The sequence below is a fragment of the Gorilla gorilla genome, chromosome 2 (genome assembly GCF_029281585.2).
Source record: "Gorilla gorilla gorilla isolate KB3781 chromosome 2, NHGRI_mGorGor1-v2.1_pri, whole genome shotgun sequence".
Lineage (NCBI taxonomy): Eukaryota > Metazoa > Chordata > Mammalia > Primates > Hominidae > Gorilla > Gorilla gorilla.
Genome location: NC_086017.1, coordinates 44,353,731 through 45,507,163, shown reverse-complemented (window position 1 = coordinate 45,507,163; position 1,153,433 = coordinate 44,353,731). Strand labels below are relative to the sequence as shown.

The 1,153,433-nt window shown below is 36.4% G+C and overlaps 3 long non-coding RNA genes, 1 other non-coding gene and 2 pseudogenes across 5 annotated transcripts; 4 read left to right on the top strand and 2 right to left on the bottom strand.

The window, feature by feature from the left end:
- Positions 1–219,387: 219,387 nt before the first annotated feature.
- Positions 219,388–738,589, top strand: LOC109026193 (uncharacterized). The gene is made up of 4 exons (XR_002005155.2): positions 219,388–219,539; positions 309,336–309,389; positions 734,913–734,966; positions 737,806–738,589. It is a non-coding gene; the product is annotated as an uncharacterized lncRNA (long non-coding RNA).
- On the top strand, positions 359,201–359,307 carry LOC115934135 (U6 spliceosomal RNA). The gene has a single exon (XR_004069979.3). It is a non-coding gene; the product is annotated as a U6 spliceosomal RNA (small nuclear RNA).
- LOC101130714 (keratin, type II cytoskeletal 8-like) lies at positions 397,620–399,086 on the top strand (annotated as a pseudogene).
- Positions 738,590–739,927: 1,338 nt separating the features above from the next.
- LOC101129972 (ferrochelatase, mitochondrial-like) lies at positions 739,928–741,651 on the bottom strand (annotated as a pseudogene).
- A 263,033-nt stretch (positions 741,652–1,004,684) lies between these two features.
- Positions 1,004,685–1,020,470, top strand: LOC134757994 (uncharacterized). Of its 2 annotated transcripts, XR_010132685.1 has the most exons (5): positions 1,004,713–1,004,748; positions 1,009,531–1,009,632; positions 1,015,845–1,016,119; positions 1,019,197–1,019,261; positions 1,020,386–1,020,470. It is a non-coding gene; the product is annotated as an uncharacterized lncRNA (long non-coding RNA). The 2 variants fall into 2 exon arrangements; XR_010132686.1 differs by lacking the exon at positions 1,009,531–1,009,632 and having other exon boundaries at positions 1,004,685–1,004,748; positions 1,020,386–1,020,469.
- A 43,306-nt stretch (positions 1,020,471–1,063,776) lies between these two features.
- On the bottom strand, positions 1,063,777–1,071,575 carry LOC129532501 (uncharacterized). Its single transcript, XR_008678280.2, has 3 exons — positions 1,071,495–1,071,575; positions 1,070,689–1,070,797; positions 1,063,777–1,063,914 (listed from the first exon to the last, which is right to left on the bottom strand). It is a non-coding gene; the product is annotated as an uncharacterized lncRNA (long non-coding RNA).
- Positions 1,071,576–1,153,433: the final 81,858 nt, after the last annotated feature.

The following is a 1,153,433-nucleotide window of genomic DNA, read 5'->3' as shown; positions in this document are numbered from 1 at the left end:
AGCAGCATGATTTATAATCCTTTGGGTATATACCCAGTAATGGGATGGCTCGGTCAAATGGTATTTCTAGTTCTAGATCCTTGAGGAATCGCCATACTGACTTCCACAATGGTTGAACTAGTTTACAGTCCCACCAATGGTGTAAAAGTGTTCCTATTTCTCCACATCCTCTCCAGCACCTGTTGTTTCCTGACTTTTTAATGATCACCATTCTAACTAGTGTGAAATGGTATTTCATTGTGGTTTTGATTTGCATTTCTCTGATAGCCAGTGATGATGAGCATTTTTTCATGTGTCTGTTGGCTGCATAAATGTCTTCTTTTGAGAAGTGTCTGTTCATATCCTTTGCCCACTTTTTGATGGGGTTGTTTGTTTTTTTCTTGTAAATTTGTTTGAGTTCATTGTAGATTCTGGATATTAGCCCTTTGTCAGATGAGTAGGTTGCAAAAATTTTCTCCCATTCTGCAGGTTGCCTGTTCACTCTGATGGTAGTTTCTTTTGCTGTGCAGAAGCTCCTTAGTTGAATTAGATCCCATTTGTCAGTTTTGGCTTTTGTTGCCATTGCTTTTGGTGTTTTAGACATGAAGTCCTTGCCCATGCCTATGTCCTGAATGATATTGCCTAGCTTTTCTTCTAGGGCTTTTATGGTTTTAGGTCCAACATTTAAGTCTTTACTCCATCCTGAATTAATTTTTGTATAAGGTGTAAGGAAGGGATCCAGTTTCAGCTTTCTACATATGGCTAGTCAGTTTTCACAGCACCATTTATTAAATAGGGAATCCTTTCCCCATTGCTTGTTCTTGTCAGGTTTGTCAAAGATCAGATATTTGTAGATATGTGGCATTATTTCTGAGGGCTCTTTTCTGTTCCATTGGTCTATATCTCTGTTTTGGTACCAGTACCATGCTGTTTTGGTTACTGTAGCCTTGTAGTATAGTTTGAAGTCAGGTAGTGTGATGCCTCCAGTTTTGTTCTTTTGGCTTAGGATTGACTTGGCAATGCGGGCTCTTTTTTAGTTCCATATGAACTTTAAAGTAGTTTTTTCCAATTCTGTGAAGAAAGTCATTGGTAGCTTGATGGGGATGGCGTTGAATCTATAAATTACCTTGGGCAGTATGGCCATTTTCGCGATATTGATTCTTCCTACCCATGAGCATGGAATGTTCTTCCATTTGTTTGTATCCTCTTTTATTTCATTGAGCAGTGGTTTGTAGTTCTCCTTGAAGAGGTCCTTCACATCCCTTGTAAGTTGGATTCCTAGGTATTTTATTCTCTTTGAAGCAATTGTGAATGGGAGTTCACTCATGATTTGGCTCTCTGTTTGTCTGTTACTGGTGTATAGGAAGGCTTATGATTTTTGCACATTGATTTTGTATCCTGAGACTTTGCTGAAGTTGCTTATCAGCTTAAGGAGATTTTGGGGTGAGATAATGGGGTTTTCTAGATATACAATCATGTCATCTGCAAACAGAGACAATTTGACTTCCTCTTTTCCTAATTGAATGTCCTTTATTTCCTTCTCCTGCCTGATTGCCCTGGCCAGAACTTCCAACACTATGTTGAATAGGAGTGGTGAGAGAGGGCATCCCTGTCTTGTGCCAGTTTTCAAAGGGAATGCTTCCGGTTTTTGCCCATTCAGTATGACATTGGCTGTGGGTTTGTCATAGATACGTCTTATTATTTTGAGATACGTCCCATCAATACCTAATTTATTGAGAGTTTTTAGCATGAAGGTTGTTGAATTTTGTCAAAGGCCTTTTCTGCATCTATTGAGATAATCATGTGGGTTTTTTCATTGGCTCTGTTTATATGCTGGATTACGTTTATTGATTTGCATATGTTGAACCAGCCTTGCATCCCAGGGATGAAGCCCACTTGATCATGGTGGATAAGCTTTTTGATGTGCTGCTGGATTTGGTTTGCCAGTATTTTATTGAGGATTTTTGCATCGATGTTCCTCAGGGATATTGGTCTAAAATTCTCTTTTTTTTGTTGTGTCTCTGCCAGGCTTTGGTATCAGGATGATGCTGGTCTCATAAAATGAGTTAGCGAGGATTCCCTCTTTTTCTGTTGATTGGAATAGTTTCAGAAGGAATGGTACCAGCTCCTCCTTGTACCTCTGGTGGAATTTGGCTGTGAATCCATCTGCTCCTGGACTCTTTTTGGTTGGTAGGCTATTAATTATTGCCTCAATTTCAGACCCTGTTATTGGTCTATTCAGAGATTCAACTTCTTCCTGGTTTAGTCTTGGGAGGGTGTATGTGTTGAGGAATTTATCCATTTCTTCTAGATTTTCTAGTTTATTTGTGTAGAGGTGCTTATAGTATTCTTTGATGGTAGTTTGTATTTCTGTGGGATCGGTGGTGATATCCCCTTTATCATTTTTTATTGCATCTATTTGATTCTTCTCTCTTTTCTTCTTTATTAGTCTTGCTAGCGGTCTATCAATTTTGTTGATCTGTTCAAAAAACCAGCTCCTGGATTCATTGATTTTTTGAAGGATTTTTTGTGTCTCTATTTCCTTCAGTTCTGCTCTGATCTTAGTTATTTCTTGCCTTCTTCTGGCTTTTGAATGTGTTTGCTCTTGCTTCTCTAGTTCTTTTAATTGTGATGTTAGAGTGTCAATTTTAAATCTTTCCTGCTTTCTCTTCTGGGCAGTTAGTGCTATAAATTTCCCTCTACACACTGCTTTGAATGCGTACCAGAGATTCTGGTATGTTGTGTCTTTGTTCTCATTGGTTTCAAAGAACATCTTTATTTCTGCCTTCATTTTGTTATGTACCCAGTAGTCATTCAGGAGCAGGTTGTTCAGTTTCCATGTAGTTGAGCGGTTTTGAGTGAGATTCTTAATCCTGAGTTCTAGTTTGATTGCACTGTGGTCTGAGAGACAGTTTGTTATAATTTCTGTTCTTTTACATTTGCTGAGGAGTGCTTTACTTCCAACTATGTGGTCAATTTTGGAATAGGTGTGATGTGGTGCTGAAAAGAATGTATATTCTGTTGATTTGTGGTGGAGAGTTCTGTAGATGTCTATTAGGTCTGCTTGTCTATTAGAGCTGAGTTCAATTCCTGGATATCCTTGTTAACTTCCTGTCTTATTGATCTGTCTAATGTTGACAGTGGGGTGTTAAAGTCTCCCATTATTATTGTGTGGGAGTCTAAGTCTCTTTGTAGGTCTCTAAGGACTTGCTTTATGAATCTGGGTGCTCCTGTATTGGGTGCATATATATTTAGGATAGTTAGCTCTTCTTGTTGAATTGATCCCTTTACCATTATGTAATGGCCTTCTTTGTCTCTTTTGATCTTTGTTGGTTTAAAGTCTGTTTTATCAGAGACTAGGATTGCAACCCCTGCCTTTTTTTGTTTTCCATTTGCTTGGTAGATCTTCCTCCATCCCTTTATTTTGAGCCTATGTGTGTCTCTGCACATGAGATGGGTTTCCTGAATACAGCACACTGATGAGTCTTGACTCTTTATCTAATTTGCTAGTCTGTGTCTTTTAATTGGAGCATTTAGCCCATTTACATTTAAGGTTAATATTGTTATGTGTGAATTTGATCCTGTCATTATGATGTTGGCTGGTTATTTTGCTCGTTATTTGATGCAGTTTCTTCCTAGGCTCGATGGTCTCTACTATTTGGCATGTTTTTGCAGTGAGAAGTTAAAAACCTTGAAAAAAGATTAGACGAATGACTAACTAGAATAACCAGTGCAGAGAAGTCCTTAAAGGACCTGATGGCACTGAAAACCATGGCACGAGAACTACGTGACGAATGCACAAGCCTCAGTAGCTGATTCGGTCAACTGGAAGAAAGGGAATCCGTGATGGAAGATCAAATAAATGAAATGAAGCGAGAAGAGAAGTTTAGAGAAAAAAGAATAAAAAGAAACAAACAAAGCCTCCAAGAAATATGGGACTATGTGAAAAGACCAAATCTACGTCTGATTGGTGTACCTGAAAATGACGGGGAGAATGGAACCAAGTTGGAAAACACTCTGCAGGATATTATCCAGGAGAACTTCCCCAATCTAGCAATGCAGGCAAACATTCAGATTCAGGAAATACAGAGAACGCCACAGAGATACTCTTCAAGAAGAGCAATTCCAAGACACATAATTGTCAGATTCACTAAAGTTGAAATGAAGGAAAAAATGTTAAGGACAGCCAGAGAGAAAGGTCGGGTTACCCACAAAGGGAAGCCCATCAGACTAATGGCAGATCTCTTGGCAGAAACTCTACAAGCCAGAAGACAGTGGGGGCCAATATTCAACATTCTTAAAGAAAAGAATTTTCAACCCAGAATTTCATATCCAGCCAAACTAAGCTTCATAATTGAAGGAGAAATAAAATACTTTACAGATAAGCAAATGCTGAGAGATTTTGTCACCACCAGGCCTGCCCTAAAAGAGCTCCTGAAGGAAGCGCTAAACATGGAAAGGAGATTCCTCTTTTTTCATTATCTGCCTAGTTTATCTGAGCCGGTTGTGTAGCTTTCTTACTCTGCTTCCTGCCTGCAGAACTTTGAGAGCCAAAGAGTCATTTTGAATCTTGAGCTCTTGATTTCTTTCTTTTTTTCTCTTTTAATTAATAGTAGCTATCTTTCAAAACTTACTAGGCTTCTTTTCAGCAAATGTCATGTGCCAATAACTACACTCACAGTGGTTTTCTTAATTGTTTTTTTTTTTTTTTTCCAGTCCCCTCCTTTCCCACCATCCCACCGTCTTCTCCCATAGTTCTCTCTTTAGGCTGCTTCCAAGAGGATATCTGCAACAACAGGTATGAAGGTCATACCCTTTCTAATCTTTTCCCTGATTACATTTATCCACTGAAAAACTTTAACAAAAAGTATTTAGGCTGCACTCTTATTTAGATGTTTACATGCATCATTTTAATCACATGTTTAGGTTTATTGGATATGTTTCCATTCAAAACCTCTTTATAAGGCATCTTAACCAGGGTTAGAAGCATTCTGCTTTTCTAACACGTTTTCCACATTTCTATTTACACACCAGCCAATTCTATCTGGAGTTTAGCTCTATCTTTTAACACTTTGCCAAAGGTATCACATAATATTCTACAAATAAACATACAACTGACATATTTGTCTCCAGCTTTTTGTACAGCCTCACATTTGTAAGGCATGTGATTTGCTTTCTAGATTACTGCAGGTAAAAATTTTACCAAACATTTTTTCATCTTCTCAACCTGCGATATCAGTTTTCTTACCACTTCCTGTCTGATTGCTAAACCAATGCCTCCGAGTTTGGATTTTAGTTACACAGGTCTTCCTTCTGTTATAAATTTCATAATTATTATTTATAATTTTATTATATTATTATGGTGTTACTATGATAACACCAGGCTGTTTCAGATTCCTATGCACAAAACATATTGAGTAATATTATTTAACCCCACTTCCTATATGATGAAGACAATGAAAACCAAAGAGTTTATGTCACTTCACAAATTCACATTCTTTACAATAGTTTAGTGTTGAAATCAGGATTATAATCTAATTTCTCTGTTTGCTAACTAGTGTTCTTTGATCTTTTTTATGTAACTGCCTAAGAAATGGTTGTTCTATTTCATGGCTGTGTCAGGCAGTTGTGAAGTTGTATTTTGCATCCCATTCAAGGTGTTATTTTGAAAAATGGAATGTCAAATTCTTAAAAATGCCAAATATATTATAAATTAGATGTCGTTAATGTGTACACTAGACCTCTTTATGGAAACTTTTCTTAATTGCCTGAGCCATTTATTGTTTCCACCTTCCAGGTCTCCACAGGACTTTATACAGAGCTTGTTACCCTTCACAATAAACCACACTGATTTAACTATCCATATTTTACTTTGAGCTGTAAGCACCCTGAGGGAAGATTCTCTTCTTTCTGTCAATGCTTAATACAGTGCTTTGAACATAGTAAGCGTATAACAAATACAGAAATAATGAAGGATAATTATGCTAAGAATTTGTACAAAGTATCAGGTGGGCAACAAAATGTTAGGATTTGGGAATTTGGTTACCATATTTTCATCCTTTTCCTCCCCATTATCTAGTATTTCCAAAATACCTTATGCTTGTTAAATTAATCCCTAGCTAGGAGCTGGTTGGTCATTTTGAAATAAATAATGATAAATAATTTATTGTTTTAAAGTTGTTCATACCCTTTATAAAAAATTCAAGAAATAAACAATCTTTCTAGTGTGTGTGTTCTCCTAAAAATATAGAAAAATCAGTAGTTACATAAAGAAATTGTTTTTAAAAAGATTTATGATATGTGCTACTTTTAATAACAAATTACTTGAATATAGAGGGAGAAGAAATGGAAATAAAATAAAAGAATTTGTTGAACACTAGATACAATAAAACATTGAAATGTTGAGACTAAAACATTTTTAATAACTACATGTGTTAATTCTGAGCAGTATTACTGGGCTCCATGCTAAGAAACAAGAAGAAATAGACATTTTTGCACTTCTTCCTAATCAACTCCCAAGTTGTGCTACTCAGCAAAAATAAATAGTTGTTTGTCAAATCTGAGTCACACAATGATCATACCCAATCTCAAGCTTGATGAATAATTTTAATATACAAGAATTGAGAGGCCTAAGCAAAGCAAACAGAGGTCGCGGAGACCCTGCATAGCTCCTTGGGTTCTTCCTTCTTTTATGGGACAAAAGGTCCTCATACCAGAGTAATACATGAGGCCTCTAATGAAAATTTGCCAGAGTCTTACAGAGTGAGTAATGTCATGAAACATTTTTATTTGAAACTTCAGATAGTTATATAGCTTCTATGATATTCTTTGAGAATTATGCTTCATAAATCAATTTATACTAATCTTATCCATCATAAGCAACCTAACCTAGGAACATTTAGTTAGCAGTATTTCATAGATAACAGCCTATACTCCTAGAAATTATCATTAGACCATTTACCAAGAGGTTCATTTATCAATATGTTTACAAGAAGATTAGGGTGAGTCAACAGCCTTTTTCCTGTCTCAATAACATTCTTTCACTAATTACTAGATATATGGATTATGGGTCAGCGGTTTTATCTTCTTTCTCCCCAGGAACATATTTCATTTCTATTATAGCAGTACAAATTATTTACATGCTGTCCTGTAACTTCCTGTAACTATAATTGGTTAATCATATTTTGATGGATTCCACTTATCATAGCTTCTCTAATGCAAGGTTATTTAATTTTGATTCACTTCTTTGTTATCTAGATTTTGTCAAGTAGTTATTTCAAGAAGGTCCCATAGAAACTTTGTACCTTGAGATTGCCTATGCTTAACAGTGTTGGCCTATTTCCTTGAATAATAGCTTGACTGAGAAAATATTAATTTGATGTTTTTCTCTGAACCTGGTAGACACTGCTCAATTGTATTTTTTTTTATCTTGACTTGACAATGTTTTAAGGAGGAAGAGAAAATAGGTTTTATTGACTGAAGGGCAAACTGTTATCAGTTGGTAGCAACTGACTTGAATGATATGTTCCAAAGTAGCATCTGGACTCTGCAGGAAGGAAGACCTTGATCAATTAGCCAAAGCTGACAAAAACCCAGGAGGGCAGAAGCATGGTAGAAGTACCTTGTGTTTGCCAGTGTAGCTGGAAGTATCACCTTTTCCAAGACTGATGGCATTCCAATAGATATTTTTTGATAATGAGATCTATTTAGATACAAAGAAATTTGTTTCTAATGATGGAATTTTGAAAATGCAAAGACATTTTGTAATAGCTACAAGTATGTATAAAGCTGAAATAGGAGAACTCATAGAAGGAACTGACAAATTTACAAAAATGGAAAAATAGTAAAAAATTAGAGTTACATGACACAATTAACAAGTATGATCCTGAGGCTTTCTATAGTACGTTATACCCTCCAAAGAAAAATATGCATTATTTTCAAACACATGAAACATTTTAAATACATATCATATAAGCCACAAGAAATCATCACTGATTTAAAAAAAAGAAATGTATTTTCTAACCTTATGAAATAAAATTAGAAATCCACAATAGTTTGATGGTGAATGTCCCTCAAAACATGTTGGGAGATTAAGTTGCACACTCTTAAAATAATAAATTGTTTAAAAATGTAATCATGAAAAAAAACTGTTTAAAAGAGAAGACCTTTGTATGTCAGTGGGAAGGAGCTAAAGCTGTGCTCAGAGGGGATTTCGTAGCCCTATAAATGATAGATGGATAAGTAGATAGACAGAAGATAGACAGGTAGATAGAATAATTGAAAAGTGATTATTTAAATATTCAACTGAAAAAGAAAAGTACAGACTTAAACCAAAAATTAAAAGAATAAAAAAGATAGACTCATTATAATTTTAACAAAGATTTTTTTCCAAAATAGTTTATACTTTGCAAACCAGACAATTTTCTAAGAAAAAAGAAAGAAGATACAAATAAGCCTTTGGGAAGTAGAGGAGGAATATTGCTACAAATGTGATGTTCTTTTTTTTAAAAAAATTAAAAATATAAACAAATTTCTACAAATAATCCTAAGTGTTTGAAGGAATAAATATTTTTTAAAAGTACACATTAAAACACATAGACAAAAAACAGAATTAAAAATTCTAAAAACAAATAAGTAAAAACATTATCCATTAATACAAAAGAAGCTCTAGCCCAGCAATCTTCCCTACTTAAGGGAAACTTCTAGGCTGAGCAGGATGGGTTGAAGATTATTAGATTTTTAAAGGGCTAATGTATTTGCTTCTTTTTAATTATGAGATTATATTCAGATACTACTTGTGAAATTTAAAATATATAAAAATGTAATTTAAAAACAAGTAAGCAAAACTAAGCCAAGTTCTAGCTTCTGCATGTTCTTCCTCAGCCCCTTTTACATAAGTCCAGGTTTTGGTCTCTTTTATTTAGAGTTGCAAATGAGGTTTCCTAAATCAAGATGTACTGAAGGTTGTTCTCTACATAGCCTTCTCAGCCCAAATGTTGCCCTTTTATGACTCCCTTTTCCTTCCTCCTGATGTTGTTGCTGTTCATTTTAAACATAATTTTTTTCTACATCAAAACACATACACGGGGATTGGGTGCTGTGGCTCACGCCTGTAATCCCAGCACTTTGGGAGGCCGAGGCAGGTGGATCACTTGAGGTCAGGAGTTTGAGACCAGCCTAGCTAACAAGGTGAAACCCTGTCTCTACCAAAAATACAAAAAATTAGGCGGGAGTGGTGGCGCATGCCTGTAATCCCAGCTACTCGGGAGGCTGAGATAGGAGAACTGCTTGAACATGGGACCTGGAGGTTGCAGTGAGCCGAGATGGCGCCCCTGCACTCCAGCCTGGGTGACAGAGTGAAACTCTGTCTCAAAAAATAAAATAATAATCATAATAAGAAAAGCACACACCGGGGGAAGTTCCGCACAGTACAGAGGTGCACAAATAATGTCCTTTGGTTTCTGGCATGCTCCTTAGGCATGATCCTGAATGTGGGACGGCATCTTGTCAGGGTGGGATGGAAATATTGACTAAACTTCTTCAGCCCCCTGAATGATCCTGCTCAGTGTGGATATTATGAAATCACTTAGGTTATTATCATACCACTTCCCTTAGCAGATTCAATTCTCTTACCACTTGGGGGTCCCTGGGAATCAGATTCTGAGCCAGTTTAGAGTGTATAATGTTTATTTAAAAGAGCTCTTGGGGTGCACTCCTGTGAAGGGAGAGAAAGGACTGTGGGATTGGATGTAGAAGTTGAGTCACGATGCAGGTCCAGTGACAGCTGTAGCCAATGCCCCTTTCTCCCAAATACACCAATGAGGAGCTCTAATGGCCCTTTAGAATTTTTCATACTGAGTTGGGATGTCTAGGCCTTTATATGCCCATAGCCTTCAGTCATCAGATATGGACTGTATCAAGGATAGCCATGACCTTGTATGAAGTGATTCTTGACAAACAAAGCAATCCTGAAGGGAAAACAACAGAAGACTCTCTGCTAAGTCTTCCCAGGAGCCCAGACTAGTCTTTCCTTGAAACGAACGTGCCATACATGTGCACTACAAATACCATATTTCTGAAGGACTATTGCAGAGATTTCCACCCAATTTTCTGGCTGCAGTCTTCAAAGTCCTACTATTTATTTAATTTCAATAGCTCTAGGGGTACAAGTGTTTTTTTTTTTGTTACATAGGTGAGTTATATAGTAGTGATTTCTGAGGTTTTAGTACATTGTGCTTAATGTGTCTTTTTAAAAAAATCTCTGCCGCCCTCTCACCCTCCCCCTTCTGAGTCTCTAAAGCCCATGATATCACTCTGTATGCCCTTGCATAGGAATACAAAAAGCCTTGCTCTTATATCCCAAGCCTTCACTATAGAATGTCCGTTTGTGAGCTGTAGATTGTTCCTGGTGAGTCAAGTAAGAGTCAGCTTGGTGTCATTGAAATAAAAAAGAAAGGGATTGAAATTTGGATTCTTCCAGTAGTTACTGGTGTGACTTTGAGCATGACAATCATGAGAGCTAATGTTCATTGAGCATTTATTATGTGCTGGTGACTGTTATACTGCTTTACATGCATTGAACTATCCAATCCTTTGTCTCCTCAACTGTAGTCAATAACACCTAATGAGCAGCTTTGCAATAGATTATACGAGCTAACATATTAGCTAAATCTCTTTGCATGTAGTAGGCTTGACACAGATGTCAGTTTATCCTTCCATCTTTCCCATCACGCATAAGTAATTTTAGATTCCCAAATATATGGATTGCTCCACCAGGCCTGATGTACAATAACAATAACACTTACAATAATAGTTATTATAGCTCCCATTTATTCAGGACTTACCATTTGTCAGTCAGTGTACTAAGCCTTTAATGTATATAGACCTACTGAGTCCTCATGATACGCTTGTGTGTCAGGAATATGATCCTGTTGAGTCTGCACTACCCTGAAAAGAAATCCCAGAGAGGAACATTTTTCTTCCCAAACCATCACCAGCATTTATCACTCCCTTACTTTGAACACACACACACACACACACACTTTTCTTCATCTTAATTTTTTTTTACAACTGCCTCCTTTTTGTTTCTCTATGCTTCCACTCTACATATATTTAATTTTTTCTTTTGTTTTATACTCTGAATTATTTCCTGCTCAAAAATTACAGTCTTGGAGAGAAAGCAAAAAAAAAAAAAAAATCTTCCCCTTTGCAAAGCTCAGCACGAGTGGGAATCCTGCCATTGAACAGCCTGTCCATGTTCAATTTTAGCATCATATAATTTCCTGCATAATTGTTTAAATGTCCTCATTCTCATCCCTGTCGCTCCCCCCACACTTTGCTATTTTTTAAAGAAAGCATCCAAACTCCAAACTGGTTCAACAGGGAATTTCACAGAGGAAAAATGCCAGACCGCATCATATGCCTTGAGTTATCGCAACAACCAAGGAAAAAAAGTCGTGCCTCTGAGATGGAAGTCCTCCAGTCTGCCACTGCGTTCAGTGACCTCTCTTCTCTGCCAGCCTCTTCAAGGCCAGGCATGTGAAAATTCCTCATGTGTTTGTGTCATTTGATTCCCAAATATCACATAACCAAAAATATTAAAATAAAACTGCTCATAACATTTTCCTGAAAGCCATCTGGGCCCCACTGGAAGCTGACACTATCTGTCAAACCCAAGATAACCACATTTTCCCCGTCCTTTGTATGTGTTAATGTTTGTCATAATGGATTTCACTTTAATGTCCCAAGTACATTTATGACATTCTTTCAACCAAGTGGCACTAATGACTTTCATTATTATTTATACTCCTCCTTAATTATAAGACTCTCACCTCACTCATTACACACACTCCTTCATAACCCCCTCACTTGCATACATGCTCTCTGGTATGAGGCTAATGTGCCTTGGCTTCCAATTTCAGAAAACACAATGATTAATTACTCCTGTTAAATCACCCTACCCTAGGGTAATCAGATTGGCAAAATGATAAGAAGGGCCAGATTGCTGCTCCAGAAGGATTTCCCAGGACACCTGTCAGAAAGAAATAAAAGGAGAAGCCCCCAACTCCCAAATAAATAAATGCATGGCATGCATGCTTGTCTTAGCCCTGGGATGAATCACAAGGAGATGCAATTTTAAATTAAAATAATAGAGCATTTGGTACAAATGCTCTGCACTGTGGATGATAATAGTCAGATTCAATGAAGTGACTAGGAGCCAAGCATTCTGCAATGTAGTACCATGCTTCTTCCATCAATTAAAATACTGTTTAGAAAGACCTTACCTGCTTTTTCTTGCATTTCAAAAATTGCACCAATCTTTTTAGCTTCTCCATCAAGAGATGGAATTTCTTGTGTAACCCATAAATCTGGGCTGGGTTTATGATTGGATTTATCCAAAACAAACTCACAGAAGAGACACTGCATTTGTTCCAAGCCTGGACTTCAAGAGGTCTTACAGATCCCACTCTGCTTTCTTACAGTTTCCACTCTGATCTGCTTTCTTGGTGCCTCCACTATTTTCATGGGAACAAGCCCCAGATCTCCACACGAAGTGAGGCCCCCTGTGTCTCAGACAGCCCTTATTCACTTACTAGCTGAATGAAGAGGCATGAGAAACGTCAGCCAAGATTAGCCAAATCCGTAACACACCATAAAGTCCAGTTGAAATTGCCAATCTACAGAACCATGAGCTCAGGAAATGTTTGTTGTTTCAAATCTTTTGGGCTGGTTCATTATACAATACAAGGTAACTGATATACCTGTCAAAGGAAAGACATTTGGGCATGGAGGCTATGGTGAAGATAGAAGAGACCAATTATTATGAAAAACTTACTTTGCTTCAGGTATGAAAATAAATAAACTCAGCAAATATGAGACAGAGCTAGTATTCTCATCTTTATCCTTTTGAAAATGAGAAAACTGAGGCCCAGAGATGGCACAAAATCAGACTGAAGAAATAATTTGTGCAAGATCTTGGGGAGAAAGCAAAGTTCAAAGCTATTGCACTATTTGGTTGTGAAGACAATGTGTGTCCAAGTACCACACTTGCTGCCTTGGCGCACAGACTGAGACCACCTCACCATCCAAAGCAGCATTTCTGGTATCCCCTATTCCTTTCCCACTGCTCCAGCCAGGGCTGGCAAAAAGAGATAGCTGCGAGTGGGAAGGCAGTGAGGACAGCACAGTCTCCTTGATTTGCTTCTGATCAGGAAGTAGAACTGCCCCTTTCGCATGCCTTTCACAGGAACTGTTTAAGCCATAGCCAAAGTCACATCCAACACTGCATTTCAGTGTACAAAATTCATGTATTAAGTGGGAGTTGAACAATGAGAACATATGGACAAAGGGAGGGGAACATCACACACTAGAGCCTGTCGGGGGGTGGGGTGCAAGGGGAGGGAGAGCATTAGGACAAATATCTAATGCATGCAGGGCTTAAAACCTTGATGACAAATACCTAATGCATGCGGGGCTTAAAACCTTGATAGGTGCAGCAAACCACCATGGCACAGGTATACCTATGTAATAAACCTGAACCTTCTGCATATGTGTCCCAGAAGTTAAGGTAAAATTAAAAAACAAACAAAAAAATAAGTAAAAGGGTGTGCATATCTGCTTAAAAGGCTGAGTATTTTTGTTATTGCTGTTGTTTTTTTTTGAAAGCTGTTAGAATCTTTTTCATTATTATGCTGGCCTTTTGCTTGTCTTTTGTAGAAAATTTTTCATCTAAAATCACAGCATCTTAAGAATTGAGTGCGGCCTTGCTTCTTCTTTTCCCCTTTGCTGAGGAACTAAAGAGGATGAATTGCTTCCTTTTATACTACTGTGTATCCAAATTTTATTTAAAATCAATGCAAGTTGAAAAACAATAGTGATTATTTCCAAAGTTTCCAGGTAATCTGTTTGCTAATTCGAATTTAATTTCCTATTTATCCCATTTGGTTTTTACTTATTCTGACCTTATTCAAATTTCATGTATACATCATTCTGGGGGAACTTTATTTTGTATCCCGTTTAGCAATTCATTCAAAATATTTACTCTCCCAGCCTTTGATTCAAATCTTAACCCTGCTACTAATGAGGTGTCTAGGTATGGACCTCGGACCTGATCCTTCTCTGTAAAAATATTGGGATAAACTGTTGATCTCTAAGATCTCTTCAATTTCTGTAAAACTAATTATTTTACAAAGAAAAGCATCCCTGCTTTACCTTCTATGGATGAATTTGAATTTTCCGATGTAAACATCATGAAGTTAGAATACATATATTGAGCTTTCCCAAGAGACCTTTGGCAGTCTTAATTTTGGAGGCCAAAATCCTACTCTAGCAGATTCTCACTGTCAGATGCTTACATATAGAGGGACTACTGAAGGAAGTTATTAGTATAACTTCCATAGCCCTTCCCATTGGATTTTGTGATTATGTGATAATGTACAAGCAATGAGTTTTAAGCAGAAATATGTAAAATGAGACAAGTGGGAAGATAACCGCTTGTCCAAACTACAGATGTTAATAAACTCAATATGTAATTTTTCCCCAGCTGAGATCATCCTGTCTTTGTTAAATACCATTCATATATTCTTCTGCACTAGTTCTAAATTCCAAAGTTGTATAAGTCACAATGTCCCTAGAATAATCATCCTAGTGACAAAAGCTGAGCCCAGTTCCTGGTGGACCGCCTCAGAATCACCTGAAAAATCTTATGCAATTTCTGATCTCTCCTTCTGACCTGGGAAATTTTAGTTCATTAATTCTGGAGTCAGGTGAGGGAACTCACATTGTTAGTATTGTGTTGTTAACAAGCTCTTGAGGTTTTGAGAGTAATTGTTCGGCAAGTTGTTTCATGTGAGGAGATGGCATAAAATGAGCTTCATTCTAAGTGGCCAAACTATTATTCTTAACTATGTGCCCAATCCATGATATTTATTTCTAAAGGGACATAGGATATTAACTATGGTAGAGTAGAAGGTGACATGAATCTTGGGTAGCAATGACAACTCTTTTCTGTGTGACCTCAAGTAATCAGTTAACTTTTCTGGGTATCAGTTTCCTTGCCTGTAAAAACAGGTTTTACATAAGACTGATTTTCACTGTCTTTGAAAACGCGACAAGATGCCCTTGGGGTTCTTTTGGGGTCACTACAACTATGAATCTGGGCAGTGGTTGAACAGATCAGGCCACACAAGGCTCCTCAAGTAGAGCACTCCTCTTTGATTTGTTTACAATGTTAAATAGGATTATGTCTGGAGAAAGATCTCTGATGATAGAATTCTGCACAAGATGTCTCCCAGGGCCACTCTGGCTCTGCTGTTCTTTGGCTCTGTACAAATAGCTATTAAAAGGAGAATTACACCAGAACAGGATCACTTGAAAAGTAAGGTTGATAACAGTCAGACCCGCAGTTAAGGAGCAATTAGTAGCATCACTGTGTGAAAGACTTACAGCAAAGCATGGTATCTCATAGATTTCTGTAGCTATTAAAATTAACTCCCAAAGCTAAGGAAATAGCCCTGGAAATCACAATTAGAGTTCCATAATTGTTACCCTTTACTTGTCATGCTGTGCCTCTGTTGTTACACAAGGCAGAGCACAAGCCATGGTTGCTAAACAATCACATCTCACAGCACACAACTCCTTCAGTATTCAGAGATAGGCAGCACAGAATATGTGGCATAGTTCTACTCGCTCTTTAAGACCTTGCTCAAATATCACCTCATCAGTAAAACCACTTCCGATACTGCACATCTCCACTCAGGAAATTGCAAATCTGAGCATTCTCAACATCTAATAATAATCATAAATAAAAATGGCAATAACGAATATAGTTTATTCACAGGTCTAGGTTTTCCTTCCTATCTTGGGAAATCACTTAAGTTTTGCCCAAATAATAACTTGGAACACGATCATTTTCACTTTAATCTGTCTATCTCTGCCATCAGACTAAGTGCTGTTCCAACCTTAGCAATCTTTTTGGTTGATGAATACATAAATACATTTTTTTATCCCTTCCATGTTTTCCCCATTCTTTCAATTCCCATAAACTCTCTTGGCTCCATTTCAAGTCTGCTACTCCTGATTCAGTTAACCAGCTAGGCTGTGATCTAATTAAAACAAAAGACACTGAAGTAGGCATGACTATTCGACCAACTCATTGGATATTTTCCTCCTCAAAGAGAAGCTTCCCTAATCTTTAACTAATGCAAGTATAGATGAAATGTTTTGAAGCTGGACTTTCTTTCTAGATCCACTGTAGGATTCCTTTTCCTCTAAAATCCAAGGCACGAAGCTCGAGTTTCACATTTGTTTTTATTCTATATTTCCCAGCTATTTCAGTGCTCAATGAGTTTAGGCCACAAAGGCTGTCAACTCTGTGATGACATGGACTTTACACTCTTGCTCCGCAGAGCACCTTGCAAAGTAAGCTTAATCATCATTGCTAGAAAATATGAGTTGTTTCTGGAAGATTTTGAACTGTGAATGGGGAGAGGAAATTGGAAATGTATAGAGATGCTTTCTTATTGAAGTGGTGACCATTATCAAGAGATTTTGTGTTTACAACTTAAAAACAATTTACGCTTGTAAGAAGTGTTTCAGTCCCTGTTCCTTATAATGTCTAAGACTCAGTTTTCTTTTCTGTAAATTATGAGTAATAATAGCATTTATCTCCTAGTATTTTTGTTACTATTTAAGTAAGTTAATGGATACAACACTCACCATTGTACCAGATATTGTTGTGAGGATGACAAAAGTAAATGTTCTAAGTACACAAAATTACCCTTCATCTGTCAATGCACTAAACTATAAAAATAGATTTTAAATGTTAAGGCATCTTTTTATTTCTGGGCTAAATCCTGATATTCAAAATAGATTTATAATTTGTCTTGGATTTGACATGTAATGATGAAGGACCCTAAAAGAAATACAAAAATGTATAGTTAAAAGGATAACATAGATCATTTACAAAAATAGTTGCAATTATTTGATTCCTTGTATCAAAGATGCCTTTTAATATGACTTTTCTCTTCTTCCCATCAAGAGGTAGAGTTCTTGAATACAGTTTAGGGGTATTGGACATTAGAATGTAGCAGACGTGAGTAAGTGTGGGTTTCAAGCTTAGTCCTCAAAGAGGCTTTCCATGCTTATGTTCGCTCTCTCAGAAGCCTGCCTAGCCATTTTGAGACTCACTGTGGCTTGGCTGCTAAGGATAAGAGACACATTGTCCTACTGCTTCCACATCACCCCAGCTAATAGCTGGCCTACTCCCAGAAGCAGAATTATTCTGTGGAAGTGCAGCTACTAACAGATTAAAGAAGAAGTCCAGCTGAGAACAAAAGAACCGTTTAGCTGACTTAGGCTAAATTGTCAACCCAAAGAACTGTGAGCTGAATGATGATTTTTGTTTTAAGCTACTGAGTTAGGGGTGATTTGTTATGCAGCAGTAGCTAACTAATACAAAAGGCATGGGTTTTGAAATCTGCCATTGAAGATTTCACAGAAACCCCATGAAGTAGGGGTTTCTGCTCTGCATGAATGTAACTGATGGAATATTGTTGGACACTTTCATATGTATATTGAACCAGATTTTTCTGTTGTGAGATAATCACATATTATCTCTGACTCAGAAAGGACTGATAATTAAGTATAGGAGTCAGATAGATTTGGCTTGATTACATAGCTCAAATTGTGTTCCTATTTAAAAACTAAACCTCCAGATTACTCTAAAGGATGGGGAGATCCTCACAATTATCACGCATATGCACACACATGCACACACACACAATTGCACATATGCAAAAACACTTTCATTTCTTATTCTTTCATAAAATCCTCGAGTCCTCCCTAGATATATCTATAGAGTTGCAAAGTGAGGGTTTTTAATTATAATATGTAGTAGCAAAATAAAAGCTGGAGGGTAAGGAAAATATGATTTAAGCCTTGCTGTCATTCTGTGAATCACAATTCTATCATATCACAAACTTTCTTATTGTCTTCAGCTTGTTGTATGTTTCCATGTTTAATAAGATATTGCCTACAAAAACCAGTTTCTTCCCCAGAAAAAGGTTCTCTTTTTAGATGTTTTATACAAGAAGTGTTACATGTTTTTCAACCCCCATTGTCCTCTCTCTCCCTTCCTCCCTTCTTCTCATCCTGCCTCCTTTCCTTAATTTTTCTTTTATTTTTCTTTTTAATGCAAATTGTCCATTGTGATTATAAAGGAACAGCTTTGCTGATTGCCTATGTTCTTCTGTTTTGAATAAGGTTGCACTTTTGATGAAGCCTGATTTTTTAAAATTAGTCCTTAATCAGAAAGAAAGAACAAGAAAGTCATGGGCAATACCTTCCAGTCAGCAATTCCACATATAATCAAAGAAACACTGAGTAGAAGGCAGGTCATGAAGAAAAAAAAAAAGACCAAAAGATTTAGAGGGAAAGATAAAAATCAAGTCCACTTTCTGGCCCAATCTAGGAAATAATAAACATTCCAAAGGGTATAAGATTTATATGAAAGATAATCTTAGAAATATAAATGAGAAGAATATCATAACATAGAAAGCTTAATAACTATAAAACACACTTTATTTTTACTAGTGAAGAAAACTATTTGCAAAGTTTCTCTGCTATTTTTGCTTTTAAAATTACTGTAAAAATAAAGTACTGCAAATATTTTGTAATTCAATGTGTACTGATAAAATTAAACAAGATTTAAAAACTTGCCTCCCTTCTCTCCCAATCTATTTTTACTCCCTAAGAGTAAACAATCATTTCATGTGATCAATGCCATAACTGAATGTGGAATTTCTTTTCATTGTCCTTCTTGGTTGATCTGTTGGATCTCTGAGTTGGATCCTTCATATTATCTACTCTCTTTTCTTCATCTTCATTTTTCTTTCTTTTGTTTCACTGTAGCTTACTTATTTTTTTTCCAAGAAAGCTAATTAAAATTAAACTTATGAGCCCCTATCTGAGTAAGTTTTTATTTTGTTATTACACATTTTTATTTTTAGTTTGGCTGCATATAGAAATCTTAGCTAACAATATTTATCCCCTAAGGAGTTCAAAGATATTGCTGCATTTTTGTCTAGCTCAAGCAGTCTTACTATTGGTGTATCTAATATAAGATCACTTAATTTGAATTTCTGAAATTTCATGAGGATATATTTAGGCATGAATCACTTTCATTTTTGTTCACTGCTTTGTGTGTCTTCTGTAATCTAAGGCCTCCTGTCTTTCTTAGCCTTTGGGAAATTTTCTTATATTATTATTTGATTATTTTCTCTCTTCTGTTTTCTGGGATTTTTTTTGGAGGTCCTATATTGAATCTTAATTTCCATTAATTTTCCTCACATATTTTTCACTCCTTGTTCTCTATGTTCAATAATTTTCTTAATTTTTTCTGCTACTGGTTATCTGTTATTTAAGTTTGTTATTTAAGTGATCCTATTTTTAATTTTCCTTTTTTATATATTTTTATTATACTTTAAGTTCTAGGGTACATGTGCACAACATGCAGGTTTGTTACATATGTATACATGTGCCATGTTGGTGTGCTGCACCCATTAACTCGTCATTTAACATTAGGTATATCTCCTAATGCTATCCCTCCCCGCTCCTCCTACCCCACAACAGGCCCGGTATGTGATGTTCCCCTTCCTGTGTCCATGTGTTCTCATTGTTCAATTCCCACCTATGAGTGAGAACATGTGGTGTCTGGTTTTTTGTCCTTGCGATAGTTTGCTGAGAATAATGGTTTCCAGCTTCATCCATGTCCCTACAAAGGACATGAACTCATCCTTTTTATGGCTGCATAGTATTCCATGGTGTATATGTACCACATTTTCTTAATCCAGTCTATCATTGTTGGACATTTGGGTTTGTTCCAAGTCTTTGCTATTGTGAATAGTGCCACAATAAACATACGTATGCATGTGTCTTTATAGCAGCATGATTTATAATCCTTTGGGTGTATACCCAGTAATGGGATGGCTGGGTCAAATGGTATTTCTAGTTCTAGATCCCTGAGGAATCACCACACTGTCTTCCACAATGGTTGAACTAGTTTCCAGTCCCACCAACAGTGTAAAAGTGTTCTTATTTCTCCACATCCTCTCCAGCACCTGCTGTTTCCTGACTTTTTAATGATCGCCATTCTAACTGGTGTGAGATGGTATCTCAATGTGGTTTTGATTTGCATTTCTCTGATGCCCAGTGATGATGAGCATTTTTCATGTGTCTGTTGACTGCATAAATGTCTTCTTTTGAGAAGTGTCTGTTCATATCCTTCTCTCAATAAATTAGGTATTGATGGGACATATTTTAATTTTCAATAGCTATTTCTTCTGTGATTCTTCCATTTTAATGGCAATCTGATCTTGTTTTATTGATATAATACTTTCCTTGATAATTTCGGTCTACTAATTAGAATGTAGTTTTTAAAAACCTTTGATTTCAAAAGTCGCTGCTGGTAGGTTGTACCAACAGTCTATCTTTGTTTTTCTCTCTGTTCTTTGTTTTCTTTAACTATTTCATGCAACAAGAGCATATGATGGGGACATATTTAGTATCCCCACATGACCCTTTCACTGGAATGCAAGAACTGGTTACAAGTTCTATGCATACTAGTTCACTATTGGGGATTGGAGGAAGAAACAGGCAGGCTACCTGTTTCCAAAAGTAAGCAAAGTGTGTCTTCTTCTAAGTTGTTGTAAAAGTCTATTGCTTTGACTCATGGGATGCCAGTAAACTTGAAGTGAGCAAGACTTGTTCACGCCTTGAAATCAGGGTTTGTGCATGAGAAATGATCTCCCTGAGAAGCCAGATGTGAAAGATTTTGGAATAAACTACTGAATGATGGCAGACACTAAAGAGAGAGAGGAAAAGAGAGAGAGAGAGAGACCACATGGAGGAACACTAAAGCCTTACAGCTCAGACCAACTGCCAGCTGAATGCAGCTGAGTGAGCCATCTCAGCTGGTGTCATGTGTAGGAGAACCACACGGCTGAGCCCTGCTCTAATTCCTGACGTACAGACTCAAGAGAAATAATAACAAATAAATCACTGTTTTCAGTCATTGCAATATGAGGGAATTTGTTCCAGGGACAATTTTCTGTCATCATTCTGGCAGCTTTAATTTCCCACAGGAAGATTATCTTATTTGTTTGTAGAGAGCTCCCTCGATTTCATTCTGGGGGTGAAATGAGCTGTATCAGTCACTCTTCATACACAAGAGTAGGAAGAGAAAGGGATATGGTGACACATATTTGTTCTATAAATGGTTCTAAAATTAACCTAAAGTTCTATTTCTGTCCCTCACGTTTCCACTCTCTCAATCTCAGTTCTTCAAATTTGAACTTCTTTGCTCAGAGAAAAAACATTTCTCATCTTTAGCCATTTCCCAAGGACACTATTGCCTGTTTCTCTCTGCTTCAGTTTGTCCATTAATCCATTTCTATCCACTTGTTATCTTTAGAAATATGTCTAAATTCTCAGTGCTGACGAGGACATAAACCTTTTCTCTCTTCTCAGTGTGGTTTTCATTCTATCAGCTTAAATAGAAGACATTCTTTGACTACAAATATATGATCATTGTTATTTACCATATCTTTAACATTGAAATTACATTAGATGATAGATATATCAAAAAAGTGCCTGATCATAGCACATTTTATTGTTCTAACAAACAGTTACATCTAGAATAACAAATATATAGCTGTGGTATCTTCTCATGCCATGCACTATGATTTGTTCCTTTGTTTATTGCATGAATGCATGAGCATGCTAAGAATTTTAAAAAGTCTACCAGAGATATCTTTTTTCATTACCCACCATAAAATTTTAAACATGCTTTAAGTTGATTCAGGATCCAATGCTTTTCTTCTTCTTCTTCTTCTTCTTATTTTACACAGTAATAGAAGTTTTTCTTTCTTTTTGCTTCTGGGAGATTACCTCCAGGTCTTTTCTCCAGTTGCCTGAAATAATTGGATTAGGAGCCCTCTGGATGACAAGGCTAGTGATAAATTTTATTTAGGTTTTAGATTAGAGAAGTTGTTAGATTTTGGGTTAGGAAAAGTGATAATACTAGTAACGCCTATTCAATCTTTGTGGGGCCTCACCTTTAACTTTCCTCACCAACCTCATTTTCAGCTCTCCTTCTCATGTATTCCATTTACCAAACTGGACTATGCTTCATCTTTAAAAGATATATAATGCCTTCATGCCCTCATGTCTTTACTCAGGAGATCTTTCCCATCTGAAAAGCACTTTCTATCCTATCCTTCCCTGTAAAAACCCTCCTTGACCACCTCAAATGCTGCTGTATTTAGTAAGCCTATACCACTGTCAATTGGATTTTATTTATTTCTCTTCTGAATAATCAGTTATAACAGAGTGTTGATCACCTTTTATGGTTTATTGCTTAGAGATATTTTTGGTTTGTATTTTTTTCACTAAAATATGTGTGATAATTTCCATTTCTAATGTCTTTTCTGGTCTGTTTCCATCACCTTTTATGATAGTAGCTTCTTCCTTTCTTTGCTTTGATGCCTTCATGGTGTGATGCTTATTATATTTTGTAGAATTATATTTATAAATAATATCAGGTGATGGATGAATAGGTACTCCTCTGCAGATGATTTATACTTGATTTTCTCACATACCTAGAGCCATTATTTGTCTTAAGTCACCTTAAACAAAATTCAAATAATGCGATTCCTTAGACTACTCAGTCCACATGAAACTAGGCAACAAAAATACCTAAGACAATCTGATCCAACCTTATCTCGAAGATGTAGAGCTTTAGGAAACTAGACAATGGGGGGTTATGTTTCCTACATCGTGTAAGTCTTGCTCTTTAACTTCTTTTCTGTTACCCATGAGAGAATACAAAAAGGAACTTCCAAATTTTCAGGATGAGTTAATATCTTGAAGGAAAAACTAACTTGTTCATCCCTGAGTTTCCATTTTCCCTTCAGGTTTTGTAGAAATAATATTGTATTAGCTTGTCAGGTTTTGGATGCTGTCAATTTTTTTTAAGAATAATATGCTATCTAGAATTTTTTGGTTTTCTTCAGTTGGTTTGAAAAAATTATGGAAAATCAGAAGTTCTCAAAATACAATATCCATATGTCTTTGATTCTCTATTATATTCTCCATCTTATGAGTCAATTACTCCACTAGATTACATGCTGTTTGCAACCAAGGAAATATTTTCTTTGCTTTTGTATCCTTCCTGACTCTTGTATTCCAATAGATCTTCAAAAAGTCAGGTTTTAAATTTCTGTGTTTGTCACTTTTTGTGGCCTTTTTAGATAAGTTGCCCATTTTATATAAAAATTTTATGTATTATTAACATAAAGTTGTCCAGAATAACCTATTACTATTTTTGTGAACATAGGATCTGTAGTGAAGACCCCACTTTCCTTATTTATATTGGTAATAAAATATTTTTTATTGCTCTTTGATTATTCTTGCCAAAATGTGTCAATTTGGAACACTTTTCAAAAAGTGTTCTTCTTGATTTTATTGATACTCTCTATTGTGTGTTTTAAAGGTTTCATTATATCCTAAGCTTATATTTATTATTCTTTCTCTATATTCCTTTAATCTAATTATTTTATTTCTCTACTTTCTTTTAAATTTATTCTTTTTGCAATTTCCAATTTCTCAGAATAAATGACTTATACCTATAACCTCTCAGCTTATTGATTTATATTTGAGCATTCTTCTTTTCTAATGTATACATCAAAGACTATAAAGTAATGACATCTAATTTCCATTATATCATCTTTGTCCTATGTGTTACTTAGGAGTGTATTTTAAACTTTCCGTATAGGAAAAAAAAACAGATTTCCATTAGCACTAGAATGGATAGATTATGGAATATGCACAGAATGAAATGCTACTGACAATTACAATGAAGGAACATTTTTTTCCATACAGTGGCATGCATTAATATATATATTGTTAATCAGAAGAAAAAATAATAAACACTCTTATCTGTGTATGTATATTATACATAGATACACACGGTTAAAACACAGACAAAACTAAACTACTGTAGGTTGTTAGATGTCAGGATAGTGATTATCAGTGTGGGAGGTGGGAGCATTGATTGGCAGAGTTGAAGAGGAGGTTTCTGGAGTGCTGGTGATATGCTAGTAATATCTATTATTTTACCTTAGTGGTGGTTTATGTGGGTTTGTTCATTTACATCTCATTATCATCTTGTACACCTAAAATTTTACGACTAAATATTTGTACGTTATACTTCCATATAAGGCTTGAAAGGGTGTGGAAGTTGTTCAATACATGTTTTTGGGTAATTAATATCAACAAGTTACAACACTGGACATCAATGGGTATTAAGTGGTAAATAAGATATGGATTTTACCTTTACAGCATTATAATTTAAGATACAGAAAAATAAGTGACACAACTTTTTATGACATATTGGAATAGGTATTAAAATTATATAAGAATAATTATACTGCACAACTATTTATTTGACATCTATTGAAACACGGGACTAATAAACACATGGGAGAGGCAGAGAAAATATGTCTATTAAGACTTTAAGGTTTGGTGATGGAAATAACAGTAGAATTGGGTGTCCAGGGCTGGGAAGATTAAAAAATAGACATAATCATAACAAGGGCCCTTTACTGAACATGTGCAATTACGAGGCATTAACTCATTTAACTGTTACAACAATTGTATACAAGTACTACTATCTTGATTTTACACATAAGAAAACCAGGGCTCTCATAAATGAAATAAGCTGCACACAAGCAGCATTTAAGAGCAGAGGAATCAAACCTAAGTTTGTTTGACTGTAGAGTCTAGGTTTATAGATCCTAGTCTGTACTGTCTCTTATGAGGAGAAGGGCATGACAATAACGAGAAGTAAAGGAGAAAGAGTAAGTACAGAGTTGCACGGCACAGTAAGTATAGGGCATAGTTGGGGAAAACGATATTTCAGCTTATTATTTTGTACTTACAAAGAAAAAGCTCCTCTTTCTCTGCCCATTCTGTTCCATGCAGTGACGGTTAAGGAAAAGCCGCTCTGGAGGCTTGTGGTGGAGGAAATAGCAAGAGCCATCTCTATGTCTTTGAATCTCAATGTTTGAATTCTTAAGTTTAGAGGGCGGAAGTCCACCAATGAAGTGAATACTTCAGGCTTTTTTTTTTATTCCTAGGACACATCTGCACCTGGAAGGTATGAGAACAAAGGACAAAAAGATAGGGCAAGCTTTGTGAGCACTGTCAACCATTTATTGTTTTCATAGTTGATGCATGTGTTAATCGGAAATTATCCACTTATTTCTCAGAAGAAAAAAAAATAATAAGACTGATTGTCCGGGTTTGACTTTTGACAAAGTTCATGGACTTCATCCCCTCTTTGTGTGGTTGCTAATTGGCAAACCGTGCTGAAGTTTTCTTTGGCCAGTAGATGCTCTTAAATTTAGAAAATAACAAAACAGGCCCCAGTGTGTGATGTTTCCCTCCCTGTGTCCATGTATTCTCATTGTTCAACTCCCACTTATGAGCGAGAACATGAGAGTTTGGTTTTCTGTTCCCGTGTTAGTTTGCTGAGGATGATGGTTTCTAACTTCATCCATGTCCCTGCAAAGGACATGAACTCATTCTTTTTTATGGCTGCATAGTATTCCATGGTGTATATGTGCCATATTTTCTTTATCCAGTCTATTATTGATGGGCATTTGGCTTGGTTCCAAGTCTTTGCTATTGTGAATAGTGTTGCAATAAACATATGTATGTGTGTATCATTATAGTAGAATGATTTATAATCTTTTGGGTATACACCCAGTAATGAGATGGCTGGGTCAAATGGTATTTCTGGTTCTATATTCTTGAGGAATCGCCACACTGTCTTTCACAATGGTTGAACTAATTTACACTCCCACCAACAGTGTAAAAGTGTTCTATTTCTCTGCATCCTCACCAGCATCTGTTGTTTCCAGACTTTTTAATGATCACCATTCTAATTGGCATGAGATGGTATCTCATTGTGGTTTTGATTTGCATTTCTTTAATGACCAGTGATGATGAGCTTTTTTTCATATGTTTGTTGGCCGCATAAATGTCTTCTTTTGGGAAGTGTCTGTTCATATCCTTCATCCACTTTTTGATGGAGTTCTTTTTCTTCTTGTAAATTTGTTTAAGTTCCTTGAAGGTTCTGGATATTAGACCTTTGTCAGATGGATACATTGCAAAAATTTTCTCGCATTCTGTAGGTTGCCTGTTCACTCTAATGATAGTTTCTTTTGCTGAGCAGAAGCTTTTTGGTTTAATTAGATCCAATTTGTCAATTTTGGCTTTTGTTGCAATTGCTTTTGGTGTTTTAGTCATGAAGTCTTTGCCCATGCCTATGTCCTGAATGGTATTGCACAGGTTTTCTTCTAGGGTTTTTATGATTTTATGTTTCATTAAGTCTTTAATATATCTTGAGTGGGGGGAAAGGGGAGGGAGAGCATTAGGACAAATACCTAATGCATGCGAGCTTAAATCCTAGATGACGGTTTGATAGGTGCAGCAAACCACCATGGCACATGTATACCTATGTAACAAATGAGGAAGTTCAGCACATGTATTCCAGAAGTTATAGTTAAATTTAAAAAGAAAAAGAAAGAAAATAACAAGACAAAGAACATTAAAATAAAACATTTATAAGGAATAAGCATGAGGTTGTCTGTTTTCCATAAGGCCCATCACTCCTGATTGTTTTTCACTCAATTTGTGTCACTCGCTCACAACATCTCCTGGCTAAAGTGGGCATTTGAGGTTCCCATTTCTAACTGTAAGGTGGCATTAAAGTACCTCAACTTCAGAATCAGAGTGCATGAAATTAAATCCTGGCTATCTGTGGCCTTAGGTAAGTTATATGTGTTAATTAATCAGTTTTCCCTCTGTAGAATGGAATAACATGTTTCCTTTGAGTTACTGTATATAAAATTCTTAGCACAGTATCTAGCAGAAACTCCTAATAAAGGTTACTATATATCTCTTGGCTTACTGCCATAATTATGGATAGGGAGTCAGGGCCTGGTATATCAAAACCTACCCTTCCATGATGTCACAATGCCTGGAAGCTTTCCACCCTGCTTGCTTCTGCCTACTTATACTTGGCTGAAATAGTCCATCAAAGCTAACTACCTCTCACGTTTGAGGTCTGGCCCATGACAATTTTCAGTGTGACAATTTTGCTACTCTAATAAACTCACCCTTGCTAACTGGGGAAAGGTAGAAGTTATGTCGAGTCCACCCATTCCCATTTTACCTAGTAATCTCATAATACTGCTAAAAACAAAAAACAAAACAAGACAAAACAAAAAAACAGCTTACTCAAAACAATGGCTCATGTTTCAAAGTCCCAAATTTAGCAAAATTAATCCTTCAGTTAAAATATTACTACACGATTCCCAGATTACCAGAATATTGCCTAGTTTTCATTTTGGCTATTTAGATAATGTAAATCAATTCTGATTTTTTTAATGAGAGTTTCAGAGAGCCATACAATTCAAAGGTATTTTCTCTATTAAAATGCAGTAATGAGCTCTCAGGTCTTTGAAATTATAGGGTTTCAAGTGAAAAAATCTTCTTGGTAAAAAACGGGAATGGAGATCTTGAGGTCTTTCAGCTCTTTTATAAATATCTTAAAGTTTAATCCCTTATTACAAACATATTAATAAGCCTTGTCATCAGGTAACTAGGTGTATCGTATTTAATATTGCCTTTGTAATGATGATTTTCAAAGGAATTTTGGATTTGTCATACTGTGCATAAAATTAAATCTTATGCACAGAAAATCTTTCATTTACTCAAAAAGGGGGTAAAACATAGCGAATTAACTTGCTGTTCCATGTTTGCCAAGTTATGCTAGATTGCTTGATAAATAAGATAAATGTAATTAAACTTTATCTAGGAATGCCAGAATAACTCATAATTTTGCCAAATCATTACAATGCTAAGTACTCAGAATATGATGAACAGTGATTCTGAACATGACTTAAAGTGATTTCTTGAATCAGAGTTGATAATAACATTTATTTCACTTTTCTTCATACAAAAAAAATTACAAGCAGAGTATTCCAGAATTATAGGTTGAAGTTTCACTCCTGAGTCACTATTCAAGGCGTATCTTGGGATCTATTGTTCAGCTGTGTGGTAGGCCTCCCTCCATTCATCAACTACATCTCACCTGTACTCGTCTTTGTTACACAGGGGCTGAAGAAAAGTATCTACTTGCACAGTGGTTTTATTTCACGTTTATTACCTTAAAATTCAAGTAACTTTTATAAACATATGGTAGCATAGTGACTTGATTGCCTATGTAGAAAATTTTAAAAAATCAAAAAATAACCCAAATAAACTCCTGGAACTAATAGGCAATGGTAGCAAGGTTGCAGGATACAATGTTAATATACAAAAATCCCTTGATTTTCTATATATCAGCAAGGAACAAGTGAAATTTGAAATTAAATTTAATACCATTTATATTAGGACCTTTTGGTGCTAATAAAATACTTTGGTACACATCGAGTAAAATGTGTATATTTCCTCATATATGTATAAGACATATATGAGGAAAACTGTGAAACTCTGATGAAGGAAATCAGATAACTAAACAAATAAAGATATATTCAATTTTCATTGGATAGGAAGATTCATTATCATAAAGGTGTCAGCTCTTTCCCACTTGGTCTATAGTTCCAATGCTATACCAATAAAAATCTCAGTAAGATATTTTGTGGTTTATTTGGAGATGTAAAAGACTCAGAATAGCCAACAATATTGAAGGAGAATAACTAAGTCAAAGGACAGGAATTATCCTACCTCAAGACTTCCCATGGATCTACAGTAATCAAGATAGTATGGCGAAAGAATAGATACATTCCAGAACAGAATAAAAAGCCTAGGAACAGAGTCACCTAAATATAGTTAACTGATCTTTGATAAATGAGCAGAGGAAATAGAATGGAGAAAAAAATAGCCTTTTCAACAAATGGTGCTGGAACAACTGAACATTCATATGCAAAAGAATGAATCTAGTTAGACCTTCACTAAAATTAACTAAAAATGAATCACAGACATAAATATAAAACACAAAACCATGAAAGTCATAGAAGATAACATAGGAGAAAACCTAGATGACCTCAGGAGAGGCAATAACTTTTTAGATACAGCACCAAAGGCATAATCTATGAAAGAAATAATCATTAAGCTGGATTTCATTAATAAATGAAAACAAACAAACAAAAAACACTCTGCTCTGCAAAAGGCAACAGGAAAATGAAAATCCAAAAAAAAAAAAAATGAAGAGGTGATATCACCAAGATGGTATCACCATCAGCAGATGGTGAAATAGGAGGTCTCAGGCTTTATTCTTTCTACACAAAGAAAATTTTAAAAGCAACTATCTGTAACCTAGAAGAACTTTCTGAAAACGCCAATACTTGAGAACAAGCCTGAGACACTTGTGTGGTCTGCCCAACTTAATGAAAACAGAATTAGAAGGGTAAAAAGATGGTCTCAGGATGACATAACACCCCTCACTCCTGCAAGTAGACACAGTGCCAGAAAAAGGGGATGTCTCTGGGCCTACAGTTTCTAAAGGATGAGAAAAGCACTGGAGGCATTTGTATATCTTCCCTAGAATTCTGAGATGCTTCCCAGGAAGCCTATTCCTTCACAGGGAACACTAGCAGTAAAGGCCCACCTAGCCTGCCCAGGTCTGGTAGAAACAGAGAAGGCAAAGGGCATATTTGCCGGCTTGTAGATCTTGGTGGTACCTCTGTGTTCTTGCAAACTATGGCACAAGATCAGAGGTAACAGCTAACTTCATAATTCACCTGCAAAGATGAGCTGATTGCTTTCATAAGCAAGGTGAGAAATTAAAACTAACTGTAATTTCTTTTTTTATTTAATTTTTAATTTTTGTGAGTACATTGTTGGCATATGTATTCACTGGGTACATGAGATGTTTTGATATGCATGCAATGTGTAATAATCACATCATGGAGAATAGGATATACATCCCCTTGAACATTTATCTTCTGTATTACAATCTAATTATACTCTTTTAGTTATTTTAAAATGTACAATTAAATTATTATTGACTATAGTCACCCTGTTGTGCTATCAAATAGTAGATCTTATTCATTCTTTCTAGATATTTTTTTCTACCCATTAACCATCCCCACCTCCCCCAACTCCCCTAGCACCCTTCCCAGCCACTGGTAAATATCCTTCTACTCTCTATTTCCGTGAGTTCAATTGTTTTGATTTTTAGCTTCCACAAATAAGTGAGAACATGCAATGTTTGTCTTTCTGTGACTGACTTATTTCATTTAACATAATGATCTCCAGTTCACCCATGTTCTTGCAAATGACAGGATCTCATTCTTTTTTATGGCTGAATGGTACTCCGTTGTTTATATGCACCACATTTTCTTTATCCATTTATCTGCTGATAGACACTTCAGTTGTTTCCAAATCCTGGCTATTGTGAACAGTGCTGCAACATGGGAGTGCAGATATATCTTCAATATACTAACCTGTTTTATTTTGGGAATATATCCAGCAGTGGGATTGCTGGACCATACAGTAGCTCTGTTTTAGTTTTCTGAGTAACCTCCAAAGTGTTCTCCATAATGGTCATACTAATTTACATTCCCACCAACAATGTATGAGGGTTCCCTTCTTTCCACATCCTAGCCAGGATTTGTTATTGTCTGTCTTTTGGATATAAGCCATTTTAACTAGGATGAGATGATATCTCAAAGCAGTTATCAATTGCATTTCTCTGAGAATCAGTGATGTTGAGAACCTTTTCATATACCTGTTTTTTAGTTGTATTTCTTCTTTTGAGAAACACCTATTCAAATCTTTTGCCCATTTTTTGATCAGATTATTATATTTTTTCCTATAGAGTTGTTTGAGCCCCTTATATATTCCAGTTATTAATCCCTTGTCAGATGGGCAGTTTGCAAATGTTTCTTTTCATTCTGTGGGTTTTCTATTCACTTTCTTGATTGTTTCCTTTGCTGTGAAGAAGGTTTTTAACTTGATGTGATGCCATTTGTCCATTTTTGCTTTGGTTGCCTGTGTTTATGGAGCATTGCTCAAGAAATTTTTGCCCAGAACAATGTCCTGCAGAGTTTTTCCAATGTTTTCTTGTAGTAATTTCACAGTATGACATCTTAGATTTAAGTCATTGGCAAGAGATTGTATGTTTGCTTTGGCTATTCTGGATCTTCTGTGGTTCCATATACATTTTAGGATTGTTTTTTCTATCTCCGTCAAGAATAGCATTGGTATGTTCATAGGGTTTCCATTGAATCTGCAGACTGCTTTGGGTAGCATGGACATTTTAACAATATTGATCCTTCCAGTCTCTAAACATGGAATATTTTTCCATTTTTTTGGTGTCTTCTTCAATTTCTTTTATCAGTTTTTTACAGCTTTCATTATAGAGATTTCACTTCTTTGGTTAAGTTAATTTCTAGGTATTTAATTTTATTTGTGGCTATTGTAAATGAAATTACATTTTTATTTCTTTTTCAGATTGTTCGCTGTCAGCATATAGAAATGCTACTGATTTTAATATATTGATTTTGTATCCTGCAACTTTACTAAATTTGCTTATCAGTTCTAATAGCTTTTGGTAGACTCTCTAGATTTTTCCAAATATAAAACATGTCATCTGCAAAAAGGGATAATTCGACTTCTTCATTTCCAATTTGCATGCCCTTTATTTCTTTCTTTTGTCTGATTGCTTTAGCCAGTATGATATATTCCAGTATTTCCAGTACTATGTTGAATTACAGTGGTGAAAGTGGACATCTTTGTCATGTGAGAGGTCTTAGAAGACAGGCTTTCAGTTTTTCCCCATTCAGTATGATACTAGCTGTGGGTCTGTCGTGTATGGCTTTTATTGTGTGGAGGGATGTTGCTTCTATGCACAGTTTTCTTTAGGGTTTTTATCATGAGGGGATGTTAATTTTATCAAATGTCTTTTAAGCATCAATTGAAATGATTACATGGTTTTTGTCCTTCATTCTGTTGTTATGATGTATCATATTGATTGATTTGCATATGTTGAAAGATTCTTGCATCCCAGAAATAAATCCCGCTTGGTTATGAGGAATTATCTTTCTAATATAATGTTGAACTCAGTTTGCTAGTAATATGTTAAGGATTTTTGCATCAATATTCATTAGAGATATTGGCCTGTAGTTTTCTTTTTCTGATGTACCTTTGTCTGGTTTTGATATTGGGGTCATACTGGACATATAGAATGAGTTTGGAAGTAGTCCCTCCTCTATTTTTTGGGGTAGTTTCAGTAAGATTGGTATTAGATTCTCTTTAAATGTTAGGTAGAATTCAGCAGTGAAGCCATTGGGTACTGGGCTTTTCTTCACTGTGAGACTTTATTATGACTTTGATCTTGTTATTTGTTATTGATCTGTTCAAGTTTTTAATTTCTTCATGGTTTAAGTTTGGTAGGTTGTATGTGTCTAGGAATATGTCCTTTTCTTCTAGATTTTCCAATTTATTGGCATATAATTGCTCATAGTAGCCACTAATGATCCTGTGCATTTATGCATTATCAGTTGCAATGTATCCTTTTTCATTTCTGATTTTATTTATTTGGGTCTTCTCTCTTTTTTTCTTAGTATGGCTACAGGTCTGTCAATTTTATTTAAATTTTCAAAAAACCAACGTTTGTTTCAGTAAGCTTTTGTATTTTCTTCATTTCAAGTTCATTTATTTCTCCTCTGATCTTTATTATTTCTCTTCTTCTCCTAATTGTGGGTTTGGTTTTGTTTTGTTTTTCTAGTTCTTTAAGATTCTTCATTAGATTGTTCATTTGAATTTTTTCCTCTTTTTTGATGTAGGCACTTACAGCCATAAATTTCCCTCGTGGTACTACTGCTTTTGCTGTATCCATAGGTTTTGGTATGTTGTGTTTCCATTATCATTTGTTTCAAGAAGTTTTTCAATTTTCTTCTTAACTTCTTCATTGACCCACTGGTCATTCAGGAACATATTTTAAAATTTCCATGTATCTGCAAAGTTTCCAAAATGACTATTGTTATTGATTTCTAGTTTTATTCCACTGTGGTCAGAGAAGATGCTTGATATTACTTCAACTTTCTTGAACATTTTAAGACTTGTTTTGTGACTTAACATATGGTCTATCTTTGAGAATGATTTAGGTACTGAGGAAAAGAATATGTATTCTGCAGCAATTGAATAAAAAATATATATCTATTAGGTTAATTTGATCTATAGTACAGATGAAGTCTCTCTTCCTCCAGGATTGGTCCCTGGTGACTTATTTAGTTAATTTGGTGAGTTCATGGTTTCCTGGATGTTCTTGATGTTTGTAGATGTCGATTAGTGACTGGGCATTGAAGAGTTAGGTATTTATTATAGTCTTCACAGTCTGGGCTTCTTTACACCCATCCTTCTTTGGAAAGTTTTCCAGATATTTGAAAAGATTTGGGTGTTGTATTCTAAGCTGTGTCTACTTTTAGGGGCACCTCAAGCCCAGTATCATCATGGTTCTTGCAGAATTGTAGAGATATTGTCTTTATAATCTTGGACAAGATGTGGGAGTATTCTCTGGATTACCTTTACTTTCACTCAAACCAACAGAGTCTCTCTGTTCTGAGCCACCTAAAATTGGGCATGGGTTAACACAACAACTCCTGTGGCCACTGCCACTATGACTGTGTGGGTAATATCCGACACCAGCACAGCACTGGGCCTCACTTAAGGCCTACTGTAATCATTCCCTTGTTATTGCCTATGTTTGCTCAAGGATTGGGGGCTCTACAATCAGCAGATGGCAAAGCCAACCAGGTCTGTGTCCTTACCTTCATAGTGGTTAGTTTCTACAGGCCCTGGGTGAGTCTAGAGGTGCTGTCTGGGAGCCAGGGACTACAGTCAAAATTCTTAGAAATCTACCTGTTGTTCCATTGTACTGTGGCTGAGCTACACTCAAACCGTAAGATCCAGTTCTTCCCAGGGCAGAGGAGTCTTCCCTTTCCAAAGGCAGAGGAGCCTCACCCAGGGGCCATTACCACCACAGGCCCACAGTGAGTACTACAAGACTACTGCTAATGTTCTCTTAAGGCCAAGGGGCTCTTCAATTAGCTGTGGTGAATGCTGCCTGACTGAGGCTCACTTCAGAGCAGTGGGCTTCCCTCTGGACCAGAAATGCTGTTCAAGAGCCAAGTTCTAGAATTAAGGATCCCAAGCACCCACTTTGTGCTCTATTCCCCTGTGGCTAAGCTGGTATCTAAGGTGCAAGACAAAGTCCCCTTTAATTTTCCCTCTGCTTTTCTCAAGCAGAAAGAGTTTCATGTAGTCACCTCAGCTTGGAGGGTACTGAGTCTCTCCTGAAGCCAGCAAGTCTCAGAGGCTCACCCAAGGCCCTCAACATAGCACCTGGGTATCACTGCTGGTTATTTGGGGCCTACGGGCTCTTCACTTAGCAGACCATGAATGCTGACAGGACTGGGTTCTTCCTTCCAAGGCAGTGGGTTCCCTTCTAGCCCAGGGTGTGTCTAGAAATGTCATCTGTGACCTAGGGACTCAAAACCCTGACCCATGCCCTATCATACTGTGGCTAAGCTGGTATACAAGATGTGAGACAAAGTTCTCTGCACTCTCCCCTCTCCTTTCCTCAAGTGGAAGGAAAGGATCTTTTTTGCAGTTGCAAGCTGTGAAGCCTGGGTTTAGGGAAGGGGTAATGCAAGCACTCCCTTAGCCACCCTGGCTGGTGTCTCAGTAGGTTATGTGGCCCCACAGTCCACTGTCTCTGGGCCAAGTTCAGCACTACTACTCTCCTAGGAGTTGCAGGTCTTGTAGCCTAGACTGCCTGTCAAGTTCATTTAGGGCCCAAAGCATTTTAGAGGCTCTTTTGCCTCCTCAAATGTACCATTAACTATACAAGGACCCAGTGAGTATAAGGAATCAAGGAATCATGATACCTCTTAAAGAAAATAGTAAGGCTCTGATAATGGACCCTAAAAATGGAGATCTTTAAAATGGCTATAAAGAATTGAGAATAATGGTCTTAAAGAAATTCAGTGAATGATAAGAATATATAAAAATAAAATTAAATGGAATTCGGAAAATAATACTTGAACGAAGTGAGAAGTTTTATAAATAGAAACAATAAAAAAGAACCAAAAACTTCTGGAGATGAAGGATACAGTGACTGAACTGAAAAAATCAGCAGAATAACAACAAATTTGTTCAAGCAGAAGAAAGAATAAGTGAGCTGGAAGACAGAATGTGTGAAATTATCCAAAATTGCCATAAGACAAAAAATGAGAAAAAATAAATAAATCTTATAGATATTGTTGGAAACCATCAGAGACCAAACAGTCATATAATGGAGTTGCAGAAGAAAAGAAAAAGAAAAGAAAAAGACGGTATTTTTTAAAAAATATAATGGTTGAAAACTTTCCTAATCTGGGATTAGATGCTAATACCCAGGCACTAGAGGTGTAGAAATCTCCAATTAAATGCAACCCAAAGATAGTTCACCAAAACACATAATAGTCAAACTGTAAAAGATCAAAGACAAAATCCAAGAGTAGCAGGCAATGTGACACACATCACATACAAAAGAGTACAAATACAATTATCAGCCGATTTCTCAGCAGAATTCTTGCAGGCTTGGAGAGAGTGGGATGATATATTTAAACTGCTAAGGGAAAAAGAAAACTCTGCCAATAAAGAATGCTTTACCAAGTAAAGCTGTGTTTTAGAAATGAGGGGAGGAACAAAATACTTCCCAGACAACAAAAATAAAGGGAATTTATCATCACTCAAGAATTGCTAAAAGGCTTTCATTGAGCTGAAACAAAAGACTCCTAATTAATAATATGAAACTCATAAAAGCTCAAAACTCAATGGCATACATGAAACAGCTATATTCAGAATATTCTAGGACCATGGTTATGTTCTGCAAAGCAATTTTATTCTAGTATGAGTGTTAAAAAACAAAACTATTAATTAAAAGCATAGGTCATATAAATTGTCAAGGTGTACACATTACAAAATAATGTAAATTCTGACATCAAAAATAAAAAATGTGGAGGAAGAATTAAAAGTGTAAAGTTGTTTATACAAAGTTAAGTAGCCATCAGCTTGAAATAGGCTGTTATATGTATAAGATGTTCTATGAAAGCCTCAAGATAATCACAAAACAAAAGCCTTTAGTAGAATCACAAAACAAAAATACAATGGATTCAAAGCATACCATCATAGAAAACCATAGAACCACAAAGGAAAGCAATGACAGAGGAAGAGAGAGACAAAATATTTGCAAAATAACAAGGAAACAGTTAACACAATGGAAGTAGTAAGTCCTTACCTATCAATAATTACCTGTAATTTAAATAGACTAAATTCTCCCATAAAAAGACAGAGTGTCTGAGTTTATTAGAAAAAAAAAAAGACTTAATTATATGCTGCCTACAGGAGAGTCACCTCATTTTTTTTTTTTTTTTTGGAGATGGAGTTTCACCTCACCCAGCTGGAGTGCAGTGGCACAATCTCGGCTCACTGCAACCTCCGCCTCCCGGGTTCAAGCCATTCTCCTGCCTCAGCCTCCTGAGTAGCTGGGATTATATGCATGCACCACCAGGCCCAGCTAATTTTTGTATTTTTAGTACAGATGGGGTTTGACCATGTTGGTAAGGCTGGTCTCAAACTCCTGACCTCATGATCTGCCTGCCTCAGCCTCCCAAAGTGCTGGGATTACAGGCATGAGCCACTGCACCTGGCCAGTCACCTCACTTTTAAAACTAAAAGTAAAGAAATGGAAACTGGTCAGGCACGGTGGCTCATGCCTGTAATCCCAGCACTTTGGGAGGCCAAGGTGGGCATATCATTTGAGGTCAGTAGTTCAAGACCAGCCTGGCCAACATGGTGAAACCTTGTCTCTACTTAAAACACACACGAATGCAAAATGAGCCAGGTGTGGTGGCACACTCTTGTAATCCCAGCTACTCAGGAGGCTGAGGCTCAAGAATCACTTGAACCCCAGAGGCAGAGGTTGCAGTGAGCTGAGATCCTGCCACTGCACTCCAGCCTGGGTGACAGAGTGAGACCCTGTATCAAAAAAAAAAAAAAATCCCTCAGCAGGAAATCACAATTGTAAATATATATGCACTCAATATTGGAGCACTTAAACATATAAAATAAATATTGAGAAATCTAAAGGGAAAGATATAGCACAATAACAGTAGCGGAATTCAGTATACCACTTTCAACAATGAATAGATACTTCCAAACTGGGGCCAGCATTACTCTGATACCAAAGCCAGACAATAATATTACAAGAAAAGAAAAACACAGGCCAATCATCTTCATGAACATAGATGCAAAAAATCCTCAACAACATATTAGCAAACTAAATTCAGTAATACATTCTAAAGGATCATCCACCACAATTAAGTGGGATTTATTCCACTTAATGGAATTCAAGGATGATTCAATATATGCAAATAAGTAAATATAATACCTCATATTAACAGAATTAAGGAAAAAATTATATAATCATCTTATTAGATACAGAAAAGGCCTTTGACATTATCCAACCTACCTTCATGATAAAAACTCTCACCAAATTAGGTATAGAAGGAAAGTACATCAATACCATGATGGCCATACATGAGAAGTCCCAAGCTAACGTTATACTCAATGGTGAAACATTAAAAGCTTTTAATCTAAGATCTGGAACAAGACAGGGATGGCCACTCTCACTAGTTCTGTTCAACATAATATTAGAAGCTCTTACCAGAGCAGTTATGAAAGAGATAGAAATAAATGGCATCCAAATATAAAAGGAGAAGTGAAGTTGTCACTATTTGCTGATGACATGATCTTATATAAAGAGAATTCTAAGAATTCCACTGAAAATCTGTTAGAACTAATAAACAAATACAGTAATATTGCAGGATACAAAATTAACACATAAAAGTCAGTAGTATTTCTATACACTAACAAGAAACCATCCAAGAAAGAAGTCAATAAAACAATCCCAATTATAGTAGCTGCAAAAGATTAAAATGTTAAGATACCAATTTAACCAACAGTATGAAAGACTTGTACACTGAAAATTATAAAACATTGATAAAAGAAATTGAAGAAGAAACAAATAAGTAGAAAAATATTTCATGAACATATATTGAAAGAAACAGTATGTTTTCCAAAGCACTATTTTACATTCCTATCAGCAATCCATAAGGGTTGATATGATATATTGCATTAATTAATTAATTTCAGATGTTAAACCCACCTTTCACTGGTGGAATTAATCACAATTGGTCATAGTGTATAACTGTTTTATATGTTGCTATATTTGGTTTGTTGGTATTTTTGAGGAGTTTTACATCTATATTTATAAGAAATATTAGTCTGTAAGTTCCTTTCTTTGTATGATGTCTTTATTTAGTTTTGGTATCAAGGTAATACTGGCTTCATAGCTCATAGCATGAGCTGGGAAGTGTTTTCTCTTGCTTTTAATTTTTGAGTTTGTAAAGGCTTGGTATTAATTCTTCAAAGTTTGTGTCTTTCTAGGAATTTGTGTATTTTGTCCAAGCTATCTCATTTTTTGGCATAGAGTTACATTTCTTTACTTATGATCTTTCTCTTTCTGTAAGATCAATATTGATCTTCCTTCTTTACTTCCTAATTCTCCTCTTTTTTTCTCAGCAGTCTAGCTAAATGTTTTCTTATGTTAACATTTCCAAAGAAACAATTTTTTTTCTATTGCTTTTTAAAATGTTTATTTTATTAATATCACTCTAATCTTTAGTGGTTCTTTTTTTCTTTTTGCTCTAGAAGTACCTTAATTTTCTTTATTCCTATGTATTAAGGTAGAAGGTTAGGTTATTTGTGATCTTTTAACTTCTTTAATACAGGCGTTTAGAACTATACTCTAAGCAGTGCTTTAGCTACATCTCATACATTTTGTTTTGGTGTTTCTTTACTTTCATTCATCCCAGTGTATTTTCTAATCTCTGTTGTGATATCTCTCTTACATAATCTGTGACTTAGAAAGTAATATTTTATTTCCACTGGTGAATTTTCCCAATTTTTCCTGTTGTTGATTTTTATTTCATTCCATCATAGTCAGAGAAGATATTTTTCATATTTTAAATATTTTAAAATTTATTGAGGCTTGTTTTGTGGCCTAGCACATGCTGTATTCTGGAGAAAGTTAAATGTGAACTCAAGACAACTGTGTATTCTGCTGTTGTTGGGTGGAGTGCTCTATAAGATGTCTGTCAGGTCCCGTTGGTTTATACTGTTTTTGAAGTCTAATATTATCCGTTAATTTTCTGTCTTGTTGCTCTATCCACTACTGAAAGTGGCTGTTTAAGTGTCCAATCATTTCGGTTGAATTGTCTATTTTTCTGTCAATTATGTCCATTTTTGCTTCATGTATTTTGGGGCTCTCTGCGTACAAGCATACCTTTGTGATGTTGTGGATTTGGTTCCAGACCACTGCAATAAAGCAAATATTGCAATAAAGCCAGTCACACAAACTTTTCTGTTTCACAACAATTAAAGTATAAAAGTCATGTTTACACTATACTGTAGTCTATTAAGTGTGCAATAGTAGTATGCCTAAAAAACAATGTTCATATCATAATTTAAAAATACTTTATTGCTAAACAATGCTAACAATCATCTGAGCCTCCAGCAAACCAAACTCTTTTTGTTAGCAGGATGTCTTGCCTCAGTCTTGATGGCTGCTGATTAAACAGGGTGATACTTACTGAAAGTTGGGGTGGCTGTGGTAATTTCTTAAAATAAGATGACACAATGAAGTTTGCCAATTTTTTTGACTTTTCTTTTCATGAAAGATTTATCTGAAGCATGTGATGCTATTTAAAAGCATTTTAACTTCTTTCAAAATTGGAGTCAATCTTATAAAACTCAGCCACTGCTTTATCAACTAGGTTTATGTAATATTCTCAATTCTTTGTTGTCATTTCAACAATATTCATAGCAACTTCATTAGGAGTGGATTCCATTTCATGAAGCTCCCTTTTTCCTCCTTCATAAAAAGCAACTGCTTATTCAGTAAAATTTTATTATAAGGTTTCAGCAAATCAGTCACATCTTGGGGCTCTACTTCTAATTCTAATTCTCTTGCTACTTCCACCAAATGTTTAGTTACTGTCTTCACTGAAGTCTTGAACCCCTCAAAGTTATTCATGAAAGTTGGAATCAACTTCTTCCAAACTCCGGTTAATGTTGATATTTCGACCTCCCTTCATGAATTAGGAATGTTCTTAAGTGTATCTAGAATGGTGAATTCTTTCAAAGGTTTTCAATTTACTTACCCAAATACATCAGAGAAATAAGTATCTATGGCAGCTACAGCCGTATTTCTTAAATAAGACTTGAAAGTTAAAATTTCTTGATCCATGGGCTGCAGAATAGATGTGTTAGCAGACCTGAAAACAGTGTTAACCTCCTCGCACATCTCCATCAGACCTCTTGGGTGAGCAAGTGCATTGTCAATGAGCATTGCCAACGAAAGGAATCTTTTTTTCTGAGCAATAGGTCTCAATAGTGGGCTTAAAATATCCAATAAACCATGCTGTAAATAGATGTACTGTCATCTAGGCTTTGTTGTTCCATTTATAAATAACAACCAGAGTAGACTTAGCATAATTCTTAAGGGTCCTAGGATTTTCAGAATGGTAAATGAGCATTGGCTTCAACTTATAATCACCAACTGCATTAACCCCTAACAAGAGAGTCAGCCTGTCCTTTGAAGCTTTAAAGCCAAGCATTCTTCTATTGAGCTATGAATGATCTAGATGGCATCTTCTTCCAATAGAAGGCTTTACATTGGAAAATCTGTTGTTCAGAATAGCCACCCTCATCAATTATCTCAGCTAGGTCTTCTGGATAACATGCTGTAGCTTCTACATCAGCACTTGGCTGTTTCACCTTGCACTTTTATGTTATGAAGACAACTTCTTTCCTTAAACCTCATGAACCAACGTCTGTTAAGTTTCAAACTTTTCTTCTGCTGCTTCCTCACCTCTCTCAGCCCGTATAGAATTTAATAGAGTGCCTCTACATTATTAGGCTTTTGGCTTAAGGAAATGTTGTGGCTGGTTGATCACCTATCCAGACCACTAAAACTTTCTCCATATTAGCAATTAAGCTGTTTGCTTTCATATTATTCATGTGTTCACTGGAATAGTACTTTTAATTTTCTTCAGTAATTTTTCCTTTGCATTTACAACTTAGCAAACTCTCTGACACAAGAGGCCTAGCTTTTGGCCTACCTTGGTTTTTGACTATCTTTTTCACTAAGCTAAACCATTTCTAACTTTTGATTCAAATTGATAGATGTCAAGTTTTCCTTTCACTTGAACACTTAGAAGCCTCGTACGATTATATATTGGCCTGATTTCAATATTATGTCTCAATAAATAGGGATGCCTGAGGAGAGGAAGAGAGACAGAGAATGGCTGGCTGGTGTAGCAGTCAGAATACGATTTATCAATTACTTTCAAATTCTTATATGAGCACTGTTTGTGGAGCCCCTAGACAATTGCAATAGTAACAATGATCACTGATCATAAATCACCATAACAGATATAATAATAAAGAAAAGACTTGAAATATTGTGAGAATTACCAAAATATGATAGAGATAAAAAATGAGCACATACTGTTGGGAAAATGGTACTGATAGACCTGTTCTTTGCAGGGTTGCCACAGATCTTCAATTTGTATAAAAAAAAAAAAGAAAAGAAAAAAGCAATATCTGCAAAATTTAATCAATTGAAATATGTCTGTGTATATTTAAAATTGTTATAGCTGCCTAATGGATTGACTATTTTATCATTATAAAATGTTCCTTTTTATCTCTAGCAATAATTGTTTAAAAATTTAAAGTCTATCTTGTCTGACATTAGCATAGCCTCTCCTGCTTTTTTGTGGCTTCTATTTGCATTATATATCTTTTCCATTTTTTTACTGTCAATCTATTTGTATCTATTAATCTTAAGTGTATTTACTTTAGACATCACGTATTTGGATGTTTTTTAATCCAGTCTGACAATCCTTGACTTTTGGGTTATTCAGTCCAACCACATTCAATACTATTATTGATGTAATTTTATTTATGTCTGTCATTTAACTTTTTTGAAAAAAAAAGTATCCTTTTTGTTCCTCTATGTCTCCTTCATTGCTTTTTTTGTACTAAGTGAATTAGTTCTAGTGTAACATTTTAATTCCTTTAATAATTTTGTTACTATAATTTTATATTATTTTGGGCTTATTCTGATAACTTCTTGATAAACTTTTCAGCTCTTGTTCTGTGATTCCTTAACTGCATCTCTGTGCTAACACTTGCTTTTCTTGCAATGATGCTGATATTGAGAGGTAGTGGAATTTGGGTGCCTATAAAGCAGCACTGTGCATGTTTATACATCCATGTGTCCAGTTCCTCATAAGTAAACATATTAACACGGTAAAACCTGGTGAAAAGGTCTGTGCTCAGGAGCCTTTTCATTTGTTCTCATTTACCATGACTACTTGACATGACCCAGTATGAACCTGCTGTGATCTCTACTCATGTACAGTTAATTCCCCAATAGCCAGTGCAACTTACCGGGTATAACAAGCAATCTGTGAAAAGCAAAGTACTATAGATCTTTGATTTGCCTTGTTCTCCCTGCAAAGCATGAAGAAATTAATGGAAAGCTTTATCTTTATCATAAAACAATAATCTCTGTAGCTCCGAAAATGCAGGCAGTAACAAAACAGAAATATGCTGCAAAGATTAGTGCAACAGAAAAGAAATGAATAATGTAACAAGATCTTAAACGGGATTATCACACCAAGCTAGCTTGTCAGAGCACTGGGTAGCTTATTCGACAATCCATCTTCCTCAGCAGTCACAGAGTACGTGTTGGTTAGCCTCATTAGAACACCTCAGTGCAGCTCCTGTCCAGCATTCTTATATATTAAGTTCATGCCAACAGACAAATGGTAATTGGCCAACGTTTGAAGCCACAAATAACATAGTATGCTGTACCCATATCCAAATTAGCCAAAAGATACTGGCTTGGAGGTCATAAAAATCAAAAACTCTTCCATTATAATCGTTTATTTCACCCAGAGATAGCATCTTAAGTACTCATAGAAATTCCACTGAATACTCAAATAGCAGCGAACTGTTTTGAAGTAATTAAGACATTATCTTTTTAGGCCCATGCCAAAGTAGTAAAAACAAATAAAACTATGTAGTTACACTAGCCCATTACATTAGCTGGGTCTAAAACTTAGGGTATGCAGTATCATAGCATACAAATGCTTTCTGAAATATTTATATACTCAGTGATATTTTCAGATTAAACACCACCTAGTTATCCCAAAGCCCTCTGCTAGACATGCTAAGTCCTTTGCAGGAAAAGGAGTGGAGAGTAATAAAATTTACATAGAAAAGCAGGATCTAAATAGAATACATCTCAAAGTCAAGAGGCCCTAATGGTATTTATTTGACTCCATTTAAACCAGAATTTATAAGTCTGATTCACAAAGCAAAATATCATCCTCCTTGAACATGACTAGGTTATCCAGTTCTATCTTGCTGAGCTCTGTGTGATTACTGGAGTAGACATAGGTGCCCAGATGACAGAGCCTCAGGACAGTGGTTTATCCAAGATGTGCCACAGTCCTTCTACGACCTATGCTTGGGGGCCAATAGTATAGATTTTTTGTTAGTTTGTTTAAAACAAATTAACTTAGTCAAAAAAAGAAAAATAAAGGGCATTTGTGTTTACTACATCTAGGCCTATACTTACTGCCCAGAGTGAATTACAGGGCAGATTTGGCATAACCCATCTAAGACATTGCAGAGATATGAACATCTCTCACCAATCAAGTATCTGATTTCTCTTCTCTAGGCAGTGACTGCCTGATGTGGGTTTTATAGAATCTAGAACACTCATCATCCTGAATTTGTTAATGGCATTCATGATAATATTACCAACAAATTAATTTAACTTAAAGAAACTACTGCAGAAGTTATGTGTTTATAACTGTCAGCCTTTGCTAACAAATTTATTGTAATGAACACTGTTGAGATGAATTAATGTGAATTTTACCTCATAACATTTGGAAAATTAGAGATGTCTCAATTTGCTAAATTTCCTTGCAAAACTTGACCTCAACTGTTCAGGATTGGAATCTTTGATTAATATCCTTCTTACATAGACTAACAAGGAAGATTTGATCAAAGAAGCAGAACTACTAGGATCTATGTCTACATCTATGTCTATGTTTACATCTAGGTCTATATCTTTGTCTGTACCATCCATAAAATCTCAGGAATAGGGGATTTGTTATAGGGATTTGACCTTACACAACTGGCTTCTGCCCTGGTGCTGGGCAGGGCAGGCAATACCAATTAATAAATACTCAGAAATGTGTTAAACTATGAGTAGCTAGATACCATAACTCCACTGGGAAGATGGATAGGATGCGAGTGAGAGGACGAACAAACTGGAAGCCTGCAAAGATGTGCTAAAATCCACGTGGACAATCTGGAGTTCACATCAGGCTTTCACTTCCTAAAAGTGTACAAATTCAATGATTCAGGTTACATACACCATGGTGTTAAACACATACCTGGGGCAGGAGTGAAGAAACTGAAGGAGAAAAATTGTTGGTAACTGGAGGAAACATGGATCTGGCTGCTATCTCAGTTAGCCAAAAAGTCGAGCAAGCAAATCTATGACAAATGCAGCAACAGCAACAGTGTCTGAACCTACACTGACTTTCCTAGTGTAAACTGCCAGTCAGAAGCTATGTATATATGGTTAAGAGAGGGAGGATCAACTTTGAGATTCCCCAAATAATGAGACATTTTTCTATGTCCTTAGCTGTGGAGGTATAAGCCTACCTGCCTCATTTCAAGCAGCCACAATTTGTAGTTCAGCCCCCTTTTGCCTTCTTCAGACTCCCTCTTTAAGAAGCTGTGTTGGGCCTGCTTATATGGGATTTGAAGGGGAGCTAGGGATTGGACATTCTTCCATGCAAGCTTTAAAACAGTTCTCCAGGTAGAGAATTTCACCAACTACTAATTCATCAATACTCATTGGACCATTTTGTGTCTTAAAACAGTTAGCTGCTATCTCTCGTCCACTGTCTGCTCTCAGTATGTCTTGTAATCACTTTGGTAAAAAAAGGATAAATATGTGTGTTTAATCTGTAAATTTTACCTACTAGTGCCCTGATGGGGCTTTTTCACCACCACATATTGCAGGGGAAATGTCTAGGAAAAACATGGTTACTAACTTCAATCAAATGCTTTATGCTTTTGGGAATCAAGGTACAGGAGAATCAGATGATACTTTCTCGTCTTTCTTCCTTTATCACATACGGCAAGGTTGAAATTATTATTTCATTCTCATCAATATATAATATATACTATCTGGGACAATTAAATTTTACTGTGACATGCAGCCTTCACAAATAAGAGAGTTAGATAATTTTTCAAAAATCTTAAAGCTAGTGAGTGAGACAGACAAGAAAATTCAGTAAACTAGGACTAAGTTTACTATGGTTAGAATGATGTTTGAAAGAAGTAGAGGCCATGGAATCACAGTGAGGTGCCATCTAGCCCACACTGGGGCAATCCTCAGAGCCACATAAACAATGCTGTATTAGTTATCTATTAATGCATAACAAATCACAAATCTTAGTACTTAAAAAAGAAAAGGTACTCTTTCACCATTTTGGTGGGTTAGGAATTTAGGAATGGTGTGGCCGGACACTGTTAGCTCTGGGTTTAATGTGAGATGCCGCTAGATGCTGACTAGGGCTACAATCATCTGAAGGCTGGACTATGGCTGGAGGTTTGGCTTTCAGGGTGGATCGCTCACATGGCTGCCAAGTTGGCAATGGCTCAGATCTTCTTCATGTGGTTCTCTTGAGTTTTCTTGCAACATGGTATCTGTTGCACAGATACCCACAGCAAGCAATACAAGAGAACAAAACAGAAGCTGCAGTGGTCTGTGACTTTTCTTGGAAGTCATACATTGTCAGTCATGACCATTCTTGATCAAGTCTGAAAGAAGACTAATAAAGGTACAAATACCAAGAGACATGAATCTGGGGAAGGCATCTTGGAGGCTGGTTATTACAGAAGTGAACCCCATCTCTGGATGTAGAAAAGCCATACAGAACTAGTGAGAGAAATGGAGGGGGCTAGACGTTGCTGATAGATACTATTAAGTAAGGAAAGGGGAACAATGTGTATAAAGACTTAGGAGTAAGAAGATGGTAAAAAGTGGGAAAACATCAGAAAGTGTTTGCACTTTTCTATATGTTATTTCGATTTTTGCTATCTTTTAAGTTGATGAGCATTCTGAAGTTATAGGATTTTGAAGAATTATTAAATAATACAAGAATCACTTAAACCTTAGGAAATAAATCTATAGGAATGTCATGATGCTATTTAACAGGTGTGAACTCATTTTATTAACTGTATAATATGATATCTCTAATCCTCTGGCAGAGTCAGATTTATTTTTTACTTGTTAGTCATCTCAGGTACTGTTCTGCAAAATGAAAGAACGATCTGACTTGGAATAGAGAGTGGAATGAAAAGTTCTAAAGCCCACAGGATCAGCTTTTAATACCCTAATGAGGTTTAGAATGATGAGAATATCCACACAGAGGGATTTTGTTTGTTTGTTTTTTGCCTTGGCAAATCAAATGTTTGTGCCACAGACTTTCTCAAATCTCTTTCTCTCTTGGTCTCTTTTCTCAGTCTGTCTCTCTGTTTCTCTCTATTTATCTCTCTATAATTGTCTGTCTGTATATCTGTCTTTTTTAAATTTTGAGACAGAGTCTCACTCTCGCACAGGCTGGAGTGCTGTGGCACGATCTAGGCTCACTGCAACCTCTGCCTCCTGGGTTCAAGCGATTCTCCTGCCTCAGCCTCCCAAGTAGCTAGGATTACAGGCGTGCACCACCATGCCTGGCTAATTTTTGTATTTTTAGTAGAGATGGGGTTTCACCATGTTGGCCAGGCTGGTATCAAACTCCTGACCTCAGGTGATCCACCCACCTTGGCCTCCCAAAGTGCTGGGAATACAGGCGTGACCACCATGCCTGGCATCTCTCTCTCACAAGACATCTTGTAAAACTCACCTTACAAGATATTTTCCAAGCTGAAGGATGTGAGGTTAAATAGAAAGTGAGTTAAGAAATGCCCTGGTACATTCTAGTCAGTTCTGTGACCTAGGCAGAAGAATCTTTGCTACTTCCAGAGCTTTCAGTCCTCACATACATTAGTATTCTCACTCATTCCTATCAGATCTTAATTTTTGTAAATTGAGTGGAGTAGTAAGAAAAAGCCATTAAGAGTTTTAACTCACCCCTGCCACTGTCTAATGACTAATGTCATATAACCTCCCTATTATTGTTTGTTCATCTTTAAAATCCTTTTTAGTTGCTGTGCAATCTGTGTTTCTGTAATTTGAGCACCTTCTCAGGCATATGGGAATGGAGTAGTGATATTTTCCTGTATAAGAAAATATATCTATAAAGGCATAACATAATCATGAAATCATGTAACATAGATGGTCATTGTCTATTTGCAGATGATTCAATTATCTGACAGAAACTTTTAAGAATAAATGACTAAATTATGCAGTTAGCATAGTTTATCTTGTGAAGTGGCAGTTTGTAGTAAACGAAAGGGCTTCTGTTTTCAACTCAGATCTTGTGCCTCTAAGTTTTATAGAGTTATAGATAGAAAAAGACCTTCCCCTCCTATTTTGGAGGAGCATTGAGATTCAATACGAGACCATCCTTTCTTAAAAATATAACCCACATTTGTCTTTTGGTCATTTTTTTCCCTTTGTTTATGGGAATTTCCATTACTAGACTAAAGCTTTGAGTAAGCATGCTGTCTATATTAAAACAGCCATTGAAGTTTTTATGTATTCAGAAGAAAAAATATATTGAAATAGCTGCTTTCTTTTTAATAACAGCCTGAATTGGTTCATCTACTTAGCTCTCCAGCACCATGGAATGGAGAAAAGATGGTTCCTCAGAATTTATAGAACAGGGAATTTTGTCAGTAGCTGGAGGAAGTATTATATGATACAGCTTTTGAGATATTGTCTAAGGAGTAAAGCTGAAAGGTGGTTGCCTGATTAGGGGAATCCTGAGGCTCTCAAGACAAAAGGATGCTATTGGGTGAAAGAGTGGAGGACCACTAACGATCACATTTGATTCCTTTACTACTTTGCCTTGAACAGACTAATAATTTGAATGAGTAAGGATGGCTGAAGCAAGTAAATGACAGCCCAACTACTTTTTCTGACCCTGCCTGAGATTACTTCATAGCTATGCTTTCAAGACACAAAATTTTCTAGCATATGTTACATTTGGAGATGCTGTTTATGATGAGACTAATGAAGTTAATAAAACAACAAGAAAATTTAAATAAACTAATAATGTTTTGAAAAAATCATGCCCAGAATATAGATTATTTTAAATTTAATTAAAGAGGTAGTCAATCATTCCATAAAGAGGATTTTCAAATTTATGGCAGTCTATTTATACCCTTTGAGTTAACCAAAGAATCTACCTAAGGCTTCAAAAAGAAGACTCTAGAGAGCCAGTCCCAATAGAATATTAACTGGACAAGTCAGGAATGCACAACTGAATGTTAAAAATAAAGATCTCTTTGTTATTGCATGAACCAAAAGACATAGTCATCTGGAATGATTTATAGCAGAATCACAAATAAAATCTCTGTAAGAAGAGGTAGCTTTCTGGAAATCTAGCCAAAGTTGATTTTAATAGATTTTTTTCCTCTAGTTATGTCAGACATTAATATACATTGCTTAAAAACGTAGAAAGTACAAGTATTATAGAGAAGAAAATAAAAATCACTCGCTACTACTGTCAATTGTATTATGTTGTCTTTTTCCTATGAAATAATACATTTAATTATGATAGATACTGGGGTTTAATCCATTTGCATTTTCTAATTTTTTAATATCTTTTTCATAATCACATACTCCTCTTTGGATTATAGCAGTTAAAACTGTGGCTGACTATGATATCTGTAATTCTTCTGTAACCTTTTTCCATGAACATTAGTAGGAAATTCTTGTTTGAAATATTTAAAATACCTCAGATCCTATCACTAGGACCTCTAACACATGGCACAATTAGTATAACCTAAAATATTTATGCTACTTGTGATTTATTTCTGAGAAAATAATTATATAAACATAAATATAAACAAATTTATATACATATATTTATATTAAATATATATAATATATTTATATTATTTATATTTTCTATTGCAATAGCTGAATACCTGAGGCTGTATAATTTATAAATAAAATGGCTTTATTTATTATCATTCTAGAGGCTGAGAAGTCCAAGTTTGGGTGGCTGCACCTGGTTGGCTTCTGCGAGGGCCTCATGCTTTGTCATAACTTGGTGAAAGGCATCACAAGGCAAGAGGGTTGAATGTCTCTGCTCAGGTCTCTTTTTCTTGTAAAGCCACCAATTCCATTCTTGTGGTAACCAATTAATCCATTAACCCATTAATTCATGAATTAGTTATTTCATTCATGTGGTCAGAGCTGTCATGACCCAATCACTTCTTAAAGGCCCCATCTTTCAATACTGTCACTTTGGGGATTAAGTTTCAAGATGAGTTTTAGAGAAGACACACATTTAAAACATTGAATCCCACCCCGGCCTCTCAAAACTCACATCCTTCTTATATAAAAATATATTTATTTCATCTCTCTAGGCCCAAAGCCTTAACTTATTCCAGCACCAACTTAAAAGTCCAAAATCCAGATCTCATCGGGGAGTCTGTAAAATCAAAACAAATTATCTGCTTCCAAGATAGAATTGGTGCAGCAGGCACAGGTTATACATTCCTATTCCGAAATTGAGAAAAAGGACAGAAGAGAGGAGTAACCAGCCCCAAGCAAGTTTAAAACCCACAAGGACGACATTGAATCGTAAAGCTGGAGAATAATCTCTTTTGACTCTATGTGCCTCCTCTGGGATACACTGGGGCAATGGATGGGCCCTCAAGGCCTCATTTTTTCCTCTCACAGCTCAATGTAAGCAGTTAAAAGGATGCAGCACTTGAATTCTTTGCTGCTTAGATATTTCTTCTGCCAAATGTTCTAATTTGCTGTTTTTGAGCTCTATATTATATAAAGCCCTTGAGCATGAACACAATCCAAACAAGTTTTTTGCCAGTTGATAACATGGATAGCCTTTACTCCAATTTCTAATGCCTTGTTTCTTAGCGTTCTATCTGAAACTTCGTCAGAATATCCTTTATTCTCCATATTTCTATTACCATTCTGGTCATGACAATTTATTAAACTCTAAGGAGTTCTAACCTTTCCCTAATCTTCTAAGATCTCACCAGAATAAACTCTTGCAACCTCTGCCCATCACCCAATTCCAAAGCTATTTTCACTTTTACAAGTATCTTTATAGTGACACCACCACTCCTGTTATGAATTTTCTATTTTAGTCTGTTTTCTTTTGCTATAACTGAATACCTGAGGTGGAGTAATTTATTTTTTAAAAAGAATTTATTTCTTACAGTTCTGGAGTCTGAGATATACAAGACTGGGTGGCTACACCCGGTCACCTCTGGTGAGGGCCTTATGTTGTGTCATAACATGATGGAAGGCATCACAGGGCAAGGCAGCTGAGTGGGGTTAGCTCAAGTCTCTCTCTTTTTAAAAAGTCACTAGTCTCATTCCCATGATAACCTATTAATCCATTAACCCATTAATACATGAAAGGATTACTCCATTCAAGAAAGCAGAGCCCTCATGACCTAATCACCTCTTAAAGGTCCCACCACTCTGTACTGCCGTATCGGGGATTAGGTTTCAACATGAGATTTAGAGGGATCAAACACCCAAACCATAACAGCTGGGAAGTTTGGTAGTAATGCGATGACTTGTATTTAAGCCTATTTAGTTCCCCAATGTCAGTGATTTTCTCAGCTTTCCTGTCAAGTCAAAAAACAAGCAACTCTAGAATCCTAGCAAAACATGAACTCAAATGCAACTTGGAAATATAAACACAGAATTTTAAGTATTGAATTGCCTCCTTTCTAGCCATGGTCCATTCTTAGAATCTAATCTATCAACTTCGAATTTCAGAGATTTTGGCCTAGATTGCTTTGTGTTGTATGGACATTTAAGTAAATATTAATTATTTTGATTAATAAACATGAAATATCATTTTATTTATTTCTGTCTTTTTCAGTGTTTTTCACCACTGTTTTATGATTTTTCAGTATATAGTTCTTTTACCTCCTCAGCTAAATTTATTCCTCAGGGTTTACTGATGCTATTTTAAGTTGGATTGTTTTCTTAATTTCTTTGTTGTGTAGTTTGTTGTTAGTGTAAAGAAGCACAACTGATGGCTAGTGTACCCTGCAATTTTACTGATCTTATTAGAGCTAATGATTTTTAGTGGAATCTTAAGGATTATACATATATAAAACATTATCTGCAAATAGACAGTTTTACTTTTCTTTGCAAGTCAGATATCTTTTATTTCTTTTCCTTTTTCTTTTCTTTTTTTTTTTTTTTTTTTTTGCCTAATTGCTCTCTGTAGGACTATAAATACTGAATTGAATAGAAATGATCAGGATGGGCATCCTGATTTCAGATAAAAAGCTTTCAGCTTTTTACTGTTGTATATGAAGTTACCTGTGGGCTTCTCATATATGGCCTTTTTATGTTGAGATACAATTCCTCTATTCTAATTTGTTGAGAGTTTTAATTATGAATGGATATTGAATTTTGTCAAATGCTCTTTGTTCATCTATTGAGGTGGTCATATTATTTTTAGCCTTCATTCTGTTAATGTGGTTTATCACATTCATTTATTTGTGTATGTTGAAACATCATCCTTGCATCCCATAGATAAATCCCACATGATCTTGGTTTATGATCTTTTTAATTTGCTGTTAAATTTTATTGCTAGAATTTTATTGAGGGTTTCTGCATCTGTATTCAACAGGCATATTGGCCTACATAATTTTCTTTTCTTGTGATGTCATTGTCTATAACTGGTATCAGGGTAATTCTAACTTCATAAAATTAGTTTGGAACTGTTTCCTCCTCATCAAAGTTTTGGTAGCGTGTGAGAAGGTTTTGTGTGGATTCTTCTTTAAATGTCTTGTATAATTCACCTGTAAAGTCATCAGGTTTTGAGATTTCTTTTGTTGGAAGGTTTTTGATTACTGATGCAATTTTCTTACTGGTGATTGGTCTGTTCACATTTTCTATTTCCTCTGATTCAGTCTTCATAGGTTGTGGGTTTGTAGGAATTCATACATGTGTTCTAGATTATACAATTTGTTAGCATATAAATGTTTGTAGTAGTCTCTTAAACACATTTATATTTCTGCGGTATCAGTTGTAATGTCTCTTCTTCCATTTATAATTTTATATTATTTGAGCATTATTTTCTTTTTCTCTTAGTCTACCTAAAGATCTTTCAGTATTGTTTTAAAAATGTTGTTTTCAAAACATTTTTTAAATGTTTGACATTTTCAAAATTGTTGATATTTTCAATTGCTTTTCTAATCAGTGTTTCCTTTATTTCTGCTGTGATTTTTATTTCATTCCTTCTGCTGATTTTGAATTTCTTTTATTACTTTTACTACTTCCTTGAGGTATTTAGTTAGGTTGTTTACTTGAGATCTTTATTTTTTTCTTAGTATATAAATTTATTGCTATAAACTGTCCTCTTAGAACTGTGTTTGCTACAACACATAAGTTTTTCTATGTTGTGATTCCCTTTTTATTTATTTCAAGATACTTTTTATTTCTCTTTTGCCTTTTTTCAACTCATTTGTTGCTCAAAAATGTGTTGTTTAATTTTCACATATATGTAAAATTTGCATTATTTAGTTATTATTTCTGGTTTCATACCATGGTTGTTGGAAAAAATACTTGAAATGATTTCAATCTTTTTACATTTGTTAGGGTTTGTTTTGTGGTCTCACACATTATTTATCCTGTAGAATGTTTCATGTGCACCTGAGAAGAATATGTGTTCTTCTGTTGTGTATTTACTATGTACATATCTGTTAGGTCCATTTATTCTACAGTGTTGTTCAAGTCCACTCTTGTTTTTTAAAATAAGTTTTCTGTCTGGATATTTATTGTTGAAAGTGAAGTATGGAAGTCCTGTACATTATTGTATTGCCATCAATTTCTCCCTCCAGTTCTATTAATATTTGTTTTATATATTTAGGTGCTTTGATGTTGGGTGTGTATATATTTATGATTCTTAAACCCTGTTGATGAACTGACCCCTTTATAATTACATAATAAATTTGTTTCTTATTAAAATTTTTGATGATTAAAAGACTACTCTGTCTTATGTAAGTATAGCCATCTCCAATCTGTTTGGTTTTTATTTGCATGGTTTATCTTTTTCTATCCCATCACTTTTAGCTTATCTGTGTTCTTAAAGGTAAAGTGAGGATTTCATAGGCAGCATATAGTTCTTATAGTTGGGTCTCTTTCTTCTTCTTTTTTTTTGTGGTCTGTCAATTACTCTATGTCTTTTGATTGGGTAATTTATTCCATTTACCTTTAAAGTAGTACTTTATAGTTAAGAACTTAATATTTCCATTTTATTAATTGCTTTCTGATTTTTTTGGAGTTTCTTCCTTCTTTCTCTCTTGCTGTCTTCCTTTGGGATTAGATAATATTTGGTTGTGGTAGGTTTTGATTTCTTTTGTGTATGTGTAAAGGTCTTTTAGCACAAGGCTTACACAAAGCTACTTATAGTTATAACTGTCTACTTGAGGCTGCTAACAGCTTAACTTTGACAGCATACAAAAATTCTATCATTTAACTTCTCCCTACATATTTTATGTTTTTGATGTCACATTGTGTATCCATTAACAAATTATTGTAGCTACAGTAATTTTTAATATTTTTATCTTTGAAATTTAATGCTAGAGTTAAAAGTGATTTATACATCACAATTGTAGTATTAGATTATTTTGAATTTAACTACATACTTACTTTTACAATGAGTTTTATACTTTCATATGTTTTCATGTTTTAAGTTAGAGTCCTTTTATTTTCACTTGAAGAACTAGCTTTAGCACATTTTGTAAACGTTGCCTACTGGTGGTGAGCAGCTTTGGCTTTTGTTTGTTTTGAAAAGTCTTTTTAATTTCTCCATTTCTGAAGGACATATTTGCTGGGCATATTATTTTTGGTTGGTAGTTGCTTTCTTTCAGACTTTGAATATATTATCTCACTCTCTCCTGGCATACAATGTTTTTGTTGAGAAACCTACTGATAGTCTTGGGGAGCTCCCTTGTATTTGATGAATAACTTTTCTCTTGCTTCTTACACAATTCTGTTTGCCTTTGACATTTGAAAGTTTGATTATAATGTGTCTCAGTGAAGATCTCTTTATTTTTAACCTATTTGGGGTCCTTTTGGCAACATGAATCTAGATGTTCATTTTCTTCTCCATATTTGAAGTTTTCTATTATTGTTTTTTTAAACAACCAGATTATTTCTTATTTCTGCTCCTTTTAGAGCTTCTATAATGCTTATATAGGTCCATTTGATGGCACCCTATAAGTCCTATAGGCTTTCTTCATTTATTTTTGTTCTTTTTTGTATGTTTGTTTGTTTGCCTGGTTGATTTCAAATGACTTGTCTTTGAGTTTGCTAATTCTTATTATTGATTGCATCTGCTGGTGAAGCTGTCTGTTAAATATTTTAATTCAGTAATTGTGTCCTCCTTCAGAACTTGTGTTTGGTTCTTTCTTATGGTTGCTATACCTTCGTTGAACTTTACACTTATTTCTTGTATTGTTTTTGTGATTTCCTTTTGTTATATATCTGTAGTCTCTTGTAATACATTGAGCTTCTTAAAAAAGATTATTTTGGAGTCTTTGTCAGGTAGTTAATAGTTCTCCATTTCCTTATACAGGTGCTTTTATATTTTTCCTTTGGTGGTGTCAGGTATCTCTGATTATTCCTGACCCTCCTGGTTGTCCTGAATCGGTGCCTTGTGTGTTCGAAGAAATAAGCACCTCTTTAAGTCTTTACAGATTAGCTTTGGCAGGAAAGCACTTCTTCAGCAATCTTATCTAGAGATTCTGGGTGGGCTGGCTAGTGGGGCCTAAATGTATACTTGCTGCCTAAATTCTTCAAGCATGGCCTAGTGCCTGCATCAGTGGGCAGATGGGTCTGGTGCCTAGCTACACATGGGCCAGTCTAGTACCTTGTCTGTAGGGACAGACCCAGAGCCTGGGTCCATTGGTGCAGGCCTGAAGCTTGGATTTGTTGTGCAGTTCTAGAGCCTAGGTCTGAGGGAGCTTGCCTGTAATCTGGGTCCATGAGGGTCAGCATGGCACTAGAGTCCTCTGTGATGGGCCTGGTGACTGGAGTCATTGGGGAGTACCTGGAACTTAGGTACATGGGAGCTGAACTGAAGCCTGGGTCCATGAGAGCTGACCTGGTACTGGGCCAGGCCTTGAACTTAGGTTCACAGAGGCACAACCATCACTGAAGCAGGCCTAGTACCTGTGTCCATGAGGATCTGCATGGTTCTGAGTCCACAGTGCTGACTTAGTGCTAGCGTCCCCTTGTGTAAGCCTTGTGTCTGGATCCAAGAAGATGGTTCTAGAGCATGGATCCACACAAGCAGGTCTTTAGCCTGGGGCCATAGGCACCTGCCTGGGGCCAAGGCCACAGGAGTCAGCCTGAAACTAGGTTGGATCTAGAGCTCGGCTCCATGGATGCTGGTTTGGAGCCTGGGGTCATGGGAGTTAACCTGGTACTGAGGTGGTCCTGGAGCATGGAGATGCAAGGCCTGGTCTTACTCTGAGGTTTACTTGGAGTGTGTCTGGGGGCTAGGGAGTAGGATGGTCTGTTTCTTGGTTTCACTGGAATGGGCCTGTTGCTGAGGTCAAAGACAAATTCAGGTGCCCACTTCACTTTCTTCCTCCACATGTAGAGTATTTCTCTTTGAGCCATACTGCAAGGGGTCATGGGAAGGGGGTAGTGTGAAATTGTCCTTCCTGGTCTCTTCAAAGTGATTTTTCTCACATTTGTGCTGCATCCAGATACTATAATCTTTTATTTAGATTCCTTAGTTCTTGTGAAGGTATCTTCATTCATTAATGGTTGTTCAAATATATGTTTCTGTGATGGAATAAGTTCTGGAAACTCCTATTCTGCTGATGTCACTCCAGAAGGATACCTCCCTTGAGTTTTATAGGTATTTGTCTGTCCTTCATGCAAATGATTGGATCATGTGTTCAGAAAGGAGTCATACTTTTCACAGTAATTAAGTGGCACAAATATGTCCATTGAACCAAACATACCTTGTTTTTATTTTCTCCTCAGTGCAAAGTTCTCCATCTGCTAGGCTCTGGCAACCCAAAGATAAGGCATTATCCTCATCATGCAGATATTTTGTGAGGAGACTTTCCCACATAAAGAATGGTATTAAGCTGTGGTAATAGAAGAAAAAAAAACAGAGAAAAAGTATTTAACTCAGAAGAGTCACTATGAAAAAAATTAACCTAGAGAATCATCTAAACTTCTAAACTTTTCTGGCTATATAGCTGGGGATCTTTGTCTTAAAGATGGCTGTAATATAATAGTTTTTGCTGTTGTTGTTGTTTATTTTGTTTTGTTTTTCTCTAGTGAGCCATGTAGAAAACAGTGCTGGTTAGTGTCATATAAGACAACTGCTTCTAAAAACGTGGTTGATTAAAATAACAGAATAATATGTCCAAGTAGTTTTCAGTTTGCTTTTCTGTGACTTGATTTTGGTGAAATTATAAACAAGGCAGTTTGGCGAAATATCAGATCTTTTACCTAGAAACCTCTTACATTACAAGTAGAAAAGTCAAATAGTAAATGTACTCCTACTGAACCACTGCATGAAAAGAAAATTTAGTCTTATCTGTTTTGTTTTTCTCATACCACACTATCTTATTGCATTACTAGCTCTGGCACATGACTTCAGAGCTTGGGGATTACGTCTGGCATGTTCAGTGACATTCTATAGGCCCTTGTGGCTTCTAATAAATAATAAAACAGAAAAAGTTCCTGGATACCCAATGAAACATTTATTTCAGTGTGAACTAAGCTATGTCGTTGCAACTTTTGTGTTAGCAAATGGAAAGCTTACAAAACAACACTTAACTGATGTTCCCCAGCAGGCAGCAACTCCACCTGACATGTCAAATAATTAATGTGAAACTGTATATATGCTAGATTCAAGGAAATATTGAGAACGACCTATCTATCTTTATGCCATATTATGTTACAGCTTTTATAACATATTGCTAAAAAACATCATACTTGATGAAGTCATTCAAAATTGCTGCCATCTCCATCAGCTGCCTTGGATTCCACACATATATTTTAATATTGTGTCCTCTATCTTCTCAAAGCAGCAAAATTCTTATGCAAAGGGGATAGTGAAGGTAAGGGGATTCAAATATTCATAGATAATACAGACCAGAGAAAGCAGAGGAAATTTATTAGTATTCTGCTTTCATTTTAAAAAAATCCACCATTAATAGAGAGCAAACATAAATCTCAAATTGGTTCTCCAGGTAAATATAAAACCAAGGGTTGCTGTTGTGTGTATCTGTGCTCAATATGGCACTAAATATTTGGAATCCTACCATGACTATAATGGATAAAGAAGAGAATCACTCTGACCCCAAATCACCTTGTGCTTTATAGCAAATTACATATTTTTTTAGCCCTGCATTTTTAAAAAGTTATTAACCTAATAACTAACTTAAAGATAGAAGCTGCTTTTACCTGCTCAACAGCATGACCATACCAACAGTGTCTAGCTCTCAATTCCAGGCACCATTATTAGGGTTTCCTTTCTTTGAGGATGTGACATGATGGGGGACATATTCATAAGCATGTCTGCCTGGTCCCTGAAATGGAGTCTATGGATCTCTTGCACTGAAGGCAAGGTATAACTGAAAGAGGTATTTGGAAATACCAATGAATGATGGCCATGAATACTAGCCTAGCTATAAACCTATTAACATACTCAATTCTTTATGTTTATAGACTACTAGGATGACTTAATATTAGTCCAGTGTTTCATATTTTATTTAACTTTTACGTTTATTTAACTTTTATATCCAAACCACACAGCATTTCCACAAAGGAGGTAAGTTAAATATTATCTTTTTAATGACAAGAACAGTGAATTTAAGGAATTAATGACTTGTTCAGGTTCTACAAGAAGACTAGAATCTAGATTTCTCATTTCCTAGTTTAGGCCCCTTTCCAGCTAGCAAGAATAGCTTGAGGAAGTTGTTCTCATAACAAATTAATAGATGAATAACACACCTGCCGTTACACACTGAATATAATATGTCAGTCCTGGCTGGGCATGGCGGCTTGTGCCTGTACTCCCAGCACTTTGGGATGCTGAGGCAGGGAGATTACTTGAGGTCAGGAGTTCAAGACCAGCCTGGCCAACATGTTGAAACCCCGTCTCTACTAAAAATATAAAAATTAGTTGGGTGTGGTGGCAGTTGCCTGTAACCCCAGCTACTCAGGAGGCTGAGGTGGGAGAATCACTTGAACCAGGGAAGCGGAGGTTGCAGTCAGCCAAGATCACACCACTGCACTCTCCAGCCAGGATGACAGAGTAAGACTCTGTCTCAGGAAAAAAAACAAAACAAACAAACAAAAAAAACAGTCCTTGATCCTAACATAATCCTGTAGGATTCCACCAGTTCTTGAAAATAGATACAGAAATGTACATTTATTAAGAATGTTATATGTGCTAAGCATTTTTCAAGGTACTTTATAAATGACTTCCTTGGATATGTCTAGGGCCCATTGTTTATGTCATTACAGTAAAGAGTTTAGATCAGGACATCTGATGAAGACACTTAAAAAGGTCCAGCTTTAAGATTTTAATTCAATGATTTGAAATGCCGACTGGAAACTTAAGAACAAGCCAAAAATTCACCTATTTTCTAATCAAATATTTAAATCAACCATATTGTCCCCACTTTCCTCCCAGCTGTGCTCAACTGTGCTCAGGCCACCTTCCCCTGTCGCAGTCAAACCTTCTCTAATTGGGTAAAGCTGGTACTCATACTGGATTAAGTGTCACCACAGAATAGCAATTTTATCCCTGGGCTGGTGATTTACTACCTGTTTCTTCTTTCCTTGAAGCCATCAGGCCATAATTAATGCCTAATATCTTCAATTACTTGTCACCCGCTAGAACATATGTGTTAAGAGAGTACAAATCTTGCCTATATTGTCTATTACTGAACCACCAGCAGCTGAAATAGTAGCTGGAAATCAGCACAGCTCAATAATTGTTGGCTAAATGAAGGAATAAATTAATAATGTTTATTAAGTAATTATTCTAAATCAGAGGTGATAAGGCCAAACAAGGCACTGTAATTTTCTTTAATCAGTTTCTATTTTCAAGTTGATCTGGGTTGAAGAACTTAATAAAGGTAAGAATTTTATGTTGCAACTAACATTGACCACTTACAAAACATTTATGAGACTCCCTGAGTCTCAAGATGTTTAAATTTAGGTGTAGCTCAGTTATCCTGTGGATTGCACATCCCACGGTAGGTGTAGGTATGCCAGGCCTGCAGCCTTCACTTGCATTATTTAAGGCTTTAACTCTCACAGTGCCAGTCCCCAATAAAGCAATGGCAGAGAGATAATAAAAATGGTGCCTTCTTTTTCTTTTCTTTTTTTCCTTTATAATGCAGTTTCCTCACCTTGAAAATTATGCTTAATGATTAGTCCTGGCTAATTTATGAGGTACTCTGTTAGTAAGAATCAAATTAGATAATTAATGAGATGTCCTCTGAAAAGTAAACTGTGAGATATTTAATCCTTTGTGTTTCTCTAAGTATGCAGTGTCTTTTATTCAAATCAAATATGATTTTAAGCATTTTCTAATCACTGGGAAGAGCACCGAAATGTTTTCTAGAAATAAATTGTAACCTTTCTCCCTACTATCCCCCAAAATGTCCAGTCTAATCACCCGGTACCTTCGCTATTGTCCACACCTTACAGACAAGAATTTTCACCAGTGATCCTTCTTTAAGGTTAAATGCTGTCATCTTGAAGACACACAATTTTCTTCTATAGTCAGCAATGAGCATTGCTATAATCAACAGTGATAGGTAATGCCGACTAATGACTAATAAGGACTGGGAAGAAAGAATCTGACAGGAAACACTTCACAGAGGTGGAGGAAGAGGGTGTGCCTGAATGGTTCAGGATTGAAAGGATTTATTATAAGGAGTTGAAGACAAAGGTGGAGAGTTAGTTCTGAGCAGTAGTAACACAATGGCAAGGTCTCAGGGATCTGAGTGGATAGAAATACAAGAAGCTCCAGGCTTAATTTTATTAAATTCTAACTTGGGCAAGCCAAATCCCCGCTTGGATTAAACTTTTAGTATGATCCATGTGCCGTTCAGCATGTGGAAAATCTGAAGGTATTTCTTACTCAGTTTCACTGGGATAGCAATTTAGAAAACCCATTTTACAGAGAGAGAAAAGGAGGCATTATATACATGATAAACTCATTGGATGCCCTGCATTGATTGAACTGATCTTAGAACCTTAGTCATGATTTAAATGCTATCATATGCCCATAATTTCACTTAGAACAATAAAGCCTAGCATGGTCAAGGCTGAAGGCAAAACCTATTATTTAACAATCTGATGAGGCCTCTGCTGCTTTCTCACTCTGTTTAACATATGCTTCCATTTCCCTCCTTTTTATTTCAGCCAATACATCTGATATGGTTTGGATCTATGTCTCCACCCAGATCTCATGTTGAAATGTAATCCCCAATGCTGGAGGTGGGACCTGGTGGGAGGTGATTGGGTCTATTAGTTTAGCACCATCCCACTAGTGCTGTTCTCGTGATAGAGTTCTCACAATATCTGGTTATTTAAAAGTATGTAATACACCACCCTCCCTTCTTCCTGCTCTGGCCATGTAAGATGTGCCTGCTTCCCCTTCACCTTCCACCATGATTGAAGGTTTCCTAAGGTCTCCCTAGAAGCCATCATACTTCCTGTATAGCCTGTGGAACCATGAGCCAATTAAACCTCTTTTCTTTAATAAATTACCCAGTCTCAGGTATTTCTGTATAGCAGTGCAAGAACTAGCTAATACAATATCCAACGTTGAAGACAAAGAAATGAACTCATAATGAAGCCAATGAACCCCAATGAGCACCAGCTGTCTTTAGAAAGTATTTGACAGAAAACTATGCAAGCTTTAAATTGTTACTCAGAATTTAATTGTTAAAAAGCACTTGAAAATCTTGGTTTGAGGATGCTGTATACTCATCAATGCATTTTCATGACTTCACACAAAATCTATTCTAAGAACTGGGCAAAAAAATTAACATGGGCCTACATAGTGAATTTTTGTGATGTTCTATTTAACTAGCATGTATAAAAAACTCAATAGGTCCAGGAACTGGGGGTTAGATGTATAAAGGTAGATAAAATTTTTCATATCCTCAAGAATTTTACAGTTAAAGACAAACACAAAATAATTATAACACAATGGCATATATATTATATTGCTATATTGGTTATTTAATAGAGCACGTTATTCTGAAAAAAAAAATCCAAGTGGTGTTAGCATTTCTTTTCTATATCCACCTACAAGAAAGAAGTCATCATTGTGGATCTAAAGTCTGATGGAACGGGATTGTATTAGATTTGGGTTGTCTGGGGCAGAGAGAGGGAATGTAGCAAAGTTTTTGAGCAGGAGAGGTTGAAATGTCTGAACATAAAATGTGAGCTTCTTAAAAGTGCTGAGCCCGGAGATGGGAACTGTAGTGAGGTATGCTCCTGATACCTGGTGCTCTAGATGGTGGGATGACAGAAGGATAGATGTGATATGGTGTCTGTGGTCAGTTTTGTGGACCAATTAATGGTGCTAAAGGGACAGATGGTTGAGACTACACCAGTCCAGGATCACGGCTTTTCTTTTCTCGTCTGCTAATATGTAAGTTCCAGTTTCTCATATATTTCAATGTAGAAGGAGCGAGGCCTTCATAATAACTAAGACTGAATAGCCAGTCATTCAGAAGAGAGGGGGCTCTGTAAAGAGTAAATATAATTAGAAGAAATAAAAAGAGACATTTCTTACACTTAAAATTTGGAGCTATATCTATTATGTTTATATATAACTTGTAGGAACAGAGAACAAGGAATAATTAGCAAGGAATGTGGGAATGGAGAGGAGGCTATAGAGAGATCAGCATTTCCATTTGTGATTTCTGTATCATATCCTAAAATGGCCAGTTGTTGTCTTGACTCCCAGGGTATTAGCACTAGCACTCTTCCAAATCCGGAATCACAGTTCACAAGATTGGCTAGTTACTTTTAGCTACTATGTTTATTTGAGAAAAATATATACTTTCTTATGGAGAAAAATAATGAGTTCCTTGTGGTAGCTTGGGAAGTCTATTTCAATTTCTTTCTCAAGAGATGAGATTGGAACAGATGACCCCATGAGGTCCTATTGAGCTTAAGAGCAGGGGACGATTTTCTGAGATGTATATTGCATAATTATGAGCAATTTTTCCAGTAACTTTTATGGCATTGCATGGAATCAGCCATCAAAAGTTGCATTCACAGCCTTCACAGTTATGGGAACTTCCTAGTAGTATGAGACTCAGATAAAAGAAGTTTAGCCATTCTTTTATTCATCAGCAACCTACCTGAGCCACCTCACAGACATACTTGGCAACTTGTTATGTGATATCTTACTGTCATCCCAATGTATTCATCCTCAATACCCTTTCAGTCTCAAGAATATGTGTTGACATTCACCTTCTAACTTTCTCATTTAACTTTTTGATGGCATTTGTCCACTGAACCAGTCCAGGATCCTTGGTTCCCAGTAATAGAAACTTACCTTTAATGAATTTAAACTAAATGAAATCTCCCATAAGGATATTAGGGGCTCATTGAATTGACAAAATGTTAAAGAAGCAGTGCAGAAAGTCCCAATGGGTCAGGACACAATCACAGAAACAGAGTGGACCCCAGATATTTCAGTCTTTTTGTTCCTCTAAGTTTCAAATCCCAGGGGAAAAAACTTCATCTGACATAATTTGTTCACATGCTCGCCCCCCCCTTTTTTTTTTTAGAACAAAGCCCCGCAAATTGTTGACTTTCAGACTGATTCCAATGCATTAGGGTCATTTATTCAAAAGGGAAGTCAGGGTGTAGATTGACAAGAAAAATTGATAGTAGCCAAATAAAAGAGAATAACTATGCAGCTTGTATCTTTATGGCCTGGGCTCATGGCCAGCTGCCAGTCTTCCTGCACTGCATTCATCCCCAGGCCTGCTGCCTGCCATACCCTGCTCAGCTCACTGCTCTTGTGATTCTTCAGACTTGCCACAATCCTTAAGTTTCAGATTCTTCCCATAATGTTCTACATTCTACATCATAGGATTGTTATAATAATAACAAGAAAATGCAAGCCAAAGACATAAAACAGTGTGCCTTGAACTCTGAAATAACAATAAATATTATACGCTATCTGAAATCTATTAACTAAAACATAATATTTTCTTGGGGCCTTCTAGGTTATAAATTGTGCTAGAAAGACCCATCTGGGCTCCAGTAGAAGCAATCTACTGAATCGGGGAACCCTTCCTTCTCTAAATAAAGGTCCCATGGTTACTTCCACCTCTCAGGCCCTGTCTTACCAGAGACCAGTCATGTGAGTCTCTCCTTGGGTCAAGAGTGCTTGTCTCTGAGTTTGGTCAAAAGAGAAAGTGGTTCTGGGATCTGCGAGGCTATGTCAAAGCCAGATTATTTAGGAATCACAAAAATTTTAGAAAAAAATTTAAGGCATGAGACAGGCTTTGGAAGCATTGGTTAATAGTTTGAGCTCGGCACCACTTAGCTGTCTTCACAGTCAATTTCCCTTCAGGGTTAGCACAAATATTGCTCTTAGCTGCAGCCTTGGTTCATGTCCTTCTGCTATACTGCCCTAGGTAGAATGAACAACGTCCCTTCTTTATCAACCCAATTTCTATGTCATAGAAATTGAGTTGAGATTCTCCCAACTCAATTTGCCTAAATGCTATCCTTAGTCTCTGGATCCAAATAAAGAGCAACCCAGGGCTACCAAGTGAGGTTCTATAAGCCATAATGGACTAGAGGGCTCCATGAGTTGCAAGTAAGTTAGCATTATGAGAAGGCTAGGAATGGTCCAGAGAGCACCATTACTAGTTAGTTTTAGTAAAAACAACAACTGTATTTTGTAGAACTGAATACTCTAACCTCCTTAAAGTGATCCCCTACCTTTTTTGCCATTCTTCTTCACTCACCTTAATAAACTCCTTGTTCTTTCCGACTTTAAATTCTGGTGTCCTGGGTTTGATGGTAGATCCTCTTCTCTTTACTTTATTTTTTTTCATACATTTTCAAGGCTTTAAAATGTCATGTATATGTGGACCACAACAAGAAGGATATTTTTACCTCAAATCTGCCTCTGTGTGCCAGATTTTCTTATTGAACTATTTGATTTTTTTATTTGGAAGTAACCCCTGCATCTCAAATTAAGTGGTCCTAAAAAGAAACTTTAATTTTCCTATTTTCTTCTTCATGCTTATTCTTTTTCTAGTCTTTCCCATGTAGTTAAATGTCATCTACAAGCATTCTGTTGCCTAAGTCAGAAACTTAGAAACACCCCGGTTTCTCCTTTATCCTGCACTCCTAATCCACTACATCTTTTTTTCCTTCACTCCCACTCTACTGAGTCCTGTCAATTTCACTTACAAAGCTATTGTATTTACACCCATTTTTCTTTATTGCTACTGCCAATACTTTAAGGCACTCTCATCTCTTGCCTGATACATTTTGTGAAAAGTAATATTCTTCAAGACACGTGGAAATTACTTTTCCATTCATTAGTCATGGGGAAAAATTGAGGAGTTGTCTTCTGATTCACTCAAGCCCTGATCCTTTCCTTTCTTTTGCTACCTTCTTTCAATAAGCAATTTTTTTTCCTCCCAATTCCTAGAGCCTCTGGCTTTCTCATTGGTCTCCAACAACTATGACTTGCCACTGTGGTTCCCCCCAAAGCCCAGTGGTGCCCCATACCTTATTCATAGTCTGCCTCTCATGTCGAGTTGATAAAGGACCTTCCCATTCTTCTGAAACAACCTTTTATTTTTTATGAACGAGCAACCTAAGACTCACAAAGGCAAAGGTATTTCCATAAAGACAGATGACTTGGATAAAAATCCTCTTTTCACATTTATGGTCCTTTGTAGAATTCTGTCAAAAGGATGGAAAAACAATATTAACTGTCTTTTTATATAAGATATTTTAATAAAATGCATATGAAACTTGATAATGAATATATTTAAATAGAATCAGATATTCAAAATTTTATAGAATAGAAATAACATATTGGGATCTTCTGGTTCAAAGTGTATGCTTTATAGATGAAGCAATTTAGCCTCAAAATCTACTGGGCTCAGCATCCCACAGTAAGTCAATGGCATTTGTGGGACTTGACTTTTGATCTCCTGAGGCTACTGCTCTTTCCAAAATGCCTCACTGTCTCCATCGCAATGCAATGTTCTAAAACTATTTGCAGTGCAATAGATACCGAAAATAAATATTTAATAATAATATTTAATGTTTACTTCAACAATTATGGCATGTTCTAAACACATTATGTATGTAAATTATTTTTCTCTGTAGGCTTTTGTTTGTAATTGTTTAACAAAATTGTCTATGTTTATTATATACAATATGTTTTGAAATATATATATATATAATGGAATGGCTAAATCAAGCTAATTAACATATACATTACTTCATTATGTTAACTTATTTAATCCTTGCAAAAAATATAAGTTAAATTAGTATCCATATGTCATTGGTAAGGAAACTGAGACCCTGGTTGTTTAGTACATTGCCCAAAGGCAACATATGGTATTGACATTGTGAGTATTCTTAACTTATGGCAATATAGGAGTTTGCATCAGTGCAATAAGAATCCATTTTCTTTTGCAACAGGACACAATTCAAGAAACACTTGTTTTACCAAGGTTTTGATTGGAAGGGTATGCTTCCCTTTAAGGAGTCAAGCGCAACTTGCAGAGCCAATAAAAGCCCCTGATGGGGGGATACCTGGCCTCATAACTTTGTCTACATGGTCCTTATTCAAGGTTCTTGACCTGCGGCTAGTAAAGAATGTCACTTTCTAACAGGCCCAGGAACTCCAAGTTCATTTTGGGCCCTTAAGAGGAGACGATCACCCATCTCACAGGTGTTTGAAGATACAAACCCGACTCATGGCTGGGCTCAGCTTAAAAAGGTCTTATCTGAGATTCCTTGTGGAACAGATTTCCATCAAAGCCAATCTAAAAGGCTTATGTAGAAATAGTTATTCTTGCTGCATTTTATGCAAATAATCGGGCCAAGTATAAGACTAAAGTCTATTTTGCAAACAACTCAGTCCTATCATGATTTTTTAACAAAATACTTTTTTTTTTTAACAAAAATGAGGACTGGAGAGAGAGAAATTATGTTTCAAAACTTATCATACATTTGTCATTAAATTCTAAACTCATTCGTTGTTTTTAAATTTTTGCCTAAATTTATACTAACCCTCCTGGTTCCTGTTAAGCAACCAGCAATCTCCGGCTGCAGCTCAGAAAGAGCAAAAGGGATGAATAATGTGGAAATACGGATCAGTATTCTGGTTCTGAGCAATTATCCTGCAAATCTTGCCAGGTGATGAGAATAAATAGGGTGTCCATCACCCAGAGGTTTCTTTTTTGTGAAAGTAAGACCAAGGGTGCTAACCATGCAAGCACCATGCACCCAAAGCCTAGAAAGCATAACTATAGCCACCAGTTATCTTGATATGTCACAAGACATCCTTTTCTCTCCCTTGTTGGGGGAGGACTCAATTCCACAGTCTCACCATTCAGCTTATGATAAGGAGTCTATGCAACCCCAACCCACCCCTGCCCGAGACACATTTTAGTCCCAAACTCAATTCCAAGCTTTGAGTCAAAGCCCTAGGAAAGAAAACTGGATCTAAGGGATCCAGAGGCAGACAATAACAAAGTTTAAAAGGCCCAGTGCAGGTAAGCATGGCTAATTCCTGACGATTAAGCCAAGCCTCACATTTCATGGATAAAGTTCACGCTAGTATCTATGGCATAAATGAGGTCTAGGGAGCTCTGAGACTACTGAGAGTAGTGGGGGTAGAGGCATAGGGGAGAGTGGATAATTCCTATTTTCTAGGCCCTCCCTGCTTCATGGGTGCAAGTCACTTTGGCACCCATGGGTGGTACCCTGTCCCGGTTGCCAGGACTCGGGGATACAAGGACAGAGGAAAGTAACAGGAACACCTCACTTTCCCTCCCTCACGTATCCCAGGTATCTGCTAGGAAGAGAAGGGAATTAGGGATGCTTGCTGTCTTCCTTCTAGAGAGTAGCCATCCATCTTCAGTCTGTTTGCCTTTCAAATGCATCCTGAAACCCTGGGACTTCTTTGAAAAAAACACCTTCTTTTTTCTTTTCTTCTCCTCTGTCCTCTCTTTGCTGATAGGTAATTGTGTCTCCATACTATTGGACACTCCCCTTGGATGCATCCTCCAAACTGGAAAAAGTTAATTTCCCAAACCTTAAACCAGTTGGCTTAGGATTGAGCTCAGGGGAAGGGAACCCAGAAGGCTGACATGCCAGAAAAAGTGTAAAAGTTTTTTTTTTTTTTTTTTTTTTTTTTACCATTTTGGCTTTTGGCCTCCCTCTTTTACCAGTGTAAACTGGTAAAAGGCCTCAGGATTTGTTAGCTATCCTTATACCCACACCCCTTGTTTTGTTTTGATACTTGTTTTCTAATAACTCAGTTTGTCTCTTCTTGCCTCAGGCCATCAAACTCCAAATAGTCATGCAACTGGGCCTTGGATGATGGCCCCTTCTGTTGAGGACCCTTAGCTAGGCCTCTGAGGGAGCTCTGACTGCCTTTTCCCCAAAACAGCGTCTCCTGTCAGCAGAAAGTAGTTAAGATTGGTCTTCAGCCTTAGCCTTAACCTTATCCTTATCCTTAGCCTCAGCCTTAGCCTTAGCCTTAGCCTTAGCCTTATCCTTATCTTTATCCTTATCTTTCTAAAGGCAGTTAGATGTACTTCTTTAGAGGGGGGAATGAGACAGCCAAGTAAAAAGGGCTCACTGGAGAACCTCCAACCAGCTTCCCCCTTGCTCTGCTAAAAGTTTTTCTCTTTTTCCTTTTTTACCCAATAAATTCAATTTTTCTCATCCTTCTATGTTTCCGTCCTCCTGGTCATGTGACAAGAACCCAGTTTTTAGCTGAACTGAGGAGAAAGTCCTGCAACAACATTACTGGCCAAACTATGATTATGAAGCCAATCAATGAGGCTGCATTTTCAAGCACTACTCTGTAGGTCATTCGGAACTAATATTCGTTGAGGACTTGTTCTGTTCCTGGCATTGTGGACCACTCTTTACCTGCATTACATTAACAACCCAGATGCAGCCCAGTTGCTACCTGGTGGATCTCCAACACTGGTGAGAAACTTTTGAATGCCTATAGTAGGAAGCCCAAAATTTATCTGGAGTTTCTCGTAGATTTTTACACGTTGTTTACTATTTATCCCTCCAAAGACACCTTCCCAAGCATTCATTCACCAGAGTCCCATGAATTGAAGGCTTTATCTGGAATAATTCTTGACTGAAATTTCTGGATTCTGGGCATGAGGATGTCATATTGTAGTACAACCAGTGAACAGATTAAGACTGATTATTATTAGCAGCTGTTTTCTGAATAAGGCCTTAAGATATTTTTCCCTGACTGAAAGCCTACAGAGGCCCCACTTTACTCATCCTACTAGGTTTCTTCTTTCCATTCCTGGAAACTTGAAAATTATAATTTATTGTGTAGGACAATTTAATCCTCTATTTCATAGATTCTCTTTTTAATCATGCCTTGAGAACTATATTGTCAGAGCCAAATGTCCCTCATTGTGTTTTGCTATTCAGAAGGTTATTTTCTCCAGAGAGAAATGACACCACTCCCTAAGGAAGTAGAAGCTGCTGTAGTCATGGTTTTAAATAACAACCTTTTGCACTGCCTGTCTCTCTCCTTCCTTTTATTCTTATAATAATTTTATCAGGTAGAAATGTTAGCTACATTTTAGCAGAGGATATGGAAGTTTAGAGAGTTTAGTGACTTTTCCTGGATCAGTCCTTTAGAAAATGAAGGAGCAGGGATTCCATGTCAGGATTCTCCTTCTTCCTAATCCTACGCTTTTAAAACTAGCTTTTGCCTCTCTGCTATTCTTCATTAGCAATTTTAGATCAAAATTTCTGCATGAACTGTATTAAACCCATACTTGTTCCCACACTTTTTCCATGTTCTATTCATGTTCCATGTAAATGTATATATAAACTTTCCCAAGTTATTTTTGTAGCAAAATGATTCAACAGTAAATTTGTAAACTTAAAATGGTTAGATTGTATTCATGTCTCCAGAATCACTGATTTTTTAAATAAGGTAGCAGTTAAAAAGCAATCTTTCTAATTTTTATGTAAACAACTCTCCAACTGTTTGATTCAGCTTTATAATTTTTATAATTCAGATTTGAGATGTGAAATTATCGTTGCAAAAATAAAAATAGAAACAACTAATACAAGAGTAGTTCATCCACACCCACAGTCAAGCCCACCCAGTACCCCAGTATTAACTCTCTTGTCTGTTGGGCATGTTGCCTTCCATGTCTCTCCCGAGAGCTTTTAAAATAGGCATTTACACACACACATTCACGCACATATACAGTTTATATTATGTGGTTGAAAGTACTAATTTTGCTATATTTACATAACTAGGATCACAGTGAGAAATGTTTTTCTTTTTTAAAAAATCAACACTATGCCATGGAGACTTTTTATCATTTTAGACATAATTTTCTTCCAGCATCGTCTTTCTTCAATCTTACAGCAAGGACTCTCCTATTACTCCTCCTAGCTGCCAATATGATCTTTAAAAACATACATATGATGGGCCGGGTGGGGTGGCTCACGCCTGTAATCGTGAGCACTTTGGGAGGCCGAGGCAGGCAGATCATGAGGTCAGGAGATCGAGACCATCCTGGCTAACACGGCAAAACTCCATCCCTACTAAAAATACAAAAAAATTAGCCAGGCGTAGTGGCGGGTGGCTGTAGTCCCAGCTACTCGGAGGCTGAGGCAGGAGAATGGCGTGAACCTGGGAGGCGGAGCTTGCAGTGAGCTGAGATCGCGCCACTGCACTCCAACCTGGGTGACAGAGCGAGACTGTGTCTCAAAAAAAAAAAAAAAAATGATGGTTACTTTCTTGCTCAAAACTTTTCGGTGATTTCCCAATGAAACGGAAATAAGACTCCTTTACTGTCTGTGGCTTCCAAGGCCCTTACATGATCTGCACTTTCCTTCTCATGACTTTCTCTCTCACTATTCTACCACTCTGGCCTCCTTGCTCTTACTCCATTATTTCTTTTAGCTTGCTGTTCATTCTGATTGGAATTGTATTCCCCAACCTCACTCCACTCGGCTCAAATGCTCATGGCTCTGAAAGCCTTTCCTTGGACAACACATTTATATCTTCTCCATCTCCTCGTCTTGCTTTAATTTGCTTGAAGTTATTGCCCAATAACTGCAATTGTACTATTTTAATTACTTTTGTTTGCCTGTTTCTTGTCTGCCTCTCTCATTTCCATGTCAGCTCTAAAAGGGCATGAATCTGTTTTATGTTTTGTTGTTGTTCATCACCATACCCCCAGAGGCCAGGACTGTGTGTGTACATTTATGAATGAAGGATTGCCTGAATGATTCAGTCTCAATCTTTAGTAATGTTCTGTAACATTCCACTGAATATCTATGCCTTATTACCAATTTCCCCCTTTTACCTTATTTATTTATTATGCAATTACAGGCAATACTGCATTGAACCTTGAGAGGGTGGTTACATCTGGAGATAGGAAGGGACTAGGTGATTGCAAGGGGGCACTATATGAAAGAATTCTGTGGTAGCTTACGAGTTCTATTCTTTTAGCTGGGTGGTGGTTATAAGAGTGTTTGCTTCATAAGAAGTCACTTCATTTGTTATGGTGGCTTTCTGTATGAGTTTTATTTTATAATAAGGCATGTGTGCGAGAGAGAGAGAGAGAGAGAAGAGAGAAGAGAGAGGAAGAAAGAGCGATGGTTTCTAAGTCACATAGTTGATTCCAGCCCAAACCTCAGACCCATGGGGTATAGAAGAGAAGGTCAGCCCAGGGAACACTGGTCCTTAATTTTCCTGTCCACTGGTGTTAAGTTGCTGCCATCATCTGTTTATTTCTCTTTAAAAGGACCATTTACCAAGTGGAGCATTCATCTGGGATTCTCTCTACTTGATGAGTGAACCTGTAAGTAAAAGAACCTGGGAATTCTGGGTCTGATTTGCTTATAATAGCTGAGAAAATCAGTTCCTGAGATAAAGCGGATTATGAAAAGAGAGGATCAGCAACATGTTAATACCAGATTTAAAAATTAAATAAAATAAAAAACAAGTCCTGGCAGCCACCGCAGGGTATTCTCCATTGTATCTGCTCTACTCAGATTTTTAATAATTTAAACAAAGTTTCCATCAGTCACTGATGTAATTCTAACTATATTTATTTATTACAACTCATTCCACTTAATCTGCTGATGAACTCTTTCTTCCTCCTGGGTTGTTATGATTTGGGTGTCAGGATTTATACTAATATGAAAACCTACATCCAGGGAAATAAATAGTCTTCTAGCAAAGTCTCCTTGGGTCCTACCTCTCAAAACTCCAGTTTAAAAATCCAGAAACTAAGTGAAATAACAGGAAAGAAAGAAGAAAACATATTGATGAACTGTAAGTACAAATCCAATAAATATCATTTGAATATTTAGAAAAATTATTTTATACCTATAATTAAACATTATGACAGAACCTTGTTTCATAAAAGTAAATCTCATTACCTTTTTAATCAAACCAATCAGAAGAAAGAATCCAACAATTCTAGATTAAGGAAACAAAATATCTTTGCCCTAGAGGGAAATGCATTAACTACAAAAAAGACAACATTGATTGACCTTGGGCCGAATTTGGTCAAATTCTTAGCAGAATATTTTGTACTTAGGTCAAAGTCATAATAGGATAATACCAAAAGGTAGCTATATTGATTTGGGTAACTCATTTTTTCCTCACTTGAAATGAGTCACTTCTAATATTCTAACTATTGTATGTATTAGACCGCTAATATTCTAACTATTCATACAATTCTTGAATAAATATCTACTTGGCGGAGCTATGTGGGACATTATTTTTAAAAGGTAAATGTTTCTTAATTTGAGAAAGTTTAGAAAACAAATCCTTGACATAGTCTTATTTTTCAATTTATTTTTGTTGGAATATTTCTAGCCCAGTGAAAGGATATTAACCCAGATCAGACTTATGTCCTAGTTCCAGAAGCAAAGATTTAGTCTGTTATTACTTTTAAAGGAAGAAAGCTGTTGGCACCATCCACTTCTTTCCAATGTTTTTAAGTGGACAGAAAATGTAATTGCACCTCTTGATGTTATTGTTATTTATTGATTTATATCTCATTCTTCACAAGATTAAAAGAACTGTAGAATTTCAAGCAACTCTTTTTCCTCCTAAGACTTTCTTATTATTTCTCCAGCAGTAGCTGGTTACAAAGGTTAAGTATGTACAGCTTTGTGTTCCTTTTGATGTGAGAATCAATCCACTATCATCCACAGAACTGGGCTTAGGGGAAGCTGAAATTCAAAATCCAGGCATACACTCCAAAGTGAAATACTTCCCCAAGTTGTCATTTATGTGATGGGTATTCTGCTGAGGATTTAAATTAAGGCAGGACTTTACTGCTAGTGAAAGTGACTCTTGTAATAGAAAAATAATTTTCCTCTTGAAGCAAATCCACTATAGGTGTACATTACAGACCTGTTATCTTTTCTTCGACTGTGAGCTCCTCAAGGGCAAGGCCTATGACTTATTCATGTCTGGGTTCTCAAAGAGTTTTGTCCCTGACATGCATGTGTGCATCGTAAATGCTTTTTGAACTGATTGCTCATGATTTCTTTCTTGATATGGAATCATGTTGATATACAATAAGCAAATGACCTGGTGAATCTGCACATTCAATTTCTTTCATTCATTCAACATGTTTATATTCTTCATATGTGTAAGATACTGTCCTAAGTTTTATATATATATAAAACTTATATATATATAAATATATATAATATATAAATATACATATTTATATATATAAAACTTACATATATTATTAACATATATATATGTTAATGTGTTTGTATGTGTATAAATACACACACACAAACATATATAATAGGTTGTATCTTATTTCTGTGTGTGTGATATGTATACACATGCAGAAATAAGATACAATGTAGTATTAAGGATAAAGTCTATGACAGATAATTAGAAAAAAATAAGAAAAAATATATAAGAAAGAACGAACATTGCAATAACAATTTTGAGGAAATGTTACTGGAAAAAAAGTAAAATTTTTAATAGCAATGGTGGACTTCAACAATACAGGTTGTAAATTTCTATATTTGATATCCACACAGACAGGCTTCTAGATGAAACACTGGAGAGAGGTGAGGGCTGCAGACAGCTTGGGAAGATAGGAATTCTTTCTTGGAGATGCCACCTGAAGTCATAATATTGCTAAGCGAGAACGTAACAAGAGGAAGAGTGGAAGTCCTTGGGAAACACCCAGAGGGAAAGAAGAAGATTCAGTCAGGAAGCTCAAAGAAAAATGGGAAGAGCACAGTACAAGTGAAGTCAAAAGAGAAAAAATTCTCAAGTAAGGAGTCAGTGGTGTGAAATACTGAAGGCTTGTGAACAGAGATTATTGGATCTGGTGATTTGTGGTAATGATGACTTTAAGATCAGTGTTCGTCAATTTCTGGGGACGGAAATACAGCTTACCTAGCATTATAATGAATGTCAGTACAACCCTTCTTTGATGATCAACAAGGTATTGTGTCAGAATTCTTGAGTAGTTTTGTAGATATCAGCTATAAGTAACTAGCATAGAAGGTAAAGGGAATTGTGAGGAATTTGTATTTGTCCTTGAATTTATTAGGCCAAATTTTATATTACAGTGTCTAGGACAGGTATAATTTAATATTTATTCTTATAATTAGTGTTTATCTCCTTCACTAAAACGCAAGATTCATGAGAGCAGGACCTATGTTTATTTGCTCACCATTGTATTCCTGATGTAGCAGTGTCTGCCAGGTATATTGTGGCATTTAATAATAAAATGTACTGAATGACCAGAACATTCTGTTTTCTTCTTTTCAATCTGCTTGATGAATAAGTTTCTAAAACATACCTACTACAGGCCGGGTGCGGTGTCTTACGCCTGTAATCCCAGCACTTTGGGAGGCCGAGGCAGGCGGATCACGAGGTCAGGAGATCAAGGCCATCCTGGCTAACACGGTGAAACCCCGTCTCTACTAAAAACACAAAAAATTAGCCAGGCGTAGTGGCGGGCACCTGTAGTCCCAGCTACTCGGGAGGCTGAGGCAGAAGAATGGCGTGAACCCGGGAGGCGGAGCTTGCAGTGAGCCGAGATTGCGCCACTGCACTCCAGCCTGGGCGACAGAGCCAGACTCTGCCTCAAAAAAAAAAAAAAAAAAAAAAAGCTACTACAGGTTCCCTATTCTTGATATTCTTGAATTCAAAAAAAATTTTTTTTTTTTGAGACAGTGTCTCACTCTGTTGCCCAGGCTGGAGTGCCGTGGCACAATATTGGCTCACTGCAAACTCCACCTCCTGGGTTCAAACTATTCGCGTGCCTCAGCCTCCCGAGCAGCTAGGATTACAGGCATGTGCCACCACACTCTGCTAATCTCCCGAGTAGCTAGGATTACAGGCATGTGCCACCACACTCTGCTAATTTTTGTATTTTTAGTGGAGGCAGGGTTTTCACCATGTTGGCCAGGCTAGTCTCGAAATCCTGGTGATCCGCCTGCCTTGGCCTCCCAAAGTGCTGGGATTATAGGCATTCGCCACCGCGCCTGGCCAAATTCTATTTATTCTATTTCATAGGAGAAAAGGTTATGACATCAGGAAAATTTTCAAAGAATAATATACAGATGCCATATTTTCTAAATACTTGTACATCTGAGAATGTCTTTTTGTTGCCTTCCCTATTGTTGGAGCTTTGCAATGAAACCATTTCCTCTCAAAACCCAGTAGGTATTATATCATTAGAAGTGCTTTCACTTATAAAGGAAGTTGATGCAGAAGTACAATTTCACTTTAAAATTAACATATGCTCTTTTATTATATGAAATAAGAAAGTAAACTAAATAAATTCCTTACATCTCTGGTGAAGTTCTTGAGAACCAGCACTTGAGATCTTTATGCAAGCAATGTATTAAGGAGTGCTACCATGAACATTAGAGAGTTAGGGAGAAGTACAGGGAAGCACAGTAAGGCAATCAATGGTGGAATCTCAGTCAGAATTCCATGAGGAATAGCTGCAGCCCTATCCCATAGGAGAACTGAGAAGTGTAGGGTGTGCATCAGTTACACTGACACAATGCAAGAGAATTGTGCTTTCATACACCTGCATCAGCAGTCATTGGCTAGGGGCCAGCTCAGGGGAATGAAATCCCTAGGCACTTCTCAATCTCTACCCATTTAGGCAAAACAGGCTATAACAGCCTGATGGCAGTCCACTGACAACGAGTCATAGGTGCTGGCTTTTGGGAGGGAAAGCACAACCAACCTGGAGGATGCACTAAAGTGATCAAAACCTGGCTCAAAGGGAACTGGGTGCAGAACTGGCAGTCTGCTACACACCCCAAATCATAACCCTATGTATTACCATCCTATAGAACATACCTCTTATATATTCCCAAGCCAGCTATCCATCTATTTTTTTAAAAAAATATAGAACCACGCAGTTCAAACTGTTAAAAGAAGGCTACTTCAAAGTAGGTGGTATTCTGATTGGCAAGTCCAATGGCACCTTGCTTTAAATAGCAAGATTAAATCTCAAGAATTTCTCTGAAGCTGGTGTGAATCCATGGACTGTCAGAGAAGCCTAGCTTACCTAGTGAGTATGCAGAGATGTCCTCTTTGCAAGGAGCTGGCCATTAGTGTGGTAGGGTGGAAGAGAAGCTGTGTGTGGTAAGAAGCAACACCGCTCTTAATCCTGGGGCAAAGGAGAGACATAAGCCTAAAGGATGCCACAAAATTCACTTTCAGCTCTCCTCCCTCATGCCAATTTTGTAATTATTATTCAAATAACATCACCTCAATTCAAAAAGCATATAGGCTGAAACTGAAGTGTCCACCAAGGGGAAGATGAAGGAAGCAGAATCTTCCTGCAGAACTAGAGAAAGATTTATCGTTTCACACACTAGGTCTATCGGGAGGCAGGGCTGAGGCACACAAATTGAACATGAGGGAATTCACCCGGATTCCTTACACAAAATGGTTTGGTCCATTCATATTGGTCCATTATATTTTAAAGCTAGGTATTTCTTCTCCATCCACAAGGTCCTGGAGGTTTTCTCTCTACAGACATGGAGCTATAGAAAATCTGGACTCATGGAGAATGGGTTTTTAATGGAGCTCTAACAGAATGCAAGTTGTGTTGAAAGCAGAAAAAAAATTGCACTGCTGTGGAAAACAGAGGTATGGGAGACAGACTTTCAGAAATTTAGCAAAATGATATGGAAAATAATACTATCTGAAGGTCTCTCACAGATAAACATGTTTAAGCATTCATATACTGTTTACAGTGTTTCCTAATATATTCACCAATTCACATCAGTGGCTATTTAGTTTTAAGAGTGCAAGATTACAAGCATGATCATTGTAGCCAGAAAGTATGTAAAAACCCTTCATTATTTACAATAGTATCCAGCTCTTATCATTTTCTTAGGATATATTCTGGGAGTAGAATGACCATGTTAAAAATATATACACATTATTAAGAGAATGTTTTAAATCCTAAATATTGTTTTTCAGTAATGTTATTCAATATAGACTCTATCCTTCAGAGTAACCCACTGTGTAAAATAGACTCCTTTTAAAAAAAAACTTTGTAATAGATAACAATGGTATAGAATGTTCTTAACTTACTGTTAAAATTGAACATTTGTATGTTTTCATTTCTTTTCTTTCACAAACTTTTTGGGTCTTTTCTCCATTTTCTTATTGTGATTTTTATTTCTCAACAAATACAATGTACTAATGACCTTAAACACCTGCTTGTTGTATGTGCTGGACATTTTTATTGGTTTGCAATATGTTTTTCAATTTTATCAAACTTTTGTTTTATGACAAGAAAATTATATTTTATCAAATTATTATAAGATCATAACTTAAAAAAGTAAAAAAGAATCGCAAGGCTTAGAATTTAGAAAATAGTATCTTACCTTACTCTTTCCTTCCACCCTTACATTTTCCTCTAAAATTTTAGTTATTTATTCCGGTATTTTTTCCATATTTCTAAACAGATTCTTATGGTACTATTTCATGATTTTTAGTGTTTTATAAGATGTAGTGATTTCCTATTTTGGATATTGATAATTCTTTTTTTAATGTTTTTCTCAAATCTCTGCTACACTTTCTCTCCTTTCATCCTTTCAACACAGTTATATCAAAACAGTTCTGTTAACTCATTAATCAGCATTTACAATATTTTGACTTTACATATTTTTCACAGGTAAGCCGCAGCAAATCTATAATGAGATTTCCTTTCTTATCTCATGTTTTGATACAATTAACAGTTGCTTCTTTTTTTTTTTTTTTGAGATGGGAGTCTCACTCTGTGGCCCAGGCTGGAGTGCAGTGGTGCAGTCTCGGCTCACTGCAACCTCTACCTCCCGGATTTAAGCAATTCTCCTGCGTCAGCCTCGCAAGTAGCTCGGACTACAGGCATGCACCACCACTCCAGCTAATTTTTTTTTTTTTTTTTTAGTAGAGACGGGGTTTCAACATGTTGACCAAGATGGTGTCGATGTCCTGACCTTGTGATCCGCCCACCTCAGCCTCCCAAAGTGCTGGGATAACAGGTGTGAGCCCCCGTGCCCGGCAAAATTGCTTCATTTTTTACTGGCTTCTTACATGACTTGACATGTCACTAACTTGCTCCAAATTCTTTTCCAGGTGGTCTATATATCTGTTGATCACTCAATTCCCTTTTCTGTTCTCCTCAGTTCCACCCTAGCTATCTCTCTGGTATTCTCATCCTCTTGCTTCAGTCCAAACAAGTTACTCTCTGGGCCTGTTACTTTACTGTCCTTCTGGGCCAATTTTATTCTGGAAATGTTCTATCTCATTATTGTTGCTGTTATTTTAATCCCTTTGGCTTAATCACTTGCTATGGTGGAGCACATCTTCTCAAGAGTGGACTCCTGTACATTTTCTTCCCTTTGTCAATTGATTTCCTAGGTTTTATATTAATTTTCACTGCCTTATTTTATTTACTAGTTTTTAAAATTATTTTTTGAATTGCATTTTGAAAACTTAAACATTTTGCTTATGATTTTTTTTGAGAAAATATATCTTCTGCTTTTAATAGTTTAGCCTTATGGGTACACAATTCTACATTAACATCTTTTTCTCAGATTTGGTAAACATTGTAAAATTGTTTTCAGGCACCCAATGTTTATCATAAGTATGGTGTATCATGATTTTCTTCCTCTTGTATGTAGCCTGTTATTTTTCTTTCTTGGAACTTTAAAACTTTGTATTTAGTTCAAATGTTCTGAAGTTTTTCAATGACATGTCTTGCCACTAGTTGTTTCTATTTATAGTGCATATAACCGTATGGGGGTTTTCAATCCGAAAATGCTGCTATATTAAAATTACAGTAAATTTATCCTATCTTTTTCCTCTTTCTTAATTAGGATTTTTTTCATTTTTTTAGCTTTTTAAGTTTTTTTTTATTAGGAATAATTTACTTGGGCATTATACTTTCTAGATACAGTTTCCACTTTTTTCTTTTTTGTTATGGAGATAGATCTTACTTGTTGAAGTTACCTCAAATTTACCATGCTGTCATTTTATTAAATATTTTGGAATTATTCTTTACTTTGTAGAGATATTTTATGCACTTTGATTATTTTTTGTAACATCCTCTTCTTTCATAAAGGTGCAACATTCCATCATTCAGAGGGTTTTTAATATGACATTCTTAATTTTTTCCCTGCATTGTCTTGGCTTCCTCTCAATCTCCTCATTGTTGTTTGTTTTTTTTGTTTGTTTTTGTTTTTGTTTTTTGTAACAGTTTATAGATTTTCCTAGGTCTGGTAATTCCTGTTTATACATAAAATTAAATAACTAAAGAGTTAATTGGAAGCAAAGTGTATTTATAGGATAGGTCAATGGATCAACCTTCCTGACTTTTTAACTGGGATCTTTTCTACTGAGTTTGTCACTATCCTTTATATGGTAAATTGTATCATTCTTAGAATAAAATTTTTAAATATATTCACTTGTGGTTTCTGCATTTTTAAATAGACTGTATTTTTAAAAGGGTTTTAGGTTCACTACAAAATTTAGCACAAGGTACAGAGATTTTCCACATACCCCTTTACATCCGTACATGCATAGACTGTTACATTGTCAACAACTGCACTTCAGTGGTATATCTGTTACAATTGATAAACCTAAGCCTCTGTTGACACATCATTATCACCCAAAGTTTGTAGTTTTTATCAGGGTTCACTCTTGGTATTATACATTACACGGGTTTGGGCAAATGCATAATAACATGTATCCACCATTATAGCATCATACAGAGTATTTTCACTGCTCTAATAATTCTCTGTGCTCCACCTATTCATCTGTTGCTACTCCCTAATTCATTGCAACTACTGATATTTTTATTGTCTCCATATTTTTTCCTTTTCCAGAATGTCATACAGTTGGAGTCACATAGGGTCTAGTTTTTTTAGATCAGCCTCTCTTACTTAGTAATATGTGTTTAAGTATTCTTCATGTCTTTTCATGGCTTGATAGTTTATTTTTATCACTGAATACTATTTTATTGTCTGTATGTACAACAGTTTATTTATTCATTTGCCTCCTAAAGGACAAGTGATTGCTTTCACAGTTTGGCAATTATGAACAAAGCTACAATGGCCATCTATGTGCAGGTTTTTGTGTGAACATGTTATCTACTCCTTTGGGTAAATATCAAAGTGTGTGCTTACTAAAACATATATTAAGAGTATGTTTCATTTTGTAAGAAACAGCCAAACTGTCTTCGAAAGTGACTGTACCACTTTGCATTCCCAGCAGCAATGAATGAGTGTTTCTGTTGTTCCATATCCTCACCAGCATTTGTTGTTGTCAATGTTCTGAATTGTGGCCATTCCAGTAGACATGTAGAAGTATCTCTGTTGTTTTAATTTGCATTTCATATGCTGTGGAGCATCTTTTCACATGCATTTTTGCCATCTGTAGATCTTATTGGGTGGGGTGCTGTTAAGGCCTTTGGCCTATTTTTTAATCAGGTCATTTTTGTTATTGTTGAGTTTTAAGACTGCTTTTTATACTTTGAATACAAATCTTTTATTAGATATGGCATTTTCAAATATTTTCTACTAGTCTGTGGATTCTCTTTTTATTCTCTCATAGTATCTTTCACAGAACATTTTTAATTTTAGTGACTTCCAGCTTATAAATTATTTATTTTATAGATTATGCCTTTGGTGTTGTATCTAAAATGTAATCAACAAACCATAGACCACCTAGATTTTCTTTTATGTTATTTTCTGGAAGTTTTATAATTTTGTGTTTTACATTTAGAACTGTGATCTATTTGAGCTAGTATTTGTAAAGGATGCAAAGCTTGTGATTATTTCTTTTTCACATGTAAATATTCAGTTGTTCCTGTAAAGATGGTAAACTGTGTTTTCTTCATTATATTGCCTTTGTTCTTTTGTCACAGATCAGTTGACTATATTTATGTGGGTCTCTTTCTGGGCTCTCTATTCTGTTCATTGATTGGTATTTTTATTCTTTTGCCAGTACCACATTGTCTTGATTAATGTAGCTGTATAGTAAGACTTGAAGTTAGGTAGTACAGTACTACAAGTTTGTTATTCTGGAATATCTTGTTAGCTATTCTAGGTCTTTGGCTTCTTATTTAAAATAAAAAATAAAATATAAAAACTTTAGAATCAATATTTTTAAATCCACAAAATAACTTGCTGCAATTTTGATTGGGATTACACTGAATCTACAGATCATTTTGGGAAAAACTGATGTCATCACAATATTGAAAATCTTTCTATCAATGAAAATGTAGTATATCTCCATTTATGTAGCTTTATAACTTATTTTATCAGAGTTTTGTAGTGTGTTTTGTATTCATCTTGCGCATACTTTATTTGATTTACACCTCAGGATTTCATTTTGAGGGTGTGATAATATAATGGTATGGTTTTAAATTTCAAATTTCACTTATTAATAGCTGGTATTTAGAAAAGAGATGATACATGTATATTAATATTGTATGCTGCTACCTTGCTATAAATGCTTATTAGTTCCAGAGGTTTATTTGTCAATTTCTTCAGGTTTTCTACATAAGCAAGAATGTCCTCTGTGAACAAAGACAGTTTTATTTCCTTGTTTCCAACCTGTATACTTTTGATCCCTTTCTCATTGTGTAATGCCTCTTTCATTCATGATAAGTTTCCTTGCTGTGAAGTTGGCTCTGTACAAAATTAATATAGCTACTTCTACTTTCTTTTGTTTAGTCTTAGAATTTTATACCTTTCTCCACCCATTTAGTTTTAATCTCACTATATTTTTATATTTAAAGTGGGTTCTTCTCGAGAACATATTGCTGGGTCTTATTTTTTTTAATCAATTCTGACTTGTAATTTGTATATTTTTTAATCCATTCTGACTTGTAATTTGTTAAATCTGTCTTGTAATTTGTATATTTAGACCATTGATGCTTAAGGTTATTATTGATATAGCTGGATTAATATCTTCCATATTTGTACTATTTTCCATTTGATTTCCTTGTTCTTTGCTTCTATTTTATCTTCCATACTTTTTCTGCTTTATGTGGTTTGAACTGAGCATTTTATGTGATTCAATGTTCTCTCCTTTCTTGGCATATATCAATAGTTTTTACCTTTTTTGGGTGCTTGCCCTACAACTCGCAATATACATTTACAACTAATTCAAATCTGTTTTTAAACAACACTACACAGCTTCATGGGTAATTCTAGTGACTTATAATAATAAAATCTTCCCAATTCCTCTCTTCTTGTGCTTATATCATTGCTGTCATTCATTTCATTTATACTTAAGCATACCTACATATATACATATATAGGTATTATCTCCCAATATGTTGTTGCTATTATTTTGAACTTATGTCTTAGATCAATTAAGAATAAGACAAATAAGTTTTGTAACCTTCACTTATTCCTCCCCCAGTTTTCTTCCTTTCTTTATGTAGATCCAAGTATCTGCTTTATGTCATTGTTATACTCTTTAAATAACTTCTTTTAATTATTCTTCAAAGGCTGTTCTGCTAACGATAAATCTCTCAATTTTTGTTTGAGAAAGTATTTTACTTTTACTTTTGAAAAATTCTTGCAGGTTATAAAATTCTAGGTTGGTGGGTTTTTCTCTCAACATTTTAAATATTTTATTACATTCTCTTTTTTACTTGCATGGTTCCTGAGAAGAAGTTGGATGTAATTCTTATCTTTGTTGCTTCTCTATAAGGAAGCTTCCAGCCCCCACCACCCTCCACCCTCACCACTGAGCCCCTCCTGGCTTTTCAAGATTATTTTTTTTCTTATGTTTGAACATGTTATATCTAGATGTAGTCTATGTCTGACATTTTTTTCTGCTTGGTGTTTTTCAAACATGCTTGATTTGTAGTTTGGTGTCTGACATTAATTTGCTGAAAATCCTCACTCATTTATGTTTCATATATTTATCTTCTTCCTTTTCTCTTCTCTTTCTGAAATTTTATTTTGTGTATGTTGTACCTTTTGTAGTTGTTCTATAGTTCTTCAGTATTTTGTTCTGCTTTTTTTGCAGGTTTTTTGTCCTCTTTGCTTTTCAGTCTTAGAAGTTTTTTATTGTAATATTCTCAAGCTGACATTATTTTCTCAGCTTTGTCCAGTCTACAAATTAGTCCAATAAGGACATTCTTCCCTTTGTTACAATGCTTTTGGTCCCAGCACTCCTTTTTGATTACATCGCTTCACTTACATTTTCCATCTGTTCTTGCACGTCTCATGTGTTTTCCACTAAAAGACCTTAACAGCTTAAGCTTAGTTTTTCAAAATTTCTGGTTTGATAATTCCAACACTTCTGTCACAGTCACATTATTCTGATTCTGACGCTTCTTCGGTCTCTTCAAACTCCGTTTTTTGCCTTTTGGTATGCCTTGTAATTGTTTGTTGAAAGCCAGACTTGATGTACTAGATAAAGGAAACTTGTAAATAGGCTTTTAGTAATGTGGTGGTAAGGTGTGAAGGAAGGTATTCTGTACTTCCACAGCTAGGTCTCCCTCTTTCGGTGACCACGATTAGGTCTCTATCTTTGGGTGACCTTGTGCTTTGGAAAGATGATCTTCACCTGTGCCTCCCCCCTTTTTTTTTCCACCCCTTCAGGTGTGACCAGATGCCTGGAGGGTGTGGAGATGGGTATTTCCCTTTCCTCAGGTAGATTAGGCTCCGGTAAAACTTCAGAGGTGAGGTTCTGCCTGAATAATTTCTCCTAAGGACAGATCTTGTTAACAAGAACGGAATGCTCTGGTATATTTCAAGATGGTTCTTCTCTCCTCCTACCCCATGTCCCCTTTGACTAGAAGCAAGATGGGTTTTTTAACTCTGATATTCACTGTGAGATAAAGCTCCTGGAGGTGAAACTTACAAAAAAAGTGGGGTCAGTGTGACTGGGTCCACCGGAAGATTTTAACTCTCAAGAATTGCCTACACTGAGCTTCAAGCAATTTGTCAATTACATTTCAGGTTTTCCTACCCAGCACTGGTTCCGGAGGAGGTTGCAAGTTGTGAGTTTCTGCTCTAGTAAGTTTTAGTTCTTTGTATCAACCTTTCTCTTTAATTTTTGTGGCAGTGGTTTGCCCTGTGACCTCGCGTCTTTGCTGAATCTACAAAACATTGTTGACTTTTCAGTTTGTTTCACTTTTTACTTGTACTCTTCTTACATGCCAGACCAGAAACAGAAAGTCCATTCCTTTTCTTTTAATTTACATGTGCCAATAATTAAAGTGGGTTTTTTTGTAGCCAACATATATTGATATAGTTGGATTAATATGTACCAATTTTGTTACTGTTTTCCATTTGTTGCCCTTGTTGTTTGTTCTCATTTTGTCTTCCACAATTTTTCTATCTGTGGTTTTAATTAAGCATTATATTATTACATTTTCTGTTTTCTAGTATATTAATTATGCTTCTTTTACATTTTTTAGCGGCTGTCGTAGAGTTTTCAATATATATTTATAACTAATCCAAGTATATTTTCAAATAATTTTACATTGCTTGAGAGGAACTATAAGTACCTTATAATAATAAAATAATCTGAATTCCTTTCTCTCCTCCCTATATCATTTCTGTCATTCATATCACTTGTATATAAGCATATATATATATTTAAATACATGGTTGCTACTATTATTTTGGACAAACTCTTATCTGTTATATCAATTAAGAATAAGAAAAATAAAAATATCTAGCAGAGGTTGTTGGTTCATGAGGTTTAAAGAAATTATAAAAGATATTATTTATCTTCACTTATTCCTTCTCTAATGCCTTTTTTCTTTATGTAGATCTGAGTTCCTGACCTCTATCAATTTTCCTGTCTCATAAGAGATTCTTTTTATCATTTCTTACTAGTAAGGTCTCCCGGCAACAATATTTTTAATGATATTTGTCTGAAAAAGTCTTTATTTCTTCAGTTTTGAAGAATATTTTCCCAGGGTGCAGAATTACACATTGGTAAGCTTTTCACTTACAATACTTTAAATAAAAATATTTCACTTTATTCTTCCTTGAACGATTTCTAAGAACAAAGATAGAACTTTTTAAAAATAATCCTTTTATTTAAATAATTAAATAAATCAGATTATATTCATAAAATCTGTTGCAGTTTTAAAAATCAGAAGGGTAGACCTGAATATATTGGCATTAAATATTAAAATTAAAGATACAGACATATCTCATTTAATTGAACTTTGCTTTATTGCACTTAGCAGATACTGTGTTTTATACAAATTGAAGGTTTGTGGCAAACCTGCATTGAGCATCTATTGGCACCATTTTTCAAACATCATGTGCTCACTTTGTATCTCTGTGTCATATTTTGGTAATTCTTGGAATATTTTAAACATTTTCATTATTATTTTATCTATCATGGTGATCTGTGACCAGTGGTCTTTTATATTACTGATGTTACTGTAATTATTATTTTGGGGGCAACACCAATCCCACCTATACAAGATGGTAAACTTAATAAATATTGTGCATATTCTGACAGCTCCACCGACTGGCTATTCCCCTATCTCTCTCCCTCCATCCCACATCCCTATTCCCTGAGACATAACAATATTAAAATTACACCAATTAATAACCCTACAATAGTCTCTAAGTGTTCAAATGAAAGAAAGACTTTCAGGTCTGTCAACTAAATAAAAAGCTAGACATGATTAAACTTAATGAGGAAGGCATATTGAAAGCTGAGAGAGGCTTGAAGCTAGGCCTCTTGCAACAAAAAGTTAGCTAAGTTTTGAATGCAAAGGAAAAGTTCTTGAAGAAGATTAAAAGAGCTACTTAAATGAATACATGAATGTTAAGAAAGCCAAACAGCCTTACTGCTGATATGGGGAATGTTTAATGGTCTGGATAGAAGATCAAACCAGCCATAACATTCTCTTAAGCCAAAGCCAGAACAAGATTCTCTCTTCAAATCTGTGAAAGCTGAAAGAGGCAAAGAAGTGGCAGAAGTAAAGTTTGAAGTTGTTAGAGGCTGGTTCATGAGAAACAGAAAGAAAGAAGCCAGCTCCATGACGTAAAAGTGCAAGGTACACAGCATGTGCTGATGTAGAAACTACAGCAAGTAATTCAGAAGATCTGCCTAAAGTCATTGCTGAAGGTGGCTATACCAAATAACAGATCTTCAATGTAGATGAAACAGCTTTATAGTAGAAAATGCCCTCTAAGATTTTCCTAGCTAGAGAGGAGAAGTCAATGCCTGGCTTCAAAGGATAGGCTGACTATCTTATCAGGTGTTAATACATTTGATGACTTTGAGTTGAAGCCAATGCTCATTTATCATTCTGAAAATCCTGGTGTCCTTAAGAATTATGCTAAATCTACTCTAGCTGTGCTCTATAAATGGAACAACAAAGCCTGAATGACAGCACATCTGTTTATAGCATAGTTTACCAAATATTTTGAGCTCACTGTTGAGAACTACTGCTCAGTAAAAAAAGATACCTTTTAAAATATTATTGCTCATTGATAAGGCGTACATTCAAAGATGAATGTTATCTTCATGCCTGCTAACACATCATTTATTCTGCAGCCCATAGATTAAACAGTTTTGACTTTCAAGTCTTATTATTTAAGAAATAAATTTTGTAAGGCCATAGCTGGGATAGATATCCTTAAATAATAAGACTTGAAAGTTAAAACTACTCCTTGATCTATTGGCTACAGACTGTTGTCAAAATGTCAACACTAATAGAAATTTGGAAGAAGTTGATTCCAGCCCTCATGGATAACTTAGAGGGATTCAAGACTTCACTGAAGGAAGTGACTTCAGATTTGGTAGAAATAGTAAGAAAACTAGAATTCCAAGTGGATCCTGAAGATGTGACTGAATTGCTGCAACCTTATGATATAACTCGAATAGATGAAGATTTGCTTCTTATGGATGAACAGAGAAAGTGGTTTCTTGAAATGGAAGCTATTCCTGGTGAAGATGCTGTGAACGTTGTTGAAGTGACAACACAGGTTTTAGAGTATTACATAAACTAGTTGATAAAGCAGTGGTAGAGTTTGAGAGGATTGATTCTAATTTTGAAAGAAGTTGTACAGTAGGCAAAATGCTATTAAACAGCATCACATGTTACAGAGAAATCTTTTGTAAAAGAGTTAACTGATGCAGCAAATCTCATTATTGTGTCATTTTAAGAAATTGACACAGCCATTGCAAAATTTACCAACCATCACCCTGATCAGTCAGTAGCCATCAACACTGACAAAAGACCCTCCACCAGCCAAAATATTACAAATTACTGAAGTCTCAGATGATCACTAGCATTTTTAGGTATAAAATATTTTTAAATTAGGGTATTTACATTATTTTTATACACTTAGTAGACTACAGTACAGTGTAAACATAACTTTTGTATGAACTGAGAAACCAAAAACGTCATGCAACTCACTTTATTCTGTATTAACTTTATTGCAGTGGTCTTGGAACCACACCCATAATATCTCTGAGGTATGCCTGTATTTAGAGTGAAATGAAGATATTTTTAGAAGAATATGCTATATATGTTTTTATATGATAAACATTGAAATGTAGTAATATGAATATAAATTATATATGTGTGTGTCCTTTATATACCCATGTATACACATACACATATATACAGAGACACAAACATATACACACTTAAAATGGCTGGAAGTATACACATTGAACTGTTAACAGTAGCTAATTTTGAAGAATTGAACATATAGGATGATGCAGCTGGGGAGACACAGTTTTCCTTTTTGCTTAATACAGTGCTGTATTTTAACAATTTAAAGAGTATACATTAATGTGATGATGATTTAAAACAGTTACAATTTTGAGAACATAAATAGAATTCTGAAGTTGGAATTCCTAAATGGACACCTCATTCTCAAAATAAGTGCCACAGAAGAGCAGTAGTTAATGATTACACCAGGAGGGCAACTCTTAGGTTAATAGAAGTACACCATAGACAACTGGAATCTCATTTAAAATACAGAACTCCCAGGAAAAGAAAACACAGCTGACCCTGCTAGGCACAGAGAGCAGAGTGACTATAGCACAGAGGGAGTATATCACAGAGTTATCTCTATGGTCTATTCAGGGGAAGAGTCCTATGAGCCAACCACACAGCAGGAGGCCATGGTGCAGACTCCATGACAGACCGATGAAACAGTCATGTGAAATTAGGTTTCTAAAGGCTTGAGGTGACATTTGATTATGGCTTTTGGAGATAAACTATAGTAATCTGTGGAATTACATATACCCAGAATTTTACCTGTATTAACTAATAGTATTTTCTGATTTTCTCTTAAAATTAATTAAAGTAGAAACAATATCAAAGAACATTCAATGAAAAAAATTCTAGCACTTCTAGAATATATTCCCAGCAAGTTCACCAGATCCAGTCTTCTGGTAAAGAGCTATATAAAATAACTGGAACTTTTGGTGCCAAAGCTGTTTCTTACACAAGGAGAAAAATAGGTACAGACAGTGTCAGATTTTTTATCCTAATTCATTTTCCAGGCTTGTGTACAGTTTCTTACCCCCACTATATTTTTCAGTTCAGTGAATTCTTCAAAGAATTTTTGTATTGTGGAAATGAACATGTATGGTGTTTATTTGTGCTACAAATAAGTATTTTCTTTCAAGTAGGAAAAGAGTGGGAACCCATTTACTTGTTCAAAAGCAATTCAATTTCCTTGTTGACTGTCAAACAAGCCAGGGATGAAATTGATCAATTTCAGAAAAGTAATGAAAAGAATTGGCTAGGGATTCAAAAGGATCTATTTTAGGGGAAAATCAGTATGTAGATATACTTCAGGCTAATAAAATTATGGCCAAACTGAGTAACTACAATTTTTTGATATCAACATTGTTATCAGAAAAATATTTATTGGGTTTTATTACTGTGTAAAGAATAGATTTGAGTGAACATTCTTTGTTGTTCTTCACATTCCAAGGTCCTTACGTAATGTAATGTTTCACTCTTCCAATTATTTCAGCTGGCTGCTGCACCGCCAATGAGACTATTGCTGGGTAAAAGCAAACTGTGAATCTATGTGTATAGATGTTTGTTTGTCTTTTTTTATTTAACTAGACAATTTTAGAAGATTTATAGATATTTGTGTTGTGAGGTAGGATAAACTACCGGAACGAGGTAGAGAGGCAGTTACTGACAATGAGGTAGAGAAAACAGATTAAGGGTTTTGTTAGGTAGAGATTATGATGCCATATTTTAATGTATGACAAAACTGAAATAGCTGGTGGATATTTTTTATGCTGGATCATAGTAGAAAATACATGTTCCCAACTGGTAGTTTGAGGTCATGAAAGGGATTAAAATGTAGTTTGAGGAATACATTTTTTTCTTGCAAATGTTTATGTTGTTGAATTTTTAAAGCTGGAGATTGAGATTATGATAACAATGCATTTGGAAGATTTATCTAGTACTGAGAACAGGGCTGACTGTATAGTAATCAGTGAGAGACAAAGAAACCAGTTTAAAAAGGGATTATCATAATGGTTGTGTGAGAAGAAAAGCAATTGAACTGAGGTGCTAGAAAGAATAAAAGTATCAAGCAACGGTTTGAAATAATCGTAAAAATGATTTGCTAGAACAAGAAAAAAGGAAAGATAATTTGACTCTTGGTATTAGAGGGTTTTTGATCCTGAATATCAGGGTTCCTGGAACTCAGAAAATCTGGTTTCTCATTCCAGCATGTGGCATTCACTAGCTGTGTGAGAAAGTATTATTTACATATCTTAGACTCTGCAAGTGTGGAAAAGAAGGTGGGGCACTGAACCAGTCTGTCCCATTTCCAGTACAAGAGACCTCAGTCCGGTGTCCCACCACTGAACCAGACATCATAATGGATCATAAAGCTCTTTTCCATTGGGTACAAATGAAGCCTCATGATCCTTTCAATTAAGGTCTCTAGACGAGGGGTCCCCAAACCCGGGGCCACAACCACTTCGTGGCCTGTTAAGAACCAGGCCACACAGCAGGTGGTGAGTAGCGGGCCACAGAACATTATGGCCTGAGCTCCACCTCAGGCCATAATCAGCAGCCGCATTAGATTCTCATAGGAGCACAAATCCTAGCATGAACCACACATGTGAGAGATCTAGGTTGCGCGCTCCCTAAGAGAGTCTAATGCCTGACAATCTGAGGTGGAATAGTTTCATCCTGAAACCATTCCCTCAGCCTTCCCCTACCCCAACATGCTCTGGACATCTGATACCAACTGAAGGAATTTTGTATTCACAACAAAATCAGATTCTAATTTAGGAACTAGGTTTCAGTGTCTCATCTTGTTGCTGTGTTATCTCCTGATTTTACTGTTTTCAATTCATGCAAATAGAGAAGCAGGAAAAGGAGAACTGAGAAAGAGAATGAGGCAGAGGAGGCAGGAGACGGGGTGTGTGAGGAAAGCCTGTATTAGTGGGTATTTGTGTTGGTTGGTCAAACTTGAATAGACTTGGTTACTACAGCTACAATCTTTCAGTCAGGATAAGGATGTTTAACAGAATGAAGACTAGGTAAAGATCAAAGAAATACAAGTCAGCACACTGAGAAACTAATAGGAAATTAACATCAAAATAAATCGATGCCAGAATGAAAGTGTTTTTCTCTTGTGAGGGTTTGGAGGTGAACATTAGCTTCCTTCCCACTCAGAAGGGCAGTTGGGGATGAGGTCCCCTGATTCTGTTGGGGGATCAGGCACGAGAACAAGTGGCCAAAAGCAGGAGCAATTAGATACAGAAACCTGGACACCACAAAAAAATTCACAGAGATAAGGGATTTCCTTTCACCACTTGATGTCTGGTTATGATACTTCTTGTCTGAGTTAATGCTTGATTAATACACATATTTGAATACTTGATTAGAAGTCACTGTTGGTGCCCCTCCCAGAGGGGCTGCTGCAATGGCTTTGGCTAATGGACACACACACACACACACACACACACACACTCACAGTTCTATTTTTAATGGCCTGCTTTTTTTCCAGTGAAGAAAACCCAAGTCAATACAATTCTAATTTTGTAGCCTGCAGACTAATGGCTATGATATAGTATATAATTATTGCAATAAGCTATTTCCATAGAGGGCTTTACAGCCTGTCTTTAGTGTAAATGAAGGTGATATACAAGTGGAATTAACTGAAGTTTTCTGATTTTAGGGAGACTTTGGGTTTGTGTAAGCAAATCCCATCTCATTTTGCCTTCATTAATAAATTCTTTCCCTATTTTCATTTTTAATGAAGAAAGAACTTTAATAAAAAAGTTTTATTAAATTCTATATTAAATGTTAATTGAACAGACTAATAATCCAGATATTACAGGTTTATTTAAAATATATCACATCTCTCAATTATAAGAAAAGTAACTATATAACAATATGACTATTAAGCTAGTTACTATGTCAAATGGTCTTAACTCTTAAATTGCAGTATCTCAATTTATTTCTTCAGCTACATAGAATATGTTTGCCTCTTCTCATACAGTTGTATCCTCTAATTAGGTCTTCATTATTTTGTGAAATTCTTATTATGTCTTCTCAATCTTCTTCGGTCTTACAATAAAGCTGATGGTTTTCAGTATTGTTTAGAAACAGGTATGTGATTCCCAGGCAATAGCTTTTTCTTTCATCTTACCCTCTCTCTCTTCTACTTTGGTACATTCCAGCATTCCTAACTAATGATGCCGGATCAGAATCTACCCTTGTTTCACGAAAACAATCTATTAACCTTGGAACTTCATGCAATTACTCAACTTACTCAGACTCATTACCTATTTTTACCTTGTCTGTTTCTTCATATTTCTATAAATTGATTGATTATCATCAGAATCAGGGACCTCATCTACTAGTCCTCCTAACAGTGAATACATTCCTCATGCTGACCCTCATTCCATATATGTAGATATATATTTTTCCCTACTTTGTATATATTAGGGATGCTATTGAATTTGGCTTTCTTCCTTATTATATCAACCCCATTTAAAAAAAATTTCATTTTTAAATCAAATCCATGCATTTATGTGACATATTCTTCCAACTGATCCTAAGAATATCATTTCTTTAATCATCTTGTCCTCTGAGACACTCTCTTTAATTGTATGTTTTGAGATCCTCAGGCTGAAAGAATGAGAGACAATTAGAGAGACAATAGAAAAAGTAAAAAGCACTTGAAGACCTAGGACAAACACATAGACAGATTAAAAATATAAGTGTGGCGACAGAGGTGCCTATGTGGTATTATAAGGTACTTGGAAGGGACTTTTCAGTGGTCTATGAGGTAGGAAAAGAAAAAGAGTGATGATAATCGATGGGAAAACTAGTATTTCCATGCCTAATAGTGAAAAGTATAGATCAATACAAGTTGTCTGAAAGGCAATTTGTCAATTTATATTCACAATCTTAAAGTGGTTTTTACCCTTTGAAAGACTTCTAGGAAAAATTGGCCCTAAGACTGTAATGTGATAATTTTCACAGATACTTGGATAAACGTTGTCTCAGCAAACCACTTACTTTCTACTTTTAAAACATGCTGACATTTTTTTTTTAAGCCTGGTTTCACATTCACCCTGTCCATGATGCCTGTTTTTCAAGCCTTAACTGCTACTTCCTTGTTTCTTATTTACTCTGTCCATACTAGCCAAACTAATATTCCTGATACTTTATTCCTAAATTGCTAAACTTTCTTTCCCTGCTTAAGAACCTGTTGTGCATGTCCATTAGCTAAAGCATCTACTTCCAAATGTATCTGGCTATTTTCCATGCTCTCTTTGACTCCTCTCACTCAGGGATATGTCTCATTACTTTTCAGAATGATTCCTCTAAATCTTGTTCACTTATTTTATTGCCTATTTAGACCAGATATCTTCTGTTTGCCCTTCCATAAAGACTTCCCACCCATGTCCATGTTGCTCTTCACCATCAAAGGCTAATCTGCTTGGGTAAGTCACAGGCTCCTATGTCTACTGGCCTTCTGTAGGGTTTGGCTAAAGGGGATATCTGATAGGAGGTTAGAGGTTAGTGAGGTTAAGGGTATATATTTCCTCCTGATTAGGCTGCTTTTTCCCCCTTGAGGAAGAACTCTGTTTTTTTGCAAGATGGGCTGCTTAATGTAAGATGTTTTTGTGTGTCGGTGGAGGGGGATGGTTCGTATAACCTCTGCCACTCCTCATGCCTTCACACCCAGCATGGTAACAGCACTGCTACAACTAGCTTTGTGCTATTGCGCTATCCTTTGCCTCAGCTTACACGGCTTTGTAATTAGATCATCTGTAAACAAGCATTCTTCAAATTATTCTAATTTGAATGTGTCCTCTTTCAGGGGGGATATGATTAATATATCACCCTTCTCCGGGAATGGTTTTTGTTTTTCTGTTTCTTAAGCTCCTGGGGTAGATTCTAATATGCAATGTTGATGAACTTGTAGAACATAATAAGGATTTTGGGCTGTATCCTAAGAGCAATAGGTAATGGGAAACCAATAAAAGGTTTAAAGAGGAGCAAGATGCTATTTAAGATTTGTTTTGAAAGTATCACTTTGGTTAGTATAAACTTGATTGATAGAGAGGCACAAGGAGTTAGGGAGATATTAGTAACTTTGATATTGTCAAGCTAACTGTGTTCTGCTTGATTGGATAGGAGTCTAACCGTTGGATAGAAGGGATGTAAAAACTAAAGAATTTTTGTATTCCTTTACATTTATCCAAAGGAGCTGAAAGCTTATGCACACACAAAATCTTTCACATGGATGTTCATAGTTGTCAAAACTTAGAAGCAACCAAGACGTCTGCCAGTAGGTGAGTGGATAAATAAATTAGGGTACATCCAAATAATGGAATATTATTCAGCACTAAAAAGAAATGAGCTATCAAGCCATGAAAAGACATGGAGGAAACTTAAGTGTACATTGCTAAGTAAAAGGAGTCAGTCTAAAAATGCTAACTACTATATGATTACAACTACGTAACATTCTGGAAAAGGTAAAACCATGGAGACAATAAAAGAATTCATGGTTGTCAGGGTATAGAGGGGAGGGAAGGATGAAAAGGCAGAACACAGAGGATTTTTGGAGGCAGTGAAAATACTCTGTATGACGTTATAATAGTGGATAATGCAATTATACATTTGTCCGTACCGTAGAATGCACAAATCCAAGAGTGAACCCTATGAAAGCCAAGAGCTTTGGGTGATAATGATGTCAGTGTAGGATTATCAGTTGTAATAAATGTACCACTCTGGTGGGGGATGTTGATAATGTAAGAATCTATGCTTGTGTGGGGCAGGGGCATATGGGTTATCTCTGCTCCTTCTGCTCAGTTTTGCTGTGAATCTAAAACTGCTCTAAAAAAATAAAGCCTTTAAAATAAATTAACAAACAATAACAACAAACACATATAAAAACAAAGAAAATCTAAATGATTGAATAAGAGATTGTATATCACAATAAGGGTAACTAGGCATTCCTGATAGTGTATTGGCCCCCTAAGGGTCCTTATGCCCTAATCTCCAGACTCTGTGACCACATGACAAGAGGGAGTTAAGGTTGTAGATAGAATTAAGGTTTCTAATCAGCTGCCCTTAAAATGAAATTGTCCTAGGTTATCAGTGTGAGTTTAATGTAATCACAAGGGTTTAAATGTAGAGAAGGAAGGCAGAAGAGTCAGTGTAAGAGAGCGATTTGAGGATACTGCACAGCTGGTTTTGAAGATGGAAAGGCTATGAGCCAAGGAACCTAAGCAGCCTCTAGAAGCTGAAAAAGGAAATGAATTCTCCTTCACAGCCCCCAGAAGGAATGCAGCCCTGTCAATACTTTGACATTAGCTCAGTGAAACTTATTTCAGATTTCTGACTGCCAGAACTGTAACATAATAAATCTGTGTTTTTTTAAGCCACCAAATTTGTGGGAATTTGTTACAGCAGCAATAGGAAACTAATGCACTAGGTTTCTCACTTGTGCACCACCTGGAGAGTAGTATTTATTGGCATAAGGGGCATTGAAAGAGAAAGAGGTTTGAAGGTAAGAAGAAAAATTAAATTTGAATATCCCCAAAGATGTGTTTAGAGATCTCAAGTAGGCACATAACTATATGAAAATAAGGTATAGAGGTATATGTTTTGGAATAATATTAGCTTTCACTGATTGGACACCCCAGACACTTTCGTAAGCTCTCTCTCTCTCCCTCAGTATATGCAAAATCTTAACAACATGTTAATGTTGACCTGTTAACAAATGAGAAAATAGAAGGCCTATAGGGGCTCACAATCCTATAGCTGGTGGAATGTGTACACTGATGACCCTTCACCTTTAAACAAGATGGTCTACGCCAATGCTTGTAACCACTAGATAAGTTGAGACTTTCTGTGTATAGATGTAATTGAAGTGTGGGAAAGAAGGAAACTGAGCTTCTCTAGAGATATTAGAGGGAGAGAGAAGGAAAGTTCAGAGCTGAGCCTTGAGAAACTACTGCAGTTAATGACCAATAAGAAAGAATGACCCCTCTACAGAGGGGAGGAGACCCAGAAGGAATATTTAAAGAGGTAAGGAGGAACTCCAGAACAGAGTGCTATCCCAGGAGCTGAGGAAAGCAGAGATTTATGAAGAAACGACCGGCCAGCAGTATTAAAGACTGCTAAGATGTCAACCAGGAGGAGGATTAAGAAAGGGAAACCCAAAAGCAATGGCAACAAAAGCCAAAATTGACAACTGGGATCTAATTAAACTAAAGAGCTTCTGCACAGCAAAACAAACTACCATCAGAGTGAACAGGCAACCTACAGAATGGGAGAAAATTTTTGCAATCTACTTATCTGATAAAGGGCTAATATCCAGAATCTACAGAGAACTCAAACAAATTTACAAGAAAAAAACAAACAACCCCATCAAAAAGTGGGCGAAGGATATGAACAGACACTTCTCAAAAGAAGACGTTTATGCAGCCAACAGACACATGAAAAAATGCTCATCATCACTGGCCATCAGAGAAATGCAAATCAAAACCACAATGAGATACCATCTCATACCAGTTAGAATGGCAATCATTAAAAAATCAGGAAACAACTGGTGCTGGAGAGGATGTGGAGAAATAGGAACACTTTTACACTGTTGGTGGGTCTGTAAACTAGTTCAACCATTGTGGAAGTCAGTGTGGCGATTCCTCAGGGATCTAGAACTAGAAATACCATTTGACCCAGCCATCCCATTACTGGGTATATACCCAAAGGATTATAAATCATGCTGCTATAAAGACACATGCACACGTATGTTTATTGCGGCACTATTCACAATAGCAAAGACTTGGAACCAACTCAAATGTCCAACAATGATAGACTGAATTAAGAAAATGTGGCACATGTACACCATGGAATACTATGCAGCCATAAAAAATGATGAGTTCATGTCCTTTGTAGGGACATGGATGAAGCTGGAAACCATCATTCTCAGCAAACTATCGCAAGGACAAAAAAACCAAACACCGCATGTTCTCACTCATAGGTGGGAATTGAACAATGAGAACACATGGACACAGGAAGGGGAACATCACACATTAGGGCCTGTTGTGGGGTGGGGAGAAGGGGGAGGGATAGCATTAGGAGATATACCTAATGTAAATGACGAGTTAATGGGTGCAGCACACCAACATGGCACATGTATACATATGTAACAAACCTGCACGATGTGCACATGTACCCTAAAACTTAAAGTATAATAAAAAAAAAAAAAGAAAGGGAAACCGAATTTTAGCTTGGCTAATATGTATAAAAGACTGCTGACATCTTCACATATTGACTTCCATTTTATATTAGCAATTTATCGTATTTAACTGTCTATAATGAAAATTTTCAAAGGCACATAAGTGGAGAAAATGGCATAATGAATCTCCATATATACATCACTAGACATAACACAAATATTTTGCCATTTTTTCTGAAATATTTATTAAAAATTCTGATATCGTGCCATGTCATCCCTCAATATTTCAGTTTGTGTTTACATCATATAAGGATACTTCTTTATACAACCACAGTGTCATTGTCAACCCCAGCCAAATTAATAATACATTATTACAATCTTATATCAAGTCTATATTTTTTTCCTGTTGTCTCAAAAATATTGTTTTTCAATTGGCCTATTTAAATTTTAATAAATTTTAATAATCATAGATATATCTAACTATGAAAGGTGTATTTAATTAGTTTATTTGCATTTAGTTATTTATAAAATGTATTTTTTTATGTTCATTTGTTATTTGTGCTTCCTTTTTCAGTGTACTGACTTCTCATGTTGTCTATATTTTCTTTACAGGGTGCCTGTTTCTTGCTACCTGTAAAAGCTCTCTGTCTGAATATATTTTTATCTTTAATTATAAATTAATTATAAAAATATAAATACAAAATATATATTTTATATTTATATTATAACTTTAGTTTCTCACCTGTCTTTTTACTAAATCTGTTTTTAGTATAAACATATTTGATTTTACATCAAAGTTTTTTCTAGAATTGATGTTAGAAATGTCTTCCTGTCTCAAAGAAAACACAAATATGTCACACATGCTTTCTTTGAATTCTTTGAAACATTTTATTATATCGCACACTTTATAGCAACTATTTTAGTTGAAAGAGTGAGAAGGTTTCATGGTTTTTTCTTCTTCTACAAACATAGACACTTACATCACTTGTTTAAAATAACACCTTTATCAATACTTATTCCAATATTTATTTGAGATTATATTTGAAATCTTAGTTATTTCATTAGTGTTTATGTTTCTTCCAGTACTAGAATCAAATAATTAAGCTTTAAATGTTCTATATCTGGTTGATATCTTCCCTCTGTGTCACATTTATTTTTAATTTTTTACCTGCTATTCTCATATTTTCCTATCAGTTTTACTATATTATTTTCTAGTCTATTTCTCTCCTCATTCTTCACCCCTATATTTTACTGTCTCTGTTTTCATGTCTCTCTTCTCTCTGCCATTTTCTCACACAGAAACACACATGCACACACACCCACACATGCATGCTGTCACCTTCAAACTCATGTATACAATAATAAATGAATATGCTTCTTATAAATGTACTTGAAGTGAAAAGGTAAGAATTGTGGCAGGAAGTACTGATGTCTTGGTAATGTTGTCCTCTTATCCAAGACCACTTAAGTGATCTTTTTTATTCAAACTTTCTTTGATATTCTTAAGTAGTGTTTTAAAAATACTTCTTTATATGTTACTAACTTCATTCTTAGGCATATTACCTTTTGTGTTGCCAACATTAAAGAAATATCTTCTCTCATTATGTTTTATCATTTTAATTGTTTGCAGAAGTAAAATATTTTGATTTTCTATATCAATTTTATGAACCAGATAATCTCTTGGTTTTCTATTTTTTCTTATTTTTCCTAGTGTTTTCTAGGCATCTATTCATAATATCTTCAAATAATTTTTCTCTTTCAACCCAATATTTATATATCTTATTTTATACTCTTAACTAACATCTTAACTAGTATATTCCCAATATAGTAGTTGCTAAGTTATAGTGTAGGAATTTTTTAATGTTTCCCAGAATTATGTATATATGTGTGAAAGAGAGGAAGAATAAGAGAGATCATATCAAGATTGTCCATTTTTTTATATTTTATTACTGTTGAATATTTAAAAAGTCATTTTAGTAACCTTTAGAGTTAAATTGATTTTTATTTTCCTAAAAAATACACCAAGACTTTACAACTTTGTATATGATTTACACTATATATTTTTATTTCTGTAGATGGGATTATTTACCTTTTCTTTTTCACTGACTTTCACTATTTTTTCTTTTTAAATCTGCTTCAGAAAGCCAGATGTCATTAGATTTAAAAATCATCAGTGCCTGAATTTATATATCAAGGTTACTTTTCAATTGATCTCAAAGAAGTAGAGAATAGAATAGTGGTTACCAGAGACTGGGGAGGGTAGGAGGATAGAGTGGATGGGAAAATGTTGAGCAATGAATACGAATATATAATAAGAAAGAAAAAATAAATTATTGTGTTCTATCACACATTAGGGTGACTATAGCTAACAATAAAGTATTATACATAGAAAAATTACTAGAAGGAAGGATTTTGAATGTCCCACCTCAAGGAAATAATAAATGTTTAAAATGGTGGGTATGTTAACGACCTTGATTTGATTACTACATAACAAATACATATATTGAAATATCACATTGTAGTCCATAATTATGTACAATTATTATGTGTCAATTTAAAAATGTAAAAAAGTCTACTTTTCATTACTTTACTATGTTTTAATTCATTAATTTTCATGGTTTTTTATTCCTGGTTTCCTTCTGTTTTCCTTATTGTGTTCTTTTTCATTATAATTTTGAAATAAAATTGTTTATTTTCCTCTTTCTTGTTTAATAATGCAAGTGTTTAAAACTCTACAATGTTTTTTCATGCAGAGTCTTAAATACTTGGTTTTATATTCAGAAACTAATGTTGCTATTTGTTGGTGTAAGGTTGAGATTTTGATTTTTTCTTTGATGTAAAAATTGTTTAAGAGATAATTTTAAAATATTTCCGAATAAATAAGCATCTAAAACTTTCTGTGTTATGATTCATTGTTTTATTATATTGCAGTCTATAGCATTTCTATTTAGAACAAAACAAAACACGTGTATTTCTCTAACTACATTATCTGTATGTTCAAATATATTTTGGGTAGCTTATCCTTGACTAATTTTATACCCTCTCTATGCTGTGTGTGTCTCTTGCTAAGAACGGCATAGCAGTGGTAAAAGAGAAGGTAGCCAATGTTTTAGGGTTTTGATTATAGAACGCTTAATCATCATTGGAAAAGAAGCTGTCAAAAATCATTTTCCACGTGTTTTTATTAATGATTAGTTTAGGGGGAACTTTCTCTGTGCTAGTGAGCATTTCTCCCAGCCAGGGCAAAAAAAAAAAAAAAAAAAATTTCTTCTCCTTTGAGTCATTAATTATCCATAGTGGCAGGTACGTTTTTTAATTTTTTCTAAAGAACCTTTCAGCTTTTTTACATCTGAGCCATAATTTCAATTTCCTCCATTTAGATAATTTCTTTCTGCTTTATTTTTTCCTTAAGGATTCAGATAGCAAAATTGTATTATGTGAGGTCTTACACTGTTGGTACATTTTAAATTCATATTTGGTGTGTTGTGTTAGGTTTCGAAATACCTAGTGTAAACCTGCTTTTATGCCATTATTTTCTTCCACATTGAATTCTCCCTTTTTTGTTATCTTGTTCTTGGTCATTAAGCAATAAGAAAGACTAATCAGGAAAGCTATAATTTTCATCATGGTAACTAAAGACCTTATGGTCCTTAAGCCCATTTAAATGATTCCTGTATATCCCAAGAAACCCTTTGTCACAGTACAGATACTAAGCGCCATTTTGTCAAATTATTGTTCTCCCCTGTTATAACAGAGTAACTATCCACATGAAATGGTGACAGTTGGAGAGAACATTATGGTAAAGACTTATAAATTAGTTCGGTAAGAAACATTTATTGAATCCTTACTATGGGATATGACTTAGGAAATGATGAACAAAATAGACATAGCCCTGATGCAGTTTACATCTAGTGAAATAGACTGGTGTTAACCATATATTAAGACAAAGAACAGAAAATTCCAATCACGTTAATTGTTAGCAAAAAGAGGGACACGTTGCTTTGAAATGCTTTAATGTTGGGATTAGATCTCATCTGGAAAATCAAGGAAGGCTATTTTGAACAAGTAAAAATTGAGCTAAGGGCTAATGAAATAGAGTTAACCTAGGAAAGAAAGTGAGTTTGTGTGTTAGGGGAGAGTGTTTTTAGTATTTTAGGTAAATGGAAGAATATGTGCATAGGCATTGTGGTGGAAAAGAGCATGTTGCATTGAGGAACTGTGAAAAATGCCAGACCAGCGAAAATAAAAGACCTCAGGTGTGGGTGGTGGACATGATATAAATTAAAGCAGAAGCAGGTGTAAGCAGAATTGTTCAAGATTCTATAGAACATTTTACAACGTTTGTACTTTATCCTAAAGTGATGGAAAATAATAAGAAAGAAATGGAAAGGAGAAAGATTTTTGAAAATACAGTTAAGCTGCTGGGTGAATAAAGGATTGGAAGAATGAAGGATACGTTATATTCTGTAGTAAACTACTCATCACCCTGCTAAACTCCATCTATTTTTTTTTCCAGATGTGGCATCTTATTTTCTTCAGCATCCACCTGTCTATCTTGATTTGTCCAGGCTTTCCTAATGCATTAGTGCTTCAGTCCGTTCTCCAGGTTGAGATAGCAATCCCTCATATCACTTTGGAATAAGTCGGTAAGTGTTCTAAGACAAAACGCTTTGAGACTATCACAGGGTGCTTCTGTTTAATAGAGAGCAGATTCAAGAGCTGTATAATTGCTTAACATAAGTTACTAGGGAGTAGAAACATTGCCTAAATTTCCAGGTTCCTGATTCTTAAGTAGGTCACCCAGACTTCCCCCAACTTTTGACTGAAGCCATCCTAATTATTATGAGATGAACCTAAGACAATTTGAAGCCTATAAGCTAATTTTTCAGAGAATAACATGGTTTGGAGTGAAATAATAAAAATCCCTTATTTAATTTAACATTAGCAAAATGGTAAAGCAATTCTTCATTTAGTACCAATAAGCCCAACACAATTAATAGTGGAGAAAGAAACTAAGTTAATATGGAAAGTATACATTGTGAAAGTAGGTATTGTTGATTCCAAAACTAAATAACGCTTTGTTAGCATAGCTTGATTTACCATATATAATTATGCATAGTGATGGCACTCTTATTTAATATAGAAACTTCATTAATTGTAACATCATATGCTCCATAATCTAAATTGTAGTGGGTTTTGTAGAGTAAGAACCTATGTGATCTTTTTGAATGAATGCAGTTATTTCTGAATATTTTGGCTGAACTTTCAAGAAGTAGTCTAAATTAATGAGCCCTGGTTGTTTGAAGAAATTAGGCTTGTCCAAGGCACAATGGAATAGAAATAAATGATCATTCTCCCTGAAAAATTCATTCTGCAGATACATAATAATGAAATCTCAGACTAAGGCCCAAGTAAAGAATTTTATTGCCAGTCTAGTAGGCCCCAACTTGAGTTAGTTGTATTCAACAGGATGTATAAATTCATTATTTCAATACTGTATTTTATTAGTTAAAGCTACAAAATATTTGGACATATCTTCAGAGCCTCAGGTTTTCAATTCAGTTGGCTGTTTTTTTCTATAAGCATATCACCGTTTCTTTAAATTATTTAATATTAGAAAACACCATTCACTCCAAGGATTCTAGTGGCATTACTTAGTTAAAATAATAACACACAAGTCATAACAGATGTCATGATGTGGACAGTTGGCTATGATCAGCACTCATCTTGGATACCAGCTACCCCAACTGAAGAAATTCATAGCAAAAGCGCTATAGCAGGACAAATGCAAGTTAAGAGAGAAAAGAAGAGAGAAAGCAAAGAAAAGGAAGAAAAAGAAGAAAAATTAATTTTATTGTCACCTTGCTGTAACTATAAAATATATTAAATATATACATATATTTGTGGTAGACATACTCTAAGGTGGTACCCAAGATCTCTAGCTCCTGGGATTTATGCCCTATAAATTTTCTGCCTTTTTAATGTAGATGGAACCTGTGACTTGCTTCTGATCAATAGAGCATGGCAAAAATAATGGATGTCACTGTCATGTGAATGTTTCATAAAACCAAAACCCATATTGCTAGGGGACACTCTCTCTGGCAGTCTTTGAGGAAGCAAGTTGTTATCTTTCTAGGAAGGCCCTCATGACAAGAAACTGATGAAGGCTTCCAGTTGACAGCCAGCAAGATACAGAGGTCCTCAGACCAGTAGCCCATAAGGGACTAATGGCCATCAACAACCACATGACCTTGAAAGCGAATATTTCCTCAACTGAGCTTCAGATGAGGCTGCAGGTCCTGCCAGTACTTCAACTGCAGCCTTGTGAGATCCTGAAGCAGAGATTCGAGCTGAGCTTTTCCAACATCCACCCAAATAGTGAGACAATACACGTGTTTTTTTTCTTTTTTTCAGTCACTATTATAGAGCAATATACAAGAAAACATTCAATATAGAAAACATTCAATATATTTATATAAATGTATATTTTAAGTATAAAATATGTCAGACATCATAATAGGTTGTTTAATTACTACAATATTTAATCTGAAAAATGACCAAAAGTATATAACTCAAAGGAGGGGGATTTACGTTATTCAACACAAATTTGAGTGTGTTCTTATATTACACTCTTCTTGTATTTCTGGGAGAAGCCAAACTTGGTCATGTAACTTTAAATTTAGAAGAATAAATGTTTTTGGTACAATGGTAGCCTTGATTTTTAATATAGTGTTCAATAATTTTATAGTTATGTAGCTAAGTTGATTTTATTCGAATGAGAAAAGCCAGAGAATGACACAAGAAAAAGGAGAACACAGATGCACTCTGTCACTTTTGATTTATTTGAAAATATCTTCATTTGGTATTTATTCTTTAATAATGTTGGACATAAAATTCCAGATGATTTTTTTCCTCATAATTTTAGAGAAACTTTTTGACTCTTTTTTATTTTTGCTTTGGAGATATCTTCTGTATCATTTCTGTAATCTAGTTTACTTTCTCCCTTTAAATATTTATTATTTATTTATTTATTTTAATATTCTACACTTTTCCTTAGGAGTAAATTCATTTTTATTTACTATGCTCGAGATTCATTATGCTTTGTAAATCTAAGAATTTATGCTTTTTATTCAATTCTAGAATAGTGTATGACTTTTTCTATAAATATTTGAATACTGTTTTGCTTCCATTAACTGCATTCTCTTGTCATGCAACACTCATTAGACACATGTTAAGTTTTATTACTATGTCCTCCTCTCCACTTCTCTCAAATTTTCTCATGTATTTAATATTTAAAAATTCATATCTCTAAATAATTGCCTTAAATATATATTTTACATCATCGATGACTTTACATATTTTATATGTAAATGTTTAAATGTATGTTTGCGTACATATGTCTATATACATATGTATTTAATTATAGAATTTTTTTTCTCCTCTCGTTGATATTTTCTCATAGTGTTTGATTCATTTCTTAATATTTTTAGCTTTAACCTTTTTATCCTATTTTAACAGATTGGTTAATAATCAAAATCACCTGAATAACAATAACATTGTTATATTTTATAAATATATATATATATATAGAGAGAGAGACTTTATTCATTTATCTTCTTATTGTGATTTGGATCTTGACCCATGTTTGGAGGGGATTTATCTATGAGGATCTTGTAGATCCTAGGCTAAGGAGTTACCTTTCCAAAACGATGTATGCTTGCCTCCAGCAAGTGCCCAGGCGTATGGCCATTTTTATGTTAGTTTCTTTGCTAAGAGTTTCCAGACCACACAGTTTGTTTACATTGGAATCTCAAACTCAGGAAAGGTGACTGTGACATTTAAGACTCTAAGGACATTTTGTTTTTGTCTACACGGAACCCATTCAGATTGGAACACTATCATCCTTTCCCTGTGCCAGCTAAAAGATGTTTTGCCCTTTTTTAAGAAAAAAAAAAGTATTTTTTTATTTTGAGACTTATTTTTTCTTTTTACTTTAAGTTCCGGGATACATGTGCAGAACATTCAGGTTTGTTGCATAAGTACACATGTACCATGGTGGTTTGCTGCACATATTAACCCGTCATCCAGGTTTCCTCCCCTCATCTGCCACCTCCCAACAGGCCCCAACATGTGTTGTTTCCCTCCCTGTGTCCATGTGTTCTCATCGTTCAACTCCCACTTATAAGTGAGAACATGTGGTGTTTGGTTTTCTGTTCCTGTGTTAGTTTGCTGAGATGATGGCTTCCAGCTTCATCCATGTCCCTGCAAAGGACATGATCTCATTCTTTTTTACAGCTGCATAGTATTCCATGGTGTATATGTACCACATTTTCTCTATCCAGCCTATCATTGATGGGCATTTGGGTTAGTTCCATGTCTTTGCTATTGTAAATAGTGCTGCAATAAACATACGTGTGCATGTGTCTTTATAGGAGAATGATTTATATTTCTTTGGGTATATATCCAGCAATGGAATTGCTGGGTCAAATGGTATTTCTGGTTCTGGATACTTGAGGAATCGCCACACTGTCTTCCACAATGGTTGAACTAATTTATATTTGCACCAACAGTGTAAAAGCATTCCTATTTCTCCATAGCCTCACCAGCATCTATTGTTTCTTGACTTTTTAATAATCACCATTTTTGACTGGAATGAGATCTTATCTCATTGCGGTTTTGATTTGCATTTCTCTAATGATCAGTGATGTTTAGCTTTTTTTTATATGTTTGTTGGCTGCATAAATGTCTTGTTTTGAGAAGTGTCTGTTCATATCCTTTGCCCAGTTTTTGATGGAGTGGGTTTTTTTTTTTGTAAATTTGTTGAAGTTCCTTGTAGCTTCTGGATATTAGACCTTTGTCAGATGGGTAGATTGCAAAAATTTTCTCCCATCTCCCATTCTGTAGGTTGCCTGTTCACTCTGATGATAGTTTCTTTTGCTGTGCAGAAGCTCTTTAGTTTAATTAGATTCCATTTGTCAATTTTGGCTTTTGTTGCAATTGCTTTTGGTGTTTTCATCATGAAGTCTTTGCCTATGCTTATGTCCTGAAATGTTATTGCCTAGGTTTACTTATAGGGCTTTTATGGTTTTGGGTTTTACATTTAAGTCTATATTCTATCTTGAGTTAAGGTTAGTATTTTTATGTGTGAATTTGACCGTGCCATCATGATGCTATCTGGTTATTTTGCACACCAGTTGATGCAGTTTCTTCATAGTGTCATCGGTCTTTATATATTGGTATGTTTTTGCAGTGGCTGGTACGAGTTTTTTGTTTCCATATTTAGTGCTTCCTTCACGAGTTCTTGCAAGGCATGTCTGGTGGTAATGAAATTGTTCAACAGTTGCTTGTCTGGAAAGAATTTTATTTTTCCTTCGCTTATGCAGCTTAGTTTGGCTGGATATGAAATTCTGGGTTGAAAATTCTTTTAAGAATGTTTAATACTTGTCCCCACTCTCTTCTGGCTTGTAGGGTTTCTGCTGAGAGATCTGCTGTTAGTCTGATGGGCTTCCCTTTGTAGGTGACCTGGCCTTTCTCTCTGGCTACCCTTAACATTTTTTTCCATCCTCTTGACCTTGGTGAATCTGAAGATTATGTGTCTTGGGGTTGGTCTTCTCGTGGAGTCTCTTAGTGGTGTTCTCTGGATTTCCTGAATTTGAATGTTGACCTGTCTTGCTAGGTTGGGGAAGTTCTCGTGGATAATATCCTGAAGTGTGTTTTCCAGCTTGGTTCCATTCTCCCTGTCTCCTTCAGGTACTCCAATCAATCGTAGGTTCAGTCTTTTTACATGTCCCATATTTCTCAGAGGCTTTGTTTGCTGTTCCTTTTCATTCTGTTTTCTCTAATCGTGTCTGCATGCCTTATTTAAGCAAGGTAGTCTTCAAACTCTGATAACCTTTCTTCCACTTGGTCAGTTCGGCTATTGATACATGTGTATGCTTCACAATGTTCTTGTGCTGTGTTTTTCAGCTCCATCAGATCATTTATGTTCCTCTCTAAACTGGTTATTCTAGTTAGCAGCTCCTCTAAGCTTCTTTCAAGGTTCTTAGCTTCTTTGCATTGGGTTAGAATATGCTCCTTTAGCTCAGCAGTTTGTAATTACCCATCTTTTGAAGCCTACTGCTGTCAATTCATCCATCTCATTCTGTGTCCAGTTGTTTGCCCTTGCTGGAGAGGCATTGTGATCATTTGGAGGAGAAGAGGCACTCTGGCCTTTTGGGTTTTCAGCTTTTTTTCAGTGATTCTTTTTCATCTTCATGAGTTTGTCTAGGTTTGATCTTTGAGGCTGCTGACTCTTGGATGGGGTTTTTGTGGGGATTTTTTGTTGTTGATGATGCTGTTGTTGCTGCTTTCTGTTTGTTTTTCTTTCAGTGGTCAGGTTCCTCTTCTGTAGGGTTACCGCGGTTTGCTGGGGGTTCACTTCAGGCCCTATTCATTTGGTTAGTCGCTGGGCCAGGAGATGTCACTCAAGGAAGCTGGAGAACAGCAAAGATGGGTAGCTGCTCTTCCTCTGGCTATCTTTGACCTCAATGGGCACCAACCTGATGCCAGCAGGATCAGTCCTGTATGGGGTGTCTGACAACCCCTGGTGGAGGGTCTCACCCAGTTGAGTGGCACAGGGAATAGGACCTGTTTAATGAAGCACTTTAACTGTCTCTGGTGGAGGGGGTGTACTTCATTGTGGGGAATCCCACTTGTCTGGGCTGCCGGATTCCTCAGCTAGCAGGGGGAAAGGCTAAGTCTGCTGGTCCTCAGAGACTGCAGCTACCCCTCCCTCTAGGGGCTCAGGCCCAGGGAGATCAGAGTTCTGTCCCTGGGCCACTGGTTAGAGTTGTTAGAGTTGTTGGAGTTGTTGGAGTTCCTGCAGGGAGGCCTTGCCCGGTGAGGAGGGATGGGTCAGGGTCTGGCCTGAAGAGGCACTCTGGCTGCAGTCTGCCACAGCCCCTGTGTTGGGATATGGGGGACACCTGTTGGAATCAAGTCGTCCAGCCTCCCTGGTTCCAGCAGGGGAAAAGCGTGGCCTGGAGCTATAGAGATTGCTGCCGCCCTCCCCCACACCAGGGAGCTTAGCATATTAGGTAGCTATCAGTCCTAGTGCTGGCTGCTGCTCCTCCCACAAGGAGCTCAAACAGCTTAGACAGCAGGCAGTCACAGCTGTGGTACTTGTCGTCCCTCCCCCTGGGAACTCAGCAGGCTTAAGCAGATTCCAGCTGAAAGGCTGCTGAGAATCTGAGTGGCTCCAGTATTGGGACCCTAGGCCCCAGTGGCGTGGGATTACAGGCGTGAGCCACCGCGCCCGGCCATTTTTAGGTTTTTAAAAATTTCTTCCTGGTCCTTGGCAATTTTATTTGGAGCCTTGTGAGGTCATCTTTGCTTTTACAAGGCTGTTTTATATATTTTATCTAACATTTCTAGTTATCCATATGGTGAGTTTGTTCAGAGTATCTGGTTTTTAAGAAAGTCTTTTTGAGGTACAGGTGCCAATTTAGACCTGTTTTAAAGAGGCATTGCACTGACATTAGTAGAGGTTTGCGTAGGATCTAATATAACCCTCTCTCCATAATAATTTCTTTTGTAAAGTAGAATAAGTTTTCTCTTTCTAAGATATTGGGCTCTCAATCAACTTACTGTGAATAATCAGTTGCCAGCACAGACACAAATAATAAGCCCACACTGATAGAAATATCTTCAAGTTCATCTATGATTCCATTTTTATGTAGTTTAAGAACATATAGAGCAAATCAATGATAATAGAAGACAAAACGGTGGTTATCTATGAGTTATTGACTGGGAGAGGGCTTAAGGGAAACTTCTGGAGTGCTGCAAGAGTTTTACATCTTGATCAAGGTGATAGTCACCACAATTGTTTTCTTATGCAGAACTTCATAAAGCTATATACTTAAAATTAATATACTTAATATACTTTATGCTATATTTACTGTAGCTCAATTTTAAAAATGACTTCCAACATGTCCTAGATAAGCTATAGTCACATTTCAGAGCCACTAGATTGAGTCCTAACCCAGTTATTTTTAAATTTTTTAATTTAAAAATGTTAATAATTTCTTCAAAATCTAAGTCCTAATGTTGTAAGAAAGAATAACTTCTTCTAGATGTGGAAGTGCAAACCCAGAATCATTCTGAACAAGACTAATCTGGCAGATGATATTAATCAATTAGGGTTGGAAAGTGAGAATAGCTGTATTTGAAATGTCTTGACTGGGTGATCTCCAAAGGGCAGACTGGTCTTATGTTTTATGTCACTTATGAGTGGCTCATTTTTCCTGTCTATTGGCAGATTACAGACAAGCTTCACGAGAAAGTGAATAATCACTGTTGACCTTTTGCTTTTCAAAATAAGCCTTGATGTTCAGACATGTATGGTGATTTGTTAATTGTCTCTCTTTGTATGGCTTTGCTCTTAATATCCAGCATACTACTGGTTTCCCTTCAAATTCAGTCATTACCAGGATGTTGATTATATTGATTTGATAAATTCTAGTGACATACATAAGGTTAAGGGAAAAAAGACTAACAAAAAATGCCACTGGTTTACAATTTAGATTAATCTTAGGACACTATGATTCAATCCAAGATTTACACCAATTACATCAGCATGAGTTGCCTCCCTTTAAATTGTTGTTCTCACCATAAGCTCTGTGCATCTAGATGAAGCATCACAGGTCTTATTATCTACTTAGGAGGGGCAATAGAGGTCTTAAGAAAAGTGGCGGAAGCCAGCAGCATAAAGGGAATGTCTGGTCTCTTTTGCTTTGTTTAGTTTGTGATAGCGAATAACCTAAAAGCTTTGAAGCTTTGTTAACTATTACTTTGAGACCAGTTATTTGCTCAGATTCCTTTTAGGTAAGAATAAGAGTCAAATTTTGCAATCTATTAAATTTGTGTCTTGTTCCTTTTGATGAAATCCATGATTTTTAATTCAAATTTATTAATCCTTAAATAAATGGCTACTAGTATTTATATATCCTTATATTGCTTATGCCTTCATGCACACCATCTTTTGAAAAAAAAGTACACTAGGAAGCTGCATTTTTTTTTTTTTAGTAATACATATTTTGCCAATTTTCTACACCACGAAATGTTTTAATCGGTGGCTCCCTGTAGAGTCTGAGAAAAGGACTTGAGTACTGGAGGTTAATTTGGGAAGTGACCTCAAGAACCAGGAATGAGTAAATAGAACAAGGAAGTAAAAGAAAAGTCAGATAAAAAGTTGTCATCAATGTGCTTCCTGTGAATAATAGGGACTTCATTCCATTCCTGAGGCTTCCTGAGGAGCAGGTAGAAGAGCTTCCAGAACTGCCCACCTGCAGATGGATAGCCAGCCTTGGCATTTATCCACTGGCTTCATTGCCTATTGGATGAGGATTATCCCTTGGGTATTACCTCCCTTGTACTTTCAGAAAGAGCATACAATCATGGGTCCAGTGAGCACTGGAATATAACAGAAGGCCCTTGCCAGAATTCAGGAGGACTTAGTACTTGTTGGTGCAGGCTGGCAGTGCAAGGTGAGTCTGAACTTTCAAAGAACTGCCCTCTGCAACTGTGGGTGAAATACATGGGAGTGTGTCACAAAGCACTAGAGGCATTTGGCACACATGCATGATGACAGTATGAACTTCTCAATAACAGGAGAGAAAGTGGGATTCCTACTTAGTAATAGCCTAGATGAAAAGAAATGGAATTAGTAAGTTTAGAGAAACTTACAGTCCTTATTCAGTTTCCTCAATTATTATTTTCTATAGCAGTTTTCACTAATTCATTACCTTCCAAGGATCTTAAAACTTTGCAGTAGGGTTTAAGTATATATGCTTTGTAAAAGCTTCCCTGATGTTTCTGATGGTTACTGTTAGATAAGAATCAGTAATATCCGATCATTGGGTTAGCCACTGTTGATTTATACTTTTGCTCTTTGAGTTCAGTCACCCTATATTTCAAGGGTTTTCTATATATTCTCACTCAGTATGTGGTAACTGGATGCTCAATGAACACGCTTGACTGAAGAATAAGAAAACTGAAAATATACATTGTCTAAGTTTCATAAGTGACCTATCTAGTCTCCCAGTTTTCTGTTTTGCTGAATGAAATGTGTAAAATTCTGTAATTCATGGCATTTTGACTGTATGTGTCAGCTATATATTACCTGCAGCCAGACACTTGTGTATACACACAGCTACGAAGACGCAGACATATCCTTATATGCCATAACAAGCAAGGGTCTTTTCAATCAATTCTCCTCAAACTGTCCCTCATTCAGCAACATCAGTATCACTTAAATACTTGTTAGATGAGCAAACTCTCAGGCCCAATTTTAAAGTTACTAAATCAGGGATTCAGGGCATAGGGTCCAATGATCTGTGTTTTAACATGCCATCCAGGTGAATTTTATACCCACTACAATTTCAAATCACTGTAATAGATGATTAAAGCCTTACATCCCAGTTAACTTAGAGGACTAGAGACCTTGCTTGCAATATCAGAAGCAGCCTGATGTCATAGACTTTTTAAAAATCCTTGTAAGAAAAGTCTTGTGAAGGAATTTAGGAAGAGGTTATGATATGAACAATGAGATAACTGGAAATAAGGAAAACATGGAGACTTTGGCAGTGTAAAAGAGTGGTGTTGTCTTTCTTTTTAATGGAAACTCCAGTCCAACTTTGTTGTTGGTTATTGTTAGAGACATGGGTCTCACTATGTTACCTAGGCTGGGCTCAAACTCCTGGGTTAAAGTAATCCTCCAGCCTCAGCCTCCTGAGTAACTGAGACTACAGATGTATGCCACATAGCCACACACTGCACAAGAAGTGCTCTCCAACATTACCACAATGTCCCCTGCGAACGCCAGCAAGTCTCTGGTTTAGAACTAATAAACTGTACACTCCTGGTGGGTAGAAGACCCATGAGTTATTCTTTACTCTATATGTTCCATGTGGAAAACCAAGGTGTCCATCTAAAGCATGAGCAACCACTTGGCAGTCCTGGAAGATACTCCAGGCAACTAGCTAGAGTTTGATTTCAAACTCATTCCCACAAAACTCATTGCCAGAATTTGGGCACTGTTTCAGTTCTTCCTTACCATGTTTTGGCTGGAATTTCCTTATTAACCTCACTCTGATTGGACTCCACCAGCTTTGCTCTTCATCTCATCAGCTTCACTAGCGTCCTTTATGCTCCCCAGCATCAGCTTACACCAGCTGAAGCTTGCAAAACAGACTTTCCATGCCTGGCCTAAGACTGAATGGCTGAGGCTACGTTTGGACTCAGTCTCTGATTGTGCAGAAAACTCTTGCCTGCTTTCACGCCCAGAATCTCTCAAAGTCACTTTCTTGAGAGAGAAATGTTTTACCTTTTTGTGGGTATTTCCTGAACAGAGAAAATGATGAGAAATCAGTGCTTGGTAAAATAGTTTGTCTTTTAGATTTTTTTTTAACTCATTTTTTTTTTACCACTCCCTCTTAGAAAAGCAAGTATTTATTTGGTAACTCATTAATAGAGTGAGTAGTTGTAGAGTAACAACACTAAGAAAGTGTCCTCCAGCTGTTGTCTGGTTACATGGCAATCTCATACCACAGCCAGGACTGGACTTTCATGAAGAGCTACAAACTGCAACCTTCTCTTTCCATGCTCAACCCTTCCTCTTACCCGAAGAGTATCAGCTGTTCACATTAGGAACAATAAATTCAGCTAAATATTAAAAACAAACAACCAAACTAAATCACACTAAGGAGAACATTTATCTTAAACTTCCTTGGGATAGTTACTTTTTAAAAGAGGTATTAGTTAACCAATATAAATTGCTAAGTGACAGCAAGAAATAGTGAAGTGGAACTATACTGGTAATATAAACTTGAGTATGTTTGTCCTTTATGGGGAATACGGGTGTTTTATATCAGTATATGTTTCATTTTATTCACTGTACTTTCAATGAACACTAATGTGTGAACATGTAAGTGCTTTTGTAAATTTTAAATTATCTTTGGATAGTAAGTGATTTTTCAAATTTTACTTGGTCTTTAATACAGATTAAAGTATTATGCACATGGATGGTGTTTATGTCATTCCATAAAATTCCAATTTCCTTTAAAATGTGTTAATTGCATATGGTGATTACTTGGAAATTTTTTTGAAAAGAATATGCTATCTCTCTATTTTTTTTACATGGGCTCATTAATAATATATATAAACATCATGAAATTATCATTTCAAATATGCTAAACTGAAACTGGAATAATCTGAGTAATAAGGTTTTTTTTCAACTGTTGCAATAAAGATAAAATTTAGACTATTATTATTTGATAACCATGTATTGAATTTAGACCTGACTGATGCTTTTGCTTATGAAATAAATAGCACATAGCACTTCTAGTTTTTTCTATTTTGATATACTTTGCAAAAATAGTGTTCATAAGCTTTTTTCTTAAGATATTAATCCCTCATTGAATTATTGAGAAACAGTTAATGTGAAGATCCTTTCAAAGATGCAGACAGTGCTCAGAAATGCTCCCTATACTATCGTTTATAACAGGAAAACTTAATGTTTAATTGGGGATTAAGTCAACATAGTATGGTCACCTACCTGATAAAATATTCTGCTTTCATTGAAATTGTTTTGAAAAATATATTACATTATAAATTATGACTATATATAAACAAATCAATATGAAGGTATAATCTTTACTTTGTAAAATACAGACATAAATAAGCAATTAACACTGGTTAGAATATACATCCATATATTAATTAAATATTGGTTTTTTAATTTCATCTTATTGCTTTTCTATATTTTCTGATAGTCATACAAATAGTAATTATTTTAAAAGAAGAGCCAGCTGAGCATATCTACATAAATTTAAATTTAGATTTTAAACCTGAATTCACTTGACCAAAATAATCTATTCCTCCAGTATCTAGGAGATATCGAGGATCCAGAGGGGGAAAGGGCATTCGGTTTCTGGTTCTGGTAGATTCTTGGTAGTTGCCACTCCATCCTACAACAAGTAAATGTGAAAAAACTAAAAAAATAAAGAATTCTTCCTAGAGCTATGTGAGAAGTAAGGTCCCAGGGCAAACTGCTACCCACCAAATTGGAGAAACCCAATGGTAAATATAGAGAATCACAATTTTCTGAAGTAGAAACCCATGAGCATCAACTTCTGTAGGAGACAGTGCTGGAGTAGGAAAACCTGAGCTGTACTTAACAATTGCTTGAAGCTTAGTGTAGACAACACAATTGCTTGAGGCTTAGTGTAGACAACTTAGCTTTAAAAACTCCAGGGGAACGCAGTTTTGTGAGTTTCTGTGAGTTTTACCTCCAGGAGCTCTACCAGATCCTCACAGTGATTATCAAAGAAAAATCTTGTCTTGCTTCTGGCAGGAGGAGGGGAAAATAACCATCTTGAAATACACCAGAACATTCTATTCTTCTTAACAAAATCTGCCCTCAGGAGAAACTATTTAAGCAGGGTCTAACCTGCTGGGGTTTTCTCAGAGCTTAATTTACCTGGAGAAAGGGAAATCTCTCACTCCAGCTGCTCTAGTCTTCTATGGGGAGTAAGGAAAATACTGAGCTCCAGCCCACCCTAGCCATCTTGTCCCACTGGGGCAGGAAGGATATTGAGAAACACTTGTGAAATTCATAATCCAATGTACAGGTTTACTAAAAGACTAAGGCCTGATCAAAGGAATATAGAACACTTTCCCTCCCCCACGCCTCACTGTCACATACTAAAGACTTATTTCTGGCAGTTCCTTTTACCCAATACATCATGTATGGCTATGAAGAAAAAAATTACAAGACATACTACAAACAAAATACTTAGTTTGAAAGACAGAACAAGCACTGAAACCAGACTCAGATATGGTAAGAATGTTAAAAATATCAAATTGGGTACTAAAACAACCATAATTAATATGCTAAGGCTCTACTGGATAAAGTAGACAGCATGAATGAACACATGAACAATGTAAGGAGAGAGAGAGAAATTCTAAGCAAAAAAGAAGACAAAAAATCCTGGATATCAGAAACACTGTAACAGAAATAAAGAATGTCTTTGATGGGCATAGATTATCATTAGCAGATTGAACATATCTTAGTAAAGAATCTTTAAGCTTTAGGATAACTCAATAGAAACCTCCAAAACTGAAAAGCAAAGAGTAAAAAGACAAACAAACAAACAATAACAACACAAAACAAGAACAATATCCAAGGGGACTGCGAGACAATTACAAAATGTATGACATATCTATAATGGGATTACCAGAAGAAAAAGAGAAAGAGAAAGGAACCAAAAAATATTTGAAACAATAAGAAATTAGAATTTTCCCCAATAATGCCAGATGCCAAACCATTGATCCAAGAAGCTCAGAAATCACCAAGTAGAATAAATGCCACAAAACTACACCTGTGCATGTCATTTTCAAGCTACAGAAAATCAAAGAGAGAAAATCCTAAAAGAAGCCAGAAGATAAAATTCCTTACACTTAGAGGAGCAAAAATAAGAATTAAATCTTATTAAACTATGCAAACAAGAAGAGAGTAAAATAAAATATTTACAGTGTTGAGAGAAAAAAAATTACCAACCTAGAAATTTGTATTCTGTGAAATTATCTTTCAAAAGTGAAGAAGAAATAAAGACTTTCTCAGACATAAAAATCTGGAGAATTTGTTGCTGGTATATTAGTCTTGAAAGAAAGATTAGAAGTTTATTAGAGAAAAGGAAAATGACATTGGGCAGAAACTCAGGTCTACATACAGAAACAGTATTGGAGAACAAATAAGTCAAAATGAAATTTAAAAAAACTTTTTTTTATTTTTTTTATTTTTTGAGATGGGGTCTCACTCTGTCACCCAGGCTAGAGTGCAGTGGTGTGATCTCAGCTCACTGCAACCTCTGCCTCCTGGGTTCAAGCGATTCTCCTGCCTCAGCCCCCTGAGTAGCTGGGATTACAGGTGTGTGCCACTATGCCCGGCTAATTTTTTTTGTATTCTTATTAGAGATGGGGTTTCGCCATGTTGGCCAAGCTGGCCTCGAACTCCTGACCTAAGGTGATCTGCTTGCTTCGGACTCCCAAGGTGCTGGGATTACAGGTGTAAGCCACCACAACTGGCCTATTTTTCTTATTCTTAATTAATCTTATAGCAGCTTTTTCAGAACACAAAACTGTAAAACTTCTAGAAGACAACGTATGATAAATCTACATGACATAGGATTGGCTATACTTTTTTAGATACATCACCAATGATGTGAGCCATAAAAGAAAGAATTGATAAGCTGAACTTCATTAAAATTAAATTTTTCTGATCTGTGAATGATGGTACAAAAAGAATAAAAAGTGAAGAGAAGCTACAGTATAGAAAACAAATTGAAAAAGACATGTTTAATAAAAGTCTGTTGTCCAAAATATATTAGGTTTGTACAAAAGTAATGGCAAAAACTACAATTACCTTTATGCCAACCTAATACAAAGAACTCTTAAAACTCAACAATAAGAAACAAAATACTATTAAAAATGAGTCAAATACCTTAAAAAATAACTCACCAAATAATATATACAGATGGCAACCAAGCATATAAAAAGATGCTCCACATTGTATGACATTATGGAAATGCAAAGCGAAACAAAGATGAGATCCACTGTACGCCTATTACAGTGGGCTAAATCCAGAACACAAACACCAAATGCTGACAAGGATATGGAGCAACAAGAGCTCCCATTCATTGCTGGTGGAAATGCAAAGTGGGGTAGCCACCTTGGAAAACAGATTAGCTATTTCTTACAAAACTTGACGTTCTCTTACCATATGATTCAACAATCACACTTCTTGGTATTTGTCTAAAGGAACTGAAAACACATCTCCACAAAAAAACATGCACATAGATGTTCATTTCAACTTTATCCACAATGTCAAGCTTAGAAGCAACCAAGTGTCTTTCAGTAAGTGAATAAATACATAAAATCTGGTACATGAAATGAAATGTTATTCACTGAAATAATGTAGTGATCTATCAAGAAATGAAAGACATGGATGAAACTTAGATTCATATTACTAAAGAAGCCAGTCTGAAAAGGCTGCATACTATACGATTCCAACTATTAATACGTGACATTTTGGAAAAAGTAAAACTGTGGCGACAGTAAAAGGATCAGTGAATGTCAAGGGTTGGGTGAAGAGATCAATGAATAGGCGAAACACAGGATATTTAAGGCAGTGAAAATATTCTGTATGATACTGTAAGGTGGACACATGTTGTTTTACAGTTTTCCAGACGCATAAAATGTACAACACAAAAAAGGAACCTAATATAAAGAATTAACTTTGGGTGGTGATGTGTCAACCTGGGCTCATCAGTTGTATTATAATAGATGAAGCACTGATCGGGGGATGTTGATCACAGAAGAGGCTATTCATGTGTAGGGGCAAGGGCTATATGGAAAAGCTATGTACTTCCTGTTCAATTTTCTGTGACCTTAAAACTGGTCTAAAAATAAAGTCTGTATTTTTAGAAAGGATTAAAATTTTCAAAGATTTCCCAGTTTTAAGGAACTGGGCATTACCTGCAAATTGAAAAGTATGAATAATAAAAGCTTAGCTTTTCATACTACACTGGATCTCCCATCACAGGCAATCCCTATAGATTGTGTCTCTATCAGCCCCTCTTGTCCTTTCTGATATCTTAAAATATTAAAATTGGTCATGTTAAACCAAGTGAGTTTCTTCCTTCTGTTCATAGGAGAGTTTGTTAGCTAATTTCTGATTTCTAAATTAACTTTTCCACAATATATTTAGAATATTTTATCCAATTACTGAAAAGAACACCAGGTAAAATACATTTGCACTCTCTAGGAGGCTCTACGCTCATCTTGCAATTAATGTCTCACCATATCACTGATGAATGCAGAAAACCGAGTATTTTGTTTTTTAAGGGAAAATCCATGCCAACTGAAATCATTTTAGAACATAGTGAGATGCATAATTGCATAGTGGATAAGAGCAGGAATTTCTGCTCCAGTCTTTATTTGCTACATCATCATCACCATGGGAAAGTACACCCATCCATTCATTTCTTCGTTTTTTGTTTTGTTTTGTTTTGTTTTTGTTTTGAAAAGGTCTTGCTCTTTTGCCCAGGCTGGAGGGCAGTGGTACAATCATGGCTCACTGCAGCCTCACACTCCTGGGCTCAAGCAATCCTCTTGCCTTAGGCACTGGAGTAGCAAGGAAGACAGGCATGAGCCACAACATGCAGCTAATTATTTTTTATACTTTTTTTTTTTTTTTTTTATAGAGGGAGTGTTGCTGTTGCACAGACTGGTCTTGAACTCCTAGCCTCAAGTGATCATCCTGCCTTGACCTCCCAAAGTACTGGAATTACAGGCATGAACCACTGAGCCTGGCCTTACATTTATCCTTTTTTTAAAAAAATATTTTCTGAACACTTAATAGTCACTATAGCACAGTGATTAAGAGTATGGACTCTGAACTGGACTTTTGGGCCCAAGTCTGTTCTGCATCACTTATTACTGTGTGAGTCTGAGCAAGTGACTTATTATCTACTTACCTCCATTTTGTCATGTGAGGATAAAAAAATTCTTTTCTTATAGGGTTGTTGTGAAGAATACATAGATACTATATATACATATATGACATATATGCATAGATAGGTAGAGGCAAAGATAAATAGATAGTAAAATGATAGCATACGGTAAGTGCAATATAAGTGGCTGCCATGAGTGACCACTATGCACTTTTTGGTTTTTATTTTCCTTATAAAATGGGAGTACTAATATTACCTATCACGGAATGTTGTTGTTTGTCACGTTTTAGAATAGTACGATGCTTGCCAAATAGCAAGAGCCCAATGCATTTATACATCATCAATGTTATCGTAATGTTATATTTTATGTAAAAGCAATGGAAATAAGGAATTTCTAAATATGCTTAAAATGCTAAGGTTTCTCAGGTCCTGCCTGTAGCCTAGCTTATGAATAAAGTATGGCTTATTGCTGACAGTTGATGAAGAGAGCTTAGGCATTTTAGCCACAGAATTTACTTTGCAAGGATGAAGGAGATTCAGCATCTTAATGTGTGTTTGGATGTAAGGGGTCTACTGTGGGATATTCTTTTTAGAATGTTCCTCAAGTCTGAAAGTCACATATTGTCAAAAGATTTATCAAACTCTCTTCATTTGAAAATAAAAATAAACCGGAAAAGCATGGAATTCTCTTTGCAGAATCAAATATTTCTCACTCGTTCTCATGAGAATGGCTTCAAATGACCACTAATGCTCCTCCCTCTTGGGATCCATTTCAGCTTCCCAAAGGGAGGGAATAGGAGGTGGTCAGGAAGGTGGTGAGCACCTCACATTGAGGACCTTATATCAAAGGGCAGACTGAATGCTCCCAGATCCGGAGCCTAACCTTCACTGTGGTGGGTGTCTCTGAGCTGAGATACCTGCCTCAGAGGAGACCTGGAACCTTACAGGTTCCTTTAAACTTCCTTTATGTATATATGTGTGCTCACTCATAGAGATAGTGGGAACTAGCCTGTAAAGGTAACTTGCTACATACCAGATATAATTCTAGACATCTTTCACATTGTTCTTGTTGCTGTTGCTTCGTTGTTGTCAGATATAAGTTATGGCATTTGATTCCCATAGCAAACCATGTGCAGACAAGGAGACTGAGTTTTAGACAGAAAACTAATGATAAAGTCAGAATTCAAACTCAGGGGTGTGTAAAAGACCAGGTGTTTCAGAGTTGCTCTAACAATTGGATGCTAATTCTGCATCAGCTATGTACTCTGTAACTTTGAGCAAATCACTCAACATCTGGGAACCTAAGTAACCTCTAGGGTCACTAAACAATGCTTGCTTTATTAGATATGGTTATTATGAATACCACGATCATAAATGAGTCTATTGGATACTCTAATGGGACAACCACCTTTCACAAGTGTGGGTTGCAATTGTCCTGAATCAGGGTCTAAAGTTCCTGCTGCTCCATCAGTCACTGAAATTTGTCAAAAGTCTGTTACATGCTTCTGGGTCTTCTGCAACAGGATACAAAGCTTAAAAAACAAGGGAAAATAGGCTTTGTTCCATCATAATTTTCTTGTGTTTTACACCAGAAAACTGATGATTACCCATGTATGAATAAGGAGGTCAGTTTAACAAAGGACCAAGGGAGGAAACCCCTTACGACTGATGCCTATATCACCAGCTCAGCTTCCCTGAAAATATATAACTATTGCCAGAGATCCACTATTTTGGTGTCCCACTGTCGCTTAAGACCCCACAGCCCCTGATCATTTGTTTCAGATTTCCCTTTAACAACAGGTGCATGCAAAACTGAGAGATGGTTTTATTGCATCTTGATGACGTGACTGCAGCTGCTGGTATATAAATAAACTGGAGGCCACTTAGGGCATTTTTTGTCTAAGACCTACATAGGGGAAATGTCAGTTATTTTTTAGCTTTTTAAAAAGACTAGGAGACTGTGAGAACATCCTCTACTAGTGATTTCAGCATCTTGACAAACACTGAAAAACAGTAATTTCTTTGTAAATGTAAAGTGACCATTAGAGGAGAAACAAACCAAATATAGGACATACTAGTGTGGGTTTAATCATGGTAGTCAGTTTTTTTTGCAGGTGTGTGGATTTCACTCCAATAATGTGTTTCTTGATTTCCTTCCTTTTTACCTGCTAACTTTTGCATCATGTAACACCAAGAGGTAACAATTAAGAGGTTGGTCCATTTGTAGGCAGAGGAAATCTTAAAACTTTCTAGTACAATAAACAAAATATTTATTATTTGCATTAAATGAGGTGAGAGAAGAAAAGACTTCATCTACAGAAAATTATTGTGTGTGTGCATTACCAAAGCTGTTTTCCTTTTTCTCAATAATGTGAATGTGTGTATTTCTCTCCCTTCCCTATTGCTGAAATTGTGAGGTTTAATTTGGTGGTGCAATCTCTACTCTGTAACTAATAGGAACATTAGCTATGACTCTGAGGAGCTATTAAAGACTGGATATAACAATAGCGTATTACACTCTGCCACTATCCAGTCTTTGAGAATGGAAGGAAATGAATTTTAAGTAACTCTTTCAATATCTCCTTTTCAATACATGTTTAATAGTACATGTCTTTTAATGAAAGAACACAGATGGTACAATGAAGTCTTAATTAGATTTCATATTAGGTGCAATTAGTTACTGTTGCAAATGTAAAATCTACAATAGAGCATTAAGAAATAACTTTAAGTCTATCAAGTCACTTCAATTTGTTAGGTCACTAGCCTTTGTGGATTGTAGTGTGCACATAACAGCTCAAGATGACAGTGAAGTGAATTCATATTTAAAACACGTTATTGGTTAAAATTGTGTCTGATTTGCAGGTTCTGAAGCAGTTTTCCTCAAATTTTATATATATGAAAATATGAATACAGATAACAGTATTACCAACACTGATAGAAAACCTAATTCCAGATTTTAGAGAGAACGTATTCTAATAAAGAGGCCAGTTTAGCTGGATTAAAAATAAAAACACAGCTGCAGACATATCTGAAATACTTCTGATGAATAACTAGACTATACTTCATAAAAAATAGTTTTGGAGGTGGGTGGGTGGTGTTGCAAGAGTTAGAAAGAAAATTGGCATATCTCCCTCTATTTTGCCTTGACCAAATAATTTTAAATAATGAAAAATAACATGCCAAGCTATACCTCTCCTGCACATGTGCTGTTTTTCAAGATGTCTGAGCATTGTTTATTCTGTTTACCTCAATAGTGCCTCCCATTTCCACACCTTGTCCTTACTTTTTATTTATTTTTTATTCATTGAAAGCAAGAATCAAAGAAAAAATAAGCTTAAGAGATACGGTAAAGGTGGTCAGATAGGCATTGAATATTGATAGAATTTAGCTCCTACAATTAAAGCAGGAGAAAATGTCAAGAAGGACCTATTACGGCATGCTGGGTACAGTGAAGGTCCATGTACTATATCACCTCAGGGTAATAGAAAAATGGGAGCTAGAAACAGATGATTTCACATGAGGAGATCGGAAACAATGGAATAAAAACATGAAATACATTTCCAATGACACATCAAGTCTAGCTGATGGTAGCAAGTGGAGCAGGATGTGCTTGCTGTGTTTTAAAAAGCTCTGCCCTTTCTTAGTAGGAAGAGCTGTGTGATAAAATACCAGGTAATATAATGGGAGAAGGGGAGTGATTTACTGTAAATTTCCATGTATTTAAAAATTACCTAAATATTCACTCATCTAATTTGATTTAATAAATAAAGGAATATACATTCTTATAACTGATAATTGATTTTATTTTCAGCTTGACTGGGCCATGGGATGTCAAGATAGTTGGTCAAACATTATTCCTGGTATTTCTGTGAGAGTGTTTTTGGTTGAGATTAACATTAAAACTGGTGGATCTGAATAGAGCAGAATGCCCTTCATAACGTGAGTGGGCCTCATCCAACGAGTTGAAGGCTTGAATAGAATTTTATTTTATTTTTTTTTTTTTGAGACGGAGTCGTGCTGTGTCGCCCAGGCTGGAGTGCAGTGGCGCGATCTGGGCTCACTGCAAGCTCCGCCTCTCGGGTTCACACCATTCTCCTGCCTCAGCCTCCCAAGTAGCTGGGACTACAGGCGCCCGCCACCGCGCCCGGCTAATTTTTTTTTTTTTTTTGTATTTTTAGTAGAGACGGGGTTTCACCGTGGTCTCGACCTCCTGACCTCGTGATCCGCCCGCCTCGGCTTCCCAAAGTGCTGGGATTAGAGGCGTGAGCCACCGCGCCCGGCCTTGAATAGAATTACTGATCCTCCCTGAAGTAAGAGAGGATTCTCCAACTGACTGTCTTCGGACTTCATATATAACATGGGCTCTTTTCGCTTAAGGGACTTCAAGCTGGAACACTGGCACTGCCTGCGTCTCCCAAACCACTGGCCCACTCTGCAGATTTTGAACTTAGCAGACTCCATAATTAACTGAGGCAATTCCATAATATAAAGCTATATCTGTATCTATAAACACATGCTATTGGTTCTGCTTCTCTGGAGAACCCTGACCAATATGCACATTAATGAGAAACCCTATTATACTTAAAATCACATTGTGAAGAGTATTTAAGCTCAGAAAAGATTAATGTAAAGTTAAAAAAGATGAAACTGATACTCTATATACAGCATTACTACATTATATAATATGTGTACCTACATTTAAAGAATTGAAAATAATATAGAAAATATTAATAGTGGTCATCTGTGGGTGTTGGGATTAATTTCATTTTTTTCTTTTTAATTGTCCAGCTTTGTAAATTCTTTATAGTGAATATACCTTCCTTCTTAATTGGTAGGAAATATGTCATTATTTAACAAAAATATAATCAGTTTAAAAGACAGTTACCATAGTTAACATTTTGCTGCTTGCAATGGAGAATAAAGAGTAATTCAGTTCCCATAAGAACAAAACCAAAGCATATGTCAAAGAACTGAAGCAACAATTTATTTCAGCAGGTATGCTACCTGAACAGATGGTGTTTAGGAAAGAAATCACTGTACCTTAATGTAAGGCAGAGATACAATTTTTCCAAAAGCTGACATTGAAAATAGATGACATTTGAGGGCATCCCATTCTTTCCCCAAGAACAGTGTACTCTCTACATATTTGTAGATGTTCTTTTTAAAGAGACTTATTTCCAGGGGACCAGACATCCTCCATCTCCAGTTCTTGCTACCATATAAAACATAAGACACTAAAAAAATCAGAGAAAAAAATGTCGTATTTCTTATTGTGGCCTTATTTACTGCTTTCATTAAAGATTACTGAAACATAGTTTGGTGTGGAATAGACATTTCTCCCTGAGCCTGTTTTTCTTTTACTTTTTGTTTCCTATTTAATTAACATAATTTATGAAAATCTTTTTTTTTTTTTTTTTTTTTTTTTGAGACAGAGTCTAGCTCTGTCACCCAGGCTGGAGTGCAGCGGCACCATCTCAGCTCACTGCAACCTCTGCCTCCCAGGTTCAAGTGATTCTCCTGCCTCAGCCTCCTAAGTAGCTGGGATTACAGGCACCCACCACCACACCCAGCTAATTTTTGTATTTTTAATAGAGACAGGGTTTCATTGTGTTGGCCAGGCCGATCTTGAACTCCTGACCTTGTGATCCACCCGCCTTGGCCTCCCAAAGTGCTGGGATTACAAGCGTGAGCCATCACGCCCAGCCAATTTATGAAAATCTTAATGTTTGTATGTGTATGTGCGTATATATACACATGTGTACACATTCACAAATACATGTATGTGCATATATACACACAGGCATATATACATGTTTCTGTGTACATATGTGTATACATGTATATGTCTTCTTTCACCATCTGCCCTTTCTTACCCATGGACTGTATGATTATGATTTTGTCCCCCTTACTTCTTAATCTCTGAATTAAGAAACTGAATGCTGGCGTTTGCTTTCAGAGATCCAGTGCAGACTTATAGATTGCTGAGTATTTTGTCTGCTTCTTCATGATTTGAAAAATAATGAACTAATGACCATTTTTCCCTCCTCCTCTTTTTCTTCCTCCTCCTTTTTCTTTTCACTTTTATACTTTGGATATCTGGTTTCTAGTAGCTGAATTCCTTGATGAATAACATAAATTCCCAGCTATAAATTTGGGACAGCAATTAAAGCCTCACAAGGATTTTGTGCAGTTACACAACTAGTAAAGTAAATCATTAGAAGAGTTTTTGGGATTGGAGCACCATTCAAGATATATATGTCCTCTTCTATTTTCTTCCATTCTTAATTGACTTTTTGTCTTTTTGTCTGTACCTTGTTTTTTTTTTTTTTTTGACGTTTTCTTTTTCACCTCCTTCATACATTCCACCTTCTTTCATTTTCTGTACTTTGCATGCAGATTAGACAAAGGGTACAAAATGATCTGATCACTAACATGAACCAAAGTTGGCCTCCAGTTCATCATCCTGCATGAGCCACAGAAATGTCTCCTGTATAACAATAGCAATTGAAGGCTGAGATCCTTTAGTGAGCGAAGAAAAGCCTAGTTGGAGGAAGGTTAAAGGAGTGCAGGACTTTGGCCATCTAGGGTAAATACTGATGTTACTAACATTTCATATATGACCTTGGGTAAGTCTCCTAACATTTCTGTACCTCAGTTTCTTTATCTGTAAACTGGGAATAATAATAGTCAGTTTCTTATAGAATAAATAGGAATTTTAAATGAGTGAACGTAAGTGACTAAATAAAATGAAATTGCTGTTTCTGTGGGCCAAAACCTGACAAGCATTAGCAATTTCATAAGTTTTAGTTTAATATAAAACTCTCTTACAAGAGTACATAATGCCAATCCCTCAATAAATGTTAGCTATTCTTTTTATTATTACCATTATGTAAGAAAAAACAACAGCAGAGTAAAATGTCTTGTCTAGGATGTCAATGGTGTCCGAATGGATCTGGGGGGCATTTTATTGGACTAAGAGGGTGCAGTGGCTGAATAGTGCCTTCCTAAACAATATATTCATATACTAATCCCTGGAAGCTGTGAAAATTACCTTATTTGCAAAAAGAATCTTTGAAGATGTAACTAAATTAAGGATCTTGAGAATGGGAGATTATCCTGCATTATCTGAGTGAGCCCCAAGTTCAATGATTAGTGTTCTTATTAGAGAAGCAGGGGGAGATTTGACAGACAGAAGAGGAAGCAGAAATGTGACCTTGGAGGAAGAGATGGGAGTGAAGTGCTACAAATCATGGAATGCCAGGAGCCATTAGAGTTTAAAAACAGACAAGAAACAGATTCCCTTCTAGAGTTCCAGAGGGAGTCTGGCCCTGTAGACACCTTGATTTAGGCCAAGTGATGCTGATTTTGAACTTCTGGCCTCTGGAACTGTGAGCAAATAAATTTATGTTGTTTGAGGCTATCAAGTTGGTGGTAGTTTGTTACAGAAGCCCTGGGAAAGTAATACAGAATGCAACTAAATTCTGTGGCCAGAGTTAGGCAATTCATAGAGGACAGGTTTCTACTCTGATGTTCTAATCCCTTGGAACCCATCGGATCTCATTTTCAATTTTATGGATCTAACTGGCTGCTGTGCTGGACTTTCAGGGAAGTCTGTGAGGTTGAAAATTGGTATTCTCCTAAATGCCTGCAAGTGTAATGATATATGGATATCTCTCCCTGCCTGCCAGAAGAAGTCAGCACCTGCATGCCTTGTGTGTTGAACAACTCAGAGGCATAAATAAATAAATAAATAAATAAGACTAAATCCAAAGACAGCCTTACAAATATCCCCTCATCCTCGCTGTATCTCCTGAAAATGTTTTCATCCAAGCCGTCCAATCCAATTGTTCCTACATTACAGACCAATTCTTACAGAATGAGTTCATATAAAAAAGGGAGTTCTGATAATAGGTCAGGTTTCACACTGATCCAACTGCATTCTTTTAGTTTTTGTTTGTCACACCTGAAAACTCTCCTTTTTTGGTCACCTAAAGATCTAAAAACATATATTAGGAATTTAAACCAATGTCAGGACTGACATTTTAACCAGTCCTTCCCTCCAGTTCGTTCTTGTTTTTTGTAAACTTAAAATAAAGCATGAGTGAACATTTACCCTGATGTTTAAGAAATGTGTGCAATTAAAACAAATTATACTGGCTTTCTATTTAAAAAATCCCCCAAACTAGTTTTGAAGTAAATGGCCATTTTGATAATTAAAGGACACAGACTTGTGGGAAAATTGTTTCTCTGTCATGTAAGCAATCATGAGTAGCCATTCACCATTCCTATATTGTGCTAATAGGCTGTGTATATGCATGGGTATTTGCGGAAATTCCCTTTGTCACATTGACCTCTACCGGATGAAATGTCACATCAACCCAACTCAGCTTAAAAACTTCCTCCTATTGGTTAGGGCTCCAGTATAAAACCCCAGGCAGAAAGCAGAGGGAAAGGAAAAGGGCAGAGGAAAACACAGTAAAGAAGGGAGGCAAGTAAGGACAACAAATGGAGGTAGTGAAGCACACAGAAGTTTATAGAAAAGCAAAGAAAAGAGGGAAAATGTAAGTGGGGAAAAGTTTGAAGTGCCAAGGAAGAACATTCATGACCTCATTAACCTTTAGCAATCTTTTCCTGGTCCAAAGACATAAACAATTTGGCAGCAGTCTAGTTGATCTGATCATTTAATTAATTGTTGATCTTCTTTATTTGTTATTTTTATTTTTCTAATTATCCAAGTTGAATGTCTCCACTGGTCAAATATATGGACACATATAAGTCTTCATTTGGCAAGCCTCTATGTCAGTTTGAGCTAAGCAGGCTGAGACTAGGAGAGAATCGGCAACATAAAGCCAAGTATTTCAGCAAAGTGAGATGTATACCACTCCCATGGGATTAATGACCTAAATCAGGTATTTGATGATGCATCTGAGAACTGGACTATGCAAAACCCAACTATATCATCCAAAAGTGGACGGGGAAATGCTGTGGAATGTAAGATTTTCCTTTCTTCATCACAGTCAGTTTCCTTTTCAGTGGCTAAAGTAAACTATTTCAACTTTATTGTCATGCCACTTACAATGTTGTGAGGTTTGTGGTGTGCAGGAATCAGCCCTCGGAATAAGGTAAGCATCAATTCTGCTGGCAATCCAAGTTTCCCTGTCCTGTTTGCCACATAAAGTAGTAGGGCCCTCCATCTGCACTTTCTTTGCCATCAAAAGAACCTGCCCAAGGAGACATCTTTTCACGCTTGTTTTAAAAATATACAACAACAACAAAAAATAATAAAAGCAGCATCCGTCACTTATTTTTGTCTTTCTTTCCTTCCACTTTCCACAGTTCTTTTTTTAACCTCAGCATTCTACCTTTGAGAAAGGTATGCTCCATAATGCAGCTTGACTTAAATTATGACCTGCTGCACTATTTCTTTGAGCTGCTACTTTCCCTGCCTGTTCCAGCTGCTGAGCACAATTGCTACAGCTCAATTATTAAAGAGATACTAAAAATAGCCCAGTGCAAGGCTGTTGACAAAGAAAAATCATTCAAACACAGCAAGAGACACAACTTCGGCAGCAAGCTTTCACTGTTATTAGATCCTTAATTCTCCCACCCCCTTTTCTCTTTATGCCTTGCTTTTTTTTTTCTTTCAGCAATAATAAAGTAATAAGCAGCTTAAAGAGCTCTTTTTTGTACCACAGGAATTTACATAAGCTGATGACTGCTTTGCTAGTGCAATGACTCCTTAGCTAGTGCAATGACTCCTTACTGAAAAAGCATAAGTTTGACTTAGAAGCCAAGTTGCAAAGCTGCATGCAGAGGAATTTACAATTGATTCTTTTCCTTGTGAGTGGTGTGTGAGACCTATTCACTGAGACCTGCCATTCTCCAAAGTGCCCCTCCTGAGATGTATCAGAGTTGAAATTAGAGTTTTCCTCCAAAATCTTCTAAAGAGATTTTCTTTAGAAAATTTTTTTAATATTAGAAATTAGAAAAATTAGAACTATTAGACAAAAATGGCCCCATGTTTAAAGATTTATAACCTCAGTATTTTCCCTTTCCACATACTATGTGACACTGCTTGACACAAATTATTGAACTCTCTGAGTTTTACTTTTCCTATCTATGTATCTATCTATAAAATATTAACTGAATGTATTCATTTTCTCATAGAATAGAGAAGGGCATTGTAATATAATCAGTCTTGAAAAGCTATGAAATCCTCTGTGCTTTAGCTCACAAGTCTGGGTCATTATGTGTATATAATGAAAAAGTATGTGAAAAAGATAGAAGAAAATATTTAAAAATAATACTGAGCATTTCTGAGAATAGAATATAGAATATGTTTAACAGAAATTACTGAAATTCAGGCAAATGAAAGAAAATAAACCAAAACATGGTAACATTTTGAAAAGTTCAAATGGTTTTTCTCCAAGCACTTATGTAGGAATACACACACACACACACAAACACACAATATTAATTATTGCCCAGCTATCTCTAATAAAAATAAAAATTATCATCAACAGAATTTATGCAATAATAAGTATTGGCTAAAATGGAAAATTTCTATGATTTCTGAGGGAAAAATTCTATGTGCAAGTTGTTGTTTTTATGCCAACGAGAAAAAAAGTCATCCTTAGATATCCAGGAATTCAGAAAATTTACCATCCTTGTTCCTTTCCTGAAAGTGTTACCTGAAGAAATATAGTGATTGATAGGACTAAATGAAAACCAAAATATTATGAATGAGGAGGACACACCATTGGGGGAAAAAGGATTATGGAAAATAAAACCTATAAACATAGAATCTATGCCTTATTTGCTGATAATTTACGAGACATAGAAATACCAAAATAATTTCTGACAGAGACCAAATGTGAGTCAAAACAGAAGAGCAACTTCTGTGAAATCCCACATTTTTATAATAAAAAGGGAAAATTGACACAAAGCAGTATAATACGAAAAATTGATATTAAATGATCAATTATTCTTTATCCTTTTGTAAATACATATGTATATGACTATTTTATATCAAAAGTAATGGAAACTAAAATAAAAACAAGACTAATAATTTATAAATCAATGAGGCAGAGTATATATAATATAAACAATACAAAAAATAAAATTTTAAAAAGCAAAGAGATACGAAAAAGAATGTGAAAACCAAAGCAAAGACAAAAATGCAAAAATTAACAAGTGGGACTTCATTAAACTAAAAAGCTTCTGCACAGCAAAAGACACAGCACAGTAAAAGGCAGCCTGTGGATTGAGAGAAAATAGTTGTGAACTATATATCTGATAAGAGGTTAATATCCAAATTGTATAAAGAACTACTTACACAACTCGATAGCAAAAAAACCCACAAATAACCCAATAAAAAGTAAGCAAAGGGCCTGAATAGACATTTCTCTAAAGAAGACATAAAAAATGGCCAATAGGTTTATGAAAAAGTGCTCAATACTACTAATCATCAGGCAAATGCAAATCAAAACCACAATGAGATATCATCTCATTTCTGTGAGGATGGTTTTTATAAAAAAAGAGAAGAGATAACAAGTGCTGGCATGAGTATTGTATTAGTTCGTTTTCATACTGCTATAAAGAACTGCCTGGGGTGGTTCCAAGATGGCCGAATAGGAACAGCTCCAGTCTACAGCTCCCAGCATGAGAGATGCAGAAGACGGGTGATTTCTGCATTTCCAGCTGAGGTATCAGGTTCATCTCACAGGGGCTTGTTGGACAGTGGGTGCAGGACAGTGGGTGCAGCCCACCAAGCATGAGTTGAAGCAGGGCAAGGCATTGCCTCTCCTGGGAAGCACAAGGAGTCAGGGAATTCCCTTTCCTAGCCAAGGGAAGCTGTGACAGATGACACCTGGAAAATTGGGTCACTCCCACCCTAATACTCTGCTTTTCCAATGGTCTTAGCAAATGGCACATGAGGAGATTATATCCTGTGCCTGGCTGGGAGGGTCCCATGCCCACAGAGCCTCACTCATTGCTAGCACAGCAGTTGGAGATCAAACTGCAAGGCGGGAGCCAGGCTGGGGGAAGGGTGTCTGCCATTGCTGAGGCTTGAGTAGGTAAACAAAGCAGCAGGAAGCTCAAACTGGGTGGAGCCCACAGCAGCTCAAGGAGGCCTCCCTGCCTTTGTAGACTCCACCTCTAGGGGCTGGGCATAGCTGAACAAAAGGCAGCAGAAACCTCTGCAGACTTAAATGTCCCTGTCTGACAGTTTTGTAGAGAGTAGTGGTTCTCCCAGCACAGAGTTTGAGATCTCAGAACGGACAGACTGCCTCCTCAAGTGGGTCCTTGACCACCGAGTAGTCTAACTGGGAGGCATCCCCTAGCACGGGCCAACTGACACTTCACACAGCCGGGTACCCCTCTGAGACGAAGCTTCCAGAGGAACAATCAGGCAGCAACATTTGCTGTTCCACAATATTCGCTGTTCTGCAGCCTCTGCTGCTGAGACCCAGGCAAACGGGTCTGGAGTGGACCTCCAGCAAACTCCACTTGACCTGCAGCTGAGGGTCCTGACTGTTAGAAAGAAAACTAACAAAAAGAAAGGACATCCACACCAAAACCACATATGTATGTCACCATCATCAAAGATCAAAGGTAGATAAAACCACAAAGATGGGGAAAAAACAGAGCAGAAAAGCTGACCTGATGGAGCTGAAAAACAGCATGAGAAATATGTGACGAATGCACAAGCTTCAGTAGCCGATTTGATCAACTGGAAGAAAGGGTATCAGTGATGGAAGATGAAATGAATGAAATGAAGTGAGAAGTTTAGAGAAAAAAGAGTAAAAAGAAACGAAGAAAGCCTCCAAGAAATATGGGACTATGTGAAAAGACCAAATCTACGTCTGATTGGTGTACCTGAAAGTGACGGGGAGAATGGAACCAAGTTAGAAAACACTGTGCAGGATATTATCCAGGAGAACTTCCCCAACCTAGCAAGGCAGGCCAACATTCAAATTCAGGAAATACAGAGAATGCCACGAAGATACTCCTCGAGAAGAGCAACTCCAAGACACATAATTGTTAGATTCACCAAAGTTGAAATGAAGGAAAAAATGTTAAGGGCAGCCAGAGAGAAAGGTCAGCTTATCCACAAAGGGAAGCCCATCAGAGTAACAGCTGATCTCTCAGCAGAAACTCTACAAGCCAGAAGACAGTGGGGGCCAATATTCAACATTCTTAAAGAAAAGAATTTTCAACCCAGAATTTCATATCCAGCCAAATGAAGCTTCATAAGTGAAGGAGAGATAAAATCCTTTACAGACAAGCAAATGCTGAGAGATTTTGTCACCACCAGGCCTGCCCTAAAAGAGCTCCTGAAGGAAGCACTAAACATGAAAAGGAACAACTGGTACCAGCCACTGCAAAAACATGCCAAATTGTAAAGACCATCGAGCCTGGGAAGAAACTGCATCAACTAATGAGCAAAATAACCAGCTAACATCATAATGACAGGATCAAATTCACACATAACAATATTAACCTTAAATGTAAATGGGCTAAATGCTCCAATTAAAAGACACAGACTGGCAAATTGGATAAACAGTCAAGACCCATCAGAGTGCTGTATTCAGGAAACCCATCTCATGTGCAGAGACACACATAGGCTCAAAATAAAGGGATGGAGGAAGATCTACCAAGCAAATGGAAAACAAAAAAAGGCAGGAGTTGCAATCCTAGTCTCTGATAAAACAGACTTTAAACCAACACAGATCAAAAGAGACAAAGAAGGCCATTACATAATGGTAAAGGGATCAATTCAACAAGAAGAGCTAACTATCCTAAATATATATGCACCCAATACAGGAGCACCCAGATTCATAAAGCAAGTCCTTAGAGACCTACAAAGAGACTTAGACACCCACACAATAATAATGGGAGACTTTAATACCCCACTGTCAACATTAGACAGATCAACGAGACAGAAAGTTAACAAGGATATCCAGGAATTGAACTCAGCTCTGCACCAAGTGGACCTAATAGACATCTACAGAACTCTCCAACCCAAATCAACAGCATATACATTCTTCTCAGCACCACATCACACTTATTCCAAAATTGACCACAGTGTTGGAAGTAAAGTACTCCTCAGCAAATGAAAAAGAACAGAAATTATAACAAACTGTCTCTCAGACCACAGTGCAATCAAACTAGAATTTAGGATTAAGAAACTCACTCAAAACCACTCTATTACATGGAAACTTAACAACCTGCTCCTGAATGACTACTGGGTTCATAACGAAGTGAAGGCAGAAACAAAGATGTTCTTTGAAACCAATGAGAAAAAATACACAACATACCAGAATCTCTGGGACACATTTAAAGCAGTGTGTAGAGGGAAATGTATAGCACTAAATGCCCACAAGAAAAAGCAGGAAAGATCTAAAATTGACACCCTAACATCACAATTAAAGAACTAGAGAAGCAAGAGCAAACACATTCAAAAGCTAGCAGAAGGCAAGAAATAACTAAGAACAGAGCAGAACTGAAGGAGATAGAGACATAAAAAACCCTTCAAAAAATTAATGAATCCAGGAGCTGGTTTTTTGAAAGGATCAAAAAATTGATAGACGACTAGCAAGACTAATAAAGAAGAAAAGAGAGAAGAATCAAATAGACGCAATAAAAAATGATAAAGGGGATATCACCACCGATCCCACAGAAACACAAACTACCATCAGAGAATACTATAAACACCTCTACGCAAATAAACTAGAAAATCTAGAAGAAATGGATAAACTCCTCCACACATACACCCTCCCAAGACTAAACTAGAAAGAAGTTGAATCCCTGAATAGACCAATGAAAGGCTCTGAAATTGAGGCAATAATTAATAGCCTGCCAACCAAAAAAAGTCCTGGATCAGACGGATTCACAGCCGAATTCTACCAGAGGTACAAAGAGGAGCTGGTACCATTCGTTCTGAAATTATTCCAATCAATAGAAAAAGAGGGAATCCTCTCTAACTCATTTTATGAGGCCAGCATCATCCTGATACCAAAGCCTGGCAGAGACACAACAACAAAAGAGAATTTTAGACCAATATCCCTGATGAACATTAACGCAAAGATCCTCAATAAAATACTGGCAAAGAGAATCCAGCAGCACATCAAAAGGCTTATCCAGCATGATCAAGTGGGCTTCATCCCTGGGATGCAAGGCTGGTTCAGCATATGCAAATCAATTAACGTAATCCATCATATAAACAGAACCAAAGACAAAAACCACATGATTATCTCAATAAAAGCAGAAAAGGCCTTTGACAAAATTCAACAGCCCTTCATGCTAAAAACTCCCAATAAATTAGGTATTGATGGGACGTATCTCAAAATAATAAGAGCTATTTATGACAAACCCACAGCCAATATCATACTGAATGGGCAAAAACTGGAAGCATTCCCTTTGAAAACTGGCTCAAGACAGGGATGCCCTTTCTCACCACTCCTATTCAAAATAGTGTTGGAAGTTCTGGCCAGGGCAATCAGGCAAGAGAAAGAAATAAAGGGTATTCAATTAGGAAAAGATGAAGTCAAATTGTCCCTGTTTGCAGATGACATGATTTTATACTTAGAAACCCCATCATCTCAGCCCAAAATCTCCTACAGCTGACAAGCAACTTCAGCAAAGTCTCAAGATACAAAATCAATGTGCAAAAATCACAAGCATTCTTATACACCAATAACAGACAAACAGAGAGTCAAATCATGAATGAACTCCCATTCACAAATGCTTCAAAGAGAATAAAATATCTGGGAATCCAACTTACAAGGGATATGAAGGACCTCTTCAAGGAGAACTACAAACCACTGCTCAATGAAATGAAAGAGGACACAAAGAAATGGAAGAACATTCCATGCTCATGGATAGGCAGAATCAATATCATGAAAATGGCCATACTGCCCAAGGTAATTTATAGATTCAATGCCATCCCCATCAAGCTACCAATTACTTTCTTCACAGAATTGGAAAAAACTACTTTAAAGCTCATATGGAACCAAAAAAGAGTCCGCATTGCCAAGTCAATCCTAAGCCAAAAGACTTAATTGATATACATAAAACCATAAAAAACCTAGAAGAAAACTTAGGCAATACCATTCAGGACATAGGCATGGGCAAGGACTTCAAGTCTAAAACACCAAAAGCAATGGCAACAAAAGCCAAAATTGACAAATGGGATCTAATTAAACTAAAGAGCTGCTGCACAGCAAAAGAAACTACCAGCAGAGTGAACAGGCAACCTACAGAATGGGAGAAAATTTTTGCAATCTACTCATCTGACAAAGGGCTAATATCCAGAATCTACAGAGAACTCAAATAAATTTACAAGAAAAAAACAAACAACCCCATCAAAAAGTGGGTGAAGGATATGAACAGACACTTCTCAAAAGAAGACATTTATGCAGCCAACAGACACATGAAAAAATGCTCATCATCACTGGCCATCAGAGAAATGCAAATCAAAACCACAATGAGATACCATCTCACACTGTTTAGAATGGTGATCATTAATAAGTCAGGAAACAACAGGTGCTGGAGAGGATGTGGAGAAATAGGAACACTTTTACACTGTTGGTGGGACTGAAAACTAGTTCAACCATTTTGGAGGACAGTGTGGCGATTCCTCAAGGATCTAGAACTAGAAATACCATTTGACCCAGCCATCCCATTACTGAGTATATACCTAAAGGATTATAAATCATGCTGCTATAAAGACACATGCATACATATGTTTATTGCGGCACTATTCAACAATAGCAAAGACTTCGAACCAACCCAAATGTCCATCAATGATAGACTGGATTAAGAAAATGTGGCACATATACACCATGGAATACTATGCAGCCATAAAAAATGATGAGTTCATGTCCTTTGTAGGGACATGGATGAAGCTGGAAACCATCATTCTCAGCAATCTATCGCAGGGACAAAAAAACCGAACACTGCATGTTCTCACTCATAGGTGGGAATTGAGCAATGAGAATACTTGGACAAAGGAGGGGAACATTACACACCAGGGCCTGTCGTGGGGTAGGAGGAGGGGGGAGCGATAGCATTAGGAGATATACCTAAAGTAAATGACGAGTTAATGGGTGCCGCACACCAACATGGCACATGTATACATATGTAACAAAGCTGCACGTTGTGCACACGTACCCTAGATCTTAAAGTATAATCATCATCATAATAATAAAAAGAACTGCCTGAGACTGGGTAATTTATAAAAGAAAGAGGTTTAATTGATTCACAGTTCAGCATGGCTTGGGAGGCCTCAGGAAACTTATAATGATGGTGGAAGGTGAAGAGGCAGCAGGAAGGAGAAGTGCTGAGTGAAGGTGGAAGAGCCCATCCAAGACTCACTCACTATAAGGAGAACAGCATGGGGGAAACCACCCCCATGATTCAATTACGGTTGCCTGGTCTCTCCCTTGACATGTGGGGATTATGAGAATTAAAATTCAAGATGAGATTTGGGTGGGAACACAAAGTCTAACCATATCAGGTAAGGTGAAAAAAGAATCCATGCACACTATTAATAGCAACATAGACTGGAGCTGCTACAGTGAAAAACAGTGTGCGGCTTCCTAAAGAAATTAAAAATAGAACTACCATATGACCTAGCACTCCTCTTTTGAGTATATAACCAAAGGAAACAAAATAATCACCTCATAAAGATATCTTCACTCTCATGTTCATTGCAGCATTATTCACAATATCCAAGATATAGAAACAACCAAAATGTCCATCAATGGTTGAATGCATAAACTGTGAGATATATATCTCATGTATGTATATATCATATATATCTCATATATATATGTGCATGTGTGTTTGTATACATATATAATGGCATATTATTCAGCATTAAAAGGGGGCAAACCTGACATTCAAACAACGTGAACAAAATTAGAGATTATTATGCTAAGTGAAATAAGACAGACACAAAGAAAAAATGTTACATGATCTCACTCACATGTGAAATATTTAAAATATGAATACCTAGAAACAGTAAAACAGGAGCAGGGTAGAAGGGAGATTGTAGGGATGTGGGAAGATGCAGGTCAAAGGTATAAAGTTTCAGTTATAATTGTATTCATAATAAAGGAGTCAATTATCCAAGAAGATATAACAGTTTCTAATGTTTATGAATTTAACAACAGAATGTCAAAATAACTGAGGCAAAAACTGATAGAAGGGCAAGGAGAAATAGATAACCCACTATTATAGTTGAAGACTCCAGTAGACTTCTTTAGTAATTTATAGATCAAGCAGACAGAAATTTAAAAAGATATAATACATACGAAGAGCACTATCAAACAATTTGATCTAATTGATATTTATAGGATAATTCATTCCACAGTGGCAAAATACGTTCGTATGAAACTTAAATGAAACACTCACCAAAAAAATTCTTAACAGTTTTAAAGTAATAGAAATTGTACAAAATATGTCCTCAGACCACAATAAAATTAAATTAGAAATCAATAACAGGAAGATGGCTGAAAAATCCCAAATACTTGGAAATTAAACCACACACTTCCAAATAACACATGGGTTAAATAAACTGTTTCAAGAGAAATTTAATTTAAATTCAAATGAAAACAATAATACAACCTATCAAAATTTTGGGATGCAGTAAATGCAGTACTTAGAGGAATATTAATAACTTTAAGTGCATATATTAAAATGGAAAAATGACCTGCAATCAGTAACCTAAGATTTCACATTATAAAAATTTTAAAAAGACAATTTCAGGTTAAAGAAAGCAGAAAAAAGTAAATAATGAAAAATACCACAAGAATCAGTAAAATTGAAAACAAGAAAACAATAAAAAATATCCATGAAACCAAAAGCTGATTCTCTGAAAAGAAAAGATCAAGGACACCAATAAATCTTTAGGTAGGCTAAGAAGAAAAGAGAAGAAGCCAATTACCAATATCAGAAGTGATACTAATTCTCTGAATATTAAAAGGACAATGAAGCAATACTACAAATAACTTTATGGCCTCATATTTGATAATTCAGAAAAAATGAACTATTGAGAAACACAAATTACCAAACTTCACTCGAAGTAATATATAATCTGAATATGTTCATATCTATCAAATAAATTGAATAAAAAATAACAACAACAAAAAATCCCAGCATGCCCCCATGGTGGAGTCACTGGTAGATTCTACCAAGTATACAGGAAAGAAAAGATATCTATTTTCCACAATTTCTTCCAAAATATAGAAGTAGATACTACAATTACTAATAATTCTACGAGACCAGCATTATTCTAATCCCAATCCCAGATACAGTAGAGGAGAAATTTATGTAACACCATAAAGAAACTTCAGTAGTCTCACCTTAATCATGGTTTTGCTTTCTGCAGTTTCAATTACCACATTAACATAATTTTATTCCAGTATATTAATTGTTCTATTTCATTATTAGTTATTGTTAATCTCTTATGGCACTCAATTTGTAAATTAAACATTATCATAGGTATATAAGTATACAAAAAGCATAGTACAAATAGGGTTCATTAATATCCATGATTTCAGACACCCATTAAGGGTCTTAGAATGTATCCCCCATGGATAAGGGGGGTCTACTACAATGCACCGAAAACCTACAGGCAACATGTTTACTCATGAGAAACAGGACGCTGTCCCCCAAAGGTTTAGAACAAAGCAAGGATAAACTATTTTACCATCCTATTTCATATCTTACTAGAAGCCCTAGATAGTCCTAGATAAAAAATGCAATAAAATGTATATAGACTGGGAAGAAAGAAATAAAACTGTCTTTATTTGCAGGTAATATGATTGTGTATAAAATTCCCCCAAAAGGAGAGAAACTCCTAGAGCAAATAAATGAATATAGTAATGTCACAGGAGACAATATAATACACAAAATAAAATTGTTTACTGTGTATCAGCAATGAACAATTGGAATCTGAAATTAAAAATCAATATCAGTTACAGTAGCACTACCCCCAAAATTAAATGCTTAGATATAAACCTAATAAAACATGAACATATCCTACATGTTAATAATTATATAACTCACGAAACAAATCAAAGAAGATCTAAATAAATGGAGATTGGAAGACAGTATTGTCTCTTCTCTCAGTGTGATATATAGATTGTGTAATTGACAGTAGTGTCAATTCTCTCAGTGTGATATATAGATTCTAATAATCCCTGTCAAAATACCAGCAAGTTATTTTTAGATAATGGCAAGTTGATTCTATAGCTTATGTTGAAAGGCAAAATACCTAGAATAGCAAACACAATACTGAATTAGAAGAATGAATTACAAAGAATGATTTCAAGACTTACTATAACATTACTTCAAGACAGCATGGTACTGGTTAAAGAATGAACACACAGATCAATAAAGAGAGCCCAGAAATAGGCTCACACAAATATAGCCAACTGATCTTTGACAAAGGAACAAAGGTAATTCGCTGGAGAAAGCCCAGTCTTTTCAATAAATGGTGCTGGAAAAATTGGATGCTCATTTAAAAAAAAAACCATCTAGACACAGATCTAATACCTTTTACAAAGTTAACTCTAAGTGGATCATAGACCTACATATAAAATGCAAAACTATAAAACTTCTAGAAGAAAATCTAGGTAGTCTTAGGTTTGATGGTAACTTTTTAGTTACAGCAAAAAGAATGATGTATGAAATTTTAAAGTAAACTTTAAAAAATGAATACTTTGCTCTGTGATAGACAGTGTTAAAAGAAAGAAAAGACAAGCCATAGAAAAAATATCTGCAAAACACAAAAATTTAATTTCTAAACACAATAGTAAAACTGAAAACTAAACTCAGAAGTTTATTAAGAAAAACTAATAGAATTATCCAGGAACAAAAAACCCACAATGTTACCAATTAGAAAGGTAATATAACCACAGGTGTAAATAGATATTGAACATATATGAATTTATTACCAAATTTGACTCAATCAACTGTATGTACCTGAACAGGGAAATAATATATGAATTCAAAACATCCAAAAATAGTAGTATAATGGCCTAAATTATTCTATCCAGATGATTTTATGAATTATGTCAAATAATTTTTTTGCTATTTATGTGCTCTGAAAGAAAATGATATAATGCTTTCCAATTAATTCTGATGAAGGTAAAATTTCTTGGTAACCAATCTCATTGGAGAAATAATTGTGTTTTTATTTTTTAGTGTAATCCAGGTACCCAACAACTTCATGTATATTTATTAAAGGAATAAGTTATAAAACGAGAAAACTCTCTACCCAAGAAATTAGTAAGATATTAAAATACTGTATAATTTTAAGGTAAAAAATTATTTTTAAAAAGTCTTGATATAACCTAATTATACAGATATATTAATATAAGATATAATAGGACTGTAGTATATTGATACATTACAACAAAAAATGTAATCCCTAAAGAGATGCTATAAATCCTGGAAACACATTTGATTATATTTAATATCTATATATTCTAAAAATTCTTGGTATAAAAATAGCATATTATGTATTATCTCTCAAAGAAATAGTTGACGTTTAGCTTAATAGTAAAGTGATGCATTCCCAATAAAGTTAAAAATAAAAATAGTGAACAAACATTGTGGCTTGACATTGATCTAGCTCTTGTTGTCTAGAACATTGTGCTCAGATTATAGATGTAATAAGTGGTATAAATTATCACATCTTTTTATTGAATGTGTGCCAAATGTTTAATGTAGAGTTTGACATATATGCATAATAGTTACTATTAACAATGATATTTATTTATAAATTAAACTATAATACAATTAAAACCAATTAAGATAACTCAACGGGAGTATAATTTTTAAAATGATGCACAGAGATGAAGAGCTTGTAAGAAAATTAGATAGAAATAGAATGGGGAAATACCCCAGTCATTATAGCAAGAAAAATTAAAATGGCTAACAATAATTCTACAGGATGTCCTTGGAAATGACTATATAACCACAGCTCATTACTTGATCAATGGAAAAATTTTACATAAAAACAGATGCTTATTATATTCTTGGATGTTGATATGGTTTGGCTGTGTCCCCACCCAGATCTCATCTTGAATTGTAGTTCCTATAATTCCCACATGTCTTGGGAGGGACCTGGTGGGAGGTAATTGAATCATGGGGGCAGTTTCTTCCATGCTATTCTTATGATAGTCAGTAAGTTCTCACGAGATCTGATGGTATCATAAGGGGCTTTCCTCTTCGCTCTGTTATCATTCTTCTCTCTCCTTCTACCATGTGAAGAAGGACATGTTTGCTTCCTCTTCTGCCATGTTTGTAAGTTTCCTGAGGCCTCCCCACCCATTCTGCACTGTGAGTTAATTAAACCTCTTTCCTTTGTAAATGACCTAGTCTCATGTATGTCTTTATTAGCAGCATAAGAATGGACTAATACAGATGCACAAATTCAATACAGTGTAGATGCTGATTCTATCCAAGTTGACTCTACTTAACATTCCATTGGGATTATATGAGAAACTACAGAAAATTATTCTTTAGTTTATCTGCAAAAAAATAAAAATAAAAATAAAAGAGCAAGCTGAAAATTTTGTAAACAAAAAAGAAGAATGAGGGCAAAATTTGGTGCAGGAAAAGACAAACAGAGCAGTGAAAGTGCCTATGTACTTGAGAAATAGACTCAAAAGCTTTTATTTTTTGTCTTTTTTTTTCAACTGTTATTTTGAATTCAAACATGTGCAGGTTTGTTACATGGGTACAATGGATAAGGCATGATGCTCAGGTTTGGGGTATAGATGATCCCATCACTCAGGTACTTAGCATAGTACCAGATAGATAGTTTTTCAGCCCACAGTCCTCCCTCATCCACCCTCTTGTAATCCCCAGTATCTCTTGTTTTCATCTTTATGCCTATATGCACTCAATGTTTAGCTCCCACTAATAAGTGAGAACACGCAGTATTTGGTTTTCTGTTCCTATGCTAGTTCACTTAGGATAACAACCTCCAGCTGTGTCCATGTTGCTGCAAAGGACATGATTTCATTCTTTTTCATGGCTGCACAGTATTCCATGGTGCATATATACCACATTTCCTTTATCCAATCCATCACTGATGGGCACCTAGGTTGATTCCAGTCTTTGCTATTGTGAATAGTGCTGCAATGAACGTATGAGTGCATGCATTTTTTTGGTAGAATGATCAAGAACTTATTATAATCACTTATTATAAAATACAATGGAATTTCAAGCAATGAATAAAATAATAAATTCAATAAATTGTGTTTGGGCCAGTTGGTAAGATATGTTAGAATCCTAACATCCAATTAAGTATAAATGTATTAATATTCAAATGTAATAAAATAAATTCATAAAAATACCAAGGCAGATCTATCATTTTGGGTTGCTGAAAGTAGTTCATATTATGACAGTAGATTCAGAAATAATAATATAAAATACTGATAGATTTATTACATAAAAAGTAACATAATTCTTTTAATATAAAATCTCTGTGGGCAAATTAAAAAGCAAGCGATAAACTGAAAGATATATTTAATAAGGTAGGGTCAATTTCAAAGGGTGATATATGATACACACACACAATCATGTATGGATTTTAAAAAAACAGATTCTGCTAGAAAATATGGTGAAAGGATTTACATAGGTAATTAACTGAAAATAACTATCAACCACTATTAATTTTATCATGGTAATTTCTCATTTACAGTAATTTACAAAATACAACATTAAAGAACAAAGCTATCTCATGTTTAGTTTTTAACTAGGCAAAGATATAACTATTGATTAATAGCTACTGCCAGAGATGGTGTAGGGTGATGGACAGCCTCACATAAGTTAGAATTACAGATCAGTGCAAATTTTGTAGAAGGCAATTTGATGAAATGTAATAGAAGTCTTAAAAATTTATATGTTCTTTAGCCTAAAATTTCCACTTCTAAGTTTACTTCATTAAGTGATGAAGCAAAATATTTCAAAGATTTATAAAATAATAATTAAGGAGAACAATTCTAAAGTAAATGTAAGTGATAGATAAGAGAAATACATTAAAGAATATAAGAGACTACTAGGAATTTTAAAACATGATGGTGTAAAAGGCTTCTTTTGGTATAAAAATAAAGGTATTACTCTACATATAGTTATTTGAGAAAAGAAAATTAACAATAGTTATATTATGATCTCATTATATGTATATGCATAAAATTATGAAGAAATACATATGTATATATACAAAATTAATGTAGGGAAGAATGGTGATGGGATTAGGCTGAACATATCTTTGCTTTTTATTTTGTTTTTGCTTATGTATATTTTAAATGTTTTCTCCAAAACTTAATTATAAAATAAAGTTAGTGGAAGCAAAGTTTACAATAGCAAATAACCACTTCAGGAAGATTGAGAACTATTATCTAAACAAACCCTCTACACTAAGAACTGTGCTATTACGTCTCATATTTATTCAATGCAAACACCCATAAGCTGTAGTCTTCTCACAGTGACATGCCGAGACCTGATTTAACCGGATAAGATGGATAAGAAGCACCATTAAATTTATCTGTGTTCAAAATCCTGATGTTCATCAACATTTAATAGCCTGAGAATTTTATTACATGTGCTGAGTGCCACAGAAACAAGCATGGGAACTGAACTCCACGTATAAAGTCATTGTGATAGTCAGCATCCACACTGATCCAGGAAGATACATTTTTACTAGTTCTGATGACAGCATCCATACATTTCATGCTAGTATCTGGTGAGGAGATTTTCGAAACTTCCCTTCACTATCTTACACTTGTGGTCTTCAGCATGAATCTGAGTCCCATTCTACCTTTATGATACATTGTGAAATCAATATAAATCAAACAGAACATCATTCTCAGGAAACAAAAGTATCAGTCAGAGCTCAAAATTTGAAGTTCTTTGACATTTCTGCCTCTGTAGTTTCTGATTAAAAATTCCCTCTGCTATAGTTTTTCTTTATTCTCTCAGTCTGTGATTAATCCTACTGGCCACCAAGGACAGGATGAATGTCAGAGTAGAGAATGGCAGGTAATTGGAGCAGAAAGACAAAGAAACTAAAGGCACATCATTTTATTTGTAATTCAAGGTCCTGGTTGTGGGACACTGACTGGAAGTTTTCCAGGTAAAGGATGGAATGAGTAAAGAAAATCACCAGATCACAACAGTTTTCAGTAACTGGTAGTGAGGAGTGAAGCCAGCTGGACTTCCTGGGTTGAGTGGGGACTTGGAGAACTTTTCTGTCTAGCTAGAGGATTGTAAATGCACCAATCAGCACTCTATAAAAACGTACAAATCAGCCCTTTGTGTCTAGCTAAAGGTTTGTAAACGGACCAATCAGCACTCTGCAAAAATGCACCAATCAGCACTGTGTCTAGCTAAAGGTTTGTAAATGCACCAATCAGCACTCTGTAAAAACACACCAATCAGCACTTTGTGTCTAGCTAAAGGTTTGTAAATGCACCAATCAGCACTCTGTGTCTAGCTAAAGGTTTGTAAATGCACCAATCAGCACTCTGTAAGAATGGACCAATTAGCATTCTGTAAAATGGACCAATCAGCACTTTGTAAAATGGACCAATCAGCAGGATATGGGCAGGGCCAAATAAGCGAATAAAAGCTGGCCACCGGAGCAAGCCGCGGCAAACCACTGGGGTCCCCTTTGTTCTTTCCCTCTTTGTAGTAAATCTTGCTGCTGCTCACTCTTTGGGTCAGCACTACCTTTATGAGCTCCTCACTGTGAAGGGCCTTGGCTTCGCTCCTGAAGTCAGCGAGACTACGAACATACCAGGAGGAACAAACAACTCCGGAATTAGGAGCTGTGACACTCACTGTGAAGGTCTGCGGCTTCACTCCTGAATCAGTGAGAGAGACTGCAAACTCACCGGGAGGAACAAACAACTCCAGATGTGCCACCTTTAAGAGCTGTAACACTTACTGCGAAGGTCTAAGGCTTCACTCCCGAAGTCAGCAAGACCACGAACCCACCAGAAGGAAGAAACTCCAGACACGTCTGAACAACTGAAGGAACAAACTCCAGACACACTATCTTTAAGAACTGTTAACACTCAACGCAATGGTCCGCAGCTTCATTCCTGAAGTCAGTGAGACCAAGAACCCACTGGAAGGAACAAATTCTGGACACAGTGGGGCTTCCTCACGAGCCTCACACACCATGCTAGCAGCAAAAATCCAGAAGAAACCCAGAGAAAATGTGTCTTCAGAATAGAGGGCACATACAATCCTATAAGAAAGTATAGGGGCGACACACTGAACTGTGAGTTGGAGGCTATCCCCACTAATTCCTCTCCTACATTTCCCCACAGTATTTTCCAGCATATAGTCAAATACCGCATTTCAAGTACTTATAATTAGCAGAATGGTACCAGTATAAAACCTGTGCATAGACACTGACATTTTAAAAATTAGAAAGAGAAATATAAGAACAAAATTAAAAGGGAAGTGTACATCAGGAGAATAATTATTCCAGGACACAAAAGAATTCAATCAGTTCTCCATAGTGCTAGGAAAAAACAGTGAAAACAAATTTTCTAGGAAAGGGAGATGACATAAAAAAATACGAAGAAAGATGAAAAATGAGCATATGTGATGCAAGTATTATATTATTCCTAAAAATGAAATTAAGTAAATAGAAAAACAGGAACAGAGATATCTGAATTGTGACAGCACCTATATGATAATAATTAGCATCCGGAGATCACAGAGGAACATGGTTTTATAGTAATAGCTAATATCAAAAAATAAAATATGACATAAGAATTTTGTATCCAACCAAAATATGCTTCAGTTGTAAAGATGATCTAGCAAGGTAAAACACGAAGGATTTAGGAAATATGCCTTAAGTTTGTCTTTTTTGAATTAAAACAAAAACAATAACAAAACGATGAGATGAAATCAAAACAACCCAAAACATGAATACAAATAAGGAACTCAGAAATACCAAAGTCATAATAAAAGGACTAGCAGTACACAGTAACGAATTTACATATTAAGTTAAAACTAACCTATTCCTCAAATATGGGTAGAAAACCAAACATAAAGTCTATAAATCCTGATTGTTAAAGTAATGATATCACCAACCAAACACTGGTAGAGGAGAGAAGAATGTCAGGGATAGTTTAAAAGTATTTAATTCTTTATTATAACTAAGACAGGGTCAGTAAATCTGTTAGCATTAAGATAGAAAAAACAATTGAACGATCTTAAATTCCATATTTTACTTAAAGCTTTTCATTTTTAATTTAAAAAATAAATTTAGGAACAAATGTTCTTGTAGAAAACCATATATTTGAGTTTCAGCTATCCCTTCAGCTTCATTTTAACTCTTTATTTTTTGAAATTTGATTTTTATATAAAATGCACGTGCATAATATTTAAAATTTTCTCCACAAGGTTGACAATAAAAAACAGATAGCATTTCCCTGTCCCAGCTAGCTCTGCTGCTTCCCCGCACACCCTAGAATTTACTACTTTCAACGTTTGTTTTTAGCCAGTTTTAATTTTCATAGTTTCTATAACACATTCGTTTTTCAGGTCACATGTTGTCTTTTGTTCATGTAATATAAATAACGAGAACGTAACTTTCTCTACTCCCCCCTCCACAAATGAATTCTTAACCTCTAACTTCTCAACATACCACACTGTAGTTATTGTCAATTTTTCATTTAGTCATTGTACAAACTGAACTTATTAGAAATATTATGCAAATCTGAACCAAGTATTCATGTCCTCACATATTCCTTCGTTTGCATACTTCCTTGTGAACTAAACACTGATAAATCTCAGATTCACTTGTTTTTTAGACCTGCTCTACAACAGTCTCAGATTTCCCTTTTATGAAAATCCTGGAAATTCCCTCTCCAGCCTTACATTCTGAAAGCCATACTTCTAAGTTACATATCTTCCCACTTCTTGATTCTTTCTTTTGGGTAAAATAATTCTTCATTAACTTTTTCTGGTTAATGGGTGCATGGAAAGAAAATTTAAGACATTTCACATATTACTATTGAGTGATTGTTCCGGTGAGTACATGATTCTAGGAGACAAATCATTTCACTTTCAATCTATTGCTTCAAAAATTTCTAAATTTTAGTGCTGCTATTGAGAATTATTATGCTATTTTCATAACTGATCTTTTAGCTTCACCATTTTGAAATTTGTAATGAGAGCCTTTGCATGTTTCCGTGTTTCTGCGTGTGTGTGTGTGTGTATATACATATATATATATGTATATATATAATTCTATTTCTTACATGTATCCTAGGCACTTTTTTTGCAAGAGACTCAGCTTTAAGATTTATAAATGCTTAAAATTTAATCCCTCTAACATCTGCTTTCTAAACTCCAAAATTTGTTGATATCTTTCATCTCCTGTTGTTTTGCCTCCTTTCTTTCTGCTTCCAAGTTTATGACCATTTTTGTGCCATGTACTGTTCTTTTAATAATCTTTTAAGAGTCAACAGAGTTTAAAATGTTTAATCTGCTGTATTTGGTAGCCATTTGTATATTCTTGAATTTTTAATTAAGTTTAATGAACGTTTATAGAAATCTCATGTCTATGATTTTATTTTTAAATTCCTTATTTCGCTCCTTCCGTTCTTTCTCTTTTCTTTGTCTTTATATGTAAACAGCAGTGCCTCCAATAATGTTCTTCAAATGTTGGAAATGGATATTTCTGTAGGATAAAATCTTGTGCGGTTTGCTTTCTGACTTATATACTTTGTGTTGCTTCCGATTTTTAATATATACAATTCATTTTTCCAATAAGAGTAGCATTTAAAAATTTCCTCCATATTAAAAAAAACATAAATTGGTGAGTTTTGAACAACTCAAACAAATAGTCCAGTTAACAAGAGAAAGATAATTTGCTCACATTGTTTTCTTCTATTTGGTATCCAAGTTGTCTTAACTTCAACAAAAAAACTCACTTTTAGGGGCTTTAAGAAAAAAAAAGTCTAAATTTAAAATGTAGGACTTTAGTGGCTGTTAATAGGCTTCAGATAAAATAAATTGTATTATAAACTTTAAGCATTAAAACAAATTATCTACTTACCTATGTGCCTGAAGTGAGGAGAAAAGCAATATGCCTTTTATACCTTTTTTATCATGGAAGTTGAGAAGTACTAGAGTGGGGAGGAATTCCCTTCCACAACATGGGATAGGATTTCCTTCCTCCAGCTGGGATAAGAATTTTCTTCTACCAGCTGGGATAAGGTTTGAATCTTGTGCTTTGTGAAATTCTTCCCTGGAGAGTAACACTTCATTGTGAGGGAGGCTCTGGGTATAATTGCACAACAGCTTATTCTTCTGCACCCTTGGCAGGGCCATGAGAGGATTTTTCTTTACTATTATGGAGAACCTGATAGAGTTCCTGGAGGGAAAATCCACAAATGTGTAGAGCTTCTCTGAAGACTGCAGCCCCTAGAAGTTTCTCAGTCTCATTCTCTTCCACACTCAGCCTTTAGCAATTCATCCAAATTACTATTTAAGAGTTCTTACCATTTTATGGCTTAAGCAGCTTCAGCTGGAACACCTTCTGCTCCAGCTAAGTGGATCTTTCTGCTGTATCTTTCTGGGTGCTTCCATCTTTCCAGATATGGGGGTGACAGTTTGCCTCCTGACCTCAGTTCTATGATGAGTACAAGAAAAAACCTTAAGAGGGGAGCAGTAAATACCAAGAACTCATGTCATCCTTGCAGTAGCCCATTATATACCAAAATAATATGAATACTAATGTTTCATTTTAATCTACTTTTTGAAGGTCAATGTTGAAATTGTCTGTTTTTATGTTTTTTTGTGTTTAATCTTTAATAGAGCCATATTCCAAAAATTGACGGGAAAAAACTAAAAACACCTGTATCCTGTCATGTCTAGTAGATATAGCTAGGCCTGTTGTTTTGGTCTTTTGATCAAGTGTATTGGGTTGAAATGATTCAGAAAGAAATTTCTTAGTAGCAGGGAAGATTTGAATTAAGATATTTACATATATTTGCCCATATAAAGCAAACCAAAACATTCCTGTCATATCCACTTAGCCAGTTCATGGTAGAATATTTAAACTCATGGATCCATAAGTTTGTGACACAGACAAGTGTTAACTCAGCACTTTTTACACTGCATAAAGTCTAGGTTCAAGCAAAGCCAAACTTGACTACCTGCATGTTCGTTATGGATAAATCTATCTTTCTTCATGTTTTAATTAAATCTGCATTTCATCTTAACAGTTTTTGTGTTTGTCCACTTTTACTTATTTATATCATTCTTCTCATCTGAATAACTGTATGCCTGTCCACTTTTACTTATTTATATCATTCTTCTTACCTGAATAACTGTATGCCTTCAGTCTTTATGCCAATAGTCTACTATAAATAGGAACGTACGGATATTGGTGGGCTCTCGGTCCCCATCCAAATCTCGTCTCTAATTGTAAGCCCCATGTATTGAGGGAGGAAGGTGATTGGATGATAGGGGCGGTTTCCCCCATTCTGTTCTCGTGAGAGTGAGTGAATTCTCATGAGATCTGATGGTTTTTAAAGTGGTAGTTTTTTTTTTCGTCCTGTGCTCTCACTTCTGCCTTTGAAGATAATTGCTTCCCGTTCACTTTCCACCATGATTGTACGTTTCCTGAGGCCTCTTCAGCCATGTGAAACTGTGAGTCACTTAAATCTCTTTCCTTTATAAATTACCCAGTCTTGGGTATTTCTTTACTGCCGTGTGAAAACGGACTAATACAAGTACTAACCCATCTAAGTAGCCTATAGATTAAATAGAAAATTACGTGGGAAATTAAGTAATAGGAAATTAATGGAAAATCCAATTTTCAGCTTTCATGAAGCTAAATTATAAGTTTAATCAGAATTTTCAATATAGGTCATATTAAAATAATTTATATTCAATGGGTCTGTCTTAAAAATCAGTCAAAGGAATTTAATTCAATCATTCTATTTTTTCAACAAAAAATAGTATTTAATATTTGCAAAACAGTATTTTAGGTATTTTGGGGAGTTATAAAAAGATTAGACAAAGATCTTGCTGAAGGGCTTGCATGCAAATAACTAAATATAATGCAGAGTAAAAATAACATTGGTAGTAGGATAACATGAAAAGTTAAAAAATATGTGAGAGAACAAAAAATGAAAGTTTAATTCCTACTATTGTAATTAGGAGATGCTTTAAGAAAGAGGGAGCATTAGTGTTGAGAACTGAATAATGACTCAACTTTCAAAAGCGCAGAATGGGTAATAGATGAGAAATGGGAATTTTGATTTAAGGAAAGGTTAATAGCTATAAAGCAAGAAAGGTACTATATGGTTAGAACATAGAGGTCTCGAATTCAAAACAAAGAAGCATTTAATTCATTCTTTTGATAGTAGACGTAATTGAAATTTTTGAAGTAAATATCAGGTTCACAAGTTATCTTATATAAGGTTCAGCAATCTGGAGAATGGCCGTTTCTAGTGGCAGAGATAAGGTGGAAAAGACAAAGATCAGAGGATTAGTTAGATCATTAGTGAGAACCAAAGCAAGGAAATTATTGACCAAGAAGCTGAATTTAGGAGGGTTTTGAGGACAGATACTGGAGGTAAACTTAATCAAATTGACAAGCAGCATAAACGTGAAAGATGAACATTTGGATATGACATTGAGGAAGTGTTTGGAAAACATAATACATTTCATTTGGATAGTGGTGGTCACCAAAACAGAATGAGAGCTAATAAGAGAATTTGGGAAAACAAAAAGCAGTTGGACATGAAAGGAGAGAAAAACAAGCTCTCTAAAAAGAGCAATTGGAAACTATATAAAAAGGCAATTTGGAAGAGAAAAAAATTAGAAGTGTTTACATTAACTAAGCTTAAGGGTCCTAAAATCAGAATTTTATCTAAATTAAGGTATTTTATATTCTTTATTTACTAGCCCCCACCCATTATTACATAGATCAATTATGATTTCCAATAAATCTGAATACAAAATATGCTATATAATTATGAAACAAAAATGCTAATGACTAGGATGTTGAAAACAATCAAGAATTGTTTCTTCCTCCTGACTACTTTCACACATTGATCGATTAACTGTCTGTTATAACCGGTTAAGAAGGAGAGCCAGGGCAAATAGAATTGGGAGGTGAAAAGAGGACACCTGTACTGTTTGTTTGCACCTCATTAAAAAAGATGAATAGTATTAAAGGTTGAATCTACTAAAATGGAACATCAAATCATTAGTTGACATCATTCATTACTGTGCTACCTGACTTGAAGATTAAATAATTTAATCAAGACTCCACAGAAGTACCAGAGTATAGACATAAACATAGTCTATCACAAACTCAGTAGGAATAAATTTTTTAGTCACAGCTGGTTGCTATATGACATTTTACATTTAGTTAAGGAACAAAGTATTTCTACATGAAATATAATAATTTATTGATGGCTGTATAGTCAAAAGATAAGTACTATAGGAATTGGAGAAAGAAGTTTTATTCATGACTCAGAAATCTTTGGAGGTAAGAGAAAGTCTTATAGGGAAAATACAACTTGATATTGGACCTAAACATTGATAAGGAGTCATTAATTCAGTCAATCAGTCATTCAATCAGTTGTTCAGCCAATAGTTGAGCACCTGCTCTTCCAGTTCCTGTGCTGGGTGCTGGGGACAAAGAGGTTATAACAAAAAGTAGAATATGCCAAGTACGGTGAAGCAGACAGAGTAGTGCTGGGCCCTGATACTCAGTGTGTTTCATTATCATCAGCATCACCTGAGGGGTTGTTAGGTATGTAGAATTAAGGCCCCATCCCAGACCTTCTGAATTTGAATCTGCATTGTAATGAGATACCCAGGTGATCCCTGTGCACATTAAATTTGAAAAGGCCTGGGATAGTTGGCATTTTGTTTTTTTTTAAAGATGTAACTCATAAGGCCTGTCATTTGGACACTTCTTTTTTTGGGAGAAATACTAAAATAAGTCAGAAGTAGCAAGGTGGTTCCTATCCATACCCCTTTGCATCTAGGCCAGGGCACAAAACCAAAACCCAACTACCTGCATGCTCCGCTCGTGAATATGAATCTTCAAAGGGTAACCCAAAGTTGCAGGTCAATTAGAGATTATGGCCATGGTATAAATGAAAGCACAATGGTGAGTGTTACGGGGCCACAATCAGGCAGCATGCTGGTTAGCATCCAGTGGTGGCAGCATCAGAATCCTGGCTGTGACTTCACTTCGTGAGTTTCTTCCTGAACCACTTCTCTGCGAACCAATCAGGTGCCATAAGGTAAATCTTCCCTCTTTATAACCTAAACAAAATCCATTTTTTGCTTCTTTGGATCATTTTCTAGTGTATTCAAAGAATGGACACTCATGTCAGTCTACAGAGCCTGCTGGAAGGGAGGAATTGTGCCATTTGCATTGAATCTTTTCTCTTAGTATTATTTTTAACAAAAGTTAAAAACATTTAGAATTATAAAAAAATTACAAGACCCCACACAATCCATATAGCTAATGTAACACAAACATACAATCTTGACATGTGTGCTTTCACTTTAAAAAATAGTATTCTTCTATATTCAGTTAAAAAAAGTTAGTATACTATTTATGAAGAATTTAAGCAATACATAAATTGGCAAATATAAAGGTTAAAAAAATCAGTCCAGATTCAATCACTCAGAAATAACCTGTATTAACATTTGATGAATGTGATTTCAGTCATATTTTAAAGTATATATAAAAAGATAAATTGAGAACTGGAAATGTTTTATTAAAATTGGATCATATTACCAAAATCATTTAAATGATAAGCGCAAACTTAATTTTCTGGTTTTTATTAGACAAAAAGAAAATGACGAAATTGCTCAACTTTAAATATGTGTCTTCATCTCAAGTGATATAGTTCCCTAAACGATCTCTCTTAGGTTAGGGAAGGAAGAAAAAAATCAAGAAGTTGGGGTCTCTTTTATGAAACTACATGTTCAATTTTAGCAGCATCAATCAATACTATAAATGAAAGATGAATATATTTCACTCTCACATGTTCTCACTTCTCCTCCCCCTCAGATTCTGATTGTACTAGTCACTTGGTGTTTTAACATGGTATAGGTTTTTATTCAAAATTGGTTTTGTGGCCATATTTCACATGGTTGAATAGAATTAATTTTTAATTATATGAATTTGATGTTTATGTTTTATACAGCTACAGGGACTCGTCTACTCCTGAAACCATAATTGAATTAATTTATTGTTAAGTTTTTAAAAAAAATATTGATAGGTGTTATATACCTCTCTATAAATGTCTGCCTATTATGGTTTTATTCCTGCATTACATATCTGTCATTTTTGGAAACACTTTTTGGGAGTTTATTTTAGAAAGATTCCTAGAAAGTTTTAACTTTCTTCTGCCATTGAATATTGTTTGGATAAGCATAACAACAAACTCATTTTTTCTCTTGAAAATAATTTAATTTCTTTTTCCTTAAACAAATATAAATGAGCTATCATTTTGGAATACATTATGTTTAAAACAGAAAAAGGACACAAATTACAATTATTAGTGCAAGGAATTATCACAGAGTGAAACACTAGCTCAAGATATAAATTATCAACTATCCCAGATTTCTCTCTCTCTCCTACACAAAGATCATCAATAGTATAACTTACTTATTTTTAATTTCTATTATTGATATTTAATATTATATATATATTTGGGGGCTACATGTGATAAATTGTTACATTAAATAATATTTAAAGACCAAATCAATGTAATTGGGATATTCATCATCTTAAATATTTGTCTTTTATTTATGCTAGAAACATTTTAATATCTTCTAGTTATTTTGAAATATACAATAGATTATACTCATGCTATTAATCTGTCAAACACTAGCTCTAATTTCTTCTACCAAACTGTATATTTGTACCCATTAATCAACCTCTCTTTATTTCCACCTCCTCCCTACCTTTTCACTTTTCTGGCCTGTGATAATTACCAATTATTTTTTTCCGTAACCAATTTACTCCCTATATTCATGAGACCCACTTATTATTTGGCTCCCACATATGACTGAGATCATGTGGCATTTGACTTTCTGTGCTTGGCTTATCTCACTTTAATGGCCTCTAGTTTCATACATGTTTCTGCAAATGATATGGTTTCATTATCTTCTTGGCTGAATAGTAATCCATTATTTGTGTGTGTGTGTGTGTGTGTGTGTGTGTGTGTACATATATAAAAATATATAAATATATAAATATCACATTTTCTTTATTCACTCATGTACTGATGGACACTTAGCTTGATTCCGTATTTTGGCTATTGTGAATAGTGTGCTGTAATAAATATGGGATTGCAGATTATGTCTTTGAAATATTGATTTTCTTGATTTTCTTTCTTTTAGGTATATACCCAGTGGTGGAATTGCTGGATAATATAGCAGTTCTATTTTTAGTTTTCTAGGGAACCTCCATACTATTCTCTATAGTGGCTGTACTAATTTACATTTCCATCAGCAGTGTACCAGGGCTCCCTTCATCCATCCTCACCAGAATCTATTATTCCCTGTCCTTTTGAGTGTGCTTTTTGGATTTTTTTCTTCATTAGTCTAGCTTAATTATCTTACTAATTTTTTTTTAAAGGACCAACTCCTGGATTTGTTCATCTTTTGTATAACTTTTTGTGTCTCAATTTCCTCCAGTTTAGCTCTGATTTTGGTTATTTCTTGCCTTCTGCTAGCTTTGGGGTTGGTTTGCTCTTGTTTTTCTAGTTCCTCTAATTGTGATGTTAGGTTGTTGTTTTAAGCTCTTTCTAACTTTTTGATGTGGATATTTAGTGGTACAAGCTTCCCTGTTATCACTACCTTAGGTGTGTCCTGGAGATCCTGGTATGTTATATCTTTGTTCTCATTAGTTTAAAATAATTTCTTGGTATCTTCCTTCATTTCATTATTTACCCAAAAGTCATTTAGGAACATGTCGTTTAATTTCCATGTAATCATATGGCTTTGAGCGATTTTCTTAATATTTATTCCTATTTTTATTTTGCTATGGTCTAAGATAGTGGGTGGTATAATCTTGGTTTTTTAAAATTTGCTGAGGAATTGTTTTATGTCTTATTGTGTGGTTGATTTTAGAGTATGTGTCATGTACAGATGAGATGGATATTCTGTCGGTTTTGGATAAAGACTTCTATATAGATGCCTATTAGGACCATTTGCTCAAGTGTTGAGTTCAGGTCCTGAATATCTTTGTTAATTTTCTGCTTCAATGATCTAATATTGTCAGTGGAGTGTTAAAGTCTCCCACTGTTATTGTGTAGTTACCTAAGTTTGTGTGTAGCTCTCTAAGAAATTGCTTTATGAATCTGAGTGCTCCTGGATTGGGTGCATATATATTTAAGACAGTTAAGTGTTCTTCTTGAATTGAGCCTTTTACCTTTATGTAATACCATTATTTGTCTTTCTTCACCATTGTTGGTTTAAAGTCTGTTTTGTCTGAAATTAAAACCTCCAACCATAAAAACCCTAGAAGAAAACCTAAGCAATACCATTCAGGACATAGACATGGGCAAAGACTTCATGACAAAAACACCAAAAGCAATTGAAACAAAAGCGAGAATTGACAAATGGGATCTAATTAAGCTAAAGAGCTTCTGCACAGCAAAATAAACTATCATCAGAGTGAACAGGCACCCTACAGAATGGGAGAAAATTTTTGCAATCTATGCATCTGACAAAGGTCTAATATCCAGAATCTACAAGGAACTTAAACATATTTATAAGAAAAAAACCAGCAACCCCATCAAAAAGTGGGTGAAGGATATGAACAGACACTTCTCCAAAAAAGACATTTATGCAACCAACAGACATGTGAAAAAAAGCTCATGATTACATTTATTGATTTGTGTATATTGAACCAGCCTTGAATCCCAGGGATGAAGCACACTTGATCATGGTGGATAAGCTTTTTGATGTGCTGCTGGATTCGGTTTGCCAATATTTTAATGAGGATTTTTGCATCAATGTTCATCGAGGATATTGGTCTAAAATTCTCTTTTTTGGTTGTGTCTCTGCCCGGCTTTGGTATCAGGATGATGCTGGCCTCATAAAATGAGTTAGGGAGGATTCCCTCTTTTTCTATTGATTGGAATAATTTCAGAATGAATGGTACCAGCTCCTCTTTGTACCTCTGGTAGAATTCGGCTGTGAATCCGTCTGGTCCTGGACTTTTTTGGTTGGTAGGCTATTAATTATTGCCTCAATTTCAGAGCCTTTTATTGGTCTATTCAGAGATTCAACTTCTTCCTGGTTTAGTCTTGGGTGGGTGTATGTGTCGAGGAATTTATCCATTTCTTCTAGATTTTCTAGTTTATTTGTGTAGAGGTGTTTGTAGTATTCTGTGATGGTAGTTTGTATTTCTGTGGGATTGGTGGTGATATCCCCTTTATCATTTTTTATTGCATCTATTTGATTCTTCTGTCTTTTCTTCTTTATTAGTCTTGCTAGCGGTCTATCAAATTTGTTGATCCTTTCAAAAAACTAGCTCCTGGATTCATTAATTTTTTGAAGGGTTTTTTGTGTCTCTATTTCCTTCAGTTCTGCTCTGATTTTAGTTATTTCTTGTCTTCTGCTAGCTTTTGAATGTGTTTGCTCTTGCTTTTCTAGTTCTTTTAATTGTGATGTTAGGGTGTCAATTTTGGATCTTTCCTGCTTTCTCTTATGGGCATTTAGTGCTATAAATTTCCCTCTACACACTGCTTTGAATGTGTCACAGAGATTCTAGTATGTTCTGTCTTTGTTCTCGTTGGTTTCAAAGAACATCTTTATTTCTGCCTTCATTTTGTTATGTACCCAGTAGTCATTCAGGAGCAGGTTGTTAAGTTTCCATGTAGTAGAGTGGTTTTGAGTGAGTTTCTTAACCCTGAGTTCTAGTTTGATTGCACTGTGGTCTGAGAGACAGTTTGTTATAATTTCTGTTCTTTTACATTTGCTGAGGAGAGCTTTACTTCCAAGTATGTGGTCAATTTTGGAATAGGTGTGGTGTGGTGCTGAAAAAAATGTATATTCTGTTGATTTGGGGTGGAGAGTTCTGTAGATGTCTATTAGGTCCTCTTGGTGCAGAGCTGAGTTCAATTCCTGGGTATCCTTGTTAACTTTCTGTCTCGTTGATCTGTCTAATGTTGACAGTGGGGTGTTAAAGTCTCCCATTATTATTGTGTGGGTGTCTAAGTCTCTTTGTAGGTCACTCAGGACTTGCTTCATGAATCTGGGTGCTCCTGTATTGGGTGCATATATATTTAGGATAGTTAGCTCTTGTTGTTGAATTGATCCCTTTACCATTATGTAATGGCCTTCTTTGTCTCTTTTGATCTTTGTTTGTTTAAAGTCTGTTTTATCAGAGACTAGGATTGCAACCCCTGCCTTTTTTTGTTTTCCATTTGCTTGGTAGATCTTCCTCCATCCTTTTATTTTGAGCCTATGTGTGTCTCTGCACATGAGATGGGTTTCCTGAATACAGCACACTGATGGGTCTTGACTCTTTATCCAATTTGCCAATCTGTATCTTTTAATTGGAGGGTTTAGTCTATTTACATTTAAAGTTAATATTGTTATGTGTGAATTTGATCCTGTCATTTTGATGTTAGCTGGTTATTTTGCTCATTACTTGATGCGGTTTCTTCCTAGCCTCGATGGTCTTTACAATTTGACATAGTTTTATAGTGGCTGGTACCAGTTGTTCCTTTCCATGTTTAGTGCTTCCTTCAGGAGCTCTTTTAGGGGAGGCCTGGTGGTGACAAAATCTCTCAGCATTTGCTTGTCTGTAAAGGATTTTATTTCTCCTTCACTTGTGAAGCTTCATTTGGCTGGATATGAAATTCTGGGTTGAAAACTCTTTTCTTTAAGAATGTTGAATATTGGCCCCCACTCTCTTCTGGCTTGTAGAGTTTCTGCCCAAAGATCTGCTGTTAGTCTGATGGCCTTCCCTTTGTGGGTAAGCCAACCTTTCTCTCTGGCTGCCCTTAACATTTTTTCCTTCATTTCAACTTTGGTGAATCTGACAATTATGTGTCTTGGAGTTGCTCTTCTCAAGGAGTATCTTTGTGGCGTTCTCTGTATTTCTTGAATCTGAATGTTGGCCTGCCTTGCTAGGTTGGGGAAGTTCTCCTGGATAATATCCTGCAGTGTTTTTTAACTTGGTTCCATTCTCCCCGTCACTTTCAGGTACACCAATCAGACGTAGATTTGTTCTTATTTCTTCTTATTCTTTTTTCTCTAAACTTCCCTTCTCGCTTCATTTCATTCATTTCATCTTCCATCACTGATACCCTTTCTTCCAGTTGATTGCATCAGCTCCTGAGGCTTCTGCATTCTTCACGTAGTTCTCGAGCCTTGGCTGTCAGTTCCATCAGCTCCTTTAAGCACTTCTCTGTATTGGTTATTCTAGTTATACATTTGTCTAAATTTTTTTCAAAGTTTTTATCTTCTTTGCCTTCGGTTTGAATTTCCTCCTGTAGCTCGGAGTAGTTTGATCATCTGAAGCCTTCTTCTCTCGACTCGTCAAAGTCATTCTCCATCCAGCTTTGTTCCATTGCTGGTGAGGAACTGTGTTCCTTTGAAGAGGAGAGGCGCTCTGCTTTTTAGAGTTTCCAGTCTTTCTGCTCTGTTTTTTCCCCATCTTTGTGTTTTTATCTACTTTTGGTCTTTGATAATGGTGATGTACAGATGGGTTTTTGGTGTAGATGTCGTTTCTGTTTGTTCGTTTTCCTTCTAACAGACAGGATCCTCAGCTGCAGGTCTGTTGGAGTTTGCTAGAGGTCCACTCCAGACCCTGTTTGCCTGGGTATCAGCAGTGGTGGCTGCAGAACAGCAGATTTTCATGAACCGTGAATGCTGCTGTCTGATCGTTCCTCTGGAAGTTTTGTCTCAGAGGAGTACCCGGCCGTGTGAGGTGTCAGTCTGCCCCTACTGAGGGGTGCCTCCCAGTTAGGCTGCTCGGGGGTCAGGGGTCAGGGACCCACTTGAGGAGGCAGTCTGCCTGTTCTCAGATCTCTAGCTGCGTGCTGGGAGAACCACTGCTCTCTTCAAAGCTGTCAGACAGGGACATTTAAGTCTGCAGAGGTTACTGCTGTCTTTTTGTTTGTCTGTGCCCTGCTCCCAGAGTTGGAGCCTACAGAGGCAGGCAGGCCTCCTTGAGCTGTGGTGGGCTCCACCCAGTTGGAGCTTCCCGGTTGCTTTGTTTACCTAAGCAAGCCTGGGCAATGGCGGGCGCCTCTCCCCCAGCCTCTCTGCTGACTTGCAGTTTGATCTCAGACTGCTGTGCTAGCAATCAGCGAGACTCCGTGGGCATAGGACCCTTCGAACCAGGTGCGGGATATAACCTCCTGGTGTGCCGTTTTTTAAGCCTGTCGGAAAAGCACAGTATTAGGGTGGGAGTGACCCGATTTTCCAGGTGCCATCTGTCACCCCTTTCTTTGACTAGGAAAGGGAACTCCCTGACCCCTTGCGCTTCCTGAGTGAGGCAATGCCTCTCCCTGCTTCGGCTCATGCACGGTGCACTGCACCCACTGTCCTGCGCCCACTGTCTGGCACTCCCTAGTGAGATGAACCCGGTACCTCAGATGGAAATGCAGAAATCACCCGTCTTCTGCGTCACTCACGCTGGGAGCTGTAGACCAGAGCTGTTCCTATACGGCCATCTTGGCTGCCAGCACCCACCTACCTAGGCCTCCAGTCTCTTCTAGCTTGTTGAGTTTTGGCTGACAGGTCTGCTGTTAGTTTAATGAAGTTCCCTTTGTAGGTGAGCTGCCTCTTCTTTCTTGCTGCCTTTAACATTTTGTGTTTCATTTCAGCCTTAGAGAATCTGATGACTATGTATCTTGGGAATGGTTTTCTTGTATAATATTTTGCAAGGCTTCTCTGCATTTCCTGAATTTTAATGTTGGCCTCTCTAGCAAGGTTGGGGAAATTTTCATGAATGATATCCTGAAATGTGTTTTCCAAGTTGCTTGCTTTCTCTGTTTCAGGGGTGCCAATGCATTGCAAATTTGGTCTTGTTACATAATTCCATATTTGTCAGTGTTTTTTTTTTCAATCTTCTTTATTGTTTTTTCTTTATTTTTGTCTGATAGTTATTTCAGAGAACAGATCTTTGAGCTTTGAGATTCTTTCCTCAGTGGTCAATTCTGCCCTTAATGCTTGTTATTGTATTCTGAAATTCTGGAAGTGAGTTTTCCAGCTCTATCAGCTCAGTTTGTTGTGTTTTTTTTTTAATGGCCGTTTCACCTTTCATCTCCTACATTGTTTTATCATATTCCTTAGAATTCTCAGATTGAGTTTCATCTATCTCCTGAATATGATCTTTATTACTATTCATTTACTGTATTCTATTTCTGTCATTTCCGTCTAGTTAAGAACCATTGCTGGGGAACTATTGTGATCCACTGGTCCTTTCTCATCTGTGTGAGCTAATATTCCTTCAGTGTTGGATGTTGCTATCCTTTAGATGTGTTTGTTCATTCATTTTTATCTTCTTCAATGCTGTTGATTGTTTGGTTACGGTATAAGGTGGGTTCTGTTGACTTGTTTTGATTATAGTGCACTCCTGGATCATGAAGGAGGCCCCTCTGATTACTATCTCCTTGCCTACATTTCTTTTGTTGGGTGTTCTGGTTCGTGGAGCTCCCTGAGGCAGGACCCACAGTGGACAGACAAGCTATATCCTTGCTGTGCCAGCCCTAATCTGCTGTCCGTGTGCTTCCTGGGGAAACACGGGGTTGTGCCTGCCCACAGAGCTCAGGCAGAAGCAGGCCCCCTGGGCTGGAAGCTCCAGCAGGTATAGCCCATCTGGCTTTGAAAGGTAGGGGTGAGTGGAGTTGCCTGCTCTGCTGTCTGCATGTTTCCAGGGCAATAGTAGGGTGTACCCTTCAGCAAATTTAGGCAGAAGTGGGACTACTGGGTTGAAAGCTCTAGGAGGCGTGGCTCACCTGGCTTCCAGTGGTAGAGTTGAATCTGGACACCCACTCTGCCATCCAGGTGCTCTCTGAGACAACAGGAGGCTTTGCCCACTAACTAAGTTCCTATAGAAACAGTACCAGCAAGCCGGAAGTTCTTGCAGGCATTGCCAGCCTGGCTATCAGCAGCAGGGGTGGATGGAGTCGCTTGCCCTGCTGTCCAGGTGCGTCCAGGTGCTTCCAGGGACAACAGGAGGCTGCGCTTTAGCTAAGTTCCCACAGAAATGGACCACTTGGCCAGAAACTCTAGCAGGCATTGCCCACCTGGCTTCTACTGGTGGGGGTGGCTGGAGTTACCTGCCCTGCAGTCCAGGCATGTCCCACAACAGCAAGAGGCTGTGCCCTATGACTGAGTCCACACAGAAGTGTGACTACTGGGCCAGAAGTTCTAGCAGGCATTGTCTGCTTGACCACCACTGGCAGGGGTGGGTAAAGTGTCCAGGTGACTTCAGGCCAAAGTGGGACCACTGGGTAGAAAGCTGTCAGCTCCATCTGGTGAGGAGCTAGAGGTGGAGCAATCTTACTGCTCTCAGGCACCACAACTGCAGTCTCTACTGGGCTATGGCACCAGTGCTGGTCTACTCCAAGGCACGAGGCTTATAAATGTCCTGTTGGACTCAAGAGTTGCCCACGCAAAATGTCCTGTGGCTCTCTGCCTCAGTCTAGAAGCATGCCGGGAGGGTATGGGGTGTGGAGCAGCGGATTCTCCCATTTCCAGTCTTACACAGGTCTCTGTGGAGCGCATGAATCTTCCTGGGGTCTCTTACTCACCCTTTCCCATGTTGGAGAGGTTCTCCTGGCTCCATGCTGAGCCCAATCTGGTGTCAAGCTTCATTCCTCTCTGCTTTCTGTGTCTCACTCCTGCTTTGATGGATCCCAACGTGGTTTCTCAGATAATTGCCTGCAGGGTCAGTGTTCACTAGCCCTTTTGTTTCTTCTCCGTGAAGTCGACACACATGAGCTTCTTCTTGTTTGTCATCTTGGTCCCCTCGTCCTTGGCCATTTAAAAAATCAGATTATTTGATTTCTTGCTATTGAGTTATTTGAGCTCTTAATATATTCTGGTTATTAATCTTTGCCGTGCAGAAGCTTTTTAGCTTTGTAATCTAACTTTGAATACCATAGATCAATTATGCACATTTAAAACTTACTATAAGGAGAATAATTTAGTATATTTTCATTTGTGTCTTCTTATATTGAGCATTTTGTTTACATTTATCTTTGTGTGTATCGCTTTGGTTTTCTTATTGTCATTGTGTAGTATTTCAATTGTGTGACTATACTACAACATATGTGTCCATTGAATTATTGATGAACATTTTAGTCTGATTTTAACAATTATTTCATAGATATGTACACCAAAACATTTGCAAGAATATGTGCATATGATTGTTGTATATATATAGGAGTGAAATTGCTTAGTCATTGGGCATAAGTATGTTTAAATTTAGCAGACACAGACAAAACGTTTTTCCAAAGTAGTTGTAGAGAATTTATACTTCCACTAATAGTCTGTGAGATTTCTACTTGTGTCACATGATCTCTAACATTAATATTGAAAGTTTTAAAAATTATTATCAATCTGTAATCATATTTCACTGTTATTTCATGTATCATTTCCCTGATGTCTGAAGTTGAGCTCCTTTTCAAGAGTTTATTTTTCATTTGGATGTATTCTTTTGAGATGTTTCTGTTCAGGCTTCTTGCTTATTCTTTTTCTATTGGTTATTTTGCTTTTTCTTATTGGTTTATAAGAGTTCCTCTGTATTCCGAATATGAGCCACTTGTTGTTTATTGTTGACTGTTAGATGAGTAGTTTTATCATTCTTGTTGTTTTTGTTAGCTATTTCCTTGATTAGCAGTTATTGAAAAGACTGCTCTGACATGTGACCTTCCTTGTAGCTCAAGCAGTCATATACATGTGGGTTTGGTTCCGGATTATTGTGTTGTATTTCCTTGGTTTATTTCCCTATTCTTACACCAATTTTATCTTGCCTTACCTATGTTTTTCTATAAAATGTCTTCATTTCATGTATAATAAATCCTCTTGCCTTGTTTCTTACAAGAGAGTCTTGAATTTTCTTGCCATTTGCATTTGTATATAAAGTATGAAATCAAATTGTCAAATTTTACAAAAGTAAATCTACTGACAATGCTTTAATTTTTTTTAAACAAAATTTGCATTGAAGTATAACCTTCAAGTAGAAAAATACACAATTCATAGATATAGAGTTTGATACTTTACAAAAAAAGATGTATGGTGTAACTACTATACAGATGAAGACAAAAAAAAAGAGGAACATTGCCACTACCAAGAAAATATCTCTTGATCCTTTTGTCACTATCCCCTCACCCAAAGACAACCACTATCTTGAATTAGTTTAGCCAATTTTTGAATTTTATACAAAGGAAACCATATAATATATACACTGTTTGGCTCAACATGGCATATGTAAAATTCACCTGTGTTGTTTCAAGTAAAAGAAGTTCATACATTATCACTGTCACATAGTTCTCATCGTGTGTCATCATATGTTTGTATTTTAATCTTGATAATCTTGGATTGTTTTCTGTCTGTGATGTACTATAAATAATGCTGTAATGAACATTCTTTTTTCATGTCTTGGTAAAAATTCATACTTTTTTCTTTAGTATATACCTAGGAGTAAAATTCTAGGGTCATAGGATATACCTGTGTTCAACTTACCTAGATAATGTGAAAGTCACATTGTTCTCCCAACAGGTTCAACTAATTTTATTCCTACTAAAGTGGTCAAAAAATTTTTATTTCCACCAGTAAAAGTTATTCCACCAAAATAATTCCACCAATAACATTTTCTACCAATAATAACAAAAACACTCTAATAGTTGATGAGAATTCTAGTTGCTTGACTACTTATTAATGTCAATATTTTTATTTTTGTCATTCTAGTGGGTATATAGTAGTATCTCATTTTGGTTTTAATTTGCATTTCCTTGATGACTAAAAATCTTGAGCACCTTATGCATTTGTCAACCATTTGGATATTCCTTTTGGTTTTGAAATATTTGCTCTGTTATCTTTTTTCTTACTGTTTGTTTAATTTAGAAATATTTTGTGGATAAAAGTTTGTGTGTGTGTGTGTGTATGTGCTCTATATTTTCCCAGTTTGTGTTTTGCCTTTTTACTTGATGACATCTTTTGATAGATAAAAATGTAAAATTTTGATATAGTATTACTTATCATTTCATCCTTTATAATTAGTGCTTTATGTGTCCTGATTAAGGAATTCTTACCTACCTCAAGTTTATGAAGAATTTTTCCTGTATTATTTTATAGAAGCTTTGTTGTTTTACTTTCCACATTTTGATCTACAGTCCAGATGGTGTTTTCTGCGTGGTGTGAGTTGTGGATCAAGATTGAAAATTATTCATATTGATATCCAAGACCTAGAAATTTTATTGAAAAGACTTAACTTGACTTTTAAATTTCAGTGTCATCTTTATTATCAATCAAGTGACATATATGTAGGGATCTGTTGCTCAACTCTGAATGCTGTTTCATATATGTATGATTTTATTTCTCCATTCTGTGTTCTGTCTCATTGGCCTATGTTTTGTCTTAATAAAGTACTGTTGATTTAATATTATGTTAATTTTTGGTAATACCTCAAGCTTGCCCCCCCCTTTTTTTTTTCTCAAGATTCTCTTGCTCTTTTGGCCCTTTTCATTTCCATGTAAATTTTAGAATAAGCCAACCACTTATGCCAGGAAGAAAAAAACTAGTATTTTAATTGTAATTGTAATAAATGCATAAATGCTATTTGGGAGAAGATTCATCTTGAAGATCCTGATATTCTAATCTATTTTCCTAATATATCTTTCCACATGCTTAGATGTTTTTCTCGTAATAATGTTATTTCTAAACTGAATTGTGGTATCCATTTTATGTATCTCTAGATTAAATTTTCTATTTTTAAGGTTTTATTTTATGTATATATACATTTTTATATCTCTGCTTATGAGAAATATCGACTTGCAATTTTCCTGTCATGTAATTACCTATTGCGTATTGTTTATTGACCATAAAACAAATTGGTCAATATTTCTCTTTTTTCTCTTCACTAGAAGAGTTTGTATAACACTGCTTATTTAAATATTTGATAAAACTCATCAGTGAAATTTTGAGTCTGAACTTGGCATTTGGGTTTTTATGTCAGATGTCTCGAGAAACATTTCTAGGACCTTAAATGTAGTACAACTCTATATAATGTTTCATTTTTGCAGATTCATTTTTGTCTCACTTAGGCTGATAATCTCTGTGAAACAACATCCAACAGAGAATTAGGGAAACTTTCCAAAACAGTCATGTTTACCATCTAATAGATAAAGCATGAAAAAACCTGCTGCCAAATGTCTCCCAATGTGACACCCTCTGTAACCTTGCTATCTACTTCAAAACTTCAGGATTTAACTTGTTTAAAAAATACTTTCATACACTCCATACATGCCCTGCCCCCACAACACACACATTGTATTCTGAGATTCAATATAAGCAGTGGTTAAAAAAGCAACTGAGAGAAAAATAAGGACCTACAGAAAGGAGAAAAAGTGTTTTATTTTTCCTCTGATTCAAGTATATTTTGGGATAAAGGAAATATCAGGAGGAGAAATTCTGTATCTCAACCCAATTTTATTTGTGTCCCTCTATTCTGGTGGAAATACTAAAAAGGTCTCCCACACATACCAAAAGGTGGGGAATGCCAAGAAAGCATCATTTTTTTCTGACATTTTCACATTACTCCCTTCCTCATTCTTCTCACCAGGCTGACTTTATATATAAACCCACTGTCTTTTCTTTCAGACTCATCCCTTTTAAGCAAAGTGGCACACATAGAAAGAGGTTAAAGAGTATTGATAAGGTGAAAATTTTCAGCGTTGGCATGAGTCCCAGTCAAAGTTGGTGACAGACTGCATTTGCTGATCAGAGTTCTAGAATGCAGGGAGATAAAGATTTTTTTTTTTTTAAATGGAGGTGGCAATTTCAAAGTTCATAGTATTTGAAGTGTCTGGTTGCTCTTTCCAATTTTTGTTATTCAAAAGATTTTTGCAAAGAGAAAATCTAAATTAGTTCTCAAAGCATTATGAGGTACTTAAATGTCAGCATTTTAATTCCTGTGTATAATTTCTATGGAAAAAGAATAGCAAGTTGACTCAAATCTCTCTCTTACTCTTTTAAAGAATTGAAGACAGTCTGGAATCAATTGCCATGTCTAAAATCCAGACCCAGATTGTACTGGGGTGTTTAATACTATGACATAAACTGTCAAAGAGTTAGATAAAGATTGATGATAGAAAGACTTAAGAGTCCTGCAGGTGTTGATTTATATAAATGTGTTTGCCTTGTGGCCTGAAGCATTTCCTTGCATGCAGGATATAACCAAGATGTACAAAGTTGTCTGTCTTTATGACATGGAACCTCTGTGTGTAGACTAGTCCATCAATCAGTTGATTAACAGGTTGTTGTTGAGGGCCTACTAGGGGCTAAAAAGCTACTATGTTCACCACTATTTCATAAGTGTCACACTTATTCTTTGAAATGGTAAATACTGTTTACACAGGAGATACTTTGTTTTGCTTTAGAATGCTTTTTTTTAATAAATTTAAATACAGCTTAAATTCCGTTTGCCTATTAAAATATAATCTAACATCTGTATAATATCATCCAACATCAGTAAAATAATAAAAATAAGTCCTATTAACCTTTTAAAATAATATATGTATATTTTTAATATAACTAAATAAATCAGACTAATAAAGCAGATGCAGCAAAACTATTTTCTCCTTTCACTGACTTTCAAAGAGAAATTTAAAAAATAGATTTATGAAAGATTTTTGGAGGGTTAGAGATTAAATTTATATGCAGATTTATCTCAATATGCAGTATATGTATCCTCAAATGCTTTTCAATGTAAATCAATGGGAGCATCTCCTTGTGCTGAGGGATGATATTTTTGTTTTATGTATGACATTGGCCTCTATTTGACAGGATGTTGCAGTTGTCTACTGCTGTTGAACAACCACCCCCAGCTCCACCTGAAACATATAATCTCTCATAGTTTCATGGGTTGCAGGGCTCCTCTGGAGTTGTTGCCTGGGATTCCTTATGCAATTGTCATCAGATGGCGGCTGGGACTGGCATCATGCATTGACACTATTGGGCTGGGTAGTTTTACCACAAAGGCAGCAGTTGATCCTTGCTATCATCTTGCAGTTCAGCTAGTCTGTCTTCTGAAGCTCCTATGTGTGCCTTTACTGTGCAGTTTGGGTTTCTCACAGGAGAATGGCTGAGATCCCAGAGGGAACAAGTCAAAAATTACATATTCTGTGAAATAGGAGTAGGAGATTATAGCTCTGGATCAGAAAATTATCACAGGGTCACTTCTGTATCCTATTGGTCAAAGCAGTCACGGAACTTGCCCACATTTATGGGAATGGGAAATAAACTCCACATTTTGATGGAAATAGTGTCACATGATTTGTGGTCATCTTTAATCCAATATACAGCTCATCTGAGTACCAGTGTGAATCAGGCATTTTCTAAACTGCTACATTTGCAGACTGCAGTGATAAAAACATCCCTAATAAAAAGGTTAACTAAACACTAAGACCCCAAACAGAGAGGCCACAGTTGCAATGATCATTGATCTTTCTCATGATTTATCTAGTTTTTAATTCATGCTACTGTGTCTTTTTGCAAGTCAATTTAAACCAATTTTCTGGGTTATATTTCACGACACATTTTAACAGGCATTTTACTGAAGTCAAAATGCAGAACATCTACTGTGTTCCTTCTTCTGTACCTGATAAGAAAAGCTTTTAAGGAAACAACAGTAATTTGTTTTTAACATAGACAATTAAATATAGTTATTCAAGGCTTTCTATTGTTGCTTCTGCATGCAAGATAATATTTTTCATCCTCCTTCACTAGCCATTCACAACTGTTTGTTTTATTTATTTTTTTCTGCAGTGAATCTTCCATTGTGTTTTTTCTTAAAAAATAGAGGTTTTAAGTCAGTTTGGCAGATTCAGAAAAAATTACTCCATTTGTGAATTCTATGAAGTAGAATCACTTTTACTTCAAATGAAGTAGAAGTATTTACCAGAGGGTATCAGCAGCCTAAGGAATTTCGTTTTCAATTCAACTAAAAGTATACTTCCTATGTAAAATGAAAATTTATCGTGGTTATAAAAAATATTGCTCTTTATTTTTTATTTTCTCTTAAGTATTGTAGACCTTTCCTCCATGGAGAGACATGGGATCGTGGAGCTGTGCAAAAGATTTGGGTGTCCATTTTTCTTTCAGCTCAGAATAAATGATGCGAAGAGCCATAAACTTTGCAAGGGGCATTGTTAACCATTAGCATATCTGTAAGGGAAGTTTAAAGTAGTACTATCGTTCCCCCTAACCTGCAGACTCCTCTTGGATGCCTGAAACTGCTTATAGTACCAAGCCCTCTATGTTTTATATTTTCTATGCACAGGTACCTGTGATAACATTTAATTTAGGAATTAGGCACAGTAAGAGATTAAGAACAGTATCTCATAATAAAATGGAATGATTATAACAATATACTGTAATAAAAAGTTATATGAATGTGGTCTCTCTCACACAATATCTCACTGTACTATACTGCAGATAACTGAAACCATGGAAAATGTAAACTGTGGATAAGGAGGGACTACTGTAGAAGGTCTAGACGACTTAAAATTACAGGGTATAGAAGAATCGTTGAGAGGTGGCCAGGCGCAGTGGGCTCATGACTATAATCCTAGCACTTTTGGAGACCAAGCGGGGTGGATCACCTGAGGTCAGGAGTGCGAGACCAGCCTGGCCAACAGAACAAAACCCTGTCTCTACTAAAACTACAAAAATTAGCTGAGCGTGATGGCACATGCCTGTAATCCCAGCTACTTGAGAGGCTGAGGCTGAGGCAGAAGAATCTCTTGAATCCAGTAGACGGAGTTTGCAGTGAGCAGAGATCATGCCACTGCACTCCAGCCTGGGCGACAGAGCAAGACTCTGTGTCAAAAAAAAAAAAAACAAAAACAAACAAACAAACAAAAGGTGAGAGGGTCTAATGCAGAACAGAGAAGCTGTACATCAGAAGTACTGTTTTTGTATGTTCTAAAGTCTCTTATGTGGACTTCCTGTGTAATTTGTTAAGACTGAATAATGACCAACCAAGAAATATTTCAGGAAATCAAATTTTTACTCAATTTTAAAAAAATCTAACTGCTAATGTAATTTCAGAGTATAATCTTTTGAGAATTAAAGAGTTGCTTCTTATTTAAAGTTTCCAGAAAGAAAATTTAGAAGGGAGATTATGAAACAATGTATACAAAATATGTAAATCAGATTAGGGGTCTTGTAATACCTTTTACAATTATGAGAGGGTCACATGCTAATGGTTCCCAACTAATATTACCAGCTCCAACCTACCTCCAGAGCTGCAGAAATACACAGTGGGCTATTGACTTAATTTTCCATCTAAATATTTCCACTCAAATTTTACCTATCTAAACCAGAACTTTGTCTTCCCAACCCCTAGTTCCAATCTACTCCATCCTTCATGTTCTCCATCTTCGTAAATTGAACAGTTTTTGAACAGTTTCTCAGGTTAAAAATTTGGAGTAAGTCATTTTTATTTGTTCATGTCTTCTCAGACTGTACATCAAATCCACCCAGAACTGTACCATGTATGACAGTCTCCGCCATTACCACCCTCCTCTAAGCAATCATTATCTCTAATCTGAATTACAACAAAACTCCCAAATGGATATTCTCTAACTCTACAGTTTGTTATTTGCCCAGTAGCCTGAATGATCCCCTGATCTTCACCCTCCAAAGCCTTCGTGGCGCATTTCAGTTTCAATCCTGAAGCCATCTCTTGTCCTGAAGGGTCCCTTCATGCTGGATTCTCTCTTCTGACTGACATTTTCTTCCACTCTCTTTACTGCTCACCAGGTCTTATTGCTGTTCCTAGTGCACTTCCTAGCACACTGCTACCTTAAGACCTTTGCACTTATCCCCTATCTTCAAATGCATTTGCCTGTCTCACTGCATCAGGTCTCTTTATAAAGTTTCAATCCCAATCCCCACCCCACCAGTATAACTCTATTTTTTCATAGCTTTTTACCACTGTCTGACATAATATCTGTGTGCTGATTTATTTTCTTTTTCTCCTATTTAGCTCTAAGCTCCATAAATGAAGACTTTTAAAATTCATTGCAATATCCTCTATATCTAGAGCACTACCAAGCCCAGAGACTTGGTGGTTTATACACATATATTGAATTACTTTTAAAATGAAACAAAGGCTGAGAGATATTAAATGACTGCCTAAGATGGCACAGCTTCTCAGTGACCACTGGGACCTGGTACTTCCTTGCAATAATGCTTATGAATACATCTCTCCTGAAAAATACTAAGCTGCATAGAATTGGTTTAAAGCAGGTTTGGGGAATATTGCTAACTAAAACTAAAAGCCTTCAAATATCCACTTCTTGTAAGACTTTGGAGGACGCTTGCTATTCCTCTTTTCTTAGATTTAAATCTTTGTTATTAAATCCTATTTTCCCTTACCTCACAATATTACCAATTTCAACATATTTACTTTTATTCTATCTTTCTATCTTCACTTTTTTTGTGTTGATCTCATGGATTTAAATAGTCTGAAACTCTGCTTTCAAAATTATTTTTTCTACATCGTCAATCTGATTGTTAGTTTCTTTCCTGAATCTCCCACTATTTCAACATCCTACCCAGTTCATTTTGCACAGACCTATCACTCTACTTGATTCTCTAAACTAACAACTTATGCTAACAAAGTTTGTTAAACTTACACTAACAAACTTTAACAAAGTTTGACCACCTGCATTTTTTTTTTTTTTTTTTGAGATGTAGTCATGCTCTGTTGCCCAGGCTGGAGTGCAGTGGTGCAATCTTGGCTCACTGCAAGCTCTGCCTCCTGGGTTCATGCCATTCTTCTTCTTCAGCCTCCTGAGTAGCTGGGACTACAGGCATCCGCCACCATGCCTGGCTAATTTTTTGTATTTTTAGTAGAGACGAGGTTTCACTGTGTTAGCTAGGATGCTCTCGATCTCCTGACCTCCTGATCCACCCACCTTGGCCTCCCAAAGTTCTGGGATTACAGGTGTGAGCCACCGTGTCCGGCCAACCACCTGCAATTTTCAAGACACATAGAGATGAAAAATATGCAACAGGCCTTTTGGCTGGCCAAGCTGTTAATAAGGCAATATTCAAGTGAACAATGCACAATTCCTTATTGGGGTTTCCAGGTTTAGTAAATAAAAATACAAGACACCAGAAAAATTTAAATTCTCAAAACATTATGAATAATTTTTAGTATATGTATGTAACAAATGTTGCATAGAACATTATTATTCTGATAATATGTTTTCATTATTTATCTGAAATCATTTAAGTAGTAACAGAGTGTTTTATATTTTATCTGGCAACTTCACTTCTCATACTTCTTACTGCCTTCTATCTTTTGAGATGCATGAAGAGTTTTCTTTTGTAAATGGGAAATGGTTTGGTAGCAGGGGCTACAGAAGAGAGGCTGAAAAATGAGTTTGAATGGATATGCACCTGCCTTCTGCCTTGGGTAGTCTTTAAGCTTCTGTAGTGGGACTAGAAGAGGTTGGGAGCGAATAGAGCTCCTTTCTTGAAAGTCTCTGTGGGACTGGGCAGGGGCTTGGTTGCTTCAGGACACAGGTGGCAACAAGCAGCCCTGCTTCTGCCTGGAACTCAACATTGACCTATTTCTTCAAGATCTGGTGGGTTGAGCAGCTTCAGGACCTGGGTATTATTTCTCTTAACAAGGACAATAGACCTCCTATGATGGGTTCAGTTAGTGATGGCAGCACTGATACTGTCAATAGAGGTGTTAAGGAGACCCGATGTTGACACGTGGTAGCTAGGGTAGAGGGGAAAATATGAAGATATTGCATGGAATATCAGTTGCCAAATTGTAGATGGACTCTTGAGGGAAGCTTAGCTTCCTGATTCATAAGAAATATGTTTATGTTAATTTGATTATGAAAGTAAACCTGATCCAAGTATACATAAGTTGTAAAGTAGGTTTCTTTTGAGTCGCTTACAATGAATGACCAACACTCTCTGCCCCATAATATTTCTTCAAATTTCAGGATGGACTTAATGCAACATCTTTTATTTAAGCCTTCTCTGATATTCCTTCCAAAACAACCTCTTCCATTCTATTTATATGGCTTACACATATTTACCTAATGTAATTTATCACTTTAGTTATAATTTTATGTAATCATTTATACATTAATATATTTAAATATATTTACTGACCACTTTCAATGGGCACTGTTTCAGACATGGAAGACAAAGCAGTATACAAAACAAATGGAAATTCCTCATGGTTCATTCTAGTGAAAGTAGACACACGGGAAACAGAACAAATTAGCAAAACATATTGTATAATTTCTGGGATGAATAGTGAATGGGCCTCAATTTTGGACCCCTCTTTATACTCGCTGCATTTGCTATTAACTTTGCAGTATCTCCCACTTAAAAGGGTGGTGCTCATTTCTCTGTTCCTTGACCTTGTGTTTGACTAAGTGAGTTGCTTTGCGCAGTAATGTGAAGCGGACATGATAGTGCGCCAGTTTCAATTTTATCCTTTTGAGAGTCCTCACATTTGTCTACTTGCTCTCCTGCATTTCTGCTACAGTCATGAGAACAATAAGCCGGGGTTAGCCCAGTGTTTCTAGAAAGAGGACCAGTGCCCCAGGAGGCAGAACAGAGTCTACTCAGTGTACCCAGCCTAGCTCAGCAGTCACCCAGCAATGCTCAGCATAAATCAGATCCTTCAACTGACCCACATGCTTGTTAATTAAATAAATGTATATGTTTTTATGCTGCTAGAATTTTGTGCTGAGATATGCTGCAGATTTTGAAATATCTGGATGGCCATTCCATTGATTTTTTTTTTTTTTTGTCAGAGTAAGATATGAACTGTTTGTTTTTAAATTTTAAATTTTTTTTTAAGGAGGAGTTACCATTTTATTATCTTTAACAGGGTCATTTAGGGCAAAAGCAAGGAAGCTACTGCAATAATCTAAGTGAGACATGATGGTGACCAAGATTGCCTAACATATTCCACAGTTTTATTTGACTTTAGAGTTCCTGGCTCTAGGCACCTGACCTACTTTCTTTAGAACCTTTACTTTAGACAACATGTAATTGTACATACTTTTTCTATCCCTTTGAGATATAAATATTTTTCAAAAGACATTGGCCAATATTACAATCAATACTATCTTTCTCAAGTACCTGAGAGCCATCCCTTTGAAATGTAATCACCAAGGATAATTACATCAAGGAAGACAGTGCCTCTATTCCCCAGTCTCTCTGGTAGGGTAAGGGCCTAATGTTCATGGGTGCTCCTTAGTGCACTTAGCAAGCACAGGTGGCTGAACCACAGAAAGAAACTTTTAGCAAACTTCAGGACAAAACTCAATGTACTAGACACATTCCATTGATCAACATCTTCTCTAAGGTCCACCAGTATTTTTCCTTTTACTTGTACTGTGATTTATTCAGTGTTCACTGCACAGGCAATGTAAGGGCATAGGTAAACACCTGGGCTTCCCAAGGCCACAAGTTTTTTTTCTTTAACTTGCACTTAAAAATCCTCCTGCAGGCTTAGCCTTGTGGGAGGAGGGCAACACCTCCAGGAGCCCTAACAGGTTTTCACATGAAAGATCTCAGAAAATGTCCTTCATGCTTCCAGTAGGGAGAAAGGAAAGTAACCATTTTTAAATACACCCAGATTTTCCATTTTTTTTTGATAAGGTCTGCCTTCAAGAGAAAGTATTTTACCAGAGCTTAACCTATTGTAGTTTTACCAGATAACTAACCTGGTGAAGCAGCCTCATTGTCTGGGGTGCCACCCGAAGTTCTTTGTCTCACAGTTGAGGAAATCAGGAATGTGGACACTCAAAGGGTGAGTTTAGAGCAGAAGTTTAATAAGAGAAAGAAAGAGAGAAAGCTATCTGTCATAGAAAGGGGTTCCAAAAAAGGGTTGCCATTTTAACAGTTCAACACAAAGAGTTTTATAAGAAACTGATGAGGGCTGGGCATCTCATTTGCGTAAGGTGCTAATTTCTGGTAGCTCCACCCCATCGTCCAAATGCGCATGTGGGCCCTTAGCTTGAGTTACTCCATATTGCTTTGCTCCCCTTACTGTGCATGTGTTAAGGGATGGAATTTTCCATTGCAGGTGTGTCTGGGCAAGTCACCTGTGTAGCCTTTCTTATCTATGCAGCTGTGAGCATGTCTTAGGCAAGCCCATCTGTACAAGTTCCCTTATCTGTACCTGCAGCTTGATTTTTTTAGGCTTTTCTTTTGTTTGAGAGAATTTAACCAAGGATCCACCCTAACTGACTGCCTGACTGGTTTCTTCCTTTCTCCTCTCTCACTAGGGAAGGGAAATACTCAACTCCAGGCCGATGCAGCCTTCAAGGCAGCAGCAGGGAAGTACTCAATTTTAGCACCCTCTAGCTTTTTTCTTTCTCTTAAGGTCTAGGGGTTAGGATACTGTAAGGCAAAAATAAGACCTTAAGCCCCCTACTGACTGAGTGAACCCCCTCTTGGCCAAGGGGAGCCCAGAGAAACCTGAAAAACTGGATCCCTGGCCATGGCAGGAAGGAAGGAAGGTCAAACACATCTTGTTACACTCCCTCCCTTTTGGAGTTTAGACACAATTCACCCACATTAAAATTAAAATAGAGATCATAAGACTGGCAAAATGGACATTTGCAGCATTAATATACTAAATTATAAACAAGACTTAAGCCCATTCAAGTAAAGGTTAAGTCACACTCTACAGCCCATAACATCTTCTTAAACAAGTTTTTTTGTTGTTGTTAACCTGGTATAATGTGGCTTCTTTTCAACCTAACTCTGTTATAACATCACATGACAGCAGGCCCTAAAAGCAATCAAAATATTTTACCCCAAAATATATTTCTTTGACATATTTTGAAATGACTGCCACAGTGCCAGCAGACTGAAATGGCCTTGCAAAGCTATTTTTGGTGGGAGAAATTTGAGGCTGTGGAGATCTCCATAAATGCAGCCAGGCCTTCCCTGTTTAGGCCTTTCCTGGATCTAGGAGAGATTAACTGAGAATCTGACACCTTTAAAAATTTGAAAAGAGACATTTGACATCTATTCTCTTTGAGGGCTGTGACCTATGAGTCTTCATCTGCGTAAGGAGGGCCTTGGCCCCCACAACTCCTTTATCTTAACTTAGGCATTTTTTTTTAACTGTCTTCAAGTCTTTAGTTAATAGCTTAATTATCTCAATGGATTGTCAACTAAAGAATTCCTAAAACTCACCTAATGACTAGTAAGACTCTGCATTGGGATGTCCTGCCTTTTTGGGTTGAATCAATGTATACCTTCCCTGTATCGATTTATGTCATTTTCTGTAGCTCCTGTCTCCCTAAAATGTATAAAACTAAACTGTAATCCAACCACTTTGGGGCTGCTTATTAAAGGCTTCTTTGGTTTGTGTTTTTTCTGGGCTACAGTCACTCATACTGGCTCAGAATAAACCTCTTTAAAATATTTTACAGAGTATGTTGTTTTTCATTAAAAGTCCAAAACAATACTATAAGCCATTGTGAAGGCCATAGCTAAGGGATACAGGCTCAGTAAAAGACAGAGACTTGAGCTGGGCTTGGTGGCTCACACCTTGTAAGAGTCTGAACCTCCCCAAATCGCTCCTGGTAATAACATCATTGTTGTAAAACCTATGATCAGTGCTTCAGATATTATGCAGACCCTGCATTCCAGTGTACCAGCTGACACCACCCAGACCAGTAATCTGGCTCAACCAGTTCTGTGATCCCACCTGGGGTTTGCAATTTGGGGAGATTCAGACTCTTGCAAGGTGTGAGCCACCAAGACCAGCTCAAGTCTCTGTCTTTTACTGAGCCTGTATCCCTTAGCTAGGGCCTTCACAATGGCTTATAGTTTTGTTTTGGACTTTTAATGAAAAAAAGATACTCTGTAAAATATTTTAAAGAGGTTTATTCTGAGCCAGTATGAGCCCAAATCTCAGCAATTTGTAAGGCCAAGGTAGCAGGATAGCTTGAGCCCAGAAGTTTAAGACCAGCCTGGGCAACATAGTGAGACCCCATCCCACATACAAAAAGATTAAGACAGAGAGCTAATCAGTACTATAGAATGCTTTTCTCCCCCTCCCCCAAACCTTGCCACCACATCAATAAGGCTCCTGTATAATCGTAACCACCCAACAGGTTCAACTTGTCTTCTGCCTACGCAGAGCCTATTTGCCAAGACAACAGAACCGTAATAGAGAAAGAATCATTTACTATGCGGGAGACTGGAGATATATTATTACTCAAATCAGTTGCCCCAAAAACTTGGGAATAGGAGTTTTTAAAGATAATTTGGTGGATAGGGGCTGGGGAAGTGGAAACTGCTGACAGTCAGGTTGGAGATGGAATCACAGGGGGTCCAAGTGAGTTTTTCTTGCTGTCTTCTGTTCCCAGAGGGGATCACGGAACTGGTTGAGTCAGATCTGGGTGGTGTTAGCTGTGCATTGGAATGCAGGGTCTGCAAAATATCTGAAGTACTGATCTTAGATTTTACAACAATGATGTTATTACCAGGAGCAATTTGGGGAGATTCAGACTCTTGCAACCAGACATTGTGTAGCTCCTAAATTGTAAATTCTAATCTTTAGCTAATTTGTTAGTCCTACAAAGGCAGACTGGTCCCCGGGCAAGAAGGGGGTTTGTTTTGGGAAAGAGCTGTTGTCATCCTTATTTTAAACTATAAACTATGTTCCTCCCAAAGTTAGTGCAGACTATGCACAGGAATGAACAAGGACAGCTTGGAAGTTAGAAGCAAGATGTTTTTGGTTAGGTCAGATTCCTTTCACTGTCTCAGTTATAACTTTGTGATGGCAGTTTTGTAATGATAGAGGGATACAATTAAAAGAACAATATTTTCAGACAATAATTAAGAAGTCACTAGGGAAACTGAAAGACAACAGAGAAGACAAAAATAAGAACGCCAGAGGAAAGTTTGACCTCTGATACCTACAGCTATGGCCAACAGTAAACACAGCCCAACCCCTAGCCAGATAAATCTAAAACCTCACAATATAGGCTGATTTCCTCAGTTCTTTTTACACAGTACAAGCAGCCTGACTTGCCACAAAAATTACAAGGCATACTAAAAAGAAAAAAACAACACACACAAAAACCCCACAGTTTGAAGAGTTAGCACAAGCATCAGTACCAGACTCATATAGTAGATTTGGGGATTATCAGACAGTGAATTTCAAACTACTGTAATTCATATGCTATGGGCTATAATGAAAGAAGTAGACAGCATACAAGAACAGATGGATAATGTAAGCAAAGAGATGGAAACATTAAGAAGGAATAAAAAGGAAATGCTAGAATTTTTTTTAAAAAAACACCATAATAAAAATGAGGAATGCCTTTGATGGTTCTACCAGTAATGACTGAGAAAAGAATTAGTGAACTTGATGCCAATAGAAACTTCTAAAACTAAAATCTCAAAAGAAAGGTAAAAGAATAAAAAGGATAGAAAAAATATCCAAAATCTGTGGGACAATTATAAAATGTACAACATAATAAAATTAATCAGAACAAGGAGAGAAAAGAAAGGAACAAAAGAAAAATTTGAAACAATAATGACAGAGAATTTCCCCAAACTAATGATAAACACCAAATTATACACACAGGAAGTTCAGAGGACACCAAGTAGAATAATATCAAGTAATCTATGCTAGGCGTATTACAATAAAAATTCATAACCAAAAATGAAAGACAAAAACATTTCAAAAGAAGACAGAGGAAATAAAATGCCATACCTATTAATGATCAAGGTTAAGGACTGTGTGAACTGCTCTTAAAAACTATAAAAGCAAGGAAAGAATAGAGTGAATTAGTCAATGTGTTAACAGAAAGAAAAGTATTGCCAGCCTAGAATTATGTACCCAGTGAAATTATCCTTTTACAGAGGAGGCAAAATAAAGATTTTTTAAAAGGAAAAACAAAACTTAAGGGACTATGTTGCCAGTACACCTGCTTTGGAAGAAATGTTAAAAGAAGTTTGTCAGAAAGAAGAAAAATTATATGGGTCAGGAACTTGTACTAACATAAAGAAAGGAAGAACATTAAAAAATGAATAAATGAAAAAATCCTCATTTTTATTTTTTATTAATCTATCAGATGACCACTTGTTCAAAATAATAATAGCAAAAATGTATTTAGTAATTATCGCTAATGAATACGTGAAATAAATGACAAGAATTCGGAGAAAAAATAAGCTATACAAAATAATTAAATTCGAGAATGCAGAAAAAAGTAGAAGACCAAAATAGAACAAGGGCAATGAATAGAAAACAGTTACAAATATGGTACATATCAGTCCTAATTTATAAAAATGGTGTAAATACACCAATTACAGAGACTTTCAAGAGTTGTTTAAAAAATAAGACTTAACTATATGCTGTTCACAAGAAACTTATGTTATATATATAAATATCTCTGAAGTAAATAAAGATATACCATGCTAACACTAATCAAAAGAATGCTGGAGTAGATTTATACTATTAGACAAAGCAGATGTATTAGTTTGGGTTCTCCAGAGAAACAGAACCAATAGGACATACATAGATGATAAATGGATAGACAGATACATAGGGAGATAGGTTTATTATAACAAATTGGCCAACATGATTATGGGGTCTGACGGTTTCCAAGAACTGCAGTTGGCAAGCTGGAAAATAGAAGAGCTAATGCTGTAGTTCAGTCTGAGTCCCAAGGCCTAAGAAGCAGGAGAGTCAAAGGTGTGCTTTCAGTCCAATTGCTGGCAGGGTTGAAACCTAGGAAAAGCTGATGTTTAGTTTAATGCAAATGCAGGAGAAAAACAAAAAACAACAAAACAATGTCCTAGCTCAAAGCCAGCCAAGTAGAAGGAATTCCCTTTTACTTATACTTTTTATTCTATTTAGTCCTTCAACTATTTGTATTAACTCCATCTTCATTAAGAAGGGCAATCTGCTTCTCTTGGTCTATCAATTCACATGTTCATTTCACCCTTCACAGATACATCCAGACACTCCTAGAATAATGCTTGACCAAATATCTAGGCATTCTGTGGCCCAGTCAAACTGACACATAAAGTTGACCATGATAACTGACTTCAGAGTAATAGAAATCATCAGGGAGAAAGAGGGGCATTACATAAAGACAAAATAATCAAATCTCCAAAAAAAAAAAAAAACCCCACAAAAATCCCAATGTATATGTACCTATCAGCAGAGAATATCTAAATATTTGGGACAAAACCTGATTAAACTGCAAGGAGAAGTAAATAAATCTGTTATTGTAGTTAGAGACTTCAAAACCCTCTATCAGTAATTGAAAGATCCAGAAGGTAGAAAATCAGTGAGGACATGGTTGAACTGAACAGCAGCATCAATTAACTGGATTGAATTTACATTTACACAATATACTTCATCCAACATCAGCAGAATACACCTTCTTCTAAAGCTCATATGGCCACATTCTGGGCCATAAAACACACTTTAACAAATATAAAAGAATATAAATCATACAAAAATCTTTTTGGACCACAGTGTGATTAAACTAGAAATCAATATAGAAAGATAGCTAGAAAATCCCAAAATACTTAGAGATAAAAAACACACTTATAAATAGCACATGAGTCAAAGAAGAAGTCTCACGATAAATTAAAAAGTATTTTGAATTAAAAAGAATAAAAATAGAATGTTACAATTTGTAAGATGCAATGAAAGCAGTGCATAGCAAGAAGTTTATATCACTGGATGTTAGACAAGAAGACTAATTAAAAATCAATAATTTAAGCTTTAACTTAGGAAACTAGAAAAAGAAGAAAAAAACCCAAAGTAAGATATATAACAGAGCAGAAATTAATACAATTAAAACAGAAAATTATTGAGAAAAACGACAAAATAAAAAAACTGGTTTTTTAAAAACATCAAAAAATTGATTAAGCTATAGCCTGGCCAACTAAGAAGGAAACAGGGAACACACAAATTACTAATATCAGAAACCAAGAAGAGGCCATCACTACTGATCTCCTGTATTAGTCCATTTTCACGCTGCTGACAGAGACATACCAAGACTGGGCAATTTACAAAAGAAAGGTTTAATGGACTTACAGTTTCACATGGCTGGGGAAGCCACACAATTAATGGAAGGCAAGGAGGAGCAAGTCTCCTCTTACATGGCCGGCAGCAAGCAAAGAGAGCTTGTTCAGAGAAACTCCCATGTTTAACACCATCAGATTTCGTGAGACTCATTCACTATCACAAGAACAGTGTGAGAAAGACCCGCCCCCATAATTTAATCACCTCCCGCTGGGTTCGTCCCATGACACGTGGGAACTGTGGGAATTATAATTCAGGATGAGTTTTGAGTGGGGACACAGCCAAACCATATCATCTCCTTAAAGAAGTTGAATTAATAATTAATAACCTTTTAAAACAGAGCGCACCAAGCCCAGATAGACTGATTGGTAAATTCTACCAAAGAAGTAAGGAAGAAATTATACCAATTATCTACAATCTTTTCCAGGAAACAGAATAAATACTCACTTTTTGATGCCAGTACCATCTTAATACCAAAACTGGACAAAGACATTACAGAAAAGTAAACTGCAGACCAAACTGCTCATAAAATAGATGCAAAAAACTTAACAATATAACATAACAATGCATGAAAAGAATTATATGACTAACTGGGATTTATTTCAGGTATGCAATGCATAATATTGCATGAAAAGAGTTATATGACTAACTGGGATTTATTTCAGGTATGCAAGGCTGATTTGAAAAATCAGTGATTGTAATCTATCACATCAACAGGTTAAAGAAGAAAACCTATCATATCAACTGATGAAAAGAAAGCATTTGATAAAATCCGATAGCCATTCATGACAAAACTTCTCAGCAAGGTAGGAAGAGAGGAGAATTTCCTCTATTAACAAAAGACATTTACAAAAAAACTTATAAGTAACATTATACTTAATTGTGAGAAACTAGATACTTTCCCACCAAGATCAGGAACAAGGCAAGAATGTCCACTTTCACCATTCCTATTTAACATTATATTGGAAGTTCTAGCTAATGTCATAAGAAAGAAAAACATTTTTAAAAAAGATATACAGATTAGGCAAATTGTCATCATTCACAGATGACATAATTGTCTATATAGGAAATCCGGAAGAATTAACCACCACAAAAAAATCGTGAAACAAAAAGGCACCTATAATAAGTTTGCATAATGTAAAGTTAATATATGTAAGTACATCTCTTTCTTATAAATAAACAATGAACAATAAAATTTTGAAATTAAAAATACAATACCATATATAATACAAAATGAAATAGTTATTAACCTAACAAACATGTACTAGATTTATGTAAGGAACCTGTAAAATTCTGATGAAATAAACTGAAGAAGCATAAATAAGTGGGGAGATATTGAATGTTTATGAATAGGAAGACTCAATCAGTATTTATCAAGATAACAGTCCTCACAAGTTGCTCTGTATATTCCATGCAATTCCATTCACAATCCTGATTTTATTTTGTGGATATTCACAAACTGATTCTAGAGTTTATATGGAAAGGCAATGTCTCAGAATAGCGAATACAATATTGAATGAGAATAACAAAATCAGAGAACTGACAGTACCCAAATTAAAGATTTTAAAGCTACAATAATCAAGATAGCATGTATTGGCAAATAAATGGGCAGATAGGCCAATGGAAAGAAAATAAAAGATCCAGAAATAGACCCATATAGATATATTCAACTGGTATTTGACAAAGTAGTAAAGACATTTTAATAGACAAAAGATAGTATTTTCTACAAATGGTGCTGAAATATCTCGAGATTGACATGCAAAAAATGAATCTAGATGCAGACCTCAGACCTTTCACATAAACTAATTAGTAATAGATTATAGACCTACCTGTAAAATGTAAAAACTCTTTTTACAGTTAAATCCCCTAGTAGACAGTAACATAGGAGAAAATCTAGGTGACCTTGGATTTAGTTATGATGTCTTAGATTCAACATCAAAAATATGATCTACTAAAAGAAAAAATGATAAGTTGGACTTCACTAAAATTAAAAATTTCTGCTGCACCAAAAACACAGTTAAGAGAATGAAAAGATAAGGCATAGACTGGGAGAATATTTTTATAAAACACATACAGATAAAATGTTTGTATCCAAATATACAAAGAACTCTTGAAGCTCACCAATAAGCAAACAGCATAATTAGAAAACTGGCAAAAGATCTGAACAGACATCTCAATAAAGAAGATAAACAGATGGCAAAGAAGCATATGAAAAGATATTCAACATTATATGTCATTAGGGAAATGCAGATTAAAACATGATACCACCATACACCTATTAGAATGGTCAAAATCTAGAACACTAACAACACCAAATGCTGGCCAGGATATGGAGCAACAGGAACTCTCATCCATTGTTGATGGGAATGCAAAATGATACAGCCACTTCAAAAGACAGTTTGGTAGTTCCTCACAAAATAAGCATACTCTTACCATATGATCCAGCATTATGCTCCTTGGTATTTCCCCAAATGAGTTAAAAAATTACATCTACACAAAAAACCTGCATGTACATTATATAGCACCTATATTCATAACTGCCAAACGTGGAAGCAACTAAAGACATTGGATTCACTAAAGATGTCCTTCAGCTGGTGAATGGTAATCAAAATGTGGTACATCTATACAGTGGAATATTATTCAGTGACAAAAAGAAATGAGCTATCAAGCCACTAAAAGACCTTAAAGATTCTTAAATTTATATTAATAAGTGAAATAAGGCAATCTGAAAAGTCTGTATACTCTGATTCCAATTATAAGAGCTATGGCATGCAAAACTTTGGAGATCATTGTTTGGCAGAAGCTTGGAGGGATGAAAAAGGGGATGAGTAGGTGAATCATGGGATTTTTAGAAGTAATAGAGAAGCTATTATTCTGCATGATATTGTAACGGTGGGTATATGCTATATATTTGTCAAAACTTACAGCATCTATAACACAAAGAGTGAACCCTAAACTATGGACTTTGGTTTAATATAATAATAAAGTATCAATATTGACTTATTGTTTGTAACAAATGTAACACACTAATATAAAATGTTAAAAATAGGGAAAATTGATGGGAGATGAGGGGTATTTGGGAATTGTTTGTACTTTTCCCTCATTTTTTTCCTAAATGTAAACGTGTTCCAAAAAGTAAAATTTATTAATTTTTAAAATGTACATTCATATCAAAAGGCCTATCAAAATATAACATTTATTGCTAAAATTAAAAGACATTTTAAGAATAATTCTGACTATATGCAAATGTGGGTTTATGGGATACTCTTTTGAAGGTAGCTCGCCTATGATGATTCACACTTTTGAAATATTTGATATATCCTAATTTGCACTTTAATAAAATTCCCATGTGTATTATTGGATTGAAAGATAAAAGAACACTTCAATACTTTGTTTTGGTGAAATTGAATTCAGACTGATTTCTCTTTCTTTATTGCAATAGTCTTTCTGCCCTGTTTAATTTTTGTCTGGTGCGATTTTTGCTTTGAAAATGGTGACTTGGATTATGGCGACTTGGAAATAATGGGGTTGGTGACAGGAGGCAGATTCTGGATACAACTTGAAGGAGAATCTGACAAGGTTTGCTGAGGGATTGGATGTGAAAAGTGAGAGAAAGACTTGAGTTAAACTTTATTTCAAGGCATATTGATCCGAGCAATTGAAAACATGAAGTTGCCAATAACTGAGATTGGGAAGACAGCAAGGGAAAGTGCATTGGAAGGGGAAGAAGATGAAGGAATTGGTTTTAGAGAAACTAAGTGTGAAAACCCAATTAGATATTCAAGTGGATTTTCTGAATAAACAAGACGCAAGATACATAAGGCTGGAATTTGAGGGAGAGAGGTCTCTATTAGAAATATACATGTCAAGCAATATTTAAAGCCATGAATAGATAGATATTACCAAGGAGGTGTATATATTTATTTAACAACATAAATCCAGGTATGAAGTTATGTGGCATTCAGAACCAAGCAACATTCGGAAGGAGAAGCCAATAAGTTAGGAGGAAGACAGTAGGTGGAATGATGCAGGGCAACAATGTCTTTCAAAGAGGAGAGAGTGCTCAACTCTATCCAGTCCTACTGATAGGTAGGGTACTCATTTAGTGTCCAAATTTGAAAACTTTTAAGCATGAGTACTGGTACTATTAATACCTGTAATAGGACAATGGTTATAATCAGTGATTGTCACAGCCTAACCAGGGCACATGGTTACTTACTGTATTGTACTATGGAAACAGAATTGATCATGGGATTTACCAGTGTGGAAGTCAGAGATAAGCCTGAAAAGAGCAGTTTCTTAGGGGTGGCAGGGGCAAAAGACTGATTTGAGAAGATGTAGGAAATGATAGGAGAGTTATTAGAGACAGTGAGTATAAAAGACATGAGGCATTTTGTCATAAAATATTTCAGGGAAATAGGCAGTAGCTGGAGTCATAAATAGCGAAGGAAATACTTTTTTTTTTAAAGAGATAGAAAAAAACAGCATGTCTGTATGCTGATTGGAATAAGACAGTAGAAGGGAAAGTTGGATGACGTGAAACTTTGCATTAGAAAGTGGAGGAGTGCCAGTGTGATGCTCCTGAGATAGTGATGCTCCTTTCCAATTTCACATTTGGGAGGAAATGTGTTCTTGTGCAAAGATAGAGGTAGCCTTAACAAAAGGCACCATGAACTTATCCACAGTAACAGCAGGGAAAGCCAATTTATGGGCATGGATGTTAGTAGGCAGGTATGGGTGGGGTCTTAAAAAAGTTTCTTCTGATTGCATTTTGTCAGTGAAGTAGCAAGGTCGTCATCAGAGAAGAAGAAAACAGATTAGATTCTGGGTACAGTGGCTCATGCCTATAATTCTAGCACTTTGAGAGGCCATGGCAGGAGAACCACTTGAGAATAGGAGTTCAAGATAAGTCTAGGAAATGGCGAGATCCCTATCTCTGGAAAAAAAAAAAATCTACTCAGGAGGCTGAGGTGGGAGGATCACCTGAGCCCAGGAATTCAAGACTGCAGTGAGCTATGATCACTGCACTCCAGCATGCCAGCCTGGGTGACAGACTGAAACCCTGTCTCAAAAGAAGAAGAAAAAGGAGGAGGAGGAGAAAGATTAAAGGGATAGATTATGGCTTGGCTATTATAGGTCTACTTGAGATTGGTGGTTATGACTTTAAAGTGAGAACAGTCAGCATAAGTGTGTTTTTCTCCTCCCATACATAGCTATGGGGGTTTATGTATAAGTAGATGAAAATTTATATCTCACCAGGGTTATTGGTTTTCCAATTGAGTAAATAAAATAAGAAGAGAAAGGAAACATATATTCAAGATACAAAATTGACTGTGGAATCTGTTTTATGCAAGGAAGCATTTGAAAGCATGAAAAGGTTAAGGTCAGAGGTAAAAAGATGGTATGATCAGAAATGAATGATTCAGAAGTCCTTGTGGGGTTGAATACCCTTTATTGTTGGGTAAGAAATTAAGTCAACTTGAAAGAGAGTAGGTTAAGCTCAAGATTGTGAAGAATTGGCCAGCCAGGCGCAGTGGCTCACACCTATAATCCCAGCACTTTGGGAGGGTGGACCACGAGGTCAAGAGATCAAGACCATCCTGGCCAATATGTCGAAACCCCATCTATACTAAAAATACAAAAAATTAGCCGGGTGTGGTGGTGGGTGCCTGTATTCCCAGCTACTCGGGAGGCTGAGGCAGGAGAATCGCTTGAACCTGGGAGGCAGAGGATGCAGTGAGCCGAGATTGTGCCACTGTACTCCAGCCTGGTGACAGAGCAAGACTCCTTCTCAAAACAAAAAAGGATTGTGAAGAATTTTAATCACTGCCAATGGGAAGGTTTAGGTATGACCATGGCTTAGGTAGGGTGAAGGACAAGCTCATTTGAGAAGAGGAAGTCAAGGAACTGAGAAATCAGTGTATCAGAAGATTAGGTGAATAATGATGTTATCAAAGATTACGACCAGCAGAATATAATGGAAAGTGCCTGTGCTAGGAGCCAAAATCTTCAAGGAAGAGAAAATGTCCTCTATTTGTTGTTGACTGACTAATAACAAAGGCAGTGGACAGTATGTGAAAATATGAAACTTAAATTTGGCTTTTGATGGTAGAGGGAAATGAAGTGGTCAATAAAAGACATGAAGACCAAAAAGCACTTATCCTAGCCATTTTATATTATTGAATTATTTTTCTAAGAAATTACAATGGCCACTGATATTTCCCAGAGGAAAAGTGCTGAATATTCTAGCAATATTTTATTTTATTTTTAATTTTTTTATTTCAACAAATTTAGGGGTACAAATGGTTTTAGTTACATGGATGAATTATATAGAGGTAAAGCCTAGGAATTTAGTGCACTAATTATCCACGTAGTATACATCGTACTCAACACGTGGTTTTTCATCCCTCATCTTCCTCCCATCTTTGCCCCTTCTGAATCTCCAAGGTCCATTATGCCATTCTATATGCCTTTGCATACCCATAGCTTAGATCCCACTTATAAATGAGAACATGCAGTGTCTGGTTTTCAATTCCTCAGTTTCTTCACTTAGAATAATGGCCTCCAGTTCCATCCAAGCTGCTGCAAAATACATTATTTCATTCTTTTTTTATGGCTGAGTAGTATTCTATAGTGTATGTATACCGCATTTTATCCACTTATCCTTTGATGGGCACTTATGTTGATTTCATGTTTTTCAATTGTGAATTGTATCATATTAAACATATGCATGTAGGTGTGTTTTTGATGTAATAACTTCTCTTCCTTTGGGTAGATACCTGGTAGTGGGATTCCTGGATCAAATTGTAGATCTACTTTTAATTCTTTGAGAAATCTCCATACTGTTTTCCATAGAGTTTGTACACATTTACATTTCCGACAGCAATGTCTAAGCATTCTCAAGCAATATTTTTTTAAAAAAACTAACCACTTCTCCTTTGGATATTATAATATAGGGAAAAATAAAAAAAGAAACAAAACCAACAACAATGCCCCCTTTCTCAATCTATTTCCCTTCTTCCATTTTTGTCCCAACAAACCTAGAAGATTGCCCCTCTTAGAGCCTGATATTCCTAACAGGCTGGGCTCATTAGCTCTCATCATTTCTCCATATTCTAGTTCCCTTTGCAATCAGTATGTGCAGCTTCAGATTTTACGGTAATGTTCTGAGTCACAATTTAGTGGTTAGCCTTTCACATTCAGAACGCATTTGGTGGTGAAGCTCATTATAAATAATATCCTTTTATCAGTAGAATTGAAATTCCCATTACTTGTTAGAGGGGCTTAAATAGCTACAGTTTAATTAACTAATGATGCCTTTCTGAGGACAGTCAAATGGCATCTTCTAAATTGTGTTTTCACAGGCAGTACACAGGTCGTTACCAGGGCGGCACTGGGAACAAGAGGGTGAAGCTATGGCACACTCAGCCTCCTGGTCACAAACTGCTTTCTAGCTCAGCAGGGAAAGATGTGCTGTGTACTGAGAGAGCTCTCAGGGTTCACGTCTTACCTGCAAATTTTGAATATCAACCTCATTTAATCAAATTGTCATTTTGTATCATTTGTCCATTTCATTTTGACTCAAGATTTTATATTCTCTTCTGTGATGAGGAAATTATCAGTTAGTGCTAGAATTCTTTTTTTTTTTTTTTTTTTTTTTTTTTTGAGACGGAGTCTCACTCTATTGCCCAGGCTGGAGTGCGATCTTGGCTCACTGCAAGCTCCACCTCCCAGGTTCACACCATTCTCCTGCCTCAGCCTCCCGAGTAGCTGGGACCACAGGCACCTGCCACCATGCCCGGCTAATTTTTTGTATTTTTAGTAGATATGGGGTTTCACTGTGTTAGCCAGGATGGTCTCGATCTCTGGACCTCGTGATCCGCCCGCCTCAGCCTCCCAAAGTGCTGGGATTACAGGCTAGAAGATGCTCTTATGAAAGATGATTCCTGAATTGAAATGTTGGGAGTTACTAATCTATTTGAAAACATATTCAGTATTATCTGGAAGATGCTGAATCTCACCTAAAGATGCCAATATTCTCCAAAAAGATCTTCAAAAATAAATATTAAGTGCTGCTTTAAAAATATTATCTTGGTAAAAGTCCTCATTTTAATGATGGGGAAGGGGGTGCTGAATTATAAGGGAAGAGAGAAAATCCACTGCAGTGCATAAATCTACATAAAATATCTTTATTTGACCTAGTCTAAAAAGTCATAATCTAAACTGTACTACTCACTAAACAATACTTCCTACACAACTGCTAACCAGAGCAGCCCTTGTCTTGATTATGTTATCCAGGAAACTCCAGGGCCATGGGAAAGGTGCGTGATGACTAGGAGGAAATATGTAAATTAATATTAATGTACATACATATTTACATTCCTGCATATTAGTGCATAAGTTAATGGCTACTTATCTGTGTGTGATTTTTGCATACATCATTCACTAGTGGTTCACTTAAACAATTCTGTGAGATAAAACCAGAGACTCTTAGACCAGAGTCCCGTTGTTTTTGGATAGGGATCTACTTACTATTCAACAGTACTTTTGCCTCAGCTTTTGAATGACATCTCAGTATGACAGTTTTTACCTTTATTTCTTCCTTGTGCTTTTTCCCAGTCTTGTAGTTATACTTTCTCAACAGCTACTTGCATTAAGAGGCAAGGCCTCAAGTATCTCTGGGCTTTAAAGCGTCCATATCTAGATGCTTTGACCACAGCATTAGTGGTATACCATAGATTATATTTCCAGTCATTTAAATCCCACACCTATAAGCTCTCCATGGTCTCAGAAACCTCTTGAGCTGCATAGATTGTGTTTGGCATTGACCATTTCATCACTTTGAACTCATGGCCAGGGCTGGTATACACTGACAGCCACACCTCTGTAGTCTCTCTATCTTCCAAGAATTCTGTTTCCTGTTTCCCCTTATATACTGGTAAAATTTTTTCTGCATCTCTGCTTCCTCAGTGCAGCCCCTGGGAAGGGTACGTGTATCTATATTTTTGGAATAGCCGGGGCTTCAGCAGAAGTGCCATTTTCATGACTATTTCCCCAAGAGAAGCCAGAAAATTTCAGTATCATCTCAGAGTTCTCCCTCTCTTTCTCCACATCCAATCAGTCACTGATTCCTGCTAATTTTACCTCCTGTATTCCTCTAAAATCAATTTCTTTTTCCTTTCCCAATTGCTGCTGCTTTTGCTGTAGTTCAGGTGTCATCAGTCTTGCTTGGACTATTAAATAAGACTTCTTCCCTGCCTCCCTTTCTGCAGCGCCACACCAACCCATCCATCTATCACAGAATAGATGCCGGAATGATCTTACAAATACCCATGATATACATGAAAACACTGAATAGTAATATTTGAAGTCTAACATGAAATTCGTTTTGGCATTGTCTATTTCTAAGCAACTTTTAAGTTATGCCATCATTCAACACCTTGATAACTATGTTATAGATACTATTGTAAGTAATGAGGAATATAGAGAATGGTCAGGGAAGGTTCCTTCCTATACTCAGTTCACAATAAGTATTCTCTTGTAAACTACATTTCAGTAAAGAATTGCCAACCTCATTCTGAGTTAATACATGCTGTTCCATCAACACAGAGGGCTCATCTCTCATCCTCTATCAAAGCTCTTATTATCTTTAAAGAACCATGTCAAATGCCATCTTTCTTTGAAGCTGTCCTAGAACCTACAAGTTGGAATTACTGATTATCATTCAAGCATGAGGGCAAAGAAACGACATTTAAAAACACCTAAGACATCTTAAAGGACAGATTTTTCTTGAGCCTTTTTTGAAGAATCTACTGGAAGAGTAATTTTAGCCTATGAGAATAGACAAAAAATACAATATATAGCTATAAAACAAGCAGACAAAATTTAGATACATATAGTTAAAAATAGGAAAAGTGTTAAATAAAGCAAGATAAAAATGTAAGAACTAGGTCTTGGTATTGCAGTATTTTTTTTTAAAATTTATTCAATAATCTAAAGAGTGTCCTTAGATTGGATTAATGATCTGATTATGTGTGATTTATACAATACATTTAAAGTAAAAGAACTAGACATCTAATTTGAAAATGTGGCAAAAATCAGCATTTGCCCCTTTTTCTTTTGAGAAATGCTCTCAAAATATCAAGGGGAATCAGAAATAAAAATGTAAATGTGTATTCAGTGAAACATGAAGAAAGCTGAAAATATGAACTACAAGATAAGAGAAATGACTGCCCAAAGTACTTGAAACGGAACAGAGGCATAAGAGAAGAAACTTTTGAATGCACACATGCAGTGGCAGAGCTCAGAAGGAGCCAGCCAATTACACTGCTAAAGGTGGGGAGCATAACCTGGAGGGCCAAACAGAAAATCTCTCCTTTTCAAGAGTGAAAATGAGGTGCTTACAGTCGAGGGAACATCTTTTCTAGACCTAGTTTAGTGCTTTAAACCAGAGGCGGAGGGCTGAATAAGGTTTCCCGCAAGTAAGTCAAATTTGGAAGAAGCAGTCTGTCTATTTGTGGGGAGAAACAAAGTGGTTTTGCCTAGAAAACAACCTCACAGCAGTCCATCTCCCTTGGCTGGGAAAAATAAAAGACTGAAATGACTCACATGCATAAATATGTGTAAAAAAATAAAATGTCTGCTAGGTTTGGATACTGCCTCACTGTAGTTCCCTACATCTCACCTGCCAAAAAATTGTTTATAGAAAATTCCACTTTCTAAAAATAACAGAGCTTAAAGGTTCTAGAGTAGAAAACCCTTCCATCACCCACCCCCAAATTACTACCTTAACACAAGCAAAGCAAAACAAAACAAAACAAAACAAAACAAACGCCACCACCAGAACAAGAGAGAAAGGCTGGCCGGGGGTCTTGGACTTACTTCAGTAACTGCATCTGGGCTGCTTTAACTTCCTCTGCTATGAGGCTATAGAATAACTAATGACTCAATAACTTCCTTATTCAGGATGTTATCTTTTGAAATGCCCTGGAATAGTCTTTCAAGTCGGAAAGTGATCTCATTTAGCAATCTTTAAGGCATTTCAAAATTTGGTACAGCTTTCTTAACTTTTCTGAAATATTGAAAATATTTTGTTTTGCACAACTGAAAGCAAGAGATTGCCCTATGGAGTTGTAGATGATTTCTTTTATTTTTCAGCAATATGAATGTAGTGAGGTCCAATGACACAACCTGCCCTAATTTTATTGTGGAATAAAGTGCATTTATAATATATATCTGTGTGTCTTCTGTAGCACTAGGCATGCAGGACACGATGGAGGAAAAATTCTAGTCTAATAATGTATCTTTTCCAAAAACGTTTGGATGTAGGCCCTTGGATGCTGAATTTAAGAAGATACCACTTTTGTCACTCCTATAAAGTAGCAAAGGTGCCCAGTGGTCTATCAGAGAGCATTTGCCATATCAAGAGTCATTGAAAAGTATTCATTCTTTTGTGTAGGAACCCAACTTCTGAGATTTTCTCCCAGAAAGAAATCCAAAAGGAAATATGCTCTTTAAAGAGAAATTTTTATTTCATGATTTAATATAGAAGTGAGAATTAGAAAACATCTAAAGTCTGGTGGTAATGCAGGCATCTGCCATATGGGGTGTCTGTGTATGGAAATAGAACCTAAACAGAGGACTGGACATATGAAACAGCAACTAGAGTTTGGGGATACTAGGGCAGATGGTATTTGGGGGGCAAGCTACTACAGAAAATAGAAACAGAGCGAAGGAGTCATGAAAATCTGTGTCAAAATATGCTGTTCATGGTCAGGGTGATGTGGGAGGCCCAGCTGAGTACAGTTGCTGGGAAGCTGAAAGCTGAATAGTAATTTCAGAGATCACACAAGGCTGAGGAGACTCAACTAGATGGAATACTCATCATGGATATCTTTCTAAAGTGTTTACTTTTATGAAATTCTTACAGTGCTACAAATCATAAGGATTTGATGTGTAAGTTACATTTGTAATTTTCAGAAATTTCATATTATGACCTTAGACATTTAATCTTTGGGTACCTGGACAATTTCTAAATTTAAAAAAAACCCATAAAACAGTATTCATTAATCTAACATTAATTTACTGTTATCTTTTAAATAACTAGAAATTATAAAATATTTAAATGTTTTTTACATATTATTTATGATTATTATTGCAACTCAAAATCGTTAAAATTACAAAAAGTAGTCATTTTTTATAATAGCCAGTTATTGAATTTCTGTTCTCTAGTTTTCTCCTGTGCTTGGAGAGAACAGTTTAATTAAATATAGTAAGTATTAAATATGATAAGTATAAATAGTATAAGGAGTTAACTATTCTATTTCAATAATTCAATATTTAATATGTATAAAAATATCATATTTGTTTCTAAAGTTATTGTAGTTTATGAATAAGATTGATTCCATAGGATATGTATTATTTAACATTCTGACAATTATATTTTAAAATGTAGTCAAAACTTTAAATTTATTACCTATTTAAATATTTATGTGTATATTCATGCCAAAAAAGACGTATTAATAAATTGTATGCTGAAAATTATTACATGAGTAATATACAAAAGGAATAAAATCAAAATATATTTTTTCTGTAAAATGAGTATTTTGTGCCCAGATTTGTAAAGTTTCCTCCTTAGACCAAAAATATTCTTTTAATCTCTGTATCCTTTTATATTCTTTAATAATTAAATATCATTTTTTTTTACTTTAAAAAAGTTAAGTTCCTGATAATCACTTTTGTTTATTGTATAGTTTTGGCAATGCTACTTTAAAATATTTCTTGTCTCTAGATATTTATGATTAAATCTCGTCTACTTTGACAATATCTTTATGTGCCTTTTCCAAATTTAGACCCTGAATTCAGAATAATAAAGCTACTACTATACCTTTTATGCTTAAACAGAGTTTTGATTTTCTAAAAGAGCTAGTAAATGACCCAAAATTTTGCTTCTTCACTCGGTAAAATAAAGAAGAATATGAATATGTTGTTTTATCTAGCATTCTCCAAATTTTAATTAATTCAAGACTGTATAAGAACTCGTTTATTTACCAAATTTGGGGGGAAACTGGTGAATCTGAAAGAGATTTTTATCCTTCTAGGTTAATCCTGCATAAATAAAATATGTTGACATTCTTTAATGATTATATGCTTTTCAAGTTAAAAGAAATATATTCATATTTAAGCACAGAGACTGGTAGAATAACTTTTTACATCAGTAATTTTTTCCAGGATTTTAGATTAACAAACTCTTTTATAAAAAGAGGGCTTACGAAAGATCTGGACAGGGACTAAGGCTGTTAACCCAATTACACTGATATCATCAGAGGCTTATTGCTTACTTCAGTCTTTTTTTTACTTAACTCCAGTAGTCAAAAAATATCCACCCATCTAAGTGCTATAGCAGTAATGGCAGATGCATTAAAGTTCCAGTTTAGTTTTAAGGTCTCCACTAAATGGTTTACTGACCCTTCTGTGGGCAAAAAAACCCCTAAACTTCTGGCCTAGTTGCCTGAACTTCTGTAAAGTATTGTATTTGCACACCACTATGAATGGCTGTAACACTCTTATCAGCCACCATCTTTCCCCTACCCAAATACAGACAACCCATAATTTTTACCTCAGTTAAGAAACTATCCATACCCTGCATAGAGCTTCTAGGGATTTTCTGGGATAATACCGAGGTATTTGTGTATGTTGAGGGTTCATTATATAAAAATAAAAAATAAAGATCGTCAAGCAGAGTATTATGTTAGATCTAATTTTACACTTGAAATAATAAGCCTCTCCCCAAAATTCAATAGGTTCCAATAGCAGAGTTAATTGTCTTTGCCTGTATCTACCAGCTAGCAAAAGACAAAATGGCAGATATTTATATTAATAGTGGGTATTATTTCAGGTTTGCCTACTACTTTGTAGTGTTTCAGAAAAATAGAGAGTGACTGACTGCTATAGAAACCCCTATAAAATCAGAATCGAATGGGAGATTATTTAGAAGCTTTGCAACTGTAATAGTCATCTTTCTGTTGTTGGGAGCAGCTTAGCTAGCTGTTTCTGGCTCAAGGTCTCCCATGAAGTTGCAGTCAAGCTGTCAGCTGGAACTGCAGTCATTTGAAGACTTCCAAACTCATGTGGTTATTGGCAGGCCTCAGTTTCTCCCTGGCTGTAGGCTGGAGTCCTCACCACATGGGACTCTCCATAGGCCATCCGAGTGTCCCGAAGACACTGGCTGGCTTCCCCAGAGTGAGTGATCCAAGAGACAGAGAAACCAAAGATGACAGCTGAAGTCTTTGATAACCTAATATCAGAAGTGACATGCCATCACTTCTTTTATATGTAGAATAACTTACCATATAATGGTAAGTTAGTATTTCTACCAGATGGATACAATGTGTTCAGGAGTGTAGATAATAGTAAAATGTAGTTTTTTAAAAAAAGAATAGAGAGTGAAAAATTTTGAGCATTAAATATCTTTTTTTTTACCATACTTTAGTTATGTTTATACAATATAAGTTGTAATAATGGATATATTTAACAATGGCTCACAAAATTGCTGACAATTAACAGCTCTCTCAAGAGAGAACTGTCACAGCACACCACTGGTTCTACTCCAACTTTGTTTTAAATATTCTTAATGGTGTCTTTTGTGTGCTTTTTTGAATGTCTCATTTCTTGAAACTTATTGAGAGTCAATAGGAGATTCCTGGAAGAGGTCAGGTTTTGGTCTCAGGAAACACATGTAGGTCCAACGTGCTATGAGTGTCAAAATTGCCAGAGGGAAATCTATTTTTGCAGCCTACCAGCCTTGTGGCATTAAACAGTTTACTCCATTTCTCTGAACTCGAATCCTCTTGTGAGTTTAGGGTTAAACACATACACACACACACATACACACACACACACAACCTGTTCTCCACCCACTGAGATTGTAAGGATAAACTGAGATAATTCAGGTGAGTTACCTTTTTAGGTAGCAAGTCTTTTACATCTTTAAAAATGTATTGTAATCCTGACAACAGCTCTGTTTGAAAGTCATTAATAACTCTGCTTTATACGAAAAGTCAGAGGGGTTAAGTAACGTGCCCAAGGTCACAGAACCAATAAAGCTTCTCCATAAATGTGAAGTAGCAATGATAATGTTGGCTCAAAAACAATAACCTTCCCTGTGAACTGAAATCAATGGACAAACTTTAATTATATCAGGAAAAAGTTATTGTGGGACTTCAATACCAACAAAGTTATTTCAGCACCCTCCCTTTATCAGTGAGGTCTCTTGGGCAGATATAAACTCAGATTTAATTAAATGAAAAATCCTACACCAGCAAATCCTAGACACACTGCTCCTCATTTAACCACGACAATGAATAATGTGATTTCTTCAGTGTTCACTGCACAGGCAATGCAAGGGTATAGGCCAAATACTTGCATTTCCCAAGGCCGTGACCTCCTCAATTACATGACAGATATGTTCCCATGGATGTCATATCAGGGGCAAGGTCTGCAAATGGAGGGGAGTAGACTCAAGTGGAGGAAAGGGTGTTTCCTAGCAAAAAACATGGACCATCCATGCAGCAGCCAACTGAGCAAAAGGAGAGGCACCTCAGGTATCTGTTAAGTGGTTTCTAGTTGTAAGTAATTATCCACACATCAATGACAAATCTGGGAACGTGTCAAAGTGTGAGTGTTTAGGCACATGCTAAAGGTACCTTTTAAGTGCAATGCAATTTTTACCTGGACATGATTCTAGAATCTATGGAAACAGAGGACAAGATACAGGGCCAAAAGAAACAGAGCTGGAGTATCAAGATAGCCAGGATAAAACTCAGCCAATGAGAAGACACCTGAGGCAGCCTTTCTTGAACCTTCCATACCCAAATGTTCCTGAGGCATTTAAAGGGGTTACATTGAGACTAATAGTGACATTTGTCATCCAAATATTCCTAATGAAAGTGTATTCTGGTAGATTGCAGGTCTGGAATTATTCTTCTCTTCCACAGTCACATAGACACTTAGGAACTCTGTTTCAGGGTAATAATCTGCATGCAAATTAGCATGTATTTCACAGGTATACAGGCAGCTTATAAAGCACTTCTATAAGCATTAATTTATTTGGCCAACACAATAATCATGCGAGGAAGACAATGGTGATATCACTAACCAAATTTTGAAGATAAATTCTCAGAAGCTGAGGCTTAGAGAATTTAAGAATATTATCCAAGGACCCACATTTTAAAAGAGAAGCTGCAGTTTAAACTCAGAGTCAAAATGTACATGGTAATAATATGATTAAAGCCATGGGTTCCATTCTTGTGGAAAAACGGGTACTTTTCCTTTTCAAGACTACTTACTGAATTTCTGACTGATTTAGTTTGGGAATTCTGACTAGAGATGAACTGTAGACAGATAAGGTAAAGTCTAATCCTGAAATTAGGTCGATTGGAACCCAATATAAAAAAATAGATGGCAAATAAATGAAGAAAGTAAACAAAACACAACCAACCACATAAGCAAAATAGTCTCTAAAACGAAAATAATCTGGAAGAGGACTTTGCCATTTTTACACAGGGATTTAGTAAGCTCCTGACATTGGAAGCTGCCACATTTCACATGCCAATCAGAGTGTGTCTGCTTCCTGGAAGGGCACTTATCCATTAGAGAGATGCCTGAACTAACTGACATTAAAACAGGTTACAACTCTGAGATTCCAGGAGCCAAAAAAATTTCCACTCTGTAGACAAATGTTACAGGAGTATTATCATAGCAGAGAAGGGACAACAAAACATGGTCAAAGTTTGACCACCTGCACTGCATAACCCCCACAATCCACAGCTAACATATTAAATGAATACAGAAGTAATAAATAAACCAGCAAATAGGTAAGCAAACTATGAAATTGGATATGGCAACAAAATAAATGCTAGAAGTAAGGTACAAATAGCATTGACTATTAGGTTAGAACTTGAGTGCTTTGAAAGAAAATGGTGTCTTAAAAATAATAAAGAATTAAATGATGTGTATGTATGAGTCCAGTTGTTTCACAGCATTTAATCCTGCTGGCAGTGATGGATCTTTTTTGTTGTTTGTTTGATACCCTCCCACAGAACCCAGCAATGTTATCAATAAGGGCTTGCTGAACAAATCGGTACACACTTTGCCAATATAGCTAAACTCAACATTAAATAAGCCACAACCAGTTTGCCAAGAATTAAGAAGTCTTTTTCTCACTTAGCCTTTGTACTTGATCATCTGTTTATCTGTTCCCGGAGTCCCACTCCAGTGAAGACTCTGCTTTCCTGGGTCTTGCTGCACTGTCTGATAGGGGTAGTGCTGACTCATTATAGGAAATCCAAAACAGCCAGCTGTGCTAATTAATCAGCCAGGATTTGATATGACAAACACATATTCCTCCACTGAAGCACTAACAATGCTTGAAGAACCCACTCAGATTTTTTAGGAATCTTGAGGATTTAATCTGGCACTGGCATATTGATCTCTGTTATCTCTACTGCACATATTAGGGCTTGAATTTGCATATTGTGTTCATTAGTGATTTACATTCCTTTAACATTCATTTTCTGAGGGCCAACAATATGGCAAATACAGGAGTTATGATAGTCTTATTCTACTGGGAAATGAGTGAACTATGTTCACTTTTAACTTTAACACAGGCAAAAAAAGGCCCTTAGAGAAAATCGGATCAGAAACAATGCTCTGTGGATTCAGAGGAAGAAAGAATTGCATCTGTCAGAAGATAACCAGGTTAACTACGTACAGTAAGTGAGGTTTTAGTTGAGCTTTAAAAATAAGTAGACTCTAGGCATGCAGAGTTTGTAGTGAGAGCAGAGTGGAGGGAAGGGAATTTAGGGAGGAAGGTAATGCATGCAACAGGGCCAAGGTCATGAGTGTACACATGCGTGTGCGTCCATGAATCTTTGAGCATCCATGAAGTGATCTTTGACCTATCTACTTGAAGAGGTACAGTAGGTGTCTGTTGTGATTCAGAGTACTCACAGCCTCAACTACTTTGGCTGCAATGTCAGAGAAAAATTCCAGTCTATTTTAGTGGCATGTTTCTAGCCTCATGAAACCCTGATTCAGCCCTTCATCAAAACTTTGGATTACAAATTTTAGAAGATTCTCTTTCCCTAGACATTTCTAACAGATATTTACCCTACTGCATGTGCACAGCATGGACAGGGCTGAGGTTTCCATAGTCACTGAGAAGGAAAGCATGAGTCAGGTACACTCAATTCAAATATTTTTGCTCACCTGGTACCAAAACACTTGAAGCATACTGTCCCCAATCTTGAAGCCCTTTTCCTATAATCTGTTACTTGTGGGCAACCAGTATTTAGGACTTTGCCATCCTTTTTGATTGCTGGTGATGAAAAACCAAGGAAAGTATTGTCTTTCAAAAGATTCCTGGACAGATGTTGTGTCAGCCAGATGGATGAAAGCCATGACTGATACAGCTGAACATGAGAATGATCCATGTTTTCCCTGCAATTATCAGCTAAACACAAAGTGGGATCTACTAGCAAAAGCTGGTGGGAACACCCAAGTGTATTAAATGCATGAGCCAAAGTATTCTACTAAGAGAGCTCTGTGGTGTGGTCCATCAGTGTGTGACAGTTAAGACTACAAAGAAATGCCCGGGCATGGCTGGAACCAACTTAGGTCCCATTTACTTGAATATGATCTTAGACAGCAGTTATCCCAAGAGGAAAGTGGAAAGATTGAAAATAGTAATAATGATGATAATCATCAGGCCATTGTCTACCACATTCCAGACAGGCAACATTTAAGTGGAGTAAACAACAGCTAGAAGTTTGTGATAATCTAAATAAGTCTATTGTATTGTTTTTCTTTATAAGGACAAATGCAGCTAGTATTGGTGATGATGATATGCTACAGAAAAGATGTCTCTTTATAATTTCTCTTGCTCGTGTTACCTTTTGCCAGTGTGAAACACCAAAGATATATTATTATTATTATTATTATTGTTATTATTGGTTTGGATTTATTGATTTCTCCCCATGCAGTTTGAGGATTAGCATCCCTGCTTTAGCTTAACAGCATGAACTCACATTTCTCCCTCAATTCATGTTGTTGACTGCCTCCCACTCCCTTTCTCTCTCTGTGAGTCAGGGCAGGGCTCAGAGACTGGCATGGAATATTTGTTTACTTTAATCAATTGCAAAGCCAGCAGAAAGATTCATTAGGGATAAAAGGTGTTAAAGATATCCGTAAAAACTGAGGAGAGGTGATTTTGCATAAGTAGAGAGATTTTTAAATGATTTCAGTCTGTATCCAATGGCATTGTAATTATTTTTAGACATATCCAACAATAATCTTACAAATCTAGAAAATAGTATCATTCGTATCTGATATGGTTTGGATCTGTGTCCCCACCAAATCTCATGTCAGATTGTAATCCCCCGTGTTGGAAGTATGACTTGGTGGGAGATGATTGGATCATGGGGGCAGATTTCACATGAATGGTTTAGCGCCATCGCCTTGATGCTGTCCTTGTGATAGTTTGTGTGTTCTAACGAGTCCTGGTAGTTTAAAAGTGTGTAGCACCTTCCCTCTCTCTCTTTTTCCTGACCTGGCCAAGTGATGAGCCTCCGCTTTCACTTTCCACCATGATTTTAAGTTTCCTGAGACCTCCCTAGAAGTTGAGCAGATGCCAGCACCATGCTCCCTGTACAGCCTGCAGAACCAAGAGCCAATTAAACTTTTTTTCTTTTTAAATTACCCATTCTCAGATATTTCTTTATAGCAATGTGAGAATGGGCTAACACAATATCATAATGCATTTTGATAAGTTAACAATGCTAGACTGGCTAATCGTTGTTCAGAGTGAAATATAATCCTTATCTAGTAATTTGCTTATTAATGACTCAGCACTTTTTCATTATTACATGTTGTTATAGCACAAACATCTTCAAATGTGTTAAATATCCTAACACTCAGGACATCCCCCCTATTTTCCTTGACCAGCTTCCAAATAGCTATAAGTGATGAACAACCATATTGAAAGATGATTATAGGAAATCAATAGTTGCTACCAATTTGTGGGAGGTTGAATCTCCCTTTCATGTAAATTGTGTTTTCTCTCTACAACAAACTAAGACCCTTATAAGGAAGATGCTAGTAACCATTTTACAGACAGAGAATTCAAGGCTGAGAGATGTTTAAGTAAACAAGGTAAGACAAGGTGGAATGAGGACTTGAATCTAGATCAATCAGATGCTACAGCCCCGGCTTTATATGCCAAACCATGTTCCCAATATGCATGTATTTTTCCCATATACATGTTGTATATCTCCATCCATCAATTCAATTATACACTAAATGTTGACACAGCTCATCTTTCAGAATACAAATGTGAAAACATCATGGTCTCTGCTTCTATGGACAGTATAACTTGGCAGAAATAAGTGTACCAAAGGCAGATAAAAGTGTCTTGAGAGGACACTAGACAAAATGTTACATGGACTTCTAAAGGAAATCTCTCACATCTGGTTTTAGAATCCAGAAGTTCTTTCAAGAGAAGGAAATGCAATTATATTCTTTCCTATTAATCTGGGTATTGTTAAAAACGAAGTTTTGACTACATAACTGGATCTATAGATTCTATATATGTAGACTGAGGGATAAAAACATGTATTTTCAGTTTGAAGGATTCATTTTGAAGGATTTTGTACACACCAGCAAGGTCCTTTTTATTTTTAAATAAGGACAAAGTTGAGGGCTTTATTTTCTCATGTGAAGTTTCTTTGTGTTATTGTCAGAATATTGTTCCAAGTTAGTCTGAGTGTAATGTTAAAACGTGAGCTGTGGAATTAGAAACCTGTCCACTCCTTCTTGTCTCAACTTAATTGCATCTTCTTCATAGAGGTCACTCAATCTCAATAGTTTCCATGTTTTCTCTTCTCAGAGTGTCTTGAGCTCCTTCTTCAGAACATTTATTATGACGAATAAGAGTATAATAGTTCATGATTTTTTTTTGTGTGCATCTCTTTCACGGCTTTGTACGTTTCATGAAGAGAGAAGCTCTGCTTGTCTCATTTATTGCTGCATCTTCCTTGCAGGTACAGTGCCTAACACAAAGTAAACTTTCATGATATAATTATTGGAATGAATAAAGAATTAGATTAGAGTCCTGACTTTATCTCTTATGAGCTGAAGGGGCTGTGGAATATTTTATTAATCTTATGAGTTTCAGTTTTCTTACCTGTAAAAGGAGCAAAAAATAATTTATGACACAATGGGTTATGAGGATCTCTTGGAGAACATAATAATGAAAGCACTTTGCCAATGTTCAAGTGCTAAGCCAATATTTATTATTGACTATTGTCATGCTGTTATAATTTGTAATGAGCATAAGACCAGGAGCATATGTTAAAACCAAAGTTAGTGCAGAGTGTAAAATGCGCTGCCCAGCTTCTGAAGTGACATTGCAGACCCTTATGAGAAAATCTGTGCTAGAAAGCACTGTGCTGCTAAGTTGTCAATGAAAACTTTTAATAACCCTGTATTTACGTGCTATCCTGGCTTTCCCCAAACTTATCATCTGGGACCATGACTAGTCCTAGTCTAAGAATTTGGTAATTGCTTTTGCCCAATCTGAGCACAATCTGTTCCGCTACTTTTGAGCTATGCAAGGGTGAAATAAATACAGAACAAGCTTGCAAGCTACATTAAAGAAACTCAAAATGTGCTTTGCACACGGATAAAAGTTAAAAAAAAAAATGCCTGAACTTTCAAAGTCAAAACCTCTACAAGCAGCAGTATCACGAGTAAAACTTGAAAAACCTAGTGGAATCACCCTGTAGTGCTTTGAAATGTAATGGGTGATATTATATCCTCTAAATTGACTTCCTGAGATGAAGCTAGCCCCATCCCCATATCACAAAAGATTGAAATTAGGATAGCTTTAAATAGTCTTCCCTAAAAAAGATCTGCTTCTCAGGTATATATATGTATATGCACACAAACACACACAACTATATATATGTGTGTATATATATATGTTTCTATATATATTTCTTTATATATATACATTTCTATATATACATATATATTTTTCCCCTATCAAGGCCAATGTAACTAAAATTAACCACATTTTTTTTCTTTTTGCTCAAAGCAAAATGAGCATCCCAGTTTTAGGAATTTGCAGAAAAAGCCTCACCCTACTCATCTACCTAAAAATGTCTTATATTTTTAGGTTATTTAGGTTATTTATATTTGTCAGCATATATTACATTATATTTTAAAATATATAATTTTAGTTTCAATTTTATTCCATTGTGACCATCTTTGAAATGATTCATGGAATATGGAGTATTTTAAGTACATATAAAAATAATTTCAACCACAGAATGTTAAGCAAGTCAAACTCAGGTAAAATCAGAATTAAAATGACCTACCCTCAGGAAGAGTCATGAAATTTATGACTGAGAATATATAACAGAGCCGGGATCAGTTAAGATGCCCAGGGCAAATCTCTGGAAGGTAAAATTTATCAATATATTTGAAGTTGTAACTAAAAAAAGCTATAATTTAAACAATTATAATACATGGATAAAATTGACATAGTCATAATCAATTCTAATCATTTTCCTGAGTTATCCTTTATCAATGATAATTTTAACAATACCAAGAGCCATTAACAACAGGAACAACTGGTTTTATTTATCTTAAAATACATAGGTCTACCATCACCTCATACACAACATTACATATTAATACCTTTAATTTATGTCTATATTTAAATTGTAAAGACAACAGTTCTGTTCTCAAATTCGAATACACTGAGTACATGATTAAATTCTTATGAGAGTAACACTATAGTTATCTGTGACTAGATACCGGAGATAAATTAATCTCAGTGACTTCTACTAAATTGCATCACTATAGATGATGTTTCACATGTGAACACTTTGTCTCAGAATAGACAAAATATCAGACAGAGTTATTTGAGTAAAAATCTGCCATCATAGGAACATTTAACGATTATTTGCTGTTATTAGCTGTGTCTTTAGAAGCTAGCATTACATCATAGTTGTAATATAGTTTTCTCTTATTTTGTTTTTCCATGTTGATTATAATTTATTGACTATTCACATCTGGCATTCCTCTTTGATCAGTACCACATTGTTTTCTTATTACTTTTGTTTGCAATTATTCTTTCCTTTTTTAGAATTGTCTTATCCTTATTATGATTATAGAGGTGTTTTTTTGTTTTGTTTTTGAGAGTTATGGTCTATTTTAGTTCTCCTAATTTTACTAAGAACTAAAATTTTTCTAGAGTTTCTTATATTTTTTACACATTTTTGTAACTCCTAAAATTTAGAAGTACTTCATGAAATAAAAACATGCTCAGTCAGCATTTCATATGATGCTATTTCACATTTTGATTTCTATTAATTTCAAAATAGTTGACATGTTTTAAAAATTAAAGAAATAACACTTAAATGCATACAATTCTTATAGTCACTTCCTACCTTTCACCTGTTAGTATCAGCACATGATCACTGGAAGCTTGCACGTTTATTGAGGTGAATGGCTATATGGAAACAATGCCCAGCTGAAACTAGGGACAAAATACTAGCAAGAGAAAGGAGTCAGAAAGAGAATGAATAAGATCTATGAAGAAACAGCATCTATATTTTATTGAATGTCTCCTATGTGTGAAGTATAGGACTAGATGCATTATCTCCTTTAACCTCACAATATACCTGAAAGCTAGGTATTGTTTTTCACCTATAGCACTGAAGACTAAAAAAAAAAAAAAAAATCAAGTAATTTAACTTGTTCAAGGTCACTCAACCCATAAATAGATGCTGGCCTGAGTCCCAAACTTTCTAACAATGCATTTTATTTTATAAGTTGATGTGCTTATAAAAGAAAGTAGTTTGAATGGTGTTCAGAGAAAGATGAACGAAAACAAACAAACAAACAAAAGAAGTACCCAGTGTCCTTGGAAGACTATCTAAGGAAGAACCACTGAACAAAGCAATGAAAATTACGGATCTTGGAAATAAACTGTAATGTGGGGCAAGAATATTTTAACTGGTGTTTCCAGGGATTGTCCGACTTATGCCTAAAACCTTTCTACTCTCTGCTCCCTGAAGCCTTACCAGATCCCTTCTAGTTTAATATGACTTCTGATTACCCTAGAAAAGTGCCTACATTGGTGGACATAAAAGAAATTAGTAAATTCAAAGTCAAAGAAATTAAATTAGTTTCCTGATTGTTAATAATTCATTTGAGAGTTTGGTTAATAAAGTCACCTCTTCTGAGTTAGTTTTTAGTACCTTGAAGACATCATATTTCCTAACTAGCAAAGCTGAGTTCTAGACTCAATGACTGCGGTGACCAAATGAGGAATTGCCTTTGAAATTGTCTTCACATTTAAAATATATCTCTGGACAACATCTCCTTCACACTCTCTTTCTCTTTTAAACACAACACTAAAGCCTAACCATGAGGACAAGAAAGGAAAGATTTCTAACCACAAGTACTTTTGTTTGAGACTTTGTGTCTCACTTCTTATAAGCATTTCTATGACCCTGGAAGCTTCTAATAATGATCTGTGGAGAGAAATGACATTTTAGGGGAACTTTTCTCTAAATGTTTAAATCTGCAAGTTTGTGTTAGTATTTCATTCAATTAAGAATATGTCTACTAATATAATTCCAGATATCTGACAATTTTCTAACTATAATGCCCCAAATATTGTTTTTGCTCTCTAAATTTTAAAGCTGATTTTTAAAGGACTATTTCTTTTTTGTTTTTGTTTTTGTTTTTGTTTTAAGATGAAGTCTTGTTCTGTCACTAGGCTGGAGTGCAGTGGCACAATCTTGGCTCACTGCAACCTCTGACTCCCTGGTTCAAGCGATTCTCCTGCCTCAGCCTCCTGAGTAGATGCGATTACAGACATGCGCCACCACGCCCAGCTAATTCTTGTATTTTTAGTAGAGACGGGGTTTCACCATGTTGGCCAGGATGGTCTTGATCTCCTGTCCTTGTGATCTGCCCGCCTCGGCCTCCCAAATTGCTGGAGTTACAGGTGTGATCAACCATGCCCGGCTGGTAGGAGTACTTCTTTAATAATTTAATAATTTTTTTTTCTGTTCTGAAAGCATCCTCTACAGATTATCTCTCTACCTCTTTGATATTCCTCCTTTGACTCTTGGTGGCATCCTCTTCTGATATCTGGTCCTTAAATTTTGCAGTTTTCTAGTGGACTGTCATATAGCTCTCTTCATTTTGCAATTTTTGTGGGAATTTTCACAACTTTCATAAATTTAGTTGTAATAAATATGCTAATAATTCCCAACTCTAGTACAGTTCTTCCCTCATTCCATATTCAGAGTCATTTTGAGTTATTCACTAGAAATAATTGCAGAGATGCTAATATCTCAAGCTTAATATGCTCCAAAGCCAATTCAATACTATCATTTTAATCCTGTATTTCTTGAGTATTCCACGTCAACTGGCATTTTTACTTAACCCTATCTTAGAAATTTGGCCTCATCTCTGTCTCAATGTTCTTCTTGACACAAAACAGATAAATTACTATAAAATTCTGATAACTTTACTATCTAATTGTATTTAGAGTTTATTCTTTTTTTGTCAACATTTAATACTCTTCAATCCCTCATAAACTATTACCTACAGTATTACAATAATCTTATAAAAGGTCTCTGTTCCAGTCTTGTTCTTCTGAAATCTATCCTTCACACAGACACAAGACTAATGGTTCTGTAATACAAACTTTTTATTACAACCCTCTGAATAAAACACTTCAGTGTATCCTTATTATGTATAATATAAAATGCAATATTTTCAGAGTGATAGGGTTATTCCTTAGGACTTATTAGAATGCAAATTATGATTATAATCATCATAAACATTATAATTTTAACCATCTTTAAGGCAAAAGCAAAATCTACTGGACAGAATTATGGATCCTTTCCTTTTCTTGAAACAGACTCTTGTCTGGCCTTCTGTGGCATAATATTCTCTTATTTTTCCTTTTTCCTCTTGAACATTCCTTGTCTACCTTATTTACATTATTTTTTTCATGGTTAAATGTTGGAATTTCTAAACATTGAAACCCATGGTCAGTAAAATGTTTAATCTGACTTCCTCCGTATATAGGTAACTCCATTTTTTATACCTCCTTCTAGACATCTCCTTCAAATTCCAGCCTCACATAGTCAAATGAGCATCTCACATATTCTCTGGGGCATTTTAGAGACCCTCAAACTCAATATGCCCATATCCTCTCCCAGCTCCCCCCTCAGAGGATATGCCAGAGCCTCTTCTAATTCTCCCTATTGCAATGAATATTATCACCATCCATGTACTTTGATAAGCCCGAAACATATTGATGCTTCCCTCTCAGTAACCATTGCCATTCGATGCAATCCCATGTTCTTTCGATTTTTACTCCTAATTATCTCTCTAATCTCCCTGCTTTTCCCCTTTTCCACCCAGGTACTCTTTGACGTATCTACCAGCATCAGAGCACCACAATACTTTCATATTCTTCCTCATATCCTTTTCCCATTCTAAGTTCTTTGCCACACTAAAAGTAGAGAGATATTTTCAAAATGCTATATGATTAACTATCTGCATCTACCAACAATTAAAATAATTGCAGTTTCTTTTAAGATAAAGTTAAAATCATTTACAGACATCGAAGTCCATGTGTGCCTTTTTGTGAGTGTCATCTCACAGGACATCCTCCACTTATTTTGTCTTCCGACTCTGCTGTTCATGCAGTGCTTTTTCCTATCCGCAGAACTCAATATATGTTGTGCTTTTTATTTGCAGGTCCTCCCTCTCTCTGTCTCTCTATCTGATAACTTCACTTCTAACAGAACTTTATAACTCACTTTGACCATTATATTCTTAGAAAACCTTCCTTCATTAAGTCAGATTCCCACAACATCCTAGTTTCAATTTTACATTTATTTATTTGTTTAATGTTTGATCCATCGTTGTCTCACCCAGTAGACCATGTGCTGTATCAGGGCCTCAATGCATCTGTTCTTCTTCATGTTTTGAATTCTTAGAAGCTACCTCCAAATTGGGCTCTTTAAATGCATTAGAGACCCTCAAATTCAATATGTCAATATGTGGCACTTTGTAATTGCACAATGCCTTGATGTCATACATTGTGTTACAAAGCAATTCTGTGAGTTAAGTCAGTGTGATTTGCACTTTATAGATGGAGAGATTGGGATGTGACAAATGTCCAAAAGCCCAGTAATAAGATATTAATGCCACCTTTCTAAATATACTTCAAGACACATAAATATTAAGATACAACAACAAACTAATTTACCTCAATTTTAATTACTTTATTTAGATATGAGCATAAAAGAGCCTGGAGAGGCTTGGAATCAAGTCCAAAAAGAAGATTTATTCATGTATTTAAGATAATAATAATAATCATTATCATCATCATCATCTTATACTATATAATTATCTTAGTGCTTTGGAACCCTTAGGAATAAAAGCCAATAATTCCATCATAGAAATGAAAAAGAACATTTTAAATTCTGTTTACTGTTAATTTGGTAATGACTTTGTTCACTAAACTTGGTGCATATATGTAATAAGTGCTAAATAAAATATGAAATTAACAAAAGACTCAAATTAATTTTTTCTAAAGAAAATGTTAAGCAAATTTTACCATAGGAATTTTGTGTTGAAAATATTTTTCTAAGCAGCCGTCTGACACTCTGATAATCAAACAACGCTTATAAGCCTACCAAGTGGTCATGTTGTCCCATTTAGGACTGTAGCTGCAGGCAAGAACGTGAGAGAAAAGCTGCCATTGAGGTCTGGCTCTGTCAGGGACTTGATGCATGACCTTTGGAAAGGCATTTTACTTTCTGAGATTTATTTATAAATGGGGACAACAACAAACTGATTGCTTGAGTTTTCTGTGAAGAATAAAAAGCAGCATATCTGATAGCACTCTCTATCCATAGATTGTTGTAATGATGTGATATATATGTGGCTTTATTGAAAGGGATCTCCTCAACTACAGTCAAGCCCATCAAGCTCACTGAGAGCAAGAGAGAGCAAGGAGAAATGTAGAGGTTATTTTCCTTTTCATCTCAGGTAGAAAACTCAGGACTACCCAAGAGTTCTTTAGAATCCTGGTTACATAAGCTATCAAAAATGTTCACCTAAACAGTGAAAAGCTAAACCTCTGCTACCTGTTTTGTCTATGAAATGCATGGCACTAAGGTATTTGGTGACATTTTAAATCTAAATGTGTTATATTTTAGACACACAGCTGAATCAAATCCCTAGCCCCTTATTTCCTGCAAGTGTCATAATCAGTTTATTTACATTTCCTCTGTAGGCCTTAATTTATTAGTTCTATTTTATGACTCTCATTTAACAGATCAGTAATCAGATTCAGGGAGTTTAAGTGGCTTACAAACGTCATTCCTCTATAAATGCATTGCTGAATCTTCACAAAATTATATTAACATTTGTTTATTTGCTGTTCTTTGACTTAGTGAAAGTGTCAGTGGTATGAAAGAAGCAAGAGTTCTAACTTTCAGAATGTGTGCCCTGCATATTTTCTTACCTATAAGCCAGGCTGCTCCCTCATAATCACCCTGATTTTTGATGATGAGTCCTTATCCTTCACAAGAACTTTTGCCTTTGCAACTTAAATTTCCTCTTTAAATCAACTGTCTCATTCTCCCCGTGCCAGCTGTCGATTGCCTTCAGGCACCCTTTCCAGGACAATAAGAACATTTGTTTAAATCTCATTTCTAGATCTAGGGAATCGAGTGATACAAGAACCCTCTGTGAAACTGTTAATCCAGCTTCCTTCACCCCTATGTGCTCCTTCATTTTTACAAACACACATTGGCATTTTCCCTCTAGTGGGAAACAACTGCTAGCAATTTCAGCAGCATATAATTTATGCCATTGGAGAAGTGGACTCCATAAATTCCAAGTCTCTGAGAGGACTTTGGTTGGCACAGTCAGGTGTGGATATCTACCTATGGCCCTAGCAACCATAGCTGGTGTTGGGGGGGCCTCACAGAGCTCAGGTGGCTGGTGGGAAAGTAGTTTTCAGGAGGTGGAGGCAGTATGGAAGACAATTGTGTCAATGTCCATGATAGCTCCTGCTCCTTGAGGACAGGCCATGCTCCCACCTGAAAATATTCTCTATTCTACCCTTTCCTCTATGTTACCATTAGGGCTCCCTTCAATTATTTGGAGAATAGACTGTTTAAATAAATGACTCTCAACATGTGGTCTGAGCACCAGTGAGGATTCCTGAGGCCCTGTCATGAGGTCCTTGCTTTTCTGATAATATAACTCTGTAAGTCTGGTGTTTCTACATATACTTAAACCAAAACAAAATATCACGAGAAATTGACTACGGAAATAGACATGATTATCTAGTTGTTGTCTGTGGTCAGACTTCAAATATATTTGTGGAAAGTATAAAGCAATGCCACTCTTCTCAATACCTTTTTTTTTTTTGAGAAAATAGATGTTTTTTTAACATAAAAATATGGTACTATTTTATGTTAAACATGGTATTTAACATAAAATATGAATCAACATATAATGAGTATATTATAGATTTTTAAAATTTACTTATAACTTTGGGGTTTTAATTTCTGATATGATAAATGTTGATATGATGCACATAAACAGAAGGTCTTTGGCATCCTCTATGATTTGTAAAACTGAAAATAAATACTGAAACCAAAATGTTTGAGAACCACTAGTTTAGATTACCTTTACTTACTTAGAAGTCAATAGAATTAATGGACTTTTAAATAAATATAGAAGGAAACATTACCCAGGTTTTTGAAATTATTGCTGGGGAGGTAAATATATACCACCTTTGGTCAACTTGTAGTGGCTTTCTGGAGGTCTGTTCAAAACAATCTGGAAAAAAATGCTAAAATCAATTAATTGTGTTCATCATACAGTCAGGAGAGTAGAGTCACCTTTGCCCTCTGTGGATCATGTAAACATGTGATTCATAGATATAACAATAGATTTCTTCAAGACAAAGATGCTTGTGGGTCTCAATGGAATTCACAAGGCCTTAATGTAAAAGCTATCTAAAAATTTATGGATTAATCATTGTATATGTAAATTAAGAGTCAGGCCTAAAAACTGTAATAATAAAAATAATGACAATAGTATGGCAATAGCTAAAATATATTTTCTTACTATGCACCAAGCACTTACATGTGGGATGAAGCCACAGAAAACAAGGAACTGGTACAAAAGTAATAAGTTTGGAGATGTGATTTGACCCTGATATTCTGACTCCAAACTCAAACATCAGAGCCACATTACACTACCTCCATTTTCTGTAGTACATTATGAAAATGGTTGCAAACTTTTCACCTGACATCAAGAGGTAGAGCCTATGTATTCTTTCTCCTTCTAATCTTTGACTTGAATTATTCAATAAAATGCAGCTAAATGCCATTTTTGTGAATTTTGAGGCTGAACCTTTCCTGTCACCCTTTGAATATCTTGCCCTGGCCACTGGGGTTAACCTATTGAAGAATGAGAGAGTACATAAAACAGACCATTCCATCTAGGCCATCTTTGAACAGCATGCCCTCAACCAGTCTGGAAGCTGACTCCTGACAAATGAATGCACCCAGTTGAGACCAACCAACCCTGGCACAGATCAGCAGAACTGTCCAACTGAGCCCAGTGCAAATTGGCAATGATAGAATTGTTAGATTAATACATGTAAGTCATTCAGTTTTAGCATGACCTGTTATGCAGCCTGACTGATAAATGTCTCAAGAAGAAATAAAAAATAGATGCTATATTATCTGATAAAAATTTAAAAGAAGAATACCCATATCCTTGAACAGTAGGAAAAAAGAAAAATGACACTGTAGGATAAGAAATGTAGCAAAAAGCTACAGGGCTTCCTTTGTATTTTCATGTGAGCTACCTACCCTTACTCATTCTTTGATATAGTTTAATATTTGAAGGACCTGAAAGAAGCATAATTCAAAGAAGTCAAGATATTTTAAATTTGGGAAAAGAAAGAATTGAAGGACGGAAGGAAGAGTAAAAGTAGAAAAATAGGAGGAGAAGTAAAAAAGATTTAAATATGAAAGGAAGCAAATATCAACTTCTCTATGGTATTTTCAGCATCTCCAGCTCTTTCAGGTTAGCAAGAGGAAAAAAAAAGTTTCTGCCTTGGGAAGAAAAATAGAAAAGAAAAATTTAGAGAAAAATATGCTGATATTAGGTGTGCTTGGTTATGAAAGAGCAGGAGCCAGATTTGAAAATATGGCAAAGGCTAACTGCAGCTTTATGTCCTATATATAAATCCCCAGAGTGGAATTTTACTTGGGGATGACAGTACTTGTGGAAATGGCATCTTGGAATACAAAGAAAAATGCTGGTATACGCAGAGCAGACTCTCTTTTAGCTGGGGACAAATAATCCTAGAGGGGCCTCCAATCTTACCTAGTCAGTAACCCTCAATCTAGAATTCATAGTCACTTATGACAAATAGAACACCAACTTGCTTATTTTCCACTCTTTGTTGCCTTTTTTAGTCCAATTAAAACACTCAGGGGTTTATGTTTGCCTTAAATATGCATGTGAGACAGGAATTTTATGTTCTTCTTATGTTCTGCCTTTCATGTGGGCTCTGTAGTTACAGTTGTTCTGTAGTAAAGTATGAATGACAAAAATGAGTATACAGAAGTGCAGTGTTATAAATTGGGGAAACATCTCATGATGATAGAGCATGGTCCTTCGAAAATCCTCTGACTTCTCCCTCAGCAGTTCAGTACAGGCTCAAATGTTAAGCTAAATGAATTAAAAGAAGAAAATGGGAAGGATTTTCAGAGGCTAATTCGCTTTCTCTTATATAATATTGAACGTGCTATTGCTCTTTTACTAAAACAGAGTTGCCAATTTTATAATCAAAGCCTTGGTTAGAGATTAGCTCTTGTTGGATGGAGTTGCTGTGCTTTAAATGCAGGAGACCATGTTCTTTCTCTCTTTTAAGTTTCATACTTGAGATTTTGGCAGAATATGCCCTCTTTAAGAAAGGTGACTATCTTGTCTTTCTTTAGCATTTCTGTCTAAAAAATCATCCTAAGATCTTATCAAATTAAATCTTTAAAATTAAAATATAAGCTATCTCTTACTATATATACCATACTGGAGGCCAGCCTAGATGAAAGGTGAGCTTTGGACAAACATATTCTTATTTAGTGGTTTATGATCCAGTTTTAGGATGGTTTTCAGCCTGAATGAGCCTAGAATGTTCAATTGGTTTTAGGTAGATCCTGAGGCCTTGGAAATTTTATCTTGGCCTAGAGAATCAAGAACAGAAGGTCTCCTCCAAGACAGTGGGGTTACAAGATGACCTATGTAAATAACTTAAAATTGTCTTAGTCCTAGCAATGTGTTCTTAGATGAGTTCGAAGAACTCAGAATCCATTCCTCAGAATCATGCATCTTCCATAACTAGCAGATTTGAAGAATGAAAATCACTCCAAATCTATTATGATATAAACTAACTGGGAAGATTGTATGATATTTTCATGCTTTAAAGATTAAAAAATAGCTGCTCCATTTTGTTTTCCCTCATGGTGTCCGATATAATAGTAAGCATCCTAGAGATTCTATAGATATGAATCAAGATTTTCTTCAGAAAGTATCCCTGTCTCCAAAACAGACTATTATATAGTTCACATAAATATTTACAATTATATTCTTGGACAAAGCTAATTATTACAGAATCAATATAGATCAATTTTTAAATGTAATCTCAAATTCCATCTTTGAGTAGAGGAAACTTTCCTTAATTCATCTTATAAAATCATAAGTGTACAAAGTAGTACTTTGACTGAAAAACATGAACTCCCACTTTAGAGGCAAATATTGGCATACTAAGACAAATTCTACCCCTACAAATATCCAAACTGAGGATTTGTGTAGAGTAAAAAAATGGAAAATTTGGGGCAATATCAGACCTGAGAGCAGCAGCCACCATATAGTCCATGAGCAGTGAAGTCTTAAGCAAAAATGAGCACCATATTTAAATATTTCTGAGTCAATTACATGGATAAAAATTAGAGAAAAATTGATTTTATAATGTGAAATTTTCATTGCAATTAACTGCACTCTCAGAGCTAGCTTAACAGTTTCATCAGAGTAAATTGATGAAGAAGAATTTTATCCTGTAAGTTCTCTCCTTCCATATGCTGCAAATCAGGCTCAGTAACATGTTAAATATCTGTATGCTTCATTTTCCTCATCCTTCCTCCCACAAAGCTCAGAGCTAAACTGATAGTTGCTGTAACTATCTTTAGCTCAGGTTTTTCTTGTACCATTATGCTCATTCCCTCCCTTTATAGATCACCTGCTTCTTTAACTTTGGAAAATGCACAATTCAATCAACTGTTCACAAATTATTATGTTGACTGAATCCCACATTTTAACTTTAAGAGTTGGTTATTGAATTTTTGTATCAAAAAAGTAAAAAGTGGTTGGGCATATACATATCCTTAGAGAATGTTTAGTCTGCTTTTTATCTCAGGTTCAAGTGTTACAAGCTACACATGGTCATTTGGATAGTGGAGATTTTAAAATAGCTCCTTACTACTTAACACATAAATCTGGTTTTGCTCACTCCATGAGAAAAGAACCTTCATTCTAGCTTATGAAATTGCATCCTATGGCCAACTGCTTCTGTCAGCAGAGATTCCACACTTCCTCCAATGATTCACTCCATTGCCCTATCTTCTTCCCTAAAACTTTAAAGCCCAACTATTTTGGTATAAGTTCTTTGAGATACAGAAAATATTATGCCATCATGTCCAGTTCTCATCCAATTGAGGTGGCTTTTATAAATAACTTCAACTTTTATTTTAGATTCAGGGGATATATGTGCAGATTTGTTATGTGAGTATATTGTGTGATGCTGAGGTTTGGGATACAAATGATCCTGTCACTCAGATAGTGAGCATAGAATCCAATACTTACTTTTTCAAACTTTGCCCCCTGTCTCCCTGCGAGTAGTTCCCAGTGTCTATTGTTTCCATCTTTATGTTCATGAGTACAGTGTTTAGCCCCCACTTATAAGTGAGAACATGTAGTATTTGGTTTTCTGTTTCTTCATTAATTGACTTAGGATAATGACCTCCAACTGCATCCATGTTGCTGCAAAGAACATGATTTAGTTTTTTTGTGGCTGCATAGTATTCCATGGTGTACATGTACCACATTTTCTTTATCTAGCCCACCATAGATGGGTACCTAAGTTGATTTTATGTTTTTGCTATTGTGAATAGCACAGTGATGAACATATGTGTGCATGTGTCTTTTCGGTAGAATGTTTTATTTTCTTTTGAATATGTACCTAGTCATAGGATTGTTGGGTTGAATGGTAGTTCTAAGTTCTTTGAGACATCTTCAAACTGTTTTCTACAATGGCTGAACTAATTTACATTCCCAGCAACAGTGTGTAAGTATTTCTTTCTCTCCGTAGCCTTGCCAGTAACTGTTGTTGTTTTATTTTTCATTATAGACGTTCTTCTTTTTTTTTTTTTTTTTTTTTTTTTTGAGGTGGAGTTTCACTCTTATTGCCCAGGCCGGAGTGCAATGGTGTGATCTCTGCTCACCACAACCTCTGCCTCCTGGTTCAGACGATTCTCCTGCCTTAGCCTCCCGAGTAGCTGGGATTACAGGCATGTGCCACCATGCTCGGCTAATTTTGTATTTTTAGTAGAAACAGGTTTCCTCCATGTTGGTTAGGCTGGTCTCAAACTCTGGACCTCAAGTGATTCACCCACCTTGGCCTCCCAAGTGCTGGAATTACAGGTGTGAGCCACCATGCCCAGCCTTTTTTTTTTTGACAGTGTCTCACTCTTATTGCCCAAGTTGGAGTGCAGTGGCACAATCTCAGTTCACTGCAGCCTCAAATTCCTGGGCTCAAGTGATCCTCCACCTCAGCCTTCCAAGTAGTGGGGACTACAGGCATGCACCACCACACCCAGGTATTCTTTTTTTGTGTGTGTATTTTTAGTAGAGATGGGGTTTTGCCATGTTGCCCAGGATTAATAATAGACATTCTCAGTTGTGTGAGATTGTATCTCATTGTGATTTTTGATTTGTATTTCTCTAATGCATAGCAATACTGAGGATTTTTTTAAATATGTTTATTGGATGCTTATATGTCTTCTTTTGAGAACTGTCTGTTCGTGTCTTTTGCTCACTTTTCAATGGGTTGTTTCTTGATTGTAGAATTCTTTACCTTGCTTATTAATTCTGGACATTAGATCTTTGTCAGATGCATAGTTTATGAATGCTTTCTCCCATTCTGTATGTTACCTGTTTACTGTGTTTATATTTATTATGCTGTGCAGAGGCTCTTTAGTTTAATTAAGTTGGAGATGGGAGTTTTGAGATCTGACAGTGGAGGAATACAAGAACAGAAGCCTTCAGAGAGGTCTGAAATCATATAGGAGTAGCAAAATATAACAAAAGATTTTGCATCATGAAGATAAACTTTTTCTGCTATAACTTCTGTATCTTACCATGCCAGAAAGAGTGTAGATTCTTCCCAGAATTGAGACATGTCAAAAATCCATCCCATTATTTTCTTAGCCTCAGTGAGTCCCAGGAAAACAGAGAGGTAGGTGGGAGTTGGAGAATCCACTGCAAGTGAAAAGAAAATATTGGGAGGCTGGAGTAGAAGGTACACTTGAGAGTCAAGAAAAGAAAGAGTCAATGTAGACCTAGCAAAGAGTTCCCTCTTTAAAAAGTTTCTGCTTTCAAAGAAAGGGATCTGATGTTTGGTCACATTCTTAGTGTCTGGTACTATGCATGATACATCTTAGACACTCAGCAAATAACTTTGAATTAACTATTTAGGTAAAAATAACAAAATAGATGTAGACTACATTTCCATTCAGTACAGACATGGACACTGAGCTCACATCCATTTTTTTTTTCTACCTCCGTATCCTTAATTTACCATGGCACAGGTCATTTGGAGAATCTGGGGGAAAAAAAGGTATAAAATTCTTCCCCCAAAACGCAGCTACAAAATTTTACCCTCATTTTTGGGCTCATGAATCCTCCAAAGCTCATCCAAAAAATTGATAATCCACTGTGGGGAAGGATTGGGAGAACAGTAATCTCTTCGTACGTTTAAGATGCTAGAGACTTTCCACTATACAATTTTATTCAAATAAAATATCAGTCTTTAAGTTCCTCATAGAAATTGTCATTCTTCCTCATTTTTCTCATGTTCCACTGTACCAAATTGCTTTAAAATGGCTCATAAAACCCCGTCTCTACTAAAAATACAAAAAATTAGCAGGGCGTAGTGGCGGGTGCCTGTAGTCCCAGCTACTCAGGAGGCTGAGGCAGGAGAATGGCGTGAACCTGGGAGGCGGAGCTTGAAGTGAGCCGAGATCGCGCCACTGCACTCCAGCCTGGGCGACAGAGCGAGACTCCATATAAAAAAAAAAATAAAAATAAAAAATGGCTCATAAGCATGCACAGAAGTTAGATCCATGTAGCTGTGATAAAACATTGACATTTCTAAGTATGTATCGGAAAACCACCTAGTCACCCAAACCCACAATAATTTGTGGCTACATTGAATGGTTCTAGATTGGTGTAACAATTTTCATACTCTTAAGATGTCTACTAGGATTGCAGCTAATGCTGAAGCTCTCTCTAAAAAAGCCTCTGGTGGGAAGGAGGCAAATACAGCGATGGACCACATAAGCCCAGCTCAGCAGCAGGTAATGGATCTGAATGCAGCAGCACATCACATTGGGATCCAATTTTTGGAAATAGTACCTGGCAACTCAAGAAGCAGAATGTACTTGCACTCAGGAGATATTCATTGATATAACTACATAATGATTGTACGAGTCAAAGTTGAAAGAAAATAGAGACTTCAGAAAGCCAAATAATTTTAGACCAAACAATTTTGACATGTTGGACTTAGTCATAAACTCCTAGGAGTGTTGTAACACGGAATTTTTAATAAAACAAGGGGAAAATACCTTATAGTCTCCCCTGTTTGAATTAAGTCAGAAGTCAGGAAGGAATCTCTTGAAGCTGAATGCTACAAAACCAGGGAATGGGTTCACAGAAGGAAAGGTTCTCATTCGTGAAGTCTGTTACAAACACCCGAGGAGTTAGAACCCACGTATACCTGCAGTTTCCCTCTTCCCTTTCCATAACCTCGGGTGAGGTTGGGAGGTAAGTGCTAGACAAACTAAGGAGAAAAACAACATTTACTAGGTTTTATTGTATACCTGTTATGTATTTCACCTTTATCATATTCATATTGCATAAGAAATATTTTCCCTGGGAGAAAGCATAGCTTGCTGGTCAAATAGACAGAAACCCAGTGGCCTAGGTTTATGTTCTGGTGCTTTCCCTTAGAAACTATGTGACTTGGATGAGTTCTTTATCCTTTACATACTTCAACTCCTCCTCTTTAAAATTGAGATAGTTTTCATCTGAGTTTTTTGGGTAATGATGGGGATTAAAATGGAAGAATTTAGATAAAATATGTGGAACAGTATTTGGCACACAGTGACCACTGAGCAAGTGCTGGCAATCACTCTTAGGAAATTTTATAAGAAAGAAAATGGAAGGTTTAGAAGATGAAGTGGCAGTTAGCTCAAGGTCATGCAGTGATGGAGATTTTAAAATGAGTCTAGCACACTTTTATGCTGGCGCTTATACAATTTAACTTTGAGGTGGCAGGATGGATTCACTATCTTTTCAAGAGCATGAGAGACATCTGATTCTGTCATTTACTTAGCAAAAGAGAGCAGAACTCCACCTTCATTTTCAAATGCATTCCTTCTTGTGAATATGAAAATAAACAGCAAAAAATAATGTGGCAATTATTTATGTGAAAATCATCTTATTTAATATTAATAGTGTTTTTCTTGGCTTCTCTGCTTCAGTTTTATGACTGCATACAAAAGAAATCTAAACATTTTACAATGTTTTTGCTATGTACATTGAAAGAGTCAGGGATTTTCACGATCAGGGCACAAAACCATGTCTTGCTTTTATTTCATCTTCCCTAATAGTTCCCTTGGCCACTGCTCCTGTAGTTCAGGAAATATTGGTCACCATGATGGTCTACAACTGGTGTTGCATAGTCTGTATCTGAGGGTTTCCTTGTTATCAATTCCTGACCAAAGTGTCTAGATATCACAGTTGTTCTACCCTAATATCCACACCTACCCCCAGCAACATTATCCCTGGGTACCGGGCTTCTGGGATTTTCCCCATCCTCTAAGTTCCAAATTACTTTCTCAGCCAGATATATTTCCTGTCTGAAACTGTGCTTCTGATCTTAGCTTAACTTTGCTTCTGATCTTGCCTTGAAGATTGAGACTTCCCCTTGCTTTCTACCAGCTCTTACCCAGGACAGACATAAATCTCATTTCCTCCTTGCTTTATGAGCCACACTGCAAGCTAAGGCTGTCTCTTCTATATCCAAGATCAGTCTTAAATAACCTATTCTTGGACATAGGTGAGCACTCACAAAATCTATTTGATTCAATTTGATCCAATTCAATTTAATTCAATACAATTCAAGTACTCTGGGCATTTGCTTTAGGATTAGTCCCACATTCAGCACTATTTGTCCATTGACCAAACAGGATAAAAATGCATAATAAGGATAAAATATCACATATCAATATAAATATTCTGTCTTTCTGTTCCTCTCAACTTTAAATAAACTCCACTTATCTATTTTATTTCCCTTCCCCTGGAACAAGCTATCAGGCTTTTTAAGAGTCCTTGTCACATAAATGCAAGTATCTGGTTTGAGGTATCACCAGAGATCTGACAACTGCTTTGGAAACAGAGTAATAGCACGTTTTTCCCATGGGAGCCATGGGCAATTTGATTCATTTCACATATTTGTGAGAGAGTGTGTATGGATGGGGTGTTTGCCTCTAAAATGCAGCTGACAATGAGTATTTGCAAAAATTAAACTGTCTCTATCAGTGCACACCAAATGTCATGTCAAATTTCACCTCTTAAACCTTGCTCCTGCTTTGTGGGCAGTGGATGTAAGAAGTGGCATATGCACACATCCATACCCATCTGCCCACACTCCCACGCTCACACATTTGGAATTTGCTCACAGGTTGCACGCTGGTAAATACAAGGCACATCTGCCAAATGTCTGCACCAGTGACATCTGATATTCTTGTGCCAGTCACTTCCCCAGAGATGAGATTTACATAGCAACAGACCCAGCAGGTCCATTAAATTTCTCCTTACCCTTTCCTAGGTGCAGTGAGTGTCTGTTAAGAAACCCCAATGGCTCTATTTGCTTTTCTGAGTCATCACTTGCTCTTTCAGCTGGCTGCCTCACCAGTACTCCCTCATGCTTGGTCTCTCTCTCTCCCTCGGGACTGGTATGCATGGCCACGCATTGTTAAACATTCCACACTCACAATGAGGTTGGTGTGACAGCTGGGGACCAGGCGGAGATCTGTACTGTGGTGGCACTCATGCACCTGTTGTTGGTAGTGAACTTCTGGCTGCCATTCAGTCAGCAGCTGTTAACTACTAAGGTGCCAGGACAAAATGAAATGCAACCAAGAAGTCATGCCCCATCACAAAGGTATGGTCCTAGTCAAATACCTTATACTTAAACTGATATGATTTGGTGTGTCCCCACCCAAATCTCATCTTGAATCGTAGTTCCCATAATCCCCATGTATTGTGGGATTGACCCAGTGGGAGGTAATTAAATCATGGGGGCAGTTACCCCCATGCTGCTGTTCTCATGATAGTGAGTGAGTTCTCATGAGATCTAATGATTTTATAAGGGGCTTTTCCCTCTTTGATTGGTACTTCTCTCTCCTGCTGCCATGTGAAGAAGGACATGTTTGCTTCCCCTTCTTCCATGATTGCAAGTTTTCTGAGGCCTCCCCAGCCATGGAGAACTATGAGTTAATTAAATCTATTTCCTTTATAAATTGCCCACTCTTAGGCAGTTCTTTATTCCAGCATGAAAATGGGCTAATACAGTAAATTGGCACCACAGAAAGTGGAGTGCTGCTACAAGGATACCCGAAAATGTGGAAGCAACTTTGTAACTGGGTCACAGGCAGAGGTTGGAATGGTTTGGAGGGCTCAGAAAAAGGCAGGAAAATGTGGGAAAGTTTGGAAGTGATGCAGGATTTTTTGCTTCTTAGTTCAACTAAATCTGGTTTCTTGTCTCACAACCAGGAAAAATTAGGCATGAGAACACGTTGCAGGGTGAGAAGGGTGAAATTCATTAAGTGAAAGGGGAGCTCTTAGCAAAGAGAGGGTTCCTGCCAGCCAACTCCCACCTCACAGATTGAATACCAGGCTACCACAATGAGCTGAGCTGAGGAGGCCAAGCTGAGGAGCTGAGGAGGCCAAGCTCTTCTCCTGCATAAGACATGGATTCCTGGTGGCCCCACCCCATTCCCACAGCGCATGTGGGCCTCCAGTTAATTTTTGGGATGCCCAGGCAAGCCCCCTGTGCAGGTTCCTTTAGCTGCACAAAATCATCTGGTATAAACACTTGTGGGACAGGTCAGAGATTCTCTGGGGACCCTTCCTTGTCTGCCCCCTGCCTCTACCAGAACCTCCTAGAGACTTGTTTTATGGCTTTGACCAAAATGCTGATAGTGTTATGGACAATGAAGTCCAGGCTGAGATGGGCTCAGATGGAGATGAGGAACTCATTGGGAACTAATGTAAAGGTCACTCTTGCTATGCTTTAGCAAAAAGACTGGCAGCTTTTTGCCCCTGCCCTAGAGATCTGTGAAACTTTGAACTTGAGAGATGATTTAGTATCTGGCAAAAGAAATTTCTAAGAAGCAAAGCATTTAAGAAGTGACACAGCATAAAAGTTTTGAAAATTTGCAGCCTGACAATGCAGTAGAAAATAAAATCCCATTTTCTGGAGAGGAATTCAAACATGCTGCAGAAATTTGCATAAGTAACAAGGAGCCAAATGCTAATCAACAAGACAATGGGGAAAATATCTCCAGGACATCTCAGAGAACTTAATGGCAGCCCCTCCTATCACAGGCCCGGAGGCCTAGGAGGGAAAAATGGTTTCCAGGACCAGGTCCAGGGGCTCCCTGCTGTGTGCAGCCTAGGGACTTAGTGCTTTGTGCTTAGCAACTCCAGCCATGGCTAAAAGGGGCCAAAGTACAGCTCAGGCTGTGGCTTCAAAAGGTGTAAGCCTCAAGCCTTGGCAACTTCCACATGGTGTTGAGCCTGCAGGTGCACAAAAGTCAAGAATTGAGGTTTGGGAGCCTCTGCCTAGATTTCAGAGGATGTATGGAAACTCCTGGATGTCCAGGCAGAGGTGTGCTACAGATGCACAGCCCTCATGGAGAACCTCTGATGGGGGAGTGGAGAAGGGAAATCTGAGGTTGGAGCCCTTACACAGAGTCTGCACTGGGGCATGGCCTAGTGGAGTTGTGAAAAAAGGGTTGCCATCTTTCAGATCCCAGAATGGTAGATCCATTGGCAGCTTGCACCACATGCCTGGAAAAGCTGATAACACTCAATGCCAGCCTGTGAAAGCAGCCAGGAAGAGGGCTGTACCCTGCAAAACAACAGGACTGGAGCTGCCCCAGGCCTTGGGAGCCCACTTCTTGCATCAGTGTACTAGGATGTGAGATATGGAGTCGAAGGAGATCATTTTGGAACTTTAAGGTTTAATAACTGCCCTATTGGATTTCAAACTTGCATGGGGCCTGTAGCCCCATTTTTGGACAATTTATCCCATTTGTAATGGGTTTATTTACCCAATTCCTCTACCCCCATTGTATCTAGGCAGTAATTAACTTGGTTTTGATTTTACAGGCTCATAGGCAGAAGGGACTTGCCCTGTCTCAGATGAGGCTTTGAACTTGGAGTTTTGAGTTAGTGTTGGAATGAGTTAAGAATTTGGGGGACCGTTGGAAAGGCATGATTGTGTTTTGAAAAGTGAGTACATGAGATATGGGAGGGGTCAGGGACAGAACGATATGGTTTGACTGTGTTACCACCCAAATCTCATCTGGAATTGTAGTTCCCATAATCCTCACCTGTCATGGGAGGGACCTAGTGGGAGGTAATTAAATCATGGGTGCAGTTACCCCCATGCTGCTGTTCTCATGATAATGAGTGAGTCCTCACAAGATCTGGTGGTTTTATAAGGGACTTTTCCCCTCTTTGCTGCCGTGTGAAGAAGGATGTGTTTACTTCCTTTTCCACCATGATCGTAAATTTCCTGAGGCCTCCCAAGCCATGCAGAACTGTGAGTCAATTAAACTTCTTTCTTTTATAAATTACCCAGGATCAGGCACTTCTTAATAGCAACATGAAAATGGACTAATATTTAAACCCTACCATTAAAACTCTTCCCTTGGAGAGTCACTGTTCACCTTAGCCTATTCATGACACTGATAATGTTTGCAATAAAAATCTGTTTAACTTTTTTTGACATGTGTCCTCCAAACATCTTGACCTTGGAACTCCTTACCTTCCACAGATAGCTCCCTAAGTATATGCACATACATAAACACACATACATGTAGCACCCATTAACCAGAATTCTGGGCAAATAATTCTTACTTGCATTTTCCTAAAGCTAGTTTTTCTTGATTACTTGAGAAGCATATATTATAGTAGCTAGAGCTCATGGCCTATCAGAGTGACCTTCAGCAAGTTTTAAAATAGTGACTATCTTAAAAAGTTGTTGCAAAAGTTCAATATAACAAAAGAGCTAGAAACAACGTCAGGTTCCTTGTAAGCAGGTAATGAAAATTAATTATTGTTAATTCCTATGTAGACTATATTTTTGGAAGTCCTAAATTATTCTTGTTAGTCACATTGTTTATTTTTTTCCTACATAGTCAATTTTAAATATTTCTCTTTTTAAAGCTTCTGCCAAAATGATGTTTCTTATCAGTGTTAAGTCTAGGATTTATTTTTTGTCAGCAAGGTAACCAATGCAGTGACCTTCTGCAAACCAGCCATAGATACATCTTGCTCTGACTCCAGCTGAGCTAAGCTGGGCCTAGAGCAGTAGGACCCAGCTCCTGCAGTGGCACCTAAGTTCCTCTTTACTAAACTTGCATGTTTTTGGGAAAATAAAGGAGGGGATATCTAAAGCTCTGGACAACCTTGAGAAGCTCAATTTTTGCTGCCCTAAAGAAAGTGTAAGGATAGATATTTAATGGAGCTGCTGCTGCTGGGTCTGTTGCTCTTGTAAGTCCTTCCTCTGGGGAAGTGAAGGGTACAACAATATCGGATGTCAGATTTTAAAGGAAGGGAGTATCTTCATCTTCTCTCCTGAACCACTAATTGAGATTATCCATTGCTTGCTGCCAAAAGAAAGACATAAATAGAAACAAAACTGAAAGTAAACAATAAAGCAAACAAAAATCTGCAAACAATGAAACTAAATCAAATCCTCCAAGTGTAAACTCTGGGCTTAACATGCCTCCTGTTGTGTTTTGATATTTTTGGTGTCATAAAAAAGTAAACAGGCTATTTTATTTCCAGGGCCTTATAAAGCCAGATGGTAGGGGCCTTATCTAGTCTTTGGATACTTCTGGTATCCTCCATTGGCTTAAGCCAGATTTAGACTCACCTCATACTAGGTAAAAAAAAAAAAAAGCGTTCTAAACATATGAAAATAGAAGCAGAATGGCAAGGCCTGGACTGAGATGAAGCAAGTGGCGCATTTGCATTGTCTGAAAAAGTTTAAAGGGTGCCAAAAAACTTAGTAATTGAGGTAAACAATATTTTAAAGCAGTATTTTTAAAAAATGAATGCAAAAAATTGATGATGAACAAAATATCAAAATTTTAAATAAAGGCAAGATCAGCATTACTGAATATTTCTTTTACCTTAGACTCTAAGACAGTTAGGCAAAGCACTGTGGGATGGAATTCGAATGTAGGAGTGATAGGAAAAAATTAGGTCAACAGTAAAAATTAATTGACAATTTCCATTAGACTAATGTTTTTCAAGCTGAGAAAATTCTAAGAAGCTATATCTGACAGCAAAAATAGTTACTGAGAAAAATGTATAAAGTAACATCTTCCTAATTGTCTTAGCAAGCAAGATCAACATACATACTTTTTGCAAAGCAAAAGGAGACAGTGGGGTAGTGGAAAGGAAGATTTATTAGATACCTGTTGTTACTTTTCATATGATCCTTTAAACTTCAAGATGTCTAGAACTATTTTTATTATCATTTGATTGCTAAGCAAATGGAACTTGGAGGGTAATGCTCAAATTAAAAACTTATATGGCAATAGAGCTAGAATTTAGCTTTAGAATTTGCTCTAAAATCTTTGGTTTTTTTCCTCCACTCTATTTTGTGTGTGCCTTGGCTTTTTTATTTGTAAAGTAGTAATGGCACTAATTCTTACCATTCGTCTTTAGTGCATAATGGTAGTAAATGCACTTTAAGCTACAAATACACAACAGAAATATAAAGTTTGTTTATTTTTTAATTAACTATTTTTTGAGCATCAGGAAGTCAACTATTTTTTGTCTGAAATATTGTGGGGTTGGGGAATAAGGAACCGGCCATTTTGATTTTAAGTTTCACAGATTTGCAAGTCTTAAACATTTGAATTGAGTAGTCTCAATTTTCCTTCTATTTCATGTTGGAAACAAAAATGTAGCTGCTTTATTTCTAGGATACACTGCCTTGAATTGATTACGGAGGCAGATAAGACATCATCTAGGCAACTTTCCAAATTTTTGCTGCTTCTTTGCTGTTAAGAGATTTGGTCCATAGGTAAAGATAAATCATCATATCTTAAAAGTTTCCCCCACCATTTTTCCTTTTTGTTCTTCACTTTACCAATACAACAGAATTTCTGCAGTAGGGTGACTGTCAATATTCCCTGGAGTGTCTCTTGAGTGAGTAGACAGACCTTACTTTAGACTTCATGACAGCTGGAAATGGATTCTGTGTTTCAGATGATGATCACTGGCTTTTCTGAGTTGGTGATAAGTTCATATACACAGCAGGATTCTGAGAAATGCTGCTTCAGTTGGATAATTTGCTTATATTTAAAGAACTTGTGACAGCATATTTGAAGTACAGTCTTTTATAATGAATGTCTCTGGTAGGTAGTTTATTATTTATGAATCTAATGACTTAAAATTTCATGATAAAAGATTTAGTGCAAGAGAATGTCTAGCATTGCCCAAATTATTACTAATTGGTTGCTAATAGCTGTTACACTGGTTATGTGTATAATTATGTAAAATTATACTGATGGCCTCAGGTGAGCCACTCTTTGGGAATGGAGATATATTTGAGCAAGCAGAAACAAACTCAGAATGCTCAGACAGGTTCTTTTAAATATGTTATCTCCCTTGACCCAAACTCTTTAAGTTGAAAAGGAGAGTTCCTATGAAGGTCTAATTTTTGATGTTGTTTTGGAAATATATCTTAATAGGAAGAAGTATAGCAAACTTGGTAAATGGTTAAAAGTGTGGGCATCAACATCAGATACCCTGGCTGTACATTTTCGCTTCTTTACTTTCAAGAACATCTACTGTAACTTTGGACAAGCAATTTTACCTCGGTGATACTTGCTGACCTCACATAAAAAATACAGTTGGCTGAGTGTGGTGGCTCACGCCTGTAATCCCAGCACTTTGGGAGCTGAGGCAGGCTGATCACAAGGTCAGGAGATCGAGACCATCCTGGCTAACACGGTGAAACCCCGTCTCTACTAAAAATACAAAAAATTAGCCAGGCGTGGTGGTGGGTGCCTGTAGTCCCAGCTACTTGGGAGGCTGAGGCAGGAGAATGGCGTGAACCTGGGAGGCGGGGTTTTCAGTGAGCCAAGATTGCACCTCTGCGCTCCAGCCTGGGCGACAGGGTGAGACTCCATCTCAAAAAAAAAAAAGAAAAAAGAAAAAAATACAGTTATGATATGTAATTAATAGTGTTGTTGAGAGAACAAATGAGATCATATATATGTGGTGGAAAAAATATTAATAAAGAAATGCTCAGAGATGTTGTCTCCCCACCCCAGTCTACCAGAGAGAATGCTTTCATTGCTAACCCAGCTTTCAAGTCTTAGATTCCTTCTGTATAATCTGTCTCTGCCAGAGAAACCTTTTGTGATGCAGTATAATCCAAAAGAGATTGAGCCTAAGACTCAGGAGGAACATGGGGAGGACTTAGCAAAGAAATGAAGTCAACAGATATAAAAGAAAAAAGAAGTAGGCAAGGAAGGAGAGTGTAGAATGAGAGTCTGCAGAACGTAGGGATGCCAAGAGCTAAGAAAGTAATAAAAGTAGCTACCAGAAGCTTGTATTTGTTTTCTTTGAGGGATTGGAAAAAAGAATTGGGCTTCTTATTTTATTTTATTTCATTTTGGACTGTTCTACTTTGAAACTTTGCATATGACCTTACTAAGGAACCTATTTAGATGTCCTAAATTACATATGATTAGACATGTAAAGTGATTATTATTGAACATGGCTCATAGAAAATCCCAAATAAACAAGAACTTTTATAATAATATAATGATGATGGTTGTATCTGGAGTAAAATTCCAGCAAAAACTTCACTGAATAGGCATGTCTTATGAACATATCATTAGAGAGACTTGTATAATTGGAGCACTTAGAAAAAAATGGATATTTTGTCATCCCTTCCTTATGTGGATCACCTCAGAAAATATATTTCATTAGAAAAAATATTGGAGGAGCTTTCCATTCCTAATGAGATAAAAAATTAACATGAGCTACTGGCCTCTCCCTCAAAATGAACCCTGGAGAAATTAGAAAAGTAAAGGAATGAGAGACATTTTGGGAAATGTGAGGCAATTATCATGCCTTGGTTTATGTGTGTGTGTGTAGACGTGTGTGAGTGTGTGTATGCGTGTGTGTGTGTGTGTGCATGTGTGGTGTGATGGAATGGTCTGCGGACTTAAGGCAGTTGAGGAGCTAGACATTTAAGAGTCTATTTCTTGACCACTTCTCACAGAAATTGCAATGGCCATGCTGTTGGTATTGAGTGGTCAATATGAAAGCAGCACAAAAAGACTACTAGGATGAGGGTTGATGAAAACAATTCTTTAGTATTTACTACTTGAGTCCCTTTCCTCCAAATCTCATGGGTGGTGGATTAGAACTATGAAAAATACTTCTTTATGATATTCTTTATTTTTCTCTAAAAGTTTAAAGGTGATCTCCTGACTGACAGGGTTGCCTTTGAGAGTGGCAGAGAGAGGAACACACAAAGTCATTCTGTGGAGTCTTGTACCTATTTCTTGCCCTCAGTTAGGATGCGGACCAAGGCCAGATCTTTGACCTATTACATTGTACATTACCATAGAACTGGCACCCCAGACCAATATGACTAGACACCTGAAGCTTATAAATACTTTACAAAAAAAGAAAACTTTAAATGTATGGCTATTTAAAATAAATACAAAAAATATAATTTTAAAAGGGGAGATATTGGCAATATGAAGTTAGGAAGTTTTAAATTAATACAACTAGAAGTATTTTGGTATCAAATACTTAGTATATAAAATAAAATGTTCAATAGATGATATAATTTCCAGAAAGAACACCACTGAAACATGGATTGGTAAGGTGAAAGATGTGATGAAAGAATTATTTTAGAAGATAGCAGGACATGATAAAAATCAAACATAAGATAAAAGGTAGGAATTGTTGCAGTAGAAGTGCCAACAACTGATGACTAAGTTCCAGAGGAGTCAAAAATGGAGGATTGGTGTCAGTGATTTGTTACAACCAGTAAAACATGGCAGAAGTAGCACTTCTTGTATCTTCTGATGCTAAGTCAACAGAAGTCTTGCAGGTTCTATCTTGATCTCTTTGAATGCCTGTGCTCTAGATGTTCCCTCTCAAAAACCAGTCACCATCTGAGAGAGATATTCAAACCTCATTTAAGAGCTCTGGTCAATTGTTCCAGTTGATCTCAACCTTTCAGCAATCTTCTTGTGGTAGCAGATCTCTCAGCCACAAATCTGTCAGCCTCCAGCTGTTGGTCACTGTCAGCTGATCTCATCAACCCAGTTAAGTCTCCAGACATTATGAAGTGGAGAAGAACCATCTTCATTGTACCCCTCTTGAATTTCTAATATGTAGAATCTATGAGCATAAAATTTTGAATTGGTTGTCTTTGTTTTTGCCACTATGTTTTAAGACTATTTATTATGCTATAGGTAACTGGAACATTTAATGTGTTCTTTATCAAGAGGTACTTTTTGCTATAATATAAAGAAACTCAAGTAGGCCCAATTTATGTCTTTCATATATTCATTCATTCACTTGTTCTTCAAATATTTGTTAATCATCCATCATTTATCAAGTGCTATTCAAAGTAATGAGGATACAATAGCTAGTAAGACAGTCACAATAGCTGAACTCATGAAAATTACAGCTTTCTTCTGAATTCTTGGAGGAACAGAACTTGTATTCAAGTTAAAGCCATACATCCAGGCACAAAGAAACAAGTATTTATAGTTAATACAACATTTCATGCCATATAGTCATAGATCAAGTAAATTCAATCATGAATGAAGGAATAAAATATATGAATATTGAAATGCCTGTATACTAAAGCTTCTGTGAATATATACACACACAAATATATAGCCTTCTTTAATATGTATATCATATACAATGAGTTAAATGTTTTATTTGAATTATGACAAAGCCTTTGATCAAGAGCAAATGATTCTATCTAGAATAGTACTAATGAAGATGATTTTTGTTTCTCAAACAGCATGATCAAGATCAGCCATGAACTCTGGAAGAAAATTCTGTAAAACTACTGAGATTCAAAGCGTTCTGGAGCTGACATTAACCTTTGAGCTTGCTGACTCCAACCCCCTTATTTTACAGCTGGAGCAACTGAGCTCCAGCAGGCAGTGAACCAGATGGGTCATGGTATCAGCAGTGGTGCAGAGCAAGCTAAACTCTGTGAGGTCGGCTGAGGTCCTTTGTAACCCAGAGGGATCCCGGCATGAATTTTAAATCCTCTCCTCAATTCTGGCATCAGTTCTAGTATCCATATGTCTGTGCATACATAGAAGCTGAGGCAGAGAAACTCATGAGAATTGCCAAGGCCCTAGAATCCTGAAAACAGTTGCTAATATCCTGTTGCCATGACAACCCACTCAGGAAAGAGCCTAGGTGCCAGACTTAGATTTTTTTTTTTCTGGGTCCCAGAGGAGTACCAGAATGAGTTGATAACTCTTTTATTGCTACCTGGAGAGAAGCCTTTCCTGCCCTGTGTCTCTTCCAATGGCAGATCAACACTCCAGGGATGGTAACTGATGCAACTGTGGTTGGTTTCGTTTCTTTTAGAGACAAAGGACTCCGATGATTATTGTGCCATGAAAAATAAGGGACTTGTACAAGCTAACATGTCTATGAAAACATGTGATTTCTTTAGTCCCAACTACCTCCGCATTTGTGAGGCTCCTTGCTTTATTTTCCCCTACTTGTTTTTCACCAATGCATCTGCTCCTTCCTGCAGAGGAAATGTTTGTACCGTTCAAATGGTTGGACTATGAGTCACAGATTAAACAGGAGGGACTTTTCTGAATGATGCTGAGCAAGGCCTTAATTAAAAGGAAGGAAGAAATTCTGGTGAGTGGGAGCAAGGTTGTGTTGTTTAGAGCCATGCAAAGTGCCAGCCTCTCCCTAGGTAACCACTCGCCTTCTGGCATGAAATCATCCAAATTTAGGATACATAAAATGCATAGGATCTGGAAATTCTCAGAACTGCATCATGATGCCTCCAGAACCTGTGTACCTGAATGTTGGAGCAAGATAATGATTACTAACTCTCACTTGCTTCCTATATGTCAGACATTATTCTAAGCATTTTTATATTCTAACTCACTAAATCATCACAATAATTTAATAAAGTTGGTACTAGAGAAGTAAAGTGTCCTTCTCATGGACACCCAGCTAAATCAGTGGCAGTGCCAGCACGTGAATTCAGGAAGCCTACGCTCTGACCCATCATGCCAACCCACCTCTACTGATGTATGACAGTCTGGCTGGCTGGTGCTATATGGCATCATATGCCTTCATCATGACTTGTTGAATAGGCCACTACTTTCACATTCTTCTGCTCTATCCAAAATGCATTTGGCCATTATCTCCTTCTTTTCATATTCTACACTGCTGCCTTAGTTAAGATACTAATTCCTATTTATTTATTTATTTATTTATTTATTTATTTTTCTTGAGACAGAGTCTTGCTTTGTCACCCAGGCTAGAGTACAGTGGCACAATCTCAGCTCATTGCAGCCCCTGCCTCCCGGTTCAAGTGATTCTCCTGCCTCAGCCTACCAAGTAGCTAGGATTACAGGGGCATGCCACCAGGCCTGGCTAATTTTTGTATTTTTAGTAGAGACAGGATTTCACCATGCTGGCAAGGCTGTTGTTGAACTCCTGACCTCAAGTGATCCTCACTCATTGGCCTCCCAAAATGGTGGGATTACAGGTGTGAGCTACTGCACCTGGCCCTAATTCTTTCTTGACTGGGAAATTCAGCATCCACATATTGTATCTCCTTGCTTCCCATGTTGGTTTTGTTCAATCCATTCTCCACACTGCAACCAAGTGATTCTTCTAAAATGTATCTAAGACCTTTTTCGCTCTTTTTTTTTTTTTTTTTTTTTTTTGAGACGGAGTCTTGCTCTGTCGCCCAGGCTGGAGTGCAGTGGCGCAATCTCGGCTCACTGCAAGCTCCGCCTCCCGGGTTCACGCCATTCTCCTTCCTCAGCCTCCCGAGTAGCTGGGACTACAGGCGCCTGCCACCATGCCTGGCTAATTTTTTTGTATTTTTAGTAGAGACGGGGTTTCACCATGTTGGCCAGGATGGTCTCGATCTCCTGACCTTGTGATCGGCCCGCCTCGACCTCCCAAAGTGCTGGGATTACAGGCTTGAGCCACCGCGCCCGGCCCTTTTTCACTCTTATTTTAAAATCCTGCAACGATTTTTTTGTCTTCCTGCTGGTTCTCAAATATTTAGCAGGCTATCCCTGTGTCTTAAGCACACTGCTGCCACAGTTAGGTTTTTCTCTATTGTAATTGTCTATTTGGTCTAGCTTAATTGTGCCCTAATCCAAGACAGAGCTTATGATTTTATCATTTTCTCCACTCCCTAAAACACCTTTTTGCATATGGTAAATGTGAAATAAGGCAAAGAAAGTTGAGTTAATAGTTATTGAACTAAGATGAATAGTTAGGCCTTGGTCTCCATATTAAGAAGCTGCCATGATATACTTCTGTTGCAGCTTACCCTATATGTGAAATTACCATTATAAAGCATGTATTCATCTCACAGAAAAATTAAAGAATATGAATCTGACAGACACAGTTAGTATATACTACTCTGGAGAAAAAATTTTCTGAATCACAAAACAAATTGCTTTCAGTCTCAATCCAGAAATCATCGTCAGAAGTATGTTTTTGTTTTTGAAAATTAGTATCTACCTTTTCTTTAAGTACCCAAAGCCATGCTAATTCTACTGGGTGAGCATTGGTCTCATCGCTTTTAATGCACATGATCCATTAATGTCACGTGTCATAATACACCTTGTTAGGGAACATTGTTTTATAGTCTCAGTCATAATCAGCCATATTTGTCGATCATACACAGTGTTGAGAACAATGTATTAGAAAGTTTAGTGCAGAATGCACAGGAAATGCCCCAGTGTCCTGAGGAGAATTTCCTCAGTTCAGTTGATGGTACTTTCTTTCATCTAGCCATGTAATCTATCAACCTTGGGTCTGTCTTCCTCTCCCTAGAATCCATCCCCTCATCTCTACTGCTACTACTTCTGCCCTAGGCTTTGTCATCTCCTAGTAGAAACTGGAGTATCTTCCTCATTAGTTTCCCTGTCTCCTGTCTTACTTCTTCAAAATGCCTTCATAGTATTTTATCAAGAAAGCAAAACTTATCATGTCATTTCCTTATTTAAAACTCTGGACACTCTTCATAATCCAAGTTCTGCAGCCTAGAATTTAAAATCTCATATTATTTGGCTAACAGTTAAATTTACTGGGTGACAGGCACTGTTCTAAGTGCTTTAGTTCTCTTGTTGGCTTCTAAGGGTCTCCGTGTCTCCCCAGGAGACACTCCTAAGAGGGAAGTGCTATTTTATCACTGCCTTACTTTCAACTTCAAAAACTTTGTATTCTCACTACATGTTGTACATATGTGAGGTACCTTATACTTCAAGAGATTTTGTGCATGTTATTTTCTCTGCTTGATATGACTTCCATTTCCTTCCCATCTCATTGTCTTAACTGGTTGCTCATCCTTTAAAACTAGTTACAGGCATATCAAAAATTACAGGCTCCAAAAAAAGCCTGTTTTAACCTCATCCATGTAGCCAGGCAAGGAGCCCATGTTCTATGTTTCCATGAAACCTTATATAAAATCTGAACATGATGTCTGTCATGATGAAATCCTCTTGTCTTTTTATGGACATATAATTGATCTAAGTCCCCAAGGACAGAGGCTATGTTTGATTCTGTACCGATCTTTGAATCCTTCTTACTTCCAGTGGATGTTCAATAAGTACCTATTGAATAGAATAAGTACTTCCCTGTATATTCATGTAAAATAATATTTATATATTCTTTTATGACCAAACTTTAGTTTATGAGTGACCATTAGGGATGATAAAATGGGCTTTACTCTCGCAGTTTCATATTTCTAATAAAGTTATGATGTCAGATATAGATATACTGTGGAAACAACAAGGGAAGAAAGAATAAGAAACCAGGAAAAAAATCAGAGAAAATTAGATATAATCTGAGCACAGGTGATAGCTGAAAACATGAGCAGTGAGCTAATTGAGGGACAGAATTTTAAGAAAGAAACTAAAGAGCCCTAAATAATACCTGGTTAGTGAGCCTGCTAGAAAGGGGATCAGCAAAGGAAAAGTGTTTATTTGTTGGCAAAAGCTCCAGGGACAAGTCAGCTCTTTATTGAGTTTGAACATAAGGAGAAGTACCCAAGAATGTAAGGCTTTCATCACATTTGTTTCATCTGTCACTTTATTTACTTTCTCTTGAGAATTTAAATGGAGAGAGATCTGAGCGAATTTGAAATTTGTTATTTTATAATGTTAAGTCCAAAGCTTCTAAATAGTTTTGAGAAATCATAAGGTCTGTTAGAGATTTATTTAGCACATTTTAAAATGTGCCTGTTTCTTACAGTTAAAGTCCCCCTTCTGTTTTCTACACATTACCAGCTACATTTGACCTTCAAATAGAAAAAGAAAATTATGACTGATACTTACAGTAGTTAAGAGATTTCTATACGACAAGAAATAATGTTGGACATTTTATATAGATGACCTTATCTAGTCCCCCAACTTTATCAGTGAGGACTTATTTAATCAGCAAACTATGTATTGAGCACCTATTATGTGCAGACACTCTCTAGCTGCTGAGAATACACAATAAGCAAAATAGATTCCAATTTTTGACCACATGGAGCTTATATTCTCATGGGGGAAAATAGACCATAAACAAAATAAATTAGTATAATATAACATATAGTATATTAGAATATTGGCAAAAATAATGAGGGGAAGTGGGATTGAAATTTCTTGGGGCAATGTTTCATTTCAAGTAGAATGATCAGACAAGGCCTTGTTGACAAGATGACTTTATTAGAGGCTTTGATGGTGAGGATGTATGTGGGAAGAAAATTCACAGCAGATGGAACAGCAAGAACAAAAGCTCTTCTAATTTAGGCTTTGAAAAGCAGTATGGAAGCCAGTGTGTCTGCAGTGTGATCTATACTCTCTAGAGGGTGGAGAGTATGAAGAAATAAAGTTGTAGACAAAAAAGGGAGAGAAGGTGAGCCAGGGAGGTGAGAAGGATCGTGGGGAGACTTAGAGGGCCTTAGAAGAAATTGTTCCTTTTCCCTGAGTGAGACAGGAAGGCTTTGACAGGTTCTGAGCAGAGATATGACCGGATTTGAGTGACATTATAGCAGGATCAGCATAGGAAACAAATGGTACCCAGGGAAGAAGCAGGCAGGAGTTTGAAGAAGTGATATTTTTTTCTGGAACAAAATGTATCAGTTGTGATGTGAATATGAACTTCCTGCTAATGGATATGTAATTTTGAGGCCAGTATGCTTGTGATATCCTACGCCCCGGCACCACTGATTACAATGGACTCCACTTGTTGCAAATAGACCATCACACACTAAATTCTCTTTTATTCCTTTTACATTAGACAACTGCAATAAAATTACTTCTATTGCCTCTGTTACTTTTTTTTATGATGTCAAACCAATGTCTTACATTATTAAAGAACTTAAAATACAAAAGTTTCATTCTGTGGACAGATCTTCAATTGCTATTTATTACTGCAAAGAAAGTACATCATTATTACTGGTAATGTAATACAGTCTAAGCCTGAGGCGACTTTGGTCAAGTTGACATTAAAATATGCCCTACTAATGTCAGTCATATTTGCTTACTGATACGTTAATAGTTAAATATTGTTACTGTGAATATTCACTTGGCATCAAAATAATCACAAATGCCAATCAAACACAGTCATTGAAGTTATGAGATAATCTCTGCTAATTGGTTGATCAAACAGATGATCCAGTATATGCCTTTATATCTTTGTAAATTAAATTCCATCTATAATACAAAATTAAATAATAATCTCAGTTAATAATATAATAAATATCTTAGTGGTCCTTTTAATAATAAAAAAATGGTCATCGCTTTTTACCTCTCAAGAAGAGGTTGATATATTAGTCATCTATTACTACAATGATGCTATGTAACGAACTACCTTCCAACTCAAGAACTTAAAGTATAATAAAAAAAAAAAAAAGAAGGAAAAGATATAGCCCCCCTTCATTCCTGGAGCTGTTGCAGCTGTGAGTCTACTGATGAAGACAAGACTTAGCAAGCTTGGCTCTTCTTTGAGCAGGCCTTTGAGTTAGCTGGGGGATAAAGACACTGTTCCATGTGTCTTTATCTTCCTTGAACCAGTGGGATAGCCAGGGCACATTCTTCTCAGAGCAATGGCAGAGGTGCAGAAGAGCCTGGACAACCTCAAAAGTATATTTCCAGCAGGCATGTGCCACAGCTGGCTATATTTACTTGTAAGACCTGATTGTTAAATGTTCAGCATTTTCTGAGGTGGTTATTAAACACAGCCATTATTAAAATTTAAATTACATAAAGGTATAGATACACACATTATATTAAAAAAGAAAATAATAAACATTAAAAACTCACCACTTCCTAATTATTTTCTACATTATTTTAATCTGGGATCTTGAGGTCATTTACATCTAGTATGTCTATACAGTAGAGATATTATAACATGATATGTTACTGTGCATCTCTTTCCATCTCCACATTTACTAATGTCTCATTGTTAACATGAAGTTGGCTGTGGTGAAAGTATTTATACCATGAATATCATCAAATGTGAGAAATCAGGAACTTCTTCATCTTGTTTAACTGATTCTCAAACCAAGCTCTTTAATAACTGGAGAGCCAGTTGTTACACATTTTTAAGCACACCATTCATTTTGAGCCTTTGCTCACATCAGTTCTCCAAATATCCTATTGATCAAAATCAAACAATGGTGAAATACACTCTACCTTTAGTGAAAGACACTGCAATATTACAAGACAAGGTGAATCTACAGGGAGGGCTGAAGAATTGAAGCTAATAATTCAATCTACCATAGTTGGGAAAAGATACAAAAGGCATATATAAATAGGGAAATCAGTGTTTTATGTATGTGAATGAATTAGTATATATTACTTTGATTTTTCTCAAAAGCAACATTTTTTTCTTCATTATTTCAAACATTTCTCAAAGGAAAACAAATAATTTAAAGTGACAATTTGAATTACAAAATAGATTATCTGTTTGTATTTATAAAGTGTTCATTAATTATGATGGTAGACAATTCAAACAGGCTAGAATGAGTTTCTTAGTCATGATTCCTAAGTTCTAACAAGCACAATTCATAGTAAAAAATTATTCCATTTTGAATGTATCATATTATCCCCAATCCATGATTTTTTCAAAGTACTAAAAAGCTGACATGGGCTATATGAGAGAACATTAAAATTTAACATTAAGAATGTTGGTTAATAGTCTTACTTTCCTTGTGTGCAGATTTGTCTGTTCACTCCCAGCTGCATTGAAAATGTTTTCTGAACAAAGGGAGGAGGAGGACACCTTAAAGATTGCAGTGGAAGTCAAGGAAAACCATAATTTACATTTCAGAATATAAATGCCCCACGGAGGCCTTCTTCCCCTGCTGCCTGGAACTTTGATTGGCATTTCAATAGAATTCTACCAAATTGGAGGTTGGTCCCAGGAAACTCATCCTCATGGTTACCAATGACTGTAATTCCAGGCATCTGATTTGGGCAAATAATATTTATGAGAACAGGACATTTAAAAAGTCGAGACAACTATGAAAGCCAATGAGAGTCAGAAAACCAACATAAGAAGGAGAATAAGGACGTGGGTAGTAAGGATTTGTGGGTGCTTCCTTCTGGAAAACAGATGTATTTCTAGTTAAAGTTAATTCTGCTTTTCTAATTGTTGATAAACTGGCAAACAGCAATTATTTGTGTATTTGTGTGGGCGTGTGTGTGTGTGTGTGTGTATCATATGTTTTTTCTCTCTCACTCAAAAACCCATCTTCTCCAGAAAGGATTATCTTCTATAATCTTATAAATTTAAAGCACTATAAAAATTGGATTATTTTGGATATAAAATTTCTAGAATTCTTGAGTATAAAATTTTATTTTGGATGTTAAATTGTAAAACCTGGACTCCTCTCTTAAAATCAGGGAAAAAAAGGAAAAAGAAATTGAGGTACCTCAAATTAATTATCAACTTCTCCCTCTCTAAATATAATAAAATTCTAAATCACCTTTTTTCTCTTTTCTCCAATTTTCAAAGCTTGTAGCAGGAGAATGAAAATTATACTTTATCTATTCTATTAGCTTATAACCTTACCATCCAATCAAACTTCCATTCTGGTCCAGAACCGTCCTTTCTTCCTTCTTACCGTTCTTTTCCCTCCCTCCCTCCGGCCCTCCTTCTTTCCCTCCTTCCTTCCTTCCTTCCTTCCTTCCTTCCTTCCTTCCTTCCTTCCTTCCTTCCTTCCTTCCTCCCTCCCTCCCTCCCTCCCTCCCTTCCTTCCTTCCTCATTCCCTGCTTCTTCTTATTTTTTCCTTCCTCCTTTCCTTCTGTTTGGCTCTTAATCATTTTTATGAAGATAAAGTAATGTGTGGTTTTATAAATATGAATATATAAAGGAAGATATAAGAAATTACAAGGATATAGCTGCTATGAGAAGTCCAGTGTACATGGTGAGAAAAAGAAATCTAACATTTCCCCTCAAGAGACTAGCCAATTGTATTAATAGACAAGTGTATTTGAATCTGTTCTGATCTCAATAATTTAAAGTGTGAAATTTAGCACATAGACCATTTCCAGTTATTTACGAGTTTTTCTCTATTGGGCTTCTAACATTTACTCATTTTTTCTCATGCCAGTATTACATAGGACTAATTATTATAGCTTTAGTATAATTCTTTTTTTCCTTGCAGGTACAAATATTCTATCATTATAATATTCTGAACATTTTCTTGAGTTTTTCCTTTACTTTTTTGGCAGATAAATGTTATAATATCCATACCAAAAATCTTTAAACATTATTTTAAGATTTAAATCATAATTAATTTGGCAGAATTGATATGTTTATAATTTTGCATTTTACCAGCTCATAATGTATATGTAAAATTTCATTTCAATCTTATTTTATGCCTCTTCAGTAAAGTTTCACAGTTGTTTTCTCTTGTGGCTTTCATTAAAATATGGAATTTCCTATTCTCACAGTAAAAACTAACTTTCCAAATGATGATTTTTAAAAACCACCAATTATATTCTCATCAGATCTCAGATGATCATATCCCCACTTTTTCTAAAAACGCTTTATTTTATTATTGTAGGAAATTACATTAGGGCTGTGATTCTTACTTGGAATTTCTGCTAGAGCTGTTAGAAAAGAGAAATTGTCATTCTGCTAGAGTTGCTAAACTAATAGGATAGTGATCTAGAAATGTTAGCTACCATTTGCCAACATATCCAAGACAATATTTGAGGGAAAAGACCACACAATATAAACGATAATTTAAAGCTGAAGAGACAAAGATTGAGGACATAATTTGTAGAACTTGAACTAATTCATGCCTAGACTTAATCTACCTAGTGGAATTCTCAATATGATGAATCAAAAATCTTTTATTTTTTTAAGTGATTGCCAAGTGCCACTGAAAGAGACATGCATATAGTGTTTTGTGTTCAATTTTTAGATATTTAAAAATAATCATTATAAAGATAAACCAGGAGCAGATAATTTCCATTTTGCAAGAGCATAGACACAAAACTCATAGGGATGATTTACATTAAAACTATTGCAGTTTGCCTGGTATTTTCTTTCTGGTTACTTCTGCTACATTTTATGTCACTGGGGATGGTCTTTTAAACTTTCAATGAATAGGTACTTGAGAATTCTACTTTTCATGTCTGTTTATTATTTTTTTGCATCATGGTCAGTGGCATGACCACTGTGATTACTGCTGTTTGTTTGTGAAGTTTTATTCTGCATCTTTACATGATATCGTATCACATGCCTTTAATTTCTTAAGCACGTTGGTAACAATTAACAGGCCATATTTATTGGATTCACAAATTCTTTCCTTTCTTTATCCCTTCTTTGTTCCTTCCACACTTACTATAAAATAAGACTTCAAAAAGTTCAAGTTTTCTCCACCTTTGCTTGATATTTTCTTTTCTTACCTACCAACTTCTGAGAGAAGAATGTGAAATGTCTCTATTATTATTATTACAGTTTTTGCTTTTTCAATATAAAATATATGTTGCTAGGAACTTGAATATTAAGATGAAATATTTCTCATTGTATCCTTTATCCTACTTACCTCAAATCAATTTTTTCTAATGTTAACATTGCCTCAGTCTTTTCTGTTTATCGTTTCCTTGGTATAGTGTGTGCGTGTGTGTGTGTGCGCGCTGTGTTATAAAATCATGCCTGAGTACAAAATCCTTTAAAATGCCAAAGAGACAAATTAGTTTTAATGAAACAGTATGAAAAGTTCACTAATATAATTTCACATTCTTTATTGCAGCTAACGTTTAAGAAATGACCACTTTTTCTTTTTTTTTTTTTTCTTCTTTTTGTTTTTTAAAGGATCTCGCTTTGTTGCGTAGGATAGAGGGTAGTAGCCTAATCGTAAGTCACTGCAAACTCAAACTCCTGGGTGAAGCAACCCTCCTGCCTCAGCCTCCTGAATAAAGCTGTGACTACAGTTGTACATCATCACACCTAGCTACAAAATAACCACTTTTGAAAATGTGTTAGAGTATCAAAAAAGAATACTCATATTTACCTAAAAAGGCTGAAAATCCTCCACCTTTTTCCAACCACATATATGTGTGCAGTGAGCTAAATGGTATGTGCCCCCAAACTTATACATTTAAATCTTAACCCCCAATGTGATGGTATCAGGAATTGAGGGCATTGGGGAGGTGATTAGATCATGAGAATGAAGCCATAACAAATGGTATTAGTGCCGTATAAAAGAGACCCCAGCCAGGCGCGGTGGCTTACGTGTGTAATCCCAGCACTTTAGGAGGCTGAGGCGGGCGGATCACAAGGTCAGGAGTTCGAGATCAGCTTGGCCAATATGGTGAAATCTCGTCTCTACTAAAAATACGAAAATTAGCCAGGCGTAGTGGTGCGCGCCTGTAGTCCCAGCTACTCGGGAGGCTGAGGCAGGAGAATCGCTTGAACCCAGGAGGTGGAGGTTGCGATGAGCCAAGATCTCGCCACTGCACTCCAGCCTGGGTGACAGAGCGAGACTCTGTCTCAAAAAAAATAATAATAATACAATAAATAAATAGGTAAATAAAAGAGACCCCACAGAGCTCCCTCGCCCCTGCCACCATGTGAGTTAATTGTGAGAAGATGGCTACCTGTATGAGGAAGTAGAAACTTACCAGACAACTAGCTAGCTGATGCCTTGATCTTGGATTTTCCAGTTTCCAGTATAATGAAAATAAATTTCTATTATTTACAAGCCACTCAGTGTACAGAATTTCATCATAGCAGTCCGAACAAACTAAGACAATGTGTGAGGCTAATTTTTTTCAGCTTACTTCAACCAAAATTGCGTCGTAACAGATTGAATGCAAAAGCAGATAATGAAAAACCAGTTATCTTTTATTAAACCAGAAATTAGGGAATTTACCAAAGGCAAAACTAAACTCTCTTCTCACTAAATTCATTTCGGTTTGGAGAAATACAGTTTTTATAGTTTTTAATGTGTAATTTCTGTTAAAATGTAATGGATTTGTTAAAGCTATTTTAACTTAATTGTTAAATAAATACTTTCAAAATTGTTCAGTTTTAATTTTGAATTCATGAAATATTAATAGATATAACCCATATGAGCAAAAGACCTTTGGGGTTCTCAGTAATTTTTAAAAGTATAAAAGGATTCTGAGAACAAAAATGTGAAAACCTTTGTTTTGGTAAAGTTTCCCTTATTTTTTATATTTATTGTGAATATTTTCTTCCAGTTTATGATACGTGTTTTCATTTCCCAAATGCTATTAATAAACCAATTTTTAAAAATTAATAAAGCCTAAGAAACATGTATATTTTTTGTAAGTACTTTGTTTATCTTCTCCTATAAATGTTGCCTATCCCTCAGGGCCAAGGGAGTCATGATCTGTCTGAAATTCAGTGTTGTACATTATGTGAAGGTTGAAGTTCATTTTAACTACATGGTTATCCAGTACACAGTTGTTCTAGCACCATTTGTTAAAAGACTGTTGAATCCATTAAATTTCCTTGGTGCCTATGTAAAAAAAAATCAGGTGAATATTGATTTTATAATATTGTAAATATTTACAGTAGTATAAATATTGAAATACTGTAGTTTTATTGTAAATATTGAAATGTTGATTGATATCTATCAAAAATCATATTGAAATTAAATTTGGGGTTGCTGTGAATCTATAAATCAGTTTGGCAGCTTAATGATATTGAGTCTTCATGAAGATGAACAGTAATTCAGGCTTTCATTTTTTGCTGTGATGTTCCATAGTTTTTGTTGTAAAGGTCTTCAGTATTTTTGTTACCTATATTGCATTTCAAAAAATATTTTTATTTGTTCATGATTTCTCTTACTTCTTTCAGCAGTGTTGTGTAATTCTCATTGTAGAGATTTTTCCCCTCCTTGGTTAGCTGTAATCCTAGGTATTTTATTCATTTCTGTGGCTGTTTTGAATGGGATTGCATTCTTCATTTGGCTCTCAGTTTGCATGCCATCGGTGTATAGAAATGCTACTGATTTTTGTACATTGATTTTGTATCCTGAAACCTTACTGAAGTAGTTTATCGGTTCTAGGATCCTTTTGGTGGAGCCTATGGGAAAATCTACATGTAGAACCATGTCATCTGCAAAGAGAGATAGTTTAACTTCCTCTTTTCTTATTTGGATGCCCTTATTTCTTTCTCTTGCTGATGCTCTGGCTAGGACTTTTAGTACTATCTTGAATAAGATTGGTAAGAGTGTGCATCTTTGTCTTGTTCTAGTTCTCAAGTGGAATGCTCCAGCTTTTGCCCATTTGATGTGTTCGTGTTGGCTATAGGTTTGTCTTAGATGGCTGTTATTATTTTGAGGTATGTTCCTTTGATGACTAATTTGTTTAGAGTTTTTAACATAGAGAGATGTTGAATTTTATTGAAAGCCTTTTATGCATCTGTTGAGATAATCATATGGTTTTTGTTTTTAATTCTGTTTATGTGGTGAATTACATTTATTGATTTGCATATATTGAAACAACCTTGCATCCCAGGAATAAAGCCTATTTGATAATGACAAATTAAGTTTTTGATGCACTGCTAAATTTGATTTGTTAGTATTTTGTTGAGAAATTTTGTGTCTATATTCATCAGGGATATTGGCTTGATGTTTTCTTTTTTTGTTGTGTCTCTGCTACATTTTATTGTCAGAATGATGCTGATTTGTATAACAAATTAGGGAGGAGTGCCTACTCCTCAATTCTTTGGAATAATTTCAGTAAGATTGGTACTAGCTCTTTGTACATTTGATGAAATTTGGCTGTGCATTCATCTGGTTCTGGGCTCTTTTTGGTTGGTAGGCTTTTTGCTACTGATTCAATTTTGGAATTGTTATTGATCCATTCAGTATTTCAATTTCTTCCTTGTTCAATTTTGGGAAGCTGTCTGTTCCCAGAAATTTGTCCATTTTTTCTAGGTTTTCTACTTTGTATACATAGACGTGTGCACAGTAATCTCTGAGGATTTTTTGTATTTTTATGGGCAAAATTTTATGGGTAATTTTATGGGCAAAATTACCATTGTAATTTTGCCTTAGTCATTTCTGATTGTGTTTATTTGGATTTTCTTTTTTCTTTATTAATCTAGCTAGCAGTCTACCAATCTTGTTCATTCTTCCAATTAACCAATTTTGGATTTATTGATTTTTTAATAGATTTTCATGTCTCAATTTCATTCAGTTCAGCTCTGATTTTGGTTATTATTTTTCTCCTGTTAGCTTTGGGTTTAGTTGGCTCTTATTTTGTTAGTTCTTCTAGGTGTGACATTAGATTGTTAATTTGAGATCTTTCCAACTTTTTGATACAGTCACTTATTGCTTTAAACTTTCCTCTTAACACTGCTTTAGCTCTGTTCCAAATATCCTGGTATATTGTGTCTGTTTTTCTTAGTTTCAAATAATTTTTTGATTCCTACCTTTATTTCACTCTTATCCGGAAGTCATTCAGAAGCAGGTTGTTTAACTTGCATATAATTGTATGGTTTTGAGAGATCTTCTTGGTATTGATTTCTATTTTTATTATGCTAATGCCCAAGAGCGTGGTTGGTATGATTTGGATTTTTTTGAATTTGTTGAGACTTGATTTATAGCTGAGCATATAGCCAATTTTAGAGTATTTGCCATTTGCAGATGAGAATAATGTATGTTCTGTTTTTATTGGGTGGAGTGTTCTCCTAAATGTCTGTTAGGTCCAATTGGTCAAGTGTTGCATTTAAGTGCAGAATATCTTTGTTAGCTTTCTGCCTCAATGATCTGTCTAACATTGTCAGTTGGTTGTTGAAGTCTCCCACTGTTATTGTGTGGTTATCTAAATATCTTCATATATCTCTAATAGTTTTTGTTATGAATCTGGGTGCTCCAACATTGGATGCATATATATTTAAAATAGTTAAGTCTTCTTGTTGAATTGACCCCTTCCTCATTATGTAATGTCCTCCTTTTTTATCATTGTTGGTTAAAGTCTGTTTTATCTTGTAAAAGAATAGCAACCCCTTCTCCTTTTTATATTTCATTTGCCTGATAGATCTTTCTTCATCCCTTTGTTTTGAGCCTATGGTTGTCATTACATGTGATATGGATCGCCTGAAGATAGCAGTTGGATCTTGCTTTTTTATCCAACTTGCCACTCTATGCCTATTAAGTGGATCATTTAGCCCATTTACATTCAAGGTGATTATTGATATGTGAGTATTTAATCCTGTGATCATATTATTAGCTGATTGCTATGTAGATTTCATTGTACGGTTGCTTTATATTGTCATTGGCTAAGTATTTAAGGGTGTTTTGTGGTGGTGGTTATTGTTCTTTTGTTTCCATGTTTATTACTCCCTTTAAGACCTCTCCTAAAGCAAGTCTAGTTGTAATGAATTCCCTTAGTATTTGCTTGTCTAAAAAGAATTTTATTGGGCCAGGCATGATGGCTCACACTTGTAATCCCAACACTTCGGGAGGTCGAGGAGAGCGGATCACCTGAGGTCAGGAGTTCAAGGCCAGCCTGGCCAACATGGTGAAACCCCATCTCTACTAAAAAAGAAAAAAAAATTCAAAAATTAGCCAGGCATGGTGGCCGTTGCCTGATCCCAGCTACTTGGAAGGCTGAGGTAGGAGAATCACTTGAACCTGGGAGGTGGAGGTTGCAGTGAGCCAAGACCACACCACTGCACTCAAGCCTGGACAACAAGAACAAACAAAACTCTTGTCTAAAAAAAAAAAAAAAAAAAAGAACATTATTTCTCTTTTGCTTATGGGGTTTAATTTGGTGGGATATGAAATTCTTGGTTAAAATTTCTTTTCTTTAAGGATGTTGAAAATATGCCTCCAATCTTTTCTGGCTTCTAATGAAAGTTCCTCTGTTAACCTGATATAGTTTTCTTTGTACAGAAAGTCCTGTTCTTTCTTCCTAGCTGCCTTTAAGATTTTTTATTTTGAGGAATTTGTTAACTATGTGTCTTGGAGATGGCTGTCTTGTATAGTATCTCACAGGAATTCTCTGAATTTCTTGAATTTGCGTGACAAACTCATTAGCTAGTTGGAGAAAATATTCATGGACTATATGCTTAAATACATTTTCCAAGTTGCTTGCTCTCTCTCCTTCTCTTTCAGGAATGCAGAGTCATAGGTTATGTCACTTTACAGAGGTTTCTCAGAGGTTTTATTCTTTTTTTTGTTTTTCTACCTAAGTTGCTTCAAAGGAGCAGTCTTCAAACTCTGATATTCTTTTCCTAACTTGGTCTATTCTCTTGTTAATGCTTCAGATAGTATTATGAAACTCCTGTAGCGAGTTTTTTATTTCCAGAATTTCATTTTGGCTCTTTCTTAAAATGGCTATCTCATCTTTGAACTCTTGGATCATTTTACTGTCTTCCTTGAGTTGGGCTCAGCATTCTCTTATATCTCTGTGAGATTCCTTACCTCCAGATTCTGAATTCTATTTCTGACATTTCAGCCATTTATATCTGATTAAGAACCATTGCTGGTGAGCTAGTGTGATTATTTGGACATAAGAAGACATTCGGGATTTTAGAGTTGCCAGATTTCTTGCACTGGTTTTTTCTCATCTGTGGGGGCTGATGTTCCGTTTTCCCTTGAAGTTGCTTTCCCTTGTAGGAGACTTTTGATTTTTATGTTCTTTATTGCCCTTGAGAGTTCGACTATGGTGCAAGCTGGGTATAGTCAAATGGCTTTATTTCTGGATGGTTTCAAAGGGCCAAGGCTCACTCAACACTCCTAGACTGCATGCTCTAACAGTGGGGGTCTATGATCAGGCCCATGGCTTTGTCCTCTGGCCCCTTGAGGTCAAGCACAGACTGTTCTTGGGGAGCTGAGGTGCTCCCAGACCACTGGCAACAATATTCCATTGGGAGCTGCAAGTGAGAGCACTTTGGTGAGAAGGCCAAGGGTAAAACCACTCTGGTGGGTTTGTTTGGGGACATGGAAAAAAGCATCCTTGCAGGTGGCAGGCGGCTGTGGGTGAAAGCAGTCCAGAGGAGCAATCTCAGGGTCATGGGTGAAAGTGCTCTGGTGAGGCATCCAGGAGCCTGCAGGTGAAAGCAGTTTGAAGGGCGGTAGTAGTGTTGTGAGTGAACATGTTCTGGTGGGGCAGCAGGTATGTCACAGGCGAATGTGCTATGGCAGGGGGCCATCAATAAAAGTGCTCTGGCAGGGCCACTGAGGCTGCACTGCAAGCCATTGTACCCAGGCAGGAGCTCTGGGAGGGGTCAGCAGACAGGAAGTCATGCACTTTAGACTCACCCTGATCCCATAGGATCTTAAGGGGGATCCTATGGGATCAGGGTGAGTCTAAAATGCATGACTTCCTGCTATCCAGGAAGCCCTCTTCCTGCACTACTCTCTCCAGTTCTGTCAGATAAAGATGATTAAAGCTACCTACAAAAGCATGGAGAACATTTAGGAATGGGCATCTATGGCTGTGTTCCACTGCAGCTGTTTCCATGCTAAACTGCTTGGGCTCCACAGATTCAAGCTCTGCCACTGCCTACTTCTTGGGCAGTTCCCCCTGTGAACTCAAATCTCAATGGGGGTTGTGTGCATTCCTGCAGTTAGGACCCTAGTGACCCATGTTGAGAGTGGGCTGCTGTGCATTTATTTCACACACCCCTTCCTTAGGAGTCATTCAGGGACGGGAACAAGTCCTGGTGCTCAGCAAACCCATGTGGGGTTTCCGGCTGCCTTCCCCTTCGGCCTCAATGCCTGTGTTGTCTGTCTATCTGCTCAGTAAATTCTCTCTGAAGATCTATCCAGAGTATGACAGTCTACTCAATATTCTGGTCTCTCTTGGTGGGAGAAGTTCTTCATGCCTGCTTGACAATTTCTTTGACAGATATGGGCTATGATAATTTTTTCTTATTTGTGTCCATTTCCATAAGAATTGTTTTTATAGAAATATGATCATTTGGGCTGTGTTGTTAGATAAATAGGCACATAATTTTTCATGATAGTACATTGTTATAATTTTATTTTCTATAGGATTTATAGGATTCACCCTTTCAGTTCTGATATAGGTAATTGATATTTTCTCTATTATAAAAATAATAAAACCTTATGAAAATAAAGTTGGTAGGGAGAATATCTTTTTTTCTGAATCTATTATAAGAGTCAGTGTTGGCTTTATTAATTTATTCCATTGTCAGTCTGTGTTCTATTTCATTAATTTCTGCTCTTTATTGGTTTTTCTTCTCTGTATTTTGGGATTAATTTGTTTTTATTTTTCTAGCTTCTTAAGGTGAAAACTTAGATCTTTGGTTTTAAACTTCCCATCTTTATTAACATGCTCTTGTAATGCAAAAAAGTGTTTAATTCACTATTTAATTGTACCCAATATGTTTTTGATATGTTGTATCTTGATTATAACTCAGTTGGAAATGCTTTCTACTTCACTTGTAATTACTTTTATCTATGGATTATTTATGTGTTGTTTTTAATTTCCAAATATGTGGGGCTTTTATTGTTTCTTATTGTGACTTTTATGTAATTTTCTTATCATTAGAAAATATACTCTGTAAAATTTATATCTTTTGATATTCATTGATACATATTTTATAGCCAGCGCATGATCTATGCTATGGTTTGAATGTTTGTCCCTTCTGAAACTTATATTGAAAATCCCAAATGTCACAGTATTGAAAGCTGAGGGCTTTCAGAGGTGTTTGGGTCATAATAGCTCTGCCCTCACGAATGGGTTAATTCATTCATGGATTAATACATTAATGGGTTATCATGGAAGCTGGTTAGTTATCAGGAGAGTAGGTCTATTTTAAAAGCCAGTTTGGCATGCTCTTGGCCCTCTTGCCATGTGATGAAATCTGCCGTGTTATGATGTTGTAAGCATGCCCCCATCAGATGTGGCCCCTTGACCTCAGACTTCCCAGCCTCCAGAACAGTAGGAAATAAATTTATTTTCTTTATAAATTTCCAAGTCTCAGGTATTCAGTTACAGAAACAGAAAATAGACTCAAACAATTAATTTTAATGAATATTCTATGTGGACTTCTAAAAAAATGTGTATTCTGTTATGTTGAGTGTAGTATTTGTAAAATACACATTAGTAAACTTGATTCATATTGTCATTACAATAATTTATATTCTTACTGAGTTTTCATTTGTTTTACTAATTTTTAAGATGAGAGTGTTAAAATTTTCTATTTTGATAGGGAATTTGTATCTTTCATTTAGTTCTGCAGGTTAATTTCTTTTTCTATTTCTTATATGGTATATTCAGTGCGTATACATTTAGAATTCCTATGTTTTCCTGATGAGTCTTTATCATTATATATTACCCTTCTTATTGCTTTTAATACTCTTACCTTTAAGTCTACTTCACTATTAATATAGCCATGCCCTTTATATATTTACTATTTGCATAGTATATCTTTTACTATGATTTTATATCAACCTCTCTGATAATTTATATTTAAAATGTCTTTTGTAGATAGTGTATAATTAAGTCTTCCTTTCCTAATGTCTCCACTAATCTTTTTTTTTAATTTTAGTGGTTTGTCAATTTACATTTAATGGATATAATATTTATTGGTATGTTAGGGTTATTTCTATTATCTTGCTTTTTTTTAGACATCTTTCTATTTTGGATCTTTTCTTTCTCTATTTCTGCCTTATATTTGGTTATTCAAGTTTAAAAATATCTTCCATTTTAATTCCTCTATTGGCTTTTAATCTAGTCTAAATATTAATTCATTCATTATTTATTTTAGTTTTTCTGTAGCAATTACAGCATACATTCTTAAATCATCACAATCTTCTTAGTGCTGTACCACTTTATGATTTATATCCTCTCCGTCTAATAATTACAGGTCATATTTTCCTGCTTTCTCTCATGTTTAGTAATTTTTTATTCAATGCTGGGAATTATTTATGACACACTATTAGGAGTTTGGAATATGTTTCCTTCCTTTAAATAGTGCTGGATTTTATTTTTATAGGTAATTAGATTACTTGTGCTATTTGTTGTTACCCCTGTCAGACTTGGTTTTGTTCCTTATTAAGGAGGATCTATTTTAGTATTCAATTTAGTTCTAGGTTAGTGCCCTTTGCTTACTCTATGGCATATTACTTACTTGAAACATGTGGCCTTTCCAGAATCTCAAGTGAATGTCTGCATTTCTCAGAAAGGTCTGTCCATTCCGGCGGGTCTATAACATTAATATCTCCCAGTATTTCTTGACTCCTCTACAGTCAATGTCCCATTTTTACCCTCGCAGCAAGTTATATCTGCTAAGCATTACAGAGAACCCCTTGACCAAAAGCCCGTATGAATTCTCAGACTTCTGTGGCATTTCCTCTCTTCTAAGGCATAGCTCCCTCTCACCTAGTATTCTGCTCTGCAAACTCAAGCTGGTTCAGCAATGCAGAACTCCTATCCTTGTCTCCTCACCTCAACAAGACTAGCATGCCCTATTTGAGCTCCACTGCTCCACAACAGCAGGTGTATACCCTTAGGCAGAAAGAGGCGGGTAATTACGGATATATTCTCATGTATTTAATTTTTTCAAGGGTCACTGTACTGTACTGCTTGTTACATTCTGTAGGACCTTTTATTATTAATACTTGTTTCTCTTCAATGCTGAAAAAATTTCTGTCATGTCTTTGGGAATCCTTTCCCTTCTAATCCCCTTATTGCTTTTATTTCTTTGCACTCTTATTTAACTATTAAATAAATATGTATAATTCAGGATCTATTCTCTGTATATTAAATTATTTTCTTTTCTAATTTCTCATTATTTTGAAAAGCATTCTGGGATTATGCTCAAATTTGTCTTTCCGGTTTTGATGATTCAATTTTATTTTTCTCAAGTTGTATGTGTTTTTCTGTTTTACAGCAGCTTATTGTTTAAAGAGCCATTTCCATTTTTTATGCCTTTAAGTTTATGAATTTCACCTTTTATTTCCTTCTTACCTTTGGTTTTTTTCTGCCATATATTCTAGCATGTTGAGTTTGTTTCTTTTTTTATTGTGTTAGTTGTGTGCTCATCTTTGTCTCTGAGATTCTTTTGCCTACCTGTGTATGCGGTTTGGCCTATCTTAAGAAATTTTGCAAGAGGGATAGGATATGCTTCTTATGGGTACATACATGTAGCTTACTTCTAGGCCTGAGTGTTCTTTTTTCCTTCTTTGTTATCTATACAGGGCACTGTCCTGCCACTGGCCTTAGTGCTCCGACTCACTGCCCTGGTTGATTGAAACCAGCATGGAGCACGGAGCTGTGCGCTATCTGCTGAACTACTTACAAGTTATTCATATCCTATTCCTGGTCTCTGCCATCTCAAGACTTGAAGTACCAATGGAGCTACTCCTTCCTCTCACTCCATTTTTCATAGCAGTCCTGTTCTGTTTGTTACAGGCCATTTTCTCAATCAACTGTGTCTCATCAATTCCACCTCTTAGAGAGTCTTAAGCATTTATACTTCAAATTTGGCATGCTTTAAATGATAGAGGGTGAGGAGGCAGAAGGATATGTGTTAAGCTCTACATCTTGATCCTAGAACCTATATTGCAAAATGTATGAACATAGGATAGATTAGTGATAGATAATGATGAAGAGAATGCCTTTTAATCACAGTGGATATTCAGCCGATATACACCAGGACACCCACATTATCTGTGTATGATCAGTATCTATTTTGATTGGTTTGTGTCCCTGTCATGTTTGCTGCTAAATAATATAAATGTCATATTTACCTGTAATAATTGCAGAGTATGGACAAAGTATTCTGATAGTCTTGAAAAGCTGGCTAGGAAATAATAGTTTGGAAGCCCTTGCTATTTTTATATTGGTTGAGAGTTGCTGGTATCTCTTTTTATCTGCCTGTTTGCTATAGGAAGAATCTTTTGAGGAATCAGAGGAGGATGCCTCTGTCCATTTGATAGGAAGCAAGATGTAGGACAGGCATGCAAGACCAAAATATGTCTTTTTCTGACCTGTTGCAGAACTTTAATTTCTATCTGGTGGAATCACAAAAATTGACTCATGATTTTTTTCCTCCTAGAAACATATATTGATGTAGCTGAATGTCTATATAGCCTCAAACTCAAAGCAAACAATGCTTACATAAACCTGCCATATTTACCCACTGGGTTGAGATGCAAATATCAGCCAGGATTCCAAGTCTTATCCAGGATATCACTTTCTTGTTTCAGGCTTCACCCTTTTACTTTATCCTTGATGTCACATGATTGCTATTTCTTTGGAAGATGGTCAGGGTTTACTGACCACCCTCATGTCGATCAGTAGCAGACCACGTGGAGCTAGCACTGAGTAAAGCTTTAATGGAGTTAGATACATACACACAAACACACACACACACATGCACACACACACAATGAGTTTCATGTGTTGGTGTATTGAAGTTCTAGGCAACCAAAGGAAAAGGCTGAAACATCATTTTGTCTGTAAGGATGAAAGCTTGAAGTCTTTGGGACACAGCAGGTGGTTAAAAGGGCCTTCAAATTGCAGGCTTAGAGATTTCCTCAAAATGCCTCCTCCACAGCTGTCCTCCTAATGCACCTTTCAGAGGCTCAGCTGTGTTCTGTAATGGTTTTTAAAAGGTTATATTCCCATGTAAAGATTTTACCCCTTTCTCTTTAAGCAAAGATTGCTGAAAGCAAAACAAAATAGGACTTTGAAGTGGGAAAAAAATCAAACATCTAAGACATAAAAAGAAAGATTTCAAACATGGAAAATTAATACCAACTTTAGGACTGCATTTTTAGGGACCAGCAGTAAATTCTGAAGGCAATTTGATGGCACCTGGAGCTGGACACTGAAGACAGGAAACTTGCAGATGAGATAGTATCAATATGCTAATCTTGGATCTCTATGGTTGCTTCTGATTACAGTTTCACTAATCTCTTTAAGCAGTGGTTCTCAAAGTGTGATCCCTGGACTAGCAGCATCAGCATTACCTGGGAACTTATTTGAAATGTTCATTCTCAGGCTGTACTTTATATGTATCTACTGAATAAGAAACTCTGGGGGTGGGTCCCCTCCATCAGTTTTAATGAGCACCCCCCACCCCCAGGATACTGATGCATACTACAGGTTAAGAACCATTATCTTGGAGAAGTCTCTAGAAAGAATGGCATTAAATTTCATAGCCACCCCTACTCTCCTTTTAGATTGTCTCCATTTCTCCTATGTATATTTCTCTTGGTGATTAAACAATGCGCACATAGAGCTCTAAAGAACTGGCAGAAATCTTTTTTTTTTTTTTTTTTCAGACAGAGTCTCTCTCTGTTGCCCAGGCTAGAGTGCAGTGGCGTGATCTCAGATCACTGCCAGCTCCACCTCCCGGGTTCACGCCATTCTCCTGCCTCAGGGACTACAGTAGCTGGGACTACAGGCGCCGGCCACCACGCCTGGCTAATTTTTTGTATTTTTAGTAAAGACGGGGTTTCACCATGTTAGCCAGGATGGTCTCGATCTCCTGACCTCGTGATCTGCCCGCCTCGGCCTCCCGAAGTGCTGGGATTACAGGCGTGAGCCACCGCGCCCGGCCAGAAATCTTTAAACTACCAAGAATGGGAGTGAAAGCAACGCTTGCTTTTCTAACCGTCCCATCGTAGGCCTTTGATCTCCTTACAGGTGAGAGATACGGACTTTGTTCCTACTGATTTGTTCCTACTGGCGTTGTTCCTACTGATTTTCCTACCTGCTTCTGGCCTCATTCTCATTTAGTGACCAGCCTAAATTCCCATCTTTCATGGTTTTCCCATCTACATTGGTCTCTTGGTTTGTTCTCAATTCTGCTTGCCTCCTTCATTTTGCCATCACTTCAGCTCTCACAACAGAAGCTTTCATTGGTTGCTTCTGTTGTGAGAGATGGAGTGATGGCAAATGTCCAAGAGAGCACTTCACAGGAAGGAGAATTAACACTGCACTGTCTGCTTGCAATCCATTTTTATTTATAATTAGAATCCACCCTCTGATGTACCTAATGAAACTACCGTTTCAAAAATGTAGAGATTGAGACTGAGAGAAGATAAAAACTTTCCCAAAGTGGCACAATTCTCAAATGCTTGATATAGGAACCAAATCCATTTTTGCCTGCCTGAAAATGTATGGTTATTCATTCCTCGCCACACTGTCCTATATGTGTTAGCCTCTTGTTTTGTCTGTACTATATTTCTGGTTTGTAGTGACAGATATTCAGGGCTTGAACATTATAGGTGTCTCTGAGTTTGCTTAGTCATATTTTTAAATAAAACAAGGCCAACTACTATTTTTTCAGATGTAGCTAATGGGGAAAAAAGGTAGAACAGTTTTTATTCACTTAGCATTTCTTTCCCCTTTTCTCATACTCCTCCTGTTTCACTTTCTTATCTGTATTTTAAAAACATCCTTGGGAAATGCCATTCATGACGAGGAAGGACAGAAAGATGGGGTTTATGCTGGCATATGCTTTGCAGTTCAAATGTAAAACAAAGGAGGAAAATGGAGCATATAAAAAGGAATAGTACATTTTTATGCTTTAATCGAAATATGCAAAAGAACAAAAATAATTAATCTTTTTAACTTTAGAATAGATTGCAAAGGAAAGAATATGGTCTGATACCTATTTCTCCGGAGACAGCACCCTTGGGAAATGGTCATAAAGTTGCCACAGGAAAGATTTGAGTACAATAAAGTTAGGAAGGAGGGCCTGGTTTGCTAGTTATGTTTCTCCTGGTTAAGTTGCTATGACTTAAAGAATGATCTTTCCTGCTTACTTAGTTGAGGATCTTTAATTCTTAAACTTCCTGAAGACCTCTCCTGGATACAGACCTTTTCCAGATGACTCTTGTAATTTCTTGCAGAGTAAAAGCCTCATGGAGTTGTGAATCATCAACCTCTATTTAAATCTTGGACCTATCAATTTTAAGCAAATAAGCCCATATCTGAGACCCTGTTGTTTTATTTGCAATATTAGTGACTTAATTTCTTGATATAACCAAGTTACCTCAACAAATTTAGTGACGTAATTTGTGGATCCCTGAGCTAAATAAAACTCTAGGACCCCTTGTTCAAACATTATTGAGAATTTCAAGATGGCAGAAGAAGAGCATTAGACAGGTCCCTTCTTCGTGCAGAGTGCTGTAGGGCTGCGCAAGTCATATGTCCATGAAGTCAGTCCTGTGCTTCATTGTCTGCAAGATGATTCATCTCTGAGAACCTAGGGGATAATATGGTCCAAGGAGACCCAGATTAGAGCAAACACAAGTTGATATGTGATTTTGTGCCACTGGTCTGGTGAACTTCATACTGCTTTGTTCAGACTTGCTGTGAACAGGTTAAGCAATTATTTGAAACACACACTCTATTTGGATGTATTTAAATGAATCTAAAAACTTTCAGTTTCATTCTTTTCAATTTTTACAAGTTTATTGTAAAAATTAAATGAGATCACACATGTAGAATACATGGCCCATTGTAAAGGCAAATTAATATTTTCCCCAGATATATTTCTGAAATTCCCTACATGAGAATCACATGATTATTGATTACAAAGCAGACTCTCAGTTCCCATCTCAGACCTAATGAATCAAAAGCTCTGTGACTGGAACATGGGAACTTGAATTTTTACCAAATATATCAAGAGGTTCTTATGCCACCAAAACTTTAAAATAACTATAGTAAAAACAAGTTATCCATCAGGCCCCTCCCAGTTCCAAAGATAATCTTGATATGTAATTTGTACTGGACTAAAGCCTGGCCATCACCAAAAATGTGTAAATTTTAACAATGACAAAATTCTTTTTTTTTCTTTCTGTTACAATAACTTACGGCAACAGCAACTATAACAACACAGCTGTGGTTCATTAAGCATGTTTTATATGCCAAGTGCTTAATATGCATTATATTTAATCCCCAAATAACTTGTGAAGTAGGACTTGTGGTCCCATTTTATAAGAGAAATGACTGATACTCAGAGATGTTAAAGGATTTGCAGTTAGCAAGTGGCAGCTTTGTGTTAGATGTCTGGCCTTCTGTGGGCCAAAAGTCCGTGGTGTTCCAGTACATGGTATTATCTTTCTGAGTGGGAAAGTAGATGAAGAATGTGGGTAAATTGTCCCTATAAATTTACTTGCTTTTTTTCAGAATCCGGATGTATTGGCCTTCTTAGCACTAAACTTGGTGTTTGGAGCAAAAATCCTCTCAAGGACCCAAGTAATGGAGAGGATCCCTTGCTTAGTGAAACGTACTCCAGGAATAGATATATTGAGTTGCAATGTTTTCTTATGTCTGAAGCTAACTAAGCCCTGCCTCTCTAAACCCAGTCTCATTAGTGAGCAATTTGTTACTGCCTTTTTTGTTGTTGTCACCAATATGTCTGGCTAAATGCAAATGCAAGGGACAAACCAAGAGATGCGTGAAATAATTTTGAATGGAGGTATGAGCTATAAAGCTACAGGAGGCAGCTAAGAAGTAAGACATCAAAGGAAGTTTTTTGTTTATTTGTTTGTTTGTTTTGTATTGCACCAATTTATCTTTTACTGAATGAGAAATACAGCATAGTGAATGAGCTAATTTTTAATCTTTCCTTTTCATATATGTGGAAAACAAAGAAAAAAGAGACTGTTAACAGCTTAGTCGTCTTTTCATTTTAGTTTTCATTTCTATTCTTCATTGTGTGCCAAGAGGGGAGACAGAAATATGGAAATCCAACACAAATGAAATGGGTCAAATTCTTGGAGTCTACATTTATTGCTGCTTAGTAGATTAACATCAGTAAGAGTTGTTCAGCCTGTCTATTCTTATGCCTTATATAAATATGTCTCACAAAACTTGTTAGACATTAACAGTTATAATAAATAGCAAGATATAAAATATAAGTACCTAAGATTAACGTAAATACCTGGTTATTCTATTTAATACAAATTCGGAGTTATATCACTGGCCTAAGTAAAATTTTCTTTGAATTTTTAATTATAGAAAATTGTGAGTGTTGTTTTCTCCATTGAGTTTTCAGTTTGGAATTTTCTTCTGCAACAATACTGTATAATCAGTGATGTGCTAGTTGGTATTTAACAACTAGCTCTCCATGGGCAGAAAAAAAACAAAAAAAAATTATCTGTTACATTTGCTGATTTCCATGCTGTAGAAACTCCTACGTGGCCAATTTTTGTTGAGAGAATAAAAATAGTAACACATGTAAAATAGTTAGACCAATGCCTGGTACAAAGTAAACTTTGTAGAAATATTATCTATTTTTAGCAAAAGTGTAGGAACACCAAATATTCATCAATAGGGGAATGATAAACAAATTAAAAATGTTCCAATGTTTCCTATTGAGAAAGTTAAAAGCAGTTAAAGAAAGTAAACTAAATCTATGGAAAATTACATGGACTCTTTCAACATTCAAAAAATGTCAATTCATTGGTTGGTTTTCATGGTTTCTGATGAGAAGTCAGTTGTTGTTATTATACCACTGTATTTATGCTGTTTATTTTTAAATCTGGTTATTTTTCAGAATTTTATTTTATTTTTGGCTTTTGGTAGCTTGATTATGATGTTCTAGGTTGGACTGTCTACTAATTTATTTTCGCTGGGATCTGTTAAGCTTCTTTTATATGTTGATCAATGTTCTTCACCAATTTTGGAAAATCTCAGTCATTACTTCCTTAAATATTTCTTCTGTTTCATTCTCTCTAATCTTCTCACAATTCAGTTAATCATGTATTTGGCCATTTGAAATAAATCTCTATTATTTTCTTTTTATTTCATTAACTTCCCCATCAGTAAATAATGTACTAGAGTACTTGAAGCAATTCTGTTATACTGTTTTCTTCTTCACTAATTTTTCTATCAGTCTTTAGTTTAAATAGTTAATAATAAACTTATTTATTTATTTATTTCTAATATAATTAGACTTACATTTTATTTATTTATTTATTTATTTATTTTTTATTATACTTTAAGTTTTAGGGTACGTGTGCACATTGTCCAGGTTAGTTACATATGTATACATGTGCCATGCTGGTGCGCTGCACCCACTAACTCATCATCTAGCATTAGGAATACCTCCCAATGCTATCCCTCCCCCCTCCCCCCACCCCACAACAGTCCCCAGAGTGTGATATTCCCCTTCCTGTGTCCATGTGATCTCATTGTTCAATTCCCACCTATGAGTGAGAATATGCGGTGTTTGGTTTTCTGTTCTTGCGATAGTTTACTGAGAATGATGGTTTCCAATTTCATCCATGTCCCTACAAAGGACATGAGCTCATCATTTTTTATGGCTGCATAGTATTCCATGGTGTATATGTGCCACATTTTCTTAATCCAGTCTATCATTGTTGGACATTTGGGTTGGTTCCAAGTCTTTGCTATTGTGAATAATGCCGCAATAAACATACGTGTGCATGTGTCTTTATAGCAGCATGATTTATAGTCCTTTGGGTATCTACCCAGTAATGGGATGGCTGGGTCAAATGGTATTTCTAGTTCTAGATCCCTGAGGAATCGCCACACTGACTTCCACAATGGTTGAACTAGTTTACAGTCCCACCAACAGTGTAAAAGTGTTCCTATTTCTCCACATCCTCTCCAGCACCTGTTGTTTCCTGACTTTTTAATGATTGCCATTCTAACTGGTGTGAGATGATATCTCATAGTGGTTTTGATTTGCATTTCTCTGATGGCCAGTGATGATGAGCATTTTTTCATGTGTTTTTTGGCTGCATAAGTGTCTTCTTTTGAGAAGTGTCTGTTCATATCCTTTGCCCACTTTTTGATGGGGTTGTTTGTTTTTTTCTTGTAAATTTGTTTGAGTTCTTTGTAGATTCTGGATATTAACCCTTTGTCAGATGAGTAGATTGCAAAAATTTTCTCCCATTCTGTAGGTTACTTGTTCACTCTGATGGTAGTTTCTTTTGCTGTGCAGAAGCTCTTTAGTTTAATTAGATCCCATTTGTCAATTTTGTCTTTTGTTGCCATTGCTTTTGGTGTTTTGGACATGAATTCTACCAGAGGTACAAGGAGGAACTGGTACCATTGCTTCTGAAACTATTCCAATCAATAGAAAAAGAGGGAATCCTCCCTAACTCATTTTATGAGGCCAGCATCATTCTGATACCAAAGCCGGGCAGAGACACAACCAAAAAAGAGAATTTTAGACCAATATCCTTGATGAACATTGATGCAAAAATCCTCAATAAAATACTGGCAAACCGAATCCAGCAGCACATCAAAAAGCTTATCCACCATGATCAAGTGGGCTTCATCCCTGGGATGCAAGGCTGGTTCAATATACGCAAATCAATAAATGTAATCCAGCATATAAACAGAGCCAAAGACAAAAACCACGTGATTATCTCAATAGATGCAGAAAAAGCCTTTGACAAAATTCAACAACCCTTCATGCTAAAAACTCTCAATAAATTAGGTATTGATGGGACGTATTTCAAAATAATAAGAGCTATCTATGACAAACCTACAGCCAATATCATACTGAATGGGCAAAAACTGGAAGCATTCCCTTTGAAAACTGGCACAAGACAGGGATGCCCTCTCTCACCGCTCCTATTCAACATAGTGTTGGAAGTTCTGGCCAGGGCAATCAGGCAGGAGAAGGAAATAAAGGGTATTCAATTAGGAAAAGAGGAAGTCAAATTGTCCCTGTTTGCAGACGACATGATTGTTTATCTAGAAAACCCCATTGTCTCAGCCCAAAATCTCCTTTAGCTGATAAGCAACTTCAGCAAAGTCTCAGGATACAAGATCAATGTACAAAAATCACAAGCATTCTTATACACCAACAACAGACAAACAGAGAGCCAAATCATGAGTGAACTCCCATTCACAATTGCTTCAAAGAGAATAAAATACCTAGGAATCCAACTTACAAGGGTTGTGAAGGACCTCTTCAAGGAGAACTACAAACCACTGCTCAGTGAAATAAAAGAGGCTACAAACAAATGGAAGAACATTCCATGCTCATGGGTAGGAAGAATCAATATCGTGAAAATGGCCATACTGCCCAAGGTCATTTACAGATTCAATGCCATCCCCATCAAGCTACCAATGACTTTCTTCACAAAATTGGAAAAAACTACTTTAAAGTTCATATGGAACCAAAAAAGAGCCCGCATTGCCAAGTCAATCCTAAGCCAAAATAACAAAGCTGGAGGCATCACACTACCTGACTTCAAACTATACTACAAGGCTACAGTAACAAAAACAGCATGGTACTGGTACCAAAACAGAGATATAGATCAATGGAACAGAACAGAGCCCTCAGAAATAACGCCGCATACCTACAACTATCTGATCTTTGACAAACCTGAGAAAAACAAGCAATGGGGAAAGGATTCCCTATTTAATAAATGGTGCTGGGAAAACTGGCTAGCCATATGTAGAAAGCTGAAACTGGATCCCTTCCTTACACCTTATACAAAAATCAATTCAAGATGGATTAAAGATTTAAACGTTAGACCTAAAACCATAAAAACCCTAGAAGAAAACCTAGGCATTACCATTCAGGACATAGGCGTGGGCAAGGACTTCATGTCCAAAACACCAATAATAAACTTTTTTGAGCTCATCAATTATTTTTTATTTTTTCCTTCTGTCGATTCTACACTTTGAACAAATCCTTACCATCAGATGTTGCATTTTTCAGCTCTAGAATTTCTATGCACTGATTACTTTTTTAAATAATAGACTTTACTTTAGATATAAGTTTTAGATTTACAGAAAAATTAAGCAAAGCAAGTTGAGTTTTTATATAATTTATTAATTCCCTTCTCAGTTTTCCTATTAATAATATTTTGCATTGTTGTGGTAATCTGTTAACAATTAATGATCCAATATTAACACATTACTAACATGAGTCCGGTAGTTTACATTAGGGTTCACTGTTGGTATTATACAATCTATGGGTTTGACAAATGTAAAGTGACATATATCCACAATTACAGTAACATTCACAATATTGTCACTGGCCTAAAATCCTCTGTGTTTTACCTGTTCATTCCTTCCTTCCTTCCTTCCCCAGAAACCCTGGTAACCACAAATTTTTTTATTATCTCTCTAGTTTTGCCTTTTCCAAAATTTTGTGTAGCTGGAATTATGTAGTATTTAGCATTTCAAATTGGCTTCTGATATGGTTTGGCTTTGTGTCCCCACCCAAATCTCATATTGAATTGTAATCCCTATAATCCTCATGTGTCAAGGGAGAGACAGGTGGAGGTAGTTGAATCATGGGGGTGGTTCCTCCAATGCTTTTCTTGTGATAGTGAGATCTCACAAATCTAATGGTTTTATAAAGGGCTCTTCCCCCTTTGCTCAGCATCTTTCCTGTCACCTTGTGAAGAAGGTACCTTGCTTTCCCTTTGCTTTCTGCCATTATTGTAAGTTTCCTGAGGCCTCCCTAGCCATGCTGAACTGTGAGTCAATTAAAACTCTTTCCTTTGTACATTACCCAGTCTCGGGCAGTTCTTTTTAGCAGTATGAAAATGGACTAATACAGCTTTCTTCACTTAGCCATATGCATTTAAGATTTCTCCATGTCTTTTTGTGAATTGATAGCTCATTTCATTTATTGCTGAAAAAAATTCCATTGTCTAGATGTACCATGGTTTATTTATCTATTTACCTATTACATTGAAGACCATCATAATTGCTTCCAAGATTCAGCAATTATGAATAAAGTTGCTATAAACATCCATGTACAAGTTTTATATGGCTGTAGGTTTTTAACTCATTTGGGTAAATACCAGGGAGCATGATGGCTGGATCCTATGGTAAGAGAATATCTAGTTTTTGTTATGCCAAATGGCCTTCCAAAGTAGCTATACCATTTTGCATTCCAACCAACAATGATTGAGCATTGCTGTTATTCTACATGCTCACCAGTATTCGATGTTGTCAATGTTTTGGATTTTGGCCATAGTAATAGGTAAGAAGTGGTGGCTTTTTGTGGTGACATGTCTGCTCAGGTTTTTTGCCCATTTTTCGGTTAGGTTGTTTGCTTTCTTATTGTTGAGTTTTAAGAGTTTCTATATGTTGAATATCAATCCTTTATCATATATATAATGGAAATATTTTCTTGCAGTATGTGGTTTGTCTTTTCATTTTCTTAGTAGTGTTTTTTGCAGAGCAGAAGTTTTTACTTTTAATGAACTACAACTTACCAATTTCTTTTGTCATAAATTGTACTTTTAGTGTTGTACCTAAGATGTCATCACTAAACCTAAGGTTATATAGATTTTCTTCTATGTTACCTTTTAGAAGTTTTATGATTTTGTATTTTATATTTAGGTCTATGATCCATTTTTAATTAATTTTTGTGAAAAGTATAAAGTCTGTGTCTAGATTCTTTTTTTCCCATGTTCCTACCCAGTTCTTCCAGCATCATTTGTTGAAAATATTATCTGTTCTTCATTGAGTTTCCTGTGCTCTTTTTTCAAAGGTCAGTTAACTATCTTTATGTGGGTGAACTTATAGGCTATTTTGATTTATTTCTCTATTTATTCATCAATACCTCACTCCCTTTGTAATTTTATTGTCTGTCTTGAAGTTGGATAGTGTCAGTCATCTGACTTTGTTTATCTCCTTTACAGTTGTGTTGGCTATTCTGGGTCTTTTACCATTCCATGTAAGCATTAAAACCAGGTTGTCCATATCCACAGGGGAACTTGCTGAAATTTTGATTGGAATTGCACTGAATCTATAGATCAGTTTGGTAGTAGGCAACATCTTAACAATATCAAGACTTCCTATTCAGGTTCATGAACTATCTCTCTATTAATTTAGACCTTTGATTTAGTTCATCAGAATTGTGTAGTTTCCCTTATATGTTTATATATGATGTATATTATACATATACTGTCTCATATATGTTATATATATATTAGATTGGTGCAAAAGTAATTGTGGTTCTTGCCATTAAAAGTAATGGTAAAAACCGCAATTATTTTTGCACCAACATAAATTTTTATATATGTATTTTATATCTTCTCTGCTAAATTTCTTCATCATTTTATTCATTTTTGTCCATTTTTCTATAATTTTGACCAAATTTAAATACTTATTTTTAATACATTGCTTTTTCATTTTAATATCAGAATCTCTGGCTCTGCTTATATTACATATTTTTTCCTTTGCCTACCTATGTGTCATATTTTCAGACTTTTTATTGTATTCTGAGAATTAGATTTAAAGAGAAATCATAATAGAGACTAAAGTTAATATTATTTTTCATCAAATGGGGCATTCCCATTCCACTGTCAGGAAACCAGGAGAGAGGTTGGTTCCTTTTATTCCTTTAGATATAGAGCTGAGTTTGAGCTGTGTGTAACTTGAGTTAGTTTCAATTCACATTCAGTTTTTAAAATCTTCATTTTGAGATCTGCCTTATTTTCATTTAGCCTCTTCGTCTTTAAGGCTTTGGGGATACAAATACCACAGGACTAGGAGAGATGCCATTCTGCTTTTAGCACCTGTTGCCACCTCCACCTACCACCTTTCCTGCAATGGTATACAGTAGAACAGAATAGGCATGTTTTGAGAATTAAATGTATATTTGTGGAACTTCTAGATTTCAATCTCTCTTGTCATCTAAAAAAAAAACCATTACAACTCTTAACACTTTCTCATTACCTTAGCCAAGCCCTGGGAAATATAATCCATTATGACAGTGTTTTAAGTACTTACATATATTAACTTATTTATTATTTCCAACACTGTGGGTAATGTACTATTACAATTTCCATTTGGAAATGGGAAAACTGGAACAAAAAAGTGTTTAAAAGAAAAATTGCCCAAAGGCACATAGCTAGTAAGTTGCTCACATGAAATTAATGCTCTGTATTCAGTGTGTCAAGTTGACTTTCAGAAGGACTACCCCAGGAAAGTTATTTCATCTGCCTTGGGGACTGGAATTATTCATAAATGATATATAAAAAAGATCTTAACATCTCTTTGCTCTTTCAGAACCTATGTATGGCTATTTCTTTTCCAAACAATTTTTGAATAACAGAGTCTATGTCTGCCCCATCCTGTGCCTTTTCAGATAGTACCATGTATCATACCACCATTCCTTGGCATCAATAAAATTGATGGTCTTACACTCTCTCCACTGATCATCCTCTCCCTTTGATATCTGTCTGATTTCCTAGCTTCAGCTGATTTAGAACCCTCCTGTCTTAGCCCTGTGCTTGGACAAAAAGAAAGATTTGGCTTTCCTTTATCCCATACCTATCTCACTAAGCTTTATCTCTTCCTGCTCCTGGTTAGTGGAATGCCCTTTTCCTGGCCATGGGATCTTTTGTCTTTTCCAGGCTTTTTTGTTGATAAGGACTGTGGATGACAACAGGGATGTAGCAATAATAGCTTAGACATATTATTTATTAGGCATTTGGATGCAAATCAAATGAGGATAAATATTGAGTGAAGACTATATTATGTTATTAAATATAATACATACAATATAATATTTTATGTTCCTATACAAACTATTCAGCTATAAATGAAGCTGAGGTCAGGTTAAAAAACACAGAACAAGTAAATTAAACAATGTTGATTCTCAATAGTATTTTATGTCATAGGCTTTGAGTAAGACTCAAGTCAAATTCTAGTTAAGGCTGAAATAATTCAAAGTGACACCTCATACCAAGCAAAGAGCTACCTGGTTCACATAAGTGGATCCTCTATCAATATCCACATTTATAAAAGTAAAATGCCATTATTGGCATTTAGATAATCAATATTCACATTTGGAGCTCTCATTTTCATGAAAAAGCTTAGAAAAAGAATGGAATATGTCACACTACTGGTTCCTTTTTGTGAGTACAAGAAGGTGTCTCTAATATCTTGTGTCTGTATTAGCATGTATTCTTTAAGATGAAAAATGACAACTCAGTGTAATTGTTTTCTCACCTAAGCTGAGAACAATGTCCATAGCAAGGCATATTGATTTTTAAGCCAGTGATCATTTTTGTGCTTAAAAAGTCCAAGTACCATGGGCCACTATTTTAGTTGTGGATAAAATATATTCAGAAATGAAGTAACCATCTCAGCCAATGACAACTGCAGCCCACCCTCATCCTGGAATTCAGTGAAGGCTTGTCATGCTGTCTTTTCTTTTGAAGTTCCATGAACAGTCACATTAAGGGGGTGAATGCTTCCATTTTAGGTTCCATTTAGGCCACCCTATTAACTTTCTGTTAAAAGCTTTTTCTACTTTATTTTTTACCCATTTGAACATTTTCTTGTAAAATCTCTGGCTAGAAGAAAATTTCCTTTAAGAAACTTTGACTGAAACATAGACACCGTTTTTAAGTTATAAGCCTTTGAAGAGAAGTACAGGTTTTCTAACTCTGTAAAAAAATATTCAATTCTGTCTTTTATTTCACAGTCGTACTCAAATAGGGTTTGATATAAAACTCTAAATCTGCCTTTATTTTATTGATCCTACTTGAGAAGAAGTGGGTCAAACTTTAGTTGAAATTTAACATATTACTTTTTAAAATTCAAATTACTGAACACTAAAACTATGGGATGATGCTATTCACTGCTTTATCCTATACTTCGTAGGAATAAAAATAGAATTGTTATCTTGGATCAACTTTTTAGTTTTCCTCTGGGAAACATTTGTAGAGAAATCTTTTGGCATCTTATAGAGGCCTAATAATGGCTTAAATTATGATTAGCCAGAATGAGTATAAAGGGAAAGTTTGAGGGTACCCCCATTACAAACTTCTGCTTCCAAATACCAAGTGTACTATTTTGTGTTATTATAGCTTAAGTCCTTGAGGACCTGACAGGGAGTTTTGCAATGGTTTGTAAATGGAAAGGCCACTGGAAAGTATTCAATATTAAGAACTAACAGCACATTAAGAAGAATCTTGCAAGACTGATAAGTTATTCCTTTTTTAAGATGGAGTAACATAACTGAGGTTATATTCATTTACGTCTTGATGATAAAAGATCATCAGTCAAAAAAGGTAGTAAAGAATGCTCTTGAAGAGGGAGTAGTTACCCAAATGACTCCCAAGAACTCTATTCATGGGAAAAGGGCAATATTTGGATAAGTTGAACTGGTTAGTTGGAGAGTTGTAGGCATGAATTTGGAAGTGAGGTGAAGAAACATAAAGCCAGTTAAGAAACATATAAGCAGTTAAGAAACTACTAAAGGAAACATTAGTAGTCCTTTAAGAAGTGATAAAAGTGTTTATAGAGGAAAATGGTGACATATATGAATTTTGGAAAGTAAATTCCACCCAGTAAACATCAGGGAAAATAGATCCAAAAAGAAATCCTGGGAGAACGAGAAATCCTTCAAAAATCTGTAATCTGGAGGAGAGATAATGGAGAAGTTAGAGTGGCATCTGAGAGGAATGAACAAAGTTTATGTACTTTGGAAATGAGGAATATGCTATGAACAACAATTATTTGAAGATTATATTTGCATAGAAAGAGAAATTGAAGCATAATTATATTTTTTGAGAAGTATTAAAAATACTCTAGAATCTGTACTTAACTTTTACATAAAATTGATTCATTCTTCAAGTTGTTAGAAACTAAACACTTTATTTTTTACTATGGTTATCTGGAAACTTGTTAGATATGTTTCATGAATTTAAATCTTTATATGTCTACTAAACTAGACTTTCTGGAAAAGATGACATTCTTTGTACCTAACACATGTAAGATAAAGGATAGGTTTTCAGAAATTGTAATTGAACAAATTGACCAGAAAATCGTAATAATAACAATAATCATGGTAATACTTATAAAGGCAGTATTTTTATTATTCAAAACAAAATTTACATGTATTATCTCCTGTGATTCTCTGGGATCTAGATAACTTTATAATTATGAAAACTTCAAAATAGTTAAATAACTTTCCCAAGATCACAGAGTCTAAACATTTTTCTGCTTTTCAATATACCAATTATCTCAAAAACAAATGTTGAGCTGATGCTGGGGCTTCAGTGATCTTTCCAGAATATTCCAGCATCAGCTGGACAGAGACAGTGTAGCACTATTTAGGGTAATTGTCATTTAATATCTTTACACAGCATTTCTTGTTAATGGCCCGTGTTTTATGCTTCTTCTCCACAAAACCTCTTTTCTGTCCTTTTGTAGTTATAACAGCAACAGTCAATTTTCCTTTTTTTCTTTTTCATTAATCTAACTTAGGTGAACTTATTTATTATTAGTGAATTTTGCAAAGCTATTTCCACTGTCCCTATGGATTCCCAGATAATATGGTCCTAAACCTACAAATACTGACATTTCTTTATTAGAAATTATAATATCAATGAATACTGTAAAAATGATGCTATTGTTAAAAACAATACTAACAAAGGCTGCATTTATTTGCAAGAACGTTGAGATGAGTAACAATGGTCAGTGACAATATTTTCACCTAAATAATTATAAGCAGTAAACTACTAATGAACACTACCATGAAACTTCAAAGAGGAAGAGATTAAGAATTAATAGGTTAATTGGAAGGTGAAATCAGATTTTATAAAAGAACTAAGTTTTTCAAGTGGTTTAAAAGGTAAGGGCTTTCATTGAAGCAAACCAGGTGATTGTGAAAAGGCACATTAAACATGACATTGTTTGGAAATTGTGGGAACTGATTATAGCTAATTATAGCTGAAGTAGATAGTAAAAATTGAGACAAAAATGGAAGTTGAGATCCCTCTGTCCAATATGGTAGACACTGGCACTATGTCATTGTTTAAACAAAATAAAAATTCAGTTTCACGTTGACACTAGCCTGATTTCCAGTGCTCAGTATTTATGTTTGGCTAGTGGCTACTATAATGGATACCACAGAAGTGAAGTAATTCTTTCATTTCAGGAGCTTCTTTGAAAGATCACCACAGACAGACAAGGGCCAAGTGATAATTGTATAGGCTTATATATAGCAAAATGAAGAGCAACTAAATGAAAAGTAAAATGAGAAATGTGAACCATATTATCAGTCCTGTCTTCAGCATATTAATCTTTTTCATATTTATCCTGATTTATTTAAAGCTGCTAAGCATATTTCTATAGCAGCATAAATGCACTGGAGTTTTCAATTTTAGCATAGATATAGATGTATTGGGTTGGTGCAAAATTATTTTTTTGCAAAAGCTGCAATTACTTTTGTGCCAACCTAATAGAATCATAGAAAACACACACACAGACACACACACACACACAGACAACCCATAGAGAACATAGCTTTTTGCCAGAACCCTTTATTATAAACACAAAGGCACAAGTTTCTAGTGGTACAAAATTAGTTTCTTAATATTACACAATTAATAAGATATTCAAATTAAGCCCTTGCCTTGTTTCTCACAATTAGGAACTTGTCCCAAAAGACCATAAAATATCCCTGGATCTGGATTTTGAAATTTAAAGATGATAGTAAATGTACTGGGATTTATTCTGTCCTTATTTTCAGGATATTGTGGGCTCTAAAAGTGGTAATATAGTAGAACCTCAACAGCTATTCACCTCCAATAATTAGACTGTGTGAATCCTGACAATTCTGGTGTTTGGTTCCGCAATGGGGATCATAAGACAGAATTTTATTTACAGGCATATTATGGAGCCTTTGCTGTGAGCTCTGGGAAAGTTTTATTTTCTCTCCTGTAAAAGAGGCACAAGAGAAACATGACATATTTTCTTCTGCTAGATATGCCTGGATGGACCTGGGAGTCGTATACCCTGAGAATGCAGCCAATGCAATAGCATGGCAGAATAGCAGACCTAGAGCCCTTCCTTCCATATCTGCAGCCCCCTTCCTAGTCATTTCTTATTTAGTTATATAATAAAGATCATTTTTGTGGTTTATAAACAAGAATTAATTTTTACATAAATAAGGTAAGATGAAATACAGTAATTTTTATTTATATATTTTTTCCTGGAGTGACATACATTTTATATACATTTTTAGTGCACATAACAGATAACCCAAAGGAAGAGAAAACATTATAGTTTGAAAAATCAGTATGTGCAAAAGTATAAAGTCAGAGAGCCTGACATTTTTAAAGAATAGTCAAGGTCTATTAGTTTTCAGGAAGGAATAATTATGAAAGCTTTAGTAGGTGGCAATAGGCAGGCAAATGTCAAATTAGAAACATATTATGAAATATTTTGCTTGGCATACCAAAATTATATAAATTTTATCCCAGAAGTAAAACCTTGAACTCTATCAGGAGTCCCCAAAGATGATTCTATTAATCCTATTTGAAAAACACTCATGGATTTTTTTTTTTGCTAGAGCAAGTTTAAAGATTAATTCCCTTATTTAATAATAAACTTTCAGTCACAATATGTTGTTTATTATCTGTGCATATTATTTTAAACATTGATATTAGGATTTTCTACTACAATGTTAAGGAATAGTGGTGGTGGTTCGGAAGATACATGTGAGAGGGACTGTTAAACCTCAAGCAGCTCGTGCAAAGACCATTTTGCCAAAAGTGTGTCTATGCAATTCTCAAAAGAAGGTTAGATGTTCAAACACTCCTATACCTTCACAGATAATGGTAAAATAAATGTCTAGATGGACCCATTATTTTTGATAGAGAACATATGATTAACTAAATTAACTCAGTCCTCTAATTCACACCTTTCATCTTTTGAAAGGACACCACCAAAATCATGGGCAGACATATCACTAAAGTGTAGGTATCGAGACATGAGTATAAATAAATCTGATTAATTTTTAAAAATCATTACTGCACGCATGTGGATACAGTTCTAAATTTTAAACACATTTTCCCAGCATGAGAAAAACTCTGGTGTTCATACGCACTTTAAACAGAAAATGATCCTGGCTCTTGCATTCATGCTGTTACTTAGTTGTTACTAATAGTAACTAGGGTATGTATCTTGAAATATGCTTTTAGCCTTGCTGTGCTAATAGTTCATTCTTGTTTGTGAACAATAGGGTTGAATTTTTCAGAGAGTATATTTAAGGCTTAATAAATGTAGTCCTTGGCTATGAAGTCAAGGATTTCTTAGGAAGGCTCTGGCTTATTAAGTTCTACCTGTTTACACTTGTGACATGTTCAACATCATGTCAGATGCTATGAGGGAATACAAAAGTAGAAAGAAAGTGGGTTGGATAGTGCCCCCTTCACATCAAAGTCATGTCCATCAGGAATCCCAATGCACCCTTATTTGGAAATAAAATCTTTGCAGATATAATTAGTTAAATTAAAATGAGGTCATACTTGATTAAGGTAGGCCCTGAAATCAATGATGGGTATATTTATAAGAGAATTGGGAGAAAGCTTAGACACAAAGGGTACACACAGGTACCCAAGGGAGAATGTCATGTGACACAGAGTCAGAGATCGGAGTGAGTCAGCTACAATCCAAAAAATGCCAAGGTTTGCTGGCAACTAGAAGCTAGGAGAGAGGCATGGAAAAAATTCCCCCTCAGAACTTCCTGAAGGAACCAAACCTGCTGACACCTTAATTTCAGACTTCCAGCCACCCAAACTGTATCAGAATAAGACTTCTGTGGTTTTAAGCCACCCAGTTTATGGTAATTTGTCACAGGGGCTCTATGGAAGGAATACACAAAAGAAACAAGGATTTGTGGAATCCATGCTATGGGGCCGATTCTGCGCTAGACTTTCAATTGTTCATTGAATCCTTATAGGGATTCTATCCCTGTCACAGAGAAACCCAGAAACTCAGAGATAAAAAACAAGGAAACTAACTAAAGCTCAAGGTGGTTAATAACTTCACTCTCTTAGCAAATAATCATCAGGAGTTGAGTTCCTGTTTCTTCTGTTAAGTTCATCACCCTGAACTCCCTGGGCATGGATTTATTCCTCTTACAATGATGTGCTGCTGATTTTGGGATGTTCAGAAAAGAGGAGCTCAAGGGGTACTGGGGCATGAAAGGATATCTTCCATGAGGGAATGGAGCTGAAGCTGGCTTTTGAAATTTCAATAGGATTTGCATAGACATAGAGGCCTAAGCATGCTTTTAAAGGGGAGAGAGACTGGGATCCTAACTCAGTTTTATGGTTTAAGCAGTCAAATGCTGATACACATGCTGAATTGTACATTTTCTATGTAAGATTCCTGCATCTATTGTATCTCAATGGTATATACTCTGCCAGAATTCATGCATATGACACATCTCCAATCCTTACAGACACCCTGCAGTATAGGTATGCTCATCCTCATAGTATGAATAAGAAAATGAGTTTCTGAAAGGTTAAATGCTTTTGTTCAAGGTCACATGATTAGAAATTGAGGACAGGGAATTCAATAAACAATGTTTCTGACTCCAAGCTCTATATACTCAAACTGTATATAATGGTAGAATAATTCTCTCTCTTCCCTTGCACTCTCTCTTTATCCATTTCTTTCTTTAAATTTATGTAGTATTTTTATAGAATAGAAACAGCACTCGGTGGGATACAACTTATACAAGACACAAATCTCAATGAGAATGCAACATATTCATATCTTTCTGAACATAATGCATTTTAAGGCCTAAGTATCTGTATGTATTTGGTAGGGGAAAAAGGCATATTAATTATGACTAGGAGAGCACGGTTACTTAGCAGGAAACTTGCTCATCAACTCTGGGCCATGCAAAGTCAATGATAATTGCTCATTTTTTGTCTTTCTTGCTAAGCTAGGGGAAGGTATCTGAAGGGATGGGCTGTGTCATCACTATCATTACACACCTGCCTTCTGGCTCTATGCCTGGCATTAAGCATTTGATCAGTAAATGTCTTCCTGAATGAGTGGATACATGAATGAATTATTATATGAGATGATAGCTACTCTATGTTTCTTTGGTCATCATTGATGGTTGTTACTCAAGCAGCTGAAAACATATATAAAGTATCTGAGCTAAGACTCACATGTAAAGTGAAGTGCTTATCACTAACTTTCACTAAAAATAATGAAATTATGTTTAATATTTATATGTTTTGTAAAAATATACTTTTCTTAAAAACAAATAACGTACTCTACCTTTTTCTACCTTAAAGTAATTCTTCTAAATACCAGGCTTCTTTTGCTATACTCTCTTCTCTGACAGTGCATTAGTAGTCTAGACATAACACACGGTTAGCAGAGCAAGATCGGGGATACATGTGTAAAAGGAATAAAAGAAAACCAATTTAAGAACCCATACAACCTCTCTGATAAATCCTTAATTCTTGTTTTAATGATTAATTAATACAAATCAGAATATAATGATAAATCCTTAATTCTTGTTTTAATGATTAATTTATATAAGCCAGAATATAAACACATTTTGAAAGTTTTCTGATAATTTAAGCAAGACCTCATCAGGGTAATTGTATTCACACCATCTATTTAGGAATCAGTCTTTCCAAACAGTATCATATTAAGATAATGAGACAATATGCATATGCAAATTGCTGAAATCAAAAATCATGTTAATGAAAACATTAAACAGAAAATATTAGATAGAATGATAATTTGACATATGAAATACCTTCAAGTATATGGAAAATTCATGCAAATAGCTTAACCATCACAACCTGATGTGCTTTTTAATCTACTAGAAAATTGCAAGGGGAGATGGACCACAGTGGCAGTGACTTTATTTTAAATTACGAGAAATGTAAAGGAGTATTCTTTTTGCAATTTCAATATGGATAAGTCCCAAGCTTTTTCTTCTGCCAGTTTCAACCTTGATGAAAGTCACTTGTGCCCTGATCCCACATGAAAAACTGCCAAGATTCCTGCAGTAGAGTCAGACAGATCCACAAGTCAGTTTCCCCTTCTCTCTCTTGCCCCTCCCATGCAATGTTCTGCATTATTTCTCTGGGTCTTTTTTGTTACATGTTGATTCTCAGGAAACATTTATTTGTATTTCTCTGCTATTTATTTGAACAGCAATATGGTCCCCTTGCGTTTGTTTGGTCTTGTAGGATGACCTTTAATAAGGTGTGGGTTTCCCCTGGAGCACCAGAAGTTGTTTCCCGGGAGTATAACAATTCCCAGTCTCCCCTCTTCTACCCAGATGCATTGCATATGCTTAGGGAAAAGTCAGTTTCCAGTTAAGGGCTATTTTTCTAGAATACAGGGAAGATGTGTCAGAAAGATGTCCTCCCAGTAGCTGAAAAGAAAGGAAAGTTTTTTTTTTGTCAAAGCTATTTTGTTCCAGACATTGTTCAAGGACATCCACAAAACTCTGAGAAGTAGGTATTATTATCTCTGTTTCTCAGATGAGCTAGTAGTAGTTAAGTGGTAGGTGTAGAATTTAAACTTAAATTCATCTGCTCCCAAAACTCTTTCCACCGTACCCATTGACCCAGAAATATGCTTGCAATCAGCATAAAGCAAGCAGCACAATTTAAAGTATCCTTATATAAGCTGCTTGGAACCATAGAACCATAGTACAGTACTGATGGGAAGCTTAACAACCATTTAATCCAATCACCCTACTTAAAGATAAAAGCTGTGGCTTTAAGAGGTGCAGTGTTTTCCTCAAGGTCACATATTATAACTATAAGCCAACTCTTCTAATTCCAATACTCATTCATAACAATATTCTACCTCTCACTTAACAATTTGGCTTGCTTTAATACAGCTTCTTTTTTTCTTTTTTATATTTTCATCTTTATCCTCTATTGATTGATTGTCCTAACTGATGAAACAGAAGAATTTGCATTCACCAACTTTCTTCTCTCTCGTTGTGAACAAATTTAAAGAATTTCCTAGAAAAAGGTCACTTGAGATCCACCATGAATAAGAATGGATTGGAACAAATTGCAAAACTATTTGGAGTTTAATTCACAGATTGTTGAAAGATTTTCTTTTCTGTCTACTTTCAATCTGTTTTGAACTGAACTGATGTTAAAATGCAATTAATATCCTTACCAACTTGCCAGTCTGCAGAATTCTGTGCTTCTGCTCAAACTGAAAAAAAAAGAAACAGACAAAAAGCAAGCAAAAACATACAATAAAGCAAAAATGCGTAGCTACTTCACACAGAGACAACTTCAATGTTTTTCCAGAGTCAGTGCTGCCTGAGGATGCATAACATTTGTCCTTGATAGTCAATTTTCTGCCATCTTGAGAACAGCTAGCAATCCATCCATCACTATGCTTGGGGTACATAAAAAGAACAGCACCTTGTAAAGGTCTTTAAAAAAATTACTCCCAAAAGATAAGAGAGACCAAATGCTTGTTGTTTTTTAATAGAATTTGAATGAGAGATATTAAAAAGAAACAAACTAAAACATATATTCAATACATCTTACTGGCAATTGTCAAACTCTCTCTCTCTTTTTGGACACATCTTTTGAAAATGGCTTTTGTTTTGACATTTTACCTGAATGCGTTTATCCCTAATGCTGGGGTCCCATTTTGGGAAACTAAGAACATGGAAAGCCCACTCCATAGACAGAAGTGCTGCAAACACTTTGCACATGTATTAGTCCCCAGATTAAAAAACAAACTCCAGATCAGGAGTTTTTGTAGTTTGTTACCACACCAAGTGGTTAAAATGTCAGTAGATACTAAGAAGTTACCTCTGCTGGCTCCACAAGTTTCTACAGAATATTCATTTTTCAAATCAGTTGGGATATGGAGAGATAGGTAGACTTTGAGGGTAAAAGAGACAGGAGGCATGGTAAGGAGGAGGTAATATCAAGAAGAAACCTGATTCATTATTAAATGAGAAATGCTACATTTTATTAAGCATTTGCTTAGGTCAATTTCCTCAGAAGCAAAGTCTGAGATAAGGATTCCTGTACAAGTGATGTATTTGGGGAGAAATGGGTGAGAAAAGAAGGATAAGACAGGGATAGGAGCCAAGCAATGATGTGGTCTCAGCTGGAAATCAGCTTCAGCCTGATCTTGTAAGACGTTCTAGAGCTGCACTGTCCAATATATTAAGTAGTCATTGGCCGCAGGTGGCAATTAAGCACTTGAAACATGATTAGCCTGAACTGAAATGTCCCCCAAGTGTAAAATACATATCAGATCAAAGATACAGCGCAGAAATGTAAAATATCTCATGAATAGTGTTTTTTTACTGATTACATATTGAAGTAATATATTGGGTTCACTAAAATATATTATTAAAATATTTCACCCACCCACTTTTTTTTTTACTTTTTAAATGTGACTACTAGAAAAATTTCAATTACATATGTGGTTTGCATTGTATTTCTACTGAGCTACACTGCTTTGGAATGATCGTCTGAATTTACTTTAATCAGGAAAATAATACAGTCATGTAATGTCCCTCTCTCCCTCCCTCCCTCCCTCACTCTCTTCCTTCCTTCCTTCTTTCCTCCCTTCCTTCCTTCTTTCCATCCTTCCTTTCCTCCATCTTTCCTTCTTTCCATCCTTCCTTTCCTCCATCCTTCCTTCTCCCCCCCCTTCTTCCTTTTTTCCTTTCTTCCTTTTTTGTTTGCTTCTTTCTCCTTAAAAAACAAACCTAACCATTAATGTGTATTTAACACTGACCAAGGCAGGACTGTCTTCTAGATCTCATACTGAAGTTGCACAGAGGCCTGCGATCTCATCATCCAAACACCCAGGCAGACATGTCCACAACTGTACTATCCTAAGCACAGCTACAGAATGCTCCTGATAGCTTGGTGGTGGGAAGAGATATTGGCAGCAGCTCTTCAAAATAAGCAGCTTATTCAAGGTTCAAAATCACATCATCAACTGGCTTCCAGGTACTGCCATCTTTTTATTTGTAGGCCCATGTTGTTGATGGCAGGTGAAAGCTATTGTGACAGGATACCAAAACAAAAGAACCCTACCTCATTCCATTTCTGAAGTAGTGCTACTTGCAGGCACCTGAAGGACATTTAAAAATTTGGGAGCAGCTGCAAAGAGTTAAATTATGTACCCTAAAATTAATATTTAAGTTATAATTCATTACATAAATTGTACTGCAACTTATACCATTTCTACACCAGATTTTTTTCTTTGGTAACTTGCTAAATTCTTTGGTGCATGCTCAGTTTCTAGAAACACTTGGTAGCTAGACTGATCCCTTGCAGAAAGCCCTTTTCATAACATAAGCTGACCTTCATAGTCATCATTATCATCATCATCATCATCATCACTGTGTCACCAATGATACTATTTTTTAACTTTTGTCCATGGCATATTGATTAGTATCAGGCACAATAAATGATTTATAATGTGTTGGGCATTTGGGATGTTAAGGCAAAAATTATGATGAATAAAATCAATAGTGTTGGCAGTGTGTTATCTCTTCTTTGACAATTTGTAGGTCAAAAGAATTTGAGTACAGGCAGCAATTCTAGAATATAACTCAACTGCATAGCATGTTACTAGGCAGAGGTCAATTTTATGTTATCTTTTTCTGTGCTTTCAGTTTTCTTGCATTTTGAAAAAGAAACTAAACAGCCAATCCAGCAGAGTGGCATAAGGAATGCACAGCTTACCAAACTCCATTGTCAGTGATAGTAAATACGACAGTGGCTAAAGTGGCAGAGCAGAGAGGAAAAGCAAACAGTGTCATGAATTTCCAGATATATTAAGCATCGGAAAAGTAATTAATATCTAGCAGACTAATATTTGAACTAGAAAGTATTAATAGGGCCTTGATTTTAACATTTGGATCTAGCACTAATTTATCTAATCTTTTACAGTTAGATTATAATAATTTTTTTCTACAAAGGATGGAAGCTACATCATAGCCAAATAATAATATGCTATCTGTATATGCAAAACAGCTCAATTATTTGAGGCAATTAAACTAATATCTCAAGAGTGACTTGAAAGGAGGTTATCTTTGTAGGAAAGATTTCAATGAGAATTAGAAAAATAAAGCTTTTTTTGCTGTAATTCTGTGAAAAAAAGTACAAAATGGACCAAAGAAATTAGTCTTCAATGTTTAATGTTTATCATTACCAAAACCCAACTCTCTGATGACTTTTTTAATTATCTAGATGAAACTTTCTTGTTTTGCAAAAGTGATAATTTCTAAGGGAGGTTACTCTTGCTAGAGCTGGCTTTTTACTGCTGCCTATACAAAAGCAAGAATAAAAATGGAAATAAAAATATGCTGCACTAATATTGTTTTCTAGATGTTTGCTCTTTGAAGCTTTCTTGGTATTATTTGCTGGTAATTTCTTAAATTAGAACCTTTCCCTTGTCTCTCTGATTTAAGTAAACAATAGCGTTTCACATACTAAAGCTTTTATTTTAAAAAATCTCAAAAATCTTACTAATAACCACATTACCCCTTGCAGAAATTCCTGGCTAAAAATGGTTCAGATATGGGAAAGACATATGTAAATGGCAAGCCTCAGGATCAGAAAAGCCAGTGACTTAACCACAGTCCTGGATAGACGGTTATGAAATTCTGATTTTCATACCCCAGCATGATATTCTACTTCACTGTGACAAAATTGCTCCCATGAAGTTTAGTAAATCAATTACCAGACCTTACTAACTTAAGCTCAGGGAGAAAATAATAATATAAACATTGGAGTAGGTTCAGCTTGGCCAATTTGTGGAAGAACTCAAAGCTACTTCTAATTAGTAAGACAAAACGTCTTCTGATATGTTAAAGGATATAGGTCCTGCCAGTTGATTCAGTCCTTCAGGTTGTGTACTGACTCTCAAACATGTCACCATTTTTTGTGCTAGTTTCTTGGATACTGACTACATAGTCTAAGACAGAGGCACAACTAATACACTCTTATTTTAAGTTATATTTGTTTCAGCTGTTCTATCTTAGAATGCAGTGAGTTCTATTATTTCCAGTTAAATGATGTTATATCACTGCATTAAAATGTCTAGTGTAAGAGGGAAGCAGTGGTTTTACATATGATTTTAATAGATTACTTTTACTGTCCAGTGGATAAGAGTAATCAGCCAAGAGAGTAATGGTGAGTGCTTTTCAAGGCGTATGCATGTCTTCCATTATTGTGAGATGCAAAGTGAGGGATCAATACTTTGGGAAGCTTAGGAATGTACACCCATAATGATCTGCAGATGTGGACAGAGTTCTCATGTGGATGGTTAAAAAACACATCAAATACACCAGTGATTGAAATGTTTCATTTATAGAGAATATCACAGCTATACTGAAATGATTTCCAGATAGTTCTACTCACAGATCTAAAATTAGGATTCCATAACTTATAGGCCATTAAAGCAAGTTAAAACAACAAACACACAAAAATTAGAATACAGTGGAGAACGTGACATCCAAATTTCACTTGATGTTTAACATTAGTGTGCATTTTGAGTGCTCTCTATAAATCCACTTCCATTCTTCTTGATCAGCTCCTCCCCATCTAAAACCTGTTTTTTAAATTTATTGCCATACTTATCTTACTAAAAGACAAATCTAATTATTGCTCTGCCCTCGAAACTCTTGCTTAGGTACCTGTTGCCTAAAGATGACACTTAAAAGCCAAATTTTTCTCACAGACTATTCCCAACTACCAATTTCATTGGTCAATACTATCATTTTTATATTTCCATAAAATCATACTACTTTTCAAAATGCCATTTGTTTCAGAATGGCTACTCTTAGTTTTTCTGGCAGAGAAATGTATGTTAATGCATTTCCTGGTTGGTCTCATGTTTCCCACTTTACACTATGGGCATAAATCCTTGCTTCTTCTCTACCTGCACATTCCGTACTTAAATTATTATTTCAATTTAAATTAGTATTTCAATTATTATTCTTTGCTTTAATTAATTTATTTAGAAATTGGTAGCCACTATTAACATTACCGCATCTCTAATGCTTGGACTCAGCATACTTTAGATGCTTTTCAATATGTGTCCATTTGAATTGACCATATTTAACTTCATTATCTTTTTCCCTCATAAGTCACAGATCAAAGAATATTCCCTTTTAAGCAGATATTAACAGGGGAAATAGACACCATTGTTTCAGAAAGTAATTATGCAGATTGATTCTCCTACTAGGAAATTAGAAAATTCACTCAGCACCACAGCTGTGGGACTTAATTTATAGAATCAGCTATATTTTGAAAACTTTGAAAATCTGCCAAAAGAGAAAATTATAAGATTGATTCTGTAAATGATGGTGTTCAGAGTGAAACTACTTCTCTGATGGATTTGTTAGAGAGGATTTTTCCCCAGCCATATTTTTTTATTTTCTTACTTTTGATCAATGGATAACTTCTGTTTCATCCTATAGCAAATAATTCTACCTGCATAAAATGTAAACCTATAATCATTTGTGAAAAGTAAAGGCAGTACTTCATCTATTTAGATGAGATAAATGAATCATGAACATAATGTCCTTTACTTCAAATACTACACTCTCATTCCACACCCCCTGTTCTGTTGAGCATTGTCACTAAAATAACAAACTCGATGGGTGGCAGGGGCAGTGGAGGAAACTAAATATTTTTTTAGCCATACACTGCTGGAATGAGGCATTATCACATGAGCCAGCCTTCCAATTTAGAACACACTCATTCCTTAATTTAGTTTGATGTGAATGCACATACAGATAAGTGCATATAGCCTCAGTGTACAGTTTGATTCATTTTACAAATGGAACTCACCCATACACCAACATGTAGAAGCCCTTCATACTCCCTTCTAATCGTGATCTTGCTTCCACCCCAGGGAAGCCATTAGCCAAACTTTTAACATCATGGATGCTAATTTTTGTACTCTATGCAAATTGCATATTAAATAGTTACTTTTTTCATTCTGGCTTGTTTCCCTCAATACTATGTTTGTGAGTAGCTACATTTTGTTCATTCTCATTGCATTGAAAGTATTGCATTGTATGACTACACCAAAATTTATTTATCCATTCAACTGTTAATAGGCCTTTGAGTAGTTTTGAGGTTGGCTTTATGAATACTGTTGCTATGAATATTCATGTGCACATCTTTTGGAGAACATATGTATGCATTTTTCCAAATGTTAAACCCATCTTATATTCCTAGAATAAACCACACTTTTCGTGATATATTATCCTATTTATATGTTGCTGGATTTGATTTTCTAGGATTGGATTTAGGATTGTTGCATTTATGTGACTAAAAGAAATTAGTCTGTAATTTTCCTTTCCTTTAATGTTTTGTGAAATTTTCTTATTGGGTTTTCCTGGGTCTTATAAAATATGAGTTGGAAAGTGTTATCTCTTTTTTTTCCTACTCTGAATTAGTTTGTTTACTAGTGGTATTATTCCCTTAAATATTTGGAAGAGCTCACTGATAAGGTTATATGGATCTGAAGTTTTCTTTCTGGGAATGTTTCTAATGATAGATTAAGTTCTTTCATAGATATAAGATTATTAAGATTTTCAATTTCTTCTATCAATTTAGGCTATAGATTTTTCCGCAAACATATCCTTTTCATACAATTTTCTAAAGTAATTGGCATTAGGTTGTTAATAATATTAATTTCTTTGATGCTTGAATGATATTAGTGATGATTTATTTTGTATTCCTAATACTGACAACTGTTTTTTCTTTCTTTTTTTATTGATCAGTTTGTAGGTACTTATGAATTAAATTAATATTTTTATGGGTTGTATATGTTTGAGATTTGAGTTAGTTTTTCTGTAATTTCTTGAGATGGATGTGTAAATATTGATTTTCAGCCTCCTTTCTAACAGATTTTTTAAAAACCATATTTAATTGATCTTTTCCCAATAAACATTTTTCTTCTGGCTTTTTATACATAAAATATTTTTCCACTGGATATAGAATTCTAAGTTATATTGTTTTAGCACTTTTCAAAAGGCCATGTCCTCATTTTCTAGCTTTTATTATTTTTATGTTTAGTTTCAGTATCCCTGCTTCTTTGAATGTAATTTGTCTTTTTTGCTTGGCTGGTATTAAGATTTTCTCTTTGGATTCCTACACTGTAACTTGGATATATATTGCATGGAGTTTGTTGAACTTCTTGAGTCTGGATTAATGTCATCCATCAATTATGGAAAATTTTCAGTCATTACATCTTCACTATTTCTGTTGCCAAATTCGCTCTCTTTTCTCCCTGTGAGAATAGATTTATGCAACTACCAGACTTATTGAGTTTGTCCCACGTGTCTTTCACCAATTTTCCCTGAATTTTTCTCTCTGAACATCAGTTTTGCATTTTTTAATTTATCTGTTTTTTAATTCACTAAATCTTCTCTGGCTAACATGCTATTGAATTAATCCACTGAAGTTCTTAATTTCAGATATTTTATTTAGTTTAAAATGTCCACTTAATTTGTTTTTATATGTCCCAATTTTTAATTGAAAATTTTTTCATTATTTTATGTCTTTATCCCATTTTTAATCTATTTCATTAATATAGTTATCATAATCATCTTAAAGTCCAGTTCTGTTCATGCGGACATCCATGTTCTTGTTCTAATATCAATTCCTTAAAAATTATTATTGGTCATATAGTCTTGATATTTTGCAAGTATTGTGTTTGGATTGTGTAAAAGTAACCATAGATACTCCAGATTGTGTAAACCTCAACCAGACAGGGTTAATTCTTATCTCTGTTAGGCAGAGAATGTGAGGGCTGTTGACCTCAATCCAAATTAGATTATGATTTCAGTAAAGTCATCTTACCTCTGGTTTGCTCTGCTTTCTAGATCATGAAGCTTTCTGCCAGAGCCAAACCTGAGTTTCACCCACTAGCTGGCCTATTCCCCATGAAAAAACTTTTTTTTAAATAACCACCAGTACACTCTTACAAAATTTACTCTGACATTCAAAGTTTGCAGCCTTACAACAAAGTAATTTTTAAGTGCGTACAGAGCAATATAGGGGCTCTCCCCACTCTTGCTCTTTCTCATTCTAGCTTTGCATAACTTGCGAAAGATCTGCTGGTTACTCTTTCTCTAGGAAGATTCCTCTTCCTAGAATGAGTCACAGTTCTCAGGCTCTAACCTACACTAAAAATTAGGACGTACTACCAGAATAAAAACTGCTGGGATCCTCAATTCACCCCAGAATGATTCTCTCCTCTCTGGAATTTTATTCCATTAGTCGTGATTTTTACAGCTTTCTTATGATTTTAGTATGTGAGCATTGTAATAAATTCATATATTGTAGTTTCTTTTAGTAGCTGAATGAACATTCAACAATCTACATAACTTACGTGAAAGTGAAGTGCTCCAGAACTGAATTTACTTTTTTACCCTAACAACATGATTTGAACACTTAAAAGTTTAATACAGAATATATTTCTATTTTCTCTCAATAAATTTATGAGAGAAATTTAAAATAAAAATTAATTAAACTATATTGAAATTGATAATTAAAATTTACCAATTCATTAGGAGATCATCTCTTCATAATTATTTCTCAATAATTACAGGCATATCTCATCTTGTTGCACTTTACAATTACAAATTGAAGGTTTGTGGCAATCCTGCATTGAGCAAGTCTATCAGTACCATTTTTCCAAAAGCATGTGCTCACTTCTTGTCTCTGTGTCGCATGATGACAATTCTCACAATATTTCAAACTCTTCTTCATTATTATATCTTTTATGGTGCTCTGTGATCAGTGATCTTTGACATTATTATTGTAATTGTTTCGGGGCCCCATGAACCAATATAAAATGACAAACTGAATTGATAAATGTTGTTTGTATTCTGACTGGTCCACCAAATGGCCAATCCTCATGTCTCTTCCTCTTTTCAAGGATGCCTATTCCTTGAGACAAAACAATATTGAAATTAGACCAATTAATAACCTCACAAATTTCAGCTTTAAAAACATATATAGACTGAAAGTGAAGTGATATAAACAGATACTCCATGCAAATGAAAACTAAAGGAGAGCAGGGGTACCTATAGTTATATCAGAGAAAATACACTTTAAATCAAAAACTGTGACAAGGGACAAAGAATAAGGTCATTACATAATGATAAAAGAGTCAATTCATCAAGATGATAGAAAAATTTAAATGTATATATGCATCCAACATCAGAGCACCTATATATGTATACCAGATATTATCTAATTTGATGGGAGAAATAGACAACAATATAATATTGGTAGGAAACTTCAATACCCTGCTTTCGACAAATGATAGATCGGACATAAATCAATCAGACAACATTGGAATTGAACTACATGTTAGACCAAATGGATCTAAAAGACATGTCTATAACATTTTATCCAATAGTAGCAGAATATACATTCTCCTCTAGCACACATGAAACATTATCCAGGAGAGATCATAGGTTAGGACACAAAACAATCCTTAACAAATTTAGGAAGATCGAAGTTATTTCCAGCATCATTTCCAACCACACAATTGTATGACTCCAGAAATCTATTACTGAAAAATAAATAAATACTAGAAAATTCACATATGAACAGAAACTAAATAACATGCTCCTAAACAAACAATGGATCAAAATAAAATCAAATGGGACTTTAAAAAATCTTCAGACAAATGAAAATGGAAAAACAACATACTGAAACTTACGGGAGGCTAGAAAAGAAGTTCTAAAAGGAAAGTGTAAAGTGATAAATGCCTACAAAAAGGAAAAAAAATCTAAAATATACAACCTAACTTTATACTACAAGCAACTTGAAAAAGAACAAACAAAACACAAAGTTAGTACAAGAAAGTAAATGAAAAGATTAGAGCAGAAATAAAGAAATAAAAAGTAGAAAATCAATTGAAAAGATCAACAAAAGAACTGTTTTTTAAAAATGATAAATTTGACAAACCTTTAATTAGAATGACAAAGAAAAAATGAGAGAAGCCTGAATAGACAAAATTAGAAATGGAGGAGACATTACAACTTATTCTACAGGAATACAAAGGATCATAAGAGACCACTATGAAGAATAATGCACCAACAAATTGGATAACCTAGAATAAATGGATAAATTCCTGGATATATACAACCTACCAAGACTAAATTGTGAAGAAATATCAATTCTTAATTGATGGATAGTAAAAAATTGTATCAGTAATAATAATACAAAAACCTCCCAACATAGAAAATCTTAGTATCTGATGGCTTCACTGGTGAATACAATTGAACATTAAAGAAAAATTAATACAAATCTTTCTCAAATGTTTCAAAAACAAGGAAGAGGAAAGAACACTTTCAAAATTATTTTATAAGGCCAGCATTATCTTAATACCAAAGTCATACAAGGACCATATAAGAAAATGTATGCAAAACTTTCAACAAAATACAGCCGACCCTTAAGCAATGAAAGAGTTAGGAGTGCTGATATCCTTCACAGTAGAAAATTTATGTATAACTTTGGACTCCCCTAAAAGTTAGCTATTAATAGCCAACTCTTGATCAGAAGTCTTACCAATAACAGGTCAATTAACACATATTTTGTATATTATATTTATATTAAATACTGTATTCTTATAATAAAGTAAGCTAGAGAAAAGCATTAAGAAAATCATAAGAAAGGGAAAACATTTACTATTAAGTGAAAGTAAATCATCACAAAAATCTTCATCTTCATTGTCTTAACATTGATTAGACAAAAGACGAAGAGAAAGAGGTAGGATTTGTGGTACATATATATACACAATGGAATGTGGTATATATATTCATATATATGTATATATATACACACACACACACAACGGAATATTATACAGCCTTTAAAAATAGGTGTCTTTCTGTCTCAGTGAGGACAGAGGGAGAAGAAAATCTATGTATAAGTAGATCCACACAGTTCAAACTCATGTTGTTTGATGGTTAACTGGACAAGCAAATGAAATTCAACAGCACATTAAAAGAATCACTCACCATGAGCAAGTGGCATTTGTTCCTGGGATAATACGGTTCAAAATATGCAAATTAATAAATATGGCATATTACATTAGTAGAATGAAGTATGAAAATCATATGATCATCTCAATAGATGCAGAAAAAGCATTTGACAAAATTCGACATCTTTCATAATAAAATATCTCAACAAATTAGGAATAGAAAAAATGAACTTCAACACAATACAGGTAATATATGACAACCTCACAGGAAATGTCATATTCAATGGTAAAAATCTGAAATCTGAAAGCTTTTTCTCTAAGATGAAGAGCAAGGCAAGGATATCCACTCTCACTATTTCTATTTAACACATCACTGGAAGTTCTAGACAGAACTGTGAAGCAAGAAACATAAATAAACACATCCAAATTGGAAAGGAAGAAGTACAATTATCTCTATTTGCAGATGACATGATTTTATATGTATAGAACCTAAAAGACTTCCCCAAAAAATTGTTACAATCAATAAACAGATTCACTAAAGTTGCAGGACACAATATTAACATGCAAAAATTAGCAGTGTTTCTTTACATTAATAACAAATGATCTGAAAAATAATTAGAAGAACAATTACAATGGGATCAAAAAGGTAAAATAGCATAAATCTAACCAAGGGGGTTAAAGAGGTGAAACTCTTCAAAGAGAACCTGAAACCATAAAACTCCTAAAAGAAAGCATAGGGGAAAATCTCCTTGACATTAGTCTTGACAATGAATTTTTTTTTTATATATGACACAGAAAGCACAGACAGCAAAAGCAAAAGTAAACAAGTGGGACACTACATTAAGCAAAAATGTTTCTGCATATCAGAGTAAACAATCAATGAAGTAAAAGGAAACCTACAGAATGAAATAAAATATTTAAAAACTATATGTCTGATAGGTTTCAATCTACGATATATTAGGAATTTACGTAATTCAATAGCATAAAAAACAAGTAATCATTAAAATATGATCAAAGACCTGAATAGACATTTTTCCATAAAAGACATATACAAAGCCCACTGGAATACATGAAGGTGCTTTAAGCCACTAATTATCAGGAAAATGCAAATTATAACCACAATTAGATTATCTCCTCACACCCGTTAGAATGGCTTTTATCAGAAAGTTCAAAGATGACAAGTTTTGACCAGGAGAAAAGGTAACCCTTAAATGCTTGTGGTGGGAATGTAAATTTGTACAGTCATTGTGGAAAATGTTATGGAGGTTCCTCTAAAAATTAAAAAGAACTATTGACCAGGCACAGTGGCTCACACCACTCTTGTGTTCATTACAGCATTATTCACAATAGCTAACGTATGGAAATAACCTAAGTATCTGCAGATAGACAAATGGCTAAAGAAAGGTTGTATATATATACACAGTGGAATATTACATAGCCTTTAAAAGTAGGAAATCCTGTCATTTATGACAACATGAATAAACCTGGAGGACATTATTCTAACTGAAGTAAACCAGACACAGAGAGACTTATATCACATTATCTCACTTATATATAGAAACTAAAAACATGGACTTTATAGAAATAGAATGGTAGTTACTAGGTGTCAAAAGACTGGGGCAAAAGAAGAGATAGTCAAAGCCTACAAACTTTTGGTTATAAGTCGAGTAAGTTCTGGAAACCTAATGTACAGCATAGTGACTATAGTTAATAATTTATTGGATATTTGAAATTTGTTGAGAGAGATCTTAAGTATCACTTAAGGTAAGATATTAAGTATTCTCATCACACACACATAAAAGGTAATTATGTGTGGTGAAGGGAAATGTTAATTTGCTTTATTGTTACAATCACCTCACAGTGTATACGTATATTAAACATCATATTGTACACTTTAATATATAAAATTTTTATTTGTCAATTGTACTTAAATAAAGCTTGAAAATGCCAATAAAAATGAAATTATGGATTAATATGTTCAATTTATTAAAAGCTCATAAAAATAAGACAGCCCACAGATAATTAGACAAATATCAACAGGTAATTAATAAAAAGGAAAATAGATATTTCAAATAAAAATATAAAATACCTAAAATCACTAACATCCAGAGAAACATAAATTAATAATGAATTATCAGTTCTCATTCATTAAGCTGGAAAAAATTGTAAGCGCTGAGAATCTCTGTGTTGATAAGAATGCAAGAAAACTGATATTCTAATTTACTTACAATACATATTAACTTTTAAAATATTTAAAAGGGATACTAATTGGTACTAGTAAAATAAATTTAATATTTAATGAATTAATATTTTTAAGAATTTATTTCTTTTAGCCAAAAACATGTGTCTAGAAATATATCACATACACAAGTTCATATGTGCATAAAGGGCATGTGTAATGTTTGTTATTGCAAGTTTATTTGTAAGAGGAATACTCAGGACATCTTAAATATCTATCACTATGCAATTATTTTCTAAATATGTTGACATATTAGATACTATGCAATCTCAAAAAAGAAGGTACATACTGGAAAAGAAAGCAATCCAACACTTTAAGTGGCACTAAAAAGCCAATTTCAGAACAATACGTAAAAGGATTCATTTGGGTATTGTATAAATGTGATACATACATACATGCACATGAATGTGTAGAAAAAGAAGCTGAGATGTACATGTCTAAATATGAATCATGATTGTCCTTGAAAGAGGGGTTGGGAGTAAGGAAGCAAAAGAGAGGCTTTGATGTATCAGCGTGTGTAAATCTTTTTGTTTGAATCTGTTTGAAATGAGAATGTGTTTATACAATTTTTTCCAGAATAATTTATTGGACCAGTTGACCAATAAATGTTATGTTGCCAACAAGGGCTGTGAAGAAATCAAGGTTTACCTCATATGATTTGCTAACCCTGGACACTTTCGATTGAAGGCCATTTCTTGGTCTTTGGGGATTAAATTAAGCTGTACAAGTCATCTAACTTTGAAACAATCTTCAAGTATCATTTTTAATGCTTTCATTAGAAACATTTTATGCTGTATTTTATGCTGGTTTTCAATGATGCAGGATTAAATAATGTACAGTGCCATCCTTAAGATGTTTTATAATCAAGATATTGATTCATACATAAAACCTTTCAATGCAATGTGGTAATCACTCCTAAAAAAGGATAAAGTAGGGGAAATAGAGCTTTGTCCAAAGTATTATACTATGGAACAACAGAATATGAAGGAACCCCATTCTCTGCCAGAGTATTTTAGAGAAAGTGAATTTGTTATCAATATTCAAAAATTAGTATGAGTTTTAAGTTAAAATCTATATTTCTAGCTTCTTTAAAACTTTCAATAGATCAGGAAACATCATTTTCCCACAAGGCAGAAAATATCTGAAGTTCAATGATTAATGCATTCTTTTAGCCATATAGTTTCCACTTCTAGGTAATTTCCCTCTCTATCTCTTACACATACACACACACCATATTAGCATTTATCCCTCCTTGGCACACTTCTCATATAAAGAAAGCTCTTGCCTCTCCAACAGCCACTTTCCTTACTAACATGACCTTATTGACTCCTACAGATGTTTTGTATGTTGCCACTTATTCCAGATGGCAGAGCGGAAAAAAATGGCCTACAAAGTTTTGGTGTGGTGGCAGGTTGAAAAGAGATTTCTCCATTTTAATCACTTCTAACAAAGGAAAAAAAAAACCATGCACTAGCTGCAGTTAGAATCACATTGCAGAAATATCCCCGTGTTTCACATATTAATTGTAACCTTTGTAAAAAAAAATAAAAGTTATTATGAAATAAATTCATAGCAGAATTCATTTCTTCAAGGTAATGCTGTATGTTTTCTACAATGGCACTTGCATTTCAGATGTTCACATGGTGATGTGGCTTGACTGTGTCCCCACCCAAATCTCATCTTGAATTGTAGGTCCCATAATTCCCATGTGGCATGGGAGGGACCCAGTGGGAGGTAATTGAATCATGGGGATGGGTCTTTCCCAAGCTGTTCTCATGATAGTGAGTAAGCCTCACAAGATCTGATGGTTTTATAAAGGGCAGTTCCCTTGCACATGCTGCCTTGCCTGCCACCATGTAAGACGTGACTTTGCTCTTTATTCACCTTCCATCATGATTGTGAGGTCTCCCCAGCCATGTGGAACTGTGAGTCAATTAAACCTCTTCCCTTTATAAATTACCCTGTCTTGGGTTTGTCTTTATTAGCGGTGTGAGAACAGACTAATACACATGGGCTTTTGCTTTGCAGCTTCATCTTATGTGTCTTTCCTTGAACCATTTTTCTACTTTATACAAAGAAAAACTGACAGCTTTTCTGCTTAAAGAGCCCTAGGATCACTTGAGATCTTTTGCACTATGCACAAGGGTACACAGAATAAAATTAAATTCCTGATTAAAAGAAAGGACTGCATGAAAAACAACCACCAGCCACTAGCTCAAATCAATAGCAGTTTAAACATGCGGCTTAGAATTCCATTCTAGAGGTTACTTGGGGTTTTACTTCTTTAAGTCTATGGAGATATCTTGTAGCCCTTGGTTACTTGCTTAGCTTATGCTCTCCAATCTAGTGGCTTCTTTACAGGATTTTAGTCAAGTGAAGAATGTGGCAGATTTCATTTACTGAATATGGCCTTAATACTGTCTTCCATTCCTTATGCTCTTCAATGCAATTTTGACCCTCCTCTTATTGAGAAGTATGTCTGTGTTCTCTCATCTGGAATCTAGGCAGGCTTGTGATCAGAGCAGACATAAAACTTTGACTTTTAAGAGTAGGTCACAGAAAGGTAATTCATCCTCTTCCTACTTTCTTTGGAGTGTTCGCTTGAGGAATACAGCCATCATACTACGAGGCACCTCAGGTCTACATAGGAAGGCAATGGGTGGATGTCATAGCTGATATCTCTAGCTGAACTCCTATCAGATTGCCAGCATCATTCATCAAACTTGTAATGCAGACAATTCCAAAAGGGTTTGATATAGTTTAGATATTTTTCTCCATCCAGATCTCAGGTTAAAATGCAATCCTCAATGTTGGAAGTGGGGCCTGGTGAGAGGTATTTGGATAATCCTTCATGAATGGCTTGGGCCATCAACTTGGTAATAAGTGAGCTCTCACTCTAAGTTCACAAAATATCTGGCCATTTAGAAGTGTGCACTTCCCCTCTGACTCTCACTTGCTCCTGTTTTCACCATGTGACATAAATGTTCCTCCTTCACCTTCTGCCATGACTAAAAGCTCCCAGAGGCTTCGCCAGAATCCAAGCAGATGCCAGCACCATACTTCCTGTAAAGCCTGCAAAACCATGACCAAATTAAACCTCTTTTCTTTATAAATTACCTGGTCTCCAGTATTTCTTTATAGTGACACAAGAATGGCCTAACAAACGGTTTTAGCCCTTAGCCATTAAGTCATACCCCAGCCTTTGAGTCTTCCCATCCCTGAGATCCCAGATATTATGAAGCAGATAATACCCATCCCCACTGTGTCTTGTCCAAATTTTTGTCACAAAGAGTCTGCTATCATAGCAATATAGATGCTTTATCCCACTATGTTTTGGAGTAATTTGTTTTATAAATATAATCGAGTATTGAGTGGTCCCCTTGAATACAAGTAATTGTTTTCATACCTCTTGTATTTTCCACTCCACCAACTCCAGTCTTGACATAAAAGGAGATAGTGGAAAATAGAGAAATGAGAATGCTTTAATGTTAGACAGACCTAAGGTTAAATCTTATTTCTGCCCCTTATGCATTCTAAGGTGTTAGGCAGGTTACTTTGAAACCACCTTTGCGTGGTTGTGATAGTGAGAGAAATCTATGTCCTCAAAATTTAGGCATTTCATTGGAATTAGGCATGTTGTATATTGTCTTTGCTAGACGATTTAAGGATGAAAAAATTCTTCTGTGACCTTTTTGATAATGGTTTGACTTGCCTGTTTTATAGCCATTAGATTCTAAGTAAGACCTGTGGACATATGGTGTCAGCCGAGCACCTTACTATGCTGGGAAAAGTCAGACATTGTCTACAGTTCTGTCCTTGTCTTGGGATCTGCAATCTAATATATGGTTAAAATTGGTTATTTACTAGGTTCATCACAAAAAATAAAAGTTGCGAAGAGTTAACATTGTAACATATGTAATTGAGACTGGTAGGGACATAGTTTTACATGTGAGGAGTATAAGGAAAATGGAATGTGTTTTGGTAAAAGATTATAAGAAGGCATGGGGATATAGTTTTTGTTAAAGGGAAAGTAATTCGGTCTCATTTAGAGATTTTTAAGGATTGTCCTAAGTTAAAAGAATGGTAGAATAAAACCAAAGAAAAAGTAGATTTGTGAAAAATTGGTATTTTAAAGGAAGTTTTGTGGGCATGAGCAAGTTGGCCAAAACCTAAAGGGAGTTAGTTTTTCTATAAATTATACATTAAGATAGAAAGCACACTGATACAGGACCAGAATCTGGGCCCATATGTCAGAATAACATGGTTTCCTTGGAGCATTGATCTGCTCTTTAATAGAAAATTGTAAAAAGTTACAAAAGTTTTATAAAAATCTTACCTTACAGTCAAAATGATTAAGAATGGATAGATTTGTTTATAAGGTTTCATTAGAAATTGTGTTTAACATTAATAGTACACTAATGCAAAGGTGGAATTTGCATTTCTCTTTTGAACAAGATTGTTGTGTAATATTGAGAGATAAAGAAATATTTTTGTTTGCCTTTCTAGTAAATTGTAGGAAAACAAGGAAAAAACAAGAAAAGAGCGAATAGACAGGTTTACTTGGCCACATGTTGTCTTATTTGGTCTTGTTTGGAAAGCTGAGCCTCCTCTATTGAAGACAAAAGGTTCTTGCCTTTTGAAATTTTTGAGTTATCACTTCAAATAGATGAATGATCTGTGATATTACTTTGTGATATCAAGTGTTTTAAACTTTTAATATTTGATAAACCTTCCCAAATCAAAATTTAAAGTTATAAATGCAGCCCTTGTTGACATCATTAACATTTAGATACTAGCTTCCCTGAAGTCCAGAAGAGACATTTGGCTTTTTTGTTATGTGAAAATCATGGAGGAAGCATTGTCAACTATGAAATGGTTCTTGTTTTTTTTGGGCTGTATTTGTATAAATATGTTATTAGTGTGCATTCCAGAATTGTGTGAGACTCCTATAATTCTGTTTTTGGTTTTTTGTTTGTTTGTTTGTGTTTTCTTTTTCTTTTTAGAGACAGTGTCTTGCTGTCACCAGATGAGTACAGTGGCATGATTATGGCTCAGTGCAGCCTCAAACTCCTAGCCTCAAGTAATCTTCCTGCCTCAGCCACCTGAGTAGTTGGGACTACAGAGGTGTGCCACCACACCTGGCTCTGGCTCCCATAATTCTGATGTGACTTAGTGTATGTTATCAGTAATAATTATGATTGTTATGTTAAATTATTATATGCCATAAAAATATCAAAATTTCCATGTCAATTGCATCATTAATAATGGCTGTTCTGAGACTTTCATCATCCACAATTGTTTTACTTTGATCCTTTTCAAAGGGTGGTTTTATAATCAGCTGTAGGACTTTAACAGGTACTTTTGAATACAGGTTTCTGATAACTTCAGTAACTGTGCCAGTGGAATAGTGAAAACAAACTTCCCAGACTCTCATGGAGAGCTGATGCGTTCATAAATATCAAGAACACAGAACAGGAGTTAGTTGCACAGATTGAACTAATAGAAAACTGAAATAATCATTTTATGATTTTTTGCTTGAAACATTACTGATAGTTTTTGTTTTGTTTTTAGACTCAAAAAGCTTCTTTACTTTTGAGATATTTATAGCTTTTAAGCTATTGAGTAAATTTCACTCTTGTGGGCAAAATGTAAAATATATTTCTTTCTGTCTACTTAATTTCTCCAGAACTTGGAAACTATTTGTAAGTATTCTTTATTTATGGCAATACAGTTATTTGTATAAGCTCAATAAGCATCTAGTTTCCTTTGTAATAGTATATAATTAGATTGTTTTTTTGTCGTTGTTGTTTGTTTTTTATTTACCAAGGCTTTGACTAGAATGATATATATTCAGACTACTTTGAGGAATTGAGGTTGACTTATAAAGCCAATAACATTCCCTTGGGGAAACTGGCCTAATACTTTGTCCTGTACAGGGTTCTGACCTGTGGTGATTAAAAAGTGTCATTTTCTGACAGACCCAGGAACCTTAAGTTATGTTGGAACCTTAAGAAAGGAGGAATTCATCCAATTCATACAGGTATCTGCAGGCACAGATAAATCCTTGGGAGGCTTTTAAAAGGTTTAATCTGAGATTCCTTATGAAAAAGTTCCAGCAAAGCCTATTTAAACAAGCCTGTATGGCAAATGATTATTCTGGTTGCATTGTCTGTGAATAATTAGACCAAGAAAAATAAGACTAAAACTGATTTTGCAAAGAAACTTGTCCTACTATGATTTGTCTTTGGTAAAAATGGAAAACTGAAGAGAGAAAAATTATGTTTCAGAAAAATACTGTAATACACATATTAATTTTATTTTAACTTTTCATAAGTGATTTTATTATTTATTTTTCATAAAGACTTTTAAAAATTCTTATTTTAGATTTGAGGGTACATGTGAAGGTGTGTTACTTACGTAAACACATGTCCCAGGGGTTTGTTGTACATATTATTTTATCACCCAGATATTAAGCCCAGTACCCAATAGTTATCTTTTCTGCTCCTCTCCCTCCTCCCACCCTCCCCACTCAAGTAAACCCCAGTGTCTGTTGTTTCCTTCTTTGTGTTCATAAGTTCCTGTCATTTAGCTCCTACTTATAAGTGAGAACGTGCAATATTTTATTTTCTGTTTCTGTGTTAATTTGCTAAGGATAATAGCATCCAGCTCTATCCATGTTCCCACAAAAGACATGATCTGTTCATTTTTATGGCTGCATAGTATTCCATGGTGTCTATGTACCACATTTTCTTTATTCAATCTGTCATTGATGGGCATTTAGGTTGAATCCATGTATTTGCTATTGTGAATAGTGTTGCAGTAAACATTCATGGGCGTGTGTTTTTATGGTAGAATGGTTTATATTCACATGGGTATATACCCAGTAATAGGATTGCTGGGGAGAATGGTAGCTCTGCTTTTAACTCTTTGAGGAATTGCCATACTGCTTTCCACAATGGTTGAACTAATTTACACCCCCACCAACAATGTATCAGGATTCCTTTTTTTCTGCAACCTCACCAGCATCTGTTATTTTTTGACTTTTTAATAATAGACATTCTGACTGGTGTGAGATGGTATCTCACCTACAGCCATCTGATCTTTGACAAAGATGACAAAAACAAGCAATGGGGAAAAGACTCCCTATTCAATAAATGGTGCTGGGATAACTGGATAGCCATATGCAGAAGATTGAAGTTGGTCCTTTTTCTCACACCATATACAAAAATCAACTCAAGATGAATTAAAGACTTAAATGTAAAACCCAACACTATAATGACCCTGGAAGACAACATAGCTAATACCATCTTGGACATAAGAATGGGCAAAGCTTTCATGACAGACAACAAAAGCAATCACAACAAAATCAAAAATTGACAAATGGGACCTAATTAAACTTAAGAGCTTCTGCACAGAAAAAGAAAAAACTGTCAACAGAGTAAACAGAAAACCTACAGAATGGGGGAAAAGTTTTGCAAACTGTGCATCCAACAAAAGTTTATTATCCAGCATCTATAAGAAACTTAAATGAATTTACAAGAGAAAAACAAACAACCCCATTAAAAAGTGGGCAAAGGACATGAGCAAACAGTTCTGAAAAGAAGACATATATGTGGCTAACAAGCATATGAAAAAAAGTTGAATATCACTGATCATTAGAGAAATGCAAATTAAAATTATACCTATTATTAGATTCCAGCCTTGTCCGTTGTCTTTGACTCTCTGCTTATGACTGCATATCTGATTAGTTCTTGAGGATACTCACCTGGATGCCTCAAGACTTCAGGTAAGTTCTACATGGACTCCCGAAGCTAAGAATCTCACTCCTTATTTGAGGGCTCATTATTTGTCTTACGGTCCACTGTTCACTTAAGTGCTGTACCAAAGCTGTGCATAACAATATTAATATTTATCATACAAACCTTAGGACCCCAACCAGGCACGCTGAATACATGCAGACAACTGCAAAGTGATTTCATTTTTCTCACCCCAGACCCAGTCTCAACCACAGCTATACTCTCTGTCAGCAGAAAGAAGTTAGAGCATCATCAGACTTTTCCCATCTCTGTAGCTCCCACCTCAGGATTGAGGTGTGCTGAAACCCAAGAAGGGAATTGAAAATGCCTTTGCAAAGATTATGATGGTGAGAGAAATCTAGCATGGCTGACTCCATCTTACTTCTATCCTCACAGGCTGGTTGTCTTTGCTCATTCCTGGGTATAGGCCAAGATAACCATGGGAGCAATTTAGTTTACAGTTTAACTTTTAAGCAAGGATGATAATAGTCCTTCCCTAAAACTGATTCTCTCCTTGTCCTAAAATTGCCTTTGTATGATTAATAAAATACCACAAGATTATAATTATGGGAGGGGCCTGAATTCTGTCAAGATGTAGGCATAGTGTTTATAATTCCTTACTACTCGGGAGTCACGTGACCAGAGGTCACAAGATTTGTGACTTCTCCAATTGTTCCTGTAGATGTCATCACTATTAAGAACCGGAGATTAGTGTTTTAATGTTTTTCAGACTGACCACAGCCAGACTTATGACTCATGACCCAACCAGTCCTGTGGCCCCCATCCATAGGGAGACTCAGTGCACAAGGACTGTTTTCCACATCTCTATGATTGCATCCTTAACCAATCAGCAGCCTCCATTTCCTAGTTTGCTCCCCAAACTATCCTTTAAAAACCCTGATCTCTGAGCCTTTGGGGAGTTTGAGTTCAGTGATAACTCCTTCTCTTGCATGGCTGGCCTTGTGTTAATTAAACTCTGTTTACTGCAATACCATGGTCTCAGTGAATTGGTTTTGTTTGTGCAGCAAGCAGGAAGAACCCGTTTGGCAATTACAATATGACATCTCTAAATACCTTTATCTTTAAAATAGTGACTCTTAATACTTGCTTCATAGAATTATTATAAAGAGAAAGTGAGACAGAATATTTAAAAAATACTTGTTTTATATTTAGCTCACGGTAAGCACTCAATAACGCATGGATGTTTTACATACTAAATGCTTTTGAATGAATTAATAGATTAGTTAATCAGTGAATTCACAGTTACTACAGTTAAAGTTCTTATCTTATTTCTGGAACTGTGAGCTAAGTTGCTAGTTCTTTTGGTTCTCACTTGAAGGAGAACTTCCTAGGATATGGCGGAATACTCTTCCCCTGGTGATGCATATAGAACTGGCCTGGTATTTGTTCTTCGATACACATTCCAGAACCATTGGATGAGTTGATTTCAAAGGTAACTCATCAATATGCTAAGTTGCTAAGCACATTCAGTTTGTCATTTTGTTCTTGTCATTGCTGACAACTTCAAGGGGCACATGAGAAAGTTTGAGATTATTTACCTGCTAACCTACTATTCCATAAGGCTGTGATCATGTCTGTTGCTTCTAGGGTCTTCCTGAAGTAGCCTTCATTTGAGTGCCATTGAATTTTAGTGTCAAACATGGTGCTCTTCCTAAGAGTTTGCTTTATATTATGCCTCAGCTAGAATGCTGTAAGAAACTCCTTTTCAATGGCCTAATGTCAGTGAGATGTGACAAAGGATTTGACACCTAACTGCTTCTGAAAGACAGGAACATGTGTCCTATACAGCTGCTAAGCTAAGAAAGAAAAGAAAAAGGGGGGTTGGGGGAAGCTGAATCTGAAACATAGCAATGCCCCAAATTGAAACATTCCATGCCAACATAATGCCTCCCTTCTGTGCATGTATGAATGTCAAATGCATACAAAGTACCTGTTTATCTGCTCACAGTCAGTCCATTTTTACAGCCAAGCAGGAACACATTTGCTGACCCAGGGAACAAAAATGACATCATTACCTAATGAACTGTTGCAGAATTCATTTGAATGTGGCCATCCTTTTGAAAAGTATGAATCTTTTCAGTGATTAAAGTGATTTAGACAGGAGTAGTTCAGGGTAGACAATATTAATTTAGGAATGAGTCATTATGTTCAGCACCAGTCTGGAACCTAATGAGCTGATTCAAATTCATTTAAATCACTCAGAAAATATATACAGAGGCTGCACAATATACATAATTTGGAACTAAAAGACATTTCCTCTAAAACCCAATATATTTCAATCAGTAGAAATAAAATAAATCCACAGATTTTTTTTTCCAAATTAGTTGGCTTCTTCAGTTCTGTGGTTTTGAAATTAACTGAGATTGTGGAATCACCTGAATTGAAAGCTTCATTTGCAAAAGAGTGAATAAAAAAGCTAATTAGTAATGTTTTATTATTTACTTATATAAGAGATTTACCAACCAGGATGTACTATCATTTCAACTGTTAGAGTTACTTTGGGGATTATGCTAGCAATCTTAGTCCTACTGGCAGAAAATTAAGAATGATAAATAATTTAATAGTTATGAAATTTTATAAGATATATTTATAAGACTTAATGTGCCAAAATAAAAAAGAAAATGCATCAATTTTAGTAATTTTACACAAGGAATTATATGAGAAATAAATAGAAAAAATAAAACATTAAAAAATATCTTGAGGAGTCATTATTTGCTCTTCTGCATTGAAAAAAAATGTGATGCAATGAGAGATTTTCAGATACTAGTTGCTCAGGCTTGGCCATATGTGTTTTGTGGGCTTCTCTTCAATCCCATACATTATATTGATTAAAGTGAACTACCTGTGGGAATTCCAGAATCTTGACCAGAGATTATTTTGCTATCCCAGAGATTATTTTGATAGGGGCATGAAACACCACCCTGGTCAATGGGATATAAATGGAAGTGTTGTGAGGACGTCTGGGAAATTGTCTTTATTCTTAAGAAAAAACACATATCTAAAATCCCCCCCACCCACTCTATTTTCTTAGCATATGATGTTTATTAGCTAGCAGTCATTTTAAAACCTTGAGGGAAGTTCACAGAGAAGCTGACTGGAAGCTCTAATATCATCAAACCAATCTGTTAACTTGTCCTGAACCTAGTCTCCACCTCTGTTTCTTCTTACATAAGTCTGTAAGTTCCTGTTTCTGAAGCCAGTGTCTGAAGGGTTTAAAGATTCAGTAGCTGTACATATCCTAAATGGTACCCAGACTTTCATAAATAAGAATTATCCGATCTTCTTCACAGAAATAGTCTACTGCATTGAGCAAATCTTGTACTCAGGAAGATTTTCTTCTGTCTAGCTTTGGTATAAAGAACCTCTAAGCTTCTTTCTTTATACTGCAAGATGATTAAAAGTATACTTTTAGAAATCGAAATTTAACTTCTGCTGACTTCTAGCTTGTGGTGTTAAGTTATATAAATTTAAAGAAAGCAGTTTTTCTCAGGGTGAAACTAATTGCATTGACCTAGAGATTAACATAAGGTGATACTGAGTTTTCTCCAGGCTCAGAAGGAGAGATCAGCTATTGCTGGAATGCTAATACCCTTCACTCCCTTCATACACAAAATGGGCTACTATGTTATCATCTCTCTTCTACTGTGGGGTCTAAAATTTATCTTCCACTCATGAAAAGATAATTCCCTTATTTTAAATATGCAGATAAGATTATTTACCCTGATGTGTGATGGAAAGATTAGAAGGGATGTGTATGTAATGTCTAGGACAATTTCTGCCTTCTAGCTATTTAGTAGAGAATGGCTTTTACCACTATAAGTGAGTTTGCTAAAGTCTTTGGAGGTGAGAAAATGCCAAATTAACTTCACTCCTCTACCCGACTAAGCTCAACACTCTCTTAGGAATATATCCTTTGTATAGGAGCCTTGGTTTGGTTAAGGAACAAGACCAAGTGTTTCAATATTATTGTACTAAAATATAGAATTACATTAGAGTAGCTTAAATTGAGAGAGTTCTTTCTCTTAAATAACATTCAGCCTTTGACACAGGACATGTGATCTAAGGAAGATTCCTATAAGCCAAATATAAGTCAAAGAGAATGTGTAGTTTAAATTGCAATAGACAATGCCAAATTTCCAAGCAAAATTTATACCCTTACCATATTGGATGGCTGAGTTTTTCCACATGTCTACCAGCACTTGTATAACCAACATTTTGTCAGTCTGTTTGGTTAAAAGTTCTGTCTCATTGTTATTTAATACATATTTTAAAGTTGTGAATGCATTAAAATGTTTAAATATTTATTATATGTTATAAAGATATCTTTTATTTTTCTTATTTTCTATAAAATTTCTTCTGAAATTCTTTCCCCCCCTTTTTTTCCTAAATGGGATTTGTTTCTTTTCTTATAATGTCAAGGAGTATGTTTGATTATACATATAAAACTGGAATTAATCCTGTGTAAGGTATGTGTGCTAAAAACTACAATTTTCCCTGTTTATCATTGGTCTTTTGACGTTATGTTTGTAACCTTTTAAAATGAATGTAGTCATCTTCACTTTCTCATTTTGTTATGGCTCTGAGTTCTCACACATTTTCTTCTGTTTTCAGCCTTTCATATATCATCGTTTATAACATTTTATTTTGGAAGTATGGTAAATTGACTTTAATTATTCTCCATTTTTATGCCTCAGTTTGTTAATTCGTCCATTTTCTTTCATTGATTTAAGGTACAAATTTCATTTTATGCTATATCTTTATTTGAATCTATTTCTGTACTTTCTGTTTTACTAAATGTATTCCTGAAATATTAACAAACTCTTTTAACTGAAATATTTTATACTTGACAGGATGTATCCTTGCTCCTGGTTATTCTTACTTATTCCAGTTTTTATATTTAATATACATTCAGTCTTAATAGTTAAAGATCAAATTTATTGGTTAACTTAGTTTTAATTGCTACTGTAAAAATATTAATTCCATCTAGCTTCAAATTAAGTATGTTATGCTGTCTATTCAAATATTCTTCATTTGCCTTAAGAGTCTTAAAATCATCTTCATATAAATTCTAGAAGTTTTTTGTGAATTATTTATGTCTTTGTAACCAGCCAACATATTGAATTCCCCTCTTAGATCTAATTGCTTATTAGTTGCATCTCTGGAGTATTTAAATAAATGATCATAGTAATTTTCAAATATAGATGATTTTGCCTTTTTTGTCTTCATTTATTACTTTGAAAATTAAGTCAGTAAATATGTATTGAATTAGAGACAAATCATGACCCTAATGGAACTTAAATTCTAGCAGAGCTTGCTTTTTTTTTTTTCTTGTATAATTGCATTGGAGCACACTCCTGGAAGCTCTTCAAAGCTCTTCACTGTTAACGGTGATAAAATGTTTACTTGTCATGTTCCATTTTTAACAGGAATGCTCCCATTACATAATGACAAGCATGTTGCCAACTTTTATTTTAGAATATATATATCTTGGTTTGACATATATACTTACCATGTTAAAATAGCAACTGTTACTTTTTTTAAAAAGAGTTTTCATCAAGAACTGATATCAAATTTAATCAAATAACTTCCTACATCTATGGAGATAATTGCTTTTTTCCTCTTTAAAACACTTTTAATTGGTGTCATAGCTTAATAGACATCTTAAAATTGAATAGTTGGTAGTCTCTTGAAAAGAAAGTACAATCTCTGCTTACAGATATTATACATATATATAGTTTAACCAGCCATCTGTTGTTTAAATCCTTTGCGTCTTAAATTGACTGAATTAGCTGAGTTTGGTTAATCTTGCTAGCAATTTGTAGAAGAAACTCAAATAATCCACAGTACAAAGCTCTGCATATTCTAGGTCCTTATTATTTATTTATTTATTTATTTATTTATTTATTTATTTATTTATTTTTGAGATGGAGTCTTGCTCTGTTGCCCAGGCTGGAGTGCAGCGGTGCAATGTTGGCTCACTGCAACCTCCACCTCCTGCGTTCAAGTGATTCTCCTGGCTCAGCCTCTCAAGTAGCTGGGATTACAGGTGTGTGCCACCACACCCAGCTACCTTTTGTTTTTTTTTTTTTAGTAGAGATGGGGTTTCACCATGTTGGTCAAGCTGGTCTCAAACTCCTGACCTCATGATCTGCCTGCCTTGGCATCTCAAAGTGCTGGGATTACAGGCGTGAGCCACCACACCTGGCCTGGTCCTTATCTTGAAATACAGTGTTAGCTGGCACCTAATTCATTCCTACCCCCAATAACAATGTAAATATGACTTCTCCTCACATTTTTATGTATATCTATTTTCAAGTTTTCTTTTTTTAAAGCAAAGTTGGTTTGTTGTTGTTGTTGTTAAAAATTGGGATTCTCAGTCTACCACTCACTCGTGACCTGGTTTGTTAAATGTCATATGTTTATTTTTCACTGCATAGCTAATTGGGGTATTCGGGCTAAGAATAATACAGAAACTTTTGATTGAAAGATGTAAGGTTTGCACTATTGGATTACTTCCTGTTCCTCTGATGGGTTGGTTTCTTAGCAACCTAATTTTGGATTTCCTTTGTGATTTCCTTAACATTTTTCTTTTTCCTGGGGCTTTATCTCACTACCCCACCAAAAACTGAACTAAAACAAAACAAAACCCCAACGATGATTCTGAAATATATTTTAGTCTATGTATGATATCATCTATCTCAAGTGTGTATTTATATAAGCATATTTCACTGTATAGTATTATATTTATTTTGTTTTTAACTCAGATGTATTTTATCATATTTCTTTTGTTTTTAACTCAAATTTATTTAGTTATCAGAAGCTTGTAAATGTCAGTTCTGCAAATAGTGTCCAAAATAATATAATCTTATCTTTGTATTAATTGTCTAATGAATTAGGTAGTGCAATCTATATTCTTAACACAACTTGGCACAAAGAATCAATTTCAGGGCTTTACACAGTTCCATAGCAGTGTTTACTTCAGGTCTATCAGCATTTCTTTCTAAAACAAATTAATTTCCTGTATCTTTATTATGAGGATAAAACAAATTCATTCTTCTCAGAATCTCCTTTTCAGTGTGTCAAGCCTTAGCGTAGTAATGTTTCTCATTCTCTGAACTGCACACTGTGAGGGACTTTAGAGATCATTTGAATTCTTCTGTTTTGGGTATGGGATTTGTAATGTTTTGATAGTAAAACTTGGATTGGATTGTCTGGAAGATGTCTACATAGGTCTTCTATTCTCTCACTAAGTATCTTGGGGGAAGAATCAGGAAATAAGACAAGAGTTACTCTTATCTAGGATAACAATGTAACTAGCAATTGCGTTGTAATCTACCATCTCTTGACCTCGGTTTTGTTATTTGTATAACAAGGCAGTTGAATAATAATTTTTTTTTCCTCTGGGGGCCATGACCACAGATTGGAGCCTTAGACTGCTTGGAATTGGTTGGTCCAGATTTGAATAACACTCCCTGTTCACGCAGTTATGGTCCATGCTAGACCTCCTCTAGGCTCCAGGGCTGCTAGAGGATTCCTAAAAGTCTTCAACATTTTAATAATCTTCACTTTTTACCAAGCATACCACTCACATTGCTTTTCAACAAATGAGTATATTGATATAAGGTTAAAAACAGTTTCATCATTCAATTTGTACTTTTTAAAATGTCAAGCATTTGAAAAGACCTGCTTTTCAGAATGACAGCTTTTGAAGAATGGCATTTTGTAATCATTTACAAAACGTGCATGTGTATGCCTGTGTGTGTGGCAATTTCTGCAATGCCAAAGAAGGTTATCATTCATCAAATATATCATGTTCAACTTGTCTTTGTCAACCTAAAAGGAAGAAGCTGAGCCAAAATTAAAACAAAGTATATGAGAGTTCATGTGGGCCAAGCATGAGGGGTGCAACCTGGGAGCATACGTTCAAGTTGCTCTGAATATATAGTCTCATTAGCAGCAATTGTAAATGAATTTTTAAAGAGAAAGAAGAGGCAATTCCCTAAGTTATTTACTAAAAATTTCCATTAAAATGACATAAACTGTTGATTGGTTATACATTGTTTGTTTCACAAATTCCAGGAATGTGAAGATAATGGGTCAGGCCACTAGTCAGTAACAAATGACTCTAAACAATTGCTACCCGTCGTGAGTGGGTGGAGTGAGGACATGACTAAAATCCCATACTTCTGTCATAGCATATGAAGTTTGATTTCACAGGATTTCCTCAGCTCTGAAATAGAGGTCACTAACTCTGTGATCAACTTTTATTTTCATATAACTTTAAAACTCTTTTTTTGCTGGGCTGAGATGATTAATGACACAAAAGTGGATTTTGAAGAAATAGCTACTTCTGTGTGTAAGTTTATGAGCATTTTATAATAATGGAAGGGGATCACTTCATAGCAAAATGGAGACTTGGTCCCACATTTACCTTCCTTGTCTTCCAATGCTATCTGAAATGACCCAACAAATAGGGCACAACAAATAAGCAAGAAGTTTTTTGGTATTTCTGGGAGGTATTGTGCAGTTGTGATAGGATGGACAGAGTTTGGAGCAGCAGCAATTTCACACCTGCAGAAGTAAAGCCCATCTGGGAAGCAGTGATAAGATGATAAGCAGAGCTACAGACCTGGGCAAACTCAAGTCAAGAGAGAAAGAGAACAAATCTGGGCTGTCAAAGGATATCATCATATTTTCCTATGCTATTCACCAATCCTTTCTTGACTTGATGATGGCCAAGGAAAAAGTAACTTCTTTTTTTTGTTGTTTTTTTCTCTTGAGATAGAGTCTCACTCTGTTGCCAAGGCTGGAGTGCAATGGCTTGGCCTTGGCTCATTGCAACCTCTGCCTCCCAGGTTCAAGCAATTCTCCTGCCTCAGCCCCTGAGTAGCTGGGACTGCAGGCGCATGCCACCACACCCGGCTAATTTTTGTATTTTTAGTAGAGACAGGGTTTCACCATGTTGGTCAGGCTAGTCTTGACCTCCTGACCTCGTGATCCACCTGCCTCGGCATCCCAATGTGCTGGGATTACAGACATGAACCACCATGCCTGCCTGGCAAAAATAACTTCTAATGATGTCATGGGTGCATCACTAACTCTTTGATGCCAGAAAAACTGAATACAAGTGAAAGAGGTACAGAGAGCAAGAAAGTTACAGCCAATGTGTGGCTTACAGTTAGGACGGAGAAGGGGGCAGGTTCAGATCCACTTGATGTGGGTAGATTTTAACCCAACTTGTACTAGCAATAGCTGAGGAGCTGTTAGCTTTAGTAAACACATCCAGCTTCACTAACATGGGAGCCTGCTAGATAAAGCAAAAATATTCACATAGCTATTACAGAGAGAGGAAAGGCTGACCAGTTGGGGGAAAGACATGGCTGTTCACTTGATGTTTGGTGAGAACAAGGAATGAAGTTGTTTCCTAAGAAATTATTTTGGCAATGGCTTCCTGCCTCTCGCAAGCCACTAAATTTCTTAATATGCAAAATATAGCTATGAAGAAAAAAACGTGAGAAAATGTCTAACATGGACAAAACAGAACTGCAATTTCCAATACTGTACAGCCAAATGATACTTTCTATAAGTTGCAAACAAAAATGAAAATACATGGCCAGATATAGGAAAATAGCTCTAAAGAAAAGAAAAAGTGGAAGAATCAGAGCATAGAATAAAAAGATATACTCTAATGAATTTTTAAAAGACAGTTTAATTCTTAGATTGACCATATTTAAAATAATATTGAACCATTTAACAAGTATAAATTCGGATCAGGACAAAATTAAATTTAAAAAGAGTATAGGTAAGTAATAAAAATGTTTCTGAATTGAAGAAAGAATAAAATTTTAAGATATAAAAGGCATATCACATTCTAGCAACATTTGTGCACAATCAATACATAAACAAATGTTTAACAACTGAATTTTTAAAACAATGAAAAAGTTATTTGGGAAAAAGGAAGTCAAATGCAATTTGTAGTGGGATTGCGACTGGGGGAGCAGCCTGTGCAAATTTGGGCCGGCCTCAAATCCAATGTTAGGTGTAGCCGAGTGAGGCTTACCATATCCTAAGACACTGGTTTGATAACTAGTTGAACATTGAACCACCTGAGGAGTTATTGACAAAACAAACACAAACAAAAATCAATTAGTGTGTGTTCCTCAGTTCCACAGATTCTGGTTTAGTTGTTCTGGGGTATAACCTGGGCTTTTAAAAGCTCCCTTGTTGATTCTAACATGTAGCTCAGTTTGAGAAACAGTTTCAAGGTGAACCATGTGAAAAGCATATTATACATAGTTAAGTTGTAATTCACATATAAAATTGTCAGGTAATTTTCTTCAAATTGAAACAGCTCAAAACCACAGCAACAAGGTAAATTATGATACACACACACCCACACACACGCACACATACACATGCACAAATTAGCGTGGATGTCCACTCATCAAGAGTTGAGAGAAAAACACTTGGTAAACATGGCTGAGAATCACTGCAATACAATGTATAACTAGTAAGAAATCAATTCTGCAATATGTTATTTAATATATCACAAATTATTATCTTTACAATATAAATTTGAACAGTAATATAAAAACAACAACAAAAATTCTCAAAGTGGACAGGAGAAAGGAAAAAAAAGGCAATTGAGCTGGTTTTCATATCTTCCTTACCCAAAAGTTAATAGATAATATTTACACTGAATAAAAGAAAGAAACAGAGGTTTAGGTATATTATATAAACTAATAAGAGGAACCTACAGAAAACAGTAATAACAATAACAAAAAACTGAAGGTAAGACGATAACCACATAAGACCAATAAATTAAAAAAGGGAAAAGAGAGATTGATGTGGTTGTGCTAATTTTCTCAGCTCTCCTAATGAAGACTATGTACACTGTCTACTAAATCAGAGACTAGATGGTTAAAAACATTCCCATTAAAACAGCAACCATTACAAGTTCTAAAAGGAATCTGTATGTTACAAATTAGCAGGAAGAAAAATGTTTATTCAAACAAAAGCATACCACAAAACAACTGGAGAAAAAATTATATGGTAAAATGGCAGAGAGCAATGTAAGCGTAAAAGTGATTTTAAAAGAAGAAATAAAGGCAGAATTAATTCAAAATATAAATATTATATTAATATAAATGGAAAATTTGTACTCATTAAAATAACAAAATTCTAATAGATCAAAATTTTAAACTAACCCCATATATTGAATAAATATATCTTAGAAATTTCAAGATTAAAAGAATAATTTTAATTTTTAAAAATTAATTTTAAAAAATACTTGCTTGACATATTAAACAAGATAGTTGGTATATGATAAATAGTCAATTAAGTTTGTTTGGGGCATAAAATATCAAATAAAATAAAAATCGAGGCCAGGTGCAGTGGCTAATGCCTATAATTCCGAGCACTTTGGGAGGCCAAGGCAGGTGGATCACCTGAGGTCAGAAGTTGGAGACCAGCCTGGTCAACATGGTGAAACCCCCTTCTCTACTAAAAATACAAAAATTTGCTGGGCATGGTGGCCTGCACCTGTAATCCCAGCTGCTCAGGAGGCTGAGACAGGAGAATTATTTGAACCTGGGAGCTGGAGGTTGCAGTGAGCCGAGATTATACCACAGCACTCCAGCCTGAGCAACAAGAGTGAAACTCTGTCTCAAAAACAAACAAACAAACAAAAAAGCCAAACACACCAAAGAAGAAACAAAATAAAAATAGATAATGTAAAATGATAAAGGATAAAGGTAATATATACAACTTGGACCCATCTATCATCATCACAGTGTGTATTGATTTAAATAAATAACTCAGATATCTCAGATATTGCAAGGATAAATTGACAGAAATACAATGGAAGCATCCACTCATAGCATATTATATGTATCATGAAAATAAGATGTAGATTGTCTGAATACAATGACTAATAAGGTTGATTCATGGATATATTTGAAAATGTTACACTTTAATAAAAGCTTTTTTTTTTAGCTACTCACAAGGAATTTAAAAACTTATTCCTATAGAAAGCCTTAAAACAAACCTTAGTAATCCAGCCTAATGAAATGCAGTAAGAAAATAAATTGGCAACCCAAAAAGGACCAGCTATAAAACCATAAATATCTGTGAAGGTACAAATGAAAACAAAAAATAAGTATGTTAACCTTAAATAATAAGATTCAGAAAATATGATTAAGTTTAGAGTTTATTGAAGGGCAAAGCTTGAGGGTGATCACCCGTGAAGCACCAACCTCAAATTGGGTCAGTGTTCCAAAATAAAGAAGTTAAGGTTTCACTTACATAGGCAGAGACAGATAAATTTTAGCAGGATTACAACATTTCCCACACAAAACCAGTGCATGTTACAGTAATTCTATTGGTTACACGTTGCTACATTCCAAGAAAGATAACTTTATTACTCTGTGAGGACAGTAGTGATCAGAAGGGGTATCATCTCTGGTACCATTTGGTCTTCCTAATTATTTGCAGCAACAAAAGGCAGAAGTTGCAGCTGCATGCCACCTGACTCAGGCCACATAGCCACATTTCTCACAAGGCTTCGAATAATTTAAAGTTTCAACAGCTTTACATCTGAAATATTTAATTTCAGAAGTGTATATCTTTTGCCAAAGATAAAAACAGAAACCACAGAAAGATATAATCATAACATGTTTGCTGTGTATATTCTCAGAAATGTGAATATTACAATCTTTTGACATATATGTATGTATGTATTTTTTATAAACAAGTTTTTAGTATTAGCCTAGAAAAGAAAGCTGATCTTGGTTCCTGAGACTGAGATTTATAGCAACCAGTGATATTTAGGCAAAGCACTTCCAGTATCCCTTCCAGGGCTTCACTAAGTCTTTTCCGCACTTCTCAAAACTCCAAGTGTCACTGATTTTCAAATTCCTCCCCTTTGGACACTAGTTTTCTGGTGTTTTTCACACTCTGCTTTAATGTCACAGTGGTTTGCCTCACTTTTTTTCAAGTTCTGTTTTACCTTTTAAGGCACCGAGCTAAGAGTTTCTCTTCACCGCATACTAAAAAAATGGATAGTTTAGAATAATAGACAATTTCCATAAGTACCATTTAACCTTATAGCACTTATAGTTACACAGTGTCGTATGGTTAAAAATAGGCATTATTAATAAATATTCCCTGGTCACATAAATTTACAAATTGAGCACGTCTTCCTGAGAAACCTGACAGAATCTGCAAATTGCATATAATTCCTGAGGACTACTTTATGTTGGGATAATATATGTGGTATTTTATTTTTATTTAACAGGTATACAATTAATGTTTTCACATATTAAAAATACTAACCATTGAGAGGGAAATAAAATTTTACTAAAGTCTTTCCTTTAACCCCATTCATTAGATAACAAAATACCGAAAATATTTCTGGATTTAGTTTTTCTTTGTTTAACATTTTAAGATTATGTTTAACATTTAAGATTAAGAAATGTTTAACATTTTAAGATTATATTATATATATATATGAGATATATATATATATATCTTCATTCCTGATTATTGTTTTCTAGACAAGCTTTACAGTCTCCCTGCTTTAGAAAACACTCATGTGTTACTACCCACCTTCCCATTTTCTCCCTTTTAACTTCTAATCCCAATATTGTTGGATATATTACTATTATTTTCAGAGATTGACACTTCTAGTATTAAATTCTAAATTTAATATTTATTTCTTGATTTATCAAGCTTTGAAAATACCTACTAATTTTGTGCTATAAAAGAGAATGGAGTAAGGACTTTATTTCTTTCATCTCTCTTCCCCCTTCCTATTACTATAAATATTGTATTTTACATTTACAAGGTTTATAGAATATACATTCTATTTCATTAAATAGCATTGAATTATTTGTGGCTTGTCGGTACTTTGATTTTCAAAAGAGAAAGCAATAATAGTATTCATAATATTATGATTATGTACATGTACATCACATTCATACAATAATGAAATTGTGTAGTTGAAACCATGTAAAAGAAAATGCAGTCTCACATCTTACAAAATTTCGAATTGTATATGTATTTCAGTGTGTTAGAGTGTATGAATTGTATATGTATTTCAGTGTGTTAGATTACACTTTATTTTTTGCTAGCATTCCCATTCTGCATTATGCTCAATTGTCATTGTTTATTTTAGCTCATGTTACCCCTGAGTTAAATTACTTTTAATTTCATTGAAATTACATCCTGATGAATATGTTTTTAAAATGTACTTGGCCAGGCATGGTGGCTCATGCTTATAATCCTAACAGTTTGGGAGGCCCACGTGGGCAGATCATGAGGTCAGGAGATCGAGACCATCCTGGCTAACATGGTAAAACCCATCTCTACTAAAAATACAAAAATTAGCCAGGCGTGGTGGCATGGGCCTATAATTCCAGCTACTTGGGAGTCTGAGGCAGGAGAATTGCTTGAACCCGGGAAGTGGAGGTTGCAGTGAGCCAAGATCACACCACTGCACTCCAGCCTGGGCAACAGAGCGAGACTCCTTCTCAAAACAAACCAAAACAAAAAAATGTACTTAGAGAATAATGAATGTTGTAACCTTTTTCATAAATAAAACATCTTTATTTTGCCCTCATATTGGATTGGGGATGAAACTCTAGGTTTAAAGGTGATTTTTTCCCCCTCAGAATTGAGGACTTTTAAAATTATTTTCTGTATTCAGTGTTGTTAAGACAGTGTATGGCTGTTTCTATAACGTTTTCTGTGTAAATAACTTTCTGTTCTTATTTAAAAGCTTTTAGAATTTTCTTTTTATCTTTGAGGAAATGGAAATTCAATATGTGTACATATGGATAATACTTCATTAGTCCTGCTTTCCATTCAACATGCCACCTCAATTAAATAACTGTTTCTTCATTTCCAAACACTTATTTTCTATTTTTTAATTATTTCTTCTCCTCATTTATTTTTCCTCCTCTCCATTTAGAATTTCCATTAGATGGATGATGGATTACTTAGATATTTCCCTTCGTACCTCTAAATTTCTGTTGCAGGTGATCTAGTTAGAAAGTGTCAGATAAAACCCATATAGTTACAAAACCATTTTATTTTCCATTGGAATACAGTAAAGCATAATTTCCCAGCACCCGTTTCATGTAGTTAAGATCCATATGGCCAGTTCTGGCCAAAAGTAAGCTAACTGGGGTCATGTGTGTCCCTTTCAGTACAAGTTGGTGTAAGTAGGTAGTGGTCTATCTCATTTGTCTTTTCCTTTCATATTTGAAGGCTGACAGATGCCGGTGCACCTTGGAAGCCAAAAGATGTTGAATGAAAGATGAAAAACGATTTGATTTCTGATTCAGTGCTTAAAGAAGAGCTTTCGAGAAGTGCTCACTGACTTTTGGCAAGGGATGAATTTTAGGCAAAGTGGTTTTATATAGCAGCTAGTTTAAATTACCTTAGCAAGTACTTCTTGCCTTGGTAATCTGGATTCTGGGAATATGACTGAATTTATATTCCAGATAAATAATTCAGATGTCCACTCTAAAAATGTATTTATGCAACCCACGTGTTAATTATCTTAAATGATTTTGGCAACTATAATACTAGTTTTAAAAATGTTTTCCTTATTTTCTGTTTGCTATTTTTCATTTCACTATTCCTACTTTTTATGTCTGCAATATCTCCTAGCATCTATCAAGTTAAGATTTTGTTCCTTGAATTATTTTATTGTTTTATTTAGCATTTATGATTCTGTTTATTCATCCTGGTCCCTCTCTCTTATTTATGTTCTTCTCTATGATTTCGATTTTTAAGTATAAAAATACCCCATTCCTGAGACATATTGAAATACAGATTAACTTAGATTAGATTAAAATGATTGAGGAAAAATACCCAATTTTTTGGCATGAACTCTTCTCTGTCAGATTTCCCTTACTCTTTACATTTGTTAACATCAACTTTTTTCTTTTTTTTTGCATTTGATCATTCGATATTTGTTGAATATTTTTGTCTTTGTATTTGTTGATTCAGCTCTGAACATTTGTGGACTCAGCTCGTACATATTACGTCTGGGCTGAAATTCAATGTGATTTTCCTTTAAATTTAATCTTGTCGACTATTTACCTTTTAACTATTTGAAAACTTGAATTGCACTCCTTTCTGTTTATAATTGTTTTTGTTTCATACTTAAAATAACTTTTTGCCATTACAGTGCAATTTGAGGAAAACAAGAAGGCAGATGTTTTTCCATTGAGCCAGAATTAAGGTAAGAAATGTGAGGCAGCATTTTGCGTGATTAGAGTTGGACCCTATATTTATTTTAAAATATGATATTTTGTACAATATGAATTTTGCATTATTTTTGATAATTTAAAATATTGCAATAAGGAATTGTATTAAGATATTAATCAGCTTGATTAATAAGATTGTACTACTTCCTTAAATTCTATGCATGATATACATACCTCATTTGCTTGAGCCTGGTTCTGGTCCTGATGTGCTATCATGAATCATACGGTAGGAGAATATTCAATAAAAAACAAAATACTGCAGAGTGTATATTTCAGTGAGTGGGAGGTAGATTGTAGAGATTCTGTTTTGCAATTGTTAATAAAAACCCTATATTTGCTACCAGAATGTGTGGCCTAGAGAACAGAGATTACCTTTGCATTTCTGCAAATAAAATTCCCATAAGTAAGAATAAGCAAGTTGGTCAGAATTTACTATTATAGCTACGATGTGAAAGATAGATTAAAATATTAAAGGGTTTAAACTCAATGACATTGCATGTGAAGATAAGCTTAATATTCTCAAGTCGATCTAATATTCCTCAATGTTTATTAAGAGCACACACATGTTTAATTAGTGCCTCAAAGATTCAGAGAACTAGAATGTCCAAGGGCCTCAGAAAATCCTCAAGTTTAAGTTAGAATTATGTAGAAGCAGAGACAAGTTATTCAGGGCACCTGGATACGAGTTTATGCACAATTTATCCAACTGTCTTTAAAACTTTTCACTTAATGAGGCATATTATAGGGAGAAAAATGACCAGGAAATGTATGATATATTTGGAGAAGGTAGCAATCCAATTTATAAATTCCCATCTTCCAACCATCTGGAGGTGCCAGATTGGCAGGGTTTCTCGTCAGCATTCTGTATATTATGCATGCTTCACAAAGCAAGAAAGGGAATCACTCAGCATTCTCAAATTCTCAAAGGATTCTTTTAAAAGGTTGATAACCAGTCTGCAATATATTTTTTAAAATAGCTATTTGCTATTATGCTTTGTTTAAGAGAAGAACTGGGGATTCACATTATAAATTGCGTTCCCTATAGATAATACCAAAGATTCAAGGATGAGGGATAACCCATTGGGTGTGAGGGTGAATTTTCTTTATCTCTACTAACTCTTTGTCACCTGGGGCTGAGGTTAATTATAGTGATAATATGACAGTCTAGCAAAATCCACAGATTTGGGAAACGCACATAAATTGGTAAGTTTACTATTTCTGGGTTAAAGCATGAGCAACACAATGAAACCTGTACTTGAGGCAGAGTGGGGAAGAAATGAAATAATGATCAGTTTTAAGCATCTATTTTACTTTTCTAGTAGTTTTCTTGAAATATACATGGGAAGATTTCTTTTCCATTAATTATGTATGCCTTTGATGGATCTAGATTCTCCTTAACCCAATGGAAGCTACAATCTTCTGTGAAATTATTCTTCTATTTACATTATAGATCAAAATATGTCTGAAACAAAAACTTATAATAAAAGTCATAAAAAACATTGGATGATGGATTCTACTTATTCCCAATTAAATAAAAAATGGGAATGCAACATATGAATTAAAGAGTATTTTTTTAGAGTGAAATACCACCTTAGGGCTTTCTAAGCCAAGAAGGAACAAGATACAGTTAAATATTTGCTGATAACAATATTCAACTCTGAGATTTTCCATAGAAGCCCAATTTTGGATTTTTAACAATGGCAAAAAACAAACTATTTATTAGTCTAATGGGAGTGAATCTGAAATGAAAAGTAAGAAGCTCAAAGCCGAAGATGTAATAATTCTTTTTTTTAGGTTTTTATTTTATTTCATTTTATTTTATTATTATTATACTTTAAGTTTTAGGGTACATGTGCACAATATGCAGGTTAGTTACATATGTATGCATGTGCCATGCTGGTGTGCTGCACCCATTAACTCATCATTTAGCATTAGGTATATCTGCTAATGCTATCCCTCCCCCCTCCCCCCACCCCACTACAGTCCCCAGAGTGTGATGTTCCCCTTCCTGTGTCCATGTGTTCTCATTGTTCAATTCCCACCTATGAGTGAGAACATGCAGTGTTTGGTTTTTTGTCCTTGCGATAGTTTACTGAGAATGATGATTTCCACTTTCATCCATGTCCCTACAAAGGACATGAACTCATCATTTTTTATGGCTGCATAGTATTCCATAGTGTATATGTGCCACATTTGTTTAATCCAGTCTATCATTGTTGGACATTTGGGTTGGTTCCAAGTCTTTGCTATTGTGAATAGTGCCACAATAAACATACATGTGCATGTGTCTTTATAGCAGCATGATTTACAGTCCTTTGGGTATATACCCAGTAATGGGATGGCTGGGTCAAATGGTATTTCTAGTTGTAGATCCCTGAGGAATCGCCACACTGACTTCCACAATGGTTGAACTAGTTGACAGTCCCACCAACAGTGTAAAGGTGTTCCTATTTCTCCACATCCTCTCCAGCACCTGTTGTTTCCTGACTTTTTAGTGATTGCCATTCTAACTGGTGTGAGATGGTGATGTAATAATTCTTAAGAAAGTCAGATCCATTAAGAATTCCCATGTCATGGAAAATAAACTCTCCTAATACTTTTAGGATTTATCAGGACAATTAAGCTGAATGAAAGGACTATGACTTTAAATGTCGAAAGAAGAAACTTGAGATCTGCTTTAGAAAGGAAAAAATAACAAAAAATAATAAGGCTCTGATTCTGAGTAACAAGCTGTGTATAACTTCAAAATACTAAACTGATAACCAAGAAAACCAAGAACAGTAGAAAGATGGTTTCTGCCTTTAACATTCAAAGTTAGTTCTGTTTTGTTTTAGTGTTGAAAGACTCAATTTACGTTGAATAGAAATTTCAGTTGAGAACTGTTTTTGAATATTCTGTGTATAATAAAGAAATGACTCAGGCTAGTTTTAATATTTCCAAAGCTTGAATCAGAAGACTTACTCTGAATCCTGCAAGTAAAGCTGGGAAACCTGTCTTTACAGGTGCTCTGCTGTATGATCCCAGAAGAGATGGAGGAGTGGATTATTAGGGAAATGAGCTAAATTAAAGCTTGGCATCATTCCTAAATTCACCCAAGTCCAAATACTATTTAGGATGAAAGCATGGGTTAATTGAAGCAACAGAGAAATTTAACATGAACTAAATAAGTCTAAAGCAGGATGTAAAGTATAGATTTATGTATATTTTGTCAGAAGTGTACAGATATTATTATTCTTTTTTAAATGCTCTCATAATACCTGGTCGAGGAAATGCAGTTACCTATACAAAGGAAGGTATATGAAATTTTGTGTCAAAAAAGGAGAGTGCCTTCCCTTCTCCACTCTCCAAAGCATAGTATCTAGTCCGTCACTCTTCTTTTTTGTAAACATTTCATGCCTAATGACTTTCACTTCCCTTCATTGGAGTCATGATATTTTCAGGACACATCCACCTGGAGCTAAGAATCATATATTTCTCCTAACATGCATTGTGCATGGAATCAGGAGTCAGAGATTGCATGATTGATGTTAGAGTACAGGAGCTCTCCTTTTACGGAAGACCGTCTTTCAGAAAGTTTGTATCAGCCTGCTCTGTGTGTGTGTGTGTGTGTGTGTGTGTGTGTGTGTGTGTGTGTGATTTATGCTTCTCTGGTTCCCCTGTGGTAATAAGACCCAGGAGAACAAATGTATATACTATTTATCTTTTTTATCACCAGCATCACCAACCAAAGTACTTTTCATATGATGGCCATTTATAAATGTTTATTGGACTAAAAAAATGATGAGTACTTACTAACTAATAAGATAAAAGAAGAAAAGAAAGGTTTTAAGAATCTAATTATTTAACAAATCAAGTGGATATACAGTAAGTATAAGACAGGAAAGAGTCCACATTTATCATTAAAAATTTAAGTTTATATTTTGGGTGATAAAGTCTGCTGAGCTAGACAGTCTAATCAAAGTCTGTAATATTTCCATTCTTCATTATATTTAAGTAGAAAGGGACACTTGACAAAATAAAGCCAAATAACTTCACTACTCAGATATAGAAGCATGGGAAGGGAAGAAGAAAACTTACAAGTAAAATCAGGCTAAAGGAGAATAAGTTGCAAGTGTTTCTATACCTCATGAAAGGAGAGATAGCAGTTGTCTTCAACAGTTAATAACATGAGGAGATATTTTTATTCATGTGTTTATTGAAGAAGTTTTCTGTGTTGAATGCCTATAATGTGACATGTTAATTTTCAGGGATTTTCCTTGCAGAGCTCACAGTCAGGTCAAGGCATGAAAATAATAAACAGCTAATCTAGTGTCATGTGACAAGTACCATAAAGGGGGATACGGTGAAGTAAACCTGGAGCAGAACAGCTGACTTGTTGGAGAGAGAGTCTTAAGTGAGATGTGAAGAGAGTATATCTTACCACATGAAGAGGGCAGGGGCCAAGGATAATAGCAAGAGTAGAGATAGTGCCTTGTGGTAGACATTGTTTAATTAATTCATTGCTTGATTGTGGTCATATGATCACATTTTCCAAAATAATTTGTTTCCATAGACTGGCAGTAATATCTAGGGTCTCTGAGGAAGGAGTCTGATGTGAAGTAACCTTATAAACTGCTTGGTTTTGGTTTATCAGCAATTTGCTATAATGCAGATTGTTTCCTATCCCTCTGAGCCTTTGCACACGGGTTTTATTCTCTATTTTGTAAATGTACTATAATATTGAAGGCAAGTGCGTTTTCATAACAACCACTTTAGAATAGCGTTGTTAAGAGTACAGGCTTTGAATACAGAGAGACTTCAGACAGATTTCTGCCACCAATATGCAGAATTTGGTAGTGATCTAGAGTTAAATTTCCTAATCAGAAAAGATGCACAATATGTGATTTATAGAGCTGCTGTGAAGGTTAATTATTATGTGAACATTGTTATTAGGTTTATTCAAATCATAAGAATGTTTCTACTTGATAGAGAATATTAAACCATAGCATAACTGGCAAATATTTTCTAAAGATACTGGACATAAAATGTTAGACGAGGAAAATTACTAAAAAAGTGTCTATTTTCAAAAAAAATTAACACCTTTAGCTTGGTGATAAATTATTACCAACTAGAAGGCCAAGTTAACTGTTATGCAGTTAGGGTGATATTCTTCTTCACTCAAGGATTTAAAACCCTTAGTTATAACCCTTCCGGATAAGGGAAAGATGCTCATCTTACAAAACTGATTTGGGACTTCTTTGACAGGGTACATGATGATATATTTAAGTTGTGAATAATGAAAGCAGATATCATTACATTACCCTTATGGGTAAATTAGGGAGTCAAAAATAAGTTTAAGAAGGATGTGGAGGAACTGGGAAAAACAAAATCCAAATAGTAAGCGAAGTAGAAGTGGAGAAGTTGGGAGCAATATGGCCAAGATAGGAAGCCTCTAGGAATGAGCGTCTACTGAATTCAAGACTATGCTATATAGAGCCTCAATAAGGGAAGGAGAGGTGAAATAAATCAGGAGTGTGAAATTAAGAGATGATGACAAGCAGGACAATTTTACTTGGCTACATATTAGAAACAACCAACAGTGGGGTGGGGCTCCTAGAATGGAGGCATGAGGAACTCGGCAGGCCCTTGCCCTAGTATAACAGTGATTTAATTGGTGGAAATCATAAAAAAAAATCATTTAAAATTTCTGAACATTGTCCTAGAAGCACACAGTAAACAGAGAAACAATTACCCAAGAAAATTGACTAAATGTCAGTAAGAACTCTAGAAATCTGTAGTATTTGGGCCACAACACACTCCGTTCCCCTGACTCCCATCTTTCTCCTGCTCTTCTGTGGGCTCCCTCAAAGTACATTGAAACCTTATGTATTTTTTCTCTCTCCATTTCTTGTTTTCCTTCAATGCCTAATGCAGTGTTAAGCCCTTGTTATACATAACTAAATTTGTTGAACAAAAAGTAAGTATAAGAATCACTACTTGGTTGGGGAGCCGCCTGACATTTCCATGGGTTACTTTAACACAGACCTTAAGTTTTTTGATAAGCACATGGAACAGTAACCTCAAATAATATTGCTCAAAAGTGAAGAAAATAGAATTCCCAATGCCATTTTTTACTTAACTTCTGCTTCACTGACAGTTATTTAATAGAAAAATATGTAAATTGGGCTTCACAGATATTGAAAACTTTTGTGTATCAAAGTACGCTATTAAGAAAGTATGAAGTCACATAAGTTTATAGCACACAATTGACAATTGCAAAGATGTGGAACCAACCTAAGCGCCCATTGACTAATGAGTGGGCGAAGAAAATGTGATATATGTACACCATGGAATACTACTCAGCCATTAAAATGAACAAAATAATGTATTTTTCATCAACTTGGATGGAGCTGGAGGCCATTATTCTAGGCGAAGTAACACAGGAGTGGAAAACCAAAAACTGTATGTCCTCACTTACAAGTCAGAGCTAAGCTATGAGTAAGCAAAGGCATACAGAGTGATATAATGGACTTTAGAAACTCAGAAACGGGAGGGTGGTGGGGGGCTAGGGATAAAAACCTACACATTACGTACAATGTACACTAGTCGGTACACTAAAGCCTCAGAATGCATCACTGTATAATTCATCCATGTAAGAAAAAACAATTTGTATCCCAAAAGCTGTTGAAATAATTTTTTAAAAAAAGAATATGTCAAAAGACTACCTACAGAAGGGGAGAAAATATTTGAAAATCGTATATGTGACAAGGGGTTAGTATCAAAAACACAGAAGGAACTCCCGCAAGTCAACAACAAATCTACAGCCTGATTTTAAAATGGTGAAATAACTTAAATAGACATTTTTCCAGAGTATATGCAAATGAACAATAAGCACAGAAGAAAATGCTTAGCATTACCAATTGTCAGAGAAATGCAAATTAAAACCACGATATACTTTTTTCAAATCTATAAGTATAATCTAAAAAAATAATAATAGCAAGAAATGTTGGCAAGGATATGGAGAAATTGGAACCTTCACAAATTGCTGGTGGAAAAGTCAAATGATGCAACCACCATGGAAGTTATTGTGGCAGTTCCTCAAAAAACTAAACATGCAATTGCCATATGAACCAGCAATTCCATTCCTGGGTATATAACCAAAGACATAGAAAGCAGGGATTTCAACAGATATTTAGACATCAATATTCATTGCAGCATTATTACAGTAGCTAAAGGTGGAAACAACTCAAATGACCATTAACAGATGAATGGATAAACAAAATGTACAATATGCATATGATGGAATATGACTCTGCCTTAAAAAGATAAGAAACTCTGATATATGCTGCAACATGGAAGGACCTTGAAAACATTCTGCTACAAAAAATAAGCCAGACACAAAAGAAAAACATTATATGATTCCACTTATATGAAATAGTTAATAGGTAAATTGATACAGAAAGTAGATTAGAGTCTACCAGGGTAACCTGGGGGGAGAGAGAATGCAGAATTTTTTCATAATGGTTACAGAGTTTCTACATGATGTGATGAAAAGTTTTAGAAATAGAAATGGCCAGGTGTGGTGGTTCACACCTGTAATCCCAGCACTTTGACAGGCCAAGGTGGGCAGATCACTTGAGATCAGGAGTTCGAGATCAGCCTGGCCAACATGGCGAAACCCCATCTCTACTAAAAATACAAAAATTAGCCAACTGCAGTGGTGCGTGCCTGTAGTCTCAACTACTGGGAGGTTGAGGCATGAGAATCGCTTGAACCTGGGAGGCAGAGGTTGCAGTGAGCCAAGATTGCGCCACTGTACTCCAGACTGAGCACAGGGTGAGCCTCTGTCTCAAAAAAAAAAAAAAAAAAAAAAAGTTAGAAGTGATGATTGCACAACATTGTGAATATAATTAATACCTTTGAATTGCACACTTAAAAATGGTTAGAATTGCAAGTTTTGTTACATATATTTTGGCACCATGTAAAATTATAATGGTGTAATATGCCAAAAAGCATTTCATTCTACACTCTAAATGTATGAATTATATGATAGGTGTATTATATTTCAATAATCTTTTTTTCAAAAAGTGATTTAAAAGCAGCCATGGGACAGTACACAAAGAATTTCTCATTGTGAAAGCCCTTTCACAAGGATGAAAAAACATTAATTGATGGGATTTTAAGAATAGAGTCATTCTATGATCTTTGAAAAAAATGAATCCTATTTAAGGGTGTCTTCTTCATGATAACCATTTCTAGTTACCTGGATCATTTAATTTATATGAATGTGGCCTGGTTGCAGACATACATTGCTCAATTTTTCACTATATTTCCTCCTGTGTTTTTTCCCTTTTCGTCCTTGGATTATGCATTACTTGGTAGTTCTTTGCACACAGGATTGAGGAATTGAGAAAAGACATAAATGGCCAGATTCCGACTTCTGCTTCATATAGTTCAGACTGAGAATCCTGTCTTGTGCTCAGTAATGACAAGATGTCCTCCTTGGACTGGGCTGTGTCCCAGTGAAAATGATGTAAAAGTCTAGTCCCAGTTAGTCTTGTTTTGAGCAGGTTCCATAAAACAAACAGGCTATTAATCAATTCTGAAGTTATTAAAACCAGTAATTGTGCTAAGAGGCACAAGTGTGCTTACTGGTCACGACATTTTTTCTCATTAATATTTACCACTGGAAGCAGAAGTGTTAGAGGAATGAAGGCATTAGGAGTGAAAGTATTATTTCACGTCAGAGATTGCACAAATTACCAAATTTCTAAGTGGCAGAAATCTCTTTTGCCTGTAATACCTCATGGCCTGATTGTCATTTTGAATAAATATATGCAGATCAAGTTTCCAGAGACTATTTTTATAACACAAATTATAAATTTGTATCCCCCCCCCAGCAATACAAATTAAACAGTCCCTCTAACAATGTCCTACAAAGGAAATTATTTTTAAAGTCCAAAAGGTTAGCATTATTGACAAAATAGAAACAAAAACTTCTGTTGTATTTTTAACATGCATCAACACCCTTCTAATCAATATGTGGTTATTACTTAAAAATATAAAATAAATGGTTGTAAATAATTTTTGGCTGGGCATGGTGGCTCACTCACGCCTATAATCCAAGCAATTTTGGAGGCTGAGGCAGGCAGATCACTTGAGGTCAGGAGTTCAAGACCAGCCTGGCCAACATGGTGAAACCCGTCTCTACTGAAAATACAAAAATTAGCTGGGCGTGGTGGCACATGCCTGTAATCCCAGCTACTCAGCAGGCTGAGGCAGGAGAATCGCTTGAACCCAGGAAGTGGAGGTTGCAGTGAGCTGAGACTGTGCCACTGCACTCTAGCCTTGGCAACAGAGTGAGTGAGACTCCAACTAAAAAAATAATTATTATTATTTTTTACAATTTTGACATCAAATAACTTGCCTTGAATTATACTATCAAAAATTGTATAAATACAAAACATAAATTTTCAAATACTAATTTCATTGCATCAGAATGCATAAAATTGATTATTATTTCTACAGCTTCTTTAACTAGCCCAGTGCAGAGACGTGCACATTGAGAGAAGACAACATTGTAGTTGCTTTCAGACAAGCCCACATGAAGAAACAGTTCTTCGTTGATATGGCTCCCCCCAGCAGTCACCAGTTCTCACAATAGGGTCAGCCACAAAAAAGAAAGTGTGAACCTCTTTCTCTTGTGGGAGCAGGGTGGGATGAAAGTGGCTGTGCAAACAGGATTTTAGAAAGGAGAGAACAACCAGATGTCGCAAAGACTGAGACTGAAACAGGCCTGCTTGCAACAACAGAAAAAGTGATGTAACTGAACGTAGCAGCACCAGCTGTGGTAGATTGCATGGGTCAGAGGCACACTGTCAGGAGAGCCTTGATCAGACCACATCTGGAGGTGCAGAACCAGCATTTAAACAGGGCAGAAAGAGAAGAAAAAGAACATGCAATTTTGTGGGAATGGTAAGGGAGACAGTGGAATTCTACTGAATATGAGATTTATAGTTTAGGATAGTCTATGCTTAAAATTCTTTTTAGACAACTGCATGGCACCTATCTTAGTATTTTGTAAAAATAAACAATCTTCTTGATATGGGTCTAGAATGATGGTTCACCACTGTGGGTGATTTTGCCCCTACCCAGGGAATATTCAGCAATGTCTAGAGATATCTTTGATGGTCATAACTAGGAAGGGGTCTTGTTTACTACTGGTATCTTGTATAGAGGTCAGAGGTGCTGCTAAATATTCTATTACACACAGGACAGCTCCTCACAACAATGAGTTCTTTTGCTCAAAATGTCAGTAGTGCTGGGGTTGAGAAAGACTGATTTAGGGTCACGTGATCAAAGGTTCGAGATCATCTTGTCTGATTAAACAGATGAGGACATAGAATCAAAGAGGGTGGGTGACTGATGCAAGGACTCACAGCTTGGCAAAGTGGTAATTAAATATGATATTCCTAGACAGTTCCAAGATGACAAGAGTCACAGAATAACTAATTTTGATGGCAATGAAGATGCCAGGATCAAAAGAACCTGAGCATAAGAACTTTTTGGTAATAGGGAAAGTGGGAAAAAAAGGAAACTCTGCCTTAGTTATCTAAATTCCTAGGATAGTGGAGAAATCGAATGCAAACGGGACTACTCTAAGCTGCAAAGCATGGCCCTATCATCATTTATTATTATCAGCAATACCTGCCCAGTGAGATCAGGCCTCAGGGGAATGCCAGTAAGAGACTCCCAGAAATGTGAGAAAAGAAGTATAGGGCTAAAGACCAACTAATGTATGTTCAAAGCCATTCTAAAGACAAACTTCCTCAAATACCACATTTTTGCTTATGGGTTATTCTTTGAAAAAGAACAATTAAGCTATAGTCTCATTTTAGTAAAATACCAATTTCTTATTGAGTCTGAAGTAAACAGAATCTTGCTGTTTTCAGAAAGGAAATAATATACTCTTTTCTTCCTCCTTTGAATCAAATATCTTTGCCAGAAAAATTACTAATAACTGCTTCTCTGGATTAAAAAAATTATCATATTATGTTGACTCACTTCTATCTTCTTTCAAGTTAAATATGAACAGAAACCTGCCTTTGCAGAATTTACAGTGCATTTGTAGTAGTTTAGTTTTCGGAATCTCCCTTGGTCTTGTCTCATTTCCCCTGATACTACTGTGACTGAAGTTATCTCTCCCTTCAGTTAGTTTAAATTCTATTAAATCTGATCTTTTTCAATTAGTTCCACTTGTACACTCACAGAAGCATTCCTCAAGGAAATTGTGAAATAGGAAGTTTATGGTGGGTAAGAAGAAAAAAAAAGCAAGTGGTAAAAAAATTGGCATTTTGGAAAAAACAGTATATTTTGTGATTATTTTTCTCCCATGATAGTTTGAATTAAAAAGATAATAATTCAGGATGAGTTTCTATCTAATGTGGGAGGAAAAGTATGTCATCAAAAAGTATATGTTTGTCTTTGGAGACCACCTCAATGATAAAATAAAGATAAAAAATCTAGGTTGTTTTATGGTCGCTTGAAAGATTCCAAATAAGATAATTTTGATCATTTTTGGTGCCCAGATCTTTTTTAATTTCATTCTCAATGTTCTCACTTATTTATTTTGGTATCAACTGAAATTATTCTCCATCTTTGCATTTACCTCTTTGAAATATATGTTTACAGTCCTGACCCTCCATTAGGCATTGCCTAACAGAATGATGAAGTACATGTTCTCATTTAATCTTGCCCTGTAGATCAGGCCCTTCAGCCTTTGAATTATTTTCTTAATCTTCTGAGCACTCAGTTGAAAAAGCTTCATTTCTGTAGTAGTTCACTCCAGGTGCTTTGGAAAATACAAACATCAGGCATAGTGCCTAATCTAGAGGGACTTACATTATCCATAATACTTTAAATATATATGATACCATACAATTAATATTTCCTTATTTACTTATCTGATACTATCATCAACCCAGTAAGACAAGTAGACTGAGAATTTTATCAATACCAAAGCACACAGCTACTACGCTACTAAAACCATGTATTTTGACTCAAAGTTTAGCCGCTCCTTTCTTCTTAAGTATAGGATCTTAAATCTATCTCCTCCCCATACACATTTTTTTTTTTTTGTAATTGCCTTCCAGTTGGTAGATGTGTTCAACATGATAGTAAAGGAATATTTCCTCTTTGGCACATTTCCAAGTGCAAGGCTTCGATATTTTTTCATAATACTGCTCCACGTCTCAATAGGGTTAGCACATGCATGAACATATGTGCATCCAAGACTAGAAATTGTCTTCCTCAGATAGAAACAAATTGCCATATATGTTAATATATGAATTCTACCTTACCTCATAGTCTTCTAATTTCTATTTTCACTTTTCTGTTTCTTATATCAGCTTGTGTAACCTGAGACAACTCCTCTAAGGATTTTATTATGACAGTCTTTCAGTCTCTTTCTGTCTCTCTTTTTTTTCTCTCTCTTACTACACACACAAACACACACACACACACACACACACACATATATATATACATTTTTTTTTTTTTTTTGAGATGGAGACTTGCTCTGTCGCCCAGGCTGGAGTGCAGTGGCGCAATCTTGGCTCACTGCAACCTCTGCCTCCCGGGTTCAAGCGATTCTCCTGCCTCAGCCTCCCGAGTAGCTGGGACTACAGGCTCCTGACACCATGCCCGGCTAATTTTTGTATTTTTAGTAGAGACGGGGTTTCATCATGTTGTCTAGGAGGTCTTGAAGTCTTGACCTAGTGATCTGCCTGCCTCAGCCTCCCAAAGTGCTGGGATTACAGGCGTGAGCCACCATGCCTGGCTTTGAGTCTATATTTTTAAAATATGGCTCTGAAATGTAAACATAGAATAGTTAAAAATTAGTATTCTTATGATCAACAATATAGATTCAATGACTTTATGCTAGGATTAGGTTACTGGAGTCCTAAACTATCATGATATGAAATGGATAAATCGTAAGCCTCTTGATGTTTCCTACTTTGTCTGTAACTAGTTTTACCTTTAACTAGTCGGGCAAAACTTTTCTTCAACCTTAGAGAGCACTTTAATTCTAAATACATTTACCTTGACCACACTTATTTCAACTGTTTATTCATCTATATACCCATTGATTAGATATCGTGATTCCTTTTTATGGGATTGAAGTCTGTGTAAGGTGCTAGGTGTATGGAAATTAATAAAACACAAGAAGATGAGGACAAAAAAACCTTGAGGCCACATTGAATATTAGGTCAGGATTGGAAAGGATCTCTCTTTATAGCAGCCCGAAGTGACCAATCCTCAGAAAGTAGAGCCAAAGAAGGTGTGTCTAGGTAGTTCGCTTTAAGAAGAAACTCGGGGGAACAGGAGTGGAAAAAGGACAACAATGGAAAAGGAAAAAAGAAAACAAATACAAGGGTACATTGTCAAGCTTGCCACTGCTCTGGCAACAGGGGCAAAATTCTACTTGATTCTATGATGCAGTCAAGTCTAACTTAATTCAGAATTTTCTGCTCAAGGAATGATTCTAGCTCCCATGCCACGATGATCAGAGTTGCCACATGAAGGATTAAATCCCTCATCCTCCCATATTTGTGTATGAGTGATTGCCAGGGTGTTCTTTCAGATCTCTGGTTGTGGTCTTCAAGAACTCCTATAGAAGAAATGTATACACTGAACAGCTGAGCAATGTGGTTAGGTTACTCCTGAACCCAGCTGCCTGCTGGGCAATGAATAGGGTACAGGAGGATTGAGAGAATGTGAGGCGTAACACAGGAGGTAAAGGATATGGTGTCAAATAATAGGGAAGCTCAAAGTAGAGAAACTTAGCTGGATCAGCTTAGTGGGGACCTTATGGAGGAAACTCAAGTATTAAATGGGCAGTTGAACTATATGGCTTACATGATCCTTTAAACACTTGAGTTTATAAATACCAATACATATCACTATCTAATCCTAAATTCCAAACTCATACTGTTTCATAATGCCAGGTTGTTTCTTTTTCACTGTTACAGATAGCTCCTGCCTCTTCAGTGTCCGCTTTCATCCTGTGACTTTTCCATGACCAGCATTCTCAATTAAGCCCTTTAGAAGCATTTTGCAGATCAGCATTATAGAAGGTGCCCAGATCTAAGACAAACAGTTTTTTACTGTTAATTGAAATTCGACCATGAATAAAATATGTAACCTCCCTGAGCCCTGGGTTCCATATATGAAAATGCACACTTATATTGCAATGTTTTAAATGGGTAAAACAGCCTAACATGCAGTAGACACTCTAAATAGCAGTTTTATTATCTCTTTACCTGAGGTTGTCAATTCCAAGGACAAGTTTTGGCAGCATTCCTGCAACACAAAAATGTTATCACTAGGAGTCACTGGCATGTCATAGATCTGGGTTTCCTCCAAGGTAAGCAGTGAGTTGTGGAACTGAAGGGGATGTGCAGATTCCATAGTTGTCTCTACCACCCTCTTACTACCTTATCTCTTCTCTGCCATCATTAAGATGAAAATATGATTGGGCCAAAGCCTAATCTTTATCATTTGCTAATGATCTTCATTAATATGCTGTTATTTCTGCCTTTTCTGATCGTTTTCATTTAAAAAATATGTTGGTGGTAGCAAGGCAATCTGGACCAACCGTGTAATTGACATTTTGAGTCATTGGGTAAAATATTTTACCAGTGTGCTGTGCTAGGCTCTAAGTCTGTGTTGAGGCCATGCTAAAATATCTGACCAAAACAGTAAACTAGGTGAACAATGTAGATAAATGACATCATGGGGACAATATTTCCAGATAATCTACTGAATCACTGAGTGACATGATTGACGTTTTGGTTTTCTATAGACACGGAGTCTTGTTTTGTATCTTCACTGTTGCAGTAACAGAGGAGAAATCCATTTCTTTTTTGGAAGACTGTTATTACTTCAGTGGAAAAAAAATCAATCATTCACAGTCAGAAAACCTGGAGTCTTCACCTACAAAATTCTAACCACAGTCCAATCACTACAACTCTCTAAGACTCAGTTTTCTCGTTTGTTTCAACAAGATAGGAATAATACATTTTTTACTAAATTGCTGTCTCCTAGCATTGGTGTAAGGATCAAGTGGAGTAAAGTAATAAAAAGTATTGTGTAAACAGGCAAATTTCTTTAACAAGTCATTTTGTTTTCTCGTACATAATTGTTTTGTCTTTATTCTTTATTGGACTTTTGAGGATTTGGATGATGTCCTATTTATCTTTGAAATCCAGTTGCCTAAGTATAATGGTTGTCACATAGAATATACTTATTTTCAATTAAAAACATGCTTCTAAGTGAATGAGTTTGCTTTCTTAGTTTTATATACATTTTAAGTTTTCAATGACCCACAGGAACATGGCAAGTGCCCTGGGTTGTACTTCTTTCACACCCATGGAAAAAAGAGCCCATTAAGGATAAATGCATCATCTATGATCATAATTGAAAGTGGTACAGCAACTACTGCAGCCTGGATTCTCCACCTGTGCTGTGCCTACTTTTTATGCGTAACATTTAACTTTTCTTATTCACAAAAATGGCATAGTTGGATATCTTTATTGCATACTTTTTGAAAAAATTTTTGATGTTAATTAAGAATTTCTCTCAGATCACAATACATACCATCAGAACTGCATATTTTTATTATGCCCTAAATATTTCCTCCTCACCCCTAGACACCGATAGGAATATGTGCTTTTTCCCGGTACTTCAAATGCAATGTGCTGTGTTAAAATTAAACTAAAAATAAATTTTGGCTTTTTTGTGCTGATTTTGTCTCTTAGATCTGACCTGTTTATGTCTCTTCCTTTTATCATACACTTGGCAGCCATGACTGTTCTGGTACCTTAAGCTTGCCCACAAAAGCAAATCTCTTTTCTACTGCTACAGGGAGCCTGCTCCTTTGCCCGGTCAGTTCTCATCATGTGGCCTAGAAACCTCACTATTGTATTTTGTTTCTTTTTAATCATCACCAATTTTACCAAATGAATGTTGTTAGTAGGCCAAATGTGGCCACTCATGCCTGTAATGCCAGCACTTTGGGAGGCCAAGGTGGGTAGATCACCTGAGGAGTTCGACACCAGTCTGGCCAACATGATGAAACCCCATCTCTACCAAAAATACAAAAAATTAGCTGAGCAGGTGGTGGGCACCTGTAATCCCAGCTACTCGGGAGGCTGCAATTGAAACTGGGAGGTGGAGGTTGCAGTGAGCTGAGACCGTGATATTGCACTCCAGCCTGGGCAATGAGTGAAACTCCATCTCATAAAAAAAAAAAAAGAAAGAAAGAAAGAAAGAAAGTTGTTAGTGTAGTTTTACTATTTGCTGATATCTTTACTCCAGTCTGTGATTTCTTGAAACGTAGGCACCATTTTGTTTGTTTTGTTTTTGTTTATATTTCATTTTCCTCTCTTTGTCATACCATCTTCCTGAGAACAGGTTTGCAGTAGGAGATATTTGATTTTGATTGAATGAATACATCAATTCATCAAACTGCTAATGTCTCTTAAACAGGTCATTTTTTCTTTCTTCTTGCTCTCATTTTGGCATTCATTTTGCAACTGTCAGTCTTCTCAGTGGTCTCTTTTTCTAGGATACTCTCTTCTTCAACCTTGTTGGCAAGTGACTGTCAGTTTAACATTTTCTGAGCCATGCCTAAGACCTTGGAGGAGCAATTTCAAATTTCTCAGAATGATAGACTTCATCACTCTTGGAGAATAATACTTTAATGTGACTTCTTCCCTTTCCCCACTCCAATAATTCAGTTAGTTTCATTAAAAAAGAGTTAACTATACTCCTGAGCCTGCCACAGATACCTAAGCAAAAAACCTCTCCTTGGTCCTTCTATAGAAATAGGCTTCCAGGTAGTACGTACTGCAGCTCTATCAATACCAGCACTGAGAATAGGATTACATTTATTAAATGAGCTTGATACTCTGTAGGTCATCTCTACTCCCTAACATCAGAGCTGCCATTTATGTGGTTTTAGGAGTGGATGCTGCTCATTGAGATAAACAGCAGCAAAATGTGATGAGAATATATATATATATATATATATATATATATATATTTGTTGTTGTTGTTGTTGTTGTTGTTGTTGTTGTTGTTTTTACAGTTCAGTTTGTGGTCATTTGGGGATCAGCACAAATGCTCCACCAACATTAATTCCTGCCTAATGCCACAAACATTAGTTCACTGGAGTTATAAATATGAGATTTACTTTATATTTACTCCATGATTTCTTCTTAGGGTCTACCTTTAGATATCCAGTTTCCAAGAAAAACAGACCATTGCTTATTTGTAGAATGTGGGGAATGCCATTTCAGCTCTCTACAGTTTACCAGCAGTGGACAACCACAAACATTTATTGAGTACCTACTATGTGTAATTGACAGGGTTAGATACTTTAACACACAGTATTTTATTATTCCAAAACATATATTCGTTTCCATATAAAACTGGGTCAAAATTATGTTCTCTAATCTACTTTATATTTTTTTAAACAAAGCATTTCTTTGTCTCCTCTGTCTCTTTCTGTTTTGTATAGTGTATATTAAATGTTGTAATGTTTATTAAGTCTGGCAAATAAGCCAGAGCTAATAATTACTGAAAATCTGCAAGCTGAATGCTTAAGAACACTTAGAGCTTGCAGGCCCTTGAGGATTACAAATTGGCTTTCAGGTACATGGGCACAGCACTATAGCAACAGATCAAAGCACCTGTTTTGGGCAAGAACTGGGTGATACATTGTCAAGAGTATGGTAGGCTTGTATTTGGAAGGTATGGATTTAAGATTCAGCATTAATATTTATCAGAACAGTGAACTCAGACAAGTTCTTAATCTTGATGAGTCTCAGTTTCCACTCTTTAAGATGGGTGCAGTATTGTGCCAAGGAAATATAATGTATTTGAAAGTATGTGGTGACATGGATTGCTTATCTCTTCTTGAGTTTCTACAGGGACCATAAATCCATGTCTCCCTGTGTCTCTGTCCCTTATCCCCAGAAGTAGGTAAATGGAGCAGGTTTATTCAATTAAGCTGTCCCCATTTTTTCCACCCTCAGTGATGTGTCCAGGAAGAGAAACTCACTGGGGCATTTCTTCTAGAACTACCTGTCAAAATGTTCTATTTCTGCACTGTCTAATATAGCAGCTACTAGCCACATGTGTCCATTAGGCAATTATGTGACCAGTGCAACCAGATGTGGTGACTCATCTGTAATCCCAGCACTTTGGGATGCCGAGGCGGGAGGATCACCTGAGGTCAGGAGTTCGAGACCAGCCTGGCCAACATGGTGAAACCCTGTCTGTACTAAAAATACAAAAATTAGCTGGGGGTGGTGGCAGGCGCCTGTAATCCCAGCTACTCGGGAGGCTGAGGCAGGAGAATCGCTTGAACCTGGGGGCTGGAGGTTGCAGTGAGCCAAGATCATGCCGCTGAACTCCAGCCTCAGCGACAGAGCGAGATTAAAAAAAAAAAAAAGAGAGAGAGGAAAAAAAAGTGACCAGTGCAACTGTGAAATCGAATCTTAAATTTAAATTTAAATTTAAATAGCCACTTTGTACTAGCAAGTACTGTATTAGACAATACAAGTCTAAATTTTCGATTAACTATTTTGCATACTTTGTTACTTGTTCTTTGTTGGATTCTTAGAAATATTTTTTAAAGCTTGCTTTCTCTATCTCTTGTTTGGATAGCACTTAAAATACCTGTTATTTGAGGATTTTAAAGAATTGAACTGTGAAAACATCTTTGGTACTATTTTTTAACCTTCTTGATATATTGTGTAATCATTGATAAAAATATTAATATTTTATTTTCACTTCAAATCCTTCATTATTTCTGAGTAAATATTTTGTCATTGATATTTCTTGAGAAATCATCTATTTTACATAGATTCTTAAATTTATCTGTATAACTTTGAAGAGTACTTCCTGATACTTCTATATTCTTGTGTTTGTGATAATTGCTGCATTCTCAGTTATCATTTTATCAACTGTGTTTCATTGTTACTTTATCTAGAGACCTATTTTATTGCTTTGTTTTAAGAATCAATTGTGTTTTAAAATATTTTTCCTGTAATTATCTTTACAAAGAAATCTTTTGTTTTTACATTTATGAATTTCTTCCTCTTGATTTTTTAAAATTTATTTTGCATTTTAAACAGATTAATTTTACCGTTTTACAAACTTTATATCTTTTTCAGTAACATAAATGTTTGAGATAAATAATTGTCCTTTTAGATTGACTTTAGATATACTCCGTAAGTTTGGATATATATCATATATTTTAAAAAGTAAATTGTAAAATTTCAACTTTTCTTTCACTGAAGTGTTTTTCAAAATAGTTTCTTAAATTATGTAATATTGGTTTAGTTAATTTGTTACTACCTTTTACTATTAATTTTCAAAAAGATTATATCATGCAAAATTTTGGAATATATTGTATTTTTGTGGCTTACTAGATATTTTTGAATTATTTTAGGTATGCTGTAAAAGACTGTATGTTTATCCATAGACTTATTAATCAAAGCCTCTATTTTCTTGCCTATTTCAATATTTTTCTCAAAAAGCATTGGTTGAAGGAATTATTGCACTTTTAGTTCTCCTTTAATTTCATTCAGTTTTGGATCTCTCTCTCTTACATATTTCTGTTTTTTATTTTTATAGAAAAATTATATTGACTATATAGAAAATGTATATTGCTTTCCTAGTTCCTGAGGTGCATCCTAGAATTTTATTTGAAATCTTTCTCTTTTTTTGATGTAGGCATTTATTATTAAAATTTCCTCATAGTACTGATTTATCTGTATCCCATAGGTTTGGGTATGTTTAGGCTTTTGTTTCAAGAAATTTAAAAAATTTCTTTCTTAATTTCTTTCTTGACCCAATGGCCATTCAGGAGCATGTTGTTTAATATCAGTGTGTTTGTACAGTTTCTAAAGTTTCTCTTATTGTTGATTTTATATTTTATCCATTGTAGTCTAAAAATATACCTGACACTATTTTAAATTTTAAAAATTTGTTGAGATTTGGCTTGACATGGTGGCTCATGCCTGTAATCCCAGAACTTTGGGAGGCTGTGGTAGGTGGATCGCTTGAGGCCAGGAGATTGAGACCAGCTTGGCCAACATGGTGAAATCCCGACTCTACTAAAAATACAAAACTTAGCCAGGCACGGTGGTGCATGCCAGTAGTCTCAGTTACTCAGGAGACTGAAGCATAAAAATCACTTGAACCTGGGAGATAGAGGCTGCAGTGAGCTGAGATCACACCACTGCACTTTAGCCTGGGTGATAGAGTGAGACTTTGTCTCAAAAAAAAAAAATAAAAATAAAAAAATAAAACCTGTTGAGATTTGTTTTGTCTCCTAACATATGGTCTCTTTAGAGAATGTTCCCTGCACTGAATATACAAGAAGAATGTGTATTGTGTATCTGTTGAATAAAATGTTCTGTAAATATCCATTAGGTTCATGTGGTCTAATGTGCAATTTATTTGAATTTCTGTTTTTCTTTTTTTGAGGCAGAGTCTTACTCTGCGACCCACTCTGGAGTGCAGTGGCACAATCTCAGTTCATTGCAACCTCCACCTCCTAGGCCCAAGTGATGCTCCCTTCTCAGCCTCTCAGGTAGCTGGAACTACAGGCACATGCCACCAGACGTGGCCAATTTTTGCTATTTTTTTTTTTTTTTTTTTTTTTGGTAGAGAAGGGTTTTTGCCATGTTGCCCAGGATGGTCGTGAACTCCTGGGCTCAAGTGATCCACCTGCCTTGGTATCCCGAAGTGCTGGGTTTACAGATGGGAACCACTGTGCCTGTCCCTAATGTGCAATTTAAACTCAACATTTCTTCGTTAATTTTCTGTCTAAATTATCTGTTTAATGCTAAGCATTGGATGCTGAAGTCCTCCACTATTAATGTGTTGGGGTCTATCTCTAATAATATTTGTATTATATGTCTAGATCCTCTGGTATTGGGTGCATATATGTTTATAATTGTTATATCTTCTTGCTGAATTAATTTCTTTTATCATTATATAATGAACTTTGTCTCTTTTTACTGTTATGTCTTAAAGCCTGTATTATCTGATATAACTATAGCTTCTTCTGTTCTCTTTTGGTTTCCATTTGCATGGGTATGTTTTTCCATATTTCACTTTATATGTATTTATAGGCAGGATAAATTTCTTGTGGGCAGCATATAGTTGGCTCATTTTTTAAATCCATTTGGCCATTCTATATCAAGTGGAAAGTTTAATCCACTTACATTTAAGTTCATTATTAATAAGTAAGGGCTTATTTATGTCATTTTATTAATTGATTTCTTGTTGTTTTGTATATTCTTTGTTCTTTCCTTTGTTTAATATTGTTTATCATTGTGATTTGGTGGTTTTCTGCAGTGGTAGTATTTAAGTCTTTTCTGTTTGTATGTTTGTTCTACAAGTAGGTTTTATATTTTCATGTGTTTTCATGATGGTAGATATCGTTCTTTTGCTTCTGAGTATAGGACTCCCTTAAGCACTTCTTATAGGACCATTCTACTTAGTGGTGATGACTTCCATCAGCTTTTGCTTGTTTCAGGAAGACTTTATTTTCCTTTCATTTATGAAGATTAACTTCGTTGGGTATAGTATCTCGTGCTGCCAGGTTTTTGCTTTCAGCACTTGAATATATCATCATATTCTCCCTTGGCCTGTAAGGTTTCTGCTGAGAAATCTACTGTTATTCTGATGGTGGTTCCTTTATAAGGGACTAGACTTTTTTATCCTGTTGTTTTTAGAATTATCTCTTTGTTTTCTGGCAGTTTGAATGTAATATGCATTAGAGATGACCTTTTTGAACTGTGTCTATTTTGGGATCTCTGAGCTTCCTCAATCTTGGTAGTCAAATCTCTTGCTACACTTGGGAAGTTTTCATTTATTATTTAATTAAATAGGTTTGCTTAGACTTTTGTTTTCTCCTTGTCCTCTGGAGCACTGAAACTCAAATATTTGATTGCTTTATGATGTCCTATATATCACATAAGCTTTGCTCATGCTTTCTTGTTTCTTCAATTCTTATTTTAAGTTCAGCGGTACATATGCCAGATATCAAGGTTTGTTACATAGGTAAACATGTGTCATAGTGGTTTGCTGCAAATATCATTCCATCACCCAGGTTTTAAGCCCAGCTTCCATTAGCTATTCTTTCTGATGCTCTCTCTCCCCTCACACCCCCCGATAGGCCTTACTGTGTGTTGTTCCCTGCCATGTGTCTATGTGTTTTTATCAATCAGCCCCCACTTTTAAGTGAGAACATGTGGTGTTTGATTTTCTGTTCCTGAATTAGTTTGCTGAAGATAATGACTTCCAACTCCATCCATGTCCCTGAAAATAACATAATCTCATTTCTTTTTGTGTCTGCATAGTAGTCCATGGTATATATGTACCACATTTTCTTTATCCAATCTATCATTGATAGGCATTTAGGTGGTTTCCATGTGTTTGCCATTGTGAATAATGCTGCAATGAACATACATGTGCATGTAACTTTATAATGGAGTAATTTATATTCCTTTGGGTATAAACCCAGTAATGGGATTGCCGGGTCAAATGGTATTGTTGCCTATAGGTCTTTGAGGAATCACCACACTATCTCACAATGGCTGAACTAATTTACACTCCCAACAGCAGTGTAAAAGTGGTCATTTTTCTCCACAACCTCACCAGTACCTGTTGTTTTCTGACTTTTTACTAATAGCCATTCTGACTGGTGTGAGATGGTATACCATTGTGGTTTTGATTTGCATTTCTCTAATGATTAGTGATGTTGAGCTTTTTTCATGTTTGTTGGTTGCATGTATGTCTTCTTTTGAGAATTGTTTATTCATGTCCTTTGCCCAATTTTTAGTGGGGTTGTTTGTATTTTTTTTTTGTAAATTTGTTTAAGTTCCTTGTAGTCTCTGGATATTAGACCTTTGTCAGATGGATAGATTGCAAAAATTTTCTCCCATTCTGTAGGCTGTCTGTTCACTTTGATGATAGTTTCCTTTGCTGTGCAGAAGCTCTTTAGTTTAATTAGATTGTATTTGTCAATTTTTGCTTTTGTTGCAATTACTTTTGGCATTTTCATCATAAAATCTTTGCCTGTGCCTATGTCCGGAATGGTATTGCCTAGATTTTTTTTTCTAGGGTTTTTATTGTTTTGGGTTTTACATTTAAGTCTCTAATTCATCTTGAATTAACTTTTGTATAAGGTGTAAGGAAGGGGTCCAGTTTCAATTTTCTGCATATGGCTAGCCAGTTCTCCCAGCACCATTTATTAAATAGAATCTTTTCCCCATTGCTTGTTTTTGTCAAGTTTGTCGAAGATAAGATAGTTTTAGGTGGGTGGTCTTATTTCTGAGTTCTCTATTTGGTTCCATCGGTCTCTGTGTCTCTTCTTGTACCAGTACCATGCTGTTTTGGTTACTTTAGCATTGTATTATAGTTTGAAGTTGGGTAGCATGATGCTTCCAGCTTTGTTCTTTTTGTTTAGGATTGTCTTGGCTATTTGGGCTCTTTTTTGTTTTCGTATTAATTTTAAAATAGTTGTTTTCTAATTCTGTGAAGAATGTAAATGGTCGTTTAATGGGAATGGCATTAAATCTATACTTAACTTTAGGCAGTATGGCCATTTTCACTATATTGATTCTTCCTATACATGAGCATGGAATGTTTTTCCATTTGTTTGTGTCCTATCTGACTTCTTTGAGCAGTGGCTCGTAGTTCTTTTTGAGGAGGTTATTCACTTCCCTTGTTAGCTGTATTTCTACATATTTTATTCTTTTTGTAGCAATTGTGAATGAGAATTCAATCATGATTTGGCTTTCTGCTTGTCTGCTTTGGTGAATAGAAATGCTAGCAATTTTTGCACATTGACTTTTTATCCTGATTTTACTGAAGTTGCTTATTAGCTTAAGAAGCCTTCGGGCTGAGACGATGAGGTTTTTCAGATATAGGATCATGCCATCTGCAAACAAGATAATTTGACTTCTTCGCTTCCTATTTGAATACACTTTATTTATTTCTCTTGCCTGATTGCCCTGGCCAAAACTTCCAATGCTATGTTGAATAGGAATGGTGAGAGAGGACATCCTTGTCTTGTGCCAGTTTCCAAGGGGAATGCTTCCAGCTTTTACCTGTTCAGTATGACATTGGCTGTGTGTTTGCCATATATGGCTCTTATAATTATTATTTTATTATTTTTTTTTGAGATGGAATCTCACTCTGTTGCCCAAACTGGAGGTCAGTGGTGTGATCTCAGATCACTGCAACCTCTGCCTCCCAGGTTCAAGTGATTCTCCTGTCTCAGCCTCCTGAGTAATTGGGATCATAGGCGTGCTCCACCACGCCTGACTGATTTTTGTATTTTTAGTGGAGAAGGGGTTTTACCATGTTGGCCAGACTGGTCTCAAACTCCTGACCTCAGGTGATCCACCCTCGTTGGCCTCCCAAAGTGCTGGGATTACAGGCATGAGCTACTGTACTTGGCCAATGGCTCTTATTATTTTTAGGTATGTTCCTTCAATAGCTACTTATTGAGAAGTTTTAAAATGGAGCGATGTTGAATTTCATCAAAGGCATTTTCTGCATCTATTGAGAAAATCGTGTGGTTTTTGTCTTTAGTTCTGTTTATGTAGCGAATCACATTTCCTGATTTGTGTTTGTTGAACCTACCTTACATCCCAGGGATAAAGCCAACTTGACTGAGGTGGATACACTTTTTGATGTGCTGCAGGATTCAGTTTGCGTGTATTTTGTTGAGGATTTTTGCTTCGATATTCTTCAAGGATATTGGCCTGAAGTTTTCTTTTTTTGTTGTATCTCTGCCAGGTTTTGTTATCAAGGTGATGCTGACCTCATAGAATGAGTTAGGGAAGAGTCCCTTCTTTCAATTTTTTGGAATAGTTTCAGTAGAAATGGCACCAGCTCTTCTTTGTAGCTCTAGTAAAATTCATCTGCGAATCTGTCTGGTCCAGGCTTTGTTGTTGTTGTTGTTGTTTGGTAGGCTATTTATTACTGCCTCAATTTCAGAACTCATTATTTGTCTATTCAGGAACTCAATTTCTTCCTGTTTCAGTCTTGTGAGGGTATATATATCCAGGAATTTATTGGTTTCTTCTAGATTTTCTCATTTATGTGCAGAAAGGTGTTTATAGTATTTTGCAGTGGTTACTTGTGTTTCTGTGGGGTCAATGGTGATATCCTCCTTGTCATTTCTGATTTTGTTATTTAGGTTGTTACTTTGTTTTATTAGGGTAGCTAGTGTTCTATTTATTTTATTATTTTTTTTTCAGAAAAACTAGCTCCTGGACTTGATCTTTTGAAGGGTTATTGTGTCTCTATCTTCTTCATATCAGCTCTGATCTTGGTTATTTCTTGTCTTCTGGAGCTTTAGGATTTTTTGCTCTTTGTTCTCTAGTTATTTTAGTTGAGATGCTAGGTTGCTAACTTGAGATTTTTCTAGTTTGTTCATGTGGGCATTTAATGCTGTAAATTTCCCGCTTAACACTGCTTTAGCTGCATCCCAGAGATTCTGGTACGTTGTCTCTCTGTTCTCATTAGTTTTAAATAACTTCTTGATTTCTGCCTTAACTTCATGATTTACCCAAGAGTCATTCAGGAGCAGGTTGTTTAATTTCCATGTAGTTGTGATTTTGAGTGAATTTCTTTATCTTGAGTTCTAATTTGACTGCACTGTGGTCTGAGAGACTGTTTGTTGTGATTTCACTTCTTTTGCATTTGCTGAGGAATATTTTACTTCTGATTATGTGATCAATTTTAGAGTAAGTGTCATATGGTGATGAGAAGAACGTATATTCTATTGTTCTTGGGTGAAAAGTTCTGTAGATATCTATCAGGTCCACTTGATCCAGAGCTGTGTTCATGTCCTGAGTGTCTTTGTTAATTTTCTGTCTTGATTATCTGTCTAATATTCATAGTGGGGTTTTAAGAACTTGCTTTATAAATCTGAGTGCTGCTGTATTGGATGCATATATATTTAGAATAGTTAGCTCTTTTTGTTGAATTGAACCCTTTCCCATTATGTAATGTCCTTCTTTGTCTTTTTTGATCTTTGTTGGTTTGAAATCTCTTTGACAGAAACTAGGATTGCATGCCTGCTTTTTTCTGTTTTCCATTTGCTTGGTAAATTTTCCTCCATCCTTTTATTTTGAGTCTATGTGCATCTTTGCACACGTCTCTTGAATACAGCATATGCCTGGGGCTAGGCTCTTTATTCAGCTTGACTGTGTCTTTTAATTGGGGCATTTAGCCCATTTACATGTAATGTTATTATTGATATGTGTGAATTTGATCCTGTTATTATGATGGTAGCTGGTTATTTTGCAGAGTTATTTATGTGGTTGCTTCATAGTGTCACTACTATGTGTAGTTTAGTGTGTTTCTATAGTGGCTGGTAACAGTTTTTTATTTTTCATATTTAGTGCTTTCTTCAGGAACTCTTGCAAGCAGGCCTGGTGGTGATGAATTCCCTCAGCATCTGCTTGTCTGTAATGGATTTCATTTCTCCTTTGTTTATAAAGCTTAATTTGGCCAGATATGAAATTCTGGGTTGGATACTCCTTTCTTTAAGAATGTTAAAAATTGGCCCCAAATCTCTTCTGGCTTTTAGGGCTTCCACTGAAAGATCCACTGTTAGTCTTTTGGGCTTCTTTTTGTAGTTGGCCTGGCCTTTCTCTGCAGCTGCCATTAACATTTTTTTCTTTCATTTTGACCTTGGAGAATCTTATAATTATGTGTCTTGGGGTTGATCTTTTCGTGGTATATCTTACTGGAGTTCTCTGCATTTCCTGAATTTGTATGTTTGCCTGTCTTGCTATATTGGGGAAGTCCTCCTGATAATATCCTGAAATATGTTTTCCAACTTTGTTCTCTTATCCCTGTCTCTTTCAGGTACCCCAATCAGTCATAGGTTTGGTGTCTTTACATAATGCCATATTTTTCTGAGATTTTGTTCATTCCTTTCATTCTTTTTTCTCCATTATTATCTGCTTATCTTATTTCAGAAAAATTATCTTCAAGTTCTGAGATTCTTCCCTCCACTTGGTCTATTCTGCTATTGATACTTGAGATTTCATTGTGAAGATCTTGTGTTTTCTTTTTCAGCCCCATCAGGCTGGTTATGTTCCTCTCCAAACTGGCTATTCTGGCCATTAGCTCCTATATTGTTTTATCATAATTCTTAGCTTCTTTGCATTGGGTTACAACATGGTCCTTTAGCTCAGCAAAATTCGCTATTACCCACCTTCTGAAGCGTACTCTGTCAATTCAACTTTCTCACTTCCAGCTCAGTTTTGTGCCCTTGCCAGAGAGGTTTCGTGGTCATTTCAAGAAGAAGAGCCACTCTGGCTTTTTGAGTTTTCAGCATTTTTGTATTGATTATTTCTCATCTTTATGGGCCTATCTATCTTCAATCTTTGAGGTTGCTGACTTTCGAATGGGATTTTGTGGGGTCGTTTTGTTGTTGTTGTTTTCTGTTTGTTTGTTTTTCTTTTAACAGTCAGGCCACTCTTACATAGGGCTGCTGCAGTTTGCCTAGAGCCCCCTCCAGACCCTAGTTGCCTCGGTTTTTTTTCCATACCTGGAGGTATCACAGCAAAGATGGCAGCCTGCTCTTTCCTCTGGAAGCTCCGTTCCAGGGCGGGCACTGACCTGTTGCTGGTCTAGCTGGTCTAAATGCATTTATAGGATGTGGCTGGAGACCCCTGCTGGGAGGTCTCACTTAGGAGAAATGGGATCAGGGACCTGCCCAAAGAAGCAGTCTGGCTTCCCTTTGGTAGAGCAGGTGCACTCCACTGAGGTGAAACTCTTAATCGTCTGTACCATTTGTATTCTCCAAAGCCCGCAAGCTGAAATGAGTGAGTCTACCAAACCACACAGATGGCGGCCACCCCTCCCCCTGGGAACTTGGTCCTGACTCAGGCCAACTCCATCTGCTGCCACTGGCTGGCTGGAAATCCAAGCCAGTGAGTCTCAACCCATGAGGTGCTGTGGAAGTGGGGCCTGCAGAACAATGCCGCTTGGCTCCCTGGACTCAGCCTCCATCCTAGGGCCATGCACAGATGAATCTCTTATGTTGTAGTGGAGTCTGGGGCCAGAGTATGCAAAACTCCTGGGTTTTTGTGTGTGCCTAACTGTTCACTCTGCCAAGACTCCACACAGCTCCATGTATTGGACCCTAGGCCCTGGTGGTGTTGGCTCACAAGTGGATCTGCTGATATGCAGGTTGCAAAGATCTGTGAGAGAAGCATGGTTTCCAAGAGTGGGTTGCAAAATCACTCACTGCTTCCCTTGGCTCAGGGTAGGATTCCCATGGCTCCATGTTACTTCTGGGTGGGCAATCACCCAAGCCTGCTTCTCTTTGCTCTCCCTGGGTTGAGCTGTTTTCCTAGTCAGTCCCAACGCAAGAACCTGGATATGGCAGTTGAAAGTGCCGAATTCACTCCCTCCTTTCATTCCGCTCCATGAGCACTGCAGACTGCAGCTGCTTCCAATCATCCATCTTGGCCCCTCTCCTCTTTTTTCTTTATTTTTATATGAATGGATAATTTAAAAAGATCTCTCTTCACATTCTGAGATTCTTCTCTTCTTCTTTGATCTAGTCTATTACTGACACTTTTGAGTATATTTTCTACTACATTAAATGAATTCTTCAGTTCCAGGGCTTCTATTTTGTTCGTTTTTATGATTTCTCTTTGACAAATTTCTCATTTGTATCCTGAATTGTTTTCCTGAGTTATTTGTACTGTTTTCAGTATTCTCTCATGTCTCATTGGGCTTCTTTTATGAAAATATTTTGAATTTTTCTCTGGGATTTTGTAAATGTCTTTTGATTGAAATCAGTCGCTGGAGAATTATTTTGTTTTTTGGGAGGTGTCATATTTCCTTACTTTTTCATGTTTCTTGTGTCCTTACTTTGATATCTGCACACCGAGTGTAACAGCTGTTTCTTCCAATTTTTTGAATTTGCTTTTATAGGGGATGAATTCTCCTGAAGATGTATCTATGGTATTGGTTGAATAGAGCACTGCACTTTAGCTTTGATTCTGGGTTTGCTGTAGTGTAGTCTCAATATGATTTCTTTGGCTGTAAACAGAGTCAGTGGTGTCTCTGACTTTCTTAGTGGCTTAGAGTGCATATTTACTGTTAGTGGCTGTGATGATGTTTTACTGGAGACTAGGATACCAGGTTGGTGGGCCATTTGGCCTCAGTGATGCAACACTGCGCCAAGCATCCCAGTCGCTATTTCCCAGGATGGCATGTGCTGACACCAATATTAGTAGGCCCAGGTAGGCCGATTTTGGGCCTCTGGATACCTTGCTCAGGTGCCAAGAATGACAGCAGTGGACTGGGCAGATGGGTGGATTCTCAAGTCCTTAGGCAGTAGGCATTGTCTTGGTGGTGGCAGTAGCAGTGGTAGGACAACCTCTGTGTCCCAAGCAGTGTGTATTGGTGTTGGCAGTGGTTGTGATGGGCTAAGTGGCCCAGTTCCCAGGCCCATAGATGGCACATGTAGTAGGTGTCAGCTGTGGTGGTTACAGCAGATTGAGGTTGTAGCCTATTCTCAGTATTCTGGGAGGAGTGTTTAGGTGCTAGTGGTTATGGATTTGACTGGGTGATCCCCAGGCCCCAGATGGCATGTTTGGGTACTAGGAGGCAGACTCGGGCTTGGAAGACCTGTTGCCAGGCCCCTTGGAAGTGTGTGCAGGTGTTAGCTGTGGTAGACAGAGGTGGGATGATCTCCAGGCTACCAGCAGAAGGTTCAGGTGGGGACAGCAGCAGCTGTACTGTTTCCCTGCTACTGCATTGTACAGGATTTATTTCTGTGGAAATAGCCATAGACAGGCAGCTGGAGGTGTATGCTTCTTTTGCACTTTGTGCCTGATAGTGGCAGCCCAGAGTAGCAGTTGCATTTGTCCTCAGAGCATTTACAAACATATGATTGTCCTGCTGGAGGGATGGGGTGGTTTATGCTTTGGCCTGGTGGCAGCAGCAGTCAGCAGCAGCAGTGGCTGTGGATAGGGTAGACTCTCATTAATGCTGCCCCTCTGTTGTGGGGGTTTCATTGCTGCCAGTGGCTCCCACTTTGGCCCTGGTGGCAGCTGCTGGCAGCAAAGGTGGGTGTGGGCAAGGAATGTCTATGGGGATCTGGAGCTGTGGAGATGCAGGGGCTGTTTTACCCCAGACCAGAATGCAGTCTGGTAGGGGCTGGATGCTCAAAATGGTGCAATGCCATAGCTGCCTGAAACTTGGCAGTCTGTGGGACTCAATGGAAACTGCTTCTCTGGAGCAATGCCATTCCATGATCTCCCAGAGGCTTCTTATGTTAGGCTCAGGACTGTCCCATGACTAGGACTGTAGGAGTTTTCAGTGAGAATGTGAACCCCTGGTGGTCATTCACTTACCCTTTCCCCAGACTGGGGAGCTATTCCAGGTTTCCAGTCTATCCTAGCCAAGCAGGCTGCCTTGCTTGTCTCTTGTTCCTTACTTTACGTGTTTTCTGTCACTTCTGTGCTGAGTTCCACTATTCTCTCTTAAAAGATCTCTTTGAAGTGTGTTTATCTACTTGCTATTTTGATTCCTTTTTGTGAAAGTGGCAGGTACCAGATGTACCTAGTTAGCTGTCTTGCAGCCCCTCTGTTTCTAGATTAATTTGTTTAATTTCTTTGTATCAATATTTGCCATATTTGTTATATTTCTATATTATTTATGCTTGCTTTCTTTTATCCCTCTTCGAGTTATTTTAAATGTGTAGAGTCTGAATTTTAGTTTATTACTGGTTGCCTTTCTATTTTGTAATAACAGGCTGAAATTTGTATTTTGTAGATTATCAACTTTTAATCTCCTGCTATGGAAGGTGAAGGAATTAGCACATTTATATTTCTTTAAATTCTTAATTTTTTTCTGTTCATGTGGTTGTAGTCTGTATTCTCTTACACACACATTTAAAATTTTTTTCATTATGCAGCTTTTTAAATATTTATGTTATATTATGTCTCTTCATTAGAGTCTGACCAATTTTATTCTATTTTTTAATGAGCTTATAACTGTTGATTCAGGCATCTATTCATTCAAGACATATTTATTGTGTACATCCTCTCTTTTAAACACTGGTCGAAAAATTGGGGAACAACAGTTAGGAAGGCAGAAAATACTGCTCTCAGGAGCTTACATTTGAGCAGGGGAGTGACTAGCAATGATTAAATAAATAACAAAAATATCTAACTCTAATGCATTCTATGCAGAATGTAAACATGGGAAAATATTAGTCAATTATGGCTCCTATAAATGATTTCTTAAGGAAGTTTGTTTAGGATGAGACAATATGCTAAGAAAACATAATTGATTAAAGAGTGTTTTAGTCAGCCATGCAAAATATGAGAAATGAGCTTCAGACAGGAAAAACTGGTGCAGTATTTTATTGGTTCTATCAATTATTGAGTTAGGATTTTTACATTTTTCTCAAAATTGCACATAGGCCTATTTTTTTCTGTTTTTAATTATGTCACTTTTTCCTGTATCGGTGATAAAATCAACAGTCAGGAGTCACTGATACTGTGGCTTTGAGATGTAAATATGGTTATTAAAAATAAGGTGACCTTATGTACCAGTTTGCTTGGTTTGCTGAGCTCTCACTTGTCCAAGCATAATTATTACTAGTCCCCTTTTCACTCTCAAACGTGTATTATGGACAATGGATTACTTGATCATTCTCATTATAGTGGACCTTAATATTCAATAAGAACTCAGCTGAAAACACTGATACACCTCCAAGTACTTTAATTCAAATGTGTCCCTCTGTGAAATTTACACCATATAGTCAAGATAAGCAGAGAAAAACGAAGTTCCATAGAGTTTTCCACTTACTAGAAAAGGGACCGTATTCCTGCTTACACTTTCAGTTGGTGTCTTAGTCCATCATTGTTGCTATAACAAAATGTCCCAGACTAGGTAATTTATAAATAATAGAATTTTATTTTCTCACTGTTCTGAAGGCTAGAACTTCCATGATCAAGGAGCCAGTAGGTTCAGTGTCTGGTGAAGACCTAGTCTCTGCTTCCAAGATGGTACCTTGCTGCCTCATCGAGGGGAGGATCTGAACACTATGTCTTTATGGGGTGAAGGAATGGAAGAGAAAAAAGGAATGAAAGGGTATAAAGGGCCTAGCTAGTTCCTTTCAGCCCTTTCATAAGGTGGCTAATTCCATTCATGAGTGCTCTGACCTCATGACTCAATTATCTCCTAAAGGTCCTATCTTTTAATGCTATCACATTGGGGTTTAAGTTCCAGCACATGAATTTTGGAGGTATACATATATTCAAAGGTAAGCAGTTGGATCGTCAGAAGTCATTACTGAGCACATTTTATTCTAAGCCTTTCTTTTGACAAATAATGAAAAATTCAGGCGTTATACCAATCTCCCGCTCATCTATGCATGAACGGATCATCAATTTTTGGCCAATGAGATGTAAGATAAGTTCTTCTGGGATTTTTTTCTGGTAATAGAAGGGGAAATCATGTGATGATTTGCTTTCATTGTCCTGGTTTCTGTCCTGTTTCTAGCCTATGGAAGCCATCCTAAAACTATAAAGGACTATAGACAAAGGAAATAAAAACTGATATCCTGAGGATGGTAGAGAACTTAAGCAAAGTGTTCCTTAGAGCTATTTGTTAGCTACTTTTCCAAATGTGTAACTCTCTAATTCTAGACTACATTTTACATAAAATGTAAACTATTTTTTTTGTTAAGCCACTTGTAGTTGGGTGGCCTGTTACTTATCATACAAATAAAATAATTTAAAATGCTTTGTGAGAATGAATAGGCTAGAATATATCAGAAGTCTATGGTACTGTTAAGGTTTAAATAGATGTTAACAGGCCGGGCGTGGTGGCTCACGCCTGTAATCCCAGCACTTTAGGAGGCCGAGGCAGGTAGATCACGAGGTCAAGAGATCGAGACCATTCTGGCTAACACGGTGAAACCCCGTCTCTACTAAAAATACAAAAAATTAGCCGGGTGTGGTGGCGGGCGCCTGGAGTCCCAGCTACTCAGGAGGCTGAGGCAGGAGAATGGCGTGAACCCGAGAGGCGGAGCTTGCAGTGAGCCGAGATCGTGTCACTACACTCCAGCCTGGGTGACAGAGCGAGACTCCGTCTCAAAAAAAAAAAAAAAACAAAAAACAACAACGATGTTAACAACCTCACTTAAATAGGTAGAAACCCCAAAATAATTATGATTCTTTCTATATCTACTTTATGTCCTGCATTCTAGGATAAAGCTACCGCTCTTTGTCTCTCTACTTCTTGTCTTCTTAATTCAGCCCTTAACTATCCAGAGCACAGGCACTCTGACAGCAAGCCACACCTAAGCTATACACTATCAATTTTAGAAATGGATAGAGTGGGAAGAGAAAGTTAATTGGCCAAACTGAGACCCATAAGTAATCAGTAGAGAGTGAAGCGAGGAATACCTGGCTAAAGAAACAAATGTATTATAATTAGTCCAATTATCCTAGATGTAGTTCATCAGCTTGTAGTGATAAAGGCTGTTAATGAGCTTTGTCACTGACAGCATTACTTTCTAATCTTAATCCGTTTTAGGGTTATTAGCTTTAATGATAGTTGCACAGAGATAATTTATACTAAAATTAAATTGAAAAATAACAAGTAATGATTGTTGTATTTGAGCATTAACTTATAAACTTTCTCTCTTGCTGACAAAACTTACTGAGGGCAGTGAACTATTTCCAAGACTTTTTGAGCAGGTGGAGGAAATTCAGAACAAGACATAGTCACTCCTTAAAGGAAACATTTGTAAATATCCTTGAGGATCTTTTAGTAAAGTGGTTGATGGCTGTTTTATTACCTTTTAGGTGTCAGCACATGGTGTTCTGTCTTGTCAACAAGAAAATTCTTCAAAAAAAACCAACTTTTCAAGAAAATTCACAAAACATACGAATTACTCGTAGACATACAGTACTTAGAAATCTGCACAAATGTTCATTAGAATCTTGAGTCCTTGCTTCTATTAGCCTTACTCACCCAGAATTCTTAATCTAAGCCTTGGTACACAGAAAATGATGGCAGAACAGCTAGGTTCTTCCAAGGATGGTACAGAATCCGTGCCAGTCAACATGCATGGGAGATAAGTTTATTCTTTACACATAGTTGATGACTTAGGGTATTCAGGCACACTTTTCTCAAGAACTGCGAGAAAGTCTGCTAGAGATCGGAAGTATTCTTCTAAACACATTTGTCTTACCCTCTACCTATGAATTTATTTACTTATCCATCAATATTTATTAAGTTACTAATTTTTATATTGCTAACCGTATCTAGGTTTAATAATACTGTGTTTGATATATGTAGCAATATCAGGTGAACTTAACTCATTCCATTGGGAATGGTCTTGAATATTTTGCCACTAAATAGTGGTATGTGTGTGTGTGTGTGTCTGTGTGTACATCCTATTTTCTAAAATAGATTAAGAAATTTTATGTAAAGTTCTAATATATATTATTATCTAATAACATTATTTTACAAATAATTATTAAAATTAATCAAAATTTTTTTGTATCTATTAAGATGATCATCTGGCTCTTCTCCTTTATTAGGTGGTAAAATACAGTGGCTCATTTTAACACCTTTATGGAGATGTAGTTTATATACAACACATTTAACGTATTTAAAGTATATTGTATGATAATATTTAATATATGTATACACCATATGACAATTACGATCACAATGATGAACATATCTAACACCACCAAAAGTTATATTGCAGTTCTTGGACATTCCTTCTTCCCACCATAGCGATTGAAGACATATTGGATGATATCAACACACATCTCTTAATAACTCATCGAATAAATGCAAAAAAAAAAAGAGTCGTATGCTAGATATGTGCAACATAATTAAATGTAATTGAAATATAAATGACTACTCCTTAAAACTGAAGAATACATATTTTGTAAGTGCACATAAGATATTTACAAAAATTAACAATATACTGGACCGTAAAGCAAATTTCAATAAACTTCACTTGATTGAAATTATACTAAAATGTTCTCTCATGAAATCGAATTAAACAGAGATTGATAACCATTAGGGAAACATAAACACTAAAAAATAATAAGAAATTTAGCAATACTGGTTGTAAATAATGAGTGGATAAAAGATTAACAATTGCTATTAAACAATATTCTAAACATTAAATTCAGTGACAGAAAAATACTGTATATGAGAAAAGTTGGAAAATAAAGATGTGGTTAGAAAGGCATATAGAGCCTTAAATGTATATATTATAAGAAGAGAAAGGTTAAAAATTAATCATCTACAAAAGTTAGAATTAGCATAGGAAATTAAACTTAAATGGAGGGAAGAAAATAATATATAAGTATTCATTAATATAATATAGAACAATACTAGAAAAGACCACTAAAATCAAATGGATATGCTTTAAAAGATTACTAAGTCATAAACATTTTCCAAGACATTTTTTTAAAAAGTGACTGATATCAGGAAGAAAAATTGAGGCAAAATTATGGATTATTCTGACATTAAAAAGACATATTATGAAACAAACACAACTGAAAATTTACAAAAAGTAAATTTTAAAAACAGATACAAGAAGAAACAAAATATCAACTTATTCTGTAGTTACTTGGTTCTACAATTAAGTCATTTTAACACAGACAATTCTGTGCTTAAATGTCTTTAATGGTAAATTCTTCCAGATACATAAAGTCTTCTTGGCTGATTCTATGAGGACAGCAGAACTCTGACACTCAAAACCCGACAATAATACAGAAAAGAGGAGACATATAGACATGGACATGGATGCAAAATAATATAATTATTTTGTATGTACAAAATGAGCATTTGATACAATTTATCAGCAATTTAGCTTACAAATTAAATTTTATAAACCCAGAAATTAAAAAGAGTACTTCCTTAATCTGATATGGAGTGTCTATGAACAATTGACAAAAACATCATTTCAATGGTTGGTTCTTCATTGGGCTAGAAATCTATGCCAGGACCATAAAGCAAAAAGAATATTTAAAAGATAAACGGATTGAAAACAAATAAAGAAGATTGTCATTAACTGCAAAGATTATTTTTACATAGACAGTAAAAAATTATTAAATATATTGTTTTTATATATATATTTATTATACTTTAAGTTCTAGGGTACATGTGCACAACGTGCAGGTTAGTTACATATGTATACATGTGCCAGTTGGTGTGCTGCACCCATTAACTCGTCATTTACATTAGGTATATCTCCTAATGCTATCCCTCTCACCTCCCCCCACCCCACAACAGGCCCCAGTGTGTGATGTTCCCCTTCCTGTGTCCAAGTGTTCTCATTGTTCAATTCCCACCTATGAGTGAGAACATGTGGTGTTTGGTTTTTTGCCCTTGCGATAGTTTGCTGAGAATGATGGTTTCCAGCTTCATCCATGTCCCTACAAAGGACATGAACTCCTCATTTTTTATGGCTGCATAGTATTCCATTGTGTATATGTGCCACATTTTCTTAATCCAGTCTATCATTTTTGGACATTTGGGTTGGTTCCAAGTCTTTGCTATTGTGAATAGTGCCGCAATAAACATGTGTGTGCATGTGTCTTTATACCAGCATGATTTATATTCCTTTTGGTATATACCCAGCATACTGAATAACTGAATTTAACAATTTTATGGAGTACAATGTCAATACACAATTACTATGTATATTATATGGGTATAATACAAAAATATATTGAAATGATAATGGAATGTAAAAGACATAATTTGACATAGCATAAAAATTATTAAATATATAGAAGTAAATCTAAAAGGATATATGTAAGATCCCTACACATATACACACACATACATAGGTACACAATCATTTTATTGAGAGAAGTTAAAGATTTGAATTAATAGTACACTAAGAGTAATTATGTTTATGATATAGAGGATTCAATATTATGAAGATGCCAGTTATTATATTGGTCACATATTGCCAAAATAATCCCGTGAAAAGAAGTGCTTCCAAAATATAGTGATATAAAATAACAATCACCTGTAAAGCTCATTTTGCTATGGATTGGCCTGTGGGTCTAGCTGAATGCTGTTTATCTCAGCTAGGCTTCATCATGCTTCTACAGTTAGGCAGCTCTGCTTCTGGAGGTTGACTGACTGCTGGCTAGAGCAATGTGGCTCTGCTCTTATATCCCTGCTATAGACTAGCCTGGAAATGCTTTTATGATAATAAATCGCTCATGAGACAGTGTGGAACCACACAATATCTCTTGAGGCCTAGGCTTGGACTGGCACAGCATCACTTGGGTGACTGACAGTATTAACTCACTACATCTTGGGCCATGTAAGTAATGAAGACAACTCAGATTTTAGAGGAATGGAAACAAACTATATTTTTTTTGAAGAGATGAACTGTAGAGTAACATTGCATAGATTTAGAGATATGACCAAATAGGACCAAAATAGTCAATCTATCACGAAACACATACAAAATCTCCACAGGTATTGTGTGTGTGTGTGTGTGTATGTGTGTGTGTGTGTGTGTAAGTTGACAAGCTTATTGTAGTAGTTATATCATTGTATATGTAGGTAAATATTAATAGAGCTCTGTGCTTACTGTCATGTGCATTTTACTGAATAAATATTACCTTAATACATACAGAAACAAAAATAGGCTGGACTAAGAAAGCTATTGAAGCATCTAAAGAGGCTATCTTGATGAATTAAGTTGGAAGACTTATTATACTTTATATGAATACATAATAAATTTAAAGTTAATTAAGACAGCATAATGTTTGCCGAAGAATAGACAAACTGCCAAATGAGACACAATAGAGTTTGGTAATAGACTCACACATGAATATGAACATTTGATTTATTATACAGTTGGCAAGTAGAAGAGTAGGAAAAGGCAGCCTTTTCACCAAATTGCATTGGATCCTTTGGATATGTACATAGAATAATAATGTAGCATACCTTGGTCATTATACCATATGAAATCATTTCTGGTGAGTTTTTTATCTAAATGAGGATAATCAATAAACATTCAAAGAGGTAGCAATGAAGAATATATTCATGATCATGAGATAGGAAAAGTTATATTAAACTAGACTCACATATCACTATGAAGAAAACTGTTTGCAAGTTGAACTAAATTATAATTATAATTTTCTGTTTACCAAATAAGGAAGTAAAAAGTCAAGCTTTAGGTCAGGAGAAGATATTTGCAAGATATATAAACATCAACCAAATCATATTTAGTGTACTTTTAAAAGCTTGTAAATCAATAAGAAAATATATCTATATACATACATACATACATACATACATACATACATACATACATACATATATGAAAAGCTCAGCAATACAAATAAGATATCCAAACGGTCAGTAAATATATGAAAATGTGCTTCAATATTCTTCGTGTTAAGAGGCTCGCAAGAATTCTGGGTTGGATGTAGAAGCTCATGGCAGAACAACACGTTTACAACTAGGAAGTTGAATTATAAATTTAATTATTTAAAGGCATCATAGAACTATGTAAGCAATCAGAATTAGAAATTAAAATTTCAGAAAAGAGAGAATTTCTCTGAGGCAAAATGAACATCTCCAACTTAAAAATTTCCTGGGGTAATCTCCTGTTTTTAGATTCGAATTACGTATCCACCTTATTCAGGCAGAAAACCTCTGCTAGGGGTAAAAGAAACAAGCAAATGATTGTACAGTTATTAGTGTTAGCATGACGAATTAGAAATTTGAGGCAACAGAAATCATGGTCAGTTTTTCCCATGGCATATTGGCTGGGGTTTGCTGCTGCTTGTGAAGCTAGGGATTTAAGCTGAAAGTTTCTAAAAGTCAGAGAATAATCTCGTCTGGTCTGTGAGGTTTGGGAAGCAAAGACCTGTGAGTCTTACAAGGCAGAAGTCATCAAACACAATTCTTGTTTTAACCCAAGACATTCCTATATCTTAAACTACGTGGATTAGGAGACAAGGAACCTGCACTGGAAACTCTGAATGGCAGAACATTGTCTCCTGCTGTTTGAATTTTGAATTCCCCACAAGGCTGAGGATCCACAAGACTCTGTATCAAAATCCCAGGTGGGCTAATCTGAAAATTGGGCAAAGAGAAAATTGAACATAACTGATGTTTGAAAGAAAGGGCTGACAATATACACAGGCCAGAGATAATCCAGATATTGGAAGTAGCAGATAATGAATTTTAAAAATACATGATTATTATGTTTAAGGAAATAGAGGAAAAGGTAGATAACATGGATGAATTTAAACAAAGAATTGGAGCTGTATTAAATAATCAAACTGGTATTCCAAAAATGAAAAATACAATATCCAAATTAAGAATTGTATTTTAAAAATATTAGTCACAGCAGAAGGCATGATTAGGAAAATGGGACGGACTAGTTCAATAAGAAAATGTGCAAATTCAGGCAGGAAAAAGACAATAATGCCGAAGAAAATTTAAGAGACACATGAGCAATTCTAAAGTTCCAATGAAGAGCTTAGAATATTTTAATTCACAATTGAACACCTTCCTTATTTACACGTTTTAGATTGTGCACATTTAAAATGTATCTTATAAATTTTAACACCAAAAGACACTATTTATAAACATTTTCTTATATTTTATCCACATATTTACTATTTCTCTTGCTTTACAGTGCTTCTTTAATCTCAAATGTACATTTTTAGATGCTCTATCAATGAGTCTTTAAAGAGCAATGTTCAGTTTTTAAAAATGTTATCATTATACCGCCAATGTAAAGTTAAATATATTTCCAGTATTTCAATTATTTTCTTTCAGTATTTTGACAATATTGTTAAACCTATTTGTGTTTTGTTTTGTTTTGTTTTGTTTTTGTCTTTGCTTTTGTTTTTTTTTTTGCGATGGAATCTCGCTCTGTTGCCAGGCTGGAGTTCAGTGGTGCGATGTCGGCTCACTGCAACCTCCACCTCCTGGGTTCAAGCGATTCTCAGTCTCTCCAGAAGCTGGGACTACAGGCGTGCACCACCGCGCCCGGCTAACTTTGCATTTTTAGTAGAGATAGGGTTTCTCCATCTTTGTAAGGCTGGTCTGGAACTCCCTATCTCAGATGGTCCACCCGTCTCAGCCTCCCAAGGTGCTGGGATTAAAGGCATGAGCCACTACGCCCAGCCCGATTTCTGTCTTTTTATACTCTTGAGAAGTTAGCTCTGTTTATATGTTGTTTATTTTCTTATAATGTATTTTTCTTTCTGGCTACTTGTAAGATATTTTCTGTTACTTTGGGGTTTTATACTTAAATTATGAAATATTGCTGTAGATTTATTTTGTTGTCTTATTTTAGTTGATTTTCTTTTCAACTTTTGGATTTATAAGGTTCTTCAGTCATTGTGAATCTGATGATTTATTTGTTTTATAAATTTTGGAAAATTCTCAGTAATCATTTTTCTAAATATTAACTCTTCCTATTTGAGGATTTCTCCTCAGAACTTCATGTGTCTCTATTTTTGACCCTCTCACCCATAAGTGTCACTTAATATGTTTTATATATTTTTTCATCTGTTTATATCTGCAGTTTTTCTGCATTATCAAATATATCACTTGTTATTTCTCTTTTTTGCTGTGTCTAACACCATACTGAAATTGTTCATTGATTGTTCAATTACATATATATTGTTCATATATGTATATTATATATATAAAATTAAAATTACATATATACACATAATTTTTACAAGATCTATTCAACTCTTTTACAAATATATCTGTTAATTTGATGGTTACTTATTCCTTCTTTATATAAATATTACATAATCTTTAAATATGCTAATACATTTAGTTTCTCTCTGATGAATTCAGAATACACCACCTGTATGTATTTAATTTCATGGTTTTTTCTTCATTAGCTTTCATCCCAGTAATTTTTTTCTTGTATATTGGATATTTTTTATTTATTCTTTTGTCATTGCTACTATTGTGAAATCACCTTTACTTAAACCTTATCTGTGAAAGATCTTTCAATCCTGGTGTTAAATTATGTTTTCCTTCTGCCCTTAAACTAAATTATCAGCTTTGAGAAGGTTTTAACACAGAGATATTTAAACATGTCCCTAACTTACATAAAATCATGATTTTGTTTAGAAATTCACAAAGTACTTGTGTACATGTTTGTGTGCATGTGTGCATGCATGTATACATGTATACACACACATATACACACAGTTCTATATAAACATTTTTATCTTACCTTACCCTCTACTCAAAGCTAAAGATGAGATACTCAGCTGTCTTGTCCATCTCCCTCTGTGTTATTTATCCTTCAATTTAGTTATGGTGTTGGCTTTCATAAATGCAGACCTAATATTAGGGTCTTATATTAAACCCACTTGCATTGCATGGATCTCAGCTTCATGTCCCGTTTACCACAAAAACAACTATTTCAAAAATCAGCTTTAGAGCATCAGAGAAAATCAGATGCTCCAGAAAATATAACATAATCAGTCCTCAGTACTGTTGTAAATTTGCTTTTTCTTTCCATCTTTATCCTCTAAAGATTATCTTATTTCATACTAGACCTACATTTTATGCAGGACTTTTTATGTATCCTGTATCAAGAGGGTTTCTCTGGTCCTTTATCCACCATATTACTAGAATTGAAAATCCAGTTTTGTTACTTTAAAAGTCATAGCTGTCATAACTAGAATCTAACATATAATTTAAAAATACAGAAGAAAAACACAACAAATTCTATTTTTGAGTTCCACACTCTCCCTTCACACAAACATATACTTTAAATGAGTACTTAATTATACACTGGTGAAGCTGCTAGAGAACTTGGCAGACATTCTACTTTTAGAAGCACTCCACTTAGATTTATATATCACATTTTACATAATGAAGACTTCTTTCCCACCTCTTACTGAAGCACAATAATAATAATGATAATAATAAGCTTCTTAAAAGAAGGATGGGGATATATCAGGAAGGTTTGGTGAATTGAGACAAATAGCAAGTTAAGGATGTTGCAAGCTAAAAGATGGGGATGACTACACTTCTGATACAAGTTAAAAGACTTAAAATTTTGCAGCCCAAATTAAATCCTGAGTATATTGTTTGAAAGTCCCATATTCTCTGCATTGTTGAGGGAAAGGCACTAAATCTCACCATATGGCTGAATTGAACAGTCTTTTCCCTGGATTGTACTTGTGGAGTTTCATGTATGGCTATGATCAACTTCTCAATCTTGAAATTAAGACACAATTTTAGACTGCTATTTGAGAAATTGTCTAGCACATGGGCAATGTTTCTTATTTTTCCTATGGTTTGAAATTAAATTATCGGAAAAGCAAAACTTCATACTCGTAGACTGTTTTTTATTTTTTTGTTTGTTTGTTTCTGAGAAGGCTGACATGTTCAAGAAAACCTCATTAGTCCTTTCATCAGCATGTGTGAATCTTATTAATTCTGCCTAAATGCTTAGGTATGAAGCAAGATGCCTCTTCTACAAAATTCTCTCTTATGTAAGGCATAGGCAACATGAAGAATATCTCCTTTCCACTGATTACTGCAAAGTGACTCCATGCCAACTCTGGATCTAGCTTTTAAGAGGACTGACAACTTTTGTCTTGGTTTCTGTTTCTTGGAGACTTGAGTTACCTGAGTCAGGTCTTGGAGATCTGACTCACCTGAGTCAACATGAAAAATGTCCCTTTACCCTGCTGCAGAGATACCATGGAAAATCCCTAAAATTCCATTGAAACGGAGGAAACCACCTGAAGTGAGCCTTGGAGATGACAGCCTTATGGTTGTAGCCATCGTGTACCCTCCAGGCAACCCCAGTGGCTAAAGAGTACTGTGTGACCCCAGTGGGGTTTGCATGGAGCAGAAGAATTGCTCACAGAGGCCCTGCCCGAAGTCCTGACCCATAAAACCATGTGACCTAATAAAGTTGTTGTTAGGTGGAATGTTTGTTTAATAGCAATAAATAAATGAAACATCTGTTAAGCTGAACTTATTTCCTTTGCCAATGGTTTAAAAATATAATTATCTTGGATATGGAACTTCTTCGGCAACTCGTTTTCAGAAATGAACTAGGAATTGGAGCTAGATGATTACATTTGGACAAAATCAGCTCTTGAGATGAGCAGAATTGAAGACAAACAGCAGAAGATGCTCCCTTGAATGAAATGATGATGATTAGTCACAGGTATGTGGTTTTCAAGCCAATAATCGTCACTGGGGAAATCAACCAGCAAAATCGGTGCCCCTAAAATGCAACCCATTTCTGGTGGTTGCAGATAGTGGCGGGTAAAATATATGCTGGCAAAATTAATAACGCAAGGGCTTCCTTTTAATGTAACTATGGTTCTAATAATGTTACCAAGTACAGATTTGCAGTCAAGGAGCATCATTTGAGAAACCATTAATTTGTAAATTGCAATGCACTGTGTAATAATGTTAGTGGGTATTATTAGTTCTTAGTTACCAGAACTGGGGCAAGATGTGGGGACACCTTTTCAAATGATAGGTCAGAAAAAGTTTACCACTTATTAAGCTATTTTCACGCAACTCAAAATCCACCCATTTTCTGTAGTTATCTCTGTGATGCTGGAACTGGGAGTCTACAGACATTTGTCCTTTTAAACTGACTTGCTGCTATTTGTGCCCTTAGGGACACTAGGTAATGGAAAAAATGATTAGCTTCTTCTTTGTTGGCTTCTGGCTCCTGTAAGCAACAAATGAGCAAATAGTTCTTCAACCTGGCAACAGTAATTGGTTCAAATAGCAGTTGGATGCAGTTTCAGCTTCTTTCAGCCCTCCAAAATTTGTCTTGTCACAAATACCAGTACAAGTCAGAGCTATCTGCTATCTTTCTTTCTCTCCTATCACAGTGTATTCTTCATTTCCTGTGAGTCCTTTGTACATATTTAACTTTCTGTTTCCCAGACTGTTCTGTTGCATGAAATATCTCTGTAGCTAGTTGTATTCGTTCATTTTCACACTACTATAGAGAACTCCCTGAGACTGGGTAATTTATGAAGAAAAGAGGTTTAATTGGCTCACAGTTCTGCGGGCTTGACAGGAAGCATGACTGGATGGTCTTAGGAAACTTACAATCATGGCAGAAGGTGAAGGGAAGCAAGGCGCATCTTATAGGGTGTCAGGAGAGAAGAGTGAGCGAGGGGGAACTGCCACAAACTTTTAAACCATCAGATCTCATGAGAACTCACTCATGATCAGGAGAACCATATTGGGGAACTTCCCCCATGAACCAGTCACCTCCCAACAGATCCTTCTCCAGACAGGTGAGTATTACAGTTTGACATGAGATTTGGGTGAGGACACAAAGCCAAACCATAGCACTAGTTCCTACCAATATAAGAGCAGAAATGTGTAGTTAAGATTTTCTTTACCTTCTTCCTATTTTTCTCCTATCTGATAAATTAGTTATGAAGTCACATTTTGAATGTAATAAAACCACACCATGAAAAAGAGGCTGCTCCCAAAATTTCTCTGTAGAGCAGAGTTCCTCACCTTCCTCTGTTGCCCAATGTTGAATCTTGGTATGTGAAAACATACACACACACACGCCCTAATCTTAATTGTTTATAGCTACTGAGCTTCTGTATTGTTTGTTTTAGCAGCTAGTATGGCTCATTCTTATTAATACTTAAATTAATACATAAATAATGTTAATATATTAATTAATTAATGTTTATTGATTCTAATTATATGTTCTTTATAACTATATTACAATCAATTATGAAAATATTAATTAATTAGTGTTAATACATAAATTGATGCTAAAATTGGAGAGCCATTACTAACATTTTTAAAAATATGAAACATTGGCCCAGTGGTTCAATGGAGGAAGGCAACACATATAAAGTGATAGTTAGCTCTTGATCTTTGTCATTTGCATGCAAAATAATAATACATCTTTTGCTTGCAATAACTTGGAAGACAAATCAAATGGTTACTGAGCCGGGGAAAGGAAGTTGAAAAAGTTCACTTTCATATGTCTTCGTTGCCACTGGATCTGTTTGGCAATATAGGAGAAGGAAACAAGAATGCTTAGAAGCAGAAATGCAAGGATAAAGGGAAAGCATATATTTGGGACTTACAGGATTTTAAAAACAATGGCAGCTTCTAGACCCTAAATAACAGAAGACAACATTTTAAATATTGTTTTATTGGCAAAGACAAGATGTAATGTAGTTTGTACTTTTTTCCATCATTTATTTCAATAAAGTGATTAGATTTGAAACATACCCTATTCAGGCCTCATCTCCTCAAGGTAGCTTAAGGGAGCCAGGAAGAGAGGAAATAAAGACTAAGAATTATTTCAAAAATAACTTTTAGTGTTGTTACTCATACATGAAACTGACTAGAAGTAAATAAATGAGAAACCTAATGAGGTTTTGAGAATAAGTCACCAAAGAACACTAACCTCATCTGAAAATTCTGTCATTTTTTAAAAAATTTTATTATTATTATACTTTAAGTTTTGGGGTACATGTGCACAATGTACAGGTTTATTACATATGTATACATGTGCCATGTTGGTGGGCTGCACCCATTAACTCATCATTTAGCATTAGGTATATCTCCTAATGCTATCCCTCTCACCTCCCCCCACCCCACAACAGTCCCCGGTGTGTGATGTTCCCCTTCCTGTGTCCATGTGTTCTCATTGTTCAATTCCCACCTATAAGTGAGAACATGTGGTGTTTGGTTTTTTGTCCTTGTGATAGTTTGCTGAGAATGATGGTTTCCAGCTTCATCCATGTCCCTACAAAGGACATGAACTCATCATTTTTTATGGCTACATAGTATTCCATTGACCCAGCCATCCCATTACTGGGTATATACCCAAAGGATTATAAATCATGCTGCTCTAAAGACACATGCACACATATGTTTATTGTGGCACTATTCACAATAGCAAAGACTTGGAACCAACCCAAATGTCCAATAATGATAGACTGGATTAAGAAAATGTAGCACAGATACACCACGGAATTCTATCATTTTTTGATAAGTTTTTTTTTTTTTTGGAGATGGAGTCTTACTCTGTTGCCCAGGCTGGAGTGCGATGGCATGATCTCAGCTCACTGCAACTTCCACCTCCCGGGTTCAAGCGATTCTCCTGCCTTAACCTCCCTAGTAGCTGGGACTACAGGCATGCAGTGCCACGCCCAGCAAATATTTTGCAATTTTTAGTAGAGACGGAGTTTCACTGTGTTGCCCAGGCTGGTTTCGAACTCTTGAGCTCAGGCAATCCGCTCACCTCAGCCTCCCAAAGTACTGAATCACACCTGAATTCAGGTGTGAGCCACCTTGCCTGGCCTTTTTGGAAAGCCTTAAAATAGACCTCAGTAGGAAGTGAGCTACAAAAAGCACATAGATCCAAAGAGGACACACACCCCAATGCCAAATTCTCATATATCTGGGAAGATAGTAAACGTGGAAGAACCTCTTGAAGCTTTGCTGCTTTTCATGTGAAAATATGCAGCTTTTGCTTTTAAGGAAGAACTTATGTCAATGTCAATTAGTTCAAGTTAACTGTATTGTTCAGGTACATTATCTACTTGCTGAATTGTTTGCCCAACTATTCTACTAATTACTGAACAAAAATAATTAATATGTTTAGTTGTGGATTTTTGTATTTCTCCCTTTGATTCTGATAGTTTTAGTTTTATTAAGGCTCTCTTAGATAATGTAATTATTTAAGATTATTATATTTTTCCAGTAAACTGCCATATTTATTACTATATAATTTCCCACTTAATTTTTGATAATTTTTGTGCTAAACTCTACTTTTTCTAAAACATTTTTGTATTATAGTGTGCATGTCATATCTTTTTCTATCCCTTTTTTCTTCTTATATATAGACAGTATAGAATTTAGTCTCAATTTCTATTTTCTAATGTACTATGAAGCTCTCTCTTTCAGTTGTAAGGATTGGACCATTTATACTTGATTAAATTACTGAAACTTTTAACTTTATGTCTTCCATCTTGATGTTTGGTATCTGTTAGCTCCATGCATTCATTTGTTTGTTTATTTTTCCTTTCCTATCTTTTCTCTTTTCTTTTCCAAAGGAAGTGCTCGACTTAACTGTGTTTCAAAAATTATTCTGGTAAGGTTTAAGATTTAACCTTACACTTAATTTTGTTAAGGATATTTTCTCATCCAACATATTTCATCCAGCTTTATCTGAAAAGCATTAATGTACTTATCCTCCATATTTATTGATGGGATGCATCTGAAGGAAGAGACCACAGGTACACTATTAGGCATCCTCCTGTACGTTCACAAAACCCTGTATTAACCCTGTGCACTGTCAAAGTGAGTGGCTCATTTTATCCACTATACTACCAGGAACTACAGTGTTAAACTCCACATCTAATCAAGTGTTGTTACATAAACTACTAAATTTTCTTGATCGTCCAGTCTAGTACTTCAGTTAAGAAAATTCAGTTTTCTAAGAGTTCAATTTTTAGGCTGTCATAGTTTAGAATTCCTGAGAATTTATTCTCCTTTTGTTTTATACATTCCCCAAGGATTATCTTTTTTTTTCATTATTTCAGTGACCACATATATGCTGATTGCTATTGAAAGTATATATCTTGGTCACAAATTTTGCTCCTGAGCTTCATTCACATTTTCAAAGGCCCTCTAGACAATCCCACTGGATAGATACAGGCACCACAAACACAGCATATTAAAAGAAAATCTTATGATCTTTCCTTTGAACCTGCTGCTCAAATACCTTATTTCAATTAATGAATTTATTATTCACCTAGTTTTGTCAGATAACATCATATGGTTCCTACTTTTCCTTATCTGTATACCCAATTGATACTTAATTACTATTGATGCCACAATTCTGGATAGTTCCCTCTCCTTCATGTACTGCTTACCATTTCCACAAACCATGCCACAGGCAGGCCTTTATTTCTTACCTATGTCACCTCAATTACATCTTAATATGCATCTCAGCTGGTAGAGTCTCCTCTTTACTTTTTAACTTCTACCCACCAGAATTAGAATCATCTGGAACTGGATCCTCAGGTGTATCACAAACTTACTGGATCAGTATTCTGTGGGTGTAATCAAGTAATCATTGGTGATTCTGATGCACAGTGTGGGAACTACTGCTCTACATTAAAGATTATATCAAACATGGCCTTCCACCAATACACATTATCATTAAGGCTAATATTCCTCTCCTCAGTGAAGCTTCAAAGTGAATAAGAGTCATAATACTATAAAGAAAATCTGGCACTTGCTCTGAATTTTTATCTTGTTTCTATATCTTAGAAGTAAATTAAACTTTATCTTTGGTTCTTTATTATTTTTAACAGACATTTTGGTAAACACTTGCAGCTGAATCAACATCCAAGAGTGCTTTGATACCAAAGTTGAGAACACATGACCTACACTAGCAGTCAGCAAAAACTATGGCCCAGGGCACTGTTTCATGCGCTGAGAATATAGAGGTCAACAAATGAAACAAACCTCTTCAGTCATGGGGCATACATTTGAATGAGGGCAGGGGGTGGCTGACAATAAACAAGCATACAAGTAAATAATGAGATCATTTCAAAAAGTGATTCATACTGAGCAGATAAAGTGATACAAAGTGACCACGAGGAGCAACACCCTTGGGTTAGGTGTAGGAAAAGCCTTTCTGAGGTGATGGCACTGAGCTGAGACCTGAGTGATGAAAAAGAACAAGATGTGCGAAGTTCTTGGAGGAAGAAAGGACCTTGACTTGTCCTAAAACCATAAAGAAGACTTGTGTGGTTGGAGCAAAGTAAGTACTGTAAAGAGATGAGGCCCAGGCTAAATGTTTGTGAGACTTCTGATCAATGATAAACTGTATTCTTTCATTTCCACAGTGTCTCATAGAAGAAAATGATAATGATTCAGTGTTGCTTACTATTTTTTGGAGTGTTAATGATTTATGTTGGTTGCAGTGCAAGCATGAATGATTTTTACATCAATGCTGAGAAAATTAAGAACTTAATGATTAAAATGAAAAAAAAAGAATCATTTAGATACCAGGTTGAAATATTGCTCCTAACTCTTATTCACCTGTATCAAGCCATCTAAGGTGGCAGAATTAAGCCAGATCTTAAAATCCCCTAAACCGGCCGGGCGCGGTGGCTCACGCCTGTAATCCCAGCACTTTGGGAGGCCGAGGTGGGCGGATCACGAGGTCAGGAGACCGAGACCACGGTGAAACCCCATCTCTACTAAAAATACAAAAAATTAGCCGGGCGCAGTGGCGGGCGCCTGTAGTCCCAGCTACTCGGGAGGCTGAGGCAGGAGAATGGCGTGAACCCGGGAGGCGGAGCTTGCAGTGAGCCGAGATTGCACCACTGCACTCCAGCCTGGGCGACAGAGCGAGACTCCGTCTCAAAAAAAAAAAAAAAAAAATCCCCTAAACCTAGTGACATGAACAAGCATAAGGCAAAACAAAACCAAAAACTCAAAGACTAAATGATCAAGCAATGAACAGGGCTGATAAATTGAACATGGGCAAAAATAAATTTTATGATATAAACACATTTCCTTCTATATTTTTAGTAAGGAAAATTATTGAGTGTAGGTGGATAGTGGGGGGTTGTTAAGAAGAGAAAGATTCAGCACTGAAAAGGCTCATTAAGAATCAACAACTTGGGGGCTTACTTTGATAGCACATACGCTAAAATTGGATACACAGAGAGAAGATTAGCACAGTTCGTGTGCAAAGGTGCCACACAAATTCATGAAGCATTCTATATTTTTTAAATGAGAAAAAAACTTGAATAGCCATTTCTCCAAAGAGGAAATACAAATGGCCTACAGGCATATGAAGAGATGTTCAACATTACTAATCATTATGAAAATGCAAATCAAAGCCACAATGAGGCTAACATCTCACCCATTAGAATGGCTACAAGAAAAACAAAACATAAACGAAAAGAATACACAGAAAATAACAGTTGTTGGTGAGCTTGTGGAGAAATTGTAACACTTGTACCCTTTTGGTGGAAATAAAAAATGGTGCACCCATTCTGGAAAACAGTATGGAGGTTACTCCAAAAATTAATGATAGGTATTATAAGATCCAGCAATTCTACTTTTGGATGGACAGGCAAAAGCATTGAAAGCAGGATTTTAAAGAGGTATCTGAATACCATGTTCAAAGCAGCACTAAAATAGCCAAGGAGTGAAAGCAAACCAAGCGTTTGTTATGGATAAATAAATAAATAAAATGTGGCATATGTGCGCAATGGAATATCATTCAGGAAAAGGAAAAAAGAAATAAATTTTGACACATGCTACAATATGGATGAACCTTGAGGACATTATGCTAAGTGAAATGGCCCAGTCATAAAAAGGCAAATGCTGTAGGATTCCAGTTATATGAGGTATCTAGAATAGTCAAATTCATAGATACAGAAAGTGAAATGATGGTTGCCAGGGGCTGGAAGGAGGGGAAAATGGCGAGTTGTTGTTAAATGAGTATAAAACTTAAGTTTTGTAACATGAAAAAATTGGAACATTTTGCAATAAATGCGAATATTTTTAACAACACTGCTGAACACTGTACACTTATAAATGGTTAAGATGGTAAATTTTATGTTATGTATTTTTCCACAATCAAAAATAAAGCACTTGTAGAGAGGAAGGAGACAGTGTCAACAGAACAGAACAGAGGCTATGACATGGAAGATCAGATTGAAAAGCTAGGGATTTTTGACTTGTTAAGACCTCATAAAAATGTCATGCAGATTTAAAGGATTTCTTGCTCCTCAGGTGAGGTGAAAAGATGAAGAACATAGAAAATCTTGCCCTCTGCAACTAGTTGGATTGAAAGACTAATTTAAAAATGTTTTCTCTGACTTTTAAGAAAGGACAAATGCTAAATACTCTTACACAGATTCTTTTCTTCCCCTTTCAATTTTATTGAGGGATAGCAACTTGAAATTAGCAAAAGGTAACAATACAGCAACTTACGATTTGACTCTGCTTTATGGTAGATGAGCAAGTTCACTTACGTTGTTTGATACAGTGTTATCAGTCCCACTTGAAAGATAAGCCTTGAGGGTCCAGAGATTGAAGAAAGATAAGTGGTAGGAATTAATAGTGGAGGAATTAAGTAATTGTCTATTCCTGTCAGGGTCTAAAATTTGAGTACTTGATATGACAGCACCCTATTTTTTTCTATAACTTTCATTAGAACCAATCTTCTCTATGCATCTACTCATTCTCTGGAAATGCAGAGAATAAAAGATGCCAATTCATGAGAAGCAGCTATCTATAAACTCAGTTAAACCATCTCCTTTCTAAACTGCCCACTTAGAGTTCATTCTTTACTGCTTTCCTCGACATTGCTATCATCAAAGACTTCATAAATGGCTGTGCTGCAGCAGACAGAGGGCTGCCCTGGATTTACGAGAAGACCTAGATTCATTACCTGGCTAGGCACTTGCCAAGAACATTAGCGTGGACAAGACACAATCACTGCAATTGAGATTCCTCATCTGTAAAACGACTCCATGTACCTCCTCAGCTTGTTGCAACACTTAAATGAAGTAACATATGTGCTTGCACTCAAGCAGTAAAACACTAGACTAATGTAGGTTATAATTGTTGTACTAGGTTCCTGTAAATCTGAGAGGAAGCATCTTAACTAAGAGTCAGGGATTTCAAAGTACACTGTGTTTAAAAATCCTAAAAATAGAGTTTCTCAATGCAGCATTTCTTGAAATAAAACATTCCAATATTAAAATATGAAGATATTCCTTTAGCAAATAGTAGGAAATGTGACAGCTCTTCTGCTCCAGATATTCAGTGTCCTGGGTGTTAAATTCTTTTTTTTTGTTCATCAACTTTTATTTTAAGTTCTGGGGTACATGTGCAGGATGTGCAGGTTTGTTAAATAGGTAAACGTGTACCTGAGTGTTTGCTGCACAGTTCAAACCATTACCTAGGTATTAAGCCTAGTGTCCATTAGCTGTTCTTCCTGATGTTCTTCCTCTCACTACGCCTCCAACAGGCCCCAGTGTGTGTTGCTCCCCACATGTGTCCATGTGTTCTCATTGTTCAGCTTCCACTTATAAGTGAGAACATGCGGTGTTTGGTTTTCTGTTCCTGTGTTAGTTTGCTGAGGATAACAGCTTTCAGCTCCATCCATGTCTCTGCAAAGGACATGATCTTGTTCCTTTTTATGGCTGCATAGTATTCCATAGTGAATATGTACCACATTTTCTTTATCCAGTCTATCATTGATGAACATTTGGGTTGATACCATGTCTTTGCTATTGTGAATAGTGCTGCAATGAACATATGCATTCATGTATCTTTATAATAGCATGGTTTATATTCCTCTGGGTAGATAGTAAAGGAATTACCAGGTCAAATGGTATTTCTACTTCTAAACTTTTGAGAAATCACCACACTGTCTACCACAGTGGTTGAACTAACTTACATTCCCACCAACAGTGTAAAAATGTTTCTATTTTTCTGCAGCCTCACCAGTACCTCTTGTTTCTTGACTTTTTAATAATAACCATTCTGACTGGTGTGAGATGGTATCTCATTGTAGTTTTGACTTTCATTTCTCTAATGATCAGTGGTGCTGAGCTTTTTTCCATATGCTTGTTGGTTGCATGTATGTCTTCTTTTGAGAAGTGCCAGTTCATGTCCTCTGCCTGCTTTTTAATTCTTATACATTAGTTAAGTTCGTTATAGACTCTGGGTATTAGACCTTTGTCAGATGGATAGATTGCAAAAATCTTCTCCCATCCTGTAGGTTGTCCGTTCACTCTGATGGCAGTTTCTTTTCCTGTGCAGAAGCTTTTTAGTTTAATTAGATCCCATTTGTCAATTTTGGCTTTTGTTGCAATTGCTCTTGGCATTTTCATCGTGAAATCTTTCCCCTGCCTATGTCTTGAATGGTATTGCTTAAATTTTCTTCTAGGGTTTTTATAGTTGGGGTTTTACATTTAAGTCTCTAATTCGTCTTGAGTTAATTTTTGTGTAAGGTGTAAGGAAGTGGTCCAGTTTCAGTTTTCTGCATAGGACTAGCCAGTTCCCCCAAGCACCATTTATTAAATAGAATCTTTTCCTCATTGCTTGTTTTAGTCATGTTTTTCAAAGATCAGATGGTTCTGAGTGTGTGGTCTTATTTCTGAGCTCTTTATTCTGTTCCATTTGTCTATGTTTCTGTTTTTGTACCAGTAGCCTGCTGTTTTTTTTACTGTACCCCTGTAGTATAGTTTGAAGTTGGAGAACATGATGCCTCCAGCTTTGTTCTTTTTGCTTAGGATTGTCTTGGCTATACAGGCTCTTTTTTTGGTTCCAAATGAATTTTAAAATAGTTTTTTTCTAATTCTATGAAGAATGTCAATGAGAGTTTAATGGGAATAGCATTGAATCCATAAATTACCTTGGACAGGATGGCCATTTTCACAATATTCATTCTTCCTATCCATGAGAATGGAATGTTTTTCCATTTGTCTGTGTCCTCTCCGATTTTCTTGAGCAGAGATTTGTAGTTCTCCTTTAAAGGATCCTTTACTTCCCTTGTTAGCTGTATTCCTAGGTATTTGATTTTCTTTGTAGAAATTGTGAACGGGAGTTCATTCATGATTTGGCTCTCTGCATGCCTGTTGTTGGTGTATAGGAATGCTAGCAATTTTTGCACATTGATTCTTTATCCTGAGACTTTGCTGGAGTTGCTCATCAGCTTAAGAAGCTTTTAGGCTGAGATGATGGGGTTTTCTAGAAACAGGATCATGTCATCTGCAAACAAACGTAATTTAACTTCCTCTCTTCCTATTTGATTACCCTTTATTTCTTTTGCCGGATTGCCCTGGCCAGAACTTCCAATATTTTGTTGAATAGGAGTGGTGAGAATGGCCATCCTTGTCTTGTGCTTGTTTTCAAGGGGAACGCTTTCCAGCTTTTGCCCACTGGGTATGATTTTGACTGTGGGTTTGTCATTTATGGCTCTTATTATTTTGAGGTGTGTTCCTTCAATCTAGATGTTAAATTCTTATAGAGAAATGTTTTTCTCCTTTTTTAATCACAAGAAATTATAAGCTAAAGTTATAGAATTTCACGGTTGGGTCTATACATATTTAATTGCCTATAACAATTAAATAATAAAAATCCTGAGGTTGAGAGATTTGGTATTACTTAATGCTAGAAGATCAGAGGCCAATTTGGATTCCAATTATTTCTGTAGGTGATTTTGATCAAGCTCTTAAATGTTTAAACTTCATTTTTTTAATCTGTTGAAGTATGGAAGATTTGTTCCTGTTTCAGTTTGAATTCTGCAAAAACAGTGGATGCAATGGACATGAATTTGGATGCAGTTAGTTCAAGAAAGAGATAATCACAGCAAGTAAAGAGAAGAATATAATGAAACAGTGCAGGGAGAAAAGGCAATAGAAGATGCATCCCTGAGCTAGTTTCTGTGGTAGACATCTGAAGCTTAATCCCTCTGAGGATTGTCCAAGAACCCACATAGAATGCATCTTAAAATGATCCTTCCAAAGAAAGGAAAGCTGAAGTATCTATCTACAGATTCCTGTCTCCCATTGGTTGAGAATTGCTCCCAATCTGCATCTGTACGCAGGCTGAGTGACTTTCCAAGGCTTCGGAGACAATCTGAAAGGCAGGAAAACAGAGAGATACCACAGCACGTTTGTCTCAGGAGGGGCTGGCGACATGCACTGAAAACAGATGTACCTATTCAATGTGGTGCAGGCACAAAAAAATGTTGGTTGCCATGAAGATTAAGTAAATTAATATATGGATGTATTTAGAATGGTGGTGCTTGGCTCATTACATAAAAACCATAACAACTTGGGCTATTATTAGACTAAGATCTTTGTTGATGGGCATTACTAGCTTTTAGGAACTTTGCTCTGACTACGTGATACTCTTTTATTTTTTATGACTTCTGTATTCTATTGCTGAGTATATCTTTCTATGCTTTGCATATATATGCCTGTGTGTGAGCATGATCACTCTTCCCATTAGCATATTTTATTATCTATGTTGTCTTATTTAAATGGCATCTTGTTTGAAACAGATTAAATGCTTCATTCAATTTTGCATAATTGTATAGACCTAAAATGATCTTACGTATAGAAAGATGCTTCGTAAATATTACACATTTTAACATATTTTTAATGTGAATGTCTTTCAGTTGCCCTCACCACAAAGTTTTACCAGTATTTAAAACACATGGCCTCATTACTTCAATGAAAATTCAAATTCACAGCTCCCATTAGCATTGCAGAGAATTTCTGGCCTAGTTTCCCTGGATATTAATGGAAATTCAGATCTCTTTTAATGAGCTTAATAGGGAAGAATTTTGGTATTCAAATAAACTACTTCCCCTCTCTTAGCCTAGGGCCAAAGAGAAAACAGTTACCATTATAAACTGGTCAGATAACTTCAAAGAGACTTAACTGCCAGAAAAGCCATTAAAGACTATATAAACAACAAATGCACAGTCATTTCTGGTGCAATCTGCAACATGAAATTTAACTTTTGGACATACTTGTCTCGGTTTCCTCCTACCTTACTGATAATCTATCGAATGCACTTTTTTATGTCCTCGTTATCCCATTGGTTTTTAAATTTTGGACATCAAGACTCAGCCTTCTCTCCTCGACTTCAGGTGCATGTAACTAAATATGTTCCTAATATCTCCACTTTGATGGTGTAGTAGATTGTAAAAAAAAACAAAATAGTTAAAAAATGTACTAAATCCTTCTGCTTTTGCATCCCCCTTTGCTATGCAGCATTTATTTGATGATCCCACCAAGAGAATTAATCTTCTTTGTGACTTGATTTTACCAGTTGCTTGCAGTGGAAGGGACATTATGGGAGTTGTAAGCCAAAAGCTCAAAAGACCTTGCAGTTTCTACTCTTTATCTCTCTTGCTGCTCTGAGACTTCCATGTGAAAAAAGCCTGGGCTATCTTGTAAGTGGGCAAAATCATGAAGAGGAGATGTGATCAATCCATAAGGGGTCTCCTAGGTCAACCAGTCCCCAATTAATCCATCAGTCTATTCCACCCATGTGAGTGACCCTAGGTGAGGCCAGGTGAGCTACTTAGCTGAGTTCAGCTCAAATTGCTGATACAGAGATTCATGATCAAATAAGCCATTAAGTGGTGTTGTGGTTTGTTATATAGTAATAGATCTTTGATACCAATGTTGAATAAACATCACTAATTTAGCAAATACAACAAGGAACCCTTGTTTAACCCCCTGAATGTAGTGCTTCACAGTTTCCCCTTTATCAGTAGTTGGATATTTGAATCATTTAATTTCTCAAGCCAGTAACCTTTCAGTCATCTTTTCAAACTTTCTTTTTTTCTCTCATGACCAAACCATCAATAAATCTTGCCAACTATTTTTTTTTTTTTTTTTTGAGACAGAGTCTTGCTGTGTCACCCAGCCTGGAGTGCAGTGGCATGATCTCGGCTCACTGCAACCTTTGCCTCCCAGGTTGAAGCAATTCTCCTGCCTCAGCCTCCTGAGTAGCTGGGATTACAGGTGCATGCCACCACACTCAGCTAATTTTTTTGTATTTTTAGTAGAGATGGGATTTCACCATGTTAGCCAGGATGGTCTTGATCTCCTGACCTCGTAATCTGCCTGCCTTGGCCTCCCAAAGTGCTAGGATTACAGGTGTGAGCCACTGTGCCCTGCCCAACTCTTTTTTTAATGTAAAAAGCTGAACCACTTCTCACTCTTCTCCATTGCTTATATCCTGGTTTGAGGCATTATCATCTTTCACTTGGATTATTGCAATTAAATCCCGTGTTGTTTTCCTGCTTCTGCCTTGATCCTTTGCAGTCTATTTTCCTCATAGCAATAAGAATGACCTTTTAAATAATAAATTATGCCATGTTATTTCTCTGATAAAAAATCATTCAGTGAAACAGTTTTGTGGTTCCTCTTAAAGTTAAACATACAATTACTTTACGACCCAGCAACTTCACTTCTACATATATATCCAAAGTAATTGAAAATAGATGTTCCAACAAAAACTATGGATGAATGTTCATGGTAGAAATATTCGCAATAATTATTTCTCAAGACATAAGTCAAAAGCAAGAAAAGGTATAATATCTGCAGTCTAAGCAAGAGAAGGAGGGCTGTTACTTAGATATATACCTGGAAAAATGCGGAAAATTGCTTCTGGTTGGAATGAAGAATCCCATCTAATGTATAAGCAGTTATAATCCAAACCTACCTCAGGTTGTAGACTTGTATTAATCATTTCACATGCAACCTTCTTCTATGTTTTTCTTCCTCTATCTTTTGCCTGCTATGCTGATAAAGACACTATATAAATTCCCCAAGATATTTATATGTTTCTTTGGACAAAATCTGCTTCTTCCATGCTTTGGTATGTATGTCAAAGGTAAGTCAGTAAGTCATTTGTAGACAGGTAATCACCTAGCTCCAAGCTCAGGGAGAATGATGCTGCAGGTACCAACAAGGCATGGGATTTATTAGAAATGGACTCTAGTATTTTCAGGAATCCTCCTTCTATCTAGAAACTTCCCTCTACCTTTAAGACAATTTAATTTGTTTGACTAAATATCTAGAATTTCAAGCTCTAATTTAAAATAACTAGTGTCATTTACACGTGCCCAGCTTCTCCTTGAATTTTTAAAATCTCTATATTAAACAAAATGTTTCAACTCTTGAAGTAGCTCTTGTGTATGGTGGAGCTTATATAACATTCTATATATCAACAGAGCTTTGCTTCAATCCCAGGCCTGAAGCTGATCTGAATGCTGATCAACACACCACCTATGAGCATTTCATACAGAAAGAAGAGCAGCTAATGTACCTATTGATTTGCAACCACTTATTTTATATATGCATGTGCAGGTCAATTCTACATTGAAAAGTACACACTGCCTTAATTTGACAATTTTTCTCTTGCTTTTAAATTACTTCAAAAGAAAGAGAAAAGAAATCTTTATCAAGCTCTTAAACATCTGTGCTGTATGTACAACAGGCAGACTTTTTATGGATTTAGCTAATTATTGGCTCCTAGAATATACAAAAAGCAACAAATAAATTGTTGGAACAAAGGAGCAAAGATACTTTGTCACATAACAATAAGCATCCCATAAATATTTAAATAAATAAAAAATGTAAAGCTGACATTTGCCATAACAACTAGGCATTCAAAAAACATTGGATGAATGAATAGATGCAAGAATTAATGGAGTATTAAGTTAGTATATTTCTTTTGATCTGAGATCGTTCTCCTGACTTCCTTATTTTCATACATAATAACTATCTCTGTGGTAAAACTTACACTCAGAAGCCAGTAGCAAGTATCTTCATATCCATCAATTCACTAATTTAGCCATTCATTTATTCAATTATATGTTTGTTCAACTAATTTAATTGTTGAAAAATGATGTACTGAGCACTGGTGGTCCCAAACACTATTTTGAATGCTGGAAATCAAGGAGCATGAAACTTAACACTGGTGGTGCAGCATGTCAGCTAATTAAATGAGGGAAAGTATAAACTGTATGAAATCTCACAGCAGGGACATCTAATCCTCACTTGGGGAATCAGGTCAGCCTGTCAGCATCAAGTAACATTTTTAACTTCCATTTGCAAAGTGAGTAGGAGTTAGACAGGTGAGTAAAAGTGTTGGATGAGAAAGGATGTTTCAGACAGAAGAATAGAAAGAATATCACATATTTTGTCACATTGGGTTATTAAAAGGAATTCACTATGGATATAGCACAAAACTCCATGAAGTCTCAATGTTTAAACTGGACCTCTTTGGGAGCAAACCAGGGGCTTTACAAACCTTATTAAACCTGGTCTTTATACAGAAGTGTTGGCATTCTGGAAAGAAGAGCATCAATGACTCGCAGTTAGGATTTAAGTCTGTTTGTTATTATTGCTTTTATGGAATATCTGATTTCTTAAGTGCTAGGCCCTCTCTGCCTGCATAAGACATCCTAAACAGGTTGGTCCCCATTAGTTTCCCTGATCTTCTATGTGGGCTAAATGTAACCCGCCTGAAAATCCATAATCCTCCCGTATCTATCTGGAAACCTAATTCATTACAAAATATTCAGGCTTCTCTGAGATGAGTAAGGTGTGCAGCTTGCAGAGGTTTCAAAAGAAAGTGTACGAGGTAAGAGTCATGTTTTAGTCAATATACTCTCAAGGGAAGGGGTCAAGTATCTATGAGAATTTTCTAGTTAAAAGGTAGAATCTTCAAGGGCATAGAAAAGGATCTGAGAATTGGAGGTAGCATTAATGGCTTTGGGTGGGGCAGGACATTTAGAGTGGTTTGAGTTGATTGTGCGGTGGGGGATGAAATGCTTGGGAGTTTATACCTTGGGCAGCGAATGATGGACAGAGGGATAGACATTTTGTGGTCGATGAGACTCAAATATCCCTTGAAGGAGGGCAATTCACAGTCTGAGACTCCACTCACTCATACTGTAAGAGCTGACTGGAAAAACCCAAAAGCTTCTTCACCCAGAAGAACTAGTTTATAATTGCATCTTGAAAAGAAGCCATATGAAAAAGGTGATATCTTCTCCTTTTTTACGGTGATATGTGGGCTTGCCGATGACTACATTGTGTAGTCCAAAATTTCCTTAGCATGGTTTTAAAATGTCTTCAGAAACCCTTCCCAACTTAGCTCATTTCAGTTTTTATCTACAAACTATGGTCCATTAAGACAAAACCATTGCATATATTCACAGCAGCGATCAATTTCCCTGCCCTAGACTATTGCACTGGTGGGCTCATCGTTCTGATTTGTTTTTTGTAGACTACTTTAAACTCTACCTTCTGTAGGAAACTTTCCCAGTCTACTCTGTGCTTCCACAGAACTTTTGTGTGACATATTGCTTATGGTTGCCTTGTCATTCATATACCTGTTTCTTTCCGACAACCAGTGGTCTCAATTTTAGTTTTAGTTTTCCTGTTTTATCCACAAAGTCCACTTATACAACATAGTCCCAACACAGTCCCAGTAATATTCAATGTTATAAGCTATTTCTTACCCTATCTCAATAACTCAATTGTTTCCACATGCAGGAAACTATATTAGAAACCATGGTAGTAAAACTTACATTATTGAAAGAAAAACCTTGAATTTACTTCACTTTATATAATAGGAAAATTATTAGTAAGCTTTAGTGTTTTGACAAATATCAAGAAAGTCTTGTGATCTGTCTCATAATGTAGTAGGTTCACTGGTTAGAGGCTAAGGATTCCCAGAGTCAGTGCCTTTTTGCTTTGTGTTTGCATGGCTGGAAGCAGTGCCTGACACATTGTAGGAGCTTAGGACATGCTTGCAGAGTGATTCTCTGAATAATGCATGAATTGGCTACTTGGTTAATTAACTTAATATTTGTATTTAGCAGTATGCTCAGCAAAGCATTGAACTTCTAGGGAACCTAGTGACATCTAAGTCTCCATCAACAAATGTTCTGAATAATAAGACATGTGGTCTAAATCCCCAAAAACTTGAATTAGGAATCTAAAATCCCTCAGGAGGCTGAGGCAGGAAGGTTGCTTGATGCCAGCAGTTCGAGACGAGCCTGGGTAACAGTGAGACCCCATCTCTAAAAATTTTTTTCAAAATTAACCAGGCCTGATGGTCCCTGCCTGTAGTCTCTGTTACTTGGCAGGATGAAGCAGGAGGATCACTTGAGCCCAAGAGTTTGATGCTACAATGGACCATGATTGCACCACTGCACTCCAGCCTGGGCAGCAGAGTGAGACCCATCCATCTCAAACATACATACGTACATAAATCTGAAATCACAGGTTGCTGAGATGACATGCATGTGTAATATAATGTGTATATAAATCTGCCATGCAGGTATACAAAGCAGAAGCTCCTCTATTTCTTTTGCTACATTTCATTCAGAAAACCATAGTTGTTTAGCACACAACTGCAACTGTCCTGCCCTGGGAGTTCCAGGCAGCATCTGTTTGTATGGAACTGCTACAAATATGTTTGTATGGAAATGCTGCAATAGTATGGTCAAGGGCCATCCTGAGAACTGTGACTACTAGACCACTATGACAAAGGTATTTCAAGAGAAGAATATGTCTTCATTAATAGCAATCCCTTTGGGCTGTTCCAATTAGATCACAGACTCTGACAAAACCCCATTTCACTTCCTTTTAAGTGAGGACATTGTCAGAGAGTGAAAGGAGCTCCTTAAGTCTTTATTGTGATCCTTAAGTTGGTCTTGGTATTAAGCAGTGGGTGGGGCAAGAACAAGGGTTTGGGAGCCTATTACCTGAGTTTGTTGTTCAGCCTCACCACCTCCATGCTGGGTGACACTGGAAATGCTACTTAGAGTTTATGTCATTCTTCTTATTTGTGATGCCTAGATAACAATTCCTGCCCCGGAGGGGTGATGTGAATGGCTGTGATAATGGGCGTGGTGTATCTGCCATGGCAAGTGTTTGATGCAATAGAGCTCTCATTAGCACAGAGGAAGTGTTTTGGTTAAATATAATAGAAAAAATATATAATACATCCCCTTTAAAAAGTTGTGACTTTTCCTCAACAACAGAGACTTAAAACACTTGAACTGGAGAGTAAATAATGGTAGCATATGCACCCATCTCACAAGTGAAATAGAAGAGGTTTCAAAAGGCTCACCAGGTCACTCTCTCAGGGTTAGTGCAGTCACATCTTAGCTTTCCCATATAGCAGCAAGTTTCATCGTATACACGAGTTATTCCTTTGAAATATTAAATCATTACTGCTTGTTCTAATCTTTTGCTCCATTTCAAATGTTATGATTCTCATTTTTATGTTAATCAGCATTTATTTGCAGCGATCCAACCAAAAGTTTTCACCTGTTGCTCCTTTTCCTAGTCTTGCTACTTTATAATTTGGGTATTTCCTCTAAATTTCCTGAAAAAGCCTAGAGCCCAGAGGTAAACTAAAATGCTCATGGTTGTGTAACTTGTGAATGCCACTTTCTTACTCATTTTTAGAATTTCTTATGTATAATTCTGCTTTTTCTTTCTCACAGCGTAGCTATGACTCTGTAGTTCTTAGGATACAATGTTTCTCATGCTGCTTATTGATTAGATGAAGAAAAACATCAACTAGTCTTTCTAGCACTGAGAGAATTTAATATAAGAGCAAGGAAAAAAATAGTATATCCTTTCATTATTGCTGCTGTCACACTGTTGTTTTATATAATTTCAACTTTTATTTTAGATTCCGGGTTACATGTGCAGGTTTGCTACATGGGTATATTGTGTGATGCGAAGTTTGGGGTATGATTGATCCCATCACCCGGGTGGTGAGCAAACTTGTCAATAGCTAATTTATCAGTCCTTGTCCCCATCCCTCCCTCTCCCCTCTTGCAGTCCCCAGTGTCTAATATTGCCATCTTTGTATACATGAGTAGCTAGTGTTCATCTCCCACTTATAAGTGAGAACATGTATTTGGTTTTCTGTTTCTGCATTAATTCACTTGTAATAATGGCTTCCAGCTGCATCTATGTTGCTGCAAAGGACATAATTTCTTTCTTTTTTATGGTTTTGTAGTATTCCATGGTGTATATATATCACATTTTCTTCATACAGCCCACCAATGATGGGCAGCTAGGTTAATTACATGTCTTTGCTATTTTTAATAGTGCTGTGATGAACATATGAGTGCATGTGTCTTTTGGTAGAACAATTTATTTTCTCTTGGATGTATACCCAGTAACGAGATCAATGGGTCAAATGGTAGTTCTGTTTTAAGTTCTTTGAGAAATCTCCAAACTGCTTTCCACAGTGGCTGAATTAATTTACATTCCCACCAATAGCATACAAGAATTCCCGTTTTGCTGCAGCCTCGCTGACAATTTTGTTGTTGTTATTGTTTGTTTGTTTGTTTTACTTTTTTAGTAGTAGCCATTCTGACTGGTGTGAGATAGTATTTCATTGTGGTTTTGATTTGCATTTCTCTAATACTTAGTAATCTTGAGCATTTTTTCATAGGTTTGTTGTTGATTTGTCTGTCTTCTTTTGAAAGTGTTTGTTTATATTGTTTTCCCACTTCTTAATGGGGTTATTTGGCTTTCACTTGTTGAATCGCGTAAGTTCCTCATAGATTCTGGGTATTAGACTTTTTTTGGATGCATAGTTTGTGAATATTTTCTCCCATTCTGTAGGTTGCCTGTTTACTCTCTTGTTAGTTTATTTTGCTGTACCAAAGCTCCTTAGTTTAATTACATCCTACTTGTCAAGTGTTCATTTCATTGCAATTGCTTTTGAGGACTTAGTCATACATTTTTTTCCCAAAGACAGTGTCCAGGATAGTGTTTCCTAGGTTTTCTTCTAGGATTTTTATAGTTTGAGATCTTACATTTACATTTTTAATTCATCTTGAGTTAATTTTTGTATATGGTGAAATGTAAGGTTATAGTTTCATTCTTCTGCATATGTCTAGCCAGCTATTGAGTAGGGAGTGCTTTCCCTATTGCTTATTTTTGTTGATTTTGTCAAAGATCAAATAGCTCTAGGTGTGCGGACTTATTTCTGAGTTCTCTATTCTGTTTCATTGGCTTTTTTTGAAATGGAGTCTTGCTGTGTCACCCAGGTTGGAGTGCAGTGACATGATATTGGCTCACTGCAATCTCCTCCTCCTGGGTTCAAGTGATTGTCCTGCTTCAGCCTCCCGAGTAGCTGGGACTACAGGTGTGGGCCACCATGCCCAGCTGGTCTTGAGCTCTGACCTCAAGTGATCCACCCGCCTCAGCCTCCCAAAGTGCTGGGATTACAGGCGTGAGCCACTGCACCTGGCTGGCCTGTTTTTATACCAGAACTATGCTGTTTTGGTTACTGCAGACTTATAGTATAGTTTGAAAACTGGCAGTGTGATGCCTCTAGCTTTGTTTTTTTCGCTTAGAATTTCCTTGGCTATTTGGACTCTTTTTTGTTCCATATGAGTTTAGAATAGTTTCTTCTAATTCTGTGAAATATGACATTGGTAATTTGACAGGAATACCATTAAATTTATAGATGGCTTTGGGCAGTAAGGCTATTTAAACGATATTGATTCTTATAATCCGTAAGTGTGGAATGTTTTTCCACTTGTTTGTGCCATTTAATATTTTTTTCAGCAGTGTTTTGTAGTTCTCCCTGTAGAGACCTTTCAACTCATTGGTTAGATGTATTCCTAGGCATTTTGTGTGTGTGTCCCTATTGTAAATGAGATTGTTTTCATTATTTGGCTCTCAGCTTGAATGCTATTGGTGTATATAAATGCTACTGATCTTTTACATTGATTTTGTATTCTGAAATTTGGTGAAGTTGTTTGTCAGTTCTAGGAACTTTTTGGCAGCACCTTTAGGGTTTTCTAGGTATAGAATCATATTATTAGGGAAGAGGTTGTTTGACATTGTTGAACTTCTATCTCATTTAAGCTGCAAGATGCCGCATAAGTTCTCCACCTGTAAGAATGACTCTTGAATTCTTGAGAACTCTTATTCTCCTTCTTTTTATAAATATAATTCTCTACTTAGATACTTATAGTTTTGCTTTTATTATTTTTGTCTCTTTGTTGCTTTTGTAAGTTTTCCTGGCTTTAAGTGAATAATAACCACTTAAAAATATTTCAAACAATTCATTAAATGTTTTACTAGTCACAAACAATAAAGCCTTTACACAAAACAGAATTAGTACTGGCCCATACTGAGCCCATTAATCATTTATATAATTTGCTTTATTTTTATCACTCATGATGATCTTTAACCTGATTCCAAGACCATGATTAAACCCCCCTTTTTAAATTCACTCTGATGAATTTTGTATGCACAATTGGGTGACTCACCAAATCAGAAATTATCCTGATGTCCAAGTGTTTGACTTAGATATTTTCTTTTCAATATCTTTCATGGATTTGTGATGAAGAAAACTGTACATTCATTGAGCCTGTTTTATTCTCGTTGAAAGCACTCTGCCTATTTCTCACGCTTAATATTTTCCAGGAGGATCAAATGCTACACTTTGCTGATGCTCACCTTCTTGAGCAGAAGTTTCCAATACTTTTCAAGAGCCTGTTGTTTCCATATTTCTCAATATGCTAACATTCTTTCGTTTTCTAAGAATAAATATGCGTGGATCAGTAAACATGCTGCCTAATCCCCTAAATAACTCAGGGTGATGTGAGTCTTGTAATGACTACCAAGTAAGGAATTCCCTTATCTTCACATTGGCTAGAGCAATATTTGCAACATCTTCATTACTCCCTAATTGTCTATATTTCTTTGCTTCATTTCTCTTGTTAAAGGCAGATTTTAAAAATGAGTTCAATAACTCAAGCGTTTTAGAGTCATCATTAATTTCATGCCCTTCCTCATTCATTAGTGGACCTATTTTCTTGTGGCTTTCTTTTCCCTCTGGGTCTGTCTGTTTTTTTTTCTTTAATCTTCTCATTTACTTTAACCCTTTAATCATGCTCTAGCAGGACCGTTGTCATGTCTCCCATGGTAACAAGAATAAAATCTCAACTGATACTGTATTTGTTTTCTCATTATTCTTAGAATAAATGTTCTTACATTTTTCTTCTAAAAAATTATTTCAGAACAGTCTGCATTATTACAAGCTGAATTTTAAGTTTTCTTATTCACAGGAAATGTATAGCTAACTTTTTAAAAGAATTGTAAAAATGCTCTAAATGTCTTCTATGGGAAAGCAGCATTAATATCTTTTTTTATTTTATTATTATACTTCAAGTTTTAGGGTACATGAGCACAACGTGCGGGTTTGTTACATATGTATACATGTGCCATGTTGGTGTGCTGCAGCCACTAACTCGTCATTTAGCATTAGGTGTATCTCCTAATGCTATCCCTCCCTCCTTCTCCCACCCCACAACAGTCCCTGGTGTGTGATGTTCCCCTTCCTGTGTCCATGTGTTCTCACAGTTCAATTCCCACCTATGTGTGAGAACATGCAGTGTTTGGTTTTTTGTCCTTGCGATAGTTTGCTGAGAATGATGGTTTCCAGCTCCATCCATGTCCCTACAAAGGACATGAACTCCTCATTTTTTATGGCTGCATAGTATTCCATGGTGTATATGTGCCACATTTTCTTAATCCAGTCTATCGTTGTTGGACATTTGGGTTGGTTCCAAGTCTTTGCTATTGTGAATAGTGCCTTTAATATCTTTAAACTAAAATTTTAAAAGGACTGCCCAGATGCTTAAAAACAACTACTATTTGGGTAGTTGTTTTACTACATCAAACATTAAATTTCTGCAGCTAAGTCCACTGCCCCTGCTGCTGCCCCAGTTCAGACGTAGCCTCATATTATCAGTACATGTTTCTTCAGAATTCAATAAATGCCATGACACCATTTCTTACTCCTCTGTTATATGTGTTGTTTCCTAAACAATAGTTTCTATAATCAATGAGTAGTTTTTATAAATATAATTAAATAGTTTTTATAATATATGTCGAATACTGTTTCACTGACTTTCTTTTTTAAAAATTAAAATAATCCACTGACAGGATAAGCTAACTGTTTAGAGTTAAGCAGACGAAAAGACAATTTTTGTTTTACCCCACTTTATGGTTAGCTTTGTGAACTACACAATAGTATAATACCTCCAGCACACACCCTTGTACACCCACCGGCAGGCACAGTTCTTTGAAGATGTTCATGACTTTCCAAATGTCATCTATGGACAAACTTGTTCAACTTAATTCAGTTTAATATTTTCAAAGTTTTTTAGTTATGGCAATCTCTCTATGTGTAACTTCTTGCAGAAATATTGTTTCCTAAAACAAACTATTGAAAAAGATGTTTTAGATTATAGATATAGAATATGTGTGACTGGCTCATACAATTATCCATAAAATTATTAAAGTCTCACTGAAATAGATTTCTATAATAATGAGTTGAAAAATGCAAAGCTGACATAGAAATCCCTCTCCTATTTCAGCTCCCCAATTGTTCCTTCTGGAATTGAATAGGAAGTTAGAGATGACAGGCTGGGTGAGTTTGGAGGTTTGAGAAATTTTTCCTCATCTAGAGAATGGGGAATGTGTACAAAATTATTTGTAAGATCTTTTGGAGCTTTAAATGTGGTGTTTCAGTGACCTAACTCTGTGACTGACAGATTAATGAGAAAGGAAAACCACATTTTCTATATACTTTGTCTTTTAATTATTATTTCAGTGTTCAACTACCTAAAAAAACACTATAAGTTAAAGGAGACAGGCTAAGCAAAATGAAATAGCAACCATAACAAGAGAAGAAACAGTAATATTTATTGAATGCCTGCTAGGTACAACACATTCTTCTAAATACAGCACATTATTATATCAGTTAAGCTTTACCACACATCCTTCATTTTGGCTGGATGCTAATAATTCCCATATTACAGGTTAACCTCAATCACAAAAAGCCTATGTAAACTGTTCAATATCTTACACACAGAAATGGGGCAATTGGACACAAACCTAGGTCTGGCTAATTTCAGTTCCCTTTCTTTTTCATTTTATTTTTCTCGTATTAGCATAGAAACAACTAATTTCAACATGAAGGGAAGAAAATGAAAGGAAAATGATTTTTTTAAAATAAAAGATACTAAAGATAATCCACATGTAGGCATCCACTAGTGACCCCTCGAGTTAGACAATGTGGAATATTAAAAACCTTTAATTTAGGATATATTAGCAGAAACTCAAAATTACCAGTAGAAATATTGAGCTGAACACCTGACATATTCAAACAATCAGAATATAAGGGCATATTTTAATTTCTTACTTCTTATTTTATAAACAAAAATAAATAGATGTTCTAAAATAGGTTTTTAGACTTTTATACTAGACATTTGGTATCATGAAGGAACTGTTGCTGCTATCTTACAATAATGTGACCACATTGAACTATTTAAAACCCATCTCCAAAACAAATGTGAAGGTAAAGCTTTCACCTTTAATTGTTTGACATTTATGGAATAAGACAACAAAGTTGTAATGAACCACCCTGACCGTATCATATAATGCAGGGAGGCATGATTAGTTTATTATAACAAGGAATGGGTAGTCAGGCTTTTCCTGAACTGATAAGGTGAAGTCTAATTAGTCATATACCTGTTTTATTTTCCTCAGTAATGAGCATATGCCAAGGAGCTTATTGCAAAAAGGTAGATATTTTAGAAACAAAATAATAATAATAATAATACATCAAATGCAAAATACAGTTGTTTCAAAATTTCTTCTCTAGGCAACACATTGATTTTCACACCACAGAGCATAATTAGAAGAGTCCTTAATTCTATAGCTTTTCTAATTTTTGAGGTCTAAAAAACTCTCAACCTATATTGCCTTGTATGTGCCTATTTCTTTTCAGTCATGATTATTCATTAATGTAATATGAGCTGCTATTAATTTCTGCTAATATCCAGCAAATGCTATGTATGCAATAGGAACTTAGTAAATATCCAATAATTGGATTTCTCATGAGTTGGTAGGTGGGAAAGTAGGTAGTTGGTACTGCTAGGTTTCAAATTGTCTACATTCTTATAAGTGTCTAATATTCTGCCTCTACAAATAAGGAGATACATTATTAAATTCTTCTTTGCCAGCTCTTTTCTTAGGATGAGTCTAATTCCTTCACCTCTTTCTGACAGGATCTAATTTCTATTCTTTTCAACAGTTCCGCTGACCTCTGTACACTCTCTCCCTGTGCTGCAGAGTTTCACTTCACTGCTGGTCTCCCAATCTCCATACATTAAAGATGCATTTATACTTTTTTTTACAGTGCTCTGAACATAATTACAAAAGCTTTGAATCAAGAATCAAAAAGGAGCGGTTTGATCACATAAAAGCTAATTTCTGAAAACCACCACACACAGAGATTCAAAGTCAAAGGGAGGACAAATTTAAAACTCTTCAGGTAGTCAGGAAAAAAAAGATTTTCTAAGCAGACCCAAAGAAAAGTTTACCATGAGCTGCAATTCAAACTCTAGCCTCATCTACCTCTTGTTTTCTAAGCCCATTGAAGTCCTATTATTTGGTCTGCTGAGTTTTTTATTACAAGTAACTAATGTGCCACTTCTATTCAATAACCATCTCCTTTGGTTTATTTTTGCAATTCAAGTATATGATCAAACATTTAATAGTGAAAAAATTAAAAAAGTAATATAGGACAATGTTGGGGGAAATTAAAAAAAAAAACAAAAGGTATTTAGCATCAAAAAGGAAACAGAAAGTGCCTTTATTGTTATTCACAAGAATTTTTAATGTAATTCCTATGATAATCTTGCCTTTGGAGTACAGATTCAATAATAACAGCAGGGCAGGTAACAGTATTCTGTGTTTGCTTCCTTATGTATAGCTTGATATCCTTTTGAACTCCAAACAACAAACTTTTGTACTTTTATTACAGAGAAAATAAACTTTCTGTATGAAACTGTCTCTCACTCCTTCACCTGAAGACTCATATCAGTCCTTCAATGCTAATTCTGCTATCACTTCTCATAGAAACCCCTCCCTTGCCTTTTGCTAAGGTCAGAGGCACTGCTTCTGTGTCCAACATAGTCCCATTACCAAAACAAGCCAAATAACATTAGCTTCAATTCTTTCCTTGTCTGTTTCCCCACAGTACTCTGTGACTCTCAAGTACATATACCACATCTCTGGTCCCATCCCCTTAACTCCAGTCTTGCACATAGTAGAAACCAAATACCTAATTTTTGAGAGAAGGTTATGTCCCCAAATCATACATTGAAAAATATGACACTGAGAACGGTTTGTTGTACATCTATTCCAATGCAATTGTAAAAATTAAAAAGAATAATAATAATAAAGGATAGTATGCAGGAGCCACTTTGAAGAAATACATGTCTAGATCCAAAAATTAAATAAAAAGTACTGTCACTGTTATTCTTAAGCTCAAGCACTGGAAGGATGCCACAGAGGGATATCTAAATTACAGTTGGATAAGGCAAGCTTCTCCCTCCTTGAATTCCTCTACCCATGTTTGCAGGTGAGTGGAAGCCTCCTAAAGGCCACCTGAACTAGCTGCGATGTCTTCCAGCCTTTCCTTTGAGCAACAAATACATATCAAATGCACAAGTATTAGGAACTGTGCTTAATGCTATAGTCATACACCAGTGCATCCCTAGAGTTTTCAGTTTAATGGGAGAGGTAGAATGTGGTGCAAACAATTTTAGTGATAATTCAGGACAAAAGTTTGTAGAACATACAGAAAAGGTATAAAGAAAGATTCAATTTCAATAAGGCCAAAGAGGGAAATTAAGAAGTTACTCATAGAGGGAAAAATAGTTGAGTTGAATTCTGAAACAGGGTCAGTAACAGAAATATCGAAAACCAAATTCTTAAGAATATGGCAGAGGTGTGAGCATTCTTAAAACCACTTTGTTGTATACAGAAATTTGAAACAGAAAGTCTAAAACGATTCTGTCCTCCCAAAAGACCAGATGAGCACAGAATTGACAGTGAGGTTCTTCCCCATTCTCTGTTTCGTCTTACATTGTGGTGAAGAACTTAGTGCCAATGTTTATCTAAATATGGACATAACATTGAATTGTGTGGTGGGTAGAATTTTTTAAGTAGCTCCCCCCAAAATATTTCTAACTAATCCACAAAAACTATAGATATGATACAATATCATTCCTGTGAGTATATTGTAATTATATGATACTCGATAGCAAAGTTAAACTTCAGATAAGATTATCTGAGTAGGATTGATTTAATTATATCAATCATTAAAGTGCAGAGCTTTCTCTGGCTGAAGGTAGAAAATGTCACAGAGATTTAACATGTGAGAAGGACTTTACACTTTGTTGCTGGTCTGAAGATAGAGGGGTCATGTGAGAAAGAATATGGCTTGCCTAAGGAGTGGAGTGACTCCTGCAGCTGTTAGCTAGCAAGAAAACAAGGACATCAGTCCTACAACCACAATAAATTGAATTCAGCCAAGAATCTGGATGTTTATGGAAGTAAAGTCTTTACTAGAGCATTCATATAAAAGCCCAGACTAGTTGAAATCTTGGTATCGGCCCTGTGAAACCCTATGCAGAAAGCCCAGCCCACTCTGCCTGGATTCTGACCCACAGAATTGTTGGCTACTAAATGGGTATTGTTTTTAATCCACTAAGTGTTTGGTAATTTGTTATGAAGTAACAGAAAACTAATACTATTTCTGGCTATCTTAATTTTGTTCTAATGAGAATTTGAGAACATACTAAGTGTTCAAAAATGTTGTTGATATTAATGAGAGAGTTGAAGGAATGTAGATACTACTAGTTGCCAATCCAACATCCAATTCTTCTTTCTTAGAAAAATAATTGTGCATTTGTTTAGCTTGGCAGTGTAGCCATCCAAAAGACTTTACCCTGTCCCTCTTACAGCTGAATGACAATGTGACCAAGTTTTCGCCAATTATATTGAAACAAAGTGTTATGTGAATTCTGAGAGTCTTCCTAAAAGTGAAATAGATGCACTTTTTTTGTCCTTTTCTCCTTCCTGCTGCATGACTGCATAGCTTTCTGTAATGTGATATGATGGCTAAAGCTCTGGGAGCCATTCTGAACTGTAAAGCAATATTGTTGTCTATTGATACATTATAAAACACCCCCAAATTTAGTAGTTTAAAAAAGGAAAATTTAATTACACCTCCTAATTATGTAGATTAGATGATTCTTCTGTTCCATAGAACATCATTTGAAGTGACTCATTAAAATTTAGTGGACAATAAGGCTGATCTTCAAGAACTGTGACAGCTTATTTTCCTGTCTGGCACTTAGTTGGGAGTGGCTAAAAGCCTGAGCCCAGCAGAGCCTTTCTCTTTCTCTATGTAGCCTCAGAGCCTGCCCAGCTTCTCTCTTCAACAGGCTCATTGGATTTCTTACATGACAGCTGAGAGCTCTGAAAGAAACTGTTTCAAGAAGGAGAAAGAAGAATTTGACAGTACCTTGAGACATGTGCCTAGAAATTGGCACACTGTCGTTTCTACCATATTTTAGAGAAGAGTACAGAGACCTCATCCCTTGATTTTTTTTTTTTTTTTTTTGAGACAGAGTCTCCCTCTGTTGCCCAGGCTGGAGTACAGTGGCATGATCTTGGCTCACTGCAACCTCCACCTCTGAGGTTCAAGTGATTCTCCTGCCTCAGCCTCCCAAGTAGCTGTGATTACAGGTGCATGCCACCACACCCGGCTAAATTTTGTATTTTTTGTAGAGGCAGGGTTTGGCCATGTTGGCCAGTCTGGTCTCGGACTCATGACCTCAGGAGATCCGCCCACCTCGGCCTCCCAAAGTGCTAGAATTATAGGCGTGAGCCACTGCACCCAGCCAGACCTCATCTCTTAAAGAGAGAAATGCAATGAATTTGTACCATCTTTAATATTCTATAGTTGACCTGAAGATGGCAAAGAAAAGAACTGGAAGGAGCCTGGGTACCTGATGACATGCAGCTTGCAAAACAGCCCTAAGTTTCTTACATCCAAATATATTTTGTTAAAGAAAAATAAATCTTCAAATGTCTGCCTGCTTTAAGAATATATAGTTGGATTTATGGTATATGGAGCAGAAGCTACTTCTGAGAACTTCGGTTAGAATTTTATAGGGATGGAGAGACCTGAATCATGGTGATTTACTTAGTATATGCAAACTTTGTATATCAGGGCTTCCCACAGCCTTCTCTCATAACATATCTAGAGAAAACAAATACTCTATTTTATCTTGGAATCGTTCCCCTGCAACTTCCTTCTGGTGGACATGAAAATTTATTTAATTTTGGAATTTACATGCTCTATTCATGTTAGATACCCTTAGTGAGAAGGCATCAAGACTTTTCATATTATTCTAAGAACAAGTTTTCATGGATAACAAAATAAATGAAAGGAAAAGCAAAGATCTTGAAAGAAGAAAAGAAAGTGGAAATTCTAAAATATATATATTCAAATTGTAGAAGTGTTTGCATTGGCAACTGGTACTTCCTATATTTCCTTATAATGTCATGGCTGTTTGTTATATATTTTAAGTTCTCATGATGATGGGCAGAGAAGCTGAAATCAATGCACCAGTAGGAAGGTTTCACTCATTTTTTTTGCTTTGTTTTACTTATCACTGTTGTACTTGATCACAATGCATTTCAAAGTAACATTCTGTCACATTCAGTGTCTTTTCTACATACATTCATACCCTTACTAATTCATATTCTTATATATCCCCACTCTCATACACATCAAGACATGTTATGAAATTCTCCCAATCACATCTTCAGACTATTATAAAATATTTTGAATGCATGCACATGAACTCTCATTCTCTTACATAATATCATATCTCTGATTTCTTGTGTTTATTCAATCCTTTTCAAACTTGGCTGATAAAATCATACTCTTGCCTAATGATACCTTCATTTATATTCTCATCTGTTGCAGACACACTTTTTGACAAGTTGAGTAAGTTTACTTAAGTTTCTCTATGCCCAATCAATCTCTGTCCTCTCTACACCAGATTAAAATGTCATGTCACATGAGAAGGGAAGAATCAGAGGCAAATGATCTCTGATGACAGTAAAGAACTTATGCTTCGGCCGGGCATGGTGTCTCACACCTGTAATCTCAGCACTTTGGGAGACCGAGGCAGGTGGGTCACCTGCGGTCAGGAATTTGAGACCAGCCTGGCCAACGTGGTGAAATCCCATCTCTACTAAAAATATAAAAATTAGCCAGGCCTGGTGGTACGTGCTTGTAATCCCAGCTACTCAGGAAGCTGAGGCAGGAGCATCGCTTGAACCTAGGAGACGGAGGTTGCAGTGAGCTGAGATCGTGCCATTGCACACCAGCCTGGCCAACTTGGTGAAATCCCATCTCTACTAAAAATATAAAAATTAGCCAGGCCTGGTGGTACGTGCTTGTAATCCCAGCTACTCAGGAAGCTGAGGCAGGAGCATCGCTTGAACCTAGGAGACGGAGGTTGCAGTGAGCTGAGATCGTGCCATTGCACTCCAGCCTGGGCGACAAGAGCGAAACTTCATTTGAAAAAAAAAAAAAAAAAAAAAAAAGGAACTTATGCTTCAAGACCCTGGCCTGCATGAATCTCATTTAAGAATCCAAAATAATAAAACTATAAATATTTTTACATAGAGAAGCAAATGTGAACCTACAATGGTTAGATCACATAAAAGTAGTAGTTCATTAAGAAAAAGGATCCCTCTCAAATATAAGTTATGTGGAGATCTTTGAATTGCTTAATGATCCCCTTTGATGAAAAGATTTGAAACATGGGAACACACTGAAAAAATAATAGTTTCTTGCTGATTTGATACAAATACTAACATGAGTGCAGATAACATCAAAAAGTATATGTCACTAAATAAGGACATTGAAAACACATTGGTTATGAGTGTGGTCATTTCTAAGCATATTTATTACATTGCATGAGAAAATGTGAAATGACTTGCAATGTTACAATTTATGTATTAAATAGATTTGATAAAGTCTTTTTGACTATATTTCTAAAAACATGACATTATCCAAAATGGGTCCTAAAGTGGAAGAAAAATTTTCTAAATTTTTATGTCTACTACCACTGTTACTTCCACAACAAATAATAACAACAGATTTTTAAGGAACTGTGGTAGAGAGAAAGTACTGAATTACTTTTCCATTCTTTCTATAGAACAAAGCACAAAACAATTTCTATATGAAAAGACTAACAAATAATCAAAGAATATAGAGTCAAAATATATGGAAAAGCATCATAGAGGTATAGCAGGCAGTTACTCAGTAATGACAGTATTTTGTGCTCACAAAGTTTATGGTACTTATAACTTTTTTAAAAATTTTATTATTATTATACTTTAAGTTTTAGGGTACATGTGCACAACGTGGAGGTTTGTTACATATGTTGGTGTGCTGAACCCATTAACTCGTCATTTAGCATTAGGTGTATCTCCTAATGCTATCCTTCCCACCTGTCCCCCACCCCACAACAGTCCCCGGTGTGTGATGTTCCCCTTCCTGTGTCCATATGTTCTCATTGTTCAATTCCACCTATGAGTGAGAACATGCAGTGTTTGGTTTTTTGTCCTTGTGATAGTTTGCTGAGAATGATGGTTTCCAGCTTCATCCATGTCCCTACAAAGGACCTGAACTCATCCTTTTTGATGGCTGCATAGTATTCCATGGTGTATATGTGCCACATTTTCTTAATCCAGCCTATCATTGTTGGACATTTGGCTTGGTTTGAAGTCTTTGCTATTGTGAATAGTGCCACAATAAACATACATGTGCATGTGTCTTTATAGCAGCATGATTTATAATCCTTTGGGTATATACCCAGTAATGGGATGGCTGGGTCAAATGGTATTTCTAGTTCTAGATCCCTGAGGAATCGCCACACTGACTTCCACAATGGTTGAACTAGTTTACAGTCCCACCAACAGTGTAAAAGTGTTGCTGTTTCTCCACATTCTCTCCACCACCTGTTGTTTCCTGACTTTTTAATGATTACCATTCTAACTGGTGTGAGATGGTATCTCACTGTGGTTTTGATTTGCATTTCTCTGATGGCCAGTGATGATGAGCATTTTTTCATGTGTTTTTTGACTGCACAAATCTCTTCTTTTGAGAAGTGTCTGTTCATATCCTTTGCCCACTTTTTGATGGGGTTGTTTTTTTCTTGTAAATTTGTTTGAATTCATTGTAGATTCTGCATATTAGCCCTTTGTCAGATGAGTACGTTGCAAAATTTTTCTCCCACTCTCTAGGTTCCCTGTTCACTCTGATGGTAGTTTCTTTTGCTGTGCAGAAGCTCTTTAGTTTAATTAGATCCCATTTCTCAATTTTGGCTTCTGTTGCCATTGCTCTTGGTGTTTTAGACATGAAGTCCTTGCCCATGCCTATGTCCCGAATGGTATTGCCTAGGTTTTCTTCTAGGGTTTTTATGGTTTTAGGTCTAACATTTAAGTCTTTAATCCATCTTGAATTAATTTTTGTGTAAGATGTAAGGAAGGGATCCAGTTTCAGCTTTCCACATAAGTCTAGCCAGTTTTCCCAGCACCATTTATTAAATAGGGAATCCTTTCCCCATGGCTTGTTTCTGTCAGGTTTGTCAAATATCAGATGGTTGCAGATATGCGGCATTATTTCTGAGGGCTCTGGTCTGTTCCATTGATCTATATCTCTGTTTTGGTACCAGTACCATGCTGTTTTGGTTACTGTAGCCTTGTAGTATAGTTTGAAGTCAGGTAGCGTGATGCCTCCGGCTTTGTTCTTTTGGCTTAGGATTGACTTGGAAATGTGGGCTCTTTTTTGGTTCCGTATGAACTTGAAAGTAGTTTTTTCCAGTTCTGTGAAGAAAGTCATTGGTAGCTTGATGGGGATGGCATTGAATCTATAAATTACCTTGGGCAGTATGGCCATTTTCACGATGTTGATTCTTTCTACCCGTGAGCATGGAATGTTCTTCCATTTGTTTGTATCCTCTTTTATTTCATTGAGCAGTGGTTTGTAGTTCTCCTTGAAGAGGTCCTTCACATCCCTTGTAAGTTGGATTCCTAGGTATTTTATTCTCTTTGAAGCAATTGTGAATGGGAGTTCACTCATGATTTGGCTGTTTGTCTGTTATTGGTGTATAAAAATGCTTGTGATTTTTGCACATTGATTTTTTATCCTGAGACTTTGCTGAAGTTGCTTATCAGCTTAAGGAGATTTTGGGCTGAGACAATGGGGTTTTCTAGATATACAATCATGTCATCTGCAAACAGGGATAATTTGACTTCCTCTTTTCCTGATTGAATGCCCTTTATTTCCTTCTCCTGCCTGATTTACCTGGCCAGAACTTCCAACACTATGTTGAATAGGAGTGGTGAGAGAGGGCATCCCTGTCTTGTGCCAGTTTTCAAAGGGAATGCTTCCAGTTTTTGTCCATTCAGTATGATATTGGCTGTGGGTTTGTCATAGATAGCTCTTAATATTTTGAGGTACGTCCCATCGATACCTAATTTATTGGGAGTTTTTAGCATGAAGGGTTGTTGAATTTTGTCAAAGGCCTTTTCTGCATCTATTGAGATAATCATGTAGTTTTTGTCTTTGGTTCTGTTTATATGCTGGATTACATTTATTGATTTGCGTATATTGAACCAGCCTTACATCCCAGGGATGAAGCCCACTTGATCATGGTGGATAAGCTTTTTGATGTGCTGCTGGGTTTGGTTTGCCAGTATTTTATTGAGGATTTTTGCATCAGTGTTCATCAAGGATATTGGTCTAAAATTCTCTTTTTTGGTTGTGTCTCTGCCATGCTTTGGTATCAGGATGATGCTGGCCTCATAAAATGAGTTGGGGAGGATTCCCTCTTTTTCTATTGATTGGAATAGTTTCAGAAGGAATGGTCCCAGCTCCTCCTTGTACCTCTGGTAGAATTCGGCTGTGAATCCATCTGGTCCTGGACTTTTTTTGGTTGGTAAGCTATTAATTATTGCCTCAATTTCAGAGCCTGTTATTGGTCTATTCAGAGATTCAACTTCTTGCTGGTTTAGTCTTGGGTGGGTGTATGTGTCGAGGAATTTATCCATTTCTTCTAGATTTTCTAGTTTATTTGCATAGAAGTGTTTATAGTATTCTTTGATGGTAGTTTGTATTTCTGTGGGATCGGTGGTGATATCCCCTTTGTCATTTTTTATTGTGTCTATTTGATTCTTCTCTCTTTTCTTCTTTATTAGTCTGGCTAGCGGTCTATCAATTTTGTTGATCTTTTAAAAAAAACAGCTCCTGGATTCATTGATTTTTTGAAGGGTTTTTTGTGTCTCTATTTCCTTCAGTTCTGCTCTGATCTTAGTTATTTCTTGCCTTCTGCTAGCTTTTGAATGTGTTTGCTCTTGCTTCTCTAGTTCTTTTAATTGTGATGTTAGGCTGTCAATTTTAGATCTTTCCTGCTTTCTCTTGTGGGCATTTAGTGCTATAAATTTCCCTCTACACACTGCTTTGAATGTGTCCCAGAGATTCTGGTATGTTGTGTCTTTGTTCTCACCGGTTTCAAAGAACATCTTTATTTCTGCCTTCATTTCTTTATGTACCCAGTAGTCATTCAGGAGCAGGTTGTTCAGTTTCCATGTAGTTGAGCAGTTTTGAGTGAGTTTCTTAATCCTGAGTTCTAGTTTGATTGCACTGTGGTCTGAGAGACAGTTTGCTATAATTTCTGTTCTTTCACATTTGCTGAGGAGTGCTTTACTTCCAACTATGTGGTCAGTTTTGGAATAGGTGTGGTGTGGTACTAAAAAGAATGTACACTCTGTTGATTTGAGGTGGAGAGTTCTGTAGATGTCTATTAGGTCCGCTTGGTGCAGAGCTGAGTTCAATTCCTGGATATCCTTGTTAACTTTCTGTCTCGCTGATCTGTCTAATGTTGACAGTGGGGTATTAAAGTCTCCCATTATTATTGTGTGGGAGTCTAAGTCTCTTTGTAGGTCACTCAGGACTTGCTTTATGAATCTGGGTGCTCCTGTATTGGGTGCACATATGTTTAGGATAGTTAGCTCTTCTTGTTGAATTGATCCCTTTACTATTATGTAATGGCCTTCTTTGTCTCCTTTGATCTTTGTTGGTTTAAAGTCTGTTTTATCAGAGACTAGGATTGCAACCCCTGCTTTTTTTTGTTTTCCATTTGCTTGGTAGATCTTCCTCCATCTTTTTATTTTGAGCCTATGTGTGCCTCTGCATGTGAGATGGGTCTCCTGAATATAGCACACTGATGGGTCTTGACTTTTTATCCAATTTGCCAGTTTGTGTCTTTTAATTGGAGCATTTAGCCCATTTACATTTAAGGTTAATATTGTTATGTGTGAATTTGATCCTGTCATTATGATGTTAGCTGGTTATTTTGCTCATTAGTTGATGCAGTTTCTTCCTAGCCTAGTTGATGGTCTTTACAATTTGGCATGTTTTTGCAGTGGCTGGTACAGGTTGTTCCTTTCCATGTTTAGTGCTTCCTTCAGGAGCTCTTTTAGGGCAGGCCTGGTGGTGACAGAATCTCTCAGCATTTGCTTGTCTGTAAAGGATTTTATTTCTCCTTCACTTATGAAGCTTAGTTTGGCTGGATATGAAATTCTGGGTTGAAAATTCTTTTCTTTAAGAATGCTGAATATTGGCCCCCACTTTCTTCTGGCTTGTAGAGTTTCTGCCGAGAGATCAGCTGTTAGTCTGATGGGCTTCCCTTTTTGGGTAACCTGACCTTTCTCTCTGGCTTCCCTTAACATTTTTTCCTTCATTTCAACTTTGGTGAATCTGACAATTATGTGTCTTGGAGTTGCTCTTCTCGAGGAGTATCTTTGTGATGTTCTCTGTATTTCCTGAATTTGAATGTTGGCCTGCCTTGCTAGACTGGGGAATTCTCCTGGATAATATCCTGCAGAGTGTTTTCCAACTTGGTTCCATTCTCCCTGTCACTTTCAGGTGCACCAGTCAGATGTAGATTTGGTCTTTTCACATAGTCCCATATTTCTTGGAGGCTTTGTTCATTTCTTTTTGTTCTTTTTTCTCTAAACTTCTCTTCTCGCTTCATTTCATTCATTTCATCTTCCATCACTGATACCCTTTCTTCCCATTGATCTCATCGGCTACTGAGGCTTGTGCATGCATCACGTAGTTCTCATGCCATGGTTTTCAGCTCCATCAGATCCTTTAAGGACTTTTCTGCATTGGTTATTCTAGGTAGCCATTCGTGTAATTTTTTTTCAAGGTTTTTAACTTCTTTGCCATTGGTTTGAACTTCCTCCTTTAGCTCAGAGTAGTTCGATCTTCTGAAGGCTTCTTCTCTCAACTCGTCAAAGTCATTCTCCGTCCAGCTTTGTTCCATTGCTGGTGAGGAGCGGCATTCCTTTGGAGGAGGAGAGGTGCTCTGATTTTTAGAGTTTCTGGTTTTTCTGCTCTATTTTTTCCCCATCTTTGTGGTTTTATCTACTTTTGGTCTTTGATGATGGTGACGTACAGATGGGTTTTTGGTGTGGATGTCCTTTCTGTTTGTTAGTTTTCCTTCTAACAGTCAGGACCCTCAGCTGCAGGTCTGTTTGAGTTTGCTGGAGGTCTGCTCCAGATGCTGTTTGCCTGGGTATCAGCAGCGGTAGCTGCAGAACAGTGGATTTTGGTGAACCGTAAATCCTGCCACCTGATCGTTCCTCTGGAAGTTTTGTCTCAGAGGAGTACCCGGCCGTGTGAGGTGTCAGTCCACCCCAACTGGGGGGTGCCTCCCAGTTAGGCTACTCGGGGGTCAGGGACCCACTTGAGGAGGCAGTCTGCCTGTTCTCAGATCTCAAGCTGGGTGCTCGGAGAACCACTACTCTCTTCAAAGCTATCAGACAGGGACATTTAAGTCTGCAGAGGTTACTGCTGCCTTTTGTTTGTCTGTGCCCTGCCCCCAGAGGTGGAGCCTACAATGGCAGGCAGGACTCCTTGAGCTGTGGTGGGCTCCACCCAGTTCAAGCTTCCAGGCTGCTTTGTTTACATAATCAAGCCTGGGCAATGGCAGGCACCCCTCCCCCAGCCTGGCTGCCACCTTGCAGTTTGATCTCAGACTGCTGTGCTAGCAATGAGTGAGGCTCTGTGGGTGTAGGACACTCCGAGCCAGGTGCAGGATATAATTTCCTGGTGTGTCGTTTTTTAAGCCCATTGGAAAAGCACAGTATTAGGGTGGGAGTGACCCGATTTTCCAGGTGCCGTCTGTCACCCCTTTCTTTGTCTAGGAAAGGGAATTCCCTGACCCCTTGCACTTCCCAGGTGAGGCAATGCCTTGCCCTGCTTTGGCTCACGCACGGTGCGCTGCACCCACTGTCCTGCACCCACTGTCCAGCACTCCCCAGTGAGATGCACCCAGTACCTCAGTTGGAAATGCAGAAATCACCCATCTTCTGCATCGCTCGTGCTGGGAGCTGTAGACTGGAGCTATTCCTATTCGGCCATCTTGGCTCCACCTTTTTTTTTTTTTGAGTTGGAGTCTCGCTCTGTCGCCCAGGCTGGAGTGCAATGGCACAATCTCAGGTCACTGCACCACCACCTCCCAGGTTCAAGCAATTCTCCTGCCTCAGCCTCCCAAGTAGCTGGGATTACAGGCGCCTGCCACAATGCCTGGCTAATTTTTTGTATTTTTAGTAGAGACAGGGTTTCACCATGTTGGCCAGGCTGACCTTGAACTCCTGACTTCTGGTGATTCACCCACCTCAGCCTCCAGAAGTGCTGGGATTACAGGCATGAGCCACCGCGCCCGGCCAAACTTTTAAAACATATATTTGGCATGACTTATTTTCTCATTCTAAGTAAAGGCTAATTTATACCAATATTTTATTCATAATTTTGTGTTCTATTTTCTAAGGAAGCATCCCTGAAATGGGACCAACTAGCACCATCAAAGCTGAATGTACCTCAGAGAGAGGCTGGTATCAGTCACAATGAGAACAAATGGATTGGAACAAATCTGGAGACTAAGCTTTAGGGCAATCACAAGTCTATAAAAAATGAAAGGTCATATATCAAATGAAAGATGAGGCAGGCCATGGGTGCAGAGTAAGAAAATAAACAAATATTGGAAAAAATGTCTCTGAAGAAGGATGATTTTAAATCAGGCCTTGGAAGAGGTAAATGAAAGCAAGAGGTGGATAATGTTTCCTAAAGTGAATGGCATGTACCAACCTCTGAAGTTAAATACTGTAAGAATGCAGTCTCAGATGAGGAGCATGAGAAAGGAATTCAGACCAGTTGGAATTGCATGCTTTGGTATTATGTGGAGGAGAGGAAAGGAGATAATATTAATGATAGAATGATGAAGTTGAGTTCTTAAACATTAAGAAATTTTTAATTTTTTTCCAATATTTCTTCAAATTTTATCATTCATATAGATCACAAAACTGAGTGATCATGAGAGAAACCAAACACTGCCTATCTTCACTTTTAGACACTTGGAAAGAAACTGCAGCATTTTTCCTGAAGGTCAGCAGATTTCCAGTGACGTCACCTTAATTATTCCCCACTGTACGTATATGAAAACAACACAAGAGCTGTTTGCTACTTAAGCAAATTAAGTTCCACATCACTAGCTTATTAAGTCACTTGGCCCACTTTAAATTCTTTATTTAGAATAAAAATATCCTACACATTTCTGGTCATCCAAAGTGTTTAAGAATAATCCATTAGCCATCCAGCCACTAGACTACAAGTTATTGCATTGATTTTCAAATAAGAAAATAAAAAAATAAACAGGTTAATAGAAGCCCAAAATTTTATTATTTCAATACATCTGGAAATTTTCCAAGGAGGGCTGACAAAAATAATTTAGTTCTTTCAAAAATATCGTATTCAAGGGCACTCAGGCTACTCAGCTACACAAATTCTCTTCATTCTCAATTGTCTCAGTGCCCCCCAGCCCCAATTTGATCATGATACCTATAGGAAAATCCAAAATAGTATTGTTGGAAAGATTGCATATACTTATAATAGTATCTTTCATAATAGCTTTCACATCGTGCCCCATTAAAGTTTCCTTTTACGCTAGTCTGGCATGACAGTGTAATTCCTTGTTAAATGCTATATTAGCAAGGATGAGTAATAATTCAACAGGATGCTAACATAACACAAGTTTAAATTGCTAATTCAATGAAGCCTTCCTTTCACTGTACATTGCTCAAATCATTGTGATTTTTGCAATGGAACACTAGAACCTTTTAAAAATAAAAATAAAACATGGGAATAGTTTCTACCTGTTTCCTACTCTTGGCAGAATATATGTCTTGAGAAAAAAAGCAGTACTCTGGCTTTACTATTATCATCATTTATCAAAGAGGTTGTTCAGAAGAACTTCTGAAAACTTCTGAAAAACTTCTAAGAATTTTGGCAAAAACATCCAGCTGTATAATCTTCCCTCAAAGAGCTAGTTAGTCCCCTTTTCTTTTATTATTAATTTGATACATTTTTTCCCACAATGCTTTAAAGCTCATATTCTATGTTCCACATAGATTAGGATCTATTATTAGACTCTCTAGTCCAGTTCATTCGTCTACTTTGGTTGTGTTTAATACTGTTAACTTTTTGATATTTCCTAAAACTAGACTTCTCCCATTACTCATATTTTATAGGGCTTTATATTCTTTTGGATAATCTTTAGTAGTATTTTTCAATTTCCTCCCTCAATATTCCCTCTTCTCCTGTGGGTGTCCTAATTATATATACGTGTTTGTAAGTGATTTTATTTTAGGAAGAACTGGCATGTTTAAAATATTTTTGTCCAAAACTATGTTTTAACTTACCGATTTTTCTCTTTTAGGAAGTAAATTAAAGCTTCTTTTAGTATGTGTCCTATATATTTCCTTTTAATATTTTTTTCTGGATCATTTATATTTTCGATATTAGGTCAAATGAACTTTATCTGATCATATGTCTAAACTAAGCCATATACAGGAAAGTTTATGTTTTAAACATTAATATGATTAAACTTTGCTACATTAGCATTATTATTTCAAGTAATTTTTCATTTGATATCTATATGCAGTATCATTGTATTCAATTATGTTTTCTGCAAATAATAATTATTCTCAAATGTGATGATATTTACAGCTGGCATTGTATCATTTGTATTATTAAGATTTTCCAATATGAAAACAAATATTCTAAACTTATTTTCCCAATTCTGTGTGTTTTGCAGTTATTTATGACATTTTTGATGTTGAAATATTCAATTTTACATTGTCAAATATATCATTTTTTTCCTGTTTGTTTTATGATTAAAGAACCCTGCCTCTTAAACTTGATCTAAAAATTGTTCCCAATTGTTCAAACTGTTACATGATTGCCTTAACACAATTTATTGAATAATTCACTCTTAACTTTCTGATTTTCGAAGTCATACATATATTATCAATACGTCATATATTGATTTCAAATTATTTGACCAAACACATGTTAAATTTTACTATTATTTTCCAAAAGCTATTAAAATAAATAAGTTTATTACTATTTGCTGGAATACAAAATATATAGACTTCTTTATGCTTCCGAAATTGTGCACAATTCCTAAAAGAGGAAAAAAGATAGGATTATATTGACCAGTGCATACACAAGTTTATTTTCTTCTTAAGGATGTAGGTTCATGGAGTAGAAGGCAGGGACACAGAGGTCATTTACAGGATTTCTAATGTGGGTTTCCTTAAAAATATGTTTGCAGGAAAATCAGGAATTCACCTTAAAAACTCACCAAACACATGAAATTAGGTATCATGAACAAAATCAGAAATAACATAGAAAGAATCATATACTAAAATTATGAGAGCACAACAAAGTACATATGTTTACTACTACTGAATGTATACTTAAAATGGTTAAAATGGTAAATGTTATGGTATATATATTTTACCACAAAAATATGAGAGAGATTATAAAACAGTCTATAATGACCAAGTTTAAATAAACTAGAAGCAAACTCGAAAATAAGTGTAGGGATTAGGGACTATAAAAAATTACCTAAACATCTGAAAATGAGCTAGAGATATTCTAGAAATAAACCACACAGCAATTGATATTTACACATTTAGAGTATTGTGGATATTTAAAGCTTGGATTATATAAATGAAAGACATATAGGGAAAAAAGAGAATCTACTTATGGCATATCAGTGTGAAGAGCTCTATAGACTATTACTCAGTGAAACAATCATAAGTGATGAAAATAATTTCTAAAGCAACTATTTAAAGTCCCCAGAAATTGTCATAATGGCATACAGCATGTGAAGAATATTTATTCAAGAAAATCTAGTACATCTTAGTAAGAAGAGCAAAAGTTTGAAGAGCAAAACTGTTTGAAGAGCGAAAGTAAGAAGAGCAAAACTGCTGCTCTCTCCAACCCTAGCTCAGTGTGACAGAAACTTTGCTCCAAATGGGCATGGCCAAGAAGATCATTCTCACTCTAATCACCTATCTCTGTAATGCAGAGATTAAATTTCAGATGAGGCAGTTTAGAGTAGGGGCTCTCTTCCTATATTTACTCCCCACTTACAAAGTTCCATCTCTATTTCAGAAGTGGCAGGCCAGATTATTAAGTCCTCAGTCACCTTCTCCTTAGCCCACTTGATGGGGAGATTCCATGCCCAAAGGGACAAGCTAAGTAAAGTCATACTCACAGGTCAGGAGTAATGGGATGGAGATTTTCTTCAGGATGAGGCAGGTCATAAGAACAGACATCTCTGAAGTTCTCCCTAAAAGAACTAACTGAAATTATTTAGAACACACTATGGAAGAATTCAAGACTAAGGGTACTCTTGAAAACAGTGATTTTTGGTGTTAATTAAGTGGAGGCTTGTAACTCCACAAAAGCACCAAGCTAAACTATAGCTCAGTTATTTTACCAGAGAGAATCAGGGGGAAAGGCAGCTTAGATGAGCTCTCTGGGTGTTAGAAGAAACACCAAAGACTGGCCCCAAAAACTACCCCTACAGGGGGACCTGAATTTAATTGGCTATAATCGTGGAGCAATTTATGTTCCAGAGCATCGTTGAAAAAAATATAGCAATTTACTGGCTCTTTCTGGAGTCTAACAGCTGTGTGTGATACCAACAGAGGCAGACAGCTAAATAGAGATATCAAGGAAAAAGATAGCTAAAGACAGTTCTGTTAAAACAACAGTCATCCCAGGGTAACCTTGTACAAGCCCAAAGCTTGAGTGATATTAGAAGCTTCACACTGCAGGGAAAACAGCCTTCACTAAAATAGTCCAGCCAGGTCACTAAACAAATAAACAAGCAAACAATAATAACATCAAGCTCTAGCGGAGTGCAGTCGCTCTCTAGAGTTGCCATAATATATTACCTAAAATCCCCCAATTTTTAACAACAACAAAATAAGGCATACAAAGAAACAGGGATATATGACCCATGCATGAAAAAAAAAAAAAAAGTAGAAAACACAAACTGACTGTGAAGAGGCCCAGGTGTGCAATTCAACAGAAGAAACTTCAAAGCAGCTATCTATCATAAATATATTCAAAGAACTAAAGAAAACTATGTTTAAGAATTAAGAAAAGCCATGATTACAGTGTTTCATTGAATAGGAAACATTAGTGAAGTAACTGAAATTGTTTAAAAATATATAAAGTTTAGAGTTAAAAAGTAATACAAGTAAAATTTAAAAATTTGCTAGAGGAGCTAAAGTAGATTTGAAATGGCAAAAAAGGAATCAGTGGATTTAAAGAGAGATCATTAGGCATTATACTGTTAGAAATACATAACTAAAATAAAACTAAAAATAAATTAACAGAGCTCAGAGAAATTCAGGATTCCATGTAGTTTACCAAGAATAAGAGTAGCAGGAAAGGAGAGAGACAAAAAAGCAGAAAAAATATTCGAGAAATAATGGCTGAGAGCTTCCCAAACTAGATGAAGAAAACAACCAACCAATAAAAGAACTGAGAGGAATGCCAGGTAGGTTAGCAACAAAGTGATCTGTATCAGAGCCATCATGGCATCAATGACACAGACAAAGAGAAAATCTTGAAAGCAGTAAGAGCAAATGACTACTCATAAAAGGAATCCCAATGAGAATAACAGCTGACTTCTCATAAGAAACAATATTCAAACTACTAAAAGAAAAGAAAAGCAACTGTCAATCAAAAATCTTATATCCAATAAAACTACCTTTCAAAAATGAAGAAAAACATGCATTATTCCAGTCTACTCATGAGTAAAGCATCAGAAAAACTCCAATAGTGGCATGCTGTGGCAAACCTAATCAGTATACCTGAAAACTGTCAAGGTCATTAAAAACAAGGAAGTTCTAAGATACTGTCACTGTTAGGGGAAAAGGTAAGGAAACATAAAAATTATGTAATATGATAGCTTAGGTGGAACCCTGGCAAAGAAAAAGAATGTTAGGTAAAAACAAAGGAAATCTGAATAAACTATGGACTTTAGTTAATAAGACTATATTATTACTGATTACTTAATTGTGACAAACATACCATACTAATATAAGATATTAACAAAAAGTTGAAAAATATAAAGGTAAAATGAAGCTATTCCCAGGTAAACAGAACTGATAGAATTCATTGCTAACTGACTCATCTTTTAAAAAATGTTAAAGGAAGTACTTCTGGATGATGTCAAGTAATCTTAGAAAGTAATTCAATTCTACATTGAAACACATGTATATGCATACACAAAGGAGATGCAGCTAAAGCAGTGCTTAGAGGGAAAAGAAAAGCTCTAAATGCCTGTGTTAAAAAAGAAGACAAAACTTCAATCAATAATCTAACTTTCCACCATAAGCTATTGGGGAAAAAAGAGCAAACCAAACCTAAAGCAAGCAGAAAAAGCAAATAATAAAGATCTCAGTAAAAATTAATGAAATAGAGAATCTTTTTATTTTTTTATTTGTTTAACTTTTATAAAGAGTAAATAAATCATCAAAATTGAAAGTTGATTCTTTGAAAATAGAAATGAAAATGGACCAACTTTTAGCTATTTAGCTAGACTGTCCAAGAAAAAGAATAACTCAAATTACAAAAATCTGAAAAAGAAGGAACATTAATACAGAGCTTATAGAAATAAAAATAATTATAAGAAAATACCATGAAAAAATATGCCATAAAATTAGAAAAATCAGCTTAAAAATAACAAAGTTTTAGAAAGATACTAATGATCAAAACTGATTCAAGATGTAATAAAAATATTAACAGACCTATACAAGGAAAGAGATGAATAATAGTTTTAAAAACTTTTCACAAAGTTTCCAAGCCAAGATACTTTTACTGGTGAATTCTTCCAAACATTTCAAGAAGAGTTGATAACAATATTTCACCTATTCTTGCAAAAAACAAAACACTCAAATGAGAAACAAAATTTTCTCATCCAACTCGTTGGATGAGAAAATTATTATCTTAATATCAAACAAGACAAATTATAAGAAAACTGGAGAACAAAGTTTTAATAAATAAAGAGAAAAAAGTCCTCAACAAATTACTAGAAAACCAAACCCAGACCAAGAAGCAGCTTCTCTGCTCCTTCTGGAGTTTCTGCCTGGTTCAGCCCGCCTGCCTCCACTCCTGCCTCCACCATGTCCAACGGGGTGACCCAGAAGTCCTGCAAGGTATCCACCTCTGGTCCCCGAGCCTTCAGCAGCCACTCCTACACGAGAGGGCCCGGTGCCCACATCAGCTCCTGGAGCTTCTCCCCAGTGGGCAGCAGAAGCTCCCAGGGTGGCCTGGGCAGAAGCTATGCTGGGGCCAGCAGCATGGGAGGCATCACCACCATCACGGTCAGCCAGAGCCTGCTGAACCCCCTTAACCTGGAGGTGGACCCTAACATCCATGTTGTGCACACCCAGGAGAAGGAGCAGATCAAGACCCTCAACAAGTTTGCCTCCTTCATCGACAAGGTACGATTCCTGGAGCAGAAGAACAAGATGCTGGAGACCAAGTGGAGCCTCCTGCGGCAGCTGAAGACGGCTCAGAGCAACATGGACAACATGTTTGAGAGCTACATCAACAACCTTAGGCGGCAGCTGGAGACTCTGGTCTAGGAGAAGCTGAAGGTGGAGGCGGAGCTTGGCAACATGCAGGGGCCGGTGGAGGACTTCAAGAACAAGTATGAGGATGAGATCAATAAGCGTACAGGATGGAGAATGAATTTTTCCTCATCAAGAAGGATGTGGATGAAACTTACATGAACAAGGTAGAGCTGGGGTCTCGCCTGGAAGGGCTGACTGAGGAGATCAACTTCCTCAGGCAGCTGTGTGAAGAGGAGATCTCGCAGTTGCAGTCCCAGATCTCGGACACGTCTGTGGTGCTGTCCATGGACAACTGCCGCTCCCTAGACACGGACAGTGTCATCGCTGAGATCAAGGCGCAGTAGGAGGAGATCGCCAACCGCATCCGGGCCGAGGCTTAGAGCATGCACCGGATCAGGTATGAGGAGCTGCAAACGCTGGCTGGGAAGCACCAGGATGATCTGCAGCGTACAAAGACTGAGATCTTCAAGATGAACCGGAACATCAGCCAGCTCCAGGCTGAGATTGAGGGCCTCAAAGGCCAGAGGGCTTCCCTGGAGGCCTCCATCACAGATGCCGAGCAGCCTGGGGAGCTGGCAGTTAAGTATGCCAACGCGAAGCTGTCCGAGCTGGAAGCCGCCCTGCAGCGGGCCAAGCAGGACATGGGGCAGCAAGCAGCTGCATGAGTACCAGGAGATGATGAACGTCAAGCTGGCCCTGGGCATCAAGATCACTACCTGCAAGAAGCTGCTGGAGGGTGAGGAGAGCCGGCTGGAGTCTGGGATGCAGAACATGAGTATCCATACTAAGACCACCAGCTGCTATGTAGGTGGCCTGAGCTCGGCCTGTGGGGTCTTCACAAGCCCCAGCCTCGGCTATGGGCCAGGCTGCAGCTTTGGCTCTGGTGCGGGCTCCAGCTCCTTCAGCCGCACCAGCTCCACCAGGGCCGTGCTTGTGAAGAAGGTTGAGACCTGCGATGGGAAGCTGGTGTCCGAGTCCCCCGACGTTTTGCCCAGGTGAACAGCTGCAGCAGTCCCTCCCAGCCTGCCCTTCCTGCAGCTGCCCCAGAGTGCAGGGGAGCACAGGGAACAGGAGACCCACCTAAGGCTCAGCCCTAGCTCTCAGCCCACCCTTGGGGGTAGTTTACTGCCTGGGGACCCCTTTGCCCATGCCTCCAACTACAAAACAATTCAATTTGTTTTTTTGGTTTTTTTTTTTTTTTTTTTTTTTTTGGTGCAAAATAAAACCTCAGCTGGCTCTGCAAAAAAAAAAAAGGAAAAAAAAAGAAAACCAAATCCAGCAACATAAAAGGATTATACATGACCAACTGGGATTTATCCCAGGTATGCAATTTTTGAATACCCTAAAATCAATTAATGTATTAATCAATTAATTTGTATCAACTGGTACACTATTTCAGTAGAATAAAATACAAAAACTTCCCAATACGTTCAGGAAATGAATTTTATAAAATTCAACCCTCATTTATAAAATGCTTGAAGGGCAAGCATCTGTGAAAAATCTACATGGTCAACACACTTAGGAATTAATTTAATAAAAGACATGCAAAAATTATTCTGAAAACTATAAAGCATTGTTAAGGAAATTAAAGAAGACCTAAATAAGTGAAAAGTCATGCCATTTTTATAGATCAGAAGATTTAATATTGTTAGGATGGTGATACTTCCCAAGTTTATCTATAGATTCAACAAAATTCCTATCAAAATCTAAGCTTTTTTTTTTTTTTGGTGCACATTGCAAATTGATCCTAAAATTCATATTGATATTGTTTGTCTCTCCCCACTCAAATCTCATCTGGAATTGTAATCTCCAGGCCTTGAGGGAGGGAGCTGGTGGGAGGTGATTTGATGATGGGGCAGTTTCCCCCATGCTGTTCTTGTGATAGTGAGTGAGTTCTCATGAGATCTGATTGTTTGATAAGTGTCTGGCACTTCCCCATCTCTCTCTTTCTCCTGCCACCATGTAAGATGTGCCTTGCTTCCCCTTCATCTTCCACCATGATTGTAAGTTTCCTGAGGCTTCCCTAGCCATGTAGAACGGTGAGTTAATTAAAACTCTTCCCTTTACAAATTACCCAGTCTCAGGTATTCCTTATAGCAGTGTGAAAATGAACTAATACAATATGGAACTGCAAGGGACCTAGAATCACTAAAATATACTCAAAAAAAAAAAAAAAGACAACATTTGGATCACACTCCGTATTTCAGAATTACTACAAAGCTACAGTAGTAAAGACTGTTTGATACTAGCAGAAGGATAGACATAAAGAGCAATGGAATAGAGTCCAGAAATAAATTTTCATATAACTATTAATTTTCAAAAAGCCAGAGACAGTTCAGTGAGGGAAAGAATAGTCTTTCCAACAAACTGTGATGAGAGAACTAGATATCCATATGCAAAACTAGGAATATATACTCTTTCCTCACATTATACACAAAAAATAACCCCCAATGAATCATAGACTTAAAAGTAAGTGCTAAAAACATAAAAATTGTAGAAGAAAACATAGAAGTAAGTCTTCATAATCTTGAGTTATGTGGTCTTCTTCAATATGACACTTCATATTTGCTAAGACATTTATACCAAAAAAAAAAAAAAGCGAGAGAGAGAGGGGGAAAAAAAAAGGATGTGGAGAACTTGGAATCCTCTTATTCTACTGATGGCAATTTAAACTGTGCAGGCATGTTAGAAAATAGTCTGACCATTGCTCAAAAGCTCAAGCATACTGTTAGCATATGACCAAGAATTTCACTCGTATGTATATACTTAAGGGAAATGAAACATACCTCCACACAAAAACTTGTTTGTGAATAATGTATTTGTCTAGAGCTGCCGTAACAAATACCACAAAGTAGCCTAAACAATAGAAATTTATTTTCTCACATTTCAGGAGGCTGGGAGCCAGAAATCAAGGTGTCAGACAGGTTGTTTGTTCTGAAGTCTCTCTCCTTGGCTTGTAGATAGTGTTCTTTTTCTGGTGTCTTCACATGGTATTATTAATCTTTCTATGTGATCTGTGTCCTAACATCCTCTTATAAGGATGCCAGCCATATTTGATTAGGACCCACCCTGAGCACTCCATTTTAACTTGTCTCTTTAATGGTCGTATCTACAAACAGAAAAACATTCTAAGGAACATGAGTTAGGGCTTCAACATATGAGCATTGGAGGGACACAAATAACATCGTGGGACAGTCCATAACAAATATTCATAGTGTCCAACACAAATAACATTGGAGGGACAGTCCATAACAAATATTCATAGTGGCATTATTTATGATAGTCAAAAACGTGGAAACAATCCAAAGCCCCGTCAGCTGATGAATGGATAAATAAATGTGTTCTACTCGTATAATAAATATTATTTGGCAATAAAAAGTAACGAAGTACTGACATGATACAATATGAATAGACCTTGAAAACATGCTAACTGAAAACAGTAATCACAAAGGGTCTTGTATTATATGATTCCATTTTTATTACATGTCAAAATATGAAAATCTATAGAGACAGATAGTAGGTTAGTAATAATCTATGGCTGGGGGTCAATTTATAGGAAATGAGGTGTGACTACTAATGGTTATGAGGTTTCTTTTTGGGGCAATGAAAATATTCAAAAATTGTGGTTGAAAAACTTTGTGAATATACTAAAAACCACTGATTTATATACCTTAAATTGATAAGTAATATGATATATAAATTATGTTTCAATAAGGCTATTATATATTGAAAGAAAAAAATAGTACATATAATGACATACAGGCGAACAAAAAATATGAATAAAAAACAGTGATGACAGAGACATAGCCAATGGTACCTCCAAATGGATTTCTAGCAGAAAAAAAGAAATAAATGTGATCAAAGGGATATTTTAAAAGCAATGGCAAAGAATTTTTTAAAACATATGAAAACAATGAAGGCAAGATTTTATAAAGCCATTCAATTCAAAATAAAACCCAACAGGAAGAAAACCACAAAAAGACCCATCATAATGAAACTTCAGCTACCAAAGACAAAGATAAAATTTTGAAAGAAGTAAAATGAAAAATCACAGATTATTTTGAAGCCTTGACTGATAGTTTTTAATTATTGAGAAAACCTAGACTAAAAGAGCAAGAATAACTTTCCCAGCATCTCAGTCATTAAATTTTTCAAGCAGGATACAGAATTACATATTTTTATCCAATTATCTTTTCACCATAATATATTGCCTAAACAGTTGTTTTTGAAGAAGAAAATGTGAAATGAAACTCAAAATCCATGACTGATTTATTCACAGCCTGAGAGTGTTGAGGAGGCCTGATTACAATGGTAGTAAATTTTTCTATTTTTGCCACGTGAAATGGGGTATCTTTAAAGTATGGGCTCAGTTGTACTTTTCTAAAACTTCCAGGAAAACATGGAAAGTTTATGGTGGCATCAGGGATTTTCTGGAAAAAAGAACATTTATCTGGCTTATCTCTAATTCAATTTCTTCTGACTGTAGCAAGGAGGGAAAATTCATCGGCATATCTTTTTCATGGAGCATGGTAGAAATTAACTATGAGGCCCAAATAGTTATAATTATTATTTAGAAAACTCTCATCTACTTACCGTATTCTGCTTGTGTGAGGTTCCTTCAACATAGTCCAAATCTAAGAAATATTGATCACAATCATACATTAAGACCCAGTGTCAAAGGCAGATCAATTTTTCTTTTATATAATTTCTGATGAATTTTTGAATGTGGAATAGAAAGTTGTCTAATAGAAGTGCTTTTTTCAGACTAATATACATGAATGCTTCTGGTCTAATGCTCCCCAATTTATCAAATTTTCATCTCTATTCTTTCACAATCATCACAGAAACCATAATTAAAGGAACAACAGATGGTTAATAGAAGCTGCTGTTTCTATGAGGATACTAAGCTATGGGCCTTATTTGAGAATTATTATAAAAGCAGATATAAAAGGCTAGTCTAGATAATTTCCCAAGTTGAAAAAGAAACCAAAAAGAAATGAAAGAATGTACAAATTACCTCTCATAAAATTCTCTAGAATTTTCACCTGGTATTTATTCTACTTGGCTTGACTCCCACTGTGAGAAAACTGTGTCTTCTCTATGCTTTCAAATTATTTGGAACATGGATGGCTGATAATAATAGCAGGGATGGCTATTATGTATGTGTTAAGGTTGATTAGGGTCTCACTAGTTATTTCTCTTAATGATAAAGCCTTTTAAAATGTCGTTTAAAAAAAGAATAGATTTTGACAATATCAAGAATGTGAAAAAATCAATTTATTTTAAATCCATTGATAACTAATTTTAAATCATATACAATTCAGTCACAATAAATCTCTATACATATATATTTTAGTCTTCTACAATTTGATATGAGCAGTTTGTTAACTATATTTCTACCTCAGAAAACTAAAAAGTGTTCGAATTCATTTGATTTAAAATTGCCAAATGAGAAAAATGAACCTCACAACATATGAAAGAATGTGTAGGCTGCAGCTAAGGGCAGTAATGGTCAGTGATTATCTTCTGAAGACAAAAATACAATTAGAATAAGAAAGACATTTCAACCATTTTTACATCAAAGTCACCTCAATATTTATTTAAGTTCCCCCAATTTTGTGGAATAATAAGACTTCTTTTTTAACGGAGAGAAATATTTCTTTAGATAATCAAGGGGATACATGTTAATGTTTTGCACTGGTGCTGCTTCCTGATGAACTACTTAATTTCCTGGGGGGATGAGCACCTTCTCATTTCTTATATAGAGGAAAAATGGAGGATTAAGGTGAGAGAGAGAAATTAAACTCCCAATTTAGTTCTGTTAGTTTATTTCAGTTCCTCAAGCTCCTGCCTACTTTTCACTAAAGTTGTTTCTTCTTGCTAGAATGCTCTTTTCTTTGGCTTATACCTGGCTAAGTTCTCAGACCAGATTCTATTTTAAATATCATTTCATAGACGCCTATTCTAAATCTGGCCATAATCCTCACTCCAACTCTAGCCATATTATACTTATCATTTATCTCCCTTAATGCCATTTATAACATTTTATGAGTTTACATTAGCATATGTGATTATTGTTTTGATGTGTGCCTTCTGACACTTAAATGCCTGCTTTATTCGCTGGTGTGATCCCAGAATGTAACACAGTGCTTTGCTAGGCAATAATATAAATAAACACTTATTATTTCTTTTCTCCAATATTTTTGGACCCCTACTATGAGGAAAGCCTGTGGCTGTGTTGTGCTGTGAAGGCTATAGAGGTGTATAATGCCACACTTCTGCCTTTAAGAACTGTATAATTAAAAATGTGAAATTATATAAGTTATCATAACCGAAAGCAAAAATTGAAGTCACAGGAGAAAGAGATCAAAAATTTCAACTGAAACAAAGGTCACAGCTATCGAAATAACTTTCCTTGAGGGAATTTAAGGACACTAATTAGCCAACTGCTCTGTGTTCTTAGGATGAGGAGGTAGCTCCTTTCGTAAAAAGGCAAATAGTGAGTCAGGAGACACAGCTCTGTATCTGAACAACTACCTTCCCTCCCACAGGCTTCCTACATATCCAAACTTTTTTTTTTTCTTATCTTCTTACACTAGTCCCCCAACACCACTCCTTTTTGCAGAGCTAAAGTTCAAGACTGTTTAGCAGAGAATGTAGAAGTGTCACAGAGAAAGCTATAAGGCAATTTGGAGATTCCAATCACAATGAATTCCAGCCTTCACAATGACACAGGAGTTGGACGACAGTGTTAGCATCTACTGTCAAAATCGGTTTCCTTCGTGATTAGAAGGTGTTTAACTACCAAACTAAATTCTACATTCCAAACTTCTAAATACCTGCCTGTCACTATTTATTTCAACTTCTTTGTCTCTTTGCAAAACACTTGTAACATTTAAACAATAAGAATGATGAATACTGCCACACAAAGATGTTTAAATGGCTTCTGCTAAGGAATGGTAATCGGTGAAGGACAGACATATGGACAACTAAATACAATTTATGTCTAATAATATAGTGCTAATTTTCAAAATCCAAGTCCTTTATATATTTTTGTAGATTTACACCTAAATATTTCATTATTTGAGCTATTGTAAATGGTTATTTCAGTTTCCATGCATTCATTGCAAGCATATAGAAATACCACTGATTTTGAACATTGTTCTTATGTAGTGCAAACTTGCTGAGTTCAATTATTAGTTTTAGAAGGGTTGTTTGAGATTATTTGAGATTTTCTATGAAGACTTTCATATCATCTGCAAATATAACTTTTTTTTTTCCTTTCTGGTCTATATTCCTTTTTTCCTTTTCTTGTTTTATTGCTCCATCTAGGACGTCCAGTATGATGTCGAACAGCAGTGATGAAAGTGGACATTCTTTCTTTGTTCCTAATCTTTGGAGGGAAATATTCAGTCTTTCACCCTTAGAATATTAGCTATAGGTCATCAGTACATGTTCTTTATTGAGTTGAGAAAGCTCCTGTCTGTTCCTACTATTCGGAGACATTTATTAAGTCTCACTTGGTCATGGTGTATAATTCTTTCGTATATATTGCTAAAACATATTTCTTAACATTTTCTTAAGAATTTTTGTATTTATGAGAAAGATTGTATTTTGTTGTTTTGTTTTGTTTGTATTTTCTCTGTCTGGTTTTGGTGTCAGTACAATAAATTAATAATAAATCATAAAATGATTTGGGAAGTCTTTCCTTCTCTTCTGTTTCCCAGAAGAGATTGTGTAGTGCTGACATTAATTTTTTAAATACTTGATAGAAGTCTCCAGTGAAACAATCCAGACTTAGAGATTTCTTTTTTATGAGAGTTTACATTGCAAATTCAATTTTCTTAATATTTTAGGGCTATTCAACTTACCTATTTTAAATAAGTGGTGGTAGTATGTGCTTTTGAAGATTAGGTCCAATTTATCTAAGTTGTCAAACTTGTGTGTATAGAATTAGTTGTAATAGTGCCTTATAACCCTTATCATGACTGCAGTGTCTGTAATGGTATCTTCCAGATCACTCCTGATTTTAGTAATTTGTGTCTCTTCTCTTTCTCTCTTTTCTTTTGGTCAGTTTCAATTTTTTTTGGTCTTTTTAATAGAACCAGTTGTTTGTTTCATTGATTTCTGATCTTACATTTTTAATTTACTTATTTCAGCATTCTTTGGTTTTATTTTGCTCCTCTTTTAGTTTACTGAGGTGGGAGCTTAAATTATTGATTTGAGATATTGATTCACTTCTAATGTGAGAATTTAGTGCTATAAATTTCCTTGTGAGCTGTGGTCCACATATTTTAATAAGTTTGTAGTTTTATTCACTTCAATGTACTATGTGATTTTTCCCTGAAACTTTCTCTTTGATTCATGGATTACTTAATTATGTTGTTTATTATTAAGTGTGTAATTTGGTTTCCAAGCATTTGGAGATTTCCCTCATATACTTCTGTTACTGAGTTCCAGATTCCATTGTTCTCAGAGATTTTAATTCTTTTAAATACGTTGAGGATTTTTTTTTTTTACAGCCCAGCATATGGTGTGCCATGCTACATGTACACTGTATGCACTAATGAAAAGTGTACTATGCTGATTTGAAATGAAATGTTCTATATATGTCAATCAGATCTTATTGATTAATGATGTTGTTGAGTTCTTCTACATTCTTGCTAAACTCATGTCTAGTTTTTCTATTAATTGTTGAGACATGGATGTTGAAGTCTCCTATGTTTGTTTATTTGCCTTTTTGTTTTTTAATTCTATCATTTTTATGCAAATAATTGTGGCCCTTTTTTGGTATATATTCATTTAGGATTTCTGTGACATATTTGGGGATTGATGTTTCTTATATAATACTCGCTCTGCCTTTATTAATATTGTTTGTGTTGATTTTGCTTTATCTGATAATATGATGGTCACTGTTACTTTCTCTGGCTTAATGTTTGAATGGTGCACCTTTGTACATTATTTTACTTTAAACTTACCTATATTGTTTTATTTTAAGTGAGTTTCTTGTAGTCATTTTGTTAGATCATGTTTATCATGATTTTTAAATACATCCTTCCAATCTCCTTCTGATTAGTATGTTAGATCATTTAATGTAATTGGAAGAGAGAACACAGCCTAATTCACTCTTTGAAGCCAGCACCATCCTTGTACCAAAACTATACTGAGACATTACAAGAAAGGAAACTAGGACCTGGCGCGGTGGCTCACGCCTGTAATCCCAGCGCTTTGGGAGGCCGAGGCAGGCGTATCACAGGGTCAGGAGATAGAGACCATCCTGGCTAACACAGTGAAACCCCATCTCTACTGAAAATACAAAAAATTAGCCGGGCGTGGTGGCAGGCGCCTGTAGTCCCAGCTACTCAGGAGGCTGAGGCAGGACAATGGCGTGAACCCGGGAGGCGGAGCTTGCAGTGAGCTGAGATCATGCCACTGCACTCCAGCCTGGGTGACAGAGAGAGACTCCGCCTAAAAAAAAGAAAGAAAGAAAGAAAGGAAACTATAGACCAGTATCTTTCATGAACATAAATGCAAAATTCCTCACCAAAACATGAGTAATTAAAATCCAACAGTGTGTTAAAAAGAATTATACATTATGCCTGGTAGATTTAGTCTAGGTATGCTAGTCTAGTTCAACATTTAAAAATCAATGTAATCCACCATTAACAGGCTGAAGAATAAAAATTATATGATTGTGAAAAAGCATTTCACAAAATCCAATACCAGGATAAAAACTCTCAGTAGTGCAGGAATATGGAAAAACTCCCACAACTTGGTAAAGAATATCTACAAAAAAATTATAGCTGTTATCATACTAAATAGTGGAAGATTTGGTTCTTTCCTCCTGGATTAAGAACAAGCAGATATCCACTCTCATCTACCTATTAGGGTTGGAAGGTCTGGGTCCCCACATGAGAGCAGGAGGTGACACTATGGGGTGGATATCCCAGTTACCACATAATGGCTGAGAAAGTCCTAACTCTCCACTAGGACTCCTTTGGCATTACCACTGGGGAAAGGAAAGGAGAATTCAATACTTGTCACCACCCAGTGGAGACAGACATCTCCTCTGACATGGCAGTGCTGTGGGAGGAAAAATGAAGAGGGTGGGAGAGTCAGGGGCATATTTACTATTGCTCACCAAGAATGAACGTTTTAGCTCCCTACTCATTCCTACTTTGACATCGCCCTGGTAGGAATGGGAGTGGGTGGTGAGGTGCCTTTTTATATAGCCTGATAATGCAGAATTCTAGGATCCCCATGAGGAATTTTCAGGACCCTTTTGGACTGAGATACAGAAGAATAAAAATATGTTGTATCTGAAATCCAATGAAAATGACCATGTTATATTTGATTCGGATTTTAAATCTTTCAAGGTTTGTTGATGGAAAGAATAGGCTTTCCTCCCTTCTGAAACAAAATTAAAGGAGACTCAAAGTAGCTAGAGGTTGTTTCAAGATGGGGAGAGGGTTAGCTTTCTACTGCTTAGTTGGACACTTGCTTGGGCAAGAGACACATAAATCTACTGCTGGGTCTATCGGAGGGGATAAGAAGAGAATTAGAGTAAACTGACACAAACAGTGGGCAGTTTGGGAAGTATATGAGAGTCTGCCATGGGTCAAATGGTAGTGAAGCTTGAGGCACCTGGCCACATTTAGGTCTCCAAATATAGGACCAGGGAAAGATGGAGTAGGGGAACCACAGAATATAGTAACTTAAGCACACATCCCATGAGAGAAGCAGGCCTTACAGGTCTGCCATTTGGAGGACAACAAAGGTCAGTCAGTGTTGCAAAAGCAACAGAGATGGCCTACAAAAACATTAAAACCTTACCTAGTAAAGTAAGGAGAAATTTCGCTTATACCTCCCCTCTACCCAGGTGCAGCTCTCCAGAAGAGCTGGATTGCAAAAGGCGGATGGGTTTCCAAGCCTCTGTCACTCCACAGTAAGCCTCTCATCTCAGGTTTGCATTGGTGGCAGTGTCGGTGGAAGTGGGCATGGGGGATGGGGAAGCAATGTAGAGTATGCTGAGGAAATGAGTTTTGAATTGAGTTTGATTTGAAGCTTTCAAGTTTACCAAATTTTAATAATTGCTAGTGAGCAATTTAGATTTTTAAGCTTTAACATGGTCCAAATTTTAATAACTGTGAGTAAATGGAAAGCTGTGGAAATCACATGATTTATTAATGGACAGCAACATATATTCTACAAAGCAGTGACTGAAAAAAAAAAGCCATTTCATTTTTAAACCCCACCACGTTGAGCCTCCTTGACAAACTGGTTACTGAACAAAAGGTACTTAAGACATCGACAGTTTTTCTTATTCATCATTGAGTTTGTGGCTGCATTACTGTGCTGGCTGTGATAAAAGGGATGTATGAATATATCTAATGTCATTTATTAATAAAGCAGAAGTTATTTTTCATGTTTAAGTGAGGGCCACTGAACATAATGCTTCTACTTTCTATCCATCTCCCTGTTTACAAAGCAGACTAGAATATGATTCACAGCCTTGACTGCCATTTTCCTTGACATTTCACTTACCTGCTTTCCTCACCCATTAGCCTGCCTTTGAGAGAGTGTGGACACTGTGTAGTAGATAATCTTAATAGCTAGGACATCTGGTGTAGCCTAACAGACAGATTGTCTGCCTACTTAGACCCTCCGCACGAGTAAAAAACGCATAAGAACTTGACCTTTGCAAAGTGGAGCTGACCTGATAAAAACCTTTCCACAGAAGGCAACGTCATCTCCTTCCCAGGAACAAAACAGCAACTGTGTAATGTCAGAGAGGAAAAATGAAGAAATTAAAATGGATATAACTTGGTTGTCATTTGATTTTGTTAAAAGAGCAAAACATATTTAATGATAATTTTTACATTTTGAAATAATCTTGGCTATACATTCTGCAAAAATGAAAATAGTATAAAGAACACCTGCCTTCCTTTTGCTCATATTTACCTATTGTTAATATTTTACCCCATATCCTGTATATGTGTTTACTTCATTATTTTTCTGAAACATTTGAAATAGTTGAACAAAATATACATTGTATATATAATGACTCTTTACCCCCAATATTTCAATGAGTATTTCCTAAGAATAGGAATGTTTTCTTACATACCATCAGTACAATTGACACATTCATAAATTTACATTGATACAGTATGTTTGTCTAATAATGATTTACATTCTCATTTTGTAGTTTGTCTATTCATGTCTTTTATAGGGTTTTCCAAAGAACAAAATCCTTTGATGTTTAAGCTTCAGTGAGGAGTAGACCATTAGAACAAGCATATATAAGAAATTCTACAGATTTAACTTTTTCTTAATGAACCAGTGCACCAAAAGAAGTTGGCAGTAACAAAGATGCCCTGTCATTTACTACTTATGCCTTTCCATGAAACTGGTAGTTATTTAGGAAGAAATAAAATACCAGAACAAAATACCAGAGAAATATGACTTTAGGAAACTTTTCTTGGTCTAATCTACCTTCTAAGAGATCTCTACATTAAAAGAGTAATTATGAAAATTTCTGGGTGTAATCATTCACACAACAAAGAGTCCAACTGGAATCTAAATTTCAGTTCTTTACCTGGCACCAAGCTGTATTTCTGGTCTGTGAATTCAAGAGCCTCAAAAGTCAATTCAACCAGATTTGTTTTTTCATCAGTTGATCTAATAATGTATTTTATGACATTTTTGAAAGAACATACACCAGAGAAACATACCTAAACCTTATATTAGGATATGCTACCCGTGGATCATAGGATAGGGGCTACATGTTAAAGGTGCAGAGGTGGACAGCAACAAAAAGAGTCACATGTTCTCCTCCTATGTGTCCCTGCCCCTTTTCAATATGGCTTACAGCTCTTCCTATTAAGGGGTGAAAACTATATTGTTCATTCTTTGACTTGGTTGACCATGAGACTTTCTTTGGGCTATGGAAAATCAGGAAACATGCCTCAAACAAAAACTTGATGAGTTCTTTTACCTTGGGCTTGTTCTCATTTTCTTTTCTTTGAAACCTTGAAAACACCATGTATTAGCTTCCTGGGGCTGCCATAACTAAGTGCCGTGAACTGAGTTGATGAAAACAACTCACACTTTTTTATCCTTTCACACTTCTGGGGGCTGGACATCTGAAATCACAGTATCAGCAGTTAGTTCCTTCTGAGGTGTTATGAAGGGAAATCTGTTTTGTGCTTTGTCCTAGCTTCTGGTGGCTCCCAGCAGTTCTTGGTTTTCTTTGCCTTGTAGCTGCATCACTCCAATCTCCACCTCCACCTTCTCATTCTCTTCTTCTTTCCATTTGTCTCTGTCTGTCCTCTCCTTTTCTTTTAAGGATGTTGGTCATTGATGTTAGGGCCTGTCCTAATGCAGTATGACCTTATTTTAACTAATTGTATTTGCAATGTACTGAGTTTCTGGGTGGACAAGAATTTGGGTGGGGGATATTATTCAACCCAATATATATGAAGTAGAAAAGCTTGAGCTAGGCTGCTTGAAGATTGCAGACCTTGTGGAAGAGAGAGAAGCAATCCATGCTAAGGCCCACATAAATAAACCAGAATTCTAACTATTAGACTTGCAAATAAGGCTGTTCTAGATAGAACATCCAGCCACAAGCCAACCTACCAAATGACCACAAATATATGAGAAGGGTAACTCAGCCAACCCTCAAAGCTGAGCTAAAGAAAATGGTGGTTGTTTTAAGCTACTATGTGGTGTTTTGTCTCCTCATAGCAAAAGCTGACATATCTGTTTTCAGTATCCTAGGGGCAGGTCTGATATCAAATCCCCTTAAACAATAGACAGAATACAACTTTAGTTTTGTTACCTGTACAAATATGTGAACATCCTTCTTGAAGAGCTCAGATGGAGAAACAAACATAATAAAAGCAGTTCCGAAGATACTTTAGTATTGATAACTAATCCACCAGGATAACTACACACAAGAGCAAAAGATACATAAAGGCAATGTCTGAGATCATTACACATTTTTTTCTTCCCTTTTTTTTTTGATGGAGTCTTGCTCTGTTGCCCAGGCTGGAGTACAGTGGTTTGATCTCAGCTCACTGCAATTTCCACCTCCTGGGTTCAAGCAATTCTCCCTGCCTCAGGCTCCCGAGTAGCTGGAATTACAGGCGCCCACCACCACACCTGGCTAATTTTTGTATTTTTTAGTAGAGACAAGGTTTCACCATGTTGGTCATGCTGGTCTTGGACTCCTGACCTCAGGTGATCCGCCTGCTCCCAAAGTGTTGGCCGCCCAAAGTGTTGGGATTACAGGCATGAGCCACCATGCCCGGCCCACTACACATATTTGGACATGTATCCAGATTGACATCTATAATATATAATCCTTTGAATTTAGTTCCACAGAAGCTCCTGACCACATAGCATTACTGGACAGGTAATTATTACGTGTTCTCTGCCTCAAAACACCGCAAAATCAGAATCATGGCCCTACATGTTGACCCAATGGTTGCCACTTGCATCTGCTCAGTTTTTAACTCATAAAAATATGGACTCCTAGAAAAAATAAGAAAATGGATATAGAGCTAGTTTGCAATGGTCATTCATTTTATGGGACAAGGTTAAGAGAAGTTTTCCCCAAAATATTTCTAAAAACAGAACCTCTTTCACTGATCCTGCAATTTTCTTCAAAAGAATGTTACTTACTGCACTAGATAACAAAACAAAACAAACAAAAATGATTACCTTTATTTTGAACAACAATTTACTTTTATTTCTTTAAAATGTTTAAAGGGAATGTTTAAAATGTCATAAACATGTAGCGAACTAAAAAGAAAAACATAATAATAAGTGTTGTTGTTCAAAATGTAATTTACGGCCAGTAGTAGAAATGAGGCATCATTCTTAACATGTCTTTTTTCCCCCTTTTTCTACTCTCTGGAGTGTTTCCAGAATCCTATCATTATCCATCTTGTAGTACTTAAGCTCACCTCTTCAAAATGTAAATGGATATTTGAAGATATATAACTTTTCCAAAAACAAGTTCTAGATTTAATGAAGTATGTTTTAGACAAAGTGTATTATCTTTAAGGAATTGGAGAAATCCTGAATGTGTGTGTGCGTTTGTGTGCGTAATTCTTCTAGGCAATTACAGACCAGAAGGCACGGGAAAAGGAATAATGAAAGAAAGAAAGGAAAAGAAAAAGAAAAAAAAAAACTAAACCCTAAATGAGGGAGCAAAAACATTAGGAAGCTATCCATCTGTCTGTATGGTTTTGAAGCATCCCTGACAGGTGGCAGATACATGGAAAAATGACCTCTGGAGGGCCCCTTCCAGAACTGTGAATAAATGAAACCAAGTAAAAGCAAAGTTAATCAAGTAATTAATTCCTCCTCTGATTGTGTCTCCTTAGTTTTTCTCCCTAGATATTTAAAATAATTATATTAAAAGGCAGAGCAAGGAGTTTTTAGAATAATTATATCTGGATTTTGATTGGCTGTTCTTCAATACCAGAAGAAAAAAGACCCTTGTTCTTGAAAGAATGTGATTATGAGAGATGTTATTAGAGTAATTAATTCATTGCTGTGATTGTTTCTTGTTCGTTAGCACAAATGTGGGAAGAAAGTTCAAAAATTGACTTCACTGAATTTGTTTCTGAAATACATTTTACTAAGAGACCTTTGAAAGTTGACTGTCAAAGGGAAAAGCCCAGGAATTTCTTCAGTTTGATTTTTATTATAAAATGGAAAGAAAAAGACCATGCTTACAGAATATTCTGTGTCTCCAGGTGAATATTCATATCTGATGTTTCCCAATTCCTTATATTAAGGCCAATAAAATGTCCTCTGAAGTTGAGTCTAATCTTTCCACACACAATGAGAGAGGGACAAGATCTTGCTTTAGAAACATAAGCATTGCTAACAACAAAAATTATTTAAGCTGTGACTAAATTGAATGAAAATATAACACCCTCATCTTTACATCCAGAGATTCTATCAGGTCATTAATCAAGAGCAGATCTCCCAAATGCATGACAAGTTGTGTACACTGTGTTTGTAATCAACTGTAGAAAGAGATGAGATTTTAAGATTCTTACTAGTACCATAATAAAAATGATGATCTCAGAAAAAGTCGAATTAGTTTAGCAGAGTCTAATTTGACTTATTAAACAAGAAGCCCATATATACATAGGAAATATATGTATATTTCATATTTTAAAAGCCACATCTTCCCCCCTCCCACCTTCCTTTGTCTTCCTCTTTCTTTCTCTTCCTTCCTCTATTTGGGCATGAGTAAAACAGCTCCTAAGGCTGTCTTTGTGTCTAAAGATATGAGTTGAAAAGCTCTTGCTAGATTCATCCAAGGCCATTTAGAGGAGAGTTTGGCTCCATTGTAATATGAGGTCTCTCAGTAATGCTGAGGCTAAAGATAAGTTCTTACAGTTCAGCATCTGGTATTGTAACTCTGAGCAACCTAGATGCCACTGTTCTGACTCTTGTTGTTTGTTATAAATGACTCAATTTTCAAGATTTGAGCAGGCATCAAGGGGAAATTTTGGCATATGTAAGCAAGATATGTGAAATTTAAAAAAGAGGTTAATGTGAAATTTTAAAAAGAAGTTATTAAGTGTTCTAAATAGTGGCATACATTGGAGGCTACATTGTGTTAACCGCTTCCCTAGGCCCATATATGGCACAGAGACCAAGAATGTGGAACCTGGGGTGGACAAACACAAAAGACCATATTTTCTGAGAAAAATCAAGCTTCTTAGCCTGAGCCTTTTCATCCTGGATGTGGGGATGAAACTGTTTATCCCATGGTCTTGCTGAGAGAATTAAATTAGGTAAAGAATTAAAAACGATCTATAACTTAGGAAGTTCAATAAAAATATTGTTTATTGTGATGTGTCTATTTTGATTAAAGTTTGTTCCCAGTGAAAGAAACTAAAAAAAAAATACCTCCACGGTCCAAAGTCAAACTATTTTGGGAAGGCTTATAGCTTACTTCTGCATAAACAAATACTAAGATGATTCTAAAAAAGATCTTACATAGGCTAAAAAATAATATAACTAGACAAGGAAAATCTACCTGGTGATTAAAGTATAAAATATTTCACTGGGTAAATTTACAAAGTAGTCTTAGTATCTATCACTTGCATCGTCGAAAAACATGAAACTTAAGATTTAGGGATGTAGATGATAAAAAGCAAGGCTGAAATGGTAAAGGGTAAAGAACTCAAACCAGACCAGGAGTCTTCTATGTCTTTCTCCAGTAAAAATACCCCCACTTCAGGAATATGTGGGCATACCAACTTCCACATACACACACTCCCGTGGAAGTACAAAAAAAATTCTGAAAATGGCAGAATTTTTTCTGTATTTATTTTGGGCTGCTTGGGGTTAAAGACCTGATTGTGTAGCATTGATGCTTCTCTCCTGGTAATGAAGACTCTCTGAGCTCCTACAGCATACAGTCTCCTAAAAAGAAACTAGGCAGAGTATTGTTTTTGGTAATATTCTCAAGTCCTAAAGCAACAGCAGTGGGATCAATGTAGGAAGGTGCCATTATAAACAAGTCTGTGTTCCAAATTCTGGAAAGATGTATCTGGTCTCAGAGGCCTGATTGCCTACAACATCCAGGACGAGAGGCACCGGTGTGAAACACAGAAACCTGGGGGAGGTGTAAGCATATGCTTGAAAAGGAACTGTGTCTGGATAAACCATGCTAAGAGGGAATGGGATTGAAGAGAGTCCTTTCTGCTTTTCGGGTCAAAGTCCTTGGCTCCACCCCTGCCATAGGCCAAGCTGTGAGCTTTTTTCTAAATATTAGTTTAAAACACCAAATACAGAGCATAACTAGGATAACTAGATTTTTGACCTTGAACTAAATAAAGTGATCAATTTATAGGTGAAGATGTTAACCTTAAGAGATTAGTTCAAGAACTATGTAATGGCAACATTGACAAATAATGCATCACATATCTTTTGTTTGCTTCTGTAGACTGACCCCCTTCACATCCCACCCAGCTTCTTGTCATAGAGGTTACCTTGTACCCATTACAGCAGCAGCTCTAGGATATTTCATTCTGTGGTTCCTTGTTGTGTTAGGCCAATAGAGGGTCTCAGTAGGGCATGGAAAGAGGAGGAGAGTAGGTAGTTGTATATTTCTCTACCTCCCACCCTTGAGACATTACTTTGGGCTAGTTGTGTCCCATGAGCAAAAGTCACTTTCTCTCCAGGTGGACTCCTCTGCATAGCTCTCCAATTCTGGATTCCAATAACTTAATCCATTTACTTAGGCCTTCGAGTGGACTTGGAGGGTTAAGAGTGGCAAATTTTCTTAAGATAACTACGCTCTTTTTGCTTTTACAATCCACCAATAAGTAAACTTTTATAAAATTATTCTAACTTGAGAACACCTTTGGTTTTCTATTTAAAGCCTGAATGAAACAGGGAAAGGTATATATCGAAAAGCCTGTTCTTCACTTTTGGATAAATTACTCAGGACTTCACAGATGACAATCATTGACTACACTATATATGTGCGGAGACACACACACACACACACACATATATTCTCCCATTAGTGCTAGAAATGGGTTCTATGAAAATAAAGAAATGGTTGGTAGTTATTTATGCTCTTAGAGATTTTTTTTAATATCACCTCCAGCCCACTGTGTCAGTTTGTAACTGTGCTCTGTCCTTTCCTGTGAGATTAAAAAAACAACTCCGCAGCAGAGTCATCCATTATTGTAAAAAAGCTTGATGCATAGGGAAAAGAACAACAACAGCACAGAAAAATCTGTATTCTGACTATGGCTGAACAATAGAACAGAAGGTGTTTTTCTGAACTCTGAACAATGGGCATGTAAGGATAATTTCAGCTGCAGAGCTAAGCAGTTTGGATTGACAACAACATAAATCAGCTTTGACAATGCATCCCCTCAGCCAAGTTCACTCATTCATCCAAATTAGAAAACAGAAGCTTAGAAGCATGGTACTAGCTGTTGAAGGACAGAAAACATGTTTGGGGAAATTACTTCTGGGTAACACGCTAGACAGGCTATAAAATGATGCAGGACTCAGCTGAGCAATTAGCACAGTCACCAGTACTCTTTATCAGACATATGATTCAGCTGCTTCTCTTTTTTGTTAATACATGTGTTTGTTTTATGCTATGAAGCTCTGTAGAAACTTTTAAAAGCCTGGGTTGATAGTGATGATATTAGGGTTGAGAAGGTTGGTATGTTTGACAGCAAAAAAGAAGGTTACAGAATAGTTAATCTAGCACAGATGTCAAGAATGGATATTTAATAATAAATGTTGCAGTAGAAATAATAGCTATAGGTCCTTATCACCCAGCCAGCAGTCTGCCAGTAGAATAAGAAGAGATTCACAATGTTCAATGTGGTATTGAACCATCATCTTTGTATCCCAAATTTCCCTCCCACAAATGGGAATTAAAGAGGAAACACATTCACATCACCGCTATACCACTATAGAGTTGCATAGAAAACTAGACCTGTGGGGGATAGATTATTGCAGTAAAGTTTTCCAGGTCCCATACATAGGACATGTTAGCAATTTGGAAATTTTCTTCATTATGTGAGTATCCAACTTCTTTCGTTCTTTTCCAGTGATATTTCTCAGACCTTGCCTAGAAAATTACCACCACTTTCTTACTGATATTCTCACTCTCATCATATTTTTCCCACTATTTATGGAATTATCTTTCTAAATCCTGAGCCAGATCACGCCACTCCTTTGGCTTGTGACTACCAACAGTAATGACTATTTAATGTATAACTCAAGGTGTTTTATGATCAAACTCCATCACAGTTTTTAGCAGCAACTCTAGCCCGGAAGTCAGAATAGTCAGAACAATTCATAGTAGCTAGTAATAAGCAATGTGTTCTCAGACAAATCATGTTTCCTTCCAGAATCAGCTTACTCGTATGTTAAGAAGTAATCCAAAGGAAAGAACAAAAGAAGAAACAGAGGAAAGGAGGGAGATGGGAAAAAACAGCTCCAACTCTTTTTCCAATTAACACTATGATCTGGCATGTAACTTTTTCTGTTTACATTTTTTAATTTACAACTACATGTCTTCTCTATCATTCTTTTGTCATCTTACAGGTTTCTGTCAACCTCAGTACCTATGAAACCTTCTGTACCTGTGTACATAGTTGGAAGCTCAACTCTTAGGCCACCTTCCTAACAAAGTTTTAAGTTCCCAAAATAAATACAATTTTCTTCCATCTCTGCTTTAATACCACTTAATAGCAATTGTTCTATAATTCATATTATAGTTAATGATTCTCAGTCAACTTTCCCTGGCAATCTGTGAATATATAATTTCACCTAGAATATCTTGTTACAAATGGTTGTAGAACAAACAAAATGGTGTCTGAATTGGGAAACATGGTGAGGGGTGGCTAATACCTGATATGACATTTTTAGTAATGTTACTTATGGTACACGTCACAGACATGCAGTGTTCTTTCATGCTTCCAGATGAATCAATTCAAAACAATGCTGGATAACAAGCTATATCAGTTAATCTGCAGCTCATTCCATTCCTTCATTATTGCAAAGGATTTCAGACTCTCTCCAAGCACATAAGATTTACATTTAAATTCAGAATCCTAGAAAAAAAATGTTTCCAGGTAAGGAACTTGGAGCTGTCTTTATTTAGCAGAAGTAAAAATTGTGGCCAAGAGAAATGAAGTCATATTCCTGTTTTTGGCAGTGCAGGGTCTCATACCCAGTTCTTAGTCCTTTCTAAAATCCTTCTCCTCCTACTCTTATAACACTAAACCAGCTTCTATTTTTCAAGAGCCACCTCCCTCTACCATATCTTGGGAATGATGGAACTTGTCTCAATTCTTGAACTGCCTACCTAGTGGCTGTCTACCCTTTGCAAGCTCCCTGTAATAATTTCTTCCTGTGAGCCACCTCATCCTTCACCATGAGGCATTCTTGGAGTTACTGTTCACAGTTCTGTTGACAGCAGTTAATTCATCCCAGTGTCAGCAGGAGAGGAGAAGACTTGTAATGGACCAGAGTTTTTTTGTGTTTTTTTTTTGTTTGTTTTTTGCTTCATCATTTTATTCTCCACATCATCATATTAGGCTCTAGAAGTATTGAATACACATACTCATGTAATAATAGATGGCATATCAGTAAAGAAAATAACTAAATGGATAAAAATTTAAATAGTAAACTTATTCTGACACTCCTCATGATTCAAGAGGAAAAAATTGCTCCAAAACTAAGTCCATCTTAAATGAATGCCCTTGTAGATATGTTTCAGTTCTTAGTCTTGATACCCTGCCAAAATTCCTAGTTTACACCTGCATTTTGGGAATAGTCACACTGTTCTTTAGGGGAACAATCTCCCTTACCTAGAGTGATCCTTACCTTTCTCTCACAACTCAATGTATAGTCAGAGCCTTACCTACCATTTATATTTTTCCAAAGTCTTAATTGTTCTACTCAGAACATATCAGCATTGCAGTTTCATAGGAAGATGAGAGACCTAAATGTTTTTTAGAGAAGATGACTTTGAAGTTGCTGTAGACATCTGTGCCAAAAACTCCTACCTGTCTACTAAAAACTATTTTCCATTTTCCTTTTTGCTACCACAACTCCAGTGTTATTTAGTAGTGCAAAATGCTCATCTTAAAAAAAAAATTTCAGCCAACAAATAAAGTATAGGCATTGCTGTGTGACATGAGCAGGAGCTGATTGACCAGGGCATGCAAGAAGGCTATTGCTCTGATGATTAATATGGCAGGTTCAGTTGGCATGCCTTTGCTTCCCCCATCATCCCTTCTTCCAGCTTATTATGCAAACACTTTCCTGGAGGTTCCACAGCTGTTGTTTGACTAAAGGCTAAGGATGGCATAGCAGAAAGAAAAAACAAATATTGTTAGAGCCACTTCACAAATCCTGGACCTTCTACCTTCAGATTCCTTGGAAGTTCGGATAAAATAAATCAAGGCTGTACATGACTGAGTCACATGTTTTGGGTTTCTTTTACATATGGCTGAGAACTAAAGTTCCACATACAAGAAAAGGTTAATCCTTCATATAGTATTAAGATGCTCAAATATTAAGTCTCTGTTAGTGGGATATTAACAGAAGCTGAGTATGGTTAAACTCTGTGTAAAGGACAGGGCTAACAGGAAGATTTCACTTCAAATAGACTTAAAAATACAAAATGGGATGCTTTGTAGTAATTTTAAATTGCATAATGCACAGGGTAATTAATATAAATTTCTTTTCTAATCTTCCCAACAGTAATAAAGACACATTTTTTTACTTCCATTTTGCATACATGGTAATGGAGCATTAGGGCACATAAATGTCTTAAATTTACCCAGCTATAAGTTATAGATTCAAAGCGAGGTCTGTTAGCTCAAAAATCTGCCTTTTGGTATACTCCTAAAGTGATTTAAGAAGATTATAAAAGATGCAAGAAATAAAATGTGCCCCACCCAGTGAGAACATGTTTAAGATTCTTGTTTTTGCTACCAAAGATACAGAGACAAAACTGTAGAAATAGGTATGGAAAACCAACTGATTTTTTTTTGAGAAAAAGTTATTAAACACAGTCTCCCTCCTTTTTCCTTGGCCAGCATATTAGACAGTACTGAGAGAATAGAATGGGAAGCTATTTTTGGTTTCCTGTAGAAAGAAGATTCCCCGAATAAATACTGGTGGTTTAATGTTATATAATGTGATGTGACTTAATAATACATTTAGAAAATGAGGGTAGTAATACACAGCCACAGGAAGAGCAGTGCCTAAGAGTAGATGCTAATTTCATACAGTAGGCATGGGATAAATAGGACATGGATCACTTAGCAGCATACCAGTGGAATTTAGACAAGCAAATAAAATCTATACTGGTTATACATGCATTAGCCCATTCTCACATTACTGTAATGGAATACTCAAGACTGGGTAATTTATAAAGAAAAGAGATTTAACTGACTCACAGTTCCACATGGCTGGGGAGGCACAGGAAACTTACAATCATGGCAGAAGACACCTCTTCACAGGGCTGCAGGAAACAGAAGTGCCAAGCAAAGGGGTAAAAGCCCCTAGTAAAATCATGAGACCTAGTGAGAACTCACTCACTATCATGAGAACAGCATGGTGTTTGCCACCCTTGTGATTCAATTGCCTCCACCTGGTCCTGCCCTTGATACATGAGGATCATGGGGATTACAATTCAAGGTGAGATTTGGGTGGGGACACAGAGCCAAACCGTATCATAGATTCTTGTTTTTGACACAGTTGAATAAAACTGAGTAAATACTTGAAAATTGTTTTCAGTAGTTGGAAATTCATAACAGAACTTAATGTATGTTTTAATTATATGCAATTATGCTTAAGTAATCTGTCTAGTAAGTTTTGTATAATTTTTGTTGTGAGTGATGTTAGTAATATTAGCTTATCTTTGTATTATTTTATTAAACTCCCTAGGTGTTATATCCTTTCAGGCGTTGATGTCATGAAATATAGATTGAGAGCACTCTATTTAAAATATATATTAATATTTAGGTGCTCACTGAGAAAAAGGCATAGGAGCAAAATCTTTTTTAAAACTTGGGCTTTTTACACAGTAGGTATGGTGTATGTAGTCTTCACATATTAACATGTAAAATATATAACAGAGATAGGAATCTACTCTCTTGATATTTACTACAATCTTCGAGTAAATACAAAATAGAGCTTAGCCTTCTTCAAATATCCAGCACAAAATATACTCATGAGCCCACACCATTCTTCCCTAATCATTTCCTCTTCACATTCCCTTTAAAAAGTCTGACCAGTCCTATTTCTCAGAGATTTTGCTCGTGTCCTCTTTCAAGGTATATGGTGGCACACAGGATGCCACTTGCTACCCTGTGAGTTCCAGTTAACTGAACTAGGAATAGATACCTGAAAGAAGACACAATCAGATTCTCTCTCTGGAGTCAGTCTCAGTTGACATTTGAAGTCTGCAGATACACAGAGAGCGTGGTTAGTACCAGAGTTCCTCAAAAATGAGTTTGCAGGTTTTATCCTGTGTAAGGATGTCTAGCCTACAATCCTCATCCTGTGCTTTACTTGCCAAGCCATTTGCCAGAGAAAAGACTACCTTTTCCTAATTCCCCTAGAGGCACTATATGATTTCATATGCCTCAGTATGGAATAGATATAGTTGGCATCTACACAAAGAGAGGCAGAGAAAGCCAGACCACAGAAGGATAGGAGTAAAACAGGCATTGAGACCACACAAGATTAAGGACTGAATTGTGCAGAGATAGAGAAAGCAAAAAAGTGAATCTGAAAACAAGGGAATCTAAGGGTGAAGGCAGCTCTCCTCTTCCTCATTGAAACTCCAAATTAGGCGCCACGACTCTTAAAGCCCTTAGTTTCTGTGTGTGTTCCTTTGCAAGAACAGTGACACATTCCTCCCTTTCTGTTCCTTGACTTACTTTGGCCAATAGCATGGGGAGGACATTGTGACAGCTTGAAGTCCAGTCCTCAACAGGCCTTGTGTACTTCTATACTTCTGCTTAGAACTCTGTCAGCCACCACACAAACAAGTCTGGGTTACATATTGGATGATCAGAGACATGTAGCTAAGTTGTTCCCTTCACCCCAGCCAACAGCCACTAAACCCCAGAAACTGAGCCAGTTAACAAATAGGCAGCTGACCACAGATGTGTGATGGAGCCTATCCAAAACAAAAAAGAAACAGAAGTGGACAAAAGACATGAACAGAAATATCTCAAAAGAAGACATACAAGTGGCCAACAAACCATTCTGAAAAAAAAAATGCTCAACAACACTAATCATCAAGCAGTTTCAAGATTTCTCAAACAATTTAAAATAGAACTACAATTTGACCCAACAATCCAATTAATGGGTATATATCCAAAAGAAAATAAACTGTTCTACCAAAAAGACACATGCACTTGTGTGTTTATAGCAGCACTATTAACAATAGCAAAGACATGGAATTAACTTAGGTGCTCATCAATGATGGACTGGATAAAGAAACATGGTACATATTCACCATGAAATACTACACAGCCATAAAATAGAATAAGATCATGTTTGTTGTAGCAACATGGATGCAGCTAGAAGTCATTATCCTAAGCAAATTAATGCAGAATCAGAAAACCAAATACTACATATTCTCACTTATAAGTGGAAGCTAAACAGTGGCTAGTCATGGACATACAGATGGCAATATTAGACACTGAGGACTAGTAGAGAGAGGAGGGAGGGAAAAAGCCAAAGGTTGAAACTCTAACTGCTGGGTACCATGCCACTATGTGGGTTGCAGAATCATTTGAATCCCAAACCTCAGCATCACACAATATACCCATGTAACAAACATGCACGCATACCCCCCTGAATCTAAAATATAAGTTGAAATAAAATGAAAAGCTGAAACCAGCTGAACTAATAAAAAACACCCTGCAGAGCCCAGGGCAAATTTTTGACCGATAAAAGCCTTGTCTAAATCCAAGTTAGGCAATTTTTTTTTTTTTGTAAAGGACCAGAAAATAAATAATGTAGGCTTTATAACCCTTAAAAAATGTGAAAAACAAAATCCTGTGTCTATGGCTGTACCGAAATTAGCTATAGGCCAGATTTGGCCCACGGGCCATAACTGGCTGACTCCTGGTCTATAAAAATGTTTATTTTTTTGACACTAAGTTTTGGGGAGGTTTGCTCTGCAGTAGAAGCCAGCTGATATGAGAGGAGATATTTCTATCAGTTTAAACAAATAGACCTTTTTCTGAAAACCCTCTTTTTGCAACCCCAATTGCCTTGACTTTTATTGCAACTTTCAAACTACACAGTTCACAATGCAAGAAGCCAGTATCACACTGAAACAATCTGAAACAGCAAGATTGGGATTCCTCAAGAATTTCTGGTCTTTGTTTAGGAAGATTTCACATATCCCATAAACAAAGGCCCTTTCGTTGAACCTTGAGAATGTGGCATACTCAGAAAGCAAACCATTCTTTGCATGATTTCTTGGCACTTAATTTAGCTTACTTTTTGTTCTAAATGTGATTCCTTACAACATATGCTTGTTCTGATGGAAGAAATTAGCAAAGGATTATTGCTTTCCCTAAGTCGATTAGGCTGAAAAGAAATAAGTTGTTTTTCTTTTTGCTGTCACACCAGCTTTACGGATTCTTTCAATGAAAAGATTACTGCAAAAATTTCCCACCCTAGGTGTTACTCATACCTTGTTTCAGTCTTACTGGAATTAAATTCTGAATGTGTATTCTGATTTAAATATTACCAGGAAAACTTAAACAAAAGAAACACTTGTGAAATGAGGTAAAGGGGTGTGTGTGAGAGAGAGAGAGACAGAGACACAGGCAGAGAGAATGATAGATAGAGAGACAGAGACATAAAAATGGAAAATTTGTTGCTTGCTTTCAAAGCATAAAATATAACATTTAAAGGAAAGGCAACTAGGAAATCTAAATCTCTTTACAAGGCACATGCATTCTAGGGAGAAACCTAGCTCTTCATAGATACAGCTTTAAAAAGATGCTGATATTATAACACAATTCCTTATCGCCTACAAGTGTTTTTGGTTCATTAACCAGGAGCATGATCAAAAAACCAAAAAGACAATCTTTTGTTTTCCAGAGTATCCAAGTGAGTATTATGAATTGTTTTGCTGAGCAAGCATGGTTGCTTGTGCACCAACAATACTTTAGAAATCAATGGAAGTAATTTGCCTAGAAGATGTTGGAAAAACCTGAAACAGACAAAAGGTAGAATTAAAGAGCTAAGAGTTTTCAGTTAACTTGAGTTGGGCAATACACTGTTGACAGGGCTTAGTTTAATCATAAGTCATTATAGATATCAGACTTAAATAGATTATAATAAGTAAAAGTCTTATTTTTTAAAATTTCAACATTTACCTATACCAGTTAGAATCATGAATATAGAATATACAAATCCTCCCTATAAATCAAACTGAAGGAATTTAATATGAGAACTTGGTGCTGGAAGGTATGGAGCACAAAAGTGATTATGGGGACTGAAGAAAAAAGAGAAAAAAGGATGATTTCTGAAGATCAGAAGCACTGATGCCTCTGGGTTAGGACTGAAAATTCTGAACTTGTTGCCATCCAATTAATTTTTTTTTAAGTTCCATCAGAAAAGTTCTGCCTCTTATTGGGCTACTAGATTCCAGAATCACTCCTTCTTCATGTTGTCCCTAGAGTTGCTGGCAATTGCTGCTTTCCTATTGATACCAGAAGCAGAAAGTTATTGTTTTCTTGTTCTTAATTTTACTTCCTGTGTTTTAATTGCTAATGAAACTCTCCTATTGGAAGGAGCCTATATTAAGTCAGCAGGCAAGGCAATCAGGAAAATATAGCTTAAGAACTTATTTTCCCAGCAAAAAAAGCAGGGTATAGAAAGTAATAAAGAAGTAAATCAACACAGAATTATGTAAATAGTATGACTCTTTGCTTTACAAATTGTCTTCCCCATCTTCTTCTTGGGAATTCATTTGTATAATCTTTTTCTCAACTTTTACTTTCTGGGTTTGGCTGCAGATATCTATTGCTAAACTTTCTTAGTTTTGAATTCAAGTAAACATGGAATTCCACGCAGTTGATATGTCTATGAGTGAAGCGTATGAGAGATTGAATTTGTAAACTGATAATGAACAGACGACACATAAAACTAGAATTCTTCCCCACAATCTGCAGCAATCCCAGGAAGCCAACGTATTGTCTGTGGTAATCAATCTTAGAAGTCAAACTACTATCTGCATCAATCAGTCCAAAAACTAAAAAAAAAAAAAAAAAAAAAACAGAAAAAAACAACTCATGTAGTAAACAGCTCCAAATGGTCAGAAATTGATTAATAATAGCAGCCCCTCCAATTTTTCTCCTTGCTTCCATCCTAGAGCAAACTGCAGAAAACCAATATACATCCTTAACCAATCAGGGATTAAGAATGCAGGGCAGAGGGGCAGAGGGCTAATCAGGGCAGGGGGGTCCTGCCTTCAGCTCCCTATGCAAGGGAATACCTGAAGCCTCTTTTTTTTCTGCTATGAAGCTTTTCCACTCTTCTGTCTTGCCTTTGATTCTTGGACATAAGTAAGTGTTGGGGACTGACTCGCTTGCTCTGAATACATAGCCTTTGCTTTATTTCATTTGAGTGGTTTTAATTTGTTTCCACAAGTGAGAAAAGGAAATCATGAAATCCATCTTCAAAAGATAGGTAATCTTTAAGACTGCTTCTATAAAGACATTGGGAATGATGATATTAATTATTCAGATTTCTCTAGACCGCCTAGACCACTGAGGTGGCCTAGAGGAATCTGAATATTTAATATCATCAAAATTTCTAAGGTAGAGTTTATCTCTCAACTTAGGAATATTGACATTTTGGACTGAATAAGTATCTTTTGGTGAGGAGCTTTCCTGTTTATTGCAGAGTATCTAGCAGCATCCCTGGTCTCTATTCACCAGATGCTAATAGCATACTACCTCCCAAGTTGACAGTGAGATATATCTCCAGACATTGCGAAATACTGCCCAGGAGGAGCAAAACCACACTCCATTTGAGAATGACTGTCCTAGGGGAATTTTGAACTTATTTCCCTTTAAGGTGCATTAATCCTATAAGAGTGTTAGTAGGCTCTAAGCTAATATGACTGCAGGTCCCCAGTTCTCTCATAGTGTATCAACTTTGTGTAATTTGGTTCTTTAGAATAAGGGTGATTTGGCATGAATATTTTATATTTTTCATATAATTTAAAAATATTTTTATATGCATAAATTCAATAAGGAAAAAGAAAGATGTTTTGCTCTTATGTCTCAAATGTACTCAGGAATCATGCTTTTTATACTATATGCAAATATAGCACAATGTATGCAGGAAGGATCACTGGATAACTTCACAATCTTTCCCAGGTTTTTACTGAGACCAAGATTCCAAACTGCCTATGGCAAACTGACTTTCCATATGAGACACCATTTACCTGCTCCATAGTTTTGAGCTCCTAGAGATTTCTGTGACTCTTCATTCTTATTTTACAAAGTACTTTGAGTAGTCATTTAGAGACTATCTTTGTTATATATGAAAAGAAAATACTGTAAAAAGTACAAGCAGATAGTATATGGCAACAAACTAGAACATAATTTTAAGTGTTAATGTTAAAACTACTCCCATATAAACTAAACAAACCCAAACATTTGCACTTATTATACTTAATATATCTAATTTTTTCTCACCACCTAGTACCCATCACCTTTTCTTCTTTCTTATGACACCTCATTTTTTGATCATGTACTGACAGCATGCTATGCACCAGCCTCTATGAACTAGTATCTAGGAATACAAAGATGATTATATAGGGTTTTGTTCTTGTGTATGTCAGAATTTTCCAGAGAAACAGAACCAACAAGATATGTGTGTGTGTGTGTGTGTGTGTGTGTGTTTGTGCGATTGTATGAGGCCCATCCTGGAATAATTTTTGACCAAATATCTGAATACCATGACCTAGCCAAGTTGACACATGAAATTAACCATCACGATTCTCAAGTAACTCTGAATCCAAGATGGGGATGATAATATACTTGGAATTACACTTGGAATGAAAGCCCATAGGATATGCTATTTGAGTACTGAAGAGAAATCCTTAAATTCTCATGGGATAGTTAAGGAAGATATCAAAGAGGAGGAAGAATTTGAGCTAAGACTTAGAGGTTGAATTGGAGCAGGTTATAATAAAAAGAGATTTTAGAGTCAGAAAGAAGCTTCTCCCGGTTAAATTTTGACCTTGGATAAACCACTTAATGTCTCTAAGTTTCAGTTTACTCATTTATAAAATGAAGATAATAATTATCCTACAAGCTTGGCATTTAAAAAATGGGTGCTGCTCAGTAAAGGCACTAAGCAAATGGTAGCTATAATGTGATTGCTATGACTGGACTAATGGAGTGAGAAACAGGACAATTTTCTTGATGAGAAAAGGGAGAAATTTGAAGAAAGGACACAAAACAATTTCCACTGAATGACTGATTATTGACATGAATGAGGTAAAGTAGTTATGCCAAATTTAATAAAGTCCTGTCTAATCTACTTTAGTTTGATTTACAGATTGTAGAGAACACAAACTAGAAGAGTCAGTCCATAGACATATTGTGCTATTCATTGTGAACTCTGTCAGTTCTTGCGCCTGCCCCAAACACTTTAGTTTCTTCTATCTCAGTCTACTGAATCCCTAAGGAACAAGATTCTGAGAGAATTAGGTTTCAAATATCAATCCCTCATCTACACTTGACTTAATCTCTCACCTACTGTGCTCATTTGTTAAATGTAGATAATAATTCCCAACTTACAATCTGTTGTGATGATTAATTAGAAGGATATTTGTAAATAAAATAGTGTTGTGACTAGAATAGGGTGACTTTCAATATATATCAGTTTCCCCCTCTAATTGACATTGGTCACATATAGAGAATTGATTTAGATATTTAATCCTGAGCTGTATGCAACTAAACTTTTACCACCCTGCAATAAAAATTTCTTTGAATTAAATAATCAACTGTCTTTAGTTTTTCCATTCCTGTTATAATAATCCTAATCCTTTCTGAGGCCATGGATAATTCTGGCTAAATTCAGGGAGACTACATACAAGAAAGTGCCAAAAGGAAAGGCATACTATTTTATTTCAAAAATATAACTGTTAATTATCTAATACACTGAATATATTTTAGATATACAGCTAAATATTGTGTGTGAGGTATTTGTTTAACAAAATAAATATGGTTAAGGTACTATTATTATTTCCATTCTATAGATGAGAAAACACTTTTATCATAGCTTTGCCCAAGACTTTATTGATTCACCAATTATTTACTGAATCCCCACCTCCCCCCACTTTTTTTTTTTTTTTTTTTTGAGACGGAGTCTTGCTCTGTTGCCACCCAGGCTGGAGTGCAGTGGCGAGATCTTGGCTCACTGCAACCTCCACCTCCCTGATGCAAGTGATTCTCCTGTCTCAGCCTCCCGAGTAGCTGGGATTACAGGCACCTGCCAGCATGCCTGGCTAATTTTTTTTTTTTTTTTTTGGATTTTTAGTAGAGACAGGGCTTCACCGTGTTAGCCAGGATGGTCTCGATCTCCTGACCTCGTGATCCGCCCACCTTGGCCTCCCAAAGTGCTGAGATTACAGGCGTGAGCCACTGCACCCAGCACTGAGCCCCTTTTTATTGGCCGGGTAATATGCTAGGCATTACGAATATAGAGATGGATGCAGAAATGGCTCTGGGTTTAGACGGTAGGCCTGTTAGTGGATTAAACAGAAAATAAATTGATAGTGTGCAGTGCTATCACAGGGATACAAAGTTTATTATGCGTGTAGAGTAGATGTATATACATTCTGTGGGGGAGAAGAGAAAGCAAGAATATTACATGGAACCACAAATACAGTACACAGGCTACAGTTGACTGTCTGGTAGTGGCTAGAACACAGGAAAACTGAATCATAATTTTTAAAAATTATTCTCTAGGTTATTTGAAGTCTATTCCTCAATTTCTGCTACATATTATTTGATTTTTTAAAAGGCTTCATACTCAGTAGCACATTTTGCAATCAGTTCTTTGTACTGTGCAGCTTACGCAATGTTGAATTCTGATGTCAGGAAACTTATGACACTGCTTGGCTTTATTTCAAACCCTATCATTCCAGGCAAAAAGAATGTATGGTCACTGCTGGTCAACTCAGTCACCAAGCACTATGTCAAGTGGATCTAGAACTTATTAAAAATATCTCCAAATTAGTAGTATTATGTTAAATGCACCTGCAAAAAACAAAAGCGCTTATTTAAAAAGCTTCAAGACAAGCCAAACCAACAGTGCCTCCGGACTATCCAGAACAACAAAAAAATATCAATTAAAACTGATAGGCATCTCCACCTAGCAGATGTCTCTTGCATTTTTCATGTAGTGTCTGTGCTAATTAGGAAACAAACAATGTAGGACTATTGGCTTTGGAAAGAGATCTATGTACTGTATAAGCAAGATTTTAACACGTATCAGCAATAAACGCGTATTGGGTTTCAATTAAAAGAAGAATCTTTGAAGCTAAAAATGTTAAGAAAAGTATGCAGTCATGCTGATGAAGCACATACTTGTGGTGAGGGCTTAACTTTCTTAATATAGCTTTAAGTGATGGATGGTTTTGCCTTTTTTCCACACCATCATCCCAATAATCTCTACTTAACAAGCTTCTTAACCTAAACTTGATGGTGTAATTACCTATTTTTGAAAAGAGATAGATGAATGATGATGGGTTGATCATTAATTTTACCTAGTACAAACTTGAAATATCCTAGAGATGTTTTATTTCCTGCAGTAAGATCAATTTAGCTAATGAATGCTTCTCCTGGATGCCCATGGCAGTCACTAGTTTTTCTCTTCCTTTGAGCTACTATTCTCTCCAGCCAGCTTCCCAGAGAGGTTATAATATGTCAAGGCAATTTTCTCCCATATTAGTTATCCATAGTCACTTTCCACTTAACCAAACCATCAAAATAATAGCTTCCTTATTGGTGATTCATATATTCATGCAGTAAATACTCATTGAACACATGACAAGTACCAAGATGAAATTGTCACGGATAGGGGTGAATAAAAAAGGAATACACTTCAATATTACATGAGAATCAGTAAAGTCATATATGTCTATATGTAAAGAGCAGATGCAGGGTGATCTGTGGGATAAGTAGGGTCACTGTACATTTTATCATCCAAAATCAGAACACATTTGAGAGCAAAACAGATGTCATTAATAATTTACCTGGATAACAATTTAAATCCTGGACTCTATCATGCTACCTCACATATATGGTCACCCCAGCGATAAGGGATGGGAAAGACATTGTATGAGGCCTAATATTTGAACTTCAAATCCATGTAAATCTGATGTTAAGACAAGACCTGTTAAGATTCACAGTTATAGTTCCAGTAAAAGGTCAGGAACCTGTGTGCATGCCAACTTACAAACCTACACACTACCCTTTATCCTTGGTGACAGATGAGGGTCATTTAAGATACAGAATGTGAGAATGCTTTGAGGGAGATGCTGAATTCTTAATGACGCTGTGATGAATACTTAACCTTGCAAATTATAGACACTCAACACATATTTATCTAGTGGTATTCCCTGAGAAAGTACGTGGGAATACTTCTTACTCTAAATTTCAGAAACCCTACAGAATAGAAGTAAAGAAAATCAGAACTCCTCTCTAACCGAGAGAGGGGATGAGAAGGAGATCTGTGTTTATCTTGACTCAGAGTTATTGGTACATCCTTTCCTGTCCTCATATGCTCTATAAGCACTCCCCTCTTCCCGTGTCCAGGATAAACCTCTGGAAACTTCTTCCTTCTGTTTCCTCTTTATTGCCTGCTCTTAGCTTGGAACCTGGTTCCTGTTGTCCCATGTCCCATTTGTATTTTATCTCTACTCTGTTTCTTACTTTCTGGCTCCTCCTAATTCACCTTTACTTGGTTCCATTAGATTCCATATTCCTAGGTCACAGACTGACCATTCCAAGTCTACAACCACATCAACCTGTTTTGGACCACAGAGCTCCTTCCTGCCTTCATGGAGTAGGGATAAAGTGTAGGGATACATTATTGTTTTAAATAATTTGGTGAGATAAAGTTTACACATAGCAAAATACACAATATTAAGTCTGTATAGATTGTCTTTTTCATAGAATGCCATTTATATGAATGCCATGTGATATGGTTTGGCTGTGTCCCCACACAAAACTTATTTTGAATTGTAGTTCCCATAATCCCCACATGTCATGGGAGGTACCGAGTGGGAGGTAATTTAATCATGGGGGCTGTTACCCCCATGCCGTTTTCATAACATTGAGTAAGTTCTCACTAGATCTGATAGTTTCATGTGTCTGGCATTTCCCCTGCTGGCACTCATTCTTTCTCCTGTCGCACTGTGAAGAGGTGCCTTCTGCCATGATTAGAAGTTTCCTGAGGCCTCCCTATCTGTGCAGAACTGTGAGTCAATTAAACCTCTTTCCTTTATAAATTACTCAATCTTAGGTATTTCTTCATAGCAGCATGAGAATGGACAAATACAGTAAATTGGTACTAGGAGTGGGGTGCTGCTATAAGGATACCCAGAAATGTGGAAATGACTTTGGAAACGAGTAACAGGCAGTGGCTGGAATAGTTTAGAGGGCTCAGAAGAAGATAGGAAAATGTGGGAAAGTTAGGAACTTCCTAGAGACTTGGAGGGCTCAGAAGACAGGAAGATGTGGGAAAATTTGGAACTTCCTAGAGACTTGTTAAATGACTTTGAACAAAATGCTGTTAGTGATATGGACAATGAAGACTAGGCTGAGGTGGTCTCAAATGGAGATGAGGAACTTGTTGGGAACTGGAGTAATGGTCACTACTGCTATGCTTTAGCAAACAGACTGGCAACATTTTGCCTCTGCCCTAGAGATCTGTGGAACTTTGACTTTGAGAGAGATGATTTAGGGCATCTGGTGGAAGAAATTTCTAAGTGGAAAAAGCATACAAGAGGAAGCAAAGCATAAAAGTTTGGAAAATTTGCAGCCTGACTGTGTGACAGAAACAAAACACAAAACAAAACAACAACAACAAAAAGAAACGTATTTTCTGGGGAGAAATTCAAGCCTGCTGCAGAAATTTACTATAATAAGAAGACAGATGTTAATCACCAAGAAAATCAGAAAAATGTCTCCAGGGCATGTCAGAGACCTTCATAGCAGCCCCTCCCATCACAGGCCTGGAGGCCTAGGAGGAAAAAAAATGGTTTCATGGGCCGGGCCCAGAACACCCTGCTCTATGTAGCCTCAGGACATGGTGCCCTGAGTCCCAGCTGCTTCAGCTCCAGCCATGCTTGAAGGAGCTAAAAGGTACAGCTTAGGCCATTGCTTCAAAGGGCAGAAGCCTCAAGCCTTGGAAGTTTCCATGTGGTGTTGAGCCTTTGGGTTCTCAGTTCTTGAAGTCAAGAACTGAGGTTTGGGAACCTCCGCCTAGATTTCAGAGGATGTATGGAAATGCCTGGATATCCAGTAAGAAGTTTGCTGCAGGGGTGGAGCCCTCATGGAGAACCTCTGATAGGGCAGTACAGAAGGGAAATGTGAGGTTGGAGCTCCCACACAGAGTTCCCACTGGGGCACTGCCTAGTGGAGCTGTGAGAAGAGGGCCACTGTCTTCCAGACCCCAGAATGTTAGATCCACTGACAGCTTGCATCATGCACCTGGAAAATCCACAAGCACTCAATGCTAGCCTATGAAAGCAGTCAGGATTGGGGGCGGGGGTGGTGGTGCTGTGCCCTGCAAAGCCACAGGGGTGGAGCTGCCCAAGGCTGTGGAAGCCCACTTCTTGCCTCAGTGTGACCTGGATGTGAGACATGGAGTCAAAGGAGATCATATTGGAATTTTAAGGTTTAATGACTGCTCCAATTGGATTTCAGACTTTCATGGCACCTGTAGCCCTTTGCTTGGCCAATTTCTACCATTCAGAGTGGGTGTATTTACCCAATACCTGTACCCCTATTGTATCTAGGAAGTAACTAACTTGCTTTCAATTTTACAGGCTCATAGGAGGACAGGACTCACCTCATCTCAAATGAGACTTTGGACTTAGAGTTTTGGGTTAATGCTGTAATGAGCTAAGACTTCGGGGGACTGTTGGAAAGCCATGATTGTGTTTTGAAATGTGAGGACATGAGATTTGGGAGGGGCTGGGGGAATAATATGGTTTGGCTGTGTCACCATCCAAATCTCATCTTGAATTGTAGTTCCCATTATCCTACTTATCATGGGAGGGACCCGGTAGGAGGTAATTGAATCATGGGGGCAGTTACACCCATCCTGTTCTCATGAGAGTGAGTTCCTACAAGATCTGATGGTTTTATAAGGGACTTTCCCCCTTTGCTCAGCTCTCATTTTCTCTCCTGCCACCCTGTGAAGAGGTGCCTTCTGCCCTGATTGTAAGTTCCCTGATACCTCCCAGCCATGTGAAATTGGGAGTCAATTAAACCTCTTTCCTTTATAAATTACCCAGTCTCAAGTATTTCTTTATAAGAGTGTGAGAATGGACTAATACACCATCCAACTCAATATATATATAATTTCCAGTATCCACAAATGCTTCACTGCATCTCCTTACTATAAGGATAATAATTGTGATTCTGAATTTTATCACTGGAGATTATTTTTGCCTATTGTTGAACTTGATATAAATAGAATCACATAAAATACATGATTATATATTGAGTTATTTCACTTAATGTGGTGTCTGTGAAAATAATTCAAGCTACAGAGTGTAAGAGGGTTCATTCTTTCTCATTGCTCTGTAGTATTCTATTATATCAGTATGTTACTATTTATTTACACATTCTACTGCTGATGGGAATGAGAGTATTTTCCTGCCTTTGCTTACTATGATTGAAGCGTCTATTATATCTACTAATATTCTTGTACTTTTTTGTCGTATGTAGCATTCAATTTCTCTTGGTTGCATGCCCAAGAGTAGAATTCTTGGGTCAAATAATTCTTATATATTTAGCTTCAGTAGAAATGGCCAAACATTTTTTTCAGAATATTTTTACATATTTACGCTCCCACTAGCAATATATAAACATTCTCTAATTTACATATTCACCAAATGTAGTATTTTTAGTCATTTTAATTATAGCCTTTTTTATAACTTTAGGGTAGATATCTCTTGAAGTCCAAATGTGAGATTCAGTGTTGTATCTGATGAATCCCTGGAATTGGTAATTAAATATAGCACACATAATAGACTTCTGAGTACCTCTGTTCCCACCTAGCTTGTACGTCTGTTGTATGGAGTGGGCTGAGTTGATCATGAATAATTCTTAGGATGGTTCTTTTAATCATCATCAGTATTTAATATTCAATTTTGGGTGCACGCACAAAGACACTCAAAGCTGCCCTGTTGGATTCCTTTGATATTATTTTGCCTTATGTGAGCTAATAGTATATAATGAACATTTCTATCTACTCAGTGCTCTTTTGAAAATAGATCATTTAAACATTCCAAGAGATATTAGGCAACACTTTGGATGACAGTTACAAGATCCAAGTAGGGCTTTTAGAGATTTGTCATCTAGAAATAACTTTAGGAATATTTATCCACATAAAATTCTAATTATACCCTGCTGTTTTCAGACCTGGCATTAGAAAACTATTCACTGCCCTGAAGACTCCATCTACAAATAAACTGAAAAACTTAATAACACTTTATATGTGTTATTGCAAATCTTACAGAAGCACATTACATTTCAAAACAAAGTAGAAAGAAATTTTTGCAAGTCCAAAAGTGAAGTTTGTTAACCCAGTGCATTCACAGAGAAAGCACACAAACCAAGAAAGCAAGCAAAAAAGAGAGGCCCACCCAGCCCACTGCTGCCACTGCTGCTGGCACCCATGTGCATTATCTGGGAGCCGAGGACTGGTCCACACTGCCTACTACCACTAGTGCACATGCCCACCATCTAAAGGCCTAATGATGGGACCAAACCCCAGCTGCCAGGGCCTACACATGCCTCACAGATGCTTAGGGACTGGCCTACCTCACATGCTGTTGCCAATGCCAATGTTTACCTGTGCACATCACAAGGAAACCAGGGACTAGACAGCTCAGCTAGCTGCCTTGACTGCTGATATCTGGAAGTACCAACAAGGGTTGATCTGCTACTACTACTGCCACTGACAATGTCATGAGTCCTGCTCAGAGGCCCAAGGACCTGCCTGCTTCTGTCACTGTAGGTACCAGAGCATGCTTCCTAGAGGATTAATGACTGGCCTGCCAGGACCTGCCACTACCAATGCCTGCATACATCACTCAGGTTCCAAACAACTGACATGCCTAGCCTGTCATAGCCACCACTCATGCGCAAGGGACAGTTAGATGAGCAAAGCCTTATCCCAACCTCCACTATCACAGCCTAAGCTACTGAGGCACTCATGGACATCACTGACACTGATTACAGCTGAGGAAGTTACATAGAGATTACACTACTACATCCACCCAGAATCAGAGTCAAAGTATCTAACTCAAACAGCATAATAGATACATCTACTGAAAAAGTTGTTTCCTACAAAAGCCAATCCATAAAATTGGAAGAAGTGACTATTAACACCAAATGTGCACATATCAATGTGACATAAAAACGTGAAAATGCAAGCGAACACAACACCTCAAAAAAACCCCACAATAATTCTTCGACAATAAGTAACAAAGAAAGGAAATCTATGAAAAGCCTTAACAAGAACTCAAAGTAATGATATTAAAGAAACTCATTCAGATGCAAAAGAACACAGAAAAACAACACAAATATTAAGAAGAGAATTCATGATCCTGATGAGAAATTAAACAAAGAGATTTTATTTTAAAGCCAAAAATCCTGAAACTAAACAATGTAGCAAATGAAATAGAAAATAAAATTGAGAGCTTAAACAATAGAGTAGATCAAGCAGAATAAATAATTTTTGAACATCAATACAGGTCTTTTGAAATAACCAAGACAGACCAAAAAAATGAATAAATATACACTTTTTTAAATGAAGAAGACATATGTAACATATGGGACATCATTAGGCAAGCTAATATTCAAATTTTGAAAGTACCAGAAGGAAAAGAGATGATTGGGCAAAGGCATAGAAAATCTACATAATGAAATAATAGCTTAAAACTTCTGAAAGGTTGAAAAAATATAGACATCTAGGTACAGGAACCCCAAAGATTCCCAAATAGATTCCACCCAAAAGGGTCTTCTCCAAGACATATTATAGTCAAACGGTCAAAAATCATAGACAAAGAGAGAATTCTAACAACAGCAACAGGAAAATATCAGCTCACATATAAGGGAATCTCCATCAAACTTAAAGCAGATTATTCAGCAGAAACCTTAGGTACCAGGAGAGAATGTGATAATACATTCGAAGTGCTGAGAGAGAAAAAAACTATCATTCAATAATACCATACTCAGAAAATATATCTTTTAAAATGAAAAAGAAATACAGTGTTTTCCATAAAAGCAAAACTGAGGGAATTCATCACTACTGGATCAGACTTACAAGAAATGCTTAAGAAGCCATAAACATGGAAGTAAAAGGACGATATCTATTATCAAAAAACATGAAATCCACTGACAGAGCAGATACACAAATGAGAAAGAGAAAGGAGTCAAATGTTAGCACTATGAAAAGAAAATTACCATATAATAAACGGAAATAATAAAAGTGGAAGAAATGAACAAAGGATATGCAATACAATCAGAAAACAATTAACAAACGACAAGTGTAAGTCTTCACTTATCATTAACAACTTTAATGTAGGTGGTTTAAATTCTCTAATTAAAAGATAAAGACTGGCTGAATAGATTTTTTTTAGATAACCCAACTATAAGCTGCCTAAAAGAAACTCAACTCACTTGTCAAGGCACAGATAGACTGAAGTTAAAAGATTAAAAAATATTCCACACAAATGGAAAAAAAAGCATGCATGAGTAGCTATATATACATATATATATGAGATGAAATAGACTTTATATAAAAAGAGACAAAGATTATTATATAATGATAAAGAGATCAATTATGCAAGACAATATAAGTATTGTAAATATATATGCCTTTAACACCTGAACACCTCAATATTTAAAGCAAATATTACTAGAGCTAAAAACAGAGAGAGAGAGACCCCTTCAATACAATAATAGTTGGAAACTTCAACGTCCCACTTTCAGCAATGGACAGATGATATAAACAAAAAAAATCAACAAAGAAACATTGGACTTAATATGCATTATAGACTAAATGGATCCTATAGATATTGACAGAACATTTTATTGAATGGCTACAGATTATATACTCTTATCTTTAGCAATGGAAAATTACCCAGCATAGAACATATGTTAGGTCACAACACAAGTCTCAAAAAGTTTTAAAAACTGAAATCACATTAATTATTGTCTCATATCACATGGAGTAAAACTAGCAATCACTAAGAAGGGGGACTCTGGAAACTATAAAAATATATGAAAATTAAACAACATACTCCTGAATGATTAGTTGGTCAGTGAAGAAATTAAGAAGAAAATAAAATAAAAAATTCTGTGAAAAATGAAAATGGAAATGTAACATCAAAATATAACATGTTATACATATATTAAAAGCAGTGCTTAGAGAAAAGTTTATAGCAATAACCATCTACCTCAAAAAGAAGAAAAATATGAATAACTTAATGATGCAACTCAAAAAATTAGAAAAGCAAGAACAAACCAAACCCCAAATTAGTAAAAGAAAAGAAATAATAAAGATCAAACCAAAAATAAATGTAATAGAGACTTAAAAAACAATGACAAATGTCTGAACAAAGCATGAACAAAATAAAAAGTTGATTTTTTGAGAAGATAAACAAACTCAATACACCAGTAGCTATACTAACCATGAAAAAAAGAGAGAAAACCCAGATAAAATCATAAATAAAAGGCAGACATTATAATTAATACAAGAGTCATTAGAGATACTATTATGAACTATAACTATTTGGAAAACCAAGGAGAAATGGATACAATTCCGAGTACTCCAACCACAAGATTGAATCAAGACGAAATAGAAAATCTGGACCAACCAGTAATGAATAATGAGATTGAGTCAGTAGTCAAGTTTCCCAACAAAGAAAAGCCCAGGAACAGATGCTTCACTGTTGAATTATACCAAACATATAAGGAAGAAGAACTGAGAGCAATTTTTTTCTCAGACTATTCTAAAAAACTGAAGATGATGGAATTCTTTCTAACTCATTCTATGAGGTCAACATTGACCTGATATCAAAATCAGCAAAGGACATAAAAGTAAAAAAGAAAACTATAGGCCAATATCCCTGGTAAATATAAATGCAAAAATTCTCAGCAAACTACTAGCAAACCATATTCAATAACACCTAAAACAGTGTAATCCCACTATGATAAATTAGGATTTACCCAGGGGTGAAAGAATGGTTCAACTTAAACAAACCAATAAATCTGATACAGCACATCAACAGAATGAATGACAAAAACCATATTATTATTTCAATAGGCACAGAGAAAACATCTGATAAAACATCGTGATAAAAACTCTCAACAAACTCAACATAGAGGTAACATACCTCAAAATAATACAGACCATATATGACAAACCCACAACTAACATCATACTAAATGGAGAAAAGTTGAAAGCCTTTCCTCTAAAAATTGGAACAAGAACATGATGCCCACTTTCATCATTCTTATGGTACTGAAAGTCTTAGCCATGAAAATCAGGAAAGAGAATGAAATAAAAGGCATCCATATAACAAAATGTGTCAAAAGGTCCCTCTTTGCAGACAACAGGATCTTTTATACAGAAAAACCTATAAGCACCACCACAAATCTCTTACAATGAATAAATGAACTTAATAAAGCTACAGAATACAAAATTAACATTAAAAATAAGTAGTATTTTTGTAAATGAATAATGAACTAGCTGAAAAATAAATCAAGAAAGCAATCCCATTTGCCATAACTCCAAAAAATGCAAAAATAAATCTAACCAAAAATGTGAAAAATTATACAATGAAAATCACAAAACACTGATGAAGCAAGTTTAAGAGAACATACAAAAAACGGAAAAAACATATAACATCTTATGCTCATGGATCAAATAATTAATATTGTTAAAATGACCATGCTACTCAATCTAAACATTTAGTGCAATCCTGGTCAATATACCAATGACCTTCTTCACAAATATAGGGGAAAATGTCATAAAATTTGTTTTCAACCACAAAAGACCCCAAATAGGCAAAACCATCCTAAGAAAAGAGAACAAAGTTAGAGGCATCACACTACCTAACTTCAAAATACACTGCAAAGCTATAGTAACCAAAAAGGATGGTATTGGTGTAACAACAGATACATAAATTAGTGGAACAGAAATGGGAACCCAGAAATAAAGCCACAGATTTTCAGTGAACTGATCTTGACAAAAACATATGGTGGGGAAAGAATACCCTCTTCAATAAGTGATGTGTAAACCAGGTATCTATATGTAAAAGAATGAAACTAGACACTCTATCTCTCACCATATATAAAGGTAAACTAAAACTGGATTAAAGACTTAAGCATAACAACCACAACAATAAGAAAATCAAAAATAAACATAGGGGAAATGCTTTAGGACATTGATCCAGAGAAGGATCTTATGGCTAAAGTTTCAAAAGCACAGATAACAAAAAATAAAAATAAAAAAAAAATAGACAATCAAAAAGAATCTTGAGAGGCCAAGGTGGCCAAATAGAAACAGCTCCAGTCTGTAGTTCCCAGCAAAACCAACACAGAAGGCAGGTGATTTCTGCATTGCCAATTGAGGTACCCAGTTCATTTCACTGGGACTGGTTAGGCAGTGCATGCAACACACAAAGAGTGAGCAGAAGCAGGGTGGGGCATTGCTTCCCCCAGGAAGTGCACAGAGCCGGGGACCTCCTTCCCCCAGACAAGGGAAGCCATGAGGGACTGTGCTACCCACCCTGGGTACTATGCTTTTCCCAGAGATTTTTGCAATCCATGGATCAGAATATTAATTTGTGAGCCTATTGCGGGATCTGGCCAGCAGCCTGCAATGCAATGGGGCTCCTTCTTTGTTCCCTGATGGATCAGCAGGTTGAGAGATAATAGACACACACAAGATAGTGAAAGCTGGGTCCAGGGGGCTCACCACCTTCTGGTCCTGCAATGCCGTCAATGCACTGGATATACTAGCATTTGTTATTAAGTTTAGTGAGGACGGGGGTAGGTTAGTGAGGGATTTAGGGTTGTTTGATTATGAGGTGAGATGGTCACATGGGGATGAAGTAATTCTTTAACATAATATCTGTATGCAGAAGTCCAGTATACAGAGATAAGGATTTACAATATAGTGTGTGCATCAGTAATTTCTAACAGCCTTAAAACAGAAACAGTCTTTCCATAACCTATGATTAGCAAGATATTAATCAGCAGTAACAGTTGCAGCAAAAGCTGGTTACAAACAATCAATAGAAATAGGACGTGAAGCTAGACAACCAGTTAGACCAGAAATTCTCAGAAGGGAGTATGCCTTAACCCTATAGAGGCCTAGAAGAGCTGTGGCAAGATGAGGGCGTTTATAGCCCTATCTTATCCATATGAACAGACACCCCTCATGCGTCCATTTATAGGCTCTCCACCAGGGTCGCTTGAACTATTCCCAGAGCTATGAACATCTCCTTTTCTGGGATAGGAATCTTGGTGATGTGAAACCTCCCTGACTGCACATCCATTCATAGGCTCTCTGCAGGGGGAAGGACATCACACGCTGTTGGCTCATTCTGGCAATCCAACCTGGCGTTGTCTTTACACAATCCTGCCTGCAATTTTGTATCTACAATAATCAGGAGCATTTCATCTTTTATTCCGTAGCAATAGTTTCAGGGGGTCTCCCTACATGAGCCTACACTACCAAGGTCCTGGGTTTCAAGTACAAAACTGGGTGACTGTTTGGGCAGCCACTGAGCTGCAGAAGCTTTTTCATACTCCAGCAGCACCTTGAACTCCAGTGAGACGGTAGAACCATTCACTCCTCTGGAAAGGGGGCTGAAGCCAGGGAGCCAAGTGGTCTCACTCAGTGGGTCCCACTCCCATGGAGCCCAGCAAGCTAAGAAATACTGGCTTGAAATTATTGCTGTCAGCACAGCAGTCTGGAGTCAACCTGGGAGGATGGATTTTGGTGGGGGAAGGGGCAACCACAATTACTGAGGCTTTAGTAGGCAGTTTTCCCCTGACAGTGCTAAGAAGACTAGGAGGTTTGGACTTTGCAATGCAGCAAAGCAGCTGTGGCCAGACTGTTTCTCTAGATTCTTCCTTACTGGGAAGAGCATCTCTGTAGGAAATCCATCAGCTCCATTCAGGTGCTTACAGACAAAACTCTCATTTCCCTGGATAGAGCACCCTGTGGGAGGGGTGGCTGCAGTTGCAGCTTCAGTAGTCTTAATCTTTCCTGCCTGCCTGCTCTGAAGAGAGAGGCTGGTCTTGACAAGGGGGAATTCTCCCAGCACAGCACACCAGCTCTGCTAAGGGACAGACTGCCTCCTCAAGTGGGTCCCTGACCCCCATGCCTCCTGACAGGGAGAGGCCTCCTGACAGGGAGAGACCTCCCAACAGGGGTCGACAGACACCCCATACAGGAGAAATCCAGCTGGCATCAGGTCAGCACCCCTTTGGGATGAAGCTTCCAGGGGAAAGAGCAGGCAAGAATATTTGCTGTTCTGCAGCCTCCACTGGTGATACCCAGGTGAACAGGGTCTGCAGTGAACCTCCAGCAAACTGCAGCCGACCTACAGAAGACAGGCCTGATTGGTAGAAGAAAAACTAACAAACAGAAAGTAACAGTAATAACATCAACAAAAAAGACTCCCCACAAAAACCCCAGCCAAAGGTCATCAGCCTCAAAGATCAAAGGTAGATAAAACCACAAAGATGAAGAAACACCAGTGCAAAAATGCAAAAAGCCAGAATGCCTCTTCTCCTCCAAATGATCACAACACCTCTCCAGCATGGGCAGAAAACTGAACAGAGAATGAGATTGATGAATGGACAGAAGTAGGCTTCAGAAGGTTGGTAATAACAAACTCTTCTGAGCTAAAGGAGCATATTCTAACTCATTGCAAAGAAGATAAGAACCGTGATAAAAGGTTACAGGAACTGCTAAACAAGAATAGCCAGTTTAGAGAGGAACATGAATGACCTGATGGAGCTGAAAAACACAGCACGAGAACTTTGTGAAGCATACACAAGTATGGATCAATCAAGCAGAAGAAAGGATATCAGAGTTTGAAGACCACCTTGCTGAAATAAGGCATGCAGACAAGATTAGAGAAAAATGAATGAAAAGGAACGAATGAACCCTCCAAGAAATATGGGACTGTCTGAAAAGACCAAACCTATAATTGATTGGAGTACCTGAAAGAAATGGGGAGAATGGAACCAAGTTTGAAAACACACTTCAGGATATCATCCAGGAAAACTTCCCCAACCTAGCAAGACAAACCAACATTCAAATTCAGGAAATGCAGAGAACACCACTAATATACTCCATGAGAAGATCAACCCCAAGACACATAATCATCAGATTCTCCAATGTCGAAATGAAGCAAAAAATGTTAAGGACAGCCATAGAGAAAGGAGAGGTTGCCTACAAAGGGAAGCCCATCAGACTAACAGTGGATCTCTAAGCATAAAGACTACAAGCCATGAAAGAGTGGGGGCCAATATTCAACATTCTTAAAGAATTTTGAAGTCAGAATTTTATATCCAGCCTAACTGAGCTTCATAAGCAAAGGAGAAACAAAATCCTTTCCAGACAAGCAAATGCTAAGGGATTTTGTCACCACCAGGACTGCCTTGCAAGAGCTCCTGAAGGAAGTACTAAATATGGAAAGGAAAAACCAGTACCAGCCACTGGAAAAGCACACCAAAATATAAAGAACATTGACACTGTGAAGAGACCGCATCAACTAATCTGCAAAATAACCAGCTAGCATTATGATGATAGGATCAAATTCACATATTACAATATTAACTTTAAATGTAAATGGGCTAAATGCCCCAAGTAAAAAATGCAGACTGGCAAACAGAATTAAGAGACAAGACCCATCAGTGTGCTGTATTCAGGAGACCCATGTCACATGCAAAGACAAAAACAGGCTCAAAATAAAGGAATGGAGGGATATTTACCAAGCAAATGGAAAGCAAGAAAAAGCAGGGGTTGCAATCCTAGTCTCTGACAAAAACAGACTTTAAACCAAAAAAGACAAAAAAGACAAAGAAAGGCATTACATAATGCTAAAGGGATCAATGCAACAAGAACAGATAACTGTCCTAAATATATATGCACCCAATACAGGATCACCTAGATTCATAAAACAAGTTCTTGGAGACCTACAAAGAGACTTAGACTTCCACAAAATAATAGTGGGAGACATTAACACCCGACTGTCAATATTAGACAGATCAACAAGACAGAAAATTAACAAGGATGTTCAGGACTTGAACTCAGCTCTGGATCAAGTATCCATTGGATGTAATAGGTATCTACAGAACTCTCCACCCCAAATCAACAGAATATACATTCTTCTCAGTGCCACATAGCACTTATTCTAAAATCAACTACACAATTGGAAGTAAAACACTCCTCAGCAAATGAAAAAGAACTGAAATCATAACATACAGTCTCTCAGACCACAGTGCAATCAAATTAGAAATCAGGATTAAGAAGCTCACTCAAAACCACAAAACTACATGGAAATTGAACAACCTGCTCCTTAATGACTTCTGGGTAAATAACAAAATTAAGGCAGAAATAAAGAAGTTCTTTGAAACCAATGAGAACAAAGACAGAATGTACCAGAATCTCTGGAACACAGCTAAAGCAGTGTTAAGAGGGAAATTTATAACACTAAATGCCGACATCACAAAGCTGGAAATATGTCAAATCAACATCCTAACATCACAATTAAAAGAACTAGAGAAGCAAGAGCAAACAAATTCAAAAGCTAGCAGAAGACAAGAAATAACTATCAGAGCAGAACTGAAGGAGACATGAAAACTCTTCGGAAAAATCAATGAATTTTGGAAATGGTTTTTTTGAAAAATTAACAATATAGATAGACCACTAGCTAAATTAATAATTTAGAAAAGAAAGAAGATCAAATAGACACAATAAAAATGATAAAGGGAATGTCACCACTGACCCCACAGAAATACAAAGTACCATCAGAGAATACTATAAACACCTGTGCAAATAAACTAGAAAATTTAGAAGAAATGGATAAATTCCTGGAAACTTCCACTCTCCCAAGGCTAAACCAGGAAGAATTCAAATTCCTGAATAGATCAATAGAAAGTTCTGTGATTGAGGCAGTAATTAATAGCCAACCAACCAAAAAAAAAAAAAAAAAAAAAACCCAGACCAGATGGATTCACAGCTGAATTCTACCAGAGGTAAAAAGAGGAGCTGGTATCATTCCTTCTGAAACTATTCCAAACAATTGATAAGGAGGGACTCCTCCCTAACTCATTTTATGAGGCCAGCATCATCCAACACCTGGCAGAGACACAACAAAAAAAGAAAGCATCAGGCCAATATTCCTGATGAACATTGATGGGAAAATCTTCAATAAAATACTGGCAAGCCAAATCCAGTAGCACATCAAAAAGCTTATCCACCACAATCAAGTGGGCTTCATCCCTGGGATGCAAGGCTGATTCAACATACACAAATCAATAAACGTAATCCATCACATAAACAGAAAAAACATATGATTATCTCAGTAGATGCAGAAAAGGCCTCCAAAAAAATTCAACATCCTTTCATGTTAAAAAAGATATTGATGGACTATATCTCAAAATAATAAGAGCTATTTATGACAAACCCATAGGCAATATACTGGATGGGCAAAAGCTGGAAGCCTTCCCTTTGAAAACTGGCAAAAATCAAGGATGCCCTCTCTGACCACTCCTGTTCAACATGGTATTGGAAGTTCTGGCCAGGGCAATCAGGCAAGAGAAACAAATAAAGGGTATTCAAATAGGAGGAGAGGAAGTATAATTGTCTCTGTTTGCAGATGATATGATTATATATTTAGAAAACCCCATCGTCTCAGCTGCAAATCTCCTTAAGCTGATAAGCAACTTCAGCAAAGTCTCAGGCTACGAAATCAATGTGCAAAAATCACAAGCATTCCTATACACCAACAATAGATAAGCAGAGAGCCAAATCATGAATGAACTCCCATTCACAATTGCTACAAAGAGACTGTAATACCTAGGAATACAGCTTACAAGGGATGTGAAGGACCTCTTTAAGGAGAACTACAAACCACTGCTCAAGGAAGTAAGAGAGAACACAAACAAATGGAAAAACATTCCATGCTCATGGATAAGAAGAATCAATATCATGAAAATGGCTATCCTGCCCAAAGTAATTTATAGATTCAATGCTATTCTCGTTAAACTACAATTGACATTCTTCAGAGAATTAGAAAAAAATACTTTAAATTTCATATGGAAGCAAAAAAGAGCCTGTATAGCCAATACAATCCTAAGCAAAAAGAACAAAGCTGGAGACAGCACACTACCTGACTTCAAATTATGCTGCAAGGCTACAGTAACCAAAACAGCATGGTACTAGTACCAAAACAGACATATAGATCAAAGGAACAGAACAGATACCTCAGAAATAACACCACACATCTACAGCCATCTGATCTTCAACAAACCTGACGAAAACAAGCAACGAGGAAAGGGTTTCCTATTTATTAAATGATGCTGGAAAAACTGGCTAGCCATATGCAGAAAACAGAAACTGGACCCCTTCCTCACACTTTATACAAAAATTAACTGCAGATTGATTAAAGACTTAAATGTAAAGCCTAAAACCATAAAAAACTCTAGAAGAAAACCTAGGCAATACCATTCAGGACATAGATATGGGCAAAACCTTCATGATAAAAACACCAAAAGCAATTGCAACAAAAGCCAAAATTGACAAATGGGATCTAATTAAAGTAAAGAGCTTCTGCACAGCAAAAGAAACTATCAACAGAGTGAACTGGCAATCTACGGAATGGGCGAAAATTTTTGCAATCTACCCTTCTGAGAAAGTTCTAATATCCAGAATCTACAAGGAACTTAAACAAATTTACAAACACAGCTAAGGAGGCTATGGAGACATAGGAATGCTTTTACACTGTTGATGGGAGTGTAAATTAGTTCAACTATTGTGGAAGACAGTGTGGTGATTCCTCAAGGATCTAGAACCAGAAATATCATTTGACCCAGCAATTCCATTACTGAGTATATACCGAAAAGAATATAAATCAATTTTACTATAAAGACACATGCACACATATGTTTATTGCCTCACTGTTTACAATAGCAAAGACATGGAATCAACCCAAATGTCCATCAATGATAGACTGGACAAAGAAAATGTGGTACACATACACCTTGGAATACTATGCTGCCATAAAAAAGAATGAGATCATATCCTTTGTAGGGACATGGATGAAGCTGGAAGCCATTATCCTCAGCAAAGTAACACAGGAACAGAAAACCAAACACTGAACGTTCCTACTTATAAATGGGAGTTGAACAATGAGAACACATGGATACAGGAAGGGGAACAACACACACTGGGGCCTGTTGTGGGGTGGGGAGCAAGTGGAGGGAGAGCATTAGGCCGAATACCTAATGCATGCGGGGCTCAAAACCTAGATGATGGGTTGATAGTGTAGGAAACCACCATGGCACATGTATTTCTATATAGTAAACCTGCACCTTCTGCACATATATCCTGGAACTTAAAGTAAAATAAAAATTAAAAAAAAAAATCTTAAGGGTGTTTCCTTACAGCACCCTGACAGACAGTAAGAAAGAAAGAAAAAAAATACATATGTATTTCTTATATAAATTTACATTATATATATATACACACACGCACAGCAGGAATCGAGTTAATAAATTAATATTTTATCACCATCAAAAAATATATATACACAGTATATATGTTTATATATATATAAATATATTCACATATATTTTTATTTGTACATTGCATTTAGCTGGTTATTTACATCAAAGGTGTTTTTTTGCCCAGACAATGTATTTGTCTGTTAAAAGTAGGTAATACTTCTATGAGCAATCATGTCCTGGCATAAACTATATCTGTACATACATGTTTATATCTGGACATGATTAATTCTAAGGTTACATTGTGCATTTAATTTCACCTTTGCCAAAGATACTAAGTAATGGAAAAAAGTGAAGGCATGAAATATATTTAACTAATGGAAACCTTTCTTGCTGTAATTGTTAGAAAACCATTTCTCAGTAATAGCCAACAAGACTTATAACTATACCTGAAAGTGCTAAAATAAGAAAAATTAATATCCATCATAAGAAAGTTTTACATGAAACATGTTAATTTATTAACAAAATATTAGAGTAACAGAGCTACTTTATTTTTCTCTTTACACCATTTTTTGAGGATCTTATCTTAGCAAATTAAAAGCCCAAGTACTCCAAATAAAAAATAGTGTTGGCAATTAGAAAGTGTAAGTATTCAGTAAAACACAAGACAGATTTTGAACACATAAGAAATGTTGCTATCATATTAGTAGCTAATCAACTGCCTATTCTTTCTCAAGTGGAATTTTTTACTTTGAGATAAATGTATTGAAGAGTGAAATTATTCATACTAAGAACAATTTGCTTTCCTTGTATGTCTGAAGATGTTAGAGTTCTCCTTTGTGCGTATTTTCTTTTTCTAATTATAGGGAAGTAAATGCAAAGTAATTTTTATCACGATACTGTTCCCACTTTTGGAGTAGAAATCTTCATTATAAAGCAAGTTTATTGTGATTTTTGTTGTTAAAATCATCATAGCAATTATCATTTTAAGGCCAAATGAATTTTTGTTTATTCACAAATACTTGTGCAAAGGCTTGCACTGGATACAGGGAAATCACCATAAATAAGACAAAGCCCTTACACTCAATAACCTGATAGGTAAGTAAACCAGCATTTAATATACAGCATGATTAAAGTGATAAAAGGGTTAGGTACAGTGCATTATGGTAGCATACTGAGATGTGCCTAATCAATTCTAGGGACAAAGGAAAATCTAGAGGAGACTATGTGTATATTTAAGCTCTTAAAGAAGAATAGTATATGGATTAAAGTGAGAAAGATCAGAAAAAGCTTATAAGCAATGGAATTTCTTTGTGAAAATTATTAGTGTAGTAAGAACATGCACAATATGAAGAATAGTAATAATTGAATAATTGAATAATATTAGAGCATAGAGTGCTTGAGGGAAGCAAGAAGAAATGAGACTTCTTTATTAAGATGGAGCTAGCTTCCAAAGTGAGATGGAACCTGCATTTTTATCCTTTTAATCAAAAGCATTTATACTGAGGTAATATATGCATATTAGTAAGGACTCCATGACACTAAAAAAATCTTCTCTGATTTTACACTTATTGAATTGTATTATCTTCCCCTTCACTCACTCTCCATAGCCACAGTATTCTCCCTGTTATTCAGAAAACTCTACACACAAGTTCATGCCTTTTATTTTAAAGAGATATCTGCACTCTCATGCTTATTGCAACATTATTCACAATAGCCAAGATATAAAAACAGTCCAAGTGTCCATCAATAAATGACTGGATAAAGAAAACATGATACACACACACACACACACACACACACACACAGAGAGAGAGAGAGAGAGAGAGAGAGAGAGAGAGAGAGAGAATATTATTCAGGCATTTAAATGAAGGAAAAACTTCCATATACAACAACATGCACCAAGCTGGAGGACACTAGGCCAAGTAAAGTAAGCCAGTTTGAGGACAATCACTGCATGATTCTGTTTACATGAGGTATCTTAAATAGTCAAACTCATAGAAGCAGATAATGCAATAGCTGTTACCAGGTAACAGCTGAGGTAAGGGAACTGGGAAGTTGTTCAGTGGGCATAAAGTTTCTGTTATGCTAGGTGAATAAATTCTAGCGATCTGCTGTACAACATAGGGTCTATAGTCAATAAGACAGTATTGTGCTCTTCAAAATTTGTTAGGAGTGTACATCTCATGTTAAGTGTTCTTACCACAAAATAAACAAAAATAATGATGAAGAGACCCAGGAAACTGGAAAGTATTGGCTATATCTATTACCTTGATTCTGGTTATGGTATCATGGATAAACAGGGGTTCCTATAGGCCCCAAATCATCCAACTGTATATGTTAAATATTTGCAATTTTTTAATATGTACAATTATTTATATGTCAATTATATTTCAGGAAAGCTGTTTAAATCAAAGAAAGAATACTGTCGTTGTACTTACCATTCCTTCTGCTTAAAATATCCACCCTCCTGATAGGCCTGTGGCTTTCTCCCCTCACCTCCATTGGGTCTTTACTTAAGCTGTTCGGTGATGAATTATCCTGACCAACTAATGTAAAATCACAGCCATCTATGACCCCCTGCTCTGTCCTGTTTCCTTACTTAATCTTTCTCCATAATAGTGATCACTTAGGATAATATGCATATTTTACTAGTTAACTTTGATTATTTACTTTTTCTCCACACTAGAATATTAGTGCTAGAAAAACATAGACTCTTACCTAGTTTACTCTCTGCTGCTTCACCAGCATCTAGAACAGGAGATAGCCAACAATAGATACTTAATGTTTCTGGAATAACTAAATAAAATAATAAATGTTTGCTATCAGATTTTCTCTTGTCTCAATATTTTACTTTGAATATCCAGACTCACTACATGGCCTTTTTCACACCCCTGTTATTCACAGGACATTTTCATCCCATAGAAAAAAAATTAGACATGTTAATTTTTGCTTTTGGTTATGATAACTGTTTGTATTAAACTACAATGTGTTATGTAGCTCTGTCTATTATTAGAAAGTTATATTATTCATTTGCTTTATAAATTTCATTACTATCCCTAGCAAAAGGAAAAAAAAATGCATATGAAACTAAATTAAAAGTTGAACTGGCATAGCAGAAATCTTGTCAGAAATTTCAGTTATCATTTTCTATTTTACATTTCTTTCCCCTGGAAATCACTACGGGTACATAGTACAGTAGAAGTAAAACATTTTCACAAATAAGTTAATTTGAGTTTTTATCAAATAGTATGCTTAATAAGTCAATCAAAACAAACCAAATGCAAATATAACATTAAACCCCATTGACATGTCCTACAAAGGAGTAAGTTCTTTGTATTCTGAGCACGTCTGACTGGATCTATCTCCAAGACAGCACTTAACAAGTAGTTTTACAGTGATCTGTTCCTCCATCTACCTCCACTAGTAAATATTGAACAATTCTAGGAGAAAATGTCTTTTGCTTTGTGAAGGAGGATATCAAAGTTATATCAGAATAGTTCTGACCTATAGAAACCCTTATTTGTATTCCAATACATATGTGAAGTTAGTAGAGCTTTCTGGCTTTCTGACATAAACATTTGAATCATGTAAAGAGTTGTTCTGAAATAAACAAGCATATCTGTTGACCTGGGATTTTGTGTGTGTGTGGAGTTGGGGGAAGAAGAGCACAAATGTCCAATCACAATGAGTTTTCCACAGGCCCTGAAAATGAGGTACAAAGAACCAAATTCAGCAGAGTTGAAATTTCAAAGGACAGTCCTGGACCGTGCATAGTAGATGTTATGTGAAAGCTTCATGGCCTAGGGATTTTCAATAAGTTACCTGTGTGTTTCCTGGACACACAAAAACAGTCTCTTTGTGAAATTGAAAATATAATTTATTAAATGTTAAAACATCATGAGGCCCCAAACACCACATTATGATTTTCATATAATAGGCAACGTATCGGGAAGGAGAAAGTGTTTTTATATCAACTTAGTTACAGCATCCATGATAATGTAAATTTGAAAAAAAATATTTATTGCCAAAGAGGACAGCGTATAACTGATTTGAGGTTTGGCATTATTAAACGGAGTTGTCGGAGCCTCTGTATCTGCAGTGATGGTAGTGGTCATGGCAGAAGGTGCTGATGCTGGATGTCATTGATCATGGAGACAATACTAGAAACTCTGGCTCAGCATAGGAGAGTCAGCACAGGGATAAAAGTAGGGAAGCACAGGTCAAACCAATGCACCACATGTGATAACTTACGTGGCTCCCAAACAATACGCAGAGATAATCAAGAAAGATGATAAACCCTTTAAACACAAGAATTAGTATTCATAGCACTTGAATTATAAACGCAATCTGAAAGACACTTTCAGATAATCTGTAGATAAAGAAAGGTAATCGAAAGCAATAATAGGAGGGCATAAGCATATCCTAAGCAGCACTAAAAAAAAAAAAAACCCTTTAGAGATAAAAAGTATAGTCTTTCAACTTAAAAACACAGACAAATGAGCTCAAAAGATGGGAGAAGATATTAAGAATTATCAGAGGTAAACAAACCCAAAGTTTTCTATCAAAGAAAGATCATGAATCAATACATGTATTTAGCAATAATAAAAATCTAACAAAATATTGTTTTCAAAGCATTTAGAGAAAGTAAGTGTAAACCTAGAATTCAACACATGACTAAACTGTCATTTAAGCATGATGGTGAAATTAAAAAAAAAGTTCAAATTTACAAAAACTGAAAGTGCTTACCAATCATAGACTAACTTAAAAAACATTAAACTGTTGTCCTCAGCACAAAATAAGTTTGCCCAAGAAGAGAGTAGGATGTAAATAATAATGATAGGCAAAAATATAGGCACCATATTGCAGAATCCAAACAAATTGTTATTGTAAATTAATGGTTACTACTTTGGGGAATTTAAATTCAAAACTAGGGCAAAATATTAGCAAAGGGTGGCATAGAATTTGGATGTGGGAAACCCAAATCAAGTATATATATATATAGAGACCTTAATCTTTAATTTTACAGCTATGCATAGATCAAATTAAAGATTCAGGTCTACAACCTTTAATTTGATATTCTGAAGTATGAAAAAAAAACCTACAAAAGTGATTTTTCAAAATATTTTCCCTCACATTAAAGTAAAATTAATTTGGCAGCAAAATGTGATCTGAACAAACATATGTGGATATGCAAAGTCTTTATTTCTCCTACTTAGTATCATTAACCACATGATTCAGAATAGGCATATTAATGTGTTCCAGATTCTGCTTCTGGGGTTTTGTTATATAATACGTGCTTTTGCGGATTTACCTTTTTCTTAAATGAGATGGGTCTTGCTATGTTGCCCAGGCTGGTCTCAAACTTCTAGGCTCCAGCAATCCTCTTGCCTCAGCCTTCTGAGTAGCTGGGAGGTGCATGCCACTGTGCCCAACCTGCATTATCTTTTTAAAATATGAAAAAATGCCGAATTGGGAAGACATCTGGCACCAAGGGATCTACATAAGCAGTTATGGACCTGTAATATTAATTTTTATTTTTAGAATTACATTCAATATGATAAATACATACAAATAATTATACTAACTATTGGAAGCACCACTAAAAATAGAAAATGGGAAGAAATAATGAAAATTAGGTGAATTCAGGAAAGCTATAAATGGAAAATAAAAGAAGCGGAAAAACAAAGTGATCAATTGAAAATTTAGAAGGCCAGGCATGGTAGTTCATGCCCGCAATCCCGATGCTTTGGAAGGCAGAGGCAGGAGGATCACTTGAGGCCAGGAGTTCAAGGCAGCAGTGAGCTGTAACAGTACCACTGCACTCCCACCTGGGCAACAAAGGAAGACCTTGTCTCTGAGAAAAATAAAAAAATAAAAATAATAGAGAAAAAGAAAGTAAACTTAACCTGATAAATGTCACGAAATAACTATTTGTATTAAAACCCACCCATCAAGTTACATAATAATTCTAAGAAGCAGTTATAAAATTTGATAAGTGAACTCTTACTAGAATGGCCCTCTGACAGACAACAAAGATATAAAAATTGTATTTTCAGTTTTATTTAGTTCAATATAGTATTAAATTTCTTTTCAGAATTCTTCTTTTGTCCATAGTTTATTCACAAATCTGTCGTTTAATTTTCAAATATTTGGAGGATGTCTATTTTTGGTATTTTTTCTAATTTAATTCCATTGTGGTGTGAGAATACACTTTGAATGAATTCAATTATTTTAATTTTGTTAAGGTGTGTTTTATGCCACAGAATGTACTCTATCATGATGAAAGTTCCATGTGAGCTTGAGAAGAATGTGCATTTTGCTGTTTTGAGATGGAGGATCCTATAAATGTCAGTTAGGTCAAGGTGATTGATAGTGATACTCAGGTCGTCAAATTAATCAATTTGCAGTTATTTTTTATTGCAAAACCTGCAATTACTTTTTCACCAACCTAATACAGATGTTTTGCTTACTTGATCTATCAATTATTGAAAGAGGGGTGTTGAAGTCTCCTACTATTATAGCGAATGTTTTAATTCCTTCTTTTGATCCTACCAATTTTTGCCTCATGCATTTTCATGTTTTGTTAAGGATTTTTATGTCTTCTTAGATAATTGCCCCATTCATCATATTTCTTTTAAAAAATATTTAGTGGTTGCCCTAGAGTTTACAAAATACATCTTTAAAAATGGTCTAAATTCTATTAAGATATCGCTATACTACTCCACCTGTAGTGCAGGTACTTTATGACAAAGTCAATATTTCCAATCCATTTTTCCTATCACTTGTGACATTACGGTCTTCATTTCACTAATCCTTATCCCATAATTACTCAATACATTGTTATTATTGCTTTAAATATACCATTATTTTAATATAAATTAAAATAGAAACCATACATTATATTTGTATTTATTTATTTGTCAGCATTTTGCCTTTTTAAATTAAGATCTCAGTTTCTGATCTATATTATTTTATATTTGCCTGAAGAATTTATTTTGACATTTATTTTAGGACAGGGCTACTGACAATAAATTTCTCATTTTGGGTTTTTGAGGCAGCCTTTTTCTCTTCAATTTTGAAGGATAATTTCACTGGATATAGGATTCTGGGTTTGGTGGGATCTTACTTTCAAAACATTAAACGTTTTCCATCACTTTCTATTTCCTTGCATGATTTCTGATAAGAAGCCCACTGCAATTTGCATGCTTGTTGCTCTTAAGGTAAGAATTTTTTTGTTGTTGTTGTTTAGCTTTCTTCATTTATTCTCTTCAGTTTTCCACAGTTTGAATATGATATACCTAGGTAGGTTTTCAGCTGGTGGTGGTGCTGGGGTTTTGTGTTTGTTTGTTTTGATTTATTTCAGTTTGGTGTTCTTGTGTTCCTAGATATTTAGTTTGCTTTTTATAGTCTATTTTGGAGAGTTCTTAGACACAAATTCTTTAGATATTTCTTCTGTTCTATTTTCTCTTTCTTCTTCTTTGGTATTCAAATTATATGTATTTTATACATTTTGAAACTGTCTCCCGGTTATTGCATGATCTGTACTGTTTCTTCTCTAATGCTTTTTTTCTTTTTGCATGTTAGTGTGAGAAGTTTCTATTGACCTATCTTCAAGTTTGCTAATTCTTTTTTGAGTCTTCTGATGAGCACATCAAAGGCATTCTTTATTTCTGTTACTGTCGGGACTTTTTTCCTAGCATTTCTTTTTGATTCTTTCTTAGAGTGTATGTCTCTCCGATTGCTTTATTTCTTTGTTCTTGCATGTTTTCCAGTTTTTCTATTAGATTCCTTAGCATAATCATAGCCATTTTAAATTCTCTGTCTGAAGATTTTTACATATGTATTGTATCTAAGTCTGGTTCTAGTATTTTCTGTCTTTTTAGATAATATTTTTCCTTACCTTTTTGTACATATTGTCATTTTTGGCAGATAGTCAGACATCCTGTATTGACTAATGTGAACTAAAGTAAATAAGACTTTACTGTGATGATTTATTTTAATCATGCTAGGAGTTGGGCTATGTTTAATGTTCCATGTAGCTATAGTTATTAGGGGTTTAAAATTCATCTAGTATTCTTATTTTTACATCCTCTCTTGGCTTGGTGAAATTCTCAAGTTACTGCCCCTTGGAGGGAGTCTGACTGGAAGATCTTTCAGTTGCAATCCACCCTCATTATAGCAGCAACTTGTGGGGATTTGGTAGTAGGATGTGGCTAAGGGGGATTGTTCTATAATTTTCTGATTAATCTTAGCTTTTTTGTCTTCTGTTGTGTTCCATGGCTGTGGCCTTCACAAATATTTTTGTTTATCCTCACCTGGTATAGCTTATTTTTCCCTTTCCTTCCACTTCTTTACCTGACCAATACCTTCCCAATCTATTTCCTTGAAGTCCCATCTCCTGTTGATATAATTTTTCCTTGGGTGGGAACAAAGCATAGAAGGGATTGGACAGATGGAGGCATTTTAGAAGATTATTTCCTAAGGGGATCTTTCTCAAATTTTCACTGTGAGACCATAGTGGGGTTCTGGATGGAAAGCCTAAGATAGTATAAAGATAATCCCACAAGAATGCAGCTCCCAAGAGTTCTTCACTCCCCTGCTAGTCTACAGTCAGCCAACAAATATTCATCAAAATTATAATTTAAGTATTCCCACCAGTTCATGGCTCTAGCAGCTTCTCCTCTTCATAAGTAATTTTGCTTCCTGTTTCTCTTTAAATATGCCCATGTCTCCAGCTTTGGGATACTTACTGCATCTTTACTTCTCTACTGGGTCCAGGAAAATGTGTTGATTTTTAGTTTTTCCAGCTTTTTCTTATTGACAGGTTTAAAAAATAACTTTCAAGCTCTTTACATGTTCAAAATAAACCAGACATTCAAAGTCCATAAAAATATTCTTAAAACTACTAGAAAGTTCTGGAAAGTGTAAAAAGAAAGTAAATATTGTAGAAAGGTGACACTTGAATAAAGGGAGTGGCACAAAGTGATTTTCCAGTTTGGATAGGTTTTACTTGAAGAATAGGAGGCACTTAGTAGTGCAAAAAGTTGCTGGGGCATTAATGAGCATCATGCTGTCTCTCTCACCTGAAAAACAAGAAGAAATATCAAAAAGCAATCACAAATATTGGAAAACGATATGTTATTTCAGGGGGAAGAACCAAAGAAGGGGATCCCTAAATTATGTGCATAAAATATGTCCAAATACCTGAATGTTGACTGAATGATGCATGTGCAAGGCAGGCTCAAAGCATCCTTTAAAGACTAAATGATCAGAACTGAGAATTTAATTGTGACTCAGGAGACAGAGCTTGAAGCTGGAATGAAAACAAATCAATTACCCACAAAAACAACAATCTAAAATAAATCAACTTTGTTTAATAGAGTATAACAGAATTTGGATTCTCCACAGCAGAACATTCATAATATCCTAGAAAAACACAAAAAATTACTCAACATACAAAGAATAAGGGAAATGTATGTGACCCATTCTCAATAGAAAAGACAGAGGAGTGCAACCACAAAATAATCTAAATGCTGGAATTGTTAGTCAATGAATCAAAAGCAGTGCTCGGTGAAATAAAGATAAATGCACTCAAAATGAATAAAAACATAAGAAATCTCAGCAAAGAAACATAAAACATGAAAATGTGTGAAATGTAAGTTTTAAAATGAAAAAATAAAATATATTTAATAAAATATCCACTGGGCTTAACAGTAGAATGTAGACAAGAAAAGATAATCCATGAAAATTACCCAATCTGCAAAAAAGATAAAGTAGAAAATATTGAAAATGAATAAATGGAGCTGCTGACTACTGAAGGCAACATTAATGGTTTAACGTATGTGTAATTTTTCTACCAGAAACAGAAAAGAGAAAGAGAGCAGAACAAACATATTTGAAGAAATATTGGTCAAAAACTCTCCAATTTTTTTGAGACATTAATTTTCAAACTCATGAATTTCAGTAAAAATCCAAAGAGAATAAATAAATATAGCTTTTAAAAGCCTACATTTATGGTAAACTTTTAAAAACCAAGAAATAAAAAAATTCTTAAATGCAAGTCAAAAAAATTACATATTATATCCAAGAAAGCACCATTTCTAATGACCCCCTATGTCTCATGGCAAATTATGGTGGCAAGAAGACAGTGGAACACAAACTTTAAAGTGTTGAAAGAAAAAAGAAAAAACTGGTAAGTCAGAAATTTATGTCCAGTAAAAATATATTTCAGAAATAAAGGTCAGTTAAAGACATTTTCAGATAAAAATAAATTTAAAAATTTTAGCCAGAGGATTTATATTTTGAGAAGAAATAAATGCTAAAAGTAATTCTTTGGGCAGAAGAGAAATTGTACCAAACAGAAATATGGATTTTTAGGAAAAAATGATGACAAATTAAGAACATCAGAACCTATGTGTGTCATTGTATGTGAGATGGGTGTTTTGAAGATAGCATACCATTAGATCTTGCCACTCTTTGCCTTTTAAATGGGGCATTTAGCCCAGTTACATTCAAGAGTAGTATTGATAAGTGTGGATTTGATCCTGTCATTGTGTTGTTAGCTGGTTATTATGCTGGCTTTTTTGTGTGTTGTTGCTTTATAGCACTGATTTGTGTACTTAAGCTGGTTATTATGCTGGCTATTTTGTGTGGTTGCTTTATAGCACTGATTTGTGTACTCAAGTGTGTTTTTGAATTTGCTGGTAATGGTTTTCCTTTCTACATTTAGTGCTTCTTTCAAGATTTCTTTTAAGGTAGGTCTCGTGGTAACAAACTCCCTCAGCATTTGGTTATCTGAAAAGGATCTTATTTTTCCTTTACTTAGAAAGCTTAGTTTGGCTCGATATGAAATTCTTGATTGAAAATTTTTTTCTTTATGAATGTTGAATGTAGGTCCCCAGTGTCTTCTAGCTTGTGGAGTTTCTGCTGAGATACCCAGTGTTAGCCTCATGGGGTTCTTTTTGTGTGTAACCTGTCCTTCTTCTCTAGCTACTATTAACATTCCTTATTTTGACCTTGGAAAATCTGACGATTATGTGTCTTGAGGATGAACTTCTTGTGTAGAATCTTTTAGGGATTCTCTGTATTTTCTGAATTTGACTGTTGGCCTCTCTAGCAAGGTTGAGGAAATTTTCATGGATGATATCCTAAAACATGTTTTCAAAGTTGTTTGCTTTGTCTTTGTCTCCTATAGGGATGCCAATGATTCATAGATTTCACCTCTTTATATAACCCCATATTTGTCAAAGGTTTTATTCATTCCTTTTTATTCTTTTTCTTTATTTTTGTCTGGATGTCTTATTTCAGAGAGCCAGTTTTCAAGTTCTGAGATTCTTTTCCCAGCTTGGCCTATTCCACTGTTAATACTTGTGATTGCATTGTGAAATTTTTAAATGTGTTTTTCAGCTCTGTCACATTCGTTATCCTCTTTTTTACACTAGCTATTTCATCCTTCAGCTCTTGTATTGTTTTATTGTGATTCTTAGTTTCCTTAGATTGGGTTTTGCCATTCTCCTTAGTCTCAAAGATCTTCATTCCTATCCATATTCTGAATCCTTTCTCTGCAATTTCAGTCAACTCAGCCTGGTTAAGAACTTTTGTTGGATAACTAGTGCATTTGTTTGGAGAACGTAAGACTCTCTGGCCATTTGAGTATCTGGAGTTCTTGTGTTTGTTCTTTCTCATCTCTGTGTGTAAGTGTTCCTTTAACTGCAGTATAGACTGAATAGTCAGTAGACTTCTCTTTTGGATGTTTTCACAGAGCTGAGGCTGTGTGCAGGGTCTTTATTTGTAGCTGGTTTCTTGTCTTTGGTTTCACAGGGGTGTATGTTAGTGAGATATTTTTGATGTTGAAACTTTGGGGTATTATCTATCCAGGAAGCGCTGCTTAGCCATAGTGGTCAGTAGGTGGCCTCTTGCTCAGTTGCGTGGCTCCCCTATATTTCCTCACAGTTTCAGCTCTCATTGCTCTGAAAGTATGGGCCCCTCTCCCCCCTGAGTTCTGGCTGTAGATCATGGCTTAGTACTCCTAGGAGGCCCATGATGGCTCTGGGGTGATCTCAGGGTTTACATTTCCTCCCCAACCTGGAGGCAGCAGAGGAAGGGACTTTGGTAGTGGTTATGGCTAAGGGTCTTCTGCCTGTCTCCTGGGGGCTCCACTCCAAAGAGATGAAGGTCAGCAATTGTTCAGTGTGATCAGCCCAAGGTGGGTGGTCTGTGCTGTGGGCATAATCCAGGGGTTTCCCTGCCTGGTGATGAGCAGAGGGAGTGAGTGAGACCCACAGGAAATGGACTGGCGTCCTCTTCTTGAGTCAGCTGCAGCTTGTTGGAGGTATGGATAAGACACTTAGGGTCTTTGCTCCATTGTTAGTCGGAAGGTAGCAGGGGTAGATTCCTATAGAGGCTGTGGTAGAGCGACTATCATTTGCCCCTTGGGGCTGGGGTTCCATCTCCAAGAAATGTGAAGTCGTGTGTTTCAGGATGCAAGGTTCGTTTAACATATGCAAATGAATAAATGTAATTAATCACATAAACAACTAAAGATAAAAACCACATGATTATCTCAATAGATGCAGAAAAGCCTTTCAATAAAATTCAATATCCTTTCATGCTAAAAAATCTCAATAAACAAGGCATTGAAGAAATATACCTCAAAATAATCAGAGTCATCTGTGACAAATATACAGCCAACATTGTGCTGAATGAGCAAAAGCTGGAAGCATTCCCCTTGTAAACTGGCACAAGACAAGGATGCCATCTCTCACCATTCCTATTCCACATAGTATAGGAAGTCCTGACCAGAGCAATCAGGTAAGACAAAGATATAAAAGGCATCCAAATAGGAAGAGAGGAAGTCACACTATCCTTGTTTGCAGATGACATGATTCATCTTTTACTTTTTTTTTTTTTTTTTTTTTTTTTTTTTTGCAACAGAGGCTTGCTGTATCACCCAGGCTGAAGTGCAGTGGCACAATCTCAGCTCATTGCAACATCCGCCTCCTGGGTTCAAATGATTCTTCTGCCTCAACCTCCAAAGTAGCTGGGATTGCAGGTGTACACGACCACAACTGGGTAATCTTTGTATTTTTAGTACAGACAGGGTTTCACCATGTTGGCCAGGCTGGTCTCAAACTCCTGAGCTCAAGTGATCTGCCTGCCTTAGCCTCCCAAAGTGATGGGATTACACGTATGAGCCACTCTGCCTGGTCCTACATGATTCTTTATCTAGAAAACCCCATAGTCTTGGCCCAAAAACTCCTTCAGCTGATAACTTCAGCAAAGTTTCAGGATACAAAGTCAATGTAAAAAAATCACTGACATTCCTACACAACAATAACAGCCAAGCCAAGAGCCAAATCAGAAACACAACACTATTCACAATAGCCACAAAAATAATAAAATATCTAGGAATACAGCTAGGAATCAGAGAAGTGAAAGATCTCTACAGTAAGAATTACAAAACATTTCTCAATAAATTAGAGATGACACAAAAAAATGGAAAAACATTTCATGCTCATAAAAAGAAAGAATGGCCATATTATCCAAAGCAGTTTACAGATTCAATGCTGTTCCTATCAAACTACCAATTACATTCTTCACAGAATGAGAAAACTATTTAAAAACTCATGTGGAAGCAAAAAAGAGCTCAAATAGCCAACACAATCCTAAAGAAAAAGAAGAAACCCAGAGTCTTCCAATTACCTGACTTCAAACTATACTGTAAGTCCACAATAACCAAAACAGCATGGTACTGGTACAAAAACAGAGATATAGACAATAAAACAGAATAGAGCACCCAGAAATAAGGCCACATACCTGAAGCCATCTGATCTTTGACAAAACTGACAAAAACAAGCAATGGGGAGATGATTCCCTATTCAATAAATGGTGCTGGGATAACTGGCTAGTCATACGTAGAAGATTGAAACTGGACCCCTTCATTACACCATATACAAAAATAAACTCAAGTTGGACTAAAGACTTAAATGTAAAAGACAAAATTATAAAAACCCTGGAAGACAACCTAGGCAATATCATTCTGGACATAGGCACGGGCAAAGATATCATGATGAAGATGCTGAGAGCAATCACACAAAAAAGCAAAAATTGCCAAATAGAATATAATTAAACTGAAGAGCTTCTGCATAGCAAAATAAACTATCAACAAAGCAAACAGGCAACCTACAGAATAAGAGAAAATATTTGCAAACTATGCATCTGACAAAAGTCTAATAACCAGCATCTATTAGGAACTTAAAATTTCAAGAAAAAACAACAACCCCATTAAAAAGTGAACGAAGGACATAACAGACACTTCTCAAAAGAAGATATACATGTGGCCAACAAGTATATTAAAAAAGCTCAATTTCACTGATTATTAGAGAAATGCAAATTAAAATCACAATGGGATACCATCTCACACCTGTCAGAATATCTATCAAAAAGTCAAAAAGTAACAGATGCAGTCAGGGTTGCAGAGCAAAGAAAATGCTTATACACTGCTGGAGAGAATGTACATTAGTTCAACCATTGTAGAGTGTGGTGATTCCTTAAAGAGCTAAAAGCAGAGCTATTGTTTGACCCAGCAATCCCATTCCTGGGTATATACCCAAAGGAATATAAATTGTTCTACCATAAAGACACATGCACATCAATGTTCACTGCAGCACTATTAACAAGAGGAAGACATGGAATCAACATAAATGCCCCTCAATGACAGATTGAATAAAGAAAATGTGGTACATATACATCATGGAATATGATGCTGTCATGAAAAAGAATGAGATCATGTCTTTTGCAGGAACATGGATGGAACTGGAGGTTGTTATCCTTAGCACACTAATGCAGGAACAGAAAGCCAAATACCAGATGTTCTCATAAGTAGAAGCTAAATGGGAAAAAGTCATGGACACAAAGAAGGGAACAATAGACACCAAAGCCTACTTAAAAGGGTAGAGGGTGGAAGGAGAGAGAGGATCAGAAGAAATAACTATTGGATATTAGACTTATCACAGTGCTTGTGTGACAAAATAATCTGTACGACAAACCCCTATGACATGAGTTTACCTATATAACAAATCTGCACATGTATCCCCATACTTACAATAAAAGTTAAAAAAGAGGAAAAAAAGAAAAAGAAACTGATTTGGACTTCTGACTTCCAGAGAAGTTAGAGAATAAGATGTGTGTTAATTTGAGCCATCAAATTTGTGGGAATTTGTTACCGTGGCCCTAGAGGACAAATAAAATGATGTAAATATTGTTTGGTGCTAAATCACCTTATCGTACAATTTTATTTGTTCTGGCTTTAATGATCACTAACCTGTCATTCAGTTTTAGTTTAAATATCTGGCTTAGGCTGTCTTCATCTGTCCATCAGCCCTGTAAACTATCTGTCTGTTTAATTTTTCCATGTTGCTAAACATGCCAAATAATCTTTTATTTTCCATTTCTTTTGCCCTAAAAAAAAAAATTCTCTACAGAAAAAAAGAAGAACATCAGATATGGTAAATATCTGAGTAATTATAAAATACTTTTTTTTCTTTTCAAATTCTTTAAAATATATATGGTCATTTAAAGCAAAAATTATAAAATTGTCTTTTTGAATGTTTAATGTATGTGAACATAAGATATATGACAATATAATATGAAACATTGCAGCAGGTAACTAAAATGACCTTTATAGTTTATATATATATATATATATATATATATATAAAGTGATACAATATTACCTGATTGTGGAATTTGGAAGTTTGGGAATACGTATTTTAGTTCCTAGGGAAAAACAATAAAGAAATAATATAAAGACTTATAGCCAAAAGGCAAGAGATAGGTTAAAATGAAGTAATAAAAATATTTCAAATACCCAAAAAGAAGTTAAGAAAAGAGGAGCAGAGGGACAAAAATGGAAGGGAACAAATAGAGAAATCTAAGAAAATAGACCCAATTCCCACCAAACAAATGATTACATTGTGTATTAATGGTCTAAACATTTTAATTAAAGGCAGAGATTTTCAAAGTGTATAAGAAGACAAGATCCAGAATATAGTTAACAATAATATGTTGCATACATGTAAATTGCTAGGAGGGTAGATCTTAAATACTCTCACCACAAAAAAAGATAACTATGTAAGGTGATGGATACGTTTATTAGCTTATTTTAATCATTTCAAAACTTCTATATACATATATTAAAATGTCGTGTTGTGCACCATAAATATATACAATTTTTGTTTATCCACAGTATTAGTTTGTTCTCATACTGCTATATAGAAATACCTGAGACTGGATAATTCATCAGAAAGAAGTTGAATTGCCTCGTGGTTCTGCAGGCTGTATAGGAAGTATAGCGGTTTCTGCTTCTGGGGAGGTCTCAGGAAGCTTCCAATCATGGCGGAAGTCAAAGAGGAATTACAGTCATCTTACGTTGCCAGAACAGGAGCAAGAGGAGAAGGGAGAGATGCTAAATACTTTTAAACAACCAGATCTCATGAGAACTCTCCCACTATCATGAAAACAACACCAGGAGATGGTACTACACCATTCATGAAGGACCTCTCATGATCCAATTACCTCCCACCAGGCCCTACCTCAAATTTTGAGGATTACATTTTGACATGAGAATTGGGTGGGGACACAGATCCAAACCATATCATTCACTATCTCTTAATAAAGTTGGGGGAAAAAAGCAAAAGAAAACAATATCCAGTAATGTGTTGTCTAGAAAAGATGCATTTTAAATATAAAGATACATATTAGGTAAAAGAAAATGATTTAAAAAAATAAGACAAAATTGGCTCTATTAGCATCAGATAAAGTATACTTCTAGACTGAGAATATTATCAAAAATAAAGAGGGACATTTCAAAATGATAATAAGAGATTTTTATCAGAAAGTCATAACAATATAAGTGAATAAAAACAAAGCCTCAATATACATGAAGCAAAAAGCAATTTTATCATCATAATATGAGGTTTCACCTCCTCCATTCTTGGTATGTCTGTTGTCTGCTGTCTCTGGGCCACGCTGTGATGTGGGGATGGTGGTGGGGGTTTAGGAGCTGCTAAGCCTGAGTCTCATGCTACTGAGTAGACAGCAGGGAAAAGCTGGGTTCCATTGCTAATGACTGTACTGTGGGTGGATCAGCCCACCTGCCATTGCTGGAGTTGTGGAGTGGGGGTTAAGACAGGAGGTCTGAACTCCCCATTGAGACTTTGAAGCTGTTTCTGCAGGTAGATAGTCAAATCAGGTGTTGACCCTGGATGTGGTGCTAAGGTTGGACTTTCCACTATGTCTTAGTTGGGCTTTTCTCTGGTCCTTTTTTTCCCCACCCCAGAGATAGTAAACTTTATTTTCTTTCTCTCTCTATGTCTTCTGGTGGTTCTAGAGCCTCATATGGGAAATAAAAAGGAAACCCAGGAAATTGATCATGGTGGTGTTCTCAAGTCCTGAGGTAGAGTTTTAGTCAGTCCACCTTCTTCTTTCCAGTTTTCAAAATCTTTTTTTCATTGAAAGTTGAATTATTTCTAGAATATTTAGTTGTATTTAGAAGAGACGAGCAGGGAAAAATGATGCTGTATTTTTCCAGAATAGATAGCCTCAGTATTCTCTTTTATGTTTAAATTATCTGATCTTAAATTAGTGAGAAATATTCTAATCCGTTCTTGTGTTTTATTTTGTTTTTAAATATAGTCTTCGTAGTCCTTGGTAGGTCCCTTGCTTCTGAAGACAACAAGTTTTGTTTTTTTTTTCATGCAGTTATGAATATATATCCAGTTTAGGCCAATAATAACTATAGCAAAAATTATAGTGGATTTGGAAAGACAGACTTTTGCTATCCTAAAAGAGTTAGCAGAGGTCAAGCTATCTCTTCCTGGACTTCAATTAGAAATACTTCCAAGCTTGTCTAACCCGCCTTATTTTGTTGTTGTTGTTGTTCTGTTTTGCTTTAGGCTTTTAACAGCCTGAAGCCACAATTTTTAGTTTCTGTCTCTAGTGATGAGGGTAAGAGAGGAATGAGGAAGGGGCTTTACTGGACCAACCAGAAACAGAAACTAAGAACCCATGACTAGTATTTTCTCCCTTGGACACCTCTGCAGAGGTTTGCCAGAAAGTTTGGGTCGAGAAGAGACACAGAAGAAACCAAATTATTGATGATATGATTGACACACTGAGTCACCCTGTAAGTGCACTAACTCTTCCAGTTGTATAGTATATAAAACTTCTAGTTTTATATATTGATGTATTCATTAAGAAAAATTCATTGAATTTGCTGTTATGTGTACCTGAACATATGCCAATTTCTATTATGTGAAGAACACTGCAGAATAAGTGTTAAAACTAGATAGAGCTTTTTACCTCATCCAACAGTCCTTTCCATAGAGAATATTGATGGTCAGACCACTAAAGGGACTTGCCTAAAGTCTCATAGCTGGGACTGCAAACTTTAGATGAGAAATATCACTTAGAACACCTAATCAGGGATCCATGCTTGTAGTAGTTCTAGATAATTTTGATGAGAATGGAAAATTTAAATCTGTTCTTAATAAATAAAAATTGAAATATAATATTTTTCACAAAAGATTAATTTAACTGTTGTCTCCAATGCAAATTTCTCATTTTATACTAAATGAAACAATATCAAAATGAAGAGCCCAAACTCCGTATATGGTAAACTCTAGTAATAAATCCTTTGAATCATTATGCAAAATACATTGGGCTAAACAGTTATTAAGTACAAATATAATTGAGAGGCTCCGTGACATTAAATAAATAATTGGAATTCAAGCAAAATTATTTTTATTGAACTTCAGTTAGCTAAAGCAAGATGGGATGTGTAAAAGCAAGAATCACATAAAATCCTCCTGTTGTTTTCAGGTCAGTTTTTGTGAGAACAAGAGAAAAACTAAAGAAATGTAATTGCTCTAAGACCTGAACTTGCTCAGCTTCTTATTCCTCAGGATCAATTTGAAGACCACCAATCCCTCTAGGCTAAAACGAACACCTGTGTATTTCTACATTGTGAAAATTCAGATATGCTTTTCAACTCTTTAATTCATAAATTATTATTTAAATCCAATTCTTTGAGACTGTGCCACCAAAATAATGGTGTGAAAAGTTAGTAGTGGGGGAAGTTGGTGAATACTTAGAATAATACTACATATATACCAAAAACTTAATAGGTAATTCATAATGAAATTATTGAATAAAAAAGAGGGTAAGACAGTTTGAAATGTGCATGAAATGACATTACCACAATCAAATCAACAGTAGATTTCTGCCAGCAAACACAATATTATTGAAAACCAAGAGCAGCAAAACAACTCAACAAGAACATTTTCTTCACAGTTGCTCACAGAAATATGTCCATCTTGTCAGCTTTCTCATATTATTAGTGTTAATACCAGGTGATGTGCTGAAGACATGGTGTGTTTGTAATTAATGTATAGTTTATGTATAAACTTAACTTTTTTTTGCCTGATACGGTTTGGCTCTGTGTCCCCACTCAGAACTCACCTTGAATTGTAATAATGCCCATGTGTCAAGGGCAGGGCCAGGTGGAGATAATTGAATCATGGGCGCAGTTTCCCCCATACTGTTCTCGTGATAGTTAGTGAGTTCTCATGAGCTCTGATGGTTTTATAAGCTTCTGGCATTTCCTCTGCTGGTACATTCTCTCTCTTGTCTGCTGCGATGTAGGACTTGCCTTTTGCCTTCCACAATGATTGTGAGGCCTCCCCAGCCACATGGAACTGTGAGTTGAATTAAACTTCTTTCTTTTGTAAATTACCCAGTCTCGGGTATGTCTTTATAAACCTTGTGAAAATGAACTAATACAGTAAATTGGTATCAGCAGAGTAGGGTGTTGCTGAAAAGATACCCAAAAATGTGGAAGCAGCTCTGAAACTGGGTAACAGGAAGACGTTGAAACAGTTTGGAGGGCTCAGAAGAAGATAGAAAAATGTCAGAAATTTTGGAACTTCCTAGAGACTTGAATGGTTTTGACAAAAATGCTGATATTAATATGAGCAATAAGGTCCAGGCTGAGGTGGTCAGATGAGATGAGATGAGAAACTTGTTGGGAACTGGAGCAAACGTGATTCTTGTTATGTTTTAGTAAAGAGACGGGCAGCGTTTTGCCCCTGCCGTAGAGATCTGTGGAACTTTGAACTTGAGAGAGATGATTTAGGGTATCTGGCAGAAGAAATTTCTAAGCAGAAAAGCATTCAAGAGGTGGCTTGTATGCTGTTAAAGGCATTCCATTTTAAAAGGGAAACAGTATAAAAGCTCGGAAAATTTACAGCCTGACAATGCGATAGAAAAGAAAATCTCCAGGGCCTGTCGTGGGGTGGGGGGAGGAGGGAGGGATAGCATTAGGTGATATACCTAATGTAAATAAAGAGTTAATGGGTGCAGCACACCAACATGGCACATGTATACATATGTAACAAACCTGCACGTTGTGCACATGTGCCCTAGAACTTAAAGTATAATAATAAAAAATTTACAATTAAAAAAAAGAAAAATCCCACTTTCTGGGGAGAAATTCAAACTGGCTGCAGAAATTTGCATAAGTAACAAGGGGCCAAATGTTAATCTCCAAGACACTGAGGAAAATGTCTCCAGGGCATGTCAGAGGTCTTAATGGCAGCCCCTCCCATCACAGGCCCAGAGGCCTTGGAGGATGGTTTACTGGGCCAGGCTGTGTGCAGTCTAGGGAACTGGTGGCCTGTGTTCCGCCCGCTCCAGCCATGACTAGAAGAGGCCAAGGTACAGCTCGGGCCGTGGCTTCAGAGGTCTGAAAGGCCGAAGTCTTGGCAGCTTCCGCGTGGTGTTGGGCCTGCCAGTGCAGAGAAGTCAAGAATTCAGGTTTGGGAACCTCCACCTAGATTTCAGATGTATGGAGATGCCTGGATGCCCAGGCATAAATCTGCTGCTGGGGCAGGGTTCTATGGAATACCTCTGCTAGGGCAGTGCAAAAGGAAAATGTGGGGTCAGGGCCCCCACACAGAGTCCCTACTAAGGCATTGCTTAGTGGAGCTGTGAGAAGAGGGCCACCGTTCTCCAGACGCCAGAAAGGTAGTTCCACCTGCAGCTTGCACCATGTGCCTGGAAAAGCCACAGACACTCCACGCCAGCCTGTGAAAGCAGCTGGGAGGGAGGCTGTACCCTGGGAGGGAGGCTGTACTCTGCCACGGGGGCAGAGCTGCCCAAGACCATGGGAACCCACCTCTTGCATCAGTGTGACCTGGTTGTGAGAAATAAAGTCAAAGGAGATCATTTTGGAGCTTTAAGATTTGACTGCCCCACTGAATTTTGGACTTGCATGGGCCCTGTAGGCCCTTTGTTTTGGCCAATTTCTCCCATTTGGAATGGCTGTGTTTACCCCCATTGTATCTAGGAAGTAACTAGCTTGCTTTTGATATTACAGGCTAATGGGCAGAAGGGACTTGCCTTATCTCAGATGAGACTTTGGACAGTGGACTTTTGGGTTAATGCTGGAATGAGTTGAGACTTTGGGGGACTGTTGAGAAGGCATGAATGGTTTTGAATTGTGAAGACATGAGATTTGGGAGGGGCCGGGGGAATGATATGATTTGGCTCTGCGTCCCCACCCAAATCTCACCTTGAATTGTAGTCATCCCCAAGTATCATGGGTGGGGTCAGGTGGAGATAATTGAATCATGGGGGTGGTTTCCCTCATACCATTCTCCTGATAGTGAGTGAGTGCTCATGAGATCTGATGGTTTTATAAGCATCTGGCTTATGTACCCCTTCTGGTACATTCTCTCTCTTGCCTGCTGCGATGTAAGATGTGCCTTTTGCCTTCTTCCATGATTGTGAGGCCTCCCCAGCCAGGTGGAACTGAGTTGAATTAAACCTTTTGTAAATTACCCAGTTTCTGGTATGTCTTTATCAGCAGTGTGAAATCAAGCTAATACATTGCCTAAGCATAAAAAAGGAAGAGAACTTTCACGTGTAATTAGGCGGTAATATCAACCCTTCCTCTACGATGGGGGCTATTAATTTTATAATCATCATTTGAATCTCCTTACAGCCTTTGATTTAGAAAGTGCGTAGAAAATATGAGAGCTTTTTCAAGGTCACCCATGGCTTAGAAAAAAGAAAATATTGCTTTTATATATAAATATCTTCTTATTGTCACTAAAGAAGAGAACACATAGAAAAGCTGTTAACTGTTTCTAGTGGATGGTATTATGTTCTCTGAAGATCCCCTCTATAAGACCAGTGCCTCCCCACCACCCAGCTGCTGAGAGTTTGCTAAAGGCTCAGAGCTTCCTCTATCCCCAGAGAACTACCATAGGAATAGAAGACATGGAGAATGCACCCCTCAATCCTGCAGGGTTAGATATGTTCATGACTGGAATCTGCTTCAGCCTGATCCCACAGGAGCTCTGGTGCGTAAGTTGTACTACAGAGCTGTCCCACCTTGAGTTGAGGGGTCTGCTGTTTGCACTCTCATATCAATTACTCATCAGTTGCTGTCTATGCCTGCAGGAGTGGAGGGGAACATTCTCCCTGTCTTCCATGGTGTTTATCTCATTTCCCGTCTCATGAGAGCAACCTATCCCCCAAACAGATCACTTTCACAAGATCGTCTGCCTCTGGTTATGCTTCTGATCAACCTAATTGAATACAGTTTTAAACGGGAAACCTGATGTGTACTTGACACAAGCCCTCACTCCTGGCAAACCTTGGCCTTCTAAATTCCCTGAGACTAAGGGAGATTCTACTGTGACTTCTAGAAGCTTTCACTCAAGTTCCCAAGAACTCCATAATACCTCATAATTTAACACATATTCACTAGAAAAAAATAGCCATGCTCTTGGGCCCTTCGAGTATCCAGATTGTCACTCCAGCCCTGCATAATGACCAAATGCTTTGCTGATTTATATTTTTTCCAGAAAAGGCACTTGCCAAAGTTAAAACTGATTCTTAGCCAAAAACCAGAATCTGCAAATGCCTTCAGGAAGAAATCTGCTGGCCATCCTTTGACTTACAAAAAAAAACTTCTCCCCTGTCTGGAACTTTTCTGCTTCCAAAGCACTCTGATATATTTAAATATGGATGTTCCTGTGAGTGTGTGTAATATATTGAGCATTTGCTAGTTGCTGCAACAGAAGCACTGTCTTCTCCAAGTCGTATCTAGAAATAAAAGCCTTTTCAGGTTTTACTTTTTTTCTTAGATCCAATTTATGAATTTATACATTACTAAGTAATTGTCCAATTTATCTAAATTGTAAACATATTGCAATGATGTTATTTACAGTATTAGTAAATAATTTCAAGTTCTATATTTAAAATTAAATTATATTTTGCTTGCATTATATATTATTTATACTGTTTTCAGATTAAGTAGTCTTGCTTCGTATTTGTCAATCATTTAGGTTTTTTAAATTTCTTTTTGTTTTATGTGTTTCATCATCTTTAGTTGGATACTTAGGTCATTGGTTTGCCGTTTGGTTTTTTTATAAAAGCTTTTGGGCTGAGATGATGGGGTTTCCTAGATGTAGGATCATGTCATCTAAAAACAGGGATAATTTAACTTCCTCGTTTATTATTTGAATGCCCTTTATTTCTTTCTCTTACCTGATTTCGCCAGCCAGGACCTCCAATACTATGTTGAACAGGAGTGGTGAGAGACAGCATCCTTGTCTTGTGCCAGTTTTCAAGGGGAATGCTTCCAGCTTTTCCCCATTCAGTACGATATTGGCTGTGGGTCTGTCATATATGTCTCTTATTATTTTGAGGTGTGTTCCTTCAATACCTAGTTTATTGAGAGTTTTTAACATGTAGATGTTGAATTTTATCAAAAGCTTTTCTGCCTCTATTGAGATAATCATGTGCCTTTGTCCTCAGTTCTGTTTATCTGAGGAATCACACTTATTGATTGGCATATGTTGAACCAACCTTGCATCTCAGGGATGAAGAAACTTGATCGTGGGAGATAAGTTTCTTGATGTGCTGCTGGATTCAGTTTGCCAATATTTGGTTGAGGATTTTTACATCGATGTTCATCAAGGATTTTGGCCTAAAGTTTTCTTTTTTTGTTGTACCTCTGCCAAGTTTTGGTACCAGGATTGTGATAGTTAATACTGAGTATCAATTTGATTGGATTGAAGGATACAAAGTATTAATCCTGGGTGTATCTGTGTGGGTGTTGCCAAAGAGATTAACATTTGAGTCAGTGGGCTGGGGAAGGTAGATTCACCCTTAATCTGGTGGGCACAATCTAATCGGTTTCCAGTGAATATAAAGCAGGCAGAAAAACGTGAAAAGGAGAGATGGGCCTAGCCTTTCAGTGTACATCTTTCTCCCATGCTGGATGCTTCCTGCCATTGAACATTGGACTCAAAGTTCTTCAGTCTGGGGAGACTGACTGGCTCTCCTTGCTCCTCAGTTTTCAGACAGCCTATTTTGGGACCTTGTGGTTGTGTAAGTTAATACTTAATAAACTCCCCTTTATATACGTACATATATATGTATATACATATATACATATATATGTGCATATATATGTATGTATATATACATACATTCCTTCTATACTTGATCTTTTGATCAAGTATATATATACATATATGTGCATATATATGTGTACACATATAGGGTGTGTATATACGTATATATATGTGTGTATATATATATGTGTGTATATATATATATAAAATTAGTTCTGTCCCTCTAAAAGAACCTTGACCAATACAGATTTTGGTACCAGGAGTGGGGTCCAGAACAGGAGAAGGCTCTGGAACAGGTCCAGGCTGCTATGCAAGCTGCTCTGCTAATTGGGCCATATGAACCAGCAGATCCAATGGTGCTTGAAGTGTCAGTGGCAGATAGGGATGTTATTTGGAGCCTTCGGCAGGCCCCATTGGTGCATCACAGAAGAAGCCTCCAGGATTTTGGAGCAAGGCCTGCCATCTTCTGCAGATAAATACTCTCCTTTTCAGAGACAGCCCTTGGCTTGTTACTGGGTTTTGGTGGAAACTGAACATTTGGCTATGGGTCATCAAGTCACCATGTAACCTGAACTACCTGTCATGAACTGGGTGCTTTCTGACCCATCTTGCCAGAAAGTGGGTCATACACAGCAGCATTCCATCATCAAATGGAAGTGGTATATACGTGATCAGACCCGGGCAGGTACTGAAGGCACAAGTAAGTTACATGAGGAAGTGGCTTAAATGCCCACGGTCTCCACTCCTGCCACCCTGCCTTCTCTCCCCCAGCCTGTACCAATGGCCTCATGGGGAGCTCCCTATGACCAGTTGACAGAGGAAAGGAAGACTAGGGCCTGGTTCACAGATGGTTGTGCATGATATGCAGGCACCACTCCAAAGTGAACAGCTGCAGCATTACAATCGCTTTCTAGGACATTCCTGAAGAGCAGTGGTGAAGGGAAATCTTCCCACATTTTTCTTCCATGCTGGATTCTTCCTGCCCTCGAACGTCAGACTCCAAATTCTTTAGTTTTGGGACTCGGACCAGCTCTCCTTGCTCCTCAGCTTGCAGACAGCCTATTGTGGGACCTTGTGATTATGTAAGTTAATACTTACTAAACTCCCCTATATATAATTTTGATAGTTTTTCAATCTATAAACATGGTATACCTCTCTATTTATTTGTCTTATTAAATTATTCTCTGAATTATTTTATATTTACCAATAAAGTGATTGTGACTTTATTAAATTTATTACTATTTTATTATTTTTATTAATATTCTTTTTAATTAACAAATAATTATATATATTGATCAGATACAATGTGATGTTTTGATATATGTGAAATGATTAAATAAAGCTAATTACCATATCTATCATCTCATATTTTTTGTGGTGAGACATTTGAAATTTACTTAGTTATTTTGAAATAGTATTGTTAACTATAGTCACTCTGCCGTGCAATATATTTCAAATGTTATTCCTCCCTTCTCTCTAAAACTGTGTACCCATTGACTTACAACCCCACATTCCTTTCCTTCCTCCCTCACCCAGCCTCTGGTGACCATCATTCTACTCTTTACCTCTACGAGTTCAACTGTTTTAGGTTCCACATACAAGTGTAATCTTGTGGTATTTGTTCGCTCTGGGCCTGGCTTACTTCATTTAGCATGAAATAACCTGTCCTCTATGTTCATTAATGTTATCATGAATGACAAGATTTTCTTCTTTTTTAAGACTGAATAGTATTCCCTTGTGTAGATATACCACATTTTCTTTATTCATTTATCTGTTAATAGATACCTAGGTAGATTTCATATCTCGGCTGTTGTAAATATTGCTGCAATGAACTTGGGAATGTAGCTACCCCTTGGACATACTGATTTTAAATTTTTTGTCTATGTACCCAGTAGTGGGACTGCTGATCATATAGTAGTTCTAATTTTAGTTTTTGGAAGATCCTCCATACTATTTTCCATAATAGTTATACTAATTTTCATTCCCACTATGAATGTATGAGTTCCCTTTTACCTGCATTTCACCAACACTTCTCTTTCATCTTTTTGATAAAAGCCATTCTAATAAAATGGTTTTAATTTACATTATTCTCATTATTACTGATGCTGAGCATATTTTCATGTGCCTATTGGCTATTTGTATGTCTTTTGAAAAATGTCTGCTCAAGTTTCTTGCCTATTTTTTAATTGGGCTATTTCCTTGCATTGAAGTGTTTGTGTTTCTTATACATTTTGGATATTAACTCATTATACATATGGTTTGCAAATATTTTCTCTTATTCTGTGGGTTGTCTCTTCATCACATTAATTGTTTCCTTTGCTGTGCAGAAGGTTTTTAGTTTGATGCAATCCTATTTGTTTGTATGTGTTTTTGTTGCCTGTGCTTTCAGGATCATATTTTTAAAATAATCACCCAGAACAATGTCCTGGAGCTTTCTCCTATGTTTTCTTCTAGCTGTTTTACAGTTTTACATCTTATATTTAAGTCTTTAATCTATTTTGAGTTTTTTTAATATATTGTGAGATAAGAATCTAATTTTATTCTTCTGTATGTGGATATCAAGTTTCCCCAACACCAATTATTGAAGAGACTGTCTTTACCCCTTTGCATATTCTGGGCATCTTTCTCAAAAATCAAGTGACTATAAATGTATAGGTTTATTTCTGGGCTTTCTATCACATTCGATTGACCTGTGTTTCTGTTTTTAGGCCAATACCATGCTGTTTTGATTACAATTGCTTTACATTTTGAAATTAAAGAATGTGATGCCTCTAGCTTGTTCTTTTTGCTCAAGATTGTTTTGACTATTTGGGGTCTTTTGTAGTTTCATACAAATTTAAACATTGTTTTTTCTATCTCTGTGAAAAATGTCATTGGAATTTTCACAGGGCTTGCATTGGATCTGTAGACTAGACAGTAGGAACATTTTTAACAATAGTCATTCTTCCAATCAATGAATATGTTATATTTTTATTTATTTTTCCTTTTTCAATTTCTTTTGTCAGTGTTTTATAGTTCTCAGTAGACATGTCTTTCATCTTGGTTACATTTACATGTATGTGTGTTTTTGTTATTGTTGCTGTTGTAAATGGGATTGTTATCTTAAGTTGCTTTTGGGATATCTTGCTGTTACTTATAGAAACACTACTAATTTTGTATGTTGACTTTGTATCCTGCAGCTTTACTGAATTTGTTTATGAGTTTATCAGGTTTTTTTTTTTTCCAACAGTTTTTTTTTCTTTTGGTGAAGTCTTTAGAGTTTTCTATATATAAGATCATATAGTCAGCAAATAGAGACAACTGTGCTTTTCCCTTTCCTATTAGGATACCATTTATCTTTTTCTCTTGAATAATTACTCTGGCTAGGACTCCAATACAATATTGTTAAAAAGTAGTGAGAGAGGACATCTTTGCCTTGTTCCTGATATTACAAAAAAAGCTTTCAACTTTCTACCATTGAGTATGTTTTTAACTATCGTCTTGTTATATATGGCCATCTTGTATTCAGTTACATTCCTTCTATACTTGATCTTTTGAGAGTATTATCATGAAAGGGCATTACGCTTTTTAGAAATTTATTAATATGATCACATAGTTTTTATCCTTCATTTGGTTAATGTGGTACATCACATTTACTTATTTATATATAACCTCAGAAAATGAATTTGCGTATGTTGAACCATCCTTAAATCCGAAAAATAAATCCCAAAAATAAATCCCACTTGAACATTATGAATTCTTTTGATGTGTTTTTTAGTTTAGTATGTTAATATTTTATTTAGAATTTTTGAACCTATATACATTAGAAATATTGGCCTATAGGTTTCTTTTCTTCTATTGTCCTTCTCTGGCTTCTGTATCAGACTAATGCTGGCCTCAGAAAGTGAGTTTGAAAATATTCCCCCTATTTTATTTTTTGGAATAATTTGAAAAGAATTATCATTAGTTTTTTTTAATGTTTGGTATAATTCAGCAGTGAAATTTTCCAACCCTAGGTTTTTCTTTGATTGCAGACTTTCTATAACTGATTCAATGTCCTTACACATGATTGGCCTGTTCAGATTTTCTATTTCATCATGACTCAGTTTTGGTAGGCTGTCTATGTTTAGGAATATATTAATTTCTTTTAGATTATTAAATTTGTTGGCATATTTTAAAAATAATTGTTCATAGTACTTTCTTATGATCCTTAGTATTTCTGTTGGATTAATTGGAATGTCTCCTCTCTCATTTCTGATTTTATTTGTGTATTTTCTCTTTATTTTCCTAGTTAGTCTAGCTAAGGGTTTCTTGATTTTATTTATTTTTTCAGAAAACCAATTTTTACTTTTTTTTCTATTCTGTATTTTTTTTTTAATATTTGCTCTAATCTTTATTGTTTTCTTCCTTCTGCTAACTTTGGGCTTAGTTTATTTTTCTAGAACTTTGAGGTATAACATTTGTTGGCTTATTTGAGATATATCTGTGTGTGTGTGTGTGTGTGTGTGTGTGTGTAATTCCACTGAGATATATATGTGTATATATACATATATGTGTATGTATGTGTGTGTGTGTGTGTGTGTGTGTATGCCTTCATTGCTCTAAATTTTCTTGTTCTCTGTGGTCTGAAGAGACTACTGGCAGGACTCTGTGGTCAGGTGTAGCAGCTGGCTTGGGTCTGTGATTGTCTCTGTGTAGGCAGGGTCTCTGCAGCTGCTGATCAGCCACTTTTGGTAGGCCAGAGCCTCTGCTTCACAGATATGCATGGACTTAGGCTTGTTTCCAGATCTAGGATAGCCTTAAATAGAACAAAAAGGCTTTGCTGTGTCACAGCTCAGCCTCTGGATCTGAGTGAAACCAAATGCTGTCTCCATGGACAATTGATGGCCTATACTTGTCTGCCAGGCTGGAGGATGCTTAAGGAGAACACCTGAGCTGGGTGGGGAAGCTGGCTAGTGACTCAGATTTCTTTAGCTTAAAATATTCAGTATGTCAAGGTGCTGTATTTAGGGGTAGTATGTTCTGAATCCCATCACCAATTAGAAATTTTAAAATTTTACTATAGTCTCTAACATTTCCTTTATTTGCTTTAAAATAAGTATTTTATATTTAATTAATTCCTTCTCTCTGAATACCAAAAAAGATAAAATTCCTTATTCTGGAGCTACAACTCTCAATATGAAAACTCTAAGATTAAGCCTTTCTCAAACACTGATGCTGAGTAATGGAATGGTGGCATCAAAGGAGCTGATAGGGTGATGGTTTTCACCATCCCATATCAGAGTATTTCTCCTTAATTTAAGACTTATTTTTCAATGCTATCTTACTGCAGCATTGGACTTTTATGATGACTTTTATGTTTTACTTCTTAATGCTTGAAATGGGTATGAAGTAAGTTTACTCATTTTATTTGTTTTCATTTAACATGGAAGGGACTACAAGATAATATAGTTTAATAGTTCAGTTTTGCTCCTTCAACTGCTTAGAGGTTGCATTCTACTATCTAGAATTGAATATCCTTAAAGCTGGGATTCCCCAATATATTTTGCCCCATAATTGCTCTGAAAAAAACCTGTTTTCACTGCCAAAATGTATAGCAAATATCAAATAACATTAAGACTAAAATAATTGTGTTATAATTGTGTAGACAGTATTTCATATTACTTGATCTTGAATGATTAAATTATAGTTTTAATCATCATAGAAGAAAAAAATGAGTAGTGATTTACACTGTAAATGTATATAGCAGGTGTGTTGTACATGCCCCCAACACATACACCTTTTGGACTAATAATAGTTAATATATCCTTTTTCATATACATATAAAAGTCTGATTCACATTGTAGAAAGACAAGTAAAATGCAGTCACTTCCTAAGTAAATCTTGTAAATGCAGTTGAATATTAAATCTAATTCTAAGTTTTCTGGAAATCAGTGTAAGCAGAGAAACCTGATTTTTACTTGAAAGAGGAAAGGAAGCAACATATTAGCTATATTCTTGCTACAAAAATTTTAAGTAAGTTTATAATATAAAACTGCATGTGACCATTGATTAATGCAATGATAAATGTTTTCAAATGAGAATATTGTTTTCTGTGGCTTTATTTCCTGATTTACTTTTGCTACTTTGTTATATCAAGCCTTAATTTAAAACAATTCTTAAGGTTATATTATTTAAACTTATTCGGGAGTCCAATTTATCTCTTATTTAATATATCTATTTATCTACCTGTGATTCCCAATTTTTGTTTTCAAATAATTCTCTGTAGAAAATATTTTTGCATTTATAGAGTTTTGGCATGACCCCTTCTTGAATCATTTCCAGTATTTTGGAATAGTCACATACTGTGTACTCTTTCATTAAAGGATCTCTTATACCCTGTTTAACTTTATTAGTCCAAGTTCTTGTAACTAAAATTGGACTTCTGGAGCTCTCTTTCACGTATAATTTTTCCATAAAAACCTAATAAATTTACTTTGGGGAATGCTTGTATAAAGACCTCATTTCAATTGCTTTATACAGACTTTATTTAAAAAAATCTCATAGTTTAACATTTGATTAATGCCTACTTCTATTGTTTTTAATTGCCCTGTCCTAAAGGAGCGTCACTATGCTTGACATACTTTTTCTTCTGTCTCACAAAATAAAATAAACCAATCTTACTAATCACTTATTAATCACTTAATAATAAACTTGTTGAGTGGATTGTTACAATGTATATTCCTGAATCATAAAAATATTATTAGCCAAAACAGTCTAGCTACAGTAGAGTTTGTAAAAAAAAAAATCTATTAAAATGACAATGTAGTGAGGTGGGGGGAAGGGGGAGGGATAGCATTAGGAGATATACCTAATGTTAAATTGGGAGTTAATGGATGCAGCATACCAACATGGCACATGTATACATATGTAACAAATCTGCATGTTGTGCACATGTACCCTAAAACTTAAAGTATAATAAAAAAATAAAATTAATTAAAAAAATAAATAAAATAAAATGACAATGTAATCAACAATATGGAATTTTTAAACTTTCAGAATGTTGAACCTGATGCCTAGACTCAGCATTACTAAGCAAATTTTGTGACATATATGAATATATTCCTTTGGCAAGAATTACTGATGATACATCAAAATACAAAATTCCAGTGTTATCTTTTGTAACAGTTTTTGGTGATTAGTTTTCCCCCAAAGATTTGCAACTCTTTTATAAAATGCACTTAACTAATAGAGTTCAGCACTCCTATCTAAAATGAGAGCTTAGTGTGAGGCTATTCACATAATAACATTTAAGAATGATTTTCTATAAAATAAATAGGTGGCCTCTCTACTTTCACAAAGCAAGTGGGCACAATTAAATTTCCACTGACACATGTCTAGATAAATTGGAAAGTGTTTAAAAAGAAAGCTTCAAGTGATTTTTAAAAAAATAGGGTCTACCTTTCTTACTGCTTCACAGTAGGGGAAGAGTAATTCATACCTTTAAATTAGCTTTCAGTAATGGTGAAGGAAGCCCTGAATGAAAGTAATTATCAGGTACATAATCTCGTTAACTTGAAATAGAAGTAAACTTGGGAACTCCAAGTCTGAATATCAGCTTACTAAATCTGTTCATAAAGTCAAATAGATCATTCAACTTTTCACCTATATCACCAATGATGTACATATAGGAAATAATTTTGTAATCATTAATGCAAGATGTGGACAACATTATTAAAAGGCTAGAGAAAATAAATTTTGGACTAAGGATAGTTAATACATCCAAGGAGCATGCATCAGGATGCTTCAGAAATTTCAAAAAATAATTTTATTTTAAATTAAAATGCTTAGAAATTCTCTTTTTATATTGTTTTCAAGTTTACAAATTCTATTGTTCATAAGTTTTAAAAATATATAAGGTGGAAAATAAAATCCCACTTTTAACTTTGTCACACTCTTTTAGCATATATCATTTCTGAGCTTCTAGTAACATCTACCGGGTGTATAAATAATATTCGTCATAAAGGCAAATATATACTATATCGATTTTTGCAACTTATTTTTTCATTTAAAATGTCACTGGTTCCAAAAATTTGTCAAAACAGTTTGCATAAATGCACTTCCTCTGATGATTGAAGAATACTTCATGTCAGTGTAGTGTAATTTATTTATCCAATATTCTATTGAAGGATATTTAAGTGATTTTCATTGGTTTTATATTATAGATAGCATCCCAAGAACACATTTATACATTCTATTCTGTGTATAAGTGAAGGATGGTGTTTCTCTGGGGCATATGACTAAAAGTAAACTTAATAGGTCAATATGTATGTGCATTTTCATTTTTTATTGATACTCACCAATTTTCTTCTTAAAGTAACACTAATTTATACTTTTGCTAAATCTAATAATTTCCTCTGGGAATGGAGTGATACAGTGTAATCCTATCTGTTAACAATGCACTAATGTTATTCGGAGCCAATGAGAAAAAGTTGACATTTATGTAATCCTGTTTTAAATAATATATATCTTTTAAATAAATTTTTATCTTTTTACCAAATGCATTTAAAATTTTCTCAAGTACTGCTGATTCTACTTGCTAAATATTTTTACAATCAGTTCACTTCAGCACATCTCTACTACCATCATGCTAAACAAAGGTATCATTATCTCTAGGATGAATTACTATGGTGTTTAAAGACTGATCTTTTCTGGGTCCTCTAATTCATTTGTTTACCATCTACCAAAATAAAAATTTTAAAATACATTTTAATATATATTGTAAATTCTGCAAAGATGACTGTCAGCAAGATCTTCTATATATGCATAATCATTTTCCCACTAAGAGGTGGTCTTTTTCCCCACCCCTTGAATTTCAGCTGTCCTGAGACTTGATTTGATCAACAAAATATGGCAGCAATTCTGCTGGTTCTGGGTCTCAACTGTTTTTCTTTGTTCACTCTAGCAGAACATGGCACCCTTAGAAATAAGTTCATACACTCTTCTCAAGAAAGAGAGAGAGAGCATATGTAATATCCTTGAAAACCAAGTAACTCACTTGGAGAGGAAAAGATGGCATGGAAGTAAATCAGACTTTTTTTTTTTTTTTTTTTTTTTGAGATGGAGTCTCGCTCTGTCGCCCAGGCTGGAGTGCAGGGGCGCCATCTTGGCTCACTGCAAGCTCCGCCTCCTGGGTTCACGGCATTCTCCTGCCTCAGTCTCGCAAGTAGCTGGGACTGCAGGCGGCCGCCACCACGCTGGGCTAATTTTTTGTATTTTTAGTAGAGACCGGGTTTCACTGTGTTAGCCAGGATGGTCTCGATCTCCTGATCTGGTGATCCACCCGCCTCGGCCTCCCAGAGTGCTGCGATTACAGGCGTGAGCCAGCACTCCTGGCCCTCACTTTTCTTCTAGTTCATGTTGCTTGAACAGGTGTTTCTCCTTTTTTCTTGAATATTTCACATATTCTGATCTGTTTCCAAAATTATTTTGCCTTTTTTTCTTCAGTTGATTAAACCTGACTGAAACCTCTTTAATACAGTTCTTGGCCCTAGAATAAAGTTTCAATAAGCACATTAAAATACATGTCGACAGAAATAGTCATATAGAGAGATTGTGACTAAGGTTAGTTTTCCCAGAATCAGAGGCTGAGACAGGAACATGGGTACAAAATGATTTATTGAAGGAGCTGCTTTTTAGAAAAACACATCTGTGAGGGAAGGAAGGAGGACAGAAACAGTAAAAGAAAAAAGCAAAGGTGTCTTAGAGTCTCAGATTGAGTCTATCCTTGGCTCTACCCATGAAGGACTCTGGAGTATAATCTGTATCACAAGTTTTTGTTTGTTTGTTTGTTTGTTTGTTTGTTTGTCTTTCGTCAAGGGAGATAGCCTCTGGTATACCCCATGAGTCAGGCATTAGCTTCACAGGTGGATGAAGGTTATAACTACCAGGTTGGGATATCTCCATTTATCTGTGGACAGTTCTTCAGAGAAGCGAGCAGACTGTGAGTTACCAGCAGCCACACACACCACACACAACAGGCAGGGAATGGGAACACTGGGAACATTGGTCCAGGAAAAGGGACTAGGAAAGACACCAATACATCTGTGACAGATGAAACCCAATTTAACATTTAAATATAAAATAAAGATAGTATTCCACTGAAATATAATGTTAGAATATAAGATACAAATACATGTTTAAAATATAATTTATTTTCAAATACTGGAGGCTATACATATCAGACTGGAAGAAAGGGATAAAGAATTGGCAAGAAAAAATGATAACATAGAGCCAGTCAGAGAAAGCGAACTAGCTAAAGATTCCATCCCCTAACATGTAGCGTACACACACATACACACACAAATGCACACATGTACACAATTTTCCTAAAATGCATACATAATAGCATATTTGAAGTGACAATACTGGAATATGTAAAGGACAATGTTCTTTTAATATTCCATTAAGTACAATTATTGCTACTGTTCATCTGTGGATGTATTTGGAAACTGTGAAATAAACTTACAGAAAGCTTGTATAGATACTTTTGTGACCTTGTGCTTGGATGTCATTATTATTGGGTATTACAGTGAATGAATTTTAAATATGTTCGCATCAAGATGTTAGGTATCTTTGAACATTTCACTCCAAAAAGGTTTGAAATATGTTTTTATGACAATAGAGAGGGACAAACTGAAGTACTATCATTAAGTGCTCTTACAAAAGCAAGCACGGGGCATCATCTATTTATTATACAGGAGCTTCTCTTGGAATTGCTGCAGAATTTTGTATTTTGAGTAGTCACAGGAGGGGAATTACAATATTATGCTGTAGCAAAAGAAATCTTTGCATTACATATCCAAATAAATGTTTGATACCAACACTTGTTTTTCATTCCTTACCTCTCTAAATGCGTCAGAAACTACTTTTTCAGGTCCAAAATATTTGGAAATAATCCTGATTTTCTGAAGCCTCAGCTAGTCTTCTTTTTTTTTAATTATTTGTTTTTTTAAGACATCTTGGAACTGCTTTTGGCTCAAAAACACTTAAGATTTATTATTATACCTTCTGCAATTGAATACATTTTACTTGAATTTTATTCTGATCATGAATATTTTTGTCTTGCTGGATGTTGAATTAGACACAGTTCATGCTCTGAGCCTCACTGTATCACCCAGGAATGTCTATGAGAGAATGCAGAGTGAAGACCACTCATCCTAACTGGAATGGAGTAACTCCTGAATTGGGTATCGGGGGCTCTGGGTCATGAATGACAACTGTTTCTACCTGCAGAAGCTTTGAAGAAAAACTGAAGTTCTATTTTTCACTTTACAGATGCTCCAGATGTGGATCTGTGGTCATTCCTCACCTCTGTCTCGTAGCAGTTGTGTCAATTTGATCTCATCCTTCACCATCCTAAATCTCAGTTTACTTGCCTCTAAAATGGAAATGTACAACTTTGCATACCTATCACACACTATCACCCCAGTGCCACAGGAGAAATAAGCTATTTTTGCTCAACTTTTTATCTGCTTGACCCTCGACCCTGGCCATTATGTCTTGGTAAACTGCTTGGCATTTTTCAACCCATCTCAGAGTTTTCCCTTTGGAAACATTTTTAGGCCCTATTTGGCAGAAGTTATTGCTCCCGTGCATATAATACCATAACCACTATAACAGAATGGGGAGGTAGAATTGGATATGAACACATCTTTGGAGAGCTTGCTGTGTCCTAGGTATTGTGCAAATGATATTCACACATTTTCTCAATTAATACCAAAACTTTAAGTAGGTGATGATATCTCCTATTATCCAAATGAGAAAATAGCCTCTGGTGGTTAAAGTGATAGAGCTAGTGATCAGGAGAGTTCACATTACTCTTTATTTCAGATGCCAGAGACTATTCTCTTTACACTAAATAGCATTCAGTGTGTTGCTTCATTCTTTTTTTACTCCAAATTAAATATCCTTCTTGATTTTTTTTAAGATTTCATATATATGGCATTCCTTTTTAAATAGCTCAACTGAGATATAATTTATGTAACATACAATTCTCTAAAGTATGCATTTAAAGGTTTTTATTACATATACAGATATGTGAAAAATAACTACAGTCATTTAAAGAACATTTTCATCAAGTCAAAAAGAACTTTTTAGCTATCACCTTTTAGTTATCAATCTTCTCCCAGACTGATATGGTTTGGCTGTATCGCCACCCAAAATCTCATCTTGAATTGTAATAATCCCCATGTGTCAAGGGCAGGACCAGGTGGAGATAATTGAATCATGGGGGTGGTTTCCAGTTTCCCCATACTATTCTCATGATAGTGAGTGAGTTCTCATGAAATCTGATAGTTTAATAGGGACTTTCCCTCCACTTCACTCTCATTCTTCTCCTTGCTGCCACCTTGTGAAGGACGTGTTTGCTTCCCCTTCTCCCGTGGCTGTGTTTCCTGAGGCCTTCCCAGCCATGCTGAACTGTGAGTCAATTAAACTTCTTTCCTTTATAAATCACCCAGCCTTCCGTATGTCTTTATTAGCGGGATGAAAACGGACTACTACACGGATCTGAGTAACCACTAATCAATTTGTTATGTTTATAGATTTCCCTCTTCTGGAAATTCATATGAATGAAATTATATAATAGATTATATCATATGTGGACTTTTCTGACTGGCTTCTTTTACTTAGCGTAATGTTTTCAGGGTTCATCCAAGTTGCAGCACGTGTAAGTACTCCATTCCTTTCAATGTCTGAATACGACTTCATTCTACTGATGTACCTCATTTTGTTTACACATTCATCAGTTGATGGGCATCTGGGCTCTTTCTACCTTTTGGTTATTATAAATAATGCTCTTATAAACATTAATATGCAAGTTTTTGTGTATACATATGTTTTCATTTCTTTTTGGTATATACCTAGGAATTAAACTGTTGGGTCATAAGGTAACTTCGTTTAGTCATTTGAAGAACTCCCAGACTATTTTCTAGTGTATGCACCATTTTACATTCCCCCCAGCAGTTCTGATTTCTCCACATTGTTGCCAACACTTGTTATTATCTGACTTTTTAATCCTAGCCATCCTAATGGGTTTGAAAAGTTACCTCATTGTGGTTTTAATTTTCATTTCCCTGATGACTAATGATGTTGAAGTTCTTTTCTTGTGCTTATTGACCATTCATACATCTTCTTGGAGAAATGTTTATTCATATTCTTTATCCAGTTTTAAGTTGGATTATTTGTCCTTTCATTTTTCTTGATAATTATTTTAAATCAGAAAATTTTTAAATTTCTATTGTTAAAGTATTCATCTCTTTGGCTCTACACTTTCCTCTTTCCCTATATTGATAAAAAAAAAACTCATGAAGTTCAATGCTGGCACATTACTGACAAGTGGATTCTCATAAAGTTTCTTTGTATAATTTTATATATTTTTTACAATTTTATTAAACTGAACTAGACAAATTTTCATGGTTGCTGGGAGGATCCTGTAGGATAATTTAGGTCAATGAGGTTTGGGGCAACTAAAGTGCTATGCAAACACCTAGGGCCACATGTTATCTTCTAAGTTCACCGGAATAAAGAGGATTTCCAAGGGTCTGAGGTGATGCATGAAGAGGGCTTTCATTTTTTAATTTTAATTTTGTCGCTTTGCTAGAAGTTTTATTATGAACTAGTGTTGAATAATATCAGTCTGTTTCTGCATCTATGAAGATGTTTCCATTTATTTCTCCTTTAATCTGTTAATGTGGTGAATTCAACTGATTGCTTTTCTTTTTTTTTATTATAATATTTTAAGTTTTAGGGTACATGTGCACAATGTGCAGGTTAGTTACATATGTATACATGTGCCATGCTGGTGTGCTGCACCTATTAACTCGACATTTAGCATTAGGTATATCTCCTAATGCTATACCTCCCCCCTTCCCCCACTCCACAACAGTCTCCAGAGTGTGATGTTCCCCTTCCTGTGTCCATGTGTTCTCATTGTTCAATTCCCACCTATGAGTGAGAACATGCAGTGTTTGGTTTTTTGTCCTTGCGATAGTTTACTAAGAATGATGATTTCCAGTTTCATCCATGTCCCTACAAAGGACATGAACTCATCATTTTTTATGGCTGCATAGTATTCCATGGTGTATATGTGCCACATTTTCTTAAACCAGTCTATCATTGTTGGACATTTGGGTTGGTTCCAAGTCTTTGCTATTGCGAATAGTGCTGCAATAAACATACGTGTGCATGTCTTTATAGCAGCATGATTTATAGTCCTTTGGGTATATACCCAGTAATGGGATGGCTGGGTCAAATGGTATTTCTAGTTCTAGATCCCTGAGGAATCACCACACTGACTTCCACAATGGTTGAACTAGTTTACATTCCCACCAACAGTGTAAAAGTGTTCCTATTTCTCCACATCCAAAAGCAATAGCAACAAAAGCCAAAATTGACAAATGGAATCTAATTAAACTAAAGAGCTTCTGCACAGCAAAAGAAACTACCAGCAGAGTGAACAGGCAACGTACAAAATGGGAGAAAATTTTCGCAACCTACTCATCTGACAAAGGGCTAATATCCAGAATCTACAATGAACTCAAACAAATTTACAAGAAAAAAACAAACAACCCCATCAAAAAGTGGGTGAAGGACATGAACAGACACTTCTCAAAAGAATACATTTATGCAGCCAAAAAACACATGAAAAAATGCTCATCGTCACTGGCCATCAGAGAAATGCAAATCACTGATTGCTTTTCGAAAGTTAAATCAATCTTGAATTCCCAGAATAAATGTCACTTGGGTTATGATATATTTTATATATAGCTTTTATAATATTTTGTTGTTTTATTATAATTTGGTAATGTTTTGTTTAGCATATTTGTGTCTATTTTTCTGAGATATATCAGCCTACAATTTTCTTGATGGCTGTAATTTCCTTGTCAGCTTCTTGTGTCTGCAATACATCGGCTATATAAAATAAGTGTGGAAGTGTGGTTTTTCTGTTTCCTGAAAGAAGATTTGGTATCATTTGTTTCTTAAACAGTTGGAAGAATTTACCAGAGTAGCTATTCTGTCTTAAAGTTTACTTTGTACAAAAGTTTCTAAATTATTTTTTAAAGAGTTACAAGAATATTTACATTTTCTATTTATTCTTGTTTCTATAATGGTAAGTAATGTTTTTTTGACTTTTTTCATTCATTAATTATTGAATAATAAGTACAAAGTTGTTTATAATCTCATCATTTTAATGTATTAAAGATCTGTAACATATCACCTTTTTCATTTCTAATATTGGAAATTTGTATTATCTTTCTTTTTTCTTGATTTGTTTTCCAAGTAGCTTATAAATTTTATTGATTTTCAAGGAACCAGTTAAAGTTTTTTTTACTAAACTATACATGTTATTGTATTTTCTGCTATTTTGTTTATTTCTGGTTTTATGTTTCTTACTTATTTTTTCAACTTCCCGAGAGTTTTGACCATTAGTTTTCCATTTTTTTCTAATGTATGTATTTATAGTTAGAAATTTAGCTGTATCTCTTAAGTTTTGATACATATTTTTTATTTTATCTGTCAGAATTTAAATTAATTCTTTAATAATTTTTCTTTGATCAAAAGCTGATTTAGTACTTTCTAAACTTACTTTGAATTATTGATTTCTAGCTTAATTTTACTCTGTTCAGAGAAAATGCTCATTATCATCCCAATCCCCCTTCATTATCCTCAGACAGTTTACCTTTTTCTCTGCTAGACAGATAAGATTGGTAGCTGCTCACATCCATTCATTCCAGAATGGAAGCAGATGGAGGTTAAGATGAGTCATTATCTAGGCTCATTTCACCTCTTGTTTTCTCTCTCTAGGGAAATACCTGTGATATGTTTGTTTAGCCTCTCCCTCTATTGAGACTTTGTGTTCATACTGGGAGATTGAGAAAGACATCATTTTGCATACCTATTCTAGGCCTCCAATATTCCATGGTGCCCTGTTCCCCCTGAAAACAGTTATGTGGAGAAAACCGATAGTCTTCCAGGTTCCAATCCGCCACGCTAGCCCATGTAGCTGTCAAAACTCAGCTGGTTCCTTGTTTTCATAGCAGAGCCACACTATTACCAGATAGATTCTCCACCTGTTTCCAGATTTGGCAAATCTGTTATTTCAGCTGTCCTAGGAAAGTTCTTTCTTGTCTAGAATTTTAGTTTATCCAATTTTCTTTGCTTCTACAGCTTTCTTATATCTTTAATAATGTGGTGTATCCACATTTTTGGCTTTGGGTGCTGTTTAGATGTTGCTGTAGGATAGATGAGTGCCACTACTTACAAAAATCTACTTGAAAGCAAAGACCAGGTCTGCTTTGGAGTCACCTTTGTAGTTTCTTATATTTGCTTGGCCTTGTTCATGGCCTCTTGATTTCTGGTTAGTATACAAACCGAGCTGAACAAGAAGCCTCTGCCTCCCTCATGGTTTTTATACATACAAATGACAGATTAAATATAACAAGAAATATTTATAAGAGATTCAGATAATTACCAACGTAAGTATGAATTTCCAATGTACCAGTAGTGAAGATAGACTTCTAAGGCTTAGCAATAAATTGGAAATGAAGCCAAAAGAAATGTAGATTATTGCAAAGAGATATATACCTTGAATCTGGGATGAAATATTCACAAGAAATTCCTATGTAGTGGAGAGTAGGTAATAATCTTCTTCCCTCTCAAATGCCAAAAAGAAGACAACAACAGCAGCAGTAGCTGCTACAAGGAAAGCCTTAGATAATAAGATGACTAGAACAGTCTCATTAGGCCACAGCTAGGAAACATCAAGCCTAAGCTAGGTTTTGGTATGGAGTGCTAATCTTGATTACTAAAATTGTGGATACCTTAATCCAAGAAACTAAATGAAAGTAAATCCTGAACAAGTGAAATATATAGGGCTCCCATAGAGGAGAACTCATAAGTAACTCACAGGAACATTTCCATAACCCAGTACAGTAACCCGAAGATTAATTCCAGCTAAAGGGGAGATTGCAGAAACTTACAAAGCACTTGAAGAAATACACTAATATTAAAGATCAGTAGATGAAACAAATCTGCACCTCGTGAATCACAGATCTAAAATGTAATTTTAATCTGGCATGTATTAAAGAGAAAAACAACAAAGTTTCCACTGTGATGATCTGAATATATTTCTGGTACAAAAATCTAGAAAGGCTAGGGCAAAAATAACAAAACATATTTTCAATGCAAAAAAGAGCACTCAAGAATGAAAAATAAATCAGCCGGTGCTGAAATGAAGAGGAAACTAAAACCGTAGTTACAAGCATCCCCTCTTCTTCCATGGGGATGGAGAGGAAGGGAAGAATGACAAGTAGGTCCTTTGCCTCTATCAAATTTGGGTTTGGGTTCCAGTGCCAATGGAAAGACAGGAAACAAGTCCTGGGGATTACCTCAGGAGTGATATTGGAATTGAGATACCAGCACAAAGTAGGAATCTACAAAGGGCTGTAGGAATTAGAAAAAAAATACATCTCCTTACTAGCACAGGAGGATCAATAAATCTCTTCTCTCTTTTGGAAATGATTGAGAATTTTCTCCTGAAAAATGATACATTACATTTAAGATTTTCTTATTCTTATTAATTTTATGAGTTTGCATCCTTCAGTGTATCTTTTCAGCCCTTATACCTCTACCCATCCTTATAACAACTGGAGTTTCAAATGATCAAACCACAGAAGCTTGAGCTGTATTTTACCCCATGCTACCCAAATCAGCAGTGCCCCACTGACTTCTAATTTTGTTCAGTATTTTTTCACCCACCCTGTTAAGATTTGGAGGCCATTTTAAAAACAAAGAAAAATATGACTGCTTTGCTGAAACTCATTTTTTTTCAACCCAGATTTCCACATATTCAGTTGGTAAAGAGAGGAGTGATATTATCACAAGATGAAAATATGTAAGTTCATAGAAGGTCTTCCCAATGCATTACTGATTTGCAGCATCTAGGAGTGTTTCCTCACATGTAAAAAGATAGCTTTAACAGTATATAAAGACACATTTTTAAAAAGGGAAGTCCTACAGAAATTATTTTTTTTCAGTTGATGTGGCACACACATCATAACAAGATCCCCAGTGAATTGCATCTTTATATAATCCCCTCTTCTTGGATGTGACTAAAAACTATGACTTCCTTCAAACAAATATAATATGGCAAAGTGATGGGTTAGTAGTTCCAATGATTACATTCCTTAAGACTGTAAGGAGTAAGAGATTATGCTGCTGGCCTTGGAGAAGTAAGCTGCCATGTTGTGAGAGGGGCTACGAGAAGGACACATGGGAAAGGACTGTGGGGTCTCTGGAAGCTAAGACAGCCCTCACTGACAGCTAGCAAGAAATAGGGTTTAGGGGTCTCAGTCCTGCAATTGCAATGAACTGAATTCCAATAACTATGTGAGCTTGGAAGGGATTCTAAGCTCCAGAAAGGAGAATAGTCTGGCTGACACCTTGATTGCAGTTTTGAGAGGCCAGGAACAAAAGAGCCAACTAAGCCGTGCAGACTCCAAACCCACAGAAATGGTGAGATAATAAATGTGCATTGCTTTAAGTACCGAAGTTTATGATAACTTGTCACATAGCAATAGAAAACTAACAAAATTGTTTTAGTGGCTTGAAAAACTACCATGCCTTCCATCACGCTAAATTATATGGAAACCTGGGAATACAGATGAAAGAGCTGCAAAAGTATTTCCCTCAGATTTAAGTTAATTGAATGTGAAGAAGTCTACACTGTAGACTAGATATTTAGTTTTGAAGAAACTTTCCTTCTTATAAGTAAATGACCTCAAGGGCCTCATTTTTAAGGAAGAAGCGCAAGTCTGAGTCTAAAGTTGCAAAGGATCAGCTGGTTGAGATTTTGTCATAATGATGTTGATGACAGTAGAGATTTAATTGTGTTAGGGTTTTGGTTTAGGTTGGTTTTTATCTTTAATAGTTTTTTCCAGTGCTATGGTTATAAAGTTTCATAAAGTTTTAACGGTTTTATTCTACTCTATTTTTCCAATAAACCCTACAATTTTTACTGTGCTATGTTTTTCCAGAACACACACATACGTGACATTATATTAGAAACATCTGTATTTCGAGCCTCTTCCCTACAGCAGACACACAAAAGACATCAGAAGCCTAGGATCACAGGTACTTTCTCCCTCAGATTTTGTCTTCCCCAAGGCATTCTGAGTGCCACAGAGAATTGATGTCCTGTGCATGTTCTCTTAAGACCCATCACAAAGATTCAGGTAAGCATGAATCCAGTGATGGATAGCCGTTATGCTCAGTGTTTGAATCTCCAATAACCCTTCACCACCTTGATACATATTGCATTCATTGCTGATAAAGATCCCATATTTTCATGCAAACTCTCACTTGGTATGAAATAAATTACATGAACTTTGTTTTATTGCTTGTTGTTTATCTCCTAAGGTTAACTTAAAATATTTACTACATATCCCTTTACAGAAAAAGTTTGCTGACCTATGGGCTGTAAGATTGATACGCTGGGCCAAAAGATTGCACACTTTTAGATTGTCTGTTACTCTCACCTGATTTCTATTCCAGGGTAGGGTGTCAAGTGAGCACCTGTACTATATGAGAACCACTATCTACCCAAAGATACCTTAAAGAACAGGAAATGCTTCCATTAATCAAATGCCACACTCTTCCCAACCAAGTAAGAAAAGGATTGAAAGGATTAAAGGATTCTCTTATTTTGGTAAAATAAGCAATTTTATCTTTGGGAGAAAGAATGATCACTAGCTAGGTTTTGTTCCTTACATCCACATTTATGTTGATTTGTATACAGTACTTACATGCCACGTTGAAATTTTTATGTCATATATTCACAAACATATATGAATGTCACATAAAATATATGATATAGTTGTCATCTCTATCCTCTCCTAAAATAAATCCACTAGTCACAAGTAATTCTTGGGTGTTAATTCGTTATTTACCTTTCCCCTTGAATAACAATTTGTGTAATTTGTATTCCTTTAAATGTGCCTCTACCTTCCCACCAAATATGTAAATTGAAAGAAGTTAGTCACCTCCTCTCTGAGTTATTTAAAGAAAACTCAGTTGAAAGATATTAGGTGAAAAAGGTTAATGTTAAAATAATGCTGGCAAATGGTGGCTAATGCAATTGAAATGATGAATGATCTTTTGAATTTTGTCTCCGGTGGAGATGCAGGGTGCTGATGAGCTCGATGTGCGGTGCTGCTGTCACCTATTTGTCATAATTATAGAATAGATTTCAGGTCATTTACCTAGAAATAGTGTCTAGAGTTTATTGTTTAAATGGAAACCTTTCTGTGTCTAGAAATCTTTCTGTGATATTTTATCATCTGAGATAGATGAGAACTCATCCCTGACAAATTAAATGAAGCTGTTATTAGTTGGGAAATTATATGTTCTGAAAAGTCTCATACTTTTTCAATAATTTTAAATACTGTGTGGTTGGCTATTTTCTCTCTTGTCTCTATAAAGGTGAAGAGATTTCTATGTGTTGGTAAATACATGACTGCACTTGACTATTCTTCCATGTTTTCTGCTTAGCATGTCTAGCCTTCAGTAGTCTTAGGAGACAGCTTTTCCAAATCTGACACCAGCTCATCCTCTCAGTCTGAAAACACTGGAATCTAAAGACTTTTAGGAAGGTATAGAAGTTGTCTTGAACAGTATCAGTCACATCGTAAACATCTCACTTCTATTAATACATGATATATTTTCCCAGCATCCATATATTTATAATGAAAACAAAAAAGCAAAAAACAAATTTAAAATGCCAAACAAATTAAGACATCACTACTTCCTCTCCATCTATCACTATCTCCACTTCACAGATGCCCCTGTTTATAGTTCACTGAAGGGACAGAAACTATCAGAGGAACATATAAACAAGCTTCTACTAAATAAACTCAGCCACCTACATCTGAGCTCACATGCTTCACCTTTTTTCCACATCAGGGTAGACTACCTATGCTTTTATTGAAGGCTACTTCCTCTGTTTGTGCTCTAGGTTTGACAATATAGTTTTTGTCACTACTGGATGACTCCTATCCATGTTAAAACAATTTCTTATTTGAACACGTGGACAAGCCGTTAACAGTACAAACAAAAACCTCTCTGGAAAGACTTTATTCTCCAAATACAGTATCATTTCTCTCCTTCCCCTTGTAGCTAATTTTTTGAACAAGTTATCTGTCATGACTTCCATTGCTTTTCTCTTACTCTTAATTTCAGTCAGACTTTGCTCCCCCAACTCTGTTAAAATTTCTTCTATCAAGGCCTCCAATGAATACTGTATTGCTAGATTCAACGGTAATGTTAAGTTCTATTGTTGCTCTGTCAAGCAGCATCTGATAATATAATTGCAATTTCATCTTTTTTCCACCTTCCTGTTGCTTGTCTTCCAGGATACCACATTCTCTGCTTTTCTTCTGCTCCCTCTCAGTCTCCTTTGCTGGTTCTTCCACATCTCTCTGACTCCTTCATGTTGGCATACTCCACTTCAGTCTTTGAACATTTTATCTTTTCTACCTACATTTATTCCCTTCCTAATTTCATAAAGTTATATGGCTTAAAATTATCTATGTGCCATCAACAGGCACAGTTTTGTAACCTGCTACTTATCCTCTGATACCCTGGAGCCATGTACCCAGCTACAACTTGGTTCTTTCCTTATTATGGAAGAGAAATGTTTATTGATTGACAACAGAGTTCTCTGCTGCAACTAAGAGATTATACAGTTCTTTTCTTTATTTTGCTCTTAACTATTAATGGTGAGGGTCAAATGTGTGAAACTACATGTATGTTCAACTGCCTACTTGACATTCTCTACTTGGATATCTGATAGGTTGTTCAGTCTCTTCTTCCATCCCATTTCTGCTCCTCCTATAGTCTTCTCTATCTTAGTTAATGGTAACTTTATTCTTCTCTGTGCTCATCCAGAAAACTTTGGCCCTGTCCTTAACTCTTCCTTCTCATGCCCTATATTCAGTGAACTATTTTTATTTTTTCTTCTTGATAAGGCTGCACATACCTTCTCTTCCATTATCAAATTTATCACCATTAATATTTTATATTTCTTACTTTATTTTTCTACTGATTGTCTCACCTGCTTACATATAATCTCCAAACAATGTCTGATACATAGGCTCTTGATAAACATTGATCAAAGAATCTCAGCATGAAGCCCAACTAGAATTGCAGAAAGAGGGAAAAAAAAGAACATTGTGTAATTTTCTAGATGATCCAGGATAAGAGAGTGACTAAGAGACAAAGACTTCAGTGGCTTAAGTTTTCAACATTATTATTATTAATTTTTTTTGCCATGGTATGTTTTAGTCATCTGTTATGTAGGGTACAAATAAAGCTGCTATAACAGACAGGCCACAAAATACAGTGATGTAAGTAGGATATAAATTTATTCAGTTATTGAACATATGAGGGCAGCTATGCTGTCTTCAACACATGGCTTTTCTCTTTATAATCTAAGATGTGGATTTGGCTTATGTCATCTCCAACCAACAAGAAGAAGTAATGAGCAAGGGTAGTTCATATATCTTTGTTTGAACATCATGGCCCAGAAGTGATACGTATGCTTTCTTTCTTTCCCTTTGTCCAGAACTTATTCACAAGGCAACACTAATGACAAGAAATGTAGAAACACATTTTCCAATAACCCTGGAGCCATGTACCCAGCTACAACTTGGTTCTTTATTATGGAAGAGAAACGTTTATTGATTGACCACAGAGTTCTCTGCTGCAACTAAGAGATTATACAGTTCTTTTCTCTATTTTGCTCTTAACTATTAATGGTGAGGGTCAAATGTGTGAAACTACATCATTCTCAGTTTAACTTTTACTTTCACTCAGAGAGCTAAAAGCAATGGCTAAAATGAAACATGATTCAACAAAAGAAGCCACTAAATAAGTTACATACCAAAATCATAAAATATTGTAGGGGGTTAAGAAACTGATGAGAACAATTAAAACTTCTCCTAGAGTGAAAGTTCTATATTATCACAAATTTTGTCTGCCTTATTCATTGACAGATTCTAAGCCCATCAAACCCAGTGTATGGAAGAAATATAAATGGACAATTAATCTGCAATAAATAATGAACAATTAGTTTTAAATTCACTTTACTAAAAGGATGTGTCACAAAAAAGGCAGGTGATCCTCAGAGAATACTAACGATGATGAAATTTTTGAGATAATATTGCCCATGTCCTAAATTTTATAGATAACAGGGCAATATTCACAGTGGTGAAAGGACATGGTGACCAAGGTCAGAAAGCTGTTCTAAGGTATAGTCAGATGTAATGCTATGATTTTCTGATTCTTAGGGTTCTTCACCTTTTATGTTAAAGCTCTGTTCCTGTTTCTTTCTCAGCTACAGCTTTTAAGCAGGGCTGCTGTCGTTCTATTCATTTCTCACATTATGAGAGCATTTTTGTAGATGTCTTCTGGAGTTTTGTGCAGCCTTCTTTTCTAAAATGTTAATACATGTTATATACTGGTAAATGCCTTTATCTTTATTATAAATTCCTTAGTTAATGTAGATTCTCCTAGAATAACTATTAGTTGCTAATATTTATTGAGATATGCAATGTTCCACTTATAATTCTAATTACTTTTAAGTACTAGTATATTTAATCCACTTAACAATCATGTGAGATAAATATCATAATTATTATTTTATTTAACAGACAAAATAAACTGAAAATGAGAGAGAAAATTTACTGGTTCATTGTTAAAAAGCCAGAGTTCAAACCCAGGAAGTCCTTCTCTAGAGTAAGCTCTTAATCACTGCTCAGATCCTCTCTACTTTACATTTTATCTTTATCTTCTACCTCATTTCTTGTGCTCTATTCTTTTTCTCCTGATGGCCCCTTTCTTCTCCATTTAAATCTTGACTTTAAAATCTTAAAACTTCTAGAGGATACTGGGAAGATCATAAAATAGAAAGCACCACAAATATTATGAGTTTTTTAAAAGTACTATGAATTTGTGACAATAAATTGGATAACCTAGATCAAATGGCCACATTTCTAGACATGCAAAACCTACCAAGACTAAATAACAAAAATGAGATCATCTGAATAGACCCATAGCTAGTAAGGAAGTTGCATCTGTAATCAAAATCTCCCAGTAAAGTAAAGTCCTAGACCTGATGGCTACACTGGTGAATTCTACTTAACATTAAAACAAAAAACAAACAAACAAAAGCAAAAGCCTAAAACCAATTTTTTCCTCAAACTCTTTCAAAAAGTTGAAAAGAAATATTTTCTAATGCATTTAGTGAGGCCAGCATTACCTGAATACCAAAGCCAGACCAGAACACCACAAGAAAATTACAGACGAATTTCTCTGATGAATGTCAATGCAAAAATTCTCATCAAAATACTAGGAAACTTAATTCAGCAACATATTAAAATCTCAGCAAGAGCAAGTGAGATTTATTCCTGGAATGCAAGGATTGTTCAACACAGAAAAAAATCTGTATATGTAATACACCAGATTAACAGAGTTAAAGGGGGAAAAAACACATAATTATCTCAAAAGATGAAGAAAAAAAGACAGTTGAAAAAAAAATTCAACACTTTTTTATGATAAAAAGCACTCATCAAACTAGGAATAGAAAGAACTAACTCAACATAAGAAAACCTCCATGTACATAAAATACCAATGAGCATCATATATTCAATGGTAAATGACTAAAGCTTATCTTCTAAAATCAGTAAAAAGGCAAGGATGCCCACTTTCACCACTGTCATCCAACATAGTACTGGAAGTTTCACCCTGACCAATTAGACAAAAAGAAATAAAAAACATGAAAATTAGGGAAAAAGTAAAATTATGTCTATTCATATGTGATATTGTATGTAGAAAAATATTCTACAAAAAATACATTAAAATTGATATACTTATTTAAAAAAGTAGGATAAAAAGTCAACACAAAATTTACACTTTATACATGAACAATGAATAATTTGAATAGGAAATTTAAAAAGCAATTCTATTATGATAGCATCAAATAGAATAAAATACTTAGGAATTAACGTAAGGAAGTGAAAGACTTGTACAATGAAAACTACAAAATATTGCTGAAAGAAAGTTTTAAAGGACATAAATGGAGAAACATCCCATGTTTGCTAATTGGAAGACTTAATGTAAAGAAGTCAATACTACCCAGAGCAATCTACAGATTCACTGCAATCTCTATTAAACTCCCATGATGCTTTTTTCTCAGAAATAGGAAAACCCATCCAAAAATTCATATGGAATCTCAAAGGACCCAAAGTAGTAAAAACAATCTTGAACAAGAAAAACAAAGCTTTTAAGACTCACAATTCCTGATATCAAAGTGTACTACAAATCTTCAGTAATCCAAACAATTTGATATTGACATAAAGACAGATATATAGACAAACAAAAGGAAATAGAAATACTAGAAACTTTCATATGTATGGTAATTATTTTCAATCGGGCCGTCGAGACCATACAATGCAGAAAGGAATCTTATTTCAACAAATGGTACCGAGAAAACTGAATATCCACACACAAATAGATGAAGTCAAACCCCTACCTAACACCATATACAAACTTAACATGGATGAAATACCTAAGTGTAAGACTAAAAATATGCAACTTTTAGAAGAAAACTTTTAGGGCAAAAACTTCACAACACTGGATTTGGCAATGCTTTCTTAGATATGACACCAAAGACACAAGCAAAAACAACAAAAATAGACAAATAGGACTTCATTAATTTTTAAAAATTGTGACTCAAAACCGCTATGAACAAAGTAAACAAGCTACCCCCAGAATAGAAGAAAATATTCGCAAACCGTATATGAAAATGGATTAATATCCACAATATATAGAGAACTCATAAAACTCAACAACAAAACAAAACAAAACAAAAATCAAATAACCTGATTCAAACATAGGCCAAGAACTTGGATAGACTTTTCTCCACAAAGATATACAAATGACTAATAATATCATATGAAAAGATGCTTAATATCACTAATCATTAGGGAAATGCAAACGAACACCAAAGTGAGATTTTACCTCACATACCAATATAGTGCTATATTAGGATAACTACTGTATATATTTTTTAAAAATAACAGGTGTTAGCAAGTATGTGTAGAAATTGAAACCCTTATGTACTGTTGGTAATCATGTAAATGGTACAGTCACTCTGGAAAGTATGGTAATTCCTCAAGAAAATAAAAATAGACTTACAATATCTGGGTATATTCAAAAGAACTGAAAGAAGGATCCTGAAGAGATATTTGTACACCCATGTTCAGAGCAGCATTATTCAGAATTGCTAAAATGTGGAAGCAACCAATGTTTCTATCCACAAATGGATAGATAAGCAAAATGTAATATATACATACAATGTAGGATTATTCAGCCTTAAAAAGGAAGAAAATTCTGCCAAATGCTCCAACATAGAGAAACCTTGAGGAAATCATGATAAGTGAAATAAACCTATCATAAACTGATAGATACTGTATTATTTTGTTTATGTGAGGTAGTTAGAATAGTCAAAATTACAGAAAGAGAAAGTAAAATGGCGGTTGCCAAGGACTGTGGGGGAAAGGGAATCGGAATTTATTGGTTAAGAGGTACAAATTTTCATAAAAGAGTTCAGGGATGGATGGTGGTGATGGTTGCATAGGAATATGAATGTATTTAATGTAATTTAACTGTACACTTAAAAATAGTTAACTTGGTAATTTGTATGTAAAGTTTACCATAATAAAAACAGGAAGATATATCATTTCTTTTAATTTCAATCTTAGATTCAGAGTAAAAACTAAAGTCAAAGGTATTGAGTTCTTATTTTTTTCTTATTTTCTTTTTTTTTTTTTTTTTTTTGAAACAGAGTCTTGCTCTGTCACCCAGGCTGAAGTACAGTGGAGCAATCTTGGCTCACTGCAGCCTCTGCTTCCTGGGTTCAGGTGATTCTCCTGCCTCAGCCTCCTGAGTAGCTGGGATTACAGGCGCATGCCACCATGCCTAGATAATTTTTGTATTTTTACTAAAGATGGGGTTTCACCATGTTGGCCAAGCTGGTCTCAAACTCCTGACCTAAAGTCAGGTTGCCTCAGCCTCCCAAAGTACTGGGTTACAGGCGTGAGCCACAGCACCCGGCCTTAATTGAGTTATTTCTGACATCCATGGACACAACATGGCTTAAATGGATTCTTAGAAGCTAGAAATCACTTTACCAATTTTCCAGGCAAGTCAATAAGGAAAATAATAACATTTAACAAACATCAAAAAAACAAAGCGTCAAAATAAAGTGCCTCAAATAGAAGTTTAAATCTTATATTGGTTACAAAATGACTCTAGCTTTGTTTCTAGTGACATTAGGATATTTCCAGTCATGTTCTCTTGCTGGTTAATTCCCATTTCAAGGTTGCGTTGTATCTCTTCCAACACAGTCTGTCACTATCAGCTTTTCCTTACCCAGAAATCTCTCTAGACATTATTGCCCATTCGAATCACCTACAATCCCCCTTTTCTTCCCTAAGGAGAGAGATTTCTTCTTTCAAGCCATATGTGTGAGTGCTATTTTTAAGAAAAATATAAAACTGTTGCTATTTCCTTAAAAAAAAAAAACTCTTAGAAGAAACAGAAAAAGATTTACAGAGACTGGTAACTAAGCAACTGAAATAAAAATCTAAATCATGTCATCTTGTTAGTGAGATTTGAGAACACACTGAGCATCCCCTACTGCCTCACTAAAGGTCATCATTGCTACGCAGCGACATATCTTCTAATGAAGTCTTCATTACACAGTCATTTGGGCACTTGTCAGCCATCCTGAATTCTTTGATAAACCAATAGTTCAAAGTGTGACATTTGTTGTGATACTAACTGATACAAACTAGACAGTAGAGAGAAAATATAATGTCAATATCAAAGTAGGTCCCCCAAGTTTTAACTCTGGGCAATTCAGAAATGGTAATGAAAAGCAACAGACTCCTGTGCTTTGCATGACAGAGAGTAGTCTCACAAATTATAGGTATTCAACCAGTATTTAGGCAATATGTAAACATATTAACATGCAGTGACTCTCTGTTATCCACCAGGTACTGTGATTTGTGTGTTAATATATATTATGTAATTCTCAGGTCAGTTCTGTATTATTACTCCAATTTTATATGTAAGAAAGAAAACTGCTCAGTGAGGGATGATGAAGCTGATATTAAGCTCATGTCTGTTTGATTAAAAGGATAATGCTGCTTCTACTACTATACATTAGTTCATTCATCAAATATTTATTGACATTCCTCTTGGTGTAATAGTTCTTAGTATAGCTATTTGAAATACAGTACTGCTTATTAAGAAGCCTCTCTCTTGTTGTATAGCTACATTGAAAACTCTAACAATTATAATACAGGGAACTATGTGATAAATTTGATGGGAGTTTTACAACCTAAATGCAAGAAGTACAAAAGAAAGTCTCCACATCTCTCTGATTTGTCTCATGTGACAAAGTTCAGCATTATACAGACTCTATAAGATTGTCAGCCCTAGGTTGAAGGATCTGTGAGGATGAACATTAGGCCAGCCTAGTGGTTATACATCATCTCTCTTCCAACATGCACCAGAACATTATTTAGATGCTGTCACCTCACCAGCCACTCGATCCTCCTCTTTAGCTCATATTTGTTGAGTGAATGACTTAAACAAAGCCTTTTTTTTTTTGAATGGCAAGATGAGAATGGGCATTGGTAATGCTCATTGTCATTTGGTAGTGAAAATGCTGCTCCTATATATGAGTTTCTCTAAGTGAGTTCCTCAGAAGAGGAAACTGATTTTCTCAACTTTTGAAAAACAAAACAATGGAGTGGTAGATACTGATTGGAATAGGATCATTATTACTGACAATTCCAAATTAGAGCTCAGTGTAAGAACCTAATGGACCTGCTAATTGAACTTCAGAAGTAGCACCATATACCCAGCCAGTTTCAGAACACTTAATCTAGGTAGGCTAGTTGTCAGCTTGTTCCAAAAGAGAGGTTGATCTGAGTCCAGCAAAATAGACCTATCTGCTCATTTACCAACGAGATGTCATACCACCTACATACACTGAACAAGAGTAAGATAAGTGAAAGAAGACTGTAAGCACAATTTCAGGAGTGGAAAATAATTATTCCTCTCTAAAAAACATATGGAATAAATTAGTATAGGTAAAAGTCTGTAGGCCGGAATGGCATTTAGGAGGACATTGGGAAAACCTATGTGAAAACTAATAAAAATTACCTGACCAATAATAAAAGCTAACATTCCTTGTGTCCTGCCAAATACTTCATATTACTGAATTTGTTTGATTCTTCAGCTAGCCTATTAAGCTTTATTATTCAAATTGTTTATATTAAGTGATTTATGCATCTAAAAAGTAGTGCAAATAGCACCTGAGACCAGATAGTCAACCCCCAAACTCTTCCTCTGAAGAGCTATACCCGACTGCATCTGAAGTAGGGGATGTGACATCTCAGGAATAAATGTAACTAAGAATGTCTCTAAAGTGAAGGTAGAAATAAACCAAAGATAAATCAGAGGTTTCAAGCCTTGATGGATAAAATTACTATTTTGCCATCAAGAAAATCGGTATGTTAAAAAAAGGTTTAGGGGAAAGGAAGATAAGTCTTGTTTAAGTTATCTTTTATTTGAACTCTTCAAAAGACATGTAGGACAATGTTCGTTGCAAATGTGAAACTAGAGATTGAGATTTAGAGTCAGGTTCAAAGTTATGGATTCTGGAGTGAAAAGAAAGTCAATCAGCGTTCATTATGTATTGCTTCATTGATCAGAATTATGAATACATCTCAGGATCATTTAGAGTTCAGAAGCAATGGGAAGCATCGGAGTAGAAGGGATCTGTGTAAAAGAGGGGAAAAAAAGAAACTTGGCACAGGGGAGTAGAAAATGGCCAATTTATAAGGGTGGGAGGAAAAAGAAGTACCTAAGAAGAAGCTAGTAAAGTAAAAATCTGAGAGATATAAGATCCAGGAAAGTTTATGACAGAGCAGCCCAGGGAATAAATATTTTTGAATAAAAATATTAGTGTTAACATATCTTATTGAATTGTTGAAAGGAATGGAAAAGAAAATTTGATTTAGTGATTGTGATTGTCAGGCTCTGGATGAATTTTATAAGAGGCTTACAACCTCAGAAAAAGGAAAAGAAGTCTTGGAAAAAGGAAAAGAGTTTGAACTTGAAATTTGGATGTTTGAGGCACATATGCAATTAATTAGCCTTCTGAAATGTTTGACAATGAAATAATAATGTGATAATAGACAGCAGCTAAGAATATATCACTAGCCAGATAGTTTTTTCTTAAAGGGATATAAGTCCATTATTGTAAGACAGAAAAGAGCCAGAATAAGAGAAGAAAGAGAAAAAAACACCACCAGATGAAACAAGTTTCCAAACAGATGTAAAAGTGTAGAAAGAAGGGCACCAACAAGAAGAAAATCAGTTTCCTGTGATTCCCCTGTGGATTTCGTCTCAGTCTCAATTCCCATAATTCTTTTCTTCTAAGGGGTCCTTGGGCTTCAACTTATATTTTAATCCTTTTATTTGAGCTGAAGGCCCCAATTTCTCAGTTGGTCTAATTTTATTTAAGATTCGTAGTAAATTTATAGTAAATATTCTTAGGCACACCTCCTTTTCCTAACAGCAACCACATAGAATGATGCACTGAAGCAAGCTTAAAAAGCAGGCATGTGTGGCTTCAAATCAAAACTGACACTCAGCAGACCTCTGATACTAAAGCCTTTTAGCTTCAACTTCACCACCTATAAAGTGAATATAAATATGGTAGTTCTATAGGATTGTGAGAAATAAGGTAAAACTGAGTAAAGCATTTGACAACAAATAGCTATCTAAGGAATACCAACCCTCCTCTTCTATTTAAGAATTTTTGTACAATTCAGTATGATAAAATATGGAAAGATGATTCTTTGGCAGTGAGAATTTAATAGCAGGAGTTAGAGAAGGAAAAGAAAAGATGAAAATGCATGCTCAATTTCCTGTGACTCAGTAAAGGTGATAGTAAGGTTGTCAGGTGAAGATGAGGGCAGAAAGGGTGAACTGAAAAATTTACCAGGCAGAAACACTATAGAAGAACCACTTGAAGAAATCTCTTTGTGTTTGTGCATGTGTATGTTTGTGTGTTTTATATTCTAGCAAATAACACAACTTTGTGGCAAAATCCTAAATAAACATAAAATAGCTTAGTAGAAATATGCCAGGCCTTGGTGTTAGACGTTTGTTTTTTTCTAAGTCTCATTCATTCCCATGTTCAGCAAATTATTTTTTGAGTTTCACATAATTATCAGGCACTGTGCTAAGCAATAGAGATATGGAGGTAAAGTATACTCTACCCTACTCTCAGTGATCTTATATCCCAGAAGAAATAGACATCTTTAAACAAGTAGTTAATGGGTTATTAAAAACTTCTGAGGGGTTTCCATTTCACTACATTGAACAGGAATCAAATATGCAAGAAGGCAAGTACCTGTGAGTGAAAATGAAATAAAAAGATTCACAAATGAAGGAAAACTGGGAGAATTGTTTTTCAGGATGTATGATCTATAAAAAATAATGAAAGTTATTCAGGCTGAAGAGAAATAACACTGAAGGGAAACCTGTATCTTCAAGGAGAAAGAGAAACAGGATAAGTGTTGGTGTAAACATAAAGTATATTTCTTAAGTTATTTAATTTATGCATGACAGTTTAAAGCAAATGTTGATAGAGGTGTTGATGTATGTAGATGTAACCTATCTGTAAAACTAAATATAAATTACCATGGGATGATCAAAGGTTGCAAGTCCTCTACAACTTGAAGTGGTATGATGTTAACTTTAAGTAGATTGTGAAAGGTAATGCATAATACAGTTTTTTAGAGCATGAATAAAATAACACAGAGATTGAGCAAAAATGCCAGTAAATAAATTAAAATGAAATACTGAAAAATATCTACGTATTTCAAAAAATTTTAATCAACCAGACAAATAATATATATATATGAAGTATCTAGGCACGGAATTTGTTGTGTTAAATACTGGAGTACACCAAAGACTTGGCTAGGTACAATCTCAGCCCTCAAGGAACTCATGATCCAGAAAAGAAGATAAGTATTTTAAACTAATAAATGTACATATTAACTTCAGGAACATAGCTATTTCAGGCAGGTGAGGGAAGAAGGAATGAGATTGGAGAATTTATACTTAAACACACACACACATATATATTCACACACGTGCATTAATACATATATCTGTGTATGTGTGTATCAGGGTCATTTTGAGTTAGATAATTCTTTGGTAGTCAATCATGCATTGTTGATTGTTTAGTGTCATCCTTACATTCTTCTCATTAGTATATATAGACACATACATACACATGTATATGTGCAGATAGATATGGACAGGTATAGTGATTACATGTAAATGATGTTTATTGGAACATAATGTTAACATTAAAATCAATATTAATACATATTAATATTTCTTTTTTTTATACTTTAAGTTTTAGGGTATATGTGCACAATGTGCAGCTTAGTTACATATGTATACTTGTGCCATGCTGGTGTGCTGCACCCACTAACTCGTCATCTACCATTAGGTATATCTCCCAATGCTATCCCTCCCCCCTCCTCTCCCACACAACAGTCCCCAGAGTGTGATGTTCCCCTTCCTGTGTCCATGTGTTCTCGTTGTTCAATTCCCACCTATGAGTGAGAATATGTGGTGGTTGGTTATTTGTTCTTGCAATAGTTTACTGAGAATGATGATTTCCAATTTCATCCATGTTCCTACAAAGGACATGAACTCATCATTTTTTATGGCTGCATAGTATTCCATGGTATATATGTGCCACATTTCTTAATCCAGTCTATCATTGTTGGGCATTTGGGTTGGTTCCAAGTCTTTGCTATTGTGAATAATGCCGCAATAAACATACGTGTGCATGTGTCTTTATAGAAGCATGATTTATAGTCCTTTGGGTACATACCCAGTAATGGAATGGCTGGGTCAAATGGTATTTCTAGTTCTAGATCCCTGAGGAATCGCCACACTGACTTCCACAATGGTTGAACTAGTTTACAGTCCCACCAACAGTGTAAAAGTGTTCCTATTTCCCCACATCCTCTCCAGCACCTGTTGTTTCCTGACTTTTTAATGATTGCCATTCCAACTGGTGTGAGATGGTATCTCATTGTGGTTTTGATTTGCATTTCTCTGATGGCTAGTGATGATGAGCATTTTTTCATGTGTTTTTTGGCTGCATAAATGTCTTCTTTTGAGAAGTGTCTGTTCATGTCCTTTGCCCACTTTGTGATGGGGTTGTTTGTTTTTTTCTTGTAAATTTGTTTGAGTTCATTGTAGATTCTGGATATTAGCCCTCTGTCAGATGAGTAGGTTGCGAAAATTTTCTCCCATTTTGTAGGTTGCCTGTTCACTCTGATGGTAGTTTCTTTCGCTGTGCAGAAGCTCTTTAGTTTAATTATATCCCATTTGTCAATTTTGGCTTTTGTTGCCATTGCTTTTGGTGTTTTAGACATGAAGTCCTTGCCCATGCCTATGTCCTGAATGGTAATGCCTAGGTTTTCTTCTAGGGTTTTTATGGTTTCAGGTCTAACGTTTAAGTCTTTAATCCATCTTGAATTAATTTTTGTATAAGGTATAAGGAAGGGATCCAGTTTCAGCTTTCTACATATGGCTAGCCAGTTTTCCCAGCACCATTTATTAAATAGGGAATCCTTTCCCCATTGCTTGTTTTTTTCAGGTTTGTCAAAGATCAGATAGTTGTAGATATGTGGTGTTATTTCTGAGGGCTCTGTTCTGTTCCATTGATCTATATCTCTGTTTTGGTACCAGTACCATGCTGTTTTGGTTACTGTAGCCTTGTAGTATAGTTTGAAGTCAGGTAGCGTGATGCCTCCAGCTTTGTTCTTTTGGCTTAGGATTGACTTGGTGATGCGGGCTCTTTTTTGGTTCCATATGAACTTGAAAGTAGTTTTTTCCAATTCTGTGAAGAAAGTCATTGGTAGCTTGATGGGGATGGCATTGAATCTCTAAATTACCTTGGGCAGTATGGCCATTTTCACGATATTGATTCTTCCTACCCATGAGCATGGAATGTTCTTCCATTTGTTTGTATCCTCTTTTATTTCCTTGAGCAGTGGTTTCTAGTTCTCCTTGAAGAGGTCCTTCATGTCCCTTGTAAGTTGGATTCCTAGGTATTTTATTCTCTTTGAAGCAATTGTGAATGGGAGTTCAGTCATGATTTGGCTCTCTGTTTGTCTGTTGTTGGTGTATAAGAATGCTTGTGATTTTTGTACATTGATTTTGTATCCTGAGACTTTGCTGAAGTTGCTTAACAGCTTAAGGAGATTTTGGGCTGAGATGATGGGGTTTTCTAGATATACAATCATGTCATCTGCAAACAGGGACAATTTGACTTCCTCTTTTCCTAATTGAATGCCCTTTATTTCCTTCTCTTGCCTAATTGCCCTGGCCAGAACTTCCAACACTATTTTGAATAGGAGTGGTGAGAGAGGGCATCCCTGTCTTGTGCCAGTTTTCAAAGGGAATGCTTCCAGTTTTTGCCCATTCAGTATGATACTGGCTGTGGGTTTGTCATAGATAGCTCTTATTATTTTGAGATACGTCCCATCAGTACCTAATTTATTGAGAGTTTTTAGCATGAAGGGTTGTTGAATTTTGTCAAAGGCCTTTTCTGCATCTCTTGAGATAATCATGTGGTTTTTGTCTTTGGTTCTTTTTATATGCTGGATTACATTTATTGATTTGCGTATATTGAACCAGCCTTGCATCCCAGGGATGAAGCCCACTTGATCATGGTGGATAAGCTTTTTGATGTGCTGCTGGATTTGGTTTGCCAGTATTTTATTGAGGATTTTTGCATCAATGTTCATTAAGGATATTGGTCTAAAATTCTCTTTTTTGGTTGTGTCTCTGCCATGCTTTGGTATCAGGATGATGCTGGCCTCATAAAATGAGTTAGGGAGGATTCCCTCTTTTTCTGTTGTTTGGAATAGTTTCAGAAGGAATGGTACCAGTTCCTCCTTGTACCTCTGGTAGAATTCGGCTGTGAATCCATCTGGTCCTGGACTTTTTTTGGTTGGTAAGCTATTGATTATTGCCACAATTTCAGCTCCTGTTATTGGTCTATTCAGAGATTCAACTTCTTCCTGGTTTAGTCTTGGGAGAGTGTATGTGTCGAGGAATTTATCCATTTCTTCTAGATTTTCTAGTTTATTTGCGTAGAGTTGTTTGTAGTATTCTCTGATGGTAGTTTGTATTTCTGTAGGATTGGTGGTGATATCCCCTTTATCATTTTTTCTTGCGTCTATTTGATTCTTCTCTCTTTTTTTCTTTATTAGTCTTGCTAGTGGTTTATAAATTTTGTTGATCCTTTCAAAAAACCAGCTCCTGGATTCATTAATTTTTTGAAGGGTTTTTTGTGTCTCTATTTCCTTCAGTTCTGCTCTGATTTTAGTTATTTCTTGCCTTCTGCTAGCTTTTGAATGTGTTTGCTCTTGCTTTTCTAGTTCTTTTAATTGTGATGTTATGGTGTCAATTTTGGATTTTTCCTGCTTTCTCTTGTGGGCATTTAGTGCTTATAAATTTCCCTCTACACACTGCTTTGAATGCATCCCAGAGATTCTGGTATGTTGTGTCTTTGTTCTCATTGGTTTCAAAGAACATCTTTATTTCTGCCTTCATTTCGTATGTACCCAGTAGTCATTCAGGAGCAGGTTGTTCAGTTTCCATGTAGTTAAGCGGTTTTGAGTGAGATTCTTAATCCTGAGTTCTAGTTTGATTACACTGTGGTCTGAGAGATAGTTTGTTATAATTTCTGTTCTTTTACATTTGCTGAGGAGAGCTTTACTTCCAACTATGTGGTCAATTTTGGAATAGGTGTGGTGTGGTACTGAAAAAAACGTATATTCTGTTGATTTGGGGTGGAGAGTTCTGTAGATGTCTATTAGGTCCACTTGGTGCAGAACTGAGTTCAGTTCCTGGGTATCCTTGTTGACTTTCTGTCTTATTGATCTGTCTAATGTTGACAGTGGGGTGTTAAAGTCTATCATTATTAATTTGTGGGAGTCTAAGTCTCTTTGTAGGTTACTCAGAACTTGCTTTATGAATCTGGGTGCTCCTGTGTTGGGTGCATATATATTTAGGATAGTTAGCTCTTCTTGTTGAATTGATCCCATTACCATTAAGTAATGGCCTTCTTTGTCTCTTTTGATCTTTGTTGGTTTAAAGTCTGTTTTATCAGAGACTAGGATTGCAACCCGTGCCTTTTTTTGTTTTCCATTTGGTTGGTAGATCTTTCTCCATCCTTTTATTTTGAGCCTATGTGTGTCTCTGCACATGAGATGGGTTTCCTGAATACAGCACACTGATGGGTCTTGACTCTTTATCCAATTTGCCAGTCTGTGTCTTTTAATTGGAGCATTTAATCCATTTACATGTAAAGTTAATATTGTTATGTGTGAATTTGATCCTGTCATTATAATGTTAGCTGGTTATTTTGCTTATTAGTTGATGCAGTTTCTTCCTCGTCTCGATGGTCTTTACATTTTGGTATGATTTTGCAGCAGTTGGTACTGGTTGTTCCTTTCCATGTTTAGTGGTTCCTTCAGGAGCTCTCTTAGGGCAGGCCTGGTGGTGACAAAATCTCTCAGCATTTGCTTGTCTGTAAAGGATTTTATTTCTCCTTCACTTATGAAGCTTAGTTTGGCTGGATATGAAATTCTGGGTTGAAAATTCTTTTCTTTAAGAATGTTGAATATTGGCCCCCACTCTCTTCTGGCTTGTAGAGTTTCTGCCGAGAGATCTGCTGTTAGTCTGATGGGCTTCCCTTTGAGGGTAACCTGACCTTTCTCTCTGGCTGCCCTTAACATTTTTTCCTTCATTACAACTTTGGTAAATCTGACAATTATGTGTCTTGGAGTTGCTCTTCTCGAGGAGTATCTTTGTGATGTTCTCTGTATTTCCTGAATCTGAATGTTGGCCTGCCTTGCTAGATTGGGAAAGTTCTCCCGGATAATATCCTGCAGAGTATTTTCCAACTTGGTTCCATTCTCCCCGTCACTTTCAGGTACACCAATCAGATGTAGATTTGGTCTTTTCACATAGTCCCATATTTCTTGGAGGCTTTGTTCGTTTCTTTTTATTCTTTTTTCTCTAAACTTCCGTTCTCACTTCATTTCGTTCATTTCATCTTCCATCGCTGATACCCTTTCTTCCAGTTGATCACATCGGCTCCTGAGGCTTCTGCATTCTTCACGTAGTTCTCGAGCCTTGGTTTTCAGCTCCATCAGCTCCTTTAAGCACTTCTCTGTATTGGTTATTCTAGTTATACGTTCTTCTAAATTTTTTTCAAAGTTATCAACTTCTTTGCCTTTGGTTTGAATTTCCTCCTGTAGCTCGGAGTAATTTGATTGTCTGAAGCCTTCTTCTCTCAACTCATCAAAGTCATTCTCCATCCAGCTTTGTTCCATTGCTGGTGAGGAACTCTGTTCCTCTGGAGGAGGAGAGGTGCTCTGCTTTTTAGAGTTTCCAGTTTTTCTGTTCTGTTTTTTTCCCATCTTTGTGGTTTTATCTACTTTTGGTCTTTGATGATGGTGATGTACAGATGGGTTTTTGGTGTGGATGTCCTTTCTGTTTGTTATTTTTCCTTCTAACAGACAGGACTCTCAGCTGCAGGTCTGTTGGAGTACCCAGCCGTGTGAGGCATCAGTCTGCCCCTGATGGGGGGTGTCTCCCAGTTAGGCTGCTCGGGGGTCAGGAATCAGGGACCCACTTGAGGAGGCAGTCTGCCCATTCTCAGATCTCCAGCTGTGTGCTGGGAGAACCACTGCTCTCTTCACAGCTGTCACACAGGGACATTTAAGTCTGCAGAGGTTACTGCTCTCTTTTTGTTTGTCTCTGCCCTGCCCCTAGAGGTGGAGCCTACAGAGGCAGGCAGGCCTCCTTGAGCTGTGGTGGGCTCCACCCAGTTCGAACTTCCCGGCTGCTTTGTTTACCTAAGCAAGCCTGGGCAATGGTGGGCGCCCCTCCCCCAGCCTCGCTGCCACCTTGCAGTTTGATCTTAGACTGCTATGCTAGCAATCAGTGAGACTCCGTGGGCATAGGGCCCTCCGAGCCAGGTGCGGGATATAATCTCCTGGTGCACCGTTTTTTAAGCCTGTCGGAAAAGTGCAGTATTCAGGTGGGAGTGACCTGATTTTCCAGGTGCCCTCTGTCACCACTTTCTTTGACTAGGAAGGCTAACTCCCTGACCCCTTGCGTTTCCCAAGTGAGGCAATGCCTAGCCTTGCTTCAGCTCGCGCACTCTACGCATATCCACTGAGCTGCGCCCACTGTCTGGTACTCCCTAGTGAGATGAACACGGTACCTCAGATGGAAGTGCAGAAATCACCCATCTTCTTCGTCGCTCACGCTGGGAGCTGTAGACTGGAGCTGTTTCTATTCGGCCATCTTGGCTCCTCCCAATATTTGTTCAATATAGTCAATGAGATCTGGTACATATAATATTTTCTCTACTTTAAAAAATTTATAAAATATTTAAATATTACAAATAATTAATGAAAATATGCAAAGGGTAATCAATTCTACAATGGAAAATATAGAATTAATGTACTTAAAATTATTTGGGGGCCAACAAAAGGCTAGGTCAGATTTTTAAGTTGACTGAGAATTAGATGGACAAATAGACTGTAAAAACTGTGTTTTAATTAGTTTGTAGTAGGCCGTAGTGTAAGTGCTCTAAATTTGTTCCACTTTTTCAAGTTTGCCTTGAAAATTTTTGATCTCTTGCTTTCCATTTTGCATTTTGGAATTGATTTGTTAATTTTCAATAATTTTCTGCTGGGATGCTGACTGATATGTGTTAAATCTATAGATCATTTTGAGGAGAGTTGTATCATAACAGTATTGAGTTGTGCCATCTATGAACATGATATTTTGATGTTATTTGTTTTTTCTTAATAATGATTTTAGTATAAAAACACTAAAAGTTAGATAGAAGATTTGTACAACTTTTATTAAATTTATTCCTTTGAGCCATTTGATGTTTTCGTAATGGTACTTTTTCTGAAATTCATTTCTTAATTCTTTCTTCCTGATAGAAATATAATTAATTTAATAATAAGTTATATGTAGTAAACTTTCTACACTTCACTCATTAGACACTCTGAATGATTTTCTGTTTATTTAAAGAGTAATGATTCTTTTATAAGGCAATTATTAATTTAGAAGTACTAGTTTGGAAATGTGCCTTTTCTTATGCATGCAAGTGGTTGTACTTTGGATTTTTCAATATTGAATTTCATTTTGTCAGTATAACAGCAACATGCTGGACTGTTGATTATATGATATGTCTACACATTAGTAAATTAACACTTAAAGGAAATATTATCCAGAAGCCCATATTTATGGAAATAGTAGATTAGGATAATTATCCTGATAGCAGCACTTGAAACTTCACTATGTGCAAGGTAAAAACGACTTCTACATAACTAAATTTCAAGAGATGCTAGATCATCACTGGGACTCCAAATTTAGGGATTAGATAAATAAACCAATGGATTCTAAAATAACAGATAAACACTTGCTAGAGATTGCTAAGAGCTTATGGCTTGAACTGAAGTGTTTTTAGTGAGCCTTTACATTTAAAGAATGGAATAAGTAAGATATTATAATGAAATTACTCTAGCCTCCCAGCTCTCTCGGATCCCCCGGTTCTTTCCAAACTTCCTTCTAAAATTAGCCCTTTCTTTGTGCTTGAGTAACTACTTAGCCAAGAAACATCACCTCCTTAGTTACCTGTAGGTAACAAATAATAAGAAGAAGAAGATGAGGAAGAAAGTTTTTGGTCCCTTCAATCCATAAGAATTTTCTGGTTTTAGGCCTAACTTTTAAGTCTTTAATCCATCTTGAATTAATTTTTGCATAAGGTGTAGGAAGGGATCCAAACCCAAGAAGAAAACCTAGGCAATACCATTCAGGACATAGGCATGGGCAAGGACTTCATGTCTAAAACACCAAAAGCAATGGCAACAAAAGCCAAAATAGACAAATGAGATCTAATTAAACTAAAGAGCTTCTGCACAGCAAAAGAAACTACCAGCAGAGTGAACAGGCAACCTACAGAATGGGAGATAATTTTTGCAATCTACTCATCTGACAAAGGGCTAATATCCAGAATCTACAATGAAGTCAAACAAATTTACAAGAAAAAAACAAACAACCCCATCAAAAAGTGGGAGAAGGATATGAACAGACACTTCTCAAAAGAAGACATTTATGCAGCCAAAAGACACATGAAAAAATGCTCATCATCACTGGCCATCAGAGAAATGCAAATCAAAACCACAATGAGATACCATCTCACACCAGTTAGAATGGCAATCATTAAAAAGTCAGGAAACAACAGGTGCTGGAGAGGATGTGGAGAAATAGGAACACTTTTACACTGTTGGTGGGACTGTAAACTAGTTCAACCATTGTGGAAGTCAGTGTGGCAATTCCTCAGGGATCTAGAACTAGAAATACCATTTGACCCAGCCATCCCATTACTGGGTATATACCCAAAGGACTATAAATCATGCTGCTATAAAGACATGCACACGTATGTTTATTGCGGCACTATTCACAATAGCAAAGACTTGGAACCAAGCCAAATGTCCAACAATGATAGACTGGATTAAGAAAATGTGGCACATATATACCATGGAATACTATGCAGCCATAAAAAATGATGAGTTCATGTCCTTTGTAGGGACATGGATGAAGCTGGAAACCATCATTCTCAGCAAACTATCATGAAGACAAAAAACCAAACACTGCATGTTCTCACTCATAGGTGGGAATTGAACAATAAGAACACATGGACACAGGGTGGGAAACATCACACACTGGGGCCTGTTGTGGGGTGGGTGGAGGGGGAAGGGATAGCATTAGGAGATATACCTAATGTTAAATTACGAGTTAATGGGTACAGCACACCAACATGGCACATGTATACATATGTAACAAACCTGCATGACACGCACTTGTACCCTAAAACTTAAAGTATAATAAAAAAAATTTTCTGTAGTCTCAATTTGATATTTTACATATCTAGTCTTCAGAAATAATTTAATGTTAAAGCTTCTCTTTCAACCAGCTCAGGCCCACTGAAGGTGGAAAGCCTGTTGAGAGTAGGGGACAAAATTTGACTTTTTCATTAGTTTCTCTGCTTGCTTCAGCTTCCTAACTCAGCTTCAATTCTTGATTCCTCCACTGTTGAAATGGGAAGGGAGAATAATAGAGAGCACAAACCGTTTTACTTGATACACTTTGAAATGTGTCTGTCATAACTTCTTGAGGCACATGTTTAGAGTTGAGTCTGTTTCATGTGGAATGATAGTATAAATTCTCTGAAGATCTCCACTATCTCTGGGGATTCTCTGATGTGGAAATTCTTTGGTTGCTCACTCAAGTCTCACTCTTTAATCCTCCACAGTTTTATCTCCACACAGAATCTCTCCCTTGGGGTCCCATTGCTTACAATGTCTTATTTCTGTCTGTCTCTTTTTTTTTTTTTTTTTTGAGACGGATCTCACTGTTGCCCAACCTGGAGTGCAATGGCACGATGTTGGTTCACTGCAACCTCTGCCTCCTGGGCTCAAGCAATTCTCCTGCCTCAGCCTCCCAAGTAACTGGGATTACAGGCATGTGCCACCACGCCTGACTAATTTTTGTATTTTTAGTAGAGACAGGGTTTCACCATGTTAGCCAAGTTGGTCTCAAACTCCTGACCTCAAGTGATTTGCCCGCCTTGGCCTCCCAAAGTGCTGGGATTACAGGCCTGAGCCACTGCACCTGGCCTCTCTCTGTCTTTTATACAATCTTTATTCCTCCATCTTTGCTTCACTGGAAACTTGCCTTTTTTCTTCTGCCACAGGTTCAAGTGAATTCTTTTCCAGTTGGCAGACCTCGCCTTTGCTGGCACAGAATTGTGGCCAGCCTCTTTCTCTTATTGCTTAGAAGTGAGTCTGACCTACTGGGGCTCAAAACTCCAACACACGCTATCCAGCTCTCCAGGTAGATCTCTGAAGTCTCTTTTTCTACACTGAGGTAAGAGAAGCAATCTTCATTCAAAAAAAAAAAAAAAATCCCACTGATTTTCTGTATTTTCAGTCATTGTAAATGGTACAAACAACCAAGTAAAGAATACAAGAACATATTAAGTTTAGAAGGGCAAAATTATTTTTCCCAGTTCTTTATTATAACTTAAATTTTTAATTTTCATCAAGAAGTTGAGAGAAGTGCAGTGTGAAACTAAGGGAATAATGGAGAAGAAAACGGGATGAGATAGAAGAGAAAAAATTGAAGAGAAGTGTTTGAGGAAAAGATAGATATAGAAAAGGACAGAAAATATAAGAAACATGGTTAAAAAAGATTTTACTGACCTGGGGGTTTCAAATTGATCAGTTAGATAGATATAGTTACTATATGTTTTATGAAATTTTCACTTCTTCTGCTCATTTAAAATTAACCTGCCTTCTCACCTAAGCCTAAACAGAAGTTAATTGTCTCTGTGGAAACCATCTGAATGTAGCAAATCATGGAAGCATTAAATAAACTATACCTCAAAGAACACACATGCACACACATTTGTGAGAAATGAAAATATTTTTTAAATTTTAACTTATAGCTATGATTTGTCATTGTAAATGAATTCTCATAAATATTTTAGATGAAATATCATTGATTATTTTACAATTTATTTGGTGTTTTTCTAATACTCAATAAATTAAATAAGACTCTTCAATAGGTTTAAAAGTGGAGCATTTTACAAATATATACCATAAAGAAGTATAGTATTGAGTAAGCTATTGTCTAAGAATGAACTTGTTAAAAAATCTCCAAAGTGATTTAGTTTCTCAGTGAGCAGACAAATGAATAAAAAAAAAAAAGCCTGAAAATATTTTCTTTCATTCTGAGACTCATCTTTTACTCTGTGAGTGGTATCTTTTATGAATGGGAGTTACTGATTTTCATGTAGTCTAAAATACTATTTGAGCTCCATTGTGTTTGTTTCACACAATATTACCTGATTTAAATACAATGGATTTAAAATGAACTTTGATATCTGGCTATGCCTTTAATCAATATTCCTAGTTCTTCTTAAGAAATTAATGGGCTATTTTTCCTCTTTATTCTTCCATGTTAATTTTTGGATTCGAGTTAATACAAAGGATCACATTGTCACATCAGACTCACATGAATCAGAAACCTTACCTAGTATCAAATTTTATAAGAAATTTCAAGACTATAAATAATCTCAAAGCACAGGTCAAGCAGGGAGAAATCGAGAACCTACCAGGTTGCCTCTGTCAGCATCAAAGTGCTCTCTGGGCCCAGATAAACATAATAAATCTCTAAGCAAGATGTGAAGCTATGAAATATCTCCAGATTATGCTCAGATCCTTAAACAGTTTATGTAGAGTCATGCCCTATTGGTCTAAAACATAGTTTTTGTTTGTTTGGTTTTGGTTTTGGTTTTTTCACCAAAAGAAATCCCAGGTAACCAGGTATATCCTGAAAACATAATTACATACAGTCTTCCTCACCAGCAAGTGCCATTGCCTTATTTGTATGTAGGTTTTCACTAGAACGTTTATAAGGATATTAGACATAGTCATTTCCTTTCTTTACCAGCATCATCCTCAAGTGAAAAAAGACTGAATTACAGACCTGCTGCTTAGCAATTTACCCCAAAGACTATCTTGCCTCGTTCCATAAACAATTGTTATGGTAAAGTGATTAAAATATAGTTTATTCATAGGTTATTTTGGATTAAATCCAAATTTATTTATTAACCTATGAATTCATTTATTCATTCGTAGATTAATATTGATTAAATCATCTTTAGGATATTGAGTCTTTCTATACTGACACATATCTGAATCTATTTGAGAACCATTATCTGTCTCTAAGTATTCTAATTATTTTTTCTATAAGATTCTGTAATATCTTATGAAAAATATATTTCTAAATATGTGTACATCATTGTTAATATTAATTCTTTCTCACTTTTCTTTCTATTAGATGTGATAGGTGTTTATATATTATATATATTTTATATCCAGTGACTATAATAAAATTCATTATAATTAGAATAGTTTATCTGAAGACATTATACAATAATAGCAATATATTTTGCAATTTATGACATTCTAATTGAAACTCATTTATTTGTCTTGCCCTATTATATTGGCTAGTATCTCTAGTGCAATGTTGAAGAGACAGTAATATAGCAGTTACCATTGATTGTTCCTATTTTTCATTATAAATACTTAAAATAGTAGAATAACATTGTACTATCAATGACTGTTACCATTCCCTAGTCTGTTAAAATGTTTAATTAGCTCAAAAACAAGAGTTAAATTTTGTTAAACATGTTCTACATCTGATTATGTGATAATGTGAACTTCCCCTTTAATCAATGAACATGTTGAGTTGTATTTTTGGTAGATCTTTTTTAAATAATATGCTATTATTTTATTATTTAACAAATCCAAAGTACTAGATTTAGTCTGCTAGAATTATTTGTGTGTTTGATTGGCCTTTAATATACCTTTCTGTCTTCTTATCTGAATTTACATGAAGACTATGCTCGTCCTTTTTAATTGCTGGGTGTTCCCCTTTTTTACAATTCCTGTTACATTTGGTATAATATATAATTCATCTTTACTTGGAAAGTTTATTCAAACTTTTTCTTACAAATGTCGGGTCATGTTATTTTTGTTTCTTAAAAAACTTTTTCTATTGGCTTATTTTTTCAATAGTTACATACATGTGCACTAAAAAAGAATTTCATCTAGCCAGTAATTTCTCTTCTTTATAGACCGTAACTATTTTAAGAATCTTTTACATCCTCATATCGCCATATTACATATGTTGTATGTATCATATTACCTAAGTTGTATGTAAAAAAAGTTTATTATTTTTAAACATTTGTTTTATTCTATTTTAGGAGGTTATTCACACTTTAAATAATAAAAATATTTCTCCTCTGAAATCAGTTAAATTGCAGGATACAAAATTAACATGCAAATATTACTGATATTTCTGTAATAAAGCATTTCTGTAGGCCAACAATGAACAATCTGAAAAAGAAATCAAGAAAGTAATCTTGTTTACAAGAGTTACAAATAAAATAAATTACTCAGGGATAAACTTAACCAAAGAAGTGAAAGGCCTTTAGTATGAAAATGCTAAAACATTGCTGCAAGAAAGTGAAGAGGACACCAAAATGGAAAGTCATTTCATGTTCATGGATTGGAAGAATCAATATTTGTTAAAATGTCTATACTACCCAAAGCAATCTACAAATTAAATGCAGTTCCTATCAAAATACTGATAAGATTCTTCAGACAGTAGAAAAAATAATAAAAATTTAAATGGAATCACAAAGACCCTGAATAGCTAAAGCCATCCTGAACAAAACAAACAGAACAGGAAGAAGCACATTATCTGACTAAACTACAAAGCTATAGTAACCAAAATAGCATGGTACTGGCATAAAAACAGACACAAAGACCAATGGAACAGAAGAGTGAACCCAGAAATAAATTCATACATCTGAAGTTATCTCATCTTTGACAAAACTGCCAAAAGCATACATTGGGAATGGACAGTATCTTCAGTAAACATTGCTGGGGAAACTGGATATCATATGCAAAAGAATGAAAATAGATGCCTATCTCTCACCACATACAAAAAAATGAGATCTAAATAGATTGAAGAAAAATTGAAAACCTCAAACTAGGAAACTACTAAAAGAAAACATTGGGGAATCTCTCCAGGACATTGCTCTGGGGAGACTTCTTGAGTAATACCCCACAAGCACAGGCACTTAAAGCAAAAATGGGATGACATCAATTTAAAAAGCTTTTGAATAGCAAAGAAAACAATCAATAAAATAAAAAGACTTCTCAACGAATGAAAAAATATTTGCAGATTATCCATCTTAGAAAGGATTAATAACAAGACTAAGGAACTCAAAAAGCTCAATAGAAAACCAGAATAATCTGATCTAAAAATTCAGAAAAATCTGAATAGATATTTCTCAAAAGAAACATATAAATTGCAAATATGGTATGAAAAAGTGCTCAACATCTCTATCATCAGAGAAATGCACATCAAAACCATAATAAGATATCATCTCATCTCAGTTAAGAAAGCTTTTATACCAAAGACAAGCAATAACAAATGCTGGAAATGTTGTTGAGAAAAGGAAACCCTAGTACACTGTTCATGGGAATGTAATCTAGTACAAACACTATGGAGAACAATATGAATGTTCCTCAGAAAACTGAAAATAGAGCTATCATATGATCCAGCAATCCCACTGCTTGCTATATACCCAAAGGAAAGGAAACCAGTATATCAAAGAGATATCTACACTCCCATGTTTATTGCAGCACGATTCACAATATCCAAGATTTGTAAGCAACCTAAGTGTCCACCAACAAAAGAATGGATAAAGAAAATGTGGTACATATGCACAATGAAGTACTGTCTAATAATAATATCTTAGGGTACAGTGGAGTACTATTCAGTCATGAAAAATAATGAGATTTTGTTACAAATATGCTATACATTTATTATACATAAAATTCCACGTTAACATGTAATTATATTTATCCAGCCATCTTTCTATATTTTCTATCATTTGTGAAATTTTTTGCTCCCATTGGAAATCACTCAAATCATCTGAAAATTGTGGTAATGTTAACTACTCTTTCTCAGTACTTATACTGGATATTTTGTCCATCTACTCCTGGCTATCTTTTCTCTTATTTATGTCTTTTTCTTTTAATAGACCTCTGAAACATTTTTCTGTTTCTCATATTTTATTAGAAATAAACTAATATTTTCCCAATAGGCACATGTGTTCCTCATGGTAAGGAAATATCTATATTATAAATTTTATTGGGGTATTCTATTAAAAGCAGATGTCATTTCAAATTTCTTCTTAGGACATACACAGATTTCTATGCAATTTTTGTTTTTCAATCCATTTATATGGTAGATTTTATTAATAGATTTCCTAATACTGCTCTATCCTTGAATTTCTGGAAGAAAGCTCAGAACCCTAGAATAAAGTAATGGTGTCTTGCCCTGTAATTACAGCACCGAATTATGCATTTTTTAAAATTATTTTTTGGCTGGGTGTGGTGACACACACCTGTAATCCCAGCACTTTGGGAGGCCAAGGTGGGCAGATCATCTGAGGTCAGCAGTTCAAGACCAGCCTGTCCAACATGGTGAAACCCTATCTCTATTAAAAATACAAAAATGAGCCAGGTGTGGTGGCATGTGCCTGTAATCCCAGTTACCCAGGAGGCTGGGGCAGGAGAATCACTGGAACCCAGGAGGTGGAGGCTGCAGTGAGCCAAGATTGTGCCACTGCACTCCAGCCTGGATGACAGAGTGAGACTCTATCTCAAAAACAAAAATAATAATAATTGTTTTTTATTTCCATAAGTTACTGGGGAACAGGGTGTGTTTGGTTACATGAATACATTCTTTAGAGGTGATTTGTGAGATTTTGGTGTACTCCTCACCCGAGTAGTATACATTGCACCCAATTGGTACTCTTTTATCCCTCACCCACTTCCCACCATTTCTCGATGAGTCTCCATTGTGTCATTCTTATGCCTTTGCATCAGGATAGCTTAGCTCCCACTTACGTGTGAGAGCATACAAAGTTTGGTTTTACATTCCTGAGTTACTTCACTTAGAATAATAGTCTCCAGTCTCATCCAGGTCACTGTGAATGCCATTAATTCATTCCTTTTTATGGCTGAGTAGTATTCCATATATATATCACAGTTTATATGTATATGTGTGTGTATCTATCTATCTATCTATCTATCTATCTATCTATCTATCTATCTATCTATCTATCTATCTATCATCTATCAATATGTATGTATATCACAGTTTCTTTACTTGTTGATTGATGGGGATTTGGATTGGGTCCACATTTTTGCAACTGCAAATTGTGCTGCCATAAACATGCATGTGCAAGTATCTTTTTCATATAATGAATTCTTTTCCTCTGGGTAGATACCAGTAGTGGGATTGCTGGATCAAATGGTAGTTCTATGGTTAGTGCTTTAAGGAGTCTCCACACTGTTTTCCATAGTGGTTGGACCAGTTTACATTTCCACCAGCAGTATAGAAGTGTTCCCTTTCCAGCACATCCATACCAACATCTATTATTTTTTGATGTTTTGATTATGGCCATGCTTGCCAGGAGTAAGGTTGTATCACATTGTTACTGTGATTTGAATTTCCCCGATCATTGGTGATTGAGTACTTTTTCATGTTTGTTGGCCATTTATGTATCTTCTGTTGAGAATTGTCCTTCCTGTCCTTAGCCCACTTTTTGATGGGATTGTTTGTTTATTTCTTGATAATTTGCTTGAGTTCATTGTAGATTCTGGATATTAGTCCTTTGACAAATGTATAGATTGTGAAGATTTTCCCCCACTCTGTGGGTTGTCTCTTTATTCTGCTGACTGTTCCCTTTGCCACGCAAGAGTGCTTTAGTTTAATCAAGTCCCAGCTATTTATCTTTGTTCCTATTGCATTTGCTTTTGGGTTCTTGGTCATGAAATCCTTGCCTAAGCCAGTGTCTAGAATAGTTTTTCCAATGTTATCTCCTCAAATTTTTATAGTTTCAGGTATTAGATTTAAGTCCTTGATTCATCTTGAGTTGATTTTTGTATTGAGAGATGAGGATTCAGTTTCATTCTCCTACATGTGGCTTACCAATTATCCCAACACCATTTGTTGAATAGGGTGTTCATTCCCCACTTTATGTTTTTGTTAGCTTTGTTGAAGATCAGTTGGTTGTAAGTATTTTGGTCTATTCCTGGGTTCTGTATTCTGTTCCATTTATGTGCCTGTTTTTATACCAGTACCATGCTGTTTTGGCGGCTAAGGCATTAAAGTATAGTTTGAAATCAGATAATGTTATGCCACGAGATTTGTTCTTTTTGCTTAGTTGCTTTGACTTTGTGGGCTTTTTTTTTCAGCTTCTATATGAATTTTAGGATTTTTAAAAATAATTTTGTGAAGAATGATGGTGTTATTTTGATGAGAATTGCATTGAATTTGTAGATTGCTTTTGGCAGTATGGTCATTTTCACAATACGGATTCTACTTATCCATGAGCATGGGATTTGTTTCCATTTGTTTGTGTTATCCATGATTTTTTTCAGCAATGTTTTGTAGTTTTCTTTGTAGAGGTCTTTTACCTCTTTGGTTAGCTGTGCTCCCAACTATTTGACTTTTTTTTTTTTTTTGCGGCTTTTTTAAAAGGGATTGAGTTCTTGATTTGATTCTCAGCTTGGTCGCTGTTGGTGTAAAAGAGAGCTACTGATTTGTGTACATTAATTCTGTATGCAGAAATTTTGCTTAATTCTTTTACCAGTTCTAGGAGCTTTCTGGAGGAGTCTTTAGGGTTTTCTAGGTAAACAATCATATCATCAGCAAACAGCCACAGTTTGACTTCCTCTTTACAAATTTGGATGCCCTTCATTTCTTTCTCTTATATGATTATTCTGGCTGGGACTTCCAGTACTATGTTGAAGAGGAGTGGTGAGAGTGGGCATCCTTGTCTTGTTCCAGTTTTCAGAGGGAATGCTTTCAACTTTCCCTATTTCATATTATGTTGGCTGTGGGTTTGTCATAGATGGATTTTATTACATTGAAGTATGTCCCTTGTATGCCAATTTTGCTGAGAGTTTTGAGCATAAAGTGATGGTGGATTTTGTCTAATGCTTTTTCTGCATCTATTGATATGATCATGTGTTTTTTTCAATTTTGTTTATGTGGTATATCACATTTTATTGACTTGCATATGTTAAACCATCCCTGCATCACTGGCATAAAACCCACTTGATCATGGTGGATTATCTTTTTGATATGTTGTTGTATTTGGCTGGCTAGTATTTCGTTAAGGATTTTAGCATCTATGTTCATCAGAAATATTGGTCTGTAGTTTTCTTTTTTGGTTATGTCTTTTCTTGGTTTTGGTATTAGAGTAATCTTGGCTTCATAGAATGATTTAGGGAGGGTTCCCTCCTTCTCTGTCTGTGGAATAGTGTCAATAAGATTGGTACCAATTCTTTGAATGTCTGGTAGAATTCTGCTGTGAATCCATCTGGTTCTGAACTTTTCTTGGTTGGTATTTTTTTTTATTACCATTTCAACCTTGCTGCTTGCTATTGGTCTGTTTAGGGTATCTAATTCTTCTTGATTTAAGCTAGGAAGGTTGTATCTTTTCAGGAATTTATCCGTCTCTAGGTTTTCTGGTTTATGTGCAGAAAGAAGTTCATAGCAGCCAAAATAATCTTTTGTGTTTCTGTGGTGTCAATTGTAATATCTCCCATTTCATTTCTAATTGAGCTTACTTGGATTTTCTGTTTTCTTTTCTTGGTTAATCTTGCTAATTATCTATCAATTTTATTTATCTTTTCAAAGATCTTTTTTTTGTATCATTTCTCTTTTTTATATTTTTGCTTCAATTTTATTTAGTTCTGCTCTGATCTTGGTTATTTCCTTTCTTCTGCTGGGTTTGGGTTTGGTTTGTTCTTATTTCTCTAGTTCCCCGAGGTGGAACCTTAGATTGTGTGTTTGTGCTCTTTCAGACTTTTTGATGTAGGTGTTTAGGTCTATGAACTTTCCTCTTAGTGACACCTTTACTGTATCCCAGAGGTTTTTTGATAGGTTGTGTCACTATTGTCATTCAGTTTGAAGAATTTTTTAGTTTCCATCTTCATTTCATTTTTGACCCCGTGATCATTCAGAAGCAGGTTATTTAATTTCCATGTATTTGCATGGTTCTGAATGTTCCTTTTGGTGTTGATTTTCAGTTTTATTCCACTTGGTCTGAAAGACTGCTTGATAAAATTTCAATTTTCTTAAATTTATTGATGCTCATTTCATGGCCTGTCATATGCTCTATCTTAGAGAAAGTTCAATGCACAGCTGAATAGAATGTGTATTCTGCATTTGTTGGGTAAAATGTTATGTAAATATCTGTTAAGTCTGTTTGTTCATGGGTATAGTTTAAATCCATTTTTTATTTGTTGACTTTCTGCCTTGATGACCTGTCTAGTGCTGTCAGTAGAGTATTGAAGTTCCCCACTATTATTGTGTTGCTGTCTATCTCATTTCTTAGGCTTATTAGTGATTGTTTTATAAATTTGGGAGCTTCAGTGTTAGGTGCATATGTATTTAGGATTGTTATGTTTTCCTGTTGGACAAGACCTTTTATCATTATATAATGTCCCTCTTTGTCTTTTTTAACTGCTGTTGCTTTAAATTTTGTTTTTTTCTAATATAAGAATAGCTACTCCTGCTCACTTTTGGTGTCTATTTGCATGGAATGTTTTTATCCACCGCTTTACCTTAAGTTTATATGAGTCCTTATATGTTAGGTCTGTCTCTTGAGGGCAACAGATAGTTGTTTGGTGAATTCTTATCCATTCTGCAATTCTGTACCTTTTAAGTGGAGCATTTAGGACATTTACATTTAATGTTAGTATTGAGATCTGAGGTACCATTCTATTCATCATGTTATCTGTTTCCAGTATACCTTTGGTTTTTGTTTATTTTTTAATTGTATTTTTGTTTTATAGGTTCCTGTGAACTTTATGCTTTAAAGAGGTCCTGTTTTGATGCATTTCCAGGATTTGTTTCAAGATTTAGAGCTCCTTTTAGCAGTTCTCGTAGTGCTGGCTTGGGTAGTGGTGAATTCTCTCTGCATTTGTTTGTCTCTAAAAGACAGTATCTTTCCTTCATTTATGAAGCTTAGTTTTGCTGGATACAAAATTCTTGGCTGACAATTGTTTTGTTTGAGGAGGCTGAAGATAGGGCTCCAGTGCCTTCTAGCTTGTAGGGTTTCCAGTGAGAAATATGCTGTTAATCTTATAGGTTTTCCTTTATAGATTACCTGGTGTTTTTGCCTCATAGCTCTTAAGATTCTTTGCTTCATCTTAACTTTAGATAACCTGATGACAATATGCCTAAGCAATAATCTTTTTGTGATGAATTTCTCAGGTGTTCTTTGAGTTTCTTGCATTTGGATGCCTAGGTCTCAAGCAAGACTGGGGAAGTTTTCGTTGATTATTCCCCCAAATATATTTTCCAAACCTTTAGATTTTTCTTCTTCCTTAGAAATACCAATCATTCTTAAGTCTGCTCATTTAACATAATCCCAGACTTCTTGGAGGCTTTGTTCATATTTTCTTCTTCTTTTGTCTTTGTCTTTGTTGGATTGGGTTAATTTAAAAACCCTGTCTTTGAGGTCTGAAGTTCTTTCTTCTGCTTGTTCGATTCTATTGCTGAGGCTGGAGTATTTTGCATTTCTAAAATTGCGTCCATTGTTTTCTGAGGTTTTTATTTTTTTTCTGTATGCACTCTATTTCACTGAATATTTCTCCCTTCACTTCTTATATCATTTCTTTTTAAATTTCCTTACATTGGTCTTCACCTTTCTCTGGTGCCTTCCTGATTAACTTAATAATTAACCTTCTGAATTTTTTTTTATGTAAATCAGGGATTTCTTCTTGGTTTGGATCCATTGCTGGTAAGCTAGTGTGATTTTGAGGGGGCATTAAAGAACCTTGTTTTGTCATATTACCGGAGTTGTTTTTCTGGTTCATTCGCATTTGAGTAGTCTCTCTCAGAGGGAAGGTCTAAGGCTCAAGACTGTTTGTTAAGATTCTTTTGTCTCATTGGGTGTTTCCTTAATGTAGTACTCTCCCCCTTTTCCTAAAGATGTGGCTTTCTGAGAGGCGGGCTGTAGTGATTATCTTTCTTCTGGATCTAGCCACCCAGGAAGTCTACCAGGCTCCAAGCTGGTACTGGAGATTGCCATGAATACTAGCACCTGCTCCAGTTCAGGTGGCAGGGTAGTGAAATGAACTCTGTGAGGGTCCTTAGCTTTGGTTGATTAATGCACTATTTTTGTGCTGGTTGGCCTCATGCCATGAGGTGGTGCTTTCAAGAGAGCATTAGCTGTGGTAGTACGGGGAGGAAAAGGTAGTGGGTTCCCAATAGTATATGCCCTTTGTCTTCAGTTACCAGCATGAGTAGGGAACAACCATTAGGTGGGGGCAGGACTAGGCATGTCTGAGCTCAACTGTCCTTGGGCAGGTCTTGCTGGGGCTGCTGTGTGTAATGGGAGTGTGGTTTCCAGGTCAAAGGAGTTATGTTCCTGGGAGGATTATGGCTGCCTCTACTGTGTCACATAGGCTCTCAGGGAAGTGAGGGAAAGCAAGCAGTCACAGCTCCCACGCAACCCAGAGAGCCAGTCTCACTCCCACTGTGCCCCTTCCCCCCACCCCACCCCAGCTACCTGCTTGCCAGCTTCAAAAGCAAGCATGGCCTTTGTTCTTTCCCTGCCTGTGGAGTCTGCATAGCAGATTCTCGCTCTCCCCCAAGTTCTGACCAGGAGACTTCTGGATGGGTTCAAATTGTTACAAAGTTCAGCTGGAGGTTTCCTTCTCCCTGTGGCATTTTCCTAGTTCCTCTGGCAGCCCTCCTGAAGGACCCCTGTGAGGCAAAGGAGAAATGGCTTGCTAGGAGACCCAGTGAGACCACAGGACTTTTTCATCTGCTTCCTCTACCCCTGTATTTCACTCTGCTATCTAAATTGACTCCGCTTCAGGTGAGATCAGAATATTTTCCCATAATCTAGGACTTCAGTTTCCCCAGGGGGAATGGGTGTTTGGGGATAGACATTCTCCCTTTCCCACTTCCATAGTTTGGGAACTCACAGTAATTGGGGTGTCTCCCAGGTCCTGCAGGAGCAATCTGCTTCCTTTAGAGGGTCTTTAGGTTCTCTTAGCTTTCCTAATGTATTCCTGCAGTCATTCTGGAACAAAAGTTCACAATGCGAGCCTCCACAGGCTGCTCTGTCTGTCCGCATGGAAGCTGCAATCTAGTCCTGCCTCCCGTCCGCCATGATCTCAGAAAAAGCTGAATTATGCATTTTTGTGATTTAAAGATACTCCCTGACATAATTAGATATGTCATATTTCCCACTTCAAAAATATATTTTCAAATTAAAGGAGTTTATTACACAGGAAAACTATATATATATAACACATTTTTTCATTGACCTTTAAAAAAGTTTGCCTTATGTAATTGTGTATATATAAATATACACACACATATATACTTTCACATACCTACAGAAATATATGTCTTTATCTTACTTAACAATTTCCTAAAATACTTACATATGACAATATTTTTATTTAATATTTTTAGGAAGATATCTTCTTGGTTCATCAGTAGTGTAAATAGAGACTGAGATTTTTTTGTACCAAAATAGTGCATTGTTTACTGTGGGTATTTGACAACTGCTGAGGTTCAATGTCTTTATAAATTTTCCTAACAATATCCACTTAATTGCACTAATATTACAACAAACAGTATTATTTAGTTAGTTCTTTCCAGTAATAGGATGATTGCCACACACATTTTCTAATTGAAAATGTGGCAACAATTATTTGAAGTAGTTACTGTGATTACCCTATTTTCCAGATGAGAAGACTCAGTCCCAGAGATGTTAAATGAGTTGCCTGTAGTCTCCCATGTTTTAGCAGTTAATCTGGGAAACTGAATAACTTTTATATCAAAACCCAGGTCTTCCCGAAATATAAGACAGCCAGAATGACATGGCTGACTTCTATGTCCTTCAACATATGTTATCCTGACCCTTTAATTAGCCTAACGTACCTAATTTTCTTATTGTTTCTCCTCCCCCGCTCACCTATCCCCTTTTTATACATCTTATAGATAATTCTGTAGTTGCATGCAATGATTCTATGTACTGTATTTTGAAATGCAAGTGTTGATTCATTGATGTTTTAGTAATATTGATAATGTAGAATTGAACTGAAAATGGGATTTCATGTAAAGTTTACACAATCCTTATGTTGCCTTTGATTTTTCAATATTAGGAATCTAAGCTCCTTAGCTGTAAAATAAAAAATAAAATTTTAATCTCAGAAAATATATTGATAGTTATAATTATTAAAACACTGCAAAACATTTGAAACAAATCTGATATTTTATTGTCATTTAAAAATTCTAAATTATGTTATAAAAATTACTGGTATGCTGATTTCTAAGGTTGTGTTTGACCATTCAGGGCTTTCTCTTGGCCTTAAAAATTCTCAGTAGTAGTAGTAACTCTCTTCCCTGACTACTTATTTGGTTCTATCATTTCAAATATGAACATATCAAAAATTCAAGAGAAAAGGGATGAGAAATAAATGATTTGTCACGGCACAAAAGAAGGTACAAAAAGATGATGTCCAAGACGTAGTGACAGTTCTTAATCTCCGTAACAGCAGAGAGGTAGTGAAGAAATAATCATACTCAATTGCAACAAAGGGAATTTGATGAAATAACAAGGCCATTTGCAAAGAATGAGTAGATCAATGGTAGGGCTGGGGATTTGAAAAAAGATTTTAAAATGTTTTGAGAAAACTCACACTCTTAATTTTTAGAACTTCAATTTCTTTGTTTAAAATAAAATCTATCCTTCTTCTTCTTCCAATAACTTGATATTCCATCATTACAGAATGTATGAAAGTTTTCTAATGGATTCATTTTTTATGCTCTAGAAGAAGAAATGATACTATACAATCAACTTACATTGCCTTATCTACTTCCTCTTGGTCTCAATTTTAGGCATATGGACTGAACTTGGCACTAGTTTTCTGTCTGGGCTCAGCTACTTACTATAAAAACTGAAGTAATGTCCTCCATGTTTGATATATGGTAACTAGTCCTGAAGTGACCAACATAATACAAATGGAAAGTAACTAACATTATATGTCCTAGTGTTTCTAGTGTGATCTTTCTAAAATTCTATTGTGTTTCTTAACATTTTTTATTGCTCCCTTTTTCCTTGGATAAAATATACATGCTTAGGCATGAAATATTAGACCTATTATTTTCACTAGCCTTATCTCATCACTCTTGTGACATTTTCTTAAGCAGACTACAGTGTGCTATTTGTAAATCACAGATTATAACTTGATATATATTTTATTTTCAAGCTATCAGATATGTGCATTTACTTGACATGTTACTCATGTCAATGCCTTCTAACCAAAGACCATCAAGAGCATACCTACAGCTGAATAAATTGAGTTTAATCACTCTCTGCAGAGGCAGAGAGAATGACCATGCACCATGGGGAATTGTGTAATATTTGGACTTTGGTTGGGTGACTTGAGTGTGGATCTAAGGAAATGGGGATTTGTTCTAGACTGGATGCTTTCAGAAAGTGGGAACAACTTTGTGATTGAGTATCTCAATTAATCTTATTTATAGAGACAGAGAATGAAGATAAAGTTGTAATTTGTAAAGAAGTAGTAGTCACGGCTGTGCACAGTGGCTCATGCCTGTAATCCCAGCACTTTGGGAGGCCAAGGTGGGTGGATCACTTGAGATCAGGAGTTCAGGACTAGCCTGCCCAACATGGAGAAACCCTGTCTCTACTAAAAGTACTAAAAGTACAAAAATTAGCCAGATGTGGTGGTGGGGACCTGTAATCTCAGCTACCTCAGAAGGCTGAGGCAGGAAGATTGCTTGTACCTGGGAGGCAGAGGTTGCAGTGAGCCAAGATCATGCCACTGCATTCCAGCCTGGGTGACAGAGCAAGACTCCATCTCAGAAAAAACAAACAAACAAAAAAATTAGTAGTCACTTGTTTTAGCCAAGAAAGAAGATCCTTGGCATTTCATGGGTGGTATGTTGACCCTGTTTTTGTGTAGCTTAAAATTATGAAGTGGCCTCATTTTGTATCATTGTGTAATGATAATTTTATGTGTCAACTTGGTGAGGCCGTGGTACAAGATATTTACTGATGCTATTCTAGATATTTCTATAAAAGATATTTCGAAGATAAAATGAACATTTGAATCTGTAAACATTGATTAAAGCAGATTACCCTTTATAACATAGAATAAAGGCTATTGTGGTAGAAAAGGCCAAGTGGAGATCACTAGAATTACTTCTAACTAGGGAAATAGTAAATGAAGAGAAATGCCACAATCCTGAAAGGATTGCAGAGTTTAGTTTCATCATCAGGGACTTAAAGAATGCGCAGGTTTCCCATTCACATTACATCCTCATTCAACTCACCTGTTCAGCATGTGCAGAAGGGATAGAGGCTATGCATAGACTCAGCAACATGCACTTCTATTCAACAAGTCTTACCTATCTATGGCCACAGCTGAGTGTCCATCATCCAGTAGAAGACACTAACACTGAGTCTCCTATATAGCACCATTCTCAAGGGTGGTCAGGCAGCTATGTGGTAGATCTGGTTGCCTCGTGGTCTACTTCCATCATGGAAGAGGCACTGTTTTGTTCTTAGTGGAATAGACACTTACTCTGAATAAAGATTTGCCTTCACTGCATACAATGCTTCTGCCAAAGCTATCATCCATGAATTACAGAATTCATTATCCATCATCATATTCCATGCAGCTTTATCCTGATCAAGATGCTCATTTCACAGCAAATGAAATGCAGCAATGGGCCCATGATCATGACATGTACTAGTGTGTTAGTATGTTCTACAGCATCCTGAAGCACTTCACTTGAAAGAATGCTGGAATGGCTTCATGGCCTTGGACGACTCAGTTACAGTGCCAGCTACATGGAAGTACCATGCAGGGTTTGGGCAAGGCTCTTCAGGAAGCTGTATATAATCTGAATCAGCACCTAATACATGGTGTTGTTTCTCTCATAGTTAGGATTCACAGGTCCAGTATTCAATGAGTAGAAAGGGGGATATTCAATGAGTAGAAAGGGGAGTGGCACCACTCACTATATTCCTGGTAATTCACCAGCAAAATTTTCCATCCTGTCACTGCAAAATTATGTTCTGTTGACCTAGAAATTTTAATTCCAAAGGGAAGAATGCTTCTATTTGAAGAAATAATGACTCCATTGAATTGGACATTAAGACAGCCATCTGACTACTTTGTGCTACTCATTCCTTGAATTAACAGGCAGAGAAGGAGGTTACAGTGTTGGCTGGGGTAATTCATCCTAATTACCAAGGGGAAATTGTACTGCTACTCACAATGGAGCTGAATAAATATGTCTGAAATACAGGAGATCTCTTAGGGTGTCTCTTAGTTATACTGTGCCCTGTTATTAGTCAATGGAAAACTACAACTACTAAATGCAGGGAAAATTATTAAGCCCAGACCCATTAAGAATGAAGGGTTAGGTCAACCCATCGGGTAAAGAGCCAGAACCAGTTGAGTTACTTGCTGATAGTAAAGGTAATAGAGAATGAGAAGTAGAATAAACTAGTTATAAAGAACAGCTATGCAGGAAGATGTCATCAGCTACAGAAATTAGAACTGTAATTGTCAGGAGTATTTATGAGTATTTCTTATTTCATCACACACATATATATATATATATATTTGTGTGTGTGTGTGTGGCAACTCTTTTCATTTTCTTCTCTCTCTTATAGCATTATCATGTATCATAACATGTAGTGATTTTATGTAATAGTATTTAAGTTACTATGGATATCAAGGAGAAGAATGATCGTGACGCAAGGACCTTGAATCCCCTCCTAGGAAAAGTTTCATGCATTTTTAGTTGCAAGCAAAATAGTTTTATCACGTTAAGTGGAAACATAACTCACTTATGTCTTAAATCAGAGATGAAGTATGGCTAGGCCGCAATACCCAGATATTTGGTCAGATATGTCTGGATATTTTTGTGAAGAATTTTTTTTTAGGTGAGATATATGTTCGAATCACTGTTTCTTAAGTAAAAATATTATTCTCCGTAAGTGTCCCACAGTCAATCAGTTGAAGAGCTTCGGTAAAGGACTGACTCCCTGCTGAAGCCTCCACAAACTTGTGAGCCATTTCCTTGAAATCTCTCTGGCTCTCTATGTATATATATGTATGTATATTTGTATCTTTGTGCATGTGTCTATATATGAACACATATGTGCAGGTTTGTATAACCAATATTGTATAAATTGGTTCTGTTTCTCTGGAGAACCCGGATGATGACACATCACCTGATACACATTTTTTAATCATTTATTGATCTCCCACTAATGTGTAAGCATTATTTGCTTACAGATTATTCTCCTTTGTTCAATGTTCTGTTAGAATGGTGCGCAGCCCATGGTTGAGGGTCACTAAACATCTGTTGAATGAGTGGAGCAGAGAGAAGTTCAGTAATGTGTTTAACGTAAGGCAGAATATGATCCCAGGCAGATTTAAGCAAGAGCTCAAAGATTAACCATATAATCAATATGATATAGGTACCTCAATAATGCATTTTCATAAAATTGTCAACTTTATTTTTAATAGTGTATCTGAGGCTGGGCATGGTGGCTCATGCCTGCAATCCCAGCACTTTGGGAGGCTGAGGCAGGCAGATCACTTGAGGTCAGGAGTCTGAGGCCAGCCTGGCCAACATGGTGAAACCCCATCTGTACTAAAAATACAAAAATTAGCTGGTCATGGTAGCAGGTGCCTGTAATCCCAGCTACTCAGGAAGCTGAAATATGAGAATTGCTTGAACCCGGGAGGCGGAGGTTGCAGTGAGCCGAGATCATGCCACTGCACACCAACCTGGGGGATAGAGCAAGACTTTCCAAAATTAAAAAAAAAAAAATAGTGTATCTGAATAATGGGATTGATGATTGATAATGTGAGCAAATTGGACGCAGGAAAAATAATTTTGATTGCTTTTTTAAACTTTAATGGAAGGTTTACCTTAGTATTAAAAAATAGAAGCATTTCCCCTAAATGTATTCATGTGAATATCTTAAAGCAGCAGCATGATTTCTAATCTCATCCAGAAGTCACATGTACATTAATGTAAGGAACACTTCATCTGTAACCTAAATGTTTACATGACAAAGAAAAAGAGAACAGGAGCTAGATAATGAAAGGAGAGACTGCTTCTTATTAATATAGTTTAACAGCTGATTTACATTTCTACAATACAACTTTATATTCAATATTCTAGCTGGCTTTCCAAGGCACAAAACAAACATGACAATATTACATTCATAATTTCAGTGTTTCCTGTGTCAAAAGTCAGTGTAATACTTGCTGGCCTATCTGGAGCACTTCTTATGAAGGTTGTATTTATTCCGCTTGTTGAGATGAACGCTGTAATAATAAAACTGTCATGGGGAAGGAAATTGTCCTCTCTGAGGCTGTGTTATAAAGTATTGCTGAGTGAAGTGGGTTCTTCTTCTTTCTTCAATCATTGCCAGCATCATAGACACCAACTTCAGGTCTTAGCAAAGCACATGCAGGCATCTCTGAGTATAGCTGTACTAGATTAGCTAAACCTGTTTTACTAAGAGGGAATATAATTCCAGAGAAGAGAATAGCAACATACATGGAAGGCTATAATTAATCTTAATATTAGTAATGACAGTGTTGCTCATGATAATAATGATAAGACCAGCAGTTATACTTACCATTAACAGAGCAGTTCATACATGCTAAGCAGTGTGCTGATGGCTTTACCTATACCAGCTGACTTAATCTTTACAATTACCCTTGTGAGTAGATGTTACCAAAATGATTTCAATGACAAGAAAACCAAAGATCAAAATTATTCAGTCACTTGTAAAATCTGTGGCAGATTTCATGCTCCAAAGCGTGTGTTACTGTTAAAGTACATTGGAATTTTTTTCTCTCTCTCAGATTTGAGAAAGTTATTGATTTATCTTTTATTTGGAGCCACTTTCTTGCAATTTCTATAGAGATCTGTATCCTCAATAGCTTGACAGTCCCAAATTCAATGTGACCCTGCAAAAAATTCACATTGTCAGGACATGTGAACTCTTATAGAGATTTGGAAAATAATGAGTATGATATATATATGTGATATATTTAATTAGCATGATCTGTCCCTACATATATACATATACATATGCATTATATATACGTGTATATACAGTTGACCCAATAACTTGGGCTTAAACTGCATGAGCCCACTTATATGTACATTTTTTTCAGTAAATATATTAAAACATTTTTTAGAGTTTTTTAACAATTTGAAAAAACTCATAGGTGAATCTTGTAGCCTAGAAATACTGAAAAAATGAAGAAAAGATTAGGTATGTTATGCATACACAAAACATATGTAGACACTAGTCTATTTTATCATTTACTACCATAAACTATAGGCAAACCTATTATAAAAAGTAAATATCTATCAAAACTTATGCACACACTTACCAGAAATGGTGTCAAAGTTGAGATAAATGTAAACAAATGGAAAGATGCAGTATTAAATTGTAAATGCATAAAATTACTGCTCTAATATTTCATAGCCACCCTCTGTGACTACTGCAGACAGCTCAAATGTTGCAAGTGTCAGCATAAAATGCCCTATGACTCTGATCTCTACGTGAGAAGTTCATCTTTCCAGTAAGTAGCATATCTCAGTTAAAAGTGATCTCTCGCCATTCTAGTGTATTTTTCATAATATTTAATATAATATCATAATTTTTCATCATATTTAATGTAATATAAGCATTGAAAATTACAGGTCCCATATAAAGTGCCACTAGTGATGCTGGAAGTGCTCTCAAGAAGCAGAGGAAGGTCATGACGTGACAAGAAAAAAGTTGAATTATTTAATATGTATGGTAGATTGAGATTTGCAGCTGTGGTTGACCACATTTCAACTTAAATAAATCCAGCATAAGGACCATTGTTAAAAAAAAAAAAAAAGAAAAAGAAAAAAATGTGTACTCATTGCTACTTTTATGCCAGTAAAAAATGAAAACCTGCACTTTTCCTAAAATACCATTCTACTGAAAGTGCAACTTTTATGTGGATGCAGGATTGCTATAAGAAAGACCTACTTGTAGACTCTAGATTTAAGAAAAAGTAAAGTCATTTTACAAAAACTGAAAGAAAAAAAGATGATGAGGCTCTAAAGCTGGATAATTTAATGCCAACAAAGGATGGTTTAACAGTTTTAGAAAGAGATTTAACTTTTAAAAATTGTTAAGATAGGTCTTGGCACGGTGGCTCATGCCTGTAATTGCAGCACTTTGGGAGGCCGAAGTGGGCAGATCACGAGGTCAAGAGATCGAGACCATCCTGGCTAACACGGTGAAACCCCATCTCTACTAAAAATACAAAAAGTTAGTCAGGCGTGGTGGCACGTGCCTGTAGTCCCAGCTACTCGGGAGGCTGAGGAAAGAGACTCGCTTGAACCCGAGAGGCGGAAGTTGCAGTGAGCCGAGATCACAACACTGCATTCCAGCCTGGGCAACAGAGCAAGACTCCCAACTGAAAAAAAAAAAAAAAACAAAATGTTGAGATAACAGGAGAAGAAGCTTCTGACCAAGAAGGTGAAGACAAGTTCCCACATGCCATTCATTAAGAAAATAATTGAAGAGAAAGGATATCTTCCTGAACAAGTTTTTAATGCAGATAAAAGTGACTTATTCTGGCAAAAATGTCACAAATAACATTTATAAGCAAGTAAGAGACCAAGCACCAGGAATTAAGGCAGGAAGGGATAGGCTACCTTTATTCTTTCATGTAAATGCAATCAGGTTTATGGTCAGGGCTGCTTTTATCTATAAAACTGCTAACTCCCAAGATTTGAAGGGAAAAGATAAACACCAGCTTTCAGTACTTTCATTGTAAAACAAGAAAACCTGGACAACGAGAGCCCTTTTTCTACACTAGTTCTATTGATATTTTGTTCCTGAAGTAGTCAGGAAGTACCTTACCAGTGAGGGACTACCTTTTAAAGTTCTTTAGATATTGAAGGACACCCCTGACAACTCAGAACCCCATGAGTTAAACACCAACGGTGAGCAAGTGATCTGCTTGTCCCTAAATATAATGTCTCTAATTACACCTCTAGACCAGGAGGTCATAATGACCTTTAAGGTCCATTACGCACAACACTTTATGGGAAGGATTATCAACACTATGAAGGAAGACTCCGATAGAGGGGAAATCATGAAACTCTGGAAGATTGACACCATTGAAAATGCCATCATTATTATATAAAAAGCTATTAAAACCATCAAGTCCCAAACAATGAATTTTTGCTGAAGAAAACTGTGCTCAGATGTTGTGCGTAAATTCACAGGATTTAAAACGGAGCCAGTCAGGAAAATCATGAAAGAGATGGTGGATATGGCAAAAAAAAAAAAAAAAAAAAAGTGGGGACAGCTGAAGGGATTTAAGATATAGATCTTGCAGAAATTCAAGAGCTAATAGACACCACAGCAGATGAATTAACAGATTACATAATGTAAATGAGTGCTTCCAAATTAGTATTTGACGATAAGAAAGAAGACATAGAAGAAGCAGTGCTGGAAAACAAATTGACATTAGGCAATCTGTCAGGAGGGTTTTGATTGTTCAAGACTGCTTTGACTTCCTTTATGACATGGACGCTTCTATGATATGGGCACTGAAACTAAAGCAACTGATGAAGAAGGATTGATACCATACAGAAACATTTTCAAAGAAATGGAAAACCAGAAGAGTTATAAATTACAATGTATTTCTGTTAGTTACGCCAATGTGCCTGCCTCTCCTGCCTCCTATTCCAACCCCTCCACCTCTGCCACTTCTGACAGAAAGATCAAGTCGTCGTCTTCCTCTTCCTCAGCCTACTCAACATGAGGACAACAATGAAAGCCTTTATGATGATCCACTTTCACTCAAAAAATGGTGAAGACATTTTCTTTCTTATGATTTTCTTAACTTTTTTCTCTAGCTTACCTTAGTGTAAGAACAGAGTATATAATACATATAACATGCAAACTATGTGTTATCAATGGCTTATTTTATCAGTAAGGCTTTTAGTCAACAGTAGACTATTAGTAATTAAGTTTTGGGGTTGTCAAATGTTGCACATGGATATTCAATTGTTCAGGAGGTGGCACCCCCAACCTTCACATGTTCAAGGGTCAACTATATGTCTTCTTGCACATAGAACTTTAGGACTGAATTGTCTTTATTATTATTTAAAATTAGGAAGATCATATTAGCTACAGACAAAATAAACTCATCCCTATTTGATAACTTAAGATTGTGTTACTTATATTTCCTTGATGTTTGACTGATCAAAGTATATATACAAATTCCAAATTTTTTGATATTCACTGCATAATATATTTAAACTTATTTTTTAATAAAGATGCTTATTTTCCCATTAATCATTTTATTTTCCATTGACACATAATAATTGTACTTATTTATGGGGTACAATATGATATTTTGATGTATGTAAACATCGTAATGATTAAATAGGGGCAATTACCATATCTATCACTTTAAACATTTATCATTTCTTTGTGGTGACAAAATTCAAAATCCTCTTTTCTAGTGATCTTGAAATATATACCACATTATTATTTGCTATAGTCACCCTACTGTGTAATAGAACACCAGAACCTATTCTTACTGTCTAACTCTAACTTTGTACCTACTGACCAATCTCCCCCAATACCACATCTCCTCCCCTTTCTCCAGCCTCTACAATCACTGTTCTACTGTCTACTTTCATGAAATAAACATTTTAGACTTTACAAGTGAATGATAACATGTGGTATCTTTCTGTGCCTGGCTTATTTTACTTAACATAATGTCCTCCAGGTTCATATATGTTGCCATAAATGACAGGATTTCATTCTGTTTTTAAGGCTGAATGATAGTCCATTTTGAATCATGCATGTGTGTGTGTGTGTGTGTGTACACACACCAAATTTTCTGTATCGATTCATCTGTGGATGGGCATTAAAGTGATTCTATATTGTGGCCATTGTGAATATCACTGCAATAAACATGGGAATGCAGATGTGTCTTCAATGTACTGACTGCATTTATTTGGATATATATTCAAAAACAGGATTGCTGGATCATATGGTAGTTCTATTTTTAATTTTTTTGAGGAACTGCTATACTGCTTTTCAAAATAGCTTTGCTAATTTGCATTGCTACCTGCAGTGTATAAAACTTTCCTTTTCTCTGCATCCTTACCACATTTGTTATTTTTGTCTTTTTAGTAATAGCCATTCTAACTTGGGTGAGGTAGTATTTTATCATAAGTTTGATTTGAATCTCCAGTGATTCCTGATGTTGAACATTTTATCATATATCTATTGGTCATTTCTATGCCTTCTTTTGGGAAATTTCTATTCAGATCTTTCACCTATTCTTAAATTGTGTTATGTTTTGTGTGTGTTCTATTGAGTTCTTTGAGTTGTTATATATTTTGGATATTGACATTTATCATGCGCATAGTTTTAAAATACTATCTCCTATTATGTTGGTTGTCTCTTCACTTTATTATTTCCAGCCGTGCAACAGCTTTTTAGTTGGACATAATTTCATTCGTCTACTTTTTGCTTTTTTTTTTCCTGTGCTTTTGAGGTCTTATATAAAAATGCTTGCCCAGCCGAATTCCATGAAGCATTTCATCTGTTTTCTTCCAGTAGTTTCATAGTTTGGGGTCTTATATTTAAGTCATTAACCCATTTTGATTTGATTTTTATATATGGTGAAAATCTGGGATCCAGTTTTAGTCTTCAGCATGTGACTACCTGGTTTTCCTATCACTTTTATTGAAGATACCATTATTTCCCCAATATGCGTTCTTGAAAACTTTGTTGAAAATCAGTTGATTATAAATGCATTGATATATTTCTGGGGTTCTCTATTCTGTTCCATTGCTCTATGTGTCTGTTTTATCCCAGTACCATTCTGTTTTGTTTGCTATACTTTGTAGTATATTTTAAATTCAGGTAGCGTGATGCCTCCAGCGTTGTTCTTTTTGCAAAAGATTGCTTTGGCTATTTGGGTTCTTTTGTGGTTCCATATGAATTTTAAGATTATTTTCTGTTTCTGTGAAGAATATCATTGGTATTTTGATCAGGATTGCATTCAGTCCATAAATTGCTTGGGGTAGTAGGACCATTTTAGCAATATTAATTCTTCCATCCATGAACACAAGATATTGCTCTATTTATTATGTCCTCTTCAGTTTTTCTCATCACGTTTTATAATTTTCATTATAGAGATGTTTCACCTTCTTGGTTAAATTTATTCCTAGGTATTTGTCTTTGGCTATCGTAAATGAAATTGTTTTATTGACTTATTTTTGAGATTGCTTACTATTGGCATATGGAAACACTACTGATTTTTATATGTTGATTTTATATCCTGCAGCTTTACTAAATCCAGTTATTAGTTCTAACCAGTTTTTGGTGGAGTTTTTTGCATTCTATACACATACACACACACGTCTTATATGTATGTTTATATATATAAATGTACACTCATATATGTATATATATAAATGTACACTCATATATATGTATATATAAAATGTACACTCATATATATATGTATATATATATACACACACACACACATACATATACACTCATGTCTTATCCAACTCTTTCACCAAAACAACTTTGAAATTTAACATCTCAGCAGATTGCTTATATTTTAAGGATGGCAAGGTGGAGTAGCATTTAAAGCAAGGCAAATCTGAGTGTGAATCTCATTTTTACCAGATATTTGGTGTATAACCTTGGCTGAGGTAAAGGTTGTACAAGGCCCCATACAGGTATCTTTCAGGGAGCTACAGACGCTATAAACATCATGGTTTACAAAGAACCGTGTGTTAAATGCTTAATGTCATGATAAGCAGATAGTGTTTGTCTCTTCCTGTGATAGGCTCAGTGGTATGAAGAGTGATCATGGATTTTGGAATTATAATAGTTGTATCAAGTCTAGATTTTTGCCATTCCATAGATATGTGACCTAGAACATTTTAAATATCACATTAATATTTTTAAATAATCTGTAAAATGGAGATACATAAATACAATTATATACTGCAATTAAGATTAAAAATATTTCTAAAAACATTTTATAATGTATTTCAGAATAAAAAATAACCTACCAAAATTTTTCTAAAATTCACACTTTAATCTAAAATTCAACACCAATACACAAAATCAAATCTACAGCTGCATGATAAAAGAGCAGAAATCTTGGATCATTTTTTGGTACTAGAAAGTAAGAAAGCGTTCAAAATGGTATGGAGATATATTGAAGAGAGAACAGGAGTCAACCAGGAAGTGTTTCCAAGAGACAAAGCTGGAATAATTTGAGCTACAAAGTAAATAACAATATTATTGAATTAAAAGACATCCAATAAAAGTAATACATATAGGGATCCAAATGGAAATAAATAAATAAATGGATTTAGATAGACAGGTAGGTGATAGATAGGTAAGTAGATAGACTGGTACGGAGATAGAGAGATGGATAGATGAGCAGAGTTATCTCTTGTTTAAAGAACACCAAATGTAGAAGGAATTATGGAATAAAAAATTATCAGTAGAACTCAATACTAACAATTACCGTCTGCAAGACTTAATGATGAAGAGTAACATTAGGAGTTCAGAGTTTGAGGAGAAAAAGATTATTTACAAAGTCTCAAAGTATATCTCCCAAGATATTTGTTAATTGCAAAGGGGAAAATAGTAGATTTATACTGGAGAAACCCAGTAAACTCCACCTTAACCAAGTGATTGAGGTAATATCACCAATAAAAGGATGTGTTGGCATCATGTAACCTAATGTGATATACTGAGAAGAATGCATCATTTGTCTGTGTCCTTTTAAAAAATAATCTTCATCTAATCATAAGAAAATATTAGGCAAACTTTAATTATGGGACATTCTATAAAATAACTCTCCAGTACTCTTAGAAAGTGTCAAAGTTGTAAGAGACAATAAAAAATTGATGGTCACAGATTGAAGGAAAAAATAAAATTTATTGTATAATCTTGATAGAGAAAAAGAACCTTAAAAACTAATGCATTCTAAATAAAGTCTTTAATTTAGTTGATAATGTGGTACTGATACTAATTTTGTAGTTTAGAACATTATACCATGGCTGTGTGAAGTGTTGACATTAGGGAGAGGTGGGTGAAGGGTAGGTCAAATATCCCTACATCATATTGGCAAAATTTTTTATATTTAAAATTATTTCAAAATTCAAAGTTTAAAAATCAAGTCTTCTTAGTCTCCATATTGATGCATTTGAAAAGAAATATTGATTTTCTTAATAATGGAAAAATAATACCATTAAAAACAATAAAAACACTACTAAATTCTTTGAAAGACAGCTGTCAAGACACATTAAGAGCTAAATAAAGAAGAGTATAAAACTTTGTAAAAGGCAAATAAGATCTCATAATAAAGAGATATACCATATTTCTATATATAAAGCTTCAAAATTATATGCAAATGCATTTTACATAAAACAATCTATAAATTCAATATAATTCTAATTCGAATTCTTATAGCATATATTATGGAGCTAAATGAATATATGCATTATATATGTATTCATACAATGAATATATGTATAATGTATTATAGCATATATTATATTTGTATATCAAGCATATACTATGCTTATACAGTATATATTAGCATAATAAAATACTATTATACATGATGTATTCCTCACTTGAGGTATTATACATTATACATAATTTTACATTATGTATTTCTCACTTGAGGAATAGATAATGTATTATAAGTAGTAAATAAAAATGAGGAAAGATTTACCTTTCCAGATATTAGGAGCAAAGTCTTGCCCTACCAGTTGTTCTATGGCTTTATAGTCTATAAATCTATGGTAATTAAAACAATGTAATATTTGCACTGGAGAAAAACAGATAATATGAGGCTCATGTAATTACATATAGCAGAGCTTAAGAGCAGGGCAATGTTGTTCAGCAGTTAATGGCATGGGCATTGGAACCAAATTAAAAGAATTGATTAAATGTATAATTTTTATATTATTGGTAAATGTGTTTAACCTCCCTGGACCTCAGCTTCCTCATCTGCAAAACAATTACATTAATATTAAACTTATGTGTTGATTTGAGTGTTAAATTAGATAAGTTACACAGAGCATTTAACAGAGATTTCCCCAAGGGAAGCAATCAAAATGCTAGGCTGTTATGATTTGTTATTCTTATTATTTAATAGGAATAGTATTTAAAACACTTGGAGTAGGACCGGAATTAGATAATTTTATTTCCTTTAAAAATATAATAATAATAAAGTATAAAGAAGACAAGTAATGTTCAAAATTTCTTAAGAATTTCTTAGAGCTTGCAAAGATTCTATGTTTCTGAAGAACATACTAAGATTTCTGTGTTAAGTATTTTCAATCATAGCATTCTGCCTTAGAATTTTAAAACACATTGTCCATAAAATACAAGGAGAGCTGACATGGTTAGAACCTTGGTCTCACAGAACACAATACTTAAGTTGATGCCTATTTTCTTTTTTTAATGTTCATATATTTTCAGAAAAAAATTTCTACATGTTAATATTGTAAAAATAGAGACTGAATGGTGTACGTTGTAACTATCATCTGAAATTGGGTTTTGCGTTCATTCACAGAAAACGTATCAAGTTCTTGGTAAGGATGAGCCATTTCTCCATTGTGTTTAAGCTAAAACAAGCTATTGAAAGAGCAATATTTTTTAATTCAAGCAATTGGCTGGGCATGGTGGCTCATGCCTGTAATCCCAGCACTTTGGGAGGCTGAGGTGGGTGGATCATGAGGTCAAGAGATTGACACCATCCTGGCCAACATGGTGAAACCCTGTCTCTACTAAAAATACAAAAATTAGCTGGGCATGGTGGCATGCACCTGCAGTGCCAGCTACTCAGGAGGCTGAGGTAGGAGAATTGCTTGAACCCGGGAGGCGGAGGATGCAGTGAGCTGAGATTGTGCCACTGCACTCCAGCCTGGGTGACAGAGTGAGGCTCCATCTCAAAAAAATAAAAACAAACACAAACACAAAAAAACAAGCAATCATTCAAACAAAAGTCAACCAAAACAAAAAAAAATCCTGAAGTGTTATCTCTATCCAATAAAAGCTGTGAAACTTGAGTTAAGGACTCTGTCATAGCTCCAAGCTCCAAATTTGTGATGAAATTACTAATTATCACCTACAAAATTGAAGTGCTAGATGGATTAAATTCTAGTTAGAAATGCAAATCCTCATCAGGATGAGACTATCCTAATGCATTTGTGATCTGTCGGGGCTCTGTATGATTACCAGGGGACACACCACAACCCTATTTCTCTGTTCAGATCACTGTTGACAATTCATGTGAGTGTAGAGTAGTTGTCAGGGATCTTATAAAATATTGTGATTCATCGCATCAGCCAATAAAACGAGTTCATTTATTAACTTACTCCTTTATTCACTCCTTTATTGAGAGCCTTTTATGTGTCTGGTACCATCTAAAGTGCTGGGTAGTGTATGTAAATGAGAAAGTTTTCCCCTACAAATTCTAATGGGAATATAGAAAAATCAAGAGATAGTTACAATAAGTGCTACTAAGTGCTACAGTGTATTATATTGGAAGTGTATTAAGTGCTACCAGATTACAGACCGGGTGGCTGGTGATGCATAGCGTAGAAAAGCACTGAATTCTAACTGCAGCACCAGGGGATAACTTTAAATAGATGGCATATTACTACACAAGACTTTATTTAACACTTCTCTCAACTATGGTGGTCAAAAGGTAACATGGTTCAAATTTAATATTTCATATGTGAGAGACTACAGAGTAGAGTATAATACATTTAAAATAAGAATATTATAGATTGGAGCTTCAGGGTTTGAAGATAGGTTACATGTATAAAAAGTTGAAGTTTCCCACTGTAATGGTGGGGCTTGAGGTGGAATGTAAGATGAAAAACCAGGAGACAAAGAATTAAATTGATATGTTTAATTGATGAATGGAATTAGTTAGAAGGTGAAGAGTTGAGAGTATTATCTCCAGAATCATAAGTAGTCTTTCATTTTAGGGTGGAAGAGAAAGGGGCTAGAACTATGATGTTGAATATAGTAGCCACTAGCGATGTGTCACTATTTAATTTAAATTAATAAAAAATGAAACAATCAGTTCCTCAGTTACACTAAACATATTTAAAGTCCCAAATCAGCAGTCCCCAAACTTTTGCACCAGGAACTGGTTTCCTGGAAGATATTTTTTCCACAGAAGGGTTAGGGATGGTTTCGGTATGAAACTTCCACTTCAGATTATCAGGCATTAGATTCTTATAAGGATCATGCAATCTAGACCCCTCACATGAGCAGTTCACAATAGGATTCACACTCCCGTGAGAATCTAAGGTTGCTGGTTATCTGACCGGAGGCAGAGTTCAGGTGGTAATGCTTGCTCTGGCCACTCACGTCATGCTGTGCTACCTGGTTCCTATCAGGCCACAGGCCAGAGACAGGTACCAGTCCCCAGCCCAGGGGTTGGGAACCCCTGTCCTAAATAGTTGTATATAGCTAGTAGCGACCATGTTGAGCAGCATAGACATAGAAAATTTTCAGTATTGCACAAAGTCTTGTTAAATAGAATTAATAAGAGATTCCAACCTACCTATTCTAATTCTACATATATAATATAATTTTATAATCTATACTTTTATATTATAGATTTTATAGATTATAAAATTATAATTTTAGAATATATGTAAATAAATTATAATTTATTTATAAATAAATGTATATATATAAGCCAGAAGGAGAAGGGAAATTTCAAGAAGTGAAAGGGGAAAGTGAATTCCTTTAGGCACAATGGAAAAATCTTGGGAAGGAAGAAAAGAATGGAAGCAAGGGATGCTACAGGAAGACAAGAAGAGCTTGAGCAAAGTGAGGAAGAAATATCTGCCCTAGGAGTGGAAGGCTGGCAGTTGCATCAGGGGTGGCATGAAGGTTTCCAGATGAATTTTTCTCAGGGTAATTCTGGTGAAAAAGGAACTCAAGCCTGGGCTGACTGCACTCTCAAAGGAGGCATGCTTCATGTCAGCTGAGCTACAGAAGGGCACTCTCTGCATGTTAGGAGTGACAGCAGCAGCCTTCCCTGGGGGACAAGGTATGAGAAGTGCCAATCTCTATCAAGATTGTTCTCAGCGGGTTAGTCAAAAGTCGCAAAGGCTCCCAAACATTCTGCCCAATGTTTCAGGTTTATAATAAATGTCATTTTTTACAAGGCATAAATAACACAGATATTTCTTAATCGTGGATATTTAATGCTTTAGAGAATTGAATTAAGGCATTGTAAATTCCATTTAATGCTTGGAGATTATCTGAATTTATTTACATCATTAGCCTGAAAAATCTTGCAAGGTACTTTCCCTGAAGATCACTAGATGACTTTGGTTGCATTTTTTTTTTCAAAATTTGATGATTTATCAAACTCATATTGACCATTTTTTTGTGTAGGGCCTTGTGTGGGATGTTTATTAGGATAATTTTATTTCATCTTTACGTGAATATCCTCAGTTGTATATTATTATGCCCACTCAAGAGAAGATTAAAATGAGGATCAGAGATCAGTTAGTTATTATCTTATGGGTAGCAGGTATCATAGTCATGATTTGAAGGTTCACTTCCCATCCTCTTTTTCTCATTAATTTATTCATTCATTCAACAGGTATTTCTTGAGGGGCACTACAGGCCATACCCTTTCTAGATACTATGGAGATATCAGTGAACAAAACGAAGAAACAAAGCCCCAGACTCTGTGAGGGAAGGAGGCAATATCTGAATTTTTTTTTTAAATAATGTCTGTGAGATTAAGTGACATAAAGAATATAAAACAGAGTGTGGGAGACATAAAGTATTGGAGGAGTAATATTTTATATAAGTGGGGAAAAAAACCTCCTCTCAGATGAGTTTACATTTGAGCAGAGACCTGAATGCAGGGACAGAGTCAACTGTGAGGGTTATCTGGACTAAGAGAGGATATCTGGTAGGAAAAAAAACAGCATGCAGGCCAGGGTGGGTGGGAATAAGATAATAAGGGAGAAGAGGGGAGAAGACAGAGAGAGGTACCTGGAGGTGAGAAATTGTGAGGCCTACAAAGACAGAGTAAGGACTTTGGACTTTACTCTGAATGAGAAAGAACCCTTGGCAGGATTTGAACAGAGGATGAAGTGATACAACTTATTTCGAATAGTCTCCCTCTGGTTGTTCTGATAAGAACTGAATGAAGGGGATTGGGGTAGAAGAAAGGAAATTAGTTGTGGGTCAATTGTAGCAATCCACAGGGACAGTGGATGATGACTTGGACCAAATAATGAGTCAGTGATTTCTGTAAATGCTGTAAAGGTAGGAAAGAGACCATTTGCTGATTGATTGGATTAGGAGTGAGAAAGAGAAGAGTCAAAGAGAACTCCAAGTTGTGTTGATCTAAACCAATAGCAATGTGGTGTTGTGATTTATAAAGATGGTGAAGACAAAGGTCAGGTTTAGTGGTGAAGGGAAATCAGGAATGCTGTCAAATAAATGATGGAGATCTCCTTGTAAGTAACAGAGAAAACTTAATTGGCAAAAGATTAAACAAGATTTATGTTGAGTCGTTACTTACCTAAATGCTGCCTACAGTGGGAATGTGAGTTTCACTGTATGAAATTCTGGGCTGGGCACAGTGGCTCACGCCTGTAATCCCAGCACTTTGGGAGGCCGAGGAGGGCAGATCACGAAGTCAGGAGATGGAGACCATCCTGGCTAACACGGTGAAACCCCATCACTACTAAAAATACAAAAAATTAACCGGGCACGGTGGCACGTGCCTGTAGTCCCAGCTACTAGGGAGGCTGAGGCAGGAGAATTGCTTGAACCTGTAAGACAGAGATTTCAGTGAGCCAAGATCGCACCACTGCACTCCAGCCTGGGAGACAGAGAGAGACTCCGTCTCAAAAAAAAAAAAAAAAAAAAAAAAGGAAGAAATTCTGTCAGCTCCTTTCAACACCAGTGAGTGGATGAATGGGTTTGTTCATCTTCAAACTCGTAAGCTTATATGCCTATTCCAATCACCAGAAAAAATTAGAAAGAAGGAATTACATATAGAGTTCATGTAAGCACTTCCTTCAGAGAAAAACAAAAAACAAAAACATAAATTTAATTTAATTTAAAAGTTCTCTGAATATCCCATATGATACTCTGTCTAAATCTCATTGGTAATAACATAATCACATTGACACACATAGCTGCATGGGCTTCAGGAAAATACACCTTTTTTTCTGAATGAGTATATGTCTAGCCATTAATTTAGCTATTGTAGAAGAAACAGAGAACATATGTTGTGGGAAAGACAGCAGACATTGGCACCATCATCAACCATTGCAGAGAACAAAAGTAGAAAAGGAGAACTGAAAGAGAAAAAAAAGTGCACGTGTGCGCGCACGCGCACACACACACACATACATACACACACATAAATATATATTTGTGGTCTATTAGCACTTAGGTAAGTTGGATTTTAGAGTATCACAAAAGGATAAAACTAATTCAATAATTTCTCATTTGTGATCGAAAACTCAAAAGTATTGAGTTTTGATAATGATGATCTAATAAACATATGTACACTCTCTTTTAATTGAACAAGAACTTTCATGAAATAATGTTTATTTTTACCAGGAATAATGCATGCTTATATATTTTTTCTTTTTTCCTTACCTTTCCTTCCTATTCTTTTATTTCTATTATATTTATTATGTTAGAATACTGAACATATAGAAGAATGGAACAGAATAGAGTCCTGAAATAGAGCCATATATGTATGGCGTGAAACCCCATCTCTACTAAAAATACAAAAAATTGGCCGGGCATGGTGATGGGCACCTGTAGTCCCAGCTCACTCAGGAGTATGAGGCAGGAGAATGGCATGAATCCAGGAGACGGAACTTGCAGTGAGCAGAGATCATGCCACTGCACTCCAGCCTGGGCAACAGAGCAAGATTCTGTCTCAAAAAAAAAAATCTGGAAGAAAGAAATCCATACAGACATAAAAGAGGTTAGTAGTTCTCAGGACTCATGAGGGTAAAATGTGGAGGGACTATCAAAATGCATTGGGCTTATTTAGGGAGTAATAAAAATGTCCTAGATTTAGGTAGTGGTCATACAACCCTGTGAATGTACTAAAAGTGACAAACTTCACATTTTGAAATGGACAATTTTATGGCTTTTAAATTGCATCTTGATTTATTTATTGAGCATGACTAAGGGGCTAGTGAATAAGTGCCATTTTACAGTAAGTGTTGTTTTATAACAACCTTGTAAAAACTTGTAAACTAAAACCAGCTATACAAAAAATTAGGTGGGGTCAAGGCTGTGCAGTGCCAAACCTAACATGCCTTGGTCCTGTCCCTAGGTTCTCTTTCTCAGACTGTGGACCATCTCCCAATTGCTCAGAAGTTTATCTGCTCATAGCTCATACCTGCTACCCTTCTCGGGAGAATTGGCTCCATTAGCAATAACTACCAGCTGGTTACAAGTAGTGACTGTCTAATATTCCACATGTTAGACATCTGGCCAGACCTCTTCTTTCAAGAAAGGACAATCCTTCAGGATAATTTATGCTTTTGAGGCTCCTTTGGATCAGATCCAGCTTCAATCTGAAAATTTGCTTTTTTATCAAGTTCCTAGTTGATGTTAATGATGCTGGTCTGGGAACCACACTTGGAGACCCACTGGAATAGACTTTGCCTGACACACCATCCTCACTCAGCCCCTTCCCCTTTACTATCATTAGGTCTTCACTTCCTCTTACCCTACAGGTTTTCCCAGTAAAAGACACCCTCAAGCAATGATATCAGTCTGAATTCCTCTATCCAGCTCTGCTTCTAGGGAATGTCAATTAAGACTGCATTAAATTCAAACGTCCAAATCATTTCAACAAAGCAAATGGAAGTTACTTTTAGGCCTTCTGCAAAAGATCTAGCTGCCTTTCACTTTCATAAAACAATCATCAATGACACATTGAAGAAAAGAGAAAATAAGCAAAGTGCAGCTAGCTTTTTAATGTACATCAGAAAGTTACCATTTAAAAAACTGTAGGGAACTAGTTTTCCAGAACCATAAGTTTCAGGAGAAGCTATAAGAAAATGCAGATTACCAAAAAATAATGAGCAAGGTGGTAAAACTATAGAAGAACTAGACTCTCATAGTATTTAATTTGGTAATTGCCCAAACTACCACTCCCTGCTCCACACCACCACCCAGTGTTATTTTCTTTGCCTAACAATTCAGGCAGGATAACTTGCCCAAGGTCATACAGCTAGATAATGCCAGAGCATAAGTCCTTTGATACCAAGGCCTCAACTTTACTGTTTCTCAACTTTACGGTTCTCCTTGTTGATTTCTCAACTTTACTGTTCTCCTTGTTTATGCTTGCATCTGTGCATCTCACCCACAAGGGATATACTATGCTAAGAAAACAGGGGTCTCCTTCTTCATATTTATTCCATAGTATCCACCAAAGCATCTCTCTTGTAAAATGTGGGTTTTTTATCAGCAGAGATTGCTGGACTTTTTTACCTCTGTAATTTCATGGTCAAAAACAACACTCTTTGTTGGATAAAAATGTGGAGTGATAAATGGGTGGATGGATGAATTTGAATGGATTCTTAGCCTGCCTGGCTGTGAATATAGTTTTCTTAAATCAAGGCTCTAAAACAGTGAAAGGCACTAAGGCTCTGGTTGCCCTCATGTGTCTGGGAAACTGGTCCTAATATTGCAAGTTGTCCCTAATATGATCCTGGAGCACCTCTGCATATCGGCTCTCTCACAGGTAAATGGGGCTGAAGATTGTGTTTTTTCCATTACAGGATTGCTGCAAAAACCACTGGTGCTGTGTTTTTTAAAATACGTTAAAAATACACCTTCAAGCCGGACATGATGGCTCATACCTGTATCCCAGCACTTTGAGAGGCTGAGTGGGTAGGTCACTTTAGGCCAGGACTTTGAGACCAGCCTGGCCAATATGGTGAAACCCCGGCTCTACAAAAACACACAAAAATTATCCTTAACTTACACCTTTAATCCCAGCTACTCAGGAGGCTGAGGCACAAGAATTGCTTGGACCCGGGAGGTAAAGGTTGCAGTGAGCCAAGATCACACCACTGCACTACAGCCTGGGAAACAGAGCAAGACTCTGTCTCAAAATAAATAAAATAAGTACATAAAAATAAAAATACACCTTCAAAATAGAGAAAAGTGTAAAAAGTGTGAATAACCATGGGGAGAAATATGAATTAAACAGAAATAGGAAAGAAAGAAAATTAAGAGAAAAACAGACTGGCATGGTGAAGAAAGAATGATACACATACTTCACCTTAAGAGTTCTCTCATAAAAAGGTTGCCACACACGCTCAGGTGGAGGCAGCGTGGGGTTGTGATAAAACTGGGCTGGATCTGGTAGGCTTGGCTTTGAGATCTGCTCCAGGACTCACTGTCTATGACTTTGGACGAAGTATATAAGCCCTGTAAAGTAATGAGGCGTTAATTCCCAACCTACTTATTACTGGGACTGCTAGAGCCTGAACTGAGCTCGTGTATGAGAAAGAATTTTTCACACTGTAAAGTGAAGTGCTGAGGTAAGTTGATATTACCTGTAACCTGTAATTGACATTATATAGCAGTTTACAGTAACCACTGTTAAGGTCCCTGCCTTTTCTCCATGATGCCCACAAATGAGTGTCCTGCTACCTCCAAAAAAAAAAAAAAGTTTTTTTCTGTCATCAAACAAAGGCTTTTCAAAGGCTTTTTATCCATTTCTAACACTCCACAGTAATAAATTCTCTTGCCTTTTCCTCTTTCCAAGCCAGGTGCTCGTTGGTGCTTTCTCCCTCATCTTTCACACAGCTTTGTCTGGCAAAGAATTGTCACACCAGTTCATTAATCTTACCATCTCCTGTGTGGCAGGTGGTGGTCCATTTTTTTATTTCTCTTATGAGGATAAAGGGCAGAAAGGTAAGGGGGGGATTAAATGAAATATACCAGGTCACTCTGTAAGTCATTAGCAAAAAAAAAAAAAAAAAACTAATAGGAGAGATCACTTCACCAGCCTGAAAGTTGGGACTCATAACCATTCATTCACTACAACTTTGAAATTTTCTGATTCCAAAATATTACAAATATTCCTTTTTTTTTTAGAGGGAGATATTTTCTTTCATTGCTTATTGGTGGTTCATTTAGAAAATCATTCTAAAGACTTCTGTTTATCCAAACATGATCTCTTCAATCTTTTATTGGAACTTGCACCCAGTGACATTTAATTTTATCTAAATATGATATTTTCAATCTTTTGTTGGAACTCACAACGAATGACATTTAATTTTGAGCAAACAATATTGTTGTCATTGGGAGCACATTAGGAGTGCTTTTAAACTTATAAGAAAAATGTTCTATCATTAAAATCAATAAAAAGATGCAGAATTATTGCTTCCATTTTTCCTCTACCACCAATGTGTTTTGTTCTGTTCTGTTCTGGTATTTTTAGAAATATTTAGATAAGAATGAGAAAGGAAACCAATGTTTCAAATTTCCAACTATTTTGATATGTTAGTCTTTAAAAAAGTAAACTGGGCACTGTTATTTCTAAATTTTTTCTTTATTTGAAAAATAAATATGAAATTTAGAGGAATCAAATAATTTACTCAAGACTACCAGGCCAATCAAGTTATTAATCTGGTATTTAAATTGGTATCTTTCAGGAACCAAAATCACAGTTCCCTCCAATCAGAAATAAGCATCCTTTCTTGCTGGATTAGCCAGAACTCTTTGAATTGTAATCAATAGAAAGCCCATTTAAGTTGAGTTAAACCAATACAGGAAATTATTGGAAAGATACTGTGGTATTTTTTATAATCACTGCAGTCAGGTGACAAGCTGGGCCTCTGGCTTGAGTGCTAAGAGATGCCTTATTTTTTTGTCTCTCATTTCTGCTTTTCTCTTCGGGCCCACTTAAATATCTTCCTTTAGAAGGAAGAATTCTTCCTTCTAAATGGAAATAAAAATAATAAAGAGGAGTTTTACGAAGCTCATGCTTAAGGCTTTATCACCAGAGAATGATAAGATTTTAAGCCCTAGTTCAAATGTGGAAAAATTCGGAGAATATTTCTGGTCTGTTTTGGTCCCATACTGACTTCTGAACAAGACAGGTATGATGATAGTAGTGCAAATAAGAGTAAGTCCAAAATGAACATGTGTGTGTGAGTGTGTATAAATATGGCAAAGGTCAAACAGACACTCACTGCAATCATTTTTAAAGTCTAAATTATGGCCAAAGGAACAGACCAATTACATTTCTTTGTCTCAAATTTTTTACACCAAGGTAAGAATAGATTTTGAATTAAGGAAACTTAAATATTAATGAATTTTCTTTTAATACATTAGTTCTAAGTACACAAAAATTTTGTGTTGATGAATGGAAACACTTGTCTCAGTTAAGTAAGCAAATGCACTTTTTGTTTGAATTATTTGAACATTTCCCTAAAACAGTAGTTTGTTCTACTTATAACTGCATCATCAGACAAGTATGTATGAGTACTCAGCCCCATTTGCCAATTAAATTTTTCTGCACTGTTAAGATATGTTCTTACTATACAAATGTTCAATATTTTCCACGTTGGTTTCAACAACACTACAATCAACATACCCATTTTAAAGTTCCAATTTAACCTTATACTTTTTGTGCAAGTTTCAATCTGAACTAAAACGATATCATTGTAATAACAGTGCTATTATTTCTGGTATCCCATAGTAGAGGTACAATTATACTTGTTAACAATCTGGAATGCTTTTAAGAGTCCTGTTAGGAAAGCAAATCACTCTGGAGTATTAAATATGTCTCTAATCTATTTTTAAATTACTGTCTAAATATAAAGGAGGAAAAAAATACCTTCAGTCTCTATGTGGTTCCCTAGGGTCAAACACCCTAAACAGGAAGAGGAGCGCTTGGTGCTGATAGCTTTTCCACAAGTATGCTTTGTCAAAGTTCATCCTATTCAGTCTGGAAAATGATAATTAATGGATTTTGTTCCATTGTCCTATCTGAAGGCCTATGGACCTGCTTGAAACAGGCATTCTTCACAGGAGAGTTCTGTTTACCGTACCTTAATAATAGCTTGGCATTTTCAAAAGAAAACTCACAAAAAGAAAAAAATAAATTCTGCTGTATGGAGAAAAGATGAAATTGTTGTCAATATAAAAGCGTAAAAATCAGGAAATACTTCAATATTGAAGCAGTGCACAGTTTTTTTTTTAAATGCCTTCATACAAAATAATGATGCCTCAAGCATTCTGAAAAGGAATCCCGAGTGGACAATCTTTTATCTATAGTGAACTTGCATGATAGCATGAACCTTATGAGTCTGACAATTCTAAATTACATGCAATGTCATTTAAAAGGGGATACATCCCAGCTAATTTTGAGGTATATGGAGTATTGCTCTGCTAAGGCATTCACCAGAAACTTCAGGCAGTTCTACAGGATTAGAAACCCAAAATGCCAGCCATCATCACATCTTTGGTGATCAGTAGGTATTTATTACACAACAGGTGGAGCTTCAGGACATTTCCAGGTCACAAAATGGCAGCTGAATATCCTCACCTCTTAAAAACATTCCCAGAAACATAACTGGATTAAGGAAGTCTTATATTCCATGCATACTTTTTTAAGGCTATTTTTATATCTACCTATCTCAACGTGGAAACAAAATAAACAGAAAACATAGGTTTCCCTTGTCATTTATAAAGGCCAAATCTTTCAAACACCCTTCTAATAAAGTTTCCAAGCTTTCATTTAAGTGATGGATGTATGTATTTAATTATTCACAATGATGAATGATAACATTGAGGTACAGGAAATGATGATTCCTTGACTTAAATGTGCCTTATGGAGTTTTGAGACTAAAAACTATGACATTCTCAAATATTGCCAAAGGCAACTTTTAGTTGAAAAATGACTGGTAAATTATTTTCCTATCTCCGGAACAGATATACTGGGGCATGATAGAAAATATAAGTTGTATATTAGAAATCACCAGTTTCAAAAATGAGCCTTCTCTATTCTAGACAACAATGAACACTGATGATTTGAGGATATATCAGTAACCATGGAGAGTAACAATTCACATTTGTATAGCACTTTAGTATTCTCAACGCATTTCCTGTTTGCTATTGAATTTAATCTTAATAATGATACTCTACGACAGGCGTTATTAGCCCATTTTTTATATGAAGAAACTGAAATTCAGTACATTTAAAGAGAAAAGTAGTATATAACAGGGAAAAGATATGGAAATGGGAAAAATAAATATAAAGGGGTAAATTCTAGATTTGTCACTAAGTATGTGAACTTATTACTTAAAATCTCAGGCTATGATTTCAATATCTGAAAATGATTATAATAGCCATTCACACATTTTTGTTGTTATTCTTAGATAACCTTGCAAGCAGAGTGCTCTGGCCTTGCTACAGATTTTTTCCCCTAGGGGAGAGGTAGGATAAGGAGTCAAATCTTACTCAGAGAGAAGATTTCATAGTTCATATGAAATATTGTAGGCAGGTGTAGATATGACCTAGGAATCTTCTTATACAAACTAAGTCCCTCACTGTTGGCCAGAACCGGATTGGTTCTGCACTCCACAGGAAGATCTCAAATATCCCTGCTTTATGGACCAGAGTCTCTAAGGCTTGTTTCCTAATGTAAAATGACCTAAAAGTCAAACATTCTGTCATATTCCAACCCATTGAAATTAAAATAATACAGCACTTATGTCCTGGTGATTGGTTGATGGATTGATTAATTTATATACTCATCTAAATTAGTTAACTAAGCCTTCACAGCATTCTATGCATTGTGTCCCACACTTACAAATTCTATGTAATTTAATTTCTCCAAAAATATGGTCAAGTGCATACTTTACCTGGTTCACAGAAGATAAATCTGAAAGTCTTCCTGAATTCTGGGACAGCTACAATATATTATCTCCTTAAATAATGAAGAACAGATCCTCCAAGGTAAATAGTTATTTGGTGCTCTATTGAAAGTTGGTCAACTTCTTTCAAGAGCTATGAGATTATGTGAATATTGCTCCGTTTAAAAGACACAAGTATCGTCAGCAATTCTGGAGAAGATAAAGAACATGTCAATCTCTAAAATGCCTAGTGCACTCCAGACTTCTTGGGTATCTCATAAACCTGTCGTCAGTTGATTGGACACAGGGAACCTGGGACTTAGATAGGCTCAGATTGGCAAAGTAGGACACGCTGGCAGTTTCAGGATGATATGAGAGCATTTTGATTGTGCAGACGCATGTAACTTTTAAGAGAACATTTTATTATCTAACCTTGGAACAAGTAAATGGAAATAGAGAAGATTAAAATAGTCTATGGAGTATTTGCAAAGCCGTTTCTTTGCTGTGTTAAATTTTTCCTGGTCCCATTTGCAAAGGATCACTGGACTTTGGGGGAATATACATGTTTCTAAAATATCAACACATTAGAATTGGAAGAGACCTAAGAAAGCATTTAACCCATGACTCCATCTTGTAAATGTGGGCTGTGAGGCCTAGCACAGGTAATGATCTGTTTAGTTAAAACTAGGACCTTGGTCTGCATTTTATTTTACTGGTCTCCTCTGAATCATTTTGGGAGATAAGGTAATATGCATTAAGTAAAAAATAAGCAAAATCATAAATTATAAATGTTTTGTGTTCAGAATGAAGAGATGAAGAGACTCAATACATTTTGCTGGACATTTTAGCATAAAAAGAAAAATTCTGAGTATTAGTTAGAGTTATCCTAAATGTAAAACATTAAGTTACCCTGCACCATGCTGAGAAATGTAGTAAGTGTTAAACATTCACAGAATAAATGATTTCAAAACCATATTTAGCTAAACTAAAAAAAAATATATACTTTGGATAGTTCCTGGGCCAAATACTTATTCTACTTTTTTTGAGGGACTTGCTCAATAAATTATTAAAATGGTTAAGTAAATATATTTTTTATAATCTGATTATAATGCTCTGACATGTTGTAAAATGACCACTTGGGCAAAGAATAACTGCAATTATGAGTTCTTTGAAAAGTAAATTACCCTTACCTATTCACTGAAATGGGATTTTTATTTTTAAAAAACCACTTGGTTAGCTTGGTTCTAGTTGCCGAATATTCTAGAAAACTGCATTTGAAAAGTAAATTATATACTTATGACTTAATTAATTAGAAAGCATTTAATCTTTTCTCTCCTACCTGTAATGCAGTATTTTCCAAGTTGTGTTTCTTTTCCATGGAGACTAACATACTGAGAGATTTTTTATAACTTTGTAATGGAATAAAAGAAAAAAATTCCATTATCAAATAAAAATTGGAACACTTTTATAATATATTTTAATAGATTCACAATGCACTTTAGGATTGCAGGAGCTCTTATAATTTTCTCATATAAAGACAAATTAATTTTCTTTAACCCTACAAGTGTATCTCATCTCCCTCCACTATTCCCTGTGAGCACATTTATCAGTTATCATCCCTCACCTGGATGATGACAGCAGCACCAGCATTCATCTCTTCACTTTTATTCATATCTACAATTATATACACCAAAGCCAACACTTAAAGATATAAATCAGGCCTTATTTTTTTGCTTAAAAATTATTTAATGGTTCAACCAGTTTTTATTATATTTCAGATAAAATGATATTTTCACCAGGTCTTCAAGAACCTATGACCATGGACCTCACATTTGAGCCATGCATCAGAATTATTTGAAGGGCTTGTAAAAACAGATTGCTGGGCAACATTGCCAGAATTTATGACTCAGTAAGTCAAGGACAGCTTGATAATTTGCATTTATGGTAAGCTACCAAGTGATGCTGATGATTGTAGCCCAGGAACCACACTTTGAGGAATACTATCCTATAAGTTTAGGTTTCTCCTTCTATTTCTTTTCTGGTCCCCTGATTGCTGCCCCCTATCACTAGGATACAGCCACACTGGCCTTCTTCCAACCACATTTTTCTTCCTGAAATTTCTTGCCCTACATATTGACATGGTTAGCTCCAAGCTGTCTTTGAATTGCAAGACAAATATCACATCTTCAGACCCATATTTCCTAACCACCCTTTCTATATTTGCTCTCCTACCAGAGGCCCTAGAAACTGATTTTTATCATATTGCTCTGTTTTATTAAATTTATAGCATTTCTAACTCTGAAATTGTTTTATTCTTGTCAATCCCACTAAAATATACTACCTGTGAGAGCGTGGACTTTATCTGTCTTTCCATTCTGTATCTTTAAAGCCTAATTTAGACATAAACCCTTATTATCAATGAACATTTATTATCAGATAATAAGATAGTAGTTTAGAAAAAAAAGTCTGGGAATTGTTACCTATACTTGGTGGGAAGCTAGTACTGACTTAACATTTATAGCTGCAAAATTAAGGAACAGTCCAGAAAACATGCTCATTTCTGACACCAACCACAGAATTCTGGGGTCCTCAAGACCAGCCCCATATTGAATAATTTGCTTAAAAGACTCACAGAAGATATTCAAAGCTGTTATACTCTCAGTATGGTTTGATACACTAAAACAATACAGATTAAAATCAGCCAAAGAAAAAGTTGCCTAGATCAGAGTCCAGGAAAATTTCAAGCATGGAGCTTCCAGTTGTTCTTTCCCCATGAAGTCATGGACAACATTAACTCCTCCCAGCAATGATGTGTGCCTGTATACTTGGGTATTGTTGAGCAGTGAAGCTCACGTAAGACAGTGTCTGGAGTTTTCATTGGGTCTTGATTACACACAGGAGTGGCTTTCCATATGGCTGAACTTTAGTCTACAACTCTTCCCAGAGGTACAACAGATCCCATCATAAATTGACTATCTAATGTGCCTCAAGGCTGCCATGAAAACAAAGATACTTTTACCAGGCAGGATGTATCAGGGATCTAGAGATCACCTCCCAGGAGCTGAAGGCAAGGGACCAAACTTTCTTTGCATAAGGTTAATTCTGAACTACTCAGTGGCTCTACAAATGGAATAATAACATATATACGTCTCTTCAGCATACATAAATACTTTTGAAAAAGTTGTTTACCATTCTTTTACATGTTCATTCATTTACTTGCATTATATACTAAGTTGAGTCTCTTTTCTTCAAAGAGCTCAGAATCTTATAAGGAAGACAAACATGTAAACCACTGTTACAAAAGAAATGAGACTTTTTGTAGAGTTGAATAGGGACTAGTTAACTTAGACAGGAGGAATTTGGAAAGAGATAGAGATATCATGAAACTGGGTCTTCCAAATTGTGTGGGAATTTTGGATTTTAGCTTTATTATCTATGAACTGAAGCAGAGATTATTGAGTTGATATCTGCAGTAATGCCCTCCAATTCATTCACGCCTCTACTTGAACATGTGGCTTGCAGATACTTGAAAAGTACTTGCTCATTTTGCACTTTTTTTTTTTTCTGTATTCTGAGGATACCATGAAAGAAGTATACACTGACCCACTAGAAAATAAAAGGCTACAAGGAGGAGAACAAAGTCTCCCTGGCTATTAGCCTCTCAACCACCAGATGTATGAGTGAGGCCAATTTACATCATTCATTCATCAGCTCACCTCCTAGCTGACCACAGACAAATCAGTAGAAATCAGCCAAGTGGCCAGGACCAGGAGAATTAGTCACCCAACCCACAGACTTGTGAGAAGAAGAAAATACAGTTGTTCTAAGCCACCAGTTTTGTGGTGTTTTATTATTCAACAAAAGCTACATAGATGCCGACTACATGTTAAGATAGTTACTCTTACATCATATAGGATATAGAGTCAAAATCGTCTATATTTCTAGGGCCAAGTTTATTTTAGCCTGTGCAGGTGACGAGGGTAAGATAGGTCAAAACATTTTGGTGGTTCTTATTTCAGGAAAAATATCAATTACAAACTAAAAATAAAAATTAATGATATTTTGTGCCCAGTTGTTTCTTTATTGGGTCATAGCACCCTACTCAAAATGTGCCCATATCTGAAAGCAAGTAACAGGAGTATATTAAGAAGTCCAAGAATAAGGCTGGGCGTGGTGGCTGACGCCTGTAATCCCAGCACTTTGGGAGGCCGAGGCCGGCGGATCACCTGAGGTCAGGAGTTCGAGACTAGCCTGGAGAACATAGTGAAACCCCATCTCTTCTAAAAATATTAAAATTAGCCGAGCATGGCGTGAACCTCGGGGGGCGGAGCCTGCAGTGAGCCGAGATCGCACCACTGCACTCCAGCCTGGGCGACAGGAAGACTCCGTCTCAAAAAAAAAAAAAAAAAAAAAAATTAGCTGGGCATGATGGCGCACGTCTGTAGTCCCAGCTACTCAGGAGGCTGAGGCAGGAGAATCGCTTGAACCCCGAAGGCAGAGGTTGTGGTGAGCCAAGATCACCCCACTGCAGTCCAGCCTGGGCAACAGACCGAGACTCCCTCTCAAAAAAAAAAAAAAGGTCCAAGAATAAAATATTTTCATAATACTATACAGAATATTGCTTAGTTCCATTTTTCATATCTAGCTATTGTTTTATCTCAGTAAAATGCTCCAGAGTTGTAAATAAGAATGCAATAATCAGAAGGCAATTAGAAACATTGTCAGAATTTCTAACTCATAGCTTGTTTTGCAAAGCACATTAATTAAATTATTTAAAATTCACATACTGTTTCCAGTTTCACTCTGTTAAAATATTTTCTCACTCAATCAGAGCCTACCTGTAAAGAAAAGCACAACAGAACTTGCTTGAGAGGAAAAAAAAAATATTTTGGTGTTATTTGTGTTGAGAAAGAAGAAAATAGTAAACATCCTGCAGAAAACAGTTTCCAGAGAAATCTTGGAGTCTCTAGAGGTACCTCAGATAAATCTCAAGTAAGCATCAAACTTTTAAAGAATTATCTAAGGCAAACTGGAAAATGAAACCCTGAGAGAGTTTCCCCAACTTGCCTCACTCTTCTTCAGGTGTATCAGGATCTGCTGATATCTTGCCTTCTGCTGAGTTGCTGACTTGGATTTTAAAATGAGACCTGCTCCCCAAAGCCCGAGAAAGGGTAGAAATAAAGGCCTTCTGCAAAACAAACTTGATATGAGAGAGATTTCCCTGTGGCTTTAAATACATTGTGGAGACCAAAATAGGTCGCTTTGAAATCAACATCTACCTAATCATTTGCCGTTTGAGATTTAGTGACCAATTGCTGTTGTCAATGTTGTCATAAATGTGGAACTTCTGAACTTCATTTAACAATTTTTCTTTTAAGGGAGGCTTGAAATGGCATATTGATTTGATGTGGTGGTTTTTGATGATTACAAAGAATGGTTATTTTCAGCCTACTTGTATTTCGAGTTCCTTGTAGGAACAAATGCTCTACAAGCCCATTCTCTTTCCGTTTTGACCTCAGGTCTTTTGTGCAGATGTATGTGCTTGTGTGAAATAATTCAAGATACAGATTAATGAATTTTGATTAAAATTAAAATATAGCCCAATATCTTGACCATGTGGTTTTTAATAACTAGCAACTCTCTTTCCTGTCAAGAATGAGATGGGCAAGTATAAAAAGGTATTTATATTCTATTGAATGTTATATATCAGGCACTTTAGAAAGCTTCTTTTCTTAATCCTTCAACAATTTGGTGAAAAAATATTGTAATCAGAAATAATCAAGGCAAGAAACATCGTAGATTAAAAAAATATGATTGAGACCATATGTTTGAAAAGAAATACAAATACCTGATTACTATAAATACCTTAATTCTAGAACAATACCTTCCAACAATTTCACTAAAGCTTTAGACAGTGAGTAATCATTAATAACATCCATTTTTAATATTGAAAAGAAGTAATAGTGTAAAAAAAGCATATCTGTGGTTAGTCTATTCAAACAATATAAAATATAATACACAATTACATACAAATTAGCAGGTATTAAAAAATAAAAGGAAAGAGATATATGCAACATATTTAGAGGTCATTTATTTAAAATTACTGTTTTTTAGAATACTTTTGACATTGTATTTGTTCATAGGTTAGATTTTAGTGATTATATTTTCTCCTAATTTATTATTTTGTTTTTTAACTTTTTATTACATATATGTACATAAAATGCACAAAATCATAATTGTAAAGTTTGATAAACTATCATAAAATGAACATACCAATAAAACATCACCCAAGTCAAGAAAGAACATTACCCATATCCCAGAATCCTTCTTGTAACCCCTCTAAATTCTACCTACCTTTTCCTATCTACCTTATACTACTATCTCATACCTAAGCTTTGCTTGTTCTTGAACTTCACAATAATGAAAATAGGCCATATGTGTTCCTCTGTTTATGGATTCATTTGCTTGACATTGTATTGGAGAAAATCTATCCATGTCGTCATATGTAGCTTTAGTTTATTTTTATTGTTGTATTTATTCATTGTATGCTGATAAAATTTTTCTTTCACAAATATTTTGGTGCATAAACACACATGTGTATATGTATATATACATATATAGAATTTATTAGAAATATACATAGATGTGGAAACATTGGCTTTTAGGACATTGATGTGTCCAAACTTAATAAACAATGCCTAAAATTTTAACAAGATAGTTGTGCTAATTTATATTCTTGCCAGCAGTATATAAGGGTTCTAATGTTCCATTTCCTTATGAAAACTTGGTGTGGTCAATCTTTTTATTTTAGACTTTCTGGTAGGTACGTGGTTCTACTTGTTTTTATTTAAATTCCTACTTTTAAAAAATAGAGAATGGTGAAACCTCATCTCTATTAAAATTACAAAAAAAAAAAAATAGCTGAGCATGGTGGTGGGCAGCTGTAATCCCAGCTGCTTGGGAGGCTGAGGCAGGAGAATTGCTTGAACCCAGGAGGCAGAGGTTGCAGTGAGCCAAGATCTCACCACTGCACTCCAGCCTGGACGACAAGAGTGAGACTCCATTAAAAAAAAAAAATAGAGAATATTTTTTCTCTATTTGCATTGAATATTTGGATAAAGATAATTTTTCTGAAGAGCCTGTTAAAAATTTCCTACCATTTTTTTCTATTGAATTATTTTTATTTATATTGAATTGTAGGAGTCCTTTATGTATTTTGGAGTATGAGCTTTTTACTTGATAACATGTGCTTTAGATAGCATCTCCCCCTCAGTGGTAGATGATGAGTTATAAGGAAAATTTGAAACTCAGATCAAGTAGAGTCTTGAGGGTAATAGTAATGTCTTAGTATTATATTACAAGTATGATGGAAACAACATATTTGATCATGGGAACAACATAACCTGACTTGCAGTTTTAAAAAATCGTTGCAGCTACTGAACAGAATATGCAGTTTAGGCAATATAAAGTGGAGGCAGAGAAAGCAGATATGGTGTAGTGGTTCTCCAACTTCTTTTACCAGGGGTAATTTACACTTTGGTTCAAAAATCCACACCTTAATATTTAAAGCAGCTTTATTCATAATTGGCAAAAGTTAGAGGCATCCAAGATGTCATTTAATATGTGAATGGATAATCAAACTGTGGTACATTCATGTAATGTTATTTATAATAAAAAGAAATGAGTTATCGAGCCATAAAAAGACAGGGGAAATTTAAATGCCTATTGATAAATGAGTTAATGTGTTTGAGCAGGTGAATGAATCAAAGTGTAAAAAAAAAACTTTGAAAAGATTGTATACTATATGATTACAACTACATGACATTCTAGAAAAGGCAAACTCATGGGACAGTAAAAGACCATGATTGTCAGGGATTGGCAGGGTGCTGGGGTCAGGATCAGAAGCTGAGGAGAGGTATGAGTAGGTCAAGAATAGGGGATTTTTAGGAGAGCGAGAGTATTCTGTATTCTGATGTAATTAATGCTGGATATATGACATTATGCATTTGTTAAAACCCATAGAATGTACAACATGATAGTGAGCCTTAATGTAGGCTGTAGATATTAGTTAATGTGTCAATATTAGTTCACCAACTGCAACAAATGTATCGAATCAATGCAATATATTAATAACAGATGAAACTAAGAAAGTGGGAGAAGGAATATATAGGAACTCTTCATTTTCTGTAAACTTTGAACTGCTCTAAAAGTATCAATTTTAATAAAAAGGTATGTGTATATGTGTGTTTACAGTTATATAGTCATATATGCATGAAGACAGATATCTAGATAGATAGGTAGATAAGTAAAGACCATAGACAATTTCAATAGACAAACATTGAGTCGGTAAAAATACTTGAAACAAGATAAAATTAATGTCTATACTATACTAAGTATTCCAACAAATTTGTGCTAAATTGATAAAAATTTAATGAAAAATAGAAGATGTGAATATACATTCCAAAAAAAAAAAGAGAAAAATCCAATGGTCCGTAAAGATTTACAAAAATGTTTAATCCCACTAGTGAAAAAGGAAATGAAAATTAAAACAATAATGAAAGAGCAGTTAAACCCATCTGATCCACAAAAGTTAAGAGTGCTAGCATCTACTATTGAAAGTGATTGGAAAAATGGGTTCTCTTATATCCTGTTGGAGGAGAAACAATTGATACAGACATTTGAGAAAGCTATCTGGTGCTATCTATTAAAATTAAGAATGTATCTATTTTTAAAATCCAGGAATCTCATCCATGAAATCTAGGCCTCAAAAGCAAAGTGTACAGAGTCAAAATAATATAAAATATGTTTAATACATGGAAAGGGATAAAAACAAGATATGCAATTTTCTTTTGCTAAGGAAATGGTGGAATAAATTGTTTTATGGTTCTAAACTAGCTGTAGATTTGTAGAAGTATTACGTAGAAGTATATGATCCTAACTAAACAATGCGGAAGACCTTGCACAAATCAGCATACTATTACATAACTGTGGGAAAATTGTGTATGGATATACACCAGGTTACCATTAGTTACAGGCAGAAGGGACGCCATGGATAAATGGGAAAGGTTAGCCACTTCCACACACACAAAAGTACACTTAAAAAGATTCTATATTCATAAATAAATATATATATATATAAGCTTATTTCCCCAAAGAGATACGTGAGAGAATAGGCATAAAAATATTAATGGCAGTTGTATCAGGAATGTGGAATTTCTGGAGATCACTTCCTGACTAATATTTTTCAATCACTGTTAATGTTTACAATTATAACTAAAAATGTTATAAAAGTATTAAAAATACACCAAATATGACTAATTTGTGATAAAATATATACAATAGGCCTAAGCAGTTTTTTGAATTTGAAAGTAAAAATACAAACACACTACCAGCAAAAATAAAAGTGCTGCTGCTGCATTTTTATTCAATCATGTGACTAAAAGTATCTCTACTTTTCTAAAAAATTATTTTACTATATTGAAGTACTATTTTATAATATAAGTTTAATTTTTCTTAAAAATACATATTTATGAAAGAATCAAACTCATTAAAGCCTGTGATAAGTTGAAAATTATGATTGTGAAATTTTATTGTGTATTTACAGTATTTAGTGTGGACTGGAGGACTACAGCATAGGTACAGAATGAGTAAGACATAAATGTATACTTTCCTGCATGCATATAATAAGTTGCGTACTATTGCACCATATTCCAATTAATGAACAGTCGAGAAGCGGTTGGTTAATGGTACAGTAACTTCCTTGAGGCAGTCTCGCTGGAGTTTAGAGAAACTGAAGTATTCTGGTTGGCTCCAAACGTTATTTCCTTTTAGAGCTTTTAAAACTAGCCTCATCACAACCTCCTAGAGGTGCTTAATGGCAATAAGAAGATTCTTTCTCCTCAGAGACCTGAACATAAACTATGGAGCCCTTTTATGATCGTCCCTTGCCTCATCAGGGGTGTCAGATGAGGCCAGGTCTTGAGAGTTGTGGGCACCAAATCCAATGGGTCACTCCTGTATACCCCCAGGTTTGATAACCCAACTCTGCCCCTCACGTTCTCTAACCAATGTTTAGTTTGAGATATTTCGGTGCTCCCTTTCACTCCTTCAGCTCTCCAAACCTGGGCTACCAGTTCTGTATATTAAACCTCCCCTGTTTAAGACACTTAAAATTCTATTGTATTTCTCACATATACTTAATTATATTATCTGGAAAAAATAATAAATGCATATGAGAAAGCACACTATTATTTCAAGGAAATAAGAGATTAGCATTCCCCAAGATGCAGAATCCCAAAGAAAGTAAAGTGGTGACAGAATTGACTTCACACATACCATATGAATTGTAAAAATTTCCAGAAGAGTGTGACGTATGACAGATATGGCAACTGTCAACATGACTCTCACTACCATATAACCTGAGAAAACTCATGACAGTGCTAGGGGAGTCCATTGTCCCATGAGAAAAATTAGGATTTGAGTTATAGCTTTTGTATAAGTGGTGACATTTCAAGCTATATATATATATATATATATATATATATATATATATATATATATACACACACACACACACATATATGTAAACCTGATATTTATGTACATATGTTTAAGCATAAATAACAAATAACCAACCTGCGCCCTGACTTTCAAAACTCTGAGATCTACTGGATTAATTAATTAATCAATTAACGTGTTTTTAATGTCCTCAGGAAATCCTACTGAGGACCTCAGTTTAGATTTCTTGGATGTACTATAAGCACAATTCTAGCTTTGTAGCTTTGTGAGTTGAATAAGTATCTGTATTCTCTTAGTCTCAAAAGAATACCAGTGTTTTATGTGTGGTTGGGGAGGGGCATGCATTTTTGTTCCCCAAAAGAGTATAAAACATTTTAAAATTCAGCTATCTCCAGATAGCTGTAAACACATATGATTTTTTTCCGGCTGCTTTCGTGTGGTTCTGTGTAGTTGTGTACCTGTCATTAGTTTCAAATGGTTTACATATTCCAATTAATGCAATTTGATTGCATATAATCCTGAGGCTTTTCATAAATCAATGGCATTTTACAACTTGGCCAAATAAAAAACATATAATGTTGTAAACTTCTACTGTGTTTTGGCAAGCACGGACATTCACACACTCGCTCTCAGTGCAATGAGCCCCACATAAAAATGTTTTATTAAGTACAGACTTTAAATGTGTGGAGCTATGAGTCTATCAGTATTAACTCACGTAGAGCCTTGTTTTGTTCAAGAGGTTATTGTGGAATGAAAAGAAGTGGAAGGAAAGACAGAGGCTGTCCTTGTGCAGAAGAATTTTGAGAAGCTCAAATACCACCCCTGCCATGGGAATTGGCCCAGAACAGGCAGACCAACCACTTAGTTTCTTCTTGTCCCTTTCTCTCCTCACTCAGTTACATAAGTTTTGTCAGCAGCATTTAAAGACCCTCAGGAAGCTTCAGCGTCTGGAAGCTAGAAACCTTTATATCTGTCAGTGTAAAACTTGACTTTTTACTATAGATATGAAGAGAATCATGATTAGAGTGAGTTTATGATTCAATTCTACAGATTAGAATCAGGAATATAATGCCCCGTGGCTGTAACATCGCTTCCTTTGATTCCCTTTGTTCGTTAGACCAAACATGCGTTGAAGTGTTGAGTTCCTAATCCATGTGAAGGCATCAATCCCTAAACTGGGATATATAAGTAGCGTAAGTGGTGAGTAGGACATTAAACATGACCCTTGGAGCTCAGACAGGCAAAAAGACTTTTCAGGGGAAACAGAAACAGGCCAGAGTTTTTCGTTGCCATGTCAATAGAAATGGATTTAAATCCCAGGAGACTCTCAAATCACAAGCAACCTCTTTACTTTTTTTTTTTTTTTTTTTTTTTTTTGCCCTGGGATTTTTGATGAATACTGGGGTTTTGAGGGAAGCTGGGGTGTTTAGCTGTGAAGGTGGAGAATCTCCTAAAATCTCATGAATCTTACAAGATAGACAAAAGGGCCTAAAATAAACACAGAGTGTATTTTGCCCTCAAAACATTTGTAACTAAAAGTGAGTTAAATAAATAAGCTGCCACCCAGCTCAACAAAGGTCAATGTTTTTGTTGGATTGAGATGATCAGCTTCTATTGTGTGTAACTGATAGTAGAAAGGATGTGTAGTCTCTATGGGGAAATAAAAGGGACCTCAGGTCTGGCCCTTTTATACACAATATCCGGCACGTAACAACAATACCAATAATAATTATAATAAGAAGAACATATAGAGAAATAATAAAAAATGACTTCACTCGAGATAAATCATTTCAAACAAAATAAATCACAAAGAATTAATCTTTGGAATACATAAATAATGCCTACATATAAATAAAACAAATTATCTGAAGAGAAAAATGGACAATTGTGCAAAAAAGGAATGGCAATTGTCAGAAAAACAGTTCCACAACATATGTGTGGAAAAAATGTTCAATATCATTAGAGATGTGAAAAAAAGTAGTTTTATATCCAGTAATTGTTATGGGTTAAATAGTTTAAATTGTTACAATTTAAAAAATACAAGCATTAGCAAGAATGTGAATTAGTCCAAACCCTTACGTTCTGCTGTAATGTCAACAGGTACAACTACTTTGGAAAATTGTTTGGCATCACCTAGCAAATGTGGCAATGTTCATATCCAATAACCCAGCAATAAAACTCCTCGACAAAGTTTGCATATGTGCCCCAGGAGACATGTATAAGAATATTCAAAATGGTATTGTTTTTCTTAGCAAGGAATTGTTAACATCCAAGGATTAATAAATTGTAGTACAATCAATTACTGAGCAGTATTGAAAACAAAGTGGGACGGGGTGGGGGGGCAGGACAAGAAACCTACTTCTTGACTCCATTAAGACAAAAGCCAAAATTGACAAACAAGTTGATAAATATTTAAGAAAAAATAAATAGCAGATAAAACTGTAAAGTATAAGATTAATTATAAGGCTAATTAACTATAAATTCAGGAAGATAAATATCTCTGGAGAGAAGGTGGGAAGACATAAGAGAGAAACACAAAGAGACTTTCAGAGTCAATATTATTATCCCATTTCTTAAACAAGTAATGGATACACGAGCAATCATTTAGTTATTATTCTTTACACTGTGTCTTTTGCATTATAGATTATAAATGAATATTTTATATTTTTGAAAAAGAACTTCTTTGGATAGGTGTAAATGGGAATGAAGACAGCTTGAGGTGGCAATGTCAGTTTGGGTATCTGATTTCTAATCTGTACAAATCTGTTATGTGTAATCTGTACAAATAACAGATCTTCTGTATTCCTCAGTTGCCTTATCTCTAACATTGGATGTAATAATAGCATCAGTGTTTTCCTTTAAGATATTAAATTTGTTCATCACACAGCCTAACATGATTCCTGGCAAAGAGTACACACTTGCTATATATTGTTTTGCAAATCTGTGCCTGAACATATACAATATCACTACTTTATAAAGTGTTGCAAGTCATAAAATATAATGAAAGCCCCTTCCAATTTGTTTTATATGTCTATCCTAACCTGATGCCAAATTATTACAAGGATAACACAAAAACTCAAATGTATAAGCCAAATACAGACATGAACAGAATAAAACATACAAATAGACCTCTAATCAACAAATCTATAGGTATATTTAAGGATTACTATATCAAGCAGGATTTATTTTAGGAATGCAAAGGTAGTTTAATTTCAGCAAATATTAAGCTATTCTAATACTTTAATAGATTCAGAGAAATTGAAGCACATAATGATTTCAATCAGAGGCCAAAAGAAATTAAACATTTGACATATGTAGCCAAAATTTATTTTACTAGCTATAAAAAGGGAATTTTATATATTTCCTAACATCAAAAACATTTTCTACTAGAAATTTAATACAATAAAAATTTAATGCTGAAATGACGATAGGTAGATATACAGATAAAGATTAAATTGCATACATTCTGATCAAATTCAAATGAGGAGAAATATAACAAAAACTATTGCAACTACCTTTTTAAATTGCAATGAAGTGTATAGTAGATAGAAAATAGCAAGATAAATAAATAGTATTAAACATTGGAGAAGTAGAAAAAATGTCACTTCAATTAATATGATCTTCTACATAGAAAATACACTCATTTAGGGATGTAGGTGGAAACAAAAAGGCCAACATAACTGAATCAAATCTTTCCTGGATGCCAGCTAAATTGGAAAATTTAAACTGGAAAAATGAGCCATTCGGAGTAAAACTAAAACTTTGGCTAATTCAGGAATGACTTAATTATAAATATGAAGGGTCTGTCATAAAAGCAAGGACCCTTTGATGAAAGAGATTAGCATAAATAGACATACCATATTTCTGGTTGCAAATAGTCACTACTGTTATTTAGGGTTAGGGTTAGGATACAGTTAGGGATGTCAATTTTTATCCCCCCAATGAATTTTAATGTTCAGTTTAATTCAAAGTCCCAATAAAATGTTAAAAAATATCAACAACATCCTGGGATACTTTATGCTGGAGATGTCAAAAAGCAAACTTTTATCGTGATAAAATGATAAGAGACAGGGTTGACCTTTCAGCCTTTAAAATGTACTATAATTGTATATAGTAACTAAAAGTATTAGTGAAAAAAAAACAAAACAGATACATAGAACATAATTGAGTTCAGAATTAGGCCCACTAGTTATAGAAATTTAATTAATTATGAAAGTGAAATTTCAAATTATTATCAAAAATTTAGGGAAGTCATTAAATAGTGTTGACATGAAGTTTGACTACTGCACACGTAGGCTGAAAAGGAGAGGTAGACTGATGACAGATAGGTAGATGGATATAGATTAAAGAGAAGGTACACATAACAGTAACGCTGTGTGAATATATGGTAGTATTAAAATATTTTAGGGGATAAAATACATGTAACTTGGTGATAGCAAAGTATTTTAAGATGCAGAATCCCAAAGTAAAAAAGTGAAGTGGTGACAGAATTGACTTCACACATATCATATGAATTGTAGAAATTACCATAAGAGTTTGACATATGACAGATGTGGAGACTTGTTTGTGACACAGATATGAAATACAAATTCATGTTCATAACCAGCAAAAATCTCTCTCTGGAATAAAAAATAGGAAAGGGGCATATAATATATGCAATTCGTCATTCACTTCTTACAAGACCATTTCCCTAATAACACAAATCACTTCTGCCTCCACCTTCCACTCTTTGAAAAGGTTTTTCCCTCCCGGTTTTATTTTTTATTGTAAATCAAAACACCATTCTACTATTTTCCCTATGAAAAGATTAAGTTGACAGTAACATATTGGGCATTATTATGAATCAATGTTCACAATCTCTCTCTCTTGTTCAGAATCTCTCTCTCTTCCACACACACTATATACATATATGGGTGTGTGTGTATGTATGTGTGCGTGTCCACTGCCTTTGCTAAGGGTCTTACGCTAAAGTTAAGATATTGGTTAGGAGTAAATGATGACCCTGATATTTAAGATGGGAACATTTCAACAGATACAAATGAAGTCGAGAACTTTGAACTGAAAATCCTCCTCAATCTCCCTTGCCAGCGGAAGCAATTCCTCCACATTATATAGAAAACTAGCCATATACTGTATTGCATGAAGACATTTTAATGATCTTACCCAGGGCAAGTACTTCACAAGAGGATGCTATTTCACCTCTGGGCCCAAACGTGCTACCCTCTATTGCTTCCTGTGTGACAAAGTGACTTAACTGCCTACATTTGTTGTTGTCATTGGTTCCTCCCTGTAGCCAGGCCTGACACACAGCTCAGCAGAGGGCAAAGGTTGAGGCTGGGCCAGAAGCTGAGACATTTGGTGTTTCCCTCAAAGTTGGGGCTTGGGGTGCCAAAAAGTAGGAAGGTAGAAGAGCAGAGCAGAACCCAGCTGAAGTCTGCCTGGGACACAGCAACCTCAGATCAGAACTGGGGGCAGGGTGGCAGATGGGATCTCAGGACCCAGGTGTGCTGGTTCACAGCTGTCCTCTGCACGTGGGCTTTTGCAGCTGACAAGGAGGATGGCTTCAGGGAAGAAGAGCAGGAAAGGTCCTGGCAAAGCAAACTTTATTGTTTCCCTGTGGTCGGGCTCTTCTCACCAGGGCCTCCTCACATGGGAGAGTTCTGAGTGAGACGATCTTTTGTCACTTTCTCCAAAACACTCCCATTCTATTTAGACTCAGATGGAAGGAGCAAGGTAGGGGTACACCCCATGACCACAGCACAGCCCAAGGAAGGCCCACTCTGCATGGTGGTCTCACAGGCCCTCTCTTGATCACCGCAGTCAGGCAGTTCCTGGCTCGTTACTTCTTGGAACCTGGTTTCTTAGGTTTGAGTATGGGTTTGTTCTTTCTCACAGGGCTCTTGTCTTTAAGCTGGATCTCACTCCTTCTTTTTCCAGCTCCTCGCTCTTAGCAGTGTTGTCAGCTTGTTGGGTCCCCCACCTTTGACATGTTTGATAGAGGTTTCCTCCTTTAGGGACAACTATTCTCCCTCCTCCTCGTCTTCCTCTCCCTCCTTTTCTTCCTCTTCCCAGTTTAGGGCTAAAGTTTCATAACATTTTTAGTCACTGAAGAACAGGGATTTGGAGCAGCTCAGAGTTAAAAAGTGATTGGAGGAGAAACAGAGAAAAAATTATATTCAGCTCCAAGAGGAATCCAGGGAACACACTGGTGGAAGTTAGATCTTCAGCGTGTTAGACCAGGGATTCAGGACCTGGGAGTGAATCCATAAGTTTTCTCGGTATACTGAACAAGACTGAGAGACCAGAACTTCTCTAGTATATAACAGAGAAAGAAACTAGGATACACAGGACAGTAGGAATGTTGGAATAGACCTACCTCTCAGGGAGTTTGGAGAAAACTGTCTTTACCAAGGCATTATGAAAAATTCTCATGAAGGGAATACCAGCATCCTTCGTAAACCTCTATGGTAGTTGGTTGTCTTCTGTAGTTGCTTCAGTCTAGGAATAAATGGGGCTTGCCTTTCATCATTACAAATTCGAGTTCCATATTTTACTGAGAATAATATGATCCTTAAGTGGCAAATGCCAGACAGAGGCACTTAATTATTCCTGGCAAGGTGGCTGCCATTACTGCAATAATCCACAAGGACAGAGTAGTAATCAAAGTGTTTTGACATTCAGTAATATGTGACAGTGACTAATTTTTCACAGGGCCTATAGGAAGAAAAATAAATGAGTAGCCTTCTAAGACGTTATTTATTCTATGTAATCAGATAAATCCTATATCTGTAGAGTTAAACCTGATTTGAATCTCCATAGTTACTGAATAAGATTGGAAAATCAGTGCCTGGGAAGTCTAAGGAAGAAGTACGTACATGTTCCTCTTAGAATGGAAATAGAATAAGTATATATTTGTGCCCCATAAAAAGGCTCACAGGTCACATTCACTGTGGCTCGGGCTATAAATAACCAGATGAACAAGAGGACTTTATCCTGGGGTTGTCAGTAAACTTCTTTTTTCAGTCAGCTCAATGTTTACTTAATGGACTTATGAACGAAGTGTCCATTTTGGCAGCCATGGAGGCTTCATGTAGGTTCAACAACATGAAATCCCCCTCCACCATAGCTGATCTGACTGCTGCACCTGCTGAGTATCCAAATTGCCAATAACACAGGTCAACTTCAAGCACTGATATGGCATTGTTCCCAGGAATGGTGAGGGAAGAGGAGGAATCAGCCAGCCACCTAGTGATAGGTTGATTACATTGGACCTTTTCCATACTGCAGAGAATAGCAATCTGTCCTTATAGAAACAGATATGTATTCTGAATGCAAATTTTTCTTCCTTGTGCATGATTTTTCCATCAGCCCCATCTTACCCTGACAGAATGACTTCATCTCTGTCACAAAATGATGCTCAGTAGTACCCTCCACTATTTCACAATGTTGGACAACATCATTTTACAATGGAAGTAGGCAAGAAGCTTAAGACCTTTGGCATTTATTGATCTACCATGTGTCCCATCATCCAAAGACAATTGGCTTTCTGCAATGGTGAAATGGCCTACTGAAGGAAAAGTTCTAGTACCAGCTGAGAGATACCACCATGTAAGGTTGGGATTCTATTTAAATAATGTGGAATATTCTTGAAAAGAGTGACAAATATATGATAAATTCCATATAATAAGAATATATGAATCCACATATTCAGGGTTGATATAGGAGTGGCCCTACTCATCTAATAATGAATTTACAGAATGTTTGCTTCTTTTCCTAAATCCATGAACTTGGTTAATTTAGAGTTCCTAGTGCCTACTTCCTAAGAAAGGAATATTTTTATCAGAGAACATGTCCATGGTACCCCCCAAATTTGAAGTCTGAGAATATTAATCTGCCAATTTGGTCTTCTTAAGCTATTGAACTCTTACTCATAGTAGAAGTCTGAGGTGAACGGTTCCATTTGTCAAAGGGAATCGCACTGTTGCTACACAATAGGTGCAAGAAAGATTTTTTTGGAGCCCAGGTTATTTATGTGAGGACATTTAGAACTTTAACATTATTAACTGATGCCCTAGTAAATCACCTCAGTGATTATCCTGGATTATATTTGCTATTTAAATCTTTTGGGTAGTAATCTGCTCATGAGTATTTCTTTATTAAAACATCTATAAAAATTGAACAATTATAAAGTCTGAATAGAATTACATACAAAATGCTATGTGAACAAGCAGGAAAGGAAAGAAAAGAAGTAAGGTTTTAATCTGAGCTTTAAAATACAAAAAAAAAAGTGTTTACAAGGTAAAAAACAAAGTGTATGACAATTAAAAAAATAGAAAAATAAAGTGGTTGAGGTAGACAAGTTGTTTGATACGCCCCAACCATTATATGTTTACAATAGCAGATCGGGTGGACAGGTAGGTCTAAAGCCTTCTGTTATACTCTCTGGACTACATCCTGAAGATGATAAAGAATCATGCAGAGAAGTGACATGATCAGATATGCATTTTAAAAAGATGTTTGGAAGCAAGCACCTTGGAGTATAATAAATATTCATTGAATGAGTAAATAATTGGAGGAATAAGAATACAAAGAATACAGCTAGGAGGTTATTAAAATTGCTCAAGGAAGAGATGCCGAGAGCTGGAAAAACATTCTACAGTATATATATTTATACATTATCAAATCTATATCCAATCTTTTATGGCCTTCCATTAGGCATAAAATATGGTGGGTAATGCTGGAAATGGTTGTCAATTCCAGATTCTCCCATGCCATCTTTCAAAGAATACCTATGTAAGAAGAGCATCTACAACTTAAAACAGAAAACAAAAACAAAACTAAAAAGGAGATTTTACCTCTATTCTAACTTTAAAAATACAACGATAAACAGTTTACTTTTCTGTCCAAATGTTTGATGAAAGTAATTGCCAGCACTGTCTGCACCTAGGTTGGTCAAATGCTACTCAAAACTAGCAGCATTATTTTTTGTAGTAAATAATATCATTACCATAATATTGGCTAGTAATACCTACATATTATTGAAGTATAGGTTCTAGGCAGATGGTTCAAAGAATCGAAAGGTCATAGAATTACTCATTTATGGCAATGTGAATTGCAGCTACCCTGACACTTTTTACCCTTGTGAACACATCTACTGTGAAGTCTAGGGAAAAGTCATTTGATTTTATCTTATGTTTGGCAGAGATAGGGGGTGACCATCATAATTAAGATGGGCAACAGCAATATTTATTTTCTATTATCATCAATGCTTACCATGATTATATTTCAACAGCATGCTGATAGCTGAGTTTTGAAGCATGCAGTATGTGTTCTCCCACACAGTAGAATTTCCGTAGGCAAATCACTTAACCCCGCTGAGCTACACTTCCTAAAATTGTAAAAGGAGGGTAATAATACTTGCAGTATATTTAAGAGGATTAGAAATTGACTTCAGTGCTAAGCAAAGTTCCTACTGCAGAACTATTATTCAGGCTTAAGTCTTGCAGAGACAATTTGAAAAATGAGATTCCATTTATTTAAAACATGGGTATAACGTGTGGTTCTAGGGAGCCTCTAGAAAGACCAACCTCTTGTTATTCATGTGCTTGTGTCATCCCCTCCCTTTGAGTGAACACTGGCCTTGTTGCTTGTTTCTAAACCAATACAATGTGGCACAAGTGGTAATTTATTGAGCGGTAATAGGTAACTAATACATATGTATATAAAAATTTACATTGAAAAGACTCTAAACTTGTTCATCAGTACAATGAGAAATATATCTGTACAATAGAATACAATACAGCAATCAAGTGAAATAAAAATATTGAAGTTTAAGCAACAATGCAGATGATACAAACACAACATTGAGCAGAAGAACAAGACACAAGGATATATATGGGAGGTGTGAGTTACATAAATTTTAAAAACATGAAAACTTATGCTGTTGAGAGACTGTGCTCAAAGTAAATTGCAAGTTAGGCAAAATGATAATTATGTGACTATTTAATATTGTGCCAGAGCTTCCAATAAGCCCAACAAAGATTGCAAGCCTCTTAAGAATGTAAGTTTGCTCATTTCACTAGGAACAACTGATTTGAGCCCAGATGTTTTAGAAGCCTGTAAATTTAGATGTTAATTTGTAAAAACAAAAAGGAAAACAAAACAAAACAATAATAATCATGATTTTTTTTTCTGTCTGGTAGAAAAGATAACCCCAAAAGTTATGCTTTTTAATTGTACATAATTTATGTAGGGCATAACTTATTTCATTTTATATCTAAGTTAGCAATCTTACTGGTAACCATGATCTTGTCAAAAATGAAAAATTTTAAGGTAAATTTTATCCAAATAACTGCACTTTGTATGTTGGAAACAATACTGACCAAGTCCATTCAGTAAAGTATGTTGGGACCTGATTTATGATGTCTCATCTTCACAAAAGTAAAGAAGGTCACTTGCTGGAAGTATAGAAACATTGCTGAATTTTGATAATCTTAGTCATAGTTGCTGCAAGTAAACCCTAATGACAGTGACTTGGATGGTTCTTGATCCTGACCTCAGAGTAAAAGAGTTGATACTGGCCATTCAAATATTTACTTCAAGATAGAAATGTTTGGAAAAACAACAAACAAAACAAATAAAGAAACAAACAAAAAAACAGCTCTAGAGGCCTTACGAAACTTCCAGGGAGAAGCTAATCCTCCTACCTAAATGTCGTGTTACTCTAAGGAATTTTAGGTTTGTTAATTAACATTTCCTAAAGCATTTGAAGAAATGAATTAGGACAACTAGGTGGGAAACACACTACAGAAGCATAGGTTCAGGGACCACTGGAACTAGTTTATACCAAATCGTGTTCACCATGAAATTTTGCTTTTAAATGTCTTCTCCATAGAAAAATCCATATAGTGAAAAATGAAAAATTATCTGTTTATCTGGGTGATGGGTATACTAAAAGCCAAGGCTTCACCACTACACAATATACCCGTGTTTTAAAACTGCTCTGGCAGCCCCTAGACCTATAAAAATCAATTGTAAAATGATTCCTTTCTTTCTCTTTCTCTCTTTCTTTCTCTTTCTTCCTTCCTTTCTTTCTTTCTTTCTGTTTCTTTCTTTCTTCCTTTCTTTCTTTCTTTTCTCCTTCCTTCCTCCCTCCCTCCCTCTCTGTCTCTCTTTCTTCTTTCTTTCTTTCCCTCTTTCCCTCTTTCTTTTTTTTTCTTCTTTGTTTCTTTCTGTGGCTGATCATGGCTCACCACAGTTTCAACTTCCTATCTTCCCACCTCTTCCCCTAAGTTTTGTATTTTTTGTAGAGATGGGGTTTCACCATGTTGTCTAGCCTGGCCTCTGACTACTGTGCTCAAGTGATCGGCCTGTCTCCGCCTCCCAAACTGCTGGGATTACAGACAAGAGCCATCACACCTGGCCAGCATGCTTTCTTAAATAGTCAGAAAAAAAGAAATAATGTCAGTGGTTTCAGAAATACTTTTGGTAAATTTGATTGTTCATGTATGCTTAGTTTTAAGTTTATATCTAGTTTTTCTTAACTTTAAAGACTGTAGAAAACAATTGTCTAAACTAGAAATTGGCTAGTGAAATTAAACATCTTTTCATATGCTTATTTGCCAACTGTATATCTTATTTAGTGAAATGTCCCTGTCTTTTGCTCATAATCTAATTAGATTGTTTGCTTTTTAATGGTAACTTTTGAGAAGGCTAATTTATATATATTGTAGGTGAGTCCTAGTTTACAAATATTTTCTCCTATTCTGTCTCTTATCTTTATTATCCTAAAGGGTCCTTTGCAAAGAAAAATATTTAATTTTGAGGAAGTCCGATTTCCCAAGTTTTTATTTTATAGATCATGCTGTTAATGTCATGTCTAAAAATGTTTCAGCAAGCCTTATGTCCTGAGGATTTCTCTTCTGTGTTTTCTTCTAAAAGTTTCATAGTGTTATGTTTAATATTTAAATCGATGAGTTAATCTGTCTGAGTTAATTTTTATCCATTGTGAGGTTTAAAATGAAGTTCATCATCTTGGCTATGGCTGCTATGATCTGAATATTTGTGCCATCTCCCCCAAATTTATATGTTGAAACCTAATCACCAAGGTAATAGTATAAGAAGATATGGCCTTTGGGAGGTAATTAGGTTATAAGGGCTCTGCTATCATAAATTAATGTCCTTATAAAAGAGGTCCAAAGAAACCTGTTTGCCCTTCTGCCATGTGAGGAAATAGAAGGCATCAAATGTAAAGAAGAGGTCCTCACCAGACACTGAATCTGCTTGCCCTGATCTTGGACTCCCCAGCCTCCAGAGCTGTGACCAATAAAGTTCTATTGTTTATAAATTACCTCGTCTGAGGTATTTTGTTATAATAGGTTATAATAGCCCAAACAGACTAAAAGCTTCAACATCCTTTGTTGAAGAGACTATCTGTCCAATGTTGAATTCAGCATTGAAGTAAAAATTCAGTTAGCTATGCAGCCCAGTTGTAATCTACTGGTGAATACATACACGAAATGTGGCATATATATACAATAAAATACTATTTGATCATAAAAAATGAAATGTTGATACTTGGTACATGGCGAATGAAACTTGACGACATTATGCTAAGTAAAAGAAGCCAGTCACAAAAGATCCCATTCCATTTACGTGAAGTGCCCAGAATAGGCAAATCTACAGAGACAGAAAATAGATTATTGGTTGCTTAGGGGTAAGGGGTAAGAGAGAGAGACAGAGAAATGGGAATGGAGAGTATAATTAAAGGCTACAAAGTTTCCTTGTGAGGTGATTAAAATGTTATGAAACTGATTGTGATGCTGGTTGCACATATCTGTGAATATTCTAAAACCAATTGTGCTGTCTATTTTAAAGGGTGAATTGTTAAGTATTGCACTATATCTCAATGAAGCTGTTAAAAAATGAGTTATCCATACTTGCATAAAGCTATTTTTAGATATCCTATCATTTTCCATAAACCATGTTGTCTATCCCTTCAATCATGAAACCTTGATTACTGTAGTCTTATAATAATGTTGAAATCAGGTAGCATTTTTTTCTCCTATTTTATTCGTTTTTAGAACTTTTGCTATTTTACTTCCTTGCCAATTTTTTTAAATTTTAAAATAATCTTGCCTCTATGTCAAATGAAATAATATTGAGATTTTATAGCAATTGTGTCAAATTTGTATGTCGATGGGGGAAAAATTGACATATTTTACTGTGTTAAGTTTTCCAATCCCTGAACACAGTATGTCTCTCCCTTTATTTAGATCTTTATTTTTTTAATCAGCATTTTGTAGTTTTCATCACAGAAATTCTGTACGTTTGCTTAGATTTATATCTAGGAGGATCACTTTTTTGGACCTGTTGTAAATAGTATCATATTTTAAATTTCAGTTTTCAGATGTTTATTGCTAGCTTATAGAAACACAATTGAGTTTTGTTTATTGGTCTTGTATCCTGTGAACTTAATGAATTTACTGATAGTTCTAGAAGTTTTTGTAGATTCCTTTTTGTGTTGGCTGGAAGCCTCTCTCTCTCTCTCTCTCTCTCTCTCTCTCTCTCGAGAGAGAGAGAGAGAGAGAGAGAGAGAGAGTCAGTCCTGACTATTACTATGGCACAGAGAAGTGAAGTTCCAAGAAGACATTCTCTCTGTGTTTATTTTAGTCAGCCATGTCTCCCATAGAAACACTTCATTTCTACCCCTCATAATCCCTCATACCCATGCCATGAGATTCAAATTATTTTCCACACTAGATAAATTGAAGGTGAGTTATGGAAACTCAAAGTTTCTGAATAGAAATTCTTTACTTGAAGGAAAGGCAGATTTTGAAGCTAAAACACCCTTCCAAATCCATGAGGAAAAGTCAAGTCCAAGATGTAAAGGGCCTGAATGGAGCGCGTCTGAGCCATAGGTAACTGCTAAAAAATATGCAGCAAGACCAAGTCCAATAGTACTACTGTTTTAAAGAAATACACATATTTTTAAACCCAAACTGCTTGCTTTTTGAGCAGGGTAAGTATGATGGTCTAAGAGAATAGTACATGTAGGTTATGGAATAGGGTAGAATAGACAGACAATCATTTTCCCCCACCTTTTTTTTTTTTTTTTTTTTTGTATTTGGTGTTGAAACCTAGCTCATAAGTCAAAAGGTCAATGACACAGAGCCAGATCCTAAATGTCTCCATGGAAGCTGATGTCCAATCTGTGTGAAATTCAGTTCACACCCCCTTGGTCTCCATCAATCTATTCCTGATGACCAGAAAATACACTGGAGTTCGAAAGACCACATGAATCTTACTGTCTTCCCTTGAGAACCTTCCCTTTGCTGTTTTCCCCTCTTCTATCTTGTTTGACTCCACATTCCAGTATCTTTCTGAGAGGCTGCAGTGAAGGAAGATGTTGCTGAGGTTGACAAAATGTGACATAAGTTCACCTTTTGAGAAAGGCATCTGCCTTCAAATATGGCTGTCCAGTCCTGAAAAAATCCATGGGGCATTAAGCGAGTGGGGCATGAGCTGTAAGCACCATTTCACCGCTGGACCAGAGACGAAAATTAGCTTAACGAAGGCCAAGAAGATGCAGTCTAGCAACAAATAGAACATGTCAGAATCAAAGGTATAGTGGATGGTGGAAGTAGATGGTAGCACAGCAGAAAGTATAGATGAATGGCCTAGAAATTTCAGATTGTCTTTATAAGCTGGTATTGGCTGGGGAAATGTTAATAAGATATAATAGCAGTCACCTGTTTCAATGTTCAAGGATACTGATTCATCATCTTTTGTGTAATCTACGGATCTGTGGTCAACTTTATTTTTATTTTTATTTTATTTTATTTGAGACGGAATCTCACTCTGTCGCCCAGGGGAGTGCAGTGGCGCGATCTCGGCAGACTGCAAGCTCCGCCTCCTGGGTTCACGCCATTCCCTTGCCTCAGCCTCCCGAGAAGCTGGGACTACAGACGCCTGCCACCACGCCCCGCTAATTTTTTTTGTATTTTCAGTAAAGACGGGGTTTCACCACGTTAGCCAGGATGGTCTCCATCTCCTGACCTCGTGATCCACTAGCCTGGGCCTACCAAAGTGCTGGGAGTACAGGTGTGAGCCACTGCGCCTGGCCATCAATTTTAAATAATAGGTTCAAATTCATTCCAATAGTTTTGCTCATATGCTGGTTTTTGGCCTGTTTGACAATTTCTTTGAAGTCTACCAATATTAATCCTGCATCAGAAAATGCTTTCTCTTTATGCATCTATACATCTGTATGTCTGCAAACACACAAACACACATGCACAGAGAGAGAGATATGTATCCCTTATCCCTCTCTTTTCCTCTCTTTCCTTACATATTAGGATGACTTCACTCCTTCATAACTATGGAATGCTAAAGGATTGTGTTTCAGTTTTCAGTATTTTGTAAAATCAGTAGTGAAATGACTAAAAATAGCCTCCTGTCTCCTGGGTCCTTTCATCACAAAATGGCTGTTAATGAATCTTACAAAGGGCTTAGTGAACATTAATATTAGACTACCTGCAATGATGTGTTAATTAAAATTAAGTCCCTTTTTCATTTAGAATGTGATAAGAAAGAAAATTTGACACAGGCAAAACATCACTATGAATTTTAATTTAAATCAGTTTAAAAGTGGACACATTTTATATAATCACAATTGTCCTGTAGACAGGATGCCTCCCTGATTTGATCAAAAGCAGTGCATTACAGCAAAGGGTGACTACATGCCATAGAGCAGTCTCTCATTTCTTGGTATCAACATACCAGTGTCACTATAATTATGAGTTTAATATTTAAAATTTGTTGATTTCATATTTGCATGCATGGATGCTAACTAAAATTAATTAATTGCGCACACCAATTTAACATCAGACTCATTTTCCAACATACTGTTCCTCACTGATTACGTATCCTGTAAGATTGCTTTAATTTTTAATTTTGTACTTTAAAGTCAAATAATAATATGTATTTCTAATTAAGCTCACTCACATACCTCACTGCTGATTAAACCATGTTTTAATATTTTATGACACCAGTCACCTTTAATTTCCCCATTTGAATAGCTCCTGCCTCTCTGTGCTTGTTTTCCTTGTCTCCTATATCACAATGTGAGATCTAGGAGTGTTTTCTTTCCTGTTTCTGTTTTATAGCTGAGAAATGTTCTAAACTTTTGCTCAGAAAATGAAGATGAAGTAAGAGAGTAAACAGCTTTAAAATGACTAGGCAATTTTATTTGGTTATTCCATGTATTAAATGTTGTTTTTATAGGTTACCCTATGTTTCCCTGTCATTTGTAGAGAGGTAAACATTTTGTTTTTAAAAGTTCTCTGATCAAATCTTAGAGAAATATAAATATTTCTGACAACAACAAAGTTATGACTATAACATTATAACTTGATCTTTCCTTTGCAATAAGAATTATAAAATAATAAGAAATGAGAAAAACAAGCAATGGGGAAAGGATTCCCTATTTAATAAATGGTGCTGGGAAAACTGGCTAGCCATATGTAGAAAGCTGAAACTGGATCCCTTCCTTACACCTTATACAAAAATTAATTCAAGATGGATTAAAGACTTAAACATTAGACCTAAAACCATAAAAACCCTAGAAGAAAACCTAGGCATTACCATTCAGGACATAGGCATGGGCAAGGACTTCAGGTCTAAAACACCAAAAGCAATGGCAACAAAAGCCAAAATTGACAAATGGGATCTAATTAAACTAAAGAGCTTCTGCACAGCGAAAGAAAGTACCATCAGGGTGAACAGGCAACCTACAAAATAGGAGAAAATTTTTGCAATCTACTCATCTGACAAAGGGCTAATATCCAGAATTTACAATGAACTCAAATAAATTTACAAGAAAAAAACAAACAACCCCATCAAAAAATGGGCGAAGGACATGAACAGACACTTCTCAAAAGAAGACATTTATGCAGCCAACAGATACATGAAAAAATGCTCACCATCACTGGCCATCAGAGAAATGCAAATCAAAACCACAATGAGATACCATCTCACACCAGTTCGAATGGCAATCATTAAAAAGTCAGGAAACAACAGGTGCTGGAGAGGATGTGGAGAAATAGGAACACTTTTACACTGTTGGTGGGACTGTAAACTAGTTCAACACTTGTGGGGTCAGTGTGGTGATTCCTCAGGGATCTAGAACTAGAAATACCATTTGACCCAGCCATCCCATTACTGGGTATATACCCAAAGGAGTATAAATCATGCTGCTTTAAAGACACATGCACACGTATGTTTGTTGCGGCACTATTCACAATAGCAAAGACTTGGAACCAACCCAAATGTCCAACAATGATAGACTGGATTAAGCAAATGTGGCACATATACACCATGCAATACTATGCAGCCATAAAAAATGATGAATTCATGTCCTTTGTAGGGACATGGATGAAATTGGAAATCTTCATTCTCAGTAAACTATCGCAAGGACAAAAAACCAAACCCTGCATATTCTCACTCATAGGTAGGAATTGAACAATGAGAACATATGGACACAGGAAGGGGAAAATCACACTCTGGGGACTGTTGTGGGGTGGGGGGAGGGGGAGGGATAGCTTTAGGAGATATACCTAATGCTAAATGACGAGTTAATGGTTGCAGCACACCAGCATGGCACATGTATACATATGTAACTAACCTGCACATTGTGCACATGTACCCTAAAACTTAAAGTATAATAATAATAAAATAAAATAAAATAATAATAATAAAATGAAATTAACATTTGGTGAGATCACATGCAGAGCTTCACAATTTAGGATTTTGTTGTGTCCTTAGAAAATGCCAGAACTAAGAAGAAATAAAGAAAACACAGCCAAAAGAACTGAGGACCAGATAGGTTAAGAAGAAGTGTGCTAGAACACCCTGTTCCTAAGGAGCAGAGCCAGGTTTCAAAGCCAGCTCTTAAAAGCCCATTCCATTCCGTTATAGACCCATACTGCCTTTTGTCCTTCTAAACTAATTAGCTGCCCTAAAGTACTTTTTGAAATACATTTGGATTAGAAGGTATTGTTATCAATTCGGTGCTTTAGGATATATTGGTTAAAGTCCTTTGGGCGCCACATTATTAGTGGTAGGCTATTTACTACCTTTGTTCTTCCTTTTTCCTCACTTCCCTTCCTGCCTTATTCAGTACTCATCACTTCAAGTCATGAATGAGAGGAGAATAAGAACAAACAAGAGGAAGTAAGTTCACAGTCTTCTTTAAACTTGTGATGATTCTAGTTTCCTATCATGAATTATTCTGAATAACACAGATTTAAATACTATGAATAAGGTGATTCTTTTAAAAATGAAAGAGTTACATGGACCTTGGTTAGAAAAACAACAAGAGGATGATGATGAAAATAAAAAACAATGAACAGACAGAACATAGGTGAAAAAGTTAATTAGGAAAACAAAAAAATGTGGTCGCTATGGTTAAAAAGAAAAATGAAAGAAACAACTATTGTTTCAAAATGTGAAAATGTGGTACCAGGAAACCAACTAAATTGAAGTTAAAAAAAGTACATCATAGAGCAAGAAAAAGGAGAATAAATAAGTTGGACTACATCAAAATTAAAAACCTTGTGCTTCAAAGGATATTGTTAAAAGATTTACAGAATGGAAGAAATATCTGCAAATCATATATCTTCAGATTATATATATGATAAATGTCTAGTATCTATAATATTTAAAGAATATTTACAGCTCAATAACAAAAAGACAAACGACGCAATTAAAAAATGGGCCAAAGGCTTGAATAGACATTTCTTCAAGAAGAACCAGCAAGCCAACAAACACATGACAAGATACTCAATGTAATTAGTCATTAGGGAAATGCAAATCAAAACCACAATGAGACACCTCTTTACACCCACTGGAATTATGATAAATAAAAAATAAAAGGAAAATATAAATGTTTGCCAGGATATAGAGAAATTAGAAACCTTGGACATTGCTGGTAGGAATGTAAAATATTGCAGCCACTGTGGAAAACACTTTGGAGGTTCCTCAAAAACTTAAGCTTAGAATTACCATATGACCCGGTAATTCCACTCCCATGAATATATCCAAAATAACTGAAAAAAAAGATACTGAAAAATACATATAATGACATGTTCACAGCAGCATTATTTACAATAGCCAAAATACAGAAACAACTTCCCTGTCCATCAATGAATTAATGGTAAGCAAATTGTGGAATGTTCATAAAATGAAATATTATTCAGCTATAAAAAGGACTAAAGTACTGATTATGGTACAATATGAATGAATCTTAAAAACCATGTGCTAAGCGAAAGAAGACAGACACATATCACATATGAGGAGCAACTGCTTAGTGTGTACAGGTTTTCTTTTGAGATGATGAAACTGTTTTGGAATTAGGGAGAGTGGGAGTGGTACAAAATTGTAATTATAGTAAATGCCACTGAGTTGTATCCTTTAAAATGGTTAATTTTACCATATGTTAATTTAATCTTAACAAAAAAGAGGAAAAAAATAAGAAGAACTATGTGATTTATATCAGAGTAGAAAACATATACCCAATAGGCTAATAGATGGAAAGGGATTAGATAAACATTTTATATTAAATTTATTCTTTTTAACAATGAAGAAATCCCATAAAGCCAAAAATTTTGACTGAAAATTCTTCAAAGTAGCAAAGCTATAAAGAAAACTATATTAAAGTCACAGAAAAAAACAATATCAAAAAGAAGCAGATAATGTCAAAAGAAAATATAAACATTCTAAACATCTACATAATAAAACAAGAAGTTCTGAATAAAGATCTTCATGAAATTATTTTCAGTAGGCAATAAGTGGTGAACCCATGATTACACAGAAGATAGGCAATGAAAAAATAATTTATAAAATTCTCCAATTTTACAAAGTTCAAGAGGCTATGATTCTGCATTTAAACTAGCATTTTTAGTTAGACCATATTCTTCATAAGGTGCACAGCCCTCTGTTGGGATTCTAATCTGACTCACTAAGAAAGCTCAGATGTGGAGTCATGGGCAAAAGAGAAAGACTAATAGTTCTAGCCCAGGCCAGAGAGAAGGAGAGGGGGGAAAGCTAGGACTGGAATGGTACTGAGTACAGAGTCACAGTGGAGAAAAGTGTCTTCAAGATTCCCCCCATCAGGAGACCTCCAAATGAGGGTTCCTGGAGTAGAGATACTGAAGAAAAAATAAATGCATGACTGATAGCGTTTGACTGTGTCCCCACCCAAATCTCATTTTGAATTCTTATATGGTGTGAGAGGAACCTAGTGGGAGGTAATTGAATCATGGGGGCAGGTCTTTCCTGTGCTGTTCTCATGATAGTGAATAAGTCTCACAAGATCTGATGACTATTTAAGGGGGAGTTTCCGTGCATAAGTTCTCTTTTCTTGTCTGCCGCCATGTGATATGTGCCTTTCACCTTCAACCATGATTGTGAGGCCTCCCCAGCCATGTGGAACTGTAAGTCCATTAAACCTCTTTCTTTTGTAAATTGTCCGGTCTCAGGTATGTCTTTTTCAGCAGCGTGAAAATGAAATAATACAATAAATTGGTACCAGTAGAGTGGGATGCTGCTGAAAAGATATCCCAAAACCTGGAAGTGACTTTGGAAATGGGTAACAGGCAGGGTTTGGAACAGTTTGGAGGGCTCAGAAGAAGACAGAAAAATGTGGGAAAGTTTGGAACTCCCTAGAGACTTGTTGAATGGCTTTGACCAAAATGCTGAAAATGATATGGACAATGGAATCCAGGCTGAGGTAGTCTCAGATGGAGATGAGAAACTTGTTGGGAACTGCAGCAAAGGTGACTATTTTTATGTTTTAGCAAAGAGACTGGCAGTATTTTGCCCCTGGCCTAGAGATTTGTGGAACATTGAAATTGAAAGAGATGATTTAGGGTATCTGGCAGAAGAAATTTCTAAGCAGCAAAGCATTCAAGAGGTGACTTGGCAGGAGTTCAAGACCAGCCTGGCCAACATAGTGAAACCCCATCTCTACTAAAAATACAAAAAATTAGCCAGGCATGGTGGTGGACACCTGTAATCCCAGCTACTTGGGAGGCTGAGGCAGGAGAATGGCTTGAACCCGGGAGGCAGAAGTTGCAGTGAGCAGAAATCACGCCACTGCACTCCAGCATGGGTGACAGTGCGAGACTCTGTCTCAAAAAAAAAAAAAAAAAAAAAGGAGGTGACTTGGGTGCTGTTAAAGGCATTCCATTTTAAAAGGGAAATGGAGCATAAAAGCTTAGAAAACTTACAGCTTGAAAATGCAACAGAAAAGAAAATCCCATTTTCTGAAGCGAAATTCACGCCATTACAGAAATTTGCATAACTAAAAAGGAGCCCAATGTTAATCCCCAGGCAAATGGGGAAGATTCCTGCAGGGCATGTCAGAGGTATTCACAGCAGCCCCTCCCATCACAGGCCAGGAGGCAAAGGAAGGAAAAGGGTTTCTTTGGCCAGGCCCAGGGTCCTTGTGCTGTGTGCAATCTAGGGACTTGGTGCCCTGTGTCCCAGCTGCTCTAGCCACAACTAAAAGGGGCCAAGGTACAGCTCAGGCTGTAGCTTCAGTGAGTACAAGCCCCAAGCCTTGGCAAATTCCAAGTGGAGTTGAGCCTGTGGGTGCACAGAAGTCAATAATTGAGGTTTGGGTACCTCCTCCTAGATTTCAGAAGATGTACAGAAATGCCTGGATGTCCAGGCAGAAGTTTGCCTCAGGGGTGGGGCCCTAATGGAAAAATTCTGCTATGGCAGTGTGGAAGAGAAATGTGGGGTCAAGCCCCCACAGAGAGTCCCTACTGGGGCACCATCTAGAGGAACTGTGAGAAGAGGCCCACCACCTTCCAGACTCCAGAATGGTAGATCTACTGACAGCTTGCACCATGCACCTAGAAAAGCCACAGACACTCAACACCAGCCCAGCAAAGCAGCCAGAAGGGAGGCTGTACCCTGCAAAGCCACAGGGGTGGAGCTGTTCAAGACCATAGGAACCTACCTCTTGCATCAGCATGACCTGGAGGTGAGACATGAAGTCAAAGGAGATCATTTTGGAGCTTTAAGATTCTACTGCCCTGCTGAATTTTCCACTTGCGTGGGGCCTGTGGCCCCTTTGTTTTGGCCAATTTCTCCCATTTGGAATGGCTGTATTTACCTAATGGCTGTACCACCATTGTATCTAGAAAGTTACTAACATTTGATTTTACAGGCTCATAGGTGGAAGGGACTTGGCTTGTCTCAAATGAGACTTGGGACTGTGAAGTTAATGCTGAAATGAGTTAAGACTTTAGGGGACTGTTGGGAAGGCGTGATTGGTTTTGAAATGTGAGGACCTGAGATTTGGAGGGGCCAGGGATGCAGTGATATGGCTTGGCTGTGTCCCCACCCAAATCTCATCTTGAGTTTCCATGTATTGTAAGAGGGACCTGGTGGGAGGTAAATGAATCATGGGGCCAGGTCTTTCCTATGCTGTTCTTATGATAGTGAATAAGTCTTATGAGATCTGATGATTATATAAGGGGGAGTTTCCATGCACAAGCTCTCTTCTCTTGCCTTCCACCATGTGAGATGTGTCTTTCACCTTCTGCCATGATTGTGAGGCCTCCCCAGCACCGTGGAACTGAAAGTCCATTAAACCTCTTTCTTTTGTAAATTTCCCAGTCTCACTTATGTGTTTATCAGGAGAATGAGAATGGACTAATACAATGACAGTATGGCTGTTTTAGTCCTCTTTGCATTGGTACAAAAGAATACCCGAGGCTGCATAATTTATAAAAGAAAGAGGTTTATTTGGCTCACAGTTTTGCAGTCTGTACCAGCATGGCAACAGCATCAGCTTGGCTTCTGGTGAGGCCTCAGGAAGCTTTTACTCATAACGGAAGGTGAAAACAGCAGGCATGTCTCATGGCAGGAGCTGGACTCCTGACTTACTCCGAAGGATATTCTGCATGTTTGTTTCCTTTTATCTTGAGGTCCTTTGCAGATTTCAAAATACTGTGATACATATTACCATATTGATTTCTCACAATAAGATATAACTATTCCAATTTTCCATGTGAGGAATTTTCAAGGGTAGATGACTTCCTCATGGCTAAAATACCAGGGAACAGTCAAACAGATAAAAATTAAAATATTTTGACAAGTTCAATGCTTTTTGGAGAATCATCCACAGCATGCGAGCACAACTTCTTCTCTTATTTAAGGCAGCATGTAATATTCAGGAAACTAATTTAACGAATAAAAGTACTTCAGATTCTGATTCTTAAAGTAAACTTTGGATTGACCATTTGGTCTTTTCTTTACTAGTAGTGTCTTTTGAATATTTTTAGGTTGAGTTCCACCTGCTTAGAGCAGCTATTTCACCTTCTGTAGGTTAGAATCACTGGAGAAACTCAGGTGGAAGACCCGAGCAAGATAAAATTAGACATAGGGTATTATTAGAATTCCTTTACATTTGAATTAATCTCCAGACTGTCAGTAGATTCACCATTTTGGGAAAACCATGATATTGGATTTGGGTCATGTAGAATAAACTAAACTGCATGTTTGTTACCAAAGATTTAGGCTTCACACTTTCTAATTTTCATTTCAATGCACATTAACCAGGGTCTAATATACAATAAGCTTTGGTGTTAGAAAGCTAGCTGGTCTATCACTGGAAATTATATATTTCTCAGAGAGCTATGACTCAGAATTGAGAGTTAATGCTATCTCTACTCATAGTACATTATCAGCAAGTGAGAGAACATTGAATTTTATTCTACGTCAGAAGACACTAATCCTGAAATCTGCTTATCCAATTTGACTCAGAAGACCAGGAGGACAAAAGAGGAATATGACAGTTAATTTTATGTGTCAACTTGACTTGGATAAGGGATGCCCAGTTATCTCTTAGAACATTATTTCTTATGTGCTGTGAGAGTGTTTCTGGAAGTGGTTAGCATTTGGAACAGTAGACTGAGTAAAGAAGATCCACCCTTATCAGTGTGGGCAGTCATTGTCTAATCCGTTAAGTTGAGCGTCAGATAGAACAAAAGGTGAAGGGGAGGTAGATGTTCTCTCTCCCTGTGCTGGGGCATTCACCTTCTCCTGCACTTGGACATAAGAGCCCCTGCTTCTTGGGCCTTCAGATTTTGGTACTTGCAATGCACCCCAAACCTGCCCCTTCTTTTCTGGTTCTCCAGCTTGCACATAGCAGATTGTGGGACTTATGGTCCTCCATAATTGAGTAATCCAATTCCCATAACACATTTCCTCTTTTATATATTCTTATGTATCACATTGGTTCTGCTTCTCTGGATAATCCTGACTAATACAAGAAATATAAGTAAATATATGATATGGCTAATTTCAGAGGCCTCCAGATTCTTCATAAAGATTACATTTGTAGAGTTAAGTGGATTCATATCTTTACAATATCTACTAAAAAGTCTTAAAACATTAATCAATGACAAAGCATTCTTACCATATATACAGAGAGTCATAAATACAATCATTCACCTGATTAAATAATTTCGCTTCCAAGAATCTGTTTTTCCAGTGATTGAAATGGGTCAAAACTTACGTACATAGGTGTTTAATTCAGTGTAATTGGTAATGCCGAATGAATGGAAACAACTTTTTAAGCATTTAAGCTTATCTGTGTCTTGGATGCACATTACTTTTTTTCATACATTTTATCTTTACTTGTCCATTATTTCACTGAAAGATTGGAAGTATAGAAACATCCTTTCCCCCAGAAAAGTGTTCCTCAGTCATCTTATTTGAAGATCAATTAGCACCTGTTCTTTATAACCAATATTCTGTATGTTTTTATTGACCTGCTTTATTCCCTTCCTTCTCTCTATCTCTCTCTCTTTCTCTTTCTCTGTCTCAGTTTTTCTCTCCCACCGTGAACTTTATCATGCATACTTCTGACCTAATTGACTGTGATGCTAGCCTCTTTTTATAGCAGGTATTCTAAGCAAAATTTGGTATAAAAATTAGGGAACTTACCATCAAGCCAAAATATTAGTGAGCACCTTTCTGCAAACCAGGATGGCAGGCGGGCAACTTTATTTGGTGTTTTTATTATCTATCCTCTAGTCCTTAATTATACATGTAGCTGTTGACACTTTAATTATTTTTTTATCTTTCCTACATTTCTCTCTTCTACCTTTACAAGAAGGCAATCAGGTTATTATTTTCTTCCTTTAATAGCTTGTACAAAAATAATAATAAAAGATAAAAAAAAACACAACCTGATTTGAAGTGACAAAATACCTTAAAAAGATGATGATAGGAGATCCACATGGAAAGGGACTTGAAGATGGTGTTTTAAGTCTGGAAAGAAAGAGAACTTTAACTCAAGGAAAAGTTCAGAAGTTTTGGAGATTAGTAAATTTGCAGTTAGCTGAGAACTTGGGCACCACCCTGGGAGGTGTTAAGATCTCTTGAGGATTGACCCCCTGGTATATTTAGGACAGCTTGACTCAAGATGCTTAGATTTTTAGGCATCTTAAGTAATCTTGTGCCCAAGCTTGGCAAAGAAATAGCACAACAAGAAGACTTACCTGATGAATGGTGAGACAACAGGTAAATCAGAGGTTAAAAGTATAGAATAGATTAATGATGACAGAGATCATTGCTTGCTGATCCAGTGCTTGCACATGTCTTCAGATTTTGTATATGTCTTCAGATTCATTGTGGCTTCACTTTTTTTTTTTTTTACACTAGCGATAAGCAATGGCCACTGATTGCTCTGGGGAAGTCTACGATAATAATTACAGTAGCTAATATATCCTTACATAGAGCTTTATAAAGCAAAAAAATACTTTCACAGATCATTTGTGTCTCATATTAACTTTGTCAGAAAATGAGGGATTATTAACATTTCCTATCAGTAGAATGAGAACCAGCGTGGCTCATATGACTTGCAAATATTAACACATCCAGCAGATACAAAAAATGTGTCAGAACCCCAAGACTTTAGAACCCCTATCTTGCCCTGCAGATACAGGTATAGGAATACTGTGGTTCTACTTTCTCTTGATATAACTCTGAGGATAGAGACAGACAACATGGAAACAGAGACCTAGTTTCTTCTTTACTTGCTTTATCTCTGACTTTCTATCTCACTCATCTTGAGGACCAAGAGTAGTGATGGGGTTCCAGAAATTCAGTGGAGCCAGGAGACACAGAAATAATCTAACAGCAAAGTATCAGAAGGCAAGTTTAAGAAACAGATGGGTTGAATGAAGTATATGTCTGAACATGTTGTGCAGGGAAGGAATAAGCAGATAGAAGTTAAAGCCTGAAAAAGAAATCTCAAAGGGAATGGGATATGTATGAAGTCTTCCTTCAGTTTGAGGCAAAGCAGTACATACAGCATGCTGACCCATACTTTTTTTTCTTTCTTTCTTTCTTTTCTTTCTTTTTTTTTTTTTTTTTTTTTTTTTTCAGGTGGAGTCTTGCTCTGTTGCCCAGGTTGGAGTGCAGTGGCATGATCTTGGCTCACTGCGACCTCCACCTCCCAGTTTCAAACAATTCTCCTACCTCAGCCTCCTGAGTAGCTGGGATTGCAGGCCTGCCTCACCATGCCTGGCTATTTTTGTGTTTTTAGTAGAGATGGAGTTTCATCACGTTGGCCAGGCTGGTCTTGAACTCCTGACGTCAGCTGATCCATCCACCTTAGCTTCCCAAAGTGCTGGGATTACAGGCGTGAGCCACTGCTCCCGGCCTGACCCATGCTTTTCCTCGGACTCAATTTACCCTCTGGAAAATGGGACTAATAACAGTCTACCCTGTTATATTTTTCTGCAGATAACAAGAGAAAATAGATGTATACTTTAAAACACAAAATTGTAAACTATAAAACACTTAATAAATGAGAGTTAATTATTTCCTGTCTGTTCATATACAGAATGTCAGAGAAAATATAAACACTTTAGGTAGGGCAAGCATAACCTGTGGGAGAAAAAGTGTCAAAATGCTAATCCCCAAACTGAAATTTTTAGAACTGTGTATTTGCATATAGCTTAAAATCTCTTCAAAAATAGCTGGAATGCGTTTAGTTACTTTTAAAAATCCCACATTGGGTTGTTATTAATTTATTATAGATGTGGCAATGTTTTCCTTTTAAAAAGTTCTCTTCTGCATTGTGCCAATGGCACCAGTAGAAAATTCAGAGTGTTTTATATTCCATAGAATATGCATAGCAGAATCAATAATAAATAGCATTTTCCACAGTATAGAGTATGAGCCACTTGCTCAGAGAGCAGAATCACTCACTTTTGGTGAGCTAAAAATACCTTGGTGACAGGTTTTAGAAAAGAAAGAAAAAGAAGAGAATTTTGTGTTCATTACCCAAGGGTAGAAACTTGTCTGAATGGTCTACATTGTCCTTAATTATGTCCTCTCAGTAATGCCGAACATTAAATAAACCCCAGCATAGTCTAGTACACACTGCTATGACATCCCTTCCCTAATGCAGTATATCTTTCATTTTTACAACAAAATGTCAATGGCAAACACTTCTACTTCTCTCTCCAGAAAAATCTTGAACAATCCAGGGTAACATAAGATGCCAAAATTTATTAATAAGAAGATGAAATAATTTTTGAATGAAGAAATGCAAAAATCTTGGTGAGTTTCTGCATGTGAATAACATCACTATAATCAGAGTGCTGAGTGTCTGCTCCCATAAGGGTTTGTCTGAACACATAAACAGCTACGTGGATTACAGTATCAGTAGCATATTTCCATAGCATTTTGGCATTTTCATAGGAATAACCAAAGAAAAAGCAAATTCCATAGGACATGGAATTGTGAAGCTGAACGAAACCTGTCTGATAAACTAATCAAGAAAAAAAAAGCTTGTAAACATTAGAGTTAGGTGAGCTTTAATGATTCTATCATGTGACAAATACAAAATTACAATTTATTACTATTTGTGTACCCTATGTCATACTAAGTACTTACGATTAGGCTGAAAAAATAAGCTAAATCCCGCAGATTTTAAGTCTGAATTTGAAGGGTTAATATGAGGTTTTGATAGCAGGCAAGGGGAAAAAAAAATGAGTCTTCAGGAAAACAAAAATGTAAGTGCTTCAAATCTCATAACATCCAAATCCTGCATGAAAATCTATGGGTGAAGCATGACCGCTGGAGCAAATAAAATCAACACCATGAGCTCACCAGATATATTTTAAATATGTGAGCTAAAAAAAGAGAAATAAAGTCATGAAAAGATTAGAGGTTATATAACTTGTATTGGAAAATGTCTGGTTTTGTGGGAGTAAATTAGCACGTCGAACATTGAAGTTTAAATATTGCCTTAGCAACTCATTTAGCGGGTGACCTTGGACAAGTTCCTTTCTTTATTTGAACTTCAGTTTCTACCTGTATATAAAGGAGGTGATAGTAACTTCACTGTCTGCTCAAGAGTGTTATTGACAAGATGACCTCAGAAAGTACATGGGAAATTTCCTTGCAAATAAATTTGTGTGTGTTTGTAAAGTATGAATGGTAAACCTACATGTGTTGTGTGTGCAGTTAAAAGCAAATTTCTATGTCCAAATCAAGAAGATTGATTTAATTCAATTCATGTCTTGTGAAATTTTCAAGAACTAAATAAGAAGGTTTATCTCCAATCTGTTTAAAATTACACATGCACAACTAAATACAGTTTTTGCCTTGTTGGAAAATGAGACCATAATTTGTTTTTCTATTTGGTATATACTGAGTTTTTTAAAAAAGGAAAAATCTGAATGTTAGTAGGGCAAGCCAATATTCATTGGAAAATGTGAATTTATATGCTGTTTATTCTGATGGTTGCTGTACTTGAGAATAAGAAGGTGACAAGTAAGTTCCATTTTCAGTATTAGAATAGCCTTTAGGAGCACAGACAGTGGAGCTAGTTTCTGAGTTTCTTCATTTACTTTCTGTGTAAACTTGAGCAAGTTAGGGTTTTTTTTAATTGCATTTCCAATTTATTTTTATTTTTTAACTGACATAATAATTGAACATACTTATGGGGTACATAGTGATGCAGCTGTGAGTGGTGGTATGCGCCCATAGCCCCAGCCACTTTGGAGGCTGAGTTGAGAGGATACTTAAAGCTCAGGCAGGAACTGGCGTTTAGTTTGGGCAACATAGCTAGACTCTGCCTCTAATATAACTTAACGTATATATTACTTATTACTTATATATACTTATATATACACATACATATATGTTATATATAACTTATATATACACATATATAACATATACTTATATATAACTTATATAATATATATTACTTATATATGTGTATATATTACATATATAACATATATATATTATATGTATGTATATTACTTACCTTTTTGCCTTAGTGTTTTCTTCTGTGATGCCAATAATTGTAATAGCTCCCTTATAGGCTCATTGTAAGGATTACATAAGTTGACAAGACATATAGAAAGGGCTTAGAGTCTACTTGAAGCATAATAAGCACGCTACAAATTTGTCTATTAACTTAATCTGATGAGTGTTACTGATTCAAACATTGTTTTCTGTCTACAATGGAGAAAGTAGAAAGAAAACAATAAGAAGTCATATTTCCAAACAGCTTGAAGCCTATAGCACTAGATATTTTTGGGGAATGAGGTGTAGATTATTCCTAAATGTAATTTGAAGTGGGAAGTTTTATCAAACCAACTGAGGAGAGAGTAAAAGTGTTGGATCTAGAAGATGATGGGCAATAAAAATGTTTTTAGTAGAGAAAAAACACTGATCAATACATGTGCCTGGAAAGAAAATTATTGCCTTTGATCAAGAATACCATATTCACATTTGTATTTCAAAAACATGACTGATACAATTGGCAAAATGGGCTGAATAAGAATTATCCTTTTGGATGTTTATTTTTATTTTCTCTGTAAATTCATACAGCAGCACAGAAATCTCTGAGCTGTCTCATTATAGAAGCAACTCAAGCTATTTTACTTAAGGGTACAGAGAGCTAGCAAGGGCAGAGATATCCAACATATTTCTTTTTTATTGAAAGGTAATTTGTAAATTGTCAAATCGGTAAAGCACGAACTTAAAATATCACATTTCCAAAAGCACAGGTACTAGAAAAATGTGATTAACAGTGCCTCTTCACAGATTTCAAAAGAGGTGGCTTGATTTTTTTTCTTTTAATCTTGAGTTCCAGGCACTTTGGCAATTACATGAAAGCACTTGGTTTGGAAATCTGGTGAACATTTCATCTCAGGTTCAAAAACACTCTTGTATGGTAAATTCCACAAATTTCATCTATCTGGTACAAAGCCCAGCACAAGTCATGAGTCTGAAGACATAAAACACAGCTAAATAGATGAAATCGTGGTAATGTTAACAAAAAATTAGGTCATACTATCTATAAGATTGTTTGAACTACTAGGAAAGAAGATAACATTCCTACAAGGAGGTCCTTTGTAATTAAGGAGTCAATTATCTCTTTCTGAAAGATTAATAGAGAAAGGTTCTGCTCTAAAAGTGACCATGCACCTGATTTTTAAAATAGAAATCGGATTCTGCCGTTCTTCTGCTTACAATTCTTTAGTGGCCTTCACTGATTACAGCATAGACTCCCACTCCTTAGAACTAGCCCCATGTGCATTCCCATGCCCTGCTTGGCTATCCAGGGTCTCCTCACCAGTGTGTCACTGACACTCTATGCTTCTCACAATAAAGTACCTGTTCTTAGCCCACTTTGCATGTCCTCTCTCTTGTGACTTCAACATGCTGACTTTCTCTGCCTGAAAGATATTAGGGTTCATCTCATCAACCATTCTTGAGTGGTAAACATAACCACTATATGTGTTTTAAATCCTGCACATCCTCAAATCCTGAGTCCAGCTATTGCTCTCTCTTGAAAACCTTCCTTAACCTCTGCTTTCTAACCTTCATAGATTCTGTGGAATCTGGCAGAATCCTGTGCTTACTTCTAGCCACGGACATAGAGTAAATGCTAAATGTTCATCTATCTGCCATCACTGGAAGTTCCTCTCCTTGGGTAAAGCACTGCTTTAACCTTTGTTGACATTAGCAATTTACAAATGCTTGATGCATAGTAAGCTCTCAAAATTGTTTCCCACTTGAGAAGACAGTCGTTTTTGAATCATAAAACAAAAAGTTTGTATGTGAAAGCCATATTGCTTTTCTGGAAGCATTCCTCCTTGCTAGAGACAGAGAGATATTTTAATTATGGTCCCCCTTCAATGATTTTCATAATCAAGCATTTGAGTACAATTTTGTGGAAGTACCAATGAGTCCACTGGACTTACTTAATTGTAATATAATAGTTTATTCTACTGTAGGCACCTTACTTCTTGCTGATGAGTTAATGGCAGTCTATTATGAGTCTATTAGGATATTCCTTATGGAACCAACACAGGAAACAAATGCTATAATTTGCAGATTAATGTTTAGTTATAAAACAAAAGACTTATTCTTTCTTCCAAATGAGTTTATGCTATTTGGTATCTGTCATGGAGAATGGGACAATAGGGGAAGGACAAATATTATAGGAAAAGTATGTAAGTGCAGTCACAAGCAAAACTGCATGCACTCAGATGCTCAACTGGGAGCCATTTCAGACCCAGCTGATATTGATTCTCTCTACTTATTTGTGCCATGCCCTTTTCTAGATTAAATTTCTACAGTACCCCATGACCTCATACCTGATATCGACAGTCATAGAAACAGCATATGGAACTCATTTTTCAGTGAATGCTTACGATTTGGCAATAGACTATTTTTTTTTTCTAATCAGAAAGGATTTGGGCCTCTGAAAGTTAACCCCCAAGTTAAAAAAATATGTTTCCACTAAAAGTAAAGTTAGTTTGCATTTTGAATTCTACAGTGCATAAAGACGGCCTGATGAACTTTCACATATAGTAACTAAAAAAAAAGTATCAATTGAAGAACAGCTTAGTGTGTTGTCTGTCACAGGTGGCATCAGTTTGAAGGCCCAGTTCCTTACTTAGTTCACTAGAAATTCACTCAGATATAAATATTCACCTTCATGTCTACATTGTCCTACAAACAGCGCATAGACTTTGTTTTCCTTATATTGTTTCAGCTACTGAGAATATGTTTACATATCTTAATTCAATTTTATTTTCTTCTTGGCCAACTTAAATTCTTTGCAGTTTTATGGAGTCTCCCTGAAAACCCCATCTCTCCTTTCTTCAAAATATTTCAATACTTAAATATTATATCATGTAATGACATCTAATTATACTTTCCATATAAAGGCAAGACATAAAATTCCAGGTTACTTACTTATAAACCCTCTCATAATATATCAAACCTTATGGAGTTCCCAGTAGCTCCTTTATACATACTTGATGACTATTTTTTGCAGCATTGGAAATTCAGTGAATTGATAGTAATCTAAATGCCTGTATTACTGACCCATCCTCCCTGGGGATATTTTTATTTACTTTAAAAAGTGAGTTGAAACAGCTTATAAAATTAATTACATATAAAATAAAGTACCGCTTGGGAAAATTTAGTTATTGTACTTGATATTGAATACAGGTCCTGCTTATGTAACAAATAAAAAATATATAAACCCCACTTTAAGAAACACCAAGCTTATCGTGAGATTTAAACTGTTTCGGGCCAGGCGCAGTGGCTCACGTCTGTAATCCCAGCACTTTGGGAGGCCGAGGTGGGTGGATCACAAGGTCAAGAGATCGAGACCATCCTGGCCAACATAGTGAAACCCCGTCTCTACTGAATATACAAGAATTAGCCGGGCGTGGTGGCAGGGGCCTGTAGTCCCAGCTACTCAGGAAGCTGAGGCAGGAGAATCACTTGAACCCAGGAGGCGGAGGTTGCAGTGAGCCTAGATTGCGCCATTGCATTCCGGCCCGGCGAACAGAGCGAGACTCCATCTCAAAAACAGTAAAAAATGTTTCATGACACAAAGTTCTTCAAAAGTAGGGTAAGTTGGTACATACATATATTTGAATAAAATGTGAATGTCTTCATTTACCATTTTAAAGATGCACATACATTCTCCAAAAAGCATTTTTGGTTTTATTTTATTTATTTATTTATTTTTGAGATGAAGTCTCGCTCTGTGGCCCAGGCTGGAGTGCAGTGGCACTGCCACCCTGGTTCAAGCGTTTCTCCTGCTTCAGCCTCCTGAGTAGCTGGGACTACAGGCAAGTGCCACCATGCCCGGCTAATTTTTTGTATTTTTAATAGAGACGGGGTTTCACCGTGTTAGCCAGGATGGTCATGATCTCCTGACCTCGTGATCCTCCAGCCTCGGCCTCCCAAAGTGCTGGGATTATAGGTGTGAGCCACTGTGCCTGGCCCAAAACAGTTTAAATCCTCGCTCACCACTCCTATTCAACATAGTGTTGGAATTTCTGGCCAGGGCAATTAGGCAGGAGAAGGAAATAAAGGATATTCAGTTAGGAAAAGAGGAAGTCAAATTGTCCCTGTTTGCAGATGACATGATTGTACATCTAGAAAACCCCATTGTCTCAGCCCAAAATCTCCTTCAGCTGATAAGCAACTGAAGCAAAGTCTCAGAATACAAAATCAATGTACAAAAATCACAAGCATTCTTATACACCAATAACAGACAAATAGAGAGCCAAATCATGAGTGAACTCCCATTCACAATTGCTTCAAAGAGAATAAAATACTTAGGAATCCAACTTACAAGGGACATGAAGGACCTCTTCAAGGAGAACTACAAACCACTGCTCAATGAAATAAAAGAGGATACAAACAAATGGAAGGACATTCCATGCTCATGGGTAGGAAGAATAAATATCGTGAAAATGGCCATACTGCCCAAGGTAATTTAGAGATTCAATGCCATCCCCATCAAGCTACCAATGACTTTCTTCACAGAATTGGAAAAAACTACTTTAAAGTTCATATGGAACCAAAAAAGAGCCCGCATCACCAAGTCAATCCTAAGCCAAAAGAACAAAGGTGGAGGCATCACGCTACCTGACTTCAAACTATACTACAAGGCTATAGTAACCAAAACAGCATGGTACTGGTACCAAAACAGAGATATAGATCAATGGAACAGAACAGAGCCCTCAGAAATAACACCACATATCTACAACTATCTGATCTTTGACAAACCTGAGAAAAACAAGCAATGGGGAAAGGATTCCCTATTTAATAAATGGTGCTAGGAAAACTGGCTAGCCATATGTAGAAAGCTGAAACTGGATCCCTTCCTTACACCTTATACAAAAATTAATTCAAGATGGATTAAAGACTTAAACGTTAGACCTGAAACCATAAAAACCCTAGAAGAAAACCTAGGCATTACCATTCAGGACATAGGCATGGGCAAGGACTTCAGGTCTAAAATACCAAAAGCAACGGCAACAAAAGCCATAATTGACAAATGGGATCTAATGAAACTAAAGAGCTTCTGCACAGCAAAAGAAACTACCATCAGAGTGAACAGGCAACCTACAAAATGGGAGAAAATTTTCACAACCTACCCATCTGACAAAGGGCTAGTATCCAGAATCTACAATGAACTCAAATAAATTTACAAGAAAAAAACAAACAACCCCATCAAAAAGTGGGCTAAGGATATGAACAGACACTTCTCAAAAGAAGACATTTATGCAGCCAAAAAACACATGAGAAAATGTTCATCATCACTGGCCATCAGAGAAATGCAAATCAAAACCACAATGAGATACCATCTCATACCAGTTAGAATGGCAATCATTAAAAAGTCAGGAAACAACAGGTGCTGGAGAGGATGTGGAGAAATAGAAACACTTTTACACTGTTGGTGGGACTGTAAACTAGTTCAACCATTGTGGAAGTCAGTGAGGCGATTCCTCAGGGATCTAGAACTAGAAATACCACTTGACCCAGCCATCCCATTACTGGGTATATACCCAAAGGAGTATAAATCATGCTGCTATAAAGACACATGCACACGTATGTTTATTGCGGCACTATTCACAATAGCAAAGACTTGGAACCAACCCAAATGTCCAACAATGATAGACTGGATTAAGAAAATGTAGCACATATACACCATGGAATACTATGCAGCCATAAAAAATGATGAGTTCACATCCTTTGTAGGGACATGGATGAAATTGGAAATCATCATTCTCAGTAAACTATCGCAAGGACAAAAAACCAAACACCGCATGTTCTCACTCATAGATGGGAGTAGAACAATGAGAACACATGGACACGGGAAGGGGAACATCACACTCTGGTGATTGTTGTGGGGTGGGGGGAGGGGGGAGGGATAGCATTAGGAGATATACCTAATGCTAAATGACGAGTTAATGGGTGCAGCACACCAGCATGGCACGTGTATACATATGTAACTAACCTGCACATTGTGCACATGTACCCTAAAACTTAAAGTATAATAATAATTAAAAAATAATAAACAAATAAATAAATCTCAAGATAAGCTTGGTATTTCTGAAAGTGGGATTTTTATATATTTTTTTATTTGTTACATAAGCAGGACCTGTATTCAATATCAAGTACGATAACTAAATTTTCCCAAGTGGTACTTTATTTTATCTGTAATTAATTTTATAAGCCACTTTTTAAAGTAAATAAAAATATCTCCGGGGGGATGGGTCAGTAATACAGGCATTTAGATTATTATCAATTCATTGAATTTCCAATGCTGAAAAAAATCGTCATCAAGTATGTATATTATAAAGGAGCTACTGGGAACTCCATAAAGTTTGATATATTACGGGAGGGTTTATAAGTAACCTGGAATTTTATGTTATCACGTCTGGGATTACAGACATGAGCCACCTCACACGGCCTATGTTGTTATTTTTTAACATTACAAATAATCCATGTCAAATGGGTATTTCTTTTGTTTATTTGTTTGTTTGTTTGCTTGTTTTGAGACGGAGTCTCGCTTTGTCGCCCAGGCTGGAGTGCAGTGGAGCCATCTCGGCTCACTGACTTCCACCTCCCAGGTTCAAGCGATTCTCCTGCCTCAGCCTCCTGAGTTGCTAGGATTACAGGTGCCCACCACCACACCTGGCTAATTTTTGTATTTTTAGTAGAGACAGGGTTTTACCATGTTGGCCATGGTGGTCTCGATCTCCTGACCTCAGGTGATCTGCCCTCCTCGGCCTCCCAAATTGCTGGGATTACATGCGTGAGCCATAGCGCCCAGCCTCAAATGGGTATTTCTTATTTCACAATAATGACAGAATGTCATTAATTCTTCAGGAAGTCAGAACAATGTGCTTAATGGTCATTTGTTCCTAATAACCTACTAAACTATAAGAGTTAAGCTTAAAGAACTGACTGAGATAGGTAATGCACATGCCTTAGATTTGTTTTCTTTTCAATCACCTCAGATGAGCCTTTAAAAAGTGCAAAGTTGCAGTCAATTCATGGATTAATTTTCTATTGAATGCCGAATGCTCTGTCTTATAGATTAAATGGGATTCATGAAGTTATGAATAACAATTATTTAGGGTGAATTCTTTAAAGAAAGTTCAAGAGCGTGACTTGTATGTTTTCCTAGATAATGAAAAAGAATGCATTCTAAATACACATTTAAAAATCAGAAACAGAGTAGTCAATGGAATAAAAAATGTATTAAAGTAAAATATAAGCATTTCAATTATGCTTTAGTGGACTAGCATTGAAAAATTAATAATACAACTCTTCATATTAATAACAAAGGAAAAGAGTTATCCAACCAGACATATAAAAGATTTTTGTACAACAAAATATACACACATACTCATATACATATATGTGTGTTATTGTAATAGGGATAAAATATTTCCTGTATATAAATTTCAAAGTATTGCCAATGTCAAATATAATCATAAAAATGTAGAAAAATGCACACTATATTTAACCTTCCACCACATATGGGGCCAAATTTAAAATCTTTACAATGGCTCATAATGCCCTATACTATCTGACCCTCAGTTACATCTCCGACATCCTTTTCTCACATTCATTGTTGCAGTTGATTGCTGTTCCTTAAACATTCCAAGAGTATTTCCTGAGGGAAGTTTCTATTTCCTTTGTTTGGAATGTTCTAAAGGAGTGAAGGGCTCACTCCTTCAACTAATCCAAATCTTTCCTAAAATGTCACCTCCTTGGAGAACATCTTCAACCATCCTCCCTAATAGTGTACTTTATTTCTTTCCCTTACACACTCTTATTTTCCTCCATACACTATTTAATGCTTTGTCATACATTTTCTCATATATGACTTGGTTTTGTTAGCTGTTTCCTTCTAATGGAATATAAATTATTTGGGACTGGTCATTGTGTCTTGCACACTGGTACATTGCATTGCCATGCCTGGAAGACTGCCTGGCACACAGGGCTAAATCAATATTTGTTAAATATTGATAAGTATTTTTACATAAGAAGGGATTACACATGTTTAATTGTGAAACTCCTCATGAAAACAGGATGCTAGATAAAGGAAAGTTGAATTAAAATATTAAAATAAAAGTGAGATTGTTAAACGTCAAGAACACAAAACTATTAGCTTTAGACATGAAGAGGTAATTCTTTCATGATAACAACATAAAAAGAGAATGGGTACAGAATCTAGTAAGCTTGTAAGTTTTATAGTAGAGGGCTGCAAAAATTATAATCTGATAATTCATCATGGTATCAATCTGCATCTTTATCAAATTCTTTCAAGTCACTGAGCTACTTAGATGCAGTCCAGCAAAAGGTGGAAAGTTGGATTCATCAGTTAGGATTTTCCCAGTCACTGTGATAGTAAGGCAATGGGAAAAGATGTGCAGATATTGGAAAAAATAGTAGTGACAAACCATTAACTGCAAGCTTGTTAGTGAAAGCTGTGGTAGTTTTATCGATCAAATTGTGTTTTTTCAAAATTTGTACGTGGAAGTCCTAACCCCTCATACCACATACCACGTAATTATGAAAGGTTAGGACTTCCATGCATAAATTGTATATTTGGAGAGTGTTTGGTCTTTAAATTAAAATGAAATTATTATGGTGAGTCCAAGTCCAATATGACTGGTGCTTTTATAAAAATAGGAAATCTGTATGCAGGTACAGAGAAAGACCACATAAAGACACAGGAAGAAGATTGCCAATCACAACCAGGGAGAGAAGGCTTAGAAGAAACCAAACCTGCTGACACTTTGATCTTGAACTTCTAGCCTCAGAACCGTAAGAAGATATATTTCTGTTGTTTAAGCCACTCTGTCTCTAACACTTTGTTATGGCATCCGTAACACGATTATAGATAGACTATAAAACAACAACAATAGCAAAACCAAAAATAAACAAACCAAAAACAGGAGGATTATCTATAGATCCCTGCATACTAGAGATCCATCATACTGAAAATGAATTAGAAAATGAAAGGAATTTCATTTTCATTTCATTTTCTAATTCATTTTCATTATGAGGAAGTGAAGTATGACAAGAGGAAATTTAAATCAGAAAAACTGAAAGCATCACTTGGTAGGTGAAAATAAGGATAGGAGTATGCTTATTCGGTTGCGTGGCTAACTATTTTTAAATTACTTTTTGACAGATATGTTTTAATGCCACATTGAGTTGAAAAAAATCAATCCATCTGTTTTTGATTTATGAGTCACTTGATTTTGTATTTACTGGAATGTAGGTCCTTTTGGATTTAAGAATACTGTAGTTGGTTCTCAAATATCCGATTTCTTAAGTGTCATGTGGGGAACATATTAAAATGTATGGAGCCAAGTCCCATCTTCCTGATGCTAGAGTTTTTAGAAGGAGCATTGTTGCAAGAACCACATTTTGAACAGCATGGAGGTAGAGGAAATGGTGAAAGGTGTAAACCATATGAGGAAAGGAAGAACAGAATACAAATTAGCTTGATGGGGACTCTTTATGCCCTTTGACTGGTGCAGAGGGCATTCAGTGAAGGTGACTTGAAACTTGAAGGCCTTAACTGTTTTCCAGAAGAAGGTTGATAAACAGCTCATGGAGCCCGAAGGTGTTAGTATACTTCACCTACAACTCTTGTCAGGGAAGGTACCTCAGAGGAACAGCATAATCAGGGGAGTACCTACTACAGAGTTCAGCAGAAGAAGAGAGAGAAATAGATTCTCTGTGACAAATATATTATAAATTGAAATTCTCTATGAGAGCATTTGAAGTTAAAGCTTAAGTACTATTTAGGGAAATAAAGAATTTAGAAATACTTTCTTTAAATACCTCGAAAAACATCTTCCCATAGGCTGAAAATTGCCTAATATATTTTTTGATTTTTTTTAAAAAAATTATTGTCAAAAATATCTATTGAGGGCTTTCCGTGTATCAGACACTCTTCTGGATGCTGGGAAGACTTCAGAATCCAATGCAGCCAAAGACCATGGCTTCATGGAGTTTAGATTGTAGAATAGCTTGACAAGCAATAAACATAACAAATGAATAAATAAATTATATAGTATGTTAGAAGATAGTAATTACTATGGGAAAACAAATATAGAGAAAGGTTAGGAAAATCCAAAGTTTGGGATGATGATTGAAATTTAAACAGGATAAAAAGTAAATTTGATAATTGATTTGAAGGGTGCAAGGAGATCAGGAATCTCACGAATTCTTCTGAAAGCAAGGAAATGTGGATTATTAAGGAGTGATTTAAGCATTGTCTTTGGAAAGCTAGATAACCATTAACATTAAAACCACTAAAAACCATCACTTTTTTAAACATCGTCTTAATATTCATGATTAAAAATGAGATACAGGAGAAGCTAAATATCAGATTGCTTATAAAAGATTCTTTTGCAGGGGGCGAATTCAGATGTACTATAAGAGTAACAAAACTCAAAAAGGAGTCCAAAGGTTAATTGAGGACTCTGTACTATCCCTGCTTATTATTATAAAATAATTAAGAACCATGTGTGTATTGTTTAAAATTCATTTTGGAAGGATATTTTTGAGAAGCTTCCTCTGGCTATGACTTCATTTTCTTTGCAGCACATGATGTGGATTACAGGGGGACTTGGCTGATATTAAAATGTGAATTAAAAACACCCAAATTTAGTTTCTGGGTAACACACCTGCAATCTAAATATACCTACAAGTAACAAAAAATATTCCTCTAGGAGTTTTCTGGGTGTTAGCTCTAAGGTGAATCTATTGCCATATTGGCAGTAACATGGTAAATGCAGGGATAGGAAAAGATTTAAACTTTCAATGAGTTGTCAGAAGTAATGATTTTAGCTACAGAGAAGTCTGTATTCCCCCACTGAACAGTACCTTATGGAAAGCAGACTTGGGTGAGAATGCGATATCTGTTTCAGGTTCAAATGTGCTTTCCAGAATATTTTTTTTAAAGATCAACCAGCCTTCTCTGTGCCATTGGATCTCCATCATGTGGTGATTTTGGCGTTTCCTTTTCCAAAATGAAATTCACAGGAAAAAAAACAACAACGCTGTAGAAGGATATCTAAATATTTTCAAGGAAATATGTGAAGGATGACACAGATGGACTTAGTGAGCAAAGGAGAGACTAACTACATAGAGCTTTATGAATCATGGTAAAGTGTAACATTTTATTACAAGTGCAGAAAGAAATTCTTGAGCCATTTTAAGCAGAGGACTTTTTCTGATTTACATAATTAAAAGTTTATTCTACATACCTTATAAAGAGTGGATGGGAAAAAAGGAAGAGTGGATGGGAGAAGAGGCAGGAGTAGAAGCAGGGGAACAAATGAGGTGGTGGTTGTTACAGCCAAGAAGGGAAGCAATGGCAGCTTCTCACAGGATACTGGACGTGGAGAGACATGAGAAGTAGCAGGATCCTGGCTGTATGTCAGAGGCAGAAATCATGGGACTTGTTGATTGGATGTAGAGGGTGAAGAAAAGAGCACAGTTGGTGTGGGTGCCAGGTTTTTGCCAAGCATTTGAATGAGTGATAGTACTGGGTGCCAGGTTTTTGCCAAGCGTTTGAATGAGTGATAATACTATTTCTTCATATTTTGGTCCAGGTTTTTGCCAAGCGTTTGAATGAGTGATAATACTATTTCTTCTTATTTTGGTCCATGTGTTCCATGTCTTTTCATGTTATTTCCCTTCAATGCTCCTAATAGAGCCAGGTAGACCTGGAATTTATTAGCTGTGTGCTTTTAACAAAGTTATATGATCTCAGATGTACTTTTTTGGCAATATTCAAATATCAAGATATTAATTACAGAGTTTAAAAAATTTAAAGTCCTGTGTATGAGTGTGTGTGTGTGTGTGTGTGTGTGTGTGTGTGTGTGTGTGGCATACATCGTATAAAAAACATCCATTACCAGGTCCAATGACACAGTACAGGAACTCAGTAAATGACAGCTATAATTGTTATTTTATAAATTGTTGCTGTTTTATTCTAATATACTTTGGTGGTGATTTATGGTTTGTATTATTGAATTATTGTTAGTCTTTTTCTTTTATTTCTGATCAAGTACACAAAAGCGTTTCTTTGTCCTAGAGTATCTTCCTGAATCCCAGCTGAATTCAAAGGGATTCTGCTAGGTTTGTTAATACCTACCATTGCCACATGTCCTAGAAGTTTTTATGTGCAGAATTGGAAAACAGCAGCTCACTCAGCAGGGGCAGGATGCATCAATTGATATGGTTCAATTTCAGGTAAAGGTCGATAAACCTATGCAGGATGATTAAAACAAAACAAAACAAAAAAAAACAGTCTGTTGAGACTGCTGGGTAATTAGGAAAATATTTCAGTAAGAGAGGAGAAAAAAGAAATAAAAATACATTTACCTCAAATGATCCAAATCTCCAAGTGGGCAAACAATTTTTTAATTAAAATTAAGTCTGCACAAAATGTGCAAGCAATACACTTGAGGATGAAGTGAAAAGTTGTTTATCTTTGGCTCACCCTTAGAGGTAGTTAATTTTTAGAAATTCTGTTGTAATTCTTCTGGTGAGTTTCTGCATATGTTCATCACTTTATTTCTTAATGTTATCAAATTTAAGGTCTACTTAGGTAACTTTATATAAGATGAAGAATTTTGATAACTTCCCCTAGTCATTATTTTGTCTCCTCAGCGACCTCCCAGGTTCATTATAATTTTATTTTCATACATCTATTTATCACATTTATTTACTTTTTAATTCATTAAACTTTTAGACAGTGTAATTGACTCCCCCTTTATTAAAGATCATTTAACATTCTTTTACTCTTTCAATTATCTTCTTCCATCTAATGCTTAAACTCTTTTAACTATATCATTACTTCCATTAAAAGTTTACATTTGTTTTCTATACTATAACTTTGCTTTAAGCACCAGTGTTTGTCTCTCATTTGATTATTTATTTATTTATTTATTTTTATTTATTAACTTTTTTGAGATGGAATCTCTCACTCCATCACCCAGACTGGATGGAGTGCAATGGCGTGATTTCTGCTCACTACAGCCTCTGCCTCCCGGATCCAAGCAATTCTCCTGCCTCAGCCCCCGAGTAGCTGGGACTATAGGCATGCACCACTATGCCCGGCTAATTTTTGTATTTTTGGTAGAGACATGGTTTCACCATGTTGGCCTGGCTGGTCTTGAACTCCTGACTTCAGGTGATCCACCTGCCTCAGCCTCCCAAAGTGCTGAGATTACAGACATGAGCCACTGCACCCAGCCTGATTTTTTAAATTGAAAATCCAAAAGTAATGTTTTGTTGCTATTACTACATAAATATCATTCACTCTAACACACTGGGATCTTAGAAAAAAGTAATTCTTTCACAGCAAGATTGTTCTCTAAGAAAATTTTTTCAAGTGTTGAGATCAGATGCATTCTCCTTTCTCCTATCCATCATTTGGTCAAAAATATTTCTCTCTCTCTCTCTCTTTAAAATTTTGTACATATCCAAGGGGATATTTCTCACTAGAACCCAAGCACTGGAACCCATCTTCCATTAGTGGTAAGACAACAGTTGGTTTGGGTTGAAAGTTGCCATGCAGAATATGTGGTTATATACTCACAGGTATTTGGTTCTATAGCTCCCTGAGTCCCTTTATTGCTCCCCTAATGTCCTCAAATTGGTCACTACTACATATTTTTATCTTATGTCTTAATCTAATTAAATGTTTTTAGGCATAAACAAGAAATTTGAACTTCTTTTAGTGAAGCAAACTTTCCAGCCCAATGAAGTTTCCTTCAGAATGCAATTACAGTAGAACTCAGTTTCATATTGATTGCCCTTAAGGTTGTGAAACTGCCCCTATAAACTTTATAAAATTAATCAGGAAAGAACGGACGGGGAGAAACAAAACTAAACCAAGCTTGCAGCATCATTAGCAATAATCATTAGTTCAGCTTATTCTCTGACCTGCTTACTCATAGTTGTTTGGTGCCTATTGCCCCAGAATTATGCAAATCTTCTCACAGATTACAGTTCCCCTTAATTGCTCTATAGATAAAAGCATAGACAGTGTGAAAGATGTTTGAGATATTCTCTAGGTCCTACATACTAATAAAACTACTGACGTCAACTGATCTGAAGGACCCCACAAGAAGTAGACCCACCAAAGAATGTAGTTTCCACATTCTGATGATTTCATCGTTCTTACTCCCACCAATCAATAACTCCAATTTTCCAATCCCTTACCCTCCACAATCCCCTTAAAAGTCCCAACTCAGAACTCCTCAGGGAGATAGAGTTGAGGGTCTCCTCCCATATCTTCACTCAGTTGCCCTGCAACCATTATACTTTCTGTGACAAACTCTGCTGTGTCATTGTTTTGGTGTATTGCTGTGCACCCAGCATAAGATTCTGAGGGTTTATAAGAGTAATAACATCTTAACATTTTGCCCTCTAACCTTAGAAAATCTTAAATGTCAGTTGATCTTATCCCTAGTTACAGATGAAAAAAACCCAAAGCACTCAGTTTCTCTTAAGGTCTCAAGGCATAACTGGGACTTGAAATCTAACTAAAATCTGAATCTACATCTGGTGTACCTTCTACTTTATCACAGGCTTTTTTGTTGGTAATGTGCTTTGGAAGTTGATGATGTCAGATGGATAAACTTTAGTTATGTCCCCTTAAATGAGTGGGCTGTCAACCAGTTGGAAAAAAACTTACCAAGCAATTTTTTATATGAGAATTTGGGAGAAGCTGTTATATACAAAATGATGTCAGTGTTTGCTGTAGACCAAGATTTCATATGATGTTCGCATGCTCCTGGTTGTAAAATTTTTAAAATAACATTATCTAAATTGTGTTCCAAAGAATATTTCTTCAATAGGACATAAAAATATATGACTTCGAACAGGGTCTATGTTTGAACAAATTTAGGGAACTTGAGGTTAAAGCAAGCTAAACAGGTTTATTACTATCAAAACTTCTTGATGTTACAAATGTATTATGAATCTTCAATATGAGTGTGTGCATGAGGGTATAAATAGAATAACGTACTTCCCAACGTATGTCACCATGCAACACTTCTTCATTAGAGCATCATGCTAGACTAGTGTACTGTGGAACCTACTTTGGGGCACATTGCATCATATCCCACACCAAGATAAGATGTCCTCTTCAATGCGTGCATAAAATGTCTCGTGAGATACTCAGGATTATAAAATACAGAATATTCTCTAGTCCATCACACAAAAATACAAGAAGGAAACATCCTCCAGGCCACTGAGATTCCACTGGTATCCAATAAGACTGAAAAATTTGCTAAATCACAGTATCTCCTACTTTAGATATTGACCATATCTAGGTTATATGAAATCATTTATATGTGTTTGTAAACGATTTTATTTTGTTTTGCTATAATTACCCAGCACTGACTCTCCAATGTGTTGGGTCTAGGAAATCATCATTATGCAAAATTGTCTGACTTCAGTAAACAGCTTTGAACTTAAAAGTGGAAATTAGCAGTTAGAGTATATTTGAGAGGCTCAAATGGAGGGCAAAGCATTTGTCTTTCAGGTAGGGTGGTAATTAATCAAATAATCTACTCTAGTGCTAGGGCACTGTGGGAGATTAGTATCTGCTATCAGATTATTGTCATTTGGAAAATGAACAGTTGAGTTATATATTTACTTGCAGGATTTTGTGATATCAACTGGGGGTCATTTTTTTTTTCAGATACTTAGCTAAAGGAGGCTAATGGATGTCTTTTATATTAACAAATCTTTACAAAGAGATGCCATGTTTGTTTAGCAAGCAGAGCACATTCATTTTCTATTTCAGTCTTAATGAGCACCCCTAGTCCTCAAGGATTTCAGTGTTCAAGAAGAAAAACAAAGCAATAGATGCATTCTATTAAAAAAATAACTTTCATAAGAAAGCCTTGTAACAGCTGGATAGATGGTATGCCTGCAATGGCAATGGCAAGGCAAATGGGAGAATTTCCAACATAAAAAATTTACAGAGTTAAAAGTATTTCCCTGCGTATGAGATAGAAGTAGATAATTAAACATTCAAATGTAACAGCTTCTTATGTCAAAGAGGATATTGCTTCTCCAATTCTGAAATGCTTAGTCTGGAAATAGCATACTGGTCAAGTGCTTAAAGAGCATTATGATCAGTGTCATGTTGTGAGACTCAATTTTGCAAATAAAAGTGAAACGATATAAATAATATTCACAAAAAACATTACACTTTAGATAATATTATTTCATTTCTATTGAAACACTACTTTCCATTAATATGTTTTATTGCCAGAGAAATTAGTTTGCAGTTATGGTTGCTTTCTGATTATATAATATACACTCATAAAACAAATGCAAAGAACAGAAAATTATACATGAGAAAACAAAATTATTTATACTATTACTACCCAAACATATGAATCCATGCTTACATATTTTACATATATATCTGCAATACATATATTACATATTTGTATTCTATTACATATTTATATTAGATTTTTACTGAAACAAAAACTTGCCAGGAAAAGTAGTAGAAATAATTGTTGATATTTTAAAGTTCTACTATATGTTTAAGTACTTTATCAGTCAATAATATTTTTATTAACAGTCCTCTGAATAGCTACTTAGTCCTTCATATGAAATATGTAGAAAGTGTTTTATAATTCCCATTTAGCTTTGCATTTAAAATGTTTTTTGAGTTTTCATTATTATATAGAATAGTAAATTTTAAAAGCCATATATAAAATTTTGTGTAAAATTTATGATTATTTTGACTTCTTTATAGATTTCATACTTTTTCTTATTAAAAAACTTGTGCATATATATGGTAAATATATAAATGAGCATGAAGAAAGAAACAAAAATAGTTATAATCCTTGACCCAAGACTGGCATTAAACTTTTGTGAATTTCCTTAAATAAATTTTGCATATTATAGGCATAGGAATTATCCGGTCACTAGCTTCCTTATTATTTTTTTTCATTTTGGAACATATTTCTGTATCATCTAATTTCTACAACCTTCTACCAACTTATTAGAGGAGGTTAACATTATAACCACTATATGCCAAATGGGACACCATGTGCAATTTTTTTTAATATCTCTTGAACTCATTTTACTCATATAGAAAAATAACACAACGGATCTTGTACCCTTTTCATAAAGTTGTTGAGAAAATTTATATACGTACACACACACGCACACATATAGGCATACACTTAGCATTTAAGGAAACTTAGTAAACGTTAGGTAGTCATACTACATGCACCTTCCTTTGGAATGATGTTGTTTACCTCACTAGGTTTCTCAGCAAATTTTTGGCTGTTGTGCAAATTGGCATGGAAATATAATATTAATATATGTATTATACAAATAAATATGCAAATATATACTATTCATTTAACTATATTTATACTTATTTCAATATAAATATATATCTATACATATACTATATATTTAAATGTATGTAGGATACACACATTTACCAGCATACACACATTTAGTTTCTGAAAGTATAAACAAGAAACTATTAAGAGTGTTTATCTTCAGGGATGAAATTTTTGCTACTTAATACATTATGCGATTTTATTTTTGTCATTTTAGTGTCAAAGGTGTTTCTGAACTTTTGGATTATTAGTAAATTTAGGTTTTTCTTAAAAAATAAGTTTATTTCCGGGAGGCGGAGGTTGTAGTGAGCCGAGACCCGCGCCACTGCACTCCAGCCTAGGCGACAGAGAGAGACTCTGTCTCAAAAAAAAAAAAAAAAAAGTTTATTTGTGCTATTAGCAAATAAAATATTAATAAGTATATAGTTAAAATATAGAAGGAAGACCACAGTCTAACTCTGCTCCATATTCTAAGACTGTATCTTCCCTATGATGCTCAGTTATAGAGTCTCAGATTATCTGGGATATTGGCAAATTAGAGCACCTTCAAAAGAAAATACCATATTGCCTAATGGTATAAAAAATCTCTTGCATGTGGAGAATGACTGAAGTCCCAGGAGTTGAGAAAAAAATATTGAAAGGGAGGATGGAATGTTATGGTCATTGTCATTTGGAAGATTGTCATTTGAGGATTGTCATTTGGAAGTAGGAGTAAGCTGGCTCTGTCTAGGTCAGGAGATTTGCCTATGTGATGATAGGACTCACTTTAATATCGTATAGACAGTAATTTTGTCATTAATTATTTCCTTAATTCAGTTACTCAACAAATGCATATAGGACTGTCATAGGCACTATATTAGAATGCAAGAATACTTTGAAGAACAAGGATGAAAATATTCTGCTTTTTAGAGTGCATTTTCAGAGCGTATGCAGACAGAATATACATCTCTTCTCCAGAAACAAACAGGATAATATCCTGTCCCAGGATAAAAGAGGAGATTACGTCTCTATAAGATTTTTTAAATTAGACATTTTTTAAAGGATATAGATTCAAATGCAGTGGTAAGGAACAATACAAAGAGATCCGATGCACTGTTTGGCCTGTTTCCCCAGTGGCAACGTCTTATATATCTGCAGTATAACATCCCAGCCATCACAACCAGAATATTCAAGATTCAGTGCAATGCCATCTTCTCATTGCCCCCCCCTTTTTTTTTTAGACGGTGTCTTGCTCTGTCACCCAGGCTGGAGTGCAGTGGTGTGATCCTCTGCTCACTGCAACCTCCGCCTTCCAGGTTCAAGCTATTCTCCTCCCTCAGCCGCCCGAGTAGCTGAGATTACAGACACACACCACCATGCAGAGCTAATTTTTGTATTTTTAGTGGAGACGGGGTTTCACCATGTTGGCCAGTCTGGTCTTGAACTCCTGACCTTGTGATCCGCCCGTCTCGGCCTCCCCAAGTGCTGGGATCAGAGGCGTGAGCCACTGTGCCCGGCCCTCATTGTCTTTTTATAACCACCCCCACTTCCCTCTCACTCTCACTCCCTTCTCAACCTCAAACAAACACTAATTTGATCTCCATTTCTATAATGTGTCATTTCAAACATGTTACATAAATGGAAGTATACAGTATGTAACCTTTTCTTCATCTGAGAAAGACTCAATTTCCCCTTCATTTCTGAAGGAAATTTTCACTCAATATAGAATTTTGGTTTGACTGTTTTTCTGTTAATTTTTTTTATTTTAAAATATTTAACTAACAAAAATTGTATACATTTGAGGTTTATGACATGATGATCCAATATACATATACATTGTATAATGATTGCTACAATCAAATTAATAAACACATTCACCACCACCCATAGTCACCATTTGTGTGTATGTGTGGTATAGACTTTTAGTTATGAGATGAATAAATTCTAGAGATCTAATGTACAGCATGATCTTTTCTTTCAGCACTTGAAAAATATTGTGTCACTTTCTTGTAGCTTCCTCTGTTTCTGTTGAGAAAACTGTGGTCATTCTATTCGTTTTACCATGAAGGTAACGTGAGTTCTCCTCAGGTAGGCAAAGGAGCACTACTACTTTACTGCCAGCTGGTGGTAGAGTCCAGTTTCCCCTCTCAGCCTCCTTCGATGCATAAGGGGCGTAGCTGGGTTCGTTGCTTCTAGGCAGGTGTGGGAGTTTTGGCTTTTACTACGCTAGCAAAGAAAGACAGGAATACCTTTTGACTTCTCCCCACAAGGCTCCTACTTATACCACAAGTAGGTGGCCTTATTGCTGCTGCATGATAGGGAAAATTTTGATCCTCCACTTGGTCTTCTCTGACCTCTGCAATTTTCCTCATTCCTGCTGAGTAGAAGTAAAAGCCTAGATTCCTAGATGGTCTCTACTGATTCTTCTGTGGAGGGTGCTTGGTGTGGTCCAGGAGGGCCGATGTCCCAGCTCCCTACAAGACCTACTGGCACCTCATCCCAGCCTGATGAAAGTGAGTGTAGAGGTCTAGGCTCTCACTTGGGCTTTGCTGGCCTGAGTGGGGGTGAGCTGCAGTTTTCCTGGGGTGTTTGACTAGAGTAGAGCAGTTATTATTTAAAAGCTTAAGGGTTTTATTGTTGCTGCTGTTTTTTGTTTTTTTCTTGCTAGATTGCCCCTTTCCTGGCCCCATGACTACAGCAAGCAGGCTTAAGGCTGTTGAGGTTCCCACTCATAAATGTTTCCAGGTTGCTGGCTTCTGCAGTTTCTAGTCCAGGATATAAAAGGAAAAATTAAACAAACAATCAAACAAAAAAGAAACACAGCACTGGGTTGTTCCTCAGTCCCAGGGCCCCTGACTGACCTGCCTTCTCTCTCTACCTTTCAGAATCTTCAAAGGTTTGTTTTACATAGAGTGTCCAGGGTTTTTATTTGTACTAGATGGTAGGAATAGGAAAAGTATGTCTACCCCATCTTCCTGGAATAGAAGCCACATAAAGTTTTTAATTCACTCAACTCTGTCAGCACAGACCCTCCTAGTCAGGTGGCTGATTTCTTATATCTTCTTATGTAAAAATGTGTATGCTCATTAGAAGATGTTGGTGGCTTTTCTTAGTGGAAGCAGCATTCCTAAATAAAATAAAAAAACAAAACTTTTAGTGTAATTCTGACCAATGAAACAATTATACAATGAAATAAAGCAAGAGAAAACACATAACAGTAAAACTGTATCTGCTTTTAATTTTCAGACAGTCAACCCATTGATTGACTTCTTTCTTTGTCATAGATCCTGTCAGGTCCCAGTTGTGTTGTGTATAAATAATCTATTGGCTTATATATCCAAAAATGCTACCCTAAGATCATGTTGTAGGAGAAAGGACTACATCCATATTTAGTCTTTTAAAGCTGAATAATTTGCATTTATTTGCAAAATTTTGCTAACACTTTAAAAAATCATCTGCAGTAATTTTCAAAATCCTCATTTCCTCTGTCCGGAAATATTTTATGACTAAGTATGGCATTCTTTGTTTGTTATTTCATAGCTCTACTAATGTAATTTGCCATAAAACAAACAGAACCGGAAGTGAAGCAATATAAGGTTTGTTATAATGAGCTTACTTTATCACTACTTTCTCCTGATGGGATTATAGTCTATAAATGATCATGTCACCATAGCAACCACCTTAAAAACCACACTGGTCTGTAATGCAATAACAACACCTGTGTACTATCATTTTGTTTGGTAGTTTATAGTATTTTTGGTCTAAAAAAATAAGAGGATACCAAAAGCACAACCTATTGTTTCAAACATGGTTTCTCATCACATTTATTTTATATTCATCCATTCCCAATTTGAATTGGTATTTACATGCAGAAGATGGAAGGAATGCTGTCTTGATAACTTACTGAGTTAACTCTGAATAACTTCACGTCAATGCTTCATAAGCAAAAGAAAAGATTAATTTATGGAAGAATTAAATTTCCAAATGGAATAAAGCAATATATAAGAAATGTGTTCTTAAATACATTTTAGAAGTTCTTGCCTTACGAAAAATTATGTCATTTTTGCACCTATTTCTGCTCAGTATTCATATAAATATGATGCAGTGGGGTAAATTTTTTGCTGTGATAAAAACCAGGTGCAATTTCCATTAGTTGTACCTGGGGTTTTGAGTCAGCAAACAAGTTCTGATTTTACTATTTCCCCTTGGATTACAATAAAAAAATTTGAAATCTTGCCCTCATTTCTGTCATTGAAAACATAAGGACAAGAAACTAGTGGTGGGGATAGAGGGTTAACAATATTTTCAGCAAAAGCAATGTCCTCTCTAGTTCACAGGCAGCATAGTTTGAATTCCTCCAAGTGTAAGTCAGGATGCTCTAGGTTAAATTGGGGGTACTGACAACTCCCAGTTCTCAGTGACTTACACAATGAAGATTTATTTCTCTCTTCATTCCCTTATATGTTAATTGTTGCTTGCCTAGGGTAAGAGTGGCAGTAGGCTTATTTACTCTCCAGCATCAGACTGACAGAGGTTCCACTATTTGGAATAGAGACCACAAAGGAGAGTAGGAGATTCACATGCAGCTTTTAAATGCCACGTCCTAACACCAACACCTGTTATTCGTAGTTCATTAGCCAGTGCAGGTCATATGACCATGCCTAGCTTCCAGGGAATAGGAGTGCAGTGTTTTCATAAGCCCCCAAAAAAGAAGGGGTCCAGAGAGTGCTGAACATTTGCAAAATTTATCATACACAATTTAATATTTATGACAACATATTTTGTGAGTAAATTGTAATATTTTGAACAAACATTTTGAAGGTCAACTACATTTGAGGCACTGTTAACATTTGTCACATTATAAGTTAAATTGTCATGATTAGAAGCACTTCTTTAAAGATTCTCATATAAAATATGTTAATCAAAATCTAGGCTTTTTTCCTGTTGTAACAGAGACGTGTATAACAATAATAGTTTATTCAGGAGAGAAGTTTATTTTATGTCCATGTGACAATTCAGGTTGGTGGTTCGGGGATGGTATAATGACTTCTTAATCTTTAGAAACCCAAGATTACTCTATTTTCCTAAATATACTGTTTTGGTTTCATAGTCCAACAGGGATTCACCCGCATCCAAGCTACCAGGAGAAAAATAGAAGGGAGGGAGGACATGTTTTGTTTTTGTTTTGTTTTGTTTTGTTTTTGATGGATACAAAAATAAGTTATCCACATTACATCTATTTCCACCCTATTGTTTGGCGCTTAGCCCATGCCTACCACTAACTCCAATGGAAGTAAAAAAGAAAAAAAAATGCTGTCTTTTACTGCCCACCTCCACCTGCAATTAACAATTCTATGACTATATAAGAGGAAACATATGGTTGAACAACAGAATAAAGCACAAGCCTATGTTCAAGATTCCTCATTAAATGCTTTAGACTTGTCATTCCAAGAATTCATGCTACAAGTTTCTTTCACTCATTCAAGGGAAACTGAAAGACTCATGACAGAGGCAACTCTGACATTTTCCAGTTGTGTGATCTTTGTTGTTTCTTGTCTGATAGCCCTTTCTCATTTCCTTGGACCTTTCTGTAAAAGCCTATTCAAATGCTATATCTTCAATTAATTCTTCCCTTTTCTCCCAACACCTTATTAGCTTTATCCCTAGACTTCCCAACACCATATTTGCTTTTTTAACTTGGTCCTTGTTTATGTCTTCTTGGGAATATTTCTGCTGTTTTTATGACTTTTTGAACAGGTGATATAGCCTGGCAAAAATTCTGAAAGGAAAATTACCTCCTCCGTTTTTACTAAGGATAACTGAGACTCTTATCTATTTGGGTTAATGGGATCATGTGCCTCATGCAACAATACAATTTGTAGAAAATTTGGAAAGAAGGCAGCAAATCATGATGATAAATATAATAGGTAAATTTAATAGGTGTTTATTCATACTAGTCATTTGGAAAGTATATCACAGGCATTGTCATATTTACTCATTACAACTATATAAAATACTGATAGCATCATTATCTCTATAGCTGAGGAAACTGAGTCATAAAAAGGAAAAGAGACTTACTCCAAATCACACATCTGGTAAATGATGGAAGTACAATTTGAATCCAGATATTTTATACTCCAGAACCCATGTTTTTACGTGTGTGTGATTTAGCCTTTTTATTTCACTAAGACAAGAAGGATTATTTGAGAACTGAATCACAGTAAGGAATGACTAAATGAATATCACTCATATTTAACATGTATTTATATTAATATAATTTAACTGTTAATTTAAATATAAACAAATATATAACTTTAAGTACAAGAATTATAACTATAGAATGGTTCTAGAATTAATTTATTCATCTCTTTTTTTCCTGGGACATTGTGAAATCCTGAGCAAGAGGTTTCTAAAGGACAAGTTTCAGCATGATCTTTTCTTTTCCTTTGCCATTATTCAATAACATTCTCTAAACTCTCCATGCTTCCTGTTGGTCCATGTTGCATGCTGACCAAAGTAGGTTCAAAATGTAAAAAACAAAAAATCTCCTTCAGTCACAGCCGTTGTTCTAATTTCTTAGGATAGAATTGCTCAAAGAAAGATAAGAATCTTCGCAAAGAATTTCTACAGTATATGCTCTTTCTGATCACTTTTGTCACTGCACATATTTCTGCAAAAAATCATGGTTATATTTACCTAATTATGAAACATCTGATGTGATCACTTGTGAATTCCCAAAGCACAATTTCCTTGACCTTGTTGAATGACCACCTTGATTTTGCAGGAAAGAACTTTCAAACTCGGTTTTACTTCAAAGTGCCTTCAGAATTTTCTATTGCAACACTTTCTGTGCCACAATGGCAATGCTTCCATAGCTGAAAGCAGCCGTAGTGAAAGCATTAATTTGTATCCTTTTTGTAGGAAAAGTTTGTCCCACTGCATTCTTGAATGTCTATTTGCATTGGTTACCTCTTATCCCCTTATCCTGTTAAATTCCTTGAGGGCAAGGACTTTTTATATTTAATCTTAGTACTTGCTGTTTCTCTTTTCTTCTCACCACCAACATCTATTGTTCTTTTCACCACATGTACTTAATAGTTATTTTTTTTCAGGATATGGATTAAAGAAAGTTGGTGATGTTTCAAAAGGAGAAGCTGTAGAGGTATGTAGATGATTCTAGTGAAAGTTTATGGGCTAAACTGATTTTCAGCAGACCTGATGATGTTTTAAGTCTGCTTGTGATAATTGCTTGCTGTCTTTTGTGGGACTATTATATGTACATGCCTGTGTATGTATCTGGTATATAGTATGTAGATACCCAGTACATTACTCAGAGTACTCTTGATTTCTCTTATGGGACATATTCCATTGCAACAGAGTTTTGTGCCAATTCTTCTAAAATCCATGTATTTTTATCTACAAAAAAAATTCTGAAGGCACATTTATGGCAAAATATAATCAAGAAAACTTTATTCAGGATTTCATAAGATATGTGTGTGTGTGCACATATGTATGGCCATATCATAAAATGTTTTCTGAAAAAATACTACATATAATTAATTTCAAAGAGTTAGAGCTTCAAAAGACTACAATAATTCAGGACTTTTTAAATTGCTTTCTATATTATAGGAGATTTTAGAATACATAAAAAATTTGGTTGTTGGATATTGTATTCAGGTTTTAAAAAAAATTCCTAACAATTAAGGCTGAAATTTTCAGATTCTTAAAGTCTTTGGATAATTCAGTAGAGAGATGAGACAGAAAGGAGCAAACTGAGAGTTCGCAGTATGTGACATTCCAAGATCATTAAGTTTTCATTGGAGAATTAAACATTAACCAACAAACCCAAAGATAAACTTTGAGAAATGGAGGAAGCCACTGTTTCTCTTCCATTTTAATAGAATTCTCTAACATGACATTAGGATTTAAAATGCTTTAATTTAGATGGTCTTGTTAGTCACTGGAGATATCAAATACCAAATGCTAATTAGATCATAAGGTATAATAACTAGCTAGATGGAAATGCCAAAATATTAAAGGTTATTTAGTTATCTGGAAATGAGAATTTCCTCCCAGAAGGCATAATATATACTAGTTTTCCTCCAGAAGAAAAATGTAACTTAGGATGGTTTTATTTACAGTGAAGAACAGTTATCTTATATTTACAGTGAGAAAACTGTTATATACAATCATAAATATGCAAGATAGAAAATTATTGTGGCAATGTTTGATATTTATCTCAAGGGAAGTTACCATTATTAGCATATGTACTGATTTATATATCACTTTAAATATAAAATTTATCTAAATATATATACATATATGTCCATAATTTGAGTGAATGAGGAATATTTTTGAAAAATTATGTATTAATTCTAAGTAACTATTTTAATATCAATTGACTAGAAATAAATTTTATATAAACCAAGATTTCTCTATGCCTCTAATGAGTAATAGCTAAGTCATTTTAATAAGCATAACTTTTAAGCATATGTGAATTTAAATCATTCTTTAGAAGGCTGTTTTGCGTTCTATAATATACATCTGTTATACTAAATTTCCCTAGTAAATATTTTTACTAATGAATCTGTAGATCCAATTTAAGATAGTCATCAAAGCCTTGCATGTAACTTTTTTTTTTTTGGCCAAGTCCCAAATGAAATGTATGTGTGTGTGAGTGCGTGTGTGTGACTGCATGTGTGTGAGTGTTCATGCTGGAATAAAAAAGCAGATGAAAATAAAGTAACATAGCTTATTAGATGCAAAACCTAGAACGCAAAAAATTTACTTAACTTTTCTATGCCTCATATTTCTCACTTCTTAAATAGAGACCATCATATTATTATGTCAAATTGTTGTTGTGAGAATTAATGGTAGTACATATTAAGAACAGAGGCTGAAACATAGTAATGATTCATAGCTAGTTGTTATTTTATTTTATTATCATCATTATTATTCATAGTCTAATTATTTACTGAGTGACCTTTTGCAAACTCTAATGGAAGAAAGAAGATTAAGGAAGGGATCAGTCTTTGTCGCAAATTATGAAGGTCCAAGGAAAAAACAAAACCAAAAACGATACCTGGGCATTAAATAGGTGGGTTGTCCAGCAGAATCACATAGATACTCTAGTTCCTCACCTATAAAGTCAGTGCTTAAAGTAGGCGGTGTATTTTTCTGGTCTAGGTTTGGAGACAGAGAAAACCTCTAACATGTCCTCATTGTAGGATACAAAACTGATGCACACAGAATCATGATTTTTTTTCTGGACTTAACAATCAAGATGTAGGAAGCAACCCACATTATTCCCACCTAAGAAAACCATTGCCCTTCTGTCTCAGGGCTACCATATCAAAAACAGCATATAAACAAGTCAGCCCAGGTGAGAAGTCCCTATAGGACACCAGAAAAAGAAACAGATAAAAATCAATTTTAAAGATAATTAATCCAGAACGTCCCATCCCCTAAGAGTCTGGTTGGCACTGCAGGCAATTGAAAACTGTAAGAAAGTTGATGAGAGAAATGTTCTGATACAACTAATGAAATGTAAGGAGTATAATAGAGAGCTAAAAATAATACTTATCCTTAACTTGAAAATGCTATTAAAATAAGCAGGAGCATTGCTGCATTTGGCTTTTAGCAAGGGAAGTTGTTGATAATAATGAAGGAAGCAGAGTCTCAGTTAACATCTGATGAACACAGGAAATGTAGAAAAGACGTTTTATGAACAACAATGAGAATAAGAGCATTGACAAGTTTTGATGCCTGAATGTCTGATGTTTGATGTTTGCCCTTTTTTACTTTTGTTTTGTTTTTTCTTCCTATCTTTTTTAACCTTCATTCTTCCAGTATATCCAACAATCTGTCATGAATTCAACATACTAATTTTTTGTTTGAAATACCTGAAGTGGTTTCTGTCATATTAAACTGTGACAGAAACACTGCTTGGTATCAGGAACCAGGCTTTCAATAGCAGGATTTTGGATTAGATGCTGATATGATCGAGGATAAATTATGACCCAATTGCCAGGAGAAAATGGAATATTACACTAGTGCACAACATGCAATAGCAAAACAATTAAATTATCACTTGTATGTGCTTGAGATAAAGTGCACATCAATACAGGGTTTTGGAGTACCATGTTTGGTTATTCTCAACTGTTATAATATGCTGTCTACAAAGATTTTGTGATAATATGCTACATCTGGTTAACCAAAGAGCTTATAAAATCACAGTGAAAAAAATAAACTCAAGTCATGGTCAGAAAACTATAGCGCTTTTATGGAATCTTCAAAATTATACCATTATTACGCAGTGTGGACATAGCTGAAAATCAGACCACACGTTTAATACTGCATGTTTAAAATGTAAACATATATTGAATTTAGGTTCATAAATCTTATATTTGAAAATTATGTCACTGAATGACAAGATTTGAAATCCTTAAAACTCCCCCCAACCCCCATAACCATGTCTGAGTAAAATAGCCTTGTCTTTTTACAAAAACTGTGATAACCTTATATGAGATAACTTTATAAAGAGATGCGTATTCTCCTCATGGTGGACCTTTAGCTCCCATTATTGTCTTGAGAGTATAACTAGAGGCAGACTCTAGCATACCCCAAAGGGAGAATCACAAGTTTCCTACACCGTTTCTTTTGGTTCTTTTCATTGTTTCCCAACTCTTATTGTCAATATGAAAATTTTTGAACTTTTGGAGACTCATCAGCAACTACCGTAAAATGATTCCTTTTTGGACTCATTTTAATAAATCACTCAGCTCCTCTGCCTAAAACAAAACAAAAACTGATAAAGTATAAACCAAACTACATAGAGTATGTATAAATACATGTACAGGCATGTTTTAGAGACATTGTAGGTTTGGTTCCAGATCACTGCAATAAAATGAATATCATAATACAATAAGTCACACAAATATCTTGGTTTCCTAGTGCATATAGAAGTTATGTTTACCCTATATTAAATGTGCAAGAGCATTGTGTTTAAAATGTACATATATTAATTAAAAATACTTTATTGCTAAAAATGCTAATGATCATCTAAAATTTCAGTGAGTCATAATCTTTTTGCTGGTGGAGGGTCTTGCCTCAATGTTGATGGCTTCTGATTGATCAATTAGTGGATCAAGGTGGTGGTTGCTGAAGTATCGGGTAGCTGTGGCAATATCTTAAAATAAGATAACAATAAAGTTTGCCATATCGATTGACTCTTTCATGCAAGATTTTTCTGTAGCACAAGATGCTGTTAGATAGCATTTTTAACCACAGTAGAAGCTCTTTCAAAATTAGAGTTAATCCTCTCAAATCTTGCTACTGATTTACCAGCTAAGTTTATTCAATATTTTAAATCCTTTGTTGTCATTTCAACAATGTTCACAGAATCTTCATTAGGAGTAGATTCTATCTGAAGCAACTTTTTTTGCCTATCCATAAGAAACAACTAACCCATTCAAATTTCATAATGATATTGCAGCAATTCAGTCCACATCTCAGGCTCCACTTTTAATTCTAGTTCTCTTGCTATTTCCGACACATCTATAGTTAATTTTTCCACTGAAGTCTTAAACCCCTTAAAAGCATCCATGAAGGCTGAAATCAACTTCTTCCAAACTCCTGTTAATATTGATATTTTGGCTTCCTTTCATGAATCATGAATGTTCCAAATTACATCTAGAATAGTAAATTCTTTCCAGAAGATTTTCAGTTTACTTTGTCCAGATCCATCAGAGACATCACCATCTTTAAAAAAAATAGATTCAGGGGGATACATGTGCAGGTTTGTTACCTGGGTATATTGAGTGATGCTGAGATTTGGGCTTCTAATGTAGCCAAAGTAGTAATCATAGTACCTGATAGGTAGTTTTCCAACCCTTGCCCCCATCCTTGCCTCCTCACTTTTGGAATTCCCAATGTTTATTGGTCCTATCTTTGTGTCCATGTGTACCCAGTGCCTACTTATGAGTGACAACATGAAGTATTTGGTTTTCTGTTTTTGCATTAATGAGCTGAGGCTAATGGCCTCCAGCTACATCCATGTTACTGTCACAGACACGAATAAATCATTATGTATAGCAGATATTGCCTTACAATATGTATTAATAACAATGTCTTAAATAACAAAACTTGAAAGTCAAAATTACTCCTTGATCAATGGGCTGCAGAATAAATGATATGTTAGCATGCATAAATACAGCATTAATTTCCTTGTATATCTCCATCAAAGCTCTTGAGTGACCAGATATTTATGCCAGTGAGCAGTAATATTTTGAAAGGAATATTTTTTCAGCAGTAGGTCTCAACAGCGGGCTTAAAATCTTTAGTTAACCATGCTATAAACAAATGTACTGCCATCTAGGCTTTGTGTTTCTATTTATGGAGCAGAGGCAGAGTAGATTTAGTATAATTCTTAAGTGCCATAATATTTTCAGAATGATAAATGAGCATCAGCTTCAACTTAAAGTCGCCAGCTGCATTAGCCCCAAACAAGAGAGTCAATTTGTTCTTTGAAGTTAGGCATTGACTTCTCTTTACCGAGGAAAGTCATAAATGGCATATTTTTCCAAAAGAAGGTTGTTTCATCTACACTGAAAATCTGCTGTTTAGTGTAGCTACCTTCATCAATTATCTTAGCTAGATTTTCTGGATAACTTGTTGCAGCTTCTGCATCAGAACCTGCTGCTTCACCTTGTATTTTATATTATAGAGATGGCTTCTTTCCTGAAACCTCACACAGCCACCTCTTCTAGTTTCAAACTTTTCTTTTAAAATTCCCTTACTTCTCCCAGTTTTCACAGAATTTAAGAGAGTTAGGGCCTTGCTCTGGATTAGGCTTTGGCTTAAGGGAATACTACTGCTAGTTTAATCTATCCAGACTGTTAAAGCTTTCTCCCTATTGTGTCCGGAATTGGTGGTTCTTGGTCTCACCGACTGCAAGAATTAAGCTGCGGACCCACGTGGTGAGTGTTACAGTTCTTAAAAGCGGCGTGTCTGGAGTTTGTTCCTTCTGATGTTCAGATGTGTTTGGAATTTCTTCCTTCTGGTGGGTTCGTGATCTCGCTGGCTCAGGAGTGAAGCTGCAGACCTTCGCGGTGAGTGTTACAACTCTTAAGGCGGCACGTCTGGAGTTGTTCGTTTCTCCCAGTGGGTTCGTGGTCTTGCTGGCTTCAGGAGTGAAGCTGCAGACCTTCCCAGTGAGTGTTACAGCTCATAAAAGCAGTGTGGACCCAAAGAGTCAGCAGTAGCAAAATTTATTGCGAGGAGTGAAAGAACAAAGCTTCCACAGTGTGGAAGAGGACGTGAGCGGGTTGCCACTGCTGTCTGGGGCAGCCTGCTTTTGTTCTTTTACCTGGCCCCACCCACATCCTGCTGATTGGTAGAGCCCAGGGGTCTGTTTTGACAGGGCGCTGATTGGTGCGTTTACAATCCCTGAGCTAGACACAAAGGTTCTCCACGTCCCCACCAGATTAGCTAGATACAGAGTGGACACAAAGGTTCTCCAAGGCCCCACCAGAGTAGCTAGATACAGAGTGTAGATTGGTGCATTCACAAACCCTGAGCTAGACACAGGGTGCTGATTGGTGTGTTCACAAACCTTGAGCTAGATACAGAGTGCCGATTGGTGTATTTACAATCCCTGAGCTAGACATAAAGGTTCTCCAAGGCCCCACCAGAGTAGCTAGATACAGACTGTCGATTGGTGCATTCACAAACCCTGAGATAGACACAGGGTGCTGATTGGTGTGTTTACATACCTTGAGCTAGATACAGAGAGCTGATTGGTGTGTTTACATACCTTGAGCTAGATACAGAGTGCTGATTGGTGTATTTACAATCCCTGAGCTAGACATAAAGGTTCTCCACATCCCCACCAGACTCAGGAGCCCAGCTGGCTTCACCCAGTGGATCCCCCACTGGGGCTGCAGGTGGAGCTGCCTGCCAGTCCAGCGCCATGTGCCAGCACTCCTCAGCCCTTGGGTGGTGGATGGGACTGGGCGTCGTGGAGCAGGGGGCGGCGCTCATGGGGGAGGCGCTCATGGGGGAGGCTCTGGCTGCACAGGAGCCCAGGGAGGTGGTGGGAGGCTCAGGTATGGCGGGCTGCAGGGTCCTGAGCCCTGCCCTGCGGTAAGGCAGCTAAGGCCCGGTGAGAAATCAAGCGCAGCGCCGGTGGGCTGGCACTGCTGGGGGACCCCATACACCCTCTGCAGCCGCTGCCCCGGGTGCTAAACCCCTCATTGCCTGGGGCCGGTGGGGCCGGTAGGGCCGGCGGCTGCTCTGGCCGGCTGCTCACAGTGCAGAGCCCGCCAAGCCCACGCCCACCTGGAACTCCAGCTGGTCCCCAAGCGCGGCGCGCAGCCCCGGTTGCCACTGGCACCTCTCCCTCCCCACCTCCCTGCAAGCTAAGGGAGCTGGCTCCGGCCTTGGCCAGCCCAGAAAGGGGCTCCCACAGTGCAGTGGTGGGCTGAAGGGCTGCTCAAGTGCCGCCAAAGTGGGAACCCAGGGAAAGGAGGCTCAGAGAGTGAAGGAGGGCTGTGAGGACTGCCAGCACGCTGTCACCTCTCACTATCACTAATAAGGCTGTTCTTTCATTTTCTTATCATTTGTGTGTTCACTGGAGTAAAATGTTTTAATTAATACATACTATTTTTACGTACTTATGGGGTACATGTGATATTTTGATACATGCATACAATGTATAATGATCAAATCATAGTATTTAGGATATTCATCACCTCAAACATCATTTCTTTGAGTTGGGCACATTTCAAATCTTATAGTCAAACTAGCGCTCTATCAAAATGCTATAACATATTCCTTATATCTAGCAGTATGTTTGTATCCATTAACCAACCTCTCTTCATCCGCCTTCTCCCCACACACATCTTTCCCAGCCTCTGGTAATTATCATTCTACCTCAATTAGAGCAAATTTTAAAAATGTCCTTCAAGAACTTTTCCTTGACTAAGTTGACGAACTCTTTGATGCAAGTGGCTTGGCTTTCAACATGCTTTTTTCAACAAGCTTAATTATTTATAGCTTTTGATTTAAAATGAGAGAAGTCCAATTCTTCCTTTCTTTTGAACACCCAGGAGGCATTTTAGGGTTTTCAATTGGCATAATTTCAATATTGTTGTGTCTCAGGGAATAGGGAGGCTCAAGAAGAAAGAGCAAGATGGGGAAACAGCCAGTCAGTGGAGCAGTCAGATCACAAACAACATATATTGACTGAGTTTAATGTCTTATATAAGCACAATCTGTGGTGCCCCAAAACAACTGCAATAGTAACATCAAAGATCACTGACCACAGAACATCCTAACAGATATAATAATACATTTGAAATATTGTAAGAATTACCAAAATGTGACACAGAAACAAGAAGTGAACACATAGTCTTGAGAAAAATAGAGCCAATAAGTTTGCTGGCTGCAGGTTTATCACACACCTTCCATTTGTAAAACATGCAATTTCTGCAAAGTACAATAAAGTGAATCACAATAATATGAGGTATGCCTGTAATACATGCTTTACAATACAGGTCCTTTTAGCACAGGACATTTCTTTTCTACTCTGTCAATTCCTGATCCTTGAAAAGAATCAAAGAAAAATATACAATATATCAAAACAACCCAACACACAAACTTTCTGAGTCATCATCACCCATTTTATCATAGCAATAAAGTAATAAGAAGAGCTCCTTTTCTCTTTTCCTCACACTTCTAATCATACTATATGTTAGCAAATATACAATATGTGTACATGTAGATGTATATATTTAAATATATGTAAAAACTGATATATGACTGTATGATTATGTGGGGAAACTATAAATTTTATATTATAAATTAAATTATTAGGATGAATCACTCTGTGTAGCCTAAATCTGTGTGTCTTTACATGAGGAAACAGAAAGTATATTTGTATAAATATGTACAGATAGTCCCCAACTTTCAATGGTTTAACTTATGATTTTTTAACTTTATGGTGGTGTGAAAATAATACACTTTCAGTACACTCCTTGACTTACAATGGGGTTGCATATGGATAAATCTATTGTAAATTGAGAATATCATCAGTCATAAACACACTTTCAACTTAGGATCTTCTAAGCTTATGGTGAATTTATTGGTATGTAACCCCATCATAGGTCAAGGAGCACTTGCGCTGATCATACCTAGAAACAAATAGTTTTGAGTATACATATGGTCGAGGAAGTTAAGCAAGACAGAAGTGTTTACTATCACAATTTCATTCATTTTATATATAGTCGATGTTACATGTGAATACCCATGTCTGTGTGTATATATGTGTATGAGTGTATCGATATTAAAAGCATATTTACTGAGCCCATAATACTCAGTATGAGACAGATCATTGCAAACCATTTTTGAAAGATAAAGAAGAATAAAGAATACCCTTTTCTCTTGCCATGAGAGTGCTCAGATTCAGTGAAAGGTGAGGGGATAGCGAAGATCAAACAAAAAAAATTACATTCCAGGCTTATTCGAACCATATAAATTGAGAGAATAGAGTGCTTGGGAGCACAATGAAAAGGCACATATCAAATTCTAAAGGGAACAGAAATAGCCTCCCATAGTAGGTGATACTGGAATTGTCTCAAAGGAATGTGTGTGTAGTGTGTCTAGTCTTGAATGGATGTTTATATGTGTCTAGATCTGTGTGTGAATACATACATGCAAAGACTTCAGCTAGACAGAAAGATTTATCTTTATCATTTAACCTGTCCATTATGCCATCATGCAGGGCAGCTAAGCCTGTGCTTATACAAATGGCTTGGTAATATAAACAAGTTAATTGAAATGGCTGGTCCCAAGAAACTCATCAGGATGATGCTTCCTGGTGGAGTTTAAGATGGCATAAAATGCATCAATGTTAAATCCTTGACATATGCAACTCTGTTCCCTTTGGCTTACAGCTGTTTTAGGAGATGCAATACCCATATGCTTTTATCATTCCTCTGAAACTGCATTAGAGAAATTACAGGGTATTATCAAGATAAGAAAATAATTGCATTTTAATTTGACATGAGAGTTTCTTTAGAGAATAAAGTGGAAATTGAATCAGGAGAGCCAACTGAGAACATGTGTCTACGTATTTCTCACATAAAATCATAAGAAATGACAGAAAGTATATTTTAGAAAAGTTTAAATTTGTTATAAAGCTGGCTAACAGAAAAAAAGTACAATAGCAGGCCTTGTCATTCTAAGGAATTTAAGAATACTGACTTATACCTTTGGAGAAATAATTGAAAAAGATCTGATCTGAAACCATGAGCAGGAAACTGCTGTGCAAAGTATGATTGGTTTCAGGGAATCTTTAAATTCAGAATATGAATGAATTCAAGAAACAAAGTGGGGAACCTCTGCAGTACTCTAGGTGGTTTTATGTGTGGCAACATTCCAGAAAAGATGGACTTGCTGGACACTCCCAACTTGAATTCACCTGTGGGACATAGGGGCCTTGAACTCTGATTAAAGCTAGGAGTGTTTATCTTAAACTTGGAGAGACTGGGCAGAGTCCTATGGATCCTTCCACCCCACTAACTCCATACTGCATCAAAAATCTCCAAATACAAGTCACTGTAATCAGAACTAGCATCTAAAGAATAGATCAGGAATTCCAAAATGCAAATATGAGCAAGTAGTTGGGGGTAATTATGAAACTCACAAGGCCAACACTGTGAAAAGGGGACATCTAGGTAAATAGAAGAAATAACACCAAGAGCAACCATTTATGCAGCAACAGAATATTTAAAAGTGGGCTTACTGCATATGCATAGTGCAATAACACAGTGGGGGAATACCACATCCTGAAAAGGAAACTATTAGTGATCCTATAATACAAAAATGGAACCATTAAAATACAAAATTAAACAGATTGGTTTAGTGGCAAAAAAAACCACTAAAGAATGAATTAATAAGCTGGAACACTAAGCCAGTGTCATCTCTGAATGAAGTATAAAAGAAAAAAATAATGAAAAACATGACAGAAAAGATGTAGGAACACGAAAGTTATATCTGGAAGTTCCAACATCTGTGTACTATGAATTTCCAAAGCACAACACAAAAAGAATATGAAGAAAAATGTAATGAAATACAATTTCCCCCACTGTTTAAAAGATCATAAGAAAACCTTAAAAGTATCCATATAGTAAAAAAAAAAAAGAAAAATGAAAAAAACACAACATTCAAATGCTTCTAAGTGGTATTTTTCTTTTTTTATCTTTATCTAAAAATAATTTTTTATTTTTATCTAAAAATAATTAGATTATGATGAGATTCAAGACAAATATGCTGCAATATTTTTAAAGTTTTGAGCACAAATCATTTGAAATTAGAAGTGAAAAAATAATAACCAACTATGAACCTAGTATGAAGGTAAAATTAAGACAATATCATACATTCCACATCTCATAAACTTCTCTTCATATTTTTCTAAAACATTTCTTAAATGTTTCCTGATTATATTAAATTTACATTCAGAATTCAATAAAACATTTAATAAGTAATAGTTCTATTGTTATAAAGTGAATATTCCTAAATCTACAAAAATTAGAAACTTAAAACTTTACACTTAAGATAAAACATTTAAATGTTAACTCTGATGTGGGAGACATCAAGTATTATTTTTAAATGCTTTGATCGACAGACTAACAAAAGCATTATAAGAGTACTACCTTAGAGAGGACCAATTTCATGTAAATCAAATCCAGTTAAGTCCTATATTGTTCCTTCCACAGACTGTTTCTTCTACAGATACGTAAACTACCACCTCATTTTAGGATCGATAACGGGTTGGTATTTCTTTTCTTCAGAGGTCTTGGAGAATGGGAGTGAAAATGAGTTTAAAATTAACCCTTATTTTGATGGGAAATGTGCAATGGCTTTAATCCAAAGATTCCATGTTGAGAACTGAAATGTGGAGAAAGCAGCAGCTGCTAGTTTAGAATACTTAGAGAATATTTAACGTACAGCACCCTAGAGTTTCATTTTCTTTGTCAGAATCATAAAAGTTGAATATGTTGAAAAGCTGTTAATGTATTTTCACCAAATGTCAGGAAGGCAACACCATCATCACCTTTTAGAGGTTAAATGTGCTTGCTATGGCATTTTAATGATTACTGTGTGTAAGGGATTTGAATTTTCTGGAGAATACAAGCAAGTTCTGTGCACATTCACAACCTGTTTTTCCACTTTCTTAGCCTCCAAAAGATATGGGATTTGTTGTATTTCTGATTGTGACACTGGCCAAGTGTTCTGTATTCTTGCAGAACTCATACTGGTGGCTATAACTCTCTTGATGTTGCACTGACTTATTAACACATGTAGGTAGCATTCTTGGATTTTGTGAACAGATTTTTCAGAGGCAAAAAAGACTATATTTTTCCCTGACTGAAATCTACACAAGGCCAAGAAAAATAGTCTTACCACGTAATCCAACAAGCACAGTCCTTGTGAAATGAATTGCAAACTTATGTCCACACAAAAACCTGCACATAGATGTTTACAGCAGCTTTATTTATAATTCCAAAACTTGAAAGCAACTAAATGCCCTTCAGTTGTTGAATAGATAAATAAGCTGTGGTACATCCCTACGATAGAATATTATTCAGCAATAAAAAGAAATGAGCCATCAAGCAACAAACATATGTGGGAGGACATTAAATGCATGCTGCTAAGTGAAAGAAGACAGTCTGATAAGGCTACATATTGTATGATTCCAATTATTCTGAAAAATGCAAAACTACAGAGAAAGTAAGAAGATCAGTAGTTGCTGGGAGCTTAGGGGAGGAAATAAGAATAGGTACAGCACAGGGGATTTTTATGACAGTAAAACTGTTCTGTATGATACTGTAATGGTGGATAAGTGACATTGTAGATTTAGCAAAACCCATAGAACTGTACAACACAAAGAGTGAATATAAACTATGAACTTCCATTTATAACAATGTGTCGATATTGGTTCATCACTTGTAACAAATGTACCATAAAGCAAGATGTTATTAATACAGAAAACTGTGTGTGGGGTAAGGGAAGAGGGCATTTGTGGGAACTCTCTGTACTTTCTGCTCTATTTCTCTGTAGACCTAAAACTGCTCTAAAAATCAATAACTTTAAATTAATATGAAAGTTAATAGCCTTTATTTTTTAAAATGTTCATCTTCCTTTCAGAAAATCTGTTTCTGAAAGGATTTTCAGAAACAGATTTATTATATTGTATATAATATATGTATTATATATAATACAGATATATATATTGATATAACTGCTTCAAATTCATTCAGAAGTCAGCATATCTGCAGAAGATTCCATAAAAGTATCAGGACAAATAGCTAATGCTCACAGGGCTTAAGACCTAGATGACGGGTAGATAGGTGCAGCAAACCACCATGGCACACGTATACCTATGTAACAAACCTGCATGTTCAGCACATGTATTCCAGAACTTAAAATAAAATAAAATAAAATAAAAAGAAGATTTCATGGAAGATCAATTGTACTTCCCAGTATCATCCTCTTTTCATTACATCTATATACATCAGATAGCTTTGAGGTATTAAAAACATTACCTGCTTGGACTATGAACTCATAGTAAGTTTTGTGCCACTGAATTGTTCAAAGGTAGAATGAATAACTTTGTTTACTACTTTTTCTAATGTATTTCCATGATTTTTTCTATTTATCTTTAAATACTCTCTATATTAAATATTTTATAGAATATATAGGAATAATGTATACATTTAGATGCTAATATTTTATATTGGATAATTATATGTTTAGAATATACTCATACAGAAAGAATATAGAATATATTTTCAACAGAATGCATATATATGTAGAACACATATCCACATAGTACATAAGGATACGTAGAGAGAGAAAGATTGTGTGCACATGCAGAGAACTCACATCACATTGACAGAACATCTTAAAATAGTAAACATTTAAATTTTCTGCTCTAGAATTCAATGCAATGAAAATGAAATTGTGGCATATTACTCTAAAGAATGTTCAAAGGAATTTTGGAGACATTAGGTCAACTTATTTTCATAGTTGAAGGTTAGTATACCCATTCCTTCCTGGCTGAGAACCAGGAAGCTTGGACATGAGAACCATGAACTAACCCAAGCAGTTTCATGATACTTATGTCTATATGGGTTGTAGCACTATGCTGCCAGCTACTGAAATAGAGGTAGAATGATAGAGCTTCTCCTTGGCCATGCACCCAGTGTTGCAGCACTGCAGCAATAGCTGGTTATTATGAATCATGTTTTCTTTATTCTGGAACCAACTTCAATATGGGTATAGAGATGTGATGGGGTATTCTTGTCTCATGACATACCTGAATCCCATTTACAGAATCGCTGTGTGCTGAGTACATAAATTGGGAAGCCCTGATTTACAAAGGGAGCATCAGAAGTCAGCAAGGAAGGACAATGTTTATGTGATGGCATATAGCACTGCAGATAATTCCAAATTAAAGCTGAAATAATTTTCTGGCTCTATTTTAGCAGCTAGTTGGAGTTCACACTTTAGGAACTCCAAATATACTTCCAACAAACGGAATTTTACTAAATGCCTTTGATAAAACTAACTTTTTAAGTAATAAAAAAGCATGATTTCAAAATGGCAAATATTCTTCTCTTGTTAGTTATTACATTACTAGACATCTAGTAAGTCTCTTATCACAGTCAATGGAGGTTCCTTACATTTTACTCTTCTATACTTCTTTAGAGCTTTATGACACAGATGACTCAGCCTATTCCTCGAAGGTTTCCATTGCCCTATAATCTAGATCATCAAAATCTCTTTTGGTTTTTATTATTCTTTTTCTGCTTTTAGTCTGTCGTCTTCTATAGATTATCTTTCTCTGGCCCCTAAATATATATATGTCTTTTTAAAAATTTTATTTATTTATTTATTTATTTATTTGAGATAGAGTTTTATTCTTGTTGCCCAGGCTGGAGTGCAATGGCAAAATCTCTGCTTGCCATAACCTCTGTCTGCCTCCCAGGTTCAATCGATTCTCCTGCCTCAGCCTCCCAAGTAGCTGGGATTACAGGCATGCACCAACAGGCCCGGCTAATTTTGTATTTTTAGTACAGACGGGGTTTCTCCATGTTGGTCAGGCTGGCCTTGAACTCCCAACCTCAGGTGATCCGCCCGCCTCAGCCTCCCAAAGTGCTGGGATTACAGACATAAGCCACCGCACCCGGCCTCCGGCCTACATATGCCTTGGATTTTTAAATGCTCCTTTGAACTTACAAAGCAACTTATTCATTCTTCATTAACATAGTTATTTTTTAAACATTGATGCATAATAGATGTACATAGTTTTAAGGCACATGTGATACTTTAATACACTCATATAATTTGTAAATAACAAATCAGTGTACTTGGGATGTTCATCACCTTAAATATTTGTCTTTGTGCTAGAATCATTAAAATTCCTCTCTTTTTAGCTATTTTGAAATATACAATACACAATTGTAAACTACAGTCACCCCACTAATCTGTCTAACACTAGGTCTTATTTCTTCTATCAGACTGTATGTTTTTACCAATTAATCAACCAATTAATTCATCTCTTCTCACCACTATTCTTTTCAGCTCCTGAGAACTAATCTACTCTCTGTCTTCATGTGTTCCATGTTTTTTAGCTCTCACATGCGAGTGAGAACATGTAATATTTGCCTTTCTGTGCTAGGCTGATTTCATTTAACATAATGACCTCCAGTTCCATTTATGTTGATGCAAATAACAGGATTTCATTATTTTTATGGCCAAATAATATTTCATTGTATACATTATATATGACACATTTAACTTATCGATTTATCTACTGATTGGCACTTAGGTTGATTTCATATTGTAGCTACTGTGAATAGTGCTGCAATAAATATGGAAGTCCAGATGTCTTTTTGATATATTCATTTTCTTTCTTTTGAATATATACCCTGTAGTAGAATTGGATCATATAGTAGTTGTACTTTTAGTTTCTTAAAGGAATCTCCATACTGTTCTATTTTTTTTTTTTTTTTCTTGAGACGGAGTCTCGCTCTGTAGCCCAGGCTGGAGTGCATTGGCGCGATCTCGGCTCACTGCAAGCTCCGCCTCCCGGGTTCACGCCATTCTCCTGCCTCAGCCTCCCGAGTAGCTGGGACTACAGGCGCCTGCCACTACACTCAGCTAATTTTTTGTATTTGTAATAGAGACGGGGTTTCACCCTGTTAGCCAGGATGGTCTTGATCTCCTGACTTCGTGATCCGCCCGCCTTGGCCTCCCAAAGTGCTAGGATTACAGGCATGAACCACTGCGCTCGGCCTCCATACTGTTCTCCATAATGGCTATACTAATTTATATTCCCACCAACAGTGTGCGAGTGTTCCCTTTTCTCCTCATTTTCCCCAGCATCCACTATTACCAATCTTTTTGATAAAAGCCATTTTAACTGGGGTGAGTTAATATATCATTGTAGTTTTCATTTGCATTTCTCTGATGATTAGTGATATTGAACACTTTTTCATATACCTATTGGTTGTTTTATGTCTTCTTTTGAGAAATGTCTACTTAGATATTTTACCCCTGTTTATATTGGATTACATGATGTTTCCCTGTTGAATTATTTGAGCTCTTTATATATTTAATCCCTTGTCAAATGGGTAGTGTGCAAATGTTTTCTCCCATTCTGTGGGTTATCTCTTCACTTTGTTGATTGTTTCCTTTGCTGTTCAGAAGCTTTTAAATTTGGTGTAATTCCATTTGTCTATTTTTGGTTTTGTTACCTGTACTTTTGAGGCCTGAACTTAATGAATTAAGTCTTCAATTCATTTTGATGTTTTTTGGTATGGTGAAATATCACAGTGTAGTTTCATTCTTCTGCATTTAGTTATACAGTTTTTCCAGCACCATTTATTGAAGAGACTGTTCTTTCCTGATTGCACAACTGTATGTCAGCAAATTGAAAAATCTAGTAAGAAATGGTTAAACTCCTGGACACATACAATCTACCAAGATTGAACCATGAAGAAATAGAAAACCTCAATGCATCAATAAGGGGTAATGAGATCTAAGCTATGATAAAAAGTCCATTATCAAAGAAAGGCCTAGGGCCTGGTGGCTTCACTGCTGAATTCTTCCAAACATTTAAAGAAGAACTAATACCAACTCTACTCAATTCCTCAACAAAATTGAAGAAGCGAGAATACTTTCAAACACATTCAAACACAAGGCCAGCATTACCCTGATACTAAAACCAGACAAGGGTACAATGAAGGAAGAAAACTACAGGCCAGTATCTGATAAACATAAATGGAAAGAGTCTCAACAAAATACTAGCTAACTGAATTCAACAACATGCTAAAAAGATCATTTACCATGATCAAGTGGGATTCATCTTAGAGATGCATAACTGGTTCAATGATGTATCACATTAACAGAAGTGAGAATGTACAACCTCTTTGGAAATAAGTAAGGAGATTTCTTAAAGAACTAAAAATGGAACTACCATTTGATTCAGCAACCCCACTACTGGATATATAACCAAAGAAAAACAAATAATTATATAAGAAAGATGTCTGTGTTCATATGTTATTGCAACAGTATTCATAACAGCAAAGTCATGGAATAAACCTAAGTGCTCATCAGTGGAGAATTTGATAAGGAAAATGCAGGTATACACACACACACCATGGAATACTACTCAGTTATTAGAAAAAATGAAAAAGAATGAAATCATGGTTTTTTTTTTTGCAGCAACATGGATGAAACTGGAAGCAATTATTGTAAGTGAAATAACTCAGAAACAGAAAGTCAAATGAAGCATGTTCTCACTTGAAAGGGGAGCTAAACAATGGTACACATGGACATACAGATTAAAATGATAGACATTGTAGACTCCAAATGGTGGGAGTGTCGGGGGGAAGGGAGCTGAGGGTTGAAGAATTACCTATTGGATACAGTGTTCACTATTTGAGTGATGGGTATACCAAAAGCCCGAACTTCACCACTACACAATATACCCACATGACAAAACTGCACTTGTAGCCCCCAAATCTATAAATGGAAATAAAAGTAAAACAGCTTATGATAAATATTTAAGAAAAAGGACCTCTTCAATGAGAACTACTATCCACTGTTCAAGGAAATAAGAGAGGACAGAAACAAATGGAAAAACATTCCATGCTCATGGATAGGAAGAATCGATATCATGAAAATGGCCACACTGCCCAAAGTAATTTATAGATTCAATGCTATCCTCATCAAGCTACCATCAACTTTCTCCACAGAATTAGAAAAAACTACTTTAAATTTCATATGGAACCAAAAAAGAGCCCATATAGCCAAGACAATTCTAAGCAAAAAGAACAAAGCTAGAGGCATCATGCTACCTGACTTTGAACTACACTACAAGGCTACAGTAACCAAAGCAGCATGGTACTGGTACCAAAACAGATAATAGACCAATGGAACAGAACAGATGCCTCAGAAATAACGCCACACATCTACAACCATCTGATCTTTGACAAACCTAATGAAAACAAACAATGGGGAAAGGATTCCCTATTTAATAAATGGTGTTGGGAAAACTGGCTGGCCATATGCAGAAAACTGATACTGGACCCCTTCCTTACACCTTATACAAAATTTAACTCAAGATGATCTAAAGACTTAAACATAAAACCTAAAACCATAAAAACCCTAGAAGAAAACCTAGGCAATACCATTCAGGACATAGGCATGGGCAAAGTCTTCATGACTAAAACACCAAAAGCAATGGCAACAAAAGCCAAAATTGACAAACAGGATCTAATTAAACTAAAGAGCTTCTGCACAGCAAAGAAACTATCATCAGAGTGAACAGGCAACCTACAGAATGGGAGAAAATTGTTGCAATCTATCCATCTGACAAAGGGCTAATACCTAGAATCTACAAGGAACGTAAACAAATTTACAAGAAAAAAAACAAACAACCCCGTCAAAAAGTGGGTGAAGGATATGAACAGACACTTCTCAAAAGAAGACATTTATGCATCCAACAAATATATGAAAAGAAGCTCATCATCGCTAGTCATTAGAGAAATGCAAATCAAAACCACAATGAGATACCATCTCACACCAGTAAGAATAGTTATCATTAAAAAGTCAGGTAACAACAGATGCTGGAGAGGATGTGGAGAAATAGGAATGCTTTTACACTGTTGGCAGGAGTGTGAATTAGTTCAACCATTGTGGAAGACAGTGTGGCAATTCCTCAAGGATCTAGAACTGCAAATACCATTTGACCCAGCAATCGCATTACTGGGTATATACCCAAAAGATTATAAATCATCCTACTATAAAGACACATGCACACGTATATTTATTGTAGCACTATTCACAATAGCAAAGACTTGGAACTAACCCAAATGCCCATCAATGATAGACTGGATAAAGAAAATGTGGCACATATACAACCATGGAATACTATGCAGCCATAAAAAAGAATGAGTTCATGTCCTGTGTGGGGACATGGATGAAGCTGGAAACCATTATTCTCAGCAAAATAACACAGGAACAGAAAACCAAACACTACATGTTCTCACTCATAAGTGGGAGTTGAACAATTAGAACACATGGACATAGGGAGAACATCACACATCGGGGCATGTCAGGGGGTAGGGGGCAAGGGCAGAGATAGCATTAGGAGAAATACCTAATGTAGATGCAGGGTTGGTGGGTGCAGGAAACCACCATGGCACATGTATAGCTATGTAACAAACCTGCACGTTCTGCATATGTATCCCAGAAAAAAAGTATAATAAAAAAAAGAAAAAAGAAAAACCAGAACCAAGTACAAAAACCATGTCATTATTTCAATAGATGCTGAAAGAGAATTCAATAAAATTTGACATCCCTTAATGAAAAAAAAATCCTCATCAAACTGGGTATAGAAAAAACATAACCCCGAAACTGCGAAGGTAATATATGACAAATTCACAGCTAAGAATCTACTGAATGGGGGAAATTGAAGTGTGTTCCTCTCAAACCTGGAAAAAGACAATGATTTCCACTTTTACCACTTTTATTCAATATAACACTGGAAACCCTGGCCAGAACAATTAGGCAAGAGAAAGAAATAAAGGGTTTCCAAATTAGAAAGGATGAAGTCAAATTAGCCTTGATGATAGTGGACATGATTTTATACTTTATATTTAGACCCCACCAAACAACTGTTAAAACTAATAAATGAACTCAGTAAAGTTGCAGAATACAAAACTAACATACAAAAACTTGTAATATTTATATATGCTAACAATGAACAATTGGCAAAATATATCAAGAAAGCAATCTAATTTGTAATAGCTACAAAAAATATGAAATACTGATGATTCAATTAACCAAATAAGTGAAAGATCTATACACGGGGGATTATAAAACACTGACAAAAGAAACTAAAGTGGACAACAGGAAAATGGAAAGATATTTTTTGTTCATGGATTGGAAGAATTAGAAGAATTAATATTGTTAAAATGGCAATGCTACCTGAAGCAATTTACAGATTCAATGCAACCCCTATCAAAAAACTAATGACATTCTTTACAGAAATAGAAAAAATCCCAAACTATAATAGGAATGCTTTTACACTGTTGATGGGACTGTAAACTAGTTCAACCATTGTGGAAGACAGTGTGGTGATTCCTCAAGGATCTAGAACTAGAAATACCATTTGACCCAGCCATCCCATTACTGTGCATACACCCAAACGATTATAAATCATGCTGCTATAAAGACACATGCACACGTATGTTTATTTTGGCACTATTTACAATAGCAAAGACTTGGAACCAACCCAAATGTCCATCAATGATAGACTGGATTAAGAAAATATGGTACATATACACCATGGAATACTATGCAGCCATAAAAAAGGATGAGTTCATGTCCTTTGTAGGGACATGGATGAAGCTGGAAACCATCATTCTGAGCAAACTGTTGCAAGAACAGAAAACCAAACACCGCATGTTCTCACTCATAGGTGGGAAGTGAACAATGAGAACACTTGGACACAGGGTGGGGAATATCACACACCAGGGCCTGTTTTGGAGTGGGGGAAGGGAGGAGGGATAGCATTAAGAGATATACCTAATGTAAATGACCAGTTAATGGGTGCAGCACACCAACGTGGCACATGTATACATATGTAACAAACCTTCATGTTGTGCACACATACCCTAGAACTTAAAGTATAATAATATTTTTTTTTAAAAAAACTATATATGGAACGAAAAAGACCCTGAGTAAGCAAAGCAGTCCTGAGCAAAAAGAACAAAGCTGGAGGCATCACTTTGCCTGACTTCAAGATTTCCTACAAAGCTATAGTAACCAAATCAGCATGGTGTTGGCATAAAAAATAGTCATATTCACCAATGGAACAGAAGAGAGAGCACATATAAATCCATGCATTTACATTCAGCTTGTCTTTGACAAACCCATCTTCATTTTCGACACTCATCAAGTTTGTCCTTGTGCAATGTATCTTGTGTATGTTTTTTTCCAAGACGAAAATTTTTGAGATCTTAAACTGTGGTTGTTTTATAATCACTGTGACCTCCAGAAAAACTGTCCTGGAGCTAATAGAGATTTAATAAATATTTTTAGATAAGTAAATTGAATTATAAATCACTAAAAGCAACTCTCTACAGTAAATTTAATAATACAATTGTAACACACATTACTTTGTCTCTTAAAAGCAGGTCAATCCTTTCCCTGGCTCATATAATTTGAAGCAGGCACAGAGGACCTACATTTTAGGAACCTCTCTGTGAGCATAATATTGAACTCCCCACTGTGCAAGACCTTTAAAAAGCTTATCTGGGAAGAGATTTTAGGGAGGATGAGGCCAATAGAAGCATACCAATCCATTCTTCCAATTGTTCTGCAATATATCCCTAGGTAACATAGACAGTATTACATCAAACTATTGAAGAAATTGTGTTTTTCAAAATGTGAATTGATGCCATGCCAACTATCCATATTTAGGAAAATCAAAACAACAGTGCTTTGCAAATTACAGTCAGGTTTTACACGTGGATATTGTTGAGGATGGGCGTTGATTCCACACAGTGTTCTTTTCATGGTAAACCAGAGAAGAACACTTATTTATGGTCTCAAAACAAGGAAATATCTGTGCTTTCCCTGAGCAAGGTTTAAATTCAAGTGTGTGACATCTTCAACAAGTATATAAGCTTTGAAGTAGTTGCTATTAGCTGGTTCTGCCTTACTTTCTACATTTTCCCCTTTATTACACCTTTTTCACGTTTTTCTCCATGTTTCTTATTCTGCTTAAAGATATATATCTTTATAAAACATCTTGAATTATTTTTTTAACAAGTCAAGTTATGAATAAATAAAAACAATAAAAATAGACAAGCAAAATGGACCAAAATTGAATTTCTTATGTTGGAAAATATTGTATCCCTGGGAATTCTTTTAAAGCTAGTTAAGAAAGTTTACATTTATAAAACTCTGAGCACCCTTCTGGCATTTTTTAAAGCGCCAATAACCAAGAGATTAATGTGCCAGTCATCCCTGCATTATCTCAGTATCTTAAAATAAGCAGTGTTATTCCCTTTCCACATTTGTATTTTAAGAAATGAAATCCATGACTAACATCTTGAAAATAATTTAATTGTTTAAAATAGTTCAACAATGAGTTGGAAGTATTTTTAATATATATCTTGAGGTTCACACTGCAAATATTTTTCCTTTTGGAAAATAGCACTTTTACTATTCCCAGCAGTCAGAGCTATGTGTCTTTGTGAATCTCCTCCCTCTCAGTACACTCCAGCTGCAATTCTAGGTCTAAGTTCTCAAGTGGCAACAACTCCACCATTTGAGCTTGGAAAACAGTTCATTAGCAAAAGACATTTGGCAAATATATTGTAATTAATGTTATGGGACATGATGCAAATTTGCCAATGGATGGAGAAAATGAGAAGTTCAAAGAAGTCAGTTAATGGCTAGTATTACTGAGTTATTCCTCTCTGAAAAACAATTTGTCGTCCCTTTTTTTAGCTAGCACCCTAAGATTTTCAGGAAGAAAAATAGCTTCCAGACTGAGATAACTCTTGTAAATGGAGAATCTATTTTAAGAAAAGTTATCTATTTTGAGAAAAGACAGTTAATCCATCCTCTTCTGGAGGCAGGAAATCCTATGTGGGGAAACAGCTGTGATCACATGTCAGGAGAGCTAGTTCTAGCTATGCTTTTTGCCTCTAATTAGCTGGAGAAATCGTTGAAATAAAGATGATTATATCCTATCTTAATTTAGTGCTCCCCAGCACATTGATACAAGATTTGCATGAGTCACCTCATCTAATTATACAATAATCTTTAAAAATGCATATTTATCATCTAATTTAATCCTTGTTACAGCCTTAAGAATTAGGCATTACAATACTCATTTTCAGATAAGACCACTGGGGCATGGAGTGAGCTGATATCTCGGTACAGTTTACCACACAGACTATGCTCTTAGTAATAAAAATGCATCTCTGCATTTTCTGTGCTACTTATTCACTTTATCATCTACTGAGACTAAGTTAGAAACATTTCAGTTCTTCTTTCTTTCACCACTCCTTACTTCCTTAAATCTCACATCTCCATGCCCATGCAATGATCCAAAATTATTTTCTAAAAAATTGCATAGCTATCTGACTCATTCACAGCATAGTTTTCTTTCACTAAGTTCTGATCTCATTCCTTCTCTTTTTAAAATTCTTCAATAGTTTCCCATTGTTAACAAAATAATAATAAAAGTCTTCTCCTATATATGTCTTGTCATTTGAAATTGTCCCTTCTACCCACTGTTCTACCTAGACTAAAATGATCTCCTTTGTAGATCCAGAGCCTGCTGTACACATTCTGCTCGCAGTTTTATTGTACTGGTTTTCTATTTCTGTGTAACAAATTATGAGAAACTAATGAGCTTTTAAAAAATCTCATTATTAGCTTGTAGTTCTGTGGGTCAGAAGTCCAGGCAGGCTCAGCCTAGTGTCTCCAGGGCAAAACCAAGGTGTTGAGAGGGCTGTGTGTTGCTTTCTGGAGGCTGTGGGAAAATATCCACTTCCAAGCTTATTCAAATTGTTGACAGAATTCAGTTCTTTGTGGTTGTAGGACTGAAGTCCTTGGCCACCTCCATTTTAAAACCAGCAGTGGCATGTGGAATCTTTCCTGTGGTTTAAATCTCTCTGCCTTTCTTTTCCCCTGAATCTCTCTGGGTTTAGCCAGGAGAAAAGTCTCCATTTTAAAAGACTCTATGTGATTAGGTTATCCAGAATAATCTAGTATAATCTCCCTATTTTAAGATCCATAACTTTTATGTCATCTGCAAAGACTTCTTTGCTATGTAATATAATATATTTGCAGGTTCCAGATATGGGGGCATGAACGTCTTTAGGGATTCATTCTGCCAACAGTGCTTATGCAGTTATATTTATGTGGCTGGCCCTTCCCTCCTTTAAACTTCCCTCTGTAGTTTAAAAAAAAAAACAGAACTTCTCTTCCAAAATAATCTCAGTGAATATGAAGACTTTCTATGCTTCTCAGGTAATTTCTTCAGGTAATGTCTGTTGTATAAGAAAAAAAAAGAGTGCATTTAAGAGCATTTAGCTTTTCCAGGTCTTTATTGTCTTCAATAGTTAGGGCCACATTTATCACCTTATATCCACAATTGTACCAGAAAAATCATCTGTATAACCTTAATTAATATATTTTCTGTAGAATTTCCATAGTTTCCTGATAATTTATGTGCTGCAGTGTATATACTATTTACTTGAATTTTTACAATGAATCTATTAGAGAAGTATCATTATCATCATTTTACAGATGAGGAAATCAGAAGCTCAGTCAGGTTAAGTGATTTGCTAAGGTCAAATAGCAAATAAGAAATAAATCCCAAACATGAAGGCGCATAAGAAGTCACAGCTTGTTTTATGCATTATCTTTACATATTTCTCTTGCACAGAGTATAAATCTTATCTGTAATTTCTGACTAAATGGCAATCATTTATGTATCTGTAAACAATGTGACAATATTGAAAAATGAAAGGAGACATCATCAAACTCCTTTTCTTGAATAAATAAGACATGGGAGCAAAAATTAATGGCAATTATAATTTGTAAGAATGTATTTAAAGAAAATTAAAACTTAGGGTTTAAGACAGAGGATAGAGTACATGATATTTACCTCTTTCCCACAGCCAGATTCAAACAAAATAAAAGTTTAGAGTTTCTAAAATGCATAAACCCATAATGGTAAAGAGAACTGGAATCAACAATAGATGAGACCATTCAAGAAATCTCTGGACTTTAGAGAGAGAGTGGAATGTATGAATACTGACCCATGGAAGAACACAACTATGAGGAGGCTGCAAAAGAAGCCTAGGATGTGTTCATCTGGGACCAAGAGAGTCTCTGGATGCAGCATGAGAGGAGGTATGATGAGGAGTAGGAGTAAGAAATAGGCTGGAAAGTTTTTTAATTAAAAGTGAGCAATATACATCTTTTCCATTTGTACAGAGTATGAACAGCATAGTTTTTACACCCAAGTGAAAAAGAAAACAGGAAGTATCTTCATGGTAGCATCTATGTAAAGCCAAAGCATCCAGTGTTTCTACTGGTAACGCTTGCTGTTGTCCTTTTAATTCCACCAGACTTTTGATCTTCCTCTAGCACCCCTATTGGCAGAATTTGACATAAACCTAATCAAATGGAGAAAAGTGGTTAGCAAAATCTTAGCCTTTGCATCACAGTGTAGAGAAGGGTGTTTATAGCTAAAAGAAAATGGTTTAATGACCAGCATAGACCATAGAGATGCATTCTTCTTTTCCACTTTAGTGCAGGATAGGGCTCTTCTGCAGAACTATGGCATTATTACCTAATAACTTCAAATATGAATTCTGTTTGAAAATATCCTGGCCTTCTTTTTCTCAGGATAGGTCTTCATTGGACACCTCCCAAAGTCCAACACAACTATGTCTCTCTGGATACTGCTTTTGGCTTCATGGCCACACAATTTCAGGGCAAGTCCTTCAACCACGTCTCCTTCCCCAAACCAAGGCTACCTCATCAGAGCTCCCTGGCTTGTCTAGTACCTATAATTAGCTCACTCAGTACACCACTCAGCACACCAAAACAAAATTTTGTTGACTGAAGGTCATAAAAAGCTACAGTTAAAGTTGTGAAGAGCTGCATTTAACAAGAAATAAATATCTTTCACTACATTCAGACAGATCTGCCATCACTCAATCAAAATACATTCCTTGCTTACTGCAAAGAGTGATAATTTCCTAAATTTTCTGAAAAGCAATTATTTTCTTTACAAAATTATTCCCTTTTAGTATTTTTTCTTTCCCCTCTACTCATATTCAAGGACTTCTAATTATAAAACTAGAAAACCAAATTGAATAGAATAATAGAATGAAAAGAAAACAAAAGAATACTGACAGATAGTGGAAATTATTGATTTGTAAAAGGGGATCATTAAACACTTTCACTTCCATTGGCCTCAGAAAACCAAAGACTTATTCTATTATTACAAGCCTATCGTGGACATTGGTTGTTTCTTCTTGGAGCCCATCCATCATTCACACTGGCATAGGGCATGTATTATGGTCCATTCACTTCATTTGTAATGTATTTTTTTCATTAGAAAATGCGAATCAAACAAAGCAGTTGCAGAATAGTCTACAAAAAAGTACTTTTTTTCTTAAATACATTAAGGAATTTCCTCCCAATTGCATTAAAAACTAATTTAATCAGCATCTTCTTACTGGGAACATTTTTCCCCTAAAATCACTTCTTATTTTAGTTTAGATTAATGATTATATATGCACAAATGGATAACTCTGACAAAGTGGTCCTTGTAAGCTAAAACACCTTTGAATTGTCAAGGAGAGTAGAAATCATCTATTGTAGTTATAGTGTTATCTTATTATATTCTTATTTAAAAGTTAATTATCTGTTTATGACCAATATGGCTGACTCTATTTGACAAACACTAAATGAATCAGAATAGTTTTAAATGTTTGTGCAGTAGGCAGCCCCTCCCCTCAACTGTCATCTACTCTATTATTGTACAAATGAAGAACCTAGTCCCCCAAATATGATTGACTTGTCCAATTTCAGGTAATAGTAGTAACTGAATGTTTGTTTTCATTTGCATTGTTTTGTTTTCCACAATGTAGTGGAAAGAGCCATGATCTTGAAATCAGAAAACTCAGTTCCGGGCATATTTTTCTCATTGGCTCTCTAGTTTAAGTTGCATGGATATTTACTGAGAATAGTAGTTGGAATAAAAGCTCCAGTGTCCATAATATCATCCAGTGTTCTTTCCAACATGGTGTACTAAACCACACATATCATTCCCAGGACACATTCGACAGCATTGTTGAGTACTTCATACTGTTCTAGGATAACTTCCTGTCACTCTCAATTTGTCATCCTAATGTGTATTTGGCAATGCAGACAATATATGAATACCTAAATCAATGTAGGAGATGAAAGAGAATGAATAATTGAAGGCCATATATTTTGAGATTCTACTTTTGGCAGTATTCAAACATCTTCTCAAATAAAATTTGCTTCAGAGTTTCTAATATTTCTTAAGCCAAAATAGACTATGCCTACAAAATAATAAAAATGGAAACAAACATTTATTGTTTTTGGTGTGCCACATGTTTTAAATATGCTATTATCTTTAATTTGTAAAAAAAACCTATAAGGTAATTATCATTATTTTTTACTATACTCTCTCTCACTGGCTATAAAACACCCAAACACAAGAACAGAAAAATGAAGCAAGAGGGACAAAATGATCTGGAAGACTTGACAATTTGAATGCTATACTTCTGAGCACTGATAGTTGAATGTCCCTTCTAAGTGACTGTAAATGCCTCTATCCTCCAGGTAGGTTAACACAATGTAGTAAAAAGAGACATGATCTTGAAATCAGAAAACTTGGTTGAAGACATGTCTCCCCCACCCTTTATCTAGTTTAAATTGCACAAATATTTAATGAGAACTCATTATGTGCTATATATTAGGATAAAGGGCTTGAAATAGAATGAATGATGCATAAAATTCAGAAACTTCCCTCTCAATAAGCTTACAATCTAGTAAGAAAAAGGAAATGCAAACAATAATAAAAATAATGTAAAAGACTAATACAAGCTTATGCACATGAACATATAGAGAGTGCATAGTAGAGAGGAATTAAAAATATGTTAAGGGTGAGGGTTATAAAAATGATCCTTTAGTCTTTTGTCTTTCTCCCAAAGCAGAAACTGGCATTAGGACTGAAATATATGTAGTGTGTTAGATAATTCCAGGAGGCAGAAGTGATGAGGTAGAAAAATGAGTCAAGAAAAGTCGAGAGAGTCAGTACACTTGTTTGTTATTAATGCTGTGCTCTGGGCAATGGAAACTTCATTCCATAAAGGCCCCCTCGATATCTACCAGAACTTTCCTTCTAAAGCACAGGAAGCTGTAGAGTTACCCACTTGTTCCTAAGCCCTGTTAGTTAAGGGTTGTCCAGTGTTAATTTTTCTTTTTTCTTAGTCTGTGCACACTCAGAACAAGAAGCAGCCTTGCATGACACCATAAAATGTCCTGACTCAGAAAATAGAAAGATGTTTGAGTGGGAACACTGCTATCTGGAGGAAAACCTCAACTCACAAGGAATTGTCCACCACAACCATGTTTAAAATCGTGAATGTGCTTGGAGGGGATAATGCAGAACACCAAAAGGTCTACTACAGAATTCCAAAAATAGATAATGTCTAGGATATGAGATTAAGGATAAATGTGGGTTTCCTAGGTGAGCAATGTTGTGAGAAAGACAGAGGAGCATTTTTGAAAGCATGGGTGTGTGAATGGCCATGGCATATTTTAAAAAAACTTCTAGTAAGTCGAAAGATACATAAGCCCAGAGACAAGAAAAGGGTCTGGATATATTGAGAGGTAGGACAAAATAATGAAAAATCACGCTAAAAAATGGCTTTATTTTTGAGGAGTGAAGGCACAAGAAGATCATTCTTGGTGCAATGCATGGGATGGACTGGATGGAAACAGTTTTGGATGAAGAGAGACTACTAAGAAGTTACTAAATTAACCCATGTAATACAGGAGTAAGTGGGAGTAAACCAAGGTTAAGTAAGTGGAGATTGAGAAGAGAAAATATATGTAAGAAAAACTTGCAGAGAATGTTGTCAGGGGCTAATAAAGTATTTTACAAAAAAATATGATCACATAGAAAGATGATTCAGGCGAAACATGGGTTCCTTTGGATCTTCATAATGGAGATATTCACGAAGGACATGGATAGATGTTTGTGAAACCTAGAGAAGAGGTTTTGACTGAAGCCCTGGCTCTGTTTTAATTGCTGGCTTTCATTTAGTAATCAAAATCATGGGCATGCATGATATCATATACTATTTTACCTCTCTGAGTCTCTTTCTTGAAAGATGTGGAGCTCATTCTATTCAATTTCTGAGATTGTTATCCAACTCCAGAACTGAACGATTTTATGAATGACTACAAATGACTACAAAATGTCATTTTTTTCTTTGAATTGTTTAACTTCTCACTAGGAAAGTCATTTATGCAGACTACTGTTACTCTGATTATGTGTGTGTGTATATAGTGGTAGAATAAATGCATAAAATGTTACTTACTTTGAAATAGAGAAATCTACTCCATAATAAGTCATATTTTTTCTTTTAAAAGTAATCTATCAATTGAATTAGCATTGAATTATTTCTAGTTCTACTGGGTATTAGTTATTTTGCAAGGCATAAAAATACAAAATATATGAGACTTGGAAGCTGTTAAAAAGCAGACATCATGAAGTTTATACTAACTTCTCAAGTAAGCATTATGTCAGTAGTTTAAGCCTAGTGTTGTTGAGTCAGTATTGCTGAAACAGAATAGAATAGAACTGCCTCACATAAATGGAGGGAGGCTTTACAGAGATGTCAAAGGAGTTGGACCTTCATGTACAAAAAAACAGAAAGAGTGACACTTATTCAAAGTAGAGGAACAACATGAACAAAAAATGTAGAGAAATAAAAAATGTGGTTTACATTTTTAATGGCAAGTTTTCATCCACAAAAAATTAGGGAAAGTATACCACCTTGGGTTCATTTGTAAATCATAGCTGGAAATATACATGAAGAAAAGATTGTTAAGAGCCTTATGCACTCTTGCTTTGATTGTGGCTTTAATCATCATTGAGAAAGCTACACTAATCCCCAAATTAAAGATGGGAATATGCTCAAAGTCCCTCTGATTAATATTTCTCCCATTGTTCTCATAGCTCAATTAAATACACAGTATTTTGTTTTTCTGCATTTCATAGAAGACTTGACACTGTGCAGCCCTAAATATATCTGGTAGCATAAGAAGTAGGCCTGGGAAATTGCACTCCTACAAGATAATGAAAACATATCTGATGTTGTTATTATCCAGGATAATAATAGGAATGATCAGAGACAGTAAGAAAAAATATTTTGTAGCAAGTTATAAAATTCAGTAGAACCTATGGACCCCACATCAAGATTACTTTACTTTAAATATTCAACTATATGTGTTTTATATTCCTAATATATGGAAAATAATGATTTTTTTAAAGTCACTTTAACTTGATATAAATAATAGTTTTATTTGTCAAATTTTCCACTGCAAAGCATACAATTGTGAATTCTTTTCCCAGGCTCAACTCTGACATGACTATTTCTAACTCATATTCTCCATGGACACTCTATATGGTGAAGCAATTGCATCCATCCTCGCACAGCATTAACAATTTTGGACACCACCATTTGGACACCTTGGACCTCTGTGTTATCAAATTGTACTAGAGACATACATATAAAAGAAGGTGGCTAATTAGGAAGAAAAGAGCCCTCAGATCACCTCCACCCAAAGTAGCTAATCTGTTTATATCTTAAGCTAATAGCATATAGTCAACTGAGGAAATACAGGCATAAAACCTCCTCAGGGAGAGGACAAATATCCAAAAACTCCTATAAAGAGTTATACCATTTGCTAATGACTTATGCTTAACAGAAGTAAGCAATGAGATAGTATGGAGGGAAGCACGTTAATGTGTGAGTTTTAAAGTAGAAATAATTCTTAGCATGAATAAAAATTCTGTACTATACATGCAAATAATTTTATACTATACATGCAAAATAATTTTAGTAACACAATTATTAATCAATACTTTGGGACTTTGGAATGATAAGAATGTAGAGAAAGAGTAAACTAAATTTAGATAAAGACCACCTTTGCTGAATTTGTTGAACTAAAGATGTTGTTTTACAGATTGGAATTGTAAACAGTTCTTTAAACAGAAGGATACTGGATCATCAGACTTCATGAAGAAAGTCTGGAGCCCCTCACTCCTTCCCTGGTCTCTGGCAATGGAATCATAGAACTGATTCTGGCATCACTGCCTGCTTTGTGCTAGTCTTAGCCAAACATGAAGAATGATAAGCTCACCAGAAGCTAGGAACATCTGAAATGCTGAGTTAGAGATCAACAAACCCTCCAACGCTGGCACATGAGTGACTTTTATTTTAAACCATTTTCCCTAATGCATTGTGTGATAAAGGGCCTGGTGCCGTCCGGATGCATCATCTAGGATCCATCTCTATTTTTGTCTGTCTTCCATTAGTGCTTTGGTTAGACCTTGTTCTTATAATGTGTTTGGTGCTCTAATTATATATCTACGTATTTGTCTCCTGCACTAGACTGTGCTCTCCTTGAGGGCAGGGGCCAAGTCCTCTTCCTGCTTGTATCATCCCACAGGACATTGATGATATAATGAATGTCTGCTAAATTGTATTGAATTGCATAAAGGAAGTTGATTAGAAGCTTTCCCAGTGATCTCAAGAATGTGTGTTTGATAAGGCCCTGAGGAACACTGGGGGGTTATACCAATCTGGAGGTTCTCATGCTCATTAGAGACCCAAGCAGGAATCTTTGTAGTAACCAGGATAACTGATCATAATTATTTAATTTATTATGTAATTTATAATTTATTATAATCTAATGAATTATCTAATGTTCAATACACTGGGACTCTTTCAAGTCATACTCTAAAAAATAATGTTGGCTAAAAGCAGTTTTCCTGAACATGGAGGCTGATCTTTCCGGATTCAGGATCACTTGTTTGGGTAGTGGTGGTGGTGGGGGTGGGGGACATCTTCCATATTATTTAATTACCAAAAGCGTTTGGAATAATATATGACTTTGAAGTCCTATCTGAGCTTTACCAATAAACCCAATAATTTCTTCATCTTCATCTCATCTGAAATTATATAAAAAAGGACACATATTGAATTCATGAAATTCAAAGCATAGAAGTAAAATTAAAAGTTATAGAAAAAAGGCCCCAAAATAAATAAAAGGAACAATGAGGTGGTGACTTTTGATTGGGAATTCAGGGAAAGTATCACTAAGAAGGCATTGAAGCTAAAATCTGAATGAAAGGAACAAGTCAGATGTGAAAATGTCATAAGAAAGAACATTTATAAGTAACGGGAACAGAGTCTACAAAAGTCTTGATGTAAGAATCATCTTGGTAAGGTGTAGAGACAAAAAAAAATCTATGTGACTGGTGTGGGCAGGGAAATTGGAGGCACAAGAAGAGTTGAGAAAGGTAGATGAGGCCATGCCACAGAACAAAATCACATTAGATTCTACAAACCAAATTGTCCTCTTTTTCCTTTATAGAATACCTCAGGCTTCCAAATGCCACAGCCCTTGAAAACTGGGTTCTGGCATTAGTAACACCTTACCAGATTGAAGTGTGGCCATTAAGTAAGACATATTTTGGAGTAGTGTGAGGAATTAACTAGAATGGGGATTTAGGCAAGAGGATAATGGGGACAATTGAGCCAATCTCCCTCTAGAGCAGCCTACAGAGGCTTTCTGAGCCCAGAATTTGCTATCAGTTGAGGAAGCAACAGAAGCTGTCCTGAGAAGTTTGTAGGCCCTGGCAGAGTCCCTGCTGATCAATTGGCCATCTGCTTGCCCAATCAATTCTTACCTGACACAGCATCAACAGACTGCACAAGATGTGATTTCTTCCCTGCAGATACTGCTATTCTGTTGGATGGGAAATATGTCTTACGGATATTATGATCTGAAGACACAAACTCCAACCCCATGAATTCTACATTCAATGTGAACAATCTTTTAGAATAAACACATGGCTCTCTGTTCCTTCTTGACAAACTCAGAATCAGGAAAATTGAAAGCTTACCTATACCCTCGGAAAATTACATTCTGGTTTAGTTAATGTTCTCCTCATGGCTGAAGTGGCTACTTAAGAAAAGATAATGACAGTGTTAGGATCTTTAATTACTATTTAATCAGTATCTCTATAGCTCCTGCTGGAAAGAATGGGGGAAGAAATTGTTAAATTAGAAACTGAGCGAAATACCACTATGTCAACCCTAGAGAGACATCTCACCTGTTTGTGAGTAATATTCAGAGACTTGAGTGGGTTTTTCATTGGCATCTGTGAGTCTGCTATGTTGGCCACTTAGAGAGCAGGAATAATGGAGCCACTATGGCCTAGGCAAGTAGCAGATCTCATCAGTTTGGTGGAACCTGGTTCAAAGCATCAAAGATAAGCCCAAATCTGTAATCGCTATCCTGCACTTAACCCCCATCTTTCTAAATAGAAGAACAAGTTTTTCATAAAGTAGGAAAACATCCTAATGGTATGGCAGCTCTAAATTCAGCCTAACAGTGGCATTAACAGAGAGCTGGCCAGGAATCAGATCATGGTTTGGGGATGAGAAAGGCTTCCTCTCCTTATGCTGCTGTAATTGGCCAATAAAGGTGTTAGAACTAGGACTATTAGGAGCATTCTACACTGCTAAATTTAAAGCTAGCTTCATCATCACGTATTATTAAACATTGTGTTCTTGTTCACTATCAAATCCTCATTGTCTAACAGTGTCTAGCACGTAAGTAGACACTTGGCAAGTAGCTGTTGAATTAATTGTGCCCATCTAGTCATCTTTTGCGTATTGAGAACAGTTATATCCTGCTAAAGTTTTTTTCATAATTCCTGGTTTGTGATTAAACAAGAGAAAGCCTTGGTAGCAAATCTACCTCCAGCGAACCGCATGGTCTCCTTGCTATATCAGTACAGTGCGAATATAAATAGGACACTTGCAGTTTCCTCATAGTTTGGGCACTCTGGAATAAAAAGGAAAAAGATCAAGAGTAGCCAAGGAACCATCTCAGATATGTAGCTTAGTGATTAAGAGTGGAAGTTAGATATTTTCTAGAGAATTAAAGTGTAGCACTAGCAGTCAAATCTAAGACAAGCCAAGAACTCATGAATTCAGCCTGTTGGTGAAGATGTTTAGCTGTTTAAGGCCACTTTGTTCATCCTAAAATTTAGAGTTAGAGTAAAGAATAATTTTTGGGTAAAGACAAACAGTCACATTCACAGCATTACATCATGATAAGGATGAGCAAATAAGAAACAAATATAATTTACATGTTTATAGTAAGCAGGAATCAAATATAGGCCACATTTTCATAGGAAGCATTTTTTGAAGGCCATTTTGGTACAGAGCTCTAGACTCCTCTTTGTCAAAGTGTGGTCCTTAGATGAGCAGCAGAAGCACGATCTGGGAGTTTGTTAGAAATGCAAAATCTTAGACCCTACCTTAGACAAAATCAGAGTCTGCATCTGACTGAGATGCCCAGGTGCTTCATGTATCTATTAAAATTTCAGAAGCACTGCTCTGGGTTCCAATTTTTGCCATTAGCCGGTGACTTTCAGAAAGTTGACTAATGTTCCCATGCCTCGATTCCTTCACCTGGAAACTAGGGATAAGAAATTAACATTATATGCTGAAACTGAAGATAAAATGAGATAACACAAATATATTGCTCAGAACAAAGTCTACAATCTTGTAAGCACTCAATATATATCAGCTATTGTCATGATTTGGTAAGGAAAATCTTTTAATCCAAATTACTAGACCCAAGCAGATTTTTTTTTTTAATGTGAAAGTCAGGAAAGAGTTACAAAGAAAATGATGTCTGAATTATAGAAGAGAGTTTTCCTAGAAGCATTCAGCTGAGAGATTTCCTTTGTCTTTTTTAACTGTACATATAACAGAAGGGTCTATGTGTTTTCCTGCTGCAGCATTGTAATGTTTCTTGGGCCTGTGAGGATAGTTGGAGAATTTTCTAAAGCATGAGTTATCTTCTATTCTTGCTTTGTACAGCCTTGCTCTCTAGACATTAGGAAGCTACAACTTTGACATAATGTGGCCATGGTTGCTATATTGGAATGGCTGATGTAGGTGCTGTATGTATAGTTGAAGCTGTTTGTGCCCTGCCTAGATCACCTTTACCAGGCTATCACACCCACCTCCAAGCTGCTGTTACTCAAATCTACCACTTTTCCTGGAAAATTGGCTCATCCAGCAGTTTATTTCCTACAACCATCCCAAGGAGTAGCCCATGGAAATTGAGTGAGTCAGCCAGGGGTAACATGGTGACATTATTCTGTGATTTAATTCCATCCCCCCTTGTTCCCTTTGGATCAGGCAAACTGAGTTTTCAGAAAACCCTCCGACTGCCCTATCCTGCTTTTCTCACACCCTATTCACATGAAAGCACCCCCACAATAAAGCACATCAGCCAAATTCTCATCTTAGATTCTCCTTTTAGGAAATACAATCTAAGACAATGTCAAACAATAACAATTCAGAAGAAGCAAAGACAGGACCAATGTAATGAAGAAGTGTAAATTATTGGCATCTTTCAGAGAAACCTCTTGACCAGATATCTCAGCATACCTTGATAAAGACTGTTTGTTATTCAACCTTGATATATGTTCTAATATTTCCTCTAAGTCTATGTGCCTTCCTGTTAGAAAACTGAAAATGTTTCACTTGATATTTAAGTTAAAATCAATGTATTTGTTTTCTTTACAATTCCTGTATTGAACTTACATGGAGATTTCTGGCTAGCCAGCTTTAAATATTCTGATATTCTGATGAGCTATGTCTAGTGACATGGATTTTAAGCTATGATGCCTTTTCAGAGGGGTTCTGTATCAAAACAAGCATTCCTTATTAAACAACTAAAAACAGAACTATCGCTCGATCCAGCAATCCCACTATTGGGTATTTATCCAAAGGGAAAGAAATAATTATGTCAAAAAGATACCTGCACTCATGTATTTATCACAGCACTATTCCCAATAGCAAAGATATGGAACCATGGAACCAATCTAAGTGCCCATCAATGGAGGACTAAATAAACTATGCTGTGTGTGTGTGTGTGTGTGTGTGTGTGTGTGATAAATATCGCATATATGATATATCATCATATGTCATCAGTATGATATATCAATAGCGCTCATCCATAAAAACGAATATTGTCTTTTGCAGCAACATGAATGGAACTCGGAACTGGAGGCCATTATCCTAAGTGAAATAACTCAGAAACAGAAATTCAAATACTGCATGCTCTTACTTATAAGTAGGAGCAAAACAAAAGATGCACGTGGACATACAGAGTGGAATAATAGGCATTGGAGACTCTAAAAGGTGCAAGGCTTAGAGGGGGAATGAGGGTTAAAAAATTGCCTACTGGGTACAATGTTCACTACTTGGGTGATGGATACAATGAAGGCCCTGACTTCATCAATATACAATACATGCATATAAGAACTTTGCATTTGTTCCACCTAAATGTATAAAAAATATTTAAAAATGAAAAAAGACATTGCCCAAAGAGTTCTTTCTTCTTGTTGAGTTATAACAATATTTTATTATTTGAATGATTTGAAAAAGTATAAATAATTGGCAGTTTTCAAAAATAATATCAAATTACCTTTTGACTGTGAGTACTTTGAGAAGAGAAACTTTATTTCCTTAATTCCTATATACAAATACCAAGATTAATTCACAGTATATTGAAATTACTAAAAAAATGGAAGACAAAGTAGAAATCAAGAAACTTAATATATTTTCTAATATAAAGTTCAAGTCAAAAACTCTGTTTAGCAAATTTCTGTTTGTTGATGATATGTTTTTGTGAGCTTTCATAATGATGCTTGTCTAGTGACCACTAGGAGAATTTCACAGAGATTGCTCAAAGGAAGCCTTGCTATTCTTCAATGAAAGAATTTAGATAGAACATCTATAAAAATAAGTTCTGCAACTGGCAAAACTTATACAAACCTGGTTAACTTATCCAAACCTGAGCTAGTAAAATATAAATAATTTGAATAATGTCATTAAAATTCCTCACACAAACCCTCATAAAGGAAGAATATATTTGAAGAGTCACGTTCCCATATCATACTGGATTGACTTGAGAAATTACTCAGAAAAGGTCAAAGCCACATTGTAGATTTCCCAGCAATAGGAACAGGTGCACAGGAGCTAGGCGATGTGATTTCAAATGAATTCTTTCTGGTTGCCCACTGGAGCTGATAGCTCAGTGACTAATGTTGTTGAGTGAAATATGAACAACTTTGAAAGAACTTGGCATATGATTCTTAATCTTCACCCAGGGACTTGTGGTTTCTTACATTTTGAGGGAAAAGAAGCTTGTGGCTTTGACAACTATTTTTGTCTTTTTACTTTCTTTTTTTGTGGGGTGGGGAGAGAGATCGATCTGGGGGGAAGATAAATTGTATGAAAAAAATCAAAAGAGAAAGAAAAATGTAATAATGCTTAGCACTAATTTCTTTTGACAAATTTAGGATTCAAAATCCCCTGTGGGCACTTTTACTCTTTTAACTTGGAGAGTCTCTATGAATTCTGCTTCATAGAGGGATTTATAGCTAGTAAGACCTTACATTCTTAAATGTTCTACCAGAGCACGATTAAGGTATGGGATTAATTGTGCTAAAAAAAAAAAAAAAAAAAGGAGGCTTTTTTTTCTAAATGGGCTCGATGATCTATTTGTGCCTATTGTGTTATTGTGGAATTTTTTTGCAAAGTTATGATGGCAAAAAAAAAATTCTGTGCGGTGAAAGTAAAAATTTTGTGTTTACTTTCGCGTGCCAGATTTTCTCTCTTCCAAGAAGTTCAATAGCATCTTTAAACAATTCTTTCTAGATAAATACTGAAGTGAATATGCAAAATGACTTCAGGAATTTTAGATGCAACAGAAACCTTCAGATCTTCAGCTCTCTGAGCTTATTCAGTGTCACTTCCGTCTGTTCATCTCTTAAGGTCAGGAATTGCTCTTATTTGTGTAAAAAAAATCATTTGCTGTACTCCAAGGCCAAAATGTATCATTTGAGTTACCTGATAGCTCCTTCAGATAGTTCAATAAATGCTAAACCAGCAAGGAACAGCAAGGTGAATGGAAGCAGTAGTATGCTAAGAACTGACTGTGTTTTCTTTTGAACAAAGAAATGTGTGATGACAGAAAACTAACAGTTATTGAGTGAGCTCTGCCAAGCATTCTACTTATCTTGTTAACTTGATAATTCCAAATTTTCTGTTAGTTAGGCACTATTTGCCATTTATAGGTATAAAAATCATCAGGATCAAAATGGAGTCACTTGTGTTAAAAACAAAACTAAACTAAACTGAAATACAGCCAGGGAAGGCCATGAAGAGAAGATTCTTACACATAAATGTCTAATAACAAAAACTGTCACAGAAGACACAATAAAAACCACAACCTTGCACAATGGTCTTTGCAATCTTATGCAAAAAAATACTTTTGCAAGGACATCTGTCCAGCAACTGCCTGTTCAACCTTGAATTAGTGTCACTCTGTTTATTGATCTCTATAGCCAAGAATAATTATCTCAAAGAGATCATGTAATTCTCTTCATTTTTTTTCCTTTAACACTCTTTGTCTTCCTTACCTCCCTGAATATTCACATAGTCTGCTATAGCATATATATTCAATACCATTGCAATGCCTAATCCCAAATAAATATCATTTCCTCTTAGAGAGCCTCCCTCTGTTATTTAGTTTGACACAGGTTATGGTGCTACGAAACAGCGAAGGCATTGTCTCCACATTAAAAATGAAATAAAATTTGCCCAACCAAAGACACATTTTCTACTCTTCACTATCAGTTTGAAACAGAATATATAATAGTTAAAAGTGGAATCTTCCCCTACATACAGGTTGCTACAACAAAGTAGACGATGAAGCGTTGATTTTGGTAGGTTATCATGTGCCTTGTTTCAGAAAAAGCTGTGAGTCAAATGATGTTTATCTTCATGTATTTGGATTTTGCCACTTTCCTACTTTCTAGTTATCATTTCCTTTCTTTCCCCTTCAAGGAAAGGATTGCTCATCGTTGTTTACTGCTGAGGGCTTTACCACTTTAAGCTTTTATCATATGTGCCAACCAATTATTTTGGTTTAAGCACTTGGAGATTTTTAGGCATCCTGGGGAGATACTTGAGGAGGGTAATTGCCTTTGTAATGATATAAAATAACATCCTGAGGCCAGGTGTGGGGTGCTGCAAGCAAACCGTAGCAGAGTGGCAGCAGACACAGAGAAGGCAGCAAGGAAGAAGGCTGTTCAAACCTCACCCTCTCACTGCAGTGGTTTCGTTGATCTTTTCTTCCCTCAATCTTTCATCAGTGTCAATGCTACCACCTTTCGACCATTTGGACTGAAACTCTCGTGGTGTGCTTGATTTTTCTAGAAAGCGGTCAATCTATTTTCAATATATACCCCAAATCTGATCACTTTTCTGCTGTCTCTACCTTATCATCTAGCCCAAGCTTCTCTTTCTCCCCTGGAGGCTATAAGAGCCTCCTAACTGACCTCTTGATCTCGATTTTTCCTTTCTATCATCAGTTTTCCACATCATCAGAGTGGTATTTTTAGAACTTTAACCAATCATCTAACACTATTGGTTAAGGCCTTCAAATGGCTTTCTTCAATGTCCTTAGAATACAATCCTTTCTCATTTTCCTAAATATCCCAACATAAGCAGGATCCTGGCTACCTTTCTTGTCATGATCTAATCATCCCAATCTAGCCTCTGACTTATTCCTTGTCCTTGAACATACCAGCATATTATTTTCTCGGAGCCTATTTACTTGCTACTCCCTCTACCTGGGATGTTGTTCTTCTTAATTTTAGCATCACACACTTACTTTATTAGGTTGTTGTTCAAACATCATCTGTTCAGAAAAATAATCTTGCTCATATTCAATTGTAAATAGTTTATTGCCATAAGTCCTTCTCTAATTCTGTTTTATAAGACCTCTATTTTATATTTCTTCATAATACTTATGTTTACCTCAAATATATCAACGCCTTTACTTATTTTTCCTTGTCTGTTTTCCCCAGTGAATATATCCAAAATACATCCCAAAATGGATTTTGTGTTAGTTACAGAGTTTCTAGTATATTGTACACATGCGCACACACACACACACACATATTTGTATATACACACTTATATATACCCTATATGTACACACACATACATATACACATACATATATTTGAATTAATACAAGACTTTTATAAAGCATTCAGAGAAAACAATTCTTATTTATTAAACATTTTTTAAAACTAAAGAAATGATTAGTCAACTTAAGTGAATTCCATCTAACAATTCTTCATAAATTAGATTGCTTTTGTCTTTAAATTTCTCCATTCTCACTTCAGCTAATCTAAACTATTTGGGGAACACTTTTAAAGTTTGTCCTCCTTTATCTTAAATGATGCCCTCAAGACCGTAAAAAGAACCTGTGGTTTCAGCAGCACCTTCCTTTGTCTGTTAGGAGACTTCATGCCCCAGAATATGTAGCTCACTCAATGCTTTATTTCTTTATGCTTCTTAAACATCTTCATTTCTATTAGTTTTAATTTTAATAGTACATAAATAAAAATAGAAACTTGACATCATGGATTCAAACTTCTTCAGCAAGTAACTGCTGATATCACTTCTGAGCTTATGGAAAGAGGAGACTAAGTTCGGTTATCTAGTGGCCTTGGCTTCATCAGTACTAAAATAGTTTTCTACTTCAGTTGAAAGACATCTAAGAGAAAGATAGCAATTAACATATTTTGAGCTTTAATTCATGCTAGGCACGGTAATAAGTTCTTTGTACATATTAACTAAAATCTGAAACCATCTACCTTCCTATCTCCTTCCCCATACACAGCTTATTGTCTGTATTAGTATGGCTTTACTATTTCAGGATACTCTTCCCCAAGAAAAAAACTTGATTGTTAATTACAGAAACTTCCACAATGACCCACCTACTTTCAATGAGAAGCATCATCAGGGGTTTTATTTTTCAAAATCCTACACTTTCTTATTCCACTCATTCTAAACAGTCTTATCATGACCCTTACCCCATCTTTATCAAATGCCTGCCTTAAACCAAACTCAAAATTATCCATAAATCTGACCTTGTCTTCCCTGTGATGAGACACTACCAAAGTTCTGTAGAGATAATCTCCTTTCTTCCATGTTGCAGGATCAATAAACTAAGTTTTTTTAATTAAATTTAAAAAAATTCTTTATTTTTTATTTTCTTTGAGACAAAGTCTTGCTCTGTCGCCCAGGCTGGAGTGCTGTGGCATGATCTTGGCTCACTGCAACCTCTGCCTCCCGGGTGCAAGCAATTTTCCCGCCTCAGCCTCCCAAGTAGCTGGGATAACAGGCATGTGCCACCATGCCAGGCTGATTCTTTTGTATTTTTAGTAGAGACAGAGTTTCACCATTTTGACCAGGCTGGTCTCGAACTCCCCACCTCAGGTGATCCACCCACTTCAGCCTCCCAAAGTGCTGGGATTACAGGCATGAGCCACCGCACCCTGCCTAAACTCAGTTTTGTCTTATCAACTAGTTGTGTTGATGTTATTTGAGGAACTGGTATTGGACAAACTCATTACATTCTCATAAAAACCCAAGACAGGCATTATTGAAATTATTCAATTTCAAGCTGAAAATATTATCCTAAGCAAACTAATGCATGAACAGAAAACTAAATGTTCTTACTTATAAGTGGAATCTAAACATTGAGTACACATGAATATAAAGATGGGAACAATATACTGGGAACCACTAGACGGGGGCAGGAGGGAGCAGGGAGTGGGCTGAAGAACCATCTGTTGAGTATTATGTACACTGCTTCGGTGGTGGGATCATTGGGACCCCAAGCCTCAGCATCATGCAATGTACCCATGTAGCAAACCTGCGTGTGTGCCCCTTAATCTACAATAAATGTTAAAATAATGTAAAAAGAAAAGAAATTTGCCTGAGGACATGGCACTAGTAAGTGATGTAGCCACAACTTAAACCCAGGTAATCTGGCCCTAGAATGTACCCTCCTAGCCACTGTTAGGTTCCCTGTCACCATGCAACACAGCAAATCTGGAAGCAGCTAATTCCGCTCAGCTAAAGCCAGCCAGTATTTTAGTATTTTAGAATCTTTGTTTCAAATTTCATTCCAGTTCTTAAAATCTATTTTCCACTGCGTTGACCACAGAACTAGCAGAAAGACATTAAGTCTAAATCCTGACAGTTAACTGTTGTGTCCAAATATTAATGCCATATGCTTTTCTTTGGCTGGAGAGGTCTGAAGATGTTTAACATCAGAGATGAAGGACTTTACCCACTCTCAGGCCTCCTCTGACAGCCCCTCCATCTGCTGGATCAACATTTCTATTTGTATCCACCTGCATCAATATCTTCATCACCAACATCCATTATCTCCTTTTCCCTTAAAAATCTATGTGACTAGCATGAGGGCGGGGGTGTCCAGTAAAATCAGTTTTTTTGGCCATTTGGCTTAGTGTCCTGGATAACCTCAAGCTTGGCATCTTTGTGGCCCATACTGAAGAAGATTCAGGGGATTGTCAAGGATTTGGGTTGCAGGGGAAGGGTCTGTGCCCTAAACTTGCTATGAGCAAATGCACATAGAAAACTTTAGGAAGAAGGCTATATCTATTATTTAGGAACACAGCAGCAAATTATGAGCTACACAGAATCATGGTGCGTCTGCAGTGTTGATATGCTACATGGTATACATGACATTTAGCAACTTGGTTTTTAACTATAAAAAATATAAAGCCTGTTTTTATGTATGTGGATATTGATGAAGCTTTTTCTTTGAAGTCAAGGTATGATGTGTCATATAGCATGAGTTATTAGGATCTGTTCTGGCATAGTTGTATGAGTGTATTTCATTAGTGTTTTTTCTGTAGGTACTTATATAATTAAGAAATGTATATCGCCCGGGTGTGTTGGCTCAAGCCTGTAATCCCAGCACTTTGGGAGGCCTAGGCGGGCAGATCATGAGTCAGGAGATCGAGGCCATCCTCACCAACATGGTGAAACCCCGTTTCTACTAAAAATACAAAAAAATTAGCCGGGCGTGGTGGCAGGTGCCTGTAGTCCCAGCTACTCGGGAGGCTGAGGCAGGAGAATCGCTTGAACCCGGGAGGTGGAGGTTGCAGTGAGCCAAGATCGTGCCACTGGACTCCAGCCTGGTGACAGAGTGAGACTCCATATTAAAAAAAAAAGAAAAAGAAAAAGAAAACAGAAATGTATATTGTAAGATTTAGGAAGAGATACTGGAAGTTTATTCCGTGAACTTGGAATAATACTGGTCTTGAGAGGACAATTTCTGATTTAGGGCTAATAACTTTCTACTGGAGAGAAAACACTGATCTAAGGAATGGGTCTGATTCTTAATGTGATTTAATCTGAAATTTAGAATGATTATCTTTAATTCTTTTTTTCTGTTCTCATAATGGAATGTTTATCTTCATATTATTTTCTAGGTAGAATTCTTATTCTCAGTTCTTAATTTCTGAAGCTGAGTACCGAAGCATTCTATAGGTTTTGAAATTGTCCCTATATAAATAAAAAAGTAAACACATTTACTTATTTAAGCTTCAAAAATTTATCAAATAACATTGTTTTCTGTTGTAAATGTGAAATTGTTATTAACTGTGTACAATTCATTGTGAATATATTGATGAATGTTATTTAAACACAAACTAACTACTGGTCATTCGCCCTATAGAAATTGCTGCCCAAGATTACAAACAGGCATATAAAAGGAGATTCTTCCTAGAAGCATTAGATGTAAGATACATGGGACAATGAAGAGAATGGATAAGTTAGACAAGGTTGGTGCACAGTATGGAATGCTCCACAGCAGTGGGAAGCAATATTCTAAAAGCATATGAAGCAACATAAATAAATTCTTAAGAACATACTGAGGAGACAAGAGCCAAATAAAAAAAACAAATCTGTAGGATTGATGGACCAGCTCTTCTTTGTATATCTGGTAGAATTCAGCTGTGAATCTCTCTGGTCCTGGGCTTTCTTTGGTTGGTAGGTGGTTAATTACTGCCTCAATTTCAGAATTCATTATCTGTCTGTTCAGGGATTCAATTTCTTCCTGATCCAGTCTTGGGAGGGTGTATGTGTCCAGAAATTTATCTATTTCTTCTAGATTTTCTAGCTTATGTGCATAGAGGTGTTTATAACATTCTCTGGTGGATGGTTGTATCTTTGTGGGGTCAGTGGTAATGTCCCCCTTATCATTTCTGATGTGTTTATTTAAATCTTCTATCTTTTTTCCTTTATTAGTCTAGCTAGTGGTCTATGTATTTTATTAATGTTTTTCAAAAAGCCAGCTTCTGAATTTGTTGATCTTTTGAATGAATTTTTGTGTCTCTATCTCCTTCAGCTCAACTCTGATTTTGGTTATTTCTTGTCTTCTGCTAGTTTTGGGATTTGTTTCTCTTGGTTCTCTAGTTCTTTTAGCTTTGATGTTAGGTTGTTAACTTGAGATCTTTTAACTTTTTGATGTGGGCATTCAGTGCTCTAAATTTCCCTCTTAACACTGCATTAGCCGTATCCCAGAGATTCTCATATGTTGTATATTTGTTCTCATTAGTTTCAAAGAACTTCTTGATTTATGCCTTTGTGGAAAAGTTTAAGCATAGATTTACAAATGCTACCACAGATTTTTCAAAGATAAATATACAAGAACAAAAGTCAGATTTATTGTTTTGGATACTATGGAGAAAAGGTGAAAAGGAGAATAGGGATCACAGATTAAAAGGCTAGAAAATTAAATTAAATAATTAAATTAAATAGAGCTTGCCTGCCTTAGTGATAATGATGTTCCAGGAACAAAAGTATATAATTATTTCAATTATCTGGACCTAAGATCCTGAAACATTAAAATAAAATAATATAAAAGTAAAATTAAAAAAAAAGTTCAAGTCAAATAAAACTCAACTCAAGTAAAATAGAAATAAACTAAACACAGTATATATCTTAGGACAAACACTTCTCTGTAGAGTGATACGGTATGGGTTGGGAAAGTCATTTCAGATTATTCACTTATAAGTTTTGTAGGCAATGATGTAAGTTCACCACTTACATTGTAAGTACTTTCATGGCCCACAGTGCAGTCTTTTAGGAGATAATATCGGCTCTGCCTCCAGAATATATTCTGATTACTTTTTTTTGTCACTATCTTTGCCACTATTTTCATCATCTGTTTTTGGTCCTTTTACCTATAATTGTTTTGATCCTTGCCCCTTTGAAGTCTCTTCTCTACAAGATAGATGGAGAGATTATTGTCAGATAATGTCATTCCTCTGCTCAAAAATCCTCCAATGCTTCACATCTCTCCAGAATAAAATTCCAACTCTTTAATGTGGCCATAAGCTCTTATGTCATCGTGCTTCTGGCTAACTTTTTGACCTTATCTTCTACCAAGTTACAGCTACTTATCTTGCTCCATATACAGTGAATTCCTTGTTCTTCCTGAAACCTGCAAACATGCCCCTGACTCAGTGCCTTTGTGCTTGTTATTCCCTCTGCTGCCAAACTCTTCCATTAGTTGGCTCACTCCCTCTCTTATTTGTGATGTCTTTGCAAATGGAGAGGTCTTTCCTGTCTACCCAATGCAAAATGGCATCCTCCTTTATTATTCATTCTTTCCTTACTTTTTTCCTTTATTTTTAACAGTTGAAGGTACTTCACATATTATGTCAAGTATTGGAGCTGAATGAAAGATTGTTGCTGTTTCTCTAAAACCTATAACAATGTTGGGTTCAAGTTTGTGGTCATAATCATAGGATGTGTGAATCACTTTGACATTTCGACTTCAATAAAGCACAAGGAATAACAATTGGACAAGATAAAGCAATAATAATGATAATTCAACAATTTATAGTATTTTGAAATTTTAATCATAACCTCATTTGATATAAACAGCTTTTACACACTAAGTTGTGCTCCCTCCCCCAAGTTCATATGTTGAATCCTTAACCTCCAACATGATGGTATTTGGAGATGAGACTTTGGGAGATAACTAGGTTTCGATAAAGTCATGAGGGTAGAGACATAATGATGAGATTAGTACCTCATAAGAGGACAAAAACACCAGTGCTCTCTCTACCCTGTGAGGACACAGCAAGAAGCAGCCATCTGCAATCCTGGAAGAAAGCACTCACCAGGGAGTCAAATTAGCTGGCACCTTAATCTTGGACTTCCCAGCCTCCAGAACTGTGTGAAAATTAGTTCCTGTTGTTTAAGCCACCCAGTCTAGGGTATTTCATTGTAGCAGCTTGAGCTTTGAGCTGACTAATACAACATCCACGCCTCTTTTTTTTTTCTTTCCAGTAAAGGGAAATGAGTGTCAGCAAACTTCCCTTGCCTAAAATTCCATAACTAGGAAAAGCCAAGTTTGTTCCCAGGACTGGAGCTGTTGGCCTCCTTGTCTTTGACCCTTTGCATTGACTGGCTATTCTCCAGTATATTTTCAAGTATTTCTCATCTCCTGTGCAGTTCATTATTTAGTTCCAGACTAAGATTCTCTGACAGGTTCATCTGTGAAAGTGGAAGATGTGTGAAATTCCAGGCATGTGGTCTCACTTCCAATAAAAGATTCAGGTTAAATAAATATAAGAATACATAATTATTTACACCTTCTTGATCACTTTTAATTTGATGGATTTAAAAAGCTGAGAAAGGTTGATCAGGAAAAAAATACTAAGTTTAGCAGTATTTTATTCAAACAGCTACAAATTAGTCATAAAACATGAGGCTTGATGTAATGCTATAACCTCATGCAGAAAATAAAATAAGACAGTTTTATCAATAGGAATGAATCAAGCACTTTCTTTAGGAGCTGTTCCATAGGGGAATTATCTCTTCATAAAAAATATTTTCATAAACAAAAACATAGTGAGATAATTATGTCCCCCGACTCCATAGAATAAGCTAGTCCCAGGCTTGTTCTGCAAGGAGCAGGGAATTCCTTCATTGCAATGTGTCACACAGTTTATGCAGCCACAAATAGATTGCATTGTTCTCCCTTTGGAATGCAAGGAGAATCAGGTTGATGGAAGGAACATTTCAGTGTGACCTCGTCTATGAAAGCATTGCTAAACTACTGGGACTAATTTTCTTTAGCTTCTGTCAGAATGCCAGGTATATAGTAATGAGGTTCCATGATACATAGCAAATAAAAGACTGGAGCTAATTTTTTCCTGCAGATTTTAAGGAAGGCTTAAAGTAGTACATAAAAGCAAGCACATTTACAGTGAAAAAAAGGTCTGACATGTCTTTCAAAAAATGAAAACAAGTTAGGCATCCAATTCTTTTCACTTAAGTCTCCAAATAGCTGCATTCTTTGTTACCAACTCTGCTTAGCTATTTAGTTAAATAATCGTATTAAGTATTTATTAAATTGCATTTTCACTTTCAGCTGTGTGATTCAAGAGCATGTCTCTTTTGAAATCATAACCCCAGACTCTTTAGTTAATTGGCCACCGCTTTTTTTTTCAAAGGTTTTATTTAGGTGGATACAGTAAGTAAGAGATTGTATCAAATCAATATTAAATTTGAAACAATATGATGTGTGAATAACATAACCGTAATTTTCAGTTGCACAAACTTTATTTCTGAATTCTTATGCCTGATTTTAAAAGCTTGTTTTTATTTTGTTTTTGATAATCAGCCACCTCCCATACCTCACAGCATGTCTGAATCCAAGAAGCTACAAAAGGAGCTAGCTGGGATCTAGCAAATTGTCTCTACACCCCAAAGTAGTGAAATCTTCCAAAATACTTTTACCACTAAAAGCCTGAATTTCTATACCTATTGGGCTAGAGGATCTCACAGGATCCTCCTGCCTCCTACCTCTGAATTGTTACAGCTGGCCTATGCTCAAACAGTCTTATTTGCTGTGGGTTGGTATCTTCCACTGTTTATAATATTTACATAAATTCTGCACCTATTCCTCTCCCTTCTTTTCTTGAGGAGTCAGTTCTCATAAAATTCCCAACTACAGATTTCTGGTTCCTGTCATCTGCCACCATCCACCAAACACTGGGGGTGAACTAGGGTTCTACTGTTTAGTTAGAAATAGGGACACTAGATTCAGATTTTCATGTGCAAATCATGGATCCCTTACTTGCTTGTTTAACTTCTCCGTGCCTCAGTTTTCTCATCTCTAAAATCATGATAATAAATGTTTCAATTTACAGTGTTATGACAACTAAATAGAACAATAATGACAAAGAACATAGGAAAATACCTGCCATAGAGTAATTGCTTGATAAAATAATAATGCTTTTAATCTATTCCCAAATGCATTTGATTTGGGAAATTGTTTATCCTGAAATGTATGAATCCTTGACACTATGTCCCCTCAAAAGTAAAATATCTATTGCATCATTTGTTAAACAAATATCAAAAGAAAGAAAAACATTATCAAAAATCTCATAACTCATAAAATGATTTCACGTATCTTATACTTCCATATTTGCTTGTGTTTTTTGTTTCTAGGTTGTCAAAAGTTTGCATCAATTTACCACTCACTATCAAAATTTGAGACATTTGAGCATTTTCAATACAGTTCAAACTTTGTTTCTGTTCGGTCTGTGGAACTTTACTTCTAACATCATTTCAAGGGTATATTCCTTGTTCTTTCCACTAGGTCATAAACTCATCTAAAATAAATGCTACGTTCTTCAACTTTTCTAATATCTGCCTCCAGTGAGTTAGGTATCAATTATTCTTATGAGCTTTTCAAATTGGATTGTGGGAAAAGTTCAGTGAAGTAGAACTGACTACTGCCAGCATTACATTTAATGAGGATATATAGCTGCATACTTGAAATCTGTAAACGACTTCTTTCTGAGAATCCTGTTATGCAGCCTTGTAGAGTTCTTCCTTCTTGGGTGAGCCATCCTAAGGCAATATATATATCTGTTTCATAACAAGTAATTCTGTCTACAGAGATAACACATTGTTAAAGAAATAAAGACCCATTTCACTACCAAACAAATATGAGAGTTGCATTTTTTTCATTGGTGATGAATCTAGAATACCATCCTGGCTTAAATATTGGAGCAAACATTTTTTGGCACATAAAAGGTGTATAAGTTGAAGAAACTTGTCAAAAGAGACTGTTTCCAAAAAGCAACATTTATTAAGTATCAATAATTTTCTAGATGTAATATTAAACATTGAATAAGAATAATGAATAAGACAGATCTCTGCCTTCATGAATATTTCAGAAGGGATGATGAGGCAAACATGATTGAGCATGAGAATCATTTATTGTTTGTGTAATGCAGTTAACCAATATTTATCCTTGGCTTACTATGTACAAGGCATTGGCTTGGAATTTTGGATGCAAAAGTAATTAAGATTCAGTCTCTTTTTATCAAGGAGTTAGAGATCTAATAGAGGAGAAAGCCATAACAGGCGAAGACAACTGCCATCCTGATAATACTACTCTCTAATAATCTCCAAAACCTCAGCATGTGCTAGACATTCTGTTATGTCTTTACAGTAGGATTCTCATCTGTTGTATGAGTCTGTCTTCTTGCTGCCTTGTGTGTACAGTTGGACTCTGAGCCCCAGGGGTACACAGCTACTGAAGATGTAACTTACTGGATTCAAAGGCCAAGAAGGGAGATACAGTAGCCTTCTAGTTTTTAATAACTTGAATTTTGGACTTATGCCCATATCATAAAAGTATCAAGATTCTGTGATTCTCCAAAGAATTCCTTTATAAATTTGGATCACATAGAATGCATAAATTAACCTTTCTTACCCATTCTCTCAGCTCTCTCCCTTCAAAGAGGAGATATCTTGATGGAGAATCCATGCTGGTTGAAAAGAGATGACATAAAATCCATGTGTTATCATATACTGTTTTTGTACCAGGTGACACTCAAATGATTATAATTCAGTTAATTAGAAATCACTTCTTACCTAAACTCTATCAGAAAGTTAACATTCAAAGAATATGAGGAACTTGTAGTTTATACTTAGGGGTGTAGAGAAGTAAAAAGACAATGCTCCCACCTTTAAAACAATGGAAACGCTGGATAAACTACAAGTTTATAACTTTTCTTATAACTCTCAGATAGCTGAGGTTACAGGGCAGTCAAGATCTAGGGAAAGACTGGTGCTTACCAGAGACCCAAACAATGTCTTACGTAAGGTCAGTGTAACCAGATAGTGGTGAGAAGAATTTTGCTAAAGTGGTTGGTTAATTATTACAAGCAAAGTTTGCAGAAGCCAGGGGGACATCTGGTGACCACAACACTTGGGGAGTCTGCACCCTTTTGTAGGCTCTTTCTTCATGAATCCCACCTGATGTTTAGAGAAAAGACTGGATAGAGTCTTAATAAATCACCTTTTGTAGTACATATCTGGGGGATGGGAACCTCCACTTAACCCTCAACTGAAATTGGTTTTCCTTATTTCTCTTATAAAAAGAATACCTTAATCTAAATACTATAATCTTTGTCATGCTTATAAAAACTTATTGTAGTTAGGGCAGGAAAAAGATAAACCTATCTCAAGTGGAGGGTCAGAAATGAGAACTGAACTCAGAAGGACAGCCAGAGGAGAAGGAGAAATACAGAAATCGACCACACCAACATGCCCAAAGGACACTATATCTGTCCAAGAACAAAAAGAAAGGGGTCTCTATTCTCTTAAACAGAAAAAGAGAAAACACTTTCCCATCATTACCTTTCAACTCTCATATAGCAAGTATGCAGTAACAAATAACATCAGAATACAGACGGGACACAGAGAGGAAGGTGAAGGCTAAGAGCTTGGGAAAAGATGCTCTCTGAGGAACAGCACAGAGAAGACCTGTAGCTGAGATTGGAGCTGACATTTGTCAAACCAGCCCCAACATTAAACATGAGTTATTACTAAAGGGAGTTGAATCCGGTGGTTAACAGTTTGCAAACGTAAAAGCAGCCTACCGAAAACTAGCTCAATTCCTAACCAGATTTACTTGAAATCTCATACTAAGAAGTATGCATATTTTCAGAGCTGATAACCCTTTCTCTCAGTCTCTACTATTCTACATAAGATTTTATTTCTGCTATTCAACGATATTTATGAGGCATACAAAAAGACAAGAAAAGAACAACAGTCTCAGGTGTGAATTAGATTTAGATACAAACACAGGCTGGAACTATTCATGAGAGAATTTAAAATTATGATGATCCATATGTTGAATGCTTTAATATAAATGTTGGCAAACTGGGATATCTGTACAAACTGAACCAACTGTGATATATCCATACAATGATACACTATCCATCACTAAAAAGGAATAAAATATTCATTCATATAACAACATGGATGAATCCTAGATGCTTTTTGCTAAATGAAAGAAGACAGACCCAAAATGTTACATATTATATCATTCTATTTATATAACATTCTGGAAAATGAAACAAAACCATAAGGATGAGAAACAGGTCAGTGTTGCCAGTTGTTTCTAATTGTTGGATTGACCAGGAAGGAACTACTTAAGGAAATTCTGCAGGATATGGAGCTTTATTTTTATAGGACAGTTATGGTGCTTTTGTTGAAACTCATAAACATTTACATCACAAATATTGAATTTTAATATACATACATTAAAAAATCAGCCTATATGTGAAGGGGAAACTGAGATGGACTGTGACAAATAAATCTTAACATATACAGAACTATTGCATGACCATACCAAAAAACCATACAGAAACTATTGCATAACCATAACCATGAAGAAGAAAGAAGATGACCTAATTAACTTTAGAAAACAGTGTTTTAACTGGATGCTATAAAGCTTAAGAGAAAAAAAGAACTGTACGTCAACATTGAGCACTACACGGTAAATTTCTTTTCACGGGTGTATGAGTTAGCAATTCTGAGACATACTAGAATTGAGTGAGCATAGGAGCAAATATACTGTAGATAATGAGACCTAGGCTTCTCATCGTCAGAAAAAAGAAGTTATAAGAAAGGGGAAAGGCTAGAATGGATCTTCTGGAACTACATAAGAATCAGATGTATGAGTATAAACTAATGTTTTCTTAAAAACATATAAAAGCACATAGATTTATAAATAAATATAGCTCTTTGTGTATACTTAGTATGCGTGTGTGTGTGTATATATGTGTATATATGTATATGTATATATACACTATACTATACTATATATATACTATATATGATATATATTATATACACTATATATACACTATATATACTATACTATATATACTATATACACACTATATATACTATACTATATATACTATATACACACTATATATACTATACTATATATACTATACTATATATACTATATATACTATACTATATATACTATACTATATATACTATATATACTATATATACTATACTATATATACTATATATACTATACTATATATACTATACTATATATACTATATATACTATACTATATATACTATACTATATATACTATATATACTATACTATATATACTATACTATATATACTATACTATATATACTATATATACTATACTATATATACTATATATACTATACTATATATACTATATATACTATACTATATATACTATATATACTATACTATATATACTATATATACTATACTATATATACTATATATACTATACTATATATACTATATATATACTATACTATATATACTATATATACTATATATATACTATACTATATATACTATATATACTATATATATACTATACTATATATACTCTATATATACTATACTATATATACTCTATATATACTATACTATATATACTCTATATATACTATACTATATATACTCTATATATACTATACTATATATACTCTATATATACTATACTATATATACTCTATATATACTATACTATATATACTCTATATATACTATACTATATATACTATATATACTATACTATATATACTATATATATACTATACTATATACTATATATACTATACTATACTATATATACTATATATAATATATGTTTATGTATGTGTGTATATATACGTATATATACACACATATACACGTATATATATGTGTGTGTATATATACGTATGTATATATACACACATGTGTATATATATACGTATGTATATATATACACATGTGTGTATATATACGTGTGTATATATACGTATGTATATATATACACACGTGTGTATATATACGTGTGTATATATATACACACGTGTGTATATATACGTGTGTATATATATACGTGTGTATATATACGTGTGTATATATATACATGTGTGTATATATACGTGTGTATATATATACATGTGTGTATATATACGTGTGTATATATATACATGTGTGTATATATACGTGTGTATATATATACATGTGTGTATATATACGTGTGTATATATATACATGTGTGTATATATACGTGTATATATGTGTGTGTATATATACGTGTGTATATATATACGTGTGTGTATATATACGTGTGTATGTATATATACGTGTGTGTATATATACGTGTGTATGTATATATACGTGTGTGTATATATACGTGTGTATATATATACGTGTGTATATATACGTGTGTATATATATACGTGTGTATATATATATACGTGTGTGTATATATACATGTGTGTGTATATATATACGTGTGTGTGTGTGTGTGTCCATATATATATATATATATATATATATATATATATATTTCTGTGTCCAATGAGTGAGTTTAGAAGCAATGACACCCCATTATTGAAGAGTATACTTAGTACCTGGATCTTGGGTTATAAGTATCATTCTTTAACAATGGAGCAAGAGATTACTTGAGAAGTAATTGATTCTAGGATTGGGGTGGGAAAAATCCAAGATGAGTTTAGAGCATCTTTAGATGCCAGGAAAAAATTATAAAGGAAAAAAAGAAAGAAGACAAGGAGGAGAGAGGTTGGGAGGGAGGCAGAGAGAGAGGAAGGAAGGAGGAAGGAAGGAAAGAGGGAAGGAAGGAGGGAGGGAAGGAAAGAAGGAAGGAGGGAGGGAAGGAAGGGAAGGATGGAAGGAAGGAAGGAGGGAGGGAGGGAAGGAGGGAGAGAGGGAAGGAAAGAGGGAAGGAAGAAGGAAGGAAGTAGGGAGAGAAGGAAAAAGGGAAGGAAGAAGGAAGGAAAGAGGGAGGGAGGGAGGGAGGAAATGGGGTATGTCAAACAAAACAAAGCATAAGAGTAAGCCTGAAAGAGTTTCCAGTGGCCAAACTTGAAGTCATTTGAGGGGAACATGTATGGTAGAATGAGATTATAGCCAAAGAAAAAAAATCCATCAGCTTATACTTTTGTAAATGAATACATAGATAAGAAGGAACAGCTCATCCTGAGGTATAATTTCAAGTATTAAATGTAGACAAAATGTGAAAAAAGAAAATCAACATTAACCATTAGAACACTATAATGATAACTACTAATTGCTTCAGTCAAGATCCACCAATGAATACTAAAATTAAATACATAAAAGTGTAAGAAAAAATAGGATATTTGTAGTCTCAAAATATCTCATCCCAATATTTATTTATTACAATGGGAAAAATTGGAGCTCAATCATGAATTATGACAGATTTTACCTTAACCAAGTAATCAAGGTTAACATTACCAGGAGTGAGACATACCAACACAACATAGCACTGATACAACGCACTCAGAAAAGCCTATCATGTCTGTGGTATTCATCATAATAATGCATAACCTCAATCTGATCATGACAACTCCAAACTGAGGGTAATTCAGTAAAATAACTTATCTGTTCTCTGCAAAAGTGTCAAAGTCATAAAAGACAAGACTGAGAAATGGTCACAGTTTGGAGAACGCTAAGAAGGCATAACAAGTAAACACAGTGCAACTTCTAAGAAAGATTATTGTTAATAATATTCCAATGTTTTTTCAGTTTGCATAACTATACTATGGCTATGCAAGATACAAACATGATAGGAAAATGGGTGAAGGGTACACAAAAGCTCTGTATTATTTTTGGAACTTTTCTGTAAGTATAAATTTATCTCAAAATGAAAAGTTTAAAGAAAAAGAATGTTGGACCAAACCCCCGGCTCATGTGGGAGTTTACCCTTTTAACTTTACTTAAAAGTAAGTGCTGGACTTAATATCAGAGTTTTCTGTCTTTTCATTTCACATCCATTATCTCATGTATTCCTGAAAATAATTATATGAGGTAAGCACTATCATAAATCCTATTATATAGACATAAAACTGAAGTCATGAGATAATAAATTAACTGCCCATAGTTCACAACTAATAAGAAACAGAGTGGTAGAATTAACCCAGTAGTCTGACTCGAGAGCCTTACAACTATACCACTCTCACAGTCATTGTAATAATTAAGTATGAGCTGCCACTAATGGGATCTCTTCATTACTAAACATTTTGATTAGCCAGAGACACCCTGGTTATTTGGAGGTAACTGGGGCTATGAGGATTATACAGAGATTCATAAATTAGCCATTATATTGTCCAATAACTCTATAGTTCTCATAGGAATCATAATGTTAAGAAGAGACTAAGTTTGGTTTAATGTGCCTTTGCTGTCTACCCAAAACAAGACAAAACTTTTGAAACATATAATTAGCTTCATTGAGGCTAAGAGGCTATCCCAATTTTGCAATATGTACTAACACTATCCCTTGCCTCATTTAAAAATAAAATTAAGATTATATATAGATATATACAAGATTTTTTGTAGTATTTATTTTTAAGTCTTCTATTTTTTTATTTGTTTCTGAATATATATTAGTTGACACAATTATGGATTCAAATAAAAAAACTTTGGTTCTAGTTAAATATAGAAGTAAAAACATGTATGTTAAGAATGTGTATATTTGCAAGTCAGTTCTCTATGAAATTGTAATAATATTTGTGCTACCTTTCACAAAGAAGTATCAAGCAACCTTTCAAAATGTATATGAGGCTCCAAGTATACATCAACTTGTAAGTTTTATTCAAATGGAAAACCACAAAAAAAGCTGATGTGATTCACCTACAGGGCAAATTGAAAATGGCATTTTTAAGTTATGCCTTAATAATGGCTTGTATCTCCAAATGAAATTTGAATTGTGATTTAACACAAAATCAATGCTTAAAAATATTCGTTGATTAAATCAATCAATCAATAAATGGCTTTTGCCACGTTAACCCATCATTATTTAGAAATGTCCCTGAAGGTAAGAGTCAATGCATGAGGTTAACATGCAAAAAAGAGCAAACTTTTCTTGGAACTGAAGATTTTGATCCAAACAAATTCATGAAGTTTTTGCTCATTTATAGATCAATGCTAATCCATGAATTAAGTTGATACATTAATGTGGGTCTGTGAATCAAATTGATATTCTCGGCCAGGACTTCTTAATCTGTTCAATCTTGTAGCCAGGCCCTCCCTTTTGCCTCCTGATTGGCTACTGCTGAACAGATTGGCAGTAATTTACTGGAAAATGAAATAAATCCATTGATTTATTGAACAATGTATTGAACTTTGTTTTCTCAGGCCAGATGCCTTTTAGAATCTCCACATTTTTTCACATGGCAGAATAGTGAGAGCATTTTTATTTCCTTACGTGAGAGATACCTAGCATGCCTTCCCATAGCTATCAGTGTACTTTTGCGATAGCATGTTTAAAGTTGAGAGGGGAAGGAATTACTTTGATTAATTTTATTAAAGTCCCACTCATTGGAAGGCCTTTGTTATGCAGAATTCCATTAAATCCTGTGACAAAATTTTGGATAGTGATAATAAATTCCATTTTAAAATTCATTTTAAGAGAGGTAAACAAGATTCTTAGAGTTAAATAACTTTATACCAAGGCCAAAGAGGCTAACTCAGAATTGAAAATCTTGCGGTTTCTCTCTCTCTCTTTTTTTTTTTTTTTTTGAGTTAGTGGCGTTTGAACATTAAAAATATATATATGATGTTCATAGGGAAGGTACACAAAATAACTGTTCAGCAGAATGGATTATCCACAATGTGAATACCCTTTGTAACCACAACCTAGGTGATAAAAGGGAATATAGCCAGTACTCCAGACGATGCCTCCTACCTGTGTCATCTCCACATCATCATTCCCCTTCTCTTTTCCCCAAAGTAGTTTTATATATTGACTTCAAACATAATTTCTTTGTGCCTGCCTATATAAATTGTACTACAAGAATACACATATGCACGCATATAACCTCATGTATGAAATACAGCCATCCATTGGTATTTGTGAGAAATCGGTTTCAGGAACCCCTGCAGATACGAAAATCTACAGATGCTCAAGTATCTTATGTAAAATGGCATTGTATTTGCATATAAGCTATATACAATCTTCCATATACTTTATCTCTAGATTACTTATAATGTGTAATGCAATGTAAATACTATGTAAATAGTTGTTATGCTGTATTTTTTAATAAATAATGACAAGAAAAACAAGTATGTACATGTTCAGTACAGATGCAACCATTCTTATTTTTTTAATATTTTTGATCTGCAGTTGTTTAATCCACAGATGTGAAAACCTTGGATAGGAAAGGCCAACAGTATATTTGTGTGTGAGTTAATTTATTATAGCCTATGAAATCTGTCCATATTTTTACATGTATTTGTAGTTCATTAATTTTCATTGTTCTGTAATATTCCAATGCATAGATATACCACAATTTATTTATCTATTACACCACTAATAGGAATTTGGGTAGTTTCTAAGTTTTAGCTGTTAAAATCATACTGCTGTGCTCAATTTTGTAAATGCCTCTTTCTGAATATAAAAGTGTATGATTTTTCATTACACCATGATTGCTTAGGTTTTGGACAATCACGGATTTTTTAAATAAATGTATATAGTTGTTGTTTTATCACCTTCCCCACACTCATTTTGTAATGCAGACGATGCTATTAGTTTTTGATCTCTGAGCAAAAACACAAGCTGAATTGGGGAAAGTAGGTCCTTAGCTTCTTTTAACTTTTCATTATTCCATGAAAAGCATTCAGGAAGAATTTTTTCTCCTTGTAAGTAAGCTCATCTTTAGATGAGCTAGAATTCCACAGTCTAGAATTCCACAAAAACTGTTTTGGAAAAATTACATGCTATTTAAATATAAATTATTATCATCTAACAAGTCAAATTTAAAAGGATTTGCTTTCAACTTGATCTTGCTTTTCTTCAAATGTGTTGCTCAGTTGGGTCATATTTGATGTAGACGTGAATAAACTGACAATTACAAGCCTGTGTCTTTATCAACAAAATTATAAATATAAGGTAAGAGTTTTTTAATACTAATTTATTATTGACAATTATTGGGACCCTCTCTCTTAATATTACTGTAAAGAGCTGGAATAAGAAGAAAAAACACTTTTACTGATAAGAAAACCTCAGCTTCTATCCCTGAATTGTACTTAACACAAAATGACTCTACATCCTACAGAGGGAATCAGAGTGAATAACATGCTTCTGTAAGAGCTAATTGAGCAAATTACCAGTGAATTGTATACAATCAAATATTATTGATTTCTAATTAGCCAAGTGGCAACATCAGTCTCTTCAACTGTATCTGGAAAAAAACTAGAAAATATAATTGTTTCCTCATTGAAAGTATACAATACAAGAAAGACACTACAGAGAACGACTGTTTTCAAGGCTTGTATAAAATCCTGGGTGATCAAATAATTTATGTGTGGCTCAGTTTCTGAGTTGAGGTTAGTGGTACAATGACAATTTCTGAGGAAAAGCAATTCCATAGTTTTAGAATGTCTTATACTGGAATTCTCAAAATAGTGTTTTATAATATACTCCAAGAAAAAAAAATTTGAGGACAAATACATTTGTTAAATTTTGTCTATAGAGTCCCTTGCAAATCTACACATCTTCTTTAACATAATAAACAGTATTGGAAGTACTGAAGCAAAGAAGCCAGGTTCACATCTGTGCTTGGCTGATACATGAAGACATTAATTTGTGCCAGGTTCTGTTAGCTATAAGGTATTTCCATATAAAATGATGATATTCTTCCTCTTATTCCACCCCACTCTTTCCTTTCTCAAAGGTGAATTGGGGTTTTCTTTTACGTCGTTCAGATTCTTAATAATTCCAAGATTTAGTTTCATCTGTATTTGTCCTGGTCCACCCTGGAAGAAGAATTAATAAAGGTTGGTTGGGAGATTGAAAATAGAGAAGTACCCAACTATATGAAAGAGCCTAACCTTATGGAGAAGCAGGTGTTGGTAATGACTACTTTAAGAACTGCTGACAGTAATAGGGAGAACTACTGAAAGCAGATGTCTCTGCCTATTTATCTAGAAGAGCAGTAGTAACAAGAAAAATTAAAGTCTAGCTCTTGACAGAGGGGTGGGAAGCTAGAGGATCAGTGACCAAGTCAAGGTAAAGTCCAGAAACTTTGCTGGGTCACAGAAGCATATGGGGTTCTGGTAAATCCACAGTAACAAGAATGACAGCTTTAAAAATGACTGAAATTAGATTCCCTGCCAGTTTTAGCAGGTGAAAGCCAAGGCAAACTTAATTTGATCTGGGATGGATAAGACTCAAGGTAGATGTGATATCAATGAACTTCCCTGTACATATCTCAGGTATTCTTTCATCTGAGAAGATACTTCTTGTTTTGCCACATTTCCTTTCTTGCTTTATTGCATTTTCTTCCCCATTCTGAGGCTCCTCTAATTTTTTTAAATTTATGTCATAGGTATTTGGTATAAATGTTTGCTTATGCATGTGTCTTTGAAAACCATACCGTGCTGTTTTAAATATGAGTGTGTGTATTGTAATTTCATGTATATGTTTTTGCACTATAAATCTTGTTCATATTCATACTTTTTACTCAAAAATATGCTTTTAGAATTCATTCTTATTATTATGTATACGTATAATTTGCTTTTGACTATTGCAGAGTATTCCATAAATTCATCTATCATAATTTATATTTCCATTGCCCTAGGCAGATTCCACCTCCCTGCCCACCAATATACAAAGCAATGTATATTATTTGTAATATATATTACAAATAATGTAATGAGGAAAATCTTTATGCCTGTCCCTAAAGGGGACAAAATCAACATGTTTGATTTTGTGTGGGGTGAAATCTCAGGTGACAGGTCAAATAAGTACTTAATGTTACTAAGTACTTGCAACGCCACTAAGGGACTAACATCAGAAGTCAACCAAAAGTTCCTATTTCCCACTATCTTATAAATATTTGCAATAATTGAAGTTTAATATTTATAATCTGATGTCTAATTGTTTCATTACTATTCTTTTGATTAATATTGAAAGACAGAAAGCCTTTACTTGCCATTTAGAGTTCCACCTCTCTAAATTGTCTAGTACCATCTGTGGATGGGGTTGTTGAGGTGAGGGAATTAAGGTGAGGATGTCAGTCTGTGTGTATTCCCCTTTTCTCGTCACAATTTTTAATATTTCCCTGAATATCCTATGTATTAATCAATTGTTCCTGTATGTTTTCTGTGTTGGATTTCTTTAAGAACTCATTCTCCACTCTAAGGTCCTACAGATAATTCCTAACATTTTTATTCTATTAACTCTGTCGTTTTAGCCCTGTGTTTTTATTGTGTGAGGTCGGAATGAGAGTATACTTTTATTAGTATATTTACTCAGTTTTCTTAATATCTCTATTAAATCTATTGTTTAGCCACAGTTTGTGCAGTGAACTCTCTCATATATCCATTTCACCGTATGCATATTTTAGGGGTTCTCTATTTTTTTCCATTGGTCTATTTTTGTTACTATACTAATACCATCCATTTTAAGTATTTTGGCCTATAGAATGCCTTTAATGTTGAAATAATGAGTTCCCTCTTCATGTTTCATTACTCCTTGAATATTTGATAGAAAAAAATTTTGTCCTATCTATGACATATGGGGCCTTTGTAAGTGTATGTGAGGAAAAGATTGTAATTTTTAATATTTAATTTTCTATTGAAATTATCTATTATCAGAACATTTTATATTTTTCATTTAGATTTTAAAACATTAGCATATAGGTATTGATAGTGATATTTTACTATTTTTCAAATACTTGCATTTTACCATTTTCATTCTCTCAGCTTTTTTGTTTGCTCAGTCTCTTCAGAGATGTGTACATCTTATGATATTTTTAAAGAACCAGCCTATAGCACTGACTTGTTTTCTTTAACATTCAAGAGTATTCCTTTTTGTCCCTTAAAAGTGTTGCCATTAAAATCTATTTAGTTTCATATTAAAAATGCTCAGCCAAAATTTGTAGTTATATTTTTCTGACACAACTTTTTCTTATTTTAACTTTTCTGTACTATTATTTTAAATATATGTCTGTGGATCTGATTTCATTGGATCATTTTATATCCACCTTTTGATTAGTGAGTTAATCCCATTTACATCTATAGTAACTAACTTGAATCTATTTTAGACATTTTATTTTGTTTTGGATTTGCTCATAATAACTTTTATGGGTCACTTTTTCTCCTGTTTTTCCTTCCATTGTCATGGTTGAATTCATTCTTGTGATTTAGACCTATACTTCATACTTTTATACATACTTATATACATTTTATACATACTTATATACATTTATCAAGACTCTCAATACTTATTTCTTTTTCCAACATAGAATTCAAAGTTCAAAATAATTATTTCCAAATTTCCTCGTATCATACCCACTAGGACATCTTACTTACACCCTGGCATAAATGTGTAAAGTTATTCCCAGACAGAACTGAAGATAAAACAGTCAGGAACACTGGCTACAACAGGCCCTGCCCCCTCTACTGTCAGGCAGAAAATATGAATGTCTCAGGCAAATGCCAACCATTCAGGCATACCAGTGGGCCACTCACTATTTTAACATGCTCTCACATCTACAGGAAATCTTTAAAGACCCTATGTTCTTTTTGCTTCATGAATCTCTATTCTTCCTAATATATCACTAAAAATGTATGCCCAGTAAAGGCTTATTTGTTGGCTGAATTTTCTCCTTGGGTATTTTATTCCCATCAGAACAACAGCTGTGTAGAAATAATAGCTAGACCATCAGCTTCTCCTATGGAAGTCATGAAAGTCAGGCCTTTGGCATAGAGATTTGGGGAGACTTCAGAGAGTTACAATGTAAAACATGTTATTTGAAGCACATCGTATGAAACCAATTCATTTATGATGCAATCCACCTACTTGTATTCCTTTTAGCACCTTGAAAGACCATAAACATGAGAGTGTCTAATAAACAGTTATTGAAAAAGTAATTTCCCCCTGACTATTCATGTCAAACCCATCCTTTAGAAAAGATCAAATAAACTGAATCCCTTTCTAATGTCATATGTCAACTTTGAGACTCTGCCTTCACCACTATCCCAAAGGCGCAAATTGTAGTATTTTAAAACTATCATTCCTTTACTATTAAAAAAGAAAACACTGCCATTGATGTGACAAATGAAAAATAATGATTAGTCAGCTCCTTCCTTCCTTTGGATGTTCTAGCTATTATAGTCAATGACCTTCACTGGATCACGCTTCACCAAAGTTGGTGTCTTTATTATAACTTAGGGGCTGGGCACAGTGGCTCATGCCTGTAATCCCAGCATTTTGGGAGGCCAAGTCAGGCGGATTACTTGAGGTCAGGAATTTGCGACCAGCCTGGCCAACATGTAGAAATACCATCTGTACTAACAATACAAAAAATTAGCCAAGTGTGGTGGTGCACATCTGTAGTCCCAGCTACTTGAGAGGCTGAGGCAGGAGAATCACTTGAACCCAGGAGGCAGAAGTTGCAGTGAGCTGAGATCACACCACTGCATTCCAGCTTGGGCAACAGAGTAAGACTCCATCTCAACAAAAATAAAAATAAATATATAACTTAGGTTATATTTTCCTTTCATTAAAAAAAATTCTACAAGAGCTACTCCAGATGAAACCAGAGATAATATATATATATTATCTCGTCTTCCTTTTCTGTCAAAGAAGATGCTTGGCAGAAAAATTACACTCAGTGTAGAATAACACAAATAAAGAATTCCAGATGTCTATTCACATATCATGGGTGGACTTATATGTAAGTGCTAAACTACGTGTATAAGCGTATTCATTCTCACAGAAAGACACATGCTGTTAATGCATATTGTTAAGTGAAAAAACAAGGTTTCAAAAAAAGGATAGAAAGTCTTATCACATTTTTATTGTGAGTATATAATTGTGAAAAGATTTAATCATACCAAAACAGAGTTGAACTAAGTGGAATGTATTAGTCTGTTCTCACACTGCTAATAAAGACATACCCAAGACTGGGTAATTTATAAAGAAAAAGAGGTTTAATGGACTCACAGTTCCACATGGCTGGGGAGGCCTCATAAGCATGATGGAAGGTGAAGGGGGAGTAAAGGCACATATTACATGGTGGCAGGCAAGAGAGCTTGTGCGGGGGAACTCCTATCTATAAACCCATCAGATCTCCTGAGACTTATTCACTACCACAAGAACATTATGGAGGAAACATCCCCTTTGATTCAATTATCTCTACCTGGCCCCACCCTGGACGTGTGGGGATTATTATAATTCAAGGTGAGATTTGGGTGGGGAAACAGCCAAATCATGTTGTTTTGCTCCCGGCCCCTCCCAAATCTCATGTCCTCACATTTCAAAACCAATCATGCCTTTCCAACAGTCCCCAGAAGTCTTAACTCATTTCAGCATGAACTCAAAAGTCCACAGTCCAAAGTCTCACTTGAGACAAACCAGGTCCCTTCCACCTATAAGCCTGAATAATCAAAAGCAAGTTACTTACTTCCCAGATACAATGGAGGCACAGGCATTGGGTAAATACACCCATTCCAAATGGGAAAAATTGGCCAAAACAAAGGGGCTACAGGCCTCATACAAGTCTAAAATCCAATAGAAAGCCATTAAACCTCAAAGATCCAAAATGATCTCCTTGGACTCCATGTCTCACATCCAGGTCATGTTGATACAAGAGGTGGGGCCCCCAGCCTCAGAAAGCTCTGCCGTTGTGGCTTTGCAGGATACAGCTCCCCTCCTGGCTGTTTTCATGGGCTGGTGTTAAGTGTCTGTGGCTTTTCCTGGCACACGATGCAAGCCGTCAGTGAGTCTACCATTCTGGGATGTGCGGGATTGTGGCCTTCTTCTCAGAGCTCCACCAGGCAGTGCCCCAGTGGGGGCTGTGTGTGAAGAGTCCAACCCCACATTTTCCTTCTACACTGCCCTAGCAAAGGTTCTCCATGAAGGCCCTGCCCCTGCAGCAAACTTCTCCCTGGACATCCAAGCATTTCCATACGTTCTCTGAAATCTAGTCAGGGGGTCCCAAACCTCAGTTCTTAACTTCTGTGCACCCATAGGCCCAATACCATGTGAAAGCCACCAAGGTTTGGAACTTGCATCCTCTTAAGCAATGGCCTGAGCTGTACCTTGGCCCTTTTAAGCTACTGCTAGAGCTGAAACAGCTGGGATGCAGGGCACCATGTCCTGAGGCTGCATAGAGCAGAGGAGCCATGGGCCCAGCTGTGAAACTGTTTTTCCCTCCTACACCTCCAGACCTGTGATGGGAGGGGCTGCCATAAAGGTCTCTGACATGCCCTGGAGACATTTTCTCCATTGTCTTGATGATTAGCATTTGGTTCCTCATTACTTGTTCAAATTTCTGCAGCCCGCTTGAATTTCTCCTCAAAGAATGGATTTTTCTTTTCTACTGCATCATCAGGCTGCAAATTTTCCAATATTTTATGTTCTGTCACCTCTTGAATGCTTTGCCACTTAGAAATTTCTTCCACCAGGTACCCTAAATCATCTCTCTCAAGTTCCAAGTTCCACAGATCTCTAGGACAGGGGCAAAATGCCACCAGTCTCTTTGCATAGCAAGAGTGACTTTTACTCCAGTTCCCAACAAGTTCCTTATGTCCATCAGAGATCACGTCAGCCTGGATTTTATTGTCCATATCACTATCAGCATTTGAGGGCATTCAACAAGTCTCTAGGAAGTTCCAAACTTTCCCACATCTTCCTGCCTTCTGAGCCCTCCAAGTCTCTATGAAGTTTCAAACTTTCCCACATTTTCCTGTCTTGTTCTGAGCCCTCCAAACTGTCCCAATGTCTGCCTGTTACCCAGTTCCAAAGTTGCTTCCACATTTTCAGGTATCTTTGCAGCAGTGCCCCACTACCTGGTACTAACTTACGGTATTAGTCTGCTCTCATGCTGCTAATAAAGGCATACGGAAGACTAGGTAATTTATAAAGAAAAAGAGGTTTAATGGACTCACAGTTCCACATAGTGGGGGAGGCCTCACAATCATGGCACTTCAAAGGTGAAGGAGGAGTAACAGCACATCTTACATGGCAGCAGGCAAGAGAGCTTGTGCAGGGGAACTCCCATTTATAAAACCATGAGATCTTCTGAGACTTATTCACTACCATGGGAACAGTGTGGGGGAAACAGCCAAGCCCCCATAATTCATTTATCTCTACCTGGCCCTACCCTTGACGTGTGGGTATTATTACAATTCAAGGTAAGATTTGGGTGGGGACACAGCCAAACCATATAATGGGAACATGTATGATTTTAATTATCTTTTCTCTTTTAAGCAATTTCAAAATTTTTCTACACTATTAATATGTATCATAGTGTATTAGTTATCTATTACTGTGTAACAACCATCCCCAAACTGAGTTACCTAAAACAGTAATTATATTGCTCACAATTCTATGTGTCAGCTGGGCAATTCTGGTTATCTAGGCAGGCTTGGATGATCGTGACTGGAATCACCAATTGTATGCTGTCTGCTGACAGATTGATTGAGCCTACCTGGTCTAAGACAGCTTCATGCACATGCTGGATGGTTGGATGGGCACCAGGTACACCTGGTCAACACATCTCTCATTGTGCAGCAGGTGGCCCAGGCTTTTTTCACATGGCAGATGGAGAATTTTGAGAGTAAAGCCTAGTATCAAAATTGGTACAAAGTTATTTCCCCCACATTCTATTGGTCAAAGCAAATCACAGCCAGCCCAAACTCAAGAGATAGAGAGATAGATTCTACCTCTTTATAAGAGGAACTTTAGTCACATTTCAAAGGATTGTGCATATTGGGAATTATATAAATGTAGTCACTTTTGCAAATAATTGGCCACACTCACCTGTTTATACAAATTGAAAATGATAAAAATAGTAAAACAAGCAGTGTTTCTTGCATCTCAGTCCCCTACTGACCTGCAGAAAATAGCTGCTGTGCCATGTTGCAGGTCCATAAATATTCTCTAATGGTGAGGTGAAGATGAGGGTGAACATTAATAGTACCCTTGCTTTGCTAGGATGTTCATCGTACTCTCATATACAGCAAATTCAGGCAATATTTATGTGTTTTTGACATGCAAATTTTAGATTAAATATAACAGATGTTTCCCTATCTGTTAAAGACATTACTATCAACTAAGACATTCAGGGGTTCAAAAGCCTAGATTCATTCCCTCCCTTGACCCATCATCCTGTTATTAATCCCATAGTTACTACATTTGTAATTACTCTAATACCCATACTCTCATTTTTCTCCTGATTGTCATTACTTTGGCAGAGACCTTTATCACCTCTCCTACTGACTTACTGAAAAAACCACTTGACTTGCCTTTTCAAGTCCAATGTAACCCATTCAATCCACCACATTTTTCTCTGCCTTATTTATTTTCCCATGGCACACTCTGATCATATTATTGTTCTACTTGAAACTTTTAATTGCTCCCTGGGTAGTACTGAATGCAGTTCAAATTCCTCAACATAGGTGTACAATTCTTTTAGAGCTTTGTTGAAAACCTGAGCGAATTATATAAATTTTATTAATCTTAGTTATCTCCTCTGTAAAGTACAGTTATAATATTACCTACTCACTTACGTTTCTCTAAAGGCTAAATAGGATAATATATATAAAATATAGTATCTGAGGATTATAACGTGCTCTTTATAAATGTCATGTATTATTTTTGTTTATACACTTTTTACTCCAGCCCCTAATGCATATTTTGAATATGTTTTTCTACATATGTCAATGATCATAGAGCCCTTCTCTCTGAAATGTCATCCTCCCACCTCTTTTTGTCAATCAAGGTGGTAGCTATTTTATTTCATGTTTTACAGTTAATGCAAGTGTGATTAATTCTCCCTGTGTTTGTGTAATATATACACCTTTCTTAGAACTCTTGTTACTGTGAATGGTATTTAATAAGTCTGTTAAACTGCTATGTAACTAAGGATAGATTAATCAGCTGGAATAAACTAACTGAAAGAAACCTACAATTAATTAGCCTTTTCCTTTAGCATGGACTCACTTGTATAGAGAAGTTTGACATGCCTGTGTAGCCCTAGCTTTTTTTTCTCACACATTAGATGACTCATCCTTCTGGAAAGCAATGATCCCCATCTCTGCTGGGTTCCTGAGTGTGTCCAAGGTCTTTTATTTTACAGTCTTTCTAACTATATCAACCTATTTACTCCTGTGAGCCTACCACACATTACCAGTGATTGATCAAGAACATATATCCTAGGTCACATGTTAGTTTTGTTTGTTTGTTTGGTTTTTGTTTTTTTTTTGTTTGTTTTTTTTTTTTGAGACAGAGTCTAGCTCTGTCTCCCAGGCTGGAGTGCAGTGGTGCGATCTCAGCTCACTGTAACTCCCACCTCCGTGGTTCAAGCAATTCTCGCACCTCAGCCTCTTGAGTAGCTGGGACTACAGGCGAGCACCACCACACTAGGCTAATTTTTGTACTTTTAGTAGAGATAGGGTTTCACCATGTTAGCCATGCTGGTCTTGAACTCCTGGCCTCAAATGATCCGCCTGCCTCGGCCTCCCAAATTGCGGGATTATAGGCATAAGGCACCACAACCAGCCTATTTTTAATTTATTTAGGAAACCTCATACAGGTTTCCATAAGGGCTACACAAATCTACATTCTTACAAACAGTGTACTAGGTTTCCCTTTTCTTCAAATCTTCATCAACATTTGTTGTCTCTTGTCTTTCTGATAATAGCCATCCTAAAAGCTGCGTGATGCTATCTCAGTAGCTTTAATTTGCATCTCCCTGATGATTACTGATGTTGAGCGTCTTTTTATATATCTATTGATCCGTTTTTATGTCTTCATTATAAACTTCAAATATACACAGTAAAATGTTTATTTATTTTAAGTTTTATTTCAATAGTTTTCAGAGTTACAAGTGTTTTTTTGTTGCGTGAATGAATTTTATAGTGGTGAATTCTGAAATTTTAGTGCACCCAACACCTGAGTAGTGCATATTGTACCTAATATGTAGTCTAGCCTTCCTCCCACCCTCCCACTTCTATGTCTCTAAATTCTATTATATCACTCTATGTGCCTTTGGGTACTCATAGCTTAGCTCCCACTTATGAGGGAGAACATACAGATTTTTGGTTTTCCACTCCTGAGTTACTTCACTTAGAATAATGACCTCCACCTCCATCCAAGTTGCTGCAAAAGACATTATTTCATTCCTTTTTGTGGCTGAGTAGTATTCCATGGTGTATTTATACACAATTGTATTTATCCACTTATTAGACAATGGGCACTTAGGTTGGTTTCACATCTTTAAAATTGTAAATTGTGCTACTATAAACACACACATGCAGGTGTCTGTTTCATATAATGACTTATTTTCCTTTAGGGAGATACCCAGTAATGGGGTTGCTGGATTGAATGGCAGATCTATTTTTAGTTCTTTAAGGATTCTCTATACTGTTTTTCATGGAGGTTGTACTAATTGACATTCCCACCACACCAGCAATGTATAAGCATCCCCTTTTCCCCACATCCATGCCAATATCTATTGTTTTTTGACTTTTTTAAGATGACCATTCTTGCAGGAGTAAGAGGAGGTTTTAATTTGCATTTCCCTGATTAGTGATGTTGAGCATTTTTTCATACGTTTCTTGATCATTTGTTTATCTTATTTTGATAAATGTCTCTTCATGTCCTTTCCCCACTCTTTGATGGGATGATTCGTTTTGTTTTTCTTGCTGATTTCTTTAAGTTCCTCGTGGATTCTGGACGCTATTCCTTTGTCAGGTGCATAGTCTGCAAAATTTTCTCCCATACTGTGGGTTTTCTGTTTACTATGATTATCATTTATTTTGCTGTGTAGAAGCTTTCTAGTATAATTAGGTCCCATTTGTTTATTTTTGTTTTTGTTACATTTGCTTTTGGGGTCTTAGTCATGAATTCTTTGCCTAGGCTGATGTCTAGAAGAGTTTTTCCAATGTTGTGTTCTAGAATTTTTATGGTTTCAGGTGTTAGATTTAAGTCTTTGATCCATCTTGAGTTGATTTTTGCATCAGGTAAAAGACATGCATCCAGTTTCATTCTTCTATATGTGGCTTGCCAGTTTTCCCAGCACCTTTATTAAATAGAGTGTCTATTCCCCAATTTATATTTTTGTATGCTTTGTCGAAGATCATTTGGCGATATGTACTTGGTTTTATTTCTGGGTTCTCTATTCTGTCCCATGGTCTATGTGCCTACTTTTATACTATTTTCTAAATAAAAGAAAATAATAAATGCCCTGAAGAACCAGAGAAAGCAACTGAAAAAATTACCCATCTGATGATGGGTTGATAGGTGCAGCAAACCACCATGGCAATGTATACCTATGTAACAAACCTGCACGTTCTGCCCTTAAAGAATAATTTGAATCTATATGAAAAAATAAGGAGAACTGGAAAAGGTAAATATAAAAGACACAGAAATTTATTTTTTATTTGTTATTCTTTTTAAAAATCCTATCTGATTTTAACAACAACTGCAAAAGCAGTAACTATAAATCTGTGTTGATGGCCATATAACGTATAAAGATGTAATTTGTGTACAACAGTATCACAAAGGAGTAGAGTTGGCGTGGACGTATACAGATTTCATATACTATTAAATTGGTGTTAATCCAAAATAGAGTATTTAAAATTAGATATAAATTGTAATCACCATGGAACTAATAATATAATAATGTAAAAATATAGTGAAAGAAACAAGAAAATACATAAATAAGTTGATTATTGATGATAAAATAAGAAATTACCCATCTGAGTTAGACAGATACCTTGTCTCAGTTGAAAAAAAAAAATTACCCAAACTATTTATAACTTTATTTCTCAAATCAAAACAATAGTGATTTGCATATTTCCATCTTCCCTAGAGAGGCTGGAATTTTCTTGAGAACAGGAGGTTGTATTTTTCTCAAATGAATTCTGCAAATAACCTACTACAGGCTTCATACAAAGCAGATGTTCAAGGAATGGTGAAGTGTACATATTTAAACAGCTCATCGTTTACTCTTGGCCCTTCTATGTGACTAGGCTTCTCATGGAAGATTTTTCTATAGTTTTAACTGGGCGGCCCCCTCACAAACATCACCACAAGACAGTATGTCATGAATATTTGCGAAATTAAAAAGTTATTTAAAAATTAAATTAACCTATTAACCTGCTTCCATAAAACTCTTAAATGGCTTGCAAAATGCTTTTAGAACAACTACAAACAATATGGCTGTGTCTGACATGGCTGACCCTATCTTTCATCATTCTCCATCTTCTCCATTTCAGATACATTATTCTCACTTCTATTCCTTGAGCATATCCAGCTGAATCACGTTTCTTTTATGTCTGCCCTCATTGGAGCTGTCTTCCCTCAGCTCTTCACATGGCTTTTTATTCTCATTATTTAGATCTTCTATAAAAAGCCTCTCATCCAGTATTCTCTTCCTAGAGAATCTATTATAATTGTATTTACTCAATGGATTACTTGCCAATTCTTCACTCCTCAACTCCCATATCCCTCTGAGACACTTCAGGAAGTTATCTTCATAATGACATGAACCATGTTTCCAGGAATCACCAATAATGCTCAGTGCATAGTAGGTACTAAACAAATATTGTTTGAATGAATAAGTAGATGAATATATAAATGGCCTCTGAAGCCTAAATAAATTGATTTTCTTCTTTTGTCATAATAACTATGATGCATTTTTTGATTATTCGAAAGTGAAAATGAGGAAAAAAAATACTAGCAACCTAAATATGGAAATGGAAAGACCATTTAAACAAGAGGCGTGGCCCTTTACATTGATGACACATTGAGCTATCTTTTATGCTCTGTTCAGATTGCAGCTGCTGACATAAACTGCAGGAGTTTTAAACCCCTCTCTATTCACTGCCACTCACAAAGAAAAATCCTCATAAACCATTTCTCTTACTATAAACCATTTCTTAGTATGTGGTCATTCACAAGGTAAGACATGGGTGAAGGCCAAAGGCAGCCCCTTGGGGTAACTAAGATTCACATTGCACATGTACCCATATATTTACATCTTCATTCTTGTGTTTATATTTTGTTCATCCTTCAGATCAAACAACATGAGTCACAAAAATAAAGCATGGTTTCATTTGCAATTAGCATACGTAGGTGTATTAATTTGCTGATGCTGCTATAATGACATACTACAGAATTGGCAGCTTAAAAAACAGGAATTTATTTCTTACATGTCTGAAGGCTAAAGAGCCAAGATCAAGATGTTGCTAGGTTTGGTTTCTTCTGAGGCCTCTGTCCTGGGCTTGCAGATAGCTGCTTCTCACTGTGTTCTCACATGGTCTTTCCTCTCTGCAAGCAGAGTATCTCCTTGTGTCATAATCTCCTCTTCTAAAAAATAATTAATTAACAGTTACTGTCCATATTTAAGGTGTACAATATGATGTTTTGATATACATATGCACAGTGAAATGATTACTCCACTCCAATAATAACATCCTTTTACTAGGACTCCAGTTACATCAGATGAGGGCACATCCTAAGTTCTTCACTTTAATTACCTATTTAAGTCTTTGCTATTGTGAACAGTGCTGCAATAAACTTACGTGTGCACGTGTCTTTATAGTAGAATGTTTTATAATTTGTGGGGTATATATCCAGTAATGGAATTGCTGGGTCAAATGGTATTTCTGGTTCTGGATCCTTGAAGAATTGCCACACTTTCTTCCACAATGGTTGAACTAATTTACACTCCTACCAGCAGTGTAAAAATGTTCCTATTTCTCCACATCCTCTCCAGCATCTGTTGTTTCCTGACTTTTTAATGATCGCCATTCTAACTGGTGTGAGATGGTATCTCATTGTGGTTTTGATTTGCATTTCTCTAATGACCAGTGATGATAAGCATTTTTTCATATGTTTGTTGGCCGCATAAATGTCTTCTTTTGAGAAGTGTCTGTTTATATCCTTCACCAACTTTTTGATGGGGCTGTTTGTTTTTTTTTCTTGTAAATTTGTTTAAGTTCTTACACTATGGAATACTATGAAACCATAAAAAAAGGATGAATATTTTGCAGGGATATGGATGAAGCCAGAAACCACCATTCTCAGCAATTAACACAGGAACCAAAAACCAAACACTGCACGTTCTCACTCATAAGTGGGAGTGGAACAATGAGAACCGATGGACACAGGGAGGGGAACATCACACACCAGGGCGTATCAGGGGTTGGGGGGCTAGGGGAGGGATAGCATTAGGAGAAATACTGAATGTAGATAATGGGTTGATGGGTGCAACAAACCACCATGGCACATGTATACCTATGTAACAAACCTGCACATTCTGCACATTTATCCCAGAACTTAAAGTATAATAAAAAATAATAATTGCCTATTTAAAGTTCCCATCTCCAAATAGAATCACATTATGAGGCACTGAGGATTAGGGCTTCAGCACATAAATTTTGGGCAGACACAAGTCAGTCCATATTAGTGGGAAAAGCATGGAGAACAGTATTGTGTTGGTTTTATTACCTACTTGCTATTTTCTGATGATATCCTATCTTTTATATTGTCCTACACCCCATTCAGCTGATCGTATAGGAGAACTTTCACAAATTTCAAAGGGGTCTTCCCCTTTGAAGATCTCTACAGGATAGGGAGAAGATAGGAATGGGATGGTTGTACCTTGAACTTCAAACAGCCACTCCAGCACAATCATGGCTGAAGTACAATCTTCAATCACCTTCCTTCAACTGACACTCTCGTTAAGTCTTGTTAGAAAAGTGCTGACTTCTCTGGGTGAAACACTCCATATTCAGGCTGAAAAATGGTCATCCTACATGGTCTTGTGCAACAGACTTATTTGTGAGGCGCCCTTGTGTGAATTCAATGAGGACTGTGAGGTTCTACTCCTAATAGATCAGCAGGGAGTGTTGGTTTGAAATCCCAGAGGTTCCTAGGGGTCTCAGGCTCTCTGCACCCCATATATGACAAAGCTTTGGCAGGCCCTCAGACACCTTTGATGGCAGGTGAGTGGAGCAGCCTCTGGGGACACTATCACCCAAAGAAGCGAGCTGCTAATGGCAGATTTTTCTGCAGTTTTAACCAGGCAACTCCCCTCATCGGCATCATCACAGAGACAATGTGTCATGGGTATCAGCAAGGATTTTGTTACTTTGTCAGGAAGTGTGGAAGATATTTTTTATTAAAATGTAGCATCATTATGGCTTATGGGCTGTGGTGTAATGTCAATTCAAGGTCAGGTATACTTTGTGAGAAGAAAATGGCTTTTAAATAACTATTCTCTTTATGTAAAATTATTTAAAACAAGAAAATTAAGTAGTCTTTGTTAAGTGAATATATGAAATGTGATTAAAGCTAAGATCATATTAGAGGAGGCACTTTTACCTTTGGCCTTGCATGGAAATAAATCATTATTCTGAGTGAGTATGAGCTTGTGCCATGAAAATGTGAAGTTCTGGAAAATATACTTTTGTTTCCTAAACTTCAAATTAATCAAGACAATTTTAGAACAATGCTCTTCAGACTAATGTGATGAAGGTAGTTTTTGTTCGTATTATCATTGCTTTGTTTTATTTTATCCCCAGTCTACCATGGACTGATATTTTAGTAAAATAAAATATAAATTAATAATTAGAAAAATTAAATAAAAATAAAGATAAATAAAATGCAAACCCCAGTCAGTTTTATTACTAGGTTAAATGAACATTAAATTACTTTGCCACCAAAATTTCCAACTGTTATTCTTAATTTCTGCATTCATCTCCTTGTGTACTGGTAATAAATAATTCACATCATTGAAAAAGTATGAAAATTATGATTTTAAGAATAGGTAACTTTATTCCAGCTGGCCTAACATCACTGTTTCAAGGGAACAGTTCGACAACCACTGTTAAGTATTGAATACATGATGCATACATACACAATTCCCAAAACAATTCTCTTTAAAATGTACTTAGTTTTGTAATGGTTGATTTTGGTTTAGTTTGGTTTTTGCATTTCATTGCAAATATATTTTAAGATACCATTTTTGTTTTATTTTTAAAATTCAGTTCTGTCAGCTGGGCACGGTGGCTCACACCTGTAATCCCAGCACTTTGGGAGGCCGAGGTGGGTAGATCATCTGAGGTCAGGAGTTCGAGACCAGCCTGGCCAACATGGTGAAACCCCCTTTCTACTAAAAATGGAAAAATCAGCCAGGCATGGTAGCATGCATCTGTAATCCTAGCTACTCAGGAGGCTGAGGCAGGAGAATTGCTTGAACCTGGGAGGCGGAGGCTGCAGTGACCCAAGATCACACCACTGCACTCTAGCTTGGGTGACAGAGAGAGACTCTGTCTCAAAATAAAATAAAATAAAATAAAATAAAATAAATCAGTTCTATCAATTTTTAGTGATTTTACAGATTTTACTTTTGCTTAAAAAAAAGTTTAGACACCTAAAAGGTCTTCATGTCTGTGGTTCTTAAAGTCAGGAATTAGCCTGGAAAGTTGTTTATATTATGTGAGAGAGAAGGAGTAATTTTTTCTGGCCTCAATAAACTGTTTAATATGAAAAAATAAATTAATGGAATCATGGATGGATGGAAGAATGTGTGGTTGAATGGATAGTTGCGTACATGTTGTATCTAGATGTTCCAACTTCTCTGCAAAATAAGTTGCTCCTCATTCCTCAACCTGATGCAACCTTTAAATTTGAGAACCAGGAACAAAGAGAGAAAATTTTCCTAGCATGACCGAGAATTCTCTGTAGCCTATCTAGTTTTGATACCAAATGCTTATCACGCTCAAGGTTAGAAAGAGAATTACAAGGACTTCACAACTTATAATCATCACAACACGACAATACACATTTCCCTCAGCACACTGAGACATTACCTATTTTCTGCCATAACTAATAAAAAATTAACTGTGTTAAATTATCATCATTTTTAGTTTTGAAAAATGTCAGGCAGTTTTTATAAGCTAGATGTAACTGAAATAGATGAGTATGCACTATAGTACTGTGAATAATTTTCTGTGAGGAATATTTGCAGTATTGCATTTCCAGGATATAGACACTGAGCAAAGGTTATACAATGACAAAGAATACGCGTTGCATTGCTTGAGCAAATCATTCCAGTCCTTCTGATCACATTAAATCCTGTGCATACACATCAGCACACCAATACTGAAAAGCCACTGAAAAGTGGAACTTTCAGAACAGATGAATGGCATTAGTACAATTGAAGCCAACTTAGTTTCTGGCTCTTGTTCAAATGACAAAAGAGCTTTCTGCCCATGTCTGTGCTTGGAAACTGATTCAGACAAGTAGCAGCAGCTCCAGGGCTTCAGATAATTTCTGTGTTTCAGTTCTTTTCATTCCATCCCTCTCAAGCAGTGCTTTGTCTCAGGGGGTTGTTGTTTAAATTCAAGCTCCATCACTGTGACTGCTGCACTAGGAGAAAAGTCAGAAGAATGGAAACTTTTGAAGAAGTATGTCTGGCAAGAATCTAGAAAGGCAGTGTAATCTATTTTGTATTTTAGTTTTGTAAGACGCCAGTAAAATGTCCTTCTCTGCAAAGAAAAGGCTTTCTTTTCCTCTAAGCCTGTTGGAATTCCTTTACAAGACTTCTTGAGCCAGAATGCATGCCTCCAGGAGATACACAACATTATGCTGCAGATGGATAGTAGCAAGGGAAGGCCACATGTAAAGTACAGGATAAACACAGCATATTTTTCTATCTGTTAGAAGCACCAATTTTATCCCATTATAAGTAAATTAAAATGTTATTTCATGTAAAAACAAATGCAGACATATTAAGAAGGAGAATGAGAATTGCATATGCATTAAAATAAACAAGCTAGGATTTTAGCTTCCACCTCACATAAGCTACTTACACATCTAGCTTTTTGCCTAGAACTGTTGGGATGTGGCTTCATTTTCCACTACTAGTAGGAGTATGTATTGAAAATATCTGAGTATTCCTGGTATACAAAGGTCCACTTCAGTGCTACTAAGATGAACATGATTAAGATAAAGGGAACTATCTCCTTACAAACAAGGATTTGTAAACTTTAGTTCCCGAATAAACTTTATTTTTAGCATAGTCCTTTATTTTTTATTTTTATTTTTTGAGATGGAGTCTCGGTCTGTCGCCCAGGCCAGCAGTGCAATAACGTGATCTCGGCTCACTGCAACCTCTGCCTCCCAGGTTCAAGCTATTCTCCTGCCTCATCCTCTCAAGTAGCTAAGACTACAGGCACATGCCACCAAACCCAGCTAATTTTTGTATTTTTAGTAAAGACAGGGTTTCTCCATGTTGGCCAGGCTGGTCTTGAACTCCTGACCTCGGGTATCTGCCCACCCCGGCTTCCCAAAGTGCTGGATTACAGGCGTGAGCCATCATAGCAAAGTACTTTTTTAACTTCTTGCCTCATTATTGCAACTTCATTGTACATACCACCAATAATTTTCATAAGGCCATAGCCTTAGGGCCCCACTGTTACAATCTCCTCTTACTTTATTTACTTCCTGAATACTTTATCTACAGACACAGTTACATTTAGGCCTTCAACATATAAACTTGAGGCAGGAGACACAATTCAACTCATAGCTTTCTGCTTCTGCATTCCAGTCCAAATTCATGTCCTTCTTGGATGCAAAATGCATTAATTCTACCCCAACTGCTTGCAAAGTCTTAACTGATTTCAACATCAACTCTAAGTTCGAAAGGTTTAATCCAACTATCATTGAATTAGATAAAGGTAAGCCACAGGTATAATTATTCTTGAGGCAGAATTCCTCTCCAGCTACAAAACTGTGAAAGCAGACAAGTTATATGCTTCCAAAATACAGTGGTAGGACAGGTATAGGAAAGACATTCCTATTCCAAAAGGGAGAAATTAAAACAAAAAAAGGACTGGTGGGTCACAAGCAAGTCTAAAACCAATAAAGGCAAATTTTAGATCTTTGACTCAAGAATAATCCCCTCTGGTTTGATATTCTGCTCTCCAGGACCATGGGTGACAACACCAACCACAGAGCTTTTTGGGGACAAGCTTACCCATTCAGCTCTCTGAAAGGGCCCTAGCCACATGGCTCTTTGCAAAGATACTCTGCCCCTGAGGCACTAAGTATAGTAATTCTAACTTGCTGAATTCAGAGAGGCAGCCTTACCCTTTGAAACTGAGGAAGAAACAGCCTTGCCTCCTGGGGTGAGAATGAGAGCCCTGATGATCTCCACATTGCTTTCTGGGTCATTCTTCCCTCTCCTTGAAGAATAGTTCAGGCTTAAAGCCAAATAGTTCTACGTCCCAGTTTTGTAGAATCCAAAAAGTATGGCAGCCTTCCTTCATTCCGATCTATTTTCTCTGTTCTCTTTATTTTAGAGTGGTAACATATTTGCTGGTATAATCCCATCTATATTCCTGGCTTCAGCTGAGGTGGCTGATTAATTCATTAATCATATCCATCATCTCTGTCAAATGATTTTTCCAGCCACACCCCTGTTTTTTCTTCTGAATAAACTTTCTCACTCTTTGGAATATGGATAGGCTGGTAATTTTCCAAATTTCCAACTTCGGACTCCTTTTTGAATAATATATATTTTTTTCAACTCATCACTCACCTTTCACATTTTACTCTAAGTAGTCAGGAAAAATAAAGGCACTCATCAACACTTTATTTAGAATTTCTAATTTCGTTGCTCACAAGTTGTACTTTCCATGAAATATTAGAACACAGTTAAGCCAAGTTCTTTACTGCTTTATAACAAGGATCACCTTTACTTCAGCTTCCAATAACATGTTTTTTATTTTCATCTGGGACCTCACCGGAATTACTCTTAACATTCAAATTTCCTGTATATGCCTCAATATCTTCTAGCTTCTACCCATTACCCAGTTCTAAAACCATTTCCACATTTCTAAGTATTTGTTACAGCAGCAACCCAGTCCCCAGTCAGCTTAGGTTGCCATAAGAAAATATCATAGACTAAGCGAGTGAAACAACAAATATTTATTTTTTCACAGTTCTACAAGATAGAAGTTGAAGATCAAAGTGACATTCAATCAATTTCCTATTGTGGGATCTGTTCTGGCATGTAGTTGGCTACCTTCTTGCTGTATTTTCAGAGAAAGAGAGAGGTGTTCTTATGAGGCCACAGTCCTATTGACTGAAGACCCCACTTTTATTAGCTCATTGAAATGTAATTGCTTCCTAAAGACCTTATCTTTAGATAGAGTCATATTGGAGATTAAGGCTTCAACACATGGTTTTTGGAGGAACACAAATCAGTCCATAGCATCTAGTAATGGCTCCTTTGCCCAAGGACCCTTAGACATATTAAACAATTGGGACAAGAAATATGAAATTTACCACTGAAGGACTAAGGAAAAAACCCTCCCCTGGGATATAAAGTACACACAGATGACTCTACAAACACATGGTACCGCGGATGCAGTAGGGGCCATATTGGGGAGAACTCATCCTTGATCCCCAGAGTGAAAAGTCTTAGAAATAACCTACAAATAACAACATTAGAGGATTCTGCAGAAAACAGTAAGGAGGACCAAGGCCAGAGCAAGTCAAGCCGTAATGATGATTTGATACTGACCTCACAAACCACGGCCCAGTATGAAACTGTCTTCAAAATATATTAATTGAAAGAAATAAGGTGAAAAACAGCATGCAATATATGGCCTCTTTTATAAAAATAACATGTAATAAGTACATTCATGCTAAGCACACACGTACACATACACATTCACACACGTGATAAAAATGCAGTCAGGCTCTGACTAACAATGACAGGCTGCATATACAGTGGTAGTCCCATAAGATAATGATAGAATTGAAAAAATTCTATTTCCTAGTGACAGTTGTAGCTTTCATAATGTTGTAGCACAAGGCATTACTCACATGTTTGTGGTGATGCTGGTGTAACAAACCTATTGTCCTGCCAGTCATATAAAAGGATAACACATACAATTATGTCCAGTACATAATATTTGATAATGATAATAAATGACTGTGCTACTGATTTAGGTATTTACTACACTACGCCTTTATTGTTACGTTGGAGTGTATTTCTTTTACTTATAAAATACAAGTTAAATGTAAAACAGTCTCAGGCAGATCCTAAAGAAAGTATTCCAGAAGAAGTCATTGTTATCATAGGAGATGACAGCTCCATGTGTGTTACTGATCCTGAAGACCGCTCAATGGGAAAACATGTGGAGGTGGAAGACAGTGATATTGATGATAGTGATCCAGTATATGCATAGGCTAATCTGTGTGTTTCTGTCTTAATTTTTAATGCAGTTAAAAAAAATAAAATAGAAGACGGCTTATAGAATAAGGATATAAAGAAAGAAAATATTTTTGTACAGCATTGTAATGTCTGTTTTAAGCTAAGTATTATTTAAAAAGAATCAAAAATTTCAAAAATGTTAAAAGCTTATAAAGCAGAATAGTTTTAGTATAAAACTATATTTTCGTATAAAAATATACTAAATTTTTATAAATTTAGTATAGCCTACATTTATAAAACTTTATAAACACTAATTTATAAAGTCCACAGTTGTATACAGTAATGTCTGAGGATTTCACATTCACTAACCAGTCACTCTGACTCACCTTGAGTCCTCCAAGCTCCATTCATAGTACATACCTAACAGGCATACCATTTTTTTTCTTTCATACTATATATTTACTGTACCTTTTGTATGTTTAGATATGTTTGAATGCACAAATGCAATTGTTTTATGATTGTCTACAGTATTCAGTATATAATATTCAGTACACAGTGTTCTGTAGAGGTTTGTAGTCTAGAAGCAATAGGCTATACCATAGAGCCAAGGGTGTAGTAGGTTTTACCATACAGATTGTGTAAATACACTCTATGATGTTCACACAACAACAAGATTGCCTAATGATGCATTTCTAAGAACATGTCCTCATTAAGTAATTACTGCATTTAAAAAAAAAATTGATAGGTCAGGCACAGTGGCTCACACCTGTAATCCCAACACTTTTGGAGGCTGAGTTGGGTGGATTACCTGAGCTCAGGAATTCAAGACCATCCTAGGCAACATGGCGAAACCCCATCTCTACCAAAAATACAAAAAAATTAGCCAGGCATGGTGATGCATGCTTGTGGTCCCAGTTACTCAGGAGGCTGAGGTGGGAGGATCACTTGAGCCTGGGAGGCAGAGATTGCAGTGAGCCAAGATTGTGCTACTGCCCTCCAACCTGGGTGACAAGAGTGAGACCCTGTCTCAAAAATAAATAAATAAATAAATAAATAAATAAATAAATAAATAAATAAATGAACCATTGATTGATAAATTAAATTTCTAGAAAGATACACCAGAAGTTTCTACCCATGATTAAATTAGAGAGGAAAGAATGATTGGTGTGAAGACCAAGATCTTTATTTTCCAGACATTCACGTTCTGTTTAAATGGTCTTAGAATGTACATATATTTCTTAAAATTGTTTTAACAGTTTAAGTCTCTTGGTTTCTCTAAACCAAGAAAGAATTTTAAAGCCCTAAAATACATTATGTAACATAAAGGTTCATCTGGAAACATCACTGAGGGCATGACAGAAGCCTCCAATAAACATTGCTTCCACCCTGGGCCCAAGGTCCCTTACATGAAAAAAATGTCTTATGGGTAAAATGCAGGACCTAGATTGCAACCCTGGAGCTTGAGTCCTACTTCTACTACTGAAAACAATATAAATGTATACATTTTAAAGCATGGAAAATTAATGTTCTCATTTGTGATAGAGATATGTATCTGCCTCACAACACTCTGAATTGAAATGATAAAGTACATGAAAAAACATTTTTTAAATTATGAAACAATACATAATATCACTTTAAATGAGTGAAACTACGTTAAAACAGGGCCTTATAAACTTTAGTAATTAAATGTATCTTCCTGGCAGTATTTGATATGAAACTTCTTTATATTCAGTTTTCCTCTGTAATAAATGACAGTGTTAGGTTATCTATGCTTTGAAAAACCTGCAAAGAAGAAATAAATAAGGAAAGAAGGAAGGAAGAAAGGAAGGACACTGAAGTTTTTTAAAAAATAATAATCAACTTTGTTCTGGCCAAAGAAAAATTAGATTAGTCTCCTTGTGTCAAATATCATACAGGAAACACTGACAAATGGTTTAGCAGTGTCAGACATGTAATAACCATTCTGTACTTTTTTTTCAATGAATAGATGTAAACAACATCAGATGATAATAATTTAATTAACAATGACACCCCCGCGTGGCATGAATTAACCCTAATTTTTCACAATAATATAAGAAAGAAAATTTATAATTGAAATCAAGAAAAGTGACCTGGGACTAGAATTGAGTCTCCCTTATTTGAGCTGCTTCAATTGGGGTCAGGAGAATGGAGATAAACTGACTGTACAGTATAGTATATTAGGACAGAATGGATAATTAGTCATCAAACCAGTCAGAAAAGCAGTTCGTGGTAAACAATGCAATCTTCCAAATTAAAAAAAATATATGTATTTTTCCTCAACAAAGACAAAAAGGAATAGAGTGACAAAGTTATTATTTTTCATTACATAAAGAAAACTAATTTAAATTATATTATTCTGTCAGATACTCTTTCTCATGTCTCTGTCTAACCTCTTACAGAAACACTCCTTTCATTGAGGATAGCATACCTGAGGTTTCCATTATTTTCTTAATTCTTTAATTTGTTAAAAATAAAGAAAGAAGAACAGGAAAAATATTTACCGTCTCCCTTTTCTCACTTAAAAATTACAGTTATAAAACATATCAAATGTAAAAATATGAAAAAAATGAACTGACATTCATGTACCAAACATACATATTAAACATATGCCAATATTTTACCTATTTTTTATTCTTATGTTTTTAAGAAAAAAAATGACAACTTTTGATTTTCTTAATTTTCTCAGTTTTTTTAATGTTTTTTAAAATTTCAATAGTTTTAGTGGTACAAGCGGTTTTTGGCGATACAAATTAATTCTATAATTGTGAAGTCTGGGATTTTAGTGTACCCATCACCGGAATAGTGTACACTGAACCCCAATAGCTAGTTCTTTTATCTTTATTATGCTTTCATCTGCATTGTTTGCCTTTATTCTGTTGTTCACTTTCAAACTTCTTGATTAGTGATTTAGCTCATCAAATTATTATCTTCAGTTTTCCTCCAGTATATATATTTAGCAATATAGATTTCCATAAAGCATTTTATGGAATATGTTTTATGCTTACATATTTGATGTATGTTGTTTTCGTTGTGATTTTGCTCTGAGTGTGAAGAGATATGAACAGAAAAGGCAAAGCAGTATTTTCATGTAAATTACTAATTTAAGTTAGTAATTTAATTACTTGCTAATTCCAGGAGACTCAAATTGTCACTGTGGGTCACCAGTCAGAGAAGGAACTTATGGAGGTCAGGTGATCAATAGAGTATTAGCTCAGGAGCATCTCACAGTAGGCACAGTGAGTCTCTAAATATATCCTGTGTTCATTTCCTCAGTTCCAGAATACAAAATTGGAATTGACATACTCAGCAATTGGCAGAATCCCCACATTAGTTTTCTAACCTCTGAAGCGGGTACTATTATAGTGGGACAAGCTAAGTGGAAGTCACTAGAACAGCTTCTCTCTATAAAAATAGTAAAACTAAAACGAAAGCAATACCGTTATGTCTGAAGGGCTTGCATACATTATTACTACTATCAAGTACTTGAAGATGTTAATGTGGTGATTTCCACCACGTCCCCATTCAGTTGACCCACTTGACTTGTGCAGAAACTAGATGTATGTTGGACAATGACAGTAGATTATCATAGTTAATTTGGTGGTGACTCGAATTGCAGCTGCTGGTACAAATGTGGATTTGTTGCTTGAACAAATTATCACATTGCTTGGTACCTGATATGCTATTTATCTGGAAAATGCTTTTTAAAAATCGATATTTGTTTTAAAGACCATCATGGGCATGGAAAGGCCATCAATACGTTTTGATTCTCCCATCTCAGGGGTATATCAAATTCCCAGCCCTATGTCATAATCTAGCCCACAGGAGCCTTGATTATCTTTTGCTTCTATGACGGACTACACCTAGTGAAAAAGATGTAGCAACAACTCTAGAAATGTTGGTAAAAAATATTTGCCAGATGTTGGGAAATAAATACTACTAAAATTTAAGGAAACTTTTACCTCAGTGAAATTTCTAGGATTCCAGGTATGTGGAGACGTGTTAAGATGTGTTTTCTTAAGGTTGTTGCATCCGGCCCCTACTGACCCCAAAAGAGGCACAATATCTAGCCAACCCCCTTGGACACTGCAGGCACCATATTCTTCCTTTTGTGTGCTATCTTTTACGGATAATTACTCTCATTTTGAGAAACAACTTTTAAATTGCTATTGGTCCTTAGTAGAGATCAAATGCTTAACCATGAGACAAGTTATCTTTTGAACTTAGCTGTTCATCATGAACAGGGTGTTGTGAGACTCCCCACGCTAAAGTTGGGTGGGCAAAGCAGCGCTCCCTTACCAAACGGAAAAGCTCAAGCAGTACCTGAAGACACAAGTAAGATACATGAGGAACTGGCCTAATGCACATAGTCCCTGCTCCTGGTAAATTACATTATCTCTCCCAACCTGCACCTATGGCCTCATGAGGAGTTCTCTATTACCAATTGACTACGAGAGATACAATTTGGACCTTATTTACAGATGGTTATGCACAGTACGCAGGCACCACCTAGAAGCAGACAGTTGTAGCAGTAGAGCCTTTTTCTGGGACAACCCTGAAGGACAGAGGAAAAGGGAAACCTACCCAGTGAGCAGAACTTCAAGAAGTATATCTGGCTGTTAATTTTGTCTAGAAGAAGAAATGGCCAGAGGTACCTATCTATGCTGATTCACTGGCTGTGGTCAATGGTTTGACTGGGAGGCCAAAAAAATTGTGAGAAACACAATTGGAATTGGTGCCCAGGAGGTCAGAGGAAGAGATATGCAGAAAGACGTCCATCAAGGGGCAAATAATACAAAGATATTTGTATCCTATGTCAATGCTTGCTACAGGTGACTTTAACATAGGAGGAATTTGATAATCAAGTGAATATGATGATTTGTACTAAAGATATCACTCAGTTTTTTGCCCCAGCCATTCTATCATTGCCTAATAAGTTTATAAGCAAACTAACCATGGTGGCAAGGATGGAGATTATGCATGGGTTCAGCAGCATGGACTTTCACTTACCAAGATTTGCCTGGCTACAGCCACTGTTGAGTGTCCGATCTGCCAACCTCAGAGGCCAACAATGAGTCACTAATATGGCATCATTTCTTAGAGAAATAGCTAGCTATTTGATGGAAAGTTGATTACATTGTACCATTTCCATCATAAAACGGGAAGCTCTTTTTTCTTGTTAGAGTAGATATTCAATCTGAATATAGATTTTTCATGCAATGCTTCTGCCAAAATTTGCATCCATGGGATTACAGAATGCCTAATCCATCATCATGGTATTCCACACAGCATTGTTTCTAATCAAATAATTCACTTCACAACAAATGAAGTGCAGCAATGAATCCATACTCAGGGAATTCACTATTCCTATTATGTTTCCATCACCCTGAAGCAGCTGCTTCAGCTGTCTTGATATAACAGGATCGCCTTTTGAAGAGTCAATTACACAGTCAACTATGTGGCAAGAGTTCAAGGCTGGAGCTGTGTCTATCAGTATGTTGCATATCCTTTGAATCAGCATCTAATAAATTGTGCTATTTCTCCCATAGTCAGGATTCATGGGTCCAGGAATCAAGAAGTGGATATGAGATTGCCTCCACTAGCAGATACCCCTAAAGATTGAATAGTGAAATTTGTTGATTCCTGTTTTTTAGTTCTGCTGGTCTATAAGTTTTAGCTCCAAAAAAGGAAATGCTTCCACTAGGAGACACAACAACCACTGAACTGGAAGTTGAGACTACCATCTGGCCGCTTTGGGCTCCTTATGTCTCTAAATTAACTGGTAAAGAAGTGGATGAATGTACTCTCTGGGGTAATTGATCCTGATTACCAAGGGGATATTGGACTGCAAAGAGTATGTCTAGAATACAGGAGGTCTCTTAGATGTCTCTTAATATTACCATATCTTGTGATTAAAGCTAATGGAAAACTATAATATCCCAATTTAAACAGGACACCTAATGGCTCAGAATCTTTAGAATGAAGGTTTGGTTTACCCCACCAGGCCAAAAAGCAAGACCAGTTGAGGAGCTTCCTGCAGAAAAAGAGAATATAAAGTATGTAATTACAGTAATAGTTACACACACTATCACTATGCAGTTAGTTGAAGAAATAAGGACTACAATAATTATAAGTATTTCCTTTTTATTTTGTTATGGATATGTGTATGTATGCATATAATATTTTCTTCCTTCTTATACCCTTATCATGTAACATAAAATGTATTAAAAATAGCTAACTTTATTTTACAGTATTTATTTAATAGGGTATCATAGGAGAAGGGTGAAAAATTACCTAAAAACTTTACATCCTCTTTAGAGGAAAAAGAATAACGTGTTTTCAGTTGTAAACAGGAAACTTATGTCACGTTAGGTGGAAGAACAACTTTGGTATTGTCTTTAATGGGAGATTATGTATGGTTTAACGAGATGTATATGGGTGCAAAGTTGACCAAGGATAGGCAGTGATGATCAGTTTATGTTTAACTTGACTGGGCTGCAGTCCTCAGTTATCCAATCAAATGCTAATCAAAATGTTCCCATGCATTTTTTTATTATTATTATACTTTAAGTTCTATGGTACATGTGCACAACACGCAGGTTTGTTACATATGTATACATGTGCCATGTTGGTGTGCTACACTCATTAACTCATCATTTACATTAAGTATATCTCCTAATGCTATGCCTCCCCACCCCACCCCACTACAGGCCCCAGTGTGTGATGTTCCCCAACCTGTGTCCAAGTGTTCTCATTGTTCAGTTCCCACCTATGAGTGAGAACATGCGCTGATTGGTTTTCTGTCCTTGCGATAGTTTGCTGAGAATGATGGTTTCCCTACACAGGACATGAACTCATAATTTTTTATGGCTGCATAGTATTCCATGGTGTATATGTACCACATTTTCTTAATCCATTCTATCATTGATGGAAATTTGGGTGGGTTCCAAGTCTTTCTATTGTGAATAATGCCACAATAAACATACGTGTGCATGTGTCTTTATAGCAGCATGATTTATAATCCTTTGGGTATATGCGCAGTAATGGGATGGCTGGGTCAAATGGTATTTCTAGTTCTAGATCATTGAGGAATTGCCACACTGTCTTCCACAATGCTTGAACTAGTTAACAGTCCCACCAATAGTGTAAAAGTGTTCGTATTTCTCCACATCCTCTACAGCACCTGTTGTTTCCTGACTTTTTAATGATCGCCTTTCTAACTGGTGTGAGATGGTATCTCATTGTGGTTTTGATTTGCATTTCTCTGATGGCCAGTGATGATGAGCATTTTTTCATGTGTCTGTTGGCTGCATAAATGTCTTCTTTTGAGAAGTGTCTGTTCATATCCTTTGCCCACTTTTTGATGGGGTTGTTTGATTTTTTCCTGTAAATTTCTGTAAGATCTTTGTAGATTCTGGATATTATCCCTTTGTCAGATGGGTAGATTGCAAAAATTTTCTCCTATTCTGTAGGTTGCCTGTTCACTCTGATCCCTGACGAACATGAATCTCTAAAAATCCTATTCAAATATTAGGCATCTTTGACAAATCTGAGATTGTTCCATATCAGAATATAGTACTTTCTCATTATTTATTACACCTTATATAATTATTTAACCTAAACCCTTTCAATGGTCATTTGTGTCATTTACCATTTTATTCTGTTTTGAATAGCATTGTAACAAATGCTATTCAAATGCTGTTAAATTTGTCCTTTCATATATGTGCTACATAAATTCTCAGATGGGATGGCTGGGTCAAAGGATATATAGTTTGCAATTTGAATAAGTTTACTAGATTGCAGTATATAGAACTTGTAACACTTTGCACAACCCCAGCAGTGTCTGAGAAATCTGCTCAATTGACCTAAATTTCAAAGTGTTTTCAACAAGGCTAGTGGAAATGTTCTCTAATATTATTATTCACCATGTTGACCAAATGTTTTAAAGAGAGAGCCATCTACATTTATATAGAACTGTGACATTGATTTAAAGTGCCAGAATGTATTACTGAGAAATTTATAGCCCTGAAAAGATAAAGTTGTGCATTTCTGGAAAGTTGAAGAAAATAGAGAATATTTATACACTATAGGAAATCATCAGAGATCTACTAAATTATTAACAAAGATTTTATCATCATAGCTATGGATAATAATCTTCTATGTGTCAGTAACCGAAATTACAGGTCATTTTCTTAAATTGGCATCAATCGTTGAGAAGAAAATGTTCAACATATTTATATACCTAACTAGAAACTGTTAAAAAAATAACAGTCATAAACCCAAAAGAAGATAGCTTCCTATTTAAAGTAGGTTCCTATTTATTTAGAATAGCGTAGTAGTTAAGACAACAGGGTTTAAATTTAAACCATCCTGAATTTGAATCCCAGTGCTGTTACCTAATATGGTCAATTTGTTTACAACGTTGCCTTTCTTCTCCATCCCTGCCATGCTCTGGTGTGGGCAGAGAATATTTCCCTGATGGATTGACTTTGGGCTTGGCCTGTGGCTCGCTATGACTCCGGAATGTAAGTGGAAGTGACAGTCACCAGTTTCCCTTATGTAATTCTCCTCTTCCTTTGAGCTTCTTCCTTTCTCCATGAGAGCAATATCCCTCAAACAGTGAATGTTTCTTCAGTCTTTTTCCCAGAAGGAAAAGACACAGAGAAGACTTGAATCCAACTAGCAACCTAGAGCCAAGCCCAGCTGAACCCAGAGAAGCACAACTTACCAGAGAAGCCCAGCCAAGCAAAAGTTTATCCTTAGATTTGTGAGCAAGAAATAAGCAATGTGGCAACCTCTGAAATTTTCAGATTGCTTTTCCTGCATCTACTAACTGTGTATCTTTAGAAAAGATCCTCAAACTCTTTATGCTACAATTTTCTTATCTATAAGATGAAAATCATAATGGGAACACATAACCTATAGAGTTGTTAGGATTAAAAGCAATAATGCAGGTAAAGTGGAATCTTGCATGTTGTAAATGACTAAAAAATGATCAACAGTAACAATCCCTGGTTAGATCATAAGCTCAATGAGAATATAGGCTTTGTCCTGTTCACTCTGCACAGTTCCTGGCACAAGGTGGTGCTTAAGCGGTTTTGAGTGAGTTTCTTAATCCTGAGTTCTAGTTTGATTGCACTGTGATCTGAGAGACAGTTTGTTATAATTTCTGTTCTTTTACATTTGCTGAGGAGTGCTTTACTTCCAACTATTCGGTCAATTTTGGAATAAGTGTGATGTGGTGCTGAGAAGAATGTATATTCTGTTGATTTGGGGTGGAGAGTTCTGTAGATGTCTATTAGGTCTGCTTGGTGCAGAGGTGAGTTCAATTCCTGGACATCGTTATAAGCTTTCTGTGTCATTGATCTGTCTAATGTTGACAGTGGGGTGCTAAAGTCTCCCACTATTATTGTGTGGGGGTTTAAGTCTCTTTGTAGGTCTCTAAGGACTTGCTTTATGAATCTGGGTGCTCCTGTATTGGGTGCATATATATTCAGGATAGTTAGCTCTTGTTGTTGAATTGAGCCCTCTACCATTATGTAATGGCCTTCTTTGTCTCTTTTGATCTTTGCTGGTTTAACGTCTGTTTTATCAGAGACTAGGACTGCAACCCCTGCTGTTTTTGTTTTCCATTTGCTTGGTAGATCTTCCTCCATCCCTTTATTTTGAGCCTACATGTGTCTCTGCATGTGAGATGCGTCTCCTGAATACAGCACACTGATGGGTCTTGACTCTGTATCCAATTTGCCAGTCTGTCTTTTAATTGGAGCATTTAGCCCATTTACATTTAAGGTTAATATTGTTATGTGTGAATTTGATCCTGTCATTATGATGTTAGCTGGTTATTTTGCTCATTAGTTGATGCAGTTTCTTTGTAGCATCAATGGTCTTTACAATTTGGCATGTTTTTGCAGTGGCTGGTACCAGTTGTTCCTTTCCATGTTTAGTGCTTCCTTCAGGAACTCTTGTAAGACAGGGCTGGTGGTGACAAAATCTCTCAGCATTTGTTTGTCTGCAAAGGATTTTATTTCTCCTTCATTTATGAAGCTTAGTTTGGCTGGATATGAAATTCTGGGTTGAAAATTCTTTTCTTAAGAATGTTGAATATTCGCCCCCACTCTCTTCTGGCTTGTAGAGTTTCTGCCAGGAGATCAGTTGTTAGTCTGATGGGCTTCCCTTTGTGGGTAACCTGACCTTTCTCTCTGGCTGCCCTTAACATTTTTTCCTTCATTTCAACTTTGGTAAATCTGACAATTATGTGTCTTGCAGTTGCTCTTCTCGGGGATTATCTTTGTGGCGTTCTCTATATTTCCTGAATTTGAATGTTGGCCTGCCTCGCTAAGTTGGGGAAGTTCTCCTGGATAATATCCTGAGGAGTGTTTTCCAACTTGGTTCCATTCTCCCCATCACTTTCAGGTATACCAGTCACACGTAGATTTGGTCTTTTCACATAGCCCCATATTTCTTGGAGGATTTGTTCCTTTCTTTTTACTCTTTTTTCTGTAAACTTCTCTTCTTGCTTCATTTCATTCATTTGATCTTCAATCACTGATACCCTTTCTTCCACTTGATCAAATCAGCTACCGAAGCTTATGCATGCGTCACGTGGTTCTCATGCCATAGTTTTCAGCTCCATCAGGCCATTTAAGGACTTCTCTACACTGTTTATTCTAGTTAGCCATTCGTCTAATCTTTTTTCAAGGTTTTTAGCTTCTTTGCGGTGGGTTCGAAAATCCTCCTTTAACTTGGAGAAGTTTGTTGTTACCGATCATCTGAAGCCTACTTCTCTCAACTCGTCAAAGTCATTCCCCGTCCAGCTTTGTTCCGTTGCTGGCGAGGAGCTGCGTTCCTTTGGAGGAGAAGAGGCACTCTGCTTTTTAGAATTTTCAGCTTTCTGCTCTGGTTTCTCCCCATGTTTGTGGTTTTATCTACCTTTGGTCTTTGATGATGGCGATGTACAGATGGATTTTTGGTGTGGATGTCCTTTCTGTTTGTTAGTTTTCCTTCTAACAGTCAGGACCCTCAGCTGCAGGTCTGTTGGAGTTTGCTGGAAGTCCACTCTAGACCCTGTTTGCCTGGGTATCACCAGCAGAGGCTGCAGAACAGCAAATACTGCAGAACAGTAAATGTTGCTGCCTGATCCTTCCTCTGGAACCTTTGTCTTAGAGGGGCACCTGGCTGTATGAGGTGTCAGTTGGCCCCTACTGGGAGATGTCTCCCAATTAGGCTAGTTGGGGGTCAGGGACCCACTTGAGGAGGCAGTCTGTCCGTTCTCAGATCTCAAACTCCATGCTGGGAGAACCACTACTCTCTTCAAAGGATGTTTAAGTCTGCAGAAGTTTCTGCTGCCTTTTGTTCAGCTATGCCCTGCCCCCAGAGGTGGAGTCCACAAAGGCAGGCAGGCCTGCTGGAGCTGCAGTGGGCTCCACCCAGTTCAAGCTTCCTGGCCACTTTGTTTACCTACTCAAGCTTCAGCAATGGTGGATGTCCCTCCCCGAGGCTCACTGCTACCTGCCTTGCAGTTCGATCTCAGACTGCTGTGCTAGCAGTAAGCGAGGCTCCGTGGGCGTGGGACCCTCAGAGCCAGGCATGGGATATAATCTTCTGGTGTGCCGTTTGCTAAGGCCATTGGAAAAGTGCAGAATTAGGATGGGAGTGTCCCAATTTTCAGTTACCATCTGTCACAGCTTTCCTTTGCTAGGAAAGGGAATTCTCCAACCCCTTGCACTTCCCCAGTGAGGCAATGCCCCGCCCTGCTCCATGGGCTGCACCCACTGTCTGACAAGCCCCAGTGAGATGAACCCAATACCTCAGTTGGAAATGCAGAAATTACCCATCTTCTGCATCGCTCACGCTGGGAGCTATAGACTGGAGCTGTTCCTATTTGGCCATCTTGGAACTCCCATGCATTTTTGTATTAATTAAAGTCCAGAATCAATTGACTTTAAATAAGGGAGAGTACTCTAGACATTCTGGGCCTGATTCAATCAGTGGAAAGTCTTTAAGAACAGACCTGAGGTGTCCCCAAAAAAGAATAAAATCCCCCCATGGACAGAAGCTTCAGTTTATGCCTAAGGCTACAGTCTGTCTTTCCTTGTGGCCTAAGAATATTGAAATTTCCTGGTCCCCACAATCACATAAAAGAATTCCTAACAATATATCTCTTAATATGTATAGTCTGCTGCATATGTTTCTCTGGTTGAACTCAGACTGATTTAATTGACAAAAGACAAATAGAAACCTTTTACAGTCTTGTATTTGTCAAAGATATTAATTCAAATTAAAAACTTTCCACAAAAAATATGACTATTTTCTTCAAGACTAAGTTTTATCAATTAGTTAAGAAAGAGATAATGATACCTTTACACACAATTGTTCAAAGAATTAAAGAAGTTAGGACTATTTTCCAAATTTTTATGATGCCAGAATAGTCCCAATAGCAAAACAAGACTAACACATTACAAGAAAAATATTGCACATCTATAGCCTTTATAAACATAAATTCAAACATTCTACATAAAAATACAGTAATAACAAGAATGGACAATACATAAAAATTGAACTGTCTATCTCAGGTAAGCAAGTTGATTTAACATTTGAAAATCAATCAGTATAATTCACTCAACACTTATTCAAAATAATGGTAACTCTGCAAGTTTTCTGTGACTCATTTTATATGACACATCTGCACTGTCAGTGTGTAGAAATTCATTCACTAGTGTCTGCCATTGTGAACTGATGAATATCCTATTGTCCTGAAAAGATACAGATTTTACACTTTCTACTGGAAAGGCAATGTAACACAGTGGAAAGACTATGGTTGTGGAGTCACACAGGCCTTGGCTGGCATTATTGCTCCGTCACTAACCAGCTTTATGACGCTACAGTCAACTCATCTCTCTTGGCCAGTTATTGTTTTTTTTATAAAAGTAAAATAATAGCATTTCATAGAGAAAGAGTAAGAATGAGAGAGGATAAATGTTAATTATCAATGCTATAATTGGTTAAAACACCTCGTCTAGAGAGTATCTTCATATAGTGGAAGGAGGACCTGACTTTGGCAGCACTATCCTGGTACCCAGCTCTACATAAAAGGCTCAGTCATAAAATAGCCAAGAGACATTCTTTAGAAAGTAACTTTACTTCTCTGAGTCCTGGCACCACCATCTTTAGGATGAGATTCATAATTGTTATCTCTACTATTCACTGAAATATCTAGAATACAGAATGAAGACAGAAACCAAAATGTACTCAAATAGGCTGGGTGCAGTGGCTCATGCCCATAATCCCATTACTTTGGGAGACTGATGTGAGAGGATTACTTGAGTCTAGGAGTTCAAGAGCAGCCTGGGCAACATGGAAAAAGCCAGTCTCTACTAAAAGAAAAAAAGAGACATAAAATAAATTCTAATTATTATTAATGTTATTATTGTTATTATCATTTTCATATCCATATTACCTATATTGTTTTAGGTCTAACACATCATTCTGCTGGGCATGTTGTAGACTTCATTATTGATTAATTGACTGTAGACTCGTTCACACTGAACAACAACAAAAAAATTGCTTCCATTTCTAGAATTTAGTTCCATGAGGAGGGAACTAGTTTCTAGCTATCAGAAAGTGTTTCAAGTGGATGTTCAGTAAACATTTGTTCTGTGAGTGGATTTGCTAATTAATGTAAGAAGCTAGATCAACAGAGTTGTTTATCATGCAAGTTACACTTCCAGCATCATTTCTGGCACAGTGCCCACAACACCTGGAAAGCCTGTCTTTAACTCAAGGTATGTCTCAGGACATGGGAGAAATATAATTTATTTCTACATGGAAGTTACCCAATAAATGTAAATGCTTACATCCTGCTGACTCTACTGCCTGGAATATGTTTCATGTACTTTATAAAATCTGGTGGAATCATGGCCAAGACATTACTCCTTACTGAGTCTCAACTTGCTAACAAATAAACGAGGAAATCAATGTAACAGATCCAAAGCTATTGAAAAGTAATACAGTATAGTCATTTAAGGCCATATGCTTTGGAATCAGGAAGATGTGGATTTCAATTCTGGCTCTAACATTTGCTATATTTGTGATGTTGGGCAAGTCACAGTCCCTTAGTACTCACTAGTCTTTGGTTGATTTATTTATGAACTGAAAAATTAATTAATGTCAAAGGATTATTGCAATTATTAAGTAAGAAAATGAACATTACACTCAGAGTAAACACTAGCATTTAGAAAATGTACAATAAATGATAGCAGCTCAGTTCATTATAATTATCATAGCCTTAAAGAAATAGTAGGAAGAAGAAAAACACTGAACTTGGGCCAAGCTGTGCTGAAATCTCATCTCTGCTACTTGTGAGTTATGTGATTTTGGGTGATTTATAATCTTCGAGGGCTTTTTTTTTCTTTGTCTGTAAAATGGAGTTAGTTTTACCTAATATCTACAAGTTATTAGGAAAATTAAATGATATGCTAATCTAAAAACTTGCCATTCAATGAATGTTAATTAATTTTCTCTTTGAAGATGCTGGTGGTTAGGTGCTCTAGTATTCTCTATTTTTTTCTACTGTTTTTCCCCCTCTACTGTGCTGTTACTCATTTATTCATTCACTCATCAAAAGGCACCAGGGAAGAAAATCAGAGTGCAATGATGGATGGACAAGCCAGACTTTTTATCTACAACCTTAGAATGTAAAGTTAGCTAGGAAGACAGTCACAGAAAATATAATTAAAGGTCTATGAATATTATGAAGAGGAATTACAGAATGCTTTGAAAGCTTATAAATGAGAACCTAATCTAGTTTTGGTGCTCAGAGAATATATTCCAATAAATAGTTTAGGCAGGAAGAATAAGTAGGTGTTGGCAAGAAAGGGATCCAGGATATTCCAGGCAGATGAAACACAGATGCAGAGGTCCAGCAGATGGAGGTGTCCTGGGGATTTCAAGGATAAAGAGGAAGGTCACTGTAACTGAACCATAGTGAGTAACAGGGAGAAATGGCCATGTTCAGCCATTTTGGAAGTTGGTAGGGGCCAGATTAAGCACCATCATTTAAGCTTAAGATTCTGGCCTTTATTCTAAGAGAAGTAAAAAAAAAAAAAAAATTAAGTTGATATTTTATGAGGTCAGGATAAATTGATTAAGTATTAATTGAAATATCTGTTTTCAGAATGGGAAGTGAAGGTTTATATAGGCTAAATGCCATTTCCTGAATCACACACACCTGCATTGGTACAATTGTGAATTGAACAAAAGTGCTGATACTAATGGTAAAAGAAAAAAGCACAAATGTATTGCCTCATTTTTTCATGCTCCCATGATACTTGTGCTGTCATCTCAGGACAGAACATAATGAGGCAAGTCACTTACAGTTTTGCCTGATGCAGCAAATCATATAACTCACATACTGGGAGAGTAGGGAAATTGTAGAATGGCAGCTTCATTTATTAATGGTGTGCTTTTGGACAAAGAAAAAGAAAAGGTCCCCTATTTTGAAAAATTCTGTACTCGTTGTCTGAAGTCCTCCAGGTAGATGGGCATGATTGAAATTTGTGCAACTGAATAAATAAATAACCAAAGATAAATGCAGACACATAAGAATATGCAATTGTTCAATAAGAATGTAATATATCATATAAACACTAAGCAAGATACATTTCAGAGAACTAAGGATTTGAAGCACAAAAATTTAATTTCCAACTATATCTCTGGTACTTTCTATCTGTGTGACTATGGGCAAATTACCTGGGTTTTTAGTTTTATCAGTGTCCTGTTAAAAATGTGCATAATTGTATATATGCAAATATATTCTTGTATATGTTTATAAAAACTTACAGCTGGAAAGGTCCTAGGAAATAATAAACTCACTCAATCCCAATTCCCCCTGTATAAGGATGGAAAAATTAGGCCAGGAAGAGTGAAAAGATTGACCCAGAATATGCCTACAATTTTTGACCCTGAGCTTCATCCTGTTTCTAATGTATCCCACACCTATTATATAAAAATAAGATAGTATGGTTGTCCTGGGTGTTTTACCTACCTTATATCATTTAATCCTCACAGTAAACCAATAACATAAGAATTGTGATTCTCATATTGTAGATAAAGAAATGGAAGATTATAATGTTTAGGAAAATTTTCCCAAATTATTTAGCTAGTCAATGCAGTTTTAATTTGAACCCAGGTCTTTATTTTAATTACTCCTTACCCCGTAGGCTCCAACACACTAGATTGCTTTGTAAAGCTCTTGCATGCAAATTGCCATTGAGGAAAGCTGACTTAGGAAAATTTTCTACCTTCTTTCAGCTGGATAAGCCATTATGCCTTATCTTTCTGTACACATGTAAAAGTATTTTAGAAGAAGTGCGTGACTATTCCTTAGCCTACACTTCACTCAATAAGTCCTAGGGCTGGCTACATGTGGAACTTACTAGAACTGAAGTTTTAAGTTTGAATTACTCAACTTCCTACCTTTATTAAATTGTAGAACAATCTCTATGAAATAAACTAGTAGGAGTTTGGTTTACGCACACACTCTGAAATTTCATGGACAGTTTAGAAGTACAAAAGAAAATGACTAAAATCGACACCTGGTTAGGACTTCTTAACACTTCCACTGTGTTAAACTGCCATGAGTCCCCACATATTTTGTACCATTTGGAGACTCATGATGGAATTGATGAGTTTGAAATGTCAACCAGCTAGCAGTACCTGAAGCAACCTCATCTGGCATCCTGCTAATATACCATAAAGGCATGTCGCCAAAGCAAAATTCATAAGAGTAAAAACTAAAATCAGAAGATCATCTACTACCAAATACCAGGAAAAAATTTTACTAATGCCAACAATAGAACAGGATTGAGAGGAAAAGAAATGGCAATGTAAACATACATTTGGCACCAGAGATAAAACTACATCAACCAGCTGGAAGAAGGTAGGAAGATTTTTCCTAAGTCAAGTTTCCCTCAGTGGAAATTTGCATGCAGGAGCTTTAGACAGAAGAATTTTTAGAAGAACACCAGCAAGGGAGCGAGGGAAATAGGTTCAGATAAGGAGATGAGTTTAATTGTAATTTAGTTATCAGCTTTGGAGCTTGGATGGCTCCACAGAGATGTCCTGAACTGGGAACAGGGCTTTTGTACCCCCATACTCATCAGTCATTGTACCCTGGCTGTCTCCAGGAAGGGTGCTTATTCTTTAATGAATCAGCTCCCTTCAGTGATGGACAAGTTACCATGAGGGACTTGGAGTTATCAGCAGTCACTATACCAAATGGAAAAATTAAGCAGGGATATTATTTTGGGGGGCTGAAAAGATACTTCTCCTCTTTTATCTCATCTTTGTCAGACATATTTAGAGAAAGTAACTCCTTGAAAATAAATGTTAAGACACTTTCAGAGAAGTTGAAGCTGTGTCTTAAATCCTTAAAGCCATAATCCCCTGCGGGGGCAGGGTGGGGAGGGAATTATGAGCACATGGAGATTGGAAGATTCCTGGCAGCAATGCGTGATGACTGCTGATTTATTTAAATGTACCCACTGGTTCAAAGTTTAATCAACATCAGGATAGGAGACAATTCTTCAAATGCCCAGAGCCTTATGGAAAGAATCCTGCTAGACACTGGGAGTTGGGCTAGAAACTATGCAAATTAACACCCTTCAAACTATAGACTAGAAAGTGAAATAGCCAGAGTCCAAAAGACCCTGGAAGTATGATCCATATCCCTACCTGCATGCTGAAAAAATTATACCTGCAAAGATGAATTCTCATCTTAAAAAGGGGAAAAAAGTCACTATGGGTTGTACCGAAGAAGAGACTGGAACATGGAATTGGGAACTCTGACCTGGACACCGGAATAATATATCTTAATACTATCTCCTGTAGTATAAGGAGAAAATTCTAAGAGAAAATGAGAAACCACCTCAAATTGGAATAAGTAAGTAGGTAGATAGACAGATAAAATAATGAATAAAGACATTGTGAACCATACAAAAACTTTAAATCAAAAACAGGCTAAGATTAAGGAAAAAAATGGCAATATGACCTACACAATAGAATGAGAACCTAATGAGGCTGAGTTAAGGTATGCTTGCCATAAGATAATTACAGTATGAGAATTAAAATTCATATCAGTACCTTGGAATCTTTAAGCAGACATACATAGAAAAGTTAAGCCATACATCTGTAATTCAAATCTGAGAGTTTTGTATGTGGATCAAAATTTAAAGAAATTTAAAGCATATGAATAATTGGTACAAAGTGCAGGTGGGAATCCAATGGAACAAATATGGTTGAACTGATGAAAAAGGGAAAAATTATACAATGAACAAAAATTTGAAACAGTGCAGGAAAAATTTTCAGTTTTAGAATAGAACTGTTTCTAAAGGGCTTAACCCTATTGTTGTGAGCTGTATCATGTCTTCCCAATTCAAATTAGCATAACAAAATTCTAACCCTCAGAACGTCAGAATGTGACTGTATCTGACATTGGGTCCTTTAAAGAGGTAATTAAAGAAAAATAAGGTTATATGGGTGGATCTTATTCCAGTGTGGCTGGTGTCCTTATAAAAAAGAAAACAAGGACACTGGAGCACACAGAGGGACAGCCATGTGAAGACACAGGGAGAAAATGGCCTCCTCCAAGCCAAAGAGAGAGGGCTCAGAATTATCAGCTCTGTTGACTTCTTGATCTCAGACTTCTAGCCTCTCAAATTCTGAGAAAATAAATTTCTGGTGTTTAAGCCACCCAGTCTTTGGTATTTTGTTATGATAGCCATAGTAAACTAATACATCTACTCTGGCAAATTTAATAAAATAAAGAGAAATAAAAACAGACATACGGAAATTTTTTTGAATTGCAAGAATTATTTTAAATTCCCACAAATTTCCAGACAGAAAATTTTGGTTATCTATGAAGGAATAAATTATAGAATAAAATTAAATAAATTAATTAAATTATGCAACTACCACCTTTATCTAATTCTAAAATATTTTCATCACCCCAAAAGAAAACTGTGATAGTACAACCCAGACTCTCCTAGTTTAAGTAAGCTAGTCTTTTCAAACTCCTGTAGTAAAGAAACAGTGTCTTGTTTTGTTACTTATTCTTTTGTTGTTGCTCCTATTAGTCTATTGTAGATCACTACTTTTGGAAATACAATAAAAATATCTGGCAGTGTCAAGTTGCAATATAAGATTCTAAATGTTAACCTGGCTTCCTGTACGTATCTCATTTTAATGGGTAACAAACCAGCCCACACTTTGAGTAGCCCTGCTTTAGGCTATCACATGAATTGTCTGCCATCAACTGAGAGTCTAACAGGACCAATTCCACCACACTTCACACCCCCATTATGTTAATCAGTACCACTAATCTAAGCCACCCAGGTCACCAACCATTATCCAGATCATTTAGTCCTATAAGGTTTTATATATTCAATGATCTGACTACCTCTCTCATTCTTTTCCATTTTACCCAACCTCTCCCGTGTGCTCTCTGAAATTCAGGGTGTAAGAGAACAATAAACTCCTCTAAAGGTTGCAGCACACCTAAAGGTCCCTACTCTATTTTCATTTCCATCTTTCCCTTGCTGTTAACTTCCCATTTTGTTTAGGGAAGCAAATGAATCATTGCTAGTCTAAGTCAGTCATGATAGTCACCTTCACCTTTGCCAGGACATATATAGAAAAGCACTTGATTTCCCTGCATTATTTGTAGCAGGTGTAGAGTAGAATTGCATCAACTGCAATTATTGACATCGATGCAATTCTTGCAATTATTGACATTGATGCAATTCTTGACATTGATTTAGTTCATGATGTCTTCTAAAAGACTTTTGAGAAATTTACTTAACTAACATAAAGCAAGGACTACTTGGAAAAGGCCACTTTCTAGCCACCCCACACCCAACTCCAGCTTCCTGGATTCAATGTTGTTTTATTGTAATATTGAGATCATGCAGTGAAAAGCTTAAGTGCCCCAAACCAACCTGCCAAGGATGGCAGAGAAGAATGCCAGAAAACATATTAGGTCATGATACTGGCAGATGGCTGAACTTGGGTCAGTAACTCTCTATCTGTAGAGTTCGTTATACAGAGAAAACTCTAAGTGATAAAACTATAACTCTATACTCTGAACTCTATACCACCTCATTTGAAGAAAAACTTGGAGGGATTCTGTGGACAATGCTTTCCCTGCAGTTCTCTCAAATAAATAGCGTTTTCCCCCTCCGTGTATCTTGTACTTTAAATGTGTAGTAATTGTCCTGATACTACTTTTTGATCAGAGGTCTGTGATGTTTTCTGTAATGATACGTATAGAAAATATTTGCAGCTATCTAACTTTGCCATTGTACCTCCAAAACAGCAATAGACAATACATAAATGAATGGGCTTAGCTGTGTTCCAATAAGACTTTATTGCAAAAAAAGTGTGAGAAGGATTTGGCTCACAGTTCATAGTTTGCCAGTCCCTATTCTAAATCACTGTTTTACATTATTCCTTGAAAACTTTATGCCTTTTTACACTTTAGTCATTCTGACAGCTAATCTGCTATTATTTACCATTCTCTGATTATTTCTCTTTAATCCTTTGATGGCATTACAAACTAGCTCACTAATTTGCTTTCCATTACTGGTCCTTCCACCATTTTTGATAACCACAGAACCCCTAGCATTTCAATTCCTCGACTTCCTCAAGAGCCATGCTTTTTCTGCACTCCCACTTAAGTCACTCACACTAATGGTTCAAACTTAGACGTTGTCATCAACAATAACATTGCTTCTTTCAAAGCCTTGAAAGCCAAAATTCTAGTTTTAGATCACTAACTCTGGTCTTTCCAGCTTGCTTACTCTAGTCTCCTATTCCAATAACTCTTCATCCTCATTGGAACTATTACTTTATCATGTCTGCACATGTTATGTCCTCTTTACTAACACAGAACTATAGAATGCATGGGCCAGAACAGTAACCAGCTCCTTGCAAATACTTTTAATACCTTTTCTTTCGTTTCCACTTTGACACACTCATGAGAAAACAACCAATCATGAATGAAATCCAAATGTATACTGATATGGTTTGGCTGTGTCCCCAGATGAATCTCATCTTGAATTGTAGCTCCCATAATTCCCATGTGTTGTGGGAGGGACCTGGTGGGAGATAATTGAATCATGAGGGTGATTTCCCTCATACTGTTCCCTTGGTAGTGAAGAAGTCTCACAAGATTTGTTGGTTTTATAAGGGGGAACCCCTTTTGCTTGGTTCTCATTCTCTGCTGCTGCCATGTAATATGTGACTTGCTCCTTATTGCCTTCTGCCATGATTGTGAGGCCTCCCCAGCCATGTGTAACTGTGAGTAAATTAAACCTCTTTCCTTTATAATTACCCGGTCTCAGGTATGTCTTTATTAGCAGTGTGAAAATAGACTAATACACCAACCTAGGATAAATAGATAAGAAAGGAGCTAAAGGTTGTTGAAGAAAAATCCTAAAATGGTGCTGATCTCTTTTTACATGTGTAGCCACAAACGTTAAACTAAGCTACCCCAAAATCCCAATGTTTTCTTAGTAAATTCATTTTTTTAATCCAAGATGACTACTTCATATTTCTTTTTGCCCCAATGTACTCAACTATTGACTTTGTGTTATCTTTAACTTACAAAATCAATATCATAACATGAAAGTATTATCCTCTTCCCAACTCCAAATCTCTGGATCCTCCTCATCTTTACTATTTTTAAAAATTTATTTTTCAAGACAAGGCCTCATTCTTTCACGCAGGTTATGGTGAAATCATAGCTCACTGCAGCCTCAAGCTCCACATTCCAAGTGATCCTCCTGCCTCAGCCTCCCAAAATGCTAAGATTACAGGTGTGAGCTACTATGCCCAGCCCTCATGTTTACTCTTATAATGTGTCTTCTCCTTAGTTACAGAGGGCAGTCTGTCATGATGGTTGAGGATATCGCCTGTACAGTAAGACATCTTGGCTTTCTGTCCTGGCTCCTCTATGTAATAGCTGAGCTCTGTGAGAATAGAGGAGTGGCTTAACTACTCTGTATCCCTGTTTTTCCCCTGTAAAATGAAAACAGTGATAGAATCTACCTCTCAAATTACTTCTGGAAGTTAAGTGAGTTAATATTGTTCAGATCCTAAGAACAATTCCCATCACATGGTAAGTGATTACTAAATATTAGACATATTACTAATTCATTATTAAAATGAGGGAAGTGTCCTTGCTGCTACAGAGAGCCAACTCTTCCTCTTGTGCTCCAGATTTAATTCCAAGTTTTGCATTCAACAGATCATGCTGAAATCCAAAATGCAAACAAGTTATAACAAGAACTGTATAGAAAATGTTGTATGTATAGATTAACACAAATAGTAAGGTAAATGGAATAAATCACTATAATTTCTATTATGCTGTTAGGTTTCTAAATAAATGTCTTCCTACCTAAACACCTCATATGCTTTTATGTTATTTTAGAGTTGGTTAAAAATATAAGTATGTCATTTCTTGCCATAAGTTGTTGTCTTCCTCTTGGTAGTATCTGATATTAAATGTGTTTTAAAAAGAGAAAGATTCAAACAAGCATGGATTCAGATTTTTTTAGAACGTAAAATGTTTACACTTTTAGAAAATACACAATTTTAGTATAAAATGAGTTACAAGACCTATGCAAGTGAGAGGCCTTGAAGCTTAAGCTTCATTAGCATCTCCTTTAATAACCTCAACAATCCTAAAATGAGCTTGTTATTATCCCCCACATACTAATGAAGAAACATGGAGTAACATGCTAATGGCTACATAGGCAGTTGAGCAATCTAGCTGGGATTTGTCCCAAATTTTCTGGATTTAAAGCCAGTGTCCTTTACCTTTATATTCCAGCTGCTTCTATCCTTATAGGCAGAAAGGAAGTCAGGATTCCAAAGATTACCTTATTTGTTCAGTTGCTTCTTTCTCAATATTTATACACATCATGAATATGATTTTTTCCCAGTTTCTTTTCAGGTTCTGCTGCTGCCACTAAAGGGCACATGGGGAAGCTTCTCATTCTCTTGAACCTGTTGAGAATTGAAATATCCCACCCCCATAAGAAGGTGATGACTATCTGACAAACACAGTTATCAAAGTTATAACAGCAGGTGACCTCATATTTCTAGATCCCCCCTCTATCTCATCTTCCCACCCATGTAGGCAAAGGTAAACAGTAAGTCTAAGAATTTAGTCTTAGAAGCAAGCATTGGGCATGTTAACATATGCTAACCCATGTCAAAAATTTTCTGTCAACACAGAGAAGACTTTTGCTGTAGGACAGGAAGCAAAGAGCAATTACATTCAGACTTCTGAATGGTAGTGGTGGTGAAAAGTTTATGAGGCTGGAAATAACAAAATTGTAACACATAAATGCAGGGTAACAGAAGACCAAGAACAGGTCCTCTGGTGAATGGACATCAAGGTAGAATCATAGTAATATTGCCAGATTTTTGGAGGATGAGGCTATAAATTCTTCACAGCAACCATAAGCATAGTTGGGATGTACTTCATGAGGTCTTGTGGCTGAGTACCTCCAAAGTGTGGGTACACTGTGCTGATCTGGGAAATGTCCCTTTCTCCAGACTTGATGAACTCCCTGTTTGATGCAAAGCAAGTGTGACTAAAATGAAAAAGTCAAAATGCATTCGTTATAATCTGTGGCATCATGGTGAATACAGTTTAGTAGGATAGCGCTTATGCTCCAGCAGCTCACTGTCTGGTAGGAGAAATTTGAAAGAGCAGTATGGTTAACTTCAGAGATAATTTTGTGCCAGAATCCTCAAGCCACTAATGATTTGCATTACTCTTTGTTATTCTCTTATGTTAATGTAAATCCCTTGAGAGAAAAATAATGTCTATTCCTTAATATGTACCAAAATAGAATCTTAGGAAGTGAGTCTTATGGGATTCAGAATGATTTAATCCTCTCTAATCTGCATTTGGCTATGGGCTATAAGTTACTTAACTACTTAACTCCTTTGTTTTCTCACCTATAAATTTAAACTAAAGATGTGAAGTTTAAAGGAAGTATCCCATATGACAAGCCTCATGTATGACTTTGCTGCATAGTATATTCCTCAAAAAGATTTTGCTCTTCCTCTTATCTCATAGGTACCATCATATTATCATTCACATTGCTTGCATCCTCTTCCATTTTCTTCACACTTTCCAGAAATGTTTGCCTAACACAAAATGTTTTCATCATAAACATCATGAGAAAGGTCATTGCAGTGTACTTCTTTACACATTTCTTATTTTTAAAAGTATTCCAAATATTTGAGTGGCTACATAAGACCCTTATGCCACACCAGAGGGTACACATTTTAAAAGTACATGATTATTGTGTACTTATTACATGCTAGATAGTGTGCTAAAAATTGAGGAAGTAATTATAGTTAGAATCCCCGATTCCAAAAATGCATAATCAAGGAAGGGGATGCTACATATCATAAGTGAAAACGGGACCAAAATGAAGGATAGGCTGAAGTAGCAAAGAGGAAGAAGACAGTGTTATGCTGAGCCATATTAAAGTCTGAGACAAAAAGAAAAATCAATAATATTGATCCTGCCTTTATTTAAAATTTTGATTTTTTATCATTGATTTTTTGCATTGATTTTTATTTTTTAAATATTGTATTAAAATATTATCTGTCTTGATTGCTGAGTTTTTTGCTCTCCTTAAGTTTCATACATCTAATTGAGAGTGTTATGGACTGAATTCCTTTTCCCTCAAATTAGGACACTGAAGTCCTAACCCCCAATGTGACTGTTTTTTGAGACAGGCCCTTTAAGAAGATAGTCAAAGTTAAACAAGGTCATAAGGGTAGGGTCTTTAGAATAAGAGAGAGACTCCAGGCATGCACGCAGAAAGAGGAAAAGCCATGTGAGGACACAGCAAGAAGGCAGCCATCTGCAAGCTAAGGAGAGAGGCCTCTGGAGAAACCAAACCTGCCAACAACTTGATTGTGGATTTCCAGCCTCCAGAACTGTGAAAAATACATTTCTGATCTTTAAGGCACCCTGTCTGTGTTATTATGTTATGACAGCCTCAGCTGAAAAGCTAATGGAAAGAAGAAAGATAAGAAGAGATTTCATGAAAAATAAATCACTTGAGTTTAGTGTTAAGGGTCAAAGGGTATGCAGAGTCAGAGAATAAAAGATAAGTCTGGGAATTTTGAGCATGGAATAGAAATTGTGAAAGTGATCTTTTGGACAGAGGTAATGTCTTTGAGAGAAACATTAAATGCCAAATTTTAGCATATGGAACCAGGCAGACATCAGAGCTGAATTGGCCTCTGACCAGAGATTTACACTGATGCCTCTTTCTGTAAAGTCGGTGAGTTAAGATTTTTATTTTTTATATTTTTTAATTCTTAGAAAAAATTCAAAAGGATGATATTTCTTGATACATAAAATTTGTATGAAATTCAAATACAATTTTATTAGGACACATAATACACATAAATACAATTTTATTAGGACACAGCCACACTAATACCTACAAGTATGTCTATGGCTGCATTTATGTCACAAAACCGTAGTTGAATCATTGTGACAGAGATCACATGGCCCACAAAAGTAAACTATTTGCTGACACTTTATAGTTAAAGAGTACCAGTCCCTGGACCAGACCATGCTCTTTCCACACTTACTTCTAATATAAAACATATTTGTGAAAAGGAGAAGAAAGAAAAGAAAAACGAAAAGAAAAGAAAAAAGAAAGAAAAAGAAAAAGGAAGGGAGGGAGGAAGGAAAAGAGCAAGTCTGAGAAAGGGTTTTGGTTTAGGGTGTGGGAAAAAAGGAAGTGAAGGAGGGGAGATGGAATGGAGAAAGGAAAGAAGAAAATAAGGTGTGTATCTTTTTATTTCCCTAACACTCAATAAAAATAAGAACAGTAGCCCTTAATTTAGCACTGGCAAAAGCAAATGTCTTGCCAGGCTATCCTGAGCCCTTGTGATATCACAGCACCACTGTGAAAGCTTCTGAGGTTAGCCACCAACTCTGATAGGGCTGTTTTCTAAGCCAAAAGTAGCCACATGCTCAGTGTATTATAATGCAGAGCTCATTACACCGAGCACATTTAGTAAACTGTCTTGGACAAAGCGCCTCATTTGCTCACTGTAATGGAGGAAATGGCATACCAGTGTTCACTAAAGCTTTGTGTCTCAGTTGACCCCCCACAGCTGAAAGCACCTATAAGCAAATTTGTGGGAGAATCATTAAGACTGAATGAGTTGTCAGTGTGAAGAGAAGTTTGAGGTAAATGAAAGCATTGCTACATCTACATTTGAAGTAATGGTAAGTGTTGTATCTAAGTAGATCCATTTTGCCTAACGAGTAAATATGGCTCAAATATTAATAATGTGATTCTTTTAGATTAATAATTTGCATAACTCAAGCATCCTTAATTAGGTGGTAAATTCATGGCATTGTAGACCTTCAAGTCAATTGCTTCTGCTCTTCACACCATCCCCCCAATATTGTATTGATCAAAATGGCTTATTCTCAGCAATATCTTTCCAATCTCAAATAGAAACCACAGCATAATCATGCTATTCTCTGCCAGTTTTATTCCAATGAAGCATACCATCATACTCATTTTCTGACATGTGATTATAAAAGAATGTCTAGTCCCTGTAATAAAAAAGTAAGGTTTAGAATGATGGTGAAATAGGAAAACTCTTGATGTAACTCTCATTTTTGCCACTGTTATTGACAGAATGTTTGCGTCCTCTCAAAATTTATGTGTTGAAATCCTAACCCCCAAGGTGATGGTATTAGGATGTGGGGCATTTGGGAAATGATTAGGTCATGAGTGTAGAGCCTTCCTGAATGGGATTAGTGCCCTTAATAAAAAAATCCTACGAAGCTCTCCTTCCCTTTTCCATCATGTGTGGATGCAGCAAGACAATGTCATTTATGAGGAATGGGCCCTAACAAGACACCAAATCTGCCAGTGCTTTGACCTTGGACTTCCCAACCTCCAGAACTCTGATAAATAAATGTGCATTGCTCAAACCTCCCAGTTGATAATATTTTTATTACAGCAACCCAAATGGACTAGTATATCTGTATACCAGCTTTGGGATTTCTGACAAGTTACCTAATATCCTAGGGCCTGCTTCCTCATAAATAAAATAAGTTGAAAATAGCAACTTGAAGTTGCTCTGAGGATCACATGAAATAATCTAAGTAATCCTCTTAGCTCAGTTTCTGGTACGTCACTAGCATGCATATGTTGGTTCCCTTTTACACAGTTTTGAAAAATTTAGGCACTGAAATAAAAATTGATAATCTCCAGATCTGATTTTATATTCTAGAAATGTAGTGCAGCTTCTCTGATTTTTAGAAAACATTTTTCTGTGACTATCATGGAAATTTAAACATTTTAAAAGTATAAAATGGAAAAAGAAGAAAAGCATTAGTAAGATTTTACTTATTTGCACAGATATTATTTATGAAAAAGAATAAGGGAAAGGAATTGTGAAGTGTTTACAATTTATTGATTTGGTCCCAATTTCTGGATGGTAGAATGTTATAAGGCTTCTTACTGGTTATAAAGAAGAAAACAGAATGTTAGAATAACTGGGCACATTCACATTTTAAAAGCTGTGAGCCCCTCCAAACAGAACCATTATTTTTAGCCTGAGGAAGGAAAAATGGAACAACTTGTGGCTTGGGCATTCTACCACTGGGGAAAGAGTTTGGTTTATGTTTTATATGCTTGTTTGTTTGTTTCTAGCACCCCATGTCAAACCTGTCTAATTTATGTCTTCAAAATGTCAAGGACCTCCCACCACCTGTAATTTCCACATTCAGATTATTTCTATGCAGCCCTGTCAATGTTAAGCTATTTTAGAGGGAAGTGGGAGAGCTAGGACTGGTCTCCACATGGGAGCACGTATTTCCAAACACAGGGGTGAGCCAGGTGTCTTATTCCATTTGTGCTGCTGTAAGAGAATACCACAGACTGAGTAACTTATAAAGTACAGAGATTTATTTCTCACAGTTCTGGAGGCAGAGAAGTCCAAGATCAAGGCATTGGCATTTGGTGTCTGCTAAGGGCCTTCTGGCTGTGTCCTCACATGGCAGAAGACAAAAGGGCAAAAAGGACCTAGGATAGTCCCCCTGAGCCCTTTTATGAAGAACTAATCCATTCATGAGGGTGGATCCCTCATGACTTAATCATTCCCCAAAAGGCCCTACCTCTTAATACAATTACAACAGAGATTAAGTTTCAACACATAAATTTAGGGGGACACTCATACCATAGCATTCTGCCCTGGCCCCAATATTTATGTCTTTCCCACATGGAAAATATATTTTTATTTCATATCAACAACCCAAAGTTCTTAACTAATTCTAGCATTCACTCAAAAGTCGTCTCTCCAGACTCTCATTTAAATTAGATATGGATGAGACTAAAGGTACAATTTATCCTGAGGCAAATTGTTCTCCAGCTCTGAAACTGTGATATCACAAAAGTTATGTACTACATATACAGTGATGGGACAAGCATAGTTTAGACATTCCCATTCCAAAAGGGAGCAATAAGAAAGAAGAAAGGAGGAAGTCGCAAATAAGTTCAAAATCCAATAAGGCAAAAAACATTAAATGTTAAGGCTTGAGAATAATATTCTTTGGCTGCATATCCCACCTTTTGGACACACTGGGTTGAGGGTTGGGCCTCTAAGTCCCTGAAGGGGCCCACCCTCACAGCTCTGTGGGGTGCATTCACACAGCAGCTCTTATTGATTAGAGTCAGGTGTCTGAAGATGTATGAGGCTGGGATCACATTCTTGTCTCTGCAGTTCTAAGGTCTTGGGGGCAGCCCCACTCTCCCAACTCCACTAGACATTTCCCTAGTGGGGATACTCTCAGCCACCCTTTGCAATCTAGGTGGAAGTAGCTGTGTATCCAATGGTTGTTCACTCTGTGTGCCAGCAGATTTAGTATCAGGTGGACACCACCAAGCTTTACAACTCGTGCCCTCTGCAGTGGTGGCCCAAGCTGCATCTGAGCCCACCTGAGTCACATCTGGAGCAGCCAAAGAGTGCTACGCCAGAATGCAGCCAGCAGAGACTTGAGGCAGCCTGAGCAGTGATCCCTGCAGTCCCACAGGCACCCTGGAACTCTGTAGTGACCTGGGTCTCTCCCTTGAAACCATTCTGCACTCAGTGTTCTGACTCTGGGCCTGTGATGGCAAGGCAGCCTGGAAGATCTCCAAAATGCCTTCAGGGTCATTCTCCCATAGTCTTGATGAATAGCATCTGGCTTCCTTCAATCCGTACTAATCTTCTTATCAACAGGACCGTTGGCTACCTCCTTAGTTTTCTCTCCTAAATATGCTTTTTTATTCTTTACATAGTCAAGCTGAGAATTTCCCAGATCTTTCATGTTCTGCTTCCTCTTTGATTATTAATTCAGTCTTTCACTCATTTCTTTCTTCTTATATTTTACTATAAGTAGTTTAAGATAAGCCATCTAGTATCCTAAACAAATGATTAGAGATTTCTTCAGCTAAATATCCTAGTTCATTGCTCTTAAATTCTGCCTTCCACAAAGTACTATGACACAAACATAATTCAGCCATGATCTTTGCCACTTTGAAACAAGGATGGCCTTTCCTTCAGTTTCCAGTAACACCTTCCTTATTTCCACCTAAGACCTCATTCAAATGGCCTTTACTGTCCATACTTCTACAAACATTCTGTTCACAACCACTTAGATAATCTCTAAGACTGAGGCTTTCTCTATACCTATCCTTTTCTTCTAAGCCTCACCAGAGTCACCCTTAATGCTCCATGGCATTCTAAATGTTTTCAAACACGACCTTCAAAATTGCTTCAGCCTCTACCCATTACCCAGTTCAAAGCTGCTTCCACATTTTTAGGTATTTGTTATGGCAACACCCCACTTCTCAGCACCAATTTCTTAGTCCATTTGTGCTTCTATAACAGAATACGCAGACTGGGTAATTTATAAAGGACAGAAATGTATTTCTCACAGTTCCGAAGGATGGGAAGTACAAGATGAAGGCACGGGCATTTGCTGTCTGCTGAGAGCCTTCTTGCTGCGTCCTCTATATGACAAGGCAGAAGGTAAAAAGGATCTTTGCTAGTTCCCTCAAGCCCTTTTATGAGGCACGAATACATTCATAAGGGCAGAGCCCTCATGACTTAATCACTTCCCGAAAGGCCCCCTCCCCATAATACCACCACAACCGGGATTCGGTTTTAACACATGAATTTTGGGAGACATTGAGACCATCATATCAGCAGACCATCAAAAACACATTTCTTTATAGTTGGAAGGAAACTTTGACATCGTTATGTCCAGCACTAGATGCTATGAAAAAAGTAAAGCCCGTCTCCCAAGACCAATCTAGAAAGTTTCGAAAATTCTAGATTTGGTGCACAATTGTAAGCAACATATGAAACTCCCAATGTCCATCCATGAAACTCCAGTGCGGTCCATGGAACTTAGATAATGAATTTTTTTCTATGAATAATGTTTAATAAGAATGGGAGGAGAAATAAAAATTTCTTTGACCAACAAATTTCTCAAAATATTTTGTCAGGGGAAAAAATATACTGTAAAATTTACTGTGTTCTCAGCAACTATTTTTGCTTGGCTAATATTTTCAGAGATCCAGGCAGATGAGTAATTTACTTCCAGAAAAAATCTATCATTTCCACATACAATGCATTTGTTAGTGTATCCAGGGCTTTGTGCTATCTTTTTGGCATACTGCATTTACTCTAGCTGAGAAGTAATTCAAATATAGCATATTTTGAATACTAGGTACTTTACTAATCCCTTCATGCTGAAAAGATGATAAACAAAAAAAAAAGTTCTGTGGCAAGGGTGTGAATTAATATCACCCATACATAGTGTAATCAATAAACTTATTTTAATAGCTGCCTAAGAATAATTGTTGCAAGTGTATTTTGCTTTAAAAATTCTCTTAAATTTTTTAAATGAGGCACTTTAAAATAATTAAATACACTTTTCTTACATAAAGTTTTCTGTGGGTATTAAAATTTCATGGTTATGAAATAATATGAAAAACAGTACAAAAATGGAGTATGCCAAATTGTGTGTACAGAATGATTACCAAGACAAAATGAAACACCATGAGATTAAAAAAGAAAAAAACTAGAAAAAGTACCCCAAAATTATATGTGTTATGGAAAATATAACTGGGAGCTATTTTTGTAATATTCTCCACTTACCAATTTTTCTGTCACAAGATTTTACCGCTTTTATAATAAAACAAAGACATTTTAAGGAATAACCATTTTGGGCAGTGATACTGAATTTTTCTCTAGACATTAAATCAAATAGCAGCTACAAAATTACTCTGTGCCAGGGCCCAAACTAAATATGCTGAAATGTTTTACCTGCTGAATTTTCAAAACATTCATATCCCTCTTATGCAAATGAGGAAATTTATGCTTGAGGTAAGCAAGAAATTCAGTAAGAGGGAGAACTGGCAAAAATGTATGTTTCTTTTCTCCGTATTTTTCAAGTTTTTGGAAACTAACCCTATAGTACTTTGCAGTCAAGATGAATGTTTTTTCCTAATCATGGGCTGTATTATCCATACAGCAACAAGGATCTCAGACAGTGTGGGGAAATGTTGAGGGAAAAGGTGGAGAGCAGCAATTGAGACTCCTGAATACTTTTACCCTTCATACTGTTCCCTCTAATATGATTGATTAACTGATGATGCATGCGTAAAACTTGCCATAAAAGCCACCATTCCAAAATATTATACAAATGTTAACATTATAATAATAATACAGTTCTTATCTCCATGGATTCTTTTTGTATTTTTTTTTTCTTTTCTTGTCTGCTGCCTGAGGTGGAAAGAGGAATAAGAAGAAACAAAGTCAATAGATTGAGTAACTTACATGTACCAAGCCGGTTAAGGGTTTCAATGTTTACATATGTTTGTGGAGAAACAAAAAAGTTTGATAATATATGATAACTTTTACAAGGAATTTTTAAAATTTCTTTCTGAAGAATGGTCTACATTAGGTTTATAGCCACATTTACATAATATAATATAAGATGCATAATTTTATGCATAAATCAACATATTTACAGCATAATTGTGAGGAAGTGGCACACCCAGGTGACATTCTGACTCATTTAGTTAAAGGACAAAGCATATTTGTAATGGACAGTGAAGGCGAGCATATGTAACCTTAGAAAGGGAAAAAATATCAAAAGAAAAAATGTCATCATCTGGTTCATCCTTTATTTGTCCCTAGGGTTTTCTTTTTCCCTTGGTATTTTACATAGGAGAGTATTTTGAGACCAGGCTTGGGGGATTTAAAAGCACTTTTGCTCAGAGTGGAGCAGATATCATCATGTAGAGCACTATTCCCTCATGCCTTACTCTTCGTAGAAATAAAAAATAATAAAGGAAGCTTAAAATATCTGACATTCATCAGCAAGGCTACCTGGATCTATCTTGTGCTTCCTGAGAGAGAAAAAAAGAAAAGGTATGCAAGAAAAGCATTAGTATTTTACCATAGGAGAGCTATTTACTTGAAAACTATAGCCTGTTTTTGTGGATTTCATGGAAAATCAACACACAAACTTAGCCTAAGCCTCATTGTTCTTTCATGACGTTGATACATTGAAGCACCATTGTCTGGCTGAAACATACACAACCACCATTTGCATTTATATTTGAGAAATGGTTTGTCTCCTACTACAGTTTCCCCTTTTTAATAATTGCACATGTGATTTTTTTTCAATTACTGTTCTGTTTGTCATTTTGGAAGTCCTCATTCTTTGTCCTTAGGTACCAGTTGGTGGTGTTTTCTGGCTGGCCTTGTTTATGTCTCCATCTGTCATCAGCATTAATCATTTTTTCATGAATTTTAGGGTAGCTCTGTCTGCAATATTTTAACTTCTACTCCCCCTCCTGGCCCCTCATCTACTCTGCAGCTGCAAAGCAGAACTGTGTGGAGTATGTGGGCCAATATCATATCTACGGATTGGCATCGTGGACAAAAACATAGAAAGGACAAAGTTAATTCAGCATTACCCTAGAATCTAAAATATTTAAAAAATGACTTCTGTCTTCTCTGTCAAGTTTCTTTTAATTATGTTATTCAGAATTATTTTGAGGGCCAGTGTGAAAGGGGTACAGTAGGCATTTTTGCACTTATTTCTAGACTGTTTTGCACACACAGCAAGAAAAATGTGATATTAACCTGCTTTCCTATAAAATAATTGGTGACCCACTCAGAGAAGAAATTTTGCATAAGTTTACCACAAGTCTAACTATATGTTTTCATTAAACTCTTAGTTCATAGTTGCAGGACACTATAGTTCAAATCATTGAAAGAAGATATCAGCCAAAAGTCATTTCCATTTAGTTTAAACAATTGTTTCACGATATTGTTGGTTTGTTTGTTTAAATAAAAAAAGGCTCTTCAACATTTGGCCAGAGAGGGTGGTCAACTGAACTCCACCTTATAGACCCACCAAGCACATCATATCCCCAAAACTTTCCCATGGAACACATGTTCCTCAGGATATTCTGCCAAAAGGACAACAGCAACAACGACAACAACAACAACAAAAGTACTTCTTTATTAGTTATGCTGAACGTTATACATTTCTCTTGAAGATAAAAAGAACTTTGTTATATTAAATACATATATCATATTTTTGACCTAACACCTAGAGTGCCCTATAAAAGTAGTGTTTAATGAAGTATCTCTTGGTTAGGGCCAAAATCAAAATTCTTTTCTTTGGTATCAGAGAAACAAATCTTAGTGACAGTTATCAAACAAGTGTCTCCAGGGACTCATGTGTCCATTTTTATAGCACCACACCGCATCTACCTTGCAGTTTTACTTAAGTAAATAATCATGAATGGATAAATGCATAAGCAACTGATTGGAACCTGAAAATACATATTTTATCTGAAAAAAGTCTTGAGTTATTGGCTCATCACATTGGAATTTTTGCATCATTAAAAAATCCAATAAAGTACACTGTAATAAAGAATTTAACAGAATATCATTGTTTATTCAAACTATTTATCACTTATTTTATTGGTAAGCCATACTAAATTCTAAAGCATGTTTCTGAAAGTTTATGCATCATCCCCCAAATACTTGTATCCTAATTGAGTACTTGGATCTGCCTTATATTTCGAGTTCACAGAGTTGCAAAACCTCTGAGTAGGGCAGGGGACGCTATGGCTAAGATAGGCGAATGTTTCATTGTACAGGTGCAGTAAGTAAGCCTCAGATGGCACAAAGGATTTGTATGAGGTCACAAGGATAAATTTTCATAGAGGCATTTCATACTTTTTTCAGTATATTCAGCAGTATCAAGCACATTTAATAAGAAATTTGATATATTAATTCATTATATTTATATCAACACCTCTCTTAAAAGCTAATTTTTAGGTAGAACAGATTCAAAAACCTATTATCTTAAGACTTAATGGAAAGGAAATTTTTCTTACTCATTAATTGGCTAGACTCCTGTGCAACTTGCCAAGAAACGATACTCAGAAGGTCTAGTTTGCAAAAGAGAATCATTTAAAGTAATGAGTGGGTGTCAGCGAGAACTTGCGGGTGTAAAGCTGAAAGTGAGCCACCAGCCAATGACAGACTCCTCAGTACTGTGTGACCTAACTTCATCAGACAAATGTCACTACGCATTGCTTGAAAAGGACACATCTGACCCTCAAATTTTACCTTTAAAGGATTAGAAAATAGTAAGATAAGAAAGTGGTTTCAATATGAATATCACAAAGTGTAAGCTTTAAATAAATATATTATGCAAAAGAAAGAGCGGCTGTTTACTTCAATAAAAAAGTAGACTGCATAGTTATATGACAATTAGGAAAAATATGTAGGAAAAAATAAAAATATGGGACAAATTTATAATAATGATAGTTTTAAACTTGTAAATCTCAATCTTTCAAAAATGTTTAAAACAAAATAAATCTACTAAACTTTATAATAAGGTAGCCAATAATAATCATTTAGTGGTTGAGTAGTGCTTTCTACATGCACCATAAAAATAATTTGAAATTTTATTTAAACATGAACCTACATCAACTATGTATGGAGTCTCAAAAAATTACAAGATCTGGGAAATGTGAAGGACATTTTCTTTGACTCAAAGCAATAAAATAGTAATAAAAACAGAAAAAAGTTAACAAAAGAGTTACAGAAGAAAAAGGGAGAAAACTAGAAAAATTTGTTCTCAGAATGTTAAAGAGAAAAGATTCATGTATTTATGAAGCCAAGTTGTTATAAATAAGCTGTGTCAGAAATATGTACGAAGTAAAGAAAACCTGAGAGCTGAATTTAAAATGAGAATGGGGATGTAGAATAGTAACTTGATACAGCAGAAAATTGTATCACTGCAACAGGAGACAAATGGGAGCAGTGTCCTAGAATTTGACAGAGAAAGCTAAAGAACAAGAATTAGAGAAGAGGTGTTATGGAACACAGATGACAGATCCAGATAACCCAGTGTAGATTAGCTGAAATAACTAGCATCCATTCCCAATTAAAACTCTTCTGCGATGAGAATAGAGTCTCCCTTACAATAATATTCAATTCAAATTGACATCCAGTTCAGTTCAAGCTAATTGGCAAAAAGCTTAAAGCATTACCAATAAGTGCAGAAAAAAAAAATTGAAATGTCTGATTTCAGAACTATATTTGAGAAATATTTAGGATATTTGGGAATTAAAAGGGAAAGTCAATATATGCTCAAAGGGAAAATATTAATTTTATGCATGAGAATTTGAGTCATTTAAATTACTATAGTCCCATGAGTGGGAAGCTAAATGTATCAGACCTAAATGCCTCCAGCCCAGTTACACTGGGCCTCAGTTTATTTATATATAAAAAAATGGGAATTAGCCAGATGATCTTAAGTTCCCTTCTAGCTATCCTTGTCAATAAGTCTCAGACAAAATAGACACAGATATCAAAATCTACCCTAAGTGAAACAACAAAGTTCTTTCTTTCTTTCTTCTAAATAATAGGTAATATTTATTGAATTCTTCTTAAATGTCAGATAGTATTGTCATAATTTAATCCTCACAACAATCTTTTGAATTGGGTATCAGATTCACCCCATTTTCAAGATCTGGAAACTGAGGCTCAAGGAAGTTAAATAACTTGGCAGAGGTCACAAATCTTGGGGATGTCAGCGACATGTCTTGCAGATTTTGCAACATGATCAAAAGAACCCGCCGCTGTGCCATTAAGTGGCACTGCGTCTCTATAGTGTTATTTTTTTTCAGGATTTTAAAACAGCGTTTTGCCTCTCTCTGTATTTCCATGATCCCTAGATGCTCTCTTTGCATTGGACTCTTTGCCCTCATAATCATGGTTTTCTGTAGTTTTCTTCTAGGACTATCAAGGACTATGTGGATCTGACAGCCACTTCTGCTCAGGTAAATGGTGTGGAGGTGTGCACACATTTCCAGTAATTCTTTCATGACTTGGCCTTTTCCTGGATAGCTAGTGTTTGGTTCAGGAAAAGAAAAAAAAATAGAACTCAGAATTTTCCAGTTGTGTTCTGCAGACCACCGAGTAATACAAACAATCACAATGATATTTTGTGGAAATAATAGAGCTCTATGTTCAAAAAACATGTAAACATTCTAACATATAATATTTATCAGATTTCTTTAATAAGGAATTTCTTAAAACTTTTATTATGCCAATGTGTACTATACACAAATTCTCAGGTTTTTCTAATGATAGAAACTTTATTTTGTTCATGGACAGTATAATAAACAAATACATCATAACACATTGGGAAGTGCTAAATTATTCAATTATTTGTTTATTCAAATAATAGCTTCATGAGTATCTTCATGAAAATTTATATGACGCTTAAATGAGAAGCTTTGACTATTTGAGCATAATATTATAGATATAAATTGTCAGAGAAATGGAGTTACTTTTCCTTAATTTCAGTTGTGACAGGAGATGAACTATTAAACAAGTAATCTACGTCTTTATCTTTTAGAAGATAGGAGGAACTATTTTGGGACATAGAGTTCAGTTCTATACATTTGTTTCATTCTTTCTGACACAAAGGGTTTAGAATAAACCAAGTTTAGCTTGTATGTGAACATGCAATATAAGCAACAGGAATTCCATTATGGTTAAATCACTGAAGCATGGGTATGAGTCTGACTCAGGTGTGTATGTCAGCTTCTTAATTCCATTTCAAAATTTGCCTTTTCATCAGAGCTAGAAAGCAAATTCTGTTTATCTAGAAAATCAGGCAAGGCCAGGGTCTCTCCATTTATATTGGATTGAAATGTTTCTTTCTCTTTTAGAGCACAGAGCTATTTATCATCATATTGGATGTCTAACACCACAGAACACATCATTCTGGGCTCAGTCATAACGCTTGAGTAATACCAGTGATCAAACTTCTGAAAGCAGTCTGCAATAGGTCACACCATCAACAAATCACAATGGAAAGTAGAATAAAGTAGACCAGTTGAAGGCTAGAAAAAATTGTACATTTCCCAAAATGAATTGTATTCAATTAAAGGGATATACACACATATACATATATATGTGTTATGCATATATGTGTATAGAAATAGATATATACATACACATACATATATACATACACATATTTATTAGTATGTTCTCACACTGCTATTAAGAAATATCCAAGACTGGGTAATTTATAAAGGAAAGAGGTTTAATTGACTCAGTTCCACATGGCTGGGGAGGCCTCAGGAAACTTACAATCATGGTGGAAGGGGAAGTAAAGAAGTCCTTCACATGGTGGCAGAAGAGAGAGAAGTTTATAAGGAAAATCCTCTTATAAAACCATCAGGTCTCGTGAGAACTCATGCACTATCACGAGAACAGCGTGAGGGTAACCACCCCATGATTCAATTACCTCACACCAGGTCCCTCCCATGACACATGGAGATTATGGGTACTACAATTCAAGATGAGATTTGGGTGGGGGCACAGCCAAACCATATCATTCCGCCCTGGCCCCTCCCAAATCTCATGTCCTCACATTTCAAAACACAATCATGCCCTTCCAACCAACAGTCCCTTAAAGTCTTAACTCATTTCAGTATTAACTCAAAAGTCCAAAGTCTCATTTGAGACAAGGCAAGTCCCTGCCTTGTAAATAATTATTTACCTTTGGATTCTGCTGTTTTGAAAAAATGTCTTTTAGAAGGTAGGTTAACATTAAGAAAACTTTTACATGATTGTCTTTGGCATTTCTGTTGGGTTTCTGGGTCAGTTAAAGTTTGGGCATACATGGACATGGCAATATTCAGTGAGAAATTTAGGAAGATGTAGCCAAGGTGAAACATAGCACAACTTTACAGCCTATGAGCTTGTACAATCAAAAGCACTTTAGTTACTTCCTAGGTACAATGGAGTTACAGGCTTTAGGTAAATACACCCGCTCCAAATGGGAAAAAAAGCCCAAAATACAGGGGCTACAGGCCCCATGCAATTCTGAAAACCACTAGGGCAGTCATTAAACCTTAAACTTCCAAAATGATCTCCTTTAACTCCATGTCTTACATCCAGGTCACACTGATGCAAGAGGTGGGCTCCCACAGCCTTGGGCGGCTCTGCTCCTGTGGCTTTGCAGGGTGCAGCCCCATTTCAGCTGCATTCACAGGCTGGCATTGAGAGTCTGTGGCTTTTCCGGGAACATAGTGCAGGGTTTTATATGTATATAACACATATACATATACATGTGGTATGCCTATATGTGTATATATGTTTAGAAAAAAATATACATACATATACATATATATACACACACATATATAATAAATGTGAAAGGAAATAACAGATTGCAACTTTTGGAGCAGTCTAATATTTTAAATTTCTAAATTCTTCAGTTAAATTCAGATGCAATGAATCAAATTAAAAAAGCTTTTTCTTTCCTACTGACATTTTTTTTTCCTCCTGGTTACTCTTGAACATTCTCCTCTCCCTTGAGTAGTTATATAGTTTCTTTTTTGATAAATAGTGCAAAATACAAGAACATAACTAATTCACAGTTTTAATACAGGTGATTTGGTGAAAAAATAAAAGACCAGAAGGACCAATGAGTTTTTATTTGTTGGTAATTTTAGCAAACTCTAGGACAATGTTCCAACATTTTGTACTTTATATTCTTTTATCCTTCATAGCCTATAAAAGTTATCATTAATTTTGAGCTCCTTATGTGTACTCTTTGTATCTGTTTCACTTCATTAGTTTCAATTATTTGATTTCTAGCTCTCCTCTAGAGACTCCTAGAACATCATCGTCTCCTGATTTCTTTGCTGGCTGCTTTTATAACCAAACTCCAAACATCAAAATTATCAACTTAGTCTTGGGTGTTCTGTCCTAATGTGTTAACTGCAAAAATGACCTCAATTCTTAGGAACTTCTGCCATCAGTAGCTGGAGTCTATTGGGTTTCAAGTCTGGGCCTCAAGAGGCATTGCAAACTTTCATCCTCTTTTTTGAGATTTCAGCACCATCACCAAATGAACAAGTCCCAGGTAGCCTGCTGGAGGATGTACAATCATGTGGAACGCAGATGAGCCATCACAGCTGAGTTGTTTTGGACCTGCCAGCTCTAAACCAATGTCGCAGCTGTCTGCAGAAGCATGAATGAGATATGGCCAAGCTCCATTGAGCCAGGCCCAGATAAGCAGAACTGTTTCACGGAGCCCAGGACAAATTGCCAAACCCCAGTATTGTGTATTCAATAATTTCTAGTTGTTCTAAGCCACTAAGTTTTAGGGTGACTTGTTAAGTGGTTATAACTACCTAATAAGTACATTTTGTATTTCCTTTTTGTTATCATCTACCATAGCCTGTTATTATTTTCTTTGTTTGTTTATTTATTTATTAGCTGTTTCTCTGCAAATGTAGGACAATTGCATTATTTGTCTTGTCCTCTGATGTATTCAAAACAGTTGGTGACTGGCACGTCAAAGACACTTACTGAAAAGTTACTGAATAAATGAACACATGATTGGATGAATAAATGTTTATAGGTAAACCTTCCAAAAGTACATTGATAAAAATGAATATTTCTATCAGTTATATTAATAACTTATTTGCTCTCTAGAATGACTCAGGAAATTTAATGTATATTATTAAAGCACAACTTCTATTTTTTGTTTTAGGTTGTTTTTCTGCCATTGCTATCTACTTTGATTATTTTGCTGTTTTTGATTTGTACATCTCCATTACATTGAAACAGTTTTGAAAACGTCTTCTTCTCTTAAAAAGTTTTTAGCCACAATGATGTATCCACTTTTTTTGTTTTTAAGACAGAATCTTGCTCTCTTGCCCAGGCTAGAGTGCAGTGGTGACATCTCGGTTCACTGCAGACTCTACCTCCTCGGTTCAAGCAATCCTCTTGCCTCAGCCTCCTGAGTAGCTGAGATCACACCCAGCTAATTTTTTTTTTTGTATTTTTAATAGAGATTGGGTATCACCACGTTGGCCAGGCTCATTTTGAACTCCTGACCTCAAGTGATCCACCCGCCTCCCCCCCTCAAAGTGCTGGGATTACAGGCATGAGCCACCGAGCCTAGCGATATCTCCACTTTCATATGTTTATTTATTGATTGATGTCATAATATTTATTAACATAGCAAATTCTCAATATAGAAGATCTATGAATTCACAAATATTTCCACTTTGTAAACTAGCTTATACAAAATCAAAGAAGTGCTTTTTTGAAGAACAAAGTTTTAGGGCTTGGAGGAAAGAGAAAGTGATCATTAAAAATTCTTCATAGATCCATCAAGGATCTTTTAACCTACTTAAATCCAAATATAGAAGATCATATTCTGATATGACATTATTTTCACATTTTTATAACAACTTCTCACTCACAAATCCAAGGTGACAATGGCATTAAAAATATCTACAGGACAAGATTGGTATGAAATGCAATAACATGATAATAGTGTTACATTAGAGCAGTTATTTTTATTTTCTGTATTTTTCACATGTCCTATTTGGCTATATAATTTTTATAATAAAAAATAGTAAATTAAGAAAGAATTCAACCTTACAAAGTATAGTTGACCATATAAAGTAATTCTTAAAAGAAATGTACAGAAAGGAGACATTCAACTAAGATAAACAAGATGCTGGATGCAAATGCTTGTGATGATCCCTGAAGGAGATGTAAGGATGAACACCATCCTTACCATTTCCCAGCAGTGCTGCCCTTGCAGATAGGAACCCCTTTCCTATGCAACCACAGACACCCACCAAGGCATGTATAACATTTATTAGCCTTGGGTGCCTAGGGAATTTCAGAGTATTTCTGAAATCTGTACTTGATTCAATTTTACACTGAGGAAAGTAAGAGACACACAAATATCAAATGACTAATGAATGGTGGCCTCGCTGGCAACAGCAGCCATTGTAGGTAGCCAAATTGCCTCACTGGCATTCTATAACCCACGGGCTTAGGGAAAGATTAAGTAACATTTCTTTTTTGAATTCATTTCAAATACTCAACTATGTTTATTTTAATAACTACAATTATATGCACAAGACTGAACAGATCCTGTTCACACTGAAAGCCCACAGAGGGGACTCTGCATCTTTTCAGGAGTTTTTTAGGCAATAAAACCAAAATCTATATTTAAAATAGGTGTGTGTCTCATAAGATAAATTTTTCCACTCATTTATTGACTGTCCTATTGAACATTACAAATTAGTAATTTATACCTAGAGAGAGGAAATATCAATGCCCACTGTATAGTTATATAAAAACAGAAATTCATCACAATAGTCCAATCCTCTAGAAAACACATAATTTGTGCCCAAAGACTACATATACTAAGATGACTTCCTTCCTTGATCTCTAAATAACATGCCCCTCCACATGGGCAGGAGCTGGAGGTTGGGCATGTGCCTAATCCCATGGAATCCACCTTGGGGGAATCACAGCTGCCAGTTGGTGAAGAATCCGATCTCTCTGCAGACAATTTAGAATTGGTGAAGAATTTAATCTCCCTGCAGACAGGATTTACACTGAGCAGACAACTCAGAGTCAACTCTGTGGAGCACAGCTCGTTTAACTGGATAGATGAGTGCACCAAGTCAGCCAGGGCCTTAGAGAACACTAGATTTTCATTAAGAGGCTGCTCTTCTGATGTCTTCAACTCCACACTCATTGTCTAAAACTTGAGCGTACTCGATATCCAGTTTCTACAGCATTTCGGTGTTATCATTGGTAAATGCTATCAAAAGTGAGAGGATATTCTTCTTCCCCCTCTCAGAAAGCCCTCTGATAGATTTCATCTGTTTGAAGACCCATCCAGGGCACTGAACCAACCTTGGATCCTCACACCAGCTGGTAAGGGTTGCAGTAACCCAGCCTTTCTATGATTCTTTGGATAGTGGCACTTAACTCCTGAGAATAGGGGTCTCCTCTGTTGATCACGGATATTGGCAGTGAGTGAGCAGAAAAGAGAATGGCCAACTCGCTTCTCTTCTCCAGTGGAAAATGGTCCAGCTCTTTCAGAATGTAGTCAACAAAGCAGTGGGTGAGGAGGCAATGTGTGGGCCACCTACTGATCGTGCTGCACTTCATTGTAAACTTCTGTCCCACTCTATTATAGGATCTTTAAATGGCATTTAAGCCGCCGCCTGTGGTACAGCAAGCGTACTGTGGATGCTGCATGAAAGCAATAGCCCTTTCCAGGCCATCTCTCTCCATCTCTTCATTTGCTTCTTTTGATAAAGAATGGACATGCCAAAATCCAATGAAGTATTTGTGAGGGGCTGTGTAGGGGGACAAGTCATCCAGCAGCTTCACCATGCCTTCTCCCTGCTTGGAAATCCACGTCTTGATGGAGGACCCACCTCCAGTTCTGTGGTACTGCCCTTGAATCTTGGAGGTTCTGCATTTGGCAAAGAATGGTGTAAACTTATTTTGAACAGTAAGTATCATGAGGTCTTGGTCCAAAAAGAGCCTCAGAAGGAAGTCATGAACCTGTCAGAGGGTTTCAGGTCCTCCCATGTTTAGCATTAATATTCCAGTTTTCAGCTTCCTCTTCTCCACTTGAACTTGAGGTTTTGCACCCTGGCCACGCTGGGCTGTTTCTGTGACAACTGACTGGCACTTCTACGGATGACAGGCCCTCAAGCTGCCTTGTGCCAGCCGATATATTCCTGGGGCAACCTTCACCGAGTCCCAGACTCCTCCCATGGCAGCGCCCACAGGTGTCAGCCCAGCCAGGGCCCAGCCAGGATCTCTCCTCACCGATATCCCAGGACACCTGACTTCATGTGGTGCCCCCGTAGCCCTCCCAGTGCCTGTTTGTTTGAATTGCTTCATTCCACTAAATACATAACAATCTTAACGTGGTATTAAATATGAGTAAAAATCAAAATCAGAAAGAAATATATATATACACACATGAATGTCCACAGCTAGAGAAAATACATTCAATACAGATATTCGACATGGTCTTAGAGTCTTGTACGTTGCTAGAGTTGGTCTGTACATTTGCCTCTGTCCTTCCTCAAGGCCTGAATGATAAGGTAAACATAATTCTTATTTTATCATAAGAGGAATGAAGATCAGTTTCCTCTTGCTTGCTGGGAATTTATTCTGGTTTTAGAGTTTCAGCTTCTAGTTGATGTGACTTAGAAGAAATCTATGACATTTAATGTAGAATGTTGAGGATATCTTTTACAATTCATTAGATGTCTTCTGTATGAGGCTCAATTCAGATATTCCATTTACATTAATTGGAATATTCTCATCACTAAGCTTTCCTGGATTGGGCACCATGTTACCTCGTCCCATGCTTTCCTTCTACAGGAGAGTGGGTTGTATCTTCACTCATAACAATCAGGTACCACTTCTTGAACATTTTTTATCTTTAAATTATTGTTATAGTCCTATGTTCCCTGAAATTCTGTCTTCTGTTCCTTTTCTCTAAGTGTTTATCTGTTCATAATATGTTACCACTACTTTACTAGGATCAGGAGGTTCAAGAGATGAAAGACTGTATTCCATGTGCAGTGTCTAACCACACTCTGCCATTGCACCCTTGCCAGACATAAAGATGAGGAATAGTAACTTTCCTTGCAGACTCCAAGGACTCTTTTTCCTCATTGTTTTACACCTTGTACCAGGTGTTACAGCTGCTTACATAGAGTAGATACTCAACTGAATTGTATAAAGAAACCTCCCTTACTTTGCTCTTTAATGTCCTTGCTTTTTTTTAACCTGTTGTTTCCTCTCCCTGAAATGCCTCTACCTGGCAAATTTCTATTCACAACTCAAAGCCCAGCTGACATATCACCTCCTCTTAAGTCTTCCTTGACCACATCCAGAATGGAGTCAATCACTCCCTTATTTTTATGTCCTCAGTACCTTGCACATACATGCATCAGCAAACTTAGAACAGTTTACCACAATATATCCCTATGTGTGTTTATATATCTTTTTTTTTTTTTTTTTTTTTTTTTGTGAGACGAAGTCTCTCTCTGTCACCACGCTGGAGTGCAGTGGCACGATTTTGGCTCACTGCAACCTCCACCTCTCGGGTTCAAGTGATTCTCCTGCCTCAGCCTCCTGAGTAGCTGGGAATACAGGTGTATGCTACAATGCCCAGCTAATTTTTGTATTTTTAGTAGAGACAGTGTTTCACCATGTTGGCCAAGATGGTCTCGATCTCTTGACCTCGTGATCTGCCTGCCTTGGCCTCCCAAAGTGCTGGAATTACAGGCGTGAGCCACAGCGCCCGGCCTATATGTCCTATTGATGAACTCCTGATTAGTGAAACAATGTCTTATCCATCTTTGTTACTTTCCAGATCTAGCACAGTTCCTGGTAATAGCAGGCCATTAGTAAATGTTCATTTTAATGTAATTTTATGCATTTAATTTTCTATCTCTGGACCTCAATATCTTATTTCCAAACGATATCACTTTAGCTTTAAAGTTTGTCTATTCCTGCCACTTTAGCTGTGTGACTTTGCGCAAACTACTTAACCTTCCTGTGCTTTATTACTTTTACCCTAAGAAATGGAAATAGTAATATTTACTTTATATGGTTATGATAAAAAATAAATGAGTTTAGTTATGGATAATACTTAGCATAGTTCTTGCCATGTAATAAATATTTGACACATGTTAACATCATCATCATTTTCTGTTATGCCTATATTCACATTAGGCAGTATGTCCTCTATGCTATCACTGACAGCTCTGTGCTGCCTGTTAATGTTTTTGTCACTCTCGCTGAACCATGATATAATAGCTCAAGGTCAAAGATATTGCCTATCCACATGTATTTCCTTAGCCCCAAGATTAGTGCCTAAATTGCCATTGCTCAATTAATGTTTATTTATACAACTGATTGAATGAATGGAAAACAAACATACTAAAGTATTAGAGGACTTACAGAAGGAAAGAATATTTAACCTGTTTAACAATTTCTGAAAGGATAAGTTCAAGAATATCTATTTGGACTGAGATCTGTAATCTCCACTCATCAAATGGAGGACCCAGGGTTACTATGGTCAATAACTTAAAAAGTGTGTGGTTTACTTAATGGACTCCTCTCCAAAGTACCAACACTCAAATATTACATTATGTCAAGTATATTAACTTTCACATATCAGAGCCACCATTACAACTACCTTTCAAAATAACAAGGATTTCAACTTAACTGAAGTTGCCTCACATGTCTCCCTCTTATAAAAAAAAAAAAAAAAAAAAAGATGAATTAAGGTAGATGTCTACATGTTTGCATGATGGCATCATCCCTGCAAGCTCAGTCCTACACTTCACTTATCCCCATGATTTTGGAGAGAGGGGATGCAGTTTTGCCCAAATTCTGGCAGTAAATCTGCTTCCTACTCCTATGTGACAGGTGGCTCCCAGACAGGTAGGCTGGTAGAGCTGGGCTTCCTTTCATGCTGTCAAGAAGGAGCAGCATCCTGCTGCTTGACAGCTAAAGCCTTACCATCATATTAAGAGTCTCTTTTTCTTTTAATTCCCCTAGCCACAAATCTTTGAGAGATTTGGTCCTGTTGTGAACAAGGCTGTTGCAGATTGGTGGAGCTCTGCTGTGGTCTGCATATCCCCGTGCAATGTATTTCCATCTGCATGGGGCATCTGCCTCCTCCATTCTGCCACCTGACTTGTCTTAGGCCAAGTGCTGAGACTTCTCTTAGGGAAGGGAGGAAAGAGGCCCAGAGTCAACCTCAGGCTTATATAGCACCTGATTCTGCCCTTATCTTTCTATCCAGTGTTTCTCAAATGTTAATGTGCTTACCAATTACCCAAGATCTTTGTTCAGAGCAGATTCTGATTGATATATTCAGGTATTTTGCCTGAGATTATGCATTTGTAACAGTGTTTCAGGGATCATTCCAAATGTGGTCCCCAGATTACCAGCATCAGAATCACCTAAGATCTGAGTTAGAATCTACATTTTAATAATATCCCCAGGTGATTTGTGTGCACTTTGCGATTTGAGAAACACTGCCTTTGAAGGTATCGAAATCCATATGGTAGGAAATTATTTCTCATCTTCTTGCATAGCAAAAGCTATTAGTGATAGTTACTTCTCTTACCTCCACTCTGCTGATGCTGCTGGTCTAAGGAGAACTTTTTGGGTAGTAAGGCTTTAATCAGCATAATTTAAAGGGTAGCTTTTCTTCTACCTCTGGGCTACCATGACATCATAGCTTTAATTTCCTAGGTGTACTTGATAGTGTTGTTCTGACCTTCCAATTAACTTATCTTCTGAAACCAGGCTAACTGATTGCCCTAATCATCAGCATTTCAGTGTTTAAAAATATGCATTGAATTAAACTAATAAAAAAGAACAGAAAGCAAACAATTTACCCAATAATTAGTAAATCAATAGATTAATTGACAGATCAACCCTTATACCTGTTTTCTTTCATTAACATTTTAATATTTTGTGCTTGTCAGAACTCCTAGTAAGAGAATAAAGAAGAAAAAAGGTGAATTACTTCATTAAATCCAATTTATCTCAATTTAACAAGCCAATTGTTGAAGTAGATGCTCTGGTGGTACCAAGACAAACAGGCACAACATTTCCCTTCAAGGACTTTACAATGTCACAGGGTGAATGGACATTGCCGCAATATGAATGGACATCGGTGTGAGTAGAGCAGAAGATAAAAAAATACGTTCACAAACTATACTCTGCAAAACAGAGGGACAGAAGATGCTAAATGCTACTGAATAGGCAAGAGAGGAAAGAGTTTCAGGGTTTTAATACTGTTAAGTGTGGTCCATGCAGCAGCATCAGTATCACCTGGGACCTTGTTAGGAATAGTAATTCTTGGATCCTCATTCAAAACTACTCAATTATAGTCTGGGAGTAGAACAGCAATCATTGGTTTAACAAGCCAACCAGGTGACTATTAAGCACAATAAAGCTTGAGAGCCACTGTTATAAAATATGCTAAATGCTATCAATAGCCAATGAAATGGAGGGAAAAGAGCATTAAAGCAGTGGTGTTCATAGAAATATAAAATGAGCAATCAGAATCTGCTTTTAACAAGAATCTTGGGTAGTTGGTAAGCACAGTAAAATCTGAGAAGCACTGGATTAAAATTATAAAATAATGTAATTTACAAGTTTGTAGTTCTCCTTTAAACAATTAAAAAGAAGCAACTAAAATTAATTTGATTATATATTTTATTAAGCTCAATATAACCAAACTATTATCAACATGTCATCAGTGTAAAATACCAATGAGAAATTTTATATCCATGCTTTTTTAAATGAATCTTTGAAATCTTGTATTTTACATTTATAGAACATCTGAGTTTGAACTAGTTACACTTCAACTGCTTAATAGCTGCATGTGGCAGTAGCAACCATACTGGACAATGAAATTTTAGACCCTACTATTCCAAATGTGGTCCCTGGAATACCAGCATCAGAATCACCTGGGATCTGAACCAGAATCTACATTTTAATAATACCCCCAGGTGATTTGTGTTCGCTTTGTGATTTGAGAAATGCAGCTTTTGAAGGTATTGAAATCCACATGGTAGGAAGGTATCTCACATCTTCTTGCATGGAAAAAGCTATTAATGATAGTTACTTATCTTACCTGCACCCTGTGCCTCTCAGAGCTTGCAATCCTCTGTCAAATCTATCTAGTTCTAGACTCTGGGACCCTATGAATCTAGGAGTTAGCAATATTGCAGAGGGAAGAGCAGCATTCCAGCAGGTGGAAATACAGATTATTTGAGGAATTCCAAAGTACCTGAATTCCCATGTTTAGAACTATAAAACACCCTCACCTTCCTCCTGCATATTTGCTCAGAATTACACGAAAAAGTAGTTATTATATTCAATGTAACTGTTTTGAATAGAAAAATTAACAACATAGAAGTTCCTGAGAAGAAATAATATAGTTGTTCTTAGAAAAGAATAAGGCAATGTTCTGGAAAGGCTGATGAAAAACTGACAGATCACACTATAAAAATAAATTAATTAGTGAAGATGAATGGGAGAAGCTATCTCAGCAGCTGGATTGTAGGAGGAAGGAAAAAGGAAACCAATATTGCTGGCCCACGAGTAAGATACCAATAAGTAGATAACCTAGGGGAAGATGATGAGAATCTGTAGTCTCTCAATCCTGAGTTCTAGTTTGATTGCACTGTGGTCTGAGAGACAGTTTGTTATAATTTCTGTTCTTTTACATTTGCTGAGGAGTGCTTTACTTCCAACTATGTGGTCAATTTTGGAATAAGTGTGGTGTGGTGCTGAGAAGAATGTATATTCTGTTGATTTGGGGTGGAGAGTTCTGTAAATGTCTATTAGGTCCGCTTGGTGCAGAGCTGAGTTCAATTCCTGGATATCCTTGTTAAGTTTCTGTCTTATTGATCTGTCTAATGTTGACAGTGGAGTGTTAAAGCCTCCCATTATTATTGTGTGGGAGTCTAAGTCTCTTTGTAGGTCTGTAAGTACTTGCTTTATGAATCTGGGTGCTCCTGTATTGGGTGCATATATATTTAGGATAGTTAGCTCTTGTTGTTGAATTGATCCCTTTACCATTATGTAATGGCCTTCTTTGTCTCTTTTGATCTTTGTTGGTTTAAAGTCTGTTTTATCAGAAACTAGGATTGCAACCCCTGCCTTTTTTTGTTTTCCGTTTGCTTGGTAGATCTTCCTCCATCCCTTTATTTTGAGCCTATGTGTGTCTCTGAACGTGAGATGGGTCTCCTGAATACAGCACACTGATGGGTCTTGACTCTTCATCCAATTTGCCCGTCTGTGTCTTTTAATTGGAGCATTTAGCCCATTTCCATTTAGGGTTAATATTGTTATGTGTGAATTTGATCCTGTCATTATGATGTTAGCTGGTTATTTTGCTCATTAGTTGATGCAGTTTCTTTGTAGCGTCGATGGTCTTTACAATTTGGCATGATTTTGCAGTGGCTGGTACAGGTTGTTCCTTTCCATGTTTAGTGCTTCCTTCAGGAGCTCTTGTAGGGCAGGCCTGGTGGTGACAAAATCTCTCAGCATTTGCTTGTTTGTAAAGTATTTTATTTCTCCTTCACTTATGAAGCTTAGTTTGGCTGGATATGAAATTCTGGGTTGAAAATTCTTTTCTTTAAGAATGTTGAGTATTGGCCCCCACTCTCTTCTGGCTTGTAGAGTTTCTGTCAAGAGATCAGCTGTTAGTCTGATGGGCTTCCCTTTGTGGGTAACCCGACCTTTCTGTCTGGCTGCCCTTAACATTTTTTCCTTCATTTCAACTTTAGTCAATGGCCTCTCTGTCTCTCCAGCCAAAGTGGTGAGATATGGCTCTGCTTCTCAGTATTTAGGGGGCTTTTTTTGAAAGGACTCAGTAAGTTTTAACCTCTGGGGTGTAGTTCTAAGATAATGAATTAGCATATCTGACTGGTCCTATTACTGGTCGGAAATGAGGCAATGGAGGGAGAAGAGGTTATCTCTGGATGATGGGTCACAGAAGCAGATATTTTAGGATTTATTCATAAAAACACATTTCTGCTCTTTTTCTATGCCCAGACAAGGTTCTACTGAAAATGATAGGAGGCCGTGCTGCAAATGTGCTTGCCAGAATTCAGATGCACATAAATGGAGCAGCAAAGGGCTCGGCTACAGATGTATCTTTGTGAACAACCCAGTTAACAACAGACACAGATTGGGGAATTAGTAAAAGCAAGTTTTTGTATTTTACTGCTCATTCAAACTACAGGTAACAAAACTCTTCTAAAACCCGTATAGCACTTTCTTAAAGTCACCCCAGGCTTCCATTACAATAGTTTTGTTGTTGCTGTTGTTCCAGCAATGCCTTTTTAGGAAACAAGTGCTGTCTTTTATTACTGCTTAGCACATTCCCAAAGCTCCAGCTCTCATTTATGCAGCAAAAGTAAAATTGAATTATTTCTCATTTCTCTCCCTTAAAGGCCCAAAGTCAGATACAACTAAAACTATCTGTAAGTGCTAGCCATACTGAAAAAAAAAAGTGATGAAAAATCAAAAACACAAAGTAACTTCAATTACATCCACTGAGACCAATTTTGGCATCAGACAAGCAGGTGTATTTACTGATCATGTAAAGGTTGCCATGTTTAGAATGCGGCCTCATGATTCCTCATACACACCATCTCACAGAGGCTATCCATGAACAAAACGGATAAAAGCATCTCTGAGAAATCTAGTTGGCAAATGCCTATGGGGCTTGGAGGCTGGGCTTTACATAGGCTATAAAGCTCAACACCCACTGAGAATCCAGAACACCAGCTGGAGTGATCTCCCAACTTACTTTCTTAATAAGGATAGTGTAAACTGTGACTGGCTTCTGGTCAAGGCTATTAGGAGTCCCCTGGCCAATTCACCAATGTCTCATATCCTTGCTGTGCCCATGGACACAGGCTTCAAACACCAGCCGTCACCTTAAACCCTGACATGAAATGTCTCACCAGACACCAACCCAGAGACTCACAGAAATTCACACATGTCCAGAGTGCTTGAGGGGCTTCCAGTTTGCCTTGCTGGCCCCCCGTCTCTGATGCAAGCCTGGGTTTGAGATTCTTTCTAACTTTCAGTTCCCCAGCTGGACCTGGGTTTCCTTTTCAGACTGACCCATGGTTTCTGGAACCTACACTTCCATTTGTAATTATGAGAATATGTTGTAAACAGTGGCAAACAGCCTTAGTCAACAAGAGAGTACCTTCCTAAAGAGATGAAGTAAAAATAACAGAATAATAGAATTCAGTGGTTAAAAGGTACTCTTTGGTAAAATGTAAAAATCTCCATAAACTCCCAACTATCCAACAGATAAATGAATCTTCTCTACAACTTGTTGGAAGAATCAATATAAATCACTATGCGCAGCAGTACATTTTTCTCTAAGGACCTGGCCTTTGAGTAATTGGGGAAACATGTTCTCCTAAAAGGCCAAAAGCATTGAGTGGAGGGAGAGCTGCCCCTAGAGTGTGTATAACAATCACGAAGGGGGCTTTTTCAAGCTATAACCCTCCCTCACATTTCTGAAACATGCCCCTAGGGTAGCGTTAGGCATGAATATCTCTAGGAAAATAGTCTGAATTAAAATGCTTTTTGGTCACCTTGCTCCAAGGAGAATGACTCACTTCTTTTAAGTGTGTTGTGAGTTTCTTTGAGTCTGACTCTGTCAGATTAGTATGAGAAGACGAAGGTGCCAGAAATATAAACCACTACAGCAGCATAGAGAAGACTAAGACTATGCACCCATGTGGAGTCAGAAAACCTGAGACTTAGGCTGGTGTCAGCTGAGTGTTCTTGGGCTAATCTCATACACCTCTGAGCTTCAGTGTCTCCATATGTAAAATGGGTATGTGACCCACCTCCAGGGCAGTAGTGTGGATTGCAACAGATAGCACCTTTGAAGGCATTATAATAACTGTAAAATGCAAGACAAATGGTAGTTATGACTATAACTGGGTAGAACCACTCCTTGATATTGATGGTAGACAGCATCAACCCAGTCATCTTCTCCCAGGGCAAATCATTGAGACCTAAGCATCAGGGTTTTTGAGAATAAAGCTATAATTCTCAAAAGACTTCTCCCTGGCTGGTGAGCATATAAATCATGAGCTCAGATGGCCCCAGCTTGATCTTATGATCACCAACCATAACCTACAGCTGAAACTAATTATGGCAACTGACCAAAAGAGGAACTCATAGGGAAATGAAGATGAGCCAGCCCAAACCTGGGCCCATGGCAGAAAGCAGTCAACATAGGGGAAAGCAGCATTTTTTTCTACTAGAGGATAAACTCATAAAGATACACACACACACACACACACACACACACACACACTTATATATATACACACTTACATAAGATCTACAAAGTTAGGTTTGTTTTAAAGGGAAGATTCTCATATTAAATATAATACCACATATAATGAAAACGTATAATCTAAATCAAATAATTTTCAAGTAATACAAAAATGAGAAAGGAAAAACAATGTTAGTGTCAGGCACTTTATGCAATTCATTTTTATTCTTAATCTTTTAAATTGGAAAGGAGAGTATTATTGTCTCCACCCTTTTACAGATGAAGAAATTAAGATGATAAGCAATTTGACCAAGTGAAGGCCAGAAAGAAGATTGTCTCTCAAGCATATACTATCCTAGCAACAGCACCATTGACATCAACACCATTACCATCCTCATGATATAAGCCACAGTCTAATAAGTACTAGAGTACAAATAACACACTAAAGGAATAAGAATAGGGCAGATTAAGTCTTTCTGGATTTAAAAAAGTAATAATAGAGGTGACAGTATTTAAGCAAAGCCTAACAGAGAACATGCAATCGACTGGTTGGCTAACTAAATATTCAGCAAGATAAGGAATGTTTTTTGATTAAGGACTTGGGGAATCATGCAAAAGCTTGAGAATCAGTGAGACTGAGACAAGTGTTTAGGGACTGCTGGTAAAGGCGTGTCAGGGCACCCTTCACAGAGTCAGTTCTGCAGCCCAGTAAGCCCTCTCCAAAGCAAAAGGTATCAGCTGTCATCTCAGCTAGAGCTCAGCTGACAAACCCCAAGCATCTGACAAGAAGGGACCTGGGAGGTAGGTGTCAGCACTGACAAGCCTTGGTCTCTGCCTCCAGGAAAGCAATACAGGCCTCCTTAGACTCCACCAGAAGGCTTACAGACAGACTGGGCTACAGAAGGCCAAGAGCCCCTGCCTCGTATCCCTCCAGTTCACAGCACATGAAGTTGTCAGTGTAAGTGCAGCAGGGTCTCAGTGGCCAGAAAAGGTCCTTTGTAGAAAATGGATCATGTCTCTTGCAGGGATTTTATGTCTAATGCCCAGGCTGTCGTTTAATGAGAGCCATGCTGTAATAAATATGCATTAGTTCCATTAAATTAGGTCCAGAGGTAGAGAAATCCCTGTAGATGTGGCTGTCAATTTTGTTCATGCCACAGAGCAGTCCTGCCTTACATTGTTTGTGAAAGCACCTAAATGTGTGAACTGTGTCTCCTCATTTTTGGAGTTCTCCTTCACCATCCAGCATATTGTTTGCTTCTTTAAATGTTTCTACAAACATCAGTGCAGTGTACATCTTTCTGTTATTTCAGTCAAATCTCAATTGTTCACTGTGGTAGTGATTGTGTATCATGTAATGTACTAAAATCATCAAATTACCCCAAACTAATTTTGAGAATTCGCAGTTTCTTTTGGGAGAAGAATTGTTTAAACTAAGTGCTTGAAATCCACCTTTTTCTTCTCTTTATTTATTTCATAAAGTTGCCACAAATTAGACTCTATTTAGAGTTGGAGGGGATGGGAGGCAAAATTCTGTAAAGGAGAAGCCTGCAAACCTGACTGTGTGATCTTGGGCATGCTAATTAAACTCTCAGAGTGTAGTTTCTTCCATCTGTCAAGGGTGAATAATATACTTATGCTGTATACTAAGCATTTCTATATGAATAAAGTAAGATAGTGTTTCTGAGAATGTACTTATTAAAGAGTAAAGAATCAAAGAGATGTAAAACCTTATACTTAATGAAGAATACACACCAAATTGTAATGATAATATGGTACAGCAAAAGGAGAGCATATATTAAAACACAATGAGAAACAATAAGGATTACTGTTAAATGTGGTTGGTAAGCCATATGTGTTTATCTCTTTTTCTGCAATTAACTATAATTAAATAACAAATTTAACATCATAATATTCCAAGAAGACCAAAAGGAAAAGCAGAAAAGACAATAGTAGACGAGGGATTGGTATTTCAACAAAACTTTTGGAAGCTGGAAAGTAAATGGATAATTAAGAATTACAGTTAACAGAATGATGGCGGCTGTAAGTAAAGCTTCTGCAGCAGGAGACACCACTGAGAAAGGGCAGTTGACCTTTGGAACTGAGAAAGGTATAGGACTGGGAGGATCCAGGCCATGTGTAAAGTTTGGATGAGGCATGCCTCTGGACACAGTGGATTGCCTGCACATCTGAAAACTAAAAACTAAGGCCATCACCCACTCCACACCCCAGGAAAAGAGAAGATTCCTCTCTATAAGAACAAAATGGTCCCATAGAAAATATCACCAGACTGTGACATTTAGTGATAATTCCCCAATAAAAATTTTATCTTATCCAAATCATCTTAGAATGAAGCCACAAAGTTTACAGGTCGTGTGCCTACACATAGAGCTCTTAGTAAATTTTTTTGTTCCTCCTTCTTAAAAATAAAATGGACAGCCAAAGCGCACTAACAATTGAAAAAAGTTTTCAACATAAGAAACACAGAGACCAAAACAAAAAGAAAGGTGGAAACCTAAAAGAAACAGGGGGAAAATTAGTGAGCATAAATTAGATAAATAAAAACAAATTTAAAACAAAAACTATTATATCCCATAAGAGATTAGAAAAGATATTACAAGAGTAAAAGGCTATTTTGAAAAATAATAATTTTTAAAACCTCATAGATATGAACATTTTATATCAAGAATCTTCTCAAAAAAATAGAAACATAAAAAATATTAGGGCTTTCCCAAAAAGCACAACTACAGCAACCAACAGAGAGAGGGAGAGAAAGAGAGAGAGAGAGAGCACACGTGAGAGAGAGAGAGAGAGAGAGAGAGAGATTAAAAATAAAGACATACTTCAATAAATGAAGAAGTTTCAACTAATAGTAAGAATTCCAGAAGACGAGTACAAAATAATCAGAAGGCAGGAAGTTATTGAATATAATACAATAAAGATTTTCAGTAATGAAGGACAGAAGTCACCAGAAGGAAAGGATTAACTAAGGTTCCAAGATTAAAAAAAAAAAATCCTTCCTACACAAACACATATACACATGCACATGCACACACATACATCCCCCCATGGACACCATAGTGATATTTCAGAATAGTGAGGATAAAGAGAAGATCCTAAAATATTTTAAAGAAAAAGAGTTAAGTCACATGTAAGGGAGCAGGATTCAGAATAGCATAGAATTTTTTAATAACAGCAAAGAAAACTAAAGAAAAATAAAGCATCATTTTTAAAATTCTGATTTCAACTTAGAATTCTTACTCAGCCAAACTACTCAACAATGTAAGAGTAAAGAACAGAGCATTCAAAATTAACAAAAATGACAACAAAAAATCTTTTTTCATATTCCTTTTTAAAATTATGTTTTATTATGATAGGAATATTTAACATGATATCTACCTTTTGACAATTTTTAAGTTATAAAATCCATTATTGTTAACTATAGGCACGATACTGTATAGCATATTTCTACAGCTTACTCATCCTGCTTAGCTGCAACTTTGTGCCTGCAAATTAGCAATTCCACTGGCCCCTATCTCCACTCCCTGGCAACCACCATTCCACTCTTTGATTCTATGAAACTATTTTAGATACCTCATGTAAGTGGAATTATGCAGTATTTGTCTTTCTGTAAATGGCTCATTTCACTTAGCATAATGTCCTCAAAGTTCATGTATGTTGTCTCATATTTCAGAATTTCCTTTTCTGAAGGCTGACTAGTGTTCCATTGTATGCATACACAACATTTTCTTTACCCATTCTTCTCTCTATAGACACTTAGGTTATGTCTGCATATTGCCTATTGTGAATATTCTTTGGGATCCTGATTTTTAATTCTTTTGGATAGATACACAGAAGTAAGATTGCTGGATCACATGGTAGTTCTATTTTTTTTAGAAATATTCATATTGTTTTCCATAGCAAATGCACAATATTTCATTCCCACCAATAATGTGCAAGGGTTCTGATTTCTCCACAATCTCGCCAACATTTGTCATCTTTTTTTATGATATCCATCCTAACAGGTATAAGGTCATATTTAATTGTGGTACTGATTTGCATTTTCCTGATGATTGCTGACATTGAGCATTTTTTCATATATCTATTGGCCATTTGCATGTCTTCTTTAGAGAAATGTTATTCAAGTCCTTAGCTCATTTTATAAAATACAGTAAAATTAAACTATCTAAGAAGAAAATTTGGAAGACAATCCCATCTATAGCATCACCAAAAAGAAATGTTTAGGAATAAAATTACCTAAGAAGGTGAAAGACTTTTACTGAAAACTACAAAACACTGATGACAGAAATTAAACAATACACAAAGAAATGAAGAAAAAAAACATGTTCGTAGATTGAAAGACTTAGTGTTTTTAAAATCTTCATACCACTTAAAGTGATCTATAGATTCAGTGAATTCCCTATCAAAATCCCAATAGCATTTTTTACAGAAATAGAAAAAAACAATTTTCCAATTCATATTGATCAGGAAAGATTCCAAATACAAAGCATTCTGAGAAACAAAAACAAAGCTGGAGGAATCACACTTCCTGATTTCAAATTATATTGCAAACCTGCAGTAATCAAAACAATAGTGGACTAGCATAAAGGCAACCATATATTCCAATGGAACAGAAATAAATCCATGCGTATACAGTCTACTGATCATTGACAAGAGTGCTAACTAAGATTTGGAGAATGGATACTCTCTTAAACAAATGGTCCTGGGAAAACAGGATATCTACATGCAAATGAATGAAATTAGTCCCATATCTTACATCATACACAAAAGTCAACTCAAAGTGGATTAAAAACTTAAACATAAGACCTGACCTGTAAAATTCCTAGAAGAAAACATAGGAAGAAAACCTCAAGGTCTTGGGCTTGTTAATGATTCCATGAATATGAGACCAAAAGCACAGGCAATAAAAGAATAAATAAGCAAATGGTACTACATCAAACTAAAAAGGTTCTGTACAACAGAGGAAACAATCTTTAGAGAGTGAAAAAAACAACCTATGGAATGGGAGTAAGTAATTTCAAACCATATATCTGATAAGAAGTTAATTATTAAAAAATATAACAAAGTCCTACAACTCAACGTCTTTTCTTTTCATATGCTTTCTAGAGAAATTATTAGGGACATGGTATTTTTGATATTTCACTACCAAAATTAGTAAATAAGTATAGAAAGAGAAAGAGATGGATGCAGAAAGGATGGGACCCAACACAGAACTGTGGTGAAGAGGTCTTCAGATGATAGTTAGAGGGCAGGCCTAACTGAAACCGGTTTCCCTTGAAACAAAAAGAGAAAGCACGACCTCTGGGGAGAGTGATGTAGTAGAGCATATAAAGACTTTCCACGTTTGACAGATCTATTAGGACATTTGAAAAGAAACTTGTAGGAAGTAATAGTTAAATAAGTCAATTAAGTAATAAACAAATATTAGTCCAACATTTAAAAAAATGGGGAAAAGGTAAAAGGAATCACTTAATTTGGCAGAAGACTTCATTTGCATAGACATAATGTAAAAATTATAATGGGGAGAACGAGGAAAGAGTAATTGGAATGAGGATATGTATTGGCAAAATAAATTTATATATATGATAACAAAGTATATAAAGTTTAAACTTAATAAATTAAAACACCCAATACAATCACATTTTCAGAAATATGAAGAAATATATGAGGAAAAAATCAAAATCATTAAAAATGTATTTTTCTGTGGAGCAGGATTGAAAAATGGGGAGAATTTTTTCACCTTCAGGCCTTTAGTGCCATTTGACTTTAACAACAGTTTGCTTGCATATTTGATTAGGAAAACTAACTGAATAGTTTCAATCAGAATTAGGCTCAATTTCTGGGTGATTCAGTAGTTTGACCTTGGACAATTTTTATAATTCTCTATGTTCTAGTATGTTTATCTATAAAATGAAGATTATAATACCAGCTACCTCATCTAGTTATTATGAAATTGTCATGAACATAAGTAAAAATCACAGGTAGATACCTGGTATTCAGTAAAAAGCAACAAAATGTTATTATTATTTTACCACGTCTTCCTTCTTTTCTTTCTTTTTTTTTTTTTTTTTTTTTTTTTTACCTTAACTAAGAGCTTTCCTTGAACAACATGAGGCTAATCAGGTTCAGTGGGTATAGTTCAGTACTGTATCTCAGTCTACTCTACAGAAGCTGTTTGAAAAGTACACAGCTGTTTACCTTAGAAGCTTAGCATGTACTGGACCTCCTTAATGCAATTTAAAAAAAAAAAGTGAAAAACTAAGAAACTAAAAGAAAACATTAAGATCCCTACTATTTTCTACAGGTTATAAATTCTCTCATAGAGGAAAGTAATTTTCCAAATGTCAGTGCCATAGTGTATATTCTTTCAATAAATTCCACAATGCAAAAGTTACATTAACTTTAGTTATGTAAAAGTTACATGTTACCTTAGTTATTTCTTATAAAAATACACAAAATAATTATAAATAGTGAAAAGACCAGCTTCTTTAGAGTCTCTAGGACACAGTGGTATATGGGCTCATGTAACTGTTTCAGGGTACATTGGAGCTTCTTCATTTAGGACGGAATGAAATGGAAGATTCCAAAGAAATGTTTCAGCTGTTATAATGAGAAGTGTTAAGAGCATGTTTATGCTGCCCACATTCTAGTCTCTTATACATTTAAGTTTAAGCAGTGTCAGCCTCCTAACATTTCCTGGCAAAGACCCACTCCAACCCCTGAAGGAGGCCCAGGGGAAAGTTCCTCACTGTCATAGGATGCCTGATCAGAATGCTATTTTACACTGAATGACAGCATGAGAAGAGCAGGAAGTCCCCGGAGAAAGCTGCTATGTTTGTCTCTCCTGCTAACACAGTTAACTCTTCTTTGCAACTCGCACAACACATCATTTGTGATTCTCTTCTCTTCGAATTCACTGATGTTTTCCCTGGTATAGGAGACAAAGGTCTGAAGTTAATAGCCTTATATCACCTCCAATCCCTAAACGTTGGCAAGGGAGAGCTAATACTCCACAACAAATCTTATCCTTTGTCTGCTGCTGCTTCCATATGCCATATTTAGGGCCTCTCTTTAATGTGCTCTAATGTTCATAAAAATCCCTGCTGCTGCTGTCACTGTACCAGACTAGAGAGAGCTTCTTCTGAAACTTGCAAGGCAGCTGAAACTAATTTTTCCTTGAAGCTTTGGAAAGTTCTAGAAGCTTACTTTGGAATCCACATACATTGTCCCCCGTATTTCCTGACTTCTGTGAAGTCTGTAGCACCACCATCCCCCAGGGAAGGAAGGTACTTGGGTTATTTTTAGCCTTGTTCAAAGCTAGAGATTTCAGGAGCCTCAAAGAGAGATTCAAGTTGCCAGAAGCAGCTAGTCTATTTTGCAGGATTATTCAGAATAATATTCAAAGAAGTGGCCTAAAGTGAAGGCCATTTTCAAAACAGCAATGAAACAAGCTACCCCTCCACACAAATTGAAGTATTTATTGCCTGAGATTTGTCTAGTCATGGGTGCATAAATATGTAACATGTATAAGTCATGTTATAGAGATTTTACTGTGCATACTTCAGTCATTGACTAATGTCTGTCTAATATTGAGTACCTACTGTGTACCAGGCTCTTTGCTCTAATCCACGTAACAACCCAGTAAGGTTGTTACATTACAGAATAAGTTGATTTGCCTAAGGCCATGAGGCTTGTATATGACAGCACAAATTCAAATTCAGGAAAGCCTGTATTTAGCATGTCTTTTTATTCTGATGCTTTGACATCTGGGAGACTTGCTGACCCTGGAGGGACTGTCCCTTCCTGGCTAGTCAATTCCCAGAAATAGTGAAAGACTGCCCCACAAGTGTACCTTTCTCATGCCAACCAATCAATGCAGAGCCTGTATCCCAACCACCTCCTTTATCAGGTTCTCTCAGTGCTACAATTTGCCTGCCTAGTCATCCCGGGGCCAGGTACCAGTTAACTAGAAACAGGCTCTTAACTCCTGAGCCTGCTGAAATTATTCAAACCAGCTAATTCTAAAACTATTTGCCCTGGCTTTCCCATTTTGTTCTGTAGAAATCACAATAAAACATTTTGCCCACGTTTTCCCCTTTCTCCCTCTGCCTCTTGACTCTGCTGCTTCCCAACACGGCACCTGCATGGAAGGGCACGCCACCTCCTCTTGGAAACTCTAAGTCACAAACTACCTTTCAAATAGCAGTTGTCTAATCTGTTGGCCTGCTGACTTCAAAATAATATTAAATCCAAATTTTAAAACAAAGCCTGACTCCAAATTGAAGTACTTCTTCATGTCACTGGCTTGCTAGAGATTTATTACATGCTAAGTACTCTACTCATCAATGCTTAACTAGAGCGAGGAAGTGAGGTAACTAATGTGTGAAATGTAGAAATGGGTTCACTCTGAGGTTTGTGCAAGTGCTGGCCCTGCACTTAATCTTGGTGCTTTGCTTGTCTCTTTCTAGTCTCAGCCCTGCTGCCTGTGTCCTGGGGCAGCAGAAACAAAATAATCAGATTCTGCCCTCAATGTTATGGAAGAGACAGGCACAGCAATGAACAATTATCAAATGGTGCACTGACTAGTGTGATAAAGGTTTGAGCCAGTGCTGCAGGAACCATGAGGAAAGATTCTCAAATCCGTGAGTGAGTGGGAGGCCGGGTTGAATGAAAAGTGGAGAAGGTGGATTCTTAGCAAAGAAGTTCCTTGAATGGAAACTCCAGGCACTGTCAGGAAAGAGGGTGCAGATGTGCTACCATACGTGTAAATAAAATAACCTCTATGAACAATGGAACTTTTGTTTCTAGAGTTCACAAGAAAACTTACCGAATTACATCCTATCTCTGGTTGTGGTCTTTCAAACATTTAAAAGGTCACTTGTTTAACAGAGCTATATTTTATTCTGATTTGGGAGAATTTCAAAAGTGTCCTTGGTTTGATGATAAATTATATGATTTTCTCATCTATGATCAACTTTAGTAATACCAAAGAACAGAATAAAAAGAATATTTCTATTAGAAGTTCTAGAAGTCTTTGGATGTTATTTAGTCAAAACTTTTCATGGCAAATGTGAATACTAAGGCACTGAGAGGTTACATAGTTTATATACTATCATTATCATTAAATGAGAGGTTTAGAATTGAAAGAAATTTCTTGACTCCAAAATGTCCCATATTTGAAAACCTACTTATAAAACCTCCTGAACTACATGTGTTCTTTCAATTCCATCCACAGCATATCACAACTTCCCTGATGTTAAAGATAAATATGAAGTACTCATGTCCAGTAACCAATAACTAATATAAAATCATGATTAACCTCAGAGGCAGAGTCAATAATTTAAAAAATTATCCATATCTTCTATATTATTAAAATAATAAAATATCCGTGTATACAAATATTTGCTCTCTCTTTCTATGCCCATCTCCTCCCCCTGCCCTCTCTCATCTGCTTCCTTCCTACCTCAATTTTTGAGATAGTACCTCCCTCATTAGTATTTCTCTTTAAAAAGCAGAGTTGTGTCATGGGTCCATTACTTAAGTTTGAATTGTTCTGTTGAAGTCCTAGCCAGCTGGAAGCCTTTCTCATTTGATATTGAAGATGTACATCACATCTTTAAACACGTCAGCAATTACATGAAAAAAAATCAGTGTTACATTTCCTCTGGTTTCAAATCAGAAGACACTTGAAGAGGTGGCATGAAAGAAATTAGACTGTCAGATGGCTTTCTGGCTGGGTGGAGCCAACCTCTAAATGGCCAGAACACTAAAGTCAGAATGACAGAAGTTAAGCAAGCAACACAGAGTGCAGGAGACTATCATATAGAGTTAATAGAAAACATAAGATTCAGAGCTCATATAAAATCTGATGCAGGCTGACCCCATGATCACCCCATTGTTAGGGGCATTCTCATTAGCAATACCATGCACCTGTCAAGCATGCCTGAGTTCTGGCCCTGTACTATTTCTCAGCAAACAAAGGAAACCTCTACACTGGCCAACAGATGTAATTGAAATGGAAGAAAAACATATATGCTGGATTTGAGGTGAAATATATTCTAGAGAAGGCACAAAAGTGATTACACTCATAAATTATCTGTGTAGACCGCAATGCATGCTACATCTCCTATGGATGGTGTGATGGAAGATCATGCACACTAAGAGGGGCTGGAGGAAAACCAATAAAGAGGGATGTATTAGCCTAATCAAAGCATTGGATAATAAATCAAGGGAACATGATCTGGATCCACTCTGAGGCAGACCAGTTCTATGAGCAAGGAGCATACTCATATTCATGCTAAGTACATATTGTGAACCTTCCCATTCATATATTGAAGCTCTAAACACCAATTTGTAAATTATATGTGAAGATGGGGCCATTGGGAGGTAATTAGGATTATATTAGGTTGGCAAGGTGGGGCTCTCATAGTGGGATTTTTAGGGTCTTACAAGAAGGAGAAGACAGAGACAGAAACAGAGAGAGAGAAAGAGAGAAGGAAGGAAACAGCAAAAGTGTTCTTTTTCTCTCAGCATGCATACACCGAGGAAAGGCCATGTGAGAACATAGTGAGAAGGTGGCCATCTACAAGCCAGGAAGAGAGCCCTCACCAGAAGTCTAGTCTGCCAGTATATTGCATCTGAAGGCTACACTTTCCAGCCTCCATATTTGTGAGAAAATAATTTTATTGTTTAAGCCACCCAGTCCATGGTATTTTGTTATGGCAGCCTGAGCAGACTAAGACAGTAGGCACAAATTTTTGCATAATCAGTTTTAAGATCACTAGGACACCTGCAGTAATTATTGACATCATTCAAGAGTAATGGGCCTGGAAAAAGAGCAAGGGGATTTCTAGAAAAAAGACCCACACTTGATAGAAAGAATCTATAGAAATTGAAGATGGAGAGGAGGCCTTGACATCCTACTCTCCATCAGAAACAGAGGGTTAGCTTAAAATTTTCTTGGAAATTTTTGGCAAAAAAAAAATCTGGTGTTGAAGACCCATAAAAATGTCCAATAGGTGAATGTACTACACACTTGTTTGACATGATTGTATGCCTGTAGTCAACTTAGGGAGGAAGAATGAATTACTAAGGATGAACATTTTTGTCTGCAAGCCAGTCGAGCATAGAGTGACAATGGACTGAGACTTGCTCTAGAATTCATTTCTAGTAGGGATTGTGCTTCCTTTGCCCAGGTAGGGCCTGGATGAAGAGAACTCTGCAACCATGTAGACTACAGATATACAATGGCTTTGTAGGAGGTTTAATGTATAGGTTATATTTAAGCAGATGAAATGACTCAGGATGAAATTTTAGAGAATGAGACTTGAAAATGGAGATTCTAAAGGTAAGTATAAGCAACATGTAAAAATAAATTTAGCATTATATCTATGGTTCTACCTGACCGTGGTCAGAAGGTCAGCTTCTTATTGTCCAGGGAGTCATGTTATGCTGTACCCCATTGTATTCCACTTACTCCTTCTCAAAGGTAAAATCAGACAGTGAGCTTCTGCAAAGTGGGGTTGGACTTACCCAGTCTGATTGTTCTTGGCAAGCCCTTTCTACATGCTCACTGGATAATTGGGGCCCACTCTTCACTTTGGTCTTGCCTGCCCATGAACCTTGTTCCTGGGTGGCCATGCCTTGTGAGGATTCATAGACTCACCAGACTCTGAGGCTGTCCATTCATGTCTGTGTCTCCACTCTGCGGCAGGTCATCTGCCCATCCTCAACCCTTATCTACAACCCAATATCTATTATTTGCAACACCTACCTCAAATATAGATCTTAACTGCTTAGGCATCTCTGCCTTGTTTCCCCTAATTCTGATAAATGAGCTCCTTCTTGGCTCTACTCCATTCACTGTCAGCATGTGTAACAAATAGCCAGCCTGGACAGTATACATGAACACTCTGCCTGGGGTATTCCATCAGGCAGCACCAGCTCTGCATTTATGTTCCTTGTTCTTTGACTGTACTGTGTTATGAGCTGTGTTTGAATTCGTATAATTCCAGCCTATTTTTTCTTGCTTTGATTGAATTTAATAATTATTTAGAAGATCCAACTTATTACAAGAGTCTCAGATTGCCAGACAAAATTACTGGCTTTATGTATCAGACAAATACAAATGATTCTGTGGGTAAATATTTTGTATATCTGGCTAAGTACAAGAGGAAAGCAGTGATAGACTTAATTGTTCCTTAAGTGTTGTTTCCAACCATCTTTCCATTAAAAAAGAAAAAATGTACCTGGTAAGTTTATTTTCTGCCTTAATTTCAAACCCACGAAGCTTGGAAAAATGGCTTTTATTTATTAAAAAAATAAAAAGCACAGGCATGGCCAAAAATAATAAAATACAGAAAAGCATTAACTCCCTGCATGTCTATTTCTCCTTACTCACTGCCTCACTCCACACAGAAACAGCCTTAACCTTTGCTACTCACAGCTGTTTTTGTGGCTATTTATGCTACCTTCTTCTTTAGTTCATCCATTTTAGGACATCTGCTATTAACTTTCTGCTCGAGATAAATTTAACATTCTTATACCATGTTAACTTTAAGATAAGATATATCTTATCTTTCTTGCCTTTCCCCCTAATTTTTTGTTCTTTAATTTTCCATTTTAGAACATTTGCTATTAACTTTCTGCTCAATATAAATTTAACATTCTTATACCAACCCCATCTTGTCTTTCATGCCTTTCCCCCTAATTTTTATGGTTCTATAAAATTAAATAAAATTAAATAATGTGCCAAAGCTTTTCTCATCAATTTGTGCAATGTAACTGTAATACCCATATTATAAGAAAAGAAAATAGTGCACCACCCCCCCCCCCACCTCCCCCCTCCGCCACCAGCTTCAGGTAGCTCCCATTTTACTTTGTCATTGCCAAGACAGCAGACACTTTTATCCTACCTTAATTATATGTTCTGTGCTTAATTGGCTGATTTTTTTCAGTATTTGAAAATCAATAGGGATCCATGCACTGAGTCAAAAGTCTTGAGCAGCAAGGTGATTTCTTCCACTTAAAAGCTATATAACACTGGTCACATCTCAAGAACATTCTAGACCCACACTGTCCAATATGGGAGACTCTATTATACAGATGTGGCTGTTTGAATTTAAATTAAAGTTTAAAATTGCTAGCCTTAGTCAAACTAACCAGATTTAAAGTGTATAACAACAACATTCAGGGAGTGGATACCATATCAGACAGTGCATATAGTATACAGAAAAGTTTTGTCATGGCAGTAATTTATATTTCTGCATTGCTAGACTGTGGGTTCTTGGTAGGTGAGAGGAGGAAGTCAAACTAGGTGATTTCCAAACTGCCTCTCGACGCTTAACTGCTAAGATTTTGTAATAGAATGCACCTTTTTCCAAAGCTGCTAAGCATACCCTCCCCAAAGCCAAGCTTAGTTAAAAGTATAGAAAAAAAAAAGTGGCAGAAAGACAAAAAAAATGTATTTACAGAGAAAGAAGATCCAAGCCAGAAGGAAAAAGAAATATCCCGTCAGAGATGTGCTTAAGAATAATGGTCTGTGGGAGTATACCAAGTGTTGCAGTGCAGCTCTTCAGGGGCTGCCTCCCTAACAGTGTTATTTGTCTTCATGCAACTCGTTCACGGTTAGTCTAGCACATGCCACATGATCCCTTATTTTCTCTTTTCAAGGGCTTTTCTCCCACTTAACCATGTTTGCTTTATTGTATGCTCAGATTTCTATATTGTAAAACAAATGAGAACTACATAGACCTGAGCGGACAGGCTAAGGGCTTTCGAAGTTAGAATTCACAATGTTCTGCTTTTTGTTAATTTCATGATATTAATCAGTTTAGTAACAGCAGAAATATAAGCACAGAACTAATGTGTACAAAGTCCACACATAGGAACAAATTAAGAAAAATTTTGTACAAAAAATTAGCCGGGCGTGGTAGCAGGCGCCTGTAGCCCCAGCTACTCGGGAGGCTGAGGCAGGAGAATGGCGTGAACCCGGGAGGTGGAGCTTGCAGTGAGCCGAGATTGTGCCACTGCACTCCAGCCTGGGCAACAGAGCAAGACTCCGTCTCAAAAAAAAAAAAGAAAAATTTTGTGTATAATGTATTTATTTCCATACCAGATACCTGGAAATGTTTGGTAAGTAACTATACGGTGTCACAATCAGAGGACCAATGTCTCTCAGAGAAAAATATCTCAAATCTTTTGTATCAAAAAGTCGCTTTCATCCCTGTATACTGATTCTTTTTTTTTTTTTTTTTTCTTTTTGAGACAAGGTCTCACTCTATAGCCCAGGCTGGAGTACAGTGGCACAATCTCAGCTCAATCTCTCAGGTGTAAACAATCTTCCTTCCTCAGCTTCCCAAGTAACTGGGACTATAGGTGTGCACCATCACAGCTGGCTAACTTTTAATACTTTGTAGAGACAGAGTCTCACTATATTGCCCAGGCTGGTCTCAAACTCCTGAGCTCAGTGATCTTCCCACCTGTGCCTCCCAAAGTGCTAGGATTACAGGCATGAACCACCATGCCTGGACTGCACTGATTCTTGAGTTGGGCAGGGCTGCCTCTGAAAATCTTGACTTTCACATTTGTGGGAAGGCAGATAGGGTAGGGAGGAAGGAAGAGGTGGAAAAGAGGAGTTAAAATGATATCATGGAAGGATCTGAAATATAAAAGAGAGGATTACTGAAGCAAATTAGTAAACTCTAGATTTCCATTATTATAAAAACAGGCAAAGTATCATCCATGGCACAACAATAGTATGGCAATTGCAAGCATGTTTAGGCAGATCACTAAAAGGATTAACATTTATGATTCTGTGATCTTATTTGCCATTGTATCCCCCTAGTCCAGTGCCTAGGACATGTTAGGCGGTCATTAAATCTGAATTGTAATTAGTCCCATGACATTTACGGAGCTTAATAGAAGCAACAAGGTGTGTTAGCTGTCAGAGTGTTTCTTAACCTAAGCATTGCATCACACTGTGATTTCACGTTAGGGATGTGGACAGGTCTCAGCTCCTGTAAGCTTTTTGAGCTTCCTTTTCAGTAAAATGGAGATCATATTATATGTCAGTATACACAGTTTGGTTTTTGGTTTGGGATTTTTTTTTAAGCAATGCAACCAACAAATATCTAAGATGCTACACTAAGAAATCACTAAAACAACATGAAGGTATTTGTGAAATATTGCATCTCTAAAACGTCAGCCTTGATAAGTAGGAGACAGTTAAAGGCAATGAGGTAATTCAATTGAAGGAGAAAAGTCAGCACTGATAGACCAAATGATTTTCAGCAGCCTCAGTTATGTCACAGATTTTTTTTTTATATCATCCTGCACTTGTCCTCACTCGTAGCCATTTTCCACCTGCTTTGCCAGGCTCTATGCCCTTCGTTCTGACCCCTTACATCATGAGGGTCCCTTGGACCTCTGGGTCCTGATCGGGTTCACTAATTTGCATCTATAACAGGAGTTTCTGACAGAGACAGGTCAATGCGCTTGTCTCCTAGCTGTCTCCATGTCTCAGTATCTCAGTTCTAGTAGAAACCATGCACCTCTACAATGACATTTATGTGTAGTGGTCTCAATTTTTCAGCTCCTGCACTTCCCAGGCTTCATTCCCTCTGCTTGTTCCTTCAGGCCCATGGGTGGTAACGGTTTTCCACTTTTGCCAGTACCTCAGAGTTTCAGCATTATTTGTGTTCCCCTACCTCATCTCTATAAAGAGTCACTTAATTAAATTCCTTTACAAATTCAAGATTTCTCTTTCATTTAAAGATCCTGTCAGATATATGCAGATCTCAGATCACAAATAGTCCCACAGCTCACTTTTCAGTTTTGTCTCAGTACTAGGAATGAATGGTGCCAAATATTCTCTACTAGAAGTGAGGATGGATGGAGAGGAAGTCACACGTATGCATATCTGTTTCTATCCAATGAGTGTGTAATAGGGCTGGAGGTCAGGGCAGTTTGACTCAGCACCAAAATAAGCGAAATGGATATGAAGACTATTAATCTAATTGTAGCCTTGTATGCTGGGCTTAGTGAATACATTTTGGCTTGATTTATGAGCGAGATCCTAACCTTGATCCCTGGTATAAGCCCACCCCTTTACCACATATTTCTATGAACTGGCATATATCCCACTCCTATTTCCCATTACAAAGTTCTATCCACCCAATATTTGAGTAATATAGATACCCCTACTGAATTTCCCTAAGGTACTGAATGGGCACCTGCATGGCTTTGTGAGCCACGTTCTGCTGTCTGTTACTGGCCTTCTTCCATCACATTCAAAATCAACCTCAAACTGAAAAGTACATATGAGCCTATTCACACACCTAAACTTAAAAACAAACAAAGAACCAAAAAAAACCGCCTTCAAATCCATCTAGGTCACAAGATGCCCTAGCTAGATGTCAAAATATACAACCAGCTACTTATTCTTTCCGACTTAATTTTTTGTACATCACCTAAGACAGCTGTCATTAATGGATTCCAGGAGGGTTTTCACTAATGTTTAAGACACAGAAACCGTATACAATGCTGTCCCCGAAAAGCAAGGAGGAAATCTGGTCTGAGACTGAAGATAAAGGCAATCTTATACCTAAATAAAGCCTTCTTCCTCAAGCTGCAAATTCAGGCATTCAAAAAAAAAAAAAAAAATGGGAACACACAACAGCCCTCCGAAAGCAGCTATAACCTAACATTTGCTGACCAAAACTGAATTCTTCCTTCTGTTGAAATACTGCAGTTTAAAGGTACATTAAATGAACATTTGTATTCAGAACTTTCCAGAGAGTTTAAAACATTTTAATACTGCATAGAATTTAATGAGTCTTTAGATATTAATAATGTCATTTGCTGCTCTTTATTGTTCTGTGCATGAAGTGTTTCCTGGGAAATGGACCTTAAAAGTAGGAACAATAAGAATTTGGGTTCTCAAATGAAACAAACAACATCTGTGCCTACTGGAAAATAATTGCTTGTATAGTCTTAATTGTCATATGGTAGCATGTGGGGGCCTAAAATGAAGCTAAAACAGAGAATATAGAATTTTGTAATTGAGTTTCCCAACCTCAGGAGGAGGTCCCCTTGAATATCAAAAAAAGAGAACATCTCTGAAATGGGAACACAAGAGAAATGGGAAAGGCAGAGCGAAAGAAGGATGAAGCTTGTTGAAGCCCTGGACAAGCTACATTTCCATCTTCTTGTCTGTGACTTTCACACACTTTTCTTCATTCAATTATCACAAAGACTCCATGTGGTAGGAATAACACAGTTTAACAAAAGAGGAAATTAAGGTTCAGATTATAAATAGATTGCCTAACTTGACACCATTAGTGTCAGACATAGAATTTCAAATGTGTCACATTGTCTCTGGTAGATTGCATGATTAACCGCGATTCTTTATCTGCACTGTACCTACACCTTTTGCCACTTAAATTTGTGGCACTTTCTCACTGTGGGGAGCAAGATATTTATCTTTTGGGTGCTATTGCATGACTTCGCTTTTGGAATAGAGTTCAGTGGAAATAATAGTGTTTCACTAGACCTTGTGTGTTTCCACTTGTGCTCCGAGCTCTCTTCTATCACCATGAAGGAGAAAATGGCTAGGTTAGTCCACTGAACCCAGGAAGAAGATGAGAGACACATGAATAGATAGTCTCCCTAATTCTAGATGGAGTCTAGATCTCTAGACAGCTGCAGATATGTGAGTCTGCCCCAAACCTGCCCGTAGTTCAGTTGAACTCCATAGTCATGTTTATTGTTGCATGTCACTGAAGTTTTATGGTGGTTTGTTATGCATTAAAGACTGATATGCATGGTCTTGGAAATAGACAACTGATTTTCAAGAAGAGTCTTATAAATGGAGCCTATTCATCATATCAGTGTTACTAAGAATCTTAAGGTTGGAAGCAGATAAAAGTGATCATTCATACAGGTTGTTGCTATGGTTCTATCCAAAGGTGATTTTACTGCTAGTCATCCAGTGAAAGGTGTCCCACCACTACTCCTTCTCTCCATATTGATACAACAGACAGCATTAGGAACATTCAGCATAGGAGGTGGCTGGAAAACTGGTCATCACTACTTCCATATCCTAAGAATGAAGATGATTTCTGGAGATTGCATGATGCCATACTGGAAAGTCTTTTCCAGACAACTCTGCTCCAAGTAATTTTACTGCAAAAGTGTAGGTCCTGACTATATCGATCATGCTTTAGTTAAGAATCACATTGGTGAGACCCACCTAGGCTTGAGATACATTTATAGTTGTTTGAATGAAATAGTGGCTTTGTGGCTCAGTCACAGGCATTTTACAAGCCTCTGCAATCTCTCATCCTAAAGAAAACCAATAAATTTACCTGTGAGAGAAAGAATGTAGAAGCGACAGAGATCATGGATATCAGAGCTGAGAACAAGTCCTAAAACTGTCCTGAGCTGTATGAGTTTAGGCAAAACGTTTACCAATGCTAGATTTCAGTTTTCTTATCTGTAAAATGATGGTAATGATACCATACCTCATATCACATAAAGATAACATAAGGAAAGCAATTAGTATGGTTTCTGGCATACAGCAAAGATTCAACGAGTATAGCAAAAAGGGGGGTAAAAACAGTATGACTGTTTCAGAGCACAGATCAGCCAAGAGAGTACCCACTGTCAGCAGTTTGGGCCTTCCACTATTGTGGGTTTCTGCTACCATCTGAGCAAAACGTCATTGATTTTTTTGCTCTGAAAATCCTTTATTCACATTAAATCTCAGCAGACTTCCCTCTATCACCCATGCCTTTGCCCATGTTACCATAGAAACAACTAAGCTTAGAATGTGCCAGCTCCATTAACTGTGGACTCAGCATATTTAGGAGATGTGAACATGCTGCTTTAATTTCTTAAAAATGTGTTGTATAGCTGCACTTCACCAACAAATTAAAATTATATTTCGATTAGCTTCAGTGTCTATTGTGTGTGTGTGTGTGTGGCATTGCTTATATTGACTCCGATAAGAATTAAAACACCTGTTCAAATTCTCTTAGTTTCATTGTTCCTCTCTTATTTCCCACCCCACTCTTTTCTTTTGTCTCTCCCTCCCTTTCTTCTCTTTTTCTGTCATTACCATAAAGTGTGACTGGGAATCTGAAATTAAATGAAATTGCTATCAAATTCCACTACTGGGTACAAGGAAAAAATGTCTCTGTGCATGTAATGTTTTCCATTTAAAGCTAGAAGCTGAAATATAGCTTAATAACCAAGAAATTGACAGAACTCAGTGCTCAACACTTGCTCACATCACACAGCTAGCTCCTTCCTTATTTCTAGCCCTTCACATCAGGGAAGCAGTTAGACTTATAAGGAAAGAACACAAGAGTTAAGTGAAGAACAAGGTGAAAAGAGCTAATAAATTCATTTCATTTAGTGGATTTCCAGCTGGTGGGTCCTTTTTAATGGGCAGAGAGAAGTGTGAGAAAAGTCAGGCTGAGTGAGTCATCAGATCCCGCAACGTGGGAGAATTAGATTTAAGTGAAAAGGGATGTTTCCTAGGAAACTACATGATCTGCTTGTGGAACATCAAACAAGAGCAATTTCCTAACAACAACCATGACTAAATTGATCTACCTCAGACAGCTTTATCAATAGGGGGGAGATTAGACGCCTTTTGTGTTTTCTTAGTTACTATCATCAAATTGTCTATTATGTGATGGCTTCAGCTGCTGCATTTCTGACCTTCTGTAAGGACAGGAATGGTATCTGCTATTATGTAATTGGAAAGCAGTTTTCCCTATTTTCCATCTCTCCCCCATCTTCCCCCAAACCTTTGCTATATCTCTTCATCACCCCTTTCTAACTTGAATAGCAGCTTCTAATACTGTCTTTGCAGCAAGCCACAAGATCCAGTCATTAGAGTCACTAAAAATATCCTTCCAGCTTTAGTCATCCAGCAATCTAAATTAACTTACTCTCTTTTAACCATGACAGTGACAGTGAATAATCTGTAATTCACACTAATAGGACAAGAGAGGTTGTTCTGAATTAGAAAATGATTTGAAAATGAATAAAAAACATCTTTTTCAAATATAGTTTATTACCACAAGCATATAGAATATTTAACTCAGATACTTTAACAATAGATGTTAGAAAGCTTTAGTTTAAAAAAGGTTTATAATTAGCCTACAAACTGATGAGAAAGTAGACTTTTGTCATTCAGAGAAGTTAATTATTCATAAAATCCCAAAGGCTTTCTGGAGTCACAGATTCTGAGAGTCCTGTGGTTTGGAGAGTGAAGCCACTGTCTTTATCACCTCACTGCTGCTAGAAGCTACACCCACATACAGCTTTGCCAGTCGGCCTCTGGCTGACAACAGTTGTTACCGTGATAAAAACAGCAGCTGAAATTTAATCAATATATTCATTCAACTGAAATTTATTTAGCATCTAGTATATGTTGGACATTGTTCTAGTTAATGAATAAGAGGAATGATACCCCTCTTTGAGAAGATTACCCTCTAGTAAAAGGAGAAGGAAAAGATAAAAATTCAACAAATGTGTTAATTTTAATTAGTTATAATTTCTATAAGGAAAATAAAGTAGGATGATCTGATAGAGTGATTGAAGTAGGGACTCACTTTGGACCCACACTTTCCAAACTATTCATAGTCTAAGTGAGATGTGAACTGTTATTTTCTCCCAATCCATTACTGGACAAAAGTTCTATAAAATATTATATGAATATATTACCAGAAAAATAATACAAAAATGCAAGTTTAGTTTTTACAGTTAGTAGATAAAAAAGAAATTACTCCATGAAATAGTTGTAAAAATATCTAAACGTTTACTCTCAATTACTGTTCTAATTTCAACATAGATCAGTAACAAGAGAGACTGCAGAGGCCTCTGTGTTCAGACCATGCTTGGACAGTAACTTATACATAGGCTGGTCAAGGAAACATTCTCTGAAATCTGAAGCCTTTTTTTGCACTCCATACACATTGTCTTCTCTTGGAGATTAGTTACTAGGTAAGTAGCGGGCTCTTAATAAATGTTAATTAATTAACAATGGTGTCATTAGGGATTCGAATTTTATACTTCCGGTCATTTAAGGGTTAAATTTGTCTTTTGGCCCTCACCTAGATATCTAGCCATCTCTTTTAATATTATTTCTTAGAATTCCAGTTAAACCATCTTCGAAACACATTTTTGCAGTGAACTCATTCAATGTATCTACTATTTATTGCATGCATTACCCTGGGCCAGGTATTATGGTGAGCATTTTACATACATAATTTCATTTTAATTTTCAAATAACCCTAAAAGCAGAAGCTTTTATTATCGTTTTACATGTTAGGAAACAAATATTTTATGTATGTGCCTAGAGGTGTCATTTTCTATTTATATTTTTAAGCTATTGGATTATGCAATTCCGTTACAAAGATGAAACTTTTACATTCTCAATTCTGTCAGTGATAAAGTTCATTAAAATTCCTTTAGTTATCTGGGAAATAGTGTCATAGAGTTTCTAGAGAATGGGAAGAAGAGATTTTGCTGTCTTCTCTTCATGGGTATAGTGGAGGATCCAGGATGAAGCTCAAGGCCAGGCACTGGGTAGGTCTCACAGGACTTTTACCTAGAGTTGAAGGAAGTGAGAATAAGACAGAGTGCACTAGTCCTGTAAGAAGATCCTTCTCTGGTGAAACCCCGTCTCTACTAAAAATACAAAAAATTAGCCGGGCGCGGTGGCGGGCGCCTGTAGTCCCAGCTACTCAGGAGGCTGAGGCAGGAGAATGGCGTGAACCCGGGAGGCGGAGCTTGCAGTGAGCCGAGATTGCGCCACTGCAGTCCGCAGTCCGGCCTGGGCGACAGAGCGAGACTCCGTCTCAAAAAAAAAAAAAAAAAAGAAGATCCTTCTCTGGTTTTATTTGCTCATTTGTTTTTTCCTTTTATTTCCACAGTTCTTTTCTACACCACTTACTGGTGTGTTCTAATGTGTTTAAAGTATATCTTTCTATTTATATATGTTCTTAACTTACATAAATAGTATAGGCTTTTAAATCTCATTGTTTCTCACTTTTTTCTACTCAGCACCTTCCTTATAAAATCTATGTTGCTATGTGTGCAGCTAGCAATGTACTGCTAACTGCTGCAGATCTACTTTGTTTTACTTAAGATGCAGCACAGATATGGACACCTTCATAAACTTCTACCTTCATAAACACTGCATAGATCAGCCTCATCTACATCTCCCTTCTAGTCTTTTGTGAAAACACCACAGAGATATATACCCAGGAGCAAAAGGGCTGGGTCACAGTTTGTACATCTGAATAAGTCCAGGAAGATTACTCCCCAGAATGATGCACACTGCCCTTAAGCCCTCATTCAGATCCCAAAAGTCCCATAGCTCCACATCTCTCCATCTCTCTAGACCTGCTGCACAGCTCTCTATTTTGCAACTCCCTTATTAACATCACCCAACAATGTCTTTCTCTTTGGTCCTATGTTGCGGCCCTTTTCTCGGACTCCACGTTTTCCTGTAGCTTGACTTATTCCATAATTTTGATGATACAAAATTATGACACATAATCCAGTATCTTCCTAATAAAAATGAGGTGATACATGTTTTGAGAACTTGCTTGTATAAAAATATCAATTGTTCTCTTATTTGATTCATAGTTTGAATAATTATAGATGTCTGGTGGATTTTTTTTTATCACTCAAAATTCTGAAGTAATTGCTTCCTGTGCTGCCGTTAATAAGTTCCAGGTCATCTGATTCCCAATTCTGTATATATTACTAATTTACTCCCTCTGTGGGAATTTGAGATATTTTATTTCTCTAAAGTGTTCTGGAGAACAAATATACATTATGACAATGTTACTTAACATATGTGGCTTTTCATTCATTTGCCACAATTTAGGCACTTAAATTCTAAACAGTCTTATCCTTTCATTTGAGAATATTTTCTTGAATTAGTTCTTAGTTGTATCTTTTCTAAAACTCCTGTTTTTCAGATGTTAAAGTCCATGAATTGCTCTCTACTTTTAAAAACTATTTTTAGTTTTTAATTGGAGTGTTTTTTTCTCTTCTAGTCCTTCTAATTTCTGCTATCATATTTTCAAGTTCATTGATCTGTTTTTATAAATCTGAATGCTCCTATTTCTTTGCTTTTACTTTTGTTTCAGAGTAAAATAGCCTTTATATTTTCTGAGGATATTTATTGTTTTTATTTTTTAGGTTGCTGTCTGCTTTCCACATTATCTCCATTTCCTCTTTTTGATTATTTTTATTGGTTTTTGTTTGTTTCTGTCTTGGCCTCTGTCTGTGATGCTAGGGCTTTTCCTCAACTGTTTTGTGGTCCTTGCCTTAGTATTCATATGGTAAGAAGGAAGCTGTGGCCCTTCTAGGAGTGGCTTCCTGGATGATCCTTTGACTCCTTCATTTTGGGGGAGACTCCTCAACTTTCTGTAACTCTAAGTCTTTTTTCTTGTTTCTCCAGAGAAGAATCCTCTCTTGACTGAGGGTGTAAGTTGACTTGTCACCATTTTCTGACTTTCTCTTCATCTCTATGATTTCATGCTATGCTTTTACATTCACGGTTGTGTTGGATTCCTCATGCTCAGAGTCCCTCTGTTTCAAACTTGCCGGCAAATTAGCAGGTTGCTCTGTGCTGAAATAAGGGAAGGGCATTTGCCCAGTTGAAAAGGAGCAACGAAGCGATCTGGGACACCTATTTCTAATATACACTTTCACTCATTTCCCAAATTGTTAACTTCACCTGCTTCCCCACTTCAGCGCTCTTGCAGCCCCCAGTCACTAAGATTTGTTTATGCACGTGGTGAGGGAGTCTCTGTTACAACTCTCCTGGCCTCTAGATTTCCCATACTGTTAATTAGGGGGCCAGCTTTCCCAGGTGTGTTAAATCAGTTTTTAATTTGCCTGTCTGCTCTCCAGTTTTCTGAGTTTTGCAGTTCTCATTGCCTTCCCTATATTCTTTACTCTGAACCGTTTCTATTTTATGTCTTTGCTTCATTTTTGTGAGATTTCAGAAAAGTATAGAAATAAATGCCCAGGTTAATCCACTTATATCATTTAACAAGAAAGGGAATTACTATTGTTGTTGTTGCTGTATTTTTTAACAGATTTTAGAACACATTCTTAGATACATAGTTCAAGGTACTATATACTTCCTTACACAGTTCAAGATACTGTACTTCCTTCTCCATAGATTTATAAACAGAAAAAAAAGTGATGATTTAAAAAATGTATTCTCTTCTCCGAAACTATTGAATTGTGTACCCACCAAAAGATATGTTGAAATCTTAACTCCTAATACTTTACAGTTTGACCTTATTTAGAACTAGGGTTGATGCAGATGTAACAAGTTAAGATGAAATTATACTGGGGTAGGGTGAGCCCCTAATCCAGTTTGACAAAAAGCCTATAAGACGACCATGTGAGGACACAGAGACACAGGAGCAACTCTGGGAAGATGGAGGCAGAAATTGGAGTGATGCATCTATAAGTGATGCATCTATAAGCACTGATATGGTTTGGCTGTGTCCCCAACCAAACCTCTGTTGAATTGTAGCTCCCATAATTCCCCTGTATCATAGGAGGGACCTGGTGGGAAGTAATTGAATCACGGGGGTGGGTTTTTCCCATATGCTTCTTGTGATAGTAAATAAGTCTCACGAGATCTGATGGTTTCATAAAGAAGAGTTCCCCTACGCTAGCTCCCTCTTGCCTGCCGCGGTATAACACTATGCCTTTCCCCTCCTGTGACTTCTGCCGTGATTGTGAGGCCTCCTCAGCCACATGAACTGTGAGTCTATTAAACCCTTTTTTCTTTATAAATTACCCAGTAGAAGCATGAGAACTGACTAATACAAATACCAAGGATTGGCAGATAAGCAATGTAAACCTAAGCTAGGAGAGAAGCATGGAAAAATCCTCCCTCAGATCCTCCAGGAGGAACCAACCCTGACAACACTTTGATTTCAGACTTCTAGCTGCCAGAACTGTGAGACAATACATTTCCGTTGTTTTACATGACAGTTTGTGGTACTTCATTACAGCAGTCCTAGGAAACTAATAGATTCTGGTACAAGGAAGTGGGGTGTTGTAAAACAACGGAACATGTAGAAGTAGCTGAGTCACAAACAGGAATATTAAACATATTTCCAAGCAAAGAGTGGAAGGTGTGGCCTGATTTCTCCTTTCTGCTAATAGTAAACTGTGAAAGGAAGGAGAAAAATCAAAGAAGAAACTACTAACAGAAAGGAACCAGCACTTTGACGAGTGAAAAAAAAAATTCTGCCAAAATATATTTATTTAAAGAGATTTATTCTGAGCCAATATGAGCAACTGTGGCCCAGGTTTACACAATCTCAAGAGGTCCTGAGAAAGTGCACCTGAGGCAATTAGGTTACAGTTTCATAGTCTACGTATCAGGGAGACAGGAGTTGCCAGTAAAATTATAAATTGACACATGGAAGCTATACATTGGTTTGGCCAGAAAAGGTGGGGCATTTGGGGATAGGGGTGGGGCTTACAAGTCACAGGTGGATTTTAGGGATTTTTTTAGTTGACAGTTGGTTGAGAGAGGTCAGCTATTGTCTAAAGACTTGAAGTCAGTAGAAAAGAATGTTTGAGTTAAGATAAGGGAGTGGGGACCAAACCCTTGTCCTGTAGTTGAAGACTTATTGGTGGCAGCCCTCAGAAAATAGATGCCAGATGTCTCTTTTCAAACTCTAAAGGTGTCAGGTTCTCAGTTAATCTCTCCTAGATCTGAGAAATGCCTAGAAGGGGAAGGCCTGTTTGCATTCATAAAGATTCTCTACAGGTGTACCTTTCTTCAACAAAAAGCTTTGCAGGGCCATTTCAATCTCGTGGCCCTATGAAACCCGTTTCAAAATATGTCAAATAAATATATTTGGGGGTAAAATATTTTTATTTTCCTCAGGGTTTGCTGTCGGTCATGAGATGCTATACGAGAGACAGGTTGGAAAGTAAGTCACATTATACAGCATTAATAAAAACCCGTCTAAAGAGATTTTATGGTTTGTAGGGTCTGGCTCCTCAGATCCTTTAGGAATTGGGGCAGGAGAAATTCAAGGTCAGAATTTAGTCCTCAACTTGATAATTTGCAACATTCTCAACTATCCAGATAGCATGCTCTGGAAAAAGGGCCAAAACTATGGCCAGACAGACATTTATTAAAGAGATTGCTAAAGGCATGTGATTCATGGATTCAGTCAATCATCTCAGGAACAGCCAGGAATAGAGATGTGGTTATCCAGGAAGGATTTGTTGAGAACCCTGGTGTCTAGCTTTGTGAATACCTTCAACATCCACAGATGACCCACAAGGTTTTTGAGAATTTTATACCAGCAAAAACAAAACAACAATAACAAAAACAAAAAACACTGCATGCCTGTACTGAAAGAATAGATATGGGATGAAATGAAGGAAGAACAACTCCTAGAACAGTCATGGATACAGAGGCCTGGGTCAATAGGACTTCCTAGGTTCCAGAGCACGGGGCTGCCACCCAGGTCCAAGAGGGTGGAGCCACTGCCTGGGGCCAAATGAGTGCAGCCATCCCAGAAATCCCAGAGGAAAGAGCATTAAGGCACAGATAATTATCCTCATGTCTCGGAACCTAACAGAATTTGCCTCACTAAGTTCCAAACTTACTTTAGACCAGTGATGCTTTTTCCCTCTAACGTTTTCTATTTGGAATGGACATGTCTGTCCTATACCTGTCACATCATTTTGTCTTAGAAGCAAATATCTTGTTGTCTAGGTTTCTCAGGTTGACAGATGGGAGGAATTTTGTTCCACGATGAACAGTATCAAGAGTGTCACCCAGACCAGATTTAGTTGTGTTTTTAAAATGGCATTTAGGGCTGGGCATGGTGGCTTACGACTGTAATCCCAGCAATTTGGGAGGTCGAGGTGGGTGTATCACTTAAGGTCAGGAGTTCAAGACTAGCCTGTCCAACGTGGTGAAACCCCATCTCTACCAAAAATACAAAAATTAGCCAGGCATAGTGGCAGGCACCTGTAATCCTAGCTACTCGGAAGGCTGAGGCAGGAGAATTGCTTGAACCTGGGAGGCACAGGTTGCAGTGAGTTGAGATCGTGCCGCTGCACTCCAGCCAGGGAGACAGAGTGAGACTCCATCTCAAAAAAAAAAAAAAAAAAAAAAGACATTTTTTAGTTGCATTAAGACTTTGGGGGTTGTTTGGATGAGGTGAATATATTTTCCATGTGAGAAGGACATGAATTTTTGTGAGCCAGAGGAAAAGTCATTATGGGTTGAATTATGTTCCCTAGAAAAGGTATATTGAAGTCCTAGCCTCCAGTACCTAAGAATATGACCTTATTTTGGAGTAGGGGCATTATAGATGCATTAATTAAGATGATAGGTCATACTGGAGTGCAGTATGATTGGAGTCCTTATAAGAAAATAGTCATGTGAAGACACAGGGAGAATATCATCTTAAGAAAGAGGTGAGACCAGAGTGATGAATCTACAAGCCAAGGAATACCAAGAATTGCCAGACATCAAGAGCAGTTCTCTCTCAGAGCCCTCAGAAGGAACCAACTCTACAGACACTTTGATTCTAAAGATCTATCCTGAAAAAGTATGAAACAATATAGTTCTGTTGTTTTAAGACACATGGTTTGTATTTTTTGTTATGGCAGCCCCAGCCCATGTTTAATCTACTTATGCCATTTGGCAAGAAAAGAAATTGCAGCATATTATTTATTTTAACTGTATTTAGAATACATTATTAGATATAGTTCAAGGTCAATGCACCTGAACTTTCTTCTCCATAGTTTTTACAAATTGAAAATAAAATGTGATAATAAAAACACATTCTCGTCTTATCCAAAACAGTACCCATGGAGAAGAGTATATTTTTTCCTATCATAATTCATAATATGATTAAAACAGGTATAAACATCAGATATGAAGGTCACAGAATTTGTTTTTTCAAAAGAAAATAAAGTAAGACATAGCAATGCAATAGAAGTGAGAAATTGTAATACAGCTCTCATTGTTTAATAGATCTTTTATATACAGTGCTTATAATAGAATTAGTAAATTAATAGGTATATCAAACTATATGCATCAGTATTACTATTAGATTTGGGAAAGCAGGGCTTTGATTCAGATGACACACTCTGGAGACCTCTTCTTCTCTCCAGCCATACCAGCCTCCAGAGATCAGAGTCCGCAAAGTCAAGGAAACATACCCTCCTTCTAAACCATCCAGGTACCTAGGACCAATAAATTCCAAGCTCAAATAGCCCAAAGCCCACTTCAAGGGTCTGCATGGACCTCTTCCCTAGGACCATCACTCAGAGAACAGACTATACATCAGTTTACACAAACTTAGTCCTAAAGTTTGGCTACAGCTGTGGCTGTTTACAGAGGATGCAGATAAAACAGGCTTCTCCATGATACAGATACTTTAATGTAGATTTCCTATAGACATCAGTTTATTTTACAAAAGAACAGCTTTTCAGAGCTACTCCTGTGTATGCAATTTCTCAAAAATAACCAGCTCAAAATATTTCAAAAAAGTATGGTCTTGGGTTGGCATATTCTGGTTTCCTACAGTCATATTTTGGGGTAATGTGTCCTGAGCTCCAATAACTTCTATCTCCACTGGCAAAACAAGGTGTATGACTATACCCGAAATCAAGAGATAGGGAAACATATGATACTCCTTCACTAAAAGATACTGCAAAGTCACATGGCAAAGCATATGGCTGTGAAGAGGAGTAAGGAATGTAGGCTACTTGATACAGTCTGCCATAGTTCAGGATGGGATAAAAGACGTGACAAACAGCAATGTAATTTTACCAGACTCAGCAGTATGATATGTTGTACCAGTACATCTATTTATTCATATACTTATATCAAATGATAGACACTTATCTAAATTCAATTAAAATTTAGCAAAAAGCAATACTTTTTACAAACTAGTAAGAGTTACTCTCATATTCTGACAAAAAAATAACTGCTCAATAGCTTGCCTGATACAAGTCAAACCCTAGAAACATCTGATTATAATACATATACATTTTTATATTTTCAAAATTTCCCAAATGATCAAATAGCAATTTATTATTATTATTTATTTATTTATTTATTTTGAGACAGAGTCTTACTCTGTTGCCCAGGCTGGAGTACAGTGGCATGATCTCGGCTCACTGCAAACTCTGCCTCCCAGGTTTAAGCGATTCTCCTCCCTCATCCTCCCAAGTAGCTGGATTACAGGCACACACCACCAGGCCCAGCTAATTTTTGTAATTTTATTAGAGATGGAGTTTCGCCATATTGGCCAGGCTGGTCTGGAACTCCTCACCTCAAGTGATCCGTCCGCCTTGGCCTCCCAAAGTGCAGGGATTACAGGCCAGAGCCACTGTGCCCAGCCCTGAAATAGTAATTTTAAAATCAGGAAACATGATAAATCAGAAGATATTTAAAATGTCTAAGAAATTTTTTAAAATGTGCTATTATTTTCAATAAAATAGAAAAAAAGCATAGCATAAAGATTTTTTCTTGTTTTGTACTATGTTTTCATTTTTGTAATGTTTTCTCTGATTTAAATTGATGATAAAATAACAGGAGGCATTCCAGTGTATGGGCAATATAATCAAAGTGCTGTGAAGTAAGATTTTTTCAAATATGCTCTCATAATGTTTTCTATTAAGTATAAAAATAATTTTCCAATTGTTATAATACTCTGTGTGTTCTTCCTGATAGTTTCTTTCCCCTGCTGTCTTTTAACATGTAGAAATAATTGTCACAAGGCTACCCATTCTAAGTGTGCCAATAAATGTGATTATATTTATTTTAGAACACGTAGTTAAATTTATGGAAGCAAAACAACACTATTTTTATTTATAACCATGAAAAATTTTAATAGTGAGTTTACTCTAACAGTGCATAATAGAATGACTGATATATTTAACATGATTATGATTTAATGTAAACCCTCAGGAATTCCTCAAGAACTCTTTCCCCTCCAGTGGTTCTGTCTGTAGCTTAGTAAAGGAGAACTGAATTAGAAATCAAGAAAGGCAGGCAAATTCTCAGCCTGGAAGCAAAGCCTCCCCTGTGAATCCATTGTTCCTCAGCTGACCTTTAATGTAGCATTTCCCAGACTGTTCTGCATTCACTGATCTACTTCTCAATTCCCCACTGTGCAGTTAGCTCCTTAAGTTTAGGTCTTGGCTTATTTCTCCTTATAACAATAGTGCCTAGCAAGGTGCTTAATAGCTCTTTGTTAAAATGAATGAGAAAACAATATGTGAGATGTTGAACAAATTATTTCAATGTTGTGAATATGTTTCCTCAAATGGGAAGGGAGCACCTCAGAATTGCTGGGTCAGCTGTATTGTTTTATACGCCATGGACAAAGTGATTATTCCATTTACCTGGCATGGCCCATTTACAATAACAATTTGTTATTTCAATCACTTTCTTGACATACAGAAGACACAGATTGATTCTAATTTATCTTGGTATCTCCAGCCCCTGAAAGAGTGTTCACCTTGCTACATGAATGACAGAATAAATGAATGGTTAGGAGTAATAGGTACTGTTGGTGTGTCACTCACATCCCCTTTATTTGGCAAGTGCACCCACTCCCCACCTGTTGTCAATGTTGGTTGCTAATTGGTCACAGCTGGCCTTTCCTGCAGGTAATTGCCCTTGGTATCTACACACCACCTTGCCAAAGAGGCAGTCATCCCCCAGATACAACCTGAATTCAATGAGTGACTGACCTGTCTCAAGATGGAGCCAATCTGTAGTGAAAAATTGTGTTCCATAATTCTTATGGGATCAGCCTGAAGCTGGGTTCCAGCTGAGACCACATCCTTGCTTAGTGCGTTTCCCTGGCCCCTTCTCCTTTCCTCACTCCCCTTTTCCTAAAAGCCTCTCCCCAAAAATCACTTGCACAAAAATATCCTGTCTTGGAGATAATCTAAGACACTATTTCAGTTTTTTAAGTTATTTTCTTTTGAGATCAGGTAGATTGTAGTTGGAAGGAATAATAGAGAGGAGTTCCACTTCTGGCATGACACAGTGAGGATCTCTGCTGAGCCACTTGCCAGTGAAATTGATGAAAACTATCAAAACTAAATTAATGCTTTTTGAAATGATCCTAAGGGTATACAGCAAAAACAAAAAAAAAATCAAGAAAATCTACAAAACTCTGTAAGAATTATGAGAGTTTGTGGTATTTGAACCAAAATCTATTCTTTTACTTCCCCTTCCCAACTCAGCAAGACAGAAATTCCACGCCAGAATGGCACAGCCAAGAATGTAGGAATCCCAATTTCCTCAGCTCCCAATATGAGGGCTATCTTCTGAGAACGGCAGAATGTCAGCAAATTCTTATCATGCCCCCACTGTCTGCCATTGAAAGTAAGTTTCAGATGAGTACAGTCAAGAGGTCAGGAATCCCTTCTCCTGCCCCTTACTCATCAGAACAGAACTCTACCTTGGATGAGGCACCACTAGGAATACTGGGGCCCTAATTGCCCTTAAAGGCTGGAGGTTCCACACAGGCAAACCAAGGAGACTTGGGGCTGCTGACTCCCTCATCCACCATGTCCTCAGCTCCTGAACTGAGGTTGTCACTCAGACACAAGCGTGCCATTTTCCCTACCCCCAGCACCAGAGTCTAGTTCAGAGATATTTTCTAAGTGAAATTACAGGCCATAGAACAGAGTTCCAAATACTTCCCCAAAGCAACTGACCTCATTTACAAAAGTGTAGAGAAGATCAAGCCTATGAGTACTCTCAGAAACAGTGGAATTCATGTTGAAAGACAGTTAGGAGGAGATTTATAGATTCACTGGAGATACAGGCTAAACTGTAGGGTAGCCAGTTTGTCAGAAACAGAGCAAGAGACAGCTGCAGGAAGTCTTCCCGATGTTGGAAAAATCTCAAACACTGGTCTGCACTGGGGCAGGAGTTTCAGATTTCCTCATGGTCTCCCCTGACACTGGTATGTTTGGCCTCATTACCAAATGATATAAGTTCTGACTCTCTATTGGGCCTCCATTGACACAACCCCAGAAGAGAAGGAAGGAGCACCTCATTACAGTTGTATGGGTATGGAATACAGGACCCAGGGATGAGGGGAAAAGGGGAGCTTATTACCACTCTAAGAAGATGAACATCCATGGTCTCCACTTGGCATTCATTGATGTCAACACATCAGGGTTGTTGGGCACATCATTATAGCTTTATAAGGATACAAGTCCAAGATCCCTACCCAACTAATGGCATGGATGGAGGTCAGAGCCATGAGTTTTCCTGTGGTGTTTATATAGAGTATAACAGTTACCGTCTAAAAGTTTTCTGTCTTCCTAGACTGTTCCTTTCCTGGTCTATTGCCTAGAGACAATAGGCTTCCATTGGAGCTTTTTTCTTTTTCCTGTGCCTATTGGCATTTCTAGTTTGCTTGCTTCTTCAGCTCCAAGTCTGGGGTATATGAGAAAAAAATGCAAAAAAAAATTATCATTATGTTTTTCCTCACGCCCCAAGGTCCCTGGTTGGTTTGTCGTCTTCTCTCTACCTTTCAGTCTTCTGATATTTGCTTTGTTTACAATATCAAAGGTTTGTAGTTGTACTTAGAAGGAGGACTAGAGAAAAGTATATCTACTCCACCTTCCTGGAAGCAGAAAATGCCCTTGCTCAATGATTTTTACTAGCTAGACTTAAAACTGGACTAATTTGAAGTCAACTTAACAATAGAAAAATGTTAAGATGATTTGTCTTCTCTAGTCCATGAAGGACAGTGCCACTTACTAAAATTTGCCTTTTTTGTCTTTGCTTTTCTAAGGTTATGAAATCCTCTTTAGAATGTTTGGCTATGACAATACAGTCCTTGCTGAGGATTTTGGCATTTCCTTTTTTGCTTCTCTAGTCCTACAAATTAGATGATATGAAAAGATTCCACAGATTGAACAAATGAAAAATATGTATTGCATAGATACCAAGTGGCAGGCACTGTATTGAGTAGAATACTTGTCTAAAGAGAAATTTATTTCACAGGCAGAAGAAAAAATTCAGCTCACTGAATTTAGTTTTCTGCATTGTAGAGGGCAGAGTCTAGATTTGAACACAAGTCTAACTTATTGGAAAAACCAATTATGCTTCTTCCCTGAATATTCTTGAAAAACTCACTTAGCCTCTCAGCTTTCTATTACTGTTTATTGGAAATATGAATAATACTTATTTTGCAAGATTATCAGAAAAATTTAACAAATTGTCATGTGGAAGAATTTTAGATTCCATGGAGATGCAACTATGAAAGATGGCTACCATTAGAAAGTCATTTCCCATCACCCATCAGCAGAACTTGCATCTGAAAACACTTGTTCAGTCGTGATGCCCAATATGTAGTAGAGCCCTGGAGTTTAAAAGTTTGGGAACTGGAGCAGATGCCTAAATTCTAATTTGGGATTATACTTACTAAATGTTTGCTCTTAGAGGAATTGCATAAATTTTTAGATTCTCAAATCCTGCATGTTGCCACTTATAAGTAGGAGCTAAACAATGGGTACACAGGTACATAAAGATGGAAATAATAAACACTGGGAACTCCAAAAGAGGGGTAGATGGAAGGGGGACAAGGATTGAAAATTGCCTGTCAGGTATAGTGTTTACTATTTGGGTAATGGATATACTAGAAGCCCTCTCTACCAGCACACAATATATCCATACAACATGCAAATGTACCCCTTGAATCTAAAAAAAAAATAAATTTTAAAAAATCTTTGACTTTCAGTTTCCTCATCTGTAAATAAAGGCAATATATTACCTATGCCATTTGTTTGTTGTGAAGATTAAATGAGCTAATAATGTAAAGGATCTAATATAGTACCTTCTTCATGGTTAGCACTTATTATCATATACCTTTTTTGCCCATTGTCTTATCCAGAAATAATAACTCAGATTTATAAGTCGTTCTAGCAGGGTCAAGGTCCAACCATGGTCATAGAACAGATTAAAATGAATGAATTCCTGAAGACATCTCAGGTTTGCAAGAATGGAAAAAAATAACAGAGAATTGGAGTCTAAGTTGAAATACTATATGGTGCAAAAGAGAGCATTAAGCCTTTGCATAATCCTTTAGCACTGCTTGCCTACATGGAGGTGCTGATTTAAATAGTGTGGAAAAAAAATCTTTGGAACTATTTCACACAGACTTTCATTTGATTCATTGCTTCTGTCACATTAAGGTACAATGCAATTGGCTTCAGAATCAGCATATCTACCTTGTATGTCTATCTCCATGTTCTTTTATTAAGATGCTCTTGCAGGGTTAATAAGTGTTTATATTTAAATTGTTATATCTGTCAGTCAAATATAGTCTCCAGTCAATCATGTATCTAGGTTAAGATGGAGAAGAGGGAAAAGCAGTAAAAATGACTTGGCTGACACAATGTTTATGAAACCTATCCAGGGAACAGGTTAAAAATGTATTTGTAATACTCAGTTAAGTTTGGAACAGAAAGTTTGTCCTCTTAAAATAGCCACTAAATAACTCAGGTGATGCACGATTTTTTCCTCTTCCCTTTAAAACTTACATATAAATATATATAGAGAGAAACATATTTCACACTCAGGTTAGTATAATTTTGACTGCAAATATCAATTAACTTCATTATGAAATCATCATTTTAATATCATCAGAAACAATTATCTGGGTACACAATAGATAATTTTTAAAACTTCCAGGCAAAGGTAACCATATTAAAAATGTACTAGGGATCAGGATTGTCTATGTCATGCCCCAATTTTAATAGTTTATGGCTTGGATATATCACAGCAGTTCTTTGACTCCCATTTTCTTTAAATTACAAATGGAGTGTGACTTCTCTTCCCCCAGGCTTCTCTCTGTCCACTTAAATACCCTTCACACAACCACCAGTGTGATTTTTGTAAATATGTATCAAATCCTGTTGCCTAAATGATTTAAAATCATTTAGAAACTCCTTATTGCCACTAAAATGAGGTTCAAATTCCCTAAGTGGAGCATAGAGTACCTTTTAATCCAGAATCCACTCACTTTTATGCCCAATCTTCTCCACATAGTCACATATGTAGATTGTATTTCAATCCTGTTGTAGCAATCAAAGTTGGCTAACATAACCATTCTTTTAATACACATGAATATTTGCAAATAAACTACCTTTCTTCTCAATGTCTCAATTGAAAATGTATTTTTCATCCTTTTTTTCCAAATCCTACCTACCCTGTTTCAGTGCTTTATTGAACATGCTTGTATGTGTTTTCATTTTGACATATGTCATTTCTATATAACCTATGTATTACACTTCCTCACTAAATTCTAAGTCCCCCTCAGGGCAAAAACAATGCTCCATACACATAGATTTTACATAATGTCAGCAATAGCAGATTATTCATTATGTTATCAGTAATGAACGATTAAGAGATAGCTATCCAAAACAGAGATAGTTGTCATAAGTTGAGTTCCAATCACTGAGCTAAATATTTCAAACAAAAAACCTTATTTGGCCTAAAAAGCCAGGAAAGGAGATATAAAATACTCAGTTAACCCAAAGGAGGACAGGAGTAGAACAGGAAAACAAAAAAGAGGCTAGTAAAACACAAAGAATGTAATAGTATACATCTCTAACCATGCAATAATTACATTAAATATAAATAGTCTAAACACTCAAAATGTGAAGATTTTCAGAGTAGACAAAAAGCAAGACCCAATTACATGCTATTTACATCAGACACTTTTTAAATACAAAGACATAAACAGATTGAAAATAAAAGGATGGAACATATATATACCATTCCAACTCTAAGCATAAGAAAGCAGGTGCTGCTATATTAACATCAAATATTGTAGTGCTCAAGACAAAAAATATGTATTAAGTATAATATATCTAAAATGTTTGGGACAAAAAGTATTTCCAATTTTGGATTTTTTTAAGATTTTGGAATGTTTGCATATACATAGTGAGATATCTTGGAAATGAGACCCAAGTCTAAACACAAAATTTATTTATGTTTCATGCATACCTTATACACATAGCTTAAAGGTAATTTTATAAAATATTTTAAAATAGTTTTCAACATGAAAGAGTTTTGACTGCATTTTTACTGCACCTTATTACATGAGGTGTGAAACTTTCTACTTGTGGAGCCATATCAGCACTCAAAAAGTTTTGGATTTTGGAACATTTTGAATTGGGGATTTTCAAAGGATGCTGAATCTGTATCACCATAAATAAAGAGGGTCATTTCATAATAAAATAATTTAATAAAATCTATTGTATAGATGGAAAACCTGAAGCTTATAGAGAATGAACAATATTCCAGGAAGTAGAAGAGTTGGGTATAAAACATAGTCTGCATGAATCAAAAATTCACTCCATTCACTGTGCATGCTGCTCAATGATGACTGCACATTCTGATAAATGAAGCAATGGATGAATAAACATAATTTCTAGGGTCTTTTCATTTCCTAACTCTTGGTAGTTTATTTTCTCCTCTTCTTCTTCCAAAGTATGACCTACTATAGGATCTTCATTGTCAATGGGTCTTTGGGAGAAAAGACCGTTCTATATTTCACATATATGCAGATGATTCTTAGTGGTATCAATCAGTCTAAGATAATTTGTGCTTTGTTGTTTGAATGATTTTCTTTCTCACAATTTTGATGTTCTCATAACTATAGTGGAACAGAGTTGTAAGGAATGTCTATTTTCATAAAGGTAGAGCTACGTTTCAGATATCCTGTTGAGTTATTAATTTCAAACATGTTAGTATTTATTGGTTTAATAAAATATGTGATACTTAAGATGTCACAGGTTAAATGTATTTGCTCTAGTACTAGCTAAGCAGGATAAATTGATGAAAGGAAACAAGATTAAAGATTTTTATTTGTAAAGTATCTCTGAATCTAGTATCTCAGGACAGTATATTAGTGTTGGTTAATTTAAGCTCAGAATAAGAAAGCATTGCAGCATTTGTAAGAATCTAACACTACCTGCTAAACATGTTAATACAATTTTTCTCTCAAACTCTTCTTAAAACTTTATTATTAAAGTGGCTTGTTTGAGCATCCTTGGAGAAGTGTGAAGTCTTTCCATGTTCAACTTCAGCATCACAAATTTTGCTTTAATGCCAAAAGTACCAACAGTGGTGACATCAATTCCCTTATTCCCAGGATTCTGGCCTCACTGTTATTGCCATTTGAGGTTTATTTGGGGAGACAATGTGACTTTATGGTCACGTGGCCATACCTTTGAACCAGAAAAAACTAAGTTTAATTTCTAATTTTGTTACTATCAGGGTGCCCTTCTGCTTGTCATTAACTCTTCTACATCTCAATTTTCTCTGTATAATGGTGATTATAATATTTACATCAAAGTAGGCAAATAAGATAATTTATGTAGAATATATAGCATAGTATCTAATACAAGGAAAGCTCTTAACACCTAATATGAAATAAGAAACAGAATGAAGTTGACTTCGCACTTTACAATCACATGTTGGTGTGTTATGGGTGCGGAGATGTTCCTTCATATGACTGTCTAGGCTACATTGTGGTAAGGTTGGTTACTTTTCACTTGGAGTGAGTTTCCTCAGTTTCTGCAGAACTGCTTGTCTTGCACACTGAACTTAGAGCCAGTTTTTGAGAAATGAATGAATCAATAGAAAAGGAGTTTGAAGTTTCGGGGTTTAACAGCAATAATTTATTTTTATTATTTGTATGTTATGATTATTGTGTTCACTTATTGTAGGTTTTGCAATCAGTTGACATGAAGGTTAGATGACAGTAATAGTGAAAAATAGTCTGAATATGGAAGCTGCTTATGTTCATACTATTTTTTGGATTTTTTAAAAAGAGATAACACATTTGCATGATTCCAAAGTCAAAGTTTTGTAATAAGTTATATTCAAAGAAGTCTTGCCTTCATTCTTACCCCTTCCCCTCCATCTCCCTCCTTCCCTGACCCAATATGTAACTATTTTTGTTTTTGGTTTCACTTTCCAATATTTATTTTTGCATATATAAGCAGATATCTATATCTGCTTTTGGAGAACAGGTGGTGATTAGTTACATGGATAAGTTATTTAGTGGTGATTTCTGAGATTTTGGTGTACCCATCACCCAAGATGTGTACACTGTATCCAATGTTTAGTCTTTTATCCCTCGCCCCCCTTCCACCCTTCTCCCTGAGTCCCCAAAGTGCATTGTATCATTCTTATGCCTTTACGTCCTCATAGCTTAGCTCCCACTTATAAGTGAGAACGTATCCTGAGTTACTTCACTTAGAATTATGGTCCCCAACTCCATCCAGGTGGCTGAGTAGTATTTCATTTTACATATATATCTCCTCTGTTTTCTTATCCATGTACTGATTGAGCATTGTGGTTTGTTTTTAGTGAGAAAGTTGCAAGAAATCTCAAACTTTAATTAAAAAGAGAAAAGTTCCCTTGTCCCCCTCACAGGGTGTATGATGGGGTATGGCTCACTTCTTCAGTGCCCCGCTGCTCAAAACCTCTAGGGGAGCATACAGACGGGCAGGCTGTGGAGCTCTGATGCCATGGCAGTGTCTAGGGGTGAATGTTTACAGCTCCTGAAGTCCCAGTGGATGTGTGTTACAGGGTTCTCTTAGTTTGCTGTCTATAGGTGGCTTGTGTTAACCAGCTCAATTAGACCCTCTATCTTGTTGCAAGGACAGAGGGCTTTCTGAATCCCAGGTTCTTGCCTTGGTATACCAGAAGAATCAGATCACAGGTGAGCTTGAAGAATGAATGCAAAGTTTTATTGAGTGCAAGTAGCTCTTAGCCAGTGGGGGAGCCAGAAGGGAGATGGTCTTCCCCTGGATTTGGGCCGCTCATAGGTTCTAGCTCTCCTCCAATGGCCCGGGCCAAACTCCATTTCCTCTCGCTGGTGGATGGCCTACTGGGGTGCCAGTGCCTGTCGGTGTGCTCTTCTGTGGGGATGCTCCTCTTGATGTTCTGTCGACAACCAGTTGCTTGTGTCTTCCTCCTCTGCCGCTGTGCTCCTCTTAATCTCCGGCTGTCTTTGTCTGCCCGGTAGGGTCTCTGGTTTTTAGAGGCCCAGGATGGGGGTGTGGCAGGCCAGGATGGTCTTGGAAAATGCAACATTTTGGCAGAAAAGCAGGATGACCTGTCCTCACCTACGTCGGTGAGGGTGGAGCCCTACCCAGGGACCACGTTCTCTTCTACCCAGCACTTCCCTTCGCCCCTTCCCCCCTTCCATATCATTTAAAAGGGACCATGTTATTCCCTTCCCGGCACTCCCATATCATAATTACTCCCAGTCACTTATAGACATAACATGGGAGAACATGGATGTTCCATAAGTGGGGAAAAAAGTAGATCTCAGAAATATTAAAAAGTCAGAATTTATTCTAAAGTATGTAAAATTAATCCTTATTTCATTTCTTCTGCAACATTGGAAACAGGAAAACATTTTCATCACACCAGAGAATAAGAAACTAAAAGACCATAAGAGTGCCTTGGCCATACTATCTCTGCGTGCCTATGTTCTTTTTACCATCCATGTGAAATGATGTGTTTGTTCAATTTGACACTTTTACATTTTCAATTGCTTCTTACACTTTCTTATTATTCACTTGTGTAATACTGCAGTTTTTACTGAGAGAGATTTTTTTCTTAACAATGGTGTTATTAATGGTTTCCCTTTTGATCTTTTCAACAGCTTTGTTGATCTCCATCCCCCCCCCCCCCCATTCTTTCTCTATTTCTTTCTTTTTCTATTGATCTCTTTTGGTCCACATTTCTCTTCGTGCCTCCTCATCCTTCATTCATAAGACAGGTTTCAATAGGTTATAAAAATGGCTGGCAATTCTTCCCCTTCCTGTGTCTATACATTTGCAATGTGACTTCGAAGATTCTCCCATCAAGCATGTTGTCTGTTTCTCCACCACTTAGGGTTGGTCTTGTAACTAGGTATGACTAGTGAGACAATAGCTACCTGACACAAGCAGATACTTTAAACGTACATATGGGACTATTGCTTACAGGAAGATGGAATGAATGTGCTTTTCCCTATCCCTCCCACCATGTACCAGTAAAAACCCTCAACATTATTTATTTAAAGAATTATAAGAAGACTCTGAAAGGTGGAAAGAAGTAGCAGTATTGGCTAAGAACTGCTGGGCATGGTGGCACATGCCGTAATCCCAGCTACTTGGGAGGCTGAGGCAGGAGAATTGCTTGAACCTGGGAGGCAGAGATAGCGGTGCGCTGAGATCGTGCCATTGCACTCCAGCCTGGGCAACAAGAGTGAAACTCCATCTCAAAAAATAAAAATTAAAGAAGGAATTACACAGTGGTGAATTCCTTGGGTTATCTTTTTGCCTCAGATATCCTTAGACTTGAGGCTGAATAAACTAGAAACCGAGACATGCCAACAAGCCCAGACAAAAATTCTAACAACAAGTTGCCTTCTGTAGCCAAAGGACAAGGAAAGGGAACCCTAGCAAGGCAGAAAACTTGTAATCGACAACCACTCTTTTCCATCCAAGCACCACAGTAATAACTGTGATGCCAGCCCCACCCATGCCATCGAAGGACAAGCGGGCAGTCTAGACTCACAACTTTGACAGGCTGTAGACAAGTTGCCTGAGTGCCTCTGTTGGTATAGTGTTATAGAAGATGAGCAATTAGCTGGAAATTTTTATCGTTGACAGTAGCAATCACACCTTTACTGACACATCCACTCCTACACTGTCAGCGAAGACCATGTAGGGAGTCTGGACTTCTACCTTCTCACCTTCACCTGGCAGTAATAAGGTATTCTTCCCTCTCCCTGACTGGGAGGTTTCAAAGGAGGCCTTGTGATGAATCAGAACTTTTACCATTTCCTAGTGTTAATAAAATTAATGTCATGCCCAGTGGTATCAATGGAGGTCATGTGACGGGCAATAATAAAGCACTTCCCAGCCAGGGAGTTATAAATGGAGGACTTGTGGGGAGCCGCAACTCCCATCCCTGCTAAGCAGTGACAAGAACTCTCGGCATTTGGATGCCAATGGAGGCTGAATAGAAAATACCATTCTTTTCCACCTGGCAGTAACAAGAGGGTACCTTTCTTCCTGTGAGAGATGTATAAGAAGAAAAGAGATGAAACAGAAGTTTTAAATAAGATTGAGAGTTTCACAAATTTATATCCAAAATATCCGTGTTTTAATCACTCATTATATCAAGAAAAAGGAAGATCTCAAACTGAATACAAAAATACATCATGGCTGTCAACACTGACATGGCAGAGAAGATAGAACTATTTGACAGATTTTTAAACAGCTTCAACAAGCAATTGCACATATACATGAAACCAATGGGAAAAAAACAGAAAGTTTCAGCAAAGAAATGGAAGATAGAAAGAAATCCCAATGCATATATTAGAACTAAAAAATAACAAATGCAATGGAGAAGCTTAATATCAGAATGGAAGATACAAAGCAGAGACTAGGTGTACTTGAAAATAGAACAACAGATATAACTCAATCTTAACAGAAGCAAAATAGATGAAAATATAAATGGGAAATTCAGGACCTATGAGAATTTTTTAAAAAATGAACATTTGCCAACATATTTCTGGAAGAAGAATGAGTACAGGGCTGAAAAAGTACTCAAATAACCACTAAAAAAAAATCCTGTATTTGGCAAAAGGCATAAACCTACAGAATTTAAGGGGGTGATTAAACTTCAAATAGGATAAAAAAGAGAAGTTTATTCCAAAGCACATCATAGGCAAATGGCTGCAAACAAAAGAAAACATTTTGAAAACAATGAGAGAACAATAACATCTTAAATATAATAAAAAGTAATTCAAAAGATAGCAAAAATCTAATCAGAAAACACAGAGGCCAGATGGAAATGGTGTAACATTTTTCTAATTGCTTAAAAAAAAAAAAAAGAATTGCTAACTCAGAATCCTATGTACAACAAAAATATACTTCAGGAAGAAAGGAGAAATAAAGACATGATCTGATGAAGGAAAACTTAAAAACAGTTTCACCAACATACTACCCTAAAAAATGACTAGACATTTTTTAAAATAGAAATGAAACAAATAAGGAATTTTGGAACATCAGAAAGAGTATGGTAAGCAAAAATCAATAGACTTTTCTTCTCTCTTTGAGTTTTCTAAATTATGTTTGATGCTTAAAACAAAACTGAATGTTTGGTATGGTCCTAAATGTATATAAAGGAATTATTTTTAGAAATATAAATAGGGGCCGGGCGCGGTGGCTCACGCTTGTAATCCCAGCACTTTGGGAGGCCGAGGCGGACGGATCACGAGGTCAGGAGATCGAGACCATCCTGGCTAACACGGTGAAACCCCGTCTCTACTAAAAATACAAAACATTAGCCGGGCGGGGTGGCGGGCGCCTGTAGTCCCAGCTACTCTGGAGGCTGAGGCAAGAGAATGGCATGAACCCCAGGGGGTGGAGCCTGCATAAGCCGAGATCGCGCCACTGCACTCCAGCCTGGGCGACAGCGAGACTCCGTCTCAAAAAAAAAAAAGAAATATAAATAGGTAGGAGGTGGGATATAAAGATGTAAAGGGAAGAAAGCTTTCTACATTTCATGTGAATTGGTAAAATGATGACACCAGTAGGATGTCATAAGTTATATAAATATATAATTCCTAGAACAAACACACAATATTATTCAAAAAGCTACACTCTAAAACACTATAGGTAAATTAAAATGATATTCTAAAAATGTTCATTTTACGCACAGGAAGGTTAGAGAGAGAAAAGAAAAATAGAGAAATAAAAGCATGTAGTGACCAAGGGGAAAGTTTCCCTTCATCGTCTGAAGGTCTGCTGAAAAATCAACTCACATAAGTCAGATTAATTGGAGAAAAGGCATACAAATTTATTTAATGTGTACACACAGCAACCTTCAGAATGAAGATTCAAAGATCTAGGGGAAATTGTTCATTTTTATGCTTAAGTTCAACAAACTGTGGATAACCATGTAGAAATATGATTGGACAAAAAAGGTTATACTCTAATTCTAATAGACTAATTGGGGAAACTCGGCATGGCCTGTCTATCTAGATTCTTCTTGGCCACTCTGAGTACAAATTTCTTTTTTCTAGTTATGGAACAGGACCCTCTGGAATGGCAGTCATAAGACCTATATTCAAACAAGGTATAGGTCAGATAATTTCTCAATGGCCACTTTTTTACACAGAAAGTCAGAGGGAAAATTGGAGTAATATTTTTAGGTTTTATGGGTGGCTTTCGGGAAAAAAAGGTTCTAGTTTCTGTGGCCCACCTTGGGGAAGAGGAATTTTAGTTTCTATGTCTAGCCTCAGGGAGAGAATGGAACTGAGAGACAGGAAGGGCAGGAGAAGGTCCAAGAAAAACTTTTGTTACTGAGGCTGCTTCTGAGGCCTTCATTTTGAGGTATGGTTTTCTGAGCCCCAACAACAGAAAAAGATGGCAGACTTAAGCCCTAACATATCAGTAATTACACAAATGCAAAAGGTTTCAAAAACCAATAAAGAGACAAAAATTGGCAGAGTGGAATAGACATAAACCAGCTGTATACTGTCAAGAAAAAACTCAATTCAACTACAATAATACATTATGATTAAAATTATGTCTGAAGAAAGTCTGTCATGTGAATATTAATCAAAATAAAGCAAGAGTATTTCTATTAATAACAGATAAAGTAGCATTCAGAGAAGAAACATTACCAGGTACAAAGAGAGCCATTACATAATGATAAAAGGGTCAGTTCATTAAGAACAATCCTAAATGTGTATGCACTGACAAACAGAGCTGCAAAATATAAAGTAAAAACTGATATAAATTAAAGAATAAACAGACAAATCTACATTATACAGAGATTTCAATCTTTCAACAATTTATAGACAGAAAACTAGCAAGCATAATCAAACAATATAATCTAATAGACATGAATAAATAGTCCATCCAGTAACAGCAGAATGCACATTTTTTAAGTGCCCATAGAACATGGAGTGGTATACTAGCTTATCAAACAATTCTCAACAAATTTAAAAGAAATGGAATGATGAAGAGTGACTTGTCTAACTACAATAGAATAAGAGCACTAGAAATAAATCACAGAAAAATAGCAGAACAATCTTTGTACACTTAGAAACTAAACAACACAGAATAAGTCAGGAGATAAATTTTAAAAACATGAAGCTAAATGAACTAAAATACAATATATCAAAATCTGTATGACACAGATACATTTCGGAAAGCAAAATTACAGTGATAAAAACATAAATTAGAAAAGACCACACATGGATATAAATGGGGACAGTAGACACTGTGAACTACTAGAGGGGGAAGGGAGGGAAGTGGAAATGGGCTGAAAACTACCTTTGTGTACTATGCCCACTACCTGGGTAGCATGACCTGTACCCTCACCTCAGCATCATGCAGTTTACCCATGTAAAAAACTTGTACATGCACCCACTGTATCTAAAAAGTTAAAATTTAAAAAAAGAAACTAAAAAAAGAAAGTCTCAGTCAAAAATCTAAACTTCGATGTTAAGAGCTTAGAAAAAGAAGAAAAAATGAAGCAGAAGGAAGCATATTACAAAGGTAAGAACCAAAATAACATTGGAAAGATGTCAGTAGGATGGCAGAATAATAGGTCCCCAGATTATAGCCTCCAACACAGACAAAAATCTAGCAGCCATCTATGAACAGAAGTATCTTTGTGGAAGCTTTTGGGTGCCTGTAGGAGATTATGAAATCCTGCTGAAGCCCAAGATTGGAGAGAGCTTCCTTGAGAAGGCAGGCACACACTGGTGCCAGGGTTAGCAATGTCTCAGCTGCAAGGCCAAAGCAACAGTCACTCTATGGAACTGGCCTCAGCTCCAGCTGGCCATGATCCTGCAACAAGCCCCATTCATCAAGGAACCCAGGAGGAACTATGCCCATCTGTGCCCCTGGTTATGGCATCACCCATAGTATACCTGACTGTGGATCTTGAAACCACCCTATGCCATGGCTCCAGCCCTAGTATACCGCTATTCCAGAGTCAGTCCTGCCTGCACAGGGATCCAGTGAAAGACACAACTATCTGTGCTCCCAGTAACATGCCTGCCAATGTCAGTCCCAACTGTAGATCCTGAAGTAGCACTGTGACCTAGCAGCCTTGACTTGTTTCTGATCTTAGAGTAAAAGTTTTCAGCTTGTCATTGTTGCATACGATGTTATCTGTGGGCTTGTAACATATGTTAAGGTACATTACTTCTATGCTTAATTTGTTGAGAATTTTTATCATGAAAGGGTGGTAAATTTTGTGAAATGCTTTTTCTGCCTCTATTGAGCTGATCGTATGATTTTTATCCTATATTTTGCTAACGTGGTATATAATATTGATTTGTATATGATGAAAAATCATTGCATCTTCAGGATAAATTTCACTTCGTCCTGATGCATGATTCTTATAATGTGCTGTAAATTTGATTTGCTAGTATCTCACTGATAAGTTTTATATCTATGTTTATCATTAATGTTGGCCTGTAGTTTTCTTTTCTTGTAGTATCTTTGTCTGCCTTTTGTATCAAGATAATGCTGAACTCTTAAATGGGTTTAGAAATATTCCCTCCTCTTCAATTTATTTAGAGGAGTTTGAGAAGGATTGGTATTAATTCTTCTTTAAATGCTTGGTAGAATTCACCAGTGAAAATGTCTGACCCTGAACTCTTTAATTGGGTGACTTTTGATTACTGATTAAATCTCCTTAGTCATCACTATGCTGTTCAAATTATTTTGTAGTTTTTTATGATTCAATCTTTGTAGATTGCACGTTACTAAGTATTATCCATTTCTTCTAGATTCTCCAACTTGCTGGCTTATTATTGTTCATAGTAGTCTCTTATGATTCTTTATGTTTGTGTGATATCAGTTGTATTTTAATCTTTCATTTGTAATTCTATTTACTTTAGTCTTCTGTATTTCCTAAAGGTTCGTCAAAGAGAACGCTAAAGGCTTCATTAAAAGATTGTTAAAACTAATGAAGAAATTCAGTAAAGTTGCAGGATATACAACATACAAAAATAGTCACATTCTTATACACTAACAATGAACTACCCAAAAATGAAATTAGGAAAACAATTCTACCAATATAAAAAAAATTATAAATTAAAATATTTTATAAAAATTGTTATAAATATATAAAATATTATAAGTAATATAAGAAAGAAAAATAAGTTTAACCAAGGAAATAAAAGAGCTGTACACTAGAAATAATAAAATACTGGTGAAAGATATTGAAGAGAACAAAAATAAATGGAAATATACCCCATGTTCATGTATTGAAAGAATTAATATTATTAAAATATCCATTCTACCCAAAGTGATATAGTCAACTTAATCCCCATCAAAATTCCAATGTCATTTTTCACAGAAATAAAAATTTCTAAAATTTGTATAGAATCTCAAAAGACCCTGACTAGCTTAAGCAATGTCAAGCAAGAAGAGCAAAGCTGAAGGCATCATGCTTTCTGATTTCAAATTATATTACAAAGCCATATTAATTAAAACAGTGTGGTACTGGAATTATAACAGACACATAGACCAATGGAACAGAATAGAGAGCCCAAAAATAAACTAAGGCATGGGTCAATACATTTTTGACAAAAGTTCCAAGAATACATAATGGAGAAAAGGTACTCTTGTCAATAAGTGGTGTGGGAACTGGCTATTCACATACAAAATAGAAGAAATTGAACCCTTATCTTACACCACGCACAAAAATCCTCTCAAAAGGATTAAAGACCTACACCTAAGACCTGAATTTATAAAACTCCTGGAAGAAAACTTAGATGTCATGTTCCTTGATGCTGGTCTTGGCACTGATATTTTGGATATGACCCCAAAAACATAGGCAAGAAAAGCAAAAATAAAGTTTCTGTGCAGCAAATGAAACAACTGAGAAAATAAAAAGGCAATTTACAGAATGAGAGAAAACATTTGTATGTCGTATACCTGGACAAGGGCATGATCACCAAAATGTACAAGAAAGCCATACAATTTAATAGTTAAAATTTTTTTTAAATGGGGAAAGGAGCTGAATAGACATTTTTTCCCAAGAAGACATAAAAATGGCCAAAAGTTATATGAAAAGATACATTCACCATCACTATTAGGGAAGTGGAAATAAAAAAAAATGAGATATCACTTCATATCTGCTAGGATAACTTATCAAAAAGTCAAAAGATAACAAGTGTTAATAAGAATGTGAAGAAAAGGAAGTTTGTATCCTGTTGTTGGAAATGTAAATTGGTACAACCATTATGGATCAGTATAAAAGTTGCTTAAAAAATTAAAAATAAAACCATGTGATTCATTAATCCCACTTGTGGGTATATATCCAAAGAAATAAAATCACTATGTCAAAGAGATGTCTATATTTCCATGTTTACTACAGCATTATTCACAATAGCCAATATATGAAAAAACCTAAGCTTCTATTGACAGATTAATTAAGATGATATCTATCTATGTATTATTCAGCCTTAAAAAACCCCGTCACTTGTGACAACATGGAGGACATTAGGTTAATTGAAATAAGCCAGATATAGAAAGAAAATTAACACGTGATATTGCCTATATGTTGTATTAGTCTCTTCTTGTGCTGCTATGAAGAAATACCTGAGACTGGGTAATTTTTAAAGGAAAGAGTTTTAGTTGACTCACAGTTCAGCATCGCTTGGGAGGCCTCAGGAAACTTACAATCACCGCAGAAGTTGGAAACAAGACACCTTCTTCACAAGGCAGCGGGAAGGAGAAGTGCAAGCAGGGGAAATACCAGATGCTTATAAAACCATCACATCTCCTGAGATTCATTATCACAAGAACAGTGTGGGGGAAACTGCCCCCATGATCCGATTACCTCCACCTGGTCCTGTCCTTGACACATGGGGATTATGGGGATAATAATTCATGGTGAGATTTGGTTGGGGCCACAGAGCCAAACCACATCATATATGAAATCTAAAAGTTTCTAATACATAGAAACAGATAGTAGTAGAATAGAAGAGTGGTTCCCAGGAGCTAGGCATTGTAGAAATGGGGAAATGTTGGTCAAGGGTACAAATGTGCAGTTATAAGATGAATAAGTTCTAGAGACCAAATACAAAGTTCAATAAGTTTTGTTGGTAATTATGTGTTACATACTTGAAATTTGCTCAAAAAATTATCTTTTGTATTCTTACCGCACATACATAAAAAGGTAATGGTATGAAGTAATGGCTATGTTAATTAGCTCAATTGTGATAATCATTTTACAAATGTGTATATATTAAAATATGTACACCTTATATACAATTTTTATTAATAATATCACAAAAGTTTAAAAAGGCACAAATGATATTGAAAACAAAAACAATAGAGAACATCAATAAAGAGCTTGTTTTTTGAATGGTCAATAAAATTGACAAACCTCCAGCAAGACAAAGAAAAAATGAGGCACAAATTCCCAAAAGAAGGAAGGAAACAGGAAATATAAAAAAGGATCCTATAGACATCAAAGGATTAAAAAAAAGAATAGTGTGAACTACTGTACATCATAAAAATAACAACTTAGATAACATGAACCAATTCTTTGAAAACACAAAATACCACAGCTGAAGGAACATGAAATTGACAAATAGTACTATACATATTAAAAAGCTTGAATTTGTAATTTTAAAACTCCCACAAAAGAAATCTACAGATCCAAGTGTGGGTGTGTCTGTGTGTGTGTTACCAATAAACTGTTTCATTTAAAAGTTAATACACCTTATTTTTTAGAGCAGTTTTAGATTTGTGGAAAAATTGAGCAGAAAATAGAGTTCTCATATGCCCCCTCTTGCCCCCTCCTCCAAACACTCCCTACGCACAGCTTTCCTAATTAAAATCTTGCTTTATTTGATAGATATATAACAATTGACAAACCAGTATTTTTATAATAAAATCCATGGCTTACATTAGAGTTTACTCTTAATGTTATATGTTCATTGGGATTTGACAAACGTTTAATGACAAGCTACCACTATTACAGTATCATTCATAATAGTTCACTGCCCTAAAAATTCCACGTTTTACCTATTCATTCCTGTTGACCCCACCTCCACCCCCCAAAACACTGGTAATCATTAACATTTTTTACTCTTTATAGTTCTGCTTTTTCTAGATTGTCATGCAGTTGAATCATATAGCATGTAGCCTTTTCAGATGACTCCTTTTACTTAGAAACATGCTTTTAAAAGATCCTCCATGTCTTTCTGTGGCTTTATAATTCCATTATATAGATATGCCTTCATTTGTTTATCCATTCACCTATTGAAAGAAGTCTTGGTTGTTTCTAAGATTTGACAACTGTAAATAAAGCTGCCATAAACATTGATGTGTAGGGCTTTGTGTAATATTTTCTTGTTTTAACTTGCAATTTCTTAATAACATGAATGAAGCAACTTTTTATAGGCATACTTTCAGTCTGTATACCTTCTTTGATGAGATGTCTGTTCAATATTTTTCCAGTTATAAATTAAATCATTTTCAAATCAGATGTTTTTGCTGAAGAATTCTGCCAAATGTTAAACAAAAAAATTAACACAAATTCTACACATTTTCAAAAATTCAAAGAGGAGAAAAGGATTTTCAGTATTTTATGAAACTAGTATTACTTTGTTGCTAAAACCAAACAAAACTGTATAAAAAAAAAGACCAACTTTTAAAATTAAAATAGATACAATTTTTCACCGAACATAAGAAATAGAAGGCAGAAATACACTCAAAATAATTGTAACCTATATGACTAAGTGAGGTAAATTCCGGTGATGAAATTCTTTTTCAATGGTCAAAAATTATTCTAAGTAATTCATTATGTTAATAGGCTAAAAAAGAAAAAATATCGTGTAATTTGATACAGAAAAGGCATTTGACAAAAATTCCACACAAATCTGTGATTTAAAAAACTATCAGGAAACTGAAATGGAGGGGCATATCCTCAACTTAATCAAAACATGTACAACCTAACATGATGCTTGATGGTAAAAGACTGTTTTTCCCCAAAGATGGAGCACAGGGCAAGGATATGTGCTCTTACCACACTTATTCAACATAGTTTTAGATGGTTTTAGCCAGTGCAACAAGGCAAAAAAGGTAATGAAAGATAGATAAAAAAGGAAGAAATCAAACTCCATATTTTTAGATGACATCATTATTTGCATAGGAAGATTTAAAAAAAAAAACTACCAAAAAATATTTCTAGAACTAATTACTGAGTTCGGCAAGGTCACAAGATAGATGAAAAATAATCAAATCAATTGTGTGTGTATATATAATACACACACATATGCACATATATATACACACACACACTAGTAATTAACATTTGGACATTGAAGTTAAAAGCACAATACCAATTACTCATAAAATACTTCTGTAAAACTCTAACAAAACGTGGTGTAGGTTTTGGTATCTTTAAAAGTATTAGATGTTGACAAAATATTTAAATAAGCAGAAAAACATGCAGTGTTCATAGATCTGAAGACTCAAAGATGTCAATTGTCCCCAAATTGTTACAAAGTTTTAACACAATTTCAATCAAAATCCCACAAAGATTTTTACATAGTTATAGACATTATTCTAAAATATATATGGAAATGCGAAGAAAATAGGATAATTAAAATAATTCTGAAAAAGAAAAAAGCTAGAAGAATCAGCCTACTCAATTTTAAGATAGTTACAATAATCAAGACAGTGTTGTAAAGTACCAAGTTTTGTGATTTTTTTTTTTTTTGAGGGGGGTGCAGCAACAAGTATCTAATACAGAGCCTGAAACAGTTCCCTGATTTCCCAAGTTTTTGAGACCATCCTCTGGGCTGGATTCTCAGAATTACAGGGAATGGATTGTGTGTCCAGAAAGCTGTAAGCTCTTTTGCTGTTCAGGGAAACTCAAGATTCTGATAACATCCTCCTCCTTGGATTATAGTTATAGATGTCTTCTGACCTGTGTTATGCTAAGCTCTGTGTCAAAGAGACAGCCAAATATCTCCTTTAATTAGAGCTAGTTCTTTAGACATTCGTGTCTGCTTCTGAATGCCTCCTGGAACTGAGAAAGACAAAAAACACTCCATTCTTTCTCATTTAATAAGTCCTCTGACACCTTGTCTCAGCCTCTCTTCACTTTATAAAAAGTAGAAAAAAAATTCTAGGTTATTTCTTCTCTTCACCCTCTACTTTTTGGCAAGATAATGTTATAAAAGCCTGGCTTTGAAGTCAGAGATTTTTGTTCAGATATTGGCTCCATCATTAAATAACATGTTGCTTCGGGTAAGTCACTTAACCTCTCTGAGCCCTGTTTTTTTTAATCAGTAAATTATAAAGGCTGATTACGTAAGATAAGGTATGTGAAAGAGCCTAAAGCTGTGTGTGATAGATGGTAGGTGCTTAAGAAAACTAAATTCCCTTCCTCATCAGTTTATTTCTTGAATCATGTGCCTGTGTAACTCCAGTCATCAGAGATGAAGCTACTGTCCCTAAATTCTTTTCAAATAAATCATGTTTGAAGATCTGCTCTTCTTCTCTCAGTAAGAATTTTTATCTTATAATATTTGGTATTGATATTATTGTCCATTGATGAACACTAAGATTTCCAGTGTTGATCATGGAGGGTCATCATACAGAGAAGAGGAGAGTACAGAACATCAGGGACTCTTCTTGCATAGCCCACCATTGCTAACTCCAAGAGGGTGGTTGCAAGAACTTGGTCAAAGATACAAATTCTTTTTGATTTAAATGAAAACTGGAGAGTTACCTTCGCAATTCTAGTGTGCTTTCTCCCTGGGAAAAAAAAAAATAGAAAGTGAAATTGCTTTGTTGCCCCTTGCTAACAATAGCTGTGCCACCATCAGGCCCAGTGACCTGAGCCCTTACCACTGAAATGAGATGACAAAGAAACACAAATTAGTGACTTTTCCTGAATGTATGAAAAAAGGCAAGACCTGCATTCATCTTCTGGGTGACAGGAAATGCAAATTAAAAATTAGAGCTGGCATATTCACCACCACCTTACAGGTCAACACTGCAATAATCAGCAAAAAAACAGAACAGAACTTCTATTTATATAAAAGGGCACCAGAAATGATCTAATCTCCATTGTAAGTTATATCTACTGTCATAGTTTTTTTTCTAGAAGCAAATGCTGAGACCACGATTGTCCAAAAAGTTTACTGAGAAAGTAAAAGTCACATTATGTATTAGTTTACTAGGGCTGCCACAACAAAATACTACAGACTGAGTCATTTAAACAATATAAATTTATTTTGTCACAATTATGGAGACTGGAAGTCCAAAATCAAGGCCCATCAGTTTTGGTGTCTTCTGAGGTCTCTCTTTGACTTGTTGATGACTACCTTCTCACTGTGTCCTTATGTGGTCTTTCCTGTGTGTGAATGTGCCCTTGGTGTCTCTTTGGATGTCCAAATTTTCTCTTATAATGATACTAGTCAGATTAAATTAGGTTGAACCCTAATGGCCTCATGTTAGCATAATCAACTCTTTAAAGACCTTATCTCCAAATATAGTCACATTCTGAGGTGTAAGGGTTAATGCTTCAACATACGAATTTTGAGGAAAAGAATTCAGCTCATAACACACTGGTAGGGAGATGAAAAAATGATAAAGGAAAGAAAAGGAAAGGCAGCCCATAAAGAGTGCATTATTAATCACACAGGGATATTAATTGTCATAGCTGGGGTGAGGGAGCTACAATATCTATATTACACATCCAGAAGTCACTGCTTTTAAGGGCTGCCTCTGGAAAATATTATCTCCCTGGACTCTCTAACCTACCAAGTGCATGAGGGAAATAAGTTCTAAAAATCTAAAGGCAACACTGCAAAAATAAATGCAGGAATGACCATTAGGTAATGGATTGGTGTGCATGGATCAGAAAGGACATGGATAGAGCACTGATTATGCCTGCTATCCCTACTAAACATTTTATAGGTGATTGTCCTTGGATTGCTTACGTTCTCGAAAGGTTTAGACCTAAAGCTTTAAATTGAAACTAGGATGTCTATTGTTTTAAGAATTTTATGTTGAAATACTTCACAATAAAATAACTGTAAAATTAAATGAAATAAAAGAACAAGACCTCTGTTGCTATAATCTTGCCAGTTTTAAGTTAGCTATTGCGTAAGCATCAAGGTCTATTGGTAAAAGTATAGGGGTAAGTTGCAAACGAATTGGGTCTGGTCCTGCTCAGTGCTCTGAAAATAACTGTTGGAAATAAGCTTGGAGAATTGAAGTTAATGTCTTCTCTCAGTTTCCATCCTTTTAAAATTTCTGAGACTGTTTCAAACTCATGACTAACAGTCTGTCATTGTAAAATTATATATTTTACAAAATGGGAAAATATTAACTGAAAACCTTACCGATTACAAACATGAATGACTCTCCACTGACCATAAAGTCCAAACTCATCAAGATTTGTCCACCCTAATATGATATAGCCCTAACCTTGCTTTTGAACTCACTCACTTTTGTAAAAAAAAAAAAAAAAAAAAAAAAAAAAGACAATCTTCCACCCCAGTCAAAGGAGCCTATTTATGGCTTAACAATCTAGCTACATCTTCTCTTGACTTCATGTCTTTACCCATGAATGATGTAGCAGAATAAAGACATCAGGAAAATGCAACCTTGAGCCATACTACCAAAGACAGGAATCACTTAACAACATGGATATGGATGAAGATATGCATCATTAGGCAATTTCATTTTTGTGTGAACATCACAGAATGTGCTTACACAAACCTAGATGGTATAGTCTACTGCACATCTAGGTTATAGGTTGTAGCCTATTGCTGCTAAGGTACAAACCACATGCCATTGTACTGAATACTGCAGGCAACTGTAACACAATGGTATTTGTGTATTTAAACATATCTAAACATAAACATATAGTAAAAATATGGTATAAAAGATAAAAAATGGTATACCTGTATAGGACACTTACCACAAATGGAGTTTGCAGGACTAGAAGTTGCTCTGGGTGAGTCAGTGAGTGAATAGTGAGTGAATGTGAAGGCCTAAGATATTATTCACTACTGTAGACTTTATAATCCCTCTCACTTAGGAAACATATTTATTTTAAAATCTTTTTTTTTTCTTTTTGTTTAAGAGATGGGGTTTTAAGGGTTTTATTCTGTTGCTTAGGCTGGAGTGCAGTGGTAATCATAGCTCACTGCAGCCTCCAACTTCTGGGTTTAGGGATCCTCCCTCCTCAGCCTTCTGGATAGCTAGGACTACAGGACTATGCACTACCATGCCTGGCAAATTTTTGAAAACATATTTTTGTAGGAACGAGAATCTCACTATGTTGCCAAGACTGGTCTTGAATTCCTGGCCTTAAGTGATCCTCCTGCTTTGGCCTCACAAAGTGCTGAAATTACAGGTGTGAGCCATCATGCCTAGCCAAAAAATATTTTTCTTTCTTAAGTAATAAATTAATCTTAGTTTAGTGTAACTTTTTTACTCTATAAACTTTTTAACATCTTTAAAATTTTTTTGACTGTTGTAATAACACTAGCTTAAAACACAAATACAGTGAACATTGTACAGCTGTGTAAAAATATTTTTTCTTTATATGCTCATTCTACAAGCTCTTTTTTCTATTTTAAAAATTTGAGGGGTTCTGGAGTTTTTCTTTTAAGCTTTTTGTTTGTTAAAAACTAAGACACATTAGCCTAGGTCTACATGGGGTCAGGATAATCAAGACAACACTAGGCAAATTTTCAGCTCCATTACAGTCTTATGGGACTACTATTGTATATGTGGTCTCTGGTTGGTTGAAATGGTGTTATGTGGGAAATGACTATACGTAAAACTGTGTAATCTCAAACAAGGATTCCCTCCCACTGCCTCAAGTCTGTTATCTGTAACAGGGGACAGTAACAGTACAGCTGACCCTTGAACAACATGGGGTTTAGGGGTACATTTGCATCCAGTTGAAATTTGGCTTATAACTTTTGACTTCCCAGAACTTAAACTAACTTAAATTACTGTTGACCTGAAGCCTTGCAGATAACATATACATTCAATTAACACACATTTTTATGTTGTATGTATTATATACTGCATTCTTTCAATAAAGTAAGCTAGAGAAAATAAAATGTTACTAAGAAAATTATAGGATGAGAAAACACATTTACAATTCATTCAGTGGAAATAGGTCACCATAAATGTCTTCATCCTCCTTGTCTTCACATTGAGGAGGAGGAGGAGGAAGCTCAGCTGTTGGTCTTGCTGTATCAGGGGTTGCAAAGGCACAAGAAAATCTGCATATAAATGGACCTGAGCAGCCCAAACCCCTGTTGTTCAAGGGTCAAGTACGTATGTAGCATAGGTTTTTAAAAAGATTCAATTTTTTTTTTGTTTTTATTTTATTTTATTTTTGAGACAGAGTCTTACTGTGTCTCCCAGGCTGGAGTTGAGTGGTGTGATCTCAGCTCACTGTAACATCTGGCTCCCGGGTTCAAGCAATTCTTGTGCCTCACCCTTTTGGAGTAGCTGGAATTACAGGCATGCATCACCACACCCAGCTAATTTTTGTACTTTTAGTAGAGACGAGGTTTCACCATGTTGGCCAGGCTGGTCTCAAACTATGGGCCTCAAGTGATCTGCCCACCTTGGCCTCCCAAAATGCTGGGATTAAGGATTCAATATTTAAATTAGTTAATAAACATACATATTTTTAGAATAGTGTCTGGCACGTGGTAAGCACTTTTTTAAACATTTGTAATATACACTATCTCTTATATAAAATGTCTACCTCTCTCGCAATTACAGCTGTATTCTAAATAAGATCTTCATGAAGCTTCCTCCACTATATTCCAGCCTTAAAAAGAACTATTTCCTCTGAACTCCTGGGGTATGTGTGATCCATTCCAGGTATTTGGGTCACATGATGCACACACACACACACACACACAATTCTTTGCCATTCTTTCCCTGGGCTAAACACTTTGCTTGCATTCCTTGACACTGCTCTCTTTGTTGGCTTTGCCCTGCCTCCTAACCTCTTCTTTTTCATCTTCTTTGCTAATTTGTTTTTCTGTTTCCAATCTACATTGCCAGGCCTCAGTAATCATCATTGACTTATTCTTGACTCTACTAACCCAACCTTTGGACAATCTCATTCAACAGTTTTAAAAGAAAACTTCAGACAAATAAAATTTGAAGGAATTTAATTGAGCAAAAACCAAAAAAAAAAAAAAAAAAAAAACGATTTGCGGATCAGGCAGCTTCCAGAATCACAGCAGATTTAGAGACACTCCAGGAGTGCCTTGTCGTCACAACGAATGTATAGACTAAAAAAAAGTAAAGTGATGAACAGGAATCAGAAGTGAGGTACAGAAACAGCTAGATTGGTTACATGTTGGCCTTTGCCTTATTTGAACACAATTTGAACACTCAGCAGTCTATGAGTGATTGAAGTATGACTGCTGGGATTGCCCATCACTCAGCTATTGTTACAGGCACATACTCCTAAGGAAGGTTTTCAATCCCATCTGCCTATTAGGTTAGGTTTCATCCGTAAGACTCACATATGGAAGTATGGAGTCATTCTCAGGCCATATTTAGTTTGCTTTAATAATTCCCCTCTTTTGGTCAGCCTCTCAATTTGGAGAGATTAACCAAAACTTTAGGAATTGATGCCACTCTCTGTCACCATCATAAAGACTTATTCAATCTCAGTGTGGAAGTCACAAGTCTTCTTTAGTTTCAGTATGGAGTTTCACAAGTTTTTGGTGTCAATATGGAATTCACAAGTCACAGCTTTGTACCAGCTGAATGATTTTTATGTTCTTGCTGACCCAGTTGGAGTGAGACCATTCAACTCTCAATGGATGTCTGCCTACACAACATTTAAGACTTGAGAGGATATAGCGTGCCAAGGGGACTATTATTATGACTATCAAGAGAATAATAATATCAAAATGCCAACACGTGCTCCTTAACAGGAGTTCTTATGAAATGAACCAAACCCAATTAGGCAAGTTTAGGTTCAGACAATATAGGCAGTTCAACAGTATTAGGTTCTAATTGGTCATAGTCCTCCTTTGGAGCGTGATAGCGATTAAAGACCATAGTTCACTGTAAAGTAGCCTGACTCAAAGAGGTACTCATTTTCATTGTTACCCTGGTAATACAAGTCATAATAACCTGGAAATATACTAGAAGAAATATAAAGATTAGAAATGCTTGGAAAACCCAAGCTTGTCATCCACCACTTAGGATGCCTGCAAACCAACTGTTAGTTGATCCTGTAAACACATCATAGGTTCCTCTCTCTTGAGAAAGTTCTTTAATGTATTTGGTGGCAGTGTCTAAGGAAACAGCAGTATCAGCCACCTTTTTAATTAAGTTTTCTCTGGTAACAAAATCGGGAGAGATAAGTACATCATTCAGTTCTGTTTAACACCAAACATAGGCTTCTAGCTTGAGCAAAAAGAAGATCTAAGGCTGCATGATGTTCCAAAACGTGTGTTTGTTGAATATGGGTGTTGTCATCTACCTGAGAGAAGCTTCTACCTGTCTGAAACCCTGGGAGCTCTGATTGGCTACAAAATCCAAGATTTTTCCCAATTTATGAATTAGCTTTAAATTCCATTTAACTGATACCCCATTACAACCAAAGGTGAGCCCCCAGGAACCCCACTCGAATCTGTCCTCAGTAGAAACCAGCTTATCCTCATCTATTTCAAGGCTAGTGCTAATTTTAGTTATTGTTCATTTTGGCCTCTGATGATAAAGGGCTATCATAAGAATTTTTGTGGCCAGGCTTGGTGGCTTATGCCTGTAATCTCAGCACTTTGGGAGGCTGAGGCAGGTGGATCACTTGAGGTCAGGAGTTCGAGACCAGTCAGTTAACGTGGTGAAATCCCGTCTCTACTAAAAACAAAAAAATTACCTGGGTGTGGTAGCGCACACCTGTAATCCCAGCAACTAGGGAGGCTGAGGCAAGAGAATTGTTTGAACCCAGGGGGCAAAGGTTGCAGTGAGCTGAGATCATGCCACTACACTCCAGCCTGGGTGACAGAGCAAGACTCCATCTAAAAAAAAAAAAAGAATTTTCACGTGAAAGCATTAGAAAGGCAGGAGAAAGCCAGGCCAAATAACAAGAACCGAGCCAACAAGGAGGCAGAACAATTGAATACACAGCTTCTCCACAGACCAAGTGTAGACCCTCAGAGGTTGGAAAGGACGGCCACCTAGTTGCATCTGAGCAGGGATCAGTCAGGTTTGACCGCAAATCTGCATCACTCCTGAACAACATCCAGTGAGAAATTTACCTTTTTGTGGCCCCTTTATGGCATGTTGTAGGGATATATAACCATATCTAGTAAAAAGAGACTCTACTGGATTTAATCTGGTTACATTATACCAGCAATTACTTGTGTCAACATAAGTAATTCCCACATCTTGAGTGTGTGATGCCTGGAAGCATACTATGCCTTTTTCAGGCATCACTTGGATTGGTTTTATATGTTTGCTAATGACTGAGTTATCAGTTGAAAAGTTAGAGAGTTGTTTTCAGTGAGTGTAGAAAAGCAAGTAGCAGTGATGTTTAGAATATCAGGAACAGCTTTCCATTCTTCTCTTGGAACTTCAAGGTGACTCTCATTGGGAACATGGAGAGGCATTGGCATCAGTGGAATCATTTCCTGATTTTTTGGCATTAGTCCAAAAACCCAACAATTACTCTGGTTCTGTGCTAGACCATAAGCTCAAGCTAACACCATCCACTGATTATGGTCCCATGGATTTTCCTGTGGGGAAAAGGAAATAAATAGTACAAAAAATTAGGAAAACAGAAAAACACATGATACTTTCATGATGGTAAAGAAGTCTTGATCTGTGATCTTGGGAAAGCTATCCACAACTAGGACGTCATCTGCTTCAGGGTCGAGAGATTTCCCTGGTCAGCTTTACCCTCAAGCCTCCAACAGTTGTACAGTTCCAGGAGTCTGAAGGGGCTCATTTGAGTTGTGAGATGTCAACCCAAGGTTCAAGGCCCTGAAGCTTCTCTACAGTGTGGGTGGTGAGAAGAACTTAGTATGGTCTCTTCCATCAAGGTTCACGAGCAGTCTTCTTCTTATGTCATTTCCAGAAGGCCCAGTCTCCAGGTTCCAGACCATGAGGGTTTGATTATTTGCAGTTGGTGGATCTCCAAAAGCTTCCTTTATCTAGCAGAAGTACACTTTGGCATAATGTATTAAAGCCTTGAAGTATTTAGTCATGTCAGAGTTTAAGAGAGCAGGAGAAGCATGAGGTGGTATTATTAGGGAGAGAGGCCTACCAGTGACTATTTCATGAGGGGTCAATTTATGCTTTCCAATGGGAGTGGATCTGATTGCCATTAAAGCCAAAGGTAGTACCTTTGGCCAAGGCAACCCAATTGATTCAGTTAACTTTTTCAATTTCAATTTTAATGTGCCATTTGTTCTTTCAACCTTTCCTGAAGATTGAGGGTGATAGGGACAATGGTAGTGCCACTGTGTCAGTAGCACCTTATTTAACTGCTTTATAATTTGCCCAACAAAATGAATTCCTCTATCACTGAAGATTTTTAGAGGGATCCCCCATAAAGGAAAAATATTTTCTAATAATTTCTATGCTACCATCACATCATCAGCTTTCCTACCTGGGAAGGCCTCTATCCAACCAGAAAACATGCAAACTATTACAGTAACATACTGATAACCCCATCATGGGTGGCAATTGAATGAAGTCCATTGTAAATGCTCAAATGGTCCATCAGGTGGTGGAAATACACCACCTGAAGTTTTGATTATCTTCCCAGGATTATGAGTTTGACAACTCAAACATTGATTATAAATCATTTTAGCAATTTTGAAACAGTCACCCCATGAGTATTTTTTCATAATTTGAATCATTTTGTCTGTTCCATGATGAGTTGTGGAGTGCAGAGCTTTCAACAATGGCAGCTTCAAAGACTCAGGAAGGACTAGGCGGCCATCCTGGCCTTCTGTAACTCTGCACTTCACATTAAATTTACATCCTTTTAGATACCAATTTTGTTTTTCCAAATCAGGTGCATTGCACTAGTTATTAAATAGGTCATCATAAGGAATTGGCTTGGATTAATCTTATGGGGTTCATTCAAATTGCATATCTTAACAGTTTCATCACTAGCTAATTTAGCATAAAAATCTGACAAAGCATTTCCCTGTTATTTGGGTTCAGTTCTACAAGTATAAGCTTCAATTTTAATCACAGCAATCTGCAATGGTAACAAGATAGCAGAAAGGAGCCCATTCATTTAGAGTCTATTTTTGGTGGGTGTCCCACTAGAGGAGAGAAACCCTCTTAATTTCCATATTATGCCAAAATTATATACTACTCCAAAAGTATACTTACTATCTGTATAAATATTTAATGACTTGTCCTTAGCTATATGGCAAGCTCTAGTGAGGGCAGAAAGCTCCACAGGTTGGGCTGACTTAAATTGAGGAAGAGTTCCCTTCTCTATTAACTCATTTTGAGTGGTAACAGCATATCCTACCTGATATTTTCCTTCTGAGATTTTTGCAGAGAACCCATTAAAAAAAGTATTAATTCAGGATTATCCAGTGGAGTATATTATAAGTCAACATGAGGGGCCACCATTTCTGACACTACACCTACACAGTTGTGGTCTTCACCATCGTCAGACAGAGGTAACAAGAGTAGCAGCATTCTGTTGATTACAGTATTTGAGATGAAGATTAGGAGGAGATAGGCGAAGTAATTAATAAGATGTTAATCTACTTCCTGAAAAGTGCTGGGTTCGGTTGGAGTGTAATAGACTTTCCACAGTGTGTGGGAGTTGCAAATTAAGTTCATTTCCTAAAACCAAATCTTATGAAGCTTCTACCAGCTTGGCTGCCGCTGCTACTGCTTTTAAACAAATTAGGATATGCCTTAGTGACTGGGTCTAATTGCAGGCTATAGTATACAATGGGCCTGTGTTCACCACCATGTTCTTGAGTAAGGACTCCTAATGCCTGATTTTTACACTCATGAACAGACAAAGTGAAAAGTTTAGTGTAATTTGGAAGTCCTAAACCTCGGTGCTGTTGTAAGGTCAACTTCATCAGGCTAAAAGCCTGCTCATGACTATCTCCCCAAGGTAAAGGCTCTGGTATGGCATTTTTAGTGAGCTCATAAAATGGTGAAACTATTAAGAAAAAATTTGGAACCCAGGATCTGCAATATCCTGCAAGTCTAAGAAAGTCTCTTAACTGATTTTTGGTTGCTGGTTGAGGAAAACTTTGAATAGTTTTTATCCTCTCAGGTGACTGGAACATCCTGTCAGCAGTCAAACCATGTTCCAAATAGTGGACTTTTTCTCTTAAAAACTGAAGTTTTTCCATTGAAGCCTTGTGATTTTTATATGCAAGTTGCTATAAAAGGTAAATTGAATCAATTTTAGCACACTCCTTAGTGGGAGAGAGTAACAATAAGGCATCTATGTACTGAATGACAGTAAAATTTTGAGGAAACTGTAGTGTCATTAAGCCCTGATGCAATGCCTGAGAAAAATATAAGGGATTTCAGTAAGCCTTTGCAGTATTACAGTCAAGGTGTACTGCTGATTTTTCCAAGAAAAGACAAACAAGTATTAACTTACTTTATGAATTGGAATGCTAAAGAAGGCTGAGCAGAGATCTGTTACTGTGAACCACTTGGAATTAGTTGGCATGTTAGATAATAAAGTATTAGGATTTGGGACTACAGGAAATCTTGGTATTACAATTTTACTAATTGCCCATAAATCTTGAACAAACCTCCAGCCTCATCCATCTGGTTTTTAACTGGTAGGACTGGAGCATTACAAGGGCTGGTGCATGGGATTATGAGTTCTTGTTTAATTAAATCTTCTACAATTGGTGAGAGCTTGAATTGCCTCAGGTTCTAGTGGATATTGGGGTAATTCAGGCCAAGATTTAGAATGATCTATTTGGACTTTTATAGGTTCCACACTTTTAATTCTTCCTATATCAGTTAGGGAAGTGGCCCATAAACATTTAGGTATTTTTGAAAGATCAGGGGTATTACAGGCCTGAGTTTCAATCTTATCAATTTCTACCTGTAGATAGTATAACAATTCTGGTTCAGGAGAATCAGGAAACTCTAAGATTATTTTTCCTACTGAGGAAAATTTTATGTGCCCTTTTAGCTTTGAAAGTAGATCTCACCCTAACAAGTTTACTGGAGTGACATCACATAAAAGTGTTTTTCTGAAAACAGCCCCAAAGTTAATTGGATGGGTTCAGATATGAGAACCTCTTGAACTTGATTTGAAAACTCTACCACAGAAATGACCTTTTTACTCCGAGGAGTTTGTTGGCTTATTAAAGTGAGGTTTATGGTAGATAGAGTAGCTCCAGTATCCACCAGGACCCTACATGACTCCTCATTACCTTAACCTCTGTTTCTCCATGTTCATTTGAAGTTATTTCGGGGAGCAATTTACTGGAGAATACTTGCTGGTCTCTTAGAATCCCTCTTGTGGTGAAACAGTTTAGCCTAAAGGGAGGCCTATTGGCAGATGGATATAAAAATGGGCAATCCCTTTTCCAGTGCCCTAGTTGTTTGCAACACAGCCAAACATATTGGGGTAAAGAACTTCTTGTTCTAGGACCTCTTGATTGTGATTTAAAATGAGAACAAGAAGGTTCCTTTGGTCCCTTTTGTCCTGGTCCCTGTAACTGTTCTAATTGAAGGGGCATAAGCTTGTTAGCTTTTTGAGTTTTTTCTTGCTGTAGAGTCCTGCAAAAATGTTCAGTTAAGGCCACCAATTCAGTCATATCTGTAACTTCCTATCCAAACTAATGTTTTTAATTAAACTGCTAGGAGTTCATTTATAAATCGAGCAGTTAATGTCATTTCAGTTCCTACCAGGAAATACTCCTTGCTGTACTTTAAGCCCACAAATGTTTCACAAACAAAATTTGAAGCAAGTTCTGTAATCTGAAACTGGTTCATCCTTTTTTGGTTTACATGATTGTATGAAGGACCAATCAATTTTTGGCAGAAAAATTTTAGGAATTGAATTTAAAAGATTTTCAGCAATTTTTCTAGCTACTTTTGGTCCTCCCCATAAGGAGCTTTTGGAGGGATCTTTAATATCTACCTCAGGTTTGTCCCAGTCTACTGCTGCCATCCATCTCTGAGCTTCACCAGGCTCCAATATCATGTGAATAAACTGGTAAAGGCCAGGAAGGTCCTCAATCATACGCTCCTATGAGTATTATAAATCCTCAGTTAATTTTTGAGGGTCTTCCCTTGGATCAGAGAAGTCCTTCACAATGACTGTAAGCTTAGTTTTAGAACATGGAGTGAAAGTAGTTACAGCAGGCAGGTCTGCCTGATCAGGTCTCACTTTGTAAGGCATCTGTCTAACTTCCTTTATTTTATCATCTTCAGTGTGAAAGGGTAACTTGGCAAAAAGGTTAGTGGACTCAGAGCACGTAGGTAGAGACATATAAAGAGAAGGAATAGTCAAGGTTAGTTCAGAGTACAGTCCTCTTTCATCATGTCCTTAGTCTCTTGCTTAAGCTTTTCATTTTCTTTTTGCAAAAATCTTTTAAGGAGGCAATTTTTGATTCATTTAGTCTTTTAGAGCCCTCTGCATACTAATGAAAGAACGCATCCTACTGTTTTTGTGGGCTTTTTGATCCCCCTTTTTCTAATATGCCTCGCAAATAAATAATTTTATCTAAATTAAAACTTCCCTATTTTGGCCATCTTCATTCTAAGTTTTCTTTAGTTAGGTTAACCCATTTTTCTAAAAATGCACACATTCTGGGCCATAATTATTATACATAAAATTAGCTGGAGTCCCATATTGTGGAGTCCCAGACTCCTTGGATGGAGACAATCCCATTATTAAAATAAGTTACCTACTGGAGGTTCAAGGCCTCTAACTGAATCCAGTCCAGTTAATTATTGAATCCAATTCAACCTGAGACTCGGATCAGTCTAAGTATTTCTCAAGTAAACTGAGAGAGCTCCAAACACAAGTTAGTGGAGCTTGGAATCTGAGATAAAACTCACCCATGACCTCCAGTTATAATCAAGAGACCAGTGTGCATAACAGGCTTGGCAGGCACCTCTGCTGGTCACCTAGTGTTCCTGGGGTCACTGGAGTTTTACTTCAAATCCCACTACTGATGCCAGATCTGTTAAAACTTCAGACAAATTAAATTTGATGGAGTGTAATTGAGCAAAAAAAGAAGAAATGATTCACGAGTCAGGCAGCCTCTAAGATCACAGCAGATTCAGAGACTCCATGGGTGCCTCAGGGTCAGAAAAAAATCTAGAAACAAAGAGGGTAAAGTAACGTACAGGAATCAGAAGTGAGATACAGAAACAGCTGGATTGGTTACTGGTTGGCCTTTGCCTTATTTGAACACAGTTTGAACACTCAGCAGTCTATGAGTGGTTGAAGTATGCCCACTGGGACTGGCCAACACTCAGCTACTGTTACAGGCACATACTCCTAAGTTAGGTTTTCAATCTTGTCTGCCTATTAAGCTAGGTTACCATTTGTCCGCAAGGACTCAAATACAGAAGTACTGAGTCCTTCTCAGGCCATATTTAGTTCTCTTTAATGATAGTAAGAATAAAAACAAAACAAAACACCTTTATGTCAATGTCTTCCAAATTTACATCTGGAACACAGATCTTTCTCTTGTCCCAGACTAACATAGGACATCTGAAACTTATGTTAATAACTAAATTCATAATTTCACTCCTCATCTACACTCCTCACGTTTTCACTGGTTCCTAGATGGCAAATCCATACTTCTGTTTATTCAGGCTTCCAAACCTTTGAGAGTCATTCTCAGTTTGTTTCTCTCAACCCCTATAGCAAATTCATAAACAATATTGTTTCTATCTTTAAAAATACATTCAAAATCCAACCTCTTCCCTTTTTATCACCCTGATCCTACCCACCTTCATCTCCTGTTTGGATTATTGCAATAGTTACTTACCTAGTTTCCTTGCTTATTTGTCACTGTCCATTTATTCTTCAAGAGGACCCAGAATAATCTTTTTCAAACTTACCCAGATCACATCCCTCCTCTGCTGATTCCCTCCAATATGTCCCAAATTATTCAGAGCAACAGATATGGCCTTAGCAATACTACATGGTCCCTTTTGTTGTGACTGCTCTCCTTCCTCTCTCTCATTGTTTATAGCCCTCTGACCCATACTGACCTCCTTGCTGGTCCTTGACCCCTAGGACCAAGCACACTGTCCTCTCATTTCCTGTTCACCTGTTTTCTCTGCTTAAAACACCTCTTCCCTCAAGTACACATTGCTTTCTCCATACTTTTTTCCCTAATTTCTCCAATGTCTTTTAATGAAGAAGACTTTTCTAATCACTCTAATATAAAATGGCACTCCCAGCCCCAACCTCAATACTCTATATCCGTCTTTTACTCCGTTATTCTCCTTCATAGCATTTATCAGCTTCTTTTACAGTACAAACTTTATTTATCTGTTTACAGTCCAAAGTTCTTTCCTAAGAAATTGTGTAGCAATTGTCTATTTTAAGTTCAGTCTCAATCCCCACCTTCTAGAATACTAGTTGCTTAATAAATATTTGTTGAGTGACTGAAAAAAAAAAAATGCTTGCAATGTGTACATCATAAAAATTTCCAGTTAGGTTGCAAGACACCCAAGAAATAGAGAGTTTTCTCTTTCCTCATATTCATAGTTTTTGGCCCAAGTAGAAGCTTAACAAATGTTAGCATTGGGGGTTAGAATCAGAAATTGATACAGTTGCCCTGAGCTGAGCTAAATGATTTCTTCAAAAGGCTTGGCTCAGTAGCATGAACTTGTAGCAAGGCAAATGGATTATGCTTCCTACTGTGTATTTGCTTTGACATTATGCTTCAACATGGAGCAGTGTTTATTTTTCTTAATTAACACAAGCAAAAGCCACCATGTGAATGATAATAGAAAGTGTCAAAGTGCTCAGCAGCCTTTCATTTGGCTGAACTGTTCTTATCAGTTTTAAATATTATTCTTAATCTTGCTTTAATTATAAAGCCACCTCATTTCTATTCCTGAACAACTTTCTAGGGTAATGGAAGGAGACATGAAGAACATAACAGATAATTTATGGTTTTGGATAAACAATACTGATCAGTCAGACAACCTGGGCAAGGGAAATCAGCCACGACTGTGGTTTTCTTTGAATTCAAAGCCTTTCTGCCTCCAGGAGCAATTTGTGGCAGAAAATGACATATTATAGCACATTTCCATTGGGGCAGCACCCAACTTTCCAAAGGAGGAACTAGGACATTTACTCTGCTACTCAGCTTATTCTACTGCCTGACAGGAGAAATCACCTTTTCCCAAACCAGAAAGCTGGATTTTTAGATTCAGTGCTCTTGTTTTCTCTGGAGAGAAGGAACTACATTTTGAACCTAACTAGGCATCAGAAGACTTGTTCCTAGATCATGAAGAAAGAAGTCTGTTAGGAATCTGTGCTTTGCCATTAGGCCACAATAAAATAACTCTAATTAGGCTTGTGAAAAATATCCAGTGATGCTTTGGAAAACAAGGACTTGGTCGAATACTAGGTTCCCAAGGGGTCAACCCCAGTGCTTTCATTTAGATTCTGAAACCAAAATTACTTGCTTTAGTGTTGATGGAAAAACAAAAACATGCAATGTAGTGAAAACACCTCTGTGCTTGGATTTTAAAAATCAGAATCTAGTTCCAGCTGTAGCACTAAATAAGCCATGTGCCTGAAGGAGGGGGAGGGCCAGCTCTGAACTCGTATGAACCTGAGTTTAATCCTAAATTTTAGGCAACTAATTCGATAAACTTCAGTAATTTCTTGACCTCTCCAGGCGTCAGTTTCCCCATTTGTTAAAGAATTGCCTACATTTGAACCTGATAGAAGTGTAAAGACTAAGCAATATGAAATTTTAAAGCACAAATTTCAGTAAAAGTGACTACTCAACTAATCTTGTTTCATGTACTTGATGAAAACCTTAACATCTTTTACACCTCTGTTCACATGTTACTTTTGATTAAGTGGATTTTATATGATGCATATCTTTTCACATTAAACAGCTTATTTTTCTACCCTTATTTATCCTTCCAGTCTAAATTAAGGGTTGGCTTTGCAGTCTTGGCAAAGCATTTTATACATAGCTTCATTCAACAACAACAGAACTCAACCAATATTTTTGTCTTCAATTTGATGTGGGTATTGATGAATAAGATGTAGTCCCCACATTCTGTGGGCTTGTAATATAGTAAAGAAAACAAACATGTAACTAAGTAAGTAGAGTAAAATCTTTCCTGCATTCATTTGTTATTTCTTTCAACAAGGGAGCAACCTAACTTGGTGTTAATGCCACTGATGTGGACATAAACAGAGTAGGACCTCTGTGCTCAAGGCATATTTGGGATTGCTGTTACAGGGTTTTAAATATCATGTAATATGTCCCATTCTGCCTGTGATCTGATCCATGCAGCTTGTCTTAGCCATCTCTCCTAAATAGGATTGTGAGCTACCTAAAGGAAGAGATTTTGTTATCTCCATTTTAGTATGTCCATTACTTTGCTTAATGAAATATTTAGCAGATAATAGATGTTTATTAAACAGCTACAATTTTTAACTTTGTAGTTGGCAGAATAGTGAGTACATTTCTACAAGCAATCTCATTTCTTTTTCGCAATAACCCTGAAACATGGGCCTCATTGTGTACTTTCTATCAATGAGAAAACAGGCTAAATTTACTTGCTTAAAACCTGACAACTAGTACTTGGACTTATTAGCGGGATTCATACTCAGTCTTCTGTCTCTAAATCCAATATTCTCCTCATGGTATCAGAAGCCTGTGGACATTGGCATGGAGACTCAGGCTTGGAAAGGGGTTGAATCTGCCAGGTCCTGACACAGCATCTAACACCATGCCCACCCCCTCCCCCACCTCTGCAGCAACCTAGATGACTTTTAAGTCCTGAATGTTCCCTGTCCCATCCCCCAAGTTACTGGTTCTAGCTGCAGATCTGCACTGCATGGGTCTCAGACTAAGAACTATAGGTCTGGGAGAAAGACAGCATTATGCTCAGGAAATAATCTCTTTTTTATAATTGAATAGGAGAGCAAGATCTCACTTCTCACAGATGCTGTGTGGACAAAAGCAGACTTTTTTTCATTTTTCATTGTTTCCCACATGAGAGATATGTTCTCTGAGTGCTTTTCCATACACTTACCAAACCTTTTCTTCTCTTGGTTTTTGGACCAATTGCAGAAAGACTGTGTCTGAATCATAAGCTAGCTGAGGCTAAGTATGGCCTTTCCACCATGCTAGGGCTAATCCCTGTGCGTGTTGGATTCTTACAGGTTTATTTGCTTCTATCCATCATGGAGCCCTATCCTCAGCCTGAGAAGATGTTCCTGGGGTATCTTGGGCCTACCCATCACTTTTGATCCACCCATCAGACTCCTGATATGTGCCTAAAACTCTTTAGCTACTTTGGATCAAGGGCTTTTAGTTGGAGGCTCCTGGCCTAGATGTGAGAAGGAAGAGTAGCTACAAGTTCAGGACCTCCACTTTTGAGTCAAGGGAAGCTCCTTTGAGCCAGGTTTATTGTATTTCCTCCTAGGTGCTTTCTCCACTACTCAGTACAGCAGACTTAGGTGTCCAGGTCTCAGCACAGATCTGCAGGCAGGCTTCCTGTGCTCCTCAGTGTGTACATACGCCTGCAAATGCTTTTGTATACAGGTGTCTCCCAGTCTGTGGAGGCTCCGCAGGGCACAATGATGCTCAAGGGGATGTGCCAGCTGTAGTTCAATGAGGCTTCAAAGCTCTTTGCTTTGGAATATGAAGGGTCCAGCTCCCCCTCTGCAGTCTGTTCAACTAGTCCAGCTGCAACATTTCTGCCCATGGCTCAGGATTTCTCAGGCCTGGAAGCTTCTCCACGGGTGGTAACAAGGCAACCTGGCACCTTGGCAATTTTATAACCGGCTCCATGATGGTATACCATCCTTGCTTTTTTAAATGGTTTGTTTATATGACTCAGAACAGAATTTAGCAACAATGCTTAAGTCATGAGGATGGCCTGGAGCCATCCCACTTCTCCAGTCTTGTCTGGGGAGACATTGTGTTCCCTTGATGGTCCCAGTGGCCTTCTATCATTACATCCACCTGTAAGACAGACTTCTAGAGACTTGAATTCCAGACAGACCTGATATCATGCCTGTTGATTCTGGACATTCTTGCCACCCTCAAACAGTGTGAAATAGGTGGTAAATGGAGAACTTGGTACCCTCAGTTGGCAGAAGGAGGTGGGGAGAAACTGCTACTCTTAGAAACAAAACCTCAAGTATGGAACTCTACCCTGCCGCATCCTCTCTAGGTAAAACAAGCTAGAAATTTTATGGGGCTCTCGATAAAAGTTAGAGCCAACTTTATGATACATTGTAATTTGTCGATAACATAAAGCCATGCAAATCACCATGTAAGCCTCAGTGAAGGAGAAACTGGATCAGCCCAGAGCTGAGGAGAAGAGTCAGGACAAGCAGGAAGTGTTCACTCAGAGAGTGACATAGAAGTGAGATCTAAAGCACGAGGCCAGGGTTCAGGAGGAGAAAGAAAGTTTAAGCATGGAGAATGGTTCAGTTCACTGAGCTCCTGCTGTGTTCTCGGTGGCCCATCACTAATGTTTGATGAGCAAAGTATCCCCCCATCCTTCTGGCTTAGTTGGGTTCCCTAGAAAAAAAGCCTGAGATGGGTATCCTCATCCAAATGATTTCTTGAGGGAATGCTCTTTGGTGAAACATGGAATGTAATAAAGGTAGCAGGATGAAGCAGGTGAAGAAGCTAAGTAAGGATGTGCTCTCAACATCCCGATCCCATGGGAAGCTCTGGAGCATGAATTGTCTCACAGAGTAAGTCCCACATTGAGGGAAAAGGGGTGGCATTTTGTACCCTGTGTCAATCAGTCGTTGATCAAATCCTGACTCGAGCAGTGGGCAGCTTATCAAGCAAGATAGCTCCTTTTAGGCCAAGGGCAATTTTTTTGAGAAAGCAAGGATTTTAGGATGCTAACAGTCAATACTCTCAGTAGGTGGAGAATGGACATATCTGCTGGTAAAGTGGATCTGAATGGGCCACTGACAGCATCTATGATGCTTTTTACCTCAGTAAGACACAGAAGAGGCTGGGAGGTACCCCGTGGTCCCTTCAAATCTGCCAGACTTACCTACATGCGTACATCTGCCCTCTGGAAGTGGAATAAAAATATGAGCCCTGTTTGAAACAATAGCCCAAGACTTACTTCTCAGCAGTTTGATTCCTTTCTGCTCTTTTACTCCTGCTCCTGCCAATGCTTTCATGTTTGTGGTTCTCATTTCTGAATAGATTCTAAGTTTGCTCCTCCAGGCTATGACTAGGTTCATTCCTTAAGCTTCCAGTGCCCCATGGGTTGAGACTAGAAGTCTTAACCTCAGGCTCTTAAAACCACCTCCCCAGTCCTGGCTACTCATCAAGAGTGGCCTCTGTTGTCTTTCTCTCAGGCAAAAGTGACAGACCTGATTACTCATCTGAGTTTATAAGAAGAAAGTCTTATAAAAATCTTTACCATCATGCCTGTAAATTAGTATTTTACAGTCTTTTATTTCATGAACAACAAACTGAAAGTGTTGTTTTTACATTAAAAAGAGAGACTATTTTTAGCTTGCAAAGGGAACAAGATGATATATGCTGCAGTTGTCAACTGTCTTTTAAAATGTATGTAGCACACAGAACTCATAAATATTTAAAAGGACTAAATAATTATCTGAAGCTCCCCAGTCTACTTTTAAAAATTATCATTTCCACAGGGATCCAGGGAGCATTTGTTCTTTGTCAACTGTCCAGGCTGAATTATCATATTTGAAAACTTGTCCCTCCTGTTTGTTACTGTTTTTGTCATTTTTGAATCACTACTCAGGCCCTTTCTTTATCTCCTCACTAGTTTCAATGCCACAAATTTGGCAAGTGTGACAAAATAGCTCCATTACAGATGGAGGATCTGACCATCCTGGAACCTGCTAGAGAGGGGTCATAAATGGGGGCCAAAGGATAGACATAGGGGACATGCTGCCTTTTTCTGGATTGTCAGGAAATCTCCTAGGCAAGGAAGTATGATAATGCCTTCACTGCCTGGGACATTCTGAGAATGTGTATACAGAGTAAGAGATTTTCCTGGATGGAAAGAATGGCAGTGCAGGAAAATAGAGCAGAGAAATTGTAATCCTGTCTAGGCCACTTACTAATTATGTATCATTAATGCACTTATTATAAAGCAAAGCTCATAATAGTTATCTTGCAGATTTATTGTATTAAGGCTAATGTTGTTCAAGCTAGTTAAAAGGTACAGCACAGTACCTGACACCTATTAGAAGCTCAATAATTGGTTATCTTCTTATTATTCAGTCTTTTAAATAACATCATTTACAATTATTTTTAAAAGTAGAATTAAATATACTTATGTAGTGTTCCTATCTTCAACATGTTGAATCTTTTTTAAAAGTTGCATTTCCTTGATGACTCCGTGTCAACATTATCAACAATAATAATAATTTAAGCCTAGGACATGGATGACCCTCTGGTATACAGAAATACATAGTGCTGATTGTCCCTGCACTAACACTTCTCAGACTGCAATGCATCCTACTTTTCCTCTACCTATTTTTTCTGTATTCTCTTTTTCCATATTATTTATCAGGAAAGACATGTGCTTACTTGTAGAAAATTCCCCTCTTGATTATTGCTTAGAAGTTGATGTGCATTTATAGACCAGATCACCAAGCCTGACAGAATTGCAAATACTCAGGGTTTCTGTTTCTGAGAATACAGAAGACAATATATCATGAACATCCTACCAATAAAACACTTAGAAAAAAATTGTATGAAGAAATGATAAACATGATTTTATATGCACAGCAGGGCTCTAACGAATGTAAGGGAAATATCAAGGAATGAAAAGTGAAGAATCTGAAATCAGACGTGAGTAGACACTGAGGTTTCTGCTGCTTTAGAGGTGGCTGAAATATTTGAGAGTTAGAGTTTTACAAGCCACATATGTTTAGAAGGAAAAATGTTGGACCAATACTAACATCCCCATGTAAACCTGTGATGCTGATAATGCTTCATCTTCAGTTATGAGATGGACCAGGCTTTTACAAAATGGCACCTCAGAGATAAAGAAAAAATAACTTGTTTATTTTGCCATAAATTCTACATAAGAAAAAGAAAAAAAAATCCCCTGAGAATGTATAACCATAGTGCTCTGCTCGTAAGAGTTTAAGTTTAAATTTAAATTTGCAATGCCTGCATGGCCCAGGAAACCCTAAGCTGATAAATTTAGACAAAAGGTGGTCCTAGGCTGGTAATATCTCAAGAGGACTCTGCAGAGGCAGTTGTCTTAGCCTAGATTCCTTAGAAGCCAAGTCTGTGGCAAAGGACTTGGCTACTATTTTACTAGTGTAAGTGAGAGACTAAGTGAGTTAAACTGGAAAGGAAGAAAAGCTGCCAGTATAAGGATGTGTTTTGGGGTAGTGCGACTTCTTATTGATCCCACAGGACTTTCTTCCAAGTAACCATATGACTTATCTTGGCAGTCTTCCCAGAAGAAGCAAGAGGACAGCTCTATCTTTTAATTTGTCAAAGGTTTTCCTCATAAGGTATTAACTACCCTACTGTGTCAGTGTTTACTGAGCCAGGTCTGTGATGTTCTCAACCCTGGCATCAAAAGGGAAGTTTCAGGCAATAGGCAAGAGACAAGTGGTATGAGTGTGCTGGTGGGTGATATTGGGTGTGCCTACATGAAGTCGGTAGGACTCATAGGAGATCTGGTCACCACAATGGCAATAGAAACAAAAAGCAATTTAGGCTGAAAGGCTCTGAAATGGAACAGAAGTGATGTCTTCTATACCATAGTGCACATGATTACCACAGATAAGATTCCACTGATAGTACACTTGCACCGAAAATTTACACAACACACAAAAATGCAAAACACCGTGAGGAAGAGCAAACAAACCAACATAAAACCCAAGAAAATGTGTGTGACAAAAAAAGTCAGGCATCATTTAAAAGGCATGTGTAAAATCACCACACGTGATGAAAGGAGAAAAAACCCTAACAGCAGATTTCCATCTAATTTATGGACATGCTTCTCCCTCCAGCTTAATGCACTCCTTCTGTCTTTAGCTACAGGTTCTGCTTAGTGACTTGCTTCAAAAGAGTACAGAGTGGAAAGGAGTGAAAAGTAATGTTATAGGACCAACAGGTTTGTATGCCCACTGTGCAGTAACAGACCCATTACACTGAGGCAACAGGGTCTGCAGCAAAGAATTTAATGATCACAGCGTGCTGAGTGACAGGAGACCCTCAAATCCATCTCCCCAGGGGACTCTGGGCTGGGGTTTTTAAAGGGCCCATGGATGGTGACGGGCTAGAAAACTGGGGATGCTGAATTATTGGGGAAAGGGGGATGCAGACATCAGGGTGTGGAAACTGCCTTTTTTGGTGAGTCAGCTTCCTGTGGGCTCCTTTGGACCAGTTGATGTCAGCAAGATCCATCAGACCAGCTGGTGTCAGTAGTTTTATCAGTAGGCAAGACCTGAAGGATTATCTCAAAGGGAAAGCTTAATGTTATGTAACATTCATGTTGTTATCTAAAGAGCAGCTAAAAAGAACTACAATCTTGTAACAGAGTCTGCATGATTCTGGGACAATAGGGGCACTAAATAACTATAAGGAAGGAGGTCAGAGAATAAGCTGACTTAATGATCAATGCTGATGTGCTGCAAGCTTGGTTTATTTTTGTTTCTCCTCCTCCCTTCTTCCCTGATTAATTGTATAAAGTTTGTAGGGGTGGTTTCAATAACTTTACAATAGAGAAAATGGGCAAACACCACCCTGGTCAGTTGACCAAAGCTAACGTCATCTGTAATAAGTCATATCAATAGAATGTACCCTTTATGTGACATGATGAGAATGGCACTTTACCTGTGTGATCCTCCTCCCCCAAACCAATAATTCCAGTCCAGTCTTGAGAAAATCATCAGAGAAATTCAAAATGAAGGACATTCTAAAAAGTACCTGATCAGTACTCTTTAGAACTGTCAGTCATCAAAAACTGTCACAGTATTGAGAAGCCCAAGGAAATAAAATGAATAAATGTAATGTGATATGCTAAATGGAATTCTGGAACAGCAGAGGGACAGTGGGTGAAAAACTTGTGAAACGTAAATGAACCACAAGTTTAGTTAACAGTAATATACTAGCATTAGTTCCTTAGTTGTGATAAATATACTATGAATTGTAAGATAATAAAATGCAAGATGATAAAGTTAGGGAAAATAGGGTAAAGGAATGAGATATGGCATACAGAAACTCTCCATATCAACATATAGCTTTTCTGTAAATATAAAATAACTACTCTAAAATAAAAACTTTATTTAAAAAAATGACTGGCACGTTGACTAATAAAATTCACAAAATCAAAATCTAAACTCATCATCATCAGATAGGTTGCCTTTCTTTCCTGGCTGTACCGAGGAGGGAAATGGAGCAGAGCAGTAAGGCAGCCCACCAGGAGCTGAGGCATGTCCAAGAAAGTTGCCAGAGCTGGCTTGTGGTCCTGAAAGAGTCAGAACTTATGTGATGAAGTCCTCTAAGAGGGGAAGCAATCCTGGAGGTTAGAAGATTTATTATATGTAGGGAAAATGAACAGATAAATAAATACACTAAGGAAAATGAAAGCCAAGATTCTAATGCCAGAGAAGAAAATACAAATATGAAAATGTGGAAAGCTAGAATGAACACTGTGGTGTTGCATTAGTTAGAGGTATCAGTGTAAACACACGGTCTTCAATAAATACATGTAGATATAGAAATATATATATACACATGTAAACACATATATGTATCATTGCACCATGTATAATACATATGCATCATATATGTATAGGTAATGTATGTGATATATATGTGCATATGCACATAATTACATATGTATAAGATACATGTAAAATGACTCCACACTGAAAGGTCTACAGGCTTTTGGTGAAATGGCTGATTTCAGGGCTGGGGCAAAGAAAGTTAAAAATGAATTTGGAATATGTTATGCTGGGAAGTAGGCACAAAGTATGATGGGGACACCTAAAAAGAACAGGAGTCAGCACAAAAATTACTGGCCAAATCTGAAGGAATGTATCAAAATAATTAATGGGAGTAATGAATTCTAACCCACTGAAGAAATTAAGAGTCTATCAATCCACATGGCTATAAATAGATAAACAGAAAATATTCTTTTTTACAGTAGAATTTCCAGCAATAGGCCGGGTGCGATGGCTCACGCCTGTAATCCCAACACTTTGGGAGGGCGAGGCCGACCGATCACGAGGTCAGGAGATCGAGACCATCCTGGCTAACACGGTGAAACCCCGTCTCTACTAAAAATACAGAAAATTAGCCAGGCGTGGTGTCAAGTGCCTGTAGTCCCAGCTACTCGGGAGGCTGAGGCAAGAGAATGACGTGAACCCGGGAGGCGGAGCTTGCAGTGAGCGGAGATCGCGCCACTGCACTTCAGCCTGGGTGACAGAGCGTCTCAAAAAAATAAATAAATAAAAGGAAAAAAAAAAGAATTTCCAGCAATAAATATAGAAAGAATGATGGAATTATAAGATCAGCATTTAGTAACCACATAGTTATAATAAATGAAGACAAGAAATGTCAATAGTGAGTGATACTGACATAAGAAAGAAAAGTTTTACATAGTCTCAAGGTATCTCCTCTTACAATGTATACTAATTACAATGGGAAAAGAAGTAACTCTACAATGTTGAAATCTAGCGGGCACAACCTTAAGTAAGGCAGCAAGTTCACACCACCAGTTAGGGACAAATCAGTATTGTGTACCACAGAAGAGAATGCAAGGAGAATATAGTATCAATTCTGTAATATTCTGTCCAAAAATGCATAACTAAAGGAACATTATAAATAAACATTAGACAAACCCAAGGTGAGAAACATTTTACAAAATGACTGGCATTAATCTTCAAAAACATCAAGGTTGTAAAGCTAAGAAAAAACACTGAGAAATTGTTCCAGATTAAAGGAGACTACATGGCAACTGGGTGCAAAATGTGACCCTTAATTGAATCAATTTGCCAAAAAAAGGTTATTGTGACTTCCACTCTGAGCCATGCTGGAGTAAGAAGGGCCAGATCTATATACCCCTACAATAAACGACTAGAAAACGAAACACATTATGTGAGTCAATCATTTTTAGTCATTGGGCAGTAGCATCTCAGGACTGTAATCTCTGAAAGTCTTTCTCTGTGCAGATTGTTCTTCTTTGTTTTCTTCTTTGGAAAATCTAACAATTTGGGCCTTAATTCTGATCTCTCTAATCAACTCAGCAAGATGACCAGGCTTTGATTGTTCTTCCTTCCCTGTGCTGTAGCCTGGAAACTGCTTCATTTTCTTCTTTTTTCTATCTAGGATCACAGGTGGGAGATAATTTGCACCCTCATAGCTAAATCAGTAGAACATCATGAAATGTGACATTGGGTAGTGTCTTCAGATGATGATTGGTTTAGTAGTGAGATTAAATTGGCCTTATGTGATAAAGATTAGATTCACAATAACAAAGCATGAAAACATGCATGGAAAGGAATACAGTGATCTTTAGTAACTGTAAGTCAGAAAAAATGTCCAGCCATATTTAAAGGAATACACCAAAATTTAGCACCAAACAATATAAAATTCGAAGTATCCAAAAGTCAGAAATTCCTGGGCATAACAAAACAGTAGTATGTGCCCATAACTAGGAAAAAAAATTAATAGAAACAGACCTAAAAATGACAGAGATTATCACCCTAATTGTTGACTTTCTTGTACTATTACAGAAATTTTTCACAGACTAATTATCAGTATTTGCACATAAGTACAGATATGCAATGAAACCCCTCCAGATTCCTGTTTAGGCCAAGGGGAGGCACCACTTAGAGATTAGATGGAGGAGGAGGGGGAGCCTGGGGTATTTACTCGCCTGGCTCCCTTCCTGTTGCTCTGTGGTTTTTGGTAGCAGTGTTCCTCTACCACCAAAGGCTACAGATACAACTCTTCTTCTGGTAACCACTATTTCTTCTATTTCTTCTATTATTTCAGCCTAATGACATGCTGAAGTAAAGCCCAGCCTGAGACCCAGTGAAAATTAGAAAGGCATTCTGTTTATAGAGAAGCAGGCAAAAAACTTCCCACATCAACTTCTCATCCTTGTGTGATCACAGCCACTTCACACCTCTTATGACCATGTTGAAACAGAAATAGAAGTGGGCCAGCCACTTCATGTTCTCTATAAAATGTAAAGTATACAGAGTTTAAATAGAGACTGAAGATGATGTCCGTGTCAACCTAAGTGAGAATCATCCAATGCAGATGAATAAAGCTTTTAAAACACTCTGTGAGTCATTTTTGAGAGTACATGGAAGAAAGAGAGGAAAGGAGAGGATTAGCAGCTGCATGTGTGTGGGTAGGAAGGGGCTCCCAAGAGGCAGGCTCTTGGCTTTAGTCCTTCCAGAGAAAAGAAAGGTGGAGGACACGGATCAGTAAGGGAAGGCATTCCACATAACTTTGAACACCTGTGTTTCCATTTCTAAGGTCACAAAGCCACAGAATCAGAACCAACTGATCCATGGAAAGAAAGGACAGGGATCAATGTGAGGTGGGAGCAAAATCTGCCTCTTTGTTTTTCTTTTCCCACTAATGGCTTGTCTCATATAAAGAATGGGTCTTACCTATTTTACTTTTTGGCAAGGATCAAGGCAGGAAATTATCTTGTTAATTTCTTATTTAAATTTTCTGCTTTTATTATTGCATCTATCAGTGTTGATTTGAGCCTTTTGTTTCCCCATTACTGTGAGTCCTAGTAAGGTGAAGTGAGCCCAGACCTCCCAAAGAAAATTTGCCAGAGCATCTCCATCTGTCCTGGTTTCTCAGGGACAGCAGATGTTGTGAGTTGTGGCTGCTCTGCATTACTAACAATTTTTCTTTGTATTTCAAGTAGTTTTAACAGTAAGTGTTACTCTGAATATTACCTCTTAGCCCCAGGCTTCCCAATGAGAATGGATCAGATTGCCTGTGAGGCTGCAACTCTCAGAGGGCCCTAGCCTGCCAATCATTCAGCAAAGAAAGCTCTGGACTGTTCTTTGTGGGGCTGCCTAGATCTGTCTTTGGATGCACAGAGAGCAGAACCAGGAAACCAAATGCTAATCTGTTCTCTGAAGGATTTCATAATGCTTTTTTTCTTCTATTTTTCAAAAACAAGTTTTTATAAAACATTTCAGTAACTTTTTCAAGTCTTAAAAGTATAACATGTTGATCATACATAATTGAGGAAATAAAGGTTTATATAAGAAAATAAACATGAGCCGTAAACCTAACACCCAGATGTATTCACTGCTTAGACATTAAGATATTTCTTTCCATACCTTCATCTAGTTTATCTATTTATGATTTTTAGGCTGCTACTATTTAAGAAGATTATTTAAAGAACCCCACCTTCCTTTTTTCCTCTCCATTTCTATCTTATGAGTACATGTGTGTATGCTTCTGACCTGTTCATGACTCTGTTAGTTTATCTTTCTGAATTTTTAGCTGCTGCTGCCACAGTTAGCTGTTTATCACTCTTTTATAAATGCCCCAAACCTTGCTATTATTTATTTACGTAAGTTCCAGAGTATTTCTCAAAATCCATGCAGTAAACTATATAATTTGAAAATAAAACAATTCCATTTTTGAACAACTTTCTTCTCCCTGATCCTCAGATTTAGTATCAGTTCTGGCAGAATTATTCATACCTTAAGGTCACGCTAGGTAGGCCTCTGGATACTATTCCTATGTGTTCCCATAGTTTTCTGGTCTTTGTGTAGGTACAGGAGGCTGCCCATGACGCTACCCTCTTCCAGTACTCATACCCATCTTGACTAGCCTTCTTAGAAGATTCTTACCTTATTTCACAATCCTAATGTTACCATCATTCTCATTATTGTCTGAACCAGAAATCTGTGAGGCATCAATGACTCCTCCCTAGCCTTTATCCCCAGCATACAATCAAGATCCTCTGATTCAAACTCCTGAATTGTTCTGAATTAATATCTTTCTATCCTTTCCCTTCAATGTCACCCTAGTTTGAACTCTGCTCGTGTCTCCCCTGAATTACAAATCCATACAGCCTCTTTGAAAACACAAGTTGGTTCCACACTCACTGCCTCTAAAGCCTATCACACTGACATTTAGAAATTCTCAATAGTTTGTTCTTTCCCAGGCTTTGTTTTTCAACTTGCATTCCTTAAGTTCCTGAGAAGTACGCTAAAGCAGTAGTTCTCCAAGTGTGGTTCCAAGACCAGCAGCATCAGCATCACCCAGGAAGTAGTGATGCAAATTTAAGAGATTCAAATTTCCATGCCCCAGCTAACACCTCTTACAGTGGGACCTCGAAATTTGTTGTTGTTGTTTGTTTTTGAAATGGAGTTTGGCTGTTGTTGCCCAGGCTGGTGTGCAATGGCATGATCTCGGCTTACTGCAATCTCTGCCTTCAGGGTTAAAGTGATTCTACGACCTCAGCCTCCTGCGTAGCTGGGATTACAGGCATACACCACCACGCCCAGCTAATTTTGTGTATGTTTAGTAGAGAAGGGGTTTCTCCATGTTGGTCAGGATGGTCTCGAACTCCTGACCTCAGGTGATCCACCTGCCTCAGCCTCCCAAAGTGCTGGGATGAAATTTGTTTTAAAAAACTTTCCTGGTGACTCATGCATACCAAAATTTATACTGAAAGAATATGCTATTTAAATACCTATTTTATTGGCTTTGGGGATAGTGTAACTTTACATGTATAAAGATTTTTGGAGAACTCTCACTTTCTTCAATGAGGATACTAAGGTTCAAAAGTATATATGGCATGGCCAGGATAACCAACTAATTAACAGAAATGCTGGAACCAGCAGCTGCATCAGTGACAAATGGTGTTTCCACCATTCTATGCTGTTGACAGGACAGTCATCATGCCTACAGCCAAGAGGAATACCTTTGAATTCACGGCAGAGGTTTTTAGTCATATAGATCCCTGATGATGCAACTTACTTCAGCAGACTTTATCACCAAAGAATGAAAGCTTCAATCAATGTCAAAAAGTTGTGCAAAATGACCATTACCTTCCTTTTCTTTTTCTGGAAATTTCGTTATTGTCATTTTTTTTGTTTTCTTTTGAGACAAGGTCTCCCTCTGTCACACAGGCTGGAGTACAGTGGCATGATCAGAGCTAATTGCAGCCTCAACCTCCCAGGTTCATGTGATCCTCCTACCTCAGCTTCCCAAGTAACTGAGACCACAGGCATGTGCCACCACACTTGGCTAATTTTTTGTTGTTGTTTCTTGTAGAGACAGATTCTTCCTATGTTGCCCAGACAGGTTGGTCTTGAGCTCCTGGGTTTAAGTGATACTTCCACCTCAGCCTCCCAAAGTGCTCCAAGGTGGATCACAGGCATGAGCCACCACACCTGACCAGTCTTCTTTAACTTTCAATCACCTCCCTTGTTTTTCGGTCAGCCTCTGAGATGTTGACTGTAAGGTCTTGCAGGACAAAAAGTATGTCTTCTATGTGTTACTAAGCTAATAGTAATGTTTCTATTAGGGAAAACACAGACTCATGGGAAAATTATAAAAATAGGATATTTGTGAAATGTGCCAGGCACTTTTATGTGCTGCCTTGACATCTGCCAATGTCAAGCTTGGTTCAGCCATGTTTGAGGGAAATATTATATAAGAGATATATTACAATTGTAAATATAGTTTAGTAAATTCATTTCTTAGAATTATTCCAAGAAAAATACATGTATGCATTCAGATGCATAGCACAAGGATATTCTGTGCAGATGTTTGTATAGTAACAAATAGGGTAACTATTATAAAAACTAAGACACATTCATGTTAAGAATGCTACTTAGCTATTACAATTGAATAGGTTTCATTTATATACACTATTTTGATAGAAGAAACTCTCCAGGACCTATGCTGTTGCATGAAAAAAAAAAGCTATGATACACTTAAAATTTGTAGTTAAAATAGCCATCAAAAATAATTGTATGTCTGTAATATCTATCATATGTAACAAAACAAACAGCATCTGATGTATAGAATATTCTCACTCCAATCTTTTCTATTGTGTTTGATTAAAGTTTAATGCACACACAGCAAAATGTACAACCTGAAGTGTAAAGCTCAATTACATTATATAAATGCATGTACTTATATGATTACCACCCAGATCAAGATATAGAACAGTTCCATCATCCCAGTGTGTTCCTTTATACTCATTTCCAATTAAGTCCCTGTATACCCAAAGAGTGAATCACTTTTCTGACTTCTATCCCCATAGGTTAATTTTGCCTAATTTTGAACTACATAAGAATGAAATCATACAGTATGTATGTTTTTGTGCCTAGCTTCTTTTACTCAACATAATGCATTTGAGATTCATTAGTGTTGTTGTATGTGTCAGTAATTTATATCTTTTTATCAGAAAATGGTATCACATTGGGTGAATATACTACCATTTGTTTAGTCATTGTCTTGTTGATGAACATTTGAGTACTTCCCAGTTTTTTGCTAAAGCTTCATTAATTTTTGCATATAAGCCATTCCACTTGTTTTACCCTCTTTCTTTTTCCCACCAGTTTCTTGCATATTTATCACCCTCAAGACTTTAGCCAAGCCAAGATGTATTTTCCAACCATGAAAACCCCATTGTGACCTTTCTCCATTTATTTCCCCACTGCCAATAACAACAGTGATTTCTGTTATCTGAAAATGTTATATCCCTAAGTCACTTGCTACTTTATTTTTTTCTTGGGACAGTGCTCCACAAACTAGGTGGAAAGTAAGAACAAAGCAAAGGTATCATCCCCTATTTCCTTGTATATACCATAGCTTCTAGCATTGTGCCATGTGCCATATTTGTTAAATATACAAAATGTTAACTTTAACCTTCATAAGAGCTCAATAGGGTAAAAATATTTGCAAATTTCATCAACGCCGTTAATTGAGTGCTTGCTATGAGTCAGATGCTTACACTTGAATTCCTTTGTCAGCTTCACTTCTAACTAGCTACATTTACTTGACAAACTACACAGCTACTCAAAACCTCAGTTGCAGTATCTGTAAAATGACAGTATTAGCTCATGTTGATATGTTGATATGAGGTTTACTTAAGGCATAGTGAGTTGCCTATTGTACCAGGAACCCAGAAACTTTTCATACATATTATTCATTATTACCTAATTTAACTTTCATTAGAAATTTCTAAATTTCATTTAATTCTGCAGCATTTCCATTTCCATCATCATTCTGTACCCACTAATAGCACTGTTACATGACAAACAGTTATTAATTTGCTTGTTTCTGGTCTTTCCTCATTAAAATGCAAACTCCATGAGGGTAGACATTTTGTCTCTTTTAGGAAGCATTGCATTCTTATCCCTAGAAGAGTGCCTGGCATTCAGTAGATTTTCAATTAACATTTATTAAATAAATGAATTAATATTTTTAGTATCTGCTTTGTTATGGGTGAGACTGAGGCTTAATGTTGCAAGTTCTATTGCTGAGGCTAACCCTCCTTTCCTATTCCTAGCAAGCCACCCCTCTGCTTGAATCTGGCCAGTAGTGGAGACCCCACTACTCAGCAAAAGTCTATTTGGTATTGGTAGTTCTGATTTTTAGGAGTTCTTCCTTATTCTTAGCTGACAGCTCTCCCCCTGTGCAAAACTACAGTGTCTCTGAGTTGAAAAGAAACTTGGGTAAAAATCCCAATGCCTGAGTACCCAGCAGTTCCTGTTTGCCTGATATGTCATGCTGGAGGCAGCATTTAATTCAGATGAGAAGTGACACCCACGTCCTGATGCCTCAGCTGCCAGCAAAAGGCCAGTGACAACTTCCATTACACAGAAGGGTGAGGCAGGTGTCCTAGAAAAACTCCAGCTTCTCAAATCCCGTCTACCTAATTAGATTCTCTCTGCAGTTAGCTGGATCCCTTCCACTGTGTCAAGCCCCAAATTCTGCCTTTAAAAGTGTGCGACTTTAGTGCTGCAGTTTAGTAAAGAAGGAGCTGAAGTTGGGGATGTTAGGGACAGCAGAAGCTAGGTGACAGGAAGGACGAAGGGAAGAGGATGGGGAAAAGAGAGAAATGAATATCAAAATGCACCCATTTCTATATTTAGCAGAAGATGTTTTGTTTTAAGACATTGATTTGTGAGAAGTGTTTAACCTCATTAAGTTTACAGTTTTGGGATTTGGAAGAAAAAATTCTCTCCCTTCTTGGCTTCTGTAGGATGCTAAAATGGTTGGCTTTAGAAAACCTTTAAATGAAATGGTTATTATTAACTCTAATCATCTTGGTTTCTCTTTTTGGTTATGAGCTTTTAATGCCAAGAGTTGGAGACCTATGTCCCCTAGGTATGCACCTTAAATTACATACATAAATGCATTAAGGAAGGAACTACAGAAATGGTGATGGGAAGCAATGGCAGCAAAGGTAATTTGAGATAGTAAAATGAAACGGGTTTATTTCAAAGTCATTTTCAGCGACTACACCACTGACATCAAAATTGTGTTTGCGTGTGTGTGCATGTATGTGAGCTGGAGCAACCACAAGTCAAGTAAAATTTAGAAAAGGTAAAAATTGTTTCATGAATTCAGAGCAGAAATGATTCTCTCATGTTAAGCAGTATGTTTCACATGAGAGAGATGAAATCCACTAATGTCACCATATTTTTAATCCAAAATCAAGACATATTATATGACACTAAAATATAATTTTTGAAATTGAGAAAAATCACAGAAAATTGGGTCTTTCTAAGAATGTCCTCTGTATGCAGAAGGCCACAATGTGGCCCTCACTAAGCACAAAGAGGAACTTTATTTCCTATTAATCATTTCCAATGTACAAATATTTCTTCAGCCATTTGCAAGGCCCTGGTAAAGAGGGGATGCCATTCAGCATAAATCCAATAATGACATGCCTTCAAGAAACTTGCAGTACACTAGAGGAGAACCAATGTTTATGCCGGTTACCACAGGACATGGTCTACAGTGATAAATGCATTGCTGATCACCGCAGAGAAATTGAACTAGAGCATCCCAAGGGGAGATTATATATTACTGCTAAGTGGTGGCTGATGGCTCATGATGTAAATCTATAGAATCAATTTAATGTAATTACTTTTTTAAAAAAATGAAAGATGTCCTGAGGGTCCTTTGATTTACATGAGCGGAGGAGGCATGTCTATCCAGTTAGGTCTTAGGAGATTCTGCATAATGTTTGAGGGCAGAGGGTGGGGTTAGGATATCAGAAGAACAAGACACTAAAAGAACAGGATGCCTATGAGGAGAACACCCGAGTCAGATGCTGCAGGAGGCACTGGGGGCTTTTAACCAAGACATCGAAGAAAAAACCTTATGCTAGGAAGGTCGCTAAAAGCATGCTTACAGAGAGCAGTTCCTGATTCCTTTTTCTTCTCCTGCCAGCTGAGGTGAGGGCCTATTGGAAGAGGTGGCATTTGAGATGGTACTGTGGTCGAGAGAAGAGCATATGAACGTGAGACTGAAGGGAACATAAGGGTAAGTAATGCCCAGACTCCATCCCATCCATGGTCTGTGAGCCAAGCCCAGTTTTACCCTCCAACCTCCATGCCTAGGCTATAGGAAGGTTGAAGCAGAAGCAATTACTCATTAGACAAAAGCTGCCTCTAGCGTTTTAGGCCCTTGGCCCATGCAGATGCCTTTGCTACAGCTCCAAACAAACCTCTTTCCCTTGCTCTTGCCCTAAAGCCCTTTTGATGAGGGATGAAAGAGTGCCTTAAAATTCAAACAACTGCTACCACAGAATGTTAATGTAGGTTCAAATTAAAGCATCACTTTAATCCCGTGTATAGGCGCTCCTAATTTTACTGTGATCCTGTGTAGGACCACTGCCCCTTTCAAGACCCTGAGGTTGTAAAAGATTGATGGGAAAGGAGGCAGACAGCATTAGAAACGTAGATGGTAGGATCATTTGACAGGGAAAAAAAGGGGGGAGGGTAGGCAGAACATAAAGATCAGAGGGCTATTGACCTCTCTGACTGAGATTAACCCTGTATTTCCATTTCTGGAATACAAAATTCTTCAAACCTTAAGGAAGCTACAATAGGCCATAATACAAGGTCTTCTCCTTACAGTTGTATCAGTATCAAGTGTCAAATTCATCTCCTGGCACTCATGCATAGCAAGTCATTAAAAAAGAGGTATAACACACCTACACATGCTATAATAATAGATTATCATTTTTTATTGATACAGTGTCATCTCAGCATATTATATTCCATTTGTATTCATAGAGGAAGATTGAGCACTCACCCATATTTGAAATTAAAATATATTTTAACTTTGGAAATGTATTGTTTAAAGAAAATATACACATCTTGTCATAGTTGATAGGAAGAGAAAGATGTTGGAAGAAATACAATATGAGAATAAAATGTGCATTTTGAAATCCTTACTCCTCTTGCTACCTTGTGTGTGGCATTAGCAAGTCCTATTGACATCTCTGAGTCTCTGTAGTTTCACACATATAGTGGCTGTCTTGTATGATTTGCATCATTGTGGCATAGATTTAAAAGAGAATGTATGAAAAATTGGCTCATGGTCACAGTAAGTTTTCAAGAAAGGTTAGAGCCTTCCAACCCCCTGTACACACTTAAAAGGCTCTTTAAACTTTACATAAAATAAAAAAGGCAAAAATGCCTGTGATCTCACAAAAAATATATCACACTCTGTGTGGATATATTTTATAAGAAAATCATTTTGGGGACAATTTTGGAAAACTCAAATAATATAAAAAAATATGGTGAAGCAGAGTGTCCTTCCCCACATTACAATTCCCCTGGTACAAAGTAACCAAGATAATAGGTTCATATAATTGTTTCAAGATAATTTTTGTGCATGTGTCAGTGTATACTTGATATTAATATATAATCATATTTACACAACAGATCATAGTATAAAATGTCTACTGGTTCTTGTTTATTGTACTCAATAATACATATTAGAGCTCTTTCCATAAGAGCATACATATAGATCCTCTTGCATTAGTTCATTTTCATGCTGCAGATAAAGACATACCTGAGACTGTGTAATTTATTAAGAAAAAGAGTTTCATTGGACTCAAAAGTTCATGTGGCTGAGGAGGCCTCACAAACATGGTGGAAGGCAAAAGGCATGTCTTACATGGTGGCAGGCAAAGAGGAAATGAGAGACAAGTGAAAGGGGTTTCCTTTTATAAAACCATTAGATCTTGTGAGACTTACTCACTACCATGAGAACAGTATGGTGGAAACCACCCCCAGATTCAATTATCTCCCACTGGATCCCTCCCACAACATGTGGAAATTATGGGAGCTATAATTCAAGATGAGATTTGAGTAGGGACATGGTCAAACCATATCATTCTGCCCCTGGTCCCTCCCAAATCTCACATTATCACATTTCAAAACAAATCATGCCTTCCCAACAGTCCCCCAAAATCTTAACTCATTTCAGCATTAACTCAAAAGTCCAGTCCAAAGTCTCATCTGAGACAAGGCAAGTCCCTTCTGTCTATGAGCTTGTAAAATCAAAAGCAATTTAGTTACTTCCTAGATACAACGAGGGTACAAGCATTGGGTTAATACAGCCATTCTAAATGGAAGAAATCAGTCAAAACAAAGAGGCTTACAGGCCCCATGTAAGCCCAAAATCCATCAGGACAGTCAAATCTTAAGGCTCCAAAATGACCTCCTTTGACTCCATGTTTCACATCCAAGTCATGCTGATACAACAGGTGGGTTCCCATAGTCTTGGGAAACTCCACCCCTGTGGCTTTGCAGGGTACAGCCTCCCTCCTGGCTGCTTTCACAGGCTGGTATTAAGTGCCTGCAGCTTTTCGAGGTATACGGATCAAGCTGTCAGTGAATCTACCATTCTGGAATCTGGAGGATGGTGGCACTCTTCTCACAGCTTCACTAGGCAGTGCCCAGTGGGAACTCTGTGTGGGGACATCAACCCCACATTTTCCTTCCACACTGCCCTAGCGGAGGTTTACCATGAGGGTCCTGCCCCTGCCATACACTTCTGCCTGAAAATCCAGGTATTTCTGTACACCCTCTGAAATCCAGGTGGATGTTCACAAACCTGAATTCTTGACTTCTGTGAACTCACAGGCTCAACATCATTTGGAAGCTGCCAAGGCTTGGGGCTGGCACTCTCTGAGTCCCTGGCCTGAGCTGTACCTTGTACCTTGGCTCATTTTAGCCATGGCTAGAGTGGCTGAGACTCAGGGCACCAAGTTCCTAGGCTGCACACAGCAGGAGGGCTCTGGCCCCAGCCCAAGAAACAATTTTTTTCCCATAGGCCTCTGTGCCTGTGATAGGAAGGGCTGCCACCAAGGTCTATGACATGCCCTGGAGACATTTTCCCCATTGTCATGGTGATTAACATTTGGTTCCTTATTACTTGTGCAAATTTATGCAGCTGGCTTGAATTTCTCTTCAGAAAATTTTTTTTCTATTGCACCATCAGGCTGCAAATTTTTCAAACTTTTATGCTCTGTATCTCTTTTAAAACTGAATGCTTTTAACAGCACCCAAGGCACATCTTGCATGCTTTGCTGCTTAGAAATTTTTTCTGCCAAGTGCCCTAAATTATCTCCCCCAAGTTCAAAGTTTCACAAATCTCTAGAAGAGGGATAAAATGCCACCAGTCTCTTTGCTAAAACATGATAAGAGTCACGTTTACTCCAGTTCCCAACAAGTTCCTCATCTCCACCTGAGACCGTCTCATCCTGAATTTTATTGTCCATATCATTATCAGCATTTTGGTCAAAGCCATTCAACAAGTCTCTAGAAAGTTCTAAACTTTCCCACATTTTCCTTTCTTTTTCTGAGCCCTCCAAACTGTTCCAACCTCTGCCTGTTACCCAGTTCCAAAGTTGCTTCCACATTTCTGGGTATCTTTACAGTAGTGCCCCACTCTACCAGTACAATTTGCTGCTGATAAAGACATACCCAAGACTAGGTAATTTATAAAGAAAAAGAGATTTAATGGACTGACAGTTCCACATGGCTAGGGAGGCCTCATAATTGCGGTGGAAGGCAAAAGGCACGTCTTACATGGTGGCAGGCAAAGAGGAATAAAAGCAAAGTGAAAAGGGTTTCCCCTTATAAAACCATCACATCTGGTGAGACTTAATCACGATCACAAGAACAGTATGAGGGAAACCACCTTCATGATTCAATTGTCTCCCACTGGGTCCCTCCCACAACATGTGGGAAATATGGGAGCTATAATTCAAGATGAGATTTAGGTGGGGACACAGCCAAACCATAACACCATTATTATATGTTAATTTTTATAAAATAGTTTCCTGTAATATTTATTTTCATTTTTAAAAATATTTTATTTGACAAGTATCTAGTGAAGAATGCACTGCTTGGTTTTTGTTTGTTTGTTATAATAATCAAAGCTCTGCTGTGCATTCAAGTTGAAATAACTTGGCCAATGTTTTTAGGTGCAAATCAAAAGATTGGTGTTGTTAAATCTAAGGACACTAACTTTTATTTTCCTCAGATAAGAAACAAAACTCTACAAATTTTTCCAGTACTAATATTATCAAATTTAAAATTTTGCCAATTAAATCGATAAATACGGTATCTGATTTTTTCTTTCACTTAAATGTCTTTAGGAGTATGCTTTAGCATATTTTATTTATTTTTTCATTATTTGTATTTGTTTAGCTGTGACACATTTAAGATGTTTTCTCATTTATTGTATTTTACTAGTTTTTTGGATTTTTATAGAATCCTGGTAAAATATATGTTAAGATATTTATTGTCCAGTTTCTCATTTGTGTTTTGATTGTGATGTTATTAATATAAGTTCAAAGTTTTTATGTGACTATATTTATTATTATTTTAATTTAGAGTTTGTAAATTCTGAGTCTTACATACAATGCTTTGTCTGCTTCAAGATGATATGTAAATTCAGTCATGCTTAATTTTAGTATTTTTGTGGCTTATTTTTTAGGTTAGAATTTGATCTAACTGAAAATTTTGGGGGCATAAGAAACAAGGTAAAACTCCAACCTAAAAAATGCTACTACAAACAATCAGAAAATTCAGGAGAACTTTTAGGTAATTAAATTAATAAATAATGATAAGTCTTCTGCAAGTATAATGGCTTTCTCTTTATTTAAATCTTGTGTCTGTAAGTGTGTCTGAGTGTGGGTATGTGTTTACTCCACTGGAATTTTAGAGGTGACTTTATAAAAATTCTGCCTATTGCTTAAGTGTACACAAAGATATAATATACTTGTTTGTTAAATGTATGATTTTAAGAATTTTTATAGACAATAATTTCTTTTATTAATATCTAGTCAGAATACCACTGCATATAGTCAAAACCGATATGATGATTTTAAGCAGAAAGGTATTTAAAACCAGGAGTTCAGCTTCGGATTAGCTCTCCAGACTCTCCTAGAACAACTGTGCAGAACTGGCTCATCAAGGCAGCTGCTACCTTTAGCCATACCAGGAAGCCAGAGAATCAGGAAGCCTCTGTGACTGCTGCCAGTTTCAATATCACACCACCTTAGTGGAAATCTTGGAATCAGAGAGAGCTGTTTCCACACCTGACAGCTGAAGGAAATCACCATTTATGCTGAGGTCTGGATAAGAGAGAACCACCTCCATAATTGTTGGTCTTGTCAACAAATCCACAATATCATATCTGCCTCTCTCTCCATGAGGAGTGTGAAAAATGTAGATTTTTAGTAGTTCATCCTCTTCGATATCAACATGTTCATCCTAAGGAAGCTGGCATACATTTTGAATGAACCAAATAGTCTAACAATAAAACTCACTTGCACACTTACCACTTAGATCATGGTATATTTTATTTTAAACATACACTGAACTACATTTTCTTATATGTGATTTTTAAAGTTTTTTTTTTCTTTTTAAAGTAGACTTTATTTTTTAGAGCAGCTTTAGGTTCACAACAAAATTTAGAGGAAGGTTTACCCATTTCTCATACACAATTTTCCTCACACATGCATAGATATAGATTTCCCAATTACCAACACCCCCTACCAAAGCAGTACATTTGTTATTTTTGTTTGTTTGTTAATTTTTATTTTTATTTCAAGTTCCAGGGTACATATGCAGGATGTGCAGGTTTGTTACACAGGTAAAAGTGTGCCATCGGGGATTGCTGCACCTATTAACTCATTACCTAAGCATTAAGCCCAGCATGCATTAACTATTTTTTGTAATGCTCTCCCTACCCCCACCCCACCTCCGGCAGGCCCCAGTGTGTGTTTTTCCCCTCCCTGTGTCCATGTGTTCTCATTATTCAGTTCCCACTTATAAGTGAAAACACGTGTTGTTTGGTTTTCTATTCTTGCATTAGTTTGCTGAGAATAATGGCTTCCAGTTCCATCCATGTCCCTGCAAAGGACATGATCTCATTCTTTTTTACGTCTGCATATTATTCCATGATGTATATGTACCAGTTTATTTATCCAGTCTATCACTGATGGACATTTGTGTTAATTCCATGTCTTTGCTATTGTGAATAGTGCTGCAATGAACATACTTGTGTATGTATCTTTGTAAAAGAATAATTTCTATTCCTTTAGGTATATTCTCAGTAATGGGATTGCTGGGTCAAATAGTATTTCTCATGCTGGATCTTTGAGGAATCACCACACCATCTTCCACATGGTTGAATACATTTACATTCCCACCAACAGCGCAAAAGCATTCCTGTTTCTCCACAACCTTGCCTGCGTCTGTTGTTTCTTGACTTTTTAATAATTGCCATTCTGACTGTCATGAGATGGTATCTCACCGTGGTTTTGATTTGCATTTCTCTAATGATCAGTGATGTTGAGCTTTTCCTCATAGGTTATTTGGCCACACAAATATCTTTTGTTGAGAAGTGTCTGTTCTTGTCTTTTGCCCACTTATTAATGGGGTTGTTTGGTTTTTTCTTTTAAATTTAAGTTTCTTGTAGATTCCAGATATTAGACCTTTGTCAGATAAATAGATTGCAAAAATGTTCTCCCATTCTGTAGTTTGCCTGTTCACTCTGATAGTTTCTTTTGCTGTGCAAAGCTCGGCAGTTTAGTTGGATCCCATTTATCAGTTTTTGCTTTTGTTGCAATTGCTTTCGATTTTTTTTTATTATACTTTAAGTTTTAGGGTACATGTGCACAATGTGCAGGCTAGTTACGTATGTATACATGTGTCATGTTGGTGTGCTGCACCCATTAATTCGTCATTTAACATTAGGTATATCTCCTAATGCTATCCCTCCCCCCTCCCCCCACCCCACAACAGTCCCCGGTGTGTGTGTTCCCCTTCCTGTGTCCATGTGTTCTCATTGTTCGATTCCCACCTATGAGTGAGAACATGTGGTGTTTGGTTTTTTGTCCTTGCGATAGTTTGCTGAGAATGATGGTTTCCAGCTTCACCCATGTCCCTACAAAGGACATGAACTCATCATTTTTTATGGCTGCATAGTATTCCTTGGTGTATATGTGCCACATTCTGTTAATCCAGTCTATCATTGTTGGACATTTGGCTTGGTTCCAAGTCTTTGCTATTGGGAATAGTGCCACAATAAACATACGTATGCATGTGTCTTTATAGCAGCATGATTTATACTCCTTTGGGTATATACCCAGTAATGGGATGGCTGGGTCAAATGGTATTGCTAGTTCTAGATCCTGAGGAATCGCCACACTGACTTCCACAGTGGTCGAACTAGTTTACAGTCCCACCAACAACAGTGTAAAAATGTTCCTATTTCTCCACATCCTCTCCAGCACCTGTTGTTTCCTGACTTTTTAATGATTCCCATTCTAACTGGTATGAGATGGTATCTCATTGTGGTTTTGATTTGCATTTCTCTGATGGCCGGTGATGATGAGCATTGTTTCATGCGTCTTTTGGCTGCATGAATGTCTTCTTTTGAGAAGTGTCTGTTCATATCCTTCGCCCACTTTTTGATGGGGTTGTTTGTTTTTTTCTTGTAAATTTGTTTGAGTTCATTGTAGATTCTGGATATTAGCCCTTTGTCAGATGAGTAGATTGCAAAAATTTTCTCCCGGTCTGTAGGTTGCCTGTTCACTCTGATGGTAGTTTCTTTTGCTGTGCAGAAGCTTTTTAGTTTAATTAGATCCCATTTGTCAATTTTGGCTTTTGTTGCCATTGCTTTTAGTGTTTTAGTCATGAAGCCCTTGCCCATGCCTATGTCCTGAATGGTATTGCCTAGGTTTTCTTTTAGGGTTTTTATGGTTTTAGGTCTAACATGTAAGTCTTTAATCCATCTTGAATTAATTTTTGTATAAGGTGTAAGGAAGGGATCCAGTTTCAGCTTTCTACATATGGCTAGCCAGTTTTTCCAGCACCATTTATTAAATAGGGAATCCTTTCCCCATTTCTTGTTTTTGTCAGGTTTGTCAAAGAGCAGATGGTTGTAGATGTGTGGTATTATTTCTGAGACCTCTGTTCTGTTCCATTGATCTATATCTCTGTTTTGGTACCAGTACCATGCTGTTTTGGTTACAGTAGCCTTGTAGTATAGTTTGAAGTCAGGTAGCATGATGCCTCCAGCTTTGTTCTTTTGGCTTAGGATTGACTTGGCAATGCAGGCTCTTTTTTGGTTCCATAAGAACTTGAAAGTAGTTTTTTCCAATTCTTTGAAGAAAGTCATTGGTAGCTTGATGGGGATGGCATTGAATCTATAAATTACCTTGGGCAGTATGGCCATTTTCACGATATTGATTCTTCCTACCCATGAGCGTGGAATGTTCTTCCATTTGTTTGTGTCCTCTTTTATTACATTGAACAGTGTTTTGTAGTTCTCCTTGAAGAGGTCCTTCACATCCCTTGTAAGTTGGATTCCTAGGTATTTTATTCTCTTTGAAGCAATTGTGAATGGGAGTTCATTCATGATTTGGCTCTCTGTTTGTCTGTTATTGGTGTGTAGGAATGCTTGTGATTTTTGTACATTGATTTTGTATCCTGAGACTTTGCTGAAGTTGCTTATCAGCTTAAGGAGATTTTGGGCTATGAGGATGGGGTTTTCTAGATGTACAATCATGTCATCTGCAAACAGGGACAATTTGACTTCCTCTTTTCCTACTTGAATACCCTTTATTTCCTTCTCCTGCCTGATTGCCCTGGCCAGAACTTCCAACAGTATGTTGAATAGGAGTGGTGAGAGAGGGCATCCCTTTCTTGTGCCAGTTTTCAAAGGGAATGCTTCCAGTTTTTGCCCATTCAATATGATATTGGCTGTGGGTTTGTCATAGATAGCTCTTATTATTTTGAGATACGTCCCATCAATACCTAATTTATTGAGAGTTTTTAGCATGAAGGTTGTTGAATTTTGTCAAAGGCCTTTTCTGCATCTATTGAGATAATCATATGGTTTTTGTCGTTGGTTCTGTTTATATGCTGGATTACGTTTATTGATTTGCGTATGTTGAACCACCCTTGCATCCCAGGGATGAAGCCCACTTGATCATGGTGGTTAATCTTTTTGATGTGCTGCTGGATTCGGTTTGCCAGTATCTTATTGAGGATTTTTGCATCGATGTTCATCAGGGATATTGGTCTAAAATTGTCTTTTTTTGTTTTGTCTCTGCCAGGCTTTGGTATCAGGATGATGCTGGCCTCATAAAATGAGTTAGGGAGGATGCCGTCTTTTTCTGTTGATTGGAATAGTTTCAGAAGGAATGGTACCAGCTCCTCCTTGTACCTCTGGTAGAATTTGGCTGTGAATCCATCTGGTCCTGGACTTTTTTTGGTTGGTAAGCTATTAATTATTGCCACAATTTCAGAGCCTGTTATTGGTCTATTCAGAGATTCAGCTTCTTCCTGGTTTAGTCTTGGGAGAGTGTAGGCATCCAGGAATTTATCCATTTCTTCTAGATTTTCTAGTTTATTTGCATAGAGGTGTTGATAGTTTTCTCTGATGGTCGTTTATATTTCTGTGGGATCAGTGGTGATATCCCCTTTATCATTTTTTATTGCGTCCATTTGATTCTTCTCTCTTTTCTTCTTTATTATTCTGGCTAGTGGTCTATCAATTTTGTTGATCTTTTAAAAAAAACCAGCTCCTGGAGTCATTGATTTTTTGAAGGGTTTTTTGTGTCTCTATTTCCTTCAGTTCTGCTCTGTGATCTTAGTTATTTCTTGCCTTCTGCTAGCTTTTGAACGTGTTTGCTCTTGCTTCTCTAGTTCTTTTAATTGTGATGTTAGGGTGTCAATTTTAGATCTTTCCTGCTTTCTCTTGTGGGCATTTAGTGCTATAAATTTCCCTCGACACACTGCTTTGAATGTGACCCAGAGATTCTGGTATGTTGTGTCTTTGTTCTCATTGGTTTCAAACAACATCTTTATTTCTGCCTTCACTTCATTATGTACTCAGTAGTCATTCAGGAGCAGGTTGTTCAGTTTCCATGTAGTTAAGCTTTTGAGTGAGTTTCTTAATCCTGAGCTCTAGTTTGATTGCACTGTGGTCTGAGAGACAGTTTGTTATAATTTCTGTTCTTTTACATTTGCTGAGGAGTGCTTTACTTCCAACACTGTGGTCAATTTTGGAATAAGCGTGGTGTGGTGCTGAGAAGAATGCATATTCTGTTGGTTTGGGGTGGAGAGTTCTGTAGATGTCTATTAGGTCCGCTTGGTGCAGAGCTGAGTTCAATTCCTGGATATCCTTGTTAACTTTCTGTGTCATTGATCTGTCTAATGTTGACAGTAGGGTGTTAAAGTCTCCCATTATTATTGTGTGGGAGTCTAAATCTCTTTGTAGGTCTCTAAGGACTTGCTTTATGAATCTGGGTGCTCCTGTATTGGGTGCATATAGATTTAGGATAGTTAGCTCTTCTTGTTGAATTGATCCCTTTACCACTATGTAATGGCCTTCTTTGTCTCTTTTGTTCTTTGTTGGTTTAAAGTCTGCTTTATCAGAGACTAGGATTGCAACCCCTGCCTTTTTTTTGTTTTCCATTTGCTTGGTAGATCTTCCTCCATCCCTTTATTTTGAGCCTATGTGTGTCTCTGCATGTGAGATGGGTTTCCTGAATAGAGCACACTGATGGGTCTTGACTTTTTATCCAATTTGCCAGTCTGTGTCTTTTAATTGGAGCATTTAGCCCATTTACATTTAAGGTTAATATTGTTATGTGTGAATTTGATTCTGTCATTATGATGTTAGCTGGTTATTTTGCTCGTTAGTTGATGCAGTTTCTTCCTAGCCTCGATGGTCTTTACAATTTGGCATGTTTTTGCAGTGGCTGGTACCAGTTGTTCCTTTCCATGTTTAGTGCTTCCTTCAGGAGCTCTCTTAGGGCAGGCCTGGTGGTGACAAAATCTCTCAGCATTTGCTTGTTTGTAAAGTATTTTATTTCTCCTTCACTTATGAAGCTTAGTTTGGCTGGATATGAAATTCTGGGCTGAAAATTCTTTTCTTTAAGAATGTTGAATATTGGCCCCCACTCTCTTCTGGCTTGTAGAGTTTCTGCTGAGAGATCCACTGTTAGGCTGATGGGCTTCCCTTTTTGGGTAACCTGACCTTTCTCTCTGGCTGCCTTAACATTTTTTCCTTCATTTCAACTTTGGTGAATCTGACAATTATGTGTCTTGGAGTTGCTCTTCTCGAGGAGTATCTTTGTGATGTTCTCTGTATTTCCTGAATTTGAATGTTGGCCTACCTTGCTAGATTGGGGAAGTTCTCTTGTATAATATCCTGCAGAGTGTTTTCCAACTTGGTTCCATTCTCCCCGTCACTTTCAGGTACACCAATCAGATGTAGATTTTGTCTTTTCACATAGTTCCATATTTCTTGGAGGCTTTGTTCATTTCTTTTTATTCTTTTTTCTCTAAACTTCTCTTCTCACTTCATTTCATTCATTTCATCTTCCATCACTGATAGCCTTTCTTCCAGTTGATCGCATCGGCTACTGAGGCCTGTACATTCATCACGTAGTTCTCGTGCCATGGTTTTCAGCTCCATCAGGCCCTTTAAGGACTTCTCTGCATTGGTTATTCTAGTTAGCCATTCATCTAATTTTTTTCAAGGTTTTTAACTTCTTTGCCATGGGTTCAAACTTCCTCCTGTAGCTCAGAGTGGTTTGCTCATCTGAAGCCTTCTTCTTTCAACTTGTCAAAGTCATTCTCCATCCAGCTTTGTTCCATTGCTGGTGAGGAGCTGTGTTCCTTTGGAGGAGGAGAGGGGCTCTGATTTTTAGAGTTTCCAGTTTTTCTGCTCTGTTTTTTCCTGATCTTTGTGGTTTTATCTACCTTTGGTCTTTGATGATGGTGACTTACAGATGGGGTTTTGGTGTGGATATCCTTTCTGTTTGTTAGTTTTTCTTCTAACAGTCAGGACCCTCAGTTGCAGGTCTGTTGGAGTTTGCTGGAAGTCCAGTACAGACCCTGTTTGCCTGGGTATCAGCAGTGGAGGCTGCATAACAGCAGATATTGGTGAGCAGCAAATGTTGTTGCCTGATCGTTCCTCTGGAAGTTTTATCTCAGAGGAGTACCTGGCCGTGTGAGGTGTCAGTCTGCCCCAACTGGGGGGTGCCTCCCAGTTAGGCTATTCGGGGGTGAGGGATCCACTTGAGGAGGCAGTCTGTCCATTCTCAGATCTCCAGCTGCATGCTGGGAGAACCACTACTCTCTTCAAAACTCAGTTGGAAATGCAGAAATCAGCCATCTTCTGCATCACTCACACTGGGAGCTGTAGAGTGGAGCTGTTCCTATTTGGCCATCTTGCCGGAAGCGCTTTTGGTGTTTTTGTCAAAAAATCTTTGCACATGCTTATGTCCTGAATAGTATTGCTATATTTTCTTCTAGTGTTTTTGTAATTTTAGGTTTTACCTTTAAGTCTTTAATCCATCTTGAGTTAATGTTGATATAAGGTGTAAGGAAGGGGTCCAGTTTCAATTTTCTGCATATGGCTAGCCAGTTTTCCAAGCATCATTTATTAAATAGGGAATCCCTTCCCCATTGCTTGTTTTTGTCAAGTTTGTCAAAGATCAGATGGTTGCAAATGTGCAGTCTTATTTCTGAGATGTTCTATTCTGTTCCATTGGTCTATATATATGTTTTAGCACCAATATCATGCTGTTTTTGTTATTGTAACCTTATAGTATAGTTTGAAGTCAGATAGCGTGATTGCCTCTAGCTTTGTTCCTTTTCCTTAGGATTGTCTTGGCAATATAGGCTTTTTAAAATTTTTGTTCCATATGAATTTTCAAGTAGTTTTTTGTAATTCTCTGAAGAATGTCAATGGTAGTTTAATGGGAATAACATTGAAGTAATCTATAAATTACATTGGGCACTATGGCCATTTTCACGATATTGATTCTTCCTATCTGTGAGTATAGAAAGTTTTTCCATTTGTTTGTGTCCCCTCTGACTTACTTGAGCAGTGGTTTGTAGTTCTCCTTGAAGAGGTCCTTCATTTCCCTTGTCAACTCTATTGCTAGGTATTTTACTCTCTTTGTAGAAATTGGGAATGGGAGTTCATTCATGATTTGGATCTCTGCTTGCCTGTTGTTGGTGTATAGGAATGCTTGTGAGTTTTGCACATTGATTTTGTATCCTTAGAGTTTGCTGAAGTTGCATATCAGCTTAAGAAGCTTTTGGCGGAAAAAGTGAGGTTTTCTAGATACAGGATCATGTCATCTGCAAACAAAGATACTTTGATATTTTCTTTTCCTATTTGAATACCATGTATTTCTTTCTCTTGCCTGATTGCTCTGGCCAGAACTTCCAATACTGTGTTGAATAGGAGTAGTGAGAGAGAGCATTCTTGGCTTGTGCCAGTTTTCAAGGGAAATGCTTCCAGCTTTTGCCCATTCAGTATATTAGTTGTGGGTTTTTCATAAATGGAGCTTATTATTTTGTGGTATGTTCCTTCAATACTTAGTTCACTGAGAGTGTTTGAGGTTAAAGGATGTTGAGTTTTATTGAAGACCTTTTCTGTGTCAGTTGAGATAATCATATGGTTTTTGTCTTTGAATCTGTTTATGTGATAAGTTACGTTTATTGATTTGCTTATGTTGAACCAGCCTTGCATCCCAGGGATGAAGCCAACTTGATTGGGGTTGATAAGCTCTTTGATGTGCTGCAGTATTTGGTTCGCCAGTATTTTATTGAGGATTTTTGCATCGATATTCGTCAGAGATATTGGCCTGAAGTGTTCCATTTTTGTTATATCTCTGCCAGGTTTTGGTATCAGGATGATGCTGGGTTCATAGAGTGAGTTAGGGAGGAGTCCCTCCTTTTTAATTGTTTGGAATAGTTTCAGAAGAAAGGATATCAGCTCCTCTTTGTATTTCTGATAAAATTCAGGTTTAAATCTATCTTGTGCTGGGCTCTTGGGATTGGTAGGCTATTTATTACTGCCTCAGTTTCAGAACTTGTTATTGTTCTATTCAAAGATTCATCTTCTTCCTGGTTCAGTATTGGGAGGATATTAAGTGTACTGGAATTTAGTTCTGTTGTTATTTTGTTGATCTGAGATCTTGCTAGCTTTTTGCTGTGGGCAGTTACTGCTATAAATGTCCCTCTTTAACACTCCTTTAGCTGTGTCTGAGAGATTTTGGTACATTGCATCTTTGTTCTTATTGGTTTCAAAGAACTTCTTGATTTCTGCCTTAATTTCATTATTTACCCCGGGGTCATTCAAGAGCAGGTTGTTCAATTTCGATGTAGTTGTGTGGTTTTGAGTGAGTTTGTTAATCTTGAGTTCTAATTTGATTATGCTGTGGTCTGAGAGACTGTTGGTTATGATTTCAGTTATTTTGCATTTGCTGAGGAGGAATTTACTTCCAATTATGTGACTGATTTTAGAGCAAGTGCCAATTGGCACTGAGAAAAATATATATTCTGTTGTTTGGTAGTGGAGGGTTCTGTAGGTATCTCTCAGGTCCACTTGATCAAGAGCTGAGTTCAAGTCTTGAATATCCTTTTAAATTTTCTGTCCCAGTGATTTGTCTCATATTGACAATGGGGTGTTATAGTCTTCTGCTATTATTGTATGGGAGTCTAAGTCTCTTTATAGGTCTCTAAGAACTTGTTTTATAAACCTGGGTGCTTCTGTATTGGGTGCCTATGTATTTAGGATAGTTAGCTCTTCTTGTTGAATTGATCCCTTTAGCATTATGTAATGTCTTTCTTTGTCTTTTTTATCTTCGTTGGTTTAAAGTCTGTTTTGTCAGAAACTAGGATTGCAGCACCTACTTTTTTCTGTTTTTCATTTGCTTGATAATTTTCCTCCACCCTTTTATTTTGAGTCTATATGTGTCTTTGTATGTGAGATAGGTCTCTTGAATACAGTACACCAATGGATCTTGACTCTTTATCCAGCTTGCTATTCCGTGTGTTTTATTTGGGGCATTTAGCCCACTTACATTTAAGGTTAATATTGTTATGTGTGAATTTGATCCTGTCATCATGATGCTGCTTGTTTTGCAGACTTGTTCATGTAGTGGCTTCATAGTGTCACTAGTCTGTGTACTTCAGGGTGTTTTTTTAGTGGCCGGTATGGGTTTTTCCTTTACATATTTAGTGCTCCTTTCAGGAGGTCTTGCAAGGCAGGCCCAGTGGTGATGAATTCCCTCAGCATTTGCTTGTCTGAAAAAGATTGTAATTTATGAAGCTTCATAAATGAAGCTTCATAATGAAGCTTAGTCTGGTGGGATATAAAATTCTACATTGGAAATTCTTTTCTTCAAGAATGTTGAATATTGTCCCACAATCTCTCTGGCTTGTGCTGGTTTCTGCTTAGAGATCTGCTGTTAGTCTAATGGGCTTCCCTTTGTAAGTGACCTGTCCTTTCTCTCTCGCTGCCTTTAACATTTTTTTTTCTTTTCATCCTTGATGAATTATGTGTCTTGGGGTTGATCTTCTTGTAGAGTATCTTATTGGGGTTCTCTTAACTTCCTGAATTTGAATGTTGGCATATCTTGCTAGGTTGAGGAAGTTCTCCTGGATGATATTTTGAAGTGTGTTTTCCAACTTGGTTCTGTTTTTCCTGTCTTTTTCAGGGACCCCATCAGTCACAGGTTCAGTCTTTTAACATAATCCCATAGTTCTCAGAGGTTTTGTTCATTCCTTCATTCTTTTTTCTCTAATGTTGTTTGCCTGCCTTATTTCAGAAAGATAGTCTTCAAGCTCTGATATCTCTTCTGCTTGGTCTGTTCGGCTATTGCTACTTGTGTTTGCATTTTGAAGTTTTCATGTTGTGTTTTTCAGCTCCATCATGTTATTTATGTTCCTCTCTAAATTTGTTATTCTGTTTAACAACTCCTGTAATGTTTTATCATGGTTCTTAGCTTCTTTGTGATGAGTTAGAATATATTCCTTTAGCTTAGCAAAGTTCGTTATTATCCTTCTTCTGAAGTTCATCCATCTCAACCTCTGCTCAGTTCTGTTCCCTTGCTAGGGATGTGTTGTGATCATTTAAAGGAGAAGAGGTACTCTGGCTTTTTGAGTTTTCAGTGTTTTTGCATTAATTCTTTCTCATCTTCATGGGTTTATCTACCTTTGATCTTTGAGGCTGCTGAACTTTGGAAGGGGTTTTTGGGGATCTTTGTTGTTGATGTTGTTGCTTTCTGTTTGTTTTTTTTGTTACCAGTCAGGCCCCTCTTCTGTAGGGCTGCTGTGGTTTGTTTGGGGTCCACTCCAGACCCTATTTGCCTGGTTCCCTCCTGCCCCTGAAGCACTTTGCTTGTCTGCACCAGTGGAGGCTGCAGACAAGCAAAGATGGCAGCCTGCTCCTTCCTCTGGGAGCTCTGTCCTGGAGGGGCACTGACCTGATGCTGGCCTGAATGCTTATGTATGAGGTGTCTGGAGACTTCTGTTGGGAAGTCTTACCCAGTCAGGAGGAGCAGGAGCAGGATCAGGGACACACTTAAATAAGAGTCTGGCTGCCCCTTGGCAGAGTGGGTGTGCTGCACTGGGGGGAATCCCGCTTGTCTGGGTTTCCCTGACTCTCCAGAGCCAGCAGGCAGAAAAGACTGAAACCATTCATTGACCCATGATACCACAGCCGCCCCTTCTCCTAGGGGATCCTCTCGGGGATATCATAGTTCTTTTCATAAACCCATGGCTGGGGATGCTGAAATTTTCACAGGGAGGCCCTGGTGCATGAGGAAGAGTGGATTGGGGTTCCACTTAAAGAAGCAGTCTGGCCACAAACTGACCCAGCCGCTGTGCTGCACTGTGGGTAACTGCTCCCAGTCCAAACTGCCCAGTCTTGCTGGCACTGGTGGCAGGGGTAAAAGGCCTACTGGAGCTGCAGTAATGGCAGCCACCCCTCCCCGCCGCCAAACTCGCTCTTGTTAGGCAGTCTCCAGCCTGCTGCGCTGGCCAGCAGGGATTCCAAGCCAGTGGGTTTTAGCTTGTGGGGTTCCATGAGAGTGAGGCCGCTTGGCTCCCTGGCTGTAGCCCCCTTCCCACAGAAGTGAATGGATCTCATGCCTCACCAGAGTTCCCAGAGCTGGAGTATGCAAATACTCCTGTGTCTCAGTGCCTGCTCAAGTGGCCGCCCACCCGAGCAGCTGCTGTGAGTCTGCACAGCTGTGTGCTTGGGACCCAAGGCCCTGGTGGCATGAGGTCATGAGGAGACCTCTTGATCTGTGGATTGAAGGCATCTGTGGGAAAAGTGTGGTTTTCAGGGAGGGGTAACACAATCTCTCACTGCCTTCCTTGGCTGGAGGAGGGAGCTCCCTTTGCTCCATGCAGCTCCTGGTTGGGCCCTTGCTCCACCCTGCTTTTCCTCACTCTCCATGGGTCACGCCAACCATCTAGTCAGTCCCAATGAGAGAACCTTGGTATCTCAATTGAACCTTGGTATCTTCACTTGCCATTTTCATCCTTCTCGGTAGGAGCTGAAGAGCAGAGCTGTTTCTATTTGGCCATCTTGGCTGCTGTGGTCGATTTTTAAAGTTTCACCTTAATATTCACAAGCAAAGTTGGTTCATACTTTTCCATATTGTTGCACTCTTTATAACGTTTTGAGTGTCAGTTAAAATAATTTTGAAAGTATCATCTAACAGGGATGCATCATAAAGTCTCCCCCTTATACTTAGGTTTATATTAATGTCTCTTTATCTTTCACTTATTTTTGCTGCTAAGATATTGCAGATACTTGTCTGTCATTTTACATTTAAAATTTTTGGTTCACATTATTTTAAATATGTTTCTTGTATATGATGCATACTGGAATTTTTGTGAAATCTGAGCCTTTAATCTTTTCAATAGATTAAAATTTATATCATTTTTCTAAATTAACAGAATTGGCCTCTCCAGTGTCTTCTTATTTAGCTTTTGTTTTTAATGTTTTCTGTCTTTTGCTATGTGTGTATGTATTATTTTAGGCTATATGAGGTATGTTTGTGTATAATTTCCTTCTTATATTTTAGAAGATCTACTGTCTCTATTTTTTTTTAAGTGCATAAGTTTACTTTTTGTAGTATATTGAACTCTCTGTGTCATCTTTGAACAACCTATCTATAAAGTTCCTGTTATGGCAGGAGAAAAAATAACATCTATCACCTTCCCTACTCCTTTTAGATCATTATGTTTATTAATATATTTGTATTATTGCTTCTTCTATTGATTTACTCTATAATTTTGTTTTTCCTATTGTAGACGTATCTAAATTCAGCAGAAGAAATTGGCTGACTTTTTGAGAAGCTGTAAGAAAATATGCAAATCTTTCCTTACAGCTTCCTTTATCATCCACTTCCAGGTTTTGTTTTTGTCATTTTCACTTTTATATTGTCAGAGTTCCTAATATTTACTTCCTGGAACTATATTCCTGACAGAAATTTAGTCTTTGTTCTGTATTTAAATGAATTCAATACTCACAATCAATTTTGTTTTCATGCTTTCACCGTTCATATCCAGTTTAAGTATCTTTTGTTGTCGAGGTCTTTTCACGAGAATATCTCATATTCCTTCCCAACAGAATAAATGGCCAAAAATATGCATGAGCAATATGCAGAATAACTTCAAAAGTCCACCAAATACAAAAATAAACTTCTATCACTGATCATCAAAAGCCTACTAACTAATACACTGTGATAACATTATATTTTTCTCTTGTAGTGAAGTCTGTTAGTTGTCTACCCCAATATCTGTTCTCTTCTTCCTCTCTACCAATAAAATTTTGCTTTTTGCTTGACAATATTGCCATCAAGAAAAAATCCGTATTTCATAATCTCACTCATATCTGAGTATAGTCATGTGGTATTCTGGTCAATAAAATGTAACTGGAGGCTTAGTATGAAATTTCTGGGAGCAGTCCTAAAAGAAAGTCAAGTCACTTGAAAGGGCCTCTTTTCTGTCCCCTCGTTTTTCCTCCTTCCACTTTGTGATGCAGAAGTGATGGCGGGAGCTCTAGCATATGTTTGTACCATGGTTTACCTTGAAGTATTAGAGTCATGCTCTAGAATTGTGAAGATGATGACAGAAATCAGAGACCCTTAACATGTAGTGGATTGTATAGTTCCAAATTTCTGATACTTTAGAGAGAAATACAATTTTACAGTGTTTTAACCAATAAATTTGGGCATTTTTGCTGTGTGCAACTGAACCTCATTTTATTGACAAGACTTTTTAAAGGTGTTGATAAGAGTGTGGGAAAATAGGCCACCAGCTCTGTATATGGTTAGTAAAAGTTAAAACTCAGTGAGAAATTTTGTGTTGTATATTAAAAATCCATTGATGCACTAATTTTACTTTTAGCAAAATTGTATTTGTTATGATATATCCATACAATTCAATATTCTGAGTGCAAGTTATTATTTTAAATGCCCTGGAGTGCATATTTCAAACTATTTTGTATAGTAAAAAATAACCCTGTGTTTTTAAAAGAAAAAAAATAATAATGAGATAAGAATGAGAGAGATAGAGAGAAAGAGAGGACACATAGGGTAGAATATAAGAAAAAAATAAATGAAAACCTAAAGGAGAAATTACCAAAGCCATGATTGGCTAAATATAGAAAATAGTGATGAATACTGAGGACAAATTGAATACATTCACAATAGAGGTACTAAGAGAGAAGAGCCAGAAAATATTTGATCTAATTCAGCTCCAGAACAATACTTTAAAATGGAGGAGTGGTTTTGCGAGCAAGCCTTAGAAGCTGGGGTCCTCCTTCACAGTAGTCTTCAGTGTGACAGTTGTATGAGGAGAAGAAACATCTGTCCAGGACTTCAGGATCCAAAATCTAGGCCACAGAAGAGGCTTTCATTTTTGAAGAATGAACATTAGGAGAATGGCCACCTGAAATCATAGAAAAAAATCCAATTCTGTGACTTACAGCCTCGATTATCTCCATGAAGAAAAAGAGCTATTCACAACTAAAGAGTTAAATTCCAAACACAGGACAGGAACCAAAATATTTTGTTGAGACTTGTGAGGCACAGATTACACAGAAAAACAGAGAGTTAAGTTTTTCTATCGTGGGAAAGGGCAAAAAGAACCAGGAAGGGAATTGATCACTCTTCTTTGGTAGTTAACAGTGAGGAAGAATCTATTACATCCTTATTGACTTCATTTATGCATTAATTTATTTTTTATTTACATATATATCATGTTTTACCATGAACAAAACAAAGTCAAACTGAATACTATCCCACGCATAAAACCACAGGTGAGTTTTTACATTGCACATTCTAGCAGTCATTCAACGATCAATTTCCTTCTTTCCCTGCTACTCTGTACTCACTCTTACTCTCCCTTTCATAGATGTGTGATTTCAACTTGTTTGATTCCCTTCTTGTCTGCTAACACCTAGTTATCTATTTGAGGCCATTTTCTGGATGCTTCATTGAAACAAAAACAGATGAATGTCATCTTCCTCACAGTAAGCACTAATCCACAAAGATATACTTTCAATGCCTTCCTATTAATATGAAGTAAATGAATAAAAAAGACACTTGATGTATTTCCTCAAATTACTATCTAGAAATACTGTGCAGATTTACATTCCCACTGGCTCTATATAAATATGTAAATTTTCTTTCATCAACAGAGATCATGATTTTTAACCTCTGTTAAAATTAAGATTTATAAAGTCTTTTCTAGTGTGACAGGATAAGAGCACTATGATCTGCATTTATTTGATTAAATGTAGGAATTATAATTTTGTTATTGACCATTTATAGTTTTTCTCCTGTGATTTTTCTCTTCTTGTCTTCAAACATTTTTTTTCATTTTTGTATTTATCTCCATCCCCTCCCTCTTTTTTTTTTTTTTTTTTTTTTTTTTTTTGAGACAGAGTCTCACCCTGTCACCCAGGCTAGAGTACAGTGACACAATCATGGTTCACTGTAACCTCAAACTCCTGGTTTCAAGCAATTCTTCTGCCAAAGCCTAATGAGTAGCTGGGATTACAGGCATGCATCACTATGCCCAGTTAATTTTTAAATTTTATTTTGTAGAGATGAGATCTCACTATGTTGCCCAGGCTGGGGTCAAACTCCTAGCCTCAAGTAATCCTCCCTCCTTAGCCTCCCAAAGCATTAGGATTAGAGGTGTGACCCACCATGTCCAGCCCTATCTCCCTCTTTAATTAATTTGCAATTACACTTAGTATATGAAGAATATTGACTCAAGGTCATAGTTGATAATAAAAGGTAATTTCTTAGGTTTTTAAAAGAAGTTCTTTCTATGTTGTTTGCAATTAAACTTCAGAATGTCCCCAATGTCATCCAGTTTAAGCAATCTCTGATTGCATACTGGTGTACTGTCTCTTGGTAAATAATTCCCTATTCTAGGCTTCTTATAGCAAACCATGGTTTGGGAGGAGGCAGCTGGAGACAATCTTTGTAGTTAAAGTCAGTTAGCAATTCTGACCCTTCCACAAATGAAAATTTGAGATAAAATTGTTTGTATTTGTGTGTTTGCTTGCAACTTGTGTGTTTATTGTGAAAGACAAGAATCAAGTCCTTGTTATCTCTTGCATTCAAAATTTTCACTCATTCTTTGACATTGCTTTGTGGTAAAATATGATGAAATATGAAATGTGAAAATATTTTCAGGTAAGACTTAGAGGATAGAAATCAAGTGGAAGCCATTTTTGTTTTTGACACTCAGAAACTCAGAAGACCCAGACTGGTACATGGAGTGAGAGAAGTGTGTGAGGTAACCTATTTCATCATCACTTGCTTTTTCACTATTCCTGAAGTCATCCAGGGGTGGCTAAGTTTTAGGAATTTCCAGCCTTGGTTTTATATTCCAGAATTGCAAAATTTTAAGCCTAGTGTTGAACTTGGGACACAAATCCAGGGTCTGTCTTCCTTCTGGTGAATCTCCTTTTCTATTTTTATTTTTTTGTAAATTTCAACTTTTATTTTAGATTCAGGGGGTCCGTGTGCACATTTGTTATATGGATATATTGTACCCAATAATGAGCATAGTACCCAATAAGTAGTTTTTCAACATACACTTCCCTCCCTACTTTCCCCCTCTAGTAGTCCACAGTGGCAGTTGTTCCCATGTTTATGCCCATGTGTTCTCAATGTTTAGCTTCCACTTATAAATGAGAATATGTGGCTTTCTTTTTCTATTCCTGCATTAATTCACTTAGGATACATTATTTTTTATAGCTGTGTAGTATTCCATGGTGTATATGAACCATGTTTTCTTTATCCAGTTCACCATTGATGGTCACCTAGATTAATTTCATGTCTTTTCTATTGGGAATAGCATGGCGATGAATATACAAGTGTGTGTCTCTTTTTGGTATAATGATCCATTGTCCTTTGGGTATATAGCCAATAATGGGATTGCTGTGTCAAATGAGAGCTCTGTTTTAAATTCTTTGAGAAATCTCCAAACTACTTTCCACAATGACTAATTTCCCACCAATAGTGTATGTGCTCCATTTTCTCCCCTGTATCACCAGCATCTGGTTTTTTTGTTTGTTTGTTTGACTTTTTATAATATAGCCATTCTGACTTGTGTGAGATAGTATCTCATGTGGTTATAATTTGCATTTCTCTGATGATTTGCAATGATGAGCATTTTTCCATGCCTGTCAGATGCTTGTATGTCTTTTTTTGAAAAGTATCTGTTCATGTTCTTTGCCCATTTTTAATGGAGCTATTTGTTTTTTGCTTCTTGATTTCTTTGAGTTCCTTGTAGATTCTTGATATTAGACATTTGTCAGATACATAGTTTGCAAATAGTTTCTCCCATTCTATAGTTGTCTGTTTACTCTGTTGATAGTTTCTTTTGTTGTGCAGAAGCTCTTTAGTTTAACTAGATCCCACTTCTCAGTTTTTGTTTTTGTTGTAATTGCTTTTGGGTACTTAGTAAAAAAAAAAAGAAAAGAAAAGAAAAACCTTGCCAATGTCAAGAAGGGTATTTCCTAGATTTTGTCCTAGGATTTTTATAGTTTGAGGGCTTACATTTAAATATTTAATCCAATTTAAGTTGATTTTTGTAAATAGTGAAATGTAAGGGTCCCATTTCATTCTTCTGCATATGGCTAGCCAGTTGTTCCAGCACCATTTATTGAATGGGGAGTCCTTTCCCCATTGCTTGTTTTTGTTGGTCTGTCAAAGATCAGATAGTTGTAGGTATGCAGTTTTATTTCTGAGTGTTTTATTCTGATCCATTAGCTTATGTGTCTGTTTTGAACCAATACCATGCTATTTTGCTTACTGTAGGCTTATAGTGTAGTTTGAAGTTGGGTAGTATGATGCCTCAAGCTTTGTTCTTTTTGCTTAGGATTGCTTGTCTATTTGGGCTCTTTTTTGGTTACATATTAACGTTAGAATAGTTTTTTTTTCCTAATTCTGTGAAGAAAAAAATTGGCAGTTTAATAGGAATAGTGTTGAGTCTGTAAATTGCTTTGGGAAGTATGACCATTTCAATGATATTCATTATTCCAATCCATAAGCATGGAATATTTTTTCCATTTATTTATGTAGTATCTGATCTTTTTCAGCAGTGTTTTGTAGTTCTCCTTGTAGAGATCTTTCACCTCCTCAGTTAGCTATATTCCTCAGTGCTTCATTTACTTTGCGGCTATTGTAAATGGAATTGTGTTCTTGATTTGATCCTCAGCCTAGAAGTTGTTGGAGCATAAAATACTACTGATTTTGTATCCTGAAACCTTGCTAAAGTTATTTATCAGTTCTAGTGGCCTTGTGCAGAGCCTTTAAGATTTTCTATGTATAGAATCATATCACCAGCAAAGAAATATAATTTGACTTTTTCTTTTCCTATTTGGATGCACTTTATTTCTGTCTCTTGTCTGATTGCTCTGGCTAGGATTTCCCATACTATTATGAATAGGAGTGCTGAGAGTGGGCATCCTTGTCTTGTTTCCATCCTTAAGGGTAATGCTTCCAGGTTTAACCCAGATGTTGGCTGTGGGTTTTTCACAGATGGCTCTTCAAGGAATGTTCCTTTAATGCCTAGTTTGCTAAGAGTTTTTATGATGAAGGTATGTTGGAATTTATCTAGAGATTTTTCTGCATCTATTGAGATGATCATATGATGTTTGTTTTAATTCTGTTTTTGTGCTGCTAGATTTGATTTGCTAGTATTCTGTTGAAGATTTTTGCATCTATGTTCACCAGAGATATTGGCCTGAAATTTTGTTCTTCTTGTGTTTTTCCCAGATTTTGGTATCAGGATGATGCTGGCTTCAGAAAATGAGTTGGGGAAGAGCCCCACCTTAATTTTCTGGAACAGTTTCAGCAAGGTTGGTACCAGTTCTTCTTTGCACATCTAGTAGAATTCAGCTGTGAATCTAACTGGTTCAGGGATTTTTGTTGATTGGTAGGTTTTGTATTACTGATTCAATTTTGGAGCTTATAATTGGCCTATTCAGGTTTTCACTGTCCTCATGGTTCAGTCTTAGGAGGTTGTGTGTTTCCAGGAATTTATCTATTTCCTCTAGATTTTCTAATTTGTGTGCATAGTGGTGTTCATATTAGTCTCTGAAGGCCTTTTTGTTTCTGTAGAGTTGGCTGTAAGGTATCTTTGTCATTTTTGCTTGTGTTTTTTGGATCTTCTATTTTTTTTTCCTTTCTTAATCTAGCTAGTAGTGGTCTATGAATCTTGTTTATTCTTTCAAATAACCAATTCTTGATTTCATTCATCTTTTGTTTGGACTTTTAAATTTCATTTGTTCAGTTCTTTTCTGATTTTGGTTATTTCTTTTCTTGTGCTAGCTTGGGTGTTGCTTTGTTCCTTTTTCTCTAGTTACTCTAGGTGCACTTTTAGACAGCTAATTCAAGATCTTTCTAACTTCTTGATGAAGACATTTAGTATAAACTTCAGTTTAGTGTAAACTTCAGTTTATACTAAAGGAAAGTTTAGTATATACTAAACATTAGTTTATACTGGAGGGAAAGTTTAGTAAAAACTTTCCTCTTAATACTGCTTTAGCAGCATCCTAAGGATTTTGGTTTTATCTCTATTTTCAATAATTTCAATGAATTTTTCAAGAAACAATTTCATTGTTCACTCAAGAGTTATTTAGAAGCAAGTTGTTTAATTTATATGTTTTTATGTGGTTTTGAGAGATCTTCTTGGTAGTGATTTCTGTTTTTATCACATTATTGTTCAAGAGTGTGCTTGGTATGATTTTAATTTTTTTAAATTTATTGAAACTAACTTTATGACTGAGAATGTGATCAACCTTAGAATATGCTCCATGTGTGGATAAGAAGAATGTATCTTCTGTGGTTGTCAGGTGGAGTATTCTGTAGATGTCTATTAGGTCAGTTTGATCAAGTGTTGAGTTTAAGTCCAGAACTTCTTCATTAGTTTTCTGCCTTGATGATCTGTCTAACACTGTCAGCGGAGTGTTGAAGTCCCCCACTATTATTGTGTAGCTGCCCTAGTCTTTTAGTAGGTCAAAAAGAACTTGTTTTATAAATCTGGATGTCTCAATGTTGGGTGCATATCTATTTAATATAGTTAAGTCTTCTTGTTGAATGGAATCCTTTATCATTAGGTAATGCCCTTCTTTGTCCTTCCTGATTGTTGTTGGTTTACAATCTGTTTTATCTGATATGAGAATAGCTATTCTTGCTCTTTTTTTTTTTGTTTTCTGTTTGCATGGTGGATCTTTCTCCATCCCTTTACTTTGAGCCTATTGGTGTCATTATATGTGAAATGAGTCTCCTGAAAACAGCAGAGAGTTGGGTCTTGTCTTTTTATCCAGGTTGCCACTCTATGTCTTTTAAGTGGGGTGTTTAGACTATTTGCATTCAGGGTTAATATTGACATGTGAGATTTTGATCATTCCAGAAGGTTGTTAGCTGCTTGTTTTGTAGACTTGATGGTGTAATTGCTTTATATTGTCTCTGGGCTATGTGCTTGAGTGTGTTTTTGTGGTAGTCTAACTGGTAACTTCTAAGGAAATGTGATAAATTCCTGTCCTGGCTCTCTTTGCCTTCTTCTATGACAGAAAAATTTAATTCTGCATTTTTCTGTTTAATCTGTGCCTCAGAAGTCTCAATAAAATTTTTGGATTCTGGAAAGATTGAGTCAAAAACCTCACTTTTCTGAGAAATGTCTTTGGATGATTGTATTTATTCTGTTGTTTATCAGTTACTAAGTTTGCATAACATGTGAATAAACAGTAATTTGCTTATATTTTCTAGCTCTAAAATGCAAACTAAAATAATGATTCCCTTATAAAATAGAAATAAAATTATCTTATTAGTATAAATTTTACCACTGGATAATTTTAAATTTCAATTTTCATAAATGTAGCATACATGGGATCACTGGGAGAAAAAAGACATTTCTAGGTACCCATGTGGACAGGGCTAGGGCAGACTCATAACACTGTGATAGACTCATGATGAGAAATCCAGAAGGAATACGCTTGGCAGAGATGAGCTGGTGTCTAGAATCTGAGCAACTCTAAATATTCCAGAATACTCCTCATGGGCCAAACTGTCACAAATAAAAATGACGGCTGATGGCAAGAAGTGTCAACAATGAAGAGCATGTCACTACTACAGGGCTGAAGATTATTGAAGTATGGGAAGGTTTGTATAGGGACAGTGAAAAAGCATAGACTTTGCACTTAGATATATGCATTACAATCCTAGCTATATAAAACTCCGGGTGGCCATATGTATCCTCTAGGATACTTTTTGTTAAATTGTAATAATGAAGCCAATCTCATAGGATTGTTGAAAAGTCAAATGAGACACCTACGTAAAGGACTGGAAGGGACACCTCTTCCCCTAATTTATATAATTTCTAACATTTACTGTAACCATTACTACAACATCCAACATTACACAATTGTTTAATGGAGCACATTGCCTTAGCTCTACGTATATCACTGACTTTCTTGCTAAGTGATCCCTGACATATAGAGTAAAGGAATCCTTGCTGCAACTTTCTAGGTGCTTGTATATACACAACCTAGAAGTTCTACTGGAAAGCCTTAACCAATAGGTAGTGGAAATTAGTGGGTGAATGCTCTTATGTCCCTTGGAGATAAAAAAATTTGTGCCGGGCGTGGTGGCTCACACCTGTAATCCCAGCACTTTGGGAGGTTGAGGCAGGTTGGATCACAAGGTCAGGAGATCGAGACCATCCTAGCTAACACAGTGAAACCCTGTCTCTACTAAAAATACAAAAAATTAGCCGGGCGTGGTGGCGGGCGCCTGTAGTCCTAGCTACTTGGGAGGCTGAGGCGGGAGAATGGCGTGAACCCGGGAGGTGGAGTTTGCAGTGAGCCCAGATCGTGCCACTGCACTCCAGCATGGGTGACAGAGCAAGACTCCATCTCAAAAAAAAAAAAAAAAAAAAAAAAAAAATTTGGAGGCCCATGCCATCTTTTGGAGGTTTCAACCTGATCATTTATCCCTGACCTTCTCTCCTCCTGTTTCAGTCTCTCAGTCTCATTCCTGTTTCCTGGGATCGCTTCCCAGACTATATTACCTGCATAGGAGTCCCTGCTTCCCGAGTTCAAGCTCTACATCCTCAAGGAACTTAGGCTAAAACAAGCATCTAGTCAAGCATATACTAAGTACTTTGAATATTCATACTCTAACTTTGGATCGCTGCATTTTTTGACAATAAATCTCATATCCCACCAAGGCTACTTACTATCTTCTCCCTTGAATTGATGATCCATGAAATGTGGGATGAGAACCACTAAATATGCTTTTCAGCTTTAGTGCCTTGAGAACTAAGTGCAATATACAGAGTCAGAAATAGAGAGCGTAGGGGATTGGTGGTTACAGTGGGATTGTGTACAACAACTGTATACAGCATTTATGCTCTAGGACAAGTTGATAGCAGGTAGATAAAGAAAAATTTAGTTTTAATGGGCATTGTAGAGAAGCATTGGTAGAAGACAGAATTTGAGTTGAAAATGGCTGGTAGAAGGACAAAAGATGCTAAATTGGACCAAGATAGTTCTAAGTACATGATTGAGATTACTTTACACATTCTGCAAGTATGAGTGTTTACCATGTGTAATGGTACTTCTAAGAACCTAGGATATGAAAATGTTGAGATATACCTCATAGTATTGAGAAGACCTTTGCTTTTGCAGAGCCACATTTGTCTGCTTATGTGCTAGATGATTCCTATGCATTGATTCATTTCAAGTTAACAGCCATACTATGAGTTAGGTAATGTTAGTTTGATCTTTCTTCATGAGCTTTCCTTCAAGGAGTTTAGTTTTAAATGTCAGAGTAATTTCCTACCATCATTCAAAATAAGAGATGTAATCAAAGCAACGGATTCCTGGCAATGATCCACAGTGGTGGTTTTGCACACTTTCTAGCCTTCTTCCAAAATGTCCTACACCTATATAGCACACCTTCTAGGAAAATCTTCCTCAAGTGTTTCTCTGCATATTATTCTAGATCAGTGGTTCTCAAAATGTAGTGCATTAGCACCACCTGGGAACTTATGGAAAATTTAAATTCTGAGTCAAAAACTCAGAGTCAAAAATCGGATGATTTTGATACATAATAAAGGTTGAGAACCACTGCTCTAGATCTTGTTCCATTCCTCTAGGTCCTGTCATCATTTTCTCTGCCTATTACCTTAAGCTATAATATCAGGACCTCTAATGAAAGGCCTGTCCCCATTTAATATGACCTTTCTTCATTCTTTTATGTTATCATCGCATGTTAGCATCCACACATGGCTACTAGACAGTTCCCTTTTTGGTGCATAAAGATAATTTGGAGATAAACGGCAAGCACTGAGGCTGAAAAGGCATTAAAAAGGCCATATAAAAAAAGATCTCATTATTCATGTCAGGCAGCTTTAATTTTATCATAAAATTATGTGAACCCATTGAAGAATTTTAAGCAGGAAAATAATCATGATTAGGTATACATTTTAGAAAGCTCATCCTAGATGCTATATGAACCATTGAAAGGGAGAATGGAGATCGTCTCTGCCTTTCAGGGCTTATCTCGGTCCCACCACTTCTATACAGCCTTTCCTGATCCCTGGCCACCAAAGAAACAGTCTCCTCTTTCTGAAGCTCCCTAGTTCGTGTGTCTCTTGCATCCTTTAGATTACTCAACCATGGCTATTTATAAATGTGCCTATCCCTCTGATAGTTAATAAATTCCTAAGAAGAGCTCTTTACCTCCCTCAGAACTTGACTTTGCATCTTGCATAAAGAAAGTGTCCAGACAATATGTGATAAAATGGAATTGATCTTTTCCACAATAAACTATTGAAGACGTGGCAGAATTTATTCATCAATTTGATTTGTTTGTTTAACTGCACTAGATAATAAAGATTCTGGTATTTTCCCAAGAAGTATACGTTTCAGTGAGAGAAAATGATACTGTATGAATTTTAACAATTAGCAGTTTTCTCAGCTCACAATGTTAATTTAGATTATTTAAAAGGTGAAATTATTAAATCTCATGTTAATTTGGATTATTAAGAGGGTACAATTATTTTTCCAGCCAGTAGCACATCACACATTTGGAAACTTGGATGGTACTATGTTCCTTATTCTCACAAGTGCATTTTGAAAATGTTTCATAGACTCTGATAGAATGTCAAAATGTTCAAAGGATTAGCACATGTTTAGTAGTTGTGACCCAATCTATTTAACTGGCTTCACTTTATTTTCAAGGATAAAAAGATTTTTGAGATGGTAAGAAAAAATAATGCTCTGTTCAAAGACTACTTTTGACCTGCAGAGTAGCATTTTCTTTGAACCATTTTGGGGCTATTTTTATTAGCCAGCCACTCAGCAGAACATACTCTGTAGCTGAATTTAATAGTGTAGTACAGAACACCTTCCTTCTTTTTAATTTTTCAGTGTAAATTACTGCAAGGAAATGACATAGCAAGTAGTACCAGTACTAAGGAAGATTAATTTTATGATATTAAAAAGTTGGTTGTCAAAAAAGCCCTCTCCACACCCTGAAGCAGACACTATAGTCAGTGCTGACATCTCCCTGCCACCAGCCCTTCTACACAACCTGGTAGGGTCTTAACCAATGCCCATCTGTGGCAATAGGATGGTGATCATTAAATAACCCATATACCTGTGACACAAATGCACGTATTTTTCTTATTCTCCCATATACTTTCATCATTCTTCCTTTCTCAAACCCTTTTTTACTTTTTTTCTCACCTTCCAATTCTCAACCTAATTTTTCTTATTTTTTCCCACCTCTTACTCTATGTCTGTATCCATATGTAAATTCCACTATCCATCTTTCCATCCATTTAACTTTTCATCAAATCTTTCTTTCACTCATGGGATGTTCATAGCCTAATAAATGTGATTGCAACAAGCTCATACTTCGGGAGAATTGCCACCTCTGTGGCTTGCAGACTGATTTCTGCCTGAGGGCATGGGCTAGGCAGCACTATCTCTGTATTTCCAAAGTAGACTGGCAAGGAAAAAATCAAGAAGGTTTCAAGACAATACACAATGATTAGGTTTATCCCCTGAGTGCCAGATAAACCAGTGAACGTTGTTAAACAAGCTGATGGCTTGATCAAATTTATATTTAGAAGTTGCATTATGTTAGCAGTATTCAAATAAGTTAGGGGTATTTTATTGATAATAGAAAGGTATAGGAACACTTTTTAAAAGATCTTTGTATTAAAGACAGAAGTGTCAAGTTTCTGAAATGAGCAATTGTCAGAATGAGGAGATGGGAGGCAAGACTTGTTGGTTTAGGTAGGTGGGAATAAAAGTGCAGGAGGCTCACTGAGGTAACTTTGTAAATGAAATTGCTGGAGAAACAAGGATAGGGGCTTTTGAAGTTCCCATGGAATCAGATGCGAAAGTGGCCCTAGGTCGTGATTTCCCAACCAAGTATAAACTATGTTCATGCCAAGTAAATAATAATCAGACAAGGCCACTCCAGGACCATGTCTAAAAGAAGATAGAGTCAAGGTTACCCTATAAACCCCAAAATAGCTAAATGTCTCCTTATCCAACTGACAGGAGCGGTCACTCTTCTTTATTAATGGTGACTTAGGCCTCACATTAATCATCATGTTTCCTAGGTAAAAATCACCAGGATACACAATTTTCAACTTGTCTTTGACAGCACACAATTTAGATTTAATTCTGATGGTGTCTGTGGTGTGCATTTCCTGAGCCACAGCAAGCTAAATAAATATTGTAGCTTGTAAATAAATCTGTAGCTTATTTGGCTATAGGTGTATTTCTTATTGCCTGGTCTTTGTTGACTAGACAACAAGAACAACCAGTTAGAGCTCTGTGGTAAGTTGCAGAATATGTGGGCAAAGAGCTCATCAGAGAGGGCCCAAGTGAAGATAGAGCTCTTGAAATTATAAATATATAAGTAATCTACACACCAAAGAATATAATGAGATTTTGTACAGAGAGAAGGGGCCTGACTAGATCCCCCAAGCCACAGATATCAGGGATGGGCAGAGGAGAGGTAATAAAAAGAATTTTTAAGTATTCTCAATGTCAGACACATAAGAAAAGAGGATGTTCTAAAAAAGAGGTAGCTCTCCATAAAATGTCCAATGATATGGAAATAGTTGAGGAAAATAATAAATCAAGAAATCAGTTCAGCAATGTGTAGAAAATAATTATGGTCAAATGGATCATTTAAAGGTTTTGTTGGACTGCTGTTAACACTGAGAGTGAGAAGTAAATTTGAATGTTATTATACAAATGAAGCATAAAATCTGTGCATAGGGCTGACTAATGTAGCTATGATTTCATTGATATTCCAGATTTCAAACTCAAAGTCTTGTAAGGGATGCAGTGTTTGCAGTGCTTGATTCTTCTGTCACATCCACTGTAGCTTTATATGGTGATTAAGAGCAAGCAGATTATTTGTCATTAGTTAACCTCTTAACTCTCTACCATAATAATAGGAGTAGGTTCAGGCAGATCCAGTAACATTTTATAAGAGCAAAAGTATTACAATAGTGAGAGCCCCTGAAATGTGCCAAGAGCTTAGACTATAGCTTTGTATAGATTGTCTTTAATCTTCAAAACATCCAGCAAAGTAGGGCTTTTTTTTTCAGGTCTCAGAGTAGGACACTGATGACTGCAGAAGTTCAGTAACTTGCCTAAGTTCACATTTTAGGAAATCAGGACTTGACTCCAGAGCCTATGGTTTTTCCTCTGTGCTTTGCTATATGGGGAAGGAAGATGTTGGTGGATACTGCAGTGAAGATATTTGTCTTCCAGTGTGAGGGCCTTGGCTAGCATGGAGAATGTTGTCCCTTAAGAAATGAGATCAAGTAGCAAAATGACAACAGAAGAAGACACTATACAGTAACATTGTAAATGCCCCAAGTGCGTGGCCTATGTCTTATTTTTAAATTTTTTTAATTTTTATATATTTAGGGGATACAAGTACAGTTTGATTACATGGATATACTGTGTTGTGGTGAAGTCTGTGTTTTTAGTGTACCCATCACCCAAATATGTCTTATCCATTCCTATTTTATCACCAGCAAGCACAGTGTCTGGTGCAGAGCAGATGCTCATTCTATATATTAACTTAGCGTCCGACCTGGTTGCAGCACTAGGAAACAACCTCTCATTCTGATCCAATTTTTGCCAAGTGCATACAATGAAAAAATTAGATTCTCTTCTCCTCCCTCTGGAGTTGGCTAGTGCCAAATTACAATTAAATCCAAATGATGGTTTCAGTTAAAGGTCAACAGCGTTGGTAGCACGGATCGTTGAGCTGGGCTGAGCCCTCTGTGAATATTGATTATTGAGTTCAGGCGCTCACCTTGAAGAAACAGGCCCAGAGATGGGCTCCCAGGTACTCCAGGCAGAGTAGGAAGGGGACCAGGTGTCAGAACAATGGGTCTGCTTTTTCCTTCTCTCTGGGCTGCCTCTAAGGTAGGCTCTTTGCCAGGAACAGGATGTGTTACATCTTGTTTCAGAAAGTTTTCCAGAAGGTCTGTGGGGGGCATTTTGTTCCTGTAAAATTTCACTTGGGCATCTCCTCTTCTTTTCTAATTCCATAAGCTGGTATCTAGGATCAGTTGATGTGATGGAAAATATTTCAAGAACTTTAACCTTCTTCCAGAATGAAGTCATTATTTCAAGGGTAATGATCAGACATTGAAAGTGCTTGACCCTTCTCGGGGATCCCAAGATTGTGTGGATTCAAGGTATCAAAGGAAAATGCTGTGTGTGGCAACATTGGGAAGGCTCCTTTCAGTCTCTGACTCTGGGGAGTGTCTTGATCAAAAGTCTCAGCTGCTGTGTGCTGAAATCCATCATGCCATTTGTACCAAAGACACTCTTCCCACAGGTGGCTCCCAGCCAAAAACTGAGCACAAGGATGCTATGGTGGTAACTCACTCTGAAAGGCAAAATGACCAAACAGTGTGCCTCTTTGAAATAATTACATCTTCATTGCACAAATATTTACTGAGAACCAAGCTATATGCTAAGTTCATTTCAATGCTTTGGAAGTCCAAAAATGAACCAACCAAACAAAAATCCTTGCTCTCTTCAAGCTTACATTTATGGCTGCAGAGGGCGGGAAACAGATGATAAATAAAATTATCAAAATATGCATGTAACTTAGACAATGTTAAGTACTAAGGAGAAAAACAAATCAAGCAATGGGAAAAGTTCATGTCAAGGATTGGAGATTTGCAGATTATGAAGGTGTCCGGGAGATGTTCATTGATATAGGGACATTATTGCTGTGAAGAAACAAGGATGAAAGAAAATATCAGAGACTAAACATTCACAAATTTTCATCTTTCCTATTCTCCAAGGAGTGAAGGAGCAGGGTAGCTACTAGAACCACATAATCGATAAGGAAAGGGCACACAAGTCTCTGAGGAAATGGGAGGCAGGCAACAATGGAGGCAGGCAGGGGAAAGAGGGAGCGAGATTGAGTGAGAGACACAGAGAGTCAGTGAAAAGTAGAGCAGCTGCTTTAAATTACAGAGCTCTGATGGAAGAGATGCATGAGAAAGGAATACAGAAGTTTTCCAGTGTGATGTGCTGTGAACTCCATGTTTTGTGTTCCCACAAACACTTGATTGAAAGCTGTTGAAAGTTAAATTTATTTCTTCTGGTTGAATCATATAACTATGCTGAGAGGGTTTTAAGATGAAAACAAAAAGGCTTGTTTGAAGTTTTGTTTTTCAGGTTTTCAGGTTTTTATAAAGTTTTCAGTTTACCCTAACAGCATTCCTAGTGCTCAATCTTAAAGCCACCCCATTAGACTCCACATCATCCTATCTAGACTCAATAAATCTGATATTTTGATCTGCAGCTGCCTGATTGCTGTGTCTTTTTCAACTGACTGTATTATCAGTTTTGGAACACTGGTGTCTTCATCAGACTTCCTCAAATCTGCATGCCACTAAAAAGTTCAAGGGGTGGCATCCCTCAGAGATGGAAAAATGTCGGAGATCAAGTGAGAGTGTATGTCTCTGGCTCTGGTAGTTATGTGTCGAATTAAAGTTGTTTCTGTAGCTTTAGTGGCTGCTTTAGAAGCCAGATCAAAATTTAGTTGGAGGGCAACTTGGTTGTGCATGTGGATTCAGGCTCTATGGGCTCTCACTGGGCCATCCTCTGATGAGCAGGCAATATTTATCTTAATCCCGCATGGCACCAGGAATCCTCAGAGCTAAAGTCAGTGCATGTTTGACCAGAAGTCACCAAGGCCACTGCTGCTGGGTTTAGCTGCAATTCTCAAGAGCCATCAGGCTCTAGTCATCAGTGTAGGCATGTATCTTTGAGCCAATAACCAGGATCCAGCCAGTCACTATACATTTAGGTTACCAGATAATGAGTTACAAATAAGTGAGGAAAAGCAAAAAAAGCTAGACCACGTAATTATAACAAAAGGGCTTCAGATCTTAGCATCTTCATCACTTTGGGTAGTGAAACCTCTGCCAGGTACCCCATCCAAGCCTGATTAGCCCATGACATAGTACATCTGATTTTTAGACAGGACTCAGGTTTTCCTTGATATTATGGCCATGAATCAAAATCTTTTTTTAAGTAAGTTTATTAAGACACAATTTATATACAATAAACTGAACATATTTTAAATATATAATTTATTTCCATGTATGAAACTCTCATCACAATCAACAGAGTGAACACAGTCTTTACCTCTAGAACCTTCTTCCTACCTGAAGTTCCTCTCTTCCTTATCTTCCAGGCAACCACTGATTTGCTTTCTGACACTAAAGAATGGTTTACATTTTTCAGAGTTTAATACGAATGGAGTCACATGATATATACTCTTTTGTGTGGCTTTTTTTTCCATCAGCATAGCTATTTTGAAATTCATCCATGTTATGAATAGTTCATTACTTTTTATTACTGGATAATATTTCATTGTATGGATATATCTCAGTTTGTTTATACAGTTACCTTTTGATGGATATTGGTTTTGGCGATTACAAATAAAGCTGTTCTGAGTTCCTACACAAGTCTTTTTTATAGACATATGCTTTTATTTCTCTTGGGTTAATTCATAAAAATAGGATTACTGGCTCATATAGTAGATGTATATTTAACTTTTTAGAAAACTACAAAACTATTTTCCTAAGTAGTCAGACCATCATACAGGTCCACCAGCATAGACTGAGAGTCCCACTTCTTTTACATTTCTCACCAAAATTTTCTATGATCAGTCTTTCAAATTTTAGCATTTCTAATAGGTGTGCACAATGTCATTGCAGTTTTAACTTACACTTTCCTCAAGACTATGTTGGGCATCTTTTTATGTTATCTCTTGTATGAATATTTTCTTTAGAGAAATATCTGTTTAATTCTTTGAATATTTTTCAAGAATTTTTTTTGTTTGTTTGTTTTGTGTTTTTTTTTTTTTTTTTTTTTGTGACAAGGTCTTGCTCTCTCATCCTGGCTGGATCCAGGGGCGTGATCGTTTAACTCCTGTAGCCTCAAACTCCTGGGCTCAAGCAATCCTTCTGGTCCAGCCTCCCAAGTAGCTAAGACTACAGGCACAAGTCACCATGCCCAGCCCCCTTTGAAATATTTTATTGGGTCTTTGTGTTCCTATTATTGAATTTTAGGAGTTCTTTATATAATCTGATTACAAATTCTTGATGACACATGAAAAATTTTTACATTTTTGGTTTGCCTTTTTATTTTCTTAGTAGTGTTTTACAAACAGCAGAAGTTTAATGTTGAGAAAGTCCCATTGGTAAAGATTTTACTTTATATATAGTGCTTTTGGTGTAATATCTTAAGAAACCTATGTCTAACCAATAGCCACAAACATTTTTTATTTTCTTCTTGAAGTTTTATATTTTTGGTTTAATATTTAGGTATATTATCAATTTAGTGTTAATTCTTAAATGCAATTTGTGGCATACATCAAATATCTTTTTATCTTTTGCATATTGACTTCCAATCATAGTACTAACATTGTTAAAAAAAAAACAAGACTATCATTTTTCCACTGACTTGTCTTTGCATCTTTGTCCAATATCAGTTGTCCACATATGTGTGGCTCTATTTCTTGATTCTCAATTCTTTTCTATTGATCTATTTGTTTTCATTGATGGCTCTCTTGATTACTACAGCTTTAATATAAGTTTTGAACTTTGGTAATGTTAGTCTGCCAAATTTATACTTTTTTATAACTTTTAGGTTCGGGGTGCCTGTGCAAGTTTGTTATATGGATAAATTGTGTGTCATGGGGGTTTTCTGTACAGAATATTTCATCACTCAGGTAATAAGCATAGTAACCGATGGGTAGTTTTTGAACTATCATCTCCCTCCTTCCACCCTCCATCTTCAAGTAGGCTCTGGTGTCTGTTTGTGTCCATGTGTTCTTCCTTGTGTCCATGTGTTCTCAATGTGTAGCTCCTACTTATGAGTGAGAACATTTGGTATTTGGTTTTCTATTTCTGTGTTAGTTCGCTTAGGATAATGGTCTCAAGCTGTATCCATGTTGCTGCAAGAAACATGATCTTGTTCTTTTTTATAGCTGCATAGTATTTCATGGTGTATATGTACCACATTTTTTTTTCATCTAGTCTGCTATTGATGGTCATTTAGGTTGATTCTACATCTTTGATCTTGTGAATACTGCTACAATGAACATACATGTGCATGTGTCTTTATGGTAGAATAACGTATTTTCCTTTGGGTATATGCCCAATAATGGGATTGCTGGGTTAAGTTGTAGCTCTGTTTTAAGTTCTTTGAGAAATTTCCAAATTGCTTTCCACAGTGATTGAACTAATTTACATTCCCACCAAGAGTGTATGTGTTCTGTTTTCTGCTAGCCTCACCAGGATCTGTTGTTTTTTCACTTTTTATAATAACCATACTGACTGGTATGAGGTGGTATCTCAAAGTGGTTTTGATTTACCTTTCTCTAATGATTAGTGATGGTAAGCATTTTTTCATATACTTCTCGGCCCTGTGTATGTCTTCTATTAGAAAGTGTTCATGTCCTTTGCCCGTTTTTTGTTTTTTTGTTTTTTGTTTTTTCTGCTTATTTATTTATTTAAGTTGCTTTTAGATTCTGGCTATTAGACCTTTGTTGAATGCAGGTTTGCAAAGTTTGCAAATATTTTGTCCCATTCTGTAAGTTGTCTGTTTACTCTGTTGATAGTTTCTTTTTTATTTTATTTTATTTTATTTTATTTCCACCTGCAGGATGTGCAGGTTGGTTACATAAGTAAATTTGTGCCATGATGGTTTGCTGCAACTATCAATACATCACCTAAGTATTAAGCCCAGCATGAATTAGCTATGTATCCTAATGCTCTCCCCACCACCAACAAGCCCCAGTGTGTGTTGTTCCCCTCCGTGTGTCCATGTGTTTTCATTGTTCAGCTCCCACTTATAAGTGAGCACATGTGGTGTTTGGTTTTTGTTCCTGTGTTAGTGTGATGAGAATAACGGCTTCCAGCTCCATTCATGTCCCTGCAAAGGACATGATTTCATTCCACTTTATGGCTGCATAGTATTGCATGGTGCATATGTACCACATTTTCTTTATCCAGTCTATCATTGATGGGCATTTGGGTTGATTCCATGTATTTGCTCTTTTGAATAGTGCTGAAATGAATATACACGTGCATAAATATTTATAATAGAATGATTTATATTCCTTTGTGTATATACCCAGTAATGGGATTGCTGGGTCAAATGGTATTTCTAGTTCTAGGTCACTGAGGATTCCACACTGTCTTCCACAGTGGTTGAAATAATTTACCTTCCCACCAACAGTGTGAAAGCATTCCTATTTTTCTACAGCTATGCCAGCATGTGTTGTTTCTTGAATTTTTAGTAATCGCCATTCTGACTGGCATGAGATGGTATCTCACTGTGGTTTTGATTTACATTTCTCTAATGATCAGTGATGTCGAGCTTTTTTTCATATGTTTGTTAGCCACATAAATGTCTTCTTTTGAGAAGTGTCTATACATGTTCTTTGCCCACTTTTTAATGGGTTGTTTGTTTTCTTGTAAATTTATGTAACTTCCTTGTACATTTTGGATATCACACCTTTGTCAGATAAATAGATTTATCCCATTCTGTATGTTGTCTGTTTTCTCTGATCATAGTTTATTTTTCTGTGCAGAAGTGCTTTAGTTTAATTAGATTAATTTGTCAATTTTTGCTTTTGTTGTAATTGCTTTTGGCGATTTCATCATGAGCTTTGCTCGTGCCTATGTCCTGAATGGTATTGCCTAGATTTTCTTCTGGGTTTTTATAGTTTTGGCTTTTACATTTAAGTCTTTAATCCACCTTTAGTTATTTTTGTATAAGGTGTAAGTAAGAGGTCCAGTTTCATTTTTATGCATATGGCTAGCCAGTATTCCCAGCACCATTTGTTAAATAGGGAATCCTTTCCCCATTGCTTGTTTTTATCAGGTTGGTCAAAGATTAGATGGTTGTAGATGTGCAGTCTTATTTCTAAGGTCTCTATTCTGTTCCATTGGTCTATGTGTTTGTTTTTGTACCAGTACCATGCTGTTTGAGTTACTGTAGCTTTTTAGTATAGTTTGAAGTCAGGTAGCATGATGCCTCCAGTTTTGTTCTTTTTGCTTAGGATTGTCTTGGCTATACAAGCTCTTTTCTGGTTCCATATGAATTTTAAAATAGTTTCTTCTAATTCTGTGAAGAATGTCAATGATAATTTAATATAGTATTGAATCTATAAATTACTTTGGGCAATAGGGCCATTTTCATGATATTGATTCTTCTTATCCATGAGAATGGAATGTTTTTCCATTTTTCTGTGTCTTCTCTGATTTCCTTGAGTAGTGGTTTGTAGTTCTCCTTGAAGAGGTTCTTTGCTTCCCTTGTTAGCTGTATTCCTAGGCATTTTATTCTATTTTTAGCAACTGTAAATTGCTCTCTGCTTGATTTGGCTCTCTGCTTGTCTGTTGTTGGTGTATAGGAATGCTGTGACTTTTGCACATTGATTTTGTATCCTAAGACTTTGTTGAAGTTCCTTATCAGCTTAAGCAGCTTTGGGGCTGAGACGATGGGGTTTTCTAGATATAGAATCATGTCATCAGCAAAGACAATTTGACTTCTCTTCCTATTTGAACATGCTTTATTTCTTTCTCTTGCCTGATTGCCCTGGCCAGAGCTTCCAATACTGTGTTGTTGAGTAAGAGTGTTGAGAGAGGGCATCCAGTTTTAGTTTTCAAGGGGAATGCTAGTTTTCAAGGGGACTGCTTCCAGCTTTTGTCTATTCAGTATGTTATTGGCTGTGGGTTTGTCATAAATGGCTATTATTATTTTGTAGTATGTTTCTTCAATACCTAGTTTATTGAGAGTTTTTAACATGAAGGGATGTTGAATTTTATTGAAGGCCTTTTCTGTGTTTATTGAGATAATAATGTGGTTTTTGTCTTTAGTTCTGTTTATGTGATCAATTACATTAACTGATTTGCATATTTTGAACCAGCCTTGCATCCCGGAGATGAAGCCCACTTATTCATGGTGGATAAGCTTTTTGATGTGCCGCTGGATTCAGTTTGCTGGTATTTTATTGAGGATTATTCATCAGGGATACTGGCCCAAAGTTTCCTTTTTTTGTTGTATCTTTGCCAGGTTTTGGTGTCAGGATTATGCTGGACTCATAGAATGGGTTAAGGAGAAGTTCCTCCTTTTAATTGTTTGCAATAGTTTCAGAAGAAAAATGGTACCAGCTCCCCTTTGTACCTCTGGTAGTATTCAGCTACAAATCCCTCTGTTCCAGGGCTGCTGGGTTTTTTTTGTTTTTTGTTTTTTGTTTTGTTTTTTTTGTTGTTGTTGTTGTTAATAGGCTATTTATTGCTTCCTCAATTTCAGAACTTGTTAGTGGTCTATTCAGGGATGCAACTTCTTCCTGTTTAGCCTTGGGGGAGAGTATATGTGTCTAGGAATTTATCCATTTCTTCTAGATTTTCTAGTTTATTTGCACAGAGGTGTTTATAGCATTCTTTGTTGGTTGTTTGTGTTTCTCTGGGGTCAATGGTGATATCCCCTTTATTATTTTTTATTGTGTCTATTTGATCCTTATCTCTTTTTTTCTTTACTAGTTTAGTTAGCCACCTATTTAATTTTTTTCAAAAAAAAAACCCCAGCTCCTGAATTCACTGATTTTTTTTTTTTTGAACAGTTTTTCATGTCTCCATCTTCTTCAGTTCTGCTCTGATCTTGGTTACTTCTTGTCTTCTTCTAGCTTTTGGGTTTGCTTGCTCTTGGTTCTCTAGTTCTTTTAGTTGTGATGTTAAGGTGTTGATTTGAGATCTTTCTAGCTTTTTGATGTGGGCATTTAGTGCTATAAATATCCCCCTTAACAGTGCTTTAACTGCATCCTAGAGATTCTGGAATGTTGTCTCTTTGTTCTCACTGGTTTCAAAGAACTTGTTGATTTTTGCTTTAATTTCATTATTTACCCAGGAGTCATTCAGGAATAGGTTGTTCAATTTCCTTGTAGTTGTGTGGTTTTGAGTGAGTTTCTTAATCTTGAGTTCTAATTTGATTGCACTGTGGTCTGAGAGACAGTTATGATTTCAGTTCTTTTGCTGAGGAGTGTTTTAATTTGGATTACATTATTGATTTTAGGGTAAGTGCCATATGGCACCAAGAAAAATGTATATTCTGTTGTTTTAGTGTGGAGAGTTCTGTAGATGTCTATCAGGTCCATTTGATCTAGAGGTGAGTTCAAGTCCTGAATATTTGTGTTATTTTTCTGTTTCAATGATCTGTCTAATATTGACAGTGGGGTGTTAAAGTCTCCCACTATTATTATGTGTACTCTAAGTCACTTTGCAGGTCTCTAAAAACTTATTTTATAAATCTTGATGCTCCAGTATTGGGTGCATATATATTTAGAATAGTTAGTTCTTCTCATTGAATTGATTCCTTTACCGTTATGTTGTACCCTTCTTTGTCTTTTTTGATCTTTGTTAGCTTAAAGTCTGTTTTGTCAGAAACTAGGACTGCAACCCCTGCTTTTATTCTGCTTTCCATTTGCTTGGTAAATTTTTCTCATCCCTTTATTTTGAGCCTATGTGTGTCTTTGCACGTGAGATGGGTGTTTTGAATATAGTACACCAATGGATTTTGACTTTTTATCCAGCTTCCCATTCTGTGTCTTTTAATTAGGACATTTAGCCCATTTACACTTAAGGTTAATATTGTTATGTGTGAATTTGATCCTGATGCCAGCTGTCATCATGATGCTACCTGGTTATTTTGCAGACTTGTTTATGTAGTTCCTTCATAGTATCATTGGTCTTTGTACTTCAGTGTGTTTTTTGCAGTGGCTGGTAATGGTTTTTCCTTTTCATATTTAGTGTTTCCTTCAGGAGCTCTTGAAAGGCAGGCCTGGTGGTGACAAATTTCCTCAGCATTTGCTTGTTTGAAAAGGACTTTAGTTCTCCTTTCCTTATGAAGCTTAGTTTTGCCAGATATGGAATTCTGGTTTGAAAATTATTTTCTTTAAGAATATTGAGCTGGGCGCAGTGGCTCATGCCTGTAATCCCAGCACTTTGGGAGGTTGAGGTGGACAGATCACTTGAGGCCAGGAGTTTGAGACCAGCCTGGCCAATTTGGTGAAACCCCGTCTCTACTGAAAATACAAAAAAGTTAGCCTGGCATGGTGGCAGATGCCAGTAATCCCAGCTATTCAGGAGGCCGAGGCAGGAGAATCACTTGAACCCAGGAGCTGGAGGTTGCAGTGAGCTGAGATTGCACCACTGCACTCCAGCCTGGATGAAAGAGTGAAATTCCATCTTAAAAAATAAATAAATAAAAGCATTTTGAATATTGGCCCCCAATCTCTTCTAGCTTGTAGGGTTTCTGCTGACAGGTCCTCTGTTAGTCTTATGGGCTTCTCTTTGTAGGTGACCTGGCCTTTCTCTCTGGCTGCCCTTAACATTTTTTCCTTCATTTTAACGTTGGAGAATCTGATGATTTTGTGTTTTTGGGTTGATCTTCTCATGGAGTTTCTTAGTAAGGTTCTCTAGATTTCCTGAATTTGAATGTTGGCCTGTCTTATTAGGTTGGGAAGTTCTACTGAATGACATCCTGAAGTATGTTTTCCAACTTGGTTCCGTTCTCCCTGACTCTTTCAGGTAAGGTCTTTTTTTACATAATCCAATTGTTCTCAGAGGTTTTGTTTATTCCTTTTCATTCTTTTTTTTCTCTAATCTTGTCTGCCTGTCTTATTTCAGCAAGACAATCTTCAAGCTCTAAAATTCTTTTCTCTGCTTAGTCTATTTGATTATTGATATTTGCGGTTGCCTTGTGAAGTACTCGTGTTGTGTTTCTCAGCTCCATCAGGTCATTTATGTTCCTCTCTAAACTCGTTATTCTGGTTAACAGGTCCTGTAGTGTTTTATCATGGTTCTTAGCTACTTTGCATTGGGTTACAACACGCTTCTTTAGCTCAGCAAAGTTTATTACCCACCTTCTGAAGCCCGCTTGTGTCAATTCATCCATCTCAGCCTCTGTTCAGTTCTGTGAACTTGCTGGAGAGGTCTTGCAAATATTTGAAGAAGAGGCATGCTGGATTTTGAGTTTTCAGCATTTTTGCATTCACTCTTATCTTTCTGGGTTTGTCTAGCTTCGATCTTCGAGGCTACTGACCTTTGGATGGGGTTTTTATAGGGCCTTTTTGTTGATGCTATTGTTATTGTTGCTTTCTATTTGTTTGTTTTTCTTTTTGACAGTCAGGTCTCTCTTCCATAGGGCTGCTGTGGTTTTTTGGCTGTCCACTCCAGACTCTATTCACCTCGTTCCCTCCTGCATCAGAAGGTGTCACCTGTTGAGGCTATTGAATAGCAAAGATGGCTGCTTGCTCCTTCCTCTGGGATCTCTGTCCCCAGGGGAACTGACCTGATGCCAGAGGGAATGCTCATGTATAAGGTGTCTGTCAACCTCTGCTGAGGGGTCTCATCTCACCCAGTTAGGAGGCACAGGATCCAGGATCCGCTTAATGAAGCACTCTGGCTATCCCTTGGAGGAGGGTGTGTGCTGCACTGGCGGAATCCCACTCATCTGGGCTGCCCAAATTCCTCAGAGTCAGCAGGGGGAACGACTAGATCTGCTGATCCATGGAGACCTTGGCCGCCCCTCCTCCAAGGGGCTCAGTCCCAGAGAGATCAGAGTTCTGTCCCTAAACCCTGGGCTGGAGTTGCTGAAATTTTTGCAGGGAGGCCCCACCCAGTGAGGAGGGATGGGTCAGGGTCTGGCCTAAGGAGGCAGTCTGGCCACGATCTGTCATAGCTGCTGTGCTGCACTATGAGGGAATTCCTCCTGGATCCAAACTGTCCAATCTCCCTGGCATCAGTAGGAGAAAAAAGGTAGACTGTAGCTGCAGTGATGGCTGCCGCCCCTCTCCCACGGAGCTCAGTTTTCTCAGGCAACAGGCAGCCACAGTGATGATGGCCACCCCGCGCCCGTGCCCCATCCCAGGAACTCGGTAGTATTAGACAGTCTCCAGCCGAGTAGCCACTGAGAATCTGCACAACTCTGTGCTGGAGACCCAAGGCTCTGGTGGCGTGGGCTCACAATGGACATCTGATCTGTGGGTTCCGCAGATCTGTGGGAAAAGCGTGGTTTCCCAGGCAGGGTAGCACAATCACTCACCGCCTCCCTTGGCTGGGGGTAGGAGCTCCCCTTGCCCCATGTGGCTCCCAGGTGGGCCACCCTGCTTTTCCTCACTCTCCATGAATCACACCAACCTAGTCAGTCCGAATGAGAGAACCTGGGTGCCTCAGTTGCCAGTGCAGGATTCACTTGCCACTTTGGTTCTTTTCGTTGGGAGCCTCTGACCACACCTCGTTAGTTTCTTTTGCTGTGCAGAACCTCTTTAGTTTAATTTGGTCCCACTTGTCAATTTTCATTTTTTGTTGCAATTCCTTTGGTCTCTTTTTCATGAAATCTTTGCCAGGGTCTATGTCCAGAATGATATTTCCTAGCTTTTCTTACAGGGTTTTTATAGTTTTAGGTTTTACATTAAGTCTTTAATCGATCTTAAATTGATTTTTGTACATGTCCATTTTCAATCTTCTGAATATGACTAGCCAGTTATCCCAATACTATTTATTGAACAGGGAGTCCTTTCCCCTTGCTTGTTTTTATCAACTTTTTCAAAGAGCAGATGGTTGTAGGTGTGTAGTAGTATTTCTGAGTTCTGCATTCCATTTCATTGGTCTATATATCTGGTTTTGTACCAATACCATGCTGTTTTGTTTACTGTAGCCTTGTAGTATAGTGTGAAGTTAGATAACATGATGTCTCCAGGTTTGGGTTCTTTTTTGTTTGTTTGTTTGGCTTAGGATTGGCTTGGCTATTCAGGCTCTTTTTTGGTTCCATATGGATTTTAAAATAGTTTTTTTCTAGTCCTATGAAGAATGTCATTAGTAATTTGATAGCAATAGCATTGTATATGTAAGTTGCTTTTGGCAGTATGGCCATTTTAAAAATATTGATTCTTCCTATCCATGAGCATGGTATGTTTTTCCATTTGTTTGTGTCATCTCTGCTTCTTTTGAGTAGTGTTTTGTAATTTTTGTTGTAGAGATCTTTCATCTTCCTATCTAGCTGTATTCTGAGCCATTTTATTCTTTTAGTGGCTATTATGAATGGAGTTGCATTCTTGATCTGGCTCTCAGTGTAAATGTTGTTGGTGTATAGGAATGCTACTGATTTTTGTACATTGATTTTGTATCCTGAAACTTTGCTTAAGTTAATCAGAACAAGGACCTTTTTGGCAAAGATTATGGGGTTTTCTAGATACAGAATCATTTTGTCTGCAAGCAAGAAGAGTTTGACTCCTTCTCTTCCTAGTTGGATGCCTTTTATTTCTTTCTCTTGGCCTGATTGTTCTGGGTAGGATGTCCAGTACTATGTTGAATAAGAGTGGTGAGAGAGGGCATCCTTGTCCTATTACAGTTTTCAAGGAGAATGCTTAAACCTTTTGCCTATTCAGTATGATGTTGGCTGTGGGTTTCTCACAGATGGCTCTTATTATTTTGAATTATGTTCCTTCAATTCCTAGTTTGTTGATGGTTTTTTTCACATTGAAGGGATGTTGAATTTTATAAAAAACATTTCCTGAAACTATTGTGATGATCATGTGGGTTTTCTTTTAATTCTGTTTATGTGATGTACCACATTTGTTGATTTGTGTACATTGAACCGATCTTGCATCACAGGGATAAAGCCTACTTGGTTGTGGTAGATTAGGTTTTTGCTGTGCTGCTGAATTCGGTGTGCCAATATTTTTTTTGAAGAGTTTTTCAGCTGTATTCATCAAGGATATTGGCTTGAAGTTTTTGTTGTTGTTTTTGGGTCTCTGCCAGGTTTTGGTATGAGGATGATACTGTACTGACCTCATAGAATGACTTAGGGAGGAGTCCTTCCTCCTCAATTTTTTGGAACAGTATGTTGCTGGGGTTATTTGCATTTGTTCAATTTAAATATTGGTCTCTCTAGTGAGGTTGGGGAAATGTTTATGGATGATATCATGAAATATGTTTCTCAACTTGCTTGCTTTCTCTCTCTCTCTTTCAGGGACATCAAGGAGTCAGTCATACATTTGGTCTCTTTACATAACCTCAAATTTCTTGGAGGTTTTATTCATTCTTTTTTATTGTTTTTTCTTCTTTTTGTATGACCGAGTTAGTCCAGAAAGCTCTGTGCCACTCCCAGGTGGGCTGCTGTCCTGTCTTGCTCTTCTTCATTCTCTGTGGGTCACTTTGTTTCCTTGATGAATCCCAGTGTGTCTACTTGAAGGTTCGAGTCACCACTCTTCTCTTCATGGAAGTGGTGCATATTAGCTGCTTCTAGTCAGCCATTCAACCATCATGACTGGACCCTTCATGCTTTTTTTTTTTTTTTTTTTTTTAGATGGAGTGGAGTTTCGTTCTCTTGCCAGGCTGGAGTGGAGTGGCACAATCTTAGCTCACTGCAACCTCCGCCTCTTGGGTTCCAGTGATTCTCCTGCCTCAGCCTCTAAAGTAGCTGGGACTACAGGCGTGTGCCATCATGCCCAGCTATTTTTTGTATTTTTTTTTAGTAGAGACTGGGTTTCACCATGTTGGCCAGGATGGTCTTGATCTCCTGACCTCGTGATCCGCCCGCCTCAGTCTCCCAAAGTGCTGGGATTACAGGCCTGAGCCACCATGCCTGGCTGCTTTTTCTTTTTCCAAAATTTTTCAGCTACTCTAAGATCTTTGTATTTCCATATATATTTTAAAATTAACTTGTCAATTTATATAAACAAACAAAACAAGCCTACTTAAATTTTTACTAGGATTCTGTTTGGTCTGTAGACCAATTTGGGAAGAATTGATATCTTTACAATCTTGAGTCTTTTATCCCATGAACATGGTATATTTCTTCATTTTTTAAGATTTTCTATAATTTCTTTCAGTACTGTTTTATAGCTTTCAGTGTATAAGTCTTTCACATCCTTTGTCAGATTTATGTTTAAGTACTTCATATTTTTGAAAGATAAGTACTTCATATTTGAATGATATTAAGTACTTCATATTCATAAATGGTATTATTTATATTTTAATTTCTGATTATTAATGACTAGTGCATATAAATATATTTTATATGAGTCTTGTTTTCTTGCAGTATTACTAAATTTACTTATTACTTACAATAGTTTTTCTGTATATTTTGTTGGATTTTCTATGTAGAAATTCTGTTATCTGCAAATAAAAACAGCTTTACTTCTGCATTTTCCATTGAAATGACTTTTATTCTTTTTCTTGCCATATTACACTGGCTAGAACCTCCAGTAAAATACTTCATAAAATGTTAAGAGCAGATGGTCTGGTGTAAGTCCTGACCTGTCTTTAAGTGTGTTGACCGCTGTGGGTTTTTGTAGGTTCCCTTTCTTAAATTGAGGAAGTTCCCTTCTATTTTTAGTGTGCTGAATGTTTTCATTTTGTCTCTCAGAGATCATTTTCCTTGCCTAATATTCAGTATCTTAAAAATATATATTTTGTTTTTTTATTGGTTGTTGCAGGCAGGAGAGTAAATCCAGTCCCATTATTCCATCTTTGCCAAAAGCAGAAATCTAAAGCTCCTTTTGAAAACAAGCAAAGTAACATGAAACTCAACTTATACATTGGATATGATTTATGGTTATCATTGATGTCAGTTTTTCTTCTAGTTCACACAAGTTCAAAGTTTCTAAGCATGGTTGCGGAGGTGGTTTGATATGACAGTGAGTGATCTTGAGGCATTCTGCTAATGAGTCATAGTGTTCATCTCTGCCAATTTCTATTTACATAACCTTGGAAGTTTACCTAATCACTGTAAGCTGTAGGATTCTTATCTGTTAAATGGGGAGGTGCATAAGAAAAAAGTAAGATTATTAACATAAGTAATCTAAGAAAATATATGTCATTTAATGGGTATTCAATAATTGATAACTTGTATGATTGGGGAAAAGAGCCCTGAATTAAGAGTCAGATTTTAATACCTGTGTTGACTGAGTCAGTTTTTCACTTTTTGTCCAGGATCAGTCAATTGGTTTGGTTTTCTTTTCTTTTCTTTTCTTTTTTTTTTTTTTTGAGACAGAGTTTCACTCTGTCACCCAGGATGAAGGACAATGGTGTGGTCTTAGCTCACTGCAACCTCCATCTCCTGGGTTCAAGCAATTCTCCTGCCTCAGCCTCCCGAGTAGCTGGGAATACAGGCACGCACCACCACACCCAGCTAATTTTTGTATTTTTATTAGAAACGGGGTTTCACTATGTTGGCCAGGCTGGTCTTGAACTCCTGACTTCATGATCCACCCTCCTCGGCCTCCCAAAGTGCTGGAATTACAGGTGTGAGCCACCGTTTGGTTTTCTGTGTTGTCATATATGTGTATAGATATATCTAAAATGTATATCTATCTTTCTATACATATTTAAAAGGCATTATTAAATTAGATGATTTTTACATTGATGACCCAGAAATCTCTAGAAAATTTGTCTGGAGTATAGATAATACATTAACACAATAGAATTTAGATAACACTCTTCATAGGTATGACATTCAAGTCCTCCTTCTCTTCTCAAGTTCTATCACTGGCCAAATCCACTGAATATGAAGCCAGCTTCACTTTTCTATTTTTCTTGCACAGATATTCCTGTTGTAGTAGGAAATCACACAGTAATAGCACCCAGAAAATCTGAGTTATAATTCCAGTTGCTCTCTGATATGTGGTCTCTGTTTTCTTGTCTCTAAAATGAAGGTGTTGAATTAGGTTCTTTTAAGTACTCAAACATTCATTCATTGTGTTTCTACTACGAGCAGAGCCCTATATTATCTCCTGGAGATTCAGAGCCAAAAAATGGCATTCCTCCTCTCAGGATATTCACAATCCAGTATGAAATGCAGGCATGCAAATAAAGAGTAAAATGATAGTAATTATAAAAATAACATTACAGTAATAATAGCCATTAAAATGTATTGAGCATTTATTGTATCCTAGACAGTCTTAAAGGAACTACGTACATGTGTTATCTCATTTAATTTTTGCACCACAACCCCATGAGGTAGAGATTACATTTACCTCCAATTTATTAATAAGTAAACTAAAGTACAGAGTGGTAAAGTAGCTGGTTCAAGACAATACAGCTGGTAAATGGCAGACCTGACATCCTCTCCTGAACAATTTGATACCAGAGGCTGCCTTCCTGGCCACCGCTCTGCAGTACCTCCCACAACAACAAGAGCTATGACACAGAGAATGTGGAGGTGTCTTCAAAGGCGCAAGAACACCACCTACATCAGACTGGCAATTGCACAAATGGAAGGTAGACAGTAAGGGAAGCATTAAGATGCTCCCCTAATATTCCTGTACAAATTAAAGGCCATGCATGGTTTCTTATAACACTAAAAATTTCCCAATATTGAAGAACTTGGCTTGGTTGATTTTTCTTGTTTAAATGACAGGTCAAAACCTTTCCATTCTAGCTAATGGTTGCAGATTCATCCAACCCAAGGATTTCTGGGAGGATAATGATGACGTGCTGGACTTAGTCTGCCCGAGGCACTGCCTGGGGGGTTTAACTGCCAGACCGTCGTTTAATAACTGGGACAGCAGGGGCATTTCAGTTATTTTTAGCCTTCCATCTTGACTCATTTTTAAACCTTTTAATCAGGAGAAGCTCCCCTAAGTGTTATGGCATTCTAAAAATGCAGGCAGAAAGGCAGGAGTGGGGGTGTCTGGGATCAGTGGACAGGCTGTTCTCAGCAGAGAGGTGAACTCTGACCCACATGTGGGCAACAGCTAATTAGAACTTGCAGGTTTAAAAGAGGAAAAAATTAAGTGCCAGGCAAGTGCTGTTTAACTTCCCCATCATTTTTGCAGGTTTTAATGAGAAACTGAAAAGAGGACAATACAAATGTTTGCAGGTGAATGTCAGGATTGTCAGGGTGTGATTACATTTCTGAATTCTTCCTGATTAATCCTTTTATATCTTCCACTTCTCTTAGTGGAGAAAGACTGGGCTCAGTATTCCTTGAATTTAGAGCTTTTGTCTCCCATCAGTCCTGAGTAACAGGTGAACCACTGTTCTATACACAGAATACAAAGATTATGTAGAACAGTCTCTACCACCTAGAGGGATAAACTCTAGAAAGAGGTATATATAAAACAATAAGAGAAAAATTCCTCCCTCAGTGATTTAGTCATTTTTTCACTCACTAACTACTTCAAATATTTAGTGAATATCTACAGTGTATAAGGCATTGCATGACAGGAATCAATAAACCATCAATCCTGCTTTCAGGAAGCTGACAGTCAAATGGGGAAGAATAATGTGTAAATAGATTATTACAAGACAGTGTGGAAAGTAGAAAGCACAGAGGACATGAGAACAGAAAAGAGGTAATTAACCCAGCCTTGGAGCATTTGGGTTGCTTGCCAGAGGAAAGGGGAAAATGAATAATCTCTCTGAAGAGAGAGAGAAAACTATCCCAGAAAGAGAAAGCAGCTTACAGTAAGGCACTTTCAGTGGACTTCCAAATAGCTTGGCAAAATTCAGGGGTGAAAGATGGGAGATGGATTTTCTCCTATGAAGATTTACAGCAATGAGAAGTTAATGTAAATGATTTAACTCATTATCATTCACTTCACGTTTGGTGGCTTTCATGAACCTATTCTGCTGCTGCTTGCAATGGAATTTGTTGTACTTAGTTTTCCTAAAGTAAGCATTTGTCAAGGGTATTTTCCTGGCTTTTCCACAACATTTAAAAAATTAGGGCACTGACACTGAGAAAGGAGAAAAGGAGGGGACATAGGGAGACTAACCTTGGGCACCTAATATGGACTGTGATCATGACAGTTTACATAACTGATCCTATCAAATGCTCATGACTTCATTCATTCATTCATTCATGTCCTAAACCTCACACTGTTCTAGACTCAGTATACAAGGATTATATGGATAGTCTCTTCCATTTAGAAGATATACTCTAAAAAGGGGTATATATAAAACAAATCCTATATAGTTCAATAAATGTAATAATACAAGTTTGTTCAAATAATAAAGATTATTCAAAGGAGGAAGAAGGGTTGAGAAGAAATGTTTAAGCTGTGCTTCAGTAGATAAGTAGTAAACAGTAAAGCTACTGGACAAGTAAAGCAACGCCTTGTAGAGTGACTCCATAGCCCTAGGGACAAGCCTGCACAAAGGAATTCAATAGCTGGCTCAACAAGGTTAACTAAGTATTATAGAGATAAATAAAGAAACAATTAGAGTTTCAGGCTACAGCCAGACTGTGGAAAAGGTCACATATCATTAAAAGCCATCTAGACTTTACTGTCACTTTTTTGGTTACAATGAATGGCCAGGAATTGAATAAGATATGGAACTAGAAAGAATATTATCTTGAATAAGTGAAAAATAAATTGGAAAAGGGTGTCAGACTAGAGGAAGAAAAACCAACTAGAAGGTCATTTCAATAGTCCAAATCAAATGTGGTGAAGTTCTGGTCTACAGAAAACTTAGCAGGTGATAATCTCAAAATATATTTGTAGATAGAGTTGGAGAAGGCTTACTGGTCAATTAGATGTGAGGGATGGAAAACAGGGTCAAATCAAAGATGACTTCTAAGTTTCTGACTTCAGAGACAATGTAAAACTTTGTAATCACCTATGACCCTCTCCTCTCTTTTCTTACATGAGAACAATGAGCTGCAGATAAGTCAAGTATTTTGCCCAATGTCATAAAACTATTAAATGGCCAATTTGAGATTCAATCTAGATCTTGCTAACTAAAAGCATGCTCTCTCCCAGGTGTTTGGTGAGATTGCCGTGTTAAAGTTAGAGAGTAGCATTAGCATGTGGAAAAAGTCCTAAACTATCAGCCTCATCATCTGAAAAATATAGGGCAAGATAAAAAATTTTTTAAAAAGTGGAATGGAAAGTAAAGAGGCACCTGGAGCTGGTCCATTAGTGTTATTATCCATGTTTACTGTTTGGTTTCCTCTGAATTACCCACTGGTGGTCTAACAAATCTTTTCTGTTTTGATCCTCCTCATCCTAAGTTGCTCATCACAGCATTAATCAATGTTGCCTGGAAAATAAAATATAATTAGAAGTAACTCACACTAATTATGACTTCATTGAGTGCGTTGAATAATGAGAATGGTAACATCTTTTTCCTGGCATCCGAAGCATCTGTCGTCTCGTATTCTCCCTCCCCCTCCCATGGCCAGGAATTTTTAACCCATAAAAGAAACCGTGTTGCTCAGCTAAATGTCATTTGAGAGATCTTTTTCTCAAAATAAGAAAATGAAATAAGGGGAAACTGTAAGTTATAACATGAACACCCTTTAGAGCTCACACATATTTCTAGGCAGCAAAATGAAATCATTAATCCATGAGGACTTCATCTATTTATCTCTCTTCTATTTTCATCTTATGAACACAAATTTTCTGCTACATTCCCAATACATTTGTTGGAAGAAGGGGATGAAAGATGAATTAATGAACACCCACTCGATAATTCCTGACCTTTCCTCTAGCATGACAGTTTTATCAGTCAAGCAGAGAGATAATATGATGAGGATAAAAAGCTAATATTCTCTCCTGGTGAAAAAGAATCAATGACACTTTCACCCACAACTTTATTGAAAAATGGATGATAATGGCTCGAGCACACCTACCAGAGTGAGCTGCTTGAAGCTACATTTAGCAAACTTCTAAGAAGATGAAATATAACTGAAATTGTAGGAAGGCCCACAAAAGAGGTGAAGGAATATTTCTTAAAATGAATGCAATAAACCCATTTCCCTCCAGCCTATTGAGGAACAATGAAGTGCCATTTATGGAAAGAGAGAATGAAAGCTGTAAATTGTTTGAGCTCACTGCATTGCACATTGAACATTCTTGTTTGGTGATCCTAACGGTTTTAGCCCTTAGGGAAACTTCCTCCAACTTCTGGACTACAGCAACTAGACTACAGAGAGAAAAGAAATGCAGTCACCTATAAAATTTTTATTATCGGTGACAACTGGAGCTTTTAAAAATTATGTATATTTGAAAAGTATATTTCTGACCTTCAGGGGAAAGAACATTCTTTCTTCCCTCAAATTACCTAATTAATCCACCTTCAAGAAGGAGTATTAATCTTATTGGTCAGAATACAAAGCTCACATTCTTGAGTTATCAATAAAATTATATAATAAATTTTCTCCTGATGCTGAGAAATGTAGAGATCTTTCAAACTGGGGCACTTTGCGATTGAGTCTGAGTTTGGGGGACAGTTTTCCATAGGTACTAGTCTAGATTGCTGGAGTTTTATATTGGAGTTTGGATTTAAAGACTGAGCACTAGTAAACATTTAGGCTAATTTAATTGTGTTTTTATGTGTGTACGTTAGGGACTTGGCTGAATAATTCAGATAATCTTACCTCATCATTTCAAAAGGATGTCTGTTCTCATTTCCCAATATTGTAAGGCTAATTTTTCCTATTCCTCTTCCTCAGCTTTTCTTCCCTTTCTACTGGATTTTTCTATCAATAATTAGGGGTCCCTGGCCTCTCTTATCACCTCAAATTCATGATCTACAATAAGCAATATCCAAAAAGAAAGCTCAAAGAAGACTCAAGAGCTTCCAAAATCCCTAGGCACACAGAAATGTGCAAGTGTTACACTATGGTCAGGACTGACTACATAATTTTCAGGGCTCAATGCGAAATAATGATGCAGGAACCCCTCATTTGAAAATGATGAAGAATTTCAATATGGCAACAGCAGGGCGTTAAACCAAGTATGGGTTCTTCTAGGTATGGGTCCTAGGTGACTGCATAGATTATATGCCCATGAAGCATAAATCGACAACAACTCTGGCCTTGACCTTCACTAACTCTCCTCCGTGGAATGTGGGCTGAGGAGATGAAAGAGCTGTTGCTTACATCCCACTGCTATGGGTTCTTTTTCCTAATAACCTAGACCTATTCCAATGATTAGCCAGGATTGGGGCTATTCTGGCTAATAGATTAATTAGGTAATTTGAGGGAAGAAAGAATGTTCTTTCCCCTGGAGGTCAGAGTGGGGAATATCAACATGTTATAAAAGGCAAGTATGTCTTTATCAAAATGATTCTCACATCCTTTTCCATGCTCCTGTGTATTTACCTGGGACCAATGAGGCACACTGCAAGTCCTCAATCACATGACAAACATCACTTTGATGTTGACTCCAAACACTTCAGAAATGAATGAGATCATGTCTTCTGCTGGACTTACTGCCTGGCCACACTCTACACTAGGTCAACAAATCACTTTTTATTCCATTTTGAAATCTGATTTATGTTATTCAGTTAAGTTGTTTATGTTATTTGTTAACCCAATAATTATGCACAGTATTATTAAAATAAAAAGGAATAGATTTGCCATCACCTTATAATCTTTAACCTAATAAAGATCATTATGTTATTAATATCAAACAAATTCACTATTCTGACAGAGAAAATCATATTGCACTCTATGTAAAGACTACCTTCATGCTACTCACCCTATCCGAGCCAGTTCTACACTCACTCACATGCTTGATAGGATCATATCTTTAGAAAGTACAGTTGGTCTTCCACTGAAACCAGTGCTGCTTCTTTGGCCTCACCCAAAATAGGCTACTCCAGCCCCATGTGCTTTCAATGACTCAGTGAGTTATCATAATGCTAATCCCTCTATCATCCATTTATATATTAAATCAAGGCCCACACAGAACAAATGCTATTACTGTAAGACTTTATCTAAACATAGATTTTTAAAAATATAATTGACACTTTCTGAGCCCTGGCAGTGTTTCCAGGACACAAATTATAATCTAGATGAATATTTACCAAAATATTCAACAGAATGCTAGCAGTCTTCCATGAGAAAAAAAGTTACTTGTGAGAGCTAAAAAAAAAATTAAAACAATTGAATTCATGGAGATAATAGAAGGATGGATACCAAAGGATGGAAAAGGTAGCAAGAGGGGAGTGAAAATAGTTAATGGGTACCAAAAAAAGTTAGATAAAGTAAAGAAGATCTAGTATTTGATAGCACAACTGGGTGACTACAGTAAACAATAATTTATTGTATACTTTAAAATAACCAAAGGAGTACAATTGAATCACTTGTATCACAAAGGATAAATGCTGGACGTGGTGGATGCTCCATTTACCCTGATGTGATTAGTACCCGTTACACCCCTGTATCAAAATGTCTCATGTACCTCATAAATATATATGCCTACTATGTACCCAAAAAATTAAAATTAAAAACTGTTTGTGACACTCTTTGTCAAGCAGACCATCTTGTGTGTTGAAGTAGGACATCTGAACAATTCTTGTCTTTTTCAAAATATGAGTATTTGCAATGGTGTCATGCCTATCCTTCCTGGAAGTTTCAATCTACCCTTAATGTCCATTTCTATTAATGCCTTTCCATTTCCACCGGCCATGCTTCTTCACCACCCCATTCTTATCATCATGGTCCAGCAGCAAGCACCTGGGCCTGCTATCTGATGGTGAAAACAGGCTCCTGTACAAGCTCCACAGGCTTTCTCTCCTCACAACACCAAGTTATCTCTTCTGTTTTTCCCCAACCCAAGAATAACCCCAAATAACTTTTAGCCTTTTTCTTTTTTTTTTTTCATGTTTCCAAAGTGATCCCTTCAGAGGCCCACACTGAAGAAAAATGCCCTTTGCCTGGTGCCTTTTCCAACTTTGCTTTTCTCAGCTTTTTGCCCATCTGAGTAGCAGCTGCAAATGACTCCATTAGTGATAGCCATTTCCATCACTTGTTCTTCTGTTGACTCTATTTAGGAAACTTCTATTTAAAATGATACAGAAATATTACACTTTTATGAATCTCTGCTGTTCCAAATACATAACATTCATGAGTGTTTTTCTGCACTTTGTTTACAACCAATGTCTATGTTTTAAGTAAACAATTTGTTTTTCACAGTAAATTTTAGAAGTTCTTACAAAATCAAGGATACTAAATTTATGTGTTTTGGTTATATGTGGCTGCAAAGCTTCTGTGTAGTTCACGACTTTCTGCTTAACCATATTTTATGATATTGTTTTAAGGCAAATGTAAGGTAATAGGATACCTCAATCATTTTCTTCATGGTGGTAGTGTGTGTGCACATGTGTGTGTCCAGTTAGAAAAAACTTTTCTACTTCAGGATCATAATATCTCCTGTAGTTTCTCCAAACAATTAAATCCTCATTTCAGTGGCATTTATTCTGGTATATGGCATAAGGTGAGGATGAATGTATGGATTATATAAATAGTCAGTGCTCTTACATAATTTATGGAATGGTATACAACATCTACTGTGTATTAAACTTCCATATATTACTGGGTCTCTTTCTGGGTGCTCTGTTATATTCTATTATGCAAATACCGCACTCTGTTAATTAAAATACAATTAGAACATGTCTTGATAGCTAGCAGAAATAAGTCCTATCTTCCCAAGTTTTAGATCAAAATGTAAATGCTACTAATTGTTTTTTTCTTTCATATTTTCAATATCATTTTGTCAAGCAACCTCCACCAAATAAAAACCCTTCAGATTTTTAGATGAAAGTGCATCAAATTTGTGAATATATCTGGAGAGCTGATATATTGTACATATTAAGGCTTCACATGCATAAATATTACTTAGAGCTCTATATACTCGAGCTCTTCAGTAAAGCCTTATTTTTCCTAAAGTCGTTGGGTAAAGTTCCAAGTATCATATATTTTTTCTTGTTACTTGTTAAAAATGATGCTTCTTTTTTCATTGTAATTTTTACCTGGTTATATGTATGTAAATGCTTAAAAGTTTTTGATGTAAATATTGTACCAGTAGTACTGAACACTTATCAGTTTTGAATGCTTTATGAAGTTTATTGATTAATATTACCAATGAAAATTCTGAAAAACTATTATTTTTCTGGATTGTGAATGAGTTGATAGAGGAACTCAGAAAAAAATGGCAGAAAAAAATCAACATTGAGTGACAATGAAAACAAACAAAAAAATCCCTGTAAGACTCTTTAAAAGAGCCTGGAAATAAAAAATTACAAAATGCACTTAAAGTACACTAAAAACAAGAACAAAACATTACTAATCTAAACATAAATTTATTTTGTATGAAGTTACTTTTATTGAAATATCTGAAAAAGACATTAATGAAAAATATATTTTGTGCACTTAGAGAAAAGTAAAGAAATGGCTTTGATTAGAAGATAAATAATCGGAATATACAGGGTAATATAAAAAAGACTTAAGACAGAAGTTAGATGTGAAATATATTATTAGAGAAAACATAAAATCCTCAATATAAAAAATATCTTGCCAGGAATCAATTAAAACTAGCTCATCAGAGTGAAAGATAAAACTGAGAAATGGGCACAAAATGTATCACGGGAAGACCAAGGGAATAAAAATTATAAAAGTAGAGTGAAGAGATATGATAGATAAGCTAGGAAGCTTCAACATACATACAACTGCAATCCTAGAAAAACAGAAAAAAAGAGAAGACAAAAAAAAGCTAATAAGTTCCTATAATTGAGGAAAGCCTTAAGTCCTTTTAAATAAAAAGTGCCATATAAGTACAGATTAAAATAAACAAAAATAAATCTACATCCCAAAACATCTTAGTGAAACTGCATGGCATCATGTTACAGTGAATATCTTTTTCTTAACTTTTACTCTAAGTTCTGAGGTACAAGTGCAGGTTTGTTACATAGGTAAACTTGTGTCATGGAGGTTTGTTGTATAGATTATTTTGGGATCAGAAAAAAATAACTAATGGGTACTAGGCTTAATACCTGCGTGAGAAAAATCTTAATATTTAAAGAGAGAAGGGAGAGATTAAGAGCAAATAAACAATAATTAGAATGAAAGCAGACTACCCGCCAGCAACAATATATATCAAAAGAAACTGTCTTATGGGAAAATAACTCAACCCAAAATTTTACAGTCAGCTAAACTATTCTTCAATATAAGCACAAAATAGACACATTATAAAAGAGAAAGAGATGTTACCATTTGCAGACTTCAAGTGAAAAAAATTGAAGAATATATTTTAGCAAGAAGATTAAATATATTAATAGAAAATGTGGGAAACATTGAGGTGATGGTGACAAATATGACCCTCACCCAAGTCCTTGATTTTAAGTTTTCCTTCTGATCCTGATTCTGACATATTTGGTTGCCACAAAACTGATACTACACTAAAAAGAGACTAGCAGTTAATCATCAAATCCATAGAACATTTTTCCCCTCTCTCCTTTTTAGTGTTTTCTTTTTTTAACCTCACTTCAGCATTTTTACATATTTGGTCATCCTCTCTTAATTAAAACTTCCTCCTGTCTTGGCATAGAAATATCTAAGGTGACAATGTGGCATAATAGAAAAGCCACACATTTTGAACTCAAACAAATCTGGCTTCAAATAAATGTTAAGACAACAGTTACAAGTATGTGATGACAAAGTCATTTAGACATCTTTAGATTCAGTTTCTCTATCTGGCGTGAAGCAAAAATAGTATGTACTTAATAAAATAGTTCTCATAGAAATTCATTACTTCATTAAAACATACATATTTATTTTTGCTTGTTCTGTGCCAGGCACATTTAATGTTTTAATATATAAATTTCAAGTCCAATGCTTGGTACATAGTAAGTATTCAATAAATTTTATATATTATGTTCCTTCCCTGCCTCTTTCAATTGTGGGTTTTTCCAATGTCCAAACTAATTTTGATGATGCTTTCTCTCTACTTTTTATCTAGAAAATCTCATCCATGCCCAGGGCTTTAACTGTCATTTCTATGCTGAATGATTCTGAGCCATATCCAGTTTTGTGCCACATTTCTATTTATCTGCTATAAATATCCACACGGATAGCTTCTCCATACTTAGATTCTCTCCCCTCACCCCAGCTTTGGGACAGGGCTGTCTGGGAAGGAGCCCTCCTAACAATGGTGGACTAAGCTCCTGAACATAAAAGAAGCTAAAACCCTTTAGGTTCATCTACAATGCTTTCTTCAAAAGATCTTGGCAAAAAGGGGGAAATGAGAACAGAAAAATAGTCCAGAGCAGTCTGAGCTCTGTGGGGTATGCCAAACTGTTATCAAGCCCAGAGAGACAAGAGTATGGGATGACAATCATGCCTTCACTTCCTCCCCTATTCCGCATGCTCAGAGGCAGTTGTTAAAGACATTTGGTTGCTCACTAGCTGTCTCACTCGTTATCTTCATGTTCCTGGAAGTTATGTTACAAAGAACAATGTATAGCCAGTTAATAGCTTATGTTATTTTAATGTAAATTATTGGTAACAACTTAGAAACTCTTCTTTTTTCCGTAAAAACACACTTGTAACTACTGCTAATGGAAGGGTATATTCAGGACAACTTGAATCTGTGCTCCCAGGTGGCCATCCTCAAGCTTTGAGCTTCAATAAACTCTAGACTTAATTGTAAAAATTTGAAATTCAAAATTTCAGAAATACAAATATCTTTGTAGAAGAAAGTATATTCTATAAACTATCTACCCCAGTGCTTACAACAGGCAACTGAAGCAAGTTAGTTCACTTTTCGTCTTCTATACCAAAACTCTCTTCACCCACTGACTTCCGTATTTCTGTCATCAGCACTACGTTCTCAGGGGTAAAACTTTGATGCTATAAATGAGGCTTTTTCTTCTTTGCCATAAGTGATCAGTCACTAGCTTCTATTACTACTTCTGTTGCCACAGTGTCCCCTGTGTGACCTTCTCTGTGATATATACTGGAGCTTCATGTGTGACCTACTGTATTAATTAACTCCCTAATTTGTCCTTCATCTTTCAGTTTCTTCCCCTATCACACTGCCCTGCATACTGCAATCACTTTAGTCTTGCCAAATATCTACATTTTTACCATGTCTATCCCTTGGAATGATTCATTTTTTCCTTAACTTATCAGATACATCTTCGACTCCTTACTCTAACTGATATTCATGTCTCTCTGTTATTTTCCCCCAGTCACCCTTCCCAATATTATATCCATTAGTTCACAAGAACGTTGTTTCTTCCAAATGTGCCTATTCCTCAGTTCTTATATATGCCACCCTGAGCCCTTCCCTTGTAGCACTGACTCTGCCTCCTTCCATATACTAATTTCCAGGGACTTACAGATACATACATCACTTAATGAATTCACATACTTTTGTAGAAGACAGACAACTGATTAGATAAATCAGAATAATGAGTGATAAATACTAACACCAATATGTAACTCAAGTGCTATGAAACCATACAGCACAATTAAAGAGACAAAGTCTACATAGAAAAATAACTTTTTAATGCAATGTGTTTTTTAATCCTCCCAATTGTGAGAGGATCAAACAGACATATCCAAGTAGAAATATTGTAATAGAAGATAATTAACAGGTCAGTATTATTTAAGGAAATTCTCAGTCAGAGAATGTTCTTAAGAACAGGTTGAAATTCCTCAGTTATGTGAAAATTTATATAAACATAGATAGGAAGTTACACAGTGGACACAGTATTCCACAGCACAGCTGCATAATATACAGAATAATTTTTATATGTTTTTCCTACATTTATTTTAAAAGAGTCAAGAGCAAAGCAGTAACAGGTACTTTTTGCTGAATACTCACTTCATTTCACTTCTCATATATTGTCATCCTTCAGAGCAAGCAGTATAATCTTCCACTCTGATAAAACTGAGACTCAGAAAAAAGTAAGTTTCCCAAGATCACAGTGCTGGTAAATGATAAACTACATTCAAGCATTGGATGTTACACATAATTTTATTCCTATTCTAGGTAATCATTTATCAACCATAGCACTATTGATAAGTGTGTTATAGGGGTCTGTTCAGGGCATTGTAAGACATTTCACAGCACACCTGTAGATGCCAGTAGCATGCTCTGGCTTGTGACAACCAAAAATGTTTCTAGGCACTGTACATCTCCTGAGGAGACAAAATTTCCCTCAGTAAAGAACTACTGTTCTGGGTGGAGGAACTGTCATCAGATGTGATTTATAACCTAACAGTAATATATGATCTTGAAACATATCTAAAGATACATATCAAATACAACAGAATTGATAATCAGAGTGGGAGTGAGAATGAGAAATGAGGAAAAAAACATGAAGTAAAATAAAATTAAAAGGGGGGCATTTACTGGACAAATAATATTAATGTGCTATGAACTAAGGAGAAGGAGAAACACCACTTTGTACTTAAGTTCAAAAATAGAGAAATATAACAAAAATGAATGTGCTCAATGCAGGATAAATGCCCAGTTTGTCCCAGATTCTAGGCCTGTAGTCCTTTCCACATTAACAAGTCAATGTGCTAAAACAATTACTATACCGTGGCTTCTAAAGTTGTCATCAGTTAGCATTATTTTTTGGCTTATGAGATTATTATTCCATGCATCTACAATATCTATATGTAGCTATATGTATAAGACAATATAAAGAAGGTCAGGATGCTACCTTAGAAAAAAAGCACTGTTCTTGGAGTGGAAAGTCCTACTTATAACTGTCTTTTATGGCTTTGAGCAAGTCACTTAACATCTGGAAAGTGATTGGCTTTGAGGAGATTCTCTCTCAGTTTTTCTTTTCTAAAATATCTTTATATCCAGAGAGAAACCTGTGAAAATCCTGTAAACCCACCCTGAGCATTTACACACACATTGACTAACACACAAACACACATAAGTTGAACAAGAGCCAGGGAGCTTTTTAGGACATAAAAATATATGTGTTTTCATCCTAAGAAGTTAAGAGGTCCAGAACAAGAGAATGACTGCAGAAATTTTTTTAAATATAAATAAGATTAATCTTGAATCATTGTCAAAGTGACTCTTATTGTGTAAAATAATTTCAGAGTCACAAAAATATTTTTGTTATTAAACTCTTTAGTCAGGTATTCATTGATTTGCTAATTTAACAATGAGTAACTATCAACTTCCAGGCCCTATTGTAGATGCTAGGGAATCCAACATTTCATAGAGCCTGCCTTCATGGATTTTATAGTCTAACAGAAAAAGAATAACCCAGTTATTACACAAATAACAAACATAGTTAATTACATTATAATACATGCTGTGGACAGGTTGTTATAATATAAAACAGGAGATTCTTTATTAGCTTGAATGACATGCGGGAAGATTTTCTGTATGGATGTGCCATTTAATTTGAGACCAGAAGAGTAAATATAAATTGGCTGGCAGAATTGCATTAAAAAAAGAAAAATGGCCCAGGGCAGTGGCTCATGCCTGTAATCCCAGCACTTTGGGAGGCTGAGGCAGGCGGATCACCTGAAGTCAGGAGTTCGAGACTAGTCCAGCTAACATGGTGAAACCCCGCCTCTACTAAAACTACAAAAATTAGCCAGGGGTCATAGCGGGAGCCTGAGGCAGGAGAATTGCTGGAACCTGGGGGGCGGAGGCTGCAATGAGCTGAGATCAGGCCACTGCACTCCAGCCTGGGCAAAGGAGCAAGACTCTGTTTCTAAATAAATAAATATATAAATGAAATAAAATGTTCCAGAGACAGACAGAATACAGAGAGAAGAAGGCCATGTGGTAAAGATGTTAGAAAGCATTTGTATTAGTCAGGGTCCTCCAGAGGGACAGAACTAATAGGATATATGGATATATGAAAGGGAGTTTGTTAAGGAGAATTGACTCAAACGATCACAACATCAAGTGATCAAGTGCTACACAGGCTGTCTGCAAGTTGAGGAGCAAGGGAGCCAGTAATGGCTCATTCCAACTCCCAAAACCTCAAAAGTGGGGATGCCGACAATGTAGCCTTCAGTCTGTGGCCAAAGGCCCAGGAGCCCCTGGCAAAACACTGATTTAGGTCCAAGAGTCTGAAAGGCAAAGAATTTGGAGTCTGATGTTTGAGGGCAGGAAGCCTCCAGCATGGGAGAAAGATGAAGGCCAGAAGACTCAGCAAGTCAGCTTCTCTCACCTTATTCTGCCTGCTGACAGCTGATAGGATGGTGCCCACCCAGACTGAGAGTCTACCTTTCCCAGTCCACTGACTCAAATGTTAATCTCCTTTGGCAACACCTTCACAGACAGTACTTTGGATGCTTCAATCAAGTTGACAATATTAACCATCACAGCATCGTAAAGAAAATGGGAAACAAATGGCTTTAAGAAGGGAGCTGGCCGGGCGCGGTGGCTCACCCCTGTAATCCCAGCACTTTGGGAGGCCGAGGCAGGCAGATCACGAGGTCAAGAGGTCGAGACCATCCTGGCCAACGTGGTGAAACCCTGTCTCTACTAAAAATACAAAAATTAGCTGGGCGTGGTGGCATGCACCTGTAATCCCAGCTACTCGGGAGGCTGAGGCAGGAGAATCAGTTGAACCCAGGAGGGGGAGGTTGCAGTGAGCCAAGGTCATGCCATTGCACTCCAGCCCAGGTAACAGAGTGAGACGACGTCTCAAAAAAAATAAAAAATAAATAAAAGAAGGGAGTTAACATGATTAGATTTTTATTGTTCAGACATTAGAGCAAATGCTATTTAGAGAGTATATGGTAGAAGATAAGAATAAATGTGAAAAGATAGTTACAGAAGTCCAGTTAAGAGATGATAGGACATAGAATAGCATCATAACAATGGAGATGGTTAGAAGTGCATGTATTTCAAATACTTATAGGAAACAATTTACTTAACTTGGGCATTGGTTAGATATAAAAGAACAAGGAAGAGAGAAATTAAGAATGATTCCCAAGTTTTTGTTTGTTTGTTTGTTTGTTTGTTTGTTGAGACTCACTCTGTCACCAGGCTGGAGTGCAGTGGCGCGATCTCTGCTCACTGCAACCTCCGCCTCCTGGATTCAAGTGATTCCCCTGCCTCAGCCTCCTGAGTAGCTGGGACTACCGGCCTGCACCACCACGCCCGGCTAATGTTTTTTATTTTGGTAGAGATGGGGTTTCACCACTTTGGCCAGGATGGTCTGGATCTCCTGAGCTCGTGATCCACCGGCCTCGCCCTCCCAAAGTGCTGGGATTACAGGGGTGAGCCACCGCGTCCGGCCTCCCAGGTTTCTTTCTTGGAATCTGGGTGGTTCATTCATTCAACAAGATGGACAAGATTGGGAGAAGACAAGTTTAATGGGAACACCAAGTTAGTGCCCAGGAGAAACATATCAAATCTAGCTTAAGTGCAAGTTCTAGAAATAAAGGATTCATAAGCTTGCTACAGTCCCACAGTAAAGTCTGATATTAAGTACAGCTCCATTCTGTTCCCAGTGAATATGGTGCTCCGCTCCAACATCTTGCAATCTTACCTCTAGCTCCTCTAAATACAGGCAGGCCTGATTGCTCTTCGCGTTTTTCCCAAAGACTCCGTTTGTCTACTCATCTCAGCATAACCAAGCCTGCTACCCTCTCTCGTATGTTAACTTGCATATTCCTGTCCACTTAAGACAAACGTTTTCTTTCTATCCAGTGCTATTTAATGTTAGTTTTGCTAAGACTCTACTTCCTTTCTCCAAGTTTCACTCATCTCCATGAGGAAATACATAACTGTTTTCCAACAAGTCTAAATTTACAGAGACCTGGGGGAAAAAATTAGTTAGCGAAGTCCAATACAAATATTGCTTGGCTGTTAAAGTAGATGAGTCAGATGGTTCTTAAACTAAAATATTTTTTAATATGGCAGTCTCATAGTGAGAATGAGAGATGATCTTTTATATTGAATGTTACTACTTTGGGAAAATCACAATTACCACTGACATCTCTCTGAAAAATGGCTTCTCTTGGGCCGAATATTAACTCTAGTGGAACAGATCTTCAACAGCAGTAAGTTCCTTTTTATAATGAGATCTCAACTTCAACTTTACAGCTAAGTCTCCTGGATTGCTGTTATACATGAACCACTGAGCTTGTGCTTGCTTTGCCCATAAGCCTGTCACCAATTCTAGCAGCATTACCTTGTCAAACTTAAAAAAAAATCTTATTTGTTTTAAAACAGTTTCATTTTGTTCCATGAGAGAAGGATTTCTTTCATTAAAAAATGGTTCTTTATGCAATAAAGTTCTTTGCTAAACAAAATATTTAATTAGAGATGCATGACTGAATGATACTGAAGGTTGCATTTCCTCATGTTTCTAAGCAGATAAGAATCCTAATTGCGGTTATTCTGACTTTATCTTACCAGTTCTAATTCTGGCCTTTTCTTCATATGTACTACAGTTAATACTGATTATTTAGTAGCATATTGTGGATAAATTATTCTTTACTTCTATATTGCAAATTTTGAATATTTACAGACTTCTGAGGTCATTAACGTATAGCCAAATATCAAATAGTGATTACAATCCCCAAAAGAGAAGAAATAAAAATATATTTGATAATAAATAGGCTTCTGGTTATACTCTAGGTATTAAATAAGTAGTGTTGGCTTCATAGTCCATGATTTGATTAAAAGGTTTCATTTTTAAGGGAATATCACTCATAATGTAGGCCTAAAACCTGTTATATCTGTGATCCTGAGTGGCAAAAAGGAGAACCAATGATTAACAAAGGAGATAAAAAATTGATATTTAATTCATATTGCCTTATTTAGAATTAAATCTAAGAAACTTTCTTTATTACCAAGAAATCTGTTTCTCTCTGTAGTTATTTTCCTCCTCTTGGCACAAAATATGCTCAGGTTTCCTTTGAGTACAAAAATAACAAATAAAAATCCCCCCATCAAGTCTTCAACTAACCTTCTCAATTCTTTCTTTTTCTTCACAGTAACATGTATTTCTTCCTTCTCACTTTCTCATCCATTAACTTCTCAACCTGCAGCAAACCCATTCCATCACTAGTGAAACTATTATTTTGTTGCACCCCTCAACTCCACTTCCAGGGTCCTTTGGAGGTTATTTTTTGTCTGTTTATTTCTTCAGTGTTTATATTCATAAGGTATTGGTCCTGGACAATGTCTCTTCTCATAGCATAAAAACTCTTGGGTATTATCATTCACTATCATAATTTCAATATCAATTTTAATCTATGCTAATAACTGTCATTACTAAGTGTCCAGCCTTATCTTTTCTTCTGAGCTCCAGAATCATATCCAGACCTTCAATTGGCATGTGCTTTTTCATAAACCATAGGTATATCAAAATTAGTTGATTAATCTGAAGTCATCTTCCTCTCCAAAAACTTACACCATATTCCAGAGTTCAGTGAAAGGTATTATTCATCTGTTCATAATATCAAGCAAGAAATATAAATGATAGCTGTGTTAGCCAGTGTATCTCTAGCTTCTGTTTAAAAGATACAACTCAAAGCCAGGTGCAGTGTCTCACGCCTGTAATCCCAACACTTTGGGAGGCCAAGGCGGGTGGACCACATAAGATCAGGAGTTCAAGACCAGCCTGGACAACATGGTGAAACCCTGTCTCTACTAAAAATACAAACATTTGCCAGGCATTGTGGTGCACACCTGCGATCCCAGCTACATGGGAGGATGAGGCAAGAGAATCACTTGAACCTGGGAAGCAGAGGTTGAAGCGAGCCAAGATTGCACCACCGCATTCCAGCCTGGGTGACAGAGTGAGAGTCCATCTCCAAAAAAAAAAAAAAAACCTCAAAATCTTAAAGCACTAGTGTGCACAAAACACACACACACACACACCCCTCCATTTATTTCTCATTCAAATTTGAGTCAAATGTGGATCAGTGGGGTGGGGTTTGTACCCATGCAATCATTCAGGGATGCAAGATACTTTAATTTAATGAATCTGCCATCTTCAAAATGTGGTACCAAGTCATTTTGACATCATCCACCTCAATAACTGGGAGATCAGAGAGCTTGGAAAAGACATGTACTTTAACTCTCTTACCCACAAATCATTTACATTTATATTCCACTAGCAAAAGTGTTTCATGTGGCTTCACCCAACTGCAAGGTACATAAAATAAATATCAATTAACTTTGTTCAAAGAGAGAGAAAATGACTTGATGATCATCTAGCTAATGTTCACTGTATCATCTTACTCTCCCTCTTCTTCCTTAACTCTTATTTAATCACTTACTTAGTCTTGCTTATTCTTCTTGAACACCCTATAGTGCTATTTCCTATTCTACATTGCCAGTGCTTTATAGGAGATTCTCAAAATTCTTACCATGCTTTTGCAGTTGTCCATGCTTTTCACGGATCTTTTAAATAAGTGAAATGATCAGACACTGGTATTTTTTTTTCTTCAACTTTAAGTTCTGGGGTGCAGTGTGTACAGGTTTGTTACATAGGTAAACATATGCCATGGTAGTTTTCTGCACAAATCAACCCATCACCTGGGTTTTAAGTGCAGCATCCAATAACTAATCTTCTGATGCTCTCCCTCAGTGTGTGTTTTTCCCCTCCCTCTGTCCATGTATTCTCAGCGCTCAGCTCTCATAAGTGAGAACATGTAGTATTTGGTTTTCTGTTCCTGGGTTGGTTTGCTAACAATGATAGGCTCCAGCTCCATCCATGTTCCTGCAAAGAACATGATCTTGTTCTTTTTTATGGCTGCAAAGTATTCCATGGTGTGTATGTACCACATTTTCTTTATCCAGTCTACCACTGATGGACATTTAGGTTGATTCCGTGGTTTTGCTATTGTGAATAGTGCTGTGATGCACATACCTGTGCTTATATCTTTAAGTTTGAATGATTTATATTCTTTTGTGTATATACCCAGTAATTAAATTGCTGAGTCAAATAATAATTCTGTTTCAGGAATCACCACAGTGCTTTCCACAATGGTCGAAGTAATTTACACTTCCACCAACAGTGTATAAGCATTCCCTTTCCTCTACATCCTTGCCAGCATCTCTTATTTTTTAACTTTTTAATAATAGCCATTCTGATGGTGTGAGATGGTATCTCATAGTGGTTTTGATTTGTATTTCTCTGGTGATCAGTGATATTGAGTTTCTTTTCATATGCTTGGCCGCATGTATGTCTTCTTTTGAAAAGTGTCTGTTCATGTCCTTTGCCCACTTTTTAATGGGGTTGTTTGTTTTTTTCTTATAAATTTATGTTTCTGATAAATGCTGGCTATTAGGGCTTTGTAAAATGCGTAGTTTTCATATATTTTCTCCCATTCTGTAGGTTGTCTCTTTACTGTTTTGCTAGTTTCTTTTGCAATGCAGAAGCTCTTGAGTTGTATTAGATCCCATTTGTCAATATTTGCTCTTGTTGTGATTGCTTTTGGTGTCTTTGTCATAAAATATTTGCAGTTCCTATGTCCAGAATGGTATTTCCTAGGTTGTCTTCCAGAATTTTTATAATTTTGGGTTTTACATTTAAGTCTTTAATCCATCTTGAGTTGATTATCGTATATGGTGTAAGGAAAGGGTCTAGTTTCGATCTTCTGCATTTGCCAGCCTATGTTTTAATCCCAGTTATGACTCTTCACTATTCCACTTCAACCTAGTGACTAATATTTCTGAAGCACTATTCTTTCATCTGTTGAGTAAAGACCATTGTAGACAAATGACAGGACTCTAGCAATGATTAGAAACAATATAATAAAAGTAGCTGCCACATGATAGTCACTCAAATCATATTTTAAGTATTTAGGAAGTGGGAATGAAAACACTGTAAAGGAGTATATGGTAAATGTAAGGAATAATAAGAAGTGCAGATTAGGAGGATCGGTTGTTGTGTACTGTAAATGAAAGAAAAAATATATATGAATAAATTGCTTTAATTCCTATTTTTCTTTTGGGCAAAATTCCATTTGTATTTTTAAATGAATTTTTTATATAATAATAGCCTCATGAATGTAGAAGCGGAGAGAGAAATGTCTACTTCTCAAATTTGAAAGAGAGCATTACTTAATACGATGGCTTCATTGTACCCAGAAATGTTCCCAGAAGGAATTGGATTCTTTAGTTTAGAGAAATAACTGAAGATCTTCCCTAAAGTTATTCTGGGGAAGTATGGCAGATGAATGAGTGCTAAGAGATGATGAGATTTTTTTTCAGACTGAAAAGACTAAGGTACAGAACATAGGGACACTTCATTATTTAAAAGGTCGCAGAAGGAACTCAATTCCCTTTACTTCTAATTTGAATTCCATAGAGTGTACACAGTAATATTAAGAGGATCAAAGAATAAGCCCAGAAGTAAAGGCTCAGGAATAAACCTTCCCCTCAAACTATAAGTGTCCTCTCACGAATGATAATGAGAAAAAAAAGAGTGAAAAGAAGTGATATAAACTGTTTAATCCAGTCCTCAGTTACACAGATAAAGCAAGTCTGTTGTATAAGTCACTGATTCCAGTGTCTTTCTTTAAAAAAATGAAATAATAAGGACCCTTCTCCCCACTCCTAAATATGTCTAGCTTTATAATGATTATAACCTTAATCGAAAGTAATTTATTTTTATTATGGTTACTCTAAAACTGTTTTAATCATGATTAAGTCCTCCATGACTTTATTTCTCTCTCTTTCATTTAGCTGATAACTGTACTAACTCTAACCAGGTATCCTGAACAACTTCTCTTCCTGTCTGCCTCCTACCGTTATGAGAACATTTGATATCCAGTTGTTGTAGCTAATGATCAACATTAAATAGAGCATTAGCCAGAGAGGCCATTTAAAACACAGTTGAACATTAGGCAGGGAGGCCATGTAAATCCTAGAAAATCAAAAATGGAAATTATTCTCAACTCTTTAAGTGCACACCTTATGATCTGAGCTGATTAGTAAAGCTAATCAAAAATTATATATATTTTTATATATATATTATATATAATAATTATATATTATGTATAATATATAAAATATATATAATATATATGAAATACATATTATATATACTTTATATTATATTTTATATATAATATATAAAAACATATTTATATATATTTATATATGAATATAAATATATATAATATAAATGTTTATATAATATATAAATATATATTTATATATAATAAATATACACATATTTTATAAATATATAAGTATATATTTATATATATTTATATGTAATATATAAGTATATATTTATATATTTATATGTAATATATATTTAATATAAACATATATATTTATATATAAGTATATATTTTTATATATAATATATATTTATATATACACATTTTATATAATATATATAATTTTTATATATATAAAATTAATATATATTTATATATATAATTTATATATATATATAAATTATATATATAATTTTTAACATATAAAATTATATATATAATTTTTACTATATAAAATTTATATATATAACTTTTACTATATAAAATTTATATATATAAATTTTATATATATAATTTTTATATATATATAATTTATATATATAATTTATATATATATAATTTATATATATAATTTATATATATATTTTTATATATATAAAGTTTATATACATATAATTTTTATATACATAAAATTTATATTTTTTATATATAAGAATTATATATATAAATTATATGTATATTTATACATACATATATATAACTGTATATTTATACAATATAAATATAAATATATAATATAAATATACATTTATATTAAATATATATAAATATATAATATAAATATATATTTATATTAAATATATATAAATATATAATATAAACATATATTTATATTAAATATATATATAATATAAACATATATTTATATTAAATATATATAATATAAACATATATTTATATTAAATATATATAAATATATAATAGATATATAATAGATATGATATATATAAATATATATTTACAATTATAAATATATAGATATTTACATTTATAAATAGATATTTATATTTATATATAATAAATATATCTATATATAATAGATTTATTATATATAGATATATTAATAAATATATCTATATATAATAGATCTATTATATATAGATATATATAATAAATATATCTATATATAATATATATTATATATAATAAATATATCTATATCTATTATATAATAAATAAATATATATATTATATATAAATATATAATAAATATATAAATATAAATTTATAGTTTAATATATAAATATAAATATAAATATATATTTATATATATATTTATTTATTATATATGTATATATATAAAATATATATTTTTGTATATATATACAATTTTTATCTATAAATATAAATATAATTCATTTATATATAAATTTATATTTCTATATATTATATAGAAATATATATAAATTTATATATCAATATATTACATAGAAATATATAAATTTATATTTCTGTATAATATATAAATATATATAAATTTATATTTCTGTATTATATATATAAATTTATATTTCTGTATAATATATAAATATATATACATTTATATTTATATATAATATACAAATATATATACATTTATATTTATATATAATATACAAATATATATACATTTATATTTATATATAATATACAAATATATATACATTTATATTTATATATAATATACAAATATATATACATTTATATTTATATATAATATACAAATATATATACATTTATATTTATATATAATATACAAATATATATACATTTATATTTATATATAATATACAAATATATATACATTTATATTTATATATAATATACAAATATATATACATTTATATTTATATATAATATACAAATATATATACATTTATATTTATATATAATATACAAATATATATACATTTATATTTATATATAATATACAAATATATATACATTTATATTTATATATAATATACAAATATATATACATTTATATTTATATATAATATACAAATATATATACATTTATATTTATATATAATATACAAATATATATACATTTATATTTATATATAATATACAAATATATATACATTTATATTTATATATAATATACAAATATATATACATTTATATTTATATATAATATACAAATATATATACATTTATATTTATATATAATATACAAATATATATACATTTATATTTATATATAATTTATATATGTATATATAATATATATTATATTATAAAATTTATATATTATATTATAAAATGTATATATATATAAAATTTGTATATATTTATATGTAATATATAATATATATTTATATGTAATATATAATACATATTTATGTATTTATATGTAATATATAATATATATTTATATATTATATGTTATATTTATATATAATATACATATATAAATTTATATTTATATATAATTATATATAATTTTTATAAATAAAAATTATATATTTATATACATTAAAAAATATATATATACACACACACACATAGATATGAAAAATTTTCAAAGGAAGAGACATTCACATCAAATTAGGAGTCTGTTGGCCATGAGAATAACATATGCAATGAGTTCCTTATTTGGTCATCTGTATCCAAATCTCAAATTTTTCTGCTGCTGATTTCTAATGTAACTTTATTATGGTCAGAAAACAAACTTTATGTAATTATTTTATTTCAGATTGTTTTAAATTTTTTGAGGCTTCCTTCATGGCCTAGCATATGTACTATCCTACAGAATGTTCCATGTGCACTTGAAAGAATGAGCCACTGACCATATCTTTTCTCACACAGAAGAATATGTATTTTGTCATTGTTCAGTGGAGTGTTCTGTAGATATCTGGTATGGTTTGACTGTCTCACCACCCAAATCTCATCTGGAATGTTAGCTCCCATAATTTCCACATGTTGTGGGAGGGAACTTGTGGGAGATAATTGAAACATAGGGGCAGTTTCTCTCATACTGTTCTGGGGAGTAAGTAGTGGTGAATAAGTCTCAAGAGATCTGATGGTTTATAAGGGGTTTCCCTTTTCCCTTGGCTCTCATTCTCTCTTTTCTGATATCAGGTAAGACTTCCCTTGCTATTCCACCATGACCGTGAGGCCTCCCCAGCTACATGGAACTGAGTCCATTAAACCTCTTTTTCTTTATAAATTATCCAGTCTTGAGTATTTCTTTATCAGCAACATGAAAATGGACTAATAGAGTAAATTGGTACCGGGAGTGGGGCGCTGCTGTAAAGATACCTGAAAATGTGGATGTGGCTTTGGAATGAGATAACAGGCAGAGATTGGAACAGTTTGGAGGGCTCAGAAGAAGACAGGAAAATGTGGGAAAGTTTGGAACTTCCTAGAGACTTGTTGAATGGCTTTTACCAAAATGCTGGTAATGATATGGACAATGAAATCCAGGCTGAGATGGCCTCAGATGGAGATGAGGAACTTGTTGGGAACTGGAGTAAAGGTGGTTCTTGCTATGTTTTATCAAAGAGACTGCTGGCATTTTGCCCCTTTTCAAGAGATTTTCGGAACTTTGAACTTGAGGGAGATAATTTAGGGTATCTGGCAGAATAAATTTCTAATCAGCAATGCATTCAAGAGATGACATGTGTGCTGTTAAAAGCATTCAGTTTTAAAAGAGAAACAGAGGCCGGGTGTGGTGGCTCATGCCTGTAATCCCAACAGTTTAGGAGGCTGAGGTGGGTGAATCACCTGAGGCCAGGAGTTCGAAACAAGCCTGACCAACATGGAGAAACCCTGTCTCTACTAAAAATATAAAAAATTACCCAGGTATGATGGTGCATGCCAGTAATCCCAGCTACTCGGGTCGCTGAGGCAGGAGAATCACTTGAACCCAGGAGACGGAGGTTGTGGTGAGCCAAAGTTGTGCCATTGCACTCCAGCCTGAGCAACAAGAATGAAATTCTGTCTCAAAAAATAAATAAATAAATAAAAATAAAAGGGAAACAGAGCATAAAAGTTTGGAAAATTTGCAGCCTGATGATGCAGTAGGAAAGAAAAACCCATTTTCTGAGGAGAAATTCAATCCAGCTACAGAAATTTGCCTAAGTAACAAGGAGCCAAATGTTGATCACCAAGACAATAGGGAAAATGTCTCCAGAGCATGTCAAAGACCTTTGTGGCAGCCCCTCCCATCACAGACCTAGAGGTTTAAGAGGAAAAAATGGTTTCCTGAGCAGGACCCAGGGACCCCCTGCTGTGTGCAGCCTAGAACTTGGTGCCCTCCATTCGCAGCCATGGCTAAATGGGGCCAATGTAGAGCTCAGGCCATAGCTTCAGATGATGCAAGCCCCAAGCCTTGGTGGCTTACAGGTGGTTTTGGCCCTGCAGGTGCACAGAAGTAAAGAATTGAGGTTTGGGAACCTCCATTTAGATTTCAGTGGATGTACGGAAACACCTGGATGTCCAGGCAGAGGTGTGCTGCAGGGGTGGAGCCCTCAGGAGAACCACTAATAGGGCAGTGCAGAAGGGTATATGTGGGGTGTGAGCCCCCAAAACAGAGTCCCCACTTGGTCACTGCTTAGTGGAGCTGTGAAAAGAGGGCCACCATCCTCCAGATCCCAGAAAGCTAGATCCACTGACAGATTGCACAGTGCACCTGGAAAAGCCAGACACTCAACAGCAGCCTGTGAAAGCAGCCAGGAGTGGGGCTGCACCCTGCAAAGCCACAGGGGTGGAGCTGCCCAAGACCATGGGACCTACCTCTTGCAGAAGTGTGACCTGGATGTGAGACATGGAGCCAGATGAGATCATTTTAGAGCTTTAAGATTTGATTGCCCTGCTTGGTTTTGGACTTGCATGGGGCCTTTAGTCCCTTCATTCTGGCCAATTTATCCCATTTAAAATGGGTGTATTTACTCAATGCCTGTACCCCATTATATCTAAGAAGTAACTATCTTGCTTCTGATTTTATAGGCTCATAGGCAGAATGGACTTACCTTGTGTCAGATGAGACTTTGGACTGTAGACTTTTGCATTACTGCTGAAATGAGTTAAGACTTTGAGGGACTGTTGGGAAGGCAAGATTGGTTTTGAAGGCAGCTATGCTCTCCACTATACCACCAATGCCCCAGCATTGATTGGTTTTGAAATGTGAAGACATGAGATTTGGGAGGGGCCAGGCTTGGAATAATATGGTTTAGCTCTGTCCCCATCCAAATCTCATCTTGAATTGTAGCTCCCATAATTCCCACATATTATGGAAGGGATCCATCCAGTGGGAGATCATTGAATCATAGGGGCAGTTTCTCCCATACTGTTCTCATGGTAGTGAATAAGTCTCAAAAATGTGATGGTTTTATAACGGCGTTTCCCCTTTCCCTTAGCTCTCATTCACTCTTGCCTGCCACCATGTAAGATACACCTTTCACTCTCCACCATGATTGTGAGGCCTCTCCAGCCACATGGAACTGTGAGTCCATTAAACCTCTTTTTCTATATAAGTTATCCAGTCTCAAGTATGTCTTTATGAGCAGCATGAAAACAGACTAATATAATATCTGTTAGGTCTAGTTGATTTATAGTGCTATTCAAGTCTTCTGTTTCCCTGTTGAATATTTTTTTAGATTGTGTGCAAAATATTTACTTTTTTTAACCTTTATTTTAGGTTCATGGGTACATGTGCAGGTATGTGTCATGGAGTTTTGTTGTGTAGACTATCACATCACCCAGGTACTCAGCCTAGTACCCGTTACTTATTTTTTTCTGATCCTCTCCCTCCTTCCACCCTCCACCCTCAAGTAGGCACCAGTGTCTGTTCCCTCTTTGTGTCCGTCATTTAGCTCCCACTTATAAGTGAGAATATGCAGTATTTGGTTTTCTGTTCCTGGGTGAGTTTGCTAAGGATGGTAGACTTCAGCTCCATCCATGTTCCTGCAAAAGAACATGATGTCATTCTTTTTTATGGCTGCATGGTATTCCATGGTGTATATGTACCACATTTTCTTTATCCAGTCTCGCATTGATGGGCATTTAGGTTGATTCGATGTCTTTACTATTGTGAACAGTGCTGCAATGAACATACATGTGCATGTGTCTTTATGGTAGAATTATTTACATTTTGGGGGGTATATACCCATAATGGGATTGTTAGGTCAAATGGTATTTCTGACTCTAGATCTTTGAGAAATTGCCACATTGTCTTCCATGTTGGTTGCGCTAATTTTCATTCCCATCAACAGTTTATAAGCATTTCCTTTTCCCTGCAACCTTGCCAGCATCTGGTATTTTTTTATTTTTTAATAATAGTCCTTCTGACTGGTATGAGATCGTATCTTATTGTGGCTTTGATTTGCGTTTCTCTAATGATCAGTGCTACTGAGCTTTTTTTCATATACTTGTTATAAGTGGGCAAAGGACATAAATGGACACTTTTCAAAAAAATATATACATCTCTGTTAAATTTTTACTAATTATTCTACCTATTGTTGAAAGTGAATTATTGAAATATCCAGCTATTATTATTAAATTGTCTTTTCCTCCCCTCAATTCTTTCAGGTTTTGCTCCTTGTATTTGGGGCTCTATTTGTAGGTGCATAGATGTTTATAATTTTCAAATATTTCTTTTTGCTTGATCCTTTTATCATCCTAAATATCCCTTTTTCTTCTAATACTATTTTTGTCTTAAAGTTGATTTTTTCTGACATTAGTATAGTGATTCCAGTTCTCTCTAGGTTGCTGTTTTCATGGTATATCTTTTTTCAGGCTTTTAATATCAACCTATTTGTGTCCTTGAATATAATGTGTGTCTGTTATAAGAAGCATAATTTGGATCATTGTTTTGTATCCATTTTGCCAATTTCTACAATTTGATGGAATGTTTGATCACTTTACATTTAATATAATTACTTATAGGATAGTATTTATATCTGCCATTTTGCTTTTTATTCTCTATATATCTTATGCCTTTGTTCCTCTATCCCTCAATTTTTATCGTTGTCTCTGTAAAATACTTTCTAGAATCCCATTTTAATTTCCTTACTTTTTCTTGTACTATATATTTTTAGTTATTTTATTAGCAGTTTCCCTGGGCATAACAATTAGCATCTTATTTTAAGACAATGTGGTTTAGATGAATACTACCTCATTTTCAAGCATGTACAAAAATTTGGTTCAATGTATTGATAAACTTTGTTAGTTTCCAGGTAAAGTCTTACACATTTTTTATACCTAGGCATATGATATATGTATTTCTAAACCGCATAGATGATTTTGTTAAAATCCACCCACAAGTTAGAGCCACTGATCTCATCTAAGCAAACTAGAAGGGGAGAGGCCATATAGAGGAATTTATTCCCCCAATATGGGGGAATTTTAATACGCTGTTAAAATCAGTGCCAGGACATCTTTAGGCCAGTGCCCTTTCAATCTTATGGGATAATAGTCTTTTCTTTTGGCTATTTTAGCTCCAGAATTCATTTTTAGAGAGATGCATCATTGATGATCTCAAAATTCTATTGACTAAGACACACAAGAGATTTAAATGGGTCTCTAACTCTCCATAGGTTACTTTCTTGATTTAAACATTATCTAAGTCACTATGAATAGCAGGATCTAATCTGCAAGGAATGACAATTTTTAATTTTTTCTTTTCATTCAATACACAAATCCAAGCATCAAAATACACATAACAAAATAAAATATTAAACTGAAAATTTGAGTCCCCTCATCTCCCACATCTCCTCAGGCAGGGCAGGTCACTAACTAATTACCTACTTTATTCCCAACTCTTCAATCACTTACTGTGTATTCATACTTCTCATTACTCCCCTATTTTAACTGCAAAATATAAAAGTAGTATTGAAATGGTAGGACAAATACCCTAGAAATAAGAAGAGAGAAACCTCTCCCTTGCAGACACCAGAGAAGTTATTAGTATAAATGGAGTCACTTGACTGCAGAAAGCACATTTAGCACAGAGAGCTCTTCATCTGAGGGCTATTCACACCCTAGGGATAAAACCACTCAGATTCTGGGTACTTGATAATAGAATGAAATCCAAAAATACTAGCTCTCGTCCTATTACATGGTTTTACCAATTCACCCAGAGGCATAGCTTTTGTTCTCTGGATGATATGTGAACTTGATAGGCAACTGTGTTATCTGTATGGTTTATTACTGTTACATTGGCTTGGAGCCCAGCCCTGTACAAAATATCACTGATGAAAAACACTTAGTATCCCTATTTTCATCTCTAGAATACTGAAAAGTGTCCATATTTATATCAGTCATATTATGTCAAGTTATCATGTGATAATAAATGATACATAAAGTAGTAATTGTAACAATAAAGGGTTATTTTCTTCCATATTAAATATTAATTATGGATGTGTTCCAATCTGTTTAGTGCCACTTTAATTCAGGGACTCAGAAGAAACTCTATTTTCAAACAGTGTTGTTCTCACGACAGAGGGAAAAGATATTGTGGCGAAGTATACACTGGCCACTAAAGCTTCCTCTTATCAGTTACACACATCACTAGTGCTTATAATTCATTGGACAAAGCCAGCCATTATTCAAGTTTGATGACAATGGGGCAAAGGTATATACAATCCTTTTGCAAGGAATGGCACCATATTCAGGGAACTCCATGGAGAGACATACAATGGAGGTACAAGATATATCATGAAAATTAATGCAATCTACTGCAATATTCATTAAGAGATATCTTTTTTAGGAAATCAAAGCTCTAAAGCTAAAAACTAGAACTTTTAGAAATAAAATAAATATATTTGCAATGTTCAATACTGCAGCAACAAGCCATATAAGGCTATTGTACACATTAAACATGGCTAGTAAACTGAGACACTGAATTTTTTGTTTTATATAATTCAAATTAATTTAAATTTAAATTTACTATATTGGACAGCCCTACACTAAGGTTCGGATATAGAGAAGAAAAAAAAAGATAACTACTAGATCCTAAATAAAATAATCATGATAATGATGCTTGAGAAAGAATAGAATGGGGGAAGTAGTGGGAAATCACCCAATAAAGTATCTGCATGGGTGATAAGAATTTAGTGACAAAACAGAACTTCCTCTTGACAAATACCTCCATAAAGAGAGCTGGTTGCTTAAAAAATATTTTTAAAATGTTGATGTGACATTGCAGAATGTTAACGTGACCCTGTAAAACATTTTTAAATAATGAAAAACGACTATGTGCTTCTGGAATGAATACAAAGAACATTTCTCCCCAAAAGCAAGAATGAGGACAAGGTCTGTGTTTTGAAATTTCTGATGACTACCTAGAATGACAAAATGGATTTCTCAGATTTCAAGAGTTAGCATGGCCCTATGACTTTACCAGTCTGGAGGTTGCGTCTATGCGCCTATAAAAACAGTCTTCCCAATTGACATTCATTGCACGCAAAGTGAAAATAAGTGTAAAAACTTTCCTTTACTGTGGTGCATACACTACCATAAAGACTGTATGCTGAAGCTCTTCCTCTTTTGCTTGTTTAGTAGAAACACAACACCAGGGAGGCGTGGTGACTCACGTCTGTAATCCCAACACTTTGGGAGGCCGAGGTAGGCAGATAACCTGAGGTCAGGAGTTCAAGACCAGCCTGGCAAACGTGGTGAAACCCCATCTGCACTAAAAATACAAACAAAAAAAAAATGCGGGGTGTGGCAGCATGCACCTGTAATCCCAGCTATGCTTGAGCCTGAGGCAGGAGAATTGCTTGAACTCGGGAGGTGGAGGCTGCAGTGAGCTGAGATCACGCCACTGCACTCCAGCCTGGGCAACAGAGCGAGACTCTGTACCAAAGAAAAAAGAAACACAACACTGTCTCAGCCCTACTTCCAGCCTCAGTCCTTTCATTCCCAGGGCTGATCTTAGACTCTGATAAAACTGTAAAAAACAGTTTTTAAGTGGATTCCGAGCTTGTTTTACAGGAAAGCGTGGTGGTTAAGGATGTGGCTCTGGTTTGAGCCCCAATTTTGCCACTTAAAGTTGTGTAACCTGGAGCAAGTTGATAAACTTCTCTGAGTTGCACTTATTTCATCTGTCAAATACAAATAAAAGCACCTACATAATTTCTTCTGAGGATCACATGAACTAATGCATGTAAAGTGCTTAACCCATTTTTCCAGGCACACCAAAAGAAATACTCAGTGAATAGCAAGGTTATGACAATAATTCATTACAACTTCTTTTTTTAAATGGAACTTTGCAAAGTGGGGGCTAAATTCATCATAAATCTAAACCTTATGACACCTAATATATTAGTGACACCTCACTGTATCCCCATGAAATATTTCTTTTATGTATTTAGACTGAAAAGGATGCCAGACAGATCTGGATATTGATCACAGCTCTAGCATTTCGAACCTGGGTGACAATGTGCATAGTCCTCACAGTCTTTTATCTGGAAAATGGAGATACTCATGCTCAACTTCCTGTGTGGGTATGAGGATTAAATTGTTTCCCATATATAAAGAAACTACTGTAGTTCCTGGAACAGGTGTTCTGTAAAAGAGATTATTTTATTAGGGTTCTTACCCTATTGTTGTATTCAGAGAAAGAAATTCCAGATAGGCAAAAAACATTAAATATTTAATCCCATAATCAGCATCTCCTTTATTAAGGATTTATAAAGGAGTTCAATTGAAACAAAAGTAAAAAAAGTATATCTTTATTGTATGGAGGGGAGCTCTACACAAGCCTAAGCATTAATTCCACTGGAGAAAAAAACATGCAAAGATTAATTGTTCATTACAGTTACATAATAAAGAGTAAAACAAGAGATTGATTCATGTTGATGCCCTAGTCCTAATATAATTTGCAACTAACATCGCAATGCTGTTCTTGTTGCATAAAACTTAATCGTTTTGATAGCATCTTGAGAATTTTCTTTTTAAGAGAAAAAGAGAGAGAGACAGATGACAGATAAACAGATGGAGAAAAAGAGAAGACCTTAGAAATGATATTTATTTGGGGTACCACACAATTCTATAAATCTTTTAGGGGGAACATGGGACCTTGACTGACATAGACTTTACTTGGCAGGCTAATGTGTTTGACCTAAGGTCAAGTATTAATGAAATAACAATTTAGTATTTGAACATGAATAAAGTATACTTAAATTATGTAGCCTTTGGCAAGCTAATTTTCAGTGCTTTTTTAGTCATGGCCTTTTCATAATAAACATTGAAAATAGTAGGATTCACATCAAGAGTCATAACATTGTCATGGTGGTCCCACCAAATTATTCAAGTTCATCATACTCTGTTGCATTGTTAGACCTGTTTTTCATGCAGGTCACATACTTTGAAATCTCTCCAGCAGATTTAACTGGAGTATGATTTATTTATTCATTTTGTTATTCAACTATGTATTAGAAAGCTCTTCTGGACAGGCACAGTGGCTCATGCCTGTAATCCCAGCACTTGGGGAGGTCGAGACGGGTGGATCACCTGAGGTTGGGAGTTCGAGACCAGCCTGATCAACACGGAGAAACCTCATCTCTACTAAAAATACAAAATTAACTGGGTGTGGTGGTGCATGCCTGTAATCCCAGCTACTAGGGAGGCTGAGGCAGAAGAATCGCTTGAACCCGGGAAGTGGAGGTTGTGGTGAGCCGAGATCGCACCATTGCACTCCAGCCTGGGCAACAAGATTAAAACTCTCTCTCAAAAAAAAAAAGAAAAAAGAAAAGAAAAGAAGAAGAAGAAAGAAAGGAAAAGGCAAGGCAGAAAGAAAAAGAAAGGAAGGGAGGGGAGGGGAGGGGAGGGGGAAGGGAGAAAGAGGGAGGGAGGAAGGAAAGAAAGGATGGAAGGAGGAAGGGAGGGAGGGAGGGGAAGGGAAAGGGGAAGAAGGAAGGTAGGGAAAGGAAAGGAAGGAAGGAAAGGAAGGAAAAGAAGAAAAGAACAAAATTCTGGCCCTAAAAGGGTTTTAAGTGTATGTGAATGTGTGTGTGGTCTTTGTCTGTGGTGTCTGTGTATCTTGGAGGGGAGAGATACATTAGCAAATATGTCAAAAATTATTCCAATATGAAAATTAGTTAAATATGTTAATAAACAATATGAATATTCATATATGTATAATGTATATAAGGTGACTATACCACATACATTCTGACTATAAATTATAGTTAGCTCCCTATACATGGTGGGGCAGAAGGATAAGAAATATTTCAGCCCAAGAGAAAACCTTACAATCAGACTTTTGTGCAACCACAGCAGTCTGTAGGTATCTTCTTGTGTAGTAAATACTCTAGCTTATTGTATAGTAAATACAAGCCAGAGTTTAAGAACAAGCTTATTTTCTCAGTCATTTTCTTTCCATCTCCACTTGCTTTTACTCTCAACTTTTCACAACAGTTGCTTTCAAAAGAAAGAAGAGTCATTCTAAAATTAATAAAATGTGGAAAATAGGCATATTCATCTGCTAGGGCTGTCATAACAAAACAGGCCGGGAGGTTTACACAACAGAAATGTATGTCTCACAGTTTTAGATGCTAGATGTCCAAGATCAGAATGAGAATGCTGTCCAGTTGGTTTTTGGTGAAGCCTCTCTTTCTTGCTTATAGACAGCCACCTTCTCTGTTTTCTCACTTGGCTTTTCTTCTGCGCATGCACAAAAGGAGAGAGATCACTGGTATCTATTTCTCTTCTTGAAGGACACCAGTACTATCAGACTAGGCCCTACCTCATGGCCTAATGTAACCTTAATTGCCTCATTAAAGGCCCTAAATTCAAATACAGTCACATTGAGGGTTAGGGCTTCAACATATGAAGGGTAGAGGCATGATGTAATCAATAACAATGAAGCTGTTAAAAAATGAAATTTTGAAATTGCATTGTGCATGGACCAGGAAAGAGCAGAATACTAACTGGGTGCTCATTTCAGATCCTGTAACCACTAAAGACGTTTGTCATCATTAAACTAAAACATAACTTACTTTTTAAATAAGTTGTAAGTAATACCTTCCTTACTAGAATTCTGAAGGTAACATTTGCTTTCCATTACCACAGTTCACATTTGATTGTACTGGCAGGAAGTCAAGATTCACAGAGCCCCCTTCTGTATAACCAAAATTAATATACAGTAAGAATAGGAGGGCCCCCTGGCACACAACATTTAATGATGCCAGTTAGAAGCAAATATTATGCTGAGTTCAATGTGTATATTTCAGAAGAAAGCTGGAGAAAGCAATTTCAATCCATACACTGGGTGGCTTAAATAACAGAAAGTTATTTCTCACAGTTATGGAGGCTGGGAGTTCATTATCAGTGTGCAGGCGTGGTCCAATTCTTGCGAGGTGTCTCTTTATGGTTTCTGTTGAGATGGCTGATTAGGTTTATAGTTCATACCCACAGAAATTTTTTTATCAAATAGTTGTTCAGCTACACACTTGAGGTTATCTTCCAAACAAGTTTTCTCAATTTTTGCAATGTGCGTAGGCTCAGAATTTTACAAATATTTTTTGGCAATTCCTTCTTCAGTTTATTTTTAACTTCTCACATTTTATTATGAACAATCATGAGGATTCAAGTCACTCCTTCAATGCTTTGGTTAGAAATGTCCTCAGCTAAATATCCAATTTCATTGCTTGAAAGTTCTATATCTTATAAAACTTTAGAACATGAATACAATTCAGCCAAGTTCCTTGCCATTTTATGAAAAGGATTGCCTTTTCTTCATTGTCTAATAACATGTTCCTCACACCTGTATAAGATATCACTAGAATGGGCTTTATTGTCCACATTTCTATCATTATTCTGTCTATGACTACTTATATATAAGATGTAAACTTTCTCTACAACTCCTTTCTTCTGAGCTCTCATCATAATTGTCCTCATTGTGTACATTTCTATAATGTACCTCAAAACTATTCCAAGCTCTACCCATTACCTACTTCCAAAGCTGCTTCCACATTTTTAGGTATTTGTTAAATAAGCATCCCACTTGTGGTACCAATTTCTGTGTTAGTCAGCTAAAACTGCTACAGCAAAATACCATAGACTCCACAACTCAAAAAAAAAGCATTTATTTCTCACAGATTGGGACACTGGAATTTCAACAACAAGGTGGCACCAGATTTGGTTCTTGATAAGGGTCCTCTTCTTAGCTTGAAAACTGCTGCCTTCTCACTGTATTGTCACATGGCAGAGAGAGAGAGAGAGAGGGAAGAAGGGAGACAGAGATCAATTTTTTCTTCTTCTTATAGGAACACTAATCCCATCGGGGGGGCCCCACCATCATGATTTTATCTAAACCTAATTACCTCTCAAAGCCACCCCCCAATATGATCATATTGGGGTTAAGACTTCAAAATATAGTTATTATAATTAAAATTATGAGTTATAGATAGATATGAGTTAAATATATATATAAGTATACATATATGAGTTAAAATATCAGTTAACCGTAATAACTAGTGAGTTAAAATGTCAGTTATTTCCATTTTTATTCTTCATTATTGAGATAACACAAATGTCAAAAGAGTTGATGATGCATATCAATAACTATTTCAAAAGATATTACTTATATACAATGAAACCTATATTTCTTTGCCTAATAGCATATTAACTCAATAAATTTTTAAGTTTTAATGACAAATAACTAAAATGTTAGGAATATCTTCTTATATAATAATTACAACACGAAAGCTAGGATGCTCACTATTAAATAGGAATGTTTTGTATTTCTGCTAGAATATCTAACATTATTCATTTTTCAATAACTTTCACATTTTCCTCTAAATTCATCATTATACATATAAATATAAATATATATAAATATAAATATATATATTTATATATATATATATCTCCACCTTTTTTTAAAGTAACCTTTTTAAAATTGTAGAATTGTATGTCAGGTTTTCATTAAGTGCAGCCCAATTATATTGGAAATAAACAGAAAGTAACTTCTGGTTTCATTGAAGAGGACTGGCAGCATAGAATGGTGCTGGAGATAGCACCAGGAAATGCTATTAAACCCACTCAGATTGACAAAATAGTTTCACTTGGGTCAGGAAAGATAAAAGTCTTTCAAGTATAACTTAAGCAAATAAGATGAGGGCAAAATGTACAGTAGCTGCAAGTACATCAGTGAGATGAGTGTGAGCCAGGTGGAAGAAACAGGTCTGCACCAGAGAATGCTAGGAAGTGGATAAAAGTATGAAGAAGCAGATAATCTAGCCTTTTGGAACTCAAAATGCAATCAATAGACCACCAGCAGCCACGTCACCTGAATTCGTAGGCACCACTCCAGAGCTACTGATTCAGAATCCACATGTAAACAAAATCCCCAAGTGACACATATGTAAAGTTTGAGTTTGTTGTTTGGTTCCTGCTCAGTTTTACCTGACAGTCTGCCTCCGTTCTCTGCTATTACAGTATTCATGACCTTGGATACTCATGTCTTTTGCCTACTCTATATTTTTTGTCCAAACGACTTCTTTTTGTTCACCCTAATTATACCTATTTCTTCTTTTATCAATAGGTATATAAAAATCTCATTGAAAACTTAAGATTGACACTCTGAATAAAGGTGAATTAATAAAATGATAAAATAATACAAAGCTACAGTGACCAAATTATGAAGCCAACATATTAAAAGATTAAAAATAATTATGTATACATACACGTACATAGGGAATATATATATATTCCCAGTGTGACACAGTGAGCCTCGAGTACATATTGAAAAATGCATTTTTGAAATTATTGAACAAGAAAGTAACAATAGTTGTATTACCTTGTTGGAGCTGTAACAAAGTACCACAGACTGGTCAGCTTAAACAACAGAAATGTATTATAGTTCTGGAGATCAAGGGTGTCTACAGGGCTGGTTTCTTCTGAAGCATCTGTCCTTAGCTTGCAGATGTTTATCTTCTATGTCTTTACATGGTCTTCCCTCGCTGTATCTGTATCTTAATCTTCTCATAAAGATGCAAGTCATATTGAATTAGGACCCACCTAATGGGTGCTGATGCCATTTTAAGAAGACCTTTAGTCAAATTGGGTTCAGTGTATACTGCTCGGGTGATGGGTGCACTAAAATCTCACAAATCACCACTAAATAACTTACTCATGTAACCAAATACCACCTGTTCCCCAAAAACCTATGGAAATAAAAATAATAAATAAATAATACAAATAAATAAATTAATATAATCTGTAAATTCAAAAAAAAAGCCTTTCACAACCCAAAATGCAATCCATAGACCAGCAGGAGCAGTTCTAAAAGAACATCAGAACTTATTTCTCCTAATTGTAACTTTATACCAATTGACTATCCTCTTCCCATTCCCTCTTCTCCCTCCTCTCCTTAGCTGATTTGATATTAGAGAATGAACATATGTACCAAAATACCACACTGTACTCCTTCAATACGTATAGTTATATGTCAATTTAAAAATAAAATAACAAAAAGAAAATATATAAATGTCAAAAATAATTAAGCGCACTACATGATATCAAGGCTCATTATATAGTTACAGCAATTATGACAATGATATTGGCATAAGGAGATACAAAAGGACTCTGAAACAGAATAGAGTGCAGAGAACCACACTTACATGGCTCTCTGTCAATTGACTTATGACAAAGGGAATATTACAGAGCAGTGGCATAAGTGTGGCCTTTCCAATATGGTACTGGATGAACTGAATATCCTTGTTGAATTAAAAAAAAAATCTTGGTTCCCTACCTCAAACCACTAAAAAAAAAAGCTATTACAGATGGGTTGCAGATCTAAATGTGAAATATAAAGAAATTATTTTAGGAGAAAGCATAGGAGAATATCTTTATGTCTTTGGAATAAGCAAAGATTTTTCAAACAGAAAAAAGATGCGCAAATCATAAAATCTGATACACTGAATTTTATTAATATAGTTCAATTTTCAATAGATACCATTAAGAGAGGAAAAAGGTAAGCCACATAGATAATATAATTGCAATATATCTATCTGAAAAAGGGCTCTTATCTAAAATATATAAAAAATGTTAGAAGTCAGTCCAAATAGGTAATTAAATAGAAAAAAAATAAAAAGTTTGAATAGAAACTTTACAAAAGAGGATATCCAAATGGTCAGTAAGCATGTGAAAATGTGCTGAACTTTATTAGTCATCAAGATAAAGCAAATTAAAACCACAGTGAGGTATCATTAGCCTCCCATCCAAAAGCCTAAAATAGTAAGAACAACAGAAAAAAACAGTGTTTAATATTTCTAAGATTCTCCAAGTTTTTTTTTAGTATACTTTAAAATCATGAACCCAAAGAATGGGAAAATAAGGTTGCATTAAAATCTTCACATTACAGAAATCATGTCCAATATTTCTACTTCATAATGTTAGATTTAAAGTAGCACTGTCAAACTCATGTCCAAATTGATTTTATCCATGGAACTAATTAAAATCTGATTAAAATCAGATTCTTAGCATCAAAGTAAGATAATAGAGCCACCTGTTTGGCTGCTAAGTTATTGATCAAGTCAGCAGAAGATCAACTCCATGTCAAATGCAAGTTACTGTAGACTACACTTCTCAGTATAACTGGCATAGTAGATTATCAGCCTCAATTAGCTTTTTAAAAGTATGTGACTGTACTGTCATAAAATCATTTTCATTTGAAAAGGAATAGGTTTCTTAGACTTTTCTCAAACATGTTGTCATTAAATGGTTATTTTTAAAATTTAGTGCAGAAATTAAATGGTATCTTAAAGTCAAGTGAGTTATCTTAGGCAGGAAATTTTATACCCAAATCACTCTGAGGATGCTAGAAAGATATTGCCTTATCGTCTGTCCTCACATCAACCTGGGTATAGCAATCAAAGATACCTGCAAGTAAGAGTGGTCTGCCCTTAGAAGACCAGAGGCTAGTTTCTCTGAGGTGTTTTGGTTCTGTTGAGCATGGGACAACCAAAGAATTGAGTGCTGGTGATCTAGATGAAGAGAAATGGCATAACTGCCTAAGACATTTACCAAGTGGAAATTATGGAGGATTCTCAGACACATATGTAATATGAACAAAATGTGAGGTAAAACTGAGTCAGCTATCAAGAGCCATGAGGCTTTGAGAAAGTTGAAAAACATTTTCATTCAAGTGTTTTATTGCTGTGTAAGAAACCACGCCAAAACTTACCAGCTTATTTTCTCACAATTTTGTGTGTTAGGAATTCAGGAAGGGTAAAATGGAGCATCTCATCTCTATTCCACGCTGCTTGGGACCTCTCCTGAGGTAGCTTACACTGACAGCTGCTAGCTGGGATTGCTAAATTTAGGTCATATGTCTGAGGTCTCATTCTAGCTCTCAACTATGTTTCTCAGTTCTCTTCCATATGGCTTCTTCATGTGACTTTGGCTTCCTCATAGCATGGTAGTTACAAGGTTCCAAAGAGGACTATCTCCATTGTGCAAGGCTTAACAAAAATCTGCTGACATGATACTTGCTAATGTCAAACTGGTCAAAGCAAGTTATATAAGCCCACAGTGGAAATGGAAGAGGACAATACACAGCGTGAATTCCACTTCATCTGGAGGGAGTGGTCTGTTTGTAAATATTTAACAATCAACTCTTCAAGAGAAACAGCTGAGATTTGTAGCATTTGCCAATTTCCAGGTTATAAATACTCCAAGCATGGCCCTTTACAACTACCAAGTGACAAGCCAAAATGACAAAATATAGAGTTGGGACAAGATGTACACAATTGGCTTTCATAAGCTAGTACAAGTTGGCTCTAGCATACCACTGTCTGGAAACTTAAGCTGTGTAAGCACATAATGGGGACCAATACCTAGAAGACTAGCAAGATCAGAAACACCACTGATGAGATCAGAACACCTAGAATAAAAAGTGAAGATACTTTAATTTCACCCACCTCATCTATAGGCCCCAATACCACATTTTGGAGGAGGGAAGTAGAAAGAATTTTAATTTTGAAGGCATGAACATTAACATATTTGACCTATTGCATCTAACTCAGCTCAATGGGTTCAACTAAAATATAGTATTCCCTGTGCCCTAAAAAGTAATATAGATTGAATCAATTAGAGAAAAGTATAACAATTTTTTTAGATTGGCTCTCGCTATGTTGTCCAGACTGGCCTTGAACTCCTGAGCTCAAGGGATCCTCTTGCCTCAGCCTCCCAAATAGCTGGGACTACAGGCACATGCCACCACACCCAACTACAAAATTATAATTTAAATAAGGAATTTTATTAGAATATAGTGTTGTGGGACAATCAAAGACTGGAGAGACCAAAAAGCATTCAGGAGGGTTTATTAAATTAAGGTGATCACTGACTCAGCCAGACATATGTCCAGAAAGTCTGAGCCTCAAACAAAGTGCTTTTCCTACTTTTAAACATCTTAAGGTGGGAACTACATGAGGCAAGAAGCAAGTTACAGAAGCAAGAAACAAAGGCAGCATTACAACATTTCTTACATCTTGAGAGAAACATGTCTTGCAACCTAAACTTATCGGTCTTGTGACCCTGCAACAGTGCAGGAACTCGCTGGGCCTGTAATAAACATTGAGGAATGTGGAGCTGGGGAGTATAAATAAGGTCCACTGTCCACAGAGAGAAGACAGGCTGTTAGTATTCTCTTTTAACTTGAGTGTAAGTGGGGGGGTCACACTTTGCAGCAACTTTAAGAGGATTTTAAAATTTCTATTACTACTACTATTATGTTATAGTTGATTTCATTAATTCCTTCTTCATTACCCCTTTTTGGTGCTCAACACAAATGTAAATTAGTAAAGAGCACAATAGTTAGCTACTTCTTCTTGAGTGGGTACATACTCATCTTGGGATACTTGTTGGTACTTTTGCAGAGCCATTATTCGGGTGGTGGTATGTCTGTCCTTGGTGGCTCTGGTGCTGAATATCTTGTCCTAGATTTTTACAGATGGTCCCAATATTATTTAGTTTACTGAGATGTACAGCTTGGCAGGCATCAAAATATACAGAGACAGGCCGTTTATGTGAGTAAGGGAATACGTCCGTTTTGTTTACAAGTTTACAGACCCCGGTTTCTGTGGGGTTTCTATATGATGGCATTAGGGGTTCGCTAATTTGGACTTCAAACCAGAAGTCACAGGGCAAGAACTCTGGGTCATAACGTACTTGGGGCTGCCCATTTCCAGGATCACAGACCAGGTAACTAGTCTGGTTATAGACACTAGTTCCTGTAGGAGTCCCTGTACACTCATAGTAGGTCTGGTATAACAGAGTTTTAGAAGCTGGTCTGGAAAAGGTGTGACTATCATACAGTGATGACAGGCATCCTGGTCCCCTTTTATAACCATAGGTGAAAGTGTCAGTGGCTTCAGTATTACTAATATAATTAAACTTACTTATACTATGCATGGGCACCCTTCTGGATAACAAGTTTGGCAGCATTTGCAAAGATAACATGACAGCAAAACAATCAGTACAAGTAAGAATATAACTATGTTTGTAAATTTAATCCACATTTTCTTGTCTATTGTTGACTTCCTCAGGCTTTGCCTGTGCATAGACTAGCCAGCTTCCAGTTGTGTGACTAGAACAAGGCTCCATGTTTCCTCAAGCTTCAGCCATGCATGGACCGACCAGCCTCCAGTGTGGTCGGAGCAGGGCAGTTGTCCTTGTCAGCAGCGGCTTGGTTTCACTGCAGGATCAGCCGTGTCGGGAGGTCTGGGTTTTGTTGACTGGTCCACTGGTCCTGGGAGGTGGCTACTGCTGGTTTCAGCCAGCTATGATGAACCCAAGGTGTGATACCTGAAACTTTAACAGCAGTGGGGGTAGACAAGATCACAATATGGGGACCATCTCATAAAGGCCTTAAAGTGGATGGGTTCCATCATTTGATCTAGACAGAGTCTCCAGGTTGGAAGTGATGTACTGCATCTGTGAGGCTAACAGGTATTCTTTCTCTTACCCACCCTTGTATTTCCTGCACGGCCTCACCTAAGGCTTGCATTTGCCTTCTTAAGGTTAATCCCCCAATTTCTTTTAAATCCCCTTTTATCTGAGTTATGATAGGGGGTGGTCGGCTGAACACTCTCATAGAGTGAATACCCAGTTAATTTAGTAGGGGTGCACCAGATTCGGAGAAGGACCATGGGCAGCACCTGATCCCACCTTAGATGAGTTTCTTGGCAAAACTTCTTTAACAGCTGTTTGAGTGTCTGGTTCATTCTTTCAACTTTTGAGAACTCTGTGGGCGATAGATAAGCTGTTGGTAGTTTCCATTTGATTTTTAACATCTGCGTTAGCTGTTGTACTATTTTTGCCACAAATGCTGGGCCATTGTCTGGTCCTAAAGTTGGAGGCAGTCAAAATCTAGGAATAATGTCCTTTAATAAGATTCTGGTTACTTCCCGAACTTTCTCTGTCCTGGTGCGAAATGCCTCGGCCCACCCTGAGAAAGTGCAGACAAACATTAGCATGTACCGGTAGCCTCTGGCTCGAGGCAGCTAGGTAAAGTCCACAAGCAGGTTTTCACAGGGTGTAGCTCCAGTTTCTTGAATCCCTGGGGGCCATGTTGGCCCCTGCTGTGGATTGTTTTGGGCACAAGTTAAACATTGCTCTCAAACAGCTCGAGTGATGGCAGTTAGGCACGGCACATAGAAATGCCATCCTACATGAGTCTCTAATGCGGTTTTTCCCATATGCGTTTCTTGATGAAATTGCTTTATGAACTGGGGAGCTATTGCTTCTGGGATGGCAAGTCTCCCATCTGAGAACTTCCACAAACTTCCTTTCTGGTAACTTCTGCTCTCCTGCTCAAACCAAGCCTTTTCATTAGAGGAGTAGTTAGGGGGTTCTGTAAGGGGACGCTCCAGTAGGGGCGTGGTAAGGGTTTCCTCTTCCTTCTTAGTTACGTCTGTCATTGCAGCTCTTTTGGCTTCTCTGTCCACCTTTCTTTTTCCTCTAGCCTCATCACCTCCTCCTGTTTGATGCCCTTTGCAATGGATGACTGCTACTTCTTTTGGAGCCCATACGGCTTCTAAGAGCTGCTCTATTTCCTTTTTATTTTTGACTTCCTTTCCTTCAGTTGTTAATAATCCTCTTTCCTTAGATATGGCTCCATGGGCATGCAGAGTGGCAAAAGCATACCTTGAGTCAGTATAGATGTATACCGACTTTCCTTTGGCCAAGAGCAATGTTTTATTGAGGGCTATTAGCTCAGCTCTTTGGGCCAAAGTTCCAACCGGCAGAGGGCAGGCTTCGGCTACTGAATTCAGTGTTACCACTGCATATCCAGCCAGTCTTCCTTCAGATACGAAGCTGCTTCCATCAGTAAAGTATTCAACATCTGGGTCCTTTAAGGGCTGGTTCTTTAAGTCTTTTCAGCTTCATCCACTGTTTCCACAAAACAGTGATACCCTGGGCCACACAACGGGACTTTCCATGCTCCACCCATTCTATTGGCAGCAGTGTGGCTGGATTTAGAGCATTCACAGTCTCCAAGGTTATATACAGGTTTTCACACAAAAACCCTTGATATCTTAACATCCTAGTGTTAGAAAGCCAGCCATGACCCCTCTGCTCCATCAGGGTGACGACTGCATGGGGCACCCAAATTATTAACCTTTGTTTAAATGTGAGCTTGTTAGCATCTTCCACTAACAGGACAGTGGCTGCCAATGCCTTGAAACAGGGTGGCCATCCCATAGCCACCAAGTCTAGTCGCTTGGACAAATATGCCACGGGCCGATACCATGACCCTAGTGTTTATACTAAGACTCCTGTAACTAACTATTCCTTTTCTTTCATGGACATATAGGTAAAAAGGCTTTATCATGTCTGGCAGTCCTAATGCTGGGATCTGGATCAAAACCTTGATTTCTTTGAAGGCCATGTCCTGTTCTTTCCTCCACAGGAGGGGTTCCTTTTCCCCCACTTTGGTAGCCTCATACAATGTTTTTGCCAAGAGCGAGTAATTTGGAATCCAAATGCAACAGAAACCAGCTGCCCCTATAAACTCCCACACTTGTTGTCTAGTGTCAGGTCAAGGAATGCCACACACAGTCTCTTTTTGCTCATGTCCAAGCTCATACTGCCCTTGAGAGATGTTAAAGCCAAGATACCTTGCTCTTTGGCCACAGATTTGTGCCTTTTCCTTAGATACCTTATAGCCAGCCTTCCACAGAACACGAAGGAGGCTTTCTGTGCCTTGAAAGCACTCTTCTTTTGTGGTTGCAGCCAACAATAAATCATCCATGTACTGCAACAGGACACAGTGGTCACTTGGCGGCACGAAAGCCTTCAGGTCTGAGGCTAGTGCTTCCTCAAAAAAATGGTTGGGGAGCATTTAAATCCTTGGGGGGCCTGGTCCAAGTATACTGTGATGAGCTCCACTCAAAGGCAAAGATGCCCTGGCTTTCAAGAGCTAGTCAGATGCAGAATAATGCATCCTTTATGTATAAGCACATAAACCCAGCAGCATCAGCAGGAATTTGCCCAAGCATTGTATATGGGTTGGGCACAATGGCATATAATGTAGCTGCAACCTTATTTACTGCCTGCAAATCCTGTAGCGGCCGGTAATCCCCAGAGGGCTTTAACACCAGTAGCAATGGAGTGTTCCAAGAAGAGGCACATCTTTCTATTATCCAAATTTAAGAAGCCAGTCTATATGCTTTATAATCCCATTGGTGGCTTCTACTGGCATGTGATACTGACAGATTCACACTGGGTAATTGCCCCACAGCAGTTCCACCACTACGGACGCCTGATTTATGGCTAGCCCCAGGGGATTGTCTTCTGCCCAGACCCCTGGCAGCTTGAGAAATAATTCCTCATATATTGCCTCATTTTCCCACTTTCAAAATGCATCTTTACAAATTTTGCATCTCTCATAGAGTGTCCATTCCTCTGTTGTTGGGACAGTAAGGGTCATTATCATGGCTTTTCTTCGACCTAGGTTTAGAGTCATGTCCCCTTCTGGTGTAAAGATTTGTCCTTACAATTTCTGGAGCAAGTCTTTTCCTAACAAGGGCACCAGACAATTCTGCAAATATAAAAATTCATGTTGGACTTCTTGTCCTCCAATGACACACCTTATGGATTGACAGAAAGGCCTTTTCTCTGATAGTCTGGTTGCCCCAACTATAGTAGCATAGTTTTTAAAAAGCAGCCCAAAGGGCCATGTCACCACCGAGTGTTCAGCACCTGTATCTACCATAAAGTCCATCTGTTGGCCTCCCACTTTCATGGAGACCAGGGGTTCCTGGAGGCCTAGAGAGATGGAGCCCAGTCTGTCTCAGTCCTTATATTCCTCAACTCCTGCTAAGCCAACCAGATCAGCGTCTGGCTTTAGAACAACAGCTAGAGGCTGCAGTCCTTGGCTGGGCATCAGGTCCCTGGCTGCTGCTTTCTTCCTTTTCTCTTTCTGGACATTTATCCTTCCAATGCCCTTTCTGTTTGCATCTCACACATTGATCCCTCTCAAGCCTAGGCCAGCCTTCAAACCCTGGCCTAGCTTGTCCTCTCCCATGACCACATCCATGACCATGTCCACGTCCTGTCACAAACCCAGTCTCTCTTTCAACCAGAGCAGCAGCCAACAAATCAGCCTTTCCCTTGGCTTTACACTTTGCCTCTTTCTTGGTTGCCTCCTCTTGATTAACAAACACCTTAGTAGCTACTTGAATGAGCTGGATAATATTCATACCCTCAAAACCTTCCAACTTCTGAAGCTTCCATCTAATGTCACCTTGTGCCTGGCCCACAAATGCCACATTAACCATGCATTGATTCCCTACAGCCTCCAGATCAAATGGTGTATAAAGCTGGAATGTTTCACAGAGTCTTTCATAAAATTCACTGGGACTCTCATCAGCCTTTTGGCATAACTCTGAGACCTTTCCCACATTCATTGCCTTTTTCCCTCCAGCCTTTATTCCATTAAGAAGTGCCTCCAAATACCTCTGCAGGTTTTGCAGTTCTGCCTGGTTGGATCCCAATTTAGATCTGCTTCTGGGAACCTCTCCTGTGCATACCGCTTGACATAATTTGTGCCTTCAGGTGCACTGCTATCTAACCACTGTAAGGCTGCCTGAGTAACTCTCCCGCATTCTTCTGTATTGAACAATGTTAAAAGTAGTTGCTGACAATCAGGCCAGGTAGGGTTAAGAGTCACAAAGATGGACTGCATCAAGTCTTTGAGGGCCTGGGGCTTCTCTGTGTAGGAGGGTGTATGCTGTTTCCAGTTAAGGAGGTTAGTGGTGGAGAAAGGCTTGTAAACAAAAAGGCATTGCCCTCCTTGTACTTGACCCTATTTATCATGATAAATTTGGCTTTTTGTCTCCTGGAGAAACATCTGCAAGGCTCGAGTCTGGCCGGATCTGAGACAGCCTGCCCTGTCACCTTGAAGTGCTTCTTTAGTCTTTATAGGTAGGGGGCTCTGACTCTTCCCTGTGGGGTGATGCCTGAGGCTCACTCTCCTCTGAACTTGATTCCTCAGGGGCTGCTTGTGCAGCATCTTGCCTTGGCCTTGCTAGAGATGGATAGATTGGGACATAGGGAGGTGGAAACTCCCTCTTCTCCAGCAAGGCCTACAGAACAGGTTTTTTATGTTTTCCTTGAGGCTTTTCCTTTCTTTCCACCATCCCTTTAGGTTCTTTTGCTACCTCAGATCTGGCACGAGCTACCAAGGTCTTACAGTAAGTCTCAAAACAGGCTTGTAACCACTTGGGGTGAGTTTGAATGATGCTTAGCCAGGAGTCAATGCATGGGAAGAGGTCCAGGTACCCAGGCTGTTTTTTGACTCTGGTTATGACCCTAAACACAAGGCCAATTATCTCTCTGTCTATCGTTACTTAGGCCAGCCACCCAACATTAAAAGAAGGCCAATCTATTTCACAGAGAGTTCTCAATCTCTGAGGGGTTAATTTAACTCCATAATATCCATTAAAACCTTTCTTGAAATTCTCCAACATCCACTCCAATGGAGTAGGCTTTGATGCTTTTCCTCCCATTCCACCCTTTGTGATGCACTTTCACTCTCACTTTCACTCCTGGACAGACCAGACCAGGTCCTATTACAGCAGGTTTAGACTCTGCTTAGCCAGGAGCATGCCTGTCACAGCTAGCTGCAGCTGTGGAGCTGGTTCTATGGGCCGTATGCAGTGTCATAGGTCTGGTTTTTCCCACACTTGCCTTGGAGCACACAGTACACACTAAGAGATCTGTGTCTCCCCACATCACGCCCCACATTGGTCTCTCCCAGGACCATCTCTTTCACTCACTTTCACACACCTCCCCATCCCTGAAACAGTTTTTCTTTCTGACCGACTCACGAGCCCCACCCACATCTGGTGTCGGTTAGGGTGTGAGTTTCATCCAAATCAATGGCCTTCTCCAATTGTCCCAACCCCCTCAGGTCAGACTAGTCCTCATACCCTGGCAGGTGATCAGGCTCCCCTTCCATCTTTATGGGACAGGTCTTGCCTTAGGGCCAAAACCTTACCACGGTTCAGATGTCTGTGTGCTGCTCCCGTGACTGTCCTGCAACCCTTTCTACTAGTTCCATTTGTGCTGTCGGGGGAGGGCTCTGGAACGAGGGAGGGACATTCTCCTTCCAGGCTGAAACTCTCCTGGTGGCACCAAGGACCCCAGGTCTCCTGCATCCTGGGGCTCTAGCCCACAGGCAAAGAAGATAGAAAATAGACCATCTCCAATCCCAGACAGGCCCGCAGAAATATTATGGGACAATCAAAGACTGGAGAAACTGAAAAAGGTTCAGGAGAGTTTATCAAATCAAGGTGATCACTGACTCAGCCAGACATACATCCAGAAAGTCTGAACCCCGAACAAAGGACTTTTCCTACTTTTAAACATCTTAAGGCAGGAACTACGTGAGGTGGGATGCAAGTTATAGAAGCAAGAAAAAAAGGCAGCATTACAACATTTCTTACATCTTGAGAGAAACATGTCTTGCAACCTAAACTTATCAGTCTTGTGACCCTGCAGCCATGCAGGAACTCACTGGGCCCATAATAAATGTTGAGGAATGTGGAGGTGGAGAGTATAGATAAGGTCCACTGTCCACAGAGAGAAGACAGGCTGTTAGTATTCTCTTTTAACTTGAGTGTAAGGAGGGGTCACCCTTTGCAGCAACTTTAAGAGGATTTTAAAATTTCTATTACTACTACTATTAGGTTATAGTTGTTGATTTCACTAATTCCTTCTTCAATAGAGTACTTCTTTTGTGAAAACAAGAGCCAGTCTTTAAATAAAAATAATTTTTATTTGAGCGGGTCGGGAGGAGCAGCAGAAAAAAGATCAATTACCTCTCTAAGTAATGGTAATTAATAATTCTAAGGAAAGGAGAAAGTACTGTACTTACAGTAAGACAGTAATATAACCCTTTTCTTACTCATTTTGGATTTAGCTAGGATTTATGTCTCAAACCCTAAGGCCTGGAACACCAGAAGAGGTGTTAGGCACACACTTGGCAATGCCTGACATTTACCACTTAGCCTTAGGGCCTGGGAGATAAAAGGAACCAGTGAAGAATGTGACACAATAGTGATCATATGCCCAAACTAGGGAACTGGCCACTTCTCTACTTGTTTTTTGCCTAATGGAATGTGTGCTTGTGTTTGATATTCTGTGTTTCAAGAGAACCTGGACACACAGATGTTTAAGTAAAATCTCTAGAGCTTCCACATATGTTCAAGATCTCTCCCTCCTTTCTCCTTTCCTGCCTTCCTTCCTTTTATGTACCTTCCTTCTTTTTCTTCTTTCTTTTTTATTATTTAACATCAAATAGGTCAAAGTTAAATGCTGAAACCAAGCAATTATGCAAATTTAAGTCAACTGGTTTGTGATTTCTGGTTGAGATAAAACTGTGCCTGAGAATCCACCTCCAGGGTTCTCAGAGTTGCATCTATTATTGGACTAATGTCTATGAAAGTTAACAAACACACATGCCCATAATCTCATTGAACTTGTAGGAATTAAAAATTAAACCCAGGTCCATGCAACTTCATGTCCAGTATTATTTCTACTATGCATTTTGGATCTTAGGCTATAGAAATAAGATCTACCTACTGTCATCCAAAGGAAGCATAAAAACATGATGTTTTATATGAATACAAAATTTTATATATATATAGTTATGATCACACATGTTTAGTTAATGTATTAGGCACCCTGAATAGAAGAATTTTCATAATAAGATTGATAAGATATATTCTGCATCAATCCTATATTCTTTGTTAAATAGAACCACACAAAATTCAACAATGACACCCCTCTGGAATCTTGGGACCCCCAGAAGCCCTGTAGCTGAATGGCAAACAGAATGAGGCTGGTAATGAGTTGCATTGGGTGAAGTCCCTGCCCCAATATTTACTAAAAATAAAATGTTCAAAGGTGTCTCAGCCTTCTTAAGCTTCATTTCCTTTATAAGATAAAGAAATAATAAAAATAACATTACCTATCTCAGAGTGTTATTTAGAGAAAAACAGAATTATAAATGTAGAGACTGCAACAGAGGATCTAGTGTATACTATGCACTCAAAAAATAACATAGTTATTGACATTATTTTATTCTAGGACTTGTGGGTCAGCTTGTGACAAAACCCTCAAAATTTTGATTAAAAACTTAGAAAATTATCTTTGGCACTCAAATCACAGGCAGAAGGTGATAAAACATTTTACTGCTGCTGCTTTCTATTCTGATTTACTGCTGCAAACACCCCTCCTCCCCCAAAAGAAAAAAAAAGTCTATGAGGAACCTCTGTGAGGAGGTAATTGTGTGAATTTGTGTGTGTGTGTGTGTGTATGCATGATAGATATCTATACTATATTTTAGACTAAATTCAGAAGTTTTCTCATTTGCATATAGAGTATATTTCTATCTGCAGGAGGCCAGTTGGACCCTGTCTGTATTTGGAAACCATTTAGGGAAACTCTAAGTCAGCTTAAAATGTCAAACAATTCTTTGTGGCTCAATGGGATTATAGGCTTTTTTTCAAAAATTTCTTCTTTGCACTTTTTTTTTGCATTTTTCTTTCTTAATGAACATGTAATATATTTAAAACTAAAAAGTTTTAATTTAAAAGGAAAATAGTTAGCTCAAGAATTATAAGTATTTAGTGATTTTTTGATATGACTAATAAAATCAAATAAAAATATATTAATATTTGCAAGTACTTTTGAGACATTATTGGCTTTGAGAATTTGATCAGAATGACCTTGAAATACAGACTGTAATTTCTCTTGAGTAGAGTGGAAAGATAATTTAGGCCAGCACATTTACCTTAAGTTATATAACAACAAACCTGTATTTTTTATTGAAAATGTGACTTACATTGACTTCTACTCAGAGCAAGTGGTTCAACTATTCTTCATAACAAGATAGTTTAAACCCTATGCCATTTATCACTCATTAAGTCACTTAGTGATTTAAAACAAAAGAGACATATTTAACTCATGAATCTGTGGGTCAGCTGAGTCATTCTTTTGGTGCCAGCCATATTTAGCTGATCTGAGCAGAGCTCACTCATGTATCTGCAGTCATCAGGTCAGTGGCTGGCCTAGGATGTCCTCACTCCCATGTCTAATGATTAGCTGGCTGTTGGTCAGGGTGAAGATGGTGATGGTTCACTTGTCTCCCTCCAGCAGGCCATCCTGGATTTGCACGCATCGTTGTTTCCAAGAATCTCAAGAGAGTAAAGCCTAGACTTGGAATTGGCACACCATCACTTCTGCTGCATTCTTTTGTTCAGTGTCACTCACCAGGCACAGTCAGATTCAAATAGTGAGGAAAGAGATTTCACCTCTTAATGGTAAGAGCAGCAAATCACACTGCACAGGACATGGATACAAGAAGTAAACAATTGGGGGTCATTATTGAAATTGATTAATTATAAACCTTGCTGGTATTTGCAAGTGTGCAATCAAATATCCCACAGGATCAAACTCCTGGCATTCAAACATTGATGGTATTAAAATAAATGGGTCGGTATGGCAGTATGTAGAGACAGAGTGTACTGTATCAACATTTTAGGTATAAAACTTCTAATAGCCTAATGAAGTCTCATTCCTTGTGTTCTCACTTTTCCATTTTAATGGAAATGTCACACATTTGGTTCTTTCACAAAAAGAGAAAAGGCAGCTGTGTTCCAAAGAGCCCCAGTCCTTCTGCACTTCTGCCTGCCTTTAATGTAAAACATCCCAACCAGGACCACAATCTCTTTCTTCTTCTCTAAGTAAAGTTAGACTCGGTTCATAAGTCTTCTACATGCTCTTTATAATTTTACTCAATAACTTCAATACCAGTTCCAAACAGTAGTTGTGGTTTGAAGGAGAAAACCAGTGGTATGCTATGAATTCATGTAAATGAAGTAATTGACTGTGGTTAAGAATTGAGCAAGAACTTTTTTGTTACAGAGAAGTAAGTTTCACTTACTGAATAGAACAGTAAACAATTAGAAAATGGATTTTCTGTAGGTGAAATTAAGACTATGTAGTACACAGTATGTCCTGTTTATGTGCTGGGGGTGGGAGGAGAGGGCTAAAGAACAATATATCTGGCACTATTTTCCCCCTACCTAACATACAATCCCCTTTATCTTCCTAGTTAATAGAACTACAACTTGAGAGAATGAGAGTATGGATGGCACCAAAGTGCCCAGCACCCAGTGATGACAAATCATGACTTGTCTAAGCCATATTGTTAAACCTGCCCTCAGCTTGTCTAGATTCCCTTATAGACAAAGGTGGCTATGTAATCAGTTATTTACCAATGAGTCACAAGAAAACATCTAGTAAGGGTAGGGATTTGGGGAAAATAATGTAAGTTTTAAAGACAGTATAAATGCACATTTCTATTTTTCTTTTTTAAATTTTTGTGGGTATATAGTAGTAGGTGTATATATTGATGGGGTACATGAGATGTTTTGATACAGGCATGTAATGTGAAATAAGCACATCATGGGGAATGAGGTATCCATCCCCTCAAGCCTTTATCCTTTGAGTTATAAAGAGCCCAACTACACTTTTAAAGTTATTTTAAAATGTACAATTAAGTTACTATTCACTATTGTTACCTTATTGTGCCATGAAATAGTGGGTCTTATTCATTCTACTTATTTTTTTTGGTATCTATTAACCATCCCCCTCTCTGCCCTCCACTACTCTTCCTAAACTCTGGTAACCATCCTTTTACTCTCTATGCCTGTGAGTTTAATTGTTTTGATTTTTAGATCCCGCAAATAAGTGAGAACATATAATGTCTGTCTTTTTGTTCCTGGCTTATTTCACTTAACATAATGATCTCCAGTTCCACCTATGTTGTTGCAAATGACAGGATCTCATTCTTTTTTATAGCTGAATTGTACTCCATTGTGTATATGTACCACATTTTCTTTAACCATTCATCTGTTGATGGACACTTTTGCTTCCAAATCTTAGCTATTGTAAACAGTGCTACAACAAACACAGGAGTCCCTACAGATTTCCTTTCTTCGGGTCTATACTCAGCCAGTGGGATTGCTGGATCACAGAGTAGCTCTACTTTAAGTTTGTTGAGGAACCTCCAAACTGTTCTCCATAGTGATTGTATTAATTTACATTCCCACCAACAGTGTATAAGGGTTCCCTTTTCTCTACATCCTTACCAGCATTTGTTATTGCCTGTCTTTTGGATATAAACCATTTTAACTGGGATACAATGATAGCATATTGTAGGGTTTTTTGTTTGTTTGTTTGTTTGTTTTTTGAGATAGAGTCTTCCTCTGTCACCCAGGCTGGAGTGCAGTGGTGTGATCTCAGCTCACTGCAAGCTCTGCCTCCCAGGTTCACGCCATTCTCCCGCCTCAGCCTCCTGAGTAGCTGGAACTACAGGCATCCATCACCACACCCAACTAATTTTTTGTATTTTTAGTAGAGACGGTGTTTCACCCTGTTAGCCAGGATGGTCTCGATCACCTGACCTTGTGATCCACCCGCCTTGGCCTCCCAAAGTGCTGGGATTACAGGCGTGAGCCACCATGCCCAGCCATCTTATTGTAGTTTTTTTTCTGATAATCAATGATATTGAATAATTTTTCATATGCCTTTTTGCCATGTGCATGTCTTTTGAGAAATGTCTGCTGAAATCTTTTGCCCATTTTTGATTGGATTACTAGACTTTTTTCTATAGAGTTGTTTGAGCTCCTTATATAGTCTGGTTATTAATCCCTTGTCAGATGGGTAGTTTGCAAATATTTGTTCCCATCCTGTAGGTTGTCTCTTCACTTTGTTGGTTGTATTCTATGCTGTGCAGAAGCTTTTTAATTTGATGTGATCCTATTTGTCCATTTTTGTTATGGTTGTTTGTGCTTGTAAGGTATTTCTCAAGAAATCTTTGCCCAAAAAAATGTCCTAGAGATTTTACCCAAAGTTTTCTTGAAGTAGTATCATAGTTAGAGGTCTTGGATTTAAGTCTTTAATCAATTTGATCTGATTTTTCTATATGGAAGAGCTAGCAGTCTTTCTATTTTTATTCTAGTTTTATTCTTCTGCATATGGATATCCAGTTTTTCCAGAAACATTTATTGAAAAGACAGTCTTTTCCTTATTTGGGTCTTCTATTTTTCTTGGCACTTTTGTCAAAAATGAGTTTACTGCAGGTGTGTAGATTTTTTTCTGGATTTTCTATTGCATTCCATTGGTCTTTTTTTTTTTAATGCAAGTACCATGCTGTTTTGGTTATTATAGCTCTGTAGTATAATTTGAAGTCAGGTAATGTGATTCCTCCAGTTTTGTTCTTTTTGCTTAAGATAACTTTGGCTATTCTGGGTCTTTTGTGGTTCCCTATAAATTTTAGAATTGTTTTCTCTATTTCTGTGAAGAATGTCATTGAAATGTTGATAGGGATTGCACTGAATCTGTAGATTGCTTTGGGTAATATGGATAGTTTAACAATATTGATTCTTCCAATTCATAGACATGGAATATTTTTCTATTTTTTGGTGTCCTCTTCAACTTCTTTCAGCAGTGTTTCAGTTTTCATTAGATCTTTTACTTATTTGGTTAATTCATAGATATTTAATTTTATGTGTGGCTACTGTAAATGGGTTAACTTTTTAAATTTCTTTTCCACATTGTTCACTGTTGGCATATAGAAATACTACTGATTTTTGCATGTTGCTTTTGTATCCTGCAACTTTACTAAATTTGCTTATCAGTTTTTAATAGTTTTTCTGTGGAGTCTTAGGTTTATATAAATAAAATATTATATCATCTGCAAATAAGGATAATTTGACTTTTTCCTTTCCAATTTGGATGCCTTTTATATCATTCTCTTGTCTGATTGCTTTAGCTAGGACTTCCAGTACTATGTTGAATAACAGGGTCGTGACAGTGGGTATCCTTATCATGTTCCAGATCTTAGAGAAAAGACTTTCAGTTTTTCCCCATTCAGTTTAATACTAGTCGTGGGGTCTGTCATACATTAATTTTATTATCTTGAGCTATGTTACTCCTATCCCCAGTTTCTGGAGGGTTTTTATTATGAAGGGATATTAAATTTTATCAAGTGCTTTTTCAGCATTAACTGAAATGATCATGTTTTTTATCCTTCATTCTATGTGTATAATGTATCACATTGATTGATTTGCATATGTTCAACCATGTTTGCATCCCTGAGATGAATCCCGCTTGGTCATGAGAAATAATATTTTTCATGTATTGTTGAATTCAGTTTGCTAGTATTTTATTGAGGATTTTTGAACCAATATTTATCAAGGACACTGGTCTGTAGTTTTCTGTTTCTTGATATGTCCTCCTCTGGTTTTGTCATCAGGGTACTACTGGCCTTATACAATGAGTTTGGATGTATTCCATTCTTCTCTCTCTTTCAGAATATTTTTAGTAGGATTGGTATTAATCTGCCTTTAAATGTTTGGTAAAATTCAGCAGTAAAGCCACAAGATCCCAGGCTTTTCTTTCCTGAGAGACTTTTCATTATGATTTCAATCTCATTACTTGTTATTAGTCTGTTTAGATTTCTTCATAATTCAATCTTGGTAGGTTGTATGTGTCTAGAATTTTATCCATTTCTTATAGATTTTCCAATTTATTGGCATATAGTTGCTTATAGTATCTGGTAATGATCCTTTGATTTTCTGCAGTATTGGTTGCAATGTCTGCTTTTTATCTCTAATTCTATTTATGTGGGTCTTCTATTTTTCTTGGTTAGTCAGGCTAAAGGTTTATATTTTTTGGTATCTTTTCATAAAACCAAGTTTTCATTTCATTGATCTACTTTTGTTTTCTTCATTTCAATCATTTTTACTTTCTACTAATTGTGGATTTTGTTTGCTCTTGCTTTTCTAGTTCTTTAAGATGCATCATCAGGGTATTTATTTGAAGTTTTTTTTTTTTTTTTTAGGTAGGTACTTATTGCTATAAACTTCCCTCTCAGTACTGCTTTCTCTGTATCCCTGATGTGTTTCCATTCTCATTTGTTTCAAGATATTTTTCATTTTCCTTCTTATTTTCTTCATTCACCCACTGGTCATTTAGGAACATATTGTTTAATTTCCATGGGTTTCTTTAGTTTCCAAAATTCCTCTCGCTATTGATTTCTAGTTTTATTCCATTGTTATCAGAGAAGATACTTGATATTATTTCAATTATTTTGAATGTTTTGAAACTTGTTTTGTCTATCCTTGAGAATTATTCATGTGCTGAGGAAAAGATTGTGTATTCTGCAGCCATTGGAAGAAATGTTTTGTAAATATCTATTAGGTCCATTTGTTCTACACTTCAGATTAAGTCTGATGTTTCTGTATTAATTTTCTTTCTGGAAGATCTGTCCAATGCTGAAAGCACTATGTTGAAGTCTCCAGCTTTTTTGAATTACGGTCTCTCTCTTTAGCTCTAGTAATACTTGCTCTATGTATCTGAGTGATCCAGAATTGAATGCATATGACTTATAATTGTTATATTCTCTTGATGAATTGACCCCTTTATCATTCTATAATGACCTTCTTTGTCTCTTCTTTTTATTTTTTTGAGATGGAGTTTTGCTCTTGTTGCCCAGGCTGGAGTGCAATGGTGTGATCTTGGCTCACTGCAACCCATTTCTCCCAGGTTCTAGCAATTCTCCTGCCTCAGCCTTCTGAGAAGCTAGGATTACAGGCACCCACTACCATGCCTGGCTAATTTTTGTATTTTTATTAGAGATGGGGTTTCACCATGTTGGCCAGGCTAGTCTTGAACTCCTGACCTCAGGTGATCTACCTGCCTTGGCCTCCCAAAGTGCTGGGATTACAGCCATGAGCCACCGGGTGCTTCTTATAGTTGTGGTCTTGAAATCTCCTTTGTCTGATATAACTACAGCAACTCCTGCTCTCTTTTAGTTTCCATTAACATGGAATATCATTTTCCATCTCTTTATTTTCAGGTTATGTGTATTTTTATAGGTGAAGTGTGTTTCTTCTAGGCAACAGATCATTGGGTCCTGTTTTCTCATCCATTCACCCACTCTATGTCTTTTGATTGGAGAGTTTAGTCTATTTCTATTAAATGTTATTATTGATGAGTTAAGGACTGATTCCTGTCATTTTATTATTTGTTTTTTCGTTGTTTTGTGATCTTCTTTCCTTTCTTCCTGTCTTCCATATAATGAAGGTAATTTTCTCTGGTGATGTACTTTACTTTCTTGCTCTTTTTTTGTGCGTATCCATTGTATGTTTTTAAATTTGTGGTTACCATGAAGCTTTGCAAATAGTATCTCATATCTTATTATTTTAAACTGATGACTCCTTAACACTGATTGCATGAGCAAACAAGCAAATAATAAAAACTAAAAGCAAAAAGAAACTAAAAAATCTAAAAGAAACAAAAAGAAAACTAATAGAAACTCTACTCTTTAACTTCATCTCCCTGCTTTATAACTTTTGTTGTCTCTATCTTATTTTACTGTCTATGTCTTGAAAAGTTGTTGTAGTTATTATTTTTTATGTTTATCTTTTCATATTTCTACTTAAGAGTGGTTCACACACTACAGTTACAATGCTATAACAGTCTGTGATTTTCTGTTTTGTACATTCAAATGATTTTTTTGTTGCTCATTACAAACTTTTTCTTGCATACCGAAGTACTCCCTTTAGCATTTATTGTCAGACAGGTCTGATGTTGATGAAATCCCTCAGCTTTTGTCTGTGAAAGTCTTTACTTCTTCATGTTTGAAGAATATTTTCACCAGATAAACTATTCAAGGGTAGAAGTTTTTTTTCTTTAGGACTTTAAGTATGTTATGCCACTCTCCCCTTGCCTATAAGGTTTCCACTGAAAAGTCTACTGCCAGATGTATTGGAGCCCCATTGCTTGTTATTTATTTTCTCTAGCTACTTCTAGGATTCTTTACCTATCCTTGACCTTTGAAAGTTTGATTTTTTTTTTTTGAGGTGGAGTCTCACTCTGTCACCCAGGCTGGAGTGCAGTGGCACGATCTTGGCTCACTACAACCTCCGCCTGCTGGGTTCAAACAATTCTCTGCCTCAGCCTCCCGAGTAGCTGGGATTAGAGGCACCATGCCCGGCTAATTTTTGTATTTTTGGTAGAGATGGGGTTTCATCATCTTGGCCAGGCTGGTCTTGAACTCCTGACCTTGTGATCCACCCACCTCAGCCTCCCAAAGTGCTGGGATTACAGGCGCAAGCCACTGCGCCCAGCTGCAAGTTTGATTATTAAATGCCTCAGGGTAGTCTTCTTTGTGTTAAATCTGCTTGGTGTTCTATAACCTTCTTGTACTTTCTGTAGGTTTGGAAAGTTATCTATTTTTATCCCTTCAAATGAACTTTCTACTTTTATCTCTTCTTCTACCTCCTCTTTAAGGCCAATAACTCTTAGATTTGCTCTTTTGAGGCTATTTTCTAGATGCTGTAGTCATGCTTCATTGTTTTTTATTATTTTTTTCTGTCTCCTCTGTGTATTTTCAAATAGCCTCTATTCAAGCTCACTAATTCTGCTTTATCCATTCTGCTATTAACAGACTCTGATGCTTTACTCAGTATGTCAAATACATATTTGTGCTGCTTTTTTAATTTTTCAATCCCTTTGTTAAATTTATCTTATAGAATTCTGAATTTCTTCTCTGTGTTATCTTGAATTTCTTTCTTTGAGTGAGTTTCTTTAAAACAGCTATTTTGAATTCTCTGTCTGAAAGGTCACATATGTTTGTTTCTCCAGGATTTTTTCCTGGTGCCTTATTTAGTTTATTTGGTGAGGTGTTTTCTGGATGATGTTGACAGTTATTGATGTTTGTCAGTGTCCAGGCATTGAACAGTTGGGTATTTATCATAGTCTTCACAGTCTGGGCTTGTTTGTAGCCATCTTTCTTCAAAAGGCTTTCTATGCACTTGAAGTGACTTAGGTGTTGTAAGCTAAGCCAAACTGCATTAGGGGGCACACCCAGCCCAGTAACACTGCAGTTCTTGCAGACTTGTAGAGATACTGCATTAGTGGTTTTAGATACAATCCAGAAGAATTACCTGCATTACCAGGCAGAGACTCTTATTCTCTTTCCTTACTTTTCCACATAGATGATGTCTGTCTCTCTGTCCTGATTCAGGTGACACAAGCCCCCACTGTGGCCACCATCACTGGGACTGCACTAAGTCAGACCTGAAGCCAGCACAGTACTTAGTTATTGCTCAAGGCCTGCTGTAACCACCACCTACCTGCCACCTATGTTTGCTAAGTGCCTAGGGCTCTGCAGTCAGCAGGTGGCAAAGCCAGCCAGACTTATGTTCTTCGCTTCAGGGCAGTGAGTTCTCCCAGGCCCTCCTGCATCCAGAGATGCTATCTGGGAGCCAGAAACTGGAGTCAAAAACCTTAGAGATCTACCTGGTGCTCTATACTACCATGGCTAAGGCCACTCTTCCCTGCCCTTCCCACAAACCAAGGAGTCTCTCCCTGTGGCTACCACTACCATAGGCCCACAGGGAGTACTATCAGGCTACCACTGATGTTCACTTAAGACCCCAAATCTCTTCAGTGAGCTTGTGGTATATACCGCTAGGCCTGACACTTACCCTTCAGGGAAGTGTGCTCCCCTATGGCCCAGGGCAGGTCCAGAAAGGCCATCCAAGAATCAAGGCCTGGAACTGGGGACACCAAGAGCTTGGTGCTGTACCCTGCTGTGGCTGAGCTGGTACCTAAGGTACAAGACAAAGTCTCCTTTACTTTATACTCTGCCTTTCTCAATTAGAAGGAGTCTTTACCTATAGACAACACAGCTAGGAATGTGCTGAGTCAGTCAGACCTGAAGCCAGCATGTCTGTCTCACCCATAGCCTAGGGTATGTATTACCTGGGTATCAGTGCTCATTATTCAGGGTTCAAGTGCTCTTTCTTTAGTCGGCAAATGATGAATCCTGCCAATGACTGCTTCCTTCCCTTCAGGCCCAGAGTGTGTCTAGAAATGTCATCCAGGAGCTAGGGGCTGGGATGGGGAACTTCAAGGCTCTTCCCAGTGCTCTATTATACTGTGACTGAGCTGGTATTCAAGATGCAAAACAAAGTGCTCTTTACTCTTCCCACTTCTCAAGAAGGAAGAAGTCAGTTTTGTTGCTACGAACTCTGCTGCCTGGTGTTGGAGGATGGGTGGTGCAAGCACTCTCTTAGCTGCCCCAACTGGTGTCTCATTAGGATATGTGACCCCAACATCCACTGTCTTCATGCCCAGGACAGTGCTAGGACTTACCTTAGAACTGTAGTCCGTGTAACCTACACCGCCTTCCAAGTTTGTTTAGAACCCCAGAGCACTTTAGCCCATGGTGGTGAGACTTGCTGGAGCTCAATTGCTGACTGCTGGGATTGGCAGTTCTACTCTGGCTGGGGCTGGTCTAAATGCTCTCTCCATGAGTGGGCATCCACTGAGTTCAGGCTGGGTTTGCTTTCCGCTGTGACAGGGCAGCAAGGAGTTCAATGCACTGTCTCACAGGCACTGAGACTTCCCTTCCTCAAATACACAGATTCTCCATGCCACACAGTCATAGTAGTGCAGATGGAAGAGGGGTGGCATTAGTGATTCAAAATTGTTTTTTCTATCCTGTTCAGTGCTTCTTTCAGTGATATGAATAAGTTAATACCAGGTACTGTGATTGCTTACCTGAGTTTTGGTTCTTATGAAAGTGCTTTTTTATGGAGATAGTTGTTAAATTTGGCATTCCTGCAGGGGGGATGATCAATAGAGGCTTCTATTTGGCCATCTTGCTCAGCCTCCCCCATCTGTTGAAATAATTTAAAGTGGACTAAATAAATGGAAAGATATTCCATGGTCATGTATCAGACGACTTAGTATTGTTCAGATGGTAATATACCCCCAAATTAACATACACATTCAATGCAAATCCCAGCAGGCTTCTTTGCAGGAATAGACAAGCTGATTCTAAATTCATTTTGAAATTTAAGAGATCCAAAATAGCCAAAATAATGTTGAAAAAAGAACAAAGTTGGAAGACTCATACTTTCTGATATTAAAACATACTACAAACCTGTAGCAATTAAGAAAGCATAGTGCTGGCATAAGGATAGACATATAGATGAATGGTATAGTAGTGAGAGCCCAGAGACAAACCTTATTTTTACATTAAATTGATTTTCAGAAAGATCGCCATGATACTTCAAAGGGGAAAGAATAATCTTTTCAACAAATAGTGCTGGGAAACTTTATTCACATTCAAAACAGTGAACTGAACTCCCACTCCACATCATACAAAAAAAATTAACTCATGATCATTGATCTAAATGTAAATCCAAAACTCTAAAGCTCTCAGAAGAAAATACAGGAAAAAACCTTCATGACTGTTAGTTAGGCATACGCTTTTATATAACAGAATAAAGCCAAGCAACAATTTTAAAAAATAGGTAAACTGGACTTCATCAAAACTAAAAATATTTATTTGTGTTTCAAATGATACATCAAAAAGTAAAAAGATAAATCATAGAATGGTGAAAATAGTTGTAAATTATATATGTGATGAGACTTGCATCTAGAATATATAAGAATATTACAACTCAATAATAAAAAGACAATTTAAAAATGTCAAAAGATTTGAATAAACATTTCTCCAAAGCAGATACATAAATAAATGGCCAATAGACAAATGAAAAGGTGCTCAACATTGTTGACCATCAAGGAACTAATCGTGCTGTAGCATTTTAATTTATATTTATCTTAAGCATAAGGAAAGTCATAACCTCTTGGCTCTTCCTGAGAGTCATGAGATCCCCCATCCCAGTCCCTAGCTCCTGGATGACATTTCTAGACACACCCACACCCTGGGCCAGAAGGGAACCTGCTGCCTTGAAAGGAAGGAACCAGTCATGGCAGGATTCATCATGTGCCAACTAAAGAACACTTGGACCTTAAGCATAAAAGAAATGTAAATTAAAATGCTATAGCTTAAAAACATGAGGATAGGGTTATACATCAACCCCACCTTTCCTTTCATGTTCTAGGATAGAACTAATGCTTTATTCTTGTTAGGAGAAAGTGTACTTACACATTTGATGCTTTTTTAAATTTAAGGTTAACAACTAAAGACACACACACACACTCCACATCATTAGAGAAAAATTTTACAAAAATCAACTTAAAAGAAGCTGGAGAATTAAACAAAAAACATCTGTTACTGACGGTGTAAGTCCAAATATATCTGTGGTTATAATTCATACAAATGAATTAAAATCACCAAATAAAAATTAGGGGTTTTCATATTATAAAAAATGATAGAAACAATAAACCAATGGGCCAGAGTAGTACTAAGTCAAGGTATATGCTACTTCCTGGAGAAACATCTATAAGAAATCTAAGAGAAGAGTTTAAAATACAATAATGAAAAAGATACATCATATAAATCAGGCATCCCCAACCCTGGGAGCATGGACTGGTACCTGTCCATGGCCTGTTAGGTACCAGGCAGCACAGCAGGAGGTGAGCAGCTGATGAGAGCACATTACCACCTGGCTCCACCTCTCAGATCAGCAGGGCATTAGATTATCATAGGAGTGCAAACTCTATTGTGAACTGTGCGTGCAAAGGATCTAGGTGGCATGCTCCTTATGAGAATCTAATGCCTGATGATCTGAGGTGGAACAGTTTCATCCTGAAACCATCCCCACCCCCAACAATGCCCCATCCCCCATCCATGGAAAAATTGACTCCTAAAAAACCAGTCCCTGGTGCCAAAAAGGTTGGGGACCACTCTGCATAGAGTGAAAGAAAGTGAACAGAAATCAGAAATAAAAAGCATAACTTTCTGAAAATAAAAAAAGATGAATAAAATCAGATATGTTTGAATATATTTCTATGTATGAAAAATCATTTAGAGATAGTTACAAAATGTCATTAGAGCAAATTCGAATAAAAGAATAAATATACTATTTTGTGGATGGGAAGACATAATGTGATAAAAACATAAAATTTCTAAATGTTAAATAATATATAATCTCAATATAATTCCATTCAAAATTACACAAGGGTTTTCATGAAACTTAATAAACTCAACCTAAAATTCATAGAGAAGAAAAGCCTCAAGAATAACTAAGATATTACATGATCTCACTCATGTGTGCAATCTAAAATCTCGGCCAGGCATGGTGGCTCATGCCTGTAATCCCAGCACTTTAGGAGGCCGAGGTGGATCACCTTAGTTCAGGAGTTCAAGACAAGCATGGCCAACATGGCGAAACTCCATCTCTACTAAAAATACAAAATTAGCCAGGCATCATGATGAGCACCTGTAGTCCCAGCTACTCAGGAGGCCAAGGCAGGAGAATTGCTTGAACCTAGGAGGTGGAGGTTGCAGTGAGCGGAGATTGCACTACTGCACTCCAGCCTGGGCAACAGAGCGAGACTCTGTCTCAATCAATCAATAAACAAATAAATAAGTTGATCTTACAAAGGTTGAGAGTAAAACTGTGATTACCACAGCCTGAGAAGGGTAAAGAGGAGGGGAACATTGTTAGAGGTTGCTCAACGGGTACAATATTAGATAACTAGTTAGTTAGGAGGAATAAGTTCTAGTACTCTATGGCACAGGAAGATGACTACAGCCAACAATAATGCATTGTATGTTTCAAATAGCTAGAGGAGAGGATTTTCAATGTCCTCAGAACAAAAAAATAAGGTGATGGGTATGCTAATTACCATGACTTGATCATTACACAATGTATGCATGGATCAAAACAACATATTGTACCCCATAAATATGTATTATTCAATTATTATGTGTCAATTAAGAGAATAGGAACTAAGATGTATTTGAAGAAGGATAAGGCAGGGGAAACTTATCCCAGCTATAAACCTTTTTGCAAAGTTTTGCAAAGTATAACAAAAATCCAGAATAATGAAAGCACAAAAATAAATTGATTGGTAGAATAGAACAGAAAATTCAAACTAAGACCTATCATAACTAGATAGATGAGAATTGAACAGAAAATTCAAACTAAGACCTATCATAACTAGATAGATGAGAATTGACTTTATAAATTATGGATAAAGTATATATTCTTCAGTATATTGTGCTTACATAATTCTATCCACATTGAAGAAAAGTAAAATAACTACTTCAAGCAGTACAAGGAATTAAATTACAGAGAGAATAAATTCCATAATTTAAAAGTTTAAAACTTTCAGAAGGGAATGCAGGACAATATCTTTATAAGCTTGATGTCCTGTAGGAATATTTTAACAAAACACAGTAAGTAATCATAAAGAAATAAAATAATACAATTAATCTCAATTAAATTCTTTTTTTGAATAATATGAAACACCATAAAGCAACTGAAATGGAAAGTCACTGATTGTGGCTATTCACATAAAAGACAAATGTTTATTCTAGTATAAACCCTTTTGGAGCCAGGTGAGCTGGTTAGAAATTGTGCATTACTTAAAACTGAGCTTGAGCAAGTAGCTTACTTTTTTAGTACTTCAGTTTTCTTATCTGTAAAATGGAGTTATTACCTACCTTAAAAGGTTGAGACAATTTATCGCACTCATATATCTAAAATGCTCAGAAAGTACCAGGAACAAAGCTCAATAAGGGTTAGCTATTACTGTTATTATCCAGAATATATAAATTCCTACAGATCAATTAGAAAAATATAAGCAGTCTCAGTTTTAATATAGACAAAATGACAAATACACACACTAATATGCTCAACCCTCCATAATCAGATGCATACAAGGTGAAAGAACACTGAATTCCCAGTTCACAAATCTTTAATTGAATTAAAAAATCAGGCCTGAAAATACCAAGTGCAGGATCATAATTTATAAAATATAGAACTCTGATATATTGGCAGAAGAAGTGTAAACTGACACAATATCTTTGGAGATCACTCTGAGAACATGTAATAAAGTTGGAAATGTGCATTAATAACACATAAATTCCACATCTATAGCCATAACTTAGAAAAATTCATAATTTACTAAAGAAGATATATTAACCAATACCAATCAGACTTGAGACCACCTAACTGTCCATCAGTGAAAGAACAGATAAATTTTGAAATATTTACATAATAGATTTCTAAGCCATGGTGAACATGAATTAAATATGGTAAATCAATTTTGAGGACAGTTTGGCAGTTTCTTACAAAACCAAATATACTCTTACCATAAAAATCCAGAAATCATGCTCACTGGTATTTACCCAAATGATTTGAACTTGTGTTGATACAAACAACTGTACATGAATATTTATAACAGCCTTATTTGTAATTGCCAAAACTTGTAAACAACCAAGATATCCTTCAGGAGGTGAATGGATATACTGTGTGCATTCAGAAAATGAAATATTATGCAGCACCAAAAAGAAATGAGCTATCAAGCTGTGAAAAGACATGGAAAACCTTAAATGATGTTACTAAGTGAAAGAAGCCAGTTGTAAAAACCTACATACTATGGTATTTCCACTATATGACATTCTGGAAAAGACAAAACAACAGAGGCTGGAAAAGGATCAATGGTTGCCGGGGATTTGAGGGGCAAGAGGAAGAGATACACAGGCCCAGCATAAGTGATGTTTATGTCACTGAAACTATTCTTTATGATACTGTAATGGTGGATGCATAACATTATGCACTTGTCAAAACCACAGAACTGCAGATCACAAATAATGAATCTAATATAAACTACAGACTTTAGTTAATAATAATGTATTAACACTGGTTCATCAATTGTAAAAAATGTACCACTCTGGTGCAGGATTGTGATGAAAGGGCTTATGAGAACCCTCTCTAGTTTCTGCTCAATTTGGCTGTGAAGTTAAAACTGCTATAAAAAATATTTAAAGGGGAAAAAATAATAGAATGTATAGAATTCATGTATGGATTTGAATAAATCTCAAAATGTAAGTGAAAATAAACTGCAGAAATCTACACTAGAGTAAAATTAGTATTAGAAAAATTGAAAATATGCTATTTGTTGTTTGAATGTATACTTATTAAGTGTAATAATATAAAATCATGCAAGGCCTAAAGAAGTATCAGGTTTCAAGATGATACTTTTTTCTGGAAAAGAAGAAATATGGAATTAAGGAGTGGTACTTAGGGGTCTTCAATTAAAATATGTAATATTTTCATTCTTTAAAAAATCAGAACGACATATAGAATCATAAAATATTCCTTAAATTGTTGTTAAGAAGATGAAATAAGACAATGAAAGTAGGAATTCTCAAATTGTGCCTGACACAAATTGACACCTTATTAAATGCTCTTTCATGATTCTTGGTCCGGTACTATTTCTTTCAGGTCATGCTTCCTCTCTCTGAGGCCTCTCTGCCTCTGCCTCTCTGCTTAAGGCAAAGTGAAAAGTTGGTTTAATGGAAGCAGCAGGGGCCTTGGAGGCAGCCAATCTGGACTTGAACATCAGGTCTGCCACCGACTATCTCCATACCCCTGAGCAAGCCACTTAATCCCACAAGTCATTCTAAGATGAGAAGGTTGAATCAGGTCATGGGCAACATCCCTTCCATCTTTAATAGTCTATAGCTCTGAGTTAAAACAGTTGCACAGCTGAGCTTAGGGGTTCCCCATTTTAGTAGGTTACAGTCATTCAAAGGACATTGATTACCTTTCAAAATAGTTTCTATAACTTATACGGTATCTTGTGGTATTCTCTACAATAAATTAAACATCTCTGTATTTCAGGTCAGTGCTGTGAGCAAGATAAGGCATCTGCATTGACATGGGAATCAACATGTTTGAGGAGTGTGCTGTGTCTATTGAACATGATCAATTGAGTGATGCATCCACACCATCCATTACCAGCACCAACATCCCCCTTTCCTCTTTATCCATTTTTTCTTTTTAGCTCTTCACGTCTTCTAATATACCATATTGTTAGGTTTTTATCACGTTATGTTGGTTTTTCTCTTAGTAGAATAATGTAAACAAACACCATGGAAAGGGGCTATTTTTGTCATTATATTCTCCCCAGGTACATAGAAAACTATCTGGCATAGTACATGCTCATTAAATATTTGTCAAAGGAATGATTATTTGTAGCCAACTTCAAATTAAGAGAGGTCCCAGGTCCATCTACATTTATCTACATTTTAAAGATCCCTTTAACTTCTATCCATGATCTCTGCCCTGCTCTTATCCCATAAGCAAAGCTTGAATTCTTGCTAAATTGTATTCTCAAAACGTCATGTATTTACCTTTTACGGCATTTATCACATCCTGCATTATATTATAGTTGTGTCATCTTTTCTGTAGTAGAGACTAAGTGGAACTGGGCCTAAGTAATCTTATTTTCTACCCAGCATATATGTCACAATATATGTTTTTAACTATGGTATTGCCATTGGCATCCTGTCCTTCCTCACTCTTTCTTCCTTTCTCTCTCTTCTGACATGTACTCAAATGGTCCCATTCTAGATGAATCCAATCACCCTCTCCACTATCCCAAATTTTAAGTTGTACTAAACAAAATATCATAAGCATTAAGTTGTACTAAACAAAATATCATAAGCATATAGACAGTGGTCATTAAAAAGTCTTCCCTGTAATCAAGTGGCAATTTATTTACAATCCCCTGGCCTTGACCCTTCTCATCTTAAAAGTGCCTTTCAAGTTTTCATGCTTTTCATCAAGGTTCCTAGCCCATCCAATCTTTTGTTTCTCAGCAAGTGACCTTGCCTCCTACTCAGCACAGGAAATTGATTCTCATGGAAGAATATTTGTCCAGTACGAATTCCATTTTCTTCCCATCCCTATCCATGAAACCTTATTAATGTCTGCATTCACTTTCCTTCCCTTCTCTAGAATGCCTTCTCTCTTTTCCAGGTAACCTGAGGTCTTTGAATAAACCCTTCCTAAGCCTAGGATATTATTCCATCCATTATTTCGTTTTTTTAAATTATCTATTTTATTAATTTTTTATAGAGATGGGGTCTTGCCATTTTGCCCAGGCTGATCTTGAACTTGTGGGCTCAAGCGATCCACCAACTTCCATGGGCCCTTCACTGGAGCCCACAAATGTGATCCAACTTCTCTCAAATTGAAAAATAATGCCTTCTCTCTAAATGTTCCAAAATAGAGCATTATTAGGAACAAATAAATATCTTTTATTACTGAGAAAAAAATGTAAAATGCCAACAAATAAAAAATAATTAAATACCAACAAATTATCCAAAATACAAAATGTCAACTTCTCATCTTTTACATGTTATTTTTTTCTCATTGTAAAAACAATGCAGCTGGGTGTAGTGGCTCACGTCTGTAATCCCAGCACTTCGGGAGGCCCAGGTGGCAGATCACTAGGTCAGAAGATCGAGACCATCCTGGCTGATATGGTGAAACTCCATCTCTACTAAAAATGTAAAAAATTAGTCGGGTGTGGTGGCGGTCACCTGTAGTCCCAGCTACTCGGGAGGCTGAGGCAGGAGAATGGCGTGAACTGGGAGGCAGAGCTTGCATTGAGCCGAGATTGCACCACTGCATTCCAGCCTGAGCGACAGAGCGAGACTCCGTCTAAAAAAAAAAAAAATGCATCCATTCTAACTGATGTCAGGAACAAGACAAGGATTCCTGCTCTGGAAATGGTAGCTAGATACTTATATACAAGATGGGAACAAGAGGTACTAAAACAAAAAGTGAGATGCAAAATAATCAACTTGCATATGAAATTATTATATAACTGGAAAATCCAAATAAATCAACTATAATACTATTAGAACAATGAGAAACTTATAAAATGGCTTATATAGATTTAATATAACAAAATGAAAAACTTTCCTAAAATAATGGCCAGGTAGAAATCATAAGAAAGAAAAAAACCTGATTTACAATAACTTTAAAAAAGATACCTTTGCCAGACGCAGTGATTCACGCCTGTAATCCCAGCACCTTGGGAGCCTGAGCAGGCAGATCACCTGAGGTCAGGAGTTCAAGATCAGCCTGGCCAACATAGTGAAACCTCATCTCTACTAAATGTACAAAAAATTAGCTAGTCGCAGTGGTGCATGCCTGTAATCTCAGCTAATCAGGAGGCTGAGGCAAGAGAATTGCTTGAACCTGGGAGGCAGAGTCTTCAGTGAGCTGAGATTGAGCCACTGCATTCTAGCCTGGGCAACAGAGTTAGACTTTGTCTCAAATAATAAATAAATAAAATGGTACATTTTCTGAACATAAATATAGCAAGAAATATATCTATAGAAAGATAGAAAGTAAGCTTCAAAATATTATAGAAGAACATAAAAGAAGAAAAATAAATGCAAAGCTATTTGAGTAGGAATGCAAAATTTTCTACAAATTAATCTGTATATTCAGATGTAACAGAAAGGTTTTGAAATGACAAAGTGTTAAAATTTATCTGATAAAATCATCACTTCAAAACATCCAAGAAATTCTGGAAAAAAATTATAAATATTAAATGGGAGTGAGAAGCTACAAGAGTAATAGAATTTGATGCTGGAATAGAACAAAGAGATCAGTAGAGTAGAAAATTCAGAAATAGACTCAAATACACATGGAGAATTTAATGTACATTGAAGGATTTGTTGCAAATTAGTAGGAGGGATTATTTAGTAAATATTATTTGAGAATAAAATCGGCTAATCATTTACAAAAGAGCAGTGCATTCCTATCTCACTCTTGGAGCAAATGCAAAAAGCCCCAAAGAATACATAGAATAATAGTGAGCACTCATGTACCCATCTTCTGGCCTAAATCATCATAACCTTGGTGGAAGCTTTCCGTGCCCCTCCCAAATCACATTCTCCCATGGCTTCTGAGAAGTAAGCATTATCTTAATGCTGGTGTTTAACATTCTCATGAATCCTTTTATAATTCCACAATATAAGTATGTACAGTATTCCCCCTTATCTCTGGTTTGCCTTCACAGTTTCAGTTACCCAAGGTACAGTACAATAAGACATTTTGAGAGAGAGAGAGGCTACATTCATCTAAGTTTTATTACAATACATTTTATAATTGTTCTATTTTATTATGTTTGTTAATCTCTTACTGTGCCTAATTTGTACATTAAACTTTACCATATAGTTGTTTGTATAGGAAAAATGTATAGTATGTACAGGATTCAGTACTATACATGATTTTAGGCATACACTGGGGGTCTTAGAATGTATCCTCCACAGATAAGAAGGAGCTATTGTATTCCTAAACATTTTTTACTTTTATTTTTCATGATTAAAACCATATAAACATCACATTACATTCAACTTTTTCATTCAATATAGTATCTGTAAGTAATACTCTGATTCATTGATTCTGACAGGTTTATAGTATTTAATTTTATGGCTACACCATAATTAAACCACTTTTGTGCATATGGACACTTAGATTTCTTCTATTTTTAAATAATGTTTTTAAAAAATCATCAAACTTGTCTCATAGTACGTAAATGGAGCTTAATAAGTAATGTTCCTAGAAATGGAATTGCTGTGTCATAGGGTGCATTCCTATGTGCCATAGGGTATGCAAAAATTTAAATACATTAGATATTATCAAATTACATCCTCATATTGCTTTTCAAAATTTATCACATGCAAATAAAAATCACATTGACCAAAAATGTAAATATAAAATATCAAAACTAAAGATGACACACAGGTAAACATGTTTATGGTAAAATGGGGATGGTGTTTTAAACTGTAAGTAAAAACTCAGAGCCCATCAAAGAATAGTGCATGTAATTATTAATAATAGAATAAATAAAAAACTGGATAATATTTGCAGCATAGAAATCTAATTTACTATTCTAATAGCTTAAGAATAAAAAAGAAAATGTAATAAAAATGGTAAAAGAACAGAACTACCATTCAACGCAGAAATCCTGTTACTTGGTATATACCCAAAGAAATATAAATTGGTCTACCATAAAGACACATGCACTCATGTGTTCATTGCAACACTATCCACTATAGCAAAGACATGGAAGCAACCTAAATACCCATCAGCAAAAGACCGGATAAAGAAAATGTGGTACATATACACCATGAGATACTATGTAGCCATAAAAAACAAAAACAAAAACAAAAACAAGATCTTGTCCTTTGCAGGAACAAGGATGGAGTCGGAGACCATTATCTTAAGCAAACTAATGCAGGAAGAGAAAACCAAATACCACATGTTCTCACTTATAAGTGGGAACTAAATAATGAGAACACATGGACAGAAAGGGAGGAACAACAGACACTGGGGCCTACTTGAAGGAGAAGGGTGGGAGAAGAGACAGAATCAGAAAAAATAACTATCGAGTACTATGCTTAGTACCTGGATGATGAAATAATCTATACACCACACCTCTGTGACACAAGTTTACCTATATAACAAACCTATGCATGTAACCCTGAACCTAAAATGAAAGTTGAAAAAATCATAAAAATCATAAAAGACAATCTATGTAAAAGGAAATCATTCAACAAATACCCATAAAATGTGCAGCCCAATGCAAAATTAGTTAAAACAACAAACAGATACCATTTTCATCTGTTAGGTTGGTAAAAGGTAAACATTGAATTGTAGACATTGTCGGTGATGAAAATGGTAAAAGATTCTCATGATTTGTTTCTAATGATTAAGAACTAATATTTATTAAATGTTTATTATGTGATAAGCAGGGTCCAAAGTACATTATTATATTAATTTCTTATGTAATCATAACACAACCCTGAGGTAATTATTGTTATTGCCACTTTACCAAAGAGGAAAATGAGGCATAACAAAGTAACTTTTCTATCATCAGATAGGATGAGAGCGAGCCAGGATCTGTAATGGAGCTATCAAATCTATGCATTTAGTGTATGTGTAAACATATTTGTGAGTATATATGCATATAATAATATATATAAAACATATATTCTTGCACATATATTCCTATTTTAGTATATGTCATATACATATTTATATGCAAATATATGTATTTATAATATATGTATATTCTATTAAATATATTGTGTACATACAAACATTCATGCACATTCTCTTCTATGTATTTAGACAGTGCTCAGAGCCATACACAATAACTTGTTGACTTTTGTAACCTCTATGGATTGGGATTGGAATGTTTAGAATGGAGAAAAAGACTGTTATTATTTAACATTTTAATACTTATGGGCATGTATTACTTTCTAAAAGTTATTTTATTTATAAAAGCCTGATGCATTTAATAACATAATAAGGAGAAAAATATAGCTGAGAAAACATAAGCCTAGAAAGATAGAATTTCAGTTATCAAAGATAATTAATTTTTACACTTTAATGTATATTCTCATATATTGAACAAAATTTAAACAATTTAAACAGATATATCTTTAAAAGTTATATGTATAAATTTATATATATTTATATCTACATATATCTAAACATATATGTATATATGCTTACCTATGGAACATTTATAATGTGAATATGATTTATATATAAATAGATCACATTTGTGTATACAAATTCTTATCATTGTTACTGCTTTGTGATCTATCCTAATTTATTTAATCATCGAGTGAATGAGTGGACATTCAGGTTGTTGAAATTCCCTTTCAACAGATATTTAGACTATTCCACCTCTACACAATAAAACAATACAGAGTAATGACAGCTCCAAATAAGTTAAAAATGAAAGAGAAACCTCTACAAATAAGACAAAAGTAATTAAAAACTTAGAAAGTATTAACCAATTATCCCACATGTTACTTAATTTCAGTTGTTAGAAAATATGGCTTTGGAACCAGCAAGGTGTAAATGACCCTGTTAGCCCTATCAGTTCCTTGAAGCATTTCCCTTCAGGGAAAGGATGAGCGGGTCGGGGAGGAGGAGGAAGAAAGAAGGAAGAAGAAAGAAGAAGATCCAAACATGGGCAAGCAGAAAGAAAACACTGTATAAACTTAAATTGTAAAGGTACATTTTACAGCTTTTCATGCACATATTGCTTCACCTCAAAACTGCAATGCAAAATTTCTTAATAGAATTGGAACTAATTTCCTCTTCTCTCCTTTCAAAGTTCGGGAAGAAGATGGAGGGGCATCCAGTATTACCTGCAGTTCAATATTAAGCTTAGTGAAGCTTTTTCTATAGTACCTTTACAGAGTTCAGCAGCCTACTCAGAAAAAAATCTCCAGTTTTGTAAACTCCCTAAGTTTAGGACTAGTGGAAGCACTAAGAAGAAGCACTGTTTTCTTTTTTCTCCCGCAAAATAATCAGAGCGTCACTCTTTAGAACTTTATCTAGGAGAACCCCAGATAACCCAAAGCCTTTTGTCTTTTGTCCTATCCTAATACTGTTCTAGATTTCTATCACAAATAGGAAATGGAATACAGAAATTTTGGATATGCCTGGCTAACTGTACATTTGGACATTTCCACAAAGCCAGATTTGGGGCAAGTCAAAGAACGCCATTTAAATTATTTCAGCAAATTTAATCTCACTTTTCAAATTCGGATTGATTTTTACAGAGTTACGAAGTCCACAGGAATCAGGAAATATGAGTTCTATAAAAACAGTCACTTTACCACATCTCTCTGGACATTAATTTTCTCTTATTCAGGTGATAGAAAGCCCTGTCATAGACTAAAATATGTGTTATTGTTACTGCCTTAGCAAAACACGTGTCAAAGAGACATTCTGATTATCTTCGGGAGAAAGAATAACTGTGAGCCACAAAAAGATCAAATACTAAGAAGAGACTTGTGTGAGTTTTATTTTAATAACAGAGTACTAGATTATTTGAACTGATTTTCTCATTGCAGACAATTTAAAAACTGGACCAGTAACATCTCCTTGAAGACATCTGAGCACTTTCATATGGTGGTGAGGAATTGTTTACTTTAGATGGGGGCCTGACTTCCTTTTGACGGCATTTGCTAGTTTTGAAAGAGGCAATTTAAACAGTAAAACTGTGATTATGAAGAGTACTGAGAGGCCTTCTGGGGTACAGAAAATATTCTGTTATTTTGAACTCTGTCATGATACATGAGTGTTTGATATATAATAATTCATTAATATATATATGTATGTTTTATGCATTTTTCTCTTTGTGCTATAGTGTAAAATAAAATATATTTTTAGAAAATTCTTTGGTATTTCTTTGATAAGAACCTCGTCAAGGCAATTGAGCTCCATGGGAGACAGAATAGGAAATAATTAGCTTCTGTGTTAAGCTGAGAAACAGAGAAAATGTCAAGTGAGCTACCAGCCAATCTCCCTCCCCCAAACTTTTGGGGTCATGAATATTGAGTTCTTCAAAAGGTAATTTTGTTTGTTTTTTCTTTTTTGAGAAGGAACATGATAGTTTAGCATCAATTATTTAAAAGTAGAGATAGTGGAACCCTAAAGGGGGAACTTGAAAGAAAGGAAACTAGGGTTGAATTCAATTGTACAGTAGGAAAATTATAGTTAATACCAATTTATTATATAATTCAAAATAGCTAGAAGAGATTTGCAATGTTGCCATCACAAAGAAAAGATAAATGTTTGAAGTGATGAAAATACCAATTACCCTGATTTTATCATTACACATTGTATACAGGTGTTAAATATTGTTTGACCCCCAAAATATGAACAACTATTGTAAACCAATAAAAAATTTAAATAAATACAAGGTAATTTTGTCTTTTCATTTGTGCTTTCTAAGAAAGAAGATGATATTTTGCCATCAGGTACTTAAGAGTAGAGATGGCGGAACCCTAAAAGGAGAAGTTAGTTAGAAAAAGGAATCTAGGCTGGATTTTGCATCCGCAGAGGAATAATGCCTGAACTCATGACCATTCTGTCTCTATATCACATTGAGCTAGCCCAGAAATTGGCTGCCAAAATGGGCACTGTGCCCTATTCCAGCTCCTGGAATAGACGATCCAGCCAGCACCAATCCAGATGCAGACTGCTTTGGCCAGTTGCCAATCTGTTATCATTATTCCACAATCTCTGTGTCTGGTCATCTGGGCCACCTTCTGAGAGGGAGCCTCATTCATTCCAAATTTCAGAACTGCCTTCTGTCAGTTCTCCTAGCTGTTATGGATGAAGACTTGAGTTTTAAACTCTGAAGACAGAGAATACATCCTGATGGACTCTAAGTTCAGGATTTCCAGGTGAAAGGAGATGAAAGAGGACTGGACATCCCTAACATTGTAGGGATGAACTAGATGCTGTCCAAGTTCTCTTATTCTTTATAACTTTATGATTCTGGCTTCTTCCTATCACCTTTCCTTCCTTATCATCACTTCTTTTTCTTCTCAACGTTTTTTAACCTTGTGTGAGGTTAAAGTTGGAGATACTCAAAACTGATGGGCTGATTCATTAACATAGATTTGGTATTTTACCACACTTCAGTTTGTTACTCCAAAGGTTAGGGACCTCTTGCCAGCAATACTCAGAAGGCCAACTTCATCCTTGAGAAGTCAATTTAACAAGCTGACTTGGTCCCTCAATCAAATGATCTATTTTCATGTGCTAAAACCTTTCAAAATAAGAAAACTTTTTGAACTGTGATGACCAGAGATGGATAATTTGTAGTTTTGGTTAATTTAAGGTTAACCTTAAAAGTAGCAAATACTTTGGGGATTAGCGAGCGTTACATAATATTGGCTGCTGCAAGTAATTCTAAATTATCCAACTTTCTTGCCTTGATCAGGATTATCCTCTGAATTTCATTGGTCTTTGATGATTAATGGTAACTTTATGAGTCAATCTGAGTTTAATGATAACTGTGTAGTTATGGAAAATGAAGTTCAGCAAATATTCATCTTGAACCTAGTATGGCTCAAGCACTATGCTAGGCATTGCCACAATGATAAGCAATGCAAAGCTCCTTTCCTTACTGAAGGAGGGAAACATATATAAAATTAACAATAAAATGAAGTGATAAGCATCTGCTGTAATAGCTATGTGAACAAATTATTAAGAAAACCTAAAGACAGGGGATATTGAGCCTTACTTTGTGTGGATGTGCAGAAGTCATGGATCAGCCTCAAAGTTGGTTTCAATATATATTTATTAAAAGGGAAACTGATATTCTGATTTAATGAATACTAAATATGAGACAACCATATTTTAATTAAAGGAGCACTGAATTAACAGTCAAAACAACAGGGGCTGAGGTCTTTAGTTATATGACTTGGGGACAAATCAATTTTCCTGACGTTCAGTTTTCTCTTGAGAAAACAAATAATAATGTGTAATGACCCAGAATTGCTGTTAAAATAAGATTTAATAATGTTACTTGAAACAATCTAGTAAATTAAACCTTGAAATGTAAGTTGCTGTTTCATAAATTAAAAAAATATATAATATCAATGTCCTCTAATCACATTCCTCTGGTTACTAAAATCCAGATTAGAATTTAAAATTTCCTAGCTGAGATTCTAATCTGAAAAAACCTGGCTTCTCAAATTCTTACGTGTGAAATCAGAGCTATTAACTTCTAATTTATCTGTAATATTCCTGTGGTTCTCTTTAAGCTGAACTCTTCTTTTTTGAATGGGGTACATTCTTCAGTTTCAACTGAAATATTCAGACAATACCAAGTTATTATGCTTTCCATCTTCTCTAAGTTCAGGTACCAAAGCTTCTATCATTGATCAATTAACATAAAGACTCTAATTTGTTCCTGCCTTCCATATCCATGCCTTTAGAAGTGCCCCACCTCTTCCATTTATTCTGAGTATGGCATGGAACTTGCTTTGGCCAATGAAGGGTACACTTGAAAGTCTCTTGTACATTATGGTTTGCCCTCTTTTCTGCAATTGGAATTCTGTGACCACCTTGTGAACAAGCCTGTACTGGTCTAACGAAAGATAAAAAAACCTACGAAGACAGGCCAATCATCCCAACCATCTTAACTGATGTCATTGAAAAGCAGTGGACCCACTTGTTGAGCATATTTCTATTAACAAGTCCAGCAGAAATTAGATGTGCCCAGTCAAGACTACAAGATCTGCCCAGCTGAGCCCACTCCTAATCGCCAACCTACAGAATCACAAACTAAATAGCTGTCACCTTAAGCCACTATGTTTTGGATGGTTTGTTAGCCAGCAATTCCATAATTTTGCAGCTACTAATAGGAAGCAAAGAAATCCATTTTGAGTTATACTTCAGACCTCTTTAATGGTCAGAAGGCATCTTAAGGATGGAAGAAAGAAGAAAGTAATTAGTATGAATAATTCCCAAACTGAATAAACAAAGCTTAGCAGATTATAAATTTTTATTTTCCTTGTCTTTACATTAGCCTTCAGGCTGCCTTACCAAATTATGTTTTGCTCGGTTGATGTGTAGTTAAGAGAAAGGAAATGAGCACTAGAATAAGCAAAAGATGCCAGCAGAGGAAGACACTTTGAAGTCTGTTCCTGGAGTACAACTTCTTTTGTCCTCGAACATTACTATAGTTTGATCACCATCTAGATGAAAGCTAGTGTCACATATTCAAAGTTAACGTGTTAATCCCTGAGATAAACAACTACATGGGAACCAAATTTCAAAGGAAACTGGTAGATTGATTGAATTACCTTACCGCCCTGTGTTTTTTTGCAGACCTCATAAGTGAAATCTATCTAAAGAATGATGTTTAGCAACAACAAAGAAAGAATGAGGGGAAAAAATCATTATATTTTTAAAAATAGCCAGCAAACATTTATATATGTGAAATAGTACTCCTTAAACACTTTAAATTGACTAATTATATTTATGAATAAAGTATGGTTTTTGTTTTGCAAATTGCACAGTAATTAAGGCTGTAAAATTTGCTAGGGTGAGCAAGCAGCAGGTCAATGCTTTCTACTAATGGTCATTGTTTTATTTCCTAAGTCCTCCTGTTTCTTATCTAATCTATTTGTCTTTTGAATTTATGCAAATTCCTCTTAGGACAATAACAAACTGGCTCTATCTCCAGAAAAATCTCTCCCCATCTTCTTTTTATCTTTTTTTACCTTTAGGCACCCTTTAAAAATTCTTTAATTCTAGAGAGATATTATGAAATCTATTTCGGATTGCTGAATCTGATATACTTTCTGGCACTTCTTCAGGTTAATGTTAAACACAATAAAATAAAAATAATTTAAAAGCATTAATTCCAAACCACAACTTAAAAATGTTTAGAATTATAAATTTTGTTATATAATCATAATTAAAAATTTAAAAATAAAATGAATATATAAAAAATAATTATACTTAATATATGTGAGTGTTATTGTAGAAATTTACAGATTTCTTGAAGGAATATTTTATGTATCTAAACTTATTTCTATTTGTATAATTAAATGAAACCATAGATGTACGATATCATATCTAATTGCCATCTACTTGTAACAGGTGTGCAAATGTGAATGTCTGTATATGAAACTGCAGGCACTCACATTACTATTAATAGATAAAAGAACACATGGTGGGGTGTGGTGACTCATGCCTGTAATCCCAAAGCTTTGGGAGACCAAGTCGGGGAATCACTTGAGCCCAAGAGTTTGAGATCAGCCTAGGCAACAAAGTGAGACCTAGTGTCTACAAAAAATAAAAAAGTTAGCCAAGCATGGTGGTGCATGCTTGTAGCTGTAGCTACTCGGAAGGCTGATGTGGGAGGGTTGCTTGAGCCCAGGATGTTGAGACTGCAGTGAGCTATATAGTTGAGCCACTGCACTCCAGTCTCGGTGACAGGGCAAGACTCTGTATTTAAAAAAAAAAAAAAAACTCTTTATGACACGATATAGCTATAAGCTTAGCAAAGGCTAGGAATTTTGTTCACACAAACACATGCAAACAAATATTTACCTATGAAATGCAGAATGTTAACATTTAAATGTTAAAACTAAAAATAATGTTTCTTACTAGTTACTCATCTTTAGAATATCCAGTTTCAACTTACTTGAAACACTGATATTAACTCTTTGAAGAAGACTCTTATGAAACAGTTACTAAACAAACTGAAACACTTTGAAATTATTTTGAAGTTATTATGATTCACAGGCAGTTGCAAAGATGGTTGAGAGGCTCTATGTACCTTTCCTTCATTTTACAAATAGTTCCATCTTATATAATTATACTAATATTAAAAACTAGAAATTTTACATTGGCATGTGTGTGTATAGTACTATGTCATTTTATGTGTGTATATTCATGTAATCACCACCACAATCCAGATTCAGAGCTGTCCCATCACCAAAAACACCGCCCATATGTTCCCCTTTATAATCACACCCACACCCACCTCCCTACCATCCTTAACTGCTGAAAACCCCTAATCTCTTTTCCATCTCTGAAATGTTGTCATTTCCAGAATATTATATAAATAAAACAATACAGTATGAGACCTTTTGAGATCTATTTGTTTTGTATGTACCAAGAATTTATTCCTTTACATTGCTAAGCAGTATTCCATGTTACAGATGTAACAGATGAGGGTTTGTTTAAACACTCATCTATTGAGGAATGTTTGTATTGTTTTCAGTTTGGGGCTATTAATACAGCTGATGTGAATAAACATATATACATCTTTATGCAAGCATAAGTGTTTATTTCTTTGGCATAAATGCCCAGGAATGCAATCGTGCTGGTCATATGGTATGTTTGCATGTTTAGCTTTGTTATTGTTGCTATTGTCATTTTAATCTGCTTTATTGAAGTATAATTGTATGCCAAAAAGCTACACATGTTTAATGTATATAATTTGATAAGTTTGGACATATGCAAATATGCCTGATACCATCACCACAACCCAATAAATAAACATATCCATCATTTCCAAAAGTTTCCTTGTATTTGTATGTGTTTTATTTTTCTGCTATTTAGTTTTATAAAAAACTGCCAAACTATTTTTCAGAGTGGCTGTATCATTTTAAATTACCACCAGAAATGTATGAATAATCCATTTCCTCAGCAACTTTCTTACATTTACTATTGTTACTACTTTTTAGTTGTTTTAATAAGTGTATAGCAATATCTCATTACAGTTTTAGTTTGCATTTTCCTAATGGCTAGTGATGCTGAACCTTTCTTCATGTGCTAATTTGCCATCCATATATCCCTATAAGTTTATTGTTTGCTCCTGCATTTTGCCCATTTTCTAGATGGATTGTTTTGTTTTTTAATGTTGAGTTATTAGACTTCTTTATGTATTCTAGATACGAGTCCTTTATCAGATATCTGAATTGCAAATTTTTATCCTAGTCTTTAATAGTTTGTCTTTTCCTCCTCTTATAAAATCTTTTTCAGAGTAAAAGATTTTAATTATAATGTGGTCCAACTTATCAGTTTTTCCTTGTACAGACTGTGCTTGGATTTTATGTATAAGAACTCTTCCTCATGCCTAGGTCTTTAAGATTTCCTCCTACATTATGTTCTAAAATTTTATACTTTTATATTTTGAGTCTATGATCAATTTTTAGTTAATGTTTGTATAACATGAAGTTTAGATCAAGGTTTGTTTGTTGTTGTTGTTGTTGTTGCCATTAAATATCCAATTACTCCAGCACCATTTGTTGAAAAGACTATCCTTCCTTCATTGAATGACCTTTGCAACTTTGTCAAAAATCAGTTAACTGTATATGTATGGAGATATTTCTGGCTTCTCTTTTCTGCTTCATTGATCTACTTCCCTATTGTTCAAACAACGCCATAAGATTTTGATTACCAGAGTTATATAATAATGTCTTAAAATTGAATAGAGTGATTTGTATTGGTCTTTTTCAGAATTGTTTTAGCTTTTCTAGTTTCATTGCCTTTTCAGATAAATTTTAATAATAATCTGTCTATATCTACAAAATGGCTTCCTGAGATTTTGCCTGCATTACACTTCTATATCAATTTAGGGAGAATTGACATTTTTAAAATGTTGAGTTTTCAATCACAAACATGGTAGAGCTTTCCATTTATTTAGTTAATCATCTTTTATTTCTTTCATTAGTATTTTGTAGTTTTCATTATGCAAGTGCTGTACAGTCAGTCCTTTATATCTGCAGGTTTTACATCTACTGATTCAACCAACTGTGGTTCAAAAATAATTGAAAAAATAATTTAATACAAAAATAAAATAGAATACAAATATAAAAATACACTATAGCAAGTATTTCCATAGCATTTAGATTATATGAAGTATTACAAATAATGTAGAGATAGTTAAAAGCATAGAAGAGCAGGTATATAGATTATATGCAAATATTACATAATTTTATACAAGTGATGTGAGCATTCATGGATTTGGGTATGCACTCAGGAGTCCTGGAACTAATACCCCAGGTATAATGAAGTATTATTATGCTTGTTTTGTTAAATTTGCATCTAAGTGTGCATTTCTTGAGATAATATAAATCATATTATAATTTTAATTCTTCTTTCCAGGTGCTCATTACTAATATATAACAGTGCAACTGATTTTGTAGGTTGACTTTATATCCTGCAACTTTGCTATAATCATTTATTATTTCTAGAAGTTTTTATTTTTTAAGATTATTTAGGATTTTCTAAGTTGACTATCATACCAATTTCACAAAGAAATAATTTAATTTCTTTCATTCCAATTTGCATCTCTTTATTTCCTTGTCTTATTGCATTGGCTAGAACTCAGTACTATGTTGGAGAGCAGTGGTGACAGTACACCTCCTTGCCTTGTTCTTAGTGTCAGTGAGTAAACATTTACTCTTTGATCCTTAAGTATAATGTGTTAGCTGTAGGTATTTGTAAATATTCTTTTTAAAAATTTGAGAAAATTCCATTCCAGTCATAGTTTTCAAAGAGTTTTCAATCATGAATTGGTACTGAATTTTATAAAATGCTTTTCCTACATAAACTGATATGATCATGTGAGTTTTCTGCCAATCCCTATCTTTTAATTAACATATTTAGGCCATTCACATTTGGTGTAATTATAGATACATTAGGGCTGTCTGTTTTTGTTGTTGTTCTGTTTCTTCTTCTTTGCTTTCTTTTTCTAGAAGAGATTGTAGACAACTCGTATCATTGCTTTTTAAAATATTTAATAGAAATCTCCAATAAAACCATCTTGTCGTGACCTGGTTCTTCTTTTAAAAGATTACTAATTATTGATTTAATTTCTTTTATAAATATAGGCCTATCAAGATTGCCTGTTTTTCCTTATATGAGTTTTGGTAGTTTGTGTCTTGCAAGAATTGGTACATTGTATCTAAATTGTCAAGTTTGTGGTCAGAGTGATGTTCATAATATTCATAATATTCCTTTATTACCCTTTTAGTATCCATGGGATCAATAGTGATGAGCCCTCTTTATTTCTGATAAGAATTTGGATGTTCTTTCTTTTTCTCTTGATTAATCTGACTAGCAGTTTTCCAAATGTATTGATCTTTTTAAAACAGCAGTTTTGGATTTTACTGACATTTACTATTGTTAGCAAAGCCTCTATTTTCTGACCTATAAAGTAGAAATAAGCTTCATATTATTTTTATGATTTTATAAGAATAGGTAAGAAAAATAATTAGGTAATTTCTAAAATGTAATTTTTATATATTATTTTTATCATTCTAGGTAGCTAAGTATCAATATGCTCAAACAAATGTGTCCCACTTTTAGGAAAGCCATTCAAAGATACATAATTGAAAGTTAAAAAGCAAACCAAAAATATCCATTTGAAAACATGTCTCTAAATAAGCAATGCTTTGTGCAATTTCTTTTTCAAAACTGTTTGTTTGACAAAAACCAAAACAAACAAAAACAGAAGTTGACTAAATCTGAGAACTGACAGTTGATACTTAATTCTCAATACATATATTAAGTCCCCAGTGTTCCACGGACTTCATTATTTCTGTGGTGCTTCCACAGTAAACAATAATTTAAAAAAAAACAAGGCCTTTCCTTCCCCCAGAGCTCTTGTCTACTGGAAAGTAAGAAAATGAACAGATACATAAGCAAGAAAAAAGCATAATAGTAATTGATATGTAGAGATTAAAATATACTGATATTAGAGCATAATTAAGTTGCTACTTTAGACTGGAGACAAGGACATTCCTTAAAGGTATGATATTTATGATGAAATTAAAAAAAAGAAAGTTTTGTAGAAACTAAATCAGTTATCTTAGTCTGGGTCCCTCTAGAAGCAGACCCTAAGAAAAGGACTGAGTACAAGCACTCTACCTAGTAGACAATCTGATCTGCGCCTTATCAACCAAATTGTTTTGCCTATACACCCCGTGGTGCCAAACCCATATACTCTCCTATCCTCAATACCTGCCTCTACAACCCATTATTCTGTTCTAGATCTCAAACATGCTTTCTTTACTATTCCTTTGCACCCTTAATCCCAGCCTCTCTTCGCTTCCACTTGGACTGGCCCTGACACCCATCAAGCTCAGCAAATTACCTAGGCTGTACTGCTGCAAAGCTTCACAGACAGCCCCCATTACTTCAATCAGGCCCAAATTTCTTCCTCATCTGTTACCTATCTCGGCATAATTCTCATAAAAACACACGTGCTCTCCCTGCCACTCGTGTCCGACTGATCTCTCAAACCCAAGCACCTTCTACAAAACAACTCCTTTCCTTCCTAGGCATGGTTAGCGCGGTCAGAATTTTTACACAAGAGCCAGGACCACACCCTGTAGCCTTTCTGTCCAAACAACTTGACCTTACTGTTTTAGCCTAGCCCTCATGTCTGCGTGCAGTGGCTGCCGCTGATTTAATACTTTTAGAGGCCCTCAAAGTAAGTAGAGGCTTTTCCTACAGGGTCTGAGAAGGCCACCGCAGTCATTTCCTCCGTTCTGTCAGACATAATTCCTCAGTTTAGCCTTCCCACCTCAATACAGTCTGATAACAGACGAGCCTTTATTAGTCAAATCAGCCAAGCAGTTTTTCAGGCTCTTAGTATTCAGTGGAACCTTTATATCCCTTATGGTCCTCCATCTTCAAGAAAAGTAGAATGGACTAAAGGTCTTTTAAAAACACACCTCACCAAGCTCAGCCACCAACTTAAAAAGGACTGGACAATACTTTTACCACTTTCCCTTCTCAGAATTCAGGCCTGTCCTCGGAATGCTACAGGGTACAGCCCATTTAAGGTCCTGTATGGACGCTCCTTTTTATTAGGCCCCAGTCTCATTCCAGACACCAGACCAACTTAGACTGTGCCTCAAAAAAAAAAAAAAAAAAAAAAAAAAAACTTGTCATCCCTACTATTTTCTGTCTAGTCATACTCCTATTCACCATTCTCAACTACTCATACATGCCCTACTCTTGTTTACACTGCCAGTTTACACTGTTTTTCCAAGCCATCACAGCTGATATCTCCTGATGCTATCCCCAAACTGCCACTCTTAACTCTTGAAGTAAATAAATAATCTTTGCTAGCAGGACTATGCCAAATCACCTTAAGCACTCTCTAATCAGACATCCTGAGTCGTCCCAATTCTTAGACCTTTTATATCTGTTTTTCTCCTTCTGTTATTCCATTTAGTTTTTCAATTCATACAAAACTGTATCCAAGCCATCATCAATCATTCTATATGACAAATGTTTCTTCTAACATCCCCACAATATCACCCCTTACCACAAGACCTCCCTTCAGCTTAATCTCTCCCACTCTAGGTTCCCACGCCGCCCCTAATCCCGCTTGAAGCAGCCCTGAGAAACATCGCCCATTCTCTCTCCATACCACCCCCCAAAAAATTTTCGCCGCCCCAACACTTCAACACTATTTTATTTTTCTTATTAATATAAGAAGGCAGGAATGTCAGGCCTCTGAGCCCAAGCCAAGCCATCGCATCCCCTGTGACTTGCACGTATATGCCCACATGGCCTGAAGTAACTGAAGAATCACAAAAGAAGTGAATATGCCTTGCCCCACCTTAACTGATGACATTCCACCACAAAAGAAGTGTAAATGGCCGGTCCTTGCCTTAACTGATGACATTACCTTGTGAAAGTCCTTTCCCTGGCTCATCCTGGCTCAAAAAGCACCCCCACTGAGCACCTTGCGACCCCCACTCCTGCCCACTGAGCACCTTGCGACCCCCACTCCTACCCGACAGAGAACAAACCCCCTTTGACTGTAATTTTCCTTTACCTACCCAAATCCTATAAAACGGCCCCACCCTTATCTCCCTTCGCTGACTCTCTTTTCGGACTCAGCCCGCCTGCAACCAGGTGAAATAAACAGCTTTATTGCTCACACGAAGCCTGTTTGGTGGTCTCTTCACACGGACGCGCATGAAAGAGAGGTGATGCAGTGAGGGTAAAGATGTCAGTAAAGGTTTTATAACTCAGCAAGTTACTACAGTGGTCAATGACAACTTCGTCCTGCTATGCAACTCTGGGAGGCAGTGTAAAATACACATCTACCCCACCTGAAGGATAAAGAAGTTAGGTGTATTTATATACTCACTTTGGTCAGTTCTTGATTGAGGGTTATTTGTAAGAGGTATTAATTCCCTATAACTTCCAGACTGCCTCTTTTGCAGACTTAGCAGCCTCCTGTAGCAAAGAAAGATTTCAGGCAAATAAATGCACAGGCTGATAATTCCAAGTCCAGCTGGGATGTATACAAATGTAAGTGTCAGAGAGTATGGATGTGACACTGACAGCATCTGCTGAGATGTGTTTGAGGTTGAATTACAGATGGTGAGCAAAGGGAAAACTAGTAAAGATTAAGTCTAAGAGGAAAGAAGAGTTCAAATCCTAAGGAGCCATAGGCCATGATAAGTATGGATTTTATTTTAAGCACAATGATGAGCTTCTGGGCACTTTTAAAGAGGAAGGTGGCTTAATTGACATATTTGTAAAAGATCACCTTGGTTGCTAGGTAGAAAACAACATGTAAGGAGGAGAATAGGAACGGGGAAATAAATTTGTAGGCTATCATAGCAATTATGGCAATACTGATGACACAAACTTGAGCTTGATAATATATTATATGGATCATTAATTCTTAATTCCCCACCCTCTCCACCTATACATACAGGAAACACACTCAGAAATGATGCTTAAAATCTAACCAATGTCTTCTAATAGGTGTTCTGCAATGTATCTTTAAATCTTCGCAACACCCATAATTCCAATCCTTTCTCTCCCACTCAAGAAAGCATATGGAGGTGTGTGAGTGAAAGTGATTCTATTATAGGAAACAACTAGAATCTGCTTTAATATTTTTTGCAAAGTATTTTGTCATCAGTCAATGATGACACACTTTACAATTGATTCAGATAAGCTAATGTTTCTTAACATTATGATTAATCATTGAGAGAAAAATGATGGACCACGTTCTCTCAGCATCTGATCAGGCAGTATATGATTTTTCAGATATAAGGATATTATCAAATACACATATTTCTAATAAGGCCACATAATCACAATCAACATGAATTCTTCTTCTACCTGACTTACAGAAAGATTTTGATGCATTAATCAGGGTTCCAGAGAATAAAAAAGACTTGCTGAGGAATAATTGACTTATCAAGAAATATTAAAAGAAATAAAAATGGTTACATTAGCCAAATGATGTCTGGAGTAAAAGAATGACAATATTACTCTACAAATATGTGAAGCACCTAAACACTTAGCAAAATATTATTTTTGACTTAAAAAGGTATTAGATACCAATTGAAATACAGCCAACAATAATATTCCTTATATATATGGAACAAATATCTGTAAGTGTTGTCATGAAACATAGCACATTAGAGCAAAAGAAAACTTAGAGTTAAGCCCAACCAAACTTTTGTGTTTCATGAAGAGGATGTGAATTTCCAGAAAGAACAAGCAAGAGGCACAGGGATTCAGTTACATAGAGGAGAGAATAGATATTTTTTAAATTATGTAAAATTAGATCAAGGTGGTTTTTTCCACTTTATTCCTGTTGAATTACTGATAACAATTTTCCAAATGTTGTATCTACCAGCATAAAAAGGTGCTTGTAATGACATTTCTTTGAAGAAATATCACAGATGAGCAATAAAGTATTCATGTTGGTATCTATAATTCCGAATCTCTATTGCAGAAAAATATGTATTGTTAACTTTTGCATTCAGAATCAGATAATTAGCATAAAAGTCACAAAAACCCTAAGCAAAACATTATACACACATTAGTAGCTTCCTACAATTTTGTAAAAAAGACAAGTGAATGAGAGGAGCAGGGAACTTCCAGTTACCGACCTAAATACCAAGAGAAATAATGTCTGTGTTTTGCTTTGCATATAATTCTGCTGTTACTAAGGTAGGAGGCAGGACTTGACTCTGGAGGTGGGAACTTGAACTCAAGACTAGACGGAAGACTAGCTGAAACAGGGAAGAGGCGAAAGTACCTCTCCCTAAGACATGCTCACCAGTGCCATGTCAGTTTACCATTGCCATGGCAACACTCAGAAGTTACTGCCCCTTTCTATGGCAGTGACACAATGACCAAGAAGTTACCACCCTTTTTCTAGAAATTTCTACATAATCTGCTCCTTAATTTGCATGTAGTTAAAAGTGGGTATAAATATGACTACAGAACTGCTCCTGAGCTGCTACTCTGGGCACACTACCTATGAGTTAGCTCTGCTCCACAAGGAGCACTTCCTCGGTTGCTGCTATACATTGCTGCTTCAATAAAAATTCCTAACACTACCAGCTTGCCCTTGAATTCTTTCCCGGATGAAGCAAAGAACCCTCCCATGCTAAGCCCAGTATGGGGGCTTGCCTGCCCTGCATCATTACCAGATAAAATTTTGATTGCAAGTACTCTATTAGCACTAGATTTTTTTTTTGGTAGTTTTATCTCATAACTCTGAAAATGAGCCTCAACAACCTCTTTCTTCTAAAGTTGTTCCCCATTTATACATCTGGTGGAGTACTACACTGTCCCAGGTCCTCTGCTAAATACTGATAATTTTTTTTAAAGTGTGTGAGACCAAGTACCAGGTATATCCAGTACTCTCCAAAATGGTTTTAACATTACCTCTATCTACAAAATAAACTTTCCATGAAATAAGCCCATACACCCAATTCATGTTTATTATACCAACATTTGCTAATATATTAACATAACATATGCATTATTAAAAAAGATAACAATAGAAATTTTAGACATTAGATAAAAATAAGTACCAATAGAAATTTAATATTATCTTACTACATCCCACTAAAGAATATTACAATCCCCTAAGGAATAAGCCTTTCCTTCTGGTACCAGCTATTAGAAGTTAGATGAACTGACTTTTCAACTAGCTTGCAAGTCTCTTAGGTAATGAGGCCTCATTCTATCTTGATCTACTCTGCATCTCCTAGAAATATCTAGCACAGATGCTTGCACCTCATGAGCACTCAGTTTAATTAATAGGAGATTTTTAAGTACATGCTTACTTCCACTGATAGACAAGAGAGTGGATTGCAGAGAAAAGGCTTTAAACTCTTCAAGGGTTAGGTCATGCCTGGCTTCTTAGACAAAGGACATAGCAGTAGATGTGTGAGGCCAGGTGACCGAATGATTTCATTTTCAGAACTCTGCAGATATGTATTGACTTTCTATGATTAAAATTTGCCTTAGCCAGAAAAGTTTCAACCAAACTTAATTTTTAATTTGCATTACCTCCAAAATCCAGGGAATTATGTTTTAGAAAACACCATTAGTTAGCCCCATAGATAAAGACGGCTGTTTAATATGCTATATTCTTTTTACTCTCTTGCTCTCTCAAAAGCAGGGAAGGGGTAATACAGTAAAGACACTTCAATTTAACAATAATTTATAAGGTCTTTCTTCACCAGGAAATAATTTTGTAGCTTATAGATTATTTTTAGCCATATAAATAATTTCTCTTTTTATTAAGGCAGACATTTATTTTAGTCATCTGTGACAAACTATGGGATGTCTACTTCATCAGCCCATAAAAACAGGCTTCTTTGTTCAGTCCTACAGGCAACAAAGCTGGACAGATCTCCTTCAAGGAGTTAAAAGCCCAAATCTAACAAGCATTGTTCCTGCACTGGTAATTCATCCACGTACATGCCAATGCATACATTTTGAGCACTTACAATGTGTCAAACCTTGGGCTACTTTCCAGTTAACTATTAACTTTTGATAATAAGGATACATACAGCCTAGCTCTAATAGAAACAATTCACTTAAATAGGAAAAAATCATATAGTAAGTTAGACCTCTAATATAACTTTCTTTCTGTAAGTGCCAGATATATTTCATTTTTGTCTTTGATCACAGAGGAAATCTTGCAGGAATTGCACACTCTTCAGCTAGTGCCCTCTTGGCCAAGAACACATTTAAAAACTGGAGAAACAGAATGGAGTAAATTTGAGAAGATTATCAAGTACAGCCTCAATTTTTTTATATCCTAGACAATCTTGTTCTTTCATCTGTGAATGGAGCTCCTGGGAGGATTTTCTCTCCAGGATCAGTTGGCAGAAGACAGTTCCCTCTATGCAATTAGCTTTTCTCCTCTTTTCATTTATTTCATATCTCAACAATTCTTTCTTATTTTGAGGAGTCATTTTTTTCTAAAACTTATTAGAAAATTATAGGAGCAAACAGTATATTTAAACTCTAACTTATTCATTAAACAAATATTGAGTGCATAATGTTTATGACCTAACCATATGCTGCTGTCCTAAATATGTACATTCTTATATGGAGGGTATGTATATCACTGCAATTCATGGAAGAAGAATGATGTATATTATTTATATATTTTAGAAATACAATTAGGTTTTTCTTACGTTATAAAGCAGAAAACACTCAAAGCAAAAGTCAAAAATGTAAAAGAATCTACAAAAACCAAAACAAAACAACTTCCTGGAACTAAGAAATTAGAGCAAATTTGCAGCATATAAGGTCTATTAGTTTGCTAGTATTTCCATAACAAAATACCACAGATTGTGCTTCTTAAACAACAGGGACGTGCTGGGAAAGGAAGGGTGTAGTCTCTGGCTAGGGCTCCACCCCCCGCAGCCTGTCCCCATGGACCTAGGTGATGACAGGCATTTCTGTTTTCCTGCCCAAATGTTGTCTTTCCCAAGACCATCCTGGCCCACCACACCCCCATCCTGTGCCTATAAAAACCCTGAGACCCTAGCAGGCAGGCACACAAGTAGCTGGATGTGGAGAGGAACTCACCGGTGCAGGAGCAGACCAACAGACACCGGCAGGCCGGCAGGCCATCAACCGGCGGATTGATGTGGAGTTTGGCCAGGGCAGTCGAAGGAGAGCCCAGGCCACTAAGTGGTCCGACTTCAGAAAGGAAAACTACCTTCCCATTCCATCTCCCTTCTGGCTCCTCCATCTGCTGAGAGCCACTTCTAATCAATAAAACCTTGCACTCATTCTCCAAGCCCATGTGTGATCCAATTCTTCCAGTACACCAAGGCAAGAAACCCCAGGATACAGAAAGCCCTCTGTCATTGTGATAAGGCAAAGGGTCTAATTGAGCTGACTAACACAAGCTGCCTACGGATGGAAAAACTAAAAGAGCACACTGTAACACATGCCCACTGGGGCTTCAGGAACTGTAAACATATACCCCCAGATGCTGCCGTTGAGTCGGAGCCCCACAACCTGCCTATCTGCCTGCTCCCCCTGGGGATTTGAGTAGCGAGGCACTGAAGAAGTGAGCCACACCCCCACTGCACAGCCTGCTAGGGAGACAAGGGAACTTTCCCTGTTTCAGCAGGAATTTATTTTCTCACAGTCCTGGGGGCTAGAAGTCTAAAATGAAGTGTCATTAGGATTGCCTCTCTCCTTGGCTTGCATAGAGATGCCTTCTCACCATGTTCTCACATGGTCTTTCCCCTGTGCACACACATTTCTGGTGTCTCTCAATGTTTCCAGATCTCCTTAGGCCAGGCACAGTGGCTAACACCTGTAATCACAGCACTTTGGGAGGCTGATGCGGACTGATCACTTGAGGCCAGGAGTTCGAAACCAGCCTGGCCACTATGGCGAAACCCTGTCTCTACTAAAAATACAAAAATTAGCTGGGCATAGTGGTGCATACCTATGATCCCAGCTACTCGGGAGGCTGAGGCAGGAGAATCACTTGAACCTGGGAGGGGGATGATGCAGTGAGTGGAGATCGCACCACACCACTCCATCCTGGATGACAGAGTGAGACTGTTAAAAAAAAAAAAAAAAAAAAAAAACTCCTCTCATGAGGACACTGGTCAGATTGGATTATAGCCCACCCTAATAGCCTCATTTTAACTTAATTATCCATTTAAGAGCCCTGTCTCCAAATATAATCACATTCTAAGGTGCTAGGAGTTAAGGTTTCAAAATACAAATTTTGGGGGGTGAGGAGCACAATTCATCCCATAACACAAGGTTAATATACAAATCTCAGTTGTTTTCCTAGAGAACAGCAATGAATAATTGGAACTTGAAATTAAAAACATAATACCATTTACATCACACCCCCCAAAACGGAATATATAGATGTAAATCTAACAAAATAAGTGTAAGATCTATATGGGGGCAATTCCAAAACTCTGATAGAAATCCAAGAAAAACTAAATCATGGAGAAATACTCTATGCTTACGGATAGGAAGACTCAGTATTCTCAAGATGTCAGTCCTTTCCCACCAGATCTATACATTCTACATAATATCAATTTTTAAAACCCATCATGTTACTTTGTAGATACTGACAAACTATTGTTGACCCTTGAGCAAAAAAGCGGTTAGGGTACCACCCACCCACATACCTGAAAATCCATGTATAATTTTTGATTCTCCCAACATTCATTCATTCATTTACTTATTTATTTAGACAGAGTCTCACTCTGTCCCCCAGGCTAGAATGCAGTGGTACTATCTTGGCTCACTGCAACCTCTATCTCCCTTCAAGCAACTCTCGTGCCTCAGCTTCCTGAGATGCTGGGGCTACAGGCACATGCCACCATGCCTGGCTGATTTTTGTATTTTTAGTAGACTGGGTTTCACCATGTTGGCCAGGCTGGTCTCGAACTCCTGGTCTCAAATGATCCATCTGCCTCAGCTTCCCAAAGTGCTGGGATTATAGGCGTGAGCCACCACGCCCAGCCTGATTCTCCCAAAATTTAACTACTAGTAGCCTACTATTGACCACAGAAACCTTACCAATAACATAAATAGTGAATTAACACATATTTTGTATCTTATATGCTGTATTTTTACAGTAAAGTAAGCTAAAGAAAAGAAAATGTTATTAAGAAACTCATAAGGAAGAGAAAATATATTTTCTATTTATTAAGTGGAAGTGAATCAACATAAAGGTCTTCATCCTCATCATCTTCATATTTAATAGGATGAGGAAGAGGAGTAGGAGATTGTCCTGCTGTCTCATGGGTAGCAGAGGCAAAAGAAAATATGCATAGAAGTGGACCTACACAGTTCAAACTCATGTTGTTTAAGGGTCAACTGTAATTCTAAAGTTTAGATGGAGAGGCAAAAGATCCAGAATAGCTGTTGTGAACTGAAGTGTCCTGCCCTAAAATTTATATATTGTAGTCATAATCTCCAATAGCTCAGATTGTGACTATACCTGTACATAGAGCCCTTAAAGAGGTAGACAAGTTAAAATGAGATCTTAGAGTAGGTCCAAATCCAGTCTGACTAGTGTCATTATAAGTAGAGGAGATTAGGACGTACTAGAGATACCAGGGATGTCTTTGTACAGACAAAAGTCCATGTGAAGAGGCAATAAGAAGGTGGCCATCGACAAGCCTAAAAGAGGCCTCAGAGGAAACCAACCCTGCCAGCACCTTGATTTTGGACTTCCAGCCTCCAAGAACTGTAAGAGAATAATTTTCTTTTGTTTAAGCCACCTAGTCTATGGTACTTTGTTATGGCAACCCCAGCAAATCAGTACAATAGCCAACATGATACTGAGGAAAAAAATCAAAGGACTGACATTACCTAATCTCAAGACAGAGTGTAAAACTATAGTAATTAAGACAGGGTGGTATTAGAGAAAAAAATAGAAACATAGATAAATGAAACAAAATGGAGGGCTCAAAAATAGACACAGAAAGACTCAACTGATCTTTGACAAAAGAGTAAAGGTAATTCAATAGAAAAAAAATACAGTCTTTCTAACAAATAGAACTGGAACAACTGGATATCCACAGGCAAAATGAGTGAATCTAGATACAGACCTTACACCCTTCACAAAAATTAACTCAAAATAAATCATAGACCTAAATGTAAAATCCAAAACTATAAAAATTCTAGAATATACTATAGGAGAAATTCTAGATGACCTTAGTAATGACTTCTCAGAAACAGCACCAAAGATATATGTTCCATGAAACAAAAAGTTGACAAATTTAACTTCATTAAAATTAAAAACCTTTGCTCTGTTAAAGACACTGCCAAGAGAGTGAGAAAACAAGCCACAGACTGGGAAAAAATATTTTAAAAAAAACATAAGATAAATGACTATCTAAAATAAACAAGAATTTATCTAAATTATATCTGAAATAAACAAGAATTCTTAAACTCAACAATAACAAAATAAACAAACTGATTTTAAAATGGGATAAAGATCTGAAGACACCTCACCAAAAAAATGTGTTGATGACAAACATATGAAAAGATGCTCAACATTTTACATCATTAGGGAATTGTAAATGTAAAGAACAAGTTACTACTATATACCTATTAGAATGGCTAAAATTGAAAAAACAAACAATACCAAATGCTAGCAAGGAGATAGAGCAACAAAAACTGTTCTTCAATCCTGGTAAGAATACAAAATGGTACAGCCAACATTGGATACAGTTTGGCAATTTCTTATACAACTAAAAATATACTTACTATATGGTTGAGCAATTTGCACATCTTAGTATTTACCCAAACAAGTTAGAAATTTATGTTCAGACAAAAACCTGCACACAGGTATTTATAGCAAATTTACTCATAATTGCCAAAATTTGGAAGCAACCAAGTTGTTCTTTAATAGATGGATATATACATAAACAATGGGAATTCCATACAATGAAATATTATTCAGTGCAAAAAGAAAAGAGATGTTGACAACAAAAGACATGAAGGAACCTTAAATGCATATTGCTAAGTGAAAGAAGGCAGTCTTCAAAGCTTTATATATTATTATTCCAACTATATGACATTCTGGAAAATGCAAAACAATGAAAAAAAAAATCAATGATTGCCAGGGAATAAGGGGAAGGCAGAGATGAATAGCCAGAGCACAGAGGATTTTTCAGAGCAGTGAAACTACTCTGTATGATATCACAATGGTGGACACATGTCATTATACTTTGTTCAGACCCACAGAACATACACACCAAGAGTACATCCTAATGTAAACTATGAACTTTGAGTGATAATGATGTTTCAATGTAGGTTTATTGATTGTGACAAATGTAACGTTCTGGTACAGGAGGATGATGGTGAGAAGGCTCGTCATGTTTTGGGGCAGTGGGTATGTGGAACATTTCTGTTCTACCCACTTAATTTCACTATTAACCCAAAATTGCTCTAAAAAATAAAGTTTGTATTTAAAAAATAGTTTCTCATTATCCAATCCCCAATAACATTAGAAACATAACAAAAAATACCAAAATATTCTTAACTCTTAGTTAAAATATGCAATATAATATGCACACATGTGCAAACACACACACACAGTTTACCTATGCAAAAAAGATCACCAGATCACCCAGTGTAACTATACCTTGCTTTTACAGTTTTATAATATATTTTGAAGATCTATTGATAATAGTAAATACCAATGTAGCACACTTTTTAAACTGTGTAGAATTTTGTTGCTTGACTATACAGTGTTATATTTTATTTAATGCATCATAACTTATATAGTTTTTTTTAACTGTTAGAAAACTATCTTCCATATTATTGTGTAGTTTTAAAAAAGTGTCCCTAGGTCTACCCCTGGTAATGAAATTGTTGGGTGAAATGGTGTGCAAGTTTAAAATTGTGTTGGATATTGATAAATTACTTCCAAAGTGGAATCAGTTTGGACTTCAATCAAAGGAGAATGTCCATATTCCAAGACCTTCTTAAAATTGGTATTATTTACGGTATTCACTTTTGCCAATTAAATAGACATAAATACTATCTCATTTTATTTCTATTCACTTAAATATAAGTGAAAACTAGAATTTTTATGTTTATTTATATTTTGTCTCATTTTCTGTAAAATAATTGCCCATTTTATGGGTGCAATATTTATTTATTAATAATTTTTCAAAACCAGTGTATATATTGCAAGAATTTTGTGAAGTTTTATTTTTATTTTTCATACTACCATGCTGTGGCCATACTCTACTTTTCATTTTTAATTAACTACTTCATTAATATTTCATATAAATTAAATGACTCATTTGTCATTGCTTTGTTGTAATATTGCTAAGGTTTTATTTTTTGTATTTACATGATTAGATCTCGAATTCATTTTGAAACTGAAGTAACCATAGCCATCCAAGTTTATTTTTTTCCACAAATGCCAATTCAACTTTCACAACACTATTTTTCATTTAACCCGTCTTTCCTACTGAATGCAGTTCCATATTTATCATAGATAACACATCCATATATTTCTGGATGAATATTTTCTAGAATCTAAACTTTATTCCACTGACCCTATTTTTTCTTTTTTTCAGAATTGTAGCAATTATATATTTCTCAGAAAATATTTTGTAAAGTTTTCCCTAAAACATCTCATTGGTATTCTATTTTAGATGGCATAGGCTTCATAAATTAATTTTGCAAGATAACATCTTTATGATATTGAGGCTTTCTATCTAAGAATAAGTTATGTCTATTTTCCAAGTCTTCTTTTATATCTCTCAGAAGAGTTTTAAAGTTTCCTTCACATAAACCCTGAATATTTCTTCTTATGAGCTTTTTAAGTCTTTTCTTTCCTGGTATTATAAATGGGATATTTTCTTTATTAAATTTTCTGTTTATAGTTGACATATAGAAAAGCCAATGATTTTAATATAAATTTTGCAAACAGGGAATTTTCTGAACTCTCTTTTTTATTTCTAATAGTTTTCAGACAATTCTCCTGAGTTTTAATAGTACACAATCATATCGTCTGCAAATAAAAATAATTTTATGTGTTTCATTCTCACTTTTATAGTTCTTTTTTTTCTCATATAACTATACTAGCTAAGACATTCAAAACAATAATACTGATGATAATCAACCTCTTTGACATCCTCTGGACCGAACCTACTTTTTACTTTAGTATATAGACAAGATTGATCAGAATTTGTCCACCCATCTACTTTTCTTTTTGCATTCTTTATGGGGTGGAAATATTATTAGGAGCATTGACAAACCATGCAAAGTCTTGGATATTATTGTACTCCTCTTTCTCTGGCTTACACATGTTAAAGACTGCTGTGTAAAACAGTACCATTCTATGTGTTTGATGGTGGCCAGTGCAGCAATAGGACATCTATTTTTGTTCATACTATGGTACATAGATGGAGGTTGTGATCTAACTTCTCTCTCTCTTATCTTACCACACATGTGCCATCCTGCAGTTGACTGTGTGTCTATAAGGTGCCAGACATTTCTCTGTGGAATTTACATTCAGTAGCATATTTAACTCTCACACCAAGCCAAAGAAATAGTTGTTATTATCCCTACTCTACTGATGAACAACTTGTTTTAAGTTACATGGTTAATTAGTGGCAGAGACAGTACTTGAAACCACATCTCTCTGTCTCTAAAGCCCACAGTCTGCTGTATCTCTAAATCTCAGGAAGGCTAAAATAAGAAGTATACAAAATTTTGGTTGGATGTAGAAGAAGGAGCAATCAATTTGGCTCAGGGAGGATCAAAAAGTGTTGCTTCTACTCTTAAGGATCTGCACTGAAAAGAATGAACAAAAAATTGATCTCCCACTATGACTCAGGAAGTACCCTCCACACCCCACAAGAGAAACAAGCACATCACAACCTTACAATAGTCCTCGATTGATTTTCCTCTGGGGGTTAGACAGTTCCTCAAGTTACAGCTTGGTCAATTATTACCAAGTCCAGGCTACTTTCCTTAAGAGTGAGCACATGCTCATAAGGTTCTTCAGGGAGGAAAAAAATTTGTTCTTATCTGAGGAAACTTAATTCAAGTTTTAAACTCATTTCTTCTTTCAAGCAGTTTCTACTGTAAACTCAATTCTGTGGTGGGATTTATTGAAGCACAGAACAGAAAAGACATTTGCTCAGAAGTAACTCTGGGATATGATGTGGATTAGACCTGGAAAAAATAATAAATCATAAAGCTACTGAGTCCTGAAAACACTGAGCCATACTTGAAAGTAGTCTAAGACTTGAACAGGGTGAGCTACTGTTAAATGAACATGAATATGTCAAGAATCATATCTGAATTACTTCCCATTTCAAAAGTTTCATTTGCCTCCAATTTTTCTCTTAACTCTTTTTAACACTATTAAAAAATATTAGAATTTCCTTTCACTCCCTTTCATAGAAGAATAAATAAAAGAATAATTGAATTTCCAGGGGTTATTCAGGAAATAACTAAAGATCTATAATTAGAATCTATAATTCCTGATCAAAAAATCCTTTAATTCCTTGGGTGATGCTTGCATTTTATTATGCCTTACTATTAATAAAAGGATGCTGTGAATCAGAGGTTCATCATAGATTATTTTTTTTATTCTGTCTATATCATCCAGCCCTCTGGAGCTTCTGTCCAACGAAGTTCTGTTGCTTTCACAAAAAGGCCAAGTCAAAAAGCCCTAGGGCAAAGACAGGCAGCTGGAGAACCTTACCATAATGCTCACAAAAGATTACATAATCAACTCTTCATTTCTGTCAAGAAAATTCAGTGGTTGTTTCTTTATCACTTCCTTAGTACTGGCATTATTATATTGTGGTCCAGAATACTTGAAGAAAAGTCTGGCATACGACCGTCTCTCACAGAATGTGTAAGCTAATGTATAATCAGTTCTCTCTGAGATGCCCAGCTGCCAATGATTCTGTCTTGGTGGAATAAAATCCTGAACATAATCAGAACTACCACTTTTCCATTCTAGTGGAAGATAGACAATTTGGAAACTCTGGCTAAACACCTTTCTATCCACTAGGTTCTAGAGACTGTGCAAAACCAATCCTAGGAAATTTATTTCTGGGCAAGTCAAAGGTGAGTTTCCCAGTATACACTTAGCTTTACCATCTCTCATCAGGACTAAGCTCCAAGCCTGCCAAAGGTCTAAATTCCTACAAGTACCAGACTAATTTCTTGCTGTTTTCTTTCCATTTTTACTTATTCATATCTTCTCATTCCCTCAAGTATTTTATATTTTACCAAATGTGTTCTTTCAAAGAGCCTCAAATCCTATTATAAAAATCTGTGATAAGAACAAAAAGATACATAGAAAATTAGATCAAGATATTAGTCTGAGAACAAATGCTTAGATCTTTTGCTTCCCTAGAGAAGATATAAAAAATGTAATAGACCAAACAAAATTATAATACTAGCAACAAACAAAAAAGATTATCTTCAGTGAATCAAATTGGTTAAAGAATCTATGAGAGTAAAATGCAGAAACAATCAGCTTGACAAGGAAGACCCCAGATTAAAGGACATAAAGAGAAAGAGACAGCTTCCAAGGGCAGGAACACTATTAGAAATTCTCCAAATCAAAGGTAAAGGATGCAAAAAGCATATATATAGAGAAATATATGTATATAAATATATATCTATTTCAAATATATATGCATATAATATATAAATTTACTTCCACCAAAATTCATCATAATTCTCAATAAATATATATTGATTTAATGTAAATTAATTTAAATGTAATTAATTTAAATGAATATATATTGAGAATTATCATGATGAATTTTGGTGGAACTAAGTTTACACCAGTTTTTCTTTCATACTTTGGTAACACAAACTTTAGGGCAGAGATGTGGATACTTGTATGAAAGAGGCCAAGAGGTGTCAAGGTGAGTAGTGACATCCAGAAGGAACAAGATCATGCTCCCTCCAAACACAAGCCACTGGTGAATGACCCAGATAAGCTTGTTCCATGCCATTCTCTAATTAGTGGAAGCAGGCTACAGCATGCAAGAAAAGTGAAATCTCAGAAAAAATGTTGAAACAAAGTCAAAAGCAGTTGAAAAAAATCAAAATAAAAAGACATTTGCAAAAAGTTTAGAGTACAACATAATGGAATCAAAAATGTAAATAAATTTTTATTTATTCAAGTATTTTAATAAATATTTTATTATTTAAATAATATTTAAAAAGATAATACATAAAAATTAGATTTGCTCTAGAAAATATTTTTAGGAAAGACCTTGTTAAGCAAGGCATAAAACTCAAAAGCCATAAAGGAAAATATTATTGAGCTTAACTATATAAAAATTATAAAAATTTTTTAGTGTGGGCACCATAAACAGTATTAAAATAAAATGGAAGGGAGAAGAAAATAATTACAACATATATAACAAAGAATTCATATGAAGACTATCTAAAGAAATTCTGCAAACCAGTAAGAAACAAAAAACCTAAATTCTCAGCAAAGTGCCTAAGAAACTTATGAAGAGGGATACAACCTAACAAATTATCAGAGAAATAACAATAGAAACAATGAGATACTATTTTTTGCCTCTGTAGATGAGCAGTAATTACAAAAATACATGGGAAAACTCTACTGCTCCCATGGTAAATGAGCAAAATATCAGAGTAAGCAACTTTAAGCTTCTTCCTTTCCACAGAAACATTGAGAACCAAGCAGAAACTGTCAGAACTTTGCTAGAACTACAGAAAACAGTCAAAGATTTGTAGCAACTCAGTAAGTACTAAATCAAGTAAAGGCAACTATTAAATGGTGGAAAAGCTTTGTGGCATTTAACTTACTTCATTCTCTTCCAAGCTCAGCAGCAGTCTTGAAGATTGTAGGCCAAATTCCTAGTGTGGAACCTAGTCTGTGTTTCCAGGGAAAGCAGAAAATACCTTATTCACAGATTATTCAATATGTCTGTCCTAACTTGCCTGGGGGATACCTGAAGGATTGACCAAAGGTGTCATCTCTGTTTTGCCTAACATGGAACTTATTCAGGAAGGAAAGTTGGTGAACAATACTTGAAAACATTGTAAGGCTAATGAAAAACCAACAGTGGCATGTGACAAAAGATACAATTGAGACATTCAATAAACTATCAAAAGCATGGGAAGAAAAGCTAGGGAGAGTTTATTTGGAAAGTTAGGGCATTCGAAAGCACCCAGGTACACTAGAGAATTTAGAAAGCCACAAACATGTCCAGGGCAAGACCTCATAATTAAAAAAAAGAACTGAAAAGAGGCTAAGCTTTCATATCTATCATATATTTAGGCTCAGTGCAGTACCAGCTGAGTGTTGAAGGAGTGTTCCAATACAAAGCCGATATGCAAAGACTGGGAGAGATGTTTTTGTTCGTATGGCTCATCATGTTAAATATATATATATATATATCTGTCAAAGCACTTTCTAAACACAGGCTAAAATAAAAGAGGCATAAGGGACCCCCAAACGACAAAAAAAAAAAAAAAAACAGACTTTGCACAAATACTGTAGTTTGGGAAAGCCGATTAACAAATGGATGACCACAACTATCAACAATCCAAAAAAAGCAAACTCTAGAGGAGAGGGAGCTGATTTACACAATATGATATTTACAATACAATATTACCACAATATGATACTCAAATGCCCAATTGTAAACAAACAAAAAAAAAATCACAAAGTATACAAAGAAACAGGAAGCATGACGCATTCAAGGGAACAAAATAAATTGACAGAGACTGCCCTTGAGGAAACCTAGACATTGGAATTAGTAGATGAAGATTTTGTCAAATATCAATATATTCAAAGAACTAAATTGGAGATAGAGATGGACAAAAGCCAAAGGAAATAAGAAAAAAAGATATGTGAACAAAATGAGAATGCTAAAAAGAAGACTGAATATCTCTATATATATATCTACTGATATATCTGTATCTACTGATATAGATATATATATCATATATATATGATATATATATGATATATATATAGTATATATAGATATACTGCTATATCTATATCTATATCTATATCTACTGATATAGATATAGATATGCTGGAACTGAAGAGTTCCAAGAGTACCATAACTAAAATAAGAGAGGTTAAGCAGGTAGATTTAAAGAATCAAAAGAAAGAATCATGAATTTGAAGATAGCAAAGTTGACATGATCCAATCTGAAGAGCAAAAAGAATAAATAAAGTAAAAAACCCATGGAACCTATAGAACACTATCAAGTACACTAACATGTTCATAATGGGAAACCCAGAAACAGAGAGAGAGAAATGTACATAAACAATATTTGAAGGAATGGCCTCAAACTTCCCAAACCTGATGAAAGGTTTAAATCTATAAATTCAAGAAACGTAGTCCCTCCACTCTGATAAACCTAAAAAGATCCATCCTGAGATGTACTCTAATCAAAAACAAAAACTACAAGAAATTCTTGAAAGCAGCAACAGAGCAGTAACATGATCACATATGACAGACTTCATAAAATTAAAAGCCAATTTCTCAACAGAAACCATGGCAGGAGAGACAGTGGGATGGCATATTTAAGGTGCTAAAAGAAAGAAAAACCTGTCAACCAATAATTTTATATCTAACAAAACTGTGCTTCATATGGAGAGAAATGAAGACATTCCCAGAATAACAAGAGCTGAGGAAGAAATGGCAAATGAGTAACTCTAAGAATGTAATTTGATTCTTTATGAATAAATAATTTCAATAAAAGCAACTAAATGGGCAAATATAAAAACTAGTATTCTTTTATTTTTGGTTTGCAATTCAACTTTATTATTTTCTAAATAATTTAAAAGTCAAATGTATAATAATAAGAAATATATATTATTATGTATACAATCTATAAGATGTAATTTTTGACAACTACAACACAACAAGGGGGAGAACAAATATGTATAGGAGCAGAGTTTTTGTCTGCTATTGAAGTTATGTTGGTATTAATTCAAACTATATCCTATAAACATAGGATATTAAAGACAGCCCCCATGGTTACTACAAAAGTAAATGTGTATTTTAAAATAGACACAAAAAGAACAGAGAATGATTCAAAATACTTTACTACAATCAACTAAACACAAAGAAAATGACAATAGAGGATATGAAGGACAACAAAGGTAAAAACCACAGAGAAAATAAATGGCAAAATGGCAGTTTTTCCTTACCAGTAATTAATTTAAATGTAAGTGGATTAAGCACTCTAATCAAAAGGCAAAGATTTGTAGAGTGGACTTTTAAAAAGGATCCAACTATATGAGATCTATAAGACATTCACTTTAGATCCAAAGACGCAAATAGATTGGAAGTGAAAGGATTGAAAATATGTTTATGCAAATTATAATCAAAAGAGAGCTAGAGTAGCTATACTAAATTCAGAAAAATAGACATAAGCAAAACTTCTGCAAGAGAGAACTACACTACATGTTGGTATAAGGGTCAATTTTTCAAGAAGATATAACAATTGTAAATATATATGCATCAAATAATGAAGCCCCAATACACATGAAGCAAATGCTGACAAAACTAGAGGAAGAGATAGGCTTTTCTAAAATAATATGTAGAGACTTTATATACCCACTTTAAATAATAGACAGAAGATCTAGATGGGTCAATATAGATAAAAAATACTATACTATACTATACTATTAATATATATCACCAGACCTAAAAGACATATATAAAACATTCTTCTCACCAGTAGAAGAATACACATAAGTGCATATGGAACATTCTCCAGGATAGTCTGTATGTTAATCCACAAAACAAGTCTCAATAAATTTTAAAACATTGAAATTATACAGATCATCTTTTACAAATACAATGAACTAAAGTTAAAATTATTAACAGAAGGAAAACTAGAAAATCCACAAATATCTGGAAATTAGATAACATAGCCTTAAATACCCAAAGAGTTAAAGAAATTCAAGAGAAATTAGGAAAAAATTGAGGTAAATAAAAATGAAGCACAACAGAACAAAACTTGTAACATGTATAGAAAGCAATGCTTAAAGAAAAATGTATAGCTATAATTGCTTACATTAAAAATCATCTCGATAGTTTGACTTTACAACTTAACAATTTTGAAAAAATTTTCCTGTAAGCCAAAGCTAGCAAGGAAAAAAATAATAATAAGGAAACAGTGGAAATAAATGAAATAGGTATTAGAAAAACAATAGAGAAAATCAATAATAGCAAACGCTGGTTCTTTGAAAAAAAAATCAACAATTTGACACACCCCTAGCTGGATTGAAAATAAAAAGAGAGGCAGTTTATGCAAACAAATAAAATAAGAATGTAAGTGGGGACATTTTACTGACTTTACAGAAATTTTTAAAAATCATGAGGAAAAAAGATGAACAATTATATACCAACAAATTAGATAAACTAAATGAAATGAGAATGGTCCTAGAAATGTACAGATTAATTTAAATGAATAAAAAAGAAATTGAAAATATCGGCAGACCTGTAACAAATAAGTAGATTTAATCAATAATAATAAAATAACCCTCTGAATAAAAACAGTCAAGGACCCAAAGTCTTCACTAGTAAATTCTAGCAAACATTTTAAAAAGCATTAAGACCAATTCTTTTCGAACTATTTAAAAAAAAGAAAAAAGAGAAAATACTTAACTCATTGTATGAGGTCAGCATTACCAGAATATCAAAGCCAGATAAAGACATCAGAAAAAAGGAAAATTACAGATAAACATTCTTTATGAATATACATGCAAAAATTCTCAATAACATACCAGAAAACAAAATTAAACCGCATATTGAAAGAATATGAACAAGTGGAATTTTCCCCAGGAATGCAAAGTTTGTTCAACATGAGACAATCAATCAATCCAACGCACCACAAAAATAGAACAAAGCAGAAGAAAAATCATAATCATTTCAATCAATGCAGAAAAAGGCATTCGGCAAAATTCAACACCCTTTCATGATCAAAACATTCAGAAAATTAAGAATATAAGGGGTTAGCCTTAACATATGAAAGGACATTTCCATCTACAATAGCATCCAAAAGAATAAAATTCCTAGGAATAAATGTAACCAAGGACGTGAAAGATCTGTACACTAAAAACTGCAAAACATTGCTGAAAGAAATTAAAGATCTGAGCAAATGAAGAGACATTTTGTATTCACAAATTCAACAATCTAATACTGCTAATATGTCAATACTGCACAAAATGATCTACAGAGTTGATGAAGTCCTCAAATTTATTTGAAATTGCAAGGAGACCTGAATAACCAAAACAGTCTTTTAAAAAAGAACAAAGTTGGAAGATTCATACTCCCCAATTTCAAATTACTGCAAAGCTCTAGCAATCAAATCAGTGTTTTAGTGGCATAAGGAGAGATATACAGGCCAAAGGAAAAAAAATCAAGAGTCCATAAATAGACTCATACATCTATAGCCAATTGATTTTCAGCAAGAGTGCCAAGACCGTTCAATGGTAAAAGGAGAATCTCTTCCACAAATTGTGCTGGGACAGCAGAGTTAAAGAATAAAGTTGAATTTCTATCTCACACCATATATAACAATTAACTCAAAATGATTCAACAACCTAAATTTAAGTGTTAAAACTGAAAGCCCTTAAAAGAAAACATAGGGTTAAATCATCATAATCTTATATTAGTTTAAGATTCTTAAAATACAACACCAAAAGCCTAAGCATCAAAACAAAATATAGATAAATTGAAGGCTGCATCAAAGTTACTAACTTTTTTCATAAAAGGACATTTTCAAGAAAGTGAAAAGACTGACTTCTGGTTCCATAATGGCAAAATAGAAGCAAGTTGGTTTCACTACCCACCACAGAAAACCAAAAAACTAACATACAGCACCAAAATCATCACTAGCAATATTAGACAATTCAAATATGAAGATGAGACACTTCCCAGGGCCACGGAGAAGTGAGAAAACTCCAGCTAGACAGTAAAAGAATGTAACCTGCATATCTGTGATGCCCCTCCCCCTATTCTGCCAAGCACCAAGCACCAGGAAAATTTTCGTCCAACTCACAATTTTTAAAAAGGACAAAATGTATTGAGGTGTACGGCCACCTCAAGATGGTGTTGTCCCACCATCTTGAGTTTGCTGGCAGGAAATCTGCTCATGCCTTAACCCACAGGAAGCATCATGAGTCCCTTAAGCATCACTGAGGACAGGGGAGACAAAAAGAGAAGATGGGACTACCATCCCCAGTCCTAGAACTTCTGCTCTATAACTCAGTCAAAGGACATGCCCAGTCAGAGTGGCTGTTCAGCATCACTACGCTGTAGATTTATTCCACAAGTCCTCTGGACACAAGCCCCTTTCCAGTTTTCCCACATTGCTGGGTATCCCCTTCCTGAGCTTCCGCAATGAGGAAGGCCAGTGCTCCTATCCTTTACTAGAGCTGAAGTGAACCTGGGCTTAAGATGCCACCTAGAGCCAAAAAGGAGGCAATGATCTAGTGGCAAACAACAGCTAAGCAAACATATTTAATAAAAAACAAAATCAGCCAGACAGAAGACTGGAATAAATAATTAATCCTTCAATGCAAAGACATAGATATATGTCCACAAGAAACAACAGAAAACAGGGAATCATAATCTCCCCAATTAACAAAGCAAAGAATCAGTGACTGACCCTAAAGAGACAGTGATATGACCAAGAATTCAAAACTGCAGTTTTAAGAAAACAGTGATCTCCAAGATAACACAGAAAAATAATTCTGAAATTAATCACAGAAATTTAACAAAGAGATTGAAGTATTTTAAGAAGGCAAACAGAAATTTTGGAACTTAGAAAATACATTTGCTAGACTGAAAAATTCATTAAAGGATCTCAACAGCAAAGTGGATCAAGCAGAGGAAAGAATCAGTGATCTTGAAGACAGCCCATTTAAAAATACACAGTGAGAGGAGAAAAAGAAAAATTGAAAAGCAACAAAGATCACCTACAAGACACAGAAAATTAGATCAAAATACCAAATATAAGAATTAGTGGTGTTCAAAAAGGAGTTGAGCAAGAGCACAAAGTGGAAAGCTTATTCAAATAAATAATGAGTACACTTCTCAAAATTCAATAAAGATTTAAATATCCAGGTACAGGAAGGGCAGAGAATACCAACAGATTAGACCCAAATGAGACTGCCCCAAGCCATAAATTAATCAAATTCTTAAAAGTCAACAACAAACAGAAGATACTAAAAGCAACAAGAGAAAAGAAGCAAATAACATATAAAGGAGCTCCAATTCATCTGGCAACAGAATTTTCAACAAAAAGCATATAGGCCAAGAGGGAGCAGAATGATATTCTTGACATTTTCGAAGTGCTGAAAGAAAAGAACTGCCATTCAAGAATACTGTATCCAGCACACTTATCCTGCTAATATTAAAGTGATATAAAGTCTCTCCCAAACAAATAAAAACTGAGGGTATTCACCATCACCAGATTTGTCTTACAAGAAGCGCTAAATGCTAAAGGGAATTCTTCGATCTTAAAGAAAAAAATAAATGAACTTTAAAAAATTGAAGGTATAAAACCCACAGGTAAAATTAAACATATGGACAAACTAAAATACTCTGATATTTGAATTGTAGTGTGTAATCCACTTATAATTCTAGTATGAAGCCAAAAATGCAAATATATCATTTTGCTATAGTTATAGAAACCTATTAAGAGATATGTAATAAAAAATAAGTTGAAACAACTAAGAGTCAAAATGTGGGGGCATGATGTTAAAGTGTAGAATATTTTTCTTTTTTATTTCTATTATTTTCTGTGTGATCTAAGATAAGTACTCATCTCTTTAAGACAACTTGTTATGTTTATGTTTTTTATAAGTCACGTGGTAACCACAATGCAAAACCTATAATATACTCACAAAAAATGAATAGCAATGAATTAAAACATGCTACCAGAGAAAACCACTAATCACAAAAGACAGGAAGAAAAAAGAAAGGAAGAGAGAAGTTACAAAACAACCAGAAAACAATCCAGAAATGGCAGCAGTAATTCTTAATAATAACACTGAATGTTAATGGACTAAATTCTCCAATAAAAAGCTATAGAGAAGCTGAATGAATAAGGAAAGAAAACCCAACTATACGCTACCTACACAAAATCTACTTCACCAATAAAGGTACACATAAAATGAAAATGAAGGGGTGCAAAAAAAATGTATTCAAGACAACTGGAAACCACTAAAGAGCAGGATTAGCTATACTTAGATAAAATGATGATTACAAATAAAAGTCTATAAAAACAGACAAAGAAGGTCACTATATAATGATAAAAGGGTCAGTTCAGTAAGAGAATATAACAATTATAAGTATCTATGCACCCAACATATGAGCTCCTAAGTATATAAAGCATGCATTAATAAATTTAAAAGGAGAGATAGGCTGCAATATAATAATGATAGGGGACTTTAACACCCTTGATATAGTTTGGCTGTGTTCCCACACAAATCTCAATTTGAATCGTATCTTGCAGAATTCCCACATCTTGTGGGAGGGACCCAGGAGAATGTAATTGAATCATGTGGGCTGGTCTTTCCCATGCCATTCTCATGATAATGAATAAGTTTCATGAGAGCTGATGGTTTTATCAGGGGTTTCCACCTTTGCTTCTTCCTCATTTTTCTCTTGCTTCCAATGTGAGAAGTGCCTTTTGCCTCCCATTTTGATTCTGAGGCTTCCTCAGCTATGTGGAACTGTAAGCACATTTAAACCTCTTTTTGTTCCCAGGTTCAGGTGTCTTTATCAGCAGCATGAAAACTGACTAATATAACCCTATGTTCAGAAATGGCCAGAATAGCCAAAGTTATGCTGAGCTAAAAGAACAAACCTAGAGGCATCACACTACCTGATTTCAGAATTTATTACAAAGCTATAGCAACTAAATCAGCATCATACTGTCATAAAAACAGATACATACACCAATGAAACAGAATAGAGAACCCAGATATAAATCCACACATTTATGCCAACTCATCTTTGTCAAACAATGATGAAATGGGGAAAAACAGTTTCTTTAATAAATTGTGCTAGGAAAACTGAATATCTATATGCAGAGAATTAAACTGAAACACAATCTTTTATTAGACACACAAAAAAATCAAATGAAAATGGTCTATACATTTAAATCTAAGAACTAAAATTATAAAACTACTAGAAGAAAACATTTGGAAACATTACAGGCCATTGGTCTGGGCAAAGATTTTCTGTATAAGATCTCAAAGCACAGGTAACTAAAGCAAAAAAAAAGACAAATAGGATTATATGAGGCTAAAAAGCTCCCATATAGCAAAGGAAACAATCAACAAAGTGAAGAGACAACCCACAGAATGGGAGAAAATATTTGCAAATTACCCTCCTGACAAGGAATTAGCATCCTGATTATAAAAGGAGCACAGATATCTCAATAGCACGTGCACACACACACACACACACACACACCTATTAAAAATGGGCAAAAGTTTGATGAGTATGATGGCTTCCAGCTTCATCCATGTCCCTGAAAAGGACATGATCTCATTCTTTTTTATGGTGGCATAGTATTCCACGGTGTATATGTACCACATTTTCTTTATCCAGACTATCATTGATGGGCATTTGGGTTGGTTCCATATCTTTGCTCTTGTAAACAGTGCTGCAATAAACATACGTGTGCATGTGTCTTTATAGTAGAATGATTTATATTCCTTTGGGTATATACTCAGTAATGGGATTGCTGGGTCAAATGGTATTTCGGGTTCTAGATCTTTGAGGAATTGCCACACTGTCTTCCATGTTGTTTGCTCTAATTTATATTTCCAGCAACAGTATAAAAGCATTCCTATTTCTCCATAGCCTCACCAGCCTCTATTGTTTCTTGACTTTTTAACAATTGCCATTATGAGATGGCGTGAGATGTTATCTCATTGTGGTTTTGATTTGCATTTCTCTAGTGATCAGTGATGTTTAGCTTTTTTTCATTTGTTTGTTGGCCACATAAATGTCTTCTTTTGAGAAGTTTCTCAAAGGAAGTGTCTGTTCATATCATTTGCCCACTTTTTATGGGGTTGTCAAAACACAGATACTTTAAACAACAACCATTCATTTAGTTCACTACTCGGTGGATTAGCAATTTGGGCAGGACTCAGCTGAATGGTTTATCTGGTCTTCTCTGCATTCACGCATGCATCTCTGCACAGCTGTTAGGTTAGCTTAGGCTGACTGGACTCAGATGGTCCCAGCTGAGATGGCTTGTTTCTAGTCTATATGGTCTCGCATCTTCTAGTAGGCTAGCTTAAGATGTTTCACCTGATAGCTGGGCAAATTCCTAAGAGAGGAAGCAGAAGAATTCAAGGTCTTCTGAAGTGTAGGCTTGGGACTCGCACAGCATGACTTATGCATTTCATTGTTGAAGCAAGTTCCAAGGTTATCCCAGGTTCACAGAGTAGGGACATAGATGTCACCTTTTGTTGATAGAAGCTAGAAAATCTCATTACGAAGGAGGTGTTGATATAGGAAAGGAATAATTATAGCCATTTTTGCAATCACTCCACTAACCCATTCTTCAAATTAAGCAAGAATCAGAAATTGAATTTCTATCCTGTATCTGACATGTCCTAAGAGGTGTGATTAAAATGCATCTTTTTATTCTTACTTAGTGTCTACATGTTCTTTGTGCAAATTTTTCTCTATGCACCTATGTAAAATACATTCTGAGATTTATGGAAGGTGCCAGTACTCCAAATTCTTTTAATTCAGTCCAGCAGCTATGATCTTAGAGCTAAAAATACAGAAATAATAGTTCAGTTTTTGCCTATTAGTGGCTCAGAGTCTATCCAGAAACCTCCGTGTAAAATGCATCTGAGAAACACATATGAAGAAGGGACTCATTTTTCTTTGGTAAAAAGATAATTTGATTAGGAGTTTAAAGATTAGCTAAAACTTGGCAGACCATGAAAGACAGGAAAGGTAGTCCAGGTAAACAGAATAGGATGGTAAAGGATAAGAAACTGCAGCAATACGAAGCATACTCAGCAAAGAGTGAGTATTTAGTGTGGAAAGCTAAGTTGGAAGAGTACAAGGAGTTGTGGGAATGGCTGTAGATTCATTCTCACCTAGGGCGGAGCACAGGAATCCTCCCACCATATGCAAAAATGTCTGAGTAGTCTCCCACACCTCACTCTGATCACTTGTTTTATTAATGAAATAATTCATAGCTAAGACTATACAGTATTTAAAATTCACAATTTTAGAATAATACTCTCATATTTCTATGAAGTCAGAAACGCTTTTTGTCACATTTTTCATCGTTTTTTCATTGCCTTCTGCAGCAGAATAAAAATATTGTTTTCCTTATATTTGCTTTTCAATATTGGACACCCTGAAATTAAATTATTGGCTTCAAGTTAGAATGATACTTTTTTATAGCACTTCCTGCACTCACTTCATGCCATAGAATTTATTTTTCTCCAGAGACTTGTTTTTTGGTGTAAAATTGAATTCTGGCACAGTCTTGATTCTTATTGACGAGCTTCTTTGTTAACTGTTGTTCATCCTTAAGATATTACCTTATTAAATACTGAAAGGTTAACAACTGAACCTTGTTTGCCTTGAGTAAATCATACTCAATTTTCTGGAGCTCATTGCAAACAATCTGCTCCAAAAGAGCTAATTAGGGCTGAGAATACAAACGTGAGTCTGGATGGCACTGTCTGCATAGTCTCAATTGCAGACTTCTTTTTCTCCTTCAAATCAACAGAATCATTGTGTAAGTCAATCTCCTTTTTTTTCTCAGAAGGGAAATGTATGCTGAAGGTGAGAATGCATGCACTGTGGGATTCTGATGGCAATGATGGCTGCAGTGGCAGAATGTGAGCCATAAAATATATGAAAAAAAAATTCAGCTTCCTAGAGCTGTACTAATGGTTACTGGCAAGTTCATAAAGGTGCTGGAACTGCCATTCATTTGATTGAGAACTGCAGCGTAGAGTTTCTAAGTGCAGCTCAGTTAGAAACATTCTTCTGCCTCCCCCACCACCACACACAACTCTGTGTGTATGTGTGTGTGTGTGTGTGTGTGTGTGTGGTGTTTGGGAAGAAAGGTAGAGACTTGTCAATAGATAAAAGTAGTTCTTGTCTCATGTATCGGTTATATCCTGCTGCATAATGAGCACCCAAAATGCATGGCTTCATACAACATTTTATTAGTGCTCTTGTATCTGTTGAGTAACTGGGTAATTCTACAGAACTTGGCCTGGCTCAGATCACCTAATCTGGGCCCATTCATAAGTCTGCAGTCACATCCTTGGTTGAGCAGAGGCCAGACTCAGCTTGCATAAGGGAGGGTTCATCTCTAGTCTATATGGTCTTTCATCCTTTTATAGGCTAGCCTGAGCTTATTAGCATGGTGGCTCAGCTGAGTTCCAAGGAGGTGAACAAAAGCATGCAAGTCCTAGGCCAGGCGCGGTGGCTCACGCCTGGAATCCCAGCACTTTGGGAGGCCAAGGCAGGCAGATCACAAGGTCAAGAAATCAAGACCATCTGGCCAACATGGTGAAACCCCATCTCTACTAAAAATACAAAAATTAGCTGGGCATGGTGGCACATGCCTGTAGTCCCAGCTACTCAGGAGGCTGAGGCAGGAGAATTGCTTGAACCCAGGAGGCGGAGGTTGCAGTGAGCTGAGACAGTGCCAATGCACTCCAGCCTGGGTGACAGTGCAAGACTCCATCTCAAAAATAAATAAATAAATAAACAACAGGAAGCATGCAAGTCTTCTTGGCCTAGACTTGGAACTGGCACAGCCTCCCATCTACCACATCTTATTGACCAAAGCAAGTCCCAGAAATAGCCCATATTTAAACAGTGGAAAACAGACTTAATCTCTTAGATGCATTTTTAATTAGGTAGTTCTTTTGCTTACTGATTTCTTGGAACTCTTTCTATACTAGAAGATTTAGCCCTTTGTCATAATGTAAGTTACAACTATATTTTCTAATTTGGCATTTAACTTTTGACCTCGTATGGTATGTTTTTCTTTTTTTTACTCAAGTTAGTTAGTTATTTTTCTATTGACTTTTGATTTATGAGTAATAGTTAAGAACTTCTTCAATGTCAAGTTTTAAAATAATTCTATGTTCACATCTAATAAATTTATGGTATCATTTTTATGTTTTTTTAAGTTTGTATTTAAGTATAAAATACATACATAAATGTATGTAAACCATAAGTGTAAAACTGACTGAACTTTCACAAACTGAATATACCCATGTAATCAGTACCCAGATCAAGAAAGAGAACATTTACAAGGCACTAGAAGTCCCCTTGAACCCTCTTTTCAGTCACAAGCATCCATTTCCCCAAGGTTAAACACTGTCTTGACTTCTGAGACCACATCCACAAGAACTTCTTACACTTCACATTCTCAGAGCGTCTAGAAAATTTCCAAAGCTGCATAATTGCTTACTGAACAGATTCACCTACAATAATCAAAATAATTATCCATATTGCCAATGGAATTGACTGTGCTCAGAAAGGACAATGTAGTGTATGCTGGGAATTTATAGATGATTCAGACATCGACAATAATGTCTGAGACATTGTGAAGGAAAAGACTATTTCAAATTAAAGATTAAAATAAAATTCTAAAGAACATGCATTTTAACACCAGCAAAATAATTTTTATTCATTGAGTCTGCCATTTCTGGATCCTTCTAATAAATAATAAGTTTCCTTACCCTCATTACTCAACGCCAAAAATGAATCAAAACCTTTACCAATGTATTTTGTTGGATTTTTGTTGTTGTTGTTGTTGTTGTTGTTTGTTTTTTGAGACACAGTTTCACTTTGTCACCCAGGCCGGAGTGCAGTGGCATGATCTCGGCTCACTATAACCTCCACCTCCTGGGTTCAAGTGATTTTCCTGCCTCAGCCTCCTGAGTAGCTGGGATTACAGGCACACGCCACTACACCTGGCTAATTCTTGTATTTTTAGTAGAGACAGAGTTTTACCATGTTGGCCAGGCTGGTCTCGAACTCCTGACCTCACGTGATCCATCCACCTTAGCCTCCCAAAGTACTGGGATTACAGGCATAAGCCACCACACTCAGCCTGTATTTTGTTTCAATATTCTTCTAACATGCATAGCAAACTCCAGAATTTAGAGAAGCTTAATGGTAAGACTTTTTTAAAAAAGGATGATTTACATATTCAAAAAAAAGCAAGAAAACAAATTTTGATTATGAAGGAATCAAGTCATTGTCAGTCATGTAAAATCAGAGGAATCAAACAATTAGAGGGTCACAGGTAAGTGAAAAAAGGAGGCAGAAAGTATAGGCTAAGGTGAGAGAAGTGGACTGGCTCAACTCCAAAGGAAGAGGGTGTTTGGGCTGTCAAAAAATAAATGCAAAATAAATTTGTGGAGACAAAAGGGATAGGGTTAACTCGTATGTTTCAACATAGATTATTTATTTGGGTAGATTGGAAGTGTTAAAGTTTATAGCCTGGAGGTTCAGGAAGATGAGAAAGTTTGTAGCTCAAAACCAGAGAAATGAAGACTTTGAAAAAATTCAACAATAGAAAAAAAATCTACTTTCTTTATTGCATTGACAGCTCTATTCCAAGATTGCCTTAAACCTTCCAATTGTTAAATGTGATTGTTTTCCATTCTCATCTTTGTTTTGTTTTGTTTGAGACAGGGTCTCTGTCACCCAGGCTGGAGTGCAATGGTGCAATCGTGGCTCACTGCAGCCTTGACTTCCCAGGCTCAAGTGATTCTCCTACCTCAGCCACCACAGTAGCTGGGACTACAGATGCATGCCAGCATGCCTGGCTAATTTTTGTAGTTTTTGTGGAGCTGGGGTTTCACCAAGTTACCCAAGCTCGTCTCAAACCCCTGCACTAAAGCAATCCTCTCTGCTCCAAAATTCTGGAATTTCAGGCATGAGCCACCACCCCCGGGCTAGTTCTCATCTCATTTAACCTCTCTATAGCTTTTGATGTTACTAATTACTGTTTTTGAAATTTGTCTATCCTTTGACTTATGTGAAACTACCAGCTCCATTTCTCTTATAACTCCTGCTCAGTCCCTAAGTTTGGGTTTCCACCAATAGCAGACCCTGAGTAAGAACTCGTGTCCAGCGTTGACTCAGGAGGTGATCCGAGGAGGAGGAGTGAGAACAGGAGAGAATGAAGGAAGGAGGAAAAGACAATAAGTCATGTTCCTTAGTCCACTGCTGTGGGCAGCTGGGCTCAATTTCATTGTGAGCATTTGATTTCTAAAGTCACTCCTGACACTAACTATCTTAAATTGGGTTCTCCTGAAAAGCAGTCAGTGACAAGGATTTGTGGGCAGATATTTATTCTTGGATGCAGGAGTAAAGGAGCTGAGAGACTGAGGGAGAAAGAAAGCTTCAGTAGAAAGTTACACTCTTGATCACTTACTGAGAGCAGTGGGCAAGATCCTCTACTGCAGACTTTGAGGAACATATAGTTTGCCTCACAGAATTTTCCACCAGAGAGCTGACCAGAAGTTTTAAATCATCAGCTCCCATCCCATTACACATTCGTTGAGGGCTGTCCTGGGTCATTCACTCCCTGCACTTCCAGACTTAAACTAATGTACATGTACTTAAACTAATGAGCTCCTGACAGTGTCCAACATGTTAGAGAAACCTGGGACATAAGGGGAACACATGTGGCATATGCTGAAGGTGAAACATCCAAATGCAGTACATGAAGCCCACAAGGAACTAGCCCCTGGAGAACAGTTGAAATCAGAGGTGATTTTGAGAGGATAGGAGTCAGGAAGGGTCCCAGAGGTGTGTGATACTGTTCCATATATATGCTCTCCTTTCTTTACTCACTAGTCTATCAAGGCTAGTGTGTCTAAGAAATCTATGGTCCTGACCCACCTTCACCCACACAGAAACATTATTTAATTAAGCACCTCTGTGCTTGTGTAATGAGAGCATATGATTAATAATTCTATAGTTTGTTTCTCTGGACTATCATCTCAATATCTATTGATCTTCAAAAAGTTGATGTGATTAGACTAAATCTTCTTGGGTGTGTAAAGAAAATATTTCTTTCAAAATCATTGTGAAAAGTTGACAACCACAAAAACATACCTAAAAGCCCATGATCTTCATGCCTTTGAAGGGTGAATGCTAAAAGTAGTCTAGATAGCATGTTAGCAATTAGAAAAACAAAATCTGAAAGAATGTATTTATTTAATTTTTTTGTAGATGGAGTTTTGCTCTTGATGCTCAGGCTGGAGTGCAATGGCGCAATCTCAGCTCACTGCAACCTCCGCCTCCCAGGTTCAAATAATTCTCCTGCCTCAGCCTCCCAAGTAGCTGGGATTACAGGCATGTGCCACCACACCCAGCTAATTTTGTACTTTTTTTTTTAGTAGAGATGGGGTTTCACCATGTTGGTCAGGCTGGTCTCGAACTCCTGAACTCAAATGATCCACCTGCCTCGGCCTCCCAAAGTGCTGGGATTACAGGTGTGAGCCATCTCGTCAGACCAGAATGTATTTGTTTTTAATTCTTAGGTATTGCTTACTTGGTCAATGAATGGTTTAGCTCTTCACATTTCCTGCTTGCTGGCCTGTCACTCTGAACTTCTGCCTTCTTCTCCCAACCCCATACATTTACTGTCTTCCAGAAATGGTATCTTTTCTTGATGCATTTTTACCCTGGGCTTTCTATCACCTGCTTTCTAGTATGAAGGGTAGCATAAAAATAGGTATATGAATTCTGGTCTAACTGATGTCTCTTACACACGTGTATGGTTTATTAATTAAGTTCTCCAATGAACTGTCAAGCTATAATTAGCACAAAAGCTTTTGAATACTTGCCAATACAACACATTCAGGAAAGTCTAGACAAAAGCAGGGGGTAGGAATTGTAGGACTCAAATAATATTTTAGGAATGGATTAAAATGCAATAACCAAAATACAAAGGATAAAACCGAGCATCTTTTTTTGAAGCAAAGAAAGAGGAAGGAGAGTGATCAATAAAGATATAATAGGGAATATCTGTCTAGCTAGAAAGAGCTGTAGTGATTTGTGGAGATTTGAAGGATCCGCAATAAATAACAACCTAAGACATTATTACATTGCTATGCCTTATATAAAATGAATATCATATATAATTCTATCAGTAAGAGATTATGCATCTTTCTCTCCTATAAAGAGCATTTCTCTAGAAACATTTTGGGCTCTTGTTTTCTCAGAATTGACACATTCCAGAACAACTCCTAGTTGCACTGATTGTTCTCTAGTTTATGAACAAAGATGTATATCATTTCCTATCTTTTTTTGCCCCTCACCTTTTGCCTAAATAGTTCCATGTGATCTCTGTATATCATATTGTGGGTGAGTTTGAGTTACTCTGATGCCTCCTAAAGGGACTAGATCTGACTCAGATTAAAGACAGCCATACACACCACAACTCCAAGACCACCTCCAGGACTAAAGAGATGTTGAACAAGATAAGGGTGGCTACTCTCATCACTCCAGTTCAACACAGTACTGGAAATCCTAGCTAAAACAATCAGATAGGAGAAAAAAATAAAAAGCATCCAAATTGGAAAATAAGATGTCAAACTACCTCTCTTCACTGATGATATGATTCTATGCCTAGAAAACCCTAAAGACTCTGCTAAAAGACTCCTGGAACAGCTAAATGACTTCAGTAAAGTTTCAGGATACACAATCAATGTACAAAAATCAGTTGTATTTCTATTAACCAATAACATTCAAGCTGAAAGCTAAATCAAGAATGCAATCTCCGGCCAGGTGCAGTGGCTCACAGCTGTAATCCCAGCACTTTGAGAGGCCAAGGTGGGAGGATCACTTGAGGTCAGGAGTTCAAGACCAGCCTGGCCAACATGGCAAAATGCTGTCTCTACTAAAAATATAATAATTAGCTGGGCATGATGGCATGCGCCTGTAGTCCAGCTATTCAGGAGGCTGAGGCCGGTGAATCATTTGAACCTGAGTGGTGGAGGTTGCAGTGAGCTGAGAGATCGTACCACTGTATTCCAGCCTGGGTGACAGAGCAAGATTCTGTTCCTACCACCCACCCCCAGCCAAAAAAAAAAAAAAAAAAAAAGAACATAATCTCATTTACAATAGCCACAAAAAAATACATCTGACCAAGGAGGTAAAAGATATCTACAAGAACTATAAAATATTGCTGAAAGAAATCATAGATGATGCAAACAAATGGAAAAACATGCCACGCTCATGGATTAGAAGAATCAATATTGTTATAATGGCCATATTGGCCAAAGCAATCTACAGATTCAACACTATTCTTATCAGACTACCAGTGTCATTTTTCACAGAATTAGAAAAAAACTGTTCTAAAATTCATATGGAACCAAAAAAGAGCCTGAATAGTGAAAGAAATCCTAAGCAAAAAAGACAAAGCTAGAGGCATCACACTACCTGACTTCAAACTATGTTACAAGGCTACAGTAATCAAAACAATATAGTATTAGCAAAGAATCAGACACATAGACCAATGGAACAGAATATATAACCCAAAAATAAAGTTGCACACCTACAGCCAGCTGATCTTCAATAAAGCTGACAAAAATAAGCAAAAGAAAAGGAGATACTATTCAATAAATGGTCTTGGGATAACTGACTAAGAAGCATGAAACTGGATCCCTACATTTTACCATATACAAAAATTAACTCAAGTTGAATACAAGATTTAAATGTTAAGATCTCAAACTATAAGAATCCTAGAAGAAAACCCAGAAGACACCATTATGGACATTGGCCTAGGAAAAGAATTTATGACTAACTCCTCAAAAGCAATTGCAACAAAAACAAAAATTGACAATGAGACCTAATTAAAGAGATTCTGCACAGCAAAAGAAACAAACAGCAGAGTAAACAACCAACAAAACGGGAGAAAATATTCTCAAACTACACATCTGACAAAGGTCTAATATCTAGAACTGGTAAGGAACTCAAATCAACAATCAAAAAACAACCCCATTAAAAAGCAAACGAAAGCCATGAATAGACACTTCCCAAAAGAAGATATACAAACAGCCAATAAACATCAAAATATACTCAACATCACTAATCATTAGGGAAATGTAAATCAAAATCACAATGAAATACCATCTCACACCAATCAGAATGACTATTATTAAAAAGTTGAAAACCACAGATTCTGATGAGGCTGCAGAGAAAAAGAAACACTTGTACACTGTTGGTGGGAACGTAGACTAGTTCAGCCACTATGGAGAGCAGTTTGAAGGTTTTGCGAATAACTTAAAATGGAATACCACTCAACCCTCCAATCCCACTTCTAGGTATATATGCAAAATAAAATAAATCATTCTACCAATAATATACATTAATGTGTATGTTCATCATAGCACTATTTGCGATAGCAAAGAAATGGAATTAACCTAGATGTCTATCAACTTTGGATCGGATAAAGAAATTGTGTTACATATATACCATGGGATAATAAATACACACAGCCATAAATAAAAGAATGAAATTATGTTCTTTGCAACAACATGTATGCAGCTGGAGGCCATTATCCTAAGTGAATTAATGCAGTAACAGAAAACTAAATACCTCATGTTCTTACTCATAAGTGGGAGCTAAATATTTGGTATTCATGAACACAAAGGTGGGAACAACTGACACTGGGGACTACTAGTCAGGGGAGGGAAACAGGAGGGGAAGGATTGGAAAACTAACTGTTGGGTACTATGCTCACTACTTGGGTGACAAGATCATTTATATCCCAAATATAAGCATCACACAGTATATTGATTTAACAAACCTGCAAATGTATCCCTTGAATCTAAAATAAGTTGATAGTATAAAAATAAATAATTTAAAAAAGACAATACCTCTTCATTACAAAGAAAACAGGGACATATATACCTAAAACACAAAGAAAATTTAAACATCTACAATCTAACCACTTTTATTATTGTTATACATCCTGAGTGTTTGTTTCCCTTTAATAGTGAATAAATGTTGATGTGTTTAATAAAATTGAGGAGCTGCTATGCAAACGAGAGAGAGAGAGAGAGGCTAACAGAGAGACTGAGAAATGTTCAAAAAATACTGAGACTGAGAAATGTTCAAAACTGTGCCAGAAGATAAGAGGTGAGAAACAAAGCCAGGTAAGATAGATGTTGCCAATAACTCTAAGGAATTGGTGGTTAGGGAAAGCTCCTCAGAAAGCAGAGCTTGAGATAACAATTTGGATGCACAGGATTTACTGAGGGAGTGTCCTTCAGGACAATCCTATAAGAGAAGAGAAAAGAAGAATTGTACAGGGAAAAGACTAAACTTACATTAGTCAGGGTTCTATGGAGAAAGAGAACAAATTGTGTGTGAGTGTGTGCGTGTGTGCGTGTATGTATGTGCAGAGAGAGAAAGAGATAGATTAGAATTAGATAAAGTTATATAAAGATATAAAGTTATCTGTAGATAAATATAAATGTTTATATTTATATTTCTATAAAGACGTTTTTAGATGCTATTGGCTCATGTGACCATGGAGGCCGAGGGGTCCCATAATCTGCCATCTGCAAACTGGAGATCCTGGAAAGCCAGTAGTATATTTTAAGACCTGAGAGCTGAAAGCCAATGTTATAGATTCCAATCTGAGCCTAAAGGCCTGAGAACCAGGAGTACCAAGGGTAAGAAGAGATCAGTATCTTAGCTCAATAGTCACATGGAGAGAGTGGGTTCACCTTTTCTCTGCCTTTTTCTTCTATTTAGGACCTCAAGAGATTAAATAATATCTATCCACATTGGATAGAGTTTTACTCAGTTTACAAACAAGTATTAATCTGTTCTGGAAACACTCTCACAGAAACATATAGAAATAATGCTTCACCAAATATCTGAGCATCCTAGAACCCAGTCAAGGTGACACATAAAATTAACCATCACACTTGTGGTCTCAGGTCAAGTCTTATCCACAGGGACTCTGGAACATAAATCTCAACACAGAGATATTCCCAGTTGAGACAAGTGGGCTTGAATTATGCTCCCTGGTATCACTTAGTCATTGCCCCAGTTGCCCCTGAGTTGGACAGCAGCACATAACCTCTGGTAGTAAACCGGTTTCCTATCAGCCAAGGGCAATTCTCCCATAGGAGCGCAGCTGTAAGTCATCAGCAGCCAACATTCACAGAGCTGGAGAACAGATGCACCAGTCTGCTTAGGGGATCTGGTGCTTTCTCAGATGTATTTCCATAAGAGATGTTGAAATTCCCTCTACTAAGGGCCTCAGAAGTCCCTGATAATGCTCTCAATGCAACCCTGAGGTCAATGAAATGGCATATGGAGCTATGTTAAGCTTAGTACTGTAACTCAGATTTCATCTCTCTCTCTCTCTTCATCCTCAAAAGAATATTTACACAGATTCTTCAAGTTCCCCAAACAGCACGCTACCTACAGCCAAACCCTCTGCTCAGTTTTATGTGAGCTAACTGCACTGGAAACCAGATAAACCATTATTCCTGAAAAACACAACTTGTATCTAGACAGAGTAGAAAAAGTCTTGCTGTATATGAGCAAAAAATGATTCTGAGATCATCTTGCCTAGAACTGGTGATATCTAGGCATCAGAAGAAGGCAGAAGGTACATAGTGGGGTTCTGCCCCATTTCCATCACAAAATGGATGGAAACCAGAAGCCAATGAAAGAGAAGGACAGCCATATTGAATACCCTATTAGTAAAGAGTATATTTCCGGTCTGGTCAATTTTAGTGGCAGCAAAGGCTCTGTCATACTTTTAGAATGAAGCAGAGCCAGCATTCCAAAGACACTATTGCAGCACAAGCCTGAGCTTATCAAGCCTTCACTTCTGTTAGGACTGCTCACCAAAAATAAATAGGTGGTCACAGGTAATGATTCATGGAAATAATCCCTGTACTGGCCAGTCTAAGGGAGGGTTTATCACTTCTGTTTGTAGTCAATGCCCTTTTAAGGGAGAGGAGTCAGAGGAGGGTGGGAGAGTAAGATGGAAATAATAGCTTACTTTGATACCTCAAGCAACCAGGCTTCCCTCAGGTTTTTCATTCCATACTATTCCAATTAATCTGAATTATAGTCTTGGACTTCCTAGTTACTATTAGGGAGGCCAAGAATTATTCTGTGGCAAAAGGACCTGAGCTGGTAAACAACTTTTAATCATTTTCAATGCCTCTAATGAGAAAGGCCTTGAAATCCAGCAAGGCAATAATATATATAGCTTTGGGGTTAAATATGCTGATAGCTTCAGAAAAAAAAATACACCAATCTCCAGTGATGTAGCTAATAGCCCCCAGCAGGTCTGAAAAACTTGAATTGATAGCCCCAACACTCTCCTGCCAGCAGCTCCTAAACGCCCAGTTACCACCAATATTCCTTGAATGTTCTCTGATTATGGCATTCTTGGGGGCCTAGGGCATGATTCTATCATTTAATTGATCTGTCAGTATGGATTATCATATTCCTGACAAACTGTGCTTGCAGCCTAAAAGTGAAGTTTATGGTCATTCTGGGGGTTCTTCTGAGACAGGATAGTTCCCTTGACCCCTTCACATGAGGAGTGGCTTTCTTACTCAGCCTGCAGTGCTCAAACACCTTGCAGGAGGGAGAGCATATAGGTAAGCAGGTGCAGGAGCCAGGGAGAGTGCCTTTGGGTGCCAACAGGCGCAAACCCTATACTGACCTGTGGTAACATCTAGGGGTTGCCTGCAAACCCTGGAGCCCCAGAGGGCGTGTGTTACAGTGTACTCCTTTAGCTTTGCCAACTATGGATGGCTTAAGTGTTAAACAGCTCAGTGGAGAGTCATTGTGACAGCCTTTTGCACCCACACCCAGGTCCTTGTCTGGTGTCCAGGAGGAATGAGGTAGTGCAAACAAATTGGAGGATGGTGAATGTGGGGGATTTTATTGAGTGATGGAAGTGGCTCTCAGCAGGAAGGGGATCTGGAAGGGGGATGGAGTGGGAAGACAATCATCCCCTGGACTTTGGCCATTCCTCTAAAGTCAAGCTGCTTTTCTCCAATGTCTGGCTGCTGCTTCTCTTCTCTCCTTTGCTGCTCCACTCTGCTCCTCTGCCAGTGGAGCTTGGGGTTTTTATGGATACAAGGTCAGGGGAGTGGCAGGCCAGGGTGGTTTTGGAAAAGGCAACATTCAGGAAAGAAAACAGGAATGCATGTTCTCATTTAGAGCTGCGGGTCCAGGTTTGAGGGTGGAGCCCTTGCCAGGGACCCCACCCTTTTCTATCTAGTATTTTGCTGCATCCTGTCCATATCACTTCTCAGACAAAAATGCATCTATTTTTTCTAATAATCACATTGATGGGTCTTATCTACATATAAGGGAAACTAGAATGTAACCATTCATAACTCTGGAAATAATATACAGCTTACCTTGTAAATGTTCTAACATCTCACAAACTGGGGGCTTGCTCTCTTTTTTCAAAAAAAGACAATATTATTTTTCAAGAGATCTTTTGACAAGCTCTCTTTAAAAATTTTTTAATATTTTAAATTACAAACTAGAAAGTTTTTTTTGTTGTGGTGGTTGTACAGTATTATGAGTTTTAGTAAATATGTAGAGTTATGTAACACCATAACAATCAGGATACAGAATAGTTCTCTCGAAGCAAAAAAAAAATCCCTCATGATACTCCGTTGAAGTCACACCCCTCTCTCCACCCCAATCTCTGGCAATTACTGACTGTTTTCTCTGACTGTTTTGTCTCTTCCAGATATCACATAAATAGAATCCTACCACATGTAACTTTTTGAGTACAGCTACTTTCAGTTAGCACAATACATTTGAGCTTAATTTATGTTGTGATATACATTACCCTGACAGAGCTGAACAGTTTTCATTGTATGGATGTATCACAGAGTGTTTAGAATTCACCCACTGAATGGAATATGGGTTATTTTCAGTTTTGGAATTATGAAACATAATGTTATAAACATTCATTTATATAATATGAACTCATGTACTAGTTTTTGCACAAACACAAATATTTATTTCTTTATGGTAAATACCTAAAAGTGGGATTAGTGGATTATAATGGTAAATATGTTTTACTTTCAAAACACTGTAAAATATTTTTTGTCACTCTCTCATTTTGCATTCTCATCTGAAATGTAGAAAAGTTCCAGTTGTTCTGAATTTTCAACAACTCTCTATTTTTTCAGTTTTCATTTGATTACTTGGTTGCTTCTTTTTTTTTTTTTTGCATGAAGTAATGTGTCAGTACCACATTATAGTTTCAATTTGCAATTTCTAATGACAAACAATGAAGAGTATCTTTTCATGTGTTTATTAGCCATTTTCCCATTCTCTTTGTTGAAGTGTCTGTAAAAATGATTGCCTGTTATTTTCATTAGGTTCTATACTTTCTTATTATGGAGTTTTGAGAGTTGGTTACATAATATGTCCTTTTTGAGAAAACTGACTTGTGAGTATTCTCTTTTCACACCTATAACTTGTATTTTTATCCCTTTATCAATTTCTTTCACAGAGCAACTATTTTTTATTTTGACAAGGTCCCATTTCTTACTTTTTTATACATTGAGGGGTTTTTTGCATCAGATCTAGTTTTTTTTGCCTAACCAAAGATCATAAAGAGTTTTTTTTCTAAAAGTTTTATACTTTTAGAATTTACATTCAGTCTAGGATCTATTTTGAGTTAATTTTTGCTTGAGATATTAGGGATATATTAAGAATCATTAATTTGTATAAGGACATCTACTTGTTCCAGCATTATTTGTTACAATTTTATCTTTCCTTCATTGATTTTCTTTTACACTTTAGTCAAAAATCAATGAATCATATATGTGTCAGTCAATATCTAAATTTGATATTCTGTTCTCTTGAGCTATGTGTCTAGCTTTTTACCAATAACATACTGATTTAATTAAAGTATCATTAAGTATTGATATCAGATAAGGTGAGTCCTCAAACTTTGTTCTTCTCTTACAAAATCATTTTGGCTATTCCTTTTTTACATTCCATATACGTGTTAGAATCATTTTGTCAATACCTGCAAAAGAAATCCTGCTGAAATTTTTAAAGGGATCGTGTTAAATCTATAAATCAATTTCAGGAGGATTAACACTTGGAGTATATTAAATTTTATAATCCATGAACACATGGTATATTGTATATCTTTCTATTGATTTACCATCTTATTTGATCTTTTCCCTCAGCATTTTGTACTATTCAGCATATAGATCCCATACATATTTTGTGAAGTTTAAAATTGTAGGAAAAGCTATTATAAATAGTACTTTTTAAAAAACTTGTTTCCACATGTTCATTGCTATTATATAGAAGTATGATTGAATTTTGTGTACTGATTATGTACCTTGTGCCCTTGCTAAATTCAATCATTAGTTCTACAAACTTTTCTGTAGGTTCTTTGATCTTTGTTACAAAGAAAATCATGGCTGAAAATAAAGACAGTTTTATTTACTAACTTGCAAATATATTGTTAATTCTTTTTCTTGACTTATTGCACTGGCTAGAACTTTCAGTAGCATGCTGAACAGTAGTGGTGAGAGAAGACATTAAGTATGATGCTAAATGTAATGAAATATGATGTTAGCTTTTTGTAGATGCCCTTTATCAGAATAGGGATATCCCCTTCTCTTCTTAGTTTGTTGAGAGGTTTTATCATATTAAGAGTGTAACTTTTGTTGAAAGCCTTTTCTAAATCTATTAATATGACTGTGCAGTTATTGTTTAGACAATTTATATAGTTTATTATATTAGTTGTCAAATATTAAACAAAGCTTTTTCACAATAAACCCTACCTGATTGTCCTATATTTTCCCTTCATAAATTGCTTGATTCAATTTGATATGTTGCTGAAGACTTTTATATGTGTGTTTACAATAAATATTAGTCTATGGTTTTTTTCTGTATATTTATTTCTCTGGTTTGCTATCAAGGTAATTCTAGTCTCTTAAAGTGAGTTAAGTGTTTTCTTCAATTTCCTAGGAGAAATTTTATAAAACTGATAAAGTTTCTTTATTAAAAATTGGGTAGAAATTGCCAGTGAAACCACCTGGATCTGTAGTATTCTTTGTTAGGAGATTTTGAACTATGAGCTCATTTACATTAAAATGTATAGCACTACTCAGGTTATCTATTTTGTCATGTATGACTTTCAGTAGGTTGTGTGTTTCAAGGACTTGAGCTAGGTTGTTGACTAACACGGGCATAGAGTTGTCATTTACAAGGAAATACTATAAGCAACAATTATTTTAAATGTGTTAAAGTTTGTTTAATGACCCAATATATATCCTATCTTAAATATTCCATATTCACTTTTGAAAAACATGTTTTGCTCTTCTTGGAGAGAATATTCTATAAATGTCAATTTGGTTAAGTTTGTTTTTAGTTTTCACATATTCTTACTGATTTTCTGTCTAGTTTTGTCAATTATTGAGAGAAGCATGTTGAAATCTTCAGTTATGACTGAGGATTTGTGTATTTCTTTTCTCAGGTCAATCAGTTTCTATTTTACATTATTTAAGCTCTGTTGTTAGATGCATGCACATTTAAGACTGTTATGTTTCTTCATTAATTAATCCTTTTATCATTAAATATCATCTCCCTTTATCATTGACTAAAAGAGTTCATACTGTACTATTTATATACAATATTAGAAAATGTGGAGGAGCCAAGATGGCCGAATAGGAACAGCTCCGGTCTACAGCTCCCAGCGTGAGTGACGCAGAAGATGGGTGATTTCTGCATTTCCATCTGAGGTACCAGGTTCATCTCACTAGGGAGTGCCAGACAGTGGGCGCAGGCCAGTGGGTGCGCGCACCGTGCGCGAGCCAAAGCAGGGCGAGGCATTGCCTCACCTGGGAAGCGCAAGGGGTCAGGGAGTTCGCTTTCCGAGTCAAAGAAAGGGGTGACGGACGCACCTGGAAAATCGGGTCACTCCCACCCGAATATTGCGCTTTTCAGACCGGCTTAAAAAACGGCGCACCACGAGACTATATCCCACACCTGACTCGGAGGGTCCTACGCCCACGGAATCTCGCTGACTGCTAGCACAGCAGTCTGAGATCAAACTGCAAGGCGGCAGCGAGGCTGGGGGAGGGGCGCCCGCCATTGCCCAGGCTTGCTTAGGTAAACAAAGCAGCCGGGAAGCTCGAACTGGGTGGAGCCCACCACAGCTCAAGGAGGCTTGCCTGCCTCTGTAGGCTCCACCTCTGAGGGCAGGGCACAGACAAACAAAAAGACAGCAGTAACCTCTGCAGACTTAAATGTCCCTGTCTGACAGCTTTGAAGAGAGCAGTGGTTCTCCCAGCACGCAGCTGGAGATCTGAGAACGGGCAGACTGCCTCCTCAAGTGGGTCCCTGACCCCTGACCCCCGAGCAGCCTAACTGGGAGGCACCCCCCAGCAGGGGCACACTGACACCTCACACGGCAGGGTATTCCAACAGACCTGCAGCTGAGGGTCCTGTCTGTTAGAAGGAAAGCTAACAAACAGAAAGGACATCCACACCGAAAACCCATCTGTACATCACCATCATCAAAGACCAAAAGTAGATAAAACCACAAAGATGGGGAAAAAACAGAACAGAAAAACTGGAAACTCTAAAACGCAGAGCACCTCTCCTCCTCCAAAGGAACGCAGTTCCTCACCAGCAACGGAACAAAGCTGGATGGAGAATGATTTTGACGAGCTGAGAGAAGAAGGCTTCAGACGATCAAATTACTCTGAGCTACGGGAGGACATTCAAACCAAAGGCAAAGAAGTTGAAAACTTTGAAAAAAATTTAGATGAATGTATAACTAGAATAACCAATACAGAGAAGTGCTTAAAGGAGCTGATGGAGCTGAAAACCAAGGCTCCAGAACTACGTGAAGAATGCAGAAGCCTCAGGAGCCGATGCGATCAACTGGAAGAAAGGGTATCAGCAATGGAAGATGAAATGAATGAACTGAAGCGAGAAGGGAAGTCTAGAGAAAAAAGAATAAAAAGAAATGAGCAAAGCCTCCAAGAAATATGGGACTATGTGAAAAGACCAAATCTACGTCTGATTGGTGTACCTGAAAGTGATGCGGAGAATGGAACCAAGTTGGAAAACACTCTGCAGGATATCATCCAGGAGAACTTCCCCAATCTAGCAAGGCAGGCCAACATTCAGATTCAGGAAATACAGAGAACGCCACAAAGATACTCCTCGAGAAGAGCAACTCCAAGACACATAATTGTCAGATTCACCAAAGTTGAAATGAAGGAAAAAATGTTAAGGGCAGCCAGAGAGAAAGGTCGGGTTACCCTCAAAGGGAAGCCCATCAGACTAACAGTGGATTTCTCTGTAGAAACCCTACAAGCCAGAAGAGAGTGGGGGCCAATATTCAACATTCTTAAAGAAAAGAATTTTCAACACAGAATTTCATATCCAGCCAAACTAAGCTTCATAAGTGAAGGAGGAATAAAATACTTTACAGACAAGCAAATGCTGAGAGATTTTGTCACCACCAGGCCTGCCCTAAAAGAGCTCCTGAAGGAAGCGCTAAACATGGAAAGGAACAACCTGTACCAGCCGCTGCAAAATCATGCCAAAATGTAAAGACCATCGAGACTAGGAAGAAACTGCATCAACTAATGAGCAAAATCACCAGCTAACATCATAATGACAGGATCAAATTCACACATAACAATATTGACTTTAAATGTAAATGGACTAAATTCTCCAATTAAAAGACACAGACTGGCAAGTTGGATAAAGAGTCAAGACCCATCAGTGTGCTGTATTCAGGAAACCCATCTCACATGCAGAGACACACATAGGCTCAAAATAAAAGGATGGAGGAAGATCTACCAAGCAAATGGAAAACAAAAAAAGGCAGGGGTTGCAATCCTAGTCTCTCATAAAACAGACTTTAAACCAACAAAGATCAAAAGAGACAAAGAAGGCCATTACATAATGGTAAAGGGATCAATTCAACAAGAGGAGCTAACTATCCTAAATATATATGCACCCAATACAGGAGCACCCAGATTCATAAAGCAAGTCCTGAGTGACCTACAAAGAGACTTAGACTCCCACACATTAATAATGGGAGACTTTAACACCCCACTGTCAACATTAGACAGATCAACGAGACAGAAAGTCAACAAGGATACCCAGGAATTGAACTCAGCTCTGCACCAAGCAGACCTAATAGACATCTACAGAACTCTCCACCCCAAATCAACAGAATATACATTTTTTTCAGCACCACACCACACCTATTCCAAAATTGACCACATAGTTGGAAGTAAAGCTCTCCTCAGCAAATGTAAAAGAACAGAAATTATAACAAACTATCTCTCAGACCACAGTGCAATCCAACTAGAACTCAGGATTAAAAATCTCACTCAAAGCCGCTCAACTACATGGAAACTGAACAACCTGCTCCTGAATGACTACTGGGTACATAACGAAATGAAGGCAGAAATAAAGATGTTCTTTGAAACCAACGAGAACAAAGACACAACATACCAGAATCTCTGGGATGCATTCAAAGCAGTGTGTAGAGGGAAATTTATAGCACTAAATGCCCACAAGAGAAAGCAGGAAAGATCCAAAATTGACACCCTAACATCACAATTAAAAGAACTAGAAAAGCAAGAGCAAACACATTCAAAAGCTAGCAGAAGGCAAGAAATAACTAAAATCAGAGCAGAACTGAAGGAAATAGAGACACAAAAAACCCTTCAAAAAATCAATGAATCCAGGAGCTGGTTTTTTGAAAGGATCAACAAAATTGATAGACAGCTAGCAAGACTAATAAAGAAAAAAAGAGAGAAGAATCAAATAGACACAATAAAAAATGATAAAGGGGATATCACCACCGATCCCACAGAAATACAAACTACCATCAGAGAATACTACAAACACCTCTACGCAAATAAACTAGAAAATCTAGAAGAAATGGATACATTCCTCGACACATACACTCTCCCAAGACTAAACCAGGAAGAAGTTGAATCTCTGAATAGACCAATAACAGGAGCTGAAATTGTGGCAATAATCAATAGTTTACCAACCAAAAAGAGTCCAGGACCAGATGGATTCACAGCCGAATTCTACCAGAGGTACAAGGAGGAACTGGTACCATTGCTTCTGAAACTATTCCAATCAATAGAAAAAGAGGGCATCCTTCCTAACTCATTTTATGAGGCCAGCATCATTCTGATACCAAAGCCGGGCAGAGACACAACCAAAAAAGAGAATTTTAGACCAATATCCTTGATGAACATTGATGCAAAAATCCTCAATAAAATACTGGCAAACCGAATCCAGCAGCACATCAAAAAGCTTATCCACCATGATCAAGTGGGCTTCATCCCTGGGATGCAAGGCTGGTTCAATATACGCAAATCAATAAATGTAATCCAGCATATAAACAGAGCCAAAGACAAAAACCACATGATTATCTCAATAGATGCAGAAAAAGCCTTTGACAAAATTCAACAACACTTCATGCTAAAAACTCTCAATAAATTAGGTATTGATGGGACGTATTTCAAAATAATAAGAGCTATCTATGACAAACCCACAGCCAATCTAATACTGAATGGGCAAAAACTGGAAGCATTCCCTTTGAAAACGGGCACAAGACAAGGATGCCCTCTCTCACCGCTCCTATTCAACATAGTGTTGGAAGTTCTGGACAGGGCAATCAGGCAGGAGAAGGAAATAAAGGGTATTCAATTAGGAAAAGAGGAAGTCAAATTGTCCCTGTTTGCAGATGACATGATTGTTTATCTAGAAAACCCCATTATCTCAGCCCAAAATCTCCTTAAGCTGATAAGCAACTTCAGCAAAGTCTCAGGATACAAAATCAATGTACAAAAATCACAAGCATTCTTATACACCAACAACAGACAAACAGAGAGCCAAATCATGAGTGAACTCCCATTCACAATTGCTTCAAAGAGAATAAAATACCTAGGAATCCAACTTACAAGGGATGTGAAGGACCTCTTCAAGGAGAACTACAAACCTCTGCTCAAGGAAATAAAAGAGGATACAAACAAATGGAAGAACATTCCATGCTCATGGGTAGGAAGAATCAATATCGTGAAAATGGCCATACTGCCCAAGGTCATTTACAGATTCAATGCCATCCCCATCAAGCTACCAATGACTTTCTTCACAGAATTGGAAAAAACTACTTTAAAGTTCATATGGAACCAAAAAAGAGCCTGCATTGCCAAGTCAATCCTAAGCCAAAAGAACAAAGCTGGAGGCATCACACTACCTGACTTCAAACTATACTACAAGGCTACAGTAACAAAAACAGCATGGTACTGGTACCAAAACAGAGATATAGATCAATGGAACAGAACAGAGCCCTCAGAAATAACGCCGCATACCTATAACTATCTGATCTTTGACAAACCTGAGAAAAACAAGCAATGGGGAAAGGATTCCCTATTTAATAAATGGTGCTGGGAAAACTGGCTAGCCATATGTAGAAAGCTGAAACTGGATCCCTTCCTTACACCTTATACAAAAATCAATTCAAGATGGATTAAAGATTTAAACGTTAGACCTAAAACCATAAAAACCCTAGAAGAAAACCTAGGCATTACCATTCAGGACATAGGCGTGGGCAAGGACTTCATGTCCAAAACACCAAAAGCAATGGCAACAAAAGACAAAATTGACAAATGGGATCTAATTAAACTAAAGAGCTTCTGCACAGCAAAAGAAACTACCAGCAGAGTGAACAGGCAACCTACAACATGGGAGAAAATTTTCGCAACCTACTCATCTGACAAAGGGCTAATATCCAGAATCTACAATGAACTCAAACAAATTTACAAGAAAAAAACAAACAACCCCATCAAAAAGTGGGCGAAGGATATGAACAGACACTTCTCAAAAGAAGACATTTATGCAGCCAAAAAACACATGAAAAAATGCTCATCATCACTGGCCATCAGAGAAATGCAAATCAAAACCACTATGAGATATCATCTCACACCAGTTAGAATGGCAATCATTAAAAAGTCAGGAAACAGGTGCTGGAGAGGATGTGGAGAAATAGGAACACTTTTACACTGTTGGTGGGACTGTAAACTAGTTCAACCATTGTGGAAGTCAGTGTGGCGATTCCTCAGGGATCTAGAACTAGAAATACCATTTGACCCAGCCATCCCATTACTGGGTATATACCCAAAGGACTATAAATCATGCTGCTATAAAGACACACGCACACGTATGTTTATTGTGGCATTATTCACAATAGCAAAGACTTGGAACCAACCCAAATGTCCAACAATGATAGACTGGATTAAGAAAATGTGGCACATATACACCATGGAATACTATGCAGCCATAAAAAATGATGAGTTCATGTCCTTTGTAGGGACATGGATGAAATTGGAAACCATCATTCTCAGTAAACTATCGCAAGAACAAAAAACCAAACACTGCATATTCTCACTCATAGGTGGGAACTGAACAATGAGATCACATGGACACAGGAAGGTGAATATCACACTCTGGGGACTGTTGTGGGGTGGGGGGAGGGGGGAGGGATAGCATTGGGAGATATACCTAATGCTAGATGACGAGTTAGTGGGTGCAGCGCACCAGCATGGCACATGTATACATATGTAACTAACCTGCACAATGTGCACATGTACCCTAAAACTTAAAGTATAATAAAAAAAAAAAAAAAAAGAAAATGTAAGCTAATCAATAATGACAGAAAATACATCAGTGATTGCTCAGAGATGGGAAGTTAAGAAGGAGCTTTAGGGAGGCGTTATTTAAAAACATGAGGAAACTTTTGGGAACTATAAATATACTCACTGTCCTGAATGTGGTCATGACGTCATGGGTGTATACATATGTTAAATCTAATTAAATATTCAACTCAAACATAACCAATTTATTGTATGTCGATTACACCTCAATAAGTCAGTTTTAAAAGCACTATAATTATTTTAATCAACAGAACAAAAATCATCAGGAGTCAAGCAAAATGTAACTCAGACCACAGGTGTTGTCCAAGCTTTGTTCAAGAGAGAAGTAAAGGAGTGAGAGATGTGCAGTGATGTAGATGAATGGTGAAGGAGAGACGCAGGGACATGAGCATGCTCTGGGGTGATGCCTGTTATATGGTCCTTGAAGTGGCTATCCTGACAAGATTGAAAGGAAGTATGAACAATGGGAAGAAAAACTTCAGGAGAAAAGTGCAGTTTTGGAGAAACAGCCACAGGGAAAGAAAAAGTGAGGAAAGTGTCATGAATGCTGGATAATGATAACTAACATTGACAAGTTGAGGATTTGGGGCTTATCTGTGGTTTGTGACTCCTTCTATCTATTGGGAATTCTGACATGGAAGAACTGAAGACAGTGAGTAATTAAAAGCTTGAGTTTAGGAATCAGACAGACACAGGTTTCAAAGTTTGCTTGGCAATAATAACAGTGCCCAAATCATTGGGTTAATGTGAGGTCTGAGCGAATGCATGTAAAGACTGGTGCTCAATACAAACTGACTAGTGTATGCATGCACACATACACTAAAACCCATTGTGTCAGACAGCGGTAGTAACACCAGCATCTCATACAAGTTGCCTACTTCCTTGATGTTTAGCTTTAGCTGATGCTAAAAACCTTCATGTGTTTTAGGCACAAAGTCATTCTGAGCTAAGTCTCAGAACTATTTCAAAATGGGATGGGAGTCAACCATGAGACTTCATACTTACCTTCAACTTCAACCTTTAAAAAATTGTGGTAAAATACACATAATATCAAAATTACCATCTCAACAATTTTTAGTATACAGCTCAGTAGTGTTAAGTACATTCACGTTGTTCTCCAACCAATCTCCAGAACTATTTTCATCTTGCAAAACTGAAATTTTATACCCATTAAATAACAATTCCCCATTATGCCTTTTCCCCATCCCTTGGCAACTACCATTCTACTTCTTGTCCCTATGAAGTTGACTACTTTAAGTAACTCATAGAAGTGGAATATAACAGAATTTGTCTTTTTGTGACTGGCTTATTTCACTTAGCATAATGTCCTCAAGGTTTACAGATGTAGTAACATGTGTCAGAATTTCCTTCCCTTTTAAGGCTAGATAATTTTCCATTGTGCACATGAGGGTATTTGTGTGTGTAAATATATATACCACCTTTTTTATACATTTATCTGTCAATGGGCACTTACGTTGCTTTCTCTTTTTGTCTGTTGTGAACAATGCTGCTATGAACATGGCTGTACAGATATCTCTTTGAGACCCTTGCTTTTAGTTCTTTTGGGCATTATACCCAAAAATGGAATTGCTATATAATATAGTGTATTAGTCTGTCCTCGCATTGCTATAAAGAACTACATGAGACTGGATAATTTATAAGGAAAAACAGTTTAATTGGCTCACAGTTCTGCAGGCGGTACAGGAAGCATAGCGGCTTCTAGGGAGGCCTCAGAATACTTTGAATTACGGCATAGAACAGAGGGGAATCAGGCATGTCTTACATGGCCAGAGCAGGAGAGAAAGAAAGAGTGGGAAGGTGCCACACACTGAACAACCAGATCTCATGAGAACTCTATTACGAGAACAGCACCCAAGGGGGAAATCCACCTCCATGATCCAATCACCTCCTATCAGGCCCCTCCGCCAACACTGGGGATTACCATTTGACATGAGGTTTGGGCAGGAACACAAATCAAAACCATATGGTAACTCTATTTTTAATATTTTGATAAACTGTTATACTTATTTTTCATAGTGGCTGCCCTGTTTTACATTCCCACCAACAGTGCACAACTGTCACAATTTCAATTTCTCCACATTCTTGCTAACAAATTACTTATTGATTTTTTTATAGTAGCCATCTTAATGGGTGTGCGATGGTATCTCATTGTGATTTTGATTTGTACCAACTCCAGTTCTCGATGTAGGATTTTCTCTAAATAACCAAAGCTCATTTTTAAAGAAGTAAAAATAATAATAGTTCTATCTCTCTAGAAATAGGCTAGTCTTTAACATGCCTATTTAACACAAGTATTTAACACAAGTTTCAGTGATATGTAAGTTGCTAAAGAGATAGCTGTTTAGTCTAAATCTTTCTAATTTCTCCTCAATTTCTCTCCCTCATCTCCCTTTTCTTGCTTATTATTTTTTGACTTTGAAAAAATCAGAAAATAAATTTTCAACAGTAAAGTAATTTGGGGAGCAAGGATGCTTGATCTGGACTCATTGACTCCAGAGCCCTTTTGTCTAGCCTCTTCTGATTAAATCCTAAAGATTTCCGCATCAGGAGTAACTGAGAACACAGGACAGGCCACCAAGAGAACCATGTTGGTTGTAACCTTATAAGACTCTCACATCATGTGGTCCTTCACATACCAATGAGACCACAGGAATATTGGCTTCTATAAGAAGAAAACTTGCTTCCAGTCCCCACTGTGCTATGTATTCTTTTACAAATCTTTAAACTTATGAACATGTTTCCTGATCTCCTAATTAAGAGAGTTAAACTACATGTTTTCTTAGTTTTTGAAAATTCAAGAATTCCATGTCACTTGGTAATTTGTATCTCAGTAAGAGATTATCATGATGAAGTTGCCCAAAATTGGGCCTATTCTAAATGAGATTATGCACATCATTAAAAATGACACCTTGTGTTATATGCCACATCATTTTAGATGATAATATGATAATACCACAAAAATATAATACTTCGAGATGCTAATAGCAATTTTTTTAATGTTGAACAGCCCCCCATACCCTCCTCATACATACAATGCCTTATCTGTTCAAAGTATTTATTCTAAGTATGAATATAGTGGCAATACTACTGTCATCTTGGATTATTCTCCATCACACTGCATGGGATCATGGCAGATGACAGACCATATTCTGTCTGATCTAACCTAGCTAAACATGTGTGTCCTTTTACATGATGAGTTAAAATAAAGCAGGGCTTTTTCACAGTTTATAGAGCCTCAGGAAAAATCTGTTCCATACCTAGTCCACTTTGTCCATCTGCCATCTCTTCTTTGTGTTAGGGCAACCTTGTCCATTGCAAGTCCTTGCTAGAAGTGCATTTCCCATGATTAAAATTAGAGAATATTTAAATAATTCCAATTAAATTTCAAAACAAAAAGCCCATTAAATTGCACACTCATTGAATTGCCATTATCTCCAGGTTCTATATTAAACTAAGTGGCAGATAAACGTGAGTAAAACTCTCACCCTGCCTTGACAGAGCTAGTGAACTGACATAAGATATGGATATGTTGTGGACAAGATGGGTTATCTCTTCACCAAATCTGGTTCCTTTTCCTCCTAGGCGTAGAAGAGGATTCCATTTTAACTTCTAATTTTCAGTTACATGTGGCCATAGGACCAAATGTGGTGAGTGGGAGTGGGTGAAAGCCAGGTGTGCCATTTTCAGATCTAGCTCATAAAAATCTCCTGCATTAACATGTAGTTTATTTCTTTTATTCCATCTGCCTACTGAATGCTAAGGCCCAGGGTGATCTTGGAATCTGCATGTTAAAGTTGGCAGAATGACCATGAGAAGCGAAGCTCCCCTCCCCTGGCCATTCCCCTTGCTTCCCATTGCCAACTGAATTTAACATGAGCAAGAAATAAACACTTATAATACTAAGTCATCAAGATTTTAGGGTTTGTCTCTGAGAGCAACTTCCCTTAAATGTTATCAGCTTACATAAAATAATTTTAATATTGACCAATGAAATAGCTGCAATAAAAATTCAAAGTGCTATTTGAAGAACAGGAATTAAATAGCTTAGTACGGTGGCAGTTTAATTTGTAATTTCCTAGTTTTCCTCCTCCTATTGAGTTCAGAATACAATACCCCAAAGTGTGGCACCTTGGCATGCTGAGTACTTTGAATTGAAGAACATAGGAAGGATCACAGCAGCAAGATTATCCTGATCCCCTTCCTCCTCTTCTGTCTCCCATCCCTCTTTCTCCCCTGAACCAAATCATACAAACAATCCTGCTGGAACTACAGGGCAGGTAGTTGGGGTAATCCTAGAGTCATTTGGAGCCTCTAATCTGGATACCACGTTCACCTGGCACAAAAAAAACTGAAGATTATTCACAGCCTGCCTAAGGCAGGTCTACATGTGCAAGGAAGTGGCTATACTTTGGAATTTGTTTTCTTCTAAGTAACAGTGGGCATTTGCAAAGGCAATAATACTGCAGGGAGTTCTAGGATGTCAAAGCAGACCAGAGGTAGCCATTAGACAGTTGAACTGCCTCTCTGTAAATGCAGCTATCTTCCTGAGTCTTTAAGGCGTCGATAAAAAAATTACAATAAATCTGAAGTTCTCATAAATGAAAAGTAAGTTTCCTCAATAACAAGCTAAAAACTTCTGGTGCTAGAATTCAGACTTAGCTCTACCTGACTTTAAAGCCCATATGCTTTCCAATATTCTTCATTTTAAGTATCCCCCCATCCTCCAATTTTGTTGTTGTTGTTTTTGTTTATTCTTATGCTCACATCCTAGGTAAGAACACTGGGGCAAAAAAGAAGAAAAACGGAGATGAGATGAGATGAGAAAAGGCGAGGAGAGAAAAGAGACACTGGTATATTCTGGAATAAACTGTATCTGATCCTAGTTCATGACAGTCATTGTCATTCTTCCCCTACTCAGGTGGAAAGACCAAACAGAAAAATCACCAAACATGTGAAAAGACTCACCACAAAAAAAAAAAAAAAAGATTAGTGTGAACGATGAGATTTTTCTCTGAAAGAGTCATCCTTTGATTTCACTGTTGCAAAGGGAGTCCTCGACTTTGGGAGTAGTCAGTGAGGTAACTTGTTTGTTCACATAAAAGGAAATAGTGGAGGCAGAGGAGAGGGAAGCGGGAAAAAACTGGCGTTCAGGTTACATCATTAACTGACTAGCCTTGGACAAATGATTTAATTTAATTGAGCCTCAGTTTTATCAAATTAAAAAGGGGAATAACACTTGGTATTATTTTTGGTTTTTGCTAACGCAAACAAAAATTGACAGTTGGTGGAAGCATATTACTAATTTACAGAATTAACAAAGGAACATGGGAATCAATACGACAACACTGTGGGCAAGTTAGCAGGAACACTATAGCCTCATCTAGGATTTCCACACAGCGAATAAGTTGAACAATATTCAGTAATCTTAAAGCTCAGGTCAAGATTTATCTACTCAGGATTGACTCTAAGTGGCCTGATTGTTTCACATTTCTACCGTGGCTAGGGTATCTTAACTTACTGTCTAACTGGACACTATCAGATGGGAAAAAGGTAATTTTCTAAAAGAACATCAAGGTGATATTGCCAAAAAATAGTTGAGTGGATGTTTACTAGACCAAAATAAGAAGCGTCTAACATTACGTCCTCATAAGTTTGTTATGGGGATTAAATTAGAGACTGTCAGTAGAGCACTTAATAAATGAAGGCTAAAATCAGACAGGGGAAGGATAAGGGTTTTATGGTCTGGTAAATTAGAGGACTTGGCAATCCTGACTTTGTAAAGCAGAAACATGACCCATCCTGTTTTGTTATCAATTAAGAAACTTCTGAGGGACCAGAGTCAATTTAAGAGTCATTTCAGTCATTTTCCTTAAACTAGCCTGAAGAAAATCAAAATAATCTGCTTTAGAACTCTTTATTCTTTATCCTTTTCTTCTAACCTTTATTTAGAAAAAAAAAAAAAAAAACTTTCCCTCTGGCCCTTCTTCTTCCATTGTCTTATTTTAATGTCCCTTGAAATTTTTTTTTTAAATTGGCAGATGACACTTCTAACTATGGCTGTATCCTTGGAAACTACAGAAAATTGGCTATTTTGGGCTAATCTGTTATTGTGAATTTTCATGACAACAGCCAAGGGTATATTTTAACTACTGTTTTTACTCTAATTCAATTGGAAAATAAAAAATGTTTAAAGCCAAACAGCCCTTAGACACTCTAAGGCTGTTTCTGTTTCTTTATATGCCTCAGTGGTGAGTATAATAGGACCCAGGAGACAGTCAATACATATGCAGCTTGCCTTCCTGGGTTTACTGCAAAAGGATGTCTACATTATGTGGTAAGACTAAGGTGGTTTACGGCCAATAATATGTTCAAATTCCATGTAGTTGGTTCATGACCATTGATCTCAGACTTGCCCTGGCCAGTTACCTTTCTTTGGGGGACGTAGATAAGGAAAAGCAAAAGCATTTCTTCTCAAGGCTTAAGTTTGAAGTCAGTACTATCACTTTCTTCCAGGCAGGAGATATGTAGCTCTTGCCAAACACTAGGTGAAACCCACCCTTCTAGATCTAAGACTGCACCATGACCTGGATTTCAGAGCTGAAGACCTCATACGCTCCCAGGGCTCACATTTATGCTACAGTGCAAAGCAGAGGGAGAAATAGCCATAAACTCTTATTAATTTTTCTTCACATTTCCACCTGGCCAGAAGGGAAACTGGATTTGACTACACCAGTCTGAAAAAGACGAAAGAAATACCATTACTTTCTTACTGTGAACATACATAATTATTGCTTCCTAGCCAATACTTCAAGATAAGTTTCAGGCAGGGTCCTTCCATCCATGATGTAAGTTTCAGGAAATGCAGACATCTCCTTCACCACCCCCTAGCACATGATATGTGGACTCATGCTCTAAACCTGGTATGTTGAGTGCTGTAACCTGCGACCCTGCATTTCTAGAGTAGGATGTAAAAGCACAGGTTGGGTTATAGATTAGTCACCTAGACTGCTATATGACTGAAAGCCAAATAAATGGCAAGGTAGCAATTATTCATGATTAGCAGAACTCAGTAGCACATGTAGTCAATGTCCATAATTCCTGTGGTGGTTCTGTCCCTGGTACATATCTCCAAGGGTATGTGCCCCAGCATGGCTTACTAAAGAGAGTGTTCCAATAGGGAGATGGTGATAGTGCTTTGCCACCAGGACTTTCATCTTTAGACTGCTTCACCAGCCTTCTCACTGATCCTGAAAGGAGAAGGAGTAAAGAGCATGACTGGCACAAGCACATGTAGGAACACTGCAGTCCCACTACAGTCAGTCCCTCACCCCAGCCAATGCTTATGCACCTGGCCACACTTCCACAGCTGCTGGCATGCATGAGTGAGCATGGATCTCACTGCCACCACCTATCAAAGTGTTATGGCCAGTGGACTGGGAACAACACAGCCCCTTTAGTACAGCATGTTCCTAACCTAAAGGGGCCAGAGAACAAAGCCTGGGGCCCAGTACCAGCACCCTAGAGCTACAGCACATACCCCAGGATTTCTGAGCTGAGCCTTGGCCCCTAAAATCGTCCAGAAACAAAGCCACTTGACCAAACCCACCTTACACCACAATCAAACCCCCAAGAGCATCAAAGAAGAGCAAAAAAATAAATAAATAAATTCCATCCAAAGGATAGCAACTTCAAAGACTGCAGGAACATTATCCCATACAGATGAGAAAGAACCAGTTCAAGAACTCTACAAATGCAAAAAGCCATAGTGTCATCTCACCTCCAAATGACTGCACCAGTTTCCCAGCAATGGTTTTTAACCAGGATTAAATGGATGAAATGGCAGAAATAGAATTCAAAATATGGAAAAGAATAAAGATGATCAAGATTCAGGAGAAAGTCAAAACCAATCCAAGGAATCTAATAAATACAATATAATGATACAGAAGATGAAAACAAAATTGTCATTTTAAGAAGGATCCAAACTGATCTGATACAGCTAAAAACTTACCTCAAGAATTTCATAATATAATTGCTAGTATTAACAGCAGAATTGACCAAGCTGAGGAAAGAATCTCAGAGCTTGAGGACCAGTTCTCTGAAATAACTCAGTCAGAAAAAAATAAAGAAAATCAATTTAAAAGAATGAGCAAAGCCTCTGAAAAATATAAGATTATGTAAAGAGACCAAATCTATGTCTTATTTGTATCTGTGAAAGAGAGTAAGAGAAAGCAAGCAACTTGGAAAACATATTTGAAAATATAGTTCATGAACCTTTCCCCAATCTCGCTAGAGAGGCCAACATTCAAATTCAAGATGAAGAGAACCCCTGTGAGATATTATATAAAATGACGATCCCCAAGATACATAGGCATCAGATTGTCCAAGGTTGAAATGGAAAAAAAAATGTTAAAGGCAGGTAGAAAGAAGGAGCAGGTCACCTATAAAAAGAACCCCATCAGGCTAACAGTAGAACTTTCAGCACAAATCCTACAAGCCAGAAGAGATTGGAAGCCTGTGTTCAGCATTACTAAAGAAAAGAAATTCAAACTAAAAATCTTATATCCAAACAAACTAAGCTTCATAAGTGAAGGAGAAATAAAATCCTTTTCAGACAAGCAAATGCTAAGGGAATTTGTTACCATCGTGCCTGCCTTATAAGATATCCTTAAGGGAGTGTTAAATATGGAAAGGAAAGACTGTAACCAGCCACCACAAAAAAACACAGAAGAATATAGACTACTGACACTCTTAAGCAATCACACAATCAAGTCTGCATAGTAACTAGCTAACAACATCATGGCAGGATCAAGTCTGCACATATCGATACTAACCTTGAATGAAAATGGGCCAAATGTCCCAATTATAAAGCACAGTGGCAAGCTGAATAAAAAAGCAAGACCCAAGGTTATGCTGTCTTCAAGAGACCCATCTCAAATGCAGTGATACCCATAGGCTCAAACTAAAGAGATGGAGAAAAATCTACCAAGCAAATGGAAAACAGAAATAAGCAGGGGTTGATATTCTAATTTCAGACAAAACAGACATAAAATAAAAAAAGATCAAAAAAGACAAAGAAGGGACTATAATGGTGAAGTGTTCAGTTCCATAAGAAGACTTAGCTATCCTAAATATATGTACATCCAATACAGGAGCACCCATATCCATAAAGCAAGTTCTTAGACACCTATGAAGAGACTTAGATAACCACACAATAACACTGGGAGAGTTAAATGCCCCACTGAAAGTATAAGCTAGATCATCTTATCTATCTATTACAAAACAAACCAAGATATTTGGGCCCTGAACTCAATAACTGACCAAATAGACCTAACAGATATCTACAGAATTATCCACCCAAAAACCACAGAATATACATTCTTCTCATTACCACATGGTATATACCCTAAAATCAACCACACAACTGGCCATAAAGCAATCCTAAAACAAGCTCAAAAAAAGCCAAAATTATAACAACAACACTCTTGGATCACAGTGCAATAAAAATTGAAATCAATACTAAGAAAATCATTTAAAATCATACAATTACATGAAAATTAAACAACTTGCTACTGAGTGACTTTTGGGTAAACAACAAAATTAAGGCAGAAATCAAGAAATTATTTGAAACTAACGAGACCAGAGATACAATATACCAGAATGTCTAGGACACAGCTAAAGCAATGTTAAGAGGGGAAGTTTATAGTGCTAAACACCCACAACAAAAAGTTAGAAAGATCTCAAATTAACAACCTAACAGTCCACCTAGAGGAACTAGTGAAACAATAGCAAACAAATCCCAAAGTTACCAGAAGACAATAAATAACCAAAATCAGAGCTGAACTAAAGGAAATTATGATCTGAAAAAGCAAATACAAAAGATCAATGAATCAAGGAAATGGTTCCTTGAAAGAATAAATAAGATAGAACACTAGCTAACCTAATAAAGAAAAAAAGAGAGAAGATCTAAATAAACACAATTAGCAATGACAAAGGATATTACCACTGACCCCAGAGAAATACAAGAAACCCTCAGAGACAACTATGAACAACTCTCTGCACACAAGCTAGAAAACCTAGAAGAAAAGGATAAATTCCTGGAAATATACAACCTCCCAAGATTGAAACAGGAAGAAATTCAATCCCTGAAGAGAACATTAACAAGCTCCAAAATTGAATCAGTAATAAAAAGCCTACCAACCAGAAAAAGCCCAGGACCAGGTGAATTCACAGCCAATTTTCACCAGATGTACAAAGAATAGCTGGTACCATTCCTACTGAAATTATTTTTAAAAACTAGGAGGAGGGATTTCTCCCTACCTCATTCTATGGGGCCAGCATCATCCTGATACCTAAACCTGGCAGAGACACAACAACAACAACAAAAACACTTGAGGCCAATATATTTGATGAACACATATGCAAAAATCCCCAATAAAGTACTAGCAAACAAAATCCGGCATCATATCAAAAAGCTAATCAACTACAATCAAGCAGGCAGGATGCAAGTTTGGTTCAACATATGGAAATCGATAAACATAAACAGAACTAAAAACAAAAACCACATGATTATCTTAATAGATGTAGATAAAATTCAACATCTCTTCATGTTAAAAATCCTCAACAAACTAGGCACTGAAGGAACATACTTCAAAATAATATGCCATCTATGACAAACACACAGCAAACACCATATTGAATGGGCAAAAGCTGGAAGCAATCCTCTTGAAAACAAGTACAAGGCAAGAATTCACACTCTCACCACTCCTATTCAAAATAGCACTAGCGGTCTTAGCCAGACCAATCAGGCAAGAAAAAGAAATAAAAGGCATATAAATAGAAAGAGAGGAAGTCAAACTATCTCTGTTTGCAGATGATATTATTCTATGCCTAGAAATCACCATGGTCTCTACCTAAAGGCTGCCTGTTCTGATAAACAACTTCGGCAAAGTTTCAGGATACAAAATCAATGTGCAAAAATCAATAGCATTTATATACATCAATAACATCCAAGCTGAAAGCCAGATCAAAATACAATCCCATTCATAATAGCCACAAGAAGAATAAATTATCTGGGAATACAGCTAACTAGAGGGGTGAAAGATCTCTAAAATGAGAATTACAAAACACTGTTGAAAGAAATCAGAGATGACACAAACACCCCATGCTCATATTTAGGGAGAATCAATATTGGTAAAATGGCTATACTGCCCCAAGAAATTTATACATTTAATGCTATGCCTATCAAACTACCAGTAACATTCTTCACAGAATTAGAAACAATTTTTTTTAATTCATATGGAATGAAAAAATAGCTCAAATAGCCAAGGCAATTATAAGCAAAAAGAACAAAGCTGAGGGCATCACACTGCCTGATTTGAAACTATACTACATGGCTACAATAATTGAAACAGCATGGTACTGGTACAAAAACAGACACATAGACTAACGGAGCAAAAATAATGTGACACACCTACAACCATCTGATCTTCTACAAAGTTAACAAAAACAAGCAGTGGGGAAAGGACTCTCTGTTCACTAACTGGTGCTGGGATAACTGGCTAGCCATACGCAGAAAATTGAAACTGGACCCCTTTCTTATACTATTTACAAAAACCAGCTCTAGAAGGATTACATAATTAAATGTAAAACCTAAAAATATAAAAACCTTGGAAGATAATCTAGAAAATACCATTCTGGACATAGGCCCTGGAAAAGATTTCATGACAAAGATGCCAGAAGCAATTGCAACAAAAACAAAAATTGACAAGTGCTACCTAATTCAACTATTAATAACGAGCTTCTGCACAGAAAAAGAAACTACCAACAGAGTAAACAACCTACAGAATGAGAGAAAATATTTGAAAACTGCATCTGACAAAGGTGTAATATCCAGAATCTATAAATACTTAAATTAATAAGTAAAAAAGAAACAACCCCATTAAAAAGTGGACAAAGGACATGAACACACACTTTTCAAAAGAAGATGCAAGCACAGCCAAAAAGCATATTAAAAAATGTTCAACATCACTAATCATTAGAGAAATACAAATAAAATCACAATAAGACACCATCTCACACTAGTCAGAATGGCTGTTATTAAAAAGTCAAAAAATAACAGATACAGGTGAGGTTGTAGAGAAAAGGGAATGTTTATACACTGCTAGTGTGAATGTAAATTAGTTCAACCATTATGGAAAGCAGATTGGGGATTCCTCAAAGAACTTAAAACAATTACCACTTGACCCAGCAATCCCATCATTGGGTATAATCCAAAGGAATATAAATTGTTCTACCAAAAAGACATGTGCACGCATGCATTCATTGCAGTACTGTTCACAATAGCAGGGACATGGAATCAACCTAACTGCCCATCAGTGGTAGACTGGATAAAGAAAATGTGGTATATGTACACCATGGAATACTACGCAATCATAAAAAAGAACAAGATCATGTCTTTTGCAGCAACATAGTTGGAGCTGGAGGCCATTATCCTAAGCAAATTAATGCAGGAACAGAAAACCAAATACCACATGTTCTCACTTATTAGTGGGATGTAAACATTGCATACACGTGGTCACAAAGAAGGGAACAATAGACAGCAGAGCCTACTTGAGGGTGGAGAGTAGAAGGAGGGGGAGGATAAAAAAATTACCTATTGGGTACTGTGTTACTACCTAAGTGAAAAAATAATCCATACACCAACTCCTGGACACACAATTTACCTATATAACAAACCTGCACATTTACTTCTGAACCTAAAATTTAAAGAGAGAGAGAGAGAGAATGGAAGGTGATGCAGAGAACAACTAATTATTTCATAAGTTTTGTTTTGCTATTTGGATACTAAATGTTTTGTACATACATCTCACAGGAATATATGGTTATGGCTAATTAAAAACAGGGTTCTACATGACAGGAATGGATGAGCAGTCTACTAAAATTCTGCTTGACATTTATAGCCCTCAAAATTTTGTGCTTAGCACGGGCAATATCTAAGCCTTCACGATAGGACCCTTTCACACTTGAGTTACTTCCCAGATTCAGACCCTTTTTAACTAAGAGAAAGCTGGATACCCTAGAGGGAGGACTCTGCAATAACATCACGGGTACTTATCATAGATGTTCCTTCTAGCATTCCCCAGATGGCTTTGTGGCCATTTACCAAGCTAAGTGGGAATTGGGTAAAGAGATGTATTTAGACATTTGGAGGTTAAAGTTGAATTTAAATGAAAGCTAATCCCTAGGGATGTAGAACGTCATTGTGATGTACAGAAAATAATAAAGTCTTTATAGAGGTCAAATATTCAATAGATTGTTAACTCCAGTCTATCTCACAGTCCAAGTTGTTTCTTGAACCTATATCACGTATATTTCCTTGGTTCCCAAGTATATTTTAGACTATATATCCTCAGCAACTGGCATAATCAAAATTGTAATCTGACCCATGGAGCAAGGCTTATTTTGGTAGAAAGGTGAATGAAAGGATCTAGAACTCCCTTTATATACCAAAATTCTGAACCAAAAGCACAATGGCATCCCTGGGGAAGTCTCAGAACCATTCAGGACTCAAGAGATGCAACGTGTTGATTCTTCTCACATTTCTATTTAACTCACCAATTCAGCTAATACAGAAGATGAAGATCCTTGAGAATAACAATGAACAGTCATTTGTTTAATTAAGTAATGAATCCATTTGAAGCTGTTTTGCTAGATGTGGTCTGCTTGCTGGAAGAAATTAATTAATCTGCAATAGTCAGTATGCTGCTATTTATTTATCTAACAACTGTTTTTTCTTATCTTAAAAAGAAGAGTTACCAGAACCCATTGTTTTCACCTAGCAGAAATAACTATACAGCTTTGCCCTTCATAATTAGCATATTTCAGTGTTCGGTATCACAATTTGGTTTGCAAGAACCTTGAACTTCTATCTCAGAATATACCATACTGATTCATCATATTAGTGGATCTATGGAGCTGAAAATAGCAAATACAAAGAATGCCTTGGAAACACTTGCAAGATAGTGGTTAGGAGGTGAATCCCTTGCAAATATAGACATCAATTTTAAGGTAACCAGTAATCTTGAGCATGTTGGCATATACTTTAAGTGAAAGACAGATTCCTAAATCTTTCATTTCCTATTACTGAGGAAGATGCCAAGTGGACTTTTGGAATTTTACAGGCAACCTATACCATATTTAAGTACGCTTTTCCAATCTATTTAATGGATTATCAAAAATGTTTTGATCTTTGAGTGAGTTCAAGAGTAAAGGAAGTTATTTAGCTGGTCCAGGTTGCAATGTCAGAAGTTCTGCCACTTGGTTCTCACAACCCAGCTGACTCCATGATGCTTGAAATCTATGGCAGTGGGATGCTGCCTGGAGCCTGTGACAATCCTGATAGAAAAAAAAAATCACAATTCCTAGGATTTATGGATTAAAATCCTGTGCAAGGAAAAAAAAAAGCCTGTACACTGTTTACAAAGTAACTATTATTTTGAAGAATACTCTTGCTTCATTTTCTTTCTTAGTTGATGCTAATCCATGTGCCCATTCAAACTGAGCTAGACATCATGAATTGTGTATTACCTAGAAACTCCAAACAATGAAGTCAGATGCACACAGCAGCACACCTTTATCAAAAGGAAGAGGTGTATATGACACTGGGCCCAAGCAGTTCCTAAAGCATAAGAAGGTTACATGAGCAGATGGCTCACACACACAGCATGTCTTCTCTTGGCACACGATCTCCCCTCTATCAACCCACACTTTTGATCTCATGGAGAGTCCCTTCTGACTACAGTAACTGTAATTATCATAAACAGGGACATTTTTGAGCTAAAAAGTAGGCCAGGAAAACAGGCCTAAAATGGGACTGTCCTAGCCAAATCATTAGGCATTTTCACCCTACCTATAACTCAGTACTTTCCAACTAGGAGTGATTCTTACCCATCCATTAAAACATTTGACAGTATCTGGAGACATTTTTGGTTGTAACAAATTGGGAGAGGGTATGCTATGGGCATCTAGTGGGTAAAGGTCTGGGATGCTACCATTCTATAATGTACCTAAACAGCTCCCCCAAAACAAAGAATTATTAAACTTAAAATATCAACAGTGCTGAGATTGAGAAACCTTTTCATAACTACTTGGTTTAAAAGAGAAAAAAAATCAACTTATAAAAAATTCTGCATGATAAGCTAACACCAGGTAAAAGTGTACGGCTGGACCATTGCAACCACACTCAGAGATGGAATGGATGTGAAAGAGTTTAGAATAGGGATATATCCCCAGTAGGTATAAGTTTAAGTGTTACAACTCATTTCCTACTTGGATTAGAAGACAAGGTATGCTGAAGTAATGATCCACATAGACATGATTACAAGGTCATGTCCTTGGAAGGAGCAAGTTTGGAAGACTGACGACAAGGAGATTTGGGGAAAATATATGTGAATGCACCACTTTCAATGGACCTCAGGATCTCATTGCAGAAGAGGTTGGATCCCATTGCAGAAGAGGCTGTTAAATAACAAGATAGTCTTCTCTGAGTCTGCCAACTGGCTTCCTCTCCCCAGTCCCCCAGTGAGATTCTTAAAATGTGGCCATAGTAACTGAGCTGGTGATTGTAAATAGGCTTTTTTAAAAGGTTGTTCTTTAGTTCTACTATACTTCCTGAAGAAAAACAAAAAAAAGGTTGGTTTAATTTTTGTTTTTGCTTTGCTAATTCTCATCTGAATCCCACCCTTGCTTAGTGGTAATTCACTAAGAGTAGTGACCTACCAGGAGCCCCAAATATGGTAACAGATTCTAAAAATGATCAGTTCATCTCCTGGTGGCAAAGTGATTACGTGGGATCCTTTCAATTATGGAAGAGCCAGTAATTTGTCCTCATGCTAAATGACACTTGTATTGGACTCAAATTCTCTTTAATTGCTAAACATATTTCTGTTAATGTCATACAAATCCTTACAACATTAATATGGTAGCATGCACAATGATGCTTTCCATCAAAAAACTTATAATACAATGGATATTTAGAAAACTAATGCCAATAGGTTTTTTTTCATGTACCTCCTCTTCTAGAAGTAGCTTGCCTCATAGAATGGTAAAGTGGCCTATCGAAAAGTCACTTGTAACACCAGCTGGGAAAAAACACCTTGTAAATTCAGGGTACTGCTACAGAGGAAATGATATTTGGAACTAAAAATAAACATATGGTGATTTTTTTTAATGCCAGAATAAACAAGTCTGAGTCAGGAAGTTCAAGAAGAAATAGAAATTTGAAATATTATGTCTAATATTATTTTTGCAGATCTGTTTTGCACAAACCAATCCTTGCTCAAACATTATAGTTGGTTCTTTCTTATTATATGTACCATATATGATGTATCCTATACCATTCTATAAATGACTTTATATAAGGCAGTATATTTTATTTCTCTTTGATTTACCAGTGTTTAGTAGAATATGAGAGACACTGTGTAAATATGTATTTAATAAACGCATGAATAAGGGAACCACTAAGTCAATAAATAATAAATGAAGCCGAGTCAGATAGGCCTATTTTTTCAAGTGACCTCATAGGAAATTTGCCTTCATTTGCAAATGTTCTTTACAAAGCCAGGCATGACTTAATGCTAGAAGCATTATTAAGTAAAGGATACAGTCACTTGCTTTCATTGATTTTACTATCCACTTTTAGAGAAAAAAAATGAAAAATAGAAATGCACTGCTAAGGCTTTTATCACATCACCTTCCACTGTGATTTGCTGTTGGATAAAAATCTAAGTTATTTTGGTACAATCAGAATGTCGATAATTGTATAACTACATGATTCTAGTACAATTAAAATGCACTGTTTTATCCATCTATCTGTCATCTGTCTGTATATCTATCTATCTATCTAATCTTTGGCAGCAACCAGCACAAATATGCAGTAAGCACATGTCACTACCAAACACATTCTTCTGTGACACTTGAGGCACTGTTTACTCCATGGCCTCTCTGCCTTCGAGGAATCTTTTTGCCACTATAACTGGACTTTGCTGGCAAATCAAAATAGAAGAAGTGACTCTATGTAGGCTTTAGCTTAGCAGAGTTTTAAATTTCTTAAAAAGACAAAACTTAGACATCCCCCTGCTTCAAAATTGTTTTGAATGAGACGTTTTCAACACACATTTGAAGTGGGATCAAATTTTAAAGGATCTCTCTGAAAGAACAGAAATCCTTCAGTGATCATAGTAAAAGATGGAAGAATCAGACATAGAGGTATCAAGAAAACCAAGGCAAATGATAAACCACCCCCAAAACTTAGTGGCTTAAATATATAACCCTTTATTTAGCTCATATTTCTGCAGGTCCGCAATTTGGGCTCAGTTCATCTGTGTGGTTCTTCTAGTCTTGGTTGGACTCAGTCATGCATATGCAACCAGCTATACAGTTGGTTGACTAGTTAGTAGCTGCTCTAGGATGCCCTGTCTTGGAAAGTCCTGCAGCAGACTATCCCATACTCATTTACATGGCAACTGGCAAGAGCTCCAAGAAGAGGGATCTCAAGCATGCAAGCCCTCTTGAGGCCTGGGTTTGCAACTGTCACATCATTTTGCTGTGTTGTATCTATCAAAGCAAGTCTTATGTTCAGTACAGATTCAAGAGGTGGAGAAATAGATTTCATCTCTTGATGGGAGAAGCTGCAAAGTCATTAGCAAAAGACATGGCTGCAAGCAGGGGTGGGGGATTGTGGTCTTTTGCAACCTACTACCCTAGAGTTCAGAGAGAAAGCTGACTAATTTACACAGCACAGCTGTCAATAAATGACTAATAACATATAGAGCTTGTCATCCTAATGAATTAGTGGACAGAACCTGGAATTTACAGTAAGAAGATTCATGTGTCACCACGTTTGACCTAAGACAAATTGCTTAACCTCTCAGAGCTTTCATGTCCTCATGAAATTTAAGTGAGAATAATATTTAGTTCACATGATCACTATGAAGATAAGTGAGTTATCTGTGAGTTAATTTATGAGAAAGTATGCTAAAGTCTGTAAAACATCAAGTAAAATATTAGCATAAGCAGTAAATTGTAGGAGTTGAGAGCATCAGCCCTGGAGCCAGACTGTCTAGGTTAGAATGCAGTGCCTACCACTGATTAGTTTCTTAACCTTGGGTGAGTTCTTATACTTTCTATGACTTATTTTCACTTGTATAAATTATAAGCATTATGATTTTTATGGTTATAATCAGGGAGGCACTCTGCCAAAATTTGAGGACAAAAATTTCTAGAACCTGGTATAATACTGTACATTCAGGCCTATGTTTATTGTAAATAAAGGGCATTATGTAGATTTAGGCAAGTCACCTAAACTTTCTGTTTCTTCACGTGTTAAATAAGAATGTTCCAACTTGGCTACTCACTGAAGCATAGTGAGAAGTAATTAACACATGATAGTTACAAATATTAAGTGCTGAGAACTTCCTCCTTTTGATAAATTTAGGTCTAGAAAGACTATTCACAGGAACATAGGCTACTCTAGGACCACTGTTGGCCACCAAATTAAGAAGCTCAAGTCCTGAAAATTTCTCATTCTAATGGTACAACCTTAGTCTGAACAGATCCTCACCATTTTAGTAAAAGCAGTAAGCATTATTAGCCCATTTTATGTATGATCAAACTGAGGATCCCAGAATTAAAGTAAATTGCACAAGATCACATAACTAATTAATGACATTAGTGATTCCAGATATAGCCACTCAGCTTCACAGCCAAGGTTTCTGCAACTATAAAACATGTTGTTCATTTTATTTATTATTTACTTATTAATCCCTTTATTTAATAATTGTTGAAGAATTGTATTAGCATGGGAAGAGTATGTTCATGTTGTACAGACTTGAATTTTACCATTATTTCATTCATGTATATGCCCATACACTTTCATGTAATGTTTCTTCATCTATTTATTCAGGATATATATATTGACCCCATATGATGTTCCCATGAAGGGGACTGAACCTACTAACTGCTTAATGTCAGGTAAATTCCTTACTATCTCTGGCTTTGTAAAATGATATGATAATCGCTATTTGGATTAATAGAGCTAACAGATACCAACCATTTAGCACAGTTTACTATACACAGTAGAAACTCGTCAAATTGTTTTGTGGAAGATGTTAGAGAGGTCTTTACTTATTCCACAAACATGTATGAGCAAGGAGCTGCCAATATGTTCCCTGCCAGCACATAGTCCTGATGCTGGCTTCATGGCAGAAAGAAGTGAGTACAATTAGTCTCTCTTGTGGTCAAGCTAAAACCTGAATTGGAAGGATAGGGTGAATTAAAAATATATATATGGCCCAGGACTTCTGATCATACTGAGGCAGAGAGAAGCTCAAAAGTTGAAACAGAGCCAAGCTTATTGTTATATTGATAGAGTCAAATGTATTACTTCAGATGCAGTCTGAATTTCTATCTTTTAGTGACTCTTCTCTAACGGTTTTGATTATTAGAGTACCTTAGTATTCTACTTTCTTTTATTTAACCTATTTCAATATAGATGACTTAATCTTCCAACCATAAAGGCTGACTACAACTGAAACATTATCAGTGCCTCTATCTTACTAACTCTCATTCCCCAAATCCAACTGCACAGTCCAGCCCATAGATCGCACCTCTGCCTTGTCTCATACTTCCACCTTCTCTTCTCCACCTTAATTGCAATAACCTAATCAAAACCCTCACTGCCTCTGCCTGGACTTGTGCACTATAAACATATCACCCTCCTGTCTCCAGCAACTCCCCTGCACCTCCACACCATCCTTTATGTTAGCCCTCATCTTTCTTCAAAACCCAGGTTATAAATTCTCCATTATCTTCTGTTTTCCTGGCAGGCTTCCTATAATTTTAATCAAAATGTCCCCAGTGGTAGGAAAGGAATTATGGTTAGCATTTCTCAGACTAAAGCTTGAATTAGCTTACAACAGCTGCAAGAGTACTTTGACATTTCACACATACTGTAATAAAAAAAATTTTTAATTGTATTTTTCTACAAAATATTATTTTTCATTTGAAAGTAATGTTTTAAATTGCTTATCATGACATAAAATTGCTTCTTCAAGAGAATGTGCCAGGTATGTACCATGGTTTTGCAAATTATCTGGCATATTGCCGGTGGTCCAGATTGAGAGGCACAGACCCACAGCTCTAACTCTTTATTACAAGACTCTCTATGAAGCAGACCCAGCTTCCATATCACTGTCAAACCACCTCAAATCATCCACCTGTCCATCTTCTTTCATCTATGTACCCTGAGCGTATTAGAAACTTTCCTAGCCAATGTCTCTGTTCAAACTGAATCCCTAATCAGAAAAACCCATGTCTCCAGCAATGAGTTCTACTTCTTCTTCAAAGAGGAATTGTAATGCCAGCTACTGTGTTAGAGTAATTGCATTTTCCTAATTTAGAGGGGCACTAGATTTTACTCACTCTTGTCTTCCAGTTTTCTGCATAGAGTAGGTACTTATTGAATTTTTATTGATATAAATGGTTATTACCACAAATATTGGCACTGATGGCAGTCAATAATGTTACTAATGATGTAATAAATACCATATTTACCACACTTTTCCTTTCCCAAGTCACTTTTCAGGATCATAGAAAATCAGGCACCAGCAATAACATTTTGAATGTATTATTTTTGCAGATAAAGAAATTAAATCTAAGAGCAGTCAAATATCTTAGCCAAGATTACACAGCTATAACGATATCTGGAGTTGTTTTCCCTGTCCTAGTGAGGAAGAAACCAGGTCCAGGATATGACAATGGAAACTTGAGTAGCATTGAAGAGGGAATGACTGACAGGATCATAAACATGATTATGGTCAAAGACTATGGGAGAGAAACGTACAGTGGTAAAATCTGTATCATGCTTCAAAGAGGATGTCAATTCTCCTCCCAACTTAGTCTCTGATGTAAAGCTCAGATAAGTTATTTATACCTTTTTCTAGATATCCATTTCTTCCACTATAAAATGGGAAGAGCGATGCCCATATACTATACTACACACGTAAGTTATAAAGATGAATAATAGAATTAAAGTTGAAGAGAAGACATTGAGAAATCACAATGAATTATTTCTCTAAAAGAAAGACTGTTTCATAAGAGTAAAGGCACTACCTGGTTTTAGTGGCTTCTCAATCCAACTGCAGTGAGTCTAAAAGTAATATTAGACACTTGTCTCTTTTTTCACATTTTTCCAACTTTCTCCAACTCTACTTCTAATAAGAAATATTCCTTAACTTAATGAAGAGGCTGGAATCTCTCTAATTTCCAACTAACAGTTCTGTTCTTGGGTTACTTGATACTGTACTTGTGTGTGAGCTATTCAATTGTTGTGGACTGAAAGTTTGTGTCCCCATTCCCCAAATATATATGTTGAAGCCCTAACCTCTAATGTTATGTTATTTGGATGTGGGGCCGTTGGGAGGTAATTAAGTTTAAATGAGGTCATAACGGTGGGGTCATCACCAGAAATTTGGATTTGTTAAGTTTGAAATATCTGTAAGCTATTCAAATGCAAATAAAATTAAAAACTGACTATGAGTCTGAAACTGAGACAATCAGCTCTACCTTGAGATATATATTTGGGAATTCATAACAATCAGATGGCTTTCACATCTAGCGAATGAATAAATCACCTGAAGAGAGATTGCTCAGAGAGCCCTGAAATTGGGAGATTAGTGAAGGAGTAATGGAGCTCAAATGAGAGAAAGTGTGATGTGTAGCCCAAGAAAGGAAACTGTTTGAACAAAGTTTTGGTAAATTATATTAACTACAACCTAAATGTTAAATAGGACACGGATCAAGAAGTGTGCTTTGGGTTTGGAAACAACTCAAAACCAATTTCAGGTGAGTGGTGACAAGACATCAAATTGGAATGAGCTGGTAACTGAAAGGGGTAGGCTTATGAGCATATTGAGTAATCAGAGAATTGGAGGCAGAAACTCCTTATTTCTAGACATTTGTCTATAAAGAACAGCAGAGAAAATGATGGAGATAGCTTAGAAAGTGAGATAGAGTCAAAGTTTTTAGAAACACCTTACTTGTGTCATCCTCCTCATCTGATCTTAACACTAAGCTTGTCAAGAACTGAGAAGGACAAAAAAGGGAGCACCTTATTTGAGCCTGATTTTAGGAACTTTGTCAGGAGTGCATCTCTTTAATGTTTCTACCTGTGAGGCAGTCAAAAAATCTGGGCTGAATATCTGATTCCCCTACAGATCATTTGTCTGCACGTCATCCTTCTTCCTACTCCCCAGATTTCACTCTTCTAATTTGACTTCTGGGACTCTGCATATTTATTTAGGCTCCCTGCCCATTCCCACCTTTTCTAATACCCCTAGCTTCTTCAGCAGGTCCTATGCCCCACAACATGATCAGTTTTCAACTTGTAGTTTGAACTTCTTAAAAAAGAATATGCCACAAAGACCTACTAAATGTCAGCCTCTCAGACAGATGATATAGCTCTCTTGGCAAGGGCTCGCCTAATAAATGGTTTTGTGGTTCACAAGAAAGAAGGTTGATGTGAGTGCTGATGTGACTAAAGCTCAATTGAAATATTAATGACTAAACTCCATTAGATCTCCACCCAACCTGAGCTACTTCCCATTGAGTTAGTCTCAAGAGCCATTTTCTGTTAACTTATGACTTAATCAAATGTCATATCTCTTTCAAATTTTCCCATCTCCAATCCCATTCAAAATCTATTCTTCATGCCTCCTACAACACAGAGGCCTGTGATTCAACTTCCCTAACAAGTCTGAAAGTCATCAGAGGCACTGAATGAACCTAAATATCCTACAGCAGCCCATAATAAACCTTATCGTGTTTTCTTACATTGCTGCTTGAGTCAACGGAACCACACTTAAGGGAGCACTAGGCTGGTTAGAAATAGCCTTCTAAAATTTTTGTTCCCTTCATGTCCTCTAAAGCATAAAATCTTCTTGCCTCAGAGTCCTGGTTTGTTATCTTCTGCCTATGGCCAGGGAGTTTAAAGAAATAGATTCAGAATCAAATTTTGCCATATGTGGAAATGCTGTAGAAGTATGATGATATCACATGATTATTTACCTTTATTCACAGGACTTTGATCCTGATAAAGATGAAGTTTATGAATAATAAAGATACAATTGAAGATACAGTGGGGTGGATATAGAACAAACTCTACATATGCTATGTTAAAAGGCAGCAATAAATCCAGCCATACTTAATTGTCATTATCTCTTTAGTAGAACTGTCATGTCCAATCTCCTTTGCACAAGCTCTTGATTCCTTGTTCCTAACTGTCCACAGTTTGCTTTTCTCAATCATTATATTAAATTAGATAAATTAAAGTCTAACCAAAACGAATTTTGCATAATATCCCAGTCCATTTGTGCAGAGTCTCTAAAAACCTCTAAACTATTTCTCTAGGCAGTAGGGTAGCTAATTATTTACCCTCGCAGCTGCCTCCAAGGCACTTCTGATCCTATGTTTAGAACAGAGAATGATTCCATTTGATTAGGAGAAAAAAATGCCCACAACTTTCCTAAAACAACATGAAAATTCCATCTATCCAAGGGGATTAAGTAATTTACTCTCTGCAGATTCCTTTGGATCCTGAAATAATGTGCAGTGATGCATAGGCACATGGTCATTATGCCCCAGATTTCCTCATTTAGGAAATCAATTCTTAAACATTGGGGATATGCAAATTCAATTATTTCTGAACTGCAGAATGATAATCATGCACTGAAATATGTATTAGCATATTCACGCAGAGCAGGTTTCTCCTCCCCCAGGGTTCTCTGCCACCTGTTGAATTAATTTGGTCTCATCCCTTGACATCCATCAGGTTCCACATATGACAGGGGCAGACTAACTTAACCTGTTGTCAGAGGAAACTGCAAAATAACAAGAGAGTGTCACATCTCAGCAGAATACTACAGAGAAGAGGCAAAAACTAGAACAAATGCTTAGCCAGCCAGTCACCAGATATCCCCGAACAGTGCACCTTGGCAAACAAGGACCATTTAAATCTAATTAAGAAGTTTCTCTTCTGGTCCACTGGGGATCCGCACAACGACACAAGAACAGTGCTTAACTGGCATCATGCTTGCTAAGCAAGCACTTGGGAATTAAATTCTTTCTTATTGTTCTTTTCAAATATTTCTGAACCACAGAGAAACTCTGCTGTCATGATTCTAGAGAAGCAGAAATAAATTTCATTCTCAATCTGATTTTAATCTATACACAGAGAAAAATATCTTTTATTATTTTAGGACTCCCTTGCTGACTCAAATCTTCCAAAGGCTTGGGACACTTGTTATATATTGAATATATATAAAACATTCATATAAATATTATATATATAAATAATATTTTATGTGTATCACATAACATTTTCTGTTCCAAAGAGTTATCACATGAATACTTCCTAGCTTCTATCTTTACTCATTTTGGTGAGAAAATTTAGTTATTCAATATTCATTTCCAAATGAAGTATCGTGTTTCCCCCGACAAAACAAGTTTTTCTCTCATCACCTTCTTCCCTAGCTCCTCTACTGCAAAGTATCTCCCTTTGACCAGTGATGAAACCCACCTAAATAGCTACTTCTGGATTCAAATTATCGAGTGATTATAGGAACAGGAGAGCTATGCATCCCAAATGCACTTGGGGACAAACTTGACAAATTCACATGTATTAGTTACTACTCAATTTAATCATACCCTACTCTGGAAATCTGCTCTAATAACCTATAAATGTGTTTATCACACCTCTTTGTACAGTAATTTACTTTTGCCCAGTTGTGTAGCAGGGTTCTTTGATTTTCAGTTAAGAAACAATGTTTTAAAATCACTCTGTATTTTATGGGTCTAGCACTTATACGATGAGAAGTAAATGCACAAGTATTTCTGGAATAAATGAGTTAAAGAAGCTGAAATTTTATTTGATGAAAATAATAAAATATATTATCCATGACCATCATTTTAGCTTCTTAGTATATAAATAGCATTATATTGTGTTATAGCACTACAATGCTTTCTGGAGGTATAATCAAAATATAATATCTATTTTTGTATATCAGAAAACTGATATATAGAAATATATATAGAAATATAGAAATACACAGAAAAATGTGAAAACTTCAGTTAGATTGGTTTTAGAGAAGAAGTAAGGTTCCTGGCTTCTACCTTGTTCCAATATTTTTTTTCTATCTCACAATTACACTACCCTCCTAATTCTAGTCTTAAATTATTTTTCTATTACTATCCATCAGTGCTGATTTTCTGTTCTCCTTCTTTCCAATACAGCTGTAATTATTACAGCTGTAGCTCTACTTCCACCATGGAGTTTCTATTCGTCATGCTATTTTTATATTCTACTATCCTTTAGTATGTGCAGCCAGATTCTCATACACTCCTTCAGATATCTTCATTTATGAAGAATTATTTCATTATACAAATGCTGGGGAACTTCTGTGTAATAGGGGTTGTATTGTATAAAAATATAAATAAATTTTTTCTCTTTTAAATTTTGTCTAATTGCCTTCTCCTTGAGCAAGGGACAGCCTGAGCAAGAGGCATATCTTAAAAGATAGTTTTAAAATAGCTTTTGTTATCTAAAACAAGCAAAAAGCTTTATAGGAAGAGAATAGATGTAACAGCCAGGTTTTATTACAAAGGAGAAGGAATTTTTCTAAGTTCATTTATCTCTCTTGTAAACATATCCAGAGAGCATCTTGGTGGATAAAATCATAAAGAATTTTACACAATGCCTGAAGTAAAGACAAAGGATACCTTGAAGAAGAAGAAGAAGAAGTAGGAAGCCCTAAACCTGGCCTTCCTAGATTAAAGAATTATGGAAACATAGAGGAAGGGAATGGATCATGGACCCAGATATAAATACTAAAACTATAAACTCCTACAATGAAACAAGAGAATATCTTCTCAACTCTTGGGTAGGAAAAGATTTCTATAATAGAATTCAAATAGTGTTCACTAGAATATAAAAAATAGACATTGATAACGTAGTCACACAGAAAGAAGCCTTGTTAGGTCTTCAAGCCTCTCTTGGCTTTCACATAGCTTGGATACCTAGAGAAGTTCCTGTGTGACCCTTGATAAAGCAAACAATAACATGGGTGAAAGCCAGTGGCTTTTTGTTGTGAAATAACCTGACATTAGAGATGAGCCCAGAGCAAGCTGTTAGACACAGCCAAGATCAGAGACCTTTGCAACATCCAAGAGTGCTGTGGGGATTAGTTTATAAGAGAAAATTACTGATCTCTGATTGAGCTAAGAAGGCAAACCTCCAGTTCCAGCAAAGACTTCAGCAGCAAACACCAGAATAGCCAGGAATGGGACTAGCCATACTTTAAAAGCCACAAGTCCAATGAGCAACCTAATACCTCTTCAGATAATACCATGCAGATCCCTTAGGCCATGCATGTCACATATATGCAAACAACGTACTAGAGAAGTATAGAGAGAAACCATGGAACTCAGAAAATACAAACAAAAAAAAATTCCTGACACATCTAATCAGAGGCTAAGAAAGCTACGGAGAGAAAGTTAAATTGTGAGCTTGGATTGACACTACCAGAAAAGTAACAATGTGTACAAAAGTAACATTTTTACCCCCTTACCTCCTCAAATAGCTTGATGCTTAAAAGCAAGAGCTCTGAGATCAGAGTGCTTGGGTTCAAGCCACCCATCTTCAGTTCACCAGCAGCATTACTTGAGTCAACTGTATCACTTTTCTGAGCCTCAGTTCCCTCGTCAAATCAACAGGGACTATATCAGTATCTATACCAAAGCACTACACAATAAACAGCCTCTGATACAAACTATGTGTTCAATGCATGAACATCATTAAATGTTCCACTATAGTATGGTAAGTTTACAAGGAGGAAAATTAAAATCAGATTGGATAGTATGGGAGGTTTCCCAAAGAAGGTGGCATAACCCAAATACTGAAAGGCATATTGAGATTGATGAGAGGAAGAGGCTTTGTAGAAAACTGTATCAAACAGATCAGGCAAGCTGGAAGAAATGGTACAGCTAAGGACTGCAAGGGAGATGAAGCCATATCATAGAAAGCCTTGTATACGGAATGATTCTGACTTTACAATATGTGCAATGATTGGGAAGAATGAGATTAAAAATGGAAGGTTTTAATTCAGAGCTGATATAATCAACCCTTTGACATTTGGAAAAGACAACTGGCTAGTATATAAAGCAGTGTTTTCCGGACAGCAGGTCTGAACCTGCTTCAGATCAATGTAGTAAGTCCAGGCCAGCATAATTTTTAAATGAAATAGAATAAATAAATGAGATCACCTATATCAAATTGGATCATATATTGGAGGACTAAATATCACTTTGTGAAATTTTGATTCTATATATATTACGAGTGTGTGTGCCTGCATGTTAATGACTCAGATGCAAAATTTCTGAACGTAAACCATAGCAACTGGGAAAAAACGAATTGGCGAGACAAAGTGCGGTGATAGGAAGACTAGGAACAAAGTGCTTACCATATTGGAATCTGAAAGAGTAGTTTTATCTTGGTTTGTTTCTAATTAAACTAGAGGAACCATTTTACTTTGAGTTTTTGGTGTGTGTGTGTGTGTGTGTGTGTGTGTGTGTTTGGGTTTTTTTTTTTGTTTTTTCTTGCAGTCTATCACCAGTTTTCAAGTGCTTGAATTTGCACTTCAATATTGCGAAATCAATCAATATTTCCCAAGACATGAAACTTCAGTCCACATGTAAATGTGATTTTCCCTTTGATGTTTACACATTGTCACTACATACCTAAAATATTTTGAAAACACAACATAAGAAGGCTAAGCCTCAGATTCTTGTTCCTGCTTCTATCCTACTGGCTATGTGACTTTAGCCTGTGTGAAACTTCAGTGAAAGAACTGAATAGTATAATCTGTTAAGTTTCTTACAACCCTTCATAGTATATGATTCTACTTGGCTGGCTTGTTCATGAACACAGAATATTTTGTGAGATTTGGGATTCAAATTCAGGGTGTTCGTGTTGCTAACCTATGACATCAATTGAGCTAGGCAACCATTGTTTTTCAGCATGCAAAGAAGTATAGTTGTAAAAATCATGTGTCCTAACAAGTGTTCCCAGCAGGGTGACTCAATCCTGTAATCTCTGATTGCAATGCTATTTTGCACGTAATGCATTTTATTGTGTTTCTTATACCCCTACTGCATAACAACTTTCTTGGGAAGGGGAAAATTCCTTAGTCTTTGAATATTCACTGTATCTAACACTGGTGAATTTACAGTAGAAGCATATATAATTCTCAATTAAATAAAATGGTAGAATTTGCTTCTAGCACTAAACCTTCAGACAATTGAAAAACTGCATTTTAAAAACTCTACTGAAGGGATCTAAAAGTAACAAAGGCAGTTAAAAATGGACGAGTCAAGATCCCAGAGGTGGGAACTACATTGCTACGATCCTAAAATTCTTTTCAGTGTTTCCTCTAGAAATTCCCCTTTTGTGATTTCTACCTGATGATAAGACAAGAATCTAAGCAGCCCAGAAGGGAGTTGCAGCTAAATGGCTAAGACACCATGTACAGCTTTCAATGGTCTCAAAATACGAACTAACATGAAAGAATTGAGTCAGAGTCTTTAATATATTGTGCCACAAAAGTGAAAGCAAACTGAAAAGAGACAAGCCCTTATCAAGGAAAAAAAAAATCAAAAAAGCAGATTTTCAAGTAGTCCTCATTAGAACATCTTAACAGATTAGCAATTCAAGAGAATAAAATTCTTTAATATAATAAATAATATATACAAAAATAAATAAAATTTAAAAACTAAAACATGTTTAATGGTTAAATATTTAAAGATTCCTTCTGATCAAGAAGGAATGCCATTCAGTATTGTTCTAGAGGTTCAGGTCAATACTATAAAGCAAAAAGTGTGCGTGTGTGCAAGACAGAGAGATTGCAAAAGAAAGAAATGAAATCACCATTATTTTAATACAGCATGGTTATATAGAGAGGAAAATGTTTACATGTATATAAATTTAAAAATACATACATGCATGTACACAGGTCAATGTTTGCAAAGTGTATATTTATATATACTAGCAATAGACAACTAGAGAATGAAAATAATAAAATCCTATTATCTATACTATCAAAAACGCCAAATACCTAAGACTCAATCTATAAAAAGTCATGTAACATCTCTCTGTAGACAACTAAAAACTTTTATGGCAAACTCAAAACCTTAAAAATAATGGAGGGTCATGCCATATTTATGAAATGGAAGGTGAAATATTTAAAAATATGTCTCCCAAAGTGACCTGTAGATTCAATGTAATCTCAATTAAAACCTCAGCTAATGTGTGTTTGCAAAACTTTACGTGCTGATTCTAAAATGTGTATGGAAAAGCAAAAGGCCAAGAACAGCCAAGACCATTTGGGGTGAAGGAACAAATTTAGAACAATTACACTAACAGATATAATATCTTATAAAGTTCCAAGAATTAAGAATAGAATGGCTTTGGTATATGGCAAGAAAACAAGCTATACAGAATAGAGGAGTTCAGAACCAGATCATGTATACATATGGTCACGATTTATGTAAAAATGTGACTTTGTAATTTAGTGAGAGAAATACTCATATCAAACAAGGATACAAATTCAGGTAGTCATAACACCTACAAATAATTTTTAAAAATTTAAAAATACAGTAGAAAAATGGGAAAAAGTCTGAAACAGGAACTTCACAAATAAAAGAGTATACAATTATTCAATAAATAAGCATAAAGACGTTCAATCTGTTCAGTAGTATCAAAGAAAAATTGCACCTAATGGAGTCACACAGGAAAGGAAGACTCTATTCAAGACTATTGCAAGAGGGGCGAGAGATGAAACTCAACTCCTCTGAAACTAAAGGCTGCACACTTTTCAAGCACTGAGGTGAGCTAGGGGAAAAGTGCTGGAGGACATTAGTGGGGAGAGGGATCCATGTGATTAGGTCATCTGTGTTTGCTAATTAGCACTTTACCTTCCCTCAGAGATTGGGAGATAGAGGCCTCATTGTTCCTCACTGTTCTTAATGATTACATTTTAAAGAGATGGCTCCCAGATCCTTGAGAAAGACATTTCTAAGTTTTAAGACTGGTAAGAGACAGGAAGAAGTTGTACATCTTAAGGAGGGAGAAAAATGTTCCAAGAAAAAGCAGTTCTGGGGCCTAAAACCAGGAAGAAATCTGTCAAAAGTTTAAGTCAGCTCAGGGGAGTGAAAAAGCTATCTTGGTCAGTCATTAAGGAAATGAAAAATTAAAACTACAGTGATGTTTTATTACTACTTCATTAGAAAGATTAAAATTTATTTTAATAAAGGGCTGGAAACATCAAGTGTCAGTGAGAATATGAAGCAACTGAAATGCTTCAAAACTGTTGATCAAAGTATGAAACAACAAAAGCATTTTGGGAAAGTATTTGGAAGTATCTACTAAAACTGAACATCCCTATATACTATGACTCAGCTGTGTATTTTTAAATATATTTTAGGTGTATACTAAGTAAATATATGTATGTGTCAGAAGCATTTGAACAAAAGCAATTCCATCTTGAATAGGGGCTGGGTAAAATAAAGCTGACACCTACTGGGCTGCATTCCCAGGAGGGTAAGTGTTCTTAGTCACAGGATGAGATAGGAGGTCGGCACAAGATAGAGGTCACAAAGGTTTTGCTGATAAAACAAGACAGAGCAAAAAGCCGGCCAAAACCCACCAAAACCACGATGGCAACAAAAGTGACCACTGGTTGTCTTCACTGCTCATTATATATTAACTATAATTCATTAGCATGCTAAAAGACACTCCCACCAGCCCCACGACAGTTTACAAATGCCACGGTAATGTCCAGAAGTTACTCTATATCATCTAAAGTGGGAAGGAACCCTTGTTTGTGGGAAATCCCTGCCCCTTTCCCAGAAAATTCACGAATAATCCACCCCTCATTTAGCATATAATGAAGAAATAACTAAGTATACTTAGTTGAGCATCCCATGCCCTGCTCTGCCTATGGAGTAGCCATTCTTTTATTCCTTTACTTTCCTAATAAACTTGCTTTCCCTTTTCTGTATGGGCTCACCTTGAATTCTTTCTTGCATGAGGTTCAAGAACCCTCTCTTGAGGTCTGCATTGGGACCCCCTTTCCAGTAATTTATGTATGTACACATTTTTTTGTTGTTGTTTTTATTTTTTTTGGAGACAGAGTTTTGCTCTTGTCCCCCAGGCTGGAGCGCAATGGCGCAATCTCGGCTCACTGCAACCTCCGCCTCCCAGGTTTAAGCGATTCTCCTGCCTCAGCCTCCAGAGTACCTGGAATTACAGGCATGTGCCACCAGGCCCAGCTAATTTTTGTATTTTTAGTAGAGAAGGGGTTTCACCATGTTGGCCAGAATAGTCTCGATCTTCTGATCTGCCCGCCTCAGCCTCCCAAAGTGCTGGGATTACAGGCATGAGCCACTGCACTCGGCCATATATATGGTTTTATATATATATATATATATATATATATATGTTTATAACAGGTTTTGTTCATAATAGCCAAAAACTTGAAACAACTTATATATTTATCAATAGTTGAATGGTAAATTGTGGATTTCTGTAAGAAAATATAATACAGTAATGTAAATAAGTGAATTATCTAAACATAATATTGAATGAAATAAAGCAAGACACAAGAGAGTATATGCTGTGATTCCATTTATGTGAAGTTAATAAAGAGTCAAAACTAATGTATGGTATAATAAACACACTTTAATAAGGATGAAGGGTCATGACCAAAATGGGCCTAAGAGAGGCCATTATGTTCTTCTAATATTCTATTCTTGATCTGGCTTTTTTAAAAAATCACTAAATATGTTTACAATTTGTGAAAATTTACCCTTATGAATTGTGCACTTTTCTGTATATATGTGATAGCACAAAAATGAAGCTAGAGAAGTATAAGAGAGCTCCAAATGATTGGTAGAAGTTAGTGAGTCTTAAGGAATTCCTACTCCTACACTGGAAAAAAAAAATGCACGTAAACTAAAAGTAGTGAGGCCTGTGGTTAACTAGGGACATTCTGGACCCAAATGTTATGTGAAAACAGCCAAAGGCTGTCAGCTCATTTTTATCACAGACAGGCAGGCAGGCCATTTGTGCATAAAAAAGCACAGTCCTTGAATAATCATCACATTTCCTTGTTTTACAAATGTAGAACTATCACTCCAACAGTGAAGGTGATGACAGCAGTCACTTTTGTTACTGTTGTTGTTTTATTGTAGGCAATCTAAAATTAGAGGCAAATAACTTGCTGGAGTTGGCGGTTATTGAATTTTCCCACTTTATTTTAAGCTATAACATTACAGGGGACATTGAGTACTTCCTAATTTTCCTTGCAAATGCCCCCAGCAAAACAGAACTGAAGATTTTTTTTCTATCTACAAAGAAAGAATAGTAGCCTGGAGTCAGACAGTTATGAGTTCAAATACACATATTTAACCTTGTTACATGATGTGTAGTAAGAAAAATAATATTTTGAGCAATGATTTCCTTAATAGGGGGATAAAACCACCTCTTTTCCAGATTAATGTCAGTTTTAAAGTAATATTATATTTTAACAATCTCGGCCATGACCCTAACTACACCTCAGCAGTGGTAGAGTAATTGTCGAAAGCAAGAAGGTGGGAATGTCTTTTGTTATCCTTCAATAGATAAGATGTCAATTCTTAAATATGTCTTGTGTGTGTGCTTTTCATTACTCCAATTAGTATTTATAATGTGAGTGAAGCTACATTCTTGAGACCTGAAGTGGCAGTTACAACTAAATCATGACCTTCCTTCAGTTTTATACTCCAATTACACTTTATATGGAGGATATAATTTCACATTTGGTAACACTTGGGAGATTAACCAACACACTCATTTATGATACTTTACTCATCCAAACTCACATCCTGCTATTAAGTTGTATGTACAAATCCACCAGGAACCCAATTCTTATCCAACCATTCGTTCACTTATTTAACACACATGCTATGTAGACAATATACTGTGTTGGGCACTTTGGCATGTATTATTTCATTTAGATTTCTACCACCAACTTCAGAACTTCATTAGTAGCATTAGAGTAAAATAATAATAAGCTAAAGATTACTGAATAATTTGAAAATGATCAAGATGAACTAACATTCCCTTCAACTTGATTAAACTTTAGACAAGTTTCTTCCTGGTTTTAGGTCCCAGAACCACTTTTTCTTTCGGCCCCAGAACATTTCTCCTTCTTTAAGAATTATATCTTCTTCCTGTCTTTTGCCAGTTTTAAAACCCAGAAATGTCTTTCTCAAGGACCTGGGAGCCATCCCTTTGAAATGCAATCATCAAGAAAGATGGAGCCTCTGTCTCCTATAGTTTCTGTGGGAGGTTAGAATCCTAACTCCCCTAAGTGCCAATTAGCAAATACAGATGACCTAATCATATGGACCACGCTCCCCACTAATGTCTTCCAGCACTTTTCCACTAGCTCACCCCAGTCCTTGAAAACTGTCCAGCCTTTAGTTTCAGAGGAGTTGAATTTCATCTCTCTCCCCTATTGCAATAGTCTTGAATAAAGTCTTCTTGCCCGTTTGACTCCATTAGATGCAATTTTTCTTTGGCATTACTAAAGAGATTGAACATGTTTATTTATTAAACACTGATACTCTTATTTGTGAAGTTTCTGTTTAAGACTTTTTCCCACTTTTCTAATGTATTTTTCTTTTTTGTTATGATTTATAGGCATTATTGTTGCCTGGATTTGAGTCCTTTGATAAATGTATTTTTCCAGGCATTGTGAAGTAAAATGAAGGCCTTTCTAGAATCAGTAGCAGCCATTTGTCTCTGGTTGTTAGGCGTCTCTCACAGGAATGGGCAGCTGACAAACCTCATGGGACCTGGCAGTTTTGAACCTATTCTACGAGGGTCTGAGTTGAGTCTTTGATCCTGCAGCTAATATCTACTCTCCCACTTTCCTTGTGTCATGAGATCATTCTCATTTTCTCAGTGTGGATTTTCATAACATCTTAACTCGGCAACAATTCACCCAGTCTACAATCACTGTCAATTGCATTATTCTTGATTTATATGAGTCCTAGCACATCAGCTCAGGCCCAAAACTCTATCGCTGAAGTAAGCATTTGTTTGTTGCAGGGAAACTTTTTCACCTGAGCCACAGTGACCAAGAGTAATTACAACATATATTTATTTTAGTGCACGGAGCCAGACTCAAATCATGACTTCTCATATAGATGTAATTAATTAAGAATAAGGTCATTTACCTAAAATCTGGTGGGAAGGTAAGTAAAAAACAGAAGTAGTCATTATATAAAAAAGAAGTATTAATATAAACTGTCATTTAACATACAAAAAGTTGTTCAACTTATAATAAAAAGGAATACAAACCAAAACTAAGTTGGGAAATCACTTCTCACCTATTAACTTGGCAAAAAGTCAAGTGATTAACAAGCACAATTCACTCAGTTGGTGAGGTTGTGGAGAAACAGGAATATTCATACATGGCGGGTGGTAGTAAAAAAAAAAAAAATGGAACGACCCCCATGGAGGAACAATTGGGAATGTCTGCTAAGATTACACATGCATTGACCCTTTGAGACAGTTTTCTCAATCCTGAAAATTTTACCTTGAAGTCTCACCTCCACCATAAAAAATGATATATGCAAGATTATTCACAGTAACAGTGAAATATTAGAAACAAACAAAAATCCAACCCTGTCTTTAGTAGAATGGTTGGATAAATCATGATACATCCAAACAGTGGAGTACTTTGCAGCCATGAAAAATGAAAAAGATTTTTTTATAAATTTCTATCCATAAGTATATTTTTAAGTGAAAAGGTCAAGGTATAAAGGGGTACATATAATGTGTTACATCTTGTATAAGAAAGATGACATAAAAATAAACGTATATACAAAAATACATAGCAGATTATATATTGATTATATATTAATTTGTACACTGATTTAAAATAGAGAAATATATATTGTCAATATGTTTGTATATATGTTCGTATATGTGTATGTATATATACTCATTTATCATTTTTACAAAAGTAAACACAGAAGGCTAAATCTAATTAAAACAGTTATATGTAGGGATGGATAATAGGGTAGAAAGAATGTTTCTGGGGATGGATAAGATTAGTCTAAGTTTAGCTTGATACTTTATTTCAATGTTTGAATCATATAAATGTTTTATAATATTCAAATATAAATTAATTTAAAAGTATGAAAAAGGAATACCCAAAAATTGAATACAAAAAGAAACTAATTAACCTAATGCATACTACACTGATAGAAAAAAGCACAGAGAATAATTAATTGACCTACTTTTAAACACAGTAACCTGACTGTACAGTCTTAATGGCAACAACAACAAATAAGTAAATAAATCTTGAACTTGAATTAGTAGATTCGTTGTTAGTGATGGTATTGATGTATTTCTGAAACTGGAACGCATTATAGGGAAGAGAAAATATATTGCTGTTGTTGAAATTCTGCTAATAGTTGGTATTGATGTTGTATTTCTGAAACTGGAACACATTATAGGAAAGAGAAAATATACTGCTGTTGTTGAAATTCTGCTGATAATTGGGAGAAGGAAATTACTAATACAGAATGTGAGAAGGATAGGAAAAAGTTGTGATGTTAGAATTGAAGTTGAGGTATTATAAACTCTGTTTTTTAAAGTGGCCACAATTTATGCAAACTTATGTGTAACAGGTTTTTTAAAATATATTTTTAACTTTTATTTTAAATTTAGGGGGTATATGTACAGGTTTGTTACCTGGGTATATTGCATGAATGCTGACATTTGGGATACAAATGACCCTGTCCATCACCCAGATAGTGAGCATAGTACCAAACAGATAGTTTTTCAACCCTTGCTCTCCTCCCTTCCTCCCCATTTTTAGAGTCACCAGCATTTACTGTTCCCATTTTTATGTCCATGTGTACCCAGTGTTTAGCTTCCATTTATAACTGAGAACATGCAGTATTTGGTTTTCTGGTCCTGCCTTAATTCGCTTAGGATAATGGCCTCCAGCTACATCCATGTCGCTTCAAAGGACCTAATTTTGCTGTTTCTTATGGCTGTGTAGTATTCCATTATATGTATATACCACATTTTCTTTATCCAATCCACTGTTGATGGACACCTACATTGATACTATGTCTTTGCTATTGTGAATAGTGCTATGATGAACATACAAGCACAGGTGTCTTTTTGGTAGAATGATTTCTTTTGGATGTGTACACTGTAATAGTATTGCTGGATCAAATGGTAGTTCTCCTTTAAGTTCTTTATAAACTCAGTATTATTTATGAAATAATTTTTCCTAGCTCTGTATACTGAAAATAGAACCAAGATTGATAAAGTTTTTCTATAAAGGGATACACAGTAAATACTTTAGGCTTTCTGGGCAGTATACGGTCTCTGTTTCATAGATTTCTTGGTCATTCTGGTCTTTAAGAAACTGTTTATTTGTGGGGTTATTTGTTGATTTGTTTGTTGTTGTTGACTTTTTCCCATTTACAATTTTTAAAATAATTTTTAGTTCTTAGGATGTACAAAAACAGGCCACAGACAGGATATAGTTTACAGGCCATTGTTTGCTTATTCCTGGGTCTAGAAACACACTCCAATGGCCATGAGCACACCTAGCATCCATACTTTGGTTTCTAAATACATTTCGTATCTTAAAGGGATCCAGACTTTTGAAGAAGCAAATGATTCCACGTCTAGGACCTGGACAGCATGAAGTAATCCTGGAACACCTTCTCTAGAAAGCAAGAAAAAAGTATCAGAGCATAGGATACAGACAAAAGACAGAGCCTCCACCAGCAAATTTAGTACACTTTGAGCACAGTGATGGATTACAATACACTGGGATAGGGGAGGGAAATCTATGAGTGGTACCCAATGAAAAAATGGTAGAATTACAAAATCACCATTTTAATATTGGAATCTGATCATTAATTCATGCAGTGTTCATCAATAGAAGAACAAAAAGCTGGGTCAATGTTGGGGAATAGAACAGTCATACAACTTCAAAGTAACCATACATTACTTATTAAAAATAAACATGTTAATATAATGCATAATTAGAAACTCCTATGGAGAGATCTGGAGAGAGACAACCTTAACTAAGTGATTATCTGAGCATCACCCATTATCCAACAAACTGAAATCTCATTGCTTTCTGATGGGATGCAATGGGAAGTACACAACATTATCTGCGCAATATTTTTTTGCAACAAATCTTTAACCTGAATCTAATCATGAGGGGACAAAAAGACAAGTCCAGATGTGGGGTACTCTGTAAAATAATGACCCAAATATTTCAAACAAGTCAATGTCACAACAGCAACAACATGAAATGCCAAGATAACTGTGCTAGATTGAAGGAGATAGAATTAAAGACTTAACAACCAAATGCAGTCAATGGTATTTGCCTGGATCTGATATTCATAACAGTTATAACATCTATAAAAATGTTTTTGAAAAAATATGAGAAAGTTTGAGTATACTAGATAACATTATTGGGTGAATTTTATTTCCTGCATGTGCCAATGGTATTATAGCTATGTAGGAAAGTGGCCTAGTTACTAGGTGATACATGCTGAATTATTTAGGAATGATATGTCATTATATCTTCAATTTACATTCAAATGATTCTGCAATATATAAAAATATCAATATATATGCAGAGAAAGAGGAGAGAGTGCAAGTAAAAGTGGTAAAGGATGAATCACCATTAGTGACTCTAGGTAAAGGAAATCTGAGCATTTTTTAAATTATACTTTAATATCTAGGGTACATGTGCACAATGTGCAGGTTTGTTACATATGTACACATGCGCCACATTGGTGCACTGCACCCATTAACTCATCATTTACTTTAGGTATATCTCCTAATACTATCCCTCCCCCCTTCCCCTACTCCTCAACAGACCCCGGTGTGTGATGTTCCCCTTCTTGTGTCCAAGTGTTCTCATTGTTCAATTCCCACCTATGGGTGATAACATGTGGTGTTTGGTTTTTTGTCCTTGCCATAGTTTGCTCAGAATGATGGTTTCCAGCTTCATCCATGTCCCTACAAAGGACATGAACTCATCCTTTTTTATGGCTGTATAGTATTCCATGGTGTATATGTGCCACATTTTCTTAATCCAGTCTATCATTGATGGAAATTTGGGTTGGTTCCAAGTCTTTGCTATTGGGAATAGTGCCACAATAAACATACATGTGCATGTGTCTTTATAGCAGCATGATTTATAATCCTTTGGGTATATACCCAGTAATAGGATGGCTGGGTCAAATGGTATTTCTAGTTCTAGATCCCTGAGGAATTGCCACACTGTCTTCCACAATGGTTGAACTAGTTTACAGTCCCACCAACAGTGTAAAAGTGTTCCTATTTCTCCACATCCTCTCCAGCACCTGTTGTTTCCTGACTTTTTAATGATTGCCATTCTAATTGGTGTGAGATGTTATCTCATTGTGGTTTTGATTTCCATTTCTCTGATGGCCAGTGATGATGAGCATTTTTTCATGTGTCTGTTGGCTGCATAAATATCTTCTTTTGAGAAGTGTCTGTTCATATCCTTCGCCCACTTTTTGATGGGGTTGTTTTTTTCTTGTAAATTTGTTTGAGTTCTTTGTAGATTCTGGATCTTAGCCCTGTGTCAGATGAGTAGATTTCAAAAATTTTCTCCCATTCTGTAGGTTGCCTGTTCACCCTGATGGTAGTTTGTTTTGCTGTGCAGAAGCTCTTTAGTTTCATTAGATCCCATTTGTCAATTTTGGCTTTTGTTGCCATTGCTTTTGGTGTTTTAGACATGAAGTCCTTGCCCATGCCTATGTCCTGAATGATATTGCCTAGGTTTTCTTCTAGGGATTTTTATGGTTTTAGGTCTAACATGTAAGTCTTTAATCCATCTTGAATTAATTTTTGTATAAGGTGTAAGGAAGGGATCCAGTTTCAGCTTTCTACATATGGCTAGCCAGTTTTCCCAGCACCATTTATTAAATAGGGACTCCTTTCTCCATTTCTTGTTTTTGTCAGGTTTGTCAAAGATCGGATGGTTGTAGATGTGTAGTATTATTTCTGAGGGCTCTGTTCTTTTCCATCGGTCTATATATCTGTTTTGGTAATCCGAGCGTTCTTGACGCTTTTTTTCAACTTTACTGTAGGTTTGGAAATGTCTTAATAAAAAATTAGGGCAAAAGGAAGTAAGGCTTTTACCCAAATTGCAAAATCATATAAATTTTGTGTTTAAGGGTATTTACAGAACTGTTTTTATTAACAAAGAAACAAAAGAGAACTTTAAAAAATCTAAATGTACCTTGACAGGGATATGATTGAAGAATTATGTCACATCCATGTAATGTCGTTAAAATAGGAAGTACATTTATATGTACTGATATAGTTTGTATATTTGCCCGTGCTCAAATCTCATGTTGAAATATAATCCTCAATCTTAGAGGTGGGGCCTGATGGGAGGTGTCTGGGTCATAGGAAAGGATTCCTCATGGCTTGGTGCTGTTTTTGAGATAGTGAGTTCTCACAAAACGTGGATGTTTAGAAGTGTGTGGCACCTCCCCCCACCTGCTCCCTCTTGCCCTGTGAGACACCTGTTCCTCCTTCACCTTCCACCATAAGTAAAAGCTTCCTGAGGCCTCACCAGAAACAGATGCTGGCATTATGCTTCCTGTACAGCCTGCAGAACCATAGCCAAGTAAACTTTTATTATAAATTATCCAGTCTCAGGTATTTATTTATAGCAATGCAAGAATGGTCTAATACATGTACAGATAGAAGAAAATGTCCTATATGATATAGATGAAAAAAAATAGGAAGGAAGGGAGTGAGGAAGGGAAGAAGGGAGGAGAAAGAAGCAGAAGGGTATGAATGGGTGTTTATTCCTAGCAAAATATACAGGTTCTGGAGAATATATATATAAAAAAAACCTGTTAACAGTGATTACCAATAGTGAATGAGAGGGTGATCAGGGATAGGATTTTAATTTTTACATTACACATTTTATTACTGTTATAGTTTATCATGGGAATGTTATCACTTTTATAATAAAAATAAGAAGTGTCTATCCCATCCCACCTCACATTGTATAAAATTCTTAGAACAGTAAACCAAAATATATCTATTACTTACCAGTACTTCTTGAATTAGGCAGTCTTTGCTCTTTGGCTAAGTTCTCTGAGGTCAGTACCACAGCTACAAGTACATTTGGCAAATGCTGATATAAGCAGCCTCACAGGTGTAGGCCCTGACTTAGAGCGATATCTACTGTCTGACTAGGTTAAATGCCATAAACATATTATATGTCCAGATTCTGAATGGTGCTGAAAATCAGAAGGAAAGTCACTGGTTTCAGCTTCACCAATTATTGAATGGCCTTTGCAAACTGTAAATCAGAGTACACATGTGCACTATTCTCATTTCCTTAAAGACTTAGTATAATCCTGTAGTCAGAGCAATCATGCTCTCTTACTGGTTACAAATTGGGAACAGGAGTTCAGAGAGATTCACGATGACAATATCACCTTTCTCCACAATGTTTTTGGCTCCCATTAATAGTATCAGCAAATAAACTATCAGAGTTCTTTTCAACACAGACGACTGGGCCCAGAATATATGGGGGAGGTTATACCCCTCATCTTGACTTAAAGGGGATTATGTATCCCCTTCCAAGTTGGCTTTTTAATTTGTTTCAACATTCAGAATTATATCCTCAAAGCAACCAACTTTCAATATCTTGTAGGAACTTATAGAACATCTCAAGAGTTTGTAGGCGAATTCCTATAGCCATTTTCGTAACTTTATATAATTCACATGAGATGTTAAAAAGCACAAAAATTATAAACACCACTAATTTGATGGTACCTTTTATTCACATGTGGATAAAGTCTGGTAGGTTGGAAAAGTTTAAGCAAACAAAGTAAGATGGCTGAGATATTTCATACCATGAGCGTAAGTCAACAGCATGAGTTAAGCCAAAGACAGCTAAGAAGCCCTGAGCAAGAACTGCCAGGACTGTAATCAATATGCTACCTCTGACATTTACAAACACCCTTTAGAAGCAAAACACTATTTTAAAACCTTTTAATGTCATTTATGGAGTTGGCTTGCCCTTTAAATGTCTTTCATTCCTCTTGAGAATTAAATCAGTTTCAATGAGGACCCTTTTTTGATTATTTGAACAGCAGTTGGGGGTAAGGAGCAAAAGAAGAAGGCTCTTCACCTGCTTGTAATAGCCTATTGTCATTGTGATTGCCAACCTTTCAACTCTTCCACTGTCCTTAAGAATTCATAAAAGAGAGTGACAGGTGACAGCTTCCTTCTCGGATGGAACTCCTTGCTTGAGAATCAAATGGGACTGGAAGTAGAAGAAGAGGAGGCTTTTTATGAGCATGGCTTTGAGAGAGCCATGGCCCTGCCATTCCCTGGCACACAGGAGATATCCATCAGTTGGATTCACAGAGGCATATCCTCCCTCTTAATGTAGTCTGCAGACATGAGGATCCTTCTGGTGAACATAGGGCCTACATGGGAGTCAATGGGGATGGGCAAAAGCCAAAAATTAGTGGGTCAAAGGCTGAGAATGTTAGCTACTGTGGCCTGTGGTTGAGACAAATGCAGGCACAAAGGGGATAGGAGGTATCTATATGAGGCGTGCCAGGCCCTAGGTCAGTGCACACAGAGTAGTGTGCCATGATGGTACTGTCAACCTCTGTATTCTCAGCAGAATCAAGTACAGAGATGGGGCACGTCCAGACCCCTAAGGATAAAACTGACAAGAGCAAGACAATGTAGTTTAATAAAACAAGGTACTTGTATGTATATACAGGTTTAAATCAAGACCCACAGCTCTCCCTTTAAAATATACAACTGGCCCTAGGCTCCTCAGAATAGAAATTCTGAGGAGTCACCAAATTAATAAAAGATAGAAGTTCTATGCAGGGAAATCAAGACAGAGGCCATATCTAAGCCAACCATTAGGATTGGCTTTAATAACCTGAAATTTTCCCCAGAACACCAGGCTCTACCCTGACAGTATTAGATCAGGGTCCTCGGCAGATAATAAAGCTGTGTCCTTGAGGTAAAGTTGTTCTAGTTAGGTGTGCTATAGCAATAGCTTCTCTTTGGAAGGAATAGCCATGGAGAAATATAGATGATGAACAGAAGGGGAGTGAATCAGAGTTGCTAGAATGGCTAGATCTCCTCTTAGTAAAAATGCCAGGTGTTCTTCAATGGGAGGCATCTGTCTAGGAATAATTCAAACTACCTAGCTGAGGGCTGCTCTGTATGGATCTGCCCTTCCACAGTTAGCACTGGTGAAAATCACAGCTTAATTGGAATCCAGTCCTAGACTCAGCATAACCCACAGCAATTACTGTAGCTGGCCTACTGGACCAAGATGCAAGATGGTTATCCAAATGTCATAACCTTTAAGGATAATGCCCAGTGTTCACTCTTTACCAATAACCCTGCCAATTAACTAAGTTGCCAATCACCTTCCTCTGTTTGCTTACATTGTGAATCAGATAATATTAAAGTTATTGATTTTCTCCTTACATTATAGATAAGGAAATTAAATCTGGCTCAGTGGCAGAATAACTTGCCTGAATCTCCATAGTCAATTAGATTAGAAGAGATTGAAGCTCTTCTGATTTCAGAATTCTCTACCAGTACTACAATGTTGTCTTAGTCAACTAACACAACCCAGGATTTTTGAATTCCAGCTGCCACCAAGGTCAAATACATTCAGTGTGTCTCCTGCAAGTAAGAGTTTTATTTAAAAGAAGGAGCAACAGTAGGGGGTCATCCACCCTGAGATCACTACTGCTATCAGATACCTTGTTTTATCTCCAAAATTTTGCTTCTATGAGTTAGTTCTCTTTGATTCCATGTAGTTTTTTCAAAATATGGCTTCTTTTCCATGTGAAGTTTGCCTCATCTATACTCAGAGCTCTAAGCAAAATTATGAAACAGAAAGGCACAAGATTTAGAATCTGAAGAAGTTAGTTTTACTAGATTCTGAGGCTCCACGTCTATGTGACTAAAGAAGTCATTTAAGTCAGTTATAATTTCATCATCTAAAATAAGAGAAATTGTTCAAGATGATAGACCCAGCACATGTATGTTTACCTAATACGTGGTCTATTTAAGCGAATAAAAAAGGTGCCATTCATGGACTAGAAAATGAGAGGAAATTCTAGTAGATAGAAAATAGATAAAAGATATTGACAGGGCAAATGGAAGAGAGAAAACCACACCTTAAAACATCTAGGCATTCTGTAGGGAAGTTGTTTGTTAAAACACCCCACGGTACACACAGAACTCAAAGTCAGTTCTCCTATCCAAGGAAAAGGGTTGTTGGAGAGGGAAATTTACAGAGTTCCAGAGAAACTCCTTGTTCCAAGCCTCCTACATATCCTAATTACCCTGACTTAGTTTAGATACCTACAAAATCAAACTTAAACAAGAACATGATTTATATGGGAGGTGATCCCAGGAAGCAGGTATGAAGAACAGCAACAGTAGGAAAAGAGAGGAACAAGAAAACTCAATAAAGGATGTGTTATTTGAGGATTGCCATTGTAGGCCGCTAGGACTCCATCCTGCTGGGAACCTTTAGGAACCTCATAGAACATGACCCAGAATTGTTTCCCTGAAAAACAGAAAGCTGAGGCATTTATCCATTGACCCCCCTGCCAGTCCCACCATGGGTAGGGTTGTCCCTGGAAGCATCATCCAATGAATATGTCCATGCTCTCTGGACCATGAACTGAGTAAGACTTAGCATGTTTCCAAACCCGGAAGGCAAAACTGTAGAGAGAAGTAGCAAGCAATTGAGGTAGGTCATTGGCAGTGCCAGGGTCATGTCCACCAGAGTGGCAGCTAAAACCAAAAGGAGATCACAGAACATGGCATACGTCACAAAAATTATCTGTTATAGTCAGTCATTAAACTGAACCACAAGGACCTGAGACATTTGAAGAAAATTTACAGCATGAAAAAAGAAGCCTAAAGTGGAAAAAAAGAATTATCTGATCCCAGCTAAATTAGAGTTGATCAAGGAAAAGAACATTTAAATTATTCTAATAAGCATATTCAGAATAAAATAATAAGCATATTCAGAATAAAATATTCTGAATATAATATTATTAGAATATAAATTATTCTAGTAAGTAATTTTCAGAAAGAACAAAAAGTTTTTTCTCCCAAAACCAAAAATGGGCCTCTGGAGAAATGAAGCAAACAGAAAAAAGAAACTTTCAAAAAAATAAACATTTTATTGCAAAAAAAAAAAAAAAAACCTCAGTAGTTGGATTGAGAATAGATAGCATTAAATACCAAGACTAAGCTCGAAGAAAGTTTTCTTGTATTTAAAAAATAATGTATTTTCAGATTGACTAGCAAAATCAATGAGGAAAAATGTTCCAGCAATTTCAGAAGTCCTAGAACAAAGAGAAAATTATAAAAGCTTCCACAGTTGGAGAAACACAAATTAACATCAAATTTCTTACCATAAACAATGGACACTGAAAGATAATGTAGCAATTTTTTTTCACATTTGTTTTTTCAACCTTGAAATATATACCCAGCCAAACCATTAAACAAATATTGGACAAAATACCTTTCAGGAATGTAAGCTCTCATAAAGCATTAAAATCAGATAATCGTATTTAAAAACAACCCATCAAAGAGGGTACTCTGGGGAAAAAATGTAAAAAGAAGATAAAGTGAATTATAAGGAACAGCAGCATTGGATTGTACCCAGAAAACTAAAAAAAAAAAAAAAGCTCCAAAACAGAACCTCCTGGGTCTCCACACTAAAGTATTTATTTTGGGAGTGGAGGTAGCAGGATTTAATGACACAGAATTAAAAGTCCTCCTTTGTGGGAAGAGTTGCTTACTTGGTTCAAAATGAGTAACAGTCACATAATCATGACTCTACTGTAAATACTATTTTGGAGAACTTCAATTTGAAAATCAGCCTACAGACAAAACACACACAAAAAAACAAGTATAATGAGAACAATATAAATGTTATAAGCCTTGACAACATATATGTTATTAATAAATAAAAACGAATATTTGTGGAAATTCTGATTTGAAAAAAGAAAAAAAAACAAAAAGCAAAACAACAACAAAGATTAATAGGTGAAGAAATGAGAAGAAATAGAAACAAATATGTATTTATTCTACCTTCTAACAATCTCTAGCATTGGTAAATCAAGAAATACAAATATGAATATATATCTTTTACAGTTAAAAAGGGAATTACTAGAAGAACTAAAATAATACAATTGGCAACATTGAAGTATAAAGATAAGTTATACACAATAAAATAATTTTAAAAATTCTAAAATCTCTTTTTTTTAATTTTAGAAATATGTTACTGCTATGTTGCTGAGGCTGGACTTGAACTCGGGCTCAAGCAATTTCTTGCCACAGCCTCCTGAGTAACTGAGACTGCAGGCATGCACCACTGTGCCTGGCTCTCTTCATCTTTTATTGCATAAGGTAGATTGTTGCTGTCTAAAGTTGATAGCTTAATAAATAGAAGCAGAAATAAAAACATTTAAAATTCTAATGGGAAGTGCCAAAAGAATGAAAAAAGAAAATGCTTAAAAGGTACTTATCTCTGGGGTGTGGTGATGGAGGTGGGGGAAGATTGATACTTTTATAACGTCATTTTAGACAGTTTTCAAAAACTAGATTTTTTCCATATTTAGATATTGCTTTTAGAAAGAATACTTTGATAGAGACTCAAAAGCCCAATAGTTTGCCAGCTACAAATGAAGTTTCCTGGGCTCAGCCATGAATTCACTGTGATTAGTAACAACTTAACCGGTGCCCAGGATTTAGGAGAATAAGTAACCTTGTCATTCCCAACCCCTGAGCTGTGGCTTCATTTTATATAGCCATGTTAATTCTACTTGTAATCCCCATGAAGTGCAGGGACTTCTGTTATTTCTTATCTTTAAGCCTCTTTTATCCCTGCTGAACTCAAAAGGATAACTTTTTAAAAGAGCCAATGGGGTAGGGGAAAACAATGAGAAATGACTAGCATTTTGGAAGATGAAAAGGAATGACAATTATTAGGTTAAAATAATTAGATATTTATTCCTCCCTGCATAACTCAAAGGGATCAACATTTCTTGTGTGATGAGAATTTCATGTATCTCTAAATTACAAAAGCCTTGTTTTCACTGAAAGTGCATCAGATCCTGAAGTATTAAATAACATACCAAATCAAAAATTTATGAATTCAGCTTCTTATCTTAGGGATAAGACTCTGTTTTTAATCTTCTATATTTCTTGGGAGTAGGGGAGGACACAGAAGTCAGAGAATATTCAAACGAATTAGTGAGTCTGAGTTAAAGTAGAGCCCAGCTTGTTCTACCAGGTGATATTTGAATATGCCCAGGTGTCTTCAAAATTCAGTTCCCCATTGGCATTGAAGTAAATAGGAAATTTCATGAGTATGATTACCAAGTCTTGATTTTCTCCATTAATAAAAAAAAATCTGTCTCCTGAATTATCTGGGTTTCTACTCTGTGAGACTACCATAACTTGCCTTTTGGGGAAGGAGGAAGGGCAGGAGGAGGGAAAGAAAAGTGTAATTTTGAATACGTAATTGGTAACTATTCTCTTACTTTGTTCTTTGAAAAACAGGAACTAAATCCATGAAGGATTTTCAGTTTTATTGTGTCTGCCTTATAGATCCCACACCTGCCTCCTGCAATACACACACACACACACACACACACACACACACACACACACACACACACACACACACACACACACACACCCTAAATTCATCTTTTACCTCTACCACCTGTGGACAAGAAGTGCATTGGCCTTAAAAACTTGGTGACTTCAGAAGTAATATCAGCAAAATGGCAGACTAGGAAGCTCCAAGCCCATGTATGTAGAAGTCAAATTCACAAAGACAGAAAGTAGAATCATACTTACCAGGAGCTGGGGGAAAGGAGAGTGGGAAGTTATTATTTAATGGGTACAGAATTTCAGTTGGAATGCTGGATAAAGTTCTGAAGATAGGTAATAGAGATGGTTATACAACGTGTATGTACTTAATGCCACTAAACTGTACACTTAAAAATTGTTAAAATGGTAAATTTAATGTTAAGTATAGTTTAGCACAATATTAAAAAAAACACTGTAGTGATCTGCAGTTGGTTCATGTATGGCAAACTGTTCTACTTGTCTCACTAAAACTTGCATATATCACACCGCAGTTCTATAATAATTTATGTGCACCAAGAAGGGATTAATTTTTTAGTAGGACAAGGTAAGTCAATACATGTATTTGGCAATTCCGTCAAGATAAATTATTTTCCATTTAACAGTTTGGAAATTGAAGGAGTAAATTTTTGATACTTGGGAAATTCACAAATGTGTGTGTGTGTGTGTGAAAGAGACCGTGTGTGTGTGAGGAAGAGAGAGACGGAGACAGAGAAGGAGGTAGGGCAGATTCAAGGTAGAAAATCACTGTCACAATCAGAAGCCCTAGAAAGTGCTTGTGGAATCTACCTGTGGAATCAGGTAGATTGGATTTTGCCTCATATCCCTCGCATTGCCTGGTTGTGGGTTCTTGATCAAGTCATATACCTTTCTGGACATCATGTTTCCTCATCTATAAGAAGTCAAAATACTTATTATGTTAGTTATTATAAAGATTAAATATATGTAAAATACACAAGTGCCGAGCACTTCACACATAATAAAACGTAATTGTTACTCTCCTTCTCATTTTGTGGTGATTTTTATTGCCATTCTGTTTTAATATGGTTCATGTCTTATCCAGCAATCGCATCACAAACTACAGCTTATTAAGACAAAGCTAGAGTGTTGCTAACCTTCTCTCAGAGAAATTTAGTCCTGAAAATTAAATCTCTGTCAACTCTGAAGCAGAGTTCCTGTGAGCTGTGCTTTCTAGGACTCAGCTCACCTGCCCAGGAAGTGAAGGTTCAGAGCAAGTCATCAGATGGAAAGGTGAAAGGCTGAGGACACAAAGCAAGAGCTCCCACTGGACCACTCACGGTGGCAGGCTTCCTTTTACAGCATAAACTGCAGCATATCTGGCCCCTCTGCTGGCTCCTAGACATCCTGTGGCTGTTCTAGGAAAGGAGAAAATAGAACCTGGGAAGTTGAAAATAATGTATGTTTCCCTATAGTACCAATGAGGAGGGGGAAGAGAAAGAAAAATGGAACTAGTCAAAGTAGCCACTTGTCTCCAAATCTGGAAATTAGGTTTCAGTGGTAACACCACCTACAGCAATGCTGTTCAATACAGTAGCCACTAGCCACACATAGCTATTTATATTTAAAAGAAAATTATTTAAAATTGAATTAAATGTAAATATCAGTTCCCCAGTCACACTAGCCCATTTCAAGTATTCATAGTCCCATGTGGCTACTAGATCCATATTGGATTGCACAGCAAAAGGAAAGGAAGATTGCAATCACTGCAGAAAGTTCCATCAGACATTGCTGGTCTACAGGGAAGAGGCAGAAACAAAACTTAATATGTCTAGCCAGACAAATTTCCTGAGCTGCTTCTGCAAGGATCATGGCTTAAATGTGGTCTGGAAACTATGAAAGTCCCACAAGGGATTCAATTAGAACCCTTGGCAAACTAGCCTCTCTTGACCTATGAAAATTCTGCAGCCCTCAGTCAAGGCACCACAAGGAGAAACCCTCTGCTGTCTGGTGAGTGCTGCAGGAGCAATTTGCTGAGGGGCCCACCTCTCAGTGGACTCTGTAACCTATAAGGGCCTTCCAGAAGTCACTTTGGCCATCTACCCTTCTCCAGGGCAGCATTTCCCTTATGCTTGGCAAGGGGGGCTGTCTCCCAGGTTTCAGTCCTCTTGGTGGAAAGAGCACAGAATTCTCCTCAGTATCTTCTCTAAGCCTGACTTTCCACCTTGGAACTTCCCTCAATCAAATTAATATAAAAATACTAATATTGAAGACCCATTGATGATTTTCTTGCAGGCTAAAAGAAGGTTTCAAGATTATTAGCATCTATTATAGCAACAAGGTGGCAGCTCAAAAAAACATTGGGGCACTGAATAAGAAATGTGGGTTTGAGTCAGAGGAATGGGTTTTAATCAGACAAATTCAGAAGTTAGGACATTCTACAAGAAAACTAGTCTGCACTCTAAAAAATATTAATGTCATGAAAAAAAGTAGGAAAACTGTTCTAGATTAAAGAGATATAACCAAATGCAAAGTATGCACCTTAATTAGATGCTGCTTTAAAGACTAAAGAAGCAGCTATAAAAGACATTTGGGGACAGCTGAGAAATGTTGATTCTGAGTTGGATATTAGGTGATTATGTGAAATTAGTGTTAATATTCCTAAGAGTCATAATGTTATTGTAGTGGTGAAGGAGAATATTTTTATTCTTAGAAAATACAAGCTGAATGAAATATTTAGGGAGAATGCTCATGGTGTCTGTATCTATCAAATGCTTAGACAAAAAAGCAGAAATATACAGAAAATTAAAACAAATATGGTGAAATATTAATTATTGAATCTAGATGGTATACAGATGGTTATTTTATTTTATTTTTAAGACGGAGTCTCACTCTGGTGCCCAGGCTGGAGTGCAGTGGCGCAAACTCGGTTCACTGCAAGCTCCGCCTCCCGGGTTCATGCCATTCTCCTGCCTCAGCCTCCCGAGTAGCTGGGACTACAGGCGCCCGCCACCACGCCTGGCTAATTTTTTGGTATTTTTAGTAGAGACGGGGTTTCACCGTGTTAGCCAGGATATTCTCAATCTCCTGACCTTGTGATCCGCCCGCCTAGGCCTACTTCAATTCTGGGATTACAAGCGTCACTGAGTACGGATGGTTATTTTATTTTGCAACTTTTTTCTGTGTCTGAAACGATTCAAAATAAAAGTTTGGGTTGTGGGATAATTAGAATAGATTTCAAAAGGGCCAAGATGTAAGAGAGAAGTCCAAACAGGACAAGAAGTCCAGAGAGATGGAGTGCAATAGAGTACAGAATGCCATATCTTGTGCCTAGGAAAAAGCCAAATCTGATTGCATTATTTTAATATGTGTTGGGTGTTACATTGTACCAAGCATCAGACTAACTAGGCACTTCACATTCATTATCTAGCATAAACCTCACAATATTCCCAAAACCATAATCCTTATCCTCATTTTGTTGATGTGAAAAGCTGGAGCTGCTGGGAGGCTGAGGCAGACGAATCACTTGAGCCCAGGAGCTCAAGACCAGCCTAGGCAACACAGTGAGACCCTGCCACTACAAAGAAATTCAAAATTTGTAATATATATCTGTCATCCTTGCTCAGTTCATGTATTGATTATTAATTCTAATATATATATTTTCTATTTTGGGATTCTTTAGTATTTTCTATATATAAGATCATGTCATTAACCAGGCGTGGTGTGATGTGCCTGTAGTCCCAGCTACTCAGGAGGATGAAATGAGAGGACTGCTTGAACCTGGGAGGTTGAGGTTGCAGTTAGCCATGATCATACCACTGCACTCCAGCCTGGGCAACAGAGCAGGACCCCGTCTCAAAAAAAAAAATTTTTAATTAAAAAAAAAAAAAGCTGAGTCTGACAGAGTTTGAATCATTTGGTCAAACTTACACAGCTACTAAGTAGTAAAGCTAGGATGCAAATAAAAATCTGGCCATTTCTAAAGCCCGTGCTAATTGCCTCTTGTTAATTTAGCATCAATAATAATTCTTTCTCCAGTAAATTCAGTAGCAAGAGGGAAAAAAATAGGTCACAATTACATGAGTCTGAAACAGACAAAGACAGGGAGCATGGTAGGGGGTTCATGAGAGAACTGATTTTGGCCACCAGCACTTCAAAAATATTTTAGGTTCCAGTCCTCCGGATTATATGGGGTAAGTGACAGCTTCCCAAATCATATGATTCTCTAGGATCCCTTACCAGGCATTAGGATGCCCCATGGGTTGAGACTGTCCATGGTATCTTGGAGGTGTAGAATGGGTGACTAAAATCAGCTCTTTGTCCTCACTCCACAAGAGGACATTGCATCTAAGTCAGACACAAGTTCCGTTTCACTAATAGCTACTTATTCTCTTGGGATTACTCTTTCTCTGATAAACTAGCAACTTGTTGAGATAAATCACTGGATTCCACGTCTTTCATTTTCTCATAAAATAAACTTTCTATTGACATAATTTGGCAACGAGTATCCTAAATTCTGATCATTCTCATTGAGTTTCCACCATGAAACATTTTAGTGTGTTGCTTCTTTCCTGTAACTATATAATAAAGTACAGCCTTATAATCTTTTAGTCAGCAGTTATGTCAAATTGTATTCTAAGAGCAAGAAGTGAAGGAGGTGATAGCTGAGGCCATTTACATATCAACAGCTCCCAACATCCCTGGAATGTTAGATGTTTTAAGATTTCCAGGTGCCCTCCTCAGTGGAAAATTCTGCCACACACACACACACACACACACACACACACACACACACACACACACACAATATGTAGAGTAACATTTCTTAATGGGAGATCATCCTCTTCTACATGCAATTGATTCATTTTGCATAAGCTTATATAGCTGCACTTGTTAGTCCACTATAAACTGTAAGTCTGTATCTTCCCCCATTTGAATATGAGTGTTAATATTAAAAGAACTGATTGAGACTTTTTTGCCTCTCTACCTCCACATGTAATGCAGTGCCAACTACACATTCCTATTTTGGCTGAAGGAATAAACAGGTTCATGAAGGACAGTTTTGTTGGAAAAGCTGGAGTATATTTTGACATGAAAAACAGACCACGTAGGATAAGTTGCCACATTCTTGTTTCTTAGGATTAGCACTTCCACGATCTCTGCCCCAGGCCAAGCCACCAGCAATGTTTGTCTAAATTACTGCAACAGCCTAGGCTAGTGCAACAGCTGGTATTCCTTTCATCCCTTGGACACAAATCCATTCTCCATGAAGCAATTGGAAGAGTCTTTTTAAACATGCAAATCATAGGTGGTGACATATGAGAAGTTTCAAAACTTTTAGTGTCTTCATATGGGAGCTGAATAAGATCCTCACTCTTAGTCACGACCCACAAAGCCTTGCCAATATCCTAACCAAACACCAAACCTCATTTCTTACTACTCTCTTCCATTTTCACTCTCCATTCCCTCTAGCTTCATCCTCATGGTCTGAAACATTCTCTCCTCCATAGCCTTGTGTGGCTTGCTCCTCATGTGTCAAATCCCACTTTTAATGTTTCTGCCTTACAGAGACCATTTTCTATTGCTATACCTTGTTCTTTTTCTTCATAGAACCAATAAAAAACTATATTTTCTTCCTTTACTTGTTTTTTTCCTGTCTTCACCACCAAATAGTTGGCTTTATGAGTTTTAATATTAAAAGAACTGATTGAGACTTTTTGCTTCTCTACCTCCACATGTAATGCAGTGCCCATGCCCTGCACATAGTACACACTCTATAGCCCATGATGTACACACAAGAAATCTTTATGGCCACTGTAGGTTATCGAAAAGATCTAACAGGAGAATTGTCCCTCGAAGGGAGTTAGTTTGAGGACCTCCCCCATATACCAAAAGTTACAGATGCTCAAGTCTCAGACATAAAATGGCATAGTAATGGCATATAACCTACACACATCCTCCCGTATACTTCAAATCATCTCTAGATTACTCATAATACTTAATATAATGTAAATGCTATGTAAACTGCAGTTAAACCATATTGTTTAGAGAATAATGACAGAAAAAAGCCTGTACATGTTCACTAAAGATCTAACTACTTTCCAAATATTTTCAATCCATAGTTGGTTGAATCTACAGATGTGAAATCCGCAAATAGAGAGGACTAACTATACATGCCATTGCTTTACATTTCAGGGTCTTGGCAAAGGCAGATGGAAGGGAAAGAAGCCTTGACTAAGCAGGGTGAGATCTGGAGATATTTACTGATCTATAGAAGCTGACCGCCCCACCCTCAAACACCCCTCACCACCACCACCAACACACACACACACACAAGACTGGTGTTTTCATGCCCTGAAAAACAAAGAAGTTGGTACAGCCACCAGTATCATGCTGGGAGGCAGCAGATCCACTGTCTAGCATCTTTTCTTCCCTCTCTCCTAGGAGCTTCATGTTCATAGAGTTTTTTATTTTAGCTCTTTTGCCAAACTGTGCACTTCATGATGGCAAGGATTGCTCCATTTCTGTCTTGTCAGAGCCTCACTCCAGATCTAGTCCAAAATACATATTAAGAATATGTTTATTAAGCTGAACAAAATGTAAAATTTTTGTTTCCAAAGACTCCTGCTCTACAGAATGACTCAGAGGTAAAGAAAAATCTGTGAACCTACAATATCAAAATAATTAGAAATTATGACACAATGGCATGTAGCAAGCCTTGAATTTTAGATCCATAAATGAGAATTCAAATTTCTTTTGATAACATATTGCCTACTCCTTTTTTTTGATGCTTTACAATAGGAAAGTCAACAATTCTTTTGATAATATATTGCCTGAAAGATTTTAACCTGTCCAGAATATTTTTGTACTCAAAGAGGCAAATAGTAATTAAAACAATCTTATTTTCTGACTCCCAAAAGGCCTTAAGCTCTAGAAATAAAAGTCTATTCTAGGTTGGGCTAGAAAAAAAAATTGATCCCACTGTGCATAAAAATGGTGCCCTGTGAATCTCAGTAACATCAGGAACCAAACAGTGCATTGAATAGGAACCTGATTGGAAGACATAAAAGGAAAATTTGGTTGATTGTAATCCTTATATATGACAGAAGTTGGATTTTCTCAGCTCAATTGTGCTCTATGGGTATCTGACAAGTCTAAACTGCAGCTTAAAGGAGTTCAATAAATTTCAAGTTGTTTTTAATGTCAAAGGGTTGAATTTAGACAAGCTGTGTTGACTTGAAATTGGACAGCTGGAATTTGTATTTTCAGTTGTTGGAAATTTCAGTGCGGATTTGACTAGTATTGATGATTCCTTATTGACATGAAGCATTTGTAAAAATCATTGAATTCTGTAAAGTGTCATTCTTTTCACTTTTTTATTTAATGCTTTTTGTTATTGAAAAAGCCCACTGTTTTCTAATACATTTAAATAATCTTCAGAATAGAGGATATAATAAATCAGTAAGAAAGTCAAGATCCAGTGTAGCTTAGAATAAGCTAAACTTGTAATGAGGCTGTTATAAATGTTAACTTTCCACAGTAGCTGTTTTCTGGGCACCTCACAAATTGCATAATTTGTCTTGTGTTTCTAAGTTCGATTTACAGGTGCTGCAGTGTCAGTAGTGTGATGGGAGCTGTGATTACAAACAACATTGATATATTCTGGCTATGACATAGGTCAATGATTCCTCCAGAAAGCCATAGAGAATGGAGATACAAGTCTCCCTTCCATAACATCTACATATTAAACAAGACTTGTTTGCGTCTATTGAATAGCCTCCCAGACATAAATACTTTCATTAGGGAGTTCTTTGCTACGTTCTCTGAAACATGACTCTCAGAGGAAGGTTGAGATTAACAGTGCATCAGGTTATGCTTAATCTTCTTTCACTATTCCATTTTGCTTTAATCCCATAACATTTACATTTCTGAAATTAGGGTATTGTATCCATTGGGGTGGGACCCAGAGGCCTCATTTGGGTTAGATTTATTATCTACTAAATGACTTTCTTAGCACATCTTTTTATCTCTTTGTGTGCCAGCTAATCTCAATGCTCTATCTTGAGCAGATTCTATTGTAGCAAAATTTATCCTTCTTTTTTAAAATTTTCTACATAGCTTTTAGAAACTTTCTTATTAATAGTAAACGCTAACAGACACATTACAACACAACAGAGAGAGAAGAGTCACACCTTAAATATGATAAGATGTCCTTGACCCTCAAGTTATCCCCAAGTCCTTGGTTTAGAAAAATATTTCATTTGTCACGAAAATCTTTTGCAGGCCCAACGAGTCAAATTCCTGGAACAGGGGACATTAATTAGAGATATGTTTCTTGTGCAACCTCAGGCTTGGGCAGGGAGTAGTGGAAATGCAAGCCAGGAGAAGAGGTTTGGGTCTTAGGTGAAAGAAAACCATAGAAAGTTATGTTAACAAATAGTTAATAAAGAAGTACAAGTGAGAGGAACTGGAAGCAACAGGAAAGAGCTGGGGGGTGGACAGAGAGGTACAACTGAGGAAGCTGTTGCAGCGCCAACTTTCTGATTATTGCTCAATCAGTTTCAGTGTTACTTTGTATCTATCAGTTGACTGATTCTACATGTCCTTTACAACCATGAATGCTAGACAGTTTGGTTTGAAATTTTTGAATAGGTTATCACATCGAGCACTGCTATGACTGAGGATGGTGGGGCACAGGAGCTTAAGACTGGTATTGGTAGATGGAGTTGAAGATTGCTGTGTGGAAGTAAAGATGAAGATAGAGATGAAGATTGGTTTGGGCTGAAGATGAGAAGTGGGGGTGGAGATGAGGATGACCTGGTGAACCCTGTCAACATTAGCTATGGGAAAACAGGATTAGGCAGATCTTTGATTGAAAGAATTGAACCACAGCCAAGAATATAGGACAGACTCTGACCAAAATAGAAGGTTCTAGAATGAGCTAGTCAGAATATTGGCACAAAATAAATGAATTGTTGCTCAGAGCAGAACTCCATACCTACTAGGACGAAAAGCCTAAGTCACATTGCTGCTGGCTGGGCACCAAATGCTAACTAACTTCATCTTCCAGGGACTGGACCTATTGCTGCACAATTTTCTCAGCCTCTACTAGCTGAAAGACTGCACACCCTCTCTGTTAGGTCAGAATTAGCTCATGACATGGGCATGCTGAGCCAGAAAGTTGTAAAAGAAAGGCGAGTATGTGAGAAGTGTATAAGCGTGTTGTGCACTGTGAGTGTATGTGTGATGTAGTATATATATTTGTTCACGCTTGGACAGTTAGTTCCAAGGGCAACCTAGTCATGATATCTGTTTCTTATTAAGTGGCAACTTTATTCAGCAGGAACACTCTAGAACATGATTATCTTCTGTATATATCTAGCCTAAGATTAGGGATAATTCTTAATAACTATAACCAGGAAACATTTGTAACTGCATTTTTCCTATATTGAAGCAGATAGCAATAGAGAGTGTTAAGATAATAATAAAAATGCAAGCAAAAATATCAACACATTATTTAAAAGGTCTTTTAAATATTTAAAATGGAAATATTCATTGGTTTTATTTATGACAAAAACTGACAACTCTCATGGGGGGAATTTAAACCTAACTTCGAGTTAAATGCTGTTGACCATCTAAATGAAAACAAAATGAGATGTGGATCTCACATACAGTATACATTTTCAAAAGCTGTCAGTGTTAGAGCAAAGCAGGTTTGTTATAAATTAATTGTTCTTTTTTTTGGATGCTTCACAATATTGAAGTCAGCATCTGTTGATCCTTTTAGTCACAGAAATACACTTGTGAAAAACTAATAGAAGATGATGATACAGAGATGGAGAAATATGTGTGTTGTTAGTAAGAGAAGCAGAGAGACCAAGCACAAAGGAAGAAACAGACATCTACAGAGGGAAACCAGAAAGGAAAAAAGAGGATTCACAAACCCAGACTGTTAAGAAAAATTTCTGTCTGCAGTGACATTTATTGAAGATTTTGTGGTTGCTGATAGTTGTGACATTTTATGACAGCAAACCAAGAGACTTCTGGTCAGTAACACCTTAATTGTTTGGCTCTTACCCCGACATACCCTCCTCCTACATATTGATGGAGTGACAAAAATCCGAGTTTCTTCATGATCTTTTATGAAAACATTTATTTTAAGAGGCTAACACTTTAAAAATTGAACTGGTAGAAATCCATAGAATAAACTATGTTATCTTTCCTCTGTTCCTTGCTGCTCCAAACAGGAAATTGTCAAGGGCAAGAAGGAACAAGTGTACTTTTAAGAACAAAGTGTTTTCATTTGATGAATGATGAAGATTACAATGCAGCTTAGACTTCTCGGCCACTTTAGGTTAGAGTCCAGTTTCTCTAAAATGAAGTATTTACCTCCTCTTGGGAAATACGAGAATAAAGTAGGTGGCCAGAGAGTCATCACGTGCTTCAAAGTTGTATGTACCACCCATCCACCATCATCCATACCATCGTCAAAGTTAACTCAATATCAGAGATACCAAAGTTATAATGAAGAATCACATGACTAAGGAAGCTGGAAGGAAAACACGTAAGAAAGCACACATTCCATCTCCTGGCTTCTGGCCTACACATAATTTCATTTCAGAAAGCCAAGATCCCCATTTCTAGAAGATCTGTAAGAGAATTTTATTCCCAGAGAAATATATTTAAGGAAACATCCATGGCCTAATAAAATGAACAAAGAACTGGGAATCAGCAGTTAGAAGTTTTGTGGAATGGGGTAAGCTCACTTCACCCCTCAGAACCTCAGTTTCTCCATTTGTGAAAGGAAAAATAATAATCTCACACTGATTAACAGCATTAGGGCAATCATAAATGTCAAAGGAAATTGTTGCCACTTTGTGAATGCTGCTTTGTCAATTCCAGTTAAAGATGGAGGCACCTATTTTCTCCCACATATTTCATTTTTGCAATTTAAATTCACAGAAATCAAATAATTCATTCTTCCCATTATTTAAAAATACTTATTGCCAAGTTCTGAAGATACGAAAGCCCTTGTCACCAACAAACGCTCTGTCTGTGGTCCTCTTCTGAGTTCCTGGCTGCTCCCATAAGAGAGAGATAAGCATCTAGCATTATTCTAGGTCTGACACGTGAATGCTAAATTTGCCAGTGACAACTCACCAAGTTACCAAATCCAGCTCTACTGAGAACTCTCCATAGGAGCCTGGGCAATTATTTGCTCATCATTATTTTCTCCTTTAGTGTATAATTCTCAGCTCAGAGCATGCTCTGAGAGTAAAACAAATGAACATTTTTATCATGAAAATACTCTGAAAACCAAACAAAATTGAAGTTGATTTTGCCATGGTAAACCATATAAGAATACCTGTATTAAAGAGTCTATCACATCTCCAACTTTGTGCTAGGTACCATGAGCAATACAAGAGAAAAAAAAGACACATATCCCTGTCTTCTGAACATGTCTTATAGCTCTGGCCCCCTAAGTTTTGCCATTATAAAATGTCAGCTTCACGTTCGCCTTTCACTGAAAGACTGAATGTAAAATGAGAAGTTCTAAGTACAAACCTCTGCATATCTGTAAAACATTCAAAGACAATGCCTCTGACCATTATTCAATGACCCTTTATGCAAAGATTCACAAAAGAGTGGTCTGTCTAAACTCAAACTTGAGAAAGCATGCAACCCGAAGTAGAGACAGCTGTTCCTTGTTAGAAAAAAGTAACCTATCAGGCTTTTAGTTTTCCCCTTTTTCTTTTGGGGAAAAACTCAAAATGAAGCCTCGGATTCACAGTTGCTTTCTTATATTCCTTTTTTTCCCTTGTAAATTCTTTTTATTATTATTATTATACTTTAAGTTTTAGGGTACATGTGCACAACGTGCAGGTTTGTTACATATGTATACATGTGCCATGTTGGTGTGCTGCACCCATTACCTCATCATTTAGCCTTAGATATATCTCCTAATGCTACCCTCCCCCCTCCCCCCACCCCACAACAGTCCCCGGTGTGTGATGTTCCCCTTCCTGTGTCCATGTGTTCTCATTGTTCAATTCCACTTATGAGTGAGAACATGCGGTGTTTGGTTTTTTGTCCTTGCTTTCTTATATTCTTATTACTACTCTTCCTTTCCCTATACTTATGAGCCTTTGTCATTGTCCTTACTATACAGTACAAGGAGATTCTTATATATTTATAGTATTTTTGAAAGATAAATATAAATTTTGACGTAGATATAATCAATAATTAAAGTTTCTGGCACAATTAGCCAAAGCAATAGTTCAGAGACTCTTCTGTCCATGGCTCCTAATGCCCAAAGAAGAAAAGCAAAAATGGTAGATGGCATTCCAGGGCTTTCATGACCTGTCCAGGCCACACTGCATATTCCCTAATTTTAGCCACATTGATTTATTTGGACATTTTCTAGTTGACCAGGTTGTTCATACTAATACACCTTTGCCTTCATTTTCCTCTCCCCTCTCCAACACTCTCATTCTTGATCACTGTGGCAAATCACTTACTCTTCCAATTGTGGTTCAGATCAGGCTTTCTCTGAGTATTCATGACAGCCCCAGACAGAATTAGGCAATTTCGGTTTTTGTTTTTGAATTCCCTGAGGCTTTTATTGCATTTTGTTATTCTTCTATGATGTTTTTAATGTCTCATATCTACAATGTCTGCCTTTTTTCCTCCTCTAGACTAGAAAATCCTGGAAGACATGAACTGTATCTTTGCATTTTCATCTCCAAAGTTTAGTGCAGAGCTGGACACAGAATAGGTTCACAATAAATATGTATGTTGCTGACTAAATTAATGAATAAACAAACAAATGAATGGGGTTCCACTATAATACCAAGTTCAAAGTAAGAAAACAACAGAGAAAAACATAGGTGGCTTGTAGCACACTCCAAGGATAAAATGTGGAAGAAATTTAATTACTAGTGACAAATAAAAAGGCACTCATTCTGCCAAAGGGAAGGCCATGTGCGATGAAATAAATTATCCCAAGAAAGCCTTCCTGAAGAGAAGAGCATGAGATAAGGGGGTTGGGGTAGGGAGTAGTACAGATTCTTCTTTATTCTTATGGGAAGGAAATGACATTAACATGTATGAAAGTCCTGCTGTGTTCCAAGAAACAGACCAAGGCTTCCACATGTAGATTTATCTAATCCTCACTTCGTCCCTTAATAAATGTGATATTATTATCATTATCATCATTTCAAAATTATGCTAAAGGCCCTTGAATTTTGAAAGTTGTGCAGTTTTCAACATGAAACAAAAGCACCTACTGCATTGTCATTTATGATTATCTTTACTCCCGGCAAATTTTATGTATCTAGCAGTAATGAGGAAAGGCTATTATTTCTTGAATAACCCATAGACACAGCAAAAATACATATTACTTTATTTAGAAGCTTCGGGTATGTTTAATGCCAGACTGATAATATATTTAGAAATCATATTAGAAAAAGCTAGAAGGACAACAGATGTTGCCTGCTGAGGACGTTTAGCAGGAGGTGATGAGGCTAAATATAACGAACAAGCCCATGATCTATGCATTAGTGGAAAAGTCTTTGGTCAGACACTTTTGGCCATATTCATCTGCTATTTGGCCATCTTGATTAGAGCCCTTAGATTAACAACTTTTCATTCATTAAACTAAATATTTACTAAGCATCTACTATATACCAGACACTAAATATGTAAGAGAAAAAAAGGGCCAAATTTCCTTGCTTGCATGCCTCTTCTCCCTGTACTTGAACCATTTCGTGCATTATTCTTATACCAGAAGACTATGGTATTTGTCTCATACCAGAAGAGTATTGGTAGAGGAAGTAAAGAATGGACCAATTCTAGATATAGTCTGGATATTTTGAAGGTAATGCTAACTGGATTGGATGCAGATTGTGAGAAAAAGTGGCTTGAAGGGTATGGGGCCTGAGCAGGTTGAAAGATGTAATTGTCATAACCTAAGAGGGGGAAAGCTGAGGAGTAGGAGGAAAATGGGACATTGAGTTTGAGGGGTCTTTCAAACCTCCAAGTAGAGAGCAGGTGGGCATATGAGTGTCAAGTTTGAGCAAAGAAAGAGCTGAGTTGGTTGGTTGGTTGGTTGGTTGGTTGGGAGTTATCAGTATTTCACTGGGCTCAAATCACCTAGAAAATGTCAATAAAGCAAGAAAAGAAGTCCAAGGATTGAGCTTTGGGCACTCTAACCTTAAGAAAAAGAATCATAATGAAGACCTAGAAGGAGTTGCCACTGAGCTATGAGAATAAAAAGGGTGAGAGTGGAAGTGAGAGTAAGAGACACAGAAAGAGAGAGAGACAGGGGAAGAGAGGGAAGAAACAAAGGAGAGAGAGAGAGAGAATGGAGTTCTGGAAGTCAAGTGAAAAATGCACATCAAATCAAGGTGGAGGGAGTGATTAACTTTGGCAAATCAGCTGATAGCTGAGAACTGATCCTTAGATTTAGCAATGGAGAAGTCCTCAGTAATGACGTTAAAGAGAGCAGTTTCCAAGTAGTATATGAATTTGTGTATATGTAGCAAGTGGTAATGGGGTTGTTAAAGTGTGATTGAAGTGAATTAAAAGCCAGTGGGAGGAGGGGACTTACAGATGGTGACTTTAATAACTATTTCAAGACATTTTCCTATAAAAGGGAACAAAGAATAGAGGCAATAATTGGTGGGTCACATCAATTGGGTCTCCAGAAATAGATACGAAGATAGAGTCAGAAGTGAAATGGATTTATTTTGAGTATCTTCTGTGATATATAAATGGGAAAGGAAGCAGAACTAGACAGAGAGAATCTTCACGCCATGATGCAGGCCTGAGACCTATGAAAAGAGAGGGGGAAGAAAGGAGGATTACATAGTAAGAGCCTCAGACTGCAGTACAGCTTAGAAAGTCCCAGCAAGCCCATCAGAGAGATGTGGTGAAATGACTGCCTACACAGGAGTTTCATACTATACAAAAATGGCCAGGCCCCTAACTACCCCCACCATGCTAAGTCTCTGTCTGGGGTCTGGCTGCAAAGAGCAGAGCCTTGGCTCAGACAACTGAGGAAGACCCTGAAAGTGCTGCAGCTGAAATTTGTGACCTACGTGCACCCTCAGTAATTTCTTTTTTGAAAGAACATCCAAGATGTGCACTTTCATGGATGATGTTTAAGGTAAATAGAGTCAAGGGAATTATTTTGAGAAGAAAAGATAAAAATGTTTTTCTTGGGATTTCACCTTTCAAGTCCCCACAATCTTGAAAGCTCTGAGATTCAACATAGGCTTCATTGGCCCTGCACCACTGCCTCTTTCTTTCTGTGCTCTTTATCCACACATAAAAAATTGAAAACTGCCCACAGTGAAAAAGCTGGAGTGAGTGGGAACCTTGCCTGCTTTGTTAGTTACAATCAATTGCCTTCAAACCATTGTACATATGTTTTTTGTTTCCAATCCATTATTTAATTGTATAAACATAAGGCGTGCAAAATGATGTTTTGATACACATATACATAGCGAAGAGATTACTACAGTAAAGCAGATTGACCTATCTATAATCTCACGTAGCTATCTTTTTCTTTTTTTCTTTTTTTCTTTTTTCCTTTGGTAAGAGTACCTAAAATCTACTCTCATAGCAAATTTTGAGTAGACAATATGGTATTATTAACTATAGTCCTCATGCTGTACATTATATCTCTAGGCTTATTCATACTATATAACAACTTTTTACCTTTAATCAACATCTCTTAATTTTCCCACTCCCTTGCCCTAGTAATCACCCCTAATAGGTGCAAGGTCATAGATCTGTGGTTTTGATTTGGATTTCCTTGATAATTAGTGATGTTAAGCACCTTTTGGTCTACCTGTTGGCCTTTTTTTCCCCCCGCTTTGGAGAAATGCCTGTTTAGATCTTTTGTTCTCCATTGTATCTTCTTGGTGCCCTGATTGAAAATTAATTAACCATATATGTTTAGGTTTATTTCTAGGCCCTCTATTCCGTTTCATTGATCTAAGTATCTGTTTTTATGCAAGTCCATACTGTTTTGATCACTATAACTCTGTAGTAGAATTTGAAATCAGAGCATGTGATGCCTTCAACTTTGTCTTTTTTGCTAAAACTGCTTTGGCTATTCAGAGTCTTTTGCAATTCCATATAAATTTATTCCTAGCATGCACTATTGGTTTAACACATGCAAATCAATTAATGTAATACATCACATTAACAAAATGAATGATAAAAATCACATGAATATTTCAATAGATATAGAAAAAGCATTTGATTAAATTTAACATCCTTTTATGACAAAAAATCTCAAAAAGTAAATATAGAAGGAATGAACCTTTTCTAAGTTCTGCAATTCAGATATTAAATTGCAAGTAACATCAAGGAGGCATACTAGGTGGGCAAGAATCCTCTGAAGTAGTAATAACATCTATCTTTTATTAATAAAAATGTCATTGTGGCCTGAAGTTAATGGAAAGTCTATTTGGCTTACTACTCTTGAATCGTTTTGTGTATTTTGTGTTTGTTTATGGTGCTTTCAGAGCTTAGGATTGTATTTTAGAAGAATTATGCATTCTAATTCATTCATCCATCAATGGATTTCTATAATAGATGGAGGTTCAGTGTGCCCTGGGTGCCCAGAATGAATATAATGAGTATATAATTTATCCTGAGGTAAAAATGACATTAATATGACCAGCAGATACTGCACAAAAAGCAGAAGGTAAAGGTAAATCATGAAAGATGATTAGAAGTTTACTAGCCACAGAATGTGAAGGACACACCAAATCAATGAAAACCATGTGTGCAGGGCCAGTAGGGCAAGACTCCTGGACTACTCAGCAAACAGCCAGTCACTCAGTCTAGACCCTGCAAAATTGAAGAAGGAGCAGACTAGAAATACAATGGAGACCATGTCTGTAAATGTCTTTTATGCCATGGTAAGTAGTTTGAATTTTAACTTGTAGAAAGTATTTAATCAGAGCAATAGCAAGATAAGAATTAACTTTTACAAGATCAATCTACCAAAGTTTGGAGAATGAATTAGAGGATAAAAACTGAGGCACAATGCTAGGTGGAAGGTTGATGGGAAATATCAAAGCTTAAGTACTCCTTAATAGCAGACCTAATACTGTTAATTGCACAGGGGCTTTTCTGAGGCCCCTGTGGAGACTTGGAGATAGGCAGCAGCTCTTTTGACGTATTGTGTACTCCAATGTGTCTTCACCATTAGGCATCATACAGAGACACATGCTTTAGTCCGGCAATTGTGAAACAAAATTACTGGGCTTACTAAAGATACCAATGTAATTCAAGCTCTACTGGATCTTACTGAATTGCGTTGTTAGTATAGGTCATTCACATAAATATTAACAACCCCAATGTTACTGATTTCTTTTCTCTCTTACTTACACAGGATTTCATTCTCTTTTTTCTCCAAGTCACAGCCAGTTGTCTGAAAGTCTTCAGGGTGACTCACAGGGGATATTGACAATTCTAAACATTTTAGGCCAGACATCACCTCCATAGCCCGCTGGGCACTGCTTCCCCTTAACTAGAAACCACCTCTATTACACCAGGGCTACCCTAGAGCCAGAGCTACAAGCAGGTCTTTGAAAAAGAAGAGGAGAATGCCTTCTTCCCTTTAACATATGTTATGCTAGATGGTTATCTTAGTTTGGGTTTCTAGAAGCAGAGCCTGAAACAGGTGTTCAGTTGCACATGATTTATTGATGGAGTGTTCTCAGGAGAAGGGGAGTGCAGTAACTAGGATTGGGCAGGAGAAGGAGTTGAGCAAGGATGTAGTTTCAGTTAAAGATTAGCTTCATGCTGATCCAATGGGGTGCTCTGGTGTGAACTGCCCCACTGAGTTGGCTCCCCCTCGAGGCAAAAGGGTAGCCTCTTACATAGCCATTTCATTTCATCATTGGCTAAAGGCTGCTAGGGTAAGGGAGTATGTGCATAAACCCTGGAACAAGGCAGTCTTTGTATGAATGAAGGCAATTTTCTGAAAAAGGGGGCAAGTATGAGCCATTAGCAGCCAACACTCAGGGAAGCTGGGGAATAGGTTCACTAGCTCAGAAAAGAAGATCTGACCTGGGCATCAACAGCATCCCCACTCTGTGGAGTTCAGTGTCATTCGGCCTAAAGCCCAGGTTGCAAGGTTTAATAAAAGAGCTCCTGCTGTATTCATTTACATCACTACTGCTTTCCACAAAGAGCCAGAAAACATGAGAATGACATAGAGTGAAATAGGATTTTTCTTTCTTCCTAGCAACAAGGATGGGCTGGTGACAACGTGTATCACTTGCTAGAAAGGAAAAGAGGCTTGAGGTGAAAGAACGTTTGGGTTTCTACAAACACCTTACAGGCATGGCATATAGTATGTGTAGTACATTACCATGATGACTTGGTTTTTAGTCATCTCCTGTGTCTTTGTTTTGTTCCATATGGCACTGCAGTTTCTCTCACTAAACCGAGAGGGTCTACTTTCCTATCCTTTGAATTTGAACTAATCTGTATCTTGCTTTGGCCAAGAAAATGTGGCAGAAGTTCCAGTGTCCCAATTCTGGGCCTGCATCTAGAGGCTTTATGTGTCTCTATCCGCTTTATTGAGCCTCTGCCATCACAATGAAAAAAACACCGTGAGGCTATCCCAGTGGATAATAAAAGACACACAGAGGAGAGCCAATTTATCCCAGATGTCCCAACCAAAGCCATTCTAGATCAGTCAACAGCCAGCCAAACCAACTAAAGACTCATGAGTGAGCCCAGCCAAGATCAGCAGAGTCACTTAATTGTGTTCCAGCTGATCCCAGACACAATAATCACTTATTCTTGCACAGCACTATGATTTGTGATCATTTTATATCATTATTGTGGTAAGATAATTGTTATAGTAGATATGCAATGAACATTTATTACATATGTATCAGTGTGTTATATCACCAAACAGGCAGAGAACTACACCATATGAAAGAGCGGCACTGAAGCAGAGAGGAGAAATTTTATTCCCCATTCTCATTTTCAGAAGTATGTCCAACCAAGGCAACATCAAAAAGTTTGGAATCATCGATATTGCTGGAGGAAATTACACTAATAGACCTCTGCAAAATGTTCCCTGCTCTAACAATCTACAATATCTGAGTCTTGGCATAAGCACAGTTGGAAGGAGAATAACAGTGTCAGAGTAGAGCTACAATGCAGAGGCTAGCCATTAGCATGCACCCTGCACAGTGCTCAGTCTCAATATATTCTGCAAGTATTTCAAGCCAGCCCTGCATGTTTTTTCTCCTTCTCTCCATAGCTGGCAACCACAGACAATTAAGTGAAAAGCACTTAAAAACTGGAGCCTCTGAAGCATTCTTTATGTCTGTCTCAGTCTCGCTAGTTTCATGGGCCCATTTTTAATTTTGCCTGGCAGCACTCCATGAAAAAAGGGAGGTAAATCAAAGAGTTACTTTCTATGAGGCCTTTGAGACTACACAAATAAGTAATTCCTATGGTTTTTTATTTATTCTCTTAGTGTAGGCAATTTCACTTTTGCTTGGATTCTTTTCCTCCTGTTACTTTTTGCACCACCTTCTCTCCTGCTCTCAGCTCCATTATTTCCAAGTAGGATATGGTATTGGTTAAAATAAATACACTGCACACCCCACCTCTAATGGTTAATTTTTGCTGCATTAGCAACACAGCAATCCTTCTCTGGCTATGCATATCAAGTTTCACACTGAGAATTTTTGAAAAGAAAATTTTCCTCAGTAAGAGATAATCTTCTACCCGATGACCCACCCTACATGATAACTCTTGTGAGCATCCAGCCACACCCTTCATTTTCTTTTAACCCCAAATAAGTATGATTCTATATAAAAGCACTGAGTCAGAACATGGAAGCACCTTATAAGTGAATAATTCGTCCTGGCAAGACACAGGTCAATAGGAGAAGCTCTGTGATTTTAAATGGGTGAACGAAGTGCACACTCATCCTTTATCCCAGTTCTATCTCTGCATCTGTCTCTACCCAGTCTTGGAAAGCTGATTCTTCCCACCTGAGGAAAGCCCCTGCATGTCTCCTGCTTGTATTACTTGTTCTTAATCTGCTTTGGTGTCAGGACCAGGCAGGAGCCACCAGAACACTTGCATAATCCAGGTTCTTGGCAAATCCCCCTGATACACACATGTACACAAACACACTAGCACAGGCATAAAAGCTAAACTACAAGAAAAACGTACTCCCTTGCCTCATTGCCATATCCATGGAATAGATAGCAGAGAGCGGGACAACAGAGACCTGAGGTGGGGCCCCTGAGGCATATGGGTAAGTAGAAGATTTTAAAGCTTCACATACCCTTCCCTTAGGTGGGCACAGCCTGGACATGGGCAGCTGTCCAGGCCACTTCCTCTGCTTCCCAAACCCAATGTAACCCTCTGATACCTTACTCCCATCTGTAGCAGGGATGTCTAACCTTTTGTGGATGTATAAGTCTCTTTGAGAACCTTTTGAAAGTCACAGGCATTATTTTCCGACATGCCTATATATATGCACAGGCATCCAAAAGTCTGTCTATTACATCAGTTGTGCCATGGCCCAAATCCTCTGACCTAAGATCTACACACAATTGTCCTTCTACTACTAATGGTGCAAATGTCATTGTCTCATTCCCTTGCTGTTTACTGATCTCAGCTCACCCTCTTCTGGTTTCTACTCTCTTGGCTTTGGTTGACAGCTTTGCCCTTTACCAATCTGTATTTTTCACTACTCAGTTACAGCAGATATGCTTCCTATAGGGGAGCACAAATGTCATCCCTAGATCTTATGAAAATGTGTTTTCTCCAGCACTTGGGGGTCTTCACAGCACATAACGTTCCTCAGGATGACACATGATAGTGGTTTTACAAACTAAAATTCACTAGAAAAATGAGAAGTGTCTCCAGAGTCAGACTGCTTTGGTCCAAAATAAAACTGTACCACCCCCCAGCCATAAAATGCCTTTGCTGAGGCTCAGGTTTCTCATATTTAAAAAGGAATAATGATAACAACTCTCAGAGTTTTAGAGGTGATTAAATGAGATAATCCTTGCAAAAGACCTTAAAATGGGGCCCAGCAACAAACGAATGCAAAATGAACTTTAATATTTAATTATTGTTGTTGCAAAAGAAAATCTTTAAAAAGAAAAATTAAATCATATTTAGCCATAAAATAATATTTGTATCTATCCATTAATATAAGAAAATTATATACAAATTCTTTCATGTGAATGATTACTGATGTGCCCAACTCCTTTGGCAGTTTTAAGAAGTTGAACTAAAGTGACTCGGGACTCCTTCATGTTCTCTGGAATTTCAACTCTGATATTCATAACTGAGATTTGTCTCAAGTTTTGTTTTCTGCGCTCTTATTCTAAGGTTTTGGAATCAATGTTATGTTGGCTTTTGAAAAATAATTTGGAAGATTTCCTTTTATCTCTCTGCTTGGGACCAATTTAACTAGTATTGAAGTTTCTGTTCCTTGAAGGTTGAAAGAATTCACCCGAGAAACCATCTGTGCCTGGCACTGCTTTGAGGAAGAAGTCTTTAAAAGTTTCTTGATATCTTGCATGTTTGCACATGCAGAAGTCTTCTATATCTCCCAGGTTTAATTTTAGTAGTTTGTGTTTTCCTAGAAAATTACCCATTTCAAATTTATCTGAAGAGAGTTTTGTAAAATGTTCTTTTAAAATTCCCATGCTTGCCTCTGTATTAAGGGTTATTTCTTATTTCTAATTCTGTGTATACTCACTTCTTTCTTTACCCACCCCTTTTTAATTTAGTTGACTGAGTAAGCATGGGGTTACCTACATTGTTTCACTTGGTTTTCCAAATAAGCTCTTAGGTTTAGTTACTAAGTCAGCTGTGTTCTATTTTCTAAGAAACCCATTTCTGTGTTAATTTGATTATTCCCTTACTCATGCTTTTTCTCAGTTACTTGCTCTTCTTTTCACTAACTTCTTGATATAGATGTTTGTATATTTATTTTCCTTTATTCTTATTAATGTAAGCAATGGCTGTCTTATATGGCTTTTAATACATAGTATTATTACTAGTATTGTTGTTGTTAGTCATTATGTTTAAGTATACTAAAATATGCATTTTTATTGTCTTCAAAGTGAGCATGGTTTGAAGAATTTTTTTTAATTGTAAAGTAATACAGGCATATCTCAGAGATATTGTGGGCTTGGTTCCAGACCACTGCAATAAAGCAAATATCGCAATAAAGGAGTCACATGATTTTTTTGGCTTCCCAGTGCATACAATAGTTATGCTTATACTATATTGTAGTCTATGAAGTGTATAATGGCATTATGTCTAAAACTATATACATACCTCAACTTAAAACACCTTATTACTAAAAAACATTCTAGCAATCATCTGAGCTTTTGGTAAGTCATAATCTTTTTGCTGATGGAGGGTCTTTTCTTGATATTGATGGCTGCTGACTGATCAGGGAGGTAGTTACTGAAGGTTGTCTATGACAATTTCTTAAAATGAGAAAACAATGAAGCTTGCTGCATCAGTTGAATTTTCATTTCACCAAACATTTTTCTGTAGTGTGCAATGCTGTTTGATAGCATTTTATCCACAGAACTTCTTTCAAAATTGCAGTCAATTCTCTCAAACCCTGCTACTGCTTTGTCAACTAAGTTTATATAACATTCTAAATCCTTTGCTGTCATTTCAACAATGTTGCCAGCATCTTCCCCAGAAGTAAATCCCATCTCAAGAAACCATGGACTTTGGTCATCCATAAGAAGCAACTCCTCATCCGTTAGTTTTTTCATGAGATTGCATCAATTCAGTCACAACTTCAGGCTTCTCTTCCAATTCTAGTTCTCTCACTACTCTACCACATCTGCAGTTACTTCCTCCACTGAAGTTTTGAACCCTTCAATGTTATCCATGAGGGCTGAAATCAACTTCTTCCAAATTCTTGTTAATGATGATATTTTGCCTTTTCCCATGAACCGCAAATTATCTTAGTGACATGCAGAATGATAAATCATTTTCAGAAAGTTTTCCGTTTATTTTGCCCAGATCTGCAAGAGTAATCACTATCTATGGCAGCTACAGCCTTACGAAATGTATTTCCAAAATAAGATTTCAAAGTCAACATTACTCCTTGATTCATAGGCTTCAAAATGGATATTGTGTTAGCAGACATGAAAACTACATTAATCTTTTTGTACATCTCCATCAGAGCTCTTGGGTGAAAGGTACGTTGTCAGTGAGCAGTATTATTTTGAAAGAAATCTTTTTTTCTGAGCAGTAGGACTCAAAGATCACATCTGATTTTTACAATTTGGTGGACCCTGTTTCTTAAAAAGTTTAAAAGTACTCAATTATAAATGTAAATACAGTTATATGGAGGCCTGTGTAAATACAGTTGGATGAGGCCTGCGCAGTGAGGAGCCCTGAAGCTTCAGCTTTATCAGCTTCATAGTATAATAATCTACTTCAGCTCCTGTGATTTATATTCTGATCCCATCTTTCTTTGTCTTCACCCTTCTTTTCCTCACTGTCTTATCTGCTGATTTACTAGATAGTTAATTGCGTGCCTTTGGGCAGAACGCTATGCTAGGTGTTAAATATACAGAGAACTTTTGCAAAAGTCCCTTACTCTAACCAACTTTTAAACTTTGGTGTTCTTTGGGATTCTGTTCGACATCTGTTTTTGCTCTTACTCAAAGGTCTCTAGGAAATCTCATCCAATTCCATAACTATTATATAGTCTCTCTATACTGAGGACTTCCAAATCTTTATCTCCTGTTGCAATGTACATACTGTGTGCTAATGACTCTCAAATATCTATATCCCATCCAAATTTTCCCACTTGACTTTGAGACCCGTATATCTTACTCTTTTGTGGACATATGCACTGGGTTATCACAGATAGGTCATATTCAACATATCCAAAGCCCACTGCAATTCACTTCTTCCTTTTATAGGAGCACCGCAATCATTCAATTGCCAAACCATAAACTTCAGTGGTCGACTGAATAGTAGAGTACACTTTATGGCTATGACTCTTCTAGGAGTATGCACCAGCTTCATACCAGTGGCTCGGGGGAGGGGAGGGCTCTTACCACCACTCTTTCACAATCTCTCTGCTTCAACTGCTTTCTGTTCTCTAGTTAAATCTTCATTTAACCCAAATCTGATTATTTCTCTACCTGCCTAAAGCATTCAGAGATTTCCCATGTCCCCTTAAGAAGAAAGCTGAATTCCATAGTGTGACGTAAAAGGCCATCCTGATCTGGCTGTTTACCCAATCAGTCTCTCTGAACTACTGTCTCTTTCAACATCAGGCTGCTTTCCGTGTCTCAAACACACCTCAGTCTCTGTCTCCAGATCTTTTGGAGGCTATCTCCTGTGCCTAGAACATTTGCTTCTCCCTCTTCTTTTCCACTCACATTATATTGATAGGCTTTGTTTTACTACTGTTTACTAATATCATCCTGTTTTATTCTGTTTCCATATGTTCTTTTTTCTTTAATTGTGTCTTTGGTCACATTGCAGAAGTGACTGTGAGGGTACACTTCTATTAATAGTAATCTTTAGGGAGATTTAGGTGTGTTTAACAGGCTGTCTGAAATTTTAAAAAGTGTCTGATTTGTAGCATTTGCCAAATTGATGGTATAGATATTCGCACCATGGCCAGTGATTTCAAGCTACCACCATAATATCACAGAACACACAGCTAAAAAAAGCTGTGCACAGTTGGCCCTCAGAAGTCAGTGCAAGCTGGTTTCAGCCCCTTACTACCATTAAGGTTTATCAAATGTAATTGAACCTACAATTTTCTAATATCTTTAAATAATAAACTAATATCTGTTAAGTTCACCCATGCAAAAGGAAGAATTTAACACAAACATCCTTTCCTAACCTCTTCTCTTAGCTTCCCAAGTTTTATTATTTAATTTTGGAATATAGGTTATCATAATGTATTTACATTATGCATTATCTCTTGTGTTATTTTTGACATTGGCATGCACATTTAAAACTCTATTTGAAATCATTATTTTATATTTAACTCAGTGCTTGGCTGATTTGAATTATTTTTGCCATAAAGGAGTGAGAAGAGCATTTATACATAGTCATGCTTATGCTAATTTATCACCCAGCAGCCCTGTGATGTTTGGAATGGGCATGGGTATTGTCTTTCTTGTGCTTTCTCCTATGGTGATGGCAACAGAGTAACAAGTCACTGTTAAATTACTATGTTAGTTCACTGCCCATTCATTTTTCCTATTGTATATCTTAATTTTAAAAATAAAGAACTAAGGCATGCTAGCAGTATGAAAACATCTCTGGTCTGTAGAGATAGAGGGCTACCATTCTTGTTTGTCAAGAATCAACGTATAATCTGTTCTTAAATGGAAATTTTGTTTCAAGGCACACAATTTGTTCTGAGTGATTACTGGGTCATTTATTATGTTAAATCAAATTTTCACCATGGAAGCATTCAAACTGTGGACTAAATAGTTTTGCTTTTAAATAACTACTTGGTATTGTCTGACAACTTTATGTAAAAAAAAAAAAAAAAAAAAAAAAAAAAAAAAAAAAAAGTGCTTCCTTTACCTCCATGTTTCTACAATAATCAGCTTGAGCCAAAATTACCAGATAGAATTTCTTTTGTTCTGAAGAAAAACTACCTTACAACCACCCAGTTCTTACATTGTAATTGCAGTGCAGGTGTAGTTATAGGATTAAATCGGCAGAAAAGAATGGAATTCATAAGAAACTTAGGAGCTTTAAGAAACTAAACACATCAACTTTCTCGTCCCACCCCTTGCCAGACCTCACTGCATAAGAGGAACAGCAGTTTGAATTATCCAAACCAAAAACAGATCACTGGTTAAGTCACTCTGATTATTTTTGTAAGAAAATAATTACACCTAATTACAAGCAGGGCTGAGGTGTTGCTTTCCTAATGAAACAAAGGGGGCAGGCATAAGTTCAAGATCTCATTATCCAGCTTCAGATAAGGCTTCTAAATATACCACCAAGACACTTCCTGCTGGTATTTTACTACTGTGTTGATTTGGACCCAGTAAGGTCTTCATGAGAGTTGGCTAAAATAAAACTCCACTTTGGATGTTTCTTCTCCTCTGTGACTTTTGGAATTCTGCTGAGATATAGAAAATAGAAATAAGTGGGAAGTATCTAAAGGACTGTCACTGTGTATTCTCAGTGTTCCAGGGCAAAGAAAAAGCCCTGTTTCTATTTATGAGTAAGCTGAGTCCTATGAGATATTTTAAGTAATGATGCAGCCAAAGTTGCAGTCCAACTTTATTTCTGAAATTTCATTTTTCAACTCAATTGTTGGTGAGCTTTTCTTAAAACATAGATATTTAATCCAATTCCTGAAATAATATTCTTTGTTGGTGAAATCAGATAGGAAAAGGGAAATAATCTGAGGTTAAAGGAGAAAGAAACGTGCATACATGAAGAAAGCCTTAGTGAAGAAAGACCTGAAAGATATAAAACTTTTGAGAAGGGCTGAGTAAGGGAGATTCTGGAAGGCTAAGAATAAAGGCATGAGGCACAGTAGCATCAGAAAACACAAAAATACAAGAACTTTTATGATTATACAAGGAAAAAAGAAACTGTCCCACAAAAAAATAGAATTGTGTGGACTAAGTCTATACCTAAAGTATTATAGGCACTTTGTCAACACAGAAAAGGTGAAGCCAGAGCAAATGAAATATCAAGAAACAAATGCCATCCTTTGTCCCTTTATGTATTTTAAATGATTATATATTATGTACTACTTATTTTTAACTTTTGTTATAGTTATGTTTTATATTTATTTCTTTTACTTATTTACTGTTCATGCTTTATTATTTATGAAATAAACTTTGCTTTAGAAAAATGAGTGTGTCTGTGCTGAGCAGGGTCAGAGTGGACCAAAGGGAAGGCTTGGAGGAATAAATAATGTTGAGAACTTCTGTCATGCTCTGAGAAAGCCACAGAGGAAATTGAGAGGGGCAGGCTAGGCAGGGCTAGGACCTAGGGGTGAGCTTAGGAAAGGAGAGTCTTGGTGCAGACAGACTGTGAGCTGCAGCAGGAAGAAGCAGTGGCTGTGGAGGGAGAGAGGTTGTCCTTGCCCAGTGGTGGTGTCCAGATAGGCAAGTGGAGAAAGACAAAAGAGACCCTCAAAACTACTGATAGCCAGAGATACTCATGGGCTTTCAGTAATGGAGAAACCTATTATGGGATAGCAGTTCTTGAAATTGAAGTTAAGACTCACGCTTCTGTTCATTAATGCAAGAGGAAGAGTGGATGAGAAGTAAATCCCAAGTCTCGGGGGAATGAGAGCAGACAGACCACATAATCTAGTCTGAGGAGGTGGTAACCTTTAAAATGACTGAGTGAACATTCAGTTAAAGGTTCTGCTGGTAAATCTCAGAAGGTCTTAGGGAATTTAACAAGAAAAGTTGGGAATGTTGAAGTGTGGTACTTAGATCTTGAAGACATTGATAAAATTCCCACATTATGACGTTTTGTGTTGAAACTGGCATGTCTAGAAAAATAAGGTTGGGGAAAGGTAAACTGCATTTCTATCAGAGACTCTTTAGGCTGAATGATTGTAATTCAAATGGTTATGATTCTAGTGACTTGGAGCTGAGCAAAATTGGAAAAGATAAATTCTCTGCCTGAGCCTAGGATTAGTGACTACAAAGATAAGGAGGTAAAAACAAAAGAAGAGCATTGAGATTCACAGAGACCAAACATCAAGAGCCCTCCCCTGTACATTATAGTGTACAGACATACACTGAGGAAAGGAATATATCTTCCCACTGTGGAAAATAGACAACTACTGCAGTCTGAGAGCCAGGAGAAGATTAACGGTGCCTTCCTTACCCATCCTTTTGTTTTAGAAGTTTGCCAAGATGCAAATTATTGGGCTGAAGGCTAGGGGAATGGACAGGGTATGGCCCTATTCCAGACTCAAAAATGATGGTTCTGTGGGATCTCCAGCTTTGGTTACTAGCTCTTGAAGTTTAGCTAATGGAATTAAGTAGAAATTCAACAAAGTTTTTAAGTTTCTTTTTTAACTTCCAAAAATGTTTACAGTTTGGATTGCTCAAAAAGAAGTAATCTCTAGAGACCTGAATCTTCTAAATAGTACCACTCCTAGAATAGGAGTCTTCACTTTTTCCCCTCATAGATATGGCCATGGAAGGCAGTGAATGAGGAAGCTCTTCCCTCCTAAGAGCAAGAAAACAAAGATCAAAAATCTCACTCCAATACCCAGGCCATGAGTCTTTGTTATTCCAGCTGGCATGATGTTTGATACATACCACTTCCTACTGATCTTGTTTCTCATTTTCCCCTTTACAAAATGAGACATTTTATTGCAATTATTATTTTCTTCTTCAGGAAAATAGGGGAGTTGACAAAGCAATTCAAAGGATAGTTATAGACTGTCAAATCACAAGGCATCTCCACCAGAGTTATCTGTGAAATGGCCAAGTCCAGAGACCCAGGATTTAAATACATATTCTGCAATGAAAGAAGATTCTTAAGTCATCGAACTGAGAGGTGAAGCCAGCTGGACTTCCTGGGTAGAGTGGGGACTTGGAGAACTTTTCTGTCTAGCTAAAGGATTGTAAATGCACCAATCAGCACTCTGTAAAAATGCACCAATCAGCGCTCTGTGTCTAGCTAGAGGACTGTAAATGCACCAATAAGCACTCTGTCTAGCTAAGGGACTGCAAATGTACCAATCAGCACTCTGTAAAAATGCACCAATCAGCACTCTGTGTCTAGCTAAAGGACTGTAAATGCACCAATCAGCACTCTGTAAAAATTCACCAATCAGCACTCTGTCTAGCTAAAGAACTGTAAATGCACCAATCAGCACTCTGTAAAAATGCCCCAATCGGCACTCTGTAAAATGGACCAATCAGCAGGATGTGCACAGGGCCAAATAAGGGAATAAAAGCTGGCCACCTAAGCCAGCAGCGGCAACCCACTCAGGTCCCCTTCCACACTGTGGAAGCTTTGCTCTTTTGCTCTTCACAATAAATCTTGCTGCTGCTCACTCTTTGGGTCCACACTACCTTTATGAGCTGTAACACTCATTGCAAGGGTCTGCAGCTTCATTCCTGAAGTCAGCAAAACCACGAACCCACCAGAAGAAAGAAACTCCAGACATATCTGCACATCAGAAGGAACAAACTCCGGACACACCATCTTTAAGAGCTGTAACACTCACCGCAAGGGTCCATGGCTTCATTCTCGAAGTCAGCGAGACCAAGAACCCACAAGAAGGAATAAATTCTGGACATATTTTGGTGACCATGAAAGGACTATCACCTATCACCAAGCAGTGAGTAGCATTGGACCCCTTTCACTTGCTATTCTGTCCTATTTTTCCTTAGAATTTGGAGGCTAAATACCAGGCACATGTCAGCCAGTTAAAAGCAACTAGCATGGCTACTGGACTAAAGACACAGGTGTCAGATTTTCTGGGAAAGGGCTCTCTAACAACCCCCAACTCTTGGGAGCATTGGTTTGCCTGGAACCAGCTTCCGCTTTTCCTGTACTTCCAGGCTGAGCTGAGGGTCGACAGAGAGGAAAGCTATTCAGCTCCGGAGTCCCGACAACAAGTTGGTTGACCCTGCGGCCATGGGCAGAACTCTCAAAGTCATGTCGCCCAAGCGAGACTCGTTCATCTATCTTATCTATCCTGACCATTGCCTCCTGGGTCCTAATGCCTGTCAGACAAATTTCCTCTCATGTCTCTTCTCTGAGGCTAGTCCAGCTTCTAAAAACCACTCCCTGTCACTGGTGCTTTTCTAGTTTCTCCTATAAGAATTATTTCTAGTATAAACTTCAGGACTCTGTTCCATTGTTTAGGCACCCAGGCTCACCAATCAGAAAGACCTAATTTTTGCCCAAAGCTTTGTTTGGGTTGGGGGGACTATCTGGAATTTTAGGAGCCCTCCAGACTATCAGGCCTAACAAAAGCTACTACTGAAGCTAGGATATGAGAAGCCTCAGAAATGATATCTTTCCTATTCATATGATGAGAAGTGAGGACAAAGGCATCACTCTTCTAACCCTGGAGATCCCTTCCCTTCCTCAGGGTATGGCCCTCCACTTCATTTTTGGGGCATAACACCGTTATAGGACAGGGGTAAGGTCCCGATACTAACAGGAGAATGCTTAGGACTCTTAACAGGTTTTTCAGAGTGCATTGCTAAGGGCCACTAAATCCAATTTTTCTTGGTCCTTTTTGTGGTCTAGGAGGACAGGCAGGGGTGCAGGTTTTCGAGAATGTGTCAGTAAGGGCCACTAAATCTGACCTTCCTCAGCCCTCCTTGTGATCTAGGAGGAAAACTAGTGTTTCTGCTGCTACATCAGTGAGCACAACTATTCCAATCAGCAGGGTCCAGGGACTGTTGCAGGTTCTTGGGCAAGAGATATTTCTGCTGCTGTGTCAGTGAGTGCAACTATTCCAATCAGCAGGATCCAGGGACCATTGCGGGTTCTTGGGTAGGGGAGAAACAAACCAAAACTGTAGGCGGTTTTGTCTTTCAGATGGGAAACACTCAGACATCAACAGGCTCACCCTTGAAATGCATCTTAAGCCACTGGGACCAATTTGACCCACAAACCCTGAAAAAGAGGCAGCTCATTTTTTTCTGCACTACAGCTTGGCCCCAGTATTCTCTCTCTGATGGGGAAAAATGGCCACCTGGGGGAAGTATAAATTACAAAATTATCCTGCAGCTTGACCTTAAGACGGAAGGCAAATGGAGTAAAATACCTTATGTCCAAGCTTTCTTTTCACTGAAGAATACACAACTATACAAAGCTTGCAATTTACATCCCACAGGACGACCTCTCGGCTTACTCCCATATCCTAGCCTCCCTATAGCTCTCCTTCCTATTAATGATAAGCCTCCTCTAATCTTCCCCACCCAGAAGGAAACAAGCAAAGAAATCTCCAAAAGACCACAAAAAACCCCAGACTATTGGTTATGTCCCCTTCAAGCTGTAGGGGGAGGGGAATTTGGCCCAACTCAGGTACATGTCCCCCTTCTCCCTCTCTGATTTAAAGCAGATCAAGGCAGACCTGGGGAAGCTTTCAGATGGTCCTGATAGGTATACAGATGTCCTAAAGGGTCTAGGGCAAATCTTCTATCTCATTTGGAGAGATGTCATGCTATTGTTAGATCAAACCCTGGCCTTTAATGAAAAGAATGTGGCTTTAGCTGCAGCCCGAGAGTTTGGAGATACCTGGTATTTTAGTCAAGTAAATGATAGAATGACAGCTGAAAAAAGGGACAAATTCCCTACCAGTCAGCAAGCTGTCCCCAGTATGGATCTCCACTGGGACCTTGACTCAGATCATAGGGACTGGAGTCACAAACATCTGTTGACCTGTGTTCTAGAAGGACTAAGGAGAATTAGGAAAAAGCCCACGAATTATTCAATGATGTCCACCATAACTCAGGAAAAGGAAGAAAATCCTTCTGCCTTCCTCAAGTGGCTATGGGAGGCCTTAAGAAAATATACTCCCCTGTCACCTGACTCCCTTGAGGGTCAATTGATCCTAAAAGGTAAGTTTATTTCCCAATCAGCCACAGATATCAGTAGAAAGGTCCAAAAGTGAGCCCTAGGCCCTGAACAAAATCTGGAGGCATAATTAAACCTGGCAACCTCGGTGTTCTATAATAGGGACCAAGAGGAACAGGCCAAAAAGGAAAAGCGAGATCAGAGAAAGGCCATAGCCTTAGTCATGGCCCTCAGACAAACAAACCTTGGTGGTTCAGAGAGGATAGAAAATGGAGCAAGCCAATCACCTAGTAGGGCTTGTTATCAGTGTGGTTTACAAGGACACTTTAAAAAAGATTATCCAACAAGAAACAAGCTGCCCCCTGTCCACTATGCTGAGGCAATCACTGGAAGGTGCACTGCCCAAGAGGACAAAGGTGCTCTGGGCCAAAAGCCCCCAACCAGATGATCCAACAACAGGACTGAGAGTGCCCAGGGCAAGCGACAACTCATGTCATCATGAGCCCTGGGTACGTGTAACCATTGAAGGCCAGGAAAATGACTTCCTCCTGGACACTAGCATGGCTTTCTCAGTGTTAAACTCCTGTCCTGGATGACTGTCCTCAAGGTCCGTTACCATCCAAGGAATCCTGGGACAGCCTGTAACCAGGTATTTCTCCCACCTCCTCAGTTATAATTGGGAGATTTTGCTATAGATAGTAAGTATGCTTATCTAATCCTACATGCCCATGCTGCAATACGGGAAAAAAGGGAGTTTTTAACCTCTAGGGGAACCCCCATTAAATATCACAAGGAAACCATGGAGTTACTGCATGCAGTGCAAAAACCCAAAGAGGTGGCAGTCTTACACTGCTGAAGCCATCCAAAGGGAAGGAGAGGGGAGAACAGCAGCATAAGCGGCTGGCAGAGGCAGGGAAAGAGCAGCAGAGAGTTAGAGAGAGAGAGAAAGAAACAGAGAGAGGAAGAGACAGAGAGACAAAGTCAAAGAGAGAGAGAAAGGCAGAAAGTCAAAGAGAGAAGGAAAGAGAGGAAGAGACAGACATGAAGTCAGAGAGAAAGAACAAGTCAAAGAGACAGAAAGAGACAGAAGTAGTAAAGAAGAAACAGTGTACCCTATTCCTTTAAAAGCCAGGGTAAATGTAAAATCTATAATTGATAATTGAAGGTCTTCTCTGTAACCCTATAACACTCCAATACTACCTTGTTGTCAGTGTAAACAAGAGCATAGCCCAGAAGCACTGAGGCCACTGATAACCTGTAGCCTTCCTATCAAAAATTCTTAACCCAGCAGGTTTCCTAACAAGGGATCTATGTCTTAATTCATTGCCATACAAAGGTTCGACCCGACCTAGGAGGAACTCCCTTCAGGACAGGATGATAGATGGTTCCTCCTGGGCAATTAAGGGAAAAAGACACAATGGGTACTCAGTAAGTGATAAGAAAATTCTTGTAGAGGCAGAGTTAGGAAAATTGCCTAACAATTGGTCTGCTCAAATGTGAAAGCTGTTTGCACTCAGCCAAACCTTAAAGTACTTACAGAATCAGGAAAGAGCCACCTATACCAATTCTAAGTTAATATGGACTGAACGAGGTCTTATTAATAGTGAAGAATAATTGAAATCCCAAACTTACAAAGTTTTCAACAAAAGTAAATTTTGCTACCAAAACCACTGAGGCCTAGACCTCCTCACTGCTGAGAAAAGAGGACTCTGCACCTTCTTAGGGGAAAAGTGTTGCTTTTACACTAACCAGTCAGGGATAGTACGAGATGCTGCCCAGTGTTTACAAGAAAAGTTTTCTGAAATCAGACAACACGTTTCAAACTCTTATACCAACCTCTGGAGTTGGGCAACATGGCTTCTCCCCTTTCTAGGTCCTGTGACAGCCATCTTGCTATTACTCGCCTTTGGGCCCTGTATTTTTAACCTCCTTGTCAAATTTGTTTCCTGTAGGATCGAGGCCATCAAGCTACAGATGGTCTTACAAATGGAACCCCAAATGAGCTCAACTAACAACTTCTACCAAGGACCCCTGGACCGACCTGCTGGCCCTTTGACTGGCCTAAAGAGTTCCCCTCTGGAGGACACTACAACTGCAGGGCCCCTACTTCGCCCCATCCAGCAGGAAGTAGAGGAAGTAGCTAGAGTGGTCATCGCCCAATTCCCAAAAGCAGTTGGGGTGTCCTTTTTAGAGGGGGGATTGAGAGGTGAAGCCAGTTGGACTTCCTGGGTAGAGTGGGGACTTGGAGAACTTTTCTGTCTAGCTAAAGGATTGTAAATGCACTCTGTAAAAACTCACCAATCAGCGTTCTGTGTCTAGCTACAAGATAGTAAATGCACCAGTCAGCACTCTGTAAAAATGCACTAATCAGCACTCTGTGTCTAGCTAAAGGATTGTAAATGCACCAATCAGCACTCTGTGTCTAGCTAAAAGATTGTAAATGCACCAATCAGCACTCTGTAAAAATGCACCAATCAGCACTCTGTGTCTAGCTAAAGGATTCCAAATGCACCAATCAGCACTCTGTAAAAACGCACCAATCAGCACTCTGTAAAATGGACCAATCAGCAGGATGTGGGTGGGGCCAAATAAGGGAATAAAAGCAGGCCACCTGAGCCAGCAGCGGCAACCTGCTTGGGTCCCCTTCCACGCTGTGGAAGCTTTGTTCTTTCGCTCTTCACAATAAATCTTGCTGCTGCCCACTCTTTGGATCCACACTACCTTTATGAGCTGTAACACTCATCGCAAGGGTCAGCGGCTTCATTCCTGAAGTCAGCAAGATCACAAACCCACCGGAAGGAAAAAACTCCAGACACACCATCTTTAAGAGCTGTAACACTCACCACGAGGGTCCGCGGCTTCATTCTTGAAGTCAGCAAGACCAAGAACCCACAAGAAGGAATAAATTCCAGACACAGAAATACAGTACCAACTACCTTCTTTGTTGCAGTCACCTATAAACTCCAGTACCAAACGCTCCATTCTTTGATGATTTTAGTGCTTAGCTCTACCACTGCTCCTGTCATAATCCTTGGTGAGCCATTTATTATTGGAAATAAATGTAGTTCCTTGACCTCCTGTCACCTAATGATCTTATACTTTATTCCATTCTGTCATACCCTAAGCCTTTTCAGTATTTAGGTAATTTTTATTGTCGAATCAGATTATAGTGACTAGATCATAATTTATTTATTCTCTTGGTGAGTTTTTTATAATTTTTGGCTGTTATGAACAAAGCTGCTCTATGTTATCCCATTGCCTTCTGACTGAACATTGTTTCTGATAAAAAATACTCTATGGTAGGTAGATATCTAAAGATTTCCCCTACCTAACATTATTTCATATTTCTTCTATCACACACTAATCTTGGTAGGGCTAGTGCTGTGAGGAGATTTTGCACATATAAAAGTCCCAAGTCAGTTTATCTTAAAATATGGATATTATCAGGAGAGTTGAACCTATTTAGATGAGTTTTCTGAAGCTAGCAGCAGAAGGGGAAGTTAGAGAAATGGGAAGCACTAGAATTCAACACACCATTGCTGACTTAAAGAGGGAGGAGGACTCATGGTAAGGAATGCAGACAGCCCCCAGAAGCCAAGAATAGCCCCAAGGTGACAGCCTTCAATGAAAGAGGGCATCTGTCCTATAGCCACAAGAAACTGAGTTCTGCCAATAATGATGATGAATCTGGAAGAAAACCCTCAAGCTCCAAATGAAGATGCAGCCAGCCATCACCTTCATTTTAACCTAAGAAAAGAACCACTTAGCTATACCATGCCATGTAGTCTGACCTACAGAACTGAGTCAATAAATGAGCATTGTTTTAAGCCTCTAAATTTTTGGTAATATGTTACACAGCAAAACGAAACTAACACATCATCTATAACTAATTATTCTCTCTTTTAGCTAAACTCTTAATTTTATGATTGCTTTTAAGATTTTGTCTTCACTTTTGGCTTTCAGTATTTTGAATAATATGTGCCTAAGTGTGAATGTCTTTGATAGTATCCTAATTGGGGTTTACTGAGCATCCTACACTTATGGGTTGCTTTTTTTGGCATCTTTTATTTTAGATTTAGTGGGTACATGTGCAAGTTTGTTACATGGGTATATTAGGTGCTCCTGAGGCTTGTGGTGTGAATCCTGTCTCCCAGGTAGTAAACATTGTACCTATAAGGAGTTTTTAAGCCCTTGCCCCTCCCTCCTTCCCCACTGCAGTAGTCCTTAGTGTCTATTTTTCCTATCTTTATGTCCATGTGTGCTTAATGTTTAGCTCCCACTTACAAGTGAGATTACATGGTATTTGGTTTTCTGTTCCTTACATTCAAAAAGTTTGGCTAATTTGTCATCAAATATTTTTTCTGCCCCATCCATTCTCCCTTCTCCTCTAATACACACACATAATAAGGTACTTAAATCTTTCTACAAGGTCATAAAACTCTAGGGGTTTTTTTCCTTATTTTTTTCCTCTCCTTGCTTTAATTTGTATTAATTCCCAAACTCTTATCCCATTTTTCTTTTTTTCCTAGAGATTAGCTAATATAACTATGATTTTTATTTAAAGCCCTCACTTGCTAATTCATACACTTAGTTCACTTCTGTGTCTGTTGCTATAGACTAAATTTTCTCTTGACTGTAGGCCATATTTTCTTATTTCTTTGATGATTATTTTCTGACTAAATCCTATTGCCCCTTCTGAATCAAAATCAAAAATCAAAATCTGAATCTGAATCAAAATTGAATCAAATTTCACCTCACCAGTACATGTGACTTGACCTGAACTCTCCTTCCCCATTCTTACACTCACTGAAAATCAGCCAGAAGGATCTAATTCTCCCTTATTAGTGTCTCTTTGGACTACTGGGACATCAATGAGCGTTGCTAAGGAAGCGATTGCTACCTTAAATTCAGACAATGTGGGCTTTTAACACAAGCTTTTCTATGAGCTGAGACACCTTAAACAAGTTGTGCTTAATTTCTCCTAGCGCTATAACAATAATCTACTGAAGTAGATAATAAAAACTATATTATGTATCTTTTGAAGATTAATGGATGATTACATGAGGATCTTAGTGCAGCATCTGGCATATTCAAGATGCTAAATAAAATTACTGTCAGAATTAAATAAAATGATGAATATAAGGCCATATAGTTTATCAAGAGAATTTGAATTTTTTATGATTTCAACTTTTATTTTAGACTCAAGAAGCACATGTACAGATTTTTTAAATTGGCATATTGGGTGATACTTAGGTTTAGGGTAGAAATGATCCCATCACCCAGGTAGTGAGTATAGTATCCAATAGTTAGTTTTCAAACTGTTGCCCCACTCCCTCACCAGAATATGTATTAATCACCAACTACATTCCAGCTTGTTCTAGATATAAAAATTCAGCAGCAATAAGCAAGTGTGACATTGTCTTTTCCCTGAAGAAATTTACATTTTTACAGGGGAAATAGAAAATGAGCATGCAAACAAATACATAAACTAGATAATTCCAGGTTGTAGAGAAATGGGAATGTGATGATGACAGGAAGGTGACGCTCTAGTTTGGTTTGTCACAGAAGAGCTTTCAGAGGAGGCACTTTAGAGCAGAGACTGAATGACGATATAGAGGCAGATATGTGAAAATATGGTGGAGGAGCTTCCCAGGCAAAAAGAACAAGAAATGCAAAGACTCTGGGTCAAGAAGCTCAGTATGATACAAATTCAGGTGGAAAAAAGCATGGCTAAAAGAGAGCATTGAAAGGAAAGAAATGAAAGTTTCTTCCTTCTTCATTGAACATGAAGTTCAAGATGAAGCCAAAAGCCAGATCAGGGAGGGCTTTGTTATGTTACAGATTTTTAGTCTATTTTTACTAATAATGATGGGGACTATAAGAAATCTCTTTAGCAGACAGACAATGAATTATAGACCAGCAAGGATAAAACAAGTCCAGTTTTAGTAGGTTATGGTAATTATGCTGGTGAGAGATGATGGTGTTTGGAATTAAGGTGGAATATCTTAGACCTAGTGGGAAGAGTAGAACGGGATATATTTTGAAGGTAAAGCTGACACCATTATCTGATAGACGGGATGTGCGAAAAATAAGAGGATGATGCCTAGGTTTTTTTTTTTCTGAGCAAGTAAGTAACTGAAGATTCCCTTTACTGAGGTTGAGAGGAACTGAGGAGAATTGTATCAGGGACTGTGGAGACTGGAGTCTAGAGTTCTGTTCTGTTTACGTTAAACTCAGGGTGTGCATAGATCCAAGGGGAGAGGCTGAGCAAATATTTACATGTACAAGTTTAGAGGTCAGGGAGTGTGGAAGAGTTAAGCACTAGTTATAGATGATGAACAAATACTTCTTAATGTAAGGAAAATATAAAATAGGACTGGAATGCTCGTATCAGTGAGCTTTAGCCAGGACAAAACTCCAGATCTCACTGGATGTAAATTTAAAAAGAGGTCACAACCACTTCCTTTCCTAGCTCTCACTCTCCACTCCTTCTCATAGGTTTAAAATCATATCCTAGGAAGGATTCATTGTCACTTGAATATTTTAAACTGATAGTTCCCATTTTAAAAATAAAGAGGGCTTTCATTGTCAAGAAAATTCAAAAATAAAAACTCAAGGGTGAAAACAAATCTGCATGTTAATCAGACAGAGGTTTTGAGGAGTGCACAATATGAATAAAGCACAAACAAAGAGATGTGCTTCCAAAGTACTGTGAAAACGGAAGGTAAAGATTCTCCCTGAAGTACAGTTAGTGTCTGCACCAGAGAATAAAGGAAGAATGCTAATGCAGATCCTGGAACCTAACTGGGATGAGGACTGCTATCTGGATCAGACACTGAGACCCTATCATCCCAAAAGATAAGTGTTATCTTATTCCCAGTACCTGTCACCCCAGATTTTTCAGACACTTTGACAAGCAGAAACAATAGGCTACTTTGGGAGAACAAGGACTCTGAAGCCAGAAAAATCAATCATCTTTCACCAGTTATGCCTCATTTCTCCTTCACAGTGTCTCCAGGATCATGTTGAGGGGGCAAATGTTTGAGGGACATATTATTTAAGACAATTATTATCATCAAGAGAATCCAAAAATGAAACACTCAAGATTGAAAACAAATCTGTATGTTAACCCAAAAAGATTCGGTGTCTCTAGAGGTTTGGGATTCTAATCAAAGCACTTGAGGCAACTAGCCTATTAAAACTGAAATCAATAAACACTTTCTTCATACTCCTCACTGAAATTGACTATCAGACCAAATGTTGTTTTCACCTACTCACTGGAGAATGGCTGCTGTGGGGAACCCATGGGAATAAGTCATAGGTGTGCCCTAGATGAGCTTACAAGCCCAGCTTTAAAGCTCACTATGTGACCTTGAGCCTCCTTACCTCCTTAAACTCTTGAGCCTCAATCTTCTCAACAATAATATAAGGACTATTTTATCTCTTTGCCAGGATTATTCATGAATGTGAAGGTATAATATAAATAAAACGTTTAGCGTCGTTCATGGAATAAATGCTCAAAGGATGTCATTTATTTCTCCAATACACTTCTCTACACTTTTAGAGCATGATGTGTGTGCCTCTATTTGTATCATTTCACCTTGTGTCATAATTAAGTAATTTAGAGTCATTATCTCTGCTACATCGTAACCATTTAGAGGAAAGAGGCCCTGACTTATTCATCTCTACATCTCCTTAATATTTTCAGAGTAGGGAATTTCTCACACTGATGCAAACTAAATAAATGTATGTAAGATCAATCAATAAGTGAAAGAATGAAGAGAGTAGGTCTGCATTCGTTCATCCTGCTGAAAAGACCCAGGCATGCCTACCAACTTTAACCTGATTCACAAAGACGACTTCCACTAGATTTGCATTAAGTCATCTCAGGTAATAGCAAGCTCAGGGCCTGCTACGGCATGTACCTACAACAATTTCATCAAGATACAAGTGATGAGAGCCTGTAGAATCTCACCTTTATCTCCATTCTTATCTTTGTGAACCAGGCCAGGTCTTAAAAATGAGATCTCTTCTAGACAGAAGGAAAAGAATAGTTGGACGCAGAGTATGTGAGCATACATATGAGCTTTACTCCCAGCTCTTGTGTGTTTAAATAGAATTCAGTAGAAACAGCTCCTTCTGTCCTGTGATTCTGATCATATTTATCCTGATCCCTAAGGTCATCTTTCCTTTCAGTACCATGACTGGGGACAGGTCCTACCACCAGCACGGAGGATAAATGGCTCATTCAAAAGACATATGCAAAGGATGTGGAGAAATAGGAACACTTTTACACTGTTGGTGGGACTGTAAACTAGTTCAACCATTGTGGAAGTCAGTGTGGCGATTCCTCAGGGATCTAGAACTAGAAATACCATTTGACCCAGCCATCCCATTACTGGGTATATACCCAAAGGATTATAAATCATGCTGCTATAAAGACACATGCACACGTATGTTTACAGCGGCACTATTCACAATAGCAAAGACTTGGAACCAACCTAAATGTCCAACAACGATAGACTGGATTAAGAAAATGTGGCACATATACACCATATACACCATGGAATACTATACAGCCATAAAAAATGATGAGTTCATGTCCTTTGTAGGGACATGGATGAAACTGGAAACCATCATTCTGAGCAAACTATCGCAAGGACAAAAAACCAAACACCATATGTTCTCGCTCATAGGTGGGAATTGAACAATGAGAACACATGGACACAGGAAGGGGAACATCACACACCAGGGACTGTTGTGGGGTGGAGGGAGGGGGGAGGGATAGCATTAGGAGATATACCTAATGCTAAAGGACGAGTTAATGGGTGCAGCACACCAACATGGCACATTTATACATATGTAACAAACCTGCACATTGTGCACATGTACCCTAAAACTTAAAGTATAATAATAATAAAATAAAACCTCTAGAGATAGTTAAATTCGTGAAATCAAAATCTTTGCATACTATGCTCCCACATGTCGTGCAATTTTATCTTTCTGTACCTGAGACAGGACCTAAAACCCTGATTTGTGGTTTCTTTTGCAGTTCAAGAAGCATTCAGACTTTATATTAAACACCCACCAGTATACTGGATGCTGATTCCTCTAGAGAGACACTTAAGTATCCAGGAGACTTGTTAAAAGACCCCATTTTTCTTCACATGGCCATCTATGCATCTAATCTGTGTCCAAGAAATCTACCATGGGATACCCAATGTTTCACTGAACTTCAGAAGTGACAATGGAAAGCAATATAAAGGCCTCCACGGGTAATAACATTTCCTGCTTTTCTAGACATGGGAGGAATTTAGTTTCCAGTATCAATTTTATTCTTCAGCTTTAATTAAGGCCCCTGTAGCCTATTGATTCATGCAGTATAAAGATTTACCTTAGAGGCAGAAGAATCATAAGCTAAATAAACAATAGTAAGCAGGGTGTCAGGAGGATCAAAGAGACTCAAGCTTGATCCAATCAATGTGTTAAAGACAGAAGCAGGGCTGCAGGAGAGAAAAGATGAGTTTGCCAACTTCCCCAGGGCTCTTTTTGTGTGTGAACATTCCCGTCTGCTTGACCTCCTGTTTCCATGTGTTACTAGTGGAGATCAGACATGGCTTGTCCTGAGAGGAGTATGGTTGGCCAGCATCTTGTGGTCTTCCCTTGGGAAGTTTATGGTGAAACTTTCACAAACAATCCTGTTTATCAGGAATCAGTCTCTCACTCAAGGTTTTCTGAGCCTGTCATTTCACGCATGTTCACTATACCACTAACCTCATCACCACCAATGTTGTTTAAGAAAAAAAAATTGTTAAGGAACTCTATTCTCAATCATTTGGGGATATGACACATTTAGTGGCTTCTGCCTGTAATCCCAGAGCTTTGGGAGGCCAAAGTAGGAGGATCTCTTAAGGCCAGGAGTTCAAGACCAGCCTGGGCAACATAGCAAAACCCCATCTCTACAAAAGATTTTACAGTTAGCCAGATATGGTGGCACATGCCAGTAGTCCTAGCTACTTGGGAGGCTGAGAGAGGAGGATAGCTTAAGCCAAGGAATTGAAGGCTGCAGTGAGCCATGATCACACCACTGCACTCCAACCTGGGTAACATGGCAAGACTGTTACTAAAAAATAAGATAAAATAAATCATTTGGGAATACACTAATATTATGCATGTTTGTGTAAACTTAAAAAATAAGGATAATAGTAGGTGTGCTATAGATCTTTTGAACTAATAAACTAATTCAGATCCAGCAGAAGATAAGAATGACTGGTTCACGAATAAAATGATGTTTGAGAGATAAGCACAAGCAAGATGAACCTATCCAGAGCACTATTTCAAGGCCCTAAGAGATATGCCCTTAAGAGGGTTCTACCTTGAGCAAACACTTAGCCATATTACATTATGCACATGTGAACCATATGCACTTATGTCGGAGAAAATAGGAAGAAAATTTATCCCTTGGAAAAACATTACTGAGGTATAAACTAATTTTCTGAGAATACAAAGCTCTCTGGTTTTGAGAAAAAATAAAACCAAAAACCGTACCTCAATAACTGTTTATGCAATGAAGAGGAGGAGGAGGAGGAGGAAGAGAAAGAGGAAAGGGAGAAGGGGAAGAGGAAGATAGAAAAGGGGAGAAGAAAGATGAGGAGTAGGGAAGTGGAGACATTTGTCTATCATCTGTCAAGCATGAGCATAAACAGTTTTCATGCATTAACTTATTTAACCTCTATAACAACCCTATGAGTGGGTTTCATTTTTTAGATAAAACATTGAAACTTAGGGAGATTAATTAAATGACCCAACGTTACCCAACCAAACTCAGACTTTTTCAGTAGAGGCCATGCTCTTAACCACTATAAAGAAAAGAGAAAGAAGGGGAAGGAGCAGAAAATGAGGCAAACTTACACATTTTATGTTTTTAATATTTTTTTATTTTTATTTTATATTTTTATTTTATATATTTTATTTTATTTTTTTTATATTTTTATTTTATATTTCAACATATTTTTATCTACATCAGAGTACTGTGAAAAGAACAGTGGTACAACCTTGTAAAAGGGAAAGTGGTTTTAAAAATGTAAGTCTCCTTTCCTCACCTCTAACCTAATTATTCAGTTCCCATTAATAGCAGCTTTTTACGTATCCATGTATCTCCCCAGGTATTATATTTTCCTCAATAAACACCAACATCATCTCAAATGTCCACGTCAGAAAACTAAATCATCCTTAATTCCTTTCTGCCTTCAGTGCCCACATCTAATTCATTCACCATCAAATTCTGTGAGTTTTGCTTCCAAGTAAATATCTCTCAAATTTATCTACTTCCTCTCATCTCATGACTACTAACCTAGTCCAAGCTCTGACTGTCTCCCATAAATATTGGTAAGATAACCTCTTTACTGATCTTGCCATGACCACTTGCATTTTCTAATCTATTATATACTCTACAACCAGAGATAACTTTTCAAAAAACAAATATTTTCATGTTGCTCACTTACTCAAACTATTGCTTTTAGGATAAAAACCTATAAGTGCTTAGCATCATTAATATTATCCTCTATGGTCTGGTCCCCACATTCTTCTCCAACTTCACCTTGCACCAAGATCTTCATTGTTTTGTCTCTGGTCTAACTCACTGGCTTTCTCTCAATTTCTTAAATGTTCTGTGCTTCATTATACCATAGTGATTGCACTTGATATTACATCTGCCTGGAATGCTCTCCACCTAAGTAACTCCTACACTTATTTCAGCTCTCAGTACTTCCACTGAGAAGTCCAGTAATTAGAGCTGGATTCAGAGACCTCATGGGAAATGAACACTCATGAAATGGCTGGAACTGTAGGGAAGTATGTTAACAACTTAACTTCTCTCACTCTCCATTTCTTCACTTCTAAAGGGGAAATAATACCTACTTTTCAAGGTTATTCTGCAGAAAGAAGAAAGACCATATACAGAGTTTATCTCTACTGAATAAGTAGATACTGAATGTTTATTGGTTTTTATCCATTCTCCTGTTTCCTCAACTGTAACTAGAAATCCCACACTGAGAATGTCAAGGGATTACGAGAAAATGATGAAATAAGGCAAGGGTCAGCTAACTATAACCGGTGCAGCAAATCCACTCTGTGGCCAGTTTTTGTAAAGATACTGAGCTAAGAATGGTTTTTATATTTTTAAAGGGTTGTAAGGAATGAGAAGGAGGAGGAGGAAGTGGGGAAAAAGAGAGAAAATGAAGAAGAAGAGAGAAAGAAGAAATAGAAGAGGAATAAGACAAAGAAGGAGGAAGAGCACAGGGAGGGAAAAAAGAAAGAAGACAAGGAGGGAAAACAGACTATATGTGGCTCACAAAGACTAAAGTATTTACTATGTAGCCCTTTACAAAAAAGCATTTACCAAACATTGAAATAATGTATATAAAAATGATGCCTGAAAGTATAGGGCCCTTAAAAAGGAATGTATTATTATCTTTGTGTCTTGGCCTTCACTTAAATCCTTTCTCTTATCTATTTCCCAAAATGTTAGGCAAGCTAAAGTAAAAGCTCAGAATTTCAGGCTTAAAATGTAGATATGGTGATATTTACAAATTTTTAAAAGCAAATCCTTTCTATATTCCCAGATGAAACTCTGCAACAGATGAAATTAACCTTTTGCATATGAAATAGCAACTTGCAAAATTCTATCCGATTTCTCTTCATTCAGAAACCACAAAAACTTTCTGTACCCATCAGTTCCTCTGAGATGGGAAGCAGTGTGGTGTCACTGAAACTCCAAACACACTTCAAGATCAGAACAACATGGTTCATTTCTAGCTCTGCTACTTCTTGGTTATGGAAACTTCATCTCTTTTAATCTGTTTCTTCATCTACATATAAATTCCACCCTCTTTCTGAGTTCAAATTTAAATCCTCCATAGAACTTAATTTTTGGCAGCTTATGTATAGCCATAATTAATGAAGAACAAGTTTGAAACAGCAAATGCTGAGCATATGGGTATTCCAGAGACATATCAACATCATTATCAGGAAAAATGAGATGTCACTCAGTGTGTGCATAGCAGTTTTCAGATCCAACCCAAATGAAAATTAATATCCCTCTCTTTGGTACAATATGGACCAAATATTATACAATCTGCCCTAATAGAAGCATTGTAGGTGACTTGGTATTCAACGAAGAAAATGGGAAATAACAGTATGCTCTTTCTATATGTCTGATAAACTGACAATCCCATGTACCTGGGTTGGTACAAGGAGCAAGACCATGGACTGAATAATTTTACCGGCTGGGCGCAGTGGCTCACACCTGTAATCCCAGCACTTTGGAAGGCCGAGGCGGGCGGATCACGAGGTCAGGAGATCGAGACCATCCTAGCTAACACAGTGAAACCCCGTCTCTACTAAAAATACAAAAAAATTAGCCAGGCGTGGTGGCGGGCGCCTGTAGTCCCAGCTACTCGGGAGTCTGAGGCAGGAGAATGGCGCGAACCCAGGAGGCGGAGCTTGCAGTGAGCCGAGATCACGCCACTGCACTCCAGCCTGGGTGACAGCGAGACTCCGCCTCAAAAAAATAAATAAATAAATAAATAAATAAATAATTTTACCAATTTGCCTAAGCTTTCCTTTTCTTCAGAAAATTCTTAATTTCCAGAAAGATATTTTAAATTAACAGATTTACTAAAAGATTTCTCACATGCTGGATAACCAGCCAGATGGGGAATTTCAATATATAGCTTTCAGGACCTTGACTACAGGGACTACAGGTAGATGCTCAATGTTTGTTGGTTTTTATCCATTCTCCTGTTTCCTCAACTGTACATAGAAGTCCCACTCAATTAAAGTCAAGGGGCTATGAGAAATAAATGAAATAATGTGAGGTTGCATGAAGATACAGCATTGTGAAGAAGCCTTGTTCTCATCTTCTTTCAGAATGCTTTTGTCCTGAAATCCAAAGTTTTAATGAAAACGAAATTATCTTTATTCACACCTCCCTGCTTGCCAAGCACACCACAAATGCTCTATCATTTTCCCTCATTCTACCCAGGTTTTATAGATACAGAAGAGGTTTATCAAGATAAGTAATTTTCCCATGGTTATAGGAGAAAAGGAAAAGCTTCCAGTGGTGAGATTATAAGCCTTCAAGAATGGATTATGTCCCTCCCTCGTGGGAAGTCTCACATACCCATGACCTGGAGTGGTAGATGGAAGCACCATTTATTTCAAGTTCCTAGAGATCCTCAAATGAGTACAAGTTTCTATTTTTCCTTCTATCAAAATTCTACTGTCTTCCCAATGTATGAGAACTTCTGATTGTTTTGGTGGTTGGAGGAGGAAGATGGGATGATCAAACAGGATTCACTGGAAGGGAAGATGATTAAATGCAAGGTGCCTGAACCCCATAGAACAAATCAGCTATGAGCGCAGGAATAAACTTTTTCTTTCCTTTTTTTTTTTTTTTTGAGACAGAGCCTTGCTCTGTCGCCCAGGCTGGAGTGCAGTGGCGTGATCTCCGCTCACTGTAACCTCTGCCTCTGGGGTTCAAGCGATTCTCCTGCCTCAGCCTCCCGAGTAGCTGGGATTGCAGGGGTGCACCAACACACCTGGCTAATTTTTTTGTATTTTTAGTAGAGATGGGGTTTCACCACGTTGGCCAGGCTGATCTTAAACTCCTGACCTCATGATCCACCTGCCTCAGCCTCCCAAAGTGTAGCAATTACAGGCGTGAGACACCACGCCCAGCCGACTCTCTGAACTTTTGTACAGGTTTTTGTCCGTCTGTTCCATGACACACAGGCACTAGCATATATTCAGCTATAATAGCTTATAAATGCAAGATAATCAAATAAATGAATAAATGAGAGAATAATTATGCCTGAACAAATGGATGGACGGACAGATGGATGGATGGATGAATGAATGAATGAATGAATGAATGAATGAATGAAATCTCTCCCAAAGCTATAACCAGCAAGTCAGACAATCCATAGAATTCTAGCTCAGGCCAAAAGGGTCCACAATGATAATAATGAAACTTAAATTTCAGAAAACTTTACTTCCAAGGTTTCTTCCAAGGCCCTGGCAGGAGCTGTAGCAATGTGTTTGCAAGACCCTAAAACTTCGAAAAAAAATTGCAAAAGTGAGAAATTTAAATCACAGTAGGTTAAAACTGCTGTCTCTGCATTCATGTGAAGTGACTTTGGAGTGGCCATGTGCATTTTTAGATCCGCTAAGGAAGAGGTTGAGTATATATACATAATATACATTTACATCATAATTTATAATTTGGGTTCAGTGGGACATATTTATGTGGCTTATAGTCCCTTTCATGTGTGGTTAAGTTATTGCTCAAGAAGGTGGAATAACTTCTAGGAACACTCTTACCACCTGTTGTGCTAGCTCACTGGGCATCATGACACAGGGCTTGAGGTGGAAGCACAATATAAACATGTCTCAAAGCTATTGCCACAGAAGTATGTGGGTGATAGAGTCTAAATAGGTTTAAAATATGTGGAGTCAGAAGCTAGACTGTGTAAAGTTTTTCCAGTCAGTGGACATGTACATTTGTAAGCAGAGGATTTCATTCTAATCAATTCCAAGTCAAAATGAGAAATGTATCTTGTCAGAAATATACTTGATACAGTATCCCAAACAATCATAAATGCATTCTTTATTAATGATGTTCATTTAAATAGAATGTATCAAACCAAATCCCTGTGTCTGTCAGGTGCAAACATGAAGCAGTACAATAAAGAGTGAGCATGTCGCTGAGTCTAGCTGCATATTTTATATATGCTAGTGTAATAATTGGACCTTAGTATTCCTGATACACAGGACAAAGTCTAGTAACCGTGGATAAAAGGCACACAAAATGGTATCTTACACAGCAAAGCCACCTGAAGAAACAAGGTTTCAGTGACAAACTTTCTACACATCTTTATCAGCATGTTAATATGAGTGCTATTTGATTACATAATTATGGATCTCAATACAATATGGCAGCAACTTGGATATGTTTATTTGTATTTATTACAGAATTAATTTCAGAATATAATAGTTTTATATAATTTCATTGATTTATATAAACATTGAAATATATATCTATGTTGATATATATACATAAATACAATGGCAGTTATTCAACAAAATTAGTTAAGAATTGGTAAGTTTTTAATAAAATGTATGTTTTTATGGGTTTTGTGTATTTGTAGTACTTTTCTGCAATTCTAAAGTTATCATTTATATAATTTTTCTCATTAGAAGTAAATATTCATTTTATACCTAATTTTGTATTTAAAATGTTTTGTGACATAGCTATACACACATACACACACACAAACTGTATAAGCATCGAACCCTGCAAAGCCTAAATCCACCCCTTAATTCAAAGGGGTAAGCTTTTTCTCAACAATTTAGCTTCTAACTAAAAAAAAAAAAAAAAAAGAAATCCTCCTTTTGCCTGAGTAGCACATGATTCACATAGTATGTGTGTAGACAAAAACCTAAGAAGTATGCTAGTAACTGGGACTGGCCAGTGATAGAGCAAGCAGTGGGAGGATAGTATGTTGTCCTTTTGACCTCTTTTTTATTTTCTCCCGATTCAACTGGTCCAGGAAATCAGTAACCCTCCAAATCCATGGAGCAAACATCCTGCCCTCACTGTGTTCCTGATTGGTGTCTCTCTTCTCTCCGTTCTGTTCCATTCTCCCCAACACATTCATATGCAGACTTTTCTACATGTGCTGGCTCATGTCATGGTGATAGATGATTCCTGGTAAAGGTCACTAGCCCAGGGCTGCATTTATCAGCAGCAGTTTTCTGTCATAGCTGGCTGAATTACTCCTAAGCCCGGAGAAGAAAAACAGCTGCCAGAATGAATCAAGGGAACTTTGGGTGGGTATTTATGAAGCTGTGTGCATGTGTATCCACGTGCAAGTATGGTCATAAGGGAGGCATGCCATTTTCACCTATCTAGATTCTTATAAAAATTCTCATAGCATCACGTTTTAAAAAAAGACAGAGTGAAAATTAAAATGTCTCCTTAAACTTGCCCCACAAGTAGGTGTATGTCCATGCCTCATTGTTCCTGCCTGCTTCTGTGTTCTCCAGCAACAATTGCATAGCTGAAGTTAATGACAGAGACTAAAGGGCAGACTCAAACCTGCTGAATGGGGTCCATGGTAGAACTAGTTTACTTTGATGTTGTGTGTGTGGAAATTGTAATTGCATCACATAATGGTTGAGTTAGTAGAGGTATATGACCACATTATTCTTCTCTGGGAGAAAATTCAAGATGCACGTACAACCTCTTGCCTACTCTTTGCCGGTGGGCCCCCTTAGTGTCCTCTATCTAGGAAAATATAGTTAATTATTGATTAACACAACCAGTTGATGGTATAATGTTAAAAAGAAATACAAAGGGAAACAAAATGTGATGCCCATTTTCAGAGTGCACAATCCAGCATTAGAAATGGACAGATAAATAATAATTTCAAGATAGTTGATATGTTACCAAGTTGGGTGCTGTGGGAAACCAGAGAAGAAAGCAAATACAAAAGGAAGACCATGATGCTTCAGTGAACAGGAAGCACAGGAAGTTTTTTGAATAAAGACTGAAATTTACTAGGCAAATAAGAGGAGCAGGAGTTGTGGGAAGAGATAATGACAGCATGATAAAAGGTACAGGAAAAGAGGCACAGTGTATTCTAAGATATATGAGGACCTTGGCATGACTAAATCAAAGGGTGGTACCGGGAGATGTTGCTGAGGGGCAAGGCTGAGGCTGCCTCCCACAGAACCTAGTGAGGGCACCATTAAAGGCATTTTTCATATGCTTACCTAACAAGTTTGACAATCAACAGTTCTTTCTGTTTTCCATTTTGAAAATATGAGAAAGTTGCTACCCCCAGCTTTGCTGGAATTTTATCCCAGAAATTATTCTGTATGGTTTAACCTGATGATCCCTTTCAGCTACATCTAGTAATATTTCTTAACTGGAGCACTGAAAAAAATTGACTCAAGCTTCAATTAAATGAGGAAATCATAAGCACAGGCAAGGCAATTAGAGGGCAGTTCAGGTGAAGTAAGGTGGGTAGGATTACTTCTCTAGACTCAGCTTCGAAGTCAGTGTTAGTTAATTAACTCTACAGAGTTTTAGCTTCTTTCCTTGTCCAAATGTAATCTGCTTCCCACTGGTCAGCATAAAGACAAGAAAATAAGATTTTTCAAAGGTAGAAAAGACATGGGACATCCAGCATCAGGCATGTGGGAAAACCTCATGAGACTACAATTACTATTTGAGGCTTCAGCCACCACTGTCCTAGGCTGAACTTGGTAATTATCCCAGTATTGAAGCCACTCTGCTCTTCCTGTAGCTGAGATTGTCAGAAAATACAGGTGTGCAAGTGAAGTGTACAGAAAAGAGAAATATTTTTGACAAATATACCTGAACACATACACCCTAATAAGTGTTATCTCCACAGAAATAATCCTATAAAAGTTTACTTTAAAATTATACTTACTCCAATGAAGCTTGCATTTTCAAACAAGCGGGTAACTTTTTCTTTTATGTTATAGTTGATATTTGTTTGCTTCTAGAGCCTAAGAACCCTATTGAATGCCCCAAGAAATGGAGACCCTCTTATCCTCATTCTAAGTCAGTGGTGTCTATGACAGTAGTTGTCAACTGGGGGACAATTTTGCCCCTAGAAATCATTTGACACTACCTGAAGACATTTATTGTCTCAACCAGAGGGGGATGAGCTACTGGCATCTAGTGAGGCCAGTGATGCTGCTAAACATCCCGTACACATAGTTCTCCCACCCCCACCAAATAATTATCTGACCCAAAATTTTGATAGTACTGCTGTTGAGAAACTCTGCTCTAAGTATAAATTTAATTTCTGGAATAATAAATAGTCACCAAGGCCAAGGCCAATGCCAAGCCTGTCCTTTAAATTCCATAACTGCTTGAACTCCAGACATCTAGTGCCACTTTCCACTCCAGCAACTCACACCAAATCCATGTCAGTATATGTGCTTCTTGACTGCAACCTTCCTTACTCCCAGCACTGTCTCCCTTAGTATCATGACACTTGCTCTTTTACCTCATTGTCCCCTTTATGTTTTTATGCCAATCAACTCTTCCCAACATCCCTTGATTTCCTACTTAAATGAAAAACATAGTGGATAATTTGTATATTTCTTACCAGTACCCACTAATTTCCTTTGGTGTCATTCTAGCAGCATCCTCTTTATAATAATCTCTGCCTCTAGATAAACCTAATTTTCTACTTTGCCCAACTTTTTACCCAGGCTCCTGAGCAACTGGTGGATAAAATATTGAAAACAAAAATATTTGCATCAGCAACAAAGATGTTTATTATTTCCTCCCTTTTTCAGCTCATTTTTTTTCTCCCCCCAACACCTCTTTCTCCCATGTCACCATAAATAACTATCCTGACCCACTCTCCACTCTGAATCTTCACTCACATCAGATGGTTTGGATTTGTTCTTCAAAGAAGAATATACTGAAGCATCAGTCTTCGATCATTCATCTTCTTATCCATACCTAAAACTTTGTGCAATTGAGCTCATCTCTACCACATTCCTGCTATTTGGCTCCAATTCAAGACCTATTCCGCCATCCCATTTCTTACCTAATTTGAAGTTGTACTTCAGCAGTTATTCTCTTTAAGCCTACATCTTTGATATTACCCAAACCAATCAATGTGTATGTATCTTCCAACTTATAAAATTCCCTTAGCCTTCTGTCCTCTTCCAGTTATAGCCCCTTTTCTTCTTCATAGCCAGGCTCCTAAAAGATATGTTCTCTCTTGGTAGCTTCAGTCCCTTTCTCTCTTTTTTGCCTCAACCAACTGAAATTTAGCTTCCTTGTAAAAACAATTATGAGAGAGGTAGCTTGGAAATAAAGAAGCAATAAAGCAGATACACAAGAGGTGAAGAAGGCAGAAGTAGCAGGATTAGTCATGGACTCCCTTTTGGATGGCAAGAGAAAAGTAGAGAACTAGAACCAGGATTTTGACTTGAATAACTAAATAAAAAGTTGTATAGTCCACCAAGAAAGGTAATTAAATGATATCTAACAGGGGTTCAAAGGTAACCTGAAGGTAGGGGGTGGAAAAGAAATAAAGCTATTGATTCTCAGTCTTATAATCTTCAGAACCATACTTTCTAACTGTGTGAATCCAAGTTTATTGGTCATAGTAGTCATGGTAGGCTACTTACTAAAACAAATAGTGCCAAAATTTCAATTTCTTAATACTATAAAGGTTTTCCTCACACTAATGTCACAGTCCAGGTTAGGGGTAGTAACAGGGTCCAGGGTCTCTGCTCTATACAGTAATTTATGTCAATGGAAGATTTCTTCTTTCCGGTGGCTCTACCATCCTTTAGGCTCAAAGTGTTCTGCTGAATCCATTGCCTCTAGTGAACTGATGGAAAAGAGAACATGCATGGAAGATCATACCTAATTGAGTTGAAAGTGACATATATCACTTCCAACAGTATTCCACTGACCAAAATTCTGTAATATGGCCCCACCCAACTCAGGAGAGAATGAAAAATAGAGTTTAACTATGTACAGGAAGAAAAGGAAAGAAATTTGGGAAATACATGGAAGACTGTGTCACAATGAGCATTAACCAAGTGGAGCCCACTCTTACACTCTCTGCCTGGATGAATAGACCTCTAGCCCAGTCAGCCTGAGCTAGGAACTCAGAGTTGGCTGCCCACTCCTCCAGGTCTGCCACTATATGCATAAGTTCTGTTGACTTTTTCTACTGAACATCTGTGGAGCTGGCTTCTTCCCTTATAACCATTTCAAAGATCCATTGGGTGAGCCCACGTTCTACCTAAAATGTTTTAGGAACTTCTGAACTTGGCTTCTGCTTAAAGTATTACCATTCTCTTCAATGTAGTTTTCACACAGCACAAAGTGACACTTCTAAAATGCAAAATAGGCTGACCACGTCAGTTCCCTGCTTAAGTGTCTTTAGTGACCGATCACTGTCCTTACAGTAATTCAAGCTTTTCTGTATAACATATGGAGGCCCTTCATTATCTGGGGCCCATTTATTCTTCAGCCTAACATGTCATCACTAACTTACAGTATTCCACATTTCAGCCATCAAACCACTGTACCTTGAATTCCCTGAACTGACTGCATTCTTACAAACCTTCAGCCCTGGTTTATGACATTCCCTGAATTAGAAATGCCCTTTCTAACTCCCCCATCCCAATATTCCCCACTTGGTTGCCTTCTATTCATAACATTCATCTCACTAATCATTACCCTCAGAAAGCCTTCTCCATCCTCAGGAATATCTAAATCCCTTCAATCAGTTTCTACCAGAAGGCCCCTGCACATACCTCCTCCATTGTGTTTACCACGCTATAGTTTACACACTCATTTGACTTCATTCACTAGATATTGTATCTGTCTGTACTCCCACTGCCTAGGATGGCATCTGGCACATATAAGTATTCAACAAATACCCATAGAACTTAAACCACATTCATCATTAAAATGATTGAATTATTGTGAATTGTCTATTTTTTTAAAAAGTGAGAAAGAGGGCTTCCTGTCGCCTCCCCTCACCTAACACATGCTAGGCAAAATACCATTAGACAACAGACAAAAATATTAATAACAATAGTGTCTTCCCAGTAATAATCACCCAGTCATCAAGCTGAAATTATCTATTTTATTTCTGAAATATAATAGGTGATTCTAATTGTTCTTTTGATTACATTTTCAACGACCTTTTTCCTATCTCCTTCCATTATACTCATCTGATTAGAAATAAAGAACTCTTCTTAGCTTAGTCTAATTCTTCAACTACTTCGCATCTGCATCTCAGTGGCTTAATATAGCTAGAGAAAAATCCCACAATGGCCACTGACTGGTCTCATGCAAACCTAGGGACCATTAGCTGCCCATCAATCTTACCATATTTTCTTATACAATTTACTCATTCATGCTCCTAAAATGTCGTTCACTCTTTGTTTTTCCTTAAATTTCCAACTTCCTTCCATGTCCCTAATCTCAGCCAATGTCCTGGCTGATTATTTTATTGAGTAACAGAAGCAAGCAGTATAGAACTTTCTCTTGCTACTACAAGTCTGTCAGTCTACCCACATCTGTATGTATATACTCTTTCTTCCCCCTGCTACAATAGAAAATATATTTGTGCTTTATCCAAGATACATCCTCCATTTCTTCCATTCTATTCTAGATTTCATTCCCTCTTATTCCTCAAGGAATCTTTTTTTTTTTTCGTTATTCATCTTTTCTACTGCAATATAGGAAATCTCTTTCTCCGTCTGTCATGAACCATTCTCATCAGCATTAAAATATTCTCATTAAAGTTTTTCATCTTACAACAAACGTCTCCCTTGATCTCAAAATCCTCCCCAGTTACTGACCCATTTTCTCTTTTCTTTTACGGCAAACTCCTCAAAAGTTTGCTGCCTCCTCAACCTTTCTTCCTATGCTCTCCACAAAACTTCTTTTATCAAGCCTCCAATGACCTCCGTGTTGCCAGTTTTAGATATCAACTCTTAGATGTCATTTATCTATTTTGTATGCAATATTTAATACCGTTTTTCAGTCATCTCTTCTCCTTCAAACATGTTCTTCCTTTTGCCTCCAAAGTGTCACCTTTGGTTCTCATTTTCCTTCCTTGGCTGCTCCTTCTGAATCTCATCAGCTGGCTGCCCCTTACGTTCCATATTTATGAACACCAAAATGTCTCAAAGCTCAGGCCTTGGGTTTCACAGCCATGGGAATTTTTAAGTAATTTCATTACTTCAGTGCCGTCTACAAGTAATGACACACACATTTAAAATTTCTCCTCTGAAGTACAGATCCTTATTTCTAGCTGCCTACTTACTGCCTCCACTTCCATAACTAAGAAACATTTCAAATTGTATACATATAAGCCCTAACTCTATATTCACAATCAAACTCCTAGTCCATCAGCCATACCTCTCAATAAATTGCAATTCCATGTTTCATGGAATTTCTCTCATGCGAAAATTTGAAGGCACCCTTAATTCCCTTTTTTCCCCACTTATCCCTCCATCTGGTCTTGCTATCTATTTTCAGAGTACGCCTAGACTCTGCCTATTTCTCTACATCTCCACCAATATGACTCTGAGTTTGAGCCATCATCTCTTTCCAGGGCTTTTGTCACTGTCTCCTCACTGATCTCCCTGCTCCACCTCAGCATTCCTGTAATTTTCCTTCAAATACCAGCCAGAATAATCCTTTAAAAAAGCAAACACTTTGGGAGGCCAAGGTGGGCGGATCACGAGGTCAGGAGATTGAGATCATCCTGGCCAACATGGTGAAACCCTGTCTCTACTAAAATACAAAAAATTAGCTGGGTGTGGTGGCTGGCACTTGTAGTCCCAGCTACTGGGGAGGCCGAGGCAGGGGAATTGCTTGAACCCAGAATGTAGAGGTTGCAGTGAGCTGAGATCGCAACACTGCACTCCAGCCTGGGCAACAGAGCGAGACTCCATCTTAAATAAAAAAAAAAAAAAAAGCAACCCATGCCAGGTCATTATAACTTTCAGTGCTTCCCATATCACTCTGAATAAAAATAAAAATCTAACCTCGCAGACATGCAGGATCTTGCCTCTGCTATGTCTCTCATATCTCCTATCATTCTTGTCCTTGCCCTTTTCCTATTTTTTTTTTTCCTTTTGAGATGGAGTTTTGTTCTTGTTGCCCAGGCTAGAGTGCAATGGCGTGATCTCAGCTTACTGCAACCTCTGCCTCCCAGGTTCAAGTGATTCTCCTGTCTTAGCCTCCCCAGTAGCTGGGATTACAGGCATGTGCCACCATGCCTGGCTAATTTTATATTTTTAGTAGAAACAGGGTTTCTCCATGTTGGTCAGGCTGGTCTCAAACTCCCCACCTCAGGTGATCTGCTCGCCTTGGTCTCCCAAAGTGCTGGGATTACAGGTGTGAGCCACCGCACCCAGCCGCTCCCTCCCTTTTATCCATGTTTGCCATCATATGATGCCTTAAACACTAAAAACACCATCCCATCTTAGGGTCTTAGCATCCATTCATCTGCCTGGAATGTTCTTTCTCTAGACAAATTCCTTCAACCCTTCTTTATCCTTCCTCATTACATGAGAGACAGCCCCTCTATCTACTCTAGCTAACATCACATTCTCTCCATCTCTGCCCTTTGCCTGCTTTGTTTTTGCTTCTTAGAATTTTTCACAGCTGGACATATTATTTACCTGCTAATTATATGTATCCTTCATTAGGATAGAAGATAGAGTCAGCTCCTTGAGGGGAAAAATTTTGTTTTGCTCAATGCAATATCTGCAGTAATTAGAATTACAGACAGGTAGTAATAATCAATGAACGTTTATTATGTGGTAGCTAGAATATGTGCGTCAGGCAGCATTAGAAATAATACACAGAGGGACAGTGTGTCATCATGGTTAAGGCTGCAGATTTGGGTCAAAATGCCAACTTGAATCCTGGATCCATTATTCACTGGCAATGTGATCTGATTAAGCCTGTCTGTGCCTCTGTTGTATCATCTACAAAATGGAAATAATATTAGTACCCCTATCAAGGAATATTGTGAGGAGTAATTTGAATTAATTCATATAAAGCTCTCAGAATAAAGCTTGTGACATATTAAACTCTTCAGTAATATTATCCATTACCACAGACTTGATTGAATGATACAGTATTAACAAGGCTTTCACTGTACTACTGTTATCATCATTAAATGACCTTTTTAATACTTGATCATTTGCAAAGGAATTTTTACATATGTTATTGTGCTCCATTCTCACAACCAACACATACAGCATAAATAACCCCAAGCTGGAGATGAGACTTAGGCACAGGGAAGTAAAAGAGAGCATGCACACGTGTGTACACATGCATATGCACACATTCACAGATCCTCTTTTGCTTGACAAACTGCTGTTCACCCTTCAAGCACTGTGCCCACATTGCACTTTGAAGCTTTGCCTGACCATCCCAGTTCCAGCCAGGTGGAGTTGCCTTGATCTCCTTTCCACCTCCCTGCCCTTGCTGCCAACCTTAATGAATAGATCTCTCGCAATCTTGTCTCTCCCACTGGACTCTGGGCTCTTTTTAGGTAGGTATAATGACTTGCCAACCATAGTGCTGTACATGTTGGCACGAGCTCCATGCCTTTTTCCTCTGGTGTGACATAGTCATTCAGAATCCATATTTCTCTGACGTTAACACCAGTTGCACCAGCTGCCAATGAAAGATGCCCTCTTCTGACAAAAACTTTACTGAAAATTAGCCCCCAGAGAGTGTCTCATGTGTGCTGACTTATTCCTCCTCAATCTATCTGGATACTCTCAGTGATGTCTGCTGACATCTTAGCTGGACAAGGTCCCCAGACCCTACTCTGCTGCTGCCATTTTCTAGGAAAAAGCTGGTATCCATTGCTCTCTAATTCCTCGGTTTTCTCCACACTTCTTGCTCTGGCCTGTCATCTGAAGCCCTCTCCACCTGCAAGTTATGCTGTGTTCATCTTCCTTTTGTGCCTCTCCTATTAGAGAGGTACCAGCATTGCTACCAGAAACTCTAATATCTTGCAGATAGGGGATAACAACCCTCAGAATTTTACTTGAAGCCTCCTCTCCATGGAGCTTAGCTCTAAGTCCATAGTGCTGGGCAGGAAGACAAGTCTAAGTACGGACAATGAGCTTTCCATTCAAGACGTCCCCTATCTCTTACAATGAAATCATCAGTAGGGCCCAAGCCTGTGGATCACTAGGATAAATTTGGGCCCAAGCCTGTGGATCTAAACTTCAACTTCCCTAGGATAAATTTTCCCTACAGACACGCCTGAATTGTTCCTGTTCTACTATCTCCCCCTAATACACCCTAAAATGTCAGCCAGCCTGGGGTTCAAGATGGAATGTTCCCTTCACTACAAAGTAAATAGCTAGCAAGGGGGAGATGGAATATAGCCCATTTGACTCAACAGCCCATGTGTTTTCCAGCTTCCTTGCCATGCTACCTCTTTCCTTGAGACTGGATGCCCAAATCAAAAATGACAGCCAGGAAGCATGAATAATGAATTCAGTGTTTCTTATTTTAGGTATAACTGTACCAATGAACTGAAAACTTCTAGTTTCTGGTCCTTAACTCTGGCACTCAAATGCTAGATCCCTGGTAAGGAGAAACTATTTGTTCTGATTATTTCCATATTCTATTAACAAGGGGAAAGATATCCCCAAGAAGAAAGGTTTTACATATATATATATATTATTATTTATATATAATATTATATATTATATTATTATATACATTATATAATATTTATATATAATATTAATATATATATATATCATTATGTGTATATATACACACATAATATTTCTGTTAGAGGGTCAAAAGATAAAATATTTGCTTTTTGATCACATAACTACAAGGTTCAGAGGACAGTTGGAGAAGTCTGCCCTATTGAGAACACCATGAACCTGATTGCTGTCTGTTCCTAAATTTTCAAAGTATTTAATAGAAGAACTCATAGCAGGTGAGGTACAGTGGCTTACACCTGTAATGCCAGAATTTTGGGAGGCCAAGGCGGGCGGATAACGAGTTCAAGAAATCAAGACCATCCTGGCCAACATGGTGAAACCCCGTCTCTACCAAAAATACAAAAATTAATTGGGCGTGGTGGCATGCACCTGTAGTCCCAGCTACTCAGAAGACTGAGGCAGGAGAATTGCTTGAACCCAGGAGGTGGACTCTGTCTCAAAAACAAAGAACAAAAAACAAAAACAAAAACAAAAACAAACAGTTCAGCAGAAAAGGAACTTGAAGAGAAATTGTACTCACACACTAGGGCGTGCAGTGGTGCAAATATCCATGTGCAGTCTGCAGTGGCTTGTATAGCAAACTGCAAAATAGCTCCCATTCTCCATCTCTCTGTGTGTCCATACCCCTTTGCAATGAAGTATAACTGCAAAATAGTGGTGTGCAATGTGGTTTATCTCCCCCTTCCTTTGAATATGACCTGGTTTTTGTATTTTGCTTTAGCCGTAGTATGCAATGGAAGTTTTGGGGTGCCAGAGCTGAGCCCAGGCCTCAAGAGTTTACATTCTTCTGCTCATTCTCTTGGAATCCTGCTGAACTGTTCTGTAAATAAACCCCTACCAGTTTGCTGAAGGTTGAGATACCCAGAGAAAAAAGATAACTTGTTTATAGTTTACCATAGCCAATAAATAATACAATCCAAAGCAGGACCAAAATCCAACTTCCTAGGCTCTAATACTAATGTTTTTTCTAATATACATATTCCCCAACTCCATCCTCCCCAAGGAGTTAGTTGCATTCATCATGATGGAACTAACACAATTATGTTCCCTGGAAAAGAGAAGGGGCATTAATCTCACCAAGAGCTTGTTTTCTAACTTGCCTACTAGCTAAGATTTTTGGAGTGGCAGACACTATTTGTGCCCTGCTTATAAAGCTCTCAGCACTCACCATTTCTGGGCATTATAACTCTAAGGCTTCTATAATTGGGGCAAGAGGTGCTGTGTGCCACAGAGCTTTTGTCCTGTCTGGTGGAGCCCATTCTGCTAATTTCCAGGCAGGCCCAGGAGAGTCAATGACTTTGCAAGCTGGCCTCAGGAATAAGTATGTAAATACCCTGTCTCACTCAATCAACAGGTGGAAAAACTCTGAAACATTTCTACACTGTTTTCCAATGGTATTGAGCTATTTGCACACTGCAGGAACCTGCTTGGGAATGTAGGGTTCATTGCTTCGTTTTCTTCCTTATCTCACTTCCTCACTCCTCATGGGATCAACTTGTAAACTACTAGCAATCAAATGTTTGTTTCAGGGTCTGCTTCTGAGACAACTCAATCTAAGACATTTGATAAGCTAGGGGTAAGCAATTTTTTTCTTAAAAGACCAGGAGTTAAATATTTTATGTTCTTGGGTCATAAGATTTCTATCACAACTACTCACTTCAGTTGTTATGGCATGTAAGCATAGATAATACTTAAATGCATGTACATTTATGGGTTCTAATAAAACTTTATTTGCAAAAAAATAAGTGGTAGGCCATATTGAACCCTGGGCTATGGTTTTCTTACTCCTGTGATAAGCTAATAATATGGCTCTAGTTGCTGTATACAAAAGGGAATTTATTGGAAGGATACTGTGTAACTCTTAGTCAAAGGAAAACTTAGAAACTGGAATTGAAACTGAACAGAACAGGGGTTCTAGGAAGAAAATGATTATGGTCTCTTCAGAGCATGCTCCCAGAATTAATCAGTTCCAAGTCATTTTTCTGCCATTGAATCTGTCCACTCAGAACTCAGAAAGTCAGGATGGAAAGACCAATCAACATGGCTTGGAACATGAGTCCACTACTTTCCTAGGGTAGTGCAGTGCAAGAACATGTGGTTGACAATCCTACCACAGATACTATGCAATGGGGAAGAAATATTTTTCCTATGGAATTCAGGGTAATACTGCCAAAAGAAGATAAACAGGATGATGGATGGCCACAAAAAATGTCTACCACATTTGCTAGTCTGACATTTTGTCAATCTTCTGAGTTTTTTGGTTTCACCTTAATAGTTGTTATTTTCCAACTCTGGTCACTGTTACTTCCTCCTCAACTTTGATCCTCTTCTAGAATTTCTGTAACATTTTTCACAATCTCCATTACTTAATGGAATTTATCTAGTAAGTAATAGAACTAATTTACTACACAGAAAAACTTTTTTGTTTGTAGTCCTGTCAAATATTAAAAGTGTGAATGCATCAACAATTTGACACCCTAAATTCATCCATTCCCTTGTATCTGTGTCAGTCTCTGGCATGAGATCTTAGAAGGCCACTTTGTGCTCCCAATCCTAAATCACATTTTAATGGACAAAATTCCCCCATTCTGCCAAATCAGTATGAGGATCTATAAGTTCTGCAGAGAATTAGAGTACTGAATAAAATTAAGTTGGCAAAATGCTGATGCTAACTTGCAATTCCTGTTCTAACCGAAACAGCTTCCTCTGATTATATTATCAATATAGAGACACAGTCCTGTGCAGACCAATTTTAGGATCCAAGCCCTCCATATGGCAATGCTACATGAATCTGTGACATTTTATAACATTTCTTAAGTGACTTAGGATAAATGTCACTAGGCTATTGAAAAAGTAAATGGCTGACCTTTAAATAGGATCATTAATTAGCTCATTCCTTGTCTAAGCATGACTTTCTGCCCTCCTACACAACCTCCAGATGTTAGATGTATCTGAATCCGACCACCCTAATTATCATAGGTCTAACCTTGCTTTGACCATCTCATGTTCAGAGTTGGAGAAGTTGTCTATCAAGTTTTGCTTACTATAATGGGGCTTGACTTCTGTAAATCATTCAGAATGCAATTTTCATTTTCTTCAAGAAAACCTAGGAGGGTTGGCTATAGATGTACTGAGAAAATATGTTACTTATTGGATCATATTAAGTTAGATAAAATATATTTTTTACATTAATTTTTGTCTTTTTTTACTTTTTAATGTGGCTACTAGAAAATTTAAAATTACACATGTGATCAACATTATATTTCTATTGGACAGTGTCGCCCAGTGTTGTAAATGTGCTCATAGTTCACTGAGAACACTTAATAAGTGTGAACCATGGGCAAATTTACAATGTATATGAAGGCTTCTGTTTACCTAAGACCACTACCAATTGCAAAGCCACTCAGATTTGGCTGTTGTTCTTTCCTAGAGCATTAGTCAAGCAAAAAATAAACTAACTTAAAAAGAAGCATGTGAACTAAATTGCAGACATTTAAGAACCTTCAATGTTAGTAAAGGAAGAAAGCTGAGCTCATATCAGCTGTATTATTAATATTCATTATAGTGATTAATCATGGAAGTAATGTTTGTTGATTGTTTTTCTGTAATGCTCACAAGGCTTGTTTTGGCATAAAGTGTAAGAGGAGCTGATCTTTTATTTGTTAAACTATGGTTCCAGTGGTCTGCCTTGCAAAAACAACCAACATCAAAACCCAAGACGATTTTCATAGTGAAGACCATGAGCTTACAGAGGGGAGCCAGCACACAGAGAAAGGGAAGGAAGGAAACAAGAAAGGAAAGAAGCATTCAAACAAGTGTCTTCATCTCTAAAATAAGATGGGACTTGAACTAGGCCTCTAAGGCAGTTTTCATCTTTGAAAATCTTTGTAATAAAATAATTTAGCCTCAAAACAATGTTTTATTTAAATTTGTGAGTGAAAGCTGAGTGTTGTGGTGAGCATCTATAGTCCCAGCTATTCAGGAGGCTGATGTGGGAGGATCAATTACTTAAAGCACAGGTGTTCAAAGTCAGCATGGGCAACATAGCAAGACACTATCTCTAAACAAACATAAGAATGATAATAAATTCATTTTTGAATGAAAAGATACAGAATAGGAAAGAAAGCAGAAAGTGAGAATATGCAATGAAAAATAAGAAAACTAATGAAGAGATGGAGAGCACAGAAGTGAGAGAAAATGGAGGAAGATTAATCTACATTTCTTCTCCACATGGAGACACACACTCCATCAGCCATAGGAGAAGGCACTAACTGCTGGCTTACTGAGCACCTCTTTCAGACCAGGTGTGCGTTGGAAACTTAGGGCACATTTTCTTTAATGCTCAACTCTGCCATGTAAATATTATGCTATTTCTCATTTGAGGAAACAGAGTCTAATAAATTGGGGCAAATACATTAGCCAAGATCAGAAGTAGCAGAATGAGAATTTAGAACCAGGCCTACTTAACTCCAAAGCCCATGTTTCCCTACTTCTCCTAAAAGGTATGCCTATCACTTTACCCTACTTCCTCAAGTGTATGCTGTCAATGAAGAATAAAATCAGAATTTATTGCTTAAGATCTGACAACAAAGCAACAGCTTTGAAGTCGACCACTCCTATAGACTCTGAGGTCCAGTGCTGTTCAATATAATAGCCCTCAACTACCTTTTAAAATCACCCCAGATTTTGAACAGTTATTGCTAAAATAAGAATGAAAATGTCATTAATAAGTTTTAGATTAATTACATATTAGTATGATAATGTTTGGATATATTGAATTAAAGTGAAATATATTATTTAAGTACATCTGTTTCATGTTAATTTTTAATGAGGCAACTAGAAAATTTAAAAATACTTTTATTTTCCATTTTATATTTCTATTGGACAGCAATACTGTGAGCTATGAAGAGGAGGCTTACTATTGCACTAAACACAATACATCGTGTTGCTGATACATACATATGACAGTAAGAAAGTTCTCCTGAAAACTTAGATTTGTTCATCTGATGGTAGGTTGAAGACACTGTGTGCCCCACCCACACCCTCTTTAACAGACCTGGGCACTAATTCCTCAGCTGCAGTGAGTGTTGGCTACTAGCAGCTCACAGCTGCCTTCTTCTCTGAAAAATTCACCCCAGACTGATAGCAGTCACCTGGGGAGGGAAGTTATAGTCCTCCCTCACCTCCCTCCCCCAAAATAAGTAGCCATCTTATTGGCTACTGACCTATTTAGTTGCCTCAAGGCCAGACAAGTCTGTGGTGCTTTTATGACCCAGAGCCCCCCTTGGAACAGACCATGTTTAGACTTTACCTTGCTTTGTCCCTTCCCCTGCCTTATTCTACTTAGCTCCCTTCCTTATGATCATGGGAGTTTTTTCTTCTCTGGCTTGTTGGTTGTCTTTTGTTTTGTGAAAATACCCTCAATGAGCCACAAGCACAAAATCCTTGTGTAAGTCTCTGCTTTTGGAGAACCCAACCTGAAACCTGATGAAACCCACATTTTTCAGTCTGTTTCCACAAGTCAAATATTATGCATGTATTAGTATCAGTAAAAAGTGCAGCAAGCGTGGCAACACACTACTAGCAATTATTGATTTCAATGATACAAGCTTATTAACCCATTTCTTTATGCCTGACTCCAGTATAAAGGATGCATTTCATGATGACTGCCGGCCCCCATTCTAGTTTCAAATGAAATGAGACAAAAATTAATTAAATTACAGATATCTTCCTGGGATTTAATTTACATTGTTTACTTAATACTGGATTAGAGAAACAAAAACATGATAAAATTCAATACTGGACTGGCTAGAAAGGAAAACAAAGGGAGCTAATTTATTTTTATACACCAATTGTGCCAGGAACCAACCTATGTGCTTTTAAAACTTTACCTCTTTTAAGATCTGAGATTATTGTCCCTATTTCACAGATGAGAAAACTGAAGTACACAGAAGCTCTCTAACTTGTCCTAGGGTTACTTAAAACCCAGACCCTGGTGCAAACTAGTGCAGGTGTCTTTTTTTATACAATGTTTTCTGCTTAGGGAGCTAAGTAGTAGAAGATAAGGAAGCAGGATAAAGTCAAACTTGGTCTGATCCAAGGGAGCTGCTGGGTCATAAACAGCACCACAGACTTGTCTGCCCTTGAGGCAAACAGTGGATAGTGAATAGTGCTCTACCAATAATTTTTTAACTTTTCTGATTAGTCATACCTATAATAATCTAGATACCCAATATATAAAGCTCTAATTATTTTAGGTCATTTTTTAAATATGAGTAGTTTTTAAAAAATATCATAATACTAGTAAAGAAGTAAGAATAAAACTCATGTCTCCAGAATATCCAAAGCAATCTAAGCAAAAAGAACAAATCCAGAGGCACCACATTGCCTGGCTTCAAACTACACTACAAGCTAGCGTAAACAAAACAGCATGGTACTGGTACAAAAATAGACACATACACCAATGTAACAGAATAGGGAAGCCAGAAATGAAGCCATATGCCTACAAACAATTGATCTTCAGCAAAGTTGACAAAAATAAACAATGGAGAAAGAAGACAGTATTCAATAAATGATACTGGGAAACAGGCCAGCCATATGCAGAAGAATGAAACTAGACTCCTATCTCTCACCATATAGAAAAATTAACTCAAGATATATTAGATTAGACTTAAATGTAAAGCTGAAACTATGAAAATCCTAGAAGAAAATCCTAGAAGAAAACCTAGGAAAAACTCTTCTGGACATTGGCCTAGAAAAATAATTTATAATGAAGATCACAAAAGCGAATGCAACAGCCATTTTTAAAAGACACATAGGACTTCTGCACAGCAAAAGAAATAGTCAACAGAGTAAACGTATAATCTACAGAATGAGAGAATGTATTTGGAAATTATGCCTCTGACAAGGATTATATCCAAAATCTACATGGAACTCAAACAACGAGAAAAAAAAAAAACACCTTATTAAAAACTGGCTTATACACTGTTGGGCAAAGGACATGAACAGACACCTCAAAAGAAGTACTATAGGTAGTCCATAAACATATGAAAAAATGTTCAACATCAGTAATCAGAGAAATGCAAATTAAAACCACAATGAGATATCACCTTATACCAGACAAAATGGCTATTATTGAAAAATCAAAAACCAACAAATGTTGGTGTGGACGTGGAGAAAAGGAAATACTTATACACTGTTGGTGGGAATATAAATCAACTTCTATGGAAAGCAGTATGGAAATTTCTCAAAGAACTAAAAATATAACTAACTGACTCAGCAATCTCACTACTGGGTATCTATCCAAAGGAAAATAAATCATTATATAAAAAAGACACCTGCATTTGTATCTTCATTGCAGCACTATTCACAATAGCCAATTCACAGAACAAACCTAAGTGTCCATCAACAGTTGACTCGATAAAGAAAATCTGTGTGTATACAAACATGTATTATATATGTGTGTATGTATATATGTATACACGTGTATACATATATACATATATTTATACATCTATACATATCATGGAATACTATATAACCATAAAATAGAATGAAATCATGTCCTTTGCAGCAACAAGGATAGAACTAGAGGCCATTACCCTAAGCGAACTAACTCAAAAACAGAAAATTAAATATTGCATGCTCTCATTTACAAGTGGAAGCCAAATAATGGCTGTATATGGACATAAAGATAGAAATAATAGATACTGCGCACTCCAAAAGTAGAGGAGGGGGTTGAAAAATTATCTATCGGATACAAAGTTCACTCATTAAGTAATGGGTTCACTAGAAGTCCAATCCCTACCAGCACACAATATACCCAAGTAACAAACATGTACATGTACCCCCTGAATTCAAAATAAAACTTTAAAAATAAAAATGCATGTCATCTATTTTGTCATTCTTTATTATGTTTATATTATTAGAATCCTCTTAAATCCACACTTTGCAGAAGTCTTGTGGAGCCATTTTGTGAGTGATGGTTTGGTTAAAACTAAACATTAGCTAAGAATCCACTTGGCATTGCATAATGATGAGAGAAAATGAATGTACGGCATCCACTTTCTCTCAAGAGGCCCTCACTATTTGGTATATAGCCTGAATGAAGGTATGTCTCTCAATCTGTATTTAAGTGTTTATTAGAAAGGTTTATATGCCCTTTTTTTTGTTTGTTTAAGATGGAGTCTCACTCTGTCGCCCAGGCTGGAGTCCAGTGGCATGATCTCGGCTCACTGCAAGCTCTGCCTCCCAGGTTCATGCCATTCTCCTGCCTCAGCCTCCCAAGTAGCTGGGACTACAGGCGCCCACCACCATGCCCAGCTAATTTTTTGTATTTTTAGTCGAGACGGGGTTTCACTGTGTTAGCTAGGATGGTCTTGATCTCCTGACCTCATGATCTGCCCGCCTCGGCCTCCCAAAGTGCCGGGATTACAGGCGTGAGCCACCATGCCTGGCCTAGAAAAGTTTATGTGGTTTCTTATATGCTCTAGATTGCAAGGGATTTTAAATATAACTTCTATGACTTTCTTTTTGCAGGTTAATAGTTGGCCTTTTGGTGCTTGAATTGTCCCACTTTACAGATCAATCTTCTACTCCATAATGCCTCCCAGGGATGTCAGCATCCAGTCATTCCTTTGTGGCCCACCACTTTATTTCATCTTCTACTACTGCAAGATCCTTCCGCTGAAATCAGTGTTTGGGTTTCTTTCCTGGATAAGAATCATTAAGATATATTCATTAATTTAGCAGCATGGGCCTCCAGCCTAGCTCCTAACTAATGCCATCCAACAGAAGACTGATGTAGGTATCTTTTCTGACAACCCTCTCTAATATATTTTCTTTGGTTTGATTACAAAAGATGAAAAGAGTGCCATCCTCCCATAAAAACATCAGTGGCATGGACAACTCTTCCCCTACAGCCTCTCTGCTTCATGTTGATTTCTACCAATTTACATTAAGACTCCCTTCTCCTTGTAGACCAAGGTCACTCTCAACCTTCATGTTCCTCTACCCTTAATTCACACCAGGTAACCCTTTCACTGCTCATATCTTCTTATTAAATCACGTGATGGGCAAACTGCAAAAAGTCCAGGGCTGAGAGTTCAAGTACATAGTATCACTTTCTTACTCTACCACTTTCTTGCGTCCTTTACATAACTTCTTTCAAGCCTCAATTTTCTCTTCCGTAAAATAGGATAGTGGCTGTAGAAAGCAGTTGGCAGATGGTTGTCTCTTAATAAATGTTAGTTCAATCTAGAATTGTCTTCCTTCTAGGATTTCACACAAATTTCTTTTTTTTTTTTTTTTTTTAGTTGGATTCATCACCTCACATAGTTGCCTCTGTGTGTGTGTGTGTGTGTGTATGTGTGGTAAGAGCATTTAAGATCTATTGTCTTAGCAAATTTCAAGTATACAATACAATATCATTGGCTGGGCATGGTGGCTTATGCTTGTAATCCCAGCAATTTGGGAGGCCCAAGTGGGCGGATCACTTTGAGGCCAGGAGTTTGAGATCAGCCTGGCCAACATGGTAAAACCCCATCTTTACTAAAAATACAAAAATTAGCCGGGTGTGGTGACACACACCTGTAATCCCAGCTACATAGGAGGCTGAGGCTGGAGAATCGCTTGAACCCGGGAGGCAGAGGTTGTAGTGAGCCAGGATCACACCACTGCACTCCAGCCTGGGTGACAGAGTGAGACTCTGTCTCAAAAACTGAAAATAAGAAAAAAAAAAACAAACAAAAAAAACCAGTATTACTTTCCTCCAAACGACCATTTCACTTTCTCTGTGACAGTACAGGTATTGATCCTGTCCCCAAGACCTTTGTATCCTTCTTTGTCTCTCATTTTTGTCTACTCTGCTACTTGCTTCTTTCTATACTCTTTTAATCACGACTTTTCTAAGACACATCTTCCTCTTTCTTTTGTTTGATCCCTGTGGTTTCTTTTTATTCATTATTTTTTCACTTTCATTTTGACTGTTTCCTTTTGTATCTATATTCTAATAAATTTGCTTGCCTGACTCTTCTGCTCTTACGAGGCATCTAGACCTCCTTTAACAGGCCAGCACACCCATCTCCCAGCTGTTGTGAGTGTTAGCTGTTAACTACTCCCTTCTGAAAATTGCCCTTTGCTAATAGAGGCTGCCTCACTCAGAAATATCTGGAAGGTTATGCCTTCCCTGTGGGATGTCCTGTAGTCAGTGAATGGCCACTGCAGAGGAGCAAAAGGCCAGTGTCCTTGTCTTGAGACAGGCCAATTTTGCAGTGGCATTTACACCTCACACCTCCCCATGAATTAGGTTGGGGCTTCATTTCAGCTATACCCACATCTCTGCTTCTTGTAGTATCTGCTTCCCTTGTTTCCTTACACATTTCTACTTCAATACATCAACTGTTTAAGAATCCTTGTCTCACACTATTTTTAAGGAACCTGAACTAAGACACATTCCATCAACATTTTTCCCTCATTAACATTTGCCTTCACTTTTAAATTTCATTTGTTACTTAATTGTTCATCTTAAAACTGATAGAGCACACATTTCCTCTCTCCAAAGACCAACGGTAAACAGAAAATATAGATCATTTTCTTTGCAGTCTTTCTTCCTTGAAAAATTTCAGAAGAGGTCAGAAGTTCAAGACAAGCCTGGCCAATATGGCAAAACCCCATCTCTACTAAAAATACAAAAATTAGCCTGGCGTGGTGGCACAAACCTGTAGTCCCAGCTACTTGGGAGGCTGAGGCAGGAGAATCGCTTGAACCTGGGAGGCAGAGGTTGCAGTGAGCCTAGATCCTGCCATTGCACTCCAGTCTGGGTGACAGCTAGACTCTGTCTCAAAAAAAAAAAAAAATATATATATATATATATATATGGTCTGTGTATTGTACACCTTGGCAAAGGGGTTATCTTTTCAAGCAGGTTTGGGAAACCCATGCACACCAGATTTCTCCATTGGATACCCCCTCTATTACTCCATAAATTCAAAAATTGCATGCAAAGTATCTAGATGATATACATGTGGTGGGGATTGGGAACAGAAGGTCCAAAATCTGTTTTTGTGATGGCCATTGATCTACTCCACCAGACAATGTTTCCCTCTCTAATTCATTCCATGATGCATCATTACTGAACTCAGTATCAACTGAGGCTTGGCCTTCTGTCTCCTATGTTGCATTCTGGGTCTGTAAGAGTTAAATTCCTATGACCTTGTGAAAAACTTTTGAATGAAACCCTCACTTTTCCAGGAAAGAATGAACAAATATTGGCCTAGTTTGCTTTGCAGATAAATGGTCTAAAATTTTCACCCTTCGACTGCTTGAGGAGGTGATGTATTTACCTATGATCACACAGCTCCTTTGCATTCAGACTATGGCTCTCCTTCTTCCTTGCAGAGAATAAATGTAAAACCTATTTTATTTTACCTTCACTTAATTAATAGGAACACTTCCCAGAGGATTAACTCCTTTAAAATTTTAATGGAGTCACTGAGCTTTTAGTTGCTTTGCCATGATATAGCCTCACAGTTATGTTGCTTTAGCTCTTGTAATTGTGTGGCTACAATGTGTATACATGCTAGAAGGTTAAATGACTTGAAACTTGATTTTTTTTAAAGTGGTTAATGAAGAATAGGGTTTATGGGCTCAGCTGTTCCCCCTAACCTCCATAGATCATTAGTATAGGCTTGTCTGAGATCCATCACATTTTTGTGAAAGTTGGAGTAGGCTTGGAGGAAAAACTCCACATCTAGAACAGGGCCAAAGTGAAAGAGAAACTTTCTATTCCCTATGATAAATGAGTCTCCAAAAGCCAGGATTCACTCTCAAATCTGGTTCTGCAAATCTGGAAGCACAGTCAATTCTCCCCACATCATGCAGTTGAAATGAGATCATATTCTGTCACATCAGAAAATGAAATCAACAAAGCACTGTGACCTATTAACAAGGGATGAGAATGACTTGGCTAGATTATTTGAAGACCCATCTCTTCTTTCAGATGATTTTAGCACCGTAATTGTGTGACTCAGCTGTCCCACATTTTACACAAGAATAAATGTAATTTGGGTTTCAGTTACAAGGGGAAACATTTTGCTTTAAAAGTTAGAAACTTTATACATTTTTGAGTGATATTTAGTTAGGATGAAAATGAGAATCTAGAGGAAAATGATGGCTGTCTTAAATACCTGGAAGACATGTATCTAGAGAGCAAAAATAAGCCAATGGTTGTAGGTTGCATTGAGGTATGTTCTGGTTCATTGTTCAGAGCCCCACAAAAGTGAAATGAATTCTAGGTAATTAATAAGCTTCTCATTACCCCAAAGTATTCAAGCATGGGCTCGATACCATCTTGCAAAAGATTTACTTTGAGGCAGTTCATTCTAGGTGTATTCTAATGTCAAAATCCTGCAATTCCAGGCTTGGGCAAAACACCCAAGACTATTGTTGAGAGGGGCAGATATAGCATAGAGTAATCCAAAGTCTGAACTAAAGGTCTAATGACTGTGATTGTGGTATTTTCAAATACTAATTTTCTTCACATAATAATCAAAGCAAATGAGGTTTAGGGCCTCTGAGTTTCTTTTTTAACAATAAGCCTAGAGAATTATGTAGCATTTGAAATACAGAATTTAGAAAAATATACCCTTTAGCTTTTGATAGAGACCTAATTTTCAAGTTGCAGCCCTGTTCACCAGGGAGCTACTATATTCAACAGCCTTTGGCAGTATACCAATATTGTCAATTAAACCTCTTAAGAAGTATTCAATATGGCAGGAAGTACTCAGTTGCTACTTTCTAAAACAATTCTTTATCAAAATTAGTTACAGTATAAATTGTACAAAAAAAATCAAAAAAATTACTTTGGAATCTCATTCCTGTTTTTTACTGAGAAATAACATGACTCTAAGGGCCTTCATCCTGAAGTAAAAGCATACATGCAGAAATATTCATAAAGCTCATTATATATGGAACCAGTTCACAGGCTGTCATTCAACCAACCACTAACCTTTCCTATGTTTCCAGTATTGTCCTGCTAGGTACCACTGGCATAATCCACCATTCAATCAACTCTCTTGTTCATTATTTTGTTTGTTTACTTCATGGAGTTCAAATGAGATTCTTTTCTCCCAGCTGGATATATCTATTGAGCAATGGATTACATCAACCTGGATTTAATCTTAGAGAGCTAAAGTTGTATAAATAACAGGAATAAAATTGGGAAGCTATCAGAGGGTCCACAACTCTCCAATGTAACTTGAGAAGCTATATGGCATTAATGGTACAATCTGTGCCTTAAGAAACATGGAAAAGTTTCCTTAGATTCTAAAGTAAGAACACATGGTGAAAATTTTGTACCTTCAGAATTAGTTTTGAAAATACTACTTTCCAGCAACTCTGAACATTAAAAGCAGTCATCTTTGTGAAATGCTCATACTTTGAGATGCTCATGAGAACTGAAGACAACTGCTAAAATCTCAGATTCATGTCTCTCATCTCAGCATACAGTGGGGACACTAAATTAGTGCTAAGGAGAGTTTCAATTTTTTATTTTTAAATAAATTCAGCTAAATTTATGTTCAATAAGAATGTGTATAAGTAACTTTGTTTAAAGTCTTTTAAAATAATCTAATAAATTCGTCCAAAAAGTAAATAATTTTCTGCTTTAAAACAAGCAAGCAAATATCAGTACTCATGTATTAATATTTATCTCTCTTTCCATTTTTGTGTCTATCACCTATTAATTAAATTTTTATGGTTAAGTGCTTTCCTACCATCACCTCCTTAACTCTTTGTCTCTTTACCCTGAGCCCTGACAGTTTTCTTCATTACACATGTCACTGCCTGGCATTCATTAGTGTGTGCGTGTGTGTGTGTGTGTGTGTCTGTGTGTGTGTGTGTGTATTCATTTGTTTGTGTATCATCTATATCTCCACAGAGAATGCAGATTTTTTAAGGTAAAAAATGTTGTCGGTTTTGTTTACCATCATACTCAGTACTCAAAACACATACTGGTATATGATAAACCCTCAATGAATATTTGTGGGAGGGAAGGAAGAAGGAAGAGAAAAAGAAAGAAAGAAAAGGAAGGAAGGAAGGAAAAAAGGGAAAAAATAAGGTTAGGTATACAGAGAAGGTTAAGTACACCTAAGCAAATATTTTTATTAAATTATATTAAGGAAATATGTAAATACAGTAAATTATCAGAAAAAAGTGCAAAACTGACTCAAACATTAAAACATAAATACATCTATGAAAAGTAGTTTACTAATCAAAAATTTTCCACAATAAAAACAAAGGCCTATAAGGCTTCACTGATAAATTCTACCAAATGTTTAAAGAATTCACACCGTTTGTTTTTCACTACTAGTTCCCACAAGCAGAACAGCAATTCTTAAAGAACTCTTCCAAAACTCTCTTCCAAAAGGGGAGAAGGTAATACTTCTAAACTCATTTTATAAGGCCATTATTGACCTTCTACAAAACCAGAAAAAGACATCACAAGAAAACTATTGACCAATATCCCTTATGAATGTAGATTTAAAAATTCTTAACAAAATACCAGCAAATAGAATCCAGAAACATATTTTAAAAAAAAAGATTATATACCATGACCAAGTACATTTTATCCCAAGAGTGCAATGATGGTTTAACCTATGAAAATCAATCAGTGTAAAATACCATGTTGACAAAGTAAAGACAAAACCCATATAATCAACTCAGTCAATGCAGATAAGGCATTTACAAGATACAACACTCTCATAATAAAGAATACACAGCAAGCTGGGAACAAAAGAGAACTTCCTCAACTTGATATAGGATATATATGGAAAAACTCACCACTAGTTTCATACTTAACACTGAAATATTGAATTTTTTTCCTCTAAGATCAAAAACAAGACACAGATATCCGTTATTGATTGTCACCTCCATTTAACTTTGTACTGAAGTTTCTATCCAGGGCAATTAGACAACAAGAAATAAAAGGCATCCAGATTAGAGATGAAGAGGAAAAACTATGTCTATTCACAGGTGACATCATGAATTTTATTTTTTTTTTTTTTGAGATGGGGTTTCATATCACTCAGGCTAGGATACAGCGGCACCATCAGGGCTAGCTGCAGTCTCAGCCTCCTGGGCTCAAGCGATCCTCCCATCTTAGCCTCCCAAGTAGATGGGACTGAAGGCACATCCCACCATGCCCAGCTAACGACATAATCTTATATATAAAAAATACTAAGGAATCCCAAAATAGAAAATATGTATATTAGAACAAATGAGCTGAACACGTTTGAAATATATATATGTGTGTATATATACATATATATTACAATTAATAAACAAGCTGAGCAAGGTTGAAAGATAGCAGTGAACAATGTCAAAAGGAAATTAAGAAAGCAATTCCATTTTACCATCACATAATAAAAACAAAATGCTTAGGAATAAATTTAACAAAAGAATAACAAGAGTTATACAGTGTAAACAACAAAGCAATGTTGAAAGAACTAGAAGGAGACGTAAATTGATGGGAGTACATTCCATGTTCGTGGATTAGAAGACTTAATTTTGTTATGACAATACTGCTGAATTTGATCTACAGATTCAGTGCAATACCTAACAAAATTTCAACTTCCTTTTTTGCAGAAATTGACAAGCTGATCCTAAAATCCACATAGAAATGCAAGGAACTCAGAATCACGAAACTATCTTGACAAAGAGCAAAGTTGGGAATTTACATTTTCTGGTTTCAAAATTTATTATAAAATAGCAGTAACCCACACAGTGTATTACTGGCATAAGGATAAATATATAATTCAACCAAACAGAATTCAGAGTCCAGAAATAAAGGAAATATTCTTTCCTTTCAATGAGGAAAGGATAGTCTTTTTAATAAATAGTACTGCAACAATAAAATATGAAAAGATTGAAGTTGTTTCTCTACCTCACACCACAAGCAAAAATTAACTCAAAATGGATTATAGACTAAATGTAACAACTAAGATTATAAAACTCTTAGAAAACCTAGCATTCAATCTCCATGGTCTCAGATTAGGCAATGGATTCTTAAATATAATACCAAAACAACAAGCAACAAAAGAAAACAGACTGAACTTAATGTTAAAAAATTTTGTGCTTCAAGGCACTTTAAGGTAGTAGAAAGCCCACAGAATAAGAAAATATTTGCAAAGTATATGTCGGATAAGAACATTATCAGACATAGCAGATAAGAATCAGACATATACTTTCATACAGAATTTATCATATATGCAATTCATACAATTCAACAACAAAAGGACAAAGCAGCCCATTAAATATGGACCACGACTAGAATAGACATTTTTCCAAAGAAGTTTTTTAAATGTCAATAATGAGGAAAGAAAATAACAGGCCAATATGCTTACTGAACATAGATGCAAAAATCTTCAACAAAATACTAGCAAAGTGAATTCAACAACACATTAAAAGGGTCATTCACCTTGACTTAGTGGAATTTATGCCTGGGATGTAATGATGGTTCAACACACACAAATCTATACGTGTGACACATCATTTTAACGGACTGAAGGACAAAAACCGCATCATCTCACTAAATGCAGAAAAAGCATTTCACCAAATTCTACTTCCTTCCATGATAAAAAAAAAAACTCTCAAGTAATTAGATACAGAAACAAATGTATCTCAATAAAATAAAGGCTATTTATAGACCCTACAACTAATATTATACTAATCAGTGAAAAACTGAAACCCTTTTATCCAAAATCAGAAACAAAACAAAGATACACATTCTCACCACTTCAAATTCAACATAGTATTGGAGGTCCTTACCAGAGCAATTAGGCAAGAGAAAAAAATAAAAGACAACATCCAAATAGAAATGAAAGAAGTAAAATTGTTGCTGTTTGTTAATTACATGACCTTATGTATAGAAAACCCAAAAGATTCCATCAAAAATTGTTAGAAATAATAAATAAATATAGTACAGTTGCAGAATATAAAAATCAACACACAAAATTACTAGTGTTTCTATATATATGGATCATTCTGAGAAAGAAATCATGAGAACAATCCCCATTTACAATAGCTACAAAAATATTTAGAAATAAATTTAATTAAGGAGGTGAAAGTCCTGTACACTGAAAACTACAAATGTTAATGAAATAGAAGACACAAATAAATGAAAATACATCTTGTGTTCATAAATTTAAAGAATATTGCTAAGATGTCCATACTATCCAAAGCAACCTACAGATTCAATGCAGCCCTTAAAAATATTCCATTGTCATTTTTCATTGAAATAGAAAAAACTTCTAAAATTTATATGGAACCACAAAAGAAACCCTGAATAGCTAAAGCAATCATGAGCAAATAGAACAAAGTTGGAGACATCACCCTACCTGATTTCAAAGTATACTATAAAGCAATAGTAATTAAAACAGCATAGTACTGATGTAAAAATAGACATATTGTCCAATGGAACAAAGTAGATAGCTGGGCAAGGAACCCACACATGTATGGTCAATCAATTTTCAACAAAGTTGCCAGGGATACACAATGGGAAAAAAAAATAGTCTCTTCAATAGAGTGTTGGGAAAACTGGATATCCACATGCAGAAAAAAAAAAATTGGACCCTGGCAGTGCTTAAATTGTAGCAGTGTTCCTATTTTAACCATAATATCCCTTCCCAACAGGGTGAACAGCAGCTTGATTCTGTAACAAACTCCTGCTGGAAGATTTGTTTTTCAAATCGTCAGGTTAAAGAAGGGGCAAAATGCCTGACTTTATTTTTTTTCTTCCATTCCTACAACAGTCGTGGTCCTAGTGGAGCATTTTCCTACATAAACAGTAAGGACAGAGTAATCAGCCCTGTATAAAAAAGAAACTGAATTTGTGTACCCATTACATCCAGAGTTACCTGGGGCTCCTCAGTAGTAATGAATGTTCCTGGACAGAGGCAGTGAGGAAGGCCCTGGGCCCATTCAGTCTTTATCTAGTTCAGATATCTCTGATTGTAGAGTGTCAGATGTATATCTCTGACATTATGTGGGCCATTGCACTACTCTGAATGTTTTCCCTCCATAAATGATGGACCTGCTATGACTCCCTTAATCTCAGGATGCAATACTCAGCTATTTTGCATCCTACCAAGTGAAATAAGCTTCTTCAGCCTGTAACCTTTATGAAAAAAGGGACCCTGCAATGTAGCTTAAAACTATTAACAAAGTCAGGGGTTTGTTTCTACAAACAAAAATTATGGGTTCTCATGAAAAAAAAAATACATAAAACAGAAGTCCCTTTCCCCACTCTAAGAAAAAGAAGTAATTCTGCACTACTGCTTTCCCCACAAATCAATAAAACGAACATAGAGGCCAGACGCGGTGGCTCACCCCTGTAATCCCAACACTTTGGGAGGCCAAGGCGGGCAGAAAACCTGAGGTTGGGAGTTCGAGACCAGCCCGGCCAACATAGTGAAACCACGTCTCTACTAAAAATACAAAAATTAACCAGGCATGCTGGTGCATGCCATAATCCCAGCTACTCAGGAGGCTGAGGCAGGAGAATTGCTTGAAGCCAGGAGGTGAAGGCTGCAGTGAGCTGAGATCATGCCACTGCACTCCTGCTTAGGTAACAGAGGGAGACTCTGTCTCAAAAAATAAAATTAAATAAAAATTTTTTAAAAATGAACATAGGAGGGTTCTAACCTCCTGAAAGACATTTCACCGTACAAACAAAAACCTGTCTGTTGCATGGATTTGTCTTGCACTCAGCAGGACCTAAATGTCCTGTTCCGTAACCAAGTTATCCTATCATGGGAGACTTCAAGCAGCAGGTGCCCTACTGGCTTTTAACTGCCCAATCCACGTCTGTAAATGATGGCTTTGATAAAGAGAGAGAAGGAAAAATAAATTCCAAAATTTGGGCTTACCTCCTGGCTGGCTCACCAAAATACGTCAGCTAGAAGGTCTTGACTGTGAGTTGTCCAAATTCTTGGCGTGTTGAACAAAAAATCGAACAAAACGCACAAACAAAGCAACGGAATAGCAAAGCAACGAAAGACAGACAATGTAACAAAAGAACAGAGTAACAAAGACAGATTCTTTGAAGAAGCAAAAGTACAATTCACAGAGTAGGAGCAGGCTCCAGCAAGCGGCTCAAAAGCCTCTCCATTGCAATGCTCCTGAGGTTTTTATAAAGCCAAAAGAACTTAACAACACCCCCAGATGCCTTTTAAAGGCCTCCAATTGGTTTCACCCTATGAAGGATTGACCTGCAACCAATCTGAGGCTGAAGTGGAGGCTTGGCCTACAGTCAATCAGAGGCTAAAGTGGCAACTTCTGTCTTGTTATCACAAGAGCAAGGATGGGGCCTATATGCTGCCTAATCTTGCCTAGAACTGTCTGCACCTGCTGTTCTTTCACTTAGGCGAAATGGCTGCACCTGCTTCCTTAACGCTTTCATCTTCCTTAACCCTTGGTTATTTTCATCTTCCTTAACCCTTGGTTCTTTTCATCTTCTGTAACCCTTGGTTCTTTTCATCTTCCTTAACCCTTGGTTACTCCAACTCTCTATTCTCCTGCCTCAGGAGGATCACTTGAGCCCAGGAGTTTGAGGCTACAGTGAGTTCTAATGGCACTACTGCACTGTACCTTGGGCAACAGAGCAAGACACCATCTCTTTAAAAAAGTGGAGAGCAAGGAACTTGAATAAACATTTCTCAAAAGAATAAATAGAAATGGCCAAGAAATATATATTTTTTTAAACTCAGCAACACTAACCATTAAGAAAATGCAAATTAAAACCACAACGTGATATCATTTCACACCGGATAGAATGGCTATCAACAAAAAGATGAAAGATAAGTGTTGGCCAATATGTGGAGGAAAGGGAACTCATGTGCTGCTGGTGGAAATGTGGAATAGTACAGCCATTATGGAAAGCTCTATGGAGGTGCCTCAAAAAACTAAAAACAGTTTTATCATATGATACAGCAATCCCACTTTTGGGTATTCACTCAAAACTTTTGAAATCAGTATATCGAAGTCATGTTTACACTCCTATATTTTTGGCAGCATTATTCTCAATAGCCAAATTATAGAATCAATCTAAGTGTCCACCAACAGGTAAATGGATCAAAAAATGTGCTATATATACACAATAGAATACTATTCAACCTTAAAAATAAAGAAATTCTGCCATTTGCAACAACATGGGCAGAATTGGAGAGCATCATCCTAAATGAAATAAGCCAGGCACAGAAAGACAAATACCTCTTGCTCTCACTTATATGTGGAACCTGAAACAATCAAACTCTTAGAAGCAGGGAATAGAATGGTGATTACCAGAGGCTGGTGGTGGAGGGAATGGGGATATGATATTCAAAAAATACAAAACCTTAGTTATATAGAAGAAATAAAGTTTTTCAAATATCTATTACACAGTATGGTAAATATAGTTAATAGGGTATTATACATTTCAGAATTACTAAGACAGTAAATTCCAAATGTTCTCACCAAAAGAATATGTATATTAGATGATGGATGTGTTTATTATCTTGACTTAATTATTTCACAGTGTGTTCATGAATCATAACATCACTTTTTACTTTTTATACAATTTATATATTGTATAAATATATACAACTCTAATTTGTCAATTTGCAATATAAGTAAAAAAATAAATAAAATTAAACATTTTCAAAAGTTTAATGTTTAACATTCATATAAAAAGATGTTCAACATTGTTAGACATTGGAGAAATGCAAGTCAAAAGCATAAGATACCAGTTCACACCCAATAGACTGATTAAAATACAGCCAGACAATAATAAGTGTTATAAAAGATGTGAAGAAATTGAAGTTCTTATATATTGAGAATAGGTTTGTAAAACGGTGCAGCCACTTTACAGAACAATTTGAAAATTCCCCAAAAAGCTATACACAGATTTATCATATGATCTATCTCTTCTACTCCTAAGTATTTACCCAGGAGAACTGGAAATGTATGTCCACATAATACCTGTACACAAATGTTCATAGCAGCACTATTCATAATACCCCAAAAGTGGAAACAATGAAAATGTCCATCAACTGATGAATGGATTAACAAAATGTGGTGTATCAAAACAATAAAATAAAATTTAGTCATAAAAATAAAGTATTGATATGCAGTATAACACACATGAAACTTCAAAAGATTATGCTAAGTGAAAAAACTAGTCACCAAATGCCACATATTATATGCCTCCGTTTATATGACATATCCAAAATCGGTAAATATGTAGAGAAAAAGTAGGCGGAAAGAAAAAAAGGAATTATTTTAGTCTGTTAAATGAAAAACAATAATGCATTTCACAGTTTCAGTGAAACTGTCACCAAGATCAGATACTCTATTGATATATTAGTACCTTATTTCTAAAACTAATGGAAAAATTGAACTGGTGTGTCAATACTGTGAGAAAAAGCAAAAGGATATTGGATTCTACAAGGGCAGGAAATGTTTATTAGCCATAGAGATATGTTGAACACCCAAAGCTGATACAGTGACAGGCAAAGAGAACATACTCAATAGGTTTTCCACATGAACAAATTCAATTTGGCTACAATAACAATCGGAAGGCATTGTTTCCTTTGGGATAATTTATTTCTCTAGTCTTTCAGATGGACATTTGAGAGGTTCCCAAATTTTTCCTTCCACACCAGTATTGCTATAAACATTCCTGTACGTGTCTCTTATTCTGCATGCAAATGATTTCTCATGGTATAAACCTAGAAGGACAATTTCTGGGTCTTAGAGCATGAGAATTTTCAGCTGTACAAGATAATGTCAAAGTGCTTTCCAATAGGTTGTTCTAAGTCACACATCCTCCAGTAAAGTACAAGAAATTCTCTGGGTGGAAGAAAGGGGCAACAAAAAAATTGTTTTTTCTGTTCTTCAGGGAAGTCCCATCCACCCCACCTTTCTTCTCTATCCTCCCATTCTACTTCCGTTTCTTACAGTCATGGAGTGTAGAAGCTGAAGATATCTTAAAAATGTTCTGGTCCAATCCATTTGGCAGATGAGGCAACAGGTTTACCAAGGATAAAATGGTATGCCCAATATCACACAGATAACTGTACATAGCACCATGTGACCAGAGTAAGAAAGTAGGTCTTTTCCTCTTCAAGGAGAACTACAAACCACTGCTCAAGGAAATAAGAGAGGACACAAACAAATGGAAAAACTGTCCATGTTCATGGAAAGGAAGAATCAATATTATAAAAACGGCCATATTGCCCAAAGTAATTTATAGGTTTAATGCTATCCCAATCAAGCTACCATTGACTTTCTTCAGAATATTGGAAAAAACTACTTTAAATTTCATATGGAAGCGAAAAAGAGCCTGCATAGCCAAGACAATCCTAAGCAGAAAGAGAAAAGCTGGAGGCATCATGCTACCTGACTTCAAACTATACTACAAGTCTACAGTAACAAAAACAGCATGGTACTGGTACCAAAAGAGACATATAGACCAATAGAATAGAACAGAGGCATCAGAAATAATGTCACACATCTATAATCATCTGATCTTTGACAAACCTGACAAAAACAAGCAATGAGGAAAGGAGTCCCTATTTAATAAATGGTGCTGGGAAAACTGGCTAGCCATATGCAGAAAGCTGAAACTGGATCCCTTCCTCACCTTATAAAAAAATTAACTCAAGATGGATTAAAGACTTAAATGTACGACCTAAAACCATAAAAACCCTAGAAGAAAACCTAGGCAATACCATTCAGGACATTGGCATGGGCAAAGACCACATGACTAAAATACCAAAAGCAATGACAATAAAAGTCAAAATAGACAAATGGGATCTGAGTAAACTAAAGAGCTTCTGCACAGCAAAAGAAATTATCATCAGAGTGAACAGGCAACCTACAGAATGGGAGAAAATTTTTGCAATCTATCCATCTGACAAGGGGATAATATCCAGAATCTACAAAGAACTTAAACAAACTTACAAGAAAAAAACAAACAACCCCATCAAAAAGTGGGCAAAGTATATGAACAGACACTCCTCAAAAGAAGACATTTAGGCAGCCAACAAACATGAAAAAAAGCTCATTGGGGAGCATTCCAAGATGGCCGAATAGGTACAGCTCTGGTCTGCAGCTCCCAGTGTGATCAACACAGAATATGGGTGATTTCTGCATTTCCAACTGAGGTAACTGGTTCATTTCATTGGGATGGTTGGACAGTGGGTGCAGCCCATGGAAGGCAAGCTAAAGCAGGGCGGGGCATCACCTCATCCCAGAAGCACAAGGGGTTGGGGGATATCCCTTTCCTAGCCAAGGGAAGCCGTGACAGACTCCCTGGAAAAACAGAATACTCCCGCCAAAATACTGTGCTTTTCCCAAGGTCTTAGCAACTGGCAGACAAGGAGGTTTTCTCCTGTGCCTGGCTCGGTGGGTCCCATGCCCACAGAGCCTTGCTCACTGCCAGCACAGCAGTCTGAGATCCAACTTCGAGGCCACAGCCTACCTGGGGGAGGGGCATCTGCCATTGCTGAGGCTTGAGTAGGTAAACAAAGCGGCCAGGAAGCTCGAAATGGGTGGACCCCACCACAACTCACCAAGGCCCACTGCCTCAAGACTCCACCTCTGTGGGCAGGGCATAGCTGAACAAAAGGCAGCAGACAACTTCTGCAGACTTAAACATCCCTGTGTGACAGCTCTGAGGAGAGCAGTGGCTCTCCCAGCATGGTGTTTGAGCTCTGGGAACAGACAGAGTGCCTCCTCAAATGGGTCCCTGACCCCCATGTAGCCTAACTGGGAGACATCTCCCAGTAGGGGCCAACAGACACCTCATATAGACAGCTGCCCCTCTGGGATGAAGCTTCCAGAGGAAGGATCTGGCAGCAATGGTTGCTGTTCTGCAACCTGGTTTCCTGGGTATCCCAGGAAAACAGGGTCTGGATTGGACCTCCAGCAAAATCCAACAGACCTGCAGCTGAGGGACCTGACTGTTAGAGGAAAACTAACAAACAGAAAAGAATAGGATCAATATCAACAAAAAGGTCATCTACACCAAAATCCCATTTGTAGGTCGCCAACATCAAAGACCAAAGATAGATAAAACCACAAAGATGGGGAGAAACCAGAGCAGAAAAGCTGAAAAATCAAAAATCAGAGCATCTCTTCTCCAAAGGATCACAGCTCCACACCAGCAATGGAACAAATGTGGATGGAGAATGACTTTGACAAATTGACAGAAGTAGGCTTCAGAAGGTCAGTAGTAACAAACCGCTCTGAGTTAAAGGAGATGTTCAAAACCATCACAAGGAAGCTAAAAACCTTGAAAAAAGATTAGACGAATGGCTAATTAGAATGAACAGTGTAGAGAAGAACTTAAATGACCTGATGGAGCTGAAAACCATGGCATGAGAACTTCATGATGCATGCACAAGCTTCAATAGCCGATTTGATATGGCGGAAGAAAGGGTATCAGTGATTGAAAATCAAATTAATGAAATAAAGCAAGAAGACGAGGTTAGAGAAAAAAGAGTAAAAAGAAAAGAATAAAGCCTCCAAGAAATATGGGATTATGTGAAAAGACCAAATCTATGTTTGATTGGTGTACCTGAAAGTGATGGGGAGAATGGAACCAAGTTGGAAAACACTCTGCAGGGTATTATCCAGGAGAATTTCCCCAACATAGCAAGGCAGGTCAACATACAAATTCAGGAAATACAGAAAACACCACAAAGTTATGCCTCAAGAAGAGCCACCCCAAGACATGTAATTGTCAGAATCACCAAGGTTGAAATTAAGGAAAAGTGTTAAGGGCAGCCAGAGAGAAAGGTCGAGTGACCCACAAAGGGAAGCCCATCAGACTAACAGTGGATCTCTTGGCAGAAACCCAACAAGCCAGAACAGATTGGGGACCAATATTCAACATTCTTAAAGAAAAGAATTTTCAACCCAGAATTCCATATCTAGCCAAACTAAGCTTCATAAGTGAAGGAGAAATAAAATCGTTTACAGACAAGCAAATGCTGAGAGATTTTGTTACCACCAGGCCTACCTTACAAGAGCTCCTGAAGGAAGCACTAAACATGGAAAGAAGAAACTGGTACCAGCCACCACAAAAACATGCCAAATTGTAAACACCATCGATACTATGAAGACACTGCATCAATTAATGGGCAAAATAACAGCTAACATCACAATGACAGGATCAAATTCACACATAACAATATTAACCTTAAATGTAAATGGGCTAAATACCCCAATTAAAAGACACAGACTGAAAAATTGGATAAAGAGTCAAGACCCATCAGTGTGCTATATTCAGGAGACCCATCTCACATGCAAAGACGTACATAGGCTCAAAATAAAGGGATGGAGGAAGATCCACCAAGCAAATGGAAAGCAAAAAAAAAAAGCACAGGTTGCAGTCCTAGCCTCTGATGAAACAGACTTTAAACCAACAAAGATCAAAAGAGACAAAGAAGGCCATTACATAATGGTAAAGGGATCAATTCAACAAGAAGAGCTAACTATCCTAAATATATATGCACCCAATACAGGAGCACCCAGATTCATAAAGCAAGTCCTTAGAGACCTACAAAGAGACTTAGACTCCCACGCAATAATAATGGGAGACTTTAACACCCTAATGTCAATATTAGACAGATCAATGAGACAGAAGGTTAACAAGGATATCCAGGACTTGAACTCAGCTCTGCAACAAGCAGACCTAATAGACATCTACAGAACTCTCCATCCCAGATCAACAGAATATACACTCTTCTGAGCACCACATTGACCTTATTCTAAAATTGACCACATAGTTGGAAGTAAAGCACTCCTCAGCAAATGTAAAAGAACAGAAATCACAACAAACTGTCTCTCAGACCACAGTGCAATCAAACTAGAACTCAGTATTAAGAAACTCACTCAAAACCACACAACTACATGGAAACTGAACAACTTGCTGCTGAATGACTACTGGGTAAATAACAAAATGAAGGCAGAAATAAAGATGTTCTTTGAAAACAATGAGAACAAAGACACAATGTACCAGAATCTCTGGGACAAATTTAAAGCAGTATGTAGAGAGAAATTTATAGCACTAAATGCCCACAAGAGGAAGGAGGAAAGATCTCAAATCGACACACTAACATCACAATTAAAAGAACTACAGAAGCAAGAGGAAACACATTCAAAAGCTAGCAGAAGGCAAGAAATAACTAAGATCAGAGCAGAACTGAAAGAGATACAGACATAAAAAACCCTTCAAAAAAATCAATGAATCCAGAAGCTGGTTTTTTGAAAAGATCAACAAAATTGATAGACTGCTAGCCAGACTAATAAAGAAGAAAAGAGATAAGAATCAAATAGACACAATAAAAAATTATAAAGGGGATATCAACATCGATCCCACAGAAATAAAAACTACCATCAGAGAATACTATAAACACCTCTATGCAAATAAACTAGAAAATCTAGAAGAAATGGATAAATTCCTCGACACATACACCCTCCCAAGACTAAACCAGGAAGAAGGTGAATCTCTGAATAGACAAATAACAGGCTCCAAAATTGAGGCAATAATTAATAGCCTACCAACCAAAAAAAGTCCAGGACCAGAGGGATTCACAGCTGAATTCTACCAGATGTAAAAAGAGGAGATGGTACTATTCCTTCTGAAAATTTTCCAATCAATAGAAAAAGATGGAATCCTCCCTAACTCATTTTACGAGGCCAACATCATCCTGATACCAAAGCCTGGCAGAGACACAACAAAAAAAGAGACTTTTAGACCAATATTCCTGATGAACATCAATGCGAAAATCCTCAATAAAGCACTGGAGAACTGAATCCAGCAGCACATCAAAAAGCTTATCCACCATGATCAAGTAGGCTTCATCCCTGGGATACAAGGCTGGTTCAACATATGCAAAACAATTAATGTAATCCATCACATAAACAGAATCAATGACAAAAACCATATGATTATCTCAATAGATGCAGAAAAGGACTTCGACAAAATTCAACAGCCCTTCATGCTAATAAACTAGGTATTGATGGGACATATGTCAAAATAATAAGAGCTATTTATGACAAACCCACAACCAATATCATACTGAATGGGCAAAAAACTGGAAGCATTCCCTTTGAAAACTGGCACAAGACAAGGATGCCCTCTCTCTCCACTCCTATTCAACATAGTGTTGGAAGTTCTGGCCAGGGCAATCAGGCAGAAGGAAATAAAGGGTATTCAATTAGGAAAAGAGGAAGTCAAATTGTCCCTGTTTGCAGATGACGTGATCGTATATTTAGAAAACCCCATTATCTCAGCCCAAAATCTCCTTAAGCTGATAAGCAACTTCAGCAGTCTCAGGATACAAAATTAATGTGCAAAAATCACAAGCATTCCTATACACCATTAACAGACAAACAGAAAGCCAAATCATGAGTCAACTCCCATTTACAATTGCTACAAAGAGAATAAAATACCTAAGAATCCAACTTACAAGGGATGTGAAGGATCTCTTCAAGGAGAACTAGAAACCACTGCTTGATGAAATAAAAGAGGATACAAACAAATGGAAGAACATTCCATGCTCATGGGTAGGAAGAATCAGTATCGTGAAAATGGCCATACTGCCCAAGGTAATTTATAGATTCAATGCCATCCCCATCAAGCTACCAATGACTTTCTTCACAGAATTGGAAAAAACTACTTTAAAGTTCATATGGAACCAAAAAAGAGCCTGCATTGTCAAGACAATCCTAAGCAAAAAGAACAAAGCTGGTGGCATCATGCTACCTGACTTCAAATTATACTACAAGGCTACTGTAACCAAAACAGCAAAGTACTGGTACCAAAACAGATATATAGACCAATGGAACAGAACAGAGGCCTCAGAAATAACACCACACATCTACAACAATCTGCTCTTTGATAAACCTGACAAAAACAAGAAATGGGGAAAGGATTCCCTATTTAATAAATGGTGCTGGGAAAACTGGCTAACCATATGTAGAAAGCTGAAACTGGATACCTTCCTTACACCTTATACAAAAATTAATTCAAGATGGATTAAAGACTTAAATGTTAGACCTAAAACCATAAAAACCCTACAAGAAAACCTAAGCACTACCATTTAGGACATAGGCATGGGCAAGGACTTCATGACTAAAACACCAAAAGCAATGGCAACAAAAGCCAAAATAGACAAATGGGATCTAATGAAACTAAAGAGCTTCTGCACAGCAAAACAAACTACCATCAGATTGAACAGGCAACCTACAGAATGGGAGAAAATTTTTGCAATCTACCCTCTGACAAAGGGCTAATATCCAGGATCTACAAGGAAGTCAAATTTACAAGAAAAAAAAAACCCATCAAAAAGTGGGCAAAGGATATGAATAGACACTTCTCAAAAGAAACCAACAGACATATGAAAAAATGCTCATCATCACTGGTCATCAGAGAAACGCAAATCAAAACCACAATGAGATACCATCTCACACCAGTTAGAATGGCAATCATTAAAAAGTCTGGAAACAACAGATGCTGGAGAGGTTGTAGAGAAATAAGAATGTTTTTACACTGTCACTGTCTGTGGGAGTGTAAATTAGTTCAACCATTGTGGAAGACAGTGTGGTGATTCCTCAAGGATCTAGAACTAGAATTACCATTTGACCCAGCAATCCCATTACTGGGTATATACCCAAAGGATTACAAATCATGCTACTGTAAAGACATGTGTACACGTATGTTTATTGTGGCATTTTCACAATAGCAAAGACTTGGAATCAACCCATTCCATCAATGATAGACTGGATTAAGAAACTGTAGCACATATACACCATGGAATACTATGTAACCATAAAAAGGATGAGTCCATGTCCTTTGAAGGGACATGGATGCAGCTGGAAACCATCATACTGAGCAAACTATCACGAGGACAGAAACCAAACACCGCATGTTCTCACTCATAGGTGGGAATTGAACAACGAGATCACATGGACACAGGGTGGGGAACATTACACACAAGGGCCTGTCAGGGGGTGGGGGGCTTGGAGATAGCATTTGCAGAAATACCTAATGTAAATGATGAGTTGATGAGTGCAGCAAACAAACATGGCACATGTATACATACCTACGTATCAAACCTGCACGTTGTGCACATGTACCCTAGAACTTAAAGTATAATAATAATAATAATAATAATAATAATAATAATAATTAAAAAAAGCTCATCATCACTGGTCATTAGAGAAATGCCAATCAAAACCACAATGAGATACCATCTTACGCCAGTTAGAATGGCGATCATTAAAGTCAGTAAACAACAGATGCTGGGGAGGATGTGGAACAATAGGAATGTTTTTACACTGTTGGTGGGAGTGTAAATTAGTTCAACCATTGTGGAAGACAGTGTGGCGATTCCTCAAGGATCTAGAACTGGAAATACCATTTGACCCAACAATCCCATTACCAGGTATATACCCAAAGGATTATAAATCATTCTACTATGAAGACACATGCACACATATGTTTATCGAGGCACTATTCACAATAGCAAAGACTTGAAACCAACCCAAATACTCACCAATGATAGACTGGGTAAAGAAAATGTGACACAGATACACCATGGAATACTGTGCAGCCATAAAAAAGGATGAATTCATGTCCTTTGCAGGGACATGGATGACGCTGGAAACCATCATTCTCAGCAAACTAACACAAGAACAGAAAATCAAACACTGCATGTTCTCACTCATAAGCGGGAGCTGAACAATGAGAACACATGGACACAGAGAGGGGAACATCACACACAAGGGCCTGTCCGGGGGTGGGGGGCTTGGGGATAGCATTTGGAGAAATACCTAATGTAGATGACGGGTTGATGGGTGCAGCAAACCACAATGGCACGTGCATACCTATGTAACAAACATGCACGTTCTACACATGTACCCCAGAACTTAGAGTAAAATAAATAAATAAATGCAAAAAAAAAGAAAGAAAGTACGTCTTTTGATTTCGAGTCTATTCTCTTCTGTTTCCCTCACCCCTCATTTCCCCACTTCCTTTCAAAGTGCAAGTGGTAACAAGAGGGTCAAAAAGAAAGAGCCATATTTCAGAAATCAGAATTCTCTTAGTCATGGTTTTCAGCTGACTTTTCCCAGGAGAAAGAGAATGAGAAGCACCTTATAACCTGCCTATCTCCTGGAACCTCTGGAGTGGGGTGTGAAAACACATCCTTAGATAACAATAAAGTTATGCTTTGCATTGTGTTGCCTAATTTTTAAAAAGATCTTTTTTTCAGAATTTTATAATGGCAGCTTGAGAGAACAAGAATTTGGGTTTTCGAAGGTATAGTAGCCACATAATTTTGAGTAGGAAATGTTAAACAGAAATCAGAGGATCTATTTTGTAGAATATGGAAAAATCTCAAGTTAAAGAAAAGTTGCTGGTCAGCATCAAGTGAAATAGTCAGAACTTATAGGAGAGAAAAAGACAAATAAGGCTAGAAAACATGCAGAAATACGGGAAGGTTTGTAGTATTTTAAACCACAACACTAAAGGAAGCCAAAAACACGGTAGCGGTCTGATGAAATAGGATTAAAGGTCTTAGTCAAAATTCAAAGGCATTATAATAAGAATTACCACATGCAAATAAAGTGTAAAAACAGAAAGAGAAAAAGGCATGGCCATATGTGTTCTGTTTGGCTTCCTCTTGGGAAAAACTCTGAGGAGTTTGGAAAAAGGTTGTCATTTTTTAAATCACATCGACAATAAGAAGAATGTGACATATATCATGATAAATTTGTGCCTGTGCTTCTCCACCAGACTCTGCTCAAGTCAGTGCAAGTGGTAAGTCAAGCAGTTGCCCATTCATATTGACTCACCTGCTCCACTGTCTGCATGGCACTCTTGAAGGAATGCTAAATTGGGAAAAGATAGACACCCCCTTCCCAATGTATGAAAGTTGACTACGTGGTGGCGCATCATGAGTAGCCTACCCTGGGTTATTTTTACCACCTTTATTCTCACTTCAAATATGAGAATCAACATGTTCCACAAAATTCTATTTTATTAACATCCCTTAATCTTACCATCATTGGCAATAACCTTGTTACTACCAATGTTCATTAAGTTGTACCAAATGGTCCAACAACACATTGATCATGGGATAGAAATAAAGTTTAACACATAAAAAATCAAATATTTCCATTCAAGGAGAGGAAAATTCTTTGTCAGATGCTGTGCAGGAAGCTTTGTTACAAAATGTCATTTCTTCCTTCGTGGGTTACAAACATCATTATTTTTGTTAGACAAATAAAAAAGCCAAGGCTCAGAGATATTAATTCATCAAAGTACTGCTTTGAAAAGGAACATTGCTAGAACTGAATCTCAGCTTCCTTCTGATTTAAAAGCTTATCTTTCTCCTAAAATATCCTAGCCCATAGGTGAGCCAAAAGTGAAAGCATTTTGTACAAAGTGTTATTTAATTATTATTAGGACTGGTTTAGAAGAAATACAACCAACTTTAATGTATTTTTGTCCCTGCATTATGTTTTACATACATATATGTGAGTCATATATGTTGAAAAAAGTAGCATTTTTTTCAAATTGGATGTGAAACCACAAAATATTCTAGTTATAATCTGCATGGGTTTATATACGGTAATCAAATCAATCATCTTCAGTAAAGCCTGATAATGATTTCCTTGATTGTTGGGATGGCCCAAACATTGGAACAGCTCCTCTTGATTTTATGGCTTTAATCAAATAAATGTGATCTCTGATTTCTGCAAAATGACTCAGCTCAGAGTCCATTCTGTATTTATGAGGTAGTACTGGAATAAGGAAGAGTTGGGACAGTTAGGTAGCCTCTCTGCCCTAAGATTGTTAATCTTTAAATGAAACAAATAATGCAAACTGTGCAGATTTTAGTAAGAACTAAATAAGATCAGGCATGTGGAATATTTAACATGGAACATGGCCTGCAGCAGGCCCAAAGTATGTTGTAGCTGTCTGTTTGGAATTTGTAGGAAGCCGGGGGATGGGGAAGTAAAGAGGTTTATAGGTTACTTTGCTTCACTCCTTTCTATTTTTATATTTTATAAAAATCCAGGTCTCTTGGTGGCTTATTCTCAATAATGGCATTATTTCTCACTTCATCTTTCTCTAGACATAGCAATGTTCAGGTACACCACTTCCATACCAGAGAACCTGTTTATACCAGACTGGCCACCTTCTACACATACAAATCAGCCCTCGACGGAATTTTCAAACCTGCTTTTGCTAAGATGACATGATCCAGACTCACATCTATAACACTCCTAAAGGGGAATTCGCTGCAGCTATTTCTTCCTCAGCTAAATTAACAAGTTTAAGGACTTTAGTCACCTCGAAGAGCTAGACTATTACCTAGCTAACAACTAGATTCTCTACAGGAATTAGACTGCAGATGGGTCACATTAATTTCTTCCTCTATGATGTCAAACAAAACCTCTTTCTTAAAAATAAAAACATGAATAATGGGGCTGCCAGGATTGTGGACAGCTCCCATATGAAGGTTCCCAGCACCCCTGCTGAAATTAATATAAAACTGGCAGTTCCTACTGTGTGACAGTCTTAATGGTTCCTAAACCCTATTAATACAACAATTAACAGAGTCCACGAGAAGCTTCGCCCAGAGATCTTTCCAAATGAGCCAACCCTGGAAAAGGTTGGAAAAGGCAGAGAAGGGATCCACAGGTTGAAAATGAATGCTTGTTGAGAGGCTACTAAGAACAATTGATATTTTCTTTAAAAAATGTTTAATACAAAAGACATTTAAAACAAAATGAGATGTTGAGAGAATATCATATTAACCATGAACACATCACTCAACTTCAATAATTATCAACATCTTACCAATTTTGTTTTATCTATGTCTCCCATGTCTTTCTTTCTTTGGTTATTTTAAAACAAATCCCATATATCAGGGCATTTCCCTGATAAATCTACAGTATGCAT